The sequence below is a fragment of the Podarcis vaucheri genome (assembly GCF_965113315.1).
Source record: "Podarcis vaucheri genome assembly, chromosome: 1".
NCBI lineage: Eukaryota > Metazoa > Chordata > Lepidosauria > Squamata > Lacertidae > Podarcis > Podarcis vaucheri.
The window spans coordinates 61,055,104-62,089,390 of NC_138759.1; the positions used below are offsets into that span (position 1 = coordinate 61,055,104).

At 42.3% G+C, this 1,034,287-nt stretch overlaps 9 protein-coding genes and 9 long non-coding RNA genes across 34 annotated transcripts; 7 read left to right on the top strand and 11 right to left on the bottom strand.

Moving 5' to 3' along the window:
* The first annotated feature begins 19,158 nt into the window (after nucleotides 1-19,158).
* On the top strand, nucleotides 19,159-28,599 carry LOC309535007. Of its 3 annotated transcripts, XR_014220968.1 has the most exons (5): nucleotides 19,159-19,200; nucleotides 20,255-20,529; nucleotides 21,838-21,959; nucleotides 22,907-23,056; nucleotides 28,503-28,599. It is a non-coding gene; the product is annotated as an uncharacterized lncRNA (long non-coding RNA). The 3 variants fall into 3 exon arrangements; XR_014220969.1 differs by lacking the exon at nucleotides 28,503-28,599 and having other exon boundaries at nucleotides 21,833-21,959; nucleotides 22,907-23,431; XR_014220970.1 differs by lacking the exon at nucleotides 28,503-28,599 and having other exon boundaries at nucleotides 22,907-23,431.
* Nucleotides 28,600-127,595: 98,996 nt separating this feature from the next.
* Nucleotides 127,596-128,967, bottom strand: LOC309528217. The gene is made up of 3 exons (XR_014217588.1): nucleotides 128,891-128,967; nucleotides 127,843-127,914; nucleotides 127,596-127,678 (listed from the first exon to the last, which is right to left on the bottom strand). It is a non-coding gene; the product is annotated as an uncharacterized lncRNA (long non-coding RNA).
* Nucleotides 128,968-159,192: 30,225 nt separating this feature from the next.
* Nucleotides 159,193-168,906, bottom strand: LOC309532585. Its single transcript, XR_014219942.1, has 4 exons — nucleotides 168,648-168,906; nucleotides 166,791-166,875; nucleotides 165,618-165,758; nucleotides 159,193-159,831 (listed from the first exon to the last, which is right to left on the bottom strand). It is a non-coding gene; the product is annotated as an uncharacterized lncRNA (long non-coding RNA).
* A 36,454-nt stretch (nucleotides 168,907-205,360) lies between these two features.
* On the bottom strand, nucleotides 205,361-235,878 carry TPCN2 (two pore segment channel 2; the record flags this gene model as incomplete). The annotated part of the gene is made up of 25 exons (XM_082224718.1): nucleotides 205,361-208,945; nucleotides 209,795-209,880; nucleotides 210,996-211,077; nucleotides 212,094-212,176; nucleotides 212,325-212,409; nucleotides 212,558-212,631; nucleotides 214,313-214,384; nucleotides 214,503-214,602; nucleotides 215,362-215,411; nucleotides 215,831-215,959; nucleotides 216,048-216,107; nucleotides 216,842-216,961; nucleotides 219,402-219,488; nucleotides 219,587-219,668; nucleotides 219,764-219,861; nucleotides 220,531-220,595; nucleotides 221,364-221,429; nucleotides 222,123-222,222; nucleotides 223,656-223,728; nucleotides 224,703-224,809; nucleotides 226,915-227,031; nucleotides 227,366-227,543; nucleotides 230,735-230,811; nucleotides 231,256-231,317; nucleotides 235,716-235,878. 25 exons carry the CDS (start codon nucleotides 235,876-235,878, stop codon nucleotides 208,867-208,869), a joined length of 2,295 nt encoding a protein of 764 aa, XP_082080844.1. The 3' UTR covers nucleotides 205,361-208,866.
* Nucleotides 235,879-250,179: 14,301 nt separating this feature from the next.
* NADSYN1 (NAD synthetase 1) lies at nucleotides 250,180-287,437 on the bottom strand. The gene is made up of 21 exons (XM_082224893.1): nucleotides 287,181-287,437; nucleotides 285,146-285,206; nucleotides 284,110-284,226; nucleotides 281,688-281,741; nucleotides 281,312-281,401; nucleotides 279,520-279,571; nucleotides 278,194-278,282; nucleotides 276,683-276,800; nucleotides 272,029-272,160; nucleotides 271,545-271,619; nucleotides 271,228-271,352; nucleotides 269,127-269,175; nucleotides 267,335-267,437; nucleotides 265,561-265,729; nucleotides 264,755-264,890; nucleotides 263,960-264,066; nucleotides 263,080-263,211; nucleotides 262,257-262,326; nucleotides 261,245-261,373; nucleotides 260,038-260,214; nucleotides 250,180-251,231 (listed from the first exon to the last, which is right to left on the bottom strand). The coding sequence occupies exons 1-21, from the start codon at nucleotides 287,263-287,265 to the stop codon at nucleotides 251,178-251,180; spliced, it is 2,124 nt and encodes a 707-aa protein (XP_082081019.1). The 5' UTR covers nucleotides 287,266-287,437; the 3' UTR covers nucleotides 250,180-251,177.
* A 2,677-nt stretch (nucleotides 287,438-290,114) lies between these two features.
* Nucleotides 290,115-311,578, top strand: DHCR7 (7-dehydrocholesterol reductase). The gene is made up of 8 exons (XM_082225610.1): nucleotides 290,115-290,221; nucleotides 301,587-301,690; nucleotides 303,313-303,535; nucleotides 304,226-304,313; nucleotides 305,967-306,180; nucleotides 307,210-307,414; nucleotides 308,016-308,147; nucleotides 309,379-311,578. The coding sequence occupies exons 2-8, from the start codon at nucleotides 301,593-301,595 to the stop codon at nucleotides 309,841-309,843; spliced, it is 1,425 nt and encodes a 474-aa protein (XP_082081736.1). The 5' UTR covers nucleotides 290,115-290,221; nucleotides 301,587-301,592; the 3' UTR covers nucleotides 309,844-311,578.
* A 1,587-nt stretch (nucleotides 311,579-313,165) lies between these two features.
* Nucleotides 313,166-340,232, top strand: ZDHHC13 (zDHHC palmitoyltransferase 13). Of its 2 annotated transcripts, none has more exons than XM_082224935.1 (17): nucleotides 313,166-313,325; nucleotides 316,118-316,260; nucleotides 316,628-316,750; nucleotides 318,529-318,606; nucleotides 320,132-320,276; nucleotides 321,241-321,305; nucleotides 322,125-322,287; nucleotides 329,078-329,203; nucleotides 330,265-330,398; nucleotides 331,327-331,436; nucleotides 332,874-332,989; nucleotides 333,617-333,679; nucleotides 334,841-334,934; nucleotides 335,473-335,556; nucleotides 336,116-336,273; nucleotides 338,408-338,505; nucleotides 339,595-340,232. In XM_082224935.1, exons 1-17 carry the CDS (start codon nucleotides 313,290-313,292, stop codon nucleotides 339,731-339,733), a joined length of 1,875 nt encoding a protein of 624 aa, XP_082081061.1. In that variant the 5' UTR covers nucleotides 313,166-313,289; the 3' UTR covers nucleotides 339,734-340,232. The 2 variants fall into 2 exon arrangements, with proteins under 2 accessions (XP_082081061.1, XP_082081060.1); XM_082224934.1 differs by lacking the exon at nucleotides 313,166-313,325 and adding an exon at nucleotides 313,609-313,748.
* Nucleotides 340,233-341,667: 1,435 nt separating this feature from the next.
* Nucleotides 341,668-361,094, bottom strand: CSRP3 (cysteine and glycine rich protein 3). The gene is made up of 6 exons (XM_082227073.1): nucleotides 360,944-361,094; nucleotides 354,031-354,174; nucleotides 347,056-347,224; nucleotides 345,418-345,550; nucleotides 342,947-343,040; nucleotides 341,668-342,118 (listed from the first exon to the last, which is right to left on the bottom strand). The coding sequence occupies exons 2-6, from the start codon at nucleotides 354,140-354,142 to the stop codon at nucleotides 342,048-342,050; spliced, it is 579 nt and encodes a 192-aa protein (XP_082083199.1). The 5' UTR covers nucleotides 354,143-354,174; nucleotides 360,944-361,094; the 3' UTR covers nucleotides 341,668-342,047.
* Nucleotides 361,095-364,975: 3,881 nt separating this feature from the next.
* E2F8 (E2F transcription factor 8) lies at nucleotides 364,976-382,527 on the bottom strand. Of its 2 annotated transcripts, none has more exons than XM_082224436.1 (14): nucleotides 382,352-382,527; nucleotides 379,977-380,081; nucleotides 378,576-378,836; nucleotides 378,087-378,243; nucleotides 376,680-376,985; nucleotides 376,179-376,256; nucleotides 374,570-374,707; nucleotides 373,973-374,185; nucleotides 373,299-373,377; nucleotides 372,274-372,790; nucleotides 368,785-369,003; nucleotides 367,507-367,639; nucleotides 366,298-366,686; nucleotides 364,976-365,652 (listed from the first exon to the last, which is right to left on the bottom strand). In XM_082224436.1, the coding sequence occupies exons 2-14, from the start codon at nucleotides 380,022-380,024 to the stop codon at nucleotides 365,476-365,478; spliced, it is 2,715 nt and encodes a 904-aa protein (XP_082080562.1). In that variant the 5' UTR covers nucleotides 380,025-380,081; nucleotides 382,352-382,527; the 3' UTR covers nucleotides 364,976-365,475. The 2 variants fall into 2 exon arrangements, with proteins under 2 accessions (XP_082080562.1, XP_082080561.1); XM_082224435.1 differs by having other exon boundaries at nucleotides 376,179-376,340; nucleotides 382,352-382,526.
* Nucleotides 382,528-382,753: 226 nt separating this feature from the next.
* On the top strand, nucleotides 382,754-385,287 carry LOC309535073. Its single transcript, XR_014221006.1, has 3 exons — nucleotides 382,754-383,012; nucleotides 383,680-383,728; nucleotides 383,759-385,287. It is a non-coding gene; the product is annotated as an uncharacterized lncRNA (long non-coding RNA).
* A 5,194-nt stretch (nucleotides 385,288-390,481) lies between these two features.
* LOC309535119 lies at nucleotides 390,482-412,722 on the top strand. Of its 2 annotated transcripts, none has more exons than XR_014221022.1 (3): nucleotides 390,482-391,045; nucleotides 407,644-407,769; nucleotides 412,628-412,722. It is a non-coding gene; the product is annotated as an uncharacterized lncRNA (long non-coding RNA). The 2 variants fall into 2 exon arrangements; XR_014221023.1 differs by lacking the exon at nucleotides 412,628-412,722 and adding an exon at nucleotides 409,405-409,453.
* Nucleotides 412,723-428,742: 16,020 nt separating this feature from the next.
* On the top strand, nucleotides 428,743-972,619 carry NAV2 (neuron navigator 2). 8 transcript variants are annotated; one of them, XM_082223099.1, is made up of 38 exons: nucleotides 428,743-429,354; nucleotides 767,115-767,232; nucleotides 778,632-778,684; nucleotides 798,517-798,589; nucleotides 802,825-803,140; nucleotides 805,055-805,123; nucleotides 809,593-809,747; nucleotides 832,076-833,189; nucleotides 836,152-836,270; nucleotides 838,845-838,953; nucleotides 841,321-841,710; nucleotides 870,559-870,681; nucleotides 904,225-904,363; nucleotides 908,428-908,719; nucleotides 910,407-911,109; nucleotides 912,042-912,506; nucleotides 914,650-914,715; nucleotides 916,109-916,153; nucleotides 918,859-919,019; nucleotides 923,452-923,640; nucleotides 927,959-928,011; nucleotides 928,259-928,282; nucleotides 929,752-929,826; nucleotides 931,136-931,219; nucleotides 932,098-932,209; nucleotides 934,274-934,419; nucleotides 937,836-938,008; nucleotides 941,283-941,436; nucleotides 944,390-944,549; nucleotides 945,660-945,760; nucleotides 947,764-947,859; nucleotides 949,290-949,458; nucleotides 951,740-951,975; nucleotides 953,174-953,328; nucleotides 954,276-954,544; nucleotides 954,986-955,104; nucleotides 965,122-965,325; nucleotides 966,586-972,619. In XM_082223099.1, exons 1-38 carry the CDS (start codon nucleotides 429,280-429,282, stop codon nucleotides 966,709-966,711), a joined length of 7,230 nt encoding a protein of 2,409 aa, XP_082079225.1. In that variant the 5' UTR covers nucleotides 428,743-429,279; the 3' UTR covers nucleotides 966,712-972,619. The 8 variants fall into 8 exon arrangements, with proteins under 8 accessions (XP_082079225.1, XP_082079227.1, XP_082079220.1 ...); XM_082223094.1 differs by lacking the exon at nucleotides 428,743-429,354 and adding an exon at nucleotides 681,552-682,753; XM_082223100.1 differs by lacking the exon at nucleotides 428,743-429,354 and adding an exon at nucleotides 726,867-726,998.
* LOC309528079 lies at nucleotides 459,168-464,460 on the bottom strand. Of its 2 annotated transcripts, none has more exons than XR_014217492.1 (3): nucleotides 464,369-464,460; nucleotides 463,842-464,065; nucleotides 459,168-459,583 (listed from the first exon to the last, which is right to left on the bottom strand). It is a non-coding gene; the product is annotated as an uncharacterized lncRNA (long non-coding RNA). The 2 variants fall into 2 exon arrangements; XR_014217493.1 differs by having other exon boundaries at nucleotides 463,842-464,120; nucleotides 464,369-464,410.
* On the bottom strand, nucleotides 579,599-581,913 carry LOC309533684 (tigger transposable element-derived protein 1-like). Its single transcript, XM_082225207.1, has 2 exons — nucleotides 581,656-581,913; nucleotides 579,599-581,477 (listed from the first exon to the last, which is right to left on the bottom strand). The coding sequence occupies exon 2, from the start codon at nucleotides 581,449-581,451 to the stop codon at nucleotides 579,751-579,753; it is 1,701 nt and encodes a 566-aa protein (XP_082081333.1). The 5' UTR covers nucleotides 581,452-581,477; nucleotides 581,656-581,913; the 3' UTR covers nucleotides 579,599-579,750.
* LOC309535144 lies at nucleotides 636,233-656,858 on the bottom strand. The gene is made up of 3 exons (XR_014221029.1): nucleotides 656,752-656,858; nucleotides 637,117-637,200; nucleotides 636,233-636,357 (listed from the first exon to the last, which is right to left on the bottom strand). It is a non-coding gene; the product is annotated as an uncharacterized lncRNA (long non-coding RNA).
* LOC309534977 lies at nucleotides 742,112-783,649 on the bottom strand. 3 transcript variants are annotated; one of them, XR_014220943.1, is made up of 4 exons: nucleotides 782,612-783,649; nucleotides 775,158-775,309; nucleotides 751,307-751,385; nucleotides 742,112-742,365 (listed from the first exon to the last, which is right to left on the bottom strand). It is a non-coding gene; the product is annotated as an uncharacterized lncRNA (long non-coding RNA). The 3 variants fall into 3 exon arrangements; XR_014220944.1 differs by having other exon boundaries at nucleotides 782,416-783,649; XR_014220945.1 differs by having other exon boundaries at nucleotides 782,288-783,649.
* A 5,566-nt stretch (nucleotides 972,620-978,185) lies between the features above and the next one.
* DBX1 (developing brain homeobox 1) lies at nucleotides 978,186-985,272 on the bottom strand. The gene is made up of 4 exons (XM_082216284.1): nucleotides 984,690-985,272; nucleotides 983,922-984,023; nucleotides 981,287-981,486; nucleotides 978,186-979,622 (listed from the first exon to the last, which is right to left on the bottom strand). Exons 1-4 carry the CDS (start codon nucleotides 985,075-985,077, stop codon nucleotides 979,248-979,250), a joined length of 1,065 nt encoding a protein of 354 aa, XP_082072410.1. The 5' UTR covers nucleotides 985,078-985,272; the 3' UTR covers nucleotides 978,186-979,247.
* An 11,085-nt stretch (nucleotides 985,273-996,357) lies between these two features.
* On the top strand, nucleotides 996,358-1,011,491 carry LOC309528694. 2 transcript variants are annotated; one of them, XR_014217879.1, is made up of 4 exons: nucleotides 996,358-996,832; nucleotides 997,013-997,294; nucleotides 1,009,337-1,009,401; nucleotides 1,010,451-1,011,491. It is a non-coding gene; the product is annotated as an uncharacterized lncRNA (long non-coding RNA). The 2 variants fall into 2 exon arrangements; XR_014217880.1 differs by lacking the exons at nucleotides 1,009,337-1,009,401; nucleotides 1,010,451-1,011,491 and adding an exon at nucleotides 997,865-998,394.
* The last annotated feature ends 22,796 nt before the right edge of the window (nucleotides 1,011,492-1,034,287 follow it).

Here is a 1,034,287-nt window from a genome sequence, read left to right on the forward strand (position 1 = left end):
AGAAGCCACCTCACTATGCCTAATGGTGGGACCAACTCTTTATAACAGCCTTCTCCAAATTAATGCCCTCCAGATGTTTGGGAGCTTCAGTCCTAGAGAAGTTGACTGAGGCTGATAGGAATGTAGTACAAAACATATGCAGGGCACCAGGCTGGCAAAAGCTGCTTTGTAGGATGTTAGCATGAGTGGCATTTAATGAATTCCCACTGAAATAAATAAACCTAAACCCATCACGTCCATTAATTTGATGGACCTGCTTGGAGTAGGTCTAGCACTGAATACCATTCAAAGCGATTAACCACTTGACTTTTAAGCCAATGAAATGCTTCCACTTCCAAGAATGCTTTAGACAAGCATTCCTCTGATCTCCTGATTTTTTGTTGCTTGTTGTTTAGTCGTTTAGTTGTGTCTGACTCTTCGTGACCCCATGGACCAGAGAACACCAGGCACTCCTGTCTTCCACTGCCTCCCACAGTTTGGTCAAACTCATGCTAGTAGCTTTGAAAACACTGTCCAACCGTCTCGTCCTCTTGTCATCCCCTTCTCCTTGTCCCCTTCATCTTTCCCAACATCCGGGTCTTTTCCAGGGAGTCTTTTCTTCTCATGAGGTGGCCAAAGTATTGGAGCCTCAGCTTCAGGATCTGTCCTTCCAGTGAGCACTCAGGACTGATTTCCTTCAGAATGGAGAGGTTTGATCTTCTTGCAGTCTATGGGACTCTCAAGAGTCTCCTCCAGCACCATAATTCAAAAGCATCAATTTTTCAGCGATCATCCTTCTTTATGGTCCAGCTCTCACTTCCATACATCACTACTGGGAAAACCATAGCTTTAACTATACGGACCTTTGTTGGCAAGGTGATGTCTCTGCTTTTTAAGATGCTGTCTAGGTTTGTCATCACTTTTCTCCCAAGAAGCAGGCATCTTTTAATTTCATGACTGCTGTCACCATCTGCAGTGATCATGGAGCCCAAGAAAGTAAAACCTCTCACTGCCTCCATTTCTCTCCTGATCTTAACTTCATGTTTAACTATACAGGCCTTTGTTGGCAAGGTGATGTCTCTGCTTTTTAAGATGCTGAATGTTTTTAATACTGGATCTTTAATTGTCATAACCTGCCCTGGGAGCTACTGGTGAAAGGCACACAGGTAGTTGTAGTAGTAGTAATAATAAATAATAATACACAAATCATTGTTCACGACGAAATACTTACATCCTCATGATTAACCACTTAATTGCCAAGGTGGCTTTTAAGCAGCTTATAAGTGTAAAACCAATTATATAAAATTAATTCATAATTAAAATGCACAATAAAACAATTTCATCAAAACCTAGAAATAAGCCCGCAATTAACAATGTACTATTAAAAACACACATCATTAAAACAGTTAAAAGAGCAATTAAACATGAAGTCAAGATCAGGAGAGAAATGGAGGCAGTGAGAGGTTTTACTTTCTTGGGCTCCATGATCACTGCAGATGGTGACAGCAGTCATGAAATTAAAAGATGCCTGCTTCTTGGGAGAAAAGTGATGACAAACCTAGACAGCATCTTAAAAAGCAGAGACATCGCCTTGCCAACAAACGTCCGAATAGGTAAAGCTATGGTTTTCCCAGTAGTGATGTATGGAAGTGAGAGCTGGACCATAAAGAAGGCTGATTGCCGAAGAATTGATGCTTTTGAATTATGGTGCTGGAGGAGACTCTTGAGAGTCACATGGACTGCAAGAAGATCAAACCTATCCATTCTGAAGGAAATCAGCCCTGAGTGCTCACTGGAAGTACAGATCCTGAAGCTGAGGCTCCAATATTGGGCCACCTCATGAAAAGAGAAGACTCCCTGGAAAAGACCCTGATGTTGGGAAAGATGAAGGGGACAAGGAGAAGGGGACGGCAGAGGACGAGATGGTTGGACAGTGTTCTCGAAGCTACCAGCATGAGTTTGACTAAACTGCGGGAGGCAGTGGAAGACAGGAGTGCCTGGTGTGCTCTGGTCCATGGGGTCACGAAGAGTCGGACACGACTAAACAACAACAATTAAAAACATTTAAAATAAATTACAGGAATAGGGTGGGTCCTCCAAACGCATATCACAGGTGTCAAAGGCCAGTGTACAAGGGCGCATCTTCAGCATTCGCCAAAATGGCACCTCTGTAGGGAGGGAATTCCCCAACGTAGAGGCTGCCATAGATGGTCCCCTCTGCTCAGCGGCGTAGCGTGGGTTATCAGCACCCGGGGCAAGGCAAGTAATTTGCGCCCCCTAACACCTAACCATGGTCATTAATACGCCAAGACGCGCGTCTTTGGGCGTCGCGGCGCAGCCTTCTCGGTCTCCCTCCCCGGCCCGGCTAGTCCCGACGCGGCTTCTTTCTGGCGCGGGGAGGGGGCGGCTCTGGGGCCAGTGCGTCAGCCGGCCTCCGGCGCGGGTGGGGGGGCCCCGTCGGGGCGGGTGGGCGGTCTTGGCGCGCAGGCACTAGAGCGCCGCCGATGGCGCATTTGGCGGGCTGCACGCGTCCAGACAGCGACCCGAGCCTGGGCGGCGTGGCGCTTGGTGCCGGAGCCTCCACCCGCAGCGCCCCGTCGGGAGACCCAGCCGGAAGGAGCCTTGAGCCGGCTGTCGGACGCGGTTGAAGCAGCCAGGGCGGCATGGCAGGCGGCGGCGGCTCCTCGGCGACTCCACGCGGCCAGCCCAGCGCGCTGGCCGAGCCCCGCAGGCGAACGCTGCCCGTCGGTGAGGAGGGACTGCCTGGCGCGCCCTCCGTGGCCCTGACGCGCGGGGACCGTGGCGAGCGCTGAGAGCCGCTGCCAGCTACAGCCTGCGCCTGAGGCTCTTCGGCGACTCCGGAGGCAGCGAACGCGCCCCCCCAGAAGTTGCACCCGGTGCGGCTGGCACCCCTGGCACCCCCCACGCTACGTCACTGCCTCTGCTGTCCTTAGCAGTTGAGAGGGTCTGTAGGGAAGGAGGCGGTTTTTCAGATATTTGGAACCTAAGTCATTCAGGGCTTTAAACACTAGTGTGAGCATTTTAAACTGACCCCAGAAATGAACTGACGTCCAATTGAGTGGCAATCATTTCCTCATTGGCATATGGAAGATGTTGGAAAGTCTCCGGTGGAGCTTACAGTTTGGCCCACCATGTTGTGTGTAAATGCATACAAAGGCAGATGACCTCTCGTCTTGCTGTTCTTTGCTCCTGATTGTCCCAAATGAAGCAACTTTCCCTAATCCAAGGCTTTGGAGCTTCAGTTGCACATTTCTTTTAATGTACAGTTGGGCCTTAGAAGCTTATCTACAAATAGCATGTAAAATGTGGCAGGGAAACTCAAACCTGCTGGGATTTGAAGGAATAGACCCTAGACTTGCTCATGTAAGGAAGCAATTATCCAGTGACCTAGCACAAAGGATATTCTGTGCTGAAAACCCAACCTAGAGGCAAAAAGAATGAGGAAAAATACTGTCAGGAGCTTAAGCACATGGGAGGACACAAAGGCGCAAAGTCAGATGCATTGAAGTTCTGCACCTTGTTAGGTCTCCTGTAGTTGTTAACCGACTTACAGTGATGATGCGCTAAAAAAAGGGAAGGCATTACAGTACTAGTTTATCACCAGAGAGATAAAACAGTAGCACCTGCAGAGCAAATTAATGCCTACTTATAGGATTTACAACATAGTTTAGTCAGAAAATAAATTGTACATTGTGGTAGCAATTGGAATAAGAGAGATCAGAACTGTACCTGTAGTCACTGAATAAGAGTTAACACCTTACTACAATTTGTAATTAATTCCAGGCACATATTCTATCATGTTTCACATAGCAAACTGCTTAAGAAAATGATCGTACGAAAAGATGGTGGCAACATTTTACTTCTTTTATTTATTTATTTATTTATTATTTATTTATTTATTTATTATATTTACATCCCACCTTTTCTCTGAGGAACTTGAGCTGGCATGTAAACTGCTGGAGTACGCCAAGTTGGCAAAAATGACAGAAAAACTGAGAGGTCACACTGATCAAACATTTATTAGGAAATGGGACATGTACAAAAAATATCTCAAGGATTATTGTAATAACATGACGTCAATGGCAGGCCTTGAATGACTTCTGTGGTATGATAGATAATTATAAGAGAATATAATACTGATGGAAATGAACAAAAGAAAACAATAAATACTGCACTAAGTGGTAGGTGCACAATGGGGTGGCAGGAAGTTGTTAGAAGAAGAACTCAATGTGATGTGATGTAACAAACATTTTTATTTTATTTCTTCTGGTTAATCTCTTTGTTTGTTATTTTGTTTTAATCTCAATAAAGCATAAAAAATACATCTCACCTTTCCTCTGAGGAACTCAAGCTGGCATATATACTTCTCTCCTTCTCAGTTTTATCCTCACTGGCCCAAGGTCACTTGGTGGACTTTATGGCTGAACCCTGGTCTCTCAGGTGGCTGAACCCTGGTCAGACACTTTATGGCTGAACCCTGGTCAGACACTCTAACTTCTACAGTATGCTAGCTCTCTTTTAGAGTTGCACCACAATTCTGAGAGGAGGGGAAAACCTCTTTTGATGTAGTTCTCTCCAGTATGGGCACGGATGCAAGCCAAGGAAAGGGTCAGGCTAGAACACAGAGCAGTAACTTAATGGGCCTCAGTAACTTTTATGTACTGCCCTCAGATCTACGGCTGGAAGGCAGCATATAAATTTCAAATAATATACAAATAATAATAATATTTGTACAACAACAACAGCTTGCAGACTGGTACACTGGAGAGAAAAGCAGAAACTGGATGAGTGTAGTGAAATGGATGGTGACTTCCCAGGCTACTCAGCGGTCATTGGACTGCAGCACATACATGCCAAAGACCAGCCAGAGAGGGGAAATGAGGCATCTCCACTGAGCCACACACAGATTCTTCTTCACAGATTCAGGAGTCGAACATGACAAAGGCATCTTGATTTTATCTTTATATCAGTTGTTCAGCCTTGAGGAGCTTCATTGACAGCAGATGCATTCCAAGTGGAACAAGCCTGGGACCCACGTACCTATGGGACCGCCTCTCCTGGTATGCCCCACGGAGGACCTTAAGGTCCACAAATGACAACACTTTAGAGGTCCCAAGTCACAAGGTGGTTAGATTGGTCTCAACTAGGGCCACGGCCTTTTCAGTACTGGCCCAGACTTGGTGGAACGCTCTGTCACAAGAGACTAGGGCCCTGTGGGACTTGACATTTTTCCACAGGGCCTGCAAGATGCAGCTGTTCCTCCTGGCCTTTGGTTTGGACTCAGTCTGACCCTTATGTTCCCCTCTCCTTATGGTTTTAATCTATGGGCTACTTTTAAAATGAGGCTGCATTTTAAATTGTATTTTAACCTGTATTTTAAATTGGATTTCCCCCCTATTATGTTTTGATTGTAATTTTACTGGTTTTAGCCATCCTGAGCCCAGCTCTGGCCTGGTAGGGCAGAGTATAAATAAAATTTATTATTATTTATTTATTTATTTATTTATTTATTATTATTATTATTATTATATTGGAGGATTATTATTTAAAATTATTTCTATGCCACTTTTTCACATTAATTTCAAAAACAGTTCACAAGGACTTCCTGCAAAGACCAAATGCAATTTAGTGAACTCCCGACCATAGCTGCATTTCTCAGTGCCTACAGGCAAAAGAAGATCTTCTGAATTCATCTGAACCCTATTGAAGGCAGAGGGGTGGCATTTACAACTTAATCTCCCTCATTTAATGTGCAAATGGGCTGTAATTCTGCTGCCCCTAAAGGCTCCAGGGCTTCCTCTGTGGGGGTGGGGGGTGGGGAGCAAACAGCAGCACGGTCCACCTTCCTCCCTCAAAGGAGACAGGAAAGGAATTTTTTTCCACAATGAAAAACCATGGCAGGGCATTTATTTTTAAAAATGTTAAAAATCAGTGGCCACACTACAGACAATGAATAAGGTGGAAGGAGAAAGAAGGAGAGCCTTCTAACACATGTGCAGGCTCTCTGTTGAAAAATCCTTAGAGCTTGATGGACACTCTTGTCAGAACAATATACAAATTATGGGCACTGGAGAGGAGACAACAAGGGGACCCCACAATTTCCACTGACTTCCTACATTTACTTCTATGAATTTGATCTGGAAAGGGCTTGTAACCACTGCTACTAACTCACCACCAAGGGAAGGAGGCTACCCTCATGCATTGATCGTAAAAGTCTACCAGTTCCTTACCAACATTCTCAGATGTGCAAGAGAGATGCTGTATGGGTAGAAGTTGGACGGATTGCTTCCCTTGCTATCACTTGCTTCCCTCTTTTCCTTATTGCTGTTTTAAAACCTCCCCTTTAATCCTTAGTTATTCTAGGAAGCTGCCTTATACTGAGTCAGACCATTGGTCCATCGAGCTCAGTATTGTCTTCACCAACCGGCAGTGGTTCTCCAGGGTTCCAGGCAGGAGATGTTCCCAGCTCTCTACCTGGATATGCTGTGGATTGAACTTGGGGCCTTCTGCGTTCAGAACAGATACTGTACCAGGGCTGTTGTCCATTCAAAAAGATCTGACCTTGACAATGTTTAACAGACTGTGCTACTAAAATCTAACAGAATCTTATTTCTTCTGGGATGTGGAGGATGTCATGTGGTTTTCTAATTACCTTGCCTCCACCTCTGGTAATGGAGGCAGTGAGAGATTTTACTTTCTTGGGCACCATGATCACTGCAGATGGTGACAGCAGTCACGAAATTAAAAGACGCCTGCTCCTTGGGAGAAAGGCGATGGCAAACCTAGACAGTATCTTAAAAAGCAGAGACATCACCTTGCCAACAAAGGTCAGTATAGTTAAAGCTATGGTTTTCCCAGTAGTGATGTATGGAGGTGATGTATGGACCATAAACAAGGCTGATCGCCGAAGAATTGATGCTTTTGAATTATGGTGCTGGAGGAGACTCTTGAGAGTCCCATGGACTGCAAGAAGATCAAACACATTCATTCTGAAGGAAATCAGCCCTGAGTGCTCACTGGAAGGACAGATCGTGAAGCTGAGGCTCCAATACTTTGGCCACCTCAAGAGAAGAGAAGACTCCCTGGAAAAGACCCTGATGTTGGGAAAGATTGAGGGCACAAGAAGAAGGGGACAACAGAGGACAAGATGGTTGGTCAGTGTCCTCGAAGCTACAAACATGAGTCTGACCAAACTGTGGGAGGCAGTGGAAGACAGGAGTGCTTGGCGTGCTCTGGTTCATGGGGTCATGAAGAGTCGGACACGACTAAACAACTAAACGACAACAACCTCTGGTAATGTTTATTATTTATTTGTTTGTTTAATAAATGTATATAAAACTGAGCCTTATTGGGCCCAATAGGTGAGGAATAGGGCTTCTCTCCCTATTCCACTCCATCATTACACTATTTTTTTCCCCTGAGAACATTGCTATGTCTACCTCTTTAATTTCCTGGAATGTTAACGGCCTGGGAGGTCCCAATAAACAGAGACAATAGTTATCTAATTAGTGTTGTCCTAATTCAAGAGACCCCTATCCCCAAGACAGACAAAAGACTTGAGTATGTGTTGCCTGGGTAGGCAAGGTTTATGCCTGTGACCATCTAAAAAGCCAAAGGGATAGCTGTCTTAATTCCCCCAGAATTATACTTCGTGAGGAAAGAAGAAAATTAAGGACCCTAAGGTTTCTTACATTATTTTTGTTGACTAGGAAGAGAGGTCTAATATTAGCTATCATAAATATTTATGGCTCCAATATAGACTCCCCATCATACCGTATTTTCATAACAGTTTTGATACCTCCAAAGTGGTTTCAATGTTATGCTAGATCCAGTTTTGGGTCATAACAACTATCCTCCTGAATCAACATCACAAGCTAGGGAATGCAGATCCTTCACACTTTAAAAACTCCTGTAGTGAAACAATAAGTAGCTCTCTTCCGTAAACTAAAATTACTTTTGGCTAGATTACATTTTCATATTTAAGTTACTTGGAAAATCTGCACTATCACCCTCTATATGTTTCTCTGAACATATAGTTTGGTATGTCTGTTCCTTCTATGCCAAGATGGTAGCTTAGTTCATCATATTTGAACAGTTAGGGCTTCAGTACCCAAATGTATCCAAAACTGATAAGACTTTTTTTCAAACTAATCAAAGTTGATTAACGAAACCATGATACAGGGTTGTGAAGGGCAAGACTATTCCCTATGCTGCAAATAAAAAGAAGGGATTGAAGAGTGCCATATGACTCTTAACAGTATGACTATACCCATTATTTAGCTAATAAAAATATTAATTAAATATGCACCATGCAACAGCAGCAAGATTGGCATTAACCTGCGTGAAGCAAAGTTACTTGGAGTCTAGTGGAGCAGGAAGTCTAGTAAATTGTTCACCTTCTGCCTTCAACGCAGAAAAGATAGAAAATTAATCCCAGCAATTAAAACCACATGCAATCAGCTTTGTATACCCCTAGAAGCAATTGATGAACTTAAAAACATTATTCCAAATTATATTTAAATGGGAGAGATCAAGCTATTCATTCATTCCTGGCACAAAACAACTTTCTCACAATTAGATCAATCTCAGGCAGACTTGAAGTTGAAAAAAAGCAGAACTAGCAATAAAAGATATGAGTAGATGGCAAATCCCCAGGACCAGATGGTTTTCAAGCTGGTACAAGCAACACCTTGACCCATTTGCCTCTAAGCTACTTGAGTTATCTAATGAGGCCCTGGAGACAGGCACCTTTCCACTGTCACTCAAGGAAACTTACATTTCAGTGGTTCATAAAACTAGGAAGGAACCATTTTCATCTGTTAATTATTGGCCTATTTCTTTAATAAATGTAAATTTCAAAATATTGACAGTGAAGCTAGCCAAACAGCTTTATACACAAGTACTAAGGTGCTAAGGAGGACGGTGACCAAGATGATCAAGGGTCTGGAAACCAAGCCTTATGAGGAACAGTTGAAGGAGCAGGGTAAGTTTAGGAAAGAAAAGAGGAGAGTGAGAGGAGATATGATAGACACCTGCAAATATCTGAAGGGCTCCCACATGAAAGAGGGAACAAGCTTGTTTTCTCCTGCTCTGGAGGGTAGAAACATGGAAGATGGAACAGACACCATTTGAAGGCAGTGGACTCTCTTTCATTGGAGGATTTTAAGCAGAAGTTGGATGTCCGCCTGTCCTTGATTATTTAGTTGAGATTCATCCATTGTAGCGGGTTGGGCTAGATGACCCTTGGAGTTCCCTTCCATCTCTACAATTCTGTGATTTTAAGAATTGAAATATTCATTCTGATGGGCATTTAATCAGAGTGAGTTCTTTCCCTTGGGCACTCACGCCACAGTGCCCTGTGCTCTGAACCCGGCTTCGGTTGGGGAGGATGGGATATAAATTAAAAAATATATATATTATTATTATTCATTTGGGAGAGGGTTTTAAAATGTGGGTTGTATCCAATGTTAGTCAAACTCTGTCTAAAGTTGCTGGCATCCGTCTTGTCTCTGGAGAAAATGGAAGAGTGCACCTTTGGGGGTGAAGTCAAACCGCTGAAGAATCACAGCACCTGCTGTAGCTGTAGAGACAGATACGGGAGAGACATGCTTTATTGCAGGTGGGGCAGATGAAGGCATCCTGTTTTACTACTTCAGCTGTTTTTTTCTCTCTGTGCTCCTTCCTGTTCTGGTCACAGCTGTGGATACGCGACCTGTCTGTCTCGAGGCAAAGCGATTATCTGCAGGGTTAATGTTGCCAGCCTTCATATCATGATTGCAGACATCTTTGTGATGCAGAGTTGACCCCCTGAATTGAATGTAAATAACTATATTAACAATATACGGTAGTTAATATACTGTGTATCTGAAGAAGTGTGCATGCACACGAAAGCTCATACCAAGAACTAACTTAGTTGGTCTTTAAGGTGCTACTGGAAGGAATTTTTTTATTTATATTAACAATATTAATTTCAGTGGGTTGACTCTGTTGGCTACTTCTCTGTTTTTGTTTTACATGGGGACCTATACCTTCTCCCTATGCAAGCAATGAAGAAATATTCATTGTGCCCCCCAAAATTCAGAAGGAAGATAGAACCACCCCCTCCACCCAGTAACAGGATCTTTTCCAGGAGGTGAAATTTTTCCTCCTCCTCTTTCCTTGGGACATACGCTATTTTTTCCACCATCCCTTTCCCCTGTTGGATCTCTCTCTCCCAGAAAGAAAAGGTTACACCCTCCAAAATTTACCAATGGGTCATGTGGGCGCTCTGAACAAATGGTGATTCAGCACTGGAAGGAGAAGTCTGCTGCCTTCCATACGCCAATGGATTACCAATGTACGCTCCCTGTCCTTATTTGAACTGGCAATGTATTGACATGAGTACAAATAGAAGAAATTTAAGAACACTGGCAACACAATTATCAAGACATAATAACCCTTCTTTTTCTCTTCTTTTTTCTGTATGTTGCTTTCATTGTATTCTTTTAAAAAAATGAAAAATCAGCAAAGAACAGCATAGCAATAATATTCATATAATGGACACAAAAGGAAGCAGCTAATTTTCAAAGGCTACCTGAATTTTTTTTTAATTGCTCTTTTTCAGAAAATTAGCAAGGAAGATCTTCTATGACTCATACCATAACACTGGATCTGCTCCAAAAAAAGTCTGGCTTCTAGTAGTGGCTAACCCAGCACTCTCATTGGATAAAATCTGGAGTAACTCCGTTGAGTTTAGAACTACAAGGACTTAAAAGCTTACATAAATTCCGAATCTGCATGCTGAAGTTATAATTCAGATGTTCAAATTTCAGGTTAGCACTGGATGTCTAAAGATATTTCTCTATCAAACTCAGTGCTCGTGTTCATTTTGGGGGTGAAATTTTAGCTTTTTTGTGAACATCATTTCTCAAATTAAGATTCCACAGCAGTTCCATCTGAAAATAAATATATCCCAAAAGGCATGCCTTTCTTATTCACTCTTGGCCAACGAAACAATTTTCTGCTACTGTGCATTTTATTGGTAATACTGTTTGCTTGCCAGACTTCAAGCGGAGGACATGAGATGTATGAAATCATCAGGTACATACTGCTTTTTCATTCATGTATTAAGGAAAAGTGTAGAAGATATCTGACCAACTTTATCTTTAATAATCTGGCCCACAGTATGCTTGTTCTATAATGGACAGATTAGCCATTTCTTCAATGACAACTAGGAATTAATTGGTGGACCATAGAGATAGCCATTTTTAGTGGACAAAGATAGTATAAAGGGAGTGTATTGTACTCACGTGGATTGTGATCTGCACACCATTCAAAGTTATTGGAATTTAGCCAGATGGATTGGAGGCGCACAATGAATTAAATGGATTGTGGATCATGGCAACTTCTTTACACGTTTTGAGACAGTAATTTCAAAACAGTGTAATGAGTTACATAAATCTAATTGCTGAGGTTTGCAGAGGTTATTGGCAGAATGATTTAAGAAAAATGTACTCACACTATTTGCTGCTGTTAATAAAAGTTCCAGTTTATCAAAAGACTGATCCAAGTTTGCAGATCAAAGTATTCAGGCTTAACTGGTTTGTTCACTAGGGTACTAATAACTTCCAACAGTTTTTCTTCAATGTTCTGTGTCTTAAGTTTAAGTTAATCTTGCCTACACGACTGCAAATGCTAAATAATGATACTTGTTTTTAATGTGTTTCTGGTAATAATGCTATAATATCTTCCCTGTTAATCAGCATTTCTATGCTGAAGTTTAAGTTTTATGTCATATTTCAAAGAAAAATCTTGTTGAATGCAAATAGGGTTGAATTACCTTGTCTCTCTTTCACTTTTGCTTTCTCAAATCTTTTTGTTTCTTGTTTGTTTACCTCTGTCAATGCCGTCTGTGAAACTACATCGCACTATATCCTGTACACTGATACCTTTATACCCTCAGATATTTCCGAGTCCCTAAGGATAAAAAAATCCACTGAACATTTCTTCCTCCTTAATAATTATTTCTCCTGGGTGGACTGTTCAAGCTTGCTGTAAAAGACACAATGGCACCACCTAAAGGAAGTACTTTGTACAATTAATGGTACTTTTGTATCTTCCAGTGTTCTGTAGTGTTATAAAGATTTTTTAAAAAATAAATAAATGACATGAACCTTGCTATCTTTAGCAATATGCTTTTAAAAACGAGATCAAGCAGAGAGAGCAATAATAATAATAATAATAATAATAATAATAATAATAATAATAATAATAATTAATTTATACCCCACCAATCTGGCTGGGTTTCCCTATAAAGACAATGAAGACAAATACGCTTATTACCAAGCTGGAAATGAAGACAGACAATTTCTGTGATATAAAAATAATGTGTCACTTAGTGGGGTGAGGGGAAGGGAATTATTAACCCATGAAACTGAACGAAAAGGGGATATTTTCATCATGCAGTCAGGTTGCTAAAACATAAATAAAGAAGGAAAGCTTTCAGCCAATCATGCCAGTTTGTATTTTACACATTTAGGACTCAATTCTAATGGTGCTAATTTGGAACCTTGTGCTGGTTTGTATGTAACTTCCCACTAAAAAAAAAAAAGTCCCAAAACAATTTACAAGTAAAAATAACACAATGAGAACATATTACTAACAGATTTAACAATGCAATTTCATCTCATTTGGTGCTGCTCAAGTGCCCAGAAAAAACAAAAAACATTTCGTTTGCTCCTTTAAGGAAAATGTAATCTCATTCAGAACAGGATGCATTCAACTCATCTGGTCAGAGGAACCACCCACTAACAGTGTTTTGGTTTTATCTAGATTGAGCTGAAGTTTGTTGGCTCTTATCCAGTCCGTTAGGCACTGAACCAGCACATTCACTGCCACACCTGCTTGAGCTGTAAAGGAAAAGCTGTACAGGACATGTGGAGTTGTGTGTCATCGGCATATTGATGTGAAAACACATTCCAAAACGCCAGGTGACCTCACACAGCAGTTTCATGTAGATGTTAAGCAATGTGGGGGATAACATCAAAATCTGTAGAACCCCTCATTGAAGCCCCCATGAGGCTGAAGAGCATCTCCCAAGCATCACCTTCTGAAAACCATCATCCAAATGGGAGTGAAAGCACTGAAATACAGTGCTGCTTGGAGAGTCTCCCAAGATGAGTGCCATAGTCAATAGTACTGAGAGCTACTAAAAGGTCAAGAAGGATCAACAGGGGCACACTCCCCCTGTCCATCTCTGGACCTATGACATCATCATACAGTGCAACCAAGGTGGTCACAGTGCCAAAACCAGCCCTGAACCCAGATTGACTTGGATCTATAAAATCAGTTTAGAGTGCCTGGAGTTGGTGTTACATGTAAACTGTCGGTGACATCTTATACTTACATATCCTAAATTCATTAGATCTCGTTCTGTTATATGGTGACCACATGTTGTGGTTGGTTCACTTGGTGGAAAACATTCATGTGTTGTTGTTTACCAGGTGGATTGCCATCACTATGTATTCCATACCACGGCAAACAACTAACAGGAATATGGAGAAAAATATATAGCAGAAGGAGAAGGGGGTCATATTGGATCACTTGCCTGTAAGTTGTTTATTTTCAAATTACTGTGACTTCTTTGTATTGGGTCAGATTGTTATTATTAATGTTTGATATGTTTTTATATGTGTTAGAAACAGTTGCTGGGGCGAACCAGCCAGATGGGTGGGGCACAAATAATAAAATTATCATCATTATGATCATCATCCATCTCTGAAGACCCATTAGTTATGGTGGAAGTTCAAGGTGTGGTGCATTGCAACCTTAAGCTGTGTAAAGGTTCCATTGAATTGTTTGGAACTTGTACCAGAGTAACTGCCACGGGATTGCAGGCTAAATATATACTTGGAAGGAAGAATACACTGCAGAGTTTCCCAGAAATCTCAGCACTAATAGCTTATCCATTTAGTTAAAAATAATTTTGGCATCGGCACAGCCGTGGTAAATGTATATTCGTTTGATTTGACCAAATGGTAGACTATCATGGCAAGTACGCTATTTATGCTGTATCTAATGGTAGATAACATGGAAGTTGCTATGAGTGTTCCACATCTATTAAAATCAATGGGCAGGGATGCCAATGGTGTGGATGAGAGAGGGATTCCATCCTGTGTTTTAGTATTAGAGCATTCATTGGCCTTGGTCATGTGAATCACTGAACTGGTGAATAGACATATCTCATCTGATACTCTGAAGAAGCAAGTGTACCAACTTATGTGCATCAGAAACGAAACAGATATATCTGTTTTAATTTAAGCTTTTTGACACAGCTTGCTCTGGATAAAAAACACATCTAGTATGTGAAGTATAAAGAACTAAGACTCACCACACTATGGAATATCAATGGATTACATTTCACACAAAAGCTGTAAGACTGAGCGACTTGTCCAAATTATTAGCCTGTATTAGAGATGCAATAGAAGCCAGGCTTCTTGATGTCTGTCTCTGTGGTTTAACCACAAGAGTGCTAGCAATAGAAGACAATCAAAGAGACAATAATCTTTCTTCATATCAGTCTGAAGTTTTATAATCAAAGCCAGAATGAGAAATTAACATCCTATCTCTTCCTGCCCTGTGACTGAATAACCCTTGGGAATATTTTACAATACTGTTGACTGTTGGTTCCCAAATGCTGGGCTGAGGACAATTAAGAAATGATTGGATGTTGACGTGCCAGAAGTTGAAACCAAGTGATTAAGGGTGAAAGTCATTTGGTAGAGATTGGGAGTACTTAGGCCCATGCATGAAAAAAAGCTTGCCCTCCTTCTCAGATGCTAATAAAGACTGGAGAAGAAGACCAGTGTATTCCCTAGAAGCATTTTCAACTGGGAACAAAAAACACTCAGATATCTAGTACTTTGTTCATCAGAAACAAAGCAAGATACATTTGTTGATTTGACTCGAAATTTTCCTTTTCGTTATTCAAGAGGAATCAACTGAAGAAATAAACTTTCTGTCAAGAATGACCATCCTTTCAATTAACAATCTCTAGGCATATATTGTGATCCTATCAGATCTTTGTACAACATGTCATTGGTCAATAGCAAGCACGGTTCAAAGCAAAACTAAAATGATATTTGACTGGACGTGAGAGAAACTCAAGTGCCAGTAGGGCTAGAAAGGTTTATATGCACAGTCCACTTCTGCTAGAACTCAGTGGTGGTGCATTCATGGGTTGCATCCAATGGTGTCTTTGTTCTACTTAAAGATGCTTCCACTTTCCTAAGGGAGGGTGCCAGTTTTCACTGTCCCCACACCTGAACAAGCCACATTACAAGATGCCATGGCACTAGTGGGTAGGGAAGCATTGACGGAAATTGGTGTCTTTCCTTGAACAAGCAGAAGTCACCATTAGACACTGGCCATTCTAACTGGAGCTGATGATATTTGGAGTCCAATAAAATCTGGAGGATTCCCTACCCCTGGTTTCTAGCCTAGTCTAGTCTGGTCTATGTTTTGGATGGGGTAGCACTCTGTCCAATGAGCAGTATGCAATTTAGAGTATTCCTTATAGAATCATAGAATCATAGAATCATAGATTTGGAATCCACAGTTGTCATTGGATTCCAAGAGGGCATTGATGAAGAGTAGAAGAAGAAGAGTTTGGATTTGATATCCCGCTTTATCACTACCCGAAGGAGTCTCAAAGCGGCTAACATTCTCCTTTCCCTTCCTCCCCCACAACAAACACTCTGTGAGGTGAGTGGGGCTGAGAGACTTCAAATAAGTGTGACTGGCCCAAGGTCACCCAGCAGCTGCATGTGGAGGAGTGGAGACACGAACCCGGTTCCCCAGATTACAAGACTACCGCTCTTAACCACTACACCACACTGGCGTAGTGGAGTGCCTATTTCCAGCTACGTCTGGTTTGCCAGGTATGGCCCGCGATTGATACCCCTAGACCAGGATAGCCTGCTATTGGTAACCCATGCTCTAGTGACCTTGCATATGTATTATTGCAACATGATCTGCATGGGGCTGCCCTTTGAGAGCAGACCAAAGCTGCAGCTAGTATAGAATACAGCTGCCAGTTTATTAACTGGGCCAATGAGATGGGATCAAGTAACACCTATCCTAAAAGCTCTGCACTGGCTTCCTGTGTGCTGCTGGGCTCCATTCAAGATTATTGATGGCTAAAAAACATCCCCTCTATGCAGCCCAAATATCTGCAAAAACAACTTCAATGCCTAAATACTTGATCCTTAAGATCAACCTACTCATGCTCCCTGCCAGGATTCAAGATGAGGACATAAGTAGAGTGGCTTTCTTCATAGCAGGGTCGTAATTCTGGAGGTGTATCTCTCTACCATACTGTTAGTTTTCCAATAACAATTGCAGACATCTTTCATTTGCCCAGCCGCGTATAGTTTGATAAATAAGAGATCAGCAATGTCTGTAATTCTGTTTTAATTGATTTGAGATATAGATAGATATAGATATAGATATAGATATAGATATAGATATAGATAGATAGAAATGTATTTTTTAAAATAATGTAGTTTTATTGTATTGTGTATATATGCTTGATGTGCAACACCCTGGCCTCTTTCTGAGGAATGGCAATTGGAAAGGGAAGGGAAGGGAAGGGAAGGGAAGGGAAGGGAAGGGAAGGGAAGGAAAGGAAAGGAAAGGAAAGGAAAGGAAAGGAATAAGTCCTAACAATAGAAAAATCTTTAGTAATCTACCAATAACATTTCAGTACAATGTCTAAGGGAGAAAATGCACTGAATTTGTAAACATAAAACTGACGCATCCCTAATCATTATCTATATACACCTTCCCAGCAAGGAATGATTGATATGATGGGAAATTTCAGAACTAATCGATTCCATGTGAATGTAAAACAAAATGGAATGACAGAGAGGCATGAGAATCACATATGAATAAAAGAGAAATATGGGTCGAGTATAAACTTATTCTAGTGCTGGAAGGGGTCTTTAGAGCTTTATATCTCCCCCCTAAAAAAACCCCAACAACCTCAAAACGCCAAGCTTAGGATCGACTCTAATAAATGCATGGACTTCCTTTACGAGTGTCATGAATCCATTCACCATCAATTTCCAACAGCCAAGATAAGATACATCACAGTTTTGCCCCAGCTTTTTCACCTGCCATGTGCATTTTGAAGACCACTGGAGCAATATGTTCTTAATTCATTTGCTTGTTTGCCTGTACCAGCCTATAATAAGAATCTCAGACATAAATAATTACCTAGCACAGTGATCAACACAATGATCATGAAAGAAAATAGTGGTTTAGAGTTGCATTTCAGAGACGGATAAGGTTTCCTCTTTTGGTTCATTGGGCAAATCACCGTCGGGAAGCTGCTGGCTTCTGTTTCTTTCCTGAAAAGTGTCAATTGGGTCTTGTCCATTTCAAAAACAGTTCCTGCACAGCATCACAATATCAGGGCTAAGTGCTAGCTTGAGAAAACCAATGACACATATACTACATCTCTGAACAATATCAACAGTCTCTGCTTATCTGCCCTTGTTCTTTCTTCTACCACTGAACAAACCATTAAAGCACTCAAAGCACTTGGAAGGATAATAATGGAAAAGTACATGTGTACAACAGGGTATCTGATGCACTCTGTCAGCTGATGGTCAGAAGCCATTGATTAGAGAGGAGTTAACTCTAAGGAATGAGTTGGTTCCAATCCAATTATCAAATGCACTATGTATTTTATGGGTATGCACTATTTATGTCTGCAGATCATATGTAATCACTGAGATAGTTTTATGCAACCTGTAGCATATTTATTCATATTTGTCTCTTAGCTAAGGGACCACCTCGCCCTAGCAGCTGCAGTTCTCAGGTGAAGCACTGCTGAGAGTACCAGGTGCCCCAGAGATGTGCATAGTGTTTATTAGAAAAGGAGTTTTTAGTGTAGCAGCTCCAGTTCTCTGAAATTAATTGCCAGCTGAAACTACAGTAGGCAAATGCCTAGTATTCTGATGTTTAGGAACCTACTGAAGATGTTTTTCTTCAATAAGTCTTTCCCTTTTTAACCAGTAATTTATGGATTATTAATTGTACATCTATAGAAATAGTTCTATTGATTTAGTGTTTTCAGAATTTGTACATTTTGTATTTTATCCCCTTTCTATCTTGTACATCACTTTGATAGACATTTAAGACAACGTAGTCACTGTTCTGCCTTGTGTTAAGCAGATATATACTCTTTTTGCAATGATGCATATTTCACAGATAGGGTGACCTGAATCTTACTGCCAGGTCCAACATTTTAGGATCGCACCTTGAAGGTGTGGCACTCGGTTTTGTTGAATCCATACAGACTAAAGTTTCTGCAGGATTCAAAGAAAAGAGGAAGGACAGGAGTAATAAACAAAGAGAGGGATTTCCTTCATTTGCACCAGGGGGATCAGAAGAAAAGGAAGGAAAAATAAGAGCCTCGTACATGGTATATTCTTGTGCCACCACGAGACTGCTGAGATGGTCAGATTATGGTCCCTTCAATTGTCTGGCTTTGGAAAGACTATTGATTCCAAGCAAGGCTGGCTGGGCCATTGGGCTGTACTGCTGGGTAAGGGAAAGTGGAATTAATGGTTCCCACTGGTCCCAGTGAGGCATGGAACTGGAGCTGGAGCTCATGAAAACTCATTACCACATTATATCAGAGAGCACACTTTGTCACTCCAGCAGCAAATGACTTCAGTCCAGAAGAAGAAGAGTTTGGATTTGATATCCCGCCTTTCACTCCCCTTTAAGGAGTCTCAAAGCGGCTAACATTCTCCTTTCCCTTCCTCCCCCACAACAAACACTCTGTGAGGTGAGTGGGGCTGAGAGACTTCACAGAAGTGTGACTGGCCCAAGGTCACCCAGCAGCTGCATGTGGAGGAGCGGAGACACGAACCCGGTTCCCCAGATTAGGAGTCTACCGCTCTTAACCACTACACCACACTGGCTCGAAGAAGACTACATGGAAAGTCCATAGTTCAATGGCAGAATATATATTTTGCATGCCAGTTCTTAAGAAAGGTGACTGCTCAGCCTGCTGTCGAGGTGTTAACGGTTGATGGGCAGCTTGAAGGCACCTGCTGTCCCTTAGGGTTCTTTATCTCTGAGTTGGATATTCCTTTGAATGGAAGATTCCTTCAAATAGAGGACTTTCCTATGACAGCTCTTCAGATAGAGGTCTGTCCCCTGCAAAATAGGACACATGACCACCCTAGCCCCATTCTTGGACCCCTCTTACCAGTTGCCTGTTTCCTCTTCCCTGCCTCGCTACTCCCCTCCCAATCCTCTCAGGATTCATAGTATAGAGAACAAAAGGGTATTTTATTACAAAGAGGGAGGGGAGAAGAGAGATTAGGGCAAGTTATCAAATGCTTGATTTAACATATACAAAGTCAAAATTCCCACCTCATAATAGACCTGACTGCAGCTCAGGTAGCAAATGGAGATAATCTTTATCCCTTACCTGAGCAGGATGCGGCTGCCAACTTATATCTGGATGCTGTGGGGCACTTACTTCCAAATCTTGGATGGCCAAACAAGTCCACTCCTTTGAAGCTGCTGACCTGTCCAGACTTCTCCTCTGAGCATGGAGGTCAGGTCTTAAAAGGGGTTTCTTCCTAATGGGCTCTTTTCCCTCAGCAGTGCTCCCAACTGTTCCCAGGAGTCTTTCTCCCAGATGACCCAACAGATGTCAGCCTTCCTTGGTTTACTATTCCCAAAGGATCATTCCCAGAGAGTCACATTGCCCCCCCCTTTCCCCCAGGAACATGTGAGACTTTAACCCTATTTGCCCTGTATATGCCACTCTATCACCATCACCACCACCATCATCATCAATTGATTAATCGGCTTCTATACAATTGCCTTGAGATAGATTCAGTTATGAGGGAAGTTCTGTTACAAATAAAATGCCCCTGCCCAGCTAATGTGTAATATTGGGATAATCAAGTTTCCTGCTGACATTGAGGGAGTTCTACATGCATACATCTGCACATCTGAGGGGCCGCTTCAGATTAACACCGACTGCACATTGACCAGTTTCAGAATCCCCTTCAGTACTAGAATACATGTTTTTTATACTGGTTATTATAATTGTATGAGTCAATGTGGTGTGTTGATTAGAGTGCCGGACTAGGATCTGGGAGGCCAGGGTTCAAATCCCCACTCAGCTATGAAACCCACTGGGTAAACTTAGGTTAGTCACTCACCCTCAGCTGAAGCTACTTCACAGGGTTGTTATGAGGATAAAATGGGGAGAAGGAGAACTGTGCATTTCACCTTGAAGTCCTTGGAGGAGAGGCGAGATGTAACGATAAATCAACAACAATTGGTTAATACCAGTCCCTCATAGACCATTGCTTAGTGGCAGTGCGCAGGCTGTGCACAGAGACGTTCCCAGAAGTTCTATCCCATGGCGTCTCCCGGCAGGTCTGGAAATGATTCATGTGTGAAACCTTGGAGAGCCACTGCAAGTCAAGACAGTACGGGAAGGCAATATCGAACTAGGTGGGTAAAGAGAGTTTCCTCTGTTCCTATTTTGTATAACTGGGAGGCCTTCATTGTGCTGACACTGACATCTTGTTTCACATGACAGCATAAATCACAAGCTTGTAATGTCAATTAAAACATATACCACATTCTTTTCACACACACACCCCATAACGTTTAATCCAGATATGACAGGTTCGTTTCCTTTGAGGTCGGGGGTATCATCCATTCTCCACTTGCCAAGATCTAGCATGTCTGCATGCAACAATTGTGTTTTATGAGTTTAGCATTATAATTACTGAAGTATCTGCGAGGGTGACAATCGGTTTCTTTGTTTACCGATAGGGATGTCTTTTTTAATGATATAACACAGACATTTCAAAAGGATTTTAATAATCTGCTGGGTCTGGTGCTATATAATTTAACAAAACTGCCAATGGCATTATGTCAGCAAATTTACTCATGGTGAATCTATCTTTTTACTCTGACTCAAGCAATAGTTGCGACTCGTATTTTGCAACCCCTGGCTAAAAGAAGCTCAATTACTATTTTTTAATTACAACATATGAGGGAAACAGTACGTATATATATACGTACAACACAGCCTACGGTACCAAACTGGACACATGGCATAAATTTCCTTAGAGCCCATTTGGTGTATTTTCTTGGTGGATGGAATCTGCTGCAGCACTTCTCAATCCTTCACTGCCTGATCCATGTAGGAAGAGGCCATGATGAGACTCCTTCTCCATCTGATACAATACTGCCACAACAGTAGTATCAGAATGTAGCCTTGCTTACTTATCAGTAGGGATTAACAGATCTGTCAGTTTCAGTTCTCTCAGTTTCTCATCCCCCCCCATCTTAAATTCCATTTTTTCTGCAGCAATTTCTGATATATATTTTTTAATCTTCATGAAAATTCATGAAGCATTTTGGTGCAAATGTTTTCTAACGAACACAGTTTCGCCTACTGTGCACTTTTTTTTTTGCAAAGCTGTTTCTCCTTATATTGCAGTTTTATGCTATTTTCCACTAATAATATGCCTTTGCATGCCTGTATTTTACCCTATTAATGTATTTTTGTAGACATTCCTTGGTTGGATAACTTCATTACAAAATTTACAGAAGTCCGAATTTGAAAGAGTGGTTGTGTTTTGGTTTGTTTAAAGGCAAGTTTGCATTTAAATATTAACTGACTCAGATTCCCCCCACCTATACCTGCTTAGCAGCTATGCAGTTTCTAAAAAAGATTGCTTGTTTGTTTGTTTGTTTGTTTGTTTGTTATTTCAGTTCTATCCCACCCTTCCTCCCAGTGGAGCTCAGGGCAATAGCAAATCCATCTCGCCATTAGGAAGAAGAGCATGGTTTCTCCAATCTCGATAACTCTCCAACAAGCTGCATAGACAACAGGAACTCACCAAGTGGGAGTCTCACAAAGCAAAAAGGTACTAGACAGAATTCGACACAACCTTACCTTTCATGATAAAATGTTACAACATGGCTTGGTAATGTGGAGTCCTTGCATCCACTATGAATTAGAATGAATCACAGAATCTAAGCATGTGAAGTCACCTTGTTCTGGGACCTTCTGTGTAGGTCAATATCACCTACTCTGATTGGCAGTGGGGTCTATGAGCTCTGGCAGATATTATTCTCATCCCCATTACCTGTGGTGCTTGGGGAGATAGAACCTGTGGCTTTCTTCATGCACATCATATATTCTAGGGACATAAGAAGCTGTCTTCTACTATGCCTGTACTCAGATGGGCTCATCACGTTAGTTTTACTGATTTTAATGCTACTGCTTCTGTCTCCATTTCTGCCATTGCTTTTACACTGGTGTACCTTGTTGTGGTATGGATTTGTAGGGATTTTTTTCCACCAATATGCTGCCATGTTGTGCTAAATTTTAAAAGGTATTGTCAGCACTAAACTCCCACAATTTTTTGAGTTGCCATGGGTGCAAACAGATTTCTTCTGGAAACATTCAATGCAGAAATGAGCGCTAAATTTCTGCTGGATTCCACTAGATTTGCAGAAGTGGCCTTTGCATTGTGAGAAATATCACATGAAAAGTAAAAAAATGAACAAGTATGTAAGCATCATGAGGATGAAATTAAATGATGTCTGAATGCAGCCTGAGTCAGAGTACTAACCTATGTTTTTTAGTGACTCCCCGGGGTTTAGACAGGGGAAATTTCAAGCCCTAGCTAGAGATGCTTAGGTTTGGACTTTATGAGGCTAATGCCCTGCTTGTGAGCTACTGCTCTTTCTCGGTACATCAGAGGAAAAACCAAAGTGATATCAATCTTAATTATATGGTTGCCACCAAATTCTACCTACTGCAAAATTTGGGTAATTGATTATTGGCATTTAACATTCTTGCTGACAGTTTGCTTCCAGAAACCATCCAGAATGAACAAAGAAATAGGTCAAAGCACTCAACACTCCTTCAGCCTCATCCTTTGACATATGAACTGAGACTGAAGCTGCAAGCAATCTGTGTCCATCAAATAGGAAAGTGGCTTTTGGTTGTGCAAAGGTACCTATTAAGCTGCTCATACCTACCTGTTTCCCTTGCAACGTCTTATCCACCCTTATGCAGAGGGAACATTGGGACCCAAGTTTCAACTTTAATCAAGTAGACAAGGTGGGCAGGGAGAATGCCAGGGCCTCCAAAATAGTGTGTGATACCATCAGCCCCACATCTTCAAAAAAGGAGACGTGTGGTGGGGGAAACTTGGGTGCGACAATAGAACAGCAAAAGAACAAGAACAAGGCTATATCCGACAGTGAGGAAGAACAAGCGGAGGAACCAAAAGGAATATCGCAGATGAATATAGAATTTAAGATACGCCTCTAAGCACCAAAGGAGGAGGAGGTGGAGTCCAATAAAGTAGTTTTCCACTGGAGAGCACTTAAGAGTCTCTCAGACCTGTCTCTGGCTGCGCAGTCTGGGCGTGGAATGCAGCTGTAGGCGTCAGTCTCAGTCATTCTTTGGCTACAGAACTGCTGCTGGAGGAACACTGTGTGAGGGCAGAAGGCGGTGGCTACTCTCTGTCTCTTCTACTTGCTTCTCCGGGTGGCTCTTCTTACCTCCCCACCCCTCATGTAGCTTTCTCGGTCTCTCTTTCCTTCTACAACTCTTCCCTTCCAAATGTCAAGGGGGTGGGGGACCCTCTGAACCTCCTCAGAACTCTTTCCCAGTCTCCTTAGGCAGAACACTTCCAGGTGCTCCTCAAAGAAACTTATCCATCCCAAAAGTGCCCAAAAGGGCTGTGGTCCAGACATTACCCAGAAGCTACTCTGCAGGGGGCTGAACTGCATAGAGCTACACCTCTCCTAGAAGGCTGAGAGGGTCACAACCTGATCCAAGGCGAGTTGCAGCAGCAGTGTTACCACTAGACAAATATTTGAAATCAATCAAGAAACTAGCCCCCAAATACATGTTTCAATTTGAAGTGGGTCCCAGGTCTGAAAAGGTTGAGGATTACTGACATAGAAACATCAGTCAAGAAGCTAGACAAGAACTTTATTGTCTCACTCCAACAGCAACAGGAAACTCCTAACTCCACCCAGGTGCAACAAAGTCAGTGCCAAGCAGTGGCCAACTAGTGGGTAAACTACATATCTTTTATTTATTTCATAAAATTTATACACTGCTTGATGATGATGATGATGATTAAAAAACACCCTTATAGTAAAGGGAGCAGGGCTTAGCAGAGAGCAGAGATGTCCTTCCCCCAGCAGGGGCACACCAAGCCATTGGCAAAGTTGGCTGCGGCCAAGGTGCAGGCCCGGGGGGGGGGGCACAGAAATCATGCCACTGATAAGTGTGTGAATCCACCCTCTTCCAGGTTCCACCCCAAACCCCAAACAGACGGGGATCATAGTCAAAGCTTCACTAGGGATCACTGCTCCCACCAGCACCACACCCCAGACAGCAGGAGGGGTGTATGCTTATCTCCAGCATGACTGCAATTGCAGTAATAGCAGCTGCTGACACATTCCCCTATCTGTGTGTGTGCATGCGTGTGCACCATGTAACATAGAGGCGGCTCTACTACATGCATTACGGTATCACCGGTGTGAGGGGAGGAGGAGGAGGAGAAAGACAGAAACTGGGAGGCACTGCTCTGGTCAGGATCTGGGGAACTTGACCCGCTGAAACGAGAGGGCGGTAGAGCCACGAAGGGGAGGGTGGGGAAACTGGGTTCCTCTTTGCCTCTGGAGGAAATGGATAGACATGACTGGGCCCTCTTGCACTGCTTGAAACACCTGGAGAAATTGAGCCTTCCCCTCCAACTGGCAATGTCCTCTTACTGTGTGTGTGTGTAAAGTAAAGTAAGAAGAAGAGAGCCTCATTCATCATTCAGCCCATCTGTGGACGCCCCCCTAAATAATTAAGTAAATATAGGGAGCTGTCTTAAAATGAGTTAGATCATCTAGCTCAGTGTTTCCCAAACTTTTTTGGGCAACGGCACACCTGTTTACTGAAAAAAATCTCGCGGCACACCACCATTACAGCCCCGTGACGTCAGCGCACAGCGTCACGCCGGGAGGGACGCACGAAAGTGAAAGTTTTTTCCCTCCCCCTTGCCGGGGAACCTCCAAGCTTTGGGGGTGGGAGGAGGCAGCAGAGCGAGGGACTGAGGGACGGCGGCAACTGAGGCAGCGGCGGCTGTTGTGGTGGTGGCGGCGATAGCGGGCGGAGGAGGGGGCGGCGGCGGGGCTTGAGGAGCCGTCGCCGGGAGTTGCTGCTGCTGTTGTTGCTGCTGCTGCCCGGACATGCCGGCCTCCTCCTCCTCCGCTGTCTCGCGCTCCTCCCTTTTGCACGCGCTGCCCCGCCGCTCGGCACCACCACCGTGGAGCCGCCCCCGGCTCGACGCGGATCCTCGCCGCCGCCGCCTCTCACCGCCCGACTCGCCCGCCTCCCTCCCACGGCACACCAGCCAACGTCTCATGGCACAGTAGTGTGCCGCGGAACACCGGTTGGGAAACACTGATCTAGCTAGCTAGCTAGCTAACTAGCTCATCTACACTGTCTGGCAGCAGCTCTCAAGGGTTTTAAGGCAGGCACAAGGAACGGGGGGCGGGCAATACAGGTCCTTGCCAAGGGGACAAGGGAGCCTCTCCCCCCCCCCCCTTCTCATTTGTTTGCTTATGTGTGAGATTGACACCTCAGTAGGACAACTTTCATGTAATTTTTCCATATACAAATAGTCTTCAATACGGGGCACTTTAAAACAAGTATTCTTTCTGATGTCATTGTGAAATGGTTTGATTTCTTGGGACAGTGTACCGCAGGTAAGAATTTGTTTTGCGCTCAGGATAATTAGGGGGGTTCTAATTTTGAGCCTGGAATCTCTATCTCAGGAAGATTGTGACAGTGAACTAGTTCGTATTTGCAAAACCCTTTGATGTTGCCACCTCGGAGGGAGATTGCTTTCACTCTCATCAAATTTCACCAGAAGGTTTTGCAACAATGAGGAATTAGTGTCAGTACCTGGCAGGTACACACACTTCCCATACTACTTCTGAAGGCATTGAACAAAAAACATCCATCCCACTACTGACATTCAGAACAATAATTCAAAGCTAAAGTACATGAATTGGAAAAAATGCCTTTTTACTGCTTATAAAATCAAGTTAGGTTGCAAACCTAGACACACATGCTTTGGAGTAAGTTTCACTGAGTTCAATGGGACTTATCTCAGAGTATTGGATTATTCAGTGAGATAGTCCTTGACCAAATATTAAGTTCTTACCCTCATGTCCTTGTTCTTTGGACCCTACTTCCTTCAGTGGCGAGACAATGGTGATCCAAGAAAGGACCTTTTCAATTATGGTGCTCTGTATCTGAATACTCTCTGGAGTGACTTGCCTCAGCATCTTTCTCTATGCCTAGGTCTTCTAAGTACTCTTGTTTTAGGTTTCTGATATTTTTTTCGTGGTGCGTCTCTGACATTTTCTTAACTTTCTTTTAACATGTTTTTTGCTGCTCCGCTATTAATACAACATTTTAGTATGTTTTAATTTGTTGTTCTCAGCGCTGTTTTTCTAGAAAAAGAGGTGCCAGAACTCACCACGAACACCTCCCTCATTCTCTTATGCAATGGCACCCAACTGAGAGGTTCCGGCACTGAGTTCCAGCAAGTTCTGGCAGAAAAAAAGCCCTGGTTATTCTTATTATTGATAGCTATTTTAGGAATTCCTAGGTTGAAGGGCATGAAGTTTTCTAAATGGATGGAAGGATGTGCTCATAAAAGAATATAACAGGATCAGGCCAATAGTCCCTCTAGTCCAGCATCCTGTTCTCACAGTGGCCAACCAGTTGCCCACAGGAAGCCCAAAAGCAGGGCCTGGTCACAACAACACACTTCCCACTTGTGTTTCCCCAAAACTGTTATTCAGAGGGATGCTGCAGGCAGAGCCATAGCCATCATGGCTAGCTGAGTTTGTACAAGGAGGTAAGAGTGTTGAAAAATAATTTTAAATAAATTCATCTGGAACAAAAGTAATGTATTTGCTTGGTATTCTTAAACTTAAAAAACCACATTTGCTTATCCACTTGAAGAAACATGGTTATGTGCTTTGAAATTCAAATGTATCCCCAAAATGCATGTTTACCTATATTAATAGATAGTAGCAGCAGCCACAAAGGAGCCTCTCTAATCTACATAGTAATATAGATTCTAGGTATGCATGCCAGCAGGCATCCTGAGTTGCATAAATGCTGTACGCTTTCCAGATGCCAAAGTACACATTCAGACAATTCAACACAAAGTATTACGTGGGCTACAAATCATGTACAGACTGAATGGCTTTGGCTTGGTGAAACAGGAGTACATTGGGGTGGGGTGAATATTTGGTTTATGCCATCAGCTTCACTGTGAAATAAGCTGGCATTTCAAAAAGCAGATGCAGAATGGCATAGCTACTTATCAAGTACAGTATATACCACTTTACAGTTTTTATTGTATTCATAACGGAGGTTAGCTTAACGTGTTTTTAACTGAAGCAATAAAAGGCAACAGGGCAAAAGAAATCAAGCTGTCCCATTATGTTACACACACTGTCTTTCCAGCTTTGACCCAACTCAAACACGTAGAAACTCATCAAGAAAGCTCTGCAATAACATATTCACATCTCTTAAGCTATTTGTGGCAAGGTGAATTTCCTTTAAGTTGCAGAGTATTCAGAGAACAGAAGGTAAACTAAGCTTTTTATGGCAGCTTTTCTGCTCATTGCATTGTTTATGTTTCATATGAGAACTATTCCTAAGTAGGGTGTGGTCCTTCCTTTAATAAAATATTTGGTTAATCCCCCCCCCCATTGTGCCTCTTGGGCTGCAATGAATCTGTCATTTAAACAACTCATTCTGCTGCAAGAAACTGGTGAGATTTCTATTTGTGATGTAAATTTGGTCAGTATAATGACCCCTGTACAGATGCTCTCTATTTCTGTCTGTCGGCATGCAGATTCCTCTTCAAAACCAGTGTGAGTGAGAAAGGTAACAAAGCTGGGAAGATAGAAAGATCTTGGGCTGTGGCTTGGGGGAACTCACACCCTTTCACCTTGGAGGCAGAACCAAATATCCCTACCTCCAGTACCTTCCTCAGCAAGCTTGAGGGACATGAGTTGCCAATGTACCAAATCACCTCATTCATCAGTCTCTCCATCAACTGCCATGCAATATTACTGAGCTAGTTTAAACTGTGCATGACAACCACAGGCTGTATACCCAGGTGTTCAAGAACAGGCAATATCTGCTCAATGATATTGGCCAGTGCTCTGAATGGCCAATGGTTGCTGTTTGTAACAGGATTGGAAAGCCAAAATATGGCCAGTTGATGACTAACAAAACCAAGCCAAATCTGCCTATAAGCAGATGTGCTTATAAACAGATTTGACAGGCAGGCGTGATGTTGACTTTGAATAGTTCTTGTTTGCAAAGCTTTCATTTTCCTCTTTTTGTATTCTAACAGATAAGTCGTCTAACATATGCAAATATGTCAACAAGGAAACCACATAAAGGAAAAACACACAACAAAATAGGACGAACTGAAGACAATAAGCAACCTGTTATAACGCTAAGCAAGTTATAATATGCTGTCAAACATTCCAATAAAGTGTATCACATTTTCACTCAGTTTCAAACCTATTTGAAGTGCCTACCCTTCGGTGAACCCAAATCGATCATTGTAATTTGTCTCTGAACACTGGAACTTGTGGACATTGGTCTAAGAAAAAGAATGAAAGTGCTTCTTCACATAGTACATAGATAAACTGGAATTTGCCATGATGGACACCAAACTGAATGGCTTTAAAAGAGGATTGGTCAGATTCATGGAAGATATGGCTGTCAGTGGCTACTAGCCATAATGGCTACTAGCTCTGCCTCCGTGGGTGGAAGCAGTATGTTTCTGAATACCAGCTGCTGGAAACCACAGGAGGGGAGAGTCACTGTTGCGATCAGGTTCTGCTTAAGGGCTTCCCATGGGCCTATGGGTTTGCTACTGTGAGAACAAGATGCTGGATTAGATGGGTCCCTGACGTGATCCAGCAGAGCTCTTCTTATATTCCTGTGTATGATATAGGGAGGCGGGTGGCACTGTGGTCTAAACCACTGAGCCTCTTGGGCTGGCCGATCAGAAGGTCGGACGTTTGAATCCCCGCGACGGGGTGAGCTCCTGTTGCTTGGGCCCTGCTCCTGCCAACCTAGCAGTTCGAAAGCATGCCAGTGCAAGTAGATAAATAGGTACCACTCCGGCGGGAAGGTAAATAACGTTTCTATGCACTGCTTTGATTTCGGTGTTCCGTTGCACCAGAAGAGTGCTGGCCACATGACCCAGAAAAACTGTCTGCAGACATACGCCAACTCCCTTGACCACAACCAAGTTGAGCGCCACAACCCCAGAGTCGTTTGCGACTGAACTTCAGGGGTCCTTTACCTTTACATGATATAGGAATCAGGTCTTTAGTATAGTGCAGGCATAAGCAAACTCTTGCCCTCCAGATGTTTGGGACTACAATTCCCATCATTCCTGTCCAATGGTCCTTTTAGCTAGGGATGATGGGAATTGTCGTCACAAACATCTGGAGGGTCAGAGTTTGCTTATGGCTGGTATAGCAGCACCTACCCTTTGGAATTCCTGCCCAACACATAGTAGACAGGCACTGTCTCTGTTGCCCTTTTTATGCCTACTGAAGACTTTGTTTCAACAAGATTTTTAAGCAGAGATCTTTATCCCAGTCTGCATCTGCATCTCTACTATATTTAACTGTTTGGTTTTGTGTGTGTGTGTGTGTGTGTGTGTGTGTGTGTGTGAAGTATTGTTTTTATATATGAAATTGTTCTTAAGAGATTTATATATGAACTGTTTTTTTAATTGCTTTTGCACTTTTCTTGCTTTGCGGTTGTAACTGTTTTATTTGTTTTATACTTGTATATTTTGTTGTAGTAACCTGCCCTGGGACCTTATGGAAAAGGTTCTAAAGTTTTCATCTAATCTAAAGCTTTCATTTCCCATCTACTTCAAGGCTCAAGCTACCCTTTACATGCCATAGCTATAATGGTAAGAAGACAACACCTTTAAATGAGGAACAGTCCCTTCCAGCGGGAGTGATCAGAAGAGGAGAGGGAGCTGGCAAAGATTATTAATCTTTTCTCCATCTGCAGTTACCTCATCTGGGAGGGTGGTAGCCAATTGGGAGCAATTGGGAGCAGGGAAAAAGCAGGTGCAGAAAGGGTTAAACACCCACTCCTCTGCCCCCTCCCTGATGCCCCCCCTACAGAATTGGCTTCTTTTTGTCTGATGGAGCTGCAGATCTTACTATTATATCTATGTGTGCGTAGTCTGGACCTAAGTTAATGCAACAAAAGACGATAGTGTTATAATGGGGAGGACTCATTGGAATCCCTTTGAATATGTGTCCAAGTGAAATGACTAATAATAGAGCTAACATCTAATTCCTGAGGGTCAGCAAAGATCAGCATGAATAAACTTTAGCTACTGCAGTATAGGTGGAGCAATGAACGTGAATGTAAGACTGGAAACTATTACATCTAGGTTTCGTTTAAACAGCTCCCTGATGGCAAGCAAGAGGCGGTTTCCATATGTGTAGCCTTCATTGGATGTAAGGCGGCTGAACTGACCATTTAATGCTCTCTGCCACTTATGACAAAGTACTTCCTCCTGGATACTGGGGAGAGAGGATGTTTGCCAGCTTGCTGCTGGCCCATAGCAGAATTACAAGCTTGTAGGAGACTCCGCTCCTCCCCAACACTACCATGCAACCAGGAATTCTCAGGCAGACTTAACATAAAACTTTTCATGCTTTCTTGGAAAGAAAATAAACAGGGCTGTGATGTCCACCTTGGGACATGATTGCCTGTATTTATGAGTTCTTTTGTTCGGCTCCCATATGTCGGAGTTTGGTGGGAGGTAAGAAATGTAATCGCCTGGTACAGCATTAGTTGTAAGGTTTGATTGACCCGCTTAGTTGTATCATGATACGGTATTTTTGTTAGGATGGTTTTAAATTAGGTCTGAAGACCACTTATATGGCTATAGGGCTGAGTCAAAATATATTCAGGTGGATGGGTTGACAAGATAGTCAGTTGGCCCTTACACTTTCAGGAATATTTCTTTTATTTCACATTTATTTATTATTACATTTACATCTCATCTTTCCTCCAAGGTGGTGTACATAGTTCTCCCCTCTCCATTTTATTCTCAAAGCCCTGTGAGGTAGCTTTGGCTGAAAGACAGTGTCCAGCCCAAGGTCACCTGTGAGCTTCACAGTTAAGTGGGAAGTGGAAGCCTGGTCTCCTAAGTCCTTCCTCAGCACTCTAACCATCTGAACTGATGTGATTTAATTTGCAGTCAGATTGTGCCCACTTTTCACCATTATCTGCTAGAGCCAACCCCTTCAAGTCCTTTAACCTCAACCCTGGCCCTACCTAGCAACTGCTATGTATAACTTCCTATTTTTCACCTTTGCCATGTGGGAGGGTATGTTTTGGGCAACATTAAATGAGAGCATGCACAAATGAAAGTGACCTTCAGGCAAACATGAAAAAGTCACCTTGTGGTGAGCTTTCAACAGTTCCATTGAAATTATTTGACCTCGCTGTCAGGGAACTGACATCAGAGGAAAGGGAGGTGGTAGGGCTCCCAGAGACTGGGAGAGAGTCAGCAGCTAAAGCAGGGACAAGGAGGGGGAGCGAGGGGTCTCTGGAGGAGGATCTCAGTAATGCTGAGAGAGACGCAGCAGCCCAGGCAGGAAACAGCAGGGGAGAGAAAGGGGTGAGAGACACTTCCAGCGAAAATAGCGGGGAGGTGTCAGAAGCAACTGCAGGGAGACCCATGCTTCGCCGGAAGCTGCCACGTCGTGAGTCCAGGAGACGCGTTTCCGTTAAGGAACTTCTTTGCTGGAAGCGCTTCCGCAGGCAGCCACTGTCAGACACTACTAGTGACTAGAGCAGACATGTCTGAGGAGCTCTGTCACACACAGAGGTTTGTGGGGCCGCACAAACTCTGAAGGGGCACAATTTTAAGCACAAGCAGCTAATCATCCCCTGACAGCAGTCTGACAGTCTTTGTACGCTGCCTGTGCAGGAGAAAGCATCATGAGCAACCCAGCCGGAACCGGAGAGGCAGGGGTTGGAGCTGGTCCAAGCTTGGAAGAAAGGTATCAAGCTCTGGAGGTCCAACTTGCGCTGCAGACGGCGAGGCTCGAGGAGAGAAGGGCTCAGGATGCTGACAAGAAGGGGAGAACCACTCAGTTCCCCAGAAAGGTACCAGGATTGGTGCAGAAGTTTGGGGGGGACCCCAAGGATTACCATGCCTTTAGGACTGAGATGCAATATGCCCTGAATGTGCAGTTTGATGAGTTCCCTGATGAGGAATCGCGAGTTGCTTTTGTAATTGGGCATCTTGAGAAGGGGGCGCGGGACTGGGTTCGACCCCTGATGGCAACGCACAACGATATCCTCAAGGACACTATGAAATTCTTTCGTGCAATGGATATCATGTTTTCCAGCGATATTGAGGAAGGGGTGGTGCGCAGACAGCTAATGGCTTGCAAGCAGGGAAGCAGATCTGTCCGTGAGTACTGGACTGAATTTACCATGCTGATTCACAGATTGGGGTGGGATTTATCAGCAGCACCCATTCAGATGCTATTTGAAGAAGGTCTTTCTTCAGCTGTGAAAGACGAGCTGGCCAGGAGCCCCAGGGCGGTGTCTATGGATCAGCTGACCAAATCTGCGCTGACCATTGGAGCGCGCCAGGAGGCAAGAGCCTTGGAGAGGCGGGAAGGGAGAGGGGAACGTTGGAAGGAGTTACGCATTCCAGACATTCCTGAGCCAGCTTTCCCGCCGGCAGAGCCGATGGAAATCGGAACAGCCCGCGCGCGCGCAGTTTCAAAGCCCAGTGAGGGGGCGAAGAAGGAGGGAAAGGGAGCCCGGAAATGCTATCTCTGCCAACAGCCAGGCCACTTTGCCAGAGTCTGCCCCCAGAGGAAGGAATGGCAAGGGATGGTGGGAGCAGTTGAGGGGGGAGAGCAGGGAGAAACGGAGCAGGTAAAAGCCAACGCCTGGTTGCCAACGTCAGGGCACTGCAGCCAGGCCAAAGAGCAGTGAAAGTGCCCGTGCCAGAAGCTCCTCGACCTGCTCTAGTGATTGAAGTGTCGCTAGAGCTGCAAAATGGACACCCCCTAAAAATAAAGGCGCTGTTGGACTCAGGCAGCTCCTGCAATTTTATGAGCAAGGAGTTTGCTGCTGAACATCAGATACAGACTATCCCTTTAAGCAACCCCCTGCAGGTGACCACGATCGATGGCAGGGAACTGTTGGGAGGAGGAGTTAGCTTGCAGACCGTCCCAATGATAATGAGGGTGGCAAGGCACACAGAACTGATAGCGTTTAATGTGGCCACCTTGGGAGGCGCTCCCATTATTTTGGGAATGAGCTGGCTAGCCTTACATGATCCGCTGGTGGGCTGGCATCAAAGAGTGGTTTCCTTCGGTTCAGCACATTGCTTAGAACACTGCAGGGGGGAAAAGGGGTCAGCAGGGGCCCAAGCCACCCTAGCAGGGACTGAAGTAATGGGGAAGGGGAAGGTGCCACCACAGTATGCTGATCTCAGCGACGTGTTCAGCGAGAAGGAAGCTGACCAACTACCCCCGCATAGGCCCTTTGATTGCCAGATCAATTTACTCCCTGGAGCACAGCTTCCTGTAGGCAAGTTGTATGCCATGTCAGACAGGGAAATGCAGGAGTTGCGAGCGTTCATTGACAAGAACCTGAAGAGAGGCTTCATCAGAGAGTCCAAGGCAGCGGGGGGTAGCCCAGTGTTTTTTGTGGATAAAAAAAACACGGACAAGCCGAGGCTGGTATGTGACTTTCGGCGCCTGAATGCAGTGACAGAGCCGGCGGCTTTTCCTATGCCCAGGATTGATGATATTTTGACCAGGGTGCGAAAAGGAAAGATTTTTACAAAGCTGGACCTAAGGGGGGCGTACAACCTGATACGTATAAGGAAAGGGGATGAATGGAAGACCACCATGTTCACCCCTTTGGGGGCATTTGAATACCTCGTTATGCCTTTTGGATTACAAACAGGCTCCGCGTGTTTTCAAGCCTTCATGAACCACGTACTGGGGCCTTTGCTCTACAAGAATTGCGTGGCCTTCTTAGATGACGTGTTGGTGTATTCGGAGAATGAGGAGCAACATGTGAGAGACGTCAGAGAAGTGTTGAGCAGGCTGCAAGCCAACAGACTGTGGGTGAAACTGGAGAAGTGTCAGTTTCATACCAAGGAGGTGGAATTCCTGGGGTACCGCTTGTCAGACAAGGGGTTGGCCATGGACCCCGGCAAGGTTCAAGCGGTGCTGGAATGGAAAACACCCAAGACCAAGAAGGATGTGCAGAGGTTCCTAGGGTTTGGAAACTTTTATCGTAAGTTCATCCGAAACTTCGCCCACCTGACGGCGCCCATCACGGACTGTCTCAGCAGTAAAAAGAAGTTTGTTTGGACGGGGGAGGCGGAGCGAGCGTTTGAGGAACTGAAAAGGGCCTTCGCCTCTGATGAACAACTTCTACATGTGGATTTACAAAAAAAGCTGAGGGTCGAAACAGACGCTTCTGACAGAGCCATAGGGGCGGTGCTTCTTCTGCAGCCGGGGAAGGAGGGGTCAGAGTGGCGACTGTGTGCCTTCTTTTCGCGAAAGCTGAACAAATCTGAGAGGAACTACACGGTGTACGACCGGGAACTTCTTGCGATTCATGAGGCCTTCCGGAGATGGAGGCACCTGCTAATTGGTGCACAACAGAAGGTGCAAGTGTGCACGGACCATAAGAATCTAGAGTATTGGAGAACTGCGCGAGTGCTCAACCAACGGCAGTTGAGATGGGCCCAGGAGTTCTCCAAATTTAACTTTGAGATTTGTTACGTACCAGGCCCGGAGAACGTTAGGGCGGACGCTCTCTCACGCAAACCTGAATATTTGGAGGGAGAGGGTGCACCCGAAGAGACCCATGTCATTCCCGAGGACCGCTGGGTGTGTGGGGCGGCATTGGTGGGGCAAAGGGAACTGGTAGAGGGAACGGTGCAGGATGAATACGCCCAGGACAAACTCAGGGGTCTCAGGAGGGAAGGAGACAAACCCGGGGGTTTTGAGGAGAGAAATGGGGCGTTGTACTACAAGGGAGCGTTATACATACCTGAAGGGGAATTGAGGGAAAAGGTACTCAAGCAACTGCACGATAGCCCCACAGCAGGGCATTTTGGGCAACACAAAACCATGTGGCTGGTTACCAGGGAATTCTGGTGGCCCAAGGTCAGGGAAGATGTGCGGGAATATGTGAGAGGGTGTGACCGATGCCAACGAGCCAAGGGGGAGAGGCGGGCACCGGCAGGTTTATTAGAACCACTACCCACGCCGGAAAGGCCATGGGAGGCAGTGGCAATAGATTTCATGACTGATCTGCCCAGGTCCAAAGGGAAAACAGCCATCATGGTTGTGGTAGACCTGTTAACCAAGATGGCCCACTTTATAGCCTGCTCACATGCGGTCACAGCGGAAGAAACCGCTAAATTGTTTGTGGAAAATGTGTTTAGGCTGCATGGCGCCCCCTTGAGGGTGGTTTCTGACCGAGGGAAACAATTTACTTCCAGGTTCTGGAGGAAGCTCATGAGCTTATTGCATGTAGAGGTGAATTTCTCTACTGCCCGTCATCCAGAAACCAACGGGCAGGCGGAAAGAGCTAATGGTGTCCTCCAGCAATATTTGAGGTGTTATGTGAATGACAGAGAGAATGATTGGGTGGAGAAGCTGGCGTTGGCAGAATTTGCCTACAACAATGCAGAGAACGTGTCCACGGGGATGAGCCCTTTTTTGGCTAATCACGGGTGTCATCCCCGAGCCTTCCCAGGGGGGGAAGGGGAGAACTGGAGCGTTCCAGCCGCAGAACAGTTCGTTGAAGAAATGGAAGCGATCCATCGCCAGCTCCAACTTAATTTAAACAGGGCGAAGGAGGAATATAAGAGGCAGGCAGACAAAACCAGAAGGGAAGGGGAAAGCATTAGGGTGGGGGACCAGGTGTGGCTGTCCACCCAAGGGTTACCATTTAAAGGAGGTTGTAAGAAGTTAAGACCCAAAAGACTGGGCCCATTTGAAGTCACGCAACAGGTCAACCCAGTGGCTTTCAGACTCCGGTTACCGAACCACATGAAGTTGCACCCAGTGTTCCACAGGTCGTTGCTGTCACCGTATATAGGGGACAGAGAGGGGAGGGTCAATAGGGGACCAGCTATGGAGGAAAAAGAACACAGCTACCATGTAGCGGAGATTCTCGATTCCAGGTGGAAGGGAGAGCAAGTAGAGTATTTGGTAATGTGGGAAGGGGAGCCGGAGTCGGAAAACACCTGGGTCAGGGCAGAGGATGTAGATGACGAGGTTTTGATTGAAACTTTTCATCAGAGATTCCCTCGTAAACCCCAGCCAGTGGCGAGGTTCCGGAGGGAATACTTCGCCACCACCGACGAAGAAGAAGAATTGGAGGGGTTCTCTGATTCCGAGGGGGAGGAGGATTCAGCGAGTCGGAACGAAGACCGATGGAGGGAAATGTTCGAGACGTCTGAAGATGAAGAGGATTCTTTTCGGGGTTTCAGCTCCTCACCGCCCAGAGGAGAGAGTAGGGGCGGGGGAGAAGGGGGCCCTGGAGGGGAGGTGGATGTCAGGGAACTGACATCAGAGGAAAGGGAGGTGGTAGGGCTCCCAGAGACTGGGAGAGAGTCAGCAGCTAAAGCAGGGACAAGGAGGGGGAGCGAGGGGTCTCTGGAGGAGGATCTCAGTAATGCTGAGAGAGACGCAGCAGCCCAGGCAGGAAACAGCAGGGGAGAGAAAGGGGTGAGAGACACTTCCAGCGAAAATAGCGGGGAGGTGTCAGAAGCAACTGCAGGGAGACCCATGCTTCGCCGGAAGCTGCCACGTCGTGAGTCCAGGAGACGCGTTTCCGTTAAGGAACTTCTTTGCTGGAAGCGCTTCCGCAGGCAGCCACTGTCAGACACTACTAGTGACTAGAGCAGACATGTCTGAGGAGCTCTGTCACACACAGAGGTTTGTGGGGCCGCACAAACTCTGAAGGGGCACAATTTTAAGCACAAGCAGCTAATCATCCCCTGACACTCGCTAACAAGAAAATGTGTTTCAGAGCATCACACAAACTTTCCTTCATGTAAGGTGGCACATTCCCACCACACCTCTCCATGGAAATGATCTGTTCTTCCTGAAATCATTAATACAGAGACTTTGTGTTTTATGTACCAACACCACACCTTTATTGTATTTGCTGCTGGGACATATTTCTCCCCAGACCAACATTCCTGGTGATAAGGAAATGCAGCAAGAGTGGCTTTGTTATTAGCATGCAGCCTACACCCCATAATAATGCCCATGCCATCCAAAAGGGTTAACACTTGTCTATCCAGTGCTGCTTTGTATCGTTTTCTAGAAACTCACAAGGGATTATCAACAGTGGTTTCAAATGCACAATAACATCAGCAACAATTTCAAAAGCACAATAAACAGAGATTTCCTAGTAATGTTCTAACAAGATAATATCTATTGCACACACACAAGCATGTATTATGCTTAACAATATTATCTCCTGAGAAGACACTTCTGTCCTTTTAAAAATATGCTAATACAGATAAAAATCTAGAAAAATATATATGACCAACTGTTCCTTTACACAAGTGTATACCCACCACTGTATTCAGCTGGGAGTAAGAGCCAATGAATTCAGTGGAACTTATTTTAGAATAAACATGTATAGGATTTTGATGTCCATTAGCTAGGTGCTATTCCTGTTCTGCTCAAAAGTCTCTTCTTCCCCAGATTTGTTTTTTTATTAAAGAAAATACTGTACCAGCCAGTGTGGTGGGGCCTTCCCAACACCAGCATAAATACAGGTTACTTGAAGAGGGGTGGAGCAGGGCAATAGCAAAGCAAGGGTGCACAAACTGGTGAGACTCCCAGATTGGCTCCACGTGTCCCCAACCTTGCCATCCCCTTGCCCCATCTGGGTAAGCTGTAGCGATGCAACTGTTGCGAGAGCAGTTCCATCCATCCTTGAGAAAATACAAGGTCAAGGCTTTTTTTATACACAAAGAGCTTGGCTTGAAATTCCTCAGTATGAGTAATGGCTATGGTAGATCTTAAATATTCTCCTTTCAGAGAACATCTAGGCTGCCCTCTTTCAAGGAGGTAGTGGTCTACTTTGCAAATATTTTTCCAAATATTTCTTTGTTAGATTGTTACTCAACAGGAAACTTATGGATCCTTGGAATATAATCATAGTTTGTGGTTAGGGATGGGAGAGAAATTTGTTTCAGTTCACATTTAAAGGCAAACTTACGGAATTCTCACTTTCCAAAACAATATCCAGCTACACCTTGAAATTCACACTTCTCTGAATTTTCCAGTTTACTTCTCTGGACAAGTACCTTGTACAAAAATTCACATGCTGCAGGAAAGTGCCCATAACAATGCATATATTGGTGAAAATAACATACAGAATAGCATTATATTAGTGGAAATTGATTTGCTAAAATGTTTATTTTAAGAGAATTTCACCCTAAAAAGTTGGTGCATTTTGAGAACTTAAAAAAAGCGAACTGGAAAAATGAGAAACTGAGAGACACTGAAATTGTCAGATTTGCTATCCCTGTTTGTAGTATATTAATGACATGAATTTTTAGTACATTATGGCTCACATTCCTCAGTGTTTACACTTAAAGGAATAGAAGAATAAGGGAGGCTATCCTTGAAGCCACTTTAGAAACTGCAGCTAGCACCAATTGTGGCAACTCATTTTCCACACAGGAGAAAGGTGAAGGAACTGTACAAGACCAATTCTTCATCAAACAGCTGGCCAGTTCCTTGCCACAATTTAAGATGAGAAGAAGTCCATTCTTTTATTAACTCCTTTTTCTATTAAGACAAAGCCCTGTTCTTGAGTCAGTTTCTCCAGGAAGTCTGGACTGTGAAGACATGGAACAGGGCCTTCTCAGCCATTTCAGCTCAGCACTGGACCTCCCTTATAAAGAAAGCTCACATTCTCCTCCAGCCAAATTGTGGTGTCTGGTTTTGGAGCTGTTCCCCTGAGAACTACATGCTTGACAGCTCTCAGATTTGGCCTGGTCTTACATTGTTAGGCAAAGTATGATCTATAGAATTTGTAGGGAATTTCCTTTTTCAGGTAGGCAGTGTACCTTTTTTGTTTGTTTTGTTTTTTAATTCCTGTGTGCTGTGTTTTATATTTCTCCTGGCATAGATACTAATGGCAAATTTCTTGCTCAGCCTCCAAGCCATTCAGCAGCTGGCAGTTTTCCTAACCTGTCATGCCCCAACCATCATTGCTCTGAAGGTGCAAGCATTAACATTTACAAAAGGGAACAAGGAACTATTTCCTTAACCTTTGAAAAGCCACGGATATATATCTGCTTCATTGGGAACATGGCTTTGGCCTTCAGCTTAATTATATTGTCAAAAGCCACTGTCTTCAAACAGTGAATAGGCAAGTCCCATTGATTATTGGCTTACAGCAAGGTTGTCACAGTATATTAGAAGCCAAGAAATGTTACTGAAACCATGGTATACTCTCTGTTATCTGTGCTAATCTTGCCACTGGATCACATAATCTAGGTATCCCCAGGTTTGCAGCTGTCCCCCAACACTTTTCTCCATATCAAGCAGGAAGAGGGATGTTTCCAACTTGGCAGGTTCCTCTCTGTCCCCCTCCCCCAAACTTACAAAATAAGAAACCCACAGCATATTTGTGGCACACATGTCATGATACCTTGTAGCTTACAAATGGCTCAGAATGTGCATAGTGTTTATCTCCATGCAGCACCCCAAAGCATCTCCTTTCTTCCCCCACCCCCAATTGACAAGATGTCTAGGATGAAAGTTGTCCTGAATGGGCTTCACATTTTAGAAAGGGAAAGACTCTCGTTATCACTATCCTATTATTAAGGATGGAACAGTGGCATGGATGAAGGGCATCAAAATAAATTGGTCCAAAGTAATAGCAAAAGGTGCTTTAACAGAAGGCTTTAACAGAAGACAAACAAAACCAGGGCCTCGTGCTTCAAGCCCAAAAGGGAAATGTTGGTCAGAGACAGCTGAAGGCAGGATACTTGGTGGAGTATCCCACATTCTGCATCAGCTCTTCATGCCATTTTCAGTGACTGGTCAAGGGGAGATGAACTGGGGCAAACGTACACATTGGAAGAGAACATCATCTGAAAGAAGCAGCATTAATGGGTGAAGTTCAGCTACCATGAAGTGCATGTTCATGCCATCAGCTTCCGAGGGGATAAAGCTGAGCACATGCTTAATGACACTGAGAAGTGCTGAGGCCTGGCTAAATGCACACCAGCCATCAGTTGCAATAAACTTTATGTTCCAACAGCTGAATCAAATGCACAATAACTTCAAAAAAAACCTTTGACTTCAACAGAAATGGCTTTCAAGGTTGTGTGGTTAGGACATTGTTCCGTCACAGCCGTGCAACATCCCAATTCCTCTTCTTCCTCTTGTTTCCATTTCATTTCCATTCACTTGATCACAAACCTTCATTCTATTTTTATTTTATTTTAGTGCCTTTGAAATATTAAGAGCTTCAAATGGAATGTCTCCATTGTGAGCCGTCACATTGCGTAGTGGCATTTTTCCCAGCAGTGCGTGACTGTGCAAGTGTAGTCATGCTTCTTATTCTGCAGCCTGGGCAGACATTTTATAATGCATTAACTAAGGTGTGTCCCTGATATCCCATTTAAGGCCCTGCTTGAATCCATGGGGAAATAAAGAACACTGATATAGCAAATAAGGGAGCCAAACAATCGCCTGGATTGTCAAGAAATCAAGTCTCAGTCCACAGAAGAATGCATTAAAATCTCTGGGCTTTTGTATTAAAGAGATAAAGTGACTGCTAACTATTCTCCATAAACAAAGGTTTTGGCAAATGCTAGTCATGTCTTTACACTCTGCTTTACATACCTTGCATTTATTGACTGGCTTCCAAAAACGAAGCTTTCCCATGGGAAGACAAAGAAACAATGGCAATTTCTTCTGAATGAAACACTCTTTACAGGTGAAGGGTAAACACACAGTGTGCAGCCTGAGAGTTTGCTTTTAGTTGCTGAAGTGGCCAATTACATAACTATTCAAAATAGCTTTGAAGTGAATTCCACGTGGGAAGGTGGGAGAGGAGAATACATCAAAAAGGGAAAGTGCCAGGTAGGCACATTGGCCCCTGTATAAAGAATCGCCTTTCAAAACTGAAAGTATATGGCACTGGAATCTATATGGATCGGCACATGTTTGCCAAATGTGCACATGAGCAACTTTCCAGCATAGGAAGTTAGTGGTGGTGATTTATACCCCACCTATCTAGCTGGGTTTCCCTAGCTGCTCTGGGCGGCTTCCAACAAAATTTTTAAAATACCATAATGATCGCTCTTCCCATCTTCCCTTTGCATGGCCACGCGCAGCACCCCCAATCCTCCAAGGCTCCCGGCAGAATGCTCCTGGTCCACCTTCCCATGTCACATCCCTTGAGGTTCCTGCCAAACCTCAGTTCAGAATGAACCAATCATGACGGGTGGAAGTGGAGCCAGGAGAGTGGACCAAGAAGGGGTGATCTTCACTCCAGTCTGCTCTTCGCATATGTAAGGGGGCAGAGCCTACTTGGGAACCCAATAGGCTCCAGAGCTTCACCTGCCCTACCCTCTCTTTGTTTATGCTCTATATTGAAGGTTAACCTCTTTACAGGTATGTGGGCGTTGCTACAGTCCTTCAATGGTTGCTGTTAAAGGACCAGGAAGGAATTTTCCCTGCATTGGCAGGTTTCGCCTTCCCCATAGCAAAACATCACAACTTTGATGGTTCTAGGCCTTGGGCAGAATCCTTTAGTCTATCTTCCCTAAATGGGGGGGGGGGTGAAGCGGTGATACACCCCCCCCTGTCCGTGATGGTGATCCCAGGGTTCCCGTTAAAGCGGCTGTGTTGAAGAGGGTCACTGGCCATACGCTGAAAGGTTGTCAGTGCACTCCCCTGTGTTGCGGTGAAATGGGGGCAGCCTCTCTGCTTAAACATACGTATTCCAGAGCCAGCCCACACCCCAGACAGATCTGTTAACCCTGATATGCCTCAGATTCCTGGCTGGGGACTGAGAGGGATAAATGCCCAAAGCCTAAGCCAAGGTCTTCCTACACCTGAAGGTTTAAATAAAGTTGGGGCCAATTTTAATCCCATAACACACTGTCATGCGTCATTCATTTCACCCGGGTGGCTCCTGGGGTCAGGGGGTCTCCACCTGGCCACGCAAAACATCAGACATTAAACACTTCTCTAAACAGGGCTGCCTTCAGATGTCTTCTAAAAGTCAGATAGTTGTTTATTTCCTTGTCATCTGATGGGAGGGTGTTCCACAGGGTGGGCGCCAATAGCGAGAAGGCCCTCTGCCTGGTTCCCTGTAACTTCGCTTCTCACAGTGAGGGAACTGCCAAAAGGTCCTTGGATCTGGACCTCAGTGTCCAGGCTGAACGATGGGTGTGGAGATGCTCCTTCAGGTATACTGGGCTGAGGCTGTTTAGGGCTTTAATGGTCAGCACCAACACTTTGAATTGTGCTCAGAAACATACTGGGAGCCAATGTAGGTCTTTCAAGACCGGTTTTATGTGATCTCAGCTGTTTGAAGATACTTTCAGTAGAGTCTTCTCTCAATCTGATCAATTGGGAAGTCTTGCGGTGCTTTGGTAGAGCCCTTGAGAACAAAGGGTTAGAAGAAAAACTCAGGAAATATTTTAGGGCAGAACTTGGGCAAATGCTAGAGCATAGAAATAGGGCAAAAGAAGATGAACCAGAAGCTAACAGGACACTAAAGCACAACTAATATGTTCCTAATATGTTTCACTGTGCACTTTAAAATAAAGTTTTGAAATTATACAGGAATTTAAAAGAAACTCATTTCCAAGATTTAATATCAGTTGGGATTGAGTTCAATTACCTGTTTTCAAGGACAAACTTCAGCCTTGGCATATATTAAATACTTGGAAAAGAAATTATTTTAAAATTAACCATTGTTCCTCTGTTGAATATGACAGGGTGCTCTGTGCCTTTGGCTAAAAACAAGGTACAGTGCCTACTCTAAAGGAGAATCAAATCTCTGTTTAGCGTGGAACATGATTGCAAAATGACCAAGACATTCTGGATCTCACTCAGCATAGTCCTCTGGCTCCAAAAGTACCCCCCCCCCGACACACACACACCAGCCAACATTGGGAAACTCACCAACAAGGCCTCCTGAAGATAGATATCTTCTGTTGTTCTCCACTACAGCCCATTGCTTAATTATGTAGCAAAAGACTCAGTACTGACAGTCATAGCTAAGATCCTGCTTAATGCCTGACATTAAAATCCAGCCTTAAGAAAAAAGTAAAATTTTGCTCTACATCCAGAACATGATCGGGTTCAGGTTTTGGTCAGTTTTGAGTAAAGGAAGTTAATGCCAAGGTTATAGGCACCCTCTCTAGGTGTTTTCATGGTGCAAGGTTGGAAATCAAGAAATTTGGTCAATCAAGAAAATGTTCTCAATCTCAAATGCTGCAATGCAAGGTGAGCAGGAGGCAGGGAACAGAAGGTCCAAGAGTTTAGGATTCCCCTCATACATTTGCCTGGAGTGCTTTGTTAGTTTTTCTACAGGTTTAATAGAACAAAATCAATGCTTGAAGAATTGTGCCCATAAAGTGCTGGAATACATCCAAATTGCTAGAACATGGATATAACATGCTTGGTAGGTCATGGCACTATGCACCAGCTAAACTTTCCATATGCTTGGTAGCCTGCACTCATATTCAGTCACAGTGGACTGATTAACATTATCTTGCAAATGTATATTGACTTACAATCTAGCTATCAGGGATGGTGCATTTGAATGGGGCAAATGGCAGTGGTGTCTTCCTGGCAGTGGTGGTATCACCACCAGGACATGGATGGGATGGGATGAGGAGAAGTTAGCCAGCACGAAGGTCAGGAGAGCTCTGAGTTAGCGGTGGTGTCCCACAGGTGCTCCACCAATGAACTCTTCCATCAACATTGGCTTTAAAAAGCAATGTGATGAAAATTATATCATCCCTTTCTAGGCATAAGCAGATATCATTCTGACAAAAATAATGGAAGACATTTAAATTAAGCTGGTGTGTTTTCAACCTTGGTTCCACAGCTATTGTTGGACTACAACTCCCATCATCCCCAGCCAGTTTAGCCAATGGTTGTGGATGATGGGAGATGTAGTCTAACAACACTGGGGATCAAAGGTTGAAGAACACTGGAGTAAGCCTTCAGGTCACAGAATGTAGCTTGAAGAAAGGCTTGTTCCACACTTGCTCTCTTTTCGGAAATTAAATAATGATAGATAGACAGACAGACAACAATTATGAAAGGAAACTTTCTAAGGCCTTTTCCATCTTTTTTTCAATGGATAACTTTCATTTCCTTCTGACTTTTGCAAGACCCCCAGAAGTGTTAAAGTATTTCTCAAGGTCTTCCCAATAAAATCAGCTATGACAAGGTCTTTATTATTTCTCCCACATGCCATATATGCAAATCTCTGAACTGTAGGTTAACTACCAGACATTACATATATTAAGATATGCTAATTTCAGGCCCTGGTGGGTTTATTTTTTAAAAAATCTTTTGAGAGATAGATACAGTTGTCAGGCAACTTATAGCTCCAAATATGCAGAAGATCAGAGCTTTTGATAGATATTTGCTCTTTTTAGTAATGAAAGGGCTTACTTATAGCATCTTGAAATGACTGTCCTTGAAGACATCAAATTGAAGGAGGGGAGTGAAGGAAGGAAGGAGGAATGGATTAAAAAGCTGCTACACAGAATATACATATTACATCCAAGAACAACTTATAACACCTGATAATTAGGAACAATCATAACAAAATTAGCTTAATGCAGGGTTGTTTTGCATACATTACAGGATTAATAAAATAAATATGCTTCAAATGCTCTGTTCAGACCAACAGAGAAAGATCACAGATGTGTGAAGCTAAAGAAGTTCTTTGTGTTTTGTTTCTCTAAATCGCAATGGCAAAGAATCAATAACAAATATTCATTAAAATAAAATAAAAACTTCTTCAAATGTTAACTGTTTGGGAAGATTAAGTCACTATCAACTATTCTTAGGTTTTTCTTTTCCAAAATCACTCTGTTCATATTTATAGACTGGTTGGTTCTTAAGTTCTTAGACACTGGCCAGAAATGGACTTATCCATACATTTACAGAGTGTCTTTACTTCACATTAGTTGAAGTAAAGGACTTCATACGGATTGTCCTTTATACACTACCCTCTTCTTTCTTCTTCTAGCTTCAAAGGACATCGCCCTGACCACTCCACTGCCCCAGGCACATGAGATGTTCACATGAGACACCCATTGAGGCACTGGGGCAGTTCTCGTGGTCCTGCCTAGCCTCCTTGTGCAGGGAACCTCCAACCAGGGCACCTGAGGTGAAATGTAATGTGCTGCCTCTTGGTGCTGTGGCTGCCCCACCGCCACCATGCACAGGCACACCAGTAGCACTAGTGTCAGCAAACCTGCACCACAGCCAAGTGAGTTATGGGGGAAAGGGGTGGAATGGCAGCTCTCTGCAGCAGCTCCAGGCTGTGAAGTGCAAAAGCCCTTCCTTCCTCTTTGCCTTTGTTCCTGGCTTGTTCTGCTTAAGATTTCAGGCGGGGTATCTCATGGCTCTTTGGGAAAAGATCATTGAGTCTACATGGAAAATTAATATATCACTAAAAAGGCTAGACTATAATATTGTCAATGATATCTAGCTTTCTGTGTGCAAAGGAACATATACCCTTGAGGTAGTCAATCCTTAAATGTTCGCCACCTCACCTGTTTGTGAAAATGAGATGCTTTCAATCCATCCAGCTGTTAAATTGGGACCTATAGTGAGCGCAAATGGGATGCGGGTGGTGCTGTGTGTTAAACCACAAAGCCTAGGACTTTTCGATCAGAAGGTCGGCGGTTCGAATCCCCGCAACAGGGTGAGCTCCCATTGCTTGGTCCCTGCTCCTGCCAACCTAGCAGTTCGAAAGCACGTCAAAGTGCAAGTAGATAAATAGGTACCGCTTTGGTGGGAAGGTAAACGGTGTTTCCGCGTGCTGCTCTGGTTCGCCAGAAGCAGCTTAGTCATGCTGGCCACATGACCCGGAAGCTGTACGCTGGCTCCCTCGGCCAATAAAGCGAGATGAGCGCCACAACCCCAGAGTCGGCCACAACTGGACCTAATGTTCAGGGGTCCCTTTACCTTTTACCTTTATAATGAGCGCAGGACTATATTCAGTGCTCTTTTTTTTTTTTAGAGAAAGGTTTCAGTACTTACCATAAAGTTGTTACAGTAAGTGCCACACTTTTAACATGGGGGGGGAGGTACCAGTACTGTGTACCCTTCAGTACCCCCAGAAAAGAAGCACTGACTATTATTTACATGACTATTGCCATATGTCTATTGACATTTGCGAGGCATTACTCAGGATTGGACAACAAAACAGGTGGTCAATGGGAATGATGCATCTTGTACAAATGCAATTAAGGGGTAGGGGGGAAAGCTAAGGAGACACAATGTGAACAACTACTAAAAGGCAAAAGGATGGAACAAGGGCAGGGATGGTTAGGCAAAGGAGACAAAGAGAAATACCAGGAAATTTCCCCTGTGTTGGTTATTGTCCCAGTATGCATTTGTTTGTTGCCACCTGAATAAACAGCTTTATCCCTCAATTCTTTTCGGTTTAGCCTAAAGCAGCCTCTGGATATGGCTATTAAGTACAGATCCTTTATTTGGCTGAGAGGTTCAGCCATGCCTATTCATACTGTGTGTCTCATAACCAAAGATTGTTCTGAGACAGGGTGTTGGGGCACCTTAATTCTTTACCCATCCCCGGTCCTGGACATTTTACCACTACAAGCAAAATGGAAAATGCCACTCCTGCCAGCCTCCTCTGCTGCACACCTATGCACCCACTGCCAGGGTCACCAAGAGAGGGTTCAGGTCCTGATGAAAGTATTTTTTCCAACGCCCTGTTGTCAGCCCTGGAATTCGATGGTGCGGCCACTTAGCTATGACAGAAAGGCCATGCTTTGGGCAGGTACATGGGACCTCAAGCCCCACTTGCCTGGGTTTTAACAATACTCACTTAGCAGGAAGTGAAGCTCACTGATGAGTAAACATGCATAGGCACTTACACTTCGGAAAGAGGGGTGGACTTCCCCCTATGGATTCAGAATTTCTGTCATTTTGCATATCTACTGAAAAACAGAAATGAGCTATATGCCAAGCAACAGAGCGCAGCATATTATATTAATCATAATTTCCTCTACCTTTACTAACTCTGTGGTTCAAGAGACCCTCACAGACTTTGCCTTCATTATTATACGCTAATAATATCATTACCTAAAACCTGTTTTAACCAACATGATATGTAAGTTAATTGTTAACTGATTTTATGTTACACTTTCAGAAAAGAAGGTTGAGAGAGGTTTTATTCCTTTCTGTCATGAACACAAGGTTCATCTAGCCCAGCTTCCTGCAGTTTCCAACAGGGCTACTCATGTGCCTATGAGAAGTTGGATATGAAGTGAAGATGCTTCCCCATCGTTGCTACTCAACAACTGGTACTCCAAACCTCAAGGTCCATATTGCTGCTATCATGACTAGTCATCAATGGTGTCTATTCATTTTGGTAATCCTCCTCCAAAGCTATCGACAGTAATATTGTGGCAGCAAATGCTGCAATGTCCTCTGGGCACACCTGCCCTTTCTAGCTGGTTAAAACTAGCTGAGGTGGGGTGGTCTGGCGGTTCCAAGGCCTTGTGATGGCTTGATGCAGAGGTGCCACCTGCCCTTAAAGAGGTGGTGGGGCACAACCACTCCTTACAAAGCCCACCCTGGGCCAACAGTGTGTAACAGCTACCAGCTAGTTGCCAGTACCCTTTTCTTGGGGAAGACGCTGGAGAAAGTGGTGGCGACGCAACTGCAGGTGTTTTTGGATGGGCACAGGTTATCTGGATCATCTTCGATATGGGTTTGGGCTTGGTTTGGGCACTGAAACTTGAAGGCAACTTCTCTACTTTCTTGGTAACCTCAAGGTTAGATTACTGCAATGCATTATACATAGGGCTGCCTCTGAAGACAGTTTGGAAACTTCAGCTGGTGCAGAATTCAGTGGCCAGATTGCTCACCAGAGCAAGACAGTTTGGACATATTATACCAATCCTGGTCCAACTGCAGTTTCCCAATTCAAAGTGCTGGTTTTTGACCTCAAGGACCGCCTCTTTCCATATGAACTTACCTGAGATCATCTTCTGAGGCCTTTCTTCATATGCCTCATCCTCGAGAGGTCCAGAGGGTGGCAACACGAGAACGGGCCTTTCTGCAGTGGCTCCCTGTCAGTGGAATGCTCTCCCCAGGGAAGTTTGCCTGACGCCTTCATTATACACCTTTAGGCGCCAGGCAAAAATGTTCCTTTTTAACCAGGCCCGGGTTGATCTGATTGATATCCTATGCCCTTTTAAAATATGGCTCTTTGGGGGGAGGTGTTATTGGGTTGTTGTTTTTATTTTGATTATATATATTGTGGTTTTTAATGTTGATCTTTTCTTTGAACCCCCCTGAGACCTCCGGGTATAGGGCGGTATATAAATTCAATAAAAAATAATTATTATAGACCTTTCTCTTTAAATCAGACTCGGATCGTTTTAAAGGAGGAAACATGGTGATTACAATCTAGTTATCTATATGCTTATTCCTATGATTTTCTTATCTAATTACTCCATGCATTGGTATTGCCACATGAATAATGCTTGTAATCAAATTCAGTGCCCTTTCTTTTCCACAAAGCATTGTTCACCTTCCAGGTTGACTTACACACCATAATAGATCTACCCTCCAGGCCTTAAGCCATCCTAACGAAAGTGATAGTGAATTAACAAAACAAGCTGATGAATCTACATGGGCAAATGGAATCTAGAAATTACCCATGTGAATTACTGAAGCAAGATAAACAATTAAACATGTCCTCAAGAACTCTGTAATTTATTTTCCCAGTGTGTGCTGCAATCTCATGCAGAATTGGGATGCTTAAATTCCACTGTATGCAGTTGGACTTCAGAAGCCTATACATTGTTTTTATCTTTGAGAATGTTTTCTTCCTTCATTCCATCCTTTTTATCCCTTTGCCCTTTAGATTTTTTGAGCACTGGAGATGCTTGAATAAAGAATACTTTCTTTGCTAAAAGGAAATGTCCAGATGCATAATGCTAATGTTGTCCTTTTGTCGTAGATAATACATTCCAAGCATTTCTTTTTCTTTTAAGAAATGTCAAAATATCCTACCATGACAGAATGACCAATTCTGTACAATGGTTTCTATGATAGTAATGGACACAACAGCAAGCAGTAAAATGATAAAAAGAAAAATGAGAACCACAGTATATTCTTTTTCCAGCACTACTGCTTAGCATCCTCATAACTGCTTTAAAAAGAAGTTCACATTCTTTGGGTTCAGCATATTTTCAGATATTGGTACAACTTTGAATGCACCTTAGGCAAGCTTAATTTTTGCTAGGTTCTGAACCAACAGAAAATAATAGAAAGATACAACAAAGGAAGATCTAACCACTTCACTCAACTGGAAATTAAAGAGTATAGGGAAGGGAAAGTTTTACTATGTGGAAGTTCTCAAATATTGTTATTGCTATGACTGCATGCAGAATACGAATGCTTTGACTTAAAAAAAAGAAAGAGAGAAAGCAAGAAGACGACATTTCTGACCCTTTTGGATCACATTGGAAAGCGAATAGCCAAAGACTGGTAAGATATAAACATCAGTGAAACCAGTGCTTTTTTTCTGAGGGGATGCAGGGGTACGTATACCCCTAAACATTTTGTCAATCCAAGTTTGACCTCGTTGAGGGGCAGTATTTCAATATAAGTAGGAAAATGAGAGTACCCCTAAACTTTTTTTTTAAAGAAAAAAACACTGATTGTACCCCACCATAGGCTTGTTGTCAAGGAAGGATGGACTAAAAAGTATTCTCAAATAAATAATACCTGTATGAATTCCTGTGATGTCATCACTTTATTTAACGTCTTCCAAATATCTCAAGTCTTTATCCATCCGCCACTGAGCAATTGTTTTGTATGTTTACTACTATAGTGGCTATATTAAGAAATGCAGAGTTTAAGAGAACAATGCACATTGGGGAATCTGTCCTTGCTGGATCAGACCAAAGCATTCTGTATGGGGAACCTACAAGCAAGGCCAGAGTGTAACCACACTTTCTCCAGTTGTGCTCCCCAGCAACTGGTATTCAGAGACATACCACCTTTGATACTGGAGGCAGAACACAGCCATCATAGGTAGTAGCCAGTGAAAGCCATATCTTCCAGGAAAGGGTGTGCAATCACATTTGTAATGAAAGAAACATTTGAATGGGGCCCATTTGTTTCACTCCCTGGTATTAAAAACAACAATAGCATTTTAAGTTATCATTTGTTATGGTAGGGGGCAGAGTGTAAGTCATATAATTGTTCAGAACTGATGCTGAGCGATTTCAGCTGCTGTCTTCCACTAGCCATCAGAATAGGTCAAATGGACATTTTTTAAAAAAGTTAAAGGACTCCTGGATGGGGTGCGGCACTCATCTTGCTTTCAGCGTTTGTCCACATACAGCTTTCCGGGTCATAATCACTTAATCACTTCTGGCGCAATGGGACACCATGATGGAAGCCAGAGTGCATGGAAACACCGTTTACCTTCCCTGCCACAACAGTACCTATTTATCTACTTGCACTGGCATGCTTTTGAACTGCTAGGTTGGCAGGAGCTGGGACAGAGGAATGGGAGCTCACCCCATCGCAGGGATTTGAACTGCTGACCTTCCGATCGGCAAGGCCAAGAGGCTCAGTGGTTTAGACCACAGTGCAACCTGTGTCCAAATGGATGTTGCAGAGCAAAGAAAGCGAGTGAGACACTGCGTATTTAAGCCAATCATGGGCAAACTCCAGATGGTGGGCCAAATTATTTCATTTTCCCCAAGCCATACCCCAATGAAATCTTGCGATGTCATATGTGTAAAGCAGATGCAGAAACAGCTGCAAAAGGAACAAACTTTAAAGTGCACTGCTGGTGGTTTCTTAACATTCAGTGCCTTTTCAATTTGCCTATGAAATCTATGGTAGCTTCCTAGATTAGAATTTAGCTTCAAATACTGAGTTCCTTGATTTATGCTGTGAAGTTCTTCCAGCAACACTGTTTGTGAAGTGCTGCTTGAGCTACCAGAATACAGATGCAAAATCATTTATTGACTGTCATAGCAGGATTTTTCAAGTGCAGCGAGAATGCAGAAAATCTAGGAAGTCAGTCGGAGAAACCACATATGGATTACACATTGAATCCAGAGAACCATGCCATTTTCTAAATGAAGGCAACACGTAAAATGCCTGGATGTGCTCAAAGTTATCTCAAAATGTAGACCTCAAGGTGTTGGTTCTACAAAACATTGCATATACAGTGGTACCTCGGGTTAAGTACTTAATTCGTTCCGGAGGTCCATACTTAACCTGAAACTGTTCTTAACCTGAAGCACCACTTTAGCTAATGGGGCCTCCCGCTGCTGCCGTGCCGCTGGACCATGATTTCTGTTCTCATCCTGAAGCAAAGTTCTTTTTTTAAAAAAATTAATATTTATTAGTTTTCCAACAAATTAAACACAACACTACAAAACACCAAAAAAGAAAAAACATACAATACAATACAAAAAAGAAACAAACAAAACAAAACAAAACAAAAACCATTAAAAACACAATCCAATTTCAACATCTTATCTTTCTTTCCCTTATTTCCCCGACCTCCTCACACCTCCCTTTTTGTATTCCACTTCTGTTAATTGTTTCAGCAATTCCTTTCCATCTTCCTCTGTTTTCTATCCTATAATTGTCTTAACACCTTCTAACCATATTTTTCCCTTTAAAGCTCTATTAATCTATTTATACTTAATTCCTTATAACATTTCTACTAAAGCCATATAACTTCATTCCAACATTTTCCTAACATTCATTAATTTTACAGTATTTCTGTAAATAGTCTTTAAACTTTTTCCAGTCTTCTTCCACCGACTCTTCCCCCTGGTCTCGGATTCTGCCTGTCATTTCCGCCAATTCCATGTAGTCCATCAACTTCATCTGCCATTCTTCCCTGGTGGGTAAATCTTGTGTCTTCCAATATTTCGCGATGAGTATTCTTGCTGCTGTTGTTGCATACATAAAAAAAGTTCTATCCTTCTTTAACACCAATTGGCCGACCATGCCCAGGAGAAAGGCCTCTTGTTTCTTAAGGAATGTATATTTAAATACCTTTTTCATTTCATTATATATCATCTCCCAGAATGTCTTAATCCTTGGGCACGTCCACCAAAGGTGAAAGAATGTACCTTCAGTCTCATTACATTTCCAACATTTATTATCGGGCAAATGATAGATTTTTTCAAGCTTAACTGGTGTCATGTACCACCTGTAAATCATTTTCATTAAATTTTCTCTTAGGGCATTACATGCCGTAAATTTCATACCTGTGGTCCATAACCGTTCCCAGTCAGCCATCATTACCGTATTTTTCGCCCCATAGGACGCACCGGCCCATAGGACGCACCAAGTTTTTTTGGGGGGGAAATAAAGAAAAAAAATTATTTTTCCCCAGGCGCTTGTGGGGTAGGCAGCGGGGAGAAGCGCTCTTCTCCTCGCCGCCCGCCTTGAGATCAGGTCCGGGGACAGCCTGGAGACGCGCTGCATCTCCCTGCTGTCCCCGGAGTGGTGGGGCAGGCAGCGGGGAGAAGTGCTCTTCTCCCCGCCGCCCGCCTTGAGATCAGGTCCGGGGACAGCCTGGAGACGCGCTGCGTCTCCCTGCTGTCCCTGGAGTGGTGGGGCAGGCAGCGGGGAGAAGCGCTCTTCTCCCCGCCGTCAGCCTCCAAACCACTTCGGGAGACAGCGGGATGGTGGTGTTCCGCCTCCCTCTGTCCCCCGACCTTGTTTTTTTAAAAAAATATTTTTATTGGATTTCCAGATACAAATTTAAAAACATACATTTAAGAAGGAAATAAAAGAACAAGAAAGAAAGAAAAAAAGAAGAAAAAAGAAAAAAAACCAACCTTTCATAACATTCTTTATATAACTAACCGGACTTCCTCACATCTCCCTTACCCTGCATTCTTTATAATAAAGATATCAGCAAATTATTACCTTGTTTCATTCCTTATTTTGTACTTTTCAAATACTATACCTCTAAATTTAAGATACTTATATCTTGAATTAAACATAGTATTACCTTAGATTTTAATCTTTTCTTTCCTAAAACATAATTTCCTATTACCCAAATCTAATTGCTGAAGCTATAATTTCCGAATCGTGTAACATTTTAACATTCATACAACTTATATTGCTTTTGTAAATAGTCCTTAAATTTTTTCCAGTCCTCTTCCATTGTTTCTTCTCCCAAATCTCGGATTCTGCCAGTCATTTCAGCCAGTTCCATGTAGTCCATCAATTGCGTCTGCCATTCTTCCAGTGTGGGTAAATCTTGTGTCTTCCAATATTTTGCAATCAGTATTCTTGCTGCTGTAGTTGCATACATAAAGAAAGTTCTATCCTTCTTTAACACTTTCTGGCCAACAATGCCCAAGAGGAAGGCCTCTGGTTTCTTGGGAAAGGTATACTTAAATACCTTTTTTAACTCATTGTAGATCATTTCCCAGAAGGCCTTCACTCTTGGACAGGTCCACCAGAGGTGAAAGAATGTCCCTTCAGCCTCCTTACATTTCCAACATTTATTATCAGACAGGTGATATAACTTTGCAAGCTTGACTGGGGTCATGTACCACCTATATATCATTTTCATAATGTTTTCCTTCAGGCCATTACATGCCGTGAATTTCATTCCGGTGGTCCATAACCTTTCCCAGTCCTCAAACATGATGTTATACCCAATATCCTGAGCCCATTTTATCATGGCTGATTTGACTGTCTCATCCTGAGTGTTCCATTTAAGCAGCAAGTTATACATTCTCGAAAGTACCTTAGTCTTTGGTTCAAGCAACTCTGTCTCTAGTTTCGATTTTTCCACCTGGAATCCTACTTTTTGTCCAGTTTGAAAACCTCTTGAATTTGAGCATAATGTAACCAATCTCGCACCTTATTCTTTAATTTTTCTAAACTCTGTAGCCTCCAATTGTCTCCAATTTTTTCTATTATTTCCCAATATTTCGGCCAGCCGGCTTCCATATTGGGGGTTTTTCGGGCCTTAGCCTCCATTGGTGATAACCATCTCGGGGTTGTCCCCCGACCTTGTGGGGCTGGCGCTGGGGCTCTCCTGAAGCCTGGAGAGCGAGAGGGGTCGGTGCGCACCAACCCCTTTCGCTCTCCAGGCTTCAGTGAAAGCCTGCATTTGCCCCATAGGACGCACCCACATTTCCCCTTCATTTTTGGAGGGGAAAAAGTGCGTCTTATAGGGCGAAAAATACGGTATGTTATGTCCAACATCTTGTGCCCATTTAATCATAGCTGATTTCACCGTTTCATCCTGAGTGTTCCATTTCAACAGCAAGTTATACATTCTTGACAATTTCTTGGTTTTTGGATCTAACAATTCTGTTTCCAATTTTGATTTTTCCACCTGGAAACCAACTTTTTTGTCCAATTTGTATGCCTCCATTATTTGATAATAATGGAGCCAATCTCGCACTTTGTTTTTCAGTTTTTCAAAGCTCTGCAATTTTATTCTCTCTCCATCTTGTTCCAGAATTTCCCAATATTTCGGCCATTTGGCCTCCATATTGAGTTTTTTCTGTGCCTTCGCTTCCATTGGTGAAAACCATCTTGGGGTTTTTCCCCCTAACAAATCCTTATATCTTATCCAAACATTAAACAATGCTTTTCTAACGATATGATTTTTAAATGCTTTATGTACTTTTACCTTATCGTACCACAAATATGCATGCCAACCAAATACATTGTTAAAACCTTCTAAATCCAACACTTCAGTATTTTCAAGAAGCAGGCATTCTCTCAGCCAGCAAAAAGCAGCTGATTCATAATAAAGTTTAAGGTCTGGCAGGGCAAATCCACCTCTTTCTTTAGCATCCGTTAATATCTTAAATTTTATTCGAGGCTTCTTGCCCTGCCAAACAAATCTAGAAATATCCTTCTGCCACTTCTTGAAACAATCCATCTTATCCAAAATTTGCAATATTTGGAACAAAAATAACATCCTTGGCAGCACATTCATTTTTATCACAGCAATTCGGCCTAACAATGATAACTTCAAATTTGTCCATACTTCTAAATCCGTTTTCACTTCAGTCCAACATTTTTCATAATTATCCTTGAATAAGTTCACATTTTTAGCAATCATGTTAACCCCTAAATATTTCACTTTTTAAACCAATGTTAGTCCTGTCTCCTCCTGAAACTTCTCTCTCTCATTCATAGTTAAATTTTTCTCTAGAACCTTGGTTTTCATCTTATTCAACTTGAAACCTGCAACCTGTCCAAATTCTTGAATCAGTTCCAATACCCTTTTAGTACTAGGTTCTGGCTCCTGTAAAGTCAATACTAAATCATCAGCAAATGCTTTCAATTTGTACTGTTTAGCTCCCACCTGTATACCTTTAACCTCTTGGTCCTTTCTAATCATGTTTAGCAAAACCTCGAGGACCGATATAAAAATCAATGGAGAAATTGGGCAACCTTGTCGTGTCCCTTTTTCAATCTTAAACTCTTCTGTCATCACATTATTCACAATTAATTTTGCCTTTTGTTCTGAATAAATTGCACCTATACCATTTTCAAAACCTTGTCCTACCCCCATCCCCTGTAGATTCTTCTTCATAAAACTCCAAGAAATATTGTCAAAGGCTTTCTCTGCATCCACAAATATCAAGACTGCTTTAGTATTAATATTCACTTGTAGTTTTTCTAGAATATTAATTATATTCCTCGTATTGTCAGACAAATGTCTGCCCGGGAGAAAGCCAGCTGAAGCAAAGTTCTTAACCTGAAGCACTATTTCTGGCTTAGCAGAGTCTGTAACCTGAAGCGTATGTAACCTGAAGCATATGTAACCCGAAGTACCACTGTACAGTGGAACCTCGGTTCCCGAACACCTCCGTTGCCATACGTTTTGGTTCTCGAACACCAAAACCCCGGAAGTAAATGCTTCCATTTTCTAACATTTTTTGGAACCCCAACGTGTGACGCGGCTTCTGCTGGGTGCAAGAAGCTCTTGCAACCAATGGGAAGCTGTGCCTTGGTTTTTGAACGTTTTGGAAGCTGAACAGGCTTCCGGAATGGATTTTGTTTGAGAACCGAGGCAGGCTTGAACTGGTATGAGAAAGTGTCTTTTCATGGGTGGCAAGAGGCAGGGAAATCATCTGCTGTTTGGACTCTGCACACAGGCATATTTGCATAAGGAGGTACTAGGAGGATTTCAGAAGCACTGATGCAACCAATGAATACACCCCAGCTAGGTTGACTTTCCTTACATCTTCCTCCCTTTGTGTACCATTGTTGATTTTGTTCCTTGTTTTCTCTGTGTAACTTTGTCAAATGGGGGGAGGGGATGCTTAAAACCAAATTAAAAGTATTACTTTTTTTAAAAAAAGAAATCTATTAAAAGCTGCAAAGCAATTGTGCTAGAATTGACTTGCTTTTTTAACTGGCGATTTTTTGTTTTATGGTGACTGCTTCAGGACACAGAAAACATCTACCAATGAGAAAGGGGGCTCAAATATCACGAGGCATTAAAACAAAACAAAACAAAAATGCCAGGGGGGAAAACCTTACAAACAAATTGATGTGCACAAGAGCATAGCCATGTTGCAAGGAGATTCTTATACACTTTTATCCAAGGATATTCTAGAAATTCTTTTATATGGCATTAAAAACCCTGGCACAGTCCTTTGTTTGCTTAAAGGCACCAGGTGTATGCATAAGCTGCTAAGAAGCAACATTAAATATTTGTATGTATCTACTGCTTCCTTTTGCTATCTTAATCTGCACACTGGTGACTCATCCATTCATAAACTTTTCTTCTTTGAAAAAGTAGGAGGTAATTGGTGCGTGTACTACCGCAGAAAACAATGTTAACAGCAGTTTTATGAATTAAATGCCACATCATTTGATAGAGCCACCCAGGTGTTCAGTGTGTTAACTACAACAAACTCATTCACTGGGCCATAAAAGAAGGCAAACTAGTTGCACATAATGGAGGAATATGACTGAAGTCCACTGCTGAATAACCTGCACACGCACAAAAAAAATTAAATATGGATGACTAAACACATTTTTCCAAGCAACTTTTTAAGACCAATTTAAATTCAAACAAAACACGGCAGATACTTTGAACTAAAGGAAGCAGATGCCTTTACTGCTGTGACATGCATTTCCACCGAGCAGTTACATGGGCTGAAATCCGGTTATATCGGGTCATTAATGAGACCAAGAGAAGCCAGCAATAATAAGACTTTCACATGGAAGTCACATGTTTCAGCTATTTCATCTTTTATTTCTCTTAAGATGTGCTGCTGAACATTACATTACTATCGGAATGCGTGCAGCCTTTTATTGTTAATTCATAAATACTGTGAATCATTTCCATCTTAACATCTTTTCTGTTGAATACCATAGGTTCACACAGCAAAAACCCTAATAACTACCTCCACTGTTGGGATGCAGCATGTTTCTTGGGAATCACAACTGGGGAGAGTTTTGTTGTGTTCAGGTGCTGTCCATGGGCCTCCCTTAGGCATCTGCTTGGCCCCTGTGAGAAAAGGATGCCTTGATCTGATCCATCAGCCTCTTCTTATGTTTCTTTTGTCAGACCTAGATAAATTGCGCAGTCAACCATTTCAGCCTGAGCCCCTGCGTCAGTTCCAAAAACCACATTTGTATTATAAGACATCAGCAAGGCCATAGCTCAGTGGCAGAGTATCTCCAGCATCTCTTGCTAGGACTGTGACTTTGTGGCTGTCCCCTGCCTGAAACCCTGGGGAGGAGCTGCCGGCCAGTGTGGGCATACTGAGCTACATGGACCAATGGACAGATTTGGCTTCATATGTTCCTAAGGGAGTTTTCAAAACTAATGTTGAACCCACAGGGATCCTAACAGAAGTTAAAGACATACATTTTTGGATTATGGCTTAGGATCATAATCAATGCATAACTATAAATATCTCCGTTCAAAGACCAAGGCTGCAATCCCATGCACATTTTCCTGAGCTCTGTTGAACTCAGTGGCACCTACTTCTGTTTAGGCAGGCACAGGATTGCACTATAAACATGTACATTTTGTGAGGAAAAGATGGCCAGTATATTGAGGAACAGTTTTTAATCATAGGCAAGGGACCTGGGCAAAAGTGACTTACTTGGCAGCAAAGAACAGCAGCCCCACTCCTAGTAGAGACAGGATGCAGGGTCTAGCTGATATTTAAATGTTCACAGTGTAATATCATTCATGCCATTGTCACAAATTAAAATGACAATACCTAGTGGTCAGTGGTGGTGCGTGCCAGAATGCTGTGGTCTAGGCAGCTGCTCAAGGATGCTAGGTTTTGAGTAGCCCTGGTACCGCCACTGGTTTGCCAATGTTCACCCACTATTTTATCCACTGCTGTCTAAGGTAGTTGTGCACAATGTGAAACAGGACACGCTACTCATAAAGATGCTTAACTAAGATATGGAATCCACTGCCATGCAATGTGGTGGCGCCCATCAGTTTAGATTAGGCAGATTCCTGGAGGATAGGTCAACCAGGAGCTACAGGTAAAAGGAACTCCTTGAAAAGATGTGGCACCATCCTTAAGTCATACAGTAGGTGAGAGACCTGTGGCCCAGCATGTGTTACTGAACGACAACTCCCATCATCCTTGACCACTGGCTGTCCTGGCTGAGACTACTGGGACAGCTGCAAGTCCACCCACCATGATTCAGGGATAGTCAACATGGCACCTTCCGGACATTGTTGGACTACAAGCACCATCATCTCAGACTATTGGCCGTGCTGATAGAGGTTGATGAGATTTGTAGTCCAACAACATCTGGAAGGCACCATCGGCTATGCCTATACTGGATACTAGGGACAAACAAAAGAGGGTTGCCATCTTAATCTCATGGCATGTGAGATCCTCAAGACATCTGACTTGCTACAATTGGAGACACAATGCTGGACATGATGTGATCCAGCAAGGCAATTCTTTTTTTCTTCTGTTTTTAATTGCAATGGCAAATACATTCTCCTGTTCCTTAATCTTGGAATAATCATATCTCACTGTTCTGAGCACTTACATTAGGACTGCAAACTGCAAAGTAAGGTTGGCTTTTGCTCTGTGGTGATATTCAGCAAACAGTAGTCCTTTATTAAGGAAACTTTAAGGGGGAAATGAAAGGCACATTCAATGAAATTTAATGTGATATAGAGAGAAGGGAGATTAAGAACACCACACATTGGAATCCCTTGTTACTTAATTTGCATGTAAGCTCTGGTTTCATAACCAAGGTCTAAAGGAAGGAAAAGCCCACTACATATTTTTATTTTTCTTAAGAACTGGATAGGTCAAGATAGTGAGCTAGGATTAATTAATATTTGCAAAGAGGCCTTAAACCAAAAGCCACAATAAATCAATCTCTCTGGATTTATAAATCTCTCAAATTATTCTGCCTCTATCCAAACATCTTCAGCAAATGGGTCCTCTAAAAGGACCTTTTCAGCCTTTTCTTGACTTTTACAATATACTCAGTGTTGTGGTTCGAGGACCCGACCCCCGTGTAGGGGAATAAAGACACTAGGACACGTGAAATATGGTTAATGGGCAATAAAAGGCCACAACTTTATTGATTACAGCAATGGAAAAGGTATTGGCTTAGGCATTGGATCGAAGCAAGTGGGTTATTCACCAGTAGATGGAGCCTGTCGATGCTAATCCGACTATAGGCTCACCCCTGTTGTCACCGAGGGTCGTGCCAAGGCCTCCCGCCAAGCAGGCATCGGACGGAATACACGACCCCCAGATTCCTTTAACGGAATACCCCTACAGAATTGAAGGCATAGGCGATGGCCGTACCTAGCACTTCGACACACCACAACACATTATTCCAATGCCTAACCTACCCACCAATACCACAAAAGTTGTGACGATTGCTACGAGGTAGGCGAAAAAACCAAATAGCCTAGCGCTAAGTGGAAAAACTCCTACCAGGCCCCCCAGGCAACCAGGGCGACCAACCTAAGGTCCATAGCAAGGCCAAGAACCTAAGCCCTAACTAAAGGGAGTGGAGGGCGGGTGACTTCACGCAGCGGCGACGACGAGGGAATGAGGCCGGGGAAAGGCTGGCGCTGCAGCAAAAAGCTGCTGAACACGCCCTCTCCGCGGCACCTGGTTGGGTGGCCACCGAGGGGGCGTGAGCGCCAGCCAGGTGAGCAGGAGGCAGGGGGCTACGCCCCCTGCCGGGCGGAGCTCGGGCTCCCGACCACAACCCCTCCCCTCTCTTTCAGGGAGGAGAGTCTTTGTGGTTCGAGGACCCGACCCCCGTGTAGGGGAATAAAGACACTAGGACACGTGAAATATGGTTAATGGGCAATAAAAGGCCACAACTTTATTGATTACAGCAATGGAAAAGGTATTGGCTTAGGCATTGGATCGAAGCAAGTGGGTTATTCACCAGTAGATGGAGCCTGTCGATGCTAATCCGACTATAGGCTCACCCCTGTTGTCACCGAGGGTCGTGCCAAGGCCTCCCGCCAAGCAGGCATCGGACGGAATACACGACCCCCAGATTCCTTTAACGGAATACCCCTACAGAATTGAAGGCATAGGCGATGGCCGTACCTAGCACTTCGACACACCACAACACATTATTCCAATGCCTAACCGCCACTCGAGCTAAAGGCTCGCCGCCAATACCCTCACTGCTGCAACCAATCCCAGATGCTTTTGCTGACACTAGCTAGCCAAATGTCGCTCCCCAAGTCCGATAAATGAACACCATCGTTCAGGTATAGAGCTTGTTCGCTAATGCGGATACGATCATGCCGGATGACACGGCCACTCATAAAACACACCCAACGGGCTACCGCCCGATTTACGAGTTTCCTGGTTCTCTCAATGGCCAAACAACTTTGCGCACCGCGCCACTCGATTCTCTTCAAGAAGGAAGACCAGAACACCGTCGTTCTGGGGCACAAGGCTGCCAATGCATTCAAGTCTCTTTTTATGCTTCCCAACAAGTCCGCACTCTTTCGATTGGTTAAGTCATTCTCTCCCAACTGTATCACAATGGCGTCGGGAGGGCCAAAGTTGGCAACTTTCTCCCGCAGCAAAGGCATAAGCTCTTCCCATCGCATGCCTCTTCTCGCAAACCAGGAAACTCGGACATCATTTGGGAGGCCAAGGTTAGGCGCCAGGCCGCAGCTTGCTGCACGTACGCGGGCCCAATGAACGATACTGTGGCCGCAGATCCACACGTGTCTTCTGAGCAAAGCTAGGGGTAAAGACAGAAAAGACGGCAGGTCAGTGGTGCCCGACGACTGGACGCATACTAGCGAATGTAGGACTTATAAGCATTGGATCTCCACCGGCCCATTTCTTTGATCCTATCCGCCGGTAGACCTAAATGCGCTGCCGTGGTTGCGGCACCAATCCTGAAGGAGTGCGCAGCGTACTCCTGGGCAGATAGTCCACAGGACTCGATCGCCTTGCGCAGTACTCTGGTGAATTGGTATCTCGACATGGGAGACCCATCCTCATGAATCAAAAACGGACCCGGGACAGATGGCCTAAGGTCGAGATACCGTCTAGTGTCCTTTACCGGACATGGGCCCTGCTGTGTTGACGCCGAGAGTTTGACCAGGACACCCTTGCCTGCCTGATCCGTCTTGGATTGTCGTATGAGCACTGATACGGAAGAGCTAGATAGCTGCACGTCCTCGCACAGGAGTCCGCGGTGTGGACCCCGAGCACTAACTTCAGACACCACCTCCCCAACCCTTAATGCGCCGAAGAAGGCGATAGCATATGCTGCAGAAAAAAGACGTGCTTCGAACCTGGACCAGCAGATTAACCTGAGTTTTTTGCGAATTTGACACAACAACCCGTAGGAAATCGGCTTACGGCCTTCATCCCTGGGAGGCTGTAATCTGCTCCAACCCTCGATAGCCCTACGTATCATGAAGTCGTTACACGGGTCATGAGCAAATGTCGCTTTCGAAAAGAAGCTGATGGCTGCTACATGGATCTTTAATGTTTTCGGGGCACGTCCCAGGTCGTCAAGATGCGACAGATACTGCAAAACGTCGTCCGTGTTGGGAGGCACGTTATATGAGAGCCCGGATAACCTAAGCCTGAAACCCATGAAATCGCTCCAGGCCTTCTTGTAGGACCTGAGCGTGGAAGGTGCCACGGACGCTAATACTCCCTGTATCACTTTGCGTCTCCAACGTTCCACAGGTACTCCGGAAAGGGTTCGGGCAACTGTTGTGCTCCAGGTGCAAGCGACCGGAAGCGAGGAATCTGGAATCGAGACAAGGCATCGGCTATGTCATTATTGGCTCCGGGTACAAATTTGGCTGAGAATATTATATTGTACTCGAGGCAACGGAGGACGAAGGCCCGCAAAAGGGAGGAAACCCTCTCGGACCGAGATGACTGCCTGGCGAGAATGTTCACCACCGCTAGGTTGTCGGTCCTGAAACACACACGATGGTCCCGGAACTCCTCCGTCCAAATGTGAACCGCCACAACTATGGGAAAGAACTCGAGAAAAGTGAGATCCCGTGTGATGGCCTGGCCTAACCAGGCCGTCGGCCAGCGCTGAGCACACCAACGCCCTTTAAAGTACAGGCCGAAGCCAATGGACCCGGCAGCGTCTGATTGTACCTGGAAGTCTGAAGACAAGTTCAGAACGTCCTGCCATAGAGACACCCCGTTGTAATTTGCTAAGAAGGCCATCCACACCTCGAGATCTAACTTGACCGACCTTGGAAGGCGGACCCGATGAAGCGGGTGTCTAAGACCGATTGACAATCTATTCAGGCGGGCACAGAAGGGGCGTCCGGGGGATACCACTCTGCACGCGAAATTAAAGTGGCCTAATAACGACTGAATCTGCCTAAGTGTAATCTTCTTAAGTTTAAGAGTGTCCTGAATTAATACCCTAAGGGCTTCAATCTTTTCTACAGGAAGGCGTGACGTCTGTGCCACGGTGTCCAATTCGATGCCTAAGTAAGTGAGTCGTGTGGTGGGTCCCTCCGTTTTCTCTGCTGCAAGTGGAACCCCCAGATCCTGGGCTAAGACTGCAAAGGCCTTAAGTAAGGATGCGCATTCATCCGTGTCGGGGCCGCCCACGAAAAGAAAATCGTCCAGGTAATGTGTGACCCCAGGGGAATTTGACCTGAATCGCAGAGCCCAGTCCAAGAACGTGCTGAAGGCCTCAAAAGCCGAACAGGCCACCGAACATCCCATTGGCATGGCCCTGTCAACGTAATATTTTCCTTGAAATTTGAAACCCAGCAACCTAAAGTCGCTGGGGTGGACTGGCAGAAGGCGGAAGGCCGATTCGATATCGCACTTTGCCAACAGAGCTCCGCGTCCAAAACTACGAATTAGCTTAACTGCCTGATCAAAGGAAGGATACTTGACCGTGCAAAGCTCAGGAGGGATGGCATCATTAACTGATCCGCCTTTTGGGTAAGAGAGGTTGTGAATGAGTCTAAATTCCCCGGGGGTTTTCTTGGGCACAATACCTAGCGGGGATATGTGCAGGTTTGGAATGGGAGGGCTGTCAAACGGGCCTGCTACCCTGCCTGCGCTAACTTCTTTGGCTATCTTGCGTTCGGCAACTTCTGGCCTTTCCCTAACTGATTTTTGGTTTGGTGAATCCTTCGAAATCAACGAACCTGCAATAGGAATTCGGAACCCGCTGGAAAACCCTTCTCGCAGATAGGATGCCGCATTTTTATCCGGGTAAAAGGCCAAAAGGTTACAAAGGGGGGCAAGCTTAATAGGGGAGAAGGCCAATTCCAGAATTATCTCATCTCCTGTTCCCGGCTGCGGGGGCTCCCCTGGGACTGGGCTGATGGAACCCCCGGCCTCCTCGAAAGGGCTGCCTCCCTCCTTTAAAGCAGGATGTGGCGGGGTGAGCCCCGGCACACCTCTCACATTCGTGCGGGAATCTACAAGATGGCCTTTGACACAACCCTTTATTGTACTCCCAGCATACGCGACGCCTGTAATCCTTTTTCAGCTCATTCCTGGCCGACCGATATGGGTCGGCTGGTTTCTTCTCTACGTATGGGCCAACCGCCACTGACCAGATACCGCTCTCAATCTGATCCCAGCGTGCTAAGGGGATCCGGGAAGCTTTCCTCCGAAATTTCTTATCATAGCTTATGGCTGCAGCCTCCCCGGCTAGAGCGCAGGCCGTGCGGATATGCGAAAGGTAAGCGACAAGGTGAACTGCCCTCTTGGGGTAGGCAGCAACAATGATCCCCATAAAGGCCTGAAAACCATCGAGCCAGTTTTCAAATGTCCTAGGCACGGAAGGGTACCTGCTCCTTTTCTTACCACGGGAGGGCCTCTTTTCGCCCCTACCCAGCTCCTCAGCCGGGGGCACTAACTTAAACATGTCCACAAATTCCCCATTTAAGATTTTCGCACGTAGCTTGGGGGATAGATGATCACCTGGTATAACATCTGAGGTTGAGTAGGTGGATATGGAGGCATCTTTTACCAGAGCCCCATCCTTCCACTCTTGTGTCCCCCCGAACTTTTTCCGGTGGCTATTGGCCCTCCTAGAAAGAGCCCAATCCGGGAGACCAGACACTTCCTCACCCTTTCCCCAATAGGACCCCAGAGAGGCGTCGCTATCATAGTCAGAAGAAGAGGTACCTGTATCGTCATCTGTGTCGTCCTTCCTTGACTTGCTCTTCCTACAAATGTGCTTTTTCTTCTCGCGCCTCTTACCCGAAGGTTTCTCCACCGCTGTTTCAGTGGTAGTGTCCTCCACTTCCTGTGGCTCATCTTCCTCACCTGCTGAAGACCCTGAGTCCGGCGACTGCGCCCTGGGCCGTTTGTCCTGCGTGCGGGTAGAAGAGCTGGGGGCAGCAACATCATTTTTACGAGTAGACTTAGCAGGCGCTTCCCCCCCCCCCGAGCACGAGGCGCAGAAGCCTTAGCCTGCGACTGGGACCTTGTCCGTACCGCACCAGGCCTGGAATTCAAAGTTGCCCCAGTCCCATGAGCGTCATTAAACAAGGCAGCAGACGTACCGGGTAAATCATCCCACCGGGCGGATCTTGAACCCCCAGGAATCACCTGGGTCTCAGGAATGACGTCGGGCGATGGGGGGGGGCTAGGTTCAGCATCGGGGAAACGCTGTTCATATTCGTCAATAAATGATCTGAAGGCGTTGAGAAAGTGGGAAACGGGCTTTGCTTTGTTGCCCTTCCCCTGTAGACCCCTGGATGTGCTCCCCTCCGCGTTGCGTGCGGCTTCGGACACGTGTTTTCTCTTGGGAGCCATGAGTCCGCCTTGTGCACTAATACTGCAACGGTGTTTGATAGTGTGTGCGTGTGTGTGTGTGGATTTATATATATGTGTGTATATATATATATATATATATATATATATATATATGTATATATATATATATATATATGTTACAGTTTCTATCTATTCAGTCTTTATTTATTTATTTATTTAATTTTTGACTTTATTTATTTATTTATTTTTAATTTACTCTTTTTTTTTTTTAATTTTTTTATTTTTTTTTTTAAATTTTATTTTATTATTATTATTATTATTATTAATCTTATTATTATTATTACTATTTTAAACTATGTATTTACTCTCCCCCCTGTATATTCCAAGCAATGTTCTTCAAGTATAGATTGTGCTAATTGACTAGACCAATATTGCTATTGCTATTGAATTAAGTTGCAACTACTGCTATCAACTGATTAGCGGATACTACAATGAATTCTCCCTATTATTCACCAAACAGCTTTCCAACACCTTGTTAATATTATTGTTAATAAAACAAATGCACTTGCCAACTTGTCTGTGCTACCACTGTGTTGTTCCTAGGCAGTAAATCAAGACCCCTTTGTGTGTTAGCCAGGTGAGGGCAGTAGCTTGGAGAGAAGCCACTCCCACTAAACTTCAAGTAATAAGCCAAGGGACTACAGGAGGCTCCTGACTGCTGCAAAGCTTCACTTCCTCCTACAAAAGAACAATAACCCCAGCTTTCCTCTGCCTGCCACTAGAAAAATAAGCTGGCCAGAGGCCTTGGAGGTGAGCGTCTGGGGAACAATAGGCTTAGTATTCACTTCCTCATACAAAGGAACAATAGCCAAAGAATCCTCTGCCTGCCACAAGTAAGATAAGCTGGGCAAAAGCCTCTTGCAAACGTGCCTCTGGGGAACAAATAGGCTTAATTATAGCTCCTAACAAATAAATTGCCCTGCTGCCAAGCAACAATAATGGTGTTTCTATGGCAACATACAATCTAGCTGACAATAGTAGCTGTTCTTCGAGAGGCCACAGCAAGGGCGTTTTTATGCAACCCCCTAAAGGGGTCCCCCTTTAAACAACAGGAATGCAGACCAGTAAATAAGCAAACACCTTTAACAATAGCAGGGCAACCACTGGCAAACAGACACAAGGAGGGGGGAGACCCAGGCCCTAGGGGGGGGGTAAGAGAGGAGCAAGCTCTAACTGGGAAGTCACAACACTGAAACCAAAAAGGCTAAGGAGGCAACTGAAGGCCAAAACCTCTGAACCCTTAAACTCAACACGTTTTAAAATGCTGCAGGAGGCCTTATAGTATTGCTGGCAGAGCGTTGGGTAACCAGTTGCCCAGAGAACACAGAGCCAGCCAATGGTGGGTTCACAGTTCACAGGAAGGGCCCCCCGTACGTTCCCTAGACAATGCCCCCCATAGAACACAATATACAGCAGTAGCAGGAGCACGTTAGCCTATCGCTCCATGGGCCACGCGGTGTAAAGACGGAAGGAAACAGAGCCGACCACGCACAGTAGGGGGGGACTGAGGGGACCACCCAAGGAGCGAGCTAACAGAACGGCAACTGCACACCACAGGGAAACAAATACCCCAGGACAGAGGCAATAGCGCTGGCTTCGAAGCGCAAACAACAGAGGGCAAAGCACCTCCGCTCACTCCCACGACGGGTAAACAAACTTACAGCGAAGCCAGCCAAGGTAAACCTAAAGCGCGCTTTCGGCTTAGCGGCAGCAGTAATGTTGGGCAAACCACGAGGGCGCGTCAGCTGCTGGGCGGCCCAAGGCGGCTCAGCGGCCGCAGAAAAGTTGGGCCAATCACAAGGGAACCAATCCTCTAAATCAGTATAACTATTGGGAAGCCCAAGGTAGCCTGGCGGCAGCCCAAAGACGGGGAGAAATATAGAGGCAAGTTATAGAAGCAAGCCTTAAAGCGAATGCCAGCTTGTTGCGCTGCCTGGCGGCTGCCGCAATGTAAGGGGAAGCACCGGGCTTGAACCAAACGCGCGCGTCGGCTGTTTAGCAGTCGGAGGTGGAACGTGCGGCTGCCGAAGGTTGAGACCCGTGGGCTGTTGCCAGGACGAGCGCAATCACGATATGCCTCCAAACAGATATGCCTCCTCTTTCAGGGAGGAGAGTCTTTGCTGCAATCAATTAGGGCTTAATTTATGAGCAAGAAGCCACATTTGTTGCTCCTGTGGATCTATCAAACCGGAAAGATTAAAGTTTCTTAATGCAAACGCAGACACACAACAATGTCACAGGGGTTCATGGTCAGGGTTAAGACAACTGTGGGGTTGCCACTAATTCTGAGGCACAGAGCTAGCTGGAGCTCATGCACAAGGGCCTCTAGCCAAAAGGGAACAGAGCACGTGAAGACTGAATTTCCATAAACAGGCCTACAGTCTCCTTCCTGAATCAAAATAAGGAAGGCCAACTCCAAGATGGAAAATACGCGGGATGGAGCGCCAAAAGGAGAAACATTTTAAAAATGTAAAACCCACCAGGATTTTGCAGGAGGTATCCATAAGCAGGGATGTAAGAATGCATCGATTCCCATCCCATCCCATCTTCTTGCACACAGCACTGTTTCCCTGCCACTGCAGCTTAGTTTCTGACAAAAACATTATTAGCCTCACTGTTCACAATGGTGAAATTTCACCTTACTAATTATGTTATTCCACACCACCCATCACAAAGCAAAGGAAACTCAACGCAAATTGGGAGGAGTCATCAATTATGTATTCTTACATATTATTTGCAGACTGAAAACAACAAGCTGCCCACTCTAGCAAGGTAGAGTTGGATTGGTCTGCCACTTGAGTAAACTTGTTTAGGGTTGCACAGTTATATACATTATAAAACGTATTCAATGTATCTGTTGCAAAGACTAGAGTTGGTAACAGGCAACTTTATACTGAGAGGAGATTTTTTAAGAAAAGTTTAGAAGCTATCAAAGCAAGGACACTTCCACTTAACAATTCAATGAATGCTACTGCCTTATGATGTTTGCATTTTGGATAGAGTGAAGATTTTGAAAATCAAGAATAACAATCCTACCACCGTTCACAAAAATTGAATGTCTGAATTCCCATCTCACCCATCAGTTTTTAAAACTGCTCCTCCTCGCTTCCCTGCCCCAAAAAGTCACCCTGGCAACATAAACGTTGACCAATAAACATTAACAGCGTCTCATTTCCTATAACTATATTTGCACTCACATTTTAAACACAGAAGGGTGTATGCCTTTTTCCAACCTTATCAGTTAACTATACTGAAGTGAGAACCAGTTGGTAGGTGTATAAAAGCAATGACAAAGTAGTACATAATTAGAATTAGCTCTGCTTTGTTACCTAAAATGACTCCCCCTAAAAAAATGAAATATGATAAAGAAAACTAAGCATCAATTGAAGATTGTTTTCTACTAATACGAAACAGATTCCACGAATGTGATTTTTACCAATTCAGTGGAGTCTATGCTTACATAATGTGTTGAGGATCAGGACTTCACTTCCATAACACTGAGTGCAATGCAAACTAAGTAAAATGCACTTAAGTTCTATGGGCACTAATGGGAAACATGCAGGACTTTCGCTTGGCATTTTAAACACAGGCAGTGATCTTTGAGCACATTTAAATTCTCCAAGGGCAGCAAACTCCTTGGAGGCAGAATAAACATATAGAGCAAAGCACTTATGAGGAGGAACAGGCACAGGTAGAAAGAGAAATCTTGTCTATCCTTGTACAGTGGTCCCTCAGGTTACATACGCTTCAGACTCTGCTAACCCAGAAATAGTGCTTCAGGTTAAGAACTTTGCTTCAGGATGAGAACAGAAATCGTGCTCCAGCAGCGCGGCAGCAGCAGGAGGCCCCATTAGCTAAAGTGGTGCTTCAGGTTAAGAACAGTTTCAGGTTAAGAACAGACCTCCGGAACGAATTAAGTACTTAACCCGAGGTACCACTGTACTTAAGGATAACTATGGTTGAGTTCAGAGAAGAGCCAGAGTACATACAGAGGAGCCACACTCCTCTTTAAAAAATTACCAGCATCCAGATGATGAAGGCTGCAGAAAATGCCAGTTATAATCACTAATAGCAGGCTGAGTTGTTTCTCCTTTGCCAGGCTGGCTCCCTTTCCCAACCTCACAATACAATTGGTGGCGGGGCTTTGCCACCTCTTTTGAATTAGCCAATGAAGGGGGTTCAGTCTCCGCAGTACCAAATCTGCTTCCTCTCCTACTTTCTGACTATGGACCCGCCATCCTTCCCTTGTAGTCCAGAAGGCTAATGCTGGTCACTGTTGGGGGACTGACGGATTCCAATACACACATATATTTTGGATATTAGAGGGGGGCTACTGTACACCGCATAATAATATTAATCTGCTGAAGTTAATTGTAAATGCCTTGGGGCCAGTTGCCCTACTCAGACCTTAAGATCATGTTCAGAGACCCTCTCCAGTGGTGCAGTGGTGGCTACTAGGAAGAGAGGTTCCTGGCTTTGGAATATTCTCCCCAGTGAGGCTCACCTACCCTGAACTCTGGTATTTTCGGTACCAAACAAATACTCCCCCCCCCAACTAAGGTTTCTTAGCCTTTTCCGTGTTAACATATTTTATAACAAATTCTGGAAGTTTTTAGATCCACAAGAACTGCAGTGGGGCTGTCAATTTTCATTACATTGACTTGGCTTCCCCTAAAGAATAATGGAAGCCGTAATTTGTTTAAGGGTGCTGAGAGTTGTTAAGAGACCCCTCGCAGAGCTGCAATTCCCAGCATCCTTAACAAATTACAGTTCCCAGGATTCTTTGGGGGAGGCCATGACAGTTAAATTGGTATAAGAATGCTATGAATGGATAGTGTGGATGTAACCACAGGCTGCAAAATCTCCCCACCCTGAATTCAGCCAGAAAAGTTGTGGCCCTCTGATTTCTCAATATCTGAGTTTCCTCTCCAAATTGTCCACGCACAATGACCAACATAATATTTGAATGAAGAGAAACAGTTCCAGTTTACTAGGTGTTTGCTTTACTCTGCGTGCATTCCCTTGTTCTCTGAAACCAAACGTCTTCGTCTGGTATAAAAAGAGAGGAGCACATTGCATACTGGGAGTTGCCCATGAGTAAAGACGTCTTGAGGAAGAACTTGTATATTATATAACCTCCAACAATGGAAAAATCCTTGCAGGAGTTTTGTCATGTTGAATGCCAGATATAAAAGAAAAGATATACTCATTAAACAATAGATAAAGTCAGCTCCTTACATCATCACAATTGAGCGGATGCCTTTGAAGCAGCCCTGCTTTGATCCAAACAGGTGATAAATGTATCCCGATTTAAATGGGTCATATACATCATGTTAAACTCCCTGACAGGTTTGAGCCAGTGAGGTCCCAGGGTGACAAACAGCAGTCAAGTGGAAGGTTCAGATTTATTCCATCCTGTGCAAAGGAGAACAAGACTGTCTGGAGATTTCTGTGTTAATAGCTGGAGAGAGAGAGAATGTGCCTAGCAAAGCTGACAGATTAGGCTTTTGAAAAAGCACCGTGAGCCTTCAGTCTTGTTGGGAATGAAATATGCAGTTCTAAAGTAAATATACTGAAGTAAAATCACTGAAAATATGACCCAAATGTCAAGTTGTAGAAGGACGTCTGTTATGTGGCAGACTCAAAATAGTCCCTGGAAGAAGGCAAGGGGAGATTTCCTGCATAGTGGATTATTAGAGATGAATGAATCTGTCAGTGTTGGTTTCTCCCAAGTTCCTCAATTTTCCAATCTTAAATTCAGTTTACCCCATTTTTTGCAACAGTTTGCAAGAGAAGAAGAAAACACACAAGCATTTTTATGACCATTTCGCCTTTTAACAATTTTTGTATGCAATTTCCCCTAATATTTGCATTTTACATTCTATTTTACTTAATATCATGCATTTTTGTATTCTGTTTTCACTAATATACATCATAATATACTTCCCCCCCAATATACTCTTTCTTTTCTTTTCTTTTCTTTTCTTTTCTTTTCTTTTCTTTTCGGTATGCATCTTTGTTTGGAGAACTATATCACAAAAGGATAGCAGCATTTCATTTCGTTTATTGGTTCAGAATGCTGAAATTAAGATGGGGGTGCAATAAAATGTGAACTAATCTAATTTCACAAGCCAGCCCTAGTGTTTTTTGTGCTGTTATCTGCACTGGTCCTTTAACAACATAGGAACAGAAAAAGCCTGCTGCATCTGACAAAAACTTTATTTCCAACTAGTACAGAATTCTATTCTCACAGTGGCCAATCAGATGCCTGTGAGAAGCTAGATTACAAGATCCCCCAGCAACTGGTATTCAGAAGCACATGGCTTCCAACCATCTATGGACCTATCTGTGCTATATATTAAAAGTGGGATTTTACCACTTTAACAGTCATAGCTTCCTAAGCCTGACCAGGGGAGTTTGCCCCATCACTACTAGCCCCCTGCCTGACTCCCAATAGTGGAGATGCCAACAGCAGGACCTCAGCTGAAGATCTCTAGTGCTGAGTGAAAACTGAACCTGAGCCCCAAACTGTTCCCACAACAATGCAAGACCATCCACAAACCACTTCCCACCATCAACCCCGTCAGCCCTTTTAATTCCAGACAACAGTGTGCTATAGTCAGAGAGCTTGTGCCTTGGAGAAAGGTGCCAGCAAGACAAACGACCCAAGCGAGTTAGCTATGCATTGCAGGGGTGAAAAGGTCGCTCGAAAGGGGATTCATATACATCTTCAGGAAAATAGCATTGTAGCGGCATGACTGTGAGATTACAGTGTAAGTGAGTGAGTCAGTGTTTTTATCGGCCTTTGCAGACCATTGAAGAGTCCAGCTGCTTAACGGGCATAGTATTCTGATTTTGCTTCTCTTTGCAGAGAGAGTTTTCAGGCATGAAAAAGCAAATGCAAAATGCCTGGTCTTTTTACTGTCTTCTTCACCGCAAAGTGGTACGTTGCTGAGAAACCACAATCTACAATCACAAACTAATCTACTTTCAGTTTTGCGTTACTGCTTTTATATGGCACATTCTGGTCGCTTATGCCCTAGTAAATATGACCCCCCCCCTCTTTTATCTCCTACACCTACCAATCAAAGGGCCGACTCTGTGAACTGTTTCATAGTGCAAGTACAATCTCAGTAACATTCTCCACACCCTACAAAGGGCAAGTAGGCTGTAAAGGAGAGAGAACGGACATTCCTGAATATGAAATAGCTTCTTGCAGTTACAGTCTAAAGTCACATGGGTGTTCCAAGAAGCATCCAAGAACAAAAGACAGGACATTGATTATTGATAGGCTAATGAACAACGTCATGTGCAGAGAACTATGGGAATGTGAACTTTGGTATTCTGATGCCGAAGTGCATGCCTAGACACTAAGGGTGTGTTCATACAAATGTAAGAAAACAGTATTAGGTATCTTTATTAAGATTTAGTAAGGAAGCAAAGGGAAGATAGTACAGAAGATTAAAGAAATTTGTTATTTAAAGGTAACTTACCAATGCCAGGATGCCTGTACTATCAGCAACTGTTTTCTGTTAATGACCACTATTAATATAATTAACTATATTATATTAATGTAATTAATTAAAATTTAAAATATTAGACATTTGATTTTAATATAATAAAGCATTAATTATAACAATATAATTATATACTGATATTAAAATTAATTATAATTATATAAAATTATATATTAGTATTATAATAAATATTAATTATCCTTGCCTTCATTGTTTCTGCAGGTCATTTTCCACTGACCTCGCTGTTTATAATTCCCTTCCCATCCACATGTATATATGCCTGCATTTCAGGATAACACTTTCACATACCTGATGAAGTGAACACCTGGTGAGGTGAGCTGAGGTTAGCATGCATCTCATGTAGTCCAAAAATGTTTGTGCCATATTTTGTCCAGCTTTAACACACTACAAGACTCTGTTGTTGTTTTTGCTGCAACAGACTAAGATGGCTACATAAGGAGAGCCTGCTGGATCAGGCCACCGGCCCATCTAGTCCCAGCATCTTGTGTTCGCAGGGCCCAACCAGATGCCCACAGGAAACCTGCAAGCAGGATTTGAATACAAGAGCTCTCTTCCCTCCTACGGTTTCCAGCAATGGTTATTCAGAAGCATTCCTGCATCTGATCATCGAGGCAGAGAACAGCCATCATGGCGATTAACCATTGATAGCCTTATCCTCCATAAAGCTGTTTAATCTTCTTTGAAAGCCTTCCAAGTTCATGGCGCCTGTGGGAGTGAGTTCCACAGTTTAACTATGTGCAGTGTGGAGAAGTGCTTTCTTTTCTCTGTCCTGAGTCTTCAGCTTCATCGGTTTTCCATGAGTTCTAGTGTTATAAAAGCGGGAGAAAAACTTTGCTCTATCCGTTTTCTCCAGAAATTATTACCTGGGTACTGTTCACCACACTTTTTAAGAACAATGAAACATGTTTTCCACTTAGGAAAAGCACATTCCCATCATACGCGGGCATCCTGGAATTCTTCTTGGCCTTGATTCCTTTAGCACAAGCAGCCATGCTATCTTTGGGGTACAGAGCTACCCCGAGAAGGCAGCGTGGGTCTTACAGCACAATCATGCATTGCGTGGCAAGGTCTTGAACCCTCCCCCATTGTAGAATAAAGACACTTGACACCAGAATTTAGGTTAATGGGCTGAAAAAGGCCACAACTTTATTGATTACAGAATGTGAGTGGTATTGGCTTAGGCATTGGAACCAATGACTATATCTGACTCCTGCCCGTCTGCCGGGAGTCTAGTAAGGGTTAATCACCGATAGGGGGAGTCCTGTTGATGCACTTCAACTAGGAATTCCCCCAGGGTCACCGATAGGGGTCGTGCTATGGCCTTGGCCCCTGTCTGGGCTTTGGACGACACCCTAGATTCCTTTAATGAAATACCCTTGAAATAGGAGGGGTAGGTGATGGCCGCCACCTCCTCTCACCTCCAACCAAATACTCCCAATGCCTAACCCCCAAACCTTACAAAGTTGTGATGATTTGCTACAAGGTAGGCAAAAAACCAAGTGGCTGGTGCCAATTTGCCAAGTGGAAAAAAATCCTACCAGGCCCCCTGGACAACCAAGGTGACCAACCGAAGTCCATAGCAAGGTCAAAGGATAAGGACCTAACGGGAGGGAGGGAGAACTGCGCAAGTGGGAGCGAGGTAAAAGAGGGCGCAAGCCTGGCCATGGCTTGTTTAAATGGGTTAAGCCACACCCCCTTTGGCCAATCAGACTGGCTGATATGAAAAGACGCAGCCAGGGACTCCCTGTGACACGGAGCTACCTGTGAGGGAAATTGACTTCCTCAGATATAAACCACACTAAGTTCAGTGGGACTTACTCTGAGGACTGCATATACAGGATTGCTTCTATAAGAGGTGCATGAACATAGAATCATAGAATCATAGAGTTGGAAGAGACCACAAGGGTCATCGAGTCCAACCCCCTGCCAAGCAGGAAACACCATCAGAGCACTCCTGACATATGGTTGTCAAGCCTCTGCTTAAAGACCTCCAAAGTAGGAGACTCCACCACACTCCTTGGCAGCAAATTCCACTGTCAAACAGCTCTTACTGTCAGGAAGTTCTTCCTAATGTTTAGGCGGAATCTTTTTTCTTGTAGTTTGGATCCATTGCTCCGTGTCTGCTTCTCTGGAGCAGCAGAAAACAACCTTTCTCCCTCCTCTATGTGGCATCCTTTTATATATTTGAACATGGCTATCATATCACCCCTTAACCTCCTCTTCTCCAGGCTAAACATGCCCAGCTCCCTTAGCCGTTCCTCATAAGGCTTCGTTCCCAGGCCTTTGACCATTTTGGTTGCCCTCCTCTGGACACGTTCCAGTTTGTCAGTGTCCTTCTTGAACTGTGGTGCCCAGAACTGGACACAGTACTCCGGGTGAGGTCTGACCAGAGCAGAATACAGTGGCACTATTACTTCCCTTGATCTAGATCAGGGGTGTCAAACTCAAATTCATCGGGGGCCGCATCTGCAGTTTGGTCACCCTCAAAGGGCCGGTTGTATCTGTAGGACTATGTGTCCACTCTTTATTATCATAAATTATTGTCACTGCATTCAATTATTACTGTTTTTTGTAATAATGTAGACAGTCCAGAAGGATGTTATGGTCGATTGTATCAAAGGTCGCTGAGAGATCCAGCAGAACTATGAAACAAAGTTGTTACAAAGAATGAGCCCTAATGAGACAGTTGCTGCAATCCTATGTGCATTTATTTGAAACTCCTGTCGAAGAAAGTGAGGCTGGCTTCTGAGTAAACATACACGACATGGGGCTGTAAATAAAATGTGTGTGTGTGTGTGTGTGTGAGAGAGAGAGAGAGAGAGAGAGAGAGAGAGAGAGAGAGAGAGAGCTCTGACAGGAAAGCATCAACATGCCTTGTGTACTCTCATTTTCCTTGGCTAATTCCCCTGCCCCCCCCCCATCTTGGGGTGCCATTGCATAGCGCAAAAGGCGAAAGAGCGCGAGCGCGCTGCCTGCAACTGGATCTCTGGCTTCTTCCTTTCCTTCCCCGAGGCAGGAGGGAAAGATCAAGGCAGAGCTGCTGGCAGGGCGGAGAGCGAGCCGCCCAGTTGTGTGACCGAGTGATGGAAGTGCTGCAAGGAGCTGCGATCTCCTCCCAGGAATGTGCCAGTGGGACTGACATGTGCCGGAAGGCAGGGAGAAATGCTCAGCGCCACTGCGTGGGCGCAGAGTCCAACTTGTGGAGCTGAGATAGAGAGCCGGGCGCCAGATCACCTTCCTCGCTTGGCTTGCCGCGAAATTGCAAGAGGAGGAGGAAGGCGGCGGTGGGGGGCGGGGAGCGGAGGGGATGCCAGGGAATACAGCCCCCTCCCATCATGGCCATCATCATCGCCGCCCCCATTTTACATTTATTTTAAGGGTGTTTGGAGTGTGTGCGCGCGCGCCTCTCTCTCTCTCCCACTCACCCCCCCGCCCCAGCCACCCCATATTCCCATAGAACAACTTGATCACGGGCATCGTCGGTCCTGGAAAGGCTGGCTGTGCAAAGATGGAGAGGGAGGCGAAATGAAGAGGAAGGGAAGCCCCAGGCTGGTGAAATCCAGCACGGAGGAGAAGAGGACGCCTCCCGCAGGGTGAATTTGCACGCAGGGATCCAGCAGCCCCGGAGAAGATCCAAGGCTGGAATAAAAAAGTTTCTCCGAGGAGAAAGACTCCCCCTCCGCGGCACGGAGAGACCTGACCTTCCGCTTCCTCTTTTTGAGCAGTGAGCGGGAGAGAGAAGCCAGCTGCCCACCTCGCTTCGGCCCCCGACGACGAAGGCGCAAGTTGAGAGACGCGGGGACATTTGAAGCAGCAGCCACGTCCTTAAGAGCGACGGGGGGAGGCGAGTAGGGAGCTGCACCATGTAAACTTTCTTGTGTCAAAAAAAAAAGAGCAAGAATAAAAGGTGAAGGCTGGCGGCCGGCGGCGACTACACGGGCCACATGACGAGGACTGGCGGGCCGGATTCGGCCCGCGGGCCTTGTGTTTGACACCCATGATCTAGATGCTATACTCCTATTGATGCAGCCCAGAATTGCATTGGCTTTTTTAGCTGCCACATCACACTGTTGGCTCATGTCAAGTTTGTGGTCAACCAAGACTCCTAGATCCTTTTCACATGTACTGCTCTCAAGCCAGGTGTCACCCATCTTGTATTTGTGCCTCTCATTTTTTTTGCCCAAGTGCAATACTTTACATTTCTCCCTGTTAAAATTCATCTTGTTTGTTTTGGCCCAGTTCTCTAATCTGTCAAGGTCGTTTTGAAGTGTGATCTTGTCCTCTGGGGTGTTAGCCACCCCTCCCAGTTTGGTGTCATCTGCAAATTTGATCAGGATGCCCTTGAGTCCATCATCCAAGTCGTTGATAAAGATGTTGAATAAGACCGGGCCCAAGACAGAACCCTGTGGCACCCCACTAGTCACTCTTCTCCAGGATGAAGAGGAACCATTGATGAGCAAGCACCCTTTGGGTTCGGTCAATCAGCCAGTTACAAATCCACTGAGTGGTAGCATAGTCAAGACCGCATTTTACCAGCTTCTTTACAAGAATATCATGGGGCACCTTGTCAAATGCCTTGCTGAAATCAAGGTAGGCTACATCCACTGCGTTCCCTTCATCTACCAGGCTTGTAATTCTGTCAAAAAATGAGATCAGGTTAGTCTGACATGACTTATTTTTCAGAAATCCATGCTGACTATTGGTGATCACAGCATTCCTTTCTAGGTGCTCACAGACTGTTTGCTTAATGATCTGCTCCAGAATCTTCCCTGGTATTGATGTCAGACTGACTGGGTGGTAATTATTTGGGTCCTCTCTTTTCCCCTTTTTGAAAATAGGGACAACATTTGCCCTCCTCCAGTCTGCCGGGACTTCGCCTGTTCTCCAGGAATTCTCAAAGATGACTGCCAGTGGTTCTGAGATCACATCTGCCAGTTCTTTTAATACTCTTGGATGCAGTTCATCTGGCCCTGGAGACTTGAATACATCTAGACTAGCCAAGTATTCTTGTACTATCTCCTTAGTTATTCTGGGCTGTGTTTCCTTTGCTGAATCATTTGCTCCAAATTCTTCAGGTCGGGCATTGTTTTCTTTATCAGAGAAGACTGAGGCAAAGAAGGCATTGAGCCCTTTCTGTGTCCCCTGTATGCATTTCACCATCTTCTCCTCTGAGTGACCCCACTGTTTCTTTGTTCTTCCTTTTGCTATGAACATACCCATAAAAGCCTTTTTTGTTGCTTTTAACCTCTCTAGCAAGCCTGAGTTCATTCTGTGCTTTAGCTTTTCTGACTTTGTGTCTACACGTGCTGGCTATTTGTTTGAATTCCTCTTTGGTGGTTTCCCCCCTTTTCCATTTTTTGTACACATCCTTTTTTAATCTTAACTCAGTTAAAAGTTCTTTAGATAGCCACCCTGGCTTCTTTAGGCACCTTCCATGTTTCCGTCTCATTGGTATTGCCTGAAGTTGTGATTTTACTATCTCCCTCTTAACAAACTCCCAGCCATCATGAACCCCCTTTCCTTTTAGTATTACTGTCCATGGGATCTCACCCAGCACTTTCCTAAGTTTTATGAAGTCGGATTTCTTAAAGTCAAGAAATTGAGTCCTAGTATGCTTGGCTGCTCCTTTCCGCTGTATAGTAAACTTCAGAAGAGCATGATCACTCGCGCCTAATGATCCTTCCACTTTACCCCACTAACCAGGTCATCAACATTGGTTAGGACCAGATCTAAAATGGCTGTTCCTCTTGTTGCTTCTCCCACTTTCTGGACAATGAAGTTGTCTGCAAGGCCAGTGAGGAATCTGTTTGACCTTATGCTCTTGGCTGAGTTTGACATCCAACAAATATCCGGGTAATTGAAGTCCCCCATTACCACTATCTCCCTTCCTTTTGCATGCTTGGCCATCTGTTCCAGGAAGGCATCATCTATGTCCTCCGTTTGGCTTGGGGATCTATAGTAAACTCCCACAATGAGGTCACTGTTATTCTTCTCTCCCTTAGTTTTGACCCAAATGCTCTCACTTTGGCTTTGAGGTTCTAAATCTTGGATCTCTTCACAGGTATACACATCCCTGACATATAACGCCACTCCTCCTCCTTTCTTGTCTGGTCTGTTTCTCCGAAATAGATTGTATCCCTCCATTATTACATTCCAATCGTGGGACTTATCCCACCAGGTTTCAGTGATGCCTATTATGTCATATTTAGTTTGCTGTACCAAGAGCTCAAGCTCATCTTGTTTATTTCCCATGCTTTGCGCATTAGTGTACAGACACTGAAATCCATTAATCATTCCCCCGTGTCTCTTATTTAAGGATTTTTTCCTCCCACCACTAGGTCTGCGTGCTGTTTGCTCCATTTGGTCTATGACATTTGGATGATCATCTTCATCAATTGATAGACTCCTACCTTCAGGAGCACTGTCTCCCTCCCCCACATGCTTCAGGAATTAGGATCGTCTTTGAAAAAGGAACCCAGACACCATGAAAGTTTAATTTTCTCCAGTGTTGCTTTTCTCAGTGTCTGGGAGTCAAACGGCTTTATAAGTGGAACCTTTTGGAAACTGAAAACCAAATTCAGCTGAAATGACTTGTCTTTTCTTTTCCCACAACAGATAGGCTTGGTAGACTGTGCCTAAACGGATCTATAAATATTACTTCTTATGGCATTGTATTGCTGGATTGATTTCTTTCCAAGCTCTGCGGAGCTACTAAGAAAGGATAAAATAGAGTTCAATCATATTACAGCCACAGCTGTTCAAGCAAAGATGGTGAATCAAGTGCATCTCTGGGAAATGAGGAGGAAGCTGGAAAAGATTATATATTATATTAATATGTAGCTATTTGTTGTTACAAACCATGGTCAGCTCTTTGATCTTCAGCAGCCAGAGGAACACAGTAATCACTGCGTGGTTCACGGCTTTAAGCCAATTAATGAAATATTCTCTTCTTGTGTATCCAGAATAGTATGTAAGAGATGAAACACAAAGTGATCTTCTTCCACTGTCATAAGGCATCTGTGTTTTGCTTGCAAGAGCTTTATTCCAAGCCTAAGGCAGCTCATATGGTTTCCTGATCATATAATGCAATTATGACTACACTTGTAGCACTTCTTTGTCCCCCTGCCCTGCACTGTAGTAAAGATGTTCTCCCTGGTCATCACCTGCCTAGCCTCAGAAGGCAGCGACACCTGGGCAAGGGCATCCAAAGAGGATCGTAATGGAGGTTCAGGGTTATATATAACCAATGTTCCTCAATGGACCACAGGAGCAGTGCAAACTGGGGCTGTTACTGGTCGCCACTTAAAATAGACCCTTGCCTCCCTGTTCGCTGCTACATTGAGACTGCTCAATCCACAGCTACTTACAGTAAAAAGAGATGCAGCTTACTGTGGTCAGATGAATTCACTTCCACACAAGTGTGCATAGGATTGCAGCAGCAGCCCCTAATCTTTTCTACCCTGCTGCAGTGAAAAAGACAAATGGAATGCTAGGAATGATTAAGGAAAAGGATCTCAAATAAAACAGCAAGTGCCATTAGATTGGTCTTTGATGTGTCCACATCGCTGGCATAATGAGCTTAGTTCAGTGTTTCCCAACCTTTTTTGGGCAAAGGCACACTTGTTCCATGAAAAAAATCTCGAGGCACACCACCATGCCAGATGGGGAAAGGTCGCTTTTTACTTATGTAAAAAAATAATAAAAAAATAGTAACAGCATAGAAGGTAATGGTTAGGCTAGCATCCCTCTTCCAAATATGCTAGGTTTTTATTTGCATGGACTGTTCTACATGGGAAAGCATTCAGCACTGTCATTCTCCCATCTGCCATCTGAATTGGTACTATTCTGGGTCAACTTACTCTGCTGCATGTGTAGATGAAAATGGCACCAAGTGTGGGGGAGGGGGCAGAAAAGGTTTCAGATACAGGATATTAAGCATACACGTACTTCAGATTGAACTGGTTGCTTGCTTTGCAAGTTTTCATTTCCCAAATGACTGCCTTGGCAAGCGCAATACCTACCAGGCTCAACGCCGGTCTCGCGCTGCCGCTTCCCGCGCTCTCAAGGACCCGGGAGGAGGAAGGCGTGAAGGGAATCCCGAAGGCGCGAAAACCTCGCGTATGCGCAGGCCTCCCGCCTGCGACAGCCCAGTAGGCCGGCCGAAGCGAGCGGCGATGGGATTTGGGAGGGAGCTCGCTCGCCGCCCCACGTGTGCCTATGTGGGGCACGTTACAGCCCCGTGACGTCAGCGCCACGCAGGCAGCCAGGCAGGCAGACGGCGAGAGCCCCGCGCTGGGCAGCCTCTCCTCGCCGCCGCCGCCCCGCCTCTCGCCGCCCGACTCGCCCGCCTCCCTCCCACGGCACACCAGGCAACGTCTCGCGGCACACTAGTGTGCCGCGGAACACTGGTTGGGAAACACTGGCTAAGTTCTATGCAGGCCACTTCAAAACACTGGGGAAGGTAAAAATAGTGGCAATTAAAGGGGTCCAGGGAGTATATCGCTTCAAGTAAAACACTGGACTTTGGTAGGTAGGTGGTATTTTTTTAATACCAAGAGTTGAAGAGATGGTTTTGAGTAGAATTGCACTCCCCTAAAGGAACAGGCTAGTTGTTTCTTTAGCCTGTGGAAATCACTGATGATCTAATTTGCTGCTAGATTCTTTCTGAATTCTGTTTTTTTTATTTTCTGTTTTATATATTTTGTTGGTTTTGTGATATTTGTGTTGCGGATATTTTACTATTTTTATGCCCTGCATTTGGAAACTTTGGCTCCAAGGGCAGGATACAAATTAATAATAAATAAATAAATGGTTAAAGAACTAAGGCTTGACACAATCTGGGAGCAAATAGTGAATTCAACAGAACTTACTTCTGAGTAGACATATGCAGGACTGCATTGTAAATTACATTTCAAAATACATCTTCTGAACTAGAATTTAAGAGATGAATGACCTCATGCTGGAGTGGTACCACAAGAGGAGCACTCCTTTCTTAACCCAAATTCAAAGAATACAATAGGTTTTTTTTTTGTTTTTTTAAAAAATTACAGTCAACAAAGTGTGTGACTGGACACATGAGAAGCTACTTTGTGAATGTGTTCTTTCAACTAAAGAAGAAGAAGAAGAAGAAGAAGAAGAAGAAGAAGAAGAAGAATGTCAAAAGGAAGAGAGAGAAATCTTGCACCAGCATAGGCTCCTATTTTGGGGTAGAAGTGCCTATGGGCATCCATGCGTATGCATAGAGGAGTGTTGAAGAATTGCAAAGGGAAAGGTATAGAGTGCAGAACAGAACTAGCCCCCAGCCCAAAACTCAATCAATGAATTTGTGCAATCCATCCAGAATGCCTGAAATGGGCTCTAGTTGCAAAAACAAAGTGGTCAGGGCTGTTAAGGTGCTCCAAACAAGCTCAAAAGAAAGAGGCATTTGGGAACTCTTGAGAAACATGTTACCCCCCTTCCTTTCCCCTCCCAGCCCCTTTTTTGTGATGATAATAATAATAATCAAAAAGTTTGGCTGAACATGCAGTACAGCCCCAGTTAGTACAAGCCGCTAAACACGTCCATTATTTAACATATAGACAATATAGGCAACAAAGTTTAAATTTTCTGGCTAGGGAAGGCGACAGGTTATACTAACAATTCCCTATTGAAAATAAGCAGAGAGCTTTGCAGAATCTCCTTGAAGACTCTAACCCACGACGGACATTCTTAAATCTTCCTTTCTTGGAAAGGTATTCACTAAAGTAGTTGTAGTGCTAGAATATACGCACTGTGGAGATAAATGAATTGGTTCCTGGGAACTTTGGTTCACATGGTCTCCGAATGGCTTATAGGGAGAAAATGCATCTGAGGCCTCTATATAACTATTTTAGATGACCATCTGCTTATGCCAGGAACTGGGGACCAAATTCAACTCAGCTGTTGTGCCCGTAGAAGCTAGTAGAATGAGTCCACCTAGTGGAATGGGACTTTCCCCCCACTCCCCCTGCGTTCTCCTCAGATCTGCTTGGAAGGGTCAGGAAAGCCCCCGAAACAGCAAGCAAGGGGAGTAGAGGTGAGATGGTTCTGTCTGTCAAGCAAAGATACCTGCGCTGGCGGAACGATCCCCAGAGTCACGGTGGTTCATGGGTAGAGTACCAAAGAATCCAAAATTCAACAAACCTTCAGAACTATCATAGGAACATAGGAAGCTGAGTCAGACCCTTGGCCCATGTCACTCAATATTGTCAACACCAGTGTTTCCCAAACTTGGGTCTCCAGCTGTTTTTGGATTACAGCTCCCACCATCCCTAGTTAGCAAGACCAGTGGTCAGGGATGATGGTAACTGTAGTCCAAAAACACCTGGAGACCCAAGTTTGGGAAACACTGGTCTATATGGTGTGGCAGTGCCTGGTTCTCCAGGGTTTCAGGCAGAAACTCTACCCTGAGATACCAGGGATTAAATGTAGGATCTTCTGCATGCAAGGCATATGCTCTCCTGCTGAAAGGAGCTTATACAAGGCCTCTGCACATCATTACATACTGAATAGCTTGCAGTGGCTCATCACTATCATCACAAGAGAGGACTTCAACTGCTGGGGACAGGATTTCTATGAATACCTGTGACCTAAATCTGGACTCATTCAGGTTTCTGATGAATTTCTCCCAAGGGTTTCACCTCTGCTTACGTAGAAAGGAATTTAATAAAAACAGCTTTTAGTCACACTTGCAAGCAGTGCTGGAAATGGAGAGTTCTCTAGCATCCATAACCAGCTTCACACTGGGCAAAACCTTGAGCACCTTTAGAGCAGATGCCTGGCAGGGGGGAAAGAGAGCACCTAAGCAAAGTTCACTATCCTCCAACAAAAGACATAAAGGGTTTAGTGAATGCAGTAGCAGGCATGTTGACAAATGCTGCATTTGCTGACCTCAACCAGGACCAGAAGAACTACACAGAATTGTGGCTGCTACAGGCAGAGATTCTTCAATCGATCCAGTTGGTGTGTTTTGTTGATATTTCTGATGACTAGAGATATGGGCAGTGGGCAAATTAATACAAGAATGACACATGGGATCAGATGTAATGATTTCAGTCTGATAAATAAGGTGCATTGCACCTATATTCTGCTTCTTACCCTTTTCTCCTGCCTTCCCTCTGTGCCTGAATTAAATTCTTTGGAGGTTTCTGAAACCACAGACTGCAACCCATGGTTCATCAGACCAAGGTCACAATGGCCTAGTTCGTACGTAATACTAAGCCAAGTTATGGTTCAGCATGTTGTCTCAACCCAGGCTCATGGTTTGTATTGCTCCAGACAAACCATGAACTGTAACCAAGGTTTGTTCCATGGTACTCATGGTTTGTCTGGAGGAGACAAACCTCAAGCCTGAATTCAGATGACACACTAAGAGAAACCACTCAGACTAGCTAACAGTGGCAGCTAGTCCAAAGAGGATCCCAAACAGTCAAACATTCACGTCAAGCCATGGTTTAGCATATTGTTACAAGTGAACTGGGCCAATGTTTGAACAATGCTATTGATTTCATTTAGCAAGTAGCAAGTTTTACCACTGTGGCATTTAGTAAATTGTGCCTTTTGCAATGCATTTTTGTCAGACTCGCTTCAGAGGAGTGGAGCAAATTGGTCCAAAAATATTAGAAGAGGGGCAATGAGCAGACAGTAACCCACAGAAAATGATGTCAGAATGGGTAAAGATTGGACGGCGTCATTAATAATGGCCGCTCTCGGGAAAGAAGTGGGGAGGGAAAGGTTGTGCCCTCCTGCCTTCTAGCTGTGCTTGTATAACTCCGCTAGGTTCATTCAGCATGAGCAAAGTAGCACTAACCTAGGCAGTTTTTTTGTTTTTTAAAAAGGAGAAGGAAATCCTGCTGGGCTTTTGAGTTGTGATTAATAGTAGATCTCCAGACACAGGCCAACTCGGCTGTTTGACAGCTTTCCCTTCGAAAACGCTGAAAAGTAATTGGGCATCTCACTTTGTGAAATTTGGGTTTAAACTCTGCAATAATCTCTCTTGCACACATGCTCACTCCCCTCACTTCCTGCCCCCCTCCCATCTCCTCGGGATGCCCTCCTAGTTCAAAACCACCAAGGAGGTTTTGTATGAAGATGCCATTATATAACCTACATTCTTTTACTGTCTCTAGCAAATATTTGGACCGCAATTACATAATTTGGACTAGTAAATCTCCTAGGTTTTGTACTGTGTAGACACAGTACACATTTCCCCCCACTACAGTAGCTGCTTGGTATAAATAAGGCAGACATTTGCTTGTTATTTTCCTTTTGGATTCCCCCTTTGCATGATGCACACTAAATGGATTTACAACCAACATTTATGTATGCTTACGCAAAAACACTATTCAGTTATTTTCATCCAAGAAAGTGTACATCGAATTAGACCCGTAATGTGTTTAGGTTTTCAGATCTGGCCTTGGAAGATTTGGCACAAATACATGATTCATTTCCGATCTTGAAGATTTTGAAAAGATTAACACTTTCCCTATGACTCACACAGCACACAAAACAATAAAACAGAGCCCTTTTCTGAAGACGTTGTTTGACACAGATGAAGAGCCTATTAATAATATATATAGATCTATATTAATGTTGCTCTTTAACAATGTTATTCCTATTATTAGCTACAAAGAGTTGGTGTTTCCATCCTTTCGAAAGGAAATCAGTGACTAATTCAAAGGTTGCTGTTCCAATGAAGCAAACACCAAAAATAACGAGAACACTGTAGACTATATATAGGATGAGGAGCTGGCTCAGAACTATGAGAACATATGTGAATTATATGGCTAAATTGGAGCAGGGGAACAACTGACCCGCCTTTTCGACACGAAGCAAGAACAGGCCTGTGGCGACTGTGATCTGTCAAGTCAAATACAATGCACCATCCCTGTATAGCAGACAAGGTTGGGCTGCCTAGTTCAGGGCAGAGATGGGAGCAGCACAGAGTCTCCAAAGATTGTAAACTAACCCAGGCTAGCCTAAAGGCTCACCATTCTTGAGAAAGGTGCCTAGAAAGCTGAAAGCTGCCTAGGGCATGGATTTCTGCATTTTGCTGCTAACATTAAACTCAGAGGTGGGGTAACCAGAACCATGAGTGCCCTGTGCCCTCTACACTAGTCTGCTGCCCTCAAATGCAGTGAAAGACACTATATTTTCACCAGTGTTGCAGTAAGAATGAACTACCAGTCCAATTGGTTTATGTGCTTTGGGGCAGGACGCCATCTTGCCTTCTCCTCAGGCAGCAAAATGTATTGAGCCAGCCCTGCAAACACATTTGGTTCAGACCATCGATTACATTTTTAGGTATGTATTTAAATCATTGTATCTGTTTATATACAAAGGGATTGGGGCCAGAAATACTGAGTTGGGCCCTAATTTGGCCTTTGGTGGCTGTGCCTGGTATGACTAGTATAAGTGAAATTTCATTCACTGAATGGCCAGGAAGGCACCATTTGAGGTTTCTGATTCAGTGGGAAGCACCTACTGGTGGAATGAAATTTCATGTGCTGAATCTCCAGTTCTACCTTCTCAAGTGATTCCCTAGCAAACATGATTCTGGTGGTTAACCTGGCAGGTTTTCAACATCAGTGTTTGTCAGTCCTTTGATAAAATGTCACGTGCAATTAAAACAACAACAGATTTTTATTCTGGATATAAATTGAAAAAAACAAATAAAAACAAAGATAGCTGGATTTTCATTTATTATTTACTCTTCTTCCTTTGAAGGTGTTTGTTGAGGCCTTGTCTAGGAATCATAAATTGGCCAGCAGTGGCGGTAGTGGTGCTCAGTGGAAAGCTGAAGACCCCCCCCCCTTGAATGCACGCAGGGCACTGAGCAGCCAGCCACCACATGGCATCAGCCGTGGCTGCCTCATACAGTAATGAAAAGATCCACGCCCCATTTATTCGTCCTCTCCAAATAACCCAGCCTCTCCAAGCTGTTGCTTGTTTTCCAGCTTTTGTCCAGTGTTCAATGAATTTTGCAAGCAGTACATAATAGTGTTTCTCGTGACAGATGAAGGATTCTTAAGTGACTTTACCCAATTTCTGTGAATTGTTTCATAAGCCATCTGTTTTTAAATTGTGCCTATTTTTTTCTTTCTCCCAAGGAGAAAAGAGACTATGAGGCTTTGTCCTTATGCAAATAACGAGCTCAGCAGCCTGTTGGTATTTGCATCGCGGAGCTCGCTTTTCACTTTTATCGGTGTTTCTTAAAACTCAGCACGGAAAATTGAGCTGGTGCTGTCCGGCCAAGTTTTAGCACCCTTCTGTCAGAAAGAGTTGGAAAAGCCGGAAACGCTTCTCAGGGTGGAAATGTGAAGTTTGTTCTTTCTATTTAACATTGAACTTTGGTGCTCATAAAAAAAAGCACACGGCTGATAAGCAGCAGCTGAAGCTGGCCAGGTGTCATGGCAGCAGGTGCTGTTACCCAGGCTTTCCCCAGGCAGCTTTCACAAGGTGGAAAAGGCAAGGCTTTTGGCATGACTTCAGGTTATCAGGTGCGGGGAAGGAAAGCAATGTAAGCACACTACAGTGGCTATGGACACACCTAGGATGAACTCTGGCGAATCCATTTCCATTCATAAAAGAGCTAAAAATTAATGTAGCAATGCAGTTCTCCCTGTTTCCCATTCCACTTGGTCTATACGCTTCTCCTACTGAGCCCCTTCCCCAGCCAGTCCCTATCATGTACACATATGGACACCTTATGTCTTCAGCACCATATCTGTGCAAGAAAGGCAGCCTATATCATCACTCCCCTCTCCCCCCACCCTTTCCTGACTGTTCATGTCACTAGCAAGAAGCTCAGAAGGGACTCAAATGTTGAGTTGAGATTCCCGCATAGTGGGGGGTTGGACTAGTTGACCCCTGGGGTCCCTTCCAGGTCTACAATTCCATGATTCTATTACGGGTTTTGTTTTGTTGTTGTTTTATTGTACCCAGTGCTTTTTTCTGGGGGATGCAGGGATACACCTACCCCTAAACATTTTGTGAATCTAAGTTTGGCCTCATTGAGGGGCAGTATTTCAACATGAGTAGGATAATGAGAGTACCCCTAAATATTTTTTTAGGAAAGAAAAGCACTGATTGTACCGCACCATAGGCTTGTTGTCAAGGAGGGATGGACTAAAAAGTATTCTCAAATAGATAATTAATACTTGCATGAAGTCCTGTGATGTCATCACTTTACTTAATGTCTTCCAAATATCTCAACTCTTTCTCCATCCATCACTAAGCAATTGTTTTGTATGTTTACTACTATAGTGGCTATATTAAGAAATGCAGAGTTTAAGAGAACAATGCCCATTGGGGAATCTGTCCATTTTGGTTTCTCTCAGCTTCTCATTTCCTCAAATTTAATATTGTTTCTTCACATCGGTTTGTGATTTAAGTCCCTATGATAATTCACCTGCATTTCAGTGCAAATTTCTCCTTAAAAACACATTTATGTATGCATTTTTTCATATGCACATTTTTGCAAGCAAATTTCACTATTATAACACATTTTTGTACATTATCAATACATGCATTTCTAATGCTCATTTTAGCCTAGGGACTACAGTTATGTACACATACTTGGCATGATAACTGCACTGCAAAATTCAGGAATCAATGAATTTTGAAGGACGGATATGTTTCAGTTCACATCTTGTTCCAGGAAGGGCATATGGCATATGCTCACCTTTAAACCCCAAATGAACCAGATTTCTCCCCCAGTCCTATATCTATGGGATCAATGGTTTCACTATTTCCAAAATGAGTTTCTTCAAGATAAATTTACACAAAGGGTTTTATATTCACATCCCTGTGCAATCCTAAACTGTTGCATTTCAGTTTGCCTATCTAACCAGCTCTAGGTCTCCCCTACCATGACCCTTGTGTTTTGTTTTTCTCCTGCGGGTTGCCTGACAAACCTGGATGCTGCAGTCACTGGCAACATGCCTCTCTCTGACTTGTTAAATGTGCACACCCTTTCTGGATACTTGAGTAACTAGACCCACATTCTCAACCCTTGCAGCTGGACCTCTTGCCCTCCCTTCCCTTTCTCTGCTCACTTTCTTCCTCATCCATCTTAGAAATCCACAGTTACACCTCTCCTCCCACACAGCTGCCAGGCCTTTGTCCATTTCTTCTGAGAAGCTAATGACTTTCATATGCCATGCTTTTGTTTTCTTTATACGGACACTTTCCTCCTGGGCTCTTTATAGCTAGATTTACTGGATAGATTATGGGGATAGCCTACTGGACGTCGGTGGGTCCAATGTGGCAATTTTAGTCAGGGTGCTGTAAAGATGTTGGAAACGACCCAGTCAAAAAGTTTACATCTAAGGGTTGCATTCCACTAAATTTTACTTGGGGTAGATGCATTGAAGCTAATGGTCGTGACTAATTTAGGTTCATTAATTTCAGTGGGTCTACTCTGAGTAAGTTGGTGGAATGCAACCCTAAGTTTCACTGAAATCCACTGATTTCACTTGGGGAGATTTTAGCATGGCCTTATCTTTCCGTGGCATTATTTCTTTTGAAACAGTAGTCTAGCATCCTGTTCAAACATAGGCCAACCAGATGCATGTGGGAAGCCCACAAGCAGAATCTGAATGCAGCAGCACTTTCCCCTACTGGTGCTTCCAGCAACTGGCATTTGGAGGTATACTACTTGTGACAGCAGAGTCAGGACACAGCCAACAGGGTTAGAAGCCATTGCTGATCTTTTTTTAAAGCCATCCAAGTTAGCGGCCATCACTGCCTCTTGAGGGAGCGAATTCCAAAGTTTAATCATCTTCCAACAGGTTTTTAATTGCTCTTGATAGCTAAGGGAACACATATGTGTGTTTTAACTACCGTTGTGACTTTTACTGTACCTCATTGGACAAGTGCCTTATCCTTTTCACGTCTGTCTCCTTGTGAGGGCTTTGCTCTAAATGGCAACCTAGAAACAATAAATTAAACTGCTCACCGTCACAGAACCAAAGTGGTAAGCGAACTTGCACCTTGAAGTTTTCATTTAAAAAGTAAGAATAAAAAACAATGGGATCATTAACACACAGTGGCTGGCTCCAAGCATGGTCATCCTTAGAGAACATTCATTGACATCAATAGGAATTAAGGCGGTCATAATACCAAGATCCATTGATGTGAATGGGTCTACTCTAAGCATGATGGAAGTCTGGATCCACTTTCAACATCTGAGTTCTCTGGGCATCTTTCGCCTGCAAATATTTCTTCCCATCCAGAGATACTTTGCAAACAAAGAAAGGTGGAAACCATTCTGAAATGAGTTCCTAATTTGATTGTGTTGTCCAAGTGCATTTGTTAATGTTCCGCAGTCTCTGCTTCTTGTCAGAGAAAGGGGAGGGGTGAAGAAAAGGAAAGGCAAATTTCCCTTGATTCCTGGATGTCTGTTGTACTTGAAGCAAGAAACAGGATAGCTGTAGCAGTGGAATGCAGGAAATGTTGTGATGTATTTTCACTGCAGCCACTTGAAAGCTGACTCAGTTGATTCAGTGGGGAGGGGGAGATGAGAAGCCAGAAATTCTCGGCCAACAGGGATACTAAACTGCGTCTGCTCTCAGCACTGATGTAATGTAGAGTTGAGCCACATATTACTCTGAATATAAAGCACAAAAGTTCAATATAAGATAACCCCCTTTTGCTGAAATTTTGGATTGACTCAGTAAAGGGGGAGGCAGCCTCACCACTAGACAGAAGCTGATAGATGAACTACACATTGTTCTGCATGTTCTCAGAAGTGCATCACATTGGCTCAGGGCCTAAGTTCCTGTGGGCAGAAGTCTGTTCATGGGATACTCTCACTGGTGGAAGTGGGAGGAGGTGAACCCCCTGCAGCCCAGCCTTCTGAGAAAATTTTCTCTGGAGAGCTATGAAGGCCTCCAGAACAGTATTAAGTGACATTGGGGTCTGCAGAGTGAATGCAAAACTCTGTTTTCCCTCCTTTTTGACAGACGAAAGCTCCACTGGATCAGAGGAGTCCTCGTCCCTCACATTCACCAAAGAGGGCTACTCAGGATCCAAGCCACTGAGTTCAGTTGTGCTTACTGCCAGGTAACTGTGTATATACCGTAGATACAGCCCAAGGACTGGGACCATGGAACCATGTAAATCCACAAGGTTTAGGTGACAAGGAGTCAGTTTTGAATTCTCTCCATTCCACATTTTTCCAATCTTAAATTCAGATCTGCACAATTCCACATCAGATTTCCTCCTCCCCTAAAAGTCTCAATGAATATTCAACAACATTTTGGTGTGGATTTATCCTAATATATACTGTTTTGCAAAGCAATTTTTCATAATATAGCACATTGTTGTATGTTATTTCCATACATTTGCAGACACACTTTACCCTAGTACTTCCTTTTTGTACAAATTACTTGGCTGGAGACCTGCAATGAAAAATTCAGAGAAGTGCAAATCTTGAAGGATGGCTTGTGTTTCTGTTCGTGAATTGTTTGGGAAAGGGTAAGTGACATAGGTTTGCCTTTAAATGTGAACTGAATTAAAAGTTTCCCTAATGCCTAGTAACAAAGAATACATCACTTCCCTTGCTGATAAAAAGTTGGTAGCAGGGACCATCTTGTTAGTTCAGGGTGAATATAATCCCTTAGTCCAGCAGTTTGCTTCCAGCTTTGGAAACAGCTCAGTTTACCTGGTCTCCATTTGTCCCCATATCACATTTTAATTGTGATCTCCACAGGGCAGAGATCTGTTCTCTTGTACTTCGTAAAACACCATGCATGTTTATGGTGCAACATAAATAAATACAGTTACAGCTGTGCCCTGTTGTTTATCCACAGTGTCCAATACTCAGAGGTACACTGTAGTTGAACGTGGAGGTTCTGTTTAGATATTGTGGCAAAAAGCATAGAACAGGCCTATCCTCCATGTACAGGCTGCTAACGGAGAAGTCACCAATTTGCTGCAAAGATGAAAGGGGAGGACAGTAAAGCAGATTTCTAAAAGCCCAAAAATGTGAATGTGATGATTCCTTAACTTGAATCAGATTTCCATTTTCAAAATGGAAGATATAGCAGAGTGGTCATCTCTGGACCCCGTTTTAACAATTTCCTGGCTTGTTGAGGATGGAAAGAAAATGGTGACAAAGGCAAAGGAACAAAGACTTGTGATTAAATGCAGACTAGCCACACATATAAGAGTGAGGGAGCAGAAGAGTGAGAAACAAGTGAAGAAAGGGAAAAGTGTCTCAAGGCCAGATGGAATCAGTGTGACTTATTGGTATTTCTCCATCTGTAATTTCCACGATTCGATGGAAAACAGAAAAAACATGAATATATAGGGGCAAGCATTAACAGATGTAACTTTAAAATTAGGGAAATTGGGAACACAAAGTGAGTTTAGACAGAGCAGCTTGACACAGAGGATATCCAACATGTGGAGTAAGTTACTAAGAGGAAATACTGCAATAAAGAGTATCCGTGAGCTCAAGAGAAGAGAATATTGTGCATTTCTAATCTAAGAGAGGATCGGGGAGACACCACCCAAAAAAAATTTAATGAAAACCAAATACCAAGAAGCGAAGGATAATGCTTCCAAGGTCTTACATTTTTCCTAGAGATTCCTGGTGATTCATGTGCTGCATCTGAAAAAGAAAGAAAAAAGGAGGGAGACACTTTTCGTGGCTGTAAATCTCTCTTCATTCCTTCGTCCTGCTGCTACCATTAACATATACAGTACTTACCCTCCAGTACAGAATAACGTATCCAAGACTGAAATCCTTCACCATAAGCCTACAGAAGTCCCACTGAAATCAATCGGATTTATGCAAACACAACAATGTGCTGGAATTGCAACCCTGATAATAAGGCCTATGAAAAGAGCATGGGGCACTCTGGACTTCTGCATATGATCAATTGGGCTCCGCTAAATAAATATCATAACTTGCATTCTTTGTTTGCACAACTGGCTAATTAATTGAAATCTCAAAATGGATGGAAGAAAAGAAATGAGTCCCTGAATAAATTGGGACTGTTTACACCTGTGCTTTTTTTCTGCAGGGGACTCAAGGGGACCCCTAAACATCTTGTGAATCTAAGTTTGGCCTCATTAAGGGGCGGTATTTTAATATGAGCAGGAAAATGAGAGTACCCCTAAACATTTCTTTTAGAAAGAAGAACTGGTTTACGCCAATTCTACATTAAATATATCAGTCATCGGTTTGTTGCCAGCCACAGTTTAAAGTGTAGATGTGAAGTCCAAAGTGACCTAGGACAAGGTCACCCAGGAGCATTGCCCACATGAACTTGCCTGAGCCTTAAGATCATATCAGTGGCACTGGTTTTCTGCTCGTTGTAATAAAACATTCATAGGGAAGGGAGGGTGGTCCAGGAACATTGCCTTTTCAGTGGTGGCACAATACAGTGGTGCCCCGCAAGACGAATGCCTCGCAAGACGGAAAACCCGCTAGACGAAAGGGTTTTCCGTTTTTGAGCTGCTTCGCAAGACGATTTCCCCTATGGGCTTGCTTTGCAAGACGAAAACGTCTTGCAAGTGTTCCGTGTTTTTTTCGCTTCCCCCTTTTTTCTAAGCTGCTAAGCCGCTGATAGCCTTTTAGCTGCTAATCCGCTAATCCTTTAATAGCCGCTAAGCCTTTAATAGCCGCTAAACCGCTAATAGCGCTAATCCGCTACGCCGCTAATAGGGTTGCTTCGCAAGATGAAAAAACCGCTAGACGAAGAGACTCACGGAACGGATTAATTTCGTCTTGCGAGGCACCACTGTAGCTGCAGAAAAGGCTGGAAACTTTATCTTCTCTATTTTTTAAGATATGCAAGGAGTAAAAAAATTATTATGGAATCAATTTCTGCTTGTTGCTTGAATAAATTGCTTCTGGGTTGGAGTTGGACTAGATTACCCATTGGGTCCCTTCCAGCTCTACAATCCTATGACTTGATGTTGCTATGTTTTATATTATATATCTGGTACAGTGGTACCTCGCAAGACGAATGCCTCGGAAGACAAAAAACTCGCAAGGCGAAAGAGTTTTTCGTTTTTTTAGTTGCTTCGCAAGACGAATTTCCCTATGGGCTTGCTTCACCAGACGAAAACGTCTTGCAAGTTTGTTTCCTTTTTCTTAAAACCGCTTGAAGAGGTGCAGTTGCGACTTGACCGTGCTTCGCAAGACGAAAAATTCGCAAGACGAAAAAACTCTCAGAACGAATTAATTTCGTCTTGCGAGGCACCACTGTAGCAATTTGAAAAGCAAGAACATTAATCTCCTTTTTGTATTTCTCTTGCATTTCTTCTGAAGAGGAAAAGGAGGTCTGGATTATATGGGGGATGTGCAAAGCGGCCCCAGTTTAGTTTGGGCCCCAATTTGGAGATCCTGATTGGGCCCCCATCCAGGCCGGATCACTCTGGACCCCCAACTGAATTGGGGGACTTGCACTGCCCTAGGGTCAGGCGGTAAAGAGAGGGGAAGAAGGAGATGATGCAAGGAAGAGAGTCTTGCCTGCATCATCTCCTCGCCCATCTCCTTGCCACCTGCATGTTTTAATATCTTCCTTCCTCTATTGACAGCCCCAGATCACTCTGGGTGGTCCTGACTTGAACCAGGGCAGCTTTTCCGAACCTGGTTTCCTCCAGATGTTGCTGGACTCCTGTCTCCCACCAACCTTAGACAGCACAGCCAATGGTCAGGATGATGGAAATTGTAGTCCCAATACTTGGAGGGCATCAAGTCGGGAAAAGCTGCCAGTCTCTTTCTTCTCTAAGCAACTTTCCTTTAGCAGGAGAATCCCTGTTCATAGAAGCAGCTAGGATGGGAAAAAGTATGTAGGTTTTCCAGGCATTGAAACAAGAACTCCTTCTGGTGAGTATGGCTGATGTTCTTAGTAGCATGCGTTCTGTCCTTTTGTAGGGCTTACCTTTGCTATAATTTCTATTTCCCATTTCAGCAATGTGAAAAAACATTGGGGAAGATTCCAGTGTTTGACCAAAATGTGTTCCACTTTGTCTAGAGCAAACATTGACTCCAAACATCACTCTGGGCACTGAAAACAGGCCATAATTCTTGAGCTGTCAGGCACAATTAATTCTGGGAATGCTTACGCACAATACCCATACCTGTAACATTTCCCCAGCTCCTATGTGAATGAAAACCCACCTAATATTGTTCTTCACCTATAGTATTACTCATGGTTCAGGAACCATATTGGATAAGGGGGCAGGAAACCCTACAAGAGCAGACCTACACATTAACACTTTATGTTTCTATAAATGAATACATGTATGCTATATGGCTGGTTCCAGATTGAAATGGCAAAAATGGCAAAAAAGAATACATGTATGCTATATGGCCAGTTCCAGATTGAAATGGCATACTGTCTGCTAGTTGTTTGACAATGGAACATTTTATTTGCACACATGCACACACGCACAGTCTGTTAATTTCTGTTTTCTGTTAGCAGTTGTAGGACAGCCTTTGGGCTAAGCAGAGAATTTTCATTCCTTTCACATGATCATCCTTGAACCTTAAAGATGTAGAACATTGCAGAGAAATAAACTAAATTCTGTCCAATGACATCTATCTCCAAATACCATTTTTAATCAAACCATTTGTAATATAAAAATAAATACAAACTTACACTTTCTATATCCTAAAGACCTTATTTTTCTATTGCCTGCCCATTCCCGGAATCCCACTTTAGTAACTGTAGAAGCAATGTGCTTGCAAGAATGAAGTTTATTGGGGATATCCTTTGAAGCATTTTACAATGCCACCCTGCATATCCTTGAGTTGATTTCTTATCTGTGCGATAAACAGTTTACTGGGACAAAGTTCCGTAACTTCAAAGAAAAGCATGGCAAAAGTTTATGGAAAATCATTTTTTATAACAGTAGATATACATTTAATGGCCGAGATTTCAGAGCAAGGTTCTTCAGTATCTGCTATGGGTGGTTCATAAAAGAACAATCACTTATATACATGGTTAGTTTCTGACTTAAAAGTGGGCTGACTAAATATTGTGTGGGGTCAGGCTCTTCTTTGTTCCTGAAATGGGGTGCAAATTGTACACTCTGCTTTTCACATACCTTAAAATATTAAAAGCATAATTACAGAAGCCTGTAATATGGTGTTGTGAAGAAGCCTGGAGTTCATTCTCCTATGTTTCCAGAGTTTGTAATGGAGGTTAAAACCTAGATGGTGTGGCCTGTTTATGAGGGTCCAGAGTACAAATATAGTCTAGTCAAGAAGCTGCAAAGCTTACCCTGAGATATGTAAGATGCTGTATTTCCACTCAACTTGAGGTATGATGTCCAGGTGTTTTGTGGATCTTCTTTTGACTTCTATTTTGAATTGCATTTAGCAGGATATGCCCTGATGAATGGACCTAGGGTGTTGTGGCTTGTCCCAGGGATGATGCATGTCAATCTGTTTTCCAGAATGGTTCAACCTATGTCCAGCTCACAAGAAGTCCTCAGAATGTTGGACTATCCACAACAATAGGAACAAATGCACAGCAAAAAAATTCACCTTCCTATTGACCAATACATAACATATGTCTGTGTGAATCCAACTTCAAAATAAATCTGACAGGTAGAATTTTCTTGACTCATATGACTATTAAATCAAAGATGGCTTATATCTGGAAATTGTACGCATATCTGACACGCCATTAAAAAAATGAGGTGATCTACCAAGAATAAAACAAGTCTGAATTTGTCTTTTTTCTATGTTCTTTCTCCCTGTGTACAGCACACTTGCAGGGATTTGAGGCCCCAAACAGTGAGGTAACTGAGCAAAAAGGATACATGAGGGGCAAAGTACAGTAAGGCCACAATCCCCAACTCACTTATGCTGAAGTTGTTATTTGTATTATGCATGAAGAAAGAAGTGGGACTTGTCCGTTGGTTATTACAGAATTAGAACAAATGATCGCTGTTATGTTGGCACCCAAATCCCAGAAAAAAGAGGCTAGATATGTGTGATGGGTAAACTAAGGTCCACAACTTAAGAGCCTTTTCTGTGATGGCTCCTCCATTTTGGAATGCCCATCCCCCGGGAGGCCTGCCTATCATTTAGGTGACAGGCAAAAACACTGCTGTTTCCCCAGACTTTTAAGAACTGTTTGACGACTATCTATATGCATTGGTTTTCACTGTTTTAGTATACTGTTGTAATGGGTGCACGGTTTGAACTCTTGTTGCTTACTACTCTATTTGCCACTCTGGCAACATAAATCTATGTCGAAGTTGCAGGATAGAAACTGCAAATAAATACAATTATGTGCAGGCTACTGTGAACACAGGAGTAGCCTTGCTACTCTCTCCTTACCTGTGTCTTAAAGGTAAGCTTAACCCTGTACTGAGCTCAAGCAGGATGTGGTCCTGGCCTGCCACCTCTTGGCTGAGGGAAACCCTTCTGACACGCAATTTCCTCAAGCCCCAACACCTTAGGTACATGCTCTGGGTGAGTCCCAGAGGAGGTCCAATTCCCCATCCCTGGGCCACACATACCTTTAGCATAAAGTTACCAGACGTTCCTGTTTCCTGGGGAAAGTCCCTGGATTTACAAATCAGTCCCCATACAAAATCCATTGAAGTTGAAAAGTGTCCCTGGATTCATTGGAAAAAAATCTGGTAACCTTAGGTAAAGGTAAAGGGACCCCTGACCATTAGGTCCAGTCATGACCGACTCTGGGGTTGCGGCGCTCATCTCGTTTTATTGGCCGAGGGAGCCGGCATACAGCTTCCGGGTCATGTGGCCAGCATGACTAAGCCGCTTCTGGTGAACCAGAGCAGCGCACAGAAATGCCGTTAACCTTCCCGCCGGAGCAGTACCTATTTATCTACTTGCACCTTGACGTGCTTTCGAACTGCTAGGTTGGCAGGAGCAGGGACCGAGCAACGGGAGCTCACCCCGTCGCGGGGATTCAAACCATTGCCCTTCTGATTGGCAAGTCTTAGGCTCTGTGGTTTAACCCTCCTCTGGTAACCTTACTTTAGCATAAAATATTAGGAATCCCTCTATCACCGTAAAAGTGCTTCCTTTTTTTTCTTTCCTCCAAATCAAATCACCGCCATGTGATCAACCTTTTTAACTTGGCTCCCTCTCAATCAAGCTCAATCAGGCTAACTGGGGGAGGCAGGATTTCTACTCAGCCCCAGAAAGCCAAGGAACACCTACAATGCCTCTTCCAGAATGGGAGCCACAAAGACGTGGCAGAAGTCAGACATGAAGATCTGCCCTAAGACCAGCTGATGCAGACACACAACTTCAGCCGGGCTCACTTCACTCTGGGAGTGACCCAATGATTCTTCCCCCACCCTATTCCTTCAGTCAGGCTTGGGGAATGGGAGCTCTCATAGTACTAAGCCTATACCAAAGAGATATTGGTGGACATTCCTTATCACCCATAAACATGAGTGGTATTGGGTAAGTCATTGCGTGCTGGCCTCACTTAGAGTTTGGATTTGGATTTGATATCCCACTTTATCACTACCCGAAGGAGTCTCAAAGCGGCTAACATTCTCCTTTCCCTTCCTCTCCCACAACAAACACTCTGTGAGGTGAGTGGGGCTGACAGACTTCAGAGAAGTGTGACTGGCCCAAGGTCACCCAGCAGCTGCATGTGGAGGAGCGGGGAAGCGAACCCGGTTCACCAGATTATGAGTCCACCGCTCTTAACCACTACACCACCATTTCACTGACTATTAGGGGTGTAACTACAGTTGAATCTGATGGTGTGTATGCTTTGTGTACAGAAGATCCCAGGTTCAAACCCTGACATCTTCAGATAGCGCTGGGAAGGATCCTGGTCTGAAACCCTAGAGAGCCACTATCACTCAGTGCAGACAATACTGAGGGCTCATCCACACCTCCACATGTCTCGCTGCTTTCCCTCAGGGGGAAAGTGCTCTTTAGTGCTAAATCGGAGCAAACAGCAATTTGGGTTTTCTCCAGATTGCCATTTGCTTCGTTTTAGCACTTAAGGAGCGGGTTTTCTCTGGGAAAGGAAAGGGGCAGGAGAAAAATCACTCAGACCTGTGCCAAGGAAGTGTGGGTCAAGCAGGAAACTGCTCAGACCCATGCTTTCTAGGTGCAGAACAAGCTCTGAACTAGATGATCTGACTCACCATAAGACACCATAAGAACAACTCTCCTGGATCAGGCCAGTGGCCCATCTAGTCTCACGTCCTGTTCTCACCGTGGACAACCAGACGTCCATTGGAAACAGGACCTGAGCACAATAACACTCCTGTCCTGCAACTGGTATTCAGAAGCACATTGCCTTCATCCATGGAAACAGAGCAGAGCCATTGTGGCCAGTAGCTTCCTAATATGAAAAGCTTGGTGTGGTTTTGGACAACCTGCCCCTCTGTCTGCAGTCCTGTCCCATATCCAGCCCCATTCACAAAGACCTTCTGACTCCCATGAGTAAATTTGGAGGGAATATAAAAGGATGAAGGGGAAGAGAAGGAAAGCCCCATTCCATGAAAATGGAAGGAAAGCTGGGGTCCACACCACATTTCAGGGTTTGTTGTTGTTGTTGTTGTTGTTGTTGTTGTTGTTGTTATTATTATTATATACCACACTATACCCACAGGTCTCAGGGAGGTTCACGTGATAAAATTACAATATAAAAACACAAAATTCATAAGCAAATTAAAAACACAATAACCCCCCCCAATAATCAGAGAGCAAAAATAGAATTTAAAACACACAATATTTGTAATAAAACATTTGAAAATAAGCTCCCATCAGGTATTGTCAAAGAGTAGATTAAAAGGTCAATTTAACTGTCTTTCAAATCAAAACATGTTAGCCATTGGGTCCTGTCCCTCCCCCCCCCCCCCCGCAATTGCAAATATTCATAGAAGCTCTTTGATCCAGTGGAGGCTTCCATGAAAGGACACTGGGAGGCATTTTTCTATTTATTCCCCCTTCCTTCTGCAGCCCTTGCCCCATCCCCAAATCTGGGGCAGCATCTGTTGGGAGCAAGGGAGGTAACATTGAGGGCTGCACCTTGTGCCCTGCTCTTTCCAGCAGAGGTCTGTGGTTTAATGCTCAGTGTTTGAGCGCTGTTGTTTTTTTGCCCTGAGCTTTCCTTGTGGAAACCTGCTCTTTAAAGCTGAATCGGAGAAAACATCCATTTGGGTTTTCCATGGATTTATGTTTCCTCCGATTGAATTTTAAAGAGCGGGTTTTCACAGGAAAAGCTATGGAGCAAAAAAAGGGGGGGCACTCAGGCAGGGAGCTATAAATCGCGGATCATGCCTGGATAAGCCCTCAGAGGGGATTTTTGTGAGAACTATTTACTACGATAAAGTTACTGTGTTATTATTGCTATAATATTTGTTAATGTGCAACATGTGCTGTAATGTACACGTTGTATATTAACAAGTATTATACCAATAATAAGGCTTGATTGCTTTTATACACTTGTTATCTTAAGAGGGTGTAGGGCAATGGACCGTCTTGAGGAAGCCTGAATATAACTTCTACATTTCAGGTCCAGCACTATGCCTGGCTCTCGCATGGATTCTCAAGCCCAAATCTCTATGCAGTTTATGGAGCCCATACTTTTTTCCACTTCCATAAAGCTATTTCACATTAACAATAACAAGAAAATATAAAAATGCAGTTGAAAAAAGTGCGGAAAGGATCTGTCTGATATGTAATTGAAGGGAGTTTCAAAGGGTTGGTGTCACCAAACTAAAAAGTTGTTTCCTATGTCCAAAGAGCAGAGCTCCTGGTGTGATAGTATCTGCAGGAGACCCTCTCTTTCAAAGTGCACTGACTGACTGGGTGTTTATTAGGTGAGACAATTCTATGCCAATGGCTGTCAGTGGCTACCAGTCATGGTGACTGTGTTCTGCCTCCACAGTTGGAGGCAGAAATGCTTCTGAAGACCAGGTGCTGGGAACCACGGGAGCAGATATTGCTCTGGTGCTCAAATCCTGCTTGTGGGTTTCCTGCAGGCTGGCCACTGTGAGAATAGAAGGCTGGACTTGATGGGCCATTGGCCAAATTGAGCAGGCTTTCCTTGTGCTCTTAAGTTTTGTTGCACCTTCACTGTTAGAGGCTACATGCCTTTGGACACCAGTTGCTAGAGATGGCAGGTGCGGAGAAGGCTTCTGCACTTAGGTTCTGCTTAGGAGCTTCCTATGGGCATCTGCTTGACCACTGTGAGGACAGAAGGCTGGACTAGGTGGGCCTTTGCAGAGATTTTCTTATGTTCTCAGGTATGCTGTCAACAAGCTGTGTAAGGCTTCATACACCTTGGTTTCATACAGGCTGGTGGTTTACATCCCAGACAGTTAGCTCCAAGGAGCTCAAGGCAACGTACTTGCTTCTCCAACCCTGGTGTCCTCACAGCATCCCCGTTGGACTAAACCCAGTTTAGATGGAGAGTGTGTGTGACTGCCCGTGGTCACCCAGTGATCTTCAATGGTGGGAAGGGATTTCAGCTAGTCTTTCTAGGCCTACTCTGCCGTTCTAGTTGGCTCCGCACTGGTTCTTTCTAAAACCTGCTCTCCTTTCTGGGGGTGTTTTGGAGCTCCCTTAATGAATGTGGTTTAAGTGTGCTGTGAGATCATCTAGTGATCTACAGAAATCCAAAGTCTGATTATTTTCCCAAAAGGAGTATTCTTAATTAGATGGGTGTGTGTGTGTGGTTCTTTGAATTGAATAACGGGCTGAAGTTTTCTGTGGAACAGATTATCTGTTCCTTGGCTATGAACAATGTGAAGTTAGGCCCCTTTCTTCCCACATTTCAAGTCATTGAATTTTCTTGAAAAGGGGGGGGGAGGGCGGGTTTGAAAGCCCTACAATTGTAGGAACTCCCCATTTTGAAGGACCCACAGGCTAGAGAGGAATTTGCATTAAAACTTACTCCAGATGAAAACATACTGCACGAATTCATCAAACAAGAACTCTCCCCCTGAGAATAATGCCATGATTAGAGAATGAATAATGGGAGAGGCAGGCCTATAAGCCTTTCACGACAATGTACGTGACCCTGGAAGCAACTCTCAAACCATCCGCCCAGGGGCTGAAGTGATTATACAGTCATCCATATCTTTCATGAACTTCACATGTATGGCATGCTCTGCATTTTTCTGAGGAGGCTCTAGGATGGGAGGGGGGGAGGCGGGCAAAGACCCACAAATGGTTTCTTCATTCAAAATTAAAAGCATTTCCTCGCCTACTTTAACAAGAGAGGAACCTCACAGCCCTTGGAAGTTCCATTTGGATAAGACTCTATGAACATCACATCTTCTAAGCAAAGACCACCTGGCTCTGGACAATTAGGATGGAAATCTCATGACAACGGGGAGCTGAGGGAAGGAGGGCATATCCAAGGATTTGCTATTCTAAAACCAGAATAATAAGCTTTTTCAGACTTAAAGTGTTAAATTAATGCTATAGAAACATATGAAAGAAATCAAGTATGTATTCACTTCTGTATTAAAGGAAATTATCAAACCCCAAAGCAGACTGCGGCTCCCCCCCCCCCCAGTTTCTTAGGGCTTTTCATATTTATGTGATTATTGCTTGATTTCTCTATATTTGATTACTCAGTACTTGAGCCTGTGAAGGAAGTAGAAGGGGATTATACTTCCAACACCATCAAACTGTAAAGGTTTGGAGAATCTTTATACACCCCACACAGCTCCCCAAATGTGTAAAGTCCGACTTGCCAATTTTTCTGCAAAATATACATAAATTCTGCAGCAAGAAAAGCTGAAGTCACGTACATTGGAGGCTATGTTCTTATAGGTAGAATGTAGCATTGTAAGGAGAAATGTAACTTATCACTTGAAATTCTCCTCTCTCTCACACACACAGACATTTGGAGAGATGGAAATTTGTACACTTTTAAAAATGAAAGCTGAGCTTCTCCAGATACTGAGTGCTGTGCCTAGCACCAAGTTTCTCAGCACTAAATCATGAAATCCAGGAACACCTTTGGACAATTTAAAGGGCAAGATCAGCCCAGAGACTTGTGAGCAGTGTCATCCAAAATCTAGGGCATGGTCCATTATGACCTGCTGTGGCTCCCTCCTGGGCCCCATCAGCCTTAGAAAACCCCACATATAACTGGGGTCAAGATACCGTATGACCCACAGGCCATGCAGCAGCACCTGACACCACTGTGACCAATGGCAAAGGTCACCATATTGAATGGCCAAAAGCCTAAAGCTCCAGGTTGCTCCATACCTGGCATGGAGCATTTGCTAATGGTCCAGCCAATCACATCAGTTCCGCCACTTGTTGCTAATTGCAGAGAGATGGGGCAAACGGAGGGATGGATCAACTGTTTTTGTGTGTGGCATCAGTGCAGTGGCACCATTTAAGGATCCCACCCTTTGACGTCAGGAACCCACCCAGCCACCCACCCCAAGTATTTCAGAGTACTGACAAAAATGTTTGTGTGTGTGTGAAGAACGAAAATAAAAAATATGTACATATAACTGAGCGCTTCTGTATAATCTTTCCAAAGGGCAAGTAGAGGGGTGGAGACTGCAATTGTACTCTGAACACCTGTCCCTAAGGATTTCAAAGATCTTTTAGCATATCTTCCATTGGGATTGAACCATAGCCCTCCAGATGGGGCCCAACCAATACCACATTGAGTAATAATATATCTTTCTTTTGGCTGTTATTCTATCCCTCTGCTTATGCCGTTTAAGTTGCTTCTTTGGGGCTTAGCCATTCACTAGACAGAAGGTTTGCAAAGATAAAAGACCCGCAAAATGCCTTATACACATAAATATAGATTTACTTCATCACACATCTTTTCCAGTTGCGATGTTGTTTTAAAAAGCTGAGCAAAACTATCTAGGAACGGGGAGTAATACAAAACAAATTGAAGTTCAACAAGTGTGATTTTTTTTATATCCCTTTAAAAAAAAACCTTCCTACTTAAAAATTATGGCCTCAGATTTCAGCACAGCAGCAGAAAATAAGAGGTTTCAGGCTTTCAGCCTATGATATTAAATACCAAGCAATGCAGACGGCTGACAAAGCCTGTAAATGCATCTGTGAATCAGAGCCCTAATGGAAATGCACTAATGAATGATCTGTGTAACACAAGTAATTTGTAGGAAAGGTTGTGTAGGCTTCTGTTTTTTTTCAAAGCAGGAATATGATTTGCAAAATGAAATAAAAACTTTACCACTGATATACAGTGGTACCTCGGGTTAATTACTTAATTTGTTCCGGAGGTCCATTCTTAACCTGAAACTGTTCTTAACCTGAAGCACCACTTTAGCTAATGGGGCCTCCTGCTGCTGCCGTGCCGCCAGAGCACAATTTCTGTTCTCATCCTGAAGCAAAGTTCAGGATTTCTGGGTTAGCAGAGTCTGTACCCTGAAGCGTATGTAACCCGAGGTACCACTGTATGTTGTGTATACTGTATATTTCATCCATCCGCTGTATGTTGTGTATACTGTATATTTCAATGGGTGAGAGTTGAATAGACACTTAATTTTCCCATTGGAAATCAATGGGACATCAGTTTGGCGGGATCTTGTCAGTTGTTGGCACTGTATTAAATACACATTTCCAACTTATTTCATTTGAGGGGAAAGTGTAGTATTTTATTTACTTACAGCACATGAACAACAATACCAGCAGAGCAACAAAAAGGATATACCGTATTTTTCGCCCTATAGGACGCACCGTCCCATAAGGCGCACCTAGTTTTTTGGGGGGGAAATAAAGGGGAAAATTTTTATTTTCTCCCCAGACGTGAGGCTGGGGCGGGGGAAGCCCGAGCTTCCCCCGACCCCAGCCCCCAGAACAGGCAACTCTCCACAAGCTGTGGGAGCCCAGCGCCTGCTCCCGCTGCTTGCTGAGAGCTGTGCGAAGCCTGGGCGCGCTGAGCTCAGCGCGCCGAGGCTTCAGCATGCAGGCAACTCTCCGCAAGCCGCGGGAGCCCAGTGCAGGGCTCCCGCGCCTTGCGGAGAACCGCGCGAAGCCTGGAGAGCGAGAGGGGTCGGTGCGCACCGACCCCTCTCGCTCTCCAGGCTTCAGCGAAAGCCTGCATTCGCCCCATAGGACGCACACACATTTCCCCTTCATTTTTGGAGGGGGAAAAGTGCATCCTATGGGGCGAAAAATACTGTACATATTTTGTTATGTATTGTGGAAAATCTGTTTTGCGTGCATTTCATCAAAACAAATTATCAAAGCTTTCCCGTCCATGATTATTACTGCAGCTACTATTGCTGTTTTCTGTGATCCAAAATGAATACACAGAAACAAAATTGGCAAAAAAATATCGAGGGGTTGTAAGCTTATTAGATTACATCCTAAAACTGAAATATCCTCACAGACATCAGGTTCCGCCATTAGGCTTTGTGAACACAAACTGGAGATTTCTTATTGTAACCACACAAAACGTGGGCTTGGGTTCACCATCATTTGAAAATGTTGGGTGATAACGCCTAGGCTCGTGCCTCCCCACCAACATAGCATCGCCCAGTCTCCAGTCTCCCATTGCACTGATGTGACCCATATCCAAGGACATGAGCACACGGCTAGCAGAGTCCAAACAGACGCTTAGCCTTGAGGTTTAACATCTAAGCCTAATTTATTGCAAATTAAATCAAACGTAACAGAACAAAGAAAAACATGGCTTCTCTCTCCGTCTTTCTTCCTCAGAGAGAGCACTGCAAAAGCAATAGCTATACAGAGCGGAAACAGCGTATCTCCCTTTCCGCTCACAAGACTCCAACAATCAGTGCTGGAATGTAAACAGACATGTAGCATGTAACAATCCCACACATCTGCAGCACGGGAGGGATAGAATTCCCAACAAAAAAATTGGCCATTTGCACATACAAATTCACATGGACCTACCCTAATATTTTGGGGTTAAGGAGGAATGGAAATGAAATCAGTTAGAGCCACACATCTGACGCTGCACAGCAGCCTAAGATCAAATTGTCATTGTCAGCTTCTTAGTCTAACCTTTGAGTACAACTTGGCTCAATTAATTAATCAATTTGACCCAATCAATTAACTGATAGACCTTTCTCTTTATATGTGTGTGTCTTCCTTTGGGTTTCCAATGCACTGCGATATGAGATGATAAATCAGAATATCTGATAATTATCACTAAATGGAATTCAGAAAGGAAGTGAGCAAACTTGCACCCACCTTCCCTTTCTGCATTTCACTGCTTGAAGGCATTTTCCCTCAGTTGCCTCACTTCTGGGATTGGAACTGGACTAGAGGGGAAGTACCAGTTTTGCCTTCATAACCAACCATGTTCTCCAGTTGGTGGTAACAGCAAAACCCTCCACCTCACCTTATAAACAAAAAATCATAGGATGATGGGAGATGTAGTTAAGCAACATCAGGAGAGCTAAAGGTTTCCACACCTGATGTAAAATAACCAAACACACACACCTGGTTTGGCCATTAGTCAGTCATTTAGGGCAACTTCTAATCATCAGTGCACATAATAAAATTTCCCTTTATTCTAATAATAACTTGTTAATAATGTTTATATTAATTTGCAAACCTCAAAACTAACTATATTAACAGAGTAATTGATTGATTTTAAGAGGCAAACGTTTAATCAGCTGAAAATTCTTTTATCAGTTGACAATTTTTTACCAAAGTTTAGGTGAAACTATGGCCAAGATTGCCCAGGTTTTAAAGTAAGCTTTTACTCCCGAGTCTGAAGAATTTTACCTAAAGTTTGTCATGATACTAAATGTGACCTTGCAATTGTTTCAAAGAAAAATGAAACCAGGATCACAGGATATGAAGGAGATTAGGATCATATTGTGGTGAGTAGAGCACCTTGAAATTCCAGCTATAATTAAGCATTATAAATTGATCACTGCCAGCATATCTCAGAGTGTTTGGGGATAGCTTTCTTATTGGTCGATATATTCCTTCAAGCTAGGCTTTATGCAAGTGATAATGAATGAACGGATATGAAAGTAAAAGTCAGTGCTAAAATGCAGCCATATTTTTAAAAAAAATAAAAAAATGAAGCAAAATGTTTCTGTTAGGATTTATTCTGAAATTTGTAGAAATAATCAGGATGTTTTGAATCTTGTTAACTACAGATTCATTATGCTCCCAAACTCGGCAGCCACAATTCAACACACATTCCAGCAATCTTAAGCCTACTGATTTCAATGGCAGCCAAAAATATTCCTCTCATGCACTATACACAGAAATCATCCATGATGAATCTTTATTAATAGGATAATTTGGCCTTTTTAGATGGCCCGTACCTGCCTGATCTATTACCTTAACCACCTCACAGCTCTGCTCCCCCTTTAGTGAAACTGACAAGATGACTATGGCGAGGGCATTGCCAATTTCACCATCTTTTTTTAAAAAATAAATCATTACTGTGTGCTCCAACACTGATGTGCATGTATATTCTTGTGCACGAGAGAGAAAAGAATCTCATGGAGCAGCAGCAACGGTGGGCAGGGGAATGGTACAGACAGCTGCCGGGGCAGGGGGAAGGTAGTGGCAAAAAGTGGACCACCCAATCCTTCCTTTCTCCAAACTGGGTCATCGATAGGATCACTTGCCAGATATCTCTCCCCCCCCACCCTTCCCTAAACTCATCCGCTGCAGCAACTGTCCCAGCTGCCACCTCTTACCCCATGCCACTCAGCAAAGAACATAGTAGTAACCTGTCAAGCAAGCTATAAGAATGGTTAGAGCACATGAGCATGACCATTCACTCTTTGATATATGGTGGAGAGAAAGACTTAATTCAGGTAGGTAGTCGTGTTGGTCTGATGCAATCAAAATATGTAAATATTAAATAAATAAATTATAAATAAATAAATTGTCCAGTAGCACCTTAGAGACCAACTAAGTTTGTTCTTGGTATAAGCTTTCATGTGTATGCACACTTCTTCAGATACAGTGGTACCTCGGGTTACATACGCTTCAGGTTACAGACACTTCAGGTTACAGACTCCGCTAACCCAGAAATAGTACCTTGGGTTAAGAACTTTGCTTCAGGATGAGAACAGAAATCGTGCTCCGGCGGCGCGGCGGCAGCTGGAGTCCTCATTAGCTAAAGTGGTGCTTCAGGTTAAGAACAGTTTCAGGTTAAGAACGGACCTCCGGAACGAATTAAGTACTTAACCCGAGGTACTACTGTACACTGAAACAGAAGCCACCCGACCCTTATATATAGTGGCAGGGTAGGGTGGGGTTTTTCTCAGAAGGGTAGAAGTCTCCCTTGAACCTGCTTTTCAGTCTTCTCTCCTGCCCTTCCATGAAGTGTTGCAGAACCTATAACCAAATGACAGGAAGGAAGGAAGGAAGGAAGGAAGGAAGGAAGGAAGGAAGGAAGGAAGGAAGGAAGGAACTGCCATTAAAGGTAAAGGTAATAATAATAATAATAATAATAATAATAATAATAATAATAATAATTTATTTATACCCCAACCACTCTGGATGGCTTCCAAAAAAATATTAAAATACTGTAATACATCAAACATTAAAAGTTTCCCTAAACAGGGCTGCCTTCAGGTGTCTTCTAAAAGTCTAAAGGTACGCTTGACCGTTAGATCCAGTCGCGGATGACTCTGGGTTTGCAGCGCTCATCTCGCTCTATAGGCCAAGGGAGCCGGTGTTTGTCCACAGACAGCTTCTGGGTCATGTTGCCAGCATGACTGATCAGCAAGCCCTAGGCTCTGTGGTTTAGACCATAGCGCCACCCGTAACATTAGTATAGCACTAATACAAAGTTATGGACGTGGGTCTAAACCACTGAGCCTAGGGCTTGCCAATTGGAAGGTCGACGGTTCGAATCCCCACGACGAGATGAGCTCCCGTTGCTCGGTCCCAGCTCCTACCAACCTAGCAGTTTGAAAGCACATCAAAGTGCAAGTAGATAAATAGGTACTGCACAGGCGGGAAAGTAAACAGCAGTTCTGTGTGCTGCTCTGGTTTCACCAGAAGCGGCTTGGTCATGCTGGCCACATGACCCGGAAAAACTGTGGACAAACGTTGGCTCCCTCGGCCAGTAAAGTGAGATGAGTGCCGCAACCCTAGAGTCGTTCGCTTAACTGTCAGGGGCCCTTTACCTTTTTAATACAAAGTTAACCAAAATAATTATTCTTGTTGTTACTGGCTGAAAGCATCCCCCCCCTCTCTCTCTCACACACACACACCTCTCTCTCCCTCTCTCTTCTCTCTCTCTCTCTCTCTCTCTCTCTCTCTCACACACACACAGAGAGAGAGAGAGAGAGAGAGAGAGAGAGAGAGAGAGAGAGAGAGTTCTAAAGACCTCCTGTTGAAGGGTGTTCTAGGAACTACACAAATTAATAAATAAGTATGCATGATTTTTACTAGTTCGGTTATGTTTGTTTGTTCTTTTGGGATTTGCATTTCCGATCCCACTATTCCTCCCCGCTGTTTGTTGAAGGGGAACACATTGTAATGTTTTGTCTAAGTAAATAAATCTACATGAACTTTTAGTCCTCTGAATTGTCTTTTTAAAGGGGAGAGGTGGCTGGCTGGGTGCAGCATGCAAAGCTTATGCAAAGTTCTATATCCTTCGAATTCCTCTGTGGAGCATGAGTCATCACAAGGTTGATTGCAGAGAGCCTTTAAGGACTAGTTCATACTGCCATCTAGTTTCCAGTTCTTTGTTTCTAACCACCTAGATGGTGCCGTTTCCCCAACTCCAGGAAGATATATTGCTATAGCTAGGAGAAGCTAATTTTAGCCACATACCATATACATTCTGTAACATGTATAAACAGAACAAGCATGTGCCATCATAAGCCCTTTTAAAGGATAATGCTTGACATAATAAAGCAGCTATAGGACATAGCTAACTTGGGAGCCAACTGGGGGAAGCACAACTGAGTGCAGCTTTTACACAAAAGGGAGGCAAAATGAACATCAGAGATCTGAAAATTCTAACTATTTGGGACAATCCAGATCCAGCTTGTAAACTGGCATATCTTCAGAACCTTTGCATTCTCTTTGCATACCTGTTTCCAGAGGCATGGCTGGTGGTCTGGGAGGCAAGCAGGTAGTTCCCAGTAGGTAGCAACGTTAGGAAACTGCATAGCTTTAAGCTGATCAGCAGGAAGGCTGTGAGCATCTCGGGTCAAGGAGCTGCTCAGAGTCAAGAGCCATGGAGGACCAAGTGGAATATCATTGGCCTGTCCTATGGCTGGACCACTGCAAATATAGTGGCAATACCATTATCTGCTGGGCCCCAGTAGTGGTATTTAAACTGATAACATACCAGCAGCTCCTTCCTCTGGTGAACCCTACAGTGGCTATGTCATCATCCAAACTGGCTACCATTACTGCATCTATCGACTTCCCTGCGCATGCTTGCTCTGTCTTTCTTACGTGCTTGTTGTTGTTTAGTCGTGTCCAACTCTTCGTGACTCCATGGACCAGAGCACGCCAGGCACTTCTGTCTTCCACGGCCTCCTGCAGTTTGGTCAGACTCATGTTTGTAGCTTCGAGAACACTGTCCAACCATCTCGTCCTCTGTCGTCCCCTTCTCCTTGTCCCCTCCATCTTTCCCAACATTAGGGTCTTTTCCAGGGAGTCTTCTCTTCTCATGAGGTGGCCAAAGTATTGGAGCCTCAGCTTCACGATCTGTCCTTCCAGTGAGCACTCAGGGCTGATTTCCTTCAGAATGGATAGGTTTGATCTTCTTGCAGTCCATGGGACTCTCAAGAGTCTCCTCCAGCACCATAATTCAAAAGCATCAATTCTTCAGCGATCAGCCTTCTTTATGGTCCAGCTCTCACTTCCATACATCACTACTGGGAAAACCATGGCTTTAGCCTTACGTGCTACTAACCTCCAAATGTTTCTCTACTGTTTGGGGGCATGAAGGAGCATGTTTTCATGGGGGCGGGAGTCCAAACCTCTTTCAGGGTAACTGTGAGAAGGTGCCTTGGATCCCAGCCCATCTGCAGGATATGCAGGCACAAGCATGGGAGTGATGATGTGCCTGACCATGTGGAATATTGCTCTCACGACTGAAACACCACTGGTTGCCATTGTATTGGGTATTTTTAAATGCCTGATTGCATGGTTTCTTTCTGAACTGTGAGACGCCACAGGAGCATGTAGCATGCTTAAAATGAATTAAACAAGTAAATTAAATAAAAACGAACAACAAAGAAATCATTGTAGAACCATTAACATCTTCAAAAATAAGTGGGCCAGGTGTTTTGTTTTGTTTTCTAAGAGCTCATACTGTCTTGTAACTGTGATTTCCTAGTCAAGAGAAAGGTTTCCATGCAATACACAACTAAAAAGTCAAAGAGTGCAATAAATGCCGTTTTGCAGATAACTTCAGTCTCCAAAGGAAAAGCTCTGAGGAGAATAGCAACAGAAACTCCTGCTGCACTTCGCTCTCTGAAACTGCACAGGTTCGGTCATCCACAATTCCTCACTTCAATGCCTATTACCAATACTGTGCTAAAATCCGCCCTTCAATTTTTCAAAAGGCTACTTACTCCACCAAAACAGGTTTCCATTTTTCTGCCTCGTTCTGCGGGCCCTTTTGAATTTCAGTCAGTGCGTGATTCTGAGCTTAACTTTATTGTGAAGCAGCCTAAGGTGGTATGTGCCTTGCTTGTGACTATTTCTCTGCAGCCTGATCTTCGGGACAGGGGACGGGGATCATGGGTGGAGTTAGTTACCACGTGATATCTTCCTTTGGGCTTTAGCTGAAGCATGGGCACCTGGGAAGGCTGCAGAGTGCATGCCACTGTTAAGATGGTTTATAGAATAGAAGAAACAACACTTGCAAACATTCCTCATTCACTTCAAAAGCAAGGTCAAAGCAACAAAGGAATTGCACCCCAGTGTAATTTCAGTGAAATTTTCTCTCTACTTTGATCATTTTCAGATGCAATTTCTTTTCTCATCTATTAATGGAGAATAATAATATTTATTTATTTATTTATTTATTTATGCATTTATTTATTTATACATACCCTGACCATCTGGCTGGGTTTCCCCAGCAACTCTGGGCAGCTACCAAAAGAATAAAAAAGCATACACACACACACACACACACACACACATATATATATATATATATATATATATATATATACACACTGTATGTGTGTGTGTGTAACTTCCCTAAACAGGGCTTCCTTCAGATGTCTTCTAAATGTCAGATAGTTGTTTATTTCTTTGACATCTGATGGGAGGGCGTTCCACAGGGTGGGCGCCACTACCGAGAAAGTCCTCTGCCTGGTTCCCTGCAACCTCACTTCTGAGGCGCTGGACCTCAGGTGTCCAGGCTGAACTATGGGGGTGGAGACGCTCCCTCAGGTATACTGGGTAGAATGGTTAACACATACACACAGGATAACTTTTCTGGCATGGCAAGCTATGTGTGAAAAGCTCAGAGTTCCTCAAAGGAAGGATGGGAGACAAGTGTTCTGCCTGCCAAAATGAATTGGTGGAGAGGCTACAGGACCAAGCACTCGTTTTCAAAACACCTTTAGTAACAAACATCAAAATGCTGACCAGTTATAATGACTAAAAAAGCAAAATGATGATGTGAGCTGGTCTTATGACTAGAAACATGAGAAATGGAAATCAGCGAAATTGCCCATCCCTGTTCTGAGCTGCTCTGGTGCAAAATGTGAGAGCCGACCGCACTGTTGGGGAATTGGGGACAGTACGGCACGAAGGCACGCGGGTGGCGCTGTGGGTTAAAGCCTCAGCGCCTAGGGCTTGCCGATCGAAAGGTCGGCGGTTCGAATCCCCGCGGCGGGGTGCGCTCCCGCTGCTCGGTCCCAGCGCCTGCCAACCTAGCAGTTCGAAAGCACCCCCGGGGGCAAGTAGATAAATAGGTACCGCTTACCAGCGGGAAGGTAAACGGCGTTCCGTGTGCGGCTCTGGCTCGCCAGAGCAGCGTTGTCACGCTGGCCACGTGACCCGGAAGTGTCTTCGGACAGCGCTGGCCCCCGGCCAATAGATGTGAGATGGGCGCACAAACCCCAGAGTCTGTCAAGACTGGCCCGTTCGGGCAGGGGTACCTTTACCTTTACCTTTACCTTTACGGCACGAAGGCAACCCTGGCCAAACTGGGGCTGATGGGCTTCAACCTCCATTGACATCTTCACCAGCAGAGTCAGTCCACTGAGCAGGATTGCAGTAACCATCCCTGCAGTGTATGTGTGTGTGTGTGTGTGTGTATATATATATATATATATATATATATATATATATATATATATGAGCTTTTGAAAAAATGGGGAGGGAGCGGGGGAAGCTCATGAGCTAAAAAGGTCAATTGGGGCACAATCCAGAAATAAGTGGATAAATTAAACCCAAAATGAAACAGCCCGCATTGTGGCAGGTTGATGGGTCACAGATGGTCTGCAACATTTCTCCTCTCCACCACCCCCCAGCCACCGCTTCCCCCTTGCTTTTGTTTTAATTGTTACTGAAAGACGAGATTCCATTTGAGCTCCAGCGCTAGGCCCCTGAGCTTAAAAAACATATTGTGCGCCCCCCACAGTGCCCAGGTTAAGTTCATTCAAACTGTGCTATGTTGCGACTGTAAGGATCAAAACTTTGCTCCCCCCGCCCCCATCCTCCCCAACAGGTTTGTTTCTGGTCATAAATTCTTAATCAGTGAGCAATCTAGGTTGTACAAGTTAGTAAATGGTGTACTTAAAACATGTTTGAAGCCAGAAGAAAAAAAGGCCTTACAATGGAGCGTTGTCGTTTTTTGCAGCTCTGAAGTGCACCTTCTTTGATTCCCTAACCTTGCTGCACTTTCGTATGAAATTGCCCCTTTTCTGTACACCGGGCCTGCATTTAAAGTGCTTCATTAGCATCTCTTGCAGTATCGGCAGCGATTCGGCAAACCCCAACATTCATTTTAGTCAAGCCACCGTGCTTTTCTCTCTGTGTTTAACATCTAAACCTTCTTGACAAAGTCCTTTCTCAAAATTTACTTCTTTTGTTTCGCCTCGGTTTCTCTAAAAAGCTCTTTAAACTTCGATGTACTCCAGGATGACTCCTGAACAAAAATCATGTCTGGCTCAGCTAGTAAATCTAGTCCCCATTCAATGGGATTAAATAAGTGCTTCACGTCTATTGTAAAAGGCTCTTAAAAGATCCTGCATCTTTAAGAGTTTCCTACAATAAATTAAATGCATCTCACCCATTGTGAAACAAAACAAAAATCTAGCATAGGAGAGCTGGTGTAGGTCTATAGAAGAAGCACTGTGCTTCTAATTCCATAAAGGACTCAATGATAAGGGAGCCTATGTTAATCACAATCAAAGGGCACAGGAATTTAATTCCGTGTGCATTTAATTCATGTCAAGAAAACAGCATTCCGTTCACTAGACCATCCACAAGGATTTGCATATGCTTTGACTGGCACTGATTGCAAGTCAACAGTTGGGTGTAGGTCAGCATTTCCTAATCTGCAATTTTTCCATCTTGAGATTTTTCAAATTTTATGTTTGCTTCCTTGTTTAACTACAGAATTTATATCATAGAATCATAGAATCATAGAGTTGGAAGAGACCACAAGGGCCATCGAGTCCAACCCCCTGCCAAGCAGGAAACACCATCAGAGCACTCCTGACATATGGTTGTCAAGCCTCTGCTTAAAGACCTCCAAAGCAGGAGACTCCACCACACTCCTTGGCAGCAAATTCCACTGTCGAACAGCTCTTACTGTCAGGAAGTTCTTCCTAATGTTTAGGTGGAATCTTCTTTCTTGTAGCTTGGATCCATTGCTCCGTGTCCGCTTCTCCGGAGCAGCAGAAAACAACCTTTCTCCCTCCTCTATGTGACATCCTTTTATATATTTGAACATGGCTATCATATCACCCCTTAACCTCCTCTTCTCCAGGCTAAACATGCCCAGCTCCCTTAGCCGTTCCTCATAAGGCATCGTTTCCAGGCCTTTGACCATTTTGGTTGCCCTCCTCTGGACACGTTCCAGTTTGTCAGTGTCCTTCTTGAATTGTGGTGCCCAGAACTGGACACAGTACTCCAGGTGTGGTCTGACCAGAGCAGAATACAGTGGCACTATTACTATCCCATACCTACAGATCCTAGATCACTCAGGATAGAAAACTATATATACATGGTATTTTAACATACTAAAACATACTAAAAAAAACCTAACCAAGGGAGAATGTCATCTCAGAAGTAAGTTCTATTAAGTTCAATGGGGCTTACTCCTAAGTAAGTGTTAATGGGATTGCAGCAGTGCACAGTGCACTGCAATGGTTCGCATGCTTTTTCCAAAAATCAAATCAAATCTGAGGTTACTAAAAGATTCATTGACACTTCAACTAGACCTAAAAGTAGTGTTGAAGAGGGGTGCTTGTATCTCAAAATACAAAGAAAAAGAATAGTACCTTTCATAGTACCTCCTCTGCACACATTCCAGCTTGTCAATATCCCTCTTAAACTGTGGCACCCTGAACTGGATGCAGTACTCCAGGCATTGTCTGACCAAGGCAGAACAGAGCAGTACTATTACTTCCCTTGTAAGCTCCTTACGCAGCCACACTGGTTTTCTTTATACGTCTCCCACGTTTTCTTCCTGTTGGAATTGTCTGCATTTGTCACCTTGAGGAGTCTCCCTTCCATCTTGGACGCTCTTCTTTTTAAGTACAGTGGTACCTCGGGTTAAAAACTTAAGTCGTTCTGGAGGTTTTAATTTGTTCTGGATTTCTGTTCTCATCCTGAAGCAAAGTTCTTAACCCGAGGTACTATTTTTGGGTTAGCAGAGTCTGTAACCTGAAGCATCTGTAACCTGAAGCATCTGTAACCTGAGGTACCACTGTATTTCTGACCATGGGATCTCACCCACTAGTTCCTTAAGCTTTCTGAAATCGGCCTTTCTTTAAGTCAAGAGTGCATGTCCAACTACACTCAGCTTTCCCTTGCCTCTGTATGATGAAACCCAAGAGGTCATGATCACTTCCTCCCAAGGTCCCCAGTACTTCCTGTTCATCAATCAGTTCTACTTCTTGGTGAGGACCAGGTCTCAGATAGATCATCCCCTAGCTGAACAAATGGGCCTTTTAGCTATGAAATCATTTCAGATTCTTTAAGCCCTCCTCATGTATTGCTCAAGTGTGAAGGGGAAGTGTGTTGAAGGGGGATTTGGCGCTGGGATTTAGTCCCACCTGCAAAGTCACATTTGGTCCTCCTAACTCTACTGCTGTGGAATAATTTCTGCAGTGGGGAACCTTCTTTATACATGAAGGCTCTCTCTATGATTAAAGCACAGGTTGCCCAGGATTCTAAATGGCTCATTTTGCGGCTCCCTGCATAAAAAGGCTCCGTACTGAATGTGTTATTCTCAGCCCAACAACCACAGTGGGGTCAAGAGGAGCAGCACGACTTTTGGGATAGGGTTAACTTGATTTGCCTCTACAGATCAGTAACATACAAAAAGGGATTTGATGAGGTGTTCAAGTACTTTTACTCTAGGCTATGACAACTGCAGTGGCAAGATTTTCTATTTCTGTAAATTTAGTAGTTGCTTCCAAGCAACAAACAACCTTTCCAAATTTCCAAATACGTAAGAACTCTAAAACGACAGGAAATAATTAGCCAGAGGAGGAAGAATTGTGGAAATCTAAAAACTAAGGAGTGTTTTTCCCCAACACGCTTATTCCTGTTTTTAACCCACAGTGCATCTATGGATTTGAGACACAGCCGAGTACTGCACTTATAGCCTAATATTCTTCAGTGGTGTTTCCACCCTAGTGACTGCTTCCTGAGAGTGCCAAATGTAAATATAAACTCAGTCCCCCAGATACCTTTCGGATTTTCCATGGTGTCATTGTTTTGTTCTGCTCTGTTAAATGCATGGCCCAAAATTAGCAATTTATCATGCTGACCCGGGTGGGGGGGTGTTAATGTGACTATACAACGAGAGGGCTCCACTGCTCTTGCCAAATTGTTTATATCTGGAATAATGTTTTCAGTCTATGTATAGGTGTGCGTGTAGAGCTTTGCTGAATCTGAAAGCTACAAGGGAATATCAAAAGCTGATATCCAAATGCTTCTGTTTCTTGCTATTATTTTCACGGCTATTCATAGCTTTCTTTCTTTATTAAAACTATTTCTGTACCACTAATTCATAAAGAAAATATCAATGCAGTTCACAACAACCATACATAAAATTATACAATTAAAATTTGATAACTATTATGAAATGATAGGTTCTTAATTGCCTGCATGGGCCTGGTGAAATAGAAAAGTTTTAAGTCGACGTTTGAAAGTTGAAACAGAAGGAGACTGCTGGATCTCTATTGGTAGAGTATTCCACAGGATGAGGCCAATGAAACAAAATACTCAGGACTCAACTACATTCGTAAAGAAAAAGTGCTTTACAGTGGACCCTCGGGTTACATTACCTTTGGGTAACGTAACTTTTGGATTGCGAATGCGGCAAACCCAGAAGTGTATACTTCCGGGTTTCACCGCACATATGCACAGAAGCGCTATGTGCGCTGTGCACGTGTGCAGAAGCGGCACTTCATGTTGCGGACTTTTCAGGGTTCATATGGACCCCCAGAACGAATTAAGTTCGTATCCGGAGGGTCCACTGTGACACCAGATGGCGCTGTGGAGTTCCATCTTTTGCCAACATGATTTCCCTTTATGAAGTTTACAGTGTGTTTTCCTGAAACACTTTTTTGATGTGTCTAGAGCCAGCCTTGGTTTTTTGTTGTTGAGCCCTGCCAACTCGGGGAATGACCAACCACGCTCCTGTAGGTGATCTCAGTGATCGAGTTGTAATATATGGGTTCAGACAGTACCCAGGACCTAATTTGTTCAAAGCTTTGTAAATTAATACAAGGACTTTGAACCTGGCTCAGTGGTAGATGGGCAGCCGGTGCAGCTGCTTTAACAATAGTGTCACATGCTGCGAGCCAGATTCCCCCATCGGCAATCTGGCCACTGCATCTAGCACTTGCTGGAGCTTCTGAACCAGACCCAAGGGCAACCCCACACAGAGCACATTACAGTAATCCAGCCTTGAGGTTATCAGTGCACAAACTACAGTGGCTTTCTGTTATACTGTGTGGACCTCTCCAAGCTGTTTACTGTTAGTTCGGATTTCTGAGCTGGATTCTACCACAAGCGACCTTTCTGTTTTGGAAATTTATTTGTTCAATTATTTTTTCATATAATTTTTATGCTACATTCTCTGATGTGTGCACAGGCAGCACTCAGAGTAGTATACAACATAGTACAGTCGTAACTTGGAAGTTGAACACCTTGTGAGTCAAACATTTTGGCTCCTGAATGCCACAAACATGCAAGTGAGTGTCCCAGTTTGCGAACATTCTTTGGAACCTGAATGTCCGATGCGGGTTCCACGGATTCCAGTTGGTTGCAGGAGCTTCCTGCAGCCAATCGGAAGCCACGCCTTGGTTTCCAAACGTTTTGGAAGTCGAATGAACTTCCAGATCAGATTCCATTAAACTTCTGAGGTATGACTGTAGAAGCATAGAACCAACAGCAGAATATGACAATAGAGTAACTGGTGATCAAGGCGTTTTTGACCTGGGACAGGGCCAATGCATTTTTCATCCAGTTAGGAACATAAAGACCATCTCTAAGACTGCATTTTCCTGTTTCCTTACCTGATAATTGTCATGCTTTATGTGATCTTTTACACAACATAAAAACCGCTTTTGGAAATCTAGCAGGATATAGTGGACGTTTGGTGCTTATTTCCATGCTAATTGCTTCCAGGAAAAAAAAAATCCATTTGCAACCCCTTTAACCCGTAAAATTATGGGATGAACTTTTGGGTAATGTGGCAGCATACTATTATTTCCCAAAGTTTTCAGGGGAAAATAATGGGAGAAGAGAAGCACACATGCACATGAGGAGCGGAGAGATGTCCGACGACATCTGCTGGTGTGTCACATCATTCCCACTGGTGTGAATGAAATTTAGTGTGACCTGGCAGTATATTGGTCAAAAAGCCACAGTTCCACAGTGCAACTGGTAATGCAGTATAAAAGAACATTAGAAAGCAGAACAGAAGTATTAGCGTCATTATAGGAAATTATTACAGGAAACTAATGCAATAATCCTCATGTCTAAGTGCACCCTAAGTCTTGCCAGAAGATAACAAAGCACTTGCTCTAACCCACCATTGTGATGCTAAGATTACTCTGTACATAATGGGCTAGAGCAGAACCACTGAAATCAGTGAGCCTTAAGACACTCATGCTTTTCTGTAGGTCTACTCTAAGCACAACTAACTGTGGGTCCACTCCAAGTCTGGACCCAACCCATCATTTGATGCTACCCAATTCTGTGATCAGTGAAATGTTCCACAGGCAATGTTTCAGGGTTTAGATGAGAAAGCCCTTGAGATGCTTGTTGTGAAGCAACAAGCTTCATCTTGTATCTGTAGTGTTTGAAAGCACCCCAATCTGTGACATTCTGTTCTGCATCATTCTGATTTGATTTGTTATTCAGGTCCAAATCTTTTCTGTTAAATCTGAAGCTCTGTTTTGCTCCTATTGTTTGTAATGGAGAGTTTAAACACTGCTATCATATTTGTCCCTCTTTTCACATAAGTGGATGTGAGTGCCCCTTCCAGAGTGGACTAAAACTCCCAAAGGGGGGGGATATTGTTTCGTTGTCTTGGCTTAATTATTTACTTGTGTTTTATCATGCATTTCATTCCATGAAACACCCTGAGATCTTTTGATGAAATTAAATATATAAATTAAATAAATAAACAAATAAATAAATGTCAGGCAGATTGATCTAATGGTTCAAAGTACATTTATTTGATTGTTTTTTTAAAAGAAAATGTCTCTAACATCTTTGTTTTCTGCCAGAACTGGGTGTAAATTGTGGGCATGGTTGACCCTTTCAGAAAGTAAATGGCCTGCGCTATTTTTCTAGAATAAGAGATGTCAGAACTCACCATGAAGACCTCGCTCATTTTCTTAGAATGGCAATGGCACCCAGCTGAGAGGTGCTAGAACTGAGTTCCAGTGTGTTCCCACTGAAAAAAGGCCAGGATATAGCCAAAATTCAGAAATACAGATGCAACAGTTCTCCCACAAGGGCAGACATTACTATCTTCGTGGTGTGATTGAATTTGGTAATGTAAGATAATGACCCAAATCACCCCTATTTCATAGAATCATTGCATTTTGGAGTTGGAAGGGCCCAACCCTATGCAATGCAGGAATCACAGCTACAGTGGTGCCTCACAAGACGAAAATAATCCGTTCCGTGAGTCTCTTTGTCTAGCGGTTTTTTCGTCTTGCGAAGCAACCCTATTAGCGGCGTAGCGGCTTAGCGCTATTAGCGGCTTAGCGGCTATTAAAGGCTTAGAGGGCCTTTTCGGTGGTGGCGCCCGCCCTGTGGAATGCCCTCCCATTGGATGTCAAGGTGATGGACAACTACCTGACATTCAGAAGACATCTTAAGGCGGCCCTATTCAGGGAAGCTTTTAATGTATGATATTTTAGTGTTTTTTGGTTTCAGTGGAAGCCGCCCAGAGTGGCTTGGGAAACCCAGCCAGATGGGCGGGGTACAAATAATAAATTATTATTATTATTATTATTATTATTAGCGGCTAAAAGGCTATTAGCGGCTTAGCGGCTTAGCGGCTTAGAAAAAGGGGGGGAAAGCAAAAAAAAAAATTGGAACACTCGCAAGACGTTTTCATCTTGCGAAGCAAGCCCATAGGGAAATTCGTCTTGCGAAGCAGCTCAAAAACGGAAAACCCTTTCGTCTAGCGGGTTTTCTGTCTTGCGAGGCATTCGTCTTGCGGGGCACCACTGTATTTGTCTTGTTAGATGGGGTACACACCAAGCTGCAGGACACCCTTAATATATGCTTCTGTACAAACATACACAGCCTACAGGAAACTAAAGGGCATCCCTATATCACCTAAAAGCAATTTGTGCCACTGCTGAAACATCTGGTGAGCCGTGATGGGGAACAAAACTCTGGATTAGACAAACTTTGGTCTGATCCCACAAGAAAATCCTTCTGGACTGGACCTTAAGTCGCTCCTCCATTCAAATAAGGAGGGAGCAATTTCCTTCCATCTGTGGCCTACCAAACACATTATATCCCACAATACTCACAAAGATCCCCCAGCCCCCAGGAACAGCACATTTGGTGGGTGCAAGGCATTGCAGAGGAAACGAGGAGGCAGGAAAGATGTCCAGAAATGCAAAGTCCATTTTTCTGTTCCTCTGCACATTTCCCTAGTTGCCCTCCACCAGCAGCTCAGTCGAACATTTATTTTAAAGCTTAAGGATAACAAGGTTGAAATAAAGGCTATTGGTCAGTTAAGCAAACGTGCATCAAGTTTGGTCCTTGCCTATTGTGGCTGCAACAAGATTTATTAAAGCCCAGCATGTGTTCACTTCTTCGCATCCAAAAACAGACAGAAAAACAGGTTACATATGTCCCAGCAAGAGAAAGAAAAGTTTGCTCATTTGGCAAACGCCTTTTAAAATCTGTTTCTTCCAAAAGTTTGTTTGCCACTGCCATTTGTTTGCTGTTTTGTTTGTTTGTCCTTTAGCTGTTCCCCAATTTCCCCATCTGTTGATTTCGCTTTATCACCTGATTCTCCATTTACTTTGCCAAAAATAAATAAATGTATACAGCTAGGGGGGTCTGCTCCAATTCATCTGTGACTTACAAAGTTCTCTTGTAATTCAGAAGGTGCTTCTGTTCCATTTGTTCATCCGTATAGACTTTAAAGTAACTACTCTATTCCGAACTTTAAAATGGAAAATGCAATGCTGGTGGTCAACAAAAGAGGCTTATAGACTCTCTCAAGGCAAATCTTTAAAAATGTAGTATAAACACCAACAACTGGGAAACACTGGCCTGCAAGCGCTCCACTTGGAGAGCAGTCTTCACCAAAGGTGTCATGGGTTTGGAAAATGCTCAAACTCAGGATGAAAGGGAGAAATGTGCTAAGAGAAAAGCATGCTTGGCAAACCCTCACCATGATCAACTCCCGCCTGGAAACCTACCGTATTTTTTGCTCTATAAGACACACTTTTCTCCTCCTAAAAAGTAAGGGGAAATGTGTGTGTGTGTTATGGAGCGAATGCAGGCTCCATGGCTTCGCATTGCTTTCGCTAAAGCCAGGAAAGTTAGAGGGGTCAGTGCGCACCGATCCCTCTTGCTCTCCTGGCTTCGCTTCGCTGGAGAGGCACTTGCGCAGCTTTTCCTCTCTGCGCAGCGCCCCTTCAGCGAAGCGGGAGGAGAAATGAAAGGGGCTCCGTTTCTCCTGCCCCTTCGCTGAAGGGGCCCTGCGCAGAGAGGGAGAGAATATTTTTTTTCTTGTTATCCTTCTCCAAAACTAGGTGCGTCTTATGGTCGGTGCGTCTCATAGAGCAAAAAACACAGTATGTTCCCACTGTGGAAGGACGTGTGGATCAGGAATTAGCCTCCACAGTCACTTATGGACTCACTGTTAAAACCAGTTTATGGAAGACAATCTTACTTGGCTACAAGTGATCACCACAGAAGAAGAAAAAGATACTGCAGAGTAGCAAATTTTGTGTGGAAACAATGAATGGGCTTTATTTAAGAAGTTTGTTGAAAGCCAGTGTGTTGTAGTGGTTAAAATGTTGGGCTAGGACATGGGAGAGCAAGGTTCAAACCCCCACTCAGCCATAAAGCTCACTGCCAGTCACTACCTCACAGCCTAAGCTATCTCACAGGGTTATTGTGGGGATTAAATGAGGAGGGGGAGAACCATGTACACCACCTGCAGCTCCTTGGCACAATAGAACACTATGATGGAAGCCAGAGCACATGGAAACACTGTTTGCCTTCCCAACACAGCGGTACCTATTTATCTACTTGCACTGGTGTGCTTTCGAATTGCTAAGTTGTCAGAAGCTCGGACAGAGCACTGGGAGCTCACCTTGTTGCATGGATTCGAACTGCCAACCTTCCGATTGGCAAACCCAAGAGGCTCAGTGGTTTAGACCACAGAGCCACCTGCTTCCCTGCCTCCCATAAAGCAGCAGCATAACCAAACAAAGGTCAAGTGAGTGTCGCTGATGCCCTGTCATGCTATCTATGCTCTTAGGTAGACAAAACAGCACCACATGCGCGCGCGCACACACACACACACGTCTGCAGGCTTGAGGTAACACCAAGGATTCTCAGAAGTACAAAATAAAACTTTACGGGGTGGGAATCCCAAGGAGAAAGAAAACCAGAACAGCTCAAGGAGAAATGAGAATACTCATTGGTCACAGAATGCTGATAGACTGAGGGCCAGGCAAGAAAAGATGGGGTGGACAATAGAATGTTGCAACTGGAAACCTGAATGAGAGCACTCCATGCTGCAACATTCTGTTGCAGATCTCATGTGTTAAACAAGGACCGGCTATATTATTTGCCCTTGTAAAAGTAGCAACACTGTTTTCAGTATATTAACATTCAATATGCTGGACAGTTACAAGCCCTTCTCCTACCACTGGACAGGAACATCCCTAGACTGTTTATAACCTGTTCTAGAAGTTAAGGATTAGGTTGCGCCAGCCTAATGAATAAATGATAATAAAATAATGGGCTGCCATGAATATAATGAGGTCACTGACGCAATCACCCAGGGTGAACCACCCCACAGGGAAGTTAAGACGCTTCACATTAGTGGCACCCAGAGAGTCGTTAAGGCAGTTGAGTGGATTGATGACCTTTTGTTATTCACTTATAGCTCTGAAACGCTTTTGTGTTGCAAAGATGGAGGAGGACCAAACGACAGGGGTGAACAGGTGGCCGCAGAGGAGTAGTCTTGGACTAGAGAAAAGGCAGAAGGACAAAAAAAAAAGCTGGCAAAAAGCTGTTCTGTGTTTAGCTGAGCGTTTGGTTTTGCATCAGGTATGATTGTTACAGGGAAGGAGAAAGTGAGGATTATCCAACCGCATTCTAGCCTTTTGGTCATAGCTCCACTGCCCCCAAATAGCATCATAGATACAGTTCACATGCAATGGCTGGGGAGATGGGTTTCTTAGAGGTGTGTCAGCTATACAGGTTTTTGTCTCATTTGCAGGGAGGGAGCCAGTGTAGATGGGCTCTCCAGCACTACTGAGGGAAAGGGATTAGCTTTCAAAGAAATAAATTAAATACAAACAAAGGCAACGTTCATGAGAATGTGATGCACTATGAAAGGTGACAAAGTTTGTCACTATATGAGCATTCTCTCTCATTCTCTCTCTCTCCCTATGTTCATTTTGTTACTCCGTTAATCATTTCATTATTTTTGAAGACTTGTTCATTTCATCGCTCTTTCTTCAATTGCCATCTGTTTAATTCCTCATGTTCCTTTTTTCTTCTTCTTTCTTTTGTAATGGGGGAATAGGGAAAAGAAAAGGGGGGGCGATTAATGGCTTTTCCTCCCCTTGGAATGCCCCCAAACAATGCAATATTCAAGGCGCTATGGAAGAGGGGAGGAAATGAAAGCCACCATATCAGCTTACAAAGATGAATACTAAGAAGACATTCCCTGCCCTCAGGCTCTGAAAGACACAACACAAAAGGAAAAGGGGTTGGGAGGGAGGAGGAAAAGACCAACACAGGGAATAGTTCTTAGCTACCAAGTGTGGAAGCTAAGCAATGAATATAAATGTTGCCTTTGTTCATTCGGTTAGTTTTCAACACACACCCCTCTCTATCCTTCATCCAGGCAAGCAAGAGTCATTATCAGAGTTCAAGGGCCCATTCCAGCCAGGCAAGGACACTCAAGCAGGATGTGAAACAAGGCAACAAGAGATATGGCCCGGGCACAGAGCATCTGACTGGAGATGGGGTGTGGCTTAGGGAGAGTCCCAAGCATCAGACAAAAAGGTGTACATGGCAACATTTGGCCCCTAGGACTGACGTTCCCAACCTCTTGTTTTACTGGAAGGAAGGATGGGAGGAAAAATTGTATGCAGTTCTAAGAGGATTTGTCGCGGGTGGGGATCTGTGTTAAACCACAGAGCCTAGTACTTGCTGATCAGAAGGCCGGCGGTTCGAATCCCCACATGGGGTGAGCTCCCATTGCTCGGTCCCTGCTCCTGCCAACCTAGCCATTCAAAAGCACGTCAAAGTGCAAGTAGATAAATAGGTACCGCTCTGGCGGGAAGGTAAACAGCGTTTCCATGTGCTGCTCTGGTTCGCCAGAAGTGGCTTAGTCATGCTGGCCACATGACCCGGAAGCTGTACGCCGGCTCCCTCGGCCAATAAAGCAAGATGAGCGACGCAACCCCAGAGTCGGTCACGACTGGACCTAATGGTCAGGGGTCCCTTTACCTTTACAATAGCAGCTCCAGGTTTGGGAGAGCCCTTAAGAACATAAGGTCCATGCAGCCCAGCACTCTGTTCTCATGCTAGGCAACCAGAAACCCATGGAAAATTCACAAAAAGAATATGATCACAACAGCCCTTTCTCTTCCTGTGTTTCCCAGCCACTGCTTCTGATAGTGGAGGCAGCACCTATTTGTTGTTGCAAGCAGCCACGGATAGCCTTATTCTCCATGATTTTGCCTGACCCTCTTTTAAAGTCATCACCCAAGAGGGTGGCCATCGCTGCATCTTGAGGGAGCCAGTTCCGTAGATCAGCTATGCGCTGTGTGAAGAAGTGCTTTATTTTGTCTGTCCTGAAACTTCCAACATTCAGCTTCATTGGACGTTCCCGAGTTTGTCTGTCATGAGCTCCTATTGTTGATCTGAAAAAAGTAATTGTTCCCAGCTATTTTAAAAAGACATCAAACATGCTCAAAGCAACATCTGTGTTTTCTGATCTTATTAAATCGTTTTATCGTCGCTGCGCAGAAATCACAAAGGTGCCCGTCCCTTTCCATCAGCATTCATGAGCCTCCCTTTTCATACAAAACCCTCTGAAAGAAAAAATTCCCTTGGGGGAGGAAAAAAAAATACTTTCTTCATAGATATTTAGAGAGAGAGATAGATATAAAAAAGCAGATTGTGAGACAGATGATTGCATTGTTTCATCCAATTTCCATCTGAAAACTCTTCTCTCTGCTGTAGATTTGGCTCAGCCCCTGAGACACGAGCTCAGAAAGGCACGTGGAAGCCGAGAGCAGAAACCCCTCCATGTTATTATCTCCCCTGAGCTTTGCAATTGGCACATGAAAAAGAAACTGGGGGACAAAAGTACTGGACATAAATTAAGCCCCTGCTTTTTAAAAAGTTCAAACTGAATTTTCTTTATTTTTCTACAGCTGTCAGATCAGCAGAGGGGAGCCACCAATGCATGTTTAATGTGCAAAAACTCATAATGTTCAGTAGTACGACCTCCTTTGGAGATATTAGTTCAGGCCAGTGAACTTGGAGCAAGCCAAGTGTGGAAATGTGGAACTGGGCCAGTGACCCCCACCAGTGCCTGTCATATCTGCTGAAAGCAAACTTGTCAAATATAGATGGGGCAGAAGGAGGACAAGAGTATCCTTAAACTGGGGAGCAGCAACAAAGCAATGATGCCCACCATTTATTCACTTTTGTCTGTTGTTCAGTAATGGTCCCGGTTGTTTCAGGAACAAAAAGTCTGGTTATGGGCAACCTTTTCACCCTGTCCAGTCTGTGGTTCTTCTTGTTTATGAAATCCCTCTCCCATCCCCAAAATTAGCAAGCATCTAGTGTTTCTAAACCCATTTTGAAACTTTGCTTTCTGCATTGTGGATGATAACCTTCTCATATGCTCTTTTCTGTTTTCATTTCATGCCTTTGCACTGTCTAGAATAGACACTGTGTGTGTGTGTGTGTGTGTGTGTGTGTGTGTGTGTGTGTGTGTCCCCAATGTGATAATGCTTCAAGACCAGAGGATTTAAAATATTGAGCATTGCCAGGATTATGTACCACATTTACTAGCCAATACTTAATATTCATAGGTTTCGCTATACTGCTGAAATGCACTGGCACGTTTCAACTGTTAGCAGCATGATCAATCCAGCCAAACCACTTATCAAGCTAGATTTTAGTGTCATTGGCTTCCCAGGCCAACTTCATGCATGCAGCCGCAAGCCACATGGGTGGGCACTGGGCATGGGTTCACATATGCACCCCTTGATTTCTGCCCAGAGGGAATTTGTAGAAACCCAAAGACAATGTGATTTTTAAACGGGCTGTGTGATTTGTTTGTTTCACATTTTGGTCTGGCATTTTGATTCAGAATTGTACCTCAGGAAATTTCTAGTGATGGAACCTCCAGAAGTAGTGAGTGCCCATGCCAAAATATTGATGAAGTCATGCCAAAGTCCCATTTAGATCTGCCATATTGAATTAAAATGGTGGCCAGTGTCCAAACATCAGCAATGACCCCAGCTCAGAAAACTGTATGCCAAGGTTGGTGATGATATCTCGAGAGGAGGCTAAACCTATGGAGAACAGAAAGACAAAATAGACAAACAAACCACTTTCCAACATATATAGTTGATTTTTATTGTACACAGAGAGACATTTCAACAGTTTTATAGCTATTAAGCAGCACTAGAAGCCATGGATGCAGTGGGGATTTGAAAATGTTATTGACTGGACTTACAGAAATTGATAAGATGGCTTCTCTGTGCTCCAGATTTCTAAGAATCATCTAGTTTCCAGCATTTGAATAATCCTAAAGTGGAGAAAGTGAAATTCTCAAGATGAGATCCTACTGAAATATAACATTATGTCGAGAAGATATTTAGATATTTAGCATATCTTTGGGAAATCCCAGTATTTCAGATGAAGAACATTTGCACTGCATGCAGATCTCCAGTCCTAGCTTTAGGTAGGCAAGATCTCTCTGAAACCTTGAAGAGTCACTGCCATTCAGTGTAGACCAGGGGTCAGCAAACTTTTCCAGCAGGGGGCCAATCCACTGTCCCTCAGGCCTTGGGGGGGGGCAGACTATAATGAATGAATTCCTATGCCCCACAAATAACCCAGAGATACATTTTAAATAAAAGGACACATTCTACTCATGTAAAAACACGCTCATTCCTCGACCGTCCACAGGCTGGATTTAGAAGGCAATTGGGCCGGATCCAGCCCCCAGGCCTTAGTTTGCCTACCCATGGTGTAGACAGTATTGAACTAGATGAATTAATTGTCTGCTTCAGTATAAGGCAGCTGTACCTATATTCCTTCCTTTGAAAACTATGATAGTACTGAATAAAAGCTACATCACCATTATCATTTAAACTTACTGGTCACATTTTTTTAAAAAAAAGTGACCCAAAGTGACTTAAAACAAACAAGCACATACAATAAAACCAGCATAAAGCAAAACAGATAAAATTGTAAAAGACAATAATATTTTTTAAAGACAAAATTAAAACATCCCACCCAAAAGTCAATGGCCTGGCTGAAAATAAATGTTTCAACTGGTGCCTAAAGATATAGAATGACTTTACAGCCGACATATACAATTGTGATGTTGCTAATAAGCTAATATATACAGGCCAGGTTGGTCAACTGTCCTCATCATGAACATGTCCAGGAAAGAACTGGCATGGACTATCTAGCCACAGCACTCCTAGAAAGCAGTTACCCTCAACTTTCAGTCCCTCAGCTTTCCATCCCAACTTTATTCCCCCTGTTCCTCTTACCTCTTGATGTTCATCCACACTGGCTTTCAGCATAGGAGGTAATGGATCAATACAGCTTGCCTCCCTTCCTTTCCTCCACCTAAAACATTTGGTTACAATCCTTGAAAAGTAGTATGTCAGATTACCAGTGGACCCCATTAACCTGATGAGAACTGGAACAACCAGATTAGCAGCATTTCATTCCCATCTATAAAAAGAAGGTCATGACTGGAAGTCTGCTCTTTGGATAAGGCCAGATGCCCACAATCACAGATGTTCAGATCCTGTAGCTCACAAAGAACCACCATGGCCCTTGCCTTTGTGGTCCATTTTGGACACTCTGGATGGCTCAGAGCCCTACCAGGTGCTCATAGACTTATTTCTCAAATTGAGCAATCCAAGCATATTTCCATGTGTATGGGATTAAAACAACCCTTAACCATGTACCTTAATTGTCCACTTATTGGGTGAGGGTGATTGCCATTGAATTTCTCTCTATTTTTTGATGTGACAGGTACTAATTACCCAAGTATATATTATAATTAAATGCATTGGAAACATGGACTTTAAAAAAATCCACCCAAACTCTCTTTACAGTTCATTGGCTATGGCTAATACTTCTGAATCTCCAATTACAGATGATACCGTTTTTCGGCACTGATGTAAGAGCATTCTCCTATGCAATTATTGTAATTTTGGAGGAAAAGAAGAAGAAGAAGAAGAAAAACCTCCTCGGTTGCATTTGTCAAATCCAGCTGCATTTGGAAGACTTTAATAGTCATTAAACTATAATACCCCTTAATCAGTTTTCAGTCTCTCCTCTTCTTTAATCTTCTTATATGTTTCAGATATTTGGGGATTTTCCTCCCTTTTCTAAAGCCCAGTTCCCTCGATCCCCATAGCTGCAGCAACAGAAAAGTTGGCTTGCGCTATCACAGCTAGAGTGGCAATTTATGTCTGCCAAGCAAGACAAAGCCAACTGACTGAACCTCCTGCCAATGCAAATACACACAACCTCCAAAACATTCTATCGGAAAAGCTGGGCACCAAATCACAACTGTTTAACCTGCCTTCGCTGTGCCTGACATGTCCTTCTATGAATGCGGCACAAAGAGACATGGTTGATGCTTCGAGATGTAGTGATGGCCACCGACTTGGATGGCTTTGAAAGAGGATTAGGCAAATTCACGGAGGAGAGAGCTATCAGCCACAACGCTATGTTCTGCCTCCTCCTATGTCAGATGTGTACGTCTCTGAATAGCAATTGCTGGAAATCACAAGTGGTGGTAATGCTGTTATGTTCAAGTCCCACTTGCAGGCTTCCAGTGGTTGACCAGTTGCAGTGAAAACAGCTATGCATCTGATCCAGCACACAGCTTTAATGCTTTCACGACTCCAAAGACTGGGCCACAAGACTGCAGTTCTCAGCACACTGCAGGGGTCAGGGACACACAAGCAGTTTCCCTATCCACTTCTGCCAGGAAGGTTACATTGGCAGGAACTGTGATGTACGCATGGGAGTATGGCTTGAGCTGTGTCCCTATCATTAAGCTATTATAATCATTACATTGCTGCTGCCATGATAATGATCTGCATTTGGTCCCTGTGGTGCAACGCGTGAGTATGTCTGGCTATTAACCAGAAGGTTGGTGGTTCATGCCGACCAAGGAATGGCTGTGGGCAGGATTCCTGCATTGCAGGGGGTTAGACCAGATGACCCGTAAGGTCTTTTCCAACTCTACAGTTCTATTATTCTATACTACCAATTTAACCTACTTTGATTAAAATTGTCATGGGTCCTGAACAAAGAATCCTGCAAACTGTTATACTATGATGGGACTAGGGAACCCTAATTTGCATACACACACACACACACACACACACACACACACACACACTGCTTCCAACTAGTAATACAGATGTGCTCTAAGACACAACTTTCCTTGGAGAATTACAGTGGTACCTCGGGTTACATACGCTTCAGGTTACAGACACTTCAGGTTACAGACTCCACTAACCCAGAAATAGTACCTCAGGTTTAGAACTTTACCTCAGGATGAGAATAGAAATCATATGCTGGCGGCGTGACGGCAGCGGGAGGCCCCATTAGCTAAAGTGGTACCTCAGGTTAAGCACAGTTTCAGGTTAAGAACGGACCTCCAGAACGAATTAAGTTCTTAACCCGAGGTACCACTGTACAGTTTAAATAGTAATCATCTTTCAATGCTTTTCATTTTCATTGGATTACATTCCCTTTCGTGCTGAAAATGGCCAGTGTCCATATGAAAGCACAGTTTAAATTCCTCATGGTGTATTGACTGCACAAAACAAAATGATTGTTTACCAAAGAGGATTCTTGGTTTTGTTCAGAGGAAGGCAAGTGTCTACAGAATGAAAAGTGGAACAAAACAATGAGTAAAACAGAAGCAGATGTATTATGGCATGACTTTATTCGCTACGATAACAGAAGCAGCACTGGGTAAAGCCAGTACATTAACAAATAGTGTTCACTGGGCTTGAATTGTTTTTTCAAACAAAATCTTTCATGTTATTTTGACAATACTGATTTTTATTTTTATTTTTATTTTTTACAACAAAGGGCTGTAGCAAAACTTGTTGGAGTTGCTGCATTCAGAAAGAGCTCTCTGCTCAAAAGCAGTAATCCCTAGTGTTGTTGTTTTTTAAAAAAAATGTTAGTGAAATTAATTAATAAGCATTCTATCAAGGAACTCAAGTAGGTTTTTGAATGGCATTTTAAAGGCGTAATGTCGGGATCACTGGCGGCTGTCAAGCCCATATTAGCAGAGTAAACATTAAGTTATTATGTTCCCTTCAGAAAGTATAAAAGTTACTTTAGCTTGGAGCCATATGGCTTAGCAGAACATTGACATATCTTAGTAATAGAGGCAGGGGGGGTTATGTTACAGAAGAGGCTATGCTGAGGATATCGGAAAGGCTAGGCTGGACACTTGACCAGTGTCACATCACAGAACTTCCATGCAGAAAGAATCTGAATGAAACGACATCAACTCATCTGTGACCACTGTCTATGAGCGGGGGCGGATTTTAACAATGGGAGCACCTGCCAGAGCGCCGTCCTGTTCCTCAGTAAGAGCCACCAACAGCCCTCCCTGTCCTGTCATGTGTCTGGCACAAGGCCCCTATTGTTATGATCCACTCTCACTCCAATAATTTCTCCTCGAAATGACACTGCAACATCACAGGTCAATTCAAGGGGACTGGAAAAGAAAGATTGGTTTTTTGCACCAAAGAGAAGGAGGAGGAGGAGGGAGGAAAGGGGTGGGGTGGGGTGGGGGCTGGCAAAACCCTTGGGTAGCTGGCAAATGGTAACCACAAAACGTCTCTATTGTTTGCTCCTGAACGAACAGGCACCCTGCATGAGAGTTCGTATTGTCTTCAAGGCAATCTGCCACCAGTGCTCCTCTTCGCTCATATGCTACAAAGCAGGTGGAGTGGGGGGGGGGCTGGCAACCTACCACAATGATGATAGTTAGGAAACATTAGTGGGAGTTTAATGACCTGCTACTCACTAATGGATGGCAAGGAGCATATGGCACCGCATGTGCCCTTCACATATTGATTAAAATCACCCGCAATGTAAAGGTAAGTTTGTTTTTCTGGACTTGTGGGGGAGAGCCTTTAACTTAACACACACACACGGGAAAAGGGATTCCAAAATCATTCTCATGTTATATTTGTTAGCCCGTGGCATCATTTCAAAATTAATGTATACCAATTTTGAAGCTACTTTCATAACTTGAGAAGTTTTATCTGCTACATGTAATTTTGGGGCACTTCCATATTTTATTTTATTTTTATTTTGATAAAGTAATAATAATAAACAAATAAAAATAAAAATGTGCACCCCACCACTGAGACCATCCCATTGTAACTATCTAACCTCCCAAAATTTCAACACCTCTTGCGATGATTTGACTTTATTATTGTTATTATTAACAACATCATAAGAATAAACAAATAAGAATAAAAATGGCTTCCATATTTTAGATCATAACTACTGTAAATAATATTGGTGGCTCAACATCAATGAAACGTACAACAGAATAAGGATTTGCAGAATCATACTTGTATGATCCCAGAGGAACTTGTCCTTGGATCCATTGCCTTGAAAGAAATTCAGACCAGTTTCCACTCTTTCTGATTTAGGTAAGTTGCTGAAGTGGGTCATGGTATCACAAACAAAGGGGTTCTTGGATTATAATTATTTAGAGAGTTTTCAGTCTGGCTTCATATCTGGTTTGGGGGTGGAAAATGCTTTAGCTGTTCTGGTAGATGACCCGATTCTGTCCTGAGCTGTCAACCAGGGCTACCTTCTAGAATCTAGACCACCTTGAAATTATTGGGTGTTGTTTTGTAGTGGTTCAAATTCACCACAGAGGGCAAATTCTGAAAGATCACGTTTGCAACCCGAGCGTCCACTGTATTCAACATGGCACTATGTTTATTATGATGAAATTAGTTCCCCTGTTGATTTTTTTTTTTAATCCAAATGGTGAAATATGAGTATTTAAATTAATCCATTCATAAGAGAGAAATCCCTTGGAAGGTAGCTGTTCTAGATCTTGATCTCTTTCAATAGTAGGAAAGGAAGATGATCAATTGATAGAGGTCAACGCAAACATGGAAAGCTCCACTGTCATTGCTGACCACTACTCCCCACAGTGTTCTGAGGGTGGTGGGGTCCAAAATGGAGCAATTCAGGGACATGTCAGGGGCAGCTTTATATCTGTCTAATCTAAAGCCCTCCTGATTCCTTGGTCATGTTCCCAGAAGATGAAATCAATGGGAGAAGAAATGAAGAAATAGAAAAAGCTACAGAAAGGAAGGAAGGAAGGAAGGAAGGAAGGAAGGAAGGAAGGAAGGAAGGAAGGAAGGAAGGAAGGAGGCAGGCCACACACCTTCTGCCCTGATCAGAGCAAACCCAGAAGGGCTTTGGAAATGGCAACTTCTCTGCCATGTTCTCTCTCTACACCCACCCCCAAGCCAGGATTTCTCTGCCCAGGAAGCACCTAGTCTCCTCTCAACTTGCCAAAACCATCCCCTATTCTTAATGCATCCACTCTTAGCAGTTCAGTTCATATTAGCCATTTGTGCAATGGAGACAATCCTTTTGATGGAATTGCTTTAGGTGAGTATAATTGAGTTATTTGTTTTCTCCTTTTAGCAACAACAAGCAGATCCACTGCAGGGGGCATTGTGGTAGTGGGAATATAAAACAGCAGAGAACTGCAGGCCCCGTGTCTGGGAAGACTTACATAGGCAGTGGCACAAGCAGACATGCTAACAGACACAAACCAATCATCGATATGTGATTTCTCCCACCCTCCCCCTGCTTCTGCTTCCTCTGAATGCAAAACTGAAGGGATTCAAGACCACAATCTGAATGGATGGATGGAAAGTGAGTATGGATCGAAAGTGAGATTTGGAATACAAAATGAGATGTGTGCCCTGGAAAGTCAGGAAGCTGGTGAGAGTATGTTGTGGCCTTTGTGGGCAAGACACTTTCCCTTAGAAGTCTCTCTTCTTCTCTAGTTTAGATGGCAAAGTATTTGGCTGTCCTCCAAGAACAGCCTTTCGTACACCAGAAACCAAAAAGAGACAAGGAATCCTGTACACTCAAATTAATGGGTGTGGCTAATTTAGGACTATTCATTCCAATGGTTCTACTCTGAACCATTCTATTTTTTAATTTACCGTATTTTTTATTTGTTAAATTTCTTCATCCAAGGATCACAGGGTGGTTTAAGTATAAAAACACAAAAATACTTAATATAGTAACAAACAGTTGCATACACCCCAACATTTATCCCATGAAAATAGGAATGTCCTGGTCAATAATAATAATAATAAATTATATTATTTATACCCATGAAATATACTCAGAGTCGCAAAGTGATTTCATGCTCTTTATTCAGCTCATAGTGGTGAGGAGGAATGAATGAAAGTCCCCTCACAGTATCTGCTTTATATACATTATTTACACAATGGGTTGCACATGATTGGCTAATTCCGGAATTCTACTGTAAGCCAATCAGGTTGTGGATTCACTTCAATCTGGAGCAGGATTGGGTGGTTCCTGCCAACCAATCATACTGCTGCATTGTTCTAGGACCAATCAGACTGCTGCATTCTGAATCCTATTGTTCTAGGACTAATCAGACTGCTGCAATTTGGATCCTATTGTTCTCAGTACATAACACCCCTCCCCTCTAAGTTCCAGTCCTGCCCGGGAGGTCGCATTCATAGTCCTCAAGGTATGCCGGCGGCCTACGTGTGCGTTGCGGCCTGGGGTGTTCCCTGGTCCGGGCTCCAGGTTCTGGCTCGTGTTCCAAGGATGCTGGCTGTGATGGGGTTGTTTGGTCTGGTGCAAACGGCTCGCTCAGTCGTGGTTCTGGTTCTGGTGTCCTTTCGGCCTCACGGGTCCTCTCTGTATTTACTGATTCTGCCTCTCCTGCTGGCCCCTCCTGCTCTATGGGCCTCACTGCCCCGCTGTTCCCTTGGGACTCCTCTGACCTGTCCTCCTCCTGGGTTTCTCCCGGGAATCGTCGCCATATCTGGTTGCAGTGGCGGCGCCAGCATTGCCCCCCATCCGTTAGCACCTCGTACGACACTGGGCCAGTGACCCTGGTGACCGTGGCGGGTACCCATGCTGGGCCTGCCCCAAAATTCTTTGCATACACTGGGTCCTGGGCTTCGAAGGTCCGGGGGTTCCTGCCTTCCCCCACCACTACCTCATCCTGAGCTCTATCGGGGTGAAGGCGGTCCAATCTGATTGCAAGGCGCCGACCCATTAGTAGTTCAGCGGGGCTCCGGCCAGTCGTTGAGCTGGGGGTGCTGTGCTGTGCTAGAAGGAATGTGGCAAGGCGGTACTCCCAGTCCCCTTGCGTCATGCGGCGAAGGGTGTCCTTGGTGGTCCGCACCATGCGTTCTGCTTGGCCATTGGTGGCAGGGTGGAATGGCGCCGAACGGATGTGGGGAATGGCGTTCTGTGCTGTGAAGGTTTGGAATTCTCCTGACGTAAATGCAGTCCCGTTGTCTGAGACGAGAGTGTCAGGGAGCCCGTGGGTTGCAAACAGCCTGCGTAGTACCCGGATGGCTGCGGACGTGGAAGTGGACGGTACCAGTGCGACTTCCAGCCATTTGGTGTAGGAGTCCACCACTATGAAGAATGTTTTCCCCTGAAAGGGGCCAGCGAAATCCACATGCAGGCGTGACCATGGTGCTCGGGCGGACTCCCAGGTCTGGACTGGGGCCCTTGGGGGATCTGGGCGGGATTCTTGGCAGGCCTGGCAGTGTTTGACCCAGGCCTCTATCTCTCCGTCGATCCCTGGCCACCACACATAACTCCTGGCAAGGGCCTTCATTCTTACTACCCCTGGATGTGTCTCGTGTAGGGCTGTGAGGACCCTTTTGCGGAGGGGCTGGGGAACAACGACTCTGCTTCCCCATAACAGGCACCCCTTGTGGGCCGACAGTTCATGTTTGCGGGTTGTGTAGCCGGCGAATTCTGGCCCGGGGCTGCTGCTGGGCCATCCCCTCCACACCCAGTCCAGGACCCGGGAGATGACCCTATCCTTCTTGGAATGGTGTGCAACTTCTTGTGCCTGAATGGGGCGGTCGGGAAGCAGCTCCAGGCTCATAACCTCTTGTGCAGGTGCTGGGTCAGGGCCTGTTTCCGGTAGTGGTAGCCTGCTGAGGGCGTCCGCATGGCCCATCGCCTTCCCAGGTCGGTGAATCAGTGCATACTGGTAGCTGGCAAGGAAAATTGACCACCTGAGGACGCGAGGAGACAGCACTTGGGGGGTCTGCTTTTCGGGGGCAAACAAGCCAAGCAACGGCTTGTGGTCAGTCACCACGGTGAAGGGCCGCCCGTACAAGAAATCATGGAATTTTTTTACTCCCTTCACGATTGCCAGACCCTCCTTGTCAATTTGCGAGTAGTTCCGCTCGGTTGCGTTGAGTGTCTGGGAAAAGTACGCCACCGGCACCTCTCTTCCATCCGGGAGTTGGTGCCCCAGGACAGCGCCAATGCCATAGGGTGAGGCGTCGCATGCTAGCACCACCGGCAGCCTCTCGTCGAAGTGTGCCAAGACAGAGTTTGAGACAAGCAAGTCCTTGACTGCCTGGAATGCGGCCTCCTGGCGCTGGCCCCACACCCAAGGGGCCCGCTTGTCTAGGAGTCTGTGTAGGGGCTCCGCTACCGCCGCCTTGTGGGGAAGGAAGGAATGGTAAAAGTTCAATAGTCCTAAGAAGGCCTGAAGTTCAGTCTTGCTCTTGGGCGCTGGGGCATCACAAATAGCCCGTACCTTGTCCCCAGTCGGGTGGACCCCTTCTGCGTCCACCATAAATCCCAGAAAGTCCACCTGAGGCACTCCTAGTAGACATTTTTCCCGCTTCACCTTGAGACCCGCCGTCTGGAAACGGTGTAGAACGGTGCGGAGGCGGTCCTCAAACTCCTCTGGTGTGGGCCCAGCAATCAACACATCATCGAAGAAGGGGGTGACACCAGGAATCCCTTTAAGGAGAGAGTCCATTAGATTCTGGAATATGCCTGGTGCCACGCTGACCCCGAATTGCAGCCGCTTTACCCTGAACGCTCCTCTGTGCGTCACAATCGTCTGTGCCTCTGCTGTGGCCTCATCTACTGGCAGCTGTTGATATGCTTGGGCCAAGTCCAGCTTGCCAAAAATTTTCGACCCAGCCAGGGTGGCAAGGACATGGCTGACCACTGGCACTGGGTATGCGTGGGCCGTGAGGGCCTTGTTTATGGTACATTTGTAGTCTGCGCAGATGCGGACCGAACCATTAGGCTTGACGGGTGTAACGATTGGAGTTTCCCAGGGGGCATTAGGCACCGGCTCCAGCACTCCTTGCTCCACGAGTCGGTCCAATTCCTCGTCTATACGGGGTTTCAAGGCGAACGGGACCCGGCGGGCCTTGAGCCTGACCGGTCGTACTGCGGGGTCAAGCTGTAGCGCAATGGGGGGCCCCGTATACTGTCCCAATTTCCCATCGAAAACGCCTGGAAATTCCTTGCATATGGCGTCCACGTCCACTTGTAAGCTAGTGTGGTTCACCCCGGTGACAGCTAGCCCCAGTGGTCCAAACCATGCCAATCCCAGTAAGCTAATGTAGGGGCCCTTGACCACAAGCAAGTCCAGTTGCCGCGTCCGCCCTCGGTATTGCACCCTGAAGGTCCCCACCCCCATTGTGGGGACCTTACGTTTCTGGAAGTCCCGTAGGGTGAATGGGGCCGGCCTGAGTTTGGGACCCCCAGTAGGACACAGTCCCCTTAAGGTCTTTGCCGAGATTATGGATAGAGTTGAACCCGTGTCAAGCTCCATGCGGCATGGGGCCCCCTCTATCTGTACCTCTACATAAATTTTCTCTACGTTGGGGTGGGGCAACTGGTATACCTGGCAGTCCGTGAGCTCCGTCGAGTTGCCTTGGTGCGTTGGGCCCCGGGACCTGGGGCTCTTGGGTTGGTCATCTGATGCCTGGTGTCGGGTGGGCCGAGCCCGACACACCCGGGCGATGTGTCCCGATTTTCTGCACTGCCTGCACTCTGCGTTGCGGAAACGGCAGGTCCTCCTCTCGTGACTCTCCCCGCAGCTTGCGCAGTTTCCTCCTTCTCGTCGAGGCAGCTGTGGTCTGTGCGCTGCTTGAGTGCGCTGCTGTACTCGGTGCACCTCCTCCCTGTCGGATCCTGAGTCGTCAGTGAGGTCTTCGTGGTGGACCCTCGGTTGGGATGGCAGGCTCGGCCGTGCCTCTTGCGTCGACCTCTCGGCAGCTTCCGTTGCCAGGGCCTCCTCCAGAGCGACCTGGAACGTTAGGTCCTTCTTAGCGTAGAGGCGTCGTTGCAGCTTCTCATCCTTCAGGCCACCGACGAGGCGGTCACGAAGCATGTTCTCCAGCTCTGAGAAGTTGCAGAACCGGGCGGCTTGGCGGAGAGAGGTCACAAACCCAGTTATGGTTTCCCCAGGGGCTTGTCGCTTTGCGCAGAAGGCATTTCGACGAGCCACCACTGAGGGCTGCGGCGAAAAGTGCCCCTTCAGCTGTTCCATTATTGTTTTGTATGGAACAGTAGCAACATCTTCAGGCGCAAGGAGAGCCCGGGCGATTTCAAACGTCTCCTCTCCGCAGACGCTGAAGAATATCGCCCTCTTCTTGGCGTCTTCTTCGTCGGTGACCCCTTTGGCTTCTAGGAGGAAGGTGAAACGGGAGGCGTATGCTTCCCAGTCTCCAGATGCTGGGTTGAATGGCGAGAAGCTGCTGTTGGCTGCCATTCTGAGTTCCTTGTTTCCCGGAGCTGAAGCCTGGATACACGGTGCGAGGCAGCGGTGCGGCAGGTGGCGGTGCTGTGGTGCTGTGTGTGGCAGTCAGCTCAGCGGGATCCCACCTTCGTCGCCAGTGAAATATACTCAGAGTCGCAAAGTGATTTCATGCTCTTTATTCAGCTCATAGTGGTGAGGAGGAATGAATGAAAGTCCCCTCACAGTATCTGCTTTATATACATTATTTACACAATGGGTTGCACATGATTGGCTAATTCCGGAATTCTACTGTAAGCCAATCAGGTTGTGGATTCACTTCAATCTGGAGCAGGATTGGGTGGTTCCTGCCAACCAATCATACTGCTGCATTGTTCTAGGACCAATCAGACTGCTGCATTCTGAATCCTATTGTTCTAGGACTAATCAGACTGCTGCAATTTGGATCCTATTGTTCTCAGTACATAACACCCCAGCACATCTGACTGGGTTACCCCAACCTGGGCGGCTTCCAACATAGTTAAAAACATAATAAAACTATACAGGGCTGCCTTCAGATGTCTTCTAAAGGTTGTATAGTTGCTTATCTCCTTGGCTTGGGGGTCGCATAACTCCATACCCTCCAACATTTCTCTGGTGGTAATAAGGACGTCCTAAGGAAAAGTGGGACATTCCAGGATCAAATCAGAAGCTGGGACGGCTTCTGTGAATCCAGGACTGTCCCTGGAAAATAGGAACACTTGAGGGTCTGCAGTTGGATGCAACCCTCTACATTTGCATAGTAAGAAAAATCTCCTTGCACCTCTGCAGAATGTATGGGCACGTTCATATGAAGTCTGTGCTCTATACTAAGCCTAATTGCTTTTTCACATGCGTAGAACAATCAGTTCAAGGATATCACACATCAACATGATGGGTGCTCATGCTTGAGCAATGTCTTTGCTCGTAGGTTAGCGTCAAACTGAAGCTTCTCTGCAGCATCCTCTGCGACCCTTGCAACCTCCACTGAAGGCATCTGGGCACCACTTTGGGCCCAGATGGGCCACTTTGCAAAAACTGTGTAAGTCAGGAAAGAGTTACTTTCATCTTTCATCTCCAAAAAAATAAATAAATGTATGTGGACTGAAATCCCATGAATCAAACCTCACATTTGGCCCTTGGCCCTTCTCTGCAACTCTCCTGGGTCGGCCTCATCCCAGGAGAGGCCCAACACAACAATATTCATGGACATAAGGAAGGAAGAAAAAATGAGCAGAGGACAGGCAGTACAATTGAAATGGGCTCTTAGCAAAGCACTGTGTACCAAAAACGACACAAACCAGCCCAGGGATTTCCTGTAATGCAAATATGCCCTTGCTATAACCTCATTGCATCAGTGCATTTTATCTGAGAAAGAATTTCCACAAGAGAAACATTCCTGCAAAAGGCACAATCGCTTGGGAATACTTTGCTGCATTTGACTTCCATCTATCTTTTTCTCGATGCTCCCCTACTTTATTAGGCCTAGTCAGACAAATTAGCCTGGGAACAGAATATGCTTTTCAGAAATTTCCCACAGATGACAAGCAGGTGGCTCTTGCTCTCTCTCGCTCTCTCTCAGTCATTCCCTGGCTGTGGAAAGCTGATTTGTCGAGCTTACCATCATAGCAACCGTGCCAAGCACCATGGGAAATGCAGGCCTAGGCGAATAAATTGCAGCGGCGAATGACACTGTCTCACTGAAGCCTGGCATTCTCCCATTATGACAGGGGCTTTCTCACACAACATGTCATGGAATGTTTCGTTCTTCATGCGTTGTGAGGAATAGAGATACCATATATGAAGCTGTAGACTCCAGAGTAGGGAGAGATAACCTCCAGGGGTCCTGATTTTCCAGCGACAGTCTCAGAATTACAAAAGCCATTCTGGCTTCTGATTTGATCCCAGAATGCCCTGTTTCCCCTGCCAGTGCTGCCACCACTGAGCTCGGATAAGAGAATGAGCTAGCATTTGTCCCTAGCAGTGGTGGCAGCAAAGAAGCATCCTGTTGCCTTTCCGGGGCTGGTGCTGCCAGCCTCCTCCCTTGGGCAGCTCCTAGCGGCTGCTGGAGAGTGGGCAATGAGGAACAGAGGCTGCCGCCGCTGAAGTCCAGCCCTACATGACGCACTGGCTCTGAGAAGCATGCAGAGGGCAGGGCCACCCTGGATGGGAAGAACGGGGGAGCAGAGCAGAGTGCAAGGTATCTTGGTTTCAAAAATAATAATACTTTGTGCGTCCACATCTAATCTTGCCCCTTTCTAAAATTTATTTATTGGTGTGTGCTTTTCTTTTTATAAATCTACCAAAGAATAAAATAACGTCCCTATTTTCATCTGAGATATGTTGGAGGGTATGGGTACGGCACCCTCCCAGCTGCCACCACTAAATGGTACTGCTTTTTGTACTGTACCAGCCAAATGGCCATGAATTCAGACTGGCTTTCTTCCCCCCCCCCAGGGGCCAAAATGTATATCATTGTGAATGAGGAGCTTTCAGTGTCTTGCAGGACAGCCCTCGCTTGGCCCAGGGACAGCTGATCATCTCACACAGCCCTCTGCCATATCTAAAAGTTCTTCTTTCAGGGATCCCTTACGGTCATGAAAGGCCTTTTTCATCTTCCGCTTTTATGGGATGTCAAGTGGTGGGCTGTTGACCTGAACTTTGCTATCTCTCCTGGTGATCTGATTAACATATGGACACACTCTGCCTCGCTCAAAACAGGAAATCAATTTGAAAGGCAAGACAAATATTATTTGCTCCCTTCCCATCTGCTGTGATATGGGAACACGCCTGCTTTCAGCAGCGATAGAGCCTTATTGATTGCGGGTATTTATAGAGCAGTCACCACTATCAGCAGAGCTATCAGAGGTCCAAAGGAAGCAGCGTTTGACCCTACGGGCTGTTTAAATGTGTCGCTGCTTCCAAAAATGTTGGCTTTTCTCATTCAAGGTGACAGCCGTACTATTTCATGTTGCGCCTAAAGATACATTTCCTGTTTGTCATCTACTTAGGGGCTGATTGCTGCTAAATTAAGTGTAATTCTAAGAGGTCTCTCCTGCCTGCACAGTGACCCCGGTCTACTTCCAAGCTACTGCTTTGACCTTCCGTGTCCACAGGCAGCTTTTATCAATAACATGGCCAGATCACAAGAGGGGATAATGCCTCTCTCAAGGCTTCTGCTCATTATGGGATTGTACCGCCTGGCCTTACTTTCTAAAAGCAAAAGGTGCAGGGGCTCAGCCCTTCCATGAGTGTCATGCCCTCTGCCCTGAAAGACTGCCCTCTAAGCAAAGATGTGGAGGGGGGGTGAGCGTCACACAGAGAGGGTGAGGGAGCAGCCCTCCCTCAGGAGAAGCATCTATGAGTCACTGAAAGTGAGAAACCATACCATCCTAACAATGCCTACTCAGAAGTAAGTCCTATTGAATTCAGTGGCTTTTGCACCTAAGTATGTGGGCTCCACATTGCAGCCTGGCTCCAACAAATGATTCCCCCCCTCCTCCCAAAAATGTTGCTTCGTTCACCCAATTTAATCTTAAATATATCTCAAGGCTGGACTTCTCATTTCTTCCAATGACGCAAAGAGAAAAACTTTGTGCGTTCTTATCCACTCCTTTTCATGATAAGCCTCCCCATCTTCTCAGTAAATAAAATAAACAAGGTTCTCCCACCATTCGACCCTGAAATGGTGCTGCTGTTATCTTAAGGACAAGATGTTAGGGTGAGTCTAGGCAAGAGAGCTTGGAGATGCTCTGTGATAAGGACATAAGAAGAGCCTGCTGACTCCCATCTAGTCCAGCCTCCTGTCCTCACAGTGGCCAACCAGATGCCTGTGGAAACCAGCAAGCAGGATTCAAGCACGAGGCCCCTCTCCCCTCCTGTGGTTTCAGAAACATTGCACCCTCCAGCTGTGGAGGCAGAGCACAGCCATCATAGCCAATTGCCATTGATAGCCTTTACCTCCATGAATTTATCTAAACCTCTTTTAAAACCCTCCAAGTCAGTGGCCATCACTGCCCCTTGTGGGAGAAAATCCCATAGATTAACTATGCCCTGCATGCAGAAGTACTTTCTTTCATCTGTCCTGACGATCAGGCCTCTGTCGCTATTTTAAAAGGGTGACTTCAACCTGCAGGGAACTTTGATTGAGATGAAGGCAGCTGGGGCACCAGGTGAATAAAGTTGTTGTTTTCCCCAAATTCTCATGCACCTTTTAGGAAATGAGTTTTCATGCTTTCTAGATCTGCTGCATTGCTGTTTCCTCTGCCCCTGGATCGTATTCCGTTTTACAATGTGCTATTTTGCTGTTTCAGAGTTCATGTGCATTTATTATCTTATAATCTTGGTTGGTTGGTTTTTATCGCAACTTCAGTTATCAGGCCACATAGAAATGAAAGAAAAAGTGGTAAATTATTTCCCCGCATGCCAACTTTCCAATTCAAATTTAACCCCCCCCCAAACAAAAAACACATAACCTACCTTTATGTGTCCCATAGAAAAATATCAATGGGATCTGGGCCAGTCGTCACTGTCTTTCAGCCTAACCTACCTCACAGTGGTGTTGTGATGATAAAATGGGAAGGGGAGAACCATGTAGATTGACTGGAGGAAAAGGTGACGTGTGTGTGTGTGTGTGTGTGTGTGTGTGTAAATAAATAAGTAATGTTGGGCGCGCACACAATTTGAAACAGCGGGGCTAAAAGGGATGTGGCAGACTCAAGCAGACAACAGTGTTTGCTGGTGAATTCTTATAAGATGCAGGGGTTAGAGTGTTGGACCAGCACGGATGAGTCCTGGGTTCAGATCCCCAGTCAGTCAGACCAGTCACCAATTCTCTGCATAACTTACCTCAGAGAGTTATTGTGAAAATAAGATGGGGGAAGGACACTGTTAGCCACCGTGATCTCCTCAGAAGAAAGGCAGGATATAAATGTAACATAATAAATAAATAAATTGGCAGGCAGGAGTAAGACACTGACCTCTCCCTTGTCCATAATTTCCTTCCTATAAACTTTTGAGGAAAAGGGGTGAGGGGTGTATAATGGTACCCAAAGGCCAAAAATCACCCTTGCCAAGAGACAAACTGCTTTTTAAGGCTGCTCAAGGTGGGAAAACACAGACCTGCGAGTGTGGAAAGTATTATACCCCTCTGCCCTGTCATGCTTTGCTTTAACTTCCACCCTTGCCCACTCACTTTATAGGCAATCCTGCTGCTGTCCTGTCTGGGTGTTTCTTGGCTTCATTTTTAAAAGCATCCAGGGCTATGGGAAGCCTCTCTTTCCTTCCTCCTTCCCCCACATATACAGAGAACAGGAATTAGGCCGTAATTGGAAATCCTAACATCTGGAAGAGTGAGCATCTGGAAATCATCACTCCGGCTGAAATGCTTGCAAGTTGACTAAAGGTCCTTATCAGACTTCCGTTCTCCAGATTCCTTTCAACTGCCTCGTTTTATGACCCCCATCTTTACAAGGTGTGTCCACCTCTACTCTATTTTATACTCCGTAGCAACAGGCATTACAAGTCACTTTTGCCCAGTGAAATTTTACAGTCGTCTTTGGAAACAGTGTTGAAGCGAGCATGACTGACTGGGTTGTTGGTACACAACAGGGCCCTGTATCAGCAAGCTAAACCTGAAATCATAAATATATAAAGCTGGCTTATGCTGAGTCATATCATTGGCCTTTCATCCTGGTAATTGTCTACGTGGTTCCAGGTTACAGTCTGGACACAGATGAGGGCACCAACTTGCTGAAGCTATGCAGGTCTGGCTCTGCCTGGGATATGTATCTGCTTCCTAAAACCATTTTCAAGTTGTTCATAAAGTGATCAGCACTCTGTCACAAGACAGCAAGCAGCAATAATCGAAAACCAAGTAAGTCTTCTGCAGGACCATTATTGAACATCTCCAGAGTTGATGAGGCTCATCCGTTACCACCAAAAAGCTGAGCCTTTGGTGTCATTGGCCCAAGCACCTTCTGTTTTAACCCTTACATGTCCTCTGTAAACTTTTTGATACTGCCAAGTTTATGCAGGCAATTAAGAAAATATCAGTACAGTGGTACCTCAGGTTAAGAACTTAATTCGTTCTGGAGGTCTGTTCTTAACCTGAAACTGTTCTTAACCTGAAGCACCACTTTAGCTAATGGGGCCTCCTGCTGCCGCTGCGCCGCCACTGCACGATTTCTGTTCTCATCCTGAAGCAAAGTTCTTAACCTGAGGTAATATTTCTGGGTTAGCGGAGTCTGTAACCTGAAGCATATGTAACCTGAAGCGTATGTAACCCGAGGTACCACTGTAATAGTGGATGACTTTAAATCTTATGTGGTTTTTATTGTATAGATGTATGGTTGTAAACCACTTTGATTTATTTATTTTTAGTAGAGGTATCAAAAACAATTAATAAACACATAAGAGTAACTTTTAAAGTCTTTCTCTTTTTGAACATCTCTCCCAGCGAGCGAGCAATTCCTTTCCTTCACTTCATCAAAGTATTTGCCATAGAGGTGAGAAAAGGCCGTGGCTCAGGGATAGAGCGTTTGCGTTACATTTGAGAGGTTCCTGGTTCAATCCCCAGCATCTTCAGTTAGGGTTGGGGATGTTCCCAGTCTAAAATTCTGGATTGCTGCTGCCAGTCAGTGTAGAGAATATTAAGCTAGATAGACTAATGGCCTGGTTTGGTATGAGTCAGCTTCCTATATTCTTCTTCACTCTCGTACTCTGAGGATTGCAAGCTGAGCAAGTTCAGAGAAAAGAAGGTATGGAATACAGAGGTGAACTGTGCGGGTTTCTTTTAAGCTTTTTGATCCACTGCTGCCAAAAGGATTGTAATAATGATCTCAGTATAATTATACAACATTGATTGGTGCAATCAGCCCTGGACTTGTGACTCTGTAATCCCATGTAATTCTCTCCACAAATTACCTTTTGAGCATCAGAGCCTTGAAGTTCCAAGAAATGCCAGGCATGCTTTCCTTAGCTCAATGTGTGTTCCTTGTTCAGACAGAGAGCATTTCACAGGAGTCAGTGGAACAGAAATATAAACAAACCTCTGTGCCCTGAGTAGGCCTCTGGAATGCCAAATACCTCCCCCTGCTCCCTGTCACTGATACCTGCAGCCCCATGGGCCACCACTGGTGGCTGCAGTTTTGAAAAATTGCACGCTGGGTTTCTCTCCGGTGATTTATCACCCTTTAATAGTTTTTCTGTTGAGGATTCCCAGTTAGCTGCTTAACCTTCCTAGTGAAATGCAGCCCTGGGAGAAAAGCAAAAGGGAAAATTTCAGCCATGTGGAAAGCAAAAAGAGGAATTAATGCCGTCTGAAGAAAAATATCTGTCATTGACAAGAGTTTTTCAGCAAATAATTAGTGGGACCATAAATGTCTGAAGGGATTATTAAAGGGTTGGAAAGTTCAAATATTTGAAGACCGGTCTAATATTCTAAACAGTGAACCCTTTTAGCTATCATTTTCTGCACAGGGCATTAAAAAAAACAACACAGAGTGACTCAGTACATTCTATCTTAGAGTGCGTCCCACTAAGGTGCCATTTTGAGGGAAGCGTCAAGTTACTTCTGGGCAATGCAATGGATTTTCTTTCCAGTTAGTAGAGAGGAGCTCTTTTTCCAAGGGCAAGTTTAGTCTCCTTAAAACAACATGAAAGAACCCTTTGACAGTGATTTCAGTGGGGCCAGGATTTTACACATGATAAAGCAAACTTACTGAAGACACACACTTTCCTTCACCTTAACATTCTTCAGTAGTAAAAATTGCTATCCCTAATTTTTCCACAGGGAAATATGGGGAATTATCTGCTTATTGCCACACTATTAAGTATCAACTGTTGTTTCAGCATATGTCCTGCAATTGCACCTAAAGCGAACATCAGATTGCTACAAAATGTGCACATTTTTGGACACTGTTTCCCAAGCTGGACGAAAATATGCACAGAATTAGCCGGAGCTGGAGAATAATTTTTGCACTCACTGAATCCTGTTGTTATAAGTGCCTAGTGGTCAACGATACAGGACCATCCATAGGTGAAATGCTATGAAGGCAGCTCCTGTCCAAAGTGATTCTTGATACTAGGCTAATGTACATTCTATCACAATGAACCATTTGAACAAAAAGCCAACCTGGCTCTGAGCATTTCATTGAATTTTGTTTCCAGTTAGTGAAAAGGAGCTTTCACTTATCTTGCTCCCCACCGCTGTCTGCACAACAGAATAGTGTTTTTACCCAACCAGCTGTCTGCAGTTCATCACCCAACCAGAAAGCTATAATGGTGCCAGGTTTAGAATCAAGAGGCCTTGGCCCACATTTTAATGTTCAGAGCCATTTCTTTACATATATAATGCTTCTGTTTACAAACAACAAAGAGGAGATACATGTTGTGGTGGATGAGGGGTGCTTTTCTTGGCTGCTTTGCATCCTCACCCCACCACTATCTGCTCAGTTTCTCTTGGCTAAAGAGGGAGCAGAGCTATCAGAATAACAACTAGTACTCAGTTCAAACTGATGCAGAAGACCATTTGTCTAAGTTTGCTTTTGCCTTCTCCATCAAATACTATAAAATCAGAGGTGGTCTTTAGAACAGCTTGCAGACCACATCAGTCCAAAATGTCAGTGGTAGAGATGACTGCATACAGGAAAACCAGGTGAACTATTGCTATCCTATGATGTTGATAAGTTGTCTATTACACATTTCTTTCATCTTTGTTAATGCTGAACAGCAGCTAGCAGGCTCAGCAGCAATTCTTGTTGATGCTACTCTTTTCCTAGAGATTTTTCAAACTAGAAGAACAGACATGTAAGGCATGACAGATAATAATAACAAATAATAATAATAACAATAACAATAACAACAACAACAATAATAATAATTAATTATAATTATAATTATAATTATAATTAATTATAATACTATCTACCCCTTCCTTCCAAAGGAACCCAGGAAGTTGAACCCATCAATGACAAAACAATAGGGGGGAAAATGAAAACATCTTAAAACATGCAATCCTATGCATATTGCTGCTGCTGCTGCTACTACTACTACTACTGAATTTCAGCCAAAAAGAGTTGCAAGACCCAGAATGTATTCGGGAATAAATCCTATACAACTGAATAAGACTTGGACATGGGGTTTATTGCCTTAATGTTACTGTGTATAATGCTAATGCTTCTGTCCTGATTTCTAATCTTCCTTTTAGCCTGCAGTCCTGCTGCATCATGGAATGGTGGCTTTTTGACCGATATACCCGCCATGTCACACTAAATTCTAAACAGCAGCAAAGAACTGCACACCAAGACATTACACCAGATTGTGTCAAGCAAGCAGTGGCAGCATGATCATGAAAACCATGTGGAAATCGCAACACAAAACTCCTGCAATTTTCTGAGTTCATGGTGTTGCAAGTGGATTTGTTTTCAGGGGAAATTTAGCATGGAAATGAGAGCTAAACTTCTTCTAGATTTCCAGAAGCAGCTTTTACATCATGTGAAAGATTGCATAAAATGTGGAAATGATCAGGTAAGGAAAAATCAGGAAGATGGAATAAAGTTAATGGAGCTTAAAAGTCAATGGGCTATTGTTTTTTTTAAAAAAAAAAAAAGCCAAAGCAAATAAATGAAAATCCTCAACCGAAAGGAGTTGGGCCAATATATGATGTAATCTGTGGGCAAGGGAACCTGAGGGAAGAGAAATGAAGACCACGTTGCCCATGGAACAGCATGATTCAGCTCTACCCAAAGATGCATGGGAAACCGTTTCAATATGGTATTTAGTCAAAGCTGTAAAGCTTTAACCAAGCCACAATTAGAATGCAGGAATTCTTGGTTCATAGCCTTATGTTCGGTGTTACTATTTCACACATGTAATCAATCAGCAAGTCTCCAAACGTAATAATCATGGCTTAGATGTGCATATATTATCAGCGATATTTCAGGGTTAAGGCCTCACGCAGTAACAGGTGCTGAATGAATGCAGCCTATGCATAAGGGTGCAGCCTGATCCTGACAAAGCGAATGGGCATATTCTTTGCAGATTTACTGCTCTCCCTAGGATGAGATGGAAGTGCTAAAAGCTTAAGCTGATACACAGGAGGCTTGTTTATTGCATTGTACAGACCAGAGAGGAATTTCCTGCACATAGTGCCAAAGACAGAGCGCACAAAAATGCCTCTGAAGTCTGTGGATAGCATTGAACAGGCTCCCTTCTGTATTAGCTTTACTCCTCATATATCTGGGTTTCAAATTTTAACACAGCTGTATAGGAGGGGCAACCCTAATGCCAGTCTACAGCCCAGCCAATTGTGAGCCGGAGTTTGAGAAAGAAGGGAATCGATTGGACAGCAAAATGGCTGGAGCGGGGGGAGCTCGTCTACTGCGGGTCTGTAATGACATCATTCCCTGCGCTGTCTCCATCACAATTTTCTAGAACAGGATTAAAGTGCTGACAGATTCCATTCCAAAACTCCCAGGCAGCTCTTTACATAGCTGTTAGCAGAACAAAAGCATTACACGAGATTTCCTCTCTCCCTCCAACAGCATTTGATGCTCTCTAATCCTCACCTTGGGAAAAAGCACGGGAGAGCCAACTGCACTTGCTGACATCACACAGGATGTGTTGTCTCTCCGCTGGAATAAATGGATTGGGGGAGCCATGGGGGGTGCAGAAAAGGGAGGCTGTGTCTTCCAATCAATCGCTTTGGGTCCAAGGGGGAAGGTCATGTCCACAATCCAAGAGCTAACGTCTGCAGTTAGTAGATTCTGTTTGGCAGACCACACATGCAACTTTTACAGGAGCTCTGCACAGAGCGAATAAAAATAATGGCCACATCATGTGTTTTCCCTCCAACAGCTGGACAAAGTGAAAGGAGCATGCTCATTAAAACAGCACCACTGCAATTAACACCAAATTGGGCATGATATAATTCTCTTTCTTTCCATACTTCCCCACTGCTGTTTCTTCTGCAGGCCGCAAGCCTGACCGTTGACGTTTTGAGTAGGCATCACTGAATGCAAGGGGATATCCTTCCAAGTCATCATGTATAGGATGTGGCATTAGTCTATCCGTGACACATTAGGGCATCTGTGACATGCTGGTGGCATATCTGGAATTGCTAAAAAGGAATCCCTGCATGTAGAAAAATTGTCCTGAAAATGAACAGAATTACACTGATGCTCTTCTCATTATTGAACAATTTAAAGTGTTGGTGCTGACCTTTAAAGCCCTAAACAGTCTCAGCTCTGTATACCTGAAGGAGTGTCTCCACCCCCATTGTTCAGCCTGGACACTGAGGTCCAGCACTGAGGGCCTTCTGGCGGCTCCCTCACTGCAAGATGTGAGGTTACAGCAAACCAGGCAGAGAGCCTACTCAGTAGTGGCGCCTGCCCTGTGGAATGCCCTCCCATCAGATGTCAAACAAATAAACAACTATATGACATTTAGAAGACATCTGAAGGCAGCCCTGTTTTGGCAAGTTTTTAACGACTGATGTTTTAATGAATTTTCAATCTTCTATTGGAAGCCACCCAGAGTGGCTGGGGAAACCAAGCCAGATGGGCAGGGTACAAATAAATTATTATTATTATTATTATTATTATTATTATTATTATTATTGATGCAACACTTTGGCATTAAAAAAATAGCCATTTAAAAAATGGCTTAAAAAAATAAATTACAAATTATCTGCCATGAATGATCGCATTCAAAATAAAGCTTTTGTGGACTCTTCCCTTGATGAACCATGATGAACATTATGGCAACAAATGAACCTGTGGTTTCATTTCAGGCACCAAGGGAATAATGGACTGGAAGCGGCAAAGAAACAGAGGGAAGAATGGAGAGATCTAATGAATGTTTTCCCCTCTTTGAAAACTGATCTCTGTAGCTGAGATTTAGACTTGCCACACAGCTAATGGCTGTTACAAATGGTTGTAGATAAGATAGATAGCATCAAGATTGATGGTTTGCTGTTGTTGGGCCTAGCACTTTAAGCTGTGCTCTTGCTGGAATGCAGGATTCCCAGCAACAACCCAATTATAAGAGGATATAAAGAAGAGAGAGAGAGAGAGAGCACTGCGGTATTTGCCTATTTTTCAGACATCCCAGAAAGGGAGGGCTTGCAGTCACATGGCAATTTGTGATCCCCTTATCCCATGTATTTATCGTTTAGATGCACAGTGTCTTGGAAGTAACATGTTTCCTCACCCTGAAGAGGATTCTCCAATACATTGTTTTCCTCTCTCATTGATCCTGTAAAGTTGGGGACTTCATTATTTTCAAGCACTCTGCTCCCACTAGGTAGGAGAGAGAAATTCAATGCTGTTCGCATTCAAAGGCAAACCTACCTAATTCACACTTTCTGAAACCATACAGGAACTAGAACACAGCCATCCTTTGAGATGTGCATGTCTCTGAGTTTTACAATGCAGTTCTCCAGCCAAATGAGGTGTACAACATGCATATGCTAGCATAAAGTATGCATTAAAATTCATATATTTGTCAAATAATGTACAAAAATGCATTATTTGAAGGGAAATGGCTCTCCAAATATGTGTATATGAGGCAAAATGGCATACAAAAGTGTGTACATTAGGAGAAAGTCACAGTAAAATGCTGGTGGATTTTCATGAGGGCTTTTTTTTTAAAAAATAAAAATGCAAATTATGTGGAAATGTGGAGAACTGAACCTAAAATTGGAAAAATTGTAAACGAGGGAGAAACCTAAACTGACAATGCATTGTACCACTCAAACACACAACAGTTGAATGTACAGGAGAGTTTATCTTCCCCACATAAGATAAACAGGAAGTCCAGCTGGTCTACAGAGGCCCAGCAGAACAATATATCTGCTTCATTACTTAGCTATATATAGAAATTTATATTCTTTGGCCTATTGCATCCTATTAAAACACAGCAAGAGCTGGGAAGGGGTTATTTTGCTTTTGTTTTATTATGTATTTTGTGTTTTCATTTTGTATTTTTATGTTGTAAACCGCCCTGTGAACTTTGGATGAAGGACAGTATACAAATTTAATTAACAACAACAACAAAAACACCCAAACCTGTTTGTCTGTTACTAAGGTGATGACACTAGTAGTTTAGGATTCTGTGGTTATTGTGCATCCGTTTAATAACTTCACCCCTCTGTTGGTACTCCAGTTTCAGAAATTGGGTCTCTTGCATCACTGGAGAAAAACCCTTCTTTATTAAACGTTTCTTTCATGTCTTTATAAATGAAATCGGGGATCATCCCGACATCCTTACATAAGGAAAACCCATTAGCAAATATAGACGCAGTACTGAGAACTCTTCACGGTCCGTTGGATTTTACCACATTCCTCTGTAACCCCCTTCATCCATAGCTAGCCAGATGATAAACAGAGAGCTCTCTAAGAAGCTTTTGAGAAAAAACGAGGTTCAGAATGTTACACTAGTCCTAGCGATTCCACAGGTGATTGTTAAAGAAGACAGAGTTTGTGCTTTAAAAATTAAAAATTAAAAAGAGTCCACAGAAGAAGAAGAAAGAATATGTGAATGTAGGGCAGGCTACTAATTTTCAATTATTCAGACATTTTAATGATTATTTTGTGTCATTTTTGTAGTATTTTATGTTTTCTTGTACCTGCATGGGAGGTAGAACCTAGTCACTTTGGCTAGTTGCCAGTGATACCCTCATCCTAGCAGTTTGTCTAATCCTCTTTTAATGCTATCGGAACTGGTGGTCACTACTACCTCTTGCGGAAGCAAATGTCATCGTTTATGCACTGCGTGAAGAAGTGCTTCATTTTGTCAGTCCTGAATCTTCCAACATTCAGTTTCATTTGATAACCCTGAGTTCTAGGTTTGCAGGAGAATAAAATATTTTCTCTATTGACTTTTTCCATGTGCAACCTAATGCATCTCTTTCGTGTCCCTCCTTAGTAAGTCCTTGCTGACCTTTTCCTTCTAAACTAACAGTCTCCTGATGTTGTAACCTTTGCTTAGGGGAGTTGCTCAAGCCCCATGATCATTTTGGTTACCATATTCTGAAACCTTTTCAGCTCTACCGTATCATTTTCGGAGTGAGGCAGCCAGAACTGGACACAGTGTTCCAAGTGCAGTCGCTCCATTGATTTGTGTAATAGACTTATGGTATTTGAGATTTTATGTTCAATCCTTTCTCTAATGATCCCTTATCTGGAATTCACCTTTTTGACTGCTTCAGCATGTCTTCCGGAGAATGAGTTCATTCATTTATGTGCTTCCAAAGTTCACAATACGTTTGGTCATAATCCACAGTAATTTTTGTTGTTGTTACTTGCATTATAAATTGAGATTTTACTGGGGAAAGTGGCTACTGTGAACTATAAAGCAATTGCCTCAGTCAAAAGCAATTTTGCACATTATGTGTAAGCATTGAAAGGATTGAATTGTTGCATTTACGCTTTTTACACATTACCTGCGATACCTGATTTGTAGTACCTCAATGCTGTTGGACTACATATCCCATCATCCTTGCTAAATTGCCATGCTGACTGGGGCTAATGGGAGATGTAGTCCATCAACGTATGGAGGTTACAGTCTTGGCTACATCTGCCTACATAAACCTATTGAAATCAATGCACTTAAGATGGAAAATAGCACTTTTAAATATTTTGAAAAAGAACAAATTGTATTCCCCACTAAGTGCATGTTACTAGATATTTTATCCCATAAGGAACTAATAACAAAGCCGCTTCAGAGAATGTGGATCTAGACTGGCCTCAGAGACGTCATACATCCAAAAAGATCCCAATGCCTTCACAACTGCTGGAGAATTGGAATAAAGTAAGAACACATTCCTTAAAATATAAAGTGTGTGCATGTGTGCGTGAGAGAGAGAGAACAATTTTATGTCTCTATATTAAAAGTATTAGATATAAAAAATATTAAAGAAGAAGAAACATTGCAGACAATGGTCTTTCATTGGTTGGGTAACAGCATCTACTTCTCTGCTCCAAGTTTCTGAGACAATATCCGAATTAAAAGCACTTCTCATATATGTTAGCAGGTCTTGTCAGTTACAGCATTTCCCCTTAAGCTCTCATTTGTGACGGGGAGTTTATTGTATGCAGTTGGCAGACAAGACACTAGGCCCCCAGCTGTTCAGATTCCTTCTATGAGTCAACATAATTGCACCCCCCACTCTAATATCTTCAGCCTATCTTTGCTGTTGGTTGGCTGTAATGGACATACCTAAAGTAATTGAGCCACCTGTTGCATCGCCAGTTCTGTTTATGGAAGCCCCGCTGAACACTCAGTAACTTGGTTTGACACTAATTGTTTAAGAGCATGCCATTGTAATGGCATTGTAAATAAAGTTGTAGATTTCTTTTAATCAATAATAACAACTTGCTCACTAGAGTATAAGTTTATGGCTTTGTTACCCTTTACCTTAGGCGCTTAATGCCACTTTTAAGCCCATTATAAAATCTGTACATTTGAAAATAAGTTTATTTTTACAATAATGTACTCTTCCAGCTCGCATTTTTCAGAGTCTTAGAGCAAATGTCAAAACAGAAATATCTACAATGAAATTCATATTTCTACATGGTTTGAGCTATCTGTTTGCTGTTCATTAGGGGGTATATGGCAAGTTAAAAGATATCAGCACAATCCTTAGTAGGGAAGAGTAAATGGTGAAGGGATGGGAGGAAACAAAAATTGTGTCCAGGTTCACCACGGCTGCCATTGGGTCACCATCCAGAGGTTGGGCAGATGCACAATTCCATCTCATCCAGGGAAGGGAATGCTACCAGTTGATGGAAACCACAGGAGGGGGAAGTGCTCTTGTGCTCAAATCCTGCTAGCTGGTTTCTCATAGGCAACTGTTAAGCCATTGTGAGAACAGGATGCTGGACTAGATGGACCATTGGCCTGATCCAGCAGGCTCTTGTTATGCTCTTAAATAGTTATTTAGATTATGGTACGTCTGTACTAACAGCACAGGTAAATGACCTTACACCAACCATAACATACCATGGAGACAATGGTCCTATACTGTTTGCAAACACACCATTTCCATTATCTTCTAGCCAGCCAGTCCATAAAAGCCCAAGCATCTAGAACTGTCACTGGATTCAAGGCATTCTTCCTAAATCAATGGAAGGGGCTGGTGTCAGCTCCCAATGGTAAACTTTTGGAAGTTTTCACAGGACCTTTATTAGGCCTTTAAAGTGTTTGGGAAATGGATAGACAGTGGTACCTCGGGTTAAAAACTTAATTCGTTCTGGAGGTCCGTTCTTAACCTGAAACTGTTCTTAACCTGAGGTACCACTTTAGCTAATGGGGCCTCCCACTGCCGCCGCGCCACCGGAGCACAATTTCTGTTCTCATCCTGAAGCAAAGTTCTTAACCTGAGGTACTATTTCTGGGTTAGCGGAGTCTGTAACCTGAAGGGTCTGTAACCTGAGGTACTACTGTACAGACAAATGTAACTGAAAAGAGGTGGCATAAACTTTGGTTATCTAGACTGTATTGGTCAGTTTCAGCATACAGAAGGGAGTGTACATTCAAAGTCACCCACAGGGGACACTGCACAGCGGTGCAACTTTCCCGAATGACATCAGGGACTCTCACCAAATTGCTGGTGCTGATGTAGAGGTAAAGGTACATTCCACCATTTATGGTGGGAATGCCCAAATGTTGGTCTGATGTCTATAAAGAAATATCTAATGTCTGTAAAACTGATTGCTGTGTTGTATTTATGGGATGGGCTTGTAGGTACTCCATTCACGAAGGATTTAGTAACATAGATGCTGACTGAAACTCGTATTTCAATTGCATGAAAATGGAAAGACATAAAAGATTAGCAAATCACGCTCTGGTATAAGAATGTGTGGGCAACTGTAATTAAATATATATATACAAATCATTTAAAAGTTTCCACTGGCACAGACAACCCAGAACACTTTTAAGCCATTTGGTGGGACTTCATGCACAAACTGGACCCAGTGCACAAACTCACCTGTCTGCATCGATGGGAGAAATTTGGCTGTCTTAATCAATCTCCATATCAATACCTTTGGAATATCAAAGGTTGTTATCTGTACTGCTCCTGTAATTGTTAGCTTTGTATATACAGTGTTAGTTTCTTATTAGTGTTAATGTGTCCAACTCAGTTCTGTTCAGAGTGGCTCCATTGAAATTAATGGATCCAAGTTAGTTATATCTATTTCAGTGGGTTTACTCTGGATGGATCTAGCATTGGATACAATCTATTGAGCTCAATGGGACTTAGTTTAATTTTTATTTTTAAAAAAACCAGTAGATAACTAAATCCTAGGGCCATTTGTCACACAAACCACATTCCATGAGATTTATGGCATATCAAATATTTGTTTTGCCAATGTGGGAATTTGCTGCCATGGCTCAGGATGAGTCCTGCATGCCTTGCTACTCTGTTATGTAACACCATAGTCTGCGATTAGGAAATTTCATGGAGCTCTATTGTTCATTTTCTTATCTGAATGGTATTTTTTAAGGCAAGTACATATGCTTCTCTGCCAGAAAATCAAGGTCAGACAGAGACAACAGCTACAAATCAGACAGAGTATCTTCTGTGCCAGACATTGGGAAAGGGATTCTAAGCAAGGTTTGGATATCAAACCATTCATGGATGACTATCGAAACCAAAATATGTGACATTATAAGTTTCTCAACCTGAACTGGCTTGCAATTCATTTCTGGGTCCAATTCATGGTCCTGGTCTTGACCTATAAAGTCCTATCTCAGTACCGAATGGTGCCTAACCATACCCCAAGATCATCATCAGAGACTGTTCTCCAAGTGCCCCCTAAATCACTGTATTTTCAATGCCAAGCAAATACTTATTCTTTTTTGTGCCTTTCAATATTTTAAAAATCATTTTAACTTCTTTTTTGTCTCTGACAAATTGATGGAGCAAGGAAGATCTGCTGTTGCTGCTCTCTTTAATTGTTTGTTGCTTCTTTTAATTATTATATATAGTATTTTATTTTATTATTTTTATTTTTTTGGTAGGGAGCCACCCTGAAGATATTTTTTGATGGGCACAACTCGCTTGTGAGGCAGATGTGTGGTTGTCTCTTTTTTTCTGAATCAAGGGGGAAATGATAGAACTCTCTAGGGTAAGTCTAACCTAGAGAAAGAAATGCCCATGGGGAATAAGGAAAGGAGAGTATCAGACAGCTCTGAGTGAGCCCTGAGAAACAGGCTAAGAAGGCAAAAGTAGGAGCCGCCTTGAGTCTCTGTCGGGGAAAAGGCAGAGAATAATAATAATAATAATAATAATAATAATAATAGGAGTAGGGCCAATTCAAAAACTGTAACTGGGGCAGAGAATCTTAGAAGATGAAGAACCATTTAGCACAGCAGTTAAATCATCTGCTTTGCATGCAAAAGGTTGCAGGTTCAGTCTCCACCATCTGCAGGTAGGACTAAAATAGACCCTCACCTGAAACCCAGTACAGCCACTGCCAGCTGAGCTAGATGAACCTATGGTGTAACTCAGTATAAGGCAGCTTCCTATCTTTTCCTCTTAGGCCAGGCATGGGCAAACTTGGCCCTCCAGATGTTTTGAGACAATTCCCATCATCCCTAAACACTGGTCCTGTTAGCTAGGGATGATGGGAGTTGTAGTCCCAAAACAGCTGGAGGGTCAAGTTTACCTATGCCTGTCTTAGGCAGTCAATGACCAGAGCCTTAATCATGAGTTACTCATGCCTTGCTATGTTGACAGAGAAACAGGACTGCAATTTTAACACACACACCCCAATATGTTACTACACCTTTCCGTAAGAAATGCATGTTGCTCTTGGTGGTCTGCAAAGAATATCCAGGAGGCTCTTCATGATGGCGGCATCCATGCAATGGACATCTGTGGATGCATACTGGCAACATCTATCAAATATATCTGTGATAAAGTTCTGCATGCAGAAAATCCCAGATCTTAGCACCGGCATATCAAAGTATATTACAGCACAATCCTAACCATGTCTACTCAGAAAGGAACCTTGTTGAATTCAATGTATTGGATTTCCAGAGATTGATATTTTAGTTTTCTTTGCAGAACTGGGCAAGACCTTTGCCCTGAAGACTTGGGGAGCCATTGCAGGTCAGAATAAGCAGTCCTGGGCTGGATGGACCAATGGTCTAACTCAGACCAAGATCACTTCATTGGTATTATACCACTTAGTCAGCTTCTGAATCCCTGCAAATGAGGAAGGAAAAGAAGTATATACAGCAACCCAAGCCATTTATTCATAGTCACTATTGAGGTTCATTTTAATTAAACAGTTTTCGAGTGGCATGTCTTCAAAGCCCAGATCCATTTAGAATGTTGAGATCTAAACAATCACTTCCAAACATGCCCATCTTGTTTTTTTTAGAAACAACTATTTACATCAGTGCTTCAGAGGGATGCTGCTCTTCCTGATTCAAGCTGGTATGGGTGAGTCTTTGCATATAGGCAGCTGTTGTAGACTCAGGCAGCAGGTCAACAACTTGTGCAACAGGAAGGAAGTCATCTCACTTTGTCAAGACAGTGGAATTGTCCAACTGGCTGCCTGGATTCAATAAGATTGCATTCAGCCTATCCAAATACTTAGGTAGCAAATGGCTACAGGTCTGTTCCAGCAACAACTTCATGAACACCAGTTGACTGGACTACTTTGCAATTCGCTGCTTATTATAATCTAGGCCTATTTAAACAAATGGACCCTAAACTCAGTTGACCCTATGAAGAAAAGAATCATTAACTAGCCCCTTTGAAAAGTTTTTTTTTAAAAAAAGAGTGTCCTGTTCTATGACATTGTCCAGTAAGGCACCATTTGTTCATTGAAAATGCATATGAGCTCTTTCAAGAGTCCTTCCTCTTTTCAGGAAACCTACGGGACAGTTTGTAATCTAAATAAGCGCTGAAACAGGACCATAAAATGAATCGCGTTAATATAATTACAACCACTAAAATCATCAAAGGGCCTGATCCCATATTTAAGCTACAATAATGAGGTAACGGGGTAGGGGGGGGATACTAATCCTACTACTATCACTACTCTGGGAGATCTAATTATATAATGTCGTATTCAGGGCTGTGTGGCGGATGGAGCCATTCCTGTAACATTCCAATCAAAGTGATCTCACTAGCATGTGAAGGAAGAGTCCAGCTGACAGATTTGGGACATGTACTATTTAGTCAAGAGGCCCCATGTACTATTCATAAAGAATTAACAACTCTTATATTGACAATGACATTATTGTCAGAAGATCTTTGGAAGGGGAAGAAGGGGGGGGGGACCTCCATAAACTCTCTCTCACACACACCCTGTGAAGTTAGACTCTCTCTCTCTCTCTCTCTCTCTCTCTCTCTCTCTCTCTCTTTCCAGCCTCTTTTTTCCCAATGCTGATGTAATCTCCAAACATCTCCAACAGCAGCTGCTTAGCGAAACCGGGCACCTTCTCCCTAGTCCTTTTCAGAAGCACACGCGGCACTTTCCAGCCCCCTCAAGACAATTGGGGCCTTTCTTTTGCCAATTAGCTATCACTTCAAGAGCCCCCGCGCTGTCCAATGGGCTCTTAAGAACAGTCTTTGCAGGAAACAACACTGGAGGGGCTTTTTCTTTTCCTTTCCTAGACAAATTAAAAAGGAACAAGAAGGGAGGGAGAAGAAGGGGGAAAGCAAATCAGAGCACAGAAACTTCCCAAAATGCACTGCTCATCAATTAGTCCAGGGCCGCATGCAAAAGCACCCATGAGAGTCAATCTCATAGCGAGGAAGAAGGCGGTCGGTGGTGGTGGTGTGGGGAGGGAAATGCTCACTTTCTCTTTGGGAGACTGTTTCGGTCAGTATGTTAAGCAGATGTGACAGAAAAGACTGTTTGTTATAGCAAAGCTCAGAGTTACAAAAACTGTACAAGAAAAGGAGTTCTTGGAAGGCTGGTCTTTGCTTCTCTGTCTTAGGGGCATTGTTATTTGTAGCAAAGTGAAATAGGAAAACGAAGCTTTGTGGGGCTTGGTTTTGCTAACTATTGGTGGAGATAAATAGGAGGGGGACTTTGCTAAAAGCCCTACTGTAGACCAGTGCAAATGAGACTCAGCTACTGTGCTTTCAAGAAAATAAAACAGGTTGGGTTCATGGGAAACTAGATATTGAGGCAGAGGCAGATTGAACCGTAGTTATTGCCTCAGTTGCTCTGCCATGGTAGGGTATGATACAGCTACTTGGCCCACTGAAGTTTCAATTCCTTGAAAGCAATAGAGCTGAGGGATACGACTTTGGTTTATTGCAGTATTTTACTCCAAACAAGGTGCCTTGTCAGGACCAAAGGTCACTAGGTCACTAGTTACTGTTAGCAGACTGACTGTCAGACTGTTTCCTAGCTCTGAGATTATATATATATGAGATTATATATATATATATATATATATATATATATATATATATATATATGCTTTCGTAGATTTTCACGGGTACAGGAATGCAGGTTTTGGTGTCTTCGGGTGTCTTCCCGTGTAAGAGTCGGGGTGTCTGTGCGACGTTTCGACGAGGTCTCACTCGTCATCTTCAGGCTGGTGCTTTCGGCAGCTGCCATATATATATGCAGGTTTTGGTGTCTTCGGGTGACTCTTACACGGGAAGACACCCGAAGACACCAAAACCTGCATTCCTGTACCCGTGAAAATCTACGAAAGCATATATATATATATATATATATATATATATATATATATATATATATGCAGGTTTTGGTGTCTTCGGGTGTCTTCCCGTGTAAGAGTCGGGGTGTCTGTGCGACGTTTCGACGAGGTCTCACTCGTCATCTTCAGGCTGGTGCTTTCGGAAGACACCAAAACCTGCATTCCTGTACCCGTGAAAATCTATGAAAGCAAATATATATATATATATATATGCAGGTTTTGGTGTCTTCGGGTGTCTTCCCGTGTAAGAGTCGGGGTGTCTGTGCACAGACACCCCGACTCTTACACGGGAAGACACCCGAAGACACCAAAACCTGCATTCCTGTACCCGTGAAAATCTACGAAAGCATATATATATATATATATATATATATATATGCTTTCGTAGATTTTCACGGGTACAGGAATGCAGGTTTTGGTGTCTTCGGGTGTCTTCCCGTGTAAGAGTCGGGGTGTCTGTGCGACGTTTCGACGAGGTCTCACTCGTCATCTTCAGGCTGGTGCTTTCGGCTTCTTGTTACTGGAACAGAGCAGAATCTGGTGTTTGAGTTCCTATAAATACTGTTGAGGGGTGTGGTGTATAGCCTCCAACGTTCTGGGCAGAGAGGAAGTTCCTAGATTAGTGTGCCTCTTCTTCTTTTGTTCCTTAATTACTTGAGGGATATCTTGAGTGATTTCATGAGTGATATTCTGAATACCACTGGGTGGGTCATTAAGTGTAGATTAGTTGCTAAAGCTTTTGTGTCTTGACCTCTTGAGCTTGTGAAGAGTTTTTCTGAGAAGATGGCTGTGCTGCATTTAGTTGTGCTCTGGCTTGGCTTCGTGTATAGGGGCGAGCTGTGGTTTTGTGCCTTGTGCCAGCCAGATCTGTGTAGGGATTGCAGGGGGGTGCAGCATCCGGAGGTGCCACTATAGTTTGGCTACTGGATGGAGTCTGTAATATGTCTGTGGAGAGGGTCTGGGTTTGGGTCTGGTGTGGTTGATTGGTGACGGCGTTCTGTGTGCCTCTGGTTCTGGTGTCGGTTTTTGTGGGGAGGGCTAATTTCCAGATGTCTGGCAGGCGGGACGTGTCGTCACGCTTGTTCATGTTGTGAGGGTGTTTCTCTATCTCGATGGCTTCCATGATTATTCTCTTGTGGTGATGTTCCATGTTAAAGAGCAATTTGGAATCTGCAAAATTTATTTCGTGTCCTGTTTCTTTCATGTGTTGGAAAAGAGAGGAAGTTTTTTCTTCTTTTTTGACGGCATTCTTGTGTTCTGCGATACGTGCATTTATTCGTCTGTTTGTTTGTCCAATGTACGTGGCTGGGCAGACTTTGCAGGGTATTTCATAGACTCCTTGGTTTTCCAGCTGGATTTTGTCTTTTGGGTTTCTGAGGATATTGGCTATTTTTTGGTTGGTGCAGAAGGCTGTTTTGATATTGTGTTTATGGAGGATTTTGCTGATTTTGTCTGTAGTGCCCTTGATATAAGGAAGGAGGGCCATGCCATTGTTTTCTTCTGTGTCTTGGTTTTTGGGGGGTGTTTCTTTTTGGATTAGCTTCGTAACTCTGTTTTTCTGGTATCCATTGGCGATTAACACATTTGAGAGATTCTGTAACTCAGTTGTCAAGTGGTCTTTGTCAGCCAGGCGTTTGGTTCTGGAGATGAGAGTCTTGGCTACGGAGTTTATTTGTGCAGGGTGGTGGTGTGATTGTGCATGTAAGTAGCGGTTGGTGTGTGTTTTTTTCTGGTAGATAGTGTGTCCTAGGGAGCCATCAGGTTTTTTGTAGATTAGGACGTCAAGAAAGGGGAGTTGGTTGTTGTCTTCTATTTCCATAGTGAATTGTATTTTGGGGTGTAGGCTGTTGAGATGTGTGAGGAAGCTATCTAGTTTTTCTTTCCCGTGTGGCCAAATTACAAAGGTGTCGTCAACATATCTGAGCCAAAGTTTGGGTTTGTGTTCTGACTTGTCTAAAGCATTGGTTTCAAAGTGTTCCATGTACAAATTTGCGATGACCGGTGAGAGGGGTGATCCCATAGGTGCTCCTTCTATCTGTTTGTATCTTTGTCCATTGTGGATGAAGTACGTGTTGGTTAGGCAGTGGTTGGTCAGGTCCAGGATGTATTTGGGGGGGTTGTATTTGTTTTGAATGGCTGTCAAGGCTTCATTAATGGGCACTTGAGTGAAGAGAGATACAACATCGAAGCTCACAAGTAGGTCATCGGGATGTAGGTATTGCTTCTTTATTGTTTCTATGAACTGGAAGGAGTTAGTAACGTGTGAAGCGATGGATTCTGCATAGGGCTGAAGTTGCTTAGCGAGAAATTTAGCGAGATTTTGTAGAGGTGAGCCTATGGAGCTGACTATTGGTCTGAGTGGTGTTCCTTCTTTGTGTATCTTGGGGAGACCGTAGAGTTTGGGGCATCTGGAAGATTTTTCTCTGGGGATGATTCTTAGCTGGATTTCTTCACTGATAGGAGAGGCTTTTATTTTGGATTTGGTGGTTTTTTCCAGATAGGTGGTGGGATCTGTTTTTATAGGTTGGTAGGTAGGGTCTTGGAGTAGATTTGATAGTTTTGCTTGGTAGTCCGATGTGTTCATCACAACAGTGGCGTTGCCTTTGTCTGCTGGGAGAATGATTATGTTGTTGTCTTTCCTCAGGTTGGTGAGTGCTTTCTGTTCTTCTTTGTGTAAATTGCTTCTGGGTGGTTTGCTGGAGCAAAGGATGTTGGTGACTTCAAGTCTGATTTTATTGGCTTCATCTGGGTCGATTTTGGTCAGGCTAGCTTCGACTCCGCATATGATGTTTTCCGTGGGGATGCGTCTGGGGGCGACTGCAAAGTTGAAACCTACAATACTACAATACCTACATCCCGATGACCTACTTGTGAGCTTCGATGTTGTATCTCTCTTCACTCAAGTGCCCATTAATGAAGCCTTGACAGCCATTCAAAACAAATACAACCCCCCCAAATACATCCTGGACCTGACCAACCACTGCCTAACCAACACGTACTTCATCCACAATGGACAAAGATACAAACAGATAGAAGGAGCACCTATGGGATCACCCCTCTCACCGGTCATCGCAAATTTGTACATGGAACACTTTGAAACCAATGCTTTAGACAAGTCAGAACACAAACCCAAACTTTGGCTCAGATATGTTGACGACACCTTTGTAATTTGGCCACACGGGAAAGAAAAACTAGATAGCTTCCTCACACATCTCAACAGCCTACACCCCAAAATACAATTCACTATGGAAATAGAAGACAACAACCAACTCCCCTTTCTTGACGTCCTAATCTACAAAAAACCTGATGGCTCCCTAGGACACACTATCTACCAGAAAAAAACACACACCAACCGCTACTTACATGCACAATCACACCACCACCCTGCACAAATAAACTCCGTAGCCAAGACTCTCATCTCCAGAACCAAACGCCTGGCTGACAAAGACCACTTGACAACTGAGTTACAGAATCTCTCAAATGTGTTAATCGCCAATGGATACCAGAAAAACAGAGTTACGAAGCTAATCCAAAAAGAAACACCCCCCAAAAACCAAGACACAGAAGAAAACAATGGCATGGCCCTCCTTCCTTATATCAAGGGCACTACAGACAAAATCAGCAAAATCCTCCATAAACACAATATCAAAACAGCCTTCTGCACCAACCAAAAAATAGCCAATATCCTCAGAAACCCAAAAGACAAAATCCAGCTGGAAAACCAAGGAGTCTATGAAATACCCTGCAAAGTCTGCCCAGCCACGTACATTGGACAAACAAACAGACGAATAAATGCACGTATCGCAGAACACAAGAATGCCGTCAAAAAAGAAGAAAAAACTTCCTCTCTTTTCCAACACATGAAAGAAACAGGACACGAAATAAATTTTGCAGATTCCAAATTGCTCTTTAACATGGAACATCACCACAAGAGAATAATCATGGAAGCCATCGAGATAGAGAAACACCCTCACAACATGAACAAGCGTGACGACACGTCCCGCCTGCCAGACATCTGGAAATTAGCCCTCCCCACAAAAACCGACACCAGAACCAGAGGCACACAGAACGCCGTCACCAATCAACCACACCAGACCCAAACCCAGACCCTCTCCACAGACATATTACAGACTCCATCCAGTAGCCAAACTATAGTGGCACCTCCGGATGCTGCACCCCCCTGCAATCCCTACACAGATCTGGCTGGCACAAGGCACAAAACCACAGCTCGCCCCTATACACGAAGCCAAGCCAGAGCACAACTAAATGCAGCACAGCCATCTTCTCAGAAAAACTCTTCACAAGCTCAAGAGGTCAAGACACAAAAGCTTTAGCAACTAATCTACACTTAATGACCCACCCAGTGGTATTCAGAATATCACTCATGAAATCACTCAAGATATCCCTCAAGTAATTAAGGAACAAAAGAAGAAGAGGCACACTAATCTAGGAACTTCCTCTCTGCCCAGAACGTTGGAGGCTATACACCACACCCCTCAACAGTATTTATAGGAACTCAAACACCAGATTCTGCTCTGTTCCAGTAACAAGAAGCCGAAAGCACCAGCCTGAAGATGACGAGTGAGACCTCGTCGAAACGTCGCACAGACACCCCGACTCTTACACGGGAAGACACCCGAAGACACCAAAACCTGCATATATATATATATATATATATATATATATATATATATATTTCTTAGAAAAATTGCCTTTACATCAGGAATGGAGAACCTCCAGAAGTTGCAGGAGTGCAATTGCTGTCAGCTTTGATCATTGGCCATGCTGACTGGAGACTCTGCTCACTGGGACTGATAGGAGTCCAATGGCTTACCTTGAGGGATACAGGTTTCTCATCCCTGCATTAAAACATATGGTTGGAGTAAATCTTTTCTTCACATATTGACCAAACTCACAACCAGCTGAGGTCAAGTCGGCTGGGCCTGTTGTTTACACTGACATTTTGACAGGTTCAGATATCATCAGCTAAAGACTGAACATTTTAACTGTAGCCCCAAGCCATGAAACCTCCCAGGCCCGTGTAGAGCTTGTCTGAGGACCAGTACAGGTGTCTTGTTTTAATAAAGTTATAAACGCAAACAAAAAAGCAGAGAGTCTCTGATGGGACCCCCTGGCTAGCTTAGCCCTCCAAGGCCTGGGGCAAGTGTGCCCAGCTGCCCATCCCGTCCCGTCCCCGTCCCCGCCCCACCCCACACAGGCCTGGAGCTTCTCAAGAGGTAAGGAAGATTCATCTCCACTGCCCTTTCACATGGGTTGGAAATCCTCTCAGTTTCATCAAGGTTTCCAAAGAAGTTGTATTCATTTTGGTGTTTCGTTTCATATGCAATATGTACTGGTTTCAAATAATGTTTTGGTCTTGGCAATTTTGGGTAGTTGTAACTCCTTTGAGTTTAAGAAGCATGGGATCAAATTATAAATAAAGCATATTTATTTACATATACAATTTTATTACTCAGATTTCTATGATAAAGGTTCAGAATGATGTAACATACAAGAAAAAAAGTCAACACATACTACAATTTTATGGAAGTACAATAATTCATAGCCACCAGTCCAGTACTAGTCACACTTTAGCAGTACTTAGAAAACTCATTTATAAAAGGTTATAGTTCATCCTGTCCCAAAAGGAACTAGTTCAAGTTAAAGCTCGTACTTTTATAAAACAAACTAGCTTGGTTCAAGTTCATCCAAATGGACTTTTTAGTTCATGAAAGACTAATTCTTTGGAGGTGGGAAATCAGCATTCAGAATATGATAAGCTGAAGTATAGGGTCCAAAAGTAAATCAGGGGCTACACACAAGTAATAAGATGTCTAAAAGACAGAATTGTCTTTCCCCATAATTCTATTTCTATCCTGGAAAAGACTTACCTGTTTAATTTCTGCGGGCTACACAGCAGGCACAAGACAGCATTCACTTTGTTATTTTATGTGTACTTCACACTGCAAGCTCCACCTGTTGGAAGAGAATGAATCTCTTCAGCAGAGAAGATACTGGAAATGCCTCATATTCCTTCTTTCTTTGCTTAGCAACAGTGATTTTGGTGACTGAGTGACCATAGCAACAGCAACACCTCCATATCTGCCTCATAAGACACATAATGTTGCTTCCATGTTTTGTTTTCTAACTTTCAACTGGCACTTTTTAAAAAATATGAAAGCTTACAGGCCTCTTACTGGAGGCAAGGGGTGGAAAAAGGGAATGAACATGAAGATTAACTAGAAACCATTCAAAGTTCTACCCCAAAATAACCTTAATTCACCTTTAACTCATCCAGCAATAATGGGAACTATTTTCAGGTATATTTCAGAGATTTTTGAACTAGTTCAGTGAACTTCATTAAACCAAACAGGTTTATTCCAACCACTTCACTTTAGTCTACATCTAACCCAGCATGAGGGTACTTAAGCCAACAGAGTTATGCAAACTTAATTCTGGGTTCGATTTAAGCCTCTGTTTTGTGTGGCTAGTGGCCCAGTTGAGGGGAAAGGGATCCCTAGATGCAATAAACACAACAAACACATTGTGCTTAATGGGGATCAAATGAGAATTGTATTAGTTCTCTATTTCTGTGTCAGGATATATTCTTCTTATAACATATCAGTGTTGACTTCATTATTCACAATTATCCTGGGGGACGGATTATAACAGGCATCGTTTTACAGTAATGGATCAAGTTACTTTTCTAGGGGGTATATTCTATGGCTTTTGCACCACAATCCCATGCATGTCTATTCAGAAGAAAATCTCATTAAGTACAATGGATTTCCTCCCAAGTGTATAGGGTTGCAACCTTAATGTCCAGCATTGACTTTAGCCTCACACCTCCCTCTTCTGGAATTGAAGATCCTTCCTCTGCTTCACCATAAGAAAGAAATATTCCCAATATACTATGGTAATTTTAGCTCCATGTATGAGATGGGAAATGCACACACTGGGAGATTCATGGGATGGGAAGCCCCATGCTGTACATCTTTGTCCAGATCCAGTAAGGCAGATCCGCGTGCACAGCTGATTTGAATGTGTATCTTCATCTGGATGGACTGTGAACATTATTATGCTTATCCTATCGAACTGGCTGAGCGCATCTTTTGATGCAAATGTGGCTGCGTGTCGCCCCCATTCCAGACCACCAGTTGTTTTGTATAACTAGATCTCCTTGACTACAATGGGACTGTGGTCAATGTATGTTGTATACACCTCTGTGAAAAATGGTGATATACTCATAACTAATATATTGTCAAAGTGTCTCGATTATATGCCTTTTAAAAAAAAAAAAACAGCCAGATTCAGTATTTTTGATCTTCATATGAATTAAAAACCTCGCAGTCAGGAGGAAGATACTTGAACAACTAATCAGAAAAATAATAATTACATTTTAGGTGACCTCCAATTTGCAAACAAAAATTACTGACATTCAGTATCAACAGTAAACAAGGATTATGTTCAATATCAACTGCAATGGGTTCTAGTCCATAAAATTGTGTGTGTGTGTGTGTGTGTTACAAATTTATTTTACTTCTTTGTATTGAAATATTTACATTCTTCCTTTCCGCCTCATTTAAATTACCTTCAAGGTGCTTACAGCTCATAAGAAAATGACAATTAAAACATCCTAACCATCACCACAAGCTAACCACGATAGGAAATAAATAACGTATGAAGTTGGTGAAAATTATATCTTAACACAAAATTAAAAGAATAAGGAAATAGGATGCTTAACTTACTCTTATTAGTCACATATTCAGAGAAGGTGGAAAAGGCAGCAACACAAACCTAGCAAGGGCCTTTTGACTAATACAGAGGTCTTGAAGTTTTCTTTTAAAGATTTTTTAAATTAAAAAAACCCAGAGATTGCCAATGCTTATCCCTTAGCATCACAGGTTTCCTACATTTATCAGACTGAAAAGGTAAAGGCATCTCTTTTCAATGTATTTACCTAAGGTCCCACAATTCCCTGTACAATGAAGTGAAAACAATACAGCCTTTTAGAGGAGTCCTGTTAAAAGCCAAATCAAGGAGTTTTATCTTTAAAGGGCAAAATCTGAAATGTTGACAAAGTAAACAACTGTTTCAAGACCTTGTGATTATATGCATGCTCCAAGTTCTTTCAATGTTACATTGTGCCGAGAAGGACACAAACCACATGCCTCTTACTTACTCTTCGGCAACGAAAAATGTCACAAAAGTACTGAGAGAACAGGCAAGCATTGATAGAAACTAAAGGAGAAACTATGCAAGAGTAGCTTCCCCCTCAACGCCAGATTAAAAAAAAAGAGTTCATTTTAATATCGTCCTTGCATTTTAATCAAATTTGCATCATATTGTGTGGGAGTGCTGATCAAACCTGTGACATCAATTCTGAGCTGGTGTGGTGGCAAGAACTGTTCAGTTGCTTCAGGAGTGCATCAGCCTTCATTCCATTTATTTCTGTGAGGGAAGGGAATGCTGTCAAAATGGCTGGGATTAAAGTCCCCCAGTGAGGGAGGCTGAGGACTGAGAGGTGGCCCCGGGATGTAGCAAAGCTAAGGGACAGGAAACCTAGAATTAAGGAGGTCGAAGGGAGATTACAGAGCAGGCAAAGGACTTAGAGGGACATGAAGGAATAGTAGCTTGCTTGAGAGTAAAGACAGCAGGGACTGGAAATGAAAAATGGGACTAATCAAAGAAGGAGTCACAGCATTCAGTTTCAAAGCATTTAAGGTTGAGGGAGCTATATGCTTTGATGGGGAAAGAAAGGCATACTAGGAAGGCTGGTCAAGATAGAGTGACTAATTGCTACATCCAGACTATTCCAAGGGATTCTTCTCATTGTGGGTTGGCAAGTATAACTGTCAAAAAGCGGGGGGGGGAGGCAAATATTATTTGAACTAATCAGCCAATTATCTCACAGTAGACGTCTAGCACTTACTTGACTATGGAATAAAACATTTTAATAGAATGCCCAGGTGCCATGTACTAGAATTCCAAAAACCAATGGAACCGGTTCTTAGTTTGAAGAGGTATTTTACTAGGCCTCAGACCCAGAGTTGGTTTTCAACATGACTGGCACCAGAAGATAGTCCACCTGGCTGTTGGCCCATAAAGGTAAGAGCGGTGACAGAGGAGAAGAGACCTCAGATGCAGCTCTTTGCCCTCATACCTACAGGGTGAAAAGGGGAGTATTGAAAGGGGGAGGAGGAAGGGGAAACAATTTTGGGAAGGGAGCAATTTGGGAGTCAAAATGGGAAAAGGGTTGCATTCCTCAGTAGCTGCAACTTCCAAAATCAATGTAAGGGGAGCCCCACATAGATCACATTGCAATGATCCGTGTTACAAGGTGACCTGGGCATGGGGCACTGTAGCAAAGTTATCTCTATCTAGCAACAGTCAGAGCTGGCACACCAGCCAAAGCCGATAAAAACCAATCCAGTGGCACTGATAGATGAAGGCATACTCCCAGCCTATATACCTGTTTCTTCAGAGAAGTGCAATCCCATCCAGTGTGGGAGATTATAGTCAAATCCAACAATGCATTTTCTTGCTTTTTAGTATGTTTTGGTGCTGATGACCACAGAGCTGTATTGCTGTTGGCAGAGACTCAGACCATAGAAATGTAATTGATAGAGAGGGTTCTATGTGATGTCATTTCCCCATGTCTCTTGAGTAGGAAGAATCAAAGAAGTATTTCCTGTTCCTTTTCTCTCTCTCTCTCTCTCTCTCTCTCTCTCTCTCTCTCTCCCCGACCAGAAATGGGGGCAGACATGCCCTCTGCTTGGTCCATCTCAGGCTCATGCCCGAGACTGTTTCGACTGTAAAGTAGATTTCAATTGATCCAAAATACAGCAGACAAATTACTGGCTGGAGTTCCATTTAGATCACATCTAACCCCCATTTTAAAACAGCTGCGTTGGTTGACAGTTTGTTTCCAAGCCCAGTTCAAGGTATTTAAAGTCCTAAATACATGAAAGACATCCTATTGGGAGTTGAAATCAGTCGTGTTGGTAGTTCCACCACGCTCAGAAGTTTGGGGTGGGGTGGGAGAGGCTGTTCTCTGTGAAAACCCCTAAGTTGTATATTTTCCCTGTATATTTTCAGGACCTACCCTATTTCTTGTAATTGCTTTTTTCTGTAATTGTAAGTTTTTAAAAACTGCTTTTAATGTTGTGGTTTAAATTGTTGTAATCTGCCCTGTGTGTGAAGGTTGGGAGTAATAATAATAATAATAATAATAATAATAATATCCTTTAGTGAATTAATGCACCACCCATTTCTGATCTTTTATTTAGTATTAATGGTGTATCTAGATTGTGTTTACGATCTCTTTGAACATGGAAAGGAGGGCAGAGAGGAAGGAAAGAAAGTCCATTTCAGCAAGCTCCACTGAAAACTGATATGTAACTTTGTTCTGGCTGATCAAGCTGTTAACCAGGAATGCTGTCAGGAAGCAGGAAGCATGTTCTGTTGCGTTTTTTGGAAAAACAGTATACCTGAATGATTTTTCCTCATTCCCTTTGAGAACATACAAAATCAGTCAAGGAGGTGAAAAGTAACTGTATCACCTTACAGACAAAAGCAACTTTCTGATTGCAGCTATTTCAGATACTTGGCAGTTGAAAGAAAGAAAGAAAGAAAGAAAGAAAGAAAGAAAGAAAGAAAGAAAGAAAGAAAGAAAGAAAGAACTCAAACTGCATTCACAGGTTTACATGGTGACAAACACACTTTTGTAAAAATTAAGAAGGCAAGGTTTGTACTAGCCATAGCCTATGAATAAGACTACCTTAAACTGATTAGAAGTCTGAAGAGAAGCGTTTACAGGAGGAGGATGTATTTGGATTGTAAAGAGGCCAAAATAAGCATTTTGAAAATAATCTCTGACTATGGGACATTTTATTTTTCATAAGAAGGAAAGAGCTGTTGCTGCAAGAGGAAGAAAAGAATTACTCTTTTATTTAAGCATTTTCTTTTCTTTTTTAAAAAAAGACAATTTTGTAAAGGAAGGAAGTGATCATCAGGCCACAATCTTAACAAAAAAATGCCCGCATGCTGAAACACCATACAAAACAAGGATTCTACAGAGAAAATGAGGAGATGACCTAATGATTCAGAGAGACAGAGAAAACACTGATCAAAGATATAACCAGCTCTCTGCAGTTCCTCCTCACCCTGTTTTAAGTGAGAGAAGTGAAGCAAGATTCAAGAGAAGGTATTATGGGAGGAGGAAAGGATGTGATCACACAGATCCAGTTACAAATACCCCACTCCTCCCTTAATTCAGTCTTTAGTATTGAGAAGTTTAATATTATTGTGACAAGCCAATAAATAAATAAATGAAAGAAGACAATGCTGAAATTCTTATTGTGTGTGTGTGCACGCGCACAAACACACACATGATACCTGAAGGATATCCATTCTAGAGAAGCACAAAAATTCATCCACTTAACATTCCTCTCTCTAGGGTTAAATATATTATGCACATTGCATGAATTTCACAATGCAAAAGAACAAGAGTCTCCTTATATTGCTTTCTATTACATGTCTAATTTTGAAACCAAACAGCCACATTCAACATTTTCTTCCACTTAATTATCAGAGCATTGCCCATAGCCAATTAGGTATTTAGGTCCAACTCTTCTGAAGATTCATTAGGGAAGACTTGCCTGTGGGGAGAATGAAATCATTTCCTTCCCCTTCCTCTGTTATCTCCCTTGTGCATATGTCTACATTGTAAGCCCCTTGGGGCAGGGAGCAGTCTTTCACTCATGGAAAAGTGCCAGGTCATGTACATGGTTCTATATAAGTAATAAATAATGACAATATGAAGGAAGTGAGGCTTGGCTACAACAGCAGTCAGGAGTGTCAATGACCAAACCTCTGGATGGCCCAGGAAGTATCCAGCCTGACGTTTTAAGAAGCTGGTAAGAGAGCTGGCCAAAAATAACAAAGTTACTGCAGCCTATTTACACAGCTAAGGTAAAGGTAAGCCTTTTTACCACTTACTTTGAAGTAAGAGCCACTGAAATCAATGGGACTTGTTTCTGAGTCAATGTTCGTAGGGTTGTGGTGTAATTTGTCTCCTCGGAAGCAAACCCCATTGTGTTAAACAGGACTTACAAGTAGGCCTGAGCAGAATTGCAGCCTAATTGCAAAAACAGGATAAAGCTTTGAGGACTGTAGATGTATCCTGATGGCCCAGATTCCACAACCATGGTGTCTTAGGTAAGTTGTAGCATCACAACTCACTGCTTTCCAGAAACGCCTAGTTCTACTCTGAGGGCATTTGCAGCACAATCCTAACCATGTCATAAGTAGATCCTATTGAATCCCGTAGGGCTTATTCATAGAATCATAGAATTGTAGAAGGGAGACTAGTCCAACCCCCTGCAATGCAGAAATCTCAGCTACAGCATGCATGACAGATGACCAAATTCCAGGTAATTGGGGTTGGAATTGCCACCCAATTCTCATTGAGTTCAGTACAGAATGCTCACAACAAATTTTGGTTGAACTAGAAAGAGGGGGGCAGTGATACAGTAATTAAAACTGCTTACAGCCTTAAGCAGGATGCGGGTGGCGCTGTGGGTTAAACCACAGAGCCTAGGACTTGCTGATCAGAAGGTCGGTGGTTCGAATCCCCGTGATGGGGTGAGCTCCCGTTGCTCTGTCCCAGCTCCTGCCAACCTAGCAGTTCAAAAGCATGTCAAAGTGCAAGTAAATAAATAGGTACTGCTCCGGCGGGAAGGTAAACAGCGTTTCTGTGCGCTGCTCTGGTTCGCCAGAAGCGGCTTAGTCATGCTGGCCACATGACCCGGAAGCTGTACACTGGCTCCCTCGGCCAGTAAAGCGAGATGAGCACCGCAACCCCAGAGTCGGCCACGCCTGGACCTAATGGTCGGGGGTCCCTTTACCTTTACAGCCTTAAGCATATATAATATTGTAATACCACACGTATAAACAGTCAGACAAATGCTCATGTGACAAACACTATGAAGAAAGCACTCTTCATGTCTGAAGCACTAGAACACAGTGTGATTCTTGACAGTCTCCCTCTACCCTGAAAGAAAGAGCAAACAGAGTGGCCGAACCGCCAGCATCCTAGAAAGAACATAAAGCCACAAATGCAATCAGCACTATATTGAGAAATTAGGTCCTCTGCATGTTTTGAGTTTTGTTCTGTATCAGCAATAAAATAGGCAAGGCTTACTGCATAATTTTCAATGAATTTTTTTAACAGACTTTAGAAATGGGTACTGTATAATTTACATTGTTTCTGTTACTAAACGTGGAGCACTTTCTTCGCAATTGGTCATTTTACAAATTTTACCCAGAATATATTCAATGGGTTGGGTTTAGTCTAAGTTAGTCACGAGTTAGTCCCATGTGGATCACGGATCCAGTTAGTAATGTCGAACTGCAGTCCCACTGCTTTTAATGGAACCCCAATGTGACTAGTCTGGACCCAACCCAATGATTGCAATTTGGATTGTTTATGTTTTGCAAATCTATGATTAGAACCACAGAAGCAGTGTGATATGGTGGTTAGATATAGGGTTTTTGAACGTTTTATGTAGTTTTGTGGTAGTTTTATGTAGTTTTGTGGTAGTTTTATGTAGTTTTATGTAGTTTTCAATTTCATTGTTCCGCAAGGGACAATGACAATAAAGATATCATATATCGTATAGAGTGTTGGACTAGGACCTGGGAGACCAGGGTTCAAATCCCTACTTGGCCATGAAGCTCACCCTGGGCCAGTCATGGCCTTTCAGCCCAACCTATCTGATGTGGGGATTAAATAAGGAGGCGGAGAACCACGTACATCTCCTTTTATTCCTCCTGAAGAGCCTGCTAGATCAGGCCAATGGCCCATTTAGTCCAGCATTCTGTTATCCCAGTGGCCAAACAGGTGCCTGTGGGAAACCAGGGAGCAGAATTCAAGCACAATAGCACTCTCCACTCCTGTCGTTTCCAGTAACTGCTATTCAGAAGCTTGACTGACTTTGACTGTGGAGGTAGATAGAGCACAGCCATTGTGGCTAACAGCTGTTGGTAGCCCTCTAAATCCATTCAACCGCCTCCCGTGGGTGCAAGTTTCATAATTTAACTACGTGCTACATGGAGAAGCATTGTCTTTTACCTGTCCTGAATCTTCAAACGTTCAGCTTCATTGGATGTCCATGAGATCTGTGTTATGTGAGAGAGAAACTTCCCTGCATCCTAGTAGCCCGCCCTGTGGAACACCCTCCCACCAGATGTCAGAGGAAAAAACAACTACCAGACTTTTAGGAGACATCTGAAGGCAGCCCTGTTTAGGGAAGCTTTTAATATTTGAAGGACTATTGTATTTTAATATTTTGTTGGAAGCTGCCCCAGAGTGGCTGGGGAAACCCAGCCAGATGGGCGGGGTAAAAATAATAATAATAATAATTAGGTTACTTTAATTGTTAAGCCTATTCGGAAAGGGGGGGTGTTCCAGGTTTCAAGCTTTTAAAGTGAGGTTTTGTCAGCCTTTTTGAGACATAGGCTGCATCTCTAGACACAAGAAAGAAGCATTTCAGTTAAATGCATTAAACTTTGTATCGAAAATGGCGATGGCAAAAATAGAACTCCACAGCGCCATCTGGTGTCACAGTGTTATAATGCATATACAACGCATATAAAACACTTTTTCTTTACCAATCTAGCCGAGTCCCTAGTGGTACAACCCGGACAAACTGGGGTTTGAATATGGGAAATCAGGTTCAGCTTCAAATAATTATGCACCTATATGTTTACTGATCTCGGGCAGCCAAACCACCTCAAAGGGTTGTTGCGACAGGAAACTGCCTCTGTCAGCAAAAATGGAAGGGGAAAGGCATGCAGATGGGTGTTTCTGATGCTATGATGTCTATACAGTACACATCAACAATCCCCTTCCGTCTTCATGCGGGGATGTGGCCATCATGTGAAAAGGACTACCACATTTTAAAGAGTCTAAAGTGACTGTTGCTGAGTAAAACTTCCTTAAAAATTAACACACCGACTTCCCTACATCGGATGAAAAGAAATGTGTGAATCAGATACAAGTCACTTAAATTACGAACGATGCAGCCTGTTAATCAACTCGGACATGTGGTCCGATTAATGTTTGCGCCAGTTTCCTGTAGGGATGTCTTGCTGTTAGTTATTGCATCTGTCAGTACAGCTTATCTTCATCCTTGGCCCAAAAACTCCATAAAGTCCAGAGAACAGCAGCCTTCCTTGAGGGAAATGAAAAGACAATCGCATAATTAACTTATATGGGTAAAATATGAAATAGGCAGAGGGAATCCTTTAGGAATGTTTATTTCCTTCCCTTGGAAGAGCGAGAAATTTGCTTCTACTACGTGCAAGCTGTGAGGAAGGGGCAGGGAGGTGCGGGGGGGGCGGGGAGGGGGATAAAAAAAGAGAGAAGAATTTGGACTTCTCCAAGTTGTGGATCACAGCCCTGAGTTAGCAGCGAGTCTAAACAAGGCCGACGTTAGCATTCAGAGCACACGTTGCCGCAGAGTATGGGAAAAGGACAGAACAGCCCAAAGAGCTGGCGCCACTAACTGACGAGCAGAGCGCAAGTGATCAAGATTTACTGCAAGAGAGGAGGAAACAGTCCGCTGGCCCGATTAGAGCTGTGAATACCGAGTTGTTCAGGGAGGATTTTGCAGCTGACTGATCACAGGCTGGCGGAGCAGGCCTCGGACAACAGCTGCAAGGCTTGCTGGGCTGCAAAAACAAAGAGCGCCTAGCACAGCGCAAAGAAAGAGCTGACAGGTTGTTGTTAGCAGTGGCAAATGTGTGAGGTATGGCGCTGTGTGTGAGACACGGTGGGTTGCTGTGAAGGAAGGAAGGAAGGAAGGAAGGAAGGAAGGAAGGAAGGAAGGGGGAAATAGAGAGCAGGCAGACCTCAGGGAACAGGGACAGGAAGCAGAAGGAGGCAGGGAAAGGGAGAGAAGGTCAAATATGCTCCTAAAACCAGGCCAATGTTTATATGGGGGGCAATTGCAAGGCCCATTTGCTGCTGTTGCTGAGATGTATTAGCCCATCATCGTCTCATTGATAAGAAAAGAAATCCGGTGGCACCCACTGCACAAGTATCTACTTAGTCATTTAAAGAGACCAATTACAGCCCATTTGAATTAAGGCACAGTCTTTCTCCTTTGGCAAGCAGAACCGTAAGGGCCTAGTTGTAGGCAGCTTTCCCTCTTCATTGCTGAGGGCAGAAGAATGAACTAACCTGTGCAAGTACTGCTCTTGCTGGCTGATTGCTTTTAGGGGGTTGTTCTCCAACCTAAGCCTGGTCCCACTTCTCCAGCATTAAAAGTGAGCTCTCTCTCTCTCCCTCCCTCCCTCCCTCCCTTTTATGTGTTTACACACACACACAGTTTTTCCTGTAGACCAACAGATAATGCGCTAGGAAAAGCTTCATCTGCTTAATTGCTTTATGTAAGCTGCCATTAATTTTTCTTTTTAAGTTGAACAGTTTAGTTACTTAAATTGCATCCCACAACAGACAGTCCTGAAGCAATATGCAAAAATAACACACGACAATGGTACAAAATATATAGGCATGTTCAAATCAGCATTGTATCCATCCAAGTCTTGTTCATGAAGTGGCACAATGGAACTTCCACTATCTATCCACAGACACACAAACCTATTCTGGGGGTTCCCCAACCCTCTGGAGCAGGTGGGGGGCACAAGGAGAGGAGAGGGATGGGGATTCCATTGCATCCTGGCACAAACAGGATGACTTCATTAGATACAACCCATAATCAGAGTAAAAGCAGCCCAAATGCCTGAGAAAACAAAAAACAGTGTTTGCCTAGTGTCAAAACTCTGACAAAGTTGGCATCAGGTGGCCTTCCCTGGGGAGAGCCTTCCATGGAAAAGGCCTGCTCTCTCTCTCTCTCTCAACCTCCCTCAGAGGTGACATGCAGAGAAGAGTTTCAAATGATGACATTGAGGTCCATGTTTAGACAAAACACAACCACAGTGTTTTTGAAATGATAGAAGTGACACGTTTAAATGAAGGTTGTGGCCCTTGTGCACTGCTCACTCAGTGGCTTGGCATATTACACCTAAGTAGGAATCGTTTCAGCTAAAGTGTGTCGCCCATCTCTTCTGCCTCCGGCATAACATCCAGAAAGGGTCCCTGACCATTTGACACCAAGGCGAGAAAACCATGAGCTACATAAGCCTTTGAAACTGATGCAGAACATTGCAAGAGAGCTATCCTAGGCATGTGAAAAGCTGGTGTGTAGAAGTGCACCTCAGTGTTCAGTGTCATGTTGCAATATAGCCAAGCTGAAAAGACATTCTCATGTCTTTCTGACTTCTTTCAACATGTTGTGGTGAGGAGCAGAGATGGGAAAGGGTCAAAGAAGCCTGTGTTAAGATTGCAGAGCAGCGATTTGGGAGGTTAGCAAGGGCTAGGATATGGGGAAGGAGGATGAAGCTAAAGTTCTTCATCACTTGACCATTCCATCTATCTATCTATGAGAATGAATAAGGGCTTGATTGTCTGGACTGCAATATGAAGTTTCCTATTTACTTCTCTATCTGACGACAAAGAAAACAGCTTCTAAAAAGTGACAGCCTCCCGCTGGAATGTAAATAAGAGATATTATGATGCAGTGGAATAACAAAATCCAGCTCTCTTCCATAAGGATTGTTTTAATTCAGAAATATCAGCATTATGCCACGTAAGCAATAAACAACATTCATTTCATAGGGTATGTAGCTTGCCAAATAATGAAACTAGATTGATCAACCAGTTCAGCTCAGATAAAAGCTGTACTTTCTTTTTTCCAAGTTGCTGAAGTTTCTTTTTTTATGAATAATTCTAAAATAAGGGGAGTTTCAGACAAGAAACATCATGAGGCTTCTAAACACATTGCTGTCTATGTTCTCCCAAAATGTCAAAAATTCCAATGTGCAGATTACTCCATCTAGGGGCAGAAATTTCATCTTCTTCCCCCTTCCCACCCCAAGCCTTGCTTTGAGTTGTGGCACAGTTTTAGGAAGCCAGACGAGACATCTCTAGGCTCACAATTTTCCTGGATATCAGCTAAGTTAAGGCAATATACAGTGTGACATTCCACCCCCAGCACTATGCGTTCTGTGCAAAAACTTGCTCTTCTTGGGTTCGCTCAAACACCTAACCATGGATATGTTTCATTCATGTTAATTTTTCCAGAAGTGAATATCCATGCCTGGTACCTATGCTGCATCTTTCTCATAAATTAACCCAGCTGTTTTTCTTAAAGGATTTTTTTCATCTCCATTTTTATTTCTCCTTTTTTTATTTGGTCATCTTTACAAAAAATAATAATTCTGTATGGCAATGTTTTTTTTCATTCATTCCATTTGTAAAATTCCCTGGAAACTGTTGTTGAAGAGCAATATAGATCTAAATAAATCTGAAAACTTTTTTTTAAATGATGTACTACTTGGGGGGGGGGTGGCAAGGGGTTGGAATCCATGTTGTCATATGCTAAAAGAAAACCAACCATTGCACTTGACTGTCATCCCAAGCTGCTTTCCCAGAGACAACTGAGGGTTGGAGGGAGAGAAAGAGACATGCAGGAAGACGTCAGAAGAAATGATGCCTCTCTCATGCCAACTTCAGGTGGCACAGTTCAGGTTGGGAGACGTTCGCAACCTTCGAGCCAACCACAACTTCAGTACCTTGGGCATAATTCCATGACATAATCATCTGCATATAATATTGGCATCTCATACCTATTTGCATTTTCTCCCTTTTGAGGAGGCGAATAGGCCAACGGCATTAAAGCCTCTCTCTCTCTCTTGTTATTTTTCTTCTTTAAAAAAAAAAGCTAGCCATGTTTGCATTGCTGGACCATGGCAGTGTGGAAGCCAGTTAATTCCTCATGCAAGCAGTAAGATCACAGCTTTCCGGCATACTGTATTTTGGTCCTTTGTCTCTCGCATCTGCCAGCATAGTCAAGTGGATTCAGAAGCGGCATTATAATATTCTGGAAGGCAACCAAATGACTTCTTTTAAAAATGCCCCTCTTCTCCATCCTCCTCCGAGGAGTCGGGCGTCGCGCACAGCTTATTTTCTGCCTACTCTGCCATTTCAACTGCAAAAACTTTTTTTTTTTACACAAAACGCAAAAGGCTCCAGAGACCGTGTTAATTTTTCAAATAGCAATCCAATTACTGAGCAAATTGGCACAGGTGCCTAGTTACATAGTGACTTGGCACTGGCTTCGTTCTCTCTCTCTCTCTCCTGGCAGTGATGAATGAGCTCGCCTTCGCCCTCCTCCTCTGTCTGCTCTTGCCTCGGAGCCAACATCAGTGACCACATAAGGAGAGTGCCTGGCAGCTGCAAGTCCTGGGTGCCAAGAGGCAGATTGTATTCGGTGGCAGCAGGATCAGGCACTGCGACTGGCTTCCTGGCTAGCCTTTTGTCAAGGCCCTCTCTCCCCTGAGCCTCTTTGCTGGCTCCAAAGTATAAAATGCCTGAGCGGGGCCAGTACGGAAGCAGAGGATTTGCTTTCCAAAAATGAGAGGGGTTTTTAGTTGGCACACACACACACACCCTTCAACAACAACTACTGGGCTCAGGGTGCATGACAGCAATACCACCAAACACATCACTGTCCTTTGAGGCTAGAGTTGGGCGATCATTTTTGAGAGACCTGTGCGCTGCCCACAGTGTCCGCACATGTTTCTTTTGTCCTTTAGGCGCCTCTGGTCCAACAGATTATGTAGGCTTTTGAAACACTACAAAACCCTGCAAAACCTAATTAACCCGTGGTGAAATTGGGCTAAGTGTGCTCACCAAAAGCAGCCAGCGTTCATTCAAACGGCTGTCAGCTCTCTGATTACCTGCCTCCAGCCTTTGCATCAGTCGCTCTCCACACGCTTGGGGGTACATTTCTGGTTCCTGAAGGGTACAATAGAACTGAGGTGATAGAAAGAGCAGCTGCCCTTCAGTAAGGAATGTGTTAGAGTGGAATTACCTGCATTTCTTTGAGTTGCCTGCATATAGAACATTTCATGTTTGAAGCTGCTCAAGTTGTGCCGAGTACTGGCCTTAGGCATGCAGCTCCCATTGAAGCACAGGAGAAGAGAGCATGGGATTTTAGGATTGTCAAGAAGGGGGGGAAGGGACTTCCCAAGAATAAAACTGTCTGGACCATCATGTGCATAACAAGGATCACACAGGTGACTTCATTTGCTTCTTCATTCAGTGATTTATTCATTTACACACCATTTTCTGTAGCCAGAAAAATTCCCAGGGTGACTTGCAAATCAATAAAAATATCACTCTCTCTGCTTCCGGGCTTACATTCTAAAACGACATGATACCAAGGGGTAAGGGGATGGGGGAAGAGGAAAACAAGCAAAATCAGGCACCAAATGTTTAAGACTATGAAGTTGTTGCTGTTGTTTTTTAAATAACCACCTTGGATGGAAATGATCCACTCACGTTTCACAAAGCAGGACTTGGTAGCTCCTAAAAAATATAGCCAAACAGACATATCTACACAGATATGCACTCTGTGACATCAAAATATATAAGATGTAATGTTAATTTTTAAGTCACTCTCATTTTTGGCTTAGAGATGTCTTTTGAGCCCAGCCTATAAAAAAAAAGAGGGGTGGACTGGGTCAGTCCTTTTTCAGAAACACGCTCCTGGCATACCTAGAAGCCACTGAAGAGAATCCTAGTCATCTGACTGGCTGCTCTCAGCTGTGGACGTCAATCTTGAAAACATCTGACTGGACTCTGAACTGCACATGCTAGGATATTAATGCACAAGTCACTTGCTTGGACTTTACCTGCAAATCCAGCTGTTACCAGTGGAATTTTGCATAAAGTTCTTGACCGATAAGGAGATAGCTCACAAACAGGTGGGGGTGGGGGAAATTCTGATTGGAGCCATGGCAGCAGTAAAGGGTTAAAGCATCCCTCCCCACCACAACATTGTCTGAATCAGGCTCAATTCCTCCTTTTGCCAGCTATCTTTTCTTTTTTTTTAATGAACAGTTCACAGTCCTTCCTTTCAGAATTTTTAGATTTTTTTAGATAGGGTGCAATAGGACCTGTTGAAATCAATGAACTTAAGGCAGACATGATGACTGGCATCAATGTATTTTGAATAGTGGATGGATCTACTGTATTGCTTAAAGGTAAAGGTAAAGGTAAAGGGACCCCTGACCATTAGGTCCAGTCATGGCCGACTCTGGGGTTGCGGCGCTCATCTCGCTTTATTGGCCGAGGGAGCCAGCATACAGCTTCTGGGTCATGTGGCCAGCATGACTAAGCCGCTTCTGGCGAACCAGAGCAGCGCACGGAAATGCCATTTCCCTTCCCACCGGAGCGGTACCTATTTATCTACTTGCACTTTCGAACTGCTAGGTTGGCAGGAGCAGGGACCGAGCAACGGGAGCTCACCCCGTCGCGGGGATTCGAACTGCCGATCTTCTGATCGGCAAGTCCTAGGCTCTGTGGTTTAACCCACAGTGCCACCCACGTCCCTACTGTATTGCTTAGTTGGATACAATCCTCTTCATTGGTGGTTTTTCTTTTTCTTTCTTTTTTTCTTACTTAAGGCTCATTCTAACTTCTACCCAGCTAAGAGTAATGAGGCCATCACTGCATTCGCAGACCTACTGCTGACAGCAGCCCTGGTGGAAGAATCACCTGCCCCAGTCTGGACCCAATCACTGCATCACCTCCAGGGTGGCGCAGTAATCAAGGCCAGATCGGGCATGGTGCTGTCATGCGATGGTTGTGAGATTGGCTCAGGATCCAGTGGATCCTGGGCTGTCTCAGCCTGCTTTCCCTTCACTCTCTCACAGAACTGTAGAGTTGAAAGGGACCCCAAGGGCCATCTAGTGTAACCCCCTGCCAAGCAGGAATCCCAGCTTAAGAATCCCTGACAGGTGGCCATCCAATCTCTGTTTAAAACCTCCACTGAAGGACAGTCCACCACAGTTGTCTATTCCACTGTTGAACATCTCTTACCATCAGAAAGCTCTGTCTCATGTTTAGTCAGAATCTCCTTGCTTGTGATTTGAATCTATTGGTTTGGGTCCTACCCTCTGGAGCATCGGAAAACAAGCTTCCTCCATCATCCAGGTGACAGACCTTCCAATATCTAAACCTCATTTGGGGGAGCTTCCACTGGCTCCCACCGGTAAGAAACCTACTGCCAGCATGGTGTAGTGGTTAAGAGCGGTGGACTCGTAATCTGGTGAACCAGGTTCGCTTCCCCGCTCCTCCACATGCAGCTGCTGGGTGACCTTGGGCTAGTCACACTACTCTGAAGTCTCTCAGCCTCACCCACCTCACAGAGTGTTTGTTGTGGAAGGGAAAGGAGATTGTGAGCCGCTTTGAGACTCCTTAAGAGGAATGAAAGGCGGGATATCAAGTCCAAGTTCTTCTTCTTCCTCCTCCTCCTCCTCCTCTTCTTCTTCTTCCAGCTTTCCTCATCCACACCCACCCATTTAGCTGGCAGGAGGACTGCTGCTGAGCCAGGAAAGCTGAGTAAAAGGACACCTCCTTTTAATCCAACCCCGACACCAGTCCAGGATAACAAGGGTTTGGATTGCTCTGCCCCTCATTTATTTTAAGTGAGCTTTAAATGTTTTCTTTTAAACATTTCTGTAATGCCCATTAAGCATCTCTTTAATTATCACCCAGATCTGAGATTTGAAGTTATCTGGTGCTAGTGTTGTTTCAATAGTGTTGGCAACTATTGTTCTGTTTAGGCAATGCAAACTAACTGAGTATGAGCACTGTGGTAGGTGGTATCTATTTCAATGAATTTCATAAGCAATTTGTGTCCTGTTTTAGGCTAAATGGCTATGCTCATTGTCCACTCAACCAAATTAACTCATGCACATGAAATGTTGGATAAAGAATGAAGACTGAAGTGCATGATATACTGAGCCAAAAGATGGCTGACCTTTTTAAACAATGGTGATATGGATTGCTTTTTTATGTAAGGTAACTTTTATTTTTTATGATGTATTGTCCTCTAATTAGCTGGTACATGCAATATTTTGCCCCTTAGGTTATTTCAATCCTTAATTTTCAAAGCAACTCCATCAATTGACTATATAAAGTTTAATAAAAATCTGGCTGCAGCATTCGTCTTTATCATTACATCTTGGGCTTGGTACCTTCACATGTTTTCTCTGGGTTTACATGTTCATGCTTAATGATATCTGTCAGAAACAATTTAATCAAGAACTTCTTTTCTCTTTGGGGATTGAATTGTTGCTAACGGGTATAATTGAATTGTTGCTAACAGGTATAATGAACAAACAAGTAACAAACATGAGAGCCTTGTAGAAATGCTTTGGAAGTTCTTGGTAGTTTTTTTCAATCTTGTGACAAACAGAAGAGTAGTGGATTACACAAGTAACTGAATTAGAGTTGACTCAAAATAATAACAATAATTACAAAACCATTTCACTGACTATGAAATGGGTTATTCTAAATTACCTTTTTCTTTGTTGGTGGTCAAATGGTGAAATATTTTTTTTAGAACAGGTGTGCTGAACCTCCAGCCCACAGGTCAGACTTGGCCTACCTGAGGGTTCAAAATGGCCCATGAGGCCATTTTACTGGTAGAGGGCAGGGTTCAGAAGAAGCTGGTAAAGAAGCTGTAAAGAAGCTGGTAAAATGCGGTCTTGACTATGCTACCACTCAGTGGATTTGTAACTGGCTGACTGACCGAACCCAAAGGGTGCTCATCAATGGTTCCTCTTCATCCTGGAGAAGAGTGACTAGTGGGGTGCCACAGGGTTCTGTCTTGGGCCCGGTCTTATTCAACATCTTTATCAACGACTTGGATGATGGACTCAAGGGCATCCTGATCAAATTTGCAGATGACACCAAACTGGGAGGGGTGGCTAACACCCCAGAGGACAGGATCACACTTCAAAACGACCTTGACAGATTAGAGAACTGGGCAAAAACAAACAAGATGAATTTTAACAGGGAGAAATGTAAAGTATTGCACTTGGGCAAAAAAAATGAGAGGCACAAATACAAGATGGGTGACACCTGGCTTGAGAGCAGTACATGTGAAAAGGATCTAGGAGTCTTGGTTGACCACAAACTTGACATGAGCCAACAGTGTGACGCGGCAGCTAAAAAAGCCAATGCAATTCTGGGCTGCATCAATAGGAGTATAGCATCTAGATCAAGGGAAGTAATAGTGCCACTGTATTCTGCTCTGGTCAGACCACACCTGGAGTACTGTGTCCAGTTCTGGGCACCACAATTCAAGAAGGACACTGACAAACTGGAACGTGTCCAGAGGAGGGCAACCAAAATGGTCAAAGGCCTGGAAACGATGCCTTATGAGGAACGGCTAAGGGAGCTGGGCATGTTTAGCCTGGAGAAGAGGAGGTTAAGGGGTGATATGATAGCCATGTTCAAATATATAAAAGGATGTCACATAGAGGAGGGAGAAAGGTTGTTTTCTGCTGCTCCGGAGAAGCGGACACGGAGCAATGGATCCAAACTACAAGAAAGAAGATTCCACCTAAACATTAGGAAGAACTTCCTGACAGTAAGAGCTGTTTGACAGTGGAATTTGCTGCCAAGGAGTGTGGTGGAGTCTCCTACTTTGGAGGTCTTTAAGCAGAGGCTTGACAACCATATGTCAGGAGTGCTCTGATGGTGTTTCCTGCTTGGCAGGGGGTTGGACTCGATGGCCCTTGTGGTCTCTTCCAACTCTATGATTCTATGATGTTCTATGATGTTCAATTTGCTCTTCAATCATCATTCCACTGCAACTTCTCCTGCTCTCCCATCACACATCAGCATATGAATGCAGAATAAACTACAGGGCCTTTCAATATTGCAAACAGCTTTCCTAGAGGGGAGAAGCCACAGGAAGGTTTTTGTTTTTTTAAGGCTTGCTGTGATTCTGTGCATTTGCTAAAACAACATCTTCCAAAAGGTAGATAGTAGGACCCACTAGGAGCTGCCCAGGGTCCTGATTTGTCTGGTCAACATCCTGGTTTTCATCACAGCCTCTGCTGCAGGTCTCTGCAGAACAGAATAGAGGCTGGGGAATTGCTGAGGGAGCAGGAGGCAGGCAGGCTGGTTCTTGCCTGCTCAGTTTCTAGCTCACAAACAAATATGGCAATGCCAAAACCCATGAGTTGCAATCCAGTTGTCATAGAAGATTTAGAGGCCACACCAGTCAGGAAGTGAGATAAGAACTTTCTCCAAAAAGAACAGAAAACTCCTGACTACGCACAGATTCAACTAGGTCTAGTGATCTCGTAACATCACGAATCACTTGGAACCTCCCAGCCATACAGATACAACTATCCTAGCACTGGCTTAATTTGAACCAGAGAGGACAGCTTTTGGAATCTCTTCTGAGTGCCCCACAATAGGTGAATTCATTAAAGGTTGCGTCTGAAAGACCACCTCAGGTGTTAAGATGGCAAAAGTTGTCCTCTTGGTAGTTCAACCACCCTAAGAAGCTTGGGGCAATGGCCCAGAAGAGGGTAGTCTCTGTGGCAGCCGATAAACCGTGGAATTCCCATCCCACAGAGGTGTGTCTGAGAACATAAGAACTGCCCTCCTGGGTCACACAAAGGGCCCCATCTAATCCAGCACCCTCTTTTCACAGTGACCAACCAGCTGCCTCTGATTACTAGCAACTGGTATCCAGAGATATACTGCTGTAGAGGTAGAACATAGCCACTATCAGAGGCTAGTAGTCATTGATAGCTTTATTCTCCATGAATAATAATAATAATAATAATAATAATAATAATAATAATAATAATAGAATTCCCGGAGTTCCCTGAGAAGAGGGATTTACTATTAAACCATTCCTGCAATCGAAGCTCTGGGAGGGGAATAGGGGTCTCCTAATAACTCTCAGCGCTCTTAAAAAACTACAACTCCCAGAATTCTTTGGAGGAAGCCACGACTGTTTAAAGTAGCATCATGCTTTAAAGGTATGGTGTGCATGTGGACTATATGCCTTCCCCCAAACAGGGTGCAAATTATGAAGGGAAATTTAGGGGACTTTAATAAAATCCACAACCCCCAACTCTTTGCTATCCCAAATTTTGGCTGAATCATGGTCTTCTTATAGTCTTCTAAAACTAGAAGGGGGGTGGGCAGCACAAAACAGTCCCTCCCCAGCTCCCTGTAGTTCCAACGTTGGCAGTAAACTGCAGAGGGGAAAGATTCGTTTGTATTGTTCCCTTACAACAACTTTGGTATAGTGACATAGATTAGGGAACATCGGAAGCTGCCTTCATCCATCTAGCTCAGAGTTGTCTACACTGACTGGAAGCAGCTGTCCTGGTTTTCAGGAAGCGGTCTCTCTCAGCCCTAACCTGTTAGTGCCAGGAATTGAAACCAGAATCTTCTGAGCTACAACCCCTCCTCTAGAAAAACAACAAGCGGGTGCGGTTAAAACCCGCTCCTTCAGCTGTGCTGCTCTGATCACATTCAGTGCTCCCTACAGCCAGGAGAAGAATGAAAGACACCAGGAGACCCAGTCACTGATCGCCTCTGGAAAATGCAGATTGGCCCTCAGATTTCACAGGGCAGTCATGGGTTTAGCGCCTCATCTGCTGTTTGTGAGGCTTAGGCCAGAGGCACATGAGCAGTTTACTGCAGTGGGGTGTCTCTCCCCAGCCCATAGCACAGCCACTGCAAATCCATTTCAAATGCCAACTTGCAAAATGCCTAACTTGGCGTTTTAAATTCCCCATGTAAATCATCATCTTGCTTGAGGAGACGCATTAAGGCAGCACGCTTGTTTTTCCATTCCTGCTAGCGTGTAAAAGCAGCCCTCTGCCAGGCAGCAATCACATGGCTTCGAGGTGCTAAGCTGGCAGAGAGGTTCACCTGGTATTTGGCATCTCACCTTCTTGGCAACCAGCTCAGCAGTTGTGCTGACAGCCTCTGGATCTGTCAGGCAGTCAGATTCCCTGATAGCCTATCAGACGCTGTGTCCTTGGGACACTGTTTTCACTGGAATTATCTTCCAAGGAGGAAAGGAAGAAGGTGATTGTTGGAAGAGCAGAGTGTCCCACAAATGTTTAAAAAGTCAAAATATGTGTTCTATTCATTAACATTGCATTAGGAGATGGCTTTGGAGAGCAAGCTCCATACCCTACCTTTAAAGGAAGGAAGGAAGGAAGGAAGGAAGGAAGGAAGGAAGGAAGGAAGGAAGGAAGGAAGGAAGGAAGGAAGCAGCCACCACGGAATTCATCCATAAATTCAGTCGATTCATCCTGATCTAGGGAAAAGCCAAGGAGAGCAATAATCAGGTGAATTATTAGCTCTAGTCTAAGACATTCTTGTATTCTTGAAGAACATCTCAAGCTGTGTGACTCCCCAAACCAAAGCCAGCATGTTATTAAAGAAGGCAAGCAGTCCTGTCTTTTGCTTGCACAAAGAGCATTCTTTCATTCAGATGCTTTTGGGAAACTTGCTAAAAATTATATTTCCATGAGATCTTTTGAGTGGGCAAAACTGATAAGCATTTGTGCCTTTTTGATATTACGGCATCTCTAGGAGAAATTCGGTGAAATGGTCCTTCCAATTCCTCTGTCTGCAAAGAGAGTGGAAAATTTGGAGAAGCCATTTGCACAGAGCCCTAATGTGAGTGATACTGAGCTAGATGGGCCAATCAGCACAAGACAGCTTCCCATTTGACATCTGTGCCAAATTATAAAAAGAGAGTTATACCACCAGAGCTTAATTTAAAAATGAGAGAAAATGTATTTAAGAACATATATATATATTTAAAGCAACTATTTATGCTTTTGAATAGGAGTACTCGTCAACAGATTTAAAAGCCAGAAACTGACTTTTTTAATCCTGTGACATCACACTGCTTAAAACACTGTGTGTGTTTTGTACTGAGCTTAAGACTGAGAAGTTAATAGAGTCCCCAGCATTTTACATTGCCTATTTCAATATTCACACAGAGCAATGACAGGATAAGAGGTTGGGAAAGCTAATAAACATCCCGCATTAATTAGAAGTAAAAATAAATAAACAGCAATTGTGCCATAATGCAGAACTAAAACGATGTTTTGGAAGGCAGCTACCTCTGGCCCATTTATATGTTGATTTATGAACTGCTTCTTCCTACATCAGGTAAGGAGCTGAGGAATGTTCCAAAGGTCTGGATCCAACTCATTATTAACAGATTGGTTAGATCTGCATTAGTACTAGCTACTGGTTTTAACACCATGTGACCTTTACTCCCTGCACCACAATAAATTTATTTTACTTCAGTGTTTTCTAGCTCACTTGAGAATATGTAAATGGTTCTGGTTTATGAGACCTGCTCCTGACATTCTTTTATATTTTAGTAAAATTAAATTATATACTTAGGGAATCTATCACTGAGACATTTCCAAGGCAGGCAATTCTGGCTAATTTGAAAGAAGAAACAGCAAAGAAGAAGAAGAAGAAGAGTTTGGATTTGATATCCCGCCTTTCACTCCCCTTCAGGAGTCTCAAAGCGGCTAACATTCTCCTTTCCCTTCCTCCCCCACAACAAACACTCTGTGAGGTGAGTGGGGCTGAGAGACTTCACAGAAGTGTGACTGGCCCAAGGTCACCCAGCAGCTGCATGTGGAGGAGCGGAGACACGAACCCGGTTTCCCAGATTACGTGACTACCGCTCTTAACCATTACATCACACTGGCTCCCAAAGGTCATAATATATGTTAAGTTAGAGTCTCCCTTGAAATTTCCCATTCAGTGAAGGGGTCAAGCTACATCAGCTTGAGTAACCCTCAGGGCACTGTGTGTGACTTGGCGCATATGGCCTCCACACATTTTTGCACACTGCATGTGCTAGAAACTGAAATTTCTGGCTTTCAAGAATGTAAGCACTTGGCCATGTGATGTCTGTGACACATCTATTCCTTGATTTGAACCATCAGAATGTTCACATTGCCTTGGGTTAATCTGAGGTTGGTCAATTCCAGTACATATACATTCTTGGATGAACCAGATTATCTACCTGGGACCATTTCAAGCCATCTTCAATCATGTTTTCAGGACTGAGACAGCTTTGGCTTCCTTGGGAAATGATCTCCACAAGGAACTAAACATGGGGGTATGTCCTTGTTGGTTCTGCTGAACCTCTCAGCAATGTTCATTCCCATCAATGTCTGGACATTTTGACAGGAATAGTCTTGAGGGTTGGTTTCAGGAGGTGGTGTTGGAAGATTCCTGCTCAGAACATTGACCATTGGTTTGTGGCACTCCACCACATTCAGTGTTGTCCCCCATGGAACTGCTGGGAGAGATCATCTGGGGATGTATGGATGTCATCCAATGTATGGATGACATATATTTATCTTTTTCCATCTAATACCAAGGAAGCTTGGTGTTTTGATTTCGTTTCTGCAGAACACAATGGGTTTGTTGTGGGCTAGCAAATGGAGGCTTAATCCTAAGGAGCTCCTGGATGGGAAGGTCTTTGGAGTGGGGATTTGAGCTGATGCAGATGGGTGGGTGCTTCCCTTGAAGTATCAGGTTTGCACGTCATGTTCAGTGGGGCCAAGCAATTGCCACTTGCCATTGCCACTTTCTAGAGCTATCCAGAGAGACTGCAGTGGAATGGTGTCTCCAACACCCAGTCCTCAAAAGCACCCCTGGGGACACCAAGGTCAATGCTATCGAATGCTGCTGAGAGGTGAAAGAGAATTAACAGGGTTGCATTCCTCCTATCTCTTTCCCAGCAGAAGTCATCAATCAGGGAGATCAAGGCAGTTTGCATTTCCCAAACTAATACGCAGGTGAAAATGCAGTTAGTCTTCAGCTTTCACACTTCTCTGAATTTTGTACTAAAGTTCGCAGCTAAACAAAAAAATACTAAAATATGTATATAAATGCACATTCTTTGCACTGGAGGCAAATTCATAAATAATGGAAATTTTCATGATGTATAAGAAAGAAAGAAAGAAAGAAAGAAAGAAAGAAAGAAAGAAAGAAAGAAAGAAAGAAATCACACGTTGATGTGGGAACAGGACATAACAGACATCACAACAGACTTGTGGACTCAAGCAAAACTGGCACAGACCAGAAATCATCCATCCATCCATCCATCCATCCATCCATCCATTCCTATAGACTGGGATATTTATCAATACTCAACTGGGCCCAAAATATTAAGTTTGGGAAATTTAAGAAGGCTTACAACATAATTTACATGAACACATGCATCTGGAGAAAATACGAACTAATGAAGGCTTACCAGGAAGGGGGCTTTGTGATGACCTTGGCTAATGATGAAGCAAAGTATGAGCTTTTGGCCTACATGTGGTTTATGGAGAAATGTTTCAGAATCCATATAGCCCCAAATCTAATTGAAATAATGTAATACTCTACTAGCTTTTCTCTGCAGGTACTTTTGTTACATGGGGTGTTTCTTGTGGAGATTACGTAATGAAAAGCAGAGGCAAGCATCTCCAAAGCTGTGACAGACACATTCTAGGGAACCCCAACCTTTGCTGCTTCCTGGGTGCATGCCTACTGTCTGTTCCCAAATGTTTAGAGAGACACAAGTGCCCTTTTTGAGAAACTCTGGTGTAAAGAGAGAGGTAACAGCGGGTTGTATCTAATGTTAGTCACACTCAGTGTAGACCCATTGAAATTAATGGACATGGCCAGTTTAGGTCAATTAATTTAATTGGTCTACTCTTGAGTAAACCTGGGTTGGCTGCAACTCAGTGTGCATTACCTTATATTGTGTTGGACAAAGCAGCATTTGGCAGTAAGATCTGGGCAACAGCTAAAATCACAAGCGAGTCAGGAACACGCCTTCCTATGCGTTAGATACTTCAGTCAAATGAATCCTGATAATGATCTATGATGGTAAGTTGGCAGCCAGATGATGGAAAACCTCCAAACATTACCTCCACACTGCAGAAATGAAGAGGATATGTGCAAATGCAATGCTTGGCAAGGAAAGGCATATTGTTTTTAGTGCTGTGGGAAAAAATACTTAATGCTCAAACATTTCCTTAAAATGAGATTATAATGAAACATTAGAGGCAACATTATTAAAGTTAATCAACTCTGCTGGCTAGATGAAAAAAAAAGAACGTCATTCTAAGCCTATGTCCTGTCCTCAGCCTACAAAATAAATCCAGTGTTTCCTACCATCATGTTTTATCTGAATGCTAGACAGGAGACATTTACCTAGAGAATGAGCTCTTGTGTGCCTTGACTCTTGAAATTCAAGCATGTTCCTGAATTACCTGAGGTTTCCAAATGAATGAAGAAGTGATTAGCTAAACCGTGAAAGGGTCTGGCTATGTAACACCAGTAATCTAACCTTACTTTGGCTGAGCAGATCCTGTTTATAGAAATTTCTCCAGAAAATTTGCAGTTATAAACAGAAGAGCCCTGTCATCTCAGCTCCCTCACATGCACATGTGTGCACCCATACACCCCTGGGTTGAGGGCACCCTGTAGCTCAGTACCAGTGGAGTATCATTTCACAGTCCATATTTACTGGTGGCTTTTCAGCATCAATTACTGCAGGCAAGAAGTGAGTACTGAGTCAAGTAAATAGCATGTTGGCCAAATTCTAGGAGCTACCCATCCTTTTGAGGTCCATTATTCAGTTGAAGTTATATTCTGACTTGAAGGAGTGTCTCCACCCACATCATTTGGCCTAGACACTGAGGTCCAGCTCCGAGGGCCTTCTGGTGGTTCCCTCACTGCAAAAGGTGAGGTTACAGGGAAGCAGGAAGAAGGCCTTCTTGGTAGTGGCGCCCGCCCTGTGGAATGCCCTCCCAGCAGATGTCAAGTAAATAAACAACTTAGAAGACATCTGAAGGCAACCCTGTTTAGGGAAGTCTTTAATGTTTGGTGTTTTATCGTGTTTTTAATATTCTGTTGGGAGCGGCCCAGAGGGGCTGGGGAAACACAGTCAGATGGGTGAGGTATAAATAAATAAATTATCATCATCATCATCATCATTATCATTATCATTATCATTATCATTATCATTATTATGTCAAACATCAGAAAATACCAGTCTACTTTAAAACTTTGGGTTATTTCGTGGCTGAAAAAGAGAAATCCATTAAAAAGGCCACTGATCAGTAAATAGTCTGAGAGTATGATATTTTGCTCCTTGGGAGTCTGGCCAATTGGAATATGGGGAGAGAAAGATCACAATTTTATGCCATTTTATGCATGGAATAATCTTTTCCCCCACACACTGCCAGGCTGTGCCTGAGTTAATACTACCCCTTCAATCAAAGAGCTGCCTAGAAAGAAGAACTTTCACAGATGAAGCTGTGGAAATTTCCGCCAGCTTCCCTTTGCCAAAGCCCAAACCAGGGGCATGCAGTGCCAAATTGCAATAACCAATTTGTTTTTCATAGCTTTCTCTGAGCAAGCAGGTAAGGTTTTTAAGTTGCTAGATGGGTTGACACCCTCCTATGTGGCAGAATCAAGCTCTTATTGTTCATAGCATTTTGAATACCTATTTTAATTACAATAGTTGTCAGGGAATAGGTACATACTTGTTTGGGATTACGGCTTAAACGTATACAGAAATGAAATAATGCTCATATCCTTCCTTATCTAAACTGTTCCATGTTTAATCTTGCTCTTTTTCATTTGTAAGCTCCTCAGGGCAGGGTTTGCCTGTGTCTCTACTTGCAAGTAAATGCACAACATTATATAATGTTCAGAAATGGGCCTGTTAATATGCTGTGCTGTGTTTTTAGTCACCTGTAAAATCTTTTTCCTCTGAGAACTCTTCTTGTCCCATCTCTTTTTATGCCATTGGCGAACCTGCTCTGATGTCACAGCAAGCCAAGGCAAACAAAGGATTCGCTTCCTGCCTCTGACTCCTGTTGGATTAGATGCTTTTAATATCACACAAGTCCTGAGTGTACTAAAGCCAAACAGCAGAGACCTTAGAATTTAAAAGCTACAGGGTCATGGAAAATTTTGGTAAATTAAAATTGCCCTTTTGCAGCATTTGCAATTGGGAACACCTTGTAGATTTCAATCATTTGAATAGTTTTAAAGCCTCTTGAAAAGCTCAATCAATGCTTGACATTTACAAGTATACAAGTGGTGTCTCATTTGTACACAGAATTGCAGGTGTGGTTTTGGGTTTCTCTGGCTATTCCTTTTATCTGTTGCCTGGCATGCCTGACTGGGAGAATAAGAGTGAGCATTGCCAACCACATTGTTCCTTACTAATCTACTTCAATTTATCCGTTGGCCAATTTATCAGGTGGGAGTCTTGTATGTGACACACAGAAATGTATGTGGCACACAGGCTGGGCAGCCCTGACAGCTACTGGAGGTACAGTAACCTTCTTTGGTGACGGAGGCGGCGACTTTCAGAGATAGAAGGCCCTAAACAGTTGGCTAACAGAGGCTTATTATGACAATGTTTGAGAACGGCCCATTCAAAACTCTTTCTGTTGTATGTCAGAGTTTCGAGCCAGCTTAGGAGTTTGGGTCCACAGTCTCCAGCTCGCTGACTGACAGTCGCTGGAACGTCACCATGTGGTGCTTGGATGTGCCAGGTGTTTATGTGTCAAATGCTTTGCTGCCATCCAATGACGTTTCTTGGTATTGCCCCATCTCTGAAGCCTCCCACACACTGGTCAGGTGGAAATCTATCCAGTTTAATTAAAATATAGCACTCACAGCTGGAAGGACTTTGCATACCTGGCAGTGGCTTGGACTACAGCCTTGCCTCACCTGTATGCAAATACTCTGTTCTTTTCATCCGCTTGCCAAGAGAAGCAGAGCTTTATCTGAATTCCTAAGTCACAAAAACAGCATTGTGCTCTGGCAGTTAATTTTTACCGGTTTACAATGTACTTTCCTTTGCAAAAAGAGATAATGCCAGGTAACCACCACAAACCTTCTCAACACAGCTGTTATTCTTTATAGATGATCAAAGCATTGATTTTTTTTCACCCCCTTTTCTTTTTTGCAGGCTGTGTCTATGCCAGACACAGATATTCCCTCATTGCTTTCATTTCAGAATGGTTCTGCTTTCTCACAAAGGCCAACCTGTTTGTGGTACCTCAGTGAAACTGGCAATGGTATATTTAAGTACAAGCAACATCTTGTAGGCTGAAATGACAAAAGGGCATTCCGAAAAGAAAGTGACAACAGGGGAAACAATTCCAGCTCTGAACCCACCAACCACAACAATAAAGTGGACGAGATGTTGCTGCTGGATCTGGTGTCTTGAGCTTCGGGATCTCAGACCCACTGGGAGTCAAAACTACCCATGACTTCAGAGATGTGGGGATGCATCCCCCCCCCCGGTAGCTGGTGTGTGTGTGTGTGTGTGTGTGTGTTTACACACATGCACACAATTTGCATCATGCTGTGGCACATGAAAAGGAGTGGGCTATCCCTTCCCCAGCACATTGCCAAACTGCACATTGGAAACATACAGGCAGAATAATGTCAACTCCATGGGATGGGTGGCATGGGTCACAGATGCAGCATCAACCTTCCATCATGCCACATCCCCAAATTGGAAGGAAGGCTAAAGAATTTGAAAGATGGGGAGCTGCCCTACACCAAATCAGTGCACAGGTCCAAAGTGCTAAGTATTATCCACACTGGGTAGCACCAGCTGTCCAGAGTTTCAGATAGGAGACTTTCTGAACCCTACCTGGAAATGCTGGAGATTGAACTTGTGACCTTATGTATATAAAGTATGTCCTCTACTACTGCAGCCCTTCCACCAGTGGGAAGCTGTATTTCTCCCACCACCACCACCACCTGGACCGGTGTTTTATCACAGGGGTGTTCTGCAACACATTCATGACATAATAATAGTGCATCAGTGGTGTATGGCATAGAATCATAGAATTGTAGAGTTGGAAGGGATACCGTGGATCATCTAGTCCAAACCCCTCCAATGCAGAAATCTCAGCTACAGCATCCATGACAGATGGCTCTGCTTAAAAGCCTCCAAGGATGGAGAGTCCACAACCTCCTGAAGGAGGCCATTCCACTGTCAAACAGCTCTTTCAGTCAGAAAGTTATTCCTGATTTTTAGTCAGAACCTCCTTTCTTGAATCCATTGGTTTGAGTCCTACACTCCAGAGCAGGAGAAAACAAGCCTGCTCCATTTTCCATGTGACAGCCTTTAGATATTTGAAGATGTCTATCACAGTGTTTCCCAACCACTGTTCCGCGGCACACTAGTGTGCCGTGAGATGTTGCCTGGTGTGCCGCGGGAAAAATTAAAAAATTTGAAAGATTTTTTTTTAAGTCAAATTTTCGATTGGGGCACCGTCACTAGATGACCCTTGGGGTTCCCTCCCTCCCTCCCGCTCTGCGCCTCCCTCCTCCTCCTCCTCCGGGGAGGCCCTTCCTGGCTCTCGGCCAAGGCTTGGCGGCTGCCACTCACTCACTCGCTCACCCACCCGTCCCTACACTCCAGAGCAGGAGAAAACAAGCCTGCTCCATTTTCCATGTGACAGCCTTTAGATATTTGAAGATGTCTATCACAGTGTTTCCCAACCACTGTTCCGCGGCACACTAGTGTGCCGCGAGATGTTGCCTGGTGTGCCGCGGGAAAAATTAAAAAAATTGAAAGATTTTTTTAAAAAGTCAAATTTTCGATTGGGGCGCCGTCACTCGATGACCCCTGGGGTTCCCTCCCTCCCTCCCGCTCTGCGCCTTGGGCTCCGCGCCCGCGCGGGGTGCGCGAACTACGTTTCCCAGCGTGGCCTGGCGGGCCGGGCGTTTTGTTTGAAGCGTTATTCTCCCGGCCATGGAATGAGCGCAGCGGCGGCGGCCGGGCAGGCAGGGCTCTTCCGCGCAGACCCCGCGCAGCCTGCCTGCGCCCCCGCGGAGATCGGGCGGCAGGATGGAGCCCGGGGATCCCCGCGGAGGCGGAGCGGCGGAGGCGGAGGCTGCCCCCCAGGTAGGGGTGCGTCGGGGGTTTTTTATTTTTGCAATGCTGCATCCGCGCCGGAGGGGACGCATCGGACCGCGGGGAGACCCCTTGGCGGGCGTGCAAGGCAATGCATGCGTGCAGGCGTTGCATGGAGTGCAGTGCAATGCAATGGCAACGCGGCGCCCTGCATGCATGCCTTACTGAAATCAAGATGGACTACATCCACAGCATTCCCCTACTGTTCTGTGATGCTTGCCCAATTCTACCAGATTACTGCTGTCCAGGGAGTCTATAGTGCAACGGACTAAAACAAAGCAGAACCTTATTGGGTTTCAGCAACAAATTTTGAGATGTCCACTGATCGGAAATGAATCCTTTTCTGACATTTAGATATCCGGGAACACCTGTGGCATATCAGTACAATCCATAAGTCCAAGAGAATGTCCAGGCAATTAGCTTTTCCAGGGGCAGTTCTCATGTCTGTAGCTGCATGCTATAGTTTCCAACCAGAAGCACAGGTAAGTAACCAAACTGATTTTGCTTTCAGAAATAAGTAGAACATGCCCGGAATCAATCAAGTGAGTGCACAATTGCACGATAGAATTTAAACTGCCATGCTTCCAAAATGGATGTGCCAACTCCGTGAAAATGTCCTAGATAAGAGGCCCAAAGGATTGCACCATGGAAAGTTCCAAGAAAACAATTTGTGTCAACAATTTCTAAATTCAAAACACATTTAAAGTCCATGGCATCTTCAGCAAACCCTGGGAACTGTAGTTTGTTAAAGACACTGGTAATTGTAAACTGTGATTCCCAGGATTCTGCGGGGGGGGGGCAGGAGTCGTTTTTGCTGCCCATACATTTTCTCAGGGAGTGCAGGCTTGGAAGGTATGGACTCTGGAGGTTCCTATTCAGGGTTCTCTGCATCCAGCCCCCTCCCCCATCCCAATCTGCTGATCAGCTTCAGATCTGGATGAGTTCTGAGTCAAAGCCCAGACTGCTGCTCAGGTTGGGGGACCCAACAGACACAGGCAATTCCATATTGACACATCTTTGGTTATGCGGCCAGCCAACCCCCAAAATTGGTTTGGCACCAAATACAACTCCACCCTCTTTACCACTCAGTGAGCACTCAGGATAAGTGAAAATGCTTTGATGTAAAGAACAGCACAAGCCCTTCATGGCGGCAATGCAGAAAGCCAATTACATGAATCAAACCCACATTTCTCAATATTCTTTCTGGTAAATGCCCCGTGGGCAGAAATACTTGAGTTGCAAAGGCGTTTTTATTTTGTTGCATGGAAGCACCGCAATTACTTTTTGATTTGCACAGCACTTTAAATGTATTTAAAAGAGATAGTAATTAGGGATCTGTCTGTGCCAACAACATACTGGCATTCCGCAGAATCTTGGCTAAACACAGAATCAACTTTAAGGCGACATCTCCCAAACTGCATGTGACCCTTTCACTGCAGTGGCATTTTTGGACTACAGGAAGGCAGCACCTGCTGTGTCATATGATTGGCGATAAATAATATGAACTAGGTGACCCTAAGGAAATATTCAGGGTATCTTCTGTAACACGTAGAGCTTTCTGATAATTGTATTTGCACAGTAACATTATGGCAACCATTCAAAACAGAGGAAAAAATAATAACCCCATGCGGCAAAGTACAAAGCAAATGGCAGGGAAAACTCTGGCTTCCAGAAACCTAACTCAGCAGAGCCTCAGGCCTACAAATCTAGACATATGATGTTCTTCCCTAGATATGAAGTACCTGACCTTAAAACCAGAATAAAGGTGGTAGTTAAGAGAGTGAGGTCTGAGCCAAGATATTCCCTGGTTCAATTGAGTTGAACCAATGGGTGGAGTTAAATAAACCACATTATTTCCACCTTACCCTGTTCCTTGCAGTGGCACCACAAGGGCCAGTCTGTGAGACCTTGGTCTGGGGCCCTGCAGTCCAGAGGGCCCCAAACTACAGGACCCCAATGGCAGCAGACGCCACAACATCTTTCCTTTATTTTCTTTGTTTTGCTTTTTACAGAGCAAGCGCCTTGCTCCAGGCTCAGGGTCTATACAGTTGTGGCTGCCATCATCATTTTCCCAGAGGCACAGATGCAACTGGGCCAGCTCATCCACTTCTGTAAAACGTAGAAGAAAGAGAAGAAGATGTTCCACAGATTTCTGCCACTGCCCTGGTGGGGTGAGAAGGGATGGGCCAAGGGGCAGGAAGGTGGCAAGAGGGTCTCTTTCTCTTTCTTCAAAACTTTTTACAGAGGATGTCAAGCATACTAGAGTCAGCGCATTCACTGGACATCCTCTGTAAAAAGATTTGGAAAAGGGGACCAGATCCTTCCCTTCCTGAAAAAGGGAACCCTTTGTGTACATCCCCCTTATCAGGCAGTGGGGTGAGACAAATGGGTACTTTTTTCCTGTTGCCTGATAAGTGGGTTGTCACATAAGTGGCGCCCTCCATGCATGCCAGATTCCAGGGTGTGATCTCAAGGCCCATGAGGCCACCACTTTGTGGATGCTAAGCAGTTCTGGGTCTGGTCAGTTCCTCGGATGAGTGAGTGTGCCTAGAAACCACATTCATGCTAATTTGGGTGTGAAATGAATGTCAAAAAGATAAAATAAATGGCATCCAACGTGTGGAGAGGTGAGTGAGTTTCGTGGCGAGTACCACTTCAAAATGTTTGAAAAACACAGGTCTAGGGCCTTCCTTCCTCCAACACCAATGTAAGCCTGAAGCCTTGCATGCCAGCATTCAGGAGCCTTCTTCATGTAATCCTTATGGCATGCAAGATCAACAAACTGTTCCAGCATCGAAGCAGAACAAGGAGCAAAAGGCAGCTACCGTGAGCATGAGCCATCAAGTTGTTGTCCCATTCATGCAAAGACTTGTGCTTGCACAATCAAATTTCTCCTCCTTCTCCTCCCCCAGAATAGATTGGGGGAGTGCATGGGGAGAGGAAAAGAGAGGAAGTTCAACTGAACAAGCAGAAGTCCCTGCTCAAACAGGATGACTCTGCAGGATATAAGCATAAAGATTTATTTTTGTGCCGAGAGTTTCAGCAGATTAAAAGCCTCGGCAGATTTATTGTCACATAAGCTTCCATGGACTGAACTCCACTTCATCAGATGCAGGAAGTATTATCTTTGCTTGGCTATATATACACATCAGGGATACAGCAGTGTGTGAGAGAGAGAGGCTGCAGGGGGGTACTAAACGGCAATGAAATGGGGGGGGGGATAAGTATGTGAATATATCTATCTGCCAACTGACGTAACACTTTATGCATCTAACAAAATGGACTCAAAACTGCTGCAATAAATTTGTTTGCCGCAATATGTTTTGTTGCTTTTGCTTCAGCAGACTTACACAATGGTGTGCAAGTACCAGAAGGGTGGAATTGACATTTTATATAAAATAAATAAATCTGCTGGTCTGCAAAGGAAGGCAGTTTATCTGTGTCTTCAGGAGACTCGAGAATAGTTAGAAAAGATGGGTGCACAGCTTCTGAGATTTCAGAAAGCATCAGCCATACCTTTAAACATGCCTTTAAAAGATAAGTACCTGCTTCTTATTTAAAATAAAAACTTTGACTCTCAGGAAGCTGAATTCTGTGTTACCGCATTTCTGTACTTCCCCTGCATTGCAGCATATGTATATGGCCTATAGAGGCACTTCCTTCTTGGTGGGACCTATGCTGGGTTAGGGAATAAATGAATAAGTCTCTTTCCAGTTCATGTTAGCTTTGGATGTGTTCAGTCATCATATATTCCATCCCTTTAAAAAAAATTGCAGAAAATTCGCATTTTTATTGTAGTCACTTCCCCTAAACTTGACCAATAATATGCATTCTTGTATAATTTCCTCCTAAACCATGCATTTCCCTATACGTTTCTTTGAGCTGAGAACTACATGACACAATCTGAAGAATAACTGTATTCCAGTCCGCATAATAGATCAGGATGTTTGACTTAGTTGGTTTGCTCTGAATGGGGGATTCCACTTTCCATATTTAGCAATGAGGTAGGAATTGTATCCAATAACTATTGATAAAGAAATGAGTCTGATAAAATATTCAGGCTTTCTCCAGCCAAGCTAAGAACATTTGCCTGGCCTCGAATTGCCCAAACCTCAGTAGCTGTAGTCCAGAAGGTCTTGTAGATAAAGCTGTGGCCTACAGAGCGGCTATAGTGCTTGAAAAACACTGAATAGGGACAGTGACAATTGCATAAATGACAGACCAACAGAAGCATTTATGGAAGCAAAAAGGATTTCCACCAGCAGTCTTTGTATGAGCCTATCAATGAAGTAATAATAATGTGGGGGCAGGGCATTGTGTGTGCATTTTAAAATATCTGTTCTGTTTTCTTGCAGGCAGTCCTCACCTATCATTTTGCTGACATGGGTCAAATGCATGACAGGATCTGAACCAATAAGGGTAGTATTTGATTGTCAGCTGGGATAGCTCAGTCGATAGAGCATGAGACTCTTAATCTCAACGTCATAGGTTCGAGCCCCATGTTGGGCAAAAGATTCCTGCAGGGGGTTGGACTAGATGGCCCTTGTGGTCCCTTCCAACAGTTCTATGATTCTACGAGTTAGGTCCATTAATTTCAATGGGTCTACTAGGAGTAAAATTAAGTTGACTGTCACCCGATGGTTGTGTGAGCATGGTTACAGGCTTTTCCCTCAGGCCCTGATTGTAGGAGGAGGCAGAATCTGCCAGCCAGGCCCAAAATAAAATGAGACTTGTATTGGAGAATATTCTCCATCCATATGATACATCATGCCCAGAATAATTCCAGTTTGTGAACAGACATTTCAGCCTTCTATTTTCCCCCCATGTGACCAAGTTTATGGCCATACCAAAAAAAAAAAAAAAAAAGCCATTATCAACATTTATGGTCTTGTGCTGTTCGACTCTCCTGCAGCCGGCACAGCTGGAAGGATGAACGTCCTTCACAGCATAGTTACAGAATCCAAAACCTGACTAATATGAACTGGGTTAACAGCACACTTGGGCAACAGGTGTTGCTGCTGCCCCCGCAAGCTGGGATAGTGGATTAGCCAACCCCCATCAGGCCAGGAGGGTCTGCAGCCCAAAATCTAAAGCAAACAAAGCAGGTGCTCTCCTTGTCGATCCAGCCAGCGGCCCGATTGAATTACCTTTCGAAAGAATGGCTTTGCCTCTTTCATGAAATTCAATTACGAAAAGAGAGAGGTGGCACCTTCTGTGATGTGATGGAGTCGAAAGGACAATCTGCTCTTCTTGTGGCCTCCTTCTGTTGGCTACTTTGATCTGAGTTTTATTGTCTGGGTTTAACACCTTCACCTTGAATTCCAAACAGAGAAGGTCTTTAGAGCCGTTTTTCTATAGCAAGGATTGTTCGGGCCTTTTTAATAGGAACCCTCAATTATCCAGGAAGCCAGAAACTAAATACACATAGGTTTGGTGAAATATAAGATTATTCTCACCAGTATTAAAACAGGTAGGAGAGGCCACATTAAAGACTCGGGTTTTACTTTCTAAGACCATTGCTTAATAAAAAGCGCACTGGCAACAGCTCAGCAGCACATTAGGGCTGGAACCGGTTCAACCCAAAATGGAGAAAGGAGATGTAACTGAGTAAAATAATACAGGTTAGACAAGCTCTCCTGCTCACCTCAATGAGATCTTTATTGTAAAGACCTACCACCATATTGACATGACCCAAGGCCGTGGCAGTTCAACACTATAGTGTTACAGATTTGCATCACAAATCTCCGTGGAACAAAACCACACTCCTCTGCCGGATAGAAATGCAACCCAAGCTGCCAGGGCCCAATCCTGCACTACAGTTCTCACGTACATTTCAGGACCAGAAAGAGAACGGCCATCTAGCCAAGCTTCCATGCTGACAAAGGAAAAAAGAGGGGGCGATTCCATTTGTTTATTCTTTCACTAGACAAAATATGTCTCTTTTAGGAAGTCAACTTGTCTGTCTTCTAGACTGTAACAATTTAACATATTTCCTTTCTTTCTTATGCCAACTTTCAGCTGACGCTAGCCTCTTAAGGTTTCATGAAAAAGATTGTCATCATCCCCCATATGTTTTCTAGCTGTTTCTGTTTTACCTGTAAGCAGCCATGAGTTCCTGTCAGGGGGAAAGGCAGGATATAAATAAATAAATAACATTCCTAGGTTCCTTTCTTTGGCCATACCTGATTGCTGGTTCACTAGTTTCCTATTTTCTAGTAGTTGGGAGTCCAAGATGATGAACGAGAAAATGGAAATTGTCTACCTTTGCAGAATTATAGATATCTGTCTTGCAGTCAATTTCAGATGTGGAGTCATCTTGGGAATTGCATGGATGCCTGCATGATTGCTATGAATTGGGACCTTTGGTATAATAAGAAAAACAAAAAATGCAGAAACACTACACACCACTACACATACATACACACCAGTTGGAGGGGTCATCTTTTGCACTAGATTCTATCCCCATGGATGAACTTGTTCTGTTCTACCAGATGACAATGGGGTAGACAGTGAAAAGAGCAATGTTGGTATAAGATGATACCTATGCACATTTACTTTGGAGTCAGCATAACTGAGCTTAATGACCCTTGTTTCTGAGTAGATGAGGAGTCAAATCAAATCAAATCTTTATTACAGTCATAGACCAGCATAAGTAGATGGGGAGATTACGGTAAAAACTGATAATGATTTTCAAGCTATTTCTACAGGGCATGAGGATGGATCTGTTGGAGATTCTATTCCACCTTCTGTTGCAGATATGTGGGATTGTTACATGTCACATGTCTGTTCACATTCCAGAACAGATTGCTGGGTCCCGTGAGCGGAACATCCGCTCTGTGTATTGCTTTTGTTTTTAGTCTCTCTCCAAGAAGACGGCAAGGACAGACGACATGTTTCTTTGTTCTGATTTATGTAAAATAAATCCGTAGTTTTAGTATGTATCTACAGCCTCAAGCCTCTTCTTTTGTGCAGTTTACTGTGCTAAGTAAAGTGTGCTCAAGTCAGCAAGCTTGAGTCACTGATTTACATCGGAGCCATAGGTTGATGAATCTCCGCAGCACGAAGGCTGAGAGGGAGACGATCCAGCTGGAGCCAATCAGATGCCCCCAGATGCCAACAGGATCATGTTGAATAAACAAGGTGAGAAGTGTCTACGCTGGAGGGGCTCACAACATTAACACCCCAGAAAGACTTATTTCCCCAAAGCCACAGCCTTGGATTCAAACAGAAATCAAACATCTCTCTCCGGCTTGCTGCTTCTTTTCATTCGTTTCAATGGGTCTACTTTGTGACTACGACTTATAACACCTGCACGCAGATTGCATAGAAAACTATAAAACCATCTTGTTTCCTCAGGCAGCAATATTGTACCCATTACAATGAAGGAGACATACTTTCAAGTATACATGGCTGACAAAGGGAGGGGATTCTCTTTGAATACGACATTTTGTTTTGTTATATACAAATCTAACATTAACATGAATCTTTTAAAGGCCTTGAACTGTCATTTCTTGTACAGTTCACCAGTTCCCTCCTGGTAAAAGTGACAACACTCATCCTCGTCAGACTCTGTTGTGTTGAGTAGTTTTCTGTGCATTAGATATACAGTGGTACCTCAGATTAAGAACTTAATTCGTTCTGAGGTTCATTCTTAACCTGAAACTGTTCTTATCCTGAAGTACCACTTTAGCTAATGGGGCCTCCCTCCGCCGCTGTGCAATTTCTGTTCTCATCCTGAAGCAAAGTTCTTAACCCGAGGTACTATTTCTGGGTTAGCGGAGTCTGTAACCTGAAGTGTCTGTAACCTGAAGTGTCTGTAACCCAAGGTACCACTGTACAGTAAATAACTGCACTGGTCTGACATTATCAAAGTCAATCTTCAATGAGAGCCCATGCAATGTAGACTAGGACACAGGAAGCTGCCTTATATCAAGTCAATGTATTGGTCCATCTAGCTCAGTACTGTCTGTACTCATTGGCTATGGCTTTCCAGGTATTCAGGTAGCACACATTTTCAACTCTGACTAGAGGCATTGAACCTTGAACCTTTCAGATGCAACGCAGGAGCTCAGCCAGTGAGCTATGCCCTTCACCACACTGGGAAAGCCTTGCTTCCATTCCCTGATCAGCAATAAAACTCACTGAGTGACTCTCAACCTAACTTACCTCAAAGGATGTTTTAAGGATATAGTTGATTTGGCAAGCAGGGGAAGAGATGGTACCCTGACTTCCATGGAGGAAACACGGGATAAAAAATGAATGAGCAAATATTACTGTGTTGCTTGCTTGTGTAATCCGACTCATAAGGCAGGAATTTAACCAAAAATGTGGCAACACCAATTGAGCTAAACAATGCACGGATAAGAGTTGACAGTAACCCACCTCAGACAAAACTGCCCCCAAAAATCTAGATGCTCAAAATGTTCAGAAAACCAGAGGACAGCTTAATATTTCAGACAGCCCAATTTCAAACAAGCAGTCACACAAAATAAATGGGAGGATTCCAGTTGTTTCAAAAATATTTTACTATATTAACAAGTAATTACATTCAAATTCTTGTGCTCTCAGTAATGGACTTGCATTGATACACTTAATTTTAATGCATTTTTAAAAATCACAAAATACACAATCCTAGTGGTTTTTCTATAAAAGATCCCAGAGCATGAATAAAAGGTATGTTGCATTGATATATTGGGCACATTGTACTGGTCAAATGGCACTATTTTATTTTATTGAAAGTTGCATAAGAGGAACGTTTTGGGAGCCCCAACTGGTGTTAAGCGTATAGAAAAATGCTCAATTTACTTGTAATTTGAAAAGGTTAAAAATTACAGAGACATACTGTTCACAACTAAAGGTGAAACTAAGTTAAGACATGACCTAGCCATTATTAGATGGAGGAACATAAAAAACAATCCCAAAGTTCCCATGAGTTTATTATAAATGAAGAACCGGGTAAATTAATCTGGCATGTCACAGAGACAGCTATGGTATGTTCATTATTCCCAATGTGCTAGCCTTGTACACACAGGCATATTTTTTATTTTATTTTTGTATGAGGGGAGCATTCAGAACTGCAATCCTTTATGTGCAGTCTGAAGTGGTGCAGTGATGGAAGCAGTGCCAGATTTACGTATAAGCTAAAAAAGCTATAGCTTAGGGGCCCGCTCTCTTGGGGGCCCTCCAAAAATGTAAAGGGAAAATAAACTGGATGTCCTGGATCAAAAACTTTGATAAAATACATTTGTTATGTGCAAATGGTTCTAGAGACCTATTAGGTCCATAAATTACCATATAGAATATATCCAAAACAAAAAACAGTGACAATTTGTTGTTGACAAAGGACAGCTGGACATATAATGGGCCCCATTACCTTCAGTAGCTTAGGGCCTCATCAAACCTAAATCCAGCCCTGGCTGGAAGTATTCTACCATATGGCTGTACTGAACGTGTATGTTGCCCTGAAAGAGCTCTACTGATGCTAAGACAGGAATAATCCCAGGGCTGGTATAATGGAGCATACATGTGAAATTGCTACAAAGGGATCACTACTCATTGCTTCTTTTTTACAATTCCATTTATCTTTGATCGTCAACTGCAAAGATTGGAACTGTTTTCCTGAGGAATGAACGTGGTATGCCAGTGTTCCTAATTTGTGCGGCAGGTTATTCAACACATTCTGATGTCCCTGTTCGATTTTCTGTACACTTCCCCCCCCCCAGGTTGTGGTTTGGGGACAAGTGGCACTTCTCAGGGGCCTGGCACGGGACCTCCAAGTTACTAAACCCTCAAAGCTATGCACAGCATAGGAAAAAGGATCCCAACAGACAGTTTAAAGAAATTAAAATTTCGGGATTGCAATGGCCAAGAGGTTACTTGGTTTAGAACTGCTTATGAATCTAGAATCTACTTGCTAGATGAAGTTTACAAGGAGAATGGGGAAAAGGGGGCAGAGGATACCTTATGATGAAAATAACAGAAAGGGGCTATTTAATAGCTCTTGCTGACTAAATGAATCACAGGAATGGATATCAGAAGCAATGTGTCACAACACAGAACTCCTTAACCGGCAGGGATAGTCTCCATAACATCTGCTGTCTATATCATGGTGTAATGAACTACTTTTACTTCTAAAACTGTATTTTTAGGACTCTTTCAAGGACTCGCATCCCAAGGTATTGCAGACATGCTGTGATGGAACCACAGCTCATTCCTGCACAAGAGAATTTTGTCTAAATGCCCAAGACAAATATTTAGACTACTACTACTACTACAATTAAAAGCACTGAGATTTTCCTACTGTAATTCTATTTTTTGTTTTTTTAAAATTTGATGGCACAGCAGCCTCGAATTCTCATTTTACAAATATAAAATGGATGTTGGTTTCACCTTTGACTAATGGGATTCATCAGCAACGCAATAGTCCAAATACCAAAGGCTGTCTAGAAGTTTTATTTCACACTGCCAATAACTTCAGAGTCTACACTTGAAACATGGCTTTAAGCACCAGTTTTCGTAAGTATGGCAATGTATGGAAGTTACAGCTCCATGCAACCTCAAGATCCCATAAGTAACTTTCTAGCAAAAAACCAAACCCCTGAGAAACAAAAGGATGATAATGGGAATAGCCAGAACTATGGCAGGGTAGTACAATTAGGAATGAAACATGCACTCGGCAGTCTAACAATTTTATGAATGTGTAGAAGCAAAACCCCTAAGAGCAAAGGGGTGCTCCCTCTCATCTTCTACTTGCCATATAAAAACCATAGTGGTGCTAATCCAGAAGCAGTCATGTTCCACAAGGCATTGCGCATGATAAGATAGCAGCCTAAGATAGCAAATGAGGCTGTGCGTTCTCCTCCACGCTGCAAGAAAGAGGTGGGTCCTCCTAGAAATCTGGTGAGCATCAAATTTGCCCACAGGTTTCCCAAACCAAGACATGGCATATGTGCACAGAAGCCTGCTTCAATGCACATGTCTCCCTTATTGCAACAAGGCATATAAATATATATATCTGTGTATCAACAACAACAACAAGGAGGCACCATCCATCAAGCTCAACTATTGTGAAACTGCCAATCCATTTAATAAGGCATGTGTGGGAATTTAAAATAGGGAGAGCAGGTCTGCGGTTCTCAAACTGCTTCAGTGTAAACCCAGCAACAGGAACAACTGAGTGCAATTGCTATGAAGATGCTGTACTGGTACTGCATTATTCATTCTAACCTAGGCTGCATATACACTTTACCATTAAAGCACATTCAAAGCATATTTTCCTCTCAAAGAATTCTGGGCACTATAGTTCATTCATCGATGATAGGAAATGCAGTTCTCTAAGGGGTAAACTACAGCACCTAGAATTTTGGAGAAGATTGCGTTTTTGATGTGCGTATACACAGTCATAGATTTACCACTTTGGAGCAGGTGATATTGGAAAAGAATTCCCAGGACAATGGCGTCTTGTTTCAATCCTCACGCTTTTGCATTAAATATTTACTTTTTTAAAAGAAAAAAGATGCTATTTTCCAAGAACTTTCCCCGTTATCAAGGCATTGTCCGTGGCATATCACACACACAAAAATAACAGAAAAAGTTAAGTCCAACTTACAGAGTTTATGTTTTTAAATGCTAGCAGCAAGCCAGCATAGTAGTTCTACATCTTCCACAGTTTCCATTCTAAAGTGCAGTGTCATTAATGCATTTCCCTTCTTTAAAAGACTTAATTGCTCTGTCACATTATTTCCAAGATTTTTAAAGTTCTGTATTTTTAATGTGACAGTGCCATAAGCTTATAAAAGTCAACTTAAAATAAAGTCAAATTAGGATTTTTTTAAAAAAATGTTTTAAACGAACTTTTTAAAACAAACCTTTAAAGACCATGTACTACAGGCACCATTCAAAAATAAAATCAAAGATATAGAGTACTTCCTTCAGAAAGATTCCCGATATCTTTCCTTCTGCTACAAAACCTGCATGCAGGCATGACTAGAAGAAACTGCTGCTTCCACCTGTGTCATCTACATAGATGCATATGTGGGTGCTGGTGAAGTTTTTCAATTAGCTCTTCTTCTGTAGGTTCTTCCAAAACATCCCTAGAAGGACAAAACAGGAGCCATTAGAAGTCAACAGAGCTAATGTCTCAGCGCAGATTTTGCACACCTTTATGTACTCTAGATATGAGGGATGAGGGTGGCGCTGTGGTCTAAACCACAGAGCCTAGGGCTTGCCGATCAGGTTGGCGGTTCGAATCCCCACAACGGAATGAGCTCCTGTTGCTTGGTCCCTGGTCCTGCCAGCCTAGCAGTTCGAAAGCACATCAAAGTGCAAGTAGATAAATAGGTACCACTCCGGCAGGAAGGTAAACGGTGTTTCTGTGCGCTGCTCTGGTTCTCCAGAAGCGGCTTAGTCATGCTGGCCACATGACCCGGAAGCTGTACTCTGGCTCCCTTGGCCTATCGAGTGAGATGAGCGCCGCAACCCCAGAGTCGTCCGCGACTGGACCTAACGGTCAGGGGTCCCTTTACCTTTACATACTCTAGATGCAACTTCTACAGTCGCTTGAACATTAATAACCTCTGTGGTGGCACACACTTTCTAAGTTGGTCTTCAAGGTACAGTTCACCCACAAAATGTTTTACAGTTATCCTATATGCCCTTGCAGAGAATATAAAAGAATCCAACATCAAAAGGGGATTCCCTCTCTTTCAGTCAGGGAAAATAATACATCTTTCTAAAATCTGGTACCACACTGTGTCTTGACCATACTGTGTCTATAAGGCTGGTCCCTATTGAATATTCTGATCGTTAATAGAGTTAAGAAACAATCACTTGTGGAACACAAATTTCGTAGCCCTTAGGGAAATTCTAGTGTCAACAGCCATTCAACTACTCCTTAAAACGTGTTTTAAATCAGGAAATAAGATTAAGCACTCCATACTCACCGGAACATGAGTTCCATTGTCATCTGGTATTCAACTTCTGAGAGAGATGGTCGATGGCAGAGACGGTCCCATTTATGGATAAAATTCTGCCAGTCAAGAGAAAGAATGGGAAGAGGGCTATTTCAGGTGGTCTTTCTGAGAGGTTCTCATCTCCACACCCACCAGGCAAGCATGACTCTACTCATGGAAGCAACCATTCATGGAAGCCTAGCTGTATGCCTCATAAAAGTGAGGTGCACCAGGAGCAGTGGAAATCTGCTTTCCCAGATTTCATAGAAATTGGTGGTGAAACTTCCATGACTTACCTGCCCCTAATCACCACAGCAGCCTTTCTGTGCTGAGTAAAAGACAGACAGTTTGAACCCACTCTAAGTCCCAGGATGTAAGGTGGCCCAGGCAAGGACAAGGCTTTTGAAATCAGTCTAAATATTGTTTGGGAGAGGTATTGTAGGGCTAGACAGATATGTCTAAATGGCTATCAGAAAAATAAAATAAAAAAGATGTTTTCATTGTATTTGGGTGTCAAGTCATTTAAGGCTTTGTACACTGGTTCTAACACTTTGGGCCTAGTAGTTCATGTGCAGGCAATGCAGTTCCCTGAGGAAGGGGGTGGTATATCTCTTGCCATGTCGTACAGCAAGTGGGCAGCAGTGTTCTGCACTAACTGCAGCTTCCGGGCCATCTTCAATAGTAGTCCCATGTAGAGGGAATGGCAGTAATCCATCCAGGAACATGGGTCACTGAGGCCCACTGAGGCCTCTTGGTCTAGGAATAAACACAGCCAGTGAACCAGCTTTATCTGGGTATATGTGACATCCCTTGCCTCCAACAACTGCTTAGAATTGAGGAGTAGCCCCAAGCTACATATCTGCTCTCTCAGGTGATTTGCTACCCTGTCCAGAACAGGCTGACAGCCCTGCGCCTGGACCTGATCCCTAAGGACCAACAGGGCCTCCTTCTTGTCAGGCTCCAGTTTCAGTTTACTGACCCTCACCCGGTTCAGCAACTGAACAGCCCAGTCTGATTCAGATGGAATGGAGAGAAAGAGCTGGGCATCATCCGCATACTGACAACATTGTGTTCCAAATACTGCCTGTACAATAGCATAGCTTGCCTATTCCATTCATCCATCAGAGGGTTTGCTATTTCAAGAAGAACAAAAAGTGAATTCTCTTGTGATAATTAAGCCCATCGGCATTACCTCCAGAAGCAAAGCAATGAACAGATTGACCCAGATGACAGAGGAAATCAGCCACCAGGAGACAAAGTATAATTTTGACCATCTAGGGAAGGAAACAGATACATATATTTAAAGATAATCAAATAGCACCTATTATTCCAAATGAATGGGTTGGATCCAGACTTAATCATGTTTAGGCTAAGCCCATTGAAATAAATGGGATTTAAGTTAGTCAGGCATGATCAACTCTAGATTCAACCCAATGTGTGCTGCTCATGCAGGTGGACAGGCAGCCCACACACACTGGCAGACCTTCAGAGGAGGTCATTCAAAAAACACCGCATTGCAAGTTCCACAATCAGGGCATATTCCAATCCCAGCTCTCCCCAGTCATGAAAGATGAAACACAGCATTCCAAGAATTCTTTCTTCCAATATGTATGCCTGTGTGAACAGACATGAGCTTCAAAACATACAGACTAGCCCTGGTAAGTGACATGGAGCAGATTCGAGTTCTTTTTTATCTAGCAGAATGGTCACCTTTAAGACTATCCCATTTCTCTTTATTTTTGCTCTAGACTTCACAAGGGATCCATGTGTTCTAGTGGGGATAGGTCTCCTAGCTTACACATTTTCAAAAAATGAAATCATAAGCATGGTCCCCATAACCCTGGATACAGCCTGATCTCCATTAGGGGGTTATCCTACACTGTTTCTTTTAGAGCTTTTAGAGCTTTCCTATCATGCCCTGATATGTGCCTCTTTCTCCCACCCCATTTGCCCGCCCACCAAACAGTACAATTTGTCTCATTCTGTGGTTTTTATTGGTTTCATTTATCATCCATAAAAGTATTTATTTTTTAAAGAACAAAATGTTGTAGAGAACTTTAAGAAACCTCACTCACTTGGTTGGTCCTGATAAAGGGACTAACTGCTGGTTGCTATGGGGTTATTTCTAAAGGGCCTACAAAATACATCTCTCCGTGCTGAGTTTCTGAGGCAGCAGCACATGGCACTCTCCATACTGCAGAAGCAGACCAATTCTCTTCCCCCCAAAATGCAAAGATCTTTTTTACTTTGGAGACATCTGCCAAATGTACAGCTTCTGCCCATTACTTACGGAGATGAGTATCTGGAATATGCATCCAAGAAAACCTGCCAGTTGTTCACAACCATCACATCCCACAAAGTCACCAGGGATGCCTGAGGGACAAGAACGAAAAAATGAGCCGTAATGGAGATTATTCTAATTTGAGATTTAGAAGCAACAGCAAAGAGAGGAAACTGGTAGGTCTCAAACTGGTAGGGTAAATGTTGAGAATGACAAGAAATCCCTAATGAAAACACTCACCGCAAAGTCATCGAAGTTGTTTGGCCAATACTGCAGCTGTTCAAAGGTGCCGCACTGCAAAGTGGCATTTGTTGCATTGACACCGCTATACACAGAAAATAAGCGTAAAGTGGTTTCATTATTGCGCACAATGCATTGCAGGACCAGATGAGATGCTGCTCTGCAGCTGGCTATGTTTGCACATGGAAATTACAACAAATTCTGCCTTAAAGCCACATTTAAGTGAGACTTACCTAATGCTTCCCGTAGGAGTAATGGCACCCCTAAACAGCTCCATCCCTACTATTGCAAATGCATAGAAAACCACCTGGAGAAGAATGAATTGGGCATCAGTTATTTTCTATTGCTAAGCTACCAGTGCAAAGTCACTGGCAAGACGGTAGTCATTTTATAGGTAAGCTCAATGTTTTCCAGAGCACGCTAATCTTTGTTCACTTTTGAATTTTAATATAAGCAGTTTGGAAAAGAAGCGAAGACAGCAAAACCTCAAAGCACCTGCTCTGTAGTAATCTCACTGAAGCAAAATACAAGCCCTAGGAGCAGATTCATACACAGATGGGTGGCTTGCTCCAGGATTTTGGTGCATGCTCCTTCATGTGCCTTCTGGGCTTATTCAGATGACAGGATGACAGCATCATCTGCCCTTTCTGTATGCCTGCCTTGCTTTTCTAATACAGAACAACAAACCCCTCTGTTGCAAACTTAACACAACAAACAACACAAGCAACAAGACCAGTATACTAGATAGCACTGTAGTTCTTATTGCATAATATACATGATTTAGTACAACAAAAACAAAATGTGTACACTTGTAAATTTTCTAATATATTTGAAAACAAAGGAACACACATTTGTCAATCTTTGAAAGTCCATAAAAGTATAATAAGTCTATGGTTGAAACAAAGTTATAGATGCTATCCTGTGGGGTGAGCGGTGTTGTTTATTGCCTTGCTTTTCTGGCTTTGAGGATTGTGGTCAAACTTTCTAAAAGCCCTAATTACACCCACTGGCACATACAGATACAGATACAGACACATAAAAAGGAAGCTTGTGCTTGTCTGCAGCACATAGCTTATGGTTCGTGGAACAGTCATTGGCCACATTATGATTCTCAGTGTCCTGACACCCACGATTGCTTTGCTCAATTTTAAATAAATAAATAAATCATAGGAACATTTCCAACAGCTATCTATGTTCAGATCAGAGATGACAGGCCCCTTTCCTAAGGGGTTTGCCATCTAAAATATAGGCACATTGAAACAAGAGAGGAAGATAGGAAACAGAAGAACAGGCAGTTGGAGGAAAGTGGCTATTTAAAACAAAAACAACAAACTTTTGCTTCTGGCCTTACTGGGATATTTATCTGTTCCTACGCTTCCGTGATAGAAAACTCCCACTAATTGTCTGACAAGCTATTTGAGGGATTTATCTTCACCTTGCAATTCCTAAATATGTCAACAGATGGCACTTCACCCTTTAGGACAGAGCTTTCTAAACTGTGTGTAGCAACACATTCATGTGTTGGCCGCAGTGTGTAAGTGCTCCTCCTGGGGCTGGAAAGGGGTTAGTTTAACCTCCGGTTTGCTAGTAAAACTGAATTGCTGTGTCATGAAATGATGCATGTCTAAAAAGTGTGCCACCAAGGTGAAAAGTTTGGGAAGCTCTGCTTTACGACAACTCTTATTTGTAGCCAATTAAGTTTTACTCTGATTACCCAATGGGTTTGATTAGTGGATTTACTATGAGTAAAAATTAGCTGACTACCACCCTTTACTTTTATATAAGCATCTTGTATATTAAAAAAAACAAACCATAAATGATGCCACACATTATTATAGATAATGCTGTGATAATGGTGACCATACTGATCCCACTAGGGTGGCCAGAATTTGCTTACATATATTACATTGCCAAATATTGTTTTATAAATCTATTTCATTAAGATGAAACATAGAAGGAGAAATGAATCTTTCTTGGCTTTCACTTACCACTAAGATCCCTGCGAAAGATCTTATGTTTTTCACAAGGTCCAACAGTGTACTGGCAACTAAGGACATGAACTGGAAAAAGAGATAGAATCATTAGGATTTTTTTAATTTTAAAAATAGTTCTTATACTTATGAGAACAGAGACTATAACCAAAATTCAGATAAAAGCAACGCAGTGAAGCAGAAGTACCTTTATGTTAGGGATGATCCGCAGAAATCGGAACACAATCAGCATGTTTGCCAGGCGAACCATGTCCCACAGAGAGAGCAAGCCCAACATTTCAGGCCTCCTAGAATTAAGATACGAACAAAACAAAACAAAAACCTGGGAGAATGAACCAACACTATAAACTACAACTGCTTTTCTAAGCCAACTAAAAGTGTGATCTTACTCAAGCAAGATGTTCACGCCAGTATTGGAAAAAGGAAAACAATGCCACACAGTCTTAAAATAACACCTTTGCCTTAAGAGTTATAAGCTGATAATGGCACAGTCATTTATCCATCCTCAGGTCACAGTGACGTGACTATTTCAAATGTTAATATGGCAGTGGGGAGGGTGCAGCGAGTGAAATCAAGCCTATTTGCTATCCTTTCCAAGCTACAATGTTCCAACTGGCCTGCAACCCTCTTATCAAACTCCATTTTAAAGGGGCTTGAGACTGAAGAGAAATACAACATTTTGGCTATGATCATACAAAGCCCCATGGCTGTAAGCCTGCTCTTTGCTCTAAAAGAATTTTCCACTGTCCACTGCAGATACTTTCAGATCCCCATGTAATACAGATTATAAACCACTATGTCCCTCCTTACAATGCTACATCATCATAATCATCAATATATTCCTACAAATAAAGAGATACCAGAATTAACCACTATCAGACAAAGCAGTTGATTTTAGAGCTGGATGTGAGGCAGCTCCTGGTCACGAGTTTCTAGCCCCACTTTCCTCCAGCAAGAATTCTAGCAAGAAGCAAAGTGGATGTTGGTTAAAGCATCAAAAGTTGCTGGTTTCTGGAAAGCTGAAATTGCTTACAAAGAGCACATACCAGCCTCGATGAGGAAATCCATAGACAGCAAATGTCGACACCTCCAAAACCTTTGAGAAGAAGGAAAAGAGCAAAGCTATAGCAATTTCAATCGTTATTTAATAACTGAAATTTAAGTAGTATAAAATATCTATTAGAAACAAATGTCCTATTAACATGCTGGGGAGGGATCTTTATTACAAGCAAAGTCCTAAAAGTTTTCTTTCTTTCTTTTCTCTGCATCCAACAAAGTTGTTTTCACCCATGAAGGAAATATAACCAACACAGTCATACTTTTAAACTCTTACAAACAGGAAGTTATTTTCTGATTTGACTGTGCAAAACACACACACAGCCTAGCTGAAGTCACATGTACATTCTCTTTACCTATCCTATCCTGCAGCCAGCAATTTGTGGTCAGTGGTCATCTTTACAGTAAAAAAACAACAACAACAACAACCCAGAATGGAACTTGTGTAGCAATACTCACCATCAGAACTACAGTCAGAAGGCCATCAAATATGTTGCTTGGATAAGATATGTATCTTTTTAATCCCAGTGCTAGAATTTTCAATGACATTTCCAGGAGGTAGTAGAAAATGAAGACACAGTTTATAACCTTGAAAATTTAGAATTGAGATGCACATTAAGAATTGAGCATTTGGAAGAGCAACTCTTACAGAGAAAGACAGAGAAAGTGGCCTTACCCCTAAAAAAAAGTCATCCCGTGCAGCAGGTTGCTTATCTGCATCTAGTACCATGACCACCTTAAGGGGAAGAGAAACGGAAACTGGTCAGTTGGCACCAAACTTTTAAACTACAACATTATGAAGTGTCCAGAGCAAAGTTGTTCAGAATTGATGCCTAGCACATAAAGCAAGATAGAAAAAGGACCAGACCGTAATTATGTTATAAAGACTGCATTCTCGCCCACTGACCATGGCAGCAGTCAAATATTTCGAGAATCTTCAACAGTTAGGACATACCTAACAGTATATCCATGCATCTCTCATTCCCTTCCTGCAATAGATTCAGGCATCCCCCAATAGGAAGACAAGAAATCTCTAGCTGTGCAGTAAAAGCCACTGCACTTCAAGGGCCAGCAAGAATAGCAGCTATCTGATTTGCTTTGTTTTTGCTTTGTGTTGTTGTAATTGGCATACTGTTGGACTCCCATCAACCTCAGCCAGCATGGCCAATGGTCAAGGCTGCTGGGAGCTGCAGTGTGGCAACATCTGGAGGGCCACTGGTTCCCCACCACAACATTATCAGTTACTGGGGAGAAACAACAGGAAAGGGCTATCGCTGTGCTTTCTAAGAATATCTGCCTGGCTGCAAGTGGAATCAGGATGCTTCCTGGAGTCTTGGTCTGATTCAGCAGGGCTTTTCTTATGAGAACAATTGCTTCACATAAAATGATGAGGGAACTGGGCTACTAAACTGCCCTGCTAAAACTTGCCTCAATGTAAAATCACTACTGTTTGACACATGTTATACTTACGCACACAGACAAAACGTTTGCTACAGCAACAGCATTCCCCAAATAGCCAAAGTAACGGTGACCAAAGACAATTTGGACTCTCTGTAGAAAAGGTGACTGATAATCTGGCCTGGGAGGACGCTGAAAGGAAAGGATATGAGTCTTGTCAACATGACCTGTTATTTCTTCAATAACACATGGCCTTGAGGAGGCATCTCTTTGGCTTAGGATATGTATCCCTGAGGCCTGCTGCAACAGCACTGTGACAGCTCCACACCTGCATGCAGCCCCTCCTTAGAGACCAAGAAGAAAAGGGTGACAGGGAAGCTATCCCTACCCAGAAATCTCTGAGTGCAACAAGATTAATTCCCTGGCACAACACAATACCTGCAGTTAATCATTTATTTGCTTAAAATGTCAAAGAAAACCAAAAATGGAACAAAAGGTCCAGTTATCAGCACTGATCATCAATCAAAGTGGTACAGTTACTAGAAGATGATCTCGCTCAAATGACAGACTGTACAAATCTCTTGCATCGGTTATGGCATATTTACGCCAATCAGCCAACAAAAAAACATTCTTACCACAATGAGCCAGCTCAACATTACTACTAATGAGAATCTTTAGAAGTCCTTCTCTGGGAACCTTATATAACTGGCAGAAAGGTATATTCTGAAAAGTTTTCATATGCATAGGGCAGCGTTTCCCAAACATGGGTCTCCAGCTGTTTTTGGACTACACATCCCATCACCCCTGACCACTGATTCTGCTGGTTAGAAATGATGGGAGTTGCAGTCCAAAAACAGCAGGGGACCCAAGTTTGGAAACCTCTGGCATAAGGGATCTTTGTCTTATATCTTAATTTTTAATTTTCTGCACATTTTTTGGAGCAGTCAGACCCTATTCAGAAAGCAGGGATTCATATCTCACTGACCAGCTATAATATACCGTATTTTTCGCCCTAGGGGACGCACTTTTTCCCCTCCAAAAATGAAGGGGAAATCTGGGTGCGTCCTATGGGGCGAATGCAGGCTTTCGCTGAAGCTTGGAGAGCGAGAGGGGTCGGTGCGCAGGGCTCCCCACACTGCGGATAGCAGCCTGCCGCCCGGCGGGCAGGGCGCCCTGAAGCAGAGCGCCCCTGGCGCCGGGCAGACATCGGCCAGCCCCACAAGCTCGGGGGACAGCAGGGAGGCGCAGCGCCGCCATCCCGCTGTTCCTCGACCTGGTTCGGTTTCCCCGACCTGCTTTTGGGGGGGAAATAAAGGGGGAGAAATTTCCTTTATTTCCCACCAAAAAAACTAGGTGCGTCCTATGGGACGAAAAATACGGTATTCTGTTCAGCTTTGCTTTCTTTTATTGGTAGGGGAGCAGCAATTTTCCAAATATGCTTTGAGATTTAGGAAACACAGGAGCCCTATGCATCCGTGAGCCATATATAGAACACTCCTGGGTAGCAGCAGGAGTGGGGCCATACATCTATTCCCATCACTGATGTTATGCCCTTGCTGTTAAACTGCCCTCAACCTTCACATATTGAGCACTGAGGTCTGAAAAGGGGAATCCACTGCAGAGGAGCAGCCCACGCACAGAGGCTCTACACAAACAGGACACCCATGCCATTTGATGTCCCAGTTGCACGGAGCTTAGATGTGTGAGCAGCTGCTTGCCTGAAGGGCCCATTGAGGTAGAAACAGTGATGCACCATCAAAGGCAGGGCTTGAAGTGCAGCCCCACTCCTACTGAAGTATGGGAGTGCCCTACACTCAAGTAGACACATCATTAGAGCTAAGAGGAAACAGAAATTGAAAGGTTACTGTTCTGCAGAGAAGCAAAGGCACAAAAAACAAACAAATCCCTATTCACAACTATTCACTTTATCCAAGCAATTCTTTATTAGAACAACTCAGTATTAACTGCAGCTCCTTCAAGAGTACTCAGACTCAACAAAGCTAGAAAATGTGAATATGTAAATTCTACATTTTATGCCATAGGGACGCGGTGGCACTGTGGGTAAAACCACAGCGCCTAGGACTTGCCGATTGTATGGTCGCCGGTTCGAATCCCCACGGCGGGGTGAGCTCCCATCTTTCGGTCCCAGCTCCTGCCCACCCAGCATTTCGAAAGCACCCTTAAGTGCAAGTAGATAAATAGGTACCGCTTTATAGCGGGAAGGTAAACGGCGTTTCCGTGTGCTGCGCTGGTGCTGGCTCGCCAGAGCAGCTTCGTCACGCTGGCCACGTGACCCGGAAGTATCTCCGGACAGCACTGGCCCCCGGCCTCTTTAGTGAGATGGGCGCACTACCCTAGAGTCGGACACGACTGGCCCGTACCGGCAGGGGTACCTTTACTTACATTTTATGCCAGGTAAAGGGAGGAAAGTTACATGCATGATTCAGATGCAACTTTCATGACTAACACATAGCATGATTCTCAGTAAACTTGTACACCAGCCCCAAATGTATGATCAGCATTTGCCAGGCTGGTACCCTGCAGATGTTTTGGGCCACAGCTCCTATCTGCCTCAGCCACCACACCTGGAGGTAACCTGAAAAGCTGGCATAAATGAAAGGCAGGTCCATACCTCTTTAACTTTGTGTTTGTCTAGTTCATCAAAGAGTAACTGAAACTGAGCAGAGGTCAGACCTCCTGGGGGACACAACTCAAGGTTCTGCATATCCAAGAGAAAATGGAAGTTAACACACCAATGTCAAGAACATTTATTGAATGAAATCCAACTTCTCATTAAGTAAAAAAGGTAATTCCTACCCTAATGATTGCTTCCTTGCAGTCAGGATCCATTTTTACTCTATGAAGAACTTGAGCTAGGGTCTCCGTCTGGACACGCAAGCTACATAAACAAAGTTACAATGTGTGAGAAGGAATCATTAACTTTCTGTTCCTTGTCACTACCCACCCTATGTGTGCTTGACGCCTTTTGCTCACATGTTCTTATTGAGAGAAGTCTCCTTCAGAGAACAAAGAACTTCAAAGGCAGCCCGGATTCCTAAGCGCCTTCGGAAAAGTGAGGATTGAACCGATTTCTGAAACGGGAAGAAAAAATATATCTGCCAACACATAGGAGAAAGTTACAGGCATGAAAAACACGAAGAACTAGAGAAGAGTCACTCTGTTTTGAAAGTGTCACATGGAGCAGAACACAAATCAAAGGTGCAAGTTCAAGACAAAAAGTCACTAGGGGAAAATCCATCATGAGCTCCTGGCCTTCAGAACATCTTCATTGGCTGAACTGATTTCCTCACTCTTGCAGGTGAGGTGGCCAGATTTGCATCTCCTTGGGAAATGTTTGCTCACAATTTTGGTTTATGAAACGTTAAAGAATACGATTCTACCTCCATCACACAAGACAGCTGCAATGTGTACGTAAAAATCACAACCATGTATATGTGGAAGGGAGCGAATCGTGTGGATATTCCTCACTCTGCCATCTCCCTCCTAAGGTGGCAGTCACATGGGAAAGACCCTAACCACCCACTCATGTGCTTGCAGCAGCAGCCACACATACAAGCACATGAGAGCCAACTGTGCCACAGCTGTATTCGTCCATGCCATAGCCAAAATCTTCTACCAAAGACTCCCTAAAACCCAGATTCCTGAAGGCTGTTGAAATACCCCAACAGCAGGAACTTCCTGCACAGAAGCCCATGCTAGGTTTCATCATTTCAACAATATGCCATTTAGGCTTTACTCACCAGAAGATAGCCACGAAACTGATTGTATATTATTGCTGTCAGCAAGTTCATCAGAAATAAGTTCCCTTAAGAAAAGAAAAAAATATTTACTTTAAAAAAATATAGAAGCTGTGCTGTGTTTGTTCAACTGTAAACTGAACAGAGACCCATATGAATGCCCTAAGAATTTGCATCAAAACTGCAAAAATAAGCAGAATTCCCAAGGTAAGCTGGTAAAATGGGAATTTGCTAGAATCATTTTACCACAAGTATGAATGCCACATTTTAAAACCTGTTCGTTCTAGTACACTCTTTCCAAAGAAAGGAAGGAAGAAGGTACCTTGTTTTTTTAAAAGACTGGCTTAGATAACTTTACGATGTATGAAAGTATAATGAATTTTAATCAGGTGTATTTTAAGTGTCAATAGTGTATGGGAGGTAATTTCTTTTGTCCCTAAATGTTATTTTATTTTCCCAGAAAAAGCCACAACTTCGGTAGAATACAGGGGAGGATGGGGAGTATAGTTAGGGCGCTTCCAAACAGAGGCTTATTTGCAAACTGGTTGGTTGTGTGTGTGTGTGTGTGTGTGTGTGTGAGAGAGAGAGAGAGAGAGAGAGAGAGAGAGAGAGAGAGAGATTCCTCCCCCACCGATCAAAAATGTAAATCTGAGTTAAAATGGGGAGAGGTATATTTTAATGCCAATGATGTCCTTGGATGCTGTGAGGGGAAATGCATGAATGAGGAATACCAATCTCACAGAAGTCTGGAAACACCCTTATGTAGAGACAAATAAAACAAAGGTCACACTGAATGACTTGCATAGGGATCTTATTCAAATGAAGTGGCAGCTTACCTATTACAGTGAAGAATATGAAGAAGATGGAATATGCTCTGTTCTTAGAGTAGGCAGGAATCATCACTGTACAACAATTTTTAAGAAGGTTAGAAAGTAATAATGAATATATAAAATGCTGAAAAAGAGAAGCACACACACTGCTTCTGTTGGGCCAATGAAGAAGTGCGCTCATTAAAACATATGTATACAATTATTTTTCAGATAAAGCTCAGGGTGAACCTCTACTTATGAGGGGGGTTTTTGCTAGAAGCCAGATTTGCACAATACTAAATGGCCAGCCCTTATGCCAATCACAAAGGCAACTTCTTCTCTCCAAACGGTGTTTAAAAAATCAAGGCAAACATCAAGGAACACCTATCAGAGAAACACGCTAGGTGTTTGAAGAGACAAAAGAAGCAGTTAGTCGGCATGAAACATGGGGAAGAGAGGCAAACTGAAAAAGGCAATCAGAATTCAATTCATACTGGGGTAGATAAGAGCTTACTCTACAGGTCAAAACCCATTATGAACTCCAATCCGTAAGTAAATAAGTTTAAAGAAAAACTGGAGGGGGGGGTCTTCTGTATTTCTATGGTAGTCAAATCAGGCCTGAGACACAGTGAAACTGAAGTAATTTGCGTTCACACTCCTAGCCATATGTCTCAAAGTTTGCACCACCATGAAAAACGTGAATTTGCTCAAATCTTAATTCTCTTAACAGTAGAAAGTAAGAGGGGCAGGGGGAGAGAGAGAATACATTTAGAAAGTTATGCTTACCATCTGGATTATTTGCAGTTGTCAGCAGTACCAGCAGGGAAGTTAATGAATCTGGCAAGTTGTGAAAATATCCTTGCCATTCCTTGTCCTGCTGGGCATCCTAGTCACAGAGAGCCAAGCCATTAGCAAAGCAATGCCAAGAGTCTGCCACAGCCATTTAAGAAGCATGCACAAGTCCTGGGATCACACTGTCTGACCCAAGTGCATGATGTGATGCCATGCACACGCACACACAACTAGCTTATCAGGCAGAATAGGACTGTGGAAGATTGGGGCCACACATCACAATGTTACAATCAAACCATTTACTTCTGACTTCAGATAGACAGGTGAGTACTTCAGAAAAATATAATGTAAAACATGATATTTGTTAAATTTCCACAAGACATACAACTAGTCTCAGGTGGCACTTTTTCTACTCTACTTGCACATAACAACATCATATATGAGCATTTTCCCAAAGTGGTCTTGTCTGAACTGGTGTATGAATACTAAGATGACTAGAATTAAGCTAGAATCTAAAAAGAAGAAGAAGAATATTCTTGATATAATATTGCATTTTAATATCTATATAATTCTTCAACATTTTATCATTTTTGTATCGTTATCATAAACTAGCAGATTTGCAAACTATAACCCAAGAAAACCAATGGACTTTTATTTTTTTCAATATTGTATTTAGAAAGCAAACACATTTTTAAAAGCCTGAGGGAAGGAAGGCAGCTGGGGGGGGCACCTAGAATAGAAAATATTCAAGCAGCAAAATGGTTAAGTATCCGCTTCTGATTGAGAACTGGAGCTGTGTTACAGAGATTTGTTCCTTACAAGCAGTCAGCTTCTAAGTGAATGTGCTGGAAGAGGATTGGTACCAAATATATATTGGTACTATATACATGGGCTTGTGTGTGTTCGCACACACACACACACATATACCCACAGGAATAAGACTTCTGTATTTAAATGCACAGCAAAGTTCAGAGTGCAAAGATTCAAGAAAGACACAGTGAAATGAAGACATCCGTCTTCTACACAGGCATTTATTTTGGAGTTTGTGGTGGTTTGCATGTGGTAACTATCACCTCAGTTTTTCTTAGAGGGAACAGTTTGTGGGAAAAGCTATCATGCTGGAGCGTTTCATATATGTAATTTCTCTTATGGCAAGGGGGATTACCACTTTCTCCCTTGGAAAGTGCAAAGAGCTGAGGGAGGGAACTGAAAAGGGGAAGCTGGAGGAGTGATACTCTTTCCCACTTTTTTCAGCTCTATCCGCTTTTCAGGCTAATTCTGCTGGATCCAACTTTTACAAAGATCCTCTGGGAAAGCAAAGTGTGTACACACAAGCTTTATTTCCTTCTGATAAAGGAGGGAAATAATCCAGACCTATCATAACACTATGTCTGAAACACAGAAAAGATAGCAGACATTTCAGAAAGGGGCAATACTTTTTCCCAAAAAAACTTATTACATTTGCCAACATTTCTGACAATGCTTTCAAGACAACCAAACCCTACATGAATCGTTCACGTTAGTTACCTTCGTTCGAGCAAACAGCAGCATGCCAAACATGGTAAAGAGAAACAGGTGAACAGCCAATAGCAGCATAACACTATTAGGGAGAAAGCACAAATGCCAAAATTAGTTCTTTCATTAAAATATAAGAAGGATGCAAATGGAGAGATGTCAGACTATAACATTCAAATAAACCAGAATATAGCATTTTTGGAGGAGGAGGAGGAGGAGGAGGAGGAGGAGGAGGAGGAGGAGAAGAAGAAGAAGAAGTTGCCCTCTATTCAGGAAATAATTTCTTTGGCTGAGGCATTTAAGTTATAGCAAATTTAGTCAAAACCTAGGAAGAATGAGGATAAGAACATAGTACTTTCGTACATCTTCCTATGGTAATGTAGAACTTTTCCTTGATAGATCCCTCTCAACAAGTTTCCACTATACTCCAAAGACCCCAAAATTCACCCTCAACTTGCAAATGTTGTGCCAGAAGATTATAATCAAGATGGTTTTCCTGGCTTCTCCCAACTTCCAACTGATTCCCAACCAGTCATTCCTTCAGGCATTTCCCAATTTCTACCCTTAGTTATGGTAGTGTGGTGACCCAAGTCATACTTTATGGTAAATCATAATTAACAGTTTACTGCCATCCAGATGTTGCATAGCCTATGGCCAAGGATGATGAGAGGTGTAGTCAAACAACATCTGGAGGGCCACAGGCCCCCCACCCCAGGTTTACCATGAACACAATAATCTGGGTTGTTTTCTCACTTCCCACTGGTTCATAGAAGACAAAACCATCTTCTGTCCCTGGCTTAGTTTTATGTCTGAAGAAGTGGGGACCATGGTTTGTTTTGCTCATACAAACCATAATCATCATTCCAAAAACAAATCGGACATGAAACGTGGGTTGTTTTATCCACACACTACGGGCAGCAGCAAAACATCCCAGATTGACATGTCATGGTAAACAACTGTGGTGTGCAAACTGGGCCACTATGGGGAAGTAAAGCCTACAGTATTTATTGATTTCTTATCTGCAGGCTGGAAGATAGTTGCTCTGTTACTCCTTATTACCTTGTAATTTCTGGCAATGTCCTCTTGATGCTTTTTAGTGTCTTTTTCATCATTGAAGAGTTCTGAAGGAGGAAGAAAGGACGGAGGATTCGCCGTATTCTCAGACTCTAAGATTGAAGGGGATAAAATTTTGCATAGGTTAATGACAAAAAAGCCAGCATCCAAACCAGAGAATGAATTTGCTTTTTAATGCAATGTCCACATGGGCTGCTCAAGCTGAACAGTAAAATTTAGTTTTGCAAAATATAATGCAAGCACAAAAGGGAATAATTTCTTTATTTTTTTAACTGGAAGGCTGGTAACGAGACAAACAGGCAACATTTGATCACCCACATAATGTAATGACTACCAGTGTATAAATGGATGACAAGAAAGAAAAGCAAGGTTTGAACAAATTAACTGGGGGCGGGAAAAACATTAACGATTAACCAAGGTGAATGCTCATTTTGGGGCCATCTCAGTGATTGTGTTCCTTGTGGAATTCCCCCATCAGAGATATCCAACAGGCGGCAACAATGCTATCATTTAAGGGCCATGCAGAAAACTTTTGTGTTCTTTCAGGTGTTTTAATGTATTTCCTTTTTTTAACAGATTGCTGCAGAGAGGGGAATTGGTTTTGGGATATCTTGGTTTTGGGGTTTTTTATGTAAACTGCCCTGGAGGTTCTGCTGAATTGTGGCATAAAAATGTTTTCAATAAATAAATAGACACTTTCCAACTTAAGACTTCATATGTTAGCTAAATGCCACTTAGAAAACTCTTTGTTGCTGTTGTTGCTAGAACAGGTTAACCTGAGAATTCTTTAGAATGCTTTGAAGTCCGACAGAGGAAGGAAAAGATGGTTTGCTTCAGCTGCACCTGTTTTCACTGATATTGACAGTGGCATACTGAACCCTCACACAGCTAGCCAAGGAGAGAAGGACCTCAGGCCTTCTCCAAGCGATCAGCTCATCAGATGCAAAGTTTATATCTTTTGCAGTCATTGAAATAATAACCTTGGCATAAAATTCTGCAGATGGAGCAAAGCACAAAACTCTTTCTCTTTAGTTCTTCATTTGGTTATCTTCATTTCCAGTGTGGGAGTTATTTCTAGTCAGCATACGTTCCAGGAAGAAAGTACAGGTACCAGAAGGGATGTTTCCAAAATCATTTTTAAAAATGCAGCAAGTAGAAACACCACTGAAACAAACATACTTTCCAAAGAAAGCAAACTTCAAACACTCATACCTGGCTCAGCTGTTATAGAACTGCGTGTCAACCGCATATTAGGGATGCCTTGTTCCAGCCTAGAATCTTCTGCATGCAAAGCAGAAACTCTGTCACTGAGCTATGGCCTCTCCTTGTGGGGTTTACCGGCTAGTAATTCACAGCTTGGTTATAATGTATTATTGTTTACAGTGGTTTGAATGACATTGTGTTGCTATTATGGGCATTTTGTTGTACTGTGTTTATATATTGTGAACTGCTCCAGCATCGTGTCAACGAAAAGTAGTACAGTGGTACCTCGGGTTACATACGCTTCAGGTTACAGACTCTGCTAACCCAGAAATAGTGATTCAGGTTAAGAACTTTGCTTCAGGATGAGAACAGAAATTGTGCTCCGGTGGCGCAGCAGCAGCAGGAGGCCCCTTTAGCTAAAGTGGTGCTTCAGGTTAAGAACAGTTTCAGGTTAAGTATGGACCTCTGGAACGAATTAAGTACTTAACCCAAGGTACCACTGTATAGAGATATTTTTAATATAATAAAATTAAAAAGTTAAACATTACAAGGTTACCCAGTGTGCTTCAGGACTGAATGGAGATTTGAACTTTGAGTTGAGATGCCAATATGGTATGAAGGCTAGAGTGTTAAAATGAAATGAGGGAGACCCAGATTCAAGTTCCCACTTAGATAGGAAGTGCTCTCGGTGACTGGGCCTAAGCCACCTCACAGGGTTGTCATGAGGATAACATGGCGGAGGAAGAGGTTAGGAGAAGGAAGACAGGATAAAAAAGCCAATGACAACAACTTCACAGCAGAGTGGGACTTTGAGCTGTGCTTGCTCCAAGTTGTAAGTATATAAGCAGAGGATGCTCTCAGATTACAAACTCAAAAGTTTTGCAAAAGTGAAAATGTTTTTGTTGCTTGCTCAACTGTGAAGTGCTACTTGCTCAAACTGACCCTCCTTCCCTGTAGCCCCTGCCTCAGTGACATACACACATATAATCCTTACCTCACCACAGGAAGAGCTCAGCGAAACAGTCCAGTCTGCAAGGGAGACTACTAGCACCACGATATATGCCATCAACCACTTGGTTTTCCGAAACTCTTCCCATCCTATTAAGTAACTCTGATGAAGCAATACAATACATGTTTAAACAGTCGTTAGATCATTGTAACATTTTCTTTTGCAGAAAGATTTACAAAACTAAAGTGCGACTAATTTTGATATACTCTTTCTAAAAACGGCTGGACCAGTCATCGTGAAAATGAAGCCTTCGCCGATGGGGAGGCTTTTCAAAAGAGCCATTTCCTAATTTTCCCACTTCTGAAGCATAGAGCACAGAATCATGTTGGAATTCATTGGTTATTCCATATATTCCACATAGGGAAGTGTGGGCAATTCAAATGCACCTCATGAACCTGGAGATTTTCTAAGTGGCATTAAATGTGTCATTGCTCACCTTTACAGAGACATCTGCTATAAAGACAAGGAAGCAAAGCAATTCAATGCTCTCCGTCAAGCCACAAGGAGGCTCCCAGGGTTCCAAGCGGTATCGTATGTCCGATGTGACAGTAAATGAAGAAGGCGTTTCGATGAAAGCAAGAGCCAGGATTAGTGTAATGGTGGCAATCAAAATCCTTTAAGAGCAAAGGAAGATCAATGTGATTACTGAATGAAAAACATATCCTCCTAAAAGCTACTTGGCCAAAAAGAACTGTGCAATATACAGCCATACAATCGCTTAATATCAGGAGCAGTCAAAACGCATAGTATATGGAATTGAGCCTAACTGGACAACTGAAAGCCTTTTTATAGCACGATGATGTGCGATTGTTACCTCCCTGCAAAGTGATAGTACAGCAGAAAGAGATCAAGCCCTTCATTCCAATCTCTTTGGACCGAAAGCCGGCCAAGCCATTCAGGCATCACCTAGTACATTCAATGACATGCTTTTCCAAAAACAAATAAAAATGGCTTCAGCTCACAGGATCAGCTCAAACAGGCTTTTGCTCCACATCCAAGTAGTGCTCACTGTTCTCTAAACAAGGACCAGAGAGGCATACGAACGACGAGAGCAGAAAATTCAGCCAGCTGCAGCACCATTTCTTTTCCAGCTATTGCTGCCAGTTATACCTGCAATTGCTTGGTTCACATGTTACACAACTGTTAGGCGAATGCATATCTTTGGTTGGTAAGGATAGTTTGCGCTTGGAAGAGGGTGAAAGTTTTGTGTGGACTGATACATGATGAAGTCACTGTATCTACAACAGTGTGAATAGCTGATACGATGACTATTAATAGTAAGACCATTTTTTAAAAATTAGTTTTTATTTGAGGTTTTTTCTGTTACAAAACAAACTAACAGGGGAAAGTACATATAGTGTCTCTACTTTAGAATCTTTTTCACAGTTCATTTACATTCAGCATGAGACACTATTGTCAGAGACACCGTGAAGCTGGGGGAAAGAGGGGAGAGAGGGAGGGAGAGGGTGGGATAATGAACTTTTATTCTATTGCATAGTGTTTGTGCAGGGTTTTTGGGTCAGCATCACCTAAGTAGGTGTTTTATTTATATATGGGTTCATTTTTATTGGCATTGCTAGAGATTGGGATGGAGATGTTCCAGAGCTTGGTTGTGTTTGGTTGGTTGCGGCATGGTTTGTTTACATCCGTTAGAGGGGCGAATGTTGGGTCTTATTAGCCATATTGATTTGTATGCTGTGGGGGGGGGGGTTGGGGGGGATAGGCAACCACCCTACTAGAAAAGTTAACCAACAAACTTAAAGTAGCACAGGGACAATCAAAGGAGGACACCTTCACCCCAGTGTGGCTCCCCTTTATCAAATATACAACGCAACAAGACAATGACCTAATGGTAGTACCATTGTTACTGCTGCAGTGCTCACAGAGAGGCCTTTAAAAATGTGGCTGATAAAACCAAGCCCTTTTTTGCAATAGCAAACACTGCAGATCAGGCATGGGGAATCTCTGGCCCTCCAAATGTTGCTGAACCACAATTCCCATCAACACCAGCAAGTGCTGCCAATGGCAACAGTTGGTGGAAGTTGTGGTTCAGCAACATCTGGAGGACCAAAGATTTCCCGCACCTGCTATAGATACCACATGTATTTCAGTGATATTCCTCACTTTCAAGCCATGAGGATTTAAATTATCACCGACACATTTTGGCATTCCTGCCATTTGCAACTAAGCTTGTGATAGTAAGAATCTGGAAATGCGACATTTTCCTAGCTTAGGAGGTGAAGGTTGGCAAATTCGGGAACTGGTGCTGAACTATGACAGGTTCTTTTCAGTAGCAACCCATGACCTATGGAACGCCCTTGGGGAGGGTGTCATTGGCCTACGTTATTAATGTTTAGGCGGGATTTTAAAGCATTCCTGTTCTCTCACGCATTTGGTGGCTGAAAAATACATTCTGGCAGCTTTCAAATGATTACTTGTGAGGATATTTGGCTTGTTTCTAAACAAGTAAATTTGTTTTGTTGTTTGGCACTCTGGGGTACTTTGGGAAGAAGGGCAGAAATAAAGGATGATTAATAACATGGAATGTATCACAACTTAAAACAGGGTAGAGGCTATCTGCATTTATTTTTGTAATCCTGGGAATTTTTCTTAAGGATTTCTTTTTAAAAATGAATTGACATTATGACAACACTCGCAACCTGTGAACAGAATGCTTACAGATGCAGACTTTGCTTGGATAAATACGATAATATTTGGAAGGACTTTATGCAAAATGTAGTAGGCTATTAACATTTACATACTGTAAGTATTAAGGATAATAACACAATATCAATTTATATAAGAATGTATGGAAATATATTTCATTTTTGCATATCTGTCTATCTATCTATTCTTTTCATATGTGTCTTTGTTGTTATTTCCCCCCCTTACTTTCCTTTCTTTTTTCCTGTTTCACTTTATTTCTTTTAATTGAAATAACTTCCCAAAAAATATAAATAACCAAAAAAAGAAAAAGGAAGAAATAAGAAATGTAGGTGGTATTCACTTAAACAGGATTAACACCAGCACAATGGGTTTGCCCCCTCCTCCCCACGCTATCCCCAAAGCTACTCTGGAGGGTTGGGGGATCCCCCAGAACAGATGCAGGGGGGGCACAGAGGAGGAGCACATTCTACTTAACATTATGTTGAATTCAACCCGTGGGTTGAAATCCTATGTATACTTTCCCAGGAGTAAGTTCTCTTGAACGCAGTGGGTTGTATTTCTGAGTAGACATGCATAGGATTGTGCTGTTGGGTCTTAACTATTCAACCATTTTTGGTTTCCCATACCTCTGCTTTTATCCATTGCGGTGTTATGCTATCACAAGAGCAGGCAAAAGTGCAAATTCCGTTTCATCTTAAACGGAATTTTAAAATGTGGCTGAAACACTCTAATAAGGCCTCTGACTAAAGGTTGGTGGGGAACAGCCGCTGTGGAGTGCTGCTACACTCACATTCTGTCTGTGAGGTTTTCCACAAGCATCTGGTTGGACAGGGGCAACTTTATATCTGTGATGACCAGCAATATTTTTAGCAATGTCACATTGTTTAGCAAAAGGTCTCTTTCTCCAGCCTACCAACTTGGGAGTGCTGGAGAGAGGCATCATGGTTATTGCTGCAAAATGAAAGTGGCCAATGTAGCTGCTGACTTGCAGAAGCCAGATAGGAAATCCCAAGAGGGATAGTTAGGAAAATACAAAAATGCCTTGGATTGACAGAGGAACCAAGGATTTGTGGAGTCAGAGAGTGACAGAGGCTCTAAGCATCAGAGATAAGCAAGAGAAAAGAGCCCAGTTTCTCACCATTGGCAAACTTCTGAGTAATACCGCCGATAAAGCCACAAGGAGTAAGAATCCACACGGTGATTTATGGAACGATACTAGAGAGATGAAAGGCAAGATTGATCACTCAGGCATCACAATTGCTCTGTTATTCTAAGTCAAGCCATATCAATTTATACAGGCATGCACTATTCAAGGCAACATCCACTAACCTTTAAACAAGCTGATTTCCCAACACGGAAAACATGGTCCAGCAGGGGCTCTTACAAGTGTCATGAGCAATAATTATGCAATCCTGGTTGTCCAAAGAGATGAAAACACAAATATGCAGAAATCAAGCTTCCCTAAAATTATTTAGGGCAGTCTCTTACTGCACAGCTGGTAAGACCGGACTGCTGAGCCTAACATTAATTTAACTGTGTGCCACAAACTGGCAGCTCACCAGGAAAACATAATACTCAAGTCCTATGCAATAGTTTATTTTGCTGGGCACTAATCAGTTATCTCCACTTTGGCCATAGCCTGGCAGATGAGAAATTTACCTGAATTGCATCTTCAATGAACACTACTGCTTGGTTCAAGTAGGGATTTTGGTCATCGGCAACTGCAAAGATACAACAGTCATTTCTGTGATCCCAACAAAGCTAATAGCTAGTTTCATTAATCATGAAGATCCCACACAAAGTGTTGGTATTGCTTAATTTAGCCTTTTGGCTGCTGAGGCTGTCAGACTATGTGTCATCACATCTCAAGCATCTTTTTAGTGAATACAATAGAAGAAGGAAGGAGGAAAGGAAGCTGAGAGCCTTTCTACCATCAGGATTAAGACAAGGCTCTGTGTATTAATACAAGCACTGGATTTTAGGTTATCTAAACCAATATCACAGCAGTAATGACATGAACATTCATGTGTTAGCCTTATACCTATCTCTGCTGTGCTGAGCTTGCATATATTAGGAAGGAAGACTGAAGATGCCACCAGTGCCAAATTTGTGCTAAAACATACAAACAAAAATCAATTGAGGAGAAATCTGTAATGTTCCCCTTAAAGCAGAGATGGAGAACCTTCAGCCTTTGGGCAAATCATGGTCCAGCAGGGGTTCCAATATGGCACATGAGACCATTTTTCTTAAACCATGGCCACCTGACAATTTGGTAACATCATCCTAATGGGTGGGTGAAATCGCCTTAATGGCAGGACACCATACTGCTTCATTAGTTTCCTTTAGAAATGGTCCAGAGTTTATTGCTAATGTGCCCAAAAAGTCCTCTTTTTCTAAAGAGCCAGAATCCTATATAGTTATATTTCAGGAACTTTGGCATCAAGAAAAAAAGTATTTTTGAATTACTGGCTAATCTTCAGCTTTTTTGTGTGGTTGAACCTTCAAAAACTAATGTTGATTGAGTGGTCCGGAAGGAATATGGGGGGCCACTCACAATTACCCCTTTGATCATGATTTCAGTCATTTTGGACAGTTTCCTGGTTAACAGGATGCGACAAGAATGTTCTGGCTCCCACCTATTTCCTTTCTGATTTCCAGCTGCGATCACATCTACATGCTAAAGCATGTCCAGTGAGAAATTTCACGTGCAGCGCAATGCTCTGCATATTTGCTCTGAAGTAATTCTCACTGTGCTCCTCAGAGCTTCCTCCCTAATATGTCTTCTTAGGCTTGCAACCTAAGACACTCTTGATTTACTTCAAAACTGCCTCATACATGAGGTAATTTTCACACTGTTTACCGCTTCCCTCTTATTTAAGATGAAAGGGTTTAACTCAAGGAAACAGCAGCAATTGTAAATAGAGGGTTGCAGCAGATTACAGTACCCCTCATTTAGTGCTGTCCTTACTTTCACTCTCCTCCACTAAGGGCATGCAGGCAAGTAAATTAGCAGAGGGAGTACTGACAAATCAGCATGGTGAAAGCAATTACAGGAAAGCAGCAACAAACCATTCCTGTAACAAGCAAGTCTGAGACTTTTGGATACAAAGTTGCACCCAAAATAGGCAGTGAGCCAACAAGCAAGATCACATATCAGGCTCTATGGGATAAGAAGCTCTAGAAGCAAACATGCATGTTAAGAGAAGAGCTGTGCTCTTGCATCACTCCCATCCATTGTAATGAAGCTTGTGAAGAAGTTCTTGGTGGACTGGGGTCCAAATCCTAAAAGTGGACACCAGGGAATGCAACAGAAGCACTCAAGAGTGCCCTTCTAAAGCCAGAATAGCTCAGGAGAATGAACCTCCATCCCAGACATAGCCAGCATAGTACCCATCAGATGTTTTGGACTGCAAATTGCATCATCAATGGTCAATGGTTAGGGATAATGGAAGTTGTGATCCACATCTGCAAGGCGCATTGACTTCCCATGTTCTAGCTCCTTGTCTGCAAGAGATAAAATTTTGGAACATACTGCAAAGCTCACAGCAGGCTGCCCAGCTCAGATACCCAGTGAGCTTCCCTTTCTTCCAGTTTTGCAACTTAAGTGACAGCTGTATATAGCAGGAAACAAATGCCAATGCTGCCATGATGGGTCTTGTCCCTATGCTGCTTTGCACAGGCTGCCCAACATTTTAAAAGGCACCATTTGCAAGTTAATCTATTCAATATTTTTTAAAGGAAACGTTTTAAAGTGCAAAAGTGCCCTGAAGATGGAAAAAGAGGAAATTGGGGGCTAGACTATGGCCATCAGTCAATCAGTCTTGTGCAAACAAACTTCTGCTGCAAACTTGCAGAACTACTCCCACCACCACACAAAGTTCCACATTAGAAGGAATGGTGCATCTGAACAGAACACAGTGGTGTACCTTCAGTGTCGAAGGTGGTATGCTTCCAGTGTTAGAAACTGGGATAGAAAAGCTAGGAGCCAAATGACTCCTGGGACCTGAGTTGTGGGCGCCAAAACAGAATGTCTAGTCACCGGGGGGGGGGGGAGTTGGCAACACTTTTTATTTATTACTTTGATAATATGCAATTCACATTGTGACACATTGTTAATACTAGATTTTTAACATAAATTGTTAATACATGTTTAATCTGGTGTTTAAAAAAAAAATGGTACCATACTTCTGTTTTCAAAGCACTCTACTCTTTATTGTTAAACTCCTTAACATATTGTCTATCCTTAACATACACTACGAAGCTTCAAAGAACATATATTTCAGTAATCCTTGAGTGTCAGCCAGGTGCAAAAAATGGCACCCAGGCTTTCGGAGGTGCTCGTATTTGGAGAATCTTTAGGTGCAAAATGCACCTGGCACCCTGCTAATTTCGAACCCTGTATGCCTCTGAATACTAATCACTGGGGATGTATATAGAGAGAGTGCTGCTGCACTCATGCCCTTCTAGCAGATTTCCTGTAGGCATTTCGTTGGCCACTGATGCTAGATTAGATGGACCTTTGGCATGATCCAGCAAGGGCTCTCTGTATGTTCTTAGATGCTTCAAACGCAGCCACCCTGTTCTAAAAATGCTGTGCCCTTCTCTTAAGCCAAGTATTCACATTGTCCAGGAAAGTATGAACAAATGATTTCCAAATGTTATTGTGGGTGGAACTTGGGTGTGCCCTAGAGATTATAGGGAGAGTGACTTCTCAAGATGTGGAACTGAATGACTAATCACCAACACAGATGAATCGTCTGTTAAAAACTTGGATCTAAATGGTGCCAGTCACTACGCTGACATTTATCTTAGCACTGTGCATCTATAGTACTTTATACAGTTCAAATAATTCAGGGGAAAGGCACAAAAGTCTGAGCTGCAAATGACAGATGGGAGTGCATGGAATCCTTGCTGAAACAATATGTAAACATGTTCTATGAAAATTGATTGTTTTCCTACTGTTATGTGAACTGTGGAGTTACTGTTCTGTATTTATTGGGAGGGTATCACTTCATAGCCCAGTATCCCTGGGGATGTGGCACTGGAACTGCAACATTCTAGGCCATGGAATCGTTTGTACGATTTAATATGGATGGATTAGTAAATGGGTCTGTAATCCAGAAATGCAGACAGTCCATTAGCAGATCTGCTGTACCACTTCCATCACAGAAATTGACACAAGGCACAAGAAGTATGCATCCAATGTTGATGTTTCATTGTATCATCTAAAGTACAGGCTCTATAGGTATTGTCCTACATGCTGTAAATGTAATTTTCTCTCTCTCTGCTCTTTCTCGCAACTCCAGCCTACCCAGCAGGCAAAGAAGTAAAACAGAAGGAATGCTGCGACACCTACCTAGCAGAGACCGTCATAAACAGGAGGCTAAGGTTACAGCACAGCAAACGGTGGGGCAAAAGCCTGTAACGGCGATTAAATACTAATCCTGAGAAAGTTGCATTTGCTGCTCTGAAAATGCCTCACGATATCTCTGAGGTGCTGGCAGCGGACCTTGAGTCCTCCTGTCTGCACATGTTCAGGGGCACTTTAGGGCCTTACTGACCAAGGGCGCCCATTTTCAGTGCAAGGGCTCCCTGAGCAGGAACAAACTACTCTGTTGTGAAAGCTACTGTGATCCCACACCTACTTACCCGGGAGAGGAAACCCTATTGAGAGAAAGCATGCAGAGATGGATGTAATAATGGAATGATGAATGGTTTAGTTTTTGTAAAAGATGCAGGGATTTACCATATGCAAAATGAGCCATGGAAAGAGAAGAAGGAAAGTCACTGGTATTTTAAGGGTGATTAAATGGGTATTTTAAATGGGAAAACAGAAAATTGAATAAAAATGAGAGAGAGAGAGAGAGAGCGCATGCGGAGGCTTGTGCTGCAGGAGCCTCAATCCCCCCCCCCCCCGTCCAATCAGCCCCCTGCAGGTGAGGATGAAGGGACGGCTCTTGGGCATCCCAGGATGCAACTTCGAGGTTGGCTCAAGCCCGGGCACCTCCAGGGTCAGAACTCGAGCCCTGCAGTGGACGCGCTCTTGCCCCACCAGCCCTCCCTGGCTTCAGGATCCAGCAGTCGATTCCCCACCGACGTCGACGCCCCCCTGGGCTCACCGTTCCCGCCCGGGGGAGACCGAGAGGCCTCGAAGCCGCCGCCGTCTCCTCCGTCGCCCGGGGCGGCGCTGTCCGCGCCCGAGTAGAGGCGCCGCAGCCCTCGGGGGCCGCCGGGAGCCGCCGCCAGCAGAGGCTCTCTTTCGGGGTTGCCTGCCTCCTCCATGGCGAGCGGAAGCGGCTCCCAAAGCTGGAGGAGGCGGAGGCAGCCGGGCGAGCCGAGGGGGCGGGACTCTGGCGCCGAGCCCGGGGCGCTCCGTCCGCGCCGCGCGGGGGGAGGAGCCGCTTTCCCCACAGGGTGGGCTGTAGCCTCAGTGCCGCTCCGGCTGTGGCGCCCAATAGTCCGGGGCGGGGCGGGGCTTCTCCGCGGGGGGAGGGACAGAAGGGGCAGTTCGCGCGGTTCGCCCGTTTCGCAGCGCTGCTGAGCGGCGGGCGCTCCTCTTCTGCCGTCGAACTCCCGTGCGATTCTGGTCTTGCTGAGAGGCGGGCTAAAGGGCCAGACCCGCGGGAGCTTCCCTGATCCGAAGAATCTTTGGTCGATAGAGCATGTGGATCTTAATCTCAGGGTTGCGAGTTCAAGCCCCACGTTGGGCAAATAAAGAGCCCTGCATTGCAGGGGGTTGGACTAGATGACCCTCGCGGTCCCTTCCAACTCTACCGTTCTATTCTGCGATTCAAAAAGAGGAGCTCCGGAGCTCCGGCCTGCGTTAAAAAGCGGGTGCAATTTCCCAGATGCTTCCAAGGCGGGCTGTGCTGGGAGGTGCTTTCTGTTCATGCTCAGAGGAACTCTCATCGTGTGACCAAAGGCAGAAAGCAGATTCGCTTTGAAGTCCAGCACAGCTGTATACCCCCACCCAGTCAGTGGCGAATTCAACGGGGGGGGGGGTTTAACCTCCGTATAAGTATCTGCTCCATCCTATAATGCAGTTACCCACCCACTCATCCGCCGCCCGACTTAACTCAATAGGGTAGATATCATTGCCGCAGCGATGGGCTGCCCCAGCCGCGCATTAACAGCAGCGCCATCCCAAAACCTGTCTGCAGTAGTAAATCCCACTGTGTTCATTGGGACTTACCCCTTTGTGCATGTGTCTGGGATTGCAGTTCTAGGAGCGCTTTCTTGGGAGTAAGCAAGCCCCATTGAACACTCTAGGACTTACTACTCTGAGCAAGCATGCATAGGATTGCGCTGCTAGAGGAGCAACTGTATACTAAATGGTAGTGAATAGGGACGAGTTATGTGCTCATTAGTTGTGTCTCTGAGCAGGTCTACACCATGCATTTCAAGCACATGACTCCCCCCCCCCCAGACCCCCGAGAACTGGTTGGTTTAGAGGTGTTGGAAATAGTAGCTCTGGGAGGGTTCCTCAGGGGAAGATATGCTCTAAACACACACTGGATGGAATTCATGTGTGTGTAACTGGAGAAGTTTGCTGCTGATTTATTACTGAAGGTCGTATCAGTAACTTTTCCATTAATTTAATTTTAGCAACAATGTATTTCATTTTCACACATGTCACCCTTAGTGGGCATTAAATTGTGGTGGTTTCCCAGAAGGAAACTTTACCAAACTCTCTAAGGCTATGGCAGAATGAATTACCGGTAGTTTAAATCCCACACATTATCCCTTTTACTGCTGTTTTCTTGAGAATGCTCGGCCCAGTATATTTCTGTTGAAATTTCCTGTCAAAGGTATGGGAGCCCTGGCAATCATTTCTCACTGATCACACTTGTCCTCGCATGCAAAGTGGTTTTGTTCAACATTATTATATAGGATTTTAATTAATTAGAAAGCTTCCTTCTTTCAAAATGGATCATTTTTGGCTGTCAGTGAATCAGTGAGTAGTTTTTCCATGTTCAGCTTTTCAGGTTTGTTCAGCTGCCAGCATTTTCGTTGCCTAAGCTTTTAGGATGATAAAAGCATTCCATTCACGAAGGTGAACTCATCCAAATAAAGATGATCTCATTCAGATTTTTATCGTATGTCCACAGATACAATTCTATATGCCAGCCTTTTTTTGTTGCTGTTGCTTATGCTGGGCAACATTGTAAAGCATTACTATGCAGTTACCTCCTACAAGGGTATCTAGCCAGCATAAGTAGAACAAATTCTCCAAGCCATAGAAGCCAGCAACAAAAAGATAAAAATTCGGTTTAATGCATAGATCAGGCAAAAGGTGTAAAAACACAAATGAAAGGGAAACAACAGCAAAATGTTATATGGCCACAGTAGAAACAAAATAGAACAAATTTTTACTTCCATAACCAGCATCATGGTGCCCACAAACAAATGAGCATTAAACCACACAATCTGTCACACATTTCCATGTTTTTAGCACGTTAATAAAGGTGGTCAAACTAACTCAGACAAAAGGGTCCAACCTGGAGTATTTTGATGATCTGTGTATGTTCCCACTATTGAAACTATATTTTTGAAGTGTCAGGAACCAACGATAATTATAATTTGCAAGCTAATATTTCTGAATGATATATGTCCATACTTTATTTTCAACTGGTTCAAACTCTACTATCCCATTTTTCTTTTCACCATACTGTTTCCCACTGTCTATCAATAAATTACCATGACAGAAAACCTGGCACACCTCTTTGACGCATAACTCAAAGTGAAAATGCTACTATGTCTATATCCATCACCCTTGCATAGAAAATGTTGACTCTGGGTTGTATCCAAATAAGCCCTACTCAGTGCAGACATAATGAAATCGAAATTAAGGGGCCTAATTTAGTCATATCAATTAATTTAATGAGTCGACTCAGAGTAAGGCTATTTGGATACAACCCTCTGTCTTAAACAGTTTATCCCTCATCTAAGTAGAATGCTGATTCCATAAGAAATGGAACTTTGAAAAGAATGGAACTGCAATATTAAATAATTTAAAAGGAATTGGAAAAACAACTTTTGCAATAAGAAAAATGAATAGCTTCATTATAAAATTAGCATTAAGCACCTGGTTGGAGCAGAGTGGTGAGCTCTTTGCCTCTTATCCGTCTAGAAAATTGGAAACATGATCCATTTTGGAGGGGTCTTTTGAAAATTAGTGGAACAAATATGGTAAAGCACATGTTACCACAAATTCTAAATAATAATGCTCCCAAGAGGTAGGATTTTAAAAAATAATTGTGAGTGGCTAAACAATCTGGTAATATATCTTAATTCCTATATTGCCAAAGTAAAAAAAAAAAAAAACTTTGCCTTTCAGAACTTCACTGAGATCTTGTGTGACCTTTAGCTAACAATATTTTAATATCAAACTAGGAAAGCCTCATTTTTCTTTCTAGACATCTGTTATCATTGAGATCCAAACTAGTTTAAGTAACTATAAATGATTTTTCTTATTTAAATCTGATCTAACAGAAAAGCAAAATGGACCCATTCACCGAAACAAATAAGGACCATTAATTTCAAATGTGTCAGGCTAATATTTCTTACCACTGTAATAAAATTTGAGTAAGTTTAAGCCTGTACATGGTGAGAAACTCTTAGGTTTTCCTTTCTGGCATTTTAAATTCATGTTTTTTCTTATATAATAGCCAAAATCCCATTAGTAATTAGGCCTATAGTGATTTTATTCCATGCAATAATCATAGTTTGGCTATTGGTTTATAAATGATGACATCATTGTTCCCATGATAACTTACACAATAATTAGGAGTTTTAAAAAAAGTTTACTGCTGGACATGGCTTATATTGTGGGAGTTAGTAGTGGAGTTTTCTGCGTTCATTATGAAATAAGTTATAATGAGAAGTTACTGAGGAAGAGTTCAGCTACAGGTCAGATTAGGTAATGATTTTTATTTTTTTTAACCCACACAAGAGTAAAAATACTCTTACACTGGTGGCCTGATAACCAGTCAAGATTTCATCAATGAGAAGTGGTTCTCTTGATAGTTGGGGATCTCTGTCCGGTGTTTAGAATGTAATCTGACTTTGAAAGGTAACAATGTTCAGTTACTGAGAGGGGACAGAGTACGGTTTTGAAGCAATCACAAGAGGTAAAGAGAGCTTGGAGTTTGGTGAAGTCAAAATCTGATGCAAGATTTAGCGGCTGTGCAGTCAGCTGCTGGAGTACCTGTTTGCTTCAAATATGCGCAGCTTGTACATTTAAAAATAAATATTACAAAGACACTACCAAGTAGTGTCAACCCTGAAACTTCTTGTAACTTTGGGGAACGCAGGTTACTTAATATTTAATTATTTGATATTTTAAGGAACAGCTTTTCTGATGTAAACTAGATCTTGGCTTTTTTTTACATTTTGGTAACCAGATGATCTGCAGGATGTTTGGTGTTTAACTCAAGTACGGCACCATTCTGAAAACACCATTTGTGGGGCTTTTCTCAGACACATTGTAGCCTAGTACCATTGTAGTCTAATGCCACACAACCACCCAATTTGTAACTCAGGAGATGCTATTGCATAGGGAAATGAAAGGAAGGGAGCAAAAGTCTCTTGAGCTTTGTTTTGCACACACCATTACAGTGGTACCTTGGTTTTAGAACAGCTTAGTTTATGAACAACTTGGAAATAGAAGGCTGCAAACCCAGAAGTACCGTAGGTGTTCTGGTTTGTGAAGTTTGCCTTGGAAGCGGAACATGTTCCGCTTCCTGTTGAGTGTGTTCCGTTTGTAAATTGAGTCCCCCACTGCTAATCAGAGGCTTCCTGTTGAGTCTGTTGGCTGTTGAGTCCCGAGGACCCACACAACACAGAGGTGATATTTGGAGCTTTCGTTTTTGCTATTATTATTATTTTGCATTTTTGTTTGTGCGGCTTTTTCGTTTTTTTGACTGTGACTTGTTCTTCGTTTTATGGGACTGACTTGTGACTGTGGCTTGTGACTCCGTTTTTGTGACTTGTTTTTGTGACAGTGTGGAACCCAGTTCAGCTAATGATTGATTGATTGATTGATTGATTGTGCAACTGCGGAAATGGATAAAAGCTCTCCATCCAAACAATGACTATCATCAGTGCACGTAAGAAAATAAATAAATTTTAATTTCTACCATCTACAATACTGTCTTTTTTATAGTACAGTACATTGATTATTGCTTTAATTTTATGGATGAATTGTCTCGTTAGATAGTAAAATTCATGTTAAATTGCTGTTTCAGGGGTTGTTTTTAAAAGTGTGGAACGGATTAATCCGTTTTGCATTACTTCCTATGGGAAAGCACGCCTTGGGTTTGGAACGCTTTGGTTTTGGAGCAGACTTCCAGAACAGATTATGTTTGGGAATCAGGGTACCACTGAATAATTTGTGATGCATGTATGAGAGCCATTATTTAAATTCAGCTTCTCCGCCTCCATCTTTTTAAAAGTCTACTATCTCCAGAAGTATATATATATATATATATATATATATATATATATATATATATATATATATGCTTTCGTAGATTTTCACGGGTATAGGAATGCAGGTTTTGGTGTCTTCGGGTGTCTTCCCGTGTAAGAGTCGGGGTGTCTGTGCGACGTTTCGACGAGGTCTCACTCGTCATCTTCAGGCTGGTGCTTTCGGCTTCTTGTTACTGGAACAGAGCAGAGTCTGGTGTTTGAGTTCCTATAAATACTGTAGAGGGGTGTGGTGTATAGCCTCCAACGTTCTGGGCAGAGAGGAAGTTCCTAGATTAGTGTGCCTTTTCTTCTTTTGTTCCTTAATTACTTGAGGGATATCTTGGGTGATTTCATGAGTGATATTCTGAATATCACTGGGTGGGTCATTAAGTGTAGATTAGATTGCTAAAGCTCTCGTGTCTTGACCTCTTGAGCTTGTGAAGAGTTTTTCTGAGAAGATGGCTGTGCTGCATTTAGTTGTGCTCTGGCTTGGCTTCGTGTATAGGGGCGAGCTATGGTTTTGTGCCTTGTGCCAGCCAGATCTGTGTAGGGATTGCAGGGGGGTGCAGCATCCGGAGGTGCCACTATAGTTTGGTTGCTGGATGGAGTCTGTAATATGTCTGTGGAGAGGGTCTGGGTTTGGGTCTGGTGTGGTTGATTGGTGACGGCGTTCTGTGTGCCTCTGGTTCTGGTGTCGGTTTTTGTGGGGAGGGCTAATTTCCAGATGTCTGGCAGGCGGGACGTGTCGTCACGCTTGTTCATGTTGTGAGGGTGTTTCTCTATCTCGATGGCTTCCATGATTATTCTCTTGTGGTGATGTTCCATGTTAAAGAGCAATTTGGAATCTGCAAAATTAATTTCGTGTCCTGTTTCTTTCATGTGTTGGAAAAGAGAGGAAGTTTTTTCTTCTTTTTTGACGGCATTCTTGTGTTCTGCGATACGTGCATTTATTCGTCTGTTTGTTTGTCCAATGTACGTGGCTGGGCAGACTTTGCAGGGTATTTCATAGACCCCTTGGTTTTCCAGCTGGATTTTGTCTTTTGGGTTTCTGAGGATATTGGCTATTTTTTGGTTGGTGCAGAAGGCTGTTTTGATATTGTGTTTATGGAGGATTTTGCTGATTTTGTCTGTAGTGCCCTTGATATAAGGAAGGAGGGCCATGCCATTGTTTTCTTCTGTGTCTTGGTTTTTGGGGGGTGTTTCTTTTTGGATTAGCTTCGTAACCCTGTTTTTCTGGTATCCATTGGCGATTAACACATTTGAGAGATTCTGTAACTCAGTTGTCAAGTGGTCTTTGTCAGCCAGGCGTTTGGTTCTGGAGATGAGAGTCTTGGCTACGGAGTTTATTTGTGCAGGGTGGTGGTGTGATTGTGCATGTAAGTAACGGTTGGTGTGTGTTTTTTTCCGGTAGATAGTGTGTCCTAGGGAGCCATCAGGTTTTTTGTAGATTAGGACGTCAAGAAAGGGGAGTTGGTTGTTGTCTTCTATTTCCATAGTGAATTGTATTTTGGGGTGTAGGCTGTTGAGATGTGTGAGGAAGCTATCTAGTTTTTCTTTTCCGTGTGGCCAAATTACAAAGGTGTCGTCAACATATCTGAGCCAAAGTTTGGGTTTGTGTTCTGACTTGTCTAAAGCATTGGTTTCAAAGTGTTCCATGTACAGATTTGCGATGACCGGTGAGAGGGGTGATCCCATGGGTGCTCCTTCTATCTGTTTGTATCTTTGTCCATTGTGGATGAAGTACGTGTTGGTTAGGCAGTGGTTGGTCAGGTCCAGGATGTATTTGGGGGGGTTGTATTTGTTTTGAATGGCTGTCAAGGCTTCATTAATGGGCACTTGAGTGAAGAGAGATACAACATCGAAGCTCACAAGTAGGTCATCGGGATGTAGGTATTGTTTCTTTATTGTTTCTATGAACTGGAAGGAGTTAGTAACGTGTGAAGCGATGGATTCTGCATAGGGCTGAAGTTGCTTAGCGAGAAATTTAGCGAGATTTTGTAGAGGTGAGCCTATGGAGCTGACTAACTAACCTCGACTTGGTTAGAAGGCTGGCGGGGGGGGAGCCTGCTCCTCCCCGTCGCCAGCCCCGCAAACTCGGGGGACAGCGGGAGAGGCGCAGCGCGCCTTTGCCGCTGTCCCCCGACTTGTCTAGAAGGCTGGCGGGGGGAGAAGCCTGCTCCTCCCCGTCGCCAGCCCCGCAAACTCGGGGGACAGCGGCAGGGGCGCAGCGCGCCTTTGCCGCTGTCCCCCGACTTGGCTAGAAGGCTGGCGGGGGGAGAAGCCTGCTCCTCCCTGTCGCCAGCCCCGCAAACTCGGGGGACAGCGGCAGGGGCGCAGCGCGCCTTTGCCGCTGTCCCCCGACTTGTCTAGAAGGCTGGCGGGGGGAGAAGCCTGCTCCACCCTGTCGCCAGCCCCGCAAACTCGGGGGACAGCGGCAGGGGCGCAGCGCGCCTTTGCCGCTGTCCCCCGACTTGTCTAGAAGGCTGGCGGGGGGAGAAGCCTGCTCCTCCCCGTCGCCAGCCCCGCAAACTCGGGGGACAGTGGCAGGGGCGCAGCGCGCCTTTGCCGCTGTCCCCCGACTTGTCTAGAAGGCTGGCGGGGGGGGGGAGCCTGGTTTTGCGGGAGGCGGGGGAATCCCCCCGCCTCCCAGGAAAGCCAGGAGAAGCCGTGCAGCCCTCTTAAAAGGCGCGTGGCTTCTGCCGGTTTTGCGGGAGGTGGGGGAATCCCCCCACCTCCCAGGAAAGCCAGGAGAAGCCGCGATCTCTTTAAAGGGTTTGCACGGCTTCTGCGGGCTTTTGGGAGAGGTGAGGGAATCCCCCCACCTCCCAGTAAAGCCAGGAAAGCCCTGTGCAGCCCCTCCGCCAAGGAGAGGCTGCACGGGGCTAAAGGGGAAGCCAAAACAGCGAGCGGGATCCATCCCGCTCGCTGCCTTGGCTTGATCCATAGCTGCACGCAACCCCTCAGGCAGGGAGAGGTTGTGTGCAGCCTGTACGCTGCTCTTTGGGGCTGCGGGGGGTAAAAAGATTTTTTTTCTTGAATTCCCCCCCTAAAAACTGGGTGCGCCCTATGGTCCGGTGCGCCCTATGGTGCGAAAAATACGGTGTATGTATATATATATATATATATATATATATATATATATATATATATATTTGCTTTCGTAGATTTTCACGGGTATAGGAATGCAGGTTTTGGTGTCTTCGGGTGTCTTCCCGTGTAAGAGTCGGGGTGTCTGTGCGACGTTTCGACGAGGTCTCACTCGTCATCTTCAGGCTGGTGCTTTCGGCTTCTTGTTACTGGAACAGAGCAGAGTCTGGTGTTTGAGTTCCTATAAATACTGTTGAGGGGTGTGGTGTATAGCCTCCAACGTTCTGGGTAGAGAGGAAGTTCCTAGATTAGTGTGCCTTTTCTTCTTTTGTTCCTTAATTACTTGAGGGATATCTTGGGTGATTTCATGAGTGATATTCTGAATATCACTAGGTGGGTCATTAATTACTTGAGGGATATCTTGGGTGATTTCATGAGTGATATTCTGAATATCACTGGGTGGGTCATTAAGTGTAGATTAGATTGCTAAAGCTCTCGTGTCTTGACCTCTTGAGCTTGTGAAGAGTTTTTCTGAGAAGATGGCTGTGCTGCATTTAGTTGTGCTCTGGCTTGGCTTCGTGTATAGGGGCGAGCTATGGTTTTGTGCCTTGTGCCAGCCAGATCTGTGTAGGGATTGCAGGGGGGTGCAGCACCCGAGCTTGTGGGGCTCTCCTGAAGCCTGGAGAGCGAGAGGGGTCGGTGCGCACCGACCCCTCTCGCTCTCCAGGCTTCAGCGAAAGCCTGCATTCGCACCATAGGACGCACACACATTTCCCCTTCATTTTTGGAGGGGAAAAAGTGCGTCCTATAGTGCGAAAAATACGGTATGTGCTAGAAACAGGCTAATATTAGCCCTGAAAGGAGGAGGAATAAAAGAAATGGGATGAGGCATTGTTACATATGCATTTTTAAGTCAACATGGGCATAAAGAGACCGACATTATATATGATGATTTGGCATGTGTAAGGTGACATTAATTTTCAGCAAAGGAAGAAACAGTGGGATTTCTAACACTACTTGGGTGTGGTTGGCAGAAGCAGGTGTTGGGAGGTTTGTGAAAAACCATGTCCTTTAAAAGTGATTGTGCATATCTCCCAGCAGGGCAGCCTAGTTATGGTAATCTGCTGCAGCAAAGCCAACAAAGTCTTGTGGTATTTTAAAGACCTAACAGCTTTACATGTATCTTTATTGGGCCATCCTCATAAAATACATTTGTTGACTGAAAAAAAGCACCTTTGTTAAACAACTATTGCCTCATCTGAGACCAGGAGAACAGACCAGGTATCGCCTTAGCTGATAGGAAGGATAAACTGCTCTCTAGTACAAAAGCAGTAGCAAGCAACTAATTGGACTGCCCAAAAATAGATTATCAGGAGAACTTTATGTTCCTTCTTTATCTTGAAGACACACAGTGAGGACATTAACAAAACACTAAACCTCTGTCTCTGAATTCTTCTTCTTTGCAAGAGAACAAAAAAGGGAGACATACACAGAGAGACTATCTAAGTCAGGTGGGGAACCTGCGGCCCTGTGTTGTTGAACTCCAGTTCCCATCTCCTCCAGCCAGTATGGCCAGGGGTCAGGGATGATGGGAGTTGCAGTTTAGCAACTTCTGGAGGGCCACAGATTTGCCAGTCCCATGGCTGGCACAAGACTCCAGGTGGTCCTTGGTATGGCACTTCCCTTAAAATGACTGGGCCATACTTCAGGGAAAGCCTTCTTTAGTAGCAGGTAACCTTAAGCCCCATGTTTTTTCACTTTTGCAAGCCTCTAGTTACACGAAGCAGCTCTCAAGCTGCAGGATCATTAAAAAAAAAAAAAAAGATCAGGTTCAGAGGCTGGTTCTTAATTGCTGACCCTTCAAAGGGGATAAGTAAAATCTTATTTACTCATTCCTAATCCTTTGTGTCTGAAAACAATTAGAATTAAAGTAAGAGCCAAGTGCACATAAGGACTCACCACATGGATATTGTTGCCCTCCCGCAGCTCAGCCACTCTTTCCACACAGCAAGCCATTCAGGGGACGGATTAGGCAGGAGATTTTGCCTACACCACCAAAAGAAACTCTCTTTCACTTATGGTCTGGGACAGAATCCTTCCATCAACTCTGCAAACTGCTGCATGCAAATAGGCTGCTGCTGCTCAAAGAACCAGACACTGCTGGGAGTGATTTAAAATGTATTGTGTGGCCCATACTGTACACACTTACCAGAGTCAAATCTACGGCACTTTTGAGGAGAAACGCACAGGATTTCATTGATAGTGGTCATTTTGTGTGACCACTAGATCTGTGGGTAACAGTATCACAGCTATGTCTACCTGCAAAATATAAATTCTGGTATGCATTGCTCTGTCCCTCATTAGACAATTCCTCACACAGTGCATAGTTAAACTATGGAACTCCCTCCCACAGGAGGCACTGGATAGCTTTAAAAGAGGATTATACAAATTCATGGTGGTCAGGGCTATAAATCGCTACCACCCATGATGGCTATGCAATGCTTCTGAATACCAGTTGCTGGAAACCACAATCTGGTTTCCCACAGGCATCTGGTCAACCGCTGTGAGGACAGAATGCCATACCTGCCAACATTTGCCTGATGAAAATAGGGACGTCCCATTCCAAAATGATAATTTTACTATATGTACCCCACACATCTTACTGGGTTGCCCCAGCCACTCTAAGCAGCTTCCAACACATAAAAACATAGAGAAACATTAAACATAAAAAACCCCTTCCCGATACAGGATTGCCTTCAGACAGCTCAGGGGTCGGATAACTCCATACCCTCCAACATTTATCCAATGTAAATAGGGCCATCCTAAGGAAAAGTGGGATATTCCGGTTCAGAATCAGAAACCGGGACAGCTATTCTAAATTAGGGTCGTCCTTGGAAAATAGGGACACTTGGAGGGTCTGGAATGCTAAATTAGATGAGTCATTGGCCTGACCCAGCAAGCTCTTCTTATGTTCTTATCCTTTTCTTCTAGAAGGCATAAGATTATTCTTAAGATGTTTATCACAGAATACATTTTTTAAGCCTCTCAGGATCTCTCACGATTTCTGTTCAGCAACCATATCTCTCAAACACATTGCCCCCGCCCCCCAAAAGTGTGGTTTGCCATTTCATGAGGGCTTTGAACTCTTATAATCTAGCACTGCAGGATACACCACCCTGATCTAAAATACACAATCACTTGCAGTGAGACTGCCTCAGCTATTACATGAGGATGGAACAGTGCGGTGTTCACACCAGATCATGGCTAGCACAGGTGCCACATTAAGGGGAAATGTGTTTGTTTCAGTGTTCACTAGCTGATAAATTAAGGCCTAGATCCAGCCCCTCTCCAAATTCTCTCTCTCACCCTCTGCATAGCTCCTACCTGATCCCATGCCCCCATTATGTACACCAGCCACTTCCTCCTAAGCAGAGACAAAGGCAGAAGGCACTTATATCCTTTCTCCGACCACTGCAGCAGCAGATAAAGGCATCTCTTTACCCAAAAGGCTATTTTTCCAGTCAACAAACGTATGAGATGAGCAAACCAAAACAGCCTTCCAAGTTGCCACAAGGCTTATTGTTTTTAGTTCTGCCAAAAACTCTTTTGCTCATGCCAAGACATAAGAAAATGGCAGTGAGGCACCGAAGTAAACAAAGTCAGTGCCTCTGTTTCTGTTCACAATGGGAGGGAAAGAGGGTTAATGAGCTTTTTGCCTATGTCTCAGCTCATACATATGGGCCAACATTGCTGGCTATTCTACCCTTATTCAGCTAAAAAATATAGCCCTCGTTAAAAATTAGCTGGCCTCCAGGCCCCTAAAAAAAATCAAGAGAGACTATTTCATTCCCCTTTTCCTATAATTTTGGCCACACACTTGCAAGACACAGATGACACTGTGAACCTTAGTGCAAGTAAGCTAAAAACAGTGAGGGAGAGCCAAGAGGAGAGACTTATGGAACTTTCAAAAGAATCTAGCTTTATATGAATCTTAAGTGTCTCAGAATGCAACGTATTTTTAAAAAATGTAATGAGGTCAATTCCAGGAAGACAGCATAGCCAAACAATGGTGTCACATGACCACCTTATGACTTACAGTCTGTGTAAGTGACTGTGGAAATTTTGGTGGGAACACTTGGTCACAGTCTCCTGAAGCAAACATTTCACACATCTGGGCTATTCTTAAACATAAAAGACCCATTTCATTTTTTTCCCCTTCATAGTTCTGGCACATCACCTCTTAAACATTTTTGACAAGTTTTTTATTTGATGAAGACCAAAAAGCAAATGAATATGAATGACTGCTTCCATATCCCAGCTCTCTAGGCATTAAATATGGAAGAAGCAGAGAGAAAAGTCCTTGCCAGGTATGTGTGCCAATTGCATGAGGTACCTGCAGGTCCCAACATACAAGGGTGCCTGGCTGACTGCAGAGGTGTCAGTGTAAACGCAATCAACATGGGGATGTAGACATGTGGCGTAGGTGTGCAGGTGAAAAGCAAGGACCAATTTGAGCATTACAGACTGTGCACAGCGGTTGCTAAAATCTGCGTCTGGCATTTAAAGCCCTGTTACACCTCTGTAACATCAGTCCCCAAGAATTTGAAAATGCCCTTCTCATGTGTTGGCCTAATACACGCATGGACCAATTTCACTCACAACATTAAGTATGACCCTGGGGAGACGCTATTTGGAAGCCATCCCAATAAGGCCTGCAGCATTTCAATGGGCCAACTTATGAGTGTTCATATGTGGAGTTACTTGGGAGGGAGAGTATTATGGGTACAGGAACCGCAAAGCTTTTCAGACATTCCAAACCTGTCTCCTCCTGTCAAAGTAACTCCACTGTCTTTTTTTTTAAAGTGTGGCAAATAGGCAAGTATGGAGCGTGATGGTTTAGATACCACAGATTAGTTTCTACACAATTCTACAAGGGACAAGAAGACCATTCAGGCCGAGAATGGGCAACCCTGAAAAGACGGAGTTTAGTTTAAATGGGAGCTTTGTTATTCATCATCTCTTTCCTGTTTATGTACATATTATGAACAAACAGACATATTCTATACCATCATCTCTCAGTGGGTTTTGAAATGCTTTTCGAGTCTCCAAGCTCCCCACTCCTACTGTGAGAACTTGGCTCTTTTCTAAATCTTCAGTTGTTCCACACTCTTGCCCCGTTTCCTGTGTGTGGGGAGACTTGCACAACCATATTCTGCCAACACAGAAGTTTACTTAAGAACAAAAACTCTTACCTGATTCCCTCCCCCAAGCCTATTGGTAAGCAAAACCTTCTACATAAATTATCTGAAAAAGTCCAGTAACAAATTGTTTTTCTTCAGAATCTGGTTGTCCAGTCTACAGTCCCTGGTGTTCATACACAAATAAGGCCATGAACCAAATTCATACCCACTGTGGAGAGACTTTCCTTTTGTCTCCAAAGCATATGATGTTTTCTTGCACACTATATGGTGTTCTGAAGCCTAGTTCTTACAGAGGTGAGTCTGGGTTGAACCAATTTTTAGTGGAAATGAAAAGCTAAGGGACAGAATAGGGCAGGCAGATGGTTAGAGTAGGTGGGAAAGAGAGATGTGGCTGTGCTGGCAGCCGGAGATGAAGCACCTGGGGGCCAAATCAAGCCACCAGTCCTGTCACTAAAAGGCAATAACTTATATGCTAGCCTCTAACTACTATGTAAAATTCACCAGAGATAAGCACTGTAACATAAAAATGGAGGCAGATGGGAACTACCCTAGGTAGCAATGCAAAAATGCAATGCAGGGGCAAGCTCTCAAGGGTTTTAATGTTTAACTAAATTATTAAATATCAAAAGTGCCAAGCAAAGAACCCAGAAGTCCCTGTTTAGGCCATTCTGACGTCAGCAGGATTATATCCGTGTTTAAAGTTAATCACATACTCCACTACCAGGCTTAATCAGGGCCTCTATTTGCTGTCCTAGCCACCAGACCAGAGCAGTTAAACCTATGTAAATAACAAAAAATATGAAAAATAAAAACAGAGCCAATTAGATTCATTAAAATGTGAATTTATTGCACAGTAAAATGAAAAAAAAAATCATTTTTCACGTCCACATGTGCCAGTGACTGTAAAATTTTATGATTTCAGTTCAACAAGTTAAAAGAGAAAAATCATATGCAGACTGTTCATTAGAGGAGCAAATATTTTCCCAAACTAAAGATTGAGTTGCTATGACTGGTGTTGGTCATATTAATTATTTCCATATATTCCAATGGTTTCCAAGTATTGAACATTTTATGTTTCATCCAAAACCTCAGACACAGCTACTACTCGTGTTCTAAAAGTTGCCACCCCAGCCAGAACACTGCAATAAATCCAGGCAACTTAAATGGCCAAATCATATTATATGACCCGTAAGTAACCAAAGTTTTGGAACAGTCATCCAAGATGTTGTTGATCCATCTTAAATCTTTAATGTATACAAAAAGTGCAACTGAATCATTACTTTGTTGGTCTTAATTCTGCACATGTTACTGATTATAGTGAAGAGTCTGACCAACTTTAGAATTCGTAAACTTGGCGCTTCTATCTCACAGGTTCATGACAGCAAGAGCAATTTCTTAGAAAATCGACTGATTTAATTCAATTCTGCAATTTTATTCTGCGTCAGTGCTTTTTCTTCTTTTCTGTTTAAACATTTAGTTTAATTTATTTTTGGTGATTGTTGATTTTTCTAAAAAAAATAAAAGCTATTGATTTTAAAAAACAGCTGAGACTGTCTCATGTCCAACTGTGGAGAGGGATGATTCAAAACAAGGACTAAAATGTCCTTCATAAATAGACAATCAGAAACCAAGAAAACATACTAAACTGTGTAATTGGAACAATTTTATAATCATAATCATACTTTATGTGTTCAGTTTGAATAGTTTACTACTGTTGATATTACAGTAACATAAATCAGTAACATAATCAAAAATAATGATGAAAATAATTCAGGGAACCTGCAGAAATTCTGATCTTCAAGATATGAACAAGAGTGAGAGGAATCAAGCCACATCTTCAAGCTTGGAGTTCACTTCCTTGGATTCTATTTTTGAAACCTGTAAATCAGAAGTTCAAGCAACTATTTAACCTTTCATCAAGATCCAGGCAGGACAAAACTCCAATTAAGAGCTGAACTATACGTTATGCACAAATAATTGCATCAACTCCCCAACCCTTGTGGCCTTTTCTTCCAAGAAAAAGTGGAACAGAATCAGCAGGTGGGGTTCTTAGTCCTTCCAGCCCATGGCTTCTCTACATTGTCTCCTGAAAGCTTGTCACGTAACACACTTTGCTTGGAAGACAAACATACCTCAACCTTCAGTTTAAAGCAGGGAACCTGGAATATCTCCCAACAAACAGATCTGCTTGTGGATAAAATATCACAACCAGTATTCCAAGCAGCAGGGAAACAAATTGAGAAGCACAGAAATGATTATGTGAGTCAATGGACCCAATATGCTGTTCCAAATGGCAGTCTGGGGTGCTTCCTTGTGAGCAGAACTACTGGTAGAGAAGGCAAGCAAGCACCCCAGGCTGTTTGGCATAGCAGGCTGTGGCAATTCCTCTTGCATGAAAATAGCTTAACTCATATCGCACAAGCTCTGCCCTGTCTGTTCTCACCAAGGGACACTAAAAAAACATATAACAGTGGTCCTGAAAGACCTACATTGGCTCCCAGTATGTTTCTGAGCACAATTCAAAGTGTTGGTGCTGAACTTTAAAGCCCTAAATGGCCTTGGCCCTGTATACCTGAAGGAGCATCTCCACACCCATCGTTCAGCCCAGACACTGAGGTCCAGTGCCGAGGGCCTTCTGGTGGTTCCCTCACTGCAAGAAGTGAGGTTACAGGGAACCAGGCAGAAGGCCTTCTTGGTAGTGGCACCCAACCTATGGAACACCCTCCCAGCAGATGTCGAGGCAATCTTAAAAGACATCTGAAGGCAGCCCTGTTTAGGGAAGTTTTTAATGTTTGATATTTTATGGTGTCTTTAATATTCTATTGGGAGCCGCCCAGAGTGGCTGGGGAAAAGCAGCCAGGTGGACAGGGTATAAATGATTATTATTATTATTATTAAAAGAAAACACCTTTCTCCTCTTCAGGTCCCATAATGGTCACTATACATGCCCCTTCGTCATGATGAGTATGTTCCCAATGAGCCACAGTTTCCACACTAAATGGGTACTTGCTTTCAACATTTCATAGGGCTGTAGTGGCGACACATAACTGGTGCTCATACTCTAGTGGTAGGAAATGGACTAGCGTTCAGGATCTGAGCAGCTGCAATTGAAATTGCTGTATCAGGGTGTCTCCCTCTCTCCTGCCCAGCAGAGTTACATCCCTTAAAGTCACTTCATGGCTCTGATGGGAAGAGAGCAGAGTGTTGTGATAGCAGAGTCCTGTGCACAACGGAATGACGAACAGTACGTGCCACATGCTTAAAGTTGCTTTATTCTCAGTTCAGTATTGAGAAGTTACAAACATGCATCTTGCCTCTGCTGGAGCAGAGAAGCAACCATCCTTCTCCTCGGAATAACGAACACCGAGAGAACAGTGAAAAACCGGAAACCAGTGTAACGTCACATCCAGCTTCCCATTCCCGTGGGAAAACCCAACAGTGCTCTGACTGTGGAATGTAAACATTGTCTTGTGACAAGCACTTTGCTGCACAGTGAAGAGAGCAGAAACCAACATCCTCCCCCTTTCCGTGAACATCACTGGGCAGCGTGTTCGTACAATATCAGTACAAACCCAACTTCTGTACATAGGTACAGTGTTGATCCCTTGACACAATCTTGGACAATACATCAGCAGGAATTTCATTACCTGGCATATAGGACACCGTTACGAGTCCCTTCTGAATATGTTCCCTAGCATGTTGCACCTTCAATTGCAAGTGCTTCGTGCTTTGCTTACAACCTTCCGAATTCAGCAAAGCCAAACATGCTTTGTTGTCCTGGTAAACCTGGATTGGACATTTGACAGGAATTTTCATGTCTTTGCACAATTGTAACAACCATTCACAATCCTTAAGTGAATAAGACAGTGCATTCAGTTCAGCTTCACAAGTACTTAAGCTGATTGTTGTTTGCTTTTTGCATGACCAATCAAAAAGACCCTGATTGTACATGTAGCAAACTCCAGACGTACTTTTCCTGTCTGTAGTGTCACTTCCAAAACTTGCATCTGCAAAAATCTCAAGACCACCAGACTTCTGATTGTTAAATCTCAGTCTGTAATGCATAGTGCCTTTCAAATAGCGTGCTATGCGTTTCAGAGCTTTCCAATCCTTAACAGTAGGATTGTTAACTTGTCTGCTTAGCAAATTACAGCTAACAGCAATGTCAGGTCTTGAACATCTGGCAATGAAGTTTAGCTTGCCTAGCACACTTCTGTACAGTGTAGTGTCAGAAAATGCTTCTTCAGTGTCTTCTACCTGATAACCTGTTGTCATCGGTGTGTCTACAGGGTTAGCATCCATCAGGTTCAGTTTGCTTAACACATCAGCAATTTTCCTTGACTGGTGTACTAGAATGTCACCACTTTGATCTTTCTCTATTTCCAGAGATAGGTAGTTGTTTACCTCACCAAGATCTTTCATGTCAAAGTGCTCTTTCAGTTGAGCTAGGGCATTATTGTACATTGTAACATCTTTCCAAAAGAATAAAATATCATCAACATAAAACAAACAGTACAGCTTCTTTTGCCCCTCCTCTTTGACAAATACACATGGATCAGCTTTCCCTTGCTGAAAACCTAGAGAAAACAATGCTTCAGTGAGTTTTGTGTGCCAACACCGTGCACTTTGTTTGAGACCATAAAGGGACTTCTTTAGAGCACAAACAAATCCCTGTTTTACCTGTACGCCATCAGGTGGAAGCATATAAAGTGATTCACCTAGAGATCCGTACAAAAATGCTGTATTTACATCGTGGTGACTAATGTGTAGATTCTCCTCTGCAGCTAGCTTGAGCATAAGCCTTATGCTCTCATATCTCACCGTGGGTGAGTAGGTCTCGTGATAGTCTTCACCTGGTACCTGTGCAAAACCTCTGGCTACCAATCTGGCTTTGTGTCTGACTATCTTGCCATTTTGATCAGTCTTCGCTTTGAAGACCCATTTACTTCCAAGCAGTTTCATTCCTGGAACTACTGGAACTAGCTCCCAAGTTTTGTTCTTTTCTAAGGAATCAAGCTCAGCCTTCATGGCATTTAACCATGGCTCAGCTTCCTTAGAATCCAAATCCTGGATTTCTTGGAAACTTGAAGGTTCAAATACCTTCTTGGAGCTTTTAACAGCTGCTACTGCTGTCTTAGCAAATTCATCAGCAAATCTTTTTGGAGGTCTGCCTTTTGTGGCTCTTTGTGACCTGCGAATTAGCCTTTGGTCTTCAACACTCTCCTCTTCCTTCTTAGGAGAAAAGTGACCTATTGTGAACAATGGTTCTTCCAATTCCTGATCAGAGCTTTCAGAGGGTCGCATAGAGGCTTTCGCACTCTTGAAATCCTCTGAATCACCCGATTCAGTTTCAGACTCAGAATCAGAACCTTCATCAGTGGGTGTGGGTTGTTGTTGCTTATCCTCAGTCTCATCACTGTCATCAGGATAACATTGAAAAATTCCCACATTCTCCCCCCACTTGGCATTGTACTCAACACTTCTTGTGAGCTTAATTGTTTTAGAGTCAGTCATCATTATTCTGTAAGAACCTTTCTGATAACCTAGAAAGATACCATGCAATCCACGTTTGCCTAATTTGGAGCTTTGTGGTGAGTGAATCCACATGTCAGAACCAAAAATTTTCATGTGTTTGATGTACGGTTTCTTGCCAAACATCTTCTCATAGGGGGTACAACCAATCGCTGAAGATAACCTGCGATTGTAACTGTAAACAAAACATGAGAGAGCTTCGGCCCAATAACTCTCTGGAAGATTTGCATCATGCAGCAAGGTTTTTAACCCTTGAAGCAATGTTTGATTTGCCCTTTCGCAAAGCCCATTCTGCCATGGCGAGCGAGGACTGGACAAATCGTGTTGAATTCCTTTCTCAGTCAGAAAAGCTTCAAACTGCTGAGAAGTGAATTCCCCCCCCGCGATCTGTGAAAAGAATTTTTATCTTCTTACCATGCACATTTTCCAACCAAGCACAGAATTCCTTGAACCTTGGAAACGCCTCTGATTTCTGCTTGAGATTGTACACGTAAATATACCTGGAAAATGCATCAATGAGAACCATGAAGAACCTATTGTCACCTAAAGAGGGCGATAGTGGACCAACTAAATCAGCATGAACAATCTGGTATGGTTCTGTAGCTTGCCTACTAGACACCTTACCTTTCGCAGCCATTTTCACCTTGTTTGCTGCGCATGCTTTGCACTTCATGTGGTACCTGCAGGGTTTAATGGTCATACCTTCAACCAAGGTAGGCATTTTAGATACTGCCTCAAAATGCAAATGACCAAATTTCCTGTGAAAATCATGAATACATCCTGCATGCAAACTTTTGTTAGAACCTGCAATGCAACAAGTATCATTCTGCACAACATCATCATAATACAAAATAAACAAACGATCAACACATTCAGCATGCAATACATAATCGTCTTTCTTTGTGATGGTGCATTTCTTGTTCTTGAAGGAAACGTCAATGTTGCGTTCATTCAGCTGCATCACACTTAGAAGATTGTGTGTGGCATCTGGAACATACAGTACATCCTGTATTTCTAAGTCCAAACTGTGAAGAACAACAGTTCCGTAGCCTTGACTGGGGATCGTGTGGTCATCCGCCTGGTGAATTGCACCTTCCTGCGGTGTAAAAGACACGAACAGTCTCTTGTCGTTGCACATGTGGTGGGTAGCTGCTGAATCAACAACGAAGAAAGATCTAGACGTCTTCTGGACCTTTGCAACCTTTGGAGTGAAGCGTGAGACCATTGCCTTGTGCTGCGTTGTCCTGGACACCGGACCTTTGCCTTTGCTTTGGCCTTTTCCACGCGATGAGCTTCCGCTGCGCTGCTCTGTCTTGGCCCTGGGATATCTGCATTCCCTCTTCATATGGCCTAGACGTCCACACGAGTAGCATTTCACTGCCTTCAAAGCTTTGGCGCCCTCTGGTGGTTCCACTGCACTCTGGGATGTCATCTGTGAAGACTCCCCCATACCCATGCAGCTAGCACCCCGGCGATCTGCTTCATTCTGGATCACGGCAGTAACATAGGCTACTGTGAGCTGAGCAGTTGGTTGAACAGCAATCTGAGTGGCAACGGACTCCCAACTTGGTCCCAAAGAATGTAGTATCATGAAGGAATACACAGCCTCTGGAAAGGTGAGTCCTCTCTGTTGCAGCTCATGTCTCAGATTCTGCATCTCCATCAGGTGTTTACGCACATCTCCACCTTCAGCAAGAGCCATGCCATGCAGCTTGGCATAGTAGTACATTGAGGAACCAGCTTCTGTCCTCAAGTGAGCCTCTCTTAAAGAGTCCCAAATTTCTCTGGCTGTGGTCTTTCCACGCAACAAACAGAGCTCTTCTGGGGATACTATCAACGTAAGCGTTCCCCTTGCTTTGGAATCCTTAGCAGTCCATTCATCTGTAATTGGAGCTGGGGGGTTGTCTGTAATAACATTAAACAGACCTTCTTTCCGCAGAATTGCCTCTGCATACTGCACCCACTCCGTGTAATTTTTCTTATTGAGCTTAGGAATCCCAAAAGCTTCAGCCAGCTTTGCATTAGCCATCATTGCTGCTTTAAACAAGCTGCGTTACAGTACAGCAGCTTCATCCAGAAGCACTTGTAATAGTACTTTCGCTTTCTCAGCCATCAAGCATGTGAGCTTGTGTCTCATAGCCTTAAACTGTATCGCGGCAAAACGGCTTTAAAAGTTCAAAGTCCAGCCATAAAACCATAAACTAGAAACTGGCAGGCTGCTCCGGGCAGCATGAGCACATACCTTCATCAATCAAACTCGACGCGCAGAGCAGATAACGCCGATCCGTTCCTCTGTACCTCTGCTGGCATTCCTCAGTTTGATTTACGTCTTTCTGGGCCCATAACCAAAATGTTGTGATAGCAGAGTCCTGTGCACAACGGAATGACGAACAGTACGTGCCACATGCTTAAAGTTGCTTTATTCTCAGTTCAGTATTGAGAAGTTACAAACATGCATCTTGCCTCTGCTGGAGCAGAGAAGCAACCATCCTTCTCCTCGGAATAACGAACACCGAGAGAACAGTGAAAAACCGGAAACCAGTGTAACGTCACATCCAGCTTCCCATTCCCGTGGGAAAACCCAACAGTGCTCTGACTGTGGAATGTAAACATTGTCTTGTGACAAGCACTTTGCTGCACAGTGAAGAGAGCAGAAACCAACACAGAGCAGTCCTTCTACGGCATCCCAAGGACCCACGAGAGAGGCCTAGAAATGGTTTGGTGTGAAAGCGTGCACCTCGCTCACACCAACAATTCAACTCTGTGCCAGTTGTGGCCTTCAAAGGGACACTGGCAGGGAAGTAGCCGGGAGGGAAAAGGGAAATGCCAAGAGTTGCAGGGGTCTGCAAACGCATGGAATGTGGCTTTAGCTTTAGCCCCAGAAACTAGCTGAGTAAGTGAGTGGGGCAGCGAATGGGAAGAGGGATCCTGGGCCTGCAACACAAATCATTCTGGTGTTCTGTCATGGATGCTTTAGCTGAGATTTCTGCATTGCGGGGGGGGGCGGACTAGATGACCCTTGGGATCCCTTCCTACTCTACAATTCTAACCTCCTGAATACATGAGATATTAGGAATGTCATCCTTCCTGACAATTCAAACTGCTTAAGTTGAGCAATCCGGCTGCCAGCGTAACACTTGTGCGCAGTCCAAGCTCCACATAAGGCTGCAAGACCTGGCAATATTGCCTAGGCATCTGGCAAAGGCTAATGACTACACCAATATACCGGGTAATTAGATACTTAAGCCCCGATTAATCATGCCCATAAATTATTACAGGCACAGAAAGATTTTAAAAATATGACCCCGCAATAACATCCAAACGAGCTCTCACTGAAGCTAGTAAGGTTCCCCACCACCACCCTTTTGACTTCAATGAGACTGGGTCAGGTCTACGTTGTGGAAAAAATGATGGAAAAACAATACAAAGCTTAAAAGAAAGAAAGAAAAGAAGCAGGGACCACATGGCATCTTTTATCTTGCGTTTCCAGGAAGTCAGATACTATTACAGCATGTCTGGCATTTCAGGGAGGTGGGAATTAGCATTTTATTGCATGCATAAACATACTATTAAAGGCAACCAAGGTGTAAAAATCTTTGGCAGGGAAAATGTGAAGGTGTTAACATTCCTCTGTCCAGCAAAAGAAAATACATTAAAATAATGTTACGGCTGTGACTGAAGACCACAAGCAAGTCATAATTATGATGCCTGCTTGATCTTTTCCATACCTTCCAGTACCTTGCCTTGGAACAGAACCATATCCAGGTCTAAAACTCCATTGATCAGGCTGAATGCTGCAGCAAACCAGGACTTCAGCTACGAACCTAATGAACCTTGCTTTGGGCAAGAAAGCCGGGTCAAGCCCCACAAAAGCTTATTATTATTATTATTATTATTATTATTATTATTATTATTATTATTATTTAAATCAAGGCCTTGGCTGGGATAAGCTCCCATTTATGCAGGTGTCAGAAATCGTATTGCAAAAGACAGAGGCAAAGAGGGAGCATGGCCATGAATGCCCACCACATTCATTACAGGTAAATTCAGGAGGGAGCCTAAGCTTTGCAACATACATGTCTCCTCCCCACTCATGTACCCAAAATTGAAGACTACATAAAGCTATCCATTCTGCCTGTACTGGAGGGGATAGACAATGGCTCAGAAGCTTCCTCACCCAATGGTCCCCACAAAAGAAAAGCAAGTTAGGAAATGCGCTTGGGACCCCTTAAAAGAGGTAGTTTTGACATCCACAGACATCAACCTTTGGTCCGAAAGCTAGATAGTTGTAAACAAATCCCATTACTAGCGTAGGCTTGAACAGTGAGGAATCTGGACTACAGACCCCCCCTTTTTTTTTAATCCCTGGCCATGCTGTCTGGGGCTGATGGGAGCTAGAGGGCCACAGGTTTTCCACCTCTCGGCTAAACTGTTGTCCATGGACCCAAGAAACCCAGATTCCAATCCCTGCTTGGCTATGGAATTTTATGGTAACGTCTGCCATACTGACCAACCTCAAGAGAAAGGGCGCCTATAGATGCACAAAAGAATAGCTCGTACATTAAATGAACTTCTGCTTGCTTATAAGGGTCTCCATAACACTTAACTACTTCAATATTTTGACATCCATTTCTATAGAATATTTTAGCTCCTTGTAATGGACATTGCTTTCTCTCTACTGGAGATGTACATTACTAACCACACTTCCATTATACATATACAGTGGTACCTCGGGTTAAGTACTCAATTAGTTTCGGAGGTCCGTTCTTAACCTGAAACTGTTCTTAACCTGAAGCACCACTTTAGCTAATGGGGCCTCCTGCTGCTGCCGCGCCACTGGAGCACAATTTCTGTTCTCATCCTGAAGCAAAGTTCTTAACCTGAGGTACTATTTCTGGGTTAGCGGAGTCTGTAACCTGAAGCGTATTTAACCCAAGGTACCATTGTACTGAGTATATTATGCATCACCATGATGTCAACAACTATGGAAAGCCTTTTGCCCTCCAGATGTTGTTGAGCTACAACTCCCATCTTCCTTAGCTATGGACTAGGCCTAGGGGGCAATCAAAGTTGCAGTTCAGCAACATCTGGAGGGTCAAATGTTCCCTGCACTTGGGCTCTGATGTTAAATAAAGAACAGGCTCCCACTTACCTGTTCATCTATGCACCTGAATTGCCAGGACCAGGCGGTATTATAAAGAAAGGGCCTCAGATCAAAACGGTTGTCATCAGGGCTATAGTCTGCAGCATGGTAGGATGGGGTGAGAATTGTCATTTTGTGTCGATTGATAGAATACATTCGGAAGAAATGCTTAACCTTGGACGCCACCTGGTGTACAACACACAAAATTTCAGAATAAAACAACCTGAAGGTGCTTCACAACCGCAATCAGAATCCCAGATGAGAAAAGGGCTCTTAAAAGACGGGTCTTTTTAGTATAGCATACTAGATGCAGCAAGAGAATGAGAATACACATCAGAATATGTATCAGAACATACTGATACCAAGCTTCCTCAATCCTGACTTGGCAAGATGTCTGAATTATGCCACTGCATCTCTCAGGGTTGAACAGATATTTCACCTTATATATTATTGGTAAAATTTTAACAATCTATAAAGTTCTTGAGCCTCAGTATCTGTGCTGAAAGGCCTGCCAATGACATGTGCATAAAAAAATGGACTCTGTCCAAAATGGTGGCCAAATTCTGTCTGGCACACACAGAAACAGAGAAAGTGTCCAACTCACTCCCAAATTCCCATAATGCATCAATCTTGGACCAATTAACTGATAAAATTGTCTTCTTCCAAATACTCATCAACCTCCTTTCTTCTGAGTATATATAGTCCTCAATAGGAATGGACACATCAGTCCATTTCCAGCCTGTGTCAATTTCTCATATATATTTATAAATCAGTTCTATTCTGTTTCCATAATAATCTGCTATTTTAAAAATATGTTTTTACAAATAATGTATTTAAATATGCAATAAAATGCAACTTTAAATATGTATTTTATCTTAACACACACATTTTAAAATACATTTCATCATAAAATATGCATTTTTAAATGAATTGTGAAAGATAATTATATTCTAATCAATGTATTAGTTTGGGAGGTGAGAATTAGGTCCTGCATTTGCTTAAAAATGCAGACCAAATGGAATTCTCTTCCTCCTCTACACTCAAAAGAAAACGACAACCTCAAGTCCTTCTGCCATTAAGCTTTTCCTGCAGCTGACAATTTCATTGCTGCAGCCTTTGAGCACCATGTCCAACATTAGCACCCTGCCTGCAAAATATCATGTCACTCATCTCCACAGCATCCCAACTCCCAACATGGGACAAGGGTTCTCATTACCTCTCTTGGAGTACAAATATCTTTCCACATTGTGATTAGCTTGCAAAACATAGTGTACGGTCCAGACTTGGCTATTTTCCTTAGTTTGCCATATACAGAGAGTTCAGCATACGTCATCCCCATGTCTTCCTGAAATCACATAGATTAAGATAAAAACCGTGAATTCCTAAGGAGCCACCATCAACTGATTCAGACCCATGGTACACGTAGCCCAGTTATCATCTGTTCTGAAGCTTGGAAAAGAGACTTTTCTTTATACACAGCAGAATAAAAAGCAATTTGAATGCTCCTTCACATATAGAAGCAACTCTTGTCAATTTTAAAAAACTAGCAAGGCAGAAAGAATTATTCCCATCCAGCCAACATTTGGCTTCACTGGATGTCAATGAGTTTCTGAGGGAGAAAACCACTTTCTCCATAGCATGCCTAATTTTCTTATCACGTCACCTCTTGCTCACTTTTTCTCTAAACTAAAAATTCCCCAATTCTGCAAATTTCCCTCATAGGGGAGTCGCTCCATCCCTGCGATCATTTTGGTTGCCTTTTTCCGAACCTTTTCCAACCCTACAATATCCTTTTTAAGGTGAGGCGACCAGAATTGTACATTGTATTCCTGAAGGAGGTGTGGTGTAAATTTGCATGATGGCACTGTGATGTTGGCAGTTTTCTTTTCAACTTTTTCTATTGATCCAGAGCATGGAATTTCCCTTTTTCACAGCTGCCACAAACTAACTCAGGGCTGTCAGACCAAGCCTCTCGGCTGTGCAGAAGCTTCCCTCACTGACATCATGTCCAATGCAAGATATTATAATTGAGATGCCTTATTGGTTTGCTGGAGAAATAATTGAAGGAAAAGATGTGATGTTTGCACATTTGCATTGATTTGTTTGTACCGGATAAGTCACAAAACCAACACATAATGTAGAGTAATCAGGAACATTAAACAAACAAACAAGGAAAAAGCAGCTACACATCAGGCTTCCAAGGGGTTTTTGTAGTTGCTGTCCTTTACCTCATCTAATTGAGTGACCTCTCCTTTTTTCAGGGGCTCCAACTCTGCTGTTGGTGGTGCAGACACAACACTGAAAAAGAAAAAGAATCCAGCCGGATTAGTTTTTTGGTCTCCTTTGAAGAATTAGCTCTTCTTGCAAGGGGGAAGCTTATTTACATCAAGGACTCACTGTGTTCCCTTTTCCCCAGAACAATTATCAAGGGGGACATATGACTTTCCAAGGACAGGTTTAAGTGTGAAGTCAAGGAAGGTCTTAAATCTTCTGTAAAGACTGTTGGTTTGAAACAAAGTGCTGTGCCTTTCAAAGGTAACCACTAAGCTATAACCCCCCTTCAAGTGTAAACAAATAAAGTTCTGGTTTTGTTGTAAAGGTGCCTCAATCTTACTTAGGTCCTCTGAGTTACATGAAAATGTCTGCTGTGGGAATACACAGAGGGATTTATCCAATAAAACATATTACCCACACCTATTTTAAGTGTGGGTGTCTGTCACATGCAGTTCCCACTATTATCTCCTTTGTGGTTTTGTTTCTACTGAATGGCAAGCATACATAAATTGTCAATCAATGTCAAGATGATGGAATACAGTTGGCCTCAGGAAACTACTTCCCATTGGTCAAGTAAGCTGTCAAATACAATCGTTCTTTAGGGTAAGCAATACTGTTTCTTGCTGGCATTCAAAAACGGATTGCAATTTAGTCAACAGTCCTAATTGGGGTCAGACTTCAATCATATTAACATGCAACCATCATAGGAGAGTTTGTGGTGTCAAGAGTGTAGTCCAGTTTCAAGGAAAGCCTAAGCTTCATCACTGCATGTCTTACCCTCTGAGTGACGTTAGGTGAAAATTATCGATGCAATACTGGATGAAGCTGATCAAGTCTGTCTTCCTAATTCCACCAATAGGGTTGATGTCAGCACTGGAACAGTCATACTTTGTGAAATATCCACGGAGGCTGACAGACAGAACACAAGTATTTTTACTCTGCATGTAATCCAGAAAGGAAGTGAGAGAAAAAGGTCCAGATTCTTACACATTGTCATGCAACAGTATAAACATTTTAGTGGTTGTGTTCGACTAATGTTTATCCAGAGCAGACCAACTGAAATTCATGACCATGACTGTCTGAACAACTCCTTTCTTTGAAATTTCCACAGAAGGAGAATCTACTATTAGTTGCTTCAGATGAAACATGAGAAACCTTGGTATTCCTGGAATGACCCACTTCCCACTTTCGGTCAGCCCTGAACAGCTGGATGTTGTGCCATCATGGTGAGTAATAGTTGACAGATATTACATAACTGAATTAATGGACTCTACTTGATCAGTACAGTTTGCCTTCTATTTTTAATCAGACATATTAAGCAAACATATTGAGAAAGTAAAAGGTGTGTACTACACACACAACTTTCTCAATCCACTTCCTATATCCAATTAAACGGTTATGTATATGTTTTCAATAACTGTTTAACCGATATAAAAAAATTCCTTCCAGTAGCACCTTAAAGACCAACTAAGTTAGGCACCAAACTGGAATACAGAAGAAAACTGGACAAGTTGTTGTTGTTGTTTTGTTTTTTAGATTAGCACTCTGTTTTGTAACAAAACCCAAACCCATCAATGATATTTTTGTCTCTACCAGCATTTTAGATATCTACTGAAGTTATTTAGAGAGTTTCATTCCTAACCCCTAAGATGCATACCTTTCATCCACATTAGATGTTCCAAGCACTAGCAGTCCACCTGGCATTCCGCGACTCCATAGGCACAGCTGTGCAAACAGGTAGGCAAGTACCATTCTTATCCTGGCCTAGAAGTCAAATATAGAAAACCAGGTTTTAAGGAAGAAGGAATTCTCAAGTGGCAGGTTGTGGCAGGTCGATCAGTCTCAGCAAGAGGATATTAAGAACAGCATGAATTACAAAAAGCCTGCGGGCCACATTTCCTTCTGGGAAGCCTTCTGGGGGCCAATGCCCGTGGTGGGCAGAGGCCAAAGTGGGTGGGGCAATGAATAAAAGTAGGCTGGTGCTTACGCAGAAATTCATGCACCCCTTTCTATCTAAGCAAGCAAGAGGCACTATCAGAGTTCAAGGACACATTCCAGCCAGGCAAAAACTCACAAGGACATGCCTAAGGAGGATGTGTGGCCTGGGGAGAGTCTCAAGGGACAGACAGAGAGGCCTGAAAGGCCATATTCAGCTCCCAGGCCTGAGGTTCCTGACATAACAAAGTAAGTGGGAGCAAGGTCAGTTATTGGAAGGTTTAGTAAATTACTCTGTATTGTAAGAAGTGCAAAAGAGCCAACTCCTCTTCCTAAGGACAGTAGGCAATAGATGTTGCTAGCGAAGAAAGAGAACTAAAACTGCAAGAAGGAGAAATTATATGGTGTCGGTCTAAAGCGAGAGAAATCTGACTTCAACAGCTAAGTCTACCATAGTCAGAAGAATCACCAAGTCCCCAGTAAATCAGTAAGAAAAAATAAATATAGATAAAATTACCTGCACATTTTGCAGGGCCATATTTTCTGTGGCACTTCCTCCATGTACTTTATACTGGGGCAATCGTCCTGTTACGGCATTGAAAATGCTCCAAACAGCCTTTACAGCTCCATCTATGTTTATGTTTATATGATAACTGAGAGAAGAAACAAATACTTACCACCAAAGAAAAGCATTCTCTACCTCATCAAGATAAAATTCGTAAGTTTGCTTTAACATACTTTACTGTCTAACAAGGATTAAAGGCTTGGAGCCAAATATAAGTTAACCTAAGGAAGTTCATAGAAGGAAAGCTTCCTGTCTCCTCATCTAACCTGCAGAGGCCCCTAAGAATCACGAAAAGCCTGGCAAACAATGTTCTTACTATTTACACTTACTAAGTATTTGAGGCAGTCTAGTAACCAACCGCAAAGTGACTTGAATTTCTAAAATACACTAACAAAATAAAATAAAATACTGAAAAACCAACAATACATAAAAAATACAAGCCAGAAGATGAAAATAAAAGCCAGAAATAATCTAGCAACATCTTTGACTTTACATCAATGATTTGCGGAGGTCTGAAGAAACAAATGCATCTTGACTGACGTAGGGGCAACTATCTCCACGTGGAGAAAATCCCATACCCATACAAGGGTTGGCTCTTCCCTGCTGTGGTTTCCAGCAACTGTTGCATACGCAACATGGCTAGTAGCTAATGCAGATGCATATCTGAACGTAATGCCCCTGTCTAATGGTACTGCTAGGTCTGTATCAAGGTTTTTAATCACAACCTACAGTTTATCAAGCATTTATCATTCATATACCTGCCTATCTCTTCAGCCAAACATTTGGCTCTATTGCATGTTTCCTGAGAGGAGTTTTCACTAGCCATGTAGCAAGTTGTTAAGACACGTCCACAAAGCTCCTGAGGCTCCTTTGGTGTGTAGGCCTCATCATTTACTATTTTGCGCACATCATCCAGCACACTCTGATCTGAAAACAGTAAGAAAGGAGGGAGGCGGGAAATGAGAGATGAACTGAGTGTATCAGAACTGATAGCAGCTGCATAATTTCATAAAGTAACATAATTCTGTGTTGGTAAGTATTCTGAATACAGTTTATTGATGCTGGTAAGCTTACTTTAAACTGAAGGGCAAATATTTAATTTAAAGATGAAAATGCATACTTTGGGGAAAGTTATTTGAAGTAAACATTTCTCCCTTTTTGGGAAAAGTTTGGACTCTTTACCACTCCTTGGTAGCAGAATAGAACTTCTTAAATGTGATTGCATTTGTTCCAAACAATGTAAGTGATATGAAATTAAACCTGAGGGTGACAAGGCTGAAAATCAGGTGGAGGTATTACTGTATATGCAGCTAATTAAGATGTACAAAGAACTGTCATGGTATGCTGGGTGGAAAGTCCAAAAGAATTATTGAACAAGAATATAAAATGATAAGAGCGTATAACTGAAAATCTATGAATAAAATAAAGAAATAAAACCTGAGAAAAATCTGGTAAACAGCCTTGGTTCAATAAAGGAGCTCAATTTGCTTTTGGTTCTAAAACACCAACAACACACTCCTATGCATGTTTAGTTGGACATAAATCCCACTGTGTTCAACAAGACCTACTTCCTTAGTTGAGTATGTTTTAAGATTGCAGTCTTAAGCAATTTGGGCGTATGATTCTAAGCTGTGCTGATTACAGCCTAACACACTGTGTGACTCAAAAGATAAAAAAAAAAATTGTTTCCATTATTTTGAACACTACAAAGGGGGCTAGGCCAAATTAAAAGTATTGACTCCCTCTTGTTCCAGAGTCTTGTAATCTAGTTCCCGCTCTGTAAAACAGATCCCACCTTTATCTAAAGCATAGATTCTAAAGTGCAAGACACACTTTGAAAGACATTTTCAAAACTGTTTTGCTTAGGTTTCTTGAAAGCTCCTCAGGAGCATCTCAGTAAGAAGACCACTAACGCGGGACTGCCTTCTCTGAAAGACAACATGCTTAGACTACTGAACTTCCTCTGCAACATACAACTTCAGGGGAATATTAAGAGTACACTCTCAGTGCTTGCCATATGCTCTAAATGAGCTGTGTGTGTGACCTAAGATAAGCCACATGATCCTCTGTAACATGCACAGGTTCTGGGCCAGCTGCTCAGAAAGGTTGCAGCTCAATAGTAAAGCACATGATTCGCATGCAGAGGATTCTTAGCATCCTCTGAGAAAGTCCTCTCTTTGCCCAAGACCCTGAAGATTGGCTGTCTGTCAGTGTTGACAATACTACTGACCTAGACAGACAAGTGGTCTGACTCAGTCTAAGTCAGCTTCATACATTCAACAAACGGATCGGAACTGGAAAAAGTTCCTGGAAAGTTTGAAAACAAATTATTTGTAAAAACATCCCCAGCATCTACAGCAGGGATGGGGAAGCTGTGGCCCTCCAGATGTTGGTGGACTACAACTCCCATCATCCCTCACTAGCTATGCTGGCTAGGGCTCATGAATGCTGGAGTCTAACAACATCCAGAAGATCACATCTCTGATCTATATAGCTAACCTCCGGTCATCACAGCTATTCATGTGCACTTACTTCCATTCTGTACTGCATAACAAACCTGAAGACACATGGAGTACACAACGCAGGCTGCAGAAGAACTGTCCACGCCACCACTAAGTGGCAAAAGAAATCCTCCCTTAATGAATTGCAACAGAGTGGGGAAAGAAAGAAAGAAAACAGAACAGGTTGGCAACCATGTATCTGACTATTCAGCCCACTGCTGCACAAACTATATATCCACCCTAATCTTATTCACTTCTGGCCAGCTGTGGTCCGAAGTCTCCCTTCTCAGATCAGAATTAAAATGCATGCCTTTTCTCATATGATTTTGGAAAGTGCAAGGGGAGAGGTGACAAAACAAGGCCCCTTCCGTCATTTGGCTGAGAACAACTCTCATTTGACTCTACCCTTCTCAGAATTTATTTCTGCTGTGATCCTTCCAGATAATAATATTGTTACATAATGACTATCATCATCATAATCAATTTATCATTCACCTTCTAAGCAACCACCTCAAGGTGATGTACACAGAAGATAAGAAAAATATCCAATACGTTTGTGAACGGCATGAAACAGTTGGTACCGGAATGCCTTCCTCATTCCTTTCCCCTTATGCATCACGTCTCTTATACTGTAAGGCTGCGATCCTAACCCTAATAAAACTTACTTCTAAGTAGATATGGGTAGAATAGCACTGTAGGCCTTTTGTTTTGTTTCTGGCTGATTTACTTGGAAGCAGCCATATTACCTGAACATGTGGTTCTGAAGTAGGGGTGGGAAACTGGCACAATGATTTAGCTGAATACCACCCATAGACTCCATATTCATTATCAGGCAATTCAAGGTGCTAGTGCTTTCCTTTAAAAACCCATACCAACTCAGGCCCCAAGTATCAGAAGAGGCACCTCCTCCCACACCAAGTTGTCTATGCACTATGATAGTCCAAGGTGGTCCTTCTCTGTGTTCCATCTTTAGGAAAAGTACATCATGTATATGCAAGAGAGGTGGCTTTGTCTATGGTGGCAACACAACTATGTAATGCCCTCCTGAGGCAGATACGCATGGCATCAACACTGTCTTCTTTCCGGCACCGGATTAAAACATTTTTACTTACCCAGACGTTAAAAATTTTATTTTTGTCCGGTTAAGTGGTTTTATTCCTCTTAAATTTTGTTGTTGGTTTGTTTTTTTATAATTGGGTGCTTTTTAAAAAAGTGTGCACTGCCCTGTAATGCATTTTTGGACAAAGGGCACTTCATTGATTTTTAAGATAGAGTAATTATATAATAAAGCTGCCTGCATATGAATATACCGGTAATTTTAAAAAATAAAAGAAGTGTGTCAGCACAGCAAATCCCTATTCATGGCAAGCAAAACTGTGTCCTGCTTCCATGGCAATTCACCAAGCTTATCTTTACTGATTTTCCCCAGCTGTCTCCTTAACTTTAAGACATTAGGGGCTGTGGAATACTATGAACGGGGGGAAATCAAGCAGATCAAATTAAGTCAAAACAACTTTAAACAGTAAAGAACACTCCATAAATACCAGTTTTGCTACCTATTTCAGAAAGAAACAAGAATGGGCAACCTGCAATTCTAAGCTAAAAGTATCTTCATCTCAAAATCCATGCAGACTCTCCATTAAACTTCTTTAAATAAAAAAAATCAGCCTTCCCCAACCCCGAGATATTTTGAACTCTGAACTCTGATCAGTTCATGTCAGCACAGCTAATAGTCAGGGATGATGAATTGTAGTCCAATTTTTTTGAAGGGCATAAGATTGGGGAAGGCTAATTTAGTTGAATGAGGGAGTAGAAGTCTTTACCTGTTTACTGCGCCGTAAATAGTCCCAGAGCCAACATGCAGGGCCAAGGCTGAAAGCAAAAGAGCACCTGTTTCAAGATGACTGAGGAAAGAAGGCATATTCTCACAAAATCATTGCAGCTTCTCCTGGGATTGCACCTTGGCAGCCCCTATATTTTATTATGAATTTCATGGTCTCTATTTACATTGCGCGCGCACACACACAAAAAACTGACAGCACAATCCTGTGCATATTTACTCAGAAATAAGCTCCAATGAAATCAATGTGACTTATTTCCAGGTAGGTGTCACAGGGTTACAGAGCAAGTTACTTAAACTGGTCAATGGTATCGAGAACCATGAAGAGGACAAGGAGAATGAGCACGGTCACACTCCATCAACAAATGTCTTCAACCTGGGTGACCAAGGCAGTTTCAGTATCGTGACAGGGAGATGAACTCAGACTGAAATGGATCCAGGCATTTCATTTCAGTTATGAAGGGCACATTTAGATATAAACCACAGCTTTGCTCTTTCAACAGATATACCAACAGTTAGTGAGATGGGCTGGGGAAACTGTTCCTTTTTCAGAACTGAGAAATGATTGCATCCTATCCATACCCTAGTGCTAAAATCATGGAAAAAGAGGCCTGCAAGATGCTTATTTTATTTTTATTTTTATTTTATTTGTATCCTACCAAAGGAGCTCAGGGAAACATACATGGTTCTCTCACACACATGTGTGTACACAGATAAACAATTTTGTCCTCGCAGGGTAGATTATGCTGGGCTGAGGTCACCTACTGATCTCCATAGTTGAGTAGGGATTTGAACCTGGGCTTCCAAGTTTTAGACTGATATGATAATTAATAAATAAATAAATAAATAAATAATACCCCACCCAACTAGCTGGGCTTTCCCAGCCACTCTGGGCAGCTTACAGCATATATTAAAAATTGTAAAAACATCAGACATTAAAAATATCCTGATATAGGGATGCCTTCAGATGTCTTCTAAAAGTCAGATAGTTGTTCATTTCCTTAACATCTGAAGGAAGGGTGTTCCACAGGGTGGGCGCCACTACCAAGAAGGCCCTCTGCCTGGTTCCCTGTAATCTCGCTTCTCATAGGGAGGGAAACAGAAGAAGACCCTCAGAGGAGGACTTCAGTGTTTGGGTTTAATGATGGGGGTGGAGATGCTCCTTCAGGTATACCCGGTATATTCCCAATTATTCAACCAAATCCTTAATCTATCCTACAGAACGACCTTACACTGTTACATCAGACATGTGCTCTTCAGAACTAGGTTTAGATCACAGTCCTACATATGCTTGCTTAGAATTAGCACAAATGAAGAGAAGCTCCTGGTAGCAAGGGTCTGAAATGTCCAAGCAACGGATACTTCACATGTGGCTTCTATCTGTATTTTATTTCAGGAAGTCAATTCCTCTGAAATAAATTCCATTTAAATGTGTCTAGTATTGGAGTGCCTGTTGATTTTAATTTTTAGAACTTCTGAACACAATGGGAAAGGGTGAGGGAAGGCTATATTGTAGTACATAATTTTCACTATCCATAAGAATACTTAAGGCATTAAAAATAATCATAGAAAAATGGAATTAGAAGGTAGACTGTACAAAAATGAAGGTTGGGAAAAAGTCTGTAAGAAGCATTCTGTCATTGTTCATCACATCTCACTACAGAGAATCAATGTCCGCTTAGCAGAAGGCTGAGGCTCAACAGTGTTCAATTATGGAGAATGGAAATGTTGCTTCTTATTAAGTTCCAAACTGCTCCAAATCTGTTTACTAAGCTATCAGCCTTGGAGGGAAGCTTGCAGAAATATCAGCCTTGAAAATGAGCACACTTTGTAGAACACTTTGTTCAGAAGTTCAATATCTCATTTTTAAATCTCCAATAAGGATAATTAATGATTTCTTTCCCTGCTCTAAAGACACATGGCTGATCTAGTAAAGGGGGTTGGGGAGCCCAGGGGTACAAACTAAGGCTTTTGGGACTGATCATGGAGGGGAAAAGTGGAGTGGTGCGGTCCAGCTCTGCTCTGTTTGCATCAGACAGGGAGATGTTATACAAGGAGACAGGCTTCTTCCTAATTTTGCCTACCTGATCTCTTCCTCAGGACTATGATACCTCCACTGGATTGGCTCGCTCACAGGTGTACATACGTCATCAAAACATGACAGGGCAAAATTTACTTTTATTCTATGGTAAGGAGTCACTCTGCTTCCCTGCTCAATTAAAACGGAAAAAGAGAAGGTTCAGAAAACGAGAGGCATTTTACCTGTAGAAAAGCAGGCTGTTTCTTTATGTTCTGGAATACAGTATCTGTCTGGATGCTTCAGTTTTAGCTCACATTGGCTGTAGTTTCTAAGCTAACAAACACCTTGTGGGGAGGGGAATCACATATAAGAAATTCTTACTGCTAAGTTTCGAGAGGATATTTCCGCCCTGTAACTTCTGACATCTTCCAAGTCCAGTGTGGCAGTCAACACTTCCTAAAAAACAACAGCGATATCAACCTGTAATAAGGTACTGAGTTTACAGAACCTATTTTGATGTGTTTTCTCATTTAAACTAAAGACACAAGAATTTCTAACATACTTTTACTTTGAAGGTAGTAACTAAAGCTCCCATTATCCACTCACACTAACACACAGGAGTGTCCTTTTAAGAATATTTTGCAGCACTCTCAAGCACAATTCCTAGAAGTGAGCACCTTCTTCTGTGCCAGCATTTAAATACCTACTGAAAACTTTTGTAGCCCACCAGGCCTATGCAGGCAATTAAGAGTACAGTACATCTTCCACAACTGTTTTGTTTTGTTTTATACTGATGTAAACCACTGTGATATATTTTTATGATACATTAGTATATTAAAATTTAATGAATAAATAAATGCATTACCACATCATCCAGAGAAAACTGAAGTCCTTGAGCAACAGTGTCTCCATTCATAGAGATCATAGCACAGCCGTCATAATACAGACGATCGCCATCACAGCCTTTCTGGTTAGCCATGACATATATCCCACCATTCTAAAAAAGCATGAACACACATATTATTAAAAAGACAATTCAGCCTATATGTCACTAACTGCCACAATAACATTAACCTTTTAAATAACATAGCAAAAAAAATGCTTTCCATTCTACTTTTAGAGAGCTGCTGTGAGTAACTTATGGGAAGCCACATTTTTGTCCGTCAACAGAATGCTTCATCAACAAGTGCCCTCAAAGTAATTTCCATACAGCAAACAAAGCCATATTATTAAAAATTCACAGAACACAATTGAAACATCAACATTAAAGCATCAACAACAGGCATAGGCAAACTCTGGCCCTCCAGATGTTTGGGACTACAATTCCCATCATCCCTGACCACTGGTCCTGTTAGCTAGGGATGATGGGAACTGTAGTCCCAAACATCTGGAGGGCCAGAGTTTGCCTATGCCTGATCAATAACAAAGCCCCCCCACACACACACACCAGTGGTATAATACCAGGCAGACTCAAGGCATGCTCAAAACAATCTAACCACAGCTCCAGAAGCTAGAAAAAACAAGCAAGTCTTCACCAAGTGATGCAATCTCTATCAGTGTTGTGGCCACCTATGCCTCCAGGGCAGGGAGCTCTGTAGCTGGCGCACCACTACAAAAAACGACCTACTCTAAGGTCCCTGCACAGCAAGCTAAATGTACTGGTGAGACCACAAGCAGGAGTCCCTGTCCCATATCTCGGAGCTTGGGGTGGCTGATATGGGGAGAAGTGCTCTATCAGATACCTAGGCCTGGAGTCATTCAGAGTTCTATGCATTAGAAGTTATCACCCTGAACTGGGCCTGGTAACACAGGGGCAGCCAGCGCATATTGCACAAAGTAGATGTTCTATGAAATTGCACAGAAGTGCCTGTCAGTACTCTGGTGGCTGCATTCTACACTAGCACCTCCAGACTGTCTTTAAGGGTAGTCCTGCCTATTCTAGTAGTCTAGCTCCAATACGTTTAATATTGTACACTAATATTAGTACACTAATAACATCAGTGTAAAGACAAGGCAGTTCTCAACAAGTCCTTACAAACAACTAGGGCCACCCGTGCCACAGCAAGTTAACAAGCAGTGGGAAGTTCTTTCACAATACCAGCTCTGCAAATATGAAAGCGAAAAGGCCTAGTATTTTGCTTTCACCCACACAACTCAGCCACTTACTTCTTCCCACACAATCTGCTCCTGGTTACAGAATTATGTAAAGAAGTCGGGGAGGTTGTGGGAACCAGACATCAAATACAGATACTTTTCAAAGAACCATAGCTCATTTCCATGATCAAGAGGGAAACTTTGCCAAATTGCTGCGATCAGAAAAATAACTTCTGGCCACTGCAGAGTATCTCAGTTTACAAGAGAATCCATACTGAAGGAAGATATTAAGTACAGTGGTGCCTCGCAAGACGAAATTAATTCGTTCCGCAATTCTCTTCGTCTTGCGGTTTTTTCGTCTTGCGATGTACGGTTTCCCATAGGAATGCATTGAAAATCAATTAATGCGTTCCTAGGGAAACCACCTTCAGACCAGGTCCGGGGACAGTCTGTCCCCGGACCTCTTCTGAAGGCTGGGGGGGGGGACAAGGGCTTTTCTTCCCACCCCCAGCATTTTAAAAAACCCTGGGACAGCGGAGGACTTCTCCGCTGTGCGGGGCTATCTTAAAATGCTGGCGGGCGGCATTTTAAAATCGCTCCGGACAGCGGAGGACTTCTCCGCTGTCCGGGGCGATTTAAAAGCCCCTGGGAAGGCAGGCGGGGGGGACAAAGACTTTCGCCCCTTGCCCGCCTTCAGAAGGTGTTCCCGCCCCCCGCCCCACTTCGGAACAGCTTTCCGAAGTGGGGCGGCGGGGCCAGGTGTTCCCGACCCCCCTCCCCACTTCGGAAGAGCTTTCCGAAGTGGGGCGGCGGGGCCAGGTGTTCCCGACCCCCCTCCCCACTTCGGAAGAGCTTTCCGAAGTGGGGCGGCGGGGCCAGGTGTCCCCGCCCCCCTCCCCACTTCGGAGGAGCTTTCCGAAGTGGGGCGGCGGGGCCAGGTGTCCCCGCCCCCCTCCCCACTTCGGAGGAGCTTTCCGAAGTGGGGCGGCGGGGCCAGGTGTCCCCGACCCCCCTCCCCACTTCGGAAGAGCTTTCCGAAGTGGGGCGGCGGGGCCAGGTGTCCCCGACCCCCCTCCCCACTTCGGAAGAGCTTTCCGAAGTGGGGCGGCGGGGCCAGGTGTCCCCGACCCCCCTCCCCACTTCGGAAGAGCTTTCCGAAGTGGGGCGGCGGGGCCAGGTGTCCCCGCCCCCCCTCCCCACTTCGGAAGAGCTTTCCGAAGTGGGGCGGTGGGGCCAGGTGTCCCCGCCCCCCCTCCCCACTTCGGAAGAGCTTTCCGAAGTGGGGCGGCGGGGCCAGGTGTCCCCGCCCCCCCTCCCCACTTCGGAAGAGCTTTCCGAAGTGGGGCGGCGGGGCCAGGTGTCCCCGCCCCCCCTCCCCACTTCGGAAGAGCTTTCCGAGGTGGGGCGGTGGGGCCAGGTGTCCCCGCCCCCCCTCCCCACTTCGGAAGAGCTTTCCGAAGTGGGGCGGCGGGGCCAGGTGTCCCCGACCCCCCTCCCCACTTCGGAAGAGCTTTCCGAAGTGGGGCGGCGGGGCCAGGTGTCCCCGCACCCCCCTCCCCACTTCGGCAGAGCTTTCCGAAGTGGGGCGGCGGGGCCGGGTGTCCCCGACCCCCCTCCCCACTTCGGCAGAGCTTTCCGAAGTGGGGCGGCGGGGCCGGGTGTCCCCGACCCCCCTCCCCACTTCGGAAGAGCTTTCCGAAGTGGGGCGGCGGGGCCAGGTGTCCCCGACCCCCCTCCCCAATTCGGAAGAGCTTTCCGAAGTGGGGCGGCGGGGCCAGGTGTCCCCGCCCCACCTCCCCACTTCGGAACAGCTTTCCGAAGTGGGGCGGCAGGGCCAGGTGTCCCCGCCCCACCTCCCCACTTCGGAACAGCTTTCCGAAGTGGGGCGGCGGGGCCAGGTGTCCCCGCCCCACCTCCCCACTTCGGAACAGCTTTCCGAAGTGGGGCGGCGGGGCCAGGTGTCCCGCCCCCCCTCCCCACTTCGGAACAGGTCCTGGACCTCTTCTGAAGGCTGGCGGGGGCGAAAGTCTTTGCTCCCCCCGCCTGCCTTCAAAAGCTGTCCGGCCCAGGCATCCCGGACCTTTCCGCCAGCAGCGGCAGCGCTGCCGCTGCTGGCGGAGAGTTGCCGGCATGCCGAAGCCTGCGCGCAGCGCGCCCAGGCTTCGCGGATCTCTCTGCCAGCAGCGGCAGCTCTGCCGCTGCTGGCGGAGAGTTGCCGGCATGCCGAAGCCTGCGCGCAGCGCGCCCAGGCTTCGCGGATCTCTCTGCCAGCAGTGGCAGCTCTGCCGCTGCTGGCGGAGAGTTGCCGGCATGCCGAAGCCTGCGCGCAGCGCGCCCAGGCTTCGCGGATCTCTCTGCCAGCAGCGGCAGCTCTGCCGCTGCTGGCGGAGTTGCCGGCATGCCGAAGCCTGCGCGCAGCGCGCCCAGGCTTCGCGGATTTCTCTGCCAGCAGCGGCAGCTCTGCCGCTGCTGGCGGAGAGTTGCCGGTATGCCGAAGCCTGCGCGCAGCGCGCCCAGGCTTCGCGGATCTCTCTGCCAGCAGCGGCAGCTCTGCCGCTGCTGGCGGAGACTTGCCGGCATGCCAAAGCCTGTGCGCAGCGCGCCCAGGCTTCGCGGATCTCTCCTGCCTTCAAAAGCCGTCCGGGATAGCAGGAAGCGCTTCCCTGCTATCCCGGACTGCTTTTAAAATGCTGGCGCTGGGGAGCAAAGCCTTTTGGCCCCCGCCAGCCTTCCTGCACCTCTTCTGAAGGCCGGAGGGGGGGGGAAGGCTTTGCTCCCCACCGCTAGCATTTAAAAGAGGTCCCCGGAGATTTCCCTATGGGCTTTCGTCTTGCGAAGCAAGCCCATAGGGGAATTCGTCTTGCGAGGCAAATCGCGGACGAAAAAACCTTTCGTCTAGCGAGTTTTTTGTCTTGCGAGGCATTCGTCTTGCGGGGCACTACTGTAATCAGTTTTTTGTGGAAATTTATCCTGTGTTTCCTCCTTCAGGGTTCCAAAAACTGATCATCTGCTTAAAGCAGTGGTGGCCAAACTTGGCCCTCCAGCTGTTTTGGGACTACAATTCCCATCATCCCTGACCACTGGTCCTAGGGATGATGGGAGCTGTAGACCCAAAACAGCTGGAGGGCCAAGTTTGGCCATTGCTGGCTTAAAGGTAACTACCATGGCCAGGGTTTCTTTCTTTTCACAAGCACTAAAATCAAGTCCCAGGTTATAAAGGATAATTCAACATGACTACGCTTTACAGATTATGATCTGAAGACAGATGATGAAGCAGCCTTGCTGGCCCCAAGGAAGTCTGACTCTGGGAACAGAGACTTTTGGGCAACACTACATTTGCCACCTTGGATTATATTGATTAGATATCAATGTCACACACACCATTTAATAAAAAATCAGGTAAAATGTGGGGATATTTGACCTACCTTAGCTGTTGTAAAATTTACCAATTCCACTCGGGTATTAGCTTTTCGCAATACATGGTGACTCGCTGAAGAATTTGTGAAGATCTCCACTCCATCAATTCCCATTTCAATGTGAGGACTATGAAATTGAGGAACCACAAATTAAGTGAAAAGCTTGCAGCTGTGTGTCATCCAAAATTTGCATTGTGCTACTGGATCAAAATTTAGCGCAGCAACAGCTTGCTGTTTGACTGCATGGAAAATGCAGTTTCACTGCCGCCAAAGTGCTCTTCTAGGGAACAGATGCTCAGGTACAACTAATATACCCATACAGAAAATGCCACTTAAACCATTACTGCATGAGTAGAGTACGCAGCAAGGCGGATGAAGTCTTCGTTTGGAAACCGTCATCTATGTGAGTGTTGCCCACTCTTTGGTAAGAGTGCCTCTCATCAAGTCCAATGTATGAGATAGTGCCACCAATCTAGAGCGCTGCAGCCAGTGTGCAACATCCCACATGCCTTGTAGCTTTACACCAGGTTTAGGCAAACTCCGGTCCTCCGGCCCTCCGATTCCCATCATCCCTAGCTAACAGGACCAGTGGTCAGCGATGATGAGAATTGTAGTCCCAAACATCTGGAGGGCAGGAGTTTGCCTATGCCTGCTTTACACTGAATCAAATGTTTATGGATGACTGAGCTCCATATATTGACTTTAGAAAAGTCAATTTACGAATGCCAAGCCCATGCTTACCTTATAAAGTAATTAAGAAAAACTATTGTGCAAATATGAAATGTAAATTGAAGCTCTGGTAAAAACATGGGCATAGTCTATGAGCACCTCAAGCTACATGAATCATAGATACCCTCTGATTTAATGATTTACTGATGCTTGTTATCAGATATCTTTTTATGCATACAGAGTTATTGTTACTACCATCATTCTTTCTATTATTATGGTTTAAGTTTGGTATTTATGATCAGTGACTTTGGATATGAACATTTATTTCCTCAAATTAGAAAAGCTCAACCGCCCCCACCCCCACACGAAATTACTAAATACAGTGGTACCTCGGTTTAAGAACAGCCCTGTTTACGAACTCCGCAAAACCAGAGGTAGTGTCCCAGTTTGCAAAATTTACCTCAGTCTAAGAATGGAATCTGAACGATGGAAGGGCACCGGCGGTGGGAGGCCTCATTAGGGAAAGCGTGCCTCGGTTTAAGAACGGTTTCGGTTTAAGAACGGGCTTCTGGAACAGATTAAGTTCGAAAACCGAGGTACCACTGTATTCAGTGTATAAAACAAGCAATAAACAATTTAAGGACATTTGTGGATACAGAAATATCTACAATGAAAGCTTAAGTTCTCCATATTGCCATCTTATTGATTAACCTGACTTGTTCTCTAGAATGTTCCACATAGAGAGAGAGAGGGTGAAGGGGGTCTTCAATGTTAACTGCAAAATTGATTTGGATTTTATTTATTTTAGCAGCTTTGGGAATCCTCTCCAAACCTTAATTCACCTCTCTTACCTGACTGGTGTCCACAGTTCTTCACAGATTTCACTTCCTATGCAGGTATCTAAAGTTGCCAGAACTGCATCACCAAATGGGACACTTTCCTAAGACAAGCAAGGAGTGAGGATGGGCCATTGGAATAGGAAAAAATAATGTGATTGACCAACATACAAAATTATCCATCTAAAGCTGTGATAAAGGCATTTATCGCATGCAATTTGACTCACAATACCCTAATAAAAACACCTCTCAAAAAGGTTATGAAATTAGAATTTACACCATTTATATTTTTTTAGTTGGAACATACTGTAACATAACACAGGGGTGGCCAATTATAATCCAAGTCACAAGATGTAATATTGGGCACAGTAGCTCTCAGCTACAAAACATGTCAGGAAATTAAGCTCTGGAAACTGCGCTTCCGAAAGGCATGTTTCTGATCCCTTAACCAAGGTAAAAGGTATCACGAGTGGACTATGGGGTTTCACAATTCCTCCTCACAGGGTCTCCTGCCCCTTCTCTCCAATCAGTCCAGCGTTAACTTTTAATGTTAAGCAAGGTTTTAGTTTAAATCACGTCATTTAAACTTGCTTCAAACCCTGGTCTGAAAGTGAATCCAGATGAGCAACAGCTATGGTTAAGGGCTATGCTAACATAACCGGTGTTTTAAGGCTAATGGAATTAAATGAGAGTTGCCAACATGACAACCACAGAGGCCTTCACTATTACCCTCAGGGTCCCCTCTTCCTGCAGAATCTAGCCAGAAGAACAGGATATGGTGTGGCACCCACAACAATTCACCTGATTTGCAAATGTGCCCATGGTCTCCAAAAGCTCCTATGGCTTGTTTTACATGAGCTTTCATTTTAAATTTGTACACTGCAGAAACTGCCTTTTTGGCAAGAGAATACAGTGTAGAAATACTGAGGTAACATTTATTCAGGAAAAATTGAAGTGCAAGGCTATACATGTCCCATTAACAGTAATAATACATGAGTTTTCAATCAACTTTAGTTTTTGAATTTATTTATATTCCAAATATAAGAACATAGAAAGGAGAACAAAAATCACCAGTTAGCACCTGTAACATTAAATCGCTAGTATCTAAACCTTGGGACTCGGCAACATTTGTAAAGATAAAGCACTTTATATGCATTATAACACCAGATGGCGCTGTGGAGTCCCATTTTTCGCCACCAGAACTTCCCTGTATGAAGTTTACAATGCGTTTAACTGAATCGCTTCTTTGACGTGACTAGATCCAGCTATGGTCGACAGTCAAAGGTGGTGGATTTTATTCTTATTATACTGCTATCCCCCATATGTATCAAAGCATTGTACCTGAACTGTTATCTCTTGTATCATCCTGGGAGGAAAATACTCTTCCACATGCCTAAAGGAGAGGTATGGGGGGGAAATTATGTGACAAATAAGCACTTAAACACACTTTTCCATATACAGTGGTGCCCCGCAAGACGAAATTAATTCGTTCCGCAATTTTTGTCGTCTAGCGAATTTTTCGTCTTGCGAAGCACGAAATCCCATAGGAATGCATTGAAAATCAATTAATGCGTTCCTATGGTCAAAAAAAGTCCAAACAAAGCCAAATTTGGTACAACAACAGTTTATTAACTGCTCTTTAAAGTCACACATACTGTAAAGAGCAGTTCAAAAATTTAAGGGAAAATAAATTAACTTTATAAACAAAACATGTCTTTGTTTTTAGTCAAAGAAAAAAAGTCGCGAGACGTTTTCGTCTTGCGAAGCAAGCCCATAGGGGAAATTCGTCTTGCGAGGCAAATCGCGAACGGAAAAAACTTTCGTCTAGCGAGTTTTTTGTATTGCGAGGCATTCGTCTTGCGGGGCACCACTGTACTAAATTTTAACACACTGCCAAACCTCTTCAGCTAAAACTCTGTGACAAAGAGGGGGTTTTTTTAAAAAAAATCAAGTTAAAGCAGAAGCTTTTCATAAACGAGGCCTGCACAACTTGCAACCTATCAAGCCTGAGATCTATGGGTATAGGGTGGTATGCAAATTCAACAAATAATAATAATTTTAAAAGTCAAATGCAACTTTAATAATAATTATATTATATTAATAACACATTTTTATTTGTATCCCACCCTCTCCGGCCGAGGCTGAGCTCAGAGCGGCTAACATCATAAAAACAACACAATAAACATAAAAACAGACATCAATTAATTAAAACCCATCTTAAAATTAATTCAGACAAGTTAAAATATGGGCAGGTGGCAAATATCAGGGTGGAATTGAGAGTGGTTAATACTTGCCAAGACCAACAGTTTCCACTGATCTTACAAGGACCTGTGAATGGGTTGGGGGCCTCCTTCGGGCTTGTTTTATACAAAGGAAAGCAAGTCAAACTGCATCCTGCCCAAAGGCCAGGTGGAACAGCTCTGTCTTGCAGGCCCTGCGGAAAGATGTCAAATCCTGCAGGGCCCTGGTCTCTTGTGGCAGAGCATTCCACCAGGCCGGGGCCACAGCCAAAAAGGCCCTGGCTCTAGTCAAGGCCAGTCTAATTTCCCTGGGGCCCAGGATCTTCAAGGTGTTGTTGTTAGCAGACCATAAGGTCCTCTGTGGGGCATACCAGAAGAGGCGGTCCCGTAGGTATGAGGGCCCTAGGCCGTATAGGGCTTTAAAGGTTAAAACCAGCACCTTAAACCTGATCCTGTACTCCACTGGGAGCCAGTGCAGCTGGTATAGCACTGGGTGAATGTGATACCGCAGCAGGGACCCCATAAGGAGTTTCGCTGCAGCATTCTGCACCCGCTGGAGTTTCTAGGTCAGTTTCAGGGGCAGCCCCAAGGGCAGCTTTACAGCCTGAGAGGACAACCCTCCTGGCTTTGCAGTCCCATGCAAAGGACAAACACAGCCTTGGCGGACTGCCATGCATGGCTTGCATGCCACATGGTCCTCATGACAAAGTATTATACCAGGATGCAATGTCAGCATGGGTGCAATTCTGGCAATGATTTAAAAAAAAGATGTTTAAGACAAGCCACACAACAAAGCCTCCTGAAAGATCTTCTAATAGAGATTTGGCATGATATATGTCAAGAAGCAACCCAATTCTCTAGAATGCCTATCACAATGAAGTATAGGAACTTGCCGCGATCTACTCCAAGGAGTGAACCATCGCATCTCCCGGTAGTTTCCTGTATTTGCCAGTGCCATCTTTGGTCGTATCAGAAGTATTTTCCTTGAATAAAACAAATAAAGCTACCATGAGGACATGCAGTGCAACAAAATGAAAACAAGGCCCTTGAGAAATGTTCTTTTACTGCAACCCAGCCAAAGTTAAGGATTTTGAAATCTGCTTATTTCAACAGAGAACAATCAAACATATACTTAGGCCTAAGCATTAGTTTTTCCACTTTAAAAATGGGGATGAAATCTACACCTAAATACAAGCACACAGAGTATCACAGAAAGGCACATTCTGAAAAAGAGAGGAAGAGTACTTTGATTGGAAAACAGTCACGTACTTGTTTAAGAAGATCACTCTGCAATTGTAGCGAACATTTCGGTGCATAACAGGCCTGCAGAAATAATAAAAATCAGTGTAATCAAGAGATGACATTCACATATATATGTATATGAGAGGACCTGAACCAAATAATGGAATTTTGAATATCTTTCACACACCTAACTCTGATGCACTCAAAACGTCTCAGTTCTAGCACACACCAGAAATATTTCTCACTGTTGTCACTCTTCCTATTATCAACCCACATTGCCAGAAACAGCCAATTCAGTGCTGCAGGCGTCCCCATTGCATGCCCATCATCCAGGCAAGGCAAAACTAGATTCTAGCCTTCTGCAGATCCCACTTCATTTATATATGACTGAGCTTGTACAAATGTGCTCAGTACTGGAGAAGAGGAATCTCTGTTAATCATTTTACTTTTTTTAAAAAAAAAAAAAACTTTTAAAAAACCCCAAATGGCTTCAACTTTCCTCATAGGGGAGTTGCTCCAGCCCCTTCATCATTCTGGCTATCCTGTTCTGTACCGTTTCCAACTCTACAACATCTCTGCTGACGTGTACTGACCAGAAGTGTACACAATGGGCCATATTTAACTAACTGCACTAGGGGAAGCCAGCACAAGGATTCCTACCAACATGGTGGGAATTCCCCCTCATTCCCCCTCTCCATCCCTAAATCCGCTCTGAAGGGTTGGGGGAACCCCTGGAACAGATTTAGATGGTGTGCGACAGGAGGAGAGAAGGTTCAGCCACAAAAGGAAAATCCTTGCACTGACAGAACCATACCCTCAGCACTACATTGAATACAACCCAGTGCTTCAGATGAGGGTCATACTGTTATGAAACAAACGTATGAAATAATGGGATGAAATGCGGCACAGATGGGTGAACATGTATTTTTTCCCCTTTAACAAGGCTAAAGGGGTTAGAAGTCTAGTACTACCAAAAACTGCTGGAGTTGTCAAAAAACCAGCCGGAACAGGAAGACGAGGAGATAAGAACAGTGTGTACTCTGAAGGAAACAGCTGCAAAAAGAGAATGGAATGTGGAAACAAGGTCATGAAAAATAAAAAAGTCTAGAGAGCTATGAGAAGCCTGTATCCAGTGAAGAACAGAACCAGGTTAAAGAAGATGACGTATATTGCCAGGACCCCCCCCCTTTTAATCAAGACTAGTCGTGCAAGGGCTGCCCCCTCCATGTGCTTGCAAAAGTATGAATGAAATGAAAATAGCATCATGTACTGCTAGGTTGTTAAGAGTCAAAATAACAAGTCAAAATTGTCCCGAGCTTCCTTCTCTACAAGACCCACACACTTTCAAGGCAGTGGTTTCATCACCCACTGGGATAAAATTGGCCACAATATCATACTTTCATATAAAAGCATAATCAAGTTGCTAGTTTCAGTCCCAATCCCTTTGCTAGTGATGCCTACCACATAATTTGTTTGTTTGCTGCCCACAGGGGCAGCAAACCAGGTCAACATTTTCACTGAGCTATCTACCACAACACCAATATTTTTGCTTCTGCAATGTTACCAACCCGTCAGGGCATGTGTGAAGTCAGAACAATTGAAGGTTGTTGTTCTTTAGCCCCCACGTGCATCCTTTGCTTACAGTGAACCACATTTTACATTTTAACACCCATTCACAGAGTTTGGAGAGATCTTTGTACAGCTCCACGCAACCCCTTTGTATTCCAGCACCCTAAAGAATCCAGTATTATCAGCAAACCTGGTCACTGCACTGCTCACCCCTAACTCCAGACCAGTTATGAAGAAGTTCTGCTTCAAATACATTATTACGTACTTCTTTTTCTGTTCACAGAATAGCATGGAGGAAATGAGGTCACAGAAAATAATTGAGAGGTTGTGCTGCATAGCAAAACAGGACATGCATGTGGCTAGGAATGCTACACGTAGAGTACATATTTGTGACGAGCAGAGCATATGCTCAGCTTTGGCTGGGTCACTAGCTACAGTCATTCCTGGACCAGGGCAGCCTGACCTCAGTCGTCCACGCTCTAGTGTTCTGCTTGGACTACTGTAATGCATTCTATGTGGAGCTGCATTTGAAGATGGTGCAGAGGCTGCAACCAGTACAAAATGTGGCTGCTAGTTTGGTAACTGAGGCAGCCCAATGGGAACATCTGTCACTGATCCTGAAAGCACTCCACTGGCTGCCAGCGAGCTACCAGGCCCAATTGAAAGGGTTAGTATTAGCATATTGTAACTGTTTTTAGGTATTTTTAACTGAAACTGTTGTTAGAATGTTTTTCCTGTTTTAGAATCCTTTTTTAAAAACAAAATGTGGATGTGTTTGCTACCCTGGGCTCCTTCCGGAGGAAGGATGGGGCATAAAGCCAATAAATAAACCATGGATCTCAAGCTAATGTACGCACATTGTAATTACAAGGTAACTTACATTCCAACATCACAGATTATGTCTTGAGTAACAGGAGATTCCAAAAGTGCGGCCAGAACTTGAAATGAATGTAGAAGTGTATCAGACTCATAGTAATGATCAGAGCAGCCATATCCACTGCATGAAAACAATAATCATATCGACAAACACATATTATCATACCAAGAAAGACATTCTGAGCTTTCGCAAGAGAAATTACCTAAAGCAGAACCACTCCATCATAGGCAATTGTACATTAATTGTACCAATTAATGTGAAGCAACCACTTGAACCAAGAGTATATTATTAACTACATTTATATTACTCCAGTGGTGATTGACATTAAAGAAATAAGTATGTAGGATACAGAATTATTTCCTTTTTGTATTAAAATCTCTATCCCATCCTTCTGCTGTCCACGATCAAATTTGCTACTGGTTATGCTATTGGCATGAATGAGATGGCTCTCTTTCCCCTCCAACTACAACCCGCCCCCCTTTGCTCCACAAATGGACAGAAAGAAGTTTGCACATTATTTCAGAAGGTAGAAGGGAAGTGTTGAGGACAATTAATCTCTTAAGGATAAATGTTCCAAACATTACATACCCCAACTCAAAAACCAGTAAGCATGGCAGTGTGTGTTAACACTGTCACCTTTAAAAGTGCTGATCACCTGTCTGAAGAGGTGAGCAGATGAAAACTGGCTTTCCCTTCTCCCATCTAAAGACAGGAACAAGAAGGTGGAATGTGATTCTGGTGACTAGTCGACTGCTCTGGATGCCACCCCTGCTAAGTTTGCACAGCATTGTATCGGAACAATTTTCAGAAGCAATGCAAAATAATATTTTACTTAAGTATGATTACAATAGCTATAGCTATGTACAGAAACATTTCAGTTACATTTACTTTGACATATTTCTAACATACCTGATATCCTTACTCCCAAAGGTTATGGAGGATTAGGAAAATCATATTTCTCTTTTTCCCTGCAAAAGGACTACATGTCTTTTCAGCATGGAGGATAATAAAATATATGAAATGGTTAAGCAAGTCTCACCAAATTTCAAGTTCTGGCCCAAGCCGGTATCTTGCTCCCTTCTGTTTAGCAATTTCAATACCTAGAATATCAAATTATAATTATTAATCTTTGGCAATCTCATGAAAGGGAAGAATCCTACATCTTCAAGTATAGCGACGTGAATGATACGACTCAGTAGAGCACAAAAAATGGCAGCATGTGATGCCTCAATACAGCCTCCTCAGAATCTCGGGTTTTTTAAAGCAAATTCCCAGCCCTTATGGTTGTACAAAAAGTGCTTGAAAATACGAGAGCACTCCATTTTGAAATCTCAAAAACCAGAGACTATCAAGGCATTCAATAACTGAGAGGACGTGGTACATGCAAATTGTCATCAGCATCTGTTTTTCTTGGTACAGAATATTTCCTTTTTCCAGTGGGGTACTTACTGCCCTATGTACAACTCAGATTCACAGAACTGTTTTAACTGCAATCAGTGGAGACCACAGGTGCATGAAATGGCTATCACAGAGCAGTAACTATGCACAGAGCTCTCTTACAGCTTACACAGAACATATAGTACAAGCTTTACAAATTATAAGAAATGTCCTTCTGGATCAGACCGAAGGATTAGCTAGTCCAGCATCCTGTTCCCCAGTCACCAACCAAATGCCTGCAAGAAGCCTACAAACAGAACTTGCCCATAACAGCCTTTTCCTGCTGTGGTTTCCCAGCAACATTATCACTTAGAACCAGTGCTTTTTTTCAGTCAGAACTCGCTAGAACTCAGTTCCAGCACCTCTCAGGTAGGTGCCATTGCTGTTATAAAGAGAACAATGGGAACAAGGAGAACAAGAAAACTCCATGGTGAGTTCCGGCATCTCTTTTTCTAGAAAATAGAACTGCTCAGAATTGCCACTTGAACCAGTCTGTGCTGGGCTAGCCAGCTGGAGATCACGGTAGTCCTGCCTCTGTGGTCCACCTGATGTCAGTCACCCTCCACCTTGTGAGGGAACAAACATGAACCAATTCTGCCATAACTGGAGTTTGCAAACAAAAACAGCAGTGTTTCAATTAAAAAAAAAATCCAGCTGAGCCAATCAAATATGCAGGGCCCAATTTGACAACATGATGAAGAGTCATCACTAGGTATCCTAGTAACATTTAAAGAGATAGGAAACTGAATCACAGTTCTCATCACAGATCATCATTGAAGACTCATGCCAGCTTCCTGCCTTACAGAGCCACTGTAAGAGGTGCAACAAAGAAGCCTGGTAAGTCTTGAGCAGGATTTGAGTTATGAACAACAGAAGCAATTCATTATAATATTGTGACTATGATTTAATAGATAGAAGATAGGGTGCAGAAGAAGGGGAGAAACAACAACTCCATGGAAAACGGGGTGGGAGAAAAGATGAAAATGTGTTTTGATTGTATATACTAAAAATGTTGAAACTTAATAAAATATAATTGGAAAAAAGAGAAAAGAAACAGAATCCTGGAAGGGGAAAACCTGCATGGCACCCTGAACAAGAGCACCTGTGTCTGAAACATTTTATTGCATAATTTATTATTTCATTGCATTTGTTATTTCATCTCATTACATAATTTATTATAATTTATTACCACTTGCATAATTGTTGTGCTGCTGTGGGGCACAGGGCAAGCTAACTCCACCACAACCACAGAGTAAAGAGAAGTGCCGGCCTTTCATAGAGTTAGGTATTCATTGCAGAGTTGGAAGGTATTCATTGCAGAGTTACATCTTTGGTAAAGGCTGTTCTCCAACACTCGCAGGCTAGTGTTTCCCAATTGTTGGTGTTTATACTACATTGTTTAAAATTTGCCTTGAGACAGTCTTTGAACCTCTTTTGTTGACCACCAGCATTACGCTTTCCATTTTTAAGTTTGGAATAGAGTTGCTTTGGAAGACGATAATCAGGCATACGCACATGACAAGTCCAATGAAGTTGAAGAATCACTGCATGCATATATATGCACACGCGCGCACGCACACACACACACGCCCCCCCCCCTCACCCAAGAAACACCAGCGTTTTTTGCTTTGCCTTACTTCTCAATATCCTTTCCAGGTTGCCGTCAAAATCCAGCGCCCATTGATTCAAGGCGCAGGTGGCCACAGTCACCTTCCTGCCCATGGTGCTTCGCTGCCTGAGGCTTCGCTTCTCCCGGGAGCCCTTGGGCGACAGTAGGTCGGCTGTAAACAACACACAGCAACAGCCCCAGCCCAGAGCAAAAGCGGACCCTTTCGCTTCCGGGGGGCCGGGCGAGAGAATCCACACATAAGCCCCGCGGGGCACTTCCGGGATAAATCATAGAGGTAGGAAGGGATTCGAAAATGGAACTAAACCTCCCACTCTCGTTAGCCCAGCGCCAAGCAGAGGGCTTTCACCACAGAGATGAGAGAGGGTAGCGCGGCGCGACGCCATTAGTAACGCGTTCGCGCCCCCCTTGGCTTCCTTTGGTATTTCAGTTTTCTCCCCGCACGGCCAGGAATGGTTGAGAACTGTAATGCGGTTCCCGTGTAAATAAATGAACGGAGTCTTTATGTTCAGCTGAACTCGCGTCTGTATCCTGTAGAGCGCTAGATTGGTGGGTCGGGGTGGAGAGAAGGTTTACGGGGTTGATGGAGGGGGCCATTTAAACCAGACTGGCATTTTTACTGCGATTTCAGGTCTAGGGTTTGTTTTGGCTCCCCCCCCCCCGGGTCTCTTTCGGCATCTATACTGTTTTAAGCATGATTGTGCGAGATTTCGGTTCAATTAAATGCACTTAGCAAAATGAGTGTGCTTGAAATATCTGCATATTCTGTGTAGTTGTTTTAGTAGTGTCTATGTTGCATCATGGTTGGTTGGCGTTCGTCTGCCTTGGTCTCGGAAAACAATTTCACCAATCAAAAGTGAAAAACTCACAGTTACAAAGCCATTATTATAAAGTTGTAAGGCGTTTAACAACCACAGCCTGTATCTGAAATATGGAAAACATAATATAACATAGCTGCATTCCCCTGGGGGGCTGTTATTATTCTAAATTACCTGCTCTTCATCCTAAGGTCCCAAGGCAGGTTTACAGCACTAAAACACAATATTAAAACAGTGCAATCCTACTTTTACATGGAAGTAATTACAACTGTGTCCACTGAGGCTTGCTCCCTGTGCAACTTTTTCTCCCGCATGGATGTTCCTTGGTAGTTCTTAAAAGGAGACAAATCTGACTAAAAAGCAATGTTCTCTAATTTATATGTTCTGGGGCTGCTTTGATAGTGCAAAAATAGTCACATATGTTCTCCTTTACTAAGAACCCCCCATTTTATGTGGCCTTTTTTTCTTGTAACTGACAGCAGTTTGGGGATGACCATGACTCAAGTTAACCCTAGCCCAAATCCCCCAGACTGCTATGCTCATCTCCCCCATATTTTCTTCTATAGATGTAGAACAGCTGCTTCCAGAGCTGGCGTTATGCCATCTCACACGGAAAGACAAGGAAAGAGCAAAAATTAACCTGTTGAATTTATGTTTGTGATGTAGAAGTTATAACTATAGAGCCCATGTAAGGGGAAAAGACCCAGTTAACATGCAAGTCAAGACATGAGCTCAGCAGCCCAACTTGTGAATCACAGCAATTATACTGCCTCTCACGGGTGTAGCCAGGATTTTTGTTAGTGGGGTGTAGGCCTTTGGGGGGGGGAGAACCTCGGTTAGCCTTGTATTTTTATTGACATTTATTGATTTGGGGAGGCAACTGCCCTTCCTGTCCCCCATGGCTACACCCATGCTGCCTCTCATCTTGGAAGTACTGTACAGTGGTACCTCGGGTTACATACGCTTCAGGTTACAGACTCCGCTAACCCAGAAATAATGCTTTTGGTTAAGAACTTTGCTTCAGGATGAGAACAGAAATCGCGCAGCAGTGGCGTGGCAGCAGCAGGAGGCCCCATTAGCTAAAGTGGTGCTTCAGGTTAAGAACAGTTTCAGGTTAAGAACTGACCTCCGGAACGAATTAAGTGCTTAACCCGAGGTACCATTGTAATAGTACAGCCATTGTTCTCCCCATGCATTTGTCTAACTTACTTAGAAAGCCATTTGAGCTGATAGCCACCACATATTGTGGGAGAGAATTCTGAAGTTTAGCTGTGCATTGCATGAAGATGTGCTTTGTCTGGGAAGGAGGTTATTAGCACGTTGGTGGGGGTGGTATGTACAGTAAGGTTACCAGATGTCCCCGTTTCCTGGGGACAGTCCCTGGATTTACAAATCAGTCCCCACGCAAAATCCTATCATTCCTACTGAAGTTGAAAAGTGTCCCCGGATTCATTGAAAAAAATCTGATAACCTTAATGTACAGTAATTTGTGTCCTCATGTTGATCATTTATGTTGTGAACTGCCCTGTGATCTTCAAACAAATAATGCTTTATTTGGTCTTCCCTGAATCGTCCAACATTCAGCTTCATCAGACGTTCTCGTGTCCTAATATTTTCAAAGAAGCCTGTTCCCCTTTCGTGTCCTGTCTTATTTGTTTCCAGCGCCCTACTTTTCTTTTAAGTGCCAGATACTGCAACCTTTTTTCCTCCTATAGGAATTTCTCTTGTCCCTTGACCATTTCATCTGCCCCTTTCCTTAAACTTTTCGGGATTGCAAGCCTTTTTCTCATTCCTAGAAAATGCCACACCAAGAAGCATGTTTTTCTTAGTGATTTGCAACACGTGCAAGGAGGCTTTCGCTGGATTTCCCACATTCGTTTTTATGCACACCACGGCCAAGCCGCTCGCTCGCTCGTGCGCGCGCGCGCTCTTTATCAACAAAGCGTTTCTTCCTCCGCTTCGCAATATTCATCAGGCGGCTGCTGCCATGGTGACTGGCATCGGCTCAGCTGATGGCTTGAGGCAGATGCACCAATCCAGCGGTGAAGCACGGAATGATGCTGAACAAATCCGGCAGGTGATTGGGCAGTGGGTGCAGGGTGCTATTTTGAGGGGGCGTGGCAAAGATAGGAGGGTGAAGGAGGCGGGAGGGGAAGAGTGAGCCTCGAGCCCTCGGCGCTGGAGCGAACAAAAGCGTCCCTTGTTCGCGGGCGGCTGCACAGCAGCGGCGCAGGTAAGTGGGGGGAATCGGTTTCTGGAACCCGAAGCGAAATGGGATATTGGAGTGAATCGAGGTCTCGGTAGCGAAGCAAGCAGAAAATAAATAGTTTTGCATGCTATTAATAAAGCGGCGCCCGCCTTGGGTGGTTTTCCGGCGATGAGAAGGTGCACGTCGCGGTTGTTGGGAGTTAAAAAGAGCGGACAACAGGTTTCATATGCTCTAGTTATAAAAAAAAAGCGGAAATTGAATATGTTTCCTATAACGTCCCTTCGTTTTAACACTGGCACTAGGCATGAAGGGGGTCATTTTAGGCTCCTGTTAACGGTGGCCAGTTTTATCTCTAGGCTGCAATGGCTTGAATTCCATTTTATTTTCTTAAGTTTGCATCCTACCAATGTAGGGGGGGGGATTGTAGAGTTGAAGCAATAATGCCGTCTGCTCTTTAAAGAAAAGAAAGACCTTGTGTGTTTACCAAGCCAGAGTACATAACAGATTGGTATACCGGTAACTAAACAGAGCCCCCCTTTTTTCCTACCTTCTTTTGAACGGAGTTCAAAGTGTTCATCATCTGACTGGTTGACGACCTGTGCACCGAGATAAGCCTGCATATCGTGCAGATTGCTTAACGTCCTTGTGGATGAAACAGACCTCTAACATGTTCACTATTGTAGTCCTGGGAGGGGAGGCAGGACGGCATTCCGCTTGAGGCGCAGCTTCTGAGGCAGGCGAAAAATGCTATTGTTATACTTGCATCTACATAGCTTTCACCCCCATGCGGTTTAAAATTATGAACAACTGTGGGGGTGAGGCTTACTCTCAAGCAAGTTTTGGACCATGACCCTGGTTCAAGAATCCACCCTGTACTTAAATTTCCCCGAGCATCCTTGGGCTTGTCGTGCTCCCTGGGTTGTTGTACAGATAAAGGTGAATTCCGTAAATGTACTAAACTCTTTGGAAGAAGTGTGGGAATGAAATCCTCCCATTATGCAACAGTAATTCCCTCAAGGTGTATTGAAAGAAAACTAGCTAAATGGAAACTTACTCTCTTCTCCCCTCCCAATAAGTGAACAAGATTTCCTTGAGATAGGTAGAGTGTTTGGGGATATATATATATTAGTGGGACTTTTCTCTGCGAGTCCCTGGTCTGCAACTTACTGGATTTGGGGCATGTTTTGAAGTAGAATGTCAGTAGCATTGACTCTTACCTATTTATTTACATCAGTACCAGTAAAAGTTCCCAAGGAGGAAGGTGTCTTTTGAACAGTGGCTCTTTCTTAATCTCGGATGCTCCTTGTGGAGGAGAAGGGGAGAGAATGGGTAATTTTAGGGCAGGGGTAGGCAACCTAAGACCCTGGGGCCGGATGCGGCCCAATCGCCTTCTCAGTCTGGCCCGCGGACGGTCTGGGAATCAGCGTGTTTTTACATGAGTGGAATGTGTGCTTTTATTTAAAATGCATCTCTGGGTTATTTGTGGGGCATGGGAATTTGTTCTTTTTTTTTCTTTTCAAAATCTAGTCCTGTCCACCACATGGTCTGAGGGACGGTGGACCGGCCCACAGCTGAAAAAGGTTTCTGACCCCTGTTTTAGGTACCATTTTTGTCTTGAGAGTGACCTAGGAGCATAACAGTAGGAAAGGTCACACTCGTACTGCTCACTCTAAGGAGAAGGAATTGTAAAAGCCAATAAAGAGTACTTGAGTGTGTAATAAATGTGTGTCCTTGAGAAGATATCTGTGCTGGAAGCCCTGAGGCTCAGATAAAACTCCAAGGTTGGCATTCTCCACTGTATGTTAAAGATTGGACAAAAAGAAAATGAGATGTTCCTAACAATTGTACATTGGAGGTAGGCAATCTTATAATTTGTTTTTCAATGATGGCAGATCACTGGCCACTGTTCCTATATTATTCTATATAATAATGCTACCTAGAGCTTAGCAATAAATTACTTTTTTACACTACTGGTGGTATTGTGTACTGTATTCATGCTTGGACAAGATTAGATTTCTTTAAAATATTTTTTGCCATGTGCATTAATACTTGCTCCATTAAGTAACAATACATTGGTTTATGCAGTAGGGTGTTTCCTTTTCTTTACACTCAGGGCTGGTCTGAGCTCACCTTTTGAACTGTTCAAACCACACAAGTAAAACATAATCTACATCTGTTAAAACAACCTACTTTTGATATAGCTGTACTAAGTTGCCAGTTTCTTTCTTCTATGGTACCTGAGCTTTTAGGAATTAAGCAGTAGTCAAGCATTCAGCAGACACTAAGATCTAGAGAAGAAAATATTGTGCCTGTGGATTTTCTGCCTATCATAGACACAAGATTTCCTTGGTTTAATTCTGGTGCAAGTGAATTAGATCAGATAGCAATATAAAAATCTAGTTTAGTTTTGTCCACACATGGTGTGTGTGCAGGGGCCCAGATGCTTGCTGATACAGCAGATGGAATTGGTTGTTGGACAGAAGTAGAGATGCGTCATCAGTTTTCTTTTTTACTATCTATATGAGGATAAAGATGATTTGGGAGAGGAGCAACAGGTAATCTGCTTTATCCAGGGAGATTGCTTGTGTGTTGGATTGTACACTACAGATCAGGAGCATTGGTAGCTGCCACTTAGAAAGGTTTTGCCTCCTCCTGAGGCAAGCATTGGTTTAAGAGAGAGTACAAAAAGATGTTGAAATGGAAGTAGTTAGATACTTCTTGTTGGGATTAGGAAAGCAGGAGGCTATTGATTGCTGCAGTATTGGTGACTCTGGCAACTTGTAGTTGTATCCATCTATCTACAGGTCACTTGGGCTAAGGACTAAGTAGTTCTCCATTTGAAGATTATAAACCCTAATCTTATCTTGGCACTTTTGTGCCCAGCCCTCTATCCTTAGTTGCTTTAACCAGCAGAGTTTAGTAAGGGTATGATCCTCGAAGGCATTTAGCCTATGCCAGCATCTCAGATAGGCTAGATCAATTCTGGCTGCTAGTGAGGGAAGGCCCAACTCATTTCTGTGGTGGGTCTCCCGATGTTCTGCCAGGAAGTCCCAAAAATCAGCCTCATAAATTTATTTTGTAGGACCTCTATTTCAGATCTAACACCAATTCCCAAAATCTCAGCTCGGTAGAGCATTTGGGCAATGATTTTAGAGACAGTGATCTTAATAGCTAGGTTTATTAACTGGCCACCCTTTGAATGGAAGAACCTATATAGCTGCCCAGTAGTGACCAAATATTAGCTTAATTGCTTCCAGATGGTGTTTCCATTATGACTTTCCATCAATAAGTAATCCTAGATATTTAAATCTGGGTACTTGCTCAAGGGTGCAACAATCTAGAGTCCACCTGGACTTAGTAGTCCTCTTGCCAAATACAGTGACCTTGGTTTTATCATAGTTAATTTTTAGATGTTTGTTTTTACACAGCTGTCCAATTTAACCAGCACCCTCCTAAGTCCAATTTTATTCTGAGATAACAAAACTAAATCATTGGTGTAGAGCAGAATTGACAATTTACGATTTGCAAGGGTGGGGGCAGAAAAGGAGGAGGATTCCATATCAGGGATTAAATTATTTATATAGTAATTCAATAGGAAGGGTGCCAGTATACATCCTTGCTTGACACCTCTGTTAATTGTGATTCTTCTTCTTTGGCGATCACTTGTAGTTGAGTAAGATTGTCTTCCATAAACACAGTTTTAACAATGAGTCCTTAGGTGACTATGGAGGCCAATTCTGGATCCACATGTCCTTCCACAGTGGGGACATAGGTTTCTGGGCAGGAGTTGATCATGGTAAGGGTTTGCCAAGTGTGCCTTCCTCTTAGCGTGTTTCTCCCTTTCATTCTGAGTTTGAGCATCTTCAAAGCCCATGACACCTTTGGTAAAGGCTGTTCTTCAATTGGAGCGCTCACAGGCCAGTGTTTCCCAATTGTCGGTGTTTATACTACATTTTTTTATATTTGCCTTGAGAGAGTCTTTAAGCCTTTTTTGTTGACCACCAGCATTATGCTTTCTATTTTTAAGTTTGGAATAGAGTAGTTGCTTTGGAAGACCATAATCAGGCATCTGCACAACATGACCAGTCCAATGAACCTGATGTTGAAGAATCATTGCTTCGACACTGGTGATCTTTCCAGTACACTAGCATTAGTTTGCCTGTATTCCCAAGTGATATGTAAAAAATTTCAAAGACACCGTTGATGGAATCTTTCAAGGAGTTGGAGATGGCGTTTATAAATGGTCCACATTTCACAAGCATACAGTAAGGTTGGTAGTACAATAGCTTTGTAAAAAAGCATTTTGGTTTCCCTGCGAATGTCCTGGTCCTCAAACACTCTGCACATCGGGAGAAAGCTGCACTCACAGAGCTCAGGTGATGCTGGATTTTGGCATCAGTGTTGACCCTTATGGAAAGATTACTGCCCAGGCAGGAAAAGTGATCAACATTTTCCAACGTTACACCATTGAGTTGGATTTGTGGTGCTGCAGAGGGGTTGTTTTGTGCTTTTTGGAGCAGCACTTTGGTTTTTTGGATGTTGAGTGATAGGCCAAACTTTTCGTAAGCTTCTGCAAACATATTTAGGATGGTTGGGAGGTCATCTTCTGAGTGTGCACACACTACGTTGTCATCAGCATACTAAAGCTCTAGGATGAAAGGTACAGTAACCTTACTCTTTGCTTTCAGCCTGCTCAGATAAAAGAGCTTTCCATCTGTTTAATATATGTTTTCTACTCCCGAGGGGAGTTTCCCTTTGACAAAGTGTAGGATCATGGCAATGAAAATAATGAATAGAGTTGGGGCAATAATGCAACCCTGTTTAACACCTGATCTCAACGTGAATGGTTCATTTTGAGAGCCATTGTTATCTGCGATTGTGGCCATCATATTATCATGGAGGAGCCGAAGCATGTTCACAAATTTATCTGGGCAGCTGATTTTCAGAAGGTCATTCCACAGGGCATTACGATTCACAGTTTCGAAAGTCATAGTCAGGTCAATAAAAGCCGTATAAAAAGGCCGGTTTTGCTCTCTGCATTTTTCTTGAAGCTATTGAGAGGTGAAAATCATGTCCACTGTCCCCCTAGAGGGTCAAAAACCATTTTGGGATTTAGGAAGGGTCACCTCAGATATTGTTTGCTAAGATCCTTACAAAAATTTTGTCAGCCGCAGCTAATAAAGAGATGCCTTGACAGTTTGCGCAATCTGTTCTGTCACCTTTTTTTAAGAGATTGATTATTTTGGCATCCCTTAAGTCTGCTGGGATCTCCTCTCCCAGATTTTTTTCATGAGCTTGTGAAGTTGTGCAAGTTCATTTCCACCCACTTTGAAGACTTCAGGCAGGTATCCCATCAGGTGCGGTGGCTTTGTTGTTTTTCATTTGATTAACAGCTGTACACAACTTACCCAGATTTGGAGATACTGCAAGCTCATCTCTAATTTGTTTTTGTGGAATTTGTGAGAGGACCTCAGCAGCTACGGGGGAGTTGCAGTTAAGGAGATGCTGGTAATGTTCTTTCCAGCACAGTGCAATAGCTTCTTTATCTTTACAGTGGTACCTCGGGTTAAGAACTTAATTCGTTCTGGAGGTCCGTTCTTAACCTGAAACTGTTCTTAACCTGAAGCACCACTTTAGCTAAGGGGGCCTCCCGCTGCTGCCGCGCCACTGCTGCGCAATTTCTGTTCTCATCCTGAAGCAAAGTTCTTAACCCGAGGTACTATTTCTGGGTTCGTGGAGTCTGTAACCTGAAACGTCTGTAACCTGAAGCATGTGTAACCCGAGGTACCGCTGTATTTATATAGTAATTAAATAGGAAGGGTGCCCGTATACATCCTTGCTTAACACCCTCTATTACAGAAGTACCTTTTTTTGCAACCAGGATTTGCTCCGAAGCCCCGGTCGCTGGCAGAAAAGGACGCTGGACAAAGTGTCGCGTCTGCACACGTGTGCCAAACCCAGAAATAACCCATTCTGGTACTTCCGGGTTTGCCACAGACATTTGATGGAATGGGCACTCGACGAGGCGGACGCTAGACGATTTGGAATTAGCAGGGAGTTCAATCCTGCTGCTTTGCCTTGTGCCCCTGGTGGGAAGATTGCAGGAATATGCAGCCAATGCAGGATTTCACTCCTGCCCACCAATCAGCATCAGGAGTGATGTCAGTGACTGAACATGGTTTGAAGGAAATTGCCTCACACCCAGATTGAACCCCCTCTGCTCTAGAGCATGGACAAGTCCCTGTATCTGAAGTGATACAGAATTCAACCATAATTCTAATACTTTATTCTGTAAAATGTGTAGAATGACTCCAGAGCAAGACTAGAGGAAGCTGACATTGAAAATGTGCGCAAATATCGTTAAAGCAGACCTCAAACTAGTAGCAGTCAGCTGTGAGCCAGAAAGTCCCTGTATTTGCTATAGCAATGAATTATTTGGGGTAGTTTCATGCAAGTCACTCTCTCTTGACTTCAAACACAGCTAAACACTATGTAGAGGCTAAATATTTATTAGTCACAAGTTTTTTATATTTCACAACTTCTTTGCTGACTAAAAATTAGTTTGGCAGTTTACAAAACATAACTATCTGGACAGGGTTGTTTCTACTCTGTAAATAATGTACCAAGCGGAAACATGCATTTCTATGTTTGATCTTACATCATTTGTTTTGTAACCTTAAAAATTGGACAAAGAAAGAGGAAGTGAAGAGCACGCACTGTTGCTTATATTTTTAGACTTGTTTAAATGGGTCACACTAGATAGCTCAGTTGGTTAGGGTGTGGTCCTGCTAAACATCAAGGTTGCAGGTTCAGTCCAGCTGCATATTCTGCGATGCAGAAGGTTGGACTAGATGATTCCCAGGGTTCCTTTTAACTCTATGATTCTATGAAATGGAGAACTTTTTGTTTTTACAGTCAAGCAGTGTATAAATTTTATTAAATACATGCATAAGGCACCCGTTGCCCTTGCATTTCAGAACAGCTACTGCAGACAGAAAGAAACAAAATACAATGGAACCTCCGTTGTCAAACATCTCGGCTGCCAAACATTTCGGAAGCTGAACGCCGAAAACCTGGAAGTGAATGCTTCTGTTTTCGAACACGCCTCGGACGTCGAATGGCTTCCGAGGCACATTTCTCCATTTTCTCCATTCACCTTGCTGACAGCCCTTTGATCTTCAGTTTTCGAACATTTCGGAAGTTGGAACGGACTTCCGGAACAGATTCCGGAACAGAAAACTGAGGTCCCACTGTACAGTGGTACCTCGGGTTACATACGCTTCAGGTTACATACGCTTCAGGTTACAGACTCCGCTAACCCAGAAATAGTACCTCAGGTTAAGAACTTTGCTTCAGGATGAGAACAGAAATTGCGCAGCAGTGGCGCGGCGGCAGCAGGAGGCCCCATTAGCTAAAGTGGTCTTCAGGTTAAGAACAGTTTCAGGTTAAGAATGGACATCCAGAACGAATTAAGTTCTTAACCCGAGGTACCACTGTACTGTACTGGAAACCACAGGAAGAGAGAGGGTTCTTGTACTCCAAACCTGCTTGCTGGTTTCCTATAGGCCACTGTTCAGCCACTGTAAGAACCGGATCCTAGACTAGATGGGATGTTGGCCTTCTCAAACAAAAATGGAGGGGAAATAATGTTAGTTAATTATCACACTGAAGTGACCCATCCCTTTCAATAATGAGATTTTTTGAGATAATTCAAATATTTATTTAAGAATATCAGATTGGTTTTGTATTAAGATACAGTAGGAATCTTGAAAGGTTTCTATAACAGGATGTGTTACATTGTATGGTATTCTTTGCTGATATTTGTATTATCATTTGGAGTTCATATAGCACATGTAATGTTTATATTAGTTGGATAATATATTTAATTAATAAATAAAAACAACCAGACACTTTTTGATGGTGTTATGGAAGAGGGCCATTTTTAAAATTTTGCCTCACGTCCTTCCCTTGGGCTGGAACTTACATAACCTTGTATATAATATAACCTTATATATTGATCTTATATATCCCAGTTATAATGAAGATTCCCTGACACTTTCTGGGGCAGCCAAGTCAGATGGGGAGCATGTAAATAATAAATTATTATTCTATTAGCTCTCGCAACTGAAAGTTTTATAGTAGGCATGGGAACCTTTTTTAGCCTGAGGCTTGTGTCAGATGAATCCAGAGATGAAACAGGGCAAGAGCAACAGATGTGTCTCCTACTTTTTACAGTGACTCATTCCAGCTGTACAAAAACTGGCACATTTACACATTCACAAACAGGTATTTCTTCAACCAGGCAAGCAAGAGGGATTATTGTTGTTGAAGAGCACATTCTAGTCAGGCAAAACCATTCTGTGTTCCTGAGTAAAGTCTGGGAAGTGCTAGATGGACTTGGAGGTTTCCTACCTGTTAGACAGCTTTCAGAGCCAGGTTTTGACAGACCTTCGTGGGAAGAGCATACTGAATGCCTTGCTGTTCAAAACACGCAACATAGATGATATTAATAACACAGTCAGTTTATGATGGTGCTGGAAGTTTCAGAATAAAGGGTGTGGTTTTAGAGGTGTGTTGATTCTTAATTATGAAGAGGTTTGTAGATTAACACCCAGTGCCTCAATCTTCCCTGTAAACAATTGGGAGCCAGTGCAGATTTTGCAGCCCTGGTTTAACACACTGTGTACCATCCCAGCAAGGTAATGTTGTGCCTGCGCTAACTGAAGCTTTGGAACCTGGGAAGACTAGCACCACATCCCCTATCCTATATTATTTTAAAAATGACCAGGCTGCGTTCATTTTGTTCGGAGACCACCTGATCTCAAAACAGTAGTTTAGAGTGAAGCCGATCACCTCAATGACGTCGCAAGTAATATATGCACTGGAGTCCAATCAATGAGATCCAAAATAATTGTGAAAAGGTGGCCTTTGGGAGAGAAGCTCATTGTTCACCAGTAAAGGGGGTAATAAAATTACCCTCTTGAAGTTAGCAGTCCTAGATAATTTAAGTTACTAAAGTCTAAACTCTTTATACACGAGGGAAAAAAACGAGAGAAGGTTGAATTCAGTATTTAAAAATTCACATGAAAACAGTTTGTTATAAAATGGAGGTTTTAAGGGCTTTTTTTCATTTTTATGCACCTTTCAGGAAGCTTTTTTTGTACCACTCGTTATTAACTGCATTCATTTTTGGCATTAAGACCTCTTTTTGTAAGGATGTTTTTGGTCAGTTGGGTCAACTTTTAATTCATAAGCTGTTGTCTTGCTTTGGCTTAAGAAATACGTAAAGAAAAGAAGTAAAGACAAAAAGTGTCTATAAACCTGTGTGCACCATTATTTTATTTGAAATTTTCCTTCTTTAACTACTATCAGCTGTAGCCAACAAGCCACAGATAGAGGAAGACTTGATTTGAAGATGGAAGCCTGTTATGTGTGCATAATCCATTTGGGTTGTAGCAATTGGCCTAGTGGGAAACTGTAAGGTACTTTTATTTCCTTGGAGCTTGCGTGGGTAAATTTATTGTTATTATTTGCATTCATATCCCATCTTTTCCTCCAAGATAGTCAAGGTGGTGTACATGGTTCTCCCCGCTTTATTCACCACAATCCTGTGAGGCTGAGAGGCGGTGACTTGCTCAAGATCACCCAATGAGTGTCTTGGCTGAGTGGAGATTCGAACCCTGGTCTCCCAGGTCATAGTCTGACACTCCAATCACTGTACCACACTGGTGGAAACCTAGTATTTTCACTTTTATATGTGGAAGTCTTTTTTAAGAGCAAAGACTGCAGAATTGTTCATGGTGAGTTCCAGCATCTCTTTTTCTAGAAAAATAGCACTGCTTGGAACTATATTGTGTTGGGCAGGTTAAGGTTTGTTTAGCAGTGACAGCCTCAATAAACCATTAAATGGCAGACTTGGAAATATGTAGTATACAATGGTACAGTGTAGTACAAGCTTGGGCTTGTTTATCTGTACTTTAGAGCTTTGTTTTCTGCATTTGTATGCGAGGACCTTTTTGTTAAAAGGTCACTGATTTTGTTAAAGGCAAAGGGAGCCTTGCATTTTGTAGCTGTCAAAACTGTGTGATGCAGCAGTGAGCCAGAACAATGCAAACATAGTGGCATAATCCTGAGTATTGTAAAAGCTGTTTGGAATGACAGCAGTGGATGTAGTCGTCGTCTTTTTCTTTGGCGATCACTCGTAGCCGAGTAAGATTGTCTTCCATAAACACGGTTTTAACAATGAATCTGTAAGTGACTGTGGAGACCAATTCTGGATCCACACATCCTTCCCCAGTGGGGACATTGGTTTCAGGACGAGAGTCGATCACAGTGTGGATTTGCCAAGCGTGCCTTCCTCTTAGCACGTTTCTCCCTTGCATCCTGAGTTTGAGTGTCTTTAAAGCCTGTGACATCTTTGGTAAAGGCTGTTCTCCAACTGGAGTGGATATAGTAGGCCTCTGCAAAACAGCTGTGGGCTAGGCCCAGGGCTTCCAAAACGATTAGTGGCAGAAGTACTGCAGGGACTCTCCAGGCTGCTGCTTGGGTCTGATCCTATCCATTTTGGTTCCACGTTTATGATCTCTAGCACACATACAAATGCAGGAAGCTGTGCCTCGTCTGAGAGATCCCCTGCAGCTTGCTGCTGTGTTCTTCTGGCCTCTTTCATGTTGGCCAAATTTTGCCAGTTCCTCTCCCCCACCCTCCACAGCTCTCCACATCCCCTCCTGCACAATGTTTGAGATTTTCAGGGAGTTCTGAGGGCTTCAGTATGTGGGGAAGGCCTGTCGTGCAAGCAGAACGCTACTCAGCCTTCTCTGAATCCTAAACATGGCAGTGTGTGTAGGATATTCTCATAGACGTGCCTCTTAAGAAATTCCATATGGGCATGAGGAGAGCCTAGCCCAGGGGTGCAGAACTTGTTAGGCTGGACCTGATCTTGATCAGGGGGCCCCCACCTGTCAAAACCCCTTTCGCTCTGGAGTGAGATCCGGCTGAAGGGGGAGAGAAGTCTTAAGCCCAAACTTGCGGTGATTTTAAAGAAGGAGCAGGAGATTTGCAAAGGACTTTGCTAGCCTTTGGGAGACCCACCCCACCCCAGCTTTAAGATTACCAGCACCTAATGTTGTGGGAAGTGCCAGGAAAAGGCCTGCAAAAAAATCCAATGCTTGGGAACTCTGGTGGCTTATTTATGTTGTATTGATATAACATGAAATTCATGCTTTGTAGACAAATGCTAACTATTATTTCCCCCTGCAAATAAGATAGCAAACTCTGATTTGCCATAGTCAAGCAGAAGAAGTTAGTGCAAGTCACAGAATTTCGGGCAGGGGTGTGTTATTGTTTTGCACTCAACAGTTTATGAATTTCCTATCGTCTCTCCCTGTAGGTTCCAATGGCTGCCGGTCGGCAAACACAGTTTTCTGAAGGAGGAAAAAGTAAATCCGTAATGAATGGAGCTGGAACCTCTCAAGGACAATGGGGGAGGGCCTGGTAAGAGAATCCTGCCCTAACATAGTTTTAGGTGCTATATAAAAAATGCTTCCAGTACTGCAACATGAAGAAGTGTCAGATCATAAGGCTGGAAGGCTGTGTTTTAGAGGTGATGTAGGTCCAACCCATTCTCCAGAGCAAATTACGGCTCCACTTCAGATTAATGTCTTCATTTCCTTTTAGATGCATTGTTTTATGTGTATCAAAAGTTATCTGTGTACCAAAGAAAGCAAGAAATTGACTCAAAAGCCTCTTTTGGAAACCTGTTGGGAGACATCCTCTCTAACTGGTATAGTTTGAGATAGTCTGGAAGCTGAGAATACAATTAAAATTTTCAGAAGTTGCCACACTTGAGGCAGTGTTGGATTTTTATGTATGAATGCAATCCTCATGATTAAGGCATTCAACAGATTATTGATCTTCCTGTACTGGAAGTTTTTAGAACATGGATGGGCAACCTTTTTGTATGCGGGGGGCACATTCCCTCAGGGATAATTGCTCGGGGGGGGTATTAATATGCCAGCAGTGACCAGGGCCAGAATGGGAGGGCAGAGCAGGGACACCCCCATCTCTCTCTTTCTCCTCATGCAGAAGGATTGTGGGGAGAGAAGCAGATTCCTCTTTCCAGAGGCCTGAACTCATTGCTTGCAGAGGGCTTTTGGACCTTACACTGAGGGCTGCATGTGGCCTTAGGTTACCTAGGCCCGTGTTAGAGGGGTTATCTATTATATGAGTTGGATCCCGAGCAGGAAGGTCAGGGAGGTGTCTTGTGCTAAGTTAGGTTCATTGATTACATGGGTTAATTGTTGGGATGCAGCCAAGGAATTGGCGGCAATTGGCAGGCCTCCAGCAGGCCCCAGCCCACCAGCCAGTGTGCCAGGCAATCTCCAGACCTTGGATCAGCATGAAACTGTGACCCTAGCTTCAAAAGCCTTCAGAAGCTGGGCACACACACTCAGCAGAGTAAAACGCTGCACAACAGAAGTGGCATGGAGAGGCTGTGTTGAGCATATTTACAAGCAGTTTTTCCAGCATACATCAGGACGAAAGGAAAACATGTCTTCTCCCCTTCATGTCCAAAGCAAGACAGCAAAACAAAAGCTATACACAAACGGAAGTTCCCAGCAAGCTGTGCTGGACTGTAAACAGACATGTGACACACAACAGTCTCATGCCTGTCCCTTAAGGTGGAACGGAATATTCTAACAGTAATATGCAGATGTTTATGAACAAGAAACAGAAAGGTACCCCTAGTAGGGTTATTTGGAGTTGCAGATCTGGGATCAATGCCAAAATAAATATGGTGGGAGCAGGCCCATTTCTAGAAGTAAAGAGAAAATAGATGGGGGATGCTGAACCTTCCCCCAAATATGTCATTTACCTCCTTGAAATTTGTCCCTTGCTATGGCTTTTCAGAGGATGCAAATGCTGGAAGTGAGCCTAGGTGAAATAAGTTGATATGGGTGTGTGTAGGTTGGCTGGTTTTGCAAATTCTACTGTCATCCTTGAGACCCCGAGCACTGCACAATAAACAAATTATTTATCTCTGTGTCTAAATCAGGCCATAATCAAAGCAGCAGCATCTTGCAACTATTTGGTTTCTTGTTTCTCTTACGTTTCAGGAAAGTCGACTGGTTTTCCTTGGCGTGTGTCATCTTTCTACTCCTATTTGCACCCTTCATTGTATATTATTTCATAATGTCATGTGATCAGTACAGTTGTTCTCTAACTAAGCCAGCCATTGACTTGGTGACGGGGAAAGCCAGTCTCTTGGATATCTGGCACAAGACACCACCATTGACTTGGAAAGCTGCGACCCTCTATGCTTCTTGGGTAATCTTCCAGGTATGTGCCTTGAGGCTTCTCTGTTAGAATCCAATAGGGCATAAGTAAGGCAGTCTCAGGTATGTGATCAAAACTGAGCTTTTCTGACTACAAAACAGTATTTTATTGGTAGAATCAAAGCTCACACATGAAACTAGGGAATATAGACTGTCCATTATTATCCTGTGAATGATATTGGCAACAACCCAAGACTCTGGGATTCAGCATTCTGTCACCACCCGATTTGCATCAGCTGTTAAGACCCCTGGCTTTCTGGACCTGTGTGTGATAATTTTACTGCTGACCCGTTTTCATTTGTATTGCTGTTTCCAGTACTGTCCTCCCACTCATGTTCTACATACATACACACACCAAATACAATTACTGAGTCATTAGAAAGACTGTAGGTACATAAGAATTTACACAGGGAGAAGAAATGTAGATAACGTAGAATAATGCCTGAAACTGCAGGGAGTAGAAATTATCAAGGTGGGATTTGGAAGAAAAAACACAACTGTCAGAAATAAGAGCATTGAGAACACGAGCCAAAATTACCCATCCTTCATAACTACCTGACAGTTCAGAAATCATTTAACATTTTTATAATGAAGATTCCTGCATTGTAGGCGGGTTAACTAGATGACCCTCAGGGTCCCTTCTGACTCTACAATTGATTCTAAGATGCTTCTGACAAATTAATTTTTGTTACAGGTATTTTTGTACATGCTTCCTGACTTTTGTCACAAATTTCTTCCTTATTTTCGAGGAGGAGTGCATGAAGGGGCTGTCACACCCGCTGGTAAGCTCATTTTTGCCAATACTTTTTCTTCACAAGGCTTTTTAGCATCACCAAGAAATATGGGTCAGGGAACAATGATGGCATGGGCTACTCTTGTTGTTCCATGTGCAGAGACCTAAAAAGGCAAACTCAACCCACTAAGTGTGTTGCTTTTGTGATGCAGGAGAAAAGGCATTGTTTACAACTAAACCCCAAAGGAATTCTTAGAATGTGGGATCTGTGTCTTTCAGCTGCTTAGATTTTGCCCCTCGGAGGGTTGTATGAAGTCAGTATGGGGTAGTGGTTAGAGTTGTTGTGAGGATAAAGGGGGGGGCGGCGGCAAAGAACCATGTCTATCACCTTGAACTCCTTGCAGGAAAGTTGGGAAAGTTGCAATCAATCAATTTCTACAGTGAAGTGTATACATGCTTGGGCATGCTTCATTGTACTATAGAAACCCTTTTGACTCTGCAAAAGTGATTCACATGCAACAGGCCTCCAGCTCAATGCCAACTGATCCCAGAAAGCTTGACAGCAGAAAATCTACGAAGTGCTAAAGCAGCGGCAGGGAGCCCTAGGTCTACATTACCTCAAGGGTAACCTTCAAAGAGGCCAAATTCCAGTGATGGGGGTAGGGCCAGAAGCAAAACGTGGGTGGGTTCCTAGGCAAAATATGGTTTGAGCAATAGGTGTCGCTTACCTTTGTGAGGCAGGCTACATTCCAACCACACAAAAATGTGATGTTGCTACACAAACACACCCTTTGTTCGCATACATCCTACATCCAGGCAAGCGAGAGGCAGTATCATAGTTCAAAGGCATGCTCCAGACAGGAAGGATTGTGGTCTAGGGTGTCCCATGGGCCAGATGCAGAGACCAGAGGACCACGTTCGGCCTGTGGGTTTGAGGTCTGTGTCAAAAGCTCAATTACAAGGTCCCCGATAAAAATGCAAGTAGCATTCCACAAAGCTAACAAGACATCCATCACTTGGGAAACGTTTTCTCTTCATCAAGGTCATCCTAATATTGGCTGAATTTCCGAGAGCATCCTAATGTCAAATTAAGGATTGAGAACTAAACCAATGCATATCACAGACAAGGAATGTAACCTAAGAACATCTCTGCTGGATATATCCAATCCAGCATCCTGTTTGCAAAAACAGCCAGGCACATGCTTCCAGGAAGTTCACAAGCAGGACATGAGAAACACGGGATTCCTGTTTCTTTATGTGTTTGTTAAACATGGAAGTTCCATTTGGCTATCCTGGCTAATAGTAGTTGATACTCAATTTTACAGAAAATAGGTTTTATGGCTGATGCTTTGTTTAGCATTTGATTGTCAAGCGTTCACCATTCTGAGAACTCTTGCGAAAGGGCAGTCTACAAATACATCTGGGTACACAGTTGCCCATGTTGTACTATTGGAACAGGTTGGGATAGTGGGTGATTTTTAAAATGTTCCACTACATTCAAAGCAGATTCATAAAAATAGACTGGGTAGGATGAGCTGGTTCCTCCCCACTCCAAAACTCTATGCTATGAAGACTTGCATCACTTTATGAAAACAGGGTACAGAACTGCAAAGTTCACAACCACTGGATATCACACTGACTTCCCTACCTCTTTGTCAAGTGCCATCACTAAACTGGACCATGCAACTCTCTTCCCTTTCAGGCGCAGTACTCAAATATGAGGTCAATGGACTTCAAGCCTGGCTTATCACGCACATACTCTGGTTTGCAAATGCTTACCACTTCCACTGGTTCTCGCCCACCATCATTTTTGACAACTGGATTCCTCTCTTGTGGTGTGCAAATATCCTGGGCTATGCCGTTTCCATATTTGTGATGATAAAAGCCTACTATTTCCCCACTAATGCAGAAGATCGGTATGTTGGCATTGCATATATTACTACATCTATGGTTCCAGTTACAGATAGGTAGCCGTGTTGGTCTGCCATAGTCAAAAATAAAAAAATTCCTTCCAGTAGCACCTTAAAGACCAACTAAGTTAGTTCTTGGTATGAGCTTTTGTGTGCATGCACACTTCTTCAGATACACATCTATGGTGTTTGCACATTTGATCAGCATTTTTCATTCTGATAAATAAAACAAATCAATCCAGTAGCACCCTACTTTTGCTTTCCCACTTGACATCCTAGATGCAGGAATCTAATATTTGTCCGTTATAGCATACAACCATGTAAACTCATTAGACTAGTCAGTAAGTACAGTGGTACCTCAGGTTACATACGCTTCAGGTTACAGACTCTGCTAACCCAGAAATAGTACCTCGGGTTAAGAACTTTGCTTCAGGATGAGAACAGAAATCGTGCTCCGGCGGCAGCGGGAGGCCCCATTAGCTAAAGTAGTGCTTCAGGTTAAGAACAGTTTCAGGTTAAGAATGGACCTCCGGAACGATTTTAGTACTTAACGTGAGGTACCACTGTAATTAAGGGATGCAGGTGGTGCTGTGGGTTGATCCACAGAGCCTAGGACTTGCCGATCAGAAGGCCGCGGTTCGAATCCTTGCGATGGGGTGAGCGCCCGTTGCTCGGTCCCTGCTCCTGCCAACCTAGCAGTTCGAAAGCACATCAAAGTGCAAGTAGATTAAAAGGTACCACTCTGGCGGGAAGGTTAACGGCGTTTCCATGCGCTGCTCTGGTTTGCCAGAAGCTGCTTAGTCATGCTAGCCACATGACTCAGAAGCTGTACGCCGGCTCCCTTGGCCAATAAAGCGAGATGAGCGCCGCAACCCGAGTCGGTCATGACTGGACCTAATGGTTAGGGGCCTCTTTACCTTTACCTTTTACCACTGTAATTATGTGCCTTTTAAAAGAATTTTCTCTATATCATGTTTTGAAATTGATTTTAGATTAATCTTTTTAATTTTTTGTATCTGTTTTAAACAATTTTAGCAAATTCACTGGTAACTTCTTCTACGACTTCATGATGGGGATTGAATTTAATCCTCGTTTAGGAAAGTGGTTTGATTTCAAACTGTTCTTCAATGGCCGCCCAGGCATTGTAGCATGGACTCTGATCAACCTCTCTTATGCAGCGAAACAACAAGAATTATATGGACAAGTAACTAACTCAATGATACTTGTCAATGTCCTCCAGGTAAGCCAAGACCTTGTTAAATGCCAAGTGAATGTTAATGCTCTGAATATATAAACTGATGGAATTTAGGATCTAATAGGTGCTCCATATATCTAGCTTCATCCCCTTGCTCCTGCTTACATTTATATCCCAACTTTCTTCCATCATGGAACTCAAGGTAGCGTACATGTGATTCCCAGTCACTCATCCAGGTGCTGAGCAGAACAAGATCTGCTTTACTTCAGCAAAGTGGTGACCTCATGTGCCTTCAGGCTAAAACTTGTAGCCCATAATCAGTATAAGTTAATGAGTTCTGATCTTAGTGTGGTAAAGGATTATGGCTCACATAAGTGTGCATGTGTGTGCCCGTCAAGTTTAGGGGCTAGCTATACTTTCAAATATTGGAAGTTTGATTCTCTGAAGTGTAGAGTGCCTAAAACTGCATTTTTGTCTCAAATAAGAGAAAATTTGTAAGATGAGGCTCAGCAGAAGCAATCAAAAGAAGCCTGATGTGACTATACTGCCAAAATCTAGCGATTTAAGCATTTACATTTTCAAGGAAGGATTTCACAGTTGTCCATCTATGGCTAGCCCTAGTGATCTCTGTTGTGTTCTTTTTCAGGGTATATATGTTTTGGATTTTTTCTGGAATGAAGCCTGGTATTTGAAAACGATGGACATCTGTCATGATCATTTTGGATGGTACCTGGGCTGGGGAGACACTGTTTGGCTTCCTTATCTCTATACACTGCAGGTATTTTCATATGTTCATGATGTGAAATTCATTAATCCCTAGAAACAGTAGTAACAACAGTGGCATTATTAGCTGCTACAGTAAAGGTCCTGTTCAATTTTATTGACTGCTTTGGACACATGCTGTGGCTCCTGACATCCCAAACCAAATACATTTACCGTATTTTTCGCCCCATAAGACGCACTTTTCCCCCTCCAAAAATGAAGGGGAAATCGGGGTGCGTCTTATGGGGCGAATGCCTGCAAGCCTCGCGCGCCCGGCAGGAGGTCCCACCGGGTGCGCGAGGCTTGGGGCAGCAGCCTGTAGCCTGAAGCACAGGGAGCCCTCCGGAGGGCTTCCCCTGCTTCGGGCGAGTGTCAGCAAGCCTCGCGCTCCCGGCAGGAGGTCCCACCGGGTGCGCGAGGCTTGGGGCGGCAGCGGACTGCTTGTGCGCACCTAGAAGCTTGGGGCGCGCTGAGCTCAGCACGCCCCAAGCTCCTGGTGTAGCGCAGCGATCCGCTAGCCCTGGGAGAGCCCCGCGGCTCTCCCAGGGCTAGCGGACTGCTTGCCGGCACGCAGAAGCTTGGGGCGCACTGACCTCAGCTCGCCCCAAGCTTCTGGATTAGCGCAGGGGTCCGCTAGCCCTGGGAGAGGCGCCCGGCTCTCCAACGCTAGCGGAGACCTTGCCGGCACGCAGAAGCTTGGGGCGGGCTGAGCTCCGCACGCCCCAAGCTCCTGGTGTAGCGCAGCGCACCTGGGGGGGGGAATAATTTTTCCCCCCTTTATTTCCCCCCAAAAAAACTAGGTGCGTCTTATGGGCCGGTGCGTCTTATGGGGCGAAAAATACGGTATATCCTGCCCCTTTTTTCCCCCCTAAGAAGCAGGATACAAGTGGTCTCCTTCCACCCCATTTTATCCTTGCAGCAACCCTGTGAGGAAGATTTTGCTGAGAGGTAGTGATTGATCCAAACTCACCCAGAGAGTTGATGACGGAGTGAAGATTTGAACCCAGATCTCCCCAGTCCTCATCCAGCAGTCTGAACACTACACCATATTGGCTCTCATTATAACAAAGCGAGTGACTGCAGGGTCATCTATCTGTGTTATAGAGTATTCATCATAAGAGCAGCCCCCCCCCCCCCCGGCTGGCAACAGCTTCATTCTCTAGTATGGGCTCCTCTAACGAAAGCAGACAGGTACCAATTCTATATAAACATTTGCTTATGGGGTATGTTTCTCTCTCCTTCTTTAGGGATTATACTTGGTCTACCACCCTGTCCATCTGGCTACAAGCAGTGCAATTGGGATTCTACTATTTGGTTTAGTGGGCTACTATATCTTTAGAATGACCAATCATCAGAAAGATCTCTTTCGTCGTACAGATGGCAACTGTAAAATCTGGGGCAGGAAGCCCAAGTACATTGAATGCTCCTATACGTCAACGGATGGGATCAAACACCACACCAAGTTGTTGACATCCGGCTTCTGGGGAGTGGCACGCCATTTTAACTATACAGGCGACTTGATGGGCTCCCTGGCATACTGTCTATGTTGTGGTTTTGAACACATTCTGCCTTACTTCTACATAATTTATATGACCATTCTTCTGGTTCACCGTTGCGTCCGGGATGAACACCGATGCTCCAGCAAGTATGGCAACAATTGGAAGAAGTATACTGATGCAGTACCTTACCGGCTAATTCCTGGGCTCTTTTAAATGCTTGATTTCTCGACTTCAAAAGGTTTATGAACAGTTATCTTTTCAGTGCAGCAAGTTTTGAGGATCTAAAAAGCAGCACCTTTTTAGCGCACCTGATGAGACACGATTCTATTATCTGTTAAGGTCATTGTGCCACTAAAATGATCTAACTTTTTTAAAGGTGTGGATTTTGTTTTGTTTTTTAAGAGTTCTCTGTCCTTGACCAACAAAGCTTCAGATTAAAAAGTTGAATCTTGAGGTGCATTCGGATTGACACCTTGGACACACACAGATTCCAAAGTGTGTACAGGGACAGGAATACATACACAAGCCCTGCCACCAGTGTCCTCGTGGATCTTTCCCCTGCCTGTCCTACCTGTCCTCATGTTGTGTGAGGAAGGTCTTGCATCTGCTTGAAAGTGCCTAACTAACTGCACATGATGGAAGATGTTTCTTCTCAACTTCACATGTTCAACTTCACAGAAGTAGAAGCCACCTGCAGACTTCCATTGGGCAACACAAGGGAGGTCCAGAATGGGGTGGTGGGCAAGATGCTCGTGAGAACTTTGGGGACAAGGTTTGCTTGTGTGCTGGCCACAAGGATGCTAGGGGGAGGGATTGAATGCACATCCATGCGTCCATCTACACTTGGAACATTTGTGTGTGAACATGCCTCTGGTTGTAACTGAATCTACAATGCTACTTCACTCTGGGACACAACCCACAGGCAAATGACTGGCCCTTTAAAACTTCTATTCATTCCCCTGTGGTTTGAAGAGTGGTGATTCTTGATAGCTTCAATCGGAGTTTGATTGTTCAGGTCCAGTTACAATATCATTTGATATCTGGTCTTCAGATAGGCTTATTGTAACTACATCAGAGATTCTGGAGGAGTAGTTAAGCTCTAAATGCATACTGGATAACGAAGGGACATGATTCTAAAACATGACAGCTGGGTTGGTAGAAGGTCTCTTATCAGTTCTGTTAATTGTGATAAAAATCACATTCTAGAAATGTGTTGGAATACTGCCCTCACTAATTATCATAGATGTTTTCTGCATACAAGTTCACCCTCTTATGGGAATGCATATATTTTAAGTGGGAATAGCAACACTTTTGCCTACCTTTTTCAAAATTGCATACTAGATGCAGATAGTTTACCACTTTGAGAACTAAGTTCCTGTTTGACAAGGAACCACCTAGCCTAAACTTCATATGCAGTCTTTCCAGCAACACCTCTTGAGTATACAGCTGAATGTTAGGGTGAGGAAGACTAGCTGGTGATGGACATCAAGGCTTTACCCTATAGTTAAATGCAAAACTCTCTTGCCTGGCCCTAGATGGCTTTGATGCTTTCTGTTTACTGTGAAAACAGTGCTGGAATAGTGTCTTCACAAAATCAAATTCAAAGGTGAAGAAAGAAGGCAGAGTATTCTTCCCATTCATGCATTAAGTGACAGAATGTAAAAATAAAGCGGAGTGTTTTCTTCTGTCCTGTCTTTTTAAATCTGCTCCTACCCAGCTATAGTGCCACGGAATTAAAGTTGCTTTATTTGCTTGCTTACCACATTTTTCACATGCAAGAATATATTTTTCGTAATTAGGAAAGCATAATTTTCACGTATGTACATAGCATAATAACAACAGTGGCTCACCAAGTCCACTGACAGATGGACAGATTGGAAACTATCGGTCTGCTATGTAGAAATCAAGCATGTTTTTAATAAAAGGATCACCTTGATCTTCCAAAATGTTATCTTTTCCAGAACAGAATATCTTTATTGTTATAAATACAATACACTTCCCTGTGATTCATGAATAGTCTAAGCCCCAAGCACATTCAACTGATTTGTGTTGGGATATTGGGTTGGATTCCACAAGCATAAGGCCTCTTCCCTGTATGCATGGACTTTTCTGAATTTAGTGCCAGTAAGTTTATGTAAGCACAGAGAATGCAAATCCAATAGTTTGCTTGTATAGGTAGAAGCAAAGCATTGTGCAGTATCTTACACAAGGTCTTACATGGTGAATGATGTGGAAACCAGATTTTTCATGTGGCATGCTTTGAAGCACACAAATGTACCATGCGTTATTCACAGTATTGCAGGTGCAGCTGGTGGCGCTCACGAGATGTTGTCATACTACAACACCCATCATCCATAACTGGTAGCTGGGGCTGCTGAGAGTTGTAGTCCATTAACTGGAGGGCATCAGGTTGGCTATTCCTACTATTGGTGGTGGTGCTAAGAAAATATCACCTTAAGAAATTGTAATGGAAAAATTATGGATCACCATAATTACTGGTTTATTTTACTTTTGTTTATTATGTATTTTATGTTTCCATTTGTATTTTTATGTTGTGACCTGCCCTATGATCTTTGGAGGGTGGTATACAAATTTAATAAATAATAATAATAATGTGATCAATTTAATTTTCTAAAACTACAATGTTACGAGGTGCATCTTCCCCACCTTTTGAATACTTGCTCTGTTTTATCTTGATCTGAACAACATCTGCAAACATCTTTATAGCTCAGTTCCATACATAAAGAAGCCAGAGGGGCTTCAGCCATTAAGACTGTTGAATTTTGATCTGGAAGACCTGGGTTCTAATGCTCATTCAGTTTCTTTCTCAACTCATCAACCTCGCCGGATTGTTGTTTAGAGAAAATCACGTATGCTGATCTGACCTTCTTATATACTGTACATGATTACTAAGAAGGCAGGGTATTCCCATTGCGCCCTGCAGGGTTAGGCACAGGATTGCAGCCATAGCAGCTAGGTTTTAAAAATTCCCTTTCAGCTCTACAGCCGAAATGAAAAGGAACAAATTAGTCAAAACGGAAGCCCCCCATTGCTTTCAGTGGAACTTTCAGTCCAACTAGTTGCCTTGTTTTACTCAGGGAGTAAGAGCTGCCCCACGATAAGCTCTTGCTTCTCGGCTAACAGACAGACTCAGGCTGGGGAAACAGCCGGATGAGCAGAGTATAAGTAATATATTGTTATTTTCAGGCTGCTCCAGGGGGCTTTCTCCTCCCAAAGACGGCGTGCAGCGTTGCAGCCTTTGAGCAAATGAGAACAGGAATAAGAGGACATGTCACTGCATGAGCTCTGTCCTCCGTGTCTATATGTACACCCCGACCCACCCCTGGCCCCCTTACCCACACAACGCAACCGTATGCACAGGATGAAGACCCGTGTACCATGGGGCCTCCTCTCAGGTAACCGCGAGTATAGGAGCGCAACGTGGCGGCTTTAACTCGCGTGCGGAGGCAGAGGCGCTTTTCCCCCTCCGGAGCCTTGCAGGCTGCCTCCCCGCCGCCAGGGGCCGTCTCCTGAAGCAGCAGCAGCTCCTCCTCCTGGGCCAGAGCGGCGGGGAAGGTGCGCGTCGGTAACCAGGAAGCGGCGCCAAGAAGCGGCTCTAGTCAGGCAAGCGGAGCTGGGCCTGGTCTTGGCGGCCTGGCATGGAGGGCGGCGGCGGAGGCTGCGGAGGGCGTGAGGTGAGCACCGGGGTCGCGAAAGGGGGGGGCGGGCAGAAATGGAGGCCGCTAGCCTGGGGGGAGGCTGGAGGGGTTGCTAAGCGAGGGCCGGGGAGGGAGAGGCCTAGAAGCGAAGCAGTAAGGCCGGAAGAAAGCGAGGAGGAGGAGGAGGAGGAGATGGCGTCCCTTGGCCCTACTCCCCCCCCCCCGCCGCCTTGTGCCCTTCCAAAAAAGAAGAAAGGAAAGCACGGGGCGTGGGGAGTTGTTTCCCGAGGGGGCGGATCCTGCTCCTTCCCACCGCCCAACGATCAGAAGCAAAACCCCAAGGCGAAGGCATGGAGGATCCTCCATCTGATCCCATGGCGAGGTTGGTTGGGGGCCGAGGCAGCAACCGGTATAGGAGAGCCCGCGGCTGCTATCCTTTCACAGTGTGTGAAACTGCAGGTATCATCTAAACTAGTATATGGGAGTGCAGGTAAGCCCCGCCCCCATGATCGATCACAATATGTGGCACTATTTGAATGGCAATGCCCATCAACTTTGGGGCGGCAGCCCCTCAAGTGTTTTATGGGGGGGGGGCTGAAGGGATCTTGGCTGGTATTGGGCTGATGGGAAGAGGATCCCAGTTTCCTCACCTCCGCTCAACTATGGGCGGACCTGACTCAAGCCTCCTTTTGGTAACGAGCTGAAATCACCCTCCTCCACGAAAGGTGTTGCATTTACAGACATTTCCCCCCATCCTCAAATAAAGAGTGTTCAGTTTAACTGATCTGTGTGTGGACAATACAAAACTAGGAGCAGGGCTTACGTGGATGCAAGATTCAGACAACAGAGAACGATGGAGAGAACTTGGATGAGGCATATAACCAGAAATGAATGTGAGATGCCGTATAAAGGAAGATGATGATCTGTTGTTAAATGATCCTGATCAAAGATTCTTATTGATATGGGGAGAGGTGCTCTGCTGAGACACACCAGCCCTACTCAGTAGAAAAGCTCATAAGTGGAAAAGGTGCTTGAGCGAAGCTGCACCGATTAGCAGCTACCCCGACATCCTACACCCCTTGCAGGGTGCTCGCTTAGCAACTTCAGGAAGGAAGCTTTCGCAAATACTGCTATTCTCCTTGGTGTATCCATGTTGTTCTAGGAACCTGTATGGCAATGCTCTAGATTGCTTGGGTGTCTTTATGCATTGACTAATTTTGGGAAAGTTCCCTCCAGCAAGCATCTTACACTGATGTCAATGTACATTCCTTGGGAAACATCTCCATCTTTTCTGATCTGAATTCTGATTGGCCAGAGACTCTTTGTCACCTGCAAGTTTCTGGAGGGAAATTTTATTGTAATCCTTGCTTTTACTTCCTGTCATTAAATGGCTCATCCATCCATCTCTGTCATCAATGAGATCACCCTTTATTTTAGAGTCTACACCTTCCAGTGACTTTCCTATTACTTTTCAAAGAAGACTTTTAAGTGTGTGTGTACATATACATATAACATTCCTAAATATATTGTAGTGAAAGTACTAATATTTATATGTAATGATTAATATTCACATTCTATGAATCTGTCATTATGGTATGAAGTTAACATTCAAAATATCATCTGAAACTGATTATGATACATTCCTTCATTAATAGTGCAGAGATTTCCATAAATATTCATACTAGGGAGCAATGTTTTTTCCAGCCTATCTAAATTCCTTATTGCCTCCTTTCCCCATCTTGGTTTTCAGTCATATTTGTTTCTTCAGCTTAATTAGGAAGCGGAAGCCAGTGCTAATCCAAAAGGAAGCTTTTAAAAAATACTAAGAGGGTGAAATCAGCCTTTGGCTCAGAGGCTTTCTGCAAAGGCTTGCCTGCCTTTGGCCACCCTGACCCTTTTTTAATTGCTGTCAGAAGCTGTTCTCAGCTGTGACTGTACACGTGTGACTGAACTTGTTTCTCTGTTGTCTTCCTTCCTTGGGACACTCATTAATAGTGTTTCATTCATCCAAGACAGAAGGGATGCCAACCAACCAATTCCTATTTCATTTCCTTAGGCCCTTTTCAGTTCCTTAGTCCAGTTGTCTCTCACTCCTTGTGTTAGTTCAAACCTTAGTCATTTGCATTCAAGCTCCCTCCCCCCCCCCCCCCCGCATTTTAAGCCTGCACTGCTTTCTGCCTGATTCACTAGTGGCCACCTTCATTCCATATAAGACAAGCTCTGCTTAGCTCTGTGTAATAGGAAGAGACACAGGATAATAGGATAAGACACAGGTTCATGTGTACTTTTGTATACAGTGGTAGCTCGGGTTACATACGCTTCAGGTTACATATGCTTAAGGTTACAGACTCCGCTAACCCAGAAATAGTACCTCGGGTTAAGAACTTTGCTTCAGGATGAGAACAGAAATCGTGCTTCGGCAGTGCAGCGGCACCGGAAGGCCCCATAAGCTAAAGTGGTGCTTCAGGTTAAGAACAGTTTCAGGTTAAGAACAGACCTCCGGAACGAATTAAGTACTTAACACGAGGTACCACTGTAGATGCATAAGTTGATATGTTTGACCATGAACTGGGATGTGGGATTATGTGCTCCCTCATTGTTGTTTATTTATTTTTGCCCTAATTCCCATCACGTTCACACATGGGTAGGAATGTAAATTACTCAGAGGCTTGGATTAAATGCTTCCATTACTTTTTTGTTTTTTTTGTATATGGCAGATGGTTTATAACAGGAATACATATTGTAAATTGCAAGTAAGCAACAGCCTCGCTTAACAATGTTTTCGGGTAAAATATTTCTTATGAAATATGTTAATTGTTCATTAACAGTGTAAAAATCATAGCCACGGTCCCCTTGGCCATCATGGACATAGCTGGTCTAACATGTATGAAGAAAAAGATCTACCAAAAGAACAAGATGTGCTTCCTTTTGCAGAGGACTACAGTAATTTTGATATTGTCAAAGCAACTCAGTAAGTTTCTTGAATAATTCACGTGTTATAAAGTAATGCATTGAATTTCAGCTACAGTATGTTGTATAAGTGAGCAAGGTACTAGTAACCAGCATTTAAATATGTAATGTGTGTGTGTGTGTGTTAGCCTAGCTATTTCTCTCCCTGTTGCTCAAAAATGATTTGTTTCTCATAGGAAAGTCTTCCCCTCCCCTGCTAGATTGTGTTTTTTATGCTTTCCTGGAATAAAAGTTGCATTCCAGAGACTCTGTGTTGGTGCGTGTAATATATTGTATTGTCCACTCTTACTGTCAGATTTAGACATAATGTTGACTTAGAGTAAAGCTATAACTCTTTGCCATTCAAATTTATCTTACTCTGATTTCAGATATGGCCTGTTGGATCGGTGTCAGGAATTGGTAGAAGCAGGGTATGATGTAAGACAGCCAGACAAAGAAAATGTTACTCTTCTTCACTGGGCAGCAATCAATAATCGGCTTGATCTTGTAAAGTAAGTTTTGTCAGTGATTGCATGTATAAGGACTTTGGACTGTATATAAATGAAACAGATAAAAAAATTGTTTGGTTTTTTTCTTTGTAATGTGTTAAATTATCTAATTGAATATTATATTAGAATGCTAATAAATTCCATTGATTAAGTGGCCTACAAACACCTTAAATAAATAAAATATGTTGCTTAGTTTTAGAAATACCTGTCCATATTGTGCATTAGTTATGCCTGTGAAACTTCATTTTATTACTATTCACATTTGTTAGTGTGACCTTTGTGAGGCTTCTGAGTCTTAAGATCAAATATAATTGATATAATGGTTACAGATAATATAAAAAATGTTAGTTTTCAGTAACTGCAGTTTTGTTATTTGCCTTACTTTGAATTGTAGGTGGAATCCAAATAGCCATTTGCATGAGTCAGATATTTAAGTTGATATTCTGCACAAGGCAAGAATCTGACTGCTAGGAGAAACTTTCATAATCAAGACACTATTTCTTATACTGTAACACAACCCCTGATATAGTTTGACACTGCACTGCAGAAAGCCACCTGTAAACTCTTGTGTAAGGGCTAGTGCATTATTCAGTTATTTTTCTTCCACTGATTATTCTTGGATCAAGCCTATGTGTTCTGCCTTCCACTAAACTACTTCATAGAAAACATGGCTCTTTAAAATTTTCAAAACTTTTTGCAAAATGCTTTGTGATGGAGGTTATCAGTTAGCCTCATTTTGAACGTTCAGAGCAGTCCCGGTTCAGTCAGGGTAAAGACAACACACTATTATATTTTAAGATCAGCTAACCAGTAAAAGCAGTGCTAAATCTTTTAGTCTGCCTGACTGGTGCTGCTTCTCCCAGATGCCGCCTTTGAGTACGCAGAATGCTAAACAATACCATGATATTTTTCAATTAGCCATGTGTCTTTTTACAAGCGTATGTTTTTGTTTTTATACGTTTGTACTTTGCTGTGTCATATAATAATGGAAAACTAGGCATAAACTAACTCTAATAACAACCAACCAAAACAGATTAAGAACCAAACGCTCAAAATACATTGACAAAAGGACCCAAAGGCCTATTGTAATAAAAATGCCTATCTAAAGATGAGCCCATGCTGACCTTTCTTGGGAGGCTATTTCTGACTCTTACTGCCATTACAGGAAATCTCCCGACCCTTTTCCCTGTCTGCTGCATCTTTGAGGGTCAAAGTACTTGGAACAGGGACTCTGATAGCAACTTAGTGTTTGTGCCGGTTCATTTGGGAGAACAACCTTGCAATTAAGGCCAGGAAAGGATTTTGTCACTCCTTCCAAGTTTAAGGAGACCACTGGCTTAATCTAGTCAAGCCTCCTGTTTCCCAGAATCTCCAGCCAGGTGCCTATGGGAAGCCCACAAGCAGGTCTTAAGGGCAATAGCGCTCTCTGCTGTTGTTCCCCAACAACAGCACAGAGTGCCATTTATGTTAGTATCTCAGGTGTGTATTAAAATATTTGCAAGAACTTGTTCCTTCTCACACCCAAAGTGGTATACTTCTAGCTATTAAAACTGCCATGATAACCACTGAATGGTTATTTTTCAAAATGCATTTTGGGTGACTGAAGAAAAAGTCATCATTTTGACAGTGTTTAAAATTCTGTTTTTTATAAGACTGTATTGCTAATTCTTGAATAAATTTATTTCTAAAATCTGTGGGCAAATGTTCAGTGAACGATCCACTTTTAGAACAAGCATTCCGTTTTATTTATGCATTGTCGTTTTGTTTGTTTGTTACCACAGGTTCTTTATTTCCAAAGGTGCAGTGGTGGATCAACTAGGAGGTGATTTAAATTCCACTCCACTTCACTGGGCTGTTAGGTATGGAATTAATGAAGAGAGAATCATGCTTTAGACTTCTTGAGTGTATGCATGTTACATGTGATGCAAGAGGGAAACATAGTTTTGCTTTTGTGAAAATTATGTTGCTAGAAAGGTGTAGTTTTCACTCTCTTGTTATCTCCCCTGACCCATACATAACTACTAATTTTATATAACTACTAATTTGTTTCTCTCTCATCTCATTCTTTTCTTTCACCTCAGTTGTTGGCAAAAAGTCAGCTGACCATAAAAATTAAGAAACACAGACAAAAGGCAAAGTTGTTGCCCAGGTTTAATGGTTCATTCAATTTCAGGATTTTAATGCAGTTTTCTAAATGAGCACAATAGTTATTTATTTCATTATTTATTTATTTTTAATGCCAGTCTTCATCTGAAGATCACAGAGCGGTTCACAACATAAAAATACACAATGAGAACACAAAATCTTTTAGAAGAAAAACACCAATAGCCCCCCCCAAAAAAATATTAAAAGGCCATAGAAGGTTAATCACCAAAGGTCTGATTGAAGAGAAACATTTTCACCTGACACCTAAAGATATGTAATGAAGGCGCCAGGGAAGCCTTCCTGGGAAGAGTATTCCACAAGCAAGGAGCCACCTCAGAAAAGGTCCGTTCTCATGTTGGCACCCTCCGAATCTCCAGGTTGGTTCATATGGGGGGAGGCAGCCCTTGAGGTATTGTGGTCCCGAGCCATTTAAGGTTTTATAAGTCAAAAACAGCACTTTGCATAGGGCCCGGAAACTAATTGGCAGCCAGTGCGATTGGGCCCTATTAGGTTAGGCTGTGAGCTGGTGACTGGCCCAAGGTAAGCTACATGAATACATGTGAATTTGCACCTGGTTTACTATGTACTAGTCAAACACTTCTACACCCCTCAATATATATACACCTAGAAAAAAAGGAAGATGGCCAAGCTCACAGAATTGACATTCTCATTTGAAACCAAATTATTGCTAATATGTCCATTCAAAAATTCCATAAATAAATAAAGTCTGTGGGTAGAATTCAACATAGCACAACCATTCTATGTGTGAACTGCAGTGCTTACCAGATGAAACCATTCCTGCTCTCCTACCCCAGGGGCATGTTGTTCTGGGGACTCTCCTGACGCCTCCAAGCCAGTTTCCGGGGGGCACAGGACAGGGTGAAAAAGTCACATTGTACAAGTGGAAATCCTTTTGCAGGGCTCCTGCGGATGGGGCTGGTTAGGTGAATCCAGCCCAATTTTCCATCTTCATTTCTTATTCTAATCTGATCAGTGCTTCATCAGTTACTGTACCTCACACAGTCACTTAGCAATAGGAATATCTCTCTTCTTCTATTTGCTAGTGACTAATAGTGTGGCTGCTATCAATAATTTTTGTGCTAATAATTGTAATTCCAAATTACAGTTTTAAAGCCGGCAGTTGGCAGTATCAGTGTTTCTCTTTTCCATAAGAAATAATGCATTATATTTTCTATATCAGGTAGTGTTCTAAAACTAAACACTTCTGTCTCTTTCCAGACAAGGGCATTTGTCTATGGTCATACTGTTGTTAAAATGTGGAGCAGACCCAACTCTAATTGATGGTGAAGGATATAGCAGCTTGCATTTAGCTGTGCTTTTTCAGCACATGCCCGTCATAGCTTACCTCATATCAAAGGGTCAGGTATGTTCTTAGTATGATAATATTACACCGGGCACTTCCTTTGTGTGGGTGCTATTATGACATGAAACCTTACTGATGACTTGGGTCCTAATAGTGGTACTGTTATGAAATCCCATTTCATAGCTGCACAGATAAAAGTAAATCACTACATCCTGCCACAGATGTTTACTTCCTTTTGCAACAGCCTTTTGGATGAGTCTATTTAATTTTCCAGTTTCGTTTAGAGATCCAACTGCACAAACTACTGTTATTCTATCATGATAACCAGAGGAGTCTGGTACTGCTTCTCAACCTCTTAGCCTTTGTTTCTATCATACTTAGTCGGTTTAAAAAGTGCATCAAAAATGCATGTTTTTTTCTCAGATCCCATACATATCAGTTTCTTCCCATTTTCATCACTGATAACATTGCAAAATGCAGCTGTTGAAATAGGATCTTGAACCACTGATGAATTTGTTTTAAAGAATTGCCAGCTTGGGGCAGGGCTGAAAAATCCTCCTAGTAATATTAGTGGTTTTTTAGATGCACCAAACCGCTTCTGCCTAGCACATCTTATTTTCATTTAATATAATTTATTATTTAATACTTCATGCTGTAATACTTAATAGTCTAACAAAAAATGACAGTTGAAGGTAAGCCATTCAGATATATCGCCTTTTCCTATTAATGTCTCTGATTTGGTGTGTATATTTATAGAAAATAAAGTTCCCAGAGTGTGCTGTGCTGCTTTGTAGTGGTACCAGTTCTCGAACTCTCAGTTCACGAGAACAATTGATACATATCATATATACCAGAGTAAGAAAGGCAGGGCCTGTGGGCCATACAAAAATGTTATTCAGCTGTAAATGTTCAATGAAATAAGTAGCTTAATTTAATTTGATGCAGGATTGTCAATTTATGGGTCTGTTTGTACATCTGGCTTAGGCTTTCATTTCCTGAAATGGTAATATCTTTTCATTTTTAGAGTGTAGATACAACTGATCATAATGGACAAACACCTCTTATGCTGTCAGCACACAAAGTAATTGGGTAAGTAATGATTATAATTAAGGTGCTGTATAATCGTAAAATGTTTATTTTGAAGTGAGTTGCACTGATTTCACTGAGACCTCTCCTGAATAAGTATGCATAGGATTGCAGCATTTAACCTGTATTATTTCAAAACAGCTCAAATATTTCATGAAGAAATACCAAGTGACACATTCATTACCAAAGCAATTGTTCAGAGTTTATCTTATAATGGAAAATATGATGAGTTCCCATAAGTGTAACTGTCATGAAATCAATACATCCATGTTGAACACTTATTTCTCTACTGCAGGCAAAACCTTTTTGACAGATAATATCATAATCCTAAGTATTTCTGTCTCTTCTCCTTTCTGTAATTTCTCGTAAGCTGCTTATAACTTTTTCTACCATGTACAAATTCTTCTTTAAATAGGCAAACATGCATCCTGTCCAACTCAACGATACCCCTTCTCTGCTCTTGAAATGCTTTCCTCTGTCAAAAACACAGAAAAATGATTGCAGTCATGAATCTTCTATGTCCTGCCCTGAATATTTTACTTCATATGCTTAGATGTCCTTATTCCAAAGTGACTCAAAAAGGAGTCCTGTGGTACTTTAAAGATGAACAGATTGATTATGCCAAATTTATTAAGACTTTTTAAATCTTAAATGTACTGCATTCTTCTGTTTGCAGTAACAGGTTAACATGAGTACACCTCTAGAATTTATTCCTAGGTAACAGCATACCAGAGTTACTATTAATAAAATAAATTATTAAAATATATACATTTTAAAGGTGGTGTGTTTTCTCTTTGCTGACTTGTATATATTTTCATCTAGGACGGAACCTACTCGTTTTCTGTTAAAGTTTAATCCTTCCCTCAAAGCTGTAGACAACATAGAGAAAAACACTGCATTGCACTGGGCTGTTGTATCAGGAAATGTTAGTGCTGTAGATGTGTTGCTAGAAGCTGGGTCGAGTCTGGACATCAGAAATATCAAGGTATGAGTTTGTTTTCATCAATAAAGAGCCTCCTGACTATTAAAATCACAATACAGTTTTCAAAGCACAGCTTCAGGGCTACAGTCTTTTTCCATCAAAAGCAAAAATATCTTTATTTCTGTTTCAAAGCAAAGAGCAATGCTAGCCACAAGAGTTATGCTGTTCTGTTTCCTGAAATCACAGATAGTATTACTCCCCATGGTGGTCAGAGGTTCTCTATATGTGCATCTAGATGCCTCACCTGTACATAAGCATGGTTAGCACTGTTGTTGCTAACTATATGTATATAAGCCATCCAACAACATCGGTTACCTGGGCAGCTCACAAGAAATAAAAGAAAAAGAATCATATTGAACCATTTATTTATTTATTTATTTATTTGCTTGCTATAGTGTAGTGGCTTGGAGTGTGAGTCAGGAAGTCCCTGGTTCATCTTAAACTCACAAAATGGCTTTATCTTCCTGCTTAAGTGTCCATCTACAGTATGGAGATAATAAAAACTTTGCATTACAGGGTTGTAAAGTTTACTGCAATTGTGTATTGTAAAGTACTTTGTAGTGTTTGGAATGCAGAAGAAATGTTGGGTGGGGGATCCAAAGGACTCCATGACTGTGCAACCAAGAGGGCTTGGGGCTTGTGTTGCTTGGGACAGCGGCCACTGTGGGAAAATGATTGCTTGTACATGAGAGCATGAGCAAAGTTCTTATTGTTGCAGGGTGATTTCATAGCTAGAAGCATCCTTGGAGCATGAACAGCGCGTGAACAGCTCGTGCTGTCCTATATGATTGGCTAACGTAGCATGGCCTGATGCTAGTGCGAAGGTCCTTATCTTCTGGCTTAGAACAAATTGCTTGCTTGTATTTTGTATCTTTCTGATTTCACACAATAAAAGCTGTGCTGCAATAGCCCTAGGGAGCAGCCATATTTCGGAACCTATCATGGTGTGAGACTGATTTTTCTTTGGATGCCGAGCTGCAACTTGACAATTGGTGCCCCGTGTGACTGCCTTCGGACTTCACGTTGTTTTTCATTATTCAGCACTCACCAACACGTCGTTCATCCACGTAGTGGATCCCTGGTGAGTGCTCCCGTGTGATTTCTTTTGGATTTCATGCTGTTAAACAACGTTCAGCCTCACCTCGCCTGGCAAGGGCTGCAGACGCGTCGTTCATCCACGTAGTGGATCCCTGGTGAGAGCTCCCGTGTGAATGTGATTCTGGACTACGTTACGGACTTATCAGCACTTACTTCCGCCCGGACAGGGCAAAAAGGCGCCTCCCTCATCCTTCTAAGGATCCCTCCGGTAAGTGCTCCCTGCTCTTTTTGCAACTCTTGCAATCATGGGAAAGTCTCTCTCTGCACCACAGAAAAAATTTTATAAAGACCTTAAATTCCTTTTGGCCAGTAACAACCTTGCTGTTCGGAAAGCTGACCTTAAGTCCCTTATAAAAGCCCTGGACACTCACTGCCCCTGGTTCCCCCAGGACGGAAATTGGGAGTTAGACGATTGGAAAAAAATTGGACACTTCTTTCAAAATCATCTTCAGATTGATGTCAAGGTTTTGCATGCCTGGAGTAACGTCTACAAAGCTATGTCGTGTTTAACTCCTTCAAACATTCTTCTGGCTGCTGCAACAACTTCTTCGCCCGCCCTCCCCGCTCCTGCTTTGCCTGCCTCAAACCTACCTCCTAAACCGCCGGACATTTTCCCTTCGGCTCCTCCTGTCACTCCCCTGCATTCTTCAAATTCTGCAGCACCCCCCGCTCTCCCACCTCCTCCGCCCAAGGCATTTGGCACCGCTCCTACAATTCCTCTTCAAAGATCTCTCTGTGCCACCGCTCCGTTGCTGCCTTTTGATTCTGATACTCCAAATCTCTTTCCTGTGATTGCTCCTGCACCCTCAGCCCCCGTCATGCTGAGCCAAACCGATGTTCTCGATGGGCTGACGGGAGGAGGAAATTTTCTTCCTATTGCCCAACAGTTGGTCCTTGATCCTATGTATTGGGCAGCCACCACAGCCTCAGCTCAGGAGGCTTTGGCCTCTGTCCCTGATGACAAGAATGAGCGCAATGGCCGATTGGGGAGCGTCAGACAGGGCCCTGCAAAGCTCTATGGACAATTTGTTGATCGCTTGTATAATACCTTCAAGTGGCAAGTTCAGGACCTGGCAGCACAAGAACCGATTGTACGCCAGCTTGTGTTTGATAATGCAAATGAGCACTGTACGCAAGAGCTGCACCTTCTAATGGCAACATCAAATATAGCCATTGCTGATATGCTTAAAGCCTGCCAGTCAGTGGGCACTGCTAGCCACAGCCTGCTAGCCACGGCCTTGTCCTCCACCGTGTCCCAAAATCCTGCAAAGGCTACAACCTGTTGGATTGACAGTGGCTAAGGAAAAAATCCAGCGGACTTTACCCATTACGTACCTGGGACACAAGCTGACAGCATCTGCAGCCATTCCAGTTACGCCTCAACTACAGTTTCCTGGTCATCTTAGACTGGTGGATTTACAACAAATCCTTGGACAGCTGAATTGGATAAAGAGTTATTTGGACCTGCCCACCTCCACTTTGTCTCCACTATTTTCTGCCCTTAAAGGACACAAGAATCCAGCGGACAAGATCACAATCACCTCTGCAATGGAAGAGGACCTTCCACAGCTGTTCCAGTGTTTCCTGGCACGCTGAAAGGCCATCTTCACCCCTACTGCATTGGCCCCCCTTTTCCCTGGGAAGCCACTTCAACCACCAAACATCATTACAGTTTTGCTGCCTCCTAATAGCAACCATCCCATCTGTGTCATCACGCTTCATTGGGCTTGGACTTTTGACTCAGCAGTACAAGGAGCAATACATCAGACCTATTTACAGCAAATGGGCTCCTGTATCTGCAGAAATGGCTGTGTGGCTTCTCCTGGATTGTGGTTTTTACATGCCAATAATTGAGCCACGAAATATCACACAGGTTGCTCAGAAACAGCCATTGGACTAATTTACCATTCTCATCCTTATTGACATCACTTGGATTTTACCCCCCAGATATTTTTTTTCTTTCTCCTCCCTCAGGAGTCCTGCCCTATGATGTGTTCCCCTGAACATGTACAGAGGGCTGTCTTGGCACTATTGTGGACTCTTGGCAAGGGAGGGGGTGAGGGAATTTCAGTGTGTTCCAGTTTGTTTCATTTTTGTGCTTTGGCATGGTTCCCGGACAGAAAGTTGCAATATGGTTCTTTAGCAAGGCCTGTGGAGACAATGGGCTCTGTTCTCGACCTTGTTGCAATCTTTTTGGTTACAGCAAGTGGAATATGCTTGAAGCGAAAAAAATATGCTTGGCTAGTACCTTTTAGCTGCTGAGAAAAATGATTTTAAAAAGCTTCTCAAAGCTTTGAATTTTTTTTGGTGGTGGTATTCTAGCATTCCTATAAATGCTTCATATAAGATTAGCAATAACATGAAGGACAATCGCATAAGTTTACCTCCTGTATTTCTATCGCTTGTAGAAATAGCATTTCTTATTGTTTTCATTTTAATCACAATAGCAAAAAAATTTTTAGGTCATTATCCATATTGTAATTGGACATATGAATACATTAATGGATCTTCTTGTTTTCTTAATGTTACAACCATGAGTGGCAGACCAAAGGTTTTAATTAATAATGTCACAACTTACATGACCTATGAACAACAAGCTGCGTGTAGAGACTTTTATGTTTGGTTCGACTGGATGAGAAAGAGCAGCAGAACTACATGTTTGCTTCAATCTGATTTATGGTTATTTTGTGGCACACGTGCCTACAAAGAAATCCCCTCTGCCTTTTCTGGTACCTGCACGTTAGGTATAGTAGTACCCTTGGTATATAAAATAGATAAGCTCCCAGCGGTCCGTTTGCGTAACAGAAGGGAAGTACAATCACCTATTTCTCAATATACAGGGACAACCATCTCTAGGTCCCTTCTGCCTTCTTTAGGTGCAGCCATGAACTACCGTGATCTGCATAAATTGGCAAACTGGACAGAAAATTTGTTCAATTCCACCATTTTGGCTTTAAAAATGATTAACAAAGAAATGTCAGAAATAAGAAATGTAGTTCTTCAACATCATTATGCTTTAGATGTGATCCTTGCTTCTAAAGGTGGAATTTGTGCCTTAATTCATTCTCATTGTTGCATGTATATAACTGATCAATCGACCAATATCTCTGCTACTATTGATTATATGGAACAAATGATAGCCCATAATCCTTTGAATCCACCTGAAGGTTTTGATCCATGGGATTACTTATTTTCTTGGTTGCTGTCAGGGGTTCAGGAGCAGAGACGCAGAGAAGGGAGGAAACAGAGAGCGAGGGGGAGGAATACGAAGGAGGGATGAGTGGGGATTACGACCCGAGATCCCCGAGCCTGTCCAGTGAGTCCGGGGATTCCCAGAAGGGAGCGCCAGCGGTCAGAGCAAGGGGGGAGAGCAGGGGGAAACCCCAGGCAGAAGGACCCAGAGACGTTAAGGAGAGGCGCAGGAGATGGAGCAAGGCTAGGGTATTAAGCTGGTGTGCTAGAGGCGGAAACTCAGACGGATCTTCGCCGGCCTGACATAGAAGACGTAGGGCTGCACATTGCAGTTTGAAAATGGAACCTGTATAACGTGAACGCTGGTAGCGTGGTCCTATGTGAGCTGGGACTGGGTAGCAGCCCTGATGGTTACCTAATGGATTATGGTTAAGAAAAATATTATTGATTGTAATTGCATGTATTGCTGGCTTCATTATGGTGTGTTGTTGCATTCAATGCATACCCTCTTTGATTTCCCAATGCACTGCATGGTGGTACCGACCACGGCCCACCACAGGGGTAACAAGAGGAGTTTATGTTGCAAAGTGTAGACGCTTAGGCAATGAAGTGTACGATTTGGAATGATGGTCCCTCTTTTCCTCTAATAATATAAACAAGAAAAGGGGACATGTGGGAAAATGATTGCTTGTACATGAGAGCATGAGCAAAGTTCTTATTGTTGCAGGGTGATTTCATAGCTAGAAGCATCCTTGGAGCATGAACAGCGCGTGAACAGCTCGTGCTGTCCTATATGATTGGCTAACGTAGCATGGCCTGATGCTAGTGCGAAGGTCCTTATCTTCTGGCTTAGAACAAATTGCTTGCTTGTATTTTGTATCTTTCTGATTTCACACAATAAAAGCTGTGCTGCAATAGCCCTAGGGAGCAGCCATATTTCGGAACCTATCATGGTGTGAGACTGATTTTTCTTTGGATGCCGAGCTGCAACTCGACAGGCCACACTCTACCATGCCATGTGGATAACCACTTTTGAATCTGTTGGTGCCTTCAAAAGTAGGTTATGATATTGCGATATGGCATGGAAACGTCAATTCCGTGGATCATGCCCAAGCCCTTGTGCACAACTCTCTGGTTGTGTTCAACACTACACCAGCAGGATTCCATGGGCAGAGTGGGACTTCCATTTCTTCTTCTTCTCCCATGCTCCCCTCCTGCTCCAGAGGGTCCCCCAACCCTTAGGAGCTTATTTTGAGGGCATGTGGGAAACGAGTGGAAAGGAGAGGCAGAGGCAGTTCAGAGGCGTGCAGGGAAGTTCTTTGTGTGAGTGGAGCTGCTGTGTTGGATATGGTCCTTTGGATACCAGCTGTTAATATTACTATTATTACTTTAAGAAATACTTGTAGAGGAAAACACCACATTCACCTGTATGGCTGTTCTGTTTGAAAAAATTGAGTAGTGTAGCTTCATAATTATTTGTGAGGGAAATCAATTTGAGGAAATTTTTGTAAAGAGGATAAATGGTCATCTTTTGTGGAGTGCGGGGAGAGAAATAGCTTATTATTAGAACAGGTAGAACACCTGGTCTCTGAAAACACCTGCTCTCTTTACGGCAGCCTTTGACAACCTGGGGCCCTCCAAGTGTTTTTGCACTACAACTCCCATTGCCCTAGCCAGCACAGTTGTATGTGAATTGTGATTTTAAATAGGGTAGCTGAATAAATACGAGATTTTGACAGTAATTCAACCGTACACATAAACCAAAGTATAATATGGTAGATCTCAAGGCAATTGAGTGTAGCATTACAATACATGATAAGGCATTTAATCTGTGCTCCTATTGTTTTGCAGAATACTTAAAAGCATTCTCCCGTTTGAGTATCCTGGTATATCTCTCGGGATTTTAGCACTACTTAATTTTAACTTTGTTTGGAGCTAGGACTGCATGACATATAGAGAGGGCTGCTGTTAAAAAAACTATCTATTTGTAGTGCTGATGTTACAATAGTTCATTTATTTCTCATAATTGGATTCATTTGCACAAAGCTAATATATCTGTTAATCTCCTCACACCATTTAAGGTAAATTTAAGGATTTGTTTTGTCAAGCTTCTTTAGAACTAAGGTTGCCAACATGGTGCCCACGAGCTCACGTGTGGCCACAGAGGCATTCCCTGACACCTGCAGGGTTGCTGACATTAGGCCTGAAATAAGCATTCTGTTGTAATCAATAGAAGACGTTGTGCTATGTGCTTGCTTGCAGTGTGTGTGTGTGTGTGTGTGTGTGTGCGCGCGCGCGCTGCCCACAACAGTTTCTCCAGTTTGCAAATGGACCATGGGCCCAAAAAGGTTGACAAGCCCTTCTCTAGAATAACCCCAGTCTAAATATAACACTTAGGACTGTCAGGTAGTTGGAATTCTAAACTGAAGTAGCTACATAACCTTTTTGATCTTTTCTTCCTCTTACTTGGTTTTTAAAGAACTTTAAAACTTTTTATTTGAAGGGCGAGAGGCCACTTGACATTGCTCATCAAACTAAAAATCGCTTACTTGTTCATCTGCTTTGTGAAGAAGAAAAACTGAGAGCCAGAAAAAATTCCAGGTTTCTGAGGATTCTGGGAAAGTATGAGGTATTGTACAGTGATACATATCTTGGCATGCACAGTGCACTTTTAAAGAAAACCCATTTGAGTTACGAATGCTTGCAGATTCCCACTTACCGCTTAGGCTGAAATTGAACCAGGACTTGATAGAATTTGCTGGCTGAGTCAACCTCAAAGAATGAATGGTGGAGGCAAAAAGTTGATGAAAGCAAGGAGAACGTGTAGCTGGGAGAGAAACCTCGTGATGGGTTTAGGAAAAGTAAGATCCTGTGTATTGTTGGTAGAAAGAAAATGGACAATTAGCAGACTCAAGGAATGCAGGGTTGTTGGTTCAGACCATTGGATGCTTCCTTTAAATTTAAAGGAAGAGAAAATTGCTCCCGATATGCTTTCTCTAACACAGTTGCTCTGTCAGGGGGAAAGTCAAATAAGGCAAAGTCTCCCGTTCTTTGACAGCCACAAGAGTCCTCTTAGGGTCTGAACCTTTCAACTGTAAGTGAGTATTAAGGTCAAAGAGACAAACAAGGTAGTGGGTGTACAATCACATACTTATTTCAACACACCCGCCAAATACTTGGCTATGGTTCTCTAATCGTGAAGTTCTTGGGTTTTTTTTTTAATGCATCTCTTGACCTTCAATATTTTGCACAATTAAAAAAAAACTTTAAATGATTGTTATCTGGCTGGGAAAGAGGGAAATTGTACTTCTGGGATCTTGCTCCCCACCGAAAGAGGCAGAAGTCAAGTGAAGAGATGTACACAGCGCTTCCCCCCCTAGAAAAATAGGTGCCGGTATTCACCATGAAGTTGTTACAGCAAGTGCCACACTTGCAACAACAAAAAAGAGGTGCTGGTACTGAGTACCATTGAGTACCCCCTGGGAAACACTGGATGTACCTGAGTGATGCCAGATAGGCTCTACTTTCTAGCTGATAAGCAAGGCAACTTCAAGCATTTCTGAGATACGATTTTTCTCTTCCTTTCCCATTCTTCAGCATCAGCTTATTCTGATCTTTTTTCCAACTTTCACATGTTATTCCTTCCATACCATGTTATTATGAAACTGATACTATTTTATTTTATTGTAGTTCTTACTCTTGCTAGTGTCATCGTTGGCATTGATATGGGCTATAGGATATGTAGCAGACTTAAATTCAGATTCGTGGCTGTTGAAAGGAAGCTTGCTAGTCTTCATATTTGTTATCATGTCCCTGATTGCAAGGTAGGTCCCCTAGCTTCCTTGTGGTTATTTCTACATTGCAAAGAGTTATGCTTTGTGTTCCTGGTAGATCAACAAAGAACTCGTTTTAAGTTATAGGGAAAACACATGATTATACATGGCCTGGTTAAGATGATCACCTCCTAAACTGTGAGCCACAGCAAGCATTGCCCTCCTTCATGAATAAGATGGTAGTCTTTCAATAATATTAATTGTGGCACTTGGAGTATTGGATGGAGAGATGGCACTGAATAGAATCCAAAGGAAAAAAAGTTCTGCCAGACACATTATGGCTTTCTTACATAGAAATTACTTCCATAGTGAAATATGTGTCATTGATTGGCTACATGCAGCAGTCATTGACTGCAGCTTCCCACAATGTGTGCACCAGGTGGATGCGCAAGACATGTCATGTCTGTAGCACTGCTTACAAGTGATTACATATATTTTGAAAGTTTCTATTGTATAGAAAAAACAGTACTGTGTGAAACAGCCTTGGAACATTATTCAAATCTACATCAGTGTAAACAGTGTATTTTAAGTCTCTCTCTGTCTGTCTGTCTGTCTGTCTGTCTGTCTGTCTTTGTTTGTTTGTTTGTTTGTTTGTTTTGGGGTGGGGGATTTAGGAAGGCTCAGTTGAGACATCACAGGAAACTGTGGTTTCCCATCTTGTAGATAAGCCTGCCTGAGCTTTGGGACTCCTCATCCCCTGTCTTCATGGAAGAGGGAAATAATGAAAGCTTCTAATTCAGTTTAGAACAAACTGCAGTTCTGTGTTACATATAAACTCAGAACTGTCATTTGAGTAACCTGAAAAATAAATTTGCTGAATATTTTTAAATATTACTTTTAATGTTTGAATGTCAGATGTTATTTTGAATGTTTAAATGTTGTATACTTCATGGAAATATTTTTCAAATTTCCTTTTCAGGCAGTTTGTAGGAGTCAACAAACTACAATATTTCCCATTAGCATTCTTGCTTGGTTCTGTCTTCTGGATATCTTGGACCTGTTTCATCTTGTTCCTGCCTGATATCCTTTGTGTTTTATTGCATAGAAGAAACACCGGTCTTGTTCTTTCAGATATTAAAATGCTTTCATTCTCTAGAAATCTTAAGAAATTTTTAACATTTTTATAGGAAGCTCCTATAAGACATTTGTTGAGGTGGAAACATAAAATACAGTTTTCAATGTACTGACAGCTTGGGGCAATAGGTGGGCTTTTTCTTATCAAGGAAGAGTCATGTTTCTGCAACATGTACCACCGCCCATCTGTCAGGGCTGTTAGCCTCTGACAACACTGATGTCTTGCTATGCCGTCAAAGGAAAGGAAAGCAGATACCGCCAATGAATCCAGTAGTTTTCCCTTGTCTTTAACTGGAATACAGTCCACATCGCCTCCTTCTCAACAGCATCCTTTCCCCATATATGTAGGGTAGATAAAATACAGGTAATTTATTCCTACTGGGTTTGGGTGAATACTAGCAAAGCATTACCAACACTCAGTGAAAGAATGGTGTAAGCAGCCCGATGTGTTGATATACTGTGCGAAAGATTAGCCATGTTTTGGTAGACAACAGCTAGGTTGCGGCATAACAAACATCTCTGTCTCCACATTGCCTTTAAGTTTGTCCTAGTACAACAGCATGTTCTCGCTCGCAGCTGCTGTATTTCGCATAGAATTGCTAATTCACATGGCTGCATTGTGCGAGTGACATGATTCTGATATTCATATATTGTATTTTCAGCCCTCTATTTTGCTTAGCTTCTGCACATGGGGCTTTGTTTTTTTATGAAAAGGGATAACAGAGATTCAGCAGCAACAATAATTACTGTTTTAAGCCATCTTTAATCTGTTCTAGTACTAGATAGCATTTCAATGTTAATTACTTCATCTCTCAAGTGGTGTTTTCTTTTTGCATGGTTTCTAATGAGATCTCATTAATACAATTATCTGGATTAATTCCTGTGAACTGCTTGGGCATGTTCCAGCTAAAATGCATGCATATATTTGCTTGGCTTCTAATAAAGATACTTTATAGTAGTGGCGCTACTGCTGCTTCAGTGGTTTATTTATTTATGTTGTGGTTTATTTACAACAATTTTGTAAATATTGTTATTGTAGCATGCTTTGCAGGCATTAAGGCATCCATTCAACTTTGAAGCGTAGCTTGGGTTGGATCTAGGCACATCAAAGAAGCGTTTCAGTTTGAAGCATTGTAAATTTAAACGGAAAACAGGTAGAGGAAAATGGGACTCCACATCGCCATCTGGTGGCACAATGTTATATTGCTTATACAACGCATATAAATGGCTTTTTCTTTACCAGTCTAGCTGAGTCCTTGGAGAGAGATGCTTAATATGCAGCAATACATGAATTTGGGAAGCATAAAAAGCGCCTTCCTGGCTCATAACAAAGGCTCATCTAATCCAGCACCTTCTTAGACATATTCCTTAACTGGAGCTTACATTTTTCAGGCACAATTTCTCGGCTTCCCTTCTTTCTTGGTATAGTGGGTCTTTTCTATTATTTATACAAAACTATCAGAACTGATCCTGGATTCATTAAGACTACAGAAGAAGAGAATAAAAAGGTATTTTTGCTTACATCAAATGTATGCCATGATTTCCTATAATACATTGTATTTTTTATACATTTGTCACCTGAGAACAATGCATTTTGGAGATACTTTACTTAGCACTTTCCTCGTAATGTAAATATTCACTACCAGTGATAGCAACTTGGGGAAATTGTGAGACTATAGCAAGGAAACCTGTCAGCACTTCAAGAAAATAGGAACTTGTGTCAGATATACAAGGACAAGTAAAAGGACTCTCCAGGGCCATAATAATGTTGGGGATACTTCCCAGTTTCAGAAACACTGCTCCAGCATCATACTTCTTTGCCAACAACATCCTTCCACTCTTTTGTTTACACACACACAGCGCTAAGATAATGTAAACTTTTAAGGCTCTGGTCATTTAAAGCTGAAAGGATCCAGGAAGGGGTGTGGAGAAGCTTCTGATACTAATCAGGCAGAGATAAACTGCTTTAGATTGGGATGTCATGGCTGCCTTGAAAGGAATGAAAATCCCACTCCCAGCACCCAAAATGGGGTTACAGAAGTATATAAAGGTGAATGTAGGATCTCTCAATGATGATGCCATTATGAGGATTCACACAAAAAAGATAAAATGATTGCAAAATATCTGTCTTTCAGAATATTATTAATCTTGGAGAATCTGGCTCCTTGGATTTCAGAACCTTTTGCACATCTTGTCTTGTAAGTCATGCTTTGTTCTAGTATTGATATTTTTTTTAATTCCACAGATATATATTTAATTTGGTATATAAGAAATTACACACAGAGCTTTTTATGTACTGGGATGAGAAAAGTGTGTCTGCACAGGTGTGTCTTTATGGCTATTCTAGAATGACACCAGAAGCATGGGTGCTCCTCCTTCTCTTCTTCAGCTGGTCAGCAAGCATCTAAGCACAAAGGCCAAGTGTTAGTGGAGGCCTTCTTGCACAATTCCTTCCTGCTTTCTCTTGAGACTAAAACCAAGGAGCCCAGTCCTATGGCAGGAGTCCTAAGTGTTATAAGAGCCCAGATGGATCAAATCAAAGGGGCCCACCAGAAGTTTGCAAGCAACATCACTTGCAGATCAGCAGTTTTGTTTTTGTGGAGTCTGATTTCAGGTTGACCACATCCCAGAGGATGTGTGAAATGTGCATGCATACCCATTCAATATACAGTGGTACCTCGGGTTAAGTACTTAATTCATTTCAGAGGTCTGTTCTTAACCTGAAACTGTTCTTAACCTGAAGCACCACTTTAGCTAATGGGGCCTCCTGCCACCGCCACGCCTCCGGAGCACGATTTCTGTTCTCATCCTGAAGCAAAGTTCTTAACCCAAGGTACTGTTTCTGGGTTAGCGGAGTCTTTAACCTGAAGCATCTGTAACCTGAGGTACCACTCTGTATAATAAGTGATATTTTTTGCAGCCCAATCCTGCAAGCTGCTCTGCTGTCTTAACAGCTCGTGAATTAGGGGTTATAAGACCTGATAGGAGTGCCAACAAAAGTGGTCCATCAGTGGCAACAAACAGCTCTTGCAGCCTGCTTGTTGGCCTTGGCCTGCATTCAGATTTAAAACCCTTTCCCCAAAGGTAATGGGCATCTTCAGAATGGTATCCTTTGTGTTACATGAATGGGAACTTCCTTCCCGCCTCCCATTCATACGTGGAAGCACTTTGCATGTGCACACAGGCTTCTCTGAATCCAACCAAGCCATGATCTTGGCCACCCAAAGTGGTGGCTCATATTGTTGGGTTTTGTGTGGTTTTGTAAGTAAACAAGGATGAAGATTTAAAGCTAAGCAGGACACCTGTGAATATATTGTCTAAATCATGAGTTAATTACTTTCCCCTGCATTCTTCCCAAGGTGAAAAAACCATTGAGATCCATGCACTGCCACACTTGCAACTCATGCGTAGCTAGATATGACCAGCATTGCATTTGGATTGGACGATGCGTAGGTGAGCTTATTTTAGAAGAACTAGAAGTCCGTTGTTAGTGCCAGGAATGTTTCTGGAGACTTCAAAGCAGAGCCCTTAATAGATCGTGTAGAGAAACTTTAGTAGTTGAGTGCTATGTGATGGGATGTTGACAAGCTGCACAGGGAACCGCAACCAGTTAGAATATAAGAGTAGTTTCATATGCACATTGCACAGTTTGGGTATTGTTAAAAAGCTTGGCTTGAAGTACTTAAGATACATTTTATGTAGTTTTGGGCTGAAATCCTATACATATAAAAGTCAGCCTTACTGAGCTTTTCAGAGTAAACATGCACATTTTTGTTCTGTTAACACTACCATGATTTGGGTGGGATCTCAAATGGCCAACTCCTGAATTCTTACAGCAGAAAACATGTAGAACTTTAGTTATTAATTTCCCTGAACTAGTTTTGTTTCCATGAATTACTTGGGTGCATTTTTTGATGACTGGGGATACGGTGTGGAAGAATTGCCTTGTGGCTGTGGTATAAACAAATCCTTACTAACTTTTCTAATCTAGGTGTTGGCAACCATTCTTATTTTGTCCTGTTTCTCGCTTTCCTGACAATGGTGAATATCTGGGCACTGTACGGAACAATTCTGTGTATGTATTCCCTACACTTATTTCACTAATTAGTTTGCCACAAACTGCTACATATTGATACTAGCCCTGTATTGAGTAGCACTTTAGAAAATTCCACTGTCTCATGTTCCAGCTAAAAATGTTTTTTTTTAAAAAAAAACAACTCTGGAGTCCTAATCTGGAATATGTAAAGTTGAGATCAGGAGAAACTACCATGTGAACAATTCTACTTGCAAAATGCATAGCTTCTGACATACACACACAAAATATTATGTAAATGGCAATGGAACAAATGGAGGTTATCTTTTGTTAGGGAAGCTTGCGCACGTTGAGCAATATCTCTCCCTAAAGCTTTAATTTTCAATTCAAAGAGTTCTGCTACAAATAGATCTTTGACCCTGGCCGCACTGAGAGAACGGCACTCCCTATTTATCTTTACATTCAGCTATTCCTGTGGGTTGTTAAATATGTGAACAATACTTTGTAGTAAATGTACAGATTGGATCTTGTGGGTAGCTCACCATCATCTGTTCTCAAGCAACCTTTTTTAAAAACTGAAAATAAAAATTCCTTGTCCTAGATTGGTCAGAACACTGCACAACAACATACTGGGAAGATGGACCATGGACTTCCTTCACGCAGATTGTGTCTTGTTCTCCATGGGTGTTGTACATTTTCACACTAATATCTTTTCACACGTCATGGGCTATGTTGTTGCTAATCCTTCAGCTCTATCAGGTACTGTTTGATTTTATCTAAGGTTTAGTCCTAAAGGTTTTTCAGTTGTAATATTTCTTCAGCAACCTACCCTTGCATCCCTATAATTAATATTTCAATACTGAACCTCAGTTTTGTGTGTAGATCTAATAATAATAATATATAATAATATTATTTGTACCCTGCCCATCTGGCTGGGTTTCCCCAGCCACTCTGGGCGGCTTCCACACAGACCAAAAATACACTAATATCTAACCACATCTCAAACCAGTAGGTGCCAATCAAGAGTGTATCTGTGAATCAGTACATCTGCAACAAAATGTTAGTGCAGAGTGCTTCTGTTCTGTTAGTCATCCACACCTTCCTTCATGATATTTCATTCTGGTTTCCCTCCCAAAACAATTCCGTGGCTACTGAAATTCTCATTGGGCTGTTTTGGAAGGCTCCGTTCCCTGTCCATTTCCCCCCCAAAAAGACTTTTTGTACTTCTCCAGGCCTTTGAGTTCCTCCAGGCCTGCTGATACCCTTCTTGTGTGTTTTGGCTACATAAAGATCCACACTCACCTCTGAAGTTTGGATATAGATAGAATGATGATCCAGTAATCTAAGTTATTATGGAAATGCAGTAGCTCAGAGGATTGGATAGTAGCTTCAGCACTGGCACAAGAGACAAACTGGTGTCCCAGTGCCAGAGATGGGACTGGTTCCAACTCTAATCCCAGCACACCAGCATCCAATATTGCACAAGTCCTCCACTTAATGTGATTGTACAACAGAGTTGCTCTCATTTTCAGTCATCCCCTGCCCTGGTGTGTAGCATGCCCGGTTTGCTCTTAATTGCCCTACTTCCAGATTTGGGATCTTGCTCTAGCTGCAGGATCGCAAACTGCAGCAAGTAAACTAGACCTTTAAAGTTGGGCTGTTAGTTTAAGGTTCATGTGCAGCAAATGCTTGTTGAGAATGTTATGTTCAGATGGAAGGACTTGAGAGAAAAATAGTCCCGTTGCCAGTTTCTAAAAATATGGTATGAATAATTGATCCTGCCCAGTGGAGTGGCTAGTGCTGAACTGAACACTGTCGGGCAGCTCAGCTGTGCATCATTGTTCCATGCTAAACCCTTTATGACCTTTCAAGATAGCTGCCTGGGAGCATTAAGTCACCTTTTCCTCTTCTTTATTTTTGTGCCATTACAAATCAAGGATGCCAGCTTGGCTGCATAAGTAGCCACTTGTGCGCTCATTTTCAGCCAAGGAACGAGCATGGAAAAGTGTATTAGTAACAAATACATAAACTGGTCATCTTAGCTCATTTTCTTTAAGCTGTGATCAAGCGGAATGTGCTGAACATCATGAGCACATTCAACCTAAGGAGGAGGGGATTCTGTAGCCTCCCTCCCACTGACAGTTATTTCTGGCATGAGTCTGAGATCTACCCTTCTCTTCTGATTTTGACTCTTTTGAACTGTGCATATGGGGCAATGATTGGAGATGTGTTTCTAGTTGAGCTATTAAAACTGCACCGGGGGAAAAATACATGATCTTAAGTAAGAATGCCTGCTTATAGAATTTAGTTAAGATTGATCCTGTTCTTGACTTGGTATCTTGTGCCCAACAAGAAGTTGCTGAATAATTAATAGCATTACACAGAAAGTGACTCAAGCACACAGTTCTAACAGCTTGATATTGAGACCTCTGTCAATAGTTTAGGATGGTGAACCCAGCATTAATTGTTAGTGGTACCGCTCTCACAGTTTTTCCACTGTTAATATGCTTATAACTGAAAAGGGCCCTGTTTTTTATGGCTTCATTAAAATACCATATTTTTCGCTATATATGACATACCAGACCATAAGACGGCACCTAGTTTTTGGAGGAGGAAAACAAGAAAAAAATATTCTGAATCCCAGAAGCCTGAACAGCAAGAGGGATCTCTGCACAGTGAAAGCAGCAATCCCTCTTGCTGTTCTGGCTTCTGGGATAGCTGCGCAGCCTGCATTCGCTCCATAAGACACACACACATTTCCCCTTACTTTTTAGGAGGGAAAAAGTGTGTCTTATGGAGCGAAAAATAAGGTACTTCATTTCTTTCCATATTCTTCCTGAATTGCATGTAATAGGCAATTTCCTGTTTTGTTTTGTTTTTTGTTTCTTTCAAGATTACCTTTCTTGGATTGACCTCACATGAGAGGAGTGCCCTCTGGAAGCAGAGTAAGCGTTCAAAGCATCCCGTTTCACTCAGGAAAACTCCATATAAGTAAGTAACTTTTGGCCCCATCATCCCAAGCCAATATGCCTTCAACTTCTAGAGACCACAAGATTAGGGAAGAGTTGCTGGGAGAGTTTCTGTTTCATGTCTGCATCACTCGCATGATATAGAGGGGACCTCCACCTAACCTTGGTGCATAAGAACCATGTTGCTTTGAAGCATCTGCAGTGACCTTGAGAAACAAAGCTGTTATTCATTCCCTCCACCATCACCCCTCAAACTGGGATGTTAAAGGATGTACAGCCTTTACCAAAGGTGTCATGGACTTTGAAGACACTCAAGCTCAGGACCAAAGGGAGAAACGTGCTAAGAGGAAGGCACGTTTGGCAAACCCTCACCATGATCAACTCCTGCCTGGAAACCTATGTCCCTACTGTGGAAGAAAGTGTGGATCCAGAATTGGCCTCCACAGTCACTTATGGACTCACTGTTAAGACATGTTCATGGAAGACAATATTTCTCGGCTACGAGTGATCTCCAAAGAAGAAGAAGAGAGATCTCAGTCTTGAGCTGGATCCCTTTATCCATGGCAAGGACTTGCAGACTGAAATAGACCACAAGCTTGCATTCCTTTCCTGGATACAGTTGATAGCTCTTCTAATATCTGTTTTCATAGATATTCACAAGAGTCCAATGCCTTTATCAGAACCAACCAATGTGTCCCAAAATTTGTCAGAAACCTTTTTCAGAAATATGGGGGGGCGCTGTTTAGTTTTAATGTTGTTTCTGTGTTGTAAAAGTTTGTCACATATCGCTAAATCTTATCAATTTCTTTTAGCGTATAAATACATTACTTATGTCCATTTTGAGTACCTTGGAAGTATGTAAAGGCCAGTGTGGAAGTGCCATACTGTATATACAAACCAGTATCTCTTTATGGGGCATATATGACTATAGCCGCATGTTGAGAAACTAGTTCTCACAAACAGCCCCTTCACAGGAGTGCCGCTCAGCAGTCCCCTTCTCCTTCCAGGACATTTCCCTGTTGCCATCATAAATGTTTCAAACACTTTGTTTATTAGCAAAACAAGGGAAAATATTTCCATTCTCATTGTGTTGTTCTCTTCCCCTTCCTAGCTATGGCTGCCTTCAGAACCTAGCAGACTTCTTCCAGTGTAGATGCTTTGGAATGTTCAAGCCCAACATCATTGACTGGACTAAGCAGTACACGCTAACGTTTCATTCATTGAAGGATAGAAATGTTCACGCCGTGTGAAGATAACCTACATCCGGTCCTTGGGAATCAGCTGGAAGCTGAAATAAATATGGATATTTGGTATATATTTTACAGTTTGCAACTTATTTCGGAATTTCCTTTGCTATATTTGTATCGCTGTTATTTTGGGAAAGGTTGTTTTATGTGGACAAACTGCAGCAAAGTGGATAATGCAGTGGGACAACTGTAGTTCATATATTAAATCTTCCAATAGGTTGGAAGTAAGTACAACTGTGAAATGTCACTTTTCAAATTGCTAATGAAAGGCCTTTTTTATAAAGCAGCCTGGAAATCCTAGCCATTGTTGTTCTTACGTGTCCATTAAAATTTGCACTTGATAATTAAGGGTGGGGAGAGATGCTTTGAATTTCAAAATATTTTAGTATATGAAAACTGATTTGTAACTTGAACTGTCTCTTTGATCTGTAAATCTGTATATAAGGGCTGTTTAGATTTAATATATTCATGCTCACATTTATTAAATTAGAAAATTTTTGTATTTACAAGTGTAATTACTGGCTTTTCAACTAATCAAGGGAAAACATTTATATATGAAATAATAACCGTGGCTAAGGCCCTGATACACTGAATAATGATGAATAATGGCTGAAATACTTCTCTCAGTTGTGCTAATGCATTTAGAAGCAGGTAGCAGCAGCTTCAATACAAGTTTGCAAAATTCTCATGGCATTTGAAGGGCTTGTTTCAGACTACAGGTTTGTGGTTCACCTTTCTTAAAGTTTAAGAGGAGTGTGCAGCTCTTAAATACTACAAATCATACGTCTCGGTGGACTTGACACATAGCAAGGGCCCTGTGTACCCTGAGTTTCATACTGTAGTAAAAAAAAGTCACACTGAAGAATGGGAGGTTAAAATTAATAATCAGTGAACATATATTGTTTAAGATTATAGAATTCGTCCAAGCTTGTTGGTCTTGAAGTATAATTCTTGCTTTGGATATGAGGCTTAGTTCCCATACAGGCACAACATTTGAGGGCTGGGTGAAAAATAAGATCTTGTATAGAATAGCAGTTAAAATGTCAGAACTGATGTGACCTGGATTTACCTCTGAAACTCAGTCACAATGAGTGACTTTTGGCCCTTCACTTTCTATGTCTTATCTACCTCCAGGGTTGTTGTTGTTATTTAAAAAAACAACTGATTTTTTTATTGAAAGTTTTCAATACAGAATACAGTAAAAAACAATCTAATATACCTCGGGTGGTTGTTGAAGTTGAAATAGGGTAGGAAGAACCAGCTACACTTCCTTGAGCTTGGAGGAAAGGCAGAATATAAATGTAATAGTAGAAATAATGAAATTACGGTGAGAGACTCGCTTGTAGCTGAGTTCTATATAATACAGTAATGGACTTATTTGCACTAGTACACAATGTATCATTATAGAAGGCAGAATGTGGTGTATTACAACTTAAGGAATCAGACCATGATTTGATTTTAATACTGTTTTCACCCTTATTCCTGTCAAGTTTTTTTCTTGATGAAAGACGGTGGCATCAAACTGGGCTTCTGTTGCTAAAATTACAAGTGCTGTCCATTTTTAGAAGGGTTGTAGAGTTCAGAGTCAGGATTGTGGAATTACATTACAGGCTCTGTTAGACACTCAGAAGAATTTGAGAAATGATCAGTTGTAATCCAAGAGGTAAATATAACATACTTTTTTTTCAGCACCTGCACTTGTAAGGCATATTTTTATTTCAAATCAGGCTGCCAACATGCAAGTGGTTCTACATTCAGTGCTGTCTTTGTATTATCTGTTTGGAGATGAGATAATACCATCCCAAGTTTTTCCCAAGGAGAGATGGCATGGTTTTGAGAGGTTCAAATTGGAAAAAATATATATGAGATAATCCTCATAAATGAACTTGGTAGTAACTGGAACAGTGCTTTTTTAAAAACATTATTATTGTGGCTGCTTACAGTCCAATATCTTTATTTCATGACATACCAACAACACATTTTCAAAAGTGCTATTTTGGCACTTATATAACAGAATGTAAAATAGGAATCAGGTTCTGTTTCTTTAACATTGATGTAAAAACAGTAATCTTTATAGTGGTATCCTATGTGCTCCTGTTATTTAAAATAGGTAGCAATTCTGAAATTATTTGTGAACAGTCCAGAAATTAAGATATTAAACAGTAGCTGTTAAGAAAGTAAATGTTTTCCTACACTACCTCTCACAACAAGCTTTCCTGCACCATTCTACAAAACTTGTGGAAGAAAGGAGAGTACTTCAGATGAAAAAAAAGTATTCTTAATACGTTCTTGTTCATGTATTACTATTTGGACAAGCCTAAGCCTGTTCAACTTGAGTGAGGCCACCAAATCCAATTCCTTTAGGACCAAAATTCTTTGCATAGCAAACTGGAAAAGAAAGAAAGGCATAAAGTTTGAGCTGTTTTCATGTGGCACTCAACAAAACACATATCCCATACTTCCTTCAATGCCGTCCCTCAAACTCAGCTTCTCCAAAAGAAGCCTTTGGAACAACCAATAACATATTGTAACTAAGCCAAAGTATGTGTAATTTAAATGAGATTGGGAGGAATTCAGTATAGCACTACAAAAACTGCAAGTTTTTCACTTGCCAGATGGAATGGTCCCCCTCCCCTCTGCCTGTGTGCTGTTCTGGGGGTTCTGAGCCTGAAGAGCCAATTGGGGTGGAGGCAAAACCCCACTGTACTAACAGATCAATGGCCCTTTGCCTAGTTTCACATGGGTGAGAAGGAGAGGAAAGACGCCAGGGGAAGAGGGTATCCTGCATTTCCTTGCCTCAGCATTACTGGCAGGTTGGGGTGGGAAGATTCAGAATAGTGTGGTGTCAAGACATGGGGGTATCTCATACTTGAGGGAGGAGCTCGATATGTTTTCTCGCATGTTTAGTTTAGCCCAGCCCTGAGAAGACAATTTGATCCTGTGAAAATTTGCACCTAGAATTCATAAAGCTAGCATTCCCATCCTGACCCCCTCCCCTTTCGTTTAATAATATTTCCAGTTTCTGGTAGGAACCCAGTGCTATTGTAGCCAAAATGTGAGCAGTAGAGGCAGCCTCTTTCTTTAAGGACCTTTAAGAAAACCAAGTGGCAGCGGAGTTTCACTCTGAAAACAAGCTTTTTTGGTAACTCCACAAGTCTTCAAGGGAGGCACATTAATTTGTCTGAATTAGGTTTGAGGCACGACAACTACACTTGCCTTTACAGTAAATCTCTCCATCTTTATCTGTGACGTTTGTAGACTCTAAACTCTTCCCACAGAAAGCACATCGGAAGCATGTCTTGTGCCACGGCTGAAACAAAGCAAAAGAATATTAGCCGCCCTGTTGTTAGCCGCCCTGAGCCCGGCTTTGGCTGGGGAGGGTGGGATATAAATAAAAATGTATTATTATTATTATTATTATTATTATTATTATTATTATTATTATTATTGAAATCAAAGACATTGCAGGTTTACCTTTCCAAGATTTATGCATTGGTAAATAAAGAGATTAACTCCCTTTGCACAGACACCCACACACCCCTCCCCAGATTTCACATTTTCAACAGCTCAGGTGGAAATCTATTACCAGACTGACTGGAAGCGATGGAATCTATTATTCTCCTGTAGAAAGGAAATGTGATCCTTGATATGGGTTGTCTCTGCCTATCTCACCACTGGCAGGAAGTTAAACTTTTGAGGAAGACATCAGAGGCAGGACCACCCCCTAACGCCTGATCTACTCCCTGCCTTTGCCACTTGAGGAAGGCTTCCTGCCCTGCTCTAGGCACAGCAAAAGAAAAATGTGGGAACGCCATCTTGGAAAGGATTTCAATAATATAATGAATTGCTTTGCTTATTGGATGTTAGCTTTATTTACAAGATGGGGTTGGTGGACACCCAAATTAATGATGCCCCATTCTCTGAAAGGGACTGTTGCCTCCGTGCTCTACTGGGTTGCTTTCCTCTCTTGTACATTTGTCAAGCAGCCACTTGGCAATCCCAACACACATTCCAAGATTGACTCATCTTCCTCAGATGATCTGTCCTTTGGAAGGAAGGTTCTCCAGAGGGTAGCCTAGCTGTTTGTCAGACAAAGTCTTCCTGGATTTATATGGACACGGCTTTATTAAATTCTACTCAAAGAATGGCCTCCAACCCCATCTGGTATAAATGGAAAGCGAATTTCTATTTTCAAATAAGTGTTGGAGGACATTCTGCCCACCTCTCCTTCCTCTTGAGACCACCTCTGGTGTGGGCTGGGTTTTAGGGCTTCTGCCTGCATCATACATATCATGTTTAGTGCTTGTGTTTGTTTTGTTCCATCCAATTGTTGATCTACTTTCTAAGTTTCCATGTTTTATATGGTTCCTGTGCATTTTTGTTTTGTGGGGGCTGAGGAATAATAGGACTGGGGCGTTGTAAGGATCCCAAGAGACATCTCGTCCAACGCCCTGCAATGCTGGAATCTCAACACGTGAGTTGTTCCTCCTTTGACAGTTTGGACTGGAGGGCAAGACACTTCCTCTTCCTGGAAGAGGAGGCAAAAGACTTGGAAGGGTCTGCCTATCATGATTAGAGGGAGACATCATTTGACCCAGAGAATGTCCTCCAGTTACATCTATAAATAGAAATTCACACCAAGTACCAATTTCCATTTCCTGATATTGGAGAACACTATACAGAACATAGGAGGAATTTGACATCACGCTTTTACAAACATGCTGTTAGTACAGGCAGTTCTGCTTGCCTGACAGAATGATCTCGCCTCTTCTCCCCCCACTCACCATTCTGGGGGTTCTCAGAGAACCCCGCCCCATAGCAAATAGGAGGCATGTGGCAGGTGCGGGGAGACTGGAAAACCCCATTGCACTGGTGTCCTTCCGTGAGGCAGCAGAAATATTGGGGAGAGGAATAAACATTAAGCTTTCTATTACAAGAAGCTAATCGGTATTTGACTGGGAAGTTAGCGTCTTCTGCAATCAAGCCCTCCAGCCTCAGGAAAATACATTTAGAATCCATTTCAGGCAACTATGGTAGAAATCTTGAGTTTTAAGGATATAAACTCAATTACCAGCTGAAATTAGACAAGAGCATTCGTGTCAAGATGTTTGCATGCCTACTGAAGACATTTTTGTTTAATACGTTTTTCCCTGGGGTTTGACTGAGTCATTTGTGGAATATTAATTGTGTTTTTTAAAAAGAATTTGTGAAGATGGCTATAGAGTTTGATGTTTTTAGAGCTGTGTTTTAGTCTATTTTTATCTTGTACCTCCCACCTTCAATGGCTTCAGCTTAGAATGGTTTTTACATTTGTTAAATAATATTTTTTAGTTGCCTTAATAAAAGCAAAGCTGTTGCAGTAAAATTAGTAAAATTATGTTGTATATGATTTTATGTGAAGTCTTAAAACATTTTATTTCTATGTGGAATTTAAATGCAGCTTATTTTGTTTTCTTTTAATCTGGTCTATGGGTTTAGCTATTCCAACAGGGAAGTTGATTGTTTGAATTAAATGTAGAACAGAAACATGCCTTTACAAGTCAACCCTAAATGTGTCTTTTCAGAAGCAACACCAAGCAGTTAGCACTCTCATGCGCTTTCCATTCTCTTTGATTAAAATTTCAATTTTGGCAGCTGCCCCTCTGCTATAATGCAATGGCACTTTACCTGCTTAGCTCGTTTCTTACCTTTCCTCCTCCCATTATCTTCTCTGCAGCATACACTGACTTCCCACAACGAGGGCATTTATCAACATCGCCAAATTTTTTGGCAAACTTTGAAGGGTTGGTAGGAGTGGAAGGACGAGCTGGCTTTGGTGAGCTGATGACAAGAATGTTCAGTGCACATTAAGCTTTTTATCTTGGAGCAGCTAAATTAAGCACTACAAGCAGAAGACGTGTCGTGGCATCCGTAACAAAACAATAATCACTTTTGGTTGAAGAATACAAATACTTTATACAAAAAGAGGGGGCATTCTGTGGAGGCAGAAAGTAGCCACCATGCCTAAGGTAAAGGTAAAGGGACCCCTGACCATTAGGTCCAGTTGTGACCGACTCTGGGGTTGCGTCGCTCATCTCGCTTTATTGGCAGAGGGAGCCGGCGTACAGCTTCCGGGTCATGTGGCCAGCATGACTAAGCTGCTTCTGGCGAACCAGAGCAGCGCACGGAAACGCCATTTACCTTCCCGCCAGAGCGGTACCTATTTATCTACTTGCACTTTGATGTGCTTTCGAACTGCTAGGTTGGCAGGAGCAGGGACCGAGCAACAGGAGCTCACCCTGTCGCGGGGGATTCGAACCACTGACCTTCCGATCGGCAAGTCCTAGGCTCTGTGGTTTAACCCACAGCGCCACCCGCGTCCCGCCGCCATGCCTCTTACCCTTCAATAACCCTCTCCTCCATGAGATGTAACATGCAGTGGTACCTCGGTTTTCAAACGTAATCCATTCCCAAAGACCGTTTGAGTTCTGAAACATTTAAAAACTGAAAACTCAATAGCCAACAGCTAGGCCTCAGGATCTTGCACTCAGCAGAAGCTGTGTGGCATGTTCGACTTCCAAGGCATGTTCGAAAACCAAAGCATTTACGGTACTTCCAGGTTTATGGCATTTGAAAACCAAAATGTTCATCAACCAAGACATTAAAAAACCGAGGTACCACTGTACTTGGAAGTAAGTCCTATCAATTTTCAAATAAGTTTCCTTAAGGTTACAGCTTTGGGAAATAATAATAATCTGATTCTACAAGTGATGAAAATCTTTATGGAATTAACATATTTATGCCACCACACATCTTGTAATGCTCCTTTTCTTATTCTTACTGTGTTGCAATTGTAACCTTTCATTCCATTTCTTTATGAACATAGAATTCTCCAAATGAAACAGCCCCCGCCCCCCAATATAAGATGCCCACAGTCATTTTTCTGCCCGCTTTCCTTAGACAATATAGATTGCATTGTGGCTATTCAAGTATTAATAACATCTCAGTACAACGCAGAAAAATAATTTCATCATTGTACTGAGAACCCATCCCTTTGATTGTACTGCACTTAATGAGTCAAAATTGCAGTGAATAGTAAAGACTGTGACAATATGTAAAGCAAGGGCTCTTTCTGTAGTGTAATTGCCCACTGGCATAGGAAATCTTTTTCAAGTAATATTCTGCAGGGACAGAACATCATTAAAATGGATAAAAATTATTAGATCTATTGAAGAAAAGTCTGCGCTACAGCTCCCCCTGCGTGTTGTTATGGAAACTAATGAAGTGACTTGATGCAACAGAGGCCATAATTATTATTTTTTTTCAAAACCAAGGATTCCACTCACTGCTGTAGATCCAGCCCAAGATGCTCTCCAGTGTCTGTGCTGAGGCAGCCTGCACCTTGTCCAAAGCCAATCCCTTTCGGGCCATATTTTCTCCCATAACAAGTTTTGCAGTAGATTTCAGATTCGTGGGCTGCTACTGTCGTACTGTCCAGAGCTTTTCGGCAGGCCACTGGAAAGGAAACAAATGCACTGAAACATATACACCTACAGTTTGCTATAGGTTTGGGGGAGTTGGATAGGAGAGGGTTCCTGGAGCCTAAAGGTCTACTAAAAGCTACTTAATAATCAGTGGAACAATATGCTATTCACACCTGGGATGTTAGTAAAATTACAGGTAAATGGCCCAGAAAAGTTAGGAGAGCAAATGTTGTTGTTGTTGTTTAGTCGTTTAGTCATGTCTGACTCTTCGTGACCCCATGGACCAGAGCAAGCCAGGCACTCCTGTCTTCCACTGCCTCCCGCAGTTTGGTCAGGAGAGCAAATACTAAATGGTAAAGGTCTTTGTTTCAAATCTCTCCTCAGCCACAAACTCTTTAAGTTGTTTCGGGCAAACCACATACAGTCCCGCCCTCTCCACAACAGGAGTAACAGGACTGGTCTACCTTACAGGGCTGTTGTAAGGATTACTAAGAAGATCAATGTGAAGTGCTTTGGATATTCATAAGTGCTGCATATATTTTTTAAGGTCTGGTCTTATTAAGCCTTGCTTGTGTCTCATAAATGTGTATTACATCTAAGCTACCATTTTGGGAAGTAATTGCTTTCTGATTCTAAAAGTGATTATTACCTCTACACATATTAACAGAACTTAGTAAAGCCATCACCAGAATTGTAACCTGCTCCAATTCTTATTCATACTTTGCTTCAGTTGTGGAAAATGCCATATTCTCTTCAGACATAAAACATCCTGATATAATGAGTGGTATAAAATGGAAGAAATGCCACTGGAGATATTTAATTTTCTATCACTGGATTTTGGATCCAGTCCTAAATAGTGAAGAAATAGGAGAGTAGGGAAAAGAGAGAAACCAAAATTCCTGCAGAGTTCAGTGGGATTTACTCTTTGATGATGATGATGATGATGATGATGATGATAATTAATAATAATTTATTATTTACCGGTATACCCCGCCCATCTGGCTGAGTTTCCCCAGCCACTCTGGGCGGCTCCCAATCGAGTGTTAAAAACAATACAGCATTAACTATTAAAAACTTCCCTAAACAGGGCTGCTTTCAGATGTCTTTTAAAAATAGAATAGGTGCTTATTTCCTCGACATCTGATAGGAGGGTGTTCCACAGGACGGGCGCCACTACCAAGAAGGCCCTCTGTCTGGTTCCCTGTAACATCACTTCTCACAATGAGGGAACTGCCAGAAGGCCCTCAGCGCTGGATCTCAGTGTCCGGGCTGAATGATGAGGGTGGAGACGCTCCTTCAGATATACAGGACTGAGGCCATTTAGGGCTTTAAAGGTCAGCACCAACACTTTGAATTGTGCTCGGAAACGTACTGGGAGCCAATGCAGATCTTTCAGGACTGGTGTTATGTGGTCCCGGTGGCCACTCCCAGTCACCAGTCTAGCTGCTTCATTCTGGATTAATTGCAGTTTCCGGGTCACTTTCAAAGGTAGCCCCACGTAGAGCGCATTGCAGTAGTCCAAGTGGGAGATAACTAGAGCATGCACCACTCTGGCAAGACAGTCCACGGACAGGTAGGGTCTCAGCCTGCGTACCAGATGGAGCTGGTAGACAGCTGCCCTGGACACAGAATTAACCTGCGTCTCCATGGACAACTGTGAGTCCAGAATGACTCCCAGGCTGCGTACCTGGTCCTTCAGGGGCACAGTTACCCCATTCAGGACCAGGGAGTCCCACCCACCCTGTCCCCCCAAAACAGTACTTTTGTCAGGATTCAGCCTCAATCTGTTCGCCACCATCCATCCTCCAACCGCCTCCAGGCACTCACACAGGACATTCACCACCTTCACTGGTTCTGATTTAAAAGAGAGGTAGAGCTGGGTGTCATCTTCATACTGATGAACACCCAGCCCAAACCCCCTGATGATCTCTCCCAGCAGCTTCATATAGATATTAAAAAGCATGGGGGAGAGGACAGAACCCTGAGGCACCCCACAAGTGAGAGCCCAGGAGTCTGAACACTCATCCCCCAACACCACTTTCTGGACACAGCCCAGAAGAAAGGAGCGGAACCACTGTATAACAGTGCCCCCAGCTCCCAGCCCCTCTAGACCAGGGGTCTGCAACCTGCGGCTCCGGAGCCGCACGTGGCTCTTTTACACCTTTGCTGCGGCTCCGGGGCGGATACTAGCGAGGGGAGGAGGCGCATTGTGCACCCCGACACTCCCCACTGTGGCGGGCGCTGTACTGGCTGTGATGTTGCATGGGGGCGGTGCGTGCGTTAGTCACGCACCGTCCCAACGTCACCTTCCCGCCCGCTGTCAGATCAGAGGACAGCGGCGCACATGCTTTAAATGTCACAATGGTTTTGCGGCTCCCAGGTGTTTTTTTTCCTATGGAAACGGGTCCAAGTGGCTCTTTTTGTCTTAAAGGTTGCAGACCCCTGCTCTAGACGGTCCAGAAGGATGTTATGGTCGATTGTATCAAAGGCCGCTGAGAGATCCAGCAGCACTAGGAAACAACTCTCACCTTTGTCCCTAGCTCGTCAGAGATCATCAACCAGTGCGACCAAGGCAGTTTCAGTCCCATGGTGAGGCCTGAATCCCAATTGGAAGGGATCCAAATGGTCCACATCCTCCAGGTGTGCTTGGAGTTGTTCAGCAACCACCCGCTCAACCACCTTGCCCAAGAATGGTAGATTTGAGACTGAATCAATAGTTGGCCATATTGGCTGGGTCTAAAGATGTTTTTTTAAGAAACTGTTTAATGACTGCTTCTTTCCCTCGCAGAGGGAAGCATTCACCACCCCGCAGAGCCCATCACCCAGCCCTTCCCGGCTCGCTTTTATTAGCCAGGATGGGCAAGGATCAAGGAGACAGGTGGTCGATTTCACTCGTCCAAGCAGCCTGTCCACATCCTCGGAGGTAACAGATTGGAATTGATCCCATGTAACAGGACTCTAGCACTCTCTCGCCCTGGCCCTGCTCCCACGGTGAAGTCTACCTCTTTCCGAATCTGAGCCACTTTATGTGCAAAAAAAACTTTGCAAAAGCATTGCAGGAGATCTTGGAGTCCCTACTAGGCCCGGGTGATGAAGGTGGTTCCGATAGATTGCAAACCACCTGAAAGAGTCTCCTGCTGCTGTTTTCTGCAGATGCAATAGAGGCAATGAAGAAGGTCTTCTTCGCTGTTGCCATTGCCACTTGGTAGGCTCAACATTGAGCTCTAACCTGTGTCCGGTCCAATTCAGAGTGAGTTTTCTGCCACCAGCGTTCTAGCCGTCTCAACGATTATTTCATCACCCTCAGCTCTGGGGATTATATTGTTGTCCTAAAATTAAGACCAGGAAAGCAAGACATTTCTGGCACTATGTGAAGCTGATCTGTCCCTTTTCTGCATTCTTCTCTGTGAAAAAATGATTTTGTGTGTCTGTGTGTGTAAGGGGAGTGATGCAGATAAAGTGCTTCTATTTCTGGCCCCTCTGGGACAGAGTATCTGTTTGCTGCAACAGATGGAGTCAAAGCCCTTGAAGTGCTATTGTTGAAACAGCTCCGAGATATTCGTCAATCTGCTGGCAGAGGCAGCACAGCCGCCATGAATTAGTTTTAGGCTTACAAATTGTGATCATGCCACATGTCCACCACAGATGTGCTTTAAGTAAAAGTCAGCTGGGAAGTAAGTAAATAGCAAGCCACACATGAAAGTGTATCTTTCAAGTCAGTCACAGGGCTGCAGATAATAAGTGGGCATTTAATTTTTTTAAAAAATGGAGGAAGGGGACTTTTCTGCCTGCATTATACTATAGAAATAGGAAGAGGATGGTGATATTGTACATTTGATGGCACATTATGAGCTGCTTTTACCTCTCTAGTTTTTGATGATTTTTTAATTTAATCTCTGACTGAATCTTTGCTGTAGCTGATTTTGTTACTTTTATGGACTGGTGTGGTTTTAGTGTTTTACCCGGGGAATCGAGATTCTTGTTACTTTGCTTTAAGTTATTATTATTGCTATCATAATCAATATATTAATTTATTAATTATGCCCCCGTATTTGAATAATGTAGCCAGCATATTGTACAGCATGAGCATAAGATCATATACTATATACATATACAGTGGGATCTTGGTTTTCAAATGTAATCCATTCCAGAAGACTAAGAAAATCGAAAAGCAATGGGCAAGTTCAATGGGGAAAATGGAAAAACATGCCACGGAAGCCATTTGACTTCCAAGGCGTGTTCAATAACGGAAGCAATTACTTCCGGGTTTTTGGCATTCGGATTCCGAATTGTTCGGCTTCCGAGACGCTCAAAAACCGAGGTTCCTCTGCATATAAAACTAACAAAGTTTCAAAAAGCAATGCAAAAGAATGTATAATCTAAACCATATCAACAGCAGCACAGCTAGAAGATATTACACATTCACAATGCAAGTAAAGGCATGTTCACTCAGAAATAAATCCTGCTCACTTCAATGGAACTAATTTCCAAGTAAGAATGTATGGGACTGCAGCCCACAACTGACAGCAATAAACCTAGATTTACATCAAAGTCTTCAAACAAAGGGTATCTGCAATTTCTGGCAATAGTCACCTGCTGGCTATGCCAACAGGGCATGAAGCTCAAGATGGACAGAATTGGTGCACTTTATAACATAAAATTTGTATCCAGTAACATAAAAGGTGTATTGACATCTTCAACCTGATAGAATGTCTTTAATGATAGTAGCATGTGCTTCACAAATGCTTCTGTTCATTCCAATAAAACAGGATTTTGATATCAGTTTATGTGGTTTACTGTTGATAGAGGACATCTTTGGGCTTTCCCCCCTTTTTTATACTTTCAGGAAGAGAAATGCCATCACCTGCTGAGGCAGAGTGCTGCCTGCCTCCCTATCAGAGGCAGAAACTATGTACAGAGAAACTGAATTGTGAATAGCCCACTTAAAGTGTGGGTAGACCTGCCCTGCACCATTCACTGTCAGTCTGTCATTCAGAGAGCCAGCAAGAAAAATAATTACTGATCAGGGTTGTAGAGGCAGGAAGTCCTTTCTAAAGTTTAACCACAACTCAGCTTTCCTGTACTTTAAAACCATCACTCTTTATCCTATCTTCAATGGATCTCAGTTTAAATTACGGGAAAGTAAATGAGGGTTGAACATTAGAGGAGAATGTCTTACCAATCAGGGACAATCAGTAAGGAAAACAAGCTGCTGTCTGCCAGCCATCAATCCTTCTCTGTCCATGCCTTGCTAAGCAATTCCTTTTTTTAACCTTGTCCTCTCCCCCTTAACTTTATCTGATGATTGTTTGATTTGAAACATCTGCTTTTATTGTTTTTTAATATTTTGTTGGGAGTCAGCCAGAGTAGCTGGAGCAGCCCTGTCAGATGTAAAAGGTAAAGGGTAAAGGAACCCCTGACCATTAGGTCCAGTCGTGACTGACTCTGGGGTTGCAGCGCTCATCTTGCTTTATTGGCCGAGGGAGCCGGTGTACAGCTTCCGGGTCATGTGGCCAGCATGACTAAGCCGCTTCTGGCGAACCAGAACAGCGCACGGAAACGCTGTTTACCTTCCTGCTGGAGCGGTACCTATTTATCTACTTGCACTTGACATGCTTTTGAACAGCTAGGTTGGCAGGAGCAGGGACCGAGCAACGGGAGCTCACCCCGTTGCAGAGATTCAAACCGCCGACCTTCTGATCAGCAAGTTCTAGGCTCTGTGGTTTAACCCACAGCACCACCCATATAAATAATAAAGGTGTTGTTGTTGAGTTAAACTGAGTGTAATTTCTTCCCTATTCTTCACTGAAGATCATAACTTGTCGGCATTCGTCTGTCCCGAGAGACAGTGGTGTGTGCCTCCAGTCAAACCACTGTGTTAGCAGCACCAGCGTGACCTCCCCAGGGCACAAGCCTAGGCAGTGTGTATGGAGGTTCTGGGCTGCCCAGGCAACAAGACCCCAATCTCGACCTAGCTGATGTGGTCCCAAGGAAACAGAGCAATATGTTGGGCACAGCTTGGCTGCAGGTGTTGCTGGAAGGAAGCATGCAAGGTGCATAGGCGCCGACTCCATGGGGCTTGAGGGGGCTTGAGCCCCCTCAAAATTTTTTTTGGGGGGGCTCAGCCCCCCCAATAATCTCGGGCGCCCTTGCCGCCGTCCCCCGCCTCCTCCCCACCTGCTCTCTCCCCAGCCAGCCAGCCAGCCAGCCGCGCGCCCTAGGCAAGAACAGGGGAATCCCCGGGGGCGGGGGCTTCTGCCTCTAGCCCCAGGTTTCCCGCATATCAGCTGTTCCGGAGCTGATTAATAGGCAGCAGCACGCTCTCCCCTATTCGCTCGCGAGGGGGCGGCGCCACTTTATTTGCATATTCATGAGCTTATTTGCATATTCATGAGCTCATTTACATTTCACGAGCTTTCCCGGGCCCCCCCAATATTTTTTATAAGTCCGCGTCCCTGGCAAGGTGTCATCCAACCATCTTTGGGGCTCCACCCTGAATTTGTGCAGCAGAGGGTTAGGATTAGAGTTTTCCTTCTCCTAGATGGGCTACCTTCCCAGGTTGACAACCTCCTCTACCCCTCAGATAATAACTATTCCACCATAAACCTCCATTTCCCCACATATTCCTTTCAGTTTAGACGAGTAGGATTAGTGCCACAATCAACTGTAGTATAAGTTACCAGATGTCCCCATTTCCCAGGGACAGTCCCCACACAAAATCCTATCATTCCTACTGAAGTTGAAAAGTGTTCCCGGATTCATTGGAAAAAATCTGGTAACCTTACTGTAGTACATTGTGGATTCGCTGGTGAAATAAAATAGCAGAGATCCACTTACTGCAATGGAAGCATGTCTTATGAAAACTACGGCCATTACACTGGATTTCTTCAGCATGGTAGACCGTCTTGTCACACGCACCACATTTGGCTCCACCTCCCCAGTTTGGCATCCTTGAAACTTTCAACTGGTTTGCAATGACACCTTTAAACCAAAATACAAATGAGTCAGACTGAGAACATATTAGTAGCCTAGTTTGCTCTCTCATACCTCTCTCTTCAGTAGTGGTCAGCGTTCCGGCAGCCCTTCAGAATGCCCCCTAGAAGGAAGCTACGTCATGATGTGGCATTATTCTAGAGCATTCTGGGGGAAGCAATGGTGGGCTCCTAGAGGGTGACCACTCAGAGGAGCTCCACCACCTCTAGTGGCAGCGGCAGAAAAGAAAGGCAAGCAGAGGTTGCTACCGCTACTGTGATACTGATACGCCTTCCTGAGACTTTGGGGACTTCCAGATGGGTGTTTATTCAGTGTTCCTCTTGCATCAAATCTCCTTCTGGCATCAAAAGGCCAGACTATATCCCCCACCCCCCAATCTGAATTTTACCTTTCTGTGGGAAAATCTAACAACAACAATCTTCTTCTTCTTTGGCGATCATTTGTAGCCAAATAAGATTGTTTTCCATAAACATGGTTTTAACAATGAGGCTGTAAGTGACTGTGGAGGCCAATTCTGGATCCACATGTCCTTCCACAGTGGGGACATAGGATTCTGGGTGGCAGTTGATCATGGTGAGGGTTTGCCAAGCATGTCTCCCTCTTAACACGTTTCTCCCTTTTGTCCTGAGTTTGAGCATCTTCAAAGCCCATGACACCTTTGGTAAAGACTGTTCTCCAATTGGAGCGCTCATAGGCCTGTGTTCCCCAATTGTTGGTGTTTATACTACATTTGTTTAGATTTGCCTTGAGAGAGTCTTTAAGCCTCTTTTGTTGACCACCAGCATTATGCTTTCCATTTCTAACTTCGGAATAGAGTAGTTGCTTTGGAAGACAATAATCAGGCATCTGTACAACATGACCGGTCCAATGAAGCTGATGTTGAAGAATCATTGCTTCAACCCTGGTGATCTTTCCAGTACACTGGCATTAGTTTGCCTGTATTCCCAAGTGATGTGTATTCCCAACTTTCGAAGATACTGTTGATGGAATCTTTCAAGGAGTTGGAGTAGGCATTTATAAATGGCCCACGTTTCACAAGCATACAATAAGGTTGGTCGTACAATAGCTTTGTAAACAAGCATTTTGCTTTCCCTGCAAATGTCCCAGTCCTCAAACACACAGCACTTCAATCTGGAGAAAGCTGCACTCGCAGAGGCCAGGTGATGCTGGATTTTGGCAACAATGTCGGCCCTTGAGGAAAATCTAACAACAATAATACCCCACTGCCAACAATCTCAGTGACCATATAGGATAGGGGCTTAATTTGCAAAGCTCCCCAAATTTTCCTGCCAATTTTGCACAGACATTTTAAGCTGGATTTAACTTTCAGCTCTGCCTTTTTAAAAAAAGATGCACTCCAAGAAATGTTGCCTTCTGTGCAGCTATTAATGGTACAGAAATCCCCTCCAGTTCTGAACCGGATACACAGCTGACATCTCTTGCTGCTCCAATTACCGTTTCATCAAAGCCTGTGATGTGTTCACACCTGCCTTCTCAAACTGCAGTTTGTTCGTTCCAAGTATTTCTCTTTTACTCCACTTGCATGCAATTGCCTCAGAGATTAAGGCGCTGCTGAACTTTTTGGATTCATCTCCACATTGAGAATAAAGTAATGGCTTTGCCACATTATAGTGGGAATATGCTGTGCCTATTAAGGGGACATGAAGGATTCTGCCTTTGAAAAGGAAATGTTGCCTAACTACACGTACTCAGCCCAGGAGGAGTGAGAGGAGATAGAGTTGTATTCCTAAAACATTTGAACTGACTCTTGCAATGATACATTGGGGGTACTCCTGACCATGTTTGTTCATCAGGAATAAGGGTATACCTGGCAGTCCAGTCCCTAGTAAACTGCTAGGAGAAATATGCCATTGTAATGGTATAGGATAACTCTATCGATTTAAAACAGGGGTGGGAAAACTTTCAGCCTGGGGGCTGAGTTCTCTTCTGGACCACCTGGCAGTGGTGGGTGGGGTCAGAGGCAAAAGTGAGTGTAATAACAAATACAATTTTTATCTTTTCTATCCTCCATCCAGGCAAGCAAGAGGCATTATCAGAGGTTGAGGACAAAGTCCAGCCAGGCAAAAACACTTGGGGTGGGAAGCAAAACCAGTAATTGGTGTGGCCTGGGCCTGACAAAGAGGTCTGGAGAGCTACATTTGGACCCTAGGGTGGCTGTGCGTCATATTTTAAAGAGGACATACTTCTGTTTGAGGAGTCATTGGAAGAAAGCCCTCTGACTGAAGTCTGTCCAGTCCAAATCTGGTTTAAAGGTTAAAAATAAGAGAGTGAAGGGACCTTGAATCTGCCCATCAACAGCACTTGGACAGCAGAGTGAGCAGCCACACAGCTCAGCTGGTCAGAGTCTTTCCCACCATGGTGTGATGAATCACATTTCTATTCCATTTTTTCCTCCTAAATTTTCAGTTATACATCAAAACCACCCATCAGTATCCTCTTTTGCCTACCCTATCCAGTAGGCAGCTATATTCTCTGCCACCTTATGTTTCTAGCTGAGCTCCTTTCCTTTCTTTAGCTCAGTCTTCTCACTTATTCCCCCCTGAGCAGATGCTATTTTATCACAGCTTGCTATGTGGTGTTGCTCAGCGACGGAAGTTAAAAGGAATTCTTTCCCGCAGGCATCGTGTCTCTGATATGATACGGTTGGTTATGAAGGCAGACTGCAGAATGAATTCCCACATGCTGGATTTTACAGCACAGCAATGCACATGTCTGCGCAGAGCATTTGAAAGTGTATCGGCTCAAAAAGGATATTGTAGGATTGGAAAAGAAGTAGAAAAGGAAAAGCCCAAATAATCAAGTAGCTTGAGCAAATGCCCTATGAGGAGAGGTTAAAACATTTAGGGGTTTATAGTTTAGGGGAAAAAATGGGGAGGAAAGACACATTACAGAGGTTTATTGGATTATGCATGGTGTGGAGAAAATAAACAGAGAAGAGTTGTCCTCTCCTTTGCATAACCCTGGAGCCCAGGGCCAGTCTCACTGCCTGTTCAGTTGTCCTCTCTGAGCAGGTAAGCAGAGAAAAGAGTAAGATAATGAAATCTCTTTCAATAGTGAGTTGCCATACATCCGGAATTTCCCGGACACAGCTGGGATTCATCTATCAAAAAGAGTATCCAGGAGGAATGGCAGCCCATATTGGCAGTGCTGAATTTTTTTGGCAAGTCCCCCCCCCCAAAAAAAGGCAAAAACTTCATGGGTGGGGGAGAATTTTTTCAAAAAAAGACCAACAACTTTGCCCCCCCCCCCAAATGCTCAACAACTTTTGTGCCCAGATTTTCACTTTTTGAAATATGGCAACCCTATTTTAACCTCTTATTCCTGTGCCACAGGAGTAGCTAACCTGTGGCCCTCAAAATTTTATTTGGCTCCACCTCCCATCAGCTCCAGCCAGCATGGCTGATGGTGAAGGGAGAGGAGCCACAGGGTAGCCTGTTGTAATAGTACTGAAATTGTCAGCTCCTTCTTAACCCCCTGGGTAGCTCTCTACTTCCTGGCTTCCTTTTTCTTCTTCTATCTCTTACAGAAAAGTTCCAGTTTCTCTCCTGGAAACTAGTCCTGCAGGAGTATTCATGAATAGTTATTCATAAATAAACAGCAACTATACTACATTTCCCCTTTCCCTCTTTTTTTTTTTTAGATTAAAATGAACAATAATAGATTTGAGTGACACTTCTAACATTAGAAAGCTTACCACAGACTTACACATGCTTTCTAAAATGCGTACTTATATAAATGCACTAGACATAAACATGTCTTTGGATAGCTTGATCACTCCTAATTGTCTTCTTTTGAGTAGGTTCAACAGCCACTATCTCTACCATGGGTATAGCAAAGGGGGTGGGGGCACCTGCTCCCCCAAATCAATACAAATCTGAGGTTCTGACCCCCCCCCATAACAAAAGCCTGCTTCCCCCTAACAAAAATCATGGCTACGCCCATGATTTCTACTGTTCCATTACTGCTGTTATTACCAGATTCTTCAACATGTTGCAGTCATGAGAGGTCTCTACATCACTGTACTCAAGCTGTGGCAGGACCTTTAACAGATGTTTGACATTCTTAATTAGAGTTATCTAATTATCAGTGCTAACAAGCTCAAAATAAGTAGCTGATCTGCTCCAAAGAGTTACATAGCATGCATGCTTATCTATTGGCCGATGCTGATCACCTGGGCTATTGCTACAACGCAGGCCAAATCTCCAACTCTGAAGTGTTGTTTCGCAGCACCAGCACATTCAGAACCTAAGAAGGCCTTTAGGCATTCAGAACCTAAGAAGCCCACAAGCAGGGCATGAGCATATCTGCACTCTCCCCACTTGTGATGCCCAGGAGCTGGTATTCAAAGGCATGCTGCCTCCCACACTTGTTGTTTCACCTTCTCCTGAAACGGTTGGTGAATGTCTTTGAGGCCCTATCTGCAGCATACATTTAAAGCAGTATGATACCTCTTTAAACAGTCATGACTTCCTGCAAAGAACTATGAGAGCTGCAGTTTGTTAAGTGTGCTGAGAGTCGATTGGAGACCTCGATTCCCCTCACAGAGCTGCAATTCTCAGTGTGGCTTAACGATCAATCCCTGTTTCCCGAGAACTCTGGAAATTGTAGCTCTGTGAAGGAAATACAGGCCTCCTAATAACTCTCAGCTCTTACTAACTGTAGTTCCCAGGATTCTTTGAGAGAAGCCAAATATCTGGATGTTCAAGCTGATGTGATGCTGCTTTAATTGTATGGTGCAACCAAGGCCTAAGAAAAAGATCATTTGCCTCACCTTGGTTGTAGGGCCCAGGCGCAAATTTCACATAGCAAAAGCAATCTAGCAGGTGTCTCTGTTAAAGTTCTCTGCAGAGGAACTTTGCTCAGTAGTTTGGTGAAAGTATCTTGTATAGAGGGGCTCCTTGAAATCTGGGCCTGGCAATGTGTTTAGTTATGCTAACCTTTGTATTTAAGAGGTCAAAATGAAATTAATCCAGAACCACACATCATGCTGCATGCTTTTACAGTACCAATCACCTCTTAGGTTTGGTAATGGCTGGAAGAAAGAAAAGGGGTCTAGACCAGGGGTTGTCAACCTGGTCCCTTCTGCCCACTAGGGGGCGTTTCAGGATTTTAGGTGGGTGGTAGGGGGTTCTACTGCACAAGCTGAATCCTCCTTCCATTGAGCACCGGTGGATGGTAAGGAAATTTTACCATCAAGAAAGATGCATTAGTGGGTTGTAGGTATAAAAAGGTTGACTACCCGTGGTCTAGATACGGCCTTCATCTTAGGTGACTGGCATTGTCATTAAGCTCAGAGATAAAAGGGGAAATGAATATTTTGGCTATATTCTGTGAGCATGGAGAGGTGATACAATCACAGCTGCTTGGCTGGTGGCAAAAAAGTAAGCACAATGTCCTCTTCATTGACTCATGTTTCAGATGTACCACAGAATCTAGTAGGTGGGTATCTGCTTTGCTCATGGCGCTTTCTTGATGTCTCTGAGTCATATTTTCTTGGATGATCAAATGCTAACTTGACATTAGAACACCACATCAACATTTGTCAAGTTGTTCTTGACCCAGTCCTTGCCAGGAGAGTTGTTTTCTTACTATAGCAACCTCACCCCCAAAATAAAAGTTGTGCTGAGTTTCTCTCAGTGGTGCTAGACAAAACCACAACTGAGGTATTCTTAACTGAGTCAAAGGATTTTGAATAGTGAAAGATTTATCAAGTTCTATCCTTCATAAAAATTACCCTCTAAATGTCAAAAAGAATATGGAGCAGATTTTGTGTTGATATATTACAAAAAGGAGTTGCTTTGATTCTTTCTCACCTTAAAGCAGAAAAAACCACCCCAAAATAATCTGAGCTGATATGAGTTATAAAGAAAACATAATACTGGGAAACCTATAGAAGAACTGCTGTGGACTATCAATATTGCCATTTCTAAGAGCATTACACTAAACCTGTTCTCTCACATAAATGTTGAATGCATTTGATGATACTGAATACTGAAGATTTCAAGTTTAAGGAAATATTGACTTAGGAACACTACTGTCATAGAGTCTTTTAAAGAACAAATAGACTTCAATAAACTTCTATTTTCTTTATTTCTTTATGAAGAAAAACACAGAAATATAACTCTTAAACGATTTTGGCTAGAGCAAAACAACTGAGTTACTATTTCTTGTGACATAAGATGGCTAAGATAATTAGTTGCCTAGTGCACCCACAGTTCTCTATCAGGAAACTTAAGGCCTGATTCCAGTTTAAAACAACACCATCTAATAATGAAATTACTACTAGTGCTAGTATCAGGAGCAGGAAACGTTTCATTCAGTATCGGAGGTTTGACACTGCACAGCACATAATGTTCATCTTTCTAAGGGTATTTTAAAAATCTATCATTCAGAATTTTTGGATATCAAGATGCTAACCGCCACTTCTTAACATAATTTTTGCCAGCATTACATTTTTAGTTGTGCTGTACCTAAATAGATTTTCATTTATTGGAAGAAAAATTCAGAGAACCACAACACATTTGGAAGTAGCCAAAAAAAGATGTTAATAATCAACATGTTGGGAATCTTCACATAAAGCATCATGCCCCCACAAACTTAAAATACAGAGCACTACCTTGGCTTGTAAATCAAATGAGATATAGGAAAAACATTCTCTTAATGAAAAGGAAAATGTTCAATGTGCTCCTCATTAAACCTAATTGGAGCCTTTTGACACTTTATCATCATGACTTACCAGGATGAGTTGTATCCCCTTGTCTTCTATGTCTTTTTGAATAGCTTAAGCTAGGATCTGGAAGTCTTTAAATACTTCCAAGTAGTTACAAGCTTTGGCTAGGAAAGGGTGAGGGGAGTAGTGTGTGTGTGTGAAGGGGCACAGGAGAAAGAGTACGTGAGCAATGCTACTGCTATCAGGTGGCTTAAAATAACTTGTGACAAAGCCTTGGATTGAGCACCAATTATGAGCAAGTTGCAGAACAATGCAGGGCCCTCCGATTACACCCAGATGCCCTTTCCAAGTGCAGCTGCCTAGATATAAAGAAATTTAATAAATCAATGTGTCACACAGGGCATGTGCTAGGTGAGAGGTCAATTATGATTGAATCTTTAAAAATAAAATTAAAGGCAGAAACACTGATCAACAATATAGGCAGCAGTATGACGGTGTCCACGGCCACGATGAATGGTCATTAGGGAAATACCTTACATGAATACTAAGTTGTGTAAAGAAAATAATATGAGAATTGTGTTGCTACAACCTAAAGCCAGTAACAGTCGAGCCAGTTGGTCAGGTATCAACCATGGAGCTGGCACTCATTGCTACTTTGTCAAGCTGCAGCACTTCTGACAAAGCCTGACAGAATGCTCTGTTCACTTTTTGTGAAGAAACAGGGCTTTCAGACATTTTGTTCTGGGTTTTTACTTGGTTTCAATGGTTGCTTTTTTGCTTCAAGGGCACCTCCTGCTTAGGAGAGTCCAAAGTTCAGAGGAAGTTGTTCACAGAAGAGTAAGAAATCTAAGAGGTGATGGTTTGCTTACAACATTTTGCACAGGGAGGGTCAAAGTTTCATTCTAGGCATCTGCAAATTAAGGGAAAATAGAAAATTAACCCAGATTTTCCTTTCCTCCTGTTTGGGTAAAAGCGGGGTGGGTTAGTAAAAACAACTGTATATAGGTCATGTTTAACAATAGATCAATTAGTCAGATGGTTGTGAAGTCAGAAACATGAAGGCTTGAAACTTCAAGAGAGAAAAAGGGAATGAAACAGTTTCAGAGACCTGGAACCCTGGAAGATGTTGGTGGGCAGTTAGGCATTGCAAAAGTAAGGAACCAGGAGAGGACTGTGAAGAAGTTTAGAAGTGGAATGAAACCTTCACAATCCTTTAACTCTAGTTCAACATTACAAGAAGAATAAAGTATAACAGTGGCTTCTGCTTACAAGAGTCCAGACTAATTCAAAGAAAATAACAATCATGGCTGAGAGACAAGAAGATACTGTAGTAGAGGCGGCAGACATAAAGGGATTGAGCCAGAATGAAGACGTTTTGCTCCTGCAGGCATCCAGGGGTTGGAGAAGGCTTGAAGAGAGATGTAGAGTGGCCAAGTGAGTGTTAAATCTGTAAGGCTAAACTATTTGGGAATCTGAACTACTTAGTAATAGGAAAGACATTTCCTGAAGAGTTTTAGCTCTAGTTCAGAGGTAGATTAATAATAGTGCTGGAGAGAAAGGAACATTAATTGCTAGTTAATGCATGTATGGAGTGGATATGAGGGATATCATTGTAGGTTTCCTGCCACAAAGAGGCAGGGAGGTCACAAGGGACATTTGGCCAATTAGAATTCAGAGTCAGGGGACCAAAGTGCCAATTTGGAGAAAACATTATGAAGAAATGTGGTGATGTTTCTCCGAAAATGCAGATTTAGATTTAGTCCAATTACCAATGGAGGATTCTTTTACTGACCTCAGGGTCAGTATATACTTGCTTTAGATATAGCAAAATTGCCAGGGGCTAAGCTTGTAAACTTGTTTACAATTTTGCCACTCTAGCACGTGTGTATATACAGCAATAACTCAGGACACGAGCACATGGAAGCTATAATAATTTTTTTAGTCTTCAAAGGAACCACAAGTGTCTCTTTTTGTCCATAGATTCTATTTATTTCAATCTAAGTGTAAATGCAGGTTTGTTTTTCATCAAATGAATCACAGCAGCTGCTTCAATTTTTATTTCAATCACTAGAAGTGCAAGATGTAGTTATTTGGACTGACGGAATATGTGCAGAGTCTACGAACACCTTTCAAATGTTTGAAAGCTGCACATCAAGAACATGAAGTCAGACCCAAGATCAAAGAGAACTTCCCAAGGCAGGCAAGTGAATGAGGTAATCAGGTCATACTATATTTTAAGTCAGGCTGGCGGAAAAGCACAGCAAGTCTGATAAGCAGATCACCGATGGTATTAAGAGATAGGAAATAGGAAAGAAATAACAGAAAGGTTGTCATGTTGTAAACGTGAACCAGAGAACCTCCAAGAAATTAAAAAGAAGAAACAAAAGAGCAAGTTTTAGAGAAGTTGTTATTATTTCAGAAGCAGAGCCAGGAAGCCTTGATATTGCAGTGGCTCAATAGAAAACAGAAGAGTACTGTATTTTTTTTCTATACAAAACATAAATTGGTGTACAGTAGTTTATTCTTCTAAGTCATTCCTTCATATAAAAATGTATCAAACGAGAACCTGCAGGAGTTAAGAAGTGAGTAGAGGGCAAGATAAAAATGCAATTTTCAAATGAATAAAACAATGGAGACTCTGTAGACAAAATATTTGACAGACTAATGTTCTGTAGGGTGGAAGGCAATAAGGTTAGATGGCTAATTTGGTTGGCATAATTATTGCCTCATCATCATTAATTCAATTTCTTACCTACCCTTAAGGTCCCAGGACCTTAGAACTAAGTACAAATCAGAGTAGGCTTGAGATCTCTTTTAGCCTGAGATCACTCTTTCATTCTGAAAGAATGGTGAGGTTTTTCAACTATCAGCGGCAGAAACTGCAAAAATATAAACTGATAAGCCAATCTTTTATTGAACACTGAGTGTATAGGGTGATAAAGTACAGGAAGATTATGATTTTGTCCCAGGCCTTTGTCACCTCGACTCACTATTTTGTTCAGATATTAATTATTCTTTTCAAAACCTAGCTTGTCCCCCCCCGAAAAATGACAATAAATGTGATTTGATACAAGGCCCGTTGTAGTATTTCCATTCATATTTTTGTAGTGCTTTATATCAACTCTGATGCAATGACCTTAAACAAACTTATTTACAAATAGCAATACAGCTTCTTTTTCTAGATAACTAACTTTAGGATTGGGGTGTAAGATGTTTATACTATTAATAGTATGATTAAAATTATAGTAAAAAGTACGGTACTTGGGGTCAAAGTGATTTCAAACATGACTTCTATACAGAAAAATCTCAGCTGCTGGGGTGAAGAGATTTCAGTCTCTCGCATCTGTGCCATAGATTCCATTTGCTTTTATTAGATGCAATCTATTACTCAATTTATATATTAAGACAACATTCAACAGATGGGGGGAAAGGGCATGAGCTAGGAGAAGCTAGTAAAAACCAAGTTGTTCTGGCTACAACCCAAACAGACAGGTGGCAGCAAGTATTTGCAGCAATTTTCAAATGATATCCACATACTAGGTTGCATGGTTTTGAACCTTGGCACGGGTTTAGTCAGATTTAGGGGCACAATCTTAACCTTTTACACACACACACACACACACACACACACACACACACACAGGCTTTGCTGCATCTACAGCCATGACAGAAATTAGGGGATGAACGATAGGGCTTCATCACTGTGACAACTCCAGGCTAGGGCAGTAATTGAACCCAATGCCATCATATGAAAACTGAGGGCAGTTTGAGATCCAGTGGGTCCTGGCCTGCCTCAGTCATACCCTCCAAACACCATTTTGGGGTTTTCTGCTGACTCCTGTAAACATGGATACAACCATATTGGCGACACTTTTGTCACTCCATTGACAGCACCTGGTGGGAGGCCACCTCAGTTGGAGAGCTTGGAGAAATGGACCCTTTGGTCTAATCCTCACACACTCCAGTCCATTTTAAGGCATTATGCAGCATTTTATCCTTATCCATACTTTTCCTGATATACATATGGCATATTCTTCTGCACACTCTTTCTGTGCATATTCATTTTGTTTCAATGCCAAGAAACAACCCACAAGTATAAAAGTTAGAAAACTGACACAAAATTTAATTTGAAGAAATTGATTAATCCCTTAAATAAACCTTAAAATTTACACAGACGTGATTAAGATTTTAAAACTTTGCAACAGTATTAAAGAACACACAAAATTAAAATGTTATGTAAACTTAAGTAACAAGAGCCTCCTTAATAGTTTTTTTAAAAAATAGAATATATTATATGTTTGGTACTTGCAATGTGCCAGTACTTATTTAGTATGTTTCTATACAAATAACGAACAAGAGCTTTCTTATTCCACACAACTATGAAGTCAGACATTTAAGTGGTGTTTTTAAAGACAATGGTGTGTGTCCTTACTATATATATATATATATATATATATATATATATATATATATATTCAAGCACGAAGAAGTCATCATTATGATCAAATACTATTTCCAGAGTACACATTTATAATACCAGAAATAAGTGTTTCAATCATATCAGTTTGGGGAAGAGTTCAACAATATTTTATACCAACTCAAAATTTATCTTCTGTTGAAACACCATGTTCTCTTGGTGGAATTGCTAGTGTTGCTTGAGATATTCTATCTGATTCATGAAAGGATGAACAAAACTCAGGAACTACAGCTGACTCGCATGATGCTTGGAAGTCATGGCAATTCTCCAGAATGCTGGACATAACAGGAACAGTGGCCTGAATGGAAGAGAAAATTAAATTATTTGCAAGTGATGAGACTGAAACAACTAAAATGTATTTTAGAACCCTGTTTGGGGCTTTCTAATACTGTAACTAAGCAGAAGAAACAGGAACAATGGAGAAGGAAACAAGAAGCAGGTGAAAAGGACACTGTTGGTAAGTCTTACTAATTATCCTCTCTTAGCATGCTCTATTAATGCTTTTGGTCCACTGGTCCATTTGTAAATACGGAGAGGTTTGCCAATATAACAGCCAATTTCACAATGTTGTATTAGGCATCCCTTCTGTAATTTTCTAGACCTTTCGCACAATGGTACTGCTCTTTTAACAGCGTCTGCAGTTTTAACAGTTTTAACCAAGTAAATTTCTACAAGCACAGATATGCAAAGATAAAACATCATATTATACTGAAATTTTTATTGCTACTGAAAACCCACTTTTCCGACATCTGAATCCAAAGCTGTTCATGGCTTGCAGATCCTGTTGTTGCTAATAAAATTAACTCCTAATTGCTGGGTGTGGTTTCCTGCTGGCTTGCTCCTGTTACCAAATCATGTAAAATGCCCCATTGCTTATGAGCGACTGTACACTCTGGCAAGTATATGTGTTAAGAAACAGACTATTATTTAAAAGCTCTCTTACCTGCTGTAAAGAAGCTGCTGAAACTGATTTACCATTTAACTCATCACCGTACGGTGGTAAAACATTCTGCATTGCTTTCTCCTGTTTGAAGCCTACACTTTCTGAAACCAAACTAGCATGTTCTGCTCCTTGACAAACTGGGCCAGATCTAAGTACTTGATTTGCAGACATTTGTAGATTGGCTGGAATCAGTCCCAAGTGTTGTAGTGTAAAGTTCATAACTGAAGCGCTTGGGGCTTGGATTGAGTCAGCCTGGTCTGAAGTCACAGCAGTGCCATTCACCACGGGGACAGTAGCTACAGAAGATGCAGGTAGCTTTAGGTTCACAGGTGCTATATGAAAAGCAGGGAAATTAACGGCAGTAAATTCAGACGTCACTTGAATGCCACCTATGAGAAGGAGAAAGAAAGAATAAACCGTCACAAATGACAATACTTCTGCATCAAGGAGCACAGGCCAATGTTTGGCAGGCGTGGACACCAAGTCCAGCCAAATACCAGGAGCTTGGTCACAGCAGGCTTCAAATGAATGCAATTAAGCCTTGGCATAGAATATTAATGCACAAACTATCACATTATAAGAAACTCAGAAAAGGTCCTGCAACAACAAAATGACTCACCTAGAACATTGGTTTAAATACATTCAGTAACTGAAAAAACAACCACCCCTCAAGATCAGAACATGGAACATATGTAGAATGTGGATGTTTGTTTTAATTGGTTTTTTCCTTTATTGTTGATTTTATGTTTTGAATGATTTGCTATGTTGTTTTTATGGATTATTACTGATTTTATTGTTTTATTCACTTTGTAAACTGCTTTGAGGTTTGTTTTTTTTTAAATTTTATGAAATAAGCAAACAAAAAGAAGTGTTTGAAGGAAATGAGAGCTATAGGAGGCAATAAGAATATTTATTTGATGAATTGTTAAATGGATAACAAAAATGTTAACTTTTATTTGTAGTTTTGTAAGCCCTCTGTAAATGAGTTCAGAACTGTTAATACATATTGTATTAAATCCATCTTCTTCAGATCACAGAAAGTGGAACCATGTGGAACAAGCCACCAATGTAAAAGCTGAATGAGGAGGGCACAGGGCTCAGGCATGCAAAAGTTGTAGTTAAATTTCCCATCTTCATCAATAGCTGACAGGAGTCATCAGATATAAACAAGTCTGGAATACTTTAGAGGCACACTTAATGAATACACACCAGCAATAGGAGAACTATAAGACTTCTGTTCTGCTGCACACATCTCAGCTTTCTCCTTGTTAGAAAAAATGGTCTCATTACCAAGCTTGGTACAGTGAGGAAGAGGTATAAGGTATCCTGAAGGAAACCAAGTCTAAAGAACAAGGGGAAATGTACTGTTTATATTCACAACAATAATCAACACAAATTTCATAGATTTAGCCCAGGTATTGCACTGTTCCTAAACAAGAAAGGGCCAAAATAGATATGACATGGCAGAACAATGACTGGATCTCTTGACGTCTTAACAATTAAAGCAGCCACTGGGACTGAAGGAAAACAATAAGAGAACTTAGCCATGCCATTTCTAAGATGGAAAACCACCCCTCTCCGCAAAGCAACTGTTACCTATGGGTGGGTGGGGTGGGGTTCTTCAACATTGGATATCCAAATGATGAGGTTGGACTACCAGACCAATTGCTGGCTAAGATGGGAGTTGTAGCCCAATATTTAGAACCCAAGTTTGATATTGCACTTGTCCAACATTGAAATGGATAACTTTGTAGGAGGGAGAAGATCGTAAACAACCACCACCCCTGATGCAATTTTGGACCACCTCACGCTCAATTCATGCCACACTTCTATGTTTTCCTTCTTCCTTTTTTTCCATGCCACATTAAAAATGAAGACCTTATGTATATGAAGCAAAAGGCATCCATGAATAATGATGAAAATTAAACATATTTGGGGTGGGTTGAGATAAATACAACTTTTAGGAAAAATGCAACTATGTGTTTGTGCTCTACAAGCATGCAGAATGCATGATTCTTTTTCATTCTGACCTCTTAAATTTTTTTTTTAATGATAAAATATTTTAAAAGACCATTACTTTTCATCCTGGATTCTTATAAAGGGTAATTTTAATATGGGCAACTTACTGATATATTATCAGTGTTGCTGGGCAGTATGACATGTCCATTATTGCATTCTACAATTCTGCCCACGGATCGCACAAAATATGTGCTTTGTCCAAATAGCGAGGGCGAGGGTCTGTCTGAAATACTGAAATACTGCAATACAGTAAATTGCAGCAGCAGTCCTTAACTAAAATATAAAAGGAAAGAGGGGGAATTGTCCATGGGCTGAAGCTGCCTATCAGATACTACATTGGTCCTGAATGTGATCTAAATTTCTTTCTTTTTTTGTAAAGATGGAGCATAAAATGCCTACTTTAAGACATTCAGTGCTCCTTTCAGAAGAGCAAAGATATAGGACAAATGTGCTTAAGGGGAAGTATACCTTGTGTGTAGCGATTGCAAATGTTGTGGGCATCTCCTGCATTGTGGTGACGCTGTCGGGTTCCAAAACTTCCCTTTGCCTCTGCTGCTTAGGTTGACCCTCCAAGTGTTGATCTGTTCTTTCAGATTTACTTTGTTTCACAGCTGATGAAGTTAAGGTTTCCTGATCAAGACGCGAAGCTATGGGACATCGGGATTTTTTGCTCTCAACAGATGCTCCCTGGGGTGGGGGAAATGCAAAATAACCAAAGGCTAATTTAGAGGTGGATGCACACACACATATGGATATTATTTATTTATTTCAACAATTTATATACTGCTTAATTACAATAGTCTCTAAGCAGTTTACAAGTAACTCAGTACAGCAACAACAAATCAGTTAAAAGTATAATATCAGAATTCAGTTAAAATGCCTTTTGGAATAAACAAGAATTTCAGTAGGTGATGGAAGTTCAACCAAAGGGCAGGGACTGTTTGACCTCAACTGGAAGGGAGTCCCATACAATTGGGCCCACAATGCTGAATGTGCGACTCCTGGTGGATACAAGCCATGGGAGACCACTAACAAGTGACTCCCCTTCAGTCCTCAGTGATTGGGCAGGGATATAATGAATCAAGTGGTCCTTGAGAGCCAAGTTGTTAAGGGCCTTGCAAGTTAAAACAAGAATCTGGAGCCTGGCCTCGGAGCATGCAGGTAGCCAGTGCTACTGGAGTTATGTGCTGGTGATAGTCTCTCCCCAACGGCACTACAGCCAGAGCGTTCTGTAATGGGTGAAGCCTCCAAACTAGGCCCAAGTGCAGCCCTACATAAAACACATTGCAATAACTGAGTCTTGAGGCTACTAAGGCATGGTTCACTATGGCAAGACTATTCCTGTCCAAGAATCACTGTCATTGGCATATTGGCTGTACATGGTAATATATACCCCTCCCCAACGAGGCTACCTAAGCTTTCAGTGACAAAGTTGGATCGGGGAGCAGCCCCAAATCTATTCTTTCAGAGTGAGTGAAACCCATCCAGAATAGGCAGGCAGGCAGACACAGACACACACACACACACACACAGCGAGATAGAGTGAGAGAGAGCGCATATCTCTGAATGAATATTATTAAAGGTGCCTTCTCCCTTCTTGTTCTCCTTCTTCTCCCGCATTCTGCATGTCAACTCCATCCTCAACACAATTCCTATTTTTCCCTTTTCCCAAGTTGAGGCTGGACTTTCCTCACCCTCTATTGCACTCCTGGAAAAGCAGCTCAAAGCACAACTGAGAGATATCCAGTTCCCAGAATTCTGTATCTATATCAAACCAGATTCTTTGAAACAAGCAACTGGCTGTCATCACTCAGAAAAACAGGAATACAGTACAGAGTGAAAAATAAATAAATGGAGAAACACAGTGCCTTGAAAACATAACTATAAAAGCAACTGATTGGGGCTATTGAAAGTCCCAGGTCTCTACACACGAGACACTACTCAGATTCAAGATATTCTTTACCTTAGCAAAGCTGGTGAAATGTGCCTCTACAAAAGTTGTCATCCTTATGTAACCCTTACTAACAGAGGTCTATTTCATCTTTCTTTAGTCATGTTGTCACTTATTTGTTACTAAGGAGTTTTCTACCCCCTCATATTACTTGCCAATCCTGCCCACAGCAGCTCCCTGTTCTAGACCTCACCAACACCCCACCCACAAAATTAGTATAAAAATCCTGGCTACTGCCACCAAGCACCAATAATACAGAAGAATCCCAAGCTTAAAATCAGTAAAAGTAACAAGACAGGGAAAGTAAAAATAGGTTATGAAATTTAAACAAAAGCAGAAAAGGCAGAACTAGTTTTGTCCAAGAGACTCAAGGAGGAGTGGGAAAAGGAATAGGGAATAGCTGATGAACCTGACTAAAGTGCAAAAGGAAAAGAGAGAAGTACAAACATACTCTAGTACAGTACTTTGCTTTATCATCAAAGTGCACACAGTAAATACATTTGATATTGTTTCCAGAACATTTGATCAGGGCTAGGAAAATAGGAAACAACCCTAATGCAGCAGCTGGTTCTGTGGGCAGATGCCCCAATTTTAAAAAAGGATTTCCTCCGCTCTTAATGCCTTCTGCATTCATTTCAGCTGAGGAATGTGATCTACTTGTGTACTGCTTCGTGCTCACTGATGTTCCATCTCAATGACTGAAGACTTCTGGACACACACCTTTGGATCAACTTCTTATTAAAAAAAAGCAGCTCAATATATGGGTCACAAGAGCTCTGCATTTAGCAAGCCAGTCGCTAAGGAGGGAAGTTTTTGCAACAACTGATAATCTGCAATTACTGATTTGTCAGGTAGAAAATAATAGGCTTGTTCCAAAACTTGGTGCACTCTGTAATATGTGTCCCACCATTCTGCAGCACCTAGGGCACAAATTCCCAAAGCATACTTTAGCCCAAAGGATGAAAAGGATGAAAGAAGTATGAATTACCTCTCCACGCACCCTCCCCCGGCAGGAGAAGATGCTACATCGTGTTAGTGTGTGTGGCAGCAGTTCTGAATATATCTGCCAGCTGGAAGCCAGTGCTCTTTTTCTAGAAAAAGAGGTGCTCACCACAAACGTCTCCCTTGTTCTCTTAGAATGGCAACGGCACCCACCTGACAGGTACTGGAACTGAGTTCTGGTGAGTTCCTGCTGAAAAGAAGCCCTGCCCAGAGCTGTAACTCATCCAAAAACACAAGACAGCTTCTTCTGAGCCTGGGTAACTGCTGTCCTTCTATATGGGGAGTAACTGGATGCTCCAATACCACAAAAGCAAAGCTACCTGGAAGTTAAAAGGGAGCCTGAGCAGATGGCCTCCTCCATAAGGTTAGAGTTGCCATATTTCAAAAAGTGAAAATCCGGACACAAAAGTTGCTGGGCCAAAGTTGTCGAGTTTTTCCTTAGCTTTGCCAAAGGTTGTTAAGCCTTTCTGGCAAAAGGGCAAAAAAAGGAGTTTTTGAGCTATTTTGAAGGGAAATCGCCAAAAACAACACAGGTTGCCATATGTCCGGACACTGCTTCCGACTGCAGTATTCCAGGTATGTCTGGATATATGGCAACCCTACATTAGGTGGGCTTGCAATAGGGATGAATGGGGAGGAGGAAATGAATCTGGCACCTTGGGTGTTGGCAGGAACTTTTTCAGCTGTTGTTTTAAAAAATAAAACTACTGTATTTCTTAAGTTGTTTTCTTTCTCTGCTCTCAAGGCTTTGTGTAGAAAGAGAGTGGAGGTCAGGCGGTCAGAAGGGGAGCTCTGCTGATAGTGTGGCTACCTGTGGCACAGCTGAGATTTGAAAAAGCTGCCACTGCTAAAGGTAGACCCTGTGCATGAACCTGATTCACAGGAACCCTTAAATATTGAATTGATTTTCCACAGCGACCAATTAGAGACCCCTATCCCATGCATTTCATGCCTCAGCCGCCCATGTAGTATTTGGAAAGAGTGTGCACTTTAATACAGCTTACCAGTAGCACATCATGCAGCGCTGCTTCCTCACTCGCACATTTTTTCATTGGACTGCCCTCCATTCTACGTCTCTTAAAACGTCTCTCAGGCACCACGTCATCCTTTGTACCTTCTTGTTCCTTCTCCAGCCAGAGGTCCTGGCCTTTAGCACAGGAAGCACTTCCTTCTCCATTGCTGCCACTGTCTTCAATAAATATTTTACCGGGGGCTACTTGGGAACTGGGCTCCGTGGGAGACTTACTTCCCGCCACATTAGCACAGTGGACAGGCCGCACCGTGAAACTTGGATTGTATGCTGTCACTAGCTGTGCTTGGGAAGGGTGCAGGTATAATGCATAGGGCACATTGGGATGGAGAGGTAGCATTGCTGGAGGTACCGAGTTGTGGATCAGAGGTAGGATCTCAGCCTGAGAAGGTAACAAGAATGGTTTAGGCTTCAAACGAGTTTTGGGTGGCAGACCTAGAGGGGATGGCAAAGTAGAATGTTCCAGTTTCATTTTTCTCTTCTTGAAATCCCTAAGAAAAGAAATCCACAGCATTAAAACCCTTGCATCCAAAATGGCTCCACCAAAGCGATACAGTAGAATTAGCTCTGCTTATTTAGAAAAGAAAGCACTGCCAAACATTAAGTCATGCTCTTCTTACACCAAATATGTTAATTTTAGTCCTGTTGTTAAGGAGTAGTGTTAGTACAGTGGTACCTCGGGTTAAGTACTTAATTCGTTCTGGAGGTCCGTACTTAACCTGAAACTGTTCTTAACGTGAAGCACCACTTTAGCTAATGGGGCCTCCTGCTGCTGCTGCACCACCGCTGCACAATTTCTGTTCTCATCCTGAAGCAAAGTTCTTAACCCGAGGTAATATTTCTGGGTTAGCGGAGTCTGCAACCTGAAGCATATGTAACCTGAAGCGTATGTAACCTGAGGTACCACTGTAAGTGTGATATGCTGCTGGAGGATTCACCTAGCTGGGAAATTTTGTTTTCAATAGGCAGACTTTGTATGCATCTCTTTTACGAACGTACCTTGACTGTTCATCCAGCTGCTGTTTGCATATTGTTGCAAGTTGAGCCATCTTGCTTGGAAAGCTTGGTGGAATTTGACCTTTGGGAGAAGAGATAAATAAAGAGATTTCACTAAAACCTACTGTTTGCATAGCTTGAGGATGAGCAATTCATGGCCTTCCAGAGTCCGTCACTGGAAGGACAACACCTTATGGTACTGCTCATAAGGTGTTGTATACAGTTAGTCTTGTGGCCTGGATTTGGCCACCCACACAGCCATTGCCACTGTGGGACAAGTCCATAGGATTACATGAATCTGTCATATTAAGAGCATTTTGATCCGAGACAGCATCTCCAAGGGCTCAAGGTTTTTCAGCGCCTTGTTACTCAAAGTCAGCAGCTGGAAATGCCATGGATGGAGCCTACTACACTTCAAAGCTTCAAAATGGAACCTGTGACTGCACTTAACACCATTACCCATTAGTCTTTCCAACCTGAGTATAGCACATACCTTCCCACTTTGTATAAGTCTAGCCAAACTTAGGAAGGCTGCTCAGGAGCAGACAACTCAAGAGATTGCAAGATATACTGGGGTTTGTTTGTTTTTCTGCGCTAAGGCATTAAGCAGAACCATTCAACATTTCAATAGCATCTCCGGAATGACACTGAATAGAGTTTACATTTCAACTACGTACTTGCATTTTTCTTGACGGGGCTGCTTGGAGCAGATCTAATTTTCCTCTGATTGCTTTGTGCACCCTTTGCCAATTTCATTAAAGATGGGTGCCGTATGAAGCCTTGCTTGCTTCTTGTGGGGAAGAGGTTCTTGGAACAATGCTCTTTGGAAGACTTCCTTTCCGCAGGATGAGATGAAGCAGTCGCAGTGGGTGTAGATACAGGCTGTGCAGCTATAAATCAATCGTGCACAAAATTGTTATTAAGCCTTTGTTTTGGCAGAACTATTGGGAAATGATCACATCTACATATAAGTGGAAAATGCCTTTCACAAAAAGCCTTCTTTGGTTGATAGCAGCAAGGAGCAGTGGATAAGAAAGCTTCACCATTACAGTGACAGGCGGCGACCATTTTAGGTGAGTCCAATTGACATGCAACCACTGACATGTAACCACCAACATGTGGGTCCTTTCGGACCCCGGAAGAGGGAGGAATAGTGGCATAACGGGGCACATTTACACACATTCTGTCAATGCATGCTTTGACCTGGAACAAAACCCCTGCAGAAATGGGGAATTGCCTGCAATTCTAGAGTACAGAAGTAATAGTCCACCTACCCAGAATCTCTGAAAAAACATCTGGTCCTGTCCATTTAAATGCTGGTTTGCGACCCTTCTCTTCTGTAACGTGAACCTTCCGGATGAGCTCAAGGCTACTGAGAACATTTGCAATATCATACAGCCTTCGAATTTTAGCTGAAATAAGTTTAAAAGACTAATGAAAATGCAGTACTACTACATCACCATTAAGCAGAGGCTCAGTACTATGAAAACATCACCCTTCTTCTCCTATTAGTCTAAATGGTGCTTTAAACACACAAAACAAAAGCAACAGGGTCATTTATGTTCCAAGGATCCACAGGAGTACACAAATAGGTTAGTTAAATTTTGGTCCCTTGGTCAAGCCATATGCTCTATATTTTTAAATGAGCTTCTGTGTGAATGACAAAAGGGTGGGGTTTAGGAAACTGTGGAAAATTAAATTTGGTAGGAGTCCAAAGAACTGTGTGCCCACCGAAGAACATTCTCAACAGACACCTTGCTTTGTTAGATGGAGGCTGGATGAGAAAAGAGTAATCTTTCCCACATCCACAAGCTTTAACTTAGCTGCAGCTTGCTGTCTCATCTGAACACAGAACTGTAGCTATGGTTAAACCGCTGCAGGCCATTGGCTTGTTTCAAACAAGAGATGAGGAACCTGCGGCCCTCTGGTGTTGGACAACTCTATCCCTGACCATTTGCCAATGTTACACATTCCTGTTTCAAACTAACCATAGTTGATATAAGGCACCGCTTATCAGTTTGTATAACACAACAAACTGCAGTTAACCAAGTGGAAGTGAAGGCTCCCAAATTCTTCCTGGCTGTGCAGGAGGATAGGAGCAGGTAGAGGAGGCTGGGCTCATTCATGACTTGCTTAGCCAGTTAAGAAATGACAGCCTGTCCATGAATTATGAGGAGGCCAACATCATATACTGGTCTGGTTCAGGAGTCACTATCTAGGTCCAATCAGCCAGTTTACTGAACCGAAAGGTGTGTGCTTATGCATTCAATCCTACTTTTGTGTGCCTGGCTTGTTAGATACCCTGGTTCTTAAACCACAGTCTCCCAGTATGGACATCATAGGAAACTGTGATTTAAGAAATCATGATATCTTCAAAGATGAGCAAAGGGGAGGGAACATGGGGACACATTATTTGAGTTTATTCTAATAAATCAGTTTCATGGGCCAACACTGTGCCAAACCTGGCCATTAAGAGCTAACATCTAACCCACCTGGGAACACTTGGACTAAGGGCATGCTAAGTTGCAAAACACCTACATTCTCAGTATGCTATCTTAATTTTTTCATATTTTTAGTCTTGTACAGTGGTACCTCGGGTTAAGTACTTAATTCGTTCTGGAGGTCTGTTCTTAACCTGAAGCACCACTTTAGCTAATGGGGCCTCCTGCTGCTGCCGCACAGCCGGAGCACGATTTCTGTTCTCATCCTGAAGCAAAGTTCTTAACCCGAGGTACTATTTCTGGGTTAGCGGAGTCTGTAACCTGAAGCGTATGTAACCTGAGGTACCACTGTATTGATGGGCTACAGGAAAAAGTGTTTAAATATGTAAAAATTAAGACACAGTATAGAGAAGATATGGAAATAGCCATTTCTGCCACTTACTTTTAAACTTGCTTTTATCCAAATATTCAACATGGTCTTCGCCAATCAATATTTTAGCAGCGACTTCAAGATTCACAACTTGGGGGGTTGAAACAAGAAACAGCATCACAAATTTCTGACTCATCACCCGTAAAGACTTGTCTTTACGACTGTTTACTGAAGCTGTACGGAGAGATAACCATGGCAGAATATAATCCAAGTCATGAGAGCTTTGAAATCATTGTTCCTAACTCGCCTAGGCTTCGGGTTCACCCACTCCCCCCAATAAATGTTTCCATGCAGATTCCATTTGTTTATTTAAAGGATTTATATGCTGTCTTTCTAAAGAAAAAATGATTTGCTGCCCAATCAGGTTACTATACAAGCCAATCATAAGGAGAGTTAAAAACAAATTAATCCAAATAATTAATTAAACATTGCCCCAAATGCAAGCATTTGGAACCAACCAAATTCAAATCATAGAAGATACTGGCATTCCAAAATTAGAAAGCAAAGATGTACCTGCTCGAAACTCCATTCCAGGAAGTTCCACAAAGCAGATGTCTGTATGGTCATTTGGCCTAACATGCTTTGCCATCAACTGAATCTTCTGGTCATCCCCTTCAGGCTCTTCTTCATATTGTCTTCTTTTAATCAGCTCAACTTGCTGACTATAGTTGTTCTCCTCAGCCACTTTTTTCAAAATCTGTAGTGTTTTCTTAAGATTATGACGCCCATGCCAAGAATACCTGTTTTTGGCAAGTCGGCTCACCATGTGAAGACTTTCCAGTACATTCATTATGTCATAGATGCGCCTGCGTTCAACATCTGTAAGAAGGGCAATTTTTAAAAATTTATTTTCCACCTGCTTTTTAATCCTGTCACATTCTGGAAGGTGGGTAGACCCTCATGATTATATCTTCCTTCCCCGTGAAAACCGGAGGACTGGAAAATTGAAGACTGTGCTCTTTCCAACATAGTCTGCCTTGCTATAACATGCCCCGTTCCAAATTCCTGGTTGCTCTAAGGAACTGTATGTTAGATTACTGCAATATATGGGGCTGCCTCTGAAGACTGTTTGGAAACTTCAGTCGGTGCAGAATTCAATGGCCAGGTTGCTCACTGGGGCAAGATGGTTTGAGCATGTAACACCAGCCATGGACTGACTGCCAATTATTTTCCAGGCCCAATTCAAAGTGTTGGTTTTGATCTGTAACTTTCCAGGCCCAATTGTTGGTTTTGACCTATAAAGCCTTGAATGGCTCAGGACCGCCATACCTCAAGGACCGCCTTTCTCCATATGAACCAACCCAGACCCTGCACTCATCATCTGAGGCCCTTCTCCGTATGCCCCCTCCATGAGAGGTCCAGAGGGAAGCAACACAAGAATGGGCCTTTTCTGCAGTGGCTCCCCAGTTGTGGAATGCTTTCCCCAGGGAGGCTCGCCTGGCACCTTCGTTACATATCTTTAGGCACCAGGCAAAAACATTTTCCTTCTCCCAGGCCTTCGGTTGCTTAAACAATCTGTGGCTTTTAAAATGTGATGGGGGTATTTGGGGTGGGTGGGGAGGGTATCATGTTATGTGTCTTGTCAAAATACAGTATAAAATCCGTCCTTTGATCTTTGGATGAAGGACAATATATAAATTTAGTAAATAAATAAAAACAGTCGTTATTAATGTAATAACATTAGTATCAGCTACAGTGAGGGTATAAGGATCATAGCTGTCAACTTTTCCCTTTTCTTGCGAGGAATCCTATTCGGAATAAGGGAATTTCCCTTTAAAAAAGGGAAACGTTTACAGCTATGATAAGGATACTGAACCACATTATAAAGTTGTTTATAAGAATTCACTTATCATTTTGAACAGCGTGAAGTGAGTTTTGCTTTTTCCAGTAATAAACACTGGATCTTAGTCCCAAACTTACTAAGCTCTTCTGCTACTTCATCAAGGCAAATTTCATTGTTCTTAGAGATGTCGGGATAACTAGGATAGCGAGCTAAAAATTTGTGACAAAGCAACCCTAGACTTTTCTCTTTACGGCTGGGTTGAGATTTTTCATATTCGTCTCCTGAGAAATGGTCCTGCGGAAAGAAAACAATACAGAAACACCAATTGGTAACGCCTTACACGAAAAATATTAAGATTCAACAGATTTAGTAACAGCATTTCTGGCCGATGTGCAATGCCAAGTGCCTTCTTGGTGACAGCTGGTGAGCCTCAAAATAATAGTGTTACCCTGAAGCGTCTGCTATGCACACACTATAATCTCTAAAAATAACTAACACTCCAGATTTGAGGTCTAGCACAAAATACTGAAACAAACCAAAGCTGAGCTACTTTTCAAGTGCATACTTAAGCTTTGAGTACAGCGCTCAATAATATTTATAGCGATAAGAAGGAAAAAAAAATTTACCTCAGGGATTTCATTTCTGCTGTCCGACAATCTTTTTTCCTGTTCTCGATTTCTAATCTCGGGACTAGCTGCGCTGATTAGCATTTTCAGGTTAGCTGTCGGTGTCCATGGGTCTCCAGGAGAGATTTCATTAGGCTTGGGTGGCGTTGTCAGATGGCCAGAAGCAGGAGGCGGCTTCTCTGCCAAAAGCCAGCTGGAGGTCGCTGCCTGTTTCAGAGGAGTTTTCAATGTGCTTTCATGTGGTTCAAAAGACCAATTTTCCTGAGCCAAAAAGAAATGAAACTGTGTGACTCGAGATCAGCAATGCCAGGCATAAAAGCAATATGAAAACAAAGCTGTTTTTAATCAATAAACCAACCAATGTTGAAATCAATCAAGTGCCTGTTGTCAAAACAGTAGTCTGCAATGTTTTCAGACCTGGGACCTACCTTTAGCCCAAACATGTAAAGGACACATTCCTTTAAATTTTGCCATGTATTTTTATGGTGGTAGAAGTGACCCATCTTAGATCAGGCTGCAGTATACCACCAGTTGAAAACCAACGTGTCAAAACTTTCACCTGTTCAGTTCCTAGGGGATTTTATCAGACTTCCTATGTATTTCAGTCAGTCTTGATTGTTTTGCTTTAGGGCAGAAATACATGCTGCAGTAAAAGAAGGCTGCAGCCAAACCCTTATCCCACATAATGTGTACAACTTACTTGTGTTTTGATATACAACATCATGCATTTCTACATGACTGAATGTTGGGGACAAAAAAATGGATGGCGTCAAAACACAAATTAGTTTTTTTGTCTATTTTATATTTGCTAACAAAGTGAAAAGTGTAAACAAATTCCTGATAAAGGGAGAAAAAATAGCTGAATAACATAACAGCAGGCCTGTGGATAAAATCAAGCGCCTATCTAAACCAACATTCTCTTCTCACAGTGGCTTTTTCCAGGAGACTCATTTAACTAGTGAACATGAAAATGAAGAAAACTTAAGTTAGGAATAACATTTTTTGGCCAGCTAATTTCAAAGTCAAAGGAGTGGCCATTTTTAATGCTGATAAAATACACTGAGTTAAATTGATGGGGTTTTGTTTCTACCCATTGCTGGGTCCAGAACTTCCTTCGATAATAGCTTTACTAGTGACTTGTCTCCGTACAGATGCAGAGAACAAAATGACTGAATGTTAGCGAAGGTAACTATTCTTCAGGTCCAGTTCTTTATCAAGACTGAAGTAAAACCTGAAGTTAAACCAAACAACAAACAGAAGATGCCAAGCATAGTGATGGCTGCTCATATGTAATTTGCAATTCTTAACTGTTTATTTTAGAGCTGTGTCAGCCACAGCCCATTGAGCAGGAGCCTCTAGCCAATACTTGCTATGCGGTAGATAAAGTGAGAGATAGGTTACCTTGTCTTCAGCATTCATTTTGCCACTGCAAGCTTTTCTCTTATTCATATTCGTTTGAATTAAATAGAATAAGGGCTTTGTTGGTTGGGCAACCTTTACAGCATTCTTTGAGAAGAAAAATGGAAAATTAGTTTATGTATAGGCACTTAACAAAACAAAAAACAGAATACTGGTAGATGGAAGTCTGTGATGGTACAGTGACCAGTATTGGAGTTAGGATTTAGAAAACAGAGTTCAAGTCCACACTGAGCCAGTTAGCTTTCTAGGTGACCTCAGGACGCTCTCTAAGTCTAGCCTAGCTCACAGGTTGTTGTGGCGAAAAAATGGGGAGGCGGCGAGCCATGTTTGTCACCTTAATCCCCATGGAGGAAAGGTGGGGTGATGATGACATCATTTTACCAGAGATGCTGAAACAAATCTGATGTGGGAATACTGGTGCAAGACCTCTAGAATGAGAACTCTGGCCATTCATTCAGATGACAAATGTGCCACACAGCAGTAAGCACCTGTATTCAGAAGGCCAACTGAGTTTAGGTGGACTTACTCCATAGGCAGCATGCTTAATAGGATTGCAGGGTTGTAAAAAGATTTCCCAACTCCATTGTTAAGAATGTGTCTACATGAGTCTTATTCTCACATATTGCTAAATTTGTCTTCCTGCAGTCACATGTCTTTACACGAAGGGGACTGGTGCAATTTGGTGAAGTATGTGTCTAGAGTAGCACTAGTTTTGTTTAATCCTGTTTCAGGTTTCTTGCTTCAGTCAAGTTGGTGACTGTGAAGTTGCCAAATCAGCATTATAACATAAAAACAATAAAGAAAAACAATAAAGGCTGATGATCCGAAACTGAAGCATGAGATTTCTGTCCAAACTGGTTGTAGGAAGGTCTATACCAACCTTCACAAATCTGGTGCACCCTAAATGTTTTGAACTACAGTACAACTTCCACCAGCCCCCGCTATCATTCAGGCAGGAACAGATAGGCGCTGTAGCCCAAAACATCTAGAGTGCACCAGACTGGCAAACACTGGTCAATATCTGTTTAACAAGGTGCAGCAGGCTGTTCCCACCATTTAATGGATAACCACAGATTACACAACATGGTAGGCAGCACATCACTACCTTCTTGCAGCCACAGCAGATTGACTCCAAGGCTGCCAGTCTGCACATATCTTTAGAGTTTTGATGACTGCAGTGTATGTCATCCAGAATACAACACGCCCCCCCCCCCAGTAATTCTGTTCAAAGGTGAGCATTCCTTCTCTGGAAAACATATCAAGGATTGTCACTTGTTTATCAAGCTGAGTGGCTTTATTTTCCCTGTCCTAGCAGTTCCCAGACATATTTTTTTTAAAGTACTGTGGAGCAAAGGTAAATGTTTTGTGGGGCACCTGTGTTGTGAAATACATAATTATATATATATTTTAAACTTGCAGGCCTGTGATATTATGAAATAAAGAACCAGTACTTTAAAAGAAACAGCATTGGATAGTTGTGTCTGTTGAAAGGGAAAACAGCACCATTTCACTTTCTCTGAAATACATACACACACACACACACACACACACACACATATATATATATATATGGTGAAGTATGTGTCATATATATATATATATATATATATATATATATATATATGCAGCAATGATATTCTCCCCAGTGGTACAGCAGCTATCATGGTTGTTGGAGGAACTGAATCTGGCCAGTGTGCCCTGTGCTACCTCCAAGGTCCAATTCATTGCTATTTGTTACAAATCACAGAAGCAGAAGCCAGTTGTAGCAAAAACGAGGCAAAGAGCCCCCAAATACCATAAAAATGTACAAAGCTTATCACAACACACACTTTCACAGGATAGAGGCTCCTTAATCAGAAACAACCAAAGAATGGTGCATGTGTCAAAGTACAAGTCAATCAGATTTGAGCTTAATATCGTCAAGGTTATTGATTTCAGCAAACACGGTTTAACCATTAAGCAGCACTTTTAAAAATAAATAAATAAAAAGGATCCCGCTGCTGCAACCCAAACCTTATTGTCAACACCCCCCAAAACGCCCCCCATTTAAAATCACCTTTTTTGCAAGCTACTTTCTCAAGCACGCCCCCCAGGTCTCCTCTGCCTTCTGCTACAGCTCCTTCTCTGCCAAGTCACTCACCCCCCCCCTTCCTCCTCCACTTCAACCTTCCCCTCCTTCCAGCCCCGGGATTCCACCCGCGCTCTTTCGTTCGGGATAAGCTCCTCCCACCCTTCGGGCGCATGGCGCCTCTGATTGGCTCTTGATGGGAGCGGGGCGGAGACCTCCCCTGGTCCAGTTTAAATCGTTTGGCGCCACCAACCCCACGAGCTGTAATCCCCGCCCCGCCCTCACCTACCTTTTTTTGTGTGTGTGAGCTCCCCCCCCCTCACTTTCCGTCCCAGTTTAGGGGGAATCTCGGGCGCGGCGCGGCGGTCGCCGTTCAGACGAAACGCGCGCCATCCCCTCCCTCGCTAGGCTGAAAGCTGCTGGTCCGCCCGTGTCAGCGATTTGAATTTGGCCCGCGGAGGGAGGAGAAGGTGGGCGTGGAAAGGAGCGCGGAGGAGGCGAGCCCCCTCAGCCAATTGGAGCGCGGAGGCTCTTGCGCCCCAGCCAATCGGCGATGATCCTCGGTTAGGGAAAGCGGGTGGGGTTGGCGCGCGAGGGGGGGGGTGAAGTTGGGCGCTCACTCGGAGGAGTTTGGCGCGAGAAGTGGGGGAGCCGGAGGCTGGGGGGCGGGCGTGACGCCAAGCGCGGCTTTCTCCGGCTTAGCGCTCAGGGTCCCCTAGAGAGCCCTAAATTTAGGAAGGTGAGGGTTCAGTCCTGAGGTCTGTGAATGAATGTCATTGTCTCTGAGCATGTGCAGAGTACCACCTTTCCCCTCATCTTTAGGATGAAGGAGCTGGTCTTTCCGCAGCACGGCTCTCGGCATCTCCTTTTCACAGGGTTGGTAGGGTTTGCCTTGGCACGGCCTCTGGGGCGGGAACGCCTCAGTTGCATTTCAGGCAGATGCTCAGCAGGTAAAGCTTTCCCTTTTGTCCTCGCTGTATTTCCAAAGCGGGTAAGCTGCATTTGTTTAATATAAGGTTGGTGTAATTATTCATGCAGCTTTGGAAGGTACAGGAGCTTTGCAAATGGAGAGAAACGAGATGGCAACTACTGCAGAGAGATCTCTGAACAAAGTATGCAAACTAATCAGCCTTGGGCCCTTTCAGGCCTCTGTTTACACAGTAGTTGAACAGAATGTCTGGATCAGACAATGGACACTTACACTTTGTTTTGAATCCCTAACCTTGGGCTAATCATCACGTTCTATAAACCTATCTCAGCTTTGTTAGGGGGAGAAAATGAGCTAACCATCTTGTACTCTGGCCTCATCTCTGGAGGATGTTATACAGAGGTGGAGAGGAACAGGGTGTATAGTGGGTGGGTGGCTGCCTGCCTATCAACTCAGACTTTTTCTGGTCCCCCATCTTGCATGGTGGCGTCACTTTGATTTAAAACAAAAACTGTCCATATTGTCTGGGAAATCTTGTAATAAATGCACTGTGTTTATTGGGCAAAAAATCAATACAGCAAAACTTTGTGCACATACTGTAGTAGAAAGAAAACTCATTTCATAACATGAAACCACTTTATGAATACAAAGTGATAAATTTGTATTGTGATGGCTTAATTTCTCTCCAGATGTTTTCAGAAGAGGAGGCAGACAATGAGAAAGGTATTAGAATACAGTGTTCCTTTTTTCACAGATTTGAAAACCAAGTTGGGCCACAGTCATAACTTTCAAATTGTTGTGACGCTGACCTCTGTGAGAGTGAAACAGAGAACTACCCTACCCATAAAGTTTTAGCAGCCAGGAATAAACTACAAAGCTTTAGGAGATTACAGTGTACTATCTGGTTCCAGATATACAACCAAGTCACTCTGGATCCTTGTATATTGCAGATTTCAAGACATTCTTGAATTTTTAAGCCACCACAGTCCAGAAATCTTAAATCTGTAGGCAGGACCAGCCCAATACATTTTGCTGTCTGAGACAGAGGACAAGATGGCACCCCCAGCCATTTTATGTACAGAAACCAGCCAGACTGGTAGCTGCATCTTAGTTCAACACTACCGATGGGACATTACTTCTCCCTCAGCATTTACTGCCTGAGACAGCTACCTCACACGGCCCAACAGTACAGCTGACCCAGCTGTCAGGATTTCCTGCTATACCTAATAGGATGAACTGGCCTTCATTATTTTGGAGAAAACAGCATTGACTATAGACATGACATCAATTTAAGTTGTGTTTCTTGGAAATTAATGCTCGCTGTAAGACAATTTGGATTTCTGTGCAGAAGATTCTAGGTTCAATCTCTGATATTCCCACATATAGGACTGGACAAAATTCCTGTCTGGAACTATGAGAAAGACTGCCAGTAAACGTGCATAGAGTTGCAGCCTAACAGCCCCGTTGTGTTCAATAGAGCTTATTACCATGCTGTAGATACAATGACTATGAATAGTTGCAATCTTCAGTTTCTGAAGTATTCCCAGTTTTGGGCAGCTATCTTGGGAATCACAACTGATCAAACAAATCTTGCAAACACGTTTATTATTTCCACAGAGTTTGCTGCCAAGCTTTGTATCAGCCTTGATATTTGTGTCTCATTCCTAAAGATACATGTAGGTAAAAAAATCTTTCCTCCGAAAAGATTTCCTCTCTGAAACAGGTTGGCTTACCCACAGGCAAAACAGTTACTGGAAATTTTCACCAAGAAACCTGTTCATCTTGAATAAACTGATCTGGTTTTTAAGGTGGACTCAGCCAAGATAGACATTTTACCTCTCCCTTGCAAGCTCTCATTGTCCATTGGAAAGTTTTTGGCATTTTACCAACTGGGTTATTTTATCAACAAAGTGTGGCAATAATTCTTTACTTAAAATTTTGTGCTCTTTTTGGAGATAATTATTGTTTTGTGTAGAGATAGATTGATTACGTACAATTAAGAAACTGGACATTTCTGCAATACTTTAAACTTAATAAAACTTCTGTTGTAGTATAAAAATACAACGTACCATGCAATTTGCTGCACTTGAGTTTAGATTGTGACAATCTGTGTGGTGTGTAGTGTGATCCTGTTAATTGTAGCCTTAAAGACAGAGAGGTGTGGTAGGAGCAGACTTTTAAATTGACAGTTCTAGCTTTTAGAATTTTTGTGTGTGTATTTAGTGGAAAAGGCCAATATTAAGATTGCCGTTACACCATTAAACAGTACTCAGATATATGAATTATGTACAGGAGTGGACATTTTTTTAAAAAAAATATTAAGGATTTTCTTGTTTTACATTTGACGCATCTGTTTTGATTTGATCTACTGCCAAGGCAATGGATCAACATTGCTATGCAGGGTTCAGCTTGGATCGTGAGCTCACTTTAATTCCATCCTGTGAACTGTGAAAAGGGCTCCCCTGTTGGTGTTACAGTGTGTGTTATTGTGTGCATCTGTGTTTAATGTATTACGTTTCTGGTGTGTGTCTGTTTGAAGTCTGGCCTCACCTGCTACTGAAATGCAGCCCCCAAGAACTTTCCAACCCAGGTAATCAGGCTCTCAGACTCATAAAAGTTCCCTGCTCCTGCATTATGGGAAGAGAAGGCATGACAGGTGCAGGCTTGGGGAGTGACTCACCATGTGTCAGTTTATAAGATGCTGAGATATCACTGAGTCAGCTGGCTTGTTGCAAACCAACACACCTTATGTTTGGTATTAAACAGACTTGTTTGTACCTGGCATGTTGCATTACAGGACAGATCTCTCCTACTCGCCTAGATCAGGATATCATCTCTCCCTTTAAAAAATGGTCTCCCTTCCCCCTCTCCACAGGTTTTTGTAGAACGAGGTTCAGTGTGTGTCTTAGCAACGGATCTTTTTTTTAATGCTGCTACAGGGCCATCTGAATAATTTTGTATGGGTGACACCATTTTTACAAGGGTCTAAGGCAGGCATAGGCAAACTCAGCCCTCCAGATGTTTTGGGACTACAACTCCCATCACCCCTAGCTAACAGGACCAGTGGTCAGGGATGATGGGAACTGTAGTCTCAAAACATCTGGAGGGCCGAGTTTGCCTATGCCTGGTCTAAGGCAAAGTTTTTTGTTGGACTACAATTCCCATTATCCCTGACCATTGGCCAATGGCCATATTGGCAGGAGTTGATGGGAGTTGGAGTTGAACAACATTCGGAGTGTCACAGGTTCCCCATCCCTGAACTGTTGTACTTTGTTACTTATTATTATTAAACCAATAAATACATTTCATATGAACTCCTTCTTCAGCTATAAGTTTGACCTCAGTAACTACAGGAATTGTTGCTGCAACCTTCATTTATCTCTGAATGCTTCATGCTTTCCCCAGCACTATATTATCGACACTCATTGTTTCATCTCAGCTCAGATTATAAAGTTTGTGGTTTAGAGAGTCTTGTTTTAGCTCCTTATCCTGGGAAAACAAGTTCTAACATGCTTCAAGGTACTTCAGTAATGATAAGTAAATAGTGATTAACATCTCAAAGGGTAGATAAGTACAAAAGCAAACACTGGAGAAATTAGCTGCCAGCAGGCGGCGCTGTATGATGCACAAGGCAACTTACTTCATTCAGTCAAAGGCTGGGGAAGAATCTCATGTTTTATTCACTAGCATGAATAAAATTAAATCAGAAGTATTGTCGAAAGAGCGGATTTCAATTTTCTTTTAATTTCATTTATTTGCTTTAATTGTTACATGATCCTGTAAGGGGAGAAAAGAAACCCCAGTCAAATCAATTTGTCTCAGAGCTTTGCTTATGCAAGAAGGGTGGAGGTATAGAGGAGGGAGAGATAGATCCTGGCAATCCTGATTCCTAAACAAATTAACACCTCCAGTGGTTAATAATAGGATTCTTGCTTTGTTTGAGGGAATGCTAATTAAAAGTTAATGCATACAGCTGGAAAGACGCTGAGAGAATGCTAAGAAGGCGGCACAAACAAAAGTGAGAAGATATGTACTAACAGCCACTTCCGTACTGCAGTCTGTACCATGTATATTTCCACATTATTTGACTGGACAGGGAAATGGAAGTGACTGAACTGGTCTGACTGGGATCAGACGATAATAGCTAGAGTTATAGTGTATCTTTTGTCACCAGGGTGCCACGAAATTTAATATTTTCAGTATCTGAAGTTCTATAAGCCCTGAAGATAGAGAGATCACCTTTTCTTATAGTGATCTGAATTATTTCTTTTGTGTTGTTTTGTGCTGCTTATTCCTCAAATTAAAAGGGAAAGAATATTGGAGACTTTGGATTTTGGTTTGTATTGGTTTGTTTACAAATACACAGGCTCAGTTGGTGAGGAGAAAAAGGCACTTAAGTAGTGCTAGTCCTAAAGCAGCATCATTCCTCCAAAAGAAAAGAAAAGAAAAGAAAAATACCTCAAAAAGCAAAAGCAGCACTCCTGAACTCTGCATGCACCAGAAGGGAAGGTTATAAAGCATTTTCACAAATGTGAAACATGGTGTTTTGTGTGCTCAGAAAATTCAATATTTCTAATAACTGAGAGAAAATATAAGCATTGCGCACAGAAAAAATAGAATCAAGTGTACATTTATAGCACAATATATAGAACTCTGCAAAAAGGTTGTAAGAGTTGTGCTATGGAATTGCTCCCTTTGTTTCTTTAGTTATTTATACCTTGCTTTTCAGGGCAAAATGTCTCCACAAAGAGGCTTCCGATATAGCTGAGCTAGATCAAATTTTAGCTGTCCCAAATATCTTCTCTCACTTCTTCAGGACTAGTTGTTCCCCATGAAAGTCTGGAGGCACTTTTGTCACCCACATTTGGGTGCCTGGTGGCAAAAAACAAAAAAGGGGATGCCTCCTCGCCGTTTTGAAAAGAGGTGCTAGAGCAGACATGGAGAACCTGCAGCCTGCAGGCCAGATGAAGCCCATCAAGGGTCCTAATGTGGTCCATAGAACCATTATCCCCAAGCAACTCCCACACCTTACCTGGAACATGCAATCCTTTCACAAGTGTGGTCTGCGGTCAGTGTTGATCGGACTGCAAGCTTCGCTTTCTGCAGGAATCTTTCTTTGCAGCCTGGCTTGAATCCAAGCCGGTTAAGAAAGGAAGAAAGAAAAGAATGGATAGTGAGCTTAATAGTGTGCTCCCAATTATTCCCTTTGAAGATGGATTGCTTGATGTCATGGTGACATCAGGTGAGTGGCAGGTGGGCATAGCTGGCAGCCTTCAAAGTGGCCCATGGTGGAACTGAGGATCCAGCCTGCTGGCAGGATCAGCTCCACCAGAGCATTCTGTCCATTTTTCATTTTTACTCCCCAAAAAGTTTTGCCTGCACTTCAAGTGGTAGGAGAGCTGCAAACGGGCCGTTTGCTTTTCTATTAGACGAAAAGGGAAAGAAGGATTCTATGCTCCCCACCCACCCCCATTTTGGTACCATTATATGGCTCCCACACCTTTTCTGGACAATTCAGTTTCTGCTGGCCCAATGCTTATCTCAGTTTCTGCTGGGGTGTGGAGAAAGGTGGCTGCTAGTGCTTGTATGTTCATGGATTTGTACATTCATCTCCTTCAAATGTGCTATGAGGATTACACCCAAAGTAGCAGAATCAGAAAAAAAGAACAATGTCTTTAAGTGGAATCTAATCTGGAAGCTTTTGTGCAGGCTGTCAGGCTGGCCAATAAAGCCTTAAGAATGTGCAATCCTCTTCTTTGCATCTGTAACAGACTCATCCATATTTTAATAACCACTTCTAACACAAGCTACCCTAGACTAATAATTGTGGGAAAAGTCACTGCTGGCATTAGAAGCATGATTACAAAAACTCAATTGTTATAAACGGATTAACAAAACAAGTGTCTAAGAACTGAGGTGAACACGACTGAGGATTTTTAAAAATATTCTCTGAACTTGGAATTTGTTAGCAATATTAATGGCTGAGGTACAGATTGGATTCACCCTTCTCTTGATTTATAGTGAATAATGCTGCTTGCTGCCATGCAAATGACCATTTAATCCTTCATGTAACTCATCTGGTGTTTGAGGAATTGCACCATCAAATTATGAACACAGGAAATGCATTTTTCTAGAAGGCATTTCTTATGGCACAAATCTATACACGTCTACTTCAATGTAAGTCCCAATGAGCTCAGCGAGAGTTACCCTACATGCATATAGGATTGCAGCCTCGGTGTGCAATTACAATAGTGTTAAAATACTATCAGATTATTTTCTTCTGGCTTTGCTCTCTCTTACCACTTGTTATTTTTGAAAAGCTGTCTTTTTCTTTTTTGCTTTGTTCTTAGCATATCATGCTTTATACATTTTGACCAGATTCTCCTTTTTATCTATTTAACTGTCCTTTCATCTTCTGTATCTGTTCTGTTTCCTCCTCCCCGAGTTCTTTTCTCGCTAATGTCTGACAATTCATTTGTTTCGCACACATTCTTTTAAAGCCTGTTCTCAAAATCCTCTCATGAGTGGCTTCTTTCTTTTTTAGAAGTGCATGCGTAGAATTAGAACAAGACCCTCAGTAATAGGTTCAGGTTTGCAGCCCACTTTGTAAGTAAGACTAACTGGGGTTGCTGGGTTCGTATTCAGGGTCTGTACAAATTGAGTTACTTAGTAAAGACCTGTCATTACATAATGGAGAAAATTGTGTGTTATTTTGTAGGATCTTCCAATGTTAGAAACTGAGATATGAAAGCTAGGAGCTAAATGGCACTTTAAACCTAGGTTATGGGTGCAACAACAAAATTTTTAGGTGCGCTTTTTAAATAACAAGAATACAAAGCTGAAAATGAATGAACTGCAGATAAAATATTATATTCATTTTTCACATGGTCTAGTCCTTCCCCTGCCCACCCTCCTAATATTCTTAAGAGGGTCTCTTCTCCAGTCTTCAGAGAGTAGCTAGAAGTGGGGAGGCAGAAAAAGGCCCTCCTTTCCTTCCACTGTGCAGTTTTAATCTGAAATCTGAGGTGCAGTGCTGCACCCAGAGCTCAGAAACTGCTTGCGCTAATGAAATTCCCTGTCACAAAATGCGCCTAGAACAATGGAAGTTTCGAACACTGGGATCTTCCAATAATTATTGGCAATTGCACTGTCATCCTGCCAAGGGCAAGAAGAGTGTTGTGTGCTGCAACAGACTTCAATTTGGATCTAAATTCATGGCTGGATGCTCCATTCAGAAAGTTTTGGGTGAAAATTTGCTATTTGATCCTTTGATTATTTTTTACAGTGCCCAATATAAATACATTTCAAACACCTAAAAAAATGCAAGCCTTCAGCGTAATTACTACTGTTCATTGCTGAGGCATATCCTGGAAAGGGGACAAAATGATAAGGCTGCTTTGTAGCTCAAAGGGTGGGATTGTTGTGTGCATGGAACAAAGGCTACTCATGTCACAGAACCTCCCCCTGCACCCCCTAAATCTGCTATGGAGAGTTGGGGGAAACCCCAGAACATGTTGGGGGGGCACGTGGGTCATAGCTGTCAAGTGTCCCTTATTTGAAGGGACAGTCCCTTATTCCAGCGCCATGTCCCGCTGCTGTCCCTTATTGATGGATGTCCCTTAAATGTCCCTTAAAGGATGTCCCTTAAATTTCAAAGGAAGCAGCTCCTCTCCCTCCCTCCCTCCCTCCCTGCTGGCCAGGGAGGAGGGAGGCTCCAACTGTGTTGCTTGGCTGTGTTGCTCACCCAATAAGAAGTCTAAGAACGACTGGGGGGTGGAGCTTGCATGCCTTGTGTGTGGCTAGTTAATGGAAGCTGAGGGGTTTTTTGAATGCTGGATGCCATTTTGTTGCATGTGCTGCTGCAAACTTTGCAGTGCAAAGCCAGGCCGGGGAGCCATCTTAAGTTGAGGCTGCATAGGCCTTGTGGTGCATGTGATTCGGATTCTAGTCAGTTGAACCTCTGGTTACAAAGTTGGTTGGACAGTGTTCTCGAAGCTACCAGCATGAGTTTGACCAGACTGCAGGAGGACAGGAAGACTGGAGTGCCTGGAACAGGTGAGGCTGCTGGTCCCTTATTTTGGCTGCTGGTCCCTTATTTTCAAGGCTGCTGGTCCCTTATTTTCAAGGCTGCTGGTCCCTTATTTTCAAATCTATAAGTTGACAGCTATGATGTGGGTGAAAGGGTGGGAAGCCATATTGTGTGAACAGACCTTTTCCCCCACATGCATGCTTCACTTAGTGCTATGTTGAATTCTACCCTATGTCTCAGGAGCATAATCAATAGCTCCATCATACCTTGTGAACTTTGATGTACCACATTGCAGAGAGGCTAGTAAGCTTGCCACCTGGGAACCATGCCTTTGAGAAATAATAATAATGATAATGATGATAATACTTTTATTTGTACATGACCCATCTGACTGGGTTGCCACACACATAAGAAATGTGTGGGAAATGTCTTGTTCTGGTCCGTCAGAATGGCAGCAAGGCAGGTAAGTTGTCACAGCACCACGGAGAGCTTCAAGTGAGCAACTTGCTCCTAGAAGGGTTGGAAGTGAACTGAGGGTTTTGGAGCCTCTGCCTCTAGTCTACCTCTTCAAGGACCCTCAAGGGAGCTTTGGAGAATTAAAATCATTTAAGAGGCCAACCCTGAAGATTGGTACTTCTTCATCCCATGGCCTTCTGCCTGGAGCTTTCCTTGTGCTGTTGGACTGGTTAGGTACTGTGGGAGGCATTTGGTGGCTCAAGAGAAGGTGCCCTTAAAGGTCCTGGCTCTGGTTCTATGGGGCCCAGCACTTTGTGATGAATGGGTTCCCGATTGGCAGTATTAGGCTTAGATGAAGAAAACCATTTTGGCATCTTTATCCAAGGCTCTTGGTAAGGTGTCCTGATCACTGCTGAACTTTGGGGTCATGACAGCAAGCCCAGGAGCTGGGGATTATTAAGGGATGCCTCTGACAGATAGAGGAACAAAACACCTGTGCAGAAAGTATCCTTTCCAAACTGCAGACTGGTATGAATATGTAGGTTAAAGTGGCTGGTCCTTGAATGATGGTCTTGGTGGAACAATGCTCAAGTTTTAAGGGTACCACAGTCCCAAGGAAGAAATCTGTACAGTCTTCATTTCAGCCATCTTCAGAGTACAGCTTGATCCGCTGGCAGATTTAATTCCATATAGAGATAACACATTTCACCACAGCCCCTCCCCCTTGAGACTGAGAAAGGACCAGAGCTTTTATAATTAAGCTGCTGCAGTTCCCAAGGAAGAAAGGTTTGCTTATACAAGCATGCGAGAAGGATGCTACACACTGGTTAGCATCGCAGTCCAGGATGTAGCCTTTAACCACTGCCTGCATAATAATTGGGAATATGTAACAGACTGCAGACATGAACCGTCTTATGACGCATGCCATGAGGCATTGATCTTCAAACTCAGTTTATTATTGCAAGCAACAGAGCTAACTTGCAGAGTTAAGAAAGAGCTCTTCTGTTCCCAAGACTGAGTAAACAAGTCTGAAGCCAGCCTACCTTGTAGGAGTCTTAAGCAAAGCCCAGTTGTTAGTTCTGAAAGTCCTGCTTTGTTTTCATCTATGTTCCTATGAGCAAGTTTGGCAGTTTCAGTTTACAACATCAAACACCTCCTGACCAAACTACATTCCTACCTCTGCCTCCTACCCATATGTCAGTGCTGCCACCTATTGCCATCTTCAGTCTGTAACTATAGGTTTTGCCAACTCCACCTTACGTCAACCAATGAAAAGATCAAGCTTGAAATTATGCCTTTAGCATATCTGCAGTGGAGAATGTGTTGGTTCCAGGAAAAATAATATATAGAAGGAGTATTTTCTGCATGCCAAGATCCAGGCTGGGAGCAAGTACTCTTTGGTGAGAGAACCCCAGCACAGATTTTTTAAAAAATAAAATGCAGCAAAGCAAAGCATGGAAATATAGGCTTTTATACCTTTAAAATTTGCTCTTCCAAGTTCCTTCCAAAGTTTCCCTCTTCCCCCAGCACAGAAAAAACCCACATGTTTGGCAAGTTAAAAATGGTTTACTTACAAACTCTTCAAAAGTCAGATTCACATGCTTCAGAAAGTTGGACAGGAGGTGAAACTTTGCTAAGTTACAAAGTGCTAAAAGTTCCTAGATTATATTGGTATACCCTAGACACTCAAGAGAGGCTTGTGATAGCCATGTGGCAACCCCAAGCGATTTAGGGCTTTACAAGTAAGAAATAGCACCTTGATTTTGACCTGAAATTCATTGGGAGGCAGTGCAACTAATAAATATGCCTATATGATCAGGCTGTTGTCAGCAGCCTTAATGCCACATGTTGTACTAATTACAATTCCTGGGCACTCTTCAAGGGTTGCCCCACACAGAATGCTAAAGATAGTGTAGCTATGAAACATTTTTCCAGGAACCCATTCATGTGGAGAGGTACCTCTTCCCGTAACGTCCTGCTTTTGAGAGGATGCTTTCATTTGTCTCTGCACTGTCAGAGAACAATGATGGTGCTACTCACAGTGATTATATACGAGCCCATCAAGATGAACTGCTTTGTGTTTATTACAGTAGTTTTGCCCAAGAACAATAGATTTCTTGAGGATATTGTCATGCTGCAACACAATAAAAAAGGAGATAAATGTTTCTGTAGTATCTATTTCCTTGCCATCCAAAATCACCTTTCTTTGTAAAGTCATATTTGCAGAGTAAAAATCTGCATCTACTGAAGATTGTGGTTGTATGTCTTGCTTTCAGATATGAATTTATGTCTAGCTCCCAACCTCACGAATCCCTCCCTGTCAGTCAGGTGCACATCATTCGGAAAAGATTGCTGCAGTTCCCCCTAAAGGCACTGACATTTGTTTAGCCACAATAGAGAGTTGTCCATTAAAATGACAGGGGGTGGAGAGACACTCGGCATAGCAGGCTCACAATATGAGGTATAATAGATAGTGCTAACAATCATCCTGGCACCTTTTCAAGGGCCATTTGTTCTGAGAACAGCTCACTGCGTCCTTTCAAGTAAAAAGCAGCTTTTCATTGTGAAGCTAAAAAACCGGAATGTATCACCTCCATGTATTGCCATATCTAAAGGAAAGGGTCGGGGTGTAAATCTTCAATCACTGTCAGAACAGAGAGTGGTTGAATTTGATATTGGTTTGCCAGTTTAAAGTTGGATTGGGCAGTAATTCATTACGTTTTCCACTATACACACAAGATTAGTTTTGTACTCTGTGGGCTGGTTCACACATGAAGGTCCATCACAGCAGTGACTTACTTATTATTTTCTGGAATGAGGCCACTGTGTGTAGCCAAGGATGCAGTGCTTCCAAATCTCCATCCATATTATTGCACTGATGGCTACATGAGTGTTTTCAGACAGGTGCTTATTGTGCTTTCAGAATTGGTGCTCCTCATTCATACAAGTTGTGGGTGTTTTTGTTTTTTTTTGCAGTATCCACAATATTTTGGCATTGACATAGCATCAGCCCATAGTCTGCACACACCCATTTAACCATTCCAAGTAAAGACACAACACCCTGTCCCTTGCGACCTTTTTGTAGTATCTCAATGACCCATTTGCAAAGTAAGCCTCCATCTGAAGAATGTAACTATAAAGTGTGCTTTGTTAGTTTATATTTTTGTCTCACTCTCCATCAGAAAAGGGGGAGCGAGAACGAAAGGCCCTACTTACCAATTCAAAGACAAGGCACACAAGACAAGGGGGTGGAGGAAGATGAGTTTAGCAATGCCAGAACTAAGTGGTGAGATGTTAACTGGCATTTATATTCAGTTGGAACCAGGCTGATACTCCTTACTTGCTGGTGATCTTTCTGGGATAGAGGTACTGTAAGTGACCCAGCAGCTCTTGTTCCCTGGGCTAATGGCAGACGCAAAAGTGTCGAACTGACTGGGTAAGGAAAGGAAGGTGTTCTCTGCTGGAAACATGGAGTATAGCTCCAGCAGAGAACACCTTCCTTTCCTTTGACCTCTGCTACATGCTTTTCTACTCTGCTAAGGTCCTTGGTTTTTTCCTCCTTCCCTTTAACATGGAAATGCACATCAGAGGAAGTGCCATCAGGATAGTAGTGCTACACATTACTAGGAAGTGGGTTGGGAGAGAAATTGACACAGACCAGACATATTTGGCAGTAGCTCTGTTTTTTATGTGTAGTTTTGTACTGAATTAGTTTTGGAGGCCTGTGCACTGCTATTGTGTTCTTCATTAAATAAGGGAGGAGATAGGGTTTCAAATTTTAGTCAAGAGTCCTACATTTCTATATCTGCTACTGGTGCTGATTTCTGGGGATATGTATTGTTAAGTTTAGTTACCTGGGAATATTCTTCCCCAGCCCAGTCCCGATGTCAATTCTTATACAGTGGTACCTTGGGTTACATACGCTTCAAGTTACAGACTCCGCTAACCCAGAAATAGTACCTCAGGTTAAGAACTTTGCTTCAGGATGAGAACAGAAATCATGTGGTGGTGGTGCAGTGGCAGCAGGAGGCCCCATTAGCTAAAGTGGTGCTTCAGGTTAAGAACAGTTTCAGGTTAAGAACAGACCTCCGGAATGAATTAAGTACTTAACCCGAGGTACCACTGTACAAGAAAAAGTACTGTACAAGTTTAGATTAAAAAAACAGGCCCCATTGGGAAAAGAATGGAATTGTTAAGTCTTATTGCCTCAGGTATGGATAAAAGTGGGACGCAGGTGGCTCTGTTGGTTAAACCACAGAGCCTAAGACTTGCCGATCAGAAAGTCAGCGTTTCGAATCCCCGCGACGGGGTGAGCTCCTGTTGCTCGGTCCCTGCTCCTGCCAACCTAGCAGTTTGAAAGCACGTCAAAGTGCAAGTAGATAAATAGGTACCGCTCCGGCGGGAAGGTAAACGGCATTTACGTGCGCTACTCTGGTTCTCCAGAAGCGGCTTAGTCATGCTGGCCACATGACCCAGAAGCTGTACGCCAGCTCCTGCCAATAAAGCGAGATGAGCGCCGCAACCCCAGAGTCGGCCACGACTGGACCTAATGGTCAGGGGTCCCTTTACCTTTACCTTTACAAATAAAAGATGCTGGAAAAAAACTGGATTAGATACGTTTGTATGTTCTGGCTAGCTCTTTTTCAAGAGATAGCCAGATATTAAAAGTATCCCTAAAATCCAGATCTCGAATGTAGCAGCTTTTTCTAGCACATATAATATCTGGCCTGGTCTTATCCTTATAAATAACTCATTTGTTTTACAAACCTGCCCAACAGATCTTGTATGAGCATGAAATGACTTCAAACAATATGTTAATCACTGAGCTTCTCACTGTCCCAACCACCCTTGGGAAATTTGAGAGCATGTCCCACTAATATGCTTAGTTGTCATGACTGTCAGTTGCCTACGTCTACTCAAATTATTGTCTTGAACTTGAGAGAAGCAAAACCAGGATGGGTGGTTTTTTATGCCTTGTTAATCAAAATCTAGGCTGATCTGAGAGCTTTTTTCTTTTTCTCACTAGCTTGCTAAAATCAGGGAATGGAAAAGGAGAAAACACAAATCCTTTATGTTTCAAGCTTAACCATTCTTAATAGATAACATTTTACCATGCACTCATTTCTGTGGTAACCCAGGACACTATTTTAGCAACTCATTGCAGTTTGACTTCATGCCAGGGTCATCTGCACAGCTTTCATAAGCTCTTTGAACAGCAGGACAAGCTACCAGATCCTGAATACAAGGGGGGTCAGACCACATATCACCCAAAGGGAAAAAACAGAAGACAAAAAAGGAAGTTATGCCTTTACATTCTCATCAAGTTTGCTGGCAAGTTTTATGATAGGGTACAATAACTCTATTAAATGCTAGATTGTTGAATCAACATCTGCTTTTCCCTGGGAGCTCTCCCCAGTCCTGAAACTGTCATTTCTTCCATTAGCCAGCTCCAGTTATTAGCCTTTACGTATTTCTGAACTTGTTACCTGGAAGAGGGAGAGCCCTCTTCCAAGTAAGTTTGACATAGCACATCACCTATGCAACTCCCTTCCAGGTGAAACCAGGTTGTTACCCACTCTAGCTATCGCTTTTGCAACTAATAGGAGCTAGAGAAGTGGGAGAGTGATTTGGCTTGGGGTCGTGGCATGGAAGCAAAGGTTTAAAAACGGCCTCGGTCCAGTATATCTGAAGGAGCGTCTCCACCCCCATCATTCTGCCCGGACACTGAGGTCCAGCTCCGAGGGCCTTCTGGCGGTTCCCTCACTGCGAGAGGCCAAGTTACAGGGAACCAGGCAGAGGGCCTTCTCGGTAGTGGCGCCCGCCCTGTGGAACGCCCTCCCATCAGATGTCAAAGCAATAAACAACTACCTGACATTCAGAAGACATCTGAAGGCAGCCCTGTTCAGGGAAGTTTTTAATATGTGACATTTTAGTGTCTTTTTCATCTTTGTTGGAAGCCGCCCAGAGTGGCTGGGGAAACCCAGCCAGATGGGCGGGGTACAAATAATAAATTATTATTATTATTATTTAAAATTCACTTTCTTCTGACACTGTGGTTCCAAACCAAATAGCCCCTACTGCACAGTTACAGTTTCAGAAAGAAAATGATGTAGGCAGCTCTAAAATGCAGCCCCACATCACAACTAGTTTGACCCTAACATTCAATAGTACATAAGCATTTGCAAGGGAGTACTGACAATCTTAGATTTTTTTTTTGGTAAATGTCTGACAATTTAGAAATACACTGGTGAATGCTGACAGTCACCTAATTGTGATTGTCAGTACAGTGGTACCTCGGGTTAAGAACCTAATTCGTTCTGGAGGTCTGTTTTTTTCCTGAAACTGTTCTTAACCCGAGGTACCACTTTAGCTAATGGGGCCTCCTGCCGCTGCCGCACAATTTCTGTTCTCATCCTGAAGCAAAGTTCTTAACCCGAGGTACTATTTCTGGGTTAGCGGAGTTTGTAACCTGAAGCGTCTGTAACCCAAGGTACCACTGTATTCACTGAATACTGAGAGGGAAATAAGTGTGTGTGTGTGTGTGTGTTTATCCACCCATCCACAGCTTCAGGCATTCACAAAATTAATTTAGAATTGTCACTATTCACATATTAATAGTCATGGTTTCACCTAATTTCTGGCATCCACTACAATGTATAAAAAATAGGATTTTGCTTGCCTCTAAATTAAAACTCAAACAACAGGATCGTGCCCATCTTATTGGGAGGGAGGGAGTACTTATTTAAACAGGATAGACCAAAGTGTTGCAATTCATGAATTAATATTAGAAAGTCAACATAGTTAAGAACGAGCAAAGATTTGTGAATATGTTTAAATGAGACAAAGGTGGTTTTCATGAAGATCAGATATGTTTAAAAGGACTTCTGTCCTTTTCTTTCTGCATTATTGAGGCTGCAGACAAAGCTGAGGGGAAGAAATGTGATGATAAATTAAAACTGGGCTGTTTTACTAGATGATTGGCAGCCTATCAGTTAGGAGATAATCACTGCTTGTGCAATGTTTACAGAGAGTCCTCATGCTCTTTCCAAATCATTTAGTCTAGTAATCAGTGAGCCATGGAGCAAGATAAACACTTGTACAGAGTCAATAATAACCCTAATTCTTACTTCTATAATTAAAGAGGAAGAACCACCTGATTTTCTACATGGCATCAGTAATATAATTTCAACAGCAAAAGAAGCAAAGTATAGGGCCACTTTTTCAATTAATTAGAATTTTGTTGCCAAGGAATTAATCTGTTTTCCTGTCTCTTCGAGAGAGAAAAAAATCCTGCTTTCAAAATGAGTTTCTCAGCAGGATTAATTATAGAAAATGTAGAGTGAATTTCATTGGCCTGGAAATACATTCAGCATTTTGCTTTCCTTTGGATTAAGGTGCATGTGTGTGCGTGAAAGAGAGAGAGAGAGAGAGAGAGAGAGAGAGAGAGAGAGAAGTGGGGGAGGAAATGACTGAATTCTTAGCATAAGCAAACGTAGGTAGACAAAGAATATATAACCTCCTGGCCTGCAATTATGATCCATCCTGGGTGAAATGGAGAAAGCTGTTCCTCCAGATTGTAGGTAACCGTGTTTGAGTCAGTAATGGGTGGCTTCAGGTCTGAATTTCTTTGCAATTTTCTGCTTCTGTAATACTGATTGGTTACTGCTACCAGAGCAGACAGGGCTGCATTTGCTTTTATTATTCCTTTGGCTTGCTCATATTATAAAAATTACTCTGGCTGAATTTACAGATTGAAGAGGTAAAATGGCTTGATAAAACACAACCCAGTGTCTTCTGTGCTGAACAGCCATATGTAGCTTACAAGTGAAGAACCACGAGACGTTGAAGAAATACTGGGGAGAGGGTGTCCCTGGCAAGAGCTAGAGAGCTTCTTGTTGGGGAGTCCAATGATCCACCCTTGGCTGCATTCTCTTTCCTTCTATCTGACAGTGTCACAGTTCTGTTCCAACTGCTTCTGCTAGGAAACAATGTGAGTTTGGGCAAGGAGGTACCACACAAATACCAGCCTCATCACTTTCAGGATGGTGGGTGTGTCACACAGATGGTTGGGTTTAAATATTACTGAAGTCACCCTGTCTGCTTTGAGAGCTGCTGAGCATCAAGGGTGGTTTTTTCTATTCATGGATCATTTCTATGCTGTATTATAATTTAGGCAGATAATATCAGGGGGTTTGGGCTGGGTGTTCATCAGTATGCGGATGATACCCAGCTCTACCTCTCTTTCAAATCAGAACCAGTGAAAGTCCTGTGTGAATGTCTGGAGGTGGTTGGAGGATGGATGGCGGTTAACAGATTGAGGTTGGATCCTGACAAGACAGAAGTACTGTTTTGGGGGGAAAGGGTGGGCAGGTGTGGAGGACTCCCTGGTCCTGAATGGGACAACTGTGCCCCTGAAGGAGCAGGTGCGCAGCCTGGGAGTCATTTTGGACTCACAGCTGTCCATGGAGGTGCAGGTCAATTCTGTATCCAGGGCAGCTGTTTATCAGCTCCATCTGGTACGCAGCCTGAGACTGTACCTGCCCACGTATTGTCTCGCCAGAGTGGTGCGTGCTCTAGTTATCTCTTGCTTTGACTACTGCAATGTGCTCTATGTGGGGCTACCTTTGAAGGTGACCCAGAAACTGCAACTAATCCAGAATGCAGCAGCTAGACTGGTGACTGGGAGTGGCCACCGAGACTACATAACACTGGTCTTGAAAGACCTACATTGGCTTCCAGTACATTTCTGGGCACAATTCAAAGTGTTGGTGCTGACCTTTAAAGTCCTAAACGGCCTCGGTCCAGGATACCCAAAGGAGCGTTTCCACCCCCATCGTTCTGCCCAGACACTGAGGCCCAGCGCCGAGGGCCTTCTGGCGGTTCCTTCATTGCGAGAAGTGAGGTTACAGGGAACCAGACAGAGGGCCTTTTCGGTAGTGACACCCACCCTGTGGAACACCCTCCCACCAGATGTCAAAGAGAAAAACAACTACCAGACTTTTAGAAGACATCTGAAGGCATCTCTGTTTAGGGAAGCTTTTAATGTTTAATATACTACTGTATTTTAATATTTTGTTGGAGGCCGCCCAGAGTGGCTGGGAAAACCCAGCCAGATGTGTGGGGTATAAATAATAAATTATTATTATTATTGTTGTTGTTGTTGTTGTTGTTGTTATATATTATTGTATTCCAAAAACATCTGGAGGCCTACAGGTTTATGATCCTTGGCTTAGATGAAGAGTCTTGGGCACTTTATTTATGGCATATGGCTTCTGATGCTATGAAAGTCTTCTCCAAATGATTGGGATCTAAGTCTCAGCATAACAGGCAAGCACAGCTCTTAGCCGTTTCCCAATTAGTGGGGTTATTTCCCATGCCAGAGTATGGCTTTACTGGGAGATGAAGCTGCAGTTGTGTTCAAGTGTCAATAGGTAATCAGCGCAGAACTAAATGTTTGAATCGGAGGAATGGTACAGCTCATATCTGAAAGTCAACAAGGATGATGAAAGCCAATGACTATTATGGGCTTAGATGACTGAATAAAAGTCTGGTCCACATTTGTGATTATGAATATAAAACCCAAGGTGGTAGTTATTCCATGTTAATTAAGCCAGAGTGAAAATTCTATGTAGACTTAAGAAGGGCAATAGTAGTCACAGAGTTCTGTGATCAGAGCTCTCAGAAACTGAAGACAGTGGAGTAAGTACTGAGTAAAGGAATATGGATAGCTGCTCTAATATGAGTACTATAAATGGACTTTAAGAGACACACAATTAACTTGTACATAAAAGTCAGCAGTCTGATGAAAGGTGGAGGCAGAACCAACACTGCATGCAGCTTTATATATTTACACAGAATTAGAAGTCATGAATTGGCAGGAGCTTTTCAGACAAATAAAACAATTCCTCCCAAGCAGTAATTAATTCCAAACCCATGGTTCTCTCACAATGGGCTGAAGATCTCTTTACAATGCAAATCATTGTCCATAAAGCTACAAGCTTCTCCCTAGTTCCTCCCAGCGCAATGTTTGTGCAGAAACAGGGAGCAGCATGCTAACCATCCCTCCATCTCTATTAGCCAATACAACATGACTGATTATGTGAGTGGTTGTTGCCTTTGTGCTGATTGATGCTACTTTGGGCGAGTGGACTATATTTCTTTTTTCATTCGACTTCCACAAGAATCTTGAATCCTACTAATGCCTTTTTCCTTAATTTGCCTTATGCCAGATAAGGATGGTTGGTTGACTAGATGAGTGATGGAAGCCATGTTGAGTCTTGGCAGACTACTAGGCCAGGCTGGGCTCAATATTCTATCATTTAATAGGGCTTTCCCCATCTACTGGCAAAATAAGGTGGCTGTTTCAGGTGGCTGGTTTTTGGGTGTCATGAAAGGGCAGCAGATAGTTTATTAAATATATTCACCCATTTTTTAAATCAAGGGAGTGGGAGAGGTGCCAGTGGGATTTTCTGCTTTGGGTGGCAAAATAATTTCTCAGGCATTGGGTACTATGTTGTTTTGTGCATGTGGATGCTCTACTTCAGATAGCAACATGGCTTGGGCTGGCCTTGGGTCCAAGGAGCCAAAATGCTGAAGGCTAACTCTGGAGAAAATTATCAGCCACATTGTTTGTTCTGAGAAGACTCAAGGAACTAGGTGTCCTCAAATAGTGAACTTTCTATAACACAGTTTGAGGCAGCCAGATACTAAACTAAAGGAGCTGAAACACAAGTGACCACTACTTTCTCAATAATTGTCATTGTAGGACCTCCATCTAACCTTCCTTTATGGCACTGAAACTGCCATTTCTGATGGGAAAAGGCACTCCTAGTCTATTAGCAAGAGTGTGAAAGTGAGATTTCATTTCACAGTCCATCTCCTTAAAAGGCTGTCAAAGCAGCAATAAATGGAGGATCAGTTGAAATCAGTGACAAAAACTTCCATTGTTTGTTACTACATATCATAAGATGAGCAATTTCCACTCCAGTGAAGATTCTTGCATTACACCTTCCCACCTGACACTTAGCACTTCAATAATAGTCAGAACACAGGAAAAAAAGAAGATTATAGCTTTATGTTAGTGACACTGGAGTTATGTATGAAGAGGCACTTCTGTTCAAATCATCTGTTTCATGCACTTACAACTATCTGAATATATTAACCTTTGGGTTCATTTTTGTACTTGTTTTTTGTGTTTTATATTTAAAGTTCCATACACACACACTTTTAAGCTACTGACATTTTGAAGTTATTTGACCATATACAGATTGTTGGAAATGGCCAGATTTTTAGCACATAGTTTGCATTTGAATTAAAACTTTCTTTAGAAAATGTGCTATTTATTTGATTTGATTTACTGTATATATTTATAAACCACCGACCATTTCACAATACCAGAGTGGTATACAAGGTTAAAGCCATAAAAGAAGATAAACCTTACTTGTAACAACCATTGTTAGCACTAACTCTACATTCTGTAGTACTGTGGTACGATAGCTTAAACATTGAATACTCAGTGTAGTCATGTAGCAGAAGAGTTTATTCGCCTCTTACTGTAATTTCATGTTGCTCTTCTGCATGTATATGTACCAAAATAATCACTATGCCTTTCCTGAAGCTGGATTCAGCTGCACCTATATAGATAACTCTGTAGGACTTTGGCATAGGTTTCCTACCCAACTGCCCCTTATTTTGGAACTTCCTCATATGTTAAATTTACACATGAGAAGAGAGAGCAGGAATGGGTGCATTGAGCATCATAACCCTATTGCCCTCCAATTCACAGGGTGAATTTGGGAATTTGGGAGCCTGCTGTATCCAAATAGCTTCCTCATACAATATAGAACCCCAATTATGTAGGGTCCTAAATCTCACAGGGAGCCTCCCTGCTTTAGGTCTTCACCCTCCATGAATTCAAAGTCAGTGAGGATGGCAACAGAGCCCGTACCCTGGCTATGCTTTGCTCCCGTGCATGTAAGTTTGATGCACAAGCAGAATGGGGTTGAAATACACCCTGGGGTCCCATTTCACTGCAGAACTGACACTAAAGTAGCCCTTCTAGGATGTAGTCCCTGCACAATGGTTGAAAACAAAGTCCCCAAATTTTCATCCATTTGCTTACAGAACACAAATGGGAAAAGACACCAGGGCAAAACACGTCTCATGAAATCTATTGGTTCTTGGTTTCTTGCTCCACATATTGGGGTAAAAGAAAGATCCCATGCAGTTTTTCAAGTGGAAGCTGATCCAGAAATGATTAGTGTTCTTGTGACATACCACACATAGCTTCATTTCTGGGATGCATGACCAATCTGACACATGTTTGAGTTTGGCTAGGGGTGGAGAAAAAAACCTCCTCAACCAGTTTATGCCTGTTTCTGAGTTTCTCTTCAAGACTTAAAGTACTGGGGAGGGGGAATGTTCCATATGGTTTTCAAACAAATGCTGATTCCTGGAAGCAGATTAAAGTACTCTTCTCTTGCTTCAGCATGTGTGGCCTTGTCTGAGACATTCGACAACCTGAAGATAAATTGGAAGTCACCTTGAGGTAGAAAACTACTCCATAAAACATTTTGGGAAGGGTTATACCTTGCCTACATAGCAGGAACAAGTGTTCGTGCTGTATTATGGCAGGCTAAGAATGCTCTGCTCTTAGTAGTCAAATAGTTCACCTTCTAGAGCCTGGGAAGGGTGTGTGTGCACGTGTGTCAGGGGTTCAGGAGCAGAGGCAAGGGCAAGGGAGGAAACAGAGAGCGAGGGGGAGGAGGCAGAAGAAAGGATGAGTGATGACGACGACCCGAGATCTCCGAGTCTTTCCAGTGAATCAGAAGATTCACAGAAAGGAGCACCAGTGGCCAGGGCAAGGGGGGAGCCTAGGGGAACACCCCAGGAGGAAAGGGCCAGAGGGAGCTCAGAGGGGAGCAGTTGGAAATCGGGACCAGCGTCACCAACAGAGAGCAGGGGAGAGGAAGGGCGTCAGGTATCAAGCGCTGGCAGCTCACAACAGGAGGGAGGGCACGAGTCAGGAGTGGCCACACCTCCATCGGGGAGCGAAGAAACGGTCAGACAGAAAGTGGAAGGTTGGGCGCGCGCGCCAAGTTCAAATGCACAGGAAGGTGGCGCAGTAAGCAGCCCGGAAAGGGAGCCAGGTCCTAAAGCCCGGCGCAAGGAGGCAGGAGGGTCCGGGGGGTCGGCGTCAGAAGAATCCAGGAAGGAAGAGACCCAGGGGGGCAGAGGGACCCAGAGAAGAACAGTCAGGCGGAAAAGGTGGAGTAAGGCTAGGATATTAAGTTGGTGCACAAGGGGCGGAGACTCAGACGGAGCTTCGCCGGTCTGACCCATAAGACGTAGAGTTGCACGCAGGAGCTGGAGAATGGAAACTGTAACTCAATAAAGACTTTTACAAAGTGATTGCTGGCTAGCGTGATCCTCTGTGAGCTAGGATCTGGAAGCAGCTCTGACAACGTGCAACACTATCCTTTCAGGATAACTGTTTCTTACCAGCAGAAATAGTGTAAAAAGGGATAGATCAGAGGAATTATTAACGTTAGCATTAAAGGAAAGCTCTTCCTTTTTTGTTCCTTACCTCCCCTCCACACCTTCCTTTAAACACACACACACACACACACACACACACACACACACTTAGTCAACAGCGTTTTCTTGCTCTATTGATTTTAAAAAGGATTCTCTGCTCCCTGCTGTTAGATTATTTCCAGGAGACTGTCTCAGGTCAATAGGCACAATAGTCTTCCTCAGCTAACTCACTCATCATACTCTTGCACATTCTCTCATACACAACGCAGCAGGCAAAAAGGTGCAGCCTATCAATCTAAGCTAAAGTGAAAGCAATGAATCTCATGCCTTTTGCTTTATTGTACACGTTATACCATTTTAGGTATTAAGTGACTTCTCTGGGGGTTTTCGGCCAGGACTCCCTAGGGCTATGTCCAGGAATCTGTTACAAATGCCAGGGCTCTGTTGCGGTAGATGTAGAATAATAACTGGCTCTCCCTGAACATGTTTGGAGTGCATTTCCCTCACCAATGACTAAACATATCTGGGATTATAAACTAGAAAGATTTCAGAATAGAAATTGTGATTTCCAGAAAATTGTGGTTTCTGCTTTCCTTATAGCCATGGCTATGTTATGCTTTGTTTTGGAATAAAATTCACAAGGAGAGGGGAGGGAAAACAAACTTCAGATTTCAGTTATTTCTAAATCAGAATTTGTAACTCAAGTGCTATGCTGCCTACTTAAGCATATGATTTACTGTTTTTCGAGAAAAAAATACATAACGGCCAGATTTCCAATAAAATAATCAAAAGGTTAATTTCCCATCTTTATCAAGCTTTAGTATCAGATCAGTACTCTATGAAGGGCATTATAACCACACAGACCCCTCCTAATATTTTAATATTTTGTGAAGTTAAAATCATTCACAAGATTTTGGGATATAACTGCTTGCTGAGGGCCACATGTAGATGTTTCAAAGTGATAAGAGATATATTCAAAATGAATATATACTTATTTAAAAATCAACTGCATAGATGATAACAAGATTATTTTAATTATAGGTCTTGTATTAGCAGAAACAAAAATCATTCTGCAGTTCAGCTGATTCATTCTTTCCCAGTGCAAAAGCCAGTGTAATTCAATAAACATTGTTTCCGAGGACTTGGATAGCAAATTTGCAGGATGTTGCCCTACAGTTGCAACAGCATTCAGGAATGGAAAAGGTCACAGAGGCTAATTTGAAAACAGCGCGGATTGATGGAAGCTATTAGGTGAATACAATGTTTGTCAGGTCATGGTGGCTTGAGTTTTGGGAATAAAAATTTTATTGTGTTTTCCATTTTGAGGTTGCAAACCCAGTCAAAACATTCTTAAGCATGTTGACTTCAGGTCTCTGGTGCCTTGGCTCCCAAATCACTTACGAGGAAACATTTACTGATGCACATGGGTGAAATTGAGAATCTGAGGGACTGGTCCATTTCAGAGGACCAGAAAACCAGGAGATTTTCCATGCATGCTCTGTAAAGCTTTTGTTCTTAGACTATACTGTAGTATAAAAATGCAGTTGAGTCAGTTGTACTGATGTGCTGCCACATGAGGACATAAGAAGAAACTGTGGCCAACCAGATGCTTGTGGGAAACCTACAAACAGGATTTGTGGTTTCCAGAAACTGGTATTCGGAAGCATTGCTGCTTTCAACTGTGGATGCAGAGCACAGCCATCATGGCTAGTAGCTACTGATAGCCTTATCCTCCCTGAAATTGTCTAATCCTCTTTTAAAGCCCTCTGTGGGTTCTATAGTTTAACTCTGTGCTGCATGAAGTAGTTTCTTTTGTCTGTCTTTCAACATTCATATGACCAAATATAATGACTTCAACTCGGTCAAAAGGAGGCAACTTGTGTCCTTGGCCCAGTGTTTTGGGCCGAGCCATCTCTGCCATTATTAGTGCAGTGGCTGTCACAGTTACCCCAGCATTGCAAACCAGAAGCAGAATTTGGTTTTGATATCCCGCTTTATCACTGCCCTAAGGAGTCTCAAAGCAGCTAACAATCTCCTTTCCCTTCCTCCCCCACAACAAACACTCTGTGAGGTGAGTGGGGCTGAGAGACTTCACAGAAGTGTGACTGGCCCAAGGTCACCCAGCAGCTGCATGTGGAGGAGCGGGGAAGCGAACCCGGTTCACCACATTATGAGCCCACCGCTCTTAACTACACCACACTGGCTCTTTTTCATGATGGAAAATAGAGCTGGATAGGAGTGGAAAGGGAGGCAGAACTGCTATCAAAAAGCCACATCTCTTTGGATCAGCTGCATGGGTCCCATTATACCCCTGACTTTTGCTTCTGCAAAGACTGAAGAGGGATTGTGCTGCTGTGATGACTATATATCTATATTTCACAAGAAGACCAACATACCTTGAGAAAACTTTTTTTTTAAAAAAATGTCAGTTGTGGTCAGATAAAAATTCTAAAATGCAGAAAAATATATGCTTATGAAATCCATAAGAAATAACAGCATTAAGGATTATCCATTCCATGGATGCATGCACACAACCTTTGTCCAATCACAGGGAGGACAATGGGGGAAGGAACAAAGCAGAAAGGGACTAATTGAATGGTGGGTTCAGATGTTTCTCATCTCTCTGTTTCAGGGCACATGCAGACTGTTGCTATTTTGGGGTGGGATTCAATCACATCCTGGCAAATTCAGGTTGTGCAACAAAGCTAAAAAATAAGACTTTCTGGACTTTCAAGAAAAGTGATGAGCAAATGTAAAGGTAAATGTGGGGTAATGATTCATTTGATGCCACATCATCTAACCGCCCTGCAAACAAATCAGAATAAATGCTAAATAAAGAGGCCAACAGGAAGCCCCCTCAGTCTCAAGAGTTTGTACTTCAGTCAGGGTGGGCAATAATGGATAAACCAAGCAAGAGATGAAATATACCCTAGCCTCCCTCTTAAAGGAACATCAAACAAGGAGTCTGTAATGTTTCCCATTTCAATTTTATAGATCTGGGTCTTTGAAAAAACTGGATTTTCAGCTTAGCCCTTACTTTATTCTCCTAGGTCTAAGTAACCAAAATAGTTCACTTGTTCCAGGCATGATAGACTGCCTTGCATTATCTGAAGTGTCAGAAAAACATCCATGAATACAAAGCCACGAAGGCCAAAAGCCGTAATAGCAAAATATATGTCAGATACTGGAAGTGTTGACAACAATTTCCTACAGCAGGATACACTATTTGACAATCAATGTATCAGCTAAATGGCAGTATGGCGATAAAGGACCTTGACTATAATTGTGTGTTCAAAACTAAGAGAGACACCATCAAGCCCACAAGCTTAATTTCTTTGAGCCTAATGTGATAAATTGTGCCAATTTAGGGAATTGCACTTTTGAACTTTAAATATCAGTGGAATAACTCACTCCAAGCCTTTTCCCCCCAACATGCAAATAATTAATTAAATTATTTTCTGCTTTACCCAAATTCCTGGGCCACATTATCATGGGTTGATCAGTCCTACTCCCTTGCCACAGGTGACTTTAGTGGGAGCTGTTGGCTGGCAACAACTTTCAAGGGAAGTCTACTTTATGATGGACTGGGGCGGCTAAATTAAACTTTGATTTATCCTTTAGGAAGTTTAAAGCAACTCCTGTTTCTGAGTTGAGTACTTTGAGGATTGTTTTGTATTTCCAGACGCTAACAGAGCAATCCACCCCCTGGTCATGCTAGGCTTGGGTAGAGGTGGATTTAGTGGAGATGTCCTTCTATATAGCTTTCCTGGCTCAGCTGCCTTCCCTCTGGCTGCTTGGGGGCAACAGGCAGGATCCCCACTGGTGGCACAAGCAGAAAGCTCCAAAATGGGGCATTCCAAGAGTAGGGAGGAGCTGAGCCAGCCCGGGGTCAATGGGTTTCACTGCATTAATGCAATGGCATTGGGCCTGATCCAAACCTGATCTCTGAGCCAATCTGCCCGACTCCCACCTTCTGCCCCATCTGCCATGCAGTCACTACATTCAGCCCTTCTGTATGAAAGAGGAAGAGGGTAGGGTTGAATTGTGCCCTAAATCTACTTCCAAAGCTGGGTTTTGGCGTCATTTCCCCCCAATATGTGAGGTTATTGCAACATCTAATGTAGTCTTTTAGTTCTCTCTTCCACCCCTCCCCCAGGTCTAATATGTTTTATCTACTATAATAGGTTTATTCCAACTCAAAATGTATTCTCAAGAATGTTCAGGACTATATTTGTAATAAGAATTAATCTGTTGGTGCAGAAAAGCCAGTTGGCAGTGAACGGTCTTACCACCTTAACTGTGCCTGTCAAGTTATTCTGCAGTGGGCATTTATTTGAATAATAATAATAATAATCTCAAGCTAACTTGTTGTTATTATTACATTGTGTCTCAGAAGCGAGGCAAGTTGCCTTATATCTGGGCTCAGAAAAATGCAGCAGTAAAACAGGTATGAGCCAAGCTCCTCTTTCTTTTTTCCTTGACGGTTAGCAGCATGAACATTTTCTTTGAAGTTCCATTTGTCACAGATTCACTCTCTCCTCCATGCATGTTTGTACTTCCCTGTGAAATTCAGAACTGAGACAGAAGCTGCTCTTGTATCTCAGATGGGCCATGTACATTGTGCCCATGTAATGAGGCCTCTCTTGAAGTGCAGTTTTTGTTCAATAGCAGAGTCCAAATGCATGTAAAGTGCATGTAATTCCTTTGCTCCGAGGCTTCTGCTGTTCCCCCTTTCCCAAACCAAACTGCAAAATTATATTTTAATCAATTATTCATAGCATAAACTCGGAGCTAGTGAAACCAGACCCAATGGAATTACAAGTACTAAGCTGTTTCTGAAGTTCCTTCAGGTTGCCCACCAAAGAGCTGCATAGCTATTCCCATCTAAGAATCCAGAGATGCTGTCACCAGGTTGCAAGTTAATTGTTATGTCCAGATCACAAAACAGGAGCACAATTGTTTTTGGTACAAATACAAAAGTCTACAGCAGTGAAGGTGCCTTCCATAATGAAAGCTTGGTGGCATTGTGTTGAGAAAGGAGGAAATGATACTGGGCAGTGGGCTTTTAGCTGCACTTCCTGAGTTCCATCTTGACCCCCATGGTATTTCACATATTGATGAAGCTGCTGCAGGAGGTCAGCTCAGGATTTGGAGTTAGGTGTCACCAGCATCCTGATGGCAGTCAGCTTTATTTCTCCATGGTGGATTTGTAGAAAATCAGGTGCAGTTGTAGAAAATTTTGAACATTGTCTGAGCTTGATAAAGGGCTGAAACAGATGTACTATTGGTGAATGAAACTGAAACAGATGTACTATTGGTGAATGGCTCTCCAGTCTTGGAAGGGGAAAGGAATTCATCCTTTGTGGGATGGGATTGAACCCTGTCTGAAAGATCAGGTTTGCCACCTGGGAATACATCTTGATCTGGTTTTGTTGATTGAGGTTTAGGTGTCCTCAGCGGCACAAGGTGCTTTCTACCTGCTTAGACTGGGATTCCAACTGGGACCTCTACTAGACAGGGATAGTTTGGCAACAGTCTGGTGACAGCCCTTTTAGACTACTGCAATGTGCTAGACATTGCGCTTCCCTTGAAGAAGTTTAAAATACTGCAATTTGCCTGAGACTGTTTGCTGGTGTCATGTGCCCTAGTCTTGACTCACACTGAAGCACAAAGGAGGACATGGATAGAGTTGAATCAGCAGTTGAATCATTAATGTCCTCTGCTCCAAGTTCTTCCAGATCAGAGGAAGTTGCTTCTTGAAGTCCCAGGGTAGCCCCTGTCACTTCCATGAAGCAGGAGCCAACTCCTCTAGAGCAAGGCAGTGACCTTTTAAGGGCACAGACCTCAAGAGGGTAAGGCCAATAGTGGGAATAAACTGGATAGCCGTCAGAAGGCTTCCAAGGGCCTGTGCACCTCACTGATGCAACAACTCTTCTTCCATGTGTGAAAATACTCCAGCCAGCTTTCTTACAATGCTCTGTCCAAGGTCCTGACCACTGATGCCTTGCCCAAGACAGACTCTGCCTTACCTTCCTTGACCTGACCTTACCAGATGTAACTCTACCTGGCCTGACCCTATTGGAAATGAGTCTGTCTTGCTGTTATGCTGCCTCACCAGTAGATTGTGTTGTTGCAGTCTACTTTGCCTGGAAGCTGAGAGTCTGGCCAGAATAGGACAGCTAGGAACACATCATGACAGTTTTGAGACATTTACAATTATTGTTGGTTCATTTGGATGATGGATGGTGGCTAACAGATTGAGGTTGAATCCTGACAAGACAGAAGTACTGTTTGGGGGGGACAGAGGGCGGGTGGGTGTGGGGGACTCCCTGGTCCTGAATGGGACAACTGTCCCCCTGAAGGACCAGGCACGCAGCCTGGGGGTCATTTTGGACTCACAGCTGTCCATGGAGGTGCAGATAAATTCTGTGTCTAGGGCAGCTGTCTACCAGCTCCATCTGGTACGCAGGCTGAGGCCCTACCTGCCTGCAGACTCTCACCAGAGTGGTGCATACGCTAGTTATCTCCTGCTTGGACTACTGCAACGTGCTGTACGTGGGGCTATCTTTGAAGGTGACCCAGAAACTGCAACTAATCCAGAATGTGGCAGCTAGACTGGTGACTGGGAGTGGCCACCGAGACCATATAACACCAGTCCTCAAAGACCTACATTGGCTCCCAGTACATTTCCGAGCACAATTCAAAGTGTTGGTGCTGACCTAAACAGCCTCGGCCCAGTATACCTGAAGGAGTTTCTCCACCCCCATCGTTTAGCCTGGACACTGAGGTCCAGCACCAAGGGCCTTCTGGCGGTTCCCTCACTGTGAGAAGTGAGGTTACAGGGAACCAGACAGAGGGCCTTCTCGGTAGTGGCGCCCGCCCTGTAGAGCACGCTCCCATCAGATATCAAGGAAATAAAAACTATCCGACTTTTAGAAGACATCTGAAGGCAGCCCTGTTTAGGGTAGTTTTTAATGTTTGAAGTATTATTCTGTTTTTAATTTTCTGTTGAAAGTTGCCCAGAGTGTGCCCAGAGTGGCTGGGGAAACCCAGCCAGATGGGCGGAGTAGAAATAATAAATTATTATTATATTGTAATTATATCCAAGGCCAATTCAAAGTATTGGTTTGACCTTTAAAGTCATCACACCTTGAGATAGACATACCACAAGGGCTGCCTTCTCCCTACCTAAGCATGAATGCCCTTCTCAGAAGTGCTGCTACCACCACCAGAGAGTTGGTGTATAACAACACAGGAGGGCTTTCTTTTCTATGATGCCCTTGTTGTGCAGTGCCCTCCCTAAGGAGGCTTGCCTGGCATCTGCCTTGCTATCACTAAGGCATCAAGTAAATACATTTTATTATCTCGAGTATTTTTTTTAATCAATTTGGTTTTTAAAAAAGCATAGGGAGGATGCTATATTATAAAACACTGGATTTTTTAAAGTGATGCTGTTTAATATTCAGATTCACATGTGTGTATTGTGCTAGTGATTGTTTTAATACCTCCAACTTACGGATTGTAGGTGTTGCTGCTTTATTTTAAACCACATTGTTAATAAGCCCGAGACATGAAGGCTAGCAACATCAACCCTGCTGTGTGGAAATCTCTTGCAGATGACCGTAGTGCCTGGAGACATACAGGTTGTGCATCCATAGCGGTGACCAGAGGAGGAATGACCATTGGGAGGAGAGCAGAGAGAAGAAACGCCATGGTGCACCTGCAGCAGCACAAGTGGACTCCTTCATCTTCTCCAGCTGCAACAAAACATGTCTCTCCTGTATCGGCCTCCATAGATGCTGTGACTTCACAACAGTTTGACTTCACCCACAAAGGCACACTCCTCCATTGTCTCCCGAGACAGACAGATGCCAACAACATATAAGCCCAGGATCAATATTAGGAAGAGTTTTATACAGTTCAGAGCAATCCTACTGGGCAGGGGAGAGAGGCGTAGTGGTGGATAAACGGCAAAATCCAAGGCCTTGCTGGGTCTTTTTATTTTTTTTAATCACTGTCATTGAGAGGGTGCCTTGGGGGCGATGGACTATCTCTCCTCCTCCAAGGGCATGCCAAATGAATTAGGATGGTGGCATTTGGAGTCCATCCTTACCCAGTTTGCCCCAGCCACAAACCCCAGAGCACTCTTCTTTGTCCCATGACTGTTCACCTTCACTGTAGAAGCAGCAGGCAGACTTTTCCTCTGCTGCTGCAAAGATGATTCCTTAATCAGACCTTCCTTTCCAAGGGTTGGACTTCCCTCTCCATCAGAAAATAAAAGAGTTTCACGCTATACTTTTTAAGGGTAGGATTGCAACTTTAATAACAAAAAAGGGGAAAAAATTAGCTGAGCAAGATGCTAAGAGATGAAAGCTTTTTGGATACCATCATTTCTTTTTCTTTCAGCAAGATGAGGCTGGCCAAGCAAAAACTTCCAAGCATTCTTCTAGTGTTGACTGTCTGGAGGGCGCCTTCAGAGTTCTCAAGAATCGGAGCCTGGCTACTTTACAACTTGTAGTCAGGCCTTTAATCAAAGGCCAAGCAATACAAAGAGTGCTAAAGTGCTTTCTAATACACATCTCATATTAGCTGAGCCTGGAAACCATAACCTTTTGATCTAACACAATTTTAGTAGGCATTATGGAAACTCTGCCAAAACGGTCAGAGTCTGGCTAATGCAATAATATATATGTGTCTGTATCCTTGTCACATTCTTTTACTTCATAACGTTTGTACATTGCATGGCCTTAGTAAGAGATCATTTCCCCCAGACATATCTAGGAAACAATGAACCCTCAGATTGACCTGAAAGTCTCTGTAAACCCCTCAGGAAATGCTGGCTTGCAGGATCTGAGGATCAAAGCAGAAAATGTCCAATGTTAAATGATTAACATTCTTTGGATGATGGATTGCATGGGGTTCCTAAATGATTTTTGTTTTCTAATTAAGGCTTTTGTTTAATGCTTGGTCTCATATTAAATAACAACAATACCCTGAACACTAGCCATGCAGTTGCTGCTAACACCACGTTAATTAGATTTTGATTTATATGCTAATTTTATCTACATATATCAGGCTTTACATGCAAACGGTCAGGTTCTGATTTAGTAAGAATGATAGTAGCTCCACCAAACTGTTTGCATGACAAAGAAATCCCTCAACTGTATGTACACAGCCTAGGTAAAACACAGTCTTTTAAGCACCCCCAACTTTCTCTGGTTGTTGTGTAGTGGCAGTTTGGCTGGTGGCAGGGGGCAGGGAGAAAATAAAACTTATCATGGTCTATTGGCTTGCTTTGTTTTTATTCTTATGTATTTTGTGCTTTTATATTGTATTTTATGCTGGGAACTGCCCTGAGATCTTCGGATGAAGGGCGGTATGCAAATTTAATGAACAATAATAATTATCATTGCAACAACTTGATAAGAGAGACATCATTAACCCCATTATGGCTAGAGGTGTGTGGGGGGGGGGGAGAGAGAGAGAGAGAGAGAGAGACTTGCCTAAGGCCATCCACTTAGCACACTGCAGAAGAAAGATTTGGAACAACAGATTTCCTGGTCCATATCTGTAATTTACAGCCAAGTGTGGCTTACTCCAGTGTAACAGGGCTATATTCCTAGGTATGCTCACCTGGCAGTAAGCCCCATTGAACACAGCAAGACTCACTTCCAAGTAAGCATGCACAGGATAGTTCTGTTTGGAACACTATATTAGCATATCTTTTTGATGGAACACTAAACTCGTAGTTTGGTATTCTACTTTTACAGGCTCTAAAGTTTATAGGAGCTAGGAAACTGGAAAAAATTAACAGTAAATCTTACTATGTGTATATCCTATTATGTATATCCTTTATCAGTCAGAACACCTACAAGACAACTCAATGTTGAAATAAAATGGGAAATCTTCATTTAAACTGAGTGAACAAGTAGTATGGCACTTTCAAACATTATATTATCAAGCGTCACAACTGGCTGAATTATTTAAATTTTCTCAAGGAGCCTGAACAAGCTGATATTCCACTACTATTTTAGTCAAGCAAGTTGATATCTCAATACCGTTATGAGCTCTTGTTTGATTAGGCGAGAGAGATTATACTTCATAAATTAAACCTAATTCAATAATTACTTCAATTCAAGATAATTGGGATTCATTAAAGAATTGATTAAATCCTCCGGGGTCACCATTAATTCCAATTTTCTATAATAAAATGTTCTATCCATGATACAGTCTACAAGTATTGAACTTGCAGCCTAAAGATTCAAGGATTGTATTGTTCTTGGAGATTATGGTAAGAATTATTTAATTTTTACACAAATGTTCTGTGAAAAATGGGTGGGTGGAAAGTGTGTTTGGATTTCTATTTTAAATCTTAGGGAGCTGCTGCAATAATGAGCTGGATAAACCAATGGTTTGATTTGCTATAAGGCACCTTCCTGAGTTGCTATGTAGGTAGATCACATCTTCATCTGCACTTGCAGAGAAATGCAAGAAGACAGGAACATTTCCAGTCCTACCTGGAGAGGCAAGGTATTGGAAGCTTTAACATGCAAAATATCCTCTATCACTGAGCTATGATCCTTCTCCAAAGGGCCCATTCAGTATGGCTGTGCATCAGCTTTGAACCTTGGCCTCCCAGGTCCTTGTCCAGCACTCTAACCACTGCACCTATGCTCTGCTTCCTGTTCCTTAACTAGTTACTGATCCATAAAAGGACTTGATTTATCCTATGTCTGCTAAGCAAAATTTGCTTGGTTTTTTTGTTCTGTGTCTTTTTTAAGGAACTGTGGGCAAAATAGGGAATCTGGGATGTTCTTCTCAGTGCTGATTCATGTCCACTGGCTATAGGAAAACATTGCAAGAAAGGAGAAGGGTCTGACTAAATCCCCAAAATCTCAAATACCCACTTTTGTCCCCCCCAATTTTGAACCCCCTCAATTTGTAGGTCACACTCTGCTGAGCTGTATGATAGTAATCAAGAATCATCAAATTTATCTTACTTCCATCTTCTGGGCTCAGTCTAGAGATCGTTTCTTATGCTCTCATTCATTTGAAATTACTAACATGTCCGCGACTGGACCTAATGGTCAGGGGTCCCTTTACCTTTAAATATGTACCTAACTCCCATTGTCTCAGATCAGTGTATTTCTAACTTACGTCTGTTTCAAATTCTGCTTGTGTTTGCTGCTAGATACTGCCTTTATTAATTAACACTATGCATAGCTTTTGCACATTAAAACCACTAAAGGAATGATTCACAGATCACTTAGGACTGGAACAGTCCCACAGAAGACAATGGGACTACATCAATGTAAGTGGCCTGTAAATTGCACCGTAAGCATCATTATTGTTTTAACAGATGCTCATACAAATGCCCATGATTGTTCTCATGATTTACATTTACTAATAAAGCACTATAAAAGCCTCTTAGAAAAGCTAAGTACAGTTGCTTTGCTGGCAGTGGGACTGGCTGCTCAATCCTCAGTGTTGTTTTCTTTTATTTAAGACACTGAGGCATATCTATGAATCTTCAGACATTGCTGCGTGTGTGAGACATGTGCATGGATGCAGCTTGCTTTTGTGCACACGCACCAAAAAGTAATTTTATTTCAGTTGTGTGGGGGATCTGTCTACACATTTCAGGGGAATATATGTACTTGTGAACAACGACCCACCAGTCCCGACCCAAGCTACATATCATATCATACATGATATCAGGAATGGGGCAGGTAAGGTGCAGCGAAGCCAAAAGTGGGATTTGCAGGCACTGCTGCAAGCACTTTCAAGCTGCACTTATTTAATGGTGTTTGCTTGTGGAATGTTCTTATTTTAGATTACTGTGTGATAGATTGTGATTGTTACATGAACTAAGGAACTGATCATGAAAGAACCTGAACCAGTGTACAGTGGTGCCTCGCAAGACGAAAATAATTCGTTCCGTGAGTCTTTTCGTCTTGCGATGTTTTTCGTCTTGCGAAGCACGGTCCGTCGCAACTGCGCCTCTTCAAGCGGCTTTAAGAAAAAAGTGCAAGATGTTTTCGTCTTGCGAAGCAAGCCCATAGGGAAATTCGTCTAGCGAAGCAATGCGAAACTGAAAATCCTTTCATCTAGCGAGTTTTTCGTCTTGCGAGGCATTCGTCTTGTGGGGCACCACTGTACTACCAGGAACTTTGTGCAAATATTTCCCAAGTGGGAAATTAACGTATTTTTCCGTCTATAAGCTGCCCTCAAGTATAAGCTGACCCCTATTTTTTGAGCCCAAAATTAAGAAATAAATATTTTAAACATCAAACAGTGAGGCAAGCTGTGTAATGGTGGCTGCTCCTCTCAGCCCACCCTGGGTGCCATCTCTGAGCTCCTTGCAGGGGCAGGGCACACTGCGGGGCCTCCAGAGTCTGCCTGCCCCCTCCCACTCAGCTGCCCTACATCCGGCGGGGGGGCAGCACAGAGCCACAAGGGGCAGAGTGCAGTTTGCTCCCCTGGATGCTTGAGAGTGTAGCAGAAAAAAATCAACTTGACTTATGCCGTTACCAGCCGTTGGGGACACGCTCTCTCTCACGCTCAGCTGTCCGGCTCCGCGCCAGCTCCGCTGCCACTCCAGTTATTTAGCTTTTAGGGAGGGAATTCTAAAAAAAGTAAAAAAAGTTTTTGAGCTATTTTTAATGAAATTCTGACATGGGCTGCCATATGTCCAGATTTTCCCAGACATTTCAGCAATTTCTGCCCTGACCCTGTTTACAAAGGCTGAATACCAGCTATGTCCAGCAAATTCTGGACGTATGGCAACCCTATTACTGGGCATATGTTGTCTTCCTACAGTGAACCCAATTTAGGGCTTCTATTTGCAGAGCCTGGTTCAATTTTATATTGTATGATTTTATATATAATAGGATTTGAAATATTCTTCATTGTTATAAGCCACACTGAGTAAAGTGAATGCATTGCAAGGGTAGGATAGAAATCTTTGAATAAGCATTCCTTCTGCTGCTTATTTCCACTCCATTTTGACACTAAGGCATGAGTTGCACAGTGAGGTTACAGATGAGAAAAGCCTCTCCATTAAGTCTGGTTAGTCTTAAGGTAATTATCTTATTACCTTATTCTAATTGAAAAATACTGTCCAACTCAGCCTTACAAGTTTGTAATGTATACTTTTTTGTGCATTCTGCAATTTCCAGTCAAGATATAAGACCTGCCCCTGATGAACATCAGAACAAAAACATTTTTTTCCTAAAAATGGCAAAGATAAACCTATTTAATGTTAAGAAATACATCAATTTGCCCAACAAAACAAGGTAACAGTATGTTAATAGTAGGGTGGCTCTACAGACCCAATCAGATTTGCCCATGGTGCTGTCAGTAAGGGCAAGTGAAGCTCGTTGCCCATTACACACACACACACACCCCACCTTGCATCTGTGCACTGCCATTATGACGTGCAGTAATGTGCAGAAATGCCTGCACTGTAAACAAACAAAAAGTTTTGGAACGTAAGTTTTGTGTACCACCCCAAAATTTTTATTAAGGCTTTTCCCTAATACAATAAAAAAACAAACTCATCCAAATGAAAAAAAATGCAAAGTCATCTCTCGAAAGTAGATCTTAATCCTTGTCTCACACAAACTTGCAACACTCACCTGGGAGCTTCCCTTTCTTTTCCCAGCCTCCCACCTAGGGAGATCTTCCCTTCCCTGCCTCTCTCACAGGGTTGTGCACTTTTTTGAATGCCTACCACTAACAAAGGCATTTTTTAGTGTGCTCTTCCTCCAAGAAGCTCATTGTACCATATAAGGTGTTGCTACTTCTTTTTTGTCCTTTTAACTATCCTTGGAGATAGGATAGGCTGCAAATTAGACAGTAGCTGATGGCATGGTGAAGTGGCTGTGCCCACTTGATCTCCTGATGGATGAGTTGCTGCTCCTACCTGGGAAGGGAAGGGATAAGGCAGTGGGGAGATGGCTGCCCATTCCCTTCCCAGTAAGCAGCAGTGACTCAACTGTTGGGAGGTCAGGTGAGCACTGATACTCCACCACATAGTTTGCTATTGGGATTAGGAACTGAACCAAGATTGACATATGGCTGATAAGGGTCCCACTTCTAGTCCAGCCACAAAATGGGGGCAGCCCATTTCAAGGAGTACAGAAATGTTCGACACCCCAGTTCAGCACTGCACTAATTTTCAGCTGCTATCAATGCTGCTGCTGTGGCTATTATGGGATTTTTAATCAAATTCTGCAGGATTTTTAGAAGGCCATTTTAATAGATTTTGCACAAGCCACTTTGTACCTTTGAAATCAGATGGCAATATAGGGATGGCAGGGACAGAGTATAGAGCAGAAATGGAGATAAAGCGAGAAGCTCTACTGCTCTGACAGTGGGAGGAGGAGGGAAGCAGATTCAAAAAAAGTACATACATAGAAGACATTGAAGTGATGCACCTGTTGGAAATTATACAAATTAGGTATGCTAATGTATTGCAACTGATATGTATAATTAGCAGTTTGATTGGCATCATATGCAAATTGTTACTTGGCTTTGGGAGCCTGGAATATGCCAATATTAGCTACTGGAGAATTCAGAGTAAAATTCTTCCAGACTGAGGACCCTGGAGGACTTCCCTCTTCCCTCACAGTGGGATCTTTTAAGCACAGGCATATACACTGTGGACCTGTCCCCTGGAGGTGGGAAATGGCTGCATCTCCTCTATGTGGGTAAAAGAAAATAATGTCATTTTTTGGTTGAGCCCCATATCGCATTAATTGTGTTATCATCATCAAGATTATTACTTGCCCTTTGTCAGCAGGTTCCAAGGCAGATGACAACTTAAAATTCAGTATTAAGAACAGTTAAATTACAGTCACAGGAATAGGCTGGGTGCTGAAAGCACACATCTCAGGTGACAATGACCAGGATTAAAGAGGTGACTTCAGCTTTTGTCAAATCTGCAGAGTGTATAGGGCACCTCTGTGATATTTGGGGCCTAAGTTATTTAAACACTAGTACAAGCACCTTAGACTGGGCCCAGAAGCTAACTGACAACTACTTGGGGTTGTTTTAATTCTAAAGGCAACCCAAGTCTGGATTCTGACAGCTGCAGTTTGGTCCAGTTAAAGTTTCTGAGTCGTCTTCAAGGGCAGCCCCACATAGAGTGCATAGCAATAAACCAATCTGGAATACTGTGGCCAAGTCATCTCTGTCTAAATAGGGCTGTAGCTGGTGGGCCAGCCAGTGCTGGAAGCATGTACTCCTAGCCCTAGCCACTGTGGCTACCTGGGCGTCGAGTAACAATACTGGATCCAGGAGTACCCACAAGCTATGAACCCGCTTCATCCAAGAAAGTGCAACTACATTCAGAATGGGCAATCTTCTCATCTCCTAGAAGACTCAATAACCTTGAAAACACAACAGGATTCAACTTCAATTTGTTGGACCACATCCAGCCCACCACTGCCTTCAAACACCTATTTAGCACCGCAGCCATGTCTCCTGCTTCAGAAGAAACAGAGAGATAGAGCTAGGTGTCATTTGAATATTGTGGACACTTCACTCCAAGACTCCTGGTGACAGCTCCCAAATACTTCATGGAGTTGTTTTACAGCATGCCCCTCACCAAAAAGAACCCTGGAGGACACGAAAGTTCCCATAGCACTGAACCCCTTGCTCCATAACTACTTATCAGACTTGTCAGCTCCAGTGATCAAACTATTTGGCTAGACCTCATACCTACTGAAGAAAACTTAGCAACTCTCCCTCCTGGAAGCATTCATAGGTTCATTCAGTGGGACACAGCTGTATGTATTCAAGCGAAAGGCAGGCAAGCCCAGCCATACAATTACTCCAAGGCCAAGGGCAACAACCAGAAATTAGGAGAGGGAAGCTGTGGTTGCATTGCCCGCTTAAGCCCACAGAAGGGCGCTGTAGCCTCGTGTGGCTCGCCATTGGCAGGCAATGATCTTTGATCTGGAGTTGCCACCCAGGTTTCCCCTTAAATTAAAATCAGAATAAGCTTTCTGTCCCTCCCCAGTCTGTGCTGGTTCGAAAGAGCGACTCCTGCCAAGAAAGAGGCTGCCCCGTAGTTGCTTTGATCGGGTGCGTAAAAACTCATTACTTCTTTTCCTTTTACCTCGGATCGGCACACCTTTCCGACGCATACGCGCTGCCCAGTAACAGCTCCTCAGTCCCCAAGCAAAAATAAGCTACCAATAAAATTACAGTAAAAGAAAAATAAATCCTTCTTTAATTTGGTTGCCTCCTCCTCCTCGAGTTCCTTATTCCTGCAGCGCGATGCCCGCGCCTATTCACTGAGGGAAGCAAGTTACGCAGAGTTCGGCGAGACTTACTCCGGAGGATACCCGCCTTTAGCTGAGAGTAACTTATTTCCTCCCTTGGAGAAGGCAACTTCTTTCCCTACATGCGCCTTCCCTTCACCCATCGCAGCAGCGCCCTCAACTCCCTTCCACCCTCCGCCGGCGCGCGCGCTTCCCAGATCCTCCTCCTCCGACTTGAAAGTGGCTCTTCAATTACCGGAGTGCGCCCCGCTCCCTCGCCATTGGCCGCCGTGCGCGCACGTGCGCACCCAGAGGGTTGGGCTGGTTGGCTAGCTGGTTGCTAAGGTAACCGGGAAGAGTAAGGAGCGCCCCCCCCCGCCCCGCCGGCAGCCTCGGCTCTAAAAGAGCGCCCCCGCTCCCCGCGGAAGGATAGTGGCCCTCGTCACCCCGGGGGGTTATGGAGGCTCCAGGGGCGCAGCGGCGGGGCAAAGAGAGGGTGACTGAGGGCACATCTCTGGAGGAACGCGAGCCCGGAGACGCAGGTAAGGCTCGGCTTCTAGTCTCCGGAGAGGCTCTCTTTGCCGGCTCTTGCGGAAGAATGCGAAAGTTTTAAGCCGTGGCTTGAGGGAAAGCGGTGGGTGGGTCGCTTCCCAGCAGGGGCTGCGAGCGAGACGGGCAGCCCTCGCGCGCGGTTTGTTGGCGGTCTCCGGCAAAGCAACCTGCTGTCAGTCCCATCTGCTGCCGGCTGCCCCGCTTCCCAGATGAGGGATACTACTACTACTACTACTACTACTACTACTACTGTTAGTATTATTCCTATTAATAATAAAATACTAAGTACCCCTCCCCGAGCAGCGCAGGGAACTAGGCTCCGGCTGCGCTCGTGAGCTCCTGTGGAAGTGGCGGGGCAGCCTCCCCAAGAGCCCAGAAGCGGCGTCCTCGGCCGCTCCCCGTCAGGCGCGAAGAGGAGGTGGCGGGAAGAAGAGGAGGCGGGGCGCAGGGACAGGCGCCGCTCCTGGCTGCCGGCGTTTCCTCAGCTGGGGCTGCTGCTCCTTGCGTGAAAAGGGCAACAACAGCCGCCGCCGCCTCGCCGGGGAGAAGGAGCTGAGCGGGGCTTCCGAAGGAGCCAGCCAGGCAGCCGAGCAGTCGTCAGCGCCGGCGAGGTAGATGGTGCGCGCGGTAGCTCGGGAGGCGCCGGGTGCTTGGAGCAGCAGCTCCTCCTCAGCTTGTATCATCTCTATTCCTGCCCGCCGCGGAGCTGGTGGCGCTTCTTTGCCTCTCTCTGCCTGTCTTCACCTTGCAGGCAAAGGTGAGGGGAGAACTGGTACCCTTTTGCCTTCCTCCCTTGGCACAAGAAGGTAAATGAGGGAAGGCTGGTTCATAGATGTTTCTGAAGCTCCTTTAACCACATCGGTAGCTCCTGTATGCCAGTCCTGGTTTCTTTTACCCAGGTTGGCTATTAGTTTTGTGTATTTGTGAAAAGAGCATCCAGCAAATTAAGCATGGTCTCTGAATCCTATAAGGCGTGTGTTTATTTGTTTTTATGAGGTTAGTCAAGAGAGAAGGCCTGTTTATTTTTTTCCTAGATACCTTCTACTAAGTATTGTTTAGCAGGCAAGATTGCTATATCAAGGTTTGGCAGGAGGTGAATTGTGGTTCTTTGGTACACCACTGGGCTATTTCTGCTGGACCAGCCAGTGCCTGCTGGTTGTTGGGATTCTTGTAAAGAATGCTGGACTAATGCAAGAGCACATTCTCAAGTTCACCTAACACAGGTTCGTATAAACATCCTGTCTGAACTCTTGCTTTGCACATAAAGGCATATTACTGAATGATGGGGACCAGGGGTTGGGGTGGAAGGAGGGAGGGAGGGAGAATGCACTGCTCATAGTTGGCTCCTATTTGAGGCATCTATACAAAAACAGGCTCATTTGTAACCTAAAGGAAGATGATTTATTTTGTTTTTTTTTCTCTTTGTTGTATTTAATGTTATACTGATTCTTGATTCTACAGCATTTTAAGAAGGTTTATGATAGAAGGGCATACTAGTACATTTCCTCTCTTTTTCTAGTTGCTAATCATCCGAACATTATATTTCTAGGCTGAAATCTCTTGAAAGGTTATTCTAACTTGAAGTAGACAAGGTTATTTTTAATTCTTTTTTGCTTCAGGGGGTAGACTGTATTGTTTGACTGTTAGGATTCTAGGCCAAAGAGAATGAGAGAGAGAGGGAGAGAGCTCACGTGGTCCTCTGTGTACAGTGGTGCCTCGCAAGACGAAATTAATTCGTTCCACGAATTTTTTCGTCTAGCGAATTTTTCGTCTTGCGAAGCACGGTTTCCCATAGGAATGCATTGAAAATCAATTAATGCGTTCCTATGGTCAAAAAAAGTCCAAACAAAGCCAAATTTGGTACAACAAGAGTTTATTAAGTGCTCTTTAAAGTCACACATACTGCAAAGAGCATTTCAAAATTCAAACCCAGAATTTTTTTAAAAAAACAGCAGAGTGGCCCCATGGTCACAGAAAATCATAAATATGCAGAAAAAAACCCCACAAGCTTCCAGATTCTTGCAAACCCCTTCCCAACACCAAGTCCTTGAATTCCAAACACCCCAACCCAAAATCCACCCCCCCGCAAAGTTTTAAAAGCTTAACTTACCAAATGGCTGCAAAAGAAGTTTTGGAAAAGCTTCAAAAATCAACAAAGTCTTTAAAAACCTCAAAGTAAGGCTACTATGTACACTGCGTTCTATGAGTTGCTCCTCGAAGTCAAGTCGCAACTGTATTAATGGTGTTAAGAAACTTGCAAGACTTTCATCTTGCGAAGCAAGCCCATAGGGAAATTCTTCTTGCAAAGCAGCTCAAAAACGGAAAGCCCTTTCGTCTAGCGAGTTTTCCGTCTTGCGAGGCATTCGTCTTGCGGGGCACCACTGTACTTGGAAAGTTCATGAATGTACTGGGTAGCCTCTGCCAATGTGGTTGTTGATTCCTGACTCTGTAGCACTCTATTAGTGTATGGCACAACAACTGTCTGTGTTCCTGGAGTGGTATGCTGTCAGCCACAAAGAAATTTGGGAGCCTTCTAAGGGAAACAGCATATGCCTTTTATCCCTGGCAAGCTACAGCTTTCTACCACCTGTATGGAGTCTGCAGTGACCAGTTGCTATGTACTAGCAGGGTTTGAATGAGCTGGTATTGATGGCTGGTGGGAATCAGAAGTGTGCTATGATTTGCACCCAACCTCTGAAATGCAGGTATATTCTAAGTATAGCATTTACCGGTAATTGGGAACCAGAAAAGTTCCTACATGGATCAAGCTTGCTCAACTTGTAGAGCATCTGGTGCTTCACTTGAACACATTTTCAGGGTTTTATTATCTAGCCTCAATATAATTTTGTGAGATAGCCAATGTTTCAGATTTGTATTTAGGGCTAATGTGACATAGTGGATAGATTTCTTGACTAGGGAAACCTAAGTTCAGCTAGTTCTTCTTGGGCCAATCAGTTTCTCAGCTTAACATACTGCACAGGGATAAAATGGAGGAAAACTCATTTGACCATCACAAATGAGAGGCTCTAGTAAGTTGATGACATAAAAATATAGAGGTGATGTGACATCAAATTGTTGCTTTTGATGGCGATAGAAAGGCGGTCTTGAAATAGTCAAAATTTTGTTTGAAGTGCCATTAGTTTCTCTTTGATTTTCCTCTTCACCAATCTTTAGCATGCCAAACTAACCTCTTACAGCATTAACAAAACAAGCTTTGTTTCCTGGGAAGATAAAACAAATCACTGTGTATATTGCAAATATTTGGGGTCTTTTAAAAGCATTTAGCTATAGATCTCTCTCCCCAGTTGGTAGTAAAAGTTTTTTTAAAAAAAGTTTTTCAACTCCATAGATGTATTTTTTTGTACAAAGGGCTGTGAGCATCACCCTAAGGCTTCCCTGCAAACTCCAATTTCTACTCATGCATGTCCTGAGATTAATCTGAAGGGTGTAGAAGTAATAAAAAAAATTCTGGAAATTTTAATACAAAGGGACATTGAGGGAGAGATTGCACTTTTTCTGCTTCAGAGGATCGTTCACACTGTCCTTACTTGCACTGGTTATGTCATGCTATTGCAGCATGGTATAACGTGATGTGACTGATGCAGTCTCGTGTGCCACATCATGGTGAAATCACTGAAGGGCGAAAAAAAGTTTTTCTCCATTGTTTTAGTAATTTTTCCACAAAGTAAGCTTGTGCCTGTAACGGTGCAGTTAAGCTAAAGCAATACGCTGCCATCTTGCTACGTGTATATATTGCTGCCAGAGAACCTTGCTATGGGAAATGTTGATTTTGCACCACCCCCTTTTTTTTTTTTAAAAAAAAGAAAGCATGTAGTGTGCAAATAAAATATGTGTGCATAGATCTGTGTAGACACATCTGGGGAAATGAGGCCAGCCACTCACACATTTATTTCCATGCGTGATGCATTGGCTGTAGTAGACACTGGTGTGGTGCCACTGGCGGAGGAACGGGGGGAGCGCACCACTCCTGGCACCATTGGGGAGGGGGTACCATTGCGGTCGCCCCCCTGGACACACACCATGCACCCTCCACGCGCCAGATGCCAGGCCCCCAGGACGCACACCGTGCCCCCGTGGGCAATGTGCCATACCCCCGCCTGCTCTCCGCCCCCAGTGCCGGAGCATGCAGCTTCACCATTGTGTGGTGCTGGTATTTCCCACAGCGATCCTAACGTATAGCTCCTTTCCTGATAGTGTGACAAATGGGGTTGTGTCCAATGTTGGCTTTGTACTAGTGGAAAGTCCTTGCAATCTCAGAAGGCAAGATACCTGATATTCACCAGTCCTCCCTACTTCAGTCTTCCATACCACATTGATACTGTTCCAGAGGGTCATCTAACTTTCAGGGCCAGCTTTCAGTAGCCATGGGGAGGCTGTCATGATTAGGAAGTCATTGGCAAAAATTGGGTGCTCTGCTTTGCATGAGTGGAGGTTCAGAGTCACAACTGGATGAAGCCACTTCCATAACATTTGCTAGTTGTGTAGAAGGGGTTTCATTAGGTTTGGTGAGTGGAGCAAATCCTACCACTCAATCTGATGTGCTGTGGGAGGGAGCTGAATGAGGATGAGAGTGTGTGTGGCAAGGCTTCGGATTTATCGGTGCATCTGCTGGTTCATTCAGCCCTGCTGCTCCTGGTCAGCAATAAGCCAGCATGCAATAGTGCTTCTGGGAGCAAAAAGCTGCACATGCCAACATTTGCCTTTTTTTATTACATTTGAGTTTTAGTGGTTTTTGAAAAACTTTTTAAAAAACTTTTCCATGGAAACCTGTTTTCCCCATGATAATAGACAAACGAAATATGCAAAGTAGCAATTTGTATTTACACTGAGCCTATTCACACAGCTGGTTCAATGCACATAATTCTGCTCCCATACTGCCCCTTCCTTCCATTGGGTGCAATCAGCTTACCCAGAGTGATGTGTCAACAATGGTTAGGTGCAACAGGAATAGAACCCCTTTTGACTTCTAACATAACTTTTAAAGGTTTCCATGCTTTAGAAGTTATGTTAGAAATAATCCACTGTCTTCAGATTATTGGTGTTTTAAAGTATGGGACATATTTACAGGGCCTTTTTATTAAAGACTGGAATGGTAAGAGTATGTTATATAAATCAACATTTAATACGGAGGTAGTTCTAGTGCCAACATACTGTTGGTGAGACAAATTTCTATTTATTTGTATTTCAGTGTAAATACAAATGAATTCTCTGTATGCAGGATCAAGGAACCTGAAAACAGGGTCCAGATCCACATGGACAAGCCTACAAGCTTGCTGTTTTTGGGAACACATTTGGTCTGTTTATATGAGCAACAATGTGCATGGGACAGAGTCTTTCTGCCACATTCTCTTTTCAGCTGAGTGTATTCATTCAGATGGCATGAACAGTGCTGTAGTAGTCTATATATGGCAGTTGCTTGCTAGAACTAGATACATTCAACAAATGACAGCCCTATGGGAAGAACTCATAATGCTTAGGCAAGGTTACCCATGTTGTTCCGTGGCCTTCATTATGTGTTTCACTAACCCTGCCTCAAATAATTGATTGCCAGTAGTGAGGATGCGGAAACAATGTAAGTGTGACCAGCAATATAGGGATTAGTTGTAGCCCTGTGTTATGTAGATTGAGAAAGAGTGAATGAACCAAATAGAATAAATCAGCGACTCATAAAGAGCAGTTCCTTCAGAGTAAATACAAGACAACCTGTATGTGTATCCAAGAACTGCGGAGAATTTTACTAGATTACTGCTTCCTTGGAGATTTTTGAAGAGATGCAGAAGACTGGTAAAATTATGACAACCACTTGGTAGAAAAGGGTTGGGGAACTGAATCCGTCTGGTGGGCTGGAGCCTTATTTCCCCTGCAGGCAAATTTGACAGGTGGACAGTGACAGGTAGAGTTGAATTGTAATTGTATGGCAAAAAAGGAGACTGTATGGCAAAAAAGGAGACTTTGTTGCTCTTTATCTAGACTTCTTTGTAAATAATTCCTTATGGGACCCATTTTCATTTTTGTGTTTAGATAAAGAACCAATTAGACAACAAGGCACCCCACCTAAATAAATATTACAATTTGGCCTTTCAAATTTTCCTTTGAGGTGACACATGATTATATACTGCAGGGTCTCAACTAATCATTTTTTAAAATTAGAATAGGGAATGAGTTGTTTACAAATACAGTTTTTAGATGATAGTAACTTTGTTTTTCTTTCACCGAGTAACAATAGTTCATTTGGCTTATAGATAATGTGTTTGTGTCTTTCTTGGATTTCTTTGTTGCAGAGGTAGAGCCAGGAACTGTCCAGTCTTGAACATTAACTTACGTGGTGATTATTACACAAAATATGTTATTGCTTTCCATGTGCCTTTCACAGATGGCTATATTTGGCTGAAACAGAGAAAGAAATTTAGATGACAGTGAAAGTATATAGAAAGAATGTTGGAGCACATTAAACTACTCTTGTAAAACAACATTGATATCATTTCTGTTAAATTAAATGCCAAAATAAGGAGGGCCTACATATTGGGAGACATCCAGTGGTATATGTATGTGAGGAGAATTGACTTTCACTCATGCAGTGGGACTTCCCCTTCCTCTCTTTCCCCCTGCAGTCCCCTATGTACCCCCCCAAAAAAAAACTTTGGAGCAGATTTTAGAGGGGATTTCAGAGGAGAAGAGAGGAAAGGGATGCCCTGTTGCACAAGTCAGCTCATCTGATACTACATTTTACCCATTATTTTAGCAACAGTGTGTTCTTAACCATGTGCATAAGAAGTTTATATGTGCAAAGCTCTGATTTTATCACACATTTTAGCTGCTAATGTAATAAAGATCCTTTCATCTGTCAAACAGATAAAATATGTGTTTTCCCCCTTTTAGGCCTTTGCTTGTGTGGAAGAAGACGATGACGACGACACCGTTGCATGGATGGTTTTATGTAATTTACACTTGCTAGATTTGCAAAAGGCAATTATCATTGTGAAGTGTTTACACTGATTTATGGGAGGAAGGTGGCCTAGGAGAGGGATGCTGATAATATCAACACAGTGGATTAAATGCACATTTACACCTTTATTGACACATATATTATCCATGCCAAGAATGCTGGTGGAGCAACAAGGAAGATGCTGGTGAAGCAATGATGTGGCACAGACTGTTAAATATGGATTCAGCTCTGCCAACTCCCTATAATGCACATCAATGGATTTCTACATCTGAGCTAAAATAGGGAATAAAGGGCTTACAGTGCTTGTCTGTTAAGATAATTAGCAGAGATGGCAAACCAGAGATCTGAAAGGAATATAAAAAACAAGGAAGAGATTTGAAGGTTCTCTCTATTTTTCGTTTCACATTAATGTTTTCTTATTCATACTGTGGATTTTGAGGAAAAAGCTTCAGGAGACACGCAGGATATTTGTTACTGGGAAATGGAATCTGGATCAGAGTCTAGCCAGCATCAGAAAAGAAAGCCTGTGACACATGGACTGGAAGATCAAAAAAGAGTAAGTGACAAGACTTCACCACTGGCATTTTGTGCTTAAATTGCTGAGCATGATTCAGGGAGTTCAAATGCCACTTACAATTTTTGTATTCAACGCAGATTTTCAGTGTTGTAGCTGGTGGTGGATGAGCTTTCTTAGGTTGAACATTGAACATTGATCTAGTTTAATTGGCTGGCACTGAGTGGTAAGGGAGCAGCAAAGAACTGGGAAGCATCTAGCTGTTTTTGAAAGAGCAATAGGAAAATAAGCAGGAAAATGATTAGTTATTATAATGAGTCTGCTGTCACGTGGTGACACTAGTGAGGAAGATAAAGCTAACTTACTATTTCATTTGTTGGTGGGTGCTGGGTTTTTTTAAAAAAATAAAAATGCATAAAGGACTGTTTTCTATGTAAGATCTTAAATGAATAGTCATGTAGTGCAATCCTATGCATGTTTACATAGGAGTAAGTTCTTCCGTCTTCAGTAGGATTTACTCCCTGGTAAGTGAGTGTTGGATTGCAACCTTAATGGAATATTTGGTACCCGTGGATTTGCAAGATGGTTTCTATATGTTTCCTGGTGTCTCATGTGTTTGAGAAAAGTGACAGTATACTTAAATAATTGTATGCTTTTCATTGGCCAGCAAGAGTTTGATGAAAACTATGCCTTGGGTTTTTCTTTGACATGTGACTCTATATCCAATATAGTGTTGTCATTCATTAGTAGTAATTGAAAGTAGTGAGCAACTGAATTTTAAACTTATTTTACTGGTTCAAATTGTGATGTGTTGTTGCTACATAAGTCCACAGGGATTAGTTGGTGGTACACTAATGTATTCTGGTTCCTCTGGAGATCCCTTTTTTTCATTGTGACTTAAATGCATCGCTTTGAGAAAATTGTTGAAATATGCCTGAGCTGTAAATTGAGCATCAAGCTTTACTTCTCCTTTTCAATAATGCCAGCGATACAGTGAAACAAGAAGGATTATGTGTCTTGATTTTCTTTTGCTGAGTCTGTTGAAGAATAAAACTTACTTTCCACTGGAAATAAAATCAGCTTGGATAGATCTCTCTCTCTCTCTCTCTCTCTCTCTCTCTCTCAACAAGATGAAAATGCAGTTGTTTGCTTAGGGAGCCTTCCCCAAAGAATCTCTCTCCCTCCCTCTCTCCTGTTTGCTATATCAGCTGAAGGCGACAAGGACCCTTCATTCTCCCATTTTCACAACCCCATTCGGAGATGGAAATAACAATCAATAGACACTGAAAGAAAATTCCTCTTATCGACTTAATTTCTAGAGGCCTTTAATATATTTTAAAGCCCTGCTGTATACAAGGCTTGTGCTCTATGAGACAAACATTTGGTGTTCTTGACACTAAGATACTGTAGAGCTGGTTTACTAATATTAATATGCGGTTTTGACTGAAACTCTGATAAGTATGGAGGCCTACATCTTCCATCTGCTCTTGGCTCTGGGTGTTTGGTGCACATGTAAAATGGGGCCTCTGAAAGTATAATATAACCCCAAGTGAGGCTCGGTGGCAGCTGGGATAACATCAATTGGTCATGCTTAGCTGACATTCATTTTAACTTGAACTCTAGCCGTCATGGAGATTATTAAATTTATAATGATATATGTAAGATCTATTTTAATGACTCTTCACGCTTGGGTGATCTCTCTCTTACTTGTGTTTGCAAAATAACATAGGGAATTGGGTATTATTACATTTCCTTCCTGGCTGAATTTTCCAGGGAAAAGGATGCGGGTCAGAAACTTCAGTGAAACATATTTAGGATTATAGAAAGAAGCACTTTGGACCACAATCCTTGGGCTGAATGTGTGCTACCTGCCTGCCTCTTTGCGAGATACTCATCCAGAGATGTTGTGTATTTGACGGCTGTCTAACATTAATAATTAATTATTGGAACAGATTTGTTCATTGGAAATAAATTGGTCTCCTACATGAATAAATAGGAAAGAAATGGTGTTAAATTAGCACATGCTCCTGTTTTCCATCTGTAAGAAAACTGTGCTAGGAGACTGTAAAGGTTTAGCCACCTTTATAGAGGAAAAGAAAATAATGTGCCCATGTTCTTTGTGGTTTCTTTTCTGTAACATACATTGCCTGTGCAAATTGGAATGGGAAGAGGAACACTACCCCATGAATATGTTTGAGGCTCAGCCCTTAATATGCTTTCTTCATAACCACATTTTGTGGGTGTTCAATTTAATTAGTATTCTTAGCCCTGATCTCCAGCTTGATCTCATCTAGCTTTGTTGTTATAGATTGGCCTTCAGAAAGCTGTAGAAAATTGGGGTCTGCTCCTGCCCCCACCCCCGAGTTGTAATGGTAGAAGGGAAGCTTTTCACTGATTTATTAGTTCCCAGACAGAATTAAAATGGGATTGACACTAATCATGTTCACAGTTGAACTGGATTTAGCCATACAATTTTTAATGGCTTTGGTGTGAATTACATACCTAAATCCTGGTTAACTTTTCATTTTAAAGTTAAAAATTAATAACCTAAATAACCATGTGAATAGATCTGCTGGAATCAGTAGAATTATTCTTATGGGCAAAGAAATAAGTTTTTGCTACTGATAGCATAACATAATTTTGGGGGCTTGTAGGTTACTGGTTTCAGGGAGGAGCCATAAATTAACTGTGCAATCCTATGCATGTTAATAAAAAGTAAGTTCCACTACAATCAATAGGGGTTTTCTTCCCAGTAAGCATGCTTAGGGTTGCTGCATCATAGTTGTTTTTAACTGAGAAAAACTTCCTGGAAACCACAATAAACCACGTAAAAATTGCTGGAAGAACAAGCAGCATTGTTTGGTTCAGTAAGAATCTATTTAACCAGTGTAGATGCAAGACGTCAATTTTCTGTGACACAATAGTATTGATTTCTCTTGGATTGATTCCTTTCCTTGCTAAGTTTCTTATTCAGAATTTCATAGACGTGCATTGATTTGAAAACAGTGCCGGGGGTAGGGTATTGTCAAAATGTTTCTTTTTGTTATTAATAAATGTTACTTGGTTCACATTTTGAGGTGAACTGTTGTTTGTTTTAAACTTAGGCATAAATTTGCCCAGGACTTTTGATATGCCTGGTTATGCCATTAGGTTCATTGAGTTAGTGCACAATCACTTAAGGCAGAACTGACTTAAGAGTGTATTCTTTTAAAAGCAGCTCCAGGCTAGGGATGTCAGAGATGTCTGACTGAAATGGTAGCAGAAATTGCTGGTGTACACTCAATTCATCCCATGTCTGGAGAGGAAATCAATCCAGTGACTGGTACATATGACTGGTCTTCGCTGTTGCTTTCAGTCTGCAAATGATAAATAATTGATGTTCCCTTCCCCCAATTTGCATTGTTTCCTTTGCACTGAAATTAATGGTATTTGTACTGAAATGAATGTAATAATAACTTAATTATATAAAATTCAGCCACAGTGAACAGCAAGCACAATAATATAGTGTTCGTTAGAAGCTGAACTGCAGCAGAATGGAAACAGTGCTGCATGCAACAAGCATTGGTTGGAGCAGAAATTGATGGCTTCTTACTCCAAATTGTTTTTTTGCAGAATTCCCTTGACCTCTCCACCTTCTTCCTTTCTCATAGCTGTCAACATTTCCCATTTTTTAAGGGAAATGCCCTAATTCCGAATAGGATGCCTCGCAAGAAAAGAGAAAAGTTTACAGCTATGTCCTTTCTCCAGATTTCCACTGAATTTGAACATAAGCGAAACAAACATTTAGTTAAACTAATTAAATGTGCATTAAACTAATTAAATGTGCATTAAAAGGCATTTTAAAGTTTTTAAAGTTTAAAGTTTTTTCATGATTTAATCTAATTGATGCATAGGGACTTTTCTTCTTTCCTAGTAACACCATTGATTTGTGTGATTTTTGGGTACCCCTTCTTTGATTAGTTACTTCTGTATCATCAAGTAGATTGGAGGTACCTTACCACTTCCTCACCATCAATCAAAGCAAATTTCATAGATTAGTCAAAATAAGAAAAATTCCTTCCAGTAGCACCTTAAAGACCAACTAAGTTAGTTCTTGGTATGAGCTTTCGTGTGCATGCACACTTCTTCAGATACCTATCTGACTATGGCAGACCAACACGGCTACCTATCTACAACTGGATTCATAGATTAGGTGGTCCAAGAAGTACTAACTAGAATGTTTAGTTTTCATGTTTCTTAAGGTATGATTGGCTGAATTAATGTTGTAAGAGTAGCACATGATTAGACACTTAATAAATTATGGGGTTCTTGTCTCATAAGAAAAGCCCTGCTGGATGAGACCAAAGGCCTATGGAGTCTAGCATTCCTTTTTCACAGTGGCCAACCAGGTGTCTATGAGAGGCCCACAAGCATGACATGAGTGCAATAGCACATTGAGTTTTACATATCCGTGCCAATTTTAACATGCAACAGAAATATCTTTTTGATTATTTCTCCAATAGCATGAGCTGTTTGCATGTTCCACCAGGTTAAGAGTCTCAAAAGATAATCTGTGTAGTTTGTGTGGCCAGTGAGTTACCGTGGTCAGTTTGCCTCTTCAATGAATTTGAGATTAAGGACAGTGGCCAGGAACATACTATGTTAGGATAGATGGAGCATCGTTCAGTCTTACTATCTCCTGCAGAGAGTTTTCCCATATTGTCTGAGCCATCTCTGCAGCATTGTGATGCAATGCATGACTAGGCTGTGGGACTTAAACACTCTTCTAAATTCAAATCTGCCCCTAACATGCAAAGAATAAGCTAGCAATTATGAAGCATGTATGCTACAGGCCTGCTGTGAGCAGAAAACTCTTGTTGTGAGTCATTCTAATACTCGGCTATCAAACTCTTGTAGTGCTCGAGTGATTTAAATGTGTTGAAATAATGGGTCTTGCTTAAGGCTTGTGTAAATCAACATGACATTGATGAAGCCTTGTAGATTTACTCCTGTTCAAGATCTTGTCCTATTCAGTGTGTGTGTGTGTGTGTGTGTGTGTGTGTGAGAGAGAGAGAGAGAGAGAGAGAGAGAGAGAGAGAGAAAAGAGCTGATCATTGACTGGGTTAAATTCAAATAGAATTCTGACAGTTTAATAGTGCCCTTTTGTAGTAATTACCTATATCATTGGAAGAGCTCAGCTTTTATATTTGAGATTTCTTTTTTTCTTCTTTCCAGGTTTCAGATTTACCATCTTGCTGTAAAATTAATAAGCTGCTTGTACATATTTTAAAGGTTGTTTAAATGTGTTAAGGTGAAAGCTTAATATTCAGGTTTTTATGAGCAAAATGCTTGCGCCTCTCACTGTAAGGAACTCATTATCTTCACATTATTTTCTTTTTCAAGAGCCAACAACCGTACAATGCCTTGTGGATAATAATCAGCATTTTAGTTGCACAATGTGCTTGGAAACTCAAAAAATGAATAGGTTGTTTTCGATTGCTGCTTGGAGTCTTCTATCCTTCTGGTTTCTTGTCTCCCTTCCTTATTTCTTTTGTTACAAAATGTTATACTTAATCTCCAAGTTCGTTCTCATTGCTGCCACAGTTTCAAGCGTATACTACTTGTATTGCTGCAACACTGTGATGAAGAACTTCAGATCACTTGGAATTACGCCTTATGAAGAAGGCTTAATTTTGTTAGTCCCAGAGCAGAGTTGTATCGCCAGTGTTCAGTTTGCAAGTTTAGACATACCTCAATGTTTGTTTCTCTGGACTTTTGCCAGTTTGCCTTTTGAGCTGCATGCTGTTACTTTGGCTGATAATGCATGCCTCAGGATGGATTGTAGTTATAAGAAACTCAAGAATCTGCTTGGAAAGCAGGGACAACATTCTCCTGTAACCTGTCTTGGGCTTTTTCATTTTTATTGCTATAACCTGCATTGTACCCTGAAACCCTTGCTTGCAGTTGCTAGAAGAGATGGTGAAAGGGCATACCGTTTTTTAACATTGCAATAAATTGATCTGTTTGAATGTTGTATAAGTGGGGGTGGGGAAAGAGTTAAATGTGATTTTGCTCATTCCGTTCATACACTCGCTACCTGCAGACCCTTAATTAAGATCCACATTGAGTCTCTCCTGGGAGGCTCCATATGGGGGAGCAGGGAATGGAATGGAGACTAAACAATTTCTACTTATGCCACACTGAAAATAATTTTTAAAAATGAAATCTACTGAATTTTTGCTCAAGCTATAATGAAAACAAATTTTGGAACTGGGACAAAACAATTTTTGCATATGTGGCAACCAAAATAATTTTTGTGGGAACTAGCGTTAAAAATAAAAAGTATTTGTCCAAAATGTAACCTTGGGTGTTAATGTGAATGGGCTGGACAACACAATGAAAAGGAGAAGGGTATGAAATGAGTTAAAATGGAAATCCCTTATTGTCTTGCCGGTAACCCATTTGAAAAAGCAATTAGAGTCAAACCCACCAATCAGCATGTCCAAAGGGACTTGGCACTCAGCTGCTGGTAACTCCAAAGCTAGCGGGGTCAGCATCTGGCATGGGTATGGGTTCTCCTCAACTTTGGGAGTGCTCAGTGTGTGTGCATGTCATGCGCACGACATGCACATGTGACGTTACGTGGCAAGAGGAAGCTGCGAGGCCCACCACAACTGCTTCAGCCTTTGCCCACATCATATTAAGTACTTGGGAATACAAAATCTTGGACACAACTTTACAATTTTTGTCACTAATAAGAATATCAAAACTTGGTGTAAGGCATTTTTGTCATGGATGGATAGAGTTGCATCAGTTAAGAATATGGTACTTCCAAAGTTTTTATTTCTGTTTCAGAATTTACCTATATGTTTTACAATTTTTGTCACTAATAAGAATATCAAAACTTGGTGTAAGGCATTTTTGTCATGGATGGATAGAGTTGCATCAGTTAAGAATATGGTACTTCCAAAGTTTTTATTTCTGTTTCAGAATTTACCTATATGTTTTTCAGTGGAAACCCTTAAGAAATGGCAAGAAATGGAAAAAAACGAAAAAGCAAAATTAAAGATTTGACAAATTTAGACCCCCAAATTAGCTCTATCTATATCAGCATTAATACCTTTGGATAGCACCCTTCCTTCTACATGCTTGACAGAAATCGAATTGGCAAGAAATAGAAAGAAAAAGTCTTATAAATATTGGCTAATTTTTATGAAAACGACAGCTCCCTCACAGCAGAACAAATAGAAAATATGAGAGGATGCAGTGTGAATTGGCTACTTATTCATCAAATTGTACATTTTATTTCAAGCTCAACACTTAAGTCTCAAGCCCTTTGGTCATTGGCACCCTTTGAAAATTTAATTTTGAATACGATTGAACATTCTAAAAAGATCCTGTCAATTTTGTACAAAATATTTAGTGACCTTACTGCTGGACAATGTTCAGCAACCAAACAATTACGGGGAAATAGACCTAGATATCAGAACAGAAGAGGCTGACTGGAACAACTTATGAGAAAAAACCCTTTAAGACCCATGTCAACCTACATAAGGTAATTTAATTTATAGATGGCATTCAGATATAGTTACATAAACAAAGTATCTTAAGCAATGTATTGGAGAGGATGTAAGGCAGTCGGTATGACATTCCATATGTGGCAGTCATATGAACTTGTGCAGCCATTCTTGGAAAGAGTATTTGTGGAAATAAGCAATGTTACAAATCTTCATGCATAATGTAATCTAATTCTCTGTTGATTAACAATATTTAAAGATCAGCTCAATTTACTTTATAAGGAACTCATCACTTTTTCCTGGTGGCGGCATGACACTATGACCATTTCTCTATGCTGAGCCTTGTCTAAAGGTGACATATGCTCCTCTCTGATACTCTGGTAGTAAAAGTGGGGGAGGGCAGGGAAATACTATGAAAAATTTCAGTCTGGGCTCCTCTGATCATGGAACTGTGATCTTGTTCTTTTTCTTTCCTTTTGGAGATTAACACTGTGTTGATAAGATTTGACAGAGCAGATGAGACCAGTGGTCCATCTGGTTTGGTATCCCGCCTGTGGCAGAGATCAATATCTTATGCTTTAGAGAAAAAAGTGCACATCAATCCCTACATTAATATGCCAAGTCAATCATGCAGTGTTGAATATGGGAAAGGAATAGCTTCCTTCCTTTCTTTGCACCCTGGAGATGAGATGATTATTCTTATTTTAGTTTGCATAGTTCAGTATAATAATGGTCATAACATTATCTGTTCATCAGATTTCACATTAATATATGCTTTTTGTAATACTATGGCCAAAAATTCCACACTCGTGCTGTGTTGTGTAGGGAGTTTTGCTTCTTCTTGGTTGTTCCCATTTGTTGTTCAAAAGTTAACTTCAACAATAATGCGAAAGGGCTTTGATTAGAATCTGAGGTGTACTGCCTTTGCTGCCACTGGTTTCTCTAATTCATTTTTTATTAGGATGCTCACAGACAGAAGGCAAAGAGCTTTGCAATTTTAAAAAGATTTTATCAGAATAATAACAAAAAGCAAACATTTACGAACCAGTTCTGTAATTCCACCTGCCTCCATTGTGCAGGTGCAGTTTTTCAGCCCTTGCTAAATTCTGAGACACTTGGTTCCTGTGTTTGCTGAAAGCTCAAGAGTATGCTGCTTTGCATAAAAATAGCACCATGGACAGAACTGGCACCTGCATTCAGTAAAACATCTCTTAAATGTCCTTTTCTCCTTGCAGCTATTTAGATTAATTTGGATTACTCAGTGTATTGTGTGAGGACACTATCAATTTAAATGGGTTGTGCTTTAGTGAATCAGATGAGCCTCCGGGTAGGAAGATGATTCAGAAATAGAGAAGCTATGGCTTCCTTTAACAGAGACTCCTTGTTCTGTAAATAGTTAATAAAGTTTATCTTATGGTTATAGACATCCTGGATTCTGCAAGAAATTAATATGAGAACAACACAAATTGCTCCCATATTCTTGTTACAGACCTAAGCAGATTCCTTTACTGGGATCCATAGAGCTTTGTATGTGCCTAAGACATTTCCTTGCATGCATAATTTCTCTTTCCAGATCAATGTTGTGTCACACTGAATACTGCTCCAGAGGCCTCAGTCCTCAGTAATGGCTTAATGGAAGGTGTGTGTTGATGATAGAAACCAACACAGATATCTCTGGCATGGTTTTTTAGTTGCTGTTGATTTTATTTACATGTAAATAAAATCAATAATAATAATAATAATAATAATAATAATTAATAATAAATATTTATACCCTGTCCATCTGGTTGCTTATTTGATTTTATAAGTTTTAAACATTTTAGTGTTGTGATTTTATTCTGTAGACTGCTTTGGGATCCTTGGATATAGAAAGCAGTCCATAAATTTTAATAATAGCAACAATAACACAAACAGTATCGCTGTGGTTATGTGGAGCCTCATGTATGACTTGTTTGGATTCTGGTGTTAACTTTGGAGAGACACTTACAGAAATAATTCTGCTGATTTTCTGCTGTTGCTCTTAAAGTTTGCCTGGGGCAGTTTAGAACAAGACAGTTCCCTGTCATTCACCTCCTATATTCTCCAGCATTTGCCGTATTGGAGGGTGGAAGGTGTGAAGTTTTATGAAAGGTTGATGCGTGTACCACAGGAATCCTAAGGAGAGAGAGCTCACGTTTTAAAATCTGATTTGAAAGCTGGGCTTGAAATTTGGGGATGCGTGACTGAATGAATTCTGTGAATAATTTTGGTGCAAATAAATAAATTCTGAGGGGTATGCGAATGAGTCTCTGCCATTAGAGCTGTAATGAGGTGCAGTAAGATAGGGCACCGGACCCAGACTCGGGCAGCTGTTCTCGTTTAAAGTTGTCATCGCTGAGACTAATTTTATGAATAGAGATAGCACTATTGGAGCAAATATGTATGCACTGGCTGTTTTTCTTTTTCTTACTAGCATTTTTATTCTGTCCCCATTTTAGAGTCTGCCTAACTAGGCATCTGATGTAAAGATTTCTTTCTTTGTGTAGCCTGGTTGTACTTCTTAGACATCATACAGCAAAATTCACCAGTTTGTTGGCTTCCTGTTCAAGGGAATAGGTCAGTACCATGCAAATAGGTGCTGCATAGCTCCAAGCAAACTTTACATATGGTATAACATAACAGACCACAATATTACATCCTAGGATGTGTATGGCTATAGAGCTCTATAGTAACTGTTCCCTGAAATCTGTGGGAAACTGAAGATGCCCTATACCTGTTTTGATAATCATACTGTGAGGTCAGGGAAAAGTCACTCAGCTGTTAAGACACCCTGTGTGGCTCATCTTCCTTCAGGGCTTTGTTGGAAGTAGGGGACAAAAGAGACTAGTGTGTGGAGGTTATACATGTTTGCTTGATACATATTTAATTTTTTTAGGGTCTTGCCTCTTGGTGATTTCTGAGCTATTCTTATTGCTTAATTCAGGTTGCTGCATTTCTTCTTGTTTTTATTCTTAAGTTCCCTGCTTAAATATTTGGCAGTTTTAGCATGTGGTACATTTTACAGTAATGCACGGTGTCCATTGCTGCTGCTGAGTCAGAAAGCAGGAGAGTTAATAGTAGGCAGAGCCAGGGGGTAATGACTAGCAAATCTAGGACAGGTAGAAATGATTTAGTTCTTAAGGTATCATTTTTATTACCTTAGCTTGTTTTTAGAGCCAGATGCTTAGCTTAGAAAGAAGCATCTGGTATGAATAGTATGGAAGAGACTGGTTCAGCCACAGCACATGAGCAGAATGCAGATCCCACACAAACACACCTAGGGAGTTTCCTCATGCCTGTATTTGTTGTGTCTAAAGGCTTGTGACTTAACACAAAAAGGCTGCAATCCTATGCACCTGTATAATCACAACATTAATGAAAGGCATTCTTTCATAGTAAAATCCCTATAGAGCTTTCATCTGAAGGGATAGGGAATACAGCCTAAGGCCCTGCTCCCCAAATTCATTATCATTCGCTACTACTAGTTTTAGATGGGAAGCTGCTTCTATGCTAATAACAAGAGACATAAGGCTGCAATCCTGTGTGGACTTATCTGGGAGGTACATTCCGCTGAATGCACAGTTATGCACAGGATTGCACTGTTTGTCCTTTAGGCTTTAAATATAGGAGATCTGGCAGATTTTTAGGATTTCCTGTACCAGTCTAGAATTAGATTGTCACAAGGACAATCCTCACTCTGGTAATACAATAGTGCTTTATTCCCCAAGCTGCTTCCTATACATATGAATCTTGGAAAGCATAATCTGGCCCAGACAATAGCCTGAAATGATGACATTAAAATGTCATTGTTCTGGAGCCTAGGGGTTTTTTGTGTGTGTCTTTTTTTGGAGTTGATACCTGAATGTTAACTACTCCTTTGTCGGCTGAGCTTAGGCTGATTGTGATAACTATGTATTATGATTTGTATGGCTTAGAATTTTTTCAGCATTTCCCTGTTAAAGCAAGGACTGAATTCAGAAGGAGAAAGCCTCCTTCTGAAGTATCAGAGAATAATAGATAGCAGAGTGTTTGACATGCCTAAGAAATGTATTCATTGCACATTTTGCATGCAGAGGCACAGCGTGGAAAAAGTGTTGCAAGCATTTACTTTGTTCTAGGTTCATCTGAATATACCCTGTGATGACAATGGGGGCAGTCAGAACTTTAATAAAGGTTGTGCATGCCTTAGGGAAGCAATGCAGTCTCATGTTTCTCACTTGAGAATTTGAATAGAGTTGCTCCCTTTCTCTTCTATTATTATTATTATTAAAAAGCTGTAAGGCTAAAAGCATTTGTGACTTTCCTAGGTTTATACTTTGAGAGGAATGCTCAAACCATCAGGGGAATAGTGATAACTGTTTGCTTAGCTTTAGCTAAGTATCTGAGTTTTTTAGTTTTTTATTTTATGATCTCAAGGGAAGGATCTAAATACTTACCAGTAACTCTAGGAGCAGTTTCTGATTCCCTAACACTAGTGACACTCCCCATCACTGGCATATTTTGAGATAACTTTTGGTGAAAAATGGGTTAGGTGATTAAAAGTTGTATTTACTGAGTAGGCTTTTGTCTTACCCTGTCCTAAGGATTCACTGTTTTGAAAAGTAAGATATACAGCAGCAGTTCTAGTTAAAAACCAGAAAATTCTGAAAAGATTTCAGATTAAAAATACTTAATATTGGCTTGATATTAGGGGCTGAAACTCAGCTGAGTGGCAAGGCCATATCACATGCTTCTCATCAGGCTTTCAGGGACTCTGTCCCATGGAGGATATGAAAAGGAAACTCCTTAATAAGGGACCAGCATGATCAATATCTGCATCTGTGTTCATATTTGGCACACAGTGGGAAGCGGTAGCTCTAGTCTGAATGTAGAGATTGTAGTTTGTTAGGTGAGATGGGCACAAATTTCCTAAGGGCTTCACAATGCAATAGTAGCACTTGGAAATGTTCACAGACAAAGCACCAAAGCATGTGCTCCCAGTGGCGGATCTCAGCTAGGAAGCAGGCTACCTTCATCCATAGCAGCTGTGCAGAACTTTAAACTGTGCTTTTACAGTCCACTGTGTGTAACCACATCTTTAGATGCAGCAGGTTAAGTGCTATTTGTTTCAGACCATTAGTTTTCTGAATTCCAAACGAAATGCAAGGCCTCCAAATGCCTGTGGCCTCTGGTGTGATGCTCAGGTTCAATATGTACCCATGACATGTGATGAGGGCTGTAGTGGAGAATAGATAGTTAGCCCCCATGCTAACCTATTTTGTTCTTTTTGTCCTTGAGTGATATTGGGGAAAGCTGCATAGCTGTAGAAAGCCTAGGAGACCCATCTGTGCAATTTCCCACCCCTGTCTTTCTTTCCTGGAAGCGGGTAAGGAGGGATGCATCCATTCGCTTCTCTCTGTATCACTGTTGGTTCAATAAATGTTTTAATTCATCTCAATTTCCCAGAATAATTTATAATACTGTACTAGCAATGCAGAGATGGGTGCTGGCTTTTGGACAAAGCTCTGCTGTTTGGGTCCCATGCAGGCTTCCTTCCCTTGGTGGCAGTGGGACAGCGACAAAGGGAGAAAGTATTTTCTCCCATTTGCCTCCCGTACTACTGCCACTGCCACCACCAAAAGAAGGAAGTCTGCAAACTCATGCCCTGTCTTGCAGCTTCATGCCTTCCTCTCCCTGCGGGAGTGAGCAAGGAGCAGGCAGAACTTTCTATTGCCACCCATCTCTGCTTTTTAAAATAGTGGAAGCCAGCTGGAACATCTAGGACAGGGGTCTGCAACCTTTAAGACAAAAAGAGCCACTTGGACCCGTTTCCGAAGGAAAAAAAACCTGGGAGCCGCAAAACCATTGCAATATTTAAAACAAATATATCTCCAGAGCCGCGATCTGACAGCGGGCGGGAAGGTGACGTCGGGACTAACGCACGCACCGCCCCATGCGACGTCACAGCCAGTACAGCGCCTGCCACAGTGGGGAGTGTCGGGGCGCACAATGCGCCTCCTCCCCTCGTTAGTATCCGCCCCGGAGCCGCAGCAAAGGTGTAAAAGAGCCACATGCGGCTCTGGAGCCGCGGGTTGCAGACCCCTGATCTAGGAGGAAGAGTAAGGCCCTGATAACAACATGGCATGGGAAAGTTGGGAGAGGCACTGCACAGCTGCAGCATACTTTCAGTGACTCCTTACATTCCAGCTCGGTTGAGCTTCCTACCAGAAGAGATGGGTGGATAACCCCCCACCTCTTCCAATATGTGGAACTTGGCTGGAACGTAAAGAGTCACTGTGTGCTGCAGTGCTCCTATCTCCTACGCTGCCATTTTGCCACTCCCTAACCTGCCTCCTGGGACATGTGCCCTCTTTTGCCCTCCTCAGTCTGGGCCTGTGCTTAGAGACAGAATAATAAAAGAGTGTTGAGGAATGTCATGTTATGCTTGAAGATCACGGACTGTTCTTGAACCTTGGGGGCCACTGCTGCTTGATAAAGCTGCTTAAGGGCCAGGCTCTTCTTATATTGTCAGGGAAAAGACACTCAGTTTTCTCAGAATCATCAATAGCAGGCACACAGTAATTCTCCTCCACAAACTTTGAAAAATAAGCTGTATCATAGTGCCATTAGCATTCATCTATAGAGTGCTAGGTGTGATAAATTTGTCTAAAGTCCTGGGCTATATGAGAAATCATCAGACAATCTGACACCTTAATAAAATGAAGTTAAAATAATGCTGCAACAATATTTTTATACATTGGTGTATACGTATGAGCCACACCAATTTTTTTGTTTATTACTTTGAAGTCGCTGTGTTGGGTTTGGAGAACTAAGTTGCAGCAAGGTATTGGCTATTGTAGTCAATGAACATGGATATGCCTATTTAAAAGAGGCAACACAAAAGCTGCTGCTTAGAGTCCTTGGAGGTTACAACAGGATGCAATTAGATTTCTTTCAAAAAGCTTACATATGAACCCACCCCCTCCCACCGTTTGCAAATCTATCAGAGGCCTGAATGTTCAGGCTATATTCTTCCATGAGTCTGCAATGTCTTAATTTTCCTCTGTAAGATTATAGCCCATTTAAATTGCCCATCGCAAATCAATTCCTACAGTGCAATTTAATGAAACCTTTTGCTGGCAATTAAGATTACAAATCTAGAAATGCTTTCTACATAACTGTCACTGTTAAGCTGGGTTACCTTGTTATCTTTAGAGGGGGGAAAAGTGCAATGCATATTCTAATAGTGTGCTTTAAAAAACTTGAATCCAATTTTAATGTTTAATCTAGGAAAATGTTTGCTATAAAGTATTTTGTTTTTTAAAAATAATTGAAATACATTTTCCATTATTAATATTGAAATTAACCAGCTTTGAAAACCTTTCATGTAGAAATTCTGAAGAGAAAGGCTCAATTCCAGAGATCCTTTTTATACAAAAGTGAGATGGGTGCTATCCTCAGTGACTATGTGGGTCATATCTTTGGGAAGTGAGAGTTAGAGTGTCTGAATTAATCCCATCTCCCAGTAGTTAGCATTTAATGAGAGAGATCCTAGAGCACATCTCATTCCGTATGAGGACTTCTTGGTACCTGCCAATTCTACCTTCCCCTCAGCTTTGCCCCAACACACTTTTGTACTTATATGACCTGATCCAGAAGGAAAATTCAGGTTTCTGCCATGCAGATTGTCTCTGTTGGATACAGATAATTTGGGTATTTTCTATTTAAAGCTCATGAAAGCTTTAGCTCATTATCATTAGCACCCCCCCCCCACTTCACCAGCAGTTATATGTGCAGTTGTTGGGGCGGGGGGGGGATATGTGTGTTTCCCCTCTGGATCAGGCCATACATCCTCAGAGTAGATTTTCATGGTGGGACAGTCCAGGACATTAGAAATATTGGAAACTGCTTTTATTTATTTAGTTTTGTTGGAATCATGTGTATTAGCACAGGCATTTCAAAAGCAAAATGATCATAAGCAGTGACAGAAAACACAGAACGTTCCCTTTTGTCATCTCTGTCCTGTTCTTCCACAAGTTTGATAACTGCTTGCATGCTGGCCTTGTGAGACTTAACAGGCATGAGAAGTTGGACTTATCTCTCCGCTCAGATTTGGTAATTTGTTCAGCCATGGCAATCTGACAGCTCGCATGCCTCGAAGCCAATGACAACTGTTGGGATGTTTCCCACATTGACAGAGTTTCTGAATCATTTCCCATTAGATACTTAGAAGCATCTCTCAGCTAGAGATGTCCTGCGCATTAGGCTTTGACAAACTAAGTGACAGTTTGCTTTTGAAGTGGTGGCTGTTTGTGAGCTCTGACTGTAGTGGCCTCTGGTTCAGATGCCCGGCTGTCCTCTTGGTGCTGGGCACACACTTTTTCCTGAGTGTTGGATTCTTTGTTTTCAGTGGCACTTTGCTGTTGTTGTCTTGCATGTTCCCCATCCCCCTTTTATTTTGGCTCCAGAGGATTGTTTGACCACAAGAAGCTTCAGTCAAAGGTTGTGATCTCTTTACAGGAGACTCCTCACACAATATGAAAGTCAAAGTAATAGCCTCTATTGGAGGCAGACCTTTTTGTTTATGCACATCTGCACTATGCCCCTCATTAGCATTGATTACTACTATATTGGTAACAGGCCTTTGACTAAATCAATATATAATTCCTTGAGAGAAGCACCCTAGATTCTGGCAGGGTGAGCCAGCCCAAGATCTGGTAATACGACAAGAAGATGCATTCTCTACATTATGCTGATGGTCTGTTTTTGGTGCTGGAGATTATGGGGAATCTGTTAAGAAGATGACTCAGCACCCTCCCCCTTTGGCAACTTGCAGAACATTCAGCCTTACAGGGTTCACCATCTTCCACATGGCTTGACCTCCATGCACAGAAATGCTGCACTTCATAGGAGTCAACTCCTAGGGGTCAAATTCCCTTTAGCCCATGCAATAAAACATTTGAGCCTCTCACTCCCAGTTGATAGGCATTGCCATTCAAGTGATGTGTACACACTGCATCTTGTGATTGATTGGGCAGGGCGGGGCTTACCTGCCTCCCACAATGTTTTATTCAAGTTGGCATCCTTGCTGCACTCCTCGCACACTTTCTCCAGTGTGAAATGGAAATTTAAAATGAAACAATAACCCAGAGGGAGGAAGTGAGCTCATTCGTGTGACTTGCCAATCCTTCTCCTGATACCTCCTTTTCCAGGCTCCTCCATATGGTACGCCCAATGACATCTCAGAAAACTGCCTTTTTGTAGAATCAGTTGATTGGCTCATCCAGTTCGGTATTATCTATGCTGGTTGGCAGATGCTCTCCCGGGTTTTATATAGAAATCTTTCTTAGCTCTCTCTGGGAATGCCAATGATCAATCCTGGGACTTCTTGCATGCTTAGAATGTGTCTTGCCACTGAGCGACATCCTTTCCTAGTGGAGCTTCTCTTGATGCCAGCCTCCCAGGAATTTAGTAGTGACCCTCAAGGAGGTGTGTTAAGTGCCATACTGGGCTGTCTTGGTTGATCCCTACTCTGAGCAAGCCGGATTTCCCCCTCCTGCTTTGAGATATCTGACTCCCAGAATTCATCTTCTCCAGTAGATCTCATGGGAAGTCAGAAGTTCTAACCATCAAAGCCTTTTAAGTAAATGAAAGCTTTTATGAAGCAGAAGTAATAGTGTGTCAAATGTTTTCACTGTTGAACTTTGCTAGCCAAGAAACTATTCATAATGTCTGATAATAATTTAATATCCATTGATCCTTTGTTTCTCTTTTGCTGGCTGGCTGCCCAGATTCTGTAACGATGAGTAGCTGTCTATGTGACCTTTTTCATTATTAAATGCATGGTAATGTGCCATGCACGTTCTTCCCATTGCATCAAACACCAATCTTTAGGTAATGGGGAAAAGAATATCTAATTAGGGAAGGACCTTAACTTATTCTACAGCCTTGGAGATTTTAGCTGGGTTTCTTTTGTATGAGGTGTTGAAACTGTGCCTTGATTCTAAACTGTCTTTTTGCTGGGGTGGGGAAGCAATAATTTCTGTTAATGTACAGATGATATCCCATGCATAAATTTTCACATTCAAGAATCGCGCAAATGTTTTAAAAACAGATCTTCATGATTGCAAAATTATAGGTGGGTATTATGTGGGTGTAATTTATGCAAAATGATCTCCAATGATAAGTAGCCTTCAGGCTCAGGTAGAACATGTTTACATTTCCCCCCAGGTTTATGTGAAAATAAAGAGACTTCTTGGAGCCATCAGAATTAAAAATTCAGCTGATCAGTTCCCATCAACTGATGAGTTTCCACGACCTAATGTCCGTGCAGGCGCAGGACGGGACATGCCTTATTTGCCATCTGATACACTTTACTACTTTTGAAGGGATGTCTGCAAATACAAACTGAGGTTGGGATCCAAAGATCAGGCACATAGGTATGGAAGAGAAGCATACCTATAACTGGAGCTTTGTTTGCTGCTATGATTGATTTATTGCATTTCTGTGCCACTTTCCACCCAAGTGAATCCCAACACGGCTTGCAAACAATAAATAACAATAATATCACAAGCACAGGCTTTTGCAACAACAATTGCACTCTTGAAGAGACCTGCAGTTGTTCAGTATGAAAAGCATCGTGTCTCTCTGGCAATGAGAAATCCTGCATCAGTCAATAGCAAACAAATGTTCTGTGCTATGTAGAGACATTGGTGCAGATTTGCTATTTTCATACCCCCCTGCATTTCTGTGTGCCTCTTTTTCCCCAAAAAAAGAAAAAAAAGGATGACAGCTGCATTTACTTTTGGTTCAGTTGCCAAAATGTCCATGGCTACCCCTGGTATTGGGCCAGCTGACAGCCTGTGAGGCACAGAGCAATACTTGAATGGAGACCAGAAATGGAAGATGTCATCCAGCAACTGCCTGCCAGTAGATATTTGATGATAGCTAATCTGTTTCCAGAGACAGATGGATGCGGGTGGCACTGTGGTCTAAACCACTGAGCCTCTTGGGTTTGCTGATCAGAATGTTGGCGGTTCAAATCCCTGCAACGGGGTGAGCTCCCTTTGCTTGGTCCCAGCTCCTGCCAACCTAGCAGTTCGAAAGCACGCCAAAAAGTGCAAGTAGATAAATAGGTTCCGCTCCAGCGGGAAGGTAAACGGCATTTCAGTGCAATGCTCTGGTTTTGCCTGAAGCAGCTTAGTCATGGTGGCCACATGACCCGAAAAAACTGTCTGCGGACAAACGCCAGCTCCCTCAGCCTGTAAAGTGAGATGAGGGCTGCAACCCCAGAGTTGTCTGCGACTGGACTTAATTGTCGGGGTCCTTTACCTTTACCCTTTAATCTGTTTCCAGAGAACAAGGCAAGGTTGAGTTCTGTAGGACATAGAGAACTCTTGAGTGACAACACCATGGCAAGATTGGACCTTGCTTTGTAGTCAATTGAGAGCCTAAATCGCACAGCATTTCTATTGACTGCCAAGCCCCACAGCATGCTACTTGGCACTGGGAAATTAGGAGTTCCTCAGCTTTTCTTCTTTGCTGAGAGCTTACAAGGGTGAATGTGTTTTTTTTTTACTGGTGGGACTGTGGGTTCCTGTTCTTCACTTAAGGAGGCTTATCCCCAAACCTTGTGGCAGAGTAAGGCATTAATACTTTTTGCTGTGGCGGGCATGCAGATTGGCTTTGTCTTGAATTGCCCACCAGGGGGTTTGAAGGAACACGGACAAGCTGTTGCATTGTAATCCATGTATGCTGGCTGTCAAGGGCAGGGTTCAGCAACCTTTTTCAGCCGTGGGCCGGTCCACCGTCCCTCATACCATGTGGTGGGCTGGACTATATTTTGGAAAAAAATAATGAACAAATTCCTATGCCCCACAAATAACCCAGAGATGCATTTTAAATAAAAGCACACATTCTACTCATGTAAAAACACCAGGCAGGTCCCACAAATAACCCAGAGACGCATTTTAAATAAAAGGACACATTCTGCTCATGTAAAAACATGCTGATTCCCGGACCATCCGCAGGCTGGATTGAGAAGGTGATTGGGCCGCATCCGGCCCCCGGGCCTTAGGTTGCCTAGCCCTGGTCTAGGGGATCACTAGTCTTTACTATTCATGCAATCCCAGGGAGCTAGCAGAAAATGGAAGCAGCCAACACTGGACCACCATAAATGGATAATGAGCTGGATTTGGCTTAGGGCACCACAGATTGAGCTTCTGGGGGGGGGGGAATCATGCACAAAGTACACAACAGCACATGGAGCCTCTCTTTCTTCTATTGGATCTTTACCCAGAACAAGGATGAGTGTTGTGTGTTTTGTTACCTTTTGATAGATAGCCAAACAAACTAAGGGTGATTTTTCAGAGTCAAATAAGAGATTTTCATTGTTCTTTGTATAGAAAAAATGAAAAAGCAGAAGCATATTTTGTTTTGTGTTCAGATTTCTTTAATTGCAGTATTCTTCTTTAAAAAAAATATGTCATCCCTATTCGTACTGCAGTTGAAACTACCATTTCAATTCCATTTATATACTGTGGACAGATAATAATCAACACAGCATGCTTACAATTACACGCAAATGAATGGAAACTGTGGTTCTTGTTGTGACAGAAATGATATTCTTGCATAATATCTTGTATGATATTCACAGAGGTGAATTCTTTGCAGGAATGCTCATAATTTCAGCATGGAAATAATACTATCATACCCATATTTTGTGGAGGGGGCTTGCCTTGATAAGTAATCTTCCTCTGTTCTCCTGGGCACTCCTCTGGAATAAAAATAGGCCAGGGATTTTAGAGTTCTTATCCATGTATCTTAGTCTAGTTGAATTGTGACCCTCTCTTACTTATGCCTCTTTAGACCTCTGGCTACATTTACTCTTCCCCTGCTGCTTCCTATTAAATAAGTTAAAACAAATATTCATCAGATTGGTTAGCACAGTGTTAAAATATTTTTGTTTCTATATAACCTTACTTATTTGGACTCTCCATGATCTTAGATCTCATGAACAACTGTCAAACCAGGTGTCACCCATCCTTTATTTGTGAATCTGTTTTCCCCAACCTAAAGGTAGAGCCCACCACTAGTGAATGGTTGAGAAATTATATCTTGATCATGCATGCTTTTTTATTATTCCCAAAGGTATTTATTGCTGCTTCCATTTCTTTGTTCAAGTCTTGTATGCAGCTGTTAAACTGTAGTGGGCCCAGGACAGAACCCCATAGCTAAGAAACTAGGATGTGCAAGGAGGTTCAGAGCTAAGTAGGAATTTGCATCTGAGGTCCCTACACCCAGAGCCAGCAGTGTATGTGTGTCGTTCCAGTGTGGAATAGTATGTGTGAGGCATGCACAGTTGGGGCAAAACCTAGCTCCATATTTTAATTTTAACAGATAACCGTCCTAGATGAGTACTCTACTGAGAGATGCTTTGTTTCTTCACTGTTTCTTGATCTGTTTGCCATTTCTTTTGAATGTTGATCATACTTGAAAATGATACCCATTTTGTATTACAGTGGTACCTCTGGTTATGTACTTAATTCGTTCCAGAGGTCCGTTCTTAACCTGAAACTGTTCTTAACCTGAAGCACAACTTTAGCTAATGGGGCCTGCCCATAGCTGTCAACTTACAGATTTGAAAATAAGGGACCAGCAGCCTCGAAAATAAGGGATCAGCAGCCAAAATAAGGGATTTTAGTCAACCAGCAGCCAAACAAAGCCTCAAGCGGTGGTTCCCACAGCACAGCAACCCGGCAAAAGGGATGCAGAAAGGAAAACCACCGTCACCTCTCCGCTGGGAAGCGCTGAGCAAAGGTGAGTCCCCAGGCATTGCGGCCGATTTGATCAGCACAAGGCATGCAAGCTCCACCCCCCAGTCGTTCTTAGACTCCTTATTGGGTGAGCAACGCAGCCAAGCAACACATTGGAGCCTCCCTCCTCCCTGGCCAGCAGGGAGGGAGGGAGAGGAGCTGCTTCTTTTGAAACCCAGGAAATTTAAGGGACATCATCAATCTGGGACAGCAGCGGGAAACAGTGCTGGGATAAGGGGAGTTTCCCGCCAAATAAGGGACGGTTGACAGCTATGGGCCTGCCGTGCCACCGCTACGCGATTTCTGTTCTCATCCTGAAGCAAAGTTCTTAACCCAAGGTACTATTTCTGGGTTAGCGGAGTCTGTAACCTGAAGCGTATGTAACCTGAAGTACCACTGTATGTTGTCAGATTATAACCAGGATAGGCAATGCCAAGGCATGTGAGAAGAATTAAGATGAGCTTCTTGCTACTGATGAGAGTGTGAAGAGGAACAAAACCAATCAGGTTATGATCTGTGGAAAAGATAGAGCTTGCAGCATTTTAATAAGGCTGTAATTGCCCAGAATTCTTAGATTTCAGGATGGACGTTTCACTTGCTGACCAACATTTATTTTATAGTTCATCTGTTCTGGGCAATTTGGTTTTCATTTTTAGAATTGCAAAAGTTAACATTTTTTGTGTCCCTGAATACGTGGGATGCAACATCAAACTTCTAATGCCTATATCTTAAATTGAAATAAATGAGGCTTACCTTCAGATAATGAGTTTAGGATAAATATGCTGAAGTTGGTCTCAGTCCAGGGCCCATCTTCTCTTTCCTTAAAAACAACAACTTGATATGACAGTATTCCATCATATTTTCTCTCTCTATCTTTGAAGGGATTTTTCTGCCTGCTTTGTCAGTTTTGGGACTGCCTTTCATTTTCCCCGTAGTTATTAGTCATGCCACTTTAGATGGCTTAGTAAGCAACTCTCTTAACATAAAATGTTTTAGACTTGTATCAGGATAATGCTACAGAAACTGCTAAATATTCTGTTCCTGTCCAAAAATGTTCCCATGAGTTATTGCCAGTGAAACATGCGGCTCCTACAAAGCAATTGTTTGGTTGTTTTCCTACTTTGTTGCTTGTCAAAATAGGGCTGTATATGTCTTATCAGTTCAGCCACAGACATATGACAACAACAAGGTGTGAAAGCCATGAATTTTTTGATACGCATTGCAAGCACGATGTGTTTGCTAAGGCAATAGAAAATCCAGCGTTTCTATTTGCTGTGATGCTGGCATAGTGATAAGAGAGCTTCATTAAGATTTGATTATTTGCAACAGCAGTGGTATAGCCATCCTCTGCCTTGCTAATCCTCCAAGTTCTACTTGAGGGATCCCTTCATTTGGCATGGATTTTTTTTTTTTGGGGGGGGGGGTAGGGAACAACCTATGAAATTGGTTTCTGATTTAGAGCCCCCATTTATGCCCTTCTCATGATTTTGATTCTGTGATAATTATTTCATTGACTTTGACTGTGAAAATCAAAAGGTTAGTCAGAAACATACATATGTTGTCTCCTAAATTTTCATTGCATGCTTCAAATACTGTTCTTTTGAGCACCAGTGGATTGCTGCTGATAGTGCCAAGTTACGTAAATGTTCCCGCTCTTTTCCAATCACAAATATATATTGGTATATTTTGACAATACTGAATGATAGCAGTGAACCTTTTATTATTTAATGGTTTTTAAATTTTCCTGAACATTTAGCTTAATACATAGGCTTGAATCTTAACTAGCTATCCTTGAATGGAAAACCATGCCTCTGTTCATGGAGGAAACTGGGAATTGATGGGGCTTCTTCAGGAGTACAAGGGTGGGACAACTCTTTGTCCCAATCTCCCCTTCTCCCTGTAGCTGCTTGCTCTGTTTCTCATCCTTCTCTGGAGGATCCCCCATCCCTTTCTCACTTCAGTTGTTGGGAATGTCATGTGTGAGGAACCCCACTGATGTTTCTAACCAGAAACTTAGTTAAGAGCTTAGCACCAGAACTAAAGGTTTCCAATTGCCTCATGAACCATGTCAAAAGCCCTCTGTGTAGGAAAAAAGGAAACTTTCCCGTCTTTCAACTTGAATTTGTCATCAGTTGCTAAATGGATGAAGAACAGGGAGAGATATGAAGGACAATGAAACCCTTTATGCTGTGGACAGCGCTAAAAATTCACCAGGTGCTAGGCACATTTTGCACCTAGTTATTGGCCGCTTGTGACCAGTTGAAGGTGCCAGGATGGCACCTGACATCTCCACCATCTGAAGGTGCCTGCCTGGGGATCCTTGGGTCTTGCCTGTTTTCACACACTAACATATTTTCACACACTGACACATCCTGTTGAATTCTATCTGTGATATTTTATCTGCACAATCAGAATGAATTTCAGGAACCATTTTTTTTGGGCTGTCTGGCCCAAAAAAGGCAACTAAACATTTCATTTTGGCAACACTAGTTTAATAAGCCATTTGACATCTAGCTAGAATATCTGAATTTCTAGCACTGGCTGTGGACAATACCTATTTTGTGAGAAATATTAAAATAAGCAAAACATGGAAACAACGAATACTTTCTCATATTGTCAACTCTATTGTACTTTTGGTGTTCATGTTTAGGCAGCATTCATTAAAAATAATAATTTTATTTATAGTTTTCATTTGTATGAATTTCAATTTTTTAATTTTTTTTTTACATTTCAAACAATTTGACTACCTGATCACTCTTTTTTTAAATATAATTTTTATTAACAGGCCAATCAAATCACATTAATTCCAAATCACATTAGTTTCAAATTATACAGCCAGATTTTTAAATTTTTGTTGGGGGTACCCATACTTCAAGCTCCGAAAGGGATCCAAACATCACTCTTGCTGCTGTTTTAATTAAACAGTTCTATCCAGTTCTGTCCAGATAGTCTGTTTGTTATTTTCTTCATCTTCTTGTTGTTTTCATATATTCCTTTCTTTGTGATATCTGATAATCTTCACAAGCGGGTTGAAAACAAACATCTGATCACTCTTTTTTAAGTTTAAAGGAAGAAAGAGTGAAATGTAACAAGCTTTGCCATATGTAAGCTATATAAAATTGTGGCTGGTTAATGTCTATAGTGCTTCTATATAGTGGACATTTAGTCCTGGAGGCCATCTGGCTGAAGATATTTCTACCTCTCAAACTATTCTTAAACCCATGAAAAATCATTGTATTGTCATGTGCTAGATAAGCTGACATATGCTTCTGGCGCTATGCTGGTTTTTAAAGCACAGTGGTCATTCTAAAAGTACCGGTAAGTGCCCAAAGGTTATATGTGTTGATAACAGACAGAACAGAATCTGAGAGGAGGAGCAAGAAATCTTAATTTTTCCTGATGAATAAAGCCTGAAAAAACCCCCAAGGATGTAGCTTAGTTCACAGTTCATGTCTTTCCCCCTTTACTAGAATCATCATTGAAAGAGAATTAGGGGTGGGTAGAGGCATGTAAGTTGAGATCAATATATAATTTCCCAACCATTCAGTAGTGGGGGGGGGGGCCTCTGGTGGTCTTGGTGCAACAACAGGAAGTGTGTATCCTAGAGGTCTGATATCAAGTGGTATGTAAATTTACTATGTCTGTTGGACCCGGCTCGTGTAAAGCCAGGGAATCAAAGCAGGAAACAGCAGCAAGCTAGGTCTTTTCATTGCTTGGTGCAAAAGAGCAAATCTGACTCATTTAGAGTTTATCATACTGCATGTTCTGCCTGGCCCATTGATGATCAAGAGGTGATTTTGCCGTTCCGGTTAGTTATTGTTAGTGATGTTGCTGGAATTTATAATTACTTGGTGTATGAATTTGTGCAGCTCATTCATGCTTAGCTGCCTCATGAATTTGGCATCATTTCCTCCAAGTTCTGCTTTAGCTCAAAATGTAAATAAGATTCTGATCAGGAGACGAGAAAAAGAAAGCCAGATGGTGCATATAGTATATGTATACTGTGTATGTTGAAGTTATTTATTATTAACCCTTTATTCTCAAGGAGAGTGATGTTGATTGTGGTGAAAACACATGAATCAGCATCCTAAATATTCTATATTATATTCTCTAGTTACAGGATCAGCATGTGGATTATATACTTGCAGGGAGAGAGTGAGCGGAGAATGATAAAAAGCTTTCTCTATATTTTTAAAAATGTTTGCCTAAGCTTACCGTTTTGACTTAAGGTTTCTAATATACTATAGAAAATAAATTCTTAGCCCTTGGCAGAGCTTGCCAGGTTATTACTTTTGCCAGCTATTCCCAGTACCAGGGTAAGCTATCAGGTTTAAAGGCAAGAACTGCAGCTTGCTACTTCCCTTTCATGTGTCAGTAGAGAGTAACAATCTGAAGATTTCCCCCCTCCCCATAGTTATCTGGGTACTTTTTAAAAAAGGGATTTAATTGTAGAAATAATGAAATACATTTATCAGCTCATATCTGCTGAGTTAAATGCAAACACTGCCTTTTGTTTTCTTGGGGGGAAATGCAAATAATGCCACTGATAATTTAAACTTTCCATATAAGCAGCAAGATGGAACTTTTAAACTAAACTAAAACTAAACTAAAACACCCCCTTCTCAACAAAATGAATCGGTAGAAAATCAGTATCAACTGCTTGCCAAGAATTCAACACTCTACAGAAATTTTTATTTATTTATAAGTTTATTGAATTTATATACCGCTTTAATACCTGGAGGTCTCAGGGCTGTTCAGAGGTACTGAGGTGCAGCCCTTTGTCATAACTGTATATATGTTCAGTAACTGAGACTTCTAAACACACCAGTTGGACAGAGAAATAAAGGCCCTTATTTCTGGTTTAGTATCAGAGTTTTCCTTCTCCTAAATGGGCGACCTTCGCAGGTTGGTGAGCTCCCATCTTTCCCCTATTGCATGTTGACAGCTTCTAGGAGCCACAGTTGAGAGCTGAGTGCAGGGTGGGAACCAAAGGTGGACAAACTATCCCAGGAGATGCATGACATATCCCCCAGCAGAGGTACTACCCCTTCCCTAACACCCCATGCACCCCACTAATGATGTCTTTTACATTTAAAACAAGATTAAAATGAATTTAAAATTGGCCATTACCCATTTACAATTGTGTAAAGGTTGCTTATGGATTTTAATTGCTTGGACTGCAAACTTTGTGATTGATTCAGTTCCATAAGAATGCCACTTACTGTACCACTCTACAGACCTTTGAGGGAAGGGGCAAGGGACAAACCAGCCTGGTTCTTTCATCTCAATACAAGTAGGATCACAGTGCCAAAGCTGGGGTGCAAGAGGAGAGGGGAGAAGAGGGGCAAGAAGAGGAGGGCTTTTTCCTAGCTTCATAAACCATACTATTCTGAACCAGGGCAGTCTGCCTTTGTATGTGGGAGATTCCCTTTAGTCTATAATTACTGAACTGCTCCCCTGAATAGATGATAATGTGTTAAATGATGCAAGATTTTGCTTGGATAACAGACACTTTCTCACTTTTCTTTCTTTTTTTATTGGAATGAGGATACTTTTAGTCAGATTTTTTTTTAAAAAAATACTCAAACTTCTTGTTCCAAGTGGATTTCCAAATTGACATGACAAGGAGTTCAAAACAATGGATCTTTTGTCTTTTATTATAATTGGTACATGAAAATTTTATGGGTGAAGCAATTCATATAAGAACAGTAGCAGTGATTTTACAAAACTATGTTGTCAACAGCATATTGCAATTTTCTTTAAAAAAATGTCAGAATATTATAATTAAATGTATTATGAAATATGTAAACATTTCTTTTAGATTCCAGTATTTCTTTCATTTGTCAAAAGTGTCCCTCAGGAGAAGTGTACCTTGAAATGTACAGATGCTGGATCTTTAAACTCTGACAAATTTATAAGGTTGGGGTTTTTATAGCCATTCACTGGTTCCCTGCCCCCTTTCTGTAATCTTTCTTAAAGCCATCTCGCCGCCTCACATTCTGAGCATGTTACGATTCTGATTCTGGCACGGCACTTATTAACACACATTCTGCTTGCTGGTAGATGGCCTCACTGCCAGATGCTGAAATCCATGGGTGAGAGGGACCAGAATTTCACCCTGAAATAGCACATGGCAACCCAAAGGCCCAGAAAACATTCTTTGTTCATGATATACACCTATTTGCAATAATGAAGGCAGTGTTGTATTCCGAGGTACCTAAAACACAAATTGAAGAGGCTTCTTTAGCTCCAGCGTCACAAACAATCTTAATAGGGTCCCACCCTACAAAGCTGTCAAAAACCAAAATGCCAAGCATGTAGGGACTTACCCTGTTGCTTAAGGACTATTGTTCAAATACCGGTACATGTCTGGGAGTAGTGGTGCAGCAGTATCAATGGCTGCTTCTGTATCGGGGCTGGGACTAGAATGAAATGCATGCATCTTTCTGATGTTTCCTCAGATCAGTTGTGTCTTAATTGTTCTTAGCACTCCAAACCATGTTTAGTGGGGCAGGTGAGTACAGCACAAAGGATTTGCCAGCCATTTCGTAAGCTCAACTTTCTCTAGTACTCCTATACTCCAGGGATGCTTGAGCCGTGGTTCTGGGAAGCTGCTGATCTAGAAGGAAACTTCCCTTGTCCTGGACAAGTGGCTTAAGAAGTACTTGTGCTTGATTGTACGAGGTGGTCTGCTGCCGAAGCTCTCAGTGGCTCAGCCCATGAAACTGAAATGTCTGTCTCTGTCTCTTTCTTCAGGGAATGGTGTATTAGGCTAACTGCTTGATCCTGCGTAATCTTTCTCAGAGTTATTCCTTGATAAATATTTCATGAACAAGTTTTTTCAACTTTTTTCAGTTAACAGATACACACAGTACTCTTTTCCAGAGGAATTTCATTTCAATTGAGCTTATTTTAAAACGTTAATGCTCACAGCCGAAGAGTTTTCTGTGGCATATGGAAGTCTTAATATGCATACACCTAAAATATACGTAACCTTTTTTATTGTTAGGTCAGCTTGTCCCTTATTTACTCCAGTTGATGCCAGACTATTTTGTACTGGTTTAATGCTTGCTGTGAGCTCTTCTGGCTGTATTTGTCCAATGATATTTTTCTTTGATGTTTAGAGCTTTTAGCTAAGCATATAATGGAATGGGTAAAAGGGGATTATTCAGTTCTAGAAAGTAGGCTGTGTTTTATATGATGGGTTTTGCTGCCTGCAACTTGTTTTTAAAGTGAAAGTGTTAGATTCAAAATTGCAGACTTGAGGTTTCTAAATTGGAACAAGCTCTGGAAATTAGCATTTACAGGGTATCCTCTGAAACTGCCTGTGTATTTTGGGCATGTTTATTTATAAATATCATTTCACTAATGCAACATTTTTGCCAGGTAATTTTATTCAAAAATTTAATTGTCTCCTTCTTTGCTGCACATATTCATCGTTCCTAAATGCAGTAGTGATTCAGTTTGTAGGATGCTTGAGAACCCTGTAGAATGCCTCAGAAACTTTTCATACCTGTGAAACTTTGCATAATATGTGTGTATAGGCCTCATCCCCAGCCACCTTGAGTCCTGGGATGCCTGGAGAAGGGAGATTTGAACACAAATCTGGTCCTTCCTCACTTAAGAACCTGCTGCCACCAGATAAAGTGGATTTTTTTTAAGCTGCCCTTTATCAATCCTCCTAAAATCTTTCCTAGCACCTCCCTGAACCCTCTTAAAAAGGTAAAGGTAAAGGACCCCTGACAGTTAAGTCCAGTTGCGAACGACTCTGGGGTTACGGCACTCATTTCGCTTTACTGGCCAAGGGAACCAACGTTTGTCCGCAGACAGTTTTTCCAGGTCATGTGGCCAGCCGCTTCTGGTGAAACCAGAGCAGCTCACGGAAACGCCATTTACCTTCCTGCCAGAGCGGTACCTATTTATCTACTTGCACTTTTTGGCGTGCTTTCGAACTGCTAGGTTGGCAGGAGCTGGGACCGAGCAACGGGAGCTCACCCTGTCACAGGGATTTGAACCGCCGACCTTCCAATCGGCAAGCCCTACACTCAGTGGTTTAGACCACAGTGCCACACGCATCCCCTTGAAGCCTCTTAAGGTAGCATAATTTATGGTTTCTAGGGGTGTTCTAAATAAGATGAGTCCATCACTGGCTTAGGAAACAAAAAGTTTACTAACACAAAAGAAGAGTTTTAGGAAAAGGATATTCGATGGAAAAGATTCAGAAAGATTGTGTTAGCATATTCCACAACAAAACAAAAGGTTACACTCTTCAGGGGGTGGGTTGTACTTCATATGTCCTCCATATGTTATCCTTGCTGATTCTGAAAAACAGTGGTGTCCAAACTTTTTTCAAAGAGGGCCAGATTTGAAATGAAGGGCTGTGAGGGCCGACCAAAGTTGTTGACATTTTTTTAAAGATTGAACTTGTTGAACTTTCTTTAGGATTTTACCACAGGGGCTGACCGGTGAGCCGGATTAGGTCCCTGAAATGGATTTTGGACATGCCTGCTGTAAAACCTTTGATGCCTTCAGGGTCCTGCCTTGGACTGCCTGCCCCAAAGCCAGTCTTCTTAGAAATGGTCTCTTCTTACCAGCCTCTTCCACATCATGAGCTGTGCCCAGCAGGTTACAGGCAGCAGGAGGTTTTACTTTGGGCAAGAAAAGTGTTGCATCTAACTTCTTCAGTAAATTCTCTCAGTTTCTCATTAAAATAGAAATATTGGTCCTCTGTTGGTGATTACCACAAAACCAATTGCATTCTGGTTAGGGATGCACAAGTATCTTTATTTGTGCGTGTTCCAAGAGAGCTCTTAAACATACCCATGAGGTTTCCACCATGCTTTCCCTCTTCCACTACCTGAAGGGAATGGTTACAATCTAATAGATGAAGAGAAAGGCAGAGGCATCACTAAGTGTTCACAGCCTCCAGCAGAGTGTCTTTCCCACCAAAGATGGAGGCTGGACCTATAAAGAGGAAAGTGAAAGTGTATGTGTTCTGTTAAAGTTGTGGGTGAACATATCAGATGACACAGCGATTCTTCAGACAGCTCTTGTTTATTCACAGGCCAGAACAGAACTGACCGGTTCAGCCAGCCTGCTTATATAGAGCTCCACTACAACGCAACAGTAACAACTTTCTGAAACTATCCAATCAGTGAACGTCACTTTCAATTCTTTATTTACATATGTGGACCTGAGTGAAAACTATCTACAGTATTCCCCCATAACATGTTCCACTCAGTCTTCAGCTGGAAAAGACCATTTTTTCCTGTGACCTGAGAGCATCTTCACTATGGCCTTTCACAACTTTATTTTCTAATATTCACCTTCAAACAGTGGAAAGGTGGAAACTGGTTGCAGGACTGAGCACCAACCTTCCTTGTGAGTGTTTGAAGACAGGTCTTCAGCTTTATGAGCACCTGTCCTCAAATGCTTGCATTGTCTCTCATTTTGCTATCTGCAGTGTGCTTAGAACATGTAATGTTGGAAGAAGTTGTAGAAAATGTGGGAAGAACTTGCATATAGGAAATGGCCATAGCAAAGTGAGTGGGTGCCAGAGAATGTTGGAAGCTGCTCAGAGTGGCTGGGGCAACCCAGTCAGATGGGTGGGGGTAAAAATAACAAAATTATTGTTATTGTTATGTCATAGGGAGGGTGTATTGTTCTGGCAGCTAAGCACATCAAACGAAACTGCCTTTCCAGTTATATCAAGAAAGAACAATAATGTGTGATTAAGATCCAATTCTTTGTTCTATTGATATGTAAGTGTGACTAAGTAATTCCAAAACATAAAATAGGTTGCTAGTAACAGAAAACTCATAACTGTAATTAGTGAATATGGGAGCATGCCAACAGTAATCTGGCTTTCGCTCACTTAGTGGCAGAAATGAAATCTTGGTTGGCCAGAACAAAACATCTTTAGCAGTTAATATGGATTGGATAGCAGCATGATTATACATGCATCAGGCAAAGGCTATAAAGCAAATTTCATATGTCTGTTGGATTCATGGAGCCAAGGGAATTAGGAGCACAGCTGTCATCATTTGACTTTTTTGCTGCTGATGGTGGTCGCTTCCAACTCGTATGCAATTAATACATATGGCAGCCAACTGGCTATACTGAAGCATCTTTCCAATTTCTTAGACAGCCCTGAGGCTCTATTATCTGTCTATTCCATGGAAGCAATTTTTTAAAAAAAATAAAAAATATTGCCTTAAGGATTTTTTTTTTTTTGGAGCTGCCATTCATTTGCCTCTACTCTAAGGATTATTCAGTGTCTCTTTCCTCTGGGTTTTTGCATTTCCCATTCAGAACCTTGGCATTCTTAGAAATCCATGTGTCCTGCATTGATGGAGAGAAACCCTGTGAGCAATGTGGAAATAGCCCCCTGAAAAAGAGGGCTGGAAATTCTACCTACTCTAGAATTTGAGCAATCAATTCAAAAGATGGCAGTAGAAATGACTCATGGCATTTTTTATGAACTGTAATCCAGGGGGCATATTGAGCCAGATATCTGTCTGTCTGCCTGTCTGCCTGTCTGTCTGTCTGCCTGTCTGCCTGCCTGCCTCTATTCCCCAAATGTTTATAAATCACTTGGATTTGCTGCTCTTTATACAGTCTAGCACCAGCTTCCAAAAACGCTGCTGCTCTGAACAGAAGGCTGCCTCCCTACTTGCATTCAGCGCAGTGAAATGATTCACTAAACACCTCAAATTTACATCTGTTATTCAATAGAAATTCAAATAGCAAGACATTCTGGCTGCACTGGAATCTTGCCTTCTCCCCTCCTGCTCCTCCTCCTCCTCAGTATCATAAACATTCCCTTTGTCCACTTTACCTGGCATGGTGTCCTTTGGTTCAAGAGAAATGCCTGAACCACCATCCCAGTTACATCAACTACTTGTTCATACCACAAATGTGATTCTCTTTGTTCCCTTTCTTTTCATTTCTTTCCAGCTGATTAGTTGGCCCCACAGTTGCCGAGATCCGGCTTCTGATAACATCTATTAAATCTGTCTAAAGAGTTAGCTGCCTGAATTAATAGACCATTTAAGATTGTAATTTTATGGCTTTGTATTATAGCTCTACCTACATCTGATTGGAAAATGCCATGTATTGTGAATACTGTCCCCCCCCAACAGTTGCCCTTTCATCAGGTGCAGCAAAATGCCATGTCCTTTCCCGCCTCTGATTGCCTACAAGGAGATGAAATGAAAGACCCTTGTTTGAGCTTAGATGCTTCTACAAATTGAACCGAATTCGAGGAGTTAATTCCTTTGACGGTTTAATGCTGCGGTGAGCATAGAAGGGCCTGCTCCCTCTGCAAGACCTTCACCATCTGGCCTACGGGGAGGGGGCCAGGCCCTCACACTCCCAGCTATAAAGACTCCTGCAGTGAAGGCTGGACCATCAGCTGTGGTGAGGACTGCAGGGCCTGCTCCCTTTGCAAGGCTATCCCCAGCTGGTCTGGGGGCGGGGGCGGGCTCACTGGAATGAACTCTTGGGGCAGTGCTGGGTGGGGTGTTTTGCTATTGTTTCACTGCTCCCAGTGTCTAGTGTTTTTTAAAAAAATTAAGCAGCTTTTAATCTGTGGGGTTTCAAATTTTACCTGTCTTTTTTTTTTTTTTAAGGTTGGGGTTGTTTTCAATGCTTAGATAGAGGTGGCGGTTATTTTAATCTTGTCTGTAGTATACAATTGTGTTTTGAGTTTCTTTAAATTTTCTATTGGTTTACTGGTTTGTTTTGTTGTTGCCTTAAGAGAACTTGTTTTTAAGGCAGGGGTCAGCAAACCTTTTCAGCAGGGGACCGGTCCACTGTCCCTCAGACCTTGTGGGGGGTCGGACTATATTTGGGAGAGGGGGGGAAATGAATGAATTCCTATGCCCCACAAATAACCCAGAGATGCTTTTTAAATAAAAAGACACATTCTACTCATATAAAAACACGCCGATTCCAGGACCGTCTGTGGGCTGGATTTAGAAGACTATTGGGCTGGATCTGGCTCCCAGGCCTTAAGTTTGCCTACCCATGTTTTAAGGGATAGGTTCAGGACTGCCCTGGGAGTGGGCCCTAGCCAATAGGATGGCTGGGGCATGTTCCAATGGGGGGGATGCATTGGGACACCCGATCTCAGTGATCATGGGTAAGAGGAGGAATTACGCTAGGACCAGACCATGTCATTACTGAGGAGGCAGGTTTAGTCATTGTTAGAAGACTATCCCTGCCTCCATGTTGGGTCCTGACCAGAAGGATACCAGAATCAACAAGAGTGTCCCCAGTGCTTTTTTTCTTTAAAAAATGTTTATGGGTACTCTCATTTTGACTCAAGAAAATCACCATTTTATAGTTCAAATTGGGGGAAATAAATACAATAAATGGACAAAAATACAAAGATTCACAAAATGCATCCCCCCCCCAAAAAGCACTGAGTATCCCACATGACCATAAGCTGCTGTTGTGCAATGCCAGGTCTATGGTTCACAAGACCGCTGCCAACCATTAAGTGTAGATGGAGGAATTAACCTGGCATGTTTAATGGAGACTTGCTTGGATGAGGCAGATGGACCTGTTCTTGCCGCTGCCTGTCCACCAGGTTCCTCTTACGCACAGCAACCCAGGTCATGTGGGCGGGGAGAAGGGGCTTTAGTGATTCTTAGGAAGGCAGAACCTTACATTTGTCGCTATTGAAATTCATATTATTAAGGTCTTCTGGAATTCTTATTCTGTTTTCAGTGGCATTGACTACCCCTTAGTATCTTCATCCAAGTTATTTATAAAGATGTTGAACAATAATGGGCCCAGGACAGAACCCTGCGGCACACAACTTGCCACTATTTTCCAAGATGACAAGGAACCATTAGTGAGCACTGTTTGGGTTTGGGCTGTCAACCAGCTAGAAATGCAGACATTCCCAGAACATTCATTCCCTAGGCCCCTGCTTCCTGCAGTACGCTTCTGTTATGTATTGGTGCTTATATAACAACACTTGGAAATAAATGTTAATTGTGCAATCGTTTCTGCTAATTGGAAAACCTGGTTCCAGATATCCAGTTGGTTTTTAATTTTTGTAAAATGTCTCTCTTTTATTTTTTCTCATTTAACAACTAACATTCAAACTATCCTAAGCTTTTTAGTGTCACCTTCTACCTCTGTTACCTAAAAAGTGGATTCCAAAACATAGTGATTTTCTCTAAAGAAGGTAGGACCTTCAGGCTATTTTTACCTAGAATCTTTGGCAAATGTAGAATCTCCCATGTCTGACCTTACCCATATGGCCTCTTCCAACGTACTGTATTTTCTCTTTTAGTTTTAGAGTTTCAGACTTCCTTCTGTTCTCATCTCAAACATTCTGATGACAGGTTGAATAACTCGGTAGGCTTCTCAGGAGACTGGAGGAAAAAAGAACCTCATTTCTTTGATCTGCAAAGGTCACTTTCTAGTCCTAACCTGTGGAGGGTTCAGTGCAAGGAAAGTGTCCAGTAAGAACTGAATCTTCACATTTCTGCACAAGGAAGAAAAACGTGATAATGGAAGAAAAAAACAATTGACCCTGCAAAGCAAGTTTTTTTTTGTGGGTTGGGTTGGGACAAAAGTTATAGTCTGAATGTCACAGTATTCAAACCCCTTGAGTTGCTATAAGTGCTTGAAATAGTAAAAGAGCCAGATTTAATGCAGCCAAACGGGATTTGGGCATACATTTCCAACTTAACTTCTCTTAAGATACCTTATAATATGCTCTAATTATCCTACATGGGAAATGGAGAAAACAGCACTTCTAAGGTTACTCCTGTCCTTTTAAGTGTTGCACATGCAGTTCCTTCTCTTCCACTCTTTGTTCATCTTAATGACATCATAACCACCTCACAATCTGGACCACACATCCCTAGTGATTATGGCCCATGAATTTGATGGGTAGAGTTGCAGGAGCTCTAGCTTTATCCTTTGCAGGCTGATTCCTTTCCCAGGACTCTTCCGTTTTCCTTTCCTCACACCTGCAATTCTGCTTCTCCCCCCTCATGGCCTGTGAGTGCCTACCAATCCTATCCTCCTATGCCAAGTCTTCTTCCTTACAGAATTTAAGGCACTGCAAGAGGCGGTGTACAGAGCATCCTTCTCAACAATGCAGTGGTATTTGAAGCAAGAGCAGCAGGTTATTTTTTGTATCTGTTATGAATATTTAGGTTGAACTATTCATCAAGGTCTTATGAATCGGTGTACTATGGATCACTTTTTTGAAACTAGATTTATGAATAGAAGTATCTGTTTCAGTCCAGTTCATGGAAGTTGTTATAGTGAAACCCTGTTCTGCCCTCTCAAGCAATTCTGAGTACGTATTTTGCCAACCTAGAATAAATAAATAATTTAGATTGAGCAGCCACCTTTGAATAATGAGACATTTGTGAAACAAAACAAACAAATGGATCACATAAGTGGGTTAGTATTTCATTATCAGCTATTGAGACATTGTTTTCATCTTGTTCAATGGTAAAAACAACACACTTCTGGCTTCTTCAGCATTCCAAACCTCAGTTGCACTAAATGAGCACAACAGATGCAATAGAATGAAAGCCTGCCTGGCAATTCTCATGTCAGCTTTTAAGAGAGACTTCTTTGGCACATTTCTCTGTAGGTTGCATTTCTCCTCCCTTCTCTTTGCTAGTTTTGTTTCTGGAATGCAGCGCTCATTACAGTTTCTAGTATGACAGTTCTGAAATCCTCTAACAGGCTTCAGCGGTGAAGGCTTTATCATGCTGCTTCCTAAATATTGGCTGTTAAGTGCTCTGTGTGAGTCAGAATGGCTGAACTCTCTTTTTCCAGGACAAGTGTGCTACTTAGATGACAAAAATTGCATTGCCCTGTGCTGGTACCGGCTGAGGCAGGTGGGACTTGAGGTGAGGCCCAAGCAATGGTGTCAGAACAGGAAGCGCACAGTACAAAGATAAGAATATTGATGGGCCCGAGCTACTGTGGCCAATAGTTAGGGATGACAGGAGTTATGATGGCCATGGATTCCAAATCCCTGACGTAGCAGGTAACAAAAGCCGTCAATAAGTACCAGGCTGATGTTGGGTCTGCAGGACCTAGGATAGCACCCAGGTTGTAAAGAGTCAATACCTCTTGACTGCAAACTAGGAGGTTCCTTAAGGGAACAAGTCCTTGCAATTTGGTTTTGGAGCAATACTTTTTAGCTAGTACATGCATCTGCAGAAAATGACAAAGATATCTCTCTCCACCAGTATTCTATCCTCAACTGAACTCTCTTCCCACAAAGTGATTTTTTGCATTTTTGAGACCCTTGCAATGTGATAATTGCAGTTTCCAGTAGACAAGCATCTTGTTGTTTTTGAGTGAATAATGTTATGGCCGCAACTCAAAGTAAAATAAACAAAAGTATTTCATACCACTGATTTAAGTGGAAGATGTTTAACTCTTAAGTCTCCCATGGAAATCAATGAGACTTCAAAGTGCTGAATTTTGGTTGGACTGCACCCCATATATATTAAAACCTTTAATTACACTTTCAAAGTCACTGGTGAAATTTAATCTTTCAGAATAACAGATTGTGGTCTTTGGCATAGGTTGGGTTCTTTAAGAAGATAAATTATGAGCAAAGGCAGCTATTTTCCCTTGTGCATATATAGATAATTTGTGATAATTCAGGAAAGCTGCACCCCTGCATGAGATCACATAATTTGCTTTGAAGTGCTGAGCTCACTTTTATTTTTTTAAAAAATGATTCAATGGGGTACTCTTTTTCCAAGGTCTTCCTTTTGTGATATTTTTAAAGATCATTGTTAAATGTGTAGCCTCGTAGAATAATAACCAGGTGATCCTTTCCCTGATTTTAGGGTTTTGAAGTGTGTGTCATCAATCACTCTGTAAATGTGTTTGGAACATGTATTGTGTTATGATAAATGATGCTGTTCTAGGGGAACAGAAGATCAAGGAAGGCTTGTAACCTGGTTTCTATTTTGTGAAATTGCAAACAAAAAGGATAGGGTGACTATCCTGTTTTCTAGGCTTGCAAGCACACCACTTGCTTTTATATTATATGCTTTAGCAGAATCACAAAGTACTTAGTGTGGTGTAGTCCCAAAAATGTGAGTGAAAATACACCAGCGTAAGCAATCTGTGAATCATCATTTGAATTCCCTTAGTTGATTGGGGTGTAATAATTAAACTGTTTTATTGATTTTCGCTTATGGTGCTTCACGGCCCATCCTATTTACATCTAGCCATAAATAGACCTAACATATACATACATTTTGCCTCATTCCTGCATTGCTTTTTTCCACTCTGCCATAATAATACATTAAGTTAAAAGCAGCAACCTTAATCTTTATTTCTGAAAATGCATTTAAATAGCTCCCAAGAGAGAAATAGCAATCTCTCTATCTTCAAAATTTCTAGGGAATTTACATATAAACTTTAGAGCATGATTTGGAGGCTGACTAAAATGAAGTTCTGAAAGTGTTTACTAGGCACCTGAGATGGCTTAGGAGACCAAATCTTCCATGATTTCATGCTACACTTTTTCTGTTGGTAGATTTTTTTTCTTTGTAGGGCAATTTTTGCTAAAGTTATGCGTCTGTTGCACTTATAACAAACCACTAAGAGTTCTTCCAGATATATTTTTTAACAACAGTACTGTCATCATCACATCACCTCAGAAAATATAGCAAGAAGTATCACAGGCAGAGCTTTAGAGCAGGAGTTGTGGGCTGGATCTTTGCTTCCCCCACTCTTCCTATAGGCTAATTTTGACAGGTGGGTGGGGCTGGCCACCTGTCAGTCACTTGATGTCATTATGAGGTCAGATGATAACTAACCATTTGTATTTGCATAAACTTTTACATTCACAGATGTGGCTGACTGATTAAACTGTTCAGGAGGACTGGGCAATATGCTCATACTCTTGTTTTTCATTTCTGGGTTACTGTGAATGGTATGTTTCACAAGGATTTATACAACCAGTCATGAAGATCGGGTTGGCTCTATTAGTATTACCACTAATACTAATAATACTACAGGATGATCAGTGAATTACATGCTATATTAATGAATATTCATGTATTACCTTGTAATTTATTGTAGTTTCAGGAGTTTCCATCCCTGATGATAGTTTTCTAACACTTGCCTTGTATTTTCTCACAAACATGGGTACTTTTGGTGTCTTTTGGTACTTTTGATGTCTTTTGGAAGCATGGGGTGGTTCCTATTTGATTGGTATTTCCCTTATTGTTTTCTTGTTCTGCCTGCCCTAGGTTTTTTCAGTCTATATTTGGGCAGGGGAGCAACAAGTGATAAGCCAGGAAGCCTATTTTTGCTGCCTTACTTTATTCTGTTGCCTGAAGTCTAGTAGTCTTAAGTCTTGTACTAGTTTCCCCCTTGTCCCAGGAAAAGGCAACAGTATCAGCCTGTGTTGATAATACTACCTTCCTCTCCCTTGAGAAGGTGGTTTGTGAACCATAGAGTGGAGACTCCTGGGACATGGAAGGCCAAAAAGGGATGAGCACCTCTTCTGTGACTGGCAGCTTATGCCTCTTAATGAACTGGATCCCTTGATTTGCTGTGGCTGGATGAACGTTAAAGATGTTGAGCAAAGGAGAAAGAAGATTAAAAGATAAAACCAAGGCTCTTTTTTTACATATGAGCTTCTGTCATGAAAATTGTGATAATTAGATTTTATTATATTGGAACCAACAGCATCCAAAATAACATAAAAATGCTCTTCCTGAGCCCCCCTGCAGACTGTCTCCAGCTATTTTAGATCAACGTAACCTCTAATGGATATAGGAAGTAATCAATACTCTTTTAAAGACATTTAGATTAGAGCACATAAAATATTTATTCCCTGCATTTCTCACTTTAAATATATATATTTTATATTCTTTATGCATTATTGAAAGGTGCTTATCTTATTAAATTAGTTAAAATGTTGATTTTTATATTACTCTGAGATAAAACCTAAAATTAATTTGTCCAAATATTGTTGTGTAATATTGTTGTTGTACTATGAAAGAGGAAATCTGATCCATTAAGTCTGAAGTTCTAGCAAGCTAATGACCTACTGAGTGCTTTATACAGTAACTTATTTTATACAGAACTGCCAGCCAGTTTCAGGAGGGAAGTTCTGTTTACAAGCATGCTTACAAATTAGCCAAGTGTTAGCAGATTTGAAAGTCCATTGCTTGTCTCTAGCATTGAGGATAATCTACCAAAGCGAGTTTGTGGCAAGAGTGACAGTCTGGTATTTTTAAAAAGTCTCTCCCAACCCTCTGCAGTAGATTTTGTGATGGCATCTGGGACGGAAGTTGGGGTGGAGAGGAGGGAGAAGTCCTATAGTGTAAGCAAAAGTCTGTTCTGCTAGTGGATGGGCACAACTGGATGGCACTATTCTTCAGTGTCACTGGAGGGGGAGCACTCCAAACAAACTTATGCTTTCTTAAAATCCCCATAGAAGGTGCAGAAGTAGGTAAAGAGGTGTCCTCCAGATGTTGCCGAAATCTGACTTCAGTCAGCCCCAACAGGCATGGTGCATAGGCAAGGATGATGGGAATTGGAGTCCAATAGCACCTGAAGGATATCATGTTGACAACCGCTGACACAGGGGATTTAGTTTTCAGTCTCAGGCAAAAAAAAAATGAATTAGATGTGAATCCCTGTGAAATTTAATGTCATCAGTTAGCATTTACCACAGTAGTTACGACAGAGAAATTATTTTCTAACCTCTGTGCCTAGTGGAGATTCTCTATACTAAATGTTGCAAATACATACATTTGCATGGAAGATGAATAATGATTTGGTTTAAAAATAAAATTCAATATATAAAGGCACACTTGTGTTGAAATTCATGAAGCTTTTCATATTTATTGTGTTATACTGCAGCATGCATTGTTACACTGCAGCAAACATGAAGAGAAAGTGGACAGATTATCTGAACAAAGCAGATATGTAGAATAGTTGATCCAGAATGCAATCAGTTGAGTAAGCATTGCAATAACACAAAACTGACTTCTAAAACAATTTCACATATTTCAAGAGCTGTTTAAATTTTGCTTCTTACCCCTATTGTCATGAGAATAATGTTTCGGTGCAATTGTCTGTCCCCCATGCAGAATCTCAGCTATCTGCCTCCAGCTTTTGATACCATTATGCAAGCATTAATGCTACTGGCAAGATAGTGGCACTCATGGAGATTCAGAATCCCATTAAGGGGCTGCATACCATGAACCATGAAATATCAGGACAGAGGTTGAGAAAATCTGTTCACCTTCACTCTTTTTATTTATTTTTTAGCGAAAGATTACCCTGCTGGTTAAATACATGGGGGAAAGTGGCCTTTATGAAGTTCAGGATGAAAATAACTCAAATTCTATAAAATTCCAGGTCTTTTCTAGTCTTTTTCTGTAATTATGATTATTATTTTTGGGGGTGGAGGGGGGGGGGAGAGACTCAGAATCAGAATAGCTTTCATTCTGTGTTAGTGCCGTCTCATCCCAAGCTACGGAGACCTATGCATGCATAATTGGAGCTGGAACTGCAAATATAAATTAGAATGCTATTCCTGCATTGCTTTCAATGGGGTGTGCAATGAAGCACATGTTTTAACTATACATCCCCGTCCACATTTTGGTGTAATAAATAATCATGCTTACATTACCTTTAAAAGTTAAACTAGAGCTGGATCAAGCATCTGCTTTTATTTTCTCTCTCCACATGTTTTAATTCTCTTAGTCAATTATCTCTGTCATTCCTGATTCAGTTAGCAGATGCTGTTTGCCTTTAGCTGTGATAAGAAACTGCAACAACTTGTAATTGTTGGGAATACTATACAGTGGTACCTCGGGTTAAGAACTTAATTCGTTCTGGAGGTCCATTCTTAACCTGAAACTGTTCTTAACCTGAGGTACCACTTTGGCTAATGGGGCCTCCTGCCGCCGCCGTGCAATTTCTGTTCTCATCCTGAGGTAAAGTTTTTAACCCCAGGTACTATTTATGGGTTAGCAGAGTCTGTAACCTGAAGCGTCTGTAACCTGAAGTGTCTGTAACCCGAGGTACCACTGTATCTCCATTCAGTGCTTTCTTGGGAGCTTCTGGGCTTCCAGTTACTCCTAGGAACAGAATTTTGTCTGTTTCCTCTTAAAGTAGTATGTGCTTTCAAGAGTCATTTTCCTTTTGTTACAACTGAATATATCTTTGCTAAGGAATATCGCAGTACTCCTAGGGTTTAGGTTAATTGACCTCTCTATCTTTTGTGAAATTTACTACCAGTTCTCTGCAGTTTGGTATATTTCAGATTCGTTTCTCTTTCCTCACCTGCTGCCCGCCCCAGCTCCCCACCCCACCGTATACTTTTCCTGTGAACATACTCAGCCAGTTGCTTGTCTGTCAGGTTTCTCTCTCATCTGCATGAGAAACTGCAGGCAGAATCTTCCTCCAGGATCAATCTCTGCTTTCATGAATAAGCCTTGACGTAAATCTTGTCACAGAGAAAATAATGAAAAAGTGATAGAAGCCTTCAGACTGGTTGCCAGTAAGCCTTAGCATTCCCCACCCCCCTAGCCAAGGCAGTAATTTTTCCACATTAGTTTGAATGTAAGGAGAAAACCAGAGTTAAGGATGGATTTGAAAATAAAGAACACAAGTTACCAAGTGCCTTGATGCTAGTATTTCAATAAGAACTTAAGAGGAGCCTTCTGGATCTAGCCAGTGGTCCATCTAGTTCATTATTCTGTCCTTACAGTGGCCAAACTGTAGGAAGCCTGCAAGTGGGACCTGAGCATAAGTGCTCTCACCCCACCCTGTGATTTCTAGCAACTGGTGTCCAGAAGCATTACTCTCAATTACCCTCCAATTGTGAAGTCAGAGCATGGCTGTCAGGGCCAGTACCCATTGATTGTCTTTTCCTCTGTGAATTTATCCAATCCTCTTTTAAAGCCATCCAAATTGGTGGCCATCACTGCCTTCTGTAGGAGCCAGTTCCATAGTTTAATCATGGTACACAGCAGTACATGATGTTGCTAATAAGCTTTCTTATTAGAAAATGTACTAGTTGAATTACCATATTATCTTGACTTTCAGAAGACCAGTGAACAACTAAATAATATTTTTTTAAAAAAATATTTATTTATACCCCACCCTAGCCACTCTGGCTGGCTTACTGCATATATAAAACATAGTAAAATATGCTGCAAAAACATGACCTGCCACCCAAAATGGTAGCATGCGTAGTGCTTTTGGTGCTAATGCATGGTCTTTGGGCTCCTTTGCTGGGTTCTGACTCAATTAGTGATATCAGCAGGCAGCATGAACTCTGCCACCGCTTAAAATTTCTCACAGTGCTCCAGTGCAACACTGTTGGTGCATTGTGGGTAGTTAAAATTGCAGCTGGCTGACAGCATTCCTGTGCTGCTTCCAACCACTGCTGGTAATCTTGTCAAGGGGCACTGATGTCAAAAGGGATCTACCTGATGGCATTTTGTCAGGGCCCATTTCACTGTCCTTGTGTTTCCTGATGCTCTGCTCATTATCACTGGCTGTTGTGGGTGGGAATGCTGAAACAGACCACATAATGACATCTCATTATGTGAGACATCTCATTATGCCCATCCTCAAACCACACAACTTCAGTAAAGCCACAAAACTGCAATAAACAACAGTGATGTAAGTTTATAAAACCACAACACCAAACCAACAAAATCCATGTTCCGAATGCCTGGGCAGACAGCAGTGTATAAAGCCTTTGCTTGGGGATGTCAGCTATGGGGAAGACCCAAATGTCACCTAGGTAGGAGTTCCATAGACCAGGGACTGAGAATGCCCAGTCTCGTGTCACCATTCTTCTTGCTTCTGATGCGGGTGAGATAATGAATAGGGCATCTTCTGCCATTTATAATTTCTGGATCATTGGAAGTGGAGAGGACTACTTGTTGAACCCAAGTTGTTTAAGGCAGGGATGTGAAACCAGTAGCCCTCCAGATGAAGTTGGATTCCAACTCCCATCAGTCCCATTCAGTATAGTCAGTGGTGACAGATAATGGGAGTTGCAATCCAGCAACTTCCTGTGGGCCAGAGGTTCTCCATCCCTGGTTTAGGACTTTGTGCTAATAGCACCCTCAGTTTCTGTTTAGCCAGTGGGCCAAACTCTTCTTAAAATGCCAATATAGAGTTGGCAACAGAAGCTACTGCTGTTTGGCACTTATACAGATTTCTGATGTATAATGATGTACTTTCTAGCTTTCAGGAAGCATAATTTGAAGCCAACACTTGACAAAAATCTCTGGAGGTACAGCTAACAGACCCCCTTGGAAATAAGACTTCTTGCTTCATTTCCTCTCTGCTACAAATTGAATAGAACACAAGTGCAGCATGCCATTTTTGTCTGTCATGTTGGAGAACATTTCTTCCACTGTCTGATTTTGTTTTTATCCCTCCTGCCTAAAATTGTTTCATGGGAAGGGAAAACAGGTTTCTGCTCTTAAATGTCAAAAGCCACCCTGACAGAAAGGTTAAACTTAGGAATTAGAGAAAAGGAAAGAGACGTGATGTTTCTTTTTTATTTCTTCATTGATTTTGATTTGTAGACTCAGACAAAGGCTTAGGGTGCATAACAACATGCTAAAGCCATAAAAGTCATTGCAATTATTAAGCATTTTCCTCCATTTTCAGACTTCAAGCACCATTTAAATTATAACCTCTTAGCTTTGGGGGGATTCTCAGGCACAGATGATGAAGCCAATTGCTGAGAGCCTATTTTAGTCTTAACACTACACCAAGAGTAGTCTTGAGAGTGTTCCCAGTTGACCATAGAGGTCATGATGGAACTTCAAGGTGGATGCAACTGCTTCTTCTGAGCCTGCTTATTCATAAAGCAATTGTCCACCTCCCCACCTTAATTTTTGGAAGTAGAGGAGGACTGTGTTTGTGTTTTTCCTCCACTTAGTCTGTTGCCTCTACAATGGAGCTGTAGATTGCTCTATCTCAGGGAGGGGAACCTGCAGCCTTTCAGATGTTGCTAGACTCCAACTCCCATCAGCCCCCAGCCAGCATAGTAAGGTTAATGAAGCCGTAGTTATATATATGGATGACCTTAGGTTCCTCATCTCTGCTCCATCTGCTCAGTAGTCTGGATATAGTAGCATTAAAGTAGTATACTGCCCACCTGAACATCACAGGGTGGCTCACAACATAAAAATACAAAATGAGAATACAAAACAGACAATAAAACAAAAACAAACCAATACCACCCCCACTTTCCACAAACACATTTAAAAAGCCATAGAGTCTGCTTATAGGGAAATGTTTTTGCATGGCACCTAAAGATATGTAATGAATGTGTCAGGTGAGCCTCTGATGACGTGCAGCTCTATTTCTCCATAACATCTGAATCAGGAGATGTTGTGGAAGTTCTGGATCAAGATCTGAATGCAGTGGTGGACTGAATGAGGCTGACTGAATTCTGGGAAGATGGAGATATTTGCAATGGAATGAAAGTAGTTCAATGGCTGAATGTGGGAGGATGTGGGTCTTGCATAGTAAATATTAATTGCTTAAAGAAAAGCACTGGATGTTTTAATACTTCAAACTCACAAATCTGATCTAAGAAAGTAAAAATAAATGGGGGACAGGACAAAATATGTGGTCTAAGGTTTCCATTTTGCTACAGCTAGTGAGAAGCTGAAGGTTTTCTAGGTTTCTCTGCATTCTTTGTGTCTTTTAAGGAGTCTATGATGTTGAACTAGAAGAATTATGGTTTTCTAGATTTAAGCTCTGCAACATTCAAAAGAGGCGAGAACTTAAAAATTAACCTAGGTTCAGATGACACAGTAAGCCAAACCTTGGTTTAGTTCAGTGCAGTATGGGAGCAAAACAGGCCAGGGAGGAGTAAAGTGGCTGCCAGCTGCTCTCTGGAAGACCCCACATTTGTATGGTCCTGGTAAGCAATGCTTGGTTTGTCATTTTGTGTGAGCCCAGGGCCATTGTAAACTTTGATTAGTCCTTTAAAAAGTATTATTTCACTGACTTGTACGATTTTTATTTTTATCCAGACACTTTCTTCGGGCATAGAATGAAGTTGTCTTTGCAAGGGATGTTTGCAGCCTGTCACTTCTTCATTCTACTTGGCACATAAGCTGAAATGAACACTAGCTGACAGGCAACTGATCTGCGCCGGAAAGTGAAAATGACAAAGGCAGCAATCCCCTGCCCAGTTAGCACTTCCCTGTTCCTTTTGAAGTCAGTAGGACAGAGCAAATAATGTTGGGTGAACCAATATGCGATCCTATTTCAATATATATTATATAGGGATTTATTTTTCTCATAGCAGATTTTATCTTGGGAAGAATTCACAGGAATCATGTTTTAGGTACATTCATTTGCTCTTATCGTGTTGGGAAAGATCCATTTCCTATATCAGTGGTGGAATTAAAACATGTAAGGATTTCAAAGATCATGGCAACATTTTCTAAGAGTCTTGGTGGATGTGGCTCAAGTCTTTTGAGACAGACATTTGGCAAACTGGTGGCTTTCACAACTTAGTAAATCTTCTGTTTTTCTCCATCAGACAGGCTTTGATGTCTACTTAATGCAATGTTTTATCACACTTAATTGAACCCTTATACATTTATTTGTAGTAACAACAGCCTCTGCCCTTGTACATCTTTTATTGTGGTGGAGGAATTCAGAGGGGGTATGTGTTATGGGTATTATGCCATGGGTATTATCAGTGACACCATAATATTCCACAATAAACAGTATGCATCACACTTTGGGGAGCTAATTTTGGTTTTCCACGGCTACTGTTTGAAGCATTGCAAGGACAGTTTGCCCTGAGACCATCACAGCAGAACAGGAAAAAGTGAAAATGTGTACAATGACAGTAGTAAAAGACTGCTTCAAGGTCCCTGAGAAGTTAATGTGTGCACACCTCATCTGAAGTCCATTTTGAATTAGCCTTAACTTTGTTCCAGGTAATGCCCACACTTTTTAATGCAAAAGCTATATTAATATAACACTTTAAAAATAAAATTAAAATAAAACCCTGAAAAAGATTGAGGCTGCAACTATGTGTCCAGTTCCTTTTTTACTTAGGAACATATCACTGGCTGCAGAACTGCAACTTTGGGGTGCGGTTCAATAAGATTCCATCTACATCACAAAATAATGTTAAACCACCGTAAGACCCATGAGCTCCAAGATGGAAATCTGGGAATGGTGGAGGTATTAGCAGTTCTGATTGAGACCCTTTTCTACTTTTGCTCTAGAATTGGGGAACCCTTCAGTGTACATTTCTGGGGTTGTGTGGTGGGGGCTTCGGAAATGGAAGCTGAACTATGCAGGTGGAACATTGTATGCAACCTTTCATCTCTGTCTACTCAGTCTGGATAAATTCTAAACTTACGCTTTGTGTTATCTTACCAAGTTAATCCCTGCCATTCCATTAAGTTACAAATGTATGAATAATGCCATTGCTAAAACGCTTTATGAATTCAGTTTTTCTAGTTCCCCAATAGTTTAGCCTATATTATGCTACTGAAAGGCCTATCAACTTACCTGTAACAAATTCTCCATCTAGTGCCTTTTGGACGCTGCTAACTTTTCATGTTTAGCATCCAGGCCCAATTCAAAGTGCTGGTTTTGACCTATAAAGCCTTAAAGGGCTCAGGACCACAATACCTCAAGGATTGCCTCCTCCCATATTAACCTACTTGGACCCTGAGATCATCCTCTGAGACAGGCCCTTCTTTGTGTGCCTCCTCCATGAGAACGGGCCTTTTTTTTTGCAGTGGCTCACCATTTGTGGAATGCTCTCCCCAGGGATTTTTGCCTGGCACCTTCATTATACAACTTTAGGCACCAGGCAAAAACGTTCCTCTTTAACCAGGCCTTTGGTTGACTGACATTCAATGCCCTTTTAAAATGTGTGTGGGGTTTTTGGGGGTGTTACTGGGCTGTTCTTGTTTTGATTATGTATTCTGTGTTTTTATATTGTGATTTTATTTTGCGAACTGCCCTGAGACCTGTGATTATAGGGCAGTATACAAAATATAATAATATATGATATCATATCATATATCATATCATATCTTTACTACTTACTGATCAAGTCTCCCATGCATGGTGAATCAGATTGTGCCTCTACCCACCTCTCCTCCACATCCCAGGAAAGCAGCAGTAGCAGGTTCATAATTTGGACAATGCATATGTCTATTATGCATAGTGTGGCCCCTAGGTGGCTTGATCAGCCTCTTGATGCTGCTGCCTTTCAGGGCTACAGCCACAGGGGGTTGTAAGGCTCCTGGCAGGCCACAATTGCATAATGTGTTCCGCTTCATGGCTCACAAGTGGCACAGGCCTGGTCTAGCATTTTCTTAATGATTTCTTTCAGTGCTCTCTTAATAGCTTTGCCGTTGACCTCCTGTGTTGTATGTGACTTTTTGGCTTAAGTTTTCCTGCCGTCGTAAGAGGGGTGGTCATTTGTGGTTCTGCTGCATGCTAACTGATAGTTTTCGATGAAGAGTGGGCTGAGATCATCAGGGCTGTCTTGTTCCAGGCAGATGTGTCTCTTCATATCCCCCAGGGGATAACAGGCTAATGGTTTGCCCATAAAGCCATGCAGCTTTTAATAGTCCTCTCTAAAAATGAACAGAGCAGCAGTAGAATCATATGCTCCATTGTGATAACATAATGCTCTTACAAAGCTATTCATTATACAAGCCGCTTTGGTGGACAAATTAGACATGCGGAATTTTCAGGTTTTTCCTTATTCAGAGTTTAATTAATTTAGTGTAATAAGCTGTAAGCGCATTAATATCAACAAAATACTTTGTACTGTTATCTGTAATACTCAGATGAAAAGCCATAGGCATTGTTGTTTCTTTTTAAAATAAGAAAGGCTTAGTAGTGTTTATAAATAACGTCTTCTAATTTATTGCAATTTATGCATGGAAGGGAGGAAAATATGTTCTTTTCTGTGGATGGCAAACCAATGTGGCAATGCAAATCTTTACAAGGAAATCTTTACTAGTGTTTTTAAAACACTTATTCATTTGCATGCATAGCTGATCTTGAGATTTGAGAAAGCAACATTTCTGCTCATGTGCATTAAAACATTGTAACTTTTCCAGTTACTACATTTGCAACTGCTTATATCTGACCATACAGAGCAGGATAGTAAGGTGATTCTAACTATGGCTGTTGCAAAATGTGTATTTGCAATGAGAATTATAGTGTTGGACACAGACACCAAATGTACATTATTCAAATCATCTGCTGCATGGGTAGGCAAACTAAAGCCTGCGGGCCAGATCAGGCCCAATTGCCTTCTGGATCCGGCCCGCAGATGGTCTGGGAATCGCTATGTGGATCGCCAGCGTACATGTTCTTTCCCTCTCCCTCCCTCTTATGGTGGCGCGGGTGCCTCCTCCCTCCTGGCTTCTCCCTGCCCTGCCTAGAGGAGGAAGGGGGCTAGGCTTCGTTGGTGCCAGCAGCAGCAGCAGCGCTTGAGCAGCTGCCATTTTAAGCAGCCCCTCTCCGGAGCCCTTTCACACACCACTCATCGTCCCTTCGCCGCTGCCGCCAGCCCCTGCTACTCGCAAGTCACAGGTAAGCAGCCACTGGGGCTCGTGGTGCTCTTGCATCATCCCCCCCCCAAATATAGTCCAGCCCCCCAAAATGTCTGAGGGACAGTGGACTGGCCCCCTGCTGAAAACGTTTGCTGACAATCTGAAGCAGGGACAGCTGCATACCTGATCTCCATGGATAAACTTGGATAATCCAGACCATAGTGATCACAAGCAGAGAGCTGTCAGATTTCAGGCAGGTGTCTATTGCCATGGATGAAGTGTAGGTGGTTGTCAGCGGGAAGTCCAGCACTAGGAGCTAGGAGCCAGGTGGAGCTTCTTGGCAAATTCAAGAAGAAGAAGAGTTTGGATTTGATATCCCGCCTTTCACTCCCCTTCAGGAGTCTCAAAGCGGCTAACATTCTCCTTTCCCTCCCCCCCCACAACAAACACTCTGTGAGGTGAGTGGGGCTGAGAGACTTCAAAGAAGTGTGACTGGCCCAAGGTCACCCAGCAGCTGCATGTGGAGGAGCGGAGACACGAACCCGGTTTCCCAGATTACGTGACTACCGCTCTTAACCACTACACCACATAGCTACATATAACTCATATAGAACAGTGTTGTTGATATCTTAACACAAAGGTTGTGTCATCAGAAAACATGACAGCATGGAATGGTGAGGGTTTGGGGTCATCCTAATGGGTTCCCGTGATTTGTAGATAGTCTCCAAGAACCACTTTATTATTTTAGCCATTTTTACGTTATGTCCTAGTTTGCATGAAACACTAAAACAAACCATGACTTAGTGCCGATGAGCAAATATGCAGGTTTCTTGAACAAAGACTGTGGCTGTTGCACTTCTCCCCCAGCCCTGCTACAGTTGGGCTACTTGGGGCTAAGCTATGGTTTAGCTTAGCATTATATCCAAACCTGGACTTGTGGGTTGCCTCACTCCAGACAAATCACTAGCAGTAACTAAGGTTTTGTTCTTGGTTCAGTCTTGTGATTTGTCCAGGAGAAACAGCCCATGAACCTGGACATAAAGCTAAGCCCAAAGCATGACCTAGCCCTTGGCAATCCAGCAGCAGGAGGCCATGGGAAGAGTCAAATGGCCATAGTCTTTACTGTGCAAAATATTGTTTGTGCTAAGCCATGGTTTCGTTTAGTGTTATCTGCAAACTGGGGCAATGAACATATGCATGAGGGGGTGGGGTGGGGGTGGGAGCAAGATTGCAGCAGTAGGTCTGGTCTCTGAATTACGCACATTCATTTGAAGGTCAGGACATGGCCTCTATCCCTACAATTGCACAGGTTCAGGGATCTCTCCATGCTTTTTCTGTTTTCCATTGTATGGAGAGAAGCCTGTGCTCCAACCTTCAAATGAATTCACGACAAGAGGACAGCATACAATGTGCCAACCCAATCCCATTACCCTCTCCCTCTTCCAGATGCATTCATTTGTCATCTGAAAGGGGCTTTGGCCTTTCACCTTTCTCTTTTCTTGTATAGAGAATCTCAGTACAGTTCCTTACGCTTTGCAGAAATTCTGCCTTTCAAGTTGGAATTATGATTCTCTTAATTCTGTCTTACACTTATTGTCCAGGCTGTGGAAAAGACCAATTAGTATGTCATCTCTGGAGAAATGTCTTCAGAATATATAACACCAGGAATGCACTTTATTTCTAGTTGAGACTTAAATTGCATTGATCCATCAGAATATGTGCGGAATGCAAAGCGGTTTTTATTTATTTTAACTAATTAGCCAGCCGTAAAAGTTCACACTGTGCTCTGAGAGTCAAGCTGGGATCTTTCATCTCACAAAAACCATCCATTCTTATAGTGATTCTTCAGGAAAAACTTCTTAAATGCTCTCCATGCAATCATATTATCTTCAAATTATATCCAGAGTGACAATATATGACTTGTACAAAGGAATAATTAAAAAACCAGGCAACTTGTGCCCTGTATGTTTTTCTCCTTAGAAAATATATCCAAGTGATGTAGCAACTCTTGGTGAATAGTGACTGGTTTTCAATCTGTGTCAAAGGACAGGTACTCTACTGAATCTATACCAAGGTAGAAATTAACTGCCTTTAGCATCCTTCCACTTAGAATCTTAGATCATATCACTGCAGCAGTGTAATTTGCTTAAGGGCAAGCCTGGCTTGCTTAAAGAAACCCTTTGTCCAGAATGTAATTTTTGTGTGTTTCTTTCCCTCCCTCTCTCCGTGATGCTCAGCAATCAGTGTAGCTTCACAATATTTATAAACAGATAATTGGAGCACGTTGTTCATATCTGCTGCCCTTCAACTGGGCATTATATGCTGTTAAACCAGGCACGCGACCAATATAATTTTTCATCTCTCCCATTGATCTTGTACAACATAATATATATCTTTGCAAGGTTGTTGCAGATCAGCTGTCAAAAACTTAAATAGGCTGGTGTCTAAAGTATACAGACTTGAAAGAGAAAATAGTCCGGCTGCTGTGCCTTCTTTCCATTGTTGATGATCCTTGCAGTTAATAATGTCTTATTGTGAACCAGAGTGCTGTTTGTATATATCCTGGGTTATCTTCCCAATCATTTCTGGATATCAGGAATGTTTCATATGATTCTGCATGAATGAATGAAGAGGGGTGTATACCACAGTAACATATTTCAAACATGCTATCTATTTATCTATTATCTAACATGTTATCTATTTATTTAATTCATGCGGCGTATGGGAGCAATTTGCAATGCTTACTACACTAAAAGAAAAATGAAACAGATAACATGTTGTAATAGTTCTCTCAAAGAGTTCATGAGGAATTGGATTTTTGTGAATTCAAATGTGACCTTACATGATTCTTAAAAACTAATATAAAGATAGGAATAAATTATTCTTGTTATTTTGCACATTTTCAAATTTTATGGTAAAGTTCTTGGCTGAAAAAAAGAAAGATACGAAAATGCATTAAAAAGGCACATTTTAGGGTAGGGTGCACTTACTAGCTTATATGTAGAGATAAAAGTTATATTTAAATACATATTTTGTGACAGAATACATATTTAAATATGAACGTTAGTGTACATTTTATAAAACCTTCAGATTAATGAAGAAATAGAATGGAACAGGCTAATAAATAAGCACATGTGGAATTGACTTGGGCCCAGTCCATCCCTGGTTGTCTTGGAAGAGACAACTCTCTGGAGCAACTAACAAAACACACACCCACACCCACACACCACATCCTTTTTCCTTTATTTCCAGCAGTTTTTAGAGTTCTGACTACATGGACTAATCAAGTAAAAAATCTAATGTTTACTTTTAACATACACAGTTGTGAAGACAGGAAAACGATCAGACCCCTCACCTTGCATTTTAGAAAATTATTAATAGTGGTCTACATAGTGCTCTGGGGACGCGGGTGGCGCTGTGGGTAAAAGCCTCAGCGCCTAGGGCTTGCCGATCGAAAGGTCGGCGGTTCGAATCCCTGCGGCGGGGTGCGCTCCCGTTGTTCGGTCCCAGCGCCTGCCAACCTAGCAGTTCGAAAGCACCCTCGGGTGCAAGTAGATAAATAGGGACCGCTTACTAGCGGGAAGGTAAACGGCGTTTCCGTGTGCGGCTCTGGCTCGCCAGAGCAGCGATGTCACGCTGGCCACGTGACCCGGAAGTGTGTCCGGACAGCGCTGGCCCCCGGCCTCTTGAGTGAGATGGGCGCACAACCCCAGAGTCTGTCAAGACTGGCCCGTACGGGCAGGGGTACCTTTACCTTTACCTTTACCTAGTGCTCTGGTCCATGGGGTCACGAAGAGTCGGACACGACTAAACGACTAAACAACAACACAACATTATAGGAACGTGGTGCACTTTTTACTTTGTCAACAATGTCTGCAACCTGCAATATGAGGAGAATGGACTATGATAGCATTGTCTGGGTAATTTTTGTCTGCTAATGTGGCTACTAGGATCTTTGTGTGGCTGACACAAGTGTTAGTGTGCAGGGGGCATGGCTAGCAATGCAATGCTTCTGCCCCATCTTCTGTTCATTATCCACATGTACCGAATGTGTGAATAGTTGTGATAATTAGATTCATTAACTTGCACCACCCCATGAACCAGTTACTGAACCTTTATTGTCCTGAATTGGAACTGAACCAGATTACCATCAGTCACAACTGAACCCAAACAAAAGCCACAAAACCAGAACATTTAGTATTTTGATTATCTGGATCTAATAAATGTGGCTTTGGGGGTGGGGTGGGGGAGGATTTGTTTACCATGTTGAGTGAACTTAAGAGATGCCTTTTCTGTGGACCCTAACAGCCATGAAGTCTTACCTGGTTATGCATTTGTTACTTCACTGTTTGCTAGAATGATCTAATGGTGAAAGAACACTTTGTAGCAAAAAGAGTACATATTTGTTCTCTTTGTAGAGTTTTTGAACCTTTCCCCTCTCTTTGCTTGTAGTATGTTGTGCTAATTCAGTTTTGGTTCAGCTGCACCAGTTTTTATAAACACACAATTTGTTTTCTTGTCTTGATGCCAGGCATTGTTTTTCAAGCTTCCAGACCATGACCAGAACTCTGAATACAAAGTACACATTTATTTTTTGCTTGGTTGAAGAGCACTGCCTAGGAGCAGAAGGTGCTTTTGACAGCTATATTAATGAGACAAGATGAACATAAAATGTCTATTTGGTACAAACCCATTGTGTACAGAAAGCGTTTTTTATTAAGCCTTTAAAGTATTGTTGCGTATTTTAGGAAAGATATTTAAATAAGAATAAAAAACAACCCAACTCTTTTAACAGCTGACTTATTAGTTGAATTGGCATGATCTAGAGCAGTCACTAAAGGAATTTCTAAGGGGTGTGTGTGTGTGTGTGTGTGTGAAAAACTCAAGAAAATTCCTATAACTTTTCAAGGCACTTGTATATGCCTTCCTGTTACCACAGTTCCTGGGCTTCTTTTATGCCAAATTATATTGAGCTTCAATGCTGTTGTTGCTATTTATTATTAATATTACCTACCATTCACCAGAAGGTTCCAGGACAAGTTACAGCAATATAAAATACGGTGTAAGGCTAAACTATTAATAATTGAAATGGATATGAACACTTCTGATCCTAACGCAGCAGTGCTAGGAGAGGTGAGGGAAATGCAAGAGTCTGAGACTTGCTGTAGCTCATGCCCATAATGATAAACTGGAGTTCATTGTTATGTCCAAATGGAACCAAAGCCAAGTTCAAGGTGGCTAAGTAATTTTGAATATTATACTGGTAATATTTCTGTTACCAGATACAGTATTCACAACATACAAGATTGCTACATGACTTTCTTTTCATTATTCTCAAATGCTGTGAGAATAAAAATGCTGCCGAACTTTTTTCTTATCTCATCTGTTACACTATTAATGAGTTCTTTTAAATTAATTGTTTTTCCAGTTCTGTGATATGCCAGCGTGCTCTTTTGGTGGTAAAAGTCATGATAATCTTAATATGCTGCAAATCACTTAGTGGATGAAATGAAAATTCTTCATCTACATGGCGCTTGATTTTTCTATTTAAATGCTTTGAAATGCTAAATTGAGAATTACGTTGCTGTGCCCATGTACCTCCCTTATCTGAAATGAGATTAACAGGAATAGAGCCGGACTGTTCCTTTGGCACTCACATTTCAGAATACCCATCTCTTGGCAAATCTCTCAATAAATATTTCCGTCTCCCCTTCTCCTCATTTTGTTGCTTTCTACTGCTGTTGCTGTTTACTAAGCAATCATATTATATATTGTTTGCTTGTTGTTCTTATTGTATTTGGATCACCTTGAGAGATATCTTGGGATGTTTCTTGTTTTCACAAGAGGAAGGCAAATCATCATGTTGCCAGTGTTCAAATCCAGTGTTCTATAGCCCAATCCATGCGTCCCTTCCATGCATAGGGCTAATGTGTGGAGGCTGGAACACGGCCATGCCTGTGGGCCACTCACCCTCCATCTTCTTATACATGAGCAGCTGCTCGTGAGTTGGTACTCTGGGTACACATACCTTACTGTTGCTTCTGATCATCCCAAAGCTGATAAGGACTCCACTTCCCACACAGAGGTTAATCCTTGGATTAATAGAATTGCATTTCATATGAGCCCATTCACTAATTGGGGTCAAGGTGGTGGGCACCGCTGTCTGTGCCATCTATATGACACATTCAAACAGCTGCAGATAGAGGCCAAGCCTCTCCGCAATAGCCCCCAAACTGTGGAACCTCCTTCCAGAATGAGTCCGGAAAGCTTTGTCAATGGTCTTTGGCAAGGTTTATAAAACTTGTGTATTCCATCAAGCTTTTTGAGTAAAACTATTTTTGTTAGGTGTCTTTAACAATGGTTTAAATATTGTTCAGTTTTTGTTTCAGCTGTACACCACTTCAGTAGCATCAACATATTGTAATAAACTTCATCAATGAAGAAATTGATTTATGGGATTGTTTTATTCATTTAAAGCATTTCTATTCTTCTCTTGTTGTTTTAAGGATTTGCAGAAACTGCAAGGAGGAAGGCCCAGTTAAATCTGCTTCCCACAGTTGTTTTAGAAGGAAGGCTCAGAAATATGCCACATTCTGAATACATCTGACTTTATGCAAAGTTGAAGACTTTGTACATATTATTACATATTGTTCCTTATATGAAGTGCTCAGGGAGCAACACTTGGGATAAATTTTTGGAGAGATGTGGAGATGTCTGACCATGGGGTTGTAATTTATTTACATGGCCAGCAAGATAAGTATTCAACTTCCTAATATATCTTCATCGAACTGTTGATTATGGATCCAATATGTCATTCCTGTCCAGTTATCACCAGTGAAGATCCCATGAGTGTACATGTGAAGTTAAGATTTTTTGCATGGACATGCATAACTTCTTCATATTGAATTGCAATTGTCAATTTACTGCCTGTTCACTCAGTCTGGAGATATCCTTTTGACACATAAGTTCTGAAAAACAAATTAAATTATGCAGCCTTCTCCAAAATGGTGCCCTCCAGATGTTTTGGACTACAACTCTCATCATCCCCATCCAGCATTGTTAACAATTATGGACGATGGGAGTTGCAGTCCAAAAAGTCTGGAGAGCGAAAGGTTGGGGAAGGCTGTCCTCAGCTCATGATGTGCAGTCCTAAACTCGTGTGTACTATTGAGCTCAATAAGTTTTACTTCCTAGTTAAGTATGTTTAGAATTACAGGTTACCTATTTTCACTGCTCTTTTCCTAGCTTCATAGTGTGCAGTATGATCATCTAGCTGAGATCCTACTTTAACTTAATTAAGACTGAATTCCTTTATGAATGAACTGGAAGAACTCCAAGGAATGGATTCCTTGAGGCACATGAGAAATTAGTCTGCTTCAAGAAGGCATGGCAGGATTTTTCAGCTACAGCTTGAGGGGATTAAATAATAGGGGGAAGTATTATTATATTTGTGAGGAAATCTTCTAACTTGGTAGACATTAGCAACCAGTTGAAGCAGTGATGGTTTCATAATGTGTATTTATCTTGGAGCATGAGATGAATAACTACTAGACTCCCTGTTTTATAGAATCAAAAGGTATCTTTGTCTCTGAAGCAAGATGAAAATAATTTCAGAAAATTATGGTTGTTTGTGGTTAGAAACATATGGCAGTAAGCTGGGGGGGGTGGTTCAAAAACCAAAACATGAAACAGGTGATCAGTTTTAAGCTAACATCTTGAATCTGTCCTGGGAATGCGAGGAAAACAATTATTTCAGTTCATTTGTATCTTTTGTGATTGTCAGAAGTGGAAATTATTTTAGCTGTAATAACTTTGGAATAAGAAATAAAAGAGCATTGCCCCAAATATCTCTTATGAAGAAGCTGACTCTGATCCCAAAGTAGCAGCAGATGTTATCCATGTGTACTGGTGGGTTGTTTTTTTTACCGCTGTTTCTCTGAACTAAAACAGTTAATAGGCTTGCTTATTCATTGATCCAAAACAATTAACAAGCCCATACTATATAAGTCAGGAGTGGACAGACTTCTGATTCCTTGGATTCAGCGCGCCCTGGGCTTTGAGCTTCGCGTAGCTCTCCGCAAGCCGTGGGAGCCTGGCACGACTTCGTGCTGGACTCCCACGGCTTGCAGAGAACTGCCTGCATCTGAAGCCTGGGGCGAGCTGAGTTCAGTGCGCTTCATGCAGCTCTCCGCAAGCCGTGGGAGCCCGGCGCAACTTCGCGCTGGGCTCCCACAGCTTGCGGAGAGCTGCCTATTCTGGGGGCTGGGATCGGGGGAAGCTCGGGCTTCCCCCGCCCCAGCCCCGCGTCTGGGGGGGGGAATTAATTTTTCCCCCTTTATCCCCCCCCCAACTAGGTGCGCCCTATGGGCCGGTGTGCCCTATGGGGCGAAAAATACGGTACTTTGTATTTTTTCTAGAATCTCAAGGTCAGAGTTAAGTGCAAAAGATAATTACAATTCATATAAAATAACAGGGTGGCTCCAAGCACATTTCCTGAACCTCGGGATTTGTTTGCAGTACACATAACATAATTGAAATCACAGCTGCTTTACATTAAACTTCAATTTTGATTAGCTTTCTTAATTTCAAAAATGTGATTTAGGTTAAAAAATGTTACAGTTGGGAATCAGAAATCCACACCATTGGGAATCTGAAACTGACACCAATCTCCTGCAGATCAGCCATAGATTTACCAGTTGATCCCAATCTGCCTTCTACCTACCTGTGCAATAAGCTGTATAGTAGACTTGCAAAGGCTGAGAAATGTCAGGTTATCCACAGACTCACTGCATGGCTTCTGGCACTTTTTTGGTAGGATTAACTTCTCAGTACTGCGTGTGAAATTGAATACAAACAAAAAGCAGGTCCATCCCAAAATAGCATAATAATATTAGCTGGTGATGAGAGATGGAGAGTTAACTGGTTAAACTATTCTAAAAGCAATGCTTGATCGGAAGCTGTTCTGTGGTGCCAGAATAATATATTAGGTATTTCACAGAAGATAAATGGCATAAATTACAGCACAAATGTTATGTTGGGACAATCAATATGGTGCTGATGTTCCTGTGGTTGTGTGCTGCTGTGATGTTTATCAGAAATCTTTATAGAAATGGCTTAGCAGAAAGGTATATATTTGTCCTGGCACAGTGATGATTGTGAAAAAGAGACTGCGTACAAGAAGTGTCATGGGTCTCTGATGAAATGATAGCAGTCTGCAAGATTAATAGTCTCTTGCAATTCACTTGCCTCCATATGCGGGTAATGCTTAGGGCGTTTGCTGCCACAAGGTGTCCACTGGCTTAGATGACTTTAAAAGAGCTTATGGAAATTCAGAGGTTCTTTGTCCATCAGTGCTTATTTGAGCCCTGGTAGTTCCATATTGGGATGCAGTATGTCTCTAGCAATGGATGACTTTGTCAACTTTGGTTTCTCTTAGTTGCTCAATTTTTCTAACCTTAAATTCAGTTCACCCCATTTTCTCATCAGTCGTGGCTTTTGTTTTTTGTTTTTTAAAATGCATGTGAATTCGTAGGCATTTCTGGTGCATTTCTCCCTACGTTCACATGTTTGCGTGCAATTTTACTTAATATACACATTTTTACAAGCAATTTCTTCTTATATAACATGTTTTTCTCTATACTTATTTTCAATAATATGCTATGCACTTTTTGTTTGCAGTATTCGCTTGGAGAACTACATCACTAAATTCAGTGATATTCAAAGAACAGCTGTGTTTCGGTTTGTGTATTGTTTTGGAAAGTGCAGCTTAGCTGGGCATGTATTAAAATGTGAACCAAACAAATGTCTCACCCATCCCTATATTTGAATATTCGAAACTGTAATATTAAATCTGTGATTATTATTATTTTACTGTTGCGGTTAATTTGGTATTATTTACTCAGCTTGCTGACAGCAAGAAATTTCATGCAGCAATTTGTTTTGGGTTATTATATTTTATATAATTGTATTTTAATATTTTATGTTTTACGGGCTCAAATACATTGCATTTGGCTGGCTTATGTAAATAAAAATAATTAATGATGCTATTAGGAAGCACAAGTGTATACTGCAAGAGTGGGTAAAAATCCAGATTCCGTCTTAAACTCTATTTAGAGTAAACCATCTTTGGGGTTTGGGGGCTAATGAGGGCACTGGAGCAGCAAGTGAGCAGGTCGGAAAGTAAGCTTGCCGAAGGACCCCCTCAGAGTTGACAGTGCCTCTGTGAGGCTTTTGGAATTTATTTTTCTATCACCTCTGCAAACATTGAGAAGCAGGGGGAAAGGAGCATGGCATACAGTGGCAATGCAGCAATGGATTTGGAAGCTTGGTGTCATGTATATGCAGTTTCTGTTCTTGTCCCCATCTAATCCAGCACTCTACTTTCAACACAGTGTCCAGTCAAAAATGCCTGTGTCTCCTACAGTTAGTACTCAGTGATGTACTAGAACAGTACATAGTATGAGGCCTGGGTGCCCTATCCTGGCTAATAGGAGTGTTTTCCATGGATGGAACTGGAATGGGGCAGGTGGGAGGAAACTTTGGATGGGTAGAGCTGTGAGAAGCGTCTTGCCCAAATGCCCAGTGCAGAGAGAAATTAAGTTCCTCACTGCAAGGGTTGTTTGTATCCAGTGCTAATCTGATAGCATAGCAGATTTTTGCTTGTGCAACAGAAATTTTGCCTCCTTCTCCTCTCCTCCGTAGCAGCTTGTGCATTCTCAAAATATGCTGCAGAGGGTTGGAGGAGCATTATGAGGACACATGAGGAAAGGAAAGGAAAGGAAAGGAAAGGAAAGGAAAGGAAAGGAAGATCCTGCTGCATTCATTGAAGTCTACAAGCTTAAATGAACAAGTTGGCCATGATGGCATGATTTTATGCAAGGTTTGGGACAGAACTAGGTTACAAGCCAGTCTGCATTTTTTCATAGATGACTAGTAGCCTTTGCTTCTTTATTTTGGAATCTATCAACAGATATCCAAAACAGCTGGGGGGGGGGAACGGGACTTGTTCAGCCTGCAATTTCTATTTTGGAACTGGGTCTAAAAGGTAGCTTTTGTTTTTTCTTCTTCACCCCCCTCACTTTCCATAGTATCTTGTCTGATGTAGAGTTCCAAAGAACTCAAAAGCTTGTCACACACTTCTAACATCTTAGTTGGTTCCCATAAATGTATTGCCCAACTGTGGATTATTGATTTCAGCGGGATCCAAGTTCAGCTAACTACTGAGTTCAACCCAAAATCTGTAACAGTCACGTACAAAAAGCCTGTCATAGAGCACTAAGCTACATTGAACGGTGTTGGGATCAAAGCCTTAGTTTTCACCCTGTTATATAATCCATGTGCTTGAATCCAAGCCAGTTTTCTGATTTCTTTTTTGCTCTTCCATTTAGAAGGAAAGAAGAGATACCACTCTTTATTGAACCCAAACTTATTTGTTGCATCAGTTGTGTTTCTATCATCAGTGAATATTTTTATGATTATATCAAAGCATTGACGTTCGGCATATCTGTGTCTGGAGCTTCAGTAATCACAGGCTTTATTCTGTGTAAGAAACAGAGAAACCTAGGGAGCTAATTTGTCTTCTGACCATTTCTCTTATTCATCGGTCAAAGTTGGCTGGATCACAGACCTTCTCTTGGCTGGGATTCATCATCTTGTATAGTCATTTGGAACTGGGCTATTTTTTTTTTATTTTTTTTTTGCTTTTTTGGCACTGTCAAATTATTGGTTTAGCACTGTCAAATTACTGTACCCTGTACAAGCAACTTTGAAATTTCTCCATGCCTGTTAACTTGCTCAGGAAGCACTGAATGCCAGGCATCACCTTTTGGATCACGGCTGAACCTTTGATTGCTGCCTTACACGTTTTCAGATAAACAATGGTCATTGTTAAAGTGGTTGTTTTGAGATTTGTTCTTCTGGATGCACATTCTCTTATTCAGGAACATCTGTACAAATGGTGGCCCATCTAGATACAGTGTTGTACAACCCCCCCTGCTTTTGCAAGCAGATGGCAAAGCAACAACAAGAGGTCTATTGAGCCGCTTGTGGGTTGCCATTCATGGCTGTCAGGCCATGTTCAGCTTGCTGTGTTATAAGTTGTTTAGCCCTTGTTGAAGTAAGTTTCTCTGTCCTCTTTGGATCCAGCATTTTTGCGGGGGTGTCTCTTTCCATATGTTTTAGACTTTTTTGCTTGCCTAGCCAGAGTCTGCCATTCAACACAGACTGGGAATATTGCCATGGTTCTGCCTTGCTCCATGCCCTTTGGGTTGTCTGGCTTTGCTGGCAGCTTTCACACCCATCTTGTGTTTACAAGCAGAAGCACACTCAGCTTGTTCTCACGCCTATTTTCTTTCTGCTGTACCTTTGGAAATTTCCCAAAGTCTGTCCTGATTTGTCTATTTAGAACTAATCTGTATGAAACCTTATTATCTCTTCAAGAGCTGCTTCCTGTGGAGTGCAATTTCAGTTCAGATATATTTTTAATCTCCCCTTATTTCTCCTAATTAATAGTGGAAACAGAATCCCTCTATGTGGCATCAGGTGGGTGAGCACACTTAGTTTCCTTGTGGCTGCAATCCTGTATTCACTTACCTGAGAGTAAGCATCATGTAAACCAGTGAGATTTACCTCAAAGTAGACATGCGTTAGGTTTGCACTGTAAGAATCTATATTTACAGTGGAATCTTGCGCATGTATGCTTGAAAGGAAGTCCCACAGAATTCAACAAGGCTCTCTCTTTAGAAAGTGGAAATATCCCTGTGTGAATAATGTGCTTAGTTCTTTATCTGACATTTCAAAATAGCCTGGAGTTGGCAGGTTGTTGCCATGGGTCTCTGTACAGCCCTTCCTCTGTAATTGCTTCAGCTGCTGTTTACAATCAAGATGATTTTTTCCCAGATTTAAGGAGTGTTTGATGTTGGAAACAAGTGAAATGAATCTTACAGGATTTTTTCTGTCAAAACTGTTGGCATCTAAAAAAAATGTCCAAAAACATATTTGTAATGAACTCTGTATGTAAAATTTAAAAGGTTAATGTGATTGCAGAGGGTTTTTTTTAAGGGTAGTGCAGTGCTGGAGATTTATGAGGCAGTAGACATAGTGGCTGGCTACACATGTCTCTCTTAACCTTTGTGTTGCATCAGGAACAGCATTGATACATTTCCTGCCTGGGCTGCTGCAGTTCTTCAGGAGCAGCCTAATGGATTTCTATCACTATGCCTCAGTTAGGGATGCAAAGCACTGAGTATAGTTGCTGGGAAACAGAAATCTTCACTCCAGAAAGTGTGACGATCATGCATGTTGGGGATGGCAGTTAAGTTTGTATTAGTAGTGCCTACTGAATGTATCAGGGCTTGGTAACCAACAATTGTTTCTAGCAGCCAGCAGGAATATAGTAAAAGCACCCCTGAGCCACATACAGAGTGCCTTTCCATTTCCACTGAGCAAGTTTGCAACCTGCTGCTCCTGCAGCTGTGCTATCCTATGAATAATTAGGCACACTCTGCTTGGGACTGGACTTTAAGCCATCACAACACACAGTTTTATTGTCTTTTTACCAGGATGAAAAAAAATCCCTGTTGGTGAGTGGCAGCACCCCTGACATTACTGTAGGATCATCACAAGGCCTTCTCCTTGTAGGTCCAGTCTCAAAATATTTTTAAATAAATGTTTTCTTTAAAGCCATCTTTTTTCATGCAGTATACATCTACAGCTGTGCAAAGAAGGGGCAAACTTATCTTCCTCCTTCCCTGAAAGCAAGGTTAGCCTTCCCACACTTTGTTAAAGCAGGGATGGGGAACCCATGACCCTCTTGTTGTTGTCGGACTTCATCTTCCATTCTCCCCAGTCGGCATGGCAAATAGCCAGGGACAGTATGAGTTTGTTTATTTCATAACGTTTATACACTGCTTGATTGTAAAAAGCCTTAGAAAGAGATTTACAAAAGATAAAGCAGTAATGTCAAGAAACAATCCCAGTCCTACTTCAAGACATACAAAAGTTAAAAGACTAAAACAGATTACAATTACCTTAGGGTAGGCTTGTCTAAACATGCATTTTTTAAGCAGGTGCCAAAAAGGGTACAGTGAAGTTGCCTCCTTGATCTCAATAAGGCAGAAAGTTCTAAGTGTAGGTGCTGCCACACTAAGCATGTATTATGTGGCACCTGTAGTAGTGCCAATTCCGCCAGTTGAAATGGTTGAGTGGGCATATGCAGGGGCTTTATATACTAATAGTAACACCTTGAACTTGGCCCCGCAGCAAATTGGCAACTAGTGCAGAACTCTGACCACAGGTGTTATATGCTGACAAGGCCTCACTCCGCTCAGCAATTGTGCTGCAGCATTCTGCACTTACTGAAGCTTCTGGATCAAGAGAAAAGGAAGCTCCACATAGTTGAAGTTTTAGTTTGGATCTAGAGTTGATGTTGGGGAGGGTCAACCCAGCAGATGTAGAATAGTGTCCCAGAGTAAAACATTCCTTTAAGCAGATACAATTGCTCAAGATGTAGCAAAGCAGGCATTGGATTTGGGTGCCAGTGGTACCTTGGGTTACATACACTTCAGGTTACATATGCTTCAGGTTATAGACTCCACTAACCCAGAAATATTACCTTGGGTTAAGAACTTTGTAGCGGGAGGCCCCATTAGCTAAAGTGGTGCTTCAGGTTAAGAACAGTTTCAGGTTAAGAACGGACCTCCGGAACGAATTAAGTACAGAGGTACAGTGGTACCTCGGGTTAAGAACGTAATTCGTTCTGGAGGTCCGTTCTTAACCTGAAACTGTTCTTAACCTGAAGCACCACTTTAGCTAATGGGGCCTCGTGCTGCTGGAGCACAATTTCTGTTCTCATCCTAAAGCAAAGTTCTTAACCTGAAGCACTATTTCTGGGTTAGCAGAGTCTGTAACCTGAAGTGTATGTAACCTGAAACGTATGTAACCCGAGGTACCACTGTACCACTGTACATGACATTATTCACTTCAATAGCCTTTGCATTTTTTAAATTCCCCTCGACATGCACCTTTGTGCCTTTCTTACCAGATAGATAGATAAGTCAGTGCCAAATGACATCTAGTTTGACCCTCTCATTACATTTCTTAGCTGTAAAAAGAGTTGAGCATAACTATGAATTGCTCAGAAAAGTTAAGGAGATGATAAAAGGTGGGATAACATAATTTTTTGTTCCATGGCCCACAGGTCTAGATGCAAACATAGTCCAGTAACATAACATGCCAGATGTCCCTCACCCCTGAATTAAAATTTTAAATGTTGGAGGAAATATCTTCTCATGTTTGAATATTCCTTAAAATTAAAATGCAGTTTGGAAGCTACCGCAACATGTTACTTACTAGAAATGATGCATTATCTGTGTGTGGCATTTGTCTTATAGAAGGTCCACCTGCATGAAGCTTGCCAAATCCATTCTTTTGACTTCAGTTTTGCTAGATCTTCTGAATTTTATGTGTCTGATTTTGTGATCTCTCCTATTTAGTCCTTTGCTTTTTATGTCTGCTGTTTATTATAGTTGATTTTCTTTTTTTAAAGCTGTGAGGATGACAAGAACAAAAATTGGCATTGTCCAGGTCTTGTGGAACTTGGCCATTAGAAACTACAGCTAGCTATGCTGTCTATGCCACCTCCCATGCTGTTTCAAAGGGTAACCCAACACTCTGGAGCAGACTTTGGGGGGGGGGATTCCTGTTTTGCTGATCAAATGAGCCTTCCATCTGTGGAGGGATGCCATTTGGAAACAACCCATTATATCTGTGAAACATTTCAATGAGTAAAGTCTATTACACTTCTCCAGTGTTAGAAACTGAGATATGAAAGCTAGGAGCTAAATGGCACCTTAAACCTAGGTTATGGGTGCAACAATGGAATGTCTGGGCATGCTATTTTTATAACAAGAATACAAAACTGAAAATGAATGAACTGCACCTAAAATATTATGTTCATATTTCAAATGGTCTAGTCCTTCCCCTGCCCACCCCCCTAATATTCTTAAGCAGGACTCCTCCAGTCTTCAGAGAATAGCTGGAAGTGGGGAGGCAGCAAAAGGTCCTCCTTTCCTTCCAATCTGCAGCTTTAATCTGAAATCTGAGGCGCAGTACTGTGCCCAGAGCTCAGAAACTGCTCATGCCAATGAAATTCCCTGTCGCAAAATGCACCTAGAACGATAGGAGCTCCGAACACTGCAGTTCTCATCTAAATCAATCAATCTAAAAAACAACACTTGCTCAACTCCACTGTTTTAGCCTCCTGGCTGGATGAGGATTTCAGCTGGAATCTCTCACTCCCAGTTCCCCACTCCAGCCACTGTTTTCCAATGTATTCTTATATTGCAGTTGCCTTAGCCTCATGATTTCAGCCATAAAACTGTGTCTCTAAGAACTGTGAATTTTTCTCTTTGTCTTCCCATGTTGCCCGACAGCTCTAGCAGGATCTGCCTTTCAAGATGCGGGAGATGAAATCCTTAATATTTTACAGCACAATATTTGCAAGAGAAGTAATACACATCTCAGCATGGGAATGGTTTGGGAGGAAATCTCACTTTAGCAAAGCATTTAATGATACTAAATTGATCCAAGTTGTTATAATTTGTATCTTCCCTTTGGGAACTGTGCAGAGAAGTAAAAACTGTAAATGGATAGATGTGCGAGATTAAATGAAATATCCTCTTTCCTGTAATGGATTTAGATCTATGGAGCCATGATCCATGCTTTCCAGAAGGCAATGGAAATGTTCACCTAATGCCAGTGGACTCAGGCCCCATCTCATACACATCAAGGGAGCTCCTCTTACACAGTGATATACCAGATGATTGCTGTGTATGTATGTGTATGTGGGGGGGGGGGAATACTGCAGAAATGCAAGTGGGTTTTTACTACATGCCTGGGACTCTTCCAAAGAGTGGCAAAGACTAACATGATCAGCCCAACCAATGTGGCTTTTGGCATTCATGTATACACATCACTCTCTAGAAACACTCTCAGCATCTGGAAGTAGCTCCCATGCTGTTCAGTGTACACTTGAAGGAGGGCTTGGAACAAGCCAGAAAGAGGGTAAACCTGCCCAACATTAAATGAAGTGCAGGCATGAAATGTATTATGCACGACTACTTGGGATTCTTCACTAGCTAATATTCCTCTATAGCGCCAGGGTGATTGGCTTGCTTATCAGAGAGTCCTTTGCAATCAGAACTCAAGAATGCCTCATAGTCAGCAGTTCAGCAGTACCTTCCATACTCTCAATCCTCCTAGCAGAAACCCATCCTTTTCTTTATATTTTTCTCTTGTTATCTTCCTCTTGCAGGAGAAGTTATTTAATACGAAAGAGCTCTTTAGCTTAGTGGACAATTCTCTAGCGGCTGGAAGTTTGCACTTTGATGAGCTGAAACTGGCAGTAGCGCACATAACATTTCAACAGTGAGGAAAAGTCACCTATCAAGGCTCAATCAATGAAGCTGTCAAGTTTTCTCTGTTACTCAGAACAATTAAATCAGAATTAGTTCCTGGCCTCTTGTTCCATATTAGAAGTTGTGGTTTGTGCTATGCACGAGATCTGACTTGATTCCCTTAAAGTTCCTTTTTAAATTTCAAATAGATTAATCATCAGTTTCCCCAAGCCAGTAGAGAAAAGCCTTTATTACAATAGCTTGCCTTGCATTTCTTTTTTAAAGAAGTTTTTTTTTTAAAATAAAAGTCTCTCTGCAGTAAGGAGGAATAAAACATTTAAGTACAGCACTAACAATTGTATGTATAACATGTTGGTATCATACAGTGATTTGTAGGGATGGGTGACTCACTTTCGGTTTCAGTTTTTCCTTTTTCCACTTGTAAGTTCACCTTTCCACATTTCCATATCAGTGGGATACCAGGTCACAATTTATCTTGTTATTAATTACAAATGGAGCTAGAATTATAGGGTGAAAGTTCCTGACTCATAGTAAAAGCAAGTACTACATGCAGTGAAAAGTCACAATGCAAACCTATAAATGACATCCACATCACCAAAAACATATCAATTTGAGAATCTAGAAATAGGTTTTGAGTTTCTTAATAGGGGGCTATAGCAACTTTAGTACAGTGGTACCTCTAGTTATGAACTTAATTCATTCCGGAGGTCCGTTCTTAATCTGACACTATTCTTAACTAGAGGCATTCTTTCGCTAATGGGGCCTCTTGCTGCTGCTGTGCCGCCGGCACATGATTTCTGTTCTCATCCTGGGGCAAAGTTCTCAACTCGAGGTAACTCTTCCAGGTTAGCGGAGTTTGTAACCTGAAGCGTTTGTAATGTGAGGCGTTTGTAACTCGAGGTACCACTGTACTACAGCCTGAACTCAGCAGAGCCGGTGTTTATGGATTTCATTTACTTTTGGAGTTGAGAAATGATCTATGCTGGGGGTTCCAAACTATGGTCTGTGGACCACCAGTGGTTCATGAGCTTCATTCAAAATATAGCTATGTTAATTTGTTTAATTAGTTTTTGTAACAATTTCTGCTGGCTATTAGTGCTTTTAAATAGTTAATGCTGCTGCTTTCATTTTAGATCAGTGCTTCTATGGCTTTCACATTTGGTGTACTGGCAAATCCTGCCCCCACAACAGGCCAGGGACCTCTGTTAAATGGCCATTGTAGTAATTATGAGAAATGTGATCCAGAGGGGGCAGATGATAATGCCCCCTGCAGATTACCTGGAAATTGTCATTACACCCAAAGGAATAATGTAGTGAGTTTCCCCCTCCCCTTTGTTTGAAGAAAATGTTCTATTTACCAGAGATATTTATTTGACTCCTGAATCCTTCTAATATGCGTGTAGGATTATTTCCCCCCCCCAAGCCCAGGTTAACCTTTCCTGATGCAGAAACACCCCACCTCAATCTATTAGTTTATTCTTTATCCCCTCCGCACCTTCCTCAATCAGGTAACAACTCTGACATTTTCCTAGTATGCACAGCAGCTACCGTAAGCTTTTCCTCTGAATCTCATTATTCAAGTTCACAGAGCAGAAGAGCAACACAGCTCATCCATCTTGCTGGCTCGTTGCCCAGGGCTGGTGTCCAAAGATGGGCTTCATTATTTGAGAACACATGGAACAAGAACGCTTTTTCCCTTTAGCCTCACACAGGAGTGCCGGCAGTGTGAGTAACAGCCAGCATCACTGGCAGAGTACCAGTTACAGGCACGGACTGGAATAGTGTCTTGAGATACTAGATCAAGAGTACTTTATATCACTATCATCTGCATACGCTGGTCTAATGATTTTCAAGTGGACGAAATGGCAAGAATGCCCCTAGGTGAGAGAGGCTATATTTGCCTTTATCCTTACAGGCATACACGTCGGTTGTGAAAGCGAAAAGCAGAGCCAAGCAACTGTGCCAAAAAATTTCATCTCCGCGGCACTACATGGCCTTATATAGAAATCAGTAGGCTGATCTGTAATGCAAAGAGCAGGAATTTCTTCATGTATTGACTGAGGCAGTGTCTGCCTCTTAATGCCCCTGGCAGTTCAAAAGATCTGGTTCTGGGCCTAGCAGATTCTCTGTTTGCATGTGCAATCTCAGCCAAGTTACTTAGGGTCGGATTCTTCCTAGTCTTTTGTGGCATAGAAGTAACGGGGAGGCTGAGCTCAATACTTTGTGATAATGCTGACACAGCTGCTTCCAGCTGGCACTTAATGATAGGTTTCGAAAGAGGTGGTGGGGGTGAAATAGCATGTTTTTTCTTTCAGATCTCAAACTGTTCGATACAGTCCTTCCAATGTAGATGCTTTTTAAAAAGCCATCCTGCAATTGTTTATTATTGAGGCATATCTTCTCTGGGGAATTATTGTAAAAATACACATATGAGGCAGATAGTGGTATTTATGCAAAAAAAATTGACCAAGTTGATAGCATTATTCCCCATTGGAAATGTTCAGTGAAAGGAACACTTGGATCTGAACCACTTTACCCAGTCATTTGAAAAAGAACAAAACAGTGGGCATGATCCAGTCAAAGGCCTGTTTATTAGCTTCGGGAGAAAGGAGTGAAGCTTATGCTTCATTCTTGGGCTGAAATTAATCATAGAATCATGGAATTGCAGACTTGGAATGAGTCATCAGATACTCCAGTTTGGCTGGCCCATGCCCAATGTTTGTAGCCGCTTCTGAAAATGTAAATTGATTATATAAACCAGTGTAATGATGCACACCAAAACCTGCAAGTAGCTGATAGCAAAAACTACCCCATTTATTTCTGTCTTTATCAGTGCTGTTTCTCTTTATCCTCATCCTTTTTTTATGCCTGGACACACCCACAGTTGGGCAGTGCAATGCTGTATTTCTGTAGTGAGCAAACTGATCATCAACATGAAAGGACTGAATGGTTGTAGAATGGGTATTATAAATACGTTTCCCTATGGGAACCATTCAAAAGAGGGTCATACATTCCCCATGACAAAATTGATCTCTCTCTCTCTCTCTCTCTCTGAAACTTTGTATGACAATTGTGAAAACACTATGTCATACCTTCCAACTGTCAGTATTTAACCGTGGCATTTCTAGAATAAAGAAGACATTGCTGCTTCTGATTTGTTCCAGGAATGTCTTAGAAATGGAGCAGGTCCAGGCCGCCCGGGTAGAGGTGGGGTCACAGGGAGGATCCTAGAGTCCTCCTGTCTAGGGTTGCCATATTTCAAAAAAAGGTTGAGCTTTTTCTGCAAAATCTTTAAAAAAAATAACAATGAGCTATTTTTTGCCAAAATTTAGACTTCTGACATTGGTTGCCATATGTCTGGATTTTATAAGACATTTGAGCAATTTTCATCTGGGCACTGTTTCTGATTTCCATATTCTGGCTATGTCTGAGAAATTCTGGGCATATGTCAGCCCTACTCCTCTCTCCTTCCCAAAGCTGGCAAGCACTTAGAGGGCTTTGAGAAGGAGGGCTCTTGGACCCTGCCAGAGCACCATACCTCCTTCCCAAAGCCAGACGAGGGCTCACTGGGCTCTGGGAATGAGGTGGAAGAGTCTGCTTCCCCCTGTTTTCATCTGCTCAATTTTCATCTGGCAAATGTTGGAGGGTATGCTAATTTTATTTCATTTATTGCTGTTTGATGAAAAATATCTAAATAAATACTATCTCATACTAAAGAATCAAAGCAAGTATAATTTTTCCAAGATTAATTGCAGTGACTTACAACCCTACATAAGGCCTGCCCTCCTGGGTCTTTAGTCGATAATCCAATTTCATTAAAAATTAATAATTTTGAATTTAGGATGGCTTAGGTTTTTAGATTGCTTAATTTAACCTCCAAATTCACATCGAAGCCTTTAGGCAAAATTTGGTGACAACTCTTGCCCTAGCTTTCACCAGCTTTGCCAATAGCATGCAGTGGCCTGGACTCCCAGCAGGACATGCATTGCTGATGGACAGCCACAGCATGGCTTGACCAACAGCCTGGCTTCACATCTTGCATGTGCAGGCTTAAAACTCATGGAAGGGCCATAGCTCAGTGGTAAAGCACATGTTCTGCATCCAGGTTCAGTCCTTGGTTGTTCCAGCTAAAAAGGTAACAAGTGATTTAAAATGCCTCTTGAGACTGGGGAGCTGCTGGCAGTCAACATACACAGTACTGAACTAGAAAAACCAGCGGTCTGGCTCAGTATAAGGCAGCTTCCTACGTCCCTCTGAGCATTTCTCAGATATTTTATGCAGGCATGACCATCCAAAGCCTTCAGCGCACTCCCTTCAGTGTTTTCTTTTAACATCAAGCCTCTTATACCTTTTAATACGTGGAAGTTTGGCACATTTTAATCAGAGGCAGGACATGTTGCACAGCATTATCTTGATTTTCAAAATATTATATGGAAGTAAAATGTCAGGACAAAGAAAGGCTGGCAAGTTAATTACTGCACTGTTGATCATCCCACTCTTCCCAAATGATATTGGCTGTGTCAGTTGTCAACTCATGCAGAGAATTAAGAGCTGGTGTTATTAGCTTTTGTATTGTTCTATATGACAGTAATCTGGGTCCCTCAGGATAAACTGCAAGGGTGGATTATTGTCAAAGAAAAACAAACACCAGACGCTACTATTGCTAACTTTGTTTTTCTGCAGGTTATTGAAATTGCCAGTGAAATAATGCCTTGCGCTGGTTGGAGGTAAAGAAGGGCCGAGGGCAAGGATGTGTGCTTGCTTCAACCTTGCTTGCATTAGATAACAGTGACCTCCATAGTTATTCCTTACGTATTTAATGTGTTACTCTACCTGACTAGAGCATTGGCATATGGGTACAATGAAATGAATTTAAAAAATCAGCTGTGCTAACTCCTGGAAATCTAAAAGCAAATGAAGATAAAAGGAGCAATGAAATTAAAGGGAATGAGGGAATATGCATTTGCCATATTAGTATTTTATCAAGTTTATCAATATTTCTTATTTTTGTTTAATATTTTTAATATTGTTTAATATTTTGTTTAATATAGATAGGTGTTTTGGTTGAGCATGTACACTTAATTTCTTTTGTTTTTTCCTGCATACATTTTCCCTCCTTGTTAAATTGGTTTATTGTACAGGATAGTTCATTATTTTGTTTGTGTGAAATGTGAAAGCTCACATTAAATAGCAGGGCGTGGGGGGCGGTGGCGGTGAGAGGACTGTTCTGGCCCATTTTTTTCTAGAAAGAAAACTGCTGACTACAGCCCTCATGAGCAGCAGCCAGCATGACCAATGAGACATTCCTTCCTGCTCCTGACTGGGAATTGGGAATTGTAGTCTGCAACATCAGGAGGGCATGATAAGGGGCAGGGCTAACCTTGTGATCCATTGGGAAGGTTACCAGAGCATAGAGCCAACCACTAAACTGTGATGAAGCCAAATTTTGAAGTGAGTTTTGAGGATTCTGCTCTGGTATATTTGGAATTTGGAGAGAGGTTGAAGAAGATTGATGGGGGAATTCCTGTAAAATAGTTTAGAAGATAATTCTATATGTGCTGTACATGACATCTTTAGCCTGAGGGCCGTATTCGGTGAGATATTTGTTATGCAGTTTGTCCTAGCATGTCTGATTTAAAAGTAAACAAATAATGAGCAAGGGGTAGTGGTGCTGAGCTGGAATAAGATTATGGCACAGGAATTCATCCCGCCTCAACTGCTATTTGCAAGACGAGGAAAGCTCACACTGATCATTAGTGAACTGTTAGTCTCCAGTTCTGTGATTCTATGAATTTCCAGAGTTCATTACTGCAAAGTGAGTAAATGGAAATGTCTGCTTACATTCTTGAGGAGCACATCCAATATACTGATATTTTCAGCATTCTTTGTATAAAGGTAAAGGGACCCCTGACCATTAGGTCCAGTCGTGACCGACTCTGGGGTTGTGGCGCTCATCTCGCTTTATTGGCCAAGGGAGCCGGCGTACAGCTTCCGGGTCATGTGGCCAGCATGACTAAGCCGCTTCTGGCGAACCAGAGCAGCGCACGAAAACGCCGTTTACCTTCCTGCCGGAGCGGTACCTATTTATCTACTTGCACTTTGACGTGCTTTCAAACTTCTAGGTTGGCAGGAGTAGGGACCGAGCAACGGGAGCTCACCCCGTCGTGGGGATTTGAACCACCAACCTTCTGATTGGCAAGTCCTAGGCTCTGTGGTTTAATCCACAGTGCCACCCGCGTCCCATTCTTTGTATAGCTTTGTATAAATGGATGTTTCTAAATTGCTGTTGGTAGTTCAACTTCTTTTTAATATAATGTCACTGTTTTATATGGTGCTTTACTGAATAATTTAAGGGGAAAAACAGGTCCTCTGTGTGATTGCTTTTTGAATAGACAGATTAGCTTTGTATAATAATAGCTTTACAGGACAACAAAAGTATCCCAAGAACTGTACTTTTAGTACTATGAATTGCTGATAACTGGCTTTTATGCAGTCAATTGGATTAAGACCTCTTACAAAATATGTGAAAAAGTACAGTGTCAGATTCCTGTTATATGGTTCCTTTCCATGGTGATAAAATAGCAAAGGAGTCTGTTGGAACTTAATCTTAAAACAAAGCCCCCTTCCGTGTGTGTGTGTGTGTGTGTGTGTGTGTCTTTTAAACCAAATACACAGGTAACGGTTTATGCTGTGATCTCACTGCCAAAAATCCATTCTCTGCTGTGAGTAATCCCTTGTTTCCTCTGTGCCAAATGGCACTGTTGTGCGTGTCAGAAGGCAGCTAATGCCAGTTAAACACACTGAAACAGTGAAGTGCTTTATCACAGCTATCATTTCAAGCTTAGCAGCTTGCAATGTTATCTGTTTCAAGAGCACAGGGTTGCCATTTTTTCCCCCTTCCAAAAAGGGACTTTTGATAATACAGATATAAAGGTAAGGTTCTGTGGAGGTGCCGTGGCCAGTTTCATGCCAAGAGCAGATGGCCCCTTTCTTGGAGACGGTCCCATAAGATGGATTACTCCTCTGATGCAGAATGATACACCGGAAAATTGCAGATCCACCATGACCACACTTTTAACTTCCTTAATGCTTTTATTCCCCCCCTACTTTTCTTTCAGGCACACACACACACACACACACACACACACACACACACACACACTGTTCTTTGTGCTGCTTGGAAAGCCTTTGATAGACAGAGTACAAGCTAGCACAGCAGGACAGATTTATCATTAAACATACAAACACACACACGCACACACACACACACACACCAATGTCTCTGAAACGGAAGCGGGGGGGACTCAAGTATCATTTGCTGGGTTAGTGCCACAATATGTTTAGTTTTCCATTCAGGAGAAGCCAGTGAAATATTGATTTCTGAGTAAAGGCAAGGATTTCCAAATGTCTACAATCAGGTGACAGAATGTAATGGAAGGTGTTGGTTTTTTAAAATTCCTCTGTAGATGGAATTATTTCCTGGAGAGACAACCACAAAATTGGTTGTGTTTTGTCTTGAAAATTCACCCATGGCTCATTTATAAAGCCATAAATTAAATTCTAAGCCTTGTGGGAATGAAACAAGGAAACATAATTATGGGCTTGGAAGGGTAGTGCTGATAGTTTATTTCCTCTTGCCCATCACTTTGACTTGCACCTTCTGTTTTCTGTATCCCCTCACCCCAGTATCTCTCTGCAATTGGTTTCAAGCAGGCTCCTAGATGTAAAGTTCCTTTTGCCAGCTGCTTGCAGGTATAAACCAGAGCAATCCAGAGTCATAGTTGGCCCATGGAAATATTGCATTCTGGATGATTTCAGCCTCCACTGCCTCAGGGGAGCAGGGATCCTGACATAAGCCGGGTGCTTTGTGCTGCTAATGAAGCTGTACGGCCAGAGGTGGAAAAGGTGCCTTTCCCCCTGGAACTCCAGACTTTACTGTTATTCTGATTACATCACTGAGGCCACAGACATCTGCTGTTTAAAGGCCCTCTGCGACAAGGGTCTGTCATCCAGCCATAGCAAAGGGCAGCAAGGATGGCATGAAAGCAAGCCAGCATCACTGAACTGAAATGTTTGTTTTGTGTCAGAGCTGAAATACCTGCAGGTTAGGCTTTAGACAGATGCAGAATTTGTATTATAGTGTGCAAAGGAGCAAGGGTACTGTTTAAGGCTGCTGGACCACTGGCTAAAAGGCAGTAGAACAAAGAAAACAGTTGCTGAGCCTTATCCTTGAGGGAGCAGGGCGGGGAGCCATTACTGATGTCAGCATTGTACTGCCATAGAACTGTAGTTTATCATTGTAGGTATAACTTTCACTTCAAAGGTCTTTCTGTGATTTCTAAGCTGACATGTGGCCACCATATGATCAGGGTAGATTAGAAGTAGGGTTTGTCATGCCTTTTGGGCCAAATAAACAGTTCCCATGGAACTGTTGCTAAGGCCACTCCTCCCCACCCTGGCTTTCGTTTTTGCCCCAGCTTCTTCTCTATCACATTTTCGAAGGCTCACGAAACATCCAGCTCAAGCTGCCTTGTTACATTGTTCATTGAGGATTCTAAACTTTGCTGCTCTTGCTTCCCTTGAGATAGCTGTTCGTTCATTTTATAAATTATAGCATTTTACCTATTTAATTCTGACCCACAAGACATGGGGTGTTTCAGCTAGCTTGCAGTGAAGGAAGAGGTCATGTAAGTATTGACACACTCATATATGTTGTATCTACACCTGATTGCAGGTATAAAGCAGAGCAATCCAGAGTCACAGCTGGCCCATGGAACTTTTTCTTCTGGGTGATTTCAGCCTCCACTGCCTCAGGAGAGCGGCTGTATCATTCACATCCCCACAAGTTTTGAATTTTGCTCTGTAATTTTATTACAGAGAAGCATTGACACTAATAAAGTCACAATGACACTTGGTTTCCAACCACCATCCTCAAGGTAAACAGGGTCTTTCCTCAAGGGTCACAAACTGCATGCAGGAGTGCTAGCAAAAACAGCAACTATCTTTGACTTACTCCCATTATTATTTTCCTGTTTTTATGCCACAATATTGCATTATGTAGGAAGTATTTGCCAAGTGCTTTGCGATTGTGACATGATTTGGCCCTTTCTGTGCTCAAATGTCCAGCATTTTCAATTCACAGGCTTGTGTTATCTTGAAAAATAAATTTATCTTGAAAAATAAATATGCAAGTAACAAGGAAGCTTCGGTCAAGAAAATGTAAAGCTCAGCAGACCAGAAAGACTATTGAAAGTGTGAAATGTAAATACCAAGATGCCTCAATCTATTTATAAACCAGGCTGCTGAATTAAATTATCATGTTCTGTAACTAAATATAAAGGCTCCGAATTTGCAAGCAAGAGGTTGAGAGATTTTGGGCACAATAATAACCACAGCAGTATATTTTTGGGATTATAGTCATCTCAAAAATCACATTAGCTCAAACCTTGCAATATTTATCAAGAAACTCCATTGTTTGTAGTACCGTTTGCAAAGGTTTATTTCCCTGGGGAACTATCGAGAGGAAATCAGTAAAGCAAAACCTTCTTTTCTCTCAGCTAGGCAATGCATTGACTGCTTGATATATAAACTGTTCAATGCCTAGCTACATTGACACAAGCTTTGTGCATGTCCTTGGATTTCTTATCTCCCCTTGCTTAAACCCCAAAGATCCCCCCTTTCATGCTAGAGTGAAAGAGCTTGTGAGAGGAGCCACAGCACAGTTTGTAAATAAAAATGTAATAGGACATAGAATCATAGAATTGTAGAGTTGGATAACCCTCAATCCTTCACATGAGGAATGATTGCCATTTTCCCTTATGCTCTGGTTGGTACAGATATAATGAGCAGTGGCTACTACCTCTTTGTGACTGCAGCTCCTTCACTTCACCATTCGATCTACTTTTGTCAGGTTGAGTGTAGTTTGCCTTGTGGGAGCATTGCTGCCTGCTCTTGCGCAGGGAAGGTAGGGTTGCCGTACGTCCAGAATTTCCTGGACATACCCAGAAGACTGGAAATTGGGCAAATTGGGCAAATGTCCGAGAAAATCTGGGCGTATGGCAACCCATGTCAGCAGTATTGTTTTTGCTGATTTTCCATAAAAATAGCTCAAAAACATCAAGCTTAGTGCGCAGGCCATCCATCTCTCTCCCCCCCCCAACTCCTCTCCCCCTACCATGGCCTCTGCTTCTTCATAGGGCTTCTCCTGCCTGTAGCACAGCTAGTGGGTCTGCTGCTGCTGCTGCCACCAGTGGTGATGGTTCACTCCCCGCAGGGGAGTCAACAGCCGGGCCTTAATGCTCAGCAACTGAGAAGGCGTCTCTGAGAGTCAAAAGAGACTGAGGTTTGGTCAGCTGCAGAGGCAGATCCAGGTTTCAGCTTAACAACCACCTCCTCTCTTTGGGGGATAAGGCTGGATAAGAGGGAGGAAGAGAGGAAGGGAAGAAGGGAAAGGAGGCGCTTGGCGAAAGGGGTGCACGGAGCTCCTCACGATGGCTTCCTGTCTGTAACTGAGGTGCTTCAAGGGAGGGTGGCAGCCTTAAGTAGGCAGGAGGGAGAGAAAAGGTGCTATTTTAAAATGAGGGATTTCAGACTAGGGTTGCCATGTGTCAAACAACAACAGCAACACTAAAAAAAACTTTGTGTCCGGATTTTCCCTTTTTGAAATATGGCAACCCTAAGGGAAGAGCCATGCTGTATCTCTCAGCTACCAACCTATTAAATGTAACATCAGAAAGCACTCTTGGCAGCCACAAATGTTTAGTACAGCAGTGTTGTTGCTAGGATTCTGAACTGCTTTGGCATCTATAGTAAGCACATTTGTAGTAGTACCTGCATAGTTTGTGCAATTTTTTTACTCTGCTAGGAACACCACATTGCTCACTATAATCCCTGTCATGCTGAAAAATTCACTGATTCCTGTGAGTATCTGTTTAAGGCTGCTAACAAAGGGCTGATAATGGAAATGTGGGAATCAAATGTTTTAAATGAAGTAAAACATTGCAAAATCTAGTGTTAAGCACTAACATGGTAATTGTGCCACCAGGATATTATCTGAGTTAGCCCACAAGTTTGTTTCGGAGTGAATCAGGCGGTAGTGTATGGTAGGTGGAATTGCCTATGAACAGACATGTGGAAACTTGCTTTATTCTTATATGAAATATATACGTCACCTTATCGTCCTGTGGGACAGCTTACAATGTGTAATGAAATACAAAAAAATACATCAAAACCACAATGAATTATGATACCTAAAAGATTCCTGCACATCACTGGATATCTCTCCAGGAATAGCAGGAGTAGAATAAATGATCTAAAATAAGCAAACATATGCAGAGTTACTTAATTTGCATATGTAACACAGGTAGTAGAATTTAGTTACCCTTGGTACAGATTTTAAGAAGCAAAAAAACATTAAAGCACACAGCCCAGGATATGACATGGGTATGGGAAGGAATTCATGTTCCAGAGTTCATGACCCTGCTACTAGTAGTTTATTTCTGACACCCTGCCCATCTGACTGAGTTGCCCCAGCAAGTATGGATGTCTTCCAACACTAATATTGCATCAAACATTAAAAGCTTCCTGAAGCAAGGCTTCCTTCAGACATCTACAGAAGGTTGTATAACTGTTTATCTCTTTGACATATGACAGAGCAGGCACCACTACTGAGAAGGTCCTCTGTCTGTATTTTCACTTCAGTTCTGGGATGGAACCACCAGAAGGACCTCAGAACTGGACCTCAGTGTCTGGGCTGAAGAATGGGGTGCAGATGCTCCATCAGGTATACAGGGCCAAAGCCGTGTAGTCCTTATGCACTTATTTGAAAGGAGGCTCCCAGGATCCATGCCACCATAAACACTTGTGTGGATACAGAAAGTTGGTGGACGAAGACAAGAGACAGGCACACACTGCAAATTCTTTGTGCACCATCAACATCAGAGGAATGACGCCTATGCTGGGATTATTGTTTCATTTATTTAAAACACTTTTACTCCACCCTTCATTAAAAATCCCAAGATGGTTTGCAACATATAAATACCAATCAAAATCCAATATGTACAGTAAATACAACTACTATGGTAACCAGACAATTCTCAGTGGCTTTGTATCAACGACTGCATTCAGTAAAAGCAGTGAAGAGAGCAGTCATCTTACCCAACACTGCAGTGCCTATACTGCAACTGTAGCATGGTATTATATAACTATGAGTGCCATTCCAACAAGGAGAGAAGTTGATGTTAGAAGGCTCATACTCAAGGACTGCTAGGAATCTTTAGCAAGTTCTGATGCCTAAAACTATTCCGATATCCGTATCTTCACACCTAAGCATCATAGCAGGCACTTGCTCTCTTTCCAGGCACAGCTGCACACAAAATGATTCCCAACAGCTTCCTGGCCCCCAGTCCCTAGAGACAGCATTATCAGCACATTACCAGGCAGGAAGGTGAAAACAAGGGAATGGAACTAGTCTGAGGAGGGAAGGGGAAAGGGGGGAAACTAAATGAAAAATACACAGCAGCTGGTCAGTGAGACTTGATTTTCAACTCTAATCTCAGCTTGCACAGTCAATGGGGGAGAAATACCACAATTTGCATGACAAGAGCCAAGTGAATTGAATGGTAGCAAATCAATTCTGCAGGAGGAGATAAAGCCAGAATATAGCTAATGTATTAGCAGAAAGGTAGAAATTCAATTCCCATAATGTCAGATGATATTGATTAAAACTGACACTTTTTTTATTCTCCTGCCACTTAGGCTCCTGGAACAAGTTAGACTTATAAAGACACAGTTGTCCTACATGTATGTAAATACACTTTGGTGTTAAGGAGAATAATGTAAACTCCACCTTTTGAAAAATACAGTACTTGGGGCTTAGAAAGGTTGATTCAACTAATCACTTATAAAAGAAGAAGGGGCAGGAGTTAGGGACAGGATACCATCTATCAGTAAGAGAGTGTAAAGACAAAAATACAACCTTGGAGGTATGACGGACTTTTATAGTTGCACCCTTCCAAAATCTGCAATCATCACAGGCACGACAAAGTCCAAATTGTGTTCCTAATCATGCAACAGTCCACTGATTGCAACCATAAGCCATTTCACTCCGATCATTAGTAATGCAAAGGGTCATCCATGGTTATATTTTACTGCCTCCTCATAACTACTTTTGACCTCCAGCCTCTGACTATTTAGTATTGTAATGGAATGATGTGCATTTAAAGAACAGCTCTATTCTGTTCTCCATCCATAGATATTCCCTTAAGTTTCTTTATGTTTGGGCTCTGCTTCAATACTGCTTCTGAATTTAATAAGCTCCACCATCAACACTGAATTTAATAAGCCATAAGATATTCTAAAAATGTGCACCTGTTTTCTGTAATTAAAAGCAATCCTTTTCATCTCACTATTCTACCTCCCCCAATTTAATTATCTCATTAAATGGCAAGTCAGGTTTTTCTTAATGGAAGGTATTACATCCATATCAGATTTGCTGATTTGACAAAGTAGGCTTGTTCAGGGTTTTTAAAAAAAGCTTCAATTGATAGGGCAGCTTACAAAGAAGGAAGAGAGAAGAAAAAAGACAAACTGGTCATGCCTGCACAATAATGGAAGATTTGCAAAGCTGAGACTTCCAATAAAGATCCTGAAATAAAATTTGTATCTGGAAAATAATCCATTTTGATATTTTAACTATGTAACTATGATGGGAAGGATTCGTGTGTGAAATCCTGAACACTGTGGAGAGGTTTGGGGAAGATGCATGTTGGCTCCTTTCATGGGTTGCTAAACTGCTACCTGCTGTGGTGCTCTAGTCCCGCTTGTGGGTTTCTCACAGACATATGATTGGCCACTGTGAGAACAGGATGCTGGACAGGATCCAGCAAGGACCTTCTTATGCCCCCACCACAAATACATCACATTTTCCAAAAGTATATGACTACCAGCGGTTCATTTACATAGGGGATACCTTGCTTTTATTTAGGTGTGAGGAGCCTTTGGCCCTCCAGATATTGCCAGACTGCATCTCTCATCACCTCTGGCCATTGGCCTTTCTTGGTAGAGCTGATGGGAACTGTAGTCCTTCAACCTCTGGAGGACCAAAGGATCTCCACACTTGTCTTAATTCCTTCTGTTCTTCCTAAGAGGTGAGTATACAACCGTGCCTCCTGGGTCATCATTAGTCTGGAGTCTAAACGTGCCTCTATTGATCCACAAATCTGGAGAAAGAAGCAAGTGTCCCCCTCCTCGTCTATTATGGCCTATGTTGCAGGCCCATTGTGCCCCAGTGAGAGTCATTGAGAACTGGGCTGACCCTGTTCTCCATTGTGCTGGTGGTTTATCTAAACGTTTATACCTATATTAAGCCTCACCCTCTTGCCACCCCATTCTTGCTTTTATCGTCTAAACCTTTCTAACCTATCTGGATGCACATCAGATGTATTTGGAGTCAGTTCATATTTTATAAATAAACAGAAAAAAATCAATTCAGCAGGAACATTTGGGAGGCTGGATTACAGAATCTAGATCTCTGAACAGAATATGTTTGTGTGTGTGTATATATAGTTAGTTTATGTACCTTCTTTTTTTTTAAGCACCCTGAAAAGTTATTCTCAGAGGTGTATTTTCTTCATCGGGATAGTTTGGATCTTGGTGCTACTAATATTTTCTTCAGTATTAATCTGCCAATATGGCAGAGATTTAAACTGGCTGGTTTGTCATTTATTTTTTTTGTCCCGTAGTTTAACTGCTATAATGAAATTACAGCTGTATAATTTACCCACATTTCCAAACATTGTTCAATAAGGATACAAGAGAGAATTCAAAAGGGGATACAGCATAAACTCAGTTAAAATTAACCATAAAAATCAGGAAACCTTGCCTAAAATGCCTACTGAAATGGAAAGAAGTTTTCAACAAGCAAAGCCCGGTGGGTCTCAATGTGGTTTTATAATTATATCCATTACACCACTTGCATTCTTCCAAGTTTTCTCCCCAAACTTTCTTGATTAGAGAAGTCTAATTTAGAAAGAAAAAACAACTTTTTAGCTGTTTCTATTGTTAGAAAAATGACAGTCAGGAACCCTTGCAGATCTACTGCAGTTCATCCTGAGAGCTACCAGTAGTTCCCTATTTTCTATTTGTCAAGCCCTGTGCTACAGCATTTATATCCTTTGACTTATTTTTGCTCCTCTCCACAGCTATACAGTGAGGACAGTTAGAATGGAGAGCAGTCTCTTCCAAAGGCTATCCTACCAACCTTAATAAGCTGTTTGCATTTGGATCTCCACCATCTGAATTCTTATCACTATCCAACACTGGCAAGGAGAATGCCTCACTGCAGGCACCTTGTATGGAAGTGAGGCCTTTGATTAGGCAAGATGTCTTCTTTTGCTATAGAAACAAGTCAATCCTTGGTTTAACATTCTGTATTACGGGATCAGAAGGATTTGCATATTTGGCTTTAAATCTGTTGTTGTTGTTTTTGGCCCAGTACCCCTGAGGAAGAGCGAAGACCCTCCTGCAAGTGGCAGAAGGAGAGCAGCTGGCAACAAGCCTGTATCCTAGTTGTGGTTCGGGGTTACTGAATCAACAGGCCTGAAGTTCCATCTTGCAAGATGATAATCAGGTTTCTAGGCAACCAAGCCTATTTTCACTTCCCTCCCATTGAGAGAAATGCCTCTCTGCGCAGTAAGGCAAGAAAGAGTGACAGATTTCGGCAGTGTCTAATTTGAGCTGAAAATAAAACTTAGCCCCTGAAATCTGAGGGCAAGGCAGTGTAAAAATGCAGCACTGGGAGCAATAAGAAGTAAATTGTTCCCACTAATTAAACGAAGCTACATCGGAGCCATGCTGATGGAAGCCTATCTCAGGTGTGCGCAGAAACATTCTCTTCTCCATTGCATCTATCACCCCTGCTGCGTGCTCAGTCATGCCTTACTCCAATTATCAAGGCAACATTTCAAGTGTGGTGTGGGGGGCCGGTTTGCAATTTTTAATGTCCAGAGTTAATTTAGTGCACAATCTATCAAGAGTGTTTCCTATGTAAGGAATAACAAATGTTCAAGAGCGCTGTGCCGTAATGCACACCGCCATTCATTGGTGGGGCCTGCCTGTATAATGTAGAAATTATGCTTCTGCTTAAATATATTGTTTCCCCTTTTATTCTTGTTCATTTTGTTTTCCCTTGATTGCTTCGGGCCCAGCTCTATTCAGGCTTGTGCCTGTCCATTCCTTGTGCTGCTCTTACTAGGCTAAGGTAGGCTAAGTTAGTTTAAGGCAGACTTCCTTAGCTCTGAAAATGTTATGGCCCTGCTAAACTTTGCTGATCCCTTCTCTGTTCCTCATACAACCACAGCTGTGACAGCTACAACATTTCAGGTGGAAAACAGCAGGGGAAGGGGAATGGTGGTACAGTGGCACTACAAAGCGATGGGCAAAGGGGGCAGCTCCAGTGGTAGCAGAAGGGCATGGGCAGCAGTGTGGGGAGATGGTATTGGCCAGACCATGCCAATGGTTCCCTGATGTCTAGCACCTAAACATACAGTCCATAGACCATTGGCCACATTCATTTCATCAAAGTTTTTCCTGTGAAAAACTGATCTCCCCATAAGCTTTTAGTGGTTCAGGAGACCTTTGCAGTACAGGACAGCAGTATAATTGAATGTATTTCCTTTGTTACATTCTGGGCAGAAACATCTTCAGCTTCCTCTCCTCCTCACTGCAGCCTCCCATGTGCTCCCTTCGCCTGCTCCAGAAAGTCACTCAACTCTCTGAAACAGATTTTGAGGGTGTGCGGTGGGGCTGAGAGGAAGGTAAAGTCCTGTTGTGCAAGTGGAAGTTCATTCTACTTGTGCATGAACAGTGCTGGATACAACACTTTGTCCTCTGGTCAAAATTTCACTGCATGTACATTCTTAATAGTGTACATGCCTTATAAATCTCAATTTTTCTTTCTAAAGCAGCTGGGAAATGTCTGGGAACAAATTATTTTAAAGGGGGAAAGTTGTGAATTTTTGTTTGTGTACATCCTTCACTGATGCTGTGTGCATGGATCTTCCACTTGGATATTGGTGTTTGAGTACAAAAGATAGCACAAAAAGCCACTTTGAGATTTAATTCCAAGTTAACAGCAGCTTCTCAGCTTCCACTGGCCATGGTCTTTAACCAAAATATGAGGAGGAAAATCTATTAAGATTCTTGTTATGAAACTTTATTCATTTTTTTCTTCACTGATACTTGTTCCACTTAAGTGTGATTGAGGGAGTTCAGTAGGAAGGAGACATACGGCATGTGAGAAAATTAAAAATTGGTACAGGCAGACTCTTGTAAATATTAAATAAATAAAGGGAGCTTTAAAAAACCAGTAGCTGCAAATATTTAGTTAGCACTCTGCATATTTTGTAAATCCCTCTTAACAGGGAATTATATTGTTCATGCCAAGTGGTGTACAATACAGCTGCGGTGATGACAGATATTGGCTTGGTGCTAGCAGACCAATTTTTAAAGAGCAGTGACCTGCCGGGCCACTATATACAGTGAGCAGATGAACAGGCTGCCGCAGGTGCTTGAGTGTTCTCGCTGATTTAACTCTTTACAGGCCGATTTAGCCTGCAAAGGCAATAATTTTCGTTCTTTAGAGTCCCCTTGTATGATCCAAGAAGCAAATCAGCACTATTACTAGGGGAAAGGTTTTGTCATTAAATTTGCCTTTGTGATTATCCTAGTTTATTGACTTATTGGCATTCATTTAATGTCTTATAGGCTCTAAATTGAGGGCAGGAGGTTAAACGATATCACAGATTGTTACTGTGTTCCAGAATTCATCACCTTACAGGGATTCCCCACACTCCATCCTACTCAAGGGATTTTGTGTTTTTCTTTACTGATAATTCTTTATCCGAATATTTGTTTCTTATTTTATACTTGCTTTCTTTTATTTGTTATCTGAGCAGTTGCCAAATGTTAAGTATTAATTTTCTATAGGCAGGGAACAAAAATTGGCTGTGACTTGTAAAAAAATGGGCTGTGATTTGTATTGCCACAATTTTATTTTTAATAAAATGTATCTTAGTGAATCTAAGACTGAAAAGTTGCAGCTTCCATCCTCATATGTATCTATAGCTAAATGGCCCAATTCAATCATATATCAAACATTTCCACATTTTCTTATTGACTAGGGATTTTTTTGGCTCAAATAAGCGAAGCCTTGAGATACCCAACATCTTTCACATCTTTTCTGACTTTAATTGAGGGCTGGCTGACACATTTCCCTTGACACAAGTAAGTTAATTTGATGAAAGTCACCTCCTTTTTGGGAAACTAGCCAGTTGCCTGTTTCTGCTGATGCCTTGCTCATAAATATGAAGCATTAAGAATGCATTACAACAGAAATGCCTATAATACACATGCTTTTGCAAAAGATGATAGCCAGCTAGCTAGACCTGTAGAAAACTCCAGCTGGATTCTCAAACAAGAAAGAAAGGAAAACATCATAATGGGAAGCAGAGTCTATCTTTCAGTAATTATCAGTGAAGTATATATGTTACATATTCTGTAAAACCACAGATGATGTGGAATCACTTGCATTTTTATGTGTTCTCTATATCCCCAAGTGACAAGAGGTTCTAGGGACAGCACTTACATGGGATTCACTGCATGCAAAACAGTCATGTGGATCATTCCATTGACCCCTGCAGTTTGTAGCACTAGTGACATTCAGCTTGTGGGGTGGGATACTTTGGTAAATGCACATTGGTAAAAATATAGCCTGTTCTACTGTGATCACATGTGCAAAGCCATCCTAAGACTTAACTATGGTTAAGTGTATGCAAGCCTTCTGTGATGGAATGTAGGACATGCTCTAGTTGCAGGGAAATGTATTGCCTGAACATAATTTATATGGCTTTTTTAAAAAGTATGCGCAAATGCCATGGCAATGTGCATGAGTTTAGCCACTATTTATGAACTCTGGATTGTTTTGTTTTCAGTTGGCAGGCTGTGTTTGTAATTTGCTTAAAAATTGGAAAATTAATGTGCTGGAACAGTTTCTGAAAGGCTCATAAATAAAGAATTGAGGACCAAAAGCTTGAAATGTATCTGAGGTTCTGTTAATTATGATTAATTGCTACTCCTAAAGGTTTTTTATAGAAGCCTCTTAGCAACCATGAACCATAATTATTGCCCATCAATGAAGGCACAAGAGACTGGCTCCATTCAGCATTTTCTTCCACAGGATGATGATGTTTTCCTTCATCCTTATGCCTTAAACGTATTGGCAATAATACAAATGAAACGTGAAGGTCCAATCTTAGGGAAAAGTGGAGATTATGTTTCCTTTAATACTATTGATGCCTTCTGGTTCAAAAGCTAGCAAAGTTGTTTTAATGTTTCTTCCTTGTCACCAGTTATATGAAGTCAGTAAGGTGACTAGATTTACATCATGGTTGGCTCCCTGCTTGTGGAATCATCCTCTTGATATTCACATCTCAGGTAGCTTCTGGGGCACCAGCACAAAGTGCAGCATCTTGTTTCAAGATGTTTCATGTAATTTTTCCTCATTATGCAGTTTTAGTCACCAGCCAAGTAAATTAGCCAGAGGCTGAGACTGATAGCATTTTAAAATTGTTCATAATTTAACACTATCAAAAGATTATAATTGTATCATTTTTGCAGACAAGCATACAGACATCGGTTCTGGATTGCTAATACATTTTGAGGTCACTTTATTTGATTTTGTCAAATTGCTGTAATTACAGCTTTTATACCACACAAAATGACTTGAAGGCCTTTTAAACATGACCAGGGATGTACAAAGAAAGCTTTATTGTAACTAAGAATCCAGCCCTAAGCTTTTGTATTTGGACAAACTAAGCTGCAATTCTGGGTTCTGTTCCCTGAACATGTTTCATTTAGTAAAACAAAAGCTGGTGCCAGTTATGGCAAACAAGAGATGCTTATTTTGCTGCAACAATTTAAAACCATTTGCACAGTTGAATGAGATTATGCATGAAGAGATACTTTCACTTGAGTACTTCCCCCCCTCCCCATTCATGTAAAAATCACTTTTTGATAGCTGCAGAGAATTCGATTTCAAACCAGCAACAACAGATGAGCTCAGAGCATTATCTATGTACAGATCACTTACTCACCTCTCTTTGCTTTAAGCAGCAAAATACTCTAGGAAATATAGGTTTATATGATGGCTGAGAGAGGTAGGGGGAAAATTGCTTAATGCAAATGAAGACAGAAAATGTGACTTCATGAATAAGAAATAAGCAAAATCTGAAACTTCCCATAGGCAGTATTGTATGCTTTGAAATTAATTGCACAAAGCACTGCAGTACCCATGCCTCTTTCTTAGAAATACCATGCATAAATATACAAATTTTTCCTAGCTCATTTAGGGTGGATGAGAATAAGAAAAAAGTCTCATTTTGGGGGGTAAATGCTACATTTTAAAAAGTAAAAATATGTGTATTTAAATCTCAGCTTTACATGCAAACATTTTGTATTCTTCAGGGTGCAAAGACATAGTATTAAGATAACTGAGTCTGCATACAAAGCTGGAGAAAAATGCAGAAAAATAAAAATAGATTAACAGTAGCAAGGCAATATGGAAATTATAATACAAAGACCATTCACTTATCATATCTAATCTAAGCTATGGAACAGAAGTTGACACCTTTGTACTTCTTGGCATTATACAGTAACTTTAAGATGTATGCAAGCACAAGCCATTTACCATCTCCATTCCTCAAATTCTCACCTGGAAATTAATGAATGTATACAGATGACCAGTAGTCAATTGGCAATTTTACACAGTGGACTTGCAACCACTTATCTATTGGTTGTTGCACTGTCTTACCAATTTTGCAGGAAGTTTTACTGTTTCACATTTGGTTACATGCACACTGTGGTGAGTTGCCAATGGGCAAATAGTCATGTATTTATCCACTGTTAGCTTGAGCCTTTCTTTGTGCTTACCAGAGAATGCACCTGGTCAATTACTATTGTACAGACCTTACTGAAGCTAGAATCCTAGCACCCTTACTGAAGAGCAGGCCCAACTGAACCCGAACTTACTGTCATTAAACAAATGCTATGAATAGGTTAACTGCATTATCATTTTGCAACTGCTTTTGTCAGTTTATTCTGCTTTGCATTCTGATTCATAGAAGCCCAAGATTTTATTGAAAAATATCATATACCTTTCCAGGTGGTGGCAAATGTTTTTCCCCCACTTGCATTCTTCCTCATGCATTGATAAGGTAAATCCAAAAATTTTGCTTGGTTTTTACTCATAATTACTCTTATGCGCGGGTGAGTATTAAAGTTGACACATCTCACAACGAGTACCTCATTCCTGGAGGTGTTCTAGCTTGTGGGGAATGTGTTGCAAGTGTGGTGTAGTGGTTAGAGTGATAAACTAGACCCTGGGAAACAGGAGTTTTAATTACCATTCTGTCATGCTAAACGGCTCAGGACCCCAATACCTCAAGGACTGCCTCTTTCTATATGAATCTACCCAGACCCTGAGATCATCTTCTGAGGCCCTTCTTCATGTGCCTCCATGCTCTCTCCAGGGAAGTTCACTTGGTGCCTTCATTATACACCTTCAGGTGCCAGGCAAAAATGTTCCTTTTTAACCAGGGCTTTGGTTAATTTGATTGATATCCTATGCCCTTTTAAACTGGGTAGGGTGGGGGTTATTGTGTTATTGTTTTTTTTTTGATTATGTATTGTGTGATTTTATATTTTGATTTTATTCTTTGAACTGCCCTGAGGCCTCCAGGTATAGGGCGGTATATAAATGATGATGATGATGATGATGATGATGATGATGTAACGGAGATCACTGGGTAACCTTGGATGGTCACAGTCTCTCAGCCTAGCCTACCTCACAGGGTTGTTGCAAAGATAAAATGGAGAGGAGAACTATGTATGCCACCTTGAGGTGCATGGAGGAAAGGTGGGGTATAATTGCAAAGGATATAAAATGGCTCACTTGGTATTCTTGGCTCTTCGTGAATTAATAACTGCACTAGCAGTACTGCTATGTGTTTGGCAGTTGTACTGTTACCTGCCCCCAAATGCCTTGTTCTATATTGTCAGAATCTAAAGGGAAAGAAAGTGGGAAGACATATTTTGACAGAAGATGGAGAGAGTGAGAGCAGAATTTCTGTGCTAACAGAATTTCCTTTGCTAACTTATAGCCGATTGCACTGTGCTTCAGTGTACAGAGATTATTTGATTTTTCCATAGCAACATCACTCACTGCACTTCCAGGCTATACTAGGCTTGAAGACATTAGTTTGAACAGAAACAGGAAAGGAGTTGGAAAGATGAGGGGGGCGGGGGAGCAGACAGGAGAAATGGTGGCCTGAATGAAAATCCCTTACACTGTGTTGCAAATCTACTATAAGCAGCTTGTGTGTGTATGTTTCCTTGCTGACCAAATCCAGTGTGGTTACAGAAGTGTTGCTATGGCGACTGTAAGTGACAGCTGTTATGTTGTGCTCCCCAGAGTAATGTATGGTAATGATGGTCAACCTTCTCATGGGAACAGCTGGCATTAAAAGTTTAAAATAAATGAACAGGTAATGTGTTTTTAAAAAATCATTATCATGTGCAGTAATCAATGACATCTCCTGTATTCCAAAATTGAGTTTATTGTAGAAGTACTGTTTAACCAAGTGGATGTATTAACATGGTGGAGAATATGCACTTTTATTCCATAGGTCTACGTGAGACATGAAAGCAAGAGTGTTGAGCTGCAACTCTTTGGCTTTACGTGATCAAGCCTTTCTCAGCTTTTAGTAAAATAGCTGAAGAATTTTGTTTGTTTATGTTTTAAATGTAGACGTTATGCTAAATACTTGAGTATGCTACTTACAGATTTGAGTGTGTAACATAAACTTTGCTGCTTATATGAATCCGAAGCTTCTGGTAAACTTTAAAGTAACCAAATCCCTCTTCTCAGGGATTAATCAGCATTCATGCTTAATCAGCGTTCAGAGAGGAGTGGGATTGCAACTACTAGCTACACCCTTAAATTATGTGCAGCCACTGGCCCCATTGTCTAGCTTTCCTGCATTGGGCAAAACATAAGAACAGGTTCTAAAGGTTTACATGTTCACATGTAAGGTATATGCACATTTTCAGAAAACACAGCTGCACCAGAATTTGTGGCGGCAAATGCAGCCACTATGCATGGAGTATCTGCATGGGGTGAGCATTGTTATGTTACATTCAATCAATCAGTGGAAGTCGGGGGCAGAGCTATCCATCATGATTTCACTGTCCCTACATTAGTTGACTGAACTCTGATCTCTGAGGGGGGTCATGAGCAGTGGGGTTAGAGAAGCATATCTCATTATGAACTCTGAACCATGGAACAAGAGTCAATATAATTTTTCTGATAAGAAGCTTATGACAGACTAAGGACCAAACAAGACATGATGTCATTCGTGTAATTAAGAATTGCATGAATGGCTTTAAAAAAAAAAAAAATTGCAGGCACAGGGAGGGTGGAGGGCTCCCTACCCCTCATGCTAGAGTCCTGATCTGGCTCTGGTGCTAACTGTCTACATGGCAACTTTTCCAGGTTGGCCCTAACATGTGTGTCTTTTTATGAGGCTTTCCTTAGGGATAGGGAACTGGCTATAATGACTCTCATTAAACCCCACAATCCTGCGGATTGTTCTCTAAGGATGGACAAATCTGTCAATTTTGGTTTCTCTCTATTTCTCCCTGCCCCCCATCTTGAATTATGTTTGCCACATTTCTGCATCAGTTATCAATTTTTAAAAGGCATCTTGGAAATTCAACAATGTTTTACTGCAAATCTCTTCCAATATACACATTTGCATGTACCAAAACAATTTCCCCTAATACAATGCATTTTGTATGTTATTTTCTCTTCTGTTTGCATTTGTATGCACACACTTTACCACAGTATATGGTTTTCTGTGTACACATTACAGTACTTTGCTGGAGAACTGCCTTGCAAAATTCAAGGGAAGGGTGAATTTTAACTGACAGCTGTGCTTCGGTTCAGGCATTGTTTTGAATAGTGCAAATTAGATAGGTTCACCTTTAAATGTGCACTGACTTGAATTTCTCAGACATCTGTAGTTCTTACTGAGATGCATGATAAGGTAAAGGTTCTGCAGAGGCTTTTGTTGTTGATCACACCTGAAAAGAAGGGGTTTAAGAGCCTTACTGAACATGGTTTTAACTGAGTCCTTTAGAGAATCCATAAACCTATTCACAGACAGGCTGTTCCATCAAAGGACTTTGGTGCCTCCTCTTGGAGTTTCTTTCCTGAAAAGGGCATGCCAGAGCTCAGTTCCATATGCTGTTACTCCATTGGGGCTCAAATGCTGTCCCTCCATCATTGAGACACAAGGTTGGCAATAATTTCAGGACATCTGCTTATAGACTCCTTACTGCTCTCTGGCATCTATTTTTCCTTCTGGCCCTTTTGTTCCACGTCATGGAGTGCCAATTTCACTTGGTTTGTGATGTGGTGCCCTTTGTTTGGACAGTTATGGAAAATCTCTTAAACACATTCCTTTTCTTCCAGATGCAAAATTAAATGGAGTGCTATCTTTCTTTAGTTCTCATGGAGTCTGTTGACAGAGTGTTCTTTATTGGGGTAGATTTTTTCCTCAATTTGTTTTTGCGAAAGGAGTGAGAAGAATGGATCATATCAACTGTAGTAGAGAACTTTCATAAATAGTTCCCACATTTGTTCATTGTCTTTTTGTGAACCCTGGGTGTCCAAACATGGAGTTTATAAGCCCTCTTCTCAAGCAGTTTATAGAGGGCATCTGCCTCTCCTACAAGCTCCATGTGTTCTGAAATATCAATGTTTTAGGCATCAAATAAATGCAGCCCCTTGTGTGTACAAGAGAAGATCATAGCTGATTTGCTCCTCCTTGGACATAAGCTAAACCTTGGTTTGGCTTAGCATGTTATCTGAACCCAAGCCCTTGGCTTACTCTTTCAAAACAAACCATGAGTTGTAACCAAAATCTGTCCTATGGTTTACAACTTGTGGTTTGTCTGGGAGAGGTAAGCCATGACTCTGAGTTTAGATGACATGCTAAGACAAATATTGGCTTAGCACAACACAGCAATCAAAGGACTGGGGAGAAGCAAAGTAGCTGCAATCTCCTCTCTGAATTTGCACTAAGCTATTTATTGGGCTTAGCCTGATGAGCAAACAAGGGCACTGCCTTCTACTTTGCAGCTTGCTCCATGTATTCATAATGTACTTAGCAAATTTATGTTACTTTCCTAAGTTCACTGACCTTTGACCTAGTGACATTAAATCCAAGGAAGTCACTCTGTAGATTTCTCATTTTTCCATTGTTGGCCACTTTCAGTCTCTCTCTCAACCATATGTACCTTCTTCTATTTTCCTGCCAAACAGTTATCATTTTTCATTAGTGGTTACTGAAGCCTGCATTGTGAATTTCCACGTTTTAAGAAACTGCTGGTGATAATTTAATTACCTGGAAAGCATGTTGCCAAGTGCTCTTGGGTATAATTCCAAGCCAAGTGGGAATTACGTAAAGAGGTGCAAAGTGTACAGTAATCATAAGTGACGACAACTAAAGGATATGATTACTGTGAATGGCTGATGACTAGATAATGGTTCGGCTTGACAACAATCAAACTACTACTGTAAACATAAAAGGACACCAAGAAGCCAGGATAGTATCCTAATGGCCTCCATTATTTCAAATCATTGTTTCACCTTCTAGTTTCTGGGAAATTTTCAAGAGCCATTTTAGAGATTCAGATTATCTGATAACCAAAGCCTTAGTAAGGTACTTACATATATGTACTTAGGACAATGGGGAGTGTGATGTTGTGAAGACACTTACCTGACCTCCTGACAGGTGAATCACTGCTGCTTACCAAGACTGAGAGGCAGAGGGGAAAGACTATAGAGTAGAGAAAGAAGAGTGGTACCAATGCCCTGGCAGGAGCTCCAGACTGGGCTGGTATTTGCACCATGCCAGCCTTGTCATTGCCTTGTCCCTCCCCTTCTCAGTAACTAGAGACTCACCCCACCATGTTGTCCATTATTTTGTAGGATCTCAGACCTTCTAAAGAGTTATTTGTCCTATTAAAGAGTGTTCAGATCATAAGTACTTTAATACTGCATCTCCCTATGGCCCTGGTTATGCATTACATCTTTCTTAAATGAATTGGATTGAATACAAAGGTTCCATTTCTTTGACAGAAAGAGTCTTCCATCAAATGGATACTTATTCTTTTGAAGGAAGAGAACCTTTGGATACAACCCATTTATTCTCTGTTGTTGTGCCAGAAATTCAGAACTGAAATCTATTAGAGATCAATCAAGCACTAAAATAGATTGATGAACCAATGTGTGATACACATTATATGTAATATATATAAACAGCAAATGAAACCCCTCCCATCCTGCAAACACCTATATGCCACACACAACAGTAGTCACAGGACTTCCAAGAGCAGAATCGCAGGACAAGGAACAACATTTTGCATGTTATACTTTAATCAGCTACAGATATATTTAAAGTTTAAAAGAAATTGACCAGTAGAACTCAGCAGAAGGCTGAGGGACTGAGGGCACGGAATAATTAATGATCCATATAACTCTAGCAGCCGGGGTGTTGACTGGCTGGAGAATCAAGGCTACTACAGTCTGTCACTACTGTTTCATCACTCATCTGCTAATTGTGGTAAATAGCACTTTTATGGATCCCATGGTGCTCGTTTCTGTGTAGTACCAGCACCACAAGGAAAAATTAAAGTCCCACATCCTCCTTTTGTACTACTGATTGGGTTAAAAAGCAAAAAAGAAAAGAAAAAGGTTTCTGTTGGGATTAATTGGAGGAGAGGAGAGTAAGTAAAAATATATATTTTTCTGTTTCATTAAATGAGGCAAAAAACACCCTATGTCCATAAATAAATAAATAAATAACAAAACAAGCGTCTTGCTTTGTGATTGCAGATATATATGTTCTGAAAGTGCGAGCACTGCTCTACATCATTCCTTTTCAAACAAAAGAAAACACTGAGAGTTGCTGTGTATCTAACAAAACATGATGGGCAGAAAGAAAGTGCAACTTCTCCTGGCATAGTGATGCGGAAGACTCCACCTGTTAAATTTCAATCCATTATGCAGCTGTGGGGTGTACGGGGTGTTGCATTCACCTCACACCTGTGGCTCCTAGGGGCTGACAACATGCAACAGCAGACACCCCCTGGGAAATCGCTTCAACTGGCCTGCTAAACCAGGTAAAAGGAGCCAATGGGTCTCAAACTCTTGGTGAATCAGGGACTTCCCCTCCATGTGAAGGCAGGCTCTGGCAGATTGAGTGGATGGGACCAATAGTGGGTCCAATGGTCAAGAATGCAGCTTCTGCATGTGCTGTAGAGGGAAGTGTGGGGCAGATGGAGCTTGTCAACCTGGGAAGGTAGCCCATTGAGGAGAAGGAAATATTTAATCCTAAACCTCCACTGCCTTGTCGGATATCTTTGGAAGTAGGAAAGGGTAAAGAATAAGTAAACCCTACACAAATCAGGAGTGGAGTCCCTAAGACAGCACCTTGTACGCCTCCTTCTGGTAACTCCTGAAGCCAAACTGGTACCAAACGTATTGCTCTCCTTTCCTTTGGACCATGTCAGCAAAGCTGAGAGTGGGGTCTTGCTGTCTGGGCATCCCAGGAGACAGGACCTTCACACACACTGCCCATGGTTGCATCCTGGTGAGGTCATTTTGGTACTGCTGATGCAGTGGTTTGACTTCACCCCCTAGGGCACACTCCATTGTCTCTTGATACAGACAGATGCCAACAACAACATGTAGCTGTTAAAGGCTACTAGGTTATAGTATTGTGTACAACCTAGCAGTTCGAAAGCACATCAAAGTGCAAGTAGATAAATAGGTACCACTCCGGCAGGAAGGTAAATGGCTTTTCCGTGCCCTGCTCTGGTTTGCCAGAAGCGGCTTAGTCATGCTGGCCACATGACCCGGAAGCTGTATGCTGGCTCCCTCGCCCAATAAAGCGAGATGAGCGCCGCAACCCCACAGTTGGCCACAACTGGACCTAATGTAAGGGGTCCATTTAACCAAGCATAAGGGGTGAAGGAGACAGTGGGTGGGATTCACCTAACGAACCCTTTCAGAAGAAGTGCTGCACAGAGGGTTCCACAAACACAACTGGCCTTTCGCTCTGCACCTTACAAAATTGCCCTTGGGTAGTCAGGAGAAAACCCAGAACAGTGCTTGGGAGAGGAAGGGTGATCATTCTATGTGGCAAGCTGATATGCTTGTGAAGCCAAAAATGTTTGCCATAGCACAACCTTGAATTCCACCCAGTTTGCCTCTCTTAGCCTGGGGATTCTAAGGCTGCAGTTCCATACCACTTACCTGGGAGTAAGCCCCATTGAACTCAGTGGAACTTACTTCTGAAATGCATACATAGGATTGGTCTGTTAAGTTTAAATTCCTTACTGGGTGGGCCTGTCAGCCTAACCTCCTCGACAGCCTTGTTGTAAGGCTACAGTGATATTATCCCTGTGTTCTGTTAGCAGATATCCTAGAATTATTAAATAAATAGGAATTATTAAAATAAATTATACAAAATAATATGAATTGAGTTTTGTGTACCCAATACAGATGGCAGAAACTAATATATGCTAGTAATTATCAGCTTCCAGAGAAAATATTTGCATTTGTATCTTGACTGGATAACAGTATGTTTGCATTATATTTTTATTAGAACAATTATAACGAATAAGGACATATGTGAGTTATGCAAAAAAAATTATTATTCATAAAATGTTGCCTTTATATTTCTTAATGATTACCAAAAAATACCCTGTCATGGCTAAAATGTTTTAAAATATAATTTTGTTGTCGTCATATAAACTGATCATTTTCCAGGCATTTTACATCCTTGCAATTGTGATAATCTTAAAACTTGCCAAACACTGAACCATTGGTTACAGTCTTATTAATATCTCAATTTAATGTACCAGCAGTGATTCATTTTAGGGGATATTTTGGCTTCCATCCCATGATTAAATGGATGTATTTGCTTGGTACAGATTGGCTGACAGTTATAATAGGAAACAATTCTAGCAATTAACTGCACATAAAAAAATGCTGCTCACATCATGCTTGAAATTCAAATTCTGTTCAAAATTGTTTGAGATTAATATGGTCATGATGGGAAAGACTATGAAGGGCCATTTTGTCCTCAAAGCACCTTATACCAAGTAATGGGACAAAGTGGCTGATGATGCATTGCATCAAAAAAATAAAAAATAAAAGCACATATGTCAAAATTTTGATTGGGGAAAAATTGGGAAAAGGGGATCCTTAACTCTCCCCCTCCCCACTATGTCTGCATTCTGCCACTCCCAAACATCTTATGGAAAATACATGCAAATATATGAAGCTTCCCTAATATTGAACCAAACTATTGGTCCATCTAGCTTAGTGTTGTCTGTACTGAGTGGCAACAACTCTGAAAGGTTCCAGACGGAATATTCCCAGCTCTGGAGATGCCAGTGGAGGTGCAACTAAACCATGGCACAAGCCATTGGTGAAAAGCTACAGAAGCAAATGCATAACAGGCAGGGGAAAAATTTAGTTCTCCATCTGTACAGTAGTTTGCTGCTCAAAGCCTTGACCCAACCATAGGGTTAGTGCTGGAGTGGGTGGTGCCTTTCCATTATAACAGGGACATATAGAGATGAGCATATAGCATGGGTAGGCAAACTAAGGCCCGTTGACCAGATGTGGCCCAGTCGCCTTCTAAATCCAGCCTGCGGATGGTCGGGGAATCAGCATGTTTTTACATGAGTAGAATGTGTGCTTTTATTTACAATGCATCTCTGGGTTATTTGTAGGGCATAGAAATTCATTCATCCCCCCCCCCAATATAGTCTGTCCCCCCAAGGTCTGAGGGACAGTGGACTGGCCCCCTGCTGAAAAAGTTTGCTGACCCCTGGCATATAGAGTGGGAAACATTGCTGAGTAATAGTACTAGACTGAGGGAGGCAGGGAGAGTGGTTTCAAGGGACAGAAGAAAATGGGGACCAAAGGAAAGAAAGTGTGGGCAAAGCATGCTGGGAAAGGAGGTTGAAGCTTGCACCAAACAGCTACATACAGCTACTTTAGGGCCACATGTCCTTACCCATTCCTACCATTTGGTAGACATCTTACTAGTTGTTTATACAGAACTTTGAAATATTCCGGGCACATCACAAAAACGTAACTGAAGTCAATAACTTTCGAGTACTAAAGATACAACAAAAATATCTCCACATAAAATGACTTACAGGTGAAGCGGGCAGGGTGTGAGGAAATAGATCTTTGTCACTTAGACAGCAGAAAAGTACTCTGAAACAGTTAATAAACCTGACCAGAATATAGCAAATAGGTGACAAAACAAACTTGTCAAAATACTTAGAATTAATTTCCAGCGGCTTGGATCCAGCAGTGCCCAGTGTGAGTTGAATGCCATTTCCAGTCATGCAATGCTTGGGTCACTGGTTTCTGTCAGTTTTCCCTAGCTTCATGCCCCCCCCCAATCAAGTGCTGTTCTAGAATGCCCCTTGGTGCTCACGACCAGGGCTTTGGAATGGATGATAGCAGGAAAGCCCTGTTTTAATATCATAAGTCTACTCATGATTTGTATTAGTATTTTTATTTTAGTTTATTTGGTCAGTTTATCTACCACTTATAATTAAACAGGACTCTAAGCAGTTCACAATAATTAATTAAAACATTTGAAATAAACAGCAAATACGCACTCACCCCATATAATTTCTGTATTCTATAAAGCACAATTAATAACAAAGTAATACATCTTTTTTAGTATCAAAATGCAATCACCAAACATGAAAGCCAGTCATTTTTCCTCGCCCAGGAATCTCTCTTAGAGGGAGCATTCTGGATAAAGCCCTCAGAAGCACCTGGCAATTATTATGTATGGCATTTTCCTTGACAAATCCCTGATCCTCATTCAGTGTGTCTCAACAATAAACAATATTTGTCAGAAAAGCAGGATAAAAATATAGTAAAGAAATATTTTAAGAAAAGGCACTCATCACTGCCAATAAAATGCTTTAAGAATAATTTAGGGTAGTATTCAACTACTTGTTTTCCTCAGAACAGGCCCACTGAAATAAATGGACCTAACTTAGCGATGTTCTTTACTTTCAAAAGGTCTGCTCTTGAGTAAAGCTTAATTAAAAATGGCCACATACGATTTGTTCCCTACGTGAATTTTCTAATTGATTTAACTGCTAGCTATGTCCGCTTCACAATTTCTTGCAGTAAGTTTAATTTCGCAGCATGAAGATAAATAGTAAAACAAATTCCTTAAGGAACCTGTAACAGATTTCAGATACAGAAATAGGAAAATGTGAATTTATGATGTGTTGTATGCAACATTTTCATTATATTCACTGTTACATTAGCACTAAAGCCTGATTTGTATTTAATTTTTTGCTAAAGGTACTATATATAAAAATCTGCTCAGCTCATGTGTTGAATTATGTTACAAAATCACCTTCCATTCTCTCTAAAATAATGCAGAATATGGAATCTATCTTTTTAAATGCGGTTATGCTAATTGAAGGTGAATCCTTCACTAAGCTGGGTCAAGGGTAAGAATTACAGCTCCTCTAGACATAGGAGCTTGGATTCTTCTCCAGCAAGAATGAAATATTATGAGGTTACAGTGTTGACAGGAAGAGCTGACATGATGCTACAGAGGTTGATTGGATTATAAAGGGATTAAGTAGTAATGGGATAGGAAGATACTCCTGGAGTGAAAAGACACCACAGATAATTGTGAAGGCTAAGTTTCTGGGGTCATTCCAGTTCAATGCTATGGTCGAAGGTTTTTGTGAAATATCAAAAGGCGGGACAAAGAGCTGGTGGTGCTCACTAGAGCACTTACAGTGCAAGTCTAGGCATGTCTACTCTGAAGCAAGTTTCACTGAGTTCAGTAGGGTTTACTCCCAGGTAATGCAAGTGATTCACCTGTCACTTGGATTTAGGGGATATTGATGAATGCGAACTCATACTTCTGGAACCACCTCATCCCATGCTTTCCTTCCTTTTCTTTTTGTACACTTTCTGTAGCATCTGTTCTTTCCGCTCTATTCTCCATCTATCAACAAAAGAAGCTGGAAAAAATCTCTGGAAACTCTACTGTTTCCAATTCCAATAAGATAATTTTACTTTACTTAGCACTGAATGGTGGGAATATAGTACTCTATGGGAGGACAGAACAGAGTGTCATGTCTCCAAAAATGACGTACCCTGCAGTGGAGGGCTATATATTTTATCTATGAATGAATATTTGCTGCTGCTTCCTTTTTTTCTTTTTTCTTTTGCAAGATTGATGCATGTTTAATGTAACCTTTAAGATGACAGCATGAATGTATAATAAGACTGGATTATTCAAACACCGTTAAATATTGGTTTCATGGTAATGATAACATGCCCTCCTGTACTCATATTCCAGAGCCTTTTTGCTGTTTTGAACTTTAAAAATGCAACATAAAACCGAGCATATAAAGCAATTTTACACAAAATGAATTATGCATATGTTGTTGCCATAGCTTTATTGGTGCTTACTAATTTCTTCACAGGAATGTCCCCATCTTTAGAAACATGATAGCATTGCAGGAAAGTGCTTTGCTACCTCAAATAGTACTACCACCTGAGACTGCATAGGTGAAAAATGGATGCTGTGCAGGTGACTTGCTCACTTGCTAAAATTAATTGGATTCCTAGGTAAGATCCTGCCTCTATTGTGTGGGCAGGTAATCCCTCCCCTACCTGGCCTGGTCTCCTTGGCAACGCTTCCCCCAGGTGGGATTGGACAACTGACTGAGGTAGGCGGAGACCTCCAGGTATCCCACCTGAGGGAAGGCAAAGCCAAGCCTATGCTGATGGGGCCGCTCCAGATCCAGGGCTGCGCGCGTCCACGCAAAGGGCGCCCCCCGTTTTAAGTGGGGAGCGGTCATTCCCCTCCTGAAAGATAGTTGCTCCTTTCAAAAAAGAAAGACCTGGCGCTGTGCTCTCCTCTGCTACCACCTGGTTCCTGTTCTATTCTACCCCGCACCACTTATTATGCATTTATTTACATAATTTATTTACGTAATCGGTAAGCAATGGAAGACATTTTAAAACATTTCAAAATTATGACATTTCAAGACTTATGAGAGATACGGTTTCCTTTAAGGTTGTGATTTCTGGTTTACCTCATTTGAATATCAGCTGTTCAAAAGGGTGGAAATATGTAACATAGCCAAAATCTTTGAATTTCCCCCCCAAATTTGCAAAGGACACTAAAGTTAATAATTTTGATATATAAAACAATTGTCATGCATGCAAGAGTAGGGGATAATGAAAAGTACACTTTACCTAAGAAAAAGACCACCATATTGCATACAAAATAGTTTCCTAGGCAGAGCCTTCCTTAATCTGACCCACAGGCATCCCAGCACGATACATTGCCACTACATAATGACCAAACCCTAGTGGTTGAGATCCCTTGGGAAAAAGTTATCTGATCTCTATGTTGAGTCACTACACTCTGGAAAGGAAGGCCCAGGAAGGCTGTGGTAGTAAGATTTGTAACTAGTATGTCAAGGGGTCAAGTGCCCTATGAGTCAAAAGATGGTGGTGGCAGCAGTGGGTGGGGGTGGGGGTGGCAGCAGGAAGAGAGGCAAGAATGGACTAGAAGTGATGCCACTCAGACTTAGAATAGTGGGTACAAAAGGGAAAAAGTGGTATTTTGTACATTGGTTGGTTGAAGAGAAGACAAGCCCTCATTTGGAGTAGCATTGGAGGTGCTAGCCCTGACTGATGCTTCTGAGCCAGCAAGATGACACACAAGATAAGTCTTATGAGACATGACACCTGCAGCCACATCCAGTATCTTAAATTCGAAAAGACTACACAAATCCATGAAACAGAACAGACCCCCTTCTTGCAGTAATAACACAAAAGGGCCAACACCTGATTACTAGTCTGCCTCCTGGCATTGGACATATTGCTGCCCCCTCTTCCAGGGAAGTTCTGATTGCTTGGAAACCAGCCTGTGCATGAGCAACTGCATTTGAGGAGGCTTCCCCTGTGTGGATAGCTCACACCAACATGTGGACATCTGGCAGACATGGCCTGGTTCCACTCCCTGTAATTGTGTGATGCTTCCTTCATGCAATGCACACATGACAGGGGGAATATAAATGGATATTAGGCAGGACACAGCCTCACATTCCTAAATGCTAATCTCCTCTACCCTGATACTGTTATGCTGTCTTCTAAAGCACCCAAAACTGAACCCTGCCAGGAAATACTGAGATAAACAGGTAATCGGAGCACGGTAATAAGATCATATTCTGAGGTTTCTGTTAACTCATCCGAAAATTAGGCACAATCATTTAAAATTAAATGCTTCAGACTAATGGTGATTAATTTTAAGTATAGAATTGTTCCTTTGGTTGAGGAAGTTCCTCAGTACAGACTAAGACTTGCAGTTGTTGCAGCTGTTAATACTGATCAGCCATTACAGCTGCATACTTGACTTCATTTATAATGAAAACAAACCTGGCCAGATTTTATTCCATATAACAACAACAACAACAACAACAACAACAACAACATTATAAATCAGACCTACAGATATTGCACAGCTAGGAGGATGTCTTTTAAAGCTTTTGCTTATGTTTCCCATTAACCACAGTTTAACATTTCATATGAACCCTAAACGGCGGCTTTTTAGTTATGTTTTGTCTAAACAAGCCAACTCATAACCAATGATTTGAAGTTGGCATGTTTTAAACACAGTTATGGTTAATCAGATTTTTGTCAGTTCACACAGTGTGACAAACCACACTTAAGCGAAAATAGAAGTGAAAGATTTCAAACTCCTCCTCCCACGTAGATGAGGAAAAGATGGGGGGGGGGGAGAGAATGCATGAGCTGAGGCTTGCCTAAACTTTTTCGTATCACACTTGAACTAAGGATTAGTGCAGGCATTGGGAATTTGTGGCCTGCTGGAAGTTATTGGACTACAACTCCCATCATATTTGATTGTTGACCATGCTGGCTGGGGTTGATGGGAACTGGAGTCCAACAATATCCGGAGGGTCGTAGGATCCCAGTGTTTAACGTGAGATATAAACATAACAATAACTTATATGGCATTAGTTTCAATAGTGATTGCACTGATATTACACTAAGAATGCTAGATTACTTCTATCTCCATAACAAATGGAAATATGGCCATGTGTCAAAATGTATCTATTTAATAGGTACATATCCGCTTGCTAGACGTGTAGCTGTTTTCATTAGGGATTCACAAATCAGGCTTGTTTTGTCACTTTTGCATATGTTCACTGATATGTCCATTCCATCCAGTTTCCAAATGGATTAAAGTGTTCCAACATCTGCCTATTAGTGTAGGAGGTGTGAATCAGATCAGAGATTACCTACCAGTTTTGATGGCAAAATAATGTTTGCCCTGCAACGATGTTTTTGGTATGCACTTTATCTTGCATTTTATTATTTTTAGATTGATATGTTTCATATATAAATTGCCAAGAAATGTATAGTTTGCAGTCTTTCACAAATTATTTGGTAAGACTTACCACCAGTCTTCCATGAAGTGATTTATTCATAACTGTTTCCAAATGGCCCTAAGAATCTCAGGGTGGTGGGTTTGAGCCACACATTGGGCAAAAGATCCCTGCATTGCAGGGGGTTGGACTAGATGACCTTAGTGGTCCTTTCCAACTCTACAGTTCTGTGATTCTGTTATTCTACTTTGTTCACATACATATCAGCTAAGTATTCACTATATGTTAATTAACTAAGGGGCAGATCATTTCAGGCACCATATAAAATAAATTTAAAACTGGGTCATATCTTCTCTGTATTTATTCCAGCGATAGATAATTATTTGCCCGGGGGCCTATTTGCAAAATCAGCCACCCCAAAAATACCCATAATGTATTAATTTAATTCAAAATGAGATCTGTCTGCATGTTCCAGGAATAAATAAAAACTGTTTTTTTTTAAAGAAAATGTGAAACACATGCATAACAATACAACAAGATCACTAATTAAGAGAAAAAGGAAACTCACTGGATACAGTCTTTAGTATAACATCGATGGGCTTATGGGACAAATGGAGTAAAACATCCTAAGGTGAATATTGACAGAATTTGGATGTATAAATTGTGTGGTTAAGTTATAGTCTTAAAAAACTAGAATCATAGAACTGTAGAGTTGGAAGGGACCCTGAGGATCATCTAGTCCAACTGGCTGCAGTGCAGGAATGTGCTGTTGTCCCATACGGGGATCCAATCTGCGACCTTGGCATTATCAGCACCAAGCTCTAGTCTAACCAACTGAGCTATTGGTTGACCTGCCTATCTACTTGATTTGAATTTGATCAGAAGCTTGTAAAATAGCCCCCACCACAGATATCTTCTGTCAGTCTCCCTGATTTGATTGAAATGTGTTCTCTGAGCCCCTGCCTTGTGCTTGGGGTTCATCACCTTCTCCTCAGTGCTGCAGGAAACTTAAGCTGCCCGTGAGTCGGAGGGGTAGTGAATGTGTTGTAGCTGCTGGGTGCTTCCAGTGCCAGAAACTGTTATCCTTCGAAGGCGTGTGAAGGGAAGCAAAACTGAGCTTCAAACTCTGCCAAGAGATCCTGTCCATCCTTCTCCATGCCTTGGGCTGAGCAATGTCTTTCCTCTGCCCGTTCCCTCTGCCTCCTTCCATGGCCCAGCCAGGAGCAAATTTCACTGAGTTGCAGCTCCAATGTTACAGGGGCCCTTGTGCTACCCCTTCCCTCCCTTGCACGTGCACTCTCTCTCTGTATGTATGCCCTTTCTACTCTGCCCAAAGGGATGGAAGGCAAGAGTGATATGACTGTAGATCTCCTAGGGCTGTTGGCCTGGCTTGCTTTAGCTCTTCCAAGTGAGAGTCAAAGCACAGTCGTCTTCTTAAGCTCTGCACTGTGTTGTTGCCCCCTCTACTTCCTGCTCCTGGTGATAAAGACATAAACAATAATAAGTATTTTAAAGTGTGTCGAGATTCAGATGTCCTTCCTTTTTTGTTATATGCATATTTATTGATCATGTGTGGAGATTCCAGCTCCCTAGGATCTGTTTGCTGGTCCTCTTAATTCTTCCATTATCCACTGAGATAAACAGAAGTTAAATATTGTCCTGAGCAGCACACCCAGCCCCAATGAAGACAAGCATTTGGAAGTTTAGTTCTTTATTGGCAAAGCATTTACTGTAATTATATCAGCTCCTTACATGTAAGGGATATACTAGCTAAGCATCTCCTTCTTCTGACTTGTGCTCTGACCCAGACAGCTGGAGTAAGAGCGCAAACATACCCCTTTCAGCACACTTAAACCCCCTCTTCTGATGTAGTGGGTTCAAGCAGCTGGCGACTTCTCCTGTGCAGCACCTCCAGCTGCTCCTGTTGCTTTAAGCCCCTCCTGGAGACAGTGGTGGAGGGGACAAAGGAGATTCTAAACACCCAACTCTGGGACTGTCACCTCTGTGCCTCCCTTGCACATCTTCCCCTGCCTCGTTTTCTCCTATCTGACTGCTCAGACTCTTCCTCTTCCCTCTGCCTTACAGGTGGCACAGAACCCCACAAATCACTGGGCCCTTCCTCTTGCTTATCCTCCTGTCCCCCTTCCTTCTCTGCCCACGCCTTGGACTCCTGCCTGCCCATGACAAACATGCTTCATATCTTACAGACTGCAGTCACCCCACATTGCAAATGCACAACAGTCTGATAGGGGGGGGGAGAGTAGGAAAGATGAAATTATTGCAACAAATTATTTTGTTATATATATATATATATATATATATATATATATATATATATATATATGCAGGTTTTGGTGTCTTCGGGTGTCTTCCCGTGTAAGAGTCGGGGTGTCTGTGCGACGTTTCGACGAGGTCTCACTCGTCATCTTCAGGCTGGTGCTTTCGGCTTCTTGTTACTGGAACAAGAAGCCGAAAGCACCAGCCTGAAGATGACGAGTGAGACCTCGTCGAAACGTCGCACAGACACCCCGACTCTTACACGGGAAGACACCCGAAGACACCAAAACCTGCATTCCTGTACCCGTGAAAATCTACGAAAGCATATATATATATATATATATATATATATATATATATGAAAGGAAGGAAGATATTTACAATAGATGAAAACATTTTCCAATTAGCTGAGCCTCAATTAGTATTCCTTATGTGTGATCCTGAATTTAACCCCTGCCTTCAGAAATGTCTAATCTGCAATCTGAGCATTGTACTTGTAGCTCTAGCATTTAATACCTGTCTCATAGGGGGCTGGTAAGTCAAGGATGTGGGCGGGTCAGGACTTAAAATGTTAACCATATTGAGGTTGGTTAACATGTATATGTGTTCTTAATTATAATTATAATCATCTGAACATCACTTAAAATTTTACTTTGGGAATTTTTCCAATGCAAATCCCTCTTTATAATTAGTTTATTTGCATTCTCTTTATCCCTTATTAATAAATCACATTTCAGCGGTTGCTGCCACCTCCTTTGATCACAGTGTCTGGTAATTTAGAAACTTGGTTTCATTCCCTATTGACATTTAAAATGCAGTGATGCAAGCAAGCAGAGCTTACCATGGTCTGAAGAATTTAGCTTCTTCTTCTTTTTACTTATTGCAAATCAGTAATGAATTCCTCTGTTTTGCTTACATTTGAGTCTCCATACCCACACACAAACCACATTAAGTGAGGTCACTGGTTCATCTGTCCCTTGTGACCTAACCTCAAGAAAGAGCTCTGAGAAAGTGTATATGTGCTCTATAGCTGTTGTCATCATTTATTTCAAACCAAATAAAAGAGACCTAAACCAAGAACGATATAAACATTTCAGTGGTTTGCTGCTGGCAAGCGTAATGTTAAGCAAACACTTCTCTAATGAGGGTAAGAATAAAGAGAGAAATGGCAGATGATATATAGGAAGTCTTTAAAGAATCTAATGCAAAGGCGGAGTGTGTGGTGGGCTTTGACCACAACAAAAATGATACTGTATTTTTTTTTGTTGCCCAGACATTCAACTTGAGGTGGACCTGGTGTTTAAACCCATACCATGCTGGTCTAAGGGAGAAGGCAGACATAATATATTAAGCTTGCAGAGCCTTCACAGAATCCTGATCCTCTCAGACAAGTATATAAGCAAATGGAATGTGGATTATTTCCCATCAATCTTGCACATCTCCTTGCTTGCCCTTCCTGCTGCACTGCTGCTTCCTCTGCTGCCTTCTCCTGCACCGGGGGGGGGGGGACCACAGTGTTTTGTTAAATGCTGCCTTCAGCTGGGGCAGTAGGAGGTGGCAAGGAGGGAGGGAGAGGTTGGGAAGGGGAGGGATTTAAAGTTTCACTGTGCTTCTGATTTGCTGGTATGCTCACCTATCAGCTCTGATGTGAAGGGAGACTAAGAGTATAGCCAAGAATATGACTGGAGCCTTCCTTTTAAATGAGATAAGTCTTCTCCTTTGATGTGACTGGGTTTGGCTCTGCACCTGTGGTGTGAATTCAGTGCCATTTGAAGCCGTAGCATTACCTATCCTGTTTGTGATTTCAGCTGATAGGCAGATGGGCAGAGCTTGTCCTAATAGCCTGGTAGCCTAATGAAGCATACTGCAGGGGGTTTCCCTCTGCTGATCTAGACCTTGTTGACATTTAACATGCTACTAAATTTACCTTACTCCTTTTGATCTCAGTGACAATCCTAATTACATAATTGAAAATGTGGCTTTTACAGAGGTCATGTATATATAGTTGGTGTAAAACTCCTATTGTTGCTGTCTGCCTGAAACTGCAAAAACAAGGGTGGTCACAAGCACCTGACAGCAGTGGCAAGTGGACTGTACTGAGCTTGGTGAGTCACAAGTTCTTCCGGGTCTAGAAGGACTCTGAGTGGGAGAATTTTAGCTGTTCATGGGATTCTAGCTCTTATGCTCAATGGCAGGTGAGGTGACCGTACTGTTTTAAGCTACGGAACCTGCCATACTTATTTCTGTCTTTGGAGTCAGCTTCATATCACCTGCATCAGTCCCGGGTCTCATTGCTAGATGAAGAACTCAAAACTCCTAGCTCAGTTTCAGCCAAGGACTTCAGTGCTTAAATCAGAGCAGAGAACATGGTTATGAGGTACAGCAGGTATGCAAGAGAATTAGATACATGGCTAGGTGCAAGCTAAGGTGTTGATCCAACAAGCGACATGCCCTCTGCACTTTCATTTTGAAGGACGGGGTGGGCACAGCACTTAGTGTGACAATAAAGTGGAGTCCCGGGACTGGGTGAGCAAGCAGGCACCCCTTTGAGTGGGTTGGGCTTTTGAAGTCCATTAGTGCCAGAGCTGGTGTCTTTGTGTCCTTGGAGAGGGAGTTGGTGCCAGCAGAGTGTCTGATTTGCTGCCCGTAGCTTTCTTCTCCAGAGGAGGCTCTCCACTGGCAGGAGATGAGATGCCAGGGTAGCTCTGCAGCAGGAGGGGTCTGCCTAGGAGTGTCTGGTGGCACAGGAGCAGAACACTCCTCTGACAATCTGCTTGGTCCTTCCCCTTGATTCTGCTCTTCATCCTGTTATTGGCCCTTCCCTGGGCTCTGACACTTATTGGAGTCTCACAGGTTAGGACCCTGCCCTAGGAAATCCAACTATCTGAGCTGCTTTGATTCTTCCTCAGGATCTGACCTCTCCCTCCATGACACCTCTGTGGGACTCAGGGCAGCATCTAGTCATTCATTACAGAAAGATAATTCATGAGAAGAATTGGGTCATATAAGCAAAAAGACCAAGATGGAGTATTACTCATCATCATATTAATGACAACTCCTTGGAAATCTCCACATGATCTCACCCACCTGCTTTGAATAGAAGAAAGAACAAGATAGAATCCAGACACACCCAGCCTCCTAACCAGATGCATATACAGTATTTCAGAACTATCAATAATGTTTTAAGGGGGGGGGTAGTCATTGAACATTTTACAAAAACAACATGGAAAGTCATATTGAGGTGTGTGTGTTTTTACCAACAGAGAATATGATGTGTTTGTGTGTGCAAATCTGTTTCAGCTGAATATTTTTTTATTCAGAATAGGAGTAAAGCTACATTGTGCTCCTAGATATGTTATGCATGATAATCATTAATATTTAAGTGACATGAAACTCCAGGATGGAAGATGCCTGAGAAGTATAAATTATTATTATGATTTGGGCTCTTTGTTTCTTTCTCTTTGCTGTAAGTGCTTGAGTCAAGACCCAAATGTAAAAAAACCCAACCAACCACGAGGTTGTATTAAATTTTATTTGGTAAATATTCAGTTCCTTATATCCTGAATCTAAGAGAAGAAAGCTAAATAGTGCTGCATATATTGACTAGCTTGCATTTTCTATCAAGATTGTATATTTGAACCACAAATTCTTCAACAGCTCCAGGATGTCCGAGTGTGTGTGTGAAATACTAAACCATTTATGCTGAGGTTATTCCTGCAATTACATGAGACAATCATGCAATTTGTGGGAATGAAAGTTAATGTAACATGCAACTACTGCATTTTTATTGTATTCACATTTTATTTTAAGTTTCATATCATGTGCAAAGTGACAATAATGGGGAGGAGTTTTTGTCAGGCAAATGACATAGCACATAGTCTCAGAAGCTTTCACATTCAGAGCCTTTCCAGATGATTGGAGGTTTATTGCACTATAAATGAGCAGTTGTAATAGTTGTTGCTGAGAATCAAGGTACCTTTTTTGTTTTTTGGCAAGTAAAACACATTTTCTCTGTAATCACAAAGGAATCTTTTGTCGCTGGTAAAATGCAGATCTCTACCCAGCTAGTGCTCTGCAACAATAGTTTGGAGTTGTGTGGTGCAATCAATGATGTCATTTACAATTTCATGGCTTTGAATTTAATTTAGTTTTTCTGGTGGTGAGGGTTTTGACAGTGAGTGCTCTTCACTGCCCACAAAAGAACAGGAAAAAGCACATTGACAATTTCTGCAGAGTTGCAGTTCTACTCTTCTTGATAGGAAGAGGAACAAAACCAGCCTATCTCTTCTACTGCGTTAGTGGGTAAGACAAACCTCAGAGGTAGTAACATGGCAAAAAGATGAAGACAGCCATAAAGGTGGAAGACATAGGACTGAAAGGTCAGATTTGAAATAAAACCAACCAATTTCTTCCACCATCTCAAGACTTCTGGCTGGTATACTGTACACCTAGATGCTTGAAGCCTTCCCTGAAACATGTTGGTTTCCTAAGTACAGTATAGAAAGCTTTTGACATGGAAGCCTTTTAAAAACAAGTGATTTCTATGGCCTGAGATGGCACCCACTGTCCTTACACATTTCTGATGGCTCTAAATTTGTTACTTTGAAACATGAAAACATAAACATAGCCTTTGCAAAATTGTGATATGCTACTGACAACTTGAAAGACTCCGCATGAATCTGAGCGTCTTTCAGTTTGCCCTCCTGGTTTTCTTTTCTTTTCTTTTTAGTCCTTTGGTAATTTTATTATCTTATTCTCTTGGTCATGTCAATGTCTGCCACCCCAAGGTATAGATATGTACTTCCTCAGAAACATCATGCAGCCTACAAATGGTGTTCTGCCCACCTTTCCCCCTTTCCCCATGTATTTCCAATAATTACAAAAGACCAGTAAATTGTCATATGAAAATTACCTATGGAGCACATAATGTTGCTAGTCAGCTACCGCAAGGGAGTGAAGAGGTTCATCCTATCCATGTGTCATGCGCTTACACATGGGGTTGTGTAGGTGCTTACCTCAGGAAAAAAATCATCTGTTTAATGCACGCCTGAGATGACAGGTCTGTGGCTCTGGAAACAATCAGAAGGGCTTAGAATGCAGAACATGCCAGCAGAAGAGAGATGTCTCTGGGATTTGTACTGCCCATGGGAGCCATTTCTTCCAGTGGGTCATTTTATTTTGTTACAATTGGACACCATTATTGATCTGAGCTGCATACCACCTGGTGTCCTAGCTGCATGCACTGTAGTAGAGCCTGATCTGCACATAATGTTTTAGCTCACAAATGATCTCACAATAGCAAGCAAAATAACATTTGTCATCACTGTATGTATCCCCTGTGCTTAAATGCTGCTGTTTGTTTATAATGCTTCCCCGTTCTAATATGTGCATTTCTATGAAGGCACAATGCATCCTCATTCCTCAGGTTTTAAAATATATTCATGTTTTAAAGATAAAAATGAAACAGCATGTTCCTACTAACCCTACTAATATCAGAAGCCACCGTTATCCCCGACATATGTGAATCCTTCCTTTGGATTATGCCCTCACTTTCCTTGTTCTTGCAGCACATCTCTCCACCTACATTTTCATAGTCTTTTACCCCTTTCCCTCCCATTCCCTCTCATTCCTTCAGTGTGTGTGTGTGTGTGTGTGTGTGTGTGTGTGTGTACCGTATATATATTTTAGAATGCTTGAAAAGTTATGCACTGTGCTATTTCAAACCCTGTAGAATTGGCCTGTTTCTGTAATTTCCTTTATTTACTTGTTTTTGCGAATGCAGAATGTATGTGCTTTAGTGTTGATTTTGATGTGCCTTTTGGACCATTACCAGGACCAATGAAATGTAACAAAATCCAGATGGATATGAAAAGAAATGTAAACATCAGCTTAATTTAACACATCATATTAAATCCTTAGACCAGAACCCTGTGCAGGTCATCTCGAAATATTTCTTATGGTTGAGCTTACTACTTTTCATTCCTTTCATATCTTCCTTCATCGCCTGAAACTGCCAGGTTTCTGGCAATTTTTGAATTAATGGTTACATATTAATATTCAAACCTACATATTATTTCTTATTTAATTGAAAATACGAAATGTAATTGAAATGCCAAATCCAGCACTGCTCCCTGGCTCTACATTCTCTGCCAGTAATTTAAAATGACAATCCATTTGGAGAATCACAAATCAAGAAGAAGGCTCTCTATTCAAAAGAAACTTATCTTACAGTACAGTAAGTATATAGGCAGCAGTCTAAGCAGTAACCACAACCTTTACGCCAAGCCACTGGTAAAGAAAAGATGAAATAGCCACTCCAAATCTGCAGAGAGTGACGTTCTGAAACTTTCATGTTGCACCAGTGATCTCTATGTGTACAGGTGCAAAAGTGAAATTGCAGGTTTAGTATTATTTTTAACAGCCCATAATCTGAAGAGGAAGATATAACATTTAGGAAAGTGCTGTTGATTATTGGAAGTGGATTCACCTGCATGGCGGATGAAGGCCTCTAGTCTCAGCCCTGTTTTACAGAAGAAAACAAAACCAGCCAAGCACACTTTTGTGTAGTTAAATTTCATTCAATTACAGTTACAACAGTTCATGACATTTCCTCAAGATTACTGTGCTGATTAAAAGCATCCTAGATGTAATTGCCATCCATTTAAAGACAACGATGGGGAAGAAATGAATGGCAAAGAGTCGGTTTGTTTTTATTAGGCAATGCCCCTTTTATTGTCTGCTTTTGTGATGGCTGCACTTGACAGGCATGCCTTTCCTTAGGGAGCCACTGACAAACTCTTGCCAGTGTTGAGTATTGACACTGATCAATGTAAGGGTTAAACTAGCCACGTACATGGGAACAGAAACCCAGAGGACAAAAGCAGGGTGGGTGGGAATAGAACTGACACTAGAAATAACTATTAACTATAAACATTTCAATAAATATAAATATTTAAATAATAAAAAGTGAATAGATAGCTTTTACACCAGACTCCACCTCCAGACCTTCCCCTAAGTGCCAGGCTCTAGCTTTGTTTGGCCCCACCAAAACAGCTGGGCTCTAGATCTGCGCTCCCCGCAAAAAAACCTAGACTCTGCCTGCACTAGCTGTGCTCTGCATAGTATCTCAAAAACCCTTCCCAGATATCAGAAGTCAAGAGCTTATAACCCTAGTTACAGTACCATGTGGAGAGCTCATTTGCAAATGCAATGAAAAGTACCTTCTCCACTGACACCACTATAAGAACAGCCCTTTCCAAAAGATTTAATAGGGAAGTTAGCTATGGCACAAATCAAATGCCAAATTCCCTCTAGTCAACCCCCCACCATTTCTTGGTCTTCTGCTAACTTGCACACTTTGAGTGCATTGGTTCACTATTGATTCATCAGACAGAATACCCTTTAGATAATAAGAAGCAATGATGGCACAAATTCTCACTAGATAAAGCAGTCACTCAAATCAAACCCAAGCACCCGAGAGGACTACCAGTTTGGTTCTGCTGGCTACGTTCAAAAGTTTCACTTAAACCTCTAGAGAACAATGTGGGAGTGTGTTTTCCTCCCAGTTTTTGCTCTGTCATCTCTGAAAGCAAACTGCAAGCTAACGTTCTCCAGGCTCATACATGCCTTTTAAAAAATTTAGAAACCAGTAAAAATAGTAATTAGAGAGCACTAATTGCTTTGAAACAGACGTCATGTCAAAACAGCATTGCAATGCAGAAGCCTGTGTGAACATCTCTTACATTTTAAATTCCAGCCATTAAAGGCATTCAGAGCAGTAAATTATATTATAGCAATTTGCTTCACAAAATAGATATTGTAAATCTAGCTTTCACTGACAGCTGTGACAATCTGTGCTCCTAAATATATGTCTGATCCAGGCTTGATTGCTAGGCTGGATTCCCTGATCTATAGCAGCAATTAAACATTTCTTATCTGTCACTAATTTTTTTATTTGATCATTCATTCTGTTTTGCTGGTCTGATTCACTCCACAGCTTCATTGGATTCATAAATGCTGTATTCTTTCTGGTCTCGCAGTATTAGAAAAATCTTTTTAGTGCCAAGGCAGTCATATTATGAGACTTTTCTTTGTCTGCAAAAGAAGGAAGAGAGCATGAATGGCACTGGTTCCTGTGGGGTCTTGCCGGGGGTGGGGGAGAGAGATTTGTCTGTTGTATTCAGCTTGTAAATAATTAATGGAAGCTGCTAAATGGAAGCCACATGGTCAGCCAAGGCTGGAGGTGCTGCCTTTAGAAGACACCAAGGAGCCTTAGGCAGCGAGTTGATGCACAATGTTAGGTTGGGGGAGGCACTCAGATAAGCAGCTTGCAGATTTGCTGGAGTTATTTTTCTGTCTCAGCTCCTTCCACCAGCAAAAACCTGGGTTGCAGAGGAACAGTATCATGCTATTCCCCTTCATTTCCATGGCTTGGATGAAACAAATGCTGAGATTTCGTGCCTGTTATTTGGGGCTATCTTTTTTGCCAGTACTTTTTTCCTAGTTCATAATCATCACCATCATCACCATCAAGGCAATATTTTGAATGCTACTTTAGTTGAGTTACCATGTAGCAAAAATAGGGGAAGGAAATGACTGCACATTTAATGTTCACACAGTGTTCTGTCAGTTAGGCAATTTATGACACTGATGCTTAATGGTCTTTTTAGGATTCATGAGGCAAAGCAGAGATAGGGCTCTTTCTACACACGATAGATACCAGGAACCTTTGGCAAAAGCCTCAATTTGCTCATTTGCTGCAAAACCCTTGAGGAAGTTTTTATATCCGCTAAAAACAGCTGAAGCAAATGATGACATATTCTGTGTTTTCCTCACTTTCCCCCCTTTTTTAGAGAGAGAGGAAGAGAGAAGAGAAATAAATGAATATGCTAACCAGATTATTCAGTGCTGAAGATTCTGCTTTTTAAAATTCATACAGGCTAATACCTCTTCAGGAAGAAACTAGAATTCACCAACAGTTAGAGGATTTCAATTTCTTTCTTTCTTTTTAAAAGAGCTTAGTTCCAGCTATAAATTACCAGGATTGTAAAAATGAATATTTAAAACACTTGTTTCTCTTGCAGTTTTCTCTGTGGTAAAAAGTAGTGCTAATTGTAAGTTTATTTGTATGTATAGTACAAAGCAGTCAGGAGGAAGTCTCAGTTGTGAAATGTTTTATAGTCCTTAATGCCACAGGATCAAATCCCAGGAGAACTGATGCAGTTCTGGATCCTCCTGGAAACCAAGTACTTTGCCTTTCTGCTGTGAAGAGTTGTTCTACATTTCATTTTGAAATGACTTGTTTGATAAAAACATAAGAGCAGCCTGCTGGATAAGGCTTAGAGCCCATTTAGTCCATCATCTTGTTCTCACAAGGGTCAACCAGATAAAAGCAGATGATTTTATGATTGAGATATCTTACATTTTACAGTATGAGGAATAAAGGATACATTAGAAAAAATACAAATACCATTTTTGACATGCAGATTCATGTTCATCAAAGAAAAGATCATTGAAGCTGCTGACAGTCCCAGTCTCTCAACAGGGCCCACTACTGACTCAAGATGGCAGTTATAGTCACCTAGGCCCACCATTTCCTTCAGGGCTAGGTGGCCACCATTTCTCATTTAACCATTCTAGATTCTGGGCAGCTGAAGCCACCATTTTAATCCCTGCACAATGCCTCGTGGTCCTGACTTAGCATCAGTTCCAGTGGTGCTATGGGGAACAAATATTGTAGGCAGCAGCAAAAGCTAGTGCTTGCCATTTAAGCATTTCTTTTTTTTATATAATAATTTTTATTAGTTTTCAATTACAGTCCAATATTGGCCTCATTATAACAATACATTTTTAAAATAATTATTAATATCAATCATTCAAATACTGAATTATATAATTTAGTTAAAGTGGTCTCCTGTGTGCTAGACTTGATGATTTTCTTTATTTCTGCGATCCAAAATATTATTAGTTTCCATCACATTTCGGTCATCATAATAATCCCTTATACAACAACTGCAATATTAATAACTTCTATTTGTGTTAACACATTAAATGATTTATAAAACTTCAAGTGAGGAACTCTATATCCTTGTTCTTCCTGTGTGTGGCAATTATTCTGTCCATGTTGTTTCTTCCTGTCCTTGTAAGATGTTATGTCTTTCTTTCCCCCAATGGTTGCTCTTATCTGTCACGCCTTGGGTGGAGATGATATCCTATTGCTGTTCCAGAAATTTCTCCATTGCTCCATCTCGTGCTTCCTTGTTTGCACTGAGAACTTTAACAACAGCTGCAAAAGTTGCTCTGTCCCAGTAAATAAACTGTTGTCACCATTTCCCCCCTCAGCCTGGGAAGAAGAGTGGTCTGTCGAACTGCAGATGACTTAATAAAAAACCTAGTCAGTTCCTTAGCAGCTCACAGACTCTTTTCAACTTTCCTTCCAGCTGGGGATATATGGCCAATTATCCTTCCACTTAAATTAAATTAAATTAAATTTCAAGTCCTCTTAGCATTATTCAGTTCACTTCATAGATAATAAAGGATTGGGAAGAGTCAGCTCTTAATTTTCCATCATAAACCTTTTGCAAAATAGAGCTTCCCTCCCTTCCCCCCTTTTTACATTCACACAGCTCTGTTTAATGTTATATTCCTTATTTATAATCCAATTTCTTTCATCCTTACTTGTACAAATGTAATTTGAACCACCATTCAGGGGAGGGTTGCCAAATTATAAATGTAGAGAAGAAAACTTTAAATAAAGAAACCGTAGGTTCCCCTCCCCCCCACATCTTTTGCACTGAATGAAGTCTTATCTCAAATTCAAACCTTAAAGTCCTTGCAGCTGGTTTGTTCTGCAGTTTGTGATCTCATCTCTTCTAGCATGCAGCTGTACTTTAGTCAAATTAAGCTCTAGTTAACAGGAGAACCTCTGCTTCTTAATAGCGACGTTGGAAAGTTTTCACCAGGTGAGGTGCTTTTGCACTCAGCGCCTTCCTACCCCCCACATTCCATGCCGGGGTGAGAGCCAGGTACTGAGACGAACTGCAAGTGAAGCCCGTTCCCCCTGTCCCGGGGGGGGGAATGGATTTACAAGGATGATTTACCATTAATCACCCTTGTTTTTCCTTAACCTACAGCATCCTGCTGTCATGGGGGCTGCCTCCATTAAGGCAGAGTGGAAATGGAAGCTGCCATTTAAGCATTTCTTAACACTTTGTCCTCATTTTCATAGTGGCAAAAATAATAGCACTGGACTACACACCATCAGACACCATGACCACCGGAGGGGAAGAATATGTAGTGGTTTCTGCTGAGAGCCCTACTAAACCTGGTGGTGGCCATGCCGAGGAGCTGAACCAAACCAAACTGAGAAAACACATTGTTCCACACACACAAAAATGTAGGTCCCCTGACCTGAGGGAATGTATGCCTGTTTCTTTATTACAGTTTCCAAGCTGGCTTCCAGCCATGGAAGACCTGGGAACTATAGTTGTATTAGAAAAGGCAAGTGGTCTCTAATACAATTTCCAGATGTCCCACAGAATTGTACCACCCAGAGATTTTTTAACCTGTAAAGCATTGCTGACGTTTCACAGATATAGATAAATGTCATAAACTGGCCTATCAAATACATTGCCTCCAGTGAATTTTGTGGCATATGCCAGATAAAACTGCCTTTGTTTGTGGATTGGTTTGTACATTGTTTTGGGTAGAGGTGCTACCGTTCTCTAACTGAATGGCTTTGTAAAGGTATTTGCATACATCATTGGTGAAGTTGTTCTGGCAACCAGATATGATCCAACGCAGTTTTATTTTTCTTTAGGTCAGGAAGTTCTTGTCATAAGTCCCCCCCCCCACCCCCATAAATTTGGAATAGATCAATTTGTCAGACAGATGCTGCCTGATAAATCTTACACTGTTCCTGGCAATCCACACTGAACTGTATTAAGCTGTATATCAGCAGGACTTACAATAGTAACTTCACTTTACCTAAGATACAAAAGAAATGAAATTGTCTAGCAAATATTTTTAAATAACATTTATTTTATTTAGAATATTATTGTTTGTTTGTTTAGCCATTTTATATACTGCCCTTTGCCAATAAAGCCCCAGAAGAGTTTACATAAATAAAAACTCAAAAACAATACAAAAGAGTGCATATCAAGTAAAATAAAAAACAGTCCACAACTCCAACAAACATAAAAAGGCAGCATTTTACTTCCATTCTTAATGTATATCCAACGTCCGGGTATATTTGTATCTGATATCAATGTTGCATGTGTTTCAAGTGCATAACTGAGACTATTTTTTTACCGAAAAGGATTTCTAACTTTGTTATGAAGGCAAAGAACAGGTGTTACCTATTATCTACAGAAATGCTCCCAAGATCTTGTTGGCAAGAATATCTCCATGTTGAATAACAGAACACATTATTGATAAAACAAGCATAGATACATTTTGTTCATTAATTTCCTCATGTACTGCATATGAGATCATAAAGTGCCCTCTACTGGTTTCTTACAAGAAATGCAAACTTTGGCCGATTGAAAAAATTATCGCAAACTGCAATATGATTTGCAAAACATTTCTGATCATTTGACTGAATCTAAAGGCAACACTCTCCTGAGCTTTTATCTTGAGACTTCCCCCTGTTTACTTATGAAAGTGAGTACTTGCAATGTACAAGTACAGAGAGTATCAGAAAAAAACATTCAGGAGCACTAGCAAAACCTTTCCCCAGGGGCCCGTAGTGTTGGCACGTAGCTGCTGCTACATTTATTAGAGGCTAGCAGGAGAGAGATCTTGAATATTATTATTTAGTTATTTCAGCAATTTGCCTACTGCTTAATTAATCATAGTCATCTCGAGCAATATAGAGGATTATACCCAATACAATTACTCTTGCATCACAATGAGTAACCCAAACATGGGGTAAGAAAATAAATACTGGTAAATCTAAAATCTAGATTATAACACAATAGGACTGTTTCCAATAAACATACAATCGACCTTCATTGATCCTTCTGTTTGTCCCAACTCAGTTATGGTCGTTCCCTTTACCTAACTATTGATAAGAAAATAGACTGTTCTGATTCAACTTGGCCTCATTCTCACACCTAGAATTATTCCTACTTTTTTGCCAGGTGGATGGTGATATGGGTACTTCCAGACAACCTGTTTGATGAACTTTCATCCTGATTTGCTTGCAGGAATATTAGATGGTGTTTGCTACTTAATGAGGACTGTATTCACATTGATTTGCTTGCAGGGAGGTTAGATGATGTTGCATCAAAGCAAGTGTTATACTTAATTATACTTACTTACTTAATTCATAGGGACGCGGGTGGCGCTGTGGGTAAAAGCCTCAGCGCCTAGGGCTTGCCGATCGAAAGGTCGGCGGTTCGAATCCCCGCGGCGGGGTGCGCTCCCGTTGTTCGGTCCCAGCGCTTGCCAACCTAGCAGTTCGAAAGCACCCTCGGGTGCAAGTAGATAAATAGGGACCGCTTACTAGCGGGAAGGTAAACGGCGTTTCCATGTGCGGCTCTGGCTCGCCAGAGCAGCGATGTCACGCTGGCCACGTGACCCGGAAGTGTCTCCGGACAGCGCTGGCCCCCGGCCTCTTGAGTGAGATGGGCGCACAACCCTAGAGTCTGTCAAGACTGGCCTGTACGGGCAGGGGTACCTTTACCTTTACTTTACTTAATTCATGGAGGGTAATGGCTCTAAGCCACCTTGTCTATACCCTACCTCTGTGCTCGAAGGCAGTATCCTTCTGAATACCAGTCACTGGAAACTGCAGGAAGGGAGATTGTTCTTGGGCTCAGGTCCTGCAGGAGGACGCTGAACTAGATGGGTCGTTGACCTGATCCAACATGTTCCTGTTAGGTTCATACTTTCCAGTGCCGTTTCCCATCACTTTCATTGTCACAATATAGTCTGATCTTGAAAGGAAAGCAGGTTTGTTGCGCAAGAGCTCCAAATCTGCCATGTGCTGCCTGAATTCGCCAGGAGGTGATTGAATCCCACAATAAAATAATGATAGTCTGGAAGCACCATTTATTTCTTCCACACCTTCCTAAAAGGCACATGAAACCTCAGCAACATTTTTCGCGTTAAAGAACTAAACAGTATTGGGAAATGGACCGTTGTTCAAACCAACCTTGAAAATAGGTTCTTAAAGCTTACCAGTCAGTAACAAAAGTATTGCTAGATCTCACACTAGCATTTGCAAATGTTGGCCACTTTTGACAATACTGCATTTTTCCTTAAATATTGTTTTAACATGTATTTCTGCAAACGTTAGGCCTCTCACAAGTCTGCTGATACCTCGTGTATGTTGATGGTGGCATTTTGGCTGAATAGGGACTGGCACTGAAAGAACTGAGTTTATTATCACTATTAGTATATGTGGCAAGCCTATATGAACACCCATCTTTTGATTACATGAATGCTGTGTCAGGCCATTTAGTAAACAAGTTTTCTCCTTATACGGAAAGTGTCTGTGTGATCCCTGATTATGAAAGAATTGTAATTTAAATGCAGACAAATCTATTTTGTTTAGCTTTCTTTCTGCATCTCCTGTGGTTGCAGTTGTAGCCAAAATCCATTTTCTTGTTCAGAAGATACCCTTGGCTTCCCCTCACTTACTTTAACATAATCAGCTTTTTGGGGAGGATTTAAGAAACAGAGACAAGAGTTAGGAGAATGCCAAGCCTAGAAGTATAGTTTAATTGTCCTGAGGCAAAAAGGAATGCTTTCCTGTTGAATCATGCACATATTCATAATCCAATCTCTTTTTTATATTATTTCTTGTGTTACCAGATTTATGTATGATGTGGCCTGCAGGTGGCAGTAAATAACATCCTGCAACCTTAGAGAGTGACCTACGGGTACTCTTCTATGCTACATGTTCAGTATTGTCTACTGAGCTACAGATGTTTCCTTCGTGTGAGCCCTTTGTTTCCCCCTAGGACTATTATTTCCGGAGACTCAGTGTTTGTAATCGACATTAATTAGCTGCCAGGTCTTCCCTAACCCCTCCATTAGCCAGGAGTAGAATAACTTTGACAGCACTACCAGGAGAAAGAAAGACCCACTTTTATTCACTTTGACCTCCCGGGATGAATCAGAGCATAGCAGAATTAACATGCTTGAGTTCTGCAGAATTCCGCTTGTGGTCAGGACCCCTTACATTATAATCAACAAGAGTTACATCTGCTCTGGTTGTCTCTTTTCTCACAGTTGAATTAATCAAGCATATTTTATGAAAGCTTCTTGTTATTTGTCTCTTCTGCATATGCTCATGCAGTCAGTTTAAATGGCAGTTTAGCTGCCTGTTTTATCCGGTTAGGGGGAGAGGAGAGATAATGAGTTTGTCAGAAAATAACAATGATTTCTCCTTTACTCATTGGTAGCTTGTTGCAATTTCTCTTGAAACTTTTTGATAAGCTTTAAAAAAAAATTAAAATGATTGGCTTATATATTTAGCAGGGCAGATGGGGCTCATCATGCTGAGAAGGTAGCTCATCTAGGAAAAGGAAAACTCTGATCCTAAACCTTCTTTGTGAGGTCCTTCTTTGTGCACCACCTCAGAGGGAGGTCTGTAGGGTAGTGATAAGAGAATGTGCATTTTCCATGGTATCTCCCTGTCTAGGGAATGCTCTCCCCAAGGACGACTGCCTGATGCCAACTTTGTCATCATTTCCATGCCAGTCAAAGACCGACACCACTACCATATGTTTTTAGTCTTGTATTTCTAACATGCTTGTATATTATTATTATTATTATTATTATTATTATTATTATTATTATTATATTCTTGCTGTAGGACTTTTTTGTGGGGAGCAATTCATTCAGTAAACCTAAACCTAGGAGTTCTTGGTGGACTGTATGTGTCCTGCAGCACATCTGTGACGATGCTGCAGACTGTGAATATTAATGTTCATCCTTCATCAAGTTTAGTCTTAGAGGTTAGAATATGGGTAACATATAATGGATTATTCTGGAATATAAGGAGATGGCTGCTTCCTCCTTCTTTTTTGCAAATTCAAATATTATATAGACAGCCAAGTGTTACAAGTTGCTGTTTCTTTCTACTCCTCCAAGTTGGCTGCTCGGGCAGCAACTTCTATTTATTCACATGGTGCAACTAAATGAAAGAAGCACTGCCTGGCCTTTCACACTGGAGTGAAAACCTTAGAACAGAGACTGTTTTGTATTAGGACTTTGCATGCTTTATCCTTATGCAGGGGGAGATTTTTAAGGCAACAAATAGATGGACAATCTTCCAAGAAGGTTCTGGCAAGACCTTAAGGCTGAACTGCTCTTTACAAAATCTTTTGCTTTCCCCCCAGATGATCTCAGATGATCAGTGAATTGGGAGCTGCTTAATGGCTCCATCTGGATGTGGTCCTCTGTATACCATTGCCCACTCTCCTAAGTGCAGTTAATTGATCGTGTCATTTTGAAATTTCACAACCTTGCCAATCTTTTCACCTGTATCTTAAAACATGTCGGCCAATTGCCTTGGTTGCAAATGGGCTTCTGCATTTCTCTTGTGCACTTTTACATTATTCTTAACCTTTTTCACTTCAAGAGAGGAAAAGCATTTTCTGCATTTGAAGTCTCCTGCTGTGACTCGGCATGAGCAAGACCCTTTGGGCTAAGATATAGCTGAAATAGCCTGCTGCATTCCGTTAAATTCCGTATGCCTTTAGGGGAGGTGAGTGGAAGGACCATAGCTCATTAGTAGAGTACATGCTTGCATGCATAAAGTCCCTGTATTGATTCCCGGCATCTCTAGGTGAAATGGTCAGTTCAAATAACAGGTAATGTGAAAGATGCCTTCATGAGACCCAGGAGAGCCACAGCCAGAGTAGACAATCTTGAGGTAGATGGACAGATAGAATGGCCTGGCATAAGGCAGCTTTTGATCTGTGGCCTCTCAGACAGTGACCTACCATGGAGCCCTGCAGCACCCAAATCACCTGAGACAAATTTCTGAGAACAAGCTTCTGAAGACTTCTCTATGAACCTGGGACTGATAGTTCAACCAAGTAATCCTCAAATGCAGACTATGCTCTAACTTCATGCAAATGAAGGGTTGTGATATGGCACTACAAATCCTCCTATGGGGGCTGCATGATGACAGCCTTACGTATAGGAAGGATTTGTTAAAATTCTTGTAGTTGATTTGCAGCTTCCTAGTTATGGTTGATATCTAACTATCTTTGGATATTCATCTGCCTGTCTATTGCCGTCTTGACAGTTTCTATATGACTGCATCCTGTGCTCACTTACGTGGGTGTGAACCACTTGAACAAAATGGGAATTATTTCTAAGGCAGTGGAGGACAGAAGTGCCTGGCGTGCTCTGGTCCATGGGGTCACGAAGAGTCGGACACGACTAAACGACTAAACAACAACAAATCATGTATAGGATTGAGCTGCATACTAAGCAAGTCTTGCTCATCCACAACTGCCCAGAGGAATTCTTCGACAAAAACAATGAATGGTCCCGCACTCTGCAGAGTATCATTGCTTTCAAAAAGCAAGACCTAGTTCTGTGGCTGGGACCACGGGGCTTGCTGTCATTTTCCAGTAGCTTCCTTCTTTCCCTGTGGGCATTTTTTCTCATGACTCCATGGCTGAATTATTGGTGATAACTTCTTTCTGACATTTACATTTTGCTCCCTGCTGAACCTCCTACTTTTGATTTGCTTTTATAATTGCTTTCACATTTTCCCACCCTTGGCCTTTTCAAAACCTTACAGCTCTATTTTAGAGTTGTGTGTAATAAAAGAACACAGGGGGTGGGAGGGGAGAGTCTCTGCTTAATGCAGGTTCATGCAGATGGCACTCAGCATTGAAGCTGCTGGGTGCACACTGCATTGTGCATCCATTCCAGTGGCATGAGTTTGTCTCTAAGTTATATTCCAAATAACGGACCTAATTATTTCCCCCCTCCAGTTGCTACTGGACTACAACTCCCATCAGCCCTGACAAATGGTAATGCTGGTTGTGGCTCATGGGAGTTGGAGTCCTCCACACTGGGGAGAGGGCATAAATCAGCCACCCTTGAAATAGAGCAAACCACAAGAACATACATATAAAGTGTCGGTGAAGGTCTCCAACTGCTTTTCATTATTTCATTCTGTTATAGCCGGTGTAGCTGGCAAATAACAGTAGTTTTGGGAATGAGTGGCAACACATTTTGCAGTGCTGTATTGGCTCTGCTTTGTATCCCAGGAGTGATGTTGGCACAAGGACACTACTGCATCCCACTCTGGGTACTTATTTGCTCGTGCACTGTTGCATGGATTCTGGGAAATTTGTAGTTCTTGAGTCTATTTGTGTAGAAATAAGGAGAAGACTGGCATAGAGGTTTTTGAAAAATGAAAAACAAATATCCAATATATGGATAGAATATGGACAAGCATGTTGTTACTGGCCAGCAATATTTTGCTTTATTTTTCTTTCATTCTGCATTTTATTAACTGTTGTGCTTTAGATTAACTTGCACTGTTCAGTTTAAGGTCAACATGTGTTAGAACTGATGATTTTATGTTATTCTCATGCAATTTTTAGAATGGTGCACCGCCTTGTGAGGACTCCTCTACTTTTTAGTAAACAAATACTTTCAATAAAGAGCAAATATTTCTGAAAGTGTTTTTATAAAAGAAGAGAAGAAGCAAAAAAACACCCACACAAAAAACGTGGTAGCGTAGCATATGAAGTGGATGAAAAAAACTTGAAATGTGCTATTATAGAGCATCAGCTCTATATCTTTTCTGCTTGTTGAGTTCAACAGATGACTCCTGAACAAATTTCATTTCAGCAACTCTTTCATTGGAATCGAGTCTGTGGAGAGCTGTCATTTTAATGGCACATCAGCTTCCTACATTCTGCCAGACTCCAAAATCTGAAAGGAACCATAGCCCAGTGGTAGACTGCATCCTTTGCGTACAAATGTCTCAGCTTCGCTAAATACAAAGGAGCCTAGAACAGGTGATCAGTCCATTGAGAGCTGGTGCCAGACAGAATAGACAATATCGGACTACGCAAACAATTGGACCTGAAATGAAGCCTCTTCCTGTGTTTTGTCTATAATGCTCTAAATTCCACCTTAGCTTCATGTCTGACCCTTTCTATTCTTCCTGTTTGAGGTTCAACTCGGGACCTGCTGGATGTTGCTTCAACTCCCCATAACCCATCACTGGTGGGTTTTTGTTTTGTTTTTGAAAAATGTCTCATGGTCTATATTTGCCTAGACCAGTGCAGCAGAAATGTACTAATACCTCAGTCCTTTGCCACTTGGAGAATAGGTGGGAGTAGGGATGGCAGGATTCCTCAAGTTTTAAATTCAGTTCTCCACATTTCTGCAACCATTTGTGATTTATTTATTTTTCATCCTCATGAAAATTCATCAAAACTTTAGTGTGAATTTTGAAAGCCTTGCAAGCAATTCTTCCTAATATAATGCATTTGTGTTTGTTATCTTCACAAATATATTGATTTTATGCACAATTTACCTTAACAGCTATCAAATATGGGGGAAAAAATGAATACTTTAAAGCAGTGCTTTTTTCTGGGAGGATGCAGGGGGATGCATACCCCTAAACATTTTGTGAATCTCTTTACTTTTGTCCATTTACTGTATTTATTTTCCCCGATTTGAACTATAAAATGGTGGTTTTCTTGAGTCAAAATGAGAGTACTCCTAAACATTTTTTTAGAAAAAAGCACTGCTTTAAAGCCACATATGCATCTGAAACAATGAGCAAGTGATATAATCGGTTCCTGAATCTCTATAACTTAACTTTGCTTACTTTCTATATCAGTATTTATTTTATTTTTATTTAATACAATTTATATACTGATTAACTGCAGATAAAGCCTCCAAGCAGTTTATAAAAAGTATAACAAACATTGAAATTGTCAATAAAAAACTAAGTTGAAAACAGTTAATTCAAAATATGAAAACATAATTAAAATCAACAGTAAGCTTTTTTTTTAAAAAAAGAGTAAAACACTTGTTGGCTTCTACACATCTGAACAGAAACGTAATTGACAGGTGCTGAGAAGAGTACAGCAAAGGCATGCACCTGCCAATATTTTTTTATTTATTCATGTTGGTAACATTGGCTGTATGCTTCAAAATGTTTGGACATCTTTCATAGCTTAAAGGAAGTAAACGTTATAAGGAAAGCTGTGAAAATATAAAAATAGCATGCTCTTAATTAAGCCCAACTCATTTGCACTTATGCTCTCGCTCTGTGTGTGTGTGTGTGTGTATGAGAGAGAGAGAGAGAGAGAGAGAGAGAGAGAGAGAGAGAGAGAAGGCTAGTATAGGGAAATACGACGAATACAGCAATCCTGTGCTTCCATGGTGATGTGTGGCTGGAGATACATTGCTGCTACATGGGTGGAACAGCCACTATATCCAATACAAGTTATAGGACGGGAGGGTGAAACACATCAGCAGGAAATATTTAAAAGCTGCCACAAGAATATTCTCCAGGATCACAAAAATATCCCCAGCAATGCCTTTGGTATCCTTGGTAAGCCCACTATTGCTCATCAGTCTCAGTAGGTAGGTAGCAGAAATGGAGGGGGCCAACCCAGACTGGATGCTTGACCAGGACCATTACACAAGGACATTACAGCACGCTCAATACATGAGCCGCAATAGCACAGCTACTAAGAGACCCCAGGCATCCTTGCCCAAAGGAGTCTGAGACACCAGAAGCTACACCCTTCACACAACCAGCAAAGTCAATCTCACCAGGTTGGGATGGGTGGATCACTCAATTTATTTTTTCCATTTTTTCCATTCTTATGTTCATTTCTCTGCATTTTCACAGCAGTTCGAGACTTCTTTAAAAAAACACAAATCTTTGTGAAAATTCAGCAGCTTTTTAGTGTAACTTTCTCCTAATAATCACATCTTTGGGTACAATTTTGCCTAACAAATATATATTTTTGCATAGCAATTTCCCCCTTTTATAAGGCACTTTTGGTATGCTATTTTCATGAACATTTGCATTTCTATTATCATGTGCATTTTGTACATATTCCTTGGCTGGAGAACCACATTGCAGATTTTGGAGAAGTTCAAAGGACGGTTGTGTTTCATTTCACATTTTATTACAGAAAGTGTGAATTAGGGAGATTTGCCTATGAATGCATACGGAATTGAATTTCTGCCCATCCCTTACTGATGGCCCATGGTATCAAAACCCACTCAACCCAACTGCTTCCTGTTCACCTGCCACAATCTTATCTCTTGTAGTTCAATTCTAAGAGAGTTGAATTGACTAAAAATCAATCCATGAAGTGTTAACTAAAACAGTAGCAGTAGCAGAAACAAATTATACTTAGTGAACTCCCACCCCCACCCTGCACGCTTTATTTTCCTGGAAGGCTACACATTCATTATCATTTCTAGTAGCACTTATTACTAGCATCTAAATAAATAATACCAGAACAGATTTGAACAAAGGGATAGATGATAGATAGACAGATAGACAGATAGACAGATAGACAGATAGATAGATAGATAGATAGATAGATAGATAGATAGATAGATATAGAAAACGCATCACAGCATTTGATATTTATGGAGGCATTTTTTGATCCTGGGTGATGTTCATCTTTATTGTTGATAGAGAATGAATTTCATGGACACCCATACACAACTGCATTTACATCAGAGGCTAATGCAATCAGAGGGTGTTCTTGCTTAGGGACTGACCACGTTTTATAATGAAGGGATGATACATATATTGCATTCAGATGTGCATAATGAAGTGATCTCCTGATATGGGCCATCTTTTGTTTCAAAAGACTTATTTGTATTGATGTCACCGGTTGCCTGATGTTTGCCCATTGCTGCAGGATATAATTTGTAAATTGCTGGCAACAGGGGGCAGGCTGGGTTTAGGTTTTAAAGGGGAAGCCCTCACTGCGGGAGAAGATGCATTGATCTGTTCATGTGCATTTCCCTTTCTTTTTCTGCATGCAAAATAGAGATCGCCTTTTAGCTTCACTCTTTCTTGTCTTAAGTGCAGAGATGTAAGTGTGGAGGACTTCAATTGCTATGGCAGATCCCTTTTTCATAAAGCAGATAGATTGCAAGTTTGTATTCATCTTGGTTGACTTAAAATCTTTTTATTAACTGTTTATTTAATTTTAGCCACCCAGTATGGCTCTGGCATGCTCTCAGCATACTTTTGGCTGCCTTGCCTGTCTAAAGAGACTTTTGGCAGAGCCCTTGGTCTGGGATTTGCACGCTTTTTCCATCCTAACAAGCATGCTTGAGGCGCCTAACCATACTTAGAAAATAAAAAAGGAGCAAGCTTCCCTTAACCATGAAAGGAGTAAAAAGGGATTCTGTTGCTTCGATTAATACCTTTTGTGAGCCTCGCTCTGATTTGAATTCTGATACCAAGCAAGAAAAAGAACTGCTGCTCCAAATATACACAACACAGGACTTTAAAGCCCAGAATATCTGCATTCTCATGCTGCTGGGCTATGAAACGATATAGGCCAGGATTTTCAGAGCTATGGTAGACGCGCAAGACAGTGGCCCTTGCATTGATAACGCCGAGTCTGGATTGCTGTAATGCACACTGAGTGGGGCTTCCCTTGAGGTTGGTCAGGAAGCTGCAGCTGGTACAGAATGTGGCTGCTAGCTTGACAACTGAGGCAGCATATAGTGAGCGCATTCTGCATCTGGTTAGGGGGCTGCACTGCATGGCAAGGAGCTGTCAGCACAGCATGCTGTTATTGATGATAAAGCCTTTAAAACCTTGGTGCCAAGTTACCTGAGAGAATGACTTCCCCTCAAAATGCCTGCCTGTCTCTCCACTGAGATCTGCAGGTAAGGGCATTCTGGTTGTTCTGCTGCCTGCACAGGTACATCCAGTAGCAACCTAAGCGACGGCCTTTGTTGCAGTTTGGTTCTTGTTGTTGTTTTGTTACGGTGCCTAGCCTCTGGAATCACAACCGCACCCACAAGGTAAGATAGGTGCCACTATTCTGGTGTTTGTTAAAGGCCCAACTGATTTTTACTGCCAAATTTTTGGTGATGGCTTTTATTGTGGTGTATTTTTACTATTATATGTATTTTTATCTTGATACATTTTGTACACCACCCTGAGATACTCTCTCTCTCTCTCTGTGTGTGTGTGTGTGTTTGTGTGTTACATTAAGGCTTTTAATGAATATGGGCTAAATTAATAAGGCACACTTACATGATAAAGTCATTGTGGGGCAAGGCTCTTACATCAATATAGCAGCAGCATTAACAAAAATAACCAAGGAGAAAGTCTATTATATTTCTTCATTTACAGCAAGCAGTGTATGTAATCCATAAATTCAGGCAATTCCTGCTCTGTTTCCAAGTCCTGCAAGTTAACTAGGGTTGCCAACTTGTGATGCTCAGGGCTGCACTGAAGTGGAAGCCTTTTTGTAAACTCAGTCTCTGTAGAGAGAGACCTGTTTTTCAGATGGGGACTTGAAAAGTGGCTGGTAGTGTTTGCCCATTGTGAAGGGGCGGCCATTGCTCCTATGGGGATGGTTCTCAAGTGGGAGATGAAGTCACAGAACTATGGCCCAGCAGGTGAGGAAATCACCTGTAAAATCTACCTAAACAAAACTGTTGAGAAATGTATCAGTGATAAGTTAGAACCTGACATATGCTCCAAAAGCCACAGAAAGTAGGCTCAGAGACACATTTTGTAATGCGTTACGTGTGATTCATTCTTCAAGCTGTCTTCAAGGGATAGTTTCCCCACAGAGTGCATTACGGTAGTCAAGTTTTGAAAAGTTGAAGGCGTGAATGATGAGTCCAAGATCTGAATCTGTAAGAAGAGGTTGCCTTTTAAGTCGTTGTTTAGGCTCTGCTTCCAAATATTTCTAATCACAGTTATGGTATATATTGTTGTTTCGTTTTAACTTAAAAGCTAACAGCCTCCAGTATGGTGACATATTCTTTCTGGCTCTAAGGTGAAACTGTCTATAGAATGAGAATGAAAAAATATACACTTTATATGGAAATGTTTATTCATTCTAAACATTGGCTTACTGCTTCCACCGTTCTTCATCACACCAGAAAATAGGCACAGGCTGAACTTCTGTGTTTGCTTATGCACACTTCAGTCCTGCTTGGAAGCATTTCTGTGCATGGGGAGTATCTCTCCTTTCAATCTCTTTCATGTTTGACTGTTGCTGATGTGGAGTAAGAGGCAGAGGAGAGGTGTCTCCTATCTGAATGAGTGCTTTTGTCATAATAGGTTTTATGGTAAATAAGACAAAAAAGGAGAAAAATTGTAAGTGTCATGTGCAAATTCTCCCTTAAGTGTATGCACTTGTAATTGGGGACAGAATTTTGGCCATATCTACTTAGAAGTAAACCCCAATGATTTCACTGCGATTTCTAAATTAGTGCGCATATGACTGAAGCTAACTGCTACAAACTCATAAGGAACGTAAGTCATTTTCTCCCACTTTTAGGGTCGTCTCTGTAGCAGACTCAGCATAAACTGTGATGTTTAGCTCCTATTTATTAAAGCATTGTCATGTCATCCTTGCCAAATGGATAGGGGATCAGCAATAAATCTATAATTTATAGGTTGCACCAGATCAGCTATTGCTTTGCCATTTACAATGAAAAATTGTTGTTGCTGCTGCTAACACGCTAAGGTTATCAGTTGCTAATAATGGCCTGCTTCACACATCAGATTAAACCATAGTTTTAAAAAATGTGGTTTATCGTGAACTAGAAGAGAGTGCCTGGTGCCGGCCAGAAATTTTTAGAAACCAAAAAATACTATGATTTTTAAATGGATAGTGTGGTTTGTGAGTTTAGATCAGTCATACCAAAAATCAGCTGAGGTTATGCTGTCCTGAACTGGCAGGACAACAGGGAGGGAGAAGGGGATCCCAGCAAGGGATGTAGCTAGGGCTGGGACACACCGGGACAAGCAGGGGATGGGGGTCAGCACCCAGAAACCAGAGCAGCGGGACCCGTCACCAGAGCCTGAGGAGCCCCTGTCTCCATGAACACAGCAGACTCTGAGGCATAGGGAGCAGAGGGATGGGTGCTCTAGGAGGCTGGGGCAGGCAAAGGCCCATAGCTCAGCTCCTTAGCTGGCCAGGTGGGGCTCACTAGCTCTGGGGAATGTATGTGATTCCTCAGCTGGAGTAGGCTCAGAACAGAGGAGGGTCACATCAAGCCCAGATGCTGCAATCAGCATGCAAAACACAGAAGGGAAGCAGAGCTGCTCAACTGCCCATGTAGATGGCCCTTGACTTGGATGCACCTGGACCTCTAGGGGACAGTGTTTTGGGTTTGACTCTGGACTCTTTCCTAACTAACTACTGGACTTCAGATTTGGCTACTTGGATTGGCCCTAGACTGTGTTTCCTGGATTTTTGACTCACTTGTGTGGACTGAATTCTGGACTTTGGATTTGGCATACTGACTTGCTGCCAGTCAGTATGCCAAAGTCACATTGTGGCCCATCCTCTTTATTCAAATTGGTGCCTGGCATCCAAATGTTAATGAAATCCCTCACTTCCACTGAGTTTGGCAACAACATATCAAGAGACGGGTGAGCTTATGGGAAAAGGGGAGGGGGCAAAGTCTTGCCAAAGTCACACCTGATTCAAAATGTCCCCCAGCATCCAAACAGTAATGAAGACTTCTACCCCTACCTCAGGAATCCTTTCACTAAGTTTAGCAACAACATCTCAAGAGGCACCAAACCTTTGTTGAAAAAGTCACATTTCAGTATGCCATCTTGATTCAAAATGGTGCCCAGCATTCCAACAGTGAAAGAGTCCACTACCTCCCCCCCACCCCCGGGAACGCTCATGCCGAGGTTGGAGACAATATCTAGATAGGTGGCTGAAAGGCTATGCCTAAAAAGGGCCAAGTCACATCAAAGTCACATTTTGATCCACCATCTTGCTTCAAAATGGCACCTGGCATCCAAACATTGATGAAGAGTGCTGCTCACACCTTGGGAACCCTCATGCAGTGGGAACACTTTGGCGATGATCTTTCAGGTAAGCCACTTTCCAAAATACATAATACAAAATACATAATAGATGTGCAGCATGGAAGTGCATGCTTGCTCCACCCCCACCCCCCACCCTACTGCCATGGCTGCACTGCCAGGAAACAAGCCAGTGTTCGGCTTGTTGTTACATCTCTCCAAACAAGCCATGAATGATAACCAAAGTTTATTCTTGGCATAGTGCCTGTGGTACATTTTGGATAACATTCCAAGCAGCCTGGGGAAGGAGTGAAGCGATATTTCTTCAACAGCTTGCAGCAGAACACCACACCTTACATCAAACCACTGTCTGCTTTTAAGTACGGTTTAATGCGATATGTGAACCAAGCCAGAGAATGACAGCCAGATACTTTTAGGGGGAAGAAACTTGCTAATGGACAGTTAGTATGCCAAGCTCACGCTCTTGAATGTGTAAAATGAAGACACTCATCTTTGAGGATGAGCAAAGCTATTTCAAGAATGATTCCCCAAGCGAGTTTGTAAACACTTCTAAAAACACCACTGGGATATGCAACATCTGTGGTAAAACATATTTAGCAAGATGCAATGATAATGAAAGTCAGCCTTCATTGTTTTTTGAATGGGGTGTACCGTACTGGAACAAAACACCATTGGCCAAGATTTAAAGCAGCATGCAAATAGGGGCTTTGTATTATGCTTTATTGATCAGCAGCCACCCCATGCCCTGCACAGCAACCTGCTTCTAAAATTGGGTAAGGTTTAAAAGCAAGCTGTGCTGATACTGCAAACCAAATCCTACAGAGTGCACAAAAGTCCTTGGCTGTTCCTAAATTAGACACTGGTCCATGACTTTACACACTTTGCTGCCTTGAGTTCTCAGTTGTTGGCATCTGTCTGTCTCAAGAGACAATGGAATAGTGCACCGTGGGGGTGAGGGGATAAAGTCAAACTGTTGGAGAGTTACTGTGCCTGCTGTGGCTGTGGAGACCAATATGAGGGACACATGTTTCATTGCAGATGAAGGCGTCAGTTTTCCTGTTATATATGCAGCATGGCATTTCTTCCCTCTGTTCTCCTCCCGCCAGGCATTTCTCCTCTGGTCACTAGGAGTAACTTTATATTATATTCATTACATTTTGGATCCAATGCTCAATTTTTCTCTGTTGGTAGTGCAACAGCCAAGATCATTCCATGTGTAATGTAAGTGTTAATCCTGTTAATGTTTAAAGTCAACTAGCCAATAGAAGGGCAGAAGGTGAAGATGTTGCTTAGAAACCAAGCAAAGTGGCATGGTCTTCACTGAGGAAACGTGCCCTTAGTGGCTGTGTAGTTTTGAGGGAACGTTTCCTCTGTTTGTTTGGTGGTTCTATCTCTGCTATGTATAAGGCCTGACCTAAGAAAGACAAAACATTTTTGTTTCTTGCTCCTCAAATAATACACTGTTTTGTTCAGTTTTCTCAGTAAAGCGTGTCAGGACTCTCCTCTTTAGACTCTGTCTGCATTATTTAAGTGGCTTTGCTAATGATCCCCACCTCTTCAGCTGTGTTTCACAAATCAATAACTTCCAAGGATTTTCAGTGATATCCAGTGATAAGAAATGGAATACACTTTATATCATTGTAGAAAATTTCAGAATGAAAACTCCAAGAGATAATAGCACAGACAGTTTTGAATTTTCTGTTTATATAAAATACCTGAGGGGAGTCTTCTGCACATTGCCTATGGTCCTACTTCCAAGTATAATGGTTTGAGATAAAATCTCCATAGCAACTGCCATCTCTTGACCTTTGGACTCTAAGTATGAAACTCTCATAATCTGATTTAAGTGGCTGTCATTAGACCTGGTAGTAGAGTCCCTAATAGTACCTTTCCCATCCGAATAGTTATGCAGATCACACCCTTAGCAAAGAAAGCAGAGCTACTCATGAAGCCATAGTCTATTCACCAGGAAGGCACCATAAAAACAAATGGTTGCTAGGCTAGAGCATGCTAATGTGGAGTGGGCCCTATATTTTTAAAACTTCTTAAGCAGTGTGCTCAGTTACATGAAAGAAAGAAAAAAACACAATGGAGCAACTTTATTAATGCAAGCCCAGCAGAGTCTTTGTTTCACTTGAGCAGTGCTTGCTTACATAAGGGAAGGATCAATAGAAAGAGACAGAGACTTGACCTCCGCCCACCTGCTGAGATTTTCTGAATAGCACATTATACTATGAAGTGGGGCCCCTCAATAGCAGTATTCATCCCACTACTGTTATCTGTCACTAAGTGCCAATTATAATAGAGACATATTTTGTAAAACATGATCCATCAAAGCCTCCACTGTGCGGTAATAGAAAATGTCAGGACAGTATTAAGGCATGTATATTTAACGCATTAATACATTGCAAATTGTGGCATTCCAGTAGCTAAGAAAATATTCAGAAGACAAGGCAGTTAAAAGAAATGCATTTAACTAAGTATTTATCAAGTATCACTTTTGTGGCACTACTCCTCATCATTTTAATAAATAAAAATAAACATAGGATTGGTAGCATATGTGTGAAGCATTTAAACAAAAAGAAATTTAAATTTGGATGGGTTGGCTCCATGTTTAATGTGCTTTCCAACGTTATCTTCCCCTGCTAATATAAAGAGCCGTGTGTATATAGCAGGATACACACCAGGAGATAATTAACCTGTGTCCCAGGATCTATCTTCTCACTGGCCTGTCCCTGTTTTTCCCTCTAGTCAAGAGTCAACTGGACAATCCAGTTTAAGATGCCACATCATCTTGCACCTATGCAAGAACACAATCCTATGCAGTCTTAACCTGGGAGCAACAATGCATGGCAAGGATTTTTCCTTATCCAGTTCTAGTCATATCTTACAATGACTAGTTGCGACAGAAGGTGGATTGGGATATGCATTGTGAAGCACATCAAATGCACAGCCATTTTCCTTCTTTGCCTCAGCCTTCTCCGATAAAGAAAACAATGCCCGACCTGAAGAATTTGGAGCAAATGATTCAGCAGAGGAAACACAGCCCAGAATAACTAAGGAGATAGTACAAGAATACTTGGCTAGTTTAGATGTATTCAAGTCTCCAGGGCCAGATGAACTGCATCCAAGAGTATTAAAATAACTGGCAGATGTGATCTCAGAACCACTGGCAGTCATCTTTGAGAATTCCTGGAGAACAGGCGAAGTCCCGGCAGACTGGAGGAGGGCAAATGTTGTCCCTATTTTCAAAAAGGGGAAAAGAGAGGACCCAAATAATTACCGCCCAGTCAGTCTGACATCAATAGCAGGGAAGATTCTGGAGCAGATCATTAAGCAAACAGTCTGTGAGCACCTAGAAAGGAATGCTGTGATCACCAATAGTCAGCATGGATTTCTGAAAAATAAGTCATGTCAGACTAACCTGATCTCGTTTTTTGACAGAATTACAAGCCTGGTAGATGAAGGGAACGCAGTAGATGTAGCCTACCTTGATTTCAGCAAGGCATTTGACAAGGTGCCCCATGATATTCTTGTAAAGAAGCTGGTAAAATGCGGTCTTGACTATGCTACCACTCAGTGGATTTGTAACTGGCTGACTGACCGAACCCAAAGGGTGCTCATCAATGGTTCCTCTTCATCCTGGAGAAGAGTGACTAGTGGGGTGCCACAGGGTTCTGTCTTGGGCCCGGTTTTATTCAACATCTTTATCAACGACTTGGATGATGGACTCAAGGGCATCCTGATCAAATTTGCAGATGACACCAAACTGGGAGGGGTGGCTAACACCCCAGAGGACAGGATCACACTTCAAAACGACCTTGACAGATTAGAGAACTGGGCCAAAACAAACAAGATGAACTTTAACAGGGAGAAATGTAAAGTATTGCACTTGGGGGGAAAAAATGAGAGGCACAAATACAAGATGGGGGACACCTGGCTTGAGAGCAGTACATGTGAAAAGGATCTAGGAGTCTTGGTTGACCACAAACTTGACATGAGCCAACAGTGTGAGTGGCAGCTAAAAAAGCCAATGCAATTCTGGGCTGCATCAATAGGAGTATAGCATCTAGATCAAGGGAAGTAATAGTGCCACTGTATTCTGCTCTGGTCAGACCTCACCTGGAGTACTGTGTCCAGTTCTGAGCACCACAGTTCAAGAAGGACACTGACAAACTGGAACGTGTCCAGAGGAGGGCAACCAAAATGGTCAAAGGCCTGGAAACGATGCCTTATGAGGAACGGCTAAGGGAGCTGGGCATGTCTAGCCTGGAGAAGAGTAGGTTAAGGGGTGATATGATAGCCATGTTCAAATATATGAAAGGATGTCATATAGAGGAGGGAGAAAGGTTGTTTTCTGCTGCTCCAGAGAAGCGGACACGGAGCAATGGATCCAAACTACAAGAAAGAAGATTCCACCTAAACATTAGGAAGAACTTCCTGACAGTAAGAGCTGTTCGACAGTGGAATTTGCTGCCAAGGAGTGTGGTGGAGTCTCCTGCTTTGGAGGTCTTTAAGCAGAGGCTTGACAACCATATGTCAGGAGTGCTCTGATGGTGTTTCCTGCTTGGCAGGGGGTTGGACTCGATGGCCCTTGTGGTCTATTCCAACTCTATGATTCTATGAATGCAGATGGATAGAATTCACATCCACACCTAGAAGTGGATGTCATGGGCCTATTCTGCATTTCGTTGCTTTCAGTGGAATATGCACAGGCATCCTCAATCATGTATATTATTGGATAAGGGCCCGGGTATGTCTCAGCCATGGGGACGCTAGCTGACAAGCTGGAAATATTTCATGAAGGGATGTAAGAAATCACCAAAATCCCTGCTTTACACAGGGAAGCAAAAGCATGTCTTTTTTGACATTGTGTGTAGGAGTGGGAGTGGGAGTGGGAGAGAGAGAGAGAGAGAGAGAGAGAGAGAGAGAGAGGAATAAACTACATTAATGTTACTGCTCATTCAGAAAGTCAATAATGGTACGTTGCCAGTTCAGCACAAAATAAGAGAAGGTGTCCACTGTTCTGAAGAAGCTGCTTTCTGGGGAACAATATTGCTCCCTGTAATATTGATTCAGGTGGTGAGTGCCAACAAGACTGAAGCCAAAATAGGGCCACTAAGAAGGAAGAGGAAAGCATTTGCCCTGGGGATAACCTGAGGGAGGTTTGCAGACATACAACTGAAAAGAAAACAACAACAACAAAGAGATCAGCTGCTTCTCCTAAAAGAAAAAAGCCCTGAAGTGGACTGAGCATGCTCAGTATCAATGGAATATTAAGCATCAATTGAAAAATAAAAGTCAGAGGTGGTATTGGAATGGAGTGTCCTAGAGGAGGGTGTGGTGACTGTCTGGAAATCTGACAAGAACACTCCTGAGGATATGCAACAATGTTTTTGCAAGTCCTGGTTCTTTCGTTTCTAGTACTCGACTGAAATTCTGGGATTCTACATCCCCTCTGAATCCAATTTAAATTAAAAAGCAGAAAGCTTGCCAGCTCATTAACAAGTATTGATCAGGGAGGGGGGAGTCCTTTACCCTTGGGGCCCAAACTCAGAAAGAAATTACATACCTTTAAAAAAAGCAATCAACATTCAGCTTTTGGATTTAAAGCCAGCTGCATGAAATATGCTTAGAAGACACACATTGAACATCTGGTCAGAAAAAGAAAACAACATAGCAAGTATAAGAAGTGACTGGATGCCCAGAAATTACATAAAAATGTAAAGTTAGAAAGTCACCAGTGTAATAAATCTTGTTCCCTTCTAACTAATAAAACCTAATTTTATGAAAATAATAATAAATAATAATCAGACACCCACCACATGCTTTCAGGCAGAAAAAGTGTGTTACCAATAATACACATTCTTTAAAATCAGCAGTTAGTTGCTAAAGTGTAATTTATTGATCTAATATAAATATCAGGATTGAGGATCGTTATTTTATATACCACTCTTGATAAACAGGACTAGGGAGATCAAGAGGCGATTCTGAATAAACATTAAGAAGAACTTCCTGAAGGTAAAAGCTATTTGACAGTGGAAAGGTCTCCCTCTGGGGGTGGTGGGCTCTCCTTCCTTGGAGGTTTTTAAGCAGAGGTTGGATGGCCATCTGTCATGGATGCCTTAGTTGAGATTTCTGCATTGCAGGGGATTGGACTAGATGACCCTTGGGGTCCCTTCCAAATGTGATTGTGATTCAGTGCAAGCACTTGCAAACACTCACGTTTAGGGCTCATCTACGCATCTGTTTCCCCCGCTGTTTTTCCCCCATCACCAGAAAAATGCCCTCTTTACCCCTGAATGGGAACAAAGAACAATCAGGTTTTCTGCAGATTACCATTTGTTCCAATTCAGCAGTAAGGAGCATGTTTTCCACGGGAAAGCTGTGGAACAAAAGCCTAGCTGAGCATCTTTTTCTGCATGTTAGTTTCACTGGGGATTCCAGAGTTTGCAGTTCCAGTCTCTAATGGGAAAAGGTGCTCAGCTGTTTCTGCCTTCCTGAGTTCTGAAAAATATCTGCAGGTCATTAGTTGGCTGGTTACTTATTTATCTTAGATGTAGGGCTGTCTTAAGTATATGTGGCACCGGGGTGCAAAGATCCGCCCGGCATCCCCCCCCCAGGTTGCCCAGTCCCAGGCGCGCAGGAGGGCAGAGCTGGCTGGCCGCCTCAGCGTCAGCGTCTCGCTGGCTTGGTCGCCCCCAAACGCGCGGTGCAGAGCCGCCTGCAGCAGAAGAGCCCGCTGCGGTACTCCTACTGACAGACGGGCTCTTCCCCGGACTCAACTTTCGGGCCCCAGACTCTCAGCCTGAGAGCCCAGCGCCTGCATCTATGGGTAAGACGGCCCTGCTTAGATGCACTTACATACTGCGTTTGGCCACACAGTAAGCACAATATGCACTTTCAAATATACCAAGTAAAAATATATATTGGAATATATGAAACACAATTAAAGCACTGACAATGTAACTCATAGTAAGAATAAAATAATTGCTACTGCAGTATAAAACAATCCCAAAACTCGGCTGCCAGGGTGAAGCATTCAAAAGCTCAGGAGAACAGATAAGTTTTCACCCTGTGATGGCATCGCACCAGTGTTGTGGCCATCAGTTCATCCAAGGGAGGGGATTCCACTTGGTGTTATTGACCCTATCAGAGTCAAAACAGCTTTGCTGGTTTCTAGTTTGTCTCCAGGCACAATTCAATGTGCTGCTTTTGATCTGTCAAACTCTAAACAGCCTGGGATCTGAATATCTGAAGAACCAGCTCTCACAGCATAATCCTGCCCTGCATTAAGGTCAGCCAAATAAAGTTGTCTCCTGGTTGCAACATGAAATGGGTGGCCACCAGGACAGAGCCTTTCGGTTGTGGCACCCCAGATGTGGAATGTCCTCCCCACACATGCCTAGCACTTTCTTTAACCATTTACAAATATGCCCCAGGAATAGCCTGTAAAGACCATCCCATCTAGTGTGCATTACTGTGTTTTATGGGGGGGTGGGATGCATATCCAAGTAGATGATCTTAGTGTAGGCCATTACAACTGAATATCTATTCATTCATTCATTCCACTTTCTTTCGTAGGTCAGTTCACAATCACAGTTGCTCTCCTGTTCATGCCTTATGCCTCTGCCTTAGTTGCTGCCTCCCTCTCGCCTCTAGTACATAGGTTTGACAAAATACAGCATTTGGATTTTTAATTGCATTGCCATCCATTTCCCCACCCAGGGCTTCCTTCCCCATTCCCTTTCTTCACTACAAGCATTTGGGCAGGGGCCATTCTCCTGATAAAATAATTATGAGAGACCCCTGAGAAAACAAATCAAAAAGCTCATTTTCAAATTTCCTTGGGCACCCTGGGAAGAATGACTTTACATCTTGGGTTCTAAAATGCTACTGGTGAGTGTGTGTTGGGGTGGGAGGTGTGCAGAGTGCCCTCCTCCCCGCTGCAGAAGCTGTTCTCTTGAAGCAGCCACTGCTCTCCCTTCACACACAGCACACACATGCAGGGCACCTACTGTACCACAATGTGTTTTCCCCATTCTGAACATCAGTATGCTCCAGCAGCAATGCCAGGAAACTATTCACTGGAGGAAATAACTGTGATAAGAGGCTAAAAATAGTTGGGCTGGGGATGGGGTGGGGAGGAGGATGGAACACATTTTGTTGAAAGGTGTGTTAAAACTAAAGGAAATGAAGCTGTTAAATAGATAGCATGTGAAGCAACACACACGTAAAACATACAGAGGAACATGTTCCCTTGGTTAGAACAGGGCTAAGGATCCTGTGGTCCTCCAGCTGCGGCTGGACTGCAACTTCTATCATCCCTGGCAATTGGCCACTGGAGTTGGAACCCAACAACAGTAGAGCCACAGGTTGTGTGGAAGTTGTGGTAAAATCAATCAAGGTTTCCTGTTGAGATTTGCTGCCCTCCTCCTTACTTACCGTAGATGAATATTTGGGTTCAAAGCTGATGCAACAACTAAGCATGTTGGCTGAATGACAAAGAGGGGGAAGGTTACTTTTGGGGATTTTTCATTAGAAAATGATGTTGAGACACATAGACAACATGGTACAATTTGTGCCTCAAGGTCACTGCCGTCCTTCCTACTTTCCAGAGATTAGGAGGGGAAATAACTATTTACAGCTAAAAACATTAGATCTAGTGGACTCGTACAGATTGCTTACCTTGATTCAGTTGCTAGTTAAAATAGCCTGATCAGCAATTAAAATAAAGTCTAGATGCTTTTCTCTTAAAATTAACAATTATATTGATGGATAAAAACAAATGATTATATTAATTACACTTACATCCTGCCCTTCCTCCAAGGATAGCAGAGCAGTGTACATGGTTTTTCCTTCCTGTCGTATTCTCACAACAAGCCTGTGAAGTAGGTTAAGCTAAGAGATGGTGACCAGGGGTGCCATCTCACCCTCAGGATTGTGGGTGCTTGCCACCAAAATGCAGGTGTGCAATGTCACATGCACACAAGCCTGCAGCAGCGACTCCTCTCCCTCTCTGTCTCTGTTCTTCTGAGTCTGAGCCCCCACCCCTCCCCGGAAAAGCATGCTTCGCTGACTGGCTGCGAAGGATGGAGATGAACTGCTTCTTTCTCAGAGGCAGCACCACTGCCCCCTGCCAGCTTTTCTCATTGACTTTGTGGGTGTCTGGCTCCCACAATTATACTATTGTGGGTGCCCAAGCACCCAGGATCCCCTGGAGTTGGCTCCTATGCTGATGACTGACTCAAGGTCATCCTTTACGTTTGAGTGAGAATTTGAACCTGGGCCTCCAAAATCATAATCTGGCACTCTAACCACAATGGAAAAGCTATTCTGTTGTTGTTGTGTTTAGGAAGGGTATTCTGTTTACCAACAAGAATTTCTTAGTAGCCTGAAACCATTGGCTATAGAGTCCCTGTGAATGTGTGGCTTATTACCACTTGATGCTGTAGCCTACATATATGTTGCCTACGTGTATGTTAATAACAGATACCACAGGCAGAAGACAAATTGAGAGCCTTGAAGCATCTTCTCCCACTGTAAACTCCTAACAGCGAGTTTCAACATTCATGTTTACCATGCAATAGTGCATTCTCAAACTGTACCATGCACACAAGTTTTTTGAAGACTTTGCTATGAATTTGAATTGCTGAATAGATCCAGTTCGCAGGATCATCTTTGAATGAAGTATTTTCAGATGTGTTGTGTAGCCACAGGGATTGTTCCCCAAAGCTTCCAGCAAGTAGATGCAAAATATTATCCTGGAACTAGCCCTTGTGCCCAAACAGTTCAGCATAAGTTGAATGGTCATTTGAACCAATACATTTTGGTATCTGAGGCAGACCTCAAAATGGTGCCCCCTCCCGCATGGGGCCTCTTAGGTGGATCGGCCCTGATTTGAACAGTCAGTCATACAAACTCCTGCCCATGAGAGCCTTTCAGCACCTTCTACCACTGTGCGCTTCTCCTTCTGGAATGGGACTGGTGATGAACAAATGATTAGTAAGGCCCAAAAGACTCTAAAAGACTATTTTGAACTAAATATGAACACAGAGGTAGAAACAAGAGTCATTTGGGATGCAAGTAAGGCAGTAATGAGAGGTTTCCTCATACAACAGAACTCGATAAAGAAAAAGATACAGAATGAGAAAAAAGAGAAAATTCTGTCTCAAATAAAGGACAAATAGAAGAGTTTAAGATTAATGTCAAAGAGTCAACAGATTCCAAAAGAAATTATTTTTTTAAAAAAATTCTTTTTATTAAGTTTCATATACATAGCCAAAAAAAGAAAAACAAATCAACAATCACAAAAAAGAAAAGAATAAGTAATTTACAAGTGTTTACACATAGCAAAATGGTCTTATCCGTTTCCATTACAGTTATTTATCTTCGCATTTATTTCTTTATAGTTTTAAGCACTTCAATCATTCCAAAAGAAATTAAAGCATTGCAGATTCAATTTTCTCAAATTATTAACCAGGAAATAGAATGGAAAATTAAAATGATGAAACAGAGAAATTTTGAATCTGCGAATAAATGTGGGAAATTGTTGGCTTGGCAATTAAAAAAGAGACAGAAGCAAAGTACTATTACAAATATTGTATCTGATGGAAAATCTATGGAAAACCCTGCAGATATAAGAAAATGTTTCCAGAAATACTTTAAACAGCTGTATAAAAAAGGTAAAGAAGATAAGGATAAAACTGAGCAATTTCTTGAGGCAAATGAAATGCAGAAAATTCCCGAGGATAAAAGGTTTCTACTAAATGGCATGATTACAAGACAGGAGATTGAGATGGCAATAAATAAGATGCAGTTAGGCAAAGCCCCGGGACCAGATGGTCTTTCTGCAAAATATTATAAAATATTGAAAGATTGGCTAATTCAACCGTTGGCAGATGTGTGTAATAAGATTCTAAGAGGGGACAAAGCTCCCGAAACCTGGAAAGATTCATTTATTACTCTGATCCCAAAAACAGATCAATATAGATCTGATGTAAAAAATTATAGACCAATCTCATTACTTAATGTGGATTATAAAATCTTTGCAAATATCTTGGCCAACAGACTACAAAAGGTTCTATCAGATTATATGCAAAAGGACCAGGCAGGATTTCTGCCTGGGAGACATATGAAAGATAACATTAGAAATATAATTGTAAAGCAATGTTAATGTTTATTGATGCTGAAAAGGCCTTTGATAATGTTTCTTGGTCATTTATGATGAAAGACCTAGAAAGAATCAAGGTTGGCCAGGAATTTTTAAATGGTATCAATGCGATCTATTTTGAACAAAAAGCAAAAATCATAGTTAATAATGTGGTCTCAGAGGAAATCAGAATTGAGAAAGGAACCAGGCAAGGGTGCCCGCTTTCCCCTCTGCTATTTATTTCTGTTCTGGAGGTTTTACTAAACATGTTGAGGAAAGAGGAGGAGGTTAAAGGCACTGTAGTAGGAGCCAAGCAATATAAAATTAAAAGCCTTTGCTAATGACTTGGTCTTAACTTTACAAGATCCAGAAACCAGTGCAGTAAAAGCACTGGAGCTAATTCAAGAGTTTGGGCAGGTAGCAGGATTTAAATTAAACAAGAACAAAACCAAAGTTTTAGAAAAAAACTTAGATAACGAGGAAAGAAAAATCCTTTTTGAAAGGACAGGCCTTGTTTCTGTGAAAAAAGTTAAATATTTGGGTGTGAACTTATCGGTAAAGAATTTGGATATGGAGAATGCTTTCAAACAAGCAACCCTCCATTTGCCTTCAGAGCCTGATGCACTCCTATGCAGGACGTTCTCGTTAGCAGCTCTGAATGTTGCATCCATTCTCTACAAAAGTCCTCCACGTGCTCTTGAACTGGGTTGGTTCTAATTGTATTGATCAATAAATGATCTGGGAAAGGTATGTAGCACCAATTGCTGAGACAGCACTATCTGCACTCAGATTTAGACAGCAGTCTTTGGCAATATCTGGCAACATCAGTGCCTTGAACACCTTCTATCATATGTATTTAGAATAAGCACTCTAAATCATTTGTGTGTGTGTGTGATGCAAGGCCTTAGTTGTGGCCAGAGGTGTGACTTCTCAGAAATTGCTTTTTATCCTGTTAGCTTTTCAGTTTCAAAAGAAATTTCTCCTGCATCATGAGATTGTTAGCATCTGTCTGTCTCAGGAGACAATGGAGGAGTGCTCCTCCAGTCAAACCACTGGAGAATTACAGCGCCTGCTGTGGTTGTAGAGCCAATACGGGAGAGATGTGTTATGTTGCAGCAGGGGCAGATGAACGTGTCTGGTTGTGCTGATGCAGATGCACCATGACATTTCTTCTCTCTCTGCTCCTCTCAGTGATCATCATGAGGAGGTCTTCAAGAAATACAAAACCATAGTTCTGTTGGATGCACAGAACTACTTGTGTATCTCATTGGATCCAGGCCAATATCTGGCAATCAAAAAAATAACAAGACCACAGTCACAGATCCTGTTGATCACGACACAGTCTTCTTTCCTCAGGTAAACAACAGATTCACCAATCTAAATCAAACTATATATATTTGAGTTAAATTGCATTTTTCTGATTTGGGGAAGAAGAAGAACAAATGGAATTTGTTGTCCTTCCTGCTTTATAGAATATAGAATACGGATGACAAAACTGCACTATCTATTATAACTTTCACTCTAGCTTTGTGTTCTGGTGTGCACTGAATCAGTGCCAATTCAGTCTTCAGTAAACAATGCTGCTCTGCTAAAGCAGCATCTGCAAAGTAATTTGTGTGTGTGTGTGTGTGTGTGTGTGTGTGTGTGGCACTGCTGCAAAAAATAACCCAGAGGCAATTAACCTCTGTTGCTTCCAGAAAATCAAATAGAAAACTGACATCACATCAACGTGATGGATCCAGCAAATATAAGGAAATACACAATGAAGGCTGCTACTCAGTCCATCGTTCAGACACTTATATTTAAAAGATGCATTCTAACCACAGAACTGTCCTGTACGTATGTGCACATCACTTGAAAAGGTTGTTTTCTTGACATTCTCTTAAACTGGGAATTTTGTGTCTGTTGTAGTTTTCTTATACCAGAGTCCCAATTACAATCATCTAGGTCTTTCAAATGAACACATGGACAGGCTAGCACCAATAATGCCTTTCAGGCACTCCATCCTGTATGGAGAGCACAAAGTAGAAGCAAATCTGTTCCTTTGAAACTGCATAGAAAACAGATGCTTTTTTGGCACAGTGTATCAAAAGAGAATATCATAAACTGTAATTGATGTCACTCGTGATACTAGTCCAATATGGAAGGAGATTTAAAAGACCCTACTAGGGCATTTTTGACCAATGTATCTCTCATTTATTCCGAGTGGGTTTCTTACAGTCATGTGTCTTCCCCCCATGTCTTCTTCCCAATATGGAAAGTCGGTGCTAATCACATTACTTGGCGTTAAAAATGGAATATATACTTCTCCCCTAATATTCTGTAATCAATTAAATCAATGAAACTGTCTCATTATTTCTCTTGCAACTGTGTTCCAAGTGCCCATTCATTCTACTTAAAGTATGGTTTAAAATAGTTCAAATTTAGTAATAAAGTTTAATCAGTACAAAATATATCATTCAGATGTGATCCTTCCTGGGGGACTTTGAGAGAGGGGGTAATAGTCTTTGATTCTCTGTCCTGTAGAATTCAAAGGCAAAACCTCCCTTGTTTTGAATAACTGCAGCTTATACCAAAATAATTAGGCATGGAAACATTAATAAACAGGAAGCAACTACTTCGATCATACAGGTGAAATGATGCATTCACAGAATAATTTTCAACACTTTCATGTGCATCAGCCACAGAACCTGAGCAAAAACAATTCAACAATCCAGATTGACATTTGGAGTTTGTTTTAGTTCTCTGCTGCTTAACATCTGGAAACATCCTTTCATGAATGTGTTCTTTAGCAAGCAGGGAGAATTACAGTGGTAGAAGCTTGACGGGATTTCAGCATAACTGCTCTTACCTGTTAGGAAGCATGGTTGTGCTATTCAAGATCCCAGCAAGGGGACAAAAATACACAACCCTCTGATGTCATGGCTTTAAGCTACTTTTGTCTCTATGGGACACCTGCAAAGTGGAGATCCAGTGGGAAAACAGGACAGATTTAAGCATTCAGTATGTAGTCATGTCACCATAAATTAGGGAGCAGCTCATCACTTCCCAAGCTAATGTGACAACACACATTTCAGCCCTACCTGCTGTATGCAAACACAGATGTAGCAGTGCATGCTCTTAGACCAGACAAATGTAATTAGCAGCAAGCAATCTCAAACCATGGGATAATCCATTTTCAGTGTTACTCTGGCTTCATTATGATTTTTTATTTCTTTTATTGGTTCATGTAAACAGCAATCTGGGTGGTTGCCTAACTCCATGATTCTAGCTCATAACAGTCACAGCTGAGCTGTTGAGAATTATTTTCTCTTAGCAGCAATTTCTGCCTATTAATTAAATGCGTTCTGCCAGTCCATTGGAACAGAGAATGCATAATGAAGAGGAATACATCTAAGAAAAAATAAGGCAGCTAGCATCTTCCAGCAGTTTTTAATGTGCTCATTCTCAAAAACGGAGCCTTTGGGAAGAAAAGGGAAATTCCCTGCTGTTCAACAAGACAAGCTCTTTGCTTACCTAACATCTCTTTCCCTTTTTCCCTTTGCTGAGCAATTCATCAAGGGCAGACACTGAGCAAGAGCAATTCCACCCTGATAGATCATGACTGGAAAAAAGGCTCTGTTGGGTTGAGAGGAGGCAGGCATTGACAGGAAAGTGGATCCATGGTTCAAAAGTTCTCTCAGGCAACCTCTATCAAACTTCCCCTTTTTTATGTGTTAGTCAATGGGAACATTTGATGCAAATGTGCTCTCATTGACCATAATGTTTTGGGATGGGAACTCTAAAGTAATATTAGTCGCCTTTGGTCTTCCTCTTCAGAATGCTTAGAATTGTAGTGCCATATTGTTGCTGAGATCTCTTGGCAAGAAATCCCCAGGGAATTTTCCCTGTTTAGTGCACATATGCCCAAGGTACATCCAATCAAGCATGCATTTTTCAGGTGTTGGGGAGAAATCTCAATTTGCCTTGCCATTCTTATGTTTTCTTTGTGGGAATCTTCAAGAGACAAGTGTGTCTGTGATCAATTCTTGCAGACAATGGAAATATGTAATATCACAGCTGGAGGCATCAGATAATATTTACAGTGCTACATTTTGAACTTTTATTTGAACTTTTCAGTGCAATTCCCCAACACTTTCCTAATGCAAACAGTCTGTTGTTGTTATATTTTTAGAAGTGGCTCTGTTGCATTGGAGCAATAGAGTGCTTTAATTCGCGTTAATTGCACAAACTTAATTTCTCAGTATGTACTTGACCCACTCCTGCAATTTTTATTTTTTTAAAATTTCCAATATAACAATACAAATTTAAAGCGAGAGAAAATACCCTTCTACAAAATATGGATGGTCTGGAGGCATTCAAAGTTTGCAGTCATTGTGAAGCTTTTAGCTAATATGGATTCTGGTTTTGTTTGTGTGATTAAATCCAGGTTGACCAGATGCAACAGAAGGCAGGGCTCCTGCCACTTAGCTGTGTAGATATGGGTTTTTTTGTCAAGTGTAGCTTATCATGAAAGCTACACCTGCTAAAATTCCTTCTTCTATAGTACTATTTAAAGTGAAGGAGTTCCTGCTCTCTCTCTCTCTCTCTGTGTGTGTGTGTGTATCTGGCCAACATAATTAAGCAGAGTAAGAACATGATTCATCCTCCACTTTTAAGGAGCAGATCTTATGGTGCTTTCTGAGGAGGGTGTCAAGACTGGACTCTCAACTTCATCATGTTTAAAAACAATCTTCATCTCCATTGCAAATTAAAAGCCTCTTGTCTAAATAAGGAAATGGAGATGTGCTTTGAACACTTGTAAATCGAGATTGTTTGCGATGGAAGCCTTGGAGATGCATAAAAATAATGTGTGATATTTAGCATAGTGAGCTTTATAGTGCTTAATCTGTGATATTAACGTTTTAAGTATTTCCCCCCTCGGTTTAATTAGCTATTACATTGTAATTAAAAGGCAAACTAGAATTAATTCTGTAAGCTGGCTGTAGAGAAAATAGTGAAGTTAATTAAAAACCAAACTGTATTTTAGAAGGATAAAACTGTTTACGGTGCCCTAAATGTGAGCTAATGGTCCTATATCTGACTCTAATTATCACTTTGCCGACTTTGGAAAACATCTCATATGAAATGTGATGCTAAGGGTATCTCCAGGATACCATTTCATGCTCACATCTGTCCTTTATTGCCTGTTTACTAGGCCACTCTGGTCTTCACTGGCTCATTCAGGAGGTACAAGCCTTCTTGAGTGTGTGTGTGTGGGGGGGGGTTTGCACCACTTCCCAGGCATTCTCCCAAACATTTATTGGAGGTTCCTCCCCTCTCAATGCTTTTTGGGCAAGCTATTCCCTCAATAATGACACCAATATTTTACCATAGGGACCTTACACATTGTCACCAAGAACATAGGAGGCGGCCTGCTGGGTGAGACCAAGAGGCCAGAATAGTCCAACATGCTGTATCCTACAATGACCAAGCGGAGACCTGCAGCAGAAGATACCTATGAGAAGTCCACAAGCATGGCATGAGGGCAAGGGCTCTCTGCAGTAACTGGTCTTCAGGGCGATATTTCCTCTGATCCTGGAGGTATAGAGCCATTACTTCTCTCCCCCCCTTCCCCCTTGGTTCTTACTTTGTACAATCTTATCTCATAATTGCACTCTTGTGCAATAGTGGTGCCCGCCCTGTGGAACGCCCTCCCATCAGAAGCCAAGGAAATAAGCAGCTTTCCTATTTTTAAAAGACATCTGAAGGCAGCCCTGTATAGGGAAGTTTTTAATATTTAATGCTGTACAGTGGTGCCTCGCAAGACGAAATTAATTCGTTCCGCAAGTTTTTTCTTCTTGCGAGTTTTTCGTCTTGCGATGCACGGTTTCCCATAGGAATGCATTGAAAATCAATTAATGCGTTCCTAGGGAAACCGACTTCAGACCAGGTCCGGGGACAGTCTGTCCCCGGACCTCCTCTGAAGGCTGGGGGGGGGACAAGGGCTTTTCTTCCCACCCCCAGCATTTTAAAAAACCCTGGGACAGCGGAGGACTTCTCCGCTGTCCGGGGCGATCTTAAAATGCTGGCGGGCGGCATTTTAAAATCGCCCCGGACAGCGGAGGACTTCTCCGCTGTCGGGGCGATTTAAAAGCCCCTGGGAAGGCAGGCAGGGGGGACAAAGACTTTTGCCCCCCGCCAGCCTTCAGAAGAGGTCCTGGACCTCTTCTGAAGGCTGGCGGGGGCGAAAGTCTTTGCTCCCCCCGCCTGCCTTCAAAAGCTGTCCGGCCCAGGCTTCCCGGACCTTTCCGCCAGCAGCGGCAGCGCTGCCGCTGCTGGCGGAGACTTGCCGGCATGTCGAAGCCTGCGTGCAGCGCGCCCAGGCTTCGCGGATCTCTCCGCCAGCAGCGGCAGCGATGCCGCTGCTGGCGGAGACTTGCCGGCATGCCGAAGCCTGCGCGCAGCGCGCCCAGGCTTCGCGGATCTCTCCGCCAGCAGCGGCAGCGATGCCGCTGCTGGCGGAGACTCTCCTGCCTTCAAAAGCCGTCCGGGATAGCAGGAAGCGCTTCCCTGCTATCCCGGACTGCTTTTAAAATGCTGGCGCTGGGGAGCAAAGCCTTTCGGCCCCCGCCAGCCTTCCTGGACCTCTTCTGAAGGCCGGAGGGGGGGAAAAGGCTTTGCTCCCCACCGCTAGCATTTAAAAGAGGTCCCCGGAGATTTCCCTATGGGCTTTCGTCTTGCGAAGCAAGCCCATAGGGAAATTCGTTTTGCGAAGCGCCTCCAAAACGGAAAACCCTTTCGTCTAGCGGGTTTTCCGTCTTGCGAGGCGTTCCTCTTGCGGGGTACCACTGTATTGTTTTAACACTCGATTGGGAGCCGCCCAGAATGGCTGGGGAAACTCAGCCAGATGAACAGGGTAATTTAGATTTAGATTTAGATAAATTTATTGTCATTGTCTGTATATACACAGTATACACAACAACGAAAATCAAACACCCACCCAAAGACCGGGTTCACATATACATTTGCACGTATCTCCGAACTCTCATCCTATTTAAACATAATCTATAAAACATAACATAATCCAGAATATAGCATGACCTATTAAAAGCATAGCATAACCTAAAACCTATCTCATTCCTTCTACTCCCTACTTACTAAACCTTGCAACTGGCCCTGAGATCGTTATTTAGTGCAATCAGAGCTCTTGGATAATAATAATAATAATAATAATAATAATAATAATAATGATGATGATGATGAAGAAGCTCTTAATTTGGTTATTCCTCACATTTATATCCTACTTCTCAACCAAAAAATGAGGTGGCTTATAATGGAAAGTTAGGGATGTGTGTCTTATGCATCTTGAGTGGTGGGGGGGCGAACCATAGTTTAAGTCCAGATTTGTTTACACTGGGTTTCTGGACACACTGCAAAGCAGAGTGCCAGAGAGACCTCAGACACCTGCCCTCTTAACTTGCCCAGAGGCTGCTTTGTGTCATGGGCTTCTGTCCCAAGACTTCTAAGTACCTACTGATGCTGCTAGGTTCAGTTCACTTGTCCAGCCCATCACAGGTACTCTGATTGGAAATGGACCAAATTTGTCAAGCCCCTATTTAGAAAATTACTCCTAATTTTTGTGAATCCAGACGCTTTATGGTCATTTCAGGTTATCTGCAGTGAAAAGGATCCTGCTTTACTGGCAGGCATTCCTGCTTCCAGACTTGAAATGACAGACTTGTCATTTTCCTGCCAAATCAAGGGACTTGTAGTTTTCTCTGCCCATGAAAAAGTAAAAAGCTCCTTGCGCCCAGCAGGAAATGACAGTTCTGAGGATGCTCAGAACCATCGTTTCAAGTTCTGCAGCTGCCCAGCAAGCCTGCTTGTCTGGTACTGAGTCAGGCTCTCTCCCGCTGTGGTTATCCTCTTTCACAATGGTAAGGATTTATTTATTTTCCCTTTTGCAAAAGGGGTGGGAGGAGAGCCTAGCAATATGCCATCTCAGGTTTTCATGAGCATTCTTTGTGAGTAGTCACAAAACCCCTTGAGGATTTTTGAGTGCCACAAAGGAGTACTCATAAAAGCCACAATGGTTTGTGATGTCCCTTCAGTCCCTGGGTGCAATAGTACAAATGAAATCTAGAATTCCCAAAGAGAAAAGCTCATAAATACAAGAAGTTTGTTACATTTAATACTGAGAAAACAAGGGGAAACCTGAAATGACACGAAATATACAAAGGGGGGGGATTTACACCCCGTGAGTGTCTGCTGTGCTGTCAATCTTCTTACATTTATTCCATTTCACTTTTGTTTTATGCTCTTCCAGAACCAATCTTTGTATGTTTGCATGTACACCCCACTTTGAGCCATTGTTTCTCAGCCACCAAGCAGGACCCTCATAGTACTAGATTTTCACATCTAAGCTTTGCAATATTGCAGTGGCATTGCTGTCCCACTCTCAGGGGCTCCACACTAGCAGATTGCCGAAATCCAGCCTCTGACACTCATGTAATTCTTTCCATATGATTGCAACCTTTCCCAGATGATTTCAATGCCAGAGTGGCATTGGGATGGAACTCCAGGCCACCCCACAGCTCCTGTAATATAAGAATTGGACATGCATTCTATTTACATGTCAGATAGACCTTCGTGTAATTTACTACTATATAATTAACGTAATCCAGCTGCATGCAGGACTCTCGTATGCTTCTTATGCACCATCCCATTACATATGTGGGTGTTTTCTGATACTGAAGACCAAGAATCCTGTGCAGATCTCCGTATGCTTATCTCCTGTCACCAGTACAGTGGTGCCCCGCAAGACGAAATTAATTCGTTCCGCAATTTTTGTCATCTAGCGAATTTTTCATCTTGCGAAGCACGAAATCCCATAGGAATGCATTGAAAATCAATTAATGCGTTCCTATGGTCAAAAAAAGTCCAAACAAAGCCAAATTTGGTACAACAACAGTTTATTAACTGCTCTTTAAAGTCACACATACTGTAAAGAGCAGTTCAAAAATTGAAGGGAAAATAAATTAACTTTATAAACATGACAGAAAAACATTTAAAAATCAACAAAGTGCACAGTACAGTACATACATTTTCTAAGACTCTGGGGGACCACTCGAAGAAGGCTCCTCTTCCACTCTTTGCTTCTTGGTCAAGAACCTGTCCATAGTCTGCTGCTTTATCCGCCTTTTCAGGAGCTCCCTGAAAGACGACATGACCCTCGTATCATAAAAGTTCCCAGCGTCATGTGCCACGTGCTTCTCAGGGTGGTGTAGATCTGCAAAAGTCTGCACCTCCTTCCACTTCTGGCAAATGTCCCTCAGTCTTTCGGAGGACAGCCGTTCCTCAGTTGCTTCCTCCTCTTCCAGTGAGGCCTGCTCCTGCGCAGCCTCTGCCTGCAGTTCGACCAGCTCCACGGTGGTCAGCTCGTCGTCGTGCCCCTCCACCAGCTCGCAGACGTCCTCCTCCGTGACCTCCAGGCCCATGGTCCTCCCCAAGGCAACAATGTCCTGCACCACTGTTGACTCTGGTGCATCAGAGTCACTTGGTGCCACACAGTCCGGCCACAGGCTGCGCCAAGCGCAATTCAAATTTCTCTGGCTGATCCCTTTCCAGGCCGTGTTGACCATCTTCAAGCAGGTGACGATGTCGAAGTGGTCCTTCCAGAATTCCCGCAGGGTGATGGTGGTGCAGTCAGTCACCTCGAAGCATCGCCTGAAAAGCTCCTTGGTGTAGAGTTTTTTGAAATTGGCGATGACCTGCTGATCCATCGGCTGGAGCAGTGGCGTGGTGTTAGGCGGCAGGAACATGATGTTGATGAAGCTGAACTCCTCCAACAAGTCCACCTCAAGGCCTTTAGGATGGGCAGGAGCATTGTCCATCAGAAGCAAAGCCTTCAGCGGCAGGTCGTTGTCCAGCAGGTACTGCTTGACAGCAGGGCCAAAAGCAAGATTGACCCAGTCCACAAACAGCACACGTGTGACCCAAGCCTTGCTGTTGGATCGCCACATGACACTCAGCCGCTCCTTGTCGATCTTGTGTCTCTTGAAGGCCCGTGGGTTCTCCGAGTGGTACACCAGCAGGGGCTTGATCTTCAGGTCGCCGCTTGCGTTGGCACAGAAGAGCAGGGTCAGACGGTCCTTCATGGGCTTGTGGCCAGGCAGCCTGGACTCCTCCTGAGTGATGAAAGTCCTTTTGGGCATCCTCTTCCAAAACAGTCCGGTCTCGTCGCAGTTGAAGACCTGCTGCGGAACGTAGCCCTCCGTCTTCACAAGCTCCAGGAACTCCGCTGCAAACTCTTCAGCCGCAGGAACATCAGAACTGGCAGCCTCTCCATGCCTGACCACGCTGTGGATGCCAGATCTTGTCTTGAACCGGTCAAACCAACCTCTGCTAGCCTTGAAGACTTCTGGCTCGGCGGAGGTTCCTGGCTGTTCCCGGATGAGGTCAGCGTGCAAGGCCTTGGCCTTCTCACAAATGACGGCCTCAGACACTGTGTCCCCTGCACGCTGCTTCTCTTCTATCCAGATGAGCAGCAACTTCTCGACTTCCTCCAGGACAGCTGGGCGGTTCTTCACGATCCTGGTGACTCCCTTGGCTGCATCAGTCGCCAGGATCTTCTCCCTCATCTTCAGGATGGTCCCGATGGTCGATGGGTTCCTGCCGTACTCCCTGGCAATGTCCGTCACACGCATTCCGCCGTCGTGCTTCCGGATGATCTCCTTCTTCATTTCCAGCGTCACCTTCTCCTTCTTCCTCTCGCCGGCCACCGCAGCAGCAGTCTTCTTGGGTCCCATGGCAGCACAGCTCCTACCTTCGTAAACTCAGAAACAGAAAAAAAAATCAGTGATGTGCTTCAAACCCAAAAAATACAAAAGCACCCAGCCACCCACCACACAGAAATTAAAACCCAGAACCAAGGCCTTGAATCCCAAGCACCCCAACCCCAAATCCAAAATCCCAAAACCCCCACCCAAAAAAGTTTTAAAAGTTTAGCTTACCAAATGGATGAAAGAGAAGTTCTGGAAAAGCTTCAACAATCAGCCACCGAAGTCCTCAGAAACCTCAAATGGCTGCAAAAAAAGTTTAGGAAAAGCTTCAAAAATCACCAATGTCTTCAAAAACCTCAACTGCTCCCACAGACACGCACCAACCCACCCACAACACAGAAATTGCAAACCCCTCCCCAACTGCTCCCCCAGCCCCTCCCCTACTGCTGCAAACCCCTCCCCAACTGCTTCCCCACCCAGACAAAAAAAAATTTCAAAAAATAACAACATGGCCAGCACTCAGAAATTCAAACTCAGAAAAAAAAATTGAAAATAAACAACCATGCCTAGTGGTCACAGAAAATCACAAAAATTCCAAAAAAAACCCCACAAGCCCCCAGATTTCTGCAGAAACCTACCCCACTGTTCCCCTAGCCAGCCAGCACTCAGAAATTCAAACTCAGAAAAAAAAATTTGAAAATAAACAACCATGCCTAGTGGTCACAGAAAATAATAAAAATCCCCAAAAAACCCCAAATGGTCCCAGATTTCTGCAGAAACCTCCCCCACTGTTCCCCTAGCCAGCCAGCACTCAGAAATTCAAACTCAGAAAAAAAAATTGAAAATAAACAACCATGCCTAGTGGTCACAGAAAATCATAAAAATCCCCCCAAAACCCCAAATGGTCCCAGATTTCTGCAGAAACCTCCCCCACTGTTCCCCTAGCCAGCCAGCACTCAGAAATTCAAACTCAGAAAAAAGAATTTGAAAATAAACAACCATGCCTAGTGGTCACAGAAAATCATAAAAATTCCCAAAAAACCCCAAATGGTCCCAGATTTCTGCAGAAACCTCCCCCACTGTTCCCCTAGCCAGCCAGCACTCAGAAATTCAAACTCAGAAAAAAAATGAAAATAAACAACCATGCCTAGTGGTCACAGAAAATCATAAAAATCCCCCCAAAACCCCAAATGGTCCCAGATTTCTTCAGAAATCTCCCCCACTGTTCCCCTAGCCAGCCAGCACTCAGAAATTCAAATTCAGGGGAAAAAAATTCAAAAATAAACAACCATGCCTAGTGGTCACAGAAAATCACAAAAATTCCAAAAAACCCCCCACAAGCCCCCAGATTTCTGCAGAAACCTCCCCCACTGTTCCCCTAGCCAGCCAGCACTCAGAAATTCAAACTCAGAAAAATTTTCAAAAAAAAAACAACCTGGCCCAGTGGTCACAGAAAATCATAAAAATTCCCCCAAAAGGCCCACAAGCCCCCAGATTATCGCAAACCCCTTCCCAGCACCAAGTCCTTGAATCCCAAACACCCCAACCCAAAATCCAAACCCCCCCAAAAAAGTTATAAAAGTTTAACTTACCAAATGGATGAAAGAGAACTTCTCGAAAAGTTCTGGAGAAGTTTTGGAAAATCTTCAAAAGCGAGCAAAGTCTGAGAAAAGGCTACCAAACCACGTGCTAACAGTTGCTCCTCAAAGCCAAGTCGCAACTGCAGCTGCTCAAGCTAAGCACCCTCGGTTTTAACGGTTTTTACACAAAAGAAACAAAGTCGCGAGACGTTTTCGTTTTGCGAAGCAAGTCCATAGGGGAATTCGTCTTGCGAGGCAAATCGCGGACGAAAAAACCTTTCGTCTAGCGAGTTTTTTGTCTTGCAAGGCATTCGTCTTGCGGGGCACTACTGTAGGTCGCAGACAGAGTGCTTAAAACTGGTATGAGATGAAAAGCAAATTAAGGCATCTTCAAACGTTAACTGCAAACAGCAGGAAAATGACTTGTGTGGTACATGAGAATGAGTATGAGCCTTTATAATGAAACATGGCTTTCTAAGTGCAGTTCTGAAAGCATTTACATCTTAAGTGGCCACAAGTGCAAAGCAACCCAGTGTACTATACATGCAACAGTAAACAGTCTGGAGAAATTCACAGTTTATGTGTAAAAGTTTCATCCAATTATGACGGCTTGCGCACACTATTGATTTCAGCTGGGCTGCTTCATAGCAAGAGGATTGCGGATTGTGCCTTGGAGCCTGAAGCAGAACTCCCATTGATTCCTTCGAGTGTGGCTGTAATTGTGATTTCATATAGCCAGGATTAATAAACTAAGAACCCCTAAGGAAATAAATGTGAAAAGCTGGCTTCTTATAAGAGGTGCCCTTTTCATGGTCAATACATGCAGAAAAGTTTATTCTCCTCCAAAGCTCCAGGGAGAACTTTGGCGCATTTAAAAATAATCCCAGAGCTGTCATTTGAGCTGGGCTCCTATCACTGAATAAACCAGTCTCATATGCTTAATTATATGTGTGCTTATGAAGGATTCATCAGAAGCAGACAAGTTTTAAAAAGAGTAAGTTTTCCAATAATGGCAGCTTTAGCCATTTGCTGTTGGAGTTACGATATCAAACCAACTTCATATAGATTTATTTATAGCCGAGAGCACATTTCAATTTATGAAGGATTTTTATGAAGGTATAAACTTAAGAGGAAGAGGGTTTTTTTTTTAATATTTAAGGCCTCAGAGACTTATATTTTTTTGATATTGGTTTAAAATTTAGTTTCATGTTCCAAGAAAGCAACTTCCATATGTACATGAGTGCCATTGTTCTGAATTTCTGAATAACTATAATATTTGGATGGTTACCTATTTACCCACACAGAAACAAATCCCAAATCCTTTGCAGCTGGAGAGCTTAGAGCAACTGTATGTTGGAAATTACTGCTTTCTATCAAATATAATAACACTTAGCATTTAGAAATCTCTTTTTCACAATGTTTGGCATGAAATATATTAAGTCAGTAAATCCTTACAGCTATGCTGTGACCTTACAGTGGTATAATCAAGTTCCCATTTGCAGTGCTTGTTCTGAGTATGTGAACGCGGGGAGAGCTGGTGTGAATTTATAGTTGTTATTATTATGTGTACTTATTAGTCTTTTTTTAAAAGATAAGGAATCTCAAGGTAACTTATAATGTAGTACTGATAGTTTCCATCACAGAGATCTCACGCTGCTGTCTAAAAACTCGGCAGCACTCCAAAAATTTTCACAGGAAAATCCTTGGTAAGAGAAAGCAACATGCACATGAAGTCACTAGGGCTTAAACAACCAGCTAGATTCTTTTGGGTAGGTTTGGTGACCCCCTGTACTCCAGCCTTGAATCAGTTGTGGATTTAGGATGGATTCAGTTGTATGCTTCCATCCTCTAAACACAAGATAGCATCGAATGCATCAAGCTCTGTATCCCTAGATACAGAGGGATGTATAGCTTTCCACAACCTTGTGTGGTGCCCTTCAGACGTTGCGGAACTGCAACTCCCATTAACCTCAGCCAGCATGGCCAAGGAGTGATGATGAATGCTCTCAGTTCTACAACTTGGACTACAACTCCTTTCATCCCTAACTAGCAGGACCAGTGGTCAGGGATGATGGGAAGTGTAGTCAAAAACAGATGGAGACCCAAGTTTCAGAAACCCTTTGACTATAACTTAACCTGGGTGATGGGAAACTAATTCTTCTCTAGTCTGCCATACCCCCTTTGTGAGTTCATTTGGACACCATATTGAAGGTGTGAGGAGAGAGGGTTGAAGCAACCCATTGATTTCATGGCTCAATCCATTTTCAACTAGAGTGGGTTTAGCTCAAAGCCCTTGCTTTTGATTAATGCTCTGCTCCAAATGGTGCCTGTGTCTTCCTTTCAATCATGCTTGCAAACACCCTGTGTTGATATGTAATATGCAGGACCTGGTTACATTTGAACCATCTCCTAAGTCCACTTCCAGATGTGGCATGATACTGATACGGTTCCATGTGTGTATGGACTAGGAAAGAGAGGTTGAGTACATGAAAAGAGGGGCACTTCAGATTTTCTACTTTATGCATGACACTTCTACACCAGAACATGCAGTTCAGAGGAAAGCAGGGAGACTATATCTCCCATTATGTTTTCCTAGTAGCCAGAAATCGATTATGAGAGCAATCCTAAACTGTGATCTGTCAATCACAGCTTGCTTTTAGTAAGTCCAGAACGGGGCAGGGTGTGTGTGTATAGTAACTCAAGATCTGCTACATTCAAATAGAAATTGTAACAGTGGAAAACACTTGTGTGTGGACTCAGCTCTGCAGTTCTGTTACAAGAATGTCTTGAATAATGTATGAGTGACTTAAACAGAAATCTCAAATGTGACAAATATCTTTTGGAGAACTATAAAGAAGCCCTGTATAATCTCAGACGTTAGAGCCCTAGATGTAGAATTACAGGCAGTCACTTGCTTACAAGCTAAGGATGAGAACGTTGCCAGCTACATTTTTCACCGCTGCCTGAAGAAAGGTTTCTGTTAACTGTAAGTCTCAATTTGTTTCATATTAGTTCAAAAATAATTGCAGATGCTGGTCTGTAGTATTTAGCTTTCAGTTCTGGATGTTGCAGAGATGCTTGTGGTCATACTTGACATTTTCTGCATTTCAAGTTAGCATGCGACTAAATGTTATTTTTATGGTATTTTGTGTAATATACAGTATTTGCCAGTACTGAATACGATGCCATTCTTTCTTTCTTTCTTTCCTTTTTTTTCTTAAAGAAAAATGTTATTTCCATCTGTAATTTTGGAAAAAAATAAACTGGGGCAGAAAAAATATCCCCATCTAAGATCTTCCAAACAAGCAAATAATTCCACCAATTATTCCTGTATTTGGGTTCAGCTATCGAGCTAAAACTTGAGGTTAGAGATCTAACAACTTGTAATTCGTGGCAGGCAATGATGGCTGGCGGCACATTGACCTAATGGTCATCTATTAGAATAGGTTTTCTACCTTAATACAGTTGGTTCTTCTCTGGTCCATTGGAGACCATTCCTAATACTATCCCACCTGATGCTCTAAATTTATTTTTGTCTTTTCTATATTCCTAGTTCTCTTCTGCTTTAAAATCAGTTTTTTAAAGGGGGGCTGGTTTTAAAGTCTAAGAGTTCCTATCAGGGGTCGGCAGTGCAGTATAAACACTGACAACTGGGAAACACTAGTGCTTGGGAAATAAGCGCTCCAATTGGATAACAGCCTTTACCAAAAGTGTCATGGGCTTTGAAGACACTCGAACTCAGAATGAAAGGGAGAAACAAGCTAAGAGGAAGGTACATTTGGCAAACCCTCACTATGATCAACTCCCACCAAGAAACCTATGTCCCCACTGTGGAATGATGTGAGGATCCAGAATTGGCCTCTACAGTCACTTATAGATTCGCTGTTAAAACCATGTTTATGGAAGACAATCTTACTTGGCTACGAGTGATCGCCAAAGAAGAAAGAAGATCATTGTGCATGTGTGTGTGAAATCATTATTGCCACACATAACACCGGTCCTCAAAGACCTAGACTGGTTCCCAGTACATTTCCGAGCACAATTCAAAGTGTTGGTGCTGACCTTATAAAGCACTGAACAACCTCAGCCCTGTGTACCTGAAAAAGTGTCTCCACCCCCATCGTTCAGCCTGGACACTGAGATCCAGCACCAAGGGCCTTCTGGTGGTTCCCACACTGCGAGAACCAAGCAGAGGGCCTTCTCGGTAGTGGCGCCCACCCTGTGGAATGCCCTCCCATCAGATGTTAAGGAGATGAGCTATTATATAACATTTAGGAAACATCTGAAGGCAGCCCTGTACAGGGTAGCTTTTTAAGGTTTAATTTTTTAATATTTTTATATATGTTGGTAAGCCACCCAGAGTTGCTAGGGCAACCCAGTCAGATAGGCGGGGTAATACTACTACTACCACCACCACCACCACTACTAACTACTACTAATTTACTATTAAAATTCTTCTTAAATGTAATACCAAAGTAACTAAGATGCTAATTCATCTTTGGAGAGTAGGAACACGGGTAGCGGTGACTGTCAAGATTCTGAATCTCCTTGGCAGGGGGTTGGACTCGATGGCCCTTGTGGTCTCTTCCAACTCTATGATTCTATGATTCTATATTTCCCAGTAGCAGACACTTTCAACATGTTGTGTATTTTTAAAGAGAATTCTGCCCATAGGAGCATTTCAACAAGTTCCAAGCATGGGGTTAGGAAAGTTGACACTTTACTCAGTGGGTAGATCCTGGATTGAAAATCCGTTACCATGAGAGAAGAATTAGAGCAATATTGAAGATCATGCTTGATTATATTTAATCAAGATAGGCGGGGTATAAATAATAAATTAATATTATTAAATTATTATTCCTCTGTATCTAAGTCATATAAGATTGTGTGCAAATTGTTGGAGCCAATCAGAAGTATTGTTGGAATAGAACAAGCAACATCGCTGAGACAGAGATATTATACAGGAAATTTTAGAACTTGTAGTCTGAGTGACAGAAAGATTTGTAGGACCCTATGTGATATGCTCTCTCAAGAACAATATGTCCCAGAGTTCCTTAATTTCCGCAAGCATTTTCTGTGCACAAACTGGGGAGGCCATTGGGGCATGCTAGGAGGGTTGGTCAAGCACCATAATACCTACACTATTTGGATGTTAATTAATTGCATCTGCAATTAAATGCAGGGCTTCCACCACTCCCTCTACCTGGAGTATCCTGTGTTGAGGCATGCAGTTGGCTGAATGTAATCAGTAGTCTACCTTGCTACCAGGGTTCTTGATTGCTGGGGTGAGGGAACCTAATGTGCTTACAATCTCCCTTCAAAGCTACCTCCCTGCTCAGTGCTGGAAGATTGGAATGCAAGGGGCAAGGCTGGTGCCCAAAGCCCATCTATGGATACCATTGAGATTTACCAGCCTCAGAATATATTTGAGCAAATGACCTGTACTTCCAGTTTCTAGAGTACATAGAAGAGCTGACCCTGCATTTCAGGGACAGGGAACCTCATCTAATAGGCATTTCTTACTGAGGATAATTAATATACATACATGCCATTCTCAAATATACAGATCAGGCAGCAAGGAATGTAAGGAGCTCAAACAAACAAGAAAAACTAGAAGACACTCTTTATTTTTTCAAAACAGACAAAGCCTTTCATGGAGTGGCAAGGGGCCCATGTTACAAGTTGGGGGGGGGGGAATCCCAGATGGGCCCAAAGAAATGATACTTGCATTTTGCATTCCAATATCACGTAGTTAATTGAAGGAAACAGTTCAGAGCCCACTCTCTCAGAATCTGTTCCCACAATTGCTAGCATTGTTGAGATTCACATGCACACTTGAGGCGAGGCTTTAGTGTTCCGGATTCATACACCAATGTGGTTCCTGCCCAAAACATGTTCCTGCATGGTTGGAATTCTGTGCTGATGCATTCTTAGCTCCAACCACATGGAAGTAAATTTTAGAGGAAAACCATGTTGCTTAGTAACACAGACATTAGACTAAAAAGACTGCTAAATAAAGATCCATTAGTCTTAAATACATAAATCAAGAGGGTGGTTAAAGCATGTTAAGAAAGGAACTGTCCACTCTTCTCAGTGTTAAATGTTTGCTTCACATTTTGTGACACCTGTATACAGTGGATGATGAGATCACACCATAGGAGTGACCCAGAAACAGGCCTTATCTCAGCAGGCTAAATAATAAGGCAGGAATTCCATGCAGGAGATGTAGCTTTCTCATCAATCTGACGGAAGTATATGACAGTTAGTTACAAATACCAGCAAATTAAAGTAAATATGATTTCCAGGGTGTTGCAAAGGGATATGCTTTTGCTGTAAAACCATGAAGAGATAAAGCCCTTGGGATTTCTCCTGAATGTTTTCAAGCACTTTCTTTGCTTTTATCATTGCTACATGATAAGAAGCTTGGTGTTAGATATTATTTCAGATTTTAATCATTACATGGCTTAGAATTTTTACAGTAGAGAAAAAAATTGAAGCCTGGTTTTTGTGAAGGGTTAACAGACTAATTTCATAGTTGACTTGCTCTATTTCCCCCTGCTATATTTGATAAGTTGATTCCTTCTTTTAGAGAACACACACACACACACACACACACACACACACACACACACACATCTTATGCTGATGTCAGTGTTTCCAGCACAAGCAATTCAAAGGCCTATTTGAAAAATCAAATTAGGAGGAAACAGACCTGCAGGGAGGCAATGTTCCATTTATCATTATTACTGCCTTGATTTCTCCCCTCCCTCCAAACTATTAAAATGTTTGCATTTTCACTACAACTTGCAAATTAAAAATAAATCATGAAACCAAACCACGGAAATGCTTTACTTAAGAGAGTTTATTTACTCCACTTTTTCAAGAAGAATTTCCAGCCTGTTGATATCTTGCATTGTAATACAGTATGCTCTAAGTCATCCTGCCAACTCACCCTAATGGAGAAGCTGCTTGACTGGTGAATTGAAGCAGGAAGCATACGTAATGCTTGCACATGTTCCCTTGATTGGATTTCTTTGCAATAAATGGTTGGCAGCCATCATGAATGCTCTAAATCTATTAAAGCAGACTGTGCTGATGTAGGCTTATGGTCAAATTAAATTTCACATGGAAACCAAGAAGTGGTCACTTAGTGGCGGGAGGGGGGGAGCAGGTGTTCAACTCTGTAGGTTTAAGCGCTTTGAGCAGGTGTAGAAGTAAATGGATTATACGTTATGGTTATTAGACTCATAAACTCTGACAAGAGCCACACTTCCCAAGCCACCAACCTGGCTGGGGTTAATGGGACTTGTCCCAAACAGCTGGAGGGCACCAGGTTGAGGAAGGCTGCGTTAAATCCCTTCCCTTTCTCTCTGTATCGACTGGCCCAGAGGACAGTTTTAATTCTTCAGATGTGCTGATAATTCTTGAAAGATGGCCCATCTGCCAGACAAATGTTATCAAGATTCAGTTTGTAACACCAAGGAAACAGCATCTCTATTCTTCTGGTTCAGCTTTTTTGCAATTAGTTTATATTCCTGAATATATTTACAGCTTTCATCAAATTACAATATGCAGGAGATGTTATGATTCTCTCAGGCTCTCTGTACACTCCATTCATCAAATTTCAGGCTGAGTGCCACTAAGAGCAGCTTTCATACTGGTTGGGAGCAGAGAACAGCTTAAAAAAAATATGCAATAGCATCTGCCAGAAAGGAAGGTCACTTTTCTGGTAGCTGCTTAGTTATGTAAGACTCCATGAATGAGCATTTTAAGTGATATATTTCCTACTATAAAATGATTAACACACCCCAGTCTCTTATGTGGGAGGAGATCCCAAGGGTCTAAGCAGATGTAATGGGATTGGTTTCCTTAGTCCAAAACACAACTGGTTTCTGGGTTTATTGTTCTCTTGTTCTTATTGATTAGTCATAGAACAATAAACCTCCAGCCAGGGAATTGAGGGAGGCCTGTTCACTTTAGGTCATCTTCTGGGAGCAGCTCAGGTGTTTAGTTTCTATGGCAATGCACCTGCATGTGGTCAACTCTTTAGTTATGCAAAGAGATGCTTAAAGTAGATCCCATAAGTCTGAAGTCTGCCCACATTCAACATAGGTTTCGTGCCCAGTGGCTGTCTTGTCAGGGTGGTGTGGCTGGAGGCAGGCTAGTGCTCAGCAGACCTTCTGCCAGCTAGGGTGTGGGAAAGGGTGGACAATGTAGCTTTTCTGGTGGGGAATTGACCACTCTGGACCCCTTGCACTACCTGATTGTAATCAAGTATAACAACCAATAACTTGTGTTCATGATTGGGGCTGCAATCCTAAATAATTGTATTTGGGTAAATTCATTGAACAAGTAAACATGTTTAGGATTGATCAGTAAGCTGGTAATTTGCATTATATATAATTGTATGTAAACATTTTTTTTAAAAAAGCTGCTTCTTAGAATGCTTTCATCTTCTTTGAAGTCTTCAGAATTTTTACAGTCTGTTTCCCTTGCTAAGACAAATGTAACAGCAATGTGTATTTTCAGTATTCCATTGGTGTTTTCCAATCAAAAGAACATTTTTATTAACTATTCATAATGTTGTTTTTGTTTTGCCAATGGCTATCTTTCACAGCAGAAACCTATTCTAGGTAAAGACAAATATCTCAATTAAGCAATTTCTTATTGCAAGGCACAAGCTATAGGGAGCATTCTCATTTGAACAATGGTTGTTTAATTAACTGTGTTAGCTGCTTGGAGTTTAATGGCACAGAATAAGGGGAGAAATGACATGTGGAATTACTAGATTGCACACTATAAGGAAATGCTACTCTGAGTGAGTTGACATGCCATGCCTGATAGTCACTCCCTTACAATCAACATATAAGTGCTGTTAGTGACATAATTTTTCTTTTGCAATTAAGTAGAACCCAGACAAACCTGAAGCGTATGTAACCTGAAGCGTATGTAACCCGAGTTACCACTGTATTGGTTGCAGATAATCAGTAATAAGCATGTCTGCTTGGTAGTACTTGAACTTCAAGTTAGTTCATGATCATGAATTTAGCAAACAATATTGCTTCTTGTATAAAGGTAAAGGCACCCCTGCCCGTACGGGCCAGTCTTGACAGACTCTAGGGTTGTGCGCTCATCTCACTGGCCGGGAGCCAGCGCTGTCTGTAGACACTTCCCGGTCACGTGGCCAGCGTGACGAAGTTGCTCTGGCGAACCGGCACCAAAGCAGCACACGGAACGCCGTTTACCTTCCCGCTATAAAGTGGTACCTATTTATCTACTTGCACTTAAGGGTGCTTTCGAACTGCTGGGTGGGCAGGAGCTGGGACCGAATGACGGGAGCTCACCCCGCCGCGGGGATTCGAACCGCCGACCATGCGATCGGCAACTTCTGGGCGCTGAGGTTTTACCCACAGCGCCACCCGGATCCCCTTGCTTCTTGTATATCAAGTAGCAATTGCATTAAATTGTGGAATGGGAGGTGTGGAAGGAGCTCAAATGCAAGCCTGTGCTCAGCACCGCAATATGTCAAGTACCACCTGTCCCCCATGTGAACTAACCTGAACCCTGCAATCATCATCTGAGGCCCTTCTTTGTGTGCCTCCTCCAGGAGAGGTCTGGAGGGCAGCAACATGAGAACAGGCCTTTTCTGTGGTGGCTCCTCACTTGTGGAAAATGCTGTTCTCAGGCCTAGGGATGGATGGCGGCTAACAGATTGAGGTTGAATCCTGACAAGACAGAAGTACTGTTTTGGGGGGACAGGGGGTGGGTGGGGGTGGAGGACTCCCTGGTCCTGAATGGGGCAACTGTGCCTCTGAAGGAGCAGATGCACAGCCTGGGAGTCATTTTGGACTCACAGCTGTCCATGGAGGTTCAGGTCAATTCTGTGTCCAGGGCAGTCTACCAGTTCCATCTGGTACGCAGGCTGAGGCCCTACCTGCCCATGGACTGTCTTGCCAGAGTGGTGCATGCTCTGGTTATCTCCCGCTTGGACTACTGCAATGCGCTCTACATGGGGCTACCTTTGAATGTGACCCGGAAACTACAACTAATCCAGAATGCGGCAGCTAGACTGGTGACTGGGAGTGGCCGCCGAGATCACATAACACTGGTTCTGAAAGACCTACATTGGCTCCCAGTACGTTTCCAGGCACAATTCAATGTGTTTGTAAAAGGTAAAGGTAAAGAACCCCTGACAGTTAAGTCCATTTGAGAATGACTCTGGGGTTGCAGCGCTCATCTCACTTTACTGGCCGAGGGAGCCAACGTTTGTCACAGACAGTTTTTCCTGGTCATGTGGCCAGCATGACTAAGCTGCTGCTGGCAAAACCAGAGCAGCACACGGAAACACCGTTTACCTTCCCCCTGGAGTGGTACCTATTTATCTACTTGCACTTTGACGTGCTTTCAAGCTGCTAGGCTGGCAGGAGCTGGGACCGAACCCCTCACAGAATTACCAGAGCAGAAGATTCAAGCAGCTCATCTGTTATTTGTGGCATGGCATACATTAAGGGAAATGACACTTTGTCTGGGTGCTTCAGGTTAAGAACAGTTTCAGGTGAATTAAGTTCTTAACCTGAGGTACCACTGTATTGGTCTTTTATTTAACATTGTGTGAAGGCTGCAACATTGTAGCCTCTGGTTAATTTGTTTGGAGAATGGATACAAACAGTGAAAGCTCCTTCTTGATTATTTTGGCTTTTCTTACTTTCAAGATACTTCTTTACTTTTCATTGGTGGGGAGGTTACCATGTTTCCTTCCCTGGTTAGTTGTTTAGACCTATTTGTTTCATTATGGCTTGGTCTAGGGACTGAGTCCTCTGTAAATTAAACAAGTGCTGTACACTCTGCATAAAATGCCTGACCTCAGGCTAGCAAGTGTAAAACGCAAAAAATAAAATAAATAAAAATGATTGCATCTAGAAGGGTTTGTATTACAGTGATCCACTGGGCACGATTCATTAATGGGAGCGATAACCTTGTAGGTGAATTCCTTGTGCTGTTGCAAACAAAACAGCACAATCACTACTGGAAAACATACCGTAACAGCGCTGAATCTCATTGAGTGTAAGGGATGGAGGGAGAATTTGGTCCACTCTTCACAGCAGGCCTTCCCAATTCAATGTTTCCGAACTTGCTTGTAGATTGGAATGCAACTATTAGTTGGATAATGCACTTCTCCATGTTTTGGCATGTAGTTTTATTCCCATATGCAAAAATAATTTCATGTACAAACTGCATATTTTAAGGGACCCCTCATCTCTCTCTTGGTAAAGGACATCCCACAGATTGACCCAGGCAGTTTTTTCCACCATCTCAAAAAAGAAAAAGAAAAAGAAAAAAAAGACGATGAAAGGGAAGGGAAAAGCTTTTCATGCTTGATGAAAGCATCAGCAGATGCATCTTCTCCCTTTCAGCTTAGCCCTACAAATTGCTAAACTGAGCTGTATGCGGACAAGTTAAAAATAGCACAGTAAAGTGCATGCAGTACCGCTGGTATATTGATGGAGAGGTTCCCCCCTCCTTCTTATCACTATTGTTTTCCAAACGCCTTCCTCTTCTAACCCCTAATTATTACTTGGGATGGCTGAAACTTCAATAAGAACACAGTGCATGGCGAACAATAGACTGAAACACACATTGAAAAGCAACCAGATAGTGTAAAATGATTACAGCCTCCATAATCATAGGTTTTCAGACAAGAAAGGTTTAAATCCATGCTACTTTTTTAAAGTCAGCAAACCATTTGACATTTTAAAAAAAGTTTTAGACTGCTACAAGAATATTATCCTCATACAGCAAGAGTATTTTCTTCAGATTTGAGTCTTGCCCTTCTGAATCCCACTTTAACTGAAATATTTTTGTCAGGTGTCATCCAACACACTTTGGTGCATATGGCAGGACTTCCCATTCTCTTTCTCCATCCTGCTGCCCCCCTCCCCAGCAGTATCAAGGGACAAATTTGAGCAAGCAAAAGTGGCTTGCCTAAAGCTGCAACATTGCTCTCCCAGTGACACCACTGCTGCTTACCAAGAGGGGTGAGATGGTGGAGAGGTTGGAGCTGTGCAGGTGCACCAGCAGAATCAGTCCAGTGCTCCTGCCAGGGCACCCACACAGCTCTGACCTCACTGCCAGCTGGCCCCTCCCCCGCCCAGTAAACAGCAGTGACACTGCTGCCTGGAAACTAGCATTGTGCTTCCACCCTGTTGCTTCCACTTGCTTTTATGAGCAAGTGACAATTCATGAATTTGGGTTTTATTGCACTTGGAAAATTATGATTTAGTCTTTATTTCAGTTCAGCATTGGACGTTACTAAGAATGTACTAAATGCGTCATCTTTCCAGTCCTAAATTCAGCTCACCCCATTTCTACACCAGTTTTGCAAACTGCGACTGGACTTAACTGTCAGAGGTCCTTTACCTTTTTACCTTTTAGTTCTTAAAAGGGGGGGGGAGCTAGCATAAAAAATTGTACACATTTTTGTATGTTGTTTTCCCCAATATGTGTGATTTTGTATATGCTTTTCCATATTGATATGTGCTTTGTTAATACATTTTTTGCGGGTGGAGATATACATCACAAATTTGTAGAAGTGTGAATTTTGAAGGCTAGCTGTGTTTCATTGCATGCATTGGTCTGGGGAAAGCAAATTATGTAGGTTCACATTCAAAGGCCAGTTAAACAGATTTCTTCCCCGTCCCTAGAGACAGTGCATTTTTCCTAGAAAAACAGGTACCGGTACTCACCATGAACTTGTTACAGTAAGTGTCACACTTTTTAATAGCAACAACAACAAAAAGAGTTGCTGGTACTGCATACCCTTAACTACCCCTGGGGGGGGGGAGACACTGCCTAGAGGTAACACCAAAACTTCCCAGAAAAAGTGCAGATGCATTTGTGTAATGGTTGAGGAAAGCGGCTGGTTCACATGTAAAAGTTTGAGACGGTTGAGTTAAAGCATATTTATGTCTGTCTACATATGTTGTGGCTGGGAAGGAAAATAAATAAACCATAAATTTGTTTGGATTTTTCATCTTCCTTTAATACCATTACTAGATAAACTTTGGGCCATCTATAGTGATGAACAAAGATACCACTGAGAGGTAACTATATGCCACACACCAGCTGACTCTTTCCTGGATTTCTAGGCCTTATACAGATTCCGTTGAGTGGCTAACGACAATCCTCTGCTTAGTCCAATATTGTTGTAGTTCCTGACCAGCATAAATCCCCCCTCTCTTTCTCTCTCCATACCACATGCATATATGAAAAAGTTAGGCTATGTTTTATTAATCACAGTAATAAATGTATTATTTTAGAGATTAACTGCACCATACCAGGGTTCACAGCAAATTGTGCTGCATTAAGTTTAAAAAATCATCTATATGTATTCATGTACACTCATTTCAATCTGGCTTCAAGACAGGAAACAGCAAGGATCCAGAAACTGCCTTGGTCACCCTGGTTGATGACCTTTGCCAGAAGAGGGGCAGTGGGGGTACAACTTGCCCTCTCTGTGGCTTTTGCCCATGATATCCTCCTGGAAGGTTTTGAGGGTTAGGGATTGATGGCACTATGTTCAGGTCCTCCTTCCAAGGGTGATTTCAAAGAGAAGAAATATGGGACTATGGCTCTGCATCTTGGGAGCTAACTTGCAGGGTTTTCCAGAAGCTGCTCTTGTCCCCTGTACTCACTTACATTTGTATTGGGGCAGGCAACCTTTTTGGCTGCACAGGTTGGATACGCATCAGGATGTAGCCTTGTGGGCCAAATTTGACAGGTGGGCAGAAAGAGATGCACATGCTCCTTAAAGCCAGCAGTACAGTGCAGTGCATTGGGGTGAGCACAGAGAAGGGAGGTGCTACTGTATTGTGTCAGTGGAAGTGCGGGTAAAATATTTTTGAGGCTAAATGTCTTCTGGAAACTTTTTTAATTTTTTTTTATTCATACTGACATGTGGTAACTAGGGAAAGCCAAACTTTATGGATGGGACAAACCAGGAGTCCAATACATACATGAAAATGAGAGTCTAAACATAAATTCTGGGTAGATGCCACAACTGTATCTGGGATTTCAGTGACAGTAGCTTTAAGGCACAGTATCTATGTAGTTCAGGTGCTTTTAAAAAGTTTTTTTTCTTCACCTTTAGGTGTCCATATGCACTTGCCCCAATTGGATATCACCTTTCATTGCTTCCGATAATTAAATCAAGCCATTTTGTAAATTGGTTTTCATATATAATCATAAGCAGATGGTTCTGTGGTCCTTACATTAAATGAGTACTTAAAGAAAATAATGTGCAGCAGAGCTCTTGTATAATTTTTGGTTTCAGTGCATCCTGTCAATCTGGTACTGATTCCAAAATTGTCTTCCTGCAGCATCTATTCAGTTCCATATTGGATGTCCTGTTCAACTTCCTCAAGGAAAGTGATTAATTTTTAAAAAGACATTCTGGAGAGAACATCATGGTTTCATAATCCATGGTTTTCCCCCCTCCACTAACATTGTCATCTTTAAGAAACAGATTTTGAACCTTGTGGGCCACCCACACCACCAGTACAGGAGACTTCAAGAAGGAGATGGGAGTGTTTATTTTTCTGGCTTGGAAAATGTAATGCTCCACGAAATGCCTCACATATAAATTGACTGTGTTCATTTAAACTAGGCTCTGGTATTTACTAGCCTTCCCTCTCTTCTCAAATGAGAATTAGATTTGCCAGATGTTGCTGATCATAAAGAATATTCTTTTCTTCCCCCCGTAATGGAAATGTTCCTTGTTATTTCAGAACAGAGAAGCGGCATAGAACTCCACAGACCAAACCACAGCCCCATAATATAACTTTACCCTTATTTTTGAAATTCAGTGTTAACAGTGCCATGTGGACAACATTTTCTTTTAATGCTGCATTAGCATTCCTGCTTAGGTACATTTTTCTTGATCAAAGGCTTCGTTTTTATTAAAATGCTGACATCTTCTTTTTCATACTCTTGGAAGGGAAGAAGATGTGATACAGCGGGTTTCCATGACTGGAAATTGCAGCTACAATCATAACACAAGCTTTACAAGTAGGCATCTTTATGCAGCAAGAGAAAGCATAAATGGATGCATGAAATAGATCCTAATTGCATAACTCGCAATTACGGCCTTGACTGAACATTTAGAAGTGCTATTAATTGTGGTCCAAAACACTTGTTCCTTTCACAGGGATGGGAATGTTTCTTCATCACTGTTTTATCCCAGTCTCCCCCCAAAGGTGGAATTTCTCTTCACAACAATCGTATGAGCTAGGATTGGCAAAGTGGCCATGATCTGCCCAGTGGCTGACTGGGCATTTAAATCCAGGTCCTCCTGATCCAAGCCCAGCACACTGTCCATTATATCACATTCCATCTCATGTGGGATGTTAACAGGTTCTGCGCTTGGGTTCACTTTACACTTTGCTCTACTATCAGAAGCCCTACCTGTTAGCTATATTCACATGCTACTGTCAGGGATTGCGGAGGACTAGCTCCAATTTATTTTATGTGCTAAGACATTCATAAACCACCTTTCATATAAAATAACAAGGTGGTTTACAGGATAAAACCAATACAAGTAAAGAGGAAATGCCACCAATGTCCAATAGAAGTGGTTCTAAAAACAGGGTTTGGGAATGCCGTTGCAAGAAGATTAATCAATGTTTTAACCAATTGGTGGAATATCTTTAGTGGAGATGCCTGATGTATCTGTAAGCAGGGAGTAGGCACTGCAGAGGAGTGCCCTTGAGTAGTAACCAGATGATCTCAGTGAACTGGCTGGATTGTGCAAAACAAGACACTCACTTAGCCTGATCCTAAGCAGTTTAGGACCTTAGAAGACCTTAAATTCACCTTGCTATTCAGTGTAATTCCTTTAGCACAGGTGTCATATGTGCACAGTAAGATGCACCATTGAGCACCCTAGCACATTTTGCACTAACCACAACTTCTGAAGGACAGATTCACATTCTCTTTGTTCCTTATAAACACTGCTCTGGCTGTTTGTTGTCTGGCTCCTTGATAAAAAATTGGCCCACTCCATTCCCTGGACAAGAAATCAATATGCAGACAAGTGGCACCTGTAACAAGATGTTGCAGTTTATCCTCACCTCCTAGAAGTAATGCTTTTGTTTCAGAGTTCCAGCCAATCAGCCAGTGCTGCCCTCCTTGGGATGTTATGTTATAAGATGTAGTGGGTTAACCAGAAGAATGAGATGAAAGAGTTTATTAATTTAGGCACATGGCACAGATAACGGTGGACTAGGGTTAGGGGTGTTATATATTAAGACCTCACAAAGACCAAAGTTGGGCAGGGGCGTGGTAAGTTGAGGACTCAGATCTTTAGGAGAGTCTCCCCAGCAATGTCATAGCCCTCTCTACAGCTGTTCAAGATTTCAAATATTGGTTTAGCTGAATGTCATTTTCCCCAGCAGCTGAATGTTATGGCCAGCGTGATGTTGCGCTGGGGCTTTAAAACCCATTTAGTCAAAGAAACAAGACACCAGAGTAGCAGCCAAAACCACCAGAGCTGTCAAAGGCTAAATTCTCTCTCTGTTGTTTTACACCATGTAACCAGCTCTGATGTGAATTGTGAAGACAGGTGTCATGTCACATTAATTATAGAGCAACTGGGTTGCCTTCTAAAAATACTATTGTAATGCTGAATAGACGTTCGCAGAGATTCAGGGGTGATTGTAGCAAGGGAGAGTGAGGTCTGGGGTCAGTTGCAAGTTCAGTCTTTAAGCAACCCGGGCAGTTTTGTTCAGACCTTGGAGAACTGGCTGTGTGTTTTGTTTTATTTGACATTTCTTTTGCTTATTCATTTGAAAATATTTCTGTGCCACCTTTCCTCCAAAATTTCACACCAGTATCCAGTAGCAGCAGCAGTAGCACTAACAGTATGCAGAAGTGATGGGGCCTACTGATCCATCATACTTTTGTTCACCCTGAGGAGAATATAATCATTGAGTCAGATAAGCCTTTCTCTTCCTGCTTGACCCTTTAGGCCAGCTTTCAGATAGCGATCTGGCCCTTAGAGATTGATGTGCAATCTGGTTTTTATGGTTTCTAGCTGTACTACTCTTTTGTTATATCATGCCTTAATTTTCTGTAGCTGTTATTTTCAGCACCATTGAATGCCTAGGATCAATTATCTCACTTTGAAAGAGAGAAAATGAACATAGGTTTTCTATTCTTCTAGTTCTCAGGAACAGAAATTAGATAAGAACTTTACAAAGAACAGGAGTAAAATATTTTATTTTATTTTTTCACAAGACTATGATGAGATTTTTCTGGTGCTGTTCAAGTGATTCCTACAGATGCCCATTAATTTACTGTATTAGGAGACTTTCACTGGCCAGCCACATGCCTGAGGGAAGCCTAAAAGCAGGACATGAGCACAATGTAATTCTTCTGCCTTTCCGCAGCAACTTATATTCCGAACCACCTTGCCTTTGATTCGGGAGTGAATCTACTGCCGTCATGACTAATAGCCATGGTTTGCTTTAGCCATCATGAATTTGGTTAAGCCCCTTTTAAAGCCACCTGAGTAAGTAGCCGTCACCACATATCACGGGAAACTAGTCATTTGTCATTGCTTATGCATTGAGGAGAATTTTTACCACACATCTACACCAGCGACAACAGGAGTGGTGACATTTGTACCACATAGGATGATACTTCAGATAGATAGCTTCCCAGCTGGTTTATGAGCTCCCTATATCTTTTTATTGCCAAAACATCCAGGGCATGTGCTGAATGTACATGATGCAGGCACTTTGCTGAAGTAAAGCTCGTTTGGGCCCAAATATGGTAAACCTATTTATGTCTGTGTCTTTTGGCCTTTTGACTAATTAAACAATCTATAGCCTTTTAAATTAAGATGGGATAGGTATTGTTTTTGTTTGTTACTACATTTTTGTGTTTTGATACTGTATTGTAAACTGCCTGTAAGCCTTAGATAAAGGGTGGTATAGAACTAATAATAATAATAATAATAATAGGTAGGAGGAAAGGCAGGATTTAAATGATTTTTGTATTTTTTTTTCAAATTAAGACTAAAATAGTTATTAGTTATTTCACAGAAGAAGACAGGGTCATAATCCGAACAGCCTAAGTTTCTGTTCAGTGAAACAAAGCAGTAATGTTTCCATTTCACAAGAATATCGTTTTGGATGTATACTTTTTTTTGTCAAGCCATGTGCTCAGATAACAATAAATACAGGTCTCATGGATGTGAGAAATGTGAGTGAAAGGAAGGAGAGCAAAACTTTATTTCAACTGACATCGTGTCTTCAATGATGTCACATGGAATTTCAGGAGGCAACATGTTGTGTTTCCTTGGGGAGCTGTAACAATGAATTGGCATGGGTAAAGATACCTCCACTGTGGAACAGAAACAGATTACTTTGAATCAAAGCAAAGAGAAATTGATGGATATTCCAGCCACCCAAAAGGTATATCTTACAGGCTTTCTATTTTTATACCATCTGGTAGGGTCATTGCTGCTTGATATTAATGAAGCTTTCCCTCTGTGTTATGACGGTTCAAAGCATATACCTCCTTGTCAATATATATCTTGCATAGCCCTGCAGAGACAGATATCAAATTTATCTGCTTCAGGAGTTTCCACTTCATAAGCAGAAAAGTTGTATGAATAGAAAGCAAACCCACTACTTTTTAAGTGTAAATTGGACTAAGAGCGGTTCAGCATATAAATGAACAGTATTGTAATTTGCCTGTGTTCTGAGATAATATATTGGGATAATAATTGTTTAAATGCAGAAACAAGTGCTTTCTATTTATTTCTTTATTTTGATAGCATTTACCAAACTTCAAAGTCATATCAAGACACTTCAAAATAATGTAAATCAGCCTCTAGACATGCTTAATGGAAGTAGAAACCTGCATATATTCATTCATACAGATGAAGTGTATAACACCTTCTCTATCACACGTCTACTCACCCTGTTCACAACACTATACACATGTTCACACATTACTTATATGTCACATTCACCCCAGTCTTCTATACATGCAACATTCATGCTTGGACCTATGCTTTCTAGGCATGAGGCAAGCAGAAGTGTGGATGAGTCCTCAGTCAGAAGCTCTGAAGCATGAAAATATACAGTGGTACCTCAGTTTACAAACTTAATCTGTTCTGGAAGTCTGTTCTTAAACCAAAACCCTTTATAAACTGAGGCACGCTTTCCCTAATGAGGCCTCCCACCACCAGTGCCCTTCCACCATTCGGATTCCATTCTTAGACCGAGGTAAAGTTCTCAAACCAAGACACTATTTCCAGTTTTGCAGAGTTTGTAAACCAAATCATTCTTAAACTGGACTGTTCTTAAACCGAGGTACCGCTGTGGTAGCCTGTGTTTACCTCAGCATTTGTTTGTTTTTAAACAGTTTTATTTTTTTAGGAGATGGGGGAATATCAGGTCAGCACAACTGCTACTTTCCTGCAGATCTGTGTTTTAGGTTGATATCTTATTTGTCTCTCTACATACCCGACAAGCGCCCTGAAGGCTAGGTGATATGCATTCCAGTGCATACTCAAGTTGCAAAGAAAGGACTTCCCATGTGAACTGAAACTGACTTGTTTCAAGATAATGTTTGGAGGTGCCTTTTGTCAGTTTCACTGCAATGGGATTGCAGCTTCCAAAGCCTCGAGGCAGAGACTGAATACTCCTTCCTTGGGATTTGTGCGTGTGCTGAAACTGACAAATGGCTTCTCCAGAATTTGTCTCAAGACTATAGCATTCTTCATGCGCTACTATGAATGTACACAGAGGAAGCAGTGGGACTGTGTCCATTATCGTTGCAACTGAATCGTAGATGTATATAACATAACTTCTGAAACAGCTATGCATGTTCAAAGTATAGGAACATGGAATATTTGCCTGCAGTTGGGAACCCTGTAATCTGTATGTTCCTAAGATCGTTCAGAATTCATATGTAGGATGTGAAAGTAAGGACAGCAGATTCAAAACCATGGTTCCCTCAATACACATTTATTGTAATGTAGAAAGAAAGCGTATGTTCACCTGAATGGACCTGCTCAAGTTAAGGCTAAAGGTCACCACCTGGCATTCACCAGCACGATCCTGTATGCCACAGGCAGATCACTATTCTTTGGCACTTGTGGCAGGTCACCACCAATGATTGACTTTTCTGGTGGTAGCTGCCATTTTGCCCCCTTCCTTGAATACCCAGATGTTGCCTCATTTCAGGGAATTATTGGGGCAGCCACTAATGGTGGAACCTTACCCTCCCCCAGTTCCCAGAATGATGCTATTTCTGGGAGAAATGGTGCCACTGATAGATGCTCTGCTGCTCTCACACCAGTGAATCCCATCCACTTCCTCAATTGCCAACTGTCCCTCACTTCCGTGGTTTGTTTCAGTCTGGCATTTCAGTCTGTATGGTGAGCTCCTTGTGTTCATCATCTTCAGAGGCACTCATCTAGAGAGAGGCGAGCGGTGAGAGGGGTGCTGTCTTTCTTGTTTGTGGTATGCCCCCCACCCCCGAGAAGCACAACTGCTTCCAACTATGATCTTTTTTCTGTGCCAGGCAATTCAGCAATGTGTTATATAGCATGTTGGTGGTGTTTGTTATGGCTTGGTGGATTTTATGGATTTGCTGATTTTACTGGTACTTGGCTGTTGCTTTGTGATTAGTATTGATTTTATATGGTGTTTTACTGTATTGCTTTTATTGGACACTGCCCTGGGGTCTTGGACTGAAGGCTGGCCTGTGCATTTATCAAATAAACAAATGTTTAAATGCAGAGTTTTTGCTTGTTGTTTTTTTAATTTATTTATGCATTTTACATATCTTAGTACCTCAATTGTCATTGTTTATCTTACACTCTACTTTCCATACACATCCGTCTGTGGGGTCTTATTTAAGCTGCATCTCCTTCATTACCACCCCTCTTCTGCTTATTTTTAACTGCTGCTCATATATCTAACCCCACTTGGAAGTTTATCTGATTGTGATATTTCTTTTAATATTCGCCAAAGTATTCCCAATCTTCTTTTATATCCAACTCATCCTGATTTCTTATCTTTGCAGTCCACATATTCTATTAGCTTCTTCTGCCAGTCTACTTTTGCAGGACCATTTTTGTCCTTCCACCTTTGGGCATAAATTATTCTGGCCGCTGTTATTGCGTAAAGGAAAAGACTAAGTACTTTATTGGGTATTTTCCCCTTTAATATACTCAATAAGAGCATCTCCTGTTTCTTTAAACCCAAATGGCTGACTAAGTTTTAGGGTGGTGGTGTTTTTTAACTGAATCATTGAGAACATCTTCTTTAGGTTCATTACCAGCTCATGCATCACGCTGAAGAACAGGCTGAGTATTCAGCAAACACATGAGTCTGTTATTGCCCACTTTCCTTGGCTCGGTGTCAGTGATCGCTGTAAGAAAGTTTCATTGGTCCAAAGAATGTGTAAAATGGCTTGGAAAGTTGCCTGCATATATCTTTCCCTCCCTCTTCCTCTCCCCTTCACCCACCCTTCCCCCTTTTGAGGATGGCATTCAAAATTGCAAGCTTTGCTCTCTTTTTCTTAGCTCTGAAAAGCAAGGCCTTATTGCTGAGACCCTGTCTCTCACATTGTGTTCCCCTGTTAATGGTGATTTTATTAGCCCCTCTTCTTTCTTTCCATCTCTGGCAGCACACAAAATGACATAGCATCCAGGGCACCTTTCCAGGCTCTGAAGTTTTACAAGCAATACACAGTGGAAACATTTACAAATCTTTTCCAAAGCACATACACTACATGGGGTGGGGGCTCCGTTATTCAATACTGATAGCTGTTATTTGGATTACCGTAGCTTTTCAGTTTATTGAACTTCTAAGGTGCAGATGAAAAATTTGTGAGTCTTCGTGTGTCTTTTTAAGAAACTGAAGTAACCCATAGATGGCAACAATAGTGGAATCCGTGTACTTCAGACTGCTTAATATTAGCAAGTTAAGAGTTTTCAATGTGATCAGATTCCTTCCATTGTTGGTTTGCCCTACCAGATTGCTGAATTGTTAAAATCACTTGATCCCTTGAGTTTATGATGTTGGCTTATATCTCAACTTGCTTAATCTCTTAATCATTTGCACTAGTAAATCGCAACTTTGTTGGGGAGAGCATACCCTTCATATATTCTGTGTTCAGCAAACACAGTAACATTTTCAGACTATACACACCTGAATGGTGCCTGTAAATGGAAGTGCCAGTCTTTACCCATCTTTAAGGACCAAGTATATGTTTCTGCTTTTTACATGTGGTTAACGTATATTAATAGCTCAAAAAGATGGTTTTATGACTTTTTTCAGTATGGTTTTTAAAAAGATGTATTTAAACTGTTGACCTGAACTTGGGCTGATCTGATTGTTTTTGTAATAGTTAAGAGTGTGGTCAGAACTATTTTAATGTTCATATATTTTATAGTGGTGTATTTTATGACACTAATCATAGGGTTTCCATACCTTGGAAAAGAAAAAGAAAATAGAAAGGATTTTATTTCTTCTTCTAAATTATGGGTCAAAAAGTTTGCTGAGTCAAAAAGTTTATACTTAGAAGTATCTAATCTCTGGTTAGGAAGATTTCTGCCTTGGATATATTTCTTACTTTAATTAATTAGTTCCGGTGTACAAAATCTCTTCTTATCAGAATACTCTTAAAAAATCTGGCGTTTTCGATATCTGCCCAAGTGCCAGTGACCACCATGTTATTTTTCATCCTGAGTACGATAATTAAAGACTTCTTAGAGTTCCATTTATTGAATGGCAATGCAGACAGAAGAGCAACGCTCCAAAATAGCCATCTTTTAAACAACATTTGCCTAGAGCTAATATGCATCCACCGTTAATAAAGCTTCCAATGCAACAGAATTTCAATCACTCTCTCTGTCTCATTGTCAGAATGTAGAAATTCAGATCAATTCAGTCTTTTGCAATAATTCGTCCTCTGCTGCTCTGCTGCAAAAGCTGGATTTTATGTCCTCAAGAAAGGAGACTTAAATTATTAGCAATGTGAAGAATCTTTGACATGTATGCCATGTTAGATGTATGAATCTGTGAGGCAAAAAGGTCATATGTGGCTGTAGTTGAGAGAGAGGGGGTCGCATTCATCCTTTCCCTTTTCCTACCAGAATCGCTAGCCAGTTGACTGTGGGAGATTGTGGCTGTCCTCTTTTGTCTCCCTACTTGACCCTCCCTACTTCCCCCACTGTTCTCATCCACTGCCTGTGATCTATAAAGCCCTATAAAAATAAATAAATAAATATGTATAGTTTAGGCCCAGGTTGTCTGAAAGGCTGTATTCTCCCATACAAACCTGCCCAGGCTCTGAGATATTCAGAGAAGGCAGACCCACCACCTTCACCAGCATGTTTGTTAAGGACATGGGAGAGGGCCTTCCTGGTGGCTGCTCTCAGACTTTGGAACCCCCTTTCTAGAGAAACTAAACTGGCTCCCACCTTGTTGTTCTTCAGCTACCAAGTAAAGAGTGTTTTATTCTAACAGGCATCGGGGAACTGACTGTTTTGTAAAGAAACTGCTTTTAATAGTGCTGTGCTATTTTTACTCTCTGTATTTTAACAAATTTGTTTAAATATTATTTTAATTCTGTTACAGTTTAGCTGCTTTTTAACTATAACATTTTATTTGTTTTTAGCTTTCTGTCTGTGTTTTTTAATTTATGTAAGCTTTCTTGAGTCCCGATCTGGGGGAAAGGCGGGGTATAAATAATGATAATGATAATGATAACGGTAATGATAATGATGTAGTAGTAATAGTATTCATGGTACTTTGTTGACATTGCAGTTTGATTCAGGGTCAGGTAAAATAACCCCAAATTAAATCTATTGCCCTGTTATTTGGGACCCAGCACAGGAATCAAATAGGGGACACCCACCATCTGCTCATTCCCTGACAGTGACAATTCCATGCATTTTATCATGGAATTGCCCCAGTCTGTAGAAAGAAGGAGGTAGGGTCTGATTTTAACAGCAAAAAAGGTGCCCAAATGAGAGGAGGTGATCCTTTTCCTTTCCAGAAGCTTCTCTGTCCAAATGCTGGGAGAATATAGCTTTAGAAGAGGGGTTAGCTTTGGGAGGAGGGTAGAGGTGCCATCAAGCAGAGTACAGGGCTAGAAGCATAATGCCCAGAATCTAAAACTGCAGAACTGCACCACTTGAGGGGGGACTGTTCGATACTACATCCACACAAGCCATTTACCTTTGAAATTGGAACCCTACCTCTTTGTTCATGATTGGGGCAGTTCCATGTTTAAGTACAGGGAACTAGTGGCATTGCTTCTGGTTTGACGCATATAAGGACGGTGGTCAAATAGGTGGCACACATCTACAGGATACAGAGAAAGGGGCAGCAGACATTGTATGGAATCCCCTACCCAAATATTGACTATTGATTTGCATATGCATTTGGAGGAGGGGGATATTATGGGTTAGTACAGCTCCAAGGGAGCTGAGCTATGGGAGATCATTTTAAATGCTTATCTGGATCAGTCCACCAAACAACATAATCAAATAGAAGTTCTCTGGTCTCCATTGTTCACGCTAGCCTCTACATTCTGCAGGCAGTCCAAGTGGCATTCACCAAGAAAGTAATTACCCAGTTTGGCACCCATCTGTACATTTTGCTGCAGCGAAACGGCTTTACATGCCAAATATTTAGATGGGAAGGAAAATAAAACATGTTTAATTAAAGCTGCTATTGTATTTTGTATTCTCTGTTGTGCCTGCATTTTGGAATACACCCTTCAGTACAATTACTCAAAAGACCGATTCCCATATGTGCTGAGAGACTTTTAATTAGACAGAGTATTCCAATATGCGGCAGTTTGGCAAAATGTTTCTTATTTCCACTACATCCATCTGCAAATAAGTGCCACAAAAATCACATCTCTTCGTCACTCCGTTGTGCTTGGATTGGAGGGATGGCAGTACCCTCACTTTCTTTTGCAATAAGTGCATGTACTTATTTACAAGGAAAGAGCACAAAGACAGGGAAATAATTGAAACTGATGCTGCTACACAGGAAATATTTAAGCAAGTGCTTTATGAAAGCAGGGAGAGAGAGAGTCACTGTTGTTTTGGAAACTCGGAGTCAGATTATGAGGAGAATGAGAGATTCCTAAAACAGTCAGATATTAATCCTATTCATACTTCTTCCATTATTACATGGAGCTAGGGATCACACTTTATTCTCAACACAACCCAGTAGGGCAGGCCAAGCTCAGAGACAGTGGTTTGCTCAAGGCTGCAGCTTCACAGCTAAGCAGGAATTTGAACTCTGGTTTCTCCACTGCATAACACCACACCTCATTATTGGGTACTTCAGTATTTAGAAACAGGTTCACATAAATTAGCTGGGCAAAAGTAGACCATGCTTTGCTGTTGCGGATAACTATTGTTATGTCTTGGCTGAACACTGTGCCTTTTGAACAAAGGCACAAGGTTTTATCTGCCTAGGCTTTTTCATACAAAGTAATTTTGTTGTTTTATTACTATTGGTTTTATTGGCCCTGGTTTTTATTGTCTTTACTGCATCTCCTATTGTTTTATTTTTTTCTGTAGTTTATTGGCTATAATGTTGTTTTTATTGTTTATTTTAATATTATGGTACACCACATTATAAATTTTTAATTGAAAGGCAGGGTAAATGAGCTTAAAAATGAATAAATAAGTGTGTCTGCTTTGTAGATTAGCAAACAACAACAAGGACAGCAACAAAAGAATATTGTGAAATCTTAAAGATTGATTTAGTGGGCAAGATTTTATCATTTATCAGATGTAGTTTAGGTAGCATTCGAGTGGAGAGCTCTACAAATATATATATTGTATCTGCTGATCATGTGCAAATGGAGAGTTGCCTGTACTACATAATACACTAATGTTTTCACACACTAATCTGGAACTACAAAGGCTATATATTTTTTTCCTAGTTGTAATGCACAGGATCCTTAGGCTGTATTCCTAGTATCTTCTTCTTCTTCTTCTTCTTCTTCTTCTTCTTCTTCTTCTTCTTCTTCTTCTTCTTCTTCTTCTTCTGTGTTCACTTGTAGCCGAGTAAGATTGTCTTCCATGAACACGGTCTTAACAGTGAGTCTTTAAGTGACTGTGGAGGCCAATTCTGGATCCACATGTCCTTCCACAGTGGGGTTTAGGTTTCTGGGTGGGAGTTGATCACAGTGAGGGTTTGCCAAATGTGCATTCCTTTTAGCACATTTCTCCCTTTCCTCCTGAGTTTGAGCATCTTCAAAGTCCACGACACCTTTGGAGCGCTCACAGGCCAGTGTTTCCCAATTGTTGGTGTTTATACTACATTTTTAAAGATTTGCCTTGAAAGCGTCTTTAAACCTCTCTTGTTGACTACCAGCATTACGCTTCCCTTTTTTTAGTTTGGAATAGAGTAGTTGCCTTGAAAGACGATAATCAGGCATCTGAACAATATGACCAGTCCAACAAAGTTGATGTTGAAGAATCATTGCTTCGACACTGGTGATTTTTGTTTCTTCCAGTCCACTGGCATTAGTTTGCCTGTCTTCCCAAGTGATGTGTAAAAATTTTCAGAGACACCATTGATGGAATCTTTCATGGAGTTGGAGATGGCATTTATAAGTGGTCCATGTTTCACAAGCATACAGTAAGGTTGGTAGTACAATAGCTTTGTAAACAAGCATTTTGGTTTCCCTGCAAATGTCCTGGTCCTCAAACACTCTGTACTACAATTGGGAGAAAGCTGCACTTGCAGAGCTCAGGCGATGCTGGATTTTGGCATCAATGTCGGCCCTTGTGGAACGATAACTGCCCAGGTAAGAGAAGTGATCAACACTTTCCAACATTACTCCATTGAGTTGCATTTGTGGTGCTGCAGAGGTGTTGTTTTGTGCTTGTTGGTGCAGTACTTTGGTTTTTTGGATGTTGAGCAATATTCCTAACATACACATTTATTTGGGAGCAAGCCGCCTTGAACTCAGTGGAGCTTGCTTCTGAGTAGACATGTATAGGATTGTGCTGGAAGGGTTGTATTTGACAAAGCCTTCTCAGACTCATTGAAATCAATGGACCCTAATTAGTAATGACTAATTTAAGTCTATTGATTTCAGTGGGTCTACTCTGAGCATAACTTAGTCAGATGCAGTCCTAATTGTTGTGATTACCACTTCTTTGTTGTCCATCTTGATGATTTGTAAGAAATGTGCCCTTAAAGGCAGCCTATAAGTAAGAATACAATTGAATTAAAAATGTGTTATATCCTTATATTTTTAAATAGGTTTTTAATATGCAAAATCTGACAATGTGCAAAGGCCTTTTTTGGTCTACAATCCCAACCAAGCCGAGAGAGAGAGAGACCAGTTTAGATTTTGCCCATTAACTTGAAGTCTGCTCTTTACCCTAAACTGCATTCTTGTTGCTGAGGTGACTGGTGACCGGAATTGATGCTAGGGGCTAATTGTCTGGCTTGTTGGATAATTCCTTTCAGGGCAGAGAAAGTAGGTCACAAGTGTTCTGAATTTAGGATTTGGGTAATTCAAGCATTTGTGGAGACTTTCTAACACATTGTGCTGCCAAAAAGCATAAGGTTTCATAGTGAAAATCAACTAAATGTCCAAATCAGCTTGCAAACTTCTTCTTGTTTTTCTTCTTCTTCACTGCCCCATAAAAGTGATGATAATATATAATCAAACTGCAATGAACCAAAAAGGAACTCTTTTAAAAACTAGCCATAGCTGTAATGTAATGACAATATAGTTTCCTGGCACATAATTTGCAGACGTCCAGTCAGTTAAAACCAAGAGAAATGGTACCTTAAGGACTTTAATCAATCTTACTCTGTCACCATGACAGACTCGACACTTTCCTTAACAAATAATGGGGAGAAAGCCCTGTAGTCGATGCATACCTTTCAAGGTACACCTCATCAAGTGTTAAGTTCACATTAGTTGCTTGATTTTAATGCTGATGATGAATTGACTAGGACAAATTATTTTAAGAATGTAGTATAAGAAAAGCTCTGCTAGATAAGATCAAACCCCATTTCAATTGAGGTTTAGGCCCAGTTTTGGCACAGAAACTGCTTTGGTCATCCTATATTATGACCTGTCGGGAGAGAGAGAGGAAATATGCTCCTGTTAATTCTCCTCGACCTCAGCAACATTTGATATCATCAACACTGGTATCTTTCTGGAGCAGAGGAAGTATGGATGGGTGACACTGCTTTATAGTGGTTCTGGTCCTACTTGGATGGACATTTCCAGAGGGTGATGCTTGGGGAGTGTTTTTCAGCCCTGTGGAGCCTTCAGTTCCTTAGGGTTCAGTTTTATCCTCTGTGCTGTTTAACATCTACATGAAACCACTGAGTGGGGTTATCCAGAGGTTTGGAGTACGCTGTCAGCAATATACTGAGGACACACAGCTCTACTTCTTCTTTACATCTGCAGATGTGGCAGAGAATGTGCTGGACCATTGTCTGTAATGGACTGGATGAGAGCCAACAAACTGAAGCTCAAAGACTGAGGCACTCTTAGTGGGCGGTTTCCTAGACTAGATGGATGGGAGGTGGTCTGCTTACGGTGGGGTTACAGTCACTTCCTCTGAAGGAGCGAGTATGCAGCTGGATCCATTGCTGTTGCTTGAGGCTCAGGTGGTCTGCATGGTGCAGAGTTTCTTCCATTAGCTTTGGACCCTGACCCTGCAATAATCATCTAAGGTCCTTCTTCATGTGCCCCCTCCATGAGAGGTCTGGAGGGTGGTAACATGAGAATGAGCCTTATCTGCAGTGGCTCCCTGTTTGTGGAATGCTCACCTGGCACCTTCATTACATATCTGTGGCAAGTCACAGTACTCATGTGTCATATCATATTTTCCATGATCATATAGACACAGGTCACCTCAACACAATCTCCCCCATCAAGGGTAGAAAAAGTAGTATATTTCCATAGAAATGATCAACAATTGCGCCTCTATCCCTACAAATTAACATATGCACATTTTATGCAAATATGTAACTTTTGGTGATGCATCTCTTCAGACACTAGGATTACAACACTGGTTGCTTGAAAATGCAATAATAATAATAATAATAATAATAATAATAATAATAATAATAATAATATTTATACCCCGCCCTCCCCAGCCAAGGCCGGGCTCAGGGCGGCTAACAACCAATAATAAAAACAAGTTGAATGAATACAACTTAAAAAAACAAGATTAAAATGCAACATTAAAACATTAAAATGCAGCCTCATCACAGGAGGAGAAAGGAAAAAAGAAAGAGGGGGAGGGAATCAAATTGACTCCAAGCCAAAGGCCAGGTGGAACAACTCTGTCTTACAGACCCTGCGGAAAGAAATCAGATCCTTCAGGGCCCTGGTCTCATGAGACAGAGCGTTTCACCAGACCGGAGCCAGTGTTGAAAAGGCCTTGGCTCTGGTTGAGGCTAATCTAACTTCCTTAGGACCTGGGACCTCTAGGGTAGCTGTGCAATGGGAATGAAATGGTTTCCTGGATCCACTACCATCTTTTGGCTACCAGTTTTTTGTTCCGTACAGGCTACTCTTCCAGCATCCTAGAAAAAGAACCATGTATGAATCTGTATTGTTAGGAGAAAGAAATTCCAAAAATGTAGCCCTGAAAGAAACTTCCCAAAGTCCTCAGTCACTGTTTACTTGTGTGATTGGGAAAGTGATTTAATGCTAGCATTTCTGCCCAAATCAATATTATCTGGAGTTTATCATACATATTTTCTATAAATACTTCTTTTCCTCCCTCTAACACAATATGATTCTGTAATGGACAAAAATATGATGGAAGAGCAGACTATGTAGACCACTTGGGAACATTTTCTTTCTAAATATTTTTATTTTAAGTTGAAAGAATGCCATCATATAAACAAATCATAGCCATGAACTATCCTAAAATATGCATCAGAGTGGAAGAATAGTTCACATAGCATGTCCCCTACACATCTCTGATGTAATGAACTGTTTTGTTTTGTTTCCAAAGCATTGATAATAAATGTTTACCACCCATTAACATACAAAATGATTAATGGGTAGAGCTTGAACTATGGTCACACAAAAGTTCCCCATACCAGACAAAGTCAGGAACAGAGACTTAAACAGGAAAAGAAGTGAAGTATAAAGGAGTACTGGAGAGAGCAATATTAGTTTCAAGGCAGAGAGGCACAGGGATCATTTTAAGGGGGGGGGGCACTGAGAGATATTGGCATAGTCCTGTGCATGTTTACTTGGGAGTAAGTTCCATTGTGTTCAGTGGAACTTACTTCCTTGTAAATGCATTTAGGACTGCAGCCAAAATGTTGCTCACACTGAACTACTCCCAAGAGAAATAAATCTACCTGACATTGAAGGCAGCCTGAGATCAGTGCTTTTCCTATAAGGACCAAAAGCTTCAACAGACAGTAAGCAAGATATATTAAACAACAAATGATTCAAAGGGATAAACTATTTCTATTGAATTTCATTTTCTGAAAACTCACATAACTCTGTGGAATTATAAATGGCATAAAATGCAGATTTGAGAGATCTGTCATCTTGGAAAAAGTGCTCGGTTCAAGCTTTATCTTGTTGCAAGTTGTTGGTTTCTCTTCTTCAATTTTTCATCTGCTATTTGTGGACAACAAGACTGGGTATCCATTGCAGGGCCATTTTAAGGATTACTAAAAAAATGTATTTGTGAATTGCTTTAGAAACCGGCTTGATTTCTTTAACAGCTTCCCTTGCTAACATTGAAAACATTGGTAGAGGTGTGAAATCTTTTGTTAGGTTAGGGATGGAGAGCTCTCCCCATATTGATGGAACATAGCTCCCATCCTCCTTAACCATTAGTCATGCTGGCTGTACAGTACAAGTGGAGAATAACAGGTTCTCCATCCCTGACTTAGATGCTTTGATACGCAATAGGAGTTATTGGCCAGTAGAAATAAGTTGACTTTGATAGATAGAATCTGCATCTTATGTATCTATGGTCTCAGCTAGATTGATAAAGAAAAAGCCATTTTTTGTGTTGTATATGCGATATAACATTATGCCACTAGATGGCACTGTGGAGTCTCATTTTTCCCTACTGGATTTCCCTGTTTAAATTTGCAATACGTTTAACTGAAACACATTTTTGATGTGTCTAGATCCAGCCTATGTCAGAGAAACTAGTAATCACTTGGTAAATTCAGAACAATTCATAAAAAACAGCAACCAGCTTATTTTGGAAGCAGTACTTTTTTTACTCACAAAACATACAAGCATTGTGCTTTAGGAAAACAATAACTTGTAAGCTTTATAGTCACAGATGCCTTATTACTGCAGTGCTACTACCTCCACTGCTAGCTTTTTTTGGCAGGGAGGGGAGGGAGAAACTCCCCTTTCACAGCAAGCTGCTGCTGCTAAGTACAGAATTCAAAAGTCCTGTCATCAATCTTGATACTCCCCATAAAAAACGCCAGGATGATTTGCTTGTACGAGACCACATGAGATGAAACCTACAGCTTTCCAAATGCATGTGCAAACAAATGATGAGGGATGACATGCCATCATCTCCCCGTGTAGATGTGTGCTGTCATTTGCTTCCTATAGTGGCAACAGCATGACTGTACAAACAAGGAATGGAGTAAAACCTATGGTGAGCTGTGTGCCTACACTGGAAATCACAGGTTTGCTGTGATTATGGTTATCATTGCTAAGAAGGGGGCAAGCCTGGGATGAAGGAAGATGTGCAGTGTGAGACATATCTGCATCTATTAAAGATTATATGAAGCAAGGAGGTCTTACAAGAGACACTGATTCTAACCTGTAGAATCTAAGCTGGTCAGGGTGAGGTGGTGACATGTGGTTTTCCAGGTGTCGCTGTACAACATTTCCTAACCTTTGCCATTCTGGTTGGTGCTGAGGGGAGTTAGAGTCCAACTACATCTGGAAGGCCACAGGTTTCCCACCACTGATCAAAGCTATTGTCTCTTGCTATTTTTGCACTGCCAGATGTTTGTGCTGCAGCTGTCTCCAGCCACGGCATGTTGTCCCATGGTGACTTCTCAAGATGAAACTTCAAAGTTTCACATTTTACTTCATGTTCTATCAGTATAGCTGGCAAAGAAACACACGTACACACAAGGACAGTAAAGAATGGCAACTTGACGGATGTGACCACGTGCTCCTATGGCAAATCTGTTGCAGGACTGTTTCAGGCTGCAAGTGGAGGGCTGCATGTTTAATAACATCTCGTGTTAAAATCACCTTGACCTTTCAAAACTATGTATCAAGAAAACTCTTAGACTAGAACATTTTTACATTACATGTTCATGCAGGGACTTATTTAAAAAAATGCGAGGGGCCATTTATTTATTTCATGAAATTAAATACCACTTGATTGTTAAAAAAAAAAAAGGCTCAGGCTGACTTGTATTTGATATATGGGACAAGAGTAAGCACATGACTTTCTCATAAATCCCCTTGAAAGGGAATGTAAAGCACATATTTAGTCTATGTGGATTTGCTCCTACATCTCTTTTTGGCTTGAAGATAAGCATAAGCGCTTTGAGAAAGGGTACAATTTTTATTATCATTTGCAGTTTGGGTGGTTCAAACATATGAGAAAGCTTGGACACCTCTTTTTGATGAGTTTAATGTCTGATTGGTTTCAATCAGTAGCTCATGGATATATGTTCAGAAGACAGAACTGACTTCCACACAAGAATTTAAGAAATTTTTATTGGATTGTCTTCTCATGATATCGCTGAGGAATTTTGCTTCTACAAATTCCACTCCAGTAAAACCACATATTCTAGCAAAGATAATTTTCTTGTTGCATGATATAGTAGAAAGGAAAAACTAAGAGAGGGATTTATATTTATAGCACAAGTCTACCCATTTCTACTTAAAAGTAAGTGCCATGGAGTTCACTGGGGCCTACTTCACAACAATGGACATACATATACTTTATTCCCTCTGGTTATAGCTGGACGGTGTGGATAAACCAGCCACAGAAAAACACATAAACATGCCAGGCAACTGAGATCATAATCCAAGGTCATTCTCTGAATGCTCTGTCTTTGGATGGTCGGGAGGTGGCTAATGTGTAGAGGCATTGAGATTATGGAATCCTTTGCCCACTGAAGTTAGTCTGGCACCATCTGTAGTGTGGTTTAGATGGCAGATCAGAACTTGGTTGTTCCAGCAAGTCTTTTCTTGAAAGTGACCCATACTGTATTTCAGTGAAGTTTTCATTCATTCATTGTTTTATTCTTTTTGCAAACCATGTTGAGGTTTCATTAAGCAGTATTTGCGTGTTCAGAACCAGAGACCTCCCCCCTAAAGAAACTCACACTTGACTCAAATTTTAGTTTTGGTTTTTGGCAGAATTTAGGCCACAACTTTATTGATTACAGAAGGTGAGTGGTTGCATAGGCTCTGATTCGACTAGCTCCCTGCACCCAGGGCACCAGCATAGGTCAGCCAAGGGTGAACACCTGGGTAGGTGAAAAGCTGGGAACAGACTATGTTCACCACACAGGTGCCCCCTGGACTCAGGCACAGGCACAACCCCCTCCTGGGGGTTGACCAAACCAGTTGAGTCCCTGGATTCCTTTAACAGAATACCCTTCACATAGGGATGGCGAGACTGCTGTCCCATCCCTATCACCTAAACCAGTGCCTATCTGCAACCTTACAAGTTGTGATGATTTGCTACGTGGCAGGTGAAACCCAAATGGCAACAGCCAATCAGCCAAGTGGGGAAATTCCTACCGTGCTCCTGTCCCAATGACAGACACATGACGCCATAGCAAGGTCAATCGCACAAAGCCCTAAAAATAGGAAGAGGTGGGCGGGTGTTCTGAATGCACAAGCCGAAAGAGGAAGTTCTGGGTCTTGTGCATGGGTATATATAGGTCCCTCGATCTGTTTAGACTGCGCCCCATTGGCCAGATTGAACCCAACATTGAGGACCTACCATCGGTTGTTGTGGCTAACCAATCCAACCCTCTCACAACACAGGAGGTCAGTCTCCAGGTCTCACTGCAACACTTGCCCTCTTTTAGGGAGGACATGATATACATGTTGTGATTTTCTTTTGCTTTATTTTACAAATGTATAAACCAGTTCACAGCCTGAAGTTATCAAAGTGGTGTGTAAGATTAAAATGAGATAAAATACAATAAGAAGAGAGGAAGAGTTTGGATTTGATATCCCACTTTATCTCTGCCCTAAGGAGTCTCAAAGCGGCTAACAATCTCCTTTCCCTCCCTCCCCCACAACAAACACTCTGTGAGGTGAGTGAGGCTGAGAGACTTCAGAGAAGTGTGACTGGCCCAAGGTCACCCAGCAGTTGCATGTGGAAGAGCGGGGACGCGAACCTGGTTCACCAGATTACGAGTCTACCACTCTTAACCACTACACCACACTGGCTCTCTAAGAACTCTTACAAACTCTAAGAACAATTAAAATTCTTTCTACAAACCCTAAAAACTGAAACAATTTCTGTGGATATACTCTTAGTATTCCATAAATGAGGAATACTCAGGAAAAGAAGAAGAAGAAGAAGAAGAGTTTGGATTTGATATCCCGCTTTATCACTACCCGAAGGAGTCTCAAAGCGGCTAACAATCTCCTTTCCCTTCCTCCCACACAACAAACACTCTGAAGTGAGGGGGGCTGAGAGACTTCAGAGAAGTGTGACTGGCCCAAGGTCACCCAGCAGCTGCATGTGGAGGAGCGGAGACGCGAACCCGGTTCCCCAGATTGCGAGTCTGTCGCTCTTAACCACTACGCCTTCTCAAGCAAATGTCTTCATCAGGCTCCTAAAATATAGGAGGCTCCTCACTAGAGGAGATTGCCCTCAATGTTGGTGACAGAGCTAAAGGGATGGTCCTACAGTATTTGCTAGTCTGTGTAGGTCTCAGTTGATAGCCTAAAGCACAAACACAGAGGAGAAAGATCTCGTAACATTAAAGTTCGATTTAACATATTTTGAATTCTTCAGAGTCCTGAATGACATGAAATATGCTTGTGTTTTACATAATTTTGTTTTGGTCTTTTATATACGTAACAAGAAGTACTTTTATTAATTGTGCATAAATAATTCTTTTTTTAAAAAACACAAGGCAGAGTTTCTAGACCAATTAAATTATTCTTTGTGAATATAATTCAGTAGAAATGAAAAGCTCCAGTCATAATCCCCCTTCTAAGGAATTTGGGTTCTGATGCATAAATTAATATTCACATATTGAAAACTGTTCAAGTGAACAAAAGCATTTTAGAAGAGCACAAGGCTGCAATCTGTGTTCCATTTGAAAAGGCAGAAGATCAATTATGGAAGGTTTTTCCCTGCAGTTTGACAATACTCTGTAGTACAGAAAAGGCTAAGGATGACAGAACACCCACATGAGAGTATCAACATCAGCACAAAATAATGGTCTATAGTCCCAAACAACACTGAATTCATCTCTGTTCTCTTGGCTACGGGTTATGAAGCTAACCACAGGCAGCTCCAGGGTCTTGTGGATGAAACTGATTATATTCCTTAGCAATCTGACTTTGGGCCTGGATTTGGAACAGATCCTCATCAGCCTGCTGCATGACTACACTGTGAAGCTATTTATTCTGACAGCCTTCATATCCTTCTGGGTTGCCAAGCTGTGAGGGGAGATGCAGGAAGGTAAAGACACCTTATTTCACTGTAACTGTCGGATAGATCCTAGAGAAGGTCGATGCTGGAGGGCTGCTTCTCTGCCGCATTGAATATGTTCTATGAGATAAAGCACAGTTCCTTCTTGTACACAGTACACCATAATTTTTAACATCTACATGAAGCCATTGGAAGAGGTTGTCTGAAGTACAGTGACATTTGTAGATGACACCCAGCTTTATTGTTCCTTTTTAAGGATTCTGGGAGATATGGTGGAAATTATCAGTGAGTGCTGGGTATGGGGCAGCAATGAACATGAAGACCCTCAGTACAGTCAAGTCTAGCTTGTTAATGCTGGGGTGGCTAATTGCTCTGAGCAGTGACTCATGAGGAGAGGGAAGAAGCAGTGGTGTCCTCCCAGCAGTTGCACTGCGCTTGTTGGAAGGGCAAGGTGGTGGTGGCGGGGTCATAGTGGCCCTGCAGGGCTGCATGCGCCTATGTGACAACCATCACCAAGCCAAAGCTCCCCCAGTCTGGCCAGAGCCACCTTTCCATGTTCCTTCCCAATCCCAGTGAGCATGGTGCCATCAACAGGAGGATACCATTGCTTCCATCTTCTCCCATGAACCACAACGGCCTTCTCTGGCTGAGATCAAGTTGTCAAGGACAAGGAGTAGTACTGTTAACTGCCTCTTTAGTACTTACTTCCCAGGGGAAGCACTAGACCAAACCCCTTCTCATCTGCCACATATTAGACTAGACAGTTCAATTTTGTGAGATATTTAGACACTGAAATGGCTCTTATTTTAATCTGACTTTTCCAGGTTGGCAGTTTATGTTTTTGCTGCTTGGTTGTGTTTTATAGCTCAGCTGAGATATTTCTGGTTGATTTTTTGTAATGGGTAAGTTATCTTACTGAAGAATTTAATTAGGGCTGAGATAGTTTATTAAACATTTTAGTTGCTATGGCTTTTATTTAGCTGCCTGAAGGAACTATTTTAAGCAGGTAGCATGGTAAGATGATAGAAATGTGGAAATAAGAGAGCTTTCAATTTCTCTGTAAAATGCAGTGTTTGGTTCTGATATTTATTTGTGCTAATATTTCTATGCTGCCTTTGGTTCCAAAAGGAGCCTCAAAGTTGCAAAATTATAAAAGCATGCAACCATTTTTAAACAAAATAAAAAGTAGTATTAAATCTAACATCAGTTACTGCAAACAGCACAACTTTATGCTAAAAGGAAAGTGTGTTTAGCTCACTGATTTCTCTTTAACACTAGGTCAGAGGGGGGAAACCTGTCGACCTGCAAATATTGTTGGAATTGCAGCTCTCGTCATCCCTACCGATTGGCCATGCTGAATGAGGTTGATAGGAACTGGAAACATAGCAGCATAGAAGGCTGCCTTACACCACGTCAGACTATTGGGGTGACTGTAAATAGGTCTTTGGGATTCTTCTGTTCCTCGAATAACAGCCCTCCTCCTCTTGTGATGCATAACAAACGTGTGTTTTTTAGTCCACTGTTTGTGGATCCGTCATTGCAACCAAGAGGGAATAAATTCCAGTGGTGTCACAAGCCTTTGAACACACCTCAAAAGTCCTATTGGATCATGCTAAATGTATTTTTTTGAGAACAAAGGGCAATGAAGCAAGCATGCAAAACCACTGGCTTGATTTCCCTACCCCACCCCTTTCATTTAATGTTATCATGACAGGAGAGACCTACCTTTACATTTCCCCCTGCTGCTATCTCACAATAGGCAGAAAACATTAATAACTAGTTTATGGGTACTGATAACACTTTAATGATTTTGCACACTATCTCCTGTCCCAGCACTTCCAATTCTAGCTGCATGCTGCTGTCTCTCCCTTTAAATAACTAATGTAATATACTTGGCAATTCCTTCCGTCATGCCTTGGTTCAGAATATGTAGACACGCAGAGAGAAATCCTGCGGGAATGTGAAAATAAAAAAGGAAACAAAGACAATGAAGCAGCCATTAAAATTATTAGTCAGTTTTGTGCTTTTTTCTCTCCTGTTGCACAGAATTAAGTGGGTCAGAACACAGCTTAAATCCCAGCAGTATGTATGGATTTCACAAATGATCTGCAGGTTTAAGTAATCACAACTCTGTGTAGTGCTTTAGACAATTAAAAGAATGAGAAATTCTCTCAGGTACATTTACAGCAGCTTTTTATTTCACAGAATTAGAAGCTGCTGAATAATTATAGGCAGGTAGTTTGTAAGAAATTCTCACAGTTCTCAGTTTCTAATGTTTTTAAAATTCATCTAGAGCTTTAACCAGGAGCAACTAGCATGGTGGGACAGGGTCAAGGAGCCACCCTCCCAACATGGGTGTTGCTGCCACTAACTAGGATGGTGTGGAGGATGGGGCTGTTGCAGATGCACTGGTGGGAATATTGGATTAGCTCCTACTGTGTGCCTTTGTAGCCCCAACCTCACCACCCTGCCCTGCCCTGCCCTTCCTTCACACTATCCCAGTATGTAACTGAGATAACACAATTGGGAGGGTGGTTCTGTGGCACCACCCCACTGCACCAGCCACTTGTGATCTTAGCAGAATACAGCACTGAGATAGAAGCTGAACATCAGTTTTGTTAGATTTGGCATTTGGCTAAATCTCTTCCCCTTGTTTCCAGTAGGAAACAAGATGGAATAGCAGTTGCTTTAAAGGATTAATATTTTAGGGTCAACATACATGTAATGGTTTCACTTAACTGTAGTGTCTCCACCCCCCACCCCACAAATAACAGGGCAGGGGAAATCAGGATCTAGACAAAATAAAGCCCCCCCCCCCCGGTTTGGTTTCACGTGAACAAAATGCAAGGAAAACTAATATTTAACTGCCTGAATAAACACTTGTTGATCTGGAGAATCTACATTCAGGTTTTTGCATGCTTGCGCCATATGTGTGTAGTCCTGGGAGTGTTTTAATTATCTTATAAAGAATTTATGTGAAGTCATATGGCTGAAACATGCACACTTTGCTTCCTCGCAGTAGGTTGTTTGGCCCTGGAAAGTCCTGTGCCTACTGCAAATTTCACTTAAATCAAATCAGGTGTGGGCCCAAGGGAGAGGTTTCAAGGATTACAGCTTAAGGCTGTGATAGCAACCCTCTCTCACAGTAATTTGTATCAAGGGTGCAACAGCGGTTTTCCTTATATAGGCACATTAAACACCATATCCTGCTTAGCTAAGGGATTTTAGTACTATTCTTCTTACTATTCACAATACTTACCCAGAGGTGTAGCATTTTTATTGCTTTTAGAGTGTAACATGTATCACCTGAATATCATTTGTATTTTGCTTGTGAAGACCAGATTTTTGAGGCAAACAGAACGCCTTTGGGATGCTGACGGTAGTGTGTATGTTTCAAATATATCAGAAAGAAAGAAAGAAAGAAAGAAAGAAAGAAAGAAAGAAAGAAAGAAATTATGCATACAGCTTCAATTAAGGGATTCAGTATAAGATTCCTTCAAGTGACGACTTCAGAGTGCTAACCACCTGGCACCCTGTAAAAGGGACTTTATTCAGTTTCTGCACTGTTCCTAAATGTCATGCAATTAGCAAAAACCTTTCAGCTTAGCATATTGCGTTCAGGGCTTCTCATGTTCCCTCAAGCTCCAAAATGCCACAAAATTGCAGCAATTAAGGATCACACCATTAACAGATGCATTGTTTAGGAAATGTTAATATAGTTAGGTATCCTGTAGTTCGTTCCAGCCCCACCGCTGCCTTAGAGCTGGATAGCCGTCTGCAGCAGAGTAGTGGAGCTAAGTCCCAGATCTGACTGCTCAGGGGAGCAGACGCATGGAATCCATGCAACTGAAAACACCAGTCCCCCTTACAAGTGCCCAGCTGGCAACCAATACCATCCATTGCCTTGGACAGAGCAGGAAGTGGGGGCTTGACTTTTTCTCTCTCCCCCTGCCCCCTTTAGTGCAGTGGGAAGGAATTAATTACATCAGCCCTATTTATGTGGGCATTACATGGAACCATAAGGGGCTTTGTACACGACATGGTAGCCATGGCCACCACACCCAATTTATCATTACTCCATTAACACAACATCATCAGAGGAATTTCTAAACTGCTGGAGATTTCTGTTACCATGTGGATGCATTTCTGGCAGCCTAAGTCTTGGCCTACCAGTATACAGTGGTACCTCGGGTTACAGACGCTTCAGGTTACAGATTCTGCTAACCCAGAAATAATACCTCGGGTTAAGAACTTTGCTTCAGGATGAGAACAGTGGCGGTGGTGTGACAGCAGCGGGAGGCCCCATTAGCTAAAGTGGTACCTCAGGTTAAGAATAGTTTCAGGTTAAGAACGGACCTCCGGAACAAATTAAGTTCTTAACCTGCGGTACCACTGTATCTCCATCTCCGCCAGCAGAATATGACTTATGCCACTTCCTGTTTCCCTTCAACCAGCTTTGCAATGGGACTTGGATTGCACCTTTAGGTTGTTATCCTCTTTCCCCCAAATCAGTCCTTTTGCTTTAACTTGGACTTTAACAATCCTGATTTCATGTGTCCTTATAGCCCCAATCCGAGGCATCTCCACAGCACAGTAGCAAATAAATGACCGTGATGGAGGCTGTGTCCCAGCACCACCACAGGAGGCAGGAATGCTTCTGAATACCTCCTTGCTGGAAACTGCAGGAGGGAAAGAGTTCTCTTGTGATCAGGTTCTGCTTATAGGTTTTCCACAGGCATCTGGTTGGCTACTTTGAGAACAGTTTGCTGGATTGGATGGGCAACTGACTTGACCCAGCAAGCTGTTCTTATGATGAGAAAGATCACTGACAAGAAAGAATAGGCAATACTGGCCTAATACTGGGACAAATAGTTTGATGGACTTTTGGGCTAAGAATATTATTTCACAAGCAACACTTGTTTATTGGGTAGCAACCCCTCTCCTATCAGTGCAGCTATCCTCCCGCCCCAAAGGAAATTTCATTTTGATGTCACACAGTAGAGTATTCAGATAAGCTGGGATTGTCCTCAAGTCTGTTTCTTTGCCCTGGACTATATTGGCTCATTTATTTGAGTCTTTGTCATACCATCCACACAGATTTATACTGCCTTAGTCCTTCAACAGTTTGCTTTTTAAGTGTTCATTTCATTGAATATGTTGATAAAGATATTAAGGGATAACCATGGTCAGTATTTTTCATGTTATTGAATAAGCACGAGATAGATTGCATTTATATCTGTGTGCTGACAGAAGATGGGTTTTCATCCAATAAATTAGCTTTGGTTAGTAAAGACTTCAGGGCTTTTTTGGTAGTGTCAGTGTTAAATGACATACTTACCCCATATATGTCCATCAAAAACAGGACAGAGGGGTGGTAATTGACAGCATTTCAGCTAATCGAAAATCACAGTATGTTAAATGGTTAATTCATATTGAGTGATAGCATCTTATAAAGTTTACATCTGACAAAGAATCTCCATAGCAACATAAGAAAATGAACCTATTTTGGTTTAATATGTCCATAAGAAAAAGTTGACCAAGAAGCAAATAAAAGATGCATTTAGGTGCATTAATATTAACAGTTAACAGTTACCATTTGTAAGTGGAGTCACAGTCTCCTTTTTAGGGGTCCTAATAACACAGACTTATGTCACTTGCTAATAACCACATGTGAAAATAAATCACTTTTGTTCTCTCTGTGTGGGATAATTATTAATTATCACTTGGTTGCTCCTCAGCCTCATTGAGAGGGCTGCATTTTGATGGAGTGAAGGTTCTGCCTCCCGCCTCCTTTCTGCTGCTTTAAGTGTGCGGCAAACACAACTTGTCTCCTAGCAGCAGGATTTATGTCACCGCTGTCTCTGCAGGGTTGCTTATTCAAAGAGTCATTACAAATTCTCAAATTAAACTGCTTAGCTGTTTGCCGCTTTCCTTGTGTCTCGCTGCTCCTTGGAGTCTCGCTGCTTTTCCACACCAAGGAAATCAACGGCCATCTTACACAAGCTAACAGCTGAACAATAGTCGTCAGTTCTGTCCCAGTTCTTAGCCATTTACACATGCAACATACAAAGAATAAAACCAGAAAAACATTATAGATAAAAACACCATTAAAAACATCAATAAATACTGATGGGTTAAAAATAGAAAATTCATATTGCAAAGGCCTGTCTAAACAATATCATTTTCTAAAGACATCTAGCAGAAGGGAGAGATGGTTCCTGTTGTCCTTCTGCTGAACAGGGCCTGTTTCACTAAGTGATCTGTTTCTATTGAAGACCAATCAAACCTCAGGAGTACAGTTGGACCTTGTTCCTTTGGTTTTGGTCAAAGGAAGCCATTCCAGAGCTTCCTCAGTAGATTTCCCCTCCACCCCAAGGGAACATACAGTGGTACCTCAGGTTAAGAACTTAATTTGTTCCAGAGGTCTGTTTTTAACCTGAAACTGTTCTTAACCTGAGGTACCACATTAACTAATGGGGCTTCCAGCTGCCACCGCGCCGCTGCCATGCAATTTCTGTTCTCATCCTGAAGCAAAGTTCTTAACCCGAGGTACTATTTCTTGGTTAGCGGAGTCTGTAACCTGAAGCGTCTGTAACCTGAAGCGTCTGTAACCCAAGGTACCACTATATAGCACTGTTGTTCTGTACTAAGGGAGCTATAGGCATGACCCCTAATGCCAGTGCAAGGCTGTTTATGAATAGTATGAATGAGCTTCATGCGCCTGCACACAGCTGCTTTGCTTCTGCCTTCACATGAGTAGGAAAACAAGCCAAGAAGCTGCAGTAAACTGTGTATTTCCTTTACTCCTGAACCAGGAAACAATAGTCTGGCTAGTTTGGAAGCCAGTATTAAACCATGGCTTCATATTCCTAGTTTAGATATAACAGGAATCTGTGCAGTTTCCTGGCTTGTTTCCTCATTTATGCAAAGAAAGCAGCTAAGCACCTGTGTGTGAGTGCATGAAGCTCATTCACATCTCAGCTTATTAAAGTGAGATTTGATTGTCCTAACATGGCCATAGTTTGGCCTGGCCCCAGATATTTTGCTGCCTGAGGCAAAGGAACAAGAAGGTGCCTCACTGAAGACAAGCAGATTCAATGATAGGGGAAAAATCCTCTGCTGCACCTGAGGGAAGCAGGCTATCTTGAGGGGAGGGGCACATAAACCAGGCCATCCCACATGCTTACAGCTGTGTCCTCTAGCGCTCCTCCAGTATCCACCAGCACCTGAAGCAGCTGCCTCAGAACCAGCCTGGGCCATTGTGTATGAGCAAAGATGGCCAGGAGGCAGAAACCTTCACTTTGTCAGATACAGCCTTCTCTAGGGGACTTACCATGTGATAATTGATAATTATACCATGCAAAGGAAACAGAAGTGATTTATTGTCCACATGCGGCTGTTATTAACAAATGACACAATGCTCTGATTTTTGGTTTGTCTGAGGTATCTTTAACCGATCTCAGAAGTCTGTGAGTGGCACCATTAGAAACCACACAGGGCAGACCTTGAAACAAAGAACGGCATGTGAAAGTCCTCTTTTCTCAAAGAGAATCAGAAGCCCTGTAGTTAAATTCCTGCTTCTATGGTAATATCGAATCGGAAGGCTCAGGCAGCCGAGTGCAGGAGGAGCCTGACTGACTGTCAGCTTTAGTTTATCATTCATAGGATATTTCTGCATTTGTGTCATAAAGGTCACAGTGTCTGGAACTCGGGGGCTTACTTTAAATCAGTCTGGGTGTTCATGACAGTTTGTTGAGGTGGGAGAACCACGGTGGCATTTGTGAGAAGGTTTTTTCTTATCCTGCAACTTGTGCCAATCAACAAAACGAAATCACACCTAATATACCTCCAAGAAGGCTGCAAAGCCAAACATTGTAGCATCTCTTTGACAGAGAAGGTGGTCCTTGTTTGGCTTTTATTCAAAGATGTATATTAGTAATATTTGTGACTAAAAGGTCACTGTGTCACTCCTGAAATAATACATTCTATCTTCCTTCCTTCCTTCCTTCCTTCCTTCAAGAGATGCAGATCTAGCTACTGATTTTTGGGAAGCCTAGGCTGGTTACCCACAGCAAGCATACCTTAGTGTCCCATCCAGCTCCTGTTGCCACTTTGGGGCCCTGGTAGTGCACCTGGCAGTCTCCTGCTCCCTATCACACCCTTAGCACAAGCTAAGACATTCACACAAAAAGCAATGCCCACCCACACCCCTGCACTTTCCTTTTAAAATACAGGACAAGCACCACTATTTGTAGGGCAAGTGTCCCAAATACCTTTATGTAGGCTGGCCCTGCAGGCCTGTTTGCACAGGTGCTGATGCCATCAAATTATTGGTGATGGGGGCCTGGGGGATGGAGACAGAGCCAGCTTGACATCAGACCCACTCTCAGCTGTCTCCCTAGAAGAGAGGCAGCTCCACAGCAGGAGGCATCAGGCTGGGGGGTCTCCAGATGCCCCTCCAACAGCCTGCTAGGCCCTTCACTGGGATCCAGATCTCCACCTCTCATGCTGCTCCTCAGAATCAGACACATCCAGCGGCCTGGGATCTTCTCCCCCAGCCCACTTGGACCCTCTGCGGGGTTTTCTAACTCCTCAATCTCTCTCCATTCCTTCTCAGCATCCCATCATCCTCTCCATTACATCTCCACAGGACTCAAGACAGCCCCCTCCCCAAATGGCAGTAGGCACTGGGGGGCTGTGGACCCCTCCAAGTGTCCCAGCGTGTTGGGTTCTGACCCCAGGCTTGAGCTTTGGGTGGTATACATGGTTCTTTCCCCCCCATGTTATCTTTGCAACAAGGCTGAGAGATAATTGACAAACTTTCATGACCTCAGAAGCATCACTTACAGTGCAATTACCGGTATATACATGTCTACTCAAAAGCAAGGCCACTGGGGCTTCCTCCCAGGTAAGTGAGTTGCACTTTTAAGTGGTATCCATTTGTTACACTAGTTAATACTGCATCTCTCGCACACATACACCTACTTTGAAACATAAGAATTGCTTCTGAGCAACATTTTACTTACAACTGACTATGTTTTGCTACCCTAATCTTCCCGCATGAATACTTGCAGCTCAGATACTTGCAGCTGAAGAGATATGCATTTCACCGTGCAAAATCTGGATCTGAACCATGTAAATTCATGGCTGTCATCTAATACATTTCAGCTCTAGATATGTTCATCTGATTTCTTAGCTGTAATACGGATTCCTGACACTTAGCTGCAAGCACAGCCTGAGCCAGAAGCTGGAAAAGAATATGCAAAGAACACAACTCAGGAGAAAGTTAGATTTGCTTTGCTTCAGTTGAAATAAACAAGATATAAGTTATTAGTGTGTGCTTAAACCCTTTGCATTGACATGGGGCTTAAGCATGTCTGGCCTTCCCTGGAGTATGCCTACAATTTCAAGTAATTATTCCACAACCCCTGGAAGAAACAGCAACTTTTCCAACACTTGTCAGAATCAGTTGAAACAAATTAGTTTAATGAATTAATGCACCAACAATTAAATTAAAGGTAGGTCACAGGAATGGCCAGCATAGTTGGAGGGTCCCCCTGTGGAGCTGCCCCACGCCCAGCACCAACATTGCTGCAACTTACCAAGATAGTGCAGGGTCAGAGCATTGAGGTTGGGACTGCACAGCCACATAAGGATGATGTAAGAGCAGCATTGTGTACTGACATTGCTTGGTGGCAAGTGACTCCATAAGCACTTGGGTGAACAGGGTGGTTACCACTGGGCCTTGCAGCTCTGTCACCCCGGGTGACCTTACCCCCAGTACACTCCAACCCCAGGATTCTACCCATGTCCCAGAATTTCATTTTTCAGGCGTTAGTCACCAATGCTGATATAATAATGTTGTTATATGATTGGGTGTTTGTCTGGATGATATCCATGGGCTCCACCCAAGCCAGTGATTGTAATACAGTGGTACCTTAGGTTACATATGCCTCAGGTTACAGACGCCGCTAACCCAGAAATAGTACCTCGGGTTAAGAACTCTGCTTCAGGATGAGAACAGAAATCGTGGTCCGGCGGCACAGTGGCAGCAGGAGGCCCCATTAGCTAAAGTGGTGCTTCAGGTTAAGAACAGTTTCAGGTTAAGAACGGACCTCTGGAACGAATTAAGTACTTAACCCGAGGTACCACTGTATAGAAAACCTGTTCAACTGATCAAGCCAGTCTCTTTATAAGATAATGGCCCTCGCTGGCCCAGGTAAGTACCAAGCATCTTAAAGAGTGAACCATGTTGCCATAGAGATGACATGGTTGTCCTCCCCACCACTTCCTCACTGGATGCCACAACATCCTATCAGGAAGCAAGGGAGAAACATGGTAAGAGGAAGGCACACTTGGCAAATCCACACTGTGATCAACTCCCGTCCGAAAACCAATGTCCCCACTGTGGAAGGACATGTGGATCCAGAATTGGCCTCCACAGTCACTTACGGACTCATTGTTAAAACCATGTTTATGGAAGACAATCTTACTCGGCTACGAGTGATCGCCAAAGAAGAAGGAGGAGAAGGAGGAAGAAAATGGACCAGTAGGGGCTAGTCTCTGTGTGGGTTAGGCTGGTGGTGGAAGAGACACAAAGACATTACACACTCACAATGTGCTGAATCCAAAGCTATGGCTTGCAGTGGGCAGGGTGTGGGGTGGAAATGCATGAAAACCTGATGGGGAGCCAAGATCGGTTAGAGCATTAGTGCTGTGAGCCCTTCCATCCTGTGCTCAGGTTGTATAAAGGTGTAAATGAAACCGTATGACCTAAAGACACCTTCCTTCCTAGGAAAGCAACCCTTGTGTAAGTGCTGTAAACCTTAAAGTCTCTTGCTGCTTGGAGATTGGGTTGCACACAATAATATGTAGCAGAGCAGTTTCTGAATGAGGGCAAAACCCCAGGAATCTTGTAGCTCAGGGAGCAGAAACTCTCAGGAAGCTCTCATGTTCTTTGACTACTTCAGTAGAGTGCTTTCTAGCCAATTTGGTTTTTGAAACGAACAGTTATTAGGGCTTGTATTTCTGGAAACAGATACAGATGTTGCTACATATCAGTCGTATGAGTTGTGTCTATTATATGATTATTAGAATCCCAGTGCAGCCATTGCTGTTAGTAATTACTATCCCTCTTGTCCTTGAGGCACATTAAGCACCTCTAGGTTAAGTACCAAGAACACCTAATTGTCTCTAACCCTTACAGCCTCCTGAAATGATTTATTCTAAAGGCAATGTGCTTTTGGGTTCCCGTGACAATTTGAAAGATGAATTCTATTACCCAAGCTTTTCCTGAGTGCATAAGCCATATGGTATCTTTATTGGAGAATGCAACAGAGATCAAATATGTCAAATTTTGGGCAGAATTGCTCTGCACTCCACACACACACATCTTTAAGTGGTTTTGTTTGCTAAGGAAGCAAATGTAGAAGTTCTATATGGTAATGAAATAGGAAATTATATAAATATTGGGTATTCCCAGTGATAACCAGTGAACATATTTCAACAGATTAATCCATATTTATTTCCTTGACAGCTAAATGATAACCTGTTTATTTGCTACTAAGAAGTTCTTGACAGGTTGCATTTAACAAATATTCTGCGTAACTTAGTGCTTGAACTGTAATTTAATTCAAATGGTAGTCAGACACATCAATCTGAATGAATCCTTTGGAAAATAAAATGCTATCAGTTTCCCTTACAAAACCAGTCTTCTACTATTGTCTATATTTCATATACTGAAAAATAAAACAGTATATTAATAACCACTGATCATAATGTCAAGGGAGTCAGCTGACATGTGGACCAGCTTTTCATTATACCCTTGAAAATGTCCCTCAGAACTAATCTCTAGCAACGTCAGATGTGTTGGCATGTTACAATGTCTAGATGCACTAAAAAGATTAAGGGACACTTGATTTCCTAGCCATGGTTAAAAGATTGGGAGTGCCCCACATGCTCCTCCCTCTGCCTACTGCTTGTAAAGCCCCTTTCCCCTTCCCCTTCTCAAAGACAATCATGGTTCAGTGTCGCTGATGCTATTGCTAATGAGATACTGGCAGAGTTTGCAGATAATGAGCTTGTGACACATTTTTCCACTGCTTGTAATATTTGTTTTTGTAATGAGCCTGGCACCCTTCGCCTGAATCACTGTTCATAATGAAGACAAACGGATGTCCCATTTTTGCACCTTGGTGCTCAGCAGTGCCCAGGCCAGACCAGAAGGGTTGATAGCTGCTGTTGGCATAGGCTAAAATCTGGATTAGCCTCTTAGTCTGGTAGACAGCTCATCCACACTTCTGCTTGCCCCATGCCTAAAAATCTTGGGTCTGAACGGCTTTCTGCTTTTCCCATGCTTTCTACGCACAGGGCAGAGCAGTTTTGTGTTTGCGCTGTAGCTTTCCCAGAGAATCTGAACAAACAGCAAACTGCAGAAAACCCGATTGCCTTTTGTTCCAATTCAGTTTTAGTATTCCCTTTGCTGGGGGAGGAAGAGTGGCCTCCCAATAGCGAAATACATTTCTCTGGGGCATATGTTCCCTATGACACCTGCATGCTGCACAATAGACTCTGGAGAGCCTTCACACTATGGGCAAATATCCTTGCTGCTGGCTGGTAACGGTGCATAAACTCTCTGTGCCATAGCGGCTGCTCTAAACCCACAATCTAAGCCCACACTTACCTGCAAGAAATCCCTATTGAGCTCAACATGGCTTACTTCTGAGTAGATAGGTATCTAAAACCAGCAATCCACAAGCAACTCGGGTACTTGATTCAAGAGGTGGTCCAAGGTAGGCAAAGCTTGATTAGGTTAGAACCAGAAACTTCCATGTATAAACCCATTTTAAATGGATTACTCTTCCATCCCTACCAGAAACTACTTTTTCAGCTGATTTCAGCATGGTGCTTGTAACATACATCCTCACTCACCTGACTAAACTGACTGAAGATGAGCCTTGTAGTACTGGCTGGCCCTGTGCCATGATGAGTAATATGCTTCATGATGGCCTTGAAAAAAAAATCTTTCTTTCTTTTAAAAATCATGTGTAGGTGGGCTTTTTTCTTTCTTTAGTCTAACCTCTTCATCTTAGAAAGATGTTTTTAGAAGATTAGTTGTAAAATTAGATATTGATTTCTCAGAGTTAAGGATGGGGAAGGCAGCATCAATCCAGCTGCATTAACTATGAAACTGATTGTGCTGATAAATGCATGATTCTGGTTTCCTGCTTTGCTTTATTATTTGAAGAACTTCTTCTTCACTGATGCCATTAAGAAAATTATAGCCGTATCATGTACATCGCAGGCAAAGCTCCTATTGTTAGCACTCAGCAGGGAACAAACTCCCTGTAACTAGGATAATGCAGCATCCTTAGCAGAACAAGCAATATCCATTGTCTCTGCAATCCTCCAACATTTGCAAGGGCTTTCGCCTTTCTGTCACTTGCTAAACTTGCATTCTATCTGGGAAGGGAAGTTGGACCAAACTTCATTTCTGACTTTGGTTCTCAAAAGCACAGATTAAAGATAGCCATTTTGAACAAACAGGTATTTGAAAAGTGCTGGTTAATTAGCATCATCTGCATAATTAGCTCCATTGAAAAGCTATCTCCATGCATCAGTATTAGAGCTATGTCAAGCAAGTAGAACTAGCTGCTGATTATTTTGACAGCAATGAAGATTCAATTGCTTCTTATATATGTTATGAAGGTGGTATCTCAAGATAGAGAAGTACATGGATTAATATTCCAGTGCTGTTGCATTGTTTTGCACCAGGTAATGCTTGACTAGGTCTGTGGTGACGCCAGTTTTGTGTTCTTCTATTTGTAATTAATTGTGCTTTATGGTATGGTATGCTATTTGTGTTGATTGTAATCTGCTGTGAAGAGAGGGTTAGACTGAATTATTACATCCTTAAATGAATTTTAGGTTATATGCTAGTGACTAAATTTTAATTTATATATTTTTTAACTGTTGCTATATCTGTATTGTCCCTGTTATACCTAATTGCAAATTCAAATGTATCCCTATCATGTTTTATGACTTCCTTGATATTGTATGGGGGCTGGAACTGGTTTGTGACCGAAATAATAAAATTCATTCATCCTTAAATGTTTTAGATAAATAAAATAACCAGGTGTTGCTGGCACAGATCAATGGAATGACATGCTCTTCAAAGAGAGGTGCACATATAATTTACATTACTGCAGGTGCCTGCTCTACAACATATGTAGCATGACGGTAGATTGCAATTTCTAACATTAGTAAGATTTAACTCCATGAGTCTGAGAAACAATCATAATTAAAACTTTGCTTGAGGGGGCAAGCCCACCTTGGAATTTATTTGAAATTATCTGAATTCCATGCAGCTCATAACTCACCCAGCACACATCTGCAGGGTGTCTTAACATACACACCAAATAAACATGCCTGAGGCTTTGCCATGCAGTGCTTCTTCCCCAGCTGTGCAGGACTGATTCAACCAAGCAGGTAGAATAGATAGTTGCCTGGAGCCATTTAATTAAAGGAATGTTCTTCGTACCAGAAGCAGGGTCCCAGCTGAGGTTCCATGCTGCATTTAGCATAGCTGGCTACCCTTGCAAAGTGAGTGCATTCCAGAATGTCGAATGTGATCCCAATTTTTGTGTGGAGGCCCTTGGGTGGTATTGGAGATGGGCAGCCTTTATATCAGGCACCGTGCTGTTTGCATGGAAGTGCTCTAGGGAAGAATCACTTGCCTTTTTCCACCTTTGCCTGGGTAGCTGCCATGGATGCATGCCCTACTCCCATCCTGTTAAAATTTAGTAGTATTGCTATGGATTAAAGCAGCCATCTTATTTCTTCAACATCCAAAGATAAAGATCACTCCCTCCAATAGCAAACTTAAGTAGTGAGTGCTAACAGGATCACAACCAAAATGGGGCCATTTGAAAAAACCTCAATGCTTGGGAAGAGCCTGAAGGTTGCAGACAAGCAACAGCAATAATATTTTCTAAAAACTTTAAGAGAAAGACTCCTGCAACAGCTCGATGCAGCGAGCATGTTCAGTAGTCATTGCATGCTGGAAAAAGGAAACTGAAAAAGGGGCAGTGGAATGCCCTGCTTGAGCCCCTGTCAACATAACCTGGAGGAGGGCATGGTGGTTGGCTGGAACCCTAAATGGAAGCACTCCTGCTAGTGATGGAAGCAATGGGATGCAACTCAGCTTGTACTGAAGACTGGTGTGTCTGTATGGGAAAGAGTAGATAGAAGAAGCTCCAAGTTTCATAGACTGTCCTTTCTGACCTAACCTCAACTTCTGCTGAGCAGTTTAGTTCCAAATACCAATAGCTAGGAGGTGAGGTTACAGGGTAATATTTTGCTGCAGATCTACCTTGTACTCATCAAGCCATATCTTTATTGAAGAGTGATGAGCTGTTGTAATACTTGGAAATGTACAAGATAGGGAAAAGTAGAGATGTGAGGTGGAAAAGGTGTGGACCTAAATTTTTCATCATAATTTTTCACCTGCTGAGCTTTCAGAATCCCAAGCACCATTTTAACTTTTGAACACCCTGGATTTAATTTGGAACAGGTCTAGATATGCAGCATCCACAAGTAAGTGAGAGAAGAGGGATGCTGATAACTTTTCTCCAGTACAGTAGACTTTGCTGGCCATGTGCAGCAGCCCTACTGTATCAGTAAAGTCTCCAGAATGAGGGTGAAATTGCACCATATTCCAGTAGGTTTCCAGCCAGAACCATAGATTTGTTTCCAAATTCTGCATGTAGCATCTCTAATCAAAACTCATAGTAGAGGCAGAGCAGTTTGCTGCTCCTTATTAATACCAGATAATACCTTTTCACTGACAACATTTAGAGTTGTTGATAACTATTTCTTAATAAGCAGTCTCATAAGGCATAACCTAGTTTTCAGTGAGCAATTGCCTTTATTATTTGACAGGTTAATTTTCTGCTGCTGCCTTAAAAGAGCGTTCCTTCTATTGCACCACCTTTTGATCTCTGCTGTAGTAAATAGAAGAGGCACATACATAATTGAGCAACAGCAACCAGCACTATTTGGGAGTTTCTGCTTCATCCCTGTGTACTGTATGAAGGGGGAGCTATTAAACTAGAGTCACCTGGTGGTACCTCAGATCCCAGCACCAGGCAACTGTCTTTGGTAGAGCTGCAAGAGCCCTCTTTCCCTGCCCCACCCCTTGTGCCAGATTCTGTGGTGAGTTGTGAAAGCAGATCAGCAACATCCGCAACTGAAAGTATACGTGAGTTGGGGTGCATGACCTGTGGCTTTGGGCTACATGTGGCATGCATCCTAATTTCATGTAGCTCTAGGAAGTGGGTGGGAGTGAATATCATACACACACTCAAACACACACTACCCCACACTATTTCTCCCTCTCCCTCTCTTGCATATGGGGTAGCTCTGATCCCTCCCAATGCTAGCATGTGCTCCAGAGAGATTAGTTCCAAGGGACTGCAGCCCTCATTGTAAGGGTGGGGGGAAAGTTGGCCGCCCCTGTGATACAGAGTTTCTGAGAAGTGTTCTGGCTAGTTTTGCTCTGCTTACCAGGAAATCTTTACTGAGATAACATGTGAAAGTCCCTCCTTGTATGTCTTTCTTTCTAGGTTTCATGTCACGCAGAGGAGAATAATAAGCTGAGCATCACTTCATTTATTTTCTTCCTTTTTCCTTTGTATGTTGACATAGACCTAAGAAGACCCTTAACCGGTTCTGTGGATGCCTTCTGTCTGAGCATGTGTGGGATTCAGCAGAGTTTGTGGTTCCTGTCCATTGTATAAATGTCCCAAGATACCTCAGCCAAACATTACAGATGATCATTATTTCAAGCCGGCGGCCTATTTCCATACAGCCCTGCTCCTTTTATAAAACATGAAGTGCGCCGCTCTTGACCTGAGTCAAGAAGGATTCCCAGGGAACAGCTCAGTATACACAAAGCAGTGTTACAGGTTTAAAGTAGCACTGTGCCAGTGAACAGGCTGAATGGAAGGTTTTCAATTTTTAATAGCCCAAGTTCAAATTATGCCTGCAGCCATAACAACAAGGGGCTTTGTTCTTGTCAGATCTAGCAAGCTGAAGAGAATCAAGTTGGCTTAGTGGGTGAATCAGAAATCTCAAAGAAACATTCAGGTTGCAGAACAAGTGACATGCGTCATTCGATGGGTGCCACTCTTCCCTTTTGAGCCCAGTCAGTGCCACCACACTTGTTCACAGCCAAGGGGTTCCTTGTTGCTAAAGCTGCTGAATGAATGAATGAATAAGGGGTTTGCATTGTTGTTAAAGACTTAGTATCATTCCAGAGAACAATTCAGAGCTGCATGCAAATACATGAAAATAAAAACCTGACTGCCACTTCCTGTGCCATAGAGAAAAGCAGGTTTGGGAAGGGACAATTAAAAGTGGGAGAGTGGCAGGGAAGTGTTAGTGCCTCACCTGTGTTTGCTTGTCCATATTGCTTCCTTCCCCTTTAGGCTTCAGACCCATGTCTGCAAGTATAAACACAGATCTTCATGCTCATAGGGAAGTGTGTGTGTGTGTGTGTGTGTGTGTGTGTGTGTGTTCAGCAAAAAAGCAGTGGAGGGAGGGAGCTTGAGCACCATTTCTCTTTACCACTGCTCTGCTTCTAACTGTGCTTCTGGAAATGGCTTTTCCCTTTAAAAACAAAAACAAAAAAACAGCTGCTACACTTTTGTTACATGCATTCATGGGTAATAAGTAGCATCAACCTAAGAATATCTTGGCTGGACTCCAAATGTAATAGATGCACTCTAATATATTTTTATTCTGCCTAATTTCAAATCTCTTTCTGCTTTGATTATTCATTACCCATCCCTATAGGCTTTTGAACAGTTGCATACTCTTATATGCAAGATTTCCCTCCCCCCAAAAAATGTAGAGTGGTAAATCTGCATTTAAAGTAAAGAAACCTCTATCATCCATCTCATTTATTTCTCCCACCTTTCCACCTACATAGAACCCTCAGAATAGAAAACCTTAAAGAATACCATTACTATGACACCAGGTACTTACTTAACCATCACAATACCAAAGGCTATTTCCTGGGCTATATTTGGATGAAAATAAATTTAAAAATTCATGTAAATATGGTAGAATTTAGATTAGGAGTTCAGCCAGTTTTTTCTAGCAGTTTTAAAGAAAGTGGTTCTTGAGGTGGATTTGCAAGAAGAGACCATTCAGCCACTGGACAGAAAGCTTAAATAATATATAAACAGATCCAAGATCTGCATTTATTATGCCCCTTCCCCAATCCCAACACACAGTAGATTTTTCTGAAGATGTATCTATTAAGATGAAGGGAAAGGAATCAATTTCTTCCTAAGGCTAAAAAAATCAGGTCAGCAGTAGGCTGACTTGCCATGGCGATCTGTCAAGGTCTTGCTGTTTCCTCACCTATAACCCAAGGCTACAGACAGTGTGTTGTAAGCTTTCTTCTGCTCCAAGACAGATGTCTCACTTGTCCATCAAGCAGATTTCCTGAAAATGTGAATAAAGACAGACTGTCATTAGGATACAGGTCAGTAAATCAGTGAGCAGTTTGCTGGAATAGACAACAGAGGCATGGCAGGAAAGGAGGACTGTCAGGCAAATTTTTGTTAGTCTGCAGTTTATTTGTTCCAAAGCAGGAAAGAGATTAGGACACATTCCCTAGATATTTATTTTCTTTTATTTACAGCTTTTGCCAAATACAGCCTAAGAATGAAATAGCAGAAGTAGACATAATTATATAAATGCTGCACAGTGTGCCCTGAACCTCTGTGGGTGTGTGGTTCATAGAGTCTATGTGCAATGGGGGATCAGGGGATAGGTTTTTTGCTTAAATCATTGAGGCTGGGAGTAGGCTGGATCAATGGAACTAGCTGGATTGGAAAAGACCCCTCTACCTGAGACTCTGGGGAACAACCGCTAGGCAGACTAGATAATAGAATCATAGAATCATAGAGTTGGAATAGACCACAAGGGCCATCGAGTCCAACCCCCTGCCAAGCAGGAAACACCATCAGAGCACTCCTGACATATGGTTGTCAAGCCTCTGCTTAAAGACCTCCAGAGAAGGAGACTCCACCACACTCCTTGGCAGCAAATTCCACTGTCGAACAGCTCTTACTGTCAGGAAGTTCTTCCTAATGTTTAGGTGGAATCTTCTTTCTTGTAGTTTGGATCCATTGCTCCGTGTCCGCTTCTCTGGAGCAGCAGAAAACAACCTTTCTCCCTCCTCTATATGACATAATAATCTGACCTATAAAGATTAGTGGTCTTATCCAGTACATGGCAACTTCAAATGGAAGTCCTAGTTCCAGGGACTGTCCATCCTACTTTACAGAGGGGAGTCCACATTTGAAGCCCTCTTTTGAAGATGTTCTCTATTTAAAGACTGCCTGGCTTTAGTTTGATTTACAACATAGAAATTGACATGTTGCACATTTCTTACAAAACTTTGTCCTCAATTCTGGTGATGTGGTTCCTCTTTTTTTGGCAATGCATAACCAACCACTATTGTCTTAATTTCAGGACTGAAGTTTTTTGTCCCATTCAAATGCCAGGTGGCCTTTTGTCAGCATTTCAGTATTTCTCAAATTAGGATGAGCTTCCAGTGGGTGTAAATTTTGGTTACATGGTCTTAATCTGGGCAGGTGATCACAGACATGTGAGTCACATATGAGCCACTTTTGCCTACTAGGCAACAGTGACACATGAAATATGCTGGTGAAAACTGTTCAAATGCCTGAAGTGTTTTGTAAAACACGGTAGCTTAAGTCAGTCTACCATTTTTTTGTGAGAAACTGCTGGGTTTTCCAGACTGGATTTCACATGTGGCTCAGACTACATTGAGCTAATAATAATCTACATACTTAGAAGCAAAGAACCCAGCAGCCTATCTTGTCAGAGAGGGATGACAGCAGAAAATCCGCATGTCTGGAGCAGTTATTGGAGTGTGCTATGGTTGTAAATATATACTCTACACCCTGCAGATCTACAGGAGACTAATTTGGGATAGCCACAACTGCCTCTTCCCAGAAGGGAAACACATTGCCATCTATCACTCTGCAAGTCTGTGATTCTGTATGCACTAAGGTCCTTCTAAGTGGGTAGATCCAGCTTTGTCACTGGAGACCCAGATAGCCTCTGTAGCCTTACATTAGCTTAGGCTAGTATGCTACCTGCAGCCTGTCCTGTTTTTCCTCCACTTTCCTCACAGGTGAATTGTTCCAACCCCTTAATTATTTGGGTTGCCCTTTTCTGATTCTACCGCAGGGGATTGAGTCAATGCTATCTGTAGTACTTTGCTCAATAGACCATGTGCCTATATTACCTATAGAAGAGTGCTCTCCTCAACTCCTTTAGGAGTTGATGGTTTATTAGAACTACGTCAGCTGAAATGTTTCCTGATCTGGCAGCCATACAGTCCAGGCACTGCTGCAGAAAGGAGAAACAGGGATATACCGTATTTTTTGCTCTATAACACGCTCCCAACCATAACATGCACATAGTTTTTAGAGGAGGAAAACAAGGAAAAAAATATTCTAAACGAAACAGTGGATGTATGATTTTTGTGGTTCATGCTGTGGCCACAGACATGTGATCTGACGGTGAGTTTGGGGTAGCCCAATGCAAAAATCCTGAGGATCCATGTGGATCCGTGCTTTGTAACCACGTTTTTGCACCACTGCGGCCTCAGGCAACAGTGGGTGCGTGATTTTTTTGGTGCAAGCTGTAGCCATGGACATGCTATGTGATCTGATGGTGAATTTGGGGTGACCCAGTGCAAAAATCCTGAGGATCCATGTGGATCCGTGCTTTGTAGCCATGTTTTAAGTGGGGAGGGAAGGAAAAGCACTCAAGAGATAAGGAACACACGTGGGGTGGGTGGAGAAGGATGCTGTTAATAATGCAGAAGAGGGGTATAAGAGGAGAAGGCTCTTATAAGAGGAGTGGGAAGGAGGGAGAGACAGAGAGCCTGCTTGAAAAAACGTTACTGCTATTTAGCGAGTGGGGAGGAGAGAGGGACAGAGAGCCTGCTTGAAAAATCTTTGCTGTTATTTAGCGAGTGGGGAGGAGAGAGGGACAGAGAGCCTGCTTGCTTTAAAGGAGCCAACTCGTGTAAGCGGCTCCTCTCCTCTCCCGCTTTGCTCCTTTAAAGCAAGCCACGGAGGAGGGAAGGAAGGGGAACCATGGATCCTCTGCTCACAACTGCAGCAGATCCCCCCCCCCGCCATCCGTAGGCATTCGCTCCATAACACGCACAGACATTTTCCCTTACTTTCTAGGAGGAAAAAAGTGAGTGTTATGGTGCGAAAAATACGGTATATCCCAGCCAGCCATCACAAGCCTCCATGTGCATTCTTTTTGGGAAAGAATGTTAATATTTTTATTGTAACATTATTGTGTAAGTCTGTTTGAGGAAATGACTCTGGGTTGTTTACTTCTCAGTGACTACTACTCACAGCCAATATCCCTTCCACTTAAAAAAAAGGGGGGGATTCTGCAGATTAACTGGAGTTGTTTTCTGATTTGACAACAGAATTTTGGATATGACTACCAAGACTTTACTGAGAATTTATAGGTTTCTGGCTGCTAAATGCATTGAAAGCAATTGTGTTGAAGTATGAGCAAAATCCATTATAAAATATATAGCAAAAAAAATTATAGCAACATCTTTCACACACATAATTATACTGTATTTTGTGTTGTTGGCCCTTTGAGACATCTGCTGTCAACACCGGCAGTTAATAGATACAACTTTAATGATGTGACCATAATTTCGGCGCACTTTGTTAAGGACTCTATGTAAGTCAGTCATGGGGAACCAGATGTTGTTGGACCACAGCTCCCATCTTTCTTCAATATTGGCCTTGCTGGAAGTAGGGCTGACATCAATTGGTTATACAACAATTCCTCTAGAGCCACAGGTTTCCTGTGCCTGACATACAACAAGCAAGAGATGACTTTGCCAGGATTATTCAGTAGTGATGTTTTCTTCCTCTGGTCATTTATGTATTTCGTTCCCCCAAATAGCAAGACTAATATGCAGAAGAAAGAAGTATGGTGCATTCCCTCTAAAGGCCTACAGCTCCAGCAGCACATTCCTATAGTGCTCCACTACAGAGCATACTCCACTAGCTGAGTTTACTTTCCTCAACTTTCCCATTCAGCTTCCCACCTAAACCCCTCCTCTGAGATCCAGTGTAATATAGCTGTTTGTTGGACATAGACTGGAGAGTCCCAGGTTGAAAACCTCTCAGCCTAAGCCTTGAGGGGGTCGGGGGTTAAGGATTGCAGTTATTCCTCATGAATGAGGATTTCCCACAAATTGCTGGTTACATTTGTATTGTATGGTGCAGCACCTTTATTAGAAGAAATGCTGCAATTGACAGGTACTACATATCTACATACATGCACAGCAGGTGGCGCTGTGGTCTAAACCACAGAACCTAGGGCTTGCCGATCAGAAGGTCGATGGTTCGAATCCCCGCGACAGAGTGAGCTCCCGTTGCTTGGTCCCTGCTCCTGTCAACCTAGCAGTTCAAAAGGGTGTCAAAGTGCAAGTAGATAAATAGGTACCACTCCAGTAGGAAGGTAAACGGCGTTTCCGTGTGCTGCTCTGGTTTGCCAGAAGCAGCTTAGTCATGCTGGCCACATGACCCAGAAGCTGTCTGTGGACAAACACCAGCATCCTTTGCCAGTAAAGCGATATGAGCACCGCAACCCCAAAGGCGTCTGCGACTGGACTTAACGGTCAGGGATCCCGTTACCTTTACCTTTACATAATAAAGACCTAGTTAAAAATATTTATTTATAAATGTATGGCTCACCCCCACAGTGTACAAGAAGACAGCACAATACACCATACCTGCAATACTGAGCATAAACAATGACTGATTTGAGCCACCAAGGTCTGCTTGCTATAGTCCAAAGTTGCTATGTTTCTCTGCCTCTCTCTTTGGACATTCCTAGAGCAGAGCTGGCTCCTTTTGTCTGACATGGTTAATCCTGAAAAACTGTGTTGATTTCAAGTATGACTGCTGGCAAAATATGCTAAATCACTGCCCGGGCCAACTCTCTCTACTCAAGGGAGTTATAACATCTAACTTTAATAAGGGACATCTTAATAATAGAAAAGTGCACAGTCCTAGAGTCATGATTCACAAGTGAGAACTGGGCATTGCCCGATTGTTTTCACATGAGGTGACGGAAGGTCTGGTCCCACCATTTCTGGATCCATTTATTAGCTGAGTCACCCACGTCTCTCCATCGCCAAATGTACGTATAATTTATAGCAATGCAGTCTGGAGAAAACTTGTCTGGCTTGTAAAACATCATCACAGATCAGTGCAGTGAACAGTAGCAGCTAATGCTGAAGATCAGGGCCTCTTTATTGTCAGTGAGGTTTACATATCTGAGATTATTATTATTATTATTATTATTATTATTATTATTATTAATACCCTGCCCATCTGGCTGGGTTTCCCCAGCCAGTCTGGGCAGCTTACAGCACATTAAAAATTGTAAAATATTAGTCATTAAAACTTCCCTAAACAGGGCTGCCTTCAGATGTCTTCTAAACATCAGATAGTTGTTTATTTCTTTGACATCTGATGGGAGGGTGTTCCACAGGTGGCCGCCACTACCGAGAAGGCCCTCTGCCTGGTTCCCTGTAACTTCGCTTCTTGCAGTGAGGGCTGCCAGAAGGCCCTTGGCGCTGGACCTCATTGTCTGGGTTGAACAATGGGGGTGGAAATGCTCCTTCAGATATACTGGGCCGAGGCCGTTTAGCTATTAGGGCAGCAGAGAATCAACCTGCATCAGTTTGCCTTGAGAGAAGTTGTGTTCTCTAGGGTTGTTGTTGTTTTTTGTGTAGTCATTGAGTCGTGTCCGACTCTTCGTGACCCCATGGACCAGAGCACGCCAGGCACTCCTATCTTCCACTGCCTCCCACAGTTTGGTCAAACTCATGCTGGTAGCTTCGAAAACACTGTCCAACCATCTGGTCCTCTGCCGTCCCCTTCTCCTTGTGCCCCTCCATTTTCCCAACATCAGGGTCTTTTCCAGGGAGTCTTCTCTTCTCATGAGGTGGCCAAAGTATTGGAGCCTCAGATTCAGGATCTGTCCTTCCAGTGAGCACTCAGGGCTAATTTCCTTCAGAATGGATAGGTTTGATCTTCTTGCAGTCCATGGGACTCTCAAGAGTCTCCTCCAGCACCATAATTCAAAAGCATCAATTTTTCGGCGATCAGCCTTCTTGATGGTCCAGCTCTCACTTCCATACATCACTACTGGGAAAACCATGGCTTTAACTATACGGACCTTTGTTGGCAAGGTGATGTCTCTGCTTTTTAAGATGCTGTCTAGGTTTGTCATTGCTTTTCTCCCAAGAAACAGACCATGTTTCTAGGGTGGCCATGGCTAATTTCTGGCCTTCCAGACAAAGACCTGTGTGCTCATCAACAATTAGCACACGGAATGACTTAGGTTTTGAGCTTTGTTTGGTCATTGTTTTTACTTCTGGATGATACAGCAGGTCATTTCCTTGATTACTGCTGCTTCACCTCTTTCCTGGATTCTACCTAGACTCTTGCTTTCTTTCCTGATCTTGTGACTCCAGTTTTGCACTAACCAATCGTTCCAGTCTTAATCTTTGCAGATCCACAACCTACCCTGAAGGACAGATTTCCCTGGTTTTGACACTTTTAGAGCAGAATACATTCCATGTTTTCCTCCTGCCCCCTTTTGCTTGGGCTTAACATATTCTGATTTTCTTGCCCGGACTGTCACTTGGAATTAGTATGTGAACGTGTACATATTGGCTACCATGTATAGTTCCCATATCGGTTGCTGCAGGCTGACCACATCCTGATTCTTTGCCATCAGTGGTTAAGAGTGTAAACAGCCACAGGACAGTGATAGCACATGCTTTCTAGGCAGAAGGTTCCGGAGTCAGTCCCTGTCACATTTAGTTAAAGGGTCAGAAGCAGTAGGTCTAGTATAGACCTCAGCCTCAGATCCTGAATAAAGGAATAGGGTCGCCTAGTGTACTGCTTTGTATAGAAGTCAGTATTCTGTATGAAGAGCTTTCTGTCCAAGGCCAGTTTAAAGATAAGCAAAAATAGGAAAGAAAATGAAAGATATTGAAGTTGGTCATTAGTGGTTAGTACTGTACCTGGAAAGCAAACTGAGCTGGAACACAGGTTCCCTGGTCACAATCTTCCCTACTATGGGAAGATATATTATTTCTGTTTAGAAAGGAGCAGCTTGGGGCAGAGTTGCAGCAATAGCTTATCAGAAAGGGAGTCACTGTGATGTATCAGGAGGAGCAAGGCAGCAGTGAGGTCAGGGCTACATGGGCACACATTTGGAGTCAATCTAGCACTCTCGTTGGTGTTCCTGTGCAACCCTAACTTTCCTACCACCTTGCCTTTCCCTCCTAGTATGCAACAGTGACACCGCTGCCAGGAAGCTGTTACAGCAGTTCTGATTACTTACCGGGTAAGACACATTTATTACGTATAAATTACATATGCAAATTTGACCATACAAATCAGTGCCCTTTAAAAAAAATCTCTTCTTACGTTGATCCATTTCCTCTTTTTAAGCAATGAGTGGCCATGCTATAGAGCAGGGGTGGAGAACTGGATTCAGCTGGTGAGCTGAAACTTTATTTCCCCCTTCCTCTATGGTCCAAGCCCACACACTTGTCAGTCACCTGTCAATTACGCCAGGTAACTCATTTTTGCCTGCACAATTTGAAATTAAATTGCATGGGCTTTGAAGCCCTGGCAATCAATTAATTGTTGGTGCTTCTAAGTGCTATGTAGGGCTGTGTGCAAGCACCAATGACCAGTTGATCGGCCCTTGGTGCTTTAATAGAGCATTGCAGGACATTTTAAAGCCCTGACAATTAGCTGATAGTGTAGCACAGAGCAATTAATGGTCTGACTCAATATAAGGCAGTTTCATTGATACGTTTATATGACCTCCCTTAGCTTCGACTGGTATGTTGACAAAGTTTTATCAGTCTGCAAATGAACATTTCTTCCTACAAATCCTTGCTGTTTATCCTTGTGGATAATTTAGCTCCCTGCATAATGTTTGCATAACTCTTGTCCTCCCACCCACAGAGAAGCTCTGCCTAAGAGGAAGTACCTAGATGGGCATATGCCACAACGGCTGCTTGGGAAAGCTGGAATCACTTCAGCTGAGACAAGCGGAAAGACGACAAGGTGCTTACTGAAGTGCAGCCTTTCCGGAATCACCACAGCCTAATCTCTTGTGCACCGTCTGCTATCAGTTAATCCTTCCTTACCTTATGCTCTCACTTTATGTTTTCCCCATCTGACATGGGTTGTAAGTGTTCTCATCAGAATAAGCCATGTCTTCAACATGTTGTAGAGCAGACTTCCCTCACCAGATGTTTGCAACTTACACCATCACTGACTATTGGCCATGCCGGCAGGAGCTGATGGGAGTCTTAGTCCAAAACATCTGGAAGTTGGTAGATTGAGGAAAGCTATTGCAGAGCATACAACTGCATGCCTTTGAGTCTACATTAATGGTGTGTTGCTACGGCTATAGTTACTGCGGCAGATTGCTATAGATCATTGATGTAGAGTCTGTAACCTGCATGCTAAAAGTGTCACAAATAGTAGGTGTTGATGGCAGCATTGCATTAAGACTACACCTATCGGCTTCTCCTACACTGTGCAGCTGCTCAATGAACACAGAGGCAAAACCACACAAAGATACAGAGGGGGAAGTAGATGTACACTCAAGTGACTTTATCTCAGCTGTAAACTTGACTTGTTGCCCATTTTTCAGCACTCTGTGCTGAAAGTCAAAGTGGTGCCTTCCTGATGCTGGACTACAACTGTCATCAGCCCTGGTCAGCACAGCCATTGCTTCGGTGTGATGGGAGCTATAGTCCAACCATACCTGGAGAATATCACCACCAGCTACCTCTATCCTAGACCATTGGCAACCCTGGCTCGTTACAGAGTGTCTTGAATGATTTTTTTAGTGAATTTGTCAGTGTCACGTTCACACTTCATTATTTTTTTTAAAAAAAACCCCAAGATAGAAATGTAATATGTGAATCATAGAATCAAAGAATTGTAGAGTTGGAAGGGACTCCAAGGGTCATCTAGTCCAACCCCCTGCAGTGCAGGAATCTCAACTAAATCATGCAAGCCAGATGACCATCCAATCTCTGCTTAAAAACATCCAAGGAAGGAGAGTGTAACCACCGCCTCTTGTGGCAGTCTGCTCCACTGCTGAACAGCTCTTACTGTCAGAAAGCTCTTCCTGATGTTTAGTCAGAATCACCTTTCTTTTAACTTGAAGCCACTGGTTCATGTCCTACCCTCTACAGCAGGAGACAACAAGCTTGCTCCATCCTCCAGGTGTCAGCCCTTTAGATATTTGAAGATGGCTATCATATATCCTTTCGGTCTCCTCTTTACCAGGCTAAACATACCCAATTCCCTCAACTGTTCCTTATAAGGCTTGGTTTCCTGACCCTTGATCATCTTGGTCACCCTGCTCTGCACACCTTCCATCCTGTCAGTATCCTTAAATTGTGGCTCCCAGAACTGGACATAGTACTGGACCACAGGTGTGGTCAGACCAAGGCAGAATAGAGCGCGACACTCTACTTCTGTTGATGCAGCCTAGAATAGGATTAGCTCCCCCCCTTTTTTTTGCTGCTGCTGCAGCAAATGTACCTGGTGAGCCAGGTGTCCCCCATCTTCTATCTGTGCAGCTTGTTATTCTTGCCTAAGTGTAGAACCTTACATTTGTCCTGATTGAATTTAATTCTGTTTGTTTGGGCCCAGTTCTCCAATTTGTTAAGGTCTTCTTGAATCCTGATTCTGTCTTCAGCGGCATGGCTACCCCTTCCAGTTTGGTTTCATCTGCACATTTGATCAGCATCTCTTCAATAACCTTCATCCGTCATTTATAAAGATGCTGAAGAGCAACTGGCCCAGGAAAGAACCCTGCAGCCCCCCCCCCCACTTGTCACTTTTTTCCCGGATGAGGAAAAAGGGACCCTCAGCTGCCAACTTCCAGAAAGACTTTTGAACGTGCAGCAGGAAACCCTGCATCTGAATAGATACTCTTTCATCATTGGAGCCAGAATTAGATCCTTGGAGGGGTAAAGTCATCACTTTCATGATGATTATTCCATTTCCCAGAATGGGAAGGGTTCTCATTAGCTCAGACTTGGGGACAACCCAGAATTACCCTTGAAGTGTTACTAAATATTACTGTTATTACTGTACTTGTCAGATCTGGCTGCCAGTCACATCAGCCTTAATTCCTTTGAACATCAAACATCGGATCATTTTCCCTAATGCAGTATTACCAAATTTTTGCATTTCATAAAAGATAAAAATTAAAGAATCCTTTGCCCAGCAGTGCAGTGACTCATCTGAAAGTCAGAGGATTTACAGTTTAAACTGACTAATGTTAAGTGCCTGTTTTCTCAGATGTTTCTGGCATACTTTAGCTTAAGCAGCCTTCCTGGATATTTTGTTTTTATTCAAATTATAGAAATGTCAGAAAATATATTGTAGCCTCCCAAAAGTAATTGAGGGTAGTAGAGTCACTGGGCACCAACCAACCATATGTAATATGATTACACTTTGAAGCCTCTTCTGTGGTCTTATTTTTTCCATGTTATTTATGGCTGTGTAGCATTATTATTAATATTTAATTACTAAGCTCAGTGCTTTAGAAATGTGCTGAACTTGACAGTTCCAGAGACTGAAGGAATAAGTGTAGCTGTGGACACATGCAAACATGGTTGGGAAGGTGGAGCAACATTGTGTTCCAAAACCCATGGTGGCTACATAATATAATGTTGGGAATTGTGAAAGATAATTACATGAGGGAAATGCTTAATTATTCTCCATTAATTCTCCTGCTGGAATCGCCCCACCCCAGGCCCTGAGTAAGGTGAAGGGAAGGCCTGAGGTGAGAACTGTATCTACAGTAAAGGGTTTCCACTCCCACTTGCCAATTCTACTCTTTATTTTTACATATTTTTACAAAATGAGCAGCTTGGGAAATGTATTCTCAGCGTGCAGTTCCGTCCTGAGCATCCATCTGTCATGTTGTTGCTCTCAGCATTCTTTGGACTTTCCAAACCCAGAAAACACCTTTTAATCCCAACATGTAACAAGAGATTGTTGTTGTTGTTGTTGTTGTTGTTGTTGTTGTTGTTGTTGTTGTTGTTGTTGTTTTATACCCCACCCATCCAGCTGGATTTCCCCAGCCACTCTGGGCAGCTTACAGCACATAAAAAATTGTAAAACATTAGACATTAAAAACTTCCCTCAACAGGGCTGCTTTCAGATGTCGTCTTAAAGTCAGATAGTTGTTTATTTGCTTGACATCTGATGGGAGGGCATTCCACAGGGTGGGTGCCACTACCGAGAAGGCACTCTGCCCGGTTCCCTGTAAGTTCACTTATTGCAGTGAAGAAACTGCCCAAAGGCCCTCGGAGCTGGACCTATGTAGTGGTCACATAGTGGAGGAATCACACTTTTTAACCCCACTGCTATGCCACAGATGTTATGTGCGCTCCTAGGATTCAGTCCTCCATCCCTCCCATGAATTGAACAAAACTGGGTGGAGAGCTGTTGAGGTGCTCAGGCTAGCCACCCCACTGCAACTGTGCCCAGCAGCACACTCCATGCTGTCTGCATAGTAGGAGCAATCAGAATGGACCCAACTGATATTACGATTCCTCTTTTGTATGGAAAAATTCTATGTGCATGCATTGGTAGAGAGCCCCTTTTCAAATATGCCAAATGTGCAGACTGTGGGATTTATTGCCCCCAGCTGTGTTGGTTGTGGGCAGGGCAAACCCCTACAGCATCACAGCCTGTATCCTGCATTCTTTCATGAAACCAGGAGTGGTGGTGGTGGGATTGTGCCCCAGTGGACCACCCTCCATTGACTATGCAGTGAGGTTCAGGACTTTATTGGGATAGAAGCCTAGTTTTCACAAATAGCAAATAAGATGGTAAATCTGTGCCTGGGCTGTGCCGCTTCATATAGCTCAGTTTCCCTCTTTTAAAAATTACTTCCACATAGGAAATCATAGATGTCAGGAAGATACCTCTCGCCTGGTCTTATCCCTGAGAGTTTTGCACTTTCACATAGGTATTCTCCACTCACATACCATTTTATAATTTCATAGTTGTTCCTAATCAAAAATGTTTCCTAATCTTTAACATGAGCTCGTTTGACGTTGGGGGGGGGGCGGAAATTGCAGGCGCTGTGAACTCCACTTCTTAACTGATGTCTTTCTCTCAGTATAATGCCAGATTTCCAACCATCTGCAGCTCTCTATTGAAGGCAGGATGGATTCCAGTTTTCTTGGCCTTTTCTGTTTGTATCAAATGCTAACAATGGGAATGTAGGGAATGCAAATATACTTCCCAACTGGAATAGAAATATGTTGCTTCTTTTCTTTCCAGAGACCAACATTCATCCTAAAGATACCAAATGTATGCCTTTTAAGATTCCGCATGTTACATCATACCTTTAGTTTCACATAGTGCATAATATTTAGAATATAGGTGTTTGGATATATGACATAGAAAAGTATTGCTCTAAAGGTTTACTTTAAGTTTAACAATTCAGGGTGGGATTTCATTGTTCATTGAACTCAGGTTAATAACATTTGCAGAACTGCCAATTAAAGAGAAAGCTTGCTTTTAAACCACCTTTCAGTATAGGTGGCCTATAGTGGTTTGTGCGAAAATATAAATTTATGGTGAATTGGCACAAGCTATTCTCCTTGGATCTGAGTTTATGGGATTTCTTTTGGCCTCTGTAGATTTTATTTTTTTGCATATGTGCATTCTCAGTTTTTTGATCATGGACTGAAAGTCCAGGACCGTATTATTAAAGTAGCATTTTTCATCAAATGATATCTGCCCTATTGCATGCATAGGTAAAAAAAGGTAAAAGACCCCTGGATGGTTAAATCCAGTTGAATTTGACTATGGGGTGTGCAGCTCATCTCCGCTTTCAGGCCGAGGGAGCCGGCGTTTGTCCGCAGAAAGCTTTCCAGGTCATGTGACCAGCATGACGAAACTGCTTCTGGTACAATGGGAAATTGTGATGGAAGCCAAAGTGCACAGAAACACCATCTACCTTCCCACCTATTTATCTACTTGCACTTGTGTGCTTTTGAAGTGTTAGGTTGGCAGGAGCTGGGACAGAGCAGCAGGAGCTCAACCCATTGTGTGATTTCGAACTGCCATCCTTGCGATTGGCAAGCCCAAGGGGCTCAGTTGTTTAGGCCACAGCGCCACTTGTGTTCCACATGTATAACATATTTAGCAATAGAGGAGCAAATAAGGTAAAGGTAAAGGGACCCCTGGGACCCCTGACCATTAGGTCCAGTCGTGACCGACTCTGGGGTTGCGGAGCTCATCTCGCTTTATTGGCCAAGGGAGCCGATGTACAGCTTCCGGGTCATGTGGCCAGCATGACTAAGCCGCTTCTGGTGAACCAGAGCAGTGTACGGAAATACCGTTTAACTTCCCACTGGAGCGGTACCTATTTATCTACTTGCACTTTGACATGCTTTCGAACTGCTAGGTTGGCAGGAGCAGGGACCGAGCAACGGGAGCTCACCCCGTCACGGGGATTCGAACTGCCGACCTTCTGATTGGCAAGTCCTAGGCTCTGTGGTTTAACCCACAGCACCACCCGTGTCCCTAGAGGAGCAAATAAGTAACAACGAATGCTCTTTTCACAATCCAAGAGCAGTGGAGTAATGATAAATTCTGAAGTGCATGGTGGCTCTATAGCTACAGCCACAATGGGTGTCCAAACATACAGACAACTGTGTTTGTTGGCCAATGCATACACACCCCACTCCTCAAAGAGCAGCAGTACACCACATAATGCTCAATTTTAAAGGATTAGCTGGTAGTCATAGAATAATGAGCTGGCAAAGGGTGACAAAGTGCAATCCTATCGATAGTTACCTGACAATAAGCTTCATTGAATTCAGTGGTGCTTACCTTTTGACTACATAAATTCAACTTTTAAAACACATGGAGCTTTAACAAAAGTTCTTCAGCCAGCTGAAACCTTGAGCTTCTAATTAGATCAGCAAACAATTTTTCATGGAAGCATTTACTCTTTAAAATGCTAGTATGAACTGGGAACCCTACCAAGAGAAGCACCCAGCCTTTGTTTTATTAGTTCACACATTTTTCTACTTTCTGTGTGCTAATCTGTCACAGACTTTGGTAAAACCTGAAAGCCTTGTTATCACCCCATTCACTTAGCAGAGTGAAGAGTACAGTAAGACTTTCCTGGTGCTCCTGCTGATCACGTCATTGTTCCTGCTCTGCAAAAAGGTCCTGGAGCTGCCCTTCCGCCGCATTCTTGCTCCATACACATTGCAATGTTGGAATTACACACATCAAGAAGAAACAAAATTGCACAACTGGCACAGCCCTCAAATGAGCCTGTAATGTTCAACAACAACAATAGCAACAACACGTAACATGTCTACGTGCATTGCCATACAAGTGTCTCTGGAGCTGAAGTCCTCACCTGTAAAGGCTACTGCTTTAGTATCTCTAGATTCACCAGCACTGCCTTTTCCCATCTGATAGAAACTGGTAGAGGGAATCTCTGGACCCATTTTCCCTCAGAAAGGGACTGCCATCATTTCTGTCTTAGGGTTAAAAGTCAAGTCTTGGTAGGATGATTTCTTTGGATACAGCCATTGTACGAGGTACAATAATCTTGTAGCCTTTCCTTTAAAATAGAATGTCCGAGGACGATTTTTCAGTTTTCTTTCTGAAATATTTTGCCTGTGCTTTTTAGGATTTACTGCTACTATCTTCAGGCTCATCCTCTCTTTCCATTATGTATGCAGTATTTTAGCAGTGGTGCTCAATTACGCAGCAGGGCGTATTTAATGGCACAGGCTATTTTAAAGAATTTACAGCTGGGACTGGCTGCTGCTTGCAAAGCACCGAGGAAGAGTTTAGGCTAATACAAGCTTTAGAGGGAGCCATTTGTGGGCAAATTGCCTAGATAGTTTGAATATAAAGCTAAAAATATTTGTTATAGCCCATCCATATGTGATCGTATAAAGCAATTATACAGTTAACAAAAAATATTTTGGAATTGGAATGACTGTCTTGCCAAAATACTAACTGATAGCAGGTTTTATTTTAAGATAGCCTATTTCATTTTTGCTAACTAATCTTCTATCAGGCAGACATATACACTTATCTTTAGCCAGTGTGTTCAGAATGTTGGACTAGGACCTAGGAGACTAGGGTTCAAATCCCTCCTTGGCCATGAAGCTTACAGGGTGACCTTGGGCCAGTCACTCCCTTTCAGCCGAACCTGCCTCATAGTATTGCTTTGGGGATTAGATGAGGAAGGGGAAAACCAGGTAGCTTCTGGGAGGAAAGCTGGTATATAAATGTAATCTATCAATCAGCTAGAATTTATAGACTTCTAAAGAAAAGCAGGCACATTCTGAGAAAGAGGTTGAAAAACGACAGTTTCTTTCACAGGGGAAGAAAACTTCTGAGCAATTTGAAGGGCAGATTTAATCACAGCACTGCTTAACCCAATTACGGTACATCTGCTCACTCTTCCTATGCACCATATTAAGATAAAGACCAATGCAGGCTTAACAGATTGGATCCAGACTAACTCAGTAATGCTTTCGTTCCATTGATATCAACAAGTCATGTTAGTCATGACTAACAAGTCCGCTTTATTTAAGTGAAGTTAAAGTTAAAACCTCAGCGCCTAGGGCTTGCCAATCGCATAGTTGGCGGTTCGAATCCCCGCGGCGGGGTGAGCTCCCATCTTTCGGTCCCAGCTCCTGCCCACCTAGCAGTTCGAAAGCACCCCTAAGTGCAAGTAGATAAATAGGTACCGCTTTATAGCGGGAAGGTAAATGGTGTTTACGTGTGCTGCGCTGGTGCTGGCTCGCCAGAGCAGCTTCGTCACACTGGCCACGTGACCCGGAAGTGTCTCCGGACAGCGCTGGCCCCGGCTTCTTAAGTGAGATGGGCGCACAACCCTAGAGTCGGACACGACTGGCCCGTACGGGCAGGGGTACCTTTAACTTTTACTTTAAAGTATGACTAACCCATCTGGGTCTAACTATGGCTTTTACACCAGCCTAACTACCTACCACTCTTTGCTTCTAGCCTGATAAAAAGTTCTGGAGAATTCAGAAACTTGTTCACCATTCTGTAATTTTTTTCTGACGATATTGCCCTACTATGGATTTTGGTTCAAGGTGCAAAGGAGCCATATGAGAAAAGTTATTGAAGCCCCTTCAGGGAGCTATATCCAATATTGTAAGTTGCTTTGATGCTGTCAAGATAAAACCATTTTGATAACAGAAAACTGGTATAATTTAGATGAAAGTGCTGGTGCTGTTTAATATTGTCCTCACTGAAACCTGTCTTAACATCTACTTCTGATATCAGTTAAGTGGGAATTTTGGGACAGTGTTAGGATTTTAGTGTTTAATAAAATCCTTCCATCCAGTGGATTGCAGTAAAATTTAGCTCCTGTGCTCAATTGTAGGTTTATGCTTTAATATTTGGACTTTGTTGTGATAGTCTATATGAGGAAATATTACAAAAAGAGTTGTCCATGAAAATGAAGCTCTACCCTTCAAATGAAGAACATATGTTAGTAAGAGCCGAGATTTAACTTTGTCTTTTTTGTGCTTGGGTTGCTTTAATAAAGCTTGAGTGCTTCAAGTCATTATTTCATTTTGAAAATTAATCTGGGAAAAGAAAGGTGATTTAGAAACCAAATACATATTGTCCTTGCTTTTCATGTTTTCACGGTCCAATTATCACCGCTATTTATATGCCGCTTCTTAGGATAACACTATTTCCCCTTTTTCTTTTATGCATAACCTTGAAAACCAAGGATGCTGCAGGCCAGAACATTATTATCAGCTAGTATTAGTGGTTGTTGTTTTAATCAGAAAATATTAGTGGTCCCTGGTGTCCTCAATGAACAAAAGGTGTGGCTGCTTTCTGTCCAGAGAAGGCATACAGGCAGCAAATGATGTGGGTGAACCATTGCATGTTGACCTGTCATGGAGAGATCAATGGTTATACATGCATACTCCTTATAATACCAAAACTGTAGGGCAGGAGGGAATAAGATTTCAAGGAGCCATCTTATGATCAATACTCTCAGGTCAGTGAAGTTGGGTTGCCTCAAGGCTTTTATACACCTTCCTATCCTTGTCTCTGATCTCCTGAACCACTGTCAAATCATAGACAAGGAAGCAAAATGGTAGTGGAAATAAATAGGCCAATGTTATTATCCCACCCTACAAATTCCTTTATTGACACCTTTTCACCTGCTAGTGCAGCACATTCTCCTCTGTTTAGCTAAATTTGCTTGACAGCAAATCCAGGTGGAGAGAGCTTTAGTTTTAAATCTGATGTCATTACTTTCCTGGAGAAATTAACATGTGAGAGAGACTTGAGACAACATTATTTAAAACTCTTTGTTTTGAATTCATTTAAGGAGGCATTTAAATATACCTTTTGGCCTACAAACAAAACTACTTACAGTTCTTGATGCATTGCATGACTAGTCATTGCCAAAGAGCTGTTAAGGAGTGGGTTGCATCTTGCAGAAAGATTAGGATGTGTGATGTAACTAATGCATTTTCCACAGATTCTCCTCTGTTGGCGTAGATACATATAATCTGAGCAGATCTGCACTTAAATTGTTTTGGGAAACACTTTGAAATAATGAAAGGGCTGTGGCAGAACATTTAAACCATTCTCTGTGCAAATGTGCATAAATTCTTGGTTGCAGCCAAACTAATCAGGAACAGCAACATTCCTTTCAACAAAGAGAAATAGGGACTTATTTTATGTTAAGGCAGAGGTTGTCTACCCTTCTGGACCAGTGGGCACATTCTGAATTTTGAGAAAGTGCTGTAAGCACCCGTCACAGAATGACGGCTTTAGGGGTATGGCACAACACAAAACTAGACAAAGTACAGTCATTGTCAGCTATGCCCTGCTGGTCCTGATTGTGAAGTTCACACAATATTGATTCTGCTAGACATACACAAAACTTGATGCTGTTACAACCTAATGACAACAGGGCACAGTTTCCAGTACCAGTTAAAATATAAAAGGTGGCTTTACCGCACACACACTCTCTTGCACTGGCAGCACAAAAACACATTCACCACACACATAGAGGCCACAGACATACATGCATCTCTCCCACTCCCAGATTCTCATATGCATCATATGTATACACAGCCACATACACATCTCTTCCTCTCACTCAGACCACACACACACACACACAAACACACACACACACAGAGAGAGAGAGAGAGAGAGAGAGAGAGAGAGAGACCACACATTCATTCATCCTTTGCCCCTCTGTCTCTCTCAAACACACTACACATAAATACATGTGTGAATTTTGTACATTAATATGCATTTTGAACACTAAATCCTAAAATGCATTGACTTTCCAAAATGCTTGAAAAATTGTGAAGTCTAGTGAAGTCTGATCAGTAACATCCTGCCTGATGAACAGATGTGTATGTCTGGTAAGCTTTAACATAGTTGCACATCTGGTAGTCACTAGCAAACTGCATATCAAGTTAGGAAATACTGTACTGTATACAGCTTTCAAGTTACTGAAGTGCAGCTGCTAGGAAGTGCAAGACAGAGACAGTTCATGAGCTTTCAATGGTATGGTAGAAATGCCTGTTCTTACACTATGTGAGAGTTTTTACATTCTATGTCTATTGCTGCATTATCTTCAGTGGTTCTTGCATTATATATTAAAATATATTAAATATATATATTTTTAATGGTTTTGACCTTTAAAGCCTTATGTAGTTCAGGATCCCAATACCTCAAGGGCCACTTCTCCCCATATGAATGAACTCAGACCCCGCAGTTGTCATCTGGCACCCTTCTTTGTGTGCCCCCTCCTCAGGAGATTTGGCGGATGGCAACACAAGAATTGGCCTTTTCAGTGGTGGCTCCCTGCTTGTGGAATGCTCTCCCTGGGGAGCCTCACCTGGCACCATCATTGCATAGGTTTTAGGTTTCAGGAAGAAACATTTCTTTTTTGCCAGGCCTTTGGCTTTTAACTTATCTATGGCATCCTTGAGTGGATGGGATGTTTTGATCCTGCCTTTTAAAAACAGGGTTGCTTTGTTTTCTTTTATACTGATTTTAAAGTAAGTGTGTGTGTGTGTGTGTGTGTGTGTGTGGTAAAAAACAAACAAACAAAAAAAAGCCAATAAATCAATCTATCAACCTATGATATGGTTGTCATTATTATTTAATTACATTTCTATCTCACCTTTCCTCGCAAACAGCAAAACAGCAAAAGGAACTCTCTCTCACACACACAAAAAATGTTACTCTTCATAAAAGATGACCAAGGAAGGGTGGGGATGCTGTCCTCCTACAGTGACATTGCTGCCACTTATCAGGATGGTACCCACCCAGCATAGGGTCAGAGTAGCAGTGCAGTTGAGGCTGAGTGGGTGCACCAGTGGAACCAATCTGCCCCTCCCACCAGTGCACCCATGCAGCCCTGACTTAACCCTTTCCAGCACTGTCTTGGTACCATGCAGTAGCAACACCGCTGGCAGAAAAGTGGCAACACAGAACCATCTTACGGCATGAGCTGCTCCTGCTCCCCACCCCATCATCATGGATGGGCAGGGCTGCAGCACACAGAATTATTATTATATGCCCGTCATGGTCTCACATTTGAAGTATTACTGTAATGATGTGCGACACAACCATTCCAGAATAGCACCACCCTACTCAAACATTCTAAGATTGGGCCATTTTGGAGCTTGCAACAGAAGAGCAAGCTATAAGGCTGATAAAAATTACAGGTTATGCGCAAGTGTGTGAAATAGTACCAAAACAGGAAATGCCACTTCATGAAATGTGACAAGGACAGAGAAATGAAAGAGGGAGAAGAAAAGGTCCTTACCCTTTCCAAACTATCTTCTTCTGAAGCAGTTTTCTTTATATTTGAGTGTTGCTCTTGAGTTACTATAAAATGTGTTGCATGGAGTTTGACCCTGATGATTATAGAGCTTCTTGTCTCCAAGACTAGGCTCAGGAAGAAATGTGTTTTTGTTAGTGTCTTATGTTTTAGTCAGTAGGTGGCACTGGACTTAGTTATAGCTTAGTTATAGAATTAGGAGTTTCCTCTTTGTGCTTTATTATTGTGCCGAGGGGAAAAAAATCTTGCCTGGCTACTTGGTTTGTATGTTCTTCTTATGGCTGAGTGAGCTGCATGAAGGTAGAAGAACAGTATGAGAAACAGAGCTGTGGATGAATGCTATGGAGAGAGGGACTGTTGGGGAGAAGGTGGTGGAAATGATCTGCTGTTCTTGGTCATGTCAAGATTTTGTTATATTGCTGCCTTCTTTTTTTTTTTTTTTTTTTTGCTCACGAGCATTATCCATACTTGCTTTCTTTTGGATACCTGAGCAGTGCTTTTGATGCGGGAACTTTTATTATGGTTCCTCCAACATAATCTTTGGATGGTATTAAATGGTTGCTTAAGATCTCAAAGAAGATATTCAATTACCCTTGCTTTATTCTGGTGATTGATACTTATGCAGTATTAATTATCTAGTTAAAAGTTCAAGCCAAAGCTCATTAACTAGGAAATAAGTTCCACTGAACGCATTTGGACTTAGGAGTTGACACACATGTACTTCTGTTTTTCAGTTTAGCCATCAGTTCAATCTTGTGCGTGCAAACAAGAATCATCATTGTTAAGCCATTGGTAATCCTATTTAAACCACAAGATATCACTAGTATCTGTGTAATTATCCAGATTCATTTCCATATCCTTTGCCACTTCAAAACAGCACTTGCTTGCTGCAGAGAGGAATTTGGAATAAGATACTGATGATGTTGGTTGGGAGGAAAGAATCTTCAGATTTAATATGTGTACATTTAACTTGCATAAAACTCCACATGTTTTACTGAGACCAATTAGTTCAACTTTATCCATTCTCAAATCCTTGTGATCCCTTTTAAGATACTTATATACACAAGAAGATCTCCCCTGTAGCGTCTTCATCTTCATACTGTATAGTCTTAAGATCATTATTGTGGTTCCCATTAACACAGCAAAGTCCTTCTACATGCCGGTTCAATCCTGAAGCTCTTCCCATTTCCTCCTCTTAAGCTTGTGCTGCGAAGGTAAGAGCCTCAAAGTGGACTCGAAATGCCAGTTAAGTCCTTCAAGTTGGCTTTTTACCATGACATAATAATTCCTTCCGTCTTGTTCTTAAAATGTAGCTTTGACTGCACTGCTGGAAGGCAGTCGGTTTCTCTTGGCATGGCAGCCATGTGCTCTGAACCCTTTACCTTTGGCAAGAATTCTGGCAAATAAACTCCATCTGCATTGCAGTCAGAGTGCAGGCATTTGAGACCCATAAAAATTGGTTCAGCCCACTTGCAGTGTAAAATCCAGCAGCAGTTGCTGCTACATTAGGCTAAGTAAGTAAAAGAGCTGCTTGAATTTGTTTTAAAAAATAATGTAAGGCTCTGATTGATTGACTGATTTTTGAAAAGACTAGCAGGACTTCAGTAAAAACTCAGTTGGAAGTGTAAGGTTGTACAGTACTCGGAGCATTTTGATATAGTCATGACCTAGTGGCATCAGTTGTACATGCTAAGCTCTATGTCTCAAGCTCTATGTCCCTTTCACATTGTGGACTACAGTGAGCCATAACTGTGATATTTGTATATTTAACTCAACAGAGAGGGGAGAGAGAATCCAGATGGGTATATTTTATATTAACTGTTATTCTTCAAAGGTTGGTGAAAGCCATTACTTTGTTGATGCCCCTCCCAGCTTCAGTCCATAGAACTATGCTTTAAAACTATTGTCAGATCATCAACAATAATCTAGTTTCAGCTGGCAAGAGCTTCAAAGGTACTTCATGACACTGAAACTAAACTTTTGGCATCAATAATTCCAGTATGCACCGTCCTAGCTTTTTCTACTTAGTCAGCTGTTCTACTTATGTCCTGCCTGGCAGCCAGAGTCAGGTCTTTATTTTAAGTTTCTTGCTCCTCTGATGCCCTTCAGTTAGAACAGCTTAAAATTTGGCTCCTACTGGATCTCCACAGTAATGAGATTCATGATTTCCAGGTGACATCTGTTGAGATCTATGAGGTCCATGTCAACACCTTACTTCAAACGCACTGGGCACTCATGCTTGCATGGCAATTTTCCCACACTTTCTGTTCCTCCACAGCAATGTACATCTGAAATATAGTCTTGCATATCCCAAGGAAATCCTCAGGCACTCTCACAGGTATGGGAGAAGCAAAGGCTCTGTTGTATTGGAAGAACAGGAAGCATGGGGAACTGTTCAACCAATTTCTATACAGCAGGGACGAGGAAACTGTAGCCCTCCAGATGTTGCTGTCCTCCAACTACTCCCACCAATCCCAGACAGCTTAGCCAATAGTCAGGGATGGTAGTAACTATGGATCAAGAACATCTGGAGAACCACAGTTCCCCATCCCTACTATATAGCAAAGTATCATTTAAAGCTACTCTTAGCATTCAGTACTTTAAAAGGGAGGGAGCGAGAGACAGAGATCTTTTGGGGTCATCTGTCTGGAAACAACATACACCAGTCTAGAAGACTTTCCCTTAATCCTTGATGAGTGATGACACAGAGTGTGGCAAATGCACTGAACATTTTTGGGGCACTTTTATCTATTCTTTATGTATCCCAGGAATAAGTTCCTGGAATTAGATAACTGGAGTTAGCAAGAGCCATGCTGATTTACATTGCTTATGTCACACAGACTTTTGTTCCTGCATTCAAAATATATCATGCTTCCCTATGTGTTGAGTCATTGTGGGGACAAATGCATGTTCACTAGAATGGGTGTGCTTTTAGCAAGCCGGGGCTGGGGTGGGGGGTGGAATCAGCCCTTTCCATTCTTATCAACTCCCTTTCTCTTACCCAAATGGTCCCCAAAGTTCCTTCTTTGTCACCTGCCTACTGAGTTGCTGCTCCTCTATCTGTGAAGAGGAATAGAGAGCAAATCCCCCTCCAGCGTCTGTATAACAGCACACCAGGTACTGGAGGAGGGAGAGGCAACGAGGCCTTCTTGATAATAGCTGACAGAAGTATGGGATGAAGTTGGATGCTCATAGATAGGTTGGTGGTAGGGTAGAGTCATCCCATCCATGTTTATTTTTCCCTTGTTTTCTTGGAGAAATGTTTGGCCAGTGCCCGTGTTTGTTCTGGCGATATTCTGAGAAAGCTCTGGAGAACTGTGTGCTTTCTAAGATGATCTGGAGGAGTGCTTGCCTAGCATTGACCCTTTCCATGCTAAAGTTAAGAATGAGAATCAAATACGGTGGATCCTTGTCAAAGCACCTCTCTCTCCTCCCTCAAAACATGACCAGCTGGAAGAATCCAGATATATTTATTGGCATTACTTTGAAATAGCTGACTGCCCCAGAACAAAAATCATAGTGCATATAGAAATAATAATTATTAAATGCTAAAGTGGCTGGAACCTTTTAAGGCTTAACTACTACTGCTGCTCAACACGAATATTTGAGGAGGAGTGTTAGGAGTCCTGTGTGGGGTTTCAAGGCACGCTTACTCTGAGCCCCAACTCCAACGCTGATGTTTCAGTACATCTCTGACAAAACATATAAATCCTTTGAACTTTTCTCCTTTGTCCCTGTAAAACTGAGGGACTGCTTTGTTTCATACAGTGATGAGAGCTTGGGGTATTTTTTTTAATTATGCTTTGAAGTGAAAGGTCTTTACAATTACACATTCAATATATATAACACTACACACACCCAGCATTTTGATAATAAAATCCTCTCGTCAACTGAAAATATCCTGTCTGGAGTATAATAACAGTGATTAGGAAATGGCTGTGTTAGAGCCTTTGAATTTTCATTCTTAATTTATAGCACTTACAGCTGGTGTGGTAACCCCATGCTTGGCACTCAGCTGTTTCTAGGAACTTACAGATATTATTCTTTCGTTTCTACACTTGTTGTAGGATATTTAAGAGCCAGCCTGAGATGTAAGCATTTAATGGAGACTTAACTTACTGAAGTCCCTTTGCCTCACAAGTCCATTGTCACTTCTTTTCCAGTTATACATTATCCTCATATGAATTCTGTGCTGTCAGCTTTTCTGATGCTCTCAGGTTGGGGAACCCAATTGTTCATATGCTGGAGTTTGGTTAAATAATTAGAAGAACATTCTGTCAAGAGCTCCTGATTCAATCGGACAAAATTTGCTCAGAGTTGCTTGCCCTAGGCTATGAAGCAGAACTGTACATAGTTAGATGTACTTGCATATGTAACAATGTTGCTGGATATGTGTGGACCAAGTAGGGTGATGGGCAATCCATATACACATAGAAATGTCCCCAATAATTGAAATAGTTGTCCATACTAGAGCTGTCAAGTACTATGCAACATTGCATGTTATCTATTCAATGCTGACAGATACTATATAGACCAGTACATGTCACTGTGAAACAGTGTTGCATAGAATACCTAGTATCAGACTTGGCCTGGGACACTTCAGTTCAACAATAAGCTAGTTGTGAAACTCACTGGTGACCTTCGGCAGTCACTTTCTCTCAGCCTTACCTACCTCAGAAAGTTGTTGTGAGGATATGATTAAAACACCTGATATTTTATTCATTCAGCCATATTGTAATTGGTTGTAGCCAATAGCAGTTACAAAATACCCAGTATACCCTGAGCTCTTTGAAGCAACAACAGAAGACAAATGTGCAAGACAGAAATCAGACGAACACAGTTGCATGTATTCCATTGAATTAAAACTATTCCATTGCATGATTCTGTGGTTTTGTGAAGTTTTAGGATGCATTATATAATAATAATAATAATAATAATAATAATAATAATAATAATAATAATAATAATAATTTATTATTTATACCCCATCCATCTGGCTGAGTTTTCCCAGCCACTCTGGGCAGCTCCCAATCGAGTGTTAAAAACAATACAGCATTAAATATTAAAAACTTCCCTAAACAGGGAACAGATGTCTTTTAAAAATAGGATAGCTGCTTATTTCCCTGACATCTGGTGGGAGGGCGTTCCATAAGGCGGGTGCCACTACCGAGAAGGCCCTCTGTCTGGTTCCCTGTAACCTCACTTCTGATACACACGCCAGAAAGGTGTGCTTAGGTTTTTGTTTTCAATCACTTACTAAATGATCCCGTTTATGTTTACTCAGAAGAAACTCTCACTGTATTCAGTGGTGTTTGCTCCCAGGCACTCTCAGTGCATAGGACTGCAGCCTTAATTCTGTAAAAACTCTTTTGACATCCATTGATGAAAGGTGTAGTGCAAGAACAAAGTATTATTCCTGCAGTGATCATATTCACTACCGGCTCTGAACTCTTGATGCCCATTTTATCTGTTCATGTATTGACAGGGGAAGCTGAATGGCGTCCTAAATAATTGCCTCTAATCTTCTTTTTGTGTATTTATAGTATACAACACTTTCCCTCAAGTGGTCCCTCTTGCTAGTGTCTCTCTGCCCACAGTGGAATGACTGTTTTGCAGTGGCAGCTTTATGAAGCCTGTACTCTTATCACACTTGCTTTGGGAGGTGTTGCAGTCCCCCAAACTAGGTTTGTATTAAGTTGCTCATCAGGTTGGGTCTCTTAGCTCTCTTGGTTACATTTTAATCAAACGCTATGGAGTCTTGTTTGTACCCTTGAGAACATAAAGCATCACAAACTCTACATCATGTTGGAAATCAAAGCAGAATGCCTCTCTGGGATACTCTGCAATGCTTAACATGGGCCTTCCTGGAGCTGGCTTTCCTGTGCTCATTGTTCTGTTACTTAGCTTCTGCTAGCAGGAAAGATAGCTTTGACACCTGGTGTAATCCTTGTTTCCCGGGGCTGGTTTTTCACTAATCAGCCATTGCCCTTTGCTGCCACATTTGCCTTCTTGCTCATTATAGTCCCAGATTAATATTTTTTTGTTTCCTTCAGTTATCTGCTCCTGCACACAGCTCTATGACACATGCAGCTTCAGACATCATTTGAAAGGGCTGTCCTCGGTTTGACTGATACCTGTTGGTGTGTTGAGAGAGGAGAAGAGGGAGAGAGAGGGAGAGCATATATTCATTAAACCTTGTTTTGAAGCAGGCGACTGGGTGGATTGCCTGATGACATTTCAAACTTGACCTTTCCTATTGCCCTGTTTTTTTGAGGCAGGGACTGAAAATACAAAGGGGTTAAAGGAAAAACAAACAACAATTTCCATTTGTTTTCCGTGGCCTCACGAGTGCTACTTTTATGATGTTTTCTTGGTTTTTTTCATTCCCCCACCCCCACCCCCTGTTTGCCTGTGACTCCTTTAAACACAAAGCACCCCATCAAGGCATATTTCCACATGAAAAGAGGCAGCTGTTAAAGCTGTTTTATATAGCTTTTATACATTTGTTTTTACTTTTTATTGGCTATAGCACCCTCTCAGAAGCTGGGCCATATTTTTTCTCCCTAATGACTTCGGTCTCTTTCCACTTGGCAGGCTTCAGTTCTCCACCCCCTTTTTCCTGCTCTGTGTTTGTGTGGATTAGATATATTAATAGGGTTGTTTGCATAACTGCCACCACCTCGTTTTGCATAGCAGCCTTTGGGGGTATCCAGTTGCCTTTGTTTATACACCAGCTCTGAGGATTTATCAGGAGCAAAGCACAAGCCTCTTTGCTGATACACAGATTTGTGGTGATCATATACAAATATTACTTTATTTGGTTCCAGTATTGTTGTTATTTTTTTACTCCAGAATGCTTTCAAGTGAGAGCACACCATGCAGAATCTGATATGACACAAGCTGCATAGAATATCCCTGGCTTCCCTTAGTATATAGGAAGGGACTGTAGTTTGGTGATAGAGAACATGCTTTTCAAGCAGAAGATCCCAGAAGATCCAGGCAGAAGTTTGGAAAAACTCCTGCCTGAAACCCTGCAGATTTGACGCCAATCTCTGTTGTAGACAACACTAAGTGAGATAGATGAGTGTTCTGACTTGGCATAAGGTGGCTGCATTTGAATAATCTGTTGGCAGACCAAAATAGTGTGCAGTCTTCATGACCCATGTGCTATTTGAAAATTAACAGCAATACCTCGGACTCAGTTTTGGAGCACAGTCGCTCACTAGGATCCGGTGGCCTTAGATTCTGCCCCCATTTGCATTGTACATTTAAAGGAATATCAAATCACTTTAAGCAGTCCTAGCTTCCCCCAAAGAATCCTGGGAACTGAAGTTTGATAAAGTTTTGAGAGCTAAGAGCTCTCCCCACAGACCTACAGTTCCCATAGTGGTTTAACAAACAATTGCTCTTCCCAGGGAATTCTGTGAATTGTAGCTTTATGAGGAGAATAGGGGCATCCTTTGTGTTTCTTACTCTGTAGGGAAATGGCCCTTTGAATAGCTGCACCCCTGGATAAATGCGCCTCCCAATGGCTGCGCAGAGCTGCCTGTATTCCGAAGCCTGGGGAGACCGGCGCGACTTACCGCTGGCCTCTCTAGGCTTGCGGATAGCAGGCTGTTCTCGGGGCTGGGATTGGGGGAAGCTCGGGCTTCCCTCGCGCCAGCCCCGTGCCTGGGGGGGAAATAATTTTTTTTTCTTTATTCCCCCCCCCCCAAAAAAACCTAGGTGCGTCCTATGGGGCGGTGCGCCCTATGGGGCGAAAAATACGGTAATAAAACAAACAAACAAACCTTTTCCCGTACTATGCTATTTAAATGCTGCCCATGTTACAATATGTGTTCATGCTGAAAACTAGCATAAGAGGAAGAAGCGTTTAGCCTAGCCTCAAAGGTCCAAGGGCTGCTGTATATCCCAGCTTTTGTGTGACGAATAAAACAAAATCCGGGTTAAAACTAGAAAATGCTTAGAAAACATAGCTCTTCTTTGCAGAAACACACATAATTAATTTTTGAAATGCCACCATTCCTAAAGCTATAGTGGGGCTATTTTTAGGATGCTATACTGAGGATTAGCTCCAGAGCCCTTGAAGCAGCTTGAACAACTTTGTTGTTTGTATCATCTTGAGCTCATGAAGATGAAAATTACTGCACAGGGCATGACCAGAGAAGTGTGACATCCCTCTGACCCTTCCTTGCCTGCCAGACATCCTTAAGTAAGGGGATTCCCTCCTTACTGGCCATGCAGGTCAGCATGGCATGGGGGGATTAGTGTCAGTTTGAAGAAAATGAGCTCAAGCCTTTAACTATGTTGATATTTGTCCCTTAAAAAAAAAAGCCTTCAGTGATCTGGAACTACCGTACATTCTAGGACGTTGATTTGACAGCTGTTAAAAGAAAGGCTTAGTGCTTTTGCTGCTTTGATAAACTGCCTAGCTAGATGAATATCCTTTGTCAACCTGAGATTTTTTGGGAGGGGGAGTGGGGGTGGGGCAGGACAAGCAGGTTCTTGTAGGAGGAAACTACCAGTTACTATAAAAGGTAGAGGCAGGGCGAGGCATATTTTTCTGTCTTTGTTTGGGCTAATAACAAACGCTAACCCCAGGAAGCGTTTATACTTACTTGCTTTAAGTGCATGATGCTATGGCCCATACACTGAAATGCCCTCATGCTGCTACTTTTTGTTCCATAAGCTAGTTTAGCAACAACTCTCTGGTCAACTCCACTTTCTGTTTCCATACCTGTCTATCTACCTATCCCTGTTCCCATTTAAAATATATTGAGCATGCCCAGCATTCTTCTACAAGATGTTAACCAAACAATAAATTAGTAAAACAGCTAAAACAGGTTCTTAGCTGTCTTTGAATTTTTAAAACTGAAAGGATTTATTGGGAGGGGGGGCAAGCTAAACTCAGTTAAATATTTTGTATTGATTTACTTGATTTGGTGGGGGCAGCTGCCCCTCCTTGCCCCCTGGCTATGCCTGTGTGTGTGTGGTGTGTGTGTGTGTGTGTGTGTGCACCCTGATGGGCTGGTGACTCCCATGCAAGATTGCAAAGAGAAGCAATAGCAGACACATGCTGGAGAGAAAGACAGGAGGAAATATTATGTGTTTGCTCAGATGTTTGTATCTCTTGTCCCTGAACAGCCCCCTCCCTGGTCAATATTTAACAGTGAATGCAAGGGAGAAAGGGCTGTGATTCGAATGACGCAGAAGGATCCTTGTCAGTAACATAATCAGAACTCACATTACAGTACTTAGTACGAGATAAAACCTAGCTATGCAATGCAAGGGTTTCAAAAAAAATGTTTTTGATGGGTTAGGCAAGGGCATATCAAAACAGCTCTTAATCTGGCTTTCCCCAAAACTTCACTTCTTAGTTGTACTTCCCAGGTAGTGGTTGTGCCACCAGGAATCACATGCTGTTGTGTGCTATCTTCCATGTACAGTACTGCTTCATACTCACTCTCCAAACCCCAAAACATTCTGTGAAGATGATTAGATCTCTAAGCCCTCTCAGATCAGTGAGGAACTTTGAGCTGCAAGGCTTGGTCTACTGTACACCCTGTTCCAGTTAATCCAGCTTTTCAAGAAAGATCACCTCTTCATATCTAAGTCCCAGATTTCCATGGTCATCCCAGAGTCTGGCTCAGAACAAATGACAACAAAGCTGAGGTAGAGTTCCTTTTCCAGAGATTAAGTACCTTCTTGACCTAACAGGATCTGACTGTTGTTGCATCCATCAAGACGAGATGAGCATCTACACATCAGATCAACCTGAAAGGGAACAAAGAAAGTCTGGGCTGGTAGATTTCCCTGAAGTATAAGTAGGTTTAGTTAGTGTGGCCAGAAAGTATTTTGCTGGTGCAAAAGTTCCATTGTCAAGCTCCCACATGTCCAATACCCTTGCCTTCAGGATGTGCATTTCAGGACTCCACCAGAGTTTGCAACGTGGTTTTGTAGATGCCACACAAAATTCGCTCCCTCATCTCCCAATACAATAGAACAGCAAGTGGGCTTAAAGTCCTGTTTTCACATTGATGCAATGCAAGGTTAAAGCTTTGGTATTTGCCAGTGCTCTGATTTTTCTACAGAATGTTAATTACTCTTTTGATTTGGAAAGGCTTGCTCAGCACAGTGAAAGAGAAAGCTGAAGTGACATTGTGATGGCTGTGCCCCGTGCGTTGCCTCCAACATTTTCCCCTTTATTGCTGCTCCCGGTTTCTTAGCCATAACTCTGTTTTAAAGGGAATACAAATGCGACGAAGGCAAACGTACAGCTCTACACATTTACCATTTCACTCTTAACTGTATAAAACTATGAATAAGAAAACCTGTTTCTTCCTGCGCTGTGTTTGAGGTAGGCAGTTTGTCAATCGGAAACATTTTTATCACTTGCTTGTGAGAGATAACTTTTCAGTATAAACTAAAGGTGTAGTCAGATGAACTGCTTATCTGCTGATGAGCTTGTGGGGAGAATTAACACAAGGAGATTAAAATGGTCATGTGATAATGTTATAATTGACTACATAGTGAAAAATAAGCATCCATTCTTATATGGATAGAAAGAAGCCAAAACTCCTTCATTATCTTCCAAAAACCCTTTATGTGCAGTCATCAATGTGTGTGTGGGGGGGGGACAAACATTACCATCTGTGTTGCTCCTGTTCATGGTGCACCTCAACATTAATGGAGCTGAAATTTCTCAGAATGCAATTTTCTGACAATTTCTCCTCTGCTCTTTTGTCCCCAGCTGCCTTCCCCTCTAAGAATATTTGACAAAATACCCTTTCCAATTTCACTTCCTGCATCTAAGGTAGAGGGTTTTGGGAAGCTGTTTTCACTTACCCTAAATCCAGGTTAGAGTCTCAGGCATGGGAACCAAATGGATCTCTCCAGGCCTGTCTGGTCCATGGAAGGTGGGAGACGAAAGGTGGCAGTCCTGTCTGAATCCTGCATTCACTCTAGTGAGCCCGAGCCCAACTCCCTCCCAAACTGAGATTAGATAAGCACTCAAGCACCACCTTGCTGAACCTCAGGGGCATGAACTTGACCATTGCAATCAGGTCTTCTCTGACGCACCAAACCAAGCTGAGAAAATCCAGAAAAAGAATGATGGAGAATGATGATGCGTATGCCACTGTCTTCCTGAGTAGCATTCGGCAAAGCACTGCACTTCAGCCTCAGTCCCCCATCTCAGCGAGATCTCTGATAGTAGAAGCAGAAGCTACATTTTCACAACTTTAATCTGTCAGAGTTGACCTTATCCTGAGGGTTTCCAGGGCTCAAGCGCTTGGCTCATTATCATAGTCGCTTGGGGTCTCCAGTGTTTTCTAAATGTTTTCTAAATGTTCCCTGTTTAGGAAAGTTTTCAATGTTTGATGTTGTATCGTGTTTTTAATATTCTGTTGGGAGCCGCCCAGAGTGGCTGGGTGGGGTATAAATATATTATTATTATTATTATTATTATTATTATTATTAGGTTTTCCAGAGAATTCAGCAATGGGCAAATTCATGTAAGATGCTAAATACAATGTAAACTAAGCCTGTAAGTGTGGCGCTTGGCAACACTATGGTCCATGATGCAGGTTATATTAATGGCTAAGTTTGCTCCCCTTTAGAAATGAATGCTTGCTTAAAAAAAAAAAAGAATAGTGAAATGCCACACTGTCGTCCCCCCCCCCCCATGCCACTCTGCAGGGTATACAGTATTCTGTATAGTAGGTAGTATGGTTTACTGAAGGAACTTTGCAAGCCATTTGGAGTGTCAGTGCCACTGTTTCCTTAAGGACAATTCATCACCAAGGGTTACTAGTATTTTGCTAGTAACCTATTTCATCTCAAGAATACCCTGCTGGATAAGTGGCCAGGTGCTGAGCAATATTTTAGTCTCCTCAACCTTGGGAATGTCATTTCTATTTCTCTTTATCCAGGCCATGTGTAGTATAGGTATCACTGGTTTGGTACAGATGCAACAGACAGCGGGGTAGAACCTTTTGCAGTCTGAGGGCTGAATTCTGCTCTGAGAGGCACATGCCAGTGGTGGGCAGGACCAGGGGCAAATGTGAGTAGAGCAAGGAATGTTAATTGTACCTTTGTAGAGTAGGCTATTTTCCGCGAGTACTCTCACACCCCTCTCTAACCTTCATCCCTGCAAACAAGAAGCATTATCCAGTTCCAGGACATATTCCAGCCAGGCACAAGCACTTGGAGTCTAGCCTGGGGGTCATTCAGAGAACTGGATAGACAGACTTGGAGGGCCACATTTGGCCCCCAGGCTGAGATTTCTCACCTCTGCTCTAAGAAAATGAAGCTTTAAGAAGTTTTGTGTGTCCCCCGCAACCCACTTATCACTTCCTGGTTCAAGATATTTAAGAAGCCCTTCAAGATTCCCAGTCACAGAGAAGACTGCAGCCACATTCAGACCTTCTCACTCAACCCATGAAGTTCAGGAATGGTACATCCCCTTCACAAGTAGAATTTAATAATACCTGACCTGAATAGGTCCATCACATCCAAACCAGCAAACTATACTTTGCACTTTCACCACAAACTAAGCAAAGAAAGCAGGATCAGACGGTTATTTATAGTCCTGGTTTTCAGGACAAACACAGACAAAGTGGCAAACTATAGTTTGCCTCTAATGAGGAAAGCTTGGAGGGAAGTGGAGATATGCAAGCCTCAGGATCCTTGCAGGATGTTTCTCACAGTGCCAGTAGATAGTTGAGGAGACCTCTGCTCAAATAAAATCTTAGCCAGAGTTGCTGAGTGGCATTGTGCCAGGCCCTATCTTTCAGCCTTGGTTTGCCATCTGCTGAAGAAATAGAAATCATTCTGAAATATCTCATTAGAATCTGTGAGAATGAGAGGGCATCAAGAACCTGGTACACAGTCCTGGATAACTCATTGGCAGCATGATTACAAAACCCCCTCAAAGCAAGAAATGAGTGAAATATCAGAAATTGCCCTCCAGATTTACCTCATTTTACCCACTAGGAGACTAACGCCATATGCTAGTAAAAGGCCTGGAGGTCTGACAGGGATTCTGGACAAGTGCAGATGGGCACCACTCTCAAGCCAGCTGGCAGGACCATTCTGGGTTGGCTTCCAGGAAGACAAGGCAGTGGATCTTTTCCAGATGTACCAGAATGTAGGTAAAAGGTCAATCTACTCCTAATTGTAAAATGGGGGTGGTGGTTTTCTTTTATATATAAAAAAACACCCTCACATGTCTCCGTACATTGTGTGCTTTTTATTAGTCAGACTTTGATTGTTTTCCCTTCCTTGTGTTTTGAATGGAGCTGAAATCAACACAGCTGTTTCTGTTTAATAACTTCCTATTAAAGAGCATCTTGTGCCTAAAACAAGCTGTCACCAGCCTCACTGATTGCTCTCCACACGGTTCTGGGAATGGCTCGTCTCAGATAACCAGCAGTGCACACAAAACAGAGGTACCAGCAATAACTTCATTATGGTTTCTGCGAATGTTATTACTCCATTGAGAAAAATGAATGCAGTTTGTGACAGTTTGGGAAAGGGATGAACCTCGGTGCTTGGGCAGCTTCCTTGCCTGCAAAAGATCCCAGGTTCAATATCTGATGTCTCAAGGTGGAGCTGGGAAAGACCCCTGCCTGAGACCCTGGGGAGCTGCTTCTAGTCTATATTGACAATAACAAGCTGGATAGACCCAACTTGGCATAAGGCAGCTTCCTATTTTGAACATGCTTGGCTTGACCTTTGCAAATCCCACATCCTGTAGTAGTGCTAAGTAAGTGGCTCTTCCACTGCTTGAAAACAGCAGTCATGAGATTGCTTCTGAAAAAAAGTTTGCCTTGGATCATTCCAACTATTGGCCCATTGCAATAGTTATACCCCTTTTTGGCAATCAGCTTAAGCAGCTGGTTGTTATATAGCTCCATGTACTCTTGGGTGACACTGTTTAAATCAGGGATAGCCAATACAGTGCTCTGCAGGTGTTGCTGTACTCCATCAGCCCCAGGCACCATGGCTCATGGTCAGGGATTATAGGAGCTGTAGTCCAACAACATCAGGAGGACATAACATTGGTTTCCTCAATATAAATCCATTTCATATTGGTTTTTGACTTGGTTTTGGCACAGGAACTGCTTTGCTTGTACTAGATGGATGGCATATGCCAGGAGAAGGACAGGAGGAATCGTAGAATTATAAAATCATAGAATTGTAGAGTTGGGAGGGACCCCAAGGGCCCTTTAGTCCAACCCCCTGCAATGCAGGAATCGCAGCTAAAGCATCCATGACAGATGGCCATCCAACCTCTGCTTAAAAATCTCCAAAGAAGGAGAGTCCCCAGCTTCCCGAGGGAGACTGTTCCACTGTCAAACAGCTCTTACTGAGTGTCACCCTGCTAATTCTCTCGGAACTCCCACCAGTTTTCAGTGCCATCAGCCATGGTATCTTTTCAGAGTGGCTTTTCAAAGGGAGAACTGCGCGCACTTTGCTCCATTAGTTCTGCTCCTGCTTGGACAGCTGTTTCCAGAAAGTGGTGTTGGAACACAGCTGCCCTGATCTATGGCAGTGCGATCCATGGCAATGCCAATGGGCCCTACTCTGTTCTCCATGCTTCTCAGGACCTATGGCAAACTGCTGAGTGATGTCACTTAGGCTGTAGATTCTGATGACACTCAACTGTCTTTCTCCTTTTCATGTAATTCAGGCAAAGCAAGGGATGTGTTAAACCAGTGTCTGGAGTTGTTAACGGGCATGATGAGGACAAATGAAACTAAAACCTGCTAAGTTGAAGATGTGGTTGATAAATGGTCTGTCTGTGCTGAGAGGGGTGTTTTGCTTGTCAGGAAAGGATTTTACTTCCCTAAAAGAATCCATTTTGGAGTCTGGGGACTACTAGAATCCATTCTTTTGAGAACGAACCTAGGAACTTTAGCAGCATGAAGCAACTTTCACCAGCCTGGCCACAGTCATTTATGCTCAGGTTACATCCCAGTTGTCTTTCTGCAGTGTACAATATGCCAGGCTTTCTTTGACAAACATTTCAAAAGTGGAGGTAGCACAGAATGCAGCAGCTACATTACTGACAGAGACAGAAATAGGGATACAGCTTCCTGGACATAACAGCACTTTTACTGGATCCTGGTTTATTTCCAGGCTAAATCCAGGGTGTTTGTTTTAAAATTTACGCTATTTAAAATTCAGCCATTTCTGAAGATGAGCCAAAATGAGACTCAACGTGAACAAGAGTTTAGCATCTATTTGGATTTCTGCTCTAGTTCCAGAGTGAATTGGGAAGACGCCCCCCAAAAAGAATTTCTTCTGCTTTAATTTCACCAAGTCTATCAGTCATAAGGAATCCAGGTTGATTAGTGCTGTGTGCTTTTTTAAAAACAAAAACAAAAAATCCTACAGAGAGGTGTGTGTATCATTCCTTTTTGATAAGTGCTACAGCTCAGATTACATATTGCATGCTTATTAATTATGCTATGGCAGAGGCTCTCTGTTCATGCTTAATAGACTCATTTTCATTACTACTTTACATGCTACACAACTGAGTCCTAAAAGAAGTTTGCGTATTCACACCTGGTGAGCCCTGGTAAAGACTTATAACTCATTCCTAGGCATGTCTACCCAAGAGTAAGCCCAGCTGAGTTCAATGGGACTAACATCCAGGTTACATGTGCTCAGGAATATAGCTTTAAGCATCACTGAGGCAATCTAGTGGTGTGGGCAGTGTGAATTGCTTGTGCTTTTGAATGTTTTAGCCATGGCACTTCATTTAATCTTGTAGTCCAGATCTAGAACTGCAATGCTTTTTAATTAAACTGGAACGTGTCCAGAGGAGGGCAACCAAAATGGTCAAAGGCCTGGAAACGATGCCTTATGAGGAACGGCTAAGGGAGCTGGGCATGTTTAGCCTGGAGAAGAGGAGGTTAAGGGGTGATATGATAGCCATGTTCAAATATATAAAAGGATGTCACATAGAGGAGGGAGAAAGGTTGTTTTCTGCTGCTCCAGAGAAGCGGACACGGAGCAATGGAGCCAAACTACAAGAAAGAAGATTCCACCTAAACATTAGGAAGAACTTCCTGACAGTAAGAGCTGTTCGACGGTGGAATTTGCTGCCAAGGAGTGTGGTGGAGTCTCCTACTTTGGTCTTTAAGCAGAGGCTTGACAACCATATGTCAGGAGTGCTCTGATGGTGTTTCCTGCTTGGCAGGGGGTTGGACTCGATGGCCCTTGTGGTCTCTTCCAACTCTATGATTCTATGATTCTATGATTCTATGATTCTATGATTCTAATTAGGTTTCTGCTTTGTGGTCACAATAGGTGTCCTTTGCATGTATTGTTCCATGCATATGATTTGGAGACTTGACATTGCAATGTGAACTAGACCAGTATACAGTTATGCCTTTATGGCAATGACAAAGTGACTATTTTTAGGCAGCAAAAATTTGCAGAAAAATGGAGCAAGATAGATCAAATATTGATGGCAGCTTAGAAACCAGGGGCAGCCGGGGTAGTGGTGGAGGTGTGTGGGGGAGGAGCAAAGTAAAGCTACTCTTATATTAACCAAAGTGTTGAAAGCAGATTTGCCATCACAATGTCCTTTCTCCTTGACAAATAGCAGCAGCCACTGATTCTGGTAATAAAATAAAGTAAGCAAAACCACTTAACTTAAAGTAGTTATGTACCACGTCTGCTGTAAGAGGTGAAGCTAATTATTAAAGCTTAAACTACCAGCGAAATGCTATGCTGGATCCTTTTAAAAGGAATTTAATCTTCTCTCATCCTATAAAAAGGAAACACATGGGGAGACAAGGAGAGTGTGCAGACTACAAGTGTCTGGTGAAACTAATTCCCTTTGGGAAGTCTGGGATACAGAGGCACTTGACCATGTTGTCTCTTTACAAGTACGAAAGCAGAAGGGCAGGGGAGGGGACTAAGGGTATATGGCAGTTTTCTCCAGTAACTGAATGGTCAGCAAGAATCGTGGCTTATATTAGCTTCCATTTGGACTCCCAAGACATAGTTTTTCTCTCATTAAGTTCAGAAGAAAAGCAACACATGTTAATGGTCAGACTGCTGCCTTTGGCTGCAAGGAGGTGTGTATCTGTTCTATTCCTGGGGGCTTTCTGGAATTCCTCCTGGGAAACTGTTTCAAAGGATACTATTGCTCTTGATTGCCTTCCTGATATATTCAGCTATAGCTAGCCTGAATTTTTCAGGAGGGCGTATTTTTCTATTTCAAGACTCCTCTGAAGTGTTGGAAAGTTTCAGCCCACCCATCTCTGGAGAATATTCAACAATATTTCACCACCTACAAATAGGACATAGAATTTCAGACATAACTATGGAGATATATTTTGAAATCATTACTGAAGGAAGCAACGAGTTCATCCTATACTCCTCTCAGTCTTCCTCTCTAAGTATGCGGCTCCTTCATCAGAGGCACCAGCTTGTGAGGTCGATTGGGGGAGCCACCATCATGTGCATGATGTCCTGATGTTGGGAGGAGCTGGGGGCAGAGCCAAACACAGCTTCAATGGCCAGAGGTTCCTCCTTTTCCTGGCACTGCCACCAGGGTGGGAGGAGGTTGCTTCAACCCCTTTGCGGCAGAGGAGGAAGAGCTGGCCACTGGAGCCGCACTGTGCTTCCCCTTCATGCTTTTTGGACATTGGGAAGTCCCAGCCTCCACCCCAAACATATTAGGGCATGGAAAGGGCTTGGTCCCCAGGATCTGGCACCCTTCACTAACCAGTATCAACAACAAAGTTGTTTCATTTCAGCTACGTATTACTGCCTTAAAACAGAGCAAGGTCGTTTCCTCCCGGTGTGTTTCAAGTCATGTTTGCGTGTTGCTGTGCACACCAGAGAGGGGGCAAGGGACACTTTCACCTGATGTGTACTGTCTGATTTCCTTCCCTTTGCCTGCAACCCCTGGAGCCCCTATTCAATGAAGCTGTTGTCTGCACATGCACTATCATCTGTGCATAGGCAAGAGCTGTCTCAAATGTACACACCTCATCTTAACCGTGGCTTAAGTTTTCAAATTAGCTTGTCTGAGGGAAAATACATCAAGCAGATATGTGTTTGTGGCTTCAAACACCAATGGTAGGGGCGCACTGGGAAATTTTCAGATAATTTTATTCCCCACAAGAATATTTGATGAAATGATTCTCTTCCAAGTTTTCCACCTGCGAATAGAGTCGAGTATCTTAGGATACTGTTTTCACTCAGCCCTAAATTTTTGGCACAACAATGGATAGCAGAAAGTGGGCCGTTTTCTTGTGTTTTGCCCTCACCATTGTCTAACAATGCTTTCAAGAAATGAGCCTAGGAGGGGGATAATTTTAACTTTTCATGAAATATTGATTCATATGGCTTAGGAATCTTGCCCATGGGTTTCCCACAGGCATTTGCTTGGCCACTGTAAGAACCGGATGCTGGAGAGGAGGGGCCATTGGCCTGATGGAAGAGGCTCTTCTTCTGTTCATTATAGGAATTAAATACTAAGCTGACCCAACCAAAAATCGCTGGTGCAATTTTAAGAATCTGATCCACAGTGAAGCAGAAAGATCATGTGTCAGAAGTTTTTAGAGTTGCAACTTTTGATGCTGTGTTATATTGAACGCAGGGGGGCATTATGACAATTTAAAATAGACCCCTTGGATGGGGTTTGTGTGCGGTGGTCTTCCTGTAACAAACAGACTTTTTCCTCGGGATGAGGGTTCGTAATCTGCCTAATCAGAAGAAAATGCCTACAATACCTCGCTTGTTTCTGAAAGAAGTTACACAGACAAGGCTGCAACATCAGTCTAGTGAAGCCTCTCTGCTAGAGTATAAATATAGAAAGTTTGGAGCTGCATTTTGTATTTAATAGTGTGTGCATGTCTTCCATGCACATAGAAAACTAGATATCAGGGGAAAGATTAAACTGGAGCCTTTTGTCCTCCTGACCTACCAGCTTTCTATGTGGAGAGATTTCATTTTACTGGAGGAGTTTATAGTAATCTAAGCCTAAGGTTCCAACAGTAGTAGCACAGGTTTGCAGCCCCAAGGATAACTATGTTAATGTCATTGGGTGTCCCCCGCCCTTTGAGGTAAACTGTAGCAGGGCTCAGCAAACCTTTTCAGCAGGGGGCCGGTCCACTGTCCCTCAGACCTTGTGGGGGGCCAGACTATTTTTTTTGGGGGGGGATGAACGAATTCCCAAGCCCCACAAATAACCCAGAGATGCATTTTAAATAAAAGCACACATTCTACTCACGTAAAAACACGCTGATTCTTGGACTGTCGCCCGGGCCTTAGTTTGCCTACCCATGCTGTAGAGGCTCACTTGCATGTGGGAGAGAACCTTCTCTGTAGTGGTGACAATGCTGTGCCCCAGGATTTCCATCTGGTTCCTACTTCACTCTCTTTTTGCCACTTTATTAAGACCCATTCATCTAGGCAGACTGATTTTTCTATAAATTTAAACTTGTTTTATTTGCTGTCTTCGTCTCATCCTTAATGCTTGTGCTTTGGTCATGTGATGCTGTTTTAGGCTGTTTGGGCGGTTTTAATTTGTTTGGGTGGCTTTAATTTGTTCTGTATCCCAACCCGTTTTCTGATTGTGATCCTACATTGATTTGGAGTTTTGAGGTTGTGCAAGAGGAAGAAAACAATCACTCAGGTTCTTCCATCCCTCCCAAGAGCTATGCTTTCACTCTTAAGCAGCAGAAACTTTGTACTGGCTGTCACGTGGGCAATATGTACTTTAGCTTCAATTCTCACTCATTAGCAACGGTTTCCACTGTTTACATTATCATATCATTACTTTGTCTCCTTTATGTGACGATCACCAAACCATCCTATAATTTCACACTAGAATTAGCACAAATGTCACCAGACACTTATTCCTACAGATACGGAGTCCCTTGAATTCCTGCAAAATTATGTAAACCAAGTGTCAGTAAATTGACAGCTGTGGGATTAAAAACTAGCCTTGCATTGGAATCGTGTATTCTGTAGATCCCTATGGTGTTTTCTTTTTTAAAATCGATGTTTCAAAAAAAGTATCAGAACAAATGGGAATAGTGAAGTAACTCTTAACACATGTCTCGGTTCCCACCACCACCTCTCTTTTCATCTGGCAAAATCTGACATTGGCTTGTCAGGTTTATTAAAGCTTTGAAATCTTTGTTCACAATCATTTTCAGCTCAAAGCTGTGCTTCACGCTGTGGCAAGAGAGAAAACATTGGAAGGTTTGCCTGAATGAGATGGAAGAACAGAGATGAGCGCTTTGTAATCTGAGATTAGTGGACAAAGGAGACTAGAGGAAAAACACATTTCCTGTTTAAAAAATTACCCACTTAGCGTTAATGCAAGGCAACCCACTGAGTGAGCATGGAAACTGAGATTAGAAACCAGGGGCATGTCAAATGAACGGAAAGTATAAATCTTGGCTCTCAAGAACCTTCAGGTGTTTTTTGCTGGTTGTCTTGAGATGGACAGTGGAAAGCTGAAAATGGTATGATAGAAGCACTGTTTTCCCTTGTAAACACATTTATTACTTTTGTCCTGCTAAAACAGGTTTTGTAGGCTTTTCAGATGAGTATAAAGACCACCAACAATGCTACGACAACCCCTTCATAAAACATACCATAAAATAACACCTGCCATATAAAAAAGCAATGTCCGTATAAAGGGAAAACTATGTAAGTCATTCTGTAACTAAGGACTATTTTCAGAATTTCTATTGCCAGTTGAAAGGTGTACTCTGTGTTGCAGGCCAGGCCTGTCAATCTACTATAGTTCCCTATGGAAATATATAAGATAAGCCGCAAGTTCCCTGATCACAGAGATCATTTATAACCTTTGAGAGATCATGTACAGGTGTTGGCTGAATGTGTGAGGGCCCAATGCCTGAAGAGGTATAATATTATCAGTATGCTCATTAAACCCAGCTCTATTTCTCCATTACATATGAGTCAGGAAAGACTATGTGAGGCCTGGACCAGTGTCTGGATGCAGTGTTGGGCTGGATGTGTGCCAGCAAATTGAGCTGGAATCCTAGAAAGATGGAGGCATGGGTGCATGTCCAGAAGATAGACCAATTGCCTGTTCTGGATAGGATTGCACTCCCTCTGAAGGAGCAGGTTCATGGCTTGGGGGGTGCTATTTGATTCATCTTTGTCAGTAGAGGCCCCAGTGACATCTATTGCTAGAAATGCCTTCTACCAGCTTCTGCCAGCTGCAACTATTCCTGGACTAGGATAGTCTGACCATGGTGGTCCATGCATTGGTAACCTCTGGACTTTATGTGGGGCATCCCTTGTATTTGGTCCAGAAGTTGCTGCTAGTACAGAATGGAGTGGCCAGCCTGCTCACAGGCTTCTGCCAACCATGTTACTCTGCTGTTGAAAGAGCTGCAATGGTTCCCAATTTGCTAGGAGGTGTACAAGGTGCCATCCAACTGTCTTGGGGACTTCACTCTGGATTTGTGTAGTGTTTACTCCTTAAATACTCCTTCGGGTTACCTCCTGAAGATAACCTGCGAAGCATCAGAGGTTTAGCACCAGAGTTTTCCTTCTCCTAGATGGGCTACCTTTTCAGGTTGACAAGCCTCATCTGCCCCTCACTTTCCTCTACAGCATGTGCAGAAACTGCCTTCCTGACCGTTGGACCCACTGTTGGTCTCATCCATTCAATCCACCAGAGCCTGTCTTCACATTCAGGGGGAAGTCCTTAACTCACTGAGGGTTTGAGACCCATCAGCTACCCTCACCTGGTTTAGCTGGCCAGTTGAAGACGTTTTGTGGGGTGTAGCCGCTGTAGCATACTGACAGCTTTTGGGAGCCACAGCTGAGAACTGAGTTCAGGGTGGGGACCAGAAGCAACATAATGTGTCCCCCCCAAAGGTACTACCCCTCTCCTAACACCCCATACAGGTTGTATACCGTCTTGTGATATTTCATATGAAAGGGTGGTCAATAAAAACTTCAATTATAAAAAATCAACACCTGCCTGGCAGGGAGATTCAATGCAGCCCTGGTTTCTCCCGGCCTTCTTTGCCCTCAATCCCTTTATCCTCCCTAGTCACTTGCTGAAGAAAGTTGAATCCCATTCCACAGCAAATGGGAGAGAGGGTGCATGGGGAGACTGGTTGGGAGAAATCATAGGCAGCCATGCTTCTGAATGCCAGTTGCTGGAAACCACAGGAGGGGAGAGTGCTCTTGTGCTAGAATCCTGCTTGTGGGTTTCCCATAGGCATCTGGGTGACCACTGTGAGAAAAGGATGCTGGATCTTGTGGGCCATTGGCCTAATCCAGTGGGATCTGCTTGCATCCATTGCTTTTCCCACTCTTGCCTCTGTGCCCACCCACCACTGGCATGCAGCCCCTGGAAAGCAAGGGGACATTCTCTGCAGGCTGGAAAAGTATCCCCAACCCTGTTTTAAATAATGAAAAAGCCACAGCAATTCTGAAATGTGTATGCGGGGGTTTGGGGGAGAGGGGGAGGAGGCTGTACCATTCATTGGCATGCACATTTATCTTGATTATTTCTAATGCTGCTTTATACTTTTATTGCTGTTTGCTTAGTGCAGTGGTTCTCAAACTTTCTTCTCTGGGCCACACTTTTAAAATTTGCTTGTGCCACACCAATTTTTTGGTTGACAAGAAATAAATTGAAAAACAAAAAGAAACAGCTCCTAGCAGTGCTTGATTTATAACATACAACAAAACTGCTTTATAATGTGATCAAGAGACATCCAGAAATTATAAAACATCGCAGCTACATAGGAATTACTCCCCAAATATAATTATATATGAGTCTTCTCCAACATGCTGTTTGAACAGCAATTCTGGATCACAACTAGGATTGTTCTAGTTGATGCTCTTGCTCTCGTTTTCAAAAGATATCTATCCATATTCTGCAAATAAAAAGAAATATTTTGACACGGTACTACACTACCTTACACTACACTACTCCACACCACACCACACCACACTACACTACACTGAAATGTTTAAATGTTAATTTGATTGTCCTTGAATGTTTCTGCCACATTTGCCAACCCCTCCTGCCACACCAGTATGGCATGCCACACCACTGGCTTAGTGTGTGCGCGTGTATATGTATGTGTGTATACACACACACACACACACACACACACACACACACACATATATATATAGTGGTTCCTTGGGTTACATACGCTTCGGGTTACATACGCTTCAGGTTACAGACTCCGCTAACCCCAGAAATAGTGCTTAAGAACTTTGCTTCAGGATGAGAACAGAAATCGTCCTCTGGCGGCAGCAGGAGGCCCCATTAGCTAAAGTGGTGCTTCAGGTTAAGAACAGTTTCAGGTTAAGAACCGACCTCCAGAACGAATTAAGTTCTTAACCCAAGGTACCACTATGTGTGTGTGTGTGTGTGTGTGTGTGTGTGTGTGTGTGTATGTATACATATATATACACACACATACATATATATATATATATTTATTGTGTCCCATTTTAAGAAGTCTGATATAGGATAGCCAGTAAATACTGTTAAGTAATAAGGAAAGAAACAAATGAATAAATTCCTCTGATCTCTATTTCACCCTGGGATAAGTAGGTCACAAAAATAAGAGCAGGGTGACTATGCCTCATGGTGTTCCAAAAATTAACCCATGAGAGCCAACAGGGGAGTGCTGTGTGTTTTAAAAACAAACAAACATTGTTATCACAAAACTAGTCCAGAACATTATTTGGACATTGCCTTTAAGTGACCCCATTGGTTTTCACTCCTTTCTGCAGCTGCCAGGTGACCTTTGGCATTAAAGTCATTTAGGTCACATATTAAGAGGGTCAAAAATGCTTATTGGGTCAGACCAAAGTCCAGCTACGCTAATGTAATGTTTTCAGCAACAATGAGTTTGCATGAAGTTGGCAGCTATCTTCCTTCCGCAGCACCCGGCATCCCGCCTTTGTTGCTATATAGCTATTCCTCATCAACTGGTCTAACCCTGCACACATTGCACAGCTGTGTACAGGTGAGCTGTGCCCAATCCTTGCCCCCAGAAGATGTAGCAGTATAGCACATGCAGTTTTGCTGATGTGTTTGTTACGTGTGTAATTATTATGCAGCTAAGCACATGTGTGTGGAATGTTAGAGAGCCACACATCAGAAGCGTAATGTGCAAATAAGCTTTTTGCCCACAAGGAACTCTGGGGAGAAGGGGGGTGGGGGGAGAGATAGAACAGGTTAGATGGTCTACAACCACCTGTGCAAAGCTCCTGCTCATTCCCAGCTCCGACTTGATTGGGTTAAATAACTCAGCCTTTATTCACCCACATTTTTGTTGGCATTTTCAGTGGGAGTTTCCCTGAATGAGTAGTCCGTAAAAACGGAATTGTGATTCACCCTCATGTGTTTTTCTTTGAAAGGGCCTTCCATTAAAACACACACACACAAAACAGCAGCATAGATGGTTAGGAATTTTCGCCTCGCCTTGCCCCCCCCCCCGCCTTCCCCACTCCCGTACATCCTTTACATTTAGCCCAGAGACCCACCGTGTTGCCGCAGAGCTGCTACAGAATGTGCTTTGTACTAGAGCGGAGGGGAAAGAGTTTCCTGCCAGTCACTTGAGTTGAAGCCACTCCTCTTTTGCAGAGATATTTTGTTTCTGATTTGAGTTGGGAGGACCAATCAGGAGGCTCGCACTGTTTTTACTGTACTGTCAGATTGCAACCTTCTCCCGCTCTTGCTAATCTGGGTAGCCTTCTTTGGCGTAGTCCACAGCAGGCTGCCTTTACTCACACACATCCGCTCTCGCTCGCTCGCTCGCTCGCTCGCTCTCACTCTTTCACACCATAGCTCAGCCTCTTATTAGCCATTCAGCTCTGAAACCTGTTTCACTGCTGAGGCTTAAAAATGAGGTGGAAGCTGCTTTTCCCGCAGCTTTGACAGGGGAAATTCTCCTTCTAGGCTTGCAGCAGCAGCAGCAGCAGCAGCAGCAGCATTGAGAAATCGCTTTGCCACCAGCCGTCTTATGATTTAAATGTCATCCATGGACGTTTCTCCCTCTGCTCCGGCATCGTTGGTCCTGTTCACAGATATTAAGATTAAAGAGCTTGGATTCTCTAAGGCTCGTATCCAAGGGCATCGGCTGTTAACATACTGAACTACATCTGCTTCTTGGCTAAGACTGAAGAAAGACATCTTAAGCCTGGAAATCCTTCCTGTGCTTGTTCTCTAGCGTGGTCACACACACACACACACACACACACGGCAGGCAGCCCAAGAAGCATATGCTGCAGCAGGTTTTTTCTTTCTTTCTTTAATTCCAAAAGACTGCTTCACTTTCCCATTTCCAGTGAAAAGATAATGAAATAAGAGCCTCTCGTCTCCAAGAAAGAAAATTACAGGAATCAGCTACCGAGGAGGAATCAGCAAGTTAAACAGCAGCAGAAGAGGACAAGGCGGAAGGAGGACACTGGTTGAGAATAAAGATCAACAGCAAAAAGGAAAAAGAGGAAACAGGTGGAAGGCAGGCTGAGACACCTGTCAGAGCTAGTTCGGGCTTTAAAGTGGGGAACCCCCCCCTTTATTCCCCCCCCCACTCTCTGCTCATTTTGTATTTGTGTGTGTGATTCAGCATCACCAGCTTGCAAAATCTGCCTCTAACCTTGTTCCCTGGCTGCTGCTTGTTGCTGGTCCTGTTGCTGTTACTGACAGAAACGTGTTAACAAAGCCGAAAGAGAAAAAATGCCAGCCATCCTGGTAGCCTCCAAAATGAAATCCGGACTACCTAAACCTGTCCACAGTGCTACTCCTATTGTTCATGTTCCAGCAGCAAGGACCATCCCACAACCCTGCTACCTGAAGTTTGGGAGCAAGGTGGAGGTGAACAAGTCATCCTATTCCAGCCAGATCCCTCTCAAGTCACACAATGGTCATGAGAATGCAGGAGATGGCTTCCTACCCAAGAAGAGCAGCTCCATGGAAAATGGCTTTGACACACAGGTCAGCAAAAATGGTGTTAGCGTGGTAACAGCATGGGTGTGTGTACTGTGTTTTATGGAAATCTGTTGAGCAGATTGTGTTGCAATGCTGATGGGATGTATGTGTATTATATTCCTGGTGGTTGCATATATTGGCGAGGAAATCATATTTTTGCAGATATATTATAGTGAAAGGGGGAATTGGATGTTCATAGATATTCTTATAATGTTCCTTAGTTGTGGTGGGTAGCTTCTTACTTGTGGTGTCCTGAATATTTCACTAAAGCAGGGTTGTCAGTAGTGGAGTGTGTGCTTTGTTTGCGATGCCAATATATACGATTCCGGTTTGTTGTGGTACAGGTTGCAGTGGGTGTGTTTGTGCATCATACTGGTAACACAAGGGTTTGCTGCTTGCGGAGGTTTCCTGTTGTGATTGCACTGCTGTGTGTAGCTGAGCATCATTCTGCTTTATGTAGCTGAGCTTGTGGGAGTGGTGTGTGTGTGTGTGTGTGTGTGTGTGTGTGTGTAGCAGTCATGTGTAAAATGATGGTGAAGCATGATCTATATTATGGTATGCATGAAATATACTGATGTTTAAACATACCATGCATTTAGATTCAGTGAGTGTGTGTGAAATATAGTAACATTGTCCATGCCTTGGATGCCTGGGGAAAAAATAGGCTAATTGGAATTTCCTCTCCACTATATATTCCTGTCATCCTGGATATAACCATCTTCAAATGTGGCTTGAACCCATTTTTAGATGCCTCTTTAAATGCTGCTGCTTTATATGGCAAGAGGCTGCAACTGTCTGTGTAATTCTGACTTGCTTTATTTTTGTGAGTGTGTTAGTATTTTCAGGATGGATCAGATTGCTTCTGCATCACCAGTGCCTTAATATGCTCAATAACAGCATAAGCAGATAGTAAACGCTCACACACTACTGAGTGAGCAAAGCAGATGGTCTGCTGCCACAAATGGGACTAATTAACATTAGCTAGATAGAGATTGCCGTGTGGCCAGATCATGAATTCTCAAAACGGCTTTGCATGCTGCAAGCCTCTTCTGCAGACGTTTGTGCCTGGTAGCAAATGGTGCAGCCATGTTGGGGTGGGAAGTTAGCTGCTTTAGAAAGAATGCTATTGGTTTGTTTTCCCACCACTGGGGAATACTAGGTCACCCCTGCAAATCTAGGTTTTGCAGTCTGTGGCCTCGTAACCTATTCTGCTAAGGAATAGCACGGCTGCTGACAGAGCTTGGCCTCCTGCCCTGCATTTTAAGGGATGCTGCACTCTCTTGTCCTGGCAGGCAGAGTGACATATCCGGCACGACTCATGCAACACTACCAGTTCCTGGGGGCTTGAGAACCAGAAGGGAGACATGATAGTACTGATGTCAGGGTAGTGGCAGCAGACAGACTGACCTTTGCATCACATCACACTCCAGAGAGAGCCACAAATGTTCTTTCGATTTTCTATATTTCATTTTCAAAGCACTGGCAAAACCACAACTTTTACAGACCCCCCCCCCCAAGAAAAAAGGGGGAAAGAGAGGGGATAATCTGGTGCTTGAAGGAGTGATTGATAAGAATATGATATGATATGGGTGATGGAGTGGGTGAGTTGATTTTATAACTCTTAAGAGGGCTTTAGAAGTCTAGCATGCACCTATCCGTGGCACATTAAATGCTGAGAACTGAATCACTGAATGGTGTATGTGTTAGGAGCTCGAAATTGAATCAATTGGTGCTAATTGGGTTTTGCTTTGGGGGAGGAATGATAACTCGCATGCCCAATCTATAGCTCAAAGCCCGAGGAAGTGTTTCACATTTACAAATCTCAATAGTTGTAGTAGAACACAAGGCTCAGTGAGAGTTCAGCATGTAGCTTTACTAGTCTGAACGTAGCCTCAATGATGGTAATAATGGTCATCTGGTTATAGCATTTATGCCTAGTATACTGCTCGTTTTCTGTTTGTTTTCCATTCCTACCCATTTTCAGCAGATTGTTCTCAAGACAATCACAGCCTCACCTGTTTTAGGATGCTTCCAGTTAATCTTTCCTTGTGCTCTTCATCTCAAAATATCTGCTCCTCCATTGTGCTAAATCAAGAGCAAGGCTTCTGGGAAGCTGCTGCATAACCTATGTGTTCTGTTGGCACCAAATAAACACTCAAGAGTTCTAGTATTGTCATGGGTCTGGTAATATCCATTGAAACTCATGGGGGGGGGAGAGAGATTTTGCCTGCCAAAACAGTCACACTGTGCATATAGTTGTGATTTTTCAACCAGTTACTTACTTTACTTTTTGCTGCTAGAAGAGGATCACATTGTGACAGACCAGAATTCTCCATTGTGGTGTCCTCCAGATCCTTCAGCTATAACCAGCATGGCCAGTGGTCAGGGATGCTGGGAACTGTAGTCCAATAATATTTGGAGGGCACCAGCCTGGAGATGGCTGTGCTAGTTTGACCCTCAAACTATGGCAGTTCTGCACCTGGTATTCTTCTTCTTTGGCAATCACTTGTAGCCGAATAAGAGTGTCTTCCATAAACATGGTTTTAACAATGAGTCTGTAAGTGAGCAGGAACCCAAAACTATATGGGACCCTGCAGATGTTGTTGGACTCCCATCGCTGACAATTGGCCATGCTGGTTGGGGCTGATGAGAGTTGGAGTCCAATGAAATCTGGAGGCTGTCCATGCTTAAAGCTCCCTCTTGTCCTCTGGGGTGTACTTTGAAGAATACAGATCCCCAAGTCAGAGTTCAGCTCTGGATTGTAAGAGCTTTGGGAGAGGGGTATGAGTGTTAGCCAACAGGCTATGGGGTGATGTTAGGACTCTGCTTAGCCTAGGGAACAAATGCTTAGGCCAAATGACAAGTAAGTTATTGGCAAGGATAATGTTCTTTTGGTGAGTCCCTTGGATACCATAAGAACAGCTTTGAGATCTTCTCCACAGCCACTTCTGAGTGTTCCAATTTAGTTTGCATTGTAGCAACTGAAGTACTTGACCTTGATAAATGGGGTAGAGATGTCCATTCCCACCACACCATGCCGTTCCCTTTCAAATAATGTATGGCTCTGGCTGCATAGTGTAATGGCTCTTGGGTGAGACGACTATGGTGGGAACCTACCTGCTCAGTTTATTGTCCACACCTAGGCTTTGCTTACCAGGAAACACCCCAAGATTCGGGTACCTCCACAAAACACGAAACATGAAAAACACCAAACATGAAGAGGTACTAACTTCTGAGGGGGTCACATGACACATTATCTCAGCAGCTCCAAGTCCTGCACTGAGAGACAGAAAAGGTGACTGAACAAGTGAGACTCTTCCCAGGTTCCCATGAGGAAAGAAAAACTAAAATTTGTAGGTGCTCTTAAAAGCCATTTACACATCCTATACATTACAATTAGGACCAACCCACCCATGGCACAAGGTGAGAAAACTGCCTCAGGAGGCAGGATCCACAGGAGCAGCAGATTCAGCCTCCAAGGAGTGCATGCCTTGGAGGCCAGACCTGTTCCCTCCTTGGTAGCACCCCCATGCCACCTCTACAGCAGCCTCTTGGTGAATAGGAGGCTCTGCTAGTCTCTTCAAACCCTAGGGAGGAATTGGTGGGAGCTGCCCTCTGGGGTCTCCTGGGGTCTGCACCTGCCCAGAGTGATTCAGAGCAGGTCCCCTCCACCCTGATGGCCTTTACTTCCCACGTTAACCATTGGGTAAAGATGTTTAATTCCTCCCCATGTTCTTGATGTAGATCTTCACTCACCCCTTCTTCCTTGAAGGGAGGCCTGCCTTTTTGTGATTCACCATAGGTGCCAAAATGTCTTGGGCCAGCCCCGATTGCAGTTATGATGGTGGGGCTGCCTACTTAGCCAGCAGGTCTTTATGTTGTGGGTATGATTCTAGTGACATTGCTAAAGAAGTCTTACTAGTTCTGGGATCCGTCAATTGCAAGGGGACTTAGGAAGGTGTTTTTATACCAGGTCAGATTATTCATCTATCTGGCCCATTATTGTCTCTTCTAACTAACAGTGGTTTCTAGAGTCACCAATGAGGATCTTTTCAATCATCTGCTATCTAACCCTTTTAATAATAATAATAATAAATTTATTATTTCTACCCCACCCAAGGGCTGAGTTTCCCCGGCTACTCTAGGCAGCATTCAACAGAACATTTAAAACAGAATAAAACATCAAACATTAAAAACTTCCCTAAACAGTGCTGCCTTCAGATGTCTTCTAAAATTCGGATAGTTGTTTATTTCCTTGACATCTTGACAGGACGAGTGCCACTACTGAGAAGGCCCTCTGCTTGGTTCCCTGTAACCTCACTTTTCGCAGTGAGGGAACCGCCAGAAGGCCCTCAGCGCTGGACCTCAGTGCCTGGGCTGAACAATGGGGGTGGAGATGCTCCTTTGGGTATATGAGCTGAGGCCATTTAGGGCTTTAAAGGTCAGCAGCAACGCTTTGAACAAAAGATGTCATGGATTGAATTTGGGGTTTTCTGCATGTGTTAGGAATGGGGTAGAAATTTGTTCAGTTTGCATTTTAATGTGAATGTATCTAAATTTGCCATTTCAGAACAGATAAGAGAACCAATACACAGTAGCCTTTGAAGGTTGTACTTCTCCACATTTGCACAAAACATGCACGAAAATGTATATATTGGTGAAAATAATGTACCATGCAACATTGCTTTGATTGAAAAACGCACTTCGTTGGCAAACAATGTGTTCAAAAATGTGTATATTAGGAAAAATACATGAGAAAATGCAATTTTTCATGTAGACTTTTAAAATAAGATAAACCACAAACAGAAATAAGAAGCAGAAAAACTGAAATTGACAGATTCACTCATCCCAACACTGAGTTTCAGTCCCCCTCATGATCAGTCAGCTCAGTGAGACCCTTAAAACATTACTAAAAGCCCTCCACTAGACTTTCCGTGTGTTTTCCCCTCCTTTATAACAGTAAGCTACAGACTGTTCTATGTTGAGTTCCACAATGGCCATGTTTGGCCACTGCTATCCTTGTTATGACAAACCATAAAGGTAATTCTTGCATCATTAGCCACTGTATCTTATTTCATTGGGTGTGGGGCTGCGACAGTGAGGAAACAAAGTAAGGATTTATGTCATGGAGGTCACATTGGTAGTGAGGCTTACTTAGGCTTGAGGATGGCATAAAAAAACTGTAACCTGAGGAAACATAGATGTAACATACCTTTGTTTTAGAAAGTATATGACTCATCATGCCAACAGTAGAGAGGCCATTTGCAGAGCAATCCTATACTTGTGTACTGAGAAGTAAGACTTGTTGAGTTTAATGAACTTTACTCCCAGGTAAGTGACTATGGTATTACAGCCTTAAATAAGTAGATAAAAATACAGTGCTGAATTCCTGCTGCACCCATACTTACCTCAAAACTGTCCCCCAATGAACTGTCTCAGTAGATTTTCCTTCCTGTCTTTTGTCCCAGCCATATTAAAAGCAGCTAGGGGAACAGCTTTCAGAGAAAAGGGCAGGAGATGAAGGATCCTTACTCTCCCCTCCTCCTCCACATGAAGTTGCCAACCGCTCCATTATATTTGTTCAGTTGTAAGCATTATAAAACACAGGCTATTACCCTGTCCAGTTATAGTAATGTGTGCCTGCCTTTCATGACTCACAATAGCTTCCTCCTCGTTAACTGATTTGTTGATGTTTAAATGGTCAGTTTTACAAACATACGGAAATAAATTATACTGTGATATGGACAGAATTGTTTTGGAAATATTTAACTCGTTTCCACAGAAACCTCCATTCAGTAGATTGCAAAGCAAGGATCTGAATACACAGGTTGGGATTCACTAGTTGTTTTTTTGTTAGTTCTTTCACGAATCACTGTTGAATTTGTTCTCCAGGTGTTCCTGGAGCATGGTTAATAATCAAAAATTGGAAGCAAATAACTCCAAGACTACAATCTGTCACAATGTTATGCTGCTGTGTTAAATAGCAAGATAATGCTTTGGAAGTGAGTTCAACAGGAATGGAAGCTTTAGGGGAGTTTCTGAGTATTGTAAACACCAGTGGCTACTAGATGGCTACATGCTGCCTCCTGTATCAGAGGCAACCTGTCACTGTAGAAGAGGGCCATTGCTCATATGTATGACCTTCATATTGGCTTCTGGTTGGACTAGATGGGCATTGGTCTGGACTAGAAAGATGGATGAGATGGGCCTTGGGTTTCATCCAGCAGGGCTCCTCTCATGTTCTCAACTCTTGGAATACATAAATCCAGTATCTGGGCAGAGCCCCAAGGAAAGGACTGTTGATAAAAAGAGTAGAGCTCAGCATTAATCTTATGGCCCCATATGGTATTGTTGGAGCTAGTAAACTTTGGTGTCTAATGGAATATTAAAGGACTTGCAGAGAGACAAAACTGAAAGGTCAGTTGAAAAATACTGAAGTTGTGGCAGGACTAGCAGTGGGAGGTAGACTTGAATTTTAGACTGGTCTCTGGTGGCTAAGTTCCATTGCTGGCCTTAATGAAATTCAGGGACCGGAAGATCCTACTTTTCCATCAGGCCAATGCCTTTCCCTATATCAGCTTCCTGTTTGTGGGAATTCCTTGTCTGTGTGACAAGCCTTGACATGCAGCTTATAAAATGCTCTTTATCCTTCATGCACTTACTTACTTTTACTTCTCTTCTTGACCCTGCCACAGAAGGGCCATAGCTGAGTAGTAGAGCACATGCTTCATAGGTCTTAGGTTCAGCCAAGACTCATGTTAATTATGGGCAACTTTTATACCATTTAGTTTGCAGTACACCTCTATTGCAGGGCCAGCCTTGCCCTGCAGCAGGGTAAAGCAACCTGCTACAGGAGAAGCAACATGTGGGAAGGGATTGGCATCTGATGATGCAGTTTAACCTTTTCGGCCTAGCAAAGGTGTGAGGAGGCAGAACCATTTGGTCTCTGCTGCAGGCAGCAAAAGGTCTTGGACTGGTCCTGGCACTGCCTGGAAGTAGACTGGGAAAAGCCTGGAGGTTAAGCAATAAAATCGTGTGTGTGTGTGTGTGCGTGTGCGCACACACAGACAGTCTCAGTTCTTAGATTATACAGCATGTTTAAAACGTTGAACCCTGTCAAGTAGCGCTGACCTGATTCTTTTTAATTTCTATTTCTGCAAGCTGAATGTGTTAAGCTACGTTCTGCTTTGTGACCTTTGTCAACCCTGCATCAGTACTGAATAACATCAGTAACGCGGATTTCCCAGGAAAATGCTACTAATTCAGCTCATTCAGTGACATTGATGGAGTTAGTGTCAGCAGCACTGGGCTGTAAGTAACCAAGCATGTGGGAGCTGAAATGAAAGACCTGATAGTTTTAGGACCAGAGATGAATGGGAAGATGGGGCAGGTGCACAAGGAGGGTCAGTGCAGAGAAAGGAGAGGGAAGCAAGCAGGTAGGCACACCCAGAGCAAGCATAGGGAAACACACAAATGAGGCAACAAACCACACCTGACCCAAAGCATTAATGCGAAGGAACCAACATTACGTATGCTAGGAACTGAGGCATCAATGTTGTCCCCTTTTTCTCTTCTCTAGACTTTGCCAAATTGGTACCCTCCTGATGTTTTGGACTACTACTCCCATCAATCCTAGATGACATGGCCATGCTGGCTGAGACTGATGGGAGTTTTACTCCAAGGCATCTGATTGGTGGAGGCTGATCTACTCTGCAGTCTCAAGACACTTACCACTAGAAGAAACACAGCATAGACCAGGAAATTCTCTAATTGAGTCCTGGCTGAATTTTCACTTCTGTATCTCTGTGCAAAACACCGCCTTTCAAATTCCACTCTGTGAGCTGAACCATAGAAGAAACCAGTCTAACTCAGACTTATTTACCTTGCTAAAAATATACCGGTTTCAGTTTTAAAAATACAAAATAAAAGAAACATTTATATATCAAGCTTATAAATTGCCAGTGTCAGTGTGTATTATTAGCCATGGGCTGTTGGTACATTTTGTAACAGGAAGCTGCTGGTTTTCCATTCACCAAGAACTGGAACATAGTCAAACACTTGTCACTTCACTGGCAAGCTTCTAATATTATCTGGAAATTCATTCCTTCAGAATAAGTTTGTGCACTTTAGATTATTTGGGACAGGAATATCAAACTGAACCTAGGTTCTGTTTTCCTGTATTGTGCAGTTCCCGTTGCCATATCATCGCAGCAGCATTTATTAAGAGTAATTTATTATTGTGAACTATAAGGTCTGTGACTTGTTTTTGAGAAACCAATGCTGGGGCTCAGTAATCACACCATCCTTTTCTAAGTGCTCACAGACCAACCATTTAATTACCTGTTCTAGGACCTTTCCTGGTATTGATGTCAGGCTGAAAGGTTGGTAGTTCCTGGTGTCTTTCTCCTCTCCCCCCCCCTTTTGAAGATGAGGACAACATTTGCCCGCCTCCAGTCCACATTCTCTGAGATTACATCCACAAGGTCCTTTAGTACCCTTGGATGCAGCTCGTCAGGCCCTGGAGATTTGAATTCATTTAAAACTAGGTGTTCCCTTACCACCTCTTTTTGTATCTTGGGCTGCAGCTCCCTCCTTGCACCATTTATTCTGTTATCACCAGGTTGGGCCTTGCTTTTCTTTTGGGTGAAGACAGAAGCAAAGTAGGTGTTAAGCAGTTCTGCCTTCTCTCTGACACCCAGGGACCCATGGCTAAAGTGATATCTGAACCGTATTATTCCTGGATCGGCCAATATCCTACATCTCATTTTAAGACAAATTACAGTTCTCTAGCAGTATAAATGTATTACTATTGTCCTCTATTAGAACGTGCAAGGCTTAATTTCAACAATTTCCATTATGGCATTGTCAAGAAATATGTGATATAGCACGCCTAAGAGAATCTGGTTTTTAGGAAATCAGTCCACATTTAATTCAGTGGAACATAAGTGTCCATATAACTGTGTGAGTAGTGGATTTTAGCCTAGAAAAGCAACTTGAGAATTTTAAAAATGATTTAGTACAAACAGTTCTATTAAATTCAGTAATGATCATCTTGTATGCTATTCCTGTACTGAAAGAACAGGGGAGTAATTGTCTCAGAGACTCTGTCTTTCATCAGTATAAATTAAAAGTTACTCTTACATGTTTTATTGCTTCTTCTAATTCTCATTAATCATCGTAATGTATCCAGTTAAGCTGGTGTTGATTTAATATTAATCTACATTGTTTATCACCAGGACCCACTCTAGAGGGTGGCAAGGCCTGGGTATTTGCCAGGGCCCCAAGTCTAGCAAGGATCCAGTGTACTAGCATTCCAGTGTCTAGCAGTCCAGTGTACTGTTTTCCTCACATTATTGTCAGCAGCACTGCCAGAGGACCATAGCCATCCTAGGCTTTGTGGCACAGCCCTCTGGAGATCCCTTGCCAATCCTCACAGGTGAGAAGGAGAAACTCCCAACTCAATATGTGGTTTTTGGAGATGTGTTCTGCAAGAAGGAGGCAGGACAGTTAGCACCTCGATGTTCCTACAATTGTACCACTGAGCTGATCCTAGGAGCCCCGATCCCCTTTGCTCCCTTGTCAGAACTGAAGTTAGCTGTGCTGCCAGAATTCATTGACACAAACCTCAAAAGAAGTTTTATTCTGTTTATAAAGAAGAAATCTGGCAAACAAGATCCTGCACAGCAGTCAGGGTCTTGTCCATTAGAAATCACAAAACTACACTAAGGTCCCCCCAAAGCCTAGAGCTAGCACTGCATATCCCAGAAGTGAGAAACATTATAAAATCATTTTATCTTTTGATATTTCAGCAGACTTCCTACATGTGCTTCGGAAAGCAAGCATAGTCCTAGTGATATTAAACATTAAAAATACTTACCTATGTTATCTGTATCTTTTCCTTTCCTTTCCTGTGTCTGCCTGCATTAACATTAAAGATGTCAGTAGTAAGGAAATCATATCTAATCTAACTCACTTTGAAAAAAAAGATCCAGGCCGGAGAAGTCATAATAATTCTCATATCCCATCTGTCAAAATTGCAGATTCCTGCAGTGCAGATGATATGGACAAAAGTTATTTTTCCTACAGAAGCTTCATTACTTGTTTAGATTTAAAGATGCCTATCCAGTGTTAAGAAGGCTGGAGACAGGCTTATGAGATTTATTTGTAAATTCGGATGAGTTCCCAGTTCATTACTGAGTGAAAGTAAAATCTGATGATGCTGTAAACTTCTTATTGATGTGATAAACTTCAATTATGAGTTCTGAAACTAAAGGATCCCAAAGTTTTGTTGTTGTTTTTTAAAAAAACCATATTAGGCAACATAAAGAATGCAGCATTAACAAACACAAAGATACCTTCGTTTTACTCTGCATATCAAGCAATTATTTCTACATATGTTTTCTTCTAAATCTGAATTTCAGTGTTGAGATGAGAAATTGACATGGAGATCCCATTGTGGCTCTACCTTTACATTGTCATCCCCATGACCACCACTGGGGTGTTCCAACTTTCCTAGCACTTGATAGACAATTTTTAAAAGCAGCTTCATCTCCAATGTAATATATAGTTCTAACTTGATGCACAGTGTGTTGGAAGTTCACATCCCCTTCTCCTTTTAGCACTTTTAGAGCATCTTGCGATCCCAACAGAAAGAAGCACCTATTGACATGACACTCGCAAAGAGCAGAAGAGAGACAAAACATAGCAAAGCAAAACATGAAGAATTTCCGCAGAGGGACACTGGTGCAGACATAACCAAAGCAACCAATGCGGCCATATGCTTCCACTTAGAGCGTCCAGAATTGACTACTATTAGAGGCAAGACACTATATTGTTGACATGACCCTGTGAAGTTGTTTTTACTAACAATGAACAGGCCTATTTAGATTCAAAGCCAGGAGTCATTTCTTACAGGCCTTACTTTGTCTTGTTAGTTTGGTGCATTTTGACACCCATTCGTAGGTCTGCACCTTCCACCAGTACACTTCCCCATGGAGCATTGGGAATAGCTTAGTTTGGAATATAATGGAAAAACCCAAAGGATACAGGAATCTCAGCATTTTGATCTAGGGTGACCAGGTGCAATAAGGACAGTGCTCCTGTGCCCTTAGTAGCAGTTTACTCACAAGGGGATTTTGATGGGGAGAGCTTATCATTTCTAGGTTGCAGAAATATGCTGAAGTTTCCCTGCACAACTATGAAAGCCAAAGGAAGACTCTCCTGCTGTGAATGGGACACATTCCCACAGAGACACCGCACATATAACACAGGAGTTTTGGTTAACAGGAGGAGTCCAGTTTGTTCCTGTGTAGATAGAAGATCAGGGCATGCTATTCAGATTTTGCCCTTACAGAATGAAGCACCCACTATCTGTAAACCTGGAAAGATTCTAAGGCTTGCTTGCCAAAGATAATGCTTCCACAGCAGCTTTAATTCTGGCTCATGACCAGGAGCACTTGGCAAGCTGCAATGTGCTTAGTCATTTCTTTTTAGGGGAGCCGAGTGGGATGAGATGTGCAAGCAGTTTTACTTTTTAGCACCCTCTGCTGGTCTGTGCATGTGCCTGCGGTACTGCAATTCCAAATCTCTCTTGAGAAAATGTGGTGGGATTTTATATCTTAAAACCACAAGGGGAAAGGTCAGTCTTGTCAACAATTTACATTATGGAAAACCCAATTTACCTGGTGAAGTAGTTCGTGTTGACCTCTGGCATCTTGTTGGTGTTATTGTAAATGCAGACTTAGGAAAAATTGCTTCCCTTATCCTTGAAGACCTGTGTGTTCAGTGAACAGTATTGTACCTTTGGCTCCACGAACTTGTTAACATACCATAGGGCTGCCATATGTCTGGGATTCCAAAAGCAGAAGTGACATTCAGGGGGAAATTTCCAGAAGACGTTTGGGGGGCGATTTTGGGTTTTCCAAAAGAGAGAGAGAGAGAGAGAGAGAGAGAGAGAGAGAGAAAAGAAGCTCAACAACTTTGGGGGTGTCCAAACTCCTTAGTTTGACAAGAGCTTTTTGTGTGGGTGAGCAGACTAGCATAATGCTGCTGCCACAGCCATCTGTTGATTAGTACCTGGGAAGGTAACTTGCTACAACTTATTCCCTGCATCAAGGATGTCCCCCTCCCTGTTGAAATGTTGCAGGAATGAAGAGTTAATGGGTCAAAGAATTTGCTTCCTGCCCCAGATAATTAGCACAAACTCCTCAGTGACAGGATAGTGGGAGTATAATCTTTTAATACCTGCCTTCTTATAAACTCACCATATTACAAGAAGGCAGTGCTTCCTGAGGAGGCAGCTGTGACCAGTGTGTCATATGGGAAGCCCCACAGAATGTATGTTGGTACTCGTGGGTGCACTGCTGCTTGCCCTGCTCACCAACCCCTCTGCCATTTCCCCCCACATTAACCCCCTAGAACTTCCCCTTCCCACCCCATGCCTTTTTGCCTACCCAGCCCCATTTCTGAAGCCACTTCTTTCTTCTTTGCACCCCCATTTTCACTTTCACCCCTTGTCTGTGCCTCCCCCTCCTTTTGTGCAACCCCCTTTGCACACAAAGCCGCCTCCCATGGTAACCTCTTGCATCTTCCTTCTCCTATGCATTGCAACTACTAAGCACCCTTTTCAGCTTATGAGGCCACCACCCGCTGCTGTTCTTCAGACCCTTTCATGTTCCTGCTTTCATCTTCAAACCCATTCTGATGCTTTCCACTACCTCCTTTTTTGCAACCCTCTTTTCACCCCCCCTTCATTCTCTTTCTTCCTTCACCTACCCCTCTAGTGCTCCAATCTGCCTTTTTTAAAAAAGAGAGCAGGATATCTTAACATGGCCCTTTTCACTAATTTGTCCAATGAATAAAGGGCAGTCTGAATCTAACCAGGACATCCAAACTATTGTCATTATTGTGGGAAAGAGTATATGCAGATTTGTTCATACTTTCACCATTGGTGGGAGTTCTGGAACATGGCTGTGGATTACTGCCAGGAATTCCTCCACATTAGACTGCAGGTGGCTACTGAATCGGCAGTGGGGAATCTTTGGTTTCCAGATGCTACTGAACTCCCATTAGCCCTAGCAATTGTGGCCAGTGGCCAGGGATGATAGGATTTGTAGTTCAGCAACATCTAAGAAGTCTAATTTGGAACCTCATAATTGCTTCGTAATGACCGTCTTAAGCAATTGGCAGAATTGGGTACAACACAATTAGAATCATTGAATCATAGATTTGTAGAGTTGGAAGGGACCACAAAGTCATCAAGTCCAATCCCCTGCAATGCAGGAAACTTTCTCCCAATGTGGGGCTCAAATCCATGACCCTGAGATTAAGAGTCTCAGCAGTAGTCTGATAAAATTTGGGAAACCTTGATTTTGTATACACTACCTTAGCAAGGGAACAATTCTCTTGTTTCTTATTCTTAAAAATGTTGTTATGGCACCATAGTTTCTATTTGTCTTCTATGTGAAATGCTTTCCTATCACAACATAAAGTGGTATAGAAATGAAATGGGGGAAAATAATAACATTCCAAACAAATACAACCTGCCGTTTCAACCAGTTTTCTGGGACCCTTGGTAGTCCTGATAAAATAATTATTTTTTTATAGCATGTTTTTAATGCTGAAATTGTACTACCATGTGAATTATTTCTTGCAAAGTCTGGCAACTGGGTGCTGATCCTGAGAGTAAAACTTCTAAAGAGATTATGGAGGGGGATTCCCTTGTGAGTGGCACTAAGATAAATTGACCTTCATGGATGAGACAGACTGTCATTTAAATCTTACCTTGCCCATGCATGAATAAATTACCTCGTGGAGTTATTAGTGTTCACACCCATGGCAGGTCTGCATTTAATGAAACTAATGTCTATTGCCAAATGATTAAATTATTTAGAGTTAAGGGGAAACCAGGTGCAAAATAACTCAATTAAAGTTGTATAGATTTCCTGGTTTGTATCATGTCCTTTCTTATTTGCCTCATTCCAAAGCTGAGTGCCGTATCATACATGGAAGATGAGGACATTGTTAGCTGTGTAGATGACACCTTTATCCTTCAGGCTGCTTCAGTCTGGGGTTGGTACATCTTCTAATGAGAGAGGAAGGGGGGGGCTTTCCGTTCCATTACCATTTCACACTAACAGTCCATGAGAACGAAATTCGTTGCAAAGTTGCCAATTCTTCTGAAAAGGAAATGCAAAGACTTAAAAAACCCCTCACCTTTACTTAAAGTAATTTATGGATTCTAATCAACCATACCTGATTTATTTATGAGTCCAATTGTCAGGGAGGAGGAATGGTGGGAGCCACCCCCTCCCCTGCTCCTGATCCAGATCCTGAATCTTCCCAGGAACAGGAGGACAGTATAGATTTGTAACAGTGGTTTGCAGAGGGACAAAGTTCAGAAGGCAGAAGCTGGGAAATACTGGATGGGGAACAGCTAGGAGAAGAAACACTGGGAGAGAGAGGGTTAACAGATTCACTGTCTCTGGAAAGCATTCCTCCGCTCTCCCCAAGGTTAAGAAGAGCTCAGAAGGTGGCAGAACAGAAAGCACACAAAGCACAGAGGGTACAAGCTCAGATTACAAGAAATAGAAGTGACGGAGATATAGGGACGTAAGGGGGTGGGATTCTTAATTGGGAGCGCCGCTATTTCTAGGAGGTGGGTTCTTTGTTCTCTCACTGTGATTTATTAAACTTTCTAACTGATAAGAAGACTCCTTTTCCTTTGTTCTGCATATCTACCACCACTGGGATAGGAATCTGATTCCTTGAAGCATGACACCAGTTCAAGGAGCTGCTTATATAAGGAGTGAGACCAGGATAACTGAAGAACCGCCTCCTCCATATCAATCTGCCCATCAGTTGTAGTCATGACTGCAGACATTGTCCATTACCAGGAGAGCTGCAATTGAAGGGGGATACATGGGAAGATACTGAGTCAGACCATTGGTCCACCTAGCTCAGTATTGTCTATCCAAACTGCAGGGGCTCTCCAGGGTTTCAGGCAGAGGCCTTTGTGAGAGCCAGTGTGGTGTAGTGGTTAAGAGCGGTGGACTCGTAATCTGGCGAACCGGGTTCGCATCCCCGCTCCTCCACATGCAGCTGCTGGGTGACCTTGGGCTAGTCACACTTCTCTGAAGTCTCTCAGCCCCACTCACCTCACAGAGTGTTTGTTGTGGGGGAGGAAGGGAAAGGAGAATGTTAGCCGCTTTGAGACTCCTTCGGGTAGTGATAAAGCGGGATATCAAATCCAAACTCTTCTTTCCCAGCCCTACCTGGAGATGCCCATGACAAGCAGATGCTTTACTACTGAGCTATGGCCCTTCCCAGGACAAGCAAGGCCTTTATCATACCAACACCCCAACTGTGGAATTCCTTCCTAAGAAAAACTAGGTTTGCCCTTTCATTGGTATCATTGAGGCGGATGACGAAGACTTTTTATTCAACAAAAGTATAGTAATATTGCAGGCTATGAGATTGGTTTTTCTGATTTTTTTATTCTGGCTTTGATATTATCCCAGGGAGGTGGGTTCTTTGCATTGAGGGGTGTGTGTGTGTGTGTGTGTGTTTTGGTGTGTGTATGTAACTGCTATCAGGTTTATTTTCAGGGCTCAAAGGCAGGATATAAATGGTTTTTGTAAAAACCTACCTACTTCAAGTCACTTAATCTGCTGAAAGGGAAGGTTTTTGCACACGACTAGAAACAACAAGGCATTGTTATTTTGGTCCTGCTTGCGGAAGAACAGCACCACATGCATCTTTTAATTCTAAAAATATTATAAAGCAAAGATAAGAATCAAAATGGCCTGTGCACAGAATCTGAAACAGTAACGAGAAGCTTGTGGGCTGCGGGTTACCATCTGTACTGCACTTTGATGCCATCTGCCCACAAGCGGAATATCACCATAGGGGAAAATAGCAGGATGTCCTGCAATTATCAAGTCACATAACCACCGGTTAGACATGAAAACTTTTCAGGATTTGTAGTGAAATCCAAATCTTTGATACTATCTCTCTGCAAAAAGGGAGGGAGGTGGGAAGCAGCGGGGCATTGGAGGGGGGCAATCTTTGAAATTATTTTGTGGTAGATGAAGCTTAGGTTCCAGAAACTGCCAGATGAATTCCTTGGTTGGCCACATGAAAGGAAGGGAAAGTGCATGTTGCCGACCATTAATTCATACCATATCATGCTGTAAACCGAAAACTGTTAGTGAAGGCTGAAATTATGGTAATTTTATGCAGTTCCCACTGCTGCAAGTGTTTAAAAATAGCTTCCTTCCTAGCAAAGTGGCAGTGCTACTGCACATATCTGTACTCTGCAGGTTGTGTAGCTTTTGAAAATGCTAAATGTAAGTGAGCACTAAGTAAAGCCCCAATTATGTGAGCCTTCTCACATACAGGGCCAAGCAGGTAGTGTGGGGCTGCACAGGTTTTTCACTCAAGAGGCTGAAGGAATACGGTGGCCAGGCAGCACACAGCCCTGCTCCTGGTTCCGGAGCCCAGTCATGCAGGTTCAAGGAGAACCATTGGCTAGTTAAGAGAGAATAAGGAGAATGGGCTTTTCCTAGATTCAGATTCAGTTTTATAGCGTTAGAAGAAATTATAGAATTGTAGAGTTGGAAAGGGACCGTGAGGATCATCTAGACCAGCCCCCTTGCAATGGAATATGTAGCTGTCCCATATGGGGACAGAACCTGCAACCTTGGTGTTATCAGCACCATGCTCTAACCAACTGAGCTGTCTCATGCCCTTAATGGACACTTGACATATCTTTGGCCACATCGACACAATCATTCTTATAGCTCTGGTTGGAGGTATGTAGATGGGAAAGGAACATGTAATTCATCAAAATAAATTTTTAGCTTTTTTTCTGCTATTTTATTAGAATATTTATAAACTGCCAACTAGGTAGGGGTGTGTGTGTGTGTGTGTGTGTGTGTGTGTGTAGTGGTTGCATACTATGAAACCAGGGGCATTACTCCTTATTGTAATGAGACATTCACTATAGTCTGAACCAACACAGTCAAAGCTCTCTGACTAGTTTTCATCAGTCAGGATGGGCAAGGGTTGAGAGTGCATGTGCATGGATGCATACTAGGAAGCACCTTGCCCACATCCTCTGGCTCCATCAACTGAAACTGAGCCCCGCAAAAGTCGATTAAATGGAATATTGGGGGCTCATCAGCCCATGCCATAGTAACAGCATCAAGGTCATTGTGAAGTTGAGCCATTTTACCCTCAAAATGTATTGCACGGAGGTCACGAGCCACATAAAACACCTCAATCCACCTAGAATGATCTGCACACAGAAGTAAACTTCCATGTTCGAAATACCTCAAAACACAGCAACTATGGGTGTAGTTTATTTTGCTGGACCAGGGTGATGTGCTGACCTTTGAGCCATAGTGCTCAGCAGGGCAGGAGCAACTTACCTGATCTCCCACCACTGCAGCTATGAGGTCAGTGTGGAGCAAATGTACTGGCAGAAGATAAGATTGGCTCTGCCAGTGCATTTGCACCATGCCTGCATCACCGCTTCCTTGCCCCTCTTCCCTCTCACTTAGCTGCAGCGACACTGGTGATGGGATGTCAGGTAAGTGCTGCCAACCCACCAACCACTACTAGTGCCAAGAAGACAGTTGCCAAATTTAAGCCTGTTTGAGCGACAAACAAGCTAGGTTTCTTTTTTCCTGCTTCAGCAGGTGATCAGCACTGTCAAAGCTGACACTGCTGGTTATTCAAGGAGTGTGTTCCTGCAGATCTCTGAATCTGGCCATCCCATGAACCTAGACATTGTATTTATGGCGCAGGTACAGTTGGAAGTCATACTAAAAAAAAACAATGTGGCAAAGGGTTGTCAATCCCATTGCCCCTTTGCCACAATCCAGTTATATTGGCACAGAACAGGATGTGGATGAACATTCAGAAGTGGGCAAAATCAGGTTGGGATGTGCATCTCACTGAAGGTATAGCTATTAAGATGACTTAATAGCATCTGGATATACAGGATGTATGTCACAATGCATGTGTCACCCATCTGCAGTGCATTACTTTCTCCTTTTTTGTCCTTTTGTTATAATGCATTCTCATCAGAACAGGAAAAGGAAAATAATCTACTACAAAGAAGACAGCTAAAGATTGTCATTATGTTTCTAATTCTAATCATGAACAAATGAAAACAGTTTTCCATACATCGGTTTGTTGTTGTCCTCTGATAGCTATGCATTATTTTCAATGGGATGCACATCTGAATGGTCATCCTCATTTACATTCTTTCCCAGTTGGTCATGATGTTGTGAAAATAGCTGCTGGGTCTGGGTAGCAGTCTCACATCTCTCCCACCCCTCTCTCTTCCATTGACAGCAGCCGGTGGGAGAGCAAGAGTTACATGTGAGTGTGGGAAATGTGCAAAAGAGGGTATTTTTCATGTACAGTTTTGCATACACACATGCAGGTCAGCACTTTAGATGAAAACTGAACCTCACAAAAATTGAGCGTTGAACACAGAGGGCTGCTTCTTGCAAACCTTTGCTATAGGATCTCTGCACTAAATCCTCTGGGGCTTTATGAGATGTAAAAGCAAATCTGCCCAGTGTGGCCTGCCTGCTTCCGACACTTACCTGATCAGCAGCAAGACAGCAGCAGTCACTGATTTTTTCAAATTATTTATTTATTGCATTTATACCTCACATTTTTCTCCAAGAAGCTCCAAGTGGTGTGCATAGTCGTCCGTCCCCCCGCGTCCCTTGTTTAATCCTCACAACAACCCTTTGCAGTAGGTTAGGCTGAGAAGCAGTGACTGACCCAGGGTCACCCAGTGAGGGGCCAAGTGGGGATTTGAACCCTAGTCTCCCAGGTCCTAGTCCAACACACTAACCACTACACTGCGCTGAGTGGTGGGCATGCACCTCTCCCCTTCACTATGCAAACAAAATAGTATGTGCCACGGGTGCTTCACACAGAAGCACTTACATGTCAAAGCTTCAATACATGATTTTCCTCCTCCTCTTCAAGAGGGAAGAATTGCTTCTCCATCGCGTGAAGACTGCACTTTACTTTTCCCCTCCTAAAAAGTAAGGGGAAATGTGTGTGCGTCTTATGGAGCGAATGCAGACAGGAGGCTCTGCTCAGTGCTCCTTTTTCCTCACACGCTCCCTCCCAGCTTTCCTCCCGCTGCCCTCAAGAGGCTTCACGTGGCTATCCCATAAGCCAGGACAGCAAGAGGGATCGCTGCGCAGCAAGAAACTGTTCTTAACCTGAAGCACCACTTTAGCTAATGGGGCCTCCTGCTGCTGCTGCTGCTGCGCCGCCGGAGCCCGATTTCTGTTCTTATCCTGAAGCAAAGTTCTTAAACTGAAGCACTATTTCTGGATTAGCGGAGTGTGTAACCTGAAGCGTATGTAACCTGAGGTACCACTGTATTTCCCCCCTTGTTTTCCTCCTCCAAAAACTAGGTGCGTCTTATGGTCTGGTGCATCTTATAGAGCGAAAAATACAGTAAGTGTCCAAAACTTGTTAAAGTGCCCTGTCGTCCAGTTAACAGCTGAAATACATCCAGATGTTGCACAGTAGCTTGTTGCTGCAGCCAAAGAATACTCCTGTGGGGTATGTGGAAGTTCTTGCTACCAACAGGGTCAAGAATACTGATTGGCTCTAGGCAGGATGTGAATACATGGATGGGCATTAGAAAGCAAGTCCTAGAATCTGTCCAGATCTCTTGTGCCTAAATGCCTTCTAAGAGGATGAGCCTTCCTGAAGGTGGAGTGCAGAACTCAAAGCATTCGGTCAAAATGATGTAGGTCTTAGCTAATCTTCTCTCCAGACTTCCATTCATTCAAGTCTTATCAAGAACTATCATCCTTTGAATAGAGGATAAAATGGGTTCTACTGGAGATAAGCTTATTAGTATAGTCTAGCTTTTTTATGCAGTATATAGGCTGGCATGCAAATTGCATTTTGCATACTTTTTATGAATGTGATGTTTCATTGAATTTGTCAGCTGCTCTCAGATTACCTCTCTACCGAATCTCTATTTTTCTAGGTATGTAATAAAAAAGTGCCACCTACAGGCACAGAAATATAGATGGCAGCACACTGTTTTCATATTATGCTCAATAATATATGTTTGCTGTGACAATTCCTGCAGGCAGTTCCTAAATTGCATTCTTATCAAATGTTGTGGTTCCTTTATAGCACTGTAGAAGCATAATTTTGTTAACTTGGATCATTTCCTAAATTCTTGAGAACCTCAGCTGCCAGAGTAGCTTTATGTTTCTATCCTTCATTAGCAAATGTTCACTGACTGACAGATATGGACATGGTTTAAAGTATAGAATTTAATCTTAGAAATCCAATTACTTGATGGGCACGGGAATTTTAAAAAATATTTTTATTTTTGCATCTTGGAAACTGGCAGCATTGCTGTTTGGCTGGATTTAGTGCCCCTGCAAATTAGAGCCAAAGTCACACGTGAAAGAAGTCAAATATCATGTTAATGTGCATGTCAGAAAACAGCCAACACAATTGCCTTTTCTCCCCTTTTGAAAACCCAGGGCACTGAGAGGTGTTCCTAGCCCTGGACCTGGTCCAAGGTACATAATTATTTTTCAAACTGGGCACTGTATTTCAAAGATAATTGCATTCGGAGAGGATGTATTTGCTGTTCCCCGACATCGCTGGAATCCCAAGTGCTGAGAAAACCGCCATATGGTTTCCTTTTTTACACATGATTAGGCTGACAGGGAATTTAACTGCTAGAAAATTAAACTGAGCCTTATCCTGTGTATTTAGGAAGATAAAGGATAAGGATGGGAGTTCCCTGGTTAATTTGGTTGCTACCGCCACCTGGTGGGATTAGGGGGGAAATGAAGGCACTATTCTGCAACGTTTCTCTTCGAGCGGATTTGACACTTCTTGCAAAGACTGTAGAATAATGTTTCGTTCCTGAGCACACACCAGCCATCATTATATATTCTAAAATAAAATCTGTCTCTGCGTGAAGCCCCGGCCTCTGCTGACATTCCCAAAGCTGTCTGCGATCTATGTGCCTTTGTTGCCTTCTACGTTCTCCTGTAAGACAATAATTTGAATACTTAGTGTGCACGTGCCCATTTGTTTTTCATAATGGTGGGTGTTTATTTGTTGTGCAATTTGTACTTATTTGCCATGGGTTTGTTTAGTGAAGTGGCTGGGGAAGCCCAGCCAGGTGGGCAGGATATAAATATTATTATTATTAAGGACACGCAGGAGAAATGCACTCTGTTTTGGGAGGGGAAAAAACATAGAATGTCATAGTTGGAAGGAACTTTGGAGTTTATCAAGGCCAGCTTGCATTGTACCACTGCAGGATGCAACTGCAGCATCCCTCCGGGAAAAGAGCCCACTGCCTTCTGTTCCACTGCCAAACCATTAGGATGCATGAGGAGCTGCATCTCTAAAATGGAGAGAGAGAGAGAGAGAGAGAGAGAGAGAGAGAGAGAGATTACAGGGAAAGGTGGGAGACCTCCCGCCCACAGACCTAATCAGGCCCACCAGGCCTCCTCATTTGGCTCATGAGGCCATTTTCACCAGGCCACACCTACCCCTGCCCTACACATGACATGTATATGACATCATCTGATCAGCCATGGCTGCAACGTGCTGTGCACAGAGCTTTGTATCTATGCCTAAAGATATTTACAAAATTCCCAGGAAGGGGATTTGTAGTGAAAAAAATGTCACTCAATGACATTATGGTGTTAGGTGATTGACAGGCACATGGTCCTGTCCACCTGTCAAACCTGGCCCTTATGCATAGCTGCCAACGTTTCCCTTTTTTAAAGGGAAATTCCCTTATTCCGAATAGGATTCCTCATAGTTGACAACTATGCCCTTGCAGGGTGGGGGAGATAATGATCTGGCCTGCTGGTCAGATCAAATTCCTTACCCCTGTTGTAGGTAAAGACAGGGAAAATAAGGAGTGAGACTCTAGAAAGGAGCAATATGGGATGGCTAAGGAAAGCCTGTGACCTCACTTATTGAAGCTTCCCACCTCAATATCCCCAAGGTTTTTAATAGAAAGCTACCATATGTTTAACTTTTTATTACGTCTTTTTTTGAAGATACAGCCCTTGTTCTTCAGGGGTAAAGAAAAACGCCCTGAAAGGAAGATTATTTTTAAAAAGATTCCTATAAAGCTTTCAGATGTTGTGCTATATCAGACCACCCACATTTATGTTTCCCCCATGTGTATTCAAGACTCACACCTGGAAAGCTTTCTGGGTGGGGAGGTTTAAAATCAGAGCAAAAGCGTTGTGGTAGAAAATGCTAGGGAGGGTATAAAAGTTGAATTTCAGTTAAGCGTTAACAAAACAGCAACACAGCGGCATTTCAACAATTTTAGTAATGGGGGTGAATACTTGCCTGGACTGGAAATAAGCTCTTCTCCGCCCCTCCATGAATTGGAACTGCCCTCAGTCAAGAGCCTTTATATAATGTTGTGATCAAGTGCTGGATTTGGGCCAAGAAGATGATGAATCATGTCCCCATTAGGGCATGAACTACTGTGTGGCCCTGGAGAAGTCACTGTCTCTCAGCTTAAGTTACCCCTAGGCCTCTGGGAAGGTAAAAAAAGAAGATCTGTTGTATCCAGTCAACCAAATTCAAGGGCACAACCCACTTTTGCTAGGTTCCCAAAATGAACCCAGATTTTGATCCTTGCCCAAAGGTTCCTAGTACAGGGAACAGCTATTTTGTGCACAACCAAAACACACACAACTGCCAAGGCACACGCCGCTTTTGGCCCTGGAAGGTGGCAGGATGGGGTGGAATGGGCTTACACACGGCCACTGACACCATGGCTGAAAAAGTGCTTTTTTGAGGGGGGGTCTGTGGCATGTTGACCCCTTGCCTTTCATTGACCAAAGGTATTTGGTAAGCAATTAGATATGTCCATACATCCTCAGGAGTCCCCCACCCCCAATCTTTGAATTTGGGAACTAGAATAGCAATTATAATGAAAACCCCTCTCACTGCACAAAATACTTGCAATTCTCATTCATCCACACAAGTCCTTGTGTTTGATTTGGTTCCATCTTGTGCTGCCAATCATGATTCCCAAAGATAGATCCAGCAGCCTTCATCTCTGTCCCACTGACCTATAGATGGAGGAACTGTAGCTAATGAACCTCTGCCCTCTGGGGCCAGGACAAGAAACACTGACTACTGAAAAACCATTCATTTCATTTATTTGCTTGCTGACTGCTTTTGTACTTCTACCACCTTCTTTGCATGGCTGATCCCCAACCCCTTCCCTTTTGATAAACCATGAGAAGCCCCTAAAATATCTCCAAAAGGAGCAACTGCTACTGGATTACTGGATTTTTTTTGCTATAAGCCTTCTCTCATTGCCAAAACTAGCAATTGTATTATGGGGTGTTTTCTTTTTTTTAACCCAAGAGACTATTTTGACCAGACAGTATATAGTCATTTCAGGCCTTGTGGTTACTAATAGCTTATCGGAACGAAGCGCATGGTCATACCAGCAGGAAAGAGAGCAGCCAGGTGTGTGCAAGTGCCACTTGAATTAGTAATATTTCCTGAAATGAAAGCCAGCAGTATTTTCTCCTCTCTGACCCTCCTCCCTTCCTTCCAGCTTCACTTTGTTTGTTCACTGCAGCACTCGAAAATTAATGGAACGGCAGTAGTACAAGCCAGTCTCACGTAACAGTGTACATTTTAGAGCGGACCAAAACAAACATTCTGGACTCAATGCCCGTTTATCTCAGCAGAAGGCTGTGGTTTGGGATGAATGTTCCCTTCTCTTTTATGGGGCACAGCAAGTTCAGTGCAAGCGACAAGAGGAGTTGGCAAGGGGGCTGAAGGAACTGCAAAAGGTTACGTTTCTCAGAGCCTCGTTCTGTGTACCAATTGTGCAAACTTGCCACGGTCAGAGCAACTCTTCTTGGAGACAAATGGCTACTGTCATGATCAAAGGCTTCTTATGTGAATAAATGCTCACTTGGTAGCAGCCGAAGATGTGAAATGTTGTCACAGTAACAATTGCTCATCTTAAATCCAGGAAACCTAATGAGTGGCCTCATTTAACCCTAAGCCTTCTGTCCGTCTCTCTCTCTCTCTCTCTCTCTTACACACACACACACACACACACACACACACACACACACACACACCTACACACCCCTACTTCTCTTATTCAGTCCATGTATCCTCCTCCTAGGATATAATAGTCAAAAGGTGGAGCTATAGCCACCATGCCACACCCAGTGGGCAACGAAGCTGCTCCTTAGATGAAGCAGATGCCAGCTTAGAACAGTATTGGGGACCACAAGCTATTCAGGAGGGAGAACTGCACAAGTGACATTCTCGTCACTGAGGTTGAAAGCCTGAAATGAAGTACTTAGCTGAGCTATCTGCATGTCACAGGTAAAAGTAGACTTATAAGCATATCTTCTATTCTACCTGCTCCTTGGCTTTCAAGCTGCTGGATGTAATCATCTTAAGAGAACAATGTCTGACCTGAATGTTTCAGATGCAGACTGTGGTTAGCTTGTTGGGAAGCTTGCATCCTAACACTTGCACAGCTTTTTCTGCGTGTTACAAACTTTTAAATAAAGTGAGACAGAACTTTGTGCTGAAATTCTAAAGTAAGAATAGCACTTATGCTAATCATACAAGCACTATTTCCAATCATTTTGTGTTATACTTGTTCCTTCATCCTCATTCCAAGCTGTTAACTTTTCTAAAGCACACACACACACACACACACACACACACACAGGTCTGCAAAATCTTTTCATGTGTTATGGTGCTGTTTGAAGGAATGGTTTTATGTAGCCGTGGCTTTGAGGGAATCATGTTATATCCTGTCAGAGATGTTCCCTGTGAATTGCTGAAGCAATAAGAAGCCAGCAGAGATATATTTATCAAGGACTATGTAACTTTAGGATAAATAAAGTTGGGCTGGGTGTTCATCCATATGCAGATGATACCCAGCTCTACCTCTCTTTTAAATCAGAACCAGTGAAGGCAGTGAAGGTCCTGTGTGAGTGCCTGGAGGCAGTTGGAGGATGGATGGTGGCTAACAGATTGAGGTTGAATTCTGACAAGACAGAAGTACTGTTTCTGGGAGACAGAGGGTGGGCGGGGGTGGGGGACTCCCTGGTCCTGAATGGGGCAACTGTGCCTTTGAAGGAGCAGATGCGCAGCCTGGGAGTCATTTTGGACTCACAGCTGTCCATGAAGGCACAGGTCAATTCTGTGTGCAGGGCAGTTGTCTACCAGCTCCATCTAGTACGCAGGCTGAGACCCTACCTGCCCACAGACTGTCTAGCCAAAGTGGTGCATGCTCTGGTTATCTCCCGCTTTGACTACTGCAACGTGCTCTACCTTTGAAGGTGACCCAGAAATTGCAACTAATCAAGAATGTGGCAGCTAGACTGGTGACTGCGAGTGGCCGCCGAGACCATATAACACTGGTCAGCGCTATTGTTTCTTGCTTTGTTTTGTTTTGTTGTGTTCTGTTTTATTATTATTATTATTATTATTATTATTATTATTATTATTATTATTATTCTGTTAAATTATTATATAGTTTGTATTTTGCTTTTTAAGGGGAAGGGTTATGGCTGCTTGGGAGTGGGCCTCAGCCAATAGATTGGGTGGGGCAGGTTCCACAGGGGGGGATGTATTGGGACACCCGATCTCAGTGATCACAGGCAGGAGGAGGAGTTATGATAAGACCAGACCATGTCATTACCGAGGAGGCAGGTTTAGTCGTTGTTTGAGGACTATCCCTGCCTCCAGGTCTGGTCCTGACCGGAAGGATACAGTAATCAGCAAGGGATACCCACATGACCTGAAGGTGCTGCTGTGCAATGCCAGGTCAATGACTCCTAAGACCACTGCCATCCATGACTTGATCATGGATGGAGGATTTGACCTGGCATGTGTGACAGAGACCTGGTTGGATGAAGCAGATGGGCCTGTCCTTGCCGCTGCTTGCCCACCAGGTTTCTCTTACGCACAGGATAGTGACTGAGTGGTGGGTTGCCTGTGGTTAAAAAAATCCCCTCATGTGCACACAATCAGTAAGCTGTAATGTTTTGCATTTATTGCACACACAGAAACATAAATGTATGGTAGATCTCTAAAGGAATCTGAGAATTCTAACAAGGTTCATAAGCATGTAGTTCCCAGGATCCTCTGAGCGAAACAGTGATTGTTAGTCCAAATCCTCCATCTCTTTTTTGCTGTGTGATTGGCCTGTTTGGATGAGTTTCTGTGTGATGAGGTTTTTTATAAATAAATAAATACAGGTTGTTATAGTTCGTATCCTAATACCTTTGGACTTCCATTTAAGCCTGAACATCTACTTTGAGTTAAAGTTAGCTAGTTAGTTAGATAGTAAACATTTATGTAAGGTAAAGGTAAAGGGACCCCTGACCATTAGGTCTAGTCATGACCGACTCTGGGGTTGCGGCACTCATCTCGCTTTATTGGCCGAGGGAGCCGGCGTACAGCTTCCGGGTCATGTGGCCAGCATGACTAAGCAGCTTCTGGTGAACCAGAGCAGCGCACGGAAATGCCGTTTACCTTCCCGCCGGAGCGGTACCCATTTATCTACTTGCACTTTGATGTGCTTTCGAACTGCTAGGTTGGCAGGAGCAGGGACCGAGCAACGGGAGCTCACCCCGTCACGGGGATTCGAACCGCCGACCTTCTGATCGGCAAGTCCTAGGCTCTGTGGTTTAACCCACAGCGCCACCCGCGTCCCTTATGTATATGTGTACAAGTACATATCTATAAACATTTATGTATATGCCTCTTTTGGGGCATACACATACATAAAACAGAAAGGCAAATGATTGCAATAAAACTGTGATATGTGAATTGGTAACATAACAGCTGGTGGGACAAAATTGAGAGGCAGAGCAACATTCTGAAATGAATAGAAAAAAAGGGAAGTTCTCTGAATTAAAGGCTGAATGCAATCCATGAGAAGTAAAACCCTGTGCCCCAAGTTATAGACACCATGGAGTTTCTAGTTCTGTCCAGTTCTGGGATTAATACAGGATTGGGGACCCTGTGGCCCTTCGGATGTTGTTGGACTCCAACTCTCATCAAACACTGGTAGTGTATCCAGTGGGCAAAGATAATGAGAGTTGGAGTCCAACAACATCTGGAAGGCCAAATGTTCCCCATCCCTTGCTTAAGACATACTTAGTGAATACTTAACATATGAATATGGAAAGCCACATTGCAGTTCTGCACAAAGTCAGGTTGTTTCAATCCCACTGAAATCATTAGGAAACTAAGAAGTCTAACTATGCAAGGGATTGCAACTTTAGTCATTTAGAAGAAATTAGCACTGCATTAAGGTAGCTAAAGCACATTGTTCCTTTTCCACCTCCCTCTGCATTAGACCACCCAGGGTTCACTGCCATTATGACCATTTCAAATAACGCCCTCTTGCAGACAAAGACATCATTACTTCTGCTATATAACACTTGAATTGGCAGAGGTCTTTCCACCACCAGTTTTAGAAGCCTTTGTCCACAATAGAAACAAGTGGTTGAAATACAAGGAAATACCATCAGAACCTGCAAAATCCAGTAGGTATCGACTGAAAATTGAATAGAAACCATTATCCCCCCCCGAGCTTTTCCTATTGGACCACAATTATGCCTCATGAGACCATAATCTTAATTTTTGCTGAATAGAAATATATTCCTTTGTAAGGCACAACAAGAGGTGACAGCTGGGGAGGGTCATCACTGCGTGTTGTGATGTTGAGATACCTTTTAGGTGACATTTTGTGCTGACGGTAACCCTTTTTGTATTAAAGGTGTTGTTCTTCAATACTTTCTGGTATTAATAGATAAGCTTCTAGTGGACCCTCTAGTTACATACTGCTCTGGATACGTAACTACTGCTCTGGATACGTAACTTTTGGGTTATGAACGCGGCAAACCCGGAAGTGTATACTTCCAGGTTTCATCTCGCGTGCATGCGCAGAAGCGGCGACTCTGCCTACGGACTTTTTGGGTTGCGGATGGACCCCCAGAACAAATTTAATTTGTATCCGGAGGGTCCACTGTAATGGCAATATATGGCATAATAACAGAATGCAGGGTTGAGCCCGGTGCTGACTGAGAAAAGTACAAATATCGTTAGAAAACCGGGAGATGGCACTACTGTATTATGCTAACACTATCAAAGTAATACCTAGATAATAACTGACCTCTTGAATCCTGAGTAGGAATCCTTGTAGGAATGTTTGAATGACTAACTTAAGACTCAGCATAGCTAGGGCAGAAAGGGAATGCATCTACAAGAAGGGCTTACATCCAGAAAGAATGAAGTTTTCTCTCTCTTCAAGTTTGTAGAGCTAGACAACACACACCTGGTGGTGCTCTAGTGCCCTGCCAATCCTTCAGGTGAGTGCCATATTAGTCCCATATTCATGTTTGAAGTTGTGTTTTATTTTTAACTTGCCTCTTCTTCATAGTTCCAGAAAATATTTATTGACACAATATGTTTGTCTAAACAGCAGACGTTATAGGTAAATCCTTTCTTCAACCTTGATGGAACTCCCAAAATGAATCTAAAACCCTAGCTGTGTGGGTTTTGTGCTGGATTCTACAAAACTGATTTCATTTAATTGATTTGTTTTCTGCCAAGCAGATTTATCTATCTCATATACCTGCAATTCTGTCTTATACATTCAAGATTAGCTGGGCAAGGGGGCCTTCGCTTTTCCTCATTGCAATTTAAATTAGAAGTTTATGCCTGCTTTGTAATGGAAAAAAGACACTGATAATAGGGCAAATTAATCCTTTCCAGCTGGAAAGCTTAGGGAAGGAAAAAAAACCAGTGTGTTGCTACAATACATCAGTCAGATACACATTTGTTTTGAAGCTCAGGGCACCAAAATTCATAGGCTTGCTTTAGCAACAAACCACTGTGGCCTTTTGACTTTGATGCTTCGCCAGATTGTTAAACTGACCCATAAGTTAACTAATTTTGAAAAAGATGGTTTTTCCAGTGTAAACCTTTGCAGACATGATTTTAGACACAGGCCAAGCCTATAAGATGATAATTCTAGGGTTTTCATCTTTAAGGTCTTTATTAAAATCCTTAGAAAAAGTTGAAACTATGAAGACAAACTACAGCAAATGCCTAGGTTAATAAAAGCAAGGTCTGAGCCTCTTTACTGATGACTGATTGGCAAATGAGTGTTTTAAATAATTTACTGAGATACCAAGAGTTATGCATATACTATATCTGAGATTCGTGTATCTGTTAAAGTGGATCTTTTTAATGACGTGTTGCTGTCCTTCTGAGCTGCCATCCTAGGGAACAGCCTGTATGTTGCCTGTTGCCCCTTAATTGGCTGCATATGAATGTACTAATAAACTATGTTTTATCATTACATGAATAAGACTTGGGTATATCAGCTCTCAGCTCCTTTCTCCTCTAGCCCAGCCATGAGCCATTTGATGTTTTTCTTGTAGGTTTAACTAATTGCAGTTTAGCATTATTATCCAGACCTAGAAAATATGTGGTTAGCCTTAAACCATGGTTTACTGAAACAAGCTAGTTTCAAACCATGGCTTATGAAACTGGCTTGTTTCAATAAACCATACCACAGGTTAGGGCAGTGTTGGGAATATGTAGCCCTCAGAATGTTCTTGAATGCCAACTCCCACAAGATGGCACTCCCATTAGCCAGCATGACCAATGGCTAGAGAGATGATGTGAACTGTTGCTCAGCCACACCTGGAGGGCCACAGACTCCCCCTTCCTGGTTTAACGTTGGTACATAACAATGAACTTACTGTTTTTTAATTCAACAATTTAATTATATTTAAGGCATTTATAGCTCAGTTCATTAAAAAAAAAAGAAAAGTGGGTTTTATACTCATTCTGTTTCTCCACCACCTCCGAACCGCTGGAGGATCTTCAGAGTGCCAATATATTTCAGAATTTACTGGGTGGGGGGCATCACTATAAGAGTGCAGGCTCCCTTTTTATCACAGGACCCCCCTGGCCTTGTCCTTTAGCCTGCTTTCAACCCCTGCTTTCCTTATATTCTCCCAATCTTTTTGTCCCAGACCCTGTCTCCAATATCTCAATTGCTTGTTGCCTTCTTATTTGTTGTGCTCTCCAAATCCCATTTCTCCTTACATCTTTCTTCGGGTGCTGCTTTAAAGGGCTCCACCTCCTCCTGTCAGCTCCCACAAACTGCTGGCTCCGCAAGCAGGATGGAAGAATCCTCTCTCCTTCTGCCCACTCCCCTGCTTCACTCTTTCTGATTCCTCATCAAGCTGGTCCCTCCCCTTCAGCATTTTTTGCTTTATCTGCACACTGAGAAGAGAGATCTGACCTTCAGCCTAACCCAATTTATTGCTGGAGGTGGGGGCTTCCCACAAATATTTATACAGGCACAGCAAAATATAATAAAAAATAAGCCAAAATATATAAACCAATCACAACATTAAAACTCGGCAGCAAATATAATGAATTGAGAAGTCCAATGAGGAGATGTTGAATGCCCCCCTCCACAACCTATTTAACCCATCAGAGTTGATGCCCATCAAATTGGTGAGATGGAGGCATTCCACAGTCAGAGTGTCACAACTGAGAACACTCTCTGAACTCTTCCTTCTAGCTTCTGATCTCCTTGCAGCCACTTCGAAGGAGGAGATGGGAAGGGAAAGAGCCTGAGCCTGAGGCTCAGGAATAATAAACCAATCGTTCATCATTGCATCCAAATGCAGTCAGTCAACAAGGTTGTGTAGGCATGTGTAATACAAGCCTATGCATGTTGTTTACTCAGAAGTAAGTCCTGCTGCGTTCAGTGGGGCTTGTTCCCTATCCAAGTGTTCTGGATTGCAGTCTCAAAAGCACTATTATGGATTTATTAAAAAGAACGTTTACTCATTTCTTTTTGCTGAGTTGCTTTTATCACGATCATCAAGGATACAGTCATTTCCTCCCAATTTGTAATTTGGATGAAAAAATGAGTGGTTGCAGGCTCTACTTTTTTTGTGTGACTGAAGCAAAAAGAGCTGCATTTGCTTCCAGCCAAACCTTGTAAAAGCCATTTATCTCAATTTTGTATCTTTGTTGAATTTTCTTGTTTTATTACACGGAATGCACCACCTTGCAATCTTTTTTTCTCTACCAGGAGGTACCTCCTGGGGCTCTTAAACCATCTTTTGACCTTTTGTGTGCCTTTTCTTTTATATTCCAGGGCAGCCTGAAATAGCCCTTTCCCTTCCTAACAGATGTTTGCATCTAGTTTATATTTCAACATCCCTCGAGCTTTAAACATTGTGATCCATGGGTCTGGCCACAAGCAAAATCCAGGGTGCACCAGGTTAATGGAGGCGTGGGGAAGTCAACAAGATTTTATTTGAGACAGAGAAATTTTAGAGACGGAAAAAGAAGGGGGGAAAGATCTGTTCATGCATAATTGGAATTAGAACAGTTATTAAAATGTGTTCGATATTATAAGAAATACATCCTTTGTAGCAATTGCAAAACAAACATTTACAGTAGAGGTTGCTGACAGATGTTATAGTCAAAGTAATATGGGGATCAAATGTTGTAACATTTAATAGTAGTAGTAGTAGTAGTAGTAGTAGTAGTAGTAGTAGAAGAAGAAGAAGAAGAAGAAGAGGTTGTTTCCCTAGCCACTCTGTGTAGCTTACAGCATATATAAAGAATTGTAATACATCAGACTTTAAATATTTCCCGATACATGGCTGCCTTCAGGTCTCTTCTAAAAGTGGTTTATTTCCTTGACATCTGATGGGAGGACGTTTCACAGGGGAGGCGCCACGTCCAAGAAGGCCCTCTACCTGGTTCCCTGTAACCTCACTTCTCGCATTGAGGGAACTGCCAGAAGGCCCTAAGAGCTGGACCTCAGTGTGCACGATGGGGGTGGAGACACCCATCAGGCATCTGAATTCATTGACATTCTCAAGTATCAGTGAATAGCTCCCCCACCACCTATACTCAATTAAAGTTCCTAGATCATGACTTGTAGAGTATTGTAGTACATACCTTTAAGAACTGCAGGAAAATTTTCCCCACTGTGTCATTTACTGCCAGAGTGCTGCTTTGGGAATTTTCGCAAGGAATTTTCTTTTTGGTGCAGTCTTTAGAGCTACACTCTCCCATGCTGGAACTACCTTGTAAAAACTTACCTTAACCAATGGCAGGGATCCAAAGTGTTCTCTTTCTACACCCAGTCAGTTTTGTGTGATTACCCAACATCCTAGTCAAAGTGGAGCTACTTCACATAAAGTCCCCTATAGGTTCCCAACTAACTCTTCATGCAGCAAGGGGATGTTGCAATCAGAAGAGAACCCCCAAAGTCCTGCTGTAATGTATTCCCAGAAAAAAGGGAATGTTCTTAAAGATCAGTTAGATGAGAAGATGTGCCTGCCAAAATTCTCCACCCTAAGCAAGCATTAAAGGCACATAGGAAATCTAGCCTGCATGTACCAGCTTTATGTAATCCTTTCTTGGGCTACTACTTTAGACTACTAAATATTAAAAGTTAAAATATGTTCAAGACTAGATATACAGACAGTGTGCAGTGTGCCCTTTCTATAAAAGATAAGCTATTTCAGTTTTGCTTGCTGTTTTTGGATAGAAACCATGCCATGCTTCAGTCTGCATCCTGCAACTTACGTCTCCAGTGCAATGATCTTTGAGCAGGTCTGTGTTGGCTGCCCTGCTTGACCACACCTCACTTTGCCCGTTGAAAACATTCCTGTCATTTTTCCTGTTAGTTTCATTCTAAATCATTATTTCAGAGGTAGGCTTCTATGTGTAAAGTTTCTTCTCGGAAGGTCATGGGCAGCTTATACAGTTTGAAACTGCTTTAACACTGTAACCTAAAACCTCTCCAGTCTTGCCAGGACTTAATTGCTTCACCATGTCAGAATATAATCAAAGTAAAGGAAAATGAAGAGGAGGTGATAATCGGGTAATTGAACAAATTGTTTCAGAAAGGGGAAAGTGATATTGCTTTCAAGACTATTTTAACTCAAGGTTGTTGGGTTTTGGGGTTTTTAAAATCAGGCTAATGAGGTTGCAACCAGTTTTCAAAATTAAATGGTCTAACCTGAGCAGAAATGGGAATAAGCAGAGTTCATTGCACTGTCTCTCTCTCTCCATAGAGGTCTGTCAGTGACATTTGGAGATAATTCATGGAAGGCATCTCTGAAAGCTCTGTATCCAACAAAGTAATATTTCATTTCATCAAATGTAAGCAGGAAGTTGCAATGCTGACTTCTGAAAGAATCCTGATAAAAGTTGTGCATAAATAAAGCGAACCCCCCCAACAGGTAAATCATAATAATCCTTTCTAAAACTGTCTAGATCATAATAAGAAAGAGAGAGAGAGATGATTTTGCTTGATTACTTTGGCTCAAATTCATCAAGAAACAGGTGAATTCCTGGCCCTGCATCTTCATGTGCCCAAACTGAAAAGCAGCTCCTGGTACTCAGGAAACCATCCAGAATGGTGTGGGAAGTAGCACACAGAGAGGGAGTCCCACTAGACAAGAAAATCAGTGGAATCAGTAACTCACCATTATACAAGCAGGAAGTGTTTTCCACTCATGCAGGAAACTCTTTGGATCAGAGCCATAGAATACAAAACTTTCTTTTTCTTTTAAAGCATTTTTCACTTTGTTAATTATATCAAGGGCTTTTTGCAAAAAGGTCCAAATCCAGAGAGAGATAGTTGCACTTAAATCACATTGTAATAAATGAGGCTATAAATCATGAAATAATTGTCAAAAATATATGAATGATCTGGCCTCCACCCAACATGCATAGTCAGAGACTTTTACTGCTAAATAAGAGAGAGATATTATTTCAGGCAGGTAACCGTACAGACTCAGCAGCAGACACAGTGCACAGGAGTCACAGTTCAGAAGTTCAGGAGTAGGGCAAGAAGTTCATAACTGGATAGAGGTAGTGAAGATGTCCCAGTGAGTTTCTCCATCCCTCCAATCAAGCTTTTAAAGACAAGGCATGGCATACTCCTTCATAAGACTCGCTCATTTTCTGGGAACATGGGCATAGCCAGGATTTTTGCAAGGGGTAGCCAAAGGTATCTGCTAGAGGGACAGAACCTCAGTTATTTAAGTAATTTCAATGCTTTTCAATAATTTTTGTGGATTGGGGGGAGCTGCTCCCCAGCTACACCCATGTGTAGGAATATCGAGATTGCAAGCACGTTCTTCGTTGGGTTGGGTGGATGCTGTTCTAGGTGACAAGACTGTACCCTCCTGCTCAGTCACTGCCATCTCCTGCTCAGCCTCCTCCTTAGCTGATCAAATCCCTCCCCAGCCTCCATTGAGGTTCTTCTATCTGCAGGAAGATCAAAGGGGATAGTGGGCATCCCTGTTTCCCCTTCCAAATGAAGTTGGGATGGAAAGGGGAGAACCCACTCTCCTCCAACCCAGGTTCCCACAATTCAGCCCTCTTCTGCTTCTTCTACCTCCTCCTCCATCAGAGCTTGCTGACCCAAACCAGATCCTGACAGAGCTGCAAGACAATCAGATGATATGCCACCCGCCCCCCACTCTTCAATTTGGCACTTAAACTTCTCATGCGCCAACTGAAATCTCAGCCCCATTTATATTCTCCATACATCCAAGTATTTTGAGGCAGCTGCTTTATTAGAATGTGTATAGATTAAATCTCTCCAAACCAGAACTTTTTGTGCTCCTCTTGGAGTCTTAGCCTCATTATGATTTGGGATGGGGAGAATATGAAGCTCCATGAAGAGCTGCTCCAAACTATAGAGAAAACTATGTGAATAATACACTGTAATTTAGCAGCTACTCTGAGTAATCTCTCTGAGCATGGGAGGTGGTGGGAGAAGAGCAAGGGAGAAAATCTTTGAAGTGAGTGGAACTGTCCAGCTTTGGGGATGCTGATGTCATCCCAGGGATCATTGAATGATAAGCCTCAGTAAATCTGGTGAGTCACTGCTGCATAATAAGAAGGGCAGGGGAACCCTGAATGCTTTCAAAGATAATGCTGTAATAAACAGCCAAAAATAAATGGACAGGGCTGTAAATCCATCAAAGCAACACAATCTGATGCAGTCATGATGGAACATAAAAGCAAAGGTGGAACACTGTTGACTCATTTGAAGTGGCCTTTGGTTTTCAAGGGCTGATGAAGCAGCCACAGAAGCTTTGTCAATATACAGGGGCACCCATTTCCACAGCTGCTTTCATGTCACTGCTTACCGGTATGTTTCCTACAACATTTGCACTCAAACTTGCCAAGATTTCAGACAATCTCATCTCTTTCTTAGTTATACAAAGGATGTATGTTAGATTCTTGGCCTGTAAAAAATAATAATAATGAGTTGGACTTTCATTTCATTTTATCCACCCTACTTCTTGCTTCAAAACACCCTGCAAATTAATGTTCATTGTTACAGTTTAAAATGTTGTTCAAAGACATTTCCTAATGCTTCTGCAAATGATAAATAATTTGATAAATAATTTATTTGCATTGATCTCAATTTTATTGCATGTAAAATTCATCCTCAGATGTGTTCCTGTGTGTCCCTCTAAAGCAGGTGGCAAGACTTACTTACCCACCCCTCGAAATCAACATGATCAATTATATCTTCTTCAGTCATTGCTTCTGGGCATATTGATCCAGGAAGCACTATTAGGGAAACCAAGAGAGATTTTTCAACTTCCTGAAAAGGATTAGCAAGCACCACTTGTCCTCTTCTGCAAGAGAAATAAAGAATGCATGTCATCAGTTAAGCTTTTTTCTCTGTCATACAGATTTTGTTGAGGGTCATGTGCTGTGTTGTTTTATTTTATTTCTAGACTGCCTTTTCTGCCCTGGGAACTTAGGCTGGTATACAGCACAATCACATAAAATGCAAGCAGTTAACAAAAATCAAAACATGTAAAAATTAAATATCATATATATCAGTCCAAACCATTTCCATCATGCAATCTGAGGGTCTTTATCATTTTTATCACCCCAAAACCTGAGTAAACAGGTATGTCTTTAGTTGATGCCAGGAAGTCGTTGGAGGGACCAAGTGTAGGGAGGGAATTTCACCTTCACAATGGGACTTCCCCCCCCCTCCTCACCCTTCATCCCCTGCACTCCCTAAATCTGCTTGGAAGAAACCCCATTACAGATTTAGGGGGTGAACAGGGTGATGAGAAGGAGAAATACCCAGTCGCATGAGCAGACCTTGTTCCATGTATGCATACTCCACTTAGGACTACATTGAATTCTGTCCATTGTTGTTATTACTGTTAGCTTAAAGAAATACCAAGATGTTTCACAAAGAACAAATAGCAACCAACAGAAAAATAACAAGAATAAAATTGGCCCATTGGCTTAATATGCATGCAGTGCATTAAAATACAAATATTAGTGTCTTAAGCACTGCATCTGTAAGAACTCAATGGTTTAGTGTGGTAGCATTGATACTTTGGAACTCCTTGCCTATTGATCTCAGGTGGGCACCCTCACAGTATTCTTTTTGGCGGAGGCTGAAAACCTTATTTAGACAAGTCTACCAAGGTGTTTGTATGAAGTTTAATTTGTTTCAGCTAATTCTGTTGCAGTTTTAACTTTCCTATGTTTTAAATTATGGTTGTAAATTTCATAGTGATCATTTTATTGTTTTATCTTTTTTTTGTAAACTGCTTTGAAGTTTTTCCCTTACAGTCAAGCAACATTAAAAATATATATGAAATAAATAAATAAATAGATTTGTATCTTTTCTCTAAGGGGTATGGATCCATGGGAGGTCCAGAGGGCGACAACATGTAAAAGGGCCTTTTCTGCGGTGGCTCCCCATTTGTGGAACGCTCTCTCTCCAGGGAAGCTTTTCTGTTGCCATTGTTAAATATCTTCAGCTGCCAGGCAAAAACTTCCCTCTATAACTAGCCTTTGGCCTTTAACTATCTGTGGCCTTTTGGAAGTAGGCAGGAAACTGTGGGAGGCAGTGGAAGATTGGTGTGCCTGGTGTGCTCTGGTCCATGGGGTCACGAAGAGTCGGACACGACTAAACGACAACAACAACAACAACACCCCCTCCCAGGTTCTAATGTGAGGGGTTTTGTCTGTCTGTTTAATTGGTTGTAAGTTGCTTTAGGCTGCCCTGGGCAGGATAAAGCAACTAACAAGTTCTATGAATAGATAAAATAAAAATACAATTCAGCATATACAGTAAATCGGAAATCCTGATGGAAACATCTTTATTTTGAAAAGATTCAGCCATAGATTCTGCTGTAGAGGGAAGAGTTTTATATTTTCAATCGCATCAATAATTGTCACTGTGATCTTATTCATTATTCTCCGGAAAATTTCCATCAGAAAATCCCATGCAGAAACATTTTGCTTTATAGGCAGTAGCTTTCGTAACCTGGCATTTATCTGCATCTGATGACACAGGCTCTTGTCTACAAAGACTCATACCACAATAAAATTGCAGTTACAAGACTCAGAAAACATGTGTGAAGTCACTCCAGAACAAAGTCCAGATGTGTAGTTGTTGCAGTAAAAACAACAAAAAGCCTTATGGCACTTTAAACACTAACAAACTGGGGGGGGGGGGATTACCAGGGCTTATTTCTGAGTTGGCTTGGTTAGGCCTGATGTTATAACTCAAGAAAACAGCAAGTGTAAATGGCAAAGTGTTCTATTAGTAGGCTTCATGCATTAATTAATGAATAGTTGTAACTGAGTTAGAGAACTCAGAAATAAAAAGCCAAAGTAATTGTAATGAATCTTAAATGCTAGCTAGCCAGTTGTTGTTATGCATAGTTTTCATGGCAACACAATGGGTAAGTAGTTAATGGGTTTTTCTTTCCCTCTAGTAACTGATATATTGACAATGTTTATGTGTTCTGAATTCATTCATAATTTCCCCAACATCTGTTTCCTCTTGTTTTCCCAACAGTATCCTTTGTGTCCTGGGAGTTAGAATTATATTCATTAGGGGGCTGAATGCAGGACTCATACCTGTTTTCTGTGTCATTGAAGAATCATCAATGAATAACAAGAGCATTATTTTGCACATTAATTGGGATGCTTAAGTGCCCATTAACATCCCATTAGGGCTGCTAACAAGCTTTTTAGTCTGACATGCATTTCATGTACTGGTAAAAAGCTCCTTGGCCACCCCCACCTCCATCCTTCCTTGCTAAATGTCAGTAGTTTCAAGAAAAGGGTTTGTGAAATCCTGATAAATGCTATTTTTTAAAGGAATTGTATGGATGTGCCCTTGCCATCCTACCCTTTTAAATTAAGGCAGAATGTGTGAGCAGCATGTCTCTGTGGAGTCAAACACACAGCACTGGAGGATGAGCTGTCTAAAGGTTGCTTGTGGGAGGAGGGAAAAGGTCATAGCAAGGATTTTGCCAACTCCACTTCCAATCTTATCTCTTCCATTTTGTTCAAGGAGCTCCTTATTAGGGAAGTTCTGCAAGAGGATGAAAGAAACTCCAAAGCCTTACTGCTTTTTTATTTTTTATTTTAAAAAAGGAAAGAAACAAGTGTCAATTACACCTGGCAATGCTATCAGGATTTCTTCTGGAGGCAAAATACATCTTGAGTTCAAAAAAGCTCAATTAAATGAATGTGTCCAAAATGGGCTGTATTTTAGAAAATGATGGGAACAAAATAGGATTTCTGGTTTATTTTTTTCTAGTAACACTGCATTCTGTTGTGTTTCTAAGCTGATCAAAGTCCCTGTGTTTTCTATCATAGGAAGTTCTAGCATACTTTGTATATCTTGTATGTTTTGTATATTGTACAGCATAATAGTCACAATCTGTTACTGTAGGAGCATTCTTAGAGTTTGCCATGTAGAAGTTATGGGATGGTTCATCCATGCATGAACAGATTACCCAACATTTGGTGACTTGTAGCTGAATTTGTGAATTGAATCTCTGGAAAATCATTGTAGAAAAAGTTCTGCTTTGAAGGAATGGTGAAAATGATTGTGGAAGTGATAAAGCAGTTTATCTACCATGGGCCCCCAATAACTTTTTGGCCTTTTGCATATTCATTTAATTGCTTACTCCATTTATATCTCACCATGCTTTATGGAGTTCAAAGCAGTGTACATAGTTATCCTTCACCCTCCATTTAATGGTCTCAACAACTCTGCAAGGTAGGTTAGGCTGAGAGATAGTGTCTGGCCCAAGGTCACCCAGTGAAAGTAAAAAAGAAGAAGAAGAAACAGCAAAGGACCCAGTGAACCTCATAGCTGAGTGGGGATTTGAACAGGTTCCAAGTTGATATAGCAAACAAAGTCACCAGAAGTAGAAAATGCACCAAAGGTAGTTGGCAAGGATTTTATGTTAGGACTGTCTGAGATTCTGGGGCGGGCTGACATCAGGTCTCCATAACAGGCCTCCATAATAATGTCAAGTGGGTAGACTTCAATAAACTGTAATGCTGTAACACTGTTAAGACAGGCAGGGGCGGTAGCACAATCATTGCAAAGGAAGGAGTGACAGGGGTCCGAGAGGACAGAGGACAAATTTGTGGAGGATAAGGCTGTTGATGACTACAAGCCATGAGGGCTACGCTCTGCCTCCACAGCTGGGCACAGTAATGCCTCTGAATACCAGTTGCTGGAAACCACAAGAAGGGAGAGGGTGCTCTTGTGCTCAGGTCCTGCATGCAGGCTTCTCTTTAGCAGGCATGGCCAAATTTGGCCCTTCAGTTGTTTTGGGACTACAATTCCCATCATCTCTGACCACTGGTCCTGTTAGCTAGGGATGATGGGAGTTGTAGTCCCAAAACAGCTGGAGGGCCAAGTTTGGCCAAGCCTGCTTTAGGGCATCTGGTAGGTCACTGTGAGAACGGGATGCTGGACTCGATGGGCCACTAGCCTGGTCCAGCAATCTCTGACTATGTTCCTATGTTCTAAAGGCTATGGAGGGGGAACAGCAGTCATTGCAGGGGTTTGGGGGGAAAGAGTATTGGGGCTATCAGAAGTAGGGGGCAGTAAGGAAAACAAAATAAGACAGGAGGGAGGTGGGCAAGGAATCATGTGACTGAAAACAAGAGAGCAAGCAAGCTATATGAACGGATGGTGAAATAATTGAGGAAATAAGAGCTGCTTATTGGTTCGTTGTCGATCAGCCAGCTGGGCCCTATTGGATCTTAATTGGCTTCTGTTTAGGAGGCCATTCTAATTCTTCCCCTCTAAGTCAGAGCAATCCTGGGTCACATCCACTTAGTTCAAGGAGCTGCTGAAAACCACAGGGAAGCACTGAAAATACAGATATGGCCCAGAGCCTTCTTCCATATCCTTCCCTGAGCTGCACGTTCTGGCCTGAACCTCCTTGAGGCACAGTTGGGAAGCTGGGTGACAACATCCTAAGTGGCAGGCTGTGTAGTGCTTCCACTGGGTCAGCAGTAGCACGGAAGGGACAAATTAAATTCAGTTAAAAGGAAAGCTCTGAAGGGCCTGGCAGTTTGCGTGAGCACTGTGCTTAAGAAGACTTATGTAATTCCCATAGAAATCCCTTTGGCCTCACATCCAAGGTTCTCTCCCCCTCTCCTCATATTCATTTATCTTTTCATTTGTCATTGGCTCATTGTAGCTGCCTTTGACCCCCCCTGCAAATCGTGCATCTAATTTCCAAAGCCCGCCAACAGGCTGCGACCTTCTCCCTCAGATTTCCAACCTCCTGGAGGTGACCTTTCAGCGGGGCACTCACTCCGGCTAGTTCAGAAGGTTTTGCAGTGCAAGGTATTTTGCTGCCACAAAAGCAAATGAAGAAGAGTCCTTTATACCTTTGAGAAAGAATTAAAAGCTCGTTCTATAATGGCCAAATGAACCTGATGAATTTAAAGGTTGATATAACTGTGCAGGTGTCTGTCCTCATCTGCTTTAAAACTGTAGCTCAGGGAAACCTTTTGACTTCTTTGTTGGTCTCTGAGGCTGGCAAAAGTTTTGCTTGCCAAGCAGATCAGAAAATCCTTTCAAGAGTACAATAGCATGTTATGGGATAAGAAAGAGAATGTGCTTTGCGTGCTCCTGGATTAGTCCTGGGCTAAAGCATAGAAATCTGCTAGCTGGACATATCCTTAATTTCCTTAAATTCCATTGATTGGATATCTGATATGATGACCTTATACTGCATAGTGCACTACCACCAGCCCAGAAGAATCTATGTTAAATATAAAAAAGAAACCCACCCCAAACTCCTCAAAACCAAGGGTAGCTGTGTTGGTCCATAAGGGGGAAAACCCCCCTCTGGATTCCAAAGTTGGGCAATATCTTTATCTTTATTAGATATAGCAGCTTCTTCCGATCAGACTCTAGTTGTGAGCAGTGGATAGTGGCCCTGAATGGGGATGAGTATCCAGACAATTCACCATGAAAATGTGCACCCAGTGAGTTCAGTGTTGCAATGACAATGCATATAGATGTGTACCTACAATGACTGCACATACACAGAAGCCAGTTTCAGATATTGGCAGATGTTTTAATGAGTGTGGGTGGCTGTACAATACTGATTTCCTGAACCCAGCTGCCTAATCCACAAGGCAGATCTGCATGTGGAAGGAGGATTCCCTTCCTGCATCTGATGTGGTTGGTCACAGCTTATTGAACTGGCCAGAAGACTGTTTGACAAGAATGGGGATGTGTGCATCCCCCTGGGGCAGGAGTGGCTGACCCATGGGCCATACATGGCCCACTGCTTATTTTCAGTGCATATATGGGTGGGGAGGATAACAGAAGGGGAAGGGGGGGGAGGAACAGGAAAAGCCCTAACTGTTGGAGCAGTGGAAGCAGGAAGGAGAAAAGCCCATTGCAAGGAATCACTTCTTGCAAGAGCAACTTGTCCATACAGCTGTAGCCTGGCTGGGTGGGGTGGAAGAGAGAAGGAGATGCATGTATCAGAAAGAGAGAGAAAAAGGTGGTGGAAGGAAGGAATAGAGAAAGCAGGTGTCCCACCCACTGCTGGGCTTGGTTCAACTCACCACTGGCATGCAGCTGCTGGCATTTCCCCAAGGATATGTGGCCCTTAACAGATGAAAGCAGTGCATGCCACTTGACCATTGGTTGTGTTGTAACTTTAACTGGCTCATCGGCAGCATCCTTTAGGCTGTCTTACACTGTTTGATCTTATTGCAGTCCATGGGACTCTCAAGAGTCTACTCCAGCTTTTGCATTGTGGTGCTGGAGGAGACTCTTGAGAGTCTCATAGACTGCAAGAAGATCAAACCTATCCATTCTTAAGGAAATCAGCCCTGAGTGCTCACTGGAAGGACAGATCGTGAAGCGGAGGCTTCAGTACTGTGGCCACCTCATGAGAAGAGAAGACTCCCTGGGAAAGACCCTGATGTTGGGAAAGATGGAGGGCACAAGGAGAAGGGGACGACAGAGGACGAGATGTTTGGATAATGTTCTCGAAGCTACCAGCATGAGTTTGACCAAACTGCGGGAGGCAGTGGAAGACAGGAGTGCCTGGGGTGCTCTGGTCCATGGGGTCAAAAGAGTCAGACACAACTAAATGACTAAACAACAACAACAACACTGTTTGAAGGCAGGTGGGAAGAAACATTGCCTGAAAGAAGGAAGAAGATTAGGGGCATGTATATTAAAAAAGAAGCAAATTATCTCAGAATTTCTGTCATTACTGCAAAGTCTGCTTTGCATGTAAAAAAAAAAAAGCAGAGGGGTATAGCTCAGTCAGTAGAGCATGAGACTCTTAATTTCATGGTCATAGGTTCGAGCCCCATGTTCCACAAAAGATTTCTGCATTACAGAGGTTGGACTAGATGCCCCTTTGTGGTCCCTTTCAACTCTACCATTCTGTTCTTCCCACTGCAAGGACACTCCCCTGCCCCCAGCATTTCCTGGCCAGGAGACACCTATCCTCAGCCCCATACAGAGCTTGTCTGAGGCCCAGGGTGGGAGTCTTGTTAAAATAAAGAACAAAAAAGCAGCTGGTCCCTGCTTAGCCCTCCAAGAGTTGGGGCAAGTGTAGCTGGTTGCCAACCCTACCCTGCCTGCATTCCATCCTAAGAAAAGCTCAGCCATTCCTATGGGTTGGGGTGGGCTGGCAGGCTGCTTCACAATGTGTAAGCCTGCTCTGCTGCATTTAAGGGTCCTCTTGATTATCCTGCTGAGAGGGCCCAAACTTCTGCCCCAAACTGCTATCCCTGATGGCCCCCCTAGAACACCATTGCCAGAGAGAGTATGCTGCATAGATCAATGTCTGATAGCACCCAGTAGCTTCATATGTCCCAAGGATGCTGGAACAACTGATTCCCTGCATAGGCAGAGGGCTGGACTTCGAGCTCCCTTTCCACCTTTGTGATTTGATTGAGATAGGATTCCTCTTGCAGTTTTGCAAAAGAGAAAATGTCATCCAGTGCCGCTCCCCCTGGATGTACACCTGTCCAAATTTGAAAGGAAAATAAAAGTCCCATTGCACCAGATCACCCTAGAGCATGTGCTACCTTTCCAGCTGATTGCTTATGCTATCCTAGTTTCTTCTTCTTTAATCAAACACTAAACCTCAAAATTTGCTCTTGAAATCGCCAGCTCCGTTTGCAAAATCGGCTGAAGCAGGGAGCAAGCAATTCTGGGCGTTTTAACTCCCCGCCTGCCCTGCCCTCGCTCCCTCCTCGCATGCGGGCCCGTTGTTCTGCGCGCTGCTCCCATTCTTCCCCGGTTCACGGATCAAACTCTCTCCCCGAAGGGGTTAAACGGGATTCTCTTCAGAAACGATGAACGGCCCATTGAACCAGGAATGCCCAATCTGCGAAGTGCTTATGGTTGCGGGGAGGGGGGGAGCGGGGAGGGAGACTTCCTTGTCCTTCTTTCACTCCTGCAGCCCCAGCTGCCTCCTCCAGCTCATTTGAGGAGTTGTTTGATTTGGCTTGAGAGAGAGAAAGAGAAAGAGAAAGAGAGAGGAGTTGATGCATCATGGTCTTAGCTCAGCTCCGTGCACGACTAGAGAGCTAAGTTTGCAGAGAACACCGTCAAGATGAGAGAGGCTTTCCTTAACCCAACAGAGGGGAATGAAGGTCTCTGTAGCGGCGGGATGTTAAGGTACTGGAAGCACGCGTGAGATGGACGCGTAGCCTGGCTGGGTGCTGGCTCCTCTGGGCAGGTGCTGCTAGCTGGGCGCGCTGGCCGAGGAAAATGAGTGTGATGCTATGGCGCTGGGAACAGAACAACATGACCATGAAGTTGGTAAGGATTTCCGATTGCACGCTGGTGATAACTGTGAAGAGGAAGTCTGCTGGAGACCCTCTCGCCATGTGCCTTGGGCATTTCGTGTGGATGGCATTTTTGTGTGTGCTGTTTTCTGGGCATCATTGCTGGAGTTTGGCTCCAAGCGGCGCAGCGTTCAGAATAAAGCTGTTAAGCAAAGCAGGAGTGCAGAAGCAGAGGCCGATCTCCCCACAGATCCTCCTCCTCCTCTCTCTCTCTCTCTCTTTTTCTTGCAACGCATGGCTGCGCCTGTAGTTTGATCTTTCCTAGCTTAAGCTTCTTTCAAAGCAGAAAAATAGAAATCGATGGTGCTTATACTTTGTTCTTCAGCTACTTCCTCCTCTCCCTCCCTGCTTCTCTGGATTGCCTCAGTGCCCTTTGCTGTAATAAGGATTCCTCAAGCGCAGGCATTTGGGCGCTAGGTTTGCTGATCGCTTCGTGTGTTTTTTAAAAAAAACCTCCCCGTTAATTTCCCCAAGAGAGTTAAAAAGAAACCGCAGCTCCTTGTTTGCAAAGAGAAAGTTTGTGGGTTTCCCATTTCCCCCAGCGCAAATGAGATCAGGAAACCCAAACGTCTGCCTGTCTTTTCCAATTACTCCCCGTGCCAAGATTGGAACTGTGGGTTAAAAAACTTAGGGAGTCTGCACATTAGCGGCTTTTGGAAATCTGCTTCCAAACCTGAGCCAGCAACTGCTCTTTTTAAAGAGTGTTATTCTTTATCCATCTATTGGATTATATTAAACAATGGAAATTGCACTCCTGTGCACATTTCACTTTAAATATGTTTCCTATGAAGTTTAGAATTCAATACCAAGGGTTTGTTCCAAGTGTCAAGGGGCCCCAAACCAGTGTATGTATGCCTGGGAAATTGGTACTGTAGTGTAGAAAGTGCCTTAAGAGCATCACTCGCGTGGAGCATTAATTGAAACCCATATCTCTATGGCTGTCATTCAAAATTACTTCCCATCTTTAAAAAAATTATTTACATTTGAAGGACTGTTTGTGCAGTCATAATCAGTTTATGGATGATCATACTGGATACAAAAGCCATTCTTGGTTGGGAGATCAGGATGGTTTCCGATTTGGCATGCGTGAGTGCCTCTTAGAAAATTGAATTATTATTGTTTTTGAATTGGCAGGAAAGGGTGCATGTTAAGCACAGGGGTTGCCCAAGCATGGCTTGAGCTGCTGCCAGGCATGTTGAGATGAGAGGTGGCTCCTGTTCCAGCAGCCTGCCTTTTTATGCTCCGGAAATCAGGAAGCTAAGAGAATGGGCTACGCAGGTGTAGCAAAAGCCCTTTCTGCAAACATAAACATCTGAGCCACTTTGGAGTGGGCCTCCCAAACAAAGAGGAGGAACTAAATGCATGGGGAAACTGAGCCAGCTCTAAAAAATAAAGAGGGGAAAGAAGCTTTAAAAATGCAAGGCGGGGGATGCCAGCAATTTTAGCAATTGATATTTTGCCAAATAGCCGAGAACACTTGGTTCAACAAGCAGATCCGTGAGATCATATCTCATGGGGGTCACAGAGGTAAAATTAAGATACAAAGTCTGGAATAACTGATAGGTTTGTATTTATGATATAAAAAGATTGAGACAGGCAAGAAAATTCCCTCCCATTTTACTGGATAGATAGACATAAACTACTTCAGGTGATTCAGTGATTATTTTTCCTTTATTGTGGTTGCTGACTTTAAAAAATGGGTTCTGTCAGGACAGACAGCAAGGCACAGTGCTGTGCTTACAAATTACCTATGAATGCTGAGGATATCTGAGAAACACTGACTGTCTCTGGCCTTTATATGGGCTTTTGAGAATCCAGTAGGTACAATGGGCTCCTCTGTGGGCTTTAGTGATAATCAGATACAACTAATGCTGTTTAATATTTATTTAGCTCAATGATGTGCTAAGCTCTGGCAGTGAAAGCTTACAGCCACACATAATAGGCTAAAGGCCCAATGCCCAGAAAGTGCAATGGAGGTAACATGGACCTGGGCAGGGTTCCATATCCCACATCAGCTCATGGTTGTGACATCTGTGCCTTTCAGAGGTCAGACCTTTATTTACCGAGTACTGCTGCCCACCAGGCTTGTCTCATGTCCACTAGAGGGAGCTTGCTGGACCTTCCTTTCTCTTTCCATTGTTGGTGAGCTGGGATCAGTCTCCTCTCTTCCCTGCCTGTTGGAATTCACTACCTCTTAGCTTTGCAGGTCCATGTCTTGAAAGAGCTTCTGTATGCATTTGCATAGAAAAGATAATTTTACATATTGTGACTTTTGTTGTTGTTGTTGTTGTCATTGTGTTAGAATGAAGGGAGAACCTGTATCTGCTAGGATTTCCCCTCAAAAAGTAGGAGCCCTTCATAGGATGGATCTAGTGGCTTTTGTCCTCAAATCCCTGGCACCTACCAAGCTGCTTTTCTTCTATGGGCTAAGAGATACAGAGGGGCTACATGGAAAGGATTAAGAGCGCTCTTCCCCATCACCATTCCTCTAGCCCCGATGGCAGTCTCTGAAACCTTATTTTCACATTAGGAAAAGGGGGGGGGGAGAGAAAGCTACATGCATCTGTGTGCAATGTCCCAGTTTGGCTCCAAAATGACAAAGTCTGACGATGTTGCATGACATATCAGCCCAATAAGCATCGGTGACAATCCTGAAGTCAGCTAGTGAGGGCTGGCAGTTCACTTTAGAAAGCAGCAGCAACATTGTAGTTCTGGTTCATGGATCAAATAACGCTCAGAAGTTTCTTCTGAGTGGCTTTACAGCCACTCCTGCCTTGTGTAGGCAAATCTGCCTGCTTGTCACGGTTTTATTGGACTCTGTGAAACCTAATTGCTTCCTTCTCTCCTCTTTCATGGTGGCAGTGCTCTATATATGTTGTAAACACTTTTCTCTTGCTTTATTACAGATAGCACAGAGCGTAGAAGAGCACTGAAATGCTTTCTACACTTTGTTGCACCTGGTGTGCATGTCATGGTGTTCCTCTTGGATGATTTACTATATGTCTTAAATATTTTAGTGGCTGTCCTCAGGGAATTTCTTCTCCCCCGGTATCCATTTTTTGTAGTCATTTTGTCCAGGGAATAAGGCTGAAGCTATGTGGAATGCCTCTGTTCCTGCTGCAACAGATGAGCTGCCTGCTTTATTGAAAACAACAAGTTTGGATGTTATGTCTCAAAGACAGATGACAAATCAATGGAGGCTGGTCCTTCAGGGGCAAGTGGGATGCTGCCTCACCAACCTTAGTCTTCCTGCTGCCAGCCTCCACCTCCCTGCCTTCTTATTTATAACCAACCCAAGAGGTAGCACTGCCTATCAGCTTTCTCCTCAATCTCAGTATCATCACTGTGCAACTCTGCAGAGGAAGATGGGGGCATGGAACCAACAAAAGGTGGAGCCAGAGTCAATGAGAGGCAGCCAAAGTAAACTATTTCTAGTTTCAACCTCATCTTCCATTCTTGGTTCCACAAGGGCAAAACTGAGATTGAGGAAGCTGGCAGGGCAACCTTGTGGGCTGGGCAGGCAAGAAGGGGCTGGCTGAAGACAGAATGAGATTGGTGAGGCAGCACTCAATTTGACTTAATGGACCAGCCTCCAGTGGAGATGGCCTAGTTCTCCTATAATGCTAAACTATGGTTTAGCATTGCACGTGCAAGCCAGAGTGCATGTATGTTTCCCCAACCCCTCTCATCCTCTAGCTTCCATAAAAGGCTTGATTCTCTTTCATGGCCCATGCTGACCCACACTGCTATAGAGAGAAAAGCAGAGGTTAACACTTTGTGGATATTCCATTCCGACCCAAACAGATGCTGAAATTATTTATTGTGCTGAGGGCTGTTGTTAATTGCAAGATTCCAATTAGATGATATTTAGTTGTCGCTTCTTTCTACTCTAAGGGCTGTGAGGACAGGAGTTTTACAAGGTATATAAATATATGTGTAGATGATTATATCAGTCTCTCAACACCTGGAGATTGCCCATTGCAAGAAAGGTTTCCAGGTGCTAACAAGTACATCATCAACTATGACTTGATCTTTCTAAATGGCTACAGGGCTAAAAATGGAATGAGTTACTGAATCAAAATCAAGACTTGGTCGGGTTCATCACATATTCCTCCCCACTTAGCACTGATGGGGAGATAAAAATCACTGTCTCTACTCTTTCAACATCAATCTTTGAAGCAAAGAAAGAATATTTTTCTCTCTCCATCACATCTATTTCCGATCTTCCTCCTATGTGTATGAATGTGCATGTTTATGCACCCATGTGGGTGGGTGTGCATGCATGTGATGTGTACCTGAATGTATGTCTGTTTTTGTGCAGGTGTGGAGGAGAGAGTGAGTGTATATGCGGAGAGTGTGTATGTGTGGTCTGCAAGCGTGACCTGTGTACTTCTGTGTGCACATTCATTTATTTACTTAAAACATTTATAAATGGCTTATTTCAAAAATAAACAATATCATTAAAACAAAAATATGACATAAAACCAGAAAAACAATAGTATAAAAGCATATATAAGTAGGAATTCATGGTGGGCAAAGGGGAGTTTTGTGGTCACAACTGTTTTGGCCATAAGAAGCACTGACTCCTTGAAGGATTGGCCAACCTGAATGCATCTCTCTGGTCCAAAAGGCTAGCCACCCTGCTCAAAGCAATAGTAAAGGGTTGGAGCATGAGCCCCTCTCACTGTCTTTGCATGGCACGGAAACTCAATACAGAAGTGGTTGTGGGTATTAAAACAAAACCCCAAGAGTCCCCATGTGAGGCTCCATATGGCAAATGGCACTGTTTAGATTGTGTTGTTGACTCTGTTAGGGCACCAGTGCAATGTGCACTTATCCATGCATAGGAAACTGTAACTCAGTTTCTGAAGCACGAGGATGGCCATGTGGAACTATCCTGCCCTCCCCCCTTATTTTACATGTGCTTCTGCACCACTGTTAGATTGGGCTCTAGCAGCTTCCAAAAAAGAGAGTACACCTTTGCATGAGCTGCGATCGGTTACAACTGCATAGCCAGATCTCTCCCAGCATTGCTCCCCAGAAGCTAGTATTCAGGGGCATAATGCCTCTGAATGCAATGCTTGCATATATTGCCATCATGACTAATAGCCATTGATAGGCTTATCCTCTACGATTTTGCCTGCCCCCTTTTAAAGCTTTGTTAGCCTATCTCTCTCTCTCTCCACCTCCCACTTTCATAACTCTTATTTATTTTACATACGTGCCCTTTCTTTCTCATTTTCAGCTTGTTCTTGTGTATCATGCCTTCTTTTCTGACTCTGACTGCTATATAAGCTGCTTGCTAGCAGCTTTAGTGATGCTGTTACTATTTCTGCTTCTGAAATATATTGTTACATATTAATATTGTAAATCTTTCTTCTTCTCCCCCCCTTTTTTAAAAAAGTGCAATTAAGACAAATATAAGACAATTAAAATACAGAAGTGATTAATCAAATTCCTTTATAGAGAAACCATGCTTCCTTTGAAACATGATCAAGGTTTATGTTACCATCTGCTATCAGTTTACATGTAGGAAGATAAGCCTTGCATGGAAAAAATGTTTATGTGAAATTCTAGACAAGGCAAACATAATGATCTTTTTATGCCTTTAAAAGGGGACCTGACCTTTAATCATACTGATAACCTGCTATTTTCCGAGAAAGCACCACATTTATGTTTCTCTCTGAAACGCAATTACTGCTTGCATTTGCTTCCCAACTGCTAATAGCACTGCATGCTCCACAGAGTATGATGGGAATATGTGCAAACTGATCCACTATTTTGCCATTGAAACTTCACTCTGGCAAAGATCAAGGCAGCGGCAGAAGTGAGAGACCCCCACTTTCTGTTTGTTCCCAAGACTCTGCTAGCTGTGAGCTGAAGAAAAAGCACTCTTCTTTTATTGACATGCAAATAAGCACGGCAAGCTTTCCTCTTCATGTCTAGAATCTCTTTATCCAACACTGGCATAAACCCTAGAATTCTATAGGGTTGCTGTTGGGAATTGGGAGGCAGGCAGGAACTGAACAGGTGGCTTACCTCTGAACTTCTTCTGTTGCAGAAGTACCACTTCAGTGTTAACATCCCCCCCTCCATCAGTTGCGTACTCTGTAGCACTTTTGCTGTAGAGTTTTGCCTGCTCCCTTCCCCCTACCCCCTGCAACTGTGGGAATGTTTTGCTGTTTCTCAACAAGGGAATATTTGTTTCTGATTCCAATCCACTACTAATTCCAGCCTAGTAAGGTGCACTTTTGTAGGAATGATCAATGGCTAACAGGGCTGAATGCATCAAAGATTGAATAAAACACTACAGCTATTACAATAGCAATAATAGCTTTATTTATTAACAGGTAGGTAGCCGTGTTGGTCTGCCATAGTCAAAACAAAATACACAAAAGTTCATACCAATAACAAACTTAGTTGGTCTCTAAGGTGCTACTGGAAGGAATTTCTAATTTTATTTATTAAGTATATTTTTACCCCACTTTCATCTTACAATGTCAGAGCAGGTTACAATTGAACTAAAATATAAGCAATCCAACAAAGTAACAGAGCAGATGATAACATTCCTGAAAACAACTGCAAGATCAACCACAAAACATCCTGTGGAGGCAACACAGCACCTCATAACAACACAACGAATATTGGTGTGCATATCACATATTTGTAGGCTATTCCATGGAAATGTTTTCAATTGGTTTCAGTGAGCTTTTGACTTCAGCTTTACTGTTGACAACCACATGGTACACAGGAGTAACAACCTGTAAGCAATTGCATAGATTGAAACATACCCTTATGTTAGAAGATTGTTGAGTGGAATGTTTTTCACATTCTCAGAACCACATACCATGCTCATGGAAGCAGTATGTAATAGTTCCCAGGTAGATCTCAAAGTGACAAATGCCTGGGATCTCTCAGCAAAAAGCCCAGCTGGCAAAAGTGTGGTTTGAGCATTGGAAGGTTGGTGGCCATCTGCATCTTGTGCTAATTTAGCATTGTATCTATGTGGCAAGTGGATTAGTACTTTCTTTTGTCTTGAACTTTCCAACATTCTGTTTCCTTGGGTGCCCCTGAGTTCTAGAATTATGATAGAAGGCGGGCGCAGGGAGGAAGCTTTCTTAAAATCCCAACAGGAAAGTCTGTTTTCCAAAAAAGACTTATTTCTGATTTGGAAGCTAAAGTGTAACTGGAGAAAACCCTTTTATGGATTTGTGTGGGCTCAGAATGGGTTGATTTGCATGCAACATCACTTGCGTCTTGTGTCTGTGGCTGAGATCAATGTAACAGAAAGCATCTCTGTGACTCATTCAATATTCAGAAGCCAAGTAGTACCATGGAAAGAACAAAGATCAAAGGCAAGTGAGTGTGTTAACATTAATCAAAATTAGTGGGAAAACAAGTTTGATTTGTATTTATTTATTGCCTGTTTAAAGTTCTTCAGGCTACTGTTTGGAGTGTTAGAGCATCTAATGTGATTTGCCCCCATCTCATTCACTTGCAGCTAGGAGAAGAATGAGGGAGGGCAGCACTGATTCAAAACTGTATGTCTGACCTTCCACTAAGAGGCCAGGATATTGTGGGGGGTTTTTGCCACAGGAATGTTCTAAGAAAAAAATGTTTGAAAGGAGAGGAAAAGGGCAGAATGACTCTGAATATACTTGTGCTTGGATGTAGTTATTTTAAGTAGTTCTCTAAGCAAGAAGAGAATAAGAAGTCCAATAAATAGTATCTAAAGTTTGACATGACTTATGCAATATTCCTCTCCCACCAGCACCGCTGTGCAATCTATGCTAGCAATGAGCAGGTTTGCTAGATGAAGGGAAGCTGCTATTTGGCTAGGCATGAGACAAAAAGTAACATGTGGGTTGACTGGTAACTTCTTATGGCAATAGATTTAGGCATTGCATACATTTGCCACAAATTTAGATTGTCACAAGCACTGAGGGGAGACGGGGTCAATTGACTTGAGGGGAGTGGCTATGAGAATTCTTCCCTCATCCAGGTACAGCGAGTTCTTAAAAGCAACGGTGCCTGTAGTATTTCAATAAAGGCTGTGATTTGGTCTTACTTTGCAGTACGATCTACTGAACTTAGTGGGACTTTTTCAAAAATACCCAGAGGGGCAAGCCGAAAGCATTTTAGCACTTTTTATATACGGTATTGTTATGGGCTACCCCAATCTCTGCCAAGTGGTGCACGAGATTCCAGGGGGTCTTGGCACGTAACCAGGGTTTGTGTTTCCCTCAGAATTGAGGCACAATGGAGACTGTAGTGTCTTTGTGAAATATGGTTTATTTACACATGTTTACACCTGAGTCTACTGGAGTTCACAGCATTCCTGCAGGAGTGTAGCATTGGATTCAAAGGCATCCTGAGTGCCATCTCCGTGTCTCTCCTTCAACTTGCCAGCCTGCCCAAAGTTCTTCCCCTGCCCTCCATTTCCAAACTTTTTTTTTTTAATGCCAAATTTTTCCCTCCAGCCTACATCCCCACCTACTGCCCACCTGGAACTTCCCCTCCCAGCTTATATCATCAAACACTGAAATCCTAAACCTGGCCTCTGATCACCATCCCCTCATGGGAGGAGGGGCTCACACTTCTCTGCTGTTCAGCACATGGTAACCGTTTGTGTCAATCGCCCATGGTTCTTCTTGCCATGCAGTTCCTGGTCAGAAAGCTGATTCAGCCTGCCTTTTTACACTGCTAAGCTGTCTCGCACACAGGTGAAGACTTCAAGCATTTAGTAATCTCCTACATTTACTAAGTCTAGAAATTAGGGAGTTGGGAATCTGGTACCCAGGACTTTCAGGATAATTTGCCTCCCCACAAACTCGTAGTAATATTGTAAGTGCTTTGTGGATCTAGCACAAAAGCAGAATAGAAATTCATTCATTCAAGAAACGTTGCAATGCTAATAGTGGGCATCAGCACAACTATCTGACAGTGACTTAAATGTGACCTGTGCAAACAACCTAAAAGGAAATAGAAGACAAGTGTTGCAACTGTACTTTAAAAAAGGATGGTGCAATTTTTCCTGGACCTTTCCTGTTGGTAATGCTCTGCTTGCCACAATAGTCCTCTCTTCTGTGACCACCCTAAGGCTGACATTGTAATTTTTACACTCAGCCACAATGCTGTTGCACAAACAGCCTGCATAATAGATTTCATTGAGATGTAATCTCTTGCTGGAGGATTGCCAGCCCAGGATTGCATTTTCATGCTCCCATTTCCCTCACAATAGCCTGTTTATGCAGGTGTCAGAACACAGACCTGACCCTAGAATGTGTGCTTGGAAGGCTGTCTTAGCACCATGGTATAAACTTCCCAGCTCCTTACAGCTATTGAAAGTAATGCCAGCAACCTACATTTTTGACAACCCCAAATCTGACACTTCTCCCCCTCCATCAGAAACTCCACGTAGGCTGCATGTCTCTTAGCAACACCTTCTGTTTTTATCATAACCACAGCAAGGTTACTATGACCTCTTTGCTACCGCCTGCTTTGTATATTTGCAGAGAATGACGTGCCGTTCAGGTGTTGTTGTTTTTAAGGCTCTGAATGCAAGATACTGCCGCAAATAACTTTTGATCTGAATTCTCTTGACACAAGGATTTTAACACTCCATGCGGCCAGCTTAGTACGTGTATGAAACCTGAGATCCATCCTGCTCCTTTTTAGATTAACCTTTTGCCATTACATCAGTAAAAGAATGATGACTAATGTAACTGGATCTAATAGGCGTCAGATAACCCTTCCTGCTTTGTTTTTCTAATCTGTTTGAATCTGCCAAGGAAAGGCCAAGTGAAGAAACTGAGAACATTTCAAGAAGGAAGCAGGGCAATCCTCAACACATTTGCATAAGTGTAAGCAGCATTTTCAGTCACCAACTTCTCTCAGACTCTGGACCTCCTTACCAAAGGACAACGGTTTATCCCCCTTTCTGATGACCTGCAGGCAGGCAAAGACATTTTTTATTTAGAGAGTCCTTTGGCCTGTAAGCTGACTTAGACAGTTGAAAGTGTTTTTTCAATTGGTTGTTTCTACTATGTTATTGCTTGATTTGTTCTTAAGTTTATTATTTCAGTTTCTTACTCACCCTTTGCCACAAGGTCTCAGGGCGGGTTACAGCAATTTAAAATACAGCAGTTTACAATAAATGTAATAAGGTAGGTCTATACGTGTGTGTGTGTGTGTGTGTGTGTGTGAAAGAGAGAAAGAATCCAACATAAATAAGGTTGATGTTCAGTATGTGGCAGAAACTACATAATGAGGGCTCCCTGTGGGGAGGGAGTTTCACAAGTTAGGGCCTGCGACAAAGAATGCCCTCTCCAGGGTCATGACAAATCCAAGCTTTTGAGGGTGGAGAAACTACCCTATGCTGATCTTCACACAGGGTTTGTAGGGAAGGAAGCAGTCTTTCAGATACAGTGGTACTTTGGGTTACATACGCTTCAGGTTACAGACTCTGCTAACCTAGAAATAGTACCTCGGGTTAAGAACTTTGCTTCAGGATGAGAACAGAAATCATGCTCTGGCAGCGCAGCGGCAGCAGGAGGCCTCATTAGCTAAAGGGGTGCTTCAGGTTAAGAACAGTTTCAGGTTAATAATGGGCCTCCGGAACGAATTAAGTACTTAACCTGAGGTACCACTGTACTTGGAGCTTGAGCTGTTTAGGGCTTTAAACACTAATATGAGCTCCTTGAATGGGGCCCAGGAATGAACTGGAAACCAATTGCAATTTTCATTATATATTTATCTTGAGTAGATGAGCCCCGTCAGCTGAAGCCTTGCACAATTATATTTGTGTTTTATTGTTATCTAACTTGAGCATCATTTGGTGGAAAGACAGTATACAATAACATAAAGAAATAGAACTCTGGGGCCCACAACACCACCAACAACAACGTGGAAGCAGCTCCTTATGAGTTTGTCTCCTAGAAAGGTCATGGGAAAGGGAGACTGAGACCAAAATGAGCTAAGGGAGAGGAGAAGGCTCCCTCTTGCTTCTTGCTTCTCCTGGAAAGAGGAGAGTGATAGCTGTCTTTGCCAGGAACACATCAGGCTTCCTTGAGCCCCCACATTTTAGATGGTCCGCCAATAAAAATTGTTGCCAACCAACAAGGAAATAATGTGTTTGATGTTGATCTACAGTATATTCTTTTCAAGGAAAGGTTGAAACTTGTTTAGCTGTGAACATTCTTGGCACAAAATTGGATTCTTATCATTGCAGCAGGGATATCCTTGCAAACACGGACATATTTTTAAGAACAGTTGTGAGATGAAAACATTTATGCCCTGGTCATATTTTTCTTTTGGGGATTTCTGTTTGTTTTTGTGGAAGGACTCACTCACTTCTGTCCTGTACAAACAGAATCTCCGAGGCTGTTGACTCACAAGCTGCTGAAATATTAGCAGTAGAGAATTGAACTTTGTCTATCTTTTATTCTTTACCCCACAACTACGTGGCTGGATGAGGCTGGTGGAAGTTGCAGTCTAGAACATATGGTTGGCCAAGGCTAATTTCGGGACATAAATGGTTACAATCATGTGTCATTACTCCCCATTCTGTCCCTTGCATGTGTTACATACCCTTGTTACGAGGGACTATGTGGAACGTACAGGTGATGGTTAGCAGCAGGTTCTACTCCCCACCATCCATGTTTAGAAATACAAGTCTGCAACATAAGTGTAAAGGCAGGACTCACCACAGCTGAGAACCCTGAGAAAACAAAGCTACAGATCCTGTGGTTCCCCACAACCATGCATATGCACCAAAGCACACTGCAAATCTACATTGCAGTGCACATATAGCAGCAAGTGGAACCTGCCACTATCACCCCAACTCAGACACTCAGAGATTAACCTTAATAACTGAGCAGGGCCCTTACAGTGCCTGGCAGGCTGGGATGTATGTAGGTGTGAAGCAGAGTTTTGGATGTGAGAGATAACATTTTGCTGGTTGAAGCCAAGTGAGTATAACCTATTTCCCTCCCTCCCTTCCTCTGTAGCAGAATGGGCCATAAAGTAAAAATGCTAGATCTGGACATAGGAAAATGGGGTTCAAATCTCTTCTCATCTACATTTTCACCATGTGGCCTTCTGCGCTTTACTGTCTCAGTCTTGTTTACATACAGGGGTGCCAACTCAAATAAAATATTGGGGACGCCAGGTAAGCCCTGCTCCACATAATCAATCACTAGACGTGTGCATGCACACCATTTGAATGGCAATGCCCATCAACTTTGCAACCCCCAACCCCCTCAAATATTTTAATTGGGGTCCAAAGGAACCTCAGCCCCTAGGAGCTGGCTCCTATGTATACCTATCTGTAACGGGAATCCAGATAGATAACTATAGAATGAAACATATCATTACTTTTGAAGTGATAAAATGCCATTAGACGTGACTGGCACATTGTAATGTAGTGATAGCCAATAATTGTTTGTGGAGTAACTTTGTGCACTGGAAAATTTATGGGCATTGTCGTGTGACCCATAACCCACAGCAATACCCCTCCCCCCATGGTTCTTTCTCTCAAAATAAATAAATAAATAAACAAATAATTTTTTAAAAAAATACTGGCACATTAGTGCCAGTAAAAAATTGCCACATCTGTTGTGAGCCTTCCAAACAAAGCTGCATACGTGACTACTGGACCCAGAAAATTCCCTGAAATATTTGGACAATGAGAACCACTCATATAGCATTGACTTCCTGGCTGCAAGTGGGAGACGTGTGAGTCAGGCCAACAGTTTTAGTAGAAATGTAGGTGGTGCAACAAGGGCACAGAGTTTCCTTTGCCTAAAAAAAAAAGAATAGGAAGCAGATAGTGCAGACTTTACCCTGCTACAGCCAACCTGATGTATTTCAGTTGTAATTTCTACTTGTTCCATGTGACTAATTGGTTCTGATTTATATTCTAGCAAATAGGTGATCTGTATGTCAATTTTCTGGCCTTGTGATTGGGTGTTTAGTACAGTGGTACCTCTGGTTACGTACTTAATTCATTCCGGAGGTCCGTTCTTAACCTGAAACTGTTCTTAACCTGAAGCACCACTTTAGCTAATGGGGCCTCCTACTGCCGCCGTGCCGCCGGAGCCCGATTTCTATTCTCATCCTGAAGCAAAGTTCTTAACCTGAGGTACTATTTCTGGGTTAGAAGAGTCTGTAACCTGAAGCGTATATAACCTGAAGCGTATGTAACCCGAGGTACCACTGTAATGTGGTATTGAGAGGTGAGAGGAAGAACTGTTAAAAAAACTGTGTTACACAGCTTTCCTATGTGTTTGATTGCAGTACTTATATTCCATCCAACAAGAGAAGTTCTCTTTGTGACTTAGAATTAAAGTTGAATACAATCAAATACTTGGATAAAGCCATAACACATGAACTCTAAAACAGAATAAAACAAGTAACAGAGCAAATCTCACAGCAGTACACCTCCCCCTCCAAATCTTGAAACGGGGAGGAAACTAGTAAGCACTAAAATAATGAAAAGTCTGGGGAAATAATGGGTCCTCTACCACAAACTGTGTGCGGAGAATGACTGGGAAATTAGCTTTGTAAATCCATTGTGGGCTTGTTCAGACAGGCATATCCAGTACTCAATCTGCATCATCAAGTGATGACTTCCTTGAATGAGTGGGCCATTGAGTATATTAACCAGCATTTCCCAACATCACCTTTAGTGTTTTTGGTGGAATCGTGCCATATATTGCTCTGCCAGCCATCAAATGTAGAAAAATCAAGAAAGGTAAGGGCATATATTAAATCAGTCCTGAATTGGTCACGCAATTTTGTACTGAAAAGGATCAGCATTCTTATAGTGGGATGCAGGTACAGTACATCTCATTTAAGCCTCGGGGCACTTCAACCAAGGCATTTTTGTATTCCCATAATACAAAGTACAGGTGTGATGATGGGTGTGATTCCCATAATACAAAGTACGGGCCTAAAATCTAATTTTGAGATGCGCTCATGGGTATATTTAGCTCCAGTCCAACAGCTATTTGGAAAGAATTAGACCCTCACAAATGTGTATTTCTCAAGAGGCAAGCAGCTGCAAATGTGTATGCGTGTGTAGTTCAGATTGAAGCATGCAATGTGTATCTTTTGAACCTAGAAATAACTACCCCCTCCAAAAACTTTCATTTGAACCAACCCTGAATCTCTAGACTGCCTTTTAGCAGTGAATTTTGGATTGTGTTTCAAAAAGTTTTAACTTCTGCTCATGTAAATTTTGAACTAATTTAGAATGCTCCCTCTGAAGAGTGCAAAAAGGTTTATATCACTGAGGCTCGGATATCTGTTCTACGTGATTTCACTTTCTGCTCAAAATATGTCTTTAATGCTCTTATCACTATGTGCCTTCTGGGTTCTTGAGGAGAATTTGCCAAAGACGGAATGCTTATTTAGGGATAGTAATTACATTTGGAAAGACTCTTGCATGCTGAAGTTTAAAACTGCAAGGGAGGAACTGATTCAAGAGGATAAGAGATTATGGAGTTTGGAGAATTAGGATTTGATCAACCAATTTTTCTCCAGCAGAGTCCTCCGCCTGACATACATTTGTTAGCTATTTTAACACCTATTGTATTTCACTCGCACACATATGTGCAAAGTATAGCTGCAATTTTAAGAAATAATATTACAGTCTCAAAAGTTTTTCCTTTTTCTGTATGATAGAACAAAACTATTCATTAGAATCAGATTTTATTAAAACTGTTTCATTAGAATAAGAAGGGCCATATCTCCTTAGTAGAGCATCCACTTTTCATGAAGAAGGTGTCACGTTCAGGGCTATTTTTCAGCCAGAACTCTCTGGAACTCATTTCTGGCACCTCTCAGGTGGGCATCATTTCCATTCTAAGTGAATGAGTGAGGTGTTCATGGTGAGTTCTGGCACCTCTTTTTCTAGGAAAATAGCACTGGTCAGGTTCAATCCCTGGCACCTCTAGTTTGGGTTGGGAATGTCCCATCTGAAACCTTGGAGAGCAACTTCCAGTAAATCAGCTAAATGGCACAATGATCTGACTAGGTAGAGTATATAAATATAATTACGTTTAATAATATGCATGGGAAATGCATATTATTAAACATAATTACATTTATATTCTACCATTTCTACAAGGAGCTCAGTATGGTGTTCATTGTTCTTTTCCTCTGCTTTTTAAACTCACAGCAACCCTGTGAAGTAGGTTAGGCTGAGGAGATAGTGGTCATCCAGCTAGCTTCATGGTCCAACACTCACAACCCCAAACTGGGGTCAGTCAGTCACAATATGAATCACCAACCTGTTGGGATCCCCATCCTATTGCAATGAGTTTGGGAGATGAAATCACCTGCAGGAAATAACAGAGTTTTTTTCAGTTGTAGTCTCGGGATTCTGGAATGACTGTTCTCAGCAGGGTACAATTTAGGCATTAAGATCAATTAAAGAGAGGTTATTTTATTTTATAGTCTCTTATGAGAGGCAGAGGGTGCCATTACTGGTGTTGCAATAAGGCTTTTGGATGGAATTAAAGGCAGTGCTGAAGCAAAAGTTCCATTAGCACAAGGACAATGGAATATTCCTTGTACAATGGAATGTTTCACCCCCTTTCTCCCCTTCCGTGTCCCCTAAATCTATTTTAGGGGTTCCCCCAATCCTCTGGAACAGATTTGGACACATCACAGGGCAAAAGGGAAGTCCCATTTCTCAAGTGGAAATTATTTGACTCATGCAATTGTTTAGTTGAATACTGCCCTTCGTCTTTATTTTATTTTGGTTTTAATATAGTGCAATTGAACTTTTGGAAAGTTCTAGAAATGTTTTCAGTCAATATTAGCTATTGCTATTACAAGTAGGGAGTTAAATAAATACACTTTGCTGAACTTAGAGCAGTTTGTCGGAAAAAGATACATTGCTTGTGTCAAAGAGTTTTCCTTTGAAGATAAATATGCAAGTTTATCTCCTGTAATATGGTTTTGCCTTATTTGTCTGTCATACTTCATGCTCCTAGTCTGATTTGCTCCTATTTTATGACAAATCACTCTTGGCCTGAATTGCAAGAAGATAATTTGCTGTCTTCCTTATTGTGCTACACTAATGTTGCTGCCAATGATAATAACCATAATCACCTTTGTAAATAGCTTTTTTGAGTGATTACTTCAAAACCCAAAGAAAACTGAGCTGATTTTTACAGACTTGTGTGGCAGTCTTGATTCTCCTTTACTGCCAAGACAAAATGGGTGCATGTCCTTGAAATATGTACAAGAGAGTAGAAGTGTGGCCAACAACTACAAGCTATTTTGCAAAAACTTTGTTTGCTGCTGTGCCATATAATCCTTCTGTTCATTTATTTAAAACATTTGTAGGTCACCTTTGAGAGTAAAACTCGAGATGTCCTCCATAACTGAACACAGTAAAATACAGTACAATATAATGTTGTTGTTGTTGTTTAGTCGTTTAGTCGTGTCTGACTCTTCGTGACCCCATGGACCAGAGCACGCCAGGCACTTCTGTCCTCCACTGCCTCCCGCAGTCTGATCAAACTCATGCTAGTAGCTTCAAGAACACCATCCAACCATCTCATTCTCTGTCGTCCCCTTCTCCTTGTGCCCTCCATCTTTCCCAACATCAGGGTCTTTTCCAGGGAGTCCTCTCTTCTCATGAGGTGGCCAAAGTATTGGAGCCTCAGCTTCACGATCTGTCCTTCCAGTGAGCACTCAGGGCTGATTTCCTTCAGAATGGAGAGGTTTGATCTTCTTGCAGTCCATGGGACTCTCAAGAGTCTCCTCCAGCACCATAATTCAAAAGCATCAATTCTTCGGCGATCAGCCTTCTTTATGGTCCAGCTCTCACTTCCATACATCACTACTGGGAAAACCATGGCTTTTACTATACGGACCTTTGTTGGCAAGGTGATGTCTCTGCTTTTTAAGATGTTGTCTAGGTTTGCCATCGCCTTTCTCCCAAGGAGCAGGCGTCTTTTAATTTCGTGACTGCTGTCACCATCTGCACTGATCATGGAGCCCAAGAAAGTAAAATCTCTCACTGCCTCCATTTCTTCCCCATCTATTTGCCAGGAGGTGATGGGCCCAGTGGCCATGATCTTCGTTTTTTTGATGTTGAGCTTCAGACCATATTTTGCGCTCTCCTCTTTCACCCTCATTAAAAGGTTCTTTAATTCCTCTTCACTTTCTGCCATCAAGGTTGTGTCATCTGCATATCTGAGGTTGTTGATATTTCTTCCGGCAATCTTAATTCCGGCTTGGGATTCATCCAGCCCAGCCTTTCGCATGATGAATTCTGCATATAAGTTAAATAAGCAGGGAGACAATATACAGCCTTGCCGTACTCCTTTCCCAATTTGGAACCAATCAGTTGTTCCATATCCAGTTCTAACTGTAGCTTCTTGTCCCACATAGAGATTTCGCAGGAGACAGATGAGGTGATCAGGCACTCCCATTTCTTTAAGAACTTGCCATAGTTTGCTGTGGTCAACACAGTCAAAGGCTTTTGCATAGTCAATGAAGCAGAAGTAGATGTCTTTCTGGAACTCTCTAGCTTTCTCCATAATCCAGCGCATGTTTGCAATTTGGTCTCTGGTTCCTCTGCCTCTTCTAAATCCAGCTTGCACTTCTGGGAGTTCTCGGTCCACATACTGCTTGAGCCTTCCTTGTAGAATTTTAAGCATAACCTTGCTAGCATGTGAAATGAGTGAAATTGTGCGGTAGTTGGAGCATTCTTTGGCACTGCCTTTCTTTGGGATTGGAATGTAGACTGATCTTCTCCAATCCTCTGGCCACTGCTGAGTTTTCCAAACTTGCTGGCATATTGAGTGTAGCACCTTAACAGCATCATCTTTTAAAATTTTAAACAGTTCAGCTGGAATACCATCACTTCCACTGGCCTTGTTATTTGCAGTGCTTTCTAAGGCCCATTTGACTTCACTCTCCAGGATGTCTGGCTCAAGGTCAGCAACCACACTACCTGGGGTGTACGAGACATCCATATCTTTCTGGTATAATTCCTCTGTGTATTCTTGCCACCTCTTCTTGATGTCTTCTGCTTCAGTTAGATCTTTACCACTTTTGTCCTTTATTATGGTAATCTTTGTACGAAATGTTCCTTTCATATTTCCGATTTTCTTGAACAGATCTCTGGTTCTTCCCGTTCTGTTGCTTTCCTCTATTTCTTTGCATTGCTCGTTTAAGAAGGCCTTCTTGTCTCTCCTTGCTGTTCTTTGGAAATCTGCATTCAATTTCCTGTATCTTTCACTATCTCCCTCGCATTTTGCTTGCCTTCTCTCCCCCGCTATTTGTAAGGCCTCGTTGGACAGCCACTTTGCTTTCTTGCATTTCTTTTTCATTGGGATGGTTTTAGTTGCTGCCTCCTGTATAATGTTGCGAGCCTCCATCCATAGTTCTTCAGGCACTCTGTCCAGCAAATCTAAATCCTTAAACCTGTTCCTCACTTCCACTGTGTATTCATAAGGGATTTGGTTTAAATTGTATCTTACCTGTCCAGTGGTTTTTCCTACTTTCTTCAGTTTAAGCTTGAATTTTGCTATAAGGAGCTGATGATCTGAGCCACAGTCAGCTCCAGGTCTTGTTTTTGCTGACTGTATAGAGCTTCTCCATCTTTGGCTGCAGAGAATATAATCAATCTGATTTCGATGTTGCCCATCTGGGGATGTCCATGTGTAGAGTCGTCTCTTGTGTTGTTGGAAAAGCGTGTTTGTGATGACCAGCTTGTTCTCTTGACAGAACTCTATTAGCCTTTGCCCTGCTTCGTTTTGATCTCCAAGGCCAAACTTGCCAGTTGTTCCTTTTATCTCTTGATTCCCTACTTTAGCATTCCAATCCCCTATAATGAGCAGAACATCCTTCTTTGGTGTCACTTCGATAAGGTTTTGTAAGTCTTCATAGAACTGGTCAATTTCAGTTTCTTCAGCACCAGTAGTTGGTGCATAAACTTGGATTACTGTGATGTTAAAAGGTCTGCCTTGGATTCGTATCGAGATCATTCTATCATTTTTGAGACTGCATCCCAGTACAGCTTTCGCCACTCTTTTGTTGACTATGAGGGCCACTCCATTTCTCTTACGGGTTTCTTGCCCACAGTAGTAGATATGGTAGTCATCCGAACTGAATTCGCCCATTCCCGTCCATTTTAGCTCACTGATGCCCAGGATGTCAATATTTATTCTTGCCATCTCATTTTTGACCACATCCAACTTACCCAGGTTCATGGTTCTTACATTCCAGGTTCCTATGCAATATTTTTCTTTACAGCATTGGACTTTCCTTTCACTTCCATGCATATCCACAACTGAGCGTCCTTTCGGCTTTGGCCCAGCCGCTTCATCAGCTCTGGATCTACTTGTACTTGTCCTCCGCTCTTCCCCAGTAGCATGTTGGACACCTTCCGACCTGAGGGGCTCATCTTCCAGTGTCATAACTTTTATATGCCTGTTGTCTTTGTCCATGGAGTTTTCTTGGCAGGGATACTGGAGTGGCTTGCCGATTCCTACTCCAGGTGGATCACGTTTGGTCAAAACTCTCCACTATGATTATATATACAATATAATATATACAATATATATTACAATATAATACAATACCACAAAAAATTCCAGACTCCAATAAAACTGGCAATGGTAAAACCAAGCAGCCCCAAACTTAAATAAATACTGTATAACTTTAAGAAGATATATCTGTATCTATATCTATATCTATATCTAGTTCCTGGGACTCACGTGTGAAGAGAGCACTCTAGTGCTCAGGTTCTGCTTGTGTGTATCCAATAGGCATCTGGTTGGCCACTGTGAAACACGTGTCTGGGGTAGATGGGCCTGTGCTCTGATCCAGCAGGGCTCTCCTTAAGTTCTTAAGAAAACCCACCAGCAGTAGAAGAACATAGTATAATAACATAATAGAGCACTGTTCAAGAAAAGGTTAATGAAAACAGGCAAGGCTTTGATGCTTTCTTAAACACCCAGGAAAGGATTAAATTAATGAGTTCTGTAAGCAGAAGACTTTGCAAGGCTTTCCACTTGTGCAATGGGACTTTTCCCTCTCTCTCCTCGCCCCCAAATTGTCTTAGGGGTCAGAAGAATCCATGGAACAGGGGCAGGGGCAAGCTGAAATGGAACTATCACCTTAGTGTGCTGTTGAATTCCTCCCCTTGAAACGGGTGGACTTTGGTAATCTTTCATAATATGGTTCCCTGTGCAAGGCCAAAATTTTGTGCCTCCAAATGGATCTTCTCAATTATGGATCTTCTGAATGTTGCACGCCTGCATCACCCTAAACGCGGCACTGCTTGAAGTGCTGTGTCTTGGAAAAGGTCAGTTGGTTGCGTGTTTCAGAGCTGCAAGGCCACTACATTACATGCTGTTTTTCTTGTCTCTGCCAACTTAACTGTTCTGGGAAAAGGGCTTCCATCGCTGGTCTTTCAGGTAACTCAGACCCAATTCATTTAAGGCTTTGAAGGTCAAAAAGCACTTTAAATAGGGCTCAGTAATGCAGTGTTTCCCAACCTTTTTTGGGCAAAGGCACACTTGTTTCATGAAAAAAATCTCGAGGCACACCACCATTACAGCCCCGTGACGTCAGCGCGCAGCGTCACGCCGGGAGGGACATGAATTGCTAGCAAATTACATAATCACCTCCTTGAGGGCTGGCTCATCTTCTCCGAAGGCAGAACCCCATTAATTAACAGCACAGACTCACACCATAGCCAAGACGAGGGGGGAAAACCTCAGTCATGCACAGTCATGCACATGTGGAGGCTAAATGAGGACGAAGACCAGGCAGAGAGCAGGGTTCAAATCACCCCACCTGGCCAGGACAATCCCTGGGTGCTCCCTTGGGCCACTCGCCTGACCCACCTCGCAGGGCTGTTGTTGCGAGGATAACACGGGGAGAACCACACGCGCCCCCGGGAGCTCCTTGGAGGAGAAAGCGGGCAATGAATGCAATGCACGAAGTATATAAGAGGCTACCAGGTTTTGCAGGTGAGGTGCCCCCGCCAGCCTCCGCTTCCAACACCCGGCGCAACGACGCCGAAGTTTCCCCCCGGGCTCGGCTCGGGGAGCAGCGCTGCTCCCCCCCGGCTCCCCTTCGCCCTCCCGGCTCTCTCTGCTGCCCACTGGGGACCCCCCTCACCTGCCAAGTCCGGAGCGCCGGTGGAAGTTGCATGCATGCATGCAGGGCGCCGCGTTGCCATTGCATTGCACTGCACTCCATGCAATGCCTGCACGCACGCATGCATTGCCTTGCACGCCCGCCAAGGGGTCTCCCCGCAGTCTGATGCGTCCTCTCCGGCGCGGATGCAGCATTGCAAAAATTAAAACCCCCCGACGCAGCCCTACCTGGGGGGCAGCCTCCGCCTCCGCCGCTCCGCCTCCGCCTCCGCGGGGATCCCCGGGCTCCATCCTGCCGCCCGATCTCTGCGGGGGCACAGGCAGGCTGCACGGGGTCTGCGCGGAAGAGCCCCTGCCTGCCCGGCCGCCGCCGCTGCGCTCATTCCATGGCCGGGAGAAGAGCGCTTCAAACAAAACGCCCGGCCCGCCAGACCACGCTGGGAAACGTAGTTTGCGCACCCCGCACGGGCGCGGAGCCCAAGGGCGAGGGGACTACGGATCCCGGCAGCCCCCGCGCCGGGGACGGAGGGGGAGAGGCCGGGTGCAGGGATGGAGGGACGGGTGGGCGAGCGAGTGAGTGAGTGGCAGCCGCCAAGCCTTGGCCGAGAGCCAGGAAGGGCCTCCCCGGAGGAGGAGGAGGAGGAGGAGGGAGGCGCAGAGCGGGAGGGAGGGAGGGAACCCCAGGGGTCATCTAGTGACGGCGCCCCAATCGAAAATTTGACTTTAAAAAAAAAATCTTTCAAATTTTTTAATTTTTCCCGCGGCACACCAGGCAACATCTCGCGGCACACTAGTGTGCCGCGGAACAGTGGTTGGGAAACACTGCAGTAATGCACCAGCAACTTCACCAACTCTTTAGAAGCTTCATCTGGTTTGTCATGTGGTCCCACAAGGTATTGGGGAGACTGGATCAAGTTCCCGTACAACAGTGCTGGAGCCTGCAATCAGAATAGCTGGGGAGAAGACACCCAGTCATGCAGCTCCACTGTAGAACAATTCATGCCATAGCAAGCTGCCTTAGTTTAACACTGACCATTGTGCTTCCTGCTCTGTCCTGTGGCTTCAGCTTGACAGTTATTTGAGAGGAAGATCATCCCCTAGAGTGAAAGAACTACCTTATCCTAAGAACTAATTCTGTGTCACTGTATAGTTCCTGCAGCTTACATGCAATGGTAATTATGTGAGGCAGGAGAGCTGGGCCATGCCTGCTTGTCCTGCACCACCAGCATCCCTGACAGCCCCTCAAACACAACCCTCATGTCTACAGCAGAGCAGGGACGTGGGTGGCGCTGTGGGTTAAACCACAGAGCCTTGGGCTTGCCGATCAGAAGGTCAGCGGTTCGAATCCCCGCGATGGGGTGAGCTCCTGTTGCTTCGTCCCAGCTCCTGCCAACCTAGCAGTTCGAAAGCACATCAAAGTGCAAGTAGATAAATAGGTACCGCTCCGGTGGGAAGGTAAACGGCATTTCCTTGCGCTGCTCTGGTTCGCCGGAAGCGGCTTAGTCAAGCTGGCCACATGACCTGGAAGCTGTACGCCGGCTCCCTCAGCCAATAAAGCGAGATGAGCACCACAACCCCAGAGTCGGCCACGACTGGACCTAATGGTCAGGGGTCCCTTTACCTTTACCTACAGCAGAGCAGTCTGCTGTATATGAGTAGGTTACTTCTGTGAAGTGGAACCCTGAGCTCTCCAGGTTTCAACTCATGGCGACGGCCTACACATACACTCAGTGGACTGCGCTGCTGGAGATCTGTTTTCAAATGAATGGGCAATACTGTGAATGGACCAACAAGGGGAACTACAGTGGAGATGGTGCCTAAAGATACCCCAAATTTAACAGTCTTAATGCCTTTGCTGCTCGTGGTCAGCTAGGAAGAGAGAAACATCAGCATTCATCAATGCACAGACTTGAGGTAAGGTACTTGGGTATTTATACCCTTTACAACAGATCCAAATCCAGCTCCCAATGTTGTGAAAAGTCAGCAATCTGGCCCCTGAGTGAACATCTCTTGGCCCACCAGTTACTAATAATCTAAGGCAAAAGAAGGGAATGGAAAAAGGGAAAGGTGTTGCTGGTTAGCCATTTGGTGTTGGGAGGGAAGAAAGATTGGCAGGGGCACCTCTTATTCCCAGTCCAAGTGTTGTTCAAAGAACATGAGTGAGGACCAAGGTTTTTAAAACGAGGGCAGAGTGTCCTTCCTTGCTTTCAGTACAGATTCTTCTGAGAAAACAGAACTCTTTCCTTTCCCCCTCCCTCTGAAACTGTGAATTGGTTAATCAAAGTGGAAGTCATGGCTGCTCCCAGTGTCACTTACTTTCTTTCTGAAGGCATGAGCCCTGCCTATTACATTTTTGTTAAATACACATATATAAAATATTTGCATTAATTCTGTAGATATTCTACTTATATTAATAGCCCCTTAAATCCTTATGACAGAATGCCGCCTTTGTAGCTTTAGACCATATAAATAGTTCTAAATACTGGGCTGACTTTCACTTCTTCAGGATAATCTTATGATATCCTTAATACTGAATGGTGGCTGCAGATATTTCCACTAAGCCCTTTTAAGACCTAAATTGGGGTCAGTTTGAAGGGAGGGCCACTGTGGGGGCTTGTCTCCTTGCATTTAATAGCAGTGTGAGTGAGACCATGAATTTGTGCCCATTTCTTAAATTTGTTCTTGTTCTTAAATTTGGTTAATATAACATTCACTGGAGGATGTTATGAAAGTCTCTTTCATTGCTGACAAGACATCTTGGGCAATGCGGCTGATTGGAAAATGAGGAATTCTCAAGACGAACCCCCAAACAATTAGAGTTTTGTTCACTAAGTGTTAGGAAGAAGAGGCTGGGCCATTTGCCACTGTGAAATTGGTGGTTGTCAGACAGCTGTCTTACCCATTTAGAAACAACTAATGCTAATTGTGCATAATCCTCTCATAAGGAATCAGTTGGCCCAACTGCCAATAAGCACTGTTTATGAAGCCTGTAAGTCATAGTTGGATGCACAGCAGCAGCTTCCATTAATCTGGTCATTTATTTTCTCTCCGGAGATTGCAGATCTCAATGAAATAATTGGGTCTTTCCAAGTTTCCCGTAACAGAAATGTTTAAAATATAGCCTAGAAAAGAAATATTGTAGCATTTTTACCTAGCTCTTCTCTTGAAAAGCTTCCAGAGTGGCTTTCTGATTAATAAAAACAAGAGAGTCCTGTCATCAGGGTCTCAGTCTACAAGACATAAAAGGAACAAAAAGGAATGAAGAAGGAAGGAAGGAAGGGGAGAAAGGCAATTGTGGGTCTTAGTTCTTAAAGCTACAGTTCTTAAAATGATAGCCCAAGATGGAAACAGTTCAGCTTTGCTCTCTAAGTAAGGGCTATGAAAAAGTCCTGAAAAATCTCTGTTTCAGACCATGGAGAGAAACAGCCAAGGAAATCAGACAGTACTGGGCCAGAGGGATCAGTGATCTGATTAAAATATAAAGCGATGGGGGGATGCGTTGAAGGTGTTGTTTTTTGAAACGGCCTTGTTCAAAATCTCAACTGTTGGGCAGAGGGACAAATCATGGTTTGATGGGGCCTTTAGTGGGCTTCTTTTACATGGAGAGTCCCCAATTAACCCCAGTGGACTTAACTGGCAGTAAGTCAGGACAGACATTTAAATTTCCTGCATCCTGAGAGCATTGCTATATAGAGGGGGGGCAGCTTTTGGATACTGTCAGAAATGTAAATAGCATCTCTAAGCTGCTCCACTGCTCAGCAGAGCACAGGAAAGGGGTGAGGTTGGTGATGGGTCCTACTGGTGCACTGGGGTCCTGGCAACTGCCCAAGGAGTGCTGAAGCCAGTTCTGGCTGGTTGGCAAAAGATGAAATACCTATTCCAATATGCATGGTGGGTTAGGTTGGAGGATGGTAAAGAATACTGCAACTCTTGATGTGGCTACCAGATAGTTTGCTAATTTGTATGACTTCTCCAATTGGCTCTTTTGTTATGCCTAAATATTTTTCAATTTTTTTCCTGTCCAGACAAACTAGATTTTGAACCCTTTTGAGACATAAATCAATTTATTTGTCTTGTCCCTGTTTTTAATATTAAAGGCTAAATCTTGGTTACCTGCCCTGATCCCTTGGGCAAGCCTGGAGTCCACATAAATAATAACATCCAAAGTAGGCTTCGCAAAACATTTAGTAGAACTATATTTATAGAGCATACAAAGGGTGACTTTGCCAAAGCTTCTGCTTTTGATCTTACTGGTGTAGTCTTATCATATATACACTTCCATTTCACACAAGGAAAAAAACTTACCTTTCTTTCTAATGGCTTCTGTTAGCTTTGAAACTGGTTTCAGTTAAATATGTTATCTCAATTTTATGTGAAAATTGACCATTTAATTATATTTCGTTGGGATAATCATGGTTTTGCTGTCGTCATCCCTAACAGATTTTATCTTAGAGAAACCATCTGATATCAATCTAAAAGTTGAAAGGAGAGGTGGTTCAAAAGATTTTCAGCTTTGGTCACTGCTGTGTGCCATTCAAAAGCAACTTGCCATACCACAGGCAAGAAGACAAACAAAGCACTTTCAGCCCCTTATGCACAACCAACACATGGTGTTCTACAGCAGGGATTGTTGCAAACCTACTAATTCTCTATATCATTTCCCCAGTTATAAGAACCTCCAGATGTGTCACACATGACTTGATTTCATGTCTCTCTGTTTAATCCGACCAGGTTGCCAGATTACCTATGTCAGCTAGGAGAAATTATGAACTATAGCAGTTTGGACTTCAAGACAGTACTGTATTATCTTCCTTTACCCATTTCTTGTTATTCTGTCATGCTTCCATGAGACATCTAATCACATCAAAAACCACTGCCTATCAAAAACATTTGCTTGATTGACCTTTTTAAATAAATAAATAAACTGGACACTGTGCTGATAAAACTCTTTGAATCAAACTAAAGTGTTAATGCTGCAGGGAATAGTCCTGGTGTATTGACTGGAATCATGCTCTGCTGTGTTGAAAAGTGAAGTTCAGCACTGAACCACAGGTTAATGTGGCTAACTAGAAATTTACATTTTGTGAGCGGAGAAAACCTAGACTTTATCCAAATAAACTACCTTTTATTGTAAATTTAAAATGTTTTTTTAAAAAACACACACATACACTCACTCTCTCTCACACACACACAGGCTAGTGATTATTAGTACGTTGTTTTTGTAAATGGTAGAGTGTGCCATACAACAATTAGGACTGCATACACACTAAAAGCATTCTCCCCACCCCCAGATAATCCTTAGAACATTCATCCCTCACATAACTATAATTCCCAGCAGCCTTAAACTACAGCTCCCAGGAAACCAATATTTACATATGCTACACTTTTAATGAAATGTATGCAAGGCTTCATTTGAGTTCATGCACCTGTCATCTCATGAATTAAGCAATGGAGACATGTGACACAAATAATGGAATAGGATGGGTTTCTTCATGCTTATGCCAACTGTATTACTCCATGTCTGGCTCCAAGCCATTGTTATATATGCAGTTTACTTATAACCAATGTCAATCTCAAGCATCATTTAATGCACAAAGAGTCCTGTTCATTCAAAGCAAATTACACCTCAGTACAAAGTGCCAGCAAAAAGCCCTTAAGTGTTGTCATCAGTACAGGCTCTTAAATGCTTAATGGGCTGAGTGCTTGTTTTCTATACTTGTATGGGTTTCACATTCAAATGGTTCCTTTTAGCTTCTTTTTTAAATCCTGCATAGCATTTTAGTTATGTGCATTTTAATTCTTGGTTCCTTATACTTTAGAACAGGCACGTCCAACAGGTAGATTGAGATCTACTGGTAGATCACTGCCCCCCAGAAGCCTTGCACCCCAAGAAAAGTGGTCTTCCTCTTTTCTAAAAAAACAACTTTGACCTGAACCCAAAAAAGGGGGTAGATCACTGCCAGTTTTTAACTTTGTGAGTAGATTGCAGTCTCTTGGGAGTTGGCCACCCCTACTTTAGAACAATTCTCCAACAGTAACATCAGTTTTAATTACTGGAGCAATCCAAACATCATTTAATTGTCATCTTCTGCTTCCATCTGGTTAAGAGCATTACTGGGTTGTCTGTGGCAATGGGAGTGTCAAACTAATACCTAATTTCTTTGGATGTACCTTCGGAAATCAAGAGACTTAAGTTGACCCAATCGATCATTGGCAGAGCAATTGGCTAACATGAAACCTGCTGATCTTGCTGCCAAGGTGGATGTGTGTGTATGGTGGGCAACCAGCTGGAAAGAAATGGAGTATGCCATCTCAGGGGCATGTTAGGTAAATGGAAGGACTTTGGATCCAACTCCAGCATGGCCCCTCCTCTCTGCCCCTGGGGTACTGGTGACGGCCTCAGCTGAACCGTGAACTCATCAGGTAGCTTTAGTCAAACCACTGTCACTTTCAGCTCCTTTCCCCATGCCTGCAATTTAGGGATAGTAATACTGTGAACAGCATCTTAAAAAGCAGAGATACCACCTTGCTGACAAAGGTCCGTATAGTTAAAGCTATGGTTTTCCCATTAGTGATGCATGGAAGTGAGAGCTGGACCATAAAGTAGGCTGGTTGCTGAAGAATTGATACTTTTGAATTATGGTGCTGGAGGAGATTCTTGAGAGTCCCATGGACTGCAAGAAGACCAAACCTATCCATTCTGAAGGAAATCAGCCCTGAGTGCTCACTGGAAGGACAAATCCTGAAGCTGAGGCTCCAATACTTTGGCCACCTCATGAGAAGAGGAGACTCCCTGGAAAAGACCCTGTTGCTGGGAAAGATGGAGGGCACAAGGAGAAGGGGACGACAGAGGACGAGATGGTTGGACAGTGTTATAGAACATGAATTTGACGAAACTCTGGGAGGCAGTAGAAAACAGGAGTGTCTGGTGTGCTCTGGTCCATGAGGTCACAAAGAGTCAGACATGACTGAATGACTAAACAAAAACAATACTGTAAAATTAATTGTAATGCTCTGAACACCTTTAATCACTAGGGAAGTTTGAAACCTTATTCTTTATCTTCTCCATTCTCTCTCTCTCTCTCTCTCTCTCTCTCTCTCTCTGTATGCTTTCTAAATAATACGTTGCCAGTATGGGCTAAGCCATTAATGAATGAAATTACTGAATGAAGACAGAAGTAATTACTCTTCAAAAGCTCTTTCCCATTTCCTACTGGGCAAATTTGGAAATCTGGCAAATTTGAAAAATGTGATACCCTCCTCACCTTCCTCGTGGCTCTAGTTTTGTTTTTCAGCAACAATCTAGACAGTTTAAAGAGTGTCAATTTGTAATGACAAAATGTATTTTGACCCAGAAACCTCTAAATAGAAGCCAGAGCAACCAAGCTGACAGCAGGTTCACAACAGACAATTAATTTAGAAAGTTATCAGTCAGTAGAAAATTTGCTTTTGTTTACATCTGTGAAACAGATGGCCAAATACAAGATTATTTGATTAGATCTTTTATGCCTGTTTGAAATTTATTCAGCACCGTATTATTTGAAAAAACTTGTGTGATATACTTAACACAATCTAACTAAGGAGATTTATGGCAGCAACATTGTTCTTTGATGTGAAATTGGGAAACTCCCAGAACATATTAAATTATGCATCTGGTGACTGCCAAGTATATGAGGTGTGACAATACACCAATATAAATGCTGCCATCTATTGATGTATGATAGCTACTGTTTTTTTCAACCATTATCTTATTTTACTCTAATCTGTCATTACAAAGCACTTGCAACAATTACTTGCTCCTCACTGAAGTACTCTAGACCAAATTCTCCAATATAACCTCTCCGCGTGTTTCTATTTTAAGTTGTTGAGCATCTGACTCTTATTCTGCCAAGATCTACTAGTTACTTTTCTGCTGGCCACATAGGACATTTGGCTCATCCTTAAAATGCAGTCCAAAACTGAAAGGTTCTAACTGCACTGCAGTTCATGGGGTAGACCATGCACATTTTCTTATCCCAATTTATGTTTTCCTTTAAACAATCAATTTATGGACTTCTCTATGGGTGCATCAGCAGAAAGTATTGCACAAGCCCATTGGAACACATGAAACTTGCTTAGAAAGAGTTCCTGGCTCCATTTGAAACTAGGAGAGAGACTCGGTGGTTTAGACCACAGAGCCACCCATGTCCCGTTATGGAGAGACACTACCTTCTTGTAACCCAAGCTTGCTTGAATTTCATACCTAAATGATACACACATTGCAACAGTCTCTCCTCTTTGCTTTCCAAACCAAAGGATAGGAGCATGACAGTTTGACTGTTTATTTTATGAAGGAACTCAGTAACGCTTTACAGCTGTTTTAACTGCTTCATGAAAAGTAAATAATTTGATCTGCCCACATGAGTCTGAATTAATTCCCTCTTTAGAAACGTTCTAGAGGCTTTCCCCCAACTTCCTAACTGGGTGAGGAATATGTTAGAAAAATATAATGCATTTTGCAGAGGACGCAATGTACCCTGGCTATCAACAACTGAAGTGGCTACTTTCTTTACTCTTAAGTAGCATCGTTTTGCTGTCACTGGGAAATATCTGATTCTAAGCAAGAAAGTTCTGCTGTTCTGCTGATAGTTACAAGTATTTGAGAGGGCAGAGTAGAGTAAGGTGGTTTATATTTTGGAAAAGAGGACAAAAGCAATCTGATTATATAATATTTACAAAATATATGAACTTCTAGAGCTAGAAGGCCCAACCAGTCCCGTCTTCTGCACTAAAGCAAAATGTTTTCTCTACTATATATGCTATTTATATTTTAAGGTTAGACCAGCTCAGCTGAAAGCACTGGCAGCAAATTTCACCAGGATCAGAACCAGTTACCAGCTCAGGGGGTTATAAATACTCAACTCCTTTTTGAGGAAATCATTAAGGACACCCTGAATTCTTATTTGGATTGAATTCAAATCTGAGCGGGAGAAGAATTCCTGATTTACATACCATCTAGCCTTCCAATCCGAAAATGGAGAATGAGAAGGAAGGAAGTGGGTTGGGGGGTACAACTTTCTGAAGTTGTATTGACTTGTCTATTTCCAACCTGGTACATTTTCTGAGCCACTGGAACACAAATCCCAGGGGAATTTTCCCATTTTCCTTTGATACAGATCCCCCAGGACTTGAGTTGACAAATCCTGATGCCACAGGTCAGTGAGTCTCATTGGGGGATGGAGTTGAACCAGACTCCAATCCTTCATGAGCCTCACTGCCTGCTAAGGCTTTATTGGCTGCAGACTTCTGCTTTAACAGGATAACATTGGTTTTGAAATGCTTTTGTGCTCCAAATTCTTTGAAGCTACAGTCTAAACAGGTAGACACAGATAGCAAGAAATGTGGTGGCTGGTTTTATTGGACTGTCTTGAAGTACAGAGTCCTAATTTCAGATTGAAACATTTCTTCAGGTACAACGTTGTCTTCCCCTTTCTTCTTTGAAACATGCATTCCTTGGGGAGCAAGGAGGCTGTGTGAGGGAGTTAGATTGTGCACCAGGCTGTGATTGTTGAGGCAGAAGGGATCTATCCTGATTAAGAGGGAATTTCCTGTCTCTTTTAAGGACAGCTATAAAGGACTTTCCCACTGAGAAGGGGGAGTAAGAGAACTCTAGAAGAGAAAAATGAGGATGAAGTATTATAGAAAGGGTGGGTGAAAACAGGTGGGAGGGTAGCCATATCAACTGACAGTCTGTTGCAATATCAAATACCTCTTATTTAGCAGCAGGCATTCAGCTGGAAATATTTGATGGCAGTATTAACTTGAGTTGGTGGGATTTCAAATGCAATTCCTGTCCTCACTGTATTGCAATGTAAGGTAGATAAATGGAGGACTATATACCCAAAACAAAGGACACCTGATTACAAACTGTGTAGTAGAGCAGTACAAAACTAATATATGTATGCTATTTAATGGAGCTCAAAGCCATACAATCAAACTGTCTAGGGAGAAAATGAAAATTCCTATTATATTTTTAAACATTTACATTATTTAAACACTGAGCTGTAGAAGTTTTGTACCATTACAGGGCCTATCTTTTGCTTTTCCAAGTACAGAGTAGCGTCTGTGAATGGGTATTGCAAACTTTTGAATTTCTTTTCATAACTCAACAGTACATTCTGTTAGAATTCATCTCCACTGAATGTTGTTTCCATCAGTTCAGTCAAACTTGTGTTGCACAACATGATAAAATTTCCTCTGCTGTGCTCCTATTAGAATACAGTATCTGAGAGACTCTGCAATTAATTGAGCTTCATTAAATTCAGCTACAATAAAATTAATGGAAATTGGACAGTGGAAGTTGGACAGTGTCTCTAATAGAGCCCACTTGTAAAGTGCAAAAAGGGTGGCATCTTATTGTGTCCATGGGCTTTCCTCATGCAACAGGACTTCATCTTCCACTCCTCCCTCCTGCAACCTCCACGTGTCTCCTCAATCTGTGCTCTAGAGTATGGGGGACCTCCAGAACAGATTGGGAAGGAGAGGAAGAGCATGAGCAATGTGATGTTCACCAATGTGATGTTGAATATCATCCAAGATGTTAGAGAACGAGTTACGACTTGAAGATGGCAATATGCCATATTTTTGGTAATACAACATAGGCACATCCCCAGATCAAAGTTCTATATACATTTCAACTTCTTTTGTCTGCTCACAGTTAGATGAACATTTCAGCAATAAGGGACTTTTGGTGTTTGGTTTTAATACTTTTGTTGTTGTCATGTTCTGAAAAAATGGCCTACTCTAGTCCATCTTCACATAATTAGTAGGATTTGTAACTCGCACGGGTGGGGCTAGTGAGAAGAAGGGACAGTTGTCTTAAATTGTGTAAAAGCTGAATTATTGCCTTTAAAGTCACATTTACTTATGCTGTTTAAATGTAAAACAATTGCAAGCTGTGCTAGTTTAATACTATATATCTAATCTGTGCATGCCACCACCCCATTAAAATCAAAGGCAAGTAACTGATAATTGGCACACTATTGGATATAACAACTTCATATACGATACCTCTTAATGTAATATATTGGGGCTGGCATGTGCTGTGCTGTTTCACAGCTATGAAATATTTACTGGCTTGGATATATTCTCCTCAAAACAGTAGGTGTTTCATGTATTGTTTTGGTGCCTGTTGAAGACATTCTTATTTAGATAAGCCTATCCAGTGCTTAGAATGTTTGTACAAGTTTTCATTTGTTTAGATCTATTCTATTGCAGTTTTAGCCTTTTGGATGTTGTAAATTATGGTTGTCATTGTTATAATGGAATTTTTTTTGTTTTAGCTTTTTTTGTAAAAAAATCGCTTTGAGGTTTTTTTCCTACAATCAAACAGTATATACATGTTATGAAATGATAGAGTAATGATATTTTAAAAGGTGCTCAGGATTATGCAGAAGAAGACTGAAAAGAAAAGGAGGCAGTGACAGGGTTATGGGGGCTGAGAGACATGCATGAGCTGTGTCAGGGTGGGTATACTAATGCAGCAAACATTCCTGTGTAAGAATATCTGATCAGGGTGCATTCATGACCTCCACTAAAATTAACTACTGAGGCTTCACATGCCAGCATATATTTCACCCTCCACTGTACATCCTTTGACAAAGAAGAGCAGGCTGCATTGTAAATGGATATTCTACCTTCCTTTTAAATATTATGCCAATAAGTATGAATTTCCGTGTCCCAGCTTGTGAGCGAAGTAAATTTTCCTATGATCACTATAAAAGAGTAAGCAGTTCGTAGATTGGTTTTGTATTACTGTGGTGTTACCCTGAGGTTGATGTTGTCTGTTTGAGATTCTGAAATTCAGTTTCCATGTTTATTGTGAATTCCTGTCTGTGACCTTTTTCAGATAAGTTTTTCAGATTTGTTTGTTTGTTTTAAAGGAGTAATACCTGAGGACTCTAAAGCCAGCTTAATGCATGCAAGCTGTATTGTAAGGGAATTATGTGAGAAGAGGCTTCCAGGGCCAGCCCTACCATTAGGCAGAGGGAGGCAGCTGCTTCAGGCAGCTGATTTGGAGCCTTGAGAAATGTCACATATTGTTAGTTATTTAATTGGTGTGGTGGTTGTATCTTTACAGCGGGAGTGGCGTTTCTGGGATTTTCTGCCTCAGATGTCAAAATAACTTGGCTGGCTTTGATTATTACCATGTACCTTGATGTAAAGGGAAGCACTATTTATTTTGCCTCAGGTTGCTAAATGTCTTGGACTGGCTCTGAGGTCAGAAAAAAATCATTTTCTGGAGGCAGAAAAAATCCTTCAGGCAGTTAAAAGTATTGCTGCTACTCACCCAAGGCATGTGTTCCATCTATACAGACAAGTTTCTATTTCTGATACCCTTTAAAAATAAAAATAAAAGATGATTGTGTGCACATATACCCAGAAGTGCTTATTCTGATAGTGAAGGTTGCTACACATGTTTGAATTGCACTTTTTCTATAATAAATACAAGCAGCATATAGCAAGAATATGTACACTGTTAAATATCATAAAGTTTTAAAGGAACTCAAATTCCTGGAGGCAAAAAAGATATAATTTTAAAAAATGAGTAAGATTTAAAAAGGGGTAACTGTTATTTCTTTATACACCCATGCTTCAGAAGCCTGTGCAAGGAAGGCAATTGCAGAGTCAAATAAATCAATGAGGTATATGGAAGGCATAAAGTACCTGGTTTGTGGGGAGAGGAGGATGCTCAGGCAGTAGTCTTGAGTATGAAGAATAATGGAAATACATACGAGAGTCCTATTTTGTTGAGGACATAAATTAAGACACAAGATGCATTGCAGTAAGAAAGTTCACATTTCTGAACTGTGTTAAAGTGTATGGAAGACTTTTTGGTTTCATAAGCACACATCTGCACAGAAGTTTGAAATTAGTTCAGAGGTGAATCTAATACCTTCATATGTATTGGGATTTTTTGCCCAAATACCTAGAAATGTTATGCTGACTTCTGGGAGTGGCTTGGGGGTAACACAACCAGTGCAATTTGATCATAAGATTTTGCCAGTGTTTCTGTATGACAAAAACGGTTAGACTGTAAATTATGCAAGCCTATATCATTTTTTGAAGCATGACAATACTGTCACTTGGCTTCCCCCCCCCCCAAGTTTAATTAAAAGCATATTAGTTAAGTAAGTTTAAATAAATGTTAAAAATTAAGAACTAATCAAAAAATTGTAGCACAGTTACTTGTTATATTGTTATTCCATCATCCCTCAGTGGTTGTCTTGTTTGCTCAAGTGGGAGAGGACACTTAGCATGGGGAAAGTCTCCTAATGGAATTTCAGAAGAAGGGGCCCATAGCTTCGTTCCCCAGATGACTTGTGAGAGGGGAACAAGCTCTGGCAGGGGGTTAAGAGGAATCCTGGATTGTGCTCCTAGCCCAGGAGTAGACAACTTTCCCTCAAGTTGAACAAACAGACTCAAAAGAACAGAATTCCCACCTCTCCCCTTCCTGTTTTTCTTCATAGTAACCCCGTGAAGCAGGTTAGGCTGCAAGGTAGTGATTGGCCCAAGATCACTCAATGAACTTCATCATGCCTGTGTGACAATTTGATATACCATCCAACACTGGCATACCACGTCCTAATCCAGCACTTTAAGGACTACATTATTCAACTAAGAGGCCAGCTGAGAGAACATTGACATTAAAATATGATTCAGCAGCAAGGTATTCAAAAGCAAAAGTACCAGTTGACAATACTTTAAAATAGGAGTCAAGTAACTGGACGTTCCTAAGCCAAGTTCAGCCCCTTGAGGATTATTTAGCGCCAACTGAGAGTGAAAAGAGTTGAGACAAGCGTGGCATCTTGTAGCTTCAGAATTTGATGGCAACAGGGAGTGGGAGTTTAAGGCAGAGGCATCTTCTCTCACTCCCAATTTAAAATTACCCTTTAGGTAAATTAAGTTTTGACCAGGGCTGTGTTTTACACTTTATTTTGGACTTGGGATTGTGACAAGCAGGAAATGTGAATGTTCCTGTGAGGATCACCTCAGAGTGCTGATGCTAAGTTTAAGCATAGTGTGAATCTCAACAGTCCCTTGTGGTTTTAGATAGCACCATGAGAGGCACTGCATTTTAACACATGTTTTTCTTTTCTTTTGCGGGGCTTTTTTTTCTGTGACTAACCTTGTCAGCCATCAAGGAGCAGAGCACACTCTTTAGTCAGTTCTAATTATGGTATTTGCTATCAAAAATACAGTGCTCAGCTGTTACTGTGGTATCTCCTTGAGTCATACTCATGAGTGTCTGATTCACACACATCTCTTCAAAGGAAAATGTTCAGAGGGACAGCAGAAGAAAATGCATTTCATTGTTAGTAACTGGCAATGAGAAGCAAAGTCAGGAACACAGGCATTTCATTACAGAAAGTCATTGTGTGTGACAAATAAAAATTTCCAAGGGAGCTTCCAAATGCACATTTGTTCTGCACTTATGTATGTATAAACCATTCTTATTTGTTTTTGATTTATTTTTTTAATTAAAAATATTTATAACGCAGCCCTCATCTGTATGAACAAAGACAAAAGAATAGCTTGCTGGATGAGACCAAAGGCCCATCTAGTTCCGCATCCTGTTCTCATAGTCGGAAACTAGATGTCTGTGACAAGTTTGCAAGCAGGACCTGAGAACTCTCCCCTCCTGCACTTTCCAGCAGCAGCTATTCAGGTGCATAATAGCCTGAAAGTGGAGGCAAAGCATAGCCATCATGACTTGTAGCAATTCATAGCTTTATCCTCCATGAGTTTGTCTAATCCTCTTTTAAAGCTACCCACACTGCTGGCCATCATTACCTCTCATAGAAGCAGAATCCATAGTTTAACCATACACTCTGTGAAGAAATACTTTCTTGCGTCTGCTCTGAGTCTTCCAGCATTTATAGCTTCACTGAATGTCCACAAGTTCTAGAAAGATGAAGAAAAGCTTCTGTCTATCCCCTGCCTCCTTACCTGTATTATTTTATACATTTCTGTCATCCTGCCTCTTACTCACCTTTTCTCTAAAATGAAAAGTCCCAGTGACTAAGATCCCAGTGGAGGTTTACTCAAGTGAAACCATGGTTTGGTAGGTTTCTTTCCCCACCCCACCCCTTCTCTCGTCAAGTAAAGCATATTTCCTGAGCGGGCCTCTTGCTCATTTATCATGTCACTCTTTTAAGCTTTTAAGAAATTGAAGTTCAGCTCAGCGCTTGATTAATGAGTTTGTCAGCTTGATGAAACTAAGGGTAAATAAATGTGCTTAGTTTTTAACAAAATTTCCATGGGAACTTTTGTGCACATGATAGAAGAGTCTTTTGTCTACTGAATAAATCCAGTTCACCTGTCATAACCAGTTCATTGTTCTGGGCCCTCCAAAAGTTGTGGGTGTGTGACAGTCAAAGCATTTGACAAGGCCACATGTTTGACAGCCACCCTTACATATTTTCCCCAACTTGTGTCTTTAAGCTTCCGAATTTTAGAATATAGTTGTTTCCTTAGGTCTTACTCTTGTTTTCTTACAGGCAGTGTCCTGTTTATATTGACTTTATGAGGTCATCTGTCAGAACTTTGATTGCTCTGTCTTTAGTCTTTCAGCAGTGAACTGAAAAATGCTGGGTTATATTTGGAAAAACAATATTGACCTGGCACATCCCTAATTCAAAGGAAAAGGGTGTGTGTGGAACTCTTTTTCACATATAGCTCTTTCATCATATATGTGTTAGAGGCAACTGTTGTGATTTAATAGTAGTTTTTTTAATCCATGAATACATGTTTTTAGCATCATTTGAAAAAAATCTACAGGGAACAGAAGGTCCATATTGGATGGCAGCAATCATGCAGAATGAGAGGCACAGGGTTCAGTTCTGAACAGCCAGAATTGGACCATAAGTAAACTATTGTCCTTCCTTGCCAATTATAGCTCCTCTCCCCAAGTACTTCTCCATCCCTGCTCTCCCATCCCCGCCATCCTAAGCCACTTTCATTATCCGAGGAACAAGGGAAACATTGAAAGGTGCCTTTTGCTGAGCCAGACCACTAGTCTACAGAAGGTGCAGGGTACCTTTGGCTATCCATATGTTGTTGAATTACAACTCCCATCATTCCTGGTCATTGGCCATGCTTGTTGGGTGTGATGAGAGTTGTAGTCCAGCAACATCTAGCTCTCCAGGATTTCAGACAGGAGTCTACTCTAGTCTTACCTAGAAATTCCAAGGATTGAATCTGGAAAGCATGGAACAGCAAACACAGATGCTCTATCAATAAGCTACAGCCCTACCTGAAAGCTTGACTGGGATGGAGGAAAGCACTTGAGGTGGTAGACAGAAACTATGGGAAGAGTAAGCTAGAGATGGAAACTGCCACTCTCAAATCTTGCTTGTCCCTTGCTGGCAAGGCACTTGCATTGCCTTCAGAAAGTCACAATTTTAATTTTTTGCATATCCAGTTAAAAGAATCTCTGGTAGAAGAACTGGAGAAAGTCTGGACTTGAGACTTTGGACTGCACTGCCAGTCATGAGTGGACAGTTCCAGGGTTGATGAACTCATGGTTTGATTCATTATAACACTTTTTCAGAACTCTGTGCAATGCTTCAGAGTTTTTGACTAGATTCAGTTACTTAATGTCTTGTTAAAAATTGATACATAGATTGTTGTTATAAACAGTAATAAGCATAATATTCCCAGTTCTGTCACTGTGTCTATCTATTTGTTGATCTTTTCAGCCACTTGAACTTGTTAATTGCAATGCAGATTTTGACTGGTTTATCAATGGACAATGGGGAAATGCTGGGCATCACATGATGCTATCTTCTGCAATAACTGAGCTATGGTTAGATTGATGAAATTCCTAGGGTCTTGCAAAACTGGAGGAAGCTGCAAACTCAAGCAATCTCTTGCCTGTGTTCTGCAATGCTTCCATAATTAGCTTAATGCGTGCAAGAAGACCTTGCAATTCATGTAAAGTAAGGTGTTGCTTAAAATGAGCTGTGTCCTTGGTAATTTAGCATTCATAGAATTGTGCTGTAAAGCAAAAACACAGGCAACATCTCTTCCTTCCACTACAAATAATTCTATTAGATTCAAATATGCATATGGTTGAATAATTTTGTATTCAGCAAATGGATGATCTTAATAACAATTCTCATTTTCAAATGTGTCAAGATGTAGCTTTATCCCTGTCTTTTTCTAGACTGTATCAGCTCATATCTAAACTATTTTCTTTTTGGCAAATATGCTGAGCATTCTGTGTCTATCTGAGTTTGTAACTAAATAACAAGGTTGTTCATTGTAATTCTATCAACTGCTTTATTAGTAGCAGGTTTTTTTTTGGTATTGTGTTTAGTTAATCTTTCCAGTGCATTAAAGAACTAGGTTTCCAAGAGTGATGTAAAAGGGATATGACAAGAGGATGGTTTGCATGAAGGGGGCGGGGGTGGCTTTGATTAAAAATATGAAAATCATAGCAGTGACAAAATGAAATGACCTGCTAAACATCATTCATCCTGTCTGCCTAGATCTGATGAATTACTGTTATTTGGACAGCATTTACCAGTGAATTTTTCGATGTCATTATAAATGTTCCAAAGCACATTTTACCATTACATGCAGATAGTTGCCAGTGTATCCATGCAACACTGGATTTAGGGTGGTGCTGGTGGTCCCCCCCCCCCAGGGTGCCAAGACAAGGGGGTGTAGAATGGAAGGCGAGAGGAAGGAGGGCATGAAAATAAGAAATATTGGGGAGCACCAAATTTTGCAACACTCAGGGTGCCATGTAACCACAGTCTGCCCTCTGCCACATGGTTCTTTCTGAGGTGCGAAGATGGCTGACTTTTTCTTTGAAGAATTGTGTTTAAACACAATATTCTTTCTTGACTAAAAGAGCTTGTTTCCTAAGAATGTTTTTGCAACATGCAATACAACTCTGCAACGATCAGATATCTCATCTCTGGTCTATATGCGCTTTTGCATTCTTAAAAATAATGCAAGCAAATGTCTTATATTTTATGTGCAGGATAGAATTACCATAAAAAGGTTATTCAGGTTATGTCACCAATTAGCGCAGTACTGTCAGCCATTTGAAAAAAGGCTATATATAGTACATAGGATATTTTTTTAAAAATGGAATATAACTTGGATATGAATGTTATCAAAGTAGGAACTTTTCCAATTTCTTTCTGAAGTCCTTACACAGAAGGATCGCAAAGTATATTCAGGACTAATATATAAATCCTTTAGAAACAATATTAGATGTTACCAGTGAGGATATTCATAGATATATGAGGATATTTTAGTATGAATAGGATATATGTTTCACAAATCTAATTTGGGATACCAGCTTTGGAACTGTGAGCTGGTAATGTGTAAGGAGAATGTTTCACATGTAAAGTGAATAGCAATATCATTTAGGTTTCTTGCTATCTGCATCCAAAAAGACTTTAGCAATTTAAATAAACCTAACTGATTTAAAAATACTGTGGATCATTTACAGAATTTTTTTAAATGTAAAAATGTCTAATGTTTGCTGCAAAAAATATGCTTCAGCTTTTTCAGTACTAGGACATTGAATTCTTTAGCATAAATAGAGAAATTCAGCCCAGTCTCTCTTGCAGACTGTTTAGTTCCATGTCTGATAACCCATTCAGGCTTTAGCATGTTTAGAAGCTTTCTTTAGTTTCCTCCAGCTCTGATGTCAAATTTCTCTATACAAGAAAGACCTGCTATAATAAGCTGAATACTTGATTAGCACAATGCCTTGAATTTTAATGTTGCTAACTTTGTTTCAATCAGCTCAGGGAAAAAGAAGAGAAACGTTATAGTCCAGGGATTGCAAACCTTGGTGGTTGGCTTTAGCTAGTTTGCTTGATAAAATTATGGTTTAAAAAGCCAATTAGACAATGTGATTAATACGTATCTTTTAATCCCCTCTCTGCTTTTTACAGATTTATACAGACTGGGCCAATCACTATCTAGCAAAATCTGGTCATAAACGTTTGATAAAAGATCTGCAACAAGATGTGACTGACGGAGTTTTACTGGCTGAAATCATCCAGGTAGTAGGTAAGTAAGTTTGCCTTTTGTTATATCACAGCCACAATTGTCTCATCAGGAGCATTTTTTTCTGTGAAAAAGCAAATATGTTTAATGAAATATTTTTGTGCTGCTTTGCAGGGCCAAAACAGCCCTTTAAAGGCAGTGCACACATATATTCATAGCACAATAGCTTAGAAAGTCAGATATAATGTTCATAATAATAATAATAATTATCGGGGGAAAATCTTTCTAAAATCATATAGATAGTGCTATGGGCATGCATGCTGTAATTATTAGTTGGATTTTTAAAAAAGTCATTGGAATGGTTTGTGGTAATTATTTGTTGCTGAAATGATCTGTCAAAGCAGTATATCATGCACACAACTAAAGCCAAAAAGAAGCTGATGACACACTTTATAATAGTCACATTGGATTTTTAAATAACTGCTACTGAGCATTCCATTTTTTATTATTTCCTCTTTTCTTTTTGATTAATATTGAAATAATTGATGAGTTAGCTAGCTGTCTGCTATAGTTTTGGCTTCAGAAGTGGGTATTAGATGGTAGTGTTTATGCACAGAGTTCTTAACATTTCTATTCTGGATTGTGAAATTGCTTTGAGATGCTTCATAAGAAGCAATTCATAAATTAAATTATTGTTATATAATTATTTCAGTTTTACAAAAAAATAAACTTAAATCTGAGAGGTTATATGAATCAAAGCAGAGATCTAACTGCAAGAACTAGCAGATCCTTGAAAATACTGTAAGTTTCTAATGTTACAATCCTATACAGTTGCCTGGGGATGTCCCATTGAATTCAGTGGCACAACTGAGCAGACATGCATAGGATTGCACTCTTAAATTCTGGTTCACAAATTCAAGTTCATCACTTGGTAATTACACCTTCAACCGCAGAATCAATATAAGATAGAAATTTCATATCACTTCAAATACAAAGTTTTTTCCTCATAGAGTCAGAGCCAAAGTAGCTGTTATACTTAGAATCATAGAATCATAGAGTTGGAAGAGACCACAAGGGCCATCGAGTCCAACCCCCTGCCAAGCAGGAAACACCATCAGAGCACTCCCGACATATGGTTGTCAAGCCTCTGCTTAAAGACCTCCAAAGAAGGAGACCGCACCACACTCCTTGGCAGCAAATTCCACTGTCGAACAGCTCTTACTGTCAGGAAGTTCTTCCTAATGTTTAGGTGGAATCTTCTTTCTTGTAGTTTGGATCCATTGCTCCGTGTCCGCTTCTCTGGAGCAGCAGAAAACAATGATGCTATGTTTCTTCTTTTTCTTAAATTAATTGCAGCAGTGGTGATTGTTTGTTTGGTTTTGAGATTGCAGCATGCAGGGAGTGGAAGTTTATCCTTTGTCTCCCTCTGTCCAGCTATGAGTTTTAGTAAAAGATGAAGAAGTAGTTCTTATTAACAGTTATGGGAACTAATGGATCACCACAGTGCTCTCTATGTTGGGCTTCCCTTGCATTTGACCCCAAAACTGGTGTTAGTGCAGAATGCTGCAGCACAGCTGTTGACAGGAGTAAGACCTTGTCAGCATATAATTCCTGCACTCAGAAATCTGCACTATTTGCTGATTGGTCACTAGGTCAAGTTCAAGGTGCTAATACTAGTATTTAAACTCCTTAACAGTTTGGGACTAGTTTACCTGCAAGATATTTTCAGACTCAACCACTCTGATCTGAAGATCTGGAATGTTACAGGTACCACATAATACTCATTCTGTATTTGTAAGAAACCAGCCTTTTAGCATGGCAGCACCAAAACTTTGGAACTCCCTGCCTGTTGACTCCAGGAAGACACACCAGCTCTTTTCAGTGCCTGCCAACAACATTTTTAATTAAGCAAGTCTATGCAGACTTGGGACATGGGTGGCGCTGTGGTGTAAACCACTGAGCCTTGGGCTTGCCGATCAGAAGGTCGGTGGTTTGAATCCCCATGATGGGGTGAGCTCCTGTTGTTCATTCCCAGCTCCTGCCAACCTAGCAGTCTGAAAGCACGGCAAGTAGATAAATAGGTACTGCTTTGGTGGGAAGGTAAACAGCGTTTCCATGCACTGCTCTGGTTTCGCCAGAAGCGGCTTAGTCATGCTGGCCACATGACCCAGAAAAACTGTCTGCGGACAAATGCCAGCTCCCTCAGCCAGTAAAGCGAGATGAACGCTGCAACCTCAGAGACGTTCGCGACTGGACTTAACTGTCTATACTTTTACCTTTTTTATGCAGACATTCAGAATGTTGACATGTTTTAATCAGTTTTAATCAGTTTAATAGGCTCATTATTGTCAATATTTTTGAAGCTTTAAAATTGTTACTTTTAACAGTTTTCCTTGATAATTTTGTTGTTTTATTCTTTTTGCAAACCACTTTGAGGTTTTGTTTTTAGACAGTCAAGTGGTATATAATTTTAATGAAATAAAAAAACTTTTTACTATAACCCATAGCTGTCCAGAGTAGATTTTCTTGGGGAACTGGGGGGGGGGGGGAGATAAACCTCCTCTCTGTGGATGCTGTGATCTTGATAACAATCAGGGATTCTCTACAGCTGTAATTAATTTAAGAAAAGACACATAACTGCTTGCTATGCACTCAGCATACTGTGTTGTTTTGTACAGTTTGTACATGCAGCTTTCAGTCTGCCTATATGAGGAGCACAGTGAGCAACTCTAGAGAAATCAAATGATGTACTTGGTTGCATAAACCAGCCCCCACTTGTTTGTTAAATAGCATGGGCCTCGTCAACCTTGAAGATTATTGCAACTGAATAAGCTGGGTATATTTATTTTCTCAGTACTGTAGTGATAAAGGCTCCATATGTTGCTGGCATCATCAGCTCAGGTTGCGATCTGCAGAAACTAGGGATGTACTGCAGCTCACAGCACTGGAGTGTTTCCTGCTCTTCTTCCACTTTTGCCAGTTTGTCAAGTTAATTATTTCCTTTAGTGATCCATCCATATGGTCTTGTTGCCCACATGGATGAAATAGCAGTGAGCTGAACACTCAAGAAGTCCATTAGCACAAATTAGAATGAACAAGAGAAGAACTTTGACATTTGACATTTTCTGCCAAAAGCACTAAAAGAGACATAGTGGGTCTTCACTAGCGGGAGGCTTCAGGGGTGGTCCATCTTTGACCTCATTCACTTCTTTTCTCTCACATTGCCTGGACATGGGTGACATATATGCAATTTCATCAACATCCATTGTGCTTTAGCTAGTCTGTTCCTTTCACCAACAACTTTTTAATATATTAATATCTGATTAATTTACACATTCCTAACCCAATTTTAAAAGTTAACCCCAAAATTTAAGCACACACAAAAATACAGATATACATTGTCAAAAGAAGACTTTAAAATGAGAATCTCAGCAGCATTTTCTGGTTTTTAACTTCCTCCTAAATGATCTAGAGTTAGGGGTGATCAATGAAGTCGCCAGAACCCCAAAAATGGGGTTCTGAGGAACACCAAATGCTCTTGTCATACGAAATGAATGAGCATTAAAATGGCAGCTGTAATTCAATGCAGGCAAGAGTAAAGTGATGCATATTGGAGAGGGGGAATCCTAACTTCACAAATAGGTTATTGGAGTCTAAACTGATAGTGACTGACCAAGAATGAGACGTTGGGCTCATAGTGCATAGCTGGATGAAGATGACAACCCAGCTGTGGCAGCTGTGAAAAAGGTGAATTCCAGGTTAGTGATAATTAGGAAAGGAACTGAAAATAAAACTGCTAAGGTCAGCAGTTCGAATCCGTGCAGCAGGGTAAGCTCCTCTTGCTTTGTCCCAGCTCCCGCCAACCTAGCAGTCTGAAGGCAAAGCAGCACAGGAGATAAATAGGGACTGCTGCGGTGGGAAGGCCACGTGACCCGGGAAAACTGTCTGCTCCCTCAGCCTGAAAGTGAACCTAATAAGGGACCACTAGGGGCGCATCAGAAGATGGCTGACAATAACATCTCTCCGACCCACACGAGGTAAATTGGAGGCTGTGATGGGAGCAAATAGCCTCCCTACCCCTACCCCCCCGGATTGTGGTGGGGGACCGCCCTTGCCTGCTGTGCCCTATACCACCCCCGAATTTGTGGGGATGGGGGCACTAGGCACAATGCCCTCCTGTGGGATTTCGGCACTCCTGGACGCTGTCTCTGATCCGCACCACTAGCTGCAAGAACTTCAAAAGAAATAATTTGGATGAAGCTAATGGACATATTTCAAGGAAGAAGGGGGAGTAAAGACTTCTAACAGAAGAGATCTCTGATAAAACAAGACGAGTCGGAGGAATAAGTACAGATCATGAGAAGATACGCCAAGACTCGGTATGGCAAAGGGACTGATGGGGGAGGGGGGGAAACTTTCCTTTCTTTCCTTTATGTGATTAAACAAGAATCCCTCCCACCCACAAGTCAGAAATGTCATTTTAAGGACTTAAGCTGTGGATTTAAGGCTGTGTGGAGATAAACTTTTGAACCAGAGCAAGTTTTAACAAGAGCATGGAATGTATAAGGGCTTTGGAATGACGCAGTTAAAAATACCGTCGCCATATTGGGAAGTTCTGTCGGAGGACTTAAGTCTGAGAGGAGAAATAGAGAAATAGAGCTGTTTTTATATTGTGGATGAAACTCCTCAGTGGGACTTAAGAATGACAGTTCTGTAATTAATGATGGAAAGAGCGCTGTTATCTATGAAGGCGATGATATATGGAAACCATCTCGATTTGAGGACTGGAAGAACGGAAAAATTCACACAGGATTATTATTGGTGTTTATCGGCTTAAGGAGACTATCAGAAGAGATCATAAAGAAAAAAGAGAAAATATATGAACAAGATGTGATGTGGAAACAGCAAGATAAGTCTGGATAGAATTATGAACTTTGTTTGGACTGATTTGGACATTAACGCAGTAGCAAGAAGATGATCAGAATCCCCCTTCGGATCTTGAAATATGGGTTCCCTCAACAAAATTTAAAATTCGGCTTTGTAATTTGGAATTTATGTGATGTGATTTGATTTGATGTGATTGGCCGGTTAATAAAAATTATTTTTAAAAAAGAAAAGAAAGTGAACCTAATAATCGAATTTGACTGGACTTAACTGTCCAGGGGTCCTTTACCTTTACCTGCTGTTATACAAATCTATGGTGTGACTAAACTTTGAACACGGTGTACAATTCTTGTTTCCTAACTTCAACAAGAATATTGCACTGCCTGCAGAGGACTCTGTTTCAACTAATGCATCAGTTCCCGAACTCAACTAGCAGGGCCTACCAGGAGCTGCCCAGGGTCCTGATTTGCTTTGCCTTCCACCAAACCAGACCTGGGATGGAAGAGGCTCTGGTATTCATTACCATGTATCCCCAAGGGCCCCAGTCCCAGCAGAACAGGAGAGAATGTGGAATGAATTTACCACTTACTGTTAAATGAACATAAAGCAAAAGCACAGCCTCGCATGGGTTTTCATTCATCATAATTCCATAACCCCTGCACCTATCTTTCTGAAATTTTGGAAGTTACTAACCTAGTGTTACCTGTGCTATATATGCCATTTTCATAAAAAGTGCCCCCAGAATCACATATGGGTTAGGTATGAAAATCCACTTCCCCAAGACTTTTGCATAAAAACCCTTTTGCCTGAAATTTAGCAAGCTTCATCCCTTCAGAAGGGGTGGCTATGTCTGCAAATTCCATCCAATTCTTCCTATAACTTTTCTGTTATAAGTTTCACTTTAAAAACAAACCCTCAAACTGTAAATTCCGACACCAAAAAACCTCCTACACATATTTATATGGAATTTGGCAGCCTCTATAACTCAGAAACTGTTCCTGTTCCTGAAAAGTTCACCTAGTTCTGAAAAGAAAGTAAAAAGGTTTCCCCTGTGTATTTCTTCATGTTATTCAATGCATATACATCTGAAACCTTTGATTTTCTAAAGCGAGGCTTCAGACCCAAGGCAAAGCAAAGTGGTACTCAAAGCTGTCTGAGGTGTTTGTGAACTGACCCATTTTCCAAAACAGAATGCAAACCAAATCTTGCCTTCCGTGCAGACCAATAGTTTTTACCCATGAAAAATACAATAAAGACAGGAAAGTTGCATATTTTCAAGAGTAGGAACAATTGACTTGATTCTCTTTTTCCATTTCCTCTTCCTATTGCTTTAATACCTTTGGGTTCAGTTCTGAAGAAGTGTGCATGCACACGAAAGCTCATACCAAGAACTAACTTAGTTGGTCTTTAAGGTGCTACTGGAAGGAATTTTTTTATTTTGGGTTCAGTTGTTTAAGAACACTGAATTGTTAATATGTAAGATTCCACCACCACCCATTTCCATTAAAAAGAAAACACATCTTTAAGCACACCTGCTCCTATTTTAATCTCTCAATTTGACACTAAAAAATTGTAGTCCTTTGTATCCCATATACAGTACTAGCTGTAGTCAAAGTGTATATCATTGTCACATCTGAGGTGATAATAAGCACCTATAGTGATTGTGATCACAGTTTCAGTATAGCTAATGAAATGGAAGCTACAACATCACAACTCATCCAGAAAGATAACCCCAGAGCTCTAGATATTTTGGTCTGGATTGGAGAGATAGCAGGAGAGAGAGCTGGAGAGCAGGGTGAAATAGGCATTTAGAGGCTGCTCCCCTCTTTATGCAATTTCACTTATGCATGTCGGGGCCCAGAACATAACCCCCATATGAACATGACCTAAAATACCATGGGTTACTTAGTGGTGGTGGTGGTGGTGTGTGTTTGTGTGTGTTGCCTTTTTTCTTGCTACAAACGTGGTTTGTCTGGAATTTTCTTGCTACAGACAAACATGGTTTGTCTGGAATTTGTTCAGGAGTCCTGGCGAAGGTACTTCGCAATACTTAATCCATTGTTTTAAGGCAATCTGAAGAGGGAAAATATACTTGTTTGCTGCCAGTTTTGTGATGAATGGAAAGAAGAGAGAACAGCTTACTTCTTGTTCAAGTTTCTTGGGGAGGAGGGGGTGTTACCCTGTCTCTAGTATTGTTATTCTTTTAAAAAAGACAATCAGAACTGTTTTGTTTTTCTTGGACAATTCTACGATGACTAGAGACGTGCAAGGATTAAACTGGCAGGGGCAGCACGTACATAAACTTTCAGTATGTCTTCATATTTTCCAAGATTTTGAGAAGACTGCTATTGACACACTACTGTATGCTCCATGTTCACCAACATCCTTAGTACTGTTGCATTTCATACCAGTCAAAATTACCACTTAGAACCTTTCCACACATGACCCTAAAGTCATATTTTAGCTCTTCTGTAAATGAATGTTGTTAATAGGCAATGGAAAGACTCAGTCCACAATAAAACCTGGATTGGAACATTTCCAGATTCTGATATACTAGAGCTTGTGGAAAACTTGAAGTGGATTTTTAATCAGTACAGAAAAGATCCACTTTCATACAGACTGCATATTGGGGGGGAAATAAGAAAAACCTATAAAGCAAATTTACTTTTAATGTGAATGAAATGTATAATGCAGCTCTTTATGAATGAGGGCACTTTATAAAGAAGCAAAATGACCTCCAGAAGAATATAAGAACTGTGTAGATGGATCAGAACAGCATGACAAATCTCTTGCTCAAGCTATATCTCCCAAGTCAACAGGCAGTTTATGCAAGTGTGTGCGCGCGTACATGTGCATGCACACGCACACACACACAGTTCCAGGACTTGCCAGAGTCATAATAATTTTGGAAGAAATTCACTGGAATGAGCATTTTTTTAAAAGACCCTAACACACCCTATTAGTGTGATTATCATTTTGAATTGTGAACACCCAAAAGACAGCTTTCAGCTGCTACCACATCTCAAAGCCATCAGCATGCGTTATCATCAGGCTTTGCTGAGACCAGCAGGGGAGCATTAATCATGGCTCATATGCAGCAGTACCTCTTGTGTGAGTTTCCAGGTCCTACACTGCACAGCTCATGGCCCCTCCCTTTCTTTTTGTGAGAGCAGAGCCATGATTTTGACTGGCTGGTCTTAGTGCTTTCACTACTCGTACTCCATCCTCTCTCTCCTTTGGATTCCACCCCCGACTCCTACATGGGAAAGGAACAGATTGAACACGACATTAGTGTTTGAAAGCCCCTCCTTTCATGGCATATGGTTGTATTTTATGATTGAAGGGAAGTGGAGAGCATGGTAGTCTGATAAAACTTTCTGCTAACTATGGATAGACACCCTCCTACATGTACTTATCTAGTTGTGAATATGGTATGATCCATGCAAAAGCAGGACCAAGCAAGGTTCATCCTACCTACAGACAGCCTGCAAAATGCTGCTGGCAGATGTAAGGGATTTTGTTTGCTGGTGACTTTTCATTTCTATATATAAGTTTGGAGAAACCAGCAGCTGCCCAGCAAAGCTATTTCAGGAATACTTCGCTGTCGCTTATAGCATAGAGGAGATGTTGCCATATACATTTAATACTCTGCGTCTCCATGTAGAAGCTAGTAGTCTTGGAATGTGCCTGTCACCAAAGAGTTGAAGAAAAGCACTCTTTTAGGCTGCCTTCCAGTTTTTGATCCGCTCAGTGTACAAGAAGCAAAAGTTAGGCCAATCCACAGTCTGCTTTAATGTGGAGTTAAGCCATTTAATTTGCTCTTTTGACATGAAGAAGAAAGAAGCCATAATTCATCTTCTGAGAATGTATGGAATGAGTACTTAAAAAGACCATTATTTTTGTTAAGGCATGTTTTCACCCAGTTGCCATATTTATGTATGTGTAGCATGTAGAATAGTGGGAGAAAACAGAAATATTGTTTGCGAATGTAGATATTTCTGCCATGCAATTATTTTGTTCTTGTTATGCTAGAGAGCTGATGCACAGAGATCTGTTTAATATCTGTATACTGTGCTGCTTAAACTGATAGTTTTTTGCCCTAAAAGTAGGGGACTAGTGTGTTCTACTGGATGATATGCTGTACTTGTGTCTGAAAGACTGCAGTTAAAATCCAAACCTATACCTATAGTGTAAATCACTGGTCTTCAACTGGTGGATCATGTACCCTGATGCAAGGTGGGTCACAGAAGGCTACCACCATACAGCTATATGGTAAAAGATTGAGAAATGGGTCCCAAATGCATGTTTGGGTTAAATGTGGGTCCTGGGTCTGAAAAGGTTGAAGATACATGGTTTAGATGAAGTTGTTTGAGCAAGATATATCTCTCGAGCCATCCGGAATATTAAAATAATTGTCTACCACTCTTACTATTTCTTTCTCTGCTTTCTCTCCCACTTTGAAGCCGTTGGCTAACCTACTGCCCTCTTTCCTTGTAACAGTAAGCCATGGCTAGAAATAACCTGTGGCTTACCACGAATGAGTGGAGTGCTGGTTCATGATGAAGAATCATGCTTGCTTTGGTCTACCATGACCAGAGCCAGAAAACAAATAATACAGTAGTACCTCGGGTTAAGTACTTAATTCGTTCCGGAGGTCCGTACTTAACCTGAAACTGTTCTTAACCTGAAGCACCACTTTAGCTAATGGGGCTTCCTGGTGCTGCCGTGCTGCCGGAGCCCGATTTCTGTTCTCATCCTGAAGCAAAGTTCTTAACCTGAAGCACTATTTCTGGGTTAGCAGAGTCTGTAACCTGAAGCGTATGTAACCTGAAGCGTATGTAACCCGAGGTACCACTGTTTGGCTTACCAACACGAAGCCAAGAACAAACTTTGACTTCAAGAGAAACAAGCCTCAAGTGCTGGTTCACAAAGAACAGTAAGCCAGCCACTCCACAGTTTGTTTTTGAGCTGTCTCCGGAGAGGAGCAAAGTGGCCACGATTGACCAGCGTGCACATCACACTGTGGTAAACCATAGTTTTTCTTAGACTGCGGCTTACTATGATGTGTGAATGAAGCCAATGTTTTGTCACTAATGGCCTGTGTGAAACTTGTGAGTTGAGTCACTGGATGTCCATGTGAGTGGGAGTGTGCCCACTGGCCACCCCTCCTGATGCCAGCGTGTTCTCTGGGCTCTCAGTGGCTGCACATCTGGCAGTAATGGAAGAGGGCCCTTCTGCATGTACTGTTAGGATATTTCCGTTCCACCTTAAAAAGGGGACAGGCTGTTGTGAGTCACAGCCTGCGTATTTCCTGTTCACAGGATGTTTCTGTTGTGTCTATGCTTTCGTTTCTCTCTCTGTGCCTGAGACACCGAAGCAGGCAGTCATGTTATCTTTGTTCTGACCAACGCTGAATAAAATTGTAAATAATGCTCTCCTGCGTGCATCTTTCGCTGTGCATTATCTGCTGATAGAGCATGCAAGAGCTCTGGAATGTGGGAAGCTATTTCTGGGGCTCGTGTCACTAATTGAATGATACTGCGTGTCTACGGGAGACCAATGGATCATCCGGAATCGATGTGGGGCTTTGATGGATGATGTCTCCCTGGCAGTATCCCAACATGTACAACGTACTAGGGGTTACAACTTTCTGGTAAACTAGATTGGCTGCACAGGCCAGAGTTATGGAGGAGCCATATGCCACACATATGCAAGGCCACTTTCTCACTAAAATCAGATATGTAGCCACCTGGAAGCATGTTCAGGTGGACATCAGCATCTGGGGTGTAGCCAATGGGAGCATTCCTGATTTATCTTAATATGTTAACACCTCTTCAGTTACCAGCCCACAGCCTTTCAGTTCCTTATGACAATTCATAGGATCAACTGGGTAGGCCTCAGTCTTGGCCTCCCAACTGCCTTTAATTCATATGCTGCCACTGTCCGAACAACTATGATGGCACAAAATACTTTGAAAGAATTGGGAGAGAAAGATGATTGAGTCAAGGAATCGTGGAATCCTGTGAATCAGAATATTGAGTATCATCAACACCTCTGGACTAAATTGCACAGTAGCGGAATATATTTGCACCATGTGCATTTATACTTTGTAGGTTCAGGTTAGTTGCTAGATCTTGGAAATGTGTCATCAACAACAGACTTCACCCACTGCTTGTAAAGTAAATGATAATTTTTTAAAAATGTAATTTATTTACATCTGACTTGTACATCTGCATGGCTTATTAAGCAAACCAGCCATGCACTCATGCATAAAGAGTGATGTGGCTTCCAGATTTGAAACAATCGGTCTGGCAAAGATTACCCATCACTTTAAGAATTGCTGTCAGCCCAGTTGTCTCTTTTTGAAATGGTGGTGACCTTCTCCAGCTGTCTCTAGAGGAATGGCTCAGAAGAAGAATTTCACCGGATGGCTCTGGGTGTTTCACACATTTGTTTTGATTGGGCAACCATAGCTCTAGGCTGTTTGATTTAGTTGCAACAAGTGCTCTGAGAATAACTGCACCAGGTGTCTTTACAATAGGTTTTGTTTTGAAATAATTCTGTCTGTTCATTTTTAGCAAATGAGAAAATTGAAGACATCAATGGCTGTCCAAAGAATAGATCTCAAATGGTAAGTGAAAAATTAAATGTGTTTTGTCTTCACTGTGTTTTCCTCTAGGCATACTTAAGAGGAAGTGAGTTTCTTTGAGCTCAGTGGGACTTACTTCTGAAGAAACCTGTTTGGGTTTAGCTGCAGACATGATGGCATATTTAACATTTAATCAATCAACCAATATTGCTTTATTGCACAGCCATACAATACATCAAATCAGATCACATGGAAATCATTAAATTAATTACAATAATTGCATCTTCTGTTTATTAACTTGTTATTCACACATTGTGATTGAATCTTAGCTGCAACCCCTACTGTATAGGCTTGTTTAGCAGCACAGTTTAGAATATTAATGCAAGTGTATTGGACGTAGAGTTTTTAATTCATTTTATAGAATATTTAAAAATAGTATGGGGAAAGTATGCAAACATTTAATATACATCAATGTAATGCATTTATTACATTGATATTTGTTATGTGAACCGTTCGCTTAAAAGTTATACATTTTTCCTATGCTTTATGCTTGCACAATGGAGCTTTCCCCCCTCTCCTTCCCCTGTGTGCACCCCCTATTCCCTCTGAAGTAGGCTCGGGGGGGGATAACTCAAAAAAACAGCACATGACAGGAGGGAAAGGGGAATCATTCTGTCTGGCAAGCTTATATCCTTATGCAAATGGAATACTTGTAATACTGTGATGTTGAATTCCATCCAGGGCTGGGAAGTTTTCATTGATGCACTAAAGTCACATTACTATATGACATGGTACAGCTGGCTGAGCCATCAAAAACATAACATTAATAACCTCCTTTATCTTAAAGGCTGATTCAAAAAGTGCTTTATCCTATCCCTTGTATGTTCAATGAAGGCCCTGTCTTTAGTTAATGGCATTAAAGTTAAGTTCTGCACCCAAAGGACATCTGTTATGTGGCAACCAGAGACTAGGATTACTCTGCAACGGCACCCTGATTATCGAATGCCGCCCCCCAGGTATATGACTGGTGCCAATCCTGAGTAGTTTCTGGTGCCATCTCTTGAGTAGTTTCAGGTGACGGTTGAACAGCAACTTATTCCAGTGGGCTTTTATGATGATAAAATAAATTGACCAGTTTTGTTGTTGTTTGTTAACTTTTCTGCTACTGCCATCTGGTTATGATTTTGTCTGGTCCCTTTATCTTGGTGCATGCTGATTGTATGTTTGATTTTTAAGTGATTGCACCCCATCCTATTATCATGTATTGATAAAGGCTGGATTAAAACTATTTCAAATAAATGAACTATGTGTTCAATATATGGAGCTAGGACTTTGGGGTTCATGGTTTTTATGATGGTTTTTAAGTTCTGCTAATAAAATGAAAGTGTTTTTTTAAAATAAAAATAATAATGATTAAGTTTTGAAAAAGATGCAGGTACCATTTCTAAAAGGCTAACACAGCCAGAAAGCATTGGGTGTTATTCTTAATCCTAGGAAAGTGAAGCTGGTTGAGGTGGTCTCAGGCATGATGCTGAAGAACTTCAGGACCATTGTCTTGGGGAACTTCAACATTCACACCGAGACTGCCGTTAATGATCCAGCTCAAGATTTCATGGCCTTCATGACAGCCATGGGACTTTGTTGCCTGCCCTTAGTCTTTGAATCATCTGATATGAATGTGATGGTGTGAAGATAGGAGGAGGTGAGATAATCCCATTGTCATAGTCAGACAATTTCCTGGTCAACAATGGCAGTTCCTCCACTAAGTTGTGGCTCCATTAAGATGGTCCACCTCTGGAGACATATGAAATCTGTTGGATTCCTAAATACCCTAGGAATTTTTTTGACAGGAATGGCATTTAAGTGGTAAATAAGTGAATAAATAATCTGTTGAGGTTCTAATGTCACCTTGGAATGGTGAAATGTGATAGGCCATTGACACAATTGTTCCCCAGTGCCCCTTCTTGTGCTTAGGACCTGTGCTACTCCTTAGTACTCTGAGGAGTTACAGGTGATAAAACAGGCCAAATGATACCTAGAGTGAAAATGATGTAAAACTTGCTTTTAAAGGTGACAGAACGTTCATTAGAGCACATAGTTTAACACTACTTCTGTATCAGGCCAGCATGAAAGATGGAGAAAGCAGAACAATTGAACCAAAAGATAGGAAAGAGAGATGTAGCCAGAGGAAAGTGAAAGAAGCTGTGGAACATCCAAGCAGTAATATCAGACAGGCAGAAAGAAATGCAGCTTTGACAAGGAAACCACAAATTTATCTTATAATAAGAACAGGAAATAACTGTGGTGACTGTGTGGTGCTTGTGGTAAAGTGGTGAATCTAAAGTGTGCAGAGCTGAGCCTAGATGTTCATAGAGAGGGTGCCTTTGGCTTCTCTGTGGCTGTACATTCTCACCAATTTTTGTTTCATTTAATCTCAATTTGGGATTACTGAAATATCACACCCTAAAGACTTCAAGAGGCAGTTTGAATTAATGTAGCCAGCTGTACTAACTATTACAATGAAACCCTCCCAGGAGAATTTTAAGATTGAGAATAAAATTCATCTTTCTAACACCAAGGGTTTAGTTGGCTTTGAAAACTGTTACAGGGGAATCACAGAGGGGGCAACAAAAAGTTCAAAAGCATTAGAGACATTTTTTTTGCCCCGCAAATTCCAGACAGGAATGTATTTAGAAGCATTAGCAATAGTATAGCTGTAGTAACCAACCGCCCCCTGCCCAGAAAAAACCATCCTCAGTTAAACTTTCTCATTTACTTCATATATATTTGCAAATGTATATTTATTTATTAATATAAATATTATATGCTGCCTTTCACCCCAGCATGTCCTCTCAAAGCAGTTTGTAAATATAAGAAAACAATAACAGTAACCTCAGTTTTTAAAATGAGCAACACTGCAGCATCATAAATAAAACTCCGGTTCTCAAACAGCACAAAAAAGCATGACTGAACAAGACTGCTTTGCCAGTCTTCTTGACGGCTGGGAGGGGAAGTGCTAAATGAGCCTTCTGAGGAGCGAGATCTAGAGTGTAGGCACCACCACTGAGAAGACCCTGTCCCAATGAATGCACTAAACATATCTCAGATAGGAGAAAGATGAGAGCATAGTCTCCACAGGTGGGAGAGTAATGTGGGGGAAGGTAGTCTTTCAAATATTCCAGACTGAAACTATATAGAATATTAAAAGTAACAGCCATCACTTTGAATTGAGCATACCAAAAGCCAACACAGATTAAATAGCAGTGGAGTCACATACTCCAAATGACTAGCCCCTGCCAAGAGACTGGCAGTAGTATTCTGAACCAAGCAGCTGTTGTAAAATTGCAACCTATGCAAACTTAATTGGAAATAAGCCATATTTAACTCAATGGGACTTGCTTTAGGGGCTCCAAGTTTTTAGTATGGTCATAGCATCTTTAGCTACAGTAGGGACGTTAAAATACTCTTCGAAGCACATCTATATACTCTTTGAAAGGAGAAGGGGCATTCTGAATATTACAAGAATATAAGCCACCTGCGTTACACCTAGACCTGCTTCAAACATAATTCAGATGACACAGTTGCTGCTAAGTGCCTGAAGTCACATTCACATCATATTTTAAAGCACCCTTACACCACTTTCACCTCATGGAGAATCCAAGAACTGTAGCTTGTTGAGGGTGCTGTGATTTAATCCCTGTTTTAAAAGGCTCCATCTGACCTATACATTTAATGCAATATCATGCCACTTTAAACTATCATGGTTTAACTACCAAAGAACGCTGGGAAGTGTAGTTTGTTAAGGGTACTGTTCCCCTCACAGAGTTACGATATTCAGCACCAATCCCTCTGCCCAGGATCTTGGGAATTGTAGCTCTGCGAGAGAAACAGGTGTCTGCTAGCAACTCCTACAGGCTTAGAGGTGGGATTCCACTAAATTGTGGCATTCATGGAATGCAGCCCACTCACAGAATGAGACCTTCCTCCTCCTGTTCTCTCTGCACCTCTTAAATCTGCTCTGGAGATTTGTGGAACAGCTACAAGGGCATTGGGGAGGGCAGTGAGGGAAGTCCCATTGTGCGAGCAGACCTTGTTCCCCATAGGTATTCCCTGTGGGAATTTGATTCTAGTTCCCATTTACAGAGCTATGCAAAAGGAAGAGACCCGGGTAGTTTCACCCTTTAATTAGTTCCCTTTTCCCTCCCTAAAAAATACACAGGAAACTCTCTTTTAAAGTTCAAATAACAAATAACTTTTACTCAGTGTACTTGCACTTGTCGGTTTAAAGATACAAGACAGGGAGGTGTTACTTATGTTACTAATACATATTACGTAGAGTGGTATCTAAGACAAAAACTGTTGCAGACTAACTCTGAAGCAGACAGCAGCACAACAGAACAGACCTACTTCTCAACTGCTCAAAAAGACCGTTAATAACTGCCATAACTGTACCAACTGCCATAACTGTCTCTGGCAGAAGGTGTATGACATCAGAGTACTGTACTGGAATGCTATAACCCTTCACTTAGCATTTGGGATGCTTTCATCCCACATACCCCACTTAGTGCTATGTTGAATTCCATCCATTGTTTGTGTGGAAAGGAAAGTGTTATCCCTGTACACAGCATTTCCCGAGTAAAAATGTTGAGGCTACAGCGCTTTGTAATTTAGACGGATCCACAATGCTTATGCTTGCATAGTCCAAAATGCCTTTTTCTAATTCCAAATGTGTGCTCTGGTTTCTGGATTATATTAATAGAACCCTATTATTTCTATCGTCTGTTAAACAATATACAGCGAGGCAGCCTGCAATTCTTCGTGCCACATCAGAATGTGAGGGGGGAACCTTGACAGGGATTTAATTTTATGGCAGAACTCTTTATACAACTGCTTCCACCTAGGCTGCTCTGACTATTTAAATATGCCTCTATTTATAGAGTACCTACTACTGAGGTTTTCACACCTGAAATTGGCATTCTATTGAAGGCAGAAGTAATATCCTTTCTCTATATTATAATAATAATAATAATAATAATAATAATAATAATAATAATAATAAAAATTTATTTATATCCCGCCCTCCCAAGCCGGGCTCAGGGCGGCTAACAACACTAAAATAGTGCAACATTATAAAAACATCATAAGAATTAATTAAAATCAGAATTGATGGCAACCATAAACTAAAGTATTGTAAAGATTGCCAAAGGAGGGAGTCAGGCTGTGCCCTAACCAAAGGCCTGGTGGAACAGCTCTGTCTTGCAGGCCCTGCGGAAAGATGTCAAGTCCTGCAGGGCCCTTGTCTCTTGTGACAGAGCGTTCCACCAGGTTGGAGCCGCAGCCGAAAAAGCCCTGGCTCTAGTTGAGGCCAGCCTAACCTCTCTGAGGCCTGGGACCTTCAAGATGTTTTTATTTGAGGACCGTAAGTTCCTCTGTGGGGCATACCAGGAGAGGCGGTCCCATAGATACGAGGGTCCTAGGCCGTATAGGGCTTTGAAGGTTAAAACCAGCACCTTAAACTTGATCCTGTACTCCACCGGGAGCCAGTGCAGCTGGTATAGCACCGGATGAATGTGATCTCGCAGTGAGGACCCCGTAAGGAGTCTCGCTGCGGCATTCTGCACCCGCTGGAGTTTCTGGGTCAGTCTCAAGGGCAGCCCCACGTAGAGCGAGTTACAATAATCCAGTCTGGAGGTGACCGTCGCGTGGATCACAGTGGCTAGGTCAGGGCGAGAGAGGTAAGGGGCCAACTGCTTAGCTTGGCGGAGATGAAAAAATGCCGCCTTTGTTATAGCTGTAATCTGCGCCTCCATAGAGAGGGAGGTATCGAAGATTACACCCAAACTCTTGACGGACGGTGCTGGCACTAATTGCACCCCCGCAAGAGATGGGAGTTGCCCCCTCAATCCCATATCGTCCCGTCCCAGCCAGAGGACCTCTGTCTTCGAAGGATTTAACTTCAACCGGCTCCCACGTAACCATCCAGCCACAGCTTCCAAGCATCTGATCAGTGTGTCTGGGGCCGAGTCAGGATGGCCATCCATCAACAGATAGAGTTGGGTGTCATCAGCATACTGATGGCAGCCCAGCCCAAAACTCCGGACAAGCTGGGCGAGGGGGCGCATAAAGATGTTAAAAAGCATCGGGGAGAGAATCGCACCCTGAGGCACTCCACACACCAAGGAGTGGCGGGATGACAGTTCCCCCCCAAGCGCCACCCTCTGTCCCCGACCAGAGAGAAACGAGCGCAGCCATTGAAGGACTGTGCCCTGGATCCCCACGTCAGCGAGGCGGTGGTCCAGAAGTTCGTGATCGACCATGTCGAAAGCTGCTGACAGATCTAGAAGAATCAGCAGCCCCGACCCGCCTCGATCCAGCTGTCTACGAAGATCATCTGTTAGGGCGACCAGAGCCGTCTCGGTCCCATGACCAGCGCGGAAGCCGGACTGGAATGGATCCAGAGCCGATGTTTCATCCAGAAACCTACCAAGCTGTTCAGCAACCGCTCTCTCAATCACCTTACCCAGGAATGGAAGATTCGAAACTGGGCGGTAATTGGATAGATCTAAGGGATCTAATGATGTTTTCTTTAAGAGCGGACGCACCACTGCCTCCTTCAGTTCCCCTGGGAATGTCCCGGTGCCAAGGGACAAACTGATGATATCCCCCAGGGGGGCCCGCACCTCGTCTGGACATGCTCTAATCAGCCAAGACGGGCACGGGTCGAGAGGACAAGTGGTGGGCTTTCCAGCTCGGAGGAGTCTGTCCACATCGGCTGGGGATATCCGGTCAAAGTGGTCCAGTACTGGACCCGAGGACAGTCGAGGGGCCTCCAGTTCCTTTATTGTATCCAAATTGGCAGGGAGGTCATGGCGGAGCGACAGGACCTTCTCCGCAAAAAAGCTCGCAAATGCCTCACAGCTGTGTGTCGAATTGCTATTTAAATTTGGCTGTCCTTCGAGGGACGTTAAAGACCGAATTATACTAAATAATTGTGCCGGGCGAGAGCTAGCGGATGCAATGGAGGCCGAGAAGTACGACTTCTTAGCGGCCTTCACTGCCATCTCGTAGGTTTTCATAAAAACCCTATAAGATGTTCTTGAGGCTCCGTCACGGGCACCCCGCCATACTCGCTCTAGCCGTCTGAGGTCCCGCTTCATTTTCCGGAGCTCCTCAGTAAACCAGGGAGCCCGGTTTCTGCGGGGTCACAGAGGGCGCTTAGGTGCGATCTCATTGATGGCTGCCAGGAGCTGGGTATTCCAGCCCTCAACAAGCTCAGTCAATGAGTCGCCAGGGGGAGAAAGGTCCCGCAAGGCTTGGCGGAATCTATCAGGGTCCATCAGCCTCCGCGGGCGAGCCCAAATCGGCTCACCACCTAAGCAGGGTGGGGGTGGAACATCAATCCTGGCTTTCATAGCATAGTGATCAGACCATGGCACCTTCATCGAAGGAAACATGATCACATCTATACCAACGCCAAAGATCAGATCCAGCGTGTGGCCTGCTTGATGTGTGGGGCCCGAAACAAACTGGGAGAGCCCTAGTGTCGCCATGGAAGACACCAGGTCCAGAGCCTGTGAGGAGGGAGTGGCATCAGCATGGATGTTGAAGTCCCCCAATACCAATAGGTTAGGGAACTCCAAGCGTGTGGCCTGCTTGATGTGTGGGGAGATTTCCAAACTCCTAAAGCCTCTGAATGGAAGGAGTCTTCTTATTCTACTACTACTTTGCAATTTCCTTTTAACACTTTTGGCCACAATTTAGTAGCATTGTCCTGTTCTGTTGCTGTGCTGAGAAATAGAGATCTCCTCAACTTTGCAGTAAGGGTCTTCCTGCATTGATTATTTTACATATTTTTCTAGAATGTTTTGTAAAAAATTTAGAATGGTTCAGAATTTTACATATATCCAAGGCTGCCATCCTATGCAAACTAATGCTCCTTAGAAGACCAGTAATGTACACAAGTGTAGGATTCCTCTGCATGTCACAAACTTTCTGAGCTACATTCTAAATTTGAAATGCTTCACACTTTATTTGGTATTCAAGCTACATCAAGCATTTGGACAAGTCTATCTTAGCTTGCAAAACCAAGATATGCATAAGCAGTTTCCCTGCCCTTGTGACCCCCTTCACATGAGCTGCAGTAAAACCAGGAAGCTTCTAAATAACCATAGTCCCCCCCCCTTTCATTCAAAACAGGAAACGATGGTTACCAGCTTCAGAACAAACCAGGATATTAAACCACAGTTTGAAGGCCTGTGTTGATATGAACTATGATAGTCTGAACTGGCTCCAAGTGTTACACTAGTGTGTGTTGCAGAAAACACCTGTGATCTGGGAGGGAAATGTGTTTGCAACCCCTTGGGAGGCGTGTGGCTCTCTTGCATGGTTGCACAAATGGTTCACATTTGTTATGACAACTCAGTGGCAGGGCACAAGCTTTGTGTGCTCTGTGACCTGGGCTCAAACCGTTGAAAGGACCAGGCAGCGGGTGATGGGGAAAGACCTGTGCTTAGATCTTGAAGAGCTTCTTCAACTCAGAGTAGACAATTACGGACTTGAGGGTCCATGGTCTAACACAGCATAAGGCAATTTATAGGTTCCTGTCTGTTTTAGCTTCAGACTTTGCTTTTACCTTTCAGCCCCATAATTCTATGTGCTATAGCTTGTGAAGGGCTAAAGCAGGGGTCAGCAAACTTTTTCAGCAGGGGGGCCATCCACTGTCCCTCAGACCTTGTGGAAAGCCAGACTATATTTTGAAAGGGAAAAATGAATGAATTCCTATGCCCCACAAAAAACCCAGAGATGCATTTTAAATAAAAGGGCACATTCTACTCATGTAAAAACATGCTGATTCCCGGACTATCCGCGGGCTGGATTTAGAAGGTGATTGGGCCAGATCCGGCCCCCATGCCTTAGTTTGCCTACCCATGGGCTAAAGAGTCAAATTTTCCTACTTTCTTGTATAAGCCTGAGTGTGTTTCCATTGTCTTTCTAACACAGCAGGTTTGTCAGTTGTGTGGCCAACAAAATCCTGTGGGGCTGTTTTAGTACAAAATCTTAGAAATGCATAGCAGGGAGTATAAAAACCAAAACCGAGACAGAGACTTCTTCCAAGTTGTAGTGGAGTGGACACAGATGGGAATTGGAAGAAAAGCATACATGGGATGCATGTATCCAGCTGAAAGATCTGAGCCCAGTGATTTCAGCACATTCAGCCAGACTTTTCCATTTCCTGTTTGGTATTTTTCATATTCGTTTCTAGTGATGATTCTGGTATTGCATATAAATCCAGCTCACATTTTTAAAATGTAAGATGCTGACATTCTCATTTTAAATATACTTTTAAATTGTTTCTCTACCTTTTTAAAGGATACTTTTTATTAAATATTTTCCTCATTTACAAAAGCACATACACTGTCTCTATTTTCAGGTTATGTTTTCTACAGATCAGTTATATTTGTTGTGAGACAATAGTTTCTCTACTTTAAACAGATATGGGAAATGGATCCTGGCAGAGAGCAAAAGGGTGGCCACAAAAGGGAGTGAAGAAAGATTGCTTCTTCTCCCCAGGGTGGCGTGTATAAACACAAAATGAACTGGAATAAATCTGGCTGGGATGGATCTCAGTAACTGGTCCACCTTTCTGAGCTTTCTTCCTCTTTACTGGTTAGTAAAGAAAACATTTTATAAAGAGGGTAAGGACCTGTGCACAAACCCACTGGAACATGTAAGAGTATAAGATGAGCCTGTTGGATCAGGCCAATGGCCCACCACTTAGTCCAGCATCCAGTTCTCACAGTGGCCAACCAGATGTCTGTGAGAAGCCTGCAAGCTAGACATGGGCACAATAGCATATCTGGGGATAGCCATTCATATGCTGGGAGAAGAAGGCATGATTGTATGCCTACTCTGGCGTGCTAGTCAGAATGCAGGTGCTAAGTTCAACCTGCATATATCAGGTTCCTTCACTGTATAGACCAGAAGCCTCACTGTATGGACTAACAGCAACATGTAAAAGAAAAGGTAAAGGTACCCCTGACCGTTAGGTCCAGTCGTGGACGACTCTGGGGTTGCGGTGCTCATCTATAGGCCGAGGGAGCCGGCGTTTGTCCGCAGACAGCTTCTGGGTCCCACACAGCAACATGTAGGTTAGGGCAATTCTGCTGGCTCACCGAGACTACACCAGGTCGGGGGAACCTGTGGTCTTCCAGATGCTGCTGGCCCTCAACTCGCCTCAGCTGCAGCCACCTGGCCAATTTTCAGAAATAATGGGACTCAGAGGATGAAATTCAATGTTGCACTATGTTGAGCATTCCATCAGCGCAAGCTTTTCAGCTTGTCAGTTGGAAGGATTTCAATAACAACAACAACAACAACAACAACAACAACAACAACAACAACAACAACAACAACAACATATTATTTATACCCCACCCATCTGGCTGGGTTCCCCATGCATGCTGTTTTGGGGTTTCCTGACCCCCAACTATGCACCTGCATGGGGTGCATGGGGAGAAGACGGGGGGAATGTTCAAGTGGAAGACCTTGCACAACAGGATTCATTAGGTGAATCCCTCCCCTAGTCTAACAATATCTGGAGTGCTACAGGTTCACCATCTCAGTTCTTACCACATACCAGATTTGCCAGGAAGTATTTCATTTTTGCTATTACAGCCATTATGCTTCTCTAGACAGACATGATGGATAGAAGGAAAACTGTGGACATTATTCAGCATCAGCATCATTTATATGCCACCCATCTGACTGGAAACCACCAGGTGCTGTGCAGAAATACCTGCAAAGATTATTCCTCATTACAATATGAATGTTAAAGATCATAAGAACTTTCTTTTTTGGCTGGCATTTGGAGTGATGTAGAGTAGAGCTCAGAGTAGACCAAGTGAAGTCAATGGACAAGCCTCCAGGTCAAATCAGGATATGAGTTCATGCAAATAAATAGCAAAGCTCTTCAAACAATGTTGCAGAGTCTTAAGAAGAAATATAATAGCACCCAGACACCATGTTCTTGCGCTTTATCTTGAGGTATTTTGAACTGTTTACAGATGTTCATCTTCAAAGCAACATGGTTCTAGATGTGCCATTTTTCAATCTGCCCCCTCCAATTCTCTGGTGCTGATTCTGTCCATGTGTTTAGAAAGGGAGCGTTCCAGTGCTCATCTTTACCTCTTTTTCTTTGCTGTACTATAAAGTGGCCCTCAAAATGAGGAGGAGGTGCAGGACTGTTGAAAATCAGAACTGGCTGCCAGATTTGTTCAAAGAGTAAAAGAAAACACAGAATCTCATTTTGGCAAATCAACAGACTTTGTTGTGTTTGTTTTGGATAGTGTGCAGCCTTGGCCCAGGGCAGAAAACTTAAGAAATGAAAGGTTTAAGTATAGGCCAGGGGTAGGAAACCTAAGGCCAATCGCCTTCTCAATCCGGCCTGTGGACGGTCCGGGAATCAGTAGAATGTGTGCTTTTATTTAAAATGCATCTCTGGGTTATTTGTGGGGGATAGGAATTCATTCATTCCCTCCCCCCCCCCGGAAAAAAATATAGTCTGCCCCCCACATGTTCTGAGGGGCGGTAGAGCGGTCCACGGCTGAAAAAGGTTGCTGACCCCTGGTATACGCCTTCCCAATTGGGAGCTGATTCACACATCACTCCCCACACCCCTGCCCATAGCTGTGTAACTATAGGATTGCTTTCCACATTTGCATTTCTCCAAAAACATACAACACACAAAAATACACTCCTTTACCATGAAGTTACAAACTGCTGCAATGACATGGCTAAGAGGGTGAGCAAAGAAGCCACTGCTTGAAACTTGCTTGAGCCAGCCAGGAGGTCACTAAGGAGACTCAGAAAAGCCTCCATCACATAAGCACTGCCTACACATATAGTGGTACCTCGGGTTAAGTACTTAATTCGTTCCAGAGGTCTGTTCTTAACCTGAAGCACCACTTTAGCTAATGGGGCCTCCTGCTGCCGCCACACCACCGGGGCACAATTTCTGTTCTTATCCTGAAGCAAAGTTCTTAACCTGAAGCACTATTTCTGGGTTAGTGGAGTGTGTAACCTGAAGCGTATGTAACCTGAAGCGTATGTAACCCGAGGTACCACTGTACAATAAAGCATTTGATGTAGGAGTGACTAGTCCTCTGTTTGGAGGCCTGATTCAACCCCACTAAGCATTCCCCCCCCTGCAGCCACCCCTCCCCTGCCACTGTTTGACAGTGGCAGGAAAATATGTGTTGTTGTTGTTTTACAAAGACATAGTGCTGGGGTGTTGGATTTATTATTTTATTATTATTATTTTTAATTAAATTTATATAGCACCCTTCATCAAAAGATCTCAGGGCAGTTCATATAATAAAATACAAGATAAAACACAAGTAAATAATTAAAGTCAACAAAACAAGAACACCTCCCCTTCCCACAGATACATTTAAAAGGCTGTGGGTTAAAAGGCCTGGTTGAAGAGGAGTGTTTTCGCCTGGCGCTTAAATATAAATATAATGATGGCGCCAGGCAAACTTCCCTTGGGAGAGCATACCACAAATGGGGAGCCACTGCAGAAAAAGCCCGTTCTTGTGTTGCCATCCTCCAGACTTCACATGGAGGAGGTACGTGAAGAAGGGCCTCGGATGATGAATGCAGAGTCTGGGGCAGTTTATATGGGGAGGGGCGGTCCTTGAGATATAGCGGTATTGAGTTGTTAAAGGCTTTATAGGTCAAAACCAGCACTTTGATCTAAACTCTCTGCCCGGTTCAGTACCCTGATAGTGATGCAAGACACCTGTCACAGATTTATCAGACCAATAATTTGATGAGCAGGGAGGGGCAGTAATCCTCCCCACTCGGGTGATCTGCTTGCCTATGTGTGTGTGTGCATGCGCGAGTACGAGGTGGCCACACCTGCAACTGGCATGCAGCCTGTGGAGTGTTGTAGAAGGGTAAATAAGGCAAACCCTTGGTCCAAAAAGTTCATGAATGAACTCTGCATCCCTGCAGAGACTTTCTTGCACAGCCAAGCAACTCTTTAAGGCTGCCTAGATGTACATACAATCTTGCATGTGTACAGTTTGGAGAACTGGGCCAAAGCTATCAAAATGAATTTTGATAGGAACAAATGTAAAATTCTACATTTAGGCAGGAATAACCAGCTGCACAAACAGAAGATGGGGAATGACAAGCTTAACATGAATCAACAGTGTGATGCAGCAGCAAAGAAAGCTAATGTTATTCTAGGCTGCATCAATAGAAGTTTAGTGTCCTGATAAAGGAAAGTAATAGTCCCACTCAATTCTGCCTTGATCAAAACACACCTGGAGTACTGTGTCCAATTCTGGGCACCACAATTTAGGAAGGATATTGACAAGCTGGAATGTGTGCAGAGGAGAGCAACCAAGATGATGAAGGGTCTGGAAACTAAGCCTTATCAGGAATAGGGACCATATAGAACACACATAGGTTGAAAGGTTTGGCTTCACAGTCCTGCAAAGTTGTTAGGAACTTCAGTTCTGCTTGAATTCCTTTCACTATGGAGGCCTTTTTTCTGAGTGCTGCTGCCATGAAGTTGTGGTAGAGAATTTGGCCTACTCCATAATGGCACCTTCTCTGTAGAATCCAGTCCAAAAGGAGCTTGCCAAACCAGCTTTTACCCAGGTGTAAAACTGCATATTTGTTTCAGCAAATCTGAGTTGTGTTCTTTGTTGTACCTTAAAGTGGCACTCAGGTTTTTAAAAAGCTGTATCAACAATGTTTTAAGAAGTGATCGGTAAAGAACTTGCTAATGGATGATCTGTTTAATGCTTTTTGTTGGTTTTATTGGTAAAAAGTAAAGGTGTCCAAAGAAAACTAATATTCCAGGTACCTACACTTTAGTGCTGCTGTTATGATTTCAAGTCTTTTTATATACTTTGCATTTTCACTGTTGTACCTGAAATGCTGGATGTAGCTTGAGACAATGGTATGGCTCTCTCTCTCTCTCCACGTCCTATCCTGCTAGCATGGATAATTTACATGAAGTTGTCGTGTTAAGTATTCCTAGGAAAATGATACCATGACAACTGCCACAACAGATGGTATTTTTCTTGTCTCTAAGATACGGAACAAACATTCAGTGATGTCCTGCCCTTTTGTGATTTGTAAAATATTTTGGGGCTCCACTCAAATGTTATGAATCAAAACAGATTTCCTGGAAGAAACATGCTGGTGGCCGTCAGGAACTAGCATTCAAGTAGTATTAATAAAGGGGCATCAAAATAGAATTATGTAGGAGGACAATGAGCCTTATTTAAAATTCCACTTAACATCAGTAAACTTTTAACCTCAATACTTTTGTTTTTAATAGAAATATCTTCACTGTCAAGATGCTTGCCTTAGTAAATAACCCACCTGAATTTTTAGTGCTTCATTTTGGCTTCCAGCCAAGTTGAATGATGTTTAAAGTTTAGGGTTTTGTTTTTTTTAATGTTAAGATCTTTCATATGTATCATGGGGCAAACTCTTTCACACACAATTCATCAAAGGCTGCATCTCTCTGGGTTCCTTTATCTCCAGTAGGATATATATTCGGGGTGTTCTTTGTTGTATTCCTGCCAAATATCTACAACTGCAAGCATGTTCCTCTTGTTGGATTGGTGAAACATGCACAGTACTGTATTCAGCAATGGTAGAACCAATCATACATTTGAAGAGGGTAAAAGGGATGGATCCTTCCCTTTCTTCTATGGGTGCTGGCTTATTTTCTGTCTAATCTGACATCAAGTCTTTAATAAATGGCTACTGGCAGGGTTTGTGAACTAGCTCTAATTGCTTTCTGAAATGAGTACAAAAAGTTCTTTTTTAAAAAAAAAAAATTCTCTCTCTCTCTCTCTCTCTCTCTCTCTCACACACACACACACACACACACACACCTTTTCTTTGCATGCCGCCTTTCCATAATTCAGATCATGCATAACATGAAAAAAATCTCATAATTTGCAAATATAACAAAAATAGTCATAAAAAATAAAAACAACGCATCAAAAGGTACACAACCAAATCAACAATTTCCACACTAAATCATAATAAGATCTAAAAATAAAAATACCAAAAAAAAATATTTTCAGTAACAGCAACAACCCTCCTCTCAACAGAAACTCCTTAAATAATACCCCAACCCAAGTGTCTGTTCAACAGCCTCAGTTTTCGTAGCTGAAGTCAGTCAAGGTCCAGGTGGAAAAGGCCTGCAAGGCAGGGAGCCAGGTCTTTCAGGACTCACACCCAAGATGGTCCACAGTGTCCTACATCATTTGTTAAGGGTATGCAACTTACTAGATTTCATGCTGGGCACTTGGAAGCCAGAGGATGGGACTTGTATATCAGCTGCATAGGATTCTGACAATGGAGGGTTGCAGGATGCAGGAAGCCACTACAGAACGAACCTTTCTGGTTCCTTCATGCTTCATAGTGGATTTTGGGTCTTAATAACAATTTTGATGCCCTGAAATCAGCTGTGACTGTGCAAGGAAATAGGGCATGCCTAGTTGCATTTCCGGACTCCCACGTGGATACTTTGTTTAACACCCATTACTTGAAACATATGCAACCTTCTGCACACTCTCTCTTCCTGGTTTCTTCACTTTTCATATTTGTCAGACTTAGACAATGGTAACTGAGGTGAAAGAATAGATTGAACAGTGTATCTTAACTCTAGATGTGCTAACTGATGGCCAAGAAGAGGCTACACAAACCGTTTTTTAAGTCTTCTCTTTGCTGTGATTAGTGACATTTACCAGACATGCTTACTAAGCTAGAAAGATTTTACTACTTATGCTTTTTCCAGCTCAGATCTTTATTGGCTGCTGTTTAAGCCTATATTATGTGCACTTTGCAGCAAGGCAGGTTTGCTATTAAACGATATGTGACCAAATATAGTTTTAGTTGTAGCGCGCGCTCTCTCTCTCTCTCTCTCTCTCTCTCTCTCTCACACACACACACACACACACAGTGTTTTTTTCTTAAATAAATGTTTAGGGGTACTCTCATTTTCCTATTCATATTGAAATACTGTCCCTCAGTGAGGCCAAACTTAGATCCACAAAATGTTTAGCGGTATGTGTACCCCTGTGTCCTCCCCAGAAAAAAGCACTGAGTGTGTACAGTAAAACATCAAGCCCTGTATAGTAAAATTGAAAGTGTGTTTTTAGTATGAATGTGCAGAATAAATGATGGACTACAGATGTATGGTGTTTGTCATTGAAGATTTGGATGAAGACTGTCACATAGCAAGGCAAGGACTGAGTCACATTACAGGCGTAAAATGCTGCTCAGACATTCCTTTTCTTAATTTGGATCAAAGCTGGTTTTGGGGAAAATTCATCAATATGCAGCATTTCATAAGTAAAAAAACAGGATAGATATGGATTGTGGCTAATGTTGCGTGTACACTGCTTCCCAAACCAGCAGTGGTAGCATACAGGCTGCAGAGTAAACTGAAGTGTGTACATAGCCAATAACTCTTTTGTGCATTAAACAAGAACATTTACAGGAAACTTCACACTCCACTCAGATATAACTCCAGTACCATCTACTGATTAAACTATATGATACTATCCATATTGTGGTCATATACTAAAATGTTTTATAATATTAGGGTAAACATTTTTATTGTGTGTGCGCTATTTTAATATACATAATGAGCTTTTTATATGGAGGATTAGTTTCAAAACCGGTTCCCTTACTTGCAGTTAGAAGTGGCGGAAGTTTCTCCTGCATAATATAGGCCTGGTTTACACACACGACATAATGAGGTAAGAATAAGGTAGTAGAATTCTCACCTGGTAGAATGGATTATACCAACTGCAGTTAGGCAATCACATTTCTTGTGTTAAGAAAACAAAAACCTCCTGCAAAAAGAAATCCAGCACAATAGGAACAGGCTAGGTTAAAAACATTAATCATAGGGTTTTGGGTTTTGCTCTGGGGGGTTGTTGGTTTCCATGCAGGAGCATTAAAAATGGTGCTCCCCTTCTTTAGCCTGAAGTGGCATAGCTCACTTTATCACCTCAGGATTCTACTATTTCCTTCTTCTGCGTGTCTTGACCAGGTCATATAAATTAGAAAACCCAGAGATATTTTTTGGGGGAGAGGAAAGAGGGATAGCTCTTCTTTAGTCTCAAAAGCAATACTTTCAGTTTTTGTTTAGATACCTGGTGGTAATTGAACTTGGAGCTGGTGTGCCTTTAAATAAGAGGACAGAGAGAAATAATTTTACATTAGGATTGCTGGAGAAGGGAATGTTACCCCCACAATGATTTTTCTGGCCAAATGAAGTTTATAGTGATAATACTCCCATGCTCTAGTCACATTGAAAGAAATTCTGAATACAGTGGTACCTCGGGATAAGTACTTAATTTGTTCCGGAGGTCCGTACTTAACCTGAAACTGTTCTTAACCTGAAGCACCACTTTAGCTAATGGGGCCTCCTGCTGCTGCCGCGCCACCAAAGCACAATTTCTGTTCTCATCCTGAAGCAAAGTTCTTAACCTGAAGCAATATTTCTGGGTTAACGGAGTCTGTAACTTGATTTGGATGGCATGCCTATCTGTGGAAGGACAAAATGAAAGCACATAAGGGATTTGGTAACCATATTTTCAGAGGACCGCTAATTGATGTGTGGGAAAGATATAAAAATGTATTAGAACCGAAAACACCACACTGGCTATCACCTCTTGAAATAATAAGCAGGAAAACTACTAACATGGGAGGCAACTGGGCAACATACAACCAGTTAGCGATCAAAGTAGATGGGAAATGGAGAACTAAACCTTATGAGCAGATAAAAGAATATGTTTATGATTGGTTTAATCACCAACAGGTTAACCAGATGCTTAGCAAAGATATCAAAGAAAGAGGTTATGCAGATAAAGATTCGAAATTCCAAACGGAAATAATAAACAATAAAGTGAAAAATATATCTAAAATGTACAGGATGCTCTTAGACTGGAATTTAGGTGATGAGGAAGTTAAATCAGTGATGATTCGCTGGGCAAAAGACGTAGGCCACAGTATACAATATGAGGACTGGGAAAGATTATGGAGAGACGGGTTGAACTTTACGGCGTGTACTGTGATAAAAGAAAATGTCATGAAGATGTTTTATAGGTGGCATCTGACACCTATGAAACTTTCAAAAATGTATAAGGTGAATAACAAGTGTTGGAGGTGTAAAGATGCAGAGGGTTCCTTCTACCACATGTGGTGGGAGTGTGGAAGGGTAAAACAGTTCTGGGAGAAGGTATATACAGAATTAAAAAAGATATTAAAGTACACATTCATAAAGAAACCAGAAATCTTCCTATTAGGGATACTGCAACAAGAGATAAAAAAGGAGGATTGTAGATTGGTATACTATGCGGTTACGGCTGCAAGGATCCTAATAGCTCAGAGGTGGAAACAGCAGGAAACCCCAACAGTGGAGGAGTGGAGATCTAAATTATCGGAGTATGCAGAGCTCGATAAATTAACGGGAAAAATTAGATATATAAAAGACCAAGTGTTCATTAAGGATTGGGGAAAATACGTAAATTATCTGGAAGGCATCAGTGAGGGACAAATAACGCTAGAGGGATTCAGAGATGCACTGTGACAGATTATGGTTATTGTGTAAGGAAAATAGAGAACAAAATCGGACACAACGACAATATAAACGATGAAACGTGTAACTTTATTTATTCGCTTCGTATGATTTGCGGCCAAGCTGAAGGAAGTCCGGAAAGAAACAGTTATGTTATGGGAGAACTATGAAAACAAGAAATTTGTGTACTTTTTACTTATTTTGTTGGTAAGCTTTTCTTCTTTTTTTCTTCTTTATTATGCTTTGTTTTCTCTATGTGTATGTTAGTCTTTATTTTCTTTATGGAATAAATAATAAAAAGAATTTGGAAAAAAAAAATAACGGAGTCTGTAACTTGAAGCGTATGTAATCTGAAGCGTATGTAACCCGAGGTACCACTGTATCTGCATAGCCCATATTGTAGTTCTCTTTATTTTAAATGAAGAAGAGACTCACCATGAGAAACAGCCGTTGCCTTCAGTAATCAGCTGCTATTCATACCATTTAGAGAATGATGTGAGTAAACATGCTCTGGATTCCAGTTGAGGTTTCTAGTTTCCATTTTTGAATTCTACTGCCTCCATGACTGGAAATTTCTGCCAGCTGTCCCACTTAGGAGTAAATGAGAAACTTTCCTCACATCAAACAAATATGGTGCCCTGTGTTTATTTTCAGCAAACAGTGACAAGGAACATTGGAGAAGTTACTCTTGGGACCCATTTGTATATTGGGCTGGTAGCGTGGCACAGCTGGGAACAAACTGGCTCTAAATCAGGTGGCAGGCATATGTGTGTCTGAGAGAGAGATCCTTATTTGGTTGAGGCAGTCTTAACCGTGTCATAAAAAGGTTCCCCCAAATAAAGATTTTGTTACCTGAACCACCCGAACCACATGTGGAACTGTGTCACACAAACCACTTCCCATGGGGCTTATTCTCCCTCAGGTATCTAATACAAGTTAAGGGCAGGTCTGCATTGTCTTTCTATTATGTGAGTGATAAGAGCATAAGGTATTGTGGTCTGCACAAACATAAGCAATTCACTATGGCCTGCTCAGAAGGTGTCATGTTGGTGTAGCTCCTTGGGAGAAAAGGAGGGTTATAATTGTAATAAATAATAACGTAAAGTATTAAGCAGAGGATTTTGACATGAACTTCTGCCTGACAAGTTGATTTCACATGAATAGTAGAATGAAGTCCAAAGGGTGCAGTAATGCATTTTCATTTATCTCTCATTCCCTCTCTCTTTCTCCCTCTTTTTCTCTTTTTAAGATTGAAAATATAGATGCGTGCCTGAGTTTTTTGGCTGCCAAAGGAATAAACATACAGGGACTGTCTGCAGAAGGTGAGTCTGTATTTGTAGTATTTATATAGCAACAAGATTAGTGGAGCTACAGGACAGTCTTATAGATTACGATGATGACAAAAAATAATAATAATAACCACCGTCAGTGTGAATAAATATTTTATATCGTAACCTGCATTCAAGTCTATTAGAGTTCAAGATAGCAGTGTATCTGTTTCACCTAATACTAGGTGTAAAGTATAAATAGAAGTTAGCTTGTTTATCATTGTAAGGGTGACACAATTTTGACTTTGACTGATTTGTGTGCACTCAGTTGGCCAAACCAGATTCAGGCAATGAATTGTGCTTTGTGGTTAATTTATCTATAGAGGTCATATGTCTTAAAGGTGCTGATATAAAATAATCCAATGCTCAGACTGTAATTGTTTAAACTCCTTCATGGCATAATCATGAATTAGGTATGTTTCATGCCTGCTTAATTAAAAACAAGCTGTATGTTGCCTGGCTCTTATCCAAGCTCTGTGGGCAACTCCTGATATTCACTTGGGATAGACACGTTGAGCTGTTCCTGGTGCTATGAGGTCAATAGGGAAACTCTTGTTTGCATCAGAGTCATTGTGCACACAAAAGGTGATCCTTGATTGGGCTGCGTGGCGAAGCTATTTGTATGTTCATCACAGCTCTGAGTTGCTATTTTACTTTCACTTGCATGTTTGCAAGCGGAAGCAGGAGTTAGCCACTTCAATAAATGGCAGTTAAATCTGCAGCTGAACGCTTTCTCTTACCCCTCCTCACTATTCTCAAAATTAGCAGTTGGATTTGCAAATACAGGTGAGCCTGTTTTATTCTTGGTCATTTATGTGAAAGACAGATTGTGTGAGTTTTGTTTGCATTTTTACTTGCGAATAAGGTTTACCTTGACAGCAAAAGCTGCCACAATTTCCTTGAGTTCACACTGCTGCTTTGAGAGCACATTTATACATGTCAGCTGCCAGAATGCTTAAATGGAAGATCAACAGATCAACTCTCGGCTGACATGGGAAAGATTCCCTTATTCCCTGGGTAGGAGAATCCCGATTGCCAGCAAATGGAATCTCCTGGCTCTGAACAAGAACACTGAGCATGGAGGGAATCCCAGCTGCTTATGCCAATGGGATAATTATACTTTTTCTTTCTGTCTTCCACTCTCAGGCTGAATTATATTTATGTTTAAAGTAAGAGCACTAAGTGGCAGACAAGTACTGTACATACAAAATATGACTTTCAAATCCAAAACAAGGGGAGCCCAGAAATTCAACAAGTCATTTTTTTTGTTTTTCCCTGTACAAGGACATGATAGCTTTCGAGTTTTTCAGGAAAGGGTTTCTTCCAGTTAAGGGCTGGTTCACACATGCCTTTACATCATCAAAATTTGTTGAATCGCAGCTGAGTGACTCCATTGAAAAGCATTATGTTGTTGATATGAAATTATATGAAAGTCCTGCCAGGAAAGCACATTTTCACATGCAAGTCTGTTCCTCCATGCTGCTGCTACTTCTTCTTCTCTTCCTCCTCCTCCTCCTCCTTGCTTAGTACTGAGCCTCTTCAGCTAACTTTCTGTGTGGCTTCTTTTGCTCCCAATTGTGATTTGAGTGGTTTGTGTCACAAGGGGAAAAGAAGAAGAGAAATAATATAAAAAACTGAAGTAAAGGAGATCAAGGCATCCAAGACAACAGAAACCTCACAGCATGGAAGCTTCCAAACACCAGACTGAAAAAAGAAACCCTCCCTGCCCTAAAAAACCCCAGAACATCTGGCAGTATTTTGTTTTCAGTTTTTAAAAATACCCTTTTTTGTGGCCAAAATGGAAATGACTGGGCTACAGACTCACACCGACAAAACCTATGTGTATATATTTAAACAGACACACAGGACAGAAGGGAGCAGCAAGAGGAAGTAATTCAGACTGTACTAGTCGGCAAAAAACAAAGAGGTTGATGTGCCCTCTATGTGCAAAGTCCAGTGGCATAGCGCCAGGTGAATTACCTCAGTCCATCTCCTGAGATAACTTAACAGGAAATGCATCTGTAGCGATTATTTGAAACCTAGTTTATGGCTTACTTTTAAACCAGCACTCTACAAAGTCCAGTAATGTTTTGCTACGCCATTCGTTGGGCTTGGGCTTAATTTTTAGGGTGTGTTACCTGTATCGCTTATCAGAAGATGCATGTTACTGGGACATGAAATGTATTAGAACTTAATTGGCACTCATCTAGTTATTCTGGCCACAATGTCATAGGGCGGGTCCACATGAACTTCCTCACTGAAAGCACACGAGAGGGTTTGTGGAGTCTCACCAGCTAGCTAGCCCTGTGCATGCTAAACCAAAAGGATAATCTTGCCTCTCTCACCAGCCAAGTGTTTGGTGGCTATGTGAATTATGCAGTCTTCCCTCATGCAAATTACAAATCCTGATTGAGCCTGTGGCAACAAAAGGCCACTACACATGGCCAGTCGCTATATCTACAGCTGCCATGGGCACTGATAGGTTATCTGCAAGGGGTTCCCACACGGCACGATTAACGTTGTCAGTCTTCATGCCACGTTTGCAGACATCTTTGTAATGCAGAGCTAGCCTGCCAATGGGTCTGGTGCCTAAAGCCAGCTCCCTGTAGAGCACAGCCTTGGGGATCCTGCATCTTCCATTCTATGGGCATGACCAGGACATTTCTGAGACTCAAGTACAAACATGCTGGGAATGTGGGCTTGGGAGAGCAGCTCTTTGTGTGAGACTCTGTCCTGCCATGGGTGAGGAGATTTCACCCCTCCCATACCCAAGAATCTCCTGACCATCTCCTGATGATCTCTGCTGACTCTCCACAGAGAAGAGGAGGCGTGTCCTGCCTATTTACTTATTCTGCCCAGCAACATATCTGTGTGTGAGAGAGAGAGTCAGTCAGTCAGTGTATCGGAGAGAGTGAGAGTGTTAGAGAACCTAGAGATTAGATTGCTGCTAAGAGCAGCTGCAGACTCTCAGTGTAGCATTGCTTTATGCTCAGAATACTTAGCTCTGTATATAGTTTTGTATCATAGTTGTAGTTATAGAATAAAAGGAAGATATTTTACAGAGCTGCTCTCCGAGTGGTTTATACTCTGCAAGACTCTGCAAAACTCTGCTGCGCAACGAATGAATTATTGAGACAGTGAATCCGGTGCTCTCAGCTCTAAGCTGTGAGTCCACAGCACTGTGACCGTTTCCTGCGGGAAGGAGGTCTCTGGCGGTGCTACCCAGCTCGCCCAGCCCAGTCGGGGTTGAGGTGCATGAGTCCAGTCGGCGCACTGGCTCTAGGGCGATGCTGACAATGGGATGCCCAAATTCTTCATGATGCAGCACATATGAAAGGTATTGAGGCATCAGTCCTGGCAGGTGTAAATTACCCATGACTCTCTTCCATAAAGCAGCATGCTCAACATGCAAGCCTGGTAGACCTTCATCCTTGGTATTGGTTATTAGCATTGCATTCTCCACTCCACTCCATTTCCACTATTGTTCTGGAAGTGGCTTTTACATCATGTGAAAGCTCAAATAGAATGTGAAAATTAAGTTAGCAAAACGTCATGAAAATGGAATAAACTGCCATGTGAATGCAGCCCAACAGTATATTCTTCTTGGTTTTTCTTTGAGAAGTGTTTGCCATGATCCTGAAATGTGCTTGCATGGGGATTGACATGTCTTCAGAAGGAGCCAAGGAAAGTGAAATATATATCTCCCCCTTCCCCTGCAGTAGGTCATATTGTGCTTAGAGGCCTGGGAGTCTTAGAAATAAGAACCTGGACTCAGACTATGCTTGCTAGACGGAGAGGTTTATTTCAGAGTTCTTTTCTTATGGTTACATGCAAACTACGATTCTTCCTTGCATAATTCTCTGAAAGTCATGGAATGAAGTAGACTATGTTTAGCCCAGAGCATTCTAGAATCCTGGTCTGGATTAAGGAATGGATCTGCCATAGGCATGGCAGGTTCCATTGTTCACTTTAGTGCTGATGGATGCCTAGCTCACTAAATCTTCTCTGCCATAGTACCAAGCTCCCTGTCTGCATTTAGTTTCTGCAGGGGAGAAATAACTAATTTGCTCAGCGGATGATGCCCAGTTTTAATCGATTGTGACAGCAATTAGGTTTGCAGGGAGCTGTCAGTAGTACTATGAATAGTGTTAAGGCTTAAACAAGCAACTCTACTGAATGTATAAAGTGCATTGGATGCTGATATAAATGACTTGTGATTTGTCTTGCAGAAATCAGGAATGGGAATTTAAAGGCTATCTTAGGCCTTTTCTTCAGTCTGTCACGATATAAGCAGCAGCAACAGCAGCCCCCTAAACAATATTCACAGCCCCACCCATCCCAGCAACCTCCCACATCACCCCAGCAAGTAAGGCCTCCATCCCAGTGCCAATTTGGGCTGCAAGAACAGCAAATCCAACAAGAACAGCAGCAGCAGCAGCAGCAGCAACCACCACAATCTGTGCCAGCATCACCCCAGTCTCAGTGCCAACAACCCCAGCAAGCACCACATCCTCAGTTAAAAGCACAACCAGAAATGCAGTCCAGGTGGGTGTTCCTTTTCAAAATCTTCTTTTTGTTTTAAAATGTCAAGTGTTTCATGGATGCTAAAATAGCATCTTTGAAATCTTTGGGCCTGGAAATAACTGTAGCTAACATGAAGTAGCTCTATTTCTTTTTCACCTGGGTATTGGATTTGGAATGTTGGTCATTTTTTAAAAATGCATGCATCAGATAGAGGTGGAACAAAAAAAAATCCTAAAAATAGAAGTTAGAAAGGCCAGTGTACACTGCTGAGTGCTTTGGTGTGGATGTGGGAGCAGGCGTTGCTCAATCGAGTCCCTGCACTCCTCCTCTTAAACAGCTAGCTGTGCAATTCCTGTTTTATTAAAGGAACTGTGTCTGCAGCAGCCCTGTGCACACAGATTTCCTCATTCCTTGGGATACAGGTGCTGAATCCTTCTTCCAGAACCACATGACCCCCAGCTGGATTGGATTGGCTATGTGTAAATTCAGTGTGGTTACAGGCTAATGATTGATTGGAGAGTTCATATTCTGATTCTTCAGTCTCCATTCAGCTACATGTGCTATACTCCATTTGTGATGCTTAAGGTGTACCAATGTACTTGTAGACCCAAAATACATTTGATGTGGGAGAGCCATGACTGCGTCTCCTTTAAAGCGTAAAAGCAGCACAGGGGCAAATTGGCTCAAGGGAGGAGCAATTTAATCTTTCTCCTATATGCCACCTCCTACTTGAAATCCTCCTCCTGCCCTCCTCATTCCTGTTAGCTTTACTATTTAGGAGAAACAAGCACCTGTCTTTTAATAGCAACTCTGGCAAGGTGGATCTTTGAAAAAAAAAAATGATACTGGTCAGATCCTTCCCTTGAGCCAATTCATGCACACACACCCCAAAAAGCTGCTCTTAAATAGATGCCTTCTGCTGTCTCTCTTTTGTTTTTTCTTGTGATCCAGTACAGAGATTGTGGTTAAATCAGATCCAGACCTCAGTTCTTTTGATCAACCCTAATGAATTGGGGAACATAATATTTTCTGGTTTATTTGAAATAGCCTCTCTGCAGAATAACCTTCCATAATACCTTCAAAGCATGTGTTCATATAGAAATCTTATTATATCCATACATGACACACAGTTTGCATATTTTTCAACATAACAGTATATATGATCTCTGTCGAATTTTAAACTGAGCTATAAAACCCTTTTATAGCCCTTACAAATTATTTGCAGACTTAAATTCAACCCAATTATATAGCTGAATCAAAAATCAAAACTTTTTGAATACTTACTTTTTCATTTTGTAACAAAATTGCTATCACTGAATCTTGGCTGGTTGAATTTTGTTTTCCTCAGAATTAAAACCCAGATGATAAATATTTTATATACATTTTGAATGTGGAGATCATAAATGTTGAACTATAAATGTACCATTTAAGCCTGAGTCTTGCATTACTTTTTGTATCTTTTTCATGGTATTTGAAAATAAATAATTTCATCCCTTTTACAAGGTGAAAGCTTTCATTGGAACACACCCTCATGTGGTGAAATATGGTATTTATCACCACGACAAAAACTAAACTAAAGGAAAGTCTGCTTGACCAAAATGTGCTCTTCGACATGGTGAACATCAGATCATACCATGGATATTTTTCAAATTCAGAAATGTGCATATAGACAGCATTTTCATTCACATGACCGTGAAGTAAATTTGCTTGCATGCATACTGTTGCCTCTCTTACTATTGCTGCTTTGATAAATCCAAAGATACTACACCTGAATGTTTTATTTGGCTGAGAGGGATTGTTTTTCCCTTCTGAAACACTTGGATTAATCTCGTTCCAAAAAAAACCCCCACACCTTTGTCAGCTCAGTGGGTTCATGTGCAAATGTATCTTCTTTACTCACTCACATCTTCCACTTTTTTCTTTCTTGTTGTGCAGTGCATCACCCAGGGACTCATCTCAAAGCAAAATCATCCGATTCACTCTCGGTCAGAAAAAGGCTTCTAGGTTAGCGTTTCTTCCTCTAATGCAAAGCATGGAAAACCCTCCTTGCAAGAACCCCAGTTTGCATGTCTCAAGGCTCACCTTACCACTGCTTACCTGTTGGTTTCAAACCAAACATTTAAGAAAAAACCAGAGCAAAGAGAGCTATTTTATTCTGTATTATACCCAGGGGTCGGCAACATGTGGCCCAAGGGCCGGATGTGGCCCATGAAGGCTGTTTTACCAGCCTATGAGCTGCTCCTGAACTGAGCCACCCACTTGGCGAGTCCCCCGTGCACTGTGCTAAACCAGCGCATCACGGCGCGGGGACTCGCCGAGTGACACCGGAAATTGCGTCTGCTCATGTCCACAGCGTCGGAAATTGCTTCTGCGCATGCTCAGATGCCAAAAACCACGCCTGTGCAGAAGCGATTTTCGGCATCTGGGCATGTGCAGACACGATTTCCAGCGCCGCGGACATGCACAGACACGGTTTCCGGTGTCGCGCTTCACCAGTCCGGCCCATGGCCGATCTCCATGGGAGTGATCCAGACCATGGCCGGTAAACCTTGCCGACCCCTGATCATACCCCTCCCTGTCTTTGGGGCTGAGGATGGTGGGTTTTTTTAACAACAATGTCATCAGTATATGTCCTGAAATGACTCACAATTAAAATCTGTACTTCATATTGCTAGTTTGGGGGATAGTAGCATAATAGCCCCCTTCATAGGTGAATCACATGATGAGCGCATCACGTGATCTTCATTCTGTGCTGCACAGTGCTGCCCCTGTCCCTGGATGACTGAACTGACAAAGCTTGTGCATGAGCAGCTATTTGTTTGGAGGCTTCCATGTGATCTGAGTGCTGAACACCAGGAAGCTAATGCATGAGCACTGGCAGTTCAGTTGTCCATGCCGTTCGTTGACATCTTAGGTTGGGGCAACAATGCAGTGCGTTCCGTAGTTAACTGCATTATATTCCCTTCCGGCAATTCACGTGTGAAGGGGACTCAATTCCTGTGAATTTTCCATCTTGAAAAAATAAATACATGAATGTGTTTGGACACTCCTTCCCCTTGCTCTAACTTCCTTGTTAATTTCTGTTTATAGATTACGCTTGTAAGGTCCAACTTATTTTCTCATGGGTGAAAAAGAGTAATGAGTGTGACTACTATCAGATAATATAACACAGCAGCGTAGATAGGTGTGTCGTCTCTATTCTGGATTCCTCCGTGTCCTGTACTGGGGAACATCTAATCTCTCTGAGAATGAATAATAGGTGTTTCAGCCCATTTATCTTGCTCTAAGCCACAGCTTGACATGCATTCTGACTCCTACGAGCACCTCACTGCAGCACTTCAAAAATGCAGCTCTAATCTTTATTAATACCTGTGATATTCATCCTAGGTTTTCTTGAGATGAATGCTACTTTTACCATGCTGTGCTGCATTAGAAATACCCCTAACATCTCTCTCTGTATAAGGCACCACGGTTTATCCTGTTTTGTGCGCAAACTATACTATATTATTTTTACTTTGTGATTTAGATTCCTTTATTCTAAATCATTCTTTGTTCCATAATTTTGCCTTGGTACTAGTATAGGATCCCCTCTCCTTCACTGATTTTTAATCTTCCTTCATCTCAATTATTTACCAATTCATGCCTTTTCACCTATTTCAGCATTTCAGTCAACAACTTCTTTCACAGTTTTAGAGAGAAACTGGACAAGACATGAGTCCTTGCAGGAATAACCTGCTGACTTATTTTAAGACTGAGATAGAGAAGTAGAAGTGATGGGAGCCAAATTTTACTGATGCTGTGCACTTAACTCCTTGTGCAGTCTATTTTTTTCTGATCAAATTGATCTCTCCAAGCTTTTTTTCTCCTTGCAAAGGAGATATACAGGTTTCTTTTACTGATAATTTTATTTTATTGAGAATTCACAGGGATATATCTGCAACTTCCTATAGTCCCTCCACTTTAAAACATTGAATGATGGGGTACTTAGAGAGATGTCACAAAAAGCGAGATGTTCAAAAAGCAAAACAAAACTATCCTTACCAGGTGAATATTTGAGAATTGTCAACACTTCCACTCTACTTTGATTGACATCTCAGTTCTCCATCATTGCTGTAGTCAATCTCTTCTTTTGCTTGTAATTCCTACACATTTACCAAGTTTGGCCACATACTTAATGTCCATGTCTGGGTTCTCCTAGTGGGAGAACACTTTATATGTTTTTTTAGGAAGACAAACAAATATCCTAGAAGCCAGGGTGGGGAGATAAAGACTAGGGGGAAATGTCCTTTTTTCTGAAAAGATTCTGCTTCAACACTTTTTCTCTTTACCTTTCAACCAGCATGAGCTCTGCATGAATGTCATTGCCATGTCAGTGTCAAATCTTACACAAAAGCATGGAAAGTGAAAAAGAACCTTATTTTTCCCTATCCTTTCACCCTGGGTTCCTCTGTGCCTTCCTCTGTAGCCTTTCTGTGGGCTGTTTCTGTATCCGGGGTTGGTTGGTTGTGTCTTTGTGATGACTGCTATGTGAAAGTTTCTAGCGTTCCTCTTGCTTTGGTTTCCTAGGTTTATTTCACATGCACTTGAGAGCAGAAGAGTCTGCCTTTGGGAAAGCAAGGAAGCAAACTTTACACAGTTCTATGTTTTAGTGGTCTGTGGTGATGTGGAACTAAATGGGTTGCGTGCAAACTTGCCAGCTTTAAGCTTTGAAAGCATGTGCATGTATTTGCTGAGACTTATGTGCTTCTTTTCTTCTCCCCATCTATCCTCCTTCTGATCAATCTTATGAATTTGTTGGGAAGAAATCACTAATCCTCTTTTCTCCCCAGCTCTAAAAGTGCCATTCAAGTACCAAAGGTTTGTAATGTTGCTAATCAGATGGGAATTCTGCCTTTAGGAAACTGTATACGAATCAATGCTGCCTATTGGTTTTATGGTTTACTTCTGTATTGAGCAAGTAAAAGGAAAAAAGTAAGCTATTGAATAATATTATAATTCATGAAAACAATGGGGTAAATAATTTGCTACTATAAATTAAAGCCTTTGGCCACTGGGAACTCCTGCACAAGCCATTGTGATAACAACCTGTATGATGTGCAGGGTGGGGGGAAATCTAGGCAGTTTGTACCAAAGTGAGCTATTTTTATTTTTTAAGCCTTAGAACAAAAAGGACCACCACACAGTATTATGTTCAAAAAATTCTGCAACATTCCATCTAGTGCACTGTTTTGCATTTTGAGTTTTACTGCACTGTATAGATTTGATCAAATGACCGCTTCAAAAATTTGGCAGAAATTCTAAGCATACTGATTTCTGAATTGAGAGGTTTTGGATTATGTTGCATGGCTACAATCTGGGGCCCTGCATGGAAACTCTGTGCTCTGGACCTTTGGAATGGAATGCATATTGCTAGCTAAAAGAGCCTTGCTAGCTCGTGTTTCATGCACATACTTGTCAATGGGCTTATGCAAGGATTTGATTCAAGGATTTTAGCCTAGGGCTGTAATCCAGCACATATAGTAGCTATACCTGGTAGAAATCAATGGGTTATATCCAGTGTTGTACAAGCTGGTTTCCCCTTCCTCTCCTTCTTCCTGCAGCCTCCAAATTTCCCCAAATATGGCCCAGAGGATCTCCTAACCCTCTCAAACACAATTGGTGGGTGCAGATTTAGAGAGACTTTTGGGGATTAGATAGGAAGGGACATCTCACTGCATGAGCAAAAGTCTGTTCCACTAGCAATGGGCACAACACGCCATCACCCAATGTGATTTAAGGCAATGCAACCATGTGCAATGTTACAGCCAGTGTATCTAGACCCATACAGGCTAACGGTTTATTTTGACATCTCAGAGTTTGTGAAATTCAGCTAAGAAAAAATGTTTCCCAACTAATGTATCAAGCATTTTCATAAGTAGATGACCTCTGCAACATTCAGTTAGGCACACTATCCAGGTTCCAACTGGGAAACACCAAGTCTAATATGGTGACCTTTGGGGGGCATTAAAATCAACTAGGCAGTGGGCATGAAGATCAACTGGAAATTGACTGGCACCTGAATCCACTAAAATAACTGAATCCACTGAGGCAACCTTATAGCATAACTTTTCAAAAATCATTTGCAGTTAGTCAAGCTTCCAAAATGACATAGATTGGATACCTAGTCATTCTGGGCTACATTTTAGTGGATGCTCCAATACGCAAGAGCTCAAGTTCCATTGACTCAATACTCAAGTTCCATGGACAGATTATTTGCATGCACAGAACTGCTCTCTCCACTAAAGTAACCAGGAAAGTCCTTTCATTGGAGCTCCATGTAAACAAAAGGGCACACACGGAGCTCTTCACCTGGCAAGTTGTCTTTTACGGGAGGTAAACATTCCTCCAATTTGACTGTGTTTAACTTGAATTCATTCAATGTGCTTTAGGGAAACATTTGCTTATTCTTCTTTTTTTTTTAACCTCAAAAACAGACTTCCAGGTCCTACGAGAGTTTCAGCTGCAGGCAGCGAAGCAAAAACTCGTGGTTCAGTTAATGCCAACAACCGGCGCAGCCAGAGCTTTAACAACTACGACAAATCCAAACCCACAAGCCCACCATCCCTTCTATCAAATAGCAATGAGAAAGGTATGTGAAGTATATGTTAATCTGATCTGTTTTGTACTCTCAAAAGTAGAATATCTATCTAGCTTTTAAAAACAGTTGGAAATACAGGGCATGATGTATTCAAAAGTAAGCATTTAAAACATGTGCATTTGTCTTATTGAAATCAAATCAACTTCAAATGCACTTTACTTTGACTGGAGTGTTCTCACAGACTCTCCCATAATACAGTTCGTAATCTAATGAATCTCCACAGAAATTACCATACATGGAGTTTATTTTAACTTTTGTATGTGTTTCTGGATCTAGCAGAGTTCAGATGGTTTTCTGGTCTCATTTGTTTCCTGCTTAGAAAATTTGATAAATTTTCATATGTAAGCAAATGACACAAAATAACACTATTCATAACATTTAGGAAGTGAGCTTGGATTGAATATTTGACACTGATATTTTTAGATTTGTTGCCATGTGGTGGGAGGGAACAGTTATGGCTCCACAAATACTTGGAGGTCAGGAAAAGAGTGTCTTCAATAAACAGGAAATCTTGACCCCAAAATCAGAGGAAGTTGATGGTTGGATTTGGCTATCTAGTCAAGTTGTTTGTTGTATCAGAGACTGGCATGGAATTTCAGCTAGGTTGTCCTCCCTTCCCCTCTTGAAGCTTGTCATCTATTTTGTGGGCACCTTGAAACAGTGCACTACGCTTGTGTCTGCTTTCTGCTTGTGATCCATTATAGCACTTCTCCAAATCATTTCTTCCAAGAACTTCCCAACACCACAGCAGATTTCCAAAGGAACATTTCCAGGGATAAATACATGCTTGGGGCCTCAGAAGGAAATGCAGTTCCAGCAGGAATATAGAACAGAAACATGCTAGTTGGGGAAAGCATTAAGCACACCCTCACCCACCCACTGCTGCTTTTCTGTTTCATATTGCCCTTCTGCTATCAGAAAACAGAGCCATTTATGCTTAATCTCTAGTCCTTGTGCTGAAAGGAGGAGGAAGGTCACTTCAATTATTAGAAAGTTCTTTGTAGATGACATTCAAGCACCTGCAAATGAATTTCTCCTACTCTTACTCCTGCTGACTATCTGAACCCTGCTCTGTACCATAGTTCTTAGCTGCTAGAGAAAAAGATAAATTGAATGGTATGTGTATAGCATTTACCATTTAAAACCAGCTGGCGACTGCAGCCGCAAAGTGTATATATTTGTGGTTCAGCATAATTGAAGCAAATCTCCTTATTGTTAAACAACCTTCCTCATCAGCATATATGTGCCCGCAAATCCTGCCAATGAATCCTATTGCCTTGTGATTTCTACTTTGGTTTTTTTAAAAGTGGAGGCAAATGGGAAGTAAAAAATAAATATATAGATAGATATATTTGATTAACAGGAATTGAAAAATAACCAGTGGAGACATCCTCAGACTTTTTCTATGACAAATAAGCCTGTTGCCTCCCACCCTCTCCTCTCCTCCACTTTCTACAGCAAGGGTAAAAAGTACCAAATGTACATGATTTAAATTTAATTTCAAGGATCATTGGATACAGGCTAGATAGCTGAAGATGTGCTATAGCTTTATAAATGTTACAGAGAAATGAGGCAGCTCATCATGAATGCCAAATACAGTGTTTTCCTAAGAGAATATGGTCGTCCCCCCGCCCCCGCCGCAAATGGTTGTTTCACTTAAATAACTTGATAAGATATTCGGAACCTGAACTGGTGTCTTACAGTACAGCACTAGCCCTCAATCTGGGGGTTTATGAACAGAAAAAGGTATTCATTTGGCCCTGTGGAGGCTTCCTCTGCTCTTAGTGAAAGCCAGGCAGCCTGGAGCAAGTGCAGTAATAAAGATAAAGTAACCTCCTCCTCCTCCTCCTCCTCCTCCTCCTCCTCCTCCTCTTACCATCTGCCTGGCTGTTACCTGGTTTCAAATGAATCTCATTCGGCAGTGAATCTGCCCCCCGCCCCATTCCACCCAATAGCTCCTGGCTGGGGCTTTGGATTGCTGCGCCTGGATCTGTAGTATTTTAAAAGTGCACCAAAAGTGTGTGGTTGTCTTAATTTGCAATATTCATAGGCCACCAAAGAAAAAAAAAATTCTCAGGTCCACTTACACAGAAAGGGCAAACAGGTAAACAACAACAACAGTAATAGAATAGTATAATAAATGTGATGCAGCATAATTAAAATAAGCTCCAAACTAAGGTCAGGTAAAACTAAGAATGGAAAATAAAGCAGAAGAGCTAAACATATTTTAAAAAACCTTCAGCAAGAGTGGAAAACTCTGTAAAAACTTGTTTGTTCCACACAAAGCTGGGCTGTCTCTATTCATAACTTCACTCTGCTTGAATATTATCAGGGCCAGCTTTTCTTTCCCATTTGACAATTACAGTTCTGCAATTATCTGGCTGTTTGTATTTGGGATGCTGCTTCTTTGTCTTGTAATCCTTGGAGGAGCTTCTAATCACCAGCAGCACATGAGTACAGTGGTACCTCAGGTTAAGAACTTAATTCGTTCTGGAGGTCTGTTCTTAACCTGAAACTGTTCTTAACCTGAAGCACCACTTTAGCTAATGGGGTCTCGCAGTGCCGCTGCGCGATTTCTGTTCTCACCCTGAAGCAAAGTTCTTAACCTGAGGTACTATTTCTGGGTTAGCGGAGTCTGTAACCTGAAGCGTCTGTAATCCAAGGTACCACTGTACCAGTGAGATATGGTGGGCAGAGTATCTGACATACATGGACGTAGCCAAGGGGGGAGGGAGGGGGACATCTGCCCCCTATCGATAAAGATCAATAGAAATCAATACAAATCTGAGGTTCTGCCCACCCCTAGCAAAAGCTTGCCTCCCCCACAAAAATCCCGGCTATGCTCATGCTGACATCCTACTGAATTCAGTGGGGCCTACTCACATAGGGTTATAGCATTTGACCAATGCCTGCTCAGCCATGAAACTCCCTTGGTGACTTTGGCCTAATCATGACCTGGAAGCTTAACTTACATTCTAGGCATTTTGTGAGGATAAAAATCCCCATGTGAACTGCCGTAAGCAACTTGGAATACTATGATGTGACTGGTCGGCAGGCAAATGTCTCTTTCATCTCCTCATGTACTTTTTTAAAAAAGTGGTTAGATAAAGAATTGTTGACTGCTCTTCTGTCACTGCATGCTTAGCAAAAATCAGCTACTGCCTGCATCTGGTGGCCATATGTAGAAAAGATGGTGTAGAAGAAAGTGAGAGAACATACCTGTTTGAAATGTTGCTGCCCCCTAGTGAGAGAGACTGATATAACTTCTCCAGGGACTAAAATACTGTATAGATTTGATACTTTAGCTCAGGAATGGGGGAGCCAAGACCCTCCAGACATTTTTTGGACTGTAAGTCCCATCATCCTTAACCATTAACATGGTTGATTTTATTTAAGATACAGCTGCAGTTTTCGTGTACTTGCATAGCATAAGTAACTTTTACCATATGGTGTATTTTCTCTCTGTACATCATTATATTTTCAAAATGTTTACCAGAGCTTGTATTTTCAAGCAACTTCACAGAATGAGGCTGCACATTCACATAAGATCAGCAAAAGCTTGTTAGTTGTACTTGATGAAGTCTATCAATATTTGTGCATTCAAAAATACTGGGAAGCGCATGATTAGATTCTGTCCAGTTTTGTTACCTTTTACCATTCTTTAGCTCATAGCAACACGTGCTTCCTTTTTAAAAAAACTGACTTGTTATTGACTTTTAACAAGAAACAGAAACAGTAAACAAACAGTACATGTCTGCAGTTTTTTGCCTGCAGAAAAAGCAGGTAAGGAGCGATATAGTCCATAACAGGTTAGCACTAGCAGTAATTTATCTCATGAGCAAATCTATCCAGAAATACACCTGAGAGGCTGGGGACCACGGCACATTGCCACTGAAGTGAACATACGCAGTAAATGGAAACCATATTTCAGAAAATGTGTCCTCTCCGCCTCTAGCCATCCTACAGCTCCAAGTTAGGTTCTCTGCCAAAGCCACATGCCATATTCAGAAATGTCTCCTTTACACAGAGAAGCCTTCCTCTTGTTTTCTAGAAGTGATCAATTTCATATGAGCCCTTACAAACTACTGCAGAACATTTTCAAGATGCTGATAAAAGTGTAACAATTACAAATATAGCTGTGGGAAGTAGCCAACCACAGTCTCCAAGTCTTTCCATTCCCCCCCTCCCCATGTTAGGATTTTTGCTCTGTGCTTGCAGTCATGGGATTGTTTTATGTCACATGACGGTGTATGTTTTCATTCCACATAGTGGGAAGTGATGGAGACAGGATGTTTGTGTTACTGTGTTTCTGTGTTGTGGGACTATTGTCCTTTGTTCTTTCTCTTTGCTGTCTGATGAGAAAGAGGAAGGAGCTAAGTCAGAATGCTCCGAGTGTATTATATGTAAATAAAAGTAGATTAGCTGAACTGCTGTGCTGCTGAGTTTGTTATGCAAACCGCTAATACTCTGCAGGTTCCGTAAGCGTGCTGATGCCCTTTGGTATCAGTCACTGTGATGTTTGGGCTGGAGAAAGCTTTTGAAGCTCCCAAACGACTGACCAGGAGGAAGAGAACATGCCAGTCGGGCATGTGTCTCTGCCAGGGTCCTACACGCGAGTAGGACGATCCTGACATACACTCCCAGTAATACTGTATTTCATAAGAAGTAATTCAGTAATGATAAAATAAAAGTTATAAATACTAGGGAGTTGGAGAAGAAATATAGCACAAAGTAAGAACTCCACTACACTCTGAATATATATAAGGTGCCTGTAATCAGTGGAAGTTGATCCACCAAGACTATTGGAGCACAGCCCTCCGAAGGAGAATGGCAAGCATAGGTTGAATGCTCTATCAGCCCAAGCATTTTTTAAAGGTACAAATGAACTAAAATTGTGCAAGTAAATTGAGAAGACTATACTGTATCTCAAGCCCCTTTACGATACGGACATCTATTTAAACATGGTAGTACCAGTGGCCTTGATAACACCACATTGCTAACATTTATCAGAAATTGAAATCCACCTAGAAGAAAAGCTCCACTGGTGTCCTGTGTGCTCCACATGTTATTTCATAACTCCTTGTGTTAAAGCACAGACCTCTATGAATAGAAATTGAAAGTGAAAATTCCTTACACAGCATAATTATGCCATAACCTTCCTTTTTTCATTTTTTTCCGTTCATTTTCACTGTGCTCAATAGCATTTTAACTAGCAATCCACAGTTTAGACACTGCATTTTGATGTGAATTGTTGCGCTACTTGGCCGGGTGAAGGGTTGGGTTTGTTTATTTTTTTAATGGTCAAGCAGCTGAGCAGAGCTGTAATTATAACTTAGGGTTACAAAGAAAGTGATGAAGCATTCAAGGTTGTGATTTCTGATGTCACCCACTCGCTTCTGTGTAATTAAAACCTTGTAATCCACATCTGAATTGTCACTGTCACTTACCCATTGCTTATCCAAATGTACCCCCTGTCTGGTTTGTCTCTTTTACAAGACAGACTGTGAATAAACCACAGCATAAGAAACATGTGCCCTCTGGACAAGGTCATTGTTGGATTCTTCTTAATTACTTGAGACATTTCTGTGCAGTCTAAACAAACATGCACTACATGGAAGCCTTTTCATTCATCAGTCTGCACTTTGTCCCTTGAGGTACATATATTTCTTTGCATTTCATATCCCTATAGATATTTCTCATGATATATTGTCATTTAAATAACAGTACAGTTGTTCCAATCCATGTTCAGTATCCAGAGGTATATTCCAATTAAAAATGGATGTTTCTTTTATAGTTTGAATTGCAAGAAACAGCTAAGAAAAACAGCAGTGCTCTTATGTCTTTTTCATATGGACTAGCAAACTTCAGTGCTATGAGCTTGTTCTGACTGGTCAATGCACTTGCTTAACTGCATTGTTTGGTTGTCTTGGTTGTGCCCCAACCTTTACTTGACCACAAAGCTATGCTCTGTAAATCTGTCTTAGCACGCCTGTGCAGTGCTCTGTAACAAAAGAATACTATTTTCTTTGAAATGCTTCACTTTGTTATAAAATACTGACTTGAAAATAATCCTGCAGGTGGCAGCAGAAATGCAGATGAAACCAAAAATCATTTTCATTTCAGTGAGAATTAAATGTTAATGTAGGATGTGTGGTATATTTAATAAAAACAGAGGTGACCATTACTCTGTTACATACTAAAAATACTCTCTCTCTTATGAGTATTCATTAAATGTCAATAAAAAAGTAATTGTTTCTGTGAGGTTCTATTAAAAGTACGTTTGAATATTGGATAGAATACCTGGGTTTCCTGGTATTTGATGATCGCACCCATGTACAGATAGAATTTATTAAAAATAATTTCAGTGACTTGTTCACAACAATGAAACTTCCTACCATGGAGGCTAGCCAAAACTCTGTGGAACAACCTCCCATCAGACATCTAGGAAATAAACAACTATGTGACATTTAGAAGACATCTGAAGGCAGCCCTGTTTAGGGAAGTTTTTAGTGTTTGATGATTTATTGTATTTTTAATATTTTGTTGGAAGCTGCCCAGAGTGGCTGGGGAAACCCAGCCAGATGGGTGGAGTATTATTATTATTAATAATAATAATAATAATAATAATAATAATAATAATAATAATTTTGACAATCTTCTGGATGTATTTATTTTGAAGCCTTATTGCACCAGGGAATCGTTTTGCCCGCGTCCCCAGGACTGAAGAAAGAGTAAAATAGCACCAGGAAAGTTTCTTCTTTGGAGAAAAGAGTTTAATCTGTGCACAGAGACAACCAGCAGAATATAGTTTCTGAAATCTGGCTGCAAAGTAATACACATCAGCAAACTTTCTTATACCTGAAAGCATTCACCCACCTCTCAGACCTCCCCCAAAACTTCCCCAATCAGCTGGCAAGTTTTCACTTATTCCCTTTTAGGGCATATCTATATTGCAGGCTAAGCACTGCTGGCTAAGCACTTCCTCCTCTTACCCCTGTGTGCCTTTCTGCTGGCTAAGCACTCCCTCCCCTCTCCTTCGTACACGTGTCTTTTTGCTAGCTAAGCAGCCCCTTGTACGTGTCTTTCTTCTTCTTGCGTTACTAAAGCAGAAGCGCAAGGCAGGAAATGGGCCCTCAGCCTGTCTGGTCAAATTTAGCTTGCATCTGTGGGTCTAGCTAGCTGCTTAACCACAATTGCAGAAGTAAGTTTAATGCAGAAACTCACTATGTGCAGATAATATGAAGATTAACCCTTCACTCCCTACTCTTCTTATGAACAACCTAATACTTAGGTTCGTTCTGGGGTATGGGTCTATAATCTCTCATTAAAGCAATCACACGGGGTCCCATCATGCTAGACATCATTCTCTGTAACATGTTTTGCATGCACTGCACCAAGCAGGGGATACAGAAGCAGAAAAGCAATAGAAGCATTATTGGGCCTACCAGCATAGTCAATATCCTCCCCATCCATCCACCTGGGAAGATGCCATTACAGCCAGGGTATATGAACTTACTTTGCACAGAGGTGACATCTGCGGTGTCACAAGTGCAATGGCAGTGGGAGACACCAATTGCTCTTTTACTGGTAGGTTCCCTTTTCTGCATCACACAGACCCACCCATTCACCCTATGGACACGGAGGGGTGATGGATGGATCCACTGAGGCCAGAAGTGAGAATCTGGGAGGGTGGAAAGATTGTGAATGGTGGAACGGTTAAGTGGCAGTGGGAGGAGCGGCAGTCCACTCGAGGCATCTGTTGGGGGCAGGGTGCATACTAGACATTTAGACTTATTGACAGAATGGGCTACGCTCATGCCAGCAAAAGAAAATGCACATCCATATGACAAGGGCGGTTGAGATAACTCCCACCCACCAACTCCAAGAATGCCAGGGCTCCTCCCACCAATATTCAGGGGTCATTTCTAATATTCCTTTACTGCTGAAGAGCCCACTGATATTCGTATTCAATTATTTGCCGGGCCTCAGGGGTGACTCTCCACCTTACTTCGGAAGCTCCTACCACGTGGAGCAACTTCCCAACTATTCCCGATGGGTGGGGACCCCTGTGGTTTCTCAGGAGAGTATTATACCCAAAAGGGGCCCCTCCCTCTACGTAAATGATGTTACACCCACAAGAATATATCCACCCCTGCAACGGCCTGACACACGGGGTGACTATATCAAGGGGTCCTGGTCCCAATATCAAAAGTCCTGGTGGTGCCTCTAACTTGGCTGGAGAGCAAGTGTCTACGTTGGGGGCGCTGCCCGCGGGCGCCCCTCCCATCCAATTCTTCACCGTGCGTAGAGATATCAGCCTCCGGAGTGATATCAGCAAGGCGGTTGTCACTGGAGGGGATCTTCAGGATGCTGAGACACAGTCCAATCTGAAGCAGCTTTCTTCACTCGAATGTGGTGGACCCAAGGGGTGACGCCAGCGACCTTCACAGCTGTGGGTGTGGAGAGCTGATGGGCCCTTTCAGCACGGTTGCAGTGGTGCCTGGGACCAGTCTTATCCACACCTCGTCACCTGGCTCAAACTGGTCACGCAAGGAGTTCGGGCCTGGGTCCACCTGTTGAGAGAGAGAATCTCGAGAGAGAGACTGTACATAATTGTTCAATTCCACATCTTGAGCAGGGATAGGTGAAAGCATGCGCACATAAGGAATCGGTCTCCCAAACATCACTTCAAAAGGGTGACAAGTGAATACGTTTCGATGGGAGACTACAGACTCTAAGCAAAGCCAAGGGCAACATGGACACCCAATTAGACCCTGTTTCTTGGGTCAATTTGGACAACTGGTTTTTCAAAATCCTGTTCATCCTTTCCACTTTTCCAGAACTTTGGGGCCTATATGCGGTACCCACCATCTTCCTTCTTCACTGGCAACAGTGGGGTGTTCCACTGTGATTGGCATTGTTTCAAGATTCCATGTTGAAGCAATCGCTCCAGATGCACCCACACTCCTTCAGCTGCCCGTCGTGGGATGGGGTATTGGTTTTTATCCTCCGCCCATAGTCCAGGGTCAACATCATGAAGCAGGCTAACAGGGAGGATTCCCTCCTCTTCTTTTACCATCATCAAGCGCCAATGGTCTCTCAGGGGCATTTCTAAAGAAAACTCTCCTGCTGGTCCAGTTGTCATCATTACTTCCCCCGTTGGTTGGAAGGAAATCTGGGCTTGTAATTTTGTTAACAAGTCTTGGCCCAATAAAGGAATGGGACACTCTGGCATATACAAAAATTTGTGCTGGACTACTTGGACGCCTAGGCGGCAGGTAACAGACTGCAAAAACGGGGCCTTTTGTGATTTACCTGTGGCCCCAATTATATTAACCACTTGGTTTGTGGGTTTTGTTATAGGCACAGGTAAGATTGAGTGGGTGGCTCCCGTGTCCACCTTCTCCTACCGGTAATAAGGTAGCTGGGTTAAGGGCTGTGGTAACCTGAAACTTCAGGCGTGGATGTAATAACAGCATCTGGCACTTCCTAATTTTCGCTTGTGATAGGAAATAGGTGCCTTTCATGTCAAGTAAGGCTGGGACTGCTTGTGGAGTCACACAGGTGGTGTCCTGTCCAAACGTGAATTTATCTGCCTTTGTGAGTAGGGTGGCCACTGCCACAACCGCTCTCATACAGGGGGGGCAACCTCTGTTCTGTTGGGGTTAGCTTCTCTGACAAATATGCGATGGGTTGCTGCCAATTTTCCAGTTTCTGGCATAAGACTCCCTTGGCTACCCCCTGGTCTTCATCTATGAACAGGGTTTGGGATGCCAAGCGCTGGGGCTGCTTGTAATGCCATTTTGAGATCCTGAAAAGCCTGCTGCTGTTCCCTGCCCCATATAAAAGGATCCTTCTCTATTCCCCTAGTTGACTCATGCAGGGGCCAAGCAATGCTTCTGTAGTTAGTAGTGAGTCCAGGAGATATTGTACATCATCATAAGTGGGATTATAGGTTTTAAAAATCCCTTCAAACAATTTTATAATTTTTGCTGGATTCTCCTCAAAAGAGGGGTTCTGATTACGCCAATTACAAACATCTGCACTTGTGAACGGAACGTGCTGTACCGTATAAGTGTGTTCCGCAGTGGCCCCATTGGGCCCTGGTGGGCCAGGCGGATCGTGAACTCGGCGAAGGGGCATTATCTTTTTCTCCCTTTCCTCTCGTCCCTTCTTGTGGAGGGCCACCCAGTCCCATGCCTTGGTCCATTGTTTCTGCCACTTCTGCCACTGCCTCTCGCTGTACTTTGCCGCTTCAAAAAGGAGAGGGGACACATCTACTTCTTCCTCAAATGGCTTTACAAACTCCTTTAGTCTCTCTTTCTGTTTTTCTGTCCACATTTTCTTTCCTTGATTCATATCATCTAATGTCTTCCTAAACTCCTCGTCATCTTCCTCTTCTTCCGTCTCACTATCCTCCTTCGCAGGTCCTCCTCCCCCTACACCAGCATCTCCCTGTGCTTCTTGATTTTGGCCTGGGGGGTTTGTTGGAGGGGCTGTCGGTGGAGTGTAAGGTGGTGGCTTAATAACTCCCCCCTCCTCATCTTCTGGGTCTTCTAACACCAGAGGCTTCACTGTACAAATCCTGTTCTGTGTGTTGCTGTCACGGCAAGACTTTAGCCATGGTAGATTCTTTTCTACATTGGTCTTCCATGTAGAGATATAGGGGATCTGGTCTGGGTGGACATTTAATATATTTTGCCACAGGGGGTTGATGCGCCACAGGGGGTTGATTAATTGCAAATCAAAGCCACACAGTTTTCCAGTTATTTAAAAAGCATTCCAGAGGAATACATTGGCTTGCTCCAGACCCCATTTTTCAGATACTCCGCTCCTAACCGGGTTTCAAAATTCTCTCACACTCCACATGCTACAGATTGTCAGAAAATGCACAACCCTACAATCGCTCGGCCAAGGGGACACTAAGCCTTGGCCCTCATTCAACAATTCATTCACCGGAGTATCTGACACACAACATGCCAACAAAACACTCAATTCCCTCTGCCCCATTCCCTTTCCCCAACCTTACCAATTCCTTTCCTGGCGGCACTCTACTGCATGCCCAGTTCCTTTCCTGGCAGCACTGTACTGCCGGGCACTCTACTGCCACGACCAGGTGAGGCTGATCAGGCCTCTGGCCCTTTCCCTCGGGCCCCTAGCCCTTTCCTTCGGGCTTACCTTTTTTTCCCCGCTGCGGATTCCCTCTTCCGGCCTCTTTTCTCCCTCGACCAGGTGTCTCCACTCCAGGACGGTGTGGCAATCTCCCCCTACAAACTGGCAGGGTGTGCACTGGAAATGCGAACGCCGATCTGAGCTGTTCACCTGAGGTCGAGCCTGGCTCTCCTCGGTGGGGCGATTTCCCGGCCAACGCACCAAAAATCTGAAGCCTTATTGCACCAGGGAATCATTTTGCCCGTGTCCCCAGGACCGAAGAAAGAGTAAAATAGCACCAGGAAAGTTTCTTCTTTGGAGAAAAGAGTTTAATCTGTGCACAGAGACAACCAGCAGAATATAGTTTCTGAAATCTGGCTGCAAAGTAATACACATCAGCAAACTTTCTTATACCTGAAAGCATTCACCCACCTCTCAGACCTCCCCCAAAACTTCCCCAATCAGCTGGCAAGTTTTCACTTATTCCCTTTTAGGGCATATCTATATTGCAGGCTAAGCACTGCTGGCTAAGCACTTCCTCCTCTTACCCCTGTGTGCCTTTCTGCTGGCTAAGCACTCCCTCCCCTCTCCTTCGTACACGTGTCTTTTTGCTAGCTAAGCAGCCCCTTGTACGTGTCTTTCTTCTTCTTGCGTTACTAAAGCAGAAGCGCAAGGCAGGAAATGGGCCCTCAGCCTGTCTGGTCAAATTTAGCTTGCATCTGTGGGTCTAGCTAGCTGCTTAACCACAATTGCAGAAGTAAGTTTAATGCAGAAACTCACTATGTGCAGATAATATGAAGATTAACCCTTCAATTTAAAGTTTCTTTAATCAATAATAACAGTAGACCACCATCAGTTCACACTGGAGATACAGTGCTATTATTAGTACTTTTGTAAATTATTATTATGTTGAGAGGGGCTTCTCATCTGCCTCTTTTTTCCTTATTAAATTTGTGAATAAAAACTTTGCTTTTATTTGCTTCATCAGTATTTGTTTCATCAATATTTCTAAGCTAATCTATATATTCATTGGAGAAAGTACTATTAACCAGCTTCGTTATCTCCAGAAAGGTTTTTTGGTGTTCTTTACCACTATAAATAAATTTGCATCTGATATATGAAAGAAAAGTATAACTGTGGAAACAGATATCTGTACTGGCCTCTCTTGTGAACTGTACACATTATTGTCATTTGCCAATGAGAACTCTGAAATACTTTAATTGATCTTGAAAAGCCAGTGACCCTTTCTGGACAACTGCCAGATCATCAGTGAAATTGATTTTGGACTGTGCCAAATTCCCTGTAGCATTGAATCCAAGTGTGTTAGCTGGACAAGGGAGGAGGGGTGAGAGGGGAATGATGATAAATTTTCAGAAACTGAACGGGATTAACAGCAGTTTGCTCAGCTGTCAAAACTAAGTAGAGGTTTTTAGGTAGAGATCGTTTTAGTTGTTGGTGAATGCTGCATTAGTGCATGCAGAGGGAAACTAGCAGCAGCAATTATAGAGCGAAATAGTTTGGCTCAAACACTCCAAAGCAGTAAGTTAAATATGTTTAGCTTCCTTCATGATAAAAGGATGAATGCTTTACTATTTCATACACTTTGAAAACGGTTGGCGATTTACTTTGATCTTTCTCGGTGTTTACTTCTTAAAGTGCTGTGGTAAGTTTTTCATCTTATTATAAAAATTTCACCATGCTTTCTGTTTTTAATGGGATTCTGCTTCCTAAATGCTTGCTTTTAGTATTAATATTTTTGCATTTTATTTATAAGGGTTTGTAGCCACAGAAACGCATGTTTAGTATCACAAAGCACTAAAAACCCAAGCTGAAAAATAATGCCAGCTAAACTGAAGCTTGAAAACCTCTCCTGCATTTTCAGTCAAGAACATGGAGTTTGAAACTATGGTGCAGCATCGAGTCCAGTGCTGGGTTTCTGTCTAGTAAAACTGTGCAGCAGCACCAGTGTGCATATCAGAGTTGCAGGCTTGCTTTTATGTGTCCATGTGCCGAATAACTGTCTAAAGTGCTATATCCCAGTTGGGTGCTAAGCAAGCATTACATTATCATACTTAGAAGTCGATATCACTGCAGCCCAATCACTGCAGAAGCTCCTGCTCTAAAAAAGTGAACACTATAGCGAATACAGCACAGTGAATAGGTCATAGCAATTTATAGAAAAATGGCATAGACAACATATTTATAAACTAGTGCGTTCAGTTCCTCTCCTCATTATGAAGCACACATTGGGATTCTTTTTTGTAATCATTACATTCCCAGTTTCTGTCCCATTAGCCCAACTGAGCATAAAACACAGGCTGCAGAACAATTGCAGTAAGATAAATTCTGTTTGGGAAACTACAAACCCCTCTTATAGAATCATAGAATTGTAGAGTTGGAAGGCATCCCAAAGGTCATCTAGCCCAACCCCCCCGCTATGCGGGAATCTCGGCTAGATAATACATGACAGATGACCATCCAACCTCCGCTTAAAAACCTCCGAGGAAGGAGAATCCACCACCTTTGGAGGGTGCCTGCTCCACTGTTGAACAGCTCTTACCATCAGAAAGTTCTTCCTGGTGTTTAGTCGGAATCTTCTTTCTTGTAACCTGAGGCCACTGGTTTGCGTCCTAGCCTCCAGAGTAGGAGAATACAAGCTTGTTCCATCTTCCATGTCACAGACCTTTAGATATTTGAAGATGGCTGCCCTGTGACTAGTCTTTTGGATGCTTACTGAGATAGTTAGTCTCAGTAAGGACACCTAGTGTTTTAGATGGTGTTTAGCTGGGAGGGTGGACAGTTTTTGAAAAACTGTGATGAAATTGTTCGATGCTTTAGCTGAGATTCGTGCATTGCAGGGGGTTGGACTAGATGACCCTTTGGGTCCCTTCCAACTCTACAATTCTGTAAAATATTTATTGGATAGGAGCAGCTGGCTAATGTTCTCCTTCCTCCATTATAGTCACTAGAATTAAGCAGTTGAGACAGGAATGTGAATCTTGCCCTTTTTTGTTCAATTGTTTCTATTGATACTTCAGTTTTCTTATAGCCGTTATACTATTATTATTTGATGTGACTCATTAACATTATCTTAAGAATACAACTGGCTTGTCTGAGTCAGTCTTGACAGCTTATTTATATTGGAGATGTGCCATGGGGCACAGTAAATCCAAGGCCCAATGCAGTTGGAGGACAAGATACAAGCAGGCCGTAAATCATGCTGTTTAATCTTATGTCTCTTTTAACAAGCTAAATTTGGCCCTTTTTTGGCATTTTGAAACATACCCAGTTCTTTTACTTAAACATAAAGAGGCTAAAGTTTCAATAGCAGCTGAAATAGTGAAAGCTTTGCCATACTTGGTATAAACTTGTTGAAATATTAGAGTAAAATAAAACTATATTTAAATACACTTCAACGAACTGACAAGAGCCAAGGAATATAGTTGATGCAGGTTTCTTAATTCCCACCCTTTTAAAAAGGCCACAAAACAGATTTAAAACTAAACCTTCATAATGGGACCCCACCTATGGGCCTTTTTAAAGGTCTAAGAACATAAGGAGAATTCTGCTGGATCAGGAGCCCATCTAGTCCATTATTCTGTTCTCACAGTGGCCAACCAGATGCCTGTGGAAACCTCACAAGCAGGACCTAAGTGCAACAGCTCTCTCACCATTTGTGATCCCTGATAGCTAGTATTCAGAAGCTGCTTCTGACATGCTGCTTCAAACAGTCAAGGTAGCATATAGCCATTATGGCTTGTAGGCATTTGCAGCCTCCACAAATTTGTCTATTCTTGTTTAAAGCTATCCAAATTAGTGAAAAGCATGGTGGAATCCATGTAGGAAGCCTTGAAGAGTTCTTTATGGTGGTATCTTTACAGAGGGGCAGGAAATGGCCATCACTTTATTGCTCCCTGGAGTATTTCATTTCTAGTAATCCAATCCTGAAGTGACCAACTGGTGTGGAATAGGGATCTGGTCAGTGTTCTCCAGGAAAGGGCAGCAGAAGGCAACTCAGTCATACTATCACTTCCAGATCAGTAGTGGTCAGGTGACCCAAGGAACTATGAAGCTGCTGACTCTCTATGACTCTATGAAGCAGCAATGGCACTCAAAATTTTATGTCCTACAGTGTGAGATACTTTGGTATTGAGCTATGGAAGAAGGTATGATTGCGTCCACGAGAGCAGAGAGGGATGTGTATAGAAGGAAACAACAGGAAGAAGAAGCTAGCTGAAGAATACTAAAAATAGAGGCTAACGCAGATGAATGTGTATGGAGGGATGTAATAAGGATGTGTGTGGTTGAACACAGCAAAGAATGCAGGTGTAAGAACTGACAGAAAAGCAAAGTGTGGGTATTTGCTGGGTTGGTTGTATCTAGGAATAAAAGCTTTGTTAAACCCCTGCTGTTTTTAATATTTCAATGACATTTGAAGCAAACATTTTGATTACTCTTTTCTCTTTTTGCATTTGGATTATTATAGCATGCTTTCATTTCCTGGTTATTCTTCGGTGACAAAAATGTTGTCTAACTTGATTCCCATGACTGACAGGTTTCCATGATTGTTTCAAGTCTTTCTAGTGCCTTATAGATTGTATGCCAGACCTCTCTCTGTGGAGTTTCATTAAAACATTCAGTCAGGGTCCAAGGAGAATCCGCCTTCCAAGGGCTCTTTGGAAGGCTCTGTCATCTCAAACCTGTCAGTGTTTGTTATTACAAATGACTTAAATCCTGAAAGACTACATGGAGGGGCAAGTCTTGTTCAGTTTTTAAAAGCACCTCACATCTTCTATTGTTGCATAATGGGATGGTAGGAGTGCCTCTAGCATTTCAAGTACTTATACAGTGTTTAAACAAAGACAATAAGAAATTGTAGTCACTTAAGGCCAGACAAGGAAATAAATATGCCTGTATTGTAGCGTTGTGGGGTTCCCTCCTCACCTTTCAAAGGTAGTTCTCACAGCCATTTCTTCTCTGTGTAATCACAGTTCTATTTTATTTATTGCATTTATATTCCCCCACCCCACCCATCCTCTTGGAAGCTCAGGGCTGCATCCTCCCCTCATTTTATTCTGTCAACAGTATTGTGAGGAAGGTTCAGCTATCACTGTGAGGCACTGAGTAGCCCAAGGACCCTGCAGAGCAGGGAGTTGACATCTGCTCTCCATGGTTGAAGTCCCATCTTCAGCACCACACTGTCTCTCAAGGGTATAGACAATATCGTATGACTAAAAACTCTCTGTTACTACTCAATGTCTTAAGCAAGTAAGCTACAGTAAGAGAGCACAGGTTCAAGAGAGGTTGGGAAATATTTACTGTACAGTGGCAGTTCACATCTTTTCAATTTGGCAGATATCCCCAGCCATGGTGGTTCTTCTCGGAAGCACAATGGGGTGACATATTTACTGAAACATAATATGAGTTTCTGCCTGTGATAATATATAGAGGGCCAGAATTATGTGTAGAAACAAGATGCTTTTTAGCGGTGGAAACAGCTTGGTGGAACAATGAAACGTTAATGAAATACCGCATTTTTTGTCCCATAGGACGCTCCATCCCATAGGGCGCACCTAGTTTTTTTGGGGGGGGAAATAAAGGGGGGGAAATTTCCTTTATTTCCCCCCCAAAAAAACCAGGTCGGGGAACAGCAGGATGGCGGTGTTGCGCCTCCCCGCTGTCCCCCGAGTTTGTGGGGCTGGCAGATGTCTGCCCGGAACTCCCGCAGGACTCCCCACACTGCGGATGTCTGCCCGGCGCGCAGGGTGCTCTGCTTCAGGGTGCCCCGCGCGCCGGGTGGCAGGCTGCTATCCGCAGCCTAGGGAGCCCTGTGGGAACTCCTGCGGGCTCCCCAGGCTTGCGGATAGCTTCCTGAAGCCTGGAGAGCGAGAGGGGTCGGTGCGCACCGACCCCTCTCGCTCTCTAAGCTTCAGCGAAAGCCTGTATTCACCCCATAGGACGCACACAGATTTCCCCTTCATTTTTGGAGGGGAAAATGTGCGTCCTATAGGGAGAAAAATACGGTAATTTAGCAAACAGTTAAAGTTTGCTTATTTATTAGTCAATTTAAAGTGTTTTTACCCTGCTTTTTAGCCAAAAGGATTTCCAAAGTGAATAAAATGAACAAATAAAAACAAGGGAGTCTCTTTTTTTTAACAGGCTTGCAGTGGAAAAGAAATCGCAGAGAAGCAAAAAAAAAAGGGGGGGTGAGGAGGAAGGAGGGAAACAAGCAGGCCCAAGGACCAATTCTTAACATATTAGTTCTTGATTCTCAGCTGGAATGGAAATGGTTGAGGGACAAAAGGAGCCAAATTAAGCTGGTCTCACAGCAGAGCTGATGGAACAGCCTTGCTTCACATTGTTCCCTGATGGAATGGCGACTATCAAGGGATGTATAGTTTGGTGTAGTTCTCCTTTAGATCCAAGAGGGAAATGTGCTTCTTTATAGGTATTTTTGACTGACACATTTTGGGTTTCGTTTTCAGAACTGAACTATCAAAATAAATTAGGCCATAGATCCTTGAATAAATGTGTCCATCATTTACTGCCTTTTCAAAGTCTGTTTTGTCATTTAAATCTGTGATTCCGATTGTCATTTTTGCTGTATTTTTGTTTAATTATTGTGCATTGTTTTTGCTTCTTACTGTAAGCCAACCAACCGCCTTGAGCAATAGGACAAAAGCCAGGGTGGAAATGTTGGGTGGCTATCTTTCCATCTACCTATCCAAATGTCCTTCAGTAAGTTGGAACCTCATGACTGATCCAGCTGACTGAATGTTCCCTTCTGCAGTGGCATTCGAAGTATGACTTTGACGTAGTAGCTACAGGGAGATCCTGAGGGAAGGTGGTGTTCATGCATCTCATTATGGTTCATCTAGGATCTCCATATTAAACTCTGGAGCTAAATCCAGGGGGCCGTGGGTGCTTTGGCACCCACAATACTATACATGTGGGGGCTGCCCCCCCAAAAAAATCAATGGGCAAAGTTGAAGCCCTTCCCCACTGTCCCCATCTCTTCAATGTGAGAGAGGAGGGGCTGCTGTGTCTGGCTCTGGTCAGTGAGGGAGGAGGAAGAAAAGGAGCCGCAACTGCTGGTTGGTGTGTGTGACATCACATGTACTACATGCAGGATGTTTGTGTGACATTACACATCTGCATTATGTCGCAGACACCCACAATCTTCAGTGCAAGATGGCACCTATGTTATTAAATGTTACTGCAGATGTAGCTAATCAGAAGCATGAATCAGTCATGCTTCTATTTCCCCCTGCCTGACCCAGATCTCTGTTGAAATACACTGCTTTTTTCTCTGAATTAGTAACATGACTACTGTATTTCCATCTCTGGGTATATTTATTTTTGTAGACTAAAATGTAAAGTTGTTGCTGAAGATTCCCTTTATGTGTTTTAACTAAGACCTGAACTATGTCATATGGTGTCTGGCTTCACACAATCTGCTGTGTGTGAATGAAATTGGCCCAGGTTACTTTATGTGCACAACCCAGCAGGCTGTGAGTGGTGTTTGGCGAATAGACCAGATAGTCATATGCATTAAAGAATTGTTAAACTGTTCTAATTTTATTTTCTGCTGTATTTTCTTTAGTTTCTGCTTTCTTGTGTTGATAAATTCCAGACACCATTTAACTATATTTGCTTTATGAAAAATCTCTTATATTTATGTTTCTTTTTGGGTACTCACTGTGAGTCTGCCTAGAACTATGTTTGGTAATATTTAGAGGCATTTTTGGTTACTTCTAGCAAAGTTACATAGATAGTGAGAGAGCAGCTTGTGTTTGACAAATGATGGGAAATTGCATATATTTTCTGTGGCATTTATTATAGTGCAATCTCTCTAGCATTTCACAGAACAATTCAAACCATATGCATCTTCTCATTGCAAATGGTTAGGCTTGCGTTTGCAGTGAAGACATTACAGGAGCGGATGAAATCCAACCTAGCTGTACTGCAGTGTATATTGGCATTCAAACATTCATCTGTGTAACAGAAACACTTGGAATTAAATAAACTCTAGGCACAGCACTTGTCTATGAAAGAGGCAAAGTGAGTGGTTATTCAGCCTAGCTGTATTTTGAATTTGAAGACATTTCATTTGTTGTCGATAAAAGTCAGCAATGGTTCTGCAAAAAGAATAGAGCTTCACAAAATAAGACAAATGGGATTTTAACTCATCATAAAATCAGTTGAGTGTTCAGCAGGACAAAGTCAGAGCTAATTGAAATGAAACTTTCTTTAGGAAGTGAATTTTTTTATGATGTATTGTTGAGATAGGGCCAAAACAATTTACCACACTGAGCAGCAAATTTTTTAAAGTAAAAACTGACCAAGAGATGGAGGCAGGCATGTGGTAAAGTCCTCAGGCAAGTGCATCTTCTTCCAGAAACTCCATATTGGGAGCTGATGCTGAGCAAGACAAGTCCATCCATAACAAAGTTGTGGCTTAAAGTTTCCCATATTCCGCTCTCTGACCACTAGAAGTTTCTTCAGAGAATAAAACATAATGTATACATAAAAGCAATCCCCATTAGGTTTTATGATGAGGTGATACAATTCTCATCATACAGATACAGATATAACAGGTTTAAGGATGAGGGCATTGTTTATTTTTAATTGAGAAGGCAATGTGTGATGGCTGCAGTTTATAGTTGTGAGGAAAAGGAAGACTAGAGAAGATAAAATAATAGTGGGAGATGGGAGAAGAGGATAAGAATTGAGAGTAAGTAGGGAGAGAGAAAATGAGGATCAGGGAATGGTACAGGAGACAACAAGTTATGGGTGGGGTGGATGAAGAATAGCTTTGCACAGTTCAGGGCTACTTAATAAATTACAAAAAAGTTTCCAAAAACCTCTCCTTTAAATACCACAGCAGCTTTTGCAAATAAATTTTACAAATTTACAAGTGAACAGGAACTTTTACTAGCCTGCTGCTCATTCATTGCTAGATGTTGAGAGGACCGAAAAGCATTTAGCCCTACCTAGATTTGATTCTTTCTTATCAGAGGCAACTACATGAAAAACATAGTAAGAATGAATCTTTTACTGAAACATATCAATAAATCCTTAGTGGCTTAAAGGCTTAATTGACACTTCGGCATTAAGACAGATCTGAGGTCTGTGCACATACTACAGTGGTACCTCGCAAGACGAAAAACGCGGAAGACGAAAGAGTTTTCCGTTTTTTGAGTCGTTCCGCAAGATGAATTTCCCTATGGGCTTGCTTCGCAAGACGAAACATCCTGCGAGTTCTTGCGAGTTTGTTTCCTTTTTCTTAAAGCCGCTAAGCCGTTAATAGCCGCTAAGCCGTTAATAGCCGCTAATAGCCGTGCTTCGCAAGACGAAAAAACCTCAAGACGAAGAGACTCGCGGAACGGATTAATTTCGTCTTGCGAGGCACCACTGTACATTGGTTTACAGTCAATGGTACCCTTGAGCTCTGCCTTTTTAGGTGCATTTAGCATAACTTGTGAAAGAGCCCATATGGGTTGACGATTCACCAATTTAATGTGTGTGCTAATTAATCCATGAAAGGCTCTTCTCCCTGCATCTGGGTCTGTTAATAAAATTTCTCCTGCGCCATGCCTTTCTGTGGCTCCTGGCATAACGCTTTCTGGGGAGGAAACTGCAGCAGAGACCGTCCAGTTTTAACGGGTTGTGGTTAATAATCCAACACGCTGGAAATCTTCCCACATCCTAGCAATGCCTTCTTCCTATAAAACAAGCGTACACATCTGCTCTTCTAGTTAGGACGTAACAGTGTGAAATGACCATGGGCTTATTACAAGAGGGTTCTCCTGGAAATTCACATCCCTGCTACGTAAGGAAGATGGGTGTGCTTGGAAATTTGAGGTGGTCTGGTATGGATCATGCGAGGGAGGTTAACAGAGCTTTATCTTCAGTGAGCAGCCAAAAGTGAAGCAAAACAGCCTCTGTGTGGCTGCAGCAGCAGTTAGTGATTCACAGAACAGCATTCACAGTTTCCCCCCACAAACTGCTGCAAACATTCACTCTCAGCCGTTGTTTATTTTTAAGTTCAAATTTTTTCTTTTTTTCTTTTTATAAAAAAACCAGCTTGAGAAGCGCTATATGCCGTTTATTGCTAGAGGATCTGGGACGGCAGGTAAAAGCCGTTAATCCCCAGCAAGCTCCTGGGCAGACTAACAGTCAGAGATGACAAAAGTTAATTGGAAACATGAGCAGCATAACAGAAGACATATTTGCAGTAATTGGGATGTAATGTCTCCAGAAGAGAGAGTTTGCAAAGAGTAACTTTAAAAAAGAAGTGGCTCTCAAGAGGTGGGTAAGCAAGTGTGGTTCTTATGCTCTCGTATTCATTGAATGAGACGCTTTCAAACAGACAGAATCAATAAGAGATTTGGACTTGCCAAGGAAGCATTTTCAGCTAGCTCTTTTTACTCCAGCTGGTTTCAATTATGAGATAAAGATGTATCGTTTATTGTTGCTGCGTGAGTAAGGATATGATGAGTTTCGGTTTTGTGGATTTGGGTTTGATTCAGTGTTTTACTGGACTAGAAACTGAGCTTGCAGTTATCAGAAGGATCTTCTGATAGAGTGTGCATGTGTGTGTTGTGCTGTTTGATCCATGTTACAGTTGGATTTTTGCCAAGTCGCAAACTTCAGCAGAGCTAATTCTGCTCAGTATAAAGCAGACAGTTTGGGTTATAAAGTTTTAATATTTTTTGATTTTCTAATAGTATGCTGTTAGTGTCTGATCAGGATACTCTGACACACACTGACCATGTGCATTTATTTGAATGTAATTGCTGTTAGGTAACATCTAAAATACATTATTCTCTATTATTTGGTAAGCAACTAAAGGTAGACAAGGTGATTCATAGCAATAAGAACAGAAGGTCCCTGCCAGAAGGCTTAAAAAACACACAACTTAATAATTTTAATTGTTGATGATTTGATCGTGCTATTATTTTATTGCCCCCCCGACCAAAACAAAAATAAAACAGATTTTGTTTTGAATGACATAGTGTTGTGTACAGGTCATATAAAACGTTACCTCAGTATTTCGTAGCTGCTGTTAGATGTCAGCATTTTGTGAAAGCAAGCTGTGTTCACCTGAAGACTTTCCAAAAATCATGGCATCATGATTTTCTTTTCTTTTTGTTTTCTGTCTCCAGAGCCAGCAGACAATTTAGCCTCTCAGCCCACAGGAATGAATGAAAATGCACCACCTTCAACCCAAAGCAGCAGTAGCAACAACATTGCCGGTTGCAATAACTCCTCAGCCATCCCCCAGCCCAACTCTGCCGTTAAACCCTGGCGCAGCAAGTCACTCAGTGCCAAGCACACAGCTACGTCTTCCATATTATCAGTAAAACAACAGGTCCAGGAACCTCCGAAATCCTCTCCAGAGATGGTCAAACCAACTCCCAACGGTCAGAAATCCATGCTGGAAAAGCTGAAGCTTTTTAATACAAAAGGAGGCTCCAAAGCAGGAGGGTCATCCCTTGAATGTCCGGGGTCTCGGGACACTAGTTGTGAAAGGCTAGAGGCCCTCCCTAGCTTTGAGGAAAGTGAAGAGATTGAAGCTGCGAATCGGAACGCAAACAACCCCCCATCAAACAGTCCCAAAATTGCACTCAAGGGAATTGCACAAAGAACGTTCAGTCGGGCACTGACCAATAAGAAGAGTTCCCCAAAGGGCAATGAGAAAGAAAAAGAGAAGCAGAAGGATAAAGAAAAGGAAAAGAGCAAAGACGTTGCCAAGAGAATATCCGTAACCGAGAAAGCAGATGTGAAAGAGGAGCTGAAAGAAGAACAGATCCCACCAGCTACAACCGAGATGCCAAAAAAATCCTCCAAGATCGCAAGCTTTATCCCTAAAGGAGGAAAGCTAAACAGTGCCAAGAAGGAGGCACCTGCCCCTTCGCACAGTGGAATACCAAAACCAGGGTTGAAAACCGCCACAGGGAAATCCTCAAGTGCCCCAAGCTGTTCGGCAAAGGATGGCGAGAGAAGCCGCAGTGGGAAGCCTGCCTCAGGCCTCTCTCATCAGAAGCCCCAGCTGGACGGCAGGAATTCCAGTTCCACGTCAAGTTTGGCCTCCTCTGAAGGGAGAGGCATTGGAGGGGTGCCTGCTCTGAGTACTAGTAGCAGTACCCAGGCTGTCAATGGGCCCACAGGCAGTACCACACAGACCACAGGAAGCAATACTGTGAGTGTTCAGCTACCTCATCCGCAACAGCAATACAGCCACCCGAATACTGCCACAGTAGCACCATTCATGTACAGGTAGGAGAACCTTTTTAAGCAGGGTGTGTCAAGTCTGACTTGCTTAGCGTAGTCTGCTTCTTCTGTGGCATGCTTTCTCTAGAAGTAGGAAAAAACCTACAATAACAACTTGAGTTTGGTTTCCACCCCAAACAAGCGTTCCAGATCCTAATAAGCAGCAGACTTGTGGTGTGCGTAGGACAGAGCTTCTTTTTATTTGTGTCTCGAGTTAACAGTGAAAGCGACACAAAAGAAGAAATACAACTGTAGTAGTAATAATAATAATAATAATAATAATAATAATAATAATAATAATAATGGTAAGATTAATAACACGGGGCTGTTCAAGGTGCAAAATGAAAAATCCCTCACCACAACTATATAGCGATTATAGAGATGTTTGGAAATTGGCAGAAATGTTTAAAGCAGATTGCTGAATCCAGATAAGACACAGATGCTGTTAGTGGTAGGTTTCTCAGCCTAGATGAGTAAATTACATGCTGTTCTGGATGGAATGACACTCCCCTTGAAGGAGCAGCTGTGTAACTTGGGGATACTGTTGGATCTGGCATTGTCACTGGATGCAAAAGGGGTCTCAGTGGTATGAAGCGCCTCCTACTAGCTTTGGCTGGAAGCCCAGCTGACTTTGGCTGCCTATGTTCTGGTAACCTCCAAGTTAGACTAGTGCAGTGCATTGTACATGGGGCTGTCTTTGAAGTTGGTTTGGAAACTACAATTAGATCAAAACGATGGTAACTCAGTTGTTAGCTGGGAGAAAAAGGCATTACCTTATAAAACTAGTTCTAACCCAATTGTGCTGGCTGCTGATTTGTTTCTGGGCCAAATTCAAAGTGCAGGCTTTCACCTTTAATGTCATATACAAAATCAGGACTCCTATGCCTAAAGGACTGCATTTCCCCATATAAATCTGTCCAGAACCTGAGATCATCATGTGAGACCTTTCTCTGTGTGCCACCTTCAGGGGAGGTTTGGAGAGTGACAGTGAAAGAGCAGGCCTTTCCTGTAGGAGCTCCTCATCTATGGAATGCTCTCCCCTGGTGTCAACCTGGCATTGTTTTGGTACCAGACAAAGATTTTTTTCCCACTGGGCATTTTCTCTTATTATATTTTTAATAGGTTTATATATTTTCTACTGTATTGCTGTGGCAATTCATAAAATTAATCAACTGACTCTGGCTGAAATGCTTTTTAAAATGCACAAACATTGAATTCAAGGTTAAGAGACTAATCAGTTAATGGCTACATCCCACTATCATGATAAACTGCACACATAGTACCCCCCAGGCTTGTACACTCCCCTGCCCCTCTCCACAGTTGGAGGCAGCAATGTTCCTGAATGCCAGTTGAGGGAAACCATAGGAGGGGGTTGTGCTCTTGGGTTTGGGTCGTGCTTGTGGGTTTCCCACAGGCATCTGGTTGGGCACTGTTGTCACAGTGTGCTGGACTAGATGGTCATTGGTCTGATCCAGCAGCTTCTTCCAATGCAACTGTGATGAGGCTCTCAGAAGCTTTCACTGCATCTTATCAGGTTGTCTGAACCCACCAAACTGTGATTTGTTTAAAACAAGCCAATTTCAAACTGTGTTTTATGAAGCTAGCTTGCTTCAACAACCTATAGTTAAGATTAACTACAGTTTTGTGTTTGGACATAAGCTAAACCGTGGTTAGCTGCAGTCAGAAGTGAAAGCTTCCCAACTCCTCCTTGTGGATAATCACTGGAGGAGGAGAGCAGACTAGGGATTGCACAAGTTTAAGGGAAATTAGCTGGTTGCTGTCATGAGAAAACGTAGTTTCTTGTGATGTCTGGACGTTGCTGATGACTTTAAATTTCTTCTTGCAGTATTGGGAACATCTTTGATTTATTTCTGAGGACTTAGAATGTAATGTACTTAGAGGGTCATGAATGAAGCAATATCTAGACTGGATTTTCTGATACTTTGCGTTCATTTGAGAACATAAGATATATTCAATCCTTCTAAAAATAAGAATAAATAGGAATGCTCATAATAAGAATACTCCTTCCCAGCATATGTCATTCTGTAGTTAATGAGCCCATGGAAATAAGCCATCTGCTTAACTTTGCATCAAAAGGATTCCTATCTGTTTTGGCATCTCTCACATGGCAGTGGGATATGTAAAGAAAGGCACCTTCTGTATAGTTCCAACATGAAAGTCAGCATAGATTGACATGCACTGACTGTTAGTCAAGAGTAAACTATTCACACATTGTGGCTCATACCCAACCCAGCCGAGGAGCTGATTTCTTTTTCTATACCAACCTTGCACAGGCATTAAGAAAATCATCCAAACCACATGCTGAGCCACTTCACACAAAGAGTGAACCATGATATAGCAGCTGTCATGTGGTCACCATCACAAGTAAACCAGCCCCTAAATTCTAGAATAAAAATTAACAGAGATTTTTTACAAAAGCACTAGGAAGTTATATGCTGTTTTAATATGATAGATCTAAAACACTATGCCTCTTGGAGGAAAGGTGGTACACAAATGGAACAAATACTTTAAATAAAAAAAAGAAACTGACACAAACATCCTGCATCCCATTGCCTAAAGTAGTCTCTGTTGTCATCAGTGATGGCTGGATCATAAAACAGCAATAAAGGTTGTTGACCAGGCTGAACGCTTAATTTAAAAATGTGAAGGTATTTGTATAGCCAGTCTGTGGGCCTGCAAAGCCTGTATTTGACAGTGAATATTTCATATATTTTTTACAGTTGAGTGCTTGTTTCCATTTCTAGGACATAGCTCAACATGGGACTAATGAATTATGTAAAGTCAGTCTGCTAGTATATCCTGGGGAGAGGACACAATGCGAGATGGCAAGTGTACTTGTATTGGTACTGGAATTCTTTTTTGCCATATGAATGACTACATTTCTCTCTCTCTCTCTCTCTCTCTCTCTCTCTCTCTCTCTCTCTCTCTCTCATATTTTGAACTTAAGATCCCAGACAGACAATGAAGGGAATGTAACGGCTGAGCCCAGCACTGGAGGGATGAGCACGAGCATGGATTCTGCTCCTTACACTAAAACTACACAGCCTATTTTAGAAGATCTTTCTGGTAAGACTTACATGTGTTGACTTTGTTAATACAGAGGGGGGAAAGGATGGGGCTAAATGACATCATTAGTTACCACTATCTCCCTTCTGTGATAGGAAGGAGATTAGTGTGCATTTTTATTCTGATTCTGGGTGAAAAGGCCCTGCCTAACCTTCCCAGTCCTGTTCTTTGGCTGCAAATGTGGGGACCATTTTTCCAGGATGGGCTGGATAAATCCTTAAAATTTAGGGGCTGGGAGATTCACATTGCATGACCAGTAGAGAACATTCTCTGCCTTAATTAAATTTATTATTTTATTACCACCTTTATTTTATTTTATTACCGCCTTTATTACTCCTTTTTGCCACCATGGCAAACAGTGGGAGTCCTGTTTATTTATTCAATACGTTTGTTAGTTGATGTAAAAATAAATCTCTATATGGTTTACATAAAATATAACCATGAAGGTATCAGTATAAAAGTAGAATAACAATATTTGAATAAGACTTTTTGAAAGCGAAATACAAGCAGAGCAATACTATATACCATATATAAAACTTAGCAGTGCGTAGAGCCCTGGAAAGCTTGAATAGGCATACATAACTTAAAGAGGTGATTAAGGCTGGTTACTTTACTCTGCTGCTTGAACTAACTGAAGGGCATTCCAAAGGGTGGATCTATCACCAAGAAAGTCCACTTCTGTGCTGGAACCAAGTGATAGTATGTTGGTTAAGAAATTGCTAGCAGAGCTTCAGCAGAAGATTTCGAGGCTCATCTTGGTCTATGCTGGAGGAGGCAGTCTGCTGTTATTATTTATTAATTTATATACCACTTACTTGCCAATATGGCTTCTAAGCAATTGTTCAGGGTCTTAAATATCAACAACAAAGCATCAAACCTGGCTCTGTAGCCAGGATCTTTCAACACCAGTGCAATTGTGCAAAGCTGGGTGTCCCACTTTGTACTAGATTATGCTGGTGAGCTAGGCAGAAGGGTAGCTCCACATACTGTACTGCACATTACAGTAATCTAGAGAGGGTTAAAAGTGCATGGCCAACTGTGGCGAGGCTGCTCTTGTCTGGGAGTGATCATAGCTGCTGAACCAACTGAAATGACAATGGGCAAGCCAAGCAACTGTAGCCATCTGGGCCTCTAGTGAGAGATTGGCTACCTAAGGTATATAGAAACACATATCAGCATAACCAGTAAGGAAAGATATGCATTTCCCATGTAGTGGTGCCTCAGGAAATCTTCCAGACCTGAGTTACACATCTACAAAAAGCAAATAATAGCTAACTCGTATTGGTCCTTTGTCATCAAAACTGGAAATGTTTTATTTTAGCACACTGTAACTTTTGATCAAGCACCATGAGAAGTGGGACAACAGTTTCGCAAAGACAGATGGTTAGTGGCATTCAGCAGATAGTCTTATAAATTGTAGGCCGCTAGCAAAATAAATTAGGGTGAGGAAGAAGCAGTATGGAGATAAAGAATGAATGAGCTTCTGAATCTGTATAGTTAATAAAAACCACTTTAGGACAAGCTTTCTCATCTCTTCCTAGGGTACCCTCATCAGATCAAATAAGTTATGTATTAAAAACTCAGGCTTCACTTAGGTTAATGAACACATGAAAATGATTTTTCACTTTGAATCTGTGATTCATTCCATGAATTAACAGAGTTCTCCTTTCCGTTTTGCAAGACAAGTATTTGCGGTACAAAAGATCATTGTTAAAAATACCTCAAATATTATGCAACTTCCACATTTTCCTACAAAATTCAAAATGTGAGGAAAGTATGCCAAGAAGACATCTACTTTAATTTCTTGCACAAGAAATCGTATTATAAAAGAGAATAACAGTTTTGCAAGACTGAGGAGTCCTTGTAGTGTCTTTAACACACACACCCAAAAAAACCTGGATCACTAAAACTTACAGGATTGCAAAAGCTACTCTGTAGTTCATTTTAAATCAAGACTCATAAAAGTAGATTTTTGGAATATGATCCTTTGTTACAGTCCTCATACTGGTGAGGGTTTAGTTGTTTCCCTTTCAGTCAGCCAGCATGATAACTGATACGATGCAAGGATGTGTTGAGCGAGAAAATTCATACTTTTTCAAGCTAAAGAACTGTTTGGTCAACTAAGTCTGTTCAGGCTCCTATAAGCAGCATTTTTTATTTTTAAAAAGGTAAGCATCTTATGTTCAAAAGTGACTGAAGTATTCCAGTTATCAGCGCTTTCAAACTACAGTCTTTATCGTGCCGTACTATATTCTTCTGAAATGCACTGAGTATTTGCTTTAACAATTAAGTGATCAAGAATATGGCTTAGGAAAAAGACCTTGTCAGAAGCAACAATAATATTTTGGTATATTAAGCATTTGATACTGGTCGTTGTGGAAGGGATCCTCCTAATGTCATTAATGTGCTATTGTACAAAAACAGTAGGTACCCATTCCATATAAAACTGATGCCAGTGTGCATTAACTGTAAAAGAAGTAATCTACATTTGGGCTGGAGCCATAAAAAGATGACAATTTCTGTTGGTAATAAAATCTAGTTGTTTTCCCCTCTAACAATTATATTTTTTCATAGGGGAAGATCCAGAAGCTCGACGATTGCGAACCGTCAAGAATATCGCTGATCTTCGACAAAACTTGGAGGAGACCATGTCAAGCTTACGAGGGACCCAGGTTTCTCACAGGTGGGAGGAATGAATTGCTTCTCTGTTCAAATAGAAGAAGAACTGTGGGGGCCTGTTTTTCCTGTCCTTGACTCAGTTTTTGCCCCGAGAAACGATTTAAGACTGGTAATGACAAGCATTGACTAAACTAAGCATGTATTGTGCTTTATTCTTTTTTAAAACTAAAAGCCCAGGTTCTAAACTGTCTAAAGATGATGGAGTAAATTTTGCTAGTGGAGAAAACCAGACTGTATATAGAAGCCTAACCCTGAATAAATGCTTGTTACATACTTTAGGTGATGTTTGAATAAAAATGTGCAAAGGTTACTACTTAAAATGTTACTTACGAGAGACTTCAATGCATTTTTACCAGATTTACAATATTGTGTTTAAACAAGCAGCTGAACTTTACGTGACCTGTTTGATAAGGTGCATAGCTTGAATTCCTACCTGCTCTTTGGTCAAACAAAGCCTTATAATTTTTTTAAGTGATGTACATGTATATGATTTTTAAGAGAAAAGCAACTTTTGGGACTCTCCAGTAACATTTCAGAGATGAAACAAAATGTCTGTTGTTAAGCCAATACTCAGTTAGATTGCCAACTTAAGTTTTTAACAAAAGGTTTTGGAAGGAATATGACGTGCAAAGACATTCAAGAGCTAGTTTAATTTGACTGTTAAGTGGTTGGATACCTCTTAGCATAAGATCTCAAATGAATTCAACATTTGAAAGTTTGCCTGGAAAATTCAATTAATTTAGTTCCTGCACTTCGGAACTTCCAGCACATCAGTTTTCCTTTTGAAGTTTAAATTAATACAGTGGCTCAGTGTGATTAATGACAATTACTATGGAGTCATTAGACTTGCTCAGAACCCTGTAGAATACTTATTGTTCTGGCAGATAGTCAGAATGGAGGCATTTTGCATGTTTCAGTGCCCGTTCTTATAGTATACGTTATGTAACTAGGAAATAAAATCAGCCACAAAAGAAATAATGAAGACCCATATAGTTCAGTGGTAGAGCAAATGCTTTGCATGCAAAATGTGCCCCAGTATCTCTAGGTAGGGCTGGAAAAGACTCCTGCCTGAAATCCTGGACACCTGGCACCATTCAATGACATGGAGTTTGATGGATCAGTGGTTTGACATGGTATAACTCAGATTCCCAAGTTCCTCTTTTCAAGCAGTAACTGTAGAAAATGATTGAAAAATAGTGTACAATGTTTCTTGTTAATCAAAGAAAGGCTGCTCCCAGTAACAAATATAAAATCTGGAAGAATACTTGGATCTTACTGCAAGAAACCTTAAAACACTGCCTTGGGACCAGAGTGGTCCTTCCATTTTCAAAAGGGCTGGCAATATAGTGAAGGCAATTTCCTCCCATCCTTTCTCTGCATCTTCCAGGATCACCTACCACACAGGTCTGGAGGGTCCTTCAATATTCCAGCGCAGATTTTCAGGGGACATAGGGCACTGCAGATGGGGAAATGAAATCAAACATAAAATTCATTCGCAATATCACTGAATCCAGGCCATTGTATACACTTAATCCAATTTTTTGATGATCAAATTAGCATTTCAGCTAACTGTTAAAGGAAGCTAATAAAACCACAAGAATGTGACATTCTGTGATTTGCAGCTGTTAAATCACCCAGCACACCATATTATAACATTAGGAATCCAAGCTCCCTTTTCAACCTCCAAGGAAAAAATGCAATAGCCTAAATTGTATTTTTAAAGTATTTCTTGTCTTGAGAGGTGTAAAGCTTTCACTTAGTCACAGTGATGAAGCATGTGTTGCTCAAATATGTTCCCTGTAGGATTCCTTCAGCAAGGATGAAGATTTTTAATTAAGTGCCTACCTCCATATTCACAGTACATGCAAATATATTTCTGTCCTTTCAGTGTTGTAGGTCATAGAGGTCTTAACACAAAACAAGGCTGCAGGTTAAAATTGGAATGAGGGAGACCAGAATAGTGAATATTAACTTAACCCTTAGGTTTTTGGTTTTTTTAAGAGTTAGACTAGAGTTCAATGTATCTAAGCATAATTTCAGCAGAAGAGGTTTGAAATGAATCCAGTATTTTAAAAATACAATTGTGTTTCTATTAAATCCCTTTATAACAGGCATGGGAAACCTCCTTCCCAAAGGCCTAATTAGGCCTTCCAAGCAGCCCCATTTGGCCCAAAAGGGGGTTTGCAAGACATTTTGGAGTCCCAACTATCAGCTGATAGGGTCTTCAAAGTGTAGCACATTGCAAGTACAAACCATCAGCTGTATTTGTAACAATGGGGGGGCTTGTTATTCACTACAAATGCAATGCATTTTGATTAAAAGTTTCCCTGTTTTAATTTATTTCATAATTTTGATTTCTTATTCTTTCAAGCACCTTGGAGACCACCTTTGATACCAATGTCACCACTGAAATAAGCGGACGCAGTATTCTCAGTATGACCGGAAGGCCAACACCCTTATCATGGAGACTTGGGCAGTCTAGTCCCCGCCTTCAGGCAGGTGATGCTCCATCAGTGGGCAATGGATATCCTCCAAGAGCCAATGCCAGCCGGTTCATCAATGCAGAATCAGGGCGTTATATGTATTCAGCTCCCTTAAGAAGACAGCTAGCATCGCGGGGCAGTAACGTTTGTCATGTGGATATCAATGACAAAGGAGGTGATGAAATAGATCTTGAAGGAATCAACATGGATGCCACGGGTTACATGAGTGATGGAGACGTTCTGGGGAAAAATATAAGGACTGATGATATTACAAGTGGGTGAGTACATTCAAGTTTACTGATATAATAATAATATTATTAATAATAATTGTATAATCTTCCTTTGAGCCAGAATTGGCTCACAGAGCATTTTATAACCATTACAATACTTTATGAAAATACGTAGTATTAAAGATACATGGACGTGTGTGTTTATGGTAGCTTCAACTGGTTCCATGAAGCTGATGATCCAAGTCTAGATGTTAGGCTCTTCCCTACAGGAGAAGGGAGGGGCAAGAAGAACTGCAGGTGGCCATAAAGGCATCAGGACTAATAAATTATCAGATGTACTTTGTTTGCTTGACACAGGATGCAGATGTTCAAGCACTTCCATAAGAATGTAGATTTTGTTCCTGTTATGCATGCCTGATGCAGACACTTTTATAGTGATATGTCTCTTAAGAACACTACAGTCTATTACAAGGATCTGTAAAGCAGTTGGTTGAGTTATAGTGGTACCTTGGGTTAAGAACTTAATTTGTTCTGGAAGTCCGTTCTTAACCTGAAACTGTTCTTAACCTGAGGTACCACTTTAGCTAATGGGGCCTGCTGCCACGCCGCTGCTGCACGATTTCTATTCTCATCCTGAAGCAAAGTTCTTAACCCGAGGTACTATTTCTGGGTTAGCGGAGTCTGTAACCTGAAGCATATGTAACCTGAAGCGTATGTAACCTGAGGTACCACTGTATTTGGTTTTTTCAGGGTAATGGGACACCCCACAGCAAACACGCCACTCCTCCCTAGTATATTGTGGCATGGTAGGACACTGAAGCAGCATGTTGAATTATTGACTACTATAAAGTTTCAAATTCTTGGGGGGATATGTTTTCTTGCCACCATTCTTCAGAAAATTTGTACAAATAGTTTGCATTTTAGAAACATTTTAGAATGCTCACAGTCTGTAATGGTAGAATTAAATTTAACACCTCTGCCTTAACTATACAGTCAAACCTCGGTTGTCAAATGTAATCCATTCCGGAAGCCTGTTTGGCTTCCGAATTGTTTGACAACTGAGGCACGGTTCCGATTGGTTGCAAAAGCTTCCTGCACTCAAGCAGATTATAGTGAAGGGGTGTGTTGTGTTTTAGTGGGTGTCTAAAAGAGGGACGCGGGTGGCGCTGTGGGTAAAACCTCAGTGCCCAGGACTTGCCGATCGTATGGTCAGCAGTTCGAATCCCCACGGTGGGGTGAGCTCCCGCCGTTCGGTCCCAGCTCCTGCCCACCTAGCAGTTCGAAAGCACCCTTAAGTGCAAGTAGATAAATAGGTACCGCTTTATAGCGGGAAGGTAAACAGCGTTTCCGTGCGCTGCTCTGGTGCTGGCTCGCCAGAACAGCTTCGTCACGCTGGCCACGTGACCCGGAAGTGTCTTCAGACAGCGCTGGCTCCAGGCCTCTTAAGCAAGATGAGCACGCAACCCCAGAGTCAGTTGTGACTGGCCCGTACGGGCAGGGGTACCTTTACCTTTACCTTAAAAGAGAATTGCTGCACCATTCCCTGATACCACAAGGGGGTGCATATTTCTACTCTTAGTTCAACAAGAGCTTTTTCAGAATTATTTTAAAAATCTAGATGCTGGCAAGTTAATACAGGAGATTATCATTACGTGGAAATTATGTTTGTTATGCAACATATACTGCTTGTAGGTGAAGATTTTGAATACACTTGATGGGCCTTCAGTGAAATGATTTATCAAAAAACATTAATAATGTGGAAGTATTCCTACCGAAAAGGAAGGAAGGAAACATTGATCAGAAAATGATCACTTTTAGTATTGTATACATGGTATACAAATCCGTTTTCTGAAACCAAATAATGTTATTTATTTAAACACACATCTTTATAGGAAAATAATTACTTCAAGAAAACAGAATTAAAAAGGCTGGTGCTTTTTTAAAAGCTGTGTCGGACCAGGAGAACCTCTAAAAAACTTCAGTTACAAAATCTGGGCTCTCCACACATTGAACATTATGGACCCCATCCTTATTTGTCTCTCCTTCCTTGCCCCCCTAAATACAGATGTACCTATCGCAATCTGATGTCATTAAGTAGAGAGCAGGTGCAAATGAAATGTGTGTTTGATTCAAGAAATGGTTTATAACAGTTTTTATGGATCAAATTAATCGGCCAAGATAAAAAGAAGAAGTAGAGATTCCTTAGGATCTCTTGCCAGATTTAAGGGACATAAAATTCCCACCAAGTACTACCTGTTTGCCAGTTGGCTGGTCTCAGTATATGGTACAAACCACATACACTAGGGTCACAGTTTGGCTGGTGCCTTCATGGAAGTGACTTTTGTGTTGAAATTACTGTCTTGTCCATGGGTTTTAGGTGTGTCAGTCCCATATAAATGTAAACTGTTGCAGGTACACCAAGGTAAAAAGTGGAGGGGAATGGATTTAGTGCCCTGGTCCAGCATTGGCTCCCTGATCAAATCATCCCTCTGACTGTTTTGAACTAAAAACAACTTCAAGTCCATAGGAAATGTAATCATGGATCTCCTGGCATCTTGTCTAGTTTGGTCCTTACCTGAAACATCTTGAATTTGAGGCTGCTGATTTTTACTCTGACAGTTTCAAAAGCACATTGTAAAAAAAACGGACACACACACAAATAAATATTCTATCCTGCAAAAGGTTTAGGAAATGATTATCAAAAGAACCCTTTAGCAACCAGTGGTCTAGCAAACACACGGCTTGCCCATCCCATGTTTCTGCAAATAAAGTAGTGCAAGACTTTGCTTTTCAGTGTTTCTTGTGCTAATATTTGCAAAGCAAATGACCTTTACCTGAAACTGCATTTGGAATGCATTTTATTTCCAAGAGAGTTTATTTTAAATGATTGTGAATCCTTTCATCAAAGGAATGTCTTCGGTCAATAAAATACATGCATATGCACATTCAATTGAATTGGGGAAAATTATAGGCTTCCTATAGATGGTTGTCTTATTTCTTAGGATACCTTTGCACAAGCACTTGCAGAGACAGATGCCTATGCTTTGTACAAGTTTTGGTTTTTTGTTTGTTTGTAGCTCCATCTAGTGGTGGATGATTTCGATAATATATTAGCATATGCCTGTGAAACTCAAGTGTTGTACAGCAAACCTGTTACTGTCAGGTAGCATTGCAGTTTCCTATTCTTGAATGTGAAACCCTCAGGAACAAAAATAGATGAAAAATTCAGAAAAGGACGTAATTTGAAGTAACATTATGTTCGAGCTAAGTAGTTTACTCTATGATAAAATCACGCAAAAGTTGGAACATAATATTGGAGATCTATATAATAAGAATGGAAGTAAGGTAATAATTTGCTGCATGTAACGATATGATCGAGAACGCAGGGAAGGGAGATGTGAGGAAGTCTGAAGATTATGAAAGTATGATTTGTGAACAACATTTATTCTAACTTCTATCTCTTTATTTCTTTTTCTATCTTTTCTTTATTTTATAACTATAACTCTATTTTATATTCTTCTTATATTTTTGTATGTTATATGGTGATGGTAATATGTATGTTTGGTGTTTTAAAAAACTGTAATAAATATCTTTTTTTAAAAAAAAATATTCAGCATCACTGTTTCTACCACAGACTGGTAGTTTCCTAACTTGTGGCTTGCCTGCAGAGCATATTATAACTAGTAAATCCAACATAGCAAATGCTGACTGCAATTACTGAACTGTAGCTACTACCACTTAAAATGTTTGCATTTTTCTACTGTTTGTTTCATATACTGTAGTTCTTATTAGCTATTTTAATTGCTGTAAACTGCTGTGAATGCAGTAACAGGACAGAATATAAATCTCTGAGTAAATAAACAGAAGTATCTAGCGTGAACAGTGTGTTATGCAGTTTACTGGACAGAAATAAAACCAACATAGTGTGAAAAAATGGAAAGGCAGTCAGTCGATCTTGGTTTTTCCAAGCAGCGCCCATAAGCATCTGTTTGACACTCTAGCTAATAATACTACTCTATATGTGCATCCTTGCTTATGTGACTGAAATAACACATATTATTTCATTGTGTGGGTTTTGTTTTTGTAAACAATTCCAGTGTTAAGTAGACGGTATATGTTTCAGCAATTATCTTGGTGCTCATGAAAGAGTTTCTGGGTTAAACATTAACAGACGCAGAGAAATAATTATACTCCACAATTGCATTGGATTCCTGGATTGGGCCAAAGGTCTGTATAGTCCAATACTCCTTCTCTACCAGCAGCCAGCCAAGCTAGACTCCCTCTCTCTGGCTGTGTGCCTAATAAAATGACAGATTGATAGTTACTCATATCCATTGGCAAGCCCCTTGGACTGTTAGATTAATGACTGAATATGAGCTTGTTGGTGTTTTGGGGATAAGCAAATGCCATATTTGCTTAGAAGCAATTGAAATCAAGATATTGTAGCGGTGGGGCAGGGAAACTCAATCCCAGCAGTGTTGATTTTGGACTTTTTAATTTGATATATAAGCTCATATTCATGTTTGCCCCAGAGGAAGGCAGCATTCCAGTACTGTGTTGCAATGACGCAATTGGATAACATCTCAAAAACTGTTATGGGACATAAACTCTTCCGCCTCTAGGGGAAGGGTGTTACCTTAGCGAACAATGCAGGCACCTAATACTGCTGGAAGAGGGTTGTCTGCAGTGCAAACAGATGTTTCTGTAGCATCAGTTTCATGAGACATGGCTTTTGGACATCCGCAACACACGACAAGAGAAAACGAGGAAGCCATATTTCTCACTGCGAGAGAAATAATGTCGCTGTGCACATCTGCACAATTAGATGTGCCCCAGGAAACAATCCTGGGTGTTTCACTCAGGTGTATTTTCAACGTACCCATCATGTGGCTTGCAGGGGGAAAGCATGCAGTAGCAGCTGGCGTGGTTGGGTAGCACTGCATAGCATCACCGCAGCTTGGACACTACTGTGGTAGAACAGGGTGGCAGCAAGGTCAGGGCTGTAACTGTGTAGATGCACGGACAGGTAGGAGTGCCTCCAGGTTGGTTCTGCTGGCATATCCGCCACCCTACGCCACCCCAGCACTGTCTGGGTAAGCTGCAAGTATACTGGTGTAAAGAGGACAGCTCCATGGCTCTGCCCTACCACACAACCTTCTCCCCGTGCCAGGTAGCTTTGGTTTTCATATGTTGAAAACAGCATGTCTCAGAGTACCAGATGATGGGGACAATTTGCTTCATGCCCTCTTTGAGAGTATCCAGAAGAGATGGCTGGCTACTGAGAGAAACGTAGGCCACATTCACATCCTACACTGAAAGCACCACTATACAAATTGAACAGTCATAGCTTCCCCCCAAGAATTCTGGGAGTTGTGGTTTGTTAAGGTTGCTGAGAGTTGTTAGGATACCCCTATTCCCCTTATAGAACTACAGTTTGCAAAGTGGTTTAACAATCAACCCTTCTCCACAAAGAACTGAGAATCGTTGCTCTGCAAGAAAGGGGTCTGCTAACAACTCTCAGCAACTTTAACGAACTACTGTTCCCAGAATTCAGGGGTTGGGGTATGATTGTTTAAAGGGGTATCATAGCACTTTAAATGTATAGTGTTAATGTGGCCATAATGCTAAACTAGGTGAACTTTTGTTTATTTGGCCAGGTATTTTCAATAGTGGTTCCTAAAGCACGTCAGTTGCACATCTCTCATTTGTTTCCAGGTATACACCCCACTTCTGAGCATCACTCATGGTGTCCATGCTGAAAGTGCCTCTACCCCACAAAATGTAGAGCAGCACTTCTTTGAAAAAGAGCAATGATGAGGCTTGCCATTAATTCCTTGATACAAATGTTTCAACACCCTCATTCTACTCATGTAACCCCTATAACAGTCTTTTCTTGCTTGGCTGCTGCTCACTTTCTGAAATGGGAGAAAAATTGTGGTTTTCTTTTGCAAGAAATCTTGTGAAACGAGAGGGTGGAGCAAAAACCACTGATATATCAGGCAAACAGAAGGAGTTGCACACTAGCCTTGGTTAATTGGCAGAAGCATGTTGCTCTGATTTAAACTGAGGAGCAAAGAACAGTTGCTTCCAGGATTAATTAAGTAGGTTTCAAAAAAGGTTTCTTCCTCCCCACAAGGGCACTTAAAAGTGAGAAGAGGGACTAGTATGAAAACAGCTTGAGAGAAGCAGCAGAACAAATGTGTACAAATTCTTTGCTGTGTCTTGGGGTACAGATAATAACAGGAGGCTTGAAAAAAAATTACAGTACGAATGCCCTTTTGTCAGCTGGCATGTGCTCCACTGTCATTCTCAGAATGGCAAGTATCTGTGTTTTTACTGGCAACTAGATAGGAAAGTGAGCCAAAATATTTGTTACAGCCAAAACAAACCCAGTGGCCAAGATAAACCATTGCAGCCACATGTTCTCAGATCCCTCGCTGATCTATCTTGGGTCATGGGAAATTTTGTGAGGCCTCACTTACAGGTCTGTCCAAGCAAAGTTCTGGCAGGCAGCAATTTTGGTATCTTGAGGTTAGAAGGAATTGAATTCCTCTTGGTTTGTAAATATCTGAATGTATCTATGACCTTGTATGCCTCTGCAAACCTTAGGAGGCCACAGGTGCTTGTTCTGAAACTGAATGACCCACCCAAGGGAGTTGCTTTGCCATAGATACCAGAAATCAACACAGCCAAGCAATGTAGAGAGGGGATATAAACAAGAGCCTTGTGTATCTCCATCTTCTCTTTAGAGTATGCCAAATCCAGCCCTACTCATGTGTAACACAAGCTGTAAATGTGCAACTAGTGATGCATTTTAAAAAAAAGTGGATTGGGATGCATATCAGAAAGCACATTCCATTCGCACAGTGCAGTTCAGACTACATCTTCTCTTGGATGTGCAATGTTTGACTGTAGTTCCTAAGCCCAGCACGTGATAACATGCATGTGAAACCTGCACAGGGTACATACAGGGCACCTGACTTTTCACAGCAGTGCTAATTTCTGTTTTTTACAAATGTAATCACATAAATTTTACAACCAGTTCAACTCTGTCTCCACATAAGTATGCGTGTGAACATCTGATGATTCACAGGACATTGGAAAATATGTATGAGCTCCTTAATTACACCCTGGGCCAGAGGGTACAGGTTTCTGAATGTAAACACTAGGAGGTGCTTCCCAATTGCTTGCATTTACAAGAGAACTTTAAAGGAGCAACGTCATGCAGCTATCAGTTGATGTCCCTTCCCCCTTAAAAATTCAAGGATTTGTGAGCAAGGCCAACCGTATAATGAGGTGTGCGTCTTGGCAAATTGCACTTTCCATCTGCTGTCTGTGAAGCTGCCTGTTGTTGTCACCAGCATGGTTGGCTGGCAGCCTACTTTTCTGCCTACTGTGATTAATGTTGTGGTGGCAGCAGTGGTGGCAGCAACTGTGACTCGCCCTCATTCACCCTAGAGTCTTTCTACTGATAATGGAAAGCAGCTGGCAGTTGTGCTCTTCAGACCACCACAACTGGGACCCCCTCCTCAGAATAAGGCATTGCAGGTAAGCTGGCCCCAGAGAATGCCTGTGCCACTGCTGCATTGCATCAATGGTGGTAAATGCTATTTCTGTGACTGCTCCTTCCCTCATCCGCACGCCTGATATCCAGTTTCAGACATCATGATATGCAGTGTTTAGCTGCTGGTATATCATGATGCTGGAAACCAGATATTGCTCAGCCCTAGTCTGTTTTTTAGTATACCTAAAGTCCAATGCATATTAGAGGCTACTCCACATTTTGTTTTTTAAATAAATGCTTTGCAGAGGTAACTACCATAGAGTTATCAAAAAATTTCAAAAGTAGGGGGTCTGTGACTTTACTTTTGAAAAACAGGGGGTCCTCAGTAATTAGCTAATTGGGAACCACTGATCTAGACAATGGAAGCCCATACTGAATATATGGCTGTTGAAGTAGGTCATAAGTTGAGTTTGAATATGTTAGATTTGTTTGGGTGGAGATAAGAATGTAGCAGTGCTTGTGAAGCAAGATAGAGCGTGGATTTGCTTGAGTGTTGAGTAACATGAGCAAGATTCTGATGTGTGTCTGGTGCCCCTTGTGATGGATGCTTCATATCAGTCTCATTGTTCATGTCAATATTGTCTGGAAAGCATCAGTTGTACATTTCCACCTGCCACTTTAGATTGAGAGTTTATTTAATCTTTGCTTAGGGTGAATGCCTTTTATATTCATCTCTATACATTGACTCATCATGCTCTTTCCCTCCCTTTCCCCCTTGTACTCATCATGCTGTAAATGTTGGGTAGCTGAAGCTTAGGGGTTTTTAAAAGAGGAGGAATATAAATAATAATGATACCATACCACCTACCTGTCCATGAATGTGTATGACATTCTATAGAGTTTAGTAAGCCAACAAAATAAGTGCCTAACCTAATGGTATTTAACAACTACAACCTGATCACATATACCCCCCCCCCCCTTTCAGGCAAGATACTCAAAAAGCCATGGCGATGCAGCCACAGACATTCTGGTCTCAGGAGTGAATCTGACTTGCTTGCCCTGATGAATGAACTGTTATCAGAAGAGGGATGTGGGGAGTGTGATCCTGTTGCTTTTACGAGACATCTTTTTGGTCTTTCTTACCGTCTACCATGGCTCCAGAAGGTAGCATTGGCTGAGTGTTTCTCAGCCTCCTCCCTCTGAGCTAACCTTGTAATATTGGCTTTAAAGGAGGATTAAACAGCTTCATAGAGGAGACAGCTATCAGTGGCTATTAACCATGATGACTATGCTTTGCCCCCACATATGGAGGCAGAAATGCTTCTGGATACAGTACTGGAAACCACAGCAGGGGAGAGCGATCCTGTGCTTGAATACTGCTTGCTGGTTTCCCACAGCGAGAACAGGATGCTGGACTAGATGGACCATTGACCTGAGCTAGCAGGCTCTCTTTATCTTCTTACAGGGTGTCACACAGCACTACTGTTTCAAGTGCTATTTAACATCTGCATGGAGCTGTTGTGGGTGGTCATCGGGAGCGAGGTATCATTGGTATGCCAATGGTACCCAACTCTATTTCTCTGTAACAGCTGAACTGGGAATGGCAGAGAAGGCTCAGGTCTGGGTGCAGTGGTAGGCTGGATGAGGGCTAATAAGCTGAATCCTGGCAAGATGGAGCCTTTGTGGGTGAGTGGTTTCCGGGTTTAGGAGGTAGTTAACTTGCCTGCCCTGGATGGGGTCACACTCTCACTGAAGGTGTGAGTGTGTTGTTTGGGGGTGCTCCTGGATTCAGATCTGTCATTGGAGGCACAGGTGTCTTGTTCTCAACATCAATTGAGAAGAAAGCTGCAACCAGGATAGTTTGACCACAATTGCCATGCATTGGTAACCCCAAGATTGGATTACTGCAATGTGTTCTATATGTGGGGCTACCATTGAGGATGATCCAGAGACTGCAGCTGGTGTAGAACAGATTATTTGTAGTGGCAAACTACTACTGGCATAGAACACCTTGCTTGTAGGATTTGCACTGACTGGCAATCTGCTATGGGCCAAATTCAAATTGGTTTGGCACCAATATATAAGGTCCTATGTCACTGGTTACTTGAGAGAGTGTCGTATTCCTTATATATCCAGTAAGTCACTGTGGTCTGCAGGAGAGCTTCTCCTGCAAGTTCCAAAGATCTCTGCACTTTCTGTAATCTGTAAAATATAATTGTTCTGACGAGCTTTCTGAGCTGGATGAATAGGTCTCTGCCACGGGTGTCTACTAGGTACTGCTTTTACATTTTATCTGCTGTTTTCTGTGGGTTTGTTTTATTGCATTTTGTCTGTTGCCTTGAGACGTGTGCGGAAGATTTTCAGGGTCCAAAACTCTGAAGCAATTGGCTTAGATCCTAATGCTAACAAATCTCACTTGGTGAAGGCTGAACTGCAGTGTAATCAAACTCAAGTGCAATTTGAACTTTGTAACCTTTCCAGCATTTCATACCGGGGCCCCTCAACAGTGTTAAAAATAAATTAGCGCAACTTGGTCAGTTCAAAAGGCACAGTAACATTAAACAGCTTGGCTTAGAGGAACAGGACTTGATCTCGCTGACTAATGAAGAGAGCTGAAAACTCTACTTATATACCGTATATGGCTGTATGATTTCAACGTGATTCATAATAATTACAATGTCATTTACGTTATCTTTTCTGAATGTGGTGTTTGTTTGAATTGCTTTCTGTTGGAGCAGGCTTTCTGCTGATTTTGTTAAATATTGAAGCATTGCAACTAAATACACAGTGGGACAGAAAGGCTGGCTTTGGGAGTTTCTGCTAACTCGTCTCCAGAATGTCAGTGCACATACTTCCCTTTTCACCTCCATACACTCCATTACATTGCGTCAGCTCTGAGGGCTAGGGTTTGAGACAGCTCTCAAGATACTGGTGCTGTTGCAAGATCAGAGTTAGATCCGTATTTGTGATAAGCAGGAGATTGTTCTCAATGCTACACATAAATAGTCCGGGGGGGGCGTGTCTCCTTGTGTAATGAAAAGTGAGATACAGTGGTACCTTGGGTTACATATGCTTCAGGTTACATACGCTTTAGGTTACAGACTCCGCTAACCCAGAAATATTACCTTGGGTTAAGAACTTTGCTTCAGGATGAGAACAGAAATCGTGCTCCGGCGGCGGGGCGGCAGCAGGAGGCCCCATTAGCTAAAGTGGTGCTTCAGGTTAAGAACAGTTTCAGGTTAAGAACGGACCTCTGGAATGAATTAAGTACTTAACCCGAGATACCACTGTAAATATATAGGCAATAAATTAATGAGTCCATGCTGCTGCCATTTCAGTGAAAGGCTTGCTGCCTGTTACAATACTGTACATTGGATCTGTCCACTAGAGGGAAATGTGATCAAGAACAGCAAGTCAGTGGAATTCAACGGACTGCATATTTTGTTTGAGATTTTCCATTGTTTGATTCCTCAAAGTAGTAAAACCAATATTGTCTCTTCAATACTTGTTTTCTGGCTTAAGCCTGAAAAGGGATAACAGAAAAACAGGCCGGTTATTTCATTTTTAGCATACCTGAGCTTTCAATTTTAATTCAAATCTCTCCCCACCGTGAGGTCATTGGAAGTTTATTTGCCCCTGGCCATACATAAAAATGGGTGCGCGCAGTTTCATCTCTGTTCATTTCAAACAAGCTGGGAGATACTAGGCCTGAAAACCGACTCTAGGCAAAAGTCGCTTTGTTCTTAACCTTCCTCAGCTGAATATTTTTTTTAAGGGGGGGTGCAGGTGGGCAACACATTATAACCTCATTATTATGGAGATAAATTTTGAAGCTCTGTTTGACCTAAGATATGTCTCATTCAATCCCAATGGCATCTATCGTTATACAATCCAGTGAACATATATTTTAAGAAGCACCAAGTTCTTAAAGTTTGTTATGTTTTGATATCCTTTGTATTGAAATTCCTACCTAGAAACCACAAGCCAACATAGCACTAATGGATAATAGGTATCATGTGGTTTTAGGACCCTGGGTTCTATTTTTAATTAGGTTTTTTAGGTATATACATACACAAACACACACATTGTAGAAGTATTATTTTTTTACAATAACAGTAATAACTTTTGTATGGCATTCATTTATTACTCATTTATACCACCACCTTGAGCTCCTTGGAGAAAAGGTGCAATAGAAATCTAATAAACAAATAAAATGAAAGTGGCATTGTACAGTGGTACCTCGGGTTACATACGCCTCAGGTTACACACTCCGCTAACCCAGAAACAGTGCTTCAGGTTAAGAACTTTGCTTCAGGATGAGAACAGAAATTGTGCTCCTGCGGTGCAGCGCCAGCAGGAGGCCCCATTAGCTAAAGTGGTGCTTCAGGTTAAGAACAGTTTCAGGTTAAGAACAGACCTCTGGAACGAATTAAGTACTTAACCCGAGGTACCACTGTACTTTGTTATGTTTCATACTCACTATCCCATTTCCTATTCCAGCAATGTGAAAGAACAGCCCAGTTGTCACCATCGATCTTAGCAGGATGCTGACTGGGTGGGATAAACCCCACCATCATGATTGTTAATATTCACACACTTTCTCCCCCTGTGGGGGATTGATTTTCCACCCCCACCCTGCTTAGGTGGCGAGCCAATTTGGGCTCGCCCGCGGAGGCTGATGGACCCTGATAGATTCCGTCAGGCCTTGCGGGACCTTGCTCCCCCTGGCGACTCATTGACTGAGCTTGTTGAGGGCTGGAATATCCAGCTCCTAGCAGCCATCGATGAGATCGCACCCAGGCGCCCTCTGCGACCCCGCAGAAACCGGGCTCCCTGGTTTACCGAGGAGCTTCGGAAAATGAAGCGGGACCTCAGACGGCTAGAGCGAGTATGGCGGGGTGCCCGTGACAGAGCTTCAAGAACATCTTATAGGGTTTTTATGAAAACCTACGAGATGGCAGTGAAGGCCGCTAAAAAGTCCTACTTCTCGGGACTTCCGGAGGCGGCGCGAAGCAAGCAATGGCGGTCCTCTTTGCGCTGCGAAGAGGGGCTCCGCAGAAAAGGGTCGTTCGCTGCGGCAAAGCGACGACCCACTAAGAAAAACCACGAGCAGAGTGAGCTCGTGGCCGTGGGATCCGGCGGGCACCTAGAGCGACCCCCAAAACGAAGAAGGGACCCCGTAAGGGGCTCCGGAAGCGCGGAGGGGAAGCGGTGCTGTGGATTCATCGCTCTTTCTGCGGGAGTGAAGCCGCGCGGCTGTTGCGGATGAGCGCCGACCTTTCTTCCTTTTACATTGGATTACAAACCAACTACTCGTGAGTAAGATTTACTCAAAATTGGATTACAAATTTATGAATTTGGCTGAAAGCGGGAGGCGAGAAAAAGGAAGTCCGTCTCCCGAGGATGCTAGTGATCAAAAGCAAAGATTTGACAAGCTGGAAGCAGTGCGGAGAGATTTTAAAGTGAGACATCATACGTTCGGAAAAGTCGGAAACTGAAGCAGGCAAGTTACTTTTATTTCCTTGCTATTTTCTGTACCTTATTTGGGGACTTTCTCCTCTGCTGGACTTTTCTAAATTCTAAAGACTTTAAAACCCCCAGTCCCGGACTTGCAGTGGGACAAAAGGCTAGTTTGCGGATACACTTATAAATTTGAAATGGACACTTAGAGGCATTACTGTTGGATACAATTAAACAACTGTACTTTGCACCTTTTAAGAAACTTATGGCAACACTGTGAGAGCTTTGCTAGAGGGAAAAGGTCTTTTCCAAGGATCATCGTTAATTTACTTAACTTAAGGAACTTTAATGGCGTCTGAAATTTTGTTTCTCCTTCCCTGAATTGCAACATTACTCCCTCTAGTGGAACTTGGGACTTACAATTTCCTGAGAACCAACTTTGCTTTGTCTTTCTGTGGTTAGATTGTTTACGCTTGCGCCTGCCTTTCTCATGAAACTTTTGACAGTCTGACCTTGAATCCAAAGACAGGTGTGGAATGAGCGACAGGGTAAAAACAAGAGCTGCGTCGAAGGCAGGGAAAGGCAAACTGACACAAACAACCCTGTTTTCTCAGGGACGTAGATCTTCAGTCCCTGCTGTTTTACAGACTGCACCCTCGCCAATAACACCAGCTGAAGAAGCTGAACAACCAATAGGTGAGGATATGGCATCTGGAGGATCTAACACTCTTTTAGAGGAAATGTTACAACAATTCGCAATTTTGAACAAAAAAGTGGATGATCAAACTGCAAAAATTGACTTAGCCACATCTTCAATTACCAAACTTTCGGAACAGGTGGCCAAGCATTCACAAGATATTGGAAACTTAAACGACGCAACATCTGAAAATCGAAAATTGGCGGAGGCTGCGATTGGAAAAGCAGAGGCCGCAGCCAAAGGAGTGGAGGAACTGAAAGGAGAGGTAAGACCGCTCCACAAACATATTACAGACCAGCAGGCCTACCTGTCTTTGGTGGAACTGCGAAACAGGGAAAATAACCTGAGATTACGCTCTATCCCAGAGATTGAGAAAGAGGATTTGACCGGCTTTTTAACGGCAGAATTTTCCAAATTCTGGGGTATAAACCAAGACACAGATTTCAAAATAACGACTGCATTTAGATTGGGAAGAGTCGTTGGGAAGGACAGGCCTAGAGACTGTTTGATTATTTTAAGGACTAAACAGGAGAGAGACAAGCTACTTGATTTACACTTCAATAAAGCACTTGTGATCCAGGATAGAAGAGCACAAATTTACAAAGATATCCCTAAACAATTACTGGATCTAAGAGCCAACTACACTGACCTAACTGGACTTTTGAGAGGTAACGGAATACCTTACAGGTGGGAGTTCCCACAAGGCGTCTTATTTAAATACAAAGGAAAGAAGATAAAAATCAAAACGAAAGAGGATTGCCAGAAGTTCCTACACGACCACGGAGAAGACCTACAGAAAGGAGCAGCTATTTGGCCACCACCAGAGTCAGGGAAAGAGTTACCACCTTCGGACTCGGACAAAAAAGAGGACACCCCACAAGAGTAACAACAGATTGATACAAGATGTCTCTGCAGCTGTATAGTTGGAACATTAATGGCGCGAATTCCCCAGAAAAACGCAAACGGATCTTCCATATCCTAAAGAAAGAGAATTTGGATATAATTTGTTTGCAAGAAACCCATGTGACAAGGGTGCACAGGAAGGTGTTAACAAATAAAAGATTAGGCCAAGAATTCATCTCATCAGACAGAGTTAAGAAGAGAGGCGTGGTGATTTACGCCAAAGAGACTCTTTCACCGAAACTTTTGTTTAAAGATGAACAAGGAAGAATCCTGGCTATTGAGATTTCGACCCAAGGAGAGAAAATTTTGATATTAGGAATTTATGCACCAAACGAGGGGAAATCAGAATTTTATAAGAAGCTGCATGAGACATTATTGGACTATCTGGACTATTCTAACATCATTATGATGGGAGACATGAATGGGGTTGTCTCTACTTTTATGGATAAGTCACAGAACCAGAATTTGACTAAAGATGGAAGACTACCAAAAACTTTCTTTGAACTAACTGACAATATGGATTTAATTGACTCATGGAGGACGAGAAACCCCCTAGGTAAAGAAGGAACTTTCTTTTCTGAGGCCCACCTGTCATGGACAAGGATCGACCAAATTTGGACAACTAGAGGGCTGGCACCTAAGACCACAAAAATAGAAATCTGCCCAAAGACTTGCTCCGACCATAACGCTCTGAAAATGGAAATGAGATTTACTACTGCCGACTCCTTCAGATGGAAAATGAATGACAACCTGCTAAGAGATCAAGAGATTGTAAAGAAGGCCCAAAAAGCTTTAAAGGACTATTTTGAAATCAACTTGAACACCTCGGTGGAAAAAAGAACAATCTGGGACGCGAGCAAAGCTGTTATGAGAGGGTTTCTGATACAACAGAATACGATTAAGAAAAAACTCTGGAATGGTAAAAAGGACAAGATATTGGAGAAGATAAGAGACGGCGAGAAAAAATTAAGATTAAACCCAAAATCCAAAGAGACCTTAAGAGAAATTAAATTCCACCAGTCACAATATGCGCAACTGATTAACCAAGAAGTGGAATGGAGAATTAAACAAATGAAACAAAGATCATTTGAATCGGCGAATAAATGTGGGAAACTGCTAGCTTGGCAGTTGAAAAAGAGACAAAAATTAAACTACGTTACCAATCTAGAAGTTGAAGGAAAGAACATTCAGAAACCGGGAGAAATTAGAAAGTGTTTCCAGAAATACTTTAAAAAGCTGTATACACAAGGACCCGAGGATGTAACCGAGATAGAACAATTTTTGAAAGAAAATGGTCTTCCAGAAATATCTCAAGAGAAGAGATCAACCTTGAATTGTAAAATAACACAACAGGAAATCGAGGATGCCATTCAGAATATGCAGCTGGGCAAATCTCCAGGACCTGATGGACTTACCTCCAAGTATTATAGGACGTTAAAAGACTATTTGATACAACCATTAGAGGAGGTTTGTAACCAGATTATGGGGGGAGGGAAGGCACCAGATACGTGGAAAGAAGCATTCATCACATTGATACCTAAAGTGGAAACTGAAAAGACTCAACTTAAGAACTACCGTCCCATCTCACTCCTAAATGTGGATTATAAAATATTTGCGGATATTCTGGCCAACAGATTTAAAAAAGTATTAAATGAGATAATCCATAAAGACCAGGCCGGCTTTCTCCCAGGCAGACATTTGTTTGACAATACCAGGAACATTATTGATATCTTGGAACTTTTACAAACAAATATTAACACCAAAGCAGTATTGATCTTTATTGATGCGGAGAAGGCCTTTGATAACATTTCCTGGAAATTTATGAAGAAAAATTTGGAAGGGATGGGAGTGGGAAGGGGGTTTGAGAATGGAATAGAAGCAATCTATTCAGAACAAAAAGCTAAGTTGATAGTGAACAATGTGGTGACAGAAGAACTTCATATTGAAAAAGGAACACGACAGGGGTGCCCCCTATCCCCCTTATTGTTTATTTCAGTCCTGGAGGTTTTGCTGAACATGATAAGGGAGGATCGGCAGGTACAAGGAATACGGGTCGGAGCGAAACAATATAAACTGAAAGTATTTGCAGATGACCTGGTTTTAACACTACAGGAGCCAGAACCCAGTACAAAAAGAGTTTTAGAACTGATCCAGAAATTTGGTCGGGTGGCGGGTTTTAAGTTGAACAAGCAAAAAACTAAAGTCTTAGGGAAAAACTTGACGGCCATGGAAACAGAAGGGTTTCAGAAAGAGACAGAACTAAATATTGTTAAGAAAGTGAAATACCTGGGGGTCAATCTGTCTTCCAAGAATTTGAATCTATTTAAAGATAATTATGAGAAATGTTGGTTAGAAGTTAAAAAAGATTTAGAAATTTGGTCAAGACTGAAATTATCCTTGTTAGGCCGAATTGCAGCTATAAAGATGAACGTTTTGCCAAAGATGTTGTTTTTGTTTCAAGCCTTGCAGATTGTGGACAGAGTGGAATGCTTTGGAAAGTGGCAGAAGGACATTTCTAGGTTTGTCTGGCAGGGCAAAAAGCCCCGAATAAAGTTTAAGATATTAACTGACGCAAAAGAGAGAGGGGGGTTTGCCCTGCCGGACCTAAGGTTATACTATGAAGCGGCAGCCTTCTGCTGGATGAAAGATTGGATTCTATTAGAAAACACTGATGTCCTAGATCTGGAAGGCTTCAACAATTCGTTAGGTTGGCATGCGTACTTGTGGTATGACAAGGGTAAATCATATGGAATGTTTAAAAACCATATTGTCAGAAAAGCAATATATATGGTCTGGAAAAAATACAAAGACTTATTGGAAAGCAAAACTCCGAGGTGGATCTCACCAATAGAGGCCAAAGCTCGGAAAACAACCAATATGGAGGCTTATTGGCCGAAATATTGGGAAATAATAGAAAATATTGAAGGTAACTGGAGATTGCAGAGCTTTGAAAAACTAAAGGATAAGGTGCAAAATTGGCTGCATTATGCCCAAATTAATGAGGTTTTTAAGCTAGACAAAAAAACAGGTTTCCAGGTGGAAAAATCGAAACTTGAGACAGAGTTGCTTGAACCAAAGACCAAGTTATTATCGAGAATGTATAACTTGCTGCTTAAATGGAACACTCAAGATGAGATAGTTAAATCAGCAATGATAAAATGGGCTCAGGACATTGGTTATAATATTATGTCTGATGACTGGGAAAGGTTATGGACCACCGGTATGAAGTTTACTGCATGTAATGCTTTGAAAGAAAACATTATGAAAATGGTATACAGGTGGTACATGACCCCGGTTAAGCTAGCTAAGATTTACCATTTGTCCGATAACAAATGTTGGAAATGCAAGGAAGCTGAGGGAACATTCTTTCACCTCTGGTGGACCTGCCCAAGACTGAAGGCCTTCTGGGAAATGATCTATAATGAGTTAAAAAAGGTGTTTAAGTACACTTTTCCCAAGAAACCAGAGGCCTTCCTTCTAGGCATTGTCGGCCAGAAGGTGTCTAAAAAGGATAGAACTTTTTTTATGTACGCTACAACAGCAGCAAGAATTCTTATCGCTAAGCATTGGAAGACCCAAGATTTGCCCACACTGGAGGACTGGCACACGCAACTGATGAACTACATGGAATTAGCCGAGATGACTGCAAGGATTCGAGACTTGGGAGAAGAAGCAATGGAGGAGGACTGGAAAAAATTTAAAGACTATTTGCAAAAGTATTATAAGTTATATGAAACATAAGATGTCGTGTGATTGGGAATCTAGCCCCAGTAACAAAACTTAATTATTTATGAAATTTGATAAGATTTATGAAAGAATCAAGGTTTAAATGGGTAAAAACGATATTATGGTATATTGCTCAGAGTATATATTGATCAAGAGATTTAAATTTAAACTGTAATTGAAAATAGAAAGAAACATACGAAATAAGGATATAATTTGCTGATAAATTTATTGTTAAGAAATGCATTCTGCGAGGGATGGGGGAAGTCCAATGGAAATTTGAAATGAGTTATCGAAATGGTCGTGTTTTTCTTTTTCCTTTTTTTCTGGTCTTTTTTTTTTTTCTTCTTACTTTTTGATCTCTTTGTTATTTCTGTAAAAAATGTAATAAAAATTATTATAAAAAAAAAAAGTCCTACTTCTCGGCCTCCATTGCCTCCGCTAGCTCTCGCCCGGCGCAATTATTTAGTATAATTAGGTCTTTAACGTCCCTCGAAGGACAGCCAAATTTAAATAACAATTCGACACACAGCTGTGAGGCATTTGCGAGCTTTTTTGCGGAGAAGGTCCTGTTGCTCCGCCATGACCTCTCTGCCAATTTGGATACAATGAAGGAACTGGAGGCCCCTCGACTGTCCTCGGGTCCAGTATTGGACCACTTTGACCGGATATCCCCAGCCGATGTGGACAGACTCCTCCAAGCTGGAAAGCCCACCACTTGTCCTCTTGACCCGTGCCCGTCCTGGCTGATTAGAGCGTGTCCAGACGAGGTGCGGGCCCCCCTGGGTGATATCATCAATTTGTCCCTTGGCACTGGGATATTCCCAGGGGAACTGAAGGAGGCAGTGGTGCGTCCGCTCTTAAAGAAAACATCATTAGATCCTTTAGATCTATCCAATTACCGCCCGGTTTCGAATTTGCCATTCCTGGGCAAGGTGATTGAGAGAGCGGTTGCTGAACAGCTTGGTAGGTTTCTGGATGAAACATCTGCTCTCGATCCATTCCAGTCCGGCTTCCGCGCTGGTCATGGGACCGAGACGGCTCTGGTCGCCCTAACAGATGATCTCCGTAGGCAGCTGGATCGAGGCGGGTCGGGGCTGCTGATTCTTCTAGACCTGTCAGCAGCCTTCGACATGGTCGATCACGAACTCCTGGACCGCCGCCTTGCCGACGTGGGGATACAGGGCACAGTCCTTCAATGGCTGCGCTCGTTTCTCTCCGGTCGGGGACAGAGGGTGGCGCTTGGGGGGGAATTGTCATCGCGCCACTCCTTGGTGTGTGGAGTGCCTCAGGGTGCGATTCTCTCCCCGATGCTTTTTAACATCTTTATGCGCCCCCTCGCCCAGCTTGTCCGGAGTTTTGGGCTGGGTTGCCATCAGTATGCCGATGACACCCAACTCTATCTGTTGATGGATGGCCATCCTGACTCGGCCCCAGATACACTGACCAGATGTCTGGAAGCTGTGGCTGGATGGCTACGTGGGAGCCGGTTGAAGTTAAACCCTTCGAAGACAGAGGTCCTCTGGCTGGGACGGAGCGATATGGGATCGAGGGGGCAACTCCCATCTCTTGCGGGGGTGCAATTAGTGCCAGCATCGTCCGTGAAGAGTCTGGGTGTAATCTTCGATACCTCCCTCTCTATGGAGGCGCAGATTACAGCTATAACAAAGGCGGCGTTTTTTCATCTCCGCCAAGCTAAGCAGTTGGCTCCTTATCTCTCTCGCCCTGACCTAGCCACTGTGATCCATGCGACGGTCACCTCCAGACTGGATTATTGTAACTCGCTCTACGTGGGGCTGCCCTTGAGACTGACCCAGAAACTCCAGCGGGTGCAGAATGCCGCGGCGAGACTCCTTACGGGGTCTTCGCTGCGAGATCATATCCATCCGGTGCTGTACCAGCTGCACTGGCTCCCGGTGGAGTACAGGATCAGGTTTAAGGTGCTGGTTTTAACCTTTAAAGCCCTATACGGCCTAGGACCCTCGTACCTACGGGACCGCCTCTCCTGGTATGTCCCACAGACAAATTTACAGTCTGCAAATAAAAACACCCTAAAGAACCCAGGCCTCAGAGAGGTTAGGCTGGCCTCAACTAGAGCCAGGGCCTTCTCGGCTGCGGCTCCAATCTGGTGGAACGCTCTGTCACAAGAGACTAGGGCCCTGCAGGACCTGACATCCTTCCGCAGGGCCTGCAAGACAGAGCTGTTCCACCAGGCCTTTTGTCAGGGCGCAGCCTGACCCCCTCCTCTGGCAATCTGCACAAAACTTTGCCTGATGGTTGCCATTAATTTGATTTTAATTTGATTTAATTAATTTTATAATGAATGTTTTACAATGTTGAACCATTTGATTGTTGTTAGCCGCCCTGAGCCCGGCTTCGGCTGGGGAGGGCGGGATATAAATAAAATTTATTATTATTATTATGTCACAGTGAAACAGCTCCCATACAGCTGGGTGTGCTTGTGAAGCGGAGCTCAAAGAGCAATGGAGGACTGGGACATGAATGTCTCAACGTTCCTCCAAAGAGATATCCTTCATTCATGTTCTAGGCATGTGATGGTGCCTCCTGAAGATTTGTGACTCAGTGATCTTTTCTTTGGGGGCTCTGCCGGGACAAGGGACTGTTGCACATCCCAGTCATAATATTCAGTGACCTCTGTTTGTCTCGGTTGTTTTCCTCATAGGTCTTCCCTCCCTATAAGCCTATTTTTCAGACTATGCCACTTACAAAACAATTTCTTATGCAGTTTGAAGCTCATCTAAGATACCACATAGCAAGGCTAGATTGTACTATTAGATTAAAAGCTAATGCTTAGAGTATGTTGAGTGGATATGTACTCAAAGAAGGTCTTTGGAGTTGACTAAACACTGTGGCCTTGTGACAAAGGCTCTCCTCCTGAAGGGAGGGGAGTGGTTGTGGGCGGTAGCCCGAGCCCCGCCTCTAGCAGGGGGCGTTAGCCCCCTGCCTCCCACTCACCTGGCTGGTGGCCACGCCCATCGGCAGGCACCCAACCAGGTGCCTCCAAGGGGGCGTGTACAGCAGCCTTAATACGGCGGCGCCAGCCCCTCCTCGGCCTCACCCTTCGTCGTGGATATGTACTCAAAGAAGGTCTTTGGAGTTGACTAAACACTGTGGCCTTGTGACAACAAAGCCATGGACAAGTTCATGACCAAACTACACTCTGCCTGACTTCATTCATCAGTTCAAGTTTTGTAGACTAAAACTTGAATTGACCCTAGCCATCTGGCTATATATTTCTTAGTTTTCACATTGACAAAACTTGTGGGCAGACTTCACATACTACTCTTTGTCCAGAAAGATAAAGTTGAAAGGAGATGGTGGTCAGTTAAGAATGATGGGTTGACAGACTAAGGGAATAAAGTATGGTTTGGCACAGAAATTTAGCCAAGAAAAAAAGAAAGAAAAACAAAACTATTCTGAACTGACGTGTCAGGTTTCCAGTAGTTCTAGAGAAATTATGGGGCTTTGCTCTCTCATTTTTTTGAGCGCTGCTGCCCATCTTTTGGCACAGCAATCCTTGTGGGCCAGCATAGGTTCTTACTTTAAGTTACCACATGCACTTCCAAATCCAACTCCTGCTGCATTTCAGTTGGGGAGCCAATTGTGATTTAATGGATAACCCACCCAAAGCCACAGCATATTAAATAAGCATCCCTGCTTGCAAAGGAACAATTAGGAGCTCACTCTAAGCTCCTAGGTTTTCCTTTGTAGTTGTGTTTGTACCTCACCTCACTTGACAGCAGGTGGGCGTCATCAGGATTTTGGTCTTTCAAATTTCAGTGGCACCCTGTAGGAGGCCAAAAATCAAAGGAGGGCATAAGAGAAAGGGGAATCTTCTCTGTACTTTTGTGTGGACTCCCCTGACCTCCTCCAAAATTTGGCCCAAATCAGAGTTTTCCTATTAGTATTTAAAGCCCATACCAGCTTGGGACCAGCTTGTCTCAACGATTGCCTTGCTCCATACTTGCCCACTTGACCACTTCAAGCTGTGGAACTTGCACTTCTACAAGTTCCATATAATGTTCATTCCACAGTTAGAAGTCATATCTTTTCATGTGGTGGGCACCCTTGCTAGACGCCTGCTTAAGAAAAAATATTATTTCAGCAATCCTACTCAGACATATAATTTAGTTACATATACTTGTTTTTTTAAAAATTGTTGATTTTATCTGTGGTGTCATTATTTTATATACGCTGTTTAGCTATTCTTTAAAAATAAGAGAGCAGTATATAAATTTTGCTGAGTAAAAAATCCATGTCCTAGGTTTGGAGGACCCTCTACAATGAAAGGTAGCACTGCAGAGGGAAGATGAATTCACAGAAAACCACCTCTCATTTTTTATGTCAACCGACGTCTGTGCTGGATCAAAAGCCATTCTTCAACCAGCATGTCAGCACTGGATTTAACCCAGGCAGACTAGAACAAAGTAAACATGGGTTCAAACATTCAACTTTCTTTGTTCACCTTAATAGGAATTATATTTATAAATAGAAGAAAATTACTTAAAACACAAGTCAAACATAAAACCACCAGAGGAGGAGGGGACAGGAGAGAAGTGATGACAAAATAGTAATAAAAACTTAGGCTGTGTACACACTCCCAGTGTTGGTGTTTGAAGCTGTGTACACATGACCTTAGCCACAATCTGTACCTATCCTGCAGTTATGTGGAGAAATACTGCTGTTTGATGCACTTTCCCTCAAACTATCTTCCATCCTATCTGAAAGCGTAAGCCGTCATTTATATACCTCCCCCAAAAGCCCATCCCAGAATGTTGGCTCCATAACAGAGAAGGTCTAGTCAATTCCTCCAGCTGTTGTCATCTCTTTGTAAAATGTTTTCAACAGGTTTGATTCTGCATTAGATAATGTCAGGTGCTCCTGTAAATTGGCAACTGAAAAATAGGCAAGATTTAGATTGCTAAACTGAAACCTACTGTACTTGATCTCATTCAGTGAATGGAAGTAGGAGTGAAAAGCATTACTTAAGGCATCTTTTTAAAAAACAAAAACAAACAATGACTTGGAATGACTTTGCTGTACCAAACAAAATGTTTGAGGTGCAAGCAGCTGGCAAAAGGAGAGAAAAGTTCAAGAGTTTAAGTTGCCAAGGGAACTCAGAAGCAGTTGGTTTATGCCAGTAAATTAGGAACAGAGGAGGGGGGAAGCACCCCCCTTTTTTGCCTAGAAAAGCATATATATATATATATATATGTATGTATGTATGAGGTTGAATTTCCATTTGCGGTAAGTCCTTTTAATGCTCTATTAATAACAGTTGGATAAATAAAGGTTGTACACTGAATGCGACTGTAGAAAATGAATTTTACGACCCATTACTAGTTGTAGAATAGCACTGTCATTGAAAAAAATCCTGAGATAATCAGGGAAATGAATCAGAGAATTATTTTCGTAGTTTATGCTTAATTCATTAATTAATTTCTGTCATTCCCATCTGCCATTTTTAAGCTATGCTAAACACCCTTTAGATGTTTTGAGAAAGTGCTGAAATTTAATAATTTGCATAGAAATCACAAAAGTTGAAGGGCTTCTCTGGGTTAGCTCCCCAAATGCAATAAAACCCAAATGCCTCAGTGTGTCATTTGCACTTTCCATTATTCAAATGGGTTTAGGCAGTGTGTGTTGAGTTACTTTAAGAACACAAAAGCCATCAGATCAAAGGTCCATCTAGCCCATCATCCTGTTCTTACAGCGGTCAATCAGATGCCTATGGAAACCCTGCAAGCAGGATCTTAGTACAACAGCACTCTTCCCCACTTGTATCTGCCAGCGAATGGTATGCAGAGACATATTGCTTCTGACTCTGGAAGTAGAATATAGCCATCATGCTTTATCTTCAGAGGAACCCTGTGAAGTAGGTTAGGTTGAGTAGCCTAAATTTACCCAGTGAGCTTGACAGCTGATCAGGATTTTAATCGATACTTCTCCAGTCCAATCCTAAAGCTATCAACTTTTCAATCTACATTGACCTAATTTGTACTTTATGCTAAGGCAAACCATGGCTTAGCCTAAATGAGCACATGGGCTCTGGAAGAGGAAATTGCAGCCACTTTGCACCTCTGCTGCTGTTGCTGCTGTACTGTGCTGAGGTAAGCCATGGTTTGACTTAATGTGCTCTCTGAACCCTGGCTCATGGTTCAGTTCTCTCCAGAGTCTGACCACAAACTGTAACCCGAGATTTGTCCTGTAGAGTTTACAGTTTGGGCTTTGTCTGGGAGAGCTAAGCCATGACCCAGTGCTCAGTGTAGCAGCAAAATGACTGGAAAGGAACAAAGTGAATTGGCTTAGCATGACTGTGGGAACCAGGCCTCTGTAGACATTATTTTAACTGCAGCTTCCTATGTAACCATCCACAAGTGATAATCTTTTTCTACATTTGGTTAAAAGAAGGCACCTATTCTTGCATGCTGCTGCTGTTAAAGACACAGTTACTGAGGCTGACTGAAAAACTGGTGCATTTTGTTCATTATATCATACTGGTGCATTTTGTTCATTATATCATACATCACAGTGCTTAATTACTACCTCTTTCTTGCAATTGTTTTATGAAATGGTAATGTTATGTGTTATAAAAAAAATTGGTGTTTTTGCACTAGAATAGTGAGATTTAAAAAATAAAATAAATAAATAAGTAGACTAGATAACCAGGTAGCAATCATTAAATATGTCCATAATCGATTTTCATCTACTGGTTGTTTGTATTCATGATTGTATGAGGATTCCACAGATGAGTTCAATAAATATCCCAGTGAAATACATTTTGGATAGCCAATCATTCAAATCTCTGTTTATATCTCCAATACATGTTGCAACTTCTTGTTGTGCTAGAGGGTCACAGACTTTGTCTTAACCTGCCTGCCAAAGTTAAGTAAACTTCCCCCTCAAAAGCTGTGCTTCTGTGGAGCAATAATTCAGCAGAGCAAATGGGGGAATTTGTTACTTACAATTCCTCTGGCACACTGGCCCTAACCCCAAATCAACAGCTTCTTCATTTATGACAACCTTAAGAAGGAGAGCTTTATTGGGTATGAGAAGTCCATTTGCTCTGTTTTCCCAATAGTTTTGCTAATTGCAAAATCTAATATGCCTACACACAAATACACACAATGTATCTTGGTGAGGGGGGTGTTATTGTTGAAGGAAGCAGAACAGCACATTATTCATAGCTATTCACACTGTTATTTTTAATCAAATATTTGGGTACAAAATATGTCCTGATAGTGAAGAATGGTGGCTGCTGCTGTTTTCGGACAAGCACAAAGATTACACCATAAACATGCATACATTTGGAAAGCCATTTTTCTTATTCATGTGCTCTGTCTGCATAGGTCTGCCAAAAGAGGCACAAGTGTTTCACTTAAAATAATGAAAACTAAAAAGATGGCTTCTCTCTCTCTCTCTCTCTCTCTCTCTCTCTCTCTCTCTCACACACACACACACACACACACACACACACACACATGCAGATATTCCACTGATTTGAGCCTCCTTGAGCTACACTCATGAGGTTCTGTTTCCTTTCCTGTTCCAACATGTATGTCCAGAAAGGTGGTGATAAATAGGCACCAACTACCTAAAGGGGGGTTGGGGATGGAATGCCCTGTCATTGTGACATGTGGGAAAGTCAAAGTTCATTCAGTGTTTCGTTTTTTCAATGCAATGTAGCGCCGTAGCAAACGTTGCTGGTGCAGGAAAAGAGGCTTGTGGTTATATTAGTGTTTTTAAATGGTTGTAGGTGAATAGGAACTGGAAGGATAAGATGGCAATGTCTATAAGCAAGAAAGGATCTGCCTATTAGGCAGGAGAAGCTAACTCTGTTGAGGGGAGGGGTAAGCAGCAGCTGGAATAACAGAAATGGAGTTCACTCATGCTTTTGTTTATTTCTAAAATGTATATTAACTGATTGGACAAAGTCTAGCCTCATAGATTGTTGGCCAAAATCCGACTGATATCAGTGGAGAGATTTAAGCATGTGCTTGCCTGCCCCACTGACATCATCAGGGTTTCAGTGTTCTCAGATTTGATTGACTTGTCTAGTACACATTTTGTATGTGCACCTGAGATTTTAAAGATTTTAAAACTGTATACATCTAAATACATTAAGTTTGAACGCAACGAAAAGGCGTTTTAATGTGCATGGAAAGAAGACATTGGTCAGACCATTAGGATGGCTGCAGTATTCTGTTAAATACTGCCTTGGTGGCAAACCTGTTAGTTACTGTGGAATATATGTGTGTATTTGTTTATATTTGTGTATATGTTCTCTGTGGCACTTATTCCATGTTGAATGAAATGTCCTTAAATACTAGCACTTTTAACTCGGTCTGTTACATAACTGCTGAGTTTTCTTCTTCCACTTTAAAGGTTGATTTTTGTAAGCTCCTGACAAATAAATGAATGGAGGACTAGTGGCAAGCTAGCTTCTATTAGTGCCATTGAAACTGGACTCCTTGTTTATGCAGTTGAGAGAAAGTATTGTGTCTTGTCCCCATGGACAAAGCAGAACTGAGAATAGCCCTGTCCCTAGTTTAACTAGCTTAGCAACCTCTTTGTGAAGCCCCGGAGGGGCAATTGTCTTTTGTTCTTGAACCCAGTAGAGACTCACAAAGCTAACTTACATCCATTGCACTTTTTTTCTTGCCTTCCTGTTGCATGAGAAGTTTAAGAATTGAGTTAGGCAGCACAGTCAGGTTTTGTCTCTTAATGTTGACAGTATAACACTAGGGTTTCAAAAAAACGGGTTAGTGCTTCTGTGGACTAAGGGTTGTTTTCTGTTAGTCACTGCAAGATTATCAACTTTAACAGCATTTGGACTGGCCGTGTGATGGGGGAAAGCTTCTTTTTCTCTTACTCACGGGCAAAGATAAGTCTCTAGAAGAAAAATCAGTGAGTGGCAATGAACTTTGCAAAACTAAAGGACGTCTTCAGCCTCTTCAGATAATTTGGTCACTGTTTCCAGAACTGCATTGGAAGGAAATAGCTCTTCAGGTTACAGTTTAGCCAAGTATGTTATTTTATTGAAAGTTTACCAAAGCTTATCAGTTTGTTGGTTTTCCTATTGTTTATTTGATGTACATTTGGATTGTATTGCCAATTTGGAAACAATCTAGAAGAAGGGGAAAAGTGCACATATACCATGCATTTAGAGTTTTTTCTCCAGTGTTCATAAGCTTATTCATTCATACTCCTGTTTGCAAAAAACAACAATATATGCATCAATCTCTGTCTTATAGCCAAGCATATTTTACATGTGTATGTGTTTGGATGAATTATTTGCATTTATTTTACTTTTAATATATTCAGCTTAATAGATATATTTTAATTTCAGCTGGACTGGTTTGATATAGATATTTATTCTTTAGGGGTAAAGGATGGTAATAACACTTACTTTATCATTTTAAACCATTATAAAGCATTTTTAATGTTGTTTGTCAGAGATGCTCCTTTTATTTCAATGCCAGTGTTTTATTTTATCCTGTCTTTTCCAAAGAGATAAACTATATTCATAACTTGTTTTAAGTTCTTAAGTGTGACAAATTTACACTCTGTTAAACGCCATGAAATGAACATAGTGATGCTATATCCGGCTAATATACTGAAGAGTTCATGTGTGAGTGTGATTGCATACTGCAGACATGGAAGTGGGTGTTTTGATGACAGAAAATATACAATAGTAATTCCAACATTTTCAAGCAAGAGCCTCTCAATTCCAAAATGTTATGCAAGCTGTATGACACCCAGTGGCAATGAGAGGTCTATTGCTGATATTACCAGCCCCTGCTACCACTGGAATAATTTCCTTTTTACCCTGTATTCCCAATTATATGAAGATACTGGAAGGATAATCCTGCCTGAAAAATTAGTTTTCTTACCCATTTACTTATGAAGATAACCTCACAATATTACCAGCCCATTCCTAGTTGGAAGACATTATTACTCAATCAATTAATTACATTGATATCCTACCCCTCCTTCCAAAGGAGCCCAGGGCAGCAAACAAGAAGTGTCCATACAATAAAAACAACTTAAAAGCAATTCCCGTACACATGTAAACTGAGAACGATACGGGAAAGTCTACAGTAGGCACACAAAAAAACAGCAGAGATGTCATCTAATATTCAAGGGAAGGGAATTCTGAAGGGTAGACGTTAAAATACTATATGCTTGGTTCCTATATTGTGCAGAATGGACCTCCTGATAAGATGGTATTTGCAAGAGGCCCTCACCTGCAGAGCTCAGTACATCAAGGTAGCAAGACCTTTGCCATGCTTCTAACATGCCACATTCCCCCCTAAAACTGACTTTTAACAGAATTCATGCTAAATGTAATGTGTAAAAAAGCTCTTGCGTTTTATTCCTTGGCAAAATTTAGTTTCAAGTAAATGTGCTCCAACTTTACATCTCTCAGTGTTGAATTTAGTGATTATATGATGTGCATGCATTTTTCTATCCTATTGTTACCCTTTGACTTTTTTGGTGAAGGATAATATAAAAATGAATTGCTAGCTAGCTAGGTTGACTGATCTGGTAAACTTGCAACACAAATGTATTTCTGGTGTTTTCAAAGGTACATGACAGATGGTGGATTGGGCCTTTACACTCGAAGGCTAAACCGACTTCCGGATGGGATGGCTGCTGTACGGGAAACTCTGCAACGCAACACCTCGCTGGGCCTGGGCGATGCAGACAGGTAGGCCTGCACCTGCCATTCTTTATTTTTACATTCTGTATTTTTACACTCTTATGAACTGTCTTCCACTGCAAGCACAAAGGAAAACTTGTGCCTTTTGAATAGCCTGCGAATATATTGCAAGGAAGTGGAATTTGGCCGTTGTGATTTTGAGTGGGATCTTCTGAGGATACTTGAGTTAAGGTATTTAAGTGGAGTGGAAATTAGGCACATTTTCTATGACAGCACATCTGGACAGTTATTTCGATGGTTAATTGGTAATGGAATAAAACTGAGACACAGTAGCTTGTTGAAGAGTTTGTGGCAGAGGTGAGATTTTATCTACCCTGTTTCCCCTGCACTGTGTGACCTCAGAATGCAATAAATAAATAAATAAATAAATGGTGTCTGCAGTGTAGAGACGTTGACTGAAAACAAAGCCGTATGGCTGAACCAATTGAAGAAGGCCATGCAGGTTCTTACCCTGCCCCAGAGTCTTCAGTTAAACTGGGGGAACGTATTTTTCTGACCTCATGCCAGTCCATAAGACCTGGAGACCAAAAAGCAAACTCTTTTCCCGAGCCACACCAAGAGATAACTTGCTTATTATTAAAAGTCAGCTCTATCCTTCCCAATACCCAAAGTCAACCTATGATAGGGTTGCCATATGTCTGGAATTTCCTGGACATAGCCGTGATTTGGCCATCGGAAAAAGTGCCTGGGCGGAAACAGCTTAAATGTCTGGGAGAATCAGGACGTATGACAACCCATGTCAGAAGTGTAGATTTTGGCTCAACAACTTTTGTGTCTGGATTGAATTTCACTTGTGATGGTGTAGTGGTTAAGAGTGGTAGTCTTGTAATCTGGTGAACCGGGTTCGTGTCTCCGCTCCTCCACATGCAGCTGCTGGGTGGCCTTGGGCCAGTCACACTTCTTTGAAGTCTCTCAGCCCCACTCACCTCACAGAGTGTTTGTTCTGGGGGAGGAAGGGAAAGGAGAATGTTAGCCGCTTTGAGACTCCTTAAAGGGACTGAAAGGCGGGATATCAAATCCAAACTCTTCTTCTTCTTCTTCTTCTTGTGATGTCAACAGATTTTTAAAGCGTGGAAAGAACAACCCTTACTCTGTCTGCCACCATATTTTCCCCCATCTTGACTCTCAACCCCTCTAATTATAATGCTAGTAGTGTTATGCTGTTTTACTCTGTAAGGCATTTGAGAGAAAAACGGTGGCAACTGGCCACATCACAGTAGTGGGAAGTGGCACTTTTGCTAGACTTTCAAACATAAAGGGTGGAGGGGGGTAGCAGTAGACAGCATATTCAGCATTACTGTTAAAAAGATAAGGGGAGGGGAAAGGAAACAGCACGACCTGCAAAATAATTTTTAATACTTAATCCCAACTCCGAAAACTGCCAAAATTGCCACTCCAGTTCACATAATTTGCAAACAGGGCTGGCAAATTTGTTGGAGAGGCATTTCCACTCAGCCCTAGCTATAATTAAAACATTATTAAGTTGCTCTTAAGCATGATTCATGAAAGAATATTCTAGAGACTGGATTTATTTCCCTTTGAAACTGTATAAAGCTGAATGTCCCAAGACTGAGCCAATCCAACACTGGACTTGAATGTCACAGTAAAATGGCTTATTGCTAAGATATCCCCAGTGGAGCTTTTTCGTTTCCAGCTGCTCAGCTTACTTGTGCTATCTCATTAGTTGTAGATAGAATGAAGATTTCTCCATATTAACTGTATTAGCATCAAACATGGCCCTTACAAGATACATTTCCCCTTGCAGCAGACCAGCAGATCTGGATGTGGAAAATTAATTTAATGCCTGATTGCTAGGTTAATGGGGATTACCTTAATAACAGCTGAGCTTACCAGTTTATTTGTATTTTTGTGTGCACAGGCATACACGCCACTCACAATGAATAGCATCTGAAAGCCCCCTTTAATTTAGATTTGTTTTGTTTATTTTAAAAGGATGTAAAACAGACAAAAATAGTTTCAGCTTTTCTTTATTTACTGTGTTGGGTTTACCCACCTGGTTCTGGGAGTTATTAATTAATTTCAACACCTGTGCATGCCAAAGACTTCTCTCTTTTTTTTTGGTCACAGAATGGTAAAAGAGACTAGACATACCAGGTGAAGCCACTGCCTCAGGCGACGGCAACCCACCCCATCACTACTGGAGAAATAGCAGCAGCAGCGCCAATATCCGGCAAAATCTCACCGGAAATTGGTGATATTTGGCCAGAAACCAGCGCTGACCGCCAGAGGCAGTGGAGCAGGGCAGCACTTCCCCCTTTTGCCTCAAGTGGCAAAACGGGATACATCACCCCTGAGACAAAGGTGTAGGTACAGAGTTCTAGGAATTAAACTCTGTTTTCCAAATCTAGATCCCAAGGCCTTTGTTTGTTACAAAAGTGAATGTGCAAGAAGGTTGGAAAAACACCAGCTGCCAGATCTGCACATCTCCCAGGTGCCACCCTTTAACAGGGAAAGGTTGTCAGGATAGGAAGAAATTCCGAATCTTCGCAGTTTTCTTTCTTATTCTTCTGTCTTCTTCTGGTGGAATTTTCTGCCCACTGAGGATCTCCAGGCCTCATCTCTTTCTTCTTTTAGGAGGCTAGTAAAACATTCTTATTTTAAAAGGCCTTTTATCTTTTTTTTTGGGGGGGGGGGTTTATAGCTGCATTGTTGTTGTTAAACCTTCTTCAATAAGAACCCAGCCCTGCACATATATATGGTCACACACACACATCGATCGTGCGTAAGTAAGTGGGGGCAGGGGAGACGCCTGTACAAAATTTTGATAAAATACTCTTCTGAAATGTACAGTTGAAATAGGCTGGAGGAAAGGCCTGTAGTCAGTTAGACAGAGGAAGGCATGCAGGACATCATGCACTAGAGCAGGACAAATGAGTTCTGCCTAGCAGCAGCTTTAATTAGTATTTACATTGCAAAAACATGAGGCCAGGCAGAGGACAATCCACAACCTGAATCCCTGTAGGTGACAACAGGATTCAGACAAAGGAATGGAACACACTGCGTTCAAACTGGTCGGACTAACTGCTTTGCTAGCATTGTTAACTTCTACAGTAAAGTTTCCACTTTTTGTAAAATGGAAGCTGGCCAGACCTGAGAAACCATGGCAATTATAGGCCTATATCATGACAGGGAGTGTTTATAATTCATTATGCTAACTGTTGGGCTATAATTTAATTTAACCGTTAAAGTTGTCCATGCTTTTATAAGCTTAGAGGATACATGGGCAGCTGCTTTCAAAGTCAATGTGTGGGAAATTTTATTTTAGTAGTATATCTTTAACTCTAAATATATGTGTGGCATGTAGGGTCCACCTACACAACTCTCATTCATGCCCCCATATTTTAATCCACCATCTCTTAACACATGTTTCTGAATGTTCTTGTGAAAAGTAGTATTTCTTGTAGCTAACAAATCGTGTAATATCTTTTGATATCTTGTAAGTGCACATAAAGAAATCAAGCATTGTTTCCTGCAAAGTACAAACAAGTCAGTTGATGGAGCTAGTGGATATACCTTGCAGGGAAAAAATATGATATGTAACTAATAAGTCTATTCTTTATTGTTCCCTCTAGGGCATGATACCCAATCTTTGATAAAAGAGGGGTATACTGTTCTTATATCCCAAACACACTATAAAGACTTGTGGCTCCTTTAAAAGTAACACGAGTCTAGATCTGAGCTGGGTGGAGGTGCAGAAGCAAGTGGAAGGATAAGTGTCCTCTTCTTGTTTATAGCTTTTCCGCTGCAAATAGCACTTTCCTGGCTTTCATTTCACAAAAGAAGCCACTGTGGTTTGAGTGCCAAACTAGGACCAAATAAGACACAAATTCAACTCTCCGCTCTGTATGAGCCAGCTATTCCATCGTTCTTTCAGCCTAACCTACTTCATAGGGATGTTGTGATGGTAAAATGAGACCAGAGGAGGACAACGTCCATTGACCTGAGCTATTTTGGTGAAGGGCATTATGAAATGTAATAAAGAACAGTTTTGTTCAGATGCATGATCTTAAGGAAAGTGATGCAGTGTCTTGCTAAAGCTAAGTGGGTCATGGTGTGATCAGTGCCTGGATGGGAAACTGCCAGGGAACATTACTTATGCTGCCTTGAGTTTCATGATGAAGGAATACAGGATATAAATCAGAAATGGGGAACCTGTGGCCCTCCAGATAGTGTTGTACCAAAACACCCATCATCCCTGACCAGGATGGCTGGGGCTGATGGGAATTGAACTCCCAACAATACCTGGAAGGACACAGGTGTCCCATCACTGATTCATTACCGATACAAGTATACTGAACACATCAAATAAGCAGCCACAAAGTTAAGCCAGAACATGTTGGCATATAAACTTTTAGTGGTGTGTTTATCTCACTGAATTCAGCAAGACTGAAGGATATTGGATTATGTCTGAGCTCAAAAGAACACAAAAGCCAGACAGGTAAAACTAAAGTCGTTTTACTGTAGATCGTAGCCTGGTTCAGCTGCTGCATTATGAGACAGCAAGGCAGAACACTCTGTATTTTTGCTACTACAGACTACAGAGCAGCATCACTACTCTTCTCTGGCTTTCATCTCTGGGTATTTGTTGACACCCTGGCCCTTGGAAGTGATCATGTATCCCAGTTTAGCCACCTAGACTGTAATATATGAATATTTATAGCTGCTGTAACAGAGAAATCAAAGGACCACTTAAACCTTCAACCCAGAAAACCCCACTCCTCATGTAGCTGTCTGGTTTGGTTTTTATCAGCTGGCTCAAAACAACCCTGCTCTCAAAGTAAAGTTATACTTGAGTGCATGGAGAGATAATCTCCCTCTGCCTTAGAAAGACAACTTTTATCTTGTAAATCAGATGCAAAAAGAAGAACAAAGGGAATTCCCATCAAGAGTTCTTTTGAACTCTTGCATTCTAGAAAGATGATTGTCTGGTTACAATGACTAGCAATAACAATAGAAAAGGCCTTCATTTTATAGGTGAGATTTGTCGTATGCCTTAACTCAGTATGCCCACCCCAGAGTTACCCTTTGATGAGCATGAAGAACCCCAGCATCCCCCCCAAAGCCAAAACTACAGAAGGGGCAGGGGATCATCCTCGTAACTGGACAGTGATTCCCTAACTTCCTTCAGCTTCAAGATTTGGAGGAAGAGCTGTTTGGATGCTGTGGTGCTCCAAGCTCCCTGCCAACCTTTTCTGGTTCTAAACTGGTGAAGGGCTAGAATCCTGACAACCACAATGTTTGGATTAGCTGCCAAAATTATAGACCCGTTTTTTCTCCTTTAGAGCCCAATAAGGTGGAGAGGATAGCACTATTCTGTCAAGCATAAAGGTTTAAGTGCAGCCTTTTCAACAGCGTTAACCTTTGTGTCAAAAAGTTGAGTTAAAATATATGCACATTTACAAAGACATGGACAGGGCACAATATTCCAATACTATCTTTTTTTGTAAGGAGCATTGAAATTAGGCTTGTACTAAAGACATTCCTAGTACAGTACAGTACAACTATATCTGCCTTCCATCCAACTATGGCCATCCTCTTCTATGTATCCTACTTGAAAACAGGAAAAATAAGCACTGTGATTCCATCTGACTGCCCCACTTAAAATTCTGGCAGTCGCATTCTACACTAATTAAAGCCTATGAGTCGTTTTCAAGGACAGCACCTTGTACAATGCATTATAGTAATCTAGTCAGGAAGTTACCAGATCACTGCAAATATTAACATATAGTGGCTTTTCAAACTCAGCAGAGCAAGTGGGCAAAGTAGGTTTGCTATCCAAAATTAAGCACAGTAGGCAGGTCCTTTGTGCTTTGCAAGACAAGCTGAAGGATATAAATTTTTTTTTGACACAGAGCAGAAACTGTTATTTGGCTTTTCACATCTAATGGCAACAACATCAACAAAAGTCTCCAGACAGCTGCTTCAGTAACCTCTGATCCTGGGATTTCCCTGTTGTTGAGGTTATCTGTTCAGCTTCCAAAGTGCAAACACTGTTTTCATACATTTGGAGCTTTCATTCGGACTTGGGTATCTTGTGAGGCAATAAGGTCATATGTAAAGGCAATCAAACAACAAGCAAGTGCACTTTTGAGCATTCAAGCAAATATATGATAGTTCACTGGGGAAGGGTGTGCCTAATTTTCAACCCTTATGAACTCTACTTTTGTGGATGAAGGCATGCAATATAATTAGTTGTCAGTGAATTGTGCGCTCTCAAGTAACAGTGATAAGCTAAGGCTGCATAACTACACTTGGCTGGAAGTTAAGGTGCAGTAGATTTAGTGAGAATTATTATGTAGCACCAGTGGGACTTCCAAATAAACATGTATCGGACTAATCTGTACAGTCTCACCCCAAGGACTGTCCTTACGTCAGTTTTTCATGTTGTTTTGACAATATGCATAATTGTTGACCTCGGCGGGTGATGTGCTGAGTTCTTGGATCCACTGATAGAAACTGCAAGAAAAGCAAGTATGGTGATGTTTTTGAAAGGAATATCACTTCTCATGTGATTGATGTACGTGCTTTGGGAACTAAGACCTACTGACCTTCTGGAAATTATCACATTGCTGAAGGCTGCACTGATGTATATCAGGATTTGAACAGTCAATGAATAGCTTGAAATGGTGACAAGTGAGCACTTGAGTCTATCTGAGTAAAGATTTAAGCTTTAAATTATTTTGGTCAGCACTTTAAAAATCTCTAATGGATCAGGTGGGGCATTCAGCTCAAAGTGTTGTCACTTCGCACTGTTGTCTACCTTTTGTTTTCTTAGTCTAACTATTCAAGCATACATCATTTTATTTCCATAGTTCACCAATGCTCAAGCCCACTTGCAACATGAAAAAAGACAACAAAAGTAGTCATAAACAATAAATAAAACTTTAAAAAATGCACAACCAAATGAAACAATTTCCACATAAATCATAGTAAGATCTCAAATAAAGATTAGTATCAATAACAGCAGCAACAACCACAAACAAAAAGTCCTAAACAATACTCCAGCCCAAGAGTCTGTTCAGCAGCCTCAGCTTTTGTAGCTATAGTTAGCCAGTCATCAGTCAGGGCCTTGACTCCCCAGGCCAGGTGGGGAAAGGCCTGCAAGGCAGGGATTAGGTCTTCCAGGACTCACAGCCAAGATGATCTCTGGCCTCAGCTTTTGTAGCTGGAGTCAGTTTTATCTTCTTTAATAATACTAGGTTCTGAATTATTTTCTGTTCAGCTAGTTAGCAGTACTTTGGATGGAGACAATGGAAGGAGTAAGCCGGGTCTAGCTTCTGTACGTGTTTTCCTTTATGCCTGATACCCACCCACCCCCATACATTTATAACTGATATATTCATGTTCTGTTATTTAACCATTTTCATAAAATTAGATCCAGACTTACTTTGTGTTCTATGAATGGAAATGCTTTTCCCTTGCTTTTTCCACTCAGCTGGTGGAGGCGAAAGACATCTTTCACCAATTCTCCAGTTCCCCTGTGCCCCACACCCCGTATCATCCCTCCCAACATGTGGAAAGCAATGAAGCTGGCAACAGTGGAACAATGGAGGGCATAAGGCAATGGGTTGTTCCTTCTCTCTCCTTGGTCACTTGAGACCTGCCTCCTAAATACATATAGCATATAAAATGTACCAACACATGTCAATATCTTGAGTGTTAATAATTAAGAGCAAGGCCCATTAAAGCTTTCAGGAGCAGTTTATGTCTGTTAAGGCTCAGGCAAGAGAAATGTACCTCCCCTTAATCCCATAGAGGGAGCAGTGTTGGAAACGCAGTTCGTTACAGGAAATGGCAGGCCCAGGAGCACAGGAAAGGTAGGAACCTTATTGGAATAATCCTGGGTCTATTACAGAGCAGAACCACAAATTTGAATGATACCAGAATTCCTCTAACGTAGGTACAGTGTCATGTATAATGTGATATTTCTAAAGATTCCAATTTTGCAAGAATACCATCCATCAGATACACAAGACTGGCCTGCCTATGATTTCCACTTAAGCAGATAGCTGCTAATAGGGAGCTGCAATAATCTCTCCTCTTTGACCTGGTTATTTACCATAATGCTGCCAATAGCAGGGTTATTAGGCTTTTGTAGAAGCACTGCAACTTCCTCACTTGTGTGAAGAATCATGGCCTGCTCATAGGAGGCAAGCAAAAGAGTTGGCATAGCTGGAATTCCTGTTGTAGAGGCCTTATTACAACTACTTTATTCAGTACAAAGGAAGGTGCAGTCGAAACTGCCATTTTCACACTAAAAACATGTAATCTCCCACTTAACCTCAGAGTTGCCTTACTGAATCATTACTATATCAAATAGCTATCTAGCGTTTGAGATGTCTCTAGAATATAACACACAGAGTTATGTTCATGGTTGTTCTTCTACAGTATCTGGTATTCCAAGGTATACTACCTTAGAAGATGGAGCTAATAGTCATTTTTAGGTCTTGATTTAGTTCTATGTTACCTTGTCTGCTTAAATATTTACTGGAGTTTTCATTCCCAGATAGTATCTTGCTTCCAATGACTAAGTTGGTGACACTCATTAAAAGCTTGAGTGAACAATTTTAATGAGGGGTAAGAGGAAGAGTTTCTTACAGACGGACATTTGTCTTATGACGATCCAAAGTAAATATTTAACTCCGTTTATAAGGTACATAATGGAGACATTTACTTTATAGGCAGCTAAAAGAAAATAGTTTTGCAGATCATTGTCAGATGACATTACATGAATCACGTTAACAAATCTAGATCTCTGATGAGATGCTGGTGAAGTGATCTTGTAAATAAAAAAAATAAAAAATGTGAATAAGCAGAACTGTTAAATACACAAAGCCAAAGGTATTAGTTGGGCCAAAACAATTATAGTTCATGTTACCAACAAACTAGTAGCTTTTCTTCTTACAGTGTTTCTACTACCTATAACCAGGCACTCTTCAGTAAAGAAAATATCACCACCTTAATACAGTCATGCCTTGGGTTAAAGTAGCTTCGGGTTGAGTGTTTTCAGGTTACGCTCCGCGGTGACCCAGAAGTAACGGAACACGTTACTTCCGGGTTTCGCCGCATGCGCAGACGCTCAAAATGACATCACGTGCAGAAGTGGCGAAACACGACCTGCACATGCGCAGTCGCGTGTTACGTTCTACTCAGGATGCGAGCGGGGCTCCGGAACGGATTCTGTTCGCATCCAGAGGTACCACTGTAACTGCATTTGTTGAACCCTTTCTCCATATCGAGCCAGAGATGTCAGTCTGATAATAATGACATGAGATGCACTCTTTCTATTGCCAGGGAGCACTCATGGTAAAGTTTTTCATCTCCTGAAGCAACTCTATATTTGCATTACCACTCAGTGAGATTGGCAGGTAAATCGGCCCTGATTAAGTTACTTTGCACCACAGAAGTCATTGATGTGCTTGAGTGCAAGAAATTTTACATACGGTACTGAGCTTTGTTACACAGATAGTGTATTGCATTGAGACTGGAAGGCAACTGTCACTGCACATCCAGAATACACTGGAAGCTCCCTGACAAGCTTCTGAATCCATTGTATAAATTTTCTAATACCAGTGTACCAGCTAAAATCTTACTTAGCGATAAGCCCTCTTCAGTTCAGTAAACACACAAGGAGGCACCAGGGAGGAGCTCTCTAGCTCTGCTTGCCATATTTGTAAGAGGGCAGCCATCTGAGGTGGAGGGCTTCCTATACTCCTGGAGATTACATGTATGTTTTATAAACAGAGTTCTAAAATGTACAGGGAGCCTCTAGACATTCAAGGGTCTCTTTACTTCAGTGAATCTATTACTCTGAAAGGTAGAGTTAGTACACTTGTCCCTGCTTTCCCCCACCCCCTCACATATTTACTAAACACCTTAACATAATACCTGAAGTCACTTGCAGAAAGGCAAATAGTACAAAAAATAGGAATAGAAAAACAGAACCAGGAGGAATTTGATGGTAGTGAGTCAAGCGATACCGTACTTTGCACACTTAAAAGTTCTAGAAGCCTGACAATCTCAGAAAATGTTTATGTGTTACATGGGAAACGGGATGATTTGGAAAAATGAAAGCCTTATGGGTAGCTTTTGCATAATTTACCATTAGGTATCATTCCCCCCATTATATGTACAGCAACCATACCATTTGGGCGCCAAAAGAGGGCTTGTCAAGAATTGAGAGGAGGCATTAATTCTCGGTGTAAAGCTATCAATAAAGAGCTTACTGACCGTGAAGTGAAAATTTGAGCCATTTGATCTTTGCATTTTTTGTGGGCTGTGGTTTCTTTCCAATAAAACTCATTGAAGCTGATACGCTTAGTCATACCTTGCCTTGTAAGACTGTTAATATTCTCAAATAACAGAAAGGGCTTGACCAGATATTTTATTACACAATAGTTCTCTGTAACAGTTCGTTAATGTGTAAGTGGTCGTGTAAGGCTGAATAGATTTCCTTTAGGGCATATTTCAATTCAGTGGCTTGAATTCTTGCGGAATTTTCAAAGCTTTACTTAGTTTAGGAAGCTTAGGAATCTCTTCCTGCTTCATTATAAGGATGTATGTCATCTAGATGGGGACAGGCATAGAATTGGTATATTCGTTAATAAAAACATACAAATAGCGTACTGGATCAGAGCAATGGCCTGTCTAGTCCTGCTTCCTGTTCTCACAGTGGACAACCTATGGGAAGCCCGTAAGCAGGACCTGGATGCAACAGCACTCTCCCCACTAGTGGTTCTTAGTAGCTGGCATCCAGGGGCATGGAGAAAGAAGAAAGCCTTTGCATCTAGTAGCCGCTGATAAGCTTACCCTTCATGAATTTGTTTAATCCTCTTAAAACCATCCAAGTTGGTGAGCATCACCACCTCTTGGGGAAGTGAATTTCATAGTTTTAACTATGCTCTGTGTGAAGAAGTACGTCCTTTCTTTTGTCTCTTCTGAATCTTCTAACGTTCAGATTCATTGGATGTCCCCGAGTTCTAGTGTTATGAGCCAAAGCTCCAACAATGACAGTCTGAAAAGGGGTTTCCTTTTCAAATGTGTTCACTTGTGAGACAACTACTGTTGGGAAGAAATAATGCTTGTCAGATTTCTGATAAGCTATTCTTTCACTGAGAATGAGAGGAAAACATCAAGCTCGTGTATGGGCATGATGGAATTTTGCAAGACAGAGGAAATGAAGTTATCTGAAGTCTTAAGTAACGTATGTATTGAAGTTCCACTGCATAGAATCATAGAATTGTAGAGTTGGAAGGGACCCTGAGGGCCAACTAGTCCGTTGTAGGTATGAAACCTGTTGCATGGAAAGACTAAAAGGGGGAAGAATATACAAACTCCCAAGATAGTTTGAAATCACCCCCCTTGCGTGAACAAAAATTCCTGCCTGAGATTTATATGTGAATAGAAAATGATTCCATTGTTAAATATCATGTGTTACAAGAAAGTGTGAGGGGATTGCAGGATCATGCTCACATGATTTCATGTCATGACAATATGCACTGTCCAGAACTCCCATCAGGTGGTCATTTGGCAGCCATTTGAATGAGTGCCACAACCCCATAGTTGCCTTTGACTGGACTTAACCATCCAGGGGTCCTTTATTTTTACCTTTTTGTAATCTATTATTTGAGCCCATGAAGGGATATAAATCAATAAAAAACACCTTGGAGAGACAGAAAAGAAACCAGGACTCATGTCATGTCCAGGTAGGACCTTTGGCAGATTCAGTAATAAATGGTGCACTGATACTTCCATGCATTATGGCTTGAATATTTGAACCCCTGTTAGATCTGTCATTTTTTCCTTCTGTCATGCACATGCACATGTATACGTATAAGAAAAGACAGTGGTTAGTGTTCATGACTTGGCTGCTACTTAGGAACATAGAAAGCTGCCTTATACTGAGCCAGACCATTGGTCCATCTAGCTCAGTACTGTCTGCATTGACTGACAGCTGGGTTTCAGACAAGAGTCTGTCTCAGCCTAATCTGGAGATATCAGGAATTGATCCTGAAACTGTAGCCATGAGGCCTTTTCTTGTTGTGATTGGATGCACTGAGGACTGTCCAATTCTTAAAAAGAGGACTGTCCAATTCTAAAAGAAAGCCCTGGATAGAAGCACCCATTGACTCCAACACGTCTTGTTGAATAGTTATAGGCTCAGAAATACTTTAGGACTGTTCTCTAGCCAATTTCTTTTGTAATTCAGAGCTTTAATTAACCAGACTGAATCCTAAACACTAACAATCACAATTGTTTACTCAGATTCAGGTGGATTGTTTATTTAAATACTATTCTACATAAAACGGACGCGGGTGGCGCTGTGGGTAAAACCTCAGCGCCTAGGACTTGCCGATCGCATGGTCGGCGGTTCTAATCCCTGCAGCGGGGTGAGCTCCCGTTGTTCGGTCCCAGCTCTGCCCACCTAGCAGTTCGAAAGCACCCTTAAGTGCAAGTAGATAAATAGGTACTGCTTTATAGCGGGAAGGTAAACGGCGTTTCCATGTGCTGCTCTGGTGCCGGTTCACCAGAGCAGCTTCGTCACACTGGCCACGTGACCCGGAAGTGTCTGCGGACAGCGCTTGCTCCCGGCCTCTAGAGTGAGATGAGCGCACAACCCTAGAGTCTGTCAAGACTGGCCTGTACGGGCAGGGGTACCTTTACCTTTACCTTTATTCTACATAATCTACCATATTGATCTTAGTTCCTCATACTTTTCTACTATTGAAACTAGGGCAGTAGGGAGGGGGAGAGAATTCAGTTGTTTTGATAACCCTTTTTGTAGTCCAGAGGACCTAGTCAAATATTAACAGCTGCAAAAGACAAGGGGGTATTGTAGGATAAGAAAGCAAAGTAATATTCTGGTCTGTTGCATTAACCTAAAAGAATGGAATTTTCTTCTTTAACCAAGGAAACTAATTGATCCTGTAACTGGAAGGTTATCCTTCACAGTTTACATTGTGTAATGCTATAGAAATCGAATTGTGGTTAAAATCAAAGTTAGATGGAATAATCCATTTTAGGTGGAACAAATTACAATAAAAGATATAATTTGGAAAGAGAGGGCATAATTCTCTCTCAACCTAACCTTTATGTAGTTGTTCTGAGGATGAAATGGTGGAAGGGGAAGAACCTTTAGCTCTTTGGAGAAAAGGTGAGATATGAATGTAATAAATGAAAATAATATTAGGAGTGTAATCTTCTGGATGATATTTATTTATTTAAAGTACTTGTGTGCATCCCTTCAGTGTAAAGCCTCGCCAAGGTAGCTTACACACGGTAACTAAAACAATTATTATTAAAACCAAATAAACATATTTTAAAAGGTCACTCTGTATGATTACCTATGTAAGGAGAGAGACAGGGGGAACATGTCCTTGCTAATTCTCCTCAACCTCAGCAGCGTTTGATACTGTCAACATTGGTATCATTCTGGAGCAGCTGTCCAAATTAAGGGTTGGTGGCACTGCTTTGCAGTGGTTTCAGGCCTACTTGGATGTCGTTTCCAAAGGAGTGATGCTTTTGGCATGCTCTTTAGCCCTATGGAGCTATCAGTGTGGGGTTCTTCAGGGTTCAGTCTTATTTCACATGCTGTTTAACATCTACATGAAACTGCTGAGTGGGGTCATCTGGAGTTTTGGAGTATAATGTCAGCAATATGCTGACACACAGCTCTACTTCTCCTTGACATATGCGGGTGAGGCAGTGGATGTGCTGGGCCAGTGTTTTGCCTCGGTAATGGACTGGATGAGAGCCAATAAACTGAGGCTCAATCCGGATAAGACACAGGCACTGTTAGTGGGCGGTTCCCTAGACTGGATGGATGGGAAGTGTCCTGCTCTTGATGGGGTTACACTCTCTGAAGTAGCGGGTACGCAACTTGCGGGGACTTCTGGATTCATTACTGTCACTTGAGGCTCAAGTGGCCATGCCCATGCAGAGTGTCTTCTATCAATTTTGGCTGCTGGTCCTGCTTGCACAGGGATAGCCTAACTTCAATCATCAAATGTTCCCCTTCTCCCAAGCCTCTGGCTAATTAAACAATCTATGGCCTTTTAAACTGGGAGTGGGGTTATTGTTTTTGTTAATAACTATTTTATGCATTTTTGTGTTACTGCATTAAACCTCCCTGTGATTCTCGGATGAAGGGTGGTATAGAAACTTAATAAATATTTTTTTAAAAAAAAAAAAATAATACACAGCTTTTTGAGGTGTTCCTTCACAAAGCCGCATATTTCAAACGGACCACATGTAAGTAAAGGAACCACATGCGAGTAACCACAATAAAATAAAACGAGCCTGAGAACAGCAGCAACTTAATCATGTCCCAGTAAGAAGCCTTCACCTATTACATATTAATAAAAGCTTTAGAGAAGGGACAAGATTTTAAAGACTTTTTCAAAAAGCGAGAGTTCCGTAAACTACACATGAAGCGATCCAGTAACAAAAGCTAAAAACTAAACTCACTACACTTTTAACAGAATCCAGGCCGAAGCAAATACCGTAAATTATTGAGGTCTGCCCAAAAAACTAAGAAAGATTAGGTCATACATATTGCTTGGATTATGGGGCCACAACTAAAAAGCTTTTCTTTCGTGCCCATCTGTCTGATGGATCTTGAAAGTATGGCTGTGAGCAGAGACTTGAACTTGAGGGTGCAGGGAGTCCTTGAAATAACCTGGTTCCAAAGAATGATATTCAACTAAGTTTTACTCAGAGTAGACCCATTGAAATGAATGGGCCTAAATTAGTCATGTGCAGCTGGTACTGACTGATATTACATGATCTGGATACTTATTCCCACAAGCATCCTAACAGCTGTATTCTTTACCATGCAAAGTTTCTGAACCCTATTTAAAGGCAGACCCACTTGGAGCTTGTTGCAGTAGTTTATTTTGGATGTAGCCAGGGTGCGATAGGAGGCAAAACCTGCTTTTTCTAGAAAGGGTTGCAAGTGGCAGCAGCAGAGGAAGCCGCTCTGGCACCTGCCAGAGGGATGGGGTGCACCGCAGGGCCTCTGGAGTCTGCCCTCCTCTTCCACTCAGCTGCCCTACAGCTGGTGAGGAGGCAGCAGGCGGACCATTTGGGCAGCGCGGAGCCTGCACGCGCCCAAGCCACAGTGTCTCTCCCAAGAGAGACATGTAGCTCAGGCGAGCTGCAGGTCCCATGGTGAGAGACACCCAACATTTTGTCACCCCCCTCAGTGGTGACATCTGGGGTGGTCCACACCCACCGCACCCCCTTCCTCTGCCCCAGCAAGTGGTAAATGAGAATGAGCTGGGAAAAGGCATGCCAATCACCTATTTTAAGATGAATTGAGCTGTATATATGGTGCTATGTCTAAAAACACCACATATACTTTTAACTGTTTTCTTAATTTTCTTTATGTGCTTTATAGAAAAAAAAACCCCAACAAATACATTTTTAAATAAATTTAATGATACTTAGTAGGGTCATGTTCTGAATTAGTCCAAAGGAATGATAAAGTCAAGCTGGATAATTTGAAACAAGTTATGGCAGGAAATATATATAAGAAATTTAAAATAAATGTGTGTTAAGTCTCTCTCCTGCTCTCTGAGAAATGATTTCCAACTTCATGTGGGTTCAATATGGACACCAAACTTTGCACTTCAAGACAGGAAATAAAAGTATTAAGTTGACTTTTTACATTACTGTGGTAATGTGCCACTATCCCCTTTCAGTGCAGGCTGGATCCAGTTCCCATTAATTTATAAAGGAGCTGAACACATGCTTAGGCAGGAGGCTTAAACCCTAAACCAGTGATTCTTTGGCTTATTTGTCTGTGGTTTCATTACACTAGGCATGTATGACACAATGCAATGTGTTTTCTAACAGCTGCTCTTTAGGTAAATTAATACCTGGGGCCTCTTTACTTCTATCCACAATTTTAACTACTGGAACAGACCTTTAATGTAAAACTTACTCACCGGATTGCTATTTGGATTTTTTTTTTAATTATAATTTTCAAACACACTTGTTATAAACCAAATCCTTATAAACTGATTCACAACTAATCTCACACAGGTTATTAAGTAAAATAAATACATGTTCATTCTCCATTCACTGAATAAATGCAGCAAATTCATCTGACTTCAGAGGAGCTCAAGAAAGTTAAAACTCATTGAAGCTCACAGGCTATGCTTTTGTTTGGGGGCTTCATGGACTGGGACAAATCAGGCAGTGCAGTTATTTTTATTAAGCAAGATGCTGTTTTTCGTTTGCCTTGTCACTGGAAGGAGCCAATGAGTTTCTAGTTGTAGAGACTGCACTACATTTAGAACATGCTATTGTTGGTACTGTGATTCAGTGTATATGGAATATGAGTGGACAGTTTTGACTAGTCTCAACTTTTTTTTTTGAATGATAAAAATAAAAAATCAAGATAAAAAAAATCCATCTTTCAGGGGTTTGAGACTTTTCAGGTAGCATACGTGTTATAATCCAGGATTTCAAAGTACATTCGTACCTTGGAAGTCGAATAGAATCCATTCCGGAAGTCCGTTCGACTTCCAAAATGTTCGGAAACCAAAACATGGCTTCTGATTGGCTGCAGGAGCTTCCTGCAGCCCATTGGAAGCTGTGGGAGCCCCATCGGATGTTCAGGTTCCAAAGGACGTTCGCAAACTGGAACACTCACTTCTGGTTTTACGGCGTTCGGGAGCCAAAACGTCCAAGTACCAAGGCGTTTGTGATCCAAGGTTCGACTGTACCTCTGTACATAAACTGATTAATATTTTGGAATTTCCTTAATGAAGTCCATCCTCAGTGACTGTGGGGTCAGCTTTGAAGAGGCAGTGAAGAATGGTGGACCAAAGCTCCCCCCACCCCCAGCCAGCACTCCTCCTTTCACAGATTTCTCTTGCATCTAGTTTGGTAACTGGACAGAGAGGGAAGCAGATGTCACCCCTCAGCAAGCAGGAATTGGCCCTGGACTTCATTTGCTAGCATGTCACTGCCAAAACATGGTTCTTGTTGTTGTTGTTTTCTGTTTTACTTTGCTGCCGGAGTTATACTGATCAGGCAACCAACGTACGCAGTGGCTGCCCAGTTTGTATAATCTAGGGAGAAAAAAATTCTAGTGTCACACTTCAGAGGTTACACCAGACATTATTTTTCTTGCACAGAGAAATCAATCTCGGTGGTAGAAGCTCCCTTGTATGAAGGAGCAGCTATTTCATTCAGTTCACAGTCTGCCTTTGATATCTACTCATCTAGCATCCACCCAGCTAAGACAGTCCCTAGCTCTGTCATTATACAAATATGTGGCGAGAGACTAGAGCGCTCCTGTCTTTTTATATTCATAGCTAATCTAGTTTAATGCGATAATGGTCCAGCTGCAGGAAGGAATTTCATTAACACTCTTTCTTTTCATCCTAAAAACACAATCATCTGGTTTTTTTAAATTAGGCTTTTCTGAACGGCTGTGATTTTTTTTGTTTATTTAAAAATAGCAAATTGTCACATGCAACCTCTAAATAAGCAGTCTTTCATGTTGCCATAGTGACACAATAGCCACTAAACCATAGACTGAGGAAAGAAGAAGCAAGAGCAGGCATATATATTGAATTAGTTTTGCAGTTCTTTGTTTCCTGAAGTCGGTATTTTTATAACTCTTTGGAGAACATACAGTTTTAACCCATTAAAACAGTGAAAGTCTTTAGGATTTATTAGGTTTTGTGTTTTACATCATGGCAAACCACGTAGCCTGGAAACAATTAACCTTTTAGGTGTGATTTAAGTGCATGGCACACATTACACAGAGGTGAACTTGATAAGTGTATAATCAATTGGAAATGACAACTGCCACCGTGATGCCATTATTATTATTATTATTATTATTATTATTATTATTATTATTATATTGGGGGTGTATGGGAGCAGCCAGTGCCCCTGGGAATTGCTTTACATCATGATGCAGTGTCATTCCCATTGACACAATCTGTTTTTTTAATTAGGAAGGCTACTATCAGCATTGCCAGTGGCAGCAAATTGTGTGTGTGTGTAAAAAAAAAGAAAAGAAAAAACTGTCAGGCACCTCATCCACAGTGTCTCTCCAATTATAAGAATTCAAATGCAACCTTCCTCCTGAATTATTAGAATGCGCCATTATTTGCCCAAAGCTGCCAAATTCCCCCCATCCTTTTTTGCAGGGGATGCGGAATTCTTGCTCCTGTGCTAGCAAGTAAGCTAATGACACTATCGAAACTTGTATTTGGCTCAGAAATATTAAGCTTGCAAGCTTGTACTGCATTCCTCAGATATGAGATAATCATTACGACCCTCTGCATTATTGTACAGGTTTGATTTTAATCTAAATTTCCCCCTTTCAATTTGAACCACCCTACCCCCAAGGCCCTATTGTCTTCCTTACCCCACTTATTTTCAGACAGCAGAAGGAAAGGGAGGGAGATCTGTCCCCCTTTCACACGTGACAATACAGGTACCGTACCTGGGGGAAACTACATTTTCCAGAGGCTGTTTGCACCTGTGGTATTAAATAACAGATGCCAGAGGGGAGAGATGGCTTCTTTTCCTCCTGCTTGTTGCTTCTTGCCACTGCAAATTAAGTGGACTCAGAGGAAAGGTGGAAGAAGTTTGGAGAACTGGTCGATGGAGGGGGTAGAAGTGACTGTGTAGAAGCGGTGAGGGTGGGCAAAAACACAATTCAGATCACTTGGGGAATAAACCAAGCTATTTCTCAGTCTTTGGAGAAATAGTTCTGAGCCAAGCAACCCTAGGAAAAGAACCAGCCATTACTGCCTAAGTATGGAAATAAAAATGAGAATTGTGAAGGGCTTTTAATGACCTGTGTTCTCTATTTTTTGTTTTCTAAAGGTTACAGGTTTTGAATTATTCTCCACCAATTTTCACTTGGAAACCAAATGTTACAAAAAAAGGATGCAAAGCGCTCCAAAATCTGTGTATTAATAAGCTTGGCATACCTCGGGTGTATTCATCTCAGGTTCAAGGTGTTGGCTAAGTCAGGCCTTGCAATCTGACAAGCCAAACAAAACTCACTAATTGCATATGGCAGCCACAGGGAGGTTTTCAAGCACCTCAACACCATAATTACAAGTCTGGTTGGCTGCAGTCAGGTGTCACAGGTGATTCAGGCCTGCTTTTGGCTATTTGTAAAAAGGAATTAATGTTAATTCTGATGAACAGCACAGTGTTCAACAATCCACACTTCAAATGCCTTAATTATGATTATGATAAAGAACTTTGTCATGAATGTGCTCACTTTTTCATCCCAGTGTCTCAGTTTTCAAGGAAAATTGTTAAATGTGTTGCAGTCAATAACAGAAGAGTTCAAATCAATCCTCTCATGCAATGGTCACACTTCCTCCACTTGTTGGGTGACCATGAAAGAGATGTGTGTTGAGTTCTTTCATGTAAGGTAGGATCCTCTACACCAGTCAGGACAATTCTAGAGAACTTCAGTAGATGCACACACACAGGGCCCATTCTTCTTGCGGCCATACCTGTGGCTAGCGGGGTCTGTGGCCCGCAAAAGAACTGGCAAGCAGAATGTGAAGCTAGCAAATTAAACCAGGGACTTTGCTTGCATGAGCCAATAATAATACGTATTCTGACTCGGATCAAACCAATGCTTCAGCCTGATGCTGTACTACCTTGTGGTTTTTCCAGTACGGTTTATATCGCTTACTCAAATTATAGCAATCAAGTATGTGTTCTCTGTGCGTTGTGTCCATAAAAGGCCAGATGTATGGTATTGTGCAAGGCAACTGGGCAACATATCAGTTATGTTCTAACAAACGAAAATATTAAAGGAATTTAGTGTATTCAAATGCAAGTGTTTGTACAGTGATTTCAGTGTTTGAGAGGGCCAGTTCTGATTGTATTGTTTGCCCTTCACAGAAGTTCCAAGAAGGCAAGAATCTCTGCTTTTGAGACCTTTTCTTCAAAATCCAAAATAATGTTTCTCTACAGCTTTTTCTCTACGGAGAAAAAAAGAAAGGTTACATTGGGCGCAGCCTGATAAAATCCACTGGAAATGTTGAGAAGTGTATCAGACCTGTTTTAAATCAGACTAGGTTAGGATTATGTGGTCTGGTTTGTTTGTTCTCTGCAGACTGAGGTCTGCTGGCTGTGATCAGATTGTGCTGCCCACATGAGGGTAACAGAGTTACTGTATCTGATCTGAAGGCTTTGCACAACCTTGTCTGCTTCTTGAAAGCCAGGCGTGTCGAAACTCTTCCGCAGCCGACCTAGTCCCGGGAAATGGCTCGGTCTCATTCTCCCCCAGCATTTCAGAGGTTAATTTCACAGAGGGATCAGATTACTTTCTAGGGCCGTTTATAGTATTCACCTTCTAGCTAGCTTGCTTCTTTCCCAGCCTCGTGCGGAGCCACTGTGTGTGCTGTTGAGAGAAGCAGCCTTGTTTTCTCCTGTGTGTCACCGGGCATCCCAAGATCGTAAACTCTTTTTTTTACCCCTTCCTGCTGGAGTGTTTTGATGGCAGCCAAATGAAGGTGTCAACCTGTAAAATAAATCTGGCCCCTTTCTCTAGAGTTCTTCATGGGCAGCAAAGTGGAGAAATGCTTTGGCCTAGGGACCTGGCAAGGTAGGAATATTCTTCTTCTTTTTTGCACTTCGAATAAGGATAGTCTTCATGTGGTGGGTAAAGGGAGAGTAGCAAAGGAGGAATGTTGAGATTTTTATTTGAGTAGGTGACTGAATCTTTGCAGCACTGGCGTAAGAATTCTCCTTGCTGAAATGCTGTAAGCTACGGCACCGAATTGAAGTTGGAACAATGAATGAAATCTGATTTTTATTACTTTGATTTTCAATGTAATAAACACATTTTAGGGGGTGGATGTGTGCAGTTGACAGATGGAAACCTTGGGGTCCTTAGGAAGAATGGCAGTATATAAATGAAAAAAATAAACTAAATACACAATTAAAATTGCTCTCTACTATGGAAGTAGAGAGTGAGAATGTTTTTTTTAAAAATGCTTTTCTTGTGCAACTTACTACAATTATATTCACTTATTAGTCAAAACATCTAACAATAAGGATATTTGGAACGTAGTCAGGTTTTTAAAACATCTCCCCCCCCCCATGTATGTGTGTGTAACAACAGAGTTATTGTTCAATGACTGTAAATTGGGACTAGTTTCAAACCCACATTGCTGTGTGGTCTGCAGCGTACAAGCATTGCGTACAAAAACGGGAACAGTAACTATCTCAAAGGGATTGTTGTGATGGCAAACAAAGCAAAGACTTTGCAAGTCAAAGAATAATTTTCCAGCAATTCCAGACTTCTTTTGCTTGATGTTCCAAGTGCTTTCCCTTCCCTATCCTGCAGGTGGAGACTTTCTTTGAAGTTTCTCTGCCCATGCTCCTGTTCCCTAGGATAAAAACCTGTGGTCTCCTCTACAGTTTGCTTTGTCTACCTGGCTGAAATCTGTTCAGATTCTCCAGTTTCCCATAGCAAATGCAATCATATTGTGTCCCAATCCAAGTGCTTGAAACTGGACTTGTGATAGTTTTAGACAGCTAGGCAGATAAGTCTTGTATCCACACTGGTATCCCCTATATGAGGACAGGCCACCAGGAAAGCCTTACATACATTGTAAAATTAGCAATGTACCTTATTCCTGTATGTAAATCTAGATGAAAATGTGCCCTAGTGGAGGCTGGCTATTGTGGCATGTTTGTTTGTTACATTTCTATTCTCCCTTTCCTCCCAAAGAAGCCAGGGAGGCAGACCACAAAACATTCTGAAAAGCTTTTAAAATTGTTGTATACTTGGAATCCCCAAGTATGTTCCTTTTATTCTTGCTTGCTTTTATTGGCTTGTGAACCACCTTGGCATTCTCAAAATGAAAGGCAGTATCTAAATTCTTTTATTAAAAATGATGGTAATGATGATGACACCTCACAAAATGGGCATCCTGTTGTTAGGCGGCTTTCTGCTGGACTCTGTGCCTGACTTGTACCCAATCTACAGGTGAAGCACATTGCCTTTTGTTTTGCTTGTTGCTGTTTTGAGTGCAAGAGTCGAGTTACCTTTCAGTGGGAGCAGGTCTTGTAAATTTGATGCAAGAAAGACAACATCCCAACATATGATAGACCAGTTAAACTGCATTGTTTCATTTATAGTAGACTCTTGGCCACATATGCAAACTTGTGCTAAACCAGACTCAGATGAATATATCAACTAGTTTAAGATTTCAGGTGGTTAGAAAACATCATACAGGTGCCACATTATACCCATTCCACATTTGTAAGAACTCAGTTGTTTACTGTGGCAGCAGCTGCACACTGGAACTCCCAGCCTATTGAGATCAAGCAAGCACCTTCACTGTACTCCTTTTGACACCTGCTAAAAATCATTCGTGTTTAGACAAGCCTACCCAGAGGTTTAGAAAGTTGAGGTAATTTTAATCCATTTTTGTATTTAAACTTTTGTACATCTTAAAGTATGGGACGCAGGTGGGGCTGTGGGTTAAACCATAGAGCCTAGGACTTGCCGATCAGAAGGTTGGCGGTTCGAATCCCCGCGACGGGGTGAGCTCACGTTGCTCAGTCCTTGCTCCTGCCAACCTAGCAGTTCAAAAGCACACCAAAGTGTAAGTAGATAAATAGGGACCGCTCTGGCGGGAAGTAAACGGCGTTTCCATGCGGTGCTCTGGCTCACCAGAAGCAGCTTAGTCATGCTGGCCACATGACCAGGAAGCTGTATGTCGGCTCCCTCGCCTCGGCCAATAAAGCGAGATGAGCGCCACAACCCCAGAGTTGGTCACGACTAGACCTAATGGTCAGGGGTCCGTTTACCTTTACCTACATCTTAAAGTATTATTGTGGTTTCCCCACCCCCCTTGATTTTCTTCTTTTGCCGCTTTGAGGTTTTTTACAATCAAGTGGTATAGAAATGTTATTAAATGAATAAATAACCTGGGTGGCCCAGCCGGTGGTGGACAATGCGAGCGGCCATGCTACAAAAATCTGGAGTAGTGTCCCCTACCTGTTCGTTCCCTCTCTCATCTTCATGTAACTTTTACCTTGCTTGATGGACAGTCACTGAGTTTCTGCATAGTGCTTCAGGGTATACTCAGATAGGCCTGACTGACTGAGACCAATTTGATCGCAATTCCAGAAACTGTCTGCAAATATGTATGGGATTTGGATCCCAGCTGCTGCCCACTAGCAGCTTCATAATGACTCCTGGCTCTCACTCTGTCACAGCTGCGACACTTCAGTCTTCCATATAAATTATGTGTGTATTTGGTGTTGGTCTCTATGTGGCTGTTAACAAACTGGGTGGTACTGTATAATGCAGGTTCAGTGCATTTTAAAAGAAAACTCTGCAATAAGTGCAGGAGGCAGTGGCAGGCATCTGCTGTGTACTGGCTACACATCTAGGAACAGCTGGGTGGGGGAATTGTGCAGCAGTCCCTTTCCCAAACCAAACATTTGCTTCCAGGCAACCCCAGGAGAATGATTTCAGCTGTGTGTTTGCATTGCTTTGGGTGTGCTTGTTATCATGTAGAGAAATGTGTGAGACAGTCACTACTTTGATATAGCCAGCAAAAAGCTCTGAAATCATGTGGTAGTTGTTAGTTCTTGTACAGTTGTTTGTTTGGAGATTTTTTTTTAAAGAACAACAAGCAACATCAAGACAAAATAAGAAGTAATGTAAAGTAATTATTAACAGATGATGATGATGCTATGTTTAACATTTTTTTCCTCTTCAAAAGTAGGTAGCCATAAACTTAAGATCCGTTGGCAACTTGATAGTTTTCTGTATACTTCATCATGATATTGCAGTTTTATAGAATTTAGAATCATAGAGTTGGAAGGGATCCCAAGGGCCATCTAGCCCAGCCCCCTGCAATGAGGAATCTCAGCTAAAGCATCCATGACAGATGGCCATCCAACCTCTGCTTAAACCTCCAAGGAAAGAGAGTCCACCACCTCTCACGGGAGTCTGTTCCACTGCCAAACAGCTCTAACTGTCATAAAGTTTTCCCAAATGTTTAGTCAGAATCTCCTTTCTTGCAGCTTGAAGCCATTGGAGTCCTACCCTCAAGAGCAGGAGAAAACAAGCATGCTCCCTCCTCCATGTAAAAGTCCTTAAGATTTTTGAAGATAGCTATCATATCTTTTTTCAGTCTCTCTTTTTCCAGGCTAAACATACCCAGCTCCTTCAAGCGCTCCTCATAAGGCTTAGTTTCCAGACCCTTGATCATCTTGGTGGCCCTCCTGCACACTTTCCAGCTTGTCAACATCTTTCTGAAATTGTGGTGCCCAGATTTGGACACAGTATTCCAAGTGTGGTCTAAGGCAGAATAGAGTGGTACTATTATTTCCCTTGATCTGGACACTATACTTTTATTGATGCAGCCTAGAATAGCATTAGCTTTTTTTTTTTTTTGGCTGCTGCATCACATTTTTTACTCATGTTCTTCTTGTGGTCCACCAAGACCCCTAGATTCTTTTCACATGTACTGCTAGTAAGCCAGGCGTCTCCCATCTTATATTTGTGCATCTGGTTCTTCCTGACTAAGTGCAGACCTTTACATTTGTCCCTATTGAAGTTCATTTTGTTAGCTTGTGCCCAGTTCTCCAATCTGTTCATGTCATTTTGAATTCTGCTTGTCTTCTGCAGCATTAGCTACCCCCCCCCCGGTTTGGTGTCACTTGCAAATTTGATGAGCATCCCCTCAATTCCTTTGTCCAAGTCATTTGTAAAGATGTTAAACAACAGTGGACCAAGGACAGAACCCTGCAGCACCCCACTTGTCACTTTTTCCAGGATGACGAGGAACCATTAATGAGTACTCTTGGGGTTTGGTCAGTCAACCAGCTACAAATCCACCTAAACAGTTACCTCGTTCAACCCACATTTTACCAGCTTCCTCGCCAGAATATCATGGCGGACAAGTTTGTAATTCCATCAAAAAAGAGATTGGTATGGCATGACTTATTTTTGAAAAACTCATGCTGGGTCTTTGTAATCACAGCATCCTTTTCTAAATGCTCACAGACCGACTGTTGAATGATCTGTTCTAGGACCTTTCCTGGTATTAATGTCAAACTCACCTGGGTCTCCTCCCCCCCCCCCGCCTTTGAAGATCGGGACAGCATTTGCCCATCTCCAGTCTGTAGGGACTTCACCTGTTCTCTAAGAATTCTCAAAGATAATTCTCAAAGGCTCTGAAATAACATGCACAAGCTCCTTTAGTACCCTTGGATGCAACTCACGAGGCCCTGAAGATTTGAATGCATTTAAAGTAGCTAGGTGTTCCCTTACTACCTCTTTTCCTATCTTGGGCTGATTTACATAATCTGAGGAAAGCCTCTGATAAACGTAGCTGCATATGTCCCGGATCTGTATATGAAGCAAAATCACTATATATACATCAAATATTTGCTTTTAGATCATGTTGTGATCATGGAAATCACTGCTGGCTATGTCCATGCACCTTCCATCTCATCATTTCTACATCTCTCTCTCTCTCTCTCTCTATATATATATATAAATATATATATATAGAAAGTCAATACGGTTCATGAGTGGAGTGTGTGTGTGTATGATCCAACTTTTACTATTCTTTGTTTTATGAGTTATTGCAAACTACTTTGAAAATTTTTGAACTGCAGCATGGTGCAGAAATGACTTCAATAATTAATAGGCTTCTCGTTTGATTTATATTAAACCAGCAGAAATCCAGCCTAGCAAACAACTTGGCAGGGCTTTATTACAGTGAGGGAAGCTCAGGAATTCTTAGGTATTCTGGCATTTTTTCACATTGTAATGTAAGTGCTGATATAGTTCTGCAGTCTTTCTCTTTTCTTCATAAAATGCTCTTTTTGGTGATTTCTTCCATTCCTAACAACTCCCAACAGACCAGGCTCTTGTGTTTTTATCTCTGAAATATTTTCTCTCTGGGATGTTGCTTAGGTTATAGGTAGGCTGGAAGCTTACAGCTGCCTCCCCCACTATTGTTAAGAAGTAATTGTGCACTTGAGCCCAGAGTTATAAATGATGTCTTAAGGCAAATCTGGTACCCTTTCTCGGGGGGGGGGGGACTGACTATGGAAATAAGATATTAAAGGTCTGCTATGAGGATAAGCGTCATTGGAGGCTTGGTGGAATGGAAATAGGGCATTGCCTGCTAAAACACTTCACTATGCCATTTATTTTAAGCAGACAATTGAGGATGTCATCCTTAGTCTCCTAGGAGGCTGTGGGCCAGTGTATAAATTACCGTAATAAGTTTTGTGTGCTCTTTTACTTAGTTCTTTTATTTTAATGTTGGAGTCATCATTCATGACACATTAGAAGCATAGGGCTGGTTCGAAATGGTCTGTTCCATGGATGGAAAGTCCTCTTCCATTTACACAGAGATCCAGGAGAGGAAGCACATTTGAGAAAGGGAGCGGGAGTCAATCTTTGCCAAGTCCCCTTTCAGCCCGTATGCACTGCCTCTCAGCAACCACCTCAGGGTAGGGTGGGAACTGCAAACATTATGGATATACGTGTGTGTTTGTGTGTGTGTGTACACACCACTTAATTCTAAAAACATAAGCATGTTGCATATCATATGATAAACTAAAATAGCAATAAAACCAGACCTTAAAAACAGTAGACATAATACATCTATCACAATAATTGACAGTACATATATTAACTCAAAAATAAGTGACTAAAAGCCACCACTGCAGTGATTTTGCATGGCAAAAATGAACATGAGACCTGGACCTCCTATAAGGGGGAGGGAGGTGATTTTGTGAAGAGAAAATCTAAAAAGGCCAGGCCACTGAAAAGAATGTGCAGTCCCCTGCTGTATATAGTATAAAATGGGAGCAGTCTTGGCAGTAATAAACTGAGCTATTTATGTCCCATACTTCTGTACAACTTTAAAATTGTTCAGTCTGTAGCAGCAAGACTTTCAGTTGCCTGTGATGCTCAGCACTTTCTGCCCGGAGATTTAGGAATAGACCAGATGTACATAGTCTTGAACCAGCTGAATGGTAAGCACATTTAAATCCCAACAGTTTCAGTGAGACCCTTTCACGGTTTCAGTGAATCCTTGATGTTCATTCCAGTCAGGAGACTCACACAAATATTTAGAATTAAAACATGAATTCAACACAGCTACCCATAATATGTCTGAATGAAATCTTTGCATAGTATTCTGATCTCTTTTCTGCAGGTTAGTGTTAATCCTACCTTTGGGTTTGACACTTTACTACTTCCTGATTTATCTCCTGTCCCTTAAGGCATTTCGGAAAGCTTTGTGTTGAATGATTCCCAGAAAACAAGTTCCACTAGTTACGAATTATTCTCCAAGCATAAGTGCAAGCTGAAGAGAAAAAGCTTATCCTATTACACTGAGTTTTCATTTTCAATTTGAGAAATATCCCAATCTCTCTAAAAATGCACTTCTATTATTCTCTACTGTGATCTTTTGATAGTGGAGTTTATAACTTAAATCAGCTGATAGTAATGTTGGTGGTTAACAGCATAGTGAAGATTGAAAAGAGCAGAAGAGAGAGGAGGGGCAGTGTATTTAAGAACCAATAAACGGGCTGTGATAAGGGAGGCAGAGAGCCTGTTTCTCCTCAGCATTTTCAGTTCTTGAGCAATGCCTTCGCCTAAACAAAAAATCTTATCATTGCCAAATCTTCTTTTAACATGTATTTTAATTTCTTTGAAGTATTCTGTTATGCTGGTAGTTGCTTAGTGAATTCTTAATCAAATCTGTACACTCTTGGTCTTGGAATAATATCAGTAATAGATTTTAGTAGCAAAAAAGTTTACACAATTCAGTACAGAACCCTTAACCCAGCTGAAACTAACCTTAGGCTGATGCTGCATGTGAAAACTCGTGCCACAATCAACTTAAGTATCTTTTTCATCACATGCTTAGGAAGACTGAGAAAGCAGTAGGTATGAAAGTATTTAGACTGAAAACCATATGGATGTTGCAGACTCTGAATGCAACATTCTCTCCCCCTGCCCCTCCCAGTGTGTACCTCTGCATACCTGACAGTGTGTATAGAAGAGGAACTGGTGCAGACTCACATGTCAGCAAGATGAGAATGGGCAGAGCTGTCTGAATGGGCCTGGGACAACTGAAACAGCAGAGCCACTGTATCCACACACAGCCCGGCTACTGTCAATCAGGAAAGAAAAGGGTGCATGTGCCCATTTTTGTTGCATCAAATCAAGGGTTGTTGCAGATTAGGAACTGACGATTGGGTCCCTTGGGGGATCCCACTCCAACCCTGCCCCAAAATGACTCACTTTGGGGTTTCTTGCTATATTCTGCCAGTGGGAAGGCTGCTTACAGCTAGCTTGGGGAGAGGTTGTGCCTACACTGCAGCAAATCCCCAACCCCCCTGCCAACTGTGAGAAGCCCCTCACCCTTTTTTGAACACCCTTGTGGAGTGTTCCCTCAGCCCCTCTCTTCTCCCCTCTCCTGGGGAGTGCTCTGGCCATCCACAGCTGCCTCCCCTGGTCTCTGAGCTGCCCCCCCTGCCCCAAAGAGAGGTCCCCTCTCCCACTGCCCCACAGCGGCCTGGGAAGCACCCCCTGGTCAGCACCAGAGACACCATTTGCCTGGGGAGCTTGTAGCCAGGGCTGCTGCAACAAACAGTTGTTCAAGCTTTTGGGAGGCAGAGATGCTAGAGGAGGGAGGAAAGGAAAGAAGGACAGAGACCAGTGTTGCCCATTACACCCCTGACCATCATCAGCGTGTAGATAAGAGAAAAAATCATGATTACAGTGGTAGCTCAGGTTACATACACTTCAGGTTACATACGCTTCAGGTTACAGATTCTTCTAACCCATAAATAGTACCTCGGGTTAAGAACTTTGCTTCAGGATGAGAACAGAAATCATTCTCTGGCGGCACGGCAGCAGCAGGAGGCCCCATTAGCTAAAGTGGTGCTTCAGGTTAAGAACAGTTTCAGGTTAAGAACAGACCTCTGGAACGAATTAAGTACTTAACCCGAGGTACCACTGTACTGGAGTGGTAAACCATGTACCTGTTACATAGTCAAATTGGGATACAGTTTCCAACAACCTTGAAATAAACCATAATTATTAAACCCTGTCATGTTCATATTTTGCCTTCTATTTATGGACGTTTCCATTTGAGTTGGCTTTGATAATCATATTAACTACACACACACACACACACACACACACACACACCCACACCCCAAGCTCTGCCATGAGTGTATGTTTGTGTATTCATTCTGTGCAACTGTTTTGGAGCTGAAATCATGCCATCATTTATTCTTCAGACGGATGACTCAACATTTTGATATAAACCCCATGCAGTCATTGTTATCGTTCCTAGAATTCCTCGTGCCGCGATGTCAGCATCTGATGGGTGTCCCAAAGAAAAACAATGGAAACAGCTATTCTCACTTTGTTTTATAGTACAGTTTAAGACGCTTTGTGGTTTTTCTTTTCTCAGAAGAATTTCTCTTTTAGGCTGTGATGTCTTGTATCTGTCATTGAACAAATGAATAGCTAATGTTTTAGGAAGAATCACCAAGTTTCCAGTTGAAATGTTGCATGCCCATGTAGTGTAAAATAGCCTTCTTTTGGTACTAATGGGAGAGTTCCATATTAAACTTGGGCTATTAATATCTGACTTGGTTGGTGATACACGTGTAAATATGTCACACCTTTCTCCAGGTCAGTAAACATCCAAAAAGCACCTGTATATTACTCTTATTCCTCTTGCTTGAAATAGAAGAGACATGGAGGATTTTTGTTTGTAGGAGAATAAATACACCTTCATGTTTCCTGTAGACAAACCATGCAAACAAACAAACGAAAGGTAGTAATTATGCATCCTGGTAAAATGATGATGGACTGTACCATATTAAAGTTACCTTTTTCAGTTGTGTGTACACATGTGGTTTGGGTATTTGCAGAGCTTTGAATAGTTTGTCTGTTGGGAATCAGGTTTGTTTCTTCCACCAACTGGTATTTAAAAGGATCCAATTTGTTATATTCCTTTTCTGAAGAGGCTGGATTCCTGCAGTTGGCTGCAGCGAGCATTCAAAATCTCGCAAAGTTTGTAAACAGTCAATTTGGCATGGGAGGAATATGATAGTATGAGCAGAATACAGTGGTGCACTTGCCAACACTACACAAGAACCTTTAACTGAGGTCAGATTTTCAGTTGAGCGTTACTTCTGAGCATGCCACAAAAAATATGCAACTTGCATATGGTACTTTTTTATGGCAAATGCGATGGACTTTAACCATTGCGTATGCGGCATTGCCCTGTGTATAGCCAATGAAGAGCTACTCTTTGTTGTAAATTGAAACTTGGGAAAAGTAAAAGCTAATGGCTCAGAGCTTCAGAGAAGCTACCACCTCTACAGATTTAAGTTTTCTGGTTGTAGTGTTTACAGTGTTGAGTTTGACTGGGGAATCCTATGTTCAAAACCTCACTGACTGGATAGCTTTTGGAAATCACAGTTTTTCAGGTACACCTAACTTACAGGATTTCAGTGAAGATAAATGACTCAACCTACTATTGAAAGAAGCATGGGCTTGAAACTTGATTAATACATAAATGTAAAGAATCAGTTATGATGTTGGAGACCCAAATAATTTTAAGTGTCTTAGAGGTAAGGCAGGCAGAAGACTAACTTGGCTAAAGGCTTCTGGTTAACGATGTACTAGCCAGTGATAGTGCTTTTAACCTTTGATTGCTACACTAATCTGCATGTTTAAACATGTCTTTTATCCTTCTGGTACTGTTTCCATTTTTTGTGGCTGCGTGTTGTGTACTAGGAATCTGGCAGTGTAATGTTTGTTAAGGACCAGTTGAGATTGTTTTTGGGGGGCTCCCAAAGTTCACAGGAAACTAGTATTTTGGCTGAAACAGAACAGATTCTTGGTGAATATTTGAGGTCTTAAAAAGTTTTGGTTAAGATTTGGATATTTAGACAAATCTCCCCTCCCTTCTGGGATTGAGCCCGTGCTATTTGTCAGAATCCTTCATTCTTCACTTGGCACCTGCAATTTTTATTTAATTGTAGGCTGGAGTAGGGAAGATTTGCGTTCTTAAACAAGTTCAGTCCTATATGAGGACTTACCTCAGTCATCTTATGAGGCTTCATTTCTTCTCTTTCAAATTGTAATGTCTTACCTGTCTGATTGAATATCAGCTTTATTTTCAGTTTTAAAATGGCTTTCCACAACAGGAAGGAAAATGACTTTGTCTCTCAGCACTCACATAATTTTCTAGCATTGAAAGTAGATTTCATTTGATTGATCAAGTGACTAAAAGGAAATAAGACAGGATCTCAAGTTATGGCTGAGTGGACTTTTGTTGGCATCAGAAGTTATTGATTGCCCCAGCTAAATTACGAAGATTTTATCATTGTTCACCGAGCATAGAATGCTGTAATTAGGAGGGCTGTTACATTTCCCTTCCCTTCCATTTGCGTTTGAATGCAACCACTGAGAAACTGAAGCATGGGCAAAATTTTAAAACAATATGTGTAATGAAGTGGTATAAAATTGGTATAAAACTACATTCTGGAGTTGGTTTCTACTGAGGAAAAGAGTGCTTGCATGCATTCTTAGATCTATCAAACATTTTGCTGTCCATAATTTTCATGAGCTTGTTCTTCTATTGGTTAGATTATATACTGTTTACAGTTCATTAGGAAGACTATGTTTGCTGGAAGGAAAGGAATATTAATGGTGTAATAACACAGAAATATTATGAAGCAACTACTGTGTACTATGTTTATACCTTTCTCCAGTTCTGCAGCAGCTAATATGTTAATTGGCTGCTATCTAAGTAAAAAGTAAAGAACACTGCCAGTTCTTTCACCATGATTAAGGATGTGAACCATGGAAGTAGAGTCCTTTTCCTCCAGTCTTTCTCTCCCCCCCCCCTTGCATGCAAAATTCACTGATGGTTTTAACTATGGTTAGTTGTTAATCTTTCTCCCTCTCCAAATTGTGTGTCTATGTCTGTCTGTTCAGGAGATAGTGATCCTATTATTTATTGCTGACTGACACAGTTTAGCTCAATGCAACGTTAATAACAAAAATAAACATGGTTGACGCTAATCAGGGGCCCAGTTTTTGCATTCATTGTGAACCAGAACTGAAATAACATGTTGGAAGAGTGGCTAAAGCAAACTGGAAGGTAGGGGGCATTTTTCTGAGAGCAATGAGGAGTCTGCAAGACAGTAGCTCATGTCCCATTTCCAAGCCATGATTTGGAGATAAAAGATACAGTATCAGAACCAGACCTTAGTCTGGCACAACTTCCATTGAAATTGGTGAAGCTTAACCCCAGGGGGATGAGTTTAGAGTGTGCCTATCCCAGCTGTCCTTTATGTGATATGTCCCAAAACATATTGCAAACAGCTGGGCCACTGCCTAATAATTCTCTAGGGCCTTCTCTGAAGACTTTTTAAATATTATATTTCTGTTTACAAATCTTTCCACTAGTAGTTAATATTTAAATCAGTTCATGTGTTATCAGTTACAACTTTTGCATATGTGCTTTTATTCTATGTTGCATTCCATGCTCGGAGGATTTAAAAAAACACACTATTGTCTCTTGCTTGAAGAGGCAAGTCATACATAGTAAGTCTTTGTTTTTGCGCATGGTGTAACTTTAGAAACTGAATCCAGCTGGCAGCTCCTGAATGAATTTCTGCTTCATCTCCGCCTTCCCCCCGCCAACCCCAACTGAGTTTAGAAGTGATACTGCATATCTAGCTCTTGAGAGGTTGATGAAAGGGCATATCATCCTGTCAGGTACACTTAATAAGAGCACCCTGTGACTTGCACAGAGAGGCCTTCTGTATGAGATCACATTTGTCTTTGAACCGGTAAAGATTTGCTTCACGTGTTACTCTTTCCAGAAGCTCTTCCTGAGGGCTATATAGGCCGTGGCCATTGGTCCACCTCAGTTGTGTGGTCAGGAGCAAGCCCCTAGCTCTTTGCCCCTTCTGTAACTTGTAACTAGTAATCGTCTGCCTCACAGGATTCCCAACAGACAAACCACTGTAAATCACTGTAATTCAAAATGATAAAATAACTGGTAGGTAATAGAAGTAAGTCTATGCCAGAACATTGTAGAGAAATACCAAGCTCCAAGTGGTTCATTTCACTTTAGCAAAAATCCAGAATGAAGTTCATTGCCCACCTTCCTCCAAATTGCCATCTTTTCTCTCACTTTCTGTGTTAAAATCTGCTAGCATGATTTTGTGTTGTGTAAAAGTAAGAAAGCTACAACAGCAATAATGTCAGCGTTCTTTTAAAAAAAGCACTTAGGGAAGTTGCCTGAATTGATATTTGATTCTGTTTGAAACTGTTTCTAGAGGCCTAAATCAATAATTGCTGTGAGACCCTGAGATGTTTTAAAGCTCCCTTGTGTGTCACCTGGCTTCTTGGTGTAGCTGTGGCTATTGTTTGTTTGAGTTATGAAGTTTTTGTGGCTTTTTTCCTCCCCTCAGCTGGGATGACAGCAGTTCTGTCAGCAGTGGGATCAGTGACACCATAGATAACCTCAGCACCGATGACATTAACACAAGCTCCTCCATCAGCTCCTATGCCAACACACCTGCATCCTCTCGTAAGAATATAGATTCCCAGGTAAGGTTTCCTTTCTATATCAGACATGTTTTAATAGTGTTGGAGGTATTCATTACCTTCAGTGCCTCATGAGCCTGGGTATATTGTTGCTTTACCAAAAGAGAATTAAGGACTTATTTCATTTGAAGCTTCTGCATTTCAAGGCTGCCGTCCTAAAGAGTATACCCCATTCCATACAGTGGGACCTACTTCTAAGAAAACATAGATCAGTTTCCAGATTCTGATGTTTCCTGACTGCTCCTAGAGATCAGAGCAGAGACACGACCAGGCTAGAATAATGAATTGTTGATGCCCCTATATGTTTTGGTGATTGTCAAGTGCTTTTAAAAATTGATACAATATTTTATATGTTTGCTTATTTTATATGTTGCCTATGTTGCGCTACAGTTGGTGGCTTTCAATAATATTTGATATGCCGATTCTTCCTTTCCCTGAATGATCTTACATTGGTCTGGATGAATGAAAGAATTGCCTTAAACTGTGTGGTTAAGAGAGTATTGACTGTTGACCAAACATATTGGGGGGGGGGAGTAAGACTAGACCATTCTGCCTACCTCTGCCCCCCAAACCCATGTGTTATCTACACATATACAACTGAACATGACAAAGGTCCATATTCAAGATTGGAAACTTTTCTTTTCTTTTCATGGAGACTTCACTCATACATACCAAGTGTGAAATATACACAGACATCCTTTTCTCGCGTTGTCACAAACGGAGGTTACATGCAAGGCCAACTATTTTAAAATAAAAACACACTTCACCTATTGCAGTCTGTCTCAAGGCAGTGTCCCAGCATTGAGAGTTGAAAGACACAGCAACCTTTGTCTGTGCTGAGGATCAGTGGCTTTTCAGCTTCCATAGAAATGTAACAATTAGGTGCTGAACTTGAAAAAAAGAGTAAGACCACACACATCTAACAAATAGTTCTTTTTCTTTCTTTGACACTGAAACTGTATAATCTACTATTAATTAAGGAATAGATTTTTAATTTAGTTCAAATAAAAGTGTAAAGATGATTACACTTTCAGCGGAAATGTAAACGTGTCTACTTAATGAAATGCACTATTATTTTCCAAGGTTGCATGTTGTTACTAGCTATCCAGTCTTTTGGCAGCGTTTCACAAGAAATTTATATTTAATGTCTGTAGGTGGCATTCTAGGAGCTTCCAGTGTTCCTAGCCAACAGATCCAAAAACAGTAAAGAATTTTGCATCAGTATGCAATTTGGAAATTTTCTGTCCCCAAGATGAGCTTGCATTCTCTTTTGCTTTCCAAAGTGGATACAACCTGATTACATCTAAAACTTCTTTGAAGAATGCAATAATTTAGGGGTTTTCACAAGTCAAAGGCAATTTGTTCATGCTTTCTAACCGTTGCTGTTTCGTAAATATTTCTGTGCTGCTATTATTTCACTTCTTTTATTTTCTTTTAATTGAAACGTGAAAATATTTTAATAGCAGTTTTTAATATAACAGTTCAGTTGCCATGAAGTGTTACTCTTCGTTCTCTTGCCATGCAGTGCATAGCTGTAGCTGCGTTAAAGAGTTTTGCCTCTAGTTGTGCATCAAGAGTTTTCATGTGTGTTTTAAATTGGTGGTGCCTTGTTGCCCCCACACCCCAGAAGAATTGATACACGGCAAGTTGAGGAAATATAACAATAAGAAGAGGAGTCCCAGATGCCAATCAGGGGCTCATCACAAAATTCCTATGCAGTTCCTCTAGAAAAGCAGCTAGCACAAGCCCAGGCTGTGAAAAAGAGGGCAGGAGACCATGCACCATGAAGATAAAGGAGAGCTGGTTTGGTGTAATGGTTAGAGCATTGAACTATGACCCGGGAGACCAGGGTTCGAATCCTCACTCAGCCGTGAAGCTCACTGGACCAGCCACTGCCTCTCAGCTTAACATACCTCACAGGGATTTTTGTGAGGGGAAAAGGGAAGAAGCGGAACCATGTACAGCACCTGGAGCTCCTTAAGTGGCATATAAAGCTTAATTAATTATTTAAGAATGAGCAGGGGGAAGAATGACATTGATGAATCCAATCAGTCTTGCCTTTCCTAACTGAGCATTCCAGCCCAGATGAGCTAGCAACCCTTAACCCCAGGAGAAAACAAATCATGTCTCTTCCTAGGTGAGGGGTGGGTGAGCCAAACCCATACCTGCTAAAGGCAGAAGCACCATTGCCCCCACACCCCAAAAGAGGAAACAAGCCACAACATGTCAGGGCAAGGTCATGTTTATTAAAATACAACAGTTTGAAGACCTGCAGAATAAAAACCAATCCAGCGGACTAAGGGCTGCTGAAGTAAGCTAATTTCTGGAGGGAAGCCTCATGCCTCACCTCAGGGCATGTGCACCTTCACTCAGTTTGCCGAATTTGTATGATTACACTGTGAGGTTTAGCATCAGTGGGACTGTGGGTTGCATCTAGCATTTTCATTATACAGTGGTACCTTGGGTTAAGTACTTAATTCGTTCCGGAGGTCAGTTCTTAACCTGAAACTGTTCTTAACCTGAAGCACCACTTTAGTTAATGGGGCCTCCTGCTGCCACCACGCCGCCGGAGCATGATTTCTGTTCTCATCCTGAAGCAAAGTTCTTAACCCGAGGTACTATTTCTGGGTTAGCGGAGTCTGTAACCTGAAGTGTATCTAACCCGAGGTACCACTGTATTTTCAAGAATTGCACTCAATTGAATGAGTCCTTCTGTGAGTGCAGCTTCTCTTCCTTGAATGGAAATGGCTGCTGTTCCTTGGGCAAAAGAATATTTCCCCTCACCAGTGCACTCAGAACAATTATACACCATGATGTCATGTTTTCAGGTGATACATTACAGGGATGCTCCTCACAGGCTGTTTGGAGGAGTGTAGCTGCTGTGGCAGAATTATTTTTAAAAAATGTTTTATTTAAAAAAGGAAAATAGAAGCCTCTGTCATTCTACCCCTCTGAAAATGTGGCAGTTGCTCTCCTTCCACATCTGAAAATGGCCGAAAATGCTCCCCCACCCATGAAACATGAGCCCAGGTCACCTTTAGTTTGTAAAATCATGCCTCGTGTCTGAAGAAAAATGTTGCCTATTTTGCATTTTGAAATGTTTTATTTATGTAAACAGGGCAGGAAATAAAAGGACCCACTCAGCAGGATAAGGAATAAATAAGAGTACCCAAAGACACAGATTCCCCCAGCGCCTGCAATTTTGGGTTCCCATATGTATAGCAGGTTCACAGCTTTTTCAGCTATTTTGGCATTTGTGGCTGTCAGTCTCTATGTGGGGGATTTGAATTGCAAATCATTTCGGATGGATGGTGAAGCCAGTGCAAGTGAAACAAAAGAGTGCAGATAAAGAATACATCCCAGAAAAGGGTCCCTTCTCTTGGTCATCATATGAAGAAAAAATAATAATATTGTACTTGAAGGGTCCTAGCTTGCAGCATTCATTTGGAGGAAAAGGGGAGAGAATTAATTGTGAGGAATAAATAAACCAGGCTTTTAGGAGATTCTAGGTAATCACAAATTTAAATTTAGTCATCAGATGTGAAGCATTGCCACTTCTGAAAATTTCTCGCCTCAGTTGATGATAAAGTTAGAGTGAGGCTGTGGGTGTGCAGGAAGCACACATTTCAGTCTTGCGAAAAGCTGCTTCTTCATACTCCACAGATCACATTGCCAGTAAGGGGATAGGAAAGCAGAACAAAGGAAGAAGCTCACAACACAGATTTGAAGTGGGTTCCTGTCTTGCAGTAAAAGATATTGTGAGGAAGCTCAGGATGAATCAGCTGATTTCTCACCTTTATAAATCTTGTTTTTATGTCTTTTATTTAGTGACTTTTTTGCTTAAGTGCATTAGAAATGAATTTACAGAAAATGTGATTCAGTTTAATTATTGTTTGTATTTCGAATTGATTTTTTCTAAAAAAATATATTGTAAAGGAGAAAAAAATAACTTAAGTAAAAAGTCCTTAGTGAGGTCTTTAAATAATTAGTGAAGTTTTCAAGGGTTAGAGTTTTGATGCTGGGGGGAGAAAAAGTTTACAAGTTTATGATTTCCTTTTTCTCTTCAGACTGATGCTGAAAAGCATTCCCAAGTGGAGCGGAATTCCTTGTGGTCTGGCGACGAAATCAAGAAATCCGATGGTGGCTCAGACAGTGGTGTGAAGATGGAGCCTGGGTCTAAATGGAGAAGGAATCCCTCTGATGTGTCTGATGAATCTGATAAAAGCAATTCTGGGAGGAAGAACACAGTCATTTCGCAGACGGGTTCCTGGAGACGGGGCATGTCAGCTCAGGTTGGCATTACCACACCAAGGACAAAAACGGCAGCCACCTCAGGAACTTTGAAGACACCTGGAACAGGTGAGGAATGCACAGCCAACAGACAAGCAATGCAGGCCAAGAATTTGTGCAGTTAGAAGAAAATTTCCTCTGTCAGGATTTCAACTGCATTTTGATCTCTGCTTGTCTTTGATGGAGAACTGTGCAATAAATCTCTGCCCTTGTGTACCAGTGCCAAACTGAAGAGGTCCTGCCAACAATGATGTCGACTCAATAGTGTCTTGTAACTGGGGTGAAATTGAATGGATGATGTATGTGCTAAGCAGTAGAACTCATGTGTTTTCTTGAAAGTGTAAATAAATCTGAAGGCACCTTTGAATGCTTAGTTAAGACCAGCTTGTTCTTTTTTTAAAATAACAATCTACTTAATTAGAAAATGTGTCTAAGTTGCATATGCAACCTATCGCCTTGCAAGCATCATATCCAGCTGTGATAACTAATTGTCCCTGCACGTTTCTTAACACTGCATGCCATTGCAAATGAAATATAGCAAGAGAAACTGAGTGTGTAGGCACCTTTAGCCTGGTTTATAGGTACCCTTAATTTTAAAGTAACTTTGAGGTTCTAAACCAGGGGTCGGCAAACTTTTACGCCGGCGGGCCGGATCACCTGCACATGGGAGTGTGCGCACCTGTGCAAATGTGTGTCAGCCCACTGCTCTTTCCCTGCGGGCTTTCGGAGCCATGGCGAGGGAGGAGGTGGCGCCTGCGGCTTCCTATTGGCTGCAGAAGCTTCCTGCAGCCAATAGGAAGCTGTGGCTGCGTCCTGGAAGTCAGTTCCCACGCAGAGCTAAACCAATGCACTGCGCTGGTTTAGCTCCACGCGGGGACTGACTGAGCGGGCGGCAAGGGCAAGGGGCCGGTTTAACGACCCCCACGGGCCATGTCTGGCCCGCGGGTCGTAGTTTGCTGACCCCTGTTCAAAACTAAGTGCAAAAAAGTATTTTCTAACTACCACTGTGAAACAATAGCAGCACAGGCTCTCTGTGGCCTACATCACCCAGAAGGCCTTGCACTTAGGATGCACCCCCTCTTCAGAGCAAGGGAGAGTGAGAGTACCAGGGCTGCTGGCATGTTAGTATGGACAGAACAACTTTAAATTAAGAGATGGGGGTGAGGAGAGGAGGGGTGTGGCTGGAGGGGACCACTGTGGTTGATGTACTGCCTTGCCTCATTCTTGCACAACCACCTCCAGTTGCCCCAATTTTTCATACCCTAGGGCAGGGCTTTTTTTCACCTGGAACTCAGTTATACTCAGTTCTGGCACCTCTCAGGTGGAGGTATTCATGGTTAGTTCCGGCACCTCATTTTCTAGAAAAATAGCACTGCCCTTGGGTAAGTGTGAGGAACCTTTGGACTACCGTTCCTATCATCCTTGGCCATTGGCTGTACTTGCTGGGGCCAATGGGAGTTGTAGTTCAGCAACACCTGAGAGCCAAAGTTTTGCCACATCTGCCCTAAGGATACCGTGCTCACTTGGTTTGAATCATTGGGCCCATGTGCTCAAATTTCACTTTTAAACAGAGCAGTTATATTATCCTGTCATTCCTGTGCATAGTGCTATTGATTTCTAGAAATTAAGCAAAATTAGAATGCTTCCACATACTCTTGTTTTTCATGTGTTTTAAGCTTTTTCATCACTTCGTTATACTAATGTGCACAGTGTTTGGTACCATCCAAAATTTGAACTTACTTTCCTTTTTTCCTAGGAAAAACTGATGATGCCAAGGTATCGGAAAAGGGTAGAATTTCTCCCAAATCCGGACACATTAAACGTTCCCCATCAGATGCAGGACGGAGCAGTGGTGATGAATCAAAGAAACCTTCTGCAAATAACTCTAGAACAGCTGCTGCTAACACAAATGCATTTGGATTTAAAAAACAGAGTGGGTCAGCTGTAGGCATGACCATAATAACAGCTAGTGGGGCAACTATCACTAGTAGATCAGCTACCCTGGGCAAAATCCCCAAGTCATCTGGACTTATGGGAAGGTCTACTGGTCGGAAGACTAGTGTTGATGGCTCACAGAATCAGGACGATGGTTACTTAGCCATTAGTACCCGAAGCAATCTTCAGTACCGGAGTTTACCCAGGCCCAGCAAATCCAGTAGCAGAAGCGGAGCTGGCAATAGATCTAGCACCAGTAGCATAGATTCCAACATAAGTAGCAAGTCAGCAGGCTTGCCTGTTCCTAAAATGAGAGAGCCAGCCAAAGTTGCCCTTGGGAGCTCTCTGCCAGGTTTAGTCAACCAAACGGATAAAGAGAAAGGGATCTCATCGGACAACGAAAGTGTAATCTCTTGTAATTCTGTTAAAATGAACCCAGCATCTCAGCCGGTTTCAAGTGCATCCCAGAGTGCTCACCAGCAAGGAGTCAAGTACCCAGATGTAGCCTCTCCTACCTTGCGCAGGTATGTAGAGCTTGTTCAATTGTGCAGTGCCTGAAAGGAGTTCAGAAGCTTTGGGGGGGGGTTATGTTCTGACTTTGACATTCTTTAAACAGAAATGATGATGATGTATAGACAGCTTCATGGCATAAAGCCATAAAAGCAGTGTATAAAGTAAAAACAAAGTGAAACACTGAATGAAATATTCTCTGGGAACGACGTTAGCCACAATAAATCCTCTGTTACACTGCCATTCTGGATGAAATCCAAAAGATCACCTCTTCTGAAAATGAAATTTTCCTTTCCTTTTGTAAGAAGAATACATGTTTTGCATGCCAGATTTGCTAAAACACCGTCATTGCAGACCTGTTCATAGCTAGAAACAGTCATTCTGGTGATCCTAGCCAAGATTGCATATACTTTATAGGTGAGCTTGGTGCCCATTTCCTCCCCTTTGCCCCCCCCCCCCCAATATTAAGTGGGACAGTGGCTTGCCCAACATGAATCTAGGAGAAAGTACATGATGCACATCCTGAAAAGTATGTTAATATGAATACTTACGTATTTACACAATGGCAGAATAATTAGAGGTGTGCATGGGCAGAGGGAAATCCTGGAATGACCTTATTTGATCCAGCATTTAGTGACAGAGGTGAACATAGAGGAAAGGAGGAAGCTATCACACTTCATTCAGATCCAAGTCAGCATTTGTATGCCTCACTCATTGGTGCACTGACACCAATTTGCCTATTTTGAGTGCAAGTCATACTCTGTGGATGTCCATCTGCACACAGTATAGATCAGAACGAAATAATCTCTAATGTATCCCGTTTATCTGACAAATAAGGATTTCTCTCAAATGTGTTTGAGCCAAGTAAAATATGAAAAAAAAAAGTTTAAACTCGAAGGTTCTTAGCATGTTTCCTGACTTTCTTTCCTTTTCTTCCCTTCTTCAGACTTTTTGGTGGAAAGCCAAGTAAACAAGCTCCCATCACAACTGCAGAAAGCATGAAAAATTCAGTGGTCATCTCCAACCCACATGCAACCATGAACCAACAGGGGAACCTGGATTCTCCTGGCAGTGGCATACTGAGCAGTGGTGGTAGTAGTCCCCTTTATAGCAAGAATGCAGACATGAACCAGTCTCCATTAGCTTCTAGTCCCAGTTCAGCTCATTCGGCTCCTTCCAACAGCTTAACCTGGGGCACTAATGCCAGTAGTTCTTCTGCTGTTAGCAAGGATGGGATTGGATACCAGTCTGTTAGCAGCCTGCACACCAGTTGTGAATCCATAGATATTTCACTCAGCAGTGGAGGCGGCCTGAGCCACAACTCGTCCAGTGGCTTGATTGCAGCTTCTAAAGATGACTCGCTGACTCCCTTTGTTAGAACCAACAGTGTAAAGACAACATTGTCAGAGAGGTGAGATTCCGCTCCCCCCAGAAGACCTTTGTGATACATACTGTGGTTTATGTAATCAGTAGCTTAATCATGACATGTTTCACTGTGAATTATTCCCACTGAGTTCAAGTGTCATTCAGGATAACTTATTTTTGTTCAGTTTGACATTCCTATGAGGTAAATAAGGATTGATGGAGAAGTTGTTGTGCAAGCATGAATTAATCTAGGGTGTTCAACAGATGGCTGTGATCACTGTGCCTGTCATCCTTTAAAAAATCTCTGTTAACTCTGGACTCCCAAACATGTATGATGAAAAGGGCCTAGATTTTCAGACGGGTAATAACAAACCACCTCATATATGAACTGGATCGTCACAAGTCAGATTTCACCAGTGAGAACTACAGCCATGAATAAGAGGCTTGGCATACACCTTGACATAGTGTGGCAACCATGAAGAACATGCTTTATTTCCTGTCAAACAATGCTTGAAAAGAGCAGCATGCCTTGTCGTGTCCATCCATTCGATGGGCATCCTGTTCTGCCATTTAGATCTCAGCTAGGATCACATCAGTACATTACTTTTCAGTATTGTATTAGGCCAATAAATCAGTGTAGGTTATAATTTCATAGATCAAGGCATAAAAACTCAACATAAAGCATAGTGCCCGAGACATAGGGAGAGATGTGAGTTGGGAAGGATTTAGTTCAAATCTCAGCTCAGCCACAAATTTGCTAGATAATCTTAGGCAAGCCATTATCAATCCACTTTATTCTTTCCTTTTTAACATGTGGACAGTAATACTGGCCTATTGGTAATTACTGAGATAATGAATGTTAAGTACTTTGAAATACTAGGGGCCAAACTACATATGACATTTAATGTGCCATTAAAATAAATGCAGATTGCATTATCTGGTTTAATTAACAAATAATTAACTGGACCAGGACAGACCAGAATATGGAATTTAAGCCTCTGCTGCAGTCCTGAGAAAAATCCTTCCTGTGTTGCTGGTATTTGATGTGGAGGAAACTATTCCATTAATGCCCATGGAGCTTTTCCCCAAAGCAAATACCAACTTCAGAAGAGAGATTTTCTTTAGGATTGCAGAAGATGAAAGACTTAAATTCCCTCTTCATATCTATTCTGTTCCCATTAATTATCAATATGGTGTAATTTGTATTTTTAGAAATCTGGACATTAGCTGCAAAGATGCATTTAATGATGTTCTTAACCTCATGTGTAGTTTGGCCCTAAGATTTAGTATCTGTTGTTCCTTTCTGGACATAGCCATCACAGTTATGATGACTAAGTAATCCAGTTTAATTTTGTCACCCTATATTTATTTTGCAAAAGTGAGCTATTTTCATTGATCTTACTTACTACCACAATTTTGATCTGATGAGTAAGGGCAAGTTAGAAGGTAGGCACCAGGAGCTAAACAAAGACAAATTGGATATGTCACTTTTTCTTGTATAATTGATGATAGTATGAGCTTTTTGTGCTGTAGCTATATTACTACATTTACCTTTTCTTGCAAAAGAGATGTGCTGAGCCTTCTACAGAACATAGGAATGATACGATTCCTATCCACCTTGGGCTATGGCAGCTGGGGAGGTTTGTTGTCCTAAATAAAAGCATTTTCACCAGAATGCTCTCACTTGTTCTCTGCCCTCCATATCCACCCCAGAAATAGGCAGACCCATGTATTTAGATCTTTCCCAGATCCATTTCAATGTTTGGTTCACCACTCAAAGCAAAAGTTGGGTTCTAGTATCTGCAGTTCCTCAGATTGTTTTGGCTTGGGAATGGCACCTATCAACTTCGTTTTATGGTCATGGATCTGCAACGGCATGCCAACTTACCCATTTGTTCAAGATCCTTGTCAGCTTGCATTCCTATGGAAATGCAACCATTGTATGGATAAGAAACCACAAAACAAAGAAGTTGGAACTGACGTAAATGTTTCTCCAGTGAAAACCACAGGAGTTGAAAGAAATTTTGAAGCTGTCTAACCCCGTTGTAGACCATTTTCCCACTTAGAACATTCTAATTTGCTGTGGCATCGTAACATACAAAAACTCTTTCCCTTTCTTCCTTTTGTGCTAATATTCCTCTCTCTTTTTGTTGTTTTTGTTTTTGTCTTGTTGGACTTTATTCTTCTAGCCCTCTCTCTTCCCCTGCTGCTAGTCCCAAATTCTGCAGAAATACTTTACCCAGGAGGCAGGACAGGTAATGCTGTCTCAGGGCAGTAGAATGCACAATCAGCCGAGAAGGTTCATTTTCACACTTGAGAAGCCAAAAGTGTATTGTGCAAGACTGTGCTCAGTGAAGAGTGTGTGTGTTTCACTGGGATGTGTAAACCGTCACTCAAAAGACATGCCAGTGAGAGACCATTTTACAGCACTGTGTCCCAGTTTATTCTGGGGAGAGGCAGTTTTTCCAAGAACAAAATGAACAATCTCTTTAAAAGTTCCATAATTTTATTTGCCAGCGTAAACTCTCACTAGCATTTCGGCATTCTGGTGGCATGCTGCTTTCCCTCACGTTTCAGGCCGTATCACCTTTTTGTCTTGATCCCTCTATCCCCCAACCTCCCACCGTGGCTGAAATATATTTCCTGTTACAAGTTGCTCACCCATTTTAGCTTGTGGGGTGGGAGAGGGAGGATCGTAGGGGTGTGTGTGTGTCCTTGTAAAAATGAATGCAAGGAAGCAAGGTATGTCAGAAGTGCTGTTGCTGTCATCTGTGCTTTGTTCATCTGACACCAGTAACTGATAGAGAATTAATTCTAACGCTTCTATGTCTCCTGCACGGGTACCATTTCAGATTTCAGTAGGTAGGAAAACCTTTTCAGCTAGATTGAAAGTCTTGTGATTAGAGAATCTAAGATTGTTATTATTAGTTTGTTTAAAGCAGTATATTTTAAGAGCATTTGTTGCAACTGCTTTTTAAATGTCTCATACAGTGGCATTATCAACACCCACCTGTCACACCTTATTTAAAGCAAATGTATTTGTTGCTGTTGGTGGCCCTTGTGAGAATTTATAACAGTAGCCGTTCCTACTATGTATAGGATGCCAGGAACAATCACATGTGATCTGCACCACAGTAGTACCCTGGTCTCCTGAAAGTGGAAACTCGGATCCCTGTTGGTTGGTCATTTGCCTAGTCGCCATTTTCAGTGGTGTGCATTTGTTAGAGATAGAAAAAAAGATTGTGGCCATCTGTGTCCTAAATGCATTCATCTTAGGTATGTACACTTCATATTAAAAGCTAGCTTCTTCCAGCCACATCCAGAAACAGGAAGGTCACTGTGTGATCCCTATCTTCAAATGACCATAAAAAGTCATATAAAAGTAAAATAGTGCTTACACAGAGTTAAGTGGTTTGAGGGTCCAAAGTCTTCATCTTGCATGGTCCCTTGTGCATGTTCTGTATATAACACAACCCACACGTGGTAAGAAGGTTTTTTGCATGTCAGCTTGGCAGGGGCTCTCGTTATCTTTTCCAGTACCATGGTGCAGCTGTTTAATAGTAAATTCTCCTCTCTTTCAAGCTGATCTTTAATCCTCCTCTTTTCGTTCTTTTCTTCTGAAGTTCTTTTCTTTTAACTTTTCTACAGCGACCCTCATCTTGATAGGAACACTTTGCCTAAGAAAGGACTCAGGTATTGGTGTTTCCACATAGCATAAGCAGTTTTCCATGTGGTTTTTGGAGCTTTGCTTTGTGTGTCTCTTGTGGCCGTCAGTAGTGCTGGTGGTGGTGGTGGTCTCAGCTTTTGCAGTGCCTGGCTGCAATCTCTTCCTCCTTTCTCCCTCAGCCTCTTTGAAGCAGGTCATTGCCGCCTTTCCTTTACCCTACATGCTTCTTTCCATCTGATAACCTCTCAGCTTGAGCAGGGACTTCAACAGTAGCTGGCTGGCTCTTCGAAAAGTGCATCTCACAAACCATCACTGAGCTTGATTTGCAAGCAATAATTTGCAGCTTTTACGACCAAAGTAGTAACTGGTTGATGATATTCTCACAGTGTAAGTTCTGAAATGTGGATCAAGAGGAATTTAGAGGTCATTAAAAATGCACATTTTACAATACAACAGTTGGAGCTGTACTAGTACTTTAAATACAAAAAAGTATCAAACCAATCAGGTGCTCCATAAATGTCTGCTTCCAAAAGAATATGTGATTTGACATTAAGAGAAATTACACAGAAGAATTGTTTCTTTTGTAAAGAAAGTAGACTTTAAACATGTTTACTAGGTTTACTAGGTTCATTAACGAATACAACAAAATGAAAGTGCTGAATTCACTCAGTGGAAAGTATCTGGCAAAACAGTTCAATTTCAGACTGTATTATAAATACTTTTTTAGATAACAGAAATGATGGCTTTACATTAGAGCTGCAATTTATTCTGCACTACAAAGACATTGTTCTTTGCAGCAGCTTTGATTGTCACACTGAGCTAGGTGCTAAAAGCATTTTGCTAATTTGTGGGGTGAGGGTGGGGAGAGATTGGTCGGTCTGAATTGTTTTCTGTGCCTGTCAAATGTCTCCAGCTAAATAATGAATGACATCTTTTAAGTTTAAAGTATTTGAATGTCAAAGAGGTAGGTATTTATATGTTTGTTCTTTAGCATATTGTGCTAAATTTTGTGTGCCTGTTTATGGCTCCAATCCCTGAAAGATCTATACACATGAATGACTTTTATCGTCAGTATCTGAAACCAATACTCAAAATTCAAGGCTGATGGCAGGAAGACAGTGGTGTTGCCAGTACCCTTTTAAAAGTTGTGCATTCTCATTTACTTCAAAGACTAAAAAATAACTGAGGATGTGATGATGATCACTGTGATCCAGAACCTGCCATGCACAAAATTTATATTTGCATATAAATAGGCTTTACCTGGGTTCCTCCTCCCCATTTTTTTGTTTTTTGTTGCTTTTTGTTTTGTAAGGACCAGTAATCCCAGTCTTGCAAATACCAGTAGACCTCTGTTGTGTGTTTTAAAATTTATTAGCTCTATATCCTTTTCTCCCTGAATGGGGAGGATGTTACCCCGCCACCCTCACTCAAGCCCCACATTGCCTATACAACTATCGTGTGAGGTTAGCTAGGCTGAGCAATAATGACAGTGGCTTACCACTGACTCTCATGATTAAGTGGGAATTTTAATCTAGTCTTTCCGTTCCTGGTCCTATACTAGGGGTGGCATATTTCAAAAAGTGAAAATCCGGACACACAAAAAGTTGTTGAGCTTGCTTTCTTTTTTTGCAAAATCTTAAAATCTAGACTTCTGACATGGGTTGCCATACATCCGGACATTACAGTGATTTCTGCCTAGACACTGCTTCCGACTGCCGTATTCTAGCTATAGCTGAGAAATTCTGGATGTATGGCAACCCTATCCTATACTCTAACCAGCAGCCCGAAAAGCAGGGAAGAGCTAACATCTTTGCCCAGTTGTCTGGAGACAGTTTGTACTTTTATGTGCACCTTATGTAAGTGCCTATTTACAAGCTTGGTGTAGCTTTCTTAGGGATACATCTACACCCCTGATAGGGTTTATGATTAGGTGAAGGTGTCCTTCTGACCAACTCTGCCAGGTTTTGTAGTCAAGGAGGCTTCGCCGCCACAGGAAATGCTGGCTGTTTGGGAGCTGCTGCCAGAAATCTTGCCGTCAGCAGAAGCCAACACAAGGCCTTTCAATGAGGTCTTTCAAAGTGAAGCAGAGCAGGGCAGGCTAAAGATCTGCTGGGACCTGAGCCAGCCCATTGAGAGGGAACTGGGCTCCTCTGAGTGGTTTCCTCTGCCACACCAGTCTGAAGCTTAGGATGCAGTTGTGATTTCTCCACTCCAATTATCCCTGTGGCTGGGCAGCCCCAGGAAGCGATTGCTTTGTTAATCTCTAGCCATGTGAAAGCTTCCTCTCAATTCACACTATTTCTTTTCATGGATGCTTATATGCATCTCATTTTGCTTTACTATGTCCTCTTTCTACAGATCCTTCACCCACCTTTCCAACAACATGTTTGTCCTGTGCTGAAAAGTAGCATTTCACATGAGATTGGATACTCAGCCAACATTTGTAAAATGAAATTAAAACATTTTGTCTCGTGAAAAGTGAAATTCTGATCATTTACATGGCTTGAATATAAGAAAAGCCATTTTTAAGACTCCCAAAGTCTCCCCCACCCACCCCATTTAACTTCCTTCTGGCACAATCCAATGTAGAAAAGAAAAGAAAAGAAAAGGCCTCTGGTAGGCAGGAGACTTCTTTCAGGCTCGCTGCCTGTTTTCCTGTCCATGTGCTTATGGATTTTCGGTAAATGAAACATTTTTTGAGCAAATGCTAAAACTTACTTTGTCTGCACAGGTATACTCCTTCATCACAACTTCGCAGTCAAGAAGAAGCAAAAGAATGGCTGCGTTCACACTCTGCAGGAGGACTTCAGGATACAGTTGTCAGTTCTCCATTTTCCTCTGGTTCCAGCATCACATCACCTTCTGGAACTAGATTTAACTTCTCCCAACTGGGTGAGTGAACTATTTGCTTTTCATAACTGGAACATGTTTAGCATGCTTACCTTTGCAAAGTAGCAGATAGTGCATTGATTTTTTTTCCTCGCCACAAACTAAAGTGGGATCTCTGCCTGCACAACTGTATGGTGATAGTACTCAGAATCAAATATTTTCTAAAAATAATTTTATTTAAATTCAGTTGTTCCCCTCCTCCACATCACTGTAATGTTTTATTTATCATTTCATCACCCAGAATGGAATGCTTAGCAACTCTCTAGGCCTTTCAATATGGCAGGCTACATTATGAGGTATACCGTAATCAGAGGAAAAAGGTCAAGCTAGGAAGTCCGTAGGCAAGTACAGAGAGTTAGGCATGGGAGAAGCCAAACACAAAGATTTTAAAACCCAGGACAGATGTATCTGCAAAGGAGGCCTTAGGAAGGCCAGCAGTAACTGGCCTAGCAATCTGAGAGAGGAGAGTGCCAGAGGGAAAATAGGCAGTTTTGTCATGTCCTAAAGGGTATATTAGCATGGGATGTTTCCCGGGGTGGGGAACAAGGGCCAGAGTTCCTTCTGGACAGCCATCTGAGGGCCACACAATGGTGGTCAGTAAGGCAAGAGGCAAAAGTAGGCGCTGTAGCACTATCATCTCAAACAAAGAGACTATAATTTAACCAAACATGGCGAAAAGGGCCTGAATAGCAATGGCCATTCCAGCTTCAGAGCTTGGGAAGGGAAGTAGCAGCCATCTCTTGTGGGTGATATTCAGTTCACGCCCTTCTCTTCTGCGAGCAGAGGATTCTGCTACACAACAGTCCTAATCACACTTAATTGCAATTTATCCATGCTCCATGACCAAAGAGATCTTCACACTGATGGTACTCCATATATGGCATTCATTGCTCTTGCCTGATGACATCTAATGCTAGCAAAAGATACTACTGCCCTGTTTGTGTAGTCATGTTGCCACAGTGTTATTTGGTCCAGGGACCAAATAACTGAGATGCTAAGAAAATTTGCTGCCAAGGTTGCCAAGTAAAACACTAAAATAAGAGTGAAGTACAAAACCAGTTGTCAGGAAATTCCAGGAGAAGAAAAGTAGGAAGAGTAGTTAAATTAGGCATTTTTTTCCTGTGGATGTGTATGGCATTGCTGCTGATATAAAAAACAGAGGTTATTTAATGCATACAGGGGACACGGGTGGCGCTGTGGGTAAAACCTCAGCGCCTAAGACTTGCCGATCACATGGTCGGCGGTTCGAATCCCCGTGGCGGGGTGCGCTCCCGTCGTTCGGTCCCACCGCCTGCCAACCTAGCAGTTCGACAGCACCCCCGGGTGCAAGTAGATAAATAGGGACCGCTTACTAGCGGGAAGGTAAATGGCGTTCCGTGTGCTGCGCTGGCTCATCAGATGCAGCTTGTCACGCTGGCCACGTGACCCGGAAGTGTCTGTGGACAGCGCTGGCTCCCGGCCTCTAGAGTGAGATGAGCGCACAACCCTAGAGTCTGGCAAGACTGGCCCGTATGGGCAGGGGTACCTTTACCTTAACCTTTAATGCATATATAGATACTTAATATTCAACAGTTTATTAAGATTTTTTATGATCTGCCACAATAAGTAACAATAGAAGTGAAGCGTTATAAAAAGGAGCATTATAGCTAATCTTAGAAAAAAACCTGAAGGTTTCTTTCAAAATAAGTAATCTTGAATGGCCCTCTATGCAGTGGTTGCAAAAAAAGAAGATGGAAAAAATCGCTATAAGTTGTTTTGGAGATTTGGATGTATAATCTGAAGTCAAGCTAGATTTGAGGTTGTTGGTGTCTATGATATCTTCCCTGTCTTTCATCATGGAAGTTGGCTTATTTTGGTGATGCATGTTCTGTATTAGCACTATTTCTATAAGTTTGTCATGACATTTGGTTAGAACAGTAAACTTATGAACTTGAATATTAAAAAAGTGTTATTTGACAAACCAGTAAGGAACCTCCCCTATCAGTGTGTGGCTTAACAGCCATATCATTCGCATTCAGGTTTCTCAAACCCCATACTCTTCCTGTCCTTTAAAGCTCACTTGGACTATAGCCTGAGCTCCAGCTATATTAACACAGTCTTCATCCTGGGAACACAGTCCTGTAAATGCCTTACCTCAAGAAGGAAAACTCCATACATATATACTCGTCTTAATTCCAGATACTAATTATGAAATATTGTACGTTTCCATTTTTGATATCTCCCTAAAAACAAACCCTGGAGTACTTTGCTCTTGTTTGACTGTTTAAATACATTCACCAGTTTACAAGAATGACTATAAAGTATATGAAAAAGCTAAGTGTACACCCATGGGGCATTGCTTTGTGACTTGCAGAAACCTGTTGCCTATCCTTGTAATTTAATGATTTCTGCATTGATGTAGTTCCATCTTTAAGGAGCTTTTTAAAAAAGTGTATTTCAAGGAATCCTGTTAATGAAGTGTCAAAGTTCTTGATTAAGATTATATATTTACCATATAATTTATTTCTTTGTTAAATTTGTACCCCACCTTTCCATCAACCAGTGCCTAACATAGCTACCAACAGTAATGACATACAATAAAATGCCAAGACACTGCAATAAAATCTGATTAAAACACATGTTGTAAGAGATGCAAGCCTCTATTGCCTGTTCCTGCAGCTTTTACTGCTTGCTTAGAACTTGTGCTTTCTTGAAAGGATAGAAGAAATAAGCCAGACCACACCTGCAGTGAACAACTTGGGATTCATGCCTTTTGCAGGGATTGCTTTTTGTTTCTCTCGTCCCATCAGATTTGCTAGTATGATGGGAAAACTTGAGTCCATTTTATTCTAAGCTAATGCTAACTCTATATGAAATGGGAAGTGGAGCTTTAATTCTTGGAACTAGAATGAAGTACAAGCAGCACTCATTCTCTGTACAAATCATCATTTTCGTTACTTTGGGTGATGGATTTTGTCTGATAGAAAATTATTCCACTGATGATTACAGAATTGATGCATATGAGGAGACATTTGTTTGATGTAGCTTACCAATAAAGACCAGTGTAGGTATAATGCCATCCAGTCTTCTAACTGTACTTGAGTGCCCCATGGACTTGCACTCTTTTCTCTGCCCTGCTCTTGCATGTAAAATTCCCTTCTTTAAGGTTTTTGGAGCTAACCATAATTAGTATTATGCTTTCACCAGTATTTTTACTGATCTGGATTAGCTCCAAGCTAGAGTGTGCAGCTGTAGGTAGAATAGGGTTTCAGTGGATGGTAGGAAACAGACATGGTGTTAGGAAGTCAAAGGGATGGCAACTATTAATCAGTCAGAATGTGTAGGGACAGAAGTACCATGGACAGCTCCAAGCAAGACACCTTGCTCAAACAAGACCCACATATGTCATTAGTAAGGTAAAAGGTAAAGGACCCCTGGATGGTTAAGTTCAGTCAAAGGCAACTATGGGTTGAGGCACTCATCTCGTTTCAGGCCGAGGGAGCTGGCATTTGTTCACAGACAGCTTTCTGGGTCATGTGGCTAGCATGACTAAACCGCTTCTGGCACAACGGAACACTGTGATGGAAACCAGAGTGCATAGAAATGGTGTTTACCTTCCTGCCACAGTGGTACTTATTTATCTACTCGCACTGGTATGCTTTCGAACTGCTAGGTTGGCAGGAACTGGGACAGAGCAATGGGAGCTAACTCCGTTGCACAGATTCGAACTGCCTTCTGATTGGCAGACCCAAGAGGCTCAGTGGTTTAGACCACAGCGCCACCCACTCCCGTATGCCATTAGTATCTAAAAATGTTTAAAGCGGCGTCCTTGCACTCTTTTGCTGCTCAGTTATATATGCCCAGGTGCATTACCTTCTTTGCCAGGTGGCAGACTGAAGATAGAAAGGCCCTTAGTGATGACAGTAGTGGTTCTTTTAAATGTGTTCTGACTCAGGAGTGTTGTTCTAGGGGTTTTGACTCAGAAGGACCCATCTCAGGTGAGGTCTGGATTTCTGTTGGGGCCTGTACCTAGGCATCTGCAATCCTTGTCTCTGCACCCCAGAGTTCTTGGGGACCTTTGCTTGCCTTCCCTCTGCCTTGATCACTGCTCAAAGCTAGTGCTATAGCAACATTTTGACAAATCATAATTAGTCTTGATACTGATGCAGGAGTAACCCAAACCAAGCTAACTCCAAAATTCAAGGGGACATGGGAGTGAGGGGAGGAGGAAACATGAAAGGCTGTGTGGAATATGAATGTCTGTGATTAGAAGATTGCTCAATGAGCTCAATGTCATGTGTTGAAATCAACTGTGTACCATTGTCGGCTTTGTATAGCTTTTCAGTTAATTAGATGTAGACAGAGACTGATACCTTTTTGTAGTGATAGAGTTGCTGCTTTTGGTAGTTGCATGTGCATAGATTTTTGAACTTTCTGTGTCTGCCTTGCTTTCTAGCAAGCCCCACCACAGCAGCCCAGATGAGCTTGTCAAACCCAACCATGCTACGGACGCACAGTCTTTCTAATGCGGATGGCCCTTATGATCCTTACAGTGACACCCGGTTCCGGAACAGCTCAATGTCACTGGATGAAAAGAGCAGGACAATGAGCCGTTCGGGGTCATTCCGGGATGGCTTTGAAGAGGGTAAGTGAGCTGAAAATCTTTTTCAAAAGTTGGATCAAGTTTCCGATTGAAATATGCTGGGGGATAAACTGAATCAAACATTATTAAAGTTTCTCAAGTGTTTAACCATAATGTTGATTAACATTGACTTGTTTATATTTAAGTAAAATTGCAAATATAAAATCTAGGGGATTTTTTTTTAAAAAAATTGTTAATTGAGGTAAACAGAGGTGATGGGAATGTTTTACTTGAGTCCTAATGTGATACTAATTTGCCTAAGACCACTAAAACATTTAACCATTGCTTTCAGATGTCAACACATTCTGTCAAATGCCTCGTAAAATCCTAATAGTTCTTACTAAATAATATCCTTGCATAAATATTTGTGTCCTTGCATTTTAAGATGTACAACATTTCATAATCAACTGCTTATTGTTTCCCTCTGTATATAAATGTGAATGGTGCCATTTTCTGTACCTTTTAAGAGCCTCTAAAATTCATTTCCTTTACCTTTCAGTTCAAGATGTTCCAAGTAGCAATTTCCCAACTTGAACAGTGTAGATCTTTGTCTTCCATAGTTCAGGCTTCCTTCTCATGCTGTCTGTCAGATGTGGATTGTGAGTGCCTGTCGTTGTGGATAATGATTTCATCTGAGAAAGTTCAGTTATGGCACATGCAACATCATATTTTCAGGATTTTCCTTTGAAGTTGCAATGTTGCCTAGAAACCAGCTATTTTTCGAAAGCTGAAGTGCTGGTTTGGATTCATAACCTGTTCACCTAGTTTAAGCATTGTCTTGCTGAGAGAGATCAATCAGTTGGCTATTTCGTGCTGCAGTTCTAGGCCCTAATAGGTGGCAGTCGGGTGAAGGTGGACCTTCAAGGAACTGCTGGTTTCTGGCTCTCAAAGAGCTCTCTAATCATGTTTGCTGCATCAGCCTGGAATTGGTGCAGTGAAAAAATTAAAAATACTGCCCCTTCCTCCTTACTTGGTCAGCATTAGTGTCAGGGCTTCGAATATGATGGTGGCTCTACCGCTCCATTTCACACTGCCAAATTTCCCAGCCAAAGTTAGAATTTGCTGTGTCCTTGTATGTATTGCAATACATGTTATAAAATTATTATGAATGCCATGGAAGAAAGCAAAACAAATAGTTGTTTTAAGGGCATGAGTTAAAACAAAAAAATTCCTTTGCTTCTTGACTTTCATGTCAAACTATTAAATCATTAATAGGCCAATATGATATTCTGATTTGCCCTTTCCCACAAATTATGTGGACAATGCAACAGTGGCAATGAATGTATTTTTAGTTTAATTCATAATAGCATTTAAAACTATTTTCATTCCTTTGGCTATGGCACGCTATGAGAATTATAACCTGTAATAAAGGAGAAATTGAGAGCATACAGAATGAAATATGCAAAATGCTTGGCATGCCAAGATTAATATAAGTCCAAAAGTAGAGTAATTTAATATGCAGTTCTGAAGCAAGAGAAAATCACAATCAGTATTCAGATTTTCATATATATTTATACACACACACACACACACACACACACACACACACACACACATTTAGGTCTACTAAGAAGCTACCAAAATATTAGTTGTATTTGATTAATTTAAAATTAAATTACTTAAGACAGAATCATTTTCTTACTTGGGGATTATGAGCACACCATAGAATTTATTTTCCTGGAAAGGTCCCCTTACAAATAGTTGGAAATGTCTAACACAATCTTATTTCAAATTTACAAGAAAAAATTCCAAAGAAGCCAGACATAGCAGAATAGAGCTGCTACTGAAAGTAAGAACTTAATGATATATGGTTATTGGGCTTGTGAAATGTAATATTACTGTAGCCCAAATCAGGTACTCTCTACAGTGGTACCTCGGGTTACAGACGCTTGGTTACAGATGCTTCGGGTTACAAACTCTGCTAACCAGGAAGTGGTTGCTCCAGGTTAAGAACTTTGGCCCAGGACAAGAACGGAAATCGCGTGCCAGCGGTGCAGCGGCAGTGGGAGGCCCCATTAATGAAAGCACGCCTCAGGTTAAGAACTGTTTCAGGTTAAGAACAGACCTCTGGAACAAATTCAGTTCTTAACCCGAGGTACCACTATATTGAGAACGCACAGGCTAGCTGTGCCCCTTTGACACTGAGACATATGCCAGCCACACATCCCGATGACATGTGGTCAGCATCATTCTGAAGGACAGCAGAGGTATGGATGCACACAGGTGAGGCTCCTTCAGCAAGGACGGCAGTTGGGATTTCGATTCCCATCCATGTAGAATGACCATACAACCAAGCCCACTTCAGTTTAAAATTGATCATGTGTCTGCATGTAGAGCTAGCCTGCATCTTTTCAATAGTCCCATGGGGACTAAGCTCCTGAACTGGGCTAAATTTGTATCATGCGCATAGAACCACTTCCAGTTTAAAGTTCCATTGATTTTAGTTTGTGTACTCTAAACTTGATTCAACCCATGATGTAAATTGCATATTAAACTTCTTTCTTTGTCATTGTGGAAATCGTTTTTAATAATACAGATTGGTTCTTGGGGCTTTCCCCCCTTTTGTTTGTTGTTTGTTTATTGGCACTTCCAGATTTTTATTTATTTATTTTCTTTAGTGCAATAAACACGCAGTTGTTAAGTCTTGCCTCAGGGAAGCTCTTTTTGGTTTGCTATTTTACTATTTTGCTTATTAAATTTCTATACTGTCCTTCATCCAAGGATCACAGGGCAGTTCACGATAGAAAAAGCACAAAAAATACATAACATAAGTAACAAACAAAAACAATACTTTATGGTTTAAAAGGCCATAAATTGCTTAATTAGCCCAAAGCCTGTGGGTGGGTGTTTTAATGTTCTACTGCAGGGATGGGGAACTTGTGGCCCTCCAGATGGTGTTGGACTGCAACTTCATCATCCTTGAACATTGGTTGTGCTCTTTGGACTGGTGTGAGTTCAGCGGTCTCTGAAGTAGCACAGGCTGTTAATGTGTTTTATAAGAAAAGCAACATGCTGGGACCTTGGTTTGAAACGTCTTTTCTGGTTCAGAGGCGGGAGGGAGGGAGGTTAAGGGGATCCTGTGTAAAAGAAACAGGATCTATAGGTTCTGTCTTGTTGCAAGGGAGAGAAGTGGGATGGCCAGTAATGAAGCAGCTTGTCTCGTTGCCTCTGTACTAGTTATTGCTGATGGCAAATTTTCAGCCACATATCTAGACATGCGTAAGGCAATTGCATTTTGCATGACACAGCTTTATTGCGTACTCATAGCATTAGAAGAAGCTTACTTTTTATAGCAAAATCTGTTTCTAAACCAAAATAAAAAAATCCCTTCCAGTAGCACCTTAAAGACCAACTAAGTTAGTTCTTGGTATGAGCTTTCGTGTGCATGCACACTTCTTCAGATACACATGCACACGAAGGCTCATACCAAGAACTAACTTAATTGGTCTTTAAGGTGCTACTGGAAGGGATTTTTTTATTTTGACTATGGCAGACCAACACGGCTACCTATCTGTAACTGTTTCTAAACCAGTTGAATTGTTTATTTTGCAATAGCATATTTTTTGTATTTCCCCCACTTTTATCCCCCTTGAAAAGACTTCCCAAACTTGGTGCCCTCCTGATGTTAATAGACTACTACTATTGTGTCCCTAGAATCATAGAATTGTAGAGTTGGAAGGGACCCCAAGGGACATCTAGTCCAACCCCCTGCAATGCAGGGATCTCGGCTAAAGCATCATCTGGAAGGCACCAGAATGGGGAAACCCGCACTAGAGAAAATGTCAAAATATATTCATTTTTTCCTCTTTGCTGTCTTAATATGAGTCTTTACCTATATTAACACCTAAATATTCAGCCTTCTTTATTTATAAAACCTTTTAACTCCCTTTTGCTGTTTATGCTTCAGGCCAACCATATGGTGAAACTGGACTGGTCAGTTTAACCTTTACTTTGTCTGCTTCTCATCATCTTCTGTTTCATTTTTCATGCACTATCATAACTTTGTAATGTATGAAACATAAGAGGCAGGCAAATGTTTACATCCCAATAATGATTTTTTAAATTTTAAAAAAGCTTTATTTTGAGATCATTTATGGGTATGCTCTGTATAATGCTTCCATTTATTTCAGCTTACTTCTTGACACTTCTGCAAAGATTTTTTTGAGTAAATATGTTTATGACTGGTGATGCAATTTTTTAATAGGCTGCTGATGAAATGTTAAACCTGCTAGCAGCATCCACAGTGAATTATCTGCTGTCATTTACTGTGTTGTACACAAGGAATCAGTTGAGCAATTTGCTTATTTTATGTTTCCTTTAGTGCATGGATCCTCTCTCTCTTTGGTTTCAAGCACATCATCTATTTACTCAACGGTGAGTGTCATAAAACGGAAATGACTATCTTAATGCTCAGAATTGGGCACACAAAATGTTAAACATACTTAAATTGCACCAAAAGAATTTCTGTGCTTAGCAGTGCCCTTACATCCTCTTACTTTCTATGATACTTAAGCATGTGAAATCATCTAATTTCCTCCCTTTGTTTTTGGACAATATTATTTGGTATCAAATAAATAATCCATATGACTTTAACACAAGCATTTTTAATTCTTTTTTCCAGCCTGAAGAGAAATGTCAGTCAGAGGTAAGGAAGAGTTCCTTTTCTTTCATATTAGTAACCTTTCTACCTTCAGTGGCAGGCACACTTAAAAAATAACATGTCTGGCATTCATGGTGGCAATAGTCTCAGCTTTTGTAAAATCAATGACCCAAAGACAGTGTCTTGCAGTATCCTGCCCTTTTCCATATGTTTTTCCCACATGAGTAAATCTCTTCTTGCCAACTCTGTCAGGCTCCCTCCTATATGCAGAACTTTGCATGTAAGAGGGCTGTATGTACCCAGTGTCATAAACGGTACACAGACTGGCTCAAAAAAAAAAAGGTTCTTGCATATTTGTATTTCTTGGCCTTGAGAGTTACATTAAGTTCGTAGGCTAAGAAAAGGCTATTGTACTTATTGATGTCCGCAGTTCATCACTGGTCTTAGATGTTTTCAGACTCAGTTTGGCACCCATTATTTTGTGTCTCCTTTTCCAAGTTTCAGGCTGTTCATTTTCCAGACCAAAACTAGACTAGACACACTGGAATTAAAGGCACTGAACAGCCTGGCTAAGCATCTGTACAGTAATATTACTCCCCATCTTCAAGTGTAAACTTTTGTTTCAGTGACAAGAGCTGGGGGAAGACTAGAAAAATGATGGAGTTCAAACCATCACTTCAGTTCAGGCAGTCCTTCAGTCATGGTCAAACAACATACCTTAGGAATCTCTGGCCCTGCCTCAGCAAAGAACTGGGCATGGGATCAATACTTACCAGTTCCTGCTGGAGAGAGAAAACCCACCAGTGTGTATGCTTTGCAGTATTCTTCACACTGTTAAGTGTGTGTTGTTTGAATTTCCTTGTTGGGTTTCTTTTTTAGTGCTTATCTCAGTTTTCTACAGACCTTATCATCTAATTTGCATGGTGTGTGTATAGCTGCTTCCTTTGTGTTTTAAAGAACAGTGTGGAGGCCCAAGTGTTCTTTTGCAGCAGTGGTGTGCCATTTCAGTTTGGCACCAAATTCAAGCCACACTTCTGTCAGGTGGGATTGATTGTGCTCAAGAGCTCCCAGTCACACTTCCCAAATGAATCTGATCCCTGCCAAAATCAGCACAGCTTCCATTTGGCACCAGATTTTAAAAACACCAAATGCAAGGCATGGCTGCAAAGGAACAATCAGAAGCACAGTCTTAAGCCACACAAGCCCAGTTGTTCCTTTGCAACCTCAGCTCACATTAATCGCTGTTTAAATTTGGAGCCAAATGCAAATCCAGCTGCTTTCGTGGAGGGTTGGGCACTATTTGATCCAGCCCTCTGCCAAAAAGTCATTCCCAACCTCTGCCTACTAGTTTATGAATATTGTCATTTCAAGTTTGGTCTGGATATGGATTCCTGTTTACATTTTCCTCTCTCATCTTTTTCAAAAGCAGGTAGATACGTTTTCTCATTTTTGTGTAACTTAATTTTGAAAATTGTTTCATCAAACAAAATATTCCTTTGAAATATAATACTTAGATTCGCAAGCTAAGGAGGGAGTTGGATGCATCCCAAGAGAAAGTCTCGGCTCTGACAACACAGTTGACTGCCAATGTGAGTACAATACAGATAGATAGATAGATAGATAGATAGATAGATAGATAGATAGACAGACAGACAGACAGACAGACAGACAGAAGCAATCTGGTGATAAACAGTGAGCTGGTTTATAAGAATTTCGAATATAGTTTGGTATCAAAAATACATTAACTTTTAAACATAATACATTTTAGACTAACTGTGGGTGGTATCCAAATAATGTGTCCCAGTACTGTGAGTATTTACGCTTGTGCAGCAGAGTCTCTCCCCCTCCTCTCCCTGTGTCCCCCTAAAACTGTTCTAGGGGCTCCCCAAGCCCTCTAGTAGATCTGGGGGGGGGCATAGGGTGGGGTGGTTGTGTTGATCAATTAATTAATACAGTACTAATTAACACCCACTAAGATATTATGCTTGGAACAATTGTCAAAGAGCAACATCTTTTGATCCTTTGGGCTGGTTTCACATCAACTATCCAAATCTAACAGAGAGATCACCTTAATCAGCACTCTGGAATGTACTAACTGTTCCCCCTTTAAATGCCTCTTTTCCTACTAATATTTGAATTGAGACTCTTCGCTGGTTCTTTGAATAGTTGGCAGATCTTTTCAAGCGGGAATTACTCGCTCCAGTATATTTTAAGTAAACATTTTAGCTTCATAACACATGTAGTCAATTCTAAGCTTGTTTTATTTTCTCCCATTTTTTTCTCACTTGTTCAGCCAGGCTTGTTTTTATAGGGGCCAGAGGGAGCAAGAGCCACATATCCCAGTGTTATCATACTCTTCATGGTTGTTTTCACGGTGAATGTGAGAACAGTTAGTTAGGTTAAGGCAACTATGTGCTGATGATGAACAATCCTGGAATGACTGCACAAGGCTTTACTGTACCACATTGATACGGGATAAATATTTGTCATGGCTTTTCCTTAGCTTGGAGGAAGTGGTTATAAAGTTGCCATCCTAAGCTGATTCACCATGTATAAACATATGTGAGGCCAGAAGAGACTTCATAGGTCAGTTTATGACACTTTGCTATGACTGATTGGAGCAGTTACCACAGCTCCAAGCCAGGAACTGCAAGCTCATGGCAGGTGACACTTAGACCCAGATGCAGAAGCATCAGTGGTTATTTTGTGGCTACTTAGTTTGATGGTTTTGTCATCTCAGGAATGTTAGGTTTGCCAGGTTTCAATTGTCTGTGCTGTTCTTTCTTGACTAGCTGGTTGTGGATTACATTCTGCATGCCGTAATGTTATCTTCTGCATTATTCTGCAAACAGTCTACAAAGGTACAGTCTTGATTGTGTAATGCAATTCAACTTACAGGCTCACCTTGTGGCAGCATTTGAACAGAGCTTAGGAAATATGACCATTAGACTACAAAGCCTTACCATGACAGCAGAACAGAAGGCAAGTCTGAAGCTCCCTTGTACATTTTTCATGAGCATAGATTCCATAGTAGAACTTTTAAAATTGGGTTCGCAGTAAAACGATGTCTTTGGGATTGGGCTGCAGAGTAAAGCAAAACTTCTCAGGCATCTATGTTCTGCTGACGTTCCAGTGACAACTGAGTATAAACCTTCTCTCTGGGGATAGTGGTGGGGTGAAAATGAGGTATTAGACCATTTGCACTAGCAACTAAACGTTATCTGGTGACACTAGTTCCTATTCCCTGCACTTTCTTGAGTCCGTGTTTTAAACCTGACATTCATCCTGTCTCTCATCGTTTTCACAAAATGAGCATGTCAGTGCCTGTACATTAGAGGGGTCGCAGAGACCAATTATGCAATGACTGGAAGCAATAAATACTTATTTCAGTTGTATCCTGTTTTTCCTCCAAAGAGCCCTAAGCAGCTTCCCTCTGGTTCCCAGGTGGTCTTTCATTCTCAAGAGAGTTTACAGGACCAGACCTGCTTAGTTCCAGCAGTAGAACACCAACTGATGTCTTCAGGCCGTATTCTGGGCTAATATTACACTCCCTTAGTATTTTATTACTATTAATTTAGCTTTTTTGCATGTGTTTGTAATATATATGCAAACTACAAATAATGCATTTTCTATGAATTTTATCTTGTGCAGTCACACCTCAGGTTACGAATGCTGACCACTGCTCAGGTACTAGATTCAGACTCACCGTAGAGTCCCCATTAAACATCGATCCAGCTTGACTGCATGGTCTCAACTTTTAGTGCTGTACAGGCTGCTTGGCCACTCTTTGGAGAAAATCCAGAGGCAACATTCATTCATTCATTCATTCGTTTGTTTGTTTGTTTTTGTGTGTGTTGCAGGATTCAGAACTGAATGAGTTAAGAAAAACTATTGAACTACTGAAAAAACAAAACGCTGCTGCTCAGGCTGCCATAAATGGTGTAATTAACACACCTGAGCTCGCCTGCAAAGGTAAAGGAAAGATTTCAGCCTTCCCTTTCAATAATAGTGTAACGCTCTGAGGGCATCCATCCCCTTGGTAATAGCTGATGCAAAGTTTTGCAGGGTTCTTTTTCCAGAGATAGGCTATGTGTTTAATCATCAAACTGAACTTTATTTCTTGCAGTGGTAGGCCTATTGTTACTAATACTGTTTATAGACTTGTAGCTTAGGAATCCCCACAATATTACAGTAGAGTCCCTTGCTGCAACCCACATCTCCCTAGCAGTTTCTTTTCCAGTGCCACAGTCCCCATATCCAGTAGTCAGCATTGCTTTGCCTCTTCCATCTAACATAACCACCACTGCTCTGTTGTTTCAGCAGTCAAGATTCACTTCCTGCTCCATCACCCACATAGTGATGTTATTCTGCCATGCTAGGATAGTCTTCTTTCTTCTTCTTTGGCAATCAATCATGGCCAAGTAAGGTTGTCTTCCATGAACACTGTCTTAATGATGTGTCCGTAAGTGACTATGGAGGCCAATTCTGGATCCATGCTAGGATATAGTATGGCAGGAGGAACAGAGATTCAGTGATTAAACTCTCCAGATATTTTGGCTACAACTACTGTATTTTTCCGTCTATAAGACACCCCCATGTATAAGACGTCCCCTATTTTGGGGGACTCGGATTTAAGAAAGTGGGGGGATGTATCCGTCTATAAGACGCCCCCCAATTTTGACATTATTTTTTAGGGGAAAAACCTAGTCTTATATTAGTCTTATACACGGAAAAATACGGTACCATGTGCCCCAGCCAGTACCAGCACAGGACTATTATACAGTGGTGCCTCGCAAGACGAAATTAATTGGTTCCGCAAGTTTTTTCTTCTTGCGAGTTTTTCGTCTTGCGAAGCACGGTTTCCCATAGGAATGCATTGAAAATCAATTAATGCGTTCCTAGGGAAACCGCTTGCCAGGCTGGCGGTGCGAAGAAGGGCTTTTCTCCGCACCGCAAGCCTTCAGGACAGGTACGGGAACAGAGGGGAAGGCGCGCAGCGCTTCTCCTCTGTTCCCGGGGCTTGCGTGGGAGGAGGGTTTTTCCTCCCCACCGCCAACATTCAGAACAGCATTCTGAATGTTGGCGGTGGGAAGGAAAACCCTCCTCCCACCCCAAGTCTTCAGGAAAGCCATCCGATGCCGGGCGGGGGGAGGAGGCTCCCCCCCCCGCCCGGCATCGGAGCTTCGTTCTGATGCCGGGCGGGGGGAGGAGGCTGTTCCCCCCCCCCACCTCCCGGCATCGGAGCTTCGTTCTGATGCCGGGCGGGGGGAGGAGGCTGTCCCCCCCCCCCCGCCCGGCATCGGAGCTTCGTTCCGATGCCGGGCGGGGGAAGGAGGCTGTTCCCCCCCCCACCTCCTGGCATCAGAGCTTCGTTCTGATGCCGGGAGGGGGGAGGAGGCTGTCCCCCCCCCGCCCGGCATCGGAGCTTCGTTCTGATGCCGGGCGGGGGGGAGGAGGCTTCCCCCCCCCACCTCCCGGCATCAGAGCTTCGTTCTGATGCCGGGCGGGGGAAGGAGGCTGTTCCCCACCACCACCTCCCGGCATCGGAGCTTCGTTCTGATGCCGGGCGGGGGAAGGAGGCTGTTCCCCCCCCCCCGGCATCGGAGCTTCGTTCTGATGCCGGGCGGGGGAAGGAGGCTGTTCCCTCCCCACCTCCCGGCATCGGAGCTTCGTTCTGATGCCGGGCGGGGGTGGGGGAGGAGGTTCGAGGACAGTGGGGAAGACGCGCTGCGCTTCCCCGCTGTCCCGGAGATTTCCCTATGGGCTGTCGTCTTGCGAAGCAAGCCCATAGGGAAATTCGTTTTGCGAAGCGCCTCCAAAACGGAAAACCCTTTCGTCTAGCGGGTTTTCCGTCTTGCGAGGCATTCGTCTTGCGGGGTACCACTGTAGTTCTCTGGGCTGGCTATGAAGAAGGTGGGGCAGGCAATTTTGATTGCATGTGATAGCAAGGGGCAGTAAGGGAGAATGTCCATGTATAGGAAGAAAAAGGAAGATGCCATTTCTGAATGCATTTAACTAGGTTTAATTACCATGTAGGAAGTGGGACTGCGCAAACCACTGATTTGCGGATCCGGAGGCAGCACTCCTCGGACAGTGTCTCTAGCATTAACAGCGCAACCAGCCATTCCAGTGTGGGAAGCAACATAGAATGTGACTCCAAGAAAAAGAAAAGAAAGAACTGGGTATGTATGCTTCAGCAGAGCAGATCAAATGAACTGAAGTGTGTGTGTCTTATCAGCATTACAGAAAACACAGTACATGAGCCAAGTAGTCTATGTAAATGCACTGCCTTGAACTAAAATGATTATGATGGACATCCAGTGAATAAATATTAATTTATGCCCATTTTTAGGACTTGACAAAGTTTTGGCTGGAAGTGGTTGACATCCAAACAACATGTTGTACCACAGGAGATCTGTGAATGGATCTCTCAATTCCCCCCCTCCTCCCTGAAATGCATCTACAAGGTTTCTAATTTCAGAGCAGCTGAAGTGGTGGTTTAACCCCTTCCACTGTGCTGTTCAGTGAAGTATGGACTCTGTCTCAGCTTATGGTCACCAAAAGTGGTGTATTTTTAATATAATGGGGCCAACAGCAGCCTAGAAGGGGAAACAATTCTGACTGGAAAAATGGTATGCAAGGGAAGAATTAGTTTCTCTCTCTCTCTCTCTCTCTCTCTCTCTCACACACACACACACACACACACACACACACACACACTGCTCCTCCAGATGAATTTTTCATGCCATAGGTGTGGAAATGTGAATTTCAGTACAATACTTGTTAAGAATTCACACCAAAAAGTAATCACCAGTCTTTTGGCTAAGATCAAGTATAGCATAAAGTAATTCTATGACTGAGTGTTATGCTGTTCATCTGCACAGGGAGTTGGACGTGGTGGATTTTACTTTACATAGAAATCAGTTGCTAAAATCTAGCAGTCAAATAGTAATTAGTATTTGTGTCCGTGATAAATGTGTGTGTAAACTGTCTGCATAAGGAAAAGCTCCACTCTCTTGAGTAGTCTTAGTAAAAGTATTAATTATGTTCATTATACCTTGGGCCCTCTTTTGACTATTGCCTTGGCAAAACAAAAATACAAACAGGTCCTGCAACCAGAACATTTGTTATCCAAAATCTCAGTTGTCCAAATGCAAAGAATTATACCCAAACCTTGCTATACAATTGGCTGATTCAGATATTCAAACAGCCAGAGTTTGTCCTTGTTTTTATGCTGGTCGGTGGCAACCATTACAAGCAGAGGGAGAGAGTTTGGTACAATCAGGGAGCAGGAGTGATTGGACAAATCAGCTTTTCCTTTGTTTGGCTTTTGCTGATTGGTGGCTACAATTTCGGGCAAAAAGCATGGCAGGAGAAAGCACTGAATAGAAGTGTTCCCATAGGAAACAACTCACTATGCAAACCTAATGAATGATTTCCTGGGACTGCATTGTGTTCGGAAAGTGAGACCTATGTGTATCAGTCTTTAAGCTTAATTTGTGGTAGAAGCCTTCAAAATAACCATTTTCACTTCCCATTTCTTCATTGCTCGCCGCTTATTGTATGCAAGGTCCCATGTGCTGGAGGAAAGGTATCTGATATCGAATCCCGTTTTTTGTGATACTACCTCTGCCATCGTGACGTTGCTTTTATCGTAGTTTGAACAGATGAACTTAGTTCCTGTAGTCCCTTTGCGTCTTTGGATTTTGTGTGTTGTAAGCAAATAAAGAGATGTTGCCTCCTATCCCTATAAAAAGGGTTAGCTAACATAAGACTTGTAGATCCTATTCAGCCCACTAAGGCTTTTTCCTTGGAAAAGGTTGACTTCCCCACCCCTGCAACAATGAAACTGCAGGTGAGTTGCCAACATTAATATTCTCCAGTATCTGGATTTCTGCACTTCCTCCCCTTCTGGATCTTGACTTATGCTTGTTTGAAAATGGGCCTTCCCTTACCCTCAATAAACTTCTTTCTCTAGTATTTCATTATCCTTTCAAGAGTTTCACAATGCAAATTCTGTCATGGGACAGAAATAACTTTCTGTCAATAATGGAAAAGAGCATGTCAGCCTGATGCCTGCTCCTGTTTTTGCTGAATATTATGGGAGGCCAGTAATTTACAGAGTCTCACCTCCTGCATTCTTTTAATCAGCACATGGAGAGGAATTGTCTCCCCTTGAGGCTCCCTGACCTCTGCACCTCCGACCAAGAGTGGAAAGGGTCTCTACGCATGTACAGTTTTATACATGCAGGGCATGTGTTCAGGATTGGAGACCTGGTTGTGTGCAGGAGGTTCTACAAATGTATAGTTGACAAAACATGTGCTTGAAAAAATGAGAATAGGGTTATTATGGTCAGTAACTTTGATGGATTGTGTACAGGGCTTTTGTGCACAGTGATTCTGAGAGATTATGGTCATGTGTACAGGCCCTACAAATGTATACTTACCAGAATGTGTGGCAGACAATATGAGCATAGAGTTTTTGTGTACAGTAATTCTGAGGGATTATGTTCGGATCCGACAAATGTGCACTTGACCAAATGTATGGTGGAGAAGTTGAGAATGGGGCTTTTGTGCAAAGTCATTTTGAAGGATTATGTGAGATCCTTTGTTGTGTTGGTAGGAAATAATTTGGGTGACTTGCAAAATATAATGGGTGGAATTCATCATAATGCTCTTCTAATCATTCTGTCTGCACAAGCGTTGCAGCTTCCCTGATGGAACAATACCCCCTCTTCTCCGCCACATGCTGCCCTGGGGGTTACCTTGACCCCAGCCAAGCCAATTTCAGGTGGGGCACAGGGAGGCAGAGCCCAATTGTGCAAGCAGAACTCCTTACACAGGGCTTCTGCTGACAGTACTGGCTAGGTGAATCCCATCTAATGTGAATTTATATTGAACTCTGTACATCATCCTTTCAGCTCTGTGAAATGTCCCAGGCCTATTCTGATCATAAGATGACATGCTTTACAATATTATTTTCCATAGTAAAATGATTTGTTTTGTGTGTGTGTGTGCTTTTGTGGATGGGTGGGGTTCATGTTTGTCTGAGAAATCCGGCGCTTTCCCTGTCACAGGCTTTATCTGTTAAAACTTGTCTTTTTTTCCTTCCCGCTTCCCTTTTTGCTTGTACTTCCTCTGGCAGGTCAACGAGGTAAGAAAGATGTATTTTAAATTTTAAAATACAAAGCTAACTAATCCATTTACATGATTAACGCTGTCAGCATCAATAACCTCATCTGAGCCATGTCATTTCATAACTGCAACCTGTGATAACACCGTAATAAAATTGTCCTTGAGCCGAAAAGAATTTGCAATGTCTCAGAGTGGAAAGGTGTGCTTCAGAACAGGGCTTGTCAACAGCCAGCACTTTTGCAGTGTCTCAGACAATGTCCTTCTTAAACACAGTGTAAAGATTTCCAGAACAGAAAGGTGGCAATCTGTATTTCCATTGTCAATTTGTACTGCCCAAAATGGACTTTTGTAACCATTTTTTAAAGTGTTGCATGCTAACTATTTTCTCCTGTTCCTTACTTATCGTCATAAAGCAGAGTTTGTTTTATGTATAATCTTTCTTGTTCTGCTCTTTTTCTTTCAGCTGCGTAGTTCCTTCAAACAAGCATTTGGTAAAAAGAAGTCCCCCAAATCAGCATCTTCTCATTCAGATATTGAGGAGATGACGGATTGTTCCCTGCCTTCATCGCCAAAACTGCATCACAACGGCTCAGTTGTCTCTACGCCATTACTGAGAACATCCCATTCTAATTCACTGTGAGTTGACTTTGCATGTTAAAAAAGAGTTCCTGTTGATATGTTGCTGTTGTTTTATGCTGGAATTGGAGTCTGTTTTTCTGTGGACTCCATAAAAGAACAACACATTAAGGATTAAGTAGATTTTCTTCAGCTGAGGTTTATTTAGTCAGATACCTGAAGCCAGGGCCAACTATAATGTGGGTATTTGCTTTATCTTTTTTCTTGCTTGCTTTTGGCTGTTCATTTATACAGTGAAGCTTACTTATCCACAGTATACCTTGAATTGCTAAATCAGACCCAGAAGTCATCAAAGTGATCTTGAGAGGACATTTTTTAAACGTCCACTCTAGATTGTAGCTTTGAGGAAGACTCTAAGGCTCAGGAGAAGCTGTCAAAAGTTGTTGAAGGGGTTCAGGAAATGGTGAATGTAAACAGTGTTGCAAAGGTTGAATAATATTCTTCCATGCAACCTCAATGGTTAAGATGATTTTCCACTGCCCCTTATAGTCAACTGTGTGTGATGGTAAGATACAGAATTTAGTAGAGATTAGAAAACAGGGAATACTTGACTCTGAGAAAATCAGGCATTACTAAAATTAGCATTCCTGAAACTAAAAGCCCTGTAGATTAAGATGTCATAGAATCATATATTTTTATTTTTAAAATTCTCACTTATCTATGTTATCTCATTTTCATCACTCTGAAACTAGCCTATCCTATCCCTGTAGTACTGAATGGTGAGCAAAAGCTTAAAGCCATGTAATCCATCATGTCTTTTAGATGGTGCCTGTCATCAGTCAAAGTATGTGACGAGTCTTGACAAGTACCAAGTACCTGAGGAATAAACAGGCCTACAGAATTAAGGAGGAGAAAAGCAGAGCACTAGGCTGCCTAGGGCTTCAGCACTGATTTATTTGGCTTCTGAGTGTACCCTTTATTAGAAAGCAGAAGAGCACTATGAATAGATATATGTAGTGTTAATGTTTCCCAGATTCAGCCTACGTAATATTTTCAGCCTGACAGTCATGTAAGCAAAGACTGTATTTTATCAAGATGTATTGTATCAATGCTTGAAATCCAAAGTTTCTTTATATAGTTGAATTTCTTGAGTTGGTTGCACTTTGCTGATATCATTTAGTCCTTGGCACTTTATGTTTCTGTCATCAGTTTTGTCAGTCTTAACAAAACCAAAAGTTTGCAAGTACTCCATTGTGAACACAGAATTCCCAAACTAAGGGATTTTTTTTTTTAAATATTCATTGGACTAGAAAGTAGTTAGAAGCAATATTTTCCATAGTGCTCCATGGTCTTACACCTCACTGTTACCCAGAAAGTATGGGAGACTGAAAGAGAAGGGAGGGAATCATCCTCCTCTTCCCCTCACCATTGCTGCTACTATTGCAGCAGCTTCAAGGCAGGAAAAGGATGGGCGGGATATGGTTTGAAGGATGGCAGCAGGCAAGGATGATCTTTGGAGAAGGGGAAGGCTAGCAGAAACAGCCAAGGAGAAGCTAGGAATTCTCCAGCTTCAACAACTTTGGAACAAAAGAACCTCAAACTTTAAAAAAATCCTTGCATTCGAGGCAGGCCCTCAAAGTTAGTTTCTTAGCCTGAACTGAAAGAACTTTGGAAGCATCCCTAATATGGCAGTATCTAAATAGCACATGGGTCATGGGGCACAGAGGGGGCCCGCTGTGGCACTGGCTTAGGCAGTGGCGTAGCGTGGGGGGTGCAGGGGGGCCGGCCGCACCGGGCGCAACATCTGGGGGGGCGCTCGCACTCCCAGCTCTCTGCCCCTACCTGGCTCACTCACTCTCTCTCACTGCAGTGCTGGCTGTGCGAATCCGAGCCGCTGGGTCGCCGCCCACTGTGGAGGGGGTGGGTGCCAGGCGTGCGGAGAGAGAGCGAGGAACTATCTGGGGGAGGGACAGTGCAGTGGCCGCCCAGCGCAGCGCTGAGCGCGGGAGAGAACCACACCAGACCAGCCCAGGCAGCAGCAAGAAGAAGCTGGCAGCGGCGGCAGGTTAGGGGTTAGGGGGCGCAAATTACTTGCCTTGCTCCGGGTGCTGACAACCCATGCTACGCCGCTGGGCTTAGGGGCGCACTCGCGCACCCCAGTCCAGGAGAGTGGGTGGCAACATAGCCACCCATTCTCCTCACTCTACTGGAGCTGGCGGCAGGGAAGCAGGAGCATCTCTCTGCCCCTGGGTCAGGCCACTCTGCCCCCAGGTCAACCTTGACTCAGGGAAGGAGGAGCCTCGGCTGGGCGTGCCATGGCCACTCTCCAGAGTTGCGGCCAGGCACTGCAGCTGCTCTCCACCCCTGGGTCAGGACTGACCCTGGGAAGGGGGAGCTGTGGCTGGGCATGCCAGGCGGGAACAAGACACACAGAGGGTGATCTTCACCCTCCATGCTCTCCAGCCCCTGGCGCCGGCAGGGCGCAAGGGGGTCTCTGCAGGGGGGCACCTGGTTCGCGCCCCCCAGATTGTGCACCCGGCCCATGGCCTCCTCATGCTATGCCACTGCATGGATGGTAAAGCACCATTTTTATTCATAGCTCTCCCCTTGCTTTGTTGTTTCTTGACTGCAGTACCATATAATTGGTTTTTGATACTGCCGAGGGCTGGGGAAGCCAAGCTGGGGGGAATAAGATTTATTCACAGGATACACGTGATATGAAAAAATTGCCAGAAAATGGCAAGGGTGCTGCTTGTCTTTTATGCGTTAGGTAGTAATTTAACTCTGTTCAATTTAAGTAGGTGGGAGGGTGGAGAAAGCTGGTGCCAGGAGAATAAAACTACTTCTATCTTTCTTTTTTTTTAAAAGCCTGAACAGTTCAGAGTAAGCTGAAGAGGTATAGGATTCCAAAGCCCTCCAGAATCATACAGGGGCGCCCAGCTGTGCACTACACCTGCTGAGTACTAAATCTTTCTTTGAGGCCATCAATCTCCAAATGACTGCTGCTACTATACCTCCTTAATTTACCTGAGATTTTCAGGCTGAATAGATTTCCCAATGAACAACTGTACGTTTAACAGCAGCTTAACAAACTCTGTATAGGTCACAACCAAAATGGTAGTTTCTCTGCCCTTATTCCGCTGGCTGTCATCATACTTTTTTTCCTTGGGCAGGCTGAGACCATTCCTAATGATAGGGTCCCCTTTATCTCACCATTTTTGCCAAACAAAAATCTGGTTGAAAGCAGAGCAATGACACTTTTGATTTTTGCTAACGTTCAGAATTTTTGCTTCTCAAGCTCTTCGGTGAACGGCTCGTTATTATCTTTTCCCAGGATTTCAGAATGTATCGATAGTGAAGCGGAAACAGTCATGCAGTTGCGAAATGAGCTGAGAGACAAAGAGATGAAGCTAACCGATATCCGTTTGGAGGCCCTCAGCTCCGCCCACCAACTTGACCAACTTCGGGAAGCTATGAACAGAATGCAGGTAGGAAGGAACTGCAGCAACACACATGCAAACTTTAGAAAAGCCTTCTGGGCTTGCTTAGCCCAGCATTCTCACAAACAGGGGCAAACAGATGCCTGTGGGAACCCCCCCCCCCAAGCAGGACCTGAGTGCAACATCACTCTCCCTGCTTGTGATTCTCAGCAGATGGCGTTCAGAGGCATACTGACTCCCAAAGCATTATTTTGTCCCTCCTGAACTGTCCTTCATTGCTCTGCTTTTATGAGAGAAGGAGAAAAACATTTCTATATCCACTTTCTCCACACTTTGCATCATGCTACGAACCTCTATCAGGTCTCCCTTTTTTAAAGGTGATATCGGAAGTTTTATTTTCAGTCCCTTTCCTAATAATTCCCTAGCGTGGCATTTGCCTTTTACACAGTAGCAGCACGCTGGGTCATCGCCTTCATCGAGCTGTGCACTACAACCCCAGGGTCTCTTCCTTGGTCAGTCACTGTCAGTTCAGACCCCATGAGCAAATATGTGAAATTTAGTGTTGGGGTCCCCCCCCCCCACACACCGCATCACTCTACACTTGCTCACATTGAAATGCATTTGCCATTTTCCTCTCCACTTACCTAGTTAGGAGAGAGCCTTTCCAAGCATCTCACTACCCCCTTTTGTTTTAACTGCCCTGAACAGTTAGGTATCACCAACAAAACTTGGTTACCTCACTGCTCTCTCCTAACTCCATATAATCTGTGGAAAGTTAAAAAGCACAATTCCCAAAACTGAACCTCAGGGAGCTACACTACCTATATATATATATCTCCATTGGGAAAACTGTCCGTTTATTTTTACTCTGTGATTCCTATTTTTTATTCAGTTGTTACTGATCCATATCAACACACACATCTACACGCCAAACCTAAAATTAGAGCTTCTCTGTAAAGATTTTACGTAACACTATATTTTTCATTCCAGAGCAAATGCCAAGGCAAGACCCTTGAGCCATGCTCATTAAAGTGGCCACTAATTGTCACCAAAGTGTGTGGATGGGCCATAGGGCGAGGCAAGGTGGTCACTCTTTGGCTACATTCTGCCATGAATATATAGATATTATACATCCCCACGTGTCTGTCATTTCCGCTTCATAAATCTGGCTCTTTGATCCCACTGTTTTAATTATAATTCATTTATTTTACTTGCAGTTTATGGCTTTGTTATTTATTCAACATGGGTGTTCAAAGTGACATCCAAACATATATTAAAACCTAGACAATGTTCTGAAAACAATAATACCAAAAAACCATATATGCAGCAGAGTAGAACCACACCCATCGTCAGAAAGCCCATTTAAAGCAAGACTTGAAAAATGTGTTTCTTTGAAGTTAGCTTCTCTTTTGGTGCATCTCTGTTGTGCTTTTGGGCCTTGTTACATGGAAATGTGAGAGCCAGTGTGGTGTAGTGGTTAGAGTGCTGGACTAGGACCTGGGAGGTCAGAGTTCAGATCCCCATTCAGCCTTGAAGTTTAGTGGCTACTCGAGAGAGAGAGGGCACAACAGCCACCACATCAATCAGAAAGAAAAAACAGTACAGCTACAAAAAGTGCAGAGATCCCTGCAGGTCTCATTACAATTCAAAGAAGATTGCCATGAAAATTTTATCAGCTCTCATGTGTAATTCTGCCTGTTTGGGGGAAGATTGACTTTGGGAAGGCCAAGGTGAGGGGATGGATAAAGTGGGGAAGCCTGGTCTACTAGCAAAGCTTGAAAAGGAAACGACTTTGATTGAAAGCAGAAGAGTGACTAGTGGGGTGCCACAGGGTTCTGTCTTGGGCCCGGTCTTATTCAACATCTTTATCAACGACTTGGATGATGGACTCAAGGGCATCCTGATCAAATTTGCAGATGACACCAAACTGGGAGGGGTGGCTAACACCCCAGAAGACAGGATCACACTTCAAAACGACCTTGACAGATTAGAGAACTGGGCAAAAACAAACAATATGAATTTTAACAGGGAGAAATGTAAAGTATTACACTTGGGCAAAAAAAATGAGAGGCACAAATACAAGATGGGTGACACCTGGCTTGAGAGCAGTACATGTGAAAAGGATCTAGGAGTCTTGGTTGACCACAAACTTGACATGAGCCAACAGTGTGACGCGGCAGCTAAAAAAGCCAATGCAATTCTGGGCTGCATCAATAGGAGTATAGCATCTAGATCAAGGGAAGTAATAGTGCCACTGTATTCTGCTCTGGTCAGACCACACCTGGAGTACTGTGTCCAGTTCTGGGCACCACAATTCAAGAAGGACACTGACAAACTGGAACGTGTCCAGAGGAGGGCAACCAAAATGGTCAAAGGCCTGGAAACGATGCCTTATGAGGAACGGCTAAGGGAGCTGGGCATGTTTAGCCTGGAGAAGAGGAGGTTAAGGGGTGATATGATAGCCATGTTCAAATATATAAAAGGATGTCACATAGAGGAGGGAGAAAGGTTGTTTTCTGCTGCTCCAGAGAAGCGGACACGGAGCAATGGATCCAAACTACAAGAAAGAAGATTCCACCTAAACATTAGGAAGAACTTCCTGACAGTAAGAGCTGTTCGACAGTGGAATTTGCTGCCAAGGAGTGTGGTGGAGTCTCCTACTTTGGAGGTCTTTAAGCAGAGGCTTGACAACCATATGTCAGGAGTGCTCTGATGGTGTTTCCTGCTTGGCAGGGGGTTGGACTCGATGGCCCTTGTGGTCTCTTCCAACTCTATGATTCTATGATTCTATTCTATGATTCTATGAAAGCTGTTGGGGATAGTGAGAGACAGTTAACCAGCTGGTAAGCTGTATCTCTTGTTTGTTTGTTTGTTTGTTTGTTTGTTTGTTTGTTTTTTTGTGTGTAAGAGATTTTTATCTCTCTTTGTGTATAAAAAAAAAAAGCTGAAAGGGCATGCACCTTCCATTCCCTTTACTGGCTGTTTTCTTGTTCTAATCTAGAGTGAGATCGAGAAACTAAAAGCAGAAAATGACCGGCTGAAGTCGGAAAATCATGGCAGTTGCAGCAGGGCCCAATCTCAGGTTTCCATTTCATCCTCTCCAAGGCAGTCCATGGGTCTTTCCCAGCACAGCCTGAACCTCACAGAGTCAGCGAGTCTTGGTGAGTAGGGCAGCCAACAGGTTTTATCCTGTAGCCGTAAATAAATAATAGCTGTAAATAATCGCTGGTGGCTAAGGTGTGAAGGTGGAAGGGCTGGGACAAACCCTTCCATTACAATATCATTGGCAGCTCTGTTTCACTTTGAAGCGTAGCATTCCAGCTATGACTTCAGCTGTGCAAAATCATGTTGGGAGTCGGTTTAATTGCACCGATTTGCCAAAGTAAAATTCTTTCGAGAGAAAACGCTGTTAATTTTTCTGTGGTCTTCCCTCATTTCTTCCATGTCTGTTCCAGATTGCGAGAGGAATGTCTTTCCATTATTTCAGGTCTTACGTACATTCCAAGAAGTGTGCGCTTCACAATTTCGAAAGCACCAAACCTGGCAGTGTTCACAGAATCAAGCAATTAAAAACCTAATTATCCAAAGCAAGCAACTGTTTGAAAGTTTGTGTAACATAAACACTTGCACCTACACTTTTCTTGGTGCATAATTTTCATTTATCTGTAAGGGCTGGAGTAAACACAGCCTTGCATATATTCACAAAAAGAGTAATACTGTAGTGTATTATTTTTTTTGTAGCAGGGTAAATCAAGACTATGAACCTACCCTTTAAGTTCACAAATTAATATCTGCTTCAGAAGTCCTGCTATTTGTCTCACCACTAGGAGAGGTTAGGTTGACTTCATCTTTCTTTAGTTGTGGGTGGGTCCTTAAAACTTATTTGGTCCACACACAGCTTTTGAATGTCACTCATTTTACTCTCTCTCTCTTCAAAGGTGATTCTCGCCCCCACCTTTGTTCTGAATCTGTTTGTCATTGTCTTGGGTTGTCTCCAATGCTAGTCTTACTCAGAGAAGACCCACTGAAATTAATAGACATAACTAACTCATGTCTTATTAATTTCAGTGGGTCCACTCTTAGTAGAATTAGATAGGGTTGTATGTTAAAAAAAAAGTTACAAATTTAAAACCTTTAAGTAGCTCGGGGACCCTTTTTGAGCTGAAAGCCAACTCGCAAATTATTTTATAAATGAAATAAATAACCATATGAGCGTATTTTCCCAGCTCACCATTTGTAACTAAAAAAGAATTTGTGTTTCCTGTCAACAGACATGCTGCTGGATGATCCCAGCGATGGTTCTTCTCGAAAAGAAGGTGGCAGGCATGTTAAAATAGTTGTCAGTTTTCAGGATGAAGTTAAATGGAGAGAAGTGAGTTATGTGTGGAGTTTGCTTTTCACCTTTTTCCATTACACGTTATCGGACACTAGGTCTGTTGGCATGCTGCGTAGACTGAAGTTTTTGCGAGGAAACCCACATCGTTCACTATTTTAAGTATTTTTGTCACTTGAAGTCCTATCTGTAGTCTGAAGCAATGCAGTCAAGACTCAGGTTTTGTCACTAGTTTGCTTCTAGGTAAAGGTACCCCTGCCCATACGGGCCAGTCGTGTCCAACTCTAGGGTTGTGCACTCATCTCACTCTAGAGGCTGGGAGCCAGCGCTGTCCACAGACACTTCCGGGTCACGTGGCCAGCGTGACGAAGCTGCTCTGGCGAGCCAGAGCCGCACACGGAAACGCCGTTTACCTTCCCACTAGTAAGCGGTCCCTATTTATCTACTTGCACCCGGGGGTGCTTTCGAACTGCTAGGTTGGCAGGCGCTGGGACCGAGCAGCGGGAGCGCACCCCGCCGCGGGGATTCGAACCGCCGACCATGCGACTGGCAAGTCCTAGGCGCTGAGGTTTTACCCACAGCGCCACCCGCGTCCCTAGAAGTTTGCTTCTAGGAAATGACTAATGACCCAATGGCTGATCATAAGAATAATGTTATGCTTAAATGAATGGAAGGTTATTGAAGCATACAAAAAAGGGTTTAATGCAGGAACAAAAATGAGGATCTGGCCAGTGGGCCAGATCCTGAACTCCTCCAACCCCTGGAGACCAATTTTGGCTAACCACCTGTTACTCACCTGATTTCAGGTGAAACAACTTCAAAGTCAATCCCTTCAGGGCTGTGCTGTAATCCTTTGATCAGCTGCATGAAAAAGTTCCCCTTGTGGGGAGAGCAGAACTACGGAATACTCCAGTGGAAAATAAGAAATAAGTTGTATGCAATATTAGTCATACTGTGAGTAATCCCATTGAAATGAATGGACATGATTAACCTAGGTCAATTCATTTCAGTGGGTCTGCTCTGTTGAAACTTTATTTTAGTGGGTTGCATCCAACTATTTCCTTAGTTTTCAAAGACTAAGAAAAAAAGGACTCTCCAACCCCGCCCTCAGAAGTACTTCCATTCTCAAAAGATCAGCTTTGGCCTGGTTCCCACTAGGACCTTTCCTTTATCATGGCTTCTAATGGGATGAATTTGCTTGGAGTTCTAGTCTAGACACAGTGCCAGCAGCCATGGATGTTGTGAAGTCCAGACCTGCTAGTACCCTAGGAACTTGGCATGAATAAAAGAGAAATTGAACCAAACATGCTTAGCTTGGAGGAAGTTTTCAAGATCTGTCTTGTATAAGCTGAAACATGCCCTTTCTCCTGTTCACTGGTTTTAAATTAACTTTTAAAATAAACATTACTAGTGACGAGTGATCCAAGACCTAGATCAGGTACAGGGTAATGAGAGAGGCACCTGTTTATCTGCAGAACTCGCCTCCTAGGTTTAGAAGGCTTGTAATGTCACATGGGAGCACATTTTTTGACTTCTAAAGGGATCTGTTGTAAGCTTCATGGTAAGAATGATTTGCAGAAGTCAGCACAGGTTTGACACAAATGGTTCCTTCCAGACTAATCCTACCTGTGTTTTTAGATTGGATTCCTAAATTAGTGGATTATGGAAATGCTCTGGATATAATTTAATTCTGGTCATAATTCAATAAATCATTTCACAACCCCCCCCCCCATATATTTCAGTTAGCAAAGTGGTTAAATTGACTGCATTAGTGTTTAGGAACTTGGCACATAATTTGACAAGGTGCCAGTGAGCATACAGAATTCTTTGTGTCTAGGTTCTGCCCTATTTGCGTGAGAAATCCCCAGCGTACATGCTTTCCTAGTCAAAGAATAGATCAGGTCTGCAATGGCACACATGTAGGGGTTATGTCTCGGCCCAGGGATGTACACCAAAGTAGCTTGGATGATGGTGAAATAGTTTATATAGTGCTGCAACAGCACCATATTTGCCTTTCTTTTAACATATTTGTATGTCTTTAGGATTCCAGGCCTCGCCTCTTCCTTATCGGCTGCATAGGCGTCAGTGGAAAGACCAAATGGGATGTTCTTGATGGCGTTGTTAGAAGGCTGTTTAAGGTGAACATTGTTATTTTTGTTACTTCTAACAACTTGGATAGCTTTGAAAGCTATTATTTTTTATTTAGGCAGAAAACTCTTCTGACAGGTTCCTTTGCTTCATCAGTTTAAAGTGAGGCTTCCCCAAGGCCTGATGTACCGCAGCCTGCAAAACATACTAACTGGAGCAGCGTATTTCTCTTTATGTTGTATACATTATTTTTTTACACCGTATATAATGTAGGCTTCTGAAAAGTCATTAAGTACTGGCTGCAGTGTGTGCTAAATAATCTTACTTTATTTCAACATTCCTATCTTTAAAACAAAAAAAGTGAAAAGAGAAGACCAAATGCACAATGTATATCTGGTCATATGGTATATCCTTCTTGACCACTGCAGCCTCCCAGCTCCAGAGGTTCAAATAAATGCCAACTGAGGATATTCAAGACCTGTACAGTGGTACCTCGGGTTACATACACTTCAGGTTACATACGCTTCAGGTTACAGACTCTGCTAACCCAGAAATATTACCTCAGGTTAAGAACTTTGCTTCAGGATGAGAACAGAAATCATGCTCCAGCGGCGGGGCAGCAGTGGAAGGCCCCATTAGCTAAAGTGGTGCTTCAGGTTAAGAACAGTTTCAGGTTAAGAACGGACCTCCGGAATGAATTAAGTACTTTACCTGAGGTACCACTGTACTTCCATTGTAATATGCAGTGTGGCAACTGACACTTTTCCTCTGATACTTGTGATCTCACTGAAGGAAGAGGTTTCATGCATTATGCCATAGCCTGAAATGGAGGACTGTAAGAAATATCTTGCTGGGTGAGGTCAAAATTCCACCTAATTCATTCTTTCCCACCTATGTTGTTGAACCACTCCTCCCATCATCTCTAAAGCTTTTGCTGGCTGGAGCTGATAGGAGCTGGGAGTCCAAGAACATCCAAGGACTCAACATCCGGGAAACACCTTGTCCAAAAGTAGCCTGCCAGATGCCTCTGAAAGTTCACAACCAGTGTAGGGAGATGGCAACACCCCCTGTTGCTGTTGTTTTTGTCCAGCACCTGGCCTCTTTTCATAATGTATACAGGGCTTCATATGTGTCTGCACCTCTTAATTTAAATATACAGTGCATATACAATACATTTCACATAGACAGAAAAGTCCTATATTAACTCTCTTACATGGAAACTGAGTGTGATGGTGCAACAAGTACTGAAATCTCTAGTGAGTCTGCTGATATGCTATGTGGTTTTTGCATATATCTGTTACCCTTTCCCTCTCTTTACTCTTTGATTAAAGCAGACTTTGGGTTTGCCTTTCTTCATTGCACAAATTAGTTCATTTTCAAAATGAAAAATGCAGTTGTGAAAGTTCAATATTAGGGAACCAAGACCCTTGAAGATAAGGTTGATGTATTGTTATTATTCTTTTCTACTTTCCTTTCACAGGAATACATCATTCATGTTGATCCTGCGAGTCAGCTAGGGTTGAACTCCGACAGCGTCCTGGGATACAGCATTGGGGAAATCGTTCGCACAAATAGCATGGAGACACCTGAGCTGCTTCCCTGTGGCTATCTGGTTGGTGAAAACAATACCATATCGGTGACTATCAAAGGTAAATTATAGGTGATCCATTTGTTACTGTTCTTTGTAATTACAGGTTTTGCCAGGCGTTGGAGAAACCTCAGAGGAGCAAGAGACATTTTCATGAGTTTCTTTCTTCTTCCTATCCTTTTCATGTCTTTCTTTGAGTGAAAAGTTCCAAATGAAGAAGCATTCATGTTCACTGACGTTAGGGTGGTTGCATAAAAAAAGGAACAGGGATCTTACACCTTGGAACTGCTGTATAGAAGATGGAATTTCAGCCAGTATTTTTGCTTGTTTGTAATTGTTGACTATCAGGCAAGCTTCGACTGCTGAAGTTTATTTATGTATATTTCAAGTTATTTATTTAGGCATTTCAAGAACTACGCTAATGCTGGATTTTAAGAGTCAGGTTATAGTACATATATTTTTATACGATCAAAGTGCTTTTTAAGTCGTTTCATGGTAACATTTCTACCTTCCAGATATACAGCTGTTCATACAAATGTTTAAGCTTGATAATTTTTAGCAGGTGATAAACATTCCATCCCTATGTATTCTCCCAGCTGAAGTTCCATCTGCGGGATTCTAAGAATTGCTGACCTTTTTCACAGTCAATTCTCCCTGCTGACATTGCTTGTATTCTCTCCCCCCACCCCCCAGTGGAAGTTTTTCTGCCAGAAAACATAACATTCCCTCTAATATTAAACTTTGGCAGCGAGTGCCAACAGCTATGTAGTCAAAACACAGCCACTAAGAAACAGAAGGGAAGTATCAATATGCTCAGAAGAATGCCTTGGTTTACAGAAATATGTGTGCAGATACATTTCTAAACAAAAAAATATGGAGGAAGAAAATATTTTTAAAGCTAAGAGAGAACCACCACCACCCTGGGGTAACCATGAAATATTGAATATCAGTTGGAGGGAGGGGGAACCCACAGAAAAGGGGCAAGGGGCAATGGAACAAATTGTCGTGGCTAATGAGAACCCTGCCATGGCTAGCTGGCTAGTTGGAATTCTGAACAGAAAAAATCCACACTGCAATGTTTCATTGTAGTCTCCCTTGTTTATCCCATAATGTACAAAACAAGATTCAACATATAACTTGGTTTTTCAGGGGAAAGAGAAGTATTTTGAATTCAGAGGAAGTTTTTATGGGGTGGAGGCGGGAATGCTGTTTTAAAGTGAGCAAAGTGTGGCATATTTACATGACAATCATCATAAATGTGTAGAATCTGGAAGCATGAATCTACCCTCTTGAGCCTTGGCTTCTTAGAGCTAGTCTAAGGGGAGTGACGACTGTGTGGGTCCAGGAAGTGATCAGTGCTTCATTGGAAGTACCATCCACCTTGATGGAGGCACTGGTGTGTTCCCTCCTGTAAACCTAGAAGTACATAACAATTATCTAGAAGCACAGAAATATCGAGTTGGAAGAGACCCCAAGGGTCATCTGGTCCAACCCCAATGCAGGAATCTCAGCTAAAGCACCCATGACAGATGGCCGTCCAACCTCTGCTTAAAGACTTCCAAAGAAGGAGAGTCCATCAGCTTCCAAGGGAGTTCATTCCATTGTTCAACAGCTCTTACCGTCAGAAAGTTCTTCCTGATGTTTAGTTGGAATCTCCTTTCTTGTAATTTGAAGCCGTTGCTTCGGGTCCTAGCCTTTGGAGCAGGAGAAAACAAGCTTGCTCTATCTTCCATGCGAGAGTCCTTTAGATCAGGCATAGGCAAACTCGGCCCTCCAGATGTTTTGGGACTACAGCTCCCATCATCCCTAGCTGGTCAGGAATGATGGGAATTGTAGTCTCAAAACATCTGGAGGGCCGAGTTTGCCTATGCCTGCTTTAGATATTTGAAGATGGCTATCGGATCTCCTCCCCTCTTAACCAGGCTAAACTCCCTCAACCATTCCTCATAAGCTTGATTTCCAGCCCCTTGATAATCACAGGACTTCAAGTGTGTTCTGGCCATGGTGGAATACATTGAAGCTGAGTCCTTATCAGACAGGTGTATTAAGTATCCTCAGTTTAAGAGGTGGGAAGGCAGCTTGTTCTGGACAGAGCTGCACTCCCCTGAAGTGAGCAAGTTTAGGAAAGCCTATCCAGACATGTAGATGCTGAAGTGTTTTAATCTATTTTATGGTTGGTTTCAATTATATTTAAATGGTTTTTCTTATAATTTAAATAGTTGTTGTAAACCACTTAGAGATTGTGCTACAATAAAGTGGTCTATAAATGTTGTTAAATAAAATCTTCTGGAGATAACTTTTTAGTTCTTAAGTTTTGAATGCCATGTCTTCTGTTGTTACAGGGATTGCAGAGAATAGTTTGGACTGCCTGGTGTTTGAGTCCCTGATCCCCAAGCCTATTCTGCAGCGCTATGTGTCACTCCTGATGGAGCACAGGAGAATCATCTTATCTGGCCCAAGCGGCACAGGAAAGACCTACCTAGCCAATCGCCTGTCAGAGTACATGGTCCTTAGAGAGGGCAGGGAGCTGGCTGATGGTGCTATTGCAACATTTAATGTGGATCACAAGTCCAGTAAGGTGAGTATTCATATAATTGACTCCCCCCCCAAGTTTACTATTTACAAATCCCCCCCAAGTTTACTATTTACAAATCAAAATAATTTGTTCCTGAGCAGCTGATTGGTGCAGTAAAGGCTCTGATGCATTTGCCTGCCTTGCAGGCATGCAGGTGACACTATTCTTGTAGGGTGAGCTGATGTTTCTTCTAGGTGGGATCTGAAGGACTGTAATCTTAGGAGACACCTGTGAACTCCCCAGCATGAAATCAACCAGTCAGTCATTTTGTTTGTATGCTGCCTTTCCAACTTTAAGACCATGTTCAAGGCGGTTTACAACGTATAAAAAGTTACATAACTACAAACATAACAAATGAAGCCAGATTTCCACCTAAATCACAAGATCCGAAATAAAGATACCAAAAAATAACAGCAGCAACAACCACACCCCAACAAAAAGCCCTCAACAATACCTCAGCCTAAGATTCTGTTCAGCAGCCTTAGCTTTGGTAGCTGGAATCAGTCAGGGCCCTGCCCTCCCAGGCCATGTGGAAAAAGGCCTGCAAGAGGACCACTTTTTCTGTCTAGTGAAGAATAGTATTCAGTTACTAATTAATGTCCTCCTAGGAGTCCTCCATTTTGTAATTCTGAGCCTGTGTCCTGTGCAATGACATTCTTGGACCTGGTAGCTTTCTGTAGAAGGCTTTGTGCAGAAAACTAGTTGATACCTTGGTGACTTTACCTGGCCAAACCTGGCAGCCCCAATTTTGTTACCCTCATCCTGTCATGCAATGCATGCTTTTCATGGTCCTGGCTCCACCCTGTCCCCAGACACCACCTTTCGTTACATGATCACTTCAAGAGAGATCTGTTAATGTCTACAGAGGCAATCTCAATTCTTTGGGGGTATCAGGGGACATCTGTGAACTGCCCCAGAATGAAAGAGGACTACCCTTTCCCGTCTCGTGTGAAATAGCATTTAGTGGGATCATAATCAGCTTTTCAATTAAGATTCTAAGCAAGATGTCAAATTTATCTGAGCTATTATACATTCTATTCAAAAGCTTATTTCTCTTGGGAGAATGTTGGCGCTGTGTAGTTTGCTATCACATCCTTAACAGAAGACTGTTCTACCACTGAATCTAGCCACTTTCATTTCTTTCAAGATCTTCAAAAGAAATGTCTGAAAGCCAATTTTCTCTTTTGCATCTGCATCACAGGAACTCCGCCAATACCTCTCCAACCTTGCCGACCAATGCAATAGTGAAAACAATGCTGTGGAGATGCCTCTTGTGATCATCCTGGACAACTTGCACCATGTCAGCTCCCTGGGAGAGATCTTCAATGGGCTCTTGAACTGCAAGTACCACAAATGGTAACAGCATGTTCTGCCTCAAACTTTCATGAAAGGAAAGTGTGTTTGCTCCAGGAGCATTCCTTGAGACTTGACCTGGCTGGATCCAACTCGTGATACTATTGAAATCAAACGTGAAAAATTAGCCATGGCTTAGTTCCCATTGAAATCAATGGGATTTAACTGAAGTGACCTTTTTTAGGGCGTAATCCAAACTCCCCAATACCACCAGTAGTGTGGCTTTGCAGAGCAACAGGGCCACTGTCTCATCCTCAGCCCTATCAGTCATGGCAGCAGAAGGTGCAGGGTTCAGGATAATTCGAGGCCATGCTGTTTTCAATGACATTAAGATTTGCTTGGGATCCAGTGGTTCCTGCGCTTGCTCAGCCTCGCCCTTGGAACACCCAGTTCTGAGGCTTTCTGGTGGTTCATGCCAGTGAAGACCCCAGTAATAGGGCTTCCTGACCACCGGCATGTTCAGCAGGAGCCTAGTTGAGCCAGGAAAGCTTGTGGAGAGACATCTCTGCCTAATCCAAACTACCACCCCAGCCTGGCATGGGGGCTGATTTTTTCTGCCCATCTTGGTCCAACCCAGAATAAATAAAATGTATAAGACCTGCAACCAAAGATTTAGTAGGCTGGTGGGTTAGTTGATATTAAAATGTGGAATTTATCCACCCTGTGCAGTATTCTCCCCCCGCCCCCCATTATTCATTCACAGATTCTGTACCTTCTGTTAAGCAGATGAAATATTCTGAAATGTTCTGTAAAATCACAGATACTCTCAGCCAATACTGTGTGAGGGATGGAGAGGTCTGATCATTGTTGTTTAGGCTCAGATAGTTTTCCTTCACATGCCAGTGGTAGTAGCAAAAAAGTAGATAATGTGATTACTTAAAGATTTTCTTTTCTTTTTTTTACATACTGTGTTTTCTAGACGTTAATACTGACTGATCTGTTTCCCACAGTCCCTTCATTATTGGAACTATGAACCAGGCAACTTCCTCTACACCAAACCTTCAGCTCCACCACAACTTCAGATGGGTGCTGTGTGCCAACCACACTGAGCCAGTCAAGGGCTTTCTTGGCCGTTTCTTGAGAAGAAAGCTCATTGAAACGGAGATTGGTGGCCGTATGAGAAATGCGGAACTAATTAAAATTATAGACTGGATTCCCAAAGTCTGGCAGCATCTCAACAAGTTCTTAGAGGCCCACAGCTCTTCAGATGTTACTATTGGTGAGAACTCAGAATTATCTGTTAGAGCTCTTGACGCATGTCTAAACACTTGGTCGAGAACATAGATTTCATCTCTACATAAGATAATAGTTTACTTTTTCCTTAGTGTCCTAATTACATAAAAATGAGAGCTTTATGAGGCATGGAATCAGGTACATTACGCTTTTTGTTATAATGTGAACCCTATAAAAATAGGCTGTGCCCAACTATTGAGGGAGCTTGATTTTAAATGCCTGCTCACTAAAGATGCCTTAGCAAATGTTCAACTTGTAGATAAATCCTAGTCTATTATTATGGGTTAACTGGCTCCTTTGTTGGTGCAGTGCTTTATCCTAAGTGTTTCTCCTCTCTTGTCATTTTTTGCTTGATGTTGTGGCTGTAATTAAATCCATATTCACCAAAGATGCTTGGCATATGTAACCTTCTCCTTTTTCCTCACAGGTCCAAGACTCTTTCTCTCCTGCCCTATAGATGTCGACGGTTCTAGGGTTTGGTTTACTGACCTGTGGAACTACTCTATTGTTCCCTATCTTCTTGAGGCTGTTAGAGAAGGGCTACAGGTAAGGAGCTTGCATATGAACTACACCTACTCAAAGAGTGTGGGCATGGGGGAATAACAGATACAGCACAACCTAGGTCTTCACATCTCATTTATTTGTTTTGTTTTACTCTGTTTATACCCCACCTTTCCTTCAAGGAGCTCAAGGGGGTGTAGATGGTTCTCTTCCTCCCTGTTTTATCCTCACAACAACCCTGGGAGGTAGCTTAGGCTGAGAGGCCATGACCGGCCCAAGATCTGCTCCCCTGCCCCCAGGTGTGTTTTATTTGCTCAGATTTGAACCCTGGTCTCTCAGGTACCAGCCCAACCCTCTAACCACTACACCACACTGTCTCTCCTTCAAGCCAGTCACAGCCCACCAACCATTTAATAGCCTGACAGGAGCTTGGCAAACCCAAGTATGCCTCAGAAGCTTGTGAGGGAACTCTCCCTATGAGAGCATTAATGTTGGGGAAACTCACTCAGCAACAAGTCCCCGACAGGCATTGAAAAGAAGAGTATTTCCTTCCCCCACTTTTGACATTGTTTGGCTTTTGGAGTTACGAGTTAGGCAGACTTGCATTAATGCTTTCTTTAGCTTGGAAAGGAATTGCACCAATATCCAGTGGGTTAGACCTAGACTTGGTGGGAACACAACTCTGTTAATGGGACTCATCTACTGGAGGAAAGCGATTTTCACCAATTCCTCCTGCAGCCCTCTCTATGCTCTGTTGGGCGACACTCACAGTGTTGGAGCCTCCACTGGATCAGATTCTGCTAACTAAATTAGCTTTTCTTTTCATGCAAGCACATGTCTGGAGCTATCTCACTCCATTTATTACTATCTTTTTAACAACACAGTATTCTTTGCATTGGAGTAAGATGTGGGGAAAGGACACTTCTCTCCGTAATTCAAGTAGTTTTGTTTGTCTTATCATTCAGAAGAACAAAGCAAAAGCAATGTAATTAAACTAGTTGTAACATTTTTGTAGAGGTTTTTTTTTTTAAAAAAAGAAATATATATTAAATTCCTTTATGGTGCTTTAGGAGTCATTAAAGTGATTTAGGAGTCTTTTAGGACTGATTGAACTGATAGTGCTTAGTATCTTATTACAAGTTCTAATTGTTCAGCAGTTTCAATCAGCTCAGACAACACTGCTATTGTTATCTCAGCCAGCATATCTGTGAAACAGACATGATAACTGCTGGTGACTCTGCATCTTAATCTATTTTGTGTTTCATGTTCCCATCCTCAACAAGTCAGTAACCATCTCAGTCTTGTAAGAAAGGACACCATTTGCTGCTGATTGTTTCCCATAGGAATGTATGGGGATTCCTGTGGTTTTTCAGTGTCATAACTTGCTGGATGCACGGTGATCTGAAAGCATATTTCAGACACTTAAATGGCCTTGAATAAAGAAGAAGAAAAGGGGAAATAGTGTGATAAGTTTATAACCTTAACTTTAAGATTTAAGATATTATTCCACATTTTTGGGAAAGGAGACTTGAAAGTGGAACTGGAATTTTATAAGCATCCATTTGCCAGGTTGAATCTCTGTCTTTGGAGTAGATATCCTCTTCTCTCCTTGTTCCACCTGGTGTCCTGTGCTTCATGGTGGGTTCTTCTGACATACCATTTGTTTGAGTGAGAGTCCCTGATTTTGGATTATATGGCACCACCTAGCGGACAAATTTGCTCAGTAACCATTTGGCGTGCTCTCAGAGTAAAGCGTGAATTCTGTCAATTATTTAAACACACACCCTGCTTTCTGAGAAATCTCTACAAAGCATATTTCACTGTATATAGAATTGTTTTATTTCATACATACCGTAATGTTTGTAGAACAATTCTGGATAGAGGAAGAATATACTTTGTAGCAACACCATGCTATATAGGTTCCTAAATGTTGTCAAATCAGATATGTCCTACAGAAGCTTCAAACTGTCAGAATCCAAAGGTAGCAAAATACGTAGACAGAGATTCCGTCTACCTCAAGTGTATGGTTCAGTATTTCCCCCTCTTGTGTTTCTAAATGCCTTGGTCAAGAGAATGTTCACCATAATATATATATATATAGAGAGAGAGACTGTAATGGCCAAATGAATAAATGTACCACCCGATTTTTGTTTTAACTAATTGACTGGTTCGAAGGAAGACTGTTGAGAGCTCCCCAGTATTTTCTTTTAAAAGTTAAGTTAAAATTTAACACTTAGGTTATGAAAAAGATGAATAGGAATAGGACTTTTTTTTTTTGTCATGTAACCCACTGCAGTCATGGGTTGCTCTTGAAATCTTTATGCCTGGAACGCTAATGACATTCTGATGTTCTCATAATGTATCTTTGCTCCCCGTGGGGTGGGTCTGCTTAATGTTCCACCATGTAAGCTGTCAGAACAGAGAAGCATAGCAAGTGAAAAACAATCCCCCAAAGGGCAGCCACCTTAAACTGTATTACAAGCATGAAAACATGAGCATTCATTTTCCTCTAGAAACCACTTTCTGTAACTTCAGCTTTCATCTTGCTCAAATGGTTTTGGCTGGCCCAAGACGCTTCATGTAAATACATTCACAAAAAGCCATGGCTCCACAGAGCAGGGTTTGTGGTGTCTTTTTGCAAGCTACAGTCAAATCAAACCGCCTCTTCAAAGTGGCGAGGGCATGCGTGTTTGAAGTCAAAGACTAAAATGTGTGGAATCACCTGTTCCTTGGAAGCTTTTTGGCACCAAAGCTGGGGAAGCTTGCCAAGCACTGAACTGTAGTTCTTTGATGACTTTGAAGCCAAACATTCAAGCAAACAGTTTGGCAAGGGCACTTCTGAAGCTTTAAGCACATTTGGTCTAAAAGGACAGGAGATCAGAGAAGCTTCATACCTCTTATGTTGTTTACAAATTCTCAGAGGAGACGGTTGTCTATCCCTGAGTGCTTCCAGACAACCTGTTTATTGAGCATTCATCTTGATTTGTTTGCAGGGAGACTATTTAAAGACCATTCATTATGAATTGACGGGTTGTGGGGGGGGGGGGAGGCGCTGATGACATTATGTGAAACCAAGTGTTATCCCGCACTTTCCTGTGCATTCTTCCTTTTCTTGCCTCGTTGCACATCCTCAGTTCTCATGAGCTGGCCAGCCCCATTAGTCCTTACTTTCAATTCACATGTACTAAGAGTTCATCCTAGGTACCCGCAGCGCATCAAGATCTCATGGTTGCGTGTGATATATGATATGGTAGGGGCACTTTGGTCCCACCATTCTCCTTGAGGAAACCCGCATAAACGTCCGAGGAATCCCAGGCTTTCTCAGAACACAGAAAACCATTGCTGTGATGGTTGTGACCTATGAGAAATCCAGGTGCTCGGAGACCTCCAAATGCTTGGGAATCACCATTCCACATCAGTTGCAATGAACAGGCAACCCAGGAACAGTTAGAGCTTGGTGCTTAAAGGAGGAAGCACACAGAGCTCTGGCTGTTCTTGGCCCAGACATTTTTTACACAATGGGAGATTCCTCTTGTGAAATGTCATGACAAACCAAGAGGCTATACCTTATTTATTTATTTTTATAATGATTTTTATTGCATTTTTTCCAAATTACAGAAAGAACAGAAGAAAGAAACAACATAAAGAATAGAAAGAAAGAAAAAAAAAAAACCAGAAAATCACAACCATTTCAACAACTTATTTCAAATTTCCATTGGACTTCCCCACATCTCCCACATAGTGCATTCTTGATAATAAAGTTATCAGCAAATTATACCCTTATTTCGTGTGTTTCTTTGTATTTTCAATTGCAGTTTAAGTTTAAATCTCTTATTTTCCATTTACTCTAAAAATATAACATGTTGTCATTTTTACCCATTTAAACTTTGATTCTTTCATAAATGTTATCCAATTTCATAGATAATTAAATTTTCGTTGCTGGGGCTAACATTCCAAGTCATACGGCATCTTAAGATTCATATAACTTATGATACTTTTGCAAATAGTCTTTAAATTTTTTCCAGTCCTCCTCCATTGCCTCTTCTCCCAAGTCTCGGATCCTTGCAGTCATCTCGGCTAGTTCCATGTAGTTCATCAATTGCGTCTGCCAGTCCTCCAGTGTGGGCAAATCTTGGGTCTTCCAATGCTTAGCGATAAGGATTCTTGCTGCTGTTGTAGCATACATAAAAAAGGTTCTATCCTTTTTTAACACCTTCTGGCCGACAATGCCCAGAAGGAAGGCCTCCGGTTTCTTGGGGAAGGTGTACTTAAACACCTTTTTTAACTCGTTATAAATCATTTCCCAGAAGGCCTTCAATCTTGGACAAGTCCACCAAAGGTGAAAGAATGTCCCCTCAGCTTCCTTACATTTCCAGCATTTATTATCGGACAAATGGTATATCTTAGCCAGCTTGACCGGGGTCATGTACCACCTGTATACCATTTTCATAATATTTTCTTTCAGAGCATTACATGCAGTAAACTTCATACCGGTGGTCCATAACCTCTCCCAGTCTTCAGACATGATATTATAACCAATGTCCTGAGCCCACTTTATCATCGCTGATTTAACTGTCTCATCCTGAGTGTTCCATTTAAGCAGCAAGTTATACATTCTCGATAATAACTTGGTCTTAGGTTCTAACAACTCTGTCTCAAGTTTCGATTTTTCCACCTGGAATCCTGTTTTTTTGTCTAGCTTAAAGACCTCATTAATTTGGGCATAGTGTAACCAATTTTGCACCTTATCCTTTAATTTTTCAAAGCTCTGCAACCTCCAATTACCTCCAATGTTTTCTATTATTTCCCAATATTTCGGCCAGTATGCCTCCATATTGGGTTTTTTCCGAGCCTTGGCCTCTATTGGTGAAATCCACCTCGGAGTTTTGCTTTCCAATAAGTCTTTGTATTTTTTCCAGACCATATATATTGCTTTTCTGACAATATGGTTTTTAAACATTCCGTGTGTTTTCCCCTTGTCATACCACAGATACGCATGCCAACCTAACGAATTATTAAAGCCTTCCAGATCTAGGACATCAGTGTTTTCTAGTAGAATCCAATCTTTCATCCAGCAGAGGGCCGCAGCTTCATAATATAACCTTAAGTCTGGCAGGGCAAACCCCCCTCTCTCCTTTGCATCAGTTAGTATTTTAAACTTTATTCGGGGCTTTTTGCCCTGCCAGACAAACCTAGAGATGTCCTTCTGCCACTTTCCAAAACATTCCACTCTGTCCACAATCTGCAAGGCTTGAAACAAAAACAACATTTTTGGCAAAACGTTCATTTTTATAGCTGCAATTCGGCCTAACAAGGATAGTTTCAATCTTGACCAGATTTCTAGGTCTTTTTTAACTTCTGACCAACATTTCTCATAGTTGTCTTTAAATAAATTCAAGTTCTTAGAAGACAGATTGACCCCCAGGTATTTCACTTTTTTAACAATGTTTAGTTCTGTTTCCTTCTGAAACCCCTCTGTTTCAGTAACTGTCAAGTTTTTCCCTAACACCTTAGTTTTTTGTTTGTTCAACTTAAAACCCGCCACCCGACCAAATTTCTGAATCAATTCCAAAACTCTTTTTGTACTAGATTCTGGCTCCTGTAATGTTAAAACCAAGTCATCTGCAAATGCTTTCAGTTTATATTGTTTCGCTCCGACCCGTATTCCTTGTACCTGCCGATCCTTCCTTATCATGTTCAGCAAAACCTCCAGGACTGAAATAAATAATAAAGGGGAAAGGGGGCACCCCTGACGTGTTCCTTTTTCAATATGAAGTTCTTCTGTCACCACATTGTTCACTATCAACTTAGCTTTTTGTTCTGAATAGATTGCTTCTATCCCATTCTCAAACCCCCTTCCCACTCCCATCCCTTCCAAGTTTTTCTTCATGAATTTCCAAGAAATATTGTCAAAGGCCTTCTCCGCATCAATAAAAATTAACACTGCTTTAGTGTTAATATTTGTTTGTAAAAGTTCCAGAATATCGATAATATTCCTAGTGTTATCAAACAAATGTCTACCTGGGAGAAAGCCAGCTTGGTCCTTGTGAATTACTTCATTTAATACTTTTTTAAATCTATTAGCCAAAATATCTGCAAATATTTTGTAATCCACGTTTAGGAGTGAGATGGGACGGTAGTTCTTAAGTTGAGTCTTTTCAGTTTCCACTTTAGGTATCAGTGTGATGAATGCTTCTTTCCACGTATCTGGTGCCCTCCCTCCCCCCATAATCTGGTTGCAAACCTCCATTAATGGTTGTATCAAGTAGTCTTTTAACATCCTATAGTACTTGGAGGTAAGTCCATCAGGGCCTGGAGATTTGCCTAGTTGCATATTCTGAATGGCATCCTCGATTTCCTGTTGTGTTATTTTACAGTTCAAGATTGATCTCTTCTCTTGAGATAGTTTTGGTAGGCCATTGTCTTTCAAGAATTGTTCTATCTCAGTTGCTTCCTCGGACCCTTGTGTATACAGTTTTTTAAAATATTTCTGGAAACACTTTCTAATTTCTCCCGGTTTCTGAATATTTTTCCCTTCAACTTCTAGGTTGGTAACATAATTTAATTTTTGTCTCTTTTTCAACTGCCAAGCTAGCAGTTTCCCACATTTATTCGCAGATTCAAAGGATCTTTGTTTCATTTGTTTGATTTTCCATTCCACTTCTTGGTTAATCAATTTCGTATATTGTGACTGGTGGAATTTGATTTCTCTTAAAGTCTCTTTTGATTTTGGATTCAATCTTAATTTTTTCTCTCCATCTCTTATCTTCTCCAATATCTTATCCTTTTTACCATTCCAGAATTTTTTCTTAATCGTATTCTGTTGTATCAGAAACCCTCTCATAACAGCTTTGCTTGCGTCCCAGATTATTCTTTTTTCCACCGAGGTGTTCAAGTTAATTTCAAAATAGTCCTTTAAAGCTTTTTGGGCCTTCTTTACAATCTCTTGATCTCTTAACAGGTTGTCATTCATTTTCCATCTGAAGGAATCGGCAGTAGTGAATCTCATTTCCATTTTCAGAGCGTTATGGTCGGAGCAAGTCTTTGGGCAGATTTCTATTTTTGTAGTCTTGGGTGCCAGCCCTCTAGTTGTCCAAATTTGGTCGATTCTTGTCCATGACAGGTGGGCCTCAGAAGAGAAAGTTCCTTCTTTACCTAGGGGGTTTCTCGTCCTCCATAAATCAATTAAATCCATATTGTCAGTTAGTTCAAAGAAAGTTTTTGGTAGTCTTCCATCTTTAGTCAAATTCTGGTTCTGTGACTTATCCATAAAGGTAGAGACAACCCCATTCATGTCTCCCATCATAATGATGTTAGAATAATCCAGATAGTCCAGTAATGTCTCATGTAGCTTCTTATAAAATTCTGATTTCCCCTCATTTGGTGCATAGATTCCTAATATCAAAACTTTCTCTCCTTGGGTCAGTATTTCAATAGCCAGAATTCTTCCTTGTTCATCTTTGAACAAAAATTTTGGTGATAAATTCTCCTTAGCGTAGATCACCACGCCTCTCTTCTTAACTCTATCTGATGAAATAAATTCTTGGCCTAATCTTTTATTTATTAACACCTTCCTATGTAGCCTGGTCACATGGGTTTCTTGCAGACAAATTATGTCCAAATTTTCTTTCTTTAGAATATGGAAGATCCTTTTGCGTTTTTCCGGGGAATTTGCGCCATTAATGTTCCAACTGTACAGCTGCAGAGACATCCTGTATCAATCTGTTGTTGCTCTTTATGGGGCGTCTTCTTTTTTGTCCAAATCCGAGGATGGTAGCTCTTTTCCAGACTCTGGTGGTGGCCAAATAGCTGCCGCTCCTTTCTGCAAGTCTTCTCCGTGGTCGTGTAGGAACTTCTGGCTGTCCTCTTTCGATTTGATTTTAATCTTCTTTCCTTTGTATTTGAATGAGAGGCCTTGTGGAAACTCCCACCTGTATGGTATTCCGTTACCTCTCAAAAGTCCAGCTAGGTCGGTGTAGTTAGATCTGAGATCCAATAGTTGTTTAGGAATATCCTTGTAAATTTGTGCTCTTCTGTCCTGGATCTCAAGTGCTTTGTTAAAATGTAGGTCAAGTAGCTTGTCTCTCTCCTGCTTAGTCCTTAAGATAATCAAACAGTCTCTAGGCCTGTCCTTCCCGGTAACTCTTCCCAGTCTGAATGCAGTTGTTATTTTAAAATCTGTATCTTCATTTATACCCCAGAATTTAGAGAATTCTGCTGTCAAGAAGCCAATCAAGTCCTCTTTCTCAATCTCTGGGATAGAGCGTAATCTTAAATTATTTTCCCTGTTTCTCAATTCCACCAAAGACAGGTAGGCCTGCTGGTCAGTGATATGTTTATGAAGCGGCCTTACCTCTCCTTTCAATTCCTCCACTTTCTGAATTGCTTCTCCTGCTTTTTCGTTCGCAGCCTCGGCCAATTTTCGATTTTCAGATGTAGCGTCCTTTAGATTTCCAATATCTTGTGCATGCTTAGCCACCTGTTCAGAAAGTTTGGTGATTGAAGATGTGGCTAAGTCAATTTTTGCAGTTTGATCATCCACTTTTTTATTCAAAATTGCAAATTGTTGTAACATTTCCTCTAAAAGAGTGTTGGAACCCCCAGCTGCCATATCCTCAGTTGTTGACTGTTTAGCTTCCTTGGATGGGGGTGTTGGTGATGGTACAGCCTGTAAGACAGCAGGGACTGAAGATCTATGAGCCTGGGAAATCAGGGTTGTTTGTACCAGTTGGCCTTTCCCTGCTTTCGACGCAGCTCTTGTTTTTACTCGGTCGCTCATTCCACACCTGTCTTTGGATTCAAGGTCAAGCTGTCAAAAATTCCATGGGAAAGACAGGCCTCAGAGTAAATAACCAAACCACAGAGAGTCAAAACAAAGTTAGTTCTCAGGAAATTGTAAATCCCAAACTCCACTAGAGGGAGTATTGTTACAGTTCAGGAAAGAAGAAACAAAGTTTCAGACGCCATTAAAGTTCCTGTAGTTAAGTAAGTTAACAATAGTCTTTAGAGAAGACCTTTTCCCTCTGGCAGAGCCCTCTCAATGTTGCCACAATAGTTTCTCAGGAGGTGCAAGATACAGTTATTTAATTGTATCCACCAGTGATGCCTCTAAGTATCCATTTCCACTTTGTATGTGTATCCGCAAAACAGCCTTTTGCCCCGCTGCAAGTCCGGGACTGGGGTTTCTAAAGTCTTTAGAATTTTAAAAGTCCAGCAGAGGAGAAAGTCCCCAAGTAGAATAAACACAATAGCAAGAAAATAAAAGTAACTTGCCTTTCCCTTCAATTTCTGACTTCTCCAGACGTATGATGTTTCCCGTTTTAAAGTCCTTTTGTGCTGCTTCCAGCTTGTCAGTTCCTTTGCCTTTGATCACTAAGCACCACCGGGAGACGGACTTCCTTTTTCTCGTCTCCCGTTTTCAGCCAAATTCATGAATTTGTAATCCAATTTCAGGTAGCTCTTACTCACGAGTAGTTGATTTGTAATCCAATATTAAGGAAGAAAGGTCGGCGCTCATCCGTAACAGCCGCGCGGCTTCACTCCCGCAGAAAGAGCGATGAATCCACAGCACCGCTTCCCCTCCGCGCTTCCGGAGCCCCTTACGGGGTTCCTTCTTCGTTTTGGGGGTCGCTCTAGGTGCCCGCCGGATCCCACGGCCACGAGCTCGCTCTGCTCGTGGTTTATCTTAGTGGGTCGTCGCTTTGCCGCAGCGAACGACCCTTTTCTGCGGAGCCCCTCTTCGCAGCGCAAAGAGGACCGCCATTACTCGTTTCGCGCCGCCTCCGGAAGTCCTATACCTTAAAGGCCTATATATCCCCACCGCACTCACCATCCTCCACCCCTCCGCCTCTTTTCTTTCAAACGTTATACTGCATGCAGCACTAATTCCTCGCAACAAAGAAAACTGATCTGTAGAAATCACAACTTAAAAATGAGACAATGCACATATTTTTGAAAACTAGGAAATCTTTAATAGAAATTTGTTTTTGTTTTTTTAAAAGGACCTGTATATTGAAAAAAATTATATTTTAATGAGGGACGATGTCTTGTTCTTGCTTGCAGTTGTATGGAAGAAGAGCACCATGGGAAGACCCTGCCAAATGGGTAATGGACACTTACCCGTGGGCAGCCACCCCACAACACCACGAATGGCCTCCTTTGCTGCAACTGCGGCCAGAAGATGTTGGATTTGATGGGTACTCCATGCCTCGGGAAGGTTCAACCAGCAAGCAAGTTCCACCTAGTGATGCCGAAGGAGATCCTCTGGTGAGATTTCTCAGCTAGTCAGCAGCACAAATTTTATTGTGTTGAATGTTGTATTATTTGAAAGCATTGAGACTTGGTCCAGGAAGGCACAGGTGGTCTGTATAATGTACACACAGATGACTCCAGTCTAGCACCATGTGTGGTTTGTGGCTCATCCTAGAAGTTTAGAATTGTGTTGCAGATGTGATGGTGTCTACTTGGCTTGCGATGTCTGTGTGATTGCTTTGTGTATGCTGTCCTGACCTTAAACATGTTCTTTGAGAAGCATCTCTTAAGTTTTGGAGGGAGTAAAACAGTGATTACAAACCAGCTTGGAAACTTATCTCAAGGCCATGCTGTCTGCAAGTTCTTTCACTGAGCACACTATGGGAATGGTGCCCTTTTCATGTTACAACAGCACCACAGAAGCTGCTTTTTCCATGGATTCATCAGATGGCACTGTTATGTGAGTGGTCTTGCCCATTACAAACAAATGGGCAGGACCAATCATGTGGGACCCAAAATCTCTTATACTCTCAACTGGCTGCAAAAAAACACCACTTCAGCATCAATGACATTACATGTGACTTGCAAAAGGGACTTAGATGAGGGGTGGGGAATCTAATCCCCTGAGACTGCATGCATCCCTAACTTGATGCAAGTCTGAGGAGCCAAGAGAGAGGAGATGGGCGGGGGCAGGGGGACGGACCCAGGAGAACATAAAAATAAACAAAGTGATGGAAGGAGGGTGTTTGCAAGCAGTCAGTTCACACTTCCAGCAAGAGCAATCAAACCCTCCCCTGGCAGCCCACTGAGAAGGGAAAGGAAGGGGTGGACCCTTGACAAACACTGTTTTTCGCCCTGCCCAACATTGGCATGTGAGCCGCAACAGATACAAGTGTTCCCTGACCCTGCATTGCATGATGTGATGGAGATGGGTAACTTATAACCTCCAGAGAAAGGTTGAAATGTTTGGCATGATCTGCTACTAGGACAGAAAGGTTTTTCTAGCTTGTCCAGCAAGCTAGTTCCACTCCACCCACCCTAACTCCAATTCTGTTTCCACCACATAGCTACTGCCAGTAGTCCATAAACACCAAGGAAGAATTGGTTGCCGGGTCTACCCTGCTTGTATAGGTGCTGGACTTCTTGTGACATTGAATGCTAATTGTGGGTCTTATGCAGCAAGCAGAGCAAGTGCTTAAACAGGCCAATAAATAATTGTGGAAATAGAGCCAACATTCAAGTAACACCGCTTGTCCTCTTGTGATATTTCCTCAGATGAACATGCTGATGAGATTGCAGGAGGCAGCTAACTATTCAAGCCCGCAGAGTTACGACAGTGACTCCAACAGCAATAGCCATCACGACGACATCCTCGATTCATCTCTGGAATCAACATTATGATGCGACAATAGCAGAAGTGGGTTATTTCCCATGGTCCATCTCCTGCCTTGCTTAGAAGACATAATCACCAAACCATGAAGATCACTGGTCTTTAGTCCAGCTGGACATCTCAGTATTAGAGCTGCAAGAACAATAGAGACACTATTCCGCCCCTTCTGTTTCTCCCCCAACCACCCCCTTTTCAGTCTCAAATATGGGTGCAGGCAACCCAGTTGATGTTTTTGAATTGTGTTTTTATTTTCCTTGATAATTAGAACTGCACTACTATGTTTTTGTTCTTTTCGACATTGCTGTGAGCTCACATGCCTAAGACACTGAATACATATTTTTTTCCATACCAACAATTACATTAGTCATAGTAATTTGTGGTGGGCGTGGGGGAAGAAGGAACAAAAAATGCTCACCTACAAAGCTATGAAGCAAAAGAGCTTTGTGCCATGTACTGTCCAGAAAGGGAGAAAAGGGAGTGGATCTTGCCTATGCTGCTTCTGACCAAACTCATTCAGTATTCGCTGAACTTAAACATCATCTTTCAGTCTAACCTCATCTACAGATAGTTCTGGTGCTATAAAATATTTGCTTGCCTTGATAATGTTCCACAAAAGGCAACGAGCTGAGAAACAGGGAAAACACGTACACACACACAAACACACACTTATGGATGTTCTCTAGTTAGAGATCTGGCTTTTTATGTTTATGTATTTAGTTTTCTTTATATAGGTGCAGATGTGAGGCTTAATCCACCCCGAACACAGATGTTGCACATCATTTGCTACTTTTCAATGGAGCCATGAACCTTTGAGCCACAGCAGCATGTTGTGGACTACGACCATTTTGGCCAGGATTCAAAATAATGCGTAGGAAAACAAACATACCCACAACCTGTGTTTTACTTCCACTTTTTGCTTCAGCAGTTGTCACCGCTGAAAAGGCAAGTGGCTTTTAAAACTAGATTGCAGCTTGTCTCTTCAGGAATAGGATCTGCATCAGGGAAGACTGGAAGCAAAACTCCAGTGTGGATTTCGTCACCCATGGATGCACATCCGTTCTTTGCATAGCTGCCCATACCTGAAGGGTGAAAACACGCTTAATGAACACTTCCGGTTTTAGTTACACTGTTACTTAACCCAAACATTTACCAAAAGTTTGAGGCAGCAATTGTTTAGCCTTCACGCTGCCCAAGTACAATTTTTTAACACTTCATCCTCATGCCTCAAAATAAACTAACTAAATAAACGCCCTCATTTTCAAAAGCCACTTGTCATGAGGAATGAGAATCCACTGTTTTTCAGTACAAAAACTCTAAAGCCTATTTGGACTCCTGGAACTTTTAAAATCATTTTTATTAAGCCAGGTCTTGTGTAAAGGAGAACTGTGTCTTTAAATATTTTGTTTGTTTCTTTGAAGGGTCGTGTTTTTGAACCTATCTGGTTCTCAGATTCTCCTTTTCCTCCTTGGCCAAACGCACAAAGTAAAGATTCATGTTTTTTGAATTTTTTTAAAAAAAATCTTGGTGCTTCTGCTGGGGAACAAGAACACCTCACAAAGAATTGCATTCTGGTTTGTGTTTTTCTGTTTGAAATATACAACAACTAGTCAGCTGTCTCAGGCTGTACCACAGCTAGAGCCACAGTCAAAACACACACACACACACACACACACACACACGCCTTTTCAGCTATCTTTGGGTGCTGATTTTTTTTAAAGTGATGCCTTACCTACTTTCTACTAATTGTGTTAGAATTCCATTAGTGCTGCATATGATGGGGGTTTTTTATTTAAACAAAACAGGGCTATAGGAGTCATCTCTTGGAGTACAATTATGTGAGTTGCTGTGAATACTGTTTGTAATAAGATAATTGAGATTTCTTCTGTTGTTTTTTTTAAAAAATGTGACAATAACTAAGAGAGTGAAAAAAATAAGAGAGGGAGAGGGCTTTTCAGAATGTCCATATCAACTTACAGCTAACATTTCATTGGACAGATGTTTATCTAATGGAGGCAAAAACAAATATTCTAGGATGCTGTGCAGCATCACTGCTAGAATCTTTTGTTTTGTTTTAGAACATGCAGGCTAGATGTTTGTCACCATTTTGAAAAGAAAGTGTTAAATCTTTGTAGGGTTAATATGATGCAACAGACACAAGAGCCCTCTTCAGACATTATAAATGTCAAAGCGTAAAAGACAGTCTTCAGCAACCTGGTGACTTCCAGAAGTTTTAGAGGGCACCAGGCTGGCAAAGGGCAACGTAAGATCTCTTGCCCCACTTCCAACCTTGTTGTGTTGAGCAGCAAGGTATATAGGGGGCTTGTAAATGGATACCCCTGGGCATATTTACAAGCCTCTCTGCAATCAGGAACCCCAGTTGTGCAGAGGTTTGTCAGCATGTCCAGGTGAGCAAACTTACAATCCCACTTCAATTCTTACCATTCAACACTGCAAAGTCGGGTGGAGGGGAGCAGGAACACTATACAGTGTTCCCTGCCTCCAAAACATCCAGAACATGGTGTTGCAGCAATGAAACTGCAAGCACATTTGCAAAGCTAAGCACGATCTGCTATGATTTCAAATTGAATGGGAGACCATGTGTTGAGATTCCTGCAATGAAATGGGTCAGACTAGATGACATTCAGAGTCCCTTCCATCTCTACAATTCTATGTTTCAAATTATCACCTCTGATTCTAACTTTGTAATGCCTGAAGAGGACTATGGTTATGCTACCATGTCTCATGAAAGAGTAAGGGTTTTTTATTATACCTCATAATTTTCTGCTTTTGGTGACGTGTGAATTTAATCTGTTGTGTTTTGGAGTTTTTTGTGAACTTGCTCCCATTATGTTTTTTCTAGAACTAATGGCCTGTTGAACTGTTGAACCAGAATTGCTTGAGTGTTTCATCATAACAAGATAGAAGGAGGGTACTTAGCTAACCTTCTTAATTCTCACCTGGTTGCTGATAATGGGCCACAGTGATCCACAGCCCTAAGCAGATCCGTCTAACATGCTGGAGAGAGCTAGTTTTTTAGCTCCCTGCTTCTTAGGACCTCTTGTGGGACAGATTTGAAAGGTTCTCCCAGGTCAAAAGTTCCCTTCATATGGAAATCATCATCCTAGAAAATTATTCTTTCTTTGCCTTCTCCCTGAAGTGCTATCTTTACACTTGCAGGTTTTTTTTAAAAAAACAAACAAACCAAGAACCAGCATTAAAATAGGAGATCCATGTACATTTTGAATGGTATAGTCCCAGGAAATTTGTACTGCATGCCTTTTATAAATGTTTGAATAGATTCATCATACCCAACATTGAACACAGTCTGGACTTCTTTCAGCATAGCACTTTCCTTCATAGGAATATGTGTTCTCCGTTGAAATAATTTTGAAGGAAAAAGAAGTTTAGAGGAAAACCACTTGCACTGGGAAAGACCCATCTGTGTCCCATTGGAGATTGGTTTCTACATTGCATGTTTTTAAGCAGTTTCTGTTTCGCACCCCATGGATGTTGTAGTTGGCGACCCATACATCTGGAGTCTTGCAGAGTTCCTAAATTCATACCCTGACTTGCATGATTCAGTAGCAACCACACACCCTACCTGGAACCCAGAGCTTGCCTAGAAGGAGGTGCACGTCTTACGGGCAATATATTTTGTTGTATATGTGAGGCTTTCCCCCAAGTCTGGGATTTACAAACTAGGGGAAGATTCACCTAAGTTGCTGTGTACAATGAATGAGGTCTGCTCATGCAACAGGACCTCTGCATCCCATAAATCTGTTCTGGAGGGTTGAGGGAGACCATAGAACAGGTTTGGGGAGTACAGGGGAGAGAAGAAGAAAACTCATTGTGCAAGCAGACCTTGTTCCCTGCGTGTGTACCCCAGTTAGCACAGTGTTGAAGTCCACCCCAAGTGATGATATAGTGCAGGTTGGAGTCAGGCATTGTACCTGTATGGCAAGATCTGCATGGAACTGTGTAGCATGAGTGATTCCCAGCTGCCATGCATTTAGCATGCAACATTTTAAAGTCTTGCTGAAAGCATCATTGCCACATAGTTAATAGTGCCAAGAAAAGTATGCCCTAGAAGGGTTCCTATCATCTCCTGCCTTTTCTCTGCTAAAAACAGAGGGATCCTGTTTAAAGTAAACCAACCAATGAGGGTTTTTTTCCCAGCCAGTGGGGACTTTTTTCCTAAGGGAACTGTGGAATTGGGTTCTTGATGTGTGTATGCATAGGCTCATAAGAAATATTCAAGGATTCTGCTCACCTTACCCAATATGGAAGCTGGCCTGAGGAATAAATGTATTGTGTATAAATCTGGGTAAACAATGTTTATTACAGTTGTGCCCCAGTGGTTAAATTATACAATTTGATTCCCAACCAACACCAACACCCCTTGTATCTGTTTGGAATTGACATTTAGAGTTTGCTATTTGTCATTTCCAGTCAAGTCGCCTCCTCTGCAAAGTGGTTTCTGTGAAGGTACATTAACAACTTTACCCTGTTGTGTAAATCCAGAAACTTTCTTATAAAAGTGCCACAAATTTATCCTGATGCAGTGATTCCATGCATGCTTCTGCTGTCTGGTCCATTTCAAAGGAAAGAGCAACTCTTCATATGTAGAAAGCAAAAACCACGTATGGAGCTGATCTCTCCAGTGAAATGTGTGGAGAAATTTTATTTAGCTGAAGGCTTTGTTGTCCAGCCAGACTGAATTGGGAGCATTGAGATTTCACAAACATCAAGACACACAAGACTTATTTACAGGAATGATGTGGCTGGGGAAAGCAGTATGTGGGATCTCGACTCACATCAGATATATAGCCTATTTGACTCCCTTTACAAAATCTCTTATGCTGGGTATTCAGGTTTTTCCCCCCTCTCCTGCATATCCTGTTGCCATGAACAGGAAATGAATTCTATCTTTTTATTACCATAGTTTGTGTCACTGAAAAATAATTTACATTTAGCAACTTCATCCTTTTGGATGATCAGACAACTTCAGTATCCTTTCTGAAACTTCGGGATTCAGGGTTACCTGTTGTGCACATTTCTTACCTAGCTCTTCTTTTCAACATCAATAAATAAAAATTCCTTCCCTTTTTAGAATGATGAAATAATTCATCTGAGTTGCTTCCAGTTTTGCCTTCCCTCAACCCGCCCCACAAATTGGAATTACTTCTTGGTTTTTAGTGCAAGACTCTATGCAACAGTCGTGTTTTGTTATAAATTGGAAGCATGCAAAATATTTCTTTCCTTCATAACTGTCAATAATTGTACAAGTCATATATTGGATTTCTTTTTTTTTTAGGGTGATGGTGCAGAAACAGGGAGGGCTTGGTTAGTTCCTCCTCCTTTTGGTATATTTTGGAGAGACAAATAAACCCCTTACAATATTGCGTTGGTGATTTACATTTTTGATATTCTGTGTCTTGAAACTTGTCTAAATGTGACAATTCCCTTTTAAGGAAAAGGAGAGAACGAGGGGGGGAAAACACATGGAAAAAAATTGTGGAGATTAAATGGAAGGTTGCTGTTTTGATCTAGTTGTTTCCAGTGGAACCATTTATGAGAAAAGTTCTCTTTTAAGATGTACATTTTTTTCATTGTAACATAGAACTGTAAATATTTGATTACAAGTGCTGCATTTTGATGAATTTTTTCTAGCCATTTTTAAAGAGAAAAACTAGGAATTGAGTATTTTGTGTACAGTATGATGTTTACCTCCGCCCTACCATCCCTATTTAATTTTCTGTTACCATTTAGGATTGGAATCTGCCGTTGGTCTGTTCTGGACCATGCCTCCCTCTGGCCTGCCCTTCTCACCCCTGTCCTGTGTCATGGAGAATAAAGCTAATGATTGTACCAGTCTTAAATTATTCATGATTCAATAAATTTGATGATTATTTATTCAGATTGGTTGGTCTTACTGCCGTTTTTACTGCTGTAAGGGTTGGAGCAAAATTCCCCATAGTTCATATGCCATATAAACTATAATAGCAGCAGTAGTTAGGTGATGTGCCGCATTCACCAGTCCTATTAGCTGTGTGTTTTGGATTCAGATCCTTTCATCTTCTTTATTATTAAAGCCAGGTTGCCATACTCCCAGCAACAACAATCTGCACATGCTGCCGAAGAGAATGTTCAAGGCTCATTTCAAGCCCACAGAGCTTTAAGAACAGATACTTGATGAATCAGAGTGTTTTAACTGTGCAGACAGTCACAAGCCAAGGGATGCACATCCTAAACAAGGTTTGCAGTGTCCACTCAGGTGGACAATGCATGGGTCTCCCAGTTGCCCACATGGGATCTGCAAGTATACAAACATTACTAGTGTTCCTGTAAAAAAATTTAAAAGTGCCAAGTGAAAAGGGGACATGTTGTAGGAGTGTGTAAAGTTACGCATGGGATGAAGAAAGTGGGTCGTGAGAAGTGTTTCTCCCTCATAAGAACTAGAACCATTTGTAATCCAATAAAGCTGAATGGTTAAAAAAAAAAAAAGAGGTAAAGGACTCCTGGAGGGTTAAGTCCAGTCAAAGGTGGCTATGGGGTTGCGGCTCTCACCTTGCTTTCAGGCCGAGGTAGCCAGTGTTTGTCCACAGACAGCTTTCTGGGTCATGTGGTCAGCATGACTAAACCGCTACTGGCACAACAGAACACCGTGATGGAAGCCAGAGCAGATGGAAATGCCATTTACCTTCTCACCGCATTGGTACCTATTTATCTACTTGCACTGGCGTGCTTTCGAACTGCTAGGTTGGCAGGAGCTGGGACAGAGCAACGGGAGCTCACCCCATCATGGGGATTCGAACTATTGACCTTCTGATCGTCATGCCCAAGAGGCCCAGTGGTTTAGACCACAGCACCACCCTAGTTGAATGGTGGGAAACAGTGGATACAAAGAAAAAAGGAAGCACTGTACTTCTTCACATAGCACATAGAGCAAGTTACAAATTTGCTGCCAAAAGAGTAAATTCATGGAGAAACATGTCTACTAGTCATGGTGTCTACATTACCTCTAGTATCAGGCAGTAGAGTACTGAGTACCAGTTACTGGAAAACACCGTCCTATTGCTGTCATGCTCTGCTTGTGGGCTTCCCATAGACATCTGGTTGACCACTCTGCAGATGCTGGACTCAATGAGTCTTATATCTGAACCAGCAAGGTTCTTATGTTGTTAAGGCAGCCTCTTTGAGTTCAATGGGACTTTTCTTCCTGGTAACTGGGTCCAAGATTGCACCCTAAATGATCAAACATGTTTTTCTGCCATAACTGTCCTCGGGAAAACAACTAGTGGAGAAAGGTGAGGTAGAAGCATTCAAATGTTTGTAGGCAGCATTTTATCAGCAAACCTAGAGATAGCATAGAATCCAGTCATTTACAATGTGAATGAGACGTGTGATCCAGAAAATAAGCTGCCTTAAATCTCATTGGTGTAAGCTATAGTGATTTAAGCATTAATGAATAGGATTATAAAACTGCTTAGCCTTGTCTGGTTTGATCCCAAAATTATTTAGTATTGTTATGTACACCGTCCCTGTCTCTGAGTGGTGAGAGAATCCAGGGGTTCCAGTGTTTGCCCAGGGTTTGGAGTCTTTGGAATGAAGGTTAGTAAGACTGGGATTTTTATAGGATATATGGTTTATTTACACATATATATAACCTGCACATATGATAGAGGGATTCACAGCATTAACATCCCCAATGATCTTGCTTCTTCATTAATCACAGCTTTGGATCCAGCACAGAGCAAGCATGTCCCTGTGTCTCCAGCTTCCAGTCTGCTTCCAGCTCAACTCAGCCACTCTGACAGCTAGTTTGGGGTGGGGATAAAGCCTATGATTAGCTAGCCCAAATCATTACTTCAACAAAGGAACTGGTTTATTGCAGCCTTGCAATAGCTGAAATGGACTCAGGACAGCAGCCAGACTGACACCCTCCAAAACACATTAGGATATGAAGAGCTCTCAGCTCTTGTAATAATCTCAACCTGACCACCAGATGGCAGCAAACTCAAGCTAACTGAAATTGGGCTTTGCTTGGTTGCTTAAGTGACCAAATCTTCATATAAACTCAAGCTCGCTCTCGCTCGCTCCCTCCCTCCCTCCCTCCTTTCTCCCAGTGCAGGTCCCAATGTGGCTCACAACAAGAATGGAAACAAATGCAACTAAAAATACACAAGCAGTGTAAAAAAAAAAAAAAAAACTCTATTAAAAACTGCATTGAAAACACTAAAGCATTTAGAAGTGCACAAAAAAAAGAAAATGTACACTCCCAGCACTTGCATTTAAAAGTGTCAAAATAAGAGATTTGGGGGCGCATTTTGTATACCTTTAGAACATGGGAAGATGCCTTACACAGGCTGACCATAATTTATTTTTACATAGTAATATACTGCTCGCCAAAGAATTGATGCTTTTGAATTATGGTGCTGGAGGAGACTCTTGAGAGTCCCATGGACTGCAAGAAGATCAAACCTATCCATTCTGAAGGAAATCAGCCCTGAGTGCTCACTGGAAGGACAGATCGTGAAGCTGAGGCTCCAACACTTTGGCCACCTCATGGGAAGAGAAGACTCCCCGGAAAAGACCCTGATGTTGGGAAAGATTGAGGGCACAAGGAGAAGGGGACAACAGAGAACGAGATGGTTAGACAGTGTTCTCGAAGCTACAAACATGAGTCTGACCAAACTGCGGGAGGCAGTGGAAGACAGGAGTGCTCTGGTCCATGGGTACACGAAGAGTCGGACACGACTAAACGACTAAACAACAACAAATATACTGCTTAATACTTAAGGCAGTCTCTCGAAGTAATTTACAAAATAACAAGTACATCATAACAATGAAACTGAGAAACTACAATAAAACTACAGTATGGGCTCCTCTGAGATGAAGGGAAGGATAATAATAACAATAATAAATGCAATGCACTGCTAAAACGCTGCTCAAGATTGCTTTGGCTACACCTCTGTTGCATGGCTGGAATGAGTTCTAGAAATCACTGAGGCCCTGCCTGCACTACACATTTAAAGCAATATTGCAGCACTTTAAACAGCTATGGCTTCACCCCCAAAATTATGGGAAGGTGTTGAGGGACCCCCACTCCCCATTCCCCTCACAGAGCTACAGCTCCCAGGGAACTTGGTAGCTGTGTAAGGGGAATTGGGGGGGGGTCGCATTGATCCATAATTAAACATATATAGGGTGAGATTTAACTAATAAGCCCCACCCAGCAGAAGCTTATGCAAGTCTTCTGCTAGCACAATGGGGCTTTCATCCCCTCTCCGCTAGCCCACTGCATGCCCCCCTCCCCAAATTGGCTCTGAGTTAGTGGGGGAAACCCCCAGAACAGCACACAAGCAGAAATGCTTGTGCTAGGAGAGAAATCTGCTTAGTGCTTTGTTGAGTTTGTTGAACCTGCTAAAGTGCAATGTCTGATTTTTTTTTCTTGATGACACATCCTGTTTGATGGTTGTATGGAACATAGTGGCAGGAGTGAAGTAGATGGCATTTGCAACACTTACCACACTGCAAACAGCATAGTTTACCATCTCACTCCTTTAATATTTTTGTGGAGAAGCATTCATGTCATTTGGTGGTTGTTAGCTCGCCCACACAGTACAACCCCAGAGTTGGGTGCTTCTTTCTTTCTTTCTTTCTTTCTTTCTTTCTTTCTTTCTTTCTTTCTTTCTCTCTCTCTCTCTCTCTCTCTCACTCTCTTTCTTTCTTTCTTTCTTTCTTTCTTTCTTTCTTTCTTGATGGCACTAAATAGCAACTCTGTTCCCACTTCTTACTACCCTGCTTTTCATCAGTCTCTTAGGTCATCAGCTTCTTGGCACTTTCTCACTCACAGGTTGAGTGACAGTAGCAATGAAGACTGAAATGTAGGACCTTATTTTTAGCTGCACGCAATTGTTCTCTCTGATTTATATGCATTATAAAATGAAATTTATTTATCTTTTTACAGATGAGAAGTGTGTGTTTTGGCATAATTATACATTTTTAATTGTGCTTATTTTATGTGCTCTTTTCTGATTCATTCGCTTTTCAGACCAAATTCATAATTTATCCAGGGACCATTTCCCCCCACAGTGGTTGTTAATTCAGTATTACAACATAGTTGGGTAGCAAGGGCTTGTCTGAAGATTTGTTTCTTGCATTGCTTTTTCCATCACAGGATGAATGATAACTAATGTGAGAATTGGTTATGAGTCACACCTGACATTTACCTGCACTTCTGCACACACACACAAAGTTTACACTAGTGCAAGGTATAATGAGACAAAGTGGCAGAGAGAAAAAACCCTCCTGAATTTCGTTTTGTTTTTAATACACCTTGGAATTTTATGTTTTCTATATGTCATGTGGGTATTTAATTACTTCCTTTGTTTGCAAGTAATACTATAGATCTCACACTTTCCTCCTGAAGATACCTGAAGATTGCAGGCTGCAAGAGCAATATGCATCTGAATACGTAACCCTGCATGCAGGATCTGCATGCTTCCCTTTCAGACTGTGCAATTTTTATTTTTTTATTTTTGTATGGAGCATCATCCCTGGTGGAAATAGAGGGCCGGGAGATTAGCAGGATCAATGCAGGTGAGGCATTTCAAACAAGGGATTGTTGTTAAAACTACAAACAACCTTTAAAGCGGATGCAGCTCCCAAGTCAGTGGGAAGCAGCTGTCAGCAAGCCCTGTTAACTTGTCACCCTTCCACTCCAAATTCTTCTTGCCTGCACAGACTCTCCCCCCCCCATAGGAAAGGAAGAACTGTTTTCAGTGGTGCTATCAGGACAAGACTTTGAAATAGACACCCAGGGCCCCCAACGGAGTAAGGCTTGGAGGGGAGGGAGGTTTTTTTTTTTGGGGGGGGAATCAAGTGATAAATAAATGTCCTGAATAAGTAAATGTTGAAGTAAGTGAAGTAATATACATGACCATCCAAAGCAAGGGGCGTGCCTTTCAAGACCATAAAGTCCAGAGTTTAAAATTCCCGACCAGCACTGCTGATCATTTAACATCTTTATCTGTTGAAGGACATTTGTCCATGTGTGCAAAATGCAGCTGCATCCTAGGAATTGCTACAGCCAAGTGGAACATGCAGGTACACCCCTCTTCTTCTGGGACATTATAATTGCTCATCTTCATTTTTTGCTGCCTCCAAAGGGTCCATGTCCTATGATCCTGTGCTGTTTCCAGATGGCTTAGCACCACTAATCCAGCTATTTGCACATGCATAGGAAAGCCACTGGGGCAGTATCAACATGCAGGAGTTCCACCGACAGGAGGCTTTTAAGCACATCTGATATCAACAGAAGTTACTTCTACATAAAGTGTGTTCCGAATTACGACCCACTTCAGCTTAGAATATGCAACACTCTAGCCAGGCTATGGTTGTTAATGCGTGACTAGGAATGCATGAAATGTAATCCCCAAGCTTCAGAAATGATAGGCCTTGCACACCTTTTTTTTTTTTAATTTGGCATTTGCTTCATTTGTTATATATACATATTTAAAATATGTACAAAGTAAAAATACAAAATAGACAATGTTTTTTTTATAAGTTACACAGTTAGAAGCTAAGCTTCTCTTTGAGTTAACCCCCCCAAAAGAAAAATCACACCAAAAAAAAAAAGACAACCCAGACAAAATATAATATTCTTCCATCTGCATACTTGCAATTGCCTTGGTATAAAATATCCATACAGTGTAAGAGTACAAAATAGTGTACAGATCATAGAAGCTGTGCAAAGACAGCAAAGTTCAGTCAACAATCAAAGAGGCAGGTCCAGTTCTCTGCATCCACACATTGCACCTGTAGCAGTCACAAAACAAGGAGATGGCCAAAGAGCTGGGGACAAATGTGGAAATGGTATGAAGCAGACAGATGCATAAATTAACACAGAAATGTTCAACACTGGAATCAAGCTAGGGGCCATGGTTCTTGTGGGTGCACATGGATGGTTTCAGGGGCAGCTCCAGTTCACATGCCCACACTCAGTAAGTGTGCTCTCTGGAATAGCAACCCACCAGCACCACCCCAATTCACACTGGCTGCATTTTAGAGCTCAGCATGCGAGGCTGGTCTGAAATCATTAACAACCACTTGGATTTTGCAGCATCGCAACAGATTAGGGCTTATGGGGAAAAGATTGCTGATATTTTCAGAGAAATTAACACATCCTGGAATTAGCTAAGCGAATCACAACTGAATTAGGCTAGTTATTCTGCTTCTAAATCAACATGATCTTAATACCAAAGGGGTGTGTATGTTTTAATGGCTTTCTAGTCTATAGTTTTCAATTGAAAAGTGCAAGGCTGGCTGATTAGTCAGTGATCACAACAGGCGGATATTGAGGCAAGGGGTTCCTAATCAGGGTAGTTCTGGAATATGTCATACAGAAACCCCAAGGTTGCATGATGATCAGTGCATTGTCTGTTTGAACCATGTGGGTGTGGAAGGACACCACCTCTTCAATTAGATAGCCCTTAGTTTATTTACATCTTTGCAGTGTCCCCTTTCATGATAGCAAGAAGGGTCTCTATGAGACCGTGATCTCTTCTTCATCCTCCTCCCCCTCTTCATCCTCTTCCTCAGAGTCTGAGAAGTCTGACGGTTTGCTGGGGCTGCTGGAATGGGTGGGGGAAGGGAGCATGTGGGAGTCCAACCTGTCTCTCAGGCGTGGGTCATCTGTGGACTGGTGATATGTTAAGGAATGCCTGGGGCTGGCAGGGCACCGGGGTGAGGCTGCTTCTTCCTCCTCCTCTCCAGAACCTTTCTTGCCTACGTCACTGAGATCTGGGTGAGGGTTGAACTTGGTGGGTAAAGTCTGCTCCCGGCAGCCGCCAGATGACAGCAGCTCTCTCTCTTTGGAGTTTCTCCACTTCATCCTCCTGTTTTGAAACCAGATCTTCACCTAGAGTTTTCAAGGGTACACAAATAAGGTTTTGCAGCATCAAGGCAACTGCTACATGACTAACACCAACCATCAAGTACACATGCAGAGACACATTTGAAGAGCAGAATCCTTACCTCTCCCCACCCCGCACAAGATCCTCAAGGGCCACTCCCTAAGTGAGCTGCACTAAGCATGAAAGATGACTCCACAAAGAAACAGTCATACAATTCTTTGAAAATTACTTGGGTTGTCCAAAAACAAAATGGGTTATATCCTGTCCTAATGAGGTGGCAGTAGAAGAAGCATGCATTTGCACAATGGGACTTTCCTTCCCTCCTCCCTGCAGCCCCTTGTGCACCCTCAAAATCTGCTCTGAAGTTTGGGGGCCTCCAAAGCAGATTTGGGGGGCATAGTGGAGAGATGCAAGGGGGTGGAGAGAAGGGAAAGTCAAGTTTCATGAGCTAAACTACACTTACCCAATGTTGAATACAACCCCATGTCTCGCTGTTGCAAGAAGGTGGGAGTTTCTGCATCTCTTTTTTTAAGTATGCATAATGGAGACAACCATTCTAAGGTGCTCCAGATCTGCATTCAGGGCAGCAACTCAGGAAAGCTCATATATCTGGTGGCAGCCAGCACTTCCAAATTTTACCAATTTTCAGGTTTTTCCTTGGTGAAGATCTCATCAGAAATGCAAGTTAATATGTTGGACTAGCCCAAGGAGACCTCATGAAATTCTCAAAGGGGGCTGTGAAAATAAACCTGAGGGTGATGCGCATTGGGCTGCAATAAGCATTTCTATTCTGTCAAGCTGCTTTGAGACCATTTTCTGGTGGAAAGCAACCAAGAAATGCAATAAAGGATAATATAGTGTGGTTTTTTGTTTATTTGTTTTCAGCAACTAATTGTATGACACCTAACAGTCTACTTGCAGAATGACCTTTCATTCACACAATGAGACTTCCCCTTCCTCTCCTCCCCAAGCCCAAGCCAGGGATCAACTTGAGAAATTAGTCGCATTGATTTGATTGAGACTAACCTATTCATGCAAAACTCTCCATGGCCCCATTTAAGAAATAATAATACTTAGAGGTAGCCATGCATGCATACTCAAAACTAAGTCCCATTTATTTCAGTGGGGCCTACTTGCAGGTAAACAGTACAGTGCTATGCCAGGCATAGGCAAACTCAGCCCTCCAGATGTCTTGGGACTACAACTCCCATCATCCCTAGCTAACAGGCCCAGTGGTCAAGGATGATGGGAGTTGTAGTCCCAAAACATTTGGAGGGCTGGGTTTGGGGATGCCTGATATAACTATAATAAATTTGTTCATTTTAAAAAGTGCCAGTAATCAAAAGACTGTCATGCTTACATCTCACTGAAATCAGTGGGAGTACAATACCACACTGAGCAACTTTCAGATTGTCAGGTTCAAAGTTCCTCCTACCACAGAGCCAGGGGGTCATGTCTATTGCTCTTAACTGCCGCCAACATTATCTGGATGGAGTCTTTGGCTCCTGTTCAGAAAGTCTCCTTATACTCACACTTCTCTTTGAGGAGGAGTGGTCTTGTTTTTGAGAAGTGAAGGTTAAATGTCTACGGCCACCACCGCCAACCTCTTTCCAACCTGTGGCTTCACATTCTCTGTGATTGTCTAGGGGGAGAAAGAAGAGGAGTTTACCTGGGAGTCCTTCAAGCCCAGCTTGGCTGCCAGTTTCTTCCTGTCTGGTTTGCTGATGTACTTCTGCTTCTGGAACATTTTCTCCAGGGCTTTGCGCTGCACATCTGAGAAGACAGCCCTGCGGAGCATACCTCTGCGTGGTTTCCCCCGGGCAGCCAGAGGCCAAGAGAAAGTGCCAGGAATAGGCACCACAGATGAAGCTGTGAGAAAAGGGAAAAAGAAAGCACTGAAACAGGCTGGATCAGCTTTTTTTTTAAAAAAAAGACAAGCTTGGTTCCAAAAGTCCTGCTCCAAAAGATAGAATCCCCATCCCACTGAAGTCAAGGAGCAAATCTCCCTTTCATTTGCATGCCCATAGATTTCTCTCTTCTTTCTCTTTCTTGCCATCTCTTTTTTCCTTTCTGTACTCTCGGCTGAATTAAGCAGATCAGCACCTATGAACCTGGTTTTGTGAAAGGGAGTTTACGCTTAACTTAACTGTCCTTTTCAGCCAATGGTAACCAGATTTGATTAGATACACCAAGTGAATGTATCTATAGTTGGTTTGTTTTGTTACCAGATTCAAAGATCTTAACTTTCAAAAGAAAAGGCCAGGAAGATAGAGGTATACTTTTAAAAGGGGGTAAGAACTCTCTCTCTCTCTCTTGTCTGAGTATTTAAATGTTCAGAAGTCCCCCACCCCCACCCCCATTGCAGGAACTTTATTTTACCCCAGATTAAAATAAGGGACTTTTCTTACAGGAACAAAAAAGTCCTTTTAAGTGGCAAGTTTTGATCAATCAGTATTCATCTTTTTAATATATGAATCTTTCCTCCCCTGCCCCCACCTCTTCCTTACAAAACTTGCAGAATTCACTCTGGAGACATGAAAAGTAACAGCTAATTAGCACATTGACTGGTTCCCAATGGAATTGGTATGATAAAAAGGGCAGAGTTTCGCCTTTAAGCGGAAAGAAAAACTCCCAAAGAGAAACAGAGATTCTAATGAAGCGTGAATGGTAATTGTGTAGTAATGAACTAACAGAAAAAGACTGAGGACAAGCAGCTAAAGCCATATATTATTGGAACAAAAGAGATTTACACTTTCAAACTAAACACAACTGCATGCCAAGCTCCTTGGAGAGAATACTGATGACACAGCCTTCTCTTTCCCCAAATCATTTTCATTAAATGGACATGAAAAGCTATATATAAGGCTCAAGTTGTTTTTGTTGGGCCATTCAAATGCTGGAGAAAGGAAGCAAATTCCATTATCAGGAGAGTGAATGAAGGAGCTCTTGGCTTTTGGTACAAAGTATATTAGCAGCTTGTTGGTAGAGTGATATTTTTGAGAGTCATTCTTCTTAACCGTCACTTTTCTCAGCTTCAAAATCAAGATTTGAAGTTAACTTGCCTAGGCATTCCTAACTTGAAAATGTTTAAAAGAATATGCTCCAAATCAGTTGAACACCAACAGCGGATTAGAGTAGATCTGTGTGTGATAATTTGGGGCATATTCTTCTAAGCATATTTAATTTCAGTTCGGCACCAGTAGAGGATTATAGATGTGTAAGGTGAGAGGTATCCTCTGTGTAGGATTCTACACACCCCATAGAAAAAGTTGAAAACCCAAACTGGCAGTGGAACATAACTTCAGTATGGAAATGTGGTATCTATAGGTGCTTCTTTTGTGCCTCTCTTTCTTTTGAAAACTTGGGGGAGCTTACCTGGGGAAAGGCTCTATTGATCTCCTTTCCAAACCACCTGCCTAACTGTAGCAATGCTGTAGCACCAGGTGATCCCAGGCTCACACCAGGCGCTATATGTTGAGTTTTAATACTTTGGGTGGCAGAGGTTGCAATGGTCAAGTAACATCATTTAGCAGGAAAGTTGGCAATCATCAGGGTAGCAGGGTGTGAATTGGTCCTGGCCTCCCAGCCTGATTCTGCAGAGCCTGGGACCCACCTGCTTCTGAGGTCCCTTTGAGATGGAGGTAGGTAATAACTTTCTCAGAGCAAAAGATTTAGAGGTGGGGGTTTGGCTTCGGCCACACCGAATTCCCAAACAAGGGAGCGCTCCATGTGGCCTTGTGAAAACGTTGGCAAAGCGAATGACCTTTAAAGGGAAATTAGCCCATGGCTGGTAAATGTCTATCAGCAGCACGGCGAAGTCAGCGCTTGGTCTGTGTGTGGTTGCCCGGAGGGAGCTGACCAAATTGGTCATGGTGCTGAAACTTTTGTTGCCGATCACCGGCTCTGTGGGAAAACTGCCGCCCTGAAGAGGAGGCCGGACAGCATCTCTGTGTCAGAATTGAACCGCCTCGCATTCGGACCGTGACAATCCCAGCTAATTTGTCGAGCAGGGGAGGGGCGTGGGGGGGGGGAGAGAAGAGAAATTGGGAACGAAAATGTCAAGCAGCCACCGCGCTTGTGCTAAATAGGGCATCAAATTGGCGCGACGGATTCTTGAATGTTGTATCCCGTCCAACCTCTGAACTGGAGGACGAGCAACGGCCTCCCCCCTCCCCCAACCACCACCCATCCACCGCCACCACCTCCCGGACCCTCCGAAAGATATAATTCGCTTTTGATGCCTGCAACAATGAAGGAACAGTGGGGGGGGGGGCGAGCGCCGAGGAGGAGGACCCCAGACCTACCTGGAAAATAAGAAGACCTGATGAAAGGTTGGAAGGATCCTTCGAAATACGGGAAAGTGAAAGTCTTGGGAGGGACGTTCTGCATCAGCGCGTGGGAGGTTTCTGGGGAGAGCAGAGAAAATGCACATTAGTAAGGACGGGTTGAAGGCAAGGAAGGGCTGCGGCTTAGTGGTTAGAGCGCAGGCACTAAAATGCTAAGGGTTTCCGATTGTTCAGTTCTTGTCATCGCCAGGTAGCAGGATCGAAAGAGACGCCTCTCCCCTCCCAAGCCTGAAACCCCGGAGAGACAATGTCAACATGCTGGGACAGTGGTCCTCCTCCACCTAGCTTCCTGTGCAACTAATGAATCACATTGACAAAGCATTACTAGAAGTGACATCTCTCTCTTTTTTGTCACGTCGGTGATGCTAAAGGAGCAAGTGCAGGCTCTCTCCCAACCCAGCCCCCGGGAATCCTGTCTATTGATTTACCTACCACAACTGGGAAGAATATCCAATTACTCCCCCCCTTTTAACTCTCCCCACACCTGGTTTGTGGCGCGATCCTCCCTACTGCTATACGAGTGTCCGTCCCCCCCCCCTCCTTTTCTCCTGAATGGGTGCGCAAAGGAGGAAGCTCCTGTCCATCTCGTCAAGTCTCCATCTTACACACACACACAGGCACACCTGGCACCTCCCCGCTCCTCCCATTGGCAAGGCCTCCTTCCCTGAGCCAACCCGAGCGGAGGCTCCCTCCCTCAGCTTCCCCCCGACGGCGCAGCGCGCTCACCTGTCCGGGGCGCCGACGACAGGATGGCGTGGACGCCGAACTTGAGGAAGGGCGCGTCGCTGGCGGGCGAGGCGGAGGCGGGCGCCGAGCAGCCCCGTCGCGCAGCGCCGTCGGAGTTGGCCGGCTCGGCCGACGAGGGTCCTGGCGGGCCCGTCCTGGCGGGGCTGGCGCCCGACAGAGGCGGTGGGGACAGGCTGGCCGGCGGCGGAACGCCGCCGCCGCGAGGCAGGTAAGCGGCGGGCCGGCTGATGCGGATGAGGTCTTCCACCAGGAAGCTGGAGTGGCCGGAGAAGGCGGACTGTAGCGACTGCGGCAGCGTGAGGGTCGGCGTGGGCCGCAGCAGACTCGGGTAGACGGCGGGAGGCGCGATCAGGCTGGGGAACATCATGGCAGGAGACGGGGAGGGAGGCAGAGGAAGCGCCCGCCTGGCCAAGGGTCCAAGCCTCAACTTGGAAGGGCTGGCTGTTGCTTTCCCAAAGTAGTCTTCGCCCCGCTTCCTTTTTCCTCCCCCCTCCCGCTTTTTTATTTTTTAAACAAATGGTCTTGCTCTGTCTCCTTTTCTCTCGAGATCCACCTAAGCGAGACTGGCAGGCTTCTTCTCCTCGGCCTTTCTCTGGCGCAATGGGGTTTTATAGGGGTCCGGGCCGCTCAGGCGCTTCCCGAAGTGACAGCTCCCACAATGGGGTTCTCCCCTTGAGTTTCATTCATCGGGCACTCGGGGCTCCCTGATTGGTCCGGGGGCGCAATTTAGGATTGGATTAGGCTTCATCTGCAAGCCCCGCACAATGGGCCCGCCACAAAGAAGGGGCAGGCATCAATTTTGCATATTGACCGCCTCTTGGGGGAAAGGCGTCGCTCCGAGGGCGACCAGCGGGGTTTTGTTCCGATGCAAGACGCGCGCACACGGGACGGATAATTAAATGCGTATTTCTTATTTATTTATATATTTACAAAAAGTTTCCAGGGACATTTTCTCCCCCACACTCCTAAGGGAAAAAAGGGGGGAATTATTTTAAGAAAAGCATTAAATTTATTTGCGCGCGCGCTCTCTCTCTCTGTCCGTCTCTCACCCCCACCCCCGCTGGCTCTCAGGAAATAAAGCAATAAATATTCATATAAACTTATCACGGAGCTTTCTGCAGAATAGAAAATACAAATGAGGCAACGTGAAGTGAAATCTTTGCCGCAGATGAAAAGGGTTTTTTTGATATATGATATATGATCCGCTGTGCCTTTTGCGGGGGCTTTGTTGTGTGTGTGTGGGGGGGTGTTAGTTGCTAAACTTAAATTGGGCTGCTCCCCAGAGTGTCTGCGTCTCGGAACAAGTTTCCAGTTGCTAAGGTTTAAACGGGCTCCCGCGATTGCTGCGGTTAAAGACCTAGTCATAAATCAGCGTTCTGGGATGGAGTGTTTTGGTGTGTATGGGGCGTGTGGTGTTTTTTTTTAAAACTTATCCAAAGCAAAACTATATATAGGTCTGTATATAATGGAAATTAGAACTACATGTTCGTCGTAACCACTTTGTGCCTGGCTTTGAGACATCCTGGAAAGCAAAAATGTAGCTTTCTTTATTAAAAAAACAATTTGCTGAAGACAAAATCTTACCCATTTTGGGAAACAGCCTTACATCGCATACGATTACTAATTCATATTATGTACCGATTTTTAAATTTAATGTTTTATTTTGGGCAATAAAATAAAGCATCGCTTTTTTTAAAAAAGACTTTAGCCGATTTGCGCTGCGATCCTAAATATGTTCCTTGGAAACAAAACCATTTATTTGCTGTTTTGGAAGGTAAGTTCCTATTTCAACTCACGTCGAAGTTCCATTGCTTGATTTCAAGCTGATTCGCCTCCACTTGGAGGCGACCAAAATCGGCGTCAGCCGCAAGGGCTGCTGCCATCGTACTGGGTTGTGCATCTCAACGGCGCTTTCTTTTCAAACAGACACACGCTGCAAGGCACACCAAGGTAAGCCCCAGGCGTATGCCCAATATGTAATGTGATGGGACTTGGCTTCCGAGGAACAGTGGACAAGACTGCATTGCCACTGTCGCTCCCTGTACAGGCTGATAGCATAACTATTTGCTTGATGTTTCAGCTCTCTAGCCTCTAAGCGGCTTTTTAGCAGACTTTCTGAAAACACCTCTCTGGAGGGGCAGTAGGACTAGGCTCGGAGCGAGACCGAAGAGTCCTGAAGATTGACACATTTATTATGGCAGAAATTCCGCGTGCTGCAGCGCACTTCCTCAAGATGCATCGTTATGCTGAATTGCAGGTGTCTGGGAGAGAGGCAAGACTGCGAACAGGGAAGTCTGCCCTGGCTATCGAATGGGAAAATTAGCACAAAGCCCCTACCCCAACTCCAACCTCAGTGGAAAAAAAGCGATATTCTGGTATTCAAGAAAAATCGTTGGTGGGTGAATGCATAAAAGAAAAACCAACCCAAACGTGCTGGGCAGTCGAAAATTGAGGGCAGTTAACACTGCAAAGAGGTCGTTGCAAAGGCTTTCTTTCCCTTTTCTTTTCTTTTCTCTTTTTGAACCTCTCCGTTGCAGAATCTCTAACAGATGTGTTAAATCGTCGTATGTTTTAAAAGCACCCTATTCAGCCTTTTGGTGCTGAACTTTTAGCCGGCAAAAGCGTGCAGCCCGAGGCAGGCAGCCCTGATCCTATTAAGCATGAACTAACTGTCACCTTCAGCTGTTTCAACACCCCTCTTTTTTTTAACTTGGGGACACAAAGCTTTCTCCCTTCCAAAAAAATCTTATTAACCAGCTTTACTTTCTTTCGGTGGTTTTCCTTTGGGGTCCGGGCCTTCGTCTTTTCCTTTCTTTCTTGGGGGTGTGCGTGCGTGCGCTCATGATCTCCATGTCTCCATGCTTTAACCATTCGGAGGGGGGGGGGAGAGAAAGTGCATCTGTGATTTATATCACATTAGCGAAGAAAGAACGTCTGTTCAACCTCTCCCTCGATTCAAATCAAAAAGTTATTTGAGGGAAGGCGAAGGGGATTAGTCGACGAAATAATATGGTGGTGTTAGAAGCCCCTCCTGCTCCCACCGAGGTCTCCCCACCCACAAATACCCCTACCCAACTGGCAGTAAGTAAGCATTGGCCCGAGCTGACAGCAAATCGAGTGGTTTAAGGCGCGATTTCCACGCATTACTATGTCTTTTGGTGAAAACAAAGAAAAAAGCCTAAGATATGGAACAGAGGGACAACGGATATCTCTTGCAAAAAGAGCAGAGTTTGGGCTCTGAATATAAATAATCCTCACTTTCCAATGCTCGCAGTGGGCTGGCTCTCGCTGTGGCTCCGCAGCTCTTTTGTGCTCCTGCGGCAGGAAGTTCCACTGCTCCATCTACTATTCTAACTAGCAGCTTGATCGTAAACCGCAAGGGGGGAGGGAGGGAGCAAATGCTCTCCGAAGCTTCAAGCGCAGCGACTTCGAATTAAGTCCCATAGCGCAGATGCCAAGGGGTCATATTTGGAAAGCTGCACTGATGGGCTGGGAGAAGTCCCCTTTGAGTGGTGTCCAACGTTGGCCATACTCAGTAAAGACCCACTAAATCAATGGAGCTCGGGCCAGTGCTTACTTACTCCCAGTTGGGTAGGGGTATTTGTGGGTGGGGAGACCTAAGTTAGAGGAGACCCATTGAAATTAATGGACTGGACTGAGTATGGCTAATTGACGGGGTGGGGATGGGATGGTGTACAAGTTCATCCCACTGAATCCAGTGGCGCATATTTCCAGGTAGTAACGGACCAGGCTAACTCCTGGCACCCACTGACTCCGGAGCAGTTCTAAATGAGAAGTCAAAAGCTGCTGCAGAGTTCTTAATAGCATTCGGATTTGTTTCTAGTGTGGTTCCTTTTTTGCAACAATTTTGCAGAGACCGATTCAATGTAAGTAAATGAGAGAGGACACCGAAGATCACTAGAACCATGACTTTTAAAAATAAATAAATCTTGGAAGTCTTTGGAGGTTAGCATTTGGAAGCTGCAGAAGGTTTATTCGATCTTTGGCATCCAGTCGCGCTTCTGGAGACTGGAAAGTTATTCGTGTTTGCGCTGAGGACATTTGCTTAGTAGTACGTCCTATTAAGTCATGGAAAGGCACAGGCTGCACATAGCACCTGTTATTCAGGTGCAATAATTATATAGCGGCTGTTATTTAGGTGTAATAATTAAGACGGATCTAAAGGATATGAGGTTATCTTTGTTGGAAGAGAAAGGGCTGCTCAGAATTAGGCTGAACCTAAGGAAATGATCCTTCCTCAAGTTCAGACATGAAGCAACTGATCAGGAACAAATACTCCGGCTTTGTACTTCCTGATACGACTGAGAAATCACCAGGTCATTCATAAGCACAAGAAGGGAGGGGATCCTTACCATCCTTTACGCACGGGTAATGAATAAGACAAAGCTGGTTAAATGTGCTTGAGGAGTCACTAGTGCGCATGGGCGGAGCCATGATTTTTGTTGGGGGGAACAGGACTTTTGTTAGGGGGGGCAGATGTGATTGGTCAGTTACTTAAGTTTTACTTAATGGGGGGCAGCTGCCCCCCTTGGCTACGCCCATGCTGTAGTGCGTAACTACTAGCCCTTTAGGGCATGTTCACTTTCTGGTTGCGCTTATTTTATTTCTAGCACTGGAAAGAAGGAAGAGCATTTGTGGTTCCTCACTCTGGGCTACTAAAGTTTTGCCATTATTTAATTCCATACCTCGAGGAAATGGAGAGGGGGGGGATACGGTTTACGATATTTCTGTTATTTCAACTCATGTCAAGAAATCAAGCCAGTGAGAACAGACGTTCCTGGGATAAAGCTGAATGGGTAGCGACCGCATTTTGAAGCAAATACTCTCTGGGAATTTGCTCGTCAAAAAATGGGTTCGGATTTGGGGCGCCGACCCAATAGGCTTCAGTCCGACTTAGGCCCCCGACCTTCTTGAAGTGAGCAGACTTCTAAGCGCAAGAGTTTCAGAAAACCCTAACCCCTTGGCCATTCATGTTTTGCATACCCTCCAACATTTCTCCGATGAAAAGAAGGACGACCCATTCCATAATGATAATTTTACTGTTTATACCCCCACACATCTTACTGGGTTGCCCCAGCAAATCTGGGCATATATATATAAACATAATAAAACATTTAAAAAACCCTCCTATCCGACAGCTCAGGGGTCGGATAACTCCACACCTCCAACATTTCTCCAATGAAAACAGGGCCATCCTAAGGAAAAGTGGGACATTCCGGGATCAAATCAGAAACCGGGATGGCTTCTCTAAATCAGGGATGTCCCTGGAAAATAGGGACATTTGAAGGATCTGGTTGCCGCTAGGAGGATGCAGATTGCCACAACCCATTGTTTCGGGTGGGGAGGTGATTAAAATGGGAAAGTATTTACGCGTTGTTATCCTTAGAAACCTTTCTGTTTATAATTCGCTTTGGTCATAACGCGTGTAAACGGAGCGAGCGAGCAGGCGCCACATCCCAAGAATCGGAGCGCAATCCACAGTCCCACCGACGCTGGGGTACCTGGAGGCAACAGGTGACGGCCATAACTTTCTGAGACAGGTCTGGCGTGTCTGCCAGCCCCATTCACAACCCCGAAAATATGTGACGTTCGAGGCTGCAGTCCGACGGAAAGACCCGCGGAGCCCCCAGGGAGAAGGACGGGCTTCTGAATCAGCGCAGATCCGGTGACGCGCCACTGCAGCTCCAGCGACTTGCCCGGGCTTCAGGGGACCGGAGGCGAAAGGCGGAATTGCGGCCCATGCAGGCAGGCAGGCGCATGCCCTTTCGTGGGAGCTGCCGTGGCTCCGTCGGGCTGCCGGGAGGCGAACCTTTGCATTGTTTCTCATCTGGGTCCGCCGCCCGCGGTGGCGCCCACGTGGCCCCGGGTCCCGGGCTATGTTTCTGGGGCGCGCAGGAGACTTCTCTTAAGCAGCGCGGCGAAAGGGGCCCGAGGAGCTATTGAGAAGGGAAGGCCGCCGCCCAAGAAGCCCAGAAATCGGAGGGAAAGGATCTTCCTTTTCAGCGATTCCTTTGGAAGTGTCTTTTCAAAGGCGCTGGGGGTGGAAGGGAAGGGACTTCTCCCTCTAAAACCTGTGACGAATGCCGCTTGACCTGGGATCGGCGGCGCGGGGAGAGGGCGGGGTGCTGCGTCCTACCATTCATTTCCATGTCCTGATCTCCCAACTTTCTTCCTTAACTGTCACTCGGCGGCTTTGTTGCCGTTGTCCGCCTCTCCTTCCCCTTTATGGCTAAAAAAAAAATCAAATTGGGGGGTGTTGCTGGTGGAACTTGGAGCATGCACAGAGGGATGGAGGGATCCAGGCAGGGCCCGGCCCCCAAAACATATTGTTGCCTGGGACTAAGCATCTTTCACCCCTCCCATTAAGGCTCCAGGTCCCCAAAGCCCACAATCACCTCTCCCCCTTCCAGGCAGTGAACAGCCAGTCACAACAGATTGGTGCCACCGACCAATGCTTCAGTAGCAACATCCCTGCCACTTACCAGGACAGTCTGGTGGGACGCCAGATGGGCTCTGTCGGTGGTCTGCTGCTACCCCAACCTCACCCAGGCTCTGATCCTGTCTGTACCCTCCAGGCAGTAAAGCTGCTGCTTGGAGGCCAGCTGAGAGTTCCTGGACCCAATGTCAGTTATACACAGCATAGACCTGTGGAAAGAATGGAGTAGAACAACTTCAAGTTTTTCAATTTCAATGGATCTACAGGGCCAGCTGTTATGCAAGGTTGATGGAAACTACTAACCAAAAGGGCACTGTGGGTGATAGCTGTTCCTGACCCAAAATACCAAGTTAGTTGTCCTAGTCCAGGGACATCCAACTCCCAAGAGACTGTGATCTACTCACAGAATAAAAAACTGGCAGTGATCTACCCCTTTTTGCGGGGGGGGGGTGTGTTTCAGGTCAAAGTTGTTGAGCTTTTTTAAGGGAGGAATTTCTGGGGTTTTTGGGTTCAGCTAAGGAGAAACTATCTGCATCTTCCGTTCCAGCGATCATGCAAAAATGGAGGACGGGGTGAGGGGGCGGGACCAGATGCTCTTATGCCACCACAAAGGAAAAGGAGCCAGTGATCAACCAGAACATCCCAGGGATCGACCAGTCGATCACGATCGACCTGTTGGACATCCCTGGTAGGACATTTGATAGCATGTACTAGTCAGTTTCTTAGAATTCGCCTAGATCCACAGTTCTTCTTGAACCAGTCTCCTCAGAGTTCTTTATTACCACATTCATTTTCTGAGTTTCACCTCCATTACTACATCCATCTTGGATGTTTGTCAGGGATTGGTGAAGGAGAAGGAAGAGAATGAGCTTGTGTCTTTTGGATTAAGGCTGGTTGTTTGAGCTGTTTGGAGGTTTGATTGTAAGTTTGTTTGTGTGTGGCCTCTGCTAGAGCACAGGGTCTAAGAGTAGAGAAGGTACAGCAACTTGAGGCTTGTCTATCCACACTTTGAGCTATTAGGTAAGATGACGAATTTCTTGATAGAGCAGAGTGGACTGTCCTTGAACAGTGAGGCAGATGGGTTGCCCCTAGAGAGAAGGAAGATCATCCACTGCAGGAGATGAAACCCTGGAGGAGCGTGACACATAGAAGCAGAACAATCAGGATCCATGCTGTTTCACTGGTATAGCAAAATATAGGAAGAAGTTCTGGCAAGAAATGGGGTACACCTCACAGTAGTTGGCAATAATCTGTTTGCTTAGAGTCTTGTGAACCTGATCAGGAGATTTTTAAACTAAATGCTGAGGGGGGAGGAGACAATATTACAGATTGCAGGGGAACACCTGGTACTGGGTATAATAGCTTCATTGATGCACAGGAAACTGAGGTAGTGCTACAGAAACATGCTAAAGGGCAGGAAACTACAAGAAGGAAGCAGCTGGAGGGAATGACTCATGGTTTCAGTTGTCTCTATACTAATGCACAGAGTATGCGAAACAAGCAAGACAAATTTAAGCTCTTAATGCAGGATGGTAAATATTACCTAATGGGCATTACTGGGATGAGATTCATGACTGGAATGCAGAAACTGAGGGATATAACCTGTTCAAAAGGAATAGCTCAAACAGGAAGTAAAGGATGTATACACTTGTAAAGAGATCCATGAACATGGAAGACAGCATATGGGTAAAAATGTAGGAGAGGGAAACAACAGAGACATTACTTTGGGTGTCTGCTAAAGACCACCATGCCAGACTGAAGACTTGGATGAAGCCTTCCTACAGCAGAATACCAAACATTAAAAAAGGAGAGATATAGCAGTCATGGGAGACTTCAACTACCCTGATATCTCTTGGAACTCAAACTCTGCCAATAATGTAATATGCAACGAATTTTTCAATTGCTCCGCTGACAATTTCATTTCACAAAAGGGGAAAGAAGCAACAAGGGGATTATTTATCTTGGACCTGCAGATAAGGTCCCTGAAGATGGACAAATGTTGTCCCCATCTTCAAAAAGGAGGAAAAAGAAAAGCCAGGTAACTATTGACTGGTCAGCTTGATGTCGATACCAGGAAATGTCATAGAACAGATAATTAAATGGTCAGTCTGTGAGCACTTAAAAAATGATACTGTGATTACCTAAGACCCAACATGGGTTTCTTAAAAACAAGTCATGCTAGATGAAATTTTGATAGAGTTACAGGCTTGGTGGATCAGGGGAAAACTGTGGAAATAGTCTATATTGATTTCTGTAAGACAAAGTTCCCCATGATAATTCTTGCAGAGAAACTGGTAAAATGTGGGCTGGATGAGGTACCTGTTAACCGGATTTGTAGCTATTTGACCTAACCCAAAGAGTGTTCACTAATGGTTCCAAATCCTTGGGAAAAGTGACAAACGGGTGCCACAGACTTCTGTCCTGGGTCCTTTGTTTGTTCAACATCTTTATAAACGACTTAGATGAAGTAACTGAGAGGATGACAATGAAATCTGCAGATTTCAAACTGGGAAGAGTAGTTAATGCTGCAGAGGACAGAATCAGGATTCAAGATGACATTAACAGATTGACCAACTGGGTCAAAACTAAAAAAATGAATTTCAATAGGGATGAATGTAAGGTTTTACACTTAGGTAGGAAGAACCAGCTGCACAAATATAAGATGGGAGACACCTGGATTGCCAGCAGTACATGTGCAAAGGATCTTGGAGTCTTGGTGGACCACAAGCTTAGCATGAGTCAACCGTGTGATGCCACAGCAAAAAGAGCAGATGCTATTCTAGGCTGCATTGACAGATGTATAGTGTCCTGATCAAGGGAAGTAATAGTACCACTCTATTCTGCCTTTGTCAAACCTCACCTGGAATACAGTTCTGGGCACCATAATTTAAGACGGATATTGACAAGCTGAAATGTGTACAGAGGAGGTGACTAAGATGGTCAAGGCTCCGGAAACCAAACCTCATGAGGAATAGTTGAAAGAGTTGGGTATGTTTAGCCTGGATGAGAGGAGACTGAGAGGAGATATAATAGCCATCTCCAAATAGCTCAAGGGCTGTCACATGGAAGATGGAGCAGGCTTGTTTTCTCCTGCTCTAGAGGGTAGGACCTGAACCAACAGATTCAAGTTACAAGAAAGGAGATTCTGACTAAACATTTGGAAGAGCTTTCTGATGGTAAGATATGTTTGACAGCAGAACAGACTCCCTCAGAGAGTGGTGGGCTCTCCTTCCTTGGAGATCTTCAAGCAGAGGTTGGATGCCCATCTATCATGGATGCTTTAGTTGGGTTGGACTTTATCACCTTCGGGGTCCCTTCCAACTCTACAATTCTATGATTCTATGTCCTGTTGGGAGGGGGGAGAGACTGAGAGGAAGCTTAGTTTGGGCTTTGTAAGCATCTTGGGGTGCTGAGTGTCTCTAGAGCAAGCATGGCCAAACTTGGCCCTCCAGCTGTTTTGGGACTACAACTCCCATCATCCCCGACCACTGGTCCTGCTAGCTAGGGATGATGGGAGCTGTAGTCCCAAAACAGCTGGAGGGCCAAGTTTGGCCATGCCTGCCCTAGAGACCTGATATATGCTGAGCTGTGCTTCTGGCCATCTAGTAAGTGTTCAAGCTGTGTGTCTCCAGGGGGTTGGAGTAGATGATCCTCAGGGTCCCTTCCAATTCTACAGTTCTATTTCTATAATTCTATGATTTATGGTGGGGCAGAAAACTGGAGGCTGGGTAAACGGAATGGAATATGCAGGAGGGCATGGCTGGTTGGCTGAAACATTGAAAAGGCTCGCTTGTAAATAATAATTCATCAATGAAAATAGATACGATACATTCACTACTACAGAACTAAGTTTTGGATTGTAGTCTATCATCCTATTGTAAACTGGCATGGAACGATTTATGCATAATTTTAATGGAAGTACATTCCATTATTTATCTTTCGTTTGCTTACATTATAGAGAGTTCAAATTGAGCCCTACTACATGGACATACAGGCATATGGAGGCTGCTGGAAGTTCCCTTGCAATTGCTGCACATAACTTTTCCTAGGGAGCCAGTGTTGTGCATACACCATCAAAACTGGGTACCTAGAAGCCCTACTGCTAACAATTTGTTTTAAAAGGCACTAAGCAATTGTGGGTTGACAGTGGTGTGACACAAGCCCAGTCCTGTGAATGGTTACACTTGTGCAGGGTCAATCCAAACAATGCCTGGTCCCTCAGCATGCGAGAGCAGTAAAAACATCAACAATTACCCGTCTGCTGTATGACATTCACTATATGCAGAAATAGCTGTGAATGGGCTCACCTTGGCAGCTTAGCACAGACCACTATGGGAACTCATTTATGCAGCAATTCCAGTAAGCTGATGTGTGTCATTTAATTTATGTTTAGGTTGGGCAGGTAAGGGAGCTTAGAACCAAAGTCCAAATCAGGAAGCATCATCCATTTAAATAAGACTGCTCTTGATGGCAACCCTTTTGCAATGTTTAGGGGCAGGGGAAGTTTAGTTTAGGGGCAGGGGAAGAAACAACTGCTTGGCACATTTTGCTTGTTTTGCCTTCCTGTGACAACTCATATTCCAAGCATGTTAGCATCTGATGGAACAAGAGAGGCTAGGAAATCATTTGGGCCTGAATGCCTTTCCTGCTGGTGGCCAGGCTTCTCCACCCGGGCGCCTTTGGCTAATGCCCTTCTCGCTCAATTCTAGGCTATCTAAAACACACAGAGAGATTTCTCTATTTTTGTTTCTTTCTAGAGGGGGGGCGGGTAAGGATGAAGGTTCTCTGTGTGGAGTTTTAATACCTTTCTAGGTGCCCTTATTGATGCTCATTGACCTTGCTGAATACCTGAATGGGACATGCTGTATTAAGACACCTAAGACGTTCACCTTTAGAATTCAGCACAAGGAACAGTAACTGTTGGGTCCTTCAAAGCTTTGCTGGTCTTTCCCCCACCTCCTCCTCCCTCCCTCCCTCCCTGTTTTTTCCCCCTTGAAAATCCCTCTATTGTGCCAATCAAGCAGATGGTTTGCAGGAAATATAGCTTGGCCCCAATGACCGAAACTAATTTTAACTAGCTTTCCAAACCTGGCACGTTTGTTTTGCTCTTTCAAACCAGCTCCAAAAACAGCTGGCAAGGGTGAATTAAACCCATTAAAGACACATTTATAAGAAATTATATTCACATAGGTTGTCTGAATCTACCCCCCTCCTCCCTCTATTCCCCCAAAGAGGGGGGAGAGATGAGTGCATTGAAATGAAAATGGCTTGCATACACTACCCTCCTTAACATCGCCTGAAAGTCTCAAAACATTTTACTAAATAGATTAACTTGACTATTGTTTTGCATCACATTTATCAGCTTCATTAAGTGAATAGCTGAACAAATATATTACGCATGCATGAAAAGCTCTTTTGGGGGCTGTCTTATTGTGTCCTCAGCCCTGACAGGTGGTTAACTGTGTGGTGTTTCCCCCCCTTTTTCTCTTCTTTTTCTCTCCCTGCCCCAAAGAAAGAAGGGATCTCGGATAAAACAGCAGAGACGAGACTTGGCAAAGGAACCTGGAGGCGAGAGTTACATGCTTCCACCCCTTCCATTCAGACTGGCCAACCCTGAACGACCATGTTCTCAAATACACAGACGAAGGATGTGATCAGGTCAAAAGTAATTCACTGGAGTTTTGTCCCTGTTTCTTTGCCAGGCCAACTGTGAGGCTAGTTAATTTGTCCCTTCTCTTCTTAATGTGTTTCTCTTGTCTACTTTGAATTTTATTTTCCCATTTGTCATGTGTCTGGTTATTGTTGGTATTAATTCGATCTCTATCTCTACATATATTTTCCTCAGCTTTTAAGCCACACAAAGCAATCAAGCAGAGATTAAGCATCGTCCAAGCCTTCCCCCTGCAAACAGCTGAGCAGTCATGACTGTGGTCCACAAGTAGACGGAGCATAGGGCTTCAAGCTCATCAGCTTCATTGGGAGTCCATCACCTAGTCCTGCTCATCCAGCTTCAGTTTCTAATGTGTCAGATGAGCACATCAACAGCCTATGCCAGCCTTCCCCAACCTGATGCTCTCTAGATGTTTAGGACTACAGCTCCATCAGCACTGAAGAACTTGATCACACAGTAAGTTACACAGAAGTAAGAAGCAAGATTTAATCCTTCTGTATGATACATACTAACACAAGAACAAGCATAATCTTGAATGCTAAGTTTTAGGAAGCTCTTGCAATCCTTGCTGTGATTTCCTGCACCACATTTACAAGGTCAATCAATGATTACAGTAACTGAAGTCTGGACTAGAAGAACATAATTAATGCTTGCCAAAGGATCATCTAGTCCAGCACTCAATATGACCCTTACCTTTGTTGCACAGCATCGATACAATTCATTCTAATACCAGTTGAGACCCAGTATATGTCAGGTATATCTACCATCTCTGGATACTGGTTAAATCCTAATGAGAGTGAAACTGTTCTAGGGTGGACAATCTACACATGGAATTATGTTAATGCTGAGACTGTAAATGCTATTAAAACATTCATAAGCTACTTTGTACTATCTAAGCCATGTTGAGAACATACTGTTGAAAAGTGGCATACAGATATTCTAGAAATATATAAATACATAATTTCTTAAGCTTTTCTTCGTAATAATGGTGCTTCAACCCAGCTGATCACTAATAACCATTTTCAGTTTCCCTTCATTCAATAATATCCTAGACAACCAAACCAGAAGGCCCGTATAGTTAAAGCTATGGTTTTCCCAGTAGTGATGTATGGAAGTGAGAGCTGGACCATAAAGAAGGCTGATCGCTGAAGAATTGATGTTTTTGAATTATGGTGCTGGAGGAGACTCTTGAGAGTCCCATGGACTGCAAGCAGATCAAACCTATCCATTCTTAAGGAAATCAGCCCTGAGTGCTCACTGGAAGGACAGATCGTGAAGCTGAGGCTCCAATACTTTGGCCACCTCATGAGAAGAGAAGACTCCCTGGAAAAGACCCTGATGTTGGGAAATATGGAGGGCACAAGGAGAAGGGGACGACAGAGGACCAGTTGGTTGGACAGTGTTCTCGAAGCTACAAACATGAGTTTGACCAAACTGCGGGAAGCAGTGGAAGACAGGAGTGCCTGGCGTGCTCTGGTCCATGGGGTCACGAAGAGTCAGACACGACTCAGTGACTAAACAACAACAACAATGGCCGTGCTGTATATAGACATTATGTAAGCTTTATGCAAGTGAGTAATATTAAAACACTTGGTTTTTTAAATTTTCAATTCCTCAGTTTCACTGAGTTTTCAGCTCTGGTTTATTTCTGGTGGGTTGAAGACAATTTATACCCCCTTAACATATATGACTGAAAAATGTGAGCAGCATTGAATATAGTGTGAATAAATCCTTTTGGAATGATTCACAGTCTGCTTGAAATTTCACAGTCCCAAGTATTTTGGTGCTCACTGCAACCTCGCCTACCTCTTTGCATAGTACCACGCACAAAGATGACCTCTCTTCACCACAAATGGTAGCATGGGGCCAACTTTAAGAGAGCTTTGAATGGCTGTGTTTAACCTTCCCTATGTAATGTGCACCCTAAAGGCTGAACTACAAATCATATGATATGTTTAGAACATGCCTTGTAAAATAATCTCTAGCGACCCATGCTTTTTCAAGTAAATGGAAGTCTTGTTTTCTTTTTCTTCTCCATACTTCCTTCAACTTATTTGAAAACAGGTTTTTAACTGGAGCTTTTGAGAAGCTTAGTTATCAACTATGCACAATGAACAGTACAGCAGAGAAAATGTTTTGATAAGAGTTTCAAAGCTGGCCTGATAATCTAATTAGAGAGTAAGTTCTCTGCCAGAGAGCTGCCTACAGAGGGTGGCGGGGGGAGGCTTTTCTCACACCTGGTGGATTGTTTGGTCAATCTTTTTAAATGCCTGTGGCTTTACAGGGGGAAAACTTTTTTCCTTAAAACATACACCCCCATACAAGTTCCTGTGCAATGCAATTGAAAGAATGTGGTGGTTGTCAACATGAGTTTGGTATAAGGGTGCTGTTTAAATGTGGGTTCACTTTACGTTGACCTTTACTCACAGTTATCAAAAAATGGCATATAAAGGAAGGTGTGGGAAGACTTTAAAAGACCATAATAAATTTGGATAACTGTTAAAATTAAGAGCTGAGCACCCATGCGTATTTTTGGTTGTTAGGACTCAAAATAGTTAGCAGCTGTGAGTGAGAAGTTCTGAATTGTAGCCACACCAACAGAACTTTTTTTATAATTAAAAAAAAGCACAAAACACACCCTGTTTAGTCCTTGATTCCTACAAACAAAATAAAGTACCTTGTCGAATAGGGCCCATTGAGCAGGAATTATGGGTTAAGAGAGGGGGTACGAGATGGCAGCGTGGGTGCTTGTTTATCAGGCAGGAGTTGTCAGTTGTTAGCAAAGCCAATGAAAGGAAGGACGCCAGAGTCTGATGGCTGGGATAGCATTGATGTGAGGTAACGGAGTAATCGGATTGAAAGTTAGCCATAGTATTTATGTCAGTTCACGTTTCGTCAAATGAATAATATGGGGTTGCTACCTAGCCCAGGCCTTGGCCTAAGGGTTCAATTATAAAGCGTCTAGGGCTCATTTGATTCAAATATAAATTAATTCTCACTGAAGCATTGGCTGATTAATCTATTTGCATAATAGTACGAGGGGAACTGCACCATGGTTATTTTGCAGGGATTCTGAAAAGCTTTAAATTCATTTAAAAGAATATTGTGTGAGAAGTCAGGGAAGCTGAACTACCTCTATAGGGCTTCTGAAGCCATTTTTAGAAAGAGGCCGATGGGCTAAATTCTAAGGGTGTCTGAATTTAGTTGCACCAAAAAAGGGCTACATTTTTGTCTCCTTTATGTCTGTTGTGTGTCCTTTGCTTTCAAAAGTGTGCTCCATTCCCACCATTTTTCTTTCTTTCATGGACCATATACTAAGATAGGCTGAAGGCATATTGGGCCATTTACCACAGCAACGCTTTTGATGCAATAATACATGTCCAGCCAGGTCACTCCTCTTCGGGATGATTGGCGTTATAAGCACATGATTAATGGATAAATAAGAATTAGGAATTCTCACTGGTAGTACTAATGCAAGTGTACATTAAATAGTGATTCCTACATAAAAATAAGGAATGGGTCATTGTTTTTTTGTTGCTGCAGTTTTTTTGTCGGCCGGTGTAAATGGGTCATTGTTCTACTCCACACCCACAGATGCTTACAAGACAAGCATCTGATGCAGTAGCTCATTCCAAAATACAGTACAGGAATTATAGAGCAATCCTTTGGGGTAGGAATAGGAGGAATCAAAAGCAGAGGAAGCGTCATATCCAAACCCAAGGTAGCCATAGGCTTCTCTTCTGGGAAATAAACGATGCTATCCCCCAATTCCATGAGTGTTTTGGGGAAACAAGAGAGCTTTGGATCCAGTTTCTCCCAGAATGCCTTATTTTTGCCGTTTCTGGAGTCTAAGATCTGGTGTTGGTAGAGCACCAACTATCTCCAGGGACCTCTTTCTCCATTCTTGGAGAGAGAGAGATGCAAAATAGTCTAACAGCCTCTGGGATGCCCTCTGAGAGACCAGAGGACTGCAACCTTAGACTGTGCACACACTGTACCTCTAAAGGACATCTGAAGCACATTTTGACCCCTCAAATAATTCTGAGCACTGTAGTTTGTTAAGGCTTGCTGGGAATTGTAATTCTGTGAGAGGTAAACTACAATGCCCAGAATTCTTTGAGGGAAAGATTATGGTTTGAATGTGCATTAAAGGTATAGTATGTAAGCAGCCTTAGTTTTTTAGGTGACACTGCTGTTATATTTTACAGACTGGAGACTCATGCTTCTACAGAAGCAGATGTTGCCTCCTGCTACATATGCATGCATTATATTTTACTTTCCCTATAGTCTATGATTTGAATATAGGGATTTGCTTTTATCTTCTGGAATCAACTAGCCTGCATAACATTTGTTGATTTCTGTTTCTGTCATGTGTAAAGACTGGCATGTGACCTTCCCCTGTTCCTTAAAATATATAGAATTTACTGCACCTACTATTTGCAAAAAATAAATAAATCTTTTTTAAAAAATAAAGGAGAAGCATTTGCTTTGGCTTCTAGTATCCTTTACAGTGACATTCTTCTGGAGAGAGAATGCATGAAGGAAGGAAGGAGGGAAGGACAAAATTGCAACTCCAGAGCAATTTAGTATGATTTATCAAACCTGATTGCCTCAGAATAATGTGAAGTATAATCTCATTAAGCTAAATGGGCCTGAAGTTATTAAATAGTTGTGGGTCATCAGAAGATTAGCTAAATGGGGTGCTATTTACATTGGATTATACTGCGTACCAGAAAATGAATACGTGCCTAATTTCTTCTCTGAATATTTATTCATTCTTGACTTTTACATGGCTGCTACCAATTTTCATGTGTTGGTTAGACAAGGAAAGGTATTGGTCACTGACAGAAAGGATATACTACACACAAGGACCAATACGGTGAAAAGTTTCTTCTGGCAGCTGGAGAGCTACTATCATTTAACTCTTACCTTCTGTCCTTGACTCTTACTTACATAGTATTACCTTACAAATGGGACAATAGGCTGGTTCCTTTAAATTTCCCAAAACAAAATGAAAGCAGACAGTTTCTTTTTCTTGCTGTTTCCCTTGTCAGTTGTAGTATCTGCCTCCATTTACTCCTTTGCTCTATGGCACAAGGAATGCTTGTGTCTGGTGGGAGGGATGGCAGATAGGGAAGGGAGTAAACACAAGGTGCAAGAGCTGCTTTCTCTCCAGATGCAAAAGTCAGTGTGGTGGAGTGGCTAGTCGTTAGTGTGTCAGACTGGGAGTCTGGGGTTTAAATCCCCACTCAGGCATGAAGCTCACTGGGTGAAGATGGGCGAGTCGCTGACTCTCAGTCTAATCCTACCCCAAGGATTGTTGGGGCGATTAAATGAGGAGGGGGAGGACCATCTATGTCACCTTGAGGTCCTTGAAGAATAAGGTGGGATATAAATGCAGTAGGTAGATAGATAGATTCAGAAGATTTAAGGAACTTTGTTAAAGTGGGAATCTCACATTACCTTCATTATTCTAAAAAAAAAAAAAAAAAAAAATTAACCCAGAAGGAAAAACAACTAATCTCTGAAGGACTGGGGCAGAACTCTGAAGGTGGGTAAATTACTGTGAGCACACCATGCAAATGACTTTGCCCAAAGAATCTTGGAAAATGTACTTTACAGACTCATAGTTCCCAGCACTCTTGACAAACTACAGTTCCCAGGATACTTTGAGGGAAGTCATATGCTTTAGATGTGCTTTAAATGTATGGTGTGTACACAGCCATTATATAACCAAAATGTGTTAGGCACCACCAATGGTCTTCATGGTTTGTTCAGCATTTTGGGATTTCCTTCTCTTTTTTGGGGGGGCTATTAGTGAAGTAACTGAGGGACTTTTGAAGTGAATCTGACATGAGTATGGTGCTTGAATTAGCCTTGAGGGAACTGGTGGTGAGCTCAGATTTTCCTCACAAATTGAAGTTTCTGGTGCGTGTAGGGGGGCAGGGGGAGAGCAATCTCTTCAGGTCAGGACTTGATGACACTTAAGGCTCTGGCTACCAGGTGTGGTCCCTCCAATTCACTGCCTCATAACAGTGCTTATAGAACAGCTGCCTTTTGACTGTATACTTAAAAGTTAGAATGGCATGCCTAATTAATAGAACATTGTCACAGGATAATGGTGGCCCTGCTGATTTGCTGTGGTGTTTGTCATCAGCAAACAATACTGAGGCAAACACTAAGACATCTGCTTCCCAAACAGAAGCCCATCTTCTTCCTGTGACAACTTTCTAGCCCAATTAGCCAGTTACTTTTGTACCAAAAATGATTGATTTTGGCTCGCTTCGTTTTGCCTGGAATTAAAGCAGTCCAGCTTTCACTGATTTAGGAAGGTGACCCAACCATTAGTATTAACCACCAATAAGTATCCTGTAGAAGAAAGCGTTATTGAGGCATAAATTTTTGTAGTCCATATCATCAGATGTACTGTGACTCATGTCCAAGATTCAGCACCCAGGCCAGCTATAAAAGGATCTCAGGAAAGTTGAGACATAGTCTGATGCCTTAGAGAACTGCTACCTGCCAAACTAGAAAGTGCTTGACTAGAATGCTCAGTGAACCATTAGTAATAGTTGTTGTTGTTATTATTATTACTACGCTTCCATCTTACTCCCATCATCCCCCCCCATCCAGTTTCAGGTCCTGTTCCACGTCTTCCTTCAATTTTCCGCTGATTGACAGATAAATCTATTTTCTTAAGTTCTATTAATTGGTGAAGAGAGAAAAAAACAGCAAAAGAACAATAGTACATTTAGTTCTTTTAGGTGAATCATTGAGAGAAATGCTCTTTTACTCAGAGTTGCAGGAAGCTGAATGACTAGCATAACTAACTAGCCATTCTACAATGGGATATGTTCAGCAATATTTATGTGAGCTTTGTAGGCTAAGATACACTTGGGTGGCAATGAATTGTCAGTTCCTATATCAATCTGCCAAGTATGAATAGGCCTTAGTGAGCCTGAACATTAAGTTCAGGAATCCGTAAAGCTGATAGAGATCATGCATGATATCGATATGACCTTAATCTCGGAGGATATAAATTAATCCATTTTAAGCAAGCAAGCCACCTTATTCTGCAAAGTTGCATCTCAGATTTTCCACAGGACATTTTATAAAGAAGCAAATAGCTAATTAATGTGATAACTGGAGTGGCAGCTATTGTGATATGTTTACCACTGTGCTGGCTTCCATTGGCATCCCCCGAATTAGTGCTATAAAGAAACCTTGTCTGTGATAACTAAATCTGTGTTAAGATATTTAGGATCAACATTTGAGGTCCATCCACTATTCCTCCAGCCACCGTAACATAAATTTCCCTCCCAACTTGTCATAAGGGCCCTGGAGAATTGTTGTTTGATTTCAGGGCTATATACCTACCACCCATGACCTAATCATGAGTAAGGGAACTGACATACTGTGTATTACTGAGATGTGGGTGTGTAAGCTGGGAGAAACTGATTTCTCAGCAGCGGTGTTTGTCTAGGGTCAGCTGAGTTTCCCTATAACACTAATATATGCATGAGAATTGGTTGGTGAGAGATGTATAGCCTATAGCAGCCTTCCTTAAACTAGTGTACTCCAAATGTTTTGGACAACAATTCCCATCCACCCCAGCCGGCATGGCCAATAGTCATGGATGATGGGAGTTGTAGGAGAACACCTGGTTGCAGAAAGATTTGTATTTCTTCTCTCTCTCCTCACTGCCCTCAGAATGCCTGTTGAAGTCATGGTTCCTCTCTGGAATAGCAGTGGTAGTCACCATCACTCCCAAGTGCCTCTCCCACTTTGCAGAGCTCAGTCTTCTCATTGGCTTTCTGAGGAGCTCCAAGCATTGAAGCTTTCTAAGAGATGAGTACAATATGAATGGTGAAAGTCTCAAAGTGAATTTGACTGAAGCCAGAAAAGAGCTCATTACTGAGCCTACTGGGTGACAGTGATGGTGACAAAGCCATTTTAAGTCCTTTGCTGCTTGAGGCAATGAAAAATATAGTGTCTCACCCAGTCCATGTATGATGGCTAATAAAGCTAGCAGCTTAATCTCCCTTCAAAACTGGTGACCCAACAGCATCTTCCATGGTATCTGAGAGCAGTAGGCTAGCTTAAGGGGCAGAAGACAGACTATGGGGCAGAAATGCCACCTAAGGCAGCTGGCCCTGGATTGCAGTGAAAAAGCATGACTTGTCAAGCCACTATTGCATCCTCGGGGTGCCACCCAGTGGCGCTTTTCCAAGTTGTTCAGGGCCTACTTCAACTTGGGCAAATTGGTGGCATTAGAGAAACTTTGGAGAATCACTAAGATAAGTTTGCTAAGTACTTTGAAAATAAAGGCTTTTGCATTTACCTTGACCTGGACTTGTTCAGAACTTCAGACAGTGGATGTATCTATGGCACCATTAAGTTATGGGGTTATGGGATGCATTTTTGTTTTTGCAGCTTTGGGCTGTGAAGAGGGGGCTTGAATGAGTGTGGCCTGCTATATGTCTTCTTGACCATTGTCCTTCTTGACTAGCAAAAGTGGGTTGACCAGCTGAATCTAGAAGATAACAAACATCTCTTTGTGAAAGGCAAAAAATTCAATTGTCATTAATAATTTGGTGGTGAGGCTGCTCATGAAGAACCGCTTCTTCATGTCCAGAAAAACATTATACCAAACTGGGCAACATTATCCTCAGAGATGTCCAAATCACTGCGGTTTGGAACAGTTCAGTCTGCCACCTTGATTCAAAAAGGCATCCAATGGTATCTAAACAATAAACCAAAACCTGTACCTTAATCTCAGGAACCATCACATCCAATTGGAATGATGATTTCTTCAGAGCATTCTAAACTGGCAGAGTTTGGAACCATCATGCCAAATTGGGTTATGTGATGCCAAATTGGGCCATGATGTTTTCAGAAGCATCCAAATTGGCATAGTTCAGAACAGTCATCTTTTTGGAATGGTTCAGTCCACCACCTGGAGTCAACAGTATTCAAGTGTAGACCAAAACCCACTCCTCACTCTTCGGAACTGTCACTCCAAATTGGGTGATCATATCTTCAGAGGCATCCAGGCTGGTGCGATTTGGAACCATCACAGCAAAGTGGGCCATGATATCTACTACTTGCAACCAGAAGTTTCAATAGAAGGCAGAATTAGTTACGGTGCATACAGTGACCTGGAGGAGTATCACACAGTTTGCTCTCATGTCAACTGAACCACCTCAACTATTCCATGGAGGCCTGTTTGGTGTGATCTTCCATTTTTCTCCAGTGTCACATGTCCTATGGCCCTGGAAAACTGGTCACAGTTCCAACTGGCCACAATCCCCCCTTATTTTCCTATAGAGCAATGCCATTTTTCAAAATATGGAAAAAATAACATTATGTATTATATGTCTATCGAATAATTTACCCTTATTAGAAACAAAGGAAGATAGCTTATACCAAATCCAACCTTATAACTCGGTATTGCCTATACCATTTGGGTACCCCCCCACACACCAAAAAACAAATAATGTTGCAGAGGGCAGCTCCCCATCATCTATGACCACTGGCCATGCTGGCTGGAGCAGATCGGATTTGCAGTCTAAGATATCTAGAGGTCACTGTGTTGGCTACTCCTGGTCTACACTGACTGACGGTGGTTCTCCAGGGTTTCAGACAAGAGTATTTCCCATTCCTACTTGAAGAAGCCAGGGATTGAACCTGGGACCTTATGCCTGCAAATCATGTGATCAACCACTGATCCATGTTCCTTTCCCATAGTGATATTTGAGGCAGAGTTTAGAATGTACATCTGTTGTTTGCTGCATCCGGAAGTCCATTTCTCTCCAGCATGCATCATAGTCATTATTATTTTAGTAAAAGCAGAACTGATAGTTCAGACACACAGTTCCACCATACAGAAATGGCAGAAATATATTCTATGACATGTGGAAAACTCATTACTATTACTACTATTACTATTACTATTGTTATTATTTCCTTATTGGTAGAATTATACTGAAACTACGAACTGGTGGTGACCCGACAATCCAACATATGGAAGAAGCCAAAATAAATCCCATGAAGCTGACAGATGAAAGAGAAGCGAGAGTGCAAACTAGCTTACAAAAATGGTCAAATATTGTCAAGTGATCTGATGGTAGCATGTCTTATATACCGACTGCATTGTGAAAAGTAAAAAACAAGCAGTATGTCTTGCCAGGAATAACTAGCTTGAAAATGAAAGCGGGGAGACAGGGAGATGAGCAGGAGGAGAGAAAGGATTGTTGTCTTTTTAATGGACTTTTAAGAAGTGAACAGCCACAGTGTTTCTAGGGAATGTGATCCTGGTCAGTAACACACAGACCTCGGGGCAGAGAGGTCCTTAACATTCCGTTAGGACCTTTTGAACTCTGTTCATGCTACAAAAACTTCCTTTGAAAGGAACTGATTCACTAGCCTGTCAGAATTAAGGGGGGAGTGATGCTAAATTAATGCGTTCCCCCCGCATCTTGTTTGACTAAGAATCTGGCTGGGGAAGTATTAATTCCAATTGCTGCTGGATTAACAGTAGGCCCTATATTCAAACCCTTATTAGCCCTTTAATATGAAAGAAAAGCCACACATGGCTATTAATTACGTAAACAGCATTACTTTTTCATCGTGCATTAAAAAAGAAAGAAAGGAAAAGACCAGCCATTTCCCCATAATGGTGGGGGACTTCAGGAGTATAATTTAATTACAAACCCAAATGATCGAGGCAGACCAAACACTACAACATTTTCCTTTCCCCCTTTTTTATTTTAATACAATCATTCTCTCATTAATTGCTCGGATCTGTGAAGGGAAGGCCTCCAAGCCCGGGCTTTGCACAAAACTCATCCAAGAGTGAAGAGGGCAAGCTGAACACTTTAGTCCGTCCAGCTGCCTTTAAGTGAATGGTTTTCTGAAGGGTATGAATGCTTTCTGTCTCTCCTCATACAATGTAGGTGTTACTGCTCTGAGGGAAAGAAACAAAACAATAATCACTTGAAGGGAGCTCAGTCCTGCGGAGGGGAGGGCAGTGTTCTCACTCACTCATAAAATCATGCCTCCTTCATATCAGTAAGAGGGACATGGTACAAAAGGTGACTTCGAATGGTACTTTCAGGGGGTCGGGAGAGCTCTTTGAAAGCACCGAGCTATTCTAAATGAGATTGGAATAGCATCTGCCTTGGTTTTGTGAGTCAATCGGTGGGCATTTTACAGTGAAATAACCCTCAAAAAGACCAAGTAGCACTTCTAAAGATGCACAGAGGAGATGCATTTTAATACAAAGACCCCTTCCACTACGCCTGCCTGCCTGCGTGGATATCCACCATTAACATCTCTACAAATGCCTTTTAAAATAACGAATGTGGGCTATGGGATTTCTCTCTCTCTCTCTCTCTCTCTCTCTCTCTCTCACACACACACACACACACACACACACACACTTCTCTGCCATAATAATGCAAACACTGGGGTCTTATGATATATAGTAGGTGCTTCTTTTATAACAGGACATGTTGGCACAGATAAATTTTGTTTGCCATAAATGTGGGCAAAGTGGTGACATATATAAGCAGTGGCCTATAGCTAGTTTTTTTTTTTAAAAAAATAGTTAAAATGAGAGTGTGCTGCATGTAGAATGAGGCACATTTCTGCCCTGTCCCCCCAATAATAATGTTATTTATGTGAATCTGAACCTATTCAAGATCTTTCACATTATTTGTTAATATTCCATTCCATAGATTAGGCAGAAGAGGTTGTTCTCAATCCTGAATAAGGATTAATAAGTGAAGTTGGATGTTTTGGTTAACCCATAATTTTTTAATTATGCTATTTTCTGTATCTAGATGCTGAACTTAAGGGAAAATTTGTTTAAAATAAGTCACTCAGTGTCAAAAGGATGCAATGCAAGCTAGGGGCATTTTTGTAAGCTGGCCTTTCTTTTTCTTCTCTCTTATATACAGTGTTCCCTCAGGTTACATACGCTTCAGGTTACATACGCTTCAGGTTACAGACTCCACTAACCCAGAAATAGTACCTCGGGTTAAGAACTTTGCTTCAGGATAAGAACAGAAATTGGGCTCCGGCGGCGTGGCGGCAGCAGGAGGCCCCATTAGCTAAAGTGGTCCTTCAGGTTAAGAACAGTTTCAGGTTAAGAACGGACCTTCAGAACGAATTAAGTATGTAACCAGAGGTACCACTGTAATGTAAACATTATATAGCTAAGATAACTTGCAGTATGTAAAGAAAAGCTAAAATGCAATAAACTTGACTTCTCGTGATGTGGAAAGGTGAAATTAACCATTAGTAAATTTGATATCGGAATGGCTTTGGTCATGCTCTGTGTAGCTCTGATAATAATTAAATTAGGTTTACTATTTACAGATTTGCCTCTTCTGCAGAGGGGCTGCAGGCTTCAGACTTGCATTCTGTGGAGAGGTATACTGCTGTCCATTTCCCCCCAACTATTTTTTCCATCAAGGTCTCTCACTCTTTACACAGGAATTCCTATCCAGCACGTTGGCTGCTAATAGATTGATGGGAGAAAGGTGGAAAGGCACAAATAGGTAAGTTTACTGAAATCAGGTGCCTCTTTCTTGGGGTGTGTGTGTGTTTTAAAAAACCATTCTGGCCATGTTCAGTCTGCATTTAAGCCCTTTTGCGTTAGTTACTTTTGGTCTGAGGAGACCTTTACTCTGATTCCAGCATAAAAGGGTGAGGTGCAGTGCTTTCTATAGCAAAAGCCCTTGCTGGGTCAGAGTAAAAACCTCTCCCCCCACGCACCAAAGCGGACCAACACAAAAGGTTTAAGGAGGAAAATTGTTAAAAGGGAAACCCTTTTCTCTTTGGGATGAATGCATTGGGGAGATTAAAACTTTCATTTGAGATTTTGCTGTATTCATAGTAGTGAGGCTGTGAATAGAGCTAAGTCAGAGCCCACAGTGGTGGTGGTGTGCCCTTTTATACTCTGGCACATCTTCAGACACAGGTTGTTTTGCACTTGAAAGAAGGGGAATGTGGGATTTTGACAGCTGATATTGGCCTCTGAGCTCTTGATGGGGATTTTCTAATTAACCCCAAGAGCCCATCAGGTGGTCAAACTGGAATGATTTCTGTCAGAGAGGGCAAAAAGTTGGGTTTCCCTATTCCTCCTTTCTATCGAGTTCACTGGGGAAGTCTTTTAACATCACCTATTAAATGAAACCAATTTTGCTTCTCTTTAAAGGGGTTTGGAAACTGAAAGGGCAATGTAACCCAGGCAAGCTGGAGGTTTCACAAAGGACTTTTGAACAGGTTAAAAAACTGTGTCGATAGCCAAAATGACAATGCCATTAAAATCTCTTAACGATTACATTGTCAGTGTTTTGGCCCCAGAGATAGATAGATAGATAGACAGACAGATATTCTGTTTAATTTTGAAAATGTCAAGTTGAATTCTTTTTCAGAGGAACTAGATGAGCATTTACATTCTTGTGTATATCCTGAATGTGAATGATGAAGTGCTCTGAATCTGAAATAACTTTTCCTGACTGCACAGATCATTTTCCTACTATGTGGCACCTATCAAGTGCTCACCTTTTGTGAATTGAACTCACTACATAATTCGTTTCCACAGTCCTGGAAAGATTTGTGGCTACCAGGTCTCCTCCTGTGAGCATACAACACACATTGCAGAATTGTCCTAGCAAAATATGGATGTTTGTTTTTTCAGTTTCCTTGCCATAATTAGTGCAACAAGATATATATGGATTAGACTCTTTATACTGACTCAGGTTAGATGGGAGAGGACCAGCATGATCTGAAGCACGCTGCACATCTTGAAAGCATGCATTTGAATCTGAAGTGATGCAACAGAACTCTCAATCTATGATGTCAGAGTGATCAGATTTACTAGCTGGGAAGCATACATTTACATCATGTTTAGAAAAGTGTACCAAAGCTGAGCTCCATGTGGATCAGCCCTGAAGGCAAAATCTAAATCTAATTCTACGAAAACTGCAACTGCAGAGAAGGAACATTTGTGCTCAGCACAGGAGATGAAATCCACCTGTCTATTTCTTGACTGGGTCTTGTAGGTTTAAGCTGCAAGGAGCCACAGATGAAGTTTCAGCATAAGTGATGCTGTCTATATCATGCTTTCTCCGCATAAATCAAACCCATGCATTCACTCCCTGACAAATGGAAGCGGACACCGTAAGGAAGAGGGTGTGAAGCATGTAGGTTTAGAACAGCTAGTAGAAAGACATGATTATTTGTATTATTGCAGCACTGAGAGGCAACAAGCGAGATCATGGGGGCCATTGTGTTAGACATGGCATATATTTATAGAAAAGGACAGCTTTGGTTCCAAAGAGCTTACAACTTACACCAAAAAGAAAGAAAGGGTTGAAAAGGAAATAGAGGCAAAGAAGAAAAGTGACTTGTTCACAATTTCAGCTTTCCCTTCCGTCAGTGTGTGGGAGTGATCTACAGGCTTTGAAGAACAGAAGCAAAAAAGGAGGAGGGATGGAATAAGAATTCCAGTGAGCTTGCATATTGTAAGACTGTTTGCTACATTATAATTGGTTTTGCCTATTGAAAGTTGGCTAAAATATTTGCTTTTCCCCCTCTATGCATCACCAAGACCAAGAGTGTATTCTAAAGCCTCATAAAATGATTCTGCTGTGTTGGAGATTAGAGATATAAAAGCCTTTTTATTATCTCTATTTTGCCATGTGCATTTGCAATGAACTGCAACCTCCTACCCCCTAGCGGTATAATTAGTTCAATCAAGGCACATTCAAGGTTGGGTCCGATACTGAAGAGTACACAGAGAAGCTTTGACTTGAGTATTATTTCTTGTTACATGGGGAGAGAGAGAGAGAGCAGGAAGGTAAGAACGTTCCATTCCCTGGTCATTCCATGGTGGGAAGAACTAGGGAAGAACTGCACCAATCCTTAAGTGCTACTCATCCAGGCCTGAAAAGCCATGGGCTACTTGGTGTGCATAGGCTGTTTGGTGTCCTTCTTCTGGCCTGTCATATTGAGGTAGTCTGCTTCTATGGAATGCTAGAATAACTCAAGCTGGAAGTGTTATTATGCAGAGAATATAATGCTACTATGTAAAATAACATGAGATAATCACAATATTTTATACAATGCTGTCAGTGTGCATAGAGCATAAGAGCATATAGAATACGACAGGCCCCTGCCAGAAGGAGCCTTAAGGTAAAATTCAGCACAGGAAGAACACATAGCTATCAACTTTTCCCTTTTTTAAAAGGAAATTCCCTTATTCCGAATAGGATTCCTCGCAAGAAAAGGGAAAAATTGACAGCTATGGAAGAACAGCAGATTTTGTCATTTTCTTTTTGTGTAGCAGTAATTGCATCAATTGCTGGAAAGAAGGAGATTTTCGATGCCCATAAAGGCAAGATTAAACCTAGTTATGCACTTTAAGCCCAACTATTTTCAGAACATGAACCTCCTTTGCACACAGCAAATCCTAGAGGTTCCGGATAGCTTTGAGTAGCTCCACAGAAATACATGCGCACTCTTCACATTGAAGCAGCTGCCGCCCCACCATGCCATTCACCATTAAGTGGTATGCCGTATTTTAATCAGTTTTACAAAATAAGCCACCTACCCTGGGACCATTGGTGAATGGTGGCTTGACTGGGAAAGGTTACTCTTAACTTCAGAAGGACAGCATGGGCTAAATTTGTAACTAAAGCAGATTATAAAAATTCATTCATTCATTCACTTATCATAACGTATATAATACTTGATTGTAAACAGAACCTCTAAACAATGTACAAAAAACAAACAAACACAAAAAACACAAAACAAGTAATAATAATGAAAATCTACAAAAAGCTAAAAATAGTTTCAAACACATGTTGACTTCTGCATGTCTGGATAGGCTTGCCTGAACAGAAATGCTTTTAGGCACCTCCTGCCTGATGTGAATAAGGAAGTGAGTTCTAGAGTGTAGGTAAAAGGTAAAGGTAAAGGTACCCCTGCCTGTACGGGCCAGTCGTGTCCGACTCTAGGGTTGTTCGCCCATCTCACTTAAGAGGCCGGGGGCCAGCGCTGTCCGGAGACACTTCCGGGTCACGTGGCCAGCGTGACGAAGCTGCTCTGGCGAGCCGGCACCAGCGCAGCACACGGAAATGCCGTTTACCTTCCCGCTGTAAAGCGGTACCTATTTATCTACTTGCACTTAGGGGTGCTTTCGAACTGCTAGGTGGGCAGGAGCTGGGACCGAAAGACGGGAGCTCACCCCGCCGCGGGGATTTGAACCGCTGACCTTCTGATCGGCAAGCCCTAGGCGCTGAGGTTTTACCCACAGCGCCACCCGCGTCCCTTAGAGTGTAGGTGTTGCCATGCTAAATGATTGATTTCTTACAAATGCAGAACATAAGTATTTATGATGACCTCAGATTGCATTTATTTTTATTTTCTTTTACAATCAGTCGCAGCAGATCAGCTTCCAAATATGAATGGCCCTTGGGCATTGTATGATGTATATCTGGACCAAACGATAAAAATGAACAGGATGAGATTAGTCACAATCAAGGAGAGAGGTGGCTTGATACATATTTTGGCAAACTGCACATTGTCTTAATTGGCAAGATGATAATAAACAAATTTAAATAAATGTATTCCTTCAGTTCTGCTCAGTGCTGCCATATATTATATCAAGTAGCATTAATCTTCCGGTCACAATTTGTCTAAGCTGTTGCTATTACAGATTGTCTGATTGCAGAAGTGCAGCTGAAGCAGGGCTTGATTATCCATTATGTTAAGTATTCCTAAGAGTAAGGCCACAGCCAAGGGGATGTCCCAGACATCATCTAATTGTTTAGATTCTGCTCTCTGTTCTGAATTTCAGACTGTTGAGTGGAAAGGGGGGGATCCAGATCAGAACCATGGCCTGGGGGGGATGTAACCCTTTCCTTCAGCATAGTCCCAGTATTGTTCACCTCCCCCCATGCTATTTGCATAGAAGGGAAAAGACTTGTTGATGCCAATAGGAAATTTCTTCCCAATGCAAGTAACAGCCATAGGAGTATACAATATTCATAGAAAGATTTGGCTCTCCCCCCCCCAGCTGAAGCTCATTGGAGCTCAGCTCTGGCACCTCTCAGGTGGGCACCATTGTCATTCAAAAAAACAAGGGAGAAGTTCATGTTAAGCTCTGGCACTTCTTTTTCTAGAAAAATAGCACTGGAAAGGATTCCACTGCAAAATGCTCCATTTCCCCCTTCCCCCTTTTGTTCTTATATGGTGCACTAAATTGGCCACAACTTACTACACTAATCTTTCAACAAGGACAATAAAAATAATATAACCAACAAAAACTCACCTTATTTTCTGGTTGTTTATATACCTGTACCATGGACATGCCACCAATTTACATTTTTCACTGTTTTATATATTACTGATAATGGTGGTGTGATTCAAGTTACTACCATAGCCAAACTAAAAAGTTGTTCCCACTCTTTCCCACAACCAGGGGAAGTAGGCAGCAACTAAGGAAGAGCAGGAGGGTAGGACTTGAACCAATGGCTTCAAGTTACAAGCACTTTCTGACAGTAAGAGCTGATCAACAGTGGAACGGTCTCCCTTGGGAAGTGGTGGACTCTCCTTCCTTGGAGGTTTTTAAGCAGAGGTTGGATGGCCATCTGTCATGGGTGCTCTAGCTGAGATGCCTGCATTGCAGGGGGTTGGACTAGATGACTCTTGGGTCCCTTCCAACTCTATGATTCTAAGTAAGATAACCATTGGGAGGAGGGTATAACCATAAATGACAAATTTGCTAGACCCTGGTGTCCCCAAGATACCATACCTCCATCACTTCAGCTATCTGCTTCTCTATTTCTATGTCCATTAGCTTTTCATTTGATGACAGACATATGCTAAGGGTATGATCTTGGTTCCAAAGGGCATCTCTAAAAGGATATTGTGGAGTTGGCATAGTTTTTATCAATGGGCTGGAACAACTACCCAATGATAAAAGATTACTACATGTGGGGCTATTTCATTTAGAGAAAAAGACAAGGGGGGGGGGACACATGATCTATACAGAGTTCCTATGTAATGTTTTCTTTTAGGATGGTAGTGGCTTCCTTGATGCACCTGAAATAGACTGAACTTCATCAAATGTTTAGTCTGGTACAGCTCAATGTGACTGGCAGGGTCACCCTACACCAGAATGGATACTGTGTCCTATAATTTCACTCACACCGCATATACGGTAGGTCCATGACAGTTTCACACACTCACATACCACTCAACAACTGTTTTAGCACAGATTGCCCTAACAAAATAGGAGGCGTCATTTTTCAAGCAATAAAATATTGCAGCTTGAAGGAAGGGAAACTCTGGTACCTTTACAGCAGAGACTCTGCCCTCAGGAAAAATGGCTGAATCACCTATAATAAATAATAGCTGTGAATTTGTTTTGGAATAAAGTGATACTGCTGAAACCCCCAGGTATAGTTCAGAGCTATCAATCACAGAAATACTACACTCGGAACTACCCAAATGCAGCCTTCAGCTACTTAATTATTTGTGTGTCTTTCGGTTTGACCTTTGTTCAGCACATTCATAAACCTGTTTAAAGAGTTGCCACCAGGATACTGGCACAAATGGAGAGTTCTTTCTGATTGCTGCTTTATTTCTCTGAGAAGACAGAAGTTTCATAGATTTTTTTCCATGCTTTTGGGTATGAACGCTTGACATTACCATGTCTAGACTAGCAGAAAAACAAACAAAAACAAAACAAAAAATTCAGTGACTTAATTTTTCACTAGAAGAATAAGGAGCACAAAAATCTACCCCAAAGTATGGAGCAGATTTCATATTTCCCTTCTTAATTAGCAAGGGTACCAGATGCAAATCCTGAGCCTTTTTCTTTTTCTTAGCCTTTTTCTTATGCAGGTACAGTGGTACCTGGAGTTACAAATGCTTTGGGTTACAAACGCTTTGGGTTACAGACTTCGCTAACCTGAAAGTAGTACCTCGGGTTGAGAACTTTGCCCCAGGATGAGAACAGAAATCACACAGCGGCAGGAGGCCCTATTAGCAAAAGCGCACCTCAGGTTAAGAACGGTTTCGAGTTAAGAATGGACCTCCGGGACAAATTAAGTTCATAACCCGAGGTATCACTGTATATGGATATATGTGTTCTGCACATCTAAACTATTCCGTTGACATATGAGTCCATGAGATCATGGCTAGTAGCTATGAAGAGCTGTGGCTCAATGGTTGGGCAGCTGCCTAGCATGCAGATGGTCACAGGTTCAATCCCCAGCATAGGGCTGGGAATGATTTCCGGCCTGAAATCCTGGAGAGCCACTGCCAGTCAGTGCAGACAATACTGAGTTGGATGGACCAATGGGCCTCATACTGAGTCAGCTTCCTGTGTTCATGTGTCTGGCTCCCTTTGTATTTGGAGCCATCTGCAGGGCAAAGAAGTGAGCACTGATTATGCTTGCTGCATTTACATGCATCTGCTCCCACCAGACTCTTTTAAGATATGTTTATTATGTTTCTGGAGCCAGAATATGTGTGATTCAAAGGTTAATCATTCTGAATCAATGGTCTTACTTCTTTAGACAAAAAGAGAATCACACTCCTCCCCTGCTTGGTGTCTTGGTTGATGTGCTCTTTCCGTGACATTTAAAGGAGCCTACCTGAGGAAAGGACATTGTTAATTATTCTTGAGGTGAAAACAAAGGCAAAGGAAGAGCAAATGATGGTGCCAAGAGCATCCCTTTTTGTTATCTGTTTGTTTGGTAAGAGGTTATCAGGATATACAATCAAGTCAACAAGATCTTGGTACTGCCATCTGGTGACAGAGGCAAGGAGGTTACAGGTCTTGTATTGCTAAATCAAACTAAAGCTGCAATCTTATTTCCACTTTCCTGGGAGTAAGTACCACTGAAACCTGTAGAACTTAACCTGTTTTTAATAGCAGTCAATGAAGGCCCGTATGGTCACAAAAAGGGATGTTTACTGCTGTTGCTCCTCAGAATTTAGTATTCGGTGGCTTGCATTTAGCTAATAGTTGTTGACAGAGCCATATTCCATGAATTTATCCAGTTCCCTAAAGAATACCTTAAACTTATGACTGCACATTTCATATGTATGCTGGAATGATCAATTTCCTGTTATAACTCCTGAACTTACTGGCATTCAGCTTCACATTCAATACACAGGGGCAAGAGTACACAAAAGAAAATTTCCCTGTGTGTATCAGTTCCTTTGAGCAGGGATTCAAACTGAACTTGAGCCTGAGACAAAATAAAAAATGGAACAGAACCTGAATCTGAACTAGAACAAAATACAAAAAGATGCACAAATGCACACACTCATGATCAACTAGTGCAATGGAAGAAACAGTTATCAACTCCAAGTAGAATAAATTAAGAGCATTTAAGACTAATGTGTGGAGAGTGGGATCAAAATAATTAAATGTTTAAGCTTCAGTCCTCTTGACAAACTGAAAAGCAGCAGGAATGACAAGGCTTAAAAAATTAAGGTTGCAACCTGCTGTAACTAAATATTACACCTGAACAAAACTTGCTATACAAGTGCTTTTATATATTCACACTTGCTTTTTCTTTCTTATGAATTATGGTTGGCATTTAGTTGTTTACGAATTAGGTCCATTTATTTACTCTTACTGTACTTTGCAAACCTGTAATGATATTGTCATGCTCATCCCACTGAGGTAAGACGTTCCAGGATTGCAGCAATAACTCGGGTTTGGTTCTGTCTGGAAGGAAGTTGTTGGAGGCTTATTGCCATTTTGCAATACTGATGTTTCTTTATAGATATACAGGTTGAGCAAAAGTGGAAACACGCAGCTTGAACACTTCACAGATGACCAGAATCACTGCTCAAACATATCAGATCTCTAGGGAAAGTCAGCACCCAAAGCCCAAACTAAGCTCCCTCTCAATCTCTCCATCCAACAGCACATACAGTCATAGAATTGTAGAGTTGGATGAGACCCTGAAGATCATCTAGCCCCTAGTTGAACCTCCTGTGATGCAGGAATCTCAACTAAAGCATTTGTGACAGATGACTATCAAACCTCTGCTTAAAAACCTCCAAGGAAGGAGAGTCCATCAGCTTCCAAGAGAGTCTGTTCCACTGTCAAACAGATCTTACCGTCAGAAAATTCTTCCTGATGTTTAGTCGGAATCTCCTTGCTTGTAACTTGAATCCACCTAAAAATAATTAATTAAATATGGTAATGGTGTTAACATTGGTATTAACATTCTCGGTGATCAGAGAGAATTAATAACTCTTCAATAAGTTGGATTGCACTGCTTATCAGCACTGCTATTTTTACCTAACTACTAAATTCTCTCTGTTTCAGAACTCCAAGGAAGCCAGTTAACTTCCTTCTGTGTATATAATTCAATGTGTTAAAAAACAATGGTTTAGAAATGCTGTGATCCTTCTGAAAGCCCTACTTACATGCTGAAATTAGCCAACCATTTTTAACATTACATGAGCTCCCTTCTATTACACAATCAATATTGCTGTTAATATCCCTCCTTATGGAAAAAAATAAGCTGGTCACTTCTGAATACCAGTTACCACAAATGCACTTTTCATAACTCAATGCTGCTTATTGTTATACTCTCAAGGCTGCTGCACTTGCTGGCCCTGATCCAACAGCAGGAAATGTACGCACAAACAGCTATGTGCTCACATTTCCCAGGGATTGGACGTTTGATTGAGTCAGGGTTGCACATGCAGAGCTAGCTCTGATCAGGTTGTATGCAAAAATCACCAGTCATCTGCTAGGGAGAAAGAATGGGGATTAGAAGGCAAAATTCAGAAAGCTCGGAGTTAAGTACAGGGTGCCAATTACATTGTAATAATTTAGAAATATTTTATTATTGCCTACTTCTATTTTCCCCCTTATTTGTTTTGCTCTGGACTATTTTTCATGGTTTGATCCTATAACCCAAATAAAGTCAATGCACATATTCATGGCTCTCAAAACTCCTGTTAACAGTTTGCACATCCTGGCTTTTATTTAAAGTTCTTCAGACATTTCTATCTATTTTTGGTACAATCCAAAGATTCTATCAGTCTCTGCGACAGGCATATCTTTTGTAATTATATTTTATGTCACCAGTGTGACACATTAATGAAATGTGTCACTACACCTAGTGTTAGGATACATTTCATTAATGCAAAGCACTTTTGTTCTATGCTTTACATTTGGAAACAGATTTAAGTATTAAGTGGCTAATGTCTGCAGCCAGGGAATCCTTTCCGAATTTGTAACACTGACCAGAACAGACCGCATTACACTCTCCAAATGGTGCATTTTTGCATTTGAATGTCTGAATTATCCTGGTTTCTTAGAGACGACCACAACACCAACATCTTAAATCCCCAAAATATTGTCCGCTTCATTGAATGCTCGTGATCTAAGCATATGTGTAATTATTCTGTAATTCTCCCCAAAATGTGATTCCTTGGAAATGCATACTAGATTTCCCCTATTGTAACTGCAATGACTATTTCTTTGTGTCCGTTTCTTTAAATACGGTCACAAGGAAGTTTGTATGCCTTGGTGCACCGCATGGATAATGATGATTCCCCCCCTCCCAATGTCCATCAGGGGGAAAAAAAATCCTGCTCATTTGTTGGAGGGTACAGACCAAGGTCACAAAAAGACCATTTAAGATAGTATACATACAACAGTGGCCTTTATTATGAGAAAGAAGCCTAATGTCAGAGCCAATGGAATCGTAACTAGGCATGTATACAAATTAATAATTTGCAATCTATGCATACGTATACTCCAGCAGGGAAGCAAGAAAGTTATGTGAGCTCATATATAAAATACTGTTCCAGTGTATTTTGGTGGCAGTTGCTCTGGCTCTCTATAAAAGATAAAATTTAATCCAAGGTTAATAATTACGGTCGGTTTAATATTAATTCTCTGGTTTCAATTTTGTATACATAAAACAGTCTGTGAAAACAGCGCCTTTCAGGTTTCTTTTATTTTTTTTGTCAAATTTAAAAGCAAGGTTATTGTATTTGCATGAAGCAAGCATTTTATTTTAGTTGCTAGGTTTGTATCCAAGCATTGTATTGTTAGTAGAACTTAACAGATGTTGAAAGATTTGAAAACAAACCCCCGCAGAAGTTCTCCGTTTTAGCATGGAACATTGTTTGTCTTTAATATTCTAAATTTATTAATAATTTTATACTGTACCACTGCTGAATACCCATCCCGTTTTAACTCATTCAAAACATGTCATATACTTCCAGCTCATTTATGAACAAAAATGGGGTTGGAGAGTATAATAGACTTTGAATGAGCAATAATCCAATTGCTCTTAAAAGCAGGAGAATTAGTTATTTTGTTTTAAAAGAGAAGCTGATTGAAGTAGCGCCAAATAGTACTCAATGCTAAAATCAATTATAAAAAAAGATATTCTGGTTAAATTTAAAAGGGCTATTCAAGGCACAAGTATTTCATGGGTATTAAAAAACCCCACACAGAAATAACTTATAAAGTATGTGTTAATGGTAAGGGAAACCATTTTCTTTTAAAAAGATTTCATTTACGGATGGAAATTAGCCTTTCGTTAAATATATGAAGTAACAGGTTTTACAAATCAAAAGAAAATCCAATTTGTCCTAAACAGGGTTTGAAAAGCATGAATTAATAGGAAAGGATGAAACGAAACAAGAAAAAAGTCTCTAGATTTCCCAGGAATGGATCTACCATCTGAGCTGAATAAACTTTAGGTTTTACATGAATATAAAAATAAAAAGAAGATAAAAATTGTGAAATAAACATTATTGGGCTTTAGAATACTTAATACATATGGTGCGATATTCTTACTCTACAACTATAACTTGTAAATTGTTTGTCACACATGAAGAAGGCAATTCATAAATTAAAACAATAAAAAATAAATGATTCTAAATAAAATAAATGAGTGTATATTTTCTATTCTATTCATTTCTATTCAGAAGTCACATTAAATTTTAACAATTAAATATTTATTGCTAATTTCTGGGAATGAAGGAAACTAAACTCTTTGGGAGCTGAGTTATTATTTTTATATAAGCTTCTTGTGCACATTTTCTTGGTTAGATTGCAGAGTAAGATATCTCCCTATTTTCTGCACATAGCTTTTGTGGCAGGTTACAAAAAGAAATTAAGAACAATAATACAAATACACACACTCCATGTGTCCTTATTTTCCAGGGACATCCCTGATTAAGAGATGTCATCCCGGTTTCTGATTTGATCCCAGAATGTCCCACTTTTCCTTAGGACGTCCTAAGGGTATGCAAATAGAATAAAAAAATAACAATTTAAAATCACTTAACAGCTAAAAATCAAAATTACAGCATCATGGCAATAAAACCCAAAAGATCACAATTAAATATAGCACTGCAAAGGTTGGAACAATAGAATCATAGAATCATAGAGTTGGAATAGACCACAAGGGCCATCGAGTCCAACCCCCTGCCAAGCAGGAAACAAGAATAACAAGACAGTATTTTACATGTCTACTCTTAAATAAGTATGCAGACAGAATAACAGCCCAAAACAGTTTCCACCAGATGCCTAAATGATAATAAAGTAAGCCCACTCCCCCACTTGTAGACTTAGGTTCATTGAATGTGTTGGATCAAGGCCTGGCTGGCTGAAAGCAGTGAGAATTTGGCCACAGACCTAGCAAAGTTTCACCCTTGATATGTAACCTCGTGTCATGTCCACTGTAACACAAGAGAGTAGCTGCTTTCCTGTACATACAAAGCAGGTGCAGGGCCAATTAAGTCCTGCCCCCAAGGTCACATGGCTCTGCCCAGGCCTTCATATGTTTAGAGCTAACTTCTGAAATAAAGTTCTTTTTCTCTCTAACATACAGTATGTGAGTATGAAGAGTGCTTAAGTCACAAGCAACGATTCCGGGGAAAATTCCATGATTGGGTGCCATGACAGATTCTGTCCTTACTTAACCTCCGAGGGTAGGAGTACCAGAGTGAGTCCTCCATGGACAATCTCAAGCACAGATAAGGGCTTTGAAACATCATGCATGACTGAACAGAGGCCCCCAAACTTCTTCTGTGAAGCCCAGTACTGCTTATCATGAAAATTTAAGACATGCAAAGTAAGGGCTTTGAAACATCATGCGTGACTGAACAGAGGCCCCCAAACTTCTTCTGTGAAGCCCAGTACTGCTTATCATGAAAATTTAAGACATGCAAAGTATTAATTAGTATTAGCCAGCTAAATCTTTATGACTTGATCCAGTTGATGTGATTCGTGCTTTTGAGGAAGCACTGTAGCTCAGTGATGGAGAACATGCTTAGCACCCAGAAGGACCCAGGTTCAATCTTTGGTAGAGTCTCTAGGTGCGGCTGGTAAAGACTCCAGCCTGAAACCTTGGAGAGCCATTGTCAGTCAGAAGTGATGCTGCTGAGCCCCATGGACCAATGGTATAAGGCAGCTTCCTATATTCCCATGATCCATGGGAGTACAGATATCGCTTGCTGGATGAGGAAGCAGGCACACAAATGGCTGCTATATGCTGCTTCTATCTCCAATTCAGCTACCTGTGCTGTGGATGCTGAAGTGCATTAGAAAATCAATGATCATGCTGATCAGCTCTTTGGGATGGGGAAAAAGGTCTACCCAATTTAATTCTTCTTGCACCAGTCTATTTGGCAAGGCTGGAAAGCAGTTGCTGCATTTCTAACAGGACTCTGCAAGTGCACCCCAGCTGCTGCATACCCAGTTGGACCAGATTCAGGTGCTTTTGGAGGAAACTGATTTTCAAGATCCATTTGAATTGGGGTTTAGATCCCATTTTGGCTTTCAAGGTGTCCCGGTTTTTACTTTTTGAAATATGGTAACCTTATTTTTAAGATAACAAAGGTAAAGGTACCCCTGGCCACTAGGTCCAGTCGCGGACAACTCTCGCTCTATAGGCCGAAGGAGCCAGCGTTCGTCTGCAGACAGCTTCTGGATCATGTGGCCAGCATGACTAAGCCACTTCTGGCAAAGCAGAGCAGCGCACGGAAATGCCGTTTACCTTCCTGCCAGAGCGGTACCTGTTTATCTACTTGCACTTGATGTGCTTTTGAACTGTTAGGTGGACAGGAGCTGGGACCAAACAACGGGAGTTCACCCCGTTGTGGGGATTCGAAATGCCGACCTTCTGATCAGCAAGCCCTAGGCTCTGTGGTATAGACCACTTTAAGATCATACAGTATAACAAAACATGGAAAGAAGCTCTACTATTCCATCCCTAAGCAAACTGTTTTCTGGTAAACGGTTTATGATTATTTCTTAGTTCAACAATAATTCTTCAATAGAGCCTTTCTTAAATCTGTGCCTATCTTTTTTGAAGGCTTCAGTCCCACATGTCTTCTCAGAAGAAATAGGTCTCATTGAGCTCACTGGGGTTTCCTTCTAGGCAAGTGTGTATATAGGCGCTGCATCCCTCATTTCTGTATAATTTTTGTATGTTTGTTAATTTTGTTAAGATCCTTCTTAACTGAAGACAATGTTCAGCTATGATTTTGATTTTTGGTCTAGTGTTTCTTTGAAGAAAATATACAATACATTTTTTAATTAAAAAAACACACACAGAAAAGGAAAGATCAAATAGAAAACATTTTCCTCCAGTACCTATATTTACATTTCAGTTATATGTTTTTATTGATGCCAGCCAGCAGCTTTATTTTCTCCCTCCTTCCCTCCCTCCTTAGAACGAGTTGATTGTATACCAGCAAAATGGGTTGCGCTTTGTATGCTCCAACTTGGCAACAGCTTGTTGAGAGTAAATCCTGTCATGGAAGGTTTTGCTAATCTGAATAAATTCAATTTCAAAATCCTTCCTTGATCTAAGCTTGCTTAAGCTCTCGCTGAGGCCTAAAGATCCTGAGGGTCAATTCCAATAACAAAAGATAAGAAAAACCTGCCCTTTCTCATATCTCTTTGCAAGACATTATAAGCTGTTACCTCACTGCAAAAAATAAAAAATAAAAAATTGTTAAGTTTAATAAAGTTGCCTTTTAATACTTCTTAATGGATGAAGTTCAATGTTTCCCACCCTAATGCTCATCTGCTTGGCATGTCACCCAGAAGTGATGTCGTAAGGACCACATAGACATATTTCCTGGGACCAGGGCTGGAAAATTAGAGACTTTAAGGCACTGAAGAGCCTTTGCAGCACAGTAAGATGTTTTACAGCGTAGGCAGCTGATATTCGTTTAGTGTTGTTGCAGTCATGTTCTCAAATAATGAAGAAAGGCAAAATAGACAAAACTTTTCATAGACTCCATGTCCACTGGTGAGAGCGAGTGCAAATGCTCTCAGACTTGACCAAAAATACTGAGTTAGGGAGGCAGCAAAGCAACAGCTGAAGGAGTGTGAAAAGACTGAATAGGCATTTCTAGTCTTCTGCAAAACAGAAAAATCATCTCGAAATGAAATTTCAAACGTACTTTTTTTTAACATAGGCCCTGCTAATGTAATGAAGCCGGGGGACGGGGGGTGGGATACAAACACACGTTTTCATTCAGTAGCTCAGTCGACTTGCCTTATGTTTGGCTGTGCTACCTTTTACATTGGTTTTCACATTACAACTGTAGTTGCTGAAAAAGCTGTTAACGGAATTACACATAATGATTTTGAAATAATGGTGTACATTTCTGGTTGCTGTAGAAACATCAATACCCTTTTGGCATTATTATCAGCACTAAATCCTTTCACCTCCATTGAGCATCTTTGCTAATAATATGCAGTTCTTATTATGAAAATTCATTACCCCCTTTCATAAATCATATGATTGTAAGAAAGACAAGACTAGGAGGGCACATGAGCTGCTTTTAGACATGGTTATGAATGCATGGAGGTTGGATTTGCAGTCACTGTTTCCCATTCCAAGATTTATATCATGTGGGAAAGTTGCTATTAAGTGGGTCATCATCTCCATAGTTCCATGAGAAACCTAAATGTTCATTTTCATCTAAATTTAACCATCCAAATGCAATAGATATCACCCAAGCTACTTAGATAAGACAGGAAATAGGTAAATGACCCCTAGATGGTTAAGTCCAGTCACAGACGACTCTGGGTTTTTGCTGCTCATCTTGCTTTCAGGCCGAGGGAGCCAGCGTTTGTCCACAGACAGCTTTCCGGGTCATGTGGCCAGCATGACTAAACTGCTTCTGGTGCAATGGAACACCGTGACAGAAGCCAGAGTGTAGTATCTAGTAATATATATGTGAATTAGTGAGGGTAAGCATGCTTATGATCTATTTTAGGATTAAATCCAAGTTAATTTTGGCTTCAATATCAAGACAAATTTTCAGAGAAATATAATGATACATAATATATCATTTGTTTTAAAATATCTCTTACTTATCCCAAGATTTTGTTTTAAAATATCTCTTACTTATCCCATGATTTCAATATCAAGACAAATTTTCAGAGAAATATAACGATACATAATATATCATTTGTTTTAAAATATCTCTTACTTATCCCATGATTTTAGACTAGGTTATACCAATGACCTTGGCAGTGGAAGTTAAACAAAAGGTAATAACTCCTTTCTCCCCTTTAAAATTGGGGTGAGTCAGCGTCTATATTTCCAACTGGGATGCCTTCTGCTTCAGAATTCTATTCTTAACCCATAGTCTAATCAATTGACATTTAGGGTAATGTGAATCAGCAAGCCAACCTAAATGACTGTTGGTGTGGATTGCAACTAAATGCACCACTCTATGCAATGGCATGAAAATGACAAATGCTGCTGTTTTGTAAACCTAATTTAAAGCTTTTATACTGAACCTTTCCAATGGGCAGGCCAATTATTTCTCTATTCCATTGAGCATGCACTTTTAATGTCTTCATTTTCATGCCATGAAGCTATTTTATGTCATACACAGACACAAATAAACTGCAGTTATTAGTGTGAAGCTATCAGATTCTAAACCGTGACATTGGTACAGTGATACTTGCTTTCCAGTTCCGACTTGCAAGGGGACTAATTGGATAGAATATTTCTTTGAGTCTTGCTGTTCAACATCTCACCAAATCAAGACGCTGAATTTTCTTTAACACAAGATATTCCCCATATAAAATTGGTTAAATTATTCAGTGTGTGGATGAATTATCAGGTTAATCAATCCTTTTTCAGTTTTCAAATGATTCATTAGATGATCGGATTTCTGCCCAGAGCAAAGCAATAATCAGTTAATTGGTTTGATTAACTGATTACGACTTGATCACAGATTAAGAAGAAGCAGCCATCTGGGCTACCTCCCGGTTGCTGCCAACTCCTCTTGACATACTCTTGGCATGCCTCTGATTCCATCAGGGACTCAGCGGTTCATGGCCCTCCTAGTAACAAAGTCAAGCAGAGAAGCCAACAAGGAGGCAAACAGTGACAAAGACCAAGGATAAACTGCAATATCAAACCTAACATTTAAGGAGTTGGCCAACAGTCATTAGGCAAAAAGAACTCATTGAAAATATGCCTGAGTTATGTGTATCAAGCCCTTAGCCTCTTAATAGTGTGTGTGAATACACATGAGTGGTACCCACGCATGTGGGTTCAGACATATACTTTGTAAACAATAGTTGCATAAGTACATGTCTGTTTCAGAGAACCAGAAATCGGTATGGTATTCGAGTTTGAAAGCATTTGTTTACATTTGTTGTAAACGTTTGTTGAAATGTTTGAAAGCATTTGTTTTCATTAAGGTATATTAATAATGACAATAATGATATTAATGGCTAAATAAACAATCTGTGGCCTTTTAAATGTGTTTGTGGGAGGGTGGTTATTTGTAGTAGTTGTTGTTATGATAGGAATTCTGTTTTTCATTTTATATTTTATGCTGCAAACTGTCCAACAACAACAACAACAACAACAACAACAACAGGCATAAATCACAAATATACAAATACATCAAAATAATGTTGCCTTAGCTAGAGTGCTTTTTAATGTCCTAATTTTTTATTTGTGGCTTGCAGTACATTCAGCTACGATGTTGCTCATTTGGGTGTGAAGTGGTGGGTTAAAGAAGAACTTGTGACCTAGATGAAGATGCTTTTTCATAGCAAATGCAAATCTTCAAAGCTCTCATCTGCTTTGGTAGTTATTAGTGGATCTGAATGGGTGGTCAAATATGGATTTTTTGCTCGTATGTAGACTTGAATGTTTGCATTTTAAAACATATTTTCATTATCTAAGAAGGTCACTGGAACAGATCATTGGGTGAGAATAGAAGAGATGGAATGAAATGGGATTGTGGAAAGCAGGTTGATGCTCCAATCTCCTGCCTTCCTGCGCCCCCCTCCCCAAAGACCATATAAACATGATAACTCCATTAGCAGTTCCAGAACAGGGATGCCCAGGAAAATTAATTTCTAAAACTGGAAAAGCATCAATCCAGAATAGTTTGCAGACACTACAAAACCACAGACCTTGATACTACATGATTTTTTTTTTAAAAAAAATGCATTAGAAAAGAGACCTTTGCTACTGAGTGGATTCTTACAATCTAAGAACTCAGAGGATTGTAGCTCTGTGAAGGGAATAGGAGTCCCCTAACAAATCTCAATAGTGCCCCTTTAACAAACTCCAGTTCCCAGGATTCTTTGGGGAAAGCCATGGCTGTTTAAAATGGTAAAATGGTGTTTTAAAAATATATAGAGCAGATGGCCCCTCAGTATTTCATGGCCAGTGGCCCTGAGTACACTCACTTGTAATTCGGCTATTTTCCAAGTCCCTACAAAACGTTAGTGGGGGGTTTTCTTTTTGGTAAATATTGTTTTGGGTGTTTTTTGGTCCTTCAGAAACCCTTGGTTTCCCCAAACATGTTGGCACTTTCTTCTTGTGCATGGATGGTACCATTTTGGCTACATAAGAAATGAAACTCATAGCCTGAATACAGGAAGAGAGTAAATAATTTATTTTAACAGTACAAATGTTTTTTTCCTGTTCCAATGGTTTCTTGGTTTCCTGATGCACAGAAGAGGACTGTGCAGATGTTACTTAGGAATACTTATTTACAAAATATCTAGACCACTCTTAATCACAAATAGTGACCAAGGGTGGTTTCCAACATATTGTAAAACAATATCATATCCCATAAAAACATCAGTAAAATACAGTAATTAAAACTAATCTACAATAAAAGCATAGCAGCGCAAATTAAAACATGAGACCTTATACAGCTAAATGACCCAATTTCCACCAAAGGTCCAGGGGAACAGATAAGCCTGAACTTGACAGAAGCATTGCAACAAAATTGTCATCATTCATGCCCTGGTCAGGACGCAGCTGCAGAGAAAGCCCTGTCCTGTAGGGTCAGGGCTGGTTGATAAGGGAGGAGTCACTCAGACAAATAACTGGGTCCCAGGTTATTTAGAGCTGTAAAAGTCGACACTAAATACCTTAAATTGGCAGCCAGTGCAGTTCTCACAGAATGGGGAACTGAATGTTGTAAAACTAAGTGCCAGTGCATCCGTCAATACAACAGATCTCTGGATCATATCTGAAGGAGGCCAAAAGGAGAGCACATTGCAGTAGTCTAGATGTGAGGTTACAAAAACATGCACCACAATGGCCAGGTTATCCTAATCTAGGAATGGTTGTAGCTGGAGCACCAGACAGAACAGGTAGGTACTTCTCACCCATGAAGTCAACTGGGCCTCAAGTTCCAGCACTGATCCAGGGGTACCACTGACCCCACCCCAAGACTACAGACATGCTCCTTTAGGGGAAGGGCAGCCCCTTCAAGAACAGGCCCCACAACTAATTTCTGAACATGGGACCCTCTCACCACAGAGTCCCCATTTCGCCAGAATTCAGCTTCATTTTGTCAGCCCTCATTCAACTCACTACTGCCTCCAGGCACTAGTTCATCATCAACACAGCCTCATTTGGTTCAGGTGAAATGACGAGGGTGGGGACCAGGTGTCATCTGCATATTGGTGACGCACAACAGTTTTGGTTGACCACAAACTTGATATGAGCCAACAGTGTGACGCGGCGGCTAAAAAAGCCAATGCAATTCTGGGCTGCATCAATAGGAGTATAGCATCTAGATCAAGGGAAGTAATAGTGCCACTGTATTCTGCTCTGGTCAGACCTCACCTGGAGTACTGTGTCCAGTTCTGGGCACCTCAGTTCAAGAAGGACACTGACAAACTGGAACATGTCCAGAGGAGGGCAACCAAAATGGTCAAAGGTCTGGAAATGATGCCTTATGAGGAACGGCTAAGGGAGCTGGGCATGTTTAGCCTGGAGAAGAGGAGGTTAAGGGGTGATATGATAGCCATGTTCAAATATATAAAAGGATGTCATATAGAGGAGGGAGAAAGGTTGTTTTCTGCTGCTCCAGAGAAGCAGACACGGAGCAATGGATCCAAACTACAAGAAAGAAGATTCCACCTAAACATTAGGAAGAACTTCCTGACAGTAAGAGCTGTTCGACAGTGGAATTTGCTGCCAAGGAGTGTGGTGGAGTCTCCTTCTTTGGAGGTCTTTAAGCAGAGGCTTGACCACCATATGTCAGGAGTGCTCTGATGGTGTTTCCTGCTTGGCAGGGGGTTGGACTCGATGGCCCTTGTGGTCTATTCCAACTCTATGATTCTATGATTCTGTGACACAGAACTCCAAACCAACCAGAGTGACCCAAGCTATCTTAGTGCTGAAACAGTATTGAAATGTATCAAGAAATTCTGCTTCATCTACACATGCCGGAAGTTGCCTGGTCAACAACCCTCTCATGAACTTTCACTATAAAAGGAATATTTGTTATTGGATGGTAGGTGCTACAAAAACCTCGGTGTCCAGAGAGGGAATCACCATCACTTTTAAGGTGGAAGGAACAACACAGGCACACTGGAGTGTGACATTCACTACTTCCTAGACCCACATAACCAACCTCTTTGACTACTTTTTAAAAGTCAAGGGTCAAGAGAACAAGTAGTAGGCCAGACTCCATCTAACCTCTTGTCCAAATCCCCAGGCCACAGTAATTGAAACCAATCCCAAACAACCTGAGTTCTGGATGGCTCACCAGAAACTACCAAATATGACATCAAGATTAGAACAAATACGAGTGCATTTATTTTTGAAATGCCTTGCAAATGTGTTTACACTTTGAGCACACATATACTGTGCTGTCACTATACTGAACACTCATAGCAGAAGGGTGGAGCCAGATTATTGTGTTATAAATTGAATCTATGCGTAAGCAACACATGCACAGTTCTAAGAAGTTCCAACATGAGATCACTTCCCTACCCCCTTTGGTGGTAAAGAAACTCTATCCAGGCAAGGGTTCCTGCACAATTCTGCCCTCACCCCCATCACTGCAATAAACACAGAAGCCCTTTCATAACTAAGCACTTTATATGTACCTTACAAAAAGTGTACTAAAAGAGAGATTGAATCAAGCTAAGTATTATTTTCTGTTCCTGCATGTTGTTTTTAATCCAGGATATTTCCCTTTCCTGAAAGGGAAGACTTTTTTCTTTAGGATGATAATGATTTTGCTGGCTTGCCCAGACAAAATCAGGAGAGTTGGCTTCCCAACAAATGCCATGACTGGAGAGCAGCTCTTAGTGGCCTCTAAGGATTGCAATAAGACATAAGGGAGAAGGCAGTTTCTGAGGCCTGCAACACCCAAGCTGTTTACTGCTTTTATGAAAGCAATGCTTAGACATGTAAATTAGCACTGAGACAAAGCTTTATTGTAAATGCTGAATTAAACAATTTGTTTGCATTCACATAATGCAAATTCAAATGTTCATCAAATGAAATGAATATTCAACCTCAAGTCTGTGAATTTGCAACCTGCTCTTCAAAATCATATGATCAGCTTCAGTAAGCTGAAGCAGAAAACTACCTATCGATCTATGATATAAACTGATATAAGAGATCAAATCACTATTAAAAACCAGAGCGACACACATTTAAAACGGCAGAAATTTTACATCTGTTTACATCTTTTAAAAGTTGCATATGTATCTCAAAATACATCAGTTTTAAGGACTGATAACTAGGAAACTGGTTGAGTCATGAACACAAATAAATAAAAATTGACCCGATATGAAGTGGATTCAAGTGAACAGTTTTTTTCATGAATTCGTAAACTAAATGTTTACATACATACCATAAATGAGACTTTTATGGAGGGAAAAAAAAATCCCTTGCATTGCTGACAGCCCAACTTTGCATATGTGTGTTAACAGGAGAATGCGCTATGTTTAGGATGAATGGTAAAGCGGGTCTAAATGACTTTCAGATTAGCTGGAACAGATGGAAGGGTCACAGTTGAACAACTTTACACAGCAACATAAAGGCAATGTTCAAGTGGAGTTCATTGCCTCTGACAGATACTGTCAATCAAGCAAGGGACTTCTCAGTTAACCAGCAGCCTGTCCTTTTAAAGATTAATAATAATAAAAAGGAATTGTGAGGTGATGACTAGAGTTTATCTAGTCTATGTTTGGCATAAGCGCCACCCCAAATGACTAGGTTTTTCACAAGATGCACAATAGCTTGCTGAAATTTTCGAGGCAACCTTGCACCAAGTAAAGAGACACTGCTTGTGTGTCATTACCACATATATTCACTATGCCTGTATCCATAGCACTGAAGTGATTATAAGATTTTATTTGTTATGCTTTAATGCTACTACATAGCCTGGAAACACTGCAAATTTAAACAGAGCAGCATGTAGAGCTACTTTAAGAAAACTATGATTTCATTTCAAAGGTACAAAAACCAGTGCAAAATATGGACATTGTATTCAAGAAATGCCATTTGGTTAGACTGCTAAACTACATTTCAGGATATTAGCATTTCTGTTTCTGATTGACCATAATCTTTGTGTGATAATGTTCATACATATTACAGAGTTTTCCTAACAGAGTGTATATGTGAAGATTAACTACATTAGAGTTCAGGCATAATGCTAAGCCAAACCATGGCTTAGTTTGGGGTAGTGTGGCAGCAGCAAGACTAGGGAAGAAGCAAAGCAGCTAAGATTTTTGTTCTGAGTACCTGCATGCTGGCTCATTCATGCTTAGACATAGTTTGGCTTAATGCTCTGTGCAAACAAGGTCTACAAGAGCAGTGGCACTTTTTTTGCTTCCATCACTGTGTGACTTTTAGAAAAACAATTTGTGGTCCATAGTAAGGTGTCCGGGTAGGGACAGGTATCCTCTTTGAGAGTTGAACTAGCCTAGGATACAGAGGATCCTTGGCTGGGCCAGCTGTACCCCTGAAATGTCTTACATTATTTCCACTGTGCTTCCCTTGAGTACAATGAATACATCTGTGGCAATGAATCACCTACACCAGTGGAGGCCAAAGGAGGGAGGCCTGTAGACGACATCCACTGGATCATAACCCCCTCCAGGAGTGAAGATTGTGGGGAGTTAGTACTGCTTCCTCAAGTGCCATTTAAAAATTATAGTGTGGTAGGCATTCTTCTGTGGGTTCAATGAAGGGCATTCTGGTAATTTTTAAAAACCTGCAGCTCTGGTGAAGTGCTGATTCCAGGGCAAAGGTCTACATGACTAGTCCAACCAAGTGGTTGTAGGCCTTTCTGTAGATGAACCCCATAGAAAAGCGCCTAGTAACAGCAACAATATCATTAACATTTCTATCCAGCCTGTCCTACAAGTTCCTCATGTGCTGTATATTTCAGCATTCCAGCAACCCTGTGTGTTTAGCCTGAGAGAGGGTGACTAGCCCAGTGTGCCTCATGGCTGAGTGAGATTTGAACCTGGCCCAGTCAAATCTCTGGCCACTATGCCCCACTAGCTGTCTACGGTTAACAGTACAACAATTAAATGACATCTTATAGCCACCAGCTGCATAGAGGAGGATAAATGCAGAGCCTAATTGGAAGCAGAGAAGGCACATGGAGTGTTTATACGTAAATGCTTCCCACCACTACTTCTCCATGTCATTTTCTTTTCTGTGGAGTCAGGTAACTGCCAAGTTAGGGGAAAACAGCTTCAGTTGTTTGAGGAAGAGCAAACTGTTTTTTGCAAGTCCCTGCCTCATAGTACCTGCCTCTTGCAGTTCTGTGCACAGTACAAACATAGATAATTGGTTGTTAAAAGCAAGCAAGCAAACAAACAAACAAACTTGATGCTTGTCACAGTTTAGCACACTAAACAGATGCCAAAAACCCACAACAAACCCTTCAGAGGAATGAAGCAAAAGTTTGTCCCACCACTCTGCCACTGTACAAGGCAAGCTACTGCCTAGCCAGCATACTGGCTAAAGATAAATAATGCAGCACACAACTTTTGTTCACAAAGAACACAACCCTGTGCAAACAGCTCTTAAAAATTAATCAGAAAAGCTTTACAAGCAAGCCACAATACGTATCATCTATTCGCTTCACTGGGTGGAGTCTGCAAAGGAGCGAACATGTGGAAGTCTCTTTCCACTGAAGTGAAAAGGGAATCCTATTTACATGAGGGCTTTGCAGGAGTATCTGGAGGGGAGAAGCCTGGAGTCCCAGAAATAGTATAATCTGATCTTATTCTTTTTTTAAAAAAGTTGTCTATATATGCAACCCAAGGCTAAAATCCTGTGCATGTTTATTTGATTTCAGTAGAAATTACTTCAGAATAAATCTTCATGGGGTCAGGCTCCATACCTTCAGGCTCCTCTCACATCTCTTCAGGATAATATAAGGCAGAATGAAGAAGCTAGCTCTGCAAGATGAAACAATTATGTAACTATCCTGGAAATCCTTAGCTTCTATAAATCGAAACCCATCTCTAAGAACCTCCCAATATCAAATATTCAGAAAACAAGCAGAATGAGTAGCATATGTTTACTATACATTTATTCTTAGGCTGGTACAATCAATGATATGCCATTAGATCCAAAATATTTCTCTATCACTAGTTTCTGTTATTGACTCAAAACCATCTTTTGCACATTATCCAACAGTTCAGTCAATGTGATACTTTTTGTAAACTGCTTTGAAGGTTGTTGTTGTTGTTGCAGTCAAGCAGTGTATACATTTAATGAAATCAATAAATCACTGAGACTATGCCAGCTATGAACATGCTTTTATTTTTGTACATGTGCTTGAATAGTAGCAGTAGTAGTATTGTGGCATGCAACATCTTTTGTACTTTGTATGTTACTTGTAAAACAAGCGCCAAATTCACTGTTTTAAAGCAATGTATGTTTTAAAACATACATGCTGGTGCTGCCATGTACCAAGTCAGACCTTTGGTACTTCCATCTCAGTATTGGCTATATTGACCAGGGTTTCAGGCAGGAGTATTTCCCTAGCCCTACCTGCAGGGATTAATCCCAGGGTTGGCTGCATGCAAAGCATGAACGCTGCCACTGAGCTGCATTCCCTCCTCAAACCTGTGCCGTAACACTGATTCTTTTC

Coding starts and splice junctions, on each gene's coding strand:
- CSRP3 (XM_082227073.1), bottom strand. CDS start 354,142: ATGCCAAACTGGGGAGGTGGAGCCAAATGTGGTGCGTGTGACAAGACG. Junction 345,551..347,055: donor CTTGGGCTGGATCTACAGCA/GTGAGTGGAATC, acceptor TCTTGTCATCAG/CTCACCAAAGCCAGCTCGTC. Junction 342,119..342,946: donor TGGAGAGATTTACTGTAAAG/GCAAGTGTAGTT, acceptor TTTCTTTTCCAG/TTTGCTATGCAAAGAATTTT.
- NAV2 (XM_082223094.1), top strand. CDS start 682,496: ATGCCAGCCATCCTGGTAGCCTCCAAAATGAAATCCGGACTACCTAAA. Junction 916,154..918,858: donor TTGCCTAAGAAAGGACTCAG/GTATTGGTGTTT, acceptor TTGTCTGCACAG/GTATACTCCTTCATCACAAC. Junction 945,761..947,763: donor ATGAAGTTAAATGGAGAGAA/GTGAGTTATGTG, acceptor GTATGTCTTTAG/GATTCCAGGCCTCGCCTCTT.
- E2F8 (XM_082224435.1), bottom strand. CDS start 380,024: ATGAATAAGAGAAAAGCTTGCAGTGGCAAAATGAATGCTGAAGACAAG. Junction 378,244..378,575: donor GCAGAAATGAAATCCCTGAG/GTAAATTTTTTT, acceptor TTCTTTCCGCAG/GACCATTTCTCAGGAGACGA. Junction 374,708..376,178: donor GGATAAAAGCAAGTTTAAAA/GTAAGTGGCAGA, acceptor AACTTATTTCAG/CTAAAATTCGAAGGCTGTAT.
- ZDHHC13 (XM_082224935.1), top strand. CDS start 313,290: ATGGAGGGCGGCGGCGGAGGCTGCGGAGGGCGTGAG. Junction 316,261..316,627: donor GATATTGTCAAAGCAACTCA/GTAAGTTTCTTG, acceptor CTCTGATTTCAG/ATATGGCCTGTTGGATCGGT. Junction 329,204..330,264: donor GGATTCTGGGAAAGTATGAG/GTATTGTACAGT, acceptor ATTTTATTGTAG/TTCTTACTCTTGCTAGTGTC.
- DHCR7 (XM_082225610.1), top strand. CDS start 301,593: ATGGCTGCCGGTCGGCAAACACAGTTTTCTGAAGGAGGAAAAAGTAAA. Junction 301,691..303,312: donor GGACAATGGGGGAGGGCCTG/GTAAGAGAATCC, acceptor CTTACGTTTCAG/GAAAGTCGACTGGTTTTCCT. Junction 303,536..304,225: donor CTTCTTGGGTAATCTTCCAG/GTATGTGCCTTG, acceptor TTTTTGTTACAG/GTATTTTTGTACATGCTTCC.
- DBX1 (XM_082216284.1), bottom strand. CDS start 985,077: ATGATGTTCCCCAGCCTGATCGCGCCTCCCGCCGTCTACCCGAGTCTG. Junction 981,487..983,921: donor CAGGTCTTCTTATTTTCCAG/GTAGGTCTGGGG, acceptor CTTTTCTCACAG/CTTCATCTGTGGTGCCTATT. Junction 979,623..981,286: donor TGGGCTTGAAGGACTCCCAG/GTAAACTCCTCT, acceptor TGAAAACTCTAG/GTGAAGATCTGGTTTCAAAA.
- LOC309533684 (XM_082225207.1), bottom strand. CDS start 581,451: ATGGGACCCAAGAAGACTGCTGCTGCGGTGGCCGGCGAGAGGAAGAAG.
- NADSYN1 (XM_082224893.1), bottom strand. CDS start 287,265: ATGGGCAGGAAGGTGACTGTGGCCACCTGCGCCTTGAATCAATGGGCG. Junction 276,801..278,193: donor GAACTGTGGACACCAGTCAG/GTAAGAGAGGTG, acceptor TCAATTTCATAG/TCCTCACATTGAAATGGGAA. Junction 265,730..267,334: donor TTATGCAGTACAGAATGGAA/GTAAGTGCACAT, acceptor TACTGTTTTCAG/ATCAGAGTGTGCTGGATGAT.